At 40.8% G+C, this 1071805-nt stretch overlaps 41 protein-coding genes and 8 long non-coding RNA genes across 113 annotated transcripts in view; 22 read left to right on the forward strand and 27 right to left on the reverse strand.

The window, feature by feature from the left end:
- The first annotated feature begins 6431 nt into the window (after positions 1-6431).
- smu1a (SMU1 DNA replication regulator and spliceosomal factor a) lies at positions 6432-10957 on the forward strand. Its single transcript, XM_077531290.1, has 12 exons — positions 6432-6579; positions 7148-7358; positions 7511-7663; positions 7729-7839; positions 8004-8132; positions 8207-8326; positions 8407-8523; positions 8588-8715; positions 9340-9466; positions 9564-9731; positions 10242-10394; positions 10462-10957. The coding sequence occupies exons 1-12, from the start codon at positions 6554-6556 to the stop codon at positions 10558-10560; spliced, it is 1542 nt and encodes a 513-aa protein (XP_077387416.1). The 5' UTR covers positions 6432-6553; the 3' UTR covers positions 10561-10957.
- Positions 10958-12597: 1640 nt separating this feature from the next.
- On the reverse strand, positions 12598-23760 carry LOC144025378 (uncharacterized). The gene is made up of 3 exons (XR_013284850.1): positions 21253-23760; positions 16471-16705; positions 12598-13192 (listed from the first exon to the last, which is right to left on the reverse strand). It is a non-coding gene; the product is annotated as an uncharacterized LOC144025378 (long non-coding RNA).
- On the forward strand, positions 13876-22588 carry LOC144025376 (putative polypeptide N-acetylgalactosaminyltransferase 8). 2 transcript variants are annotated; one of them, XM_077531289.1, is made up of 11 exons: positions 13876-14099; positions 14704-14962; positions 15777-15943; positions 16490-16673; positions 17381-17578; positions 17916-18030; positions 18097-18282; positions 18393-18530; positions 20585-20680; positions 21019-21186; positions 21263-22588. In XM_077531289.1, the coding sequence occupies exons 1-11, from the start codon at positions 13910-13912 to the stop codon at positions 21407-21409; spliced, it is 1848 nt and encodes a 615-aa protein (XP_077387415.1). In that variant the 5' UTR covers positions 13876-13909; the 3' UTR covers positions 21410-22588. The 2 variants fall into 2 exon arrangements, with proteins under 2 accessions (XP_077387415.1, XP_077387414.1); XM_077531288.1 differs by having other exon boundaries at positions 17916-18282.
- A 138-nt stretch (positions 23761-23898) lies between the features above and the next one.
- Positions 23899-33586, reverse strand: LOC144025473 (uncharacterized). The gene is made up of 3 exons (XR_013284889.1): positions 33240-33586; positions 28471-28705; positions 23899-24273 (listed from the first exon to the last, which is right to left on the reverse strand). It is a non-coding gene; the product is annotated as an uncharacterized LOC144025473 (long non-coding RNA).
- On the forward strand, positions 25920-35508 carry LOC144025472 (putative polypeptide N-acetylgalactosaminyltransferase 8). Of its 2 annotated transcripts, XM_077531506.1 has the most exons (11): positions 25920-26121; positions 27230-27488; positions 27777-27943; positions 28490-28673; positions 29381-29578; positions 29916-30030; positions 30097-30282; positions 30393-30530; positions 32572-32667; positions 33006-33173; positions 33250-35508. In XM_077531506.1, the coding sequence occupies exons 1-11, from the start codon at positions 25935-25937 to the stop codon at positions 33475-33477; spliced, it is 1926 nt and encodes a 641-aa protein (XP_077387632.1). In that variant the 5' UTR covers positions 25920-25934; the 3' UTR covers positions 33478-35508. The 2 variants fall into 2 exon arrangements, with proteins under 2 accessions (XP_077387632.1, XP_077387631.1); XM_077531505.1 differs by having other exon boundaries at positions 29916-30282.
- elp1 (elongator acetyltransferase complex subunit 1) lies at positions 34270-50034 on the reverse strand. Of its 5 annotated transcripts, none has more exons than XM_077531504.1 (36): positions 49908-50032; positions 49107-49276; positions 48759-48911; positions 48602-48683; positions 47733-47813; positions 47570-47655; positions 46177-46367; positions 45663-45786; positions 45496-45589; positions 45195-45425; positions 44953-45123; positions 43658-43736; positions 43430-43588; positions 43225-43331; positions 42931-43034; positions 42680-42733; positions 42500-42605; positions 42194-42309; positions 42045-42118; positions 41863-41941; positions 41392-41471; positions 41173-41316; positions 39889-39974; positions 39667-39815; positions 39389-39512; positions 39114-39211; positions 38847-39048; positions 38525-38586; positions 38391-38453; positions 38236-38296; positions 38027-38143; positions 37846-37945; positions 37224-37351; positions 36993-37144; positions 36104-36176; positions 34270-34800 (listed from the first exon to the last, which is right to left on the reverse strand). In XM_077531504.1, exons 2-36 carry the CDS (start codon positions 49254-49256, stop codon positions 34739-34741), a joined length of 3942 nt encoding a protein of 1313 aa, XP_077387630.1. In that variant the 5' UTR covers positions 49257-49276; positions 49908-50032; the 3' UTR covers positions 34270-34738. The 5 variants fall into 5 exon arrangements, 4 of the variants coding, with proteins under 4 accessions (XP_077387630.1, XP_077387629.1, XP_077387628.1 ...); XM_077531503.1 differs by having other exon boundaries at positions 49107-49281; positions 49908-50022; XM_077531502.1 differs by having other exon boundaries at positions 34271-34800; positions 49912-50034.
- A 202-nt stretch (positions 50035-50236) lies between these two features.
- arhgef37 (Rho guanine nucleotide exchange factor (GEF) 37) lies at positions 50237-66807 on the forward strand. 2 transcript variants are annotated; one of them, XM_077532320.1, is made up of 16 exons: positions 50237-50349; positions 52129-52322; positions 52605-52654; positions 55085-55428; positions 57328-57457; positions 58242-58389; positions 58448-58647; positions 58736-58866; positions 60187-60291; positions 60376-60489; positions 60569-60738; positions 61082-61229; positions 61309-61437; positions 61539-61734; positions 61966-62153; positions 63788-66807. In XM_077532320.1, exons 4-16 carry the CDS (start codon positions 55102-55104, stop codon positions 64040-64042), a joined length of 2241 nt encoding a protein of 746 aa, XP_077388446.1. In that variant the 5' UTR covers positions 50237-50349; positions 52129-52322; positions 52605-52654; positions 55085-55101; the 3' UTR covers positions 64043-66807. The 2 variants fall into 2 exon arrangements, with proteins under 2 accessions (XP_077388446.1, XP_077388447.1); XM_077532321.1 differs by lacking the exon at positions 52605-52654.
- A 14893-nt stretch (positions 66808-81700) lies between these two features.
- ppargc1b (peroxisome proliferator-activated receptor gamma, coactivator 1 beta) lies at positions 81701-134255 on the forward strand. Of its 2 annotated transcripts, none has more exons than XM_077531845.1 (12): positions 81701-81840; positions 118933-119118; positions 119218-119424; positions 122828-122941; positions 124676-125600; positions 125817-125865; positions 127064-127122; positions 127235-127787; positions 128617-128674; positions 128845-128963; positions 129338-129465; positions 129755-134255. In XM_077531845.1, exons 1-12 carry the CDS (start codon positions 81760-81762, stop codon positions 129847-129849), a joined length of 2574 nt encoding a protein of 857 aa, XP_077387971.1. In that variant the 5' UTR covers positions 81701-81759; the 3' UTR covers positions 129850-134255. The 2 variants fall into 2 exon arrangements, with proteins under 2 accessions (XP_077387971.1, XP_077387972.1); XM_077531846.1 differs by lacking the exon at positions 81701-81840 and adding an exon at positions 116490-116552.
- Positions 134256-137637: 3382 nt separating this feature from the next.
- Positions 137638-151092, reverse strand: pde6a (phosphodiesterase 6A, cGMP-specific, rod, alpha). Its single transcript, XM_077532080.1, has 24 exons — positions 150926-151092; positions 149791-150121; positions 149440-149581; positions 147000-147155; positions 145654-145743; positions 144646-144786; positions 144502-144576; positions 144376-144440; positions 144226-144292; positions 143755-143802; positions 142962-143111; positions 142295-142438; positions 142007-142072; positions 141766-141912; positions 141283-141390; positions 140781-140890; positions 140527-140614; positions 139544-139644; positions 139368-139475; positions 139236-139299; positions 139101-139175; positions 138478-138561; positions 138206-138374; positions 137638-138121 (listed from the first exon to the last, which is right to left on the reverse strand). The coding sequence occupies exons 2-24, from the start codon at positions 150117-150119 to the stop codon at positions 138084-138086; spliced, it is 2565 nt and encodes an 854-aa protein (XP_077388206.1). The 5' UTR covers positions 150120-150121; positions 150926-151092; the 3' UTR covers positions 137638-138083.
- Positions 151093-152770: 1678 nt separating this feature from the next.
- On the forward strand, positions 152771-158318 carry slc26a2 (solute carrier family 26 member 2). 3 transcript variants are annotated; one of them, XM_077532634.1, is made up of 5 exons: positions 152771-152909; positions 153623-154255; positions 154379-154525; positions 155201-155649; positions 155714-158318. In XM_077532634.1, exons 1-5 carry the CDS (start codon positions 152820-152822, stop codon positions 156468-156470), a joined length of 2076 nt encoding a protein of 691 aa, XP_077388760.1. In that variant the 5' UTR covers positions 152771-152819; the 3' UTR covers positions 156471-158318. The 3 variants fall into 3 exon arrangements, with proteins under 3 accessions (XP_077388760.1, XP_077388758.1, XP_077388759.1); XM_077532632.1 differs by having other exon boundaries at positions 153623-154525; XM_077532633.1 differs by having other exon boundaries at positions 152772-152909; positions 153627-154525.
- A 5925-nt stretch (positions 158319-164243) lies between these two features.
- Positions 164244-209172, reverse strand: htr4 (5-hydroxytryptamine receptor 4). 5 transcript variants are annotated; one of them, XM_077532500.1, is made up of 7 exons: positions 206177-206301; positions 188071-188149; positions 181557-181670; positions 180227-180427; positions 174925-175078; positions 172006-172577; positions 164244-164459 (listed from the first exon to the last, which is right to left on the reverse strand). In XM_077532500.1, the coding sequence occupies exons 2-7, from the start codon at positions 188124-188126 to the stop codon at positions 164381-164383; spliced, it is 1176 nt and encodes a 391-aa protein (XP_077388626.1). In that variant the 5' UTR covers positions 188127-188149; positions 206177-206301; the 3' UTR covers positions 164244-164380. The 5 variants fall into 5 exon arrangements, with proteins under 5 accessions (XP_077388626.1, XP_077388624.1, XP_077388623.1 ...); XM_077532498.1 differs by lacking the exons at positions 164244-164459; positions 206177-206301 and adding an exon at positions 208836-209172 and having other exon boundaries at positions 171815-172577; XM_077532497.1 differs by lacking the exon at positions 164244-164459 and having other exon boundaries at positions 171815-172577.
- Positions 209173-225869: 16697 nt separating this feature from the next.
- lman2 (lectin, mannose-binding 2) lies at positions 225870-232655 on the forward strand. Of its 3 annotated transcripts, none has more exons than XM_077531966.1 (8): positions 225870-226113; positions 226728-226846; positions 227182-227299; positions 228660-228739; positions 230164-230325; positions 230411-230525; positions 231168-231287; positions 231533-232655. In XM_077531966.1, exons 1-8 carry the CDS (start codon positions 225978-225980, stop codon positions 231691-231693), a joined length of 1011 nt encoding a protein of 336 aa, XP_077388092.1. In that variant the 5' UTR covers positions 225870-225977; the 3' UTR covers positions 231694-232655. The 3 variants fall into 3 exon arrangements, with proteins under 3 accessions (XP_077388092.1, XP_077388091.1, XP_077388093.1); XM_077531965.1 differs by lacking the exon at positions 228660-228739 and adding an exon at positions 228525-228607 and having other exon boundaries at positions 225871-226113; XM_077531967.1 differs by lacking the exons at positions 225870-226113; positions 228660-228739 and adding exons at positions 226189-226562; positions 228525-228607.
- A 10774-nt stretch (positions 232656-243429) lies between these two features.
- fat2 (FAT atypical cadherin 2) lies at positions 243430-316395 on the forward strand. 2 transcript variants are annotated; one of them, XM_077533042.1, is made up of 28 exons: positions 243430-243673; positions 255068-258354; positions 260440-260751; positions 270158-270216; positions 270580-270891; positions 271695-271902; positions 274459-274598; positions 277272-277334; positions 277572-277784; positions 278384-278594; positions 280137-284198; positions 286294-286493; positions 287070-287223; positions 287422-287655; positions 287809-288186; positions 292855-293066; positions 293774-293914; positions 294697-294840; positions 297075-297272; positions 298952-299552; positions 299795-299995; positions 302238-302392; positions 306477-306891; positions 308644-308797; positions 311488-311587; positions 311659-311807; positions 313006-313253; positions 314374-316395. In XM_077533042.1, the coding sequence occupies exons 1-28, from the start codon at positions 243627-243629 to the stop codon at positions 314862-314864; spliced, it is 13089 nt and encodes a 4362-aa protein (XP_077389168.1). In that variant the 5' UTR covers positions 243430-243626; the 3' UTR covers positions 314865-316395. The 2 variants fall into 2 exon arrangements, with proteins under 2 accessions (XP_077389168.1, XP_077389169.1); XM_077533043.1 differs by having other exon boundaries at positions 255095-258354.
- On the reverse strand, positions 273459-288093 carry LOC144026386 (uncharacterized). Its single transcript, XR_013285121.1, has 3 exons — positions 287435-288093; positions 273893-274032; positions 273459-273556 (listed from the first exon to the last, which is right to left on the reverse strand). It is a non-coding gene; the product is annotated as an uncharacterized LOC144026386 (long non-coding RNA).
- A 3045-nt stretch (positions 316396-319440) lies between the features above and the next one.
- Positions 319441-324592, forward strand: mtnr1al (melatonin receptor type 1A like). The gene is made up of 3 exons (XM_077533046.1): positions 319441-319919; positions 321799-321917; positions 322062-324592. Exons 1-3 carry the CDS (start codon positions 319643-319645, stop codon positions 322710-322712), a joined length of 1047 nt encoding a protein of 348 aa, XP_077389172.1. The 5' UTR covers positions 319441-319642; the 3' UTR covers positions 322713-324592.
- A 576-nt stretch (positions 324593-325168) lies between these two features.
- On the reverse strand, positions 325169-345855 carry slc36a1 (solute carrier family 36 member 1). 2 transcript variants are annotated; one of them, XM_077533045.1, is made up of 12 exons: positions 345645-345855; positions 343272-343374; positions 341061-341115; positions 340897-340987; positions 340061-340149; positions 338539-338628; positions 338326-338410; positions 337239-337466; positions 335705-335803; positions 335461-335627; positions 334978-335147; positions 325169-327333 (listed from the first exon to the last, which is right to left on the reverse strand). In XM_077533045.1, exons 2-12 carry the CDS (start codon positions 343303-343305, stop codon positions 327080-327082), a joined length of 1362 nt encoding a protein of 453 aa, XP_077389171.1. In that variant the 5' UTR covers positions 343306-343374; positions 345645-345855; the 3' UTR covers positions 325169-327079. The 2 variants fall into 2 exon arrangements, with proteins under 2 accessions (XP_077389171.1, XP_077389170.1); XM_077533044.1 differs by having other exon boundaries at positions 341061-341175; positions 345645-345854.
- Positions 345856-346982: 1127 nt separating this feature from the next.
- On the reverse strand, positions 346983-351579 carry tmem35 (transmembrane protein 35). Its single transcript, XM_077532087.1, has 2 exons — positions 351121-351579; positions 346983-349334 (listed from the first exon to the last, which is right to left on the reverse strand). Exons 1-2 carry the CDS (start codon positions 351577-351579, stop codon positions 348951-348953), a joined length of 843 nt encoding a protein of 280 aa, XP_077388213.1. The 3' UTR covers positions 346983-348950.
- Positions 351580-351663: 84 nt separating this feature from the next.
- Positions 351664-360280, reverse strand: arl13a (ADP-ribosylation factor-like 13A). 2 transcript variants are annotated; one of them, XR_013284952.1, is made up of 10 exons: positions 359864-360280; positions 357246-357362; positions 356603-356673; positions 355114-355366; positions 353954-354059; positions 353671-353870; positions 352586-352694; positions 352306-352506; positions 352038-352154; positions 351664-351970 (listed from the first exon to the last, which is right to left on the reverse strand). XR_013284952.1 is itself a non-coding variant. In XM_077532085.1 (10 exons), exons 1-10 carry the CDS (start codon positions 359881-359883, stop codon positions 351915-351917), a joined length of 1311 nt encoding a protein of 436 aa, XP_077388211.1. In that variant the 5' UTR covers positions 359884-360274; the 3' UTR covers positions 351664-351914. The 2 variants fall into 2 exon arrangements, 1 of the variants encoding a protein (XP_077388211.1); XM_077532085.1 differs by having other exon boundaries at positions 352245-352506; positions 359864-360274.
- Positions 360281-364614: 4334 nt separating this feature from the next.
- On the forward strand, positions 364615-375678 carry xkrx (XK related X-linked). Its single transcript, XM_077531617.1, has 3 exons — positions 364615-365512; positions 370855-371114; positions 372636-375678. Exons 1-3 carry the CDS (start codon positions 365184-365186, stop codon positions 373475-373477), a joined length of 1431 nt encoding a protein of 476 aa, XP_077387743.1. The 5' UTR covers positions 364615-365183; the 3' UTR covers positions 373478-375678.
- A 134-nt stretch (positions 375679-375812) lies between these two features.
- Positions 375813-384124, forward strand: nox1 (NADPH oxidase 1). Its single transcript, XM_077531616.1, has 13 exons — positions 375813-375966; positions 376051-376146; positions 376231-376341; positions 377905-377989; positions 379139-379290; positions 379542-379735; positions 379809-379932; positions 380003-380095; positions 380170-380411; positions 381256-381418; positions 382826-382972; positions 383126-383250; positions 383344-384124. Exons 1-13 carry the CDS (start codon positions 375922-375924, stop codon positions 383468-383470), a joined length of 1704 nt encoding a protein of 567 aa, XP_077387742.1. The 5' UTR covers positions 375813-375921; the 3' UTR covers positions 383471-384124.
- A 4-nt stretch (positions 384125-384128) lies between these two features.
- Positions 384129-393858, reverse strand: cstf2 (cleavage stimulation factor, 3' pre-RNA, subunit 2). 2 transcript variants are annotated; one of them, XM_077531618.1, is made up of 14 exons: positions 393712-393858; positions 393427-393505; positions 392802-392971; positions 392575-392711; positions 391747-391866; positions 391548-391670; positions 390945-391056; positions 390424-390483; positions 387553-387652; positions 387063-387274; positions 386282-386406; positions 385321-385413; positions 384888-385056; positions 384129-384305 (listed from the first exon to the last, which is right to left on the reverse strand). In XM_077531618.1, exons 1-13 carry the CDS (start codon positions 393800-393802, stop codon positions 384934-384936), a joined length of 1545 nt encoding a protein of 514 aa, XP_077387744.1. In that variant the 5' UTR covers positions 393803-393858; the 3' UTR covers positions 384129-384305; positions 384888-384933. The 2 variants fall into 2 exon arrangements, with proteins under 2 accessions (XP_077387744.1, XP_077387745.1); XM_077531619.1 differs by lacking the exon at positions 390424-390483.
- Positions 393859-401282: 7424 nt separating this feature from the next.
- bcorl1 (BCL6 corepressor-like 1) lies at positions 401283-422090 on the forward strand. 3 transcript variants are annotated; one of them, XM_077531471.1, is made up of 13 exons: positions 401283-401515; positions 405753-406153; positions 408267-408350; positions 408438-410843; positions 412524-412614; positions 412806-413234; positions 415682-415869; positions 416890-417150; positions 417221-417387; positions 417526-417671; positions 419569-419646; positions 420572-420743; positions 421014-422090. In XM_077531471.1, exons 3-13 carry the CDS (start codon positions 408345-408347, stop codon positions 421351-421353), a joined length of 4284 nt encoding a protein of 1427 aa, XP_077387597.1. In that variant the 5' UTR covers positions 401283-401515; positions 405753-406153; positions 408267-408344; the 3' UTR covers positions 421354-422090. The 3 variants fall into 3 exon arrangements, with proteins under 3 accessions (XP_077387597.1, XP_077387595.1, XP_077387596.1); XM_077531469.1 differs by having other exon boundaries at positions 401284-401515; positions 412521-412614; XM_077531470.1 differs by lacking the exon at positions 405753-406153 and having other exon boundaries at positions 401477-401515; positions 412521-412614.
- LOC144025450 (uncharacterized) lies at positions 419556-434771 on the reverse strand. Its single transcript, XR_013284866.1, has 4 exons — positions 434613-434771; positions 426274-426384; positions 422349-422437; positions 419556-419690 (listed from the first exon to the last, which is right to left on the reverse strand). It is a non-coding gene; the product is annotated as an uncharacterized LOC144025450 (long non-coding RNA).
- mid1ip1l (MID1 interacting protein 1, like) lies at positions 432733-434260 on the reverse strand. Its single transcript, XM_077531473.1, has 2 exons — positions 433994-434260; positions 432733-433855 (listed from the first exon to the last, which is right to left on the reverse strand). The coding sequence occupies exon 2, from the start codon at positions 433805-433807 to the stop codon at positions 433286-433288; it is 522 nt and encodes a 173-aa protein (XP_077387599.1). The 5' UTR covers positions 433808-433855; positions 433994-434260; the 3' UTR covers positions 432733-433285.
- Positions 434772-435434: 663 nt separating the features above from the next.
- Positions 435435-441821, reverse strand: tspan6 (tetraspanin 6). Its single transcript, XM_077531472.1, has 8 exons — positions 441600-441821; positions 438383-438571; positions 438212-438286; positions 438033-438128; positions 437141-437296; positions 436967-437050; positions 436247-436337; positions 435435-436166 (listed from the first exon to the last, which is right to left on the reverse strand). Exons 1-7 carry the CDS (start codon positions 441684-441686, stop codon positions 436269-436271), a joined length of 756 nt encoding a protein of 251 aa, XP_077387598.1. The 5' UTR covers positions 441687-441821; the 3' UTR covers positions 435435-436166; positions 436247-436268.
- A 654-nt stretch (positions 441822-442475) lies between these two features.
- On the forward strand, positions 442476-449568 carry srpx2 (sushi-repeat containing protein X-linked 2). The gene is made up of 10 exons (XM_077531844.1): positions 442476-442858; positions 443735-443827; positions 444166-444357; positions 444539-444715; positions 445776-445899; positions 445972-446093; positions 446916-447095; positions 447845-447978; positions 448053-448174; positions 448487-449568. Exons 1-10 carry the CDS (start codon positions 442807-442809, stop codon positions 448683-448685), a joined length of 1395 nt encoding a protein of 464 aa, XP_077387970.1. The 5' UTR covers positions 442476-442806; the 3' UTR covers positions 448686-449568.
- Positions 449569-449700: 132 nt separating this feature from the next.
- On the reverse strand, positions 449701-464173 carry sytl4 (synaptotagmin-like 4). Of its 6 annotated transcripts, XM_077531839.1 has the most exons (34): positions 463986-464173; positions 463496-463579; positions 462136-462310; positions 460967-461182; positions 460690-460799; positions 460447-460552; positions 459906-460136; positions 459719-459821; positions 459554-459644; positions 459402-459484; positions 458984-459074; positions 458806-458909; positions 458079-458172; positions 457889-457986; positions 457646-457736; positions 457463-457560; positions 457172-457253; positions 456999-457096; positions 456377-456464; positions 456201-456298; positions 455954-456077; positions 455795-455877; positions 455290-455380; positions 455116-455213; positions 454776-454866; positions 454604-454707; positions 454406-454480; positions 453883-454055; positions 453512-453614; positions 451684-451845; positions 451499-451604; positions 451319-451430; positions 451041-451249; positions 449701-450312 (listed from the first exon to the last, which is right to left on the reverse strand). In XM_077531839.1, the coding sequence occupies exons 3-34, from the start codon at positions 462252-462254 to the stop codon at positions 450164-450166; spliced, it is 3681 nt and encodes a 1226-aa protein (XP_077387965.1). In that variant the 5' UTR covers positions 462255-462310; positions 463496-463579; positions 463986-464173; the 3' UTR covers positions 449701-450163. The 6 variants fall into 6 exon arrangements, with proteins under 6 accessions (XP_077387965.1, XP_077387966.1, XP_077387967.1 ...); XM_077531840.1 differs by lacking the exon at positions 463496-463579 and having other exon boundaries at positions 459719-459818; XM_077531841.1 differs by lacking the exon at positions 463496-463579 and having other exon boundaries at positions 454427-454480.
- A 737-nt stretch (positions 464174-464910) lies between these two features.
- Positions 464911-468411, reverse strand: tyw2 (tRNA wybutosine-synthesizing protein 2). The gene is made up of 7 exons (XM_077531975.1): positions 468204-468411; positions 467916-468072; positions 467645-467843; positions 467408-467558; positions 466494-466603; positions 466161-466318; positions 464911-465785 (listed from the first exon to the last, which is right to left on the reverse strand). Exons 1-7 carry the CDS (start codon positions 468254-468256, stop codon positions 465414-465416), a joined length of 1200 nt encoding a protein of 399 aa, XP_077388101.1. The 5' UTR covers positions 468257-468411; the 3' UTR covers positions 464911-465413.
- Positions 468412-471039: 2628 nt separating this feature from the next.
- On the forward strand, positions 471040-496711 carry zdhhc9 (zDHHC palmitoyltransferase 9). 2 transcript variants are annotated; one of them, XM_077531464.1, is made up of 10 exons: positions 471040-471515; positions 471665-471854; positions 481651-481811; positions 484082-484240; positions 486545-486682; positions 487009-487055; positions 487879-487983; positions 490941-491044; positions 492253-492385; positions 493427-496711. In XM_077531464.1, exons 2-10 carry the CDS (start codon positions 471691-471693, stop codon positions 493607-493609), a joined length of 1194 nt encoding a protein of 397 aa, XP_077387590.1. In that variant the 5' UTR covers positions 471040-471515; positions 471665-471690; the 3' UTR covers positions 493610-496711. The 2 variants fall into 2 exon arrangements, with proteins under 2 accessions (XP_077387590.1, XP_077387591.1); XM_077531465.1 differs by having other exon boundaries at positions 471064-471167; positions 471281-471854.
- Positions 496712-497753: 1042 nt separating this feature from the next.
- sash3 (SAM and SH3 domain containing 3) lies at positions 497754-502604 on the reverse strand. 4 transcript variants are annotated; one of them, XM_077531460.1, is made up of 8 exons: positions 502420-502604; positions 500997-501095; positions 499810-499938; positions 499293-499407; positions 499076-499221; positions 498752-498979; positions 498492-498636; positions 497754-498353 (listed from the first exon to the last, which is right to left on the reverse strand). In XM_077531460.1, exons 1-8 carry the CDS (start codon positions 502474-502476, stop codon positions 498070-498072), a joined length of 1203 nt encoding a protein of 400 aa, XP_077387586.1. In that variant the 5' UTR covers positions 502477-502604; the 3' UTR covers positions 497754-498069. The 4 variants fall into 4 exon arrangements, with proteins under 4 accessions (XP_077387586.1, XP_077387588.1, XP_077387589.1 ...); XM_077531462.1 differs by having other exon boundaries at positions 498767-498979; positions 502420-502603; XM_077531463.1 differs by having other exon boundaries at positions 498791-498979; positions 499293-499416; positions 502420-502603.
- A 1542-nt stretch (positions 502605-504146) lies between these two features.
- Positions 504147-597153, reverse strand: xpnpep2 (X-prolyl aminopeptidase (aminopeptidase P) 2, membrane-bound). 14 transcript variants are annotated; one of them, XM_077531265.1, is made up of 32 exons: positions 596709-597015; positions 590908-591050; positions 589634-589683; positions 583474-583604; positions 579214-579351; positions 576461-576511; positions 576025-576066; positions 556177-556286; positions 527032-527235; positions 524142-524255; positions 523870-523972; positions 512696-512771; positions 512275-512336; positions 511626-511736; positions 511475-511538; positions 511072-511176; positions 509797-509883; positions 509560-509703; positions 508915-509016; positions 508752-508833; positions 507662-507866; positions 506873-506962; positions 506642-506751; positions 506490-506567; positions 506297-506368; positions 506147-506207; positions 505880-505949; positions 505691-505795; positions 505410-505469; positions 505215-505291; positions 505035-505124; positions 504147-504639 (listed from the first exon to the last, which is right to left on the reverse strand). In XM_077531265.1, the coding sequence occupies exons 12-32, from the start codon at positions 512751-512753 to the stop codon at positions 504418-504420; spliced, it is 2055 nt and encodes a 684-aa protein (XP_077387391.1). In that variant the 5' UTR covers positions 512754-512771; positions 523870-523972; positions 524142-524255; positions 527032-527235; positions 556177-556286; positions 576025-576066; positions 576461-576511; positions 579214-579351; positions 583474-583604; positions 589634-589683; positions 590908-591050; positions 596709-597015; the 3' UTR covers positions 504147-504417. The 14 variants fall into 14 exon arrangements, with proteins under 14 accessions (XP_077387391.1, XP_077387394.1, XP_077387393.1 ...); XM_077531268.1 differs by lacking the exons at positions 589634-589683; positions 590908-591050; positions 596709-597015 and adding an exon at positions 597041-597153; XM_077531267.1 differs by lacking the exons at positions 589634-589683; positions 590908-591050.
- apln (apelin) lies at positions 553180-574459 on the forward strand. Of its 2 annotated transcripts, none has more exons than XM_077531279.1 (3): positions 553180-553555; positions 569471-569643; positions 572328-574459. In XM_077531279.1, exons 1-2 carry the CDS (start codon positions 553489-553491, stop codon positions 569635-569637), a joined length of 234 nt encoding a protein of 77 aa, XP_077387405.1. In that variant the 5' UTR covers positions 553180-553488; the 3' UTR covers positions 569638-569643; positions 572328-574459. The 2 variants fall into 2 exon arrangements, with proteins under 2 accessions (XP_077387405.1, XP_077387406.1); XM_077531280.1 differs by lacking the exon at positions 572328-574459 and adding an exon at positions 572122-572281.
- Positions 597154-597802: 649 nt separating the features above from the next.
- Positions 597803-609537, forward strand: LOC144025417 (uncharacterized). 2 transcript variants are annotated; one of them, XR_013284855.1, is made up of 4 exons: positions 597803-598009; positions 598104-598204; positions 608489-608789; positions 609372-609537. It is a non-coding gene; the product is annotated as an uncharacterized LOC144025417 (long non-coding RNA). The 2 variants fall into 2 exon arrangements; XR_013284854.1 differs by having other exon boundaries at positions 608489-609537.
- LOC144025414 (uncharacterized) lies at positions 599332-650028 on the reverse strand. Of its 7 annotated transcripts, XM_077531390.1 has the most exons (19): positions 649905-650028; positions 647633-647751; positions 645122-645172; positions 637006-637168; positions 616827-616909; positions 614503-614665; positions 613871-613997; positions 611235-611375; positions 611103-611162; positions 608464-608622; positions 607373-607472; positions 607074-607290; positions 606495-606987; positions 604534-605839; positions 603850-603956; positions 602967-603126; positions 602765-602883; positions 602518-602611; positions 599332-600992 (listed from the first exon to the last, which is right to left on the reverse strand). In XM_077531390.1, the coding sequence occupies exons 3-19, from the start codon at positions 645138-645140 to the stop codon at positions 600493-600495; spliced, it is 4011 nt and encodes a 1336-aa protein (XP_077387516.1). In that variant the 5' UTR covers positions 645141-645172; positions 647633-647751; positions 649905-650028; the 3' UTR covers positions 599332-600492. The 7 variants fall into 7 exon arrangements, with proteins under 7 accessions (XP_077387516.1, XP_077387514.1, XP_077387515.1 ...); XM_077531388.1 differs by having other exon boundaries at positions 611103-611375; XM_077531389.1 differs by lacking the exons at positions 647633-647751; positions 649905-650028 and having other exon boundaries at positions 611103-611375; positions 645122-645193.
- dcps (decapping enzyme, scavenger) lies at positions 638100-641472 on the reverse strand. The gene is made up of 6 exons (XM_077531399.1): positions 639786-641472; positions 639287-639437; positions 639074-639219; positions 638886-638999; positions 638618-638728; positions 638100-638538 (listed from the first exon to the last, which is right to left on the reverse strand). Exons 1-6 carry the CDS (start codon positions 639987-639989, stop codon positions 638272-638274), a joined length of 993 nt encoding a protein of 330 aa, XP_077387525.1. The 5' UTR covers positions 639990-641472; the 3' UTR covers positions 638100-638271.
- On the forward strand, positions 640502-647580 carry ids (iduronate 2-sulfatase). Of its 3 annotated transcripts, none has more exons than XM_077531395.1 (13): positions 640502-640744; positions 641048-641184; positions 641289-641466; positions 641560-641648; positions 642006-642206; positions 642447-642617; positions 642715-642835; positions 643165-643335; positions 643438-643544; positions 645167-645280; positions 646291-646401; positions 646458-646655; positions 646729-647580. In XM_077531395.1, exons 1-13 carry the CDS (start codon positions 640678-640680, stop codon positions 646810-646812), a joined length of 1749 nt encoding a protein of 582 aa, XP_077387521.1. In that variant the 5' UTR covers positions 640502-640677; the 3' UTR covers positions 646813-647580. The 3 variants fall into 3 exon arrangements, with proteins under 3 accessions (XP_077387521.1, XP_077387524.1, XP_077387522.1); XM_077531398.1 differs by having other exon boundaries at positions 646291-646326; XM_077531396.1 differs by having other exon boundaries at positions 640503-640744; positions 646527-646655.
- A 2238-nt stretch (positions 650029-652266) lies between the features above and the next one.
- On the reverse strand, positions 652267-797828 carry aff2 (AF4/FMR2 family, member 2). 3 transcript variants are annotated; one of them, XM_077531915.1, is made up of 28 exons: positions 797723-797828; positions 796490-796651; positions 794663-794818; positions 748453-748573; positions 742177-742813; positions 740419-740807; positions 713754-713798; positions 707474-707560; positions 706725-706761; positions 705204-705264; positions 702998-703052; positions 696929-696966; positions 684571-684688; positions 682526-682631; positions 682253-682403; positions 681884-682099; positions 680614-680815; positions 677513-678559; positions 676253-676368; positions 673158-673380; positions 672916-673049; positions 671841-671904; positions 671298-671434; positions 659525-659596; positions 658242-658335; positions 656697-656749; positions 655512-655729; positions 652267-654440 (listed from the first exon to the last, which is right to left on the reverse strand). In XM_077531915.1, the coding sequence occupies exons 1-28, from the start codon at positions 797752-797754 to the stop codon at positions 654319-654321; spliced, it is 4893 nt and encodes a 1630-aa protein (XP_077388041.1). In that variant the 5' UTR covers positions 797755-797828; the 3' UTR covers positions 652267-654318. The 3 variants fall into 3 exon arrangements, with proteins under 3 accessions (XP_077388041.1, XP_077388040.1, XP_077388039.1); XM_077531914.1 differs by having other exon boundaries at positions 680614-680818; XM_077531913.1 differs by having other exon boundaries at positions 677504-678559; positions 680614-680818.
- A 2859-nt stretch (positions 797829-800687) lies between these two features.
- fmr1 (fragile X messenger ribonucleoprotein 1) lies at positions 800688-813793 on the reverse strand. Its single transcript, XM_077531603.1, has 15 exons — positions 813340-813793; positions 811439-811491; positions 811267-811360; positions 811034-811105; positions 810105-810253; positions 809421-809514; positions 809125-809241; positions 808836-809006; positions 808314-808392; positions 807541-807695; positions 806466-806552; positions 806092-806317; positions 805142-805336; positions 804838-804917; positions 800688-803535 (listed from the first exon to the last, which is right to left on the reverse strand). Exons 1-15 carry the CDS (start codon positions 813388-813390, stop codon positions 803344-803346), a joined length of 1815 nt encoding a protein of 604 aa, XP_077387729.1. The 5' UTR covers positions 813391-813793; the 3' UTR covers positions 800688-803343.
- LOC144025498 (uncharacterized) lies at positions 812913-819376 on the forward strand. Its single transcript, XR_013284896.1, has 3 exons — positions 812913-813221; positions 813763-813811; positions 818137-819376. It is a non-coding gene; the product is annotated as an uncharacterized LOC144025498 (long non-coding RNA).
- rab33a (RAB33A, member RAS oncogene family) lies at positions 816024-821352 on the reverse strand. Its single transcript, XM_077531604.1, has 4 exons — positions 820785-821352; positions 818119-818259; positions 817659-817739; positions 816024-817297 (listed from the first exon to the last, which is right to left on the reverse strand). Exons 1-4 carry the CDS (start codon positions 821142-821144, stop codon positions 817073-817075), a joined length of 807 nt encoding a protein of 268 aa, XP_077387730.1. The 5' UTR covers positions 821145-821352; the 3' UTR covers positions 816024-817072.
- LOC144025499 (uncharacterized) lies at positions 819379-821549 on the forward strand. Its single transcript, XR_013284897.1, has 2 exons — positions 819379-820884; positions 820956-821549. It is a non-coding gene; the product is annotated as an uncharacterized LOC144025499 (long non-coding RNA).
- A 2059-nt stretch (positions 821550-823608) lies between these two features.
- LOC144026250 (matrix-remodeling-associated protein 5) lies at positions 823609-839804 on the reverse strand. Its single transcript, XM_077532838.1, has 17 exons — positions 839797-839804; positions 838229-838334; positions 837836-837972; positions 833596-833725; positions 833025-833263; positions 832573-832724; positions 828582-831482; positions 828241-828473; positions 827561-827834; positions 827344-827487; positions 826688-827206; positions 826408-826579; positions 826008-826268; positions 825774-825900; positions 825519-825599; positions 824243-825389; positions 823609-824162 (listed from the first exon to the last, which is right to left on the reverse strand). Exons 1-17 carry the CDS (start codon positions 839802-839804, stop codon positions 823609-823611), a joined length of 7185 nt encoding a protein of 2394 aa, XP_077388964.1.
- Positions 839805-846819: 7015 nt separating this feature from the next.
- LOC144025659 (immunoglobulin lambda-1 light chain-like) lies at positions 846820-849832 on the reverse strand. Its single transcript, XM_077531927.1, has 4 exons — positions 849764-849832; positions 849343-849675; positions 848805-848834; positions 846820-847271 (listed from the first exon to the last, which is right to left on the reverse strand). The coding sequence occupies exons 1-4, from the start codon at positions 849801-849803 to the stop codon at positions 846952-846954; spliced, it is 723 nt and encodes a 240-aa protein (XP_077388053.1). The 5' UTR covers positions 849804-849832; the 3' UTR covers positions 846820-846951.
- A 2597-nt stretch (positions 849833-852429) lies between these two features.
- Positions 852430-854723, forward strand: LOC144025661 (immunoglobulin lambda-1 light chain-like). The gene is made up of 4 exons (XM_077531929.1): positions 852430-852498; positions 852587-852915; positions 853424-853457; positions 854287-854723. The coding sequence occupies exons 1-4, from the start codon at positions 852459-852461 to the stop codon at positions 854604-854606; spliced, it is 723 nt and encodes a 240-aa protein (XP_077388055.1). The 5' UTR covers positions 852430-852458; the 3' UTR covers positions 854607-854723.
- Positions 854724-855836: 1113 nt separating this feature from the next.
- hdac3 (histone deacetylase 3) lies at positions 855837-860053 on the forward strand. Its single transcript, XM_077532647.1, has 15 exons — positions 855837-856020; positions 856336-856418; positions 856729-856871; positions 857004-857085; positions 857147-857203; positions 857299-857354; positions 857422-857555; positions 857656-857736; positions 857802-857875; positions 857969-858033; positions 858566-858655; positions 858737-858795; positions 858911-858990; positions 859062-859219; positions 859326-860053. The coding sequence occupies exons 1-15, from the start codon at positions 855966-855968 to the stop codon at positions 859393-859395; spliced, it is 1287 nt and encodes a 428-aa protein (XP_077388773.1). The 5' UTR covers positions 855837-855965; the 3' UTR covers positions 859396-860053.
- A 100-nt stretch (positions 860054-860153) lies between these two features.
- myot (myotilin) lies at positions 860154-877011 on the reverse strand. 2 transcript variants are annotated; one of them, XM_077531116.1, is made up of 19 exons: positions 876507-877011; positions 876090-876342; positions 874513-874567; positions 874233-874410; positions 874092-874151; positions 873216-873357; positions 872984-873007; positions 872794-872913; positions 872449-872650; positions 868137-868302; positions 867231-868060; positions 865943-866093; positions 865759-865860; positions 864672-864709; positions 864019-864157; positions 863706-863913; positions 862592-862757; positions 862262-862395; positions 860154-861195 (listed from the first exon to the last, which is right to left on the reverse strand). In XM_077531116.1, exons 3-19 carry the CDS (start codon positions 874518-874520, stop codon positions 861050-861052), a joined length of 2814 nt encoding a protein of 937 aa, XP_077387242.1. In that variant the 5' UTR covers positions 874521-874567; positions 876090-876342; positions 876507-877011; the 3' UTR covers positions 860154-861049. The 2 variants fall into 2 exon arrangements, with proteins under 2 accessions (XP_077387242.1, XP_077387243.1); XM_077531117.1 differs by lacking the exon at positions 876090-876342.
- Positions 877012-877811: 800 nt separating this feature from the next.
- LOC144025296 (misshapen-like kinase 1) lies at positions 877812-920019 on the reverse strand. Of its 4 annotated transcripts, none has more exons than XM_077531114.1 (33): positions 919834-920019; positions 919110-919175; positions 909664-909720; positions 906631-906756; positions 906411-906521; positions 904498-904588; positions 904228-904358; positions 903176-903230; positions 902983-903061; positions 900856-901028; positions 897011-897083; positions 895886-896009; positions 895502-895597; positions 895283-895381; positions 894163-894207; positions 891863-892195; positions 891198-891332; positions 890463-890597; positions 889168-889238; positions 888577-888653; positions 887578-887666; positions 887178-887272; positions 886378-886465; positions 886128-886286; positions 885476-885575; positions 885227-885382; positions 884681-884824; positions 884349-884483; positions 884117-884217; positions 883656-883805; positions 882067-882226; positions 880959-881098; positions 877812-880107 (listed from the first exon to the last, which is right to left on the reverse strand). In XM_077531114.1, the coding sequence occupies exons 1-33, from the start codon at positions 919888-919890 to the stop codon at positions 880024-880026; spliced, it is 3735 nt and encodes a 1244-aa protein (XP_077387240.1). In that variant the 5' UTR covers positions 919891-920019; the 3' UTR covers positions 877812-880023. The 4 variants fall into 4 exon arrangements, with proteins under 4 accessions (XP_077387240.1, XP_077387238.1, XP_077387237.1 ...); XM_077531112.1 differs by having other exon boundaries at positions 895283-895411; XM_077531111.1 differs by having other exon boundaries at positions 895283-895417.
- Positions 920020-922973: 2954 nt separating this feature from the next.
- The window catches only part of il1rapl2 (interleukin 1 receptor accessory protein-like 2), a 251713-nt gene continuing 102881 nt past the window's right edge, over positions 922974-1071805 (reverse strand). For 2 of the 5 annotated variants that reach the window (XM_077532517.1, XM_077532516.1), the window contains exons 3-19: positions 1016101-1016270; positions 1014970-1015073; positions 999956-1000142; positions 999718-999871; positions 961913-961987; positions 947729-947861; positions 942833-942978; positions 934896-935036; positions 933796-933856; positions 933414-933523; positions 930220-930365; positions 929273-929350; positions 929059-929175; positions 927707-927829; positions 927274-927513; positions 927071-927101; positions 922974-925641 (exon numbers count right to left, since the gene is read on the reverse strand). In XM_077532517.1, the coding sequence (XP_077388643.1) occupies positions 925553-925641; positions 927071-927101; positions 927274-927513; positions 927707-927829; positions 929059-929175; positions 929273-929350; positions 930220-930365; positions 933414-933523; positions 933796-933856; positions 934896-935036; positions 942833-942978; positions 947729-947861; positions 961913-961987; positions 999718-999871; positions 999956-1000142; positions 1014970-1015073; positions 1016101-1016270 (2105 nt within the window). In that variant the 3' untranslated portion in view covers positions 922974-925552. Of the gene's footprint in view, positions 925642-927049; positions 927102-927273; positions 927514-927706; positions 927830-929058; positions 929176-929272; positions 929351-930219; positions 930366-933413; positions 933524-933795; positions 933857-934895; positions 935037-942832; positions 942979-947728; positions 947862-961912; positions 961988-999717; positions 999872-999955; positions 1000143-1014969; positions 1015074-1016100; positions 1016271-1071805 lie in introns of all 5 variants that reach the window. The other 3 variants (XR_013285029.1, XM_077532519.1, XM_077532518.1) reach the window with 3 other exon arrangements.
- Positions 1009609-1032250, forward strand: LOC144026040 (uncharacterized). Its single transcript, XR_013285030.1, has 2 exons — positions 1009609-1009716; positions 1031736-1032250. It is a non-coding gene; the product is annotated as an uncharacterized LOC144026040 (long non-coding RNA).

A 1071805-nucleotide genomic window follows, 5' to 3' on the forward strand; every position in this document is an offset into this window, starting at 1 on the left:
GCTGTTGATTTCATTTGTGCAATGTGACACTTATCATGACTAACTGGCGAGAGGCGCAATCACATTCATCATATTCATCATATTCATCATATTCATCATATTCATCATACGACACGTGATCGAGTGTCCTGTTGACTATTTTGTGACTCTGTTGTCGGTTATCATGAGTAGGAGTGATGTGTGAATGTGAAACGTCCGTCCGTCCGTCCGTCCGTCCATCATTTTCCAAAGCGCTTATCCTCACTAGGGTCTGCTGGAGCCTATCCCAACTGTTCAGATGAATAAATATGGCTTTGAAATAACTTGTTTCATGAAACACCGGCAAGTTAAAACACTTATTTCATAACAATATTGATCCATTTCTAATAAAGGGAACGAAACAAAAATCTTACTTCGCTGCCTTATTTCAAATCATCAACTAAATAAATACATGAAGATGGAGGCTGCATGAATGCTGTGAAAATGTGCTCATGTACGTTTATCATAATGTGGACGAGGTGGAATTGCAAAAAAATAGCCAAAATATTCATGTCAAAAGAAAGATAAAGAAATAAATAGAAGATTTAAATTCTTTAAATATCATCATCATAATAATAATAATAAAATGTAAACGAATAGCAAGTTGCAATCGCATTATTCCCCGTCAAGCGACACTTTACTGCATTCAAAAGAAAAAGGCCTGAAAATCATCTTTTGATGCAACGAATGTGAGGTGGATTGAAATAAACGAGGATTTAACGGCACAAATGCAGTCAGCCGATCCGAGTCCAAATGTGAAGCGTGAATCGGGCGTTCTGTCAGAGACCCCCAAGATGAATCCCACCCCCAAACGAACCCCCCTTTATCCCCCACTCTCCCCCCGGCCCACGATGATGGCTGACAGCTGCCATCTTGTCACTGCTGATGGAGTCATTAGCAGCAAGCTTCTGACATATTGATCACGTTTGATCCAAGCCAGGAGCTTTCAAAACGTTTTCTCATTTTTGGTCTTGTTGATGTCCAGCGAGAAAGGGGCTTCATATCGCAGCGACAATTATTTGCTTTCATCCAGGCGACGTTCTGCCTCTGATTTGTTGGAATTTTGCTGCTCCACGTCAGCACCTGCCGCTTATCCCAGTCACACCCTTCGCACCGGACAGTATGCATGAAAGGGGCTACACTTAAGAGAAACTTTTGTGTGTGCGCTAAATCCTCTGAGACTTCATCAGAAGTTGTCAAGTTGACTGCCCATTTGGCACCGCCACATTCCAGGCAGCACAGCAAGTTGGGGAAAAGCCACTCAAAGTGGCAGCATTAAAAGCTCTTCTAATTTCTTAGACACAAGCAACATTCCTTTTTTGTGATGCCTGCAAGACTCTGTTAAGAGCCAGAAAATCTGAATTTCGAATTCAACCAGATCACACCATTCCTCCCTCTGTACCATTCACACAATAGAGTGAATGACCAGCATGAAAGTGACAATCATTTCCGATGTTTTGGTCGAGACTCGTGAGCAAACAAATTTGTGGCTCGTCTTCTACGCCCCCTTTAGTCCCATATTGGTCACACATGACAGCCTAGAGCGTTTATCTTTATTTCTACTCATGCATTCTTATACAGTGACAACCATCGCTCGACCAAATTGCCGCTAAAAGAAAAAAAGAAAAAAAGAAAAAAAGAGCGAGAGAAAGAATGATAGCAAAAACGTCGCATCGATGTAATATTTCCGGCGAAAAAGTTGCCTTTTTCTCAGTCACCTGATTGACGTTGATGACAAGGAGCAACATTTGGAATGTGCAGAAAGTCGAAGGTCTTTGAACACACCAGCGGACATGTTGGCCTACTTCGCCTTCCGCAGGAAAAAGCGCTCAATCAATTATTTAGCTGCGCACTGGAGTGCTTGAAAAGGGCAAGCGTGCGTGTGCGCGTGCGTGCGTGCGTGCGTGGCGCTAAACGGAAAATCTTTCTGAGCGTTATCCCGCATCAAGCAGCGGGTCTGACGGATGTTGTTTACTGTCGCACTTCAGCAATCTGGCAAGCATACGAGATTCAAATTTGCTCGCAATTGGACAAATTCTCTCTCGTGAGTCGGACTTTTTTTTAAAAGACCCTCAAAATGGACAAAATCACCGCAAAGTTAACGCTCTTTTTTTTTTTTTTACAGCCCAAACTGGAAGGATTTGCATAATTGAATGAGAAAAGAATATTTCTCTGTAGTTATATAATATTGTATCATTATGATGTGAATGATTGTGTTTGATGAACAGAACTTTGCCACAGCTGTGCTTGTTCTAAATAAAGTTGAGTTGAGTTGAGTTGCGCTTCAAAACAAAATGGCCGATTTCCTGTGCTTTTTCAGGCATGGCTTCCTGAGACTTTTTTTGTGGGTGAGAGACATCTTTCTTTCTTTCTTTCTTTCTTTCTTTCTTTCTTTCTTTCTTTCTTTCTTTCTTTCTTTCTTTCTTTCTTTCTTTCTTTCTTTCTGTGAATACTGTTACCACCAAATCAATTGAGCTCAAACTGTCTGCTTTAAAGCAAAATGGCAGACTTCCTTTGTATGTTCAAATATGGCATCATTTATTTTCTGACCATGGCTAAAATTGCAATATTTCTCAAATGATGAGCGTTTAGAAAATGAAAAAGGAGATCACACCCCTCCGTGATCAGTCAGACATTTTATTCTTCGATGAGGCTTCTTAAATGTCCTCCTTGCAACAGAGACGTGAAGGACATTTGTCAACATGGACAGTTTATACAAAGCCAAACATTTGCATTGTTACATAGAAATACAACATGCATGCATCATTTATGCATAATGCGCATTCAGCAGCACAACATCAATGCATTGTTATGAGCTTGCGTCAACATGCATGACGCAAACGCATAAAAAATCATCACAAAATTAGGAATGTTGTTCAACGCAAGGCTAATATAGAACAGAACGTTGTTTAAAACGAGGCTGTTTAGGATGAATAAGTCGTGATGTGATCATGTTCTCAGTGACGGTGGCTTTATTACATTCTAAATTATTCAAAGAAATCATAAAAAGATCATGAAATGGGTGGGGCAGGATGGGGTCGTACCACCTTTAGCTCCAAGCATCAATTTGTTTCTATCCATAATTCAACACACACTTGAAATAGCGTAAGGGAAAAACATTTCCATTTTGTTGAGAATGACTATTATTTGCCATAAAGTGGGAACTTCCCTTCCGAGTACCCCAACGTACACATTTTCAAAGTGACAAGCTTGAGAAAAAAGTAAAGTGGGAAAAAACAACACAACAGATTAATTGAGGTCCTGCGATGTCTATGGGCAAGGAAAGCCACAGCTGCTGACTGATTGTGACAAAAAGTCACATGCTGTCAACATAAAATGACATGAAGTGCTCAGCTTGCAAACATCATGTGAGCAAACCCAGAAAACAGGCGAGCTGTGATTGGTCAGATCCAACATACTGGAAAGCCTTTTGAAAGCACGAATCCCACTCGGACGGAACGTTTGCAAAGCCGGCAAATGTTGGATTGATTTCAGATCGTGGCTGTGCGTGCCAATCGGCACGACGTGGGGAATCAATTGGTCCCACCTGCGTCCGTGCTCAACAAACAAAAAGTTTCACGTCACGCATCCTTGCAAATGACGTTAATTAGCTCCAAATGGCTTTTGTGCTTTTCTGCCAAGCAGCCTCACTGCAAGCTGCCACACTTCCAAGGCAAATGGTTGCTTGAAAGCAAAATGGCCGACACTCGCCGCCATTTTCACATTTCGCGACCCCTCCTGGCGGTTTGATTGGATTTTAACTGATTTTGCAAGGCCCACAGAATATTGTGTTTTATTGCTATCAAAACATGGAACATATGAAAAAGAAAAAAGTAAAAAAAAGAAAAGAAAAAAGCAGTTAGCATTCGAATATCGCTACGTTTCATCATTATTCACAAATCTGCTTAGAATTGTGGGGAAACAGCTTGTTTTCATCACGGCTCTGGCTGATCTCTTATACTCTGCTGCCGCCTGTTGGCCTTTATTTGTCATTACTACCATTCTTTTCACCCGCAGTTGAGAGGCTGCAGCAACACCTTCTGTATGCATAAAAACAAACATAAAAATACATCTTTGGGACATTTAAAATAGAAGATATTTCTACGTTTTTGGGAGTAAATGAGCAATTCAAGTAATTGTTTGGCATATTGTGGTCAGTCTGTTGTTGTTGAATTTTATTGTGCAAGGTGTCAGTTCCAATGAATAACGGGCAAGGAGAAGTACTGTCATCGCGTGACGTGTCTTCGTTCGACATGATCTTTGTTGTTGTTGTTATTTCTAAGCACGATTTTGCGGTCCGTGCGTGGGTGCGTAACGCTCGATGCTTCTCAAGCCTCCTCGCTGGTGTTTGCGCTTCCTGCCCGAGTGGATGGAGAAGTGAAAGTGAAATGCTCGCCGTGTTCCAAGCGCTTGTATTTGCACTTTTTTTGTGCCCCCTCCCACTTGAAAGTCGCCCCATTTCGCTTGCTCGCTGGCGATCTGATGGGAATTTCTTTGTACGCGGGAGCTGTTGTGTATTTGCCTCATCCAGGCTATTGAGAGGCTAATAAATATCAGCGCACAAGTTTTGCCATTAGCGGCCTCCCAAGGTTCTTCATTTGATTGAAATCACAATTGAAATAAATCATCCGTCAATCCATTTTCTTTCACTTATCCGGTGTGAAACTGTGAAGTGAAACTGTTTTTGTTTTGTTTTTTCAAAAAATGTAAGGTTCAAATCTGGTGTGATGTAATTAAAATACAACACTTTGGTCATGTGTTTTTTCACATAACTTCCGCACAGGACTGGAGGATTTTTTTTTCAATTGTTGTGGGACAGACTTTTTTTTTTTTTTTTTTTTCTCTCCGTCTGGTTTTGCTAAAAAATAATCAGTAGGCCTAAAGTATTTTGTGACACACCACCTTGCTTTGCCACTTTGCTTTCTTTCGTGTCATATCCAATAAATACGAGTTTGGTGTATAATAAACTAATGTTTGTTTGATTCAATATTGGTTAATTCATCTTCAAGTGACCCATCTGTGCGTTTTACAAGTTTATTGTCGTCCTTTAGTTCTAAAGTTTGCCCATCTTTGACGGGGGAAAAAAAAATATCTGTGGCGCTTTGCCACAGTTTCCTTTGCTGAAATAAAGCATTCATTCATTCATTCCTTTTGCCCTCAAGCTGTTGCTTTTATCCGCCAGCATCCTCCTCCTGGCACCCCCGCAATGTTTTGTCCTGCTGGGAGATGCTGAAATCAAACCTGACGACATCCCGCCGCTTCTTTTTCTTCCCGCAAACTGCGGGATGATGTCACGATTACCAACCAAAGCGCATCGAAACAAGTTCACCTTGAAAGACCTTCAGAGAGTCCAGGGAAGAAATGCGCATGCAGCGCCCCCTGCTGCATGCAATTTTAAACGACAACTGTGGGAGGATGACCATGTTTGGATGCCGTCATGTGTTTGGATGGAATTGAGACATGTTGAACATGAACACACCATAGACAAATACAATGAACAATCGTTATTTGCGGGGGTGACATGACTAATATTGTGATGGTGATGTGGGCCTGATTTTTATGGTGAACAGTACGTGATTGTTATCATGACATAAGCGGTTCAGATGACGGACGGATGGATGGATGGATACTTATAACTTACAAGTTGTGTTTTCTAATGAAAGCTTGTTGCTTTGCTGCCGTCCTTGTCATTGAGTTCATGTTCAACGACAGGAAGTCTTCTACATCATAACTGCCTAAAACCAACCATCAACCTCATCAGTCTTATCATCATCATCATCATCCCATTCACAGGGTTTGTTTGTTTCTTTATGATGATGATGATGATGATTAGATTTTTGCCACTGTATAGTTGTTAGCGCCTTCAGACTAGCATTTTTCTGCTGGGCAAAATGTGTTTTTTGGTTTATTTTTTGCTGATTTTGACTATTTCCCACATAATAATAATAATAATAATAATAATAATAATAATAATAATAATAATAATAATATGGAAATTGTTTTGGGGGTTGGGGGGGTATCTAATGTTTGTACTTGTTATAGTGGACGCCAGGATAATATGACTGTAATCTTGTAACGTGTTGTAAACTTATAAGCTTATATGCAACATTTTCAACATGAACATCATGCAAAATCAACTTCACCACTTGATAGCAGAAATTTCTGAAAGACATGCTGGGCAAACATAGTACCTGAACATGCACGCAATTATTTCTTGCACTTAATGATGGTTTGCTATTCAGTAGGTAAAAAAAAAAAAAAAAAAAAAGACATGCACGTATTTTGTCCATATTTAAAAGGCCCATTTTGTTCCCATCTGGTTTGGAATTTCATGGTCATAAATTAAAAATCACACCAGCGACCGTCGACAAGCAGCTCCAATGTCGCAAACTACCAGTAGATGGAGCTATAACCTATTTGCAACCCGCCATGCAACACTAAGCGAAGAAGTCGTTGGTCCACTTCCGGGTTAACGTGCATAGCTTCTGCTTGTTCGTTTCTTGTTGATTTTTTTTTTCTCATCACCGAACTAGTCATGTCTTTGGAGATTGAATCCGCAGAGTGAGTAAACCAACTCTTGACATTTTCCATTTGAAGTACACGAAGCAACAAACCTGCTTTTTAAAAAAAAAATTTTTTATCGATCGCGTTTTATTAAATTCACACGTCCTCGCATGCGCGGCCACTCTCGAGCTAGCTAGCGCGAACGATCCGGGCTAAACTTTAGCTCGACCAGCTAAAATTGGCGTCAAAAGTTTTGTTTTCTACCACTGGACGTCCTGTGATATTTTCGGACAGGGTTGTCAATCTTGTTTTCATCGCGGGCCACATTGCAGTTCGAGTTCCAAGCGTAAAACCACACGCGAGGGATGCAGAAGTCCGCCTACAATGAAGGTTCAGTACATCGGCTTCATTGAAAATGAATGAAATGAGCACTTTTTCATAATCATTCATTAAAAAAACAGTTATGATCATGATGAATGGAAAAAAAGAAAGAAAATGAAATATTTGACAGCAGTTTTCAGTACATCTACTAATTACCTGGGCCCATCTGTCCATTTAAAACAAATAAAGCTGGCTGTGGTTTATTGATTGCAAGATTGACCCTCTGACTTAACGTCACTTCCAGCGTGGTCCGACTCATCATGCAGTACCTGAAGGAGAACAACCTGCACAGGTCGCTGGCAATCCTCCAGGAGGAGACCACCGTATCTCTAAACACAGTCGACAGCATTGAGAGCTTTGTGGCAGACATCAACAGCGGGCATTGGGACACCGTTCTCCAGGCCATCCAGTCGCTCAAGCTTCCCGACAAGACGCTCGTCGACCTTTACGAGCAGGTGAGCAATTACTGCCTCAAAGCCAACTTCTCCTTGTCCTCGATATTTTCTCTGATCGCTGCCAATTGTATGTCAGACGGGCAGTTTGCAGTCTCATCGTTACCTGCGGTCGGAGCATGACGGCCACGTTTGCGCCCGTGTATTGTGGACAGGTTGTGCTGGAGCTCATCGAGTTGCGGGAGTTGGGCGCGGCGCGTTCCCTCCTCAGGCAAACGGACCCGATGATCATGTTGAAGCAGACCCAGCCGGAAAGGTACATCCACCTGGAGAACCTGCTGGCCCGCTCCTACTTTGATCCCCGCGAGGTGAGGAAAATGTCGCCGTCATCTTCATCCATCATGGAGATGCATTCAAATGAATGCATTTGCAGGCATATCCGGATGGCAGCAGCAAGGAGAAGCGGCGGGCGGCTATCGCACAGGCTTTGGCGGGAGAGGTCAGCGTGGTGCCGCCGTCCCGTCTGATGGCTCTCCTGGGCCAGGTGAGACAGACTCAGGAAGCGCGGTGGAAAGCGGGTGTGAAAGATGTGTGCAAAGTTGTGGGATCATTTCACACCGATGGAAAGCGCCTTCGTGCCTTCGTAGCTGCGCCGCAACTGCTTCCCGGAGGCATTCAACATGTGGATTGTTTTGTTTTTGTGAGCAGTCGCTCAAGTGGCAGCAGCATCAGGGTCTCCTTCCCCCCGGGATGACCATCGACTTGTTCAGGGGCAAAGCGGCCGTGAAAGATGTCGAAGAGGAGCGTTTCCCAACGCAACTCAGCAAGCTCATCAAGGTGGCGCCGGACTTTCACTGTCGGCGTTTTTTTTCCCAAGTGAGGCTCTCAAAAATGTCTCCTTTCTTTTCCAGTTTGGCCAAAAATCCCACGTGGAATGTTCCAGGTTCTCCCCCGACGGCCAGTACTTGGTGACTGGCTCTGTGGACGGCTTCATCGAGGTGTGGAACTTCACCACAGGAAAAATCCGGAAGGTAAATCAAACATTTGGCTCTGTTTTCAAATGCGATTCATTTTGGCCTCATCTTTCAGTACTCTTGTGTGTGTCCTGAAGGATCTGAAGTACCAGGCTCAAGATAACATGATGATGATGGACGACGCCGTGCTGTGCATGAGCTTCAGTCGAGACACCGAGATGCTGGCCACCGGCGCCCAAGACGGAAAGATCAAGGTGGGTTTCGCGCGCGCGCGCGCGTCAATGGCCGACATACCTGCCGCTTCCGATGTGTCGGCAGGTGTGGAAGATTCAGAGCGGCCAGTGTTTGAGGAGGTTCGAACGTGCGCACAGCAAAGGAGTCACCTGCCTCAGTTTCTGCAAGGACAGCGGCCAGATCCTCAGCGCCTCCTTTGACCAGACCATCAGGTGAGAAGAATCCTCGGCAACTAAAAAGTTGGCCACATTTGCTCTTTTATACATTTCATCTAATATTTACTGTCGATCTAAAGTCTGTACACCTGAAATACACCACATTGAAATCGAGGGCTGTGCAATTCATCAAAATTCAATTTTTGAGTTGTTGAAATGTATACGTTTGCACCTTTTTACATTTTGAAATAACTCATTTGCATAATTATAGCGTTTCAAAGAATTTTCTTTGTCTTAATATTTTTTAGTTGCCTTAATACTTTTTGTTTTTTTACATTTTTATTCGTTTGAATAATTGTGATTTCAATTACTGCCAAAATAATTGTGCTTATTCCTTCTATAATCAAGCAGCCCTAATCAATCATGTTTGACATTATGTATACAACTAATGTGCCATGTTTGCCTTATATTTCATGTATGCACCTGTGTCTTAATGTCACATTAATGTTCTGTACACCTCTAATGGACCATGTTCATCATCATCATCACATTTAAAGTTATTTATGCCCATTGCAAATGAAATCTATTTTCATCATATTGACTAATATCTAATATACCTAACGTACCGTATTGAATGCATCTACTAATCAAACACGACATGATGTATTTCTTTTTGCTCAGGATCCACGGGCTGAAGTCAGGCAAGTCCCTGAAGGAATTCCGGGGCCACTCGTCGTTTGTCAACGAGGCCACGTTTACCCCCGACGGTCACCACATCGTCAGCGCCTCCTCCGACGGCACCGTCAAGGTGCGCCCGCCCCGCCGCTGGTCGTCTGCGTTAGTTGAAGGTTGTATTGATTGATTTTGACCTGACCTGACCTGACCTGACGTGTTGTGCACCTCAGGTGTGGAACGTGAAGACAACCGAGTGCAGCAGCACCTTCAAGCCGCTGGGCTCGTCGGCCGGCACCGACATTACCGTCAACAACGTCCTCCTGCTGCCCAAGAACCCGGAACACTTTGTGGTGTGCAACCGCTCCAACACTGTGGTCATCATGAACATGCAGGGACAGGTACAAACACGTGACACACATGCACACCAGGATTACAATACTTTTTCATTAAGTTAATCTTAGCTTTAAAAAAAATGGAATTTGTTTGAATAATAGGTTTTAGTTTGTATAAAATGCTCCGTTTCAATTTAGTTTTTATTTCGTTTAAGTGATATATGCATTTTTTTTTAAATATATGCAGTACTTATTGAGTGCAAGATTCTTTTTTTTTTAAAGGGCATTAAGTATTGTGTAATAATGTAAAGAAAACTACAATTCTCACATTTTTGTGAATGCAGTTGATGTTGTGCTGAAAAGATCCACTAGATGTCACTGTTGTTTAACTTTTTAAAAACTTCTTGTTCAGCACTTCATCTGACTTGGGCTTTCGACTAACAAACCTTTTTAGAATTATTCCATTGATTGCTCGCCTTGTTAAATCAAATGAAATGTGAGTATTTTTCAAGTTTCCCTCAGCCCAATAGATTTGAGCATCATTAAAATGCGGCGGCAAATGTGGATTCATTGCAGATCGTGAGGAGTTTCAGTTCGGGTAAGAGGGAAGGAGGTGACTTTGTGTGCTGCACATTGTCACCGCGCGGCGAGTGGATCTACTGTGTGGGCGAAGACTTTGTGCTCTACTGTTTCAGCACCGTCACCGGCAAGCTGGAGAGAACCCTGACGGTATGGCGCACGTATTTGAGCTTCTGACGGCAAATAAAGCGCTCGTTTCCTCCATCCTCACGCTCAGGTTCATGAGAAGGACGTGATCGGCATCGCCCACCACCCACACCAGAACCTCATCGCCACATACGGCGAAGACGGCCTCCTGAAGCTCTGGAAGCCCTGAAACATCTCGGATGGCAACTCTTGGGATTTGCTTGTTTGCGTGTGGCAAGACCACCAATGTGGCGTCGTCGTACCCCTGCAAACGTTTCAGAAGAAGAAGCAAACGTCACTTGTTGGTGGATTGATGAGAGAGATTAGAAAGTTTTGTGTTCAATAAGGTGGATTTATTTTTTAGTTTTGTCATTTTTTCCTACTTTTGTAAATATTTTTAAGGACTTCTTATGTTTGTTTCCCCCCCCTGAAGTATCAGTGACATGAAACTGAATTTCAAACATGTCAACAATAGGTTAATTCTAATCCATGTTAGAAATAAAAATCAGCATCTCAGTTGTGGACAGGTCAGTTTATTCACTGTCCTTTTTTACCTCAACTGTGCTATTAAAGGTGTTTAACCAGAATGTAGTAATTGTGTTCCTAATCGTCTTTTGACAAGAATAACTATTAAACCCACAGGTGTGTCCATCGACGGATTCATTTTCGCTAATAATATTCTACAAGGTGTAAACAGACGGCTTTTGTTGTGGAAGCAGCAAATGACCATTTGTGTCCTTTCATAGATGAAAAGGGGGCCGATTATATTCAGTCGACTTGTGAGTTCAACAGTTTGACAATTTTCTGGGAATTGACCCAGGTCAGAAATCCTCATCCTGGACGTGTTGTTCAATAATTTAGTGTACTAAATGAAATTATTAGTTAAAAAAAAAGTTGCTTCATTTAATATGTTTTGTTTCTATTAGTAAGTAACAGTGAATAAATCAAATGAAAAACATTTGTAAAATAAACAATTGAATACATGTTCATTTATTTCATTATTGCAAATTATAAAATAAAAAAATAGCTGTAAATGAGCATAGGAACACACCAAGGCAAGCCGGAGAGCCACAAGAGCAGTTACGTGGGAGACAAAATGGCGGCTTTTTGTTGTATGATACCAAAATGTCTTCCAGAAAAGCAGAGACAATTCTCTGCTGACTGAGGATCTCATTTTTGACCAACTCCATCTGGATAGCAAGCAAAGCCAATAAACACTCCAATTCGTCCTGGTTTAGAATTGCCGATTGATCCCTGAAGACAATTGCAAAACATTTTTTTGGCAAAGCAAAACTCCTCAAGTGACCAGCACCATTTTTTTTGTTTTTGTTTGGGTGAAACCCCTCAACTCAGCTCAATACAGGTATAGTGCCGAGACAATATGATGGTGGCAAATAATTACTTTTGTCTAAATGAAACTCCTCATCTAACTTTGACATAGTTGCATCACACTGTGATGCCACAAGACGCAAGCAAAGCATGATTTTTGGCTAAACTAAACCCTTCTGCTCACAAACGCATTCTTGAGTATTTGCAAAAGATATTGAATACATGTTTATCATCAGTGTTCATCTGTGATTGAGCCTGACGAGACTTTTACAATCACTGTCAAGTAGATGCCACGATATATCGATTGCTTTGTTGCCTGTGGCCGTGTCTGCACGTTGGCGGTCGCGTGAGTGTCAACAGATGTCAGACGTCATACTTGCATCATTCCACATGTACAAGTTTGAGAAATAAATGAAGATTTTAAAGTCTTCCATTTTACTTGAAAAAAAACCCAACCCTGAATATTGTCGTCCCCTTCTGTTGTACGTACAAATGAAGTGCAAATAAAAGCTATAGTCACATTTGCAAACTATGACTTGATGTATTGTGTAAAAATGTAACCAGGATGAAGTCGCTGCTAAGAATTCAATCGAAAAATCCCACTTGCTAATCTATGAGCAAACATGGCTGTCAAAGCTCCAATTGTCAAAGAAGCGAGCGAGCGAGTTTGCCTTCCAAACACACGAGACAGGCCACGCCTTCAATGCCTTCAATTTGCGGCCTGACAGATGGCGGCCGCGCGGCTCACAAGGAGGATGCAGGCTCCTGTTTGCCCTGGGACACCGCAGACGGCGTTTTGGTGCTTCCGGCAGGCTCGACCAGCCCAAAGACAAACGCCACAGTGGCAATTCTTAAGTCAACATTGGCATCCTTACAAATGTACATTGACGTGAAAACACACAATTCTTTCTATTTATTCCAAATATTTCGAAAAGCAAAGACTGACAACTTGACTTTTCAAACATTTTGGAGAAAATAAATTAGGAGCAGTTCAAAATTGCAGTCAGTGCTTGCATTACTTTCAGGCTTCAACAAGAAATGGGGGGAAACAGCAGGAAAAGCCGACTAGAACACGTAAAGTCAGAGGCAATTGGAATGGTGGCAGCAGGGCCATGCTTACTCCTATTGAACATGACTTTGAACATGATTGGCTAATTGTGAGATCACTTTAGAAAGTCAATCCAGATGTAAAAGTTGAAGGTGGTTCAAACGTTTTGAAAAGGTTCAAAAGGTGTTAATAATAATAATAATACATAAAGCTGCCTTGCCTTGTCCAAGTATTACTAGTACAGACTGGAGCCAGAGATTCATATCTGAGTGAATATCGTTTTTCAACAGCATTCCCACTTCCAAGTGAAGCACGAGTTTCCTCTTGGGTGTGCGTGCGTCTTTCTTAATTGCTCCTGACTCGCTTGGCCGGCATGTCCGGTCTGCGTTCCCTCTGATTGGTCAGATGTCGTGTCGAGTCATGACCGCAATTTCCTCTCCCTTTCCTGAAAGTATAACGCATTATATTAGTTCACCACTAGATGGCACTAATTATGACAGACTGTTCCTTCATATTTTTTTTTCTTTGGTGTCATCGTTCATGATTCTTCTGACATGACGCAAGTGAAGCTTTGAGTAGCCTTTGAGAGAGAACAGATGATTAGTTTTAGCCTCCGTGTCAAACATATCGTCTCTCAAGGTATTCAAAAGCGGGATCATAATAATACTATAAACATACACCGTATCACGTATCTTCCTTCTCCTCTTACTAGCTTTGAATGCGTTGTGGTGTGTTGTGCGTTTGTTTGAATTGTACTTTTGATGAGCCAGGCCATCCTTCCCTGGGATAGACCACGCAAACAGGTGAAACTTTCAGTACCTGGAACCGATGGAATGTGCATGTACAGCTTCTCTCGGGTTGGTAGTGCAACCGTACTCCGCACACTGTGGCATTTTTGTCCCCCCCCCCAAAAAAAATGTGAAAACACCACAGAGAAGTCAACGTACTCAAGCTATCAGCACTGAGAACGTGGCAACGTAATATGGCCGCCAGGCCTCTTCCGATGGCTTCATGTCCGTGGCAACGTTCATCATCAGTCCGTGCCTAACGCAAAGTGCGTGTTTGGGTTGGGCGGCCCGGGGAGGAGTGCAAAGAAGGACGCAGGATAAAAACCAAATCTGACTCCCTCCTCCCTTCTGTTGTTTTTTCAGGCGTCGTCGACATGAGGCCCGGCTGGCTCAAAGGTGTCCTGCTGGCTGCCTTGGTGACGGCCACCTTGCTGTACCTGGGCTGCCATCGGAGTGTTGTGCAAAGCCACTCGGAGCATCGACACATCGATCACATGGCCATCCACAACGACTCCGTCCACGGGCAGAGGATGGAAAAGATGGCGGCTAACATTGAGAAGCTGCGTGAGTCCTTTATTTTGATTTGCTTTGCTTTGAAATGAAGAATCCTGCAATATTTGTTAGGGATTTTCGGGTTAATTATTACACTTTTTTAAATTCATTTATTATTTTATCTAAGTAGTTAAATGCAAACTCAGCACTAAATCAACTTTTTTTAAACATTTTTTTCTGATAAACTATATAAACGGGTGTCTACTAATGCTGTCTACATGATCCATAAATTATTTTCACATTTTCTTTGGTACTTACAAAGCGTTTTTAGTGCTTGTTTGTTGAAAGCTTGAATTTAGGTTAAACGTGATAAACAATTTGGCTGTTCCGGTCTACTCACGCCACCTCCTTGAAACTGACGCCATAGTTTTATATATTAGTCCGCGTCTCTTACTGTACTTAGCATAGTTTTCACTGTGGCTGTCAATTACAGCCAGACCACGCCCCCCTCGCAAGCCCAACACTCCTCTGGGCAACGCCCCCTTTGAGCATTGTTTTTAAATATTAGCGAAGGCTGGCGCAAAATTCTGGTTGGGCATGTTGGAGCAAATCGCTCCACTTGAAGTTGCATATGAATGTTAAGGAATAAACTGTGAAACGGCTTCTCATACTCCAGTCCAAGCAGTAAACAAGCTTCAGCCAGAGGCGGTGCGGCTGGCGAAAGCCGACGACAAGCCACGGGAGGACAAGAAGGATGATAAGGTGGTGGTGAAGAAGCTGTTCCCCAACTCGTTGCTGTTCAAGAAGTGGGGCGAGGGTCTGAGCGAGGAGGAGCAGAAGGAGGCCGAGGACTTGTTCGTCAAGTACGGCTACAACGCCTTCCTCAGCGACAGGCTGCCGCTCAACAGGGACATTCCCGACACGCGGCACGCCAGGTACAAAAGCCACACTCTCCCACCAGTTTGACGCGCATTGCCGACACTAAGTCCAATTCGGTTCCAGAGAGTTGGACCGCCCTTGCTCAGAACCGGTACGGGCAGACATTGTCTGCAGTCATGAATGATGATTTTGGATATGGCTGACAGTCATTCTGAAGGATCTGCGCTAAAAAAGAAGCTCTCGATTTACCAGTCAACCTACATTCCTACCATCATCTATAGATTACAAAGAACAAGATCAAGATGCAAGCGGCCTCCATGAGTTGAGCTCTCGTCTAGAGTTCAGTCATCTGGGTGGGGCTCCAAGTGCAGCCACAGCTTCTCCAATAAGAGTCAACCAGTTAGCCTGGAAAGATGCCGCTGGGTAGAAACTTTTGGGTCAGCAATCCAATCTTGCCGTTGAAATGAGAAGGATCCAAATGTCAATTTACCGCACGTCACCCGCGCCTCTTTCTAAAATGTCTGCGTGCTTCTCCATCGCCACGGATCGTCAAAGTCCACTAAGAACTTTGTCGTTGCACAAACGAATCGAAATATTTACACTCAACAACTTATAGTTGCATAAACAAATCTACACGTTGCAAAACTTCATATGAACATTTATCCTCCTCTGTGCCTGTCATTGTTATTTTATTTTTGCTCATTTTCATGAACTCAATTTTGTTGCATCTGCACCATTGATCATAACAATAAGGGCTTTGTATTCCATTCTGTGGTTGTTTTTGCGCTCTATCAACAAATTTGATTGAGCGTGTCACAATAAGCCGTGTTGTTATCATGACATCTTTTTCTTGCTGTTGCTTGGAAACAGATGCGCACAGAAAAGGTACCCTGCCGATCTCCCCAGCCTGAGCGTGGTGCTGATCTACCTGAACGAAGCGCTGTCCATTATCAAGCGGGCGGTCCGCAGCATCATAGACAAGACCCCCGCCAGCCTGCTCAGAGAGATAATACTGGTGGACGACCACAGCACAAACGGTACAAGTGGCCTGTTCAAATTTCACGATATGCCCTTGAAAAACACAAACCACGACAATTATGGCCCCCAAATATTTGACCTACGTACAATATTTCTTTAAATGAGTACATTCTTCCTGTTTCTGCCATTATTCCATCAAGGTACATGCCAGCCAGGTAAATATAAAATAAAAAAATATATCAAATGCAAGCATACACACAGCTAGGTGGCAACACAAAACTATTCTTTTGTGATATGCTTGAGACCAAGATAATGTTAGCGGTCACCCGTAAACCTCGATTGAGTTTGTCATGTTTTCGAGCTAGGATGTGAAAATAACGGAAACAATGCGGTTGCACCCGTACGCGTACCCGCTTATGACTGACACGCGGCCGCGTTCAGAATGAACCAATCACTTTCAAACGAATGCAAAATGGGAGCCATCGCACAACCGCCACCATTTCAAGTGCCCCTGCTGTTCGAGTAGGCTTTTCCCGTCATTTGTTGGAGAAGCAGAAGAAGTAAGAGATGAGAATGAATCGTTCACCTTCACCTTGCATCCGCAGAGGACCTGCAGGAGAAGCTGGACGACTTCATCGCGCTCATCCACGAGGAGCGTCCGGGCCTGCTGAAGCGAGTGATGCACAAGGAGCAGCTCGGCCTCACCCAGGCCAGACTGTCCGGATGGAAGATAGCCACCGGTGACGTGGTGGCCATATTGGATGCCCACATTGAAGTCCACGTGCAATGGTTGGTCTCATCTTGCCATTTCCACTTCCGCTCTGTAACCAAGTACAAGTACAGATACTTGGGTACAAAGTAAGGACAGACCGAATATCAAAACAGTGGGCAAAATAAGTGAGAACGATTTTGCACTCTGCCAGAGTGAAATATCAATTCATATAAAAGCCTTTTAGGAATTTCAAATATATGCGTGAATGAGTAAATAGTCAGCATGCTAATTGAGTCATGTTGCTGTCCACCATGTGCTGATGAAATGCGAGTGTAACGTGAGGGTTCGTTGGTGGTAAATGGACCACTCTTTAGAAAATGAGAAAGCAGGATGGAGACGGATTTCTTCTGTAACAACGCTGTTTACTAGTCACACATGTAGCGACAGTCACCACACTTCCTGAACACTCGTCAGCTGACCAACCCTAACCAATCAGGAGCCAGCTAACTTAAGTCAATGCAAGTAAATGAAAATAGCAGATTCACCACATCAATTTAGCTACTGGTATCTAAAAAAAAAGACCAAAATATAGAAATGTGTAAATAATAGTTCTAGAAACATACATGTATAAGTAAATATATATATTTTAACAAATGAACTTAAATCGTACTCCTGTCTGAATCTTACACTAGCATTAGCCAAAAATGTCCACCTTATTAGCAAGCTCACACCGTTTGCATCTTTTGTCGCTTCCTTTCTGACTGACATCCGCTTGCGCGTTCAGGGCCGAGCCGCTGCTGGCTCGCATCAAGGAGGACCGCACGGTCATCCTGACGCCCGTCTTCGATCGGGTCAATTACGACGACTTGACGGTGACCCGCTACGGGCCGTCGGCCGACGCCTTCGACTGGGCCCTGTGGTGCATGTACGAGTCCTTCAGGCCCGAGTGGTACGAGCTCAAGGACGAGTCGCTGCCTGCCAAGTGAGTCGCACATTTTTGCCTGCATTTGGCCTCCTAAATCGAAACGGATCACATGATCATGCAAATGTTTGCTTACTGTAGCTGCTAATATTTTAAAAAAAAACAAAAAAACTCAAATTTAAAGTACAATTAAAATAAAAACTACCGGTACTTTAAATATTTAAAAAGTTGAATGTTATTCCAAACCACATTATGATTGTTAGTAAATTAAAATGTGCGGGGGAGGGGGTTGTTGTGTGGTGCCAGTAAAATGGGGGCGGCGTCACTAGCGATGATCATTTGGAAAGAAGCTGAGGATTTGTTGTTTGTTTGTTTGTTTGTTGTTTGCTCCCAAAAGGAGCCCGGCCATCATGGGGATACTCGTGGCCGATCGCAAGTTCTTCGCTGAGATCGGCAGCCTGGACGGAGGAATGAAAATATACGGCGGCGAGAACGTGGAGCTGGGCATCCGGGTGAGATGTTCAAGCACGACACAAAGCTGGGACGTTTGCTCAGCGTGCGTTTGTTTGCGCCCGCAGGCGTGGCTGTGCGGCGGCAGCGTGGAGGTGATCCCCTGCTCCAAGATCGCCCACATCGAGCGCGCCAGAAAGCCCTACCTGCCCGACCTCAGCGTCACCATGAAGCGAAACGCGCTGCGCGTGGCCGAGGTGTGGCTGGATGAGTACAAATATAACGTCAACATCGCCTGGAACCTTCCCTTGCAGGTAAAACAACTGCAGACTCGCTCACAAGCCCGCAAGCTTGACACGGCATGGGGGCATGTTCAGATAAATAGTCACGTGACGGCGGCCATTTTGTGCTTCTTCCCCCACAGAATCACGGCGTGGACATCGGCGACGTGTCCGAACGGAAGGCGCTGAGGAAGCGGCTCAAGTGCAAACCCTTCAAGTGGTACCTGGAAAACGTTTACCCCTTGCTGGACCCTCTCAAAGACCTGCTCGCCTACGGAGCGGTGAGCACAACCAATTAGTGGACTCGTTGACGAGTCCGGTTTACTACTCCACATCAATGTTTAGTGCTTTTTTTTTTTTTTTTTTCCTAATTTCCCCGGACGGCCAAACGTCTGGCGGAAAGTTGTCTCACTGGTACATAAGATGAACCTGGACGGTTTGATGAAGAGAAACATACACAAAATACAATTAGTAATGGTGAGTTGTATTTTTAATCGCTTGGTTTTAGTTGCTGGTATGTCAGTCCATCAAAATGTCATATGTCTTTATGTGATGCAATTATTAAATAACTACCAAAAATTAAAAAAAATCTTTTGCTGTTCAACATATGCGTTGAGGACTGGTTCAACCACAAAGTGGTTATTTCTTTCTTTCTTTCTTTCTTTCCGTGTAAGGCCTGGCTGGAAAGGTATCCAGGGGGAGATCATAATCTACATTCTTATTTTCCATTGCTGTCAAGAGCTTGATAAGGTCAAAATAAACAAGTTGAAATGTGTGACGATTGTAATGTGATGACGGAAATCTTTATCAAGACATTATTCCCGTCTTCGCTGTTGCTCTGACATTCTGCGTCTTTTGCTTTATAGAATTTCATTTTGATCATTAATAGTAATACTGCACACTTGCTTACAACTTTTTGTGCTCTTTTGGCGCATGCAACATGATCCACCAAAGTTTCACAAATGGTCATACAACAGAAAGAACGGCATTCTCACTAAACACAACACGAACGGACAAATCATTCGTTTTTTGTCTTTTTCGTTTTTCCCCACAAAGTAGGGTTTGTATATACCTTTTTATTAGTTTTAGCATTCGCTGCCACCTTCCTCACAAGTTGCCTAAACTTGAAGACAAGATGAATGTTTTGAACCACTAACAGAAGAAGATACAACAGAAAGATGCCAGCAAGTAAAACATGCCTACAATCAGTGTGGCCAACATTACCTCGAAAATAAAAAAGTAATAACAGATTACAAATTACCTTGTTAAATTGAATAAATGCAAACAACACCGCTAACATAAAATTTGCAATTGCAATACTTAATTTAAATTTATAACAGTGACTTTTAAGAATAAAGGTGATTTAATAAAAACTTTTGTTTTCACTTAACACCATTAATTATTTTTGTAAGTATATGCATTTCACTAAACATAAATGGCTTCATTTTAGAAACACAAAAATAAAATACAATTTCCAGACTTCACTTAGCATAAATCTTTTTTTTTTTTTTTTTAAGGCAGTCTGTTTAGGTCTGACATATTTAACTGTTAAGTATTGTCATACAAATGTAATATTTACAATGTACATTATTTATAATAAAATTGGGGGGATATATATATATATATATATATATATATATATATATATATATATATATATATATAGTCACACAACCTTGTGGGTCTTTCTCGTTAAGCTTGAATGTGCTGCAATAATTATTTTATTGTATTTAGTGTTTTGATTGCAGATAACCGTTTATCAACAACAACAACATACTTCAATATTTTCTTTAGTTGGATAAGCAGAACATTTATGGATGGCACAAACTCAAAATAGAGAGCGGATTTCCAGCTTGAAAACACAAATCTATCCTTCCTTCATTATATTTCATGTGGTCAAAACGTGACGCATGGCATAATGTCACTCTCAGATGGCAATACAAATTGTCAAGTCCCGCAATGCATCACTTCAAGCTGTAAATACATTCCCATTTCTTGTGTACTGTTTTCTACAATGTGAAGTTGTTTGCTGTTTGTCTTTATCTCGGAATTGGGTCCTTTCCTGTTCCTGTATTTTATGATTTGTTCATTATTAGCTTTGCTCGTCATTAACACGTGATGGGAAACCGTGATTGAAAAAAAATGTGATTCCTATTTCAAGTGTTGTCAAATGTCACTCACTGCTGCGCCCTTCAGGTAGTTAATGGCACTATTACTATACAGGGAATGAGAAGAAAATACTTTCACAGAGTGAAATCCCACAAGGAAGTGCAAACACCGAATATGAAGGCACAAAACAAAAAACCAAAACTGTTGCTCCGTTTCCTCTCTGCAGTTAATCAACCCGCTGAAGCCGGATCTGTGCATCGACCAGGGTCCGGTTCCGGGCAGCACACCCATCCTCTACTCGTGCCACTACTTTGCCCCACAGGTACGAGCCCACTCCAGACGAAAAACTTTTGTAGAATTTGAATCCTCAAGGGCTACTTGGCATACAGGTTTGCCTCACTAGCAAGACTCGAAATAACATATTTCACATCAGACGTCTGGAACAGCATTATTCGTTCAAATTAAATCATTTAAAAATATCATTGTTTTTTAATTTGTTCAAAAATTAAATTGAATAATTCAGCACTGTGTAGTTGTCTGTGTTTTCAGCGACATATTCAAACAGAATGTACTCAGAACCCCATCAATTCCTGTTAATCCCCATGAAAGTTTCCAAATGTGTAAATTCACTCCACTTTGCGCTTTTCCTCTTTGCCGCAGCGCTGCTACTACCGCACCAACGGGGAAATCTACGTGGGTGGCATCAAATCCCACACGTACAATAGCAACCGCTGCCTGGTGGACCCCGGCGGTGGCCTCTACCCGGCCCTCTACGACTGCAAGATAGCCACGCAGAAGAAGTTCCACATGTTGTGGGACTTTAAGCAGGTGAGTGGCAGCAGGTTGAGGCGAAATCTCACATTTCTCAGGGGAAATAAAAAAACAAACTCTTACCGCATTCCAGGGATCGTCGATCCAGAACAGGGTGACGAAGCGGTGTCTGGAGATCGCCCAGGGTGAAGACAGCTACTATCATCTCATTGTGCAGCGCTGCACTGGTCAGATCTGGAACATTCAGAATTACATCGCGGAGCGAGCGCCTCGAGGGTAACAAGTCTCCCGTCCAAATAGGAAAACTATTTGGGTCTGAATCAAATTGAAGATTTTGGTCATTTGACAGATATTGCACTGATAAGCAGAGTTGGGGTGGTCACACTTCAGGGCGTAATCCCCAATTCAGATTTTTTTTGTTGAATCTGTTCTTTTTAGGTACTCGTTTATATTACAAAAACAAACGTGACTTCTAATGTGAACGCAACGCATCCATAATGCACAAAGTACAACATCGAGTGACATGGCGGCGCGCACAAAAGATGAAGTCATGTGGCAGTATTTGCTGAAGTAAATATGGTCCAGCATGGTAGGGGGGAGTTTGAAATATTTTGAGGAAATGAGGCAACACTTTTCAATCTCATTTCATTTTATCTTGCTACTAAAGATGATGTCATGTCATTGCTGCGTGTAATAAAAGAAGTGCCTGCTGGGCTGTTTTTTTCTACCAAGGGCAATTCTAGGATCAGAGTTGCAGAGGTGCTCCAGGAAGGTCTATATGGGTGCTACAAGGACTGGGAGACAGGGAGCTGTACGTGGGGTTTGTGGGCGTTCTCTGCTGGGCATCGACCGGTGCTTAGGCGGGTGGAGGAGCACTTACTACTCCATTAAAAAAAGAAAAGTGTGACTTTTCTGCAGGCAAGTCTGCAAGTAAACCAAATCTGATAAAGGCTGTTTTAATGATGAGCCAAAGCACAGGAGAAAACGATTCAAATGATATGGTTAACACTCATACGTAGGGGAGGAAATCTTGGAAAACTCAGGGGGACTGATGTCTTTGTGAATAAACATCGAACTAAAAAATTGCAGACATTGCCAGAAAAAAATAAATAAAAAAATCACACTTTTTAAGGAAGTCGAAGAAAATACAGTCACACTGGACAACAAAATGTAATGTAAGATCTTCATTAAGCTGAACAGGTCACCAGAGGAGGCCAACGGACTGAGCATCAGAGGAGCTGGATCAGTATCAGTGACCCCCGGATGTGATTGTAAATGCAAGAATTAAGACATGGATAAACACTGAGGGGTAGATTCACGAAGAATGCGCTGCGTCCGCTAATAGCGCAAAATATAGCACATCCAAGCAGAGTTGGGAATAAACGCTACACAATCAATCAGGTTGTGCAATCAAGTTGTTAAATAAACATGATGCAATAAAGCCACCTGCACTGTGTCACGTAGAGTGCCAATCATTTCAATTAGACTCCCCAAATCATTGCTTTCACAACATGCCAAGTAATGTACAAGTACATGGCTGCGATGTCATTGATTGGAGTGCAGTCTACAGTCAGGGTGCTATTAAGTGAAATACATTAAGTGGACACAATGCATGCAGGAAAATCCTTAAAAGTAATAAAAAAAAATGATTTGGATTCAAATTGTTAAGTCTTGAGATTTTTCTGCCATTTTGCTTTTTATACAAACTGATGATGGTGACAATCGCTGTGATTGGCTGTGTTGGACAGAAAATGCAAATTAAAAGTTAAGTCTTTTTTTTTTTTTTTTTTTTTTTCCTTTCCAGTCACCAACCTGAGTACATTTTCCCCCCCATTTCATATATAAACATACATCTGTAGCATCCCGGGTTGAATAAAGTTGGTCTCTCCAACTGATGGTTCACATTTTATTTTATTGACCTTTCCTTATCGTGTAAGAGCTACAATACAAAACAAAATAAATACCATTAACCACTCAAACGGCATGTTCCATACATACATTTTACCCCATTTAAACCCTGTACCACAAATGAATTACCTTATTGTTTTGTCTTTTGCCTACAATTAACATAGTATATACAAAATGTAACCTTGCCCTTTGCTTTTACTTATAACGAAAAATAAACCATACAGAAATACAAATCCTCAGCAAAATAAACAGAATCTTGAGCCTTAGCGTAGTGCGTTAGCACACTCTAGTGGGTGAAAATGATAATACAGTATTTCACCACGCAGCAAATGACACAAACAAACAACGTGAAATGTAACGATATTAATCAATTAACCATAAATATAACAAACACGAACCTCGTTCCCTTCTCAACCAGGTGCTAATGAGTAGTCGGTGAATCTTTAACCTTAGTTGTTTTCGTTTTATCTGGCTGCCGCGCACACACGTCTTCCTCAACCTTGGAACGACGCTACCAAAAGGCGGAATGTCCGTTCGTTAAGTCATTTCCTTTCGATTTTTAACACTACTTCCTGTTCACTTCAAAATAAAATCGTCACCTATACTGCAATGGCACAAAGGAACAAAACAACTCTATAGCACAAAAAATGCAATACAACAAAACAACAACAGGTTCATTGACAACATCCATCCATTTTCTGAACCGCTTACTCCTCACACAATGGTCGCGGTATACATACATACACACACACACATACATATATATATATACATATATATATATATATACATATATATATATATATATATATATATATATATATATATATATATATATATATATATATATAGGGTCCCAGGTGTTGCTCATTAGTGTTGGTGGGTTCTGTCTTGTCTGTGTGGGATCATTGCTTTTGTCAGGGGACCATGCTATAGTTTGTGTTGGTGCTTCAGTCTATGCCAAGTGTCATCGTCATGATCATCGACTGCCACACCCGGCCTTCAAGCCACGCCAAGTCGACACGCCAAGTCGACACGCCACGCCCTGCTCAGTCTGTTCCCATCACGACCCGTCCTAACCCGTTCCGTCTTATCAATAAAATTGTTCGTACCGTATGCCTGTCAATCCTCCTCCTACCTGTTTTCTCTGCCTTTGGGTCCATCCACATCCAGACCATAACAACGTCAAGGGATGGGGGCTGCTCTCAACACAAGGAGATGTGAATGGGGGGTGAACTGCAATGAGAATTGAATATGTATCAAATGAAAATGTTACCAAAAGGATCCTCAAACATCTTCCGGAAAGTTGGCTTGTTTTTACTTACCATTTCACTTTGAAATATGTTTTCTCTTATGAGGTACACGTCTTCATATTTTTCTTATAAAAGGAGTTATAGAAATACATGAAGTTACAGTTAAAGAAAACCACAGCAACTGCTCGAAAGGAGCACTTCAAAACAGGTTGGGAAATTCCAGTAAGACCAGATATTGTTTTGGTTAAAGTCCTCATTAAAAATCGAATTGAGTGGCAAACACAAATGACTCAAAATGACAATGATGACGACTTCCATATAAGGAGATTGAAGGTCACACGTCACATGACAAGTCGTCGCTAAAGGCTATCAGCCAAGTGGCAGAGATTGACTAAGAAGGAGCTTTTTTCTCCACCAGCCAATATGACATCAGTGTGCAGTTTAATGCAACGAGCTATCCAGTATGACTTAAAGCTTCACAAAGTGGACGTCAAAACTGCTTATTTGCACACCCCAATTGATTATGAAGTGCACATGGAGCAACCGGAAGTATTTGAAATACAACCAGACAAAGGTGACAAACTGGTTTACAAACGGAACAAGTCATTGTATGGCTTGAAGAAATATGAAGGAAACTGGAACAAGCGGTTACATTTGCTTGGAAATGGTTTTACACATAAACCGGTAGACTACAGCCTACCAAACAAACGGGAAAGGAAAGAATCATTCTGATAATGTGGGTTAATGATGTCATCATTGTAACAAGTAATAAGGTCTTACTCAAAAATGTAAAAGAGATGTTGAAAGAAAAGTTCAAAATGAAGGATCTTGGTGAACTCGAGCACTTTTTTAGGTACTGACTGTACACAAGGCAAGTTTATTTGTATAGCACATTTCATACACAAGGCAACTCAGTGTGCTTTACACAAGATAAAAATACTGTAGAGATTTAATATGTCAGACTGTAAACCACGTTCAACTCCTTGTGAACAGAATCACAAATTTGAAGCTGATGGTGAATGTTGATGCAGGGCGATATTGTGAAACTATGGGCAGCTTGATATAATTAATGACCTGCACATTAGATTAAAACAAAAGTCTATAACATGATTCCAGAGATTTGTTTTTAAATACTTTAAATAATTTTTATGATTGGCCTACTTGCGTGACGTGCAAAGACTGACAAATTGTACTTTTACTTGCAAGTTTTGGGAAAAATTGAAGTGTAGACTCGGGAATATAGTGAACAGAAGAGTTCAATATTGCAGTCAGTGCTAGCGGAAAACTTTTAGGCTTTCCTGTAAATGCGGAGGCGGAAAAAACAGCAAGAAAAAATAAAGCTCATTGTTGTGTTGTTGTTGGAGGTCTAATTGCTCACTCCTGAGTCGCCTGGCCAGTACATCAGGTCTGCGTTAATTCTGACTGGTGAGAACTCCATGACTGTCATTGACGTAATTATCGCTCTTTCCCGAAGAGAATGTTGCTAATTTGAGCATCTGAAAGGAGGGCATATGCTCAAAGGATGTGCACATCGAGACACGTTGAGCATCTGTTGCCCGTCACAGCAAAAAATGCACCTCCCGCGGCACCTGGGATAAAAACTGAACGACTCCCTCCTCCCTTGTTTATTCAGCTTCCGTCAACATGAGGACCGTCTGGTTCAAAGGCGTCTTGCTGGCTGTCTTGGTGGCCGTCACCTTGCTGTACGTGGCCTGCATTTGGCGGGTTGCGCAAAGCCACTCGGAGCATCGACACGATCACATGGCCATCTACAACGACTCCGTCCACAGACAGAGGATGGAAACGATGGAGACTAACATTGAGAAGCTGCGTGAGTCCTTCATTCTTCTTTGGTTTGTTTTCATCCCAATGAAGCCACGTATTGTATGTGCCAGCCCGTACCCAACACAACCACCAACCAGGTGCCCCAAGAGTGGGCCCAGTACAGTTCAGCATTTTCAATCATTTCAAAATCCTGCAATATTTGTTGCATCCATTTTGGGATTTTGGAGTTTAGATTGATTTATTTAATTAATTTCATCAGGTATTTTTATTTTATTGTATTATCTGTTTCTCTCCTGGTTGTAATACATTAATTTCCTTGTATTCATTAATTTGTATTAAATATAAAATGAGTAAAATATAAATCCTTCTTTCTCAAAGCTCGAAATCAGCAGTTTGCATGTCAAAATGTATCATTTGTGCCTCATTTATACACGTTGAATTGCAAAACTGAGACTCAAACACAAAGACAAGACAGTAGTGATGATGTGTCTGTAGTCTTGAATGAACCAGAGGAAGCTCCTTACAGGTGCATGTCACCGAGGTCAGAAAATTAAAATGTTGAAGAAACAGTCCATTTGTTTCAATAATCTCTTTCAAAAAAGGGAAACAGATGTTATATTAGTTAATAACCCCACACAAAGTGGAGTATTTCAAGCCTCGATTTGCTTCGATTTTGATGATCATGGCAAAAACTTTTTTTTTTTTTTAATCCAGCGTTTCACAAAATTAGAATATCGTGACAAAGTTCTATATTGTTGGCTTCCTGCGTGCTAATCTTGCCAATGTTAATGCAAAACAACTGCAGAGGTTTCCCTCAGCCTATAAATGGTCTCAGTCCGGGATTAGCATATACGTACAGATGAGACATACAGCTCATAGGCAGTCAGTATAAGTCCGGAGGCGGGGTGGCGTGTTTGTGCTGGGGTGGTCAATATGAAAAAGAAAGAAAAAAACAAAACAAAAAACAATTGGACGGGATGTGCTGCTTTGAAGACCCCTATTTCTTTGATCTATTTGTGTGCGTGCGTGTGCATGCGTTTGTGAATCTCCCCTTCCATGCCCATGTGAACCTTTACCTTATTCTTAACACTTCTACTACATGGACTTTCAAGTTTCATTTGAATAGTACAATGAAACTACTTCCCATATTCCAGTCCAAGCAGTAAACAAGCTTCAGCCAGAGGCGGTGCGGGTGGCGAAAGCCGACGACAAGCCACGGGAGGACAAGAAGGATGATAAGGTGGTGGTGAAGAAGCTGTTCCCCAACTCGTTGCTGTTCAAGAAGTGGGGCGAGGGTCTGAGCGAGGAGGAGCAGAAGGAGGCCGAGGACTTGTTCGTCAAGTACGGCTACAACGCCTTCCTCAGCGACAGGCTGCCGCTCAACAGGGACATTCCCGACACGCGGCACGCCAGGTACAAAAGCCACACTCTCCCACCAGTTTGACGCGCATTGCCGACACTAAGTCCAATTCGGTTCCAGAGAGTTGGACCGCCCTTGCTCAGAACCGGTACGGGCAGACATTGTCTGCAGTCATGAATGATGATTTTGGATATGGCTGACAGTCAATCTGAAGGATCTGCGCTAAAAAAGAAGCTCTCGATTTGGTTGTTTTTGCGCTCTATCAACAAATTTGATTGAGCGTGTCACAATAAGCCGTGTTGTTATCATGACATCTTTTTCTTGCTGTTGCTTGGAAACAGATGCGCACAGAAAAGGTACCCTGCCGATCTCCCCAGCCTGAGCGTGGTGCTGATCTACCTGAACGAAGCGCTGTCCATTATCAAGCGGGCGGTCCGCAGCATCATAGACAAGACCCCCGCCAGCCTGCTCAGAGAGATAATACTGGTGGACGACCACAGCACAAACGGTACAAGTGGCCTGTTCAAATTTCACGATATGCCCTTGAAAAACACAAACCACGACAATTATGGCCCCCAAATATTTGACCTACGTACAATATTTCTTTAAATGAGTACATTCTTCCTGTTTCTGCCATTATTCCATCAAGGTACATGCCAGCCAGGTAAATATAAAATAAAAAAATATATCAAATGCAAGCATACACACAGCTAGGTGGCAACACAAAACTATTCTTTTGTGATATGCTTGAGACCAAGATAATGTTAGCGGTCACCCGTAAACCTCGATTGAGTTTGTCATGTTTTCGAGCTAGGATGTGAAAATAACGGAAACAATGCGGTTGCACCCGTACGCGTACCCGCTTATGACTGACACGCGGCCGCGTTCAGAATGAACCAATCACTTTCAAACGAATGCAAAATGGGAGCCATCGCACAACCGCCACCATTTCAAGTGCCCCTGCTGTTCGAGTAGGCTTTTCCCGTCATTTGTTGGAGAAGCAGAAGAAGTAAGAGATGAGAATGAATCGTTCACCTTCACCTTGCATCCGCAGAGGACCTGCAGGAGAAGCTGGACGACTTCATCGCGCTCATCCACGAGGAGCGTCCGGGCCTGCTGAAGCGAGTGATGCACAAGGAGCAGCTCGGCCTCACCCAGGCCAGACTGTCCGGATGGAAGATAGCCACCGGTGACGTGGTGGCCATATTGGATGCCCACATTGAAGTCCACGTGCAATGGTTGGTCTCATCTTGCCATTTCCACTTCCGCTCTGTAACCAAGTACAAGTACAGATACTTGGGTACAAAGTAAGGACAGACCGAATATCAAAACAGTGGGCAAAATAAGTGAGAACGATTTTGCACTCTGCCAGAGTGAAATATCAATTCATATAAAAGCCTTTTAGGAATTTCAAATATATGCGTGAATGAGTAAATAGTCAGCATGCTAATTGAGTCATGTTGCTGTCCACCATGTGCTGATGAAATGCGAGTGTAACGTGAGGGTTCGTTGGTGGTAAATGGACCACTCTTTAGAAAATGAGAAAGCAGGATGGAGACGGATTTCTTCTGTAACAACGCTGTTTACTAGTCACACATGTAGCGACAGTCACCACACTTCCTGAACACTCGTCAGCTGACCAACCCTAACCAATCAGGAGCCAGCTAACTTAAGTCAATGCAAGTAAATGAAAATAGCAGATTCACCACATCAATTTAGCTACTGGTATCTAAAAAAAAAGACCAAAATATAGAAATGTGTAAATAATAGTTCTAGAAACATACATGTATAAGTAAATATATATATTTTAACAAATGAACTTAAATCGTACTCCTGTCTGAATCTTACACTAGCATTAGCCAAAAATGTCCACCTTATTAGCAAGCTCACACCGTTTGCATCTTTTGTCGCTTCCTTTCTGACTGACATCCGCTTGCGCGTTCAGGGCCGAGCCGCTGCTGGCTCGCATCAAGGAGGACCGCACGGTCATCCTGACGCCCGTCTTCGATCGGGTCAATTACGACGACTTGACGGTGACCCGCTACGGGCCGTCGGCCGACGCCTTCGACTGGGCCCTGTGGTGCATGTACGAGTCCTTCAGGCCCGAGTGGTACGAGCTCAAGGACGAGTCGCTGCCTGCCAAGTGAGTCGCACATTTTTGCCTGCATTTGGCCTCCTAAATCGAAACGGATCACATGATCATGCAAATGTTTGCTTACTGTAGCTGCTAATATTTAAAAAAAAAACAAAAAAACTCAAATTTAAAGTACAATTAAAATAAAAACTACCGGTACTTTAAATATTTAAAAAGTTGAATGTTATTCCAAACCACATTATGATTGTTAGTAAATTAAAATGTGCGGGGGAGGGGGTTGTTGTGTGGTGCCAGTAAAATGGGGGCGGCGTCACTAGCGATGATCATTTGGAAAGAAGCTGAGGATTTGTTGTTTGTTTGTTTGTTTGTTGTTTGCTCCCAAAAGGAGCCCGGCCATCATGGGGATACTCGTGGCCGATCGCAAGTTCTTCGCTGAGATCGGCAGCCTGGACGGAGGAATGAAAATATACGGCGGCGAGAACGTGGAGCTGGGCATCCGGGTGAGATGTTCAAGCACGACACAAAGCTGGGACGTTTGCTCAGCGTGCGTTTGTTTGCGCCCGCAGGCGTGGCTGTGCGGCGGCAGCGTGGAGGTGATCCCCTGCTCCAAGATCGCCCACATCGAGCGCGCCAGAAAGCCCTACCTGCCCGACCTCAGCGTCACCATGAAGCGAAACGCGCTGCGCGTGGCCGAGGTGTGGCTGGATGAGTACAAATATAACGTCAACATCGCCTGGAACCTTCCCTTGCAGGTAAAACAACTGCAGACTCGCTCACAAGCCCGCAAGCTTGACACGGCATGGGGGCATGTTCAGATAAATAGTCACGTGACGGCGGCCATTTTGTGCTTCTTCCCCCACAGAATCACGGCGTGGACATCGGCGACGTGTCCGAACGGAAGGCGCTGAGGAAGCGGCTCAAGTGCAAACCCTTCAAGTGGTACCTGGAAAACGTTTACCCCTTGCTGGACCCTCTCAAAGACCTGCTCGCCTACGGAGCGGTGAGCACAACCAATTAGTGGACTCGTTGACGAGTCCGGTTTACTACTCCACATCAATGTTTAGTGCTTTTTTTTTTTTTTTTTTCCTAATTTCCCCGGACGGCCAAACGTCTGGCGGAAAGTTGTCTCACTGGTACATAAGATGAACCTGGACGGTTTGATGAAGAGAAACATACACAAAATACAATTAGTAATGGTGAGTTGTATTTTTAATCGCTTGGTTTTAGTTGCTGGTATGTCAGTCCATCAAAATGTCATATGTCTTTATGTGATGCAATTATTAAATAACTACCAAAAATAAAAAAAAATCTTTTGCTGTTCAACATATGCGTTGAGGACTGGTTCAACCACAAAGTGGTCATTTCTTTCTTTCTTTCCGTGTAAGGCCTGGCTGGAAAGGTATCCAGGGGGAGATCATAATCTACATTCTTATTTTCCATTGCTGTCAAGAGCTTGATAAGGTCAAAATAAACAAGTTGAAATGTGTGACGATTGTAATGTGATGACGGAAATCTTTATCAAGACATTATTCCCGTCTTCGCTGTTGCTCTGACATTCTGCGTCTTTTGCTTTATAGAATTCATTTTGATCATTAATAGTAATACTGCACACTTGCTTACAACTTTTTGTGCTCTTTTGGCGCATGCAACATGATCCACCAAAGTTTCACAAATGGTCATACAACAGAAAGAACGGCATTCTCACTAAACACAACACGAACGGACAAATCATTCGTTTTTTGTCTTTTTCGTTTTTTCCCACAAAGTAGGGTTTGTATATACCTTTTTATTAGTTTTAGCATTCGCTGCCACCTTCCTCACAAGTTGCCTAAACTTGAAGACAAGATGAATGTTTTGAACCACTAACAGAAGAAGATACAACAGAAAGATGCCAGCAAGTAAAACATGCCTACAATCAGTGTGGCCAACATTACCTCGAAAATAAAAAAGTAATAACAGATTACAAATTACCTTGTTAAATTGAATAAATGCAAACAACACCGCGAACATAAAATTAGCAATTGCAATACTTAATTTAAATTTATAACAGTGACTTTTAAGAATAAAGGTGATTTAATAAAAACTTTTGTTTTCACTTAACACCATTAATTATTTTTGTAAGTATATGCATTTCACTAAACATAAATGGCTTCATTTTAGAAACAAAAAAATGAAATACAATTTCCAGACTTCACTTAGCATAAATCTTATTTTTTAAGGCAGTCTGTTTAGGTCTGACATATTTAACTGTTAAGTATTGTCATACAAATGTAATATTTACAATGTACATTATTTATAATTAAATTGGGGATATATGTATATATATATATATATATATATATATATATATATATATATATATATATATATAGTCACACAACCTTGTGGGTCTTTCTCGTTAAGCTTGAATGTGCTGCAATAATTATTTTATTGTATTTAGTGTTTTGATTGCAGATAACCGTTTATCAACAACAACAACATACTTCAATATTTTCTTTAGTTGGATAAGCAGAACATTTATGGATGGCACAAACTCAAAATCGAGAGCGGATTTCCAGCTTGAAAACACAAATCTATCCTTCCTTCATTATATTTCATGTGGTCAAAACGTGACGCATGGCATAATGTCACTCTCAGATGGCAATACAAATTGTCAAGTCCCGCAATGCATCACTTCAAGCTGTAAATACATTCCCATTTCTTGTGTACTGTTTTCTACAATGTGAAGTTGTTTGCTGTTTGTCTTTATCTCGGAATTGGGTCCTTTCCTGTTCCTGTATTTTATGATTTGTTCATTATTAGCTTTGCTCGTCATTAACACGTGATGGGAAACCGTGATTGAAAAAAAATGTGATTCCTATTTCAAGTGTTGTCAAATGTCACTCACTGCTGCGCCCTTCAGGTAGTTAATGGCACTATTACTATACAGGGAATGAGAAGAAAATACTTTCACAGAGTGAAATCCCACAAGGAAGTGCAAACACCGAATATGAAGGCACAAAACCAAAAACCAAAACTGTTGCTCCGTTTCCTCTCTGCAGTTAATCAACCCGCTGAAGCCGGATCTGTGCATCGACCAGGGTCCGGTTCCGGGCAGCACACCCATCCTCTACTCGTGCCACTACTTTGCCCCACAGGTACGAGCCCACTCCAGACGAAAAACTTTTGTAGAATTTGAATCCTCAAGGGCTACTTGGCATACAGGTTTGCCTCACTAGCAAGACTCGAAATAACATATTTCACATCAGACGTCTGGAACAGCATTATCCGTTCAAATTAAATCATTTAAAAATATCATTGTTTTTTAATTTGTTCAAAAATTAAATTGAATAATTCAGCACTGTGTAGTTGTCTGTGTTTTCAGCGACATATTCAAACAGAATGTACTCAGAACCCCATCAATTCCTGTTAATCCCCATGAAAGTTTCCAAATGTGTAAATTCACTCCACTTTGCGCTTTTCCTCTTTGCCGCAGCGCTGCTACTACCGCACCAACGGGGAAATCTACGTGGGTGGCATCAAATCCCACACGTACAATAGCAACCGCTGCCTGGTGGACCCCGGCGGTGGCCTCTACCCGGCCCTCTACGACTGCAAGATAGCCACGCAGAAGAAGTTCCACATGTTGTGGGACTTTAAGCAGGTGAGTGGCAGCAGGTTGAGGCGAAATCTCACATTTCTCAGGGGAAATAAAAAAACAAACTCTTACCGCATTCCAGGGATCGTCGATCCAGAACAGGGTGACGAAGCGGTGTCTGGAGATCGCCCAGGGTGAAGACAGCTACTATCATCTCATTGTGCAGCGCTGCACTGGTCAGATCTGGAACATTCAGAATTACATCGCGGAGCGAGAACGTCTCGAGGGTAACAAGTCACCCGTACAAAAAGGAAAACTATTGGGTCGGCATGCCCAGCACGTATTTCATAAAAACAGCTCCTTCATGTGAGAGATTTTGCACTTGGATTGCTGACAAATATGGATGGGCAAGAAATCCTTATAAAAAACAAAAAACAAAACAAAACCTCAATTGTGTAACTGCCTGTTGAGGTAGCAAACTATGGAGTTAAACTAGAATAAGAAGACTAGAAAAACAAATTTAAGTCCATAATATGGAGTTAAATTAGGTTCAAAAGTTTTGTACTTGGAAAAAAATCAAACTCGAAACTGACAATTGTGTTGATCTTGAATCTCACAAAATATAAAAAGGCATTCAAAATCAAAATAAGCGTGTGAAATGTTTTAGCGTCTGTGATATGATACGCATGCACACAAAGTACGACATCAAGTGACGCACGAAAGACGACATCACGCGGCAGTTTTTACTGAAGAAATATGGCCCAGCATGGTAGGCAGATGTCAAAAGTACTTCAATAAAAGTACTGTTACTTGTGCAAAAAAAACAACAACTAATAATAGTAGAAGTACTGAAAGTCATTCCCTTACTTAAGTAAAAGTACCAACTTGAAAATGTACTTCAGTAAAAAGTAAAATGATCTTTTCCAAAATAAAACAAAGTTAGAATGATTCTTTATTTCCTAAAGCCAGAACAAATCAGTAGTAACATGTTAAGCAGCATATCTAGAGCGGCCATTTGTATTTTTCATGACCACTTGGGGAATTTGCTGTTCTCAACAAGCCAGAAAATTGTACAGAAAAGTCCAAAAACACTCCAAACTACTACGAGTCTGTGTAAATAACGACTGGATTGGTAATATAATCTGACTAGCAAAAATATTTATTAAGCCTCAACAGAAGCAGGTTTTGTGTGTGAATGGATGTGCGCTCTTTTGGGTTAGGGTTGCCAACTTTCTGATCCTAAAATAAGGGACAGGTGCCATGGTGGTGGAAGCATGATTATGTGTATGATATGTGTCATAATGATTGTTTCAATTTGAAATGCAGAAAGTGTGTACATTCCCTTTAATCCTTCATCTTAATCCTTTTTTTTTTTTGACCACTGAAGCAGTAAATATTGTTTGATGTGGAGCATGCTGATAATATAGTTTCTGTTATTCTGAGATGAGTGTGGCCGGTTGGCAGATGCAACAAAAACCATGTGAGCGTGATGAGCACTTTTGTACACACCAGTTGGTGTCTGGAATTGATGAGGAAATGCTGCAACAAGTACATATTTATTACATGTTTTTTTTTATTGTCTTTTACATTTAAACTTAAAAAAAAAAAAAAAAAAGGGGGGGGGGGTTAGTTTAAAAGTACAGCTTCCACTCGACCTTGCTTCGCATTGTAGGTGGAGTAGATATCTCGATATCTGGAGAGAGAAAATATTGAAAATAATTTGTTTTAACAATTTTTCCCCCCCCCCTAAATTTTGTCTTTACAATCTAAACATCCAAAGTACATCTCACGATAATTAGTGCACAAGACAAGCTCGGTCAAACTAGCGGTTCCAAAAGTCTTATCGGATGGAACTCAATACCTGATATTATCATGAATATATAAACAAAGTACACTTTTAAGTATATGTAATGAAAATAAAGTCTCCATAAGAAAGGCATGTTGGGGTTCACCACGCAAATATCATCGAATGGGTTGAAAATGTGGATTGCAATGACTGCACTGAACCTGACATTGAATTTTCTTGTGTTTTTTTTTCTACAAATTATAATTAGTCTTCTAGTATTATTAATTTACCTTATTAATACTATGTCTATTCATTGTTTATACTGTATAACATATTTTGTATTGTTTTGGTCTTCACATTTATGGATATCAGGAAGATTAGCTTTTGCACATTGTAAGAACTATTGGGATCCAATGAATAAGTTATCTTATGTAAAAAAAAAAAGAAAAAGAAAGTAAGGCACCGCAAATATTTTTTCCCCATTTTATTTATTTTTTTTATTGAATAAATTACTTTTGAAATAGATGGTATGATTCTTTTAGTGTATGTATTTACAAAAGTAAAGGGGAAAAGGGTAATTCAATGTTTAATTTTGAATAAAGAAAAACATTTTAATACTTTGTTTGGACTCGAGTATTTTAAATTGAGAATAGCAATTCTATTTAGGTTATTCATTTCATTACAAAAATATTATCTTTAATGTAATATCTATATCTACAATTTGATTATTTAGAAAAGAAAAAGTTATCTTTTAATGGTATAGTTATTTTTTTGCATCTCACAATTAAAAATTGTAAATGAATTTAATTAGTAAAGTCACAAAACTACCACACAATAGAAACCAAAGATCTACATATTTCAATCATTTTGTATGCAATATAATTAAAAAGCTACACTAAAGACAAGTGTTTGATACTAATTCCGACAGATTAAGTCTGCGTTAAAGTCCTTACAAAAGAGTTAAAGGTTGTTTGTAAACTGTGAGTGGTTACAGTGCGATGCTAAATGACTTCCAAAATGTAACGCATGACTTATGACGACTTGCTGTCCTCGGAAAGTCATAATACGATTGATCAAATAGCCTCATATTTTGATTAGAATGAATCATTATAGCCAAACAGATGGAAAATGCTCCACATGAGAATTAAACATCGGTTCTGAACCACCATCAAGTGGTAAACAAGAGCTCTTTAATTGAAAGGACGCTGACCTTGCGGTGACGTTGGCGGAGGCTGCTGGAAGGAAGCCATGATGCTGTTTGCTGTCGAGTTGGGTCCCGTCAGCTCAAACGCAACAACAAGCACACAAACAGGATAGATTCACATTTGCTTCCGCTTGAAACGATGCAATCTTTTTCTTTAGTTTGAAATATGTCAAATCCGAATTTCATTTTTAGATCTTAATCCCCTTGAACCTATAGAGGCCACCATTTTTACACACCTATTTCAACTCGCACACCCCAACCAATAAACTTCATAAAAGGAAAATATCAAAATATCACTTTTTATACATATGTACCGGTGTGTGTGTGTATATATATATATATATATATTATATATATATATATATATACACACACACAAATATTACCATTTAAAATTATTATTTTTTTTTTTTTTTTTTTAATTTAACATGAAAAATTTGGAAAAAAGATCAGTCATTTGTAAATATTAATCACAAAATAATTTGTGTGCATATTTACAATTTTATTAATTTAAAAAGGGATTCTTTTTATTTTATTATTTTTTTTCGAAAGAGAAAATTTTGTTTGATTTTTAAAAGTTATTGTAAATTTTATTGTGTGCTTCCGGTACCTTATATTTCCAATTTTATTAAATTTTTAAATATTGATGAAAATAATGATTTAAATGACTATTTTTTTTTTATACAAACTTTCAACTGAAAATGCCACAGTTTCACTAAATAAAAACTGAAACTGTTTCTTTCATGCCCTACTCCAACCAACCAAGTCTCATCATCGCTACAAGAAAATTCTCAATTTTTTACGACATGTATATTTCTGCTATAGCTTGAAGTCTCCATCTGTAAATGGATCATTTTCACTTTTGCAATGAATGTGAGGAAAGACGAGCGTTTACCGGTGCGTGACTGGCCTGCGAGTCCTGCGGCCACACTTCCGGGATGGCCTCCTCCATAGCGTGCAGAGCTTCCTGAAAGACGAGCTGCAGCTCGTCGGCTCGCTTGTCGAAGCGCAAGTGCACGAGAGCCTTGAGCAGCGCTTGAACCTCCTCTGCAGAAAAGAAACGTGAAATCCCCGTAAAGTGTAAACGCGCCTTGAAAAAGCTCGAGCGGACGGCGGCGTGTTCAACCTCTCATCTTGTCCACGCTAGTGACGATCTCTCCAAGGGCGTACATGAGGGCTTGCTCCTCTCTGGGATTTCCTTCCTTCAGGCTCAGCTTCTTTCTCTCGGCCTTGCGGCGGTTTTTCGAAGACCTCCTGCGTCACATAACGACACTAATTTTAATGTCACTTGCTTACATATTTACACTCAAACATTTCAGGCAGAACAATCAGAATTGTATCAAAAAGGAATGACATTTTGAGGAAACAGCAGCTTCAAACATCTACATCAGGAATTATAAATGAAAAGAGTTTGATAATCGATTAGTTGTCAATCATTCGTTGTACATCCAAATCAGAATCATCAAAACACCCCCCCCCCCATTTAACTTTAGTGTTTGCTCAGGAGAAAAAACTTAGTGTCAATTGATGGTATTTTCTTTCCCCCACCCCTATTTATCCATTTAAACTATTTTCATTAATTAAAAAAAAAAAAAAAAAAAAAAGACCAGAAAAAATAGATATTTCCTTAATTCATTTTTTTAAATTAAGGGGATTGACTTTAACAGCCATCATAATTAGTATACATCTGACCCCATGGAAAGCATGTATGAAGTGAAGGCATCTTGAATGTATCGCGTGCGTCTTACGAGGAAACGCGCGAGTTGCTGTGTGAGTACTTGGACGCGGTCATGACGCTGCTGGCCTCGGAGTAAAGTTCAGCATCCGCGCAGTCGGGACCGTCCTCGTCTGCAAGGGGACGGGACGTCTGTTTGTTTCGGTGCTGGCGTTACCATGGCGACCCCTCACGTCGCCTTTCCCCGTCCTCACCCAACACGCCCGTCCGAGCTTTGTCCGCCTTCTGCTGCCGCACCAGCGCCAGACGCGAGCGGTGGTGCGAGAAGGCGGCCGCCTGCGTCTCCACCAGGAAGATTTGCGATGAGGCCGCTGTCGTAGTGGGGGAGAAGAAATCATTTCATTAAAAGACAGAAGGTTTCACTTGAGAAAAAAAATGGACACAAAATGGCCTCTCAAGATACCTTCAACCAATGCAGGTCTCAGGTTTGTCTCGATGATGTCTGCTCTGTCGTGCAGGGTAATCTCAAACATAAAAAAAAAAGCACATTCTATTTATAACTTAGAGTGGGAGGAAAATAAAGCATTCATCAGCATGTACTGTAAATTGTCTACCAACCAGTCGGAGCGCCTCCTCCCAGGCTGCACCGGTGATTAGCGTTAAGATGGCCTCCTCACAGTCCTGCGTGGTCACGAAATCACAATTATTGCCACGACGAAGAATAAATTGCTGTTTTGATGTGAGCAACCTACTTTGGCGTACTGGTCCAACAGCACGGCCGCTTCCGTGTAGCGACGTTGTTCGCTCAGCTTTCCTGAGAGGAAGCAAACGGTTACAATAACAAGTTTTGCGCTAATTTGCGAAGCAGCTACTTGTCAGACATAAACCCCACATGGCCCAACGCGTCCACCATATTGGATGTGGCAGATAAACTATTTCAGGTTTCATCAACTTGAGGTATAAAGCCACAAAACATATCAAGTGTGCATGCACACATCTGGAAAATCGCACCAACAACAACAACCCTTCAGCTTCACTGTGCCAAGTGGCTAAGCGGCCAGTCGCCACGGTTACCTGCCAGGTCTCGGGCCACCAGGGGGAGCCGGTCTTCGGGCAGCGGGATCTGCTGCGCCACGCAGATGGCGTTTCTCCAGCTGGCGCCGGCGGTGAAGGCCCGCAAGGCGCCGTCGAGCTCGCCGCATCGCCACAGCATCAGGCCAGCCTGCTCCGCCCGCTGCCCGTCTAGCAGGTGCTTGGCGTAGGCGCAGCCCAGCGCCTTGGGGGAGGTCACGTGTGGTTGTGAGAGGAAGCTGAGTGAGAAGTGAGCATAATGTGACATACTTTGTAGTGCGCGCCGTCGGCTGGGTAAAGACGCAGAGCTTGGCTGTAAAGTTTCTGCTCCTTCACCAGTTGCAAAACTTCTGGGAAATGCTCATCTCCTAAAAAAAAAGAAAAAAAGATTAACACATTGAGTTACCTTTCATTGAGTTGTGTATAATGAGAGGTAGCTGGAAAAGCTGAATAATAACACTCGTTGAGTAAAATGAGGTACTCAGTGAAAAATCCCTTCCTCTGTGTAAAGGTGTCTTCCTGTGTGAGACCAAATGGAGGCCTACCAGAGTTTGTGAGGTGCGTCAGCGCCTTGCTGTAGCGTTTCAGGTGTTTGTCGATGGTGTAGCGTTGGTAGTTGACCTCCAGGCTCTTCAGCATGTTCAGGAAGGGGAGGTACTCTTTGGGGTCCTGTGCACATCATCATCATCATCATCATCATCATCATCATCAGAGTTGATCACATATCAAATCCGCTGGCATCCAGCTGCCTTTGGCCTCAACCATATACTGTAGACCAATACACAAAGCCTCACCAGCATTCCCGGTCAGACTTGTTTAGTACCTTCTGTGATTTCTCAGCCACCATGAGCACCAGGTTGAAGTCGTACGTCCCCAGCGAATGCTCGTACAAGTCGTTGACGTTGACGAGGAAGAGGAGGTACTTCAATGCCTCCTCGGCATTCACGCCGCCGTCTCCTTCAGGGCGGTTCACTGCAAAAGCAATGACGATGGTCGTTCTTAAAAAGTGCTGCGCGTTTCGCCTTCTGTGTGCCAAAGTGCTCACCCCGAAGCTCGTGGACTTTCTGCAGTGCGATCTCCAGCTCAGGAGTGGACTTCTTCACGTGCGCCGTTAGTATGGACAGACAGAACCTGACACACCGGGAATCAAACACGCAACATCATTTTTATTATTATTATTATTATTATTATGGAAAATGACACCGTAGCACAGGGGTGTCAAACATACGGCCCGCGGGCCGGATCAGGCCCGCAAATGGGTTTAATCCGGCCCGCGACATGATTTTGTAAAGATAAAAAAAAATAAAATAAAAAAAAATGTAATGTCTAATTAATCAACCGGCCACAATCAAAACGTACAAATTTGTAATTTCACAAGCAGTCCTCAGATGAGTAATGCAACTTGAATGGGGAATCGTCATCCTGGATGTCTTTATTTTGCACTCAACTTAAACTTTTTTTTTTTTTTTTTTTTAATCATACACAGACATAAATGTGTTAAATTACTGGTAACACAAATAGATATGGCAAGGATTAACGTGCTTATAACATTATTAACACCCATGCAATGCATTCTGGGAACAATATATATTGAAAACAGGTCAATTTAACACGTCCGGAATGTATACCGGCAAAGTGTTGCCGCGTTCCATTTGCATCCGTGTTATTTTTCGGAACAATATGATTACAAGATGAGCTCCGTAATTTAGGACTGGTCCACGAAAATATGCGTATCAATTATGGCAATTGTTTTTAAGCTATATACCGTTATTTTCCCGATGCGGCCCACTTGATAATATATTTTCCTCCATGCGGCCCCTGAGCTAACATGAGTTTGACACCCCTGCCGTAGCACATAAATACAATACATGCTTATTTGGTAAAAAATTGAAAAAAGTAACTTTGTACAAAGAAAGCCTTCTATCTTGCGATCACATTAAAAAGTGCAAATTGTTTCATACATTTTTAAATCTATTTTCATTATTTATTTTTATTTAGCTTATTTGAACAAAAGAAAGTCATTGTGTATAAATGTATTAAATATTTTTATTGTTTTTAAGTTTGTTTAAACTATTTTTATTTAAAGCTTTACATAGCTAGAAATTAAAAAAAAGGAGTTTGTCTAGTCAAATAAAAAAAAAAATCAAAAGTGATTAATTTCATGACATTTCAATAAAAAAAAAGAAAGAAATTACTAATAATTAACATTAAAAGAATCTAAAAAATAAGGAAAATATTGGTCTAAAATGGAAATAGATCAATGAACAACAATTATTCATAGCGAATAAAAATGTATTTCTATGAATTCCGATTGAAAGTTGTCACTGACTTGTTGGGATCGGTGACCTCCATGGTTTTACGAAGAGCGTCACACACCACGTCCACCTTCTTGGTTGCGGAGGCGTGTGGCGGCTGCTGGAGCTGCATGCATCCTCCAGGGCGAGGATACATGCTGCTGGTGGTGTCCTCCTCCCTGATGGCGTTCGAACGTCAGAAGCAGAACAATAACTCACAGTGCTCGGCCGTCACGTGACAATGACGGGCTGACCTGAGCTCCGTGAGGAACAGGTTGATGTTGTTGATGGAGTCCAGCTGCGTCAGGAACGTGTGCGTGTTCTCCAGGAACACCTGAAGCGAGCAGTTGGAAACGGGCGAGAAAAAAATAAATAAATCCAAACAATAAAATAAAAACTGAACAGGAGAAAAAGGGTTTTTTGTTCGTTGAACAAAAAAACAACTATCTACCCCCAACACACATTCACTTAAAGGGACGGTAGTTGACTCATTTATCAATTTTCAGCAGTGAAAAGTTCATATTTTGTCTGGAATTTATTTGATTACCATTTTCATGCACAATTAATACCTTTAAAACACATTTTCATGGCTCAGTTTGCTAATGTCACATGATGAAACTCAGAAAACAGGTGAGCCGTGGTTGTTTGTCACCTGAGCTCAGAGCTCCTGTGATGTCATTTTCAGTCAACAGTAAGTGTCAAAATGTGTTTTTAATGTGTTCTACCTTTGGGCTGTGGTCATAAATGAGATTGAGGTTGATGCGCAGTTTCCTCATACACTCGAAAGCTTCTTTGAATCTCAAACTGGGAAACAAAAGACAACAGTTACTGCATGAATCTTGACCTCCTGTGCATAACACACGTGAATGTTGAGCCTTGCCGCAGGTTTGCACTGTTTTCTACTCACCCGTCCAGCCACTGCCTGAGCTGCGCCAGCACCAGAGCCCGATGGTGGATGGTCTCCAAATTCCCACGTGGCATCTGCACACACGAACGCAACACGGTCAACATCTGTGCACGATCGCAACGGGCAGAGGGTGCGTGTTTGGGGATCACCTGTAAGACCACCCGCGTGTCTCGCGGCACCACCGTGACCACACGGGAACCTCGTTCCACCCGCCGCAGGGTCTCGTCATTCTGTCCGCCGTCCTGGGCCATGGCTGTCTGCAGCGCTGCGGGGGGGGGGGGGGGGGGGGTTCATTATCAAAGTGCATTTGTCGTCACATTTCAGATTGATTTATACAAAATGCAAATGATCATACTGTTATTCAAAAGAAGTTTAGATTTGTGAGTTTTGTTTTGTTTTTTTAACTGGGATTTGCTTTATTTATTTCCAAATGGGACAAAATGATGGTCCTGTACCTTTAAGGCTGAGCGTGCTCAGTCGGAGGCAGCGGCACGTGTGTGAGTGCGTGGTGACCACCAGGAAGTCATCACAAACAGCGAAAGATGACACGTTGGAGGCGAGCTGAGGGAAGACAAGATGCGGACAAGTTGAACATGGTTGCCACTGTCAGCTAGTGTGCCAAAATGGCAGCCTACCTCCATGTCAGCAGCGTACAGGTGAGATCTGTCCGTCAGGCCCAGCACACACTCCTGAGATAGAAAGTTAGTGTTGGTTTGAAATGGTCACCTGCAGTGGTTGGTACCGAGTTTAGTTTTTCTATGAACAAGTTTGTAAGTCAATTTTCTTCTATAGCAAATCTATTTTTCTCACTGATATGAATTGAAATGCTATAAATCTTGGGTACCCCTGAATATGTCTAAGCCTGTACTGTTCAATTTGGTTTTACCTGGCCATCCACTCTGCAGAGAGCCATCTGAGTGCAGGGCACGGGGAAGTTGACGCTGCACCCGCTGGAGTCACACCACTCCTCCACCGATGGATCGGCACAATCTGCACAAAAATACTACTTTTACATGGTGCTCTGTGGATTATTACTGGTCATTCTGTTTATTTCTATTGTGCAAAGTGGCGATCACCAGGAATCATATTAATCCCATGTCTCACAAGTCTCGAGATAATCAGCACAGACAAGTATCTAGTTGGTCCAAGCATGAAATAGCCTCAAGTGTTAGTGACTGACCCCAGAGCAACTTCCTGATGCGCCCATCCTCCAACTGTAAGGCCACCGAGCGCGTGCTACAACAGTGGACCAGGCTAATCACGACGCCTTCCACTTCCAGTCGACATCTGTGGCAGTAAAAAGAAGAAAAAAACAAATCACGATGCTGCAAATGAATAATCCAGTCTGTCATCGATGTTCCAAGGTGGTTTTTCTTATTCAGTACCTGACTGAGAGCGTGTTGGCATCGGCATCCTGGACAGGGCACAGCAACATCAGGGTGGAGGAGGTGGGCAGCAGACCCGTGCTGACAGCCACAAAGAGATTGTCTTGAAGCCACAGCAGATGTCGCAGAAACAGTGGCGACTCTTGGTGGATGGCGATGCTGCAAAAAACAACAGGCCAAGTTTTGAAGATGGATGACAGCTTTTACAAGTTTGTGACTGACAATTACCTGAAGCTTTTCTGAAGGACCAGAGGATGAACCACAGTCCTGAATTCATTTGCAACATTGTCAGGTTTTTCTCCAGAATCTGTTCAATCAAATGGTACAAATGTTAGCTTCATGTATAGACATAATTGTGGTGGCGTTCCACAAAACTCTGTGCGGAATCCCCTCTCATTTACCTACATGGGAGAGTGCCACCGTTTTTATTCATCTACAAAGTCAAAATCAAACATTTTTAACATTTTACAGATGTGGTAGACTTAATATTAACTCATTCACTGCCAGTCATTATAGAAAATTTTTACATTTCCAATACTCACGTGATATTCCATTCAATAATTATATATAAACCGAATCTACCAAATAACAGAATAGACTCCCTACTTTTTGTCCCGTCCCGTTCTTTTATAATTGACAGCAGAAAAATGTAGGTTTGCCAAAATACAGCCATTTCTCCCATGGACTCTGAAACTGTGTTTATTTCCTATAAAATGGGGCAATGATGTCATCTACCGGTGGTTGGGCATCAGTAAAGTTGTTTCCAAGTTTGATATTTACAGTGGAGCATGCTCAGATTCGCCCCCATTTAGCACCGCTCTAAAAAATACAATTGACAAGTATACTTGTCAAAGGCAGTGAATGAGTTAATGTGGATATTCGTGGCAAAGATCCGTAAGCCTTTGTGCTAGTCACTGATATTTTTCCAAGTCGAATATTAGCATGTTTAAGACAAATGTTCAAGTTTATCTACTACTTTGGTGAACGACATATTAATGAGGTTGTAGTCAAGTTTGCAGTTCCAAGTTTCTATGTAGGTCCACTAATTAACCTCAGCAGTGATAAATTAACTATTTATGTAAATATTTGTGGCGGAGTTTCACAAGTTCCACTATTATATGATACATTTCAAATTCAAATTTATGCACTGAGATTTATTTTCAAGCTTTTCTGCCTTTGTGGTAAACTGTATTTTTGTCAGTGGTGGAGTTCCACAAGGTTTTACACTAGAGTCACTATTATTTGTTAAAGTGTAATATTTTCCGTTTAACCAATGAAAGATCTGTGCTCACTGCTCACATGCCTATGCTGATTAAAATTATATGCTTGTTGTTTTGTTTACCATCATTGTTTTGCAACTATAAATATCCTGCATTATTACCATTCTTGAGATTTAAGCATAATAATAATAATGCACTTTGAATGTTAACAAGGCAGTGTAATATAAATTTAAATACAGGAAAGGTAGCTGCGGAACTAATCATTTGGAAGAAATTGTTCAGTACTCGTTACGGAGACCAAACCTTGGCGGTAGATGCTTAGGTTTCCATTAGCAGTAAGTGCTGCCAACTGGTTGGTCTTCTGAGGCTGGCAGAGGAAGGTAACCTGATTGACAGGTGAGCTGAGCTGGAGCTCAAAGGAACACATGGGTGGAGGAACCATGCTCTGCCTGAAGGTGGTCACCAGGATCTTGTCTGGAAAGGTGTAATTAGATTTTTTTGATAATATTAATCCACAGCATTCCTCTCATCCAATAGGTCCTCACCTCCATCAATCACAGCCACGTTGGCGTGGTCCGAGGTATCCGTCCCCGGGCTCCTCTCGGTTGTCCAGCCCCAGTCGTAAGCTAGGTAGCGCCAGCCACGGGTGGCCAGGTGCAGGCGCAGGGGCCGCTCGGGGTTCCAGCACACGCACTCCGGAGTCTGGCTTGGGTCTGTGCCGAAATCCAGGCTCTGCTTCAGGTACCAGTGGTAATTTGCCACCGTCCACAGCTGCACTGCAGGTGGAAGACGGGACAATGTTCATGTCTGCAGTGTGCTGGCGGCGACGCTAAAAAGGGAATTCACCGCAAGAGTTAACACGTCCATCCTCGTCCGCTGTTAAATCCTCCATCCAGATGGCCAGGACCGTGGAGTCATTATTCCACAGAAGCTCCTTCACCTGAAAGGAAAACATCACACCAACCTTTAGCACCAAAAGTATAGGACCGCGAGCTACAGAAGTATGGACATGCCTTGGCTTGGTCTTTTCTTAGGGGCAGGGTGAAGTCTCCATGCAGCAGGCCATTCTTCTCCATGAAGACCACACTGTGCTTGTTGGGGAGACGTTGGGTGCTCGCCATCAGGCTGCCAGAGGGTCTGAAACATGGAGGATTGTTTTTTTTAGGTAACTGTCAAGAGAAGCAACTGCATTAATCATGTGACATAGCCATGTCACAGGGCTAAATTTGATCATTTTTCTCAGATTAATATTCCTCTCGTTAAGGGTATAAAATTTGCGGGCATGATAAAGAAACCTACCTTGAACCTAAGACTGTCACAATTTGCCTCATTTTTCACTTGTGGTTTTATCCAAACAAACATTATAAATCTTTGTTTTATGTTTAGTTTGACAATAAATAAGTGAACTCAAACTCACCACAATGTATGAGACTTCAGGTGTCAAATAAGCCCAAGCATGACACGGATTACCTCGTGCAAAGATACATTCTCACACTTGTGTCATCTTTTAATCAACAAACTTCTTACTTCCAGGATAGGGACTGCTCCAGGCCATCGACGGGCTCACTGGTGGCCTGCAGGACGCCTTCCCTGTTCCATACCCGGACTTTGCGGGCTCCCGTGCTCGGGCAAACGGCACTGACGGCAAAAAGCTGTCCGTCCCCTCGCCACGTCACCCGAGGCCGGCGGTCGTCCCATTCTGCTGCTGGCTTCACATCCTGCAAGTGCATTGGAAACAATAACAACCACAGTCATTTATCAAGTATGTCCAGTGCATCCAAAAAAGTATTCACATTGTTTCACTTTTCCCACATTTTGTTATGTTATAGCCAAAGCCCTAAATTGAATCAATCAAAAGATCTGTTGCTTGAATTACAAATTACTAAAAAAAAATAAAAAATAAAAACACAATTTCAAATACACAAGTATTCACAGCCTTCCTCAATACCGTGTTGATGCACCTTTAGGAGCAATTACAGCCTCACATCTTTCTTAATGATCAAAATCTTGGCCTGCCTATCTTTGGACGGTTTCCTCTTCAGACCATCTCTCAAGATCCATCAAGTTGGATTAGTGAGTCATCGCAAAGCCATTTTAAGGTCTCTCCACAAATTCAAGTTCAAACAATTTGAGGGAGTATGCAACAGAATGTTTCTGTACCTGTCCCAGATCTTTAACTCTTGACAATCCTATTTACTGAAGTCTACAGACAATTCCTTAGATTTCATGTTTGTTTTTTTTCTGTGACTTTCACTGTCAACTGTGGGATCTTGTATAGACAAGAGTTTTTCTTTCCAAATAATGTCAACTCAACCGAATTTACAACAGGTGCACTCCATTTAAGGCCTGGCACAGGCATTGGATTTTTTAAAATTTGTATTTGAAGTTCAAAAAATAAATAAATATCTGTGACAGAGTGGTGCATTGTGTGCGGTCTCTTCCGATAATCTCAACAAAGACCTCCGAGGCAGAAATCTCACATGATCAAAAGTGATCTCACAAAAACCGAGTAATAACAGACACTTCCGGATGTGTGCTTAATGTTTCCTGAGTGTTTCCAAAGAGGACAGGAGACGGTAGTATTACAAAATGGCGATGTTGGCAAGAAAAAACTTGCTATGGAAAATACATATTTCTGTCTGGGAAACCTAATTTTATATTCTTGAGCTTCAAGACAAAGGTTGTGAAATCTTAGATGCACGTGATTTCTTAGTTTTAGATTTTAATAATTTTGCAAAAATGTGTAAAAAAAAAAAATGTGTCATGGGGTGTTGTGTTGAATTTCTAGAGAAAAAAAAAATTTGGAATAAGGCTCAACATAAGAAATAATAAGGCTGTACCGTAACAAAATATGAAGCACTATGGACATTTTATTTATTTTATAGACTAAGACCCCCGCTGTCCCCCCACAGTAACAGACCTGAACCTTCCTCTGTGCAGCCTGTTTGCCTTCTGAACCGTGGAACTGCGTCTCCTTCTTTCCCCAGCCAACTGTGATGAACTTCCCTGTTAAGTCGGGGAATATGTTAATCAACAGTACCTAATATTACATTTATCACAAATCCAAAAATGAGTCACTGTACCTTCGCCAAAGTCATCCTGGTGAATTGCAAACTCGGTAATGGGCTCAAAGTTTTTGGTCATCATGATGACGCTTTCCTGACCTGCAAGCACCGAAATATGAATCACTGAGTAAGAAGCACTGGCCACCATCAGCTCCTGTGTGAGTGCACTTTTCGTGTTTGTGTTTATAAACAGCTGGAAAGTGCATTGGGATCATGGTTGTCTATTCCTGTATGCAATAACATTACATTTTATTTATGCAATGAGGAAAAAAAGAATGAATTTATTACATTTTTGGAATGAAGCTGCCACTGTAACACAAAAGAATGTGGAAAAAGTGAAGCACTGTGAATACTTTACAGATACAGTACAGTGTGACACATCACGAGAGTGCCCCGACTTAAAAGTTCTGAGATAAAAGACATCAACCATCCATCCATCCATTTTCCTAACCGCTTACTCCTCACAAGCACAAGACTACACAAAGTTGGCGAACGCAAATCACTGCACAACAAGCAACAGTTGGGCAAAACGTGAACAATTCTTCCAAAAAGATGCCGTTTATTGCCATTCCCTGTTGAAGTTTGTGATTCTGTTTTATATTAGTTTGACACTAATGTGTTGTATTTAAAACATTTGCATAACTTTGCCTTATACAAAGCCTGCTAGCTTAATGCTAACAAACAATGCAAAATACCAGGCGATGGGCTCATGTTTTGAGTTCCGAGTGTAGTCATGTAATGAATTAACTTGTAAGACAAGGCAACACTGTATATTGTAAAAACTTAAAAAACACATTATTTAAAAATCTGTGATACAGTAGGTGCACAAAAGATGAGCTGCGATAAAGCCGGGAAAAAGTTGCATTCAAATTCATTTAACAGCTGACCGGTTGTAAGAATGACAAGTTCTTCATCAGGACTCCAACTCATGGAGGTCAGCCCGCTGTCCACGCTGCCGACACACTCCAACTGTTAAGACCAAACAAGTTAATAATCTCTTTAACACAGAAGCCCACTGCAAAAACCGCATCACGTGCAATGCACCTGGCTGGTGTTAAAGTCAAAGACGACGACATCCCCACCAGCCGTGGCCAAACACGCAGACTCCACCTCCGCCAGGTCCTGCAGTCCGACCACGCAGCCGCTGCCATCGACTGGGAGGTAGCCGTCTGCTGTCAGCGAGGCCTCGCTTACCACCTATGACCAGGAAAGATAAAAAAAGAAAAAAAAAGAAAAAAAAAAAGTGTATCATAATCAATCTTAAAAAAAAATGAGCATCAGGTAGGGGTAAACAGTTCTTCAAAAAATATATACACACTTCCCCCCCCCCATCCCATGCTCCTGACCCACGGAAAAACAGGTCATTTGAAAGATGTGTGTACCCTGCTTTACCTGTCCAGTTTGAGGGTTGAACTCTGTGATGGAGTATTGGGAGGCGACCAGTAGTGTCCCAGCATCTGTGCGTAGCGACATACACTGCGGTGAGCCTGGGCCCTGGAGCTCCGAACTCTGCAGGCTCTTCAGTAGTTTTAAGTTCCTCATTGCAACTCAGGACAAGAAACCTGCACTGCACATAGGAAAGATACTAATGCTCACTTTGGAGTGACAGCGACAGTGAGGTATTCATTAACACTGCTTTTTTTTTTTTAAATATTTTTTTAATTATAAGGGAATTGGACCATTTCATGATTAAATGACCCAGTTCCCATTTTAATTCTCTCAAATTAAATTAATTATTAATTAAGCTCTGATGTACTGTAACTCAAGATGCTAAACACTTGTCGAAGCATTGTGCACATGATGAAAAATAGATACTTTATCTCTACTGAAAACGTTGTCAAGGCCGTTAATGATTAAAAGACAACGATTTGATTAAATTGCTTTATTCAAAATTTCTGCCAGTGGGTGCGCCTGTGAGAAAATGGAACTCGGAGCGCTAGCTTACATGCTGGCGTTGTCAAAACGACAAAGAAAACGCGGCCACACAGACGAATACCCTCTAATATCAAGAAATTAATCAGAAATAAGAGCATGATATGAGTTATTCATTGTTTATGTTTCATCATCCAGTCACTGCGTCCATCCGAAAAGGGAACTGTGCTACTAACTGCGAAGAACGAGTCTTCCTTTCATAACGACAACCAAATAAATTCAACTTTACAAATTATGAACAACAAAATCAATAAAACTCACTCACGGGTGAAGTTGTTTGCGGTTTGTTATAGCTGGAGCGCAACATCAACAACTCACATGTAGCGACATTATGCTCGTAACCTTTCACCTCTACGACACGACACAGTACATAAGTCACCTGCATATCGCCCCCTACAGTCTCGGTGGACAGCGGAGAAAACATATTTAAATATTTATTTATTTATTTTAACAATTTACCATTTTGTTGCTATTGTGGTATCTAATAACTGCTATTGGCGACGTTTAATGAAAGAACGTGTTAACCTAAATTGATTAAAAAAAATAATAAAATAACTACTTTTTATGACCAGACGATCATCACGTTTGTCAAGTAGTCTCGCGAGATTGACGTGCGTGCTGCGTGTTTGACTGATGAGGTGCGCTCGACTCCAGAGTGACAACAAGAAGGAGTTTGTACGTTGTAGAAAGGGACCGAGACAAGGTAACTAAATCGTTTATTCTTTGAAACAAACTATCTGTTTTTGCACAATTTTAGCAGCTAACGGCACTCAAGCTGTCAAGATTTGCTGGCATTAAAACATTGTTCAACAAATCAAACCGTAACAATACAACCGTATGGAAACTACCTAAATCTCGATTTTGTTTTTTCTTTTTTCTTTTTTTCTTTTTCTTTTTCTTTTTTTTAAAGAGGTATTTCTTTCCACTATTATACAGCAAAATGTCAGTAGTTGTCAACTCAATGCATCTTACTATTTTATTGAGTCGTATGCACCTGTTCCCCCAAAATAATTACCAGAAAGTCACATAAAGTCACAGTAATGTTACTTGACGATTAAAATTACCATACAGCTGTGTATGTAGTACGTATTACGAAATGTGGTTTGTTTCCATTTTCTTTTGTAGCCGGAACTGGTTTCAAACAGATTGAGAGCATAGAACCCTCAAGCTATTTTAACATCTTTTTATTTTCTTTTTTTTTAAGGATAAACTTGAAACGTTAAGACATTATATTATATTGAATTTACAACCTTGTGATTTTGGAACTTTGTTGTGTTACAATTTTGAATACTACATTGCATTATTAACAACTTTATTCTTGTAATTATGGCTTCATTTTTAAAAATGAGAACTTTATTCTCAATATTTTTTATGTAATTTTAATATCTTACTTTCATAAAGTTACAAAAGGATATACTGATTTTAAATGACACTTTAATGAGAAGTCTAAATAAACACCAAAATGTTCAGTAAAAGGAAGCAAATCTGTAGTGTACATACGATATGTTGTCTGTCATGTTAATGTTTTTGTCTTGAGGGCGTGTTGAGCCTTTAACTTCGCTAACATCAGCATTGACAAGTTGCCAGCTTCAGGAATGTCATCCTGCAGCATTTCGAGCTCCCCACCGTGATGAATTCCTTCCTTGTCTCAAGCGGATTATTTTCATTAGATTGGTTAACGTGGCATGGCACAATATTCGTGCCCCTTCCCCGCCGATACAGCACTGCTCGACCCGTGTTCTACCAGGTTCTGTTTGTATTTTGTAGCGCTCCATTTCACTCCTTGCCCACAGTCTCCAATGTCAAAGTACGTCACAATGAACGCCAAGACATCTTTTGCACTTTGTCACAAAAACTAACACCTTGCACAATAGAAATAAAAAATAATTTTAGAAATTGTTCAAGTATTAAAATATATATATAAATTCCACAACTTATTTACATTCCACAATAGAAATTATTTTGGCATTACTGAATTTAAGAAAAATGCCGTCTCTGGTACACTCAGTTATGCAATGTACGTCACTAATGTGATCCCTCCCCTCCCCATTTATTCACAACAATCCTCACTTTGCTCAATAGATAACAATAACGGAGCTAAATTTGTCAGTGCCAAACTTGTTTTCACATTGCATGTGTCATATGATGTGCATGATCGTTCCTCGCGCAACTTAGTCACGATGCACAGTAGAAATAAATCCATCCATCCATTTTCTTGACCCCTTATTCCTCACAAGGGTCACGGGGGGTGCTGGAGCCTATCTCAGCTGGCTCTGGGCAGTAGGCGGGGTTATTACACCCTGGACTGGATGCCAGCCAATCGCAGCAATGAAAAATGTGATATATTTAATAGTCTCACCTCTTAGCAGTTATTCATGATAAACGTTACCTTGCACAATAGAATAACAAACCAAAAAAAGTGGACTTTCTTCCCTACTTTGTTGCTGCTGTTCTAAATCTTCTCAAAATTGTCTCTTGGCAGAACAACACGACGGGCCAATTGGCAGAGAATGGGACGTCCCGCCACGCTTTTGTCTATCGCCAGGGGACCGCGTCAGTGACGTCTTATTAGGCCCTTGACGCCCCTCCGGTGTTGGAGGGGTGAGACGGGAGACATTCTGAATGGTCCTCGCCCGCCCTGTTGAGGAGCTGTCGACCAATCGGTTTTGCATCGGAGTGAGTGTCACTTCCTCTCCCTGCCGCTGGCTGCTGCAGTCAATCAGCTTATTGTGCATGCGTGTGTGTACGCGTGAGCGTGTGTGTGAGTGCCAACCCCTCCCGTTTTCCTCTACCAAACAGCCGGCCCACCCTCCTTTGCACTCCCATCCCCCCCCACAACACACACACACTTGAGTGAATCAACACTCACACACTTGTGCCACATGAGGCCGTGCAGCGTGTCTGTGAGTCAGTGGAGAAACTTCGAGCAGCTTGTGCCTGTTTGTGTTTTCCATGCAGCGAGAACATCGAGGATCATCACAGACACACTGAAAAGTCTTCTTCACAAGGTTTGTATATTGTTGTTGTTTGTTTTGTATTTTGAGCATGAGGATGTACGTCTGCATTGGAACCAGTTGTCGTAAAAGCTCATTTTACTCACTGTGTATTTTTTGCGGGACTCCTCCACACTCACATGGAGCAACAATGGAATGCCAAATGGTTCAAATAAGGCAGAGTGCAACTAGAATGCCTGAAGGAAATATACAAGGGCTTTCATTAAATGATAGAGATAAATAATGAAATGAAGAGAAGAGATATTCTTATGCTTAAAAAAACTAAACACTAACGATGAGTTTGGTGTTGAAAAAGACGCATTTTGGGATGAACTATAGAGATTGAAGAAAAGCAGCAGAATTTCTTTCTAAATGGTAAATGTACTGTTTTCTATATAGAGCTTTAATTGCCCCATATGGTACCCAAAGCACTTTGCAATTTCTTGTGAAACCTGAATGAAGGCTTATTATAAACGACAACATTGTCTGGAAAATCTATTTTGAAACGCTTAATGCTAGCTTGAAACTCCGCTTTGAAACTGCCACCCAGCCTTGAAACTTTAGCCTTGGCTTGAAACCTTCATTTTATCAAAGTAGCGCTATTTTTAGCCGTGAATTGCATGACAACTACAAGTACAAAATAATTGTACCACATTGCAGTCAAGTGTTTAGCCTAGTCGCCCCGAACGTGCGATGTGACGAGTTCCATTCCCACCTTGTACATTTTTTAGTTGACTTAAATGTCTTTACGCAAATTGTATCCTGCTGCCTGATAACCCTTCCGAGGTTTATGGTTATGGTTAGGCTGGTAATGCCGATAGCCAGCCGAGTGGCAAAACAAAATGAAAACCATCAATTTCTATTGTGCTTTTCCACCTTTACCCCGGGTTTTCACTGGATGCGGTTGCGGTGCGGTTGCGGTGCGGTGCGTCTTGACTGCGTGCTCCGGACGGGTCAATTTTTTTGTCAATCCACACCGGCTCCGCACAGCTGCGGTCCGGCAGCTCCGTCGCCGCCCACTTCCCAACGTGTCTCGCGGGACCGCGCGCGCGCGATCATGTGGCATTTCACAACGACAAACATACAGAAAGTCTGCTCAACAGAGAAGCAGAAAGATATGAGATTCCATGCAGCATCCTTTTTTTGGTTGTCCTTGTAAAGTATATTAATAACGAGAGTCGGGTCAGTGCGGGTCCACTCTTTATTTCTGTCTTCCGCGTCCGGCTGCCGCTCAGTACGGCAAGCGAGACGGCCACAACAAGCAATCGCGAACATCAACCTCACAATACATTACAGTCCTTATAAAGCGGATGTGCCGTGTCATATATTATTTTGTGGTTTTCCACCTCCAATATAAACCTCTCCTCGTCCATGTTCGCTGGTGTCTAAACCGTGAATGAGCACATGGCCCGGCGGCGACGCCCACGTCACGTTTTGATGAAAAACTTGCGAAATAGGAGCTGGCGAGTGTTTTATTCTGAAAGGTAACCGGAAATTTATTTTGAAACTGCCTCGGTCTTCCTGTCCCGCTCGATGTGTTTTGTGCTAGCTTGCCATTTGCCGGAGGCCTACCGCTGCGGCGTCCGGCAAAAATAGAAAATAGGCTATCCTTGCGGAAGGCTTGCGGCACGCCGCAGGCCTTCCGCAGTCGACACGCAACGCACCCGCAAGCGGTGTAAACTGCACCATTCGAATGAATGGAATCTAATTGCTTGCGTCGCCGGACCGCACCGCAACCGCACCGCAACCGCATCCAGTGAAAACCCGGGGTTACATTCGTTCAACTACTGATGAAGCAGCATCAGGAGGAGCTGGCGGGTTCAGTCTCTTGCTCAAGCATGCTTGGATGCGGTCACGATGGCCCGGGATTGAACCCACGACTTGAGATTTACGAGATGACCACTCTCATCTTCTCTCTCGCTGAGTTGAGCTCATGGATGCTTTAAATGTCATCGGAGTTGCTGTTTTGTCAGCGTCTCCCTCGGCCTCCTGGAGAGCTGAGCTGAGCCCCCGATGGTTCTGGCTCGCCACTTGCATGACAAAACTTTAGAGATTGCTGCTTTCCATTGTGCATTTATATCAACAAAGCCTCGTCACCTGTGGCTCCTCTCGTTGTGCTCCTCAAAGCCACGCAATCTTTTGTCATTACACTCCAAAAACTCTTGGATCCTCATTCTGTTTGACCCAACTGAGTCTTTCAGTTTAAAACAACTCATAAATATTGGTCAGATCCTTTTACTTGGGTCAAAAATGGGGTCATTTTGTACAACAGAACCCCGGAAGCTGGGTCAAATTGACCTATAACGCGGATCGGTCCATTTTTGATACATAATTGGGTTACTTTTGACCCAAGTGTTTTTAGAGTGTATTTTAAACCGCTCTGAACAAATCTTGTATCCTACATGATGTAAATGACGGATTTCTTCTTGTCCTGTATTCATTTAGACGAAGTGATCTCCATCATGGAGGTGCCCAGCATGCCTCCACCTGTGCCCTTCCCCCGCACTATTTTGAATCGCCCTCTGCCTATGAACGAGCCACCGCCGGAACAAGAAAAGCTCCCGGAGGACAACGATCTGGAGGATGAGGCATTTAAAGAGGAGGAAGAAGAGGAGATTGCAGATGTAACGCTTTCCTCAGCGGAAGAGGTGGAAAAGATGGCGGAGGAGGAGAGGGCGGCGCAGAGGCAGCTGATGTCTATCCAGGAGCTGGTGGAGTCTGAAAGGAATTACCTGAGAATGCTGCAGGTCAGCACGGTGACCATCAGGGGGAATCTGCAAAAATTACAGGTACGGCATAACAATACATGCGTACAACAATACATGTAAAAAGAAATGCATATCAAATACACAGGAGCTCTCACAGCATGCAAAGTTCCTCTGTTTACGTAACAACTTATTCATACAAACTGGCCTCTACATCATCCGACATCAAGAGCCTAAATTGACACCCTAATCCGAGCTTCAAATACTAATTTGCAACATGTTTGACTCACTAAACCGTGTTTGAAACCCTAACCAGTCTTGAAACCCTGTTTTGAAACTCTGGTTTGAAACCCTGACATTGTCTTGAAATCATAACCCAAGTTTGAAATCCTTGTTAGGAAGCCCGAGGCCAAGTTCACATATAAGGATTTTCAAATCTTAAAAGATTGTATTTATTTGTTTATTTTTTATCCATACATGAAGATAAAAAAGGGCATTTAACAGTTTTAGCCATATTGTGTGTGAGGCGCTCTGATCTGTTAAGAGCTCCCCACAGAAAAAAAGACTTCTCTTCCACCACTGGTCAGGAATCCAGTCCAGTTCCGATACCGGTATCGGGAGAGGGCCCGATACCGCATTATAACAGTGGTATCGGCATCGGCGAATACTAACAAGTAACATGCCGATGCCATTTTTGCCGACGCTAATTTAGGACTTTGGATGCGGCATCTTGCATCTTGCTCGTGCACGACTTGATGATGTCCCCTTGAATGCTCTGAACCAATGGAAGGTCAGCTTTTTCACGTTGAAGGGGGAGGAAAAAACACAACTGCTGCTCATAGTCATCTGTCCCAATGATACCTGAAACAACACAGGAAAAAAGGAAGTGTGTTGTGACTTTTGAATTAGAAGTAAAAAAAATAAAAATAGGAATAGCAGAAAGAATAACAAAAGAGCAGAAGAAGATCATAGAAATCTTAACGAGTAGACGTTATCACTGTTGCTGATTTCCGTTCAACACATCAGCCGCTCGGCTGATTTTTGTCGCCTGTGTGGTCGTTAATCACGCTGGAGCCAATGAAAGGCGCCATGAAGCGTAATGGAATCTGACTTTAATGGAAACGATCACGTGTGATGGAAATGGTAGTCGACTCTGTGAGATTGAAGAAGATCAAAATGAGGAAGTGTGGCGCTGCGCAAACAGAAATAACATGCAGGATTGATTGCAAGTGTGATGTAAGAATTGGAGGGAATAAGCCAAAGATGGATAGCTGTGCTTGTAAAATAAGGAGTGAGGATGGAAATGTCATAAACATTGTAAATGGCGAAGAATGACCTCCTTTACACAATGTTGCCATTGTGCAGCATTGTTAAATGCTCAATTCCAGGCTTGTTTTCGGTGCACAGTGCAGATTGTTCAGTGTCTCACTGCTAAGTTTGCCTACTGTTGCTGCTGCTCTTATCAACAGCTATTGTTTCCTGATGACATTTCAGTGTCATCGAAAGGACAGCTTATTGTTGAAATGTGTGTACCATAAAAGTTGTTCTAATGTGCATATATGACAAACAATTGGACGATGCCAAGTATGAGACATTGTGTTACTGTATATAAGTAGTATAATTAAAAGACCATCTGATGCATTCTCTCTGAGTAGTCCAAGTAGGAACCTTGGAAAGGGCTGCAATACCCCAAAGTGTGAGCTTCAGATCAAAATGGACGTATTCCTGACGGGTGCTAGTGTGTCATTTTTGATGACAAATGTAAGTCATTTAAACTGTATTAATAATGATTGAACTCTGAACAATGTGTCATGAGCTATTTTTTTCCACTTTACAGAGGGAACCATTGAGTCTGTTTTAAGGAGGTTGTTTCTGCAACATTTTCATTTATTTATTGTTTAAAACTTTTTTCAATTGAATGTTTTTTTTGAGCGGGCCTTTTCTTGTCTCACAGTGTTTGTCTGTGTCATGTGTTGTCGGCAGCCTCCGTTGGCCAACCTGGACAGCATGTTCCTGCACGTGGAGGATGTCATGGACGTGTCCAGTCGACTCCTCAGTCTGCTGGATCAGAAGCAGCTCCAGCCCGAAGAGCCGCTCTTCCTGGAGGTGCTGTGTAAGTGGGAGCTCCACATCCGACACCTATTTCCTCCGCCCTTTTAACTTCACACTTCCTTTCCCTTGAAAGTGAAACAGACAACATCCCAGCTCGGGACAATCCCCGTGTAGATCCGTGAAACTGTCGAAACAGCTCAATTTCTGTTTTGGATGCTTCTGAAATGTGAAAGAAAATGCGGCAATACAGAATTCCTTTATTTATGATTGCACAGCTAACGTTATTTTGAACTGTAACCATCTGTGAACTATTAAAATGATCCAAGGACACTTCCTGTTATCGTGGAGTTACACGGACATTATCATTAGCTCACCGCTAAAATGTGGGAGTAGAAGTTAAATCTGTCTTTGTATTACTTTCAGTTCAAAAATGTTTTCCTACCATACCAATCCTGAGACCACAGAGAGTACAAAAATAACTACGCAGAGCTCCCAACTGTCATGGATAGTCTGTATTTTGCTACAGAAATCACTTGCCACGAGCTCGTTACCCCCGTAACATTGATTGCTCCGGATATTTAATAACATCAGAGACTCACATCGCTCAAACAGGTTGAAAATCACCAGACAACAGACAAAATACGGACACTGGCAATTCACAACTACCCATGAATTGCCAGAAAAGAGCCCAATTCCTGACTCAGACATTGCCATAATATTATTGTTGGACAGTTCAGCGGTACAAATGGGGTATTAAATCTATCCGTATACAGCATCTGTTCAAAAGTCATTTCCAACATGAACAATCAGTGGACCTCCAACTCACTTGTCTGACTTTGTAACAGGCGACGCTTTCCTCAGCCTGTCCTCCGATATCGAGGCGGCCTACAAGGAGTACCTGGCCAACTACAACCGCGTCACCCTGGTGGAGAACTCCTACAAACAGAAGGAGGCGCTGTGGGACCAGATTGTGGAAGTCATCAAGACATCAGCGTAGGTTGTGAAACATTCTCAAGCCAAACGTTGATGACTCAAATGTTTGATTCCACAGACCGGAAGTGAATGCCAGCTCGCTGAGCTTCTTCCTGGTGATGCCCGTGCAGCGTATTGCCCGCTACCCGCTCCTCCTGCAGACAATCCAGAAGCACATCGGCGCAGGGCACCCGGCGTCCACGCTGCTGGAAAAGACAGCCCGCACCTCCATCGCCATAAACTGCCGCATCAACGAGTACAAGCGCTTCCGGGAAGTTGGTGAGAAGCGCTTGAAATGTCTCAGCACATCCGAGATCAGCCAACCGGATGATTGTGAGCGCTTTGTCTGTGCCTTGCGTCCTCACAGCCGACAAGTACAAGAAGAGCGAGACGTTGAGCATTATGGACAAGGTCAACCGCTTGAGCTCGCACAGCATCGCTAAGAAAACCGCCAGGATTGGACGGTTCATCAAACACGAGACCGGCATGGTTGCCAAGGTAACACACACATCAAAAACATGCTTTTTAGACAAAGATAATACGACTTACATTCCTCTTTCCTACATGTTTACCTTTAAAAGATGCTATTAAATACTAAAGCATTAGATTTCTACATTTTATAATGTATAATGTACTAAACTGCAGACAACGACAAAGCTGCGACCACCACTAAACATTCGCAACTAGTGTGAGCAGCGCTGGAGGCAATATTATTATATTTGTATTGACTTTTTAAATTGAACACATTTATTCGCTGATTTTTTTCCCCAATTATTATTATTTTAATTATCTATCCACTTTACACGATAATTCTTGTATCTATCAGACATTTCTTTCGTCTTTTGGAGTCAAGGAAAAAAACAAGAGTATGTGTTTTGTTGTAATATTATTCTACATTTATATTCATAAATAATATAAAATATAAAACTTGATTATGTTACGGCTGCAGTTTTTGTCATGTCTCTTAATATGCAAGAACATGTAAATGCTCTTGAAAGTTAATTAAATACAAAGAAACAATTCAATCAGCAACATTAATGACACGCAGCGAGGAGGTAGGACTCAGACGCAGAGTGTAAGTTGGCCAACAAGGCTGCAGCTTTAATCAATTGAACCAAAAAACACCTCTCAAGGAGGAAAAAAAGGCAGAACAAAAAGAGTTCCAAACTGGAGATAAAACAAGGGCACTCAAAAACAGGGACAACTCAAGGCGCTCCGCTAGGGAGGAAAACGAGGGGCAAACTAAGGACGCAAGACAAGGCAAGGCTAGGCTAGACATCGAACAAGGACTGTGGATCAAGGACTGTGAGGACGCTTCCATGCACTGAAATGTGACACTTCGGCACTGAGGGGAGGAATCAGGTGGCTTTTATGTCCGGGTTGATTGGGAACAGGTGGTGGTGATCATGGGCGTGGACCGGTAATCAGTGAGCTGCAGGAAGGGTAAGTGACCTGGGGTGAGATGAGAGTTAGTAATTTCAAAATAAAACAGGAACCTGACTGTGACAAATAAAAGCATGACCCGCCACTCTGGTGGCGGCGTGACAATTAAACTGATTTATGCTGATTTATATCTCATGTCGATCTCTTCGTATACACGATTCAACGCAAATATCAATGTGTGCTGCAATATGATTCAAATACAGTACATTTTAAAATGTAACAATTTATTTGAGTTTAAACTAAAAGGGATTTTCCACTTCACATTGGTTTTCATTGCACCCTAATCAACAAAAACGTCATGTATCTAGCTGAAGTATACGTTTTTTGTTTTTTTATCTGAACTTGCCAAGTATGTGTTTTGTTGTGTTTTTGCAGCTAGTGGATGAGGAGTTTGACGCACTAGAAGGCGTCTTTAATGTCCTCGATCATGGCATCTTGCAGCTACTGGACAACGTGGAGCTCTACCTCCACCACCTCCAGGTACCTTCACCCTGCTGGAGCAACATAACGCGTTGACTTGCTCGCCGTCATCCATCTTCGCTATCTTCTTTTTTTGGTCGTCAGACTTTCTTGAACTGCAAGACGGAGGAGTTTGACCTGGACATGGACGGTGAGAAGGCCCCCGTTTGCTATAAGGAGATCACCACTGGACTCAGGCAGTGGATTCTACCTGAATTTGTGAGTCATTCGCCAGCGTCCACTCAAATCACTTCAAGAATGTTGCTGATGATTGATGTTGTCACTGTTGGCCTCGCAGGAAAAGAGGATGAGGACGTTGATCCACAAGCCTCTGTGTGCGCTCCGTGACCTCTTGGCAGGTCCGAGGAATCTGATCCGTAAGAGGTTGCATAAGCTGCTTGACTACGAAGGGATCGAGGCCAAGCCTACTCTGAGTTACGAGGAGCAGGACATTGCCAACACGTATCGGTGAGGACTGGCAAAGCGTCTTTTGTGCCATGTTCCACTCAGATGCAAAGATCCTTCACGATTTACAAGGTCTAAATTTCATAGCAATCGGATAAAATGCATCTGCCAGTCGACAATGTCTTTGTTTTCGCTTGGCTTTTGCTGTTCTTTTATTTTTTCTTTGTTCAACTTAATAGTGTTGCTAATGGAAAGTGGCAAGAACAATTTTGTCTTTGAAGGACACAATGAAAGAGGCAAGAGCCAAAATGGCCCGAAACTGGATGCTTCAAGCCAAATTGTTGGACTTTCTACTTTTGTTGCTATAAGTGAAAATCATATGGCTCCTAACATACGTTTTATGCAGGACGATGAACACGTTGCTGCTTAATGAGCTTCCCAAGTTGAACAGTTTAGCGCTGCAGATGATCTGGAGCATGCTGGGAACGTTCAGTTGCCTACACAGAGACCTTGCCTCCGACTTGGAGCAGCTCTTCCGGAGCTTCGCCCAACAGGTATCCGGCCCAAATACGAGTCATTGCCGTTGAGGATCATTTGAGACCTGATCCCATCATGCCTTTCATCTCTTCCCAGCTTGCTCACAGTTCTTTCGACACTCGTGTATTCTGGGAGTGGGCGGAGACGGCAGCGCTCGAAGGGGCAAGGAGGCTGGAAACTTTGGCTCAAAGTGTGGAGGAGACGCTATTGCGGCCCACTTCTCAGGTCGCTACCCAACTTTGTGTACCGACAAACAAGACTCAGTCACTGGCTCATTGGACAAGCCGCGCCGCGTCACAAGTGACGTATTTCTCTTGACCCGTCAGCCCCTGAACTCGTCCTCGCAGCAGCGGCTCCAGCAGCTGACCGCCAAGCACAGCTCCGACAAGATCTACCAGGTGGTGAGCGCTGTGGTGGGCAGCCGCGACCTGGACCTCAACCTCGCCAAGGGGGAGCTCGTGGCCGTCATTAGCCAGGCAGACACCCGCCGAGACAAACGCAGGTGGCTCGTGGATGCCGGAGGTGAGGGACTGGATGCCGACCGGACAGTACAACATATGATCACACTCGCAGCTAATGTTTACAGCGTTCCTTTTATTTTCTCTCGCGTTATCTTTATAGGAATTGTTTAGGAGGTGGATTATAATAAAAAAACAATATTCAATATTCATTAGTGCCTCAGAACCTAACGCCGCTGTTGTATCAAGCTGTGCCTAATAAACTGACTGGTGCGGTTGCGTTTGTGAGCCGCAGGCCCACGAGGCTATGCGCCAGCCTCCAGGTTGATCCGCTATCACCAGGCGGAGGAGGAGCCGCCGCCATCGCCTCATCTGAGCCTCCCGCAGGATGCCGACGTCATCAGAAGACACTCGTACACGGCAGAGCTCCCGCACACGAGCGCGAGAGCGGCCGGGGTGGCGTTCAGCCAACCATGTTTCCAGGTGACGACACGCAAACTCGCACCACTATTTCGTACAAGTTATTTCACGTACTGCTGTTTGCACTGATATGCAATATTTGACCAGTTGCATCATCACCTTGCATAAATAAATGCTCACCCCCCCCAAAAAAACTCCTCCCTTTCCCCCTTTCAAGCAGACTTGGTATCTGTAAAGATTATGCTCCTTCATGATGGAGTTAAGTGACACAGCTTTACTTTATATGTACTCTTGTCTATGGTAATACTTGTCGGCAGGGTGCTGCTCACAGCAGCGATACGTGAATAACTGTATCTATAGGATCATCAAAAAGGGTGCAGAAAGTACTGTCTGAAATAGTGAAAAATTGTATAACGCTATATCTCCACAATTGAATACGACATAGTTCATAGTAATTATGTATCGTGTTTAGAAACAAATCTCTAAATTCACTTTACAGGGTCTATAAGAACGAGCCAGGAAACATGTCAATAGTTCTTATTATGAAAAGAATACAATACATACAAATACCCCCCCAAATAATTCCTATAATAGTCGGCTAGGTGAGTCAATACAACACCCCCCCCAGCTATTAGAATACATAATCATGGCATGAATGCAGCCATATTTGATTATAGTGCTGTCAATAATATCATTCATTAGAGTCATTATAACACCAGCAAAAATGAAATGTTGTGACAACCGTGTGTGTGTGCGTGTTTGCTTGAGTGATGTGTTGTTGCGAGCGTGTATGCTGCAGCAAGCGCATCAATCTGTCACATGACCACACGTGCGTCCGCTGTGTTTTGTGACAAGTGTGCGTGTGTCTGTTATGTTTTTCTGATATTAATGCAGTATAGGAGTGTGTGAGTTGTCAAGGTTTGTAAATGCGTGTGATAGTTTGTGTGAACGCGTACACGACAGAGAGAGTGACAATAAGGGGAGCGCAATATCATAAGATGCGTCGCTGTGTGCGTGTGCATGTGTAATGCGCTTCCTGACCGCCTGTCAAAATGACTGAAGGTTCAGGTGACCTCCTCCAGGCGTCCCTGAGCCGCCTCCTATAAATGACATCCACAATTCGAGGTCACGTGATCGCGATAATCATGATGAAGACTTCATTTCAGCTAACAGGGCCGTTGAGTCATCCCCAAATCACTGGCAGGGAGAAAATAACATTTTGGGGGCCGTCGACAAGGTTGCGGACAGCCACTCAGCAAAATGCTAATTAGCCGCTACATGTCACTTGATGTTGTTACTGCTGCAAGACTTTGTAATGACATCGAGATGGCCACCAAATTCAGCAAGGGCAGCGGCTCATTGGCACATTAGCTTATCAAGTGCAAAGTTAGGAAAAGTCGATCCATGTTAAGAAGCTGCTTAAAAGAAGACAAAAACTGTGAAAAAGAGAGTTAAACGCAAGCAAAACAAAAAAGTCTAACCCGAGTGAATACGAGTCAGAAACCAAGTGAGTAACTAGTGTTACAAGTTCAAAACAAGTCAGAATACAAGTAGAAAACAAACAAAAAAAACACATTCAAAACCAATTACAAAAACACCTAAAAAGCTAATCAAATGGAAAAGTTAAAAAAAATAATTAAAAAAAAACACAAAGTTGCATTGCAGTAGCATTGCTCACGCGCCTGACGTGTCAACAGGTGTATGCGGCGTACGGCTTCACGGCACGAGGGAACCACGAAGTTTCGGTGGCGGCAGGCGAGCCGGTGCGCGTCCTCGAGCCTCACGACAAGCGCGGGAACCGCGAGTGGAGCCTGGTGGAGGTGCGAGGCCGGCAAAGGGGCTACGTACCCTCCAACTACCTCGCCGTGGCGCCCGTCGCCGGCGCCGCGGCCGCCCGCCAGCCTACCTGCTGGCACACCGGCGGCGACGGCGGCGCCCCTACGAAAGGTTAGCCGACGTTGTCAGCCGTAACCAAACATGGGAGATGTTTGTCAAAGACGCACAAAACAAAACGCTAGTTAGGACTAATAGAGAACCAGTTGAGATCAAAAGTCAAAAACAGTCAAAATCATGGAAATATTTTCAAATGAAAACAGCCAAAACTAAGTTAATACCAGTCAAAGAAAAGAACAAATAAAAAACAGATATTCCAGTTAAAGAAAAAAAAGAAAAAGTTAAATAGTCAAAACTTTGAGAAAAAACAAGTCAAAAACCATCAAAATCTCAGTCAAAAAATTGTCAATGTCCAAAAACCGTTAAATAAGTCAAACTGTAACATATTTTTCTTGGTTTTTAAGTCATTTAGGCTCGTTCTTGACTCGGTTTTCGATGGTCTTGACTTTTTTTTTTTACTTCTCAAATTCGCTCTTGATTTTTCTTGACTAACTTGGGTTTTCACTTTCTTTTGGTATATTTTCCCTTTTTTGACTGTTTTTCATTTTGTTTTGGTCTATTTTTGACTAGGTTGTTCCCGGTTTTACCTCTTTTTGTTTTGTTTTTTAATTGTCTTTGCTTTTTACTTCATCACTGTTTTAAGCCAATTCTGGACTTGGTTTTTCAATGGTCCTTGAAAGATTTTTTTTTTTTTACTATAATCTTTTCATTTGTACATGGTTCTTTTTTTTTTTCTTTTTTTTTTTTAAACTGTTATTGACTGGTTCTTGACTTTTTGACTTTGTTCTGGATTAGTTTTTTGTTGTTGTTTTTTTTGCTCTGAAAGTGTGTATTATTTTTGCGCACAAATGTCCACATCTCTCGAATCGTACAAAAGTGTCGGACTTGAGAGGTCCTGCTGAAGTTTAACAAGTGGGAAGAGGTCCGCAAAAACATTCCGGACTTCCCCCGAAACCTCCTCAGTGGCGAGTTTGTTGGAGTGGGCAGGCTGCATGTGTTGCTAACCAGCTCGCGGCTACGCTGGCGTCACTGCAAGGACACTGAAGGACGTGATGCTGTTTGTTGGCCTCTCACATGACTGTCACATGACTGTGAAGAGTTGCTGCAGTTGCAAAATGAAGGAAAGAACATTTGCCTTCTCTGTGCACTTTGTCTTTGTTTTATTTGATTTTTAGCTTGTTTTTTTCATGTCATAACATTACTGTAACTAAAAAAAAACTGTCAGCATTTGGTAGGACTAAAATTGTAACCAGTGGTGCCAACTTGTGGCTTTTTCGAGATCCGAGTCTCCATTCGGCTGATGTGTGAGCGACAGAGCGCAAACTTGAAATACCAACAAAAGTTAGCCAAATAGTCAACAATGAATCATTACGGGCATTTGAGCTATTTAATGTCACTCTCAGCTGAAGCTTACTGTCAAACTAAACATAAAAAAAGACATGTATACATATTATATTTAAAACACGCACATAGCTTAAGTCCGCCTAACGAAATGCGAACAAACCATGCAAAATTCCATTGACTCATATGCAGAAGCAGTACGCATATTTATTTGAAAAGGAGCAACATATGTAGACAGATAATATAATTATCACAGATGTAGCGTAATCACTTGAGAATAGCATTGTAGCATTTTTTATTTATTTATTTTATTTAAAAACAAACAAAAAAAATCCCAAATCCAGGGTGTGTAATATCCGCACAACAGTTCATGCACAATGAAGAAAATTTGTCACATTGTATAAATGTTTACCGGTACTTTAGGGGCTGTTTGGCGCATGTGCAGAATTAGGCATTTTGTTAATCATACTTAAATTTCTTTGAAAAAGCAAGAAAATAGAAATGACTATGCAGACAATACTTCAGTTTTTGAGCATCGATACTATGGATACTATGTTGTGACTTGCCGGTTGCTAGGCAAGATGATCTTGATTCCCACTCTCCAAAGCTGCGACTCAACTCTCTACCAGTAGAGGGCGCTAATAGACTGTGAAATGGTCATTAAGAGTTTGAATACAGTCCATATTTGGATGTAAGGTCGACTGGTAAAGTCTTGTGTGTGTGTGTGTGGACCTTTGTAAAATGGCCACAAATATGGCACCCACATAGGTGTAATTTTGAGATTGCGTGTGAATGAAAATGTTTTTGGCAAACAGTTCAGTGTGTACCCCGCCTACTGCCTGAAGCTATCTGGGATAGGCTCCAGCACCTCCATAGCCCTTGTGAGGAATAAGCGGTTAAGAAAATGGATGGATGGACTTATTGGACTTATCCCCCAAGTCCTACAGACAAGGTAACAAGGGGGTGTAATTATGATTACATTATTTATCCTTAACGACAAATGCCGAATAATATTACAGCTTCAGTCATGTAAAGTAGCAAGCAATAGAAGTACAGTACTGTTCTTCATTAGTCTGCATGACTGTAATACACTGCCTCCTTGTGGTCAAGGCAGCACTCCAGAACGAGCAGCACAATGAATTGTTCAATAATGATGCAAAATAAACTAAAAATAGTTTTGATATTGCAATAAATAAATTACAAATACAGAGCTAAGGTATGATATTGTAAATAGTTTAGTCACTCTGGTATATTAATAACATTACTGCATGTATGTATGTATGTAAATTGCCAGTATTAACACAAGCGTATTGTGCTCTGGTTTTGTATATACAGTATGTAGTATTGTTTTATGTGTTTTTTGTTTTTTTTTAACTGTTGTGTTTGATGATTAACTTATTGGAGACATTTCACGTGTCCATCTTGTCCAATGTAGCAGCATAATAATGCTAAAGATTCTTCAATAAAGCTTCAAAATGTCAAATTGTGTCAAATGAGTTTATATGTGCATCCATCAAGTATGACGGCCTTTAAGAATAGATTAAAAAAAACTACACTACTACTTACTTGTATGCAGTTCACATGTATTAGCTACAAGATAAAAACATGCTAATGCTGAGCTAACAAGGCCAAAAAAGGGCTTCTAGTGTCAATGTTTGTAAAAAGCTTTTCTGCATTTCTGTGATCAAGAGTCGTGGAGTTTGAGTTTTCATTTTGTCCATAACTAGCTATCAACCAATCAGCACAAATGTTTGCCATCAGTTTGTCATGTTTATGTTCTGATTTCCTGGTTTTCCCTAGTCTCGTTAAGCCTTTCCATGTCCACCTGTGTTTACCTGCCCGTCCTCATGTGCCAACCAATCAGCACCCCCTTCCACTTGTGTCTTGCCCAGCTGTGTCTCGTCGTGTGTAATTAGTGTGTGTATTTAGTTATCGGTTTTCGTGTCAGTGTTTGTCGGTTCGTTATTCTTGTTTCCCCACGTTCATGTTGTCATAGTTTAGTCGGCTCCTGCATAGTTTTTTTTTTTTTTTCTCGTCGGTATTTTGTTATTCCTTGTCACCAAGCCTGTTTGCCACTTTCGTTTTTTGTTGAATGAAATTTACTCCTTTTGAGCACCTCTGACTCGTCCGCCTCCTGCATTTGGGTCCACCACCACACTTCCTAGTTCCTGACACAGTTGGTCTACCTCAAATAATATCACAACCATTTGATAGAGGCTCATATTAAAATAAATAAATTCAACAATTTTTTTTTTTTAAAGGAACATTTTTTTGGGGTTGTTGAAGGGTTGAAAAAAATCTTAGTACAATATTTGTTTTTTGAATTTATTGTGATCAAATTCATTTGAAATAAAGTGTTTTTATCAAAGTAAGCCATTTTGCATGAAATACAAAAGGTATTGGTAAAATATTCTTTTTTCATTCTACTTAATAATTCTTTAATTCAACAAATGCATGAATTGTTTCATGAGTAAAATAGACCATTTTACATTAAATACAAAAACCAATCTTTGTATTGCCTGTATTTTATGACATTACGTAATTGTAAATCTAGCATATAAAATCACAAAATGCACAAACATTTTATTGTTAATTATGATAAATTGATGACAATTGAAAATTGTCACGAAATATTTGTCTTGTTAAAATAAGCACATATTTATTTGACTTCACATTTGAATTGTTTTTCCCTTAGCTCCACTTAGCTATAGTCTACTTGTTGATTTTTGATTGTTATTTCTTCCTGTATGTGTCCGCTATGTTATCTTATTGTTCTGCATGTAGCTAAGATGTGAACTTGTGAGACCTGCTGCACCACAAACCAGATTTTGTCTGCTCCGATTCCGCCACATTCATGCTGAGCTTTGGCGTGGATTTCAGGAAGCGCCTTACCTGTGTGGGACAAAATGGAGCACTGCTGTGTTGGCCTCACTCGGAACGAGCTTGAGTTGGTAGTCAACCTGGACAATAATAGTTTGCTCTGTCTGCTGGTGTTTTTTGTAAAGGCGCAGTGTCGATCTAGTCTGTGGATTGTCTCAGTTGTTGAAGGTGGCAGTTGCAACATGTGGATTGTTTGTGTTGCCACTTTGATCGCATGTGTGCACTTTTGCAGTATGAGTGTGTGATTTGTTCCTTCATCATCAGTCATTTGATGTCAAATGTCTTCAGGCATCTGCTGGCCCCTGCTTGACTGCAGATGAACTGTTTGTTTGTTTGTTTGTTTGTTTGTTTGTTTGTGCGTGCGTGCGTGCGTGCGTTCATGCAGCAGAAACTTGCATGTGTGTAACAGTAACACATCTCCGCCTATAAATATGTTGCCCTCCAGCTGAAAGCAGGCTAAAAATAGAACTTGTCTCTTAGAACCGCCCCCTCGTGGTGTGCAGCAGAAGTGCATCGACTTGATTTTCAACTGCAGTCAATGAATTCTTTGCGGATGGTCTTTAAAGATGAAAAGTTATCACCGCCATCATTTGTTCATGACGAGTCCATTTGTATTGCAAATTGTGCACGAGTGTCTGCGTGCAGAAAGAAAACGGTTGAACAAATGTTGCTCATGGAAGCCTCTGGGTGGCGGCCAACCATCTGTACCACTGCGTGCGTGTGCGTGTGCGTGCGCGTGCGTGCGTGAGCGTGTGGTTGAAAGCTGTAGGCGGGGTTACCGTTGGTTTGGGGAAAAAAAAAATAATTCAATTTTAGTTGTCTCGTGGATTTATTTTCTTTTTGAATCCAGTAATAATTTCATTGCCTAAATTGCCCAATTTGCTTTTTTTTTCTTTTTTTTTTAAATAATTTGCAGCCCTCAATATATGGTTTGAGGAGGCTTTAATATGCACTAATAATAATAATAATACTAATGTATTTGTTTTTCTATTTCTATTCTGACTGAGGGAATCCCAATCTCCCAAAACATCCAAAGTGGCAACTCCTCCACTCAGCATGTTTAAGCTCCCTCGAGCGCCCTCTGCTGACAGCCCCGGACGTCTGTAAGGAGATCACAAAACTGCAAGCGGCGGCATGTGGGAGGCTTGATGCAGTTTGACATGTGTACCACTAAGTGTAAGAATCCGGTGCACTGCAGCCCTGTCAGTGCACATCTGTCACCTCACCAAACATCTGTACACTGTTTGCATGCTTGTCTTTGTCTATGTGGACTCCCATGCAGGAATTGGACACGCTTACACGCAACAAAATAACGGACTGACTCGCCAATGAACATTCGAACAACCTAAATAACTACTGTAGGTAAAACTAGTTAGCTGACTACAAATAAAGTAAGTCACCTACTAACTAGCTGACTGGCTGACTAACCAAGTAACTGACTACTAGTGATCAACTTTAGCCTCATGTTTTGCACTTAGCGAAGGTCAAATAAAACGAGGTACATCTTGTCTTGTATTGTTTTGTGTTCAGTTCACTTCCAGCCACAGTATTTTTTTGACCTTCTTGACAGCATTAACCATCAAAGTGACCTCGCCACCCGTCTTCACACGCTCTCCTTTTCATCCTTCACCTTTATCGCTTCCTCATCCTCCTCATCCGTATTCTTCATTTTCTTAAAAAAAAAAAGGGTTCTCTGCTGATGTAAATAAACTCTTCAAACTCATAGTCGTGATCATGTGTGTGTGTTGTTGCAAGCATGAGGATTATTGATGGCGCTGACCTTCAGCCCCCCCACGGAATGATGGGAGTCCTGCTCAATAATAGATTGGACGCTCGCGCGTTTGTCCGTGAGGGAGTGACGGATATACGACACTTTTGATTTGCTGCGTCTCCGAGTCCATTTGGCCTGCCTGATGTTGTTGTTGTTGTTGTTGTTGTTTTGAAGTCATCAAGTTGAGAATGTGGACGAGGCAGCTGAAGCCAGTTCGTTAACGAGCAAGAAAGCGAAAGTTGTTTCACCCTCAAGGGGATGTTCACAAGCGCACACCTGTTCCAATTGGCATGACGAGAGTTCTTATGAAGTACGAGAACATATTTTGCCTTCTTCAAATTGATAAACCACCATTAAAGGGATACGCGACTTATTTAACCATTTTTGGCAGTCAAACATGAATATTTAGCCTATAATGAATTTGACATTTTCATTATTTTTCACTTTAAAAAACACCTTTTGCAACTTGCTGTCGAATGAAAATGACATCACATGGGCTCAGGTAACCAATCACAGCTCAGCTTGTGAATGTCACATGACCAAACCAACAGGTGAGCTGTGATTGGTTACCTGAGCCCATGTGATGTCATTTTCATTCGACAGCAAGTTGCAAAAGGTGTTTTTTAAAGCTACTAATTGTACGTGAAAAATAATGAAAATGTCAAATTCATTGTAGGCTAAATATGAACTTTTTATTGCTAAAGAAGTCAAGTATCGCTTTAACTATCCTCACATTAGATATCATAAGGCTGTTGTGGCACTCTGGTTTTTGTTTTTTGTTTTTTTTTCTTTTCTGTCTGTTGTAGATGAAGCAAATAGTATTTTAGGTTTATTCTGGATGACTCGGTTCAGTAGCTTTGATTGTGTATTCTGAATTGGCAAATTGTTGCTTGAGCAGCATTACATTGATGAAAGTATTCCGAATGAGAGAATAGAGTGGGAATCTGGTGGTCTAACTTGAGAAACGTTTTCCCTGTGAGGGCCTCGTATGGAGGGACTCCGAAAAACCTGCCGGGAGCTTCTGATGATCCTTTTTGTTGTTTTTGCACTTGAGCAGCAGCCTGGTGTGTACGCGTGTGTGCGTGTTCACGTTAAACAAACACGCCAGGACTTAACCTTTACACCACGTTATGAAAACATACGAGGGGGCTTCACACTGTTGTCAGTCCTCCACACAGTCGTGTGACCGTTACATGAGACATTTTTCTTTTGAATACCTTGAAGACAACTGTGTGTGTGTGTGTGTTTGCCACATGCGAGAGGAAAACTACGAGAGGAAGCAACCGCGACATGCTAACAGTCAATTTGTGAGTAGAGTGAGATGAGAATAAATGATTATTATTATTGCAGTACTGTACATAGATAAACGTGTTTGGGATCTTTTTGTTTGTGGTGGTGAGCCGTAAGAGTTTGACTGTGAAATATGTACCTTGGCTCGACCAAGGTTGGGAAACCCGAAAGGAGGATCTCGGATCCAAGCCAAATGTCCCTTAGCGCGGATCCGTCCAGGGAATCCGCTGAATATGAATGATGCTAAGCTAGGCTAAGCTCTTCCCATCCCGCGGAGCGACCGTGCTAGTGTGACGTCATCCAGAAGCGAGGCGGAGCGGCCTCGCAAGCAACACGTTCAATAGCAGCGCTAACGGGAAGCCAACATTCGTAAAAACATGCACACACCGAAAGGTAACTGAAGAAGAAGAAGAAGCTTTATTTGTTTAGGACACAATGACACTGTCACATAGGAAAACATGCACACACTGAGATGTGTGTGAGCTTCTGACTACACAGTCGGACACAATAATACACAGTAGGCCGATCAGCAAGAAAATAACCAATCCCCGATTCAGTAGGAAGATAACAAATATGTCTATTTAAACAACTTTTATATTTACTTTACAGTTGACCACCACCACCAGGGATAGTGATTGTCCACAAATAGCAAAAAAAAAACACATATTATTGACACCAATTAAATTGTGTTGAGAGAAAAAGCCAAGAAAATTCTTTAAACAAACATTAATTAAAAAATAAAGCTTAAAAATCCTTAAAAAAAAAAATGCTGACAAAAAATACCCCCCCAAAAAATATATATATTAAAAAAAAAAAACCCTGATTAAATTATTTAATTAATTGTTCAAAAAAAGTCTGACAAACAATAAATATATGTCATATTTTGCAGAGATCAAATTAAGATAACAAGTGATTATCAAACAAAATTGGCTAATCAGATCTGTGTAAAATCTACCATAAAAGAAAGCAAGAGATCATTTTCTTTTCCTTTTTTTCTGTTTATTTCTGCTGTCGACACTGCTGTGAACCGCGTGGCACGTTCCGTCTGCCATATTGGATGTGGCCATATCAGTCATAAAATCATCAACAAATACTGTATATAAGTAACATTGAGTTAGGCTGACATAATACAATCAAAATCAGTATTATCTACTGAGTTCCAGACGCATATGAATGATGATTTTGTTTATTTTCCTTCTGGTCAACCTGCTTCCTTTGAGCCCACCATCGGCTTCTCACATGCATCTTTGTGCACGTGTTTTCCTGCAGCTTTGTGTGTTTGTGTTTGTTTGGCGCAGTCGGCAAGAGCAGCATTTGGGACCAGTTTGCAGAGGTTATTTGAGGACATCTGCCCTCCGCGACGCATGCGTGTGCGCGCGTCTTTGTGTGTGCTCAGACGTAATAATTGTGTTGGATTTCTCAGTCAGCCAGGCAGGTGCCCCGGGAACTCAACTCGGCCTCCCCATCTCTCACGTCGCCTTTTTCACATTCTCTATTGCTTGACATATTCCATATTACACGTGTGCCAGACAAGGTGGTCGCCAAAGCTTGTCTTTATGAAATATAAACAACATTTTTGTATTCCTATTTTTAAATCTATTTAGTTTTTAGACATTTTTATGTTTACTTTTAAAATATGCCCTATATTATTCACATTATATTTTAAATATGTTTTGAGACATTTATTTGAATATATTTTTTTTATAGATGTATTTTCATCTCGTGGTTTATGCATTTATTGTTATTTTTTCTAATATGTTTTCTTCCGTCCACTCGCCGACATCATTCGATTAAATTTCAAGCGTTGCGGCACAACAATCACATCTAAGACCTTGTCAGCATCATTTGCAAATTCAAATGATGTGCTGCCATAATCACATAAAACAGTTTTTTTTTTTTTTATCATTATTATTTTAGAAAGTTACATAATGATAATAATAATAATAATGATAATAATAATAACTGCCTTCCTGAATGGATGGTTTGACTTTTGAAATTATTTACATGTATTTACATGAACATTGATTTATGAGGCAAACAAGTTGGTATTAATGGCCCCCCACCCCCAATTGTTCTCCCTCCACACTTGATCCACATGAATGTGAATAATGTTTGCTTATTTCTTCGTTTGCTTGCTTGTTTGTTTGTTGTTTCTCTCCTTCGCAGCTCACCACTGCTGAGCTTTCGTGGCCTCATTGTGTTTGTGATACATATCTGAAAGTGTGACTGCATGGCCACGTGACAGCAGGATTAAATACAGATGATGACGATGATGATGATGATGATGATGATGATGATGATGATGATGATGGGGGATGCCTTGTGGTCAGGCGCCTCAATCGAGAGGAGAGATCAAATCAATCCAATCAAGTGTTGACATTTGTCATTCGTTCTCATTGTGGACAGGTGGCGTCTCAAAATGTTGTTCATTGGTAAGAGCACCAGGGGGAGCTGTTTTCCCCTTGCAGCGAGTTGCTTCCGTGTGCGAGTTTCAATCGGCTGGTGTGAGTGAGTGAGTGAGTGAGTGAGTGAGTGAGAGTCGCCGACTCATTTGATTTGTCCACTTAGTTGAGTCACATTTGCCTTCGACAGTCTGTGTGTTGCAGGCCTTTAAGCCTAACTCGAATTCTCTCACCTTAAGTAACGCCACTTCTGGTGTATGTTTGTTTTATTCTTTTATTCCCAAAATGATCCTTAATTTGATCTGTCTGTGGTCATGTATGAGTGAGTACACTTTTGTCTGACTTGATGAAGGAGCTAAAACACAACAAAACACAAGCAGAAAAATGTTATACACACATGCCTTCAAATACAAATAAATACATAAAGTTAGAAGAAAAAACAACAACGTTGCAATGTATCATGACGCTGACAATACTCATCCTTTAATCCCACTAGCGTGTGTGCGGGCATGTGTGAGAGACAGAAAGTGAGAGAGAGAGAGTGAGAGAGAGAGTTTATGTGATATGAGTCACCAGTGAGAGATCACGACAGAAGGTGTACTGCAGCAAACTGCACTTACACGCGTTTGCCACAGATGGCAGCACAGTGCTCACTCCGAATCAGCACATTTGTCATTCTTCTTTCTATTCAATGTTTAGGTGGCCCCTTCATGTCTGAAATCACAAATGTTGGCAAGTTGTGCAACTTGGAGGACATTATGTCTTTCAGGTGTTTTCAGAAAAAAGAAAAAAAAAAAACAGTTTTACATGAAAATTACATGAAATTGGGTGGACATGCCAATCATAAGATGCACAACAAAAGTCTCAAGGATCCATGTATGAAATTAAACAGGAAGTTGGCTATTTTGGTTTGAAGCATCAATTTTATGGTCAATATGGCCACTAATGAGCATTCCAAAAAATTAGTCCCTAAATTTCACCAATCAACACAAAACTGGATGGACATTCGAATCATAAAAGGATGCATGAAAAGGTCTGAAGGATCCTTGCACAAAATTAAACAGGAAGTTGGTCCTTTTGGTTTGAAGCAGCCTTTTTACGGTCAATTTGGACAGTCACGCAAATTCCAAAGAGTAGACCACAACACCAGTTTCACCGATCAACAAGAAATGATCATAAAAGTCAGCCATTTTTGAGGGCCAATTCTTAGGCTCGAACTTTGATGAACTCCTGCTTGCCATTTCCCCAAATGCAAAGCAGGTATCATAGACAGACGGGTTTGACTAATTGCACATCTTTTTTTTTTCTTTTCTTTTCTTTGACCCACACCGTTTAATGTGGGTATCAAATGATCATTCACCATGAAAAACGGGCCGTAAGGGGAAGGTGTCACGCACGCACGCACGCACGCACGCACGCACGCACGCACGCACGCCTTTTCGTACCCGAGAGGAAGTTGAAAGACAGAAAGACGGACGCACGGACGTCAATCCACGTTCAGGGACCAGTCGCGACAGATGTGAGGAGACAAACGTTTGCGTTCATCACATCGCACTAAAGCTGTTATGAAATTACTGTATCATTGACTAAAATATGCTTATTTTCCACTTTTATGGTAAGAGTATGAAAACGTAGAACAAATATTTGATTCTGTATTTTATTGTACATTTAGAACATATTTAAAATGAGTGATTAATCGTGAGTGAGCTATTGAAGTCCATCCATTTTCTTGACCGCTTCCTCCTCACAAAGGGGGTGCTGGAGCCCATCTCAGCCGGCTCTGGGCAGTAGGCGGGGTTATTACACCCTGGACTGGTCGCCAGCCAATCACAGTTTTTAGATATATCAATATATACTTAAGTAAAATATTTGCATTGTTCCTGTCGATCACGTTGTATCAACTGATGCTCCGCGAGTGGTTGGGCTGGCGACCAGTCAGGAGTGTACCCACCTCTCAGCCACGACCAATCACCTAGGATGGATGGATGGATTAGGAACATGAAAAGAGCCGTTTTTCTGCTGTTTTGAGCCAGTCCAGCTTGCCTGCAACCGTGGGCATGACACGGTTAAAGGCACTTGCAGGGTGACATTGCTGGCGGTGGCGGCGAAGCGCCGTGACACGCGGACGGTGTGCCATGATTGGTCCACAGCTGCTGTTGTATCCAAGTGGAAGCACAGGCAGAGGGAGAAGGTTTACACGTGCCGCCGGGTCACATGACTCAGCAGCACTCTCTCTCTTCGGGCTCTTCGGGCTCTTCGGGCTCTTCTGGCTCCTGCTCGTCTTCCTCCTCTTCATCCCTCAATGCCTGGATTTTAGCAGCAAGCTTCCCGCCTTGTAGGCAGCCAATCAGAGGCCTTCCTGAATTCGCATCCCCTCCTGTCCCAGAGAGCCTTTCCAAACAATGTCAACAGACAAGAGCACTATTGATTTGGAATGATCAACACGCAAGGAAGGCCGTGTTGGATGAGGTCAATAGGCAGAGAGCCAGAGTTCAAAGGTCACCACCAGCCTGCATGTTTGCACAATAATATCAAATACGCCATCTACACAATATATTCTATACTCACTCCACATCTCTTAATATAGGCTACTGCTTCTTTCCTTTTTTTAATACCTTTTCTTAACGACTAAAATATATGTAGTATGAATAAATACTGTATAATTCTATTGTCCGTGCGTGGAGTGATGAGTCATGTAGCAGCGGTAAAGGACTCGATTCCTTTTTTACTCTTCCAACTGACATTCAAACACTGTGGGGGGGTTGGGGCAGGTGTGTGTGCGTGGATGCACATGCAGGTGCACGCACGCACACTCGAGACAAACTTTGTCCGTGAGTCAATGCAACAAACAAAATAAGCACAAGAAATAATATCAATATCTTTACGGTATTACGGCCGCTGTATGTTATTGATGTGATATTGAAAAAAAAAAATGGCTTGGGGAAAAATGTGTAGTGTCTGCAATGTTAACCTTTAAAAAGAGGTAAACAACTATGAAAAAGTCAAACAACTGCTCAATAGACAAATGAAATGGATTAACGCTTATTTGAAATGTGCAAAACAATTTGTCATCACATGCAATAAAAAGCTCCACATCAAGCATGCAAATGAACAAACATTTATCCATCCATCCATCCATTTTCTTGACTGCTGGGGATGAACAAACATGCCTAACAAATTATTTTTTTTAAATTGTGCATAGTAGTGTAAAGTGTTTTGTAAAGATAAGTAAACTTGAAGTTATCATAACATCTGCAACATGAAGTAAACTTGTTGCCAAGTCCAGTCAATTCTTATTGAAATATCAAACCAGCATATGAGAAAATAAGTATCAAACACATTTCAACCACTTCAAATATCTATCAAATTGCCAAACTAGTAGTGTACGTACGTCACAAAATGATGACATCCCGCCCATTTGTTTGTTTTGTTTTGTTTGCTGGTCAATGAGTGAGTGATGTGACCTCATTCATACAAGTCATTGATCAGTGCCCCTCCGAAAACAAACCCGAACTCCATCAATAACATGTTCAAATCACGAAAGACACAACTGCATCAGCAGCACGGCTTCAAAACAAAAATATTACCACAAGAATTTTTATCTGTGCTTATTTGTTACCAGGAATGAACACAAAATTTGCCCTTATGTTTAGCTAGCAGCAGCAAGCTGTAATAGGAATATACTCGTAGTTGTGGTTTTCGTGATGGTAGCAGCAAGTCATGTTTATTTAAGTGCAGGCCTGTTTGCTTTTAATATATTAAACAGGCTAAAGCCCGCTTTGCACTGTACTCGCTCAGATTGAAAGTGTTGAAACCCCAAACCAGAAACACTGATTATTGGAACCCGTAAGTTGAAACTCTACCACACGCTTGAAATCCTGACTATATTTTGAGACCAAAGCCCAGCTTGAAAGCCTTGACAGCGTATGGCTCTTTTGAAACCCTAACTCTGGAGGGAAACCCCCTTTGAACCTTAAACCTAACCTAAAACCCTAAATTGGAACTCTCCCATATGCTGGAAACCTTAATCCTGGTTTCAAAAGACATGTTGTCACATCAGCACGTCGCGTCCTCTGCTGTTGTTCTTTTTGCTTTTCTCACAGATGCTCACTCAGGAAGCCTCGAGTTGCCCCCAAGCTGCCCTTCACATCTCATCAGCCAATGGGATGAGCTCAAGCGAGCTGCACGACTTCACGTTTTTGCGTACTTTATGATGATCTTTGCAGTGAAGCTGGTTAAAAAAAAAAAGCCACTCATCACTGGTGTTTTCCCACTGGAATGAGGCGTTCAAGGTGCCACGGTCATCAAGCCATTCACATGTATTTTTATTGTGCAAGTGCTGCTGAAAAAGAATCGAATTTTCTCTTCTCATCCACATAAAACAGAATACAACATGCAATCAACTTTCAAATCTTGTAAACCGGTGCTAGCTAGCGGCTAGCCAGGAGTGGCTAAGCTAGTTCCATATCAGAAATACCATGGGATGACGCCTCTGCAGATTCAGATATATATATTTTTTTAAGTTGATGTCAAAGTTGCCTAAATGCTGATGATGTCATTGATATATTTTTTAATCAGAGGAGAGAGGAATACTTTGAAATAATCTGTGTGTTGGATGCAGCGAGTCAAGCGCTTTGCCAAGTAGGCTAAAGTTGAAGGTCGCTCCCCTGAGCTGCAAATTGCAGCGTGGAGCGAGCGAGCGAGAGCGGCAGCCTTTAGCGCAGACAGGACGGACGCATGACGCTGGTGAGCGTGCACGACCATGTAAGCGTCCGGGCATGTCATTAAATTGTCCTGATTCTCCAGCTGCAGCCCATCGAGCGCAGCCATCAATCACAGCGCTGGCGATTCATAAGCTGCTTCTTCCCAGCGCAGCATCAGGACCACCACGCCCGAGACCCTGACAACGAGCAGCATATTCTGGGATGTGTCAAGGCCAAATTGCACATTTTAATATCTAATGCAGCATTTTGGCCTTGAAATGGCAAACGACTGCATTGAAATGGCAAATTTGCCTGTTTAAACATTCATGGGCTGTTTCAAGAGCAACATATAACCTTTTCGGGCAAAATTATCATAATCCATGTTTTCTTTTTCATATTATTTCGTCATTAAATATACCTTTTAATAGCAATATATTACATTTCAACGGTGAGTCACCATTGTCCAGGCTGTATCACTTTTGATTTGGACAATCTCTAATGTTTGATTCTTTTGCCACAGAAGAGGCGGGACTGTTTTTTGCACAACAGTTTATTTCCGGTCCGGGTTGCGAACGCGCAACCCAGGAGCACAAAGTCGGAAGCGCAAGTATTTTTGACGCAGGCCGCACGTCGCAAACCGAACCGGAAATAAACTGATGTGCAAAAACAGGCATAAACCCCATATAATATTTTAGCAAACAAATAGTATTTGAGTGGAATGTACACGATGGCGTTTTCATGCCCATTGTGGCCTTTTTGTGAGCAAATAGTATTTTCTTGGAAAAATATGGCATTTATAGCACGGGACCACGATAACCTGTTTACCCTTTCGAGGTGAATTATAATACTAAATATAATCAAATGTGTCTGAGGCAAAATATTACGTTGCCACGTCTAATGTAGCCTTTTATAATGTTTGAATAATAAAGTACTGCATTGAAATGGTAAGTCACCACTTACCAGGCTAAATCTATGTTACTGTGATGTGTTTTGAGGGCAGAATATAACATGACTTAGTAAACAGGCTGAGATGATGTCAGATATGAAAAGTGATCTCTCAGGTCCGTTGCCTTGGAATTGCGTTCCGATGTGCAGATTTATGACGGCAAGGGCGGACGGGGTGTTCCTGGAGCGCCCCCTTTGCAGCAATGCGGGCTATGCTGCTGCCCCGCATAGCGGCGAAGCTTGGTGACCGCGCGACCTCGTCGCGGTCGTTGCCGTGGCGGCGGCGGGACGATTGACAGCAAGGAAGGCCAAACATCCAAATGTCAACGTTCCAAGACTCACTCCATCTCCATTTACAGCTGGCAGACTTGAAAGGAAATCGCGTGGGATTAACCTCCAATGCTCTCGTAGAACGCTGCTGACTTTTCTTGCTGCTGTTCTCGTTCACATCTGTACATATAGTACGAGCTTCTCATCCCATAAATGCCTGTCTTCCATATAATAATTGTACTAAAGGAGTATTAGTTGGTTGGGGGATGATTTTTGCAGTCATTACTTATGAAAGTACTTCATAATACTGCGTATGCCATAACAATTGTTTTAGAAAACAATCTGGTACCGGATGAAGGGTAGTGAAACATTCTTGCAGATAACCAAATTATTCCCTCAACAAAACAACAAAACAATCAAGTACCTATTGGGTATTGATGATTGTTTTAGATGAGCAGCAGTGGTTCAACTACTAGAATTGTTTTGTCTTTGAAACAATCTGTTGTTTTAACTGTTTTAACAGGACTTTTACGATTCACCTGTCACCAGACACGGTATCTTTATTCGCATGGTTTATGTCCATGTGTGCTTGTGTGCATTTGTGTGTCGGCTCGTGAAACACGAACTGCGACACATTTTTGCAAACACGCACTCGCACACATTCTGGAACGTGTCAAGTATCTTTTTTTTTATTGCAAATGTTTGTGATGTTGCCATTTTTATGGATGCATTCTCTCAGCCAGCGGAGAAGCGTGCCAGCGCATGTCGGCACAACACACACACACGCGCAAACACGCATGCACGCGCACGCATATACACACACCCGTAGATACACTTAGCATTCACGTGAAGGTCAGTAATGCCAAGCGGGCCTCAAACCGCACACTCCACTGTGGCCGTCACCTGTCTCAAAGTGTTAACCTTTTGTGTTAGACACACGCGACTCATTCGACCTCAGCCAAGGAAAAACCAAAGTTAGTGAGAAGATAATCGGAGACAATCGCTGCAATACGAGAACTTCCTTGACTGTGAATTATCTCTCGCTAGTGGAAGTACAAGTTATTTGTTTTGAATTGCTTGCTCATGCTTGACTGAGCACGTCGAAGCCTGTCCAGCATTGTCATTAAATTAGTTTGCCGTGAATACGACAGATAATAAGGGAGGGGGAGTACTCAAAAAATAGTATTATTATGAAACAATCCTTTGTTTGTTGTGGCTAATGTTACTCTCCGGTCCAGTAGGTGGCGATACCTTACATTGAACGCAGATAGAAAGACAAAAGTTAGACGTCAGCTGGTTCATCCAGATAATAAAAAACACATTCCACAGTGTTGGTTGAGGCATGTCTACTGAAAAACGTGATCAACAAATTGATGATTCACATTTAGAGGAATGAGAAACGGGGAAGGAGCGGAGCTGGCTAGAACCACACGATCGGAAAAAGTCAAGTTAAGTCAAGTTTATTTATATAGCCCTTAATCACACAAGTCTCTTTGGGAGTGTTTTTTTTTTTTTTGGTCTTCTATTAGGAGCACAACGCAGTAAAGAATCCATGCGTGCCATTTACTAGCGACCCATTCCGACATCCACATGTAGCACATGTGTGAGACGTGTAATATTGTAGATCCCTTTTGAAGACTACTTTTCAAGTGGCTCGCTTGAAAATTGCAACAGGGTTAAAATGTCAAATTTGCATGAACCTTAATTGGGCTGCTTCAAAGTCCAAACAAAATTGGCTGACTTCTTCATTTGGTACGTCAAACTTCTTCAAGCATCCTGCCATGGCCGACATATCCATCCAATTTGGCGTCGATCAGCGGAATTCCAGTTGGTTCCACTGAGTGACTTTTTGTCAACGGGTGTTGGGACTCCTAAAATAAAATACATCACTTTTCACCAGGTTGCTCACAAACGTTTTAAATTTTTCATTTGTCGGTCAAATAATAATACAAATGGATACTCCATTTAATTAGTGTCTTAGGGGTTTGTTTTTATTTGGGCTAGTCTCGTTACTGTTACTGATATATCGACAGTGTTTATATGTAAGTGTGTGTGTGTGCCAATGAGCGTGATCCTTGTGTAAACAGACGCGCCCCCCGCAGGCCGCAGGCGTCACTGCACCTTTCCTTGTATTACTCTGCCGTCTGGCTGCGCGGCGCCTCATTCACTAGAAGATGGCGGACTGCGCTCCACTATTAGATGAGGAACTCTCGTCCTTCGTCTTCAATTACCTGACAGAGAACCCCGACAGCCAGGTAAGACCCCCGGCGGTGTGCGTGAGGGACTTGGCTTGGCTTGTTCCGTCTTCGTCTTGGCTCGTCTCCACTTGCGCCATCACCACCAGCGCGACTCGGAGAGGCGAGAGGCGAGAGGCCGGCTTGAGGAAGCCCTTCGCCGGCTTGTCAGCAGCAGCTCGCCGGCTCAGTGCTCCGCCGCGGCTTGATTTGCGGCGTTCACGTGGAGGAGGACATGTCAGCATCGTCATCCGTACGGAGGATCCGTGGCGGATACTTGTGTGCTTGTACGCGGTGGGGGTGCGCGCGTGGACGCCGAGGCCCCCCCGCTGCAGCCGGGCCACTGCGGAGCCGCACTTTGGAAACTTTTGGACGCATTCTTCACGGGGGAAGTTAGCTGTCAGTGTAACCCGGCGTGGACACGTGGTGCCACCGCCAACACGTGCACCGATCCCCGGGGGGGACCACGCTGACATACCCCCCCGGAAGGACTTTTTAGCGTCACTCGAAGTCATCACAATACACGCGGCCGATATATCTTTTCATATTTGATTGCATCTTTGTCGTTGCATTAAGACGATTAAGCTTTTGCGTTGACGGTGCACGAGGGAGTTTTCCGCTTCTCTGGCGAGAAAACATTTGGCGTTTATGGTGGAAGTTGGCGCTGTTTTTTGGAGAGTGCGTAATAGCTTGTTACAAAACGTGTGAGTGGCGTTTGTTTCGATTCGTGCTATATCCTGCCTATATATGCGTGTGTACTGCTTCTCTGCCGTAACAAAAGCACCTTTTAAGCGGATTGTCAAGATGCGTTTGTGCACCTTGCGACCAAGCGCAACTTTCCCAAGATGAGACGTGGCACACAAATCCAGCCCCTGATGGCATCATTCTGTGCGCCGATGTGTTTGGGAGGCCATCCTCTGCCGTTTGGATGTCACGATTGCGCAGAAACGTGCGATGGTGTGAAGAGAAGGCGAAGTCAATCGCAAATGTGGTGTTTTTCGAACCAAGCTCCTGCAGCGGGTGGCGTATGACAGGACAGAGCGGCTGGGGATCAAGGCTCTAATCCTTCATTTTGCTCCTGGATGGATGCCGCGATTCCCAAGCACGCACAAACATGCTTACTTAGACCCCCTCTGTGCCTCCCCACCTCCATCTCATCCATCTCCTCCTTCTTCAGGATGCACCCTGATAGATCCGCTGCATCACTGCTGTGTGACTTTGGTGACTGCATCATGTGTTCAGGCAGATTGGCACTTGAAGCAGGTTAAGTGTGTGCATGCAGTGCTCTATATATAACACTGTATTAACCTTTAGATTGTGACATTGCAAAATTCAACATTTAATCCCCCATGCACATTGATTTATATAGTGTGACCTTGCTCTTAATATTCAGGCCTTGTGGCCACGTTGTTCCACTCGCATGCGCGAGCAGTGCATGTGTCAACTTCCAAATGAGGTCGACATGCATGGAACGTTGCAGCAGGCCTTAAAAGGGATGTCAAGTGTGAATACTTGTGTGCATGTGTCGGAATTACTGGAATAACAAGTGTCTGCTTTGAATCTTATCTTTTGCGTTAATATTTACTCTAGGTTATTAAATGCTACTCTCTCTCCCTCTCTGCCACTTGGTTTCTATGTTGCTCGCCCTCCCTTGTAATACTACTCCTCGTGATGTGTTACAGAACCGAGCTGCTGCAGTCATGTGAGTCGTAGTGGAGGAGGGAGGCAGGAAGGGAGGCGTTAACGTGACGTCGACGCTGGCGCGCCTCCTCCTCGTCCTCCTCCTCGTTTTCCCTCCAGCATGTGACTCTTCCTCTTCTCTCTCTCTCTCTCTCTGGGCTGGCTGGCTGTCATTTCCCCTGTTGCACATTCACATGCTGTTTTTGTGTGTCCATCTTCAGTGGCGTTTGTCGCAGCATTAGAGGTTTCGTGAGGGGGGATTTATAACATGGAAAACTGACAAATGTTTGTCTATGAATAGTTTTGTCTGGTTATGTGTGAAATGTGTGACATTAAACAACCAAGTACAGTCCAGATAGGCCCCCTCCCACAAACAGTGAAAAAACGCAGTAAAGTGAAATTGATTTTGCATTACCAACACAAACTATGCATGTGAGGTTCAGATATGATTTTTGTCTACCTTCCTCGCATTCTACATCCTTATATCTGTGACTTACAACGTGTGTGGCTTTTTAAAATGTCGGGTCTGGCATGGTGAGTGAAGTGGGAGTCAGCTGGGATGATGTAAACTCGGGTTAGCGGCTAACCGTTAGCCAGTTTGTGCACGGAGTTCCCAGATATCAGTTGTAGCTGTGCAACTCGTGTACGAACTTACTTGTTACAAGTTTTTCTTACAGTGTGTCCCTAATTTTAATTGACATCTAATCAAATATCAAATTAATTGACAGCTAATTGTTTAGAGGCATCCTGAGATTTCAACCTCTCAATGCTAATTACTATTCTCTGATTTCTCTAGTTCTTCCTTAAAGCATACTGATTATCTTTTGTTTTGAATCAAATGCAGACATTTGCAAACATCTGCTATGAGAACATTGAGCGAACCACAAACTGAATCAGTTTCTAAGATGGTGCTGAGTCCATCAATCCCTCTCATCAGATTAATTGATGGATGTGACAAACCTAGAAAAAACACAGGAGTCAAGTCAATGGCATTTATATAGCGCAAATTCCAAACACGTCAAGTTATCTTGACACTTTCAAGATCAAGAATCACACAACTCATACATGGCCAGTAAATAATCCACTCAGTCAAAAATAGCCCGCAGCAAAATGGAGGAATATTCGTCCTTTAATTCATGCGATGGTTCCATCCTCTCGCCTATTATTCATGCTAAGCATCACCTTGCAGAGTCACACAGAGTTGCTTCCTGTCCATGAAGACATTTTAAGGTTACTTGTAATTCAAACTTGCCACCATTAAATGAACATTAAATGACTAGCTGCAGATTAGAAGGAAAAAAAAAAAACACAGTTGGAGGTTGGAATAATTGGAAAACTTTGGTTAGCCGATGGCGACAAACGACTTGTGCTTTTTAAGACGACCAATCAAGCGCTGCGCAACCTTCATTTGCAAACTCTCAAAGCACAAGTCGCAAATGGAAAAGTTAATAAAGCTTAAAGTCATTTTAATGGAGCCCCCCTGCACTCCCACGCACTGTGAGTCAGCAATATAACCTGTGTGTGCGTATCATGTGACCATCTCAAATGTCAGTCCCTCACCGAGCACATTTATCCGGATGCTGCAGGTGCGGGTGACCGAGTCACCACTAAAATGTTACTGCAGCTTAAAGTCACAGAGTCTATAATAATCAGAATTCTGGTGTACTACAGTATTTGCAAGTTGCAATGGAAGGGGCTTCTTAATGAACACAAATTGTTTCAGTTCAGTATATTTAATTTTGGCATTACACTTTGAGAAGTTAGTTTGGGTCCTAAGATAAATGATCCATTTCAATTTTTGGCATTACTCAGTTGAGATGTCGTTCTCGTTCGGATAAGAGGGTTATGATCAGGTTGGGGGGTGATGGTTAGCGTAATGTGTCATGGCTGACATTTTAGCAAGAAAATTCATTTGGATGCATTATTTTTCTTTATCACTATGCGAAAGAAGCTACTGTATTGCAAATCCCTTTCAGAGCTGCTAACCTTCGACCTGTGTGATGGGAATAGTCTCGCTCAAAATCCGAAATCCGGCTCGGATGCACACCCTCCCCAAAGGAGAGCATCGTGTTTGCGCTCAATAATTCATCAAGGTGCTTACTCAGCTTCTCTTTCGCGTTTGGGGATAATAAAGTTGTGTTCCTTCAGCAATTATTCCTCGGTGGTGCAAATGTTCGGCTTTGGAAATTGCACAACATGAAGACCGTTTCATTTAGTGATAGGAAGTCACACCTGTCTATCATGAGGAGATCCACATAAAAAGTCTTAAGCCTTGCCTGAAAAGACACAGGAAGTCGGCCATTTTGGTTTGGAGTGGCCATTTGAGGGTCATTTTGTCTGTTTACAAATTTGTCCTTGAAATTTGCACGTCTGTCATGAATACACACACACACACACAGTACATATCAATGAAGCTTTCTTTTGATGAGGCAAAGCCTAAAAATAACAAAAGTGCTTTGTCAGGTAGAGTAATGCAAGACCACTCAACCTCCTTGTGTGTTTGTGTGTGTATATAATAAACAAGTGCTTGCTGACACTGCACACGCCAGTCCGTACCTGCCCATTGCACCTGGTTGCCACAGCGACAAAGCATGCTGGCACCTGCGTGTGCGTGTGTGTCCAATGGGCAATGGAAATTTCCTTTCACCTTTTCTCCATTTTATACCTGCGTCCTTGAAAGCCCATATGTACACACGCACACGCACATATACACAGATAAAGAAACCGTCACTATTGTGTTATGACTATAAACGAACGACTCGACGAGGAGTGCTAAAAGCAGTTTAGTGGCCGTTGTGACATCATCCATCAGCAGTTAATGGCTAACCCACACAGGTAATGACTGAACAAGCGGCTACAACTTGGCCATCATTGTTTTTTGTTTCAATAATGAAAGCGGGTTGGCTAGCATGTGAACCAGCGGTGACACGCAACGGACTTCATTGCATTAACTGCTAGCTTAACACATTTGTACGTAGCTACGCACACCGACTCCCACAGTTGAGCCAACGTTCAAGCTTATTTGTCCATCTTGCCTTTTTTTCTGAGAGAAGACGTTCCTTTGTGTCTTTGTTGGTCATCATCAAAGACATCACAGGCATACTCACAACAAAGCAATGAAAGAGCAACAACAACCAACAAAAAATTCTTCAGAAAAAAACATTCAAACTGTTGGTGAATGTTTAGCGAATATTGCAACCTTGAACCAACTCTGATGTGAAATCAACGTCCTCTACCGCAAACACCGGCATACCTGCTTTAGCTGGTTCGTGGGTCGGGTTTATGCGTTTACATTCAGTTAGCTGATAACTCAGAGGTCATAGTTTTAGCTGTTAGCTTAGTGTGAACTAACTAGTGTAAACTGATCAGATTTGGGTATTTATTGTTTTATCTGTTAATGCCATATTAACAGCTCTGAGTTTACACCTTCAGGGTTAGTTAGCCAACAACTTTGGCAGATTTTAGTTTAAACTTTCAGTTTAGTTAGCCATCAATCATGTTCACTTGTTTTAACTGTTAGCTTAAAGGCACGGTATACCGTTTTCACTCAGGAAAATGCACTATATAAATACAGGATGTGTACCCATGAACTCCTTCTACACCTCTGGGCTTCTGTTAATGTGCAGTGGTGATTTTTTCCTAAACCCGCAGCCTATATTTTGCCATTTTGTTTGTTTGATCAACAGCGGGATGTTTCTGTGGACAGACAGTTGTTTACCCCTCCAGCCAATCGCAGAGCGGGGGGTGGTGAGGGGCGTGTGAATTTGTCGGCTGCATGCATGACGTCACTCCCGCGGCAACTTGACAGCACACACGGATTAAAAATAAACAAACTAAAATGTTGTCCAGTTGTTTGGCTAATTAAAAGAAATGTACGACGTCAGAACGTCAATTAGCTTAGCGTGATAGCGTCATTGGTTTACATACGCATGTAACTTAAGCCATCCGCCAACTCAAATGTTCATAGTTGTTTTTAGCACACATACAAGTTGTTGGACAAGTTCTAATTTTTGCACTTAAAAAACAATTTCAAGTGAAAATAGTTGCAAGAAGAACAGTGAAGTTGGATTTTCAGGACACAATTTTTACATTGTTGGCCTGCGTTTGTTGCCTGTGCTGCTACCTGACACGCGTGTGCCGTTACCATGACGACAGACAGTGCTGCTCTATGTGACTCTTTAGCAGTCCTTCCTGCATGCGCCTTAGCAGCAGGTTGCTAACTTGACAGAGTGACATAACCCGCCCACGCCCCCTTTAATCCCCCTAACCTCGTAGATCCCCAAGTCTTAATCACACTCAATAATCCCGCTTGTGGATTACCTCCGGTGGAAACAACAAACTGGTGCATATACATTCAACTTGTGCAAATCAGTGTTTGTGTGCATGTGTGCGGGTTATGTTTGTGTGTTTGTGTTTTTATATTTGTGGCTTTATGCATGTTAGCGTGTGCAATTTTTGAGCAAATCACGATCACCAATTAGCAAGTTTAAATAAAGACATCACTTAACATTATAATATAGTATCTATCAATGAACTAAAGCGCGTGCTATTAGATTTGTAATTGGACAGTCGAGGATGCGGAGGCGGAACTTCTGCTTACATACGCAACAACTTTCCGTTCACAAATTTGTGAGTGTTGCTGTCTTTTGTGATGTGATTTGCTTGTTGGCCACATCAGGGCGAGCGCCAGTCAAAACACTGGCATCATGTCAAGAGAGAGAGAGAACGAGCAAGAGTAGCACTGTTTATTGCCTGCAGCAGTCACACGTCTTTTTTTCTTCCCTTCTTTTATTGTTATTGCAGTGAAAATGAACACGAGCGATGAAGTGAGTGGTCTGCCCTAAGTGGGAGACACCGGGGAGGTTTTAAGCCGTAATACAGCTGCAGGGACAATCCAATTATTAGCAGCAGTAGCAATAAGGGACACTTTAAGCACAGCAGACGAAGAGAAACGTCATCGGCAATCAAACGCACTTCATAGAAATAGAAGCGATGATGATGACTGCCATCCTAATTGCAAGATGATATCATGAGATGTGTCAGAAGAGGGTTAAATGTCATTTTCCATGTTCATTTTACACTGTTGCTAAATCTTGATCAGATCCAGATCGGATTTGGTTTGGTGCTTCTTCTTCTGACAGTTAAAAAAAACAAAAAACAAAACTGTTTTCATTTAAAATGTCTGATTTGTTTAAATATCACATTTGTGCTTAGTAACACCTCTCTAATGGCCTCTGAGGAAATTTTATTTTTTTTTAATATGAACTCGTTGTGTACGTGTGTCAACCTTAAAATGATCTCCATCATTTTATCGCCCAGCGATTTTGGAAGCTGCCAATGAAACGTAACATTGAGTTGTTTTGAACGTAAGCTTGATTTTGCTGTGTCGGACTCGTGCAATCAGCCTTTGTCAAGTCTGCGTTGCGTGTGTGTTAAAAAAAAAGACATTTCCCTGGTGGAGGTCGCGGTGATAAATCGGCTTCCAAAGAAATAGGACAGCCAGCATGGAGGCTCGCAGCAGGCCTCCCTGATGCTTCCCTTCACCGCCCTCGGCTAACACCGCATCCACTTTACCTTTAACCGCCTGGCTGCCATTCGAAATTACCTGACGTGCGTGCGTGCGTGCGTGTGCGTGTGCGTGTATGTGCGGGACACTGTCAATATGACAATTCTAATGAATACAAATGACAGGAAAAGGTGAGAAAAGGACATTTGCGTCCACTTTGATTAGAGCAAGAATTTTTTGTGCATGCTTAGATTTTTTGACCTGGAGTTGACCTGTAAACAGTACACAATGAAACAGATATGAAGTTATGTAACAAATAAATAGACAAATAAATAAATGAACAGATAAGTACATGAAATAAATTAGTTTACAAAGCACAATAAAGAAAAACAATATTGAATAAGAATAAAAAAATGAAACAATATTTTTAAATACAATAACAACGAAAAACTTGAAATTAAAAATCTATTAAATAAAAACATGAAATAAAAATACATGGAAATGAAAATTAAATAAACAAGAACAAAATAAATGTGAGTAAAAATAAATGAATGAAATGAAAAAAAATAAACTTAATAAAAATAAGATTAGAAATTCAAATGAAGCAAAATAAAAGAAAATAAGCATAACATATAAAAATGAAAATACATAACAAAAGAAAAAAATGTATAAAAATACAATACACATACAAATAAAATAAAGTTAAAAATATAAATGGAAGAAATTCAAAATGTTAAAAAGAAAATTAAACAATTATAAGAAATAGAACAATAGATAACTAACTAACTTATAATAATTAAATAATAATAATAATAATATATCATAAATAAAGAAATCATTTAAAAATGAAATAGAAACAAAAGAAATTAGAACCATAAAATAAAAAATAATATAAAGTAAAATAAAAACAAAGAACGCAAAATAAATGGGAATAAAATGAAACCAAAAAATAATTTGAAATGAAAAGGAAACAGTTTTTTGATTAAATGAAAAATAAAATAAATAAATTAACGCAGATTATCAATTATTATAACACGAAACATGAAAAACAACTTTTATGAAAGTTAGACTTAAATGAATAAAACAAGAGAAGAAAAAAAAATAAAAATAAAGCACAAAAATCAGCATTTGGGAGATCATTCCCAAAACTCCACAGGAGAGCTCCAGCGATACTTCCAACATTTACATCCTGCTTCAAGACTGCAGTTTATGACACCGTGAACTCTGACCATTCATCTGCTGATATTAGCGTTCGTTGAGCATGACCCCAGCGCGACTTCATACAAATCAGTTGAGCGGTGCCGGCGTCGCAATTAGCCACCACGACTAACAAATGGCAGCAGTGCGCCGGCTAAGCCTTGGCCGGCCTGCTTTCCGAAAGCAGGCCAAAGGTCACTGGGCTGCAGCGCTGTGCGACATACTGCAGACCAGACTCAGCAGAAGAGGAGAAGTGATGGACTCATATTTGTTACATACTTTATTGAAGACAAAGCTATATAAAGTGCAACCTTGAGTTATTCCGAACAGTTCAGGTTATGAAGAACATTTTCGTCATCTTTCCAGGTTTTGGTTCTTGATCCTTTTTGTTGGTCTACTCATGACAAACATGCTGACCAGTTTCACGTTACTGAGTGCAGCTGACTGAAAGAAAGACATTCATGACATGAATGGTCGAAATAGACCCTTACATCCAAAATGGCTGACTTCCCACGTATTTTCATGAATTGCGACATATTTTGGGGGCTCTACTCGTGATAGACAATGCCTATTGCCTGCCAAATCTCATATCACTAAGGGAAAATGGCAGACCTGCATCTTTTCGAGCACAAGATCCAAATTAGTCTCAGTGCGTCGCAGCTGAGTCGATATCCGTCAGTGGTGGTTGATTGGCTCAGAACTAATGGACGCGCACACACACAGAAGCATCGTTGTGACGATCCTTAATGACGCCCAAATGTAATAACACGGATTTATTCCCCCTAGTGAATAATGTGTGATGACATTAAAGTGTGTATTCATGAGCATAAACGCGTCAGGGAGCAAAGCATAATGATGGAAAGTTTATAGTGTGCATGTTTATGTGGAGACATGTTAAGTACCTGCGAGGATGTGCAATGAGAAGCGTTTTATGTGGTCCGTCCAAGTCAAACAAATCACTATTTTGTGTCTTTGTGTTTCAAGAATTCATGCCCGGAAAAAGGTCGTCTGCCATTTTGGTTCCAAATGCCCATTTTAGGGGCATTTTGGTCCTTTCCAAAGATCCTTCCAAGGCAGACTTGTGTTGACTATTGTGTTTTAGCAACTTGAAATAAAAAAAAAAAAAAGTCTCAAGAAGCCATGCATGAAAAAATGCATTCATGTGTTCAAAGCGGCTATTTTAAAAGTCTCAGGAAGCGATGAGCAAAAGTATGTTTGCATTTTGGGGTCCCTTGCCGATTTCCACAGAGACAAACTCATCCTAAAGACTTTGTTTCATTGCTAACATTTTTGAAGCTCCTATATACCAGATAACCGAATGATGTAATATTGCAAGACGTTTGCATTTTTGTCATTGTGTGTGGGCAGATCATGATGGCAAAGTTTGATATCTTGCTGTAATGTCTGAATGAAGCACTCTTTCAAAAGAGCTCATTTTTGCGCTCATTTGTTGGCCGTCTGGCGACACGTTTCAAGGGTCACTTGCTGTTCTCTTTCTCTTCTTCTTCTCACTATCTTTCAGCTTTCCTGTGCCTCGCTCGCTCATTGACCTACTTCCCAAAGGCCCGCTCGAGCTTGCGTGACCACAGTTGCTGCAGCGGCATGGCGCTCCTCTCTGCTTGCCGCCGCCGTGTGACGCTTTCACGTGCACGTTTACTGCCACACATACATTGTGCTGGAAGCATGTTACCTGATGGAGGTGTGTTGAATTATTTGCTTGACGACAACAACTGATTTGCCAGACGTGACTTGACTAGTCAGGATTAAAGTGACAGCGTGGAGTATTTGGTGCCCTCTAGTGGTGAACCTAGAAATTAATTCATAAAAAAAAAAAACACTATTAATTTCAATAATATGCCAAAAAAACATGTTGTATCACATCATTTCTTTTTGATATAATTGTAGGTGGAGTAATCGCTAATTATATTACGTAGGTGGTGTCACGCCTTACAGGTGGCTGACATGTTTCACCTCCATACCCGAAGGAGAAGAAGTCTGCCAACATCGCCTCTAGTGGCGCTTGCAGCTAGTGTCAGAAGCAACGTTCGAGCGCTTGTCTCCCTCTGCTTTGCTGCCGCTAGCTTTTGTTAGCTTCTCCCGCTAACCGCTCTTGTTAGCCGCTTCAGCTTGTTCTTGCGAGCCGCTCTTCTTAAGGCCTCGTTATACTTCTGCGTCAGGCTACGGCAGAGACGATTCAGCAATCGTGCGTTTGCCTTCATACTTGCAAAACGCATCACAAAACTGCTGCAGTTTCACCTCAAGTGGGGGTGTCGCTACAGCTGCTATTGGCTAGCACGCCACAGAGTGGAGATTCTTCTGCATTTTATGGCCAATTCAGGAAGTCGTTTTTCGTTTCCGGAACAAAGAACAAAGCCGGGGGAGAGTTGGCTCATCATGTTACTGTCGGCCGTAACTCGCCAAAGCTCAGTGCTGATCAAACGTAGTTTCTTTGTTACTTTGTTTTTCTCATCACACACATCCACACAAAGGTGATCTCAATGGGCGGGCAATGAATCCATACGCACCTCCTGGCCTTACAAACACAGTTGCCTTGACTGAAACTATCCGGGGGCAGAAAACGGACCAATCACGAGCGACGTTATGACCCGCCATCTACGGCGAACAAGAATTGGAGACGGACGTGTGCGCCACGAGCGAACCGGCGCACACGTATAAAGCAGCCTTTAGCCACTCCAGCAAGCTCTCTTGCTGGCTGATTCCGCGAGCTGCTGCGCTGCTCGCCGGCCTGCTCGCTTGCTGCTTCACGAGGCTTGCGAAGTGCGATCTCTGCGGCACCATAGTGCACCTTGCATTCTGTTAGTTCACCACCAGATGGCACTAAATAATACACAGTGTCAAACTTGCTAATTTAATGTCATCAAGTGCTTTTGTTTGTCCTTTGAATGCCAATGACAAGTATATACTTTTGTCCGTGTCTAGTCGTAGTAGCAGTACTGGTAGTAGTTGTAGTGTTGTCGCGTCAGTCGTGACACGCCCACATGGAGTTTGTCGTTTGTTTCCCCGCGGCCGACGGCCGAGGCGAGCGTGCGTCTGACAGCAGGAATGCCGCCGGCCACGCTGATGCAATCCAGTTTGGGGAACCTGCCAAATTCTTGTCAACTGAGTGTTTGTGTCCTCCTGCTGGATGCCGAAACATCATCGGGTATGTTCGGAGCTTTTGTGTCAGGTGTCGCAAGTATTGTTTTGGTGCAATCAATTATTTTTCAATGTGACTTTTTGGCAGTGGCGGGTGGCTCGTCAATAGAGGGCGCTCGAGTTCCCCCCGCACGTCTGACGAGGGATTATATTTTGAAATCTGTCTATTTTTACAAGTGTTGCAGTTTCATTTCAAATGCTTTTCCAGGCCTTTACTGCAGTTCTAGTTTGTTTCTGGGGTTTTCTCCTCTTCAGGAGGTGAAATGCATGTTCTATTGAGTTAAGATCCGGTGATTGACTTGGCCACTTTCTGAGCTTCCACTTCCCCCCCCAATGAAGTCCTTTATTGTGTTGGCAGTGTGTTTAATCTCGTTGCATGATGAAGGGTCTTCCAATTAGACGCATTTTCTTGAATTTCCAGATGAAATGCTTTTGTAGACTTTAGAATTAGTTTTGTGCTACTTTGCTAGTCTGTTATTCCCGATGACTTTGGTTACAATTTTGGCACTTAAGAAGAGGTTCCTCTGCAATTCCATTTTTTGGAATAACGAGGGGAAAAAAACATCAGACATCAGATTGACTACAGTCAGACGCCGATATTTGATGCAATCTCAGCAGCGTCTACTGTATATCCCAATGATTTTTGATTCAATTCAGATTTTTTTTTCTTTCTTCTTTTTTCACTGAACATAACTTGAGTTTGAGCTTGACTTTGAGGACCCTTTGAAAATCTGCGATAAGGCAAAGGTTCTTCTACTGTACGTGTGCAATAATTAACATGGCGAAGTTACTAAGTTACCCCGTTTGGCGTTTGATCATTAGCGTCAAGCTAATGTGTGTCTCGCTCACGCTTCCTCACGCTTGGCATGCGGCGTGTTGTCTTTGCAGGGTGAGCTCAAGTCTCTCACACGCACCCACGTAAAAACACACCTTTATTTCATTGTTCAACACTTTCCTGCTTGTTCTGACCTGCTCAACACTTTTTTGTGTGTGTATCTTTCCACTTGTCTTCTGTTTGTTTACTTGCTTGTATAATTCACATTGGCCGTCCGTACAGTGGCATCAGTGAATAAAGCACACACAAGTCGATGCTGAACGTCAAGTGCCCAACCGGCGTTCTCACGCTGATAGCTTATCCACTATCCTGCAGGATTTTTTTTCAGGAGTAGGCACGTGACTCACAAAAAAGGAGAAAGTAGACAAAAGCAGAAGTGTGCAGGTGAGCAGGATGTTTTTGGGGAAAGCCACTTTATGGCATGTTTTAGAGGAATTAATGCATTCAGAGTAATGATGCTGCAATATTTAGACAATACCGACTACGATTCGTGGTGGGAATAACAATAAGTTGCAATACGATCAGGATATTTTTGCGATATCGATAAAATGATGAGGTGTGGGAATAGTGCAATAACTCATAACAATACCGTATTTATAACACGCAATAAGTTCTAGAGACATTTTTCCAATTATAGCAATAATATTGCAATTTTAGGTGAGAATCGCACACTAACTCACAACAGTATTGCGAGATTTTGATGATACCAATAAAATTACGATTAAGCATGGAAATGGGCAATGCGACATATGATAACATATTTGATATTTTGCCAATCATACCAATAATATTGCGATTTGTTCACACTTTGATGATACCGATGAAACTGATATTATCAGCTGGAATAGTGAAGTAGACAAGAAGATATGCTCATATTTTGCCAATCATACCAGTAATATTGACATTGAGGCGGAATTAAAGCTCACCATACGATTTTGCAATATGTTTCTATGGTAAATTATATAATGATTATACAGCGGCTTTTTACATATTCCGGTTAAGTCTGGAAGGTAGCTGAGTGAAAAATGACAATATGAAACAAGACTTGAAATATTTTGTGCTTCTGCTATCCTGTGTGTAACTCTGACTGCCTTCCAAGGTCAAAATCTCCAGTTTTCATTTGGTGTTGTCATGCTATACGCTAAGCTAAGCTAAGCTTCAGGAAAAAAGAGCAAAGCGGGAGACATTCGGGCTTGAGAAATGTTCCATTTATGGCCTCGCCGTCTCCTGTGACTGAAGCGAGGCTAATTAGTGAAAGGTGGGAGTGCTCTTGATGGACCTTTTAGGGTGAAGAAGAGCCCTGCGCAGCCTCCTCATCCTCATCCTCGTCCTCTTCCTCGTCCTCGTCCTCGTCCTCGTCCTCTTCCTCGTCCTCCACTGCAGTGCAGGCTGAAGTGCGCTCTGGTTCATCTGGCCTCCAGCGAGCCTTTTGCAACCGTTAGCGATCCCGCAGTTGTCATGATTCAACTCGCCCGATTAGCACTTTAAGAACGACACATTCAACCCCAAGGCTGCACCCTGCTAGAAAAGACACGTCATGCACTCCAAAAGCTTACAATATATATATATTATATATTATTTTCCTGACTAATACATTCATATCATTCATATTGACGCTTTCCTAAAATAATCACCCAAGTCATTTTTTCAGATTGTTCAGGAAACACAAAAAATTGAAACATTTGAGGAGATGATTTCTGCAAAAAAAACAAAGACTTGGGCAATTATTTCAAGAGGCTGGTAATATGCGCATCAGTATGATTTGGGACCCTTAAGTTAAAGTTCCTTTTATTTGAATGTAAATGAACATGTTAACATTGGGTTTTTAATTAATAAAATCAAATTAAATGCAGTAATAATCGTGAGTGCAATTAAGTGCGTTCATTTAACAATTTTGAGTAAATGTAGTGCATTGCTAACCACCTTTCATCATCAAACTGCATTTGTACTGCTACCAACGCAACCACGCTCGAATGATATTTCAGACACATTAATAAGACTTGTGCCGTCCGTCATCTTAACAGTACCGACATACTTGATGCCAACCTGGAGGTGTTTGTGAATCTATTTTTAAATGGAAATGTACTTTTGAGATATGTATATGTGATATTATGAGGTGCTGTCAATCAAGGCAGAGCGTGTGGATGTGTTTTCGTCCCACACGCTAATTGGAGCTCTTTGCTTTGCTTCAATGACGAATGTTTGCGGAAACGTGTCCTCCACGCTAACAAATACACAAACACATTTGAGCGCACTGGAAATTTACACTCTGGATGCTTAAGGCCGTCGCCAGCCAGGTGAAAGAGTTGCTGACAAAAAGTGTTGATTTCCCCACATCCTATAAATCAGTCAGTGGGCCGATTAATCGAAGTGCAGCGTACTTCTCCCCCACTCATGCTCACCAGTAATGGATGTTTATGCTTATAGTAAAGTTCCTATAATGCTCATAAATCCACTAATGACTTTCTACTCGCAGCAAAGACGCCTAAAAAGAACCCAACTATTAATTATGCTAAATCTCTGCTGTGGGTTTTGCATTTTTCTTTGGCTTCAGGCTCACCATTGACTGTCCATCTTCACTTCGTAATTCTCTTCATTTCCTCGGGGGAAAATATTGGGAGTAGCAGAAATGTAAAAGTGGCAAACATTTGATGGACATATTTGGTTTCACGAATATGACAAAATGGCTGCCGAAACACAATATGTGTTTTTCAGAATGTTGAGGAAGTTCAAAGAGTACGAGACGGACGGACACGCACACACGCTCGCTGCTCTTTTGTAGATGCCGGCGAGATCCTGCAATTTGTGCAGATAAACTAAGAGGAGGTCGAAGGTCGCATTCAATGTCTCTCTGCCCTCGTGTGTGTGCGTTGATGCCTAATATGGAGTTGCTAGCTGCAGCTACATGTGCGTCACGTGCACTCAAGTATGAACACACGCACGCACACTTTCATTTGCGGAGCGTGTGCGCGTGTGCGTGTGTGAGATTGTGGTCATCTCAAATAATCTTCCCACCTTTCTGGATTTTGTTTTGCTGATTCATCACTTTTTCTTTTGGTGTTTTCGTGTCCGGATCCTTGCCTCCTTCTCTTGTTCCTTTGTTCTTTTCCTAAATGCATCAACATTTGCATCAGCTGGACGTTCCATTGTTGTGATTGAATCAAATGAAAAGCTGAATACAAACACACACAACGACTGCATGTCAATTTGAACTGCATGCAAGGAGAACTTTTGCTTCCTTTGGGAACATAGTTTCCTAAATTATAAACACTGATCCTTTTTTATCCTTCTATAAAATGTAACCACTTTTGGGCACATTTTCCAAATTCATGACCTTTTCAGTTTGTTTTTCGGAACACATTTCCCCAAATTTGATCACTTTGATATATTGCAAACTCGTATTTTTGGGAGGGAAGCTAGCTAGCTACATATAGCATGACATGAGTCATCAGCTCAGAATAAATTAGACATGACAAAATAACACAATTTAAACACAAAACGTAGCCATGGTAGAAATCCCAGAAATAATGTCCATAAAGCATATCGATGTGACAACGGGCAAGCGTGGCGATTGTTTTCAAATAAGACTCTTTTTTTTTTTTTTTTTTTTTACACGGTTGTTATCGCGTGAACTCAACTTTGCAGCGTGAACCGCACGTGATTTTGTGGTTTTCGGATTTTCAGACACGCAACGCACGCGGTGTGAATTGCGGTCCTCGCAGAAGCCGTGCGGAAAACGCACCGCGTCATTTCCGCAGTCAGTGTGAATTGGGCGTTACTTTTTAATGCATCATCTCCAACACTAAAGTTCTTCATTTTCAACCCGATATACAAAGTGTGAATTCAAGATTTTAAACGCATCTAATGACTGTTCCAGTTGTGTTGAAAGCAGCCAAAGGATTTTCTCAGGTGTCACTGTGGAACTTCAACGAGCGCGAAAATAAGACTCAACTGGTCGCACTGGACTAATTCCGAGCGTCGTCCGTTAAGCCACTTATCCGCCGTTATCTTCTGGCGTCAGGCTAACTGAGAGTCCGACTTGAACGCATCCATCTTTTTTCTTTTTTCTTTTTTTTATGATTGGCTCTGTTCCTCACTTCGGATGATGTCAGATGCTTTTAAAAATGCTCTCATAGAAGTTTTTATGGCTGCTATTTACTCCAAAGTAAAGGCTAATGAACTTCTAATTGCCCTCATACAAGAAATAGAAATATGTTTTTTTTTGTTTTGTTTTTAAGTAAGATTTTTCAGTGTAAAGGCATCTTAGTCATTGTAGCATAAAACATTTCGGTGGTTTTCATCAAGCTTTTCCTCCATAAAATTGACCATAAAATGGTCACTCATCATGGACGCATCATGCCTGACTTCCTTTGTGACTTCTCCAGACGTTTTCTTTTTGTATTTAAATAACCAATGTTGGAAATGTCTACCAAATTAATATTACCTAAATGGACTTTTTTTTTTTTTTTTTCCTGCAATTTTCCACATTGTGCTTTTGTGCTATGTGTAAGAGTCAGCCTGCAACTGCGACAGGATGATGAAGCGTTCCTAGAAGGGGTCTCAGGTTGAAAAGGGCGCAAATGTTTGCCGTCGTTGTTCATATCTGTGAGAAATGTCAGGAAGTTGAGGAGAATTTGAGTGGCTAACATGCACACGTGCTTCTCCAATAATGTCACCGCCATTTTGTGAGTATACTGTATGCGTGCGTGCGTGCGCATCAGCATGGCATCCCTTCCACCTCAAGGACGGAGATGTTGATGACTCTGGCCTCCTTCCTGTGTGTATTTGTGTTTGTGTAATGATGCATTAGCTCCCACCTCCAAATACTTCCTGTATGTTTGACGTTGCGCTTGTGTTGCGTGCGCGCGTGCGTGTTTGTTGTCCTTGCGTGTGACATGCTGCTGAAATGTGGCTCGGTGGGGAACTCACAGGTGGTGCAGGTCCAGAGTTGGCTTATTGGTTGCTTCATATGGGTCTCTATATATTTATTGTATGTGTGCGTGCGCGTGCGCGTGTATGAATGATTGGGTGTGTTAATAATCCATGTGTTGGGTTGATGTTTGATAATGAGTTGTTTTTTTTCGTTAATTCTTTTTGTGTCGCGAACTGTGAAACAGGAACATGAAACTGATGGTAAACAAACGGTAAACATGTTAAGCGCACGTCAAGTTTAACATTAGCCTGCATGCCCAGTAAATTTTATCGAGTAAATTAGACTCTATTTAGAGTAAGTTTGACTTCATTTAGAGTGGGACCAAATAGACTCAGTTTTAGAGTAGGTTAATATTTACACTCGGAAGAGTAAAATAAGGAATTGAGAAAACAAAAAGTCACTCAAGGGTTGAGGAACGAACTCACGACCTTCAGCTTGGGAGACTGCCACACTACCACTTGAGCTCTATGCCCCTCCTACTGTTAGCTTATCTCCCCAAAAAAAAAGAAGAAGTGTTTTTTGGTCTCTTGGAGTTAGGAAGATTTCAGCTTACAGGAGCGATATACGAAACACACAGCAGGACCTGCGTGGCTCAGGGAGTAGATCGACTGTCTCCCAAGCTGAAGGTCATAAGTTCGTTCCTCAACCCTGGAGTGACTTTTATTTCTTTCTTTTTTGCAATTCTTTATTTTACTCTCTTCCAAGTGTAAATATTCCACTAAAAGGGAGTCTGTTTGGTCCCACTCTAAATAGAGTCACAGAATTTACTGTGTGGATGTGACCTATATCCGCACTTAGACAGGCTCACACATGCTCATATTCCGCGACAACCTCAGCTGACCTTGTGAAGTCGAGTTGTTCGAGTTGTGGCTTTGATGCTGAGCCAAACTCAACAAACAATATTGTGTTGTCCTTAATTGCGTTTATTCTGTGGGGTTGAAATTTGGTCGTAATTGGACAAAACCTCTTGGATTATTTTGTTTTTGAAGGAACTTTGGAAATTACAAAATGTACCTGAAAATGTCCACTTGTAACGAATTTACGAATTTTTGGAAATTATCAAAACTTTTTTGTGGGTCTCGTCATGAAAATCATGTCTACCAAATTTCATGCTACTATGTGGAAGTGCTCTAAATATAATGACTTGACTTGACTTGACTTGAAGCTGGCTCGGACAAGTCTTTGAAGGAAAGAAATATTCATTTGACCCCAAAATGTCAGCTTTGATCCAAAAATGGATGACTTCATAGATTCTAATATATCCTACATTTTCATGACTCTTTTTTGGTGTAGTTTTTTTTTTTTTTTCCCCACGACAGTCATGCCTATTTAGTATTGCTAAGTCTTAATTTTTGAGGGTCATTTTGTTGAAGTTCTCATCAGGGCATTCTTTCGGGGTCACATGGCATCATTGAGGCTGAATGACACGTCGAACCTTTTGCTGTTTGCTGTGGTGTTAAGATCTTCTGTGTGACTGTGACAGTGATGGATGGACGGGTCTGCATGTGCTCACACTTGTGGACGTATTAATAGCCGGGTGTATGTATGTGTGCGTGTACGTGTTAAGCGCGTGTGCTAATTGCTAAAGTCCATTCTATGTTAGCCCGCCAGCAAAAATAGACGACATCACAGGCATGCGGTCTTTGAGGCAACCGCAATTTTATCTTGAATCTGACCTTGCGAGATGCAGCTAACACATCCCCTTGAGTTTTGTTATTTTTGGCTCGTCGCCTAGCTTAAAGGTATGACTTTCTCTGTCTTAGGCACGGGTACAATTATCTTTGAATCCACTTTAACCTGGGACAAGTTTCTCAGTTCTGCAGTCACGCCTTGAAAAGCAGGTAACATAACTCAATGGCACTAATGCTATTGGTTAGCCACCTCAGAAACTTCAACGACGGTATAAACCAGTTTATGGCGTGCTTTAGAATAGAGCTGCAAGTCACGATTATTTTAATTATTTTAATTTTAAAAATTAAGGGATTACAGATTGCAAATCTGGGTCCTATGGCTTTGTTAGAAGACATTTATGTAGTAAACTGATTTAAATGACTTTTTAGCCACTGTGCTTAATAAGTCACTCATATTGTAGGCTAACAATGAACCCAATAGCTCCAGGTTAGCATTAGTAGAGCTAGCATTCGCCTTCTTTGGCTTTAAAATGTGACATACGTTCATCAGAATGTGATTTCACCTGGCTTGAACTCATGTTAGCCTTTCACCAGCAAGTCAGTTAGCCTGCTGCACTTGTTGGCTAACAACAAAATGTTTCTCTTGAGTGCGTGTGCGCGTGTGTGTGTTTTCTTCGAGGACAAAGTGCTGGTGTGGTGAAACTGGATCAAAGGTGCTCGAACGACACAAAAGGGTGCAAAAGTTGCTTCAGTTGAGGAGTTGCAGAGTCCATTCATGAGCAATCACTGTATGTGTCAATGAAGTGGAGACCTTCAGCCGTCACCGCTTGTCTCGTACATGACGACTTTTGTCACGCACAAGTGAAAATGATATGTTACCAGTCAAAGGAGAGTGGTGTGATTAGCTCACTCTGCGATCGTACTCAAAAAACCGTGAAATAAAGGTGGACAATAAGATATTTTGGAAGCTCTTTAATGGCACTGTACTTAACTAGCAATATGGTCGTCATGCTTACTGTGAATAGACACACCACAAAGAAAGAAATTCTCATGAAGCCTTGCCCAAAAAGGTACGAGAAGTTGGCATGTTTTTGTTTCAAGTGCCCATTGTAGGTTCAGTTGGCTCAACTGTGCCCAATGAAAATTCATTAATAAATGAATGTGAATGTCTATCATGAGTCGATCCTCTCAAAAGTCTGACGAATCCATCGCTGGAAATTAGGAAGGTGTCCCTTTATCAGAAGACAATTTAGGCTCAGTTGTGCCCAACCGAATCAGAAACAAATCAGCCCCCACAGCCAGTTTGACTTGGCATTTGTATGCCATGCTTGAAAGGACGCAGGAAGTTGTCCGTTTTGGTTGCAAGTGTCCCATTTGAGGCTCAACTGGACATTTCCTCATCGACCAAATTTGATGGCTCACCATAAAACATGAAAAGGTTTTCAAATATGTTCTATTGTAATGTCAAAGGACAGTCTGCTGTCGACAGTGAAAAGCGTGAAAATGAGGGAAGGTATGATGTCAAATCAAAATAGCTCGTATTCATGCGGCGTTTGCTCTTGCGAGCTAATTTCACCACACGCGCACACACAAACACGCATGCACGCACACACGCGTTTGCAATGCGCAGGCATTTGCCATGTTGGCTGCTTCCCTGGCCTGCTGCATCTCCGTGGAGACGGAGGATTGCACAATCACACGTGCACGCAAACGCGCACTCACACGCACACACAATGACACTATCAATTATCTCTCATTCAGATCTGTGATTTGTCTTCATCGTGGCATCGTGGAGAAAAAAAGAAAAGAAATCCTGCATCCTCAAATGAGCCCTACCATGTAGAGAGCGACGTACTTGTGAAATTTGGGCCTGTTTAGCTATTACCCTCGTGTATGAATGACAAAAGGTACACGCTACTGTAGATGCACACATTCATTGTACCTTCTGTTATGTATTGGAAAAGCATTTAAATTGTTGTGCTTGTCATTATGCATTCTGGGCATAAACAGACACAAAGAAACATTATTTGTGAAGTGTTCTGTGGCACAGTGGTCACAATTGTTTGTTTGTTTGTTAGCTACACAGCTAACTTGAATGGCAAAATGACTTTGGTTGCTAATGTCAAGCAGTGAAATGTGCCATGAAATGTCTTTTTTCTTCCGTTTATTATATCTTTTTCATTACGTTTAATCACAGACACGGCTAAATATTAGCTTGGGTGGCCAACATAGCTATCCAAATTGTATGCTAATGCACGAGCCATAAGCGAGAATTTAGTCGATCAGCTATTACTACAGTATTATTTGATTCCACTGTTGCTGCCCTCGGGAGGTCGGGAACGCAGCCTGCGGGCCGGTGTGAGGATGAGTGTCATGGAAACAGTGCAGCTATAAATACAGTGTGCTTCCTCCCTCGGACTGGCGTATGAAGAACCCCAACGAGGCACGTCGGAAGAAGCCACCACACTTCAGTCTTTATTTATAGATTGGTTGAACTGTTCAGTAATTCATAGTAGCAAGAAACCGGCTACTTGGATGTGACAACGCAATGTGTTGTTTGAAGGAATCTATTGTTGGATTTAATTATAAAAGGACCCCATAATAATAATAAAAGCCAAATTGAATTTGGTCATCTAGCGAGACACGAATGAAGGACTACATTTTAATGACGAGCTCTGCTGGTTTGTTCCTCTGGGGGTACAATCTTCAATTTAATGCTAATGAGCAATTTCATTCCAATTGAAAGTGGACATCTCCTTTCGTCTTTTTATGGACGGCACATCCCAAGTGCACATCTGCTCACGTTACAGCTCACTTTTGACTGTTTTAAACCAAAATGGCTGACTTTTTGTCTTTTTAGGCTTCTTGAGAGTTTTTTTTTGTTTTTTTCAACTCAAGATACTCGAGTAGCAAAATTTACGCTCTGTGAAACTGGATTCAGGGGCTGAATTTTCCTTGTAGTTTTATTAGCAATCAAATTTGGCTTTATACTCCGCCAACAATGCTGTGGCAGATTCAAAACTTTGCAATTTAGCATCACCCAGACGGCTCAAATCTCGTAGCGATGGGACAGAATGTCTTGGACAAGAAAGACACCTGGAAATGTAACTCTGTGCTCCACTCTGACATTTGGGAAACTTTGTACGGTTCGGTTATTCAGAGTGCCACAAAATAGAACTGCAACTGGGGACAATGAGCGCACGGAGCGTCAGGTCGTACAGATGGAAACAGTTCAAGCATGAGCTGCTGATTGGTTTAGAACATCGGGCGCGGTCGGAAATGATGGGATGGCAGCGCTCTCTGCCTCTCTGAACACACCCACGCTACGGACTTGTATTAGGGTGTTGGGATTCGTTTGAGAACACAACCCTAATGTATCTTTTCTGGCAGACGTTTTGTATACTCGCGACAGCACGCTCATGACCCGAGTGAGGATCAGTGCAGAGAATGAAGGTGACGGCCATGCCTACCAAATTTCATGTTGCGAATTAGTAAAAGTGGCTTTGAGGCTGAATTTGAAAAAAGCTCAGGAGTGCGTCCCCGGGCAAACATAAAAACACTTATTTACTGTTTTATGGCATAATTGCTTCCCGACTGCTGTTGTCGTATCAAATACAATATTAGCTTTGTTATTGATCTTTTATAAGAGCATTTGGACAAACATGGTAAGTGTTGTTTGGTTGGATTGCTATGCACTGTTTGTCATGTTTTGGTTTTGTGGGGGTGGGATTTTGTTTTCTTTTGGTTATTTGTCACGTATTCCTTGTCTCTTGTCTCGTTATGTCTAAGCACGTCCACCTGAGTGCGTCTTCCCTTCCCAGCGTGTTGACCAATCAGCTCTTGTATCTTGCCCAGGTGTCTGTTGTTTTCTCGTTACCATGTGCATTTAGTTAGCCTGCTTTCTTCAACTTCTTGTTGAGTCATTGTTGCTGTCCCATGTTTTCCATGCCATGCCTTGTTGCCCTCGTGTTTTCGTCATTAGTTAGTTTTTGACCTTGTTAATTTGTATTTTTTCCTAGTCCCTGGTTTACATTTTTTGTTAATTAAATCCCCTTTTTACCTGCATCCCTCCCTTGCCCTGTTTTTGTTGCCCCCTGCATTTGGGTCCTGCCTCCGACACCCCCCCAACGTGACACTGTTAGTCACAAAAATAATCTTACTAAAAACAAATATTAATAATACTTATAATATTGCACTGTGGATGAGTGTACACGTGATCTCCAAAGCACTAAATTTATCTGGACTTTTATGGGAAGGAGAACCTGCAATGTGGGCTGCTTGTGTAGAGTTCAACAATGGCGGTCTATATTTAGCACTTCTTTGTGTCAGCTTGTGGGCTTTCAGCGTTTGTGACATGCAAACATCAAAGTGGATGACAAAAAAGAAAAGCACACTTTGTATACAGTCAGCCTTCTAGAATTAAATAGCCAAGATTCTTTTCAGGCAAAAATGCACCTCCCATAAAAAAAAAAGAAAAAAGCATGAATTGGTTAGAATCTGCCAGATTTGCACATAGCGCCTCGTTAATCGTTGATCAGAACAAAATCTTACCATTAGTTAGCCATTTGCACAAACCCAGATAAACATTATCTGTGAGCAGAGTGTAGTTGAACATGTAATCAAACAATTCAAACTGTCTGAAGTTGAATAATTGATCCATAACTGTCAGATTTGGCTGCTTGTCTGCGTTTTAGCAGGAAGCGCAGACGGCGTGCGCTTCGCGGCGAATTGTTTGCGACGTGTCCGTGTCCTCGTTGGTGTCATCTCACATTTGTCAACAGTTACGACAAAGTGCCTGTGAAAGTCATCACATTGCTTTGCTAACATGGTCTCTAACGCTGATTTAAAACTTTATTTTTTTAAAACAACCGAACAACAGCTACTTTCCCTTCATAGACAGACAAACCTGTGGAATGATGTTATCATGTGTAAAAGAACTAAAGAAAGGCCTTCCTTTTTTACTTAAAACTACCGCTAATTAGCATTAGCAGCAGCCATCCAGAAGCAAAGCCAGGAAAAGATGACCTGTGTTACAAGCCTAACATAACATACGTCTGACACACTTAACAAGTTAGACTGAGGGTTATATTATTATTATTATTATTATTATTATTATTCTCTTGCTTGTCTTGTCATTTCACTTTAGCATTCAAAACTAAAGGTTAGCTTGAACCATCCAGCCATTAGACCAGGCCGCATGTTAGCCGTGTAGCTAACGCTGTACTCCCTTCTTAGTTTGGCTTCTGGGCAGCTCTGACAAAAACATTTTTTTGAAAAACAGGTTAGGGCTATGGGGTAATGACACTGATCTGTATATATGACCGGATAGCCAATAACCCATACATTTCTTGGCCTATCTGCTATCCAGTAATATATACAGATCAGTGGGTAGTGATTTTTGTGGTGGTTTGCGCATTAGTTAGCCAGTTGGACTTTTTGACAAAGCGTAGGCTAAACACAGTTAGCAGTTAGCTCCATGTGACTTGATGATTAGCTCTGTTAGCAAACAAAGCTAACCCATAATGTTGTATGTTTGGGCTGGGCAGCTTTATAAAACCAGGCAACCACAGATAAGTCACATAGAAGCAAAACATTTCACTGTGATGGAAGGCAACAATATGGTGGGAAACAAAAAGTTGCTGCCGTCGAAACAGATGGCTCAGCCGTCTGGCTGTGGGCACGCACACGCACACCCCCCCACGCGGACGCATTATGTATTTTTGTTGTGTCATGTTCATGTGTCCACTTCCTCCTCGTTAGCGCACTAAATCTGCGTATGTGCGCGTGCATATGTGCGTATGATTCCTCTGAGGAGGAAGAGAACGTCGCTGACTCACACAATGCACCACAACACACAGAACAAGAAAAAAAAAATGTCTGGGAAGGCAATTTCTTTTTGATAGGGAATGATAGCATTTGGATTGAAACAACACGTTTGATTGCTGCATCAAATTGCTGAAAATAGTTGCATTTTTTTTGTGTGCTTCTTACTCTATTTTATCATGAGCCAAAAATGACTAAAGACACAAAGAAGAACTTGTTTTATTTTTGGTCTTATATGAAAGGTTCGTTTTTGTTTGCAGGCATTGTAGCACTTGAAAACTTGGGGTGTTTTGTTTTTGTTTGTGGGATAGCACAAAAACGACTAAATAGATTTTCACAAAACCTTGTGGAGATTTGGGGCATCGTCCAAGGAAGAAGCCATTACATTTTGGTGGTGATCCAAATTTTGTTCGAGAGCAGGTATTGATGCTTACTCAGCCAGCGCTGCTAATGTTGTTTTGTTAGCCGGAACACACAAAAACAACTTCATCCACTTTCACAAAACTTTCAAGGAAGAAGCCATTCAAAGTTTGCGTTGATCATACACATTTTGCAGATCCAGGCCAAAAAAGATTTTGCATTTGAATCCATTTCGCAAGTAATAATATATGACTTTTAATGACAAAATTCCAAAATGGGCGAATTAATTTAAATTGTGATTTTTTTAGTATCATTGCAGTTCTCATCTGATCTCTTATTCAGGATAAACGACATTTAAATCATTGATTCAGCCTGCGGGCTGCGAATGATCTTAATTGAAGCCGAAGCGACGCACTTAAGTCACTAATGCAGGAGGAGCGTATGTATTATGAAGATTGTAATTCCTTTGGCATAGCGAGGCGCACCGCCTATTGTGGGATGTCTTTTAAGTATGCAGGATCTGTGCGACTGCAGCTGTAATCACCGCAGTGTGCATCGGATGCACGTGCGTGCGTGTGACAGCTGTGCTTGTTTTTGCTGTATTCCATCTTCCACTGAGCCAAATGGTTGTGCAGGAACTGCGGGTGGTGGCATGTTGTTGTCGCGTAACGTGTCAGCGCTTCATCAAGGCTTTGCTTGAGCGTGCCGTCAATCAACATCATCTGTCATCTTGTGATGTTCATAAGTGCACTACGTCTTTAGACATCTGTGAAAAATCGTCATGGGCATGCCAGGCCACTAGATGGCAGTGTGGAATGAAGAAACCAAAAATTGTCATGTAAATCATGACATCCAAACATGGCAACAATCAAATATTTTCAATACAAATCAACAATAACTGCCGAGAGAACAGTAGTTGACAAAGAAAAAAAATACAAAGGGTTCACACACATCGACACATGGCAGTGGATGATGTTTCACCTGTTTTCTTTTCCTTTTCTTTGAGGTAGTCAAACTCAATTGAAGCCGAAGAGTGTGTGATGCTTGCGGGCTTGTTGTGATCTTGGCTAGCGTGTGAGCGTTGTGTTACTTTGACAGTCGGCGGACCCCCTGAGGCCTCGATTGATCGTGATATGTTTGGGAAAAGAGCATGGCTGTTATGCGTGTATGTGGCAGCTGTTTTACGCTCGTCCTTTGGACCACACCAACATTTGCGGCCGTCTCCAGAAAAACTCCACCCGTCCTGGCTGTGATTGAGTTTCAAAACAAAGCGACCCCCTCCCCACTTTACTGGCACCAGCTTTTGGCGGGGGTGAGGGGACGCTTTATTGACAGTGACTCCCCGAAATATCACACACGCACGCCAGCGATGTCGGATGAGATGAATTTTTCCCACACCTCGTCATCGCACCCGCCTGCGTGTCGAGATGTTTGTTTTTGGGGTTCTCTGATGTTGAGAAGTCTGGAGGAGGTCTCATGAGATGCGAGTTGGAGCGCGTCCCTCTGGAGGACCACGATGAAGGCTTCTAGAAGGAACTTCCATATTTAGATGCAAAGACAAATAAAGAGCGTCATGTGCTATTGTGCTTTGATCTGGACTAGAAGTTTTCTAGGAACGCGATCGAGCCGGCGCTAATTGTCAAGAGTCATCATAATGGCGCCTTGGTGCATCCCTAGTGAGTGTTGATGCAGTTGCTGCGGCTTCACATTCAAATCATTTCATTTTCCACACATAACATGCATTTGGAGGAGACTTGCTTAGGAAATGTATCATAACTACATACAGTATATGAATATACATGATTAATGTGAGAATTTTTTATGATTAATTAGTTAAATCTCTAACTTTGGCAGCTCTAATAACAATGTAATAATAATAATAAAAAATAAATAATATCAAATAATATAACAATATATTTATAGACGCCATCGTTTCTCCTTGCTGGTTTTAAGAGTCGTGACCACACAGCGAGTTGCACGCACGCACGCACGCACGGGTGAAATGATGATAGGGAAGAAGATCTTCACCTGCAAGACAGCCAGTGGATGAGAGGAGGAAGGATGGAAGAGGAGGAGGAGGAGCGGAAGACCAAATACTGTTTTGTGTTCAGGCATGTGTTTGAGTCCAGACCATTTCGATTAGTCACTGTGATATAAGCGCTTAATCTGCCCGGATACAGTCCGCTCCATCTCGTTTATACAAAACAGTAACATGGGGGAAATGGCAGACAAAACGTTGTAGCCCCGAAATACCTTTTCACACAGTCTGTCACCATCTCATATCTGTTCCACTTTTGATGCCATCTCCCATATTGGCCTCATTCCTCCATTCCACATCGTTTACAGGACACAAACCAGCAACCAGAAACAAACACAAAAAGATGGATTCAACTTTGGTTGATAAGGACACGATTCATACATACTGTCAATTTACAGGAGCTCTACAGATTTTTTTGTGCTTGGCAGAGGTCTTCCCACCACCATGTTTTATGTTTACATTTGGATGGAATTTAAACACAGTCATGAGCCAATTGCACTGCAGCATTTGTGTAGGACATCAATTGGAGAGAAGGAAGGGGCTGATGGGAAACGTAGTCCTCTTTGACCACTTTCTCCTCCATCTACCTCCTCTCCGATGTCCTCCACGTGTCATGTTGCTTATCTGCGCATTTCCTCGAAATTCTACCCGACGACCTTGACAAGAAGTGCATCCGAGTGTGTATGCGTGAGAGCGTGTGTGTGATAAGCGCTTTGTGTGCCGCAGGGTAACAAAGCGTATCGCAGTCCAAACGAGACAAACTCCATTTACTGGCACTTGTGATGTTGGTTTAACATTGTTTAGCGGTACGATGCAAGCTATTTATTTGTACAAACAGATGATGGAATTATCCACTTTTGAGCCCGACAATTGCTTTAATTTCTCACGGAATAATGTATTGAGAGAGCAAACATATGCATATATATTAAGATGGCGGAGGTCTGGTGTTGGGATACAGCTCTTAACCAATGGATTGATCCATAAGTCGGGGTAATATAATCACCCTTTATTGTTCAAAAATCAAAACGCAACTTGCGTTTTGTTGCAAAAGACATTTAGTGCAAGTCTAGAATACTTGCACTAAAAATAGCAGCGTTGTACCGTATGTAGCAAAAGAACGATTCTGATGGATGGACTACAAAACGACGCCATTTTTGTAGTCCATTTGCACGAGGCCTCTCTAAATTGTGTCATTTGATGTCCACGCGAGGCGAGTTAATGAGCATCATGCCGGTCATGCGACAGGAAGACGTGACGGCAAAATGAGACGCGTGTTGACGATGGATCTCGTTCCCGTCGGTTGCCTCCTAATGAGCTTGTTCCCTCGCGGAGACTGATTGGGAGCATTTGACCTCCACTTGTATCAAGGACGCTTCGTGTGCATTAATGCAGTAGTAGTAGTCATATGTATGTGAATGCCTCACCTCTAGTATGCTAATATGCTAATACTGTACGTAAAGACCTTTGGCATCAGTAGATGCCAAAGGTCTTGTAGTCGTATGTATGTGGCAGCCTTACGTCTCTCTAGTAGAGCCCAAAGTGGAGGAAATGTGTACTGGATGTCAAGAGCTCACCTCGAGTAAATGCTAAGCTCTTGCATTAGTATACATGTAATTGCCTCATCGACACGAGATGCTAATGTCTTGTACTAGTGTATAGGTAAAGGCCTCACCTCTCGGCCATGCTGCCTTACAATATTTAAAGGCCTCACCTCTGGTAAAAGCTGCCTTTTTACCAATAAATATGTAAAAGCCTCACCTCATGTTGATGCCAGTGTCTGGTCCTCACTACTAGTCGATAAAAACAGTTTAAGGGCTCACTTCTATCTAAGACGGTCTTGTATGTAAAGACCTCATCTTCAGTCGATGCTGTCTTGTAGGATGCAAAGGCCTCACCTTGAGTACATGCTCTTTTTTAGTACATATGAAAAGGCATCACTTCTTATAGTTACCAATGTCTTGCAGTGTATAACGACCCCGCTTGTAGTACAGTACATGCTAATATTTTAAGGCCTCACCTCGAGTTGAGGCTTTCTTGTACCTTGTGTCGATAGATATGAATGGCCTTGCCTCCAGTCGATACCTCTTTTGTTTAGTAAAGTATTGTACTTGTAGGAAATAGCATCAAGTGATGCTGAGGCACTTACATCCATAAATGCTATTATTAGGTGTGAGGACAAGACTGGACGTGTGCTACTGTAGATACAACAAGACATCAGTATGTATTAGAGGGGAATACAAATATTTTCTACTACACAACTGCTTCTACTGGCGGTATGATGTTTACAAATACTACAACACATTCATATTTACTAGAGGCGAGGCAAGAAAAACAAAAGCGTTCCTGTTTTTATGAGATCAATGTCATGTAAACGCACCCTCAGACTTCTAATTTGAAACATGATGATTCACACGCACACGCGTGCGTGCGTGCGTGCGTGTGAGAGGTCGTCTGCCGCAGCCTGCCGAGAGCAAGTCATGTGACCCGAGCATGAGCTAAATATAGAACAACACACACTCACCATGCAAGCCAATGAGGATTACGCTGGAATCGACCACGTCCAATCACACGCCGGCGCTCCTTCCTGTACGTGGATGCGTAAATTGTCAGCTTGTCTTTCTTGTTTTCTTTCTTGCTGATGGCCGTGTGAAAACTTTTCCATCCCCTTGAAAGATTTTGCTGCTTCAATTGTCATTTCAAGTCTGTTCACTTGCCGTCGAGGAGTGATGTGAAATTTCATACCCCTGTTTACACCTTTCACACTTCATGCAGTCCTGCTTCTGATACGACCACCGAAGCCAGCAAATTGCTTGCTTGAATTCACGCCCCCCTCTTAATGTCTTTTAAGGTTACAAATTGTGGCAAGGTTATAACAGAGCTTTGAAAAGCATGAAAGGGGCCATTGTTACCTGAGCTTCACTTTAGCTTCTTTTACAATGTATCCGCCTGTGCCATTTGCAGAGAAACTCGTGAAATTGTATGTGCCTTTCACACCAGGGTGAAAAGCAGAGCTTTGGCCGGCAGTGTGAAAGGGGAAATTAAAAAATGATGGCACATGACATCTACAAGTTTAGCTGTGTCCTGGGACAACTGCCTTCAACACGACAATGTGGTAAAAGTTAGTGTCATGTGTTGTCAAACTTCACACTCCTGTTCCGGCAATACCTTTCACGCAGACGCCTTGTTGCCTTTGGAATACCCGTGAAGTTGCTCAGTTAACTTCAACACTCCATTCCGTGTCAGTGCCTTTCACACAGAACGAAAGAAAATGCAGAGAAAGAAGAAAGGCTGTGTGAAAGGGGCTTTTGTTAGCAGTTTCACTTCATTTTCCGCAAAAGTTGTCAGTAGATCAGGAAATTGATGCACTGGTGCCTTTCAAACAGAATCCAGTGAAAGTGGTGCTGCCTTTCTCGACGTGTTGGGTGTTAAATTTCACATCCCTGTCCCTGCTTTACAGCATTCTCAGGCACAGTCCTGCCTCTAATTCTACCTCCGAAACCTGCTCAACTTGGTCCCTCCAATCTGTGTTGATGTTTGATGACATTTAGCCAGAACACAAAGTACCGCCGGTCGTGTCAATCAGAACCAGGTCTCAAGTTTGTTTGGACCGGATGACTTTTGTCAGCTGGAGAAGACCGAAAGGAGGAATAGAAGAATCCTGAGTGACGGATCCGTGGAGATGGCGGGAGGGAAAAGCCGATTCGGGGCTCAGGAATAAGAGTGTTGCGGCTCGGCGGCTTTGGTGACGCCCGCCAGGAAAGATGAGCCACACCCGTCAATCACTTGCCTTTAAGTTAAAAAACAAACAAACAAACAAACAAACAAACAAGGCCTTTTAACCTGCACCAAAAAGTCCAGTCAGTTGCATGGAAATTTTGACCTACAGCAGCCACATGACAACCAAGTGGCTTGATTTATTTATGTCAGGAAAAAAAACAGCAATGTGTGGCTGTCGCCTGTGCTTGATTTTCCGCGTGTTGTGTGTGATTGTGGTCCGGATAATCGATACGGCTTAGATGTCATTCTAAACCGCCTCCTGTCAAAGTGACCTACAAGAAAGTAAGAAAGGTGGGAGCGGGACAGCAGTGGCTCGGGGGGGATTCGGCCATCTTCATGTGCTGCGAGGGTGTGAGGTCATTCCGGTGAAGTCGCCTCCTCATCACCGTTCCTCATCGCTTCACCTTCACTCTGCATGTCACACAGAATGTTCTCAACTGAGCACTTACTTTTATTCGTGCTGTCATGGAAGCACTCCCAATGTAACTTAATTAACCATCAGAACAGGAAGCCTAATAAACATGGTCATAAATATACTGTAAAACAAGAGATATGGCCAAAAAATTCAATGTCATCTTTTTATTCAAGAGGAAAAACTGTTCAATTATTGTATACAGTATAAAAAGAAGAACATGTTAGTGTTACACAATTAAAACAATGCATTTATATTTTCACCTCTTCTGGTATTTGCTTTATTTCTCATTAAAAATAAATAACAGAATAGAAATGATAATGACAGATAATGTAAATTAAAGTCTTTCCTCTTGGGGAAAAAAAAGTCAAAACATGTTCACTAGGATTCAAATGTTTGGGAAGGTTTCGGCAGAGACTTGGACTGTACCCACCAAATACAATAATGCTTGTTGATGACATCATCATGTCTGCCAAAGTGTGAAAATGGCTTCAACCACATCTGAGCACGCAGCTGGAGGCACTGCCGCTACTTTGTGTTTATGTCGAGCAGTCACCATCTTCTCAGGAACTCAGGAACTACCTGCTCAATGTTGGATGCTATAAGTTAACTTGCACCGCTCCAACTTTTATGAAATGTAGAGTTGCAAAACATTCAAGTACATTTTTAGGTTTTTACCTTTTACCTAAAGTCTGGCTAGAACTGTTATTTTTTGAATGTTTTAACCTAAAATATGCATGACCTCTTTAATAGAAAGGTACCAAATTACACTGAAATTCAGTACTTATCCATCATTGCTCACTGATTTTTGCTAAAAAATAAAATAAAAAATGAAGTACTTTTTCACACCTAGCATTTGAGCTTTGTCTCACGTAAATGATTGATTTAATGCTACTTGACATTTTAAACAAATTTCTTTGTCTTCTTTTGGGGATGTGGCAAGAAAATAGAGTGTGGCTTTGTACCACTGAAGTGTCAAGTTGAAATTACGCCATCCCAAAAAAAAAACCCAGAAGAAATGAGTGGAATCGTTTTTTTTGCTTTCTATATGACAAGAAGGGAGCAGCATGCAAGATCACAGACTGCCTTGCACCTTTATCCAATTTCCTCCATGCGTGGATCAATTTCTGGACAGAGCTTTGAAGGTCACTTGACATATGTCATTTCACTTGAAATATTACTTTACTGTGTCTTTGTTTGGTTTTAGCCCCATTATGCAGCATTATGCATTATTAATTGAATTAGCTTAAATCTTTTTAGCACATTAGCTTAGCATCTGAATTGAACCTCTGCGGATAGTCGGCGTCATCTGGTCTTCGTCAAAGGCGAGCGCCCCCTGGAGACGAACGCGTTTAAATTCAGTGGCGTGGGACGTTGCGTAGAGGCCGCTCGGCTTTTCTCCGCCGACGCGCTTCTTTTAGCACCGTTAGCGCTTCAGCATGCAAGCGCTATAAATAACTCGGCTTTCATGCGCCGTCGTCCCGGCAGCCTCACGCTCTCTCGCTCTTTTTTTTTTTTTTTTTTCTCCACTGTTACTAAGAGCAGAGCTTGACCACACATGGAAGTCAAGATAATTTTGACTAATAATACACAGCTATGAATGTCATAGTCAGTTTGGATTATGGACTGTATTTTTTATTTGTTTATTTCTGGTGGATCTAAATTGGCCATAGGTGTGATTGTGATTACGAATGGTTGTAAGTCTATTTATGCCCTGTGATTGCTTGGTGACCAGTTCAGGATGTACCCTGCCGCTTGCCAAAAGGCAGCTGCCACGGCTCACCCCGGCATAGACAAGACAAGCACCAGACAAAACGGATGGATGGATGGATTTATTGATGACAGTGTATATACAGTGATGCCATGAAATGTGAATGACTTTTTACTGCCCCCATGTGGTCAAGGTGCGAACACCAGAAAGAGCAGCACAATGTCCCTTGAAATGAAGCAAAAATGTAACAAAGCCTGTTTAATTCTTTCCATTCTACTTCATGACATCATTTCTGTATGCAGTTGCGAAGACCTATTGAGTCAAATTTGGCACAGATGCTGGAACTGTTTTTAATCGTATTTCCATTCATTTTGGTGTGGAAAAATGATTTGAGTACTATCGGACATTCCGGTCATTGGTCACGGAACATCTGAGTCTGCTGTGGACTATTTTTTGCCTCTGTGGCTCATTTGTAGTCGGTCTGTTTATTTGTACGGCGCGAGGTGGCAGCTCGTATGAAGAACTGGCGAGGCATAAATGATCACATGTACTTTGTACATTGTGATCTTGCATGTGACCTCGTGTTCCATGGACTTTTTTAGTCTCTCATTTCTACTCGTCATGTTTATTGCTCTTATATTGGGAGTCGGGAAAGAGCCTGGAGTCGGCCTTGAGTACGCATCGGAGAGACTCCACTAGGTGGCATTCGGCCCAAGCATGGCACGGATTGCTTAATGTGTGAGTACACCCGTATTTAATAGTCCTATTGGTACATTTATAAACCCGCTGAACTCCTTCTGAACTCCAATTTTCCCTGGAAGTGTCCGATTTCAATAACATCAAAGGTATCAGTAGTCTTCCATATAATTTCATGCCCATTTGCTTAATCTGCCTTTTTTTTCTTTTCTTCGTTCCTAATGGCCCAGTTAAACGTTCATATCAGGAGCCAAAGACACACTGACAGATTCATTTAACGCCTGCTATTGTCTTTGTTTGCGTGTCTTCCTCTGCTGTGTTGAAACGCTGGCATTGGGCACCTCGGGGTGCTCCTCACCACACCGCCGCCCGGAATAATCACGGCGTGAACTCTGACTGACCCCTCTTTGGCTGCGTGAGAGAGAAGGAGCGCTCTTTCTGAGATCCACTCCAATCACGGCTGCTTTCGGATGCTTACGTGTTCCTGTATAGTGACTGATGCGCACCTTTGACATCAACTCACTGTAGTGACTGATATTCAACTCAAAATTGATACATAGAGAAGAAACCGGCTCACTGTAGTGACTGATTGTCAACACTGTGAATGGAATAGAGAAAAAAAGCTGAATAATTGCCCTTAAAAATTTGCAAGCCGAGTGAAGGAAGGACCGATTCCATTTTGGTTCCGATCCTAATAGGATTGTGCGGCCTTGGCGGAGGTCTGTGCTCCACTTTAGTGCGAGGATGCGTGCGTGCTTCGTGAGATGAAAGAGAAGAAGAAGAAGGATGCGCCAATGTGATGATGTGATCAGCATGCGAAGAGTGTCACACACGCGCGCACACCTGCATGAGCAGCTGGAGGGACATGAAGCAGTGGGAGGGTCTAATGGAGGGCGTCCCCCCCCCCCCCATATCCCGTCTTCGTCTTTGCTAGTGAGTCACGACCGACCTGCTCATTCTTTTACCGTGATAATGCAGGTAAAAGAGATCCATTTGAATGCTTTTTCGAATATGTCTTTGAGGGAATGATGGAAATGGAAAGCATAAAATGGTTGCTGCAAATCCAACCGGCTGGCTTCAAGTGTCTTTTCAGGGTTAGCTCCTTGGGACTTTTTTGTGGGTCTTCTCCAAACAGATATGCCTCCCAAATTCCGTGCTGCTTGTTGAAACTGCTTTTGGGGGCTGAATTTTCCTTTAGGAGTTTTTTGTTATATGGCCACTGCGAACCAAAATGGTTGACTACATTCCCTAAATGTGCTGATATCATATGTCCACCCTAATAAACACGCACATAATGCGCGTGCGTAAGCGATTACCAAGCTGAATCGCAGAGACGTGGCCATCACAATTAGCATATTTGCAAATCCATAATCGCCACTTGAAAGGCAAATAAACACTAACGAGCGACGGGGAGATTAATGAATGTGATGAATGAGAGCCGTTAATCTTTTCCGAATTACCGATGGCGTAAAAACTAAAAAAAAAGATCGGCTTTTGTAGATTTTGAAGCGATAAAGTGCTTTTGTGAATTAATCAATGCTAAATGAGTGACTGGAAATGGATAACGGATCAGATATTAATGTCTCACCGCTATTTCATTTTCTCGTTCGACTCATGAAATGAAATGTTCATTCGAAAAGTAATCCATTATTCCTTCTTATACTGTATATGCTAAGTAGTGCCAAGGTTAGCAACATCAATGCAGTAGCTACTTTTCAACATTGGTGCATTTAAATGCAGCCAATATACGAGACGTCATGGAAACTGGCGTTGGCCACATCTTATTTAGCGACGTCATTATTGCCAACCTCAATGAAGTTTGCGACATTAGTGACTTTGGCAACGTTTGGGTCATTAGCCAGTGAGTGTAATTAGCCGCAGGTTAGCAAAGCTGCGGTTTGTGATGCTAAGCGTCTTTCAAAGGAACACTTCCAGCCATGTGCATCAGTGTAGCAGTAGACATGTTCTCATCTGGAATACAAAAGCACTTTTATCTTTTTGTTGTCGACAATGTAGGCATTGTTTCACATGTCGACGCGACTTGTGTGTTAGAATTTAACTGCTGTTACCTAACTAACTTCCATTTTCATAATATGTTATTCAATGACTCCAGTTGTGCACACTCACTTCCTCCCACAGTGTCACACTCTTTGTTTCTTTTTGTTTTTGTTTTCACATATTCACAATGACGTGGCTCAATGCGTGTGTGGGTGTGTGTGTGTGTGTGTGTGTGTGTGTGTGTCAGGGTGCACACCACGAGCCTTTTAGCGTCCTGTCTGGAAAATCACTCCTTCTCCAATAGTAGATTGTGTGGATTTTTGCCAGTGTCATGATGTCGTCATGGTTGCGTGAAAGGCAAAGTTGGAACATTTTGTGGGATTTTCATGTGATCTAGAGGCAAAATGTGTGTACAGTTGGATGATATCACCTCCACTGAGTGTCCAGCATAGCCCCTTTCACACGGCCGTCAAAGGGAACGTGTTAATGTTTGTTGTAAATAGTAGCGACCCACAATGGAGGCGTTGAAGTCAATTTAAGTTCATTTCCTGCCTTCAAACTTTTTCTCATATTTTTTCAACTGTTCCTCATGTGTCGCTGAGCTGTGTGAAAGGTACTGAGACATTTCAGGTTGGCGGTGGATGCTTAAGGTTTTTTGCTGCCTGTCGATGTATGTGAATGGTACATACAGTATGTGGACTTGGAATGTTTGAACTGGCTACCGAGGCCCTTTTAAACCGTCTTTTCCCCATTCATTTCACATAGCACTGTTTTGAGTGAAAGTTTCCGACTCCAGGTGGAGGTGTTTAAGTCAACTCACAGTTGTTGGTGTTTTGTATGAAAGGTCGGGACCTCAAACGGGATGTATTGGAGTTTACTTGCAAATTTCCAAGCTTTTGAGACCCTTCAAAGTTGCGTTTGATGTTTTTCTGTCCTGTTAGTTTTGCATTCTGCTCTTCTGCTTGAAAGGTATCAACTTGGAATGGGGGAGGTTGAAATTGCCCCCCAAATTTCTTTGCTTCTGAGGTCCTTCCAAGCCTTGCTTTCATATTTACTTCTGTGTTGCTGTTCCAAATGAAACATACCAAGCTGAAAGTGGGGATTCTTCAATGACTTGGGAGATTTGGGAGTCTTTTTACCAAATGAATGTTTTGTGTGAAAGGTGCCAACCCCGATTGGTCAGTTCAAAGTCGACTCTATTAAGTGTTTTATACATCGCACACGATGCTGGTTTTGTGATGTCATCTCATTATCTGGTTGTGTGATTCCGCTTCTCCGTGTGAAAGTTTTCACAACAGACTACACTGACCTGACCCTTTCTCTCTCTTTTTTTTTTTTTTTTTTTTTTTTGCATCTTCAGTATGGGGAGGAGGAGGTGTGCTCAGACCGCCTGGACAGCGACTTTGCCGACATTGACCTCTCGCAGCTGGACACCAGCGACTTTGACAGCGTCAACTGCCTCGGCGAGCTGCAGTGGTGCAGTGACCAGGCGGCGGACGCGTCGCCGGCCGCCATCCGATACAGCACGCCCGACCAGCTTTTCGAGGTCAATGTCGGTCTTGTCCTCGTTTATGAGCTGCCTCGTGTCTTCTGCTTTGTTGCGAGGTGAACAGGAAGTTGAAAAGTGTTTTGTGCGGCGTTCCAGAGCGAAGAGGAGAACGCGGCATTGCTGGCCGCTCTGACCGACAGCCTTGACGGCATGGTGGACGCGGAGGTCGGCGGCCTCTCAGTCTTCCCCGCCCTGGGGGAGGACGAGCCCGAGCGGGACGAGGACCACCCGGACCACCTTCATCACCTTTCCGTCGGGGCAAACCACGTCAAACGCTCGCAGGAAACAGAAGACCCCTCTCTGGTAAGACCACTTCCTGTTCTGCTCGCTCTACTTCCTGTCTCACCTTCTCAATTTCCTGCAACTGTAATTCATTTTTGCCTGCTGAAATTCACGGTATGATACTGGTATCAAAACTTGGTGCAACACTACTTCCTGTGTGGCCTTCTTGATACCTGTTCTACTGTCTGTACTTCCTGTCTGATATTCTCAACTTCCTGTAATACTTCTCTGCTTGCTGCACTGCATTCGCTACTTCTTTTACAACCACTTGTATTACTCTCTGCTTGTGGTTCGGCAGAGTTTGTAGGATTCATCACAAACAATGAAAAGAAATCTTTCCACAGTAATTAGTTTACCTTTACCCACGGATGACTAATTGTTCATTTCAACATTGATGGAGGTACACTTTGGCTTGTCTGCATTAACGTACTTAAATCCGCATCAGTGGCAGGCAGTCACGAGTCGCTACTAGTTTGTTTTCCACCAGCGTTGCTCCCCTCGTTCACCTCACACGTCATTGTGAGATGCCTTTTAGTGGACCACCACACTCTCTCCCTTTTGCGCCCCCTGTTATTGTCCAAAGACTTCCAGGAATCGAACTTTGTTTGTCTTGTCCTGCACCTGAGCAACCCTGTGGACGCCAAGTAAACCTTGATAGACTCCAGCTACAATGCTCACGTGTGCCTAAGAAGGACGTGAAGCTTCATTGAAGCTTGAGGGAGCTTTTTGTGTATGCGTGTGTGCATGTGTGCTGGAGCTGGACTACAAAGATGCTTTTGTTCCGGGTAGGCCGGCTCAAGCGTAAGTATCCGTTTGCATGAGCCGTTTGCGAGGTGGCGTCCTATCAATCTCCACAATTTGTGCTCATTTTCAAAGATGTCTGGAAAAAATGAAGGTCTTGTAGGGGGTGCGCCAACTTTGATGGAGTGTGAAGGGGTCAAAGAGTTTTGGAAAGGCTGTTCTTTGACATCAAATCAAAGCTATTAGCTCATTAGGCTTTATTTGGATTTATTGGGGTATGAGTCACGTGGGGTGCGCCAACTCTTATGCTTTTGAAGAATTACGTGGCTTAAAAAGTTTGGGAAAAGATGTTCTCTGATGTCATATCAGTGGAGCAATATGCTAAATAGGCTTTCTTTTTATTATGTTTGGCAAGATGGAGTTTTTGGCGCTGAGCATACGGGTGCAACAATTCTATTGATGTGGGTGCAAGTCTTAAAAAGTTTGGCAACGTCTATTCTATGACATTAAATCAACTTCTATACAGTACAATAAACCAGCTTTGTTTGGATTTTTTTTTTTTTTTTAGGTGAGTAGTAGTTCCAATGGTGAGAGAGCACCAACTGTTGAAGGGGTGTGTTGCTTAAAAAAAATTGTGAAAGCGTTTTTTACAACTTGAAATCAAGGTAACGATATGCTAAACTGAGTTGGAGAGGTTTTGGTGTTGAGGATAGTGCTCCAATTGTGTCTGTCCAAAGGATGTGCGCCTCAAGACGTTTGAGAAAGACTTTTATAAAAACAACCCTGTCTGGGTGTGGAAAGGTTTTGGGCAAAAGCAGTTTTGCCACATGAAATGTATGTAGAAAATGCAGTAAACTGAATGGCATGCGCCAATTCTTTAATAGTGTTGAAAGGGTCCATGGATTAAAAATGTGATGAAAGGCTTATTAAAGGTATCAAGGTTATTTTAGAGTTTCAGAAAGAGTGTAAGTCGACACACAAACACACAGCAAGTGTAAAGTGCTAAATGCCTCAGTGGCATTGTTTCGTCCCAAAACAGCGAGTCTCATGACAATGTTGTCTTTGTGTTTTGACAAAAAATACCAAGTGCACTACTGGCCTGCCCTTGGGTGACATTGACAAGTCAACAATCCAAATTACAAGCGAGGCGAGCAGGTTAATCTCTTACGTTGAGGAAAAAATAGGAAGCGAGAGAGAAAATGATGACGAGTCAAAGTCGCTGGTGCTTCAATCAGGCAATGTTGGAATGTTTAAACAGTTAAAACAGTTCGTCATCGAACCAACTTCACTAAATGACAAGAACGAAAATGGGAAGTTAAAATCAAATACTATTTGATTTTCCTGGGCTTTTCTTGCTTTCTTTTTAGTAAAAAGAAATTAAATTTCACTTCACACGTCAATAGTTCCTCAGCCTTGAGGGTGCTATTTCCCTCTGTTGGTGTGAATGTGAACTACAATCAGTCTGATCTGAACGGATTCACATTTACTGCAATTATTTCCAAGACAAATTGTTATAATGAAATGTTTAATCAGCTGAACGCAATTGATTTTTATTGCCTGTTTAAGTGGTGGATTTGATTTATTGGATGTAGCCTTCTTGCAGGTTGGCACACAGTTTACTAGTTAGGCAAGTTGGTAGCTAGGAAGGAGGGTAGAAAGGAACGTTAGGAACGTCGGCAAATAGGTAAATTCTTCAGTGTGTTACTGCATGTGTGCTTTCACATCGATGTGAATGTGACGTTTGGGTGACGTGGCCGAGGAAATCATCCAGAGTGGAAGAATCCGTGTTTGAGAGGCCCCGAAACACTTGTCTGTGCTTCCGGATGCTTCTGTGGGGTTTTGCATGTGGCCCACACGCGCTAACCCTCTTCAGCATCCTCAATGGAAGCCTTCTCCTCCTCTTCCTCTTCCTCCTCCTCATCATCATCGTTGTTGCCCTCTCAGCCAATTTGGCTGGTCCACAAAGTGTTAGTGTAGGTGTCAGTAATCTGACCCACAAATCCTTTCCTCTCTGGTTTAGCCAAACACTGTCAGGTGCATGGACACTTAAATACAGAATGTACAGGAGAGCGGATCAGGCTCATACCAGGCTTTTACCAAACGAGACACAAACTGAAGCAAGACTGGTACCGTTCTAGATCCATACGACGACCAGACTAGAACACAAGTGCTTCAACACTTGAACCAGATTAGTACGAGATCAGATTACAGCCATGACCCACGTTAGACCCAGACTACACCTGGACTAGTACCAGACCAGCAACAGTTTAGAACAAGAACAGTACCAGATTAAAACCATGATATAATAAGACAAGTGCCATACTACTTCCAGACTACAAAACTACAACCACATAGTACTAGATTTGTAACAGATTAGAACCAGACTAGTATCAGAACTCAACCGGATTTTATTAGCCAAACTCACACCAGTAGTATTAGTACTAGTACTAGAAGACAGCAGCCATTACTACTACCAGACCAGTACAAGTGCTCCAGATTTAATCACAGTATTTTTGAAGATATGATATTATTTGGTCGGTATGTCAAGACAGACCGTCCACCGATGATGATGATGATGATGATGATGTTGATGATGATGATGATGATGATGATGTGAAGACCATGTTCCAGTAGACACACAATGTAATAATAATCTGCTATCTTCTTCGTCTTGTGTTGCCAGCTGAAGATCCTGCTGCTGACTCCGCCCAATGTGCCTGTGGGCAAAGATGGTGTCCACGGGCATCGCTATAGCAACAGAGGATTGCACTCACGGAAGGTCCGACCTCCGGTTAAGGTGTGGAAATATAACTCAACTCAACTCAACTTTATTTATGTAGCGCTTTCAAGCAGCCTGAGCTGTAACAGAACAATAGTACAACTAGAACAGCGGCAAACCATGGAACACATAAATCAGATGGTAGCCAGAGTTCAACCATACTAGTAGTACCAAACTAGGACCAGATTAGAAACAGTTGAGTACAGCCAGACTAGTATCAAACTATGACCAGGCTAGAATGGAACTAGTATGAGGTTAGGACCGTACTAGTATCAGCCTACTACCAAATTAGAGTCAGACTAGTTACAAATCAGACGAGAATAAGACTAGTACCATAATAGTGGTACAGTAGTATCATATTTGAACCATACAAATACCAACCTAGTATTGGATTAGTGACACACTACTACCAGACCAGTAAAAAAAAACAACAAAAAATAGACCAGACTACTCCTAAAAATTAGAAGCAGACTAATAACAGACAGGAGCAGACTCAAACTAGATGAGGGGCAGAAGAGTCTCAGACTAGTATCAGACTACAATTATACTCATTCAAGATAAGTTGCATTTTAAAAATGAGATGAGACCGGACAAAACAAGTACCAGATTATATCCAGAATAGGACTATTTAGAACCAGACTAGGACCAGATTAGCACTAGATTATAACCACCAGACGAGAACCTAATTAGGAGCACACTGGGACCAGGCTTGTCCCTGAGTAGACGTGAGTGCGACCAGACAACGTACAGACTGAAGCATCGTAGGACACGACTAATATCAGACAAAATCAAAAGGCTTTTCTTTTTTTTACTCCTTTTATTCTAAATGAAAAAGTCAATCTGTACTCAGGGTTAGCGATACAGATCACGTTGAGAAATCTTTCCAATGATCACTGATGTTTTCTTTTGAAGTGACACTTCCTCTTTGTTGTTGAGTATCAGACTCACAATTCTATTAAATGAGTCCGTCTGGGAGACTTTTAGCATCATTGCATTGCAATTCAATTTCTTTTCCTCATGCATAACGACAAGAAACGATGGCGTATATACTGAAAGACTCTTTTTAAATTCCAAACACAGCCAAGCTGAACATGTGACTGATGTCTTTATTCACTTTTCAATTCCGCTCTTCAGTCGTCAGGAACAACAAACAGCAGCCTTGACGTCTCATTTTAGGCGTGCGTGTGGTGCAGAGAGAGAGGCCATCGCTCATCAACAAATGTGGCGACTGCTCTGTACTTGATGATTGTGGTTCCACTCGTTCAACTTGGAGCAGCAAAGCTAAACTCCACAAGGGGCGGCTGTGGGAAAGGAAATGGCGCGAAGCAGGAACCGCTAATTAACTTTGCTAGAGCAAGACCAGTATTTTTTAGAGACGCAGAACCTTACTAGAAGCACGCTCTTATCAGATTAGTACCAAGCTATTTGAAGACCAGGATAGTGTCAAGCTAGTACCAGACTATTACAAAACTACTACCAGGCTAAAACTGGATTTATGAACGTACAAGACCACAACCAGTACAGAAACACAGTAGTACGTGTCAAGAAAATGACTAGTACCAGAGAAAACCAACACTAGAACCATGCGATGACTACACTAGACCCAGACCAGTTGAGACTGGTACCAAACTAGAGATTTGAAACAATGAAATAGCGTTGCGGTAATTGCCATTCTCCGACAATTGGATAAAATGTGTGAAAGGATCTTCATACTTATGCGGCGAATCAACCAGCTTGTCTCCACCCTCGCAGACGGACCCTTCTCAGGTGCGGAAGCCGCGCGCCGTGCGTCCGGCGGGCCGCCTGTGCACCGAGCTCCACCGTCATCTCACCACATCCCGGCGTGACGCCAAGGAGCCCCCGGCTGCCCATCCGGAGGACGAAGACGACGAGGACAGCGAATCAGAGGAGGACGACGATGAGGAAGAAGAGTCTTCCGGTAGCGAGGTGGAGGCGAGGCAAAGCGAGGCCCCCGCCGAGCCTCAGTTCACTTCGGAGAAAGAACTCCGCTCCGTGGTGGAGCTTATCACCTACATGCACACGTACTGCACGCCCGTGCGCAAGCAGCAGGGTCTGGACCGCAAGGAACCAGCCAGGCCTCGGGCTCGACCCGACACCGCCCGCCTGTCAGTTACAAACTCTCACAGCCGGGTGGTCCTGGTGGCTCCTCCGGCGAGCAGCGGTCCGCCGGGTGTCCCCCGGAGGCTTCCCTTCGCCAGGCGTAAAGAGATGAAGACCGACTCGCTTCTCCGTGAGCTCCTTCAGCAGAGTAGCTCATTCGACGTGAGCAAACCGTACGGACTGCGCAATCCGCCGTACACCCGAGCAGGACCAGGATCCCTGCCTTGCAACCGCCCACCTGGCACCGGCACCCATAAACCCAATCTTTGTCAAGACCCTTCCTCGCCCTCAAGGAGAAACTCCTCCTGCGAGGCGCCGCAAATGGAGGATGGCGGCTCCTTCTCGGTTCGCCGCTCCAGACGTCTGGCTTCCTTCCCCAGCCGCTTTGCCAAGAGGCTGCGGCCCGGCCAGCCGAGGGTCGGCGACCGGAAGGAGGAGCGGCGTGACGAGCAGGCGGAGGGCAAACTCTCGCCGACTCAAGCCGGAGGAGGGACCACGACGGAGGCAGGAACTCGAGGTGACGCGACGGAGATGGCCAAAACCTGCTGCCGCAGCGGTGAGACGTTGAATGAATGGACTTGGGAATTCAATAGTTTGGGAAAATGCCATCTGGCAACATGAAATCCTTGTAGCTGTAATCAAATCAGGCTTTATATTTTCTGAATGTTGTGACGTTGTGATATGAGACGGTTGTATAAGGAAGACAGTGCATGTCATTGTTGCCCATTATGACTCCAATTGTTTTTCTTTTGTGCGTGTTTTGTGTGGACAGAAAATCGAGCCTGCCTGTGTCTGCCTCTCAACGCCAACAAGTCCACAAGGTGAGAATTTCTCTTTGCTTTGTCACACTCATGCAAAATTGTTCATGCGGTGGACGAGCCAATGTGTTTAAGATTCTTTGTTTGCTGCCACAAGCAGGCATCCTGTCATAAGAAGTGAGAGCAGATGCATGAGCAGTTTACTTAACAGCACTTGCGCATGACTTTTTACTCAAGTGCTTAAAGGGTCTCTGTTGGAGACCTAGAATGACGTTTTTTGTCGGAATCGGTGGCCTCTCTATGAAGTCTAGAAGGCGTTACCTGTAAGATAACTTGGTCCCTCTACGAAGCCCTGAGGGAGGTCACTGTAGGAGGCCTTGAAGGAGGTCCCTCGAGAGTCTTGGCCTTTGTAGGTGTCCTTGAACTCTGACTTTGTAGAGTACCTGAACAAAGTCTCTTAAGAGCCTTGTCGGAAATATTGAAGCAGGTATTTGTAGGAGTTGTTGGTCTCGTTACAAGGCCTTGGAGGAGGTCCCTGTAGGACATCTTGAAGATGGTTTCTGTATCAGTCCTTGAAGAAGTTTCATGTAGGAGGCCTTGAAGGAGGTCTTTATGAGCCTTGTAGGAGTCATTGAAGGAGGTATCTGTTCAGATCCTTGAAGAAGAACCCTGTAATGAGTTCTTCCAAGGAGGTCCCTTAAGGAATTCTTGAAGTCTAAGTCATTGTATAAGGTTTCTGTACAGTGTAGGTCCTTGAATCAGGTGATGACGTGTATGATGACTTGTTGATGTACATTACATATAATTGCAATCCTGCGTCCGATTTAAAACGTGACTTTGCCAGGTTGTCATTTCTCATCCCAGCAGCCTAATATTGATGCATTGTAATCCAAAACAGATTGTACTCCAAGATGCTTAATGATTGTGATGATTGTGTAATCTGAGCCCAGACGAGTGCGTCCTCTCTGCCCGCGCGTTTCCACATTAGCCTCCCGTCGGCGTCCCTGGAGCGTCTCCAACTCGCTCAGGCCGGCACACTGAACGCTTTCCCTGGCGTGGGTCCATCCTTCACATTAATCTGCCTTTTTCAAACGCTGGCCGATTTTTATTCCTGTGGCCGGTGTGCTTGTCGCGCCAAGAAAAAAATAAATAAATAAATAGATGGGAGAAGAATGGCGGCATGTGGTTGTGGTGATAAGAGAGGAGGCGTCATGATGAAATCTTACATGATTCTCTTGTTTTGTTGTCTCCATGACTGAAGAGAGTTCGGCAGCAAGACTTTCGAGCAGACGCTCGGTGTGGACCTGTGCGGAACTGCAGGTACACTTTTGAGTCTTCGAGCGAGATATCTGCTTCAGTCCTTAAAGGAGGTCTCTTTATGGGACTGTGAGAGTGTCCTTCAAGGGCACCATATAAATCATGTCTTCCGCAGGTCTGACGCCACCCACCACGCCGCCTCACAAATCGGTGGAGGACGACCTCTTCAAGCCAACCGAGGCCAGAAAGGATGGCGAAAGAAATGGCCATGGCGAGGAATCCGTCCACTCGTCTCCCGGCGGCGTCGCCGGCCTCCGAGGCTCCTGGCTGAGCCGCGCGCATCAGCGGAAGCTTCCGGAGCAGACGGAGCTGTACGCCCAACTGCGACGCATGGGTCAGGCCGGAGACGACGCCTCCTTCCGTGACTTCGGCGACCACGACTACTGCGCGCTGAGCCTTGGAGAATCGCGCAGGCGCAGCGTCGCCATGCTGGGCGCCATGTTGCAGGGGGCTGGAGAACCCCAAATCTGTGACGGGGTGCCAGAAAATGGCGCCCAATCTGACGTTGGCGAGCCGGCGACATCGTCACCACCCCCGTCTGACTGCCAATCAGCAGCCGCCACACCCCCCACCTCGGAGGAAGAGGCGGAGTGCTCTGCGGCATCCCGCTCGCCCTCGCCCACCCTCCACGTGTGTCCTGACTCCCCCGCCAGCAAGGCAGACTCCAGGTAGAAATTCCAAAGGCGCTCATGCTAACATGGCACGACTGCTGTCACTATCTAATCTTCCTAAAAATCGATTTTCTTACTGATTAATCGCCTCCCCAAGGCCCGCCCCCCTAAAAAAAATTATTATTATTATTATTATTATTTTATTCCACTAAGGTTGGACAGAAGTTGTTCCATAAAATGCATTATTAAACACCAACAAAATAATCTATGCTAAACGGTTAGCAATTGTGATTAGCATTCTAGCCCCAAGGATTGCCACTTGTCTCAAGGTAAACAAACATTACCATGTACTTTACACGTCATTATATCTACTTTATACATGTAATAGTGTCTTAAAAGTAACGTGACGTGCGAACTTATACGAATATTCGTATGTCGGGGATTCCCTCCGTGGATATCAATGGAAGGCAATGAACGATTGTTTTGCTACATTTTGCAGTAATGACTGACTTTGAGTACCTTTTACAAAATAGCACATTTTGAACACTTCACATTGTTTATTTCATGAAAATGAAAGTTTTAATCAATGAAAGAGGTAGAAAAGTTTGACCTAGTGAACCATTATTGCTTTTTATTGCTTTGGATCTCGGAATCTACCTTTGTGACTTGGGACTCGTTTTGCTATGCCGCGTCACACATAATTTCCAATAGATTTTTTTATTTTTTTAAATATAGTTTTCAATGTACTTTGTGGTGTGTAGTCCATGATGTCCTGATGGAGAGCAATGGACCAAAGTCATTGGCCTGCTGTTTTCTCTCACTTCTGTCTCCTTTTTGGTTATTTTTCCCCCTCATCTTTCTCCTCCATCTTTTCTCCCATCCTCAGTGAACACTCGGAGATGTGCCCAGATGACGAACAAAGGAACAAAGCCAAATCCAACGAGGTACGCAGTGTTCCCGTTCCACTCGGTAGTGAATCACAACACTGTTTGGATGTGGGTGTGCGCGCGCGTGAGAGCAGAGACAACATCTGCAATGCTAAAAACCTCCTACGTCCATCTGTGTGTTCTCTCCCGCCCGTTGCTAACTGTTGCTATGGTTTCCCTGTTGCCAGGAGAACTGTCAGGTGTTCTACATCCACAACCTGCCCAGCAGCATGACCCAGAACATGTTGAGGAAGCGCTTCCAGGTCTTTGGCACGGCCGAGGACTGCAAAGTCATCATCTGTAATGAGTACGTAATCAGCTCCCAGACCGACCAAGTACTTTTTAAGGTCACCATTGCATTAGAGTAGCGGACGCAAAAAGTCTCAAGAAACCTTGCCCAAAACACACATAGCAGGTCTTCCATTTTAAAAGCAGCCATTTTAGGTTCATTTTCACAATTTCCAGGGGTCCTTCCAGCAAATTTGTTCTAACCATTTTCACTTAGCAACATGAAGTTTAAATAGCAATGTCAAAAAAAAAAAAAAAAGTCTCAAAAAACCAAGGGAAGCCTGCCATTTTGGTTCAAGGTGGCAAGAAAAAAAAAAAAAAGTTTTTGTTATTGCGAAATTCCATAAGGTCCTAATTTTTCTGATTTGTGTCTATTCCGCTGTATGCCCACAGGGAGCGCTGCGGCGTAATAAAGATCCGCCAGTCCGGCATCCAGAGGCACCGGCGGGAGCGTGAGAATGTTTTGCAGAGCGCACCTGTGAGCGGGAGGAGACTGACGAGGAAGCGCTACATCGACCTTGGTGACTACAACAACACGCACAACATAGGAGGCGTAACTTCCCGTGCGCTCGGCTAATGTTAGCTTAGCATCAAATCTGGGCCTATTTATTTGAACACAAAGTGAATATTCTGTTGTATGAATTTCATCATTCTGACACTTACGATATGTTTCTTGCTGGCATAGATATACAAATGTTTTTCTTGATTTTCAGACCAAGTAATTTACATGGAATCATTTCCAGTAGCACAGCTGACGAGCATTTCTGCGCTAGGCTAACGTTAGCATTGATGCCTTCCCTCTCGTTCAAGATGAGGCGGGTCCAGGCCCAGTCAAGAGCAAGTACGACGCGCTGGACTTTGACACTCTGCTGAAGGAGGCCCAGAAGTCGCTGCACCACCGCTGACTGTTTGGCCGCGTTGGCCCCACGCCGCGCCACGACTGTCCCGCCTTATTCAACGCCGCGCCCCGCAGCAGCAGCAGCAGCAGCAGCAGCAGCAGAAAGAAGCGGTACACACCTCTCCACATAAAATGTTTACATTTTTAAAAAAACATGGGAGTAAAGCGACGACAAGAACTTGTTTTGGGGGGAGGCAAAGGCGGCTACTTTGTATTAGCTACGAGACCAGCTGCGACGCTATGTCCTGCCGAGAGACCTCCGTAGCAAATCCTTGTTGTGTGTGTGTGTGTGTGTGTGTGTGTGTGTGTGCGTGTGTTTGTTTGTGTCCCTGTGTGAAAAAAAAAAAAAAAAAAAAATCCGGGTGGCAGGCGGAGTGCTATCGCCGTCGAAAAAACAAAACAACAAAAAAAGCAAACCGTGTGTGTGGTTGTTTAAAAAAAAAAAAACGTTAAAAAAGATACCCGCTGTGTTGGATGTTCTACATGGAAAAAACTGTCGTGTGTGTGCAAAGAGTATAACGTTCAATGTAAAAAGGTTGGCAAAAGTTTACAAAAATGAAGATTTTATTTCTTGTTTTGTAATTGTAGTGCTTCCTTGATTTGATCTATGCACCGTTGGGAGGTTTTTTCTGCTTTACCCGCTGTCACTGTCAACGCAAAATCCCCAAACCCCATTTTTTTACTGAGGCGCCCCCTACTGGCCTGTGTTTGGTTCGTGACATGGAGACGCCAAAGGCTTTGTGGGAATGCTTCAGCTGAAGAGCCATTCTTTTTTTTTTTGTTTAATCAGATTCTTGAAAGGCTATTAACATATTCTTTAGCCAGTTAACCCTATTACACAGCACACCACTGTTTTCTCGAGTTAAAAACCCATTAGCGTTAGCTTTAGGCAATTCGTTCACAGCACATCTGTTGTTCGTACACACTCAACGTTTGCTTTAGCCATCTGGCATGACCATTGTCCTCTTTTCTCGTGGTTGGTGTTTCGTATAGCGCTTGAAATGTTGTTACTGTTAGCTGTAGCCAGTTAGTTAGCCAGTTATCCCAACACCCAGCACCTCAATTTTACATACACTGTAAGCTTTAGTCATGTAGCATTATCATAGTGCACCTCTATTTTGTAAAGTTAGCTTTATCCACCTAGCAAAGACCATAACACACGTTACGTTAGCTTTAGCCAGTTATCATGTCCACAGTGCACCTCTGCTTTACAAACACCCTCAACATTAGTGTTAGCCAACTAGCACAAGTGAAGCGTACCTCTATTTTCTAGTGTTAGCTTTAGCCAGCTAACATGACTGACCACATTCCCTTTATTTTCTACTGTTAGCTTTAGCCATTCCCTCAATTTCCAGAGCCTTTAGGAACACCAATGTTAGGTTGAACTTTAGCCAGCTAAGCCGGCTTACTAAAACCATCAGAAAAAGTGAAGCATTCCCACATTGCAAGCTGCGGACTGGTCCTCTCCGCCGATGCAACATCTCTTGTTTACATTTAAACTGCAGCCTGTGTTGTTCAGTTGGGGGTGGGCGGAACACAATGATTGGTTGCCAGTGGCGGTGGCGCCATTAACAGAAACATCCCAGCCCGCCTCAACATGCCCCGACTGACTTGTGTTGGTTTGATCTGATGGAATGTATTCGTCGTCGTGAATGTAAACATCCCCTTTAGCGGCAGTTGCTTTTACCCAATGCGGCCAGTAGGAGGCACCGGGGGGGAAAAAAGGGAAGGGAGCGTTGGAATTAAGCAAGAAAACGACGCGGGTGGTGTCAGCTGAGCATCTCTACCTCACGTCCATGCGCCGATGCTCTCGCCGCCGCCTGCTATCCCGTCAGGGTTCATTCTAAAGACTCGTCTGCACGCCACCATGTTTGTAGTTGTAGGAAGATGACGTCTCGCCTCCAATTTGCGATCGCCATCTAGCCTGACCACAGCATACCTCGAGTTCACACAACACTTAGCGTTAGCTTTAGCTCAAAATGGCTGCCACCGGTTTGGCGCTTGTGCTCCAAAAATGGCGGCGTGTGGAAGGCTTTAGTCCAGAGCACTTACTGTCCTTGCCAAAATAAGATGCAGCTCTGTGCGGGTTCAAGGCCTTCATTTGACCTTGATTTTTCAGGTCCTTCCACAGATTATCAACCCACACACATACACACGCACCCCCACACAAGAACGTTGAATGTTTACATCATGGTTTACATAAAGAGAAGATATATACACACACATACACACATATACAGTATGGTCTTACATAATGTGTACATAGCACTAAAATGATGTTTTATTTTGGCGGCGGCGGCAGGATTTGGAGGGAACGTTGATGTAACTTGACACACAAAGTCCAACACTGTTTAAAAAAACAAAACAAAAAAAACATGAATAATCCCTTTAGACGATCACATTTCTTTAGTTGTGTTCATTTTTTTCCGTGTTATTGGATGCAATACCAAGAATGGTCACCAGGAGGAATGTGATCGATACGTGTATAAAAATCAATAGTAATCTTGCACACTTTAAGGGATGACTGGGATTGTGGAGGTGAAGAGACCAGGGGGAGAGTGGGGATGATGATGATGATGATGATGATGGAGGAGATGTTCCAGCTAGCGGTTGGGAATTAGTGGCGGCCCAAATTTGCCTTTAAACTGACGCATAATAACTTAAAAAATTCCTACATATGTCCACAAATTCAGTCCCACATACAAACCTGGATCAACGTACAGACACAAGGCTACAATTACATATATACACTTACATACTGTTGTAGCGTAAATCGGGTCAGGTGGTTATTTAATTAATTGAGGGCGACCAGAGTTTAAGGCCTGCACTAATCTCGACCGCCTTTAGGGGGCGCCACGTCTATTTTGGGATAATACATACTACAACTAAATCAGGGGACAGACAATTAAAAAAGTAAAAAGTACAAATGTGGTATCGTGGTCCATAGGAGTTGCGGCGTGCGACTGTCCAGTTGTTGTCTGCGGCAAAATTTGTCCGCGCTGGGAGATGTCCTCAATTAATCAAATAATGAATGAACCCAATTTACGCTACATTGTACATCAACTTTCATTCCATTTTTTTCACAGTTATGGTGCATTTGCATTACAATCACACACAGTAATTTTGAACACCATTTTTGACATTTGATGCATCTTTGGCCCGCTGACGTCACCTCATCGCGTCATCACGTCATCGCGTGGTCGCGGCAAAGCCTTAAAATCAGCAGCTGGCTCTTCCCCTTCCGCACGACAACCGTCACATCCAGTCCCGACCGCCACTGAGGACTGAGGTTCTTTTTTTTTTTTTTTTCGAAAGAACTCTTTTTCAATAGCCATATTCTTAAAAAAAAAAAAAAAAAAAAAGGTATATACATATATATATGAATATATCTCAATATATATTTGTGTGTTTGTGTAGATATATAACTAGATGACGACATACTTTCTTATAGAAAACTTTGATGTTGACCTTTTATTTTCCTCAAGTGTTTTGAGAAGACACAAGTGTAATAATAAGCACTGTCCACTTGGGCTAGTTCCAATCAATCCAAATATGAATAATAATAATGATGATGATGATGATAATAATGAAACCTTCCAAAGGGAAAATATTCTCGCCACAATGCAATACTTCCTGCTCTTCGTTTGGGAAAAGTGTGTGGGGGAAACGGCAAGAAAAAATGCAAAACTTGACCAAAAAAAAAAAAAAAAAAAAAGTTGGTGGCTTCCTTGTTTTTTGTTCACATGCTAAAATGTTATTTTGTTTTTTTATTTTCTAGTGAATCATTTTATCACACGAAATAAACCTTTAAGGATGTCAAATGAGCACTTGGTAGGCAAATGATTCCATGTGAAAAATATAAATAAAATAATAGATATAAAAGTGTGAGCGTGTGGAACAATATAAGATAAGATAAAGGGCATATGTTTTATTTGACTTCTAAGGACTATCAAACTCACCTGATTTTCGTTTCTTTTTTAAAAACATAAAATATGCTAAATACTTCTAGTGAGATTTTATATTTTTACATTTTTTTTTATTTTTATTTATGCTCCACCTAGCTTGGATGTTTTTTGAGGTGTTTTCTTCCTTTTCTCTTTTTTTTTTTTTTTCTTTGTGTGTGATTTCACATCGGGTAAAGAATGTGGAGAGATGAGGAAGCGGGGATAAAAAGGCATTTCAGTATTTTTGAATTGTTCAAATCTAGTTTCATAGATGTTCTTGTTATAAATTATATTTTAATTGGTGTACATAGTTTCAAACAGGAGACGCTGGCTTCCTTTTAAACCGAATACATTTTTCTCTTCAGAGATTGTTTACATTATGAAACTGTAGAGATGTGCTCCTCATATACTGTATAAAGGAAATATATTCATTGATTTGCCTCCAGAAATAAAACCCTAATGAACAGCACTCGATTGCAGCGCTCTGTCGTCATTTCAAGCGTCTCAGTCACGACAGTCAACAGCTACGAATCCAGTTACACTGCCACCTACCTGCCACACCAGTCACTACAGTCTTAACATCCACCACATCATCACATACACTTTAAAAAAAAAAATTAAAAAAAAAAATTAAAAAAAAAAGTCCCCGAAAGTCTTGATGAATTTTGAAATTGTGAATCAGTTTTTGCAGTTGAAAGCTGTTAAAGTTGATTTTCGCAATATGTTAATGAAATGTCAAATATTAAATCAGTCAGTCTTCGTGCCTGGAGCCGTAGACCAAATCCAGATTCACATATTTGTTTACCATTTAACCACTGAATCCTGAATCAATTTGATGTGTTGCTAACTGTACCTTTGCTGAAAAACACTAAATAGTCCAAAAATGGAAAAATCGAATTTCACTTTTTTTTTTTTTTTTTTTAAACATATCGGCTAATGTGCTAACAAATCTATGGAAAGGTTTTCCTTTTTTAGTTTAAAATATCCTACTTTAACCTCTCGGATCCCTCAACGTATGTTTTCACTTGTGGTAAAATTTTAAATTTGTCCGCGTTATCCTTCCATGTCGCTTCTGTTTTACAAGCTAGCTAGCACTAAGCTAACCTCGGACGGTTCGTCTCTCTGGTCCAGCAAGTTAGCAAAACTCGCTTTGTTAGCAAGTTAGCAAACTCACTGCTAGGATGATAACGGAGGCCAAAAGTGAAGTCAAGACATGAGACGTATCGATACGCTGCCTCAATGGGCTTTATTGATGGATTGTTTAACGTTTAATATAATACTCATGAGCCAGCTAAACGTTGTACTTCTGCCTTGATATACAAGTTTTTGCGTGTGACGAGACTATAGAGGTGTTGGTTAAAGCTGCCCTGACTTGTAACACAAATTGCCAACTACTGGTGTCGACTCTGCTGGAGTGTTGATAAAGTGTGAATGTGTGTGTGAGAAGAGTGGAAACAAGAGGAGACACGAGTGTTGGAATTCATCCTGTCAAGTACTTCCTGTCCTGTCCTGTCCTGTCCTCTGTCCGTCTTCTTCTTCTCCACTTTGGTGTGACTAAAGCCACTTGCATCAGGACAAAAGCCACATTTGCCGTATATATTACTGGACTTCACTCTAAAGTGTTCTTTTTAAAGCACACATAAAGAAACATACTGTACGTCGACGTACCAAGTACGTGCAAAGCAGGCTTTCAAGTTGAGGTTTCAAACAAGGGCTCAGTGGTTGAAGGTGTGGCTTCAGGAAAGAGTTCGGTTTCGGTTTCAGGTCAACAACATCATGAAGAGCAAGGAACTCACCAGACAGGTTGGAGAGAAAGTTGCAGAGAACTTGAAAAAGTCAAAGTTCTTGTGCGTTTGCTGTGGTTGAACACAATGATGAATTTTATCTGCATTCGTCAGGATGAGACGATAAAAGTGAGAATAACATGCATAGAAATGAAGCCCAAGGGGGTCATTAACGAAAAACAATTACACTGATAGATGGTTTACGGTGCGTGAGGCGGTGGTCGATAAATCACACACAAGAAACATACTCTTAAAAGTACAGCTTCTTTTAAAGATATTAATTAACCATCAATTGTCAGTTTCAGTTCTCCAAATACCTTCGGTGGTGATTTGAATTTGGACGCTAACGCTAAAGCGCATCTTGCTCGGTTGGCATGTGAAGCTAACCAGGCGCGAAATCCAGATCCAGAAAGTAAAAACCCTCACACAGATTCGCTTTTAGCCCCCAAGTGCTTCTCCTCAACTGGCAAGTAAACAAGCTCGTAAGCAGTTTCCGGGTTTGGACTTTCTGAATCTGGATTCCCCAACCACGGATGCTAACATGTGACAATTGAGTAGACGGCAGCCGGTCGGTCCATTCGGGACCTGCTCGGAAACAACAGCGAGCGGCTAAAAATAGTCGTCACGGCTCCAGCTGCCGCCCTCTCCTCTCCTTCCCTCCCCTCCCCTCCCCTCCCCTTCCAAAGCCCCCTTCCTCTTTCTGCAGCAGTCACGGGTTGTCCCTGCGTCACTACCCGGCCTGGCCAGCATCATGGCCGTATACGGCGATCCGTTCAGGCTGCCGTCTTCTTATGTCAGCGGCGTTGACGTCATCGGCCGGTGACGACACGCGCGCTTACGTGTGCGCTACTACAAAGCGCGGAGGGGGAGGAAGAAGGATGGATTTAGCGCGCGTTTGACCCCCTTTTGCAGCCTCCGTCCGGTTTATCAACGCTCAGCTGTCACGCGTGCTGTTGTGAAATGCTGACGTCACGTGACCCACATATGAGACGGCTGCATGTGCAGCATCATTCAAGCGGGGAATCGAAAACTTTTTGGGGTTCAGGGAGGACATTTTCAAAGGACGACCCTCATAATGCTCACACTAATTAATCCTCATTTCCACTCAAATTGGACAGTAATAGCAATACACATATTGTCATACACGAAATATTCTTTCACCCTGAAATGTGCTTTTCTAAAATGATGCAAAATACACACAAACACTTAAAAAAAAAAAAAAAAAAAAGTAATTTCTTGGTAGGCTACTGGTGCAACAAATTTGGTCTCCAAATTTGACCCAATGTGGAGAAGTTTCTTTATGGCCACCACACTTGCAGGGCTCAGACCCAATCAACCGCAAATGGCCGTGTCCAAAAAAGTACGACTAAACGCGAAAGACTGTACATTTGTCGTAAAAATAAAATACTGTTCTAGGCAAAAATATGAAGAAAAATGAAGACTATTCTTCCGACTTTGTCTTAAATAAAAAAGGGTCATTTTATTCTTGGAAGCACACTTATATACTGTATAGATTATACTGATTCTAGTATAATGGATTAATTTCTTGTAACAGCACTTTTTTTTTTTTTTTTTTTTAAATAAAAAGTGACTTATTTTTATTGTAATGTTAAACATTTTTCACCAGAAAATACACAGAGTGACACATTTGTTAAATGTGAATTTGTTCTTCTAACGTTATGACTTTTTCAATTACCCAAAACAGAACTTAATTATTGCCTTTAACGTTACCAAAAAAACAAAACAAAAAAACGGAAAAAAATATTTTATTTTCATAAAATTCCATCGTTTTCCTGACTTTTGTTTTCCGGAAAAAATGTTAACTTAGTTTTGTAAAATTATTACTTCTGTCGACAAAAATTGGATATTTAATATAAATCCATCCATTTTCTGAACCGCTTATTCCTCACTAGGGTCGCGGGGGGTGCTGGAGCCTATCCCAGCTGGCTTTGGGCAGTAGGCGGGGGACACCCTGAACTCGATGCCAGCCAATCTTTAATATAAATCTTTCATCAAAATAATAATAATAATTAGGAACACAACACACTCCATAAAAAGGAAAACAAGTTTTGTGTATGAAAATATCATTTACTATTGTTTGAAGCAATCACACATTTCAATATGCAAGCATCCAAAGCATCAAGCAAGCACATCTTAAGTGTACAATATTTGCACATACAGTAGATTCTAATTGTATGATAGCAGCATAAAGTTTAGCTTCAGCTAGCAAGTTTATCTTCTTTGTAGCTTCATGATTTGTGATGCGTTCAATCTTTGTGAACAGCACCTTGTACTATTCATTTTAATGTCATCATTATTTACTATTGTAATTATTCTTTATTTTTCTTCCTTAAGTGCGTGTTGATGTTGAAACTGCCACCGATCACAGTAGCTTATAAAAACAGCAAAACTACTTTCAAGCTATTTTAATATCAGTCATGATGGTAATGTATTTTTATAGGTGCTGCTTGATGCTGACGTTTTTTCCACGCACGTTTTTGACGTTTTTTCTTCTAGCTGAGCGTGCAAGTTTTGGACTGAGCCGCACTCGCTGCAAGAAGCAAAAAAAAAAAAATCAATGAGATGTTGGAAAAAGTGGATTTTCAGGTATTTTGGTGTGTGTGTTGATGCGGACCTTGTCTTGCCGCCGCCGCCTTGCCGGCCGCCTCCTCCTTGGCCTTCCTGACCGCCTCCGTGGCGGCCATCTTGGCGTCGTGCTCCTCCTTGAGGGCGTTCCACTCCTTGCGGTTGTTGAGGAGACGATCCAGCATGGGCGTGATCTCCACGTGGAAGCGGCTGAACTCCTGACGACAAAAAAACGTCATTAGCGCCTCTACCATTTCATGTCATAACTCAACTTTATGCTCCTAAACTTATGACATTTTTTTTGTGGCTTGCTAGGAGGACCTTGTAAACAAAAGAGCAGACAAAGTCGATGAAGCCGCACTGAAGCTTGGGAAGTTCTTCTGCTTTGTTTCTGTCCATCATGGGCTGAAAAGGAGACAAAAACAAAGACAGTGGTTGAGATTCAGCCTTCCTTTATTAGGGTCCCAAATGAGAGGCAACATGAGAGCTGCTGTGTATTGATCACTGATCTCAATATATGACCGGATAGCCGATGGGCCAAGACTTTTGAGGCCGCCATATTGCTCCGCCCAAGAAACGTTTCTCGGGATGCCATCTTATACGTTTACAGTCAGTATCAAAATTGGAGAACATTTGAGACAGTACTTAGTAGAAACAGTGTGATTTATGGTGCTTTTAAATGGATTCAACATAAACAAGAGGACATTTTACAACTTGCCTTAAATATATACGTATGTAAATGATATGCTTGAATGATTTTTAGAACAGGAGGAAACTTGTACTAACTGCCTACAAGCTGTTTATGTCTCATCTGAACATATAGTTAGTTATAGTTTATACAGCAGTCTGCTCGCAAGATGGGAGTAACAAGATGGCCGCCCTGTGACTTCAACGGCTTGCACTGGACTGTATCGACGACCCAGATTGTGTCCCAAAACGCTTACGATGGGCTGCTGCTCCAGGACGGTTCTCTCCAGGTCTCCTTGCTCCCAAAACTCGGCAGCAACAGACAGCGCCACCTGCAGGCGGGGAGGAAAATGAGCACACTGACAGGGAAAGGATGGCGTCATCCGACCGACCTTGCTCTGAATCTCCCAAGGTTTGGCGATGGCCGACAGGTCGCAAGCCGTCATCATCATGGCCCTGCGATGTCCACACACAACGTGATGGGGCGTTTGCGCGGAAACGCGCGTTTCCACGCCGGCGCTTACATGACAATCTCCTTGCGCGTGGTCTCCAGCATCATGTACTTGGTCCAGTCGTTCCAGTTCTCGTAGGTCTTGGACTGGTCCACGATCTTCTGGAACATGGTCCTCTTCCTGCGCGGGAGGACGGCCGCAATGCATCATGGGATTGAAGGGGGACGGGACGGGCGGCTGGTACTGACTTGAAATAGAGCGCCAGGTCGGTGGCGATGATGGCGATGTCCATGAGGTGGATGACGATGTCGTGCTGGCGCCGGTTCAGGTTCTGGTAGATGTTCAACGACTGAAACAAACACATTCATTCATCGTTTCAACGCTGATTTTGTTCTCGACGACCACCTGCTGTGTGACGGAAATTTCCGTTATGGCTGAGCCCTTTGCTGGGTTTGACGTCATTTCCGTCAACAGCAGGGAGGGGGCGATACTACATTAAATGTCCACCTGGAAAACGAGTGCTTTCAACTTGCTTTAAACATTCAATTGGGGAAAAAACGACACCAAAAGTACGAATGTGGTCAAATACTTGCGTCATGAAATATTGTTTATTTGAAATTATTTTTATTATTTTTTTTAAAGGTATTGACATTAAATTTATGTTTTTGTTTTCATTAAATGAAAGTCAATGTGAAATTTCAAATTAAATTAAGTTACAAAATTGAATGAATGAACATGAAATACCCTTAAAATTACGTTTTAATTTTAAAAATAATTTAATTTTATTGATTATTTTGAATTAATTGTATTTAAAATGAAAATACTTGTTGATTTGAAATTATTATTATTTTTTTAAGGTGTTGGCATATAAATTTGGTTTTATTTTACTTAAATTAGTTAAATATTTTTAATTTATCTTAATAATTATTTTTTTGTACCATAAAAAAATCATTCAATTATATTATATTTATTATATTTATATTCAGTTTTTTTATTTTATTTAAAAAAATATTTCAAATGCTTCGGATTTTCTTTTATCACTTTATCTTGTGATTTTGTTCAATTTGTTTGAGCATTTATTCTTGATTGTATTTATTCTATTACCAGACATATTTGACGTGAATTTGTCTGCAAGTCAAACTGATCACGGCGACGGCCCGAAACGGAAACGTCGGTCAAGGTGAGTTCAACTGAAGTTGCGCGTGTCCGCGCGTGTGCGACTGCAACACACCTCGTCTCTCAGCAGCGTCTTGCTAAACTCGAGATGGTGCCTCTCCAAGATGGACGAGCCATGAAGCTTCGCCAGCGGATTTCCAGACCTTTTCCACACACAGACACGCACACACATTAAGGCCGGGCGGTTCCACGGTGCCAAATCCCGACCGGGACGACCTTTCGGGACTTGCTGCAAGTATTTCAGTGCAGGTGATGAATTGCGTTTGTACGAGCGAGCGATCGTCAGCAAAAGCCCGTTTTTGCTCTCACTTCATCTGGTAGAGGTTGTTGGTGCCTCGGTGGTCGATGTCGTGACAGAATCCGGCGGTCACCATGGCCATGCACTCCAGGTCGGTGAAGTAACGCTTCAGGTCGCCCGTCTGAACGCACACGTCACACTTTCCTTGATGACATTTGGAGTCCATTTGCTGAGTCTCAAGCTAAAATGGCCGCTGCTAACGTATGGTAAACATTCCTAACAAATTTCACGTTTCTAAGCAAAACTGGCTTTGAGGGATGATTTGATTGTTTCTACTAAAATGGCCATAAAATATCTGGTCCCAACAAAAACAGCACATTTCCCATTTCGACGTGGTTTTGTGGATTTACTTCGGATATGTTGACATGCCTCGGCTACTACTTTTAGTGACTGAAATGCCCCCAAAATGGACGCTTCAAACCAAAATGGCAGACTTCCTGTCCATTTTGGGGTATTTGTGTGACTTTTTTGTGGGTCTACTTATGGATGTGCATGTTTGTGTGTGCGTGAGACCATGAGCAGCGTGAACATGGTCTGTCCAACGTTGAATCCGTGTCTCCAGTTGTGATAGGTGATCTTCCTGTAGCCTTTGCTGAGTGAGTACATGAACCTCACCAGCACCTGCAAAAAACAACCACACAGCCATTAGGCCTCCATTTCTTCTAATAGGTGCTAAAAATAGCTTTGCAGTGAGTTTATTTCCAGGAGGACACGCAGCAGGCGGCCGGCGAATGCTTCATCATTCATTAACGACCTGCACTGGAGACGATGAGGTCTTTCCAAATAAAACTAAAATAAGACGGCAACTGCGTTGTGCCTTTCATAGCGAGTCAAATGTATTCTCACAAATCACTTTGGAGGCGAGATACTTCATCAGAAGCGAAGCCTTGAATTTGATATATGACTAGATGTGGTTTGTTCTTATTATTATTTTGATTTTGTCGCTACTGGTGAACTTTTAAACAAACTGCTCCTGAAGTTGAAAATGTGATTGACTTCTCTGGGAATGTGAAACTTGTCCACCACTTTGAGCTCGTAGTACATCCTGATGCCGCACTTGACCAGGTCCAACTCGCTGTGCTCAAAGTCGCAGAAGTGAAATTCCAGGATCTCCGCTTTCTTGGCGTTGGGGAGGACTTCCGCCTGGTGATGGGACAAACGCGTCATTCGAATGAATCGTGTCGGGAGAAAAAAAGAAAAGATATTTGTGAGAATTGTTTGTGTTGTTGTTGATCACCAGGATCTCCTCCAGCTCCGCCTCTTCGCACTCGTCCGGTTCTTTCCCCCAACGCTCGCGGGTGTTCTGAGGAAGTCAAGGAAACGCAAATTAGGAACGATGATGTCATAGCGGCCCTAAAATGGCTGACTCAAACCAAAAAGGCAGAATTTTGTTTGTATTTATTTATTTATGTATTAGTTTACTACTATTAGTATACTAAACCATGTGATACGATACGATACGATACTAGACTGTTGATTTGATATACATCCCAGCAAAACTATGAAGTTGGAGGTACTGACTGACCAGGACATTCTGTATTTCATCCTTGCGACACTTGACGTGGTAGAGCACCATGTCCTGGAAGATGTCCTTGCGGTTCTCCAGTTTGTTCATCTTGTCGTACGTGTCCGGGTTGAGCACCGACCAGCCCAGGAACTGAGTCAGAGACTGCAATGGGGATTTTTTTTTAATTTTTTTTTTAGAATCAATTAATCATGCTTGATGCTGAATAATACTACATTTTTACCATTTAAAAACATAACAATAAAATATATATATATTATGAATATTTTTAAAGAAAATATTAATACAAAAAAGTAGAAGTATGGTAGAGCACTGATGAAACTTTTTCAATCTGTCTATCTATCCATCCATCCATCCATCCGTCCAAAAAGATGTGAAAAATTCCAAATCCCTTCCTGTGAGGATGAGGAAGTCTCCAAATAAAGCAGAACATGATGAAAGTCACTTTGGTTTGTGTGTTGATGTTGAAAAAGTGACACATGGATTGTTGCTCAACTGCGAGCATTGAAGCTTGTGAACAAAATGGACGCAGAAAAGCCTCCAGGCTGATAAATAATGCACACGCACGTCCCTCTATTTAGAAACCTGTGAGTCGCACACGCACGCACGCACGCACGCACGCACGCACGCACGCATACTGTATGCAAGTGTAGCTGCTTCACTTGACCTCCATCAGCGTTTCGTCCATCTCGTCAAAGGGTTTCCCGTCCTTCCTGTTATAGAAAGTGGCCACGCCTACAATCTCCTCCTTCTTGTTGACGATGGGCATGGACAAAACGTTCCGGACGGTCCATCCCGAGTTGTCCAGAGGTTCTTTCTGTGCAAAGCAAAGGACACAAAACATTCAGGGAAATATTACAAACACGTATTTAACTTCAACAATTAAAGCCACTGAATATTGACAAAAACTCATCTTAAACTTGAAGAAACTGGACAAAATCAGCTAAAATGTATGTAAAAGTATGCAATAATGCATATCTAGATTTTGACTTGACTTGACTTCTGTGCAATACTTGTGTGATTTGTGATATGTGTCACTTTTGATGAAGAGTTTCATCAAAAGTGATATGAATGTCATTTAACTGTACTGAAAGTATGTCGCTGAATGCAAATCCATTCGACGGGCCAAAACATGTCAGAGAACGAGCGCGGCCTCTCAACCTCGTGATGGGATCCCAAAAGAGGAGTAAAAATGATGAATTTGCTCGTTAGCGTTTGTGGCAAAGTGATTCTAAGGGGAGGAAAGACGAGAGCAGCTGCGCATCCTGCTGGAAAGTCGGCGAGGAACGCTAAGGAGATCGTTTATTTCCTTTATGACACACGCGCACGCGCGACATCATGTTAGTTGGGCACATCTGCACAATCGATTGACTTGCAGTTCTCAGGGAGCCCTGATGGAATTCAATCGAGTGGACCTCGTGGCGTGACGTTCATATCAAACTATGGATTCGGACTCTTACTTGGAAGTCAAAGAACTCGTCCTCAGCCGCATTCATTATGTTGCAAATCTGTTGGAAACAGGAAAACTATGTTATGAGTATTTGTTTTTTTCATTTGTGCTCAAAAATGTCAAAAACGCAATTTGCAAAAAAAGCAAACCACAATTATTGAATGTGTTGTTTCAAATATCAACTTTCATTTTTACGAAAGAATAAACTTATTTTATATAACAAATAAGGAAAGTGATGTTGTGTGTGATGAATTTGTAGTAGATGTGTAATAAGTGTGCAGTAATTAACGTCTACAAAATGTGCAACAAAGGTGAAAAAGTGTGTAAGAAATAGACATGCTTTTGTAGCAATAAATAGTGGATTGTGTAGTAAATGTGCAAATAATGGTGTACTAAATGCATGTAAAAGCTGAAACTGCCACGAATGACTGTTTAAAACCAGACAAGATGTCAAATGTAAAAAAGCTGAATGAATTCTGACCAGTCCGCTTTCTGCAACATACGTCGGCAAGCCGCTGACGAGAGCCCAGTGGTCTGCTGGAGGATTCCTGCACATCAACAACAACAACAGATTTGGATTTGGAATCATTCACCAGTCGGAAAGTGGACTGCAAATGTATTTGCGACTGACGGGATGACTTTGATGTCTTCTTTGCCGTGCAGGATGTAGTCGATAATTTTGTAGAAGACAATTTCCTGCACAAGACAACATGAAATTGGTGCTTCCATTTTTTCTTTTTCCATCTTTTGCACTTACCCGGCCATCAGGCGTTTTGGGTCCGTCATACGGAGGAACTTCTCCCATCAGGATGGGCCACAGGTCGAAGAACTCCTACGAATGGGAGAACAAAATGGAGGAGAAATCTGGAAGGCTCAGGCTGGACCTGGAACCGATGCTCACCTTGGTTTTGGTCATGTCCAGCAGGCCCACCGAGTAGCGGTCGCAGTTGAGGAACGCTCGCACCGTGTACAAGGCCTTGTGAAACTGCCTTTCGATGTCCGTCAGCTCCTCAAACACTTTGCTGGCCGACCACAGCAGCACCTGGAAAATAGCTTTCTTGTGTAATAACCGTGTCATAGATGTGTGATAAGTGTGTCATGTGTGCAATAACTAAAACTTTTTGATAAGTTCAGAAAAATATGGAGAAATTTGGTAAGACAGTAATGTGTGATAGTCGAGTACTTCAAGTGTAATACAACAAGTGTGTAACGAGTGTGTCATAACTGTGTAATGTGCCAGCGAGTGACCTTGAAAAAAATATCAGTAATAATTGTGTAATAGGTACTGCAAGTGTAAGTGCAGTGTGAGTAAATGTGTGCCAAATGCATAACATGAATAATACATGTATAACAAATGTGTAATAGTAACACGTGTATGCGTAGTACAAATGATGAATACATACGCGGTTAAACAGGTTGAATACATGTGATGTGTAAAAATGTTTACTGTACTCACTGTTACCAAATGTGTACAATGTGTGTAGTGATGAAGTAATGTGCAATTAGTGTGTGAATGGTGCGTGCAATACTAAACTTATAATACATGTGTAATTACTGTGTAATAAACGCATAGTTTGTAATAAGCTGTAATACGTGCATATAAGGCATTGCTCTAGAGTGAAAAAAGGACATCCTGCACATCCCCAACTTCTGATACCAACTTCCTCCAATCACCATGTATCAGACAAAAAAAATAAATAAATCAAATCAAATCAAATTCCCCCCCCCCCACTTCCTCGAACTTCCTTACGACTCTTGAGTTGCATCAATCGGTGCTGCAACTTTGTGTTTTAGTGGTTTGTCTTTTGTGGCAGCGACCGCTCGGAGTGACGCAGCTTCTCCTTGAGCAGCAGCAAAGTGTGATGGGACACATGCTGGGTTATTGGAGAAAAAAGAAAACGAAAATCACCTGCCCTCTCCTGGTCTCGCAGTTGTGCAGGTAACTCAGGTGGAAAACCCTCAACACCAGGTTGGCAAAGTTCAGGTACTTGTTCAGGGTCTGTGGGTACATTCATATTCATCATTATTATGATTGAAAAAGTGGCAGGTCATACACAAGGCAAATCAATGTGCTGAACAAAATTAAGCAATCCTATTTTGTTTATTTATTGCCAAAAACAATTGCCTGGGTTTTCTTTTGCTTTAGTTGAAGGGAATTTTGTTTCATGCAATTGTTTATTTGTTTTAGACAGTGACACTCCATCTTAATTGAACTGTTGTCATTTGGGGACACTCCTCGTTAAATTGCGCTTCGTATCGTCTGTGTAGCCTTGATAGTCAAACAACAAAAAAGCTTGGAGTTTTTGAGAGTCTCAAGGTGACTGATAACGTTCTCTTTGTTTTGGTTGTCTTCACTTTTCGATTTCATTCCGAGAAAATTGTTTTGTATCCAAATATGTATTCACTTGTTTGATCCAGCGACAGAGTCAATCGACGGGCGCATGTTCGCCTGCCATCCACGACTCAAATCACCTTGATTGATACACTTTGAAAACATACGTAGTTGTATACAAAGTGCTGTACAGAAAGTACAAATCAGACTTTTGAAAACAAAGACAGTTACAGTTCAAACATAATTCATTCAATAAAACATGAGAACAATGCCAAGTTTACTGCTAACTTGACATGACAATATATTTGCATAACTGTAGACTGATTTTATTTATTTATTTATATATTAGTATTATTAGGATTATTATTATATATTTTATTTTTTTAATTATTGCTTTTTATTGTGTTATTATTAGTATATATTTTAATTTTTTTTAAATTATTGCTTTATTGTAGAGATTGAAAATTAGGGGGTCCCAGTATTGACCCCTGGGGAACCCCTCAGGTCATCACCCTTTCATCTCGACATGGTCAAAAATAAAAAAAAAAAAATGCCGTGAGATGCGACTTGAAATGATTGAGAGCAGCAGCTGAGGTTGCGCTTATTTGTCCTTCAAAATCAATACGATTCTTGCTCTGATATCCATTTGAAAAGATCCATTCGTAGACATGTGCCCATCTTGGGTAAGACATTCAAATCAATCGTTTTCGTCCATGCCAGACAGATTTGGAAAAACGCTCCTTCCACCTTGAAGCAAATTTTTACCATCAATAGGTTTCTTGGATTATCAAGCTGCTTCTGCTAATATGGAGCAATAAACCAGGAAGGGGAATAAGTTGACGTTATGACGTCCCTGGAGCTAATCTTACACTCAATACATTTCATTTCATTTTTTGGCTAAAGTACCGTATGTCCACGATTACCTCCTCGTCCTCGGCGGTGAAGTGCGGCGCATCGTCCACCTTGTTGACGGCCATCATGACGGCCACCATGTCCTTGCCGTTCATGATGGGCACGGCCAGCACGTTCCTGGTGGCGTACTCGGTCAGCTCGTCCACAAAGTTGCTGAAGTGAGGATTCTGAAATGGATTGAAAAATAGCAAGGCAAGCCCAAACCTTCAAACCTGCAGACGGACGGATTATCTGGGGGACACAATCACCGGCAGAACCTTCGATCTGACCACCATTCTCTGCTTTATTCATTGTTTTGGTTTTTAAAAAAAGAACCAAACAAAAGTCAAACTAATCACTGACAACTTTCACATTTACAATGAAAGGGGAAGTCAAGTCAAATATTGTCCTTTCAATAATACTGTAATTTCTATTTCGCCCCCACTAGACTGAACATCTGATGAGGCGGCCATTTTGTCACTTGTTGTAAGGGGGCGGCCATTTTGTCACTTGCTGTCGATGTCAAATGACATCACATTGCCTTAGGGCTAACGTAACGACCAATCACGGCTCACCTATTATCTGCTTTGGTCATGTGACATTCACCATCTAAAAAGTTGCTTGCCATGTGTCATATTGGTCATTTATATTATATAGTATTTTAAATATTATGCTTCCCATTTTAAAAACTGCACATTTAATTGTAACTCATATTTGTAAAATTGTCACTAATTGTCAAATAATAAACAATCTAAGTGTAATTTACTATAAATATAAATAAATAATCCATTTGGTAAATTAAAAACAATTGTTAAATAAATCAAATAAATGATATATGCAGCGCTAATTATGAAATGTTCAAAAAATTTAGTCTTGTCTTGGTGTTTTTAATGCTGCTGCTGCTGCTGCTGCGACTGAGTCAGTGGACAGGCCTGTGTGACCTCTGGTTGTAATCTGGGATCGCTCTAATTCAGGCCAGATTAATCATCTGGGAAACACGCACACACACACACACACACACCTGAATGTCACAAAGGCCATCGAGAGGCGTGACAATCGTGTGAATGACGTGAAGGTCAAATGGGAGTCGAGAAGAAGAAGCGAGACTGAACATGAGTGGAAGACCATAATCCCGCTTCAGCATAATCTCCCCCTTCAATGCAAATGGGAATTTTCAGCATCCCGCCTGAAAGGCCGCTTCGCTCACTTGCATTAGCAACACAATTACGAGGAAACGTCAGCTGTCAGCACAAGTTTTGGAATTGCCCCACTTTGGGCATTCATCCATGAGTCAAACCCAGGGACGAGTTTGGGTTGCTGCTTCATGCGGGAATAAAATGGACCACTTCCAAATGGCAAAGGAATTAAGCCATAATACCGTTGAGCCGCTTTGGAGGGCTTGGGAAGGAAATTGTGGTGTCACGGCGCCCTCTGGTGGCTATTTTGGTGCACAGCATCAGTGAAAAGCAATTGCAAACTGGGAGATTATTAACAGGAGGGAATTGAATGGGAGATTTGAGGCATTCATCAAACCCACCGTGGATCAGTTACATTCTTTCACCGATATGGGATTAGAGGATTAATATAAAGGGTGGCTCAGGCACTGCAAGAAACTTTGGTTGCACTGCTGTATTTTAGTGAGAAAAATAGGTCAAATAAAGATAATTTAATAATAATAATAATAACTGCTGGTTCAAATTATACAATTGTAAAAATGTAACAAATGTGTAATAAATGTGTAACAACAATAATAATAATGTTATCACTCTCATTATGAAAAAATATGTAGAAAATTTCAAGGCATTCAAAGATTAGATTTTGAATGCAATTTACAAATATATTCATAACACTTAAGAAATCCAGATTTGTATTTATTTTTAATTTAGAAATTAATTCTCAATTATGAGTTATTCTTTAAATAGAGGGAGTCCTCGAGTTACGTCGGAGTTATGTTCCTAAGCCAGCGATGTAACCCGAATTTTGACTTAACTCAAATTTCCCCCATTAAAGTCAATATTTACATCAAAATGATTTGCATAAAAAAATCTAAAATACATTAAATGAAATAAATGTAAAAAATGCTGTATGACTGTCCGATTGAATCCGAAGTCTTTGCCGATCGTCAATGTCTCTCCTTTCTGTGATCTTTTTATGATGTCCAGCTTGGTTTCCACGGTAATTGCTTTTCTTTTGTCTTGACCAACATTGAGAGAAGACGAAGCTTTCTTCTTTGGGGCCATGAGATGGAAAAAAAAAAAGATACTCACACAACTGCACAAGCGCTAGCACTAGCTAAGGGCTAATTAGCGGACGAGCGGAAAACACTGCAGGCAAAATGGTGGACGGATTATAATTATTATTATGATTATGATTATTGTCATCATCATTTATTATTAAGGAGCGCTAAAGTTACGCAGATATTAATGCTCATGTTTGTGGTATGTTAAAGAGCTCGGTGCATGAATTTCTTACCTGGGACACGTCCGGCACGTTGATCATCTTCTTGGTGGAGGCCACGTGGCCTACGATGCCCAAATCCAGCGGGTACACGATTTCACTATCAGGCTGCACCAGGCACTCGTCAAACACGGAATCTTTGCGCACATTGAACAGCCTGCAAAGCACAAATGAAGACACCAGATCAAAAATAGGAGACCAACATGATGTTTATTTTCCTCATCTTGGCATGAAGGCGGCTGTTGTTTTCTACGTTGAATTACTTTGAAAAAGCGAGTGAGAGTTTGTGGGTGCTTTACACATGAGGAGCTTTTTGTGGCCTTGGAAAAGTGCATTTGCAAGAGCTAAAACCGTGCGAGGATCGACCTGGTGGCGAGCTCGGCGACGCCGTTCCTCTGCCGGTACATGAAGAGGCTCATGCGGTCGGCCCTCATCATGAAGCTGAGGTGCCTCATGAGGTTGAAGAGGGACTTCTCCATCTGCAGGTTGTCCTGGATGTCTCGCACCAGGTCGAAAAGGATCTCGCTCTCCTCCACCGCCGTCAGCCGGTGGTAGCGGCTCACGTCCACCGCCGTGGCGCGCCCGTTGTCCAGCAGGTCCGACACCACCTTGGGCCGGAAGTTGACGTCGTAGTAATGCTTGGCGAACTGCGGGTTGGCGTCCAGGAACTGCTCGGCCGTGGCGGCGTCCACCATGACTGCGGAGCGAAGCGGACATGCTTCATACCAGACCTTTTTTTTTTTTTTTTTTCCTAATGCTAGACAATGATTAGCATCCACAGTATGTGGCTGTGTTGAATGACTTCAATAATGAATGAGTGATTAAAAAGTGACTGAAAAGTGATTGAGTTAGTGACTGAATTAATGACTGATGATGTCGAATGATGTCGTGAGTCAGAGAGTCAGCGACTGATGAATGAGTGAGAGTATGAAATTTAGAGAGTGTCATGGTTTGGGCTGATTTTCTTCCTTTTGTCATGATTTTGGTTTGGTTTGATTTTGTTTGTTCTTGTCGTGATCTGTGTTTTGTTATGTTGTCCTTGTGGGCTTCCCCCGTCTCGTCAAACCTGAGTATGTCCACCTGTGTTTTGACCCGCCCCTCCTAATTTGTCAACCAATCAGCACCCTCTGCCACTTGTGTCTTGCCCAGCTGTGTCTCGTCGTGTCAATTAATGTGTGTATTTAGTCTCTTGTCTCCCCTCTGTCTGCGTCAATTCATTGTTATCAAACAAAACCAAACAAACGTACCCTTACCCAAACAGTGCGACTTTCCACATACTGGATGCTATTCATTTATTTTGGTACTTCATCCGGGGCCAGTTTAATTTTCTACAATTATTTAGTCCATTCAAAATGCACAGAAAAAACCATAAGACATGATTTTTGAAGATGAAAATAATGTATTTTTTAAAAAATAAGATATTGCCAAACCCTTCAATCAGCAGCAACCCTCATGACATCACAGTAAGTCGATATATGAAGCATGAAAAGAGAAACGTTACCTGATGAAGTGTCCGTATTGTCTCCAGCAGCACAAGCGTAAAATCCCTCCGTCGTATCAAACAGTCTGCAGGTGGATGAGCGAGCATAAGGGATTATTGCAAGGGTGCTTTTAAATGATCACATGTGCGCGTAAACCTGCACACAAATGCAATCCTGAGATTATGACAGCTTCCGATGTCCTGGGAAAGGACTCCTTCTTCGTTTTATTGCAATCTGGGCTCCGTGGAATTGCGTCACAATAGCCGAGATGCATGTGCAGAGACACATTCCAAAAGTAGTGGAATGACATTTGGTTTTTCTAGTTGTTCATGTTTTGCCTTTTAGATTGAATGCGTCAACATTAGCATGCAGTAGGTGTCAAACTCTGGTCCTCAAGGGCCACAAGTCCTGCATATTTTAGACGTTTCCCTCCTCAAACACAGCTGGATCAAATAATGAGAATCGTTATCAGGTTTCTGCAGAGCTTGCTGATGAATCAGCAACGTATGTGTCAAGAAAAATCTGCTTATGATCCAAAACACACGAGCTCATCTGTGAAGCTCGGTGGAGATAAAATCATGGCTTGGGATTTGCATGGCCCCCCATGGAACAGGCTCACTAGTTGCTGATGTAACTCATGATGGTCGCAGCAGAATGAATTCTGATGTCGACAAAAGCATTTTGTCTGGCAATTTACACAAATATGCATCCAAACTAATTGGGAGAAGCTTCATCATGCAACAGGATAACGATCCAAAACACGGGCCTACTGCCAACACAACAAAAGACTTCATCAGGGGGAAAGAGCGGAAGGTCATAGACTGACCAGGTCGCCGGACTGGAACACAATAGAACACAACATTTTACCTTCTGGGCGGGAGACACTAAAGAGACAAACAACGAAGAACTGCAAGAGGCTTCAGTAGAGGCCTGTAAAAGCATTTCAAATGAGGAAAGCAAAAATCCTGGACCGATGCAGTTATTGCAATTAGTAAGGCTTATGCCACCAAATATTAAATGTATTCACTTTAAGGTCATTTAATAATGTTTGTTCCATACATTTACTGACTTGAAAAGTTCAAACAAAAGCTCCTCTGTACGAAGCTGCAAAATAAAAGCTGCAATTCTGAACTTTTTTTTTTGTCATGACTCGAGTCATGCAGGGGTAATGTTTATGTCTTGTCTCATGTCTGGGGTCACGCCTGGGTTAAACTATCATGACTGTGTTTTGTTTGAGGCAAATGTCAAATGTTTGGTTTTATTTGTTTTATTTGTACAGATGCAGTCGGCTTGTAACTAGATGATGTCAAGACTCTTTGGTCTCGCCATGTGGTTAGAAACCAGTCAACAGCCAATCAGATGATTCCATGTCAATACTGGTGCCATGATGTCAAGACTCTTTAATCAGTCAACAGCCGATCAGAGAATTCCATGTCAGTACTAGTACTCACATGTCTAGCCACAACCAATCAGATTGATTGATTGGCTATTTAAAGGTCTGAGAAGTGTGTGTGTGTTTTGCTGGATTATTGTCCACCTGTTCCTGTGTACAGCGTCTCTGAGTTTCTCTGCCTCTCGATGTGAATAAATAGATAAAATCTTATTTGTGTCTGCGCCTTTAGGATCCAAACCTCTCAGCAAACAACATTTTTCACATATTCATAATTTGATTGGAAATCCAAGTATCTTCAGTATAGAAAGAAAGCAAAGGCCATTCCAATACTTTTTGAGGAGACTGTAAAAAATAGACATGTATAACGCCAAATTGGAGATAGTTTATGGGTTACGGCATGATTTTCAATCCGGAGTGACAGTTCACGTTAACGCCGACTATCTTTGTTTCCTGAACAGCTCACGTGATCTCCTTCTCACGTTGCCCCGTGACGTCACCACGTAGAGGCGTTTCGGTATGTCATGAAATTGAAGCGGAATGGAATGAGCACGAAAACGCGGATCTTCTCCTCGCGCCGTTTGAGAAAACAAAAAAAATCTAGCACAGATCAGGTTAGTAGCAACTTTAACGTCTACCTTTTAAGAACGATCCTTTTGTTGTCATCACCGGCTTATTCACCGCTTGCACCAACTGTGACGTGAACGAGCTTCTTCAAGAGTTTGACACGTTGTCAACTTGCTGTTGACAAAGGCGTTCATTCATTCATACTTTTCTTGAGTAAACATACCGCAGGATGAGGTTTGCATTATGAACTTCCTACTCATGAGAATAAATTAACGTAGAAAGTTCTTCTTTTTTTAATCGTAGCTTCCCGGCATTAGCCGTTAAATATAGCCTGGACCAATAATCTCATCAACGCGGAACGTTTATCAAGATAGAGAAAGTGAAAAAGAAAGTATTATGTTACGGGTTATTCAAGTGTTATATTAGTGTGTATGGCAGAAACAGGCATCATCATCATCGTTACTGTACTTTTGTCAAATTTGTATTGAAACGATATTACGTAAAAATGTCCTCAGCAAGTAAATCATGTTTTTCTGACCTTATTAGTACCAGTGGGAGCCCCCCCCACCCACGACTCGATATGTAATATGATGACATCTCAGCCCAGTGAATGCTTTCTTTCTTTCACACTTTGCCCAGTTGATCCAAACACTTGTGAACTTTCGTCTTAGTTTGTACCTCCCTCACTACCGTTAACGTTCCCGACTGAAAACTGAAAATTGTTTGAATGTGTTCTTATCAATACAAATTTCTGTTGAAGGTAGAGCGCTCAACGATGGCTCATGGAGATGCCAGCTGCATGGCATCTGGGGACAAGAATGAGCAACACGAGGCCCTCATCCTGGAGAGAGTTCCGGAAGAGGCGGCAGAAAGCTGCCAGATGGTGTTGGCGCGTCACTTCAGGAAACACTGCTCATGCTCACCGCAGAAGACCAAGTCCAAGGTCCTGGACTTGGTCCCCATCCTGAAATGGCTGCCGCGCTACCAGCTGAGGGACTGGCTCCTTGGGGACGTCATGTCGGGACTCATTGTTGGCATCCTGCTGGTTCCCCAGTCCATTGCTTACTCCTTATTGGCCGGCCAGGATCCCATTTACGCGCTCTACACCGCCTTCTTCTCCTCCATCATTTACACGCTGCTGGGCACCTCCAGACATATCTCGGTGGGCATTTTCGGGGTGCTTTGCCTGTTGGTGGGGCAGGTAGTGAACCGGGAGTTGGCGTTGGCAGGTTACCTCGCGGACGGCGACACCGAAAGCAACGGCAGCGTCGCGCTGGCCGGCGCCAATGATAGCCTGGCGGCCGCCTGCGACAGGAGCTGCTACGCGATAACCGTCGGAGCGACGGTAACCTTCGTCGCGGGGGTCTACCAGGTGTTGCTGGGCATCTTGCAGGTGGGTTTCGTGTCCGTCTACCTGTCGGACTCGCTGCTCAGCGGCTTCGCCACGGGCGCCTCGCTCACTATCCTCACCTCCCAAGTCAAGTACATGCTGGGTCTGAAGTTCCCCCGGCCGCAGGGCTGGTTCACGCTCTTCAAGACCTGGATCAGCGTTTTGGCTAACCTGGGAAACACCAACCTGTGTGACCTGATCACCAGTCTGGCGTGCCTGCTGCTGCTGCTGTCCGCCAAGGAGCTCAATGACCGCTGTAAAGCCAAGTTGAAGGTCAGTCGGCATTCACGCAGAAAAAATCAACCGTTCCCTCAAATAGATGGTCAGAAAAATCAACGCCTCCCTCAAGTAGAGGCCCGTCTTTAAATGATGGTAGGTCAAGAAATGTGTCCATATTTCTTCAAATAGTGGGTCACCATGCCAAAATTGTTCACTGTGTGTCATTCACTGAAGAGAACTCAAGGGCTCTCTAAAGTACAAATCTCACATAAATAACTAAATGCCTCCATTCGTGTTTTCGTGCCGGTTAAGACACCGACTGGTATTTGTTGAAGGAATGAGATGCCATTTCCCAATTAGTCAGTCATGCTCTGCACACTGGCAAATAGATGAGTGACTCCCGAGGTAAACGCCTCACAATGAGGAAATGCTTCAGTCATTTACTTGTTTCACGCAACACCTCATTCGAATCATCGATTCCCTTCAAATCTCGTCCCCGGTCAAGAAATGTATTTGTATTGTCTCTCCAATTGAGACCAGTAAACGCCTCCCACAAACAGACACCTCCCTTTTCTCCGTCAGGAACTTGAATTGGCTCCCACCATTGCTCGATATTGGACATTGAACTGTGAGCCACTTTGGCCTCTGTGACTAACCAAAACAACAGCATCTATCAGTTTGCAAACGAATGCCTCCCTCCAATAGTCCCTTCTTGTGTTTGTTCCCCAGGCTCCAATTCCCTTTGAGCTGTTTGTAGTCATCATCGCAACGCTGGCGTCTCACTTCGGCCACTTCAACGCAAACTACGGCTCGGACGTGGCGGGCGAAATCCCGACGGGCTTCCTGCCGCCTCAGCTGCCGGCGTGGTCGCTCATCCCCAGCGTGGCGGCGGACGCCTTCTCCATCGCGCTCGTCGGCTTCGCCATCACCGTGTCGCTGTCGGAGATGTTCGCCAAGAAGCACGGCTACCGCGTGGACGCCAACCAGGAGATGTACGCCATCGGCTTCTGCAACATCCTGCCGTCCTTCTTCCGCTGCTTCGCCACCAGCGCCGCCCTGACCAAGACGCTGGTCAAGGAGTCGACGGGCTGCCAGACGCAGGTGTCGGGCCTGGTCAGCGCCGCCGTGCTGCTGCTGGTGCTGCTGGTCATCGCGCCGGTCTTCCATTCGCTGCAGAAGTGAGTGCCGCTCGCCTCAAATTGCGCTTTGGTCGGGTTCAGGCAACTCTGGCTTCCCGTCCAGGTGCGTGCTGGCTGTCATCATCGTGGTCAACCTGCGCGGCGCCCTGCGCAAGTTCGCCCAGGTCCCCGGCATGTGGCGCAGCAACCGCGTGGACGCCGCCGTCTGGCTTCTCACCATGGCCACCTCGGCGCTGGTCAACACGGAGCTGGGCCTCCTGGCGGGCGTCCTGGCGTCCGCCTTCTGCGTCCTGGGCCGGATGCAGCTGGCTCAGGCGACGGAGCTGGGACGGACGTCCGACAGGGACCACTACGAGGCGCTGTCGGCGTACCGCGGCCTCCGCGCTCACCCGGGCGTGGCCGTCTTCGGGTACCCGGCGCCCATCTACTACGCCAACCAGAGTTTGTTCAAGAAGTCTTTGTATCGCAAGGCGGCGCTCGACCCGGTCAAGGAGAAAGCGCGGCGCGTCAAGTTTGAGAAGAAGCTGAAAGCGGAAAACGGCCAGCAGGCCGAGGACGGCGAGGGAATCGCCGGCATCACGTTGACGCTGGACCGGAAACCTTTACGCGGTTTAGTCCTGGACTGCAGCGCCGTCTTGTTCGTGGACAGCGCCGGCGTCGACGCCCTGAAGGAAGTGCACAAAGATTACAGCGAGATGGGCGTGGCGCTGGTCCTGGCCCGGTGCAACACGGCCGTCCTGGACGCCCTCCAACGAGGGGGCTACTTCCCAGAAAAACAGGGAGAGGACGACGCTTTGACCTTCTTCACGATCGCGGACGCCGTCCGTCACCTTCAGCAGCCGCGTAACGGCGGATGTTGACGTTTCCTGATATGTTTACAAAAACAAGTTGTGCCTTGTTATGCTGACGTCGGTTACTGATTGTGCCTTCGCTGCGGGTCTCGTTTCTGCCGGTTAGTCATCAAAACTGCCACTTTGCTCGATCCAAATATACGCAACTATCTCACATGATCCACAATTTGTACCGTCAGATAATATCCCATTGATCTGATTTTCTTTTCTCAGCGATGTCTGATTTCATGTATTTTATTTTAACGCTCTCTGATGTGTGAACTATGTGGTGTATATCCAGCCTTGGTCACTTATTTCCATGTTTTTATTTTGAGTAGGGACGGGCAGGCAAGTGGCATCGCTGCCTATACCTTCTGTTAAGGTTTCGGTACTCGCGATGGTGAGGGATACCAGAAACTAAAAAATAGAAAATGGCATTTATTTTATGCAGTTTTATGGAAAATGTTGTATTGGGGATGTCTAGTTTTTTTTATTTTTATTTTTTTAAGTATCGGACATTGTTTTTTTGGGGTGGAATAATTCTGTATCAAAAGTACGACTACTCACTTCCTAATTTTTAGTTCTATCATCGGTTTCAGGGTTTAAAAAGTGGAAACTACTTCAGCTCTACACTGGTTACTGTCAATTCTGGACTAGACATGGACTGGTTAATACGTTTAAAAAAAGAAAAAATCTGTTGTTAGTGTGGTTTACTGAAGGACCTATGAAGTGTTTTCAACGGGAGAAAGTTACTCACCACCCAAACACTTCAAAGAACTCAATTTTTGAGCAGTAATTGCAATATGGTATAGCAGTTATACGGTCACAATCTGATACTTGCTCATGCCTCGTATGGACAAAGTTGTTTGTGAGCTCCCGTTCAAAGGCTCAAAACTTTTCCTGGAAGTTCATGTTGTTACTGAAATGGTGCCGTTTGTTACAATACCAAAGTTTTACGTTAAAAGCCAACGTAGCATGAAAGACAAGTTACTGACGTCCAAACGAGCAGTCATGTTTTTACTTACATTAAAAAGCACAAGATGTAATTTATTGTTATTGCATGCTGATGAAGTCATAATCCCAGGTTCCTTTTCTGCATCTGTGTTTGTCTAGGGCGATGCAATTGACAAGTAAACACAGAGCTGAACAAAGTTCACAGCAAAAAAAAAAAGTTTTTTTTTTTTTAAATATTTATCTTAGAAGTCCAACATGTAGAGCTGAAAGCTTTAAAATATATTCTCAGGTATAGAATTTGCTTCACAATCCTGCAGTATGTGGCAATGTTTTGATTTTTATGTGATCCAAACGATAAATAATTTTGACCAGCCCCAGTTGGGAAAAACTGAAATGCAGCTGGTATAAAATGCAATATGAGTTCATTTGCATTGTTGTCAACTGAGCATAACTGAGCCCAGTTGGTAGAAAGTCGCAGTGTCAAAATCAGTACCGCACACACCGTCCACTTGCAACTTTTATTTGAGATTAGAGATTATTTTCTTGCATGGGAGCAGGTCTTTATTGGTTTTGACGGGTTTAGTGATGTGAAAAATAGTCTATAATAATAATAATGCTGGAGCTGGATCCATCTTTACTTTGTATGATGTCTAATCCAAAATGCTGGAGGCCATAAATGAATGCTGTAATTATTTAGTTCTTCAAAAACATTTTCGCAGCCTTGAACACGTTCTTTGCCAGTTTTTATAAGCACTTGTTGGGCGTTCACCATCTGACACAGGTGATGTCTTTTTTTTCCCCTTTTTTTTTTTAACCCAAAACTTTTTATGTAAAATTGGGTTTATATAAGTGCCTTTGATGTCATTGTAAAAATGTATCAGCATATTTGCTTAATACCTTTTTAAAATACATGTGTTGACATTTCTGTGTGTTTTTCTATGTTGGGTTGTTCTTAATGCACAAACTTATCGGAATGTTTCCACTGCATCATTTGCGCATGTGTGTGGACTTGCAGCTCCTATTCATTTTGTTTTTATAGAAATCTTAAGCTTGCTCCACCCTGCTCCATGAATGAATGAATGAATGAATGAATGAATGGGGTTTAGCTTCCAAGTCACAACCCGTCTTGTACACAAATATCATATTATTTAATATCTATGGTCCACTCAAAATATCTAAAATATTTCAATGGTTTAAGTAGCTACAAACAAGCCACAACATTAGATGCTTAACAACAATACACTGTCAAAGTATACGTTTATTAGTGTATTCATTGAAGAAGTTAATGATACTTTAGTTAGCTTATCAAGCTACACTAGTTTATGTAAGCCACATTTAAGTAGTAACATTCATTATTGATGACCACAGACTGTGTGGCATAGACTAATATTGCATTACAGTTTGAAAAAAAAAAAGTGAAGATCATATGTTTCATCATCTCTGATAATTTAACAAAAAAAAACGTCCCTTTAGTATCAGTTGAAACTCATCTGACTTTCCCCTTAACATTGATGCCACTCAGCAGAGCAAAAAGACGCAATTATAGCAAACTCTTTGTAACCATCCAAATTAATTGTAGTTGTAGTTGATAACCCAGGTTGAATTTAGCTCCTCCCCCGACATCCAAAGTTTTTAAACAGTGGAGATGTATCAAGGAACAAGACAGGACTTTCTTCATTTCAGCCCCCAAATTAGCCAAAGATTTAGCACCACCTTGTGGCACAGTAAGGTATTACAGAAGAAGCCCAACAATATGTCGATTCTATTTTTAATAAATAGTTGAAGTGAATTTCCTCTGGGCAATAAATAAATAAATACATACATAAAAAAATGAATAGGCATGCTTTTAATGTTCACATTTGTCACCAGCAGCCAGCAACATTATGATCCCAAATCATTTGAATATCATTTTAAACTCTTTAGCGTCTTTGCTCGATTTTTGTTAGTTTTTTTAAAATATATATATATAATGAAAATGGCACAGAATGAATTAATCAAGTCTCTTTCTCTCTCTCTCGTGTACGTGTTTATTGTTTACACCAGAGGGCAGCATTGTCTTAACGTCAAATGAGTGACGACCACCGGTCCAAAAGCGTCATTTTTAATCCCTATTATGAAAGCATGAACTGACGTGGCTCAGTGGTAGAGCGCGTGTTTCGCATGTACGAAGTCGTGGGTTCAATCCCCACAAAATCGCATTCGTTTGGTAAGCTAACTGTTGTTTGGCCATAAAATACAATACAATGTTTGTCTACGAACAAGTTGCTTTTGCCCGAAGTCACGACTATTATACTTGAGAAAAGATGAATTGTGCGTGTTTCTGTGCGTGTGTGTACATTCTCTCTCTCTTTCTGTGAAGCAGGATTTATGATTTGGGCCGAAACAGTTTCCCATCACAACGCCACCTTTGACCATGAATAAAAGGGCCACCGAAATTGACATTGAAATGAAAATGATCTGCAACAGCATCATAAACACCTCACGCGTCTTCTGTTGTTGTCTCCCACTTGGCACATGAAAGTTCGACACACTGAATTTGAATACAAATTGAATTTCCTCATCATGTTGTTGTTGCGTCTGCGGTGACATAAATCCGTAGATGAGCACACAAATTTGGGCCGATGATTTATTGCTGCATAAACGTTGAACAGTTCCAGTTGACTAACTTATGAAAAGTTGCCGGTGTTCCAGCACAAGGAGATGATGAGAACAAGAGGAGCACTTGACTGGCTGTGCACATCCTCGTTTACTCCCTGCAGAGGAGCACACTGAAAAGGGGCAACAATTGGAGGGTCACAAGAACTAAATGGGAAAAGTAGCTTTGGTTTTTAGTAACTATTAAAGTGGTTGACCTCAATTGTGCGTTTATAAAGATTGATTGTGGGACGACGATGATGCATTATGACAAATGGGAAAATATCATTGCATACTTCTGATGAAGGAGAAAACAGTTCAGGATTGTTTTAGACTTTTTTTACAAACATGTTTAACTTGACTTTGGAATTTTTAGTTCGATATCTCAGTACTATGCTTCATTGACGTGTTTATTATTATGCACCCTAAAGGTGCCTGTTTTTTTTTTTTTGTTTTTGTTTTTTTAATACCTCCCTGATAACAATTTGCAAGGTCATATATGTACATTAAGGAAATTAGTGGACCTAAAACTGATCCCTGAGGAATTCCCTTTTTTTTTAAGGTCTAGGAATTCAGAACCATCTGCCCCAGGATGGTTTTTATTTATGTATTTATTTATTTTAGAAAATAGCAGTTAGCCATTTCTGCTGTTTACGTGAGGGTGCAGCAATTGGTTGGATTCTCGATGGTTGACTCGTTGCTCAGCAACCTCTTTTTTTTTTTCAAACATTTTGGAGCTAAGTGGAAGGAAGGACGACAATGCGGTAGTTGCTGACTGCGTCGCTGTCCCCAGATTTGTGTACTACTTTGATCTTCCAGATGAGTGGGAATTCTTTTGATCCTATTCAAAGGTTATTCAGACGTGTAATTGCTTTTCCTCGATGATCCTGTTACTTTTGTATTATTGCGACGTTAAGATGATGGATGTCCTTTGAAGTTGAGTTGCTCATGTTTGCAATTACTTGGCTCACTTTTTTTCTTTTTTTTTTTTTTCCGGATTGTCCTCCTTAATGTTGAACAAGTAAGTGTGACGGTTTGTATTTCAGAAATCGTATTTATCATACAGCACGTCAAGTCAATCGTATTTCAAGGTGCCACTGCACAATATTTTTTAAATGACGGCCTGCTGTCAGTGCTTCACCAGCCATCAATTTCACCTCAATCGCTCTTTCACTTTCTCTTCCAGAGGCAGAATAGTCAAGCAATCTTGCACGTGGATTCCAGCTGCAACTTGTGGACGCAAATGTCAGCGTCACGCGGCGCATTTCATTCACTGCAAGTCAGCACGGCCATCTTTTGTCCGCCGCTAAGCACAGCTCAAATGTCAGCGCGGGCGAGCGAGGGCGCAATCGAGGCTGGCTTCTTGGCTTCCATTATGATTGCATGAAAAGCTTTGGTGAGGATGACGGAATAATGGCTGCCGTTCGTCGCTTTGCCATCGATTCGAAAGATGAAGACAGAGTCTAATTTTACATGCCATGAGATTTTTCTCTTTGGCGACACTTCTACCAAATTGGCATGTTTGTGGACAGACGCATGCTGCGATGTGGCTGCCAATCACAAAATAAATATGGAATCAAGCATGTTTAGATTTGGATTTCTAGGCTCGCGTTTTAAATGAGTCTTTCAATGTATGGTTATGATTTCAAGCGAGGTTTCGGATTTAAAATGAATGATTTAAGATCAGTTACGATTTACAATGATGGAATGCCCCCTTGGTTCGGGTTTTAAAAAATGGTTGCAGTTTCAAATTAGGTTTTAAAGCCTAGTTTAGGGTCCCAAAGGCGGGTTATTGTTTGCAATTGCTTTCAAAATTGTGCGTGCGTATGCGTGTGAATGAACATCTCGGAGGCAGCGTGGCTATCAATAAAATCTCTTTTTATTTACATTATTTTACAACCTGCTCACTCACTCACCAAAAACAACATCAAAATGATAAAAAAGCAAATAAATCAATGGAAATTGATTGAATGAAAAAAAAAAAACTCGCATTTTTTTTCATTTTGTGTTTGTGCCAAAGTGCTCGTGCTTCACACATGGATGAGCTCATAGCTTCAAAGAAACCCCCCCCCCCCCCAACACAATCCACATATGAGTCATAATCGTAATATGATCCATCAGAATTGAAACTACACTAAATGGACAAAAGTATTGGGACACCTCCAAGTAGTGAAAAGTGCATGCATGCCTTCATGGACCTGACAAAAGAGGAAGTGAACCCTCGGAATCATCTCATGTTACGATTCCTGGATATGTAAGAAATCGAGTTCAACCTCTTATTGATGAACTCATTGATAATTAGGCGTGTCAATTGAGAGTCGTATCGGCAAGTCGTATCTAAATTAGCAGCTTGAAACCAAAATGGCAGATTTTCTGTGTCTTTTCTGGAAATACTTTTTGGTTGGTCTCCACATGACAGACATGGCTGCCAAATTTCATAATTTCATGTTGCTAAGTGAAAGTGTTTTTGAAGGTTACATTTTATAACATCGTGTGAGTGGCAAAAAAATGAACTTAACATTTCATCTTGAAACCAAAATGTCTTTTCAGCATGGCTTCTTGATATTTTTTTTATTTATTTTATTTTTTATGAGTCAACTCACCAAAGTGAAACAGACTCTGGAGGTGGAATTTTTCACTTGACTGTTTTTGTGAGTCATCCAACCTGCCATGCGCTGCTGACAGGCGATGGCAAAAACGCAAAAGTTTCCCAATTTAGCAGCATCGATCTTGTACAGGAGATTTCAAATTTGGTGGCACTCAGACAAAATCTGCAGCGCAAATGTATCTTTGAATGACTCTTGGAAATTGGGAAATTAGCTTAAAATGGTGGCTTCCAACCAAAACGGCAGACTGTTTGTCTTTTTGGCTTCTTGAGACTTTTTTTTTTTTTTTTTGTGGATATCCTCATGTTTATCAAATTTCACGACTCTAAGTCAATCGTCTTTAGGGGTCTGAAAAAAAATACAAATTGCATGATGTAAAGATTGTGTACGTTCTTGTACATTCCCGGTCGTGAGGCAGATGGATCATGTGACATGCGGAGGAGGCGTGGGAGCAGCATGGAATGATGAGAGAGCACCGTTGCACGTACGCACAAGTCGGAACACAAACAAACAAACCGAAACACAAACTCGTTGAAATGCACACGCGCACGTTTATCAGGTGTGTCAGAAAAATCCCAGGACGTATGTCACAAAACATCATTTCAAATCCAAAAGGCAAATTACAAGTTATTGAAAAGTAGTCGGGTCGACTCCAGACATTTTGGTACTTTCATCTTTTTTTTTTTTGGGAAAACCACCAGAATGGATTTGAATGAAAGCTACTTCTGCTTTAAATGAAGACTTTCAGCTTGAATTTGAGTTGTTTTTTTTTTTTTACATTCAAATCAGGTGAACATTTGCCATCTATGGCTGCCAATAGAAGCTAATCTTTTGTATTTATTGATGATGTGACTGCTGACAAAAGCAACGGGGTGAATGCTGAAGCGCTTCATGCTAAAGCTCCCCAACTCATTGGATGCTCCATCACAGTGTCGATGGACAAGAACCGAAAGAAGTGGAATGTTTTGCAATCGTTTGAATCGAATCCAATTGAGGATGCATTTGACTTGAGGACAAAACTGAAAGGAAAATGGCCCACAAAGTGAAAACTGTTGCATTGCAGGTCTGACACAACATCAGCAAAGATGAAATTCAAGTCAAGAATTTGCAAACAACTATTAAAAAGTGCTCGTATGATTCATGATTGTTCATTTGTTCCATTTGTTTTGGTCCCCTGCAAAAGTGGGAGGCAAATTTCTACTATTCAAATCATTTCAAATGAAGCTGAACGTCCGCAGTTAAAGCACATCTTGTTTGTTTGTTTGTTTGTTTGTTTGTTTGTTTGTGCGCCCACACACACACACACACACAAGCACACAGTACATACGCATGCACACAAACACATAAATACACGCACACACAACTTGACAAAGACAGGGAGCAAAAAAACAAAATGAAATTCCGATTAAAAAGTTGCGTCACCATGGAAACAGGCGCACTCGCACGTATGCAGGCACACGCACACACAATAAGTGATGTAAATGTTGTAGCGTTAAATGAAATACCATATTGGAATTTGGAAACATCCCAGCCTCAAAGTCCCACAGGCAGTGCTACTGTGTCAGGACCGCAGTCCCATTTGGGGCCGCAACCGGAACCGGAACCGCAACCGGAACCGGAACCGGAACCGGAACCGGTTTGGCCTCAGTCCACCAGACTCTCTTGGTCTCGGTGGACCCGGGCGGGGTCGGCGCCGCCCAGCGTTCCCGCGTCCCGCCGGGCTCGGCGGAGGTTCGTGACGGTGCGTCACAAGCAGGATTCTGCGTGGCCGGGCGGCGTTTTCGTCTCGTGCGCCGCGAGGTCCCCGTTGTGAAGCACCGAATACCTGACGAGCATCACGTGAAGGAAGACAACATGTCAACATAACAGGAGGAACAGCAAACGCAACATGCACAACATCTCATCTCTTGTTATTCCTACGCACGTGAAGGCATCGCACACTGGATTGAATGACCAACGACAGGCAAAAACGTTGACTTTCTAATACTTGAATGCACGCGTGTGCGTGCGTGTGCCTGTATGTGTGTTGAGTATCTCCCAGTAGACGAGTTTCATTACTTCCGGATGAGTGACAGCACCATTACACGACTAATCGTTTTCAGGAGAGATTTTGAGTGTGCGCGCTCGGCGGCCATGATGACGTCCAATTGGCATCATCGGGTCAACATCCCGACTTGCAAGTTTGAAGTTTACGTAAACAAACGTAAAGTGTGCACTTCTGCATTGTTTGATGTGTCGTCATGGCAACAATCAAGTCACATTTCCTGGAACCGTTCTTTGGTTTATTGCAACTACAGTAAAAAACAAACAAACAAAAACTTCAATCACGAGATACGTTTTTAACCCATTTGTTCACTATTTGTAATGTTAATAATAATCCTGTACGTTATAACTTTTTAAAATTAAGTTTGAATTCTATGATGAAATATAATGTTTAAAAATGTTTTTTTTTGTTCTAATGTTTTAAAATATTTAAAAATGTACTTTTGTAAAATGTCTTTTGCCAGGTGTGGCCTTAATAACAATCCCAAAACTATCCTGAATGAATGAAAACACATTCAATTTGAAATTGCTTTGTCAGCTATTCTGTTTTTATTGATACTTTATAAGTTTTGTCGTGTGATTGTTTCAGTACTGCTACTGATGTTTTTTTGTGCAGCTACTGCATTGAAATCCACTGAAGTTTTTGTGTCGTAGGCTTTCAAGACAAGACGTGACAAACTGGCACTAAAATGGTAGCTATGAATTAAAATGGCAGACATCTTGTTTTTTTTCAGGCATGACTCTTTGAGATTTTTTTTCTGGTCTATACAAATTTCATGTTGCGATGGGAATGTGGCATTGGGGATTGATTGGGGATTTTTTTTTAAATTTTCTGTGGCGCGCAACTGACTCAATTGAGCCTAAAATGGCCGTTTTAAAACAAAATGGCAGATTCCCTTTATGGTTGCAATCATGGCTTCGTTCGACTTTTTTTGTGAGTCTATTTATGGAAGACATGCCGAGCAAAATCAATGTTGTGAAGTCAAACTGACGTCGGGGCCCGAATTTTCAAATGATGTCATGCGGAGAAAGCCTGCAAGATTAGAAGACATGTTCATATTTGGACATTGGCCATCTTCAATCGCAAGAGAGGATGTGACGCCAAAGGCGGAGCTTCATCTTCAGCGCCACAGACGAAGCAAACGGAGCAGAAAGCCGAACTGCTTTACTTCCTATCGCGCCGCCGCCGAGCTTCGCCGTTGCCCCCGGCAACAAGCCTTCCTCCAGCAAACAAGCATTAAATGTGACGCTTGGTGCTGCCTTTTCCCCTTTCGAAAGCAGCCAGCAACCAATAAGCTCTTCATTTCAAACTGTATCCTATTTGACATCAATACGATGCACACTCGCCGGTCGAAACAAATTAAGATGCTAAGATGGCGTAGTTATAGATTGCAGAGAAAAGGTCAACAGGTCATTCATCTTCAAGGCCACTGAAGAGTACGTCTGGACTTCAGGGGCTGAGCTAAGAGATCTTTGCAAACTATCTTGACACACAGTTATGGAAAACACAAATATGTAGTGGACATTGTGCTATTATGTGATGCCACTCATCATACATGTGGAGAAATGTGGAAGCAAATCCGCCTGGCTTGAATCTGCTGGCGGTCAGGTGGCGTCGGCGTGGGAGGCTGCGTGCATACTGCAGTACCATTCAAAGAGCTATGACCACGGCCACTCACTGATAGCTCTGAAAATGGCGCTGCGATCTGCAACAGAGGCTCGTGGGACCGACGCTGGCAAACGCTACACAATACTCACATTTACTACGCTAGTAAACTTCAGAGTAGCAACGTGACAAAAACAAACAATGCCATCAAACCTTTGAGCTCTTTATTTCTTCCCAAAATCAGATTTTCTCTTCTTCCATTAGGTGGAGGCTGACGTTTTACTACTCCATATTGAACTACGTCAAAACATACAAAAATGAGAAACATTTTGTATTGATTGTTAACGGATTATTTTGACCCAACTTTGGCCAAGGCCAAAAGCTTTGCCAACCCAAAAGCAAATTCTAATTTACACTAAACTAATCTTTAACCCTATAAAGGACTCTGATTGGTAAATGTAACCATGAAGAGGTGTGTCCCAATACTTTTGTCTTCACATCACATGCCAAAAAGTGAACACATTGCAATTCATGCATGAATTTTTTCTTTCTTTCTTTTACCGTGACGTTTCATCTCAAAGTCAAAGTGAGACCTTTCCCCCTTTTGGGAGGCGGGCGGATGTTGGGGGCAATTAAAAGGCATAATTATGCATGTTGCTTGATGACAACGGAGGATTTAAAAGCCTCGTGGGGGCAGCAAAAAAAGCAATCGTGATGCACGCATTAATCACACTTTGTTTGTCTTTGATTAGACTCAACGCTCACAAAATGTGATGTCATCGAATAAACACAATGCGCGCTCGCTAATTCATTGAATTTTTTCTCTTTCTCTTTTCTGCTATGCTTTTGGTATTTATGAAACAATTCCATCAGCACACACTATGATTTGTGCTTGAGGGATGTCCAATTGTACAATCAATTCAAACATTTTTTTTTTTACATTTCATTGAAGTATTCACCTTGGATGTTCACTACAATTATTATTTGGTAAAACATGAAGAATTCAAATGAAGTACAAACATGGAAATGAAAAAAAGTGCAAAAATGTTTTTCAGAATCAAAATCAAAATCTAAGAATTCTGAAAGTTAAATCCCTGAGGAATTACATTTAGCACAATAAATCAGGAAACTATCAAAAGATTTGATACTGAATGGAATCATTTCTTTATTTTTTGGGGGCGAACAAAGTGCTTTGATTTGGTTGGATTTCCTGCAAGGTTTGACATGAGGTAGCACCGGGCAAAGACGATTTTTACTGTAATTGATGTGAGAAAGAGCAGAGATGTGTGCGAGCGTGCCAAAGACTCACTTGAGCGAGCTTTGGGCGGCTAGACGGGAACTGGCCGGCTGTTGCACAACCACAGCAGCAGTTTGGAGGCAGACGAGCAGCTGCTGGAGACACGAGCAGGAGGACGGAGAGGAAGAGGAAGAAGAGGGGTCGACCGGGGAGACGCATCACAGGGATGTGGTGAAATGTGGTGAAATGTGGTGAAAGGGCGGAGGGAAGAACAAGGACGCAGGAAATATTCATTAAACAGCAGTTGATGTGCACAATACGAAGTTAGAAAATGAAAGGTCGGCAGGCAGATGGCGGGCGGAGGAGGTCAACAAAGGTTTTGGGGTGGAAAAAGGAAAGGATGACACAAGGGAGGAAAGGAAAAGGTGTCAAATAAAGAACGAGTGACGAAGGGAGGGATGAAAGAAGGAAGTAAAGAAAGAAAGAAACAAGGACAAAAAGGATACACAGATGAGTTTGTACGCAAAGGAAAAGAAAGAAAGTTGTATGAGAGAAAAGAGGATCAAGGAGGAAGAGGGATAGTGAAAAACAAGGTTAAAGTTCACACGCACAATCAACCAATCAGAGAGCAGATGTGGACTGTACTGGCAGCTTGTGAGCGAGCGACACGCGTGCGAGTCCTGTTTGAAACAATCCGCATGCAAATCCACTTGGGAGATGCGTTTGAATTTAGAAATAAAAAATCAGTTATTACAGTATATACAAAATAAACTTGGGAGCAGCAAATTTACAGAAATGTACATTTCAACAGATTCAAAACAAAACAAAACAACTTATGAGCATGATAAGAGTGAATTTATTTAGAACTGAATGTGCTTTTAAGCACACATTTTTGTTTTTAAAACAAAAGCTTAGAGTGCAAATTTAGATAACAAAAATGTTTAAACACAACTTACGACCGCTTAAAAAATAGGAGTAAAAAAAACATAAGAGCAAATTTAATTTAAAAATATTTGAATGTGAATTTAGATTTTTTTAAATTTTATTATTATCATTATTATTTTAAGCTGCAAGCAAAAATTTAAGGCACGGCTTCAACTCATTAGCACTTTTTTTCCCCCCAGATGTTGTTGATGTTGCAAATAAGATGTGATGGCTGAAATCTGTTGTGATAATAATCATAAAAATAGAAATAAACTTGTTAAGACAAATTTACAAAGCACAAATACCGAAGAGCAACTTTAGACAGCAACATTTTCAAATTCAAGCTAACCAAAACTTGCAAGTGTAACTTGGACAGTCCATTCAGAAAAAATAATAAAATAAATCAAGTGCAAATTAACATAAGAAAAAGTTGCTTCTTCTCAGTATTTTAGTGTTGAAATGTGCGGCAAAATGCAGCATTGGTGTGTGCGTATTAGCGGAGCATGCGCGTGTGCGCGTGTGTGTGGCCTGTTCCAATTGGCAGCTAGAGCAACATTTCCTGTTGGGATTTTTTTTTTTCTTTGCTTTTGTTTATGTCTGCAAGACATTGTTATCCACACGCGCACGCACGCACGCACGCACACGCGCTCCAAACACTGCTGGAGACAAGACGGGCAAACATATCCAAGTAATATTCAAAAAACGTCAAATGTTTTTAATTAAGACCACCACTGAATCCCTGCGTGGGATTTCACAACAAAAGACAAAAAACAACAACTTGTGTGGGCACCGACTGGTCAGCAAGGAACATCTGCAGGAAGTTGCAACAACAACAACAACAACAACAATTTCCTGACATGAAACCACGAAAACAAATGGCAGCCTTTTAAAAGCTTGTTTCTAGCGCAAATCCCAAAAATCTGAAATCCTTCAAACAAATTCAAATCCGTCAAATGAATCTCTTCAACCTCAGAAATGGCCCAAATCCAGCTTCAAAATCCAACATCTTCATTACAAAGCCTTCAACATAATAATGCACCTTGAACAAAGGTCGTTAAAACAAAAAAGCTTTCAAGGTGAAAATTAAAATCCAAGTCCGAAAATAAAACTAATGGTCAAATGCAGGTTGTTTACGCTAAAACCGTTCATCCAATAATTGAATCCACTTAAAACCGTAACTTTTAATCCAAGTCTTCAAATCGGTACTTCAACGTACACCCTGTGAAGTTCCACCTTAAATTGAAGGTCCTAAAGCCAAATTCTTCAAATCCAAGAACAAAGAACTCTAATCCACATCCTGAAATATAAGACCTACACACAATGAATGACATTCAAGCCAAATCCACAAATTCATCATCTAAATCCGAAGAACTTGAATCCAAAACCTTAAAACTAAAGGCCTAATGCTGCATTTGAGGAAAAAAGAAAGAAAGACAGGAAGTGTGTATGGGAACGCCCCCTTAAACCTCAAAATGCCACTTGCGAAGTTGGGAAAAAAAAAAAAAAAAAGATTTATACAGGCTGTGATCACTCAAATTTAATCTTATATTGATGTGCTGCAGCTAGAATTATTGTATGCAGTCATTTAGCTTTCTTTTCTGTGCATGTCCTTGGTTTTTAAAAATATTCTTGTATCTATGGATCACAATTTAATAAAAGATATATACATACGGTACATATAATTATATATGTATGTGTATATATGTATTATATAATACATTGTACTCGACAACTCCTCACTTGCATGTAGAATGCACTTCACTTCACAAATATGCCACTGTACTGTATTTATGTTAATTAATTGAATTCACTCTCCGGTGTAATAACCTGATTTATTGATTGATTGAATTTGTATTTGTTATTTTATTTGTATTATTATTAATTCAATCTGTGGTGCATTAACCTTATTTATTGATTGATTGATTGAATTATTTTTTTATTTTATTATCTGTTCTTATTGCTGCTGGAAATGTAAATTTCCCAGAGGGATCAATAAAGTCAAGTCAAGTCTAAGTCTAAGTCTAATAATTATTGCTCATGGGTTCAAAGATAAAGTAAACATGGAGATATATGTGACAAATGATGTTTAGTGTGTAAATGGTCTACAAAGTAGAAATCCTAATGCAAATAATATACATCATGAACAAAAGTATTGGGACACAAAGTGGAAATCAGAGGAGAATAATTATTTATTTTATTTTTTAAGAATATGGCAAATCTGAATAGTGGCATATGTGACTGAGGGAAATCAAAGTCCTAATATTGGTATGAAAAAAAAAACGTTTTTCAAGGCAAACACTTTTCTGTCTGAATAAAATAACGAGAAAAAAAGTTTTTTTTTTTTATAACTTCTATTTTACTTAGAAAAAAGTCAGTCTAAAGAACAGGATGAAATGAACTCGTACTTCTTCGAGGAAAAAAGTTGCAATTTTAGAAGAAAAACATCATAAATGATATGCATACTTTTAAAGAAAAGTCAATCCTGCGTGAAGACTTCTCACAATAATATAATTTCCTCAAAACCATTGTCAGCTTTGGTTTTATAAATTAATAATAATGCTGTATTGGTTATTTTACAAAAAAAGATCATCGTTGTTTTAATTAAAAAATGTCACGCCGCCACCAGAGTGGCGGTTCATGCTTTTGTTTTACAGTCATGTTCCTGTTTTATTTTGATAGTCCTGACTCTACTCTCACCCCAGGTCACTTACCCTTCCTGCAGCTCAATGATTACCGGTCCACGCCCATGATCAGCACCACCTGTTTCCAATCAACCCGGACAATAAAAGCCACCTTCATTCGCCAGTTGGTTGCCGAAGTGTCACAAATCTCAGTGAATGGAAGCGGCCTCACAGTCCTCGTACCACAGTCCTTGTTTGTAGCCTAGCCTAGCCTAGCCTAGCCTAGCCTAGCCTAGCCTAGCCTAGCCTTGCCTTGCCTTGCCTTGCCTTGCCTTGCCTTGCTTTGCGCCTTTAGTTTGCCCTGGTTTTCCTCCCTTGTGGAGCGCCTTTTGTTGTCCCTGTTTTTGAGTGCCCTTTTTTGTATCTCCAGTTTGGAGCCCTTTTTGTTCAGCCTTTTTTCCCTCCTTGAGAGGCGATTTGAGTTTCGTGCGATTAAAGCTGCAGCCTTGTTGGCCAACTTACATTCTGCGTCTGAGTCCAACCTCCTCTCGGCGTGTCAAAAAAAAATAAAAATATTTATGACAGAAATAAGTCAACATTTTCACCCAAAAAATCAGATAATATTAAGTCATATTTTTAAAGGATAAATGAAAATATTTTATAAGAGAAATGAGTTATGAACATAAAAAAATAATCATAGACAATGTCTTATTTTTCTCAACAAAATTGTAATTTTCTGAATTCTTTTTTATTATTATTTTTCAGCTATGCGTGTTTGACAAAAGTCATAATGTTTTTGACCCCAAAAAATGTATGGTCAAAAATAGTCGTATGAAAAAGTTTTGCGCCTCCTCAACACATTGAGAAGCTCGTTTGAGTTGTTGATCGAATGAAGTCGTGATTATGAAAGGAAAAACGGGTGATTTCGAGTGTCACGTACCTGAGCACGCGCGCGGAGCCGTTGACGCGCGCGTTGGCGCAGGGCGCGCGCGCCGCCACCAGCACCGACGGCCGTCGGGAGGAGCGCTTGCGGCCGCAGCACAGGATGCTGAGGAAGGCACGGCGGAAGGACTTGTTGAGGAAGGCGTAGAGGATGGGGTTCAGCATGGAGTTGATGTAGCCCAGCCACAGGCAGGCCGCCCACAGCTGCTCGGGCGCCGTGTAGCCGATGAAGGGGTCCACCACGTTGATGACGAAGAAGGGCGCCCAGCACAGGCAGAAGCAGCCCATGATCACGCAAAGCGTCTTGGCCGCTTTGGTCTCCACGCGCATGCGCTGGTTGCGCTGCTGGTCGGCCGAGTCCGACGACGGCGGCGGCGCCCCCGCCCGCTGCAGGATGCCGATCTGGACGGCGTGCGCCCGCGCCGTCACGTAGATCCGCTGGTAGGCCAGCACCATCAGCGCCAGCGGGATGTAGAAGGCCACCAGCGAGCACGTCACCGCGTACGGCTTGTTCACCAGGAACACGCACGACGTGGAGTTGCTGCCCTCCGGGTGGCGACGCTCGTCGATCTGCGCAAACGCGGCACGCAACGACCGTCAACGGGACTTTGGGGGAAAAAAAACATTGTCCAACATATGCCAACAACCAATTTTGGAACACGGACGTTTGAAAAAAAAAAAGAGTTTGTTTTGTTTCAATTCAACGGATATTGTCAATTCCGGTCCAAAAAGTCAACTCGTTTGGCTTGAGCTTGTTTGCTCGTGGCGAAAGCAATCTGTGGCAGGGTTTTTACTTTCTGGACCTGAATTCTCCAACCCTGGCTGCATTAATTATGAGCTTCTTTTTTTTTGCCATTAATAGCAATAGCAATATATACTGTACAAAGTGTCAGTCAAAACTCATTAGTAATGAGTTTACAGTAATATTCCTCCATTGTTGCTCCGTTGTTTGTGTTCATATGTGTCTTACTAAAAGGGTCAAACCACTGTGACACTGATGCTGAATTGTTTATTAGCGCTGAGCTAAGCAGACTCTTCCAAAGCAAAGCTGTGTGGTTGTTGTATTTGTTTTACGTTTAGTTTGACAGGAATGGCAAAAAACAACTTGAAGCCTCTTTTTGAGAGACTTTTATCTGTCAAACTGTTGTGAAGGGAGTTGAGTTCACAGACACCTTCACAGCTTTCGTTTGTCAAATGTTTGCACATGCCAAAGCAAAAAAAACAAACAAACAAACAAAAACTCATCCCAATGACGGCTCAATTCTCTAAAACCTCATAAATCGCATCACTCAAGTGTCAACAATTGAAGGTTGTGCAAGTGTGACAGCAGTTTAGCCCCCGACAGCTAAAGTGGGCTGATGGCAGTAACTCAGTTGTGGATAAGAGTGCAAGCAATATGATCCAATATAAATATCCAAGTCCAAAATAATTATATTTGGCAAAAAAAACACAATTTCTGGAAGAACGAGTACCTAGAAAAAGTAATCAGCTTTATATCAAGTTACTAAGATAAAATGCTAAAAATAGAGTTAGCTCAAGCAATATTTTTCACGTTCACGTATTTTTGTAGTCAAACGCATCAGATCAAGCAGTTTCCAACAAAACATCATCGACAGAACTAGTAAGACGGCTTGTGGAATTCCTCCGGAACTGAATCGCTGTCAGAACTCAACACTTTTAATTGGACCCTCAGAGACAACTCAAGTTACAAACTGCACTCAACTTCTTTTCGTGTGCGTGCGCGGTGCCAAATTGGACCACAAGCCGGGTCACCGAGCGAGGGCAAGCGAGGGCGAGCGAGGTTAACAAAAGCTGGCGAGTCACTCGCTCGCTGGCGTGACAAGATGACGCCTGACTTGCCTTCCATTAAAGCAGCAAATGACAACAAACACAAAATACCTTCTTTAAAAGGCTTTTTGGAGAATATTTTGTGACGAAACGACTGACTGAAGGATTTATTCAACGTTTGTGTTGCTACAACTCAGCATGCAGTTTTGGTAGTTGCCTCTAGGGGTGTCAGTGAGTTCTATCAAAAAGCATCAGCTGGCTTTAAGTGTTGTCGACATTCTCCTTTCATCATTACTTTTTTTTTAGTGACAAAAATCACAAACGAAAAATTACATTTTGAGTAAAACAACAACACTATCAATTGATCAAGTTGATGGTTATTAATTGCTACCACACAATTTTCGAGATAGCTAAATAGCGTAATCATTTTTGATTTGAGCATGGAAAACTATCTACTAAAAAGTCTCCACAAAAGCAGCGTTGGTTGGAAATCCTGTACTGTGCTTTTATCCAGGTAGGCTTTTTATTATTATTATTATTGTCGCCTGAGTAAAAATAAAAAATAAAAATAAAATTGCAGGATTTTTTTTTGTCTTTAAGTTGCTCTATGTAAAAATTTGTATCTTTACAATAGAATTTTTTGTGTGTGACCATTTATGACTGAAACATCTTCTAATCAGTAGATGAACACATCAGCTGTTCACAAATGGTTCTCCCGCAAGCTTCTGGCCAATGTCTGCAGATGTGACGTCATGTACGTGAAGCAGGAGTTGTGTAGTTTCATTTTTCATCCACCAGTGGCAGTAGTGATACAAAATTCAATTTTCTGTTTCAGCAGCTTTAAGAGAAATCTGAAGAGAGTAAAGTTTTTTTTTTTTTTTTTTTCAAACAGTCACAATATTATGAGATGAAAGTCTGTATTATTTGTATTCTTTTAACGACAGCTGCAATACAATGATAATTTATTTTTCCGTGATTAAGAAAAAGTCAGAATCGTACTTCTCCCCAAAAATTTGTCGCTCAAGATCGTAAAAATTCTGTTTCAGCAAAACTTTGCAAAAGTATGAAAATAAAGAAGCACTTTGTTGTTTTTTTTCAGTTCTGAAAGTTATGAAACATGGACACTGACCACATGGTCGATGCCGATGGCGTTCCATCCTTGCATGATCGGCAGGAAGGAGATGAAGGTTGGGATCACCCAGCAGCCGCCGATCATCAGGGCCACGCGAGTCGGCGTCATTTTGTTGCTGTACACCAGAGGCTGGCAGCAGATGGCGTAATACCTGCACACAAACACTTCAGAGTTAGATTAGATTCTCAAAAATGAATGTATCCCGCATGACATTGGCAACAAAGATGAAAAAAAAAAAAGCTCAGCTTTTGTTTCCTGATTATGCCACATGCTTGTTGCTAGGCAGAGTTCAGACTATAAATGTATAAACTACATCTTTGAAAATCCTGCTGAATGTTGTGGGTACTACCCTAATCGTCCCTAATGCAGACACACCACTCAACATTCGCTTGTCCACATTTGCACTGACACCACTTCCTGTTTATGTGTGACAATTGATCAGTATTGATTGAAAACGCAACAACGGCACGGCGTCCGCTCGCTCTCACGAGTTTGTTTTCCGGAGAGTTAAAGCCGCCACTAGATTGCATCTGAACCACATGTAAGACCAGATGTGGATCACATGTCGGTTGTATGTAGATCGCATGCATTTCACACACCTAAGATAGACTAAATAAATGTCCACACAAATCTGCATCATGTGTAGATGGAGATAAGATCTGAATTACATGTAGACAAGATGGAGATGCAAATGACTATATGTGGATCACATCTGGACCACATCGAGAATGTACTGTTGGAAGCTCAAATTAATATCATCTTATCACACCAGGATCTCAATTGAAAATCTTTCATTTTATGTCATAAAAATACATTTGACCCAATGTGGCCTAAACATGTTGCAGCAATGATGAATATACTGTTTAATGGTATTTTCATTTTGTCTGGTTGTGGTCCTAATGACTCGAGAGTGTATGTGCTCATTTAAGTTAATTTTGTGGCACAACACCCAAATCAACATGCCAGAAATGACAGTATTAGTGCTACTACAAGTAGGGAAAAAACACATTTGGTTTGTTATGATATGATTTCTGATATTTGAGTATGTGGCACGTCTTCATTCTGCTCTTTTGTGGCTCAGCATCCGTCTTCATTCATTCCTCCGTTGAATTGTTGGTTTTTTTGGAAGGAGATGTTTTTTTTTGTGGCACAGCTGTTCACTTCACTTTTTCTCCTTTCTTCTCCCGTTGTCTTCTCGGCCTCCCGACGCTTCCGTTGAACAAGAGACGATAAGCACGCTGCAGGCAAAACGTTTCATTCTTTTGTGGCCGATTGTGAAAGCTGCTGTGCACGAGCACGAGCTTGACTTCATGCGCCTCTTCTCGCTTTCCATGTCTTCATTCAACAAAAGCCTTCCATCCTCTGCGACAAAACGCCGTGAGGAGCAGCCAACTCGCAGCGAGGCTCAAAACACGTCAGGACAACATTTCCATTGGCCATGATGCAATCTCGATAAACGTTCTTGTCACAGGCCAAATGGCAAATAACCCTATTAATTGACACTCTTTTTTTTTTTTCAAACAGGTTTCCCTTTGTGGTAATTTGATCTGAATAAATAAATAAAAGCCACCAGTAGCAACAATAAAACAACCAACTTTTGGCTGATGATGAATCAGGAAATGAATTATAATCTTAATTGTGTCTTCAAAATTGAGGTTGAATCACCATTTTTTTTTTTTTTTTTGGCCTGATTCAACCTGATCAACAGTTACTGAACATTTGGGGTCAGCTTCCTAAGGTCATGGTTGCCTGCTATGGACCTTTCAAAGACATATGCCAAAACCTTTACAAGTTGTTCTCAAAATAAGGGATTGCAAGTTGGCAATATTAAGTTGGCTGTAATTCATATTACATGTTATTATATATCACTTATATAACATGGAATTAAGCGTAGACTTGCAATATATGGATACCCTAATTTGCAGCATTTGCAAACTCTAAGCAATACATAGCTCTCAACCGGACCTTCTCAAGACTTTACAAAGATCATGTCTGGATCTCAGGTCGGTCACATGTACAGGAGGCGACAGCATATCTGCATGCAGCGTTCAGTCATGATTACAAGGTGACAAATGAGGGCCAAAACAACATGGATGCTCACTGACAGACATACCATTTTTTTGTTTTTTTCATCTCACCAAGGTGCCCCAAAATGGCCGCAGGCCACTGACTGGACCACCACGCGGCGCTAATTACTGTCATGTACACAGTTTGACCTGAGGGGGGCAGTCTGTCACAGCCTCCACCCTTCATTAGGGTTTTGCAACAAACAAGGTCACTTAAATCGAGCCGACTGCAGCAGAGTATACAAGTTGAAATTGGGGCACAAACTGAGCTAAGCTAGCACGTGAAGACAAAGTAGCGAGGCTACATCCTCATTTCAGTGCTCCTTGTCAAACAGCTGCAACAACAATATTACAGTTAGGACTATTAGCGTGGGTCACTTCTCTTTCTGTTGGGTAAGGTGACAGTTAATGTGAATAACTGGTAAGAAACACAATAAAATGATGAAGCAAATGGTGGTGAGAGGGAAAATGTGACGTGATGTCCCGTGTGGGCTCATGAAGAAAGATTACTTTGGGAACGAACACAAGTTCCCCAGGATGTGGGGGCACTTGCACGCTATAGACTCGCGTTAAGCCCTCTTACGTCCTCCGTCACACAAACACAATTAACAGTTCATTTACGGTCCTCATTCCTTGTTTTGCGTCCCCCCCCCCCCACAAAAAAAAAAAAGTTACTAAAAATGTAGCAACTGTGAAGTGACACTGATGAAAAGTGTTTTCATCATATTTTCATCAGATTTTGGTCCAATCTGACACGGATGAAGACCAAACGAATTTCATTTCCTCTAAATTTCCATCATTCCACACGGAGAAAAAAAAAAAAAAAAAAAGTCACCATCGCCAGTGACAGCCGTCAATTGTGACGAGTGACACAAGAAAGGCCGCCACATACCAGATTGCATGCTGACCCATCTGGACCTCAAATCATCACCAGCATTCTCCTACAAACGACATAGAATCTATTTACACCAATGAAAAACCTCTTATGGGTCCAAATAGCCAAATGGTTACGAATTAAAGTACTTTTTGTCAACCTTTCTGAACTGCACTCTTGAAATAAGAATCATTTTTAGAGCTCCGTCGGCGGCAAATGAGAATTATGGGCATAAATCACCTCTCATTTGACTTAGCATAAATTATTTTGATTTGTTTGGGGGTGGGAAAAAAAATCAGCTTTTGATTCATGCTCATATTTTTTGCATAAATCCTGTTTGGATTTCTCAGGGAATGAATCTGCTTTTGATTTAGTTGGTCATAAATCCGCTTGAGTTTTTTTGCCAACATAAATAAACTTTGAGCATAAAACTTCTTCATTTCAGTCGGAATAAATCTTTTTATTTCATTGCAAATATATCTTACGATTTTAATTTTGATGTATTTTTATTTAACCTTTATTTTACCAGATGATCTCACTGAAATGGAAGATAGCAGTCTGAAATTTCAGACAACAACATAAAACATCAGTTCATTAGTCAGTCGGTCTCCATAAAGTGAAGATCTTTTTTTTTTTTTTTTTTTTTTTTAAACAGCTTTGCCAAAAGTGAAAGATTCAAACAAACAAACCAAGTCAATGACATAAATAAGGCTTTATATTCATGAAAAATGAAGTCCTTCTGTCCACTTTGGACCGCTGTGGGCTCCTCCCACCAAATGTTCAGAAATCATTCTCTGCTCAACTGTCCATCAAAACGACGACATTGAGCTTCTCATGCCACCACAAGTGGCGCTCGCGTCGCTCCGGTCCAAAGTTGCTATTGAACGCATGAAGCATTAACTACATAGTGAAAAATAAAATACGCACTTATTCACTAGTTGTGGATTTCGTCTATTGCTGTTTTAATCTGGAAAATAATCCCTGTGATAAATGAGGTATTAATTGATCTCTACAATTGACTATTGCTTAAGTTGTCAGTCTGCACATTCTGGGAAATCATTTTTTCAAGCACTTTGAAACAAATCTGCTCGAAAGGATCTTTTTCAAATGAGCAAATGAGGCTTTTAAAAAGAGGCAAAGAAACATCCTTTAAAAGTTGCCCGTCTTTTTCAAGGCTATTCTGGGAAAGTGAAGCCGAGCACGACTGAGCCTTTTTTTATTTTATTTTATTTTTTTTAAGTTCAGACCTGCCAGCCGGAACAGACAACATCAACTAACACATCTTTGTACAATCAAAGAGCAGACGTAAGCCGGGAGCAAGCAAAGGTTAGCCTTGACGATGAAAAGATACCAACGATTCAGCCTCTGTATGGCATCGTCGGCATATCATAAATGCTTTACAAGCCGTAATAAAAACGTGTGTGCTGTGATATAGTACGTGATGGGACGTCTAACGTTGCGTACGGACAATTGGCAGGTGTGTTCATTTCGACAGGGTCTCTTTGGTCATAAAGCACTTTTTGATTTCTTTGAGCATAAATCCCATTTTGATTTACGTTTATTTTTATTTTGTGTTTTCATTTTCCTATGGCTGGGAGCTACACTTTGAATACATAAAATCGATGTTAGGTGGAGTTCACTAGAAATTTGAGAGCTCATGAGAATTTTTTTTTGGGTGCTCATCATTTTTTTGTGTGTGTCACGTATGACTGATTTTGATTCTTTTGGAAAACTATCTGCTCTTAATTTCTTTTGCACAAATCCAATTGAGATTCTTTTACCATACATTTGCTGTTTTGATTTCTCAGGGCATTTTTGGGGGCATAAATGCACACTTATTGCATTTGTCAAGCTTTTGATTGATTATTTTTTATAAACTCTGATTTGATTTCTTTGGGCATAAATCCACCTGGGAATTCTTAGGGCATACATCTGCTTCCATTTCTTTTGGCATAAATGCTCATTTATTTGTTTTGGCATTGTTGAATTATATTGCATGAATACAATTTTGTTTTTTTCTCATATCTTTGGTCATGCAGTTTCTTTTGATTTCTTTGGGCATAAGTTCTCCTGTTATTTATTTGTGCATATATATATATATATATATATATATATATATATATATATTTGTTTGTAATTTTTTTTTAATTATGATTTTTTTCAAAATACCTTTGGCCATCCATCCATCCAGTTGCTTATAATTTCTTTCGTATTAGATCCACTTTTGATTTGGGCATAAATCCATTTGTTATTTCGTTCTTGAATGACTCCACTATTGAATTTGTGGAGCATGAATCCACCTGTTATTGCTTGACGCCTGATTGCTGCGTTGCGGCCGAGCCTTGACGTTGGTTCTGACCTGTCGAGGGCGATGCAGCACAGGTGCATGATGGAGGCGGTGGTGAGCAGCACATCCAGCGACGTGCGCACCAGGCAGAAGGTTTGGCCGTAGATCCACTGCTGGTACACCAGGTCGATGGCGCCGAACGGCATCACCAGCAGCGACACCAGCAGGTCGGCAAAGGCCAGCGACACGATGAAGTAGTTGGTCTTGATCTTCCTGCCGCACAAAAAATGATGTCAACACAACGCTGGGATCAGGTGCGGGTCGGAGGGATCTCGTCACAAGCGGGCGCTCCGGTGATGCAACGCTGACTCATGTGGGCGGAACGCTGAGTCACGTACAATACGAGGCTGCTATGAACAAAATGCTCGCCCACATTCACCTTTTTTGTTTGTTACTCACACATGCTGCGGCTTTTTTATGAAGGCAGCAGTGGCCAAGAGCAATGTGAGATTTTATTTGTATTTTTTTAGACGTAAACAATCAAATGAAAAAGCCCTTCAATGCATGGATGAACAGACTAAAGGGCTGCTACATAAAAAAATCAAAATCACATCTTGTGAAATGAGCAATGCTTTTGTTATCTCCCCGTTGTGGTGGCATAAAAAAAAAAAGCCCAAAAAAAGCAAAAGGTACACTCCGACATGTTTTGATGAAATTATAATGCTCGTGATGTTTTTGTTTGTAACTGAACGTACAGGACGTGTCTCATTTACACTTTGCGACCGGTATTTTTTATTATTATTATTATTATTTTACACAGCTGCACTGCGTGCGTGCGTGCGTGCGTGCGTGCGTGCGTGCGTGCACGTCTCCCGGTGGACCAAGAGGCAATGAGGCAAGAAGCAGACACAAAGATGGTGTGTCATTGTTCTCCCCTTGGGGGAGTCCAGACGTTTCACACGCACCAACACGCATCCTACTTTCATCCTCACATGTGACACACACACGTGCACCTTTTTTTTGGATGGTTTTCAAGTTTGCACAACATACACACGAGGACATGAAGTGACCGCCATCTTAACATGAAGTGAGAGACAAAGACAAAATGGAGGAGGGGACAATTGATGTGACATCTTTCTCCCACAGGACGATGAGCAATCACCTCATTACGCTTGGACACACTAACGCACACGCACGCACACGGTTAATTGAAATGATTTAGAATCAGAATGCATTATTGTTGTCTTCACGTTTTGCACAAGAATTATTTTTGTATAAATGAAACCTTGAAATAAATGTTTGCTGGGTTTATCAGATTAAAATCGATTCAAATTGTAATCGTCCTGAATACAAAAATTGAGATTCCAAAAATTCAAATTCCAAACTGGCTGTCTGGTGTTACCTGAGTTGCCTGTCCTTGCAGACGGCCACCATGACCAGCAGGTTTCCCAGGATGCTCATCGTCATGACCAGAGACAGGAAGCAGATGAGCGCCATCCGCTTTGGCATGCTGTTGCTATGGAGACAACAACAACAACACAAACGGCTTCAGCAACAACTCTTTTTCTTCCCGTCAATCACGGAACCAACTGGCAAAACTGCTTTCAAACTAGTTTCAAAATGGACTTTTTTGCATGTGACCGCGTTGTTGAGCGCATTTAGGGCTTGATTGAAGGATTTCAAGCCACTATACAGGTTTGAAATGTTAGTTACCTTTTGAAATTTGGGTTTCAAAACAGGTTTCGGCTTTCAAATTTGGGTTTCATCTATTCAGGTTTCACAACAGGCTTTCATGACAAGCGAGTGAGTGAGTCACAGTCATTGAGGGTTGCAACAAGGGCTCAACTTATTAGTTTTTAGTCAGGGTTAAAATGGGATTCCAGTCTTCGGTTAGGGTTTCAAACCAGAGTTAACATAAAAAAAAAAAAAAGAGTTTGGGGTTCAACTAAGATAAGGTTTTCAAATAAGAGAGTGTTTTGATTAAGTGCCGCAAATTGCTTCAAATAAAGATCAGGTTTTGAATTGGGGTTTCAAAATTAGGGTTTAAAACTAGAGGTTAGAAATGCAAAGTGGTGTTTCAAGCCAGAGTTCGGGCTTTCAAAAAGAGAAGTTAGGTTGCCAAGGCAGGATTCGGGCTTTAAACACGGCCCAACTTCATGTGTTTCATGTCTGCAGGTGAAACCGATATGAAACCAGTTTGAATACGTACTTCAAAAGAGAATTCAGACACTTCGCAGGCGGTAATAATGAGCTCATAAGTCTCGTTAGGCAACAAATTGCAGATGAAAGTTGTCATGTTTTGTCATGGCGCCAATCAAAGCGAACGTAATCCTCGTTAGTGCGGGTGCCACGTGATGTTCGTTGAGCCTCGCTTGGGTCGGAAAGTCGAGCGCGAGTTGGGGCCTCCGACCTGCGGCGCGTTCGTCACGTCAAACATCTCAAAAGTAAAAAAAAATAATTGAATTGCTTCCTGCTGCCACCGAGTTTTAGCAAAAACGAACGAGTTGCTCGATTTACTTCTTTAATGCTGCAAAATCTCTGACGCTTGCAAATGTCCTGTGTCAGCACTTTTGTTGTTGTTGTTGTTGCTGCTGACTCAGCAGAACGGTTGTCATTGAAGGTCAACTTAAAAGGAATGTTGGCTGTTGTTTTTTTTTCAAATTTAAGGGAAAGCCAGTAAAAGTATGGTTTCAAGATGATGTTAAGGTTTCAAAGTAGGGTTCCAAGCCAGGTTGCGGGTTTTAGATTAGAGTTGTAAGCAAGAGTTAAGGTTTCAAAGTGGTGAATGTATTCTGCTGTGTTAAAAATGCAACTTTTGCCAATCGTGTTAAGTGGCACACGCGGAATCCCAAATTGTGGACAAAGGCCGTGCGGAATGCGGGTGTTCTCTCCCACTGGGCAAACACACACAGCCGCCTTTGTCAGGCTTGGCAGCGTCCGCGCGGGTATCAAACACCATCCCAGATGAAAAGTGTCCGAGTCTGCGAGCGCGTCATGACGCCCGACGAGGCACAATCGTTACACAGAATGCAAACGATGCACTTAGTGGCACTTTGGAGAATAAAAACAAACGGATAATAATTACTGAGCTAGCATGAAAGATGCTCACTTGTTGCTAGGCGGAATTTCCTGATGCCCGGCAAACAAAATAGGACTCGAAATGGTTTCTTTCCAAGGTAACGTAGGGCAGAGAGCGACAGGAAAGGAAAATGAGGAGAAAAAGTCAGCGTTTAAAGCCTGTCTTTAAGGTTTTAAAGTAAAGAGTGAAGATTGTGTTGAGGTTTTAAATTTGGGTTTCAATTTAGGGATATTAAGGGTCACAGTTTCAAATGCCGGTTTCAAGCTAGAATTTGGGCATTAAAGTCGGGATGTTTGATACCACTTTATTTCAGACAATCAAAAAGAAACAAAAACCTTTCCCTGGCCTTATATTAAGAGCCTACGAGCTGTATATGTCTAATGTGAACGTATATGTTGAGTTTATACAGCAAGGGGAGATGGGAGGTGTCATGGCCTCCCTGTGGCTTCAATGGCTTGCATGGTCGTGTCCGGGCGATCGGCTATCCAGTAATATATACAGGTCAGTGAGTTTGAAACATGGTCCATCATCATGTATAAAAGCCAAAATAAGACGACTTTTGATGACATTAGCTTCAAGGCTGGAGAAGATGCTTTCATTTCAACTAAAAAAAAGTCCGATTAGAAATAATGACATTCCTTTGAATAATATTAGCCGCCATCCATCCCATGTCGTGAAAATGAACATTATTATCATCTTGGTCATAATTGCGCAGCTCATCATCGCCGCAGGTCAATGAATACAATTCCAAAAATGAGAATCATAATCCATGCGGATCTGTAATAAAGCTCCGTTGAAATCGTCGGAGAGTGATTGACAGCTGTGAGAACACGCTTGTGCCTCCACATTGTCAGATTAACATCAAATCATTTTCATGCCGTGATAAGAACAAGTTATTACTATCGTTGTCATCATTTCCACCTCAAGCCATGAGCAGTTATCCCAAATTGGAATGACTACGAAACACGATCATGTCAAAGCCTCAAAGGTAAGAAGAGATTTCAAGATTTCCAGTGGGCTTACAAACCAAGTCTTGAAACATCATTTATGAACTTTAATTGGGCTTTTTAAACCAGATTTAAGGTTTTCAACATAATATAAAGTGCATATAATCAGCCTATTTTGGTGTCTCACTATAGATGAATGAAAAGTTGCCCCCCCCCCCTTTTTAAGGAACGGCCACGTTCGCCACTCGTCATCTTGCTCGCCTTCCCATTCATTAAAACACACCAGCCAGCGAGCCAGCGAGCCAGCGAGCGTGAGCGTGTGCCGCCTTGTCAATGAGATGATCAACACACTCGCGCTGGCTGCATCGGAATTCCGCGGAGAGAGAAGAAACTCCAGGCGGTGTTTCGCTCAGAGCAGATTGTCAGCACGCATTAATGTGATGATTTTTTTTTTTTTTTTTTTTTTTTATGCCGACACGTCATGTGAACCGTTTGCAACAGCGGAAGAGCACATAACGTTTTTCATTTGCAGCTATAAGAAAACATCAACTTTTTGTGCACCAACAATTACTTTGTTTGTTTTTTTAAGTGAGGGTGTCACTTTCTGGCAAGGCAAAATTTTGCCTTTTTGCGACCCAAAAAGCCCAAAACACATTTTTTTGTTTGTTTGTTTTTTACCCAACCGAATGTGTTGCTGTGGTTCGGTTGTCACAGCAACCCAAAAACACATCATGAAGTGAAAATAAATGTCGCCCTTCAAATCATTCCATGGCGCAATCATCCACAATCAAGCAAATCAATCACATACTATTTACGAGCGTCTTGGATTTAATGGAACAAAGCCGCGGCATGTTTTTTTTTCTGCGCTTTCATGCGGAAAATGGCAAAGAAAATAGCAGTCGAGCTCGCTAATTTCATGTCTCTGACAATCAATGATTTAAAGAACACTTGTTAGATTTGATGGGTAAAATTGTACTTTAAAATGAAAGTCGTATCAAGCAGTGGAAGGTAGAAATCAAAGGAAGGCTTCAAGGGATGGTTAACGTTTTTCAGTTTCTCCTTCCTTCCATCCATGTTTCAAGGTTTGGCTTTCAAATTGGGGTTTCTAATCCGTGTTAGGATTCCTTTTGTGCTTCCTTCCATCCTTCTTAATTTGGTCACTTGCTGTCAACTGAAGATGACGTCTGCTGAGGACGCAGGAAACGACCAATCGTGGCTCAGTTTGCTGACCAAACCCAGAAAGTTCCAAACGGCACTAAAAAGGACGAAGTTGCACTGGACCAAGCCGAGTTACAACATTTTACTGTAGTTTGGCAAATGATTAAACCTACCGCTGCTATGCTTTGTGTTGAGCGTTGGCAGCTTAACGATGCATTCAGATGAACGGATGACGGAAAGATGACGTTTCTTTCGCCAAGTATGGCGGATTTATTGCGGAGCTCACACAAGCACGTCTGCTTTCAACAGCCGTCAGGATAACGCCAAAGTAAAAGAAAGATCAAAGAAAAGTGTTTGAGCGCCTCACAGTGGCACACGCGCAACATTACACACGAGTACATACTTGTCGTAACGACCTTATTTACCTGCCGGTTGAGTACAAGCACCTGTCGCTAATGCCAAACTGTGGCAGGGTTTTGACTTTCTGGACCTCCCATCCCATCGCTGCCCATTTGTCGAGTATAAGTGGTTTTAAAACTGGTTTGCCATCGGACGAAATCCATGCAAGAAGTTTCACTTCTGAAATGATCAGATGGACTCCAAAATGGCTGCTTGAAACCAAAATGTCTGACATCGTGTGGAATTCACAACAAGGCTTGTTGAGACTTTCTTGTGGTTCTTCATATGATTTCTACGCCTGCCAAATTCCATGTTGCTAAGCCAAAGTGGCTTCGGGGGCAGAATTTCTTCTTAAAAACTGGGGAGAAATAATAAGGGAGAAGCGAAACAATTTGAAGAGGGCCTTGGCACCTTATGATGCCCCGTCTGAGTCAACACACAACTTTCCCGTCGGGAGCAATCATTCGGAAAAGACCCAAGGCGGTCGCGCAGGGAGAAGGTAAACATGGTGGAAAAAAGCGGAAAGACGACAAACTGGCAGAGGAAGAGAAAGCGCTAATATGTTCTTTGCTACTTTTTGCTACTTTTCTCGTCACTCAACTCGTTAGAATCGTTTTACTTGCAAGTATCACGCTTCTCATTGCTCAGGCATACAAACAGCCACAGTGTGAATTGTACTGGAATTACAGATTTAAGAAGGGTTTGAAGCATGTGTTAGGGTTGCCAATACAGGTTAACTTTCCAATTGGGGTTTTAGATAGGGTCAGGGTTTTAAACAAAAGGTTAGTTGTTGAGAATATGTTTTAAGACAAGTGAGAGACACGTTTTTTTTATATATATATAGTTTAAAATTATTATTAAGGTTTCAAATTAGGATTTCAAGCATGGGTTACAATTTCAAACAAGGGTTAGGTTTTCATGTTGGGATTTTAAAATCAACCTGGGTTATAATTTAAAACAAGGATTAAGTTTCCAAAGGAGCATTTCAGTCAAGGATGAGGGTTTTTTAAATTAGGGTTTGAAGCTGCATTAGGGTTTCAAATAGCACTTTCAAGCCAAGGCTGCAGTTTCACTAAGTGTTTCAAATTAGGGATTTGAAGTGGAGGTTCACTGTATCATTTCAAATTAGGGTTTTAAACTCGAGTTAAGGTTTCAAGTTAAGGTTTTGAGCCATGCTTAGTGGGTTCCACACCAGAGTTAGGGTTTTAAAGCAGGGTTTAAGTTTAGAGGTGAAAGCGTTCATTCTTCTTCACTTTGAAGACTGACAACGTGTCTTCGTCACATTTTCTTTTTTTTCTCCCTCTCATCATCATCATGCTGAATTGAACGTGAGCCAGGGCGCTCAGCGAAGAAATAAATAAACAAATAAATACATAAATAAATACATAAATGACTCTTCCATAATTGCCAGCTGTCTTTTAAGCAAAACAAGCTGCAGGCAGAAGGATGTTCTGCAAAGTGCACCAAAAAGAAAAAAAGAAAAGAAAAGAAATGAAATAATAATAATAATAATAATGCTTGTTGTCCATTAAAGCACGCAGCCTGAGGTCAACACGACAGCAGTGTGAACATGAAAACATCACAGCACACATTTAATCATACGCAATAAGTTATTAGTTTTTTGAATGAAAACAGTTATGGTGGATAATCAACTTTTTTTTTTTTATCTGATAAAATAAACAGCGTGCTAATCCACTCAGACCAAAAATGGGGGTTCGATATCAAGCGAAAACTCAGATGGACAGAATTGCTCTGATCCCTTGTCACATCTGGTCACTTGTTGCTAGGCAGAATAGATAGGAAAGTCAAAACTTCCCAGTAGGCCAATGAAAATATGTTTGCATAGCTCATGTTACTTCTTCAATATGTGTGCCATCGTGTCACAAATTGTCACCTGATACTACAGAACCTGCAGGCATTAATCTTCTCATTGTTCCTCCCACGCCGACAGACGCCAGAGTTACCATCTTGCATATGCGGGTCACAGATGGGATCGGAAAAACCTCGTTTCTTCTGCCTACGGGCTTTTAGATCACCCATTGGAATCTTAGCTATGTAATTGATCCGTGTAGGACTGCAAGCATGAAACTTTGCAGTGAGCTGAGACTCCGCTCACACCATAAGATTATTCATAGCCTCCATGAGATTCACATTTAAATCAAATCAAATCGTTGAAAAGTGGAAGCCTCAGCTTGTAAACTGTGAGATGGCGATGACTCAAATGACATATATTGTACAACAAACCTCACCATTAAACGCAGGTTGTAAAAAACTAACAAAAAGGCTCACATTTGTGTCGACGTGTGCGTGTGTATTTTTGGACGTGGACTCACGTGTCACTGAAAAGCTCCTCCATCGCCGGCATGTGGCCTGAAGGCCTGATGCTCATGTGACCATAAATACTGAGAAGCCCTGCAAATACAACAACTCCATTAACACCATCATCATCATCAGCTCAATTACATCCCATTATCGTTTTTTTCATGACAGACAAACAAAACGCAAATGTGACATTTAACATGGACGCGGCGCTCAGCTGATGGAGCCGGATTAAACGCACGATTTAGTCACCGCAAATTAGCTGTCGGTTCTTTTAACCGAATCTGGCACGGTTAATGAAGTGACGCTCGCTATGAAGCAACCGCTGAACATTTTGTCTTCTCATGTCATGCAAAAACAAATGTATTCATATTGTTTCCGCGCCAAGCTACAAGAGGGACACATTTGGATCAAGTGCACTCATTTAAGGAGCCAACCACAACACAGCATATAGAAAAGAGCCGTCTTAAGTATGGTGGGGGATTGTGGGGGTCCAGAAGCAACTCAAATTCTAGTTTTAAAATCTACACTTCACAAAACAGAACACACAGTAGCAATTGGCCTTTCCAAGCATTCATGACCCTCAAGACGGGTTGAGGAACGACTCACTACGATCTCTGGCGATGACCCTAAAATGGCTGCCTCAAACCAAATGGCCGCCTTTCTGTGCCTTTTCAGGCTTCTTGAGATTTTCGGCGAGCAAATTCTCAGGAGATTTCTGGGGGCACGACTGAGCCAATTTTGCCAGAATTCTTGTCAAATTCAACACCAAATGAATGGATCTTGTTTTTGTGTAAACAAAAAAAAAACAAAAAAAAAAGGGCTCCCACAAGGTTGGAAGCATAAAATGAGGACATTGATTGATTGAGTAAGCGCAGCATCCCAATATGTGTTTGAATAGCCGATACTTGGAAGGTTTTTTTTTCTTTTTTTCCCAGTACTATAGCCGAGTTAATAAAAAAGTAATGAGCTGGTCATTGTGTTTGGGTCGTGGGTTCATGGATCCACTTCACACATTCCCAACCAATTAGCTCTTAATGTGTTCCCAGAATGCAACACAAGCACAGTAAAAGCTAAAGGCCAGCTGGCGGCCAAACGTTGTTGAAATGATTATTTTATGAGACTTTCCCTGCTCATTGGCAGACATTTGACTTGAAATGTGCTTTCATGACAGAGAGAATAAACAGCCTTCAGCTTTGTTTGGACCAACTGTCTCGTCACGTCACATATAATTCATTTTTATACTATCAGCTATTAGCTTCAGACAAGTAGAATGAACGAAGAATCTTGTGCAACATTTTTGTACCAACATTTTTGTCGAGGGACGTCGTTAAATTGTGAAACAGCGTTTTTGTCATTGTGACGGAAGATGGCGGAGACGTTTGATGAGTCATAGAACATGAAATTCAAACAACACCACAAACTTTGTAACATGAAATTTGTTAGGCATACAAAAACATTCTTCACAGCCTTTACTTAAATTCTTCTTAAAGAGGAAGTCAACTTTAATCATTTCATGACAATATTACGTTGTGTCTGACCTCACTAATCTAAACATGACATTCTGATTAATATTACATTTTGTGGGAATTATGAAGCAAAATCCAGAGCTCACATGCTTTCTGAAGCTGAGCTGTGATTGGTTGCTACCTGACACCTGAGCAACTGTGATGTCATTTTCACTCGACGGCATGTGACAAAATGGCCGTCTACAGATGTTGATTCAAAACTGCTGGATTTTACTGCTTAGCTCATATTCCACAAACACAATATTAACCAGAAAAACCTTATTTAGACTAGTGGGGCTGCATAGAACATATTATTGGCAAGAATTTATTTTTATTTTTTTGACTTCCCCTTCCGATTGCCATTTAAGATATTACAATATAATCATAGACGTAACCTTGGTCGTGACCAGGCTGCATGTCCAAATGTCATCCATCCATCCATCCACTTTCTTGACCGCTTATTCCTCACGAGGGTCGCGAGGAGTGCTGGAGCCTATCTCAGCTGGCTCTGGGCAGTAGGCGGGGGACACCCTGGACTGGTCGCCAGCCAATCGCAGGTCCAAATGTCAAACTATTTTTTTAAATTTTATTTTTGCAGGAAGCAGACAGTGAAGTGAGGCTGGAGGAGGATGATAATCATGATTGAATAAAACTCCCCCTGAGAAAGCACATGATGTAACCGGTCAATAATTCGACGGTTCAAGTGAGCTCGCGCCATCAATCTTTTGTGTTTGGCGTCTCTCTGCTGCCCATATAATCATATGCAGCCGCTTTAGTGCTTGTTTATAGACAATTTCATGTCTGACTTGGAAGAGAATTTATAGTCCCAGCAAAGTCATCACTGCAAACTTAGAAAGAATAAAACTGCTGGCATGCTCTGCCCAAAAGCAAGAATGACCGCTCAAGTATACAACCTTCAAATATGGTCGTAGTTGGATGAAATCTCAAATGACCCTCAACTGCCTGCTTCAAACTAAAATGGCAAACTTGCAAATAATTGCAGCTTGGCTGTCATCCTCAGCCCACACACAATAACGAAAACTCCATTTCTTTACCATTTCGTGTTGTCCTGTTCAAATTTGACCATGTTTGGAAGAATGCCAAATGGGCAAAATGATCCTAAAATAGCGTCCATGAACAATAACAGACTGGCTGAGGTTTTTGGGGCAGGACTTCTCAAGGCTTTCCTATGCGGTAGGTTTACTCATGAGCAACATGCCCACCACATTTCATGTTGCCAAGTGAAAATGGCTTCGGGGGCTAAATGTTGATCACATTCCAGGAGAAGAGTCGTCATATTTGACTGCCGTCTTCCACCTACACACCAACGTCCACCACCAAAATTCAAATACTTTGCACGTTCATGTTGTCCGACTGTCTTTTATCACAAGTACTGGACAAAATCTTAAGAGCAAATTTGTCTTTGAATCATCTATAAGAATGTCAAAAATAACCCAACATATTTCATGTTGAATTTTCGGAATACTGACAAACCCCCCATTACATTTTAAAGCGGGCTAAAACCAGTATTAAAACTATTAGAATGGGAATTGGAAAGGTCAAACGATAAGATGGAAGAATAAGGAAGCTGCACTTAAGAAAGCAGTGCTTCATAAAATTTGGGTTTATCACTCCAGGCAGTTTTTTTTTTTTTTTAGCGCACGAAGCACGCTCCATGCAATACATGGCGACAGGATGGCAAGTGAGGCAATGAGGCCTTCTGGAATTGTTTTCTGGAGTACAATCAAAGCTGAATATCCAGTGATGCATAGACCCAAACCCGAACGCCTCGAAAAGAAAAGCAGCAACAACAAATATTCGACCAAGCGATGGCTCGTAACGCTGAAAACGTGGAAGTTGGTGCACGCAGACTCGAGGCCTAATTACAATCGCACAATTGATACACTTGATACACGGTATTCTCAAAGCAAGTGCAGAGGTGGTCTGTTGTGCGAGTTAAGTCTCAATCAGGCCAGTCCATTCGTGTGCGAGAGGACTGAAAAGGACTGGAGGTGTGATCCGGCCTCCTCTAGTAATTAGCGGGTAAATTAAAGTGGAAACTTCATGAAGAAGTGCTCATGCTCGTGCGCTGGTGCGGTAAAAGTGTCGAACAAGAACAAGAAGAAGAAGAAGAAGAAGAAGGACAAGGAGGCTCACAAATCTGTCCTCTGTGTCTCCCAGCTGGCCAAGTAGCCAACTGGCAGCCACTTTTGATGACTGCTGTCAAACAAAGCAACGACTCTCATCTGTGGCCTTCCACTCAAGGCCAAACGGACCACAAATAATCTGTGACTGTACTTGACTTGGATTCTGTAAAGTCAATTCAGAGATTTGTTTCTATACACGATTGCTGAAAATTAACAAAGACTGACAACTATCAGTTATGGCGCTACAATGTCCCTGATTATTATTATTATTATTATTATTATTTTTTTTGCATGACTAAGTCCCACCGACTATTGTGATTGTGTTTTGGGTTATTGGGCCATATGTGACCATTATAGTGTTGATGTTAAGTCCTATATTTGTAGTTGCTACTCAGTTATGTCCCCTGTGATGATGACGGTTTCAGAGCTATGCAGTTGCTATGTCCCTCGTGAGGAAGTTGTCAGTGATATGTAGTAGCTATGTCCCTTGTGATGATAAAGTTGTCAGTTGCTACGCAGTTTCTATGTTGCTGTAATTGTCACTCTTTGGTTGTGTATTTTAGGTTCTGTATTTCTGACTCTTATTTTGTCAGATAGGCCTTTATTCTGTCATATACAATTGTGCATTGCCCTCGCAAACATCAAAGTTCCTTGGCCGAGGTTTCTCTCACAACGTTGAGGTTTCCCATCCCTACTCTTCCGTGCAAGCATTTCTGTCACGCAAGCTGTGATTGCACATGTTCTGCATCCAGTTTCTTTCGTTGAGGCCACCTGAATCCAAGTCTGCTCTCTGTTGTTACTTTGTATTTTTGGATATGAAGACCGTCTGTTTCCCAACTGCTGTCTGCGTTTGGGTCTCGATTTCCACATCTTACGCCTGTGACGCCTGCCCCACCATATAGAAGAGCTTCAACACCTTCATTCGCAATTGTGACATTCAGTTAACCGGGTTGCCATGTCTGACATCTGCACCCCAACAATACAGCACCTCATTTTCAGGCACGAGTGTGCACACGTCATAGAGAGAAGATGGAAGAGGGAGAAAATGACTATTTCCCCCCCCCAAGTCTGACTAAACAGTCAGCGTGTGGACATCGGCTTTGGGATGTCTTTGACGCTTTCACTGTGGAAAGTCCTGCAACCCAGCGGAAACTTTTACTGAATAGATTTTTGCAATACAAACTTCTAGTGATGTGCAAACGATGCTTAGACAAAGTAGAATCTATTTTTCCAGCTCGTAGAAGTGGAATTTGATTGACAGTTGAGTGAAACGTTGTCAGTGGACACGCCCGCATTGTCAGAGATTTTTCATGAATTCAAAGCCTCATTTTGATATACGTGGTGATTATGTCAATTTCACTGGTTGTTAACAACTCTCTTCTCTGAGGTGTGTCAAATTTGAAAGATTTGTGTTTATTTCTACCGAGTTAATTCAGAACAACATCTATCAATCACCCGTTCGCCAACAACTCCACTGACTTCTAATAAAATGCCACATTGTCTATAAAATTCTTCTCCACCCGTTCAAGGCCGTTCATAGTTTCATAACTGGCTCCACATCAACAATCACGCTTGAGTTGTACGGTGACCTTGAGTGGCTTAAAGCACATTATTATTATTATTATTATTATTATTATTATTATTATTATAGTTTGCGTGCCACCTCTGTCTACTGAAGAGCCCTTAAAATGGGGACAAAAGAGGGTAAAGGCAGGCGTGATGAAGGCTTTGGTGGGAGCTGCTGGCCCCGGGCCGACACGGGAGCAGGAGGGTAATTGTGGGGAATAAAGAACAAGAAGGACAAGAATGGAGCATGAATCTGCTGGAAAAAGGAAAAAGAAGTGGAGTGCCAACAGCCGGAAAGGGTTTCAATCACCAAGTGAGAATCTGAGCTGACCCCCGGCGAGCCTGGAGGCAAATTGGCCAAACTTGTTCATGTCAGGTGGGAAGAAGCTGCCAAAAAAAAAGTAAATAAGCCCTCAGATGGAAGACAAGAATCCCGCAGGACCTTCAATTAAGGTATGAGTTGCTTGTTTCCAGTTTTACAACTTACAAAAACGACAATTGCACCAGTGATGAAAATGCAATTTAACATTGTCCATCTGTCGAGTATAAAACAGTGAAATGTGGAAGCAAGCAGTCATAAAATGGAAATGGACAAAAACACCTTCAAATGGATGCTTCAAAGCAAAATGACAGACTTCCTCTGCATTTCGCAACTTTCCTGTGTCATCTCATGATATTAAACGTCATGTTGAAACATTTCGTTGAATTCTGACCTGAGTTATTGCGCGAATGCGTATGGATTGCATAGCATGAGTGTGCGTGCGTATAACGGCAGCGCAGAACTGATAAAGAAAAACAAGACACTTGACCCCAAAGTCCACTTCCTTCATAGTATGATAACGCAAGGTGCTATCTGCGGGACATCGATATCTCTTTGGATTGCTCTCGAGAGCTGCAAACTTGGAACCATAAAAGCATAAAAATGTTCCTCTTGCTGCTCGACTCCAATTAAGAGACAAAAAGGCGTCACAATGATCAACCAGTCAAACCTTTATTCTATTGCTTTGAAACGTTATCATGACAATTAGGGTGTGTCTTGTGGTTTTGGGGTGCGCATGCGGCAAAGGCAAACGTTCAAAACCAGACAGCATTTCGCTATTCATCTGCAATGCTCATCTTAACCACCAGGAGGAAGTCCAATACTATACAGTAATGCAAACACAAAAGAAGAATAGGCTTCTTCTTCTTCTTCTTCTTCTTCTACTACTGTGACTAGATAAAGAATATATATGCCTATGAGCATTTTAATATCTGACCAAAGTGTGGCTCCGCCATTTGTGTTCGAATATCCATTGAAAAGAATTGCAACTATCAATGCAAACCATTAGCGTTTCAAATGCATTTTCCATATGGTAGCAAGCTAGCAGGGGCAACACAGCATGATTGTTTTAAATAATAATGTACGTGTTTTGGATTTATGTCCTCTTTAAGGCTTCTTAAACAGCAGCTATTGTTACTAACTGCTTTCATGTCAGTCGTGTTTTGCATTGTCTGTTTGCTTAAACATGTGTCATTATCTTTGCTTTATGGTTAGTGTAACAATACATTTCAACTGGAATTTGCATTAAATAACTTGTTTTTTTTAAAAAGATTTTTCACTAGTCACATGACTGCTTATTGCAACGCAAGTTGAGTTGGATTTACTGTCACCATACAGAGCTCGTATTTTGAGTTTGCGCTCAAATATTGGCCAAATGACTGCTCATTTCTCAAAAAACTTTTAGGTCGAGCCACTTGTATCTCAAGGTACCGCTATACTTCCTTGATACCAATTGCTGTACTACTTTGCTATTTAGATAGGGCTTTGGATACATTCTAGGTCATTTTAAGGTGCTTTAGAAAGAGCATAAAAACAGCAAACAGGATACGTTCCACAAACGACAACCAAAAAAAGTTCCGTACGAAAATGTCCATCTCTTCCAGTGAAAATCAGAAAACAAAAAATGTCCATCTGTGACGGATTGTTGGTCTACGCGGGCTCATTTTTCTTCCCTACCAGGTTACGACCGATCTTTATCGTCACTTGTTTGAATGAATTCCCAATTTATTTGGGATGCTGGTTTAAGCAGCAGCAGATGCCGAGTTTTACTAACGCAAAGCAAGGTGGACTCGTCCAAACCGCATCCACGAGATGCTTTTAAGTCTATAAAACCAGAGAAAGTGCTTAGTGATTTATTGGCCCCGGGAGACATGGCCGCTCCCACGCAAGCACGCGCACGCGCACGCGCACGCGCACGTGCTGCACTTTATCCGGCAGCAGCTTTCCCAGCCGGAAGGCTTTCAAACCACTCTGTTATCTGCAGATCGATGGGACACAACATTAGGTACACCTGGACATCTAATACAAGGGGGTAATTAAGTGAGAGCTCAAAAGATTAAATGACTTTGAGTTAATCAACTATTTTTTTTCTGGAAGTGGGGATTAATTTATCAAAAATATTTGTAATGGTATTTTATCATTTATCTATTATTTATTTTATTAATGATTTTATATCCACATTTTAACAAACACAAAGTTATTGTTTATCACTTATTTTGAAAACTTCTTCATACAAATACGACAGCTAAAAATGTTCGCCGACAGAGAAAAAATATTCACACGTGATTGAAACATTTTCTGCAGACTTGATCAAGATTCTGTATGATAGTGACAGTGACAGACTGACGGAACAGATTTTCCTTTTTTTTCTATGTGGTGATAAAAGTTGCTTTGATATCTACACAAAGAGATTAGCTGTATGAGGATGTGGTGTAGGTTGACTTAAGGACCTCAAACACAAATGAAGATGACGTGCATGTTTGATTGACCCTTTGCTAACTCACATCAGTGACGACTGCTACCGCGGCGCTACTGTGCACAGCAAAGGCCATCTGCCTCATGTACAAGCGACAATGACAAAATTCACTTCAAACAAAAGAAAAAGCCTGAAGGGAGACAACGTGAACAAATCTGCTCTTCTTCTACATTTCTTCTGTCCCCGCCTCCCCCCCCCAAAAAAAACAAACATTTTTGTGCTTTTCTTCTTAATCAGGGAAAATAATACTATATATTATTGTACTTAATATAAAATACAATGTAAAGCTTTAAACAGTTTGAGCAGAATGATTTGAATGAATGCTGCAATCCAATTTAATGTGCTGCTCCCTATGTTGTCCCACTATTCTATATTACGGCCATACAGACACATACACAAACAAAACAAAACAAACAAAAAATCCAGAGAATTCTGGGTGTACCTAATCAATTGGCCAAGATGGTCGCTTTATTAAGAATTTAAAAAAAAAAAAATGTCATGGCTAGGCCGAGCAAAAGCCTTGTACCTCTGCCAGGGCCAAACAGTTTTCATTTGGATCAACACCTCCTGCTTGTGAATTTAGTCTCATGTATTATACATTAAAAAATAAAAATAAAAAATACAGCATTTTTATGATCTCCTCATCCACAAACTGTACTTAAGGATGTCCTCCCTGGCAGAGGTCATTCAAGAGGAATTCATCTCTCTTGTGGACATTATTAAATGATAAAAAATTGGAATATTTGACGGCTGTCAGCATTCGCCTTCAGACTAAACTCGCCTCTGCGCCAATACATTGTCAAGTCGGTGGCGACCGTAAACTGCAGTCACAGACTACATAAACATTACTATGTAGAATATTAGCAACAGCTCACTGTTATGCACTTTTTCCATTTCTAAATAATGTAACTTGCTTTCTTTGTTGTTCCACTTCCCACTTGACAACCCCATATATGGGCACGCTGTGATTTTCCCATCAAACCAAAGCACATATTTCCCCTTTAAACACACACTATAATGTCCAAAATGAGGAAATGAGATGATGGCAATAAATAAGAAGGTCATTGAAAAGGAGGAAAAGAGGAAGGGGTGAACTCTCGGGCTCAATTATTTTAGGAAAAGCTTCAGCTGTCACTTTGATTCAATTCACAGCTCAATGTTACATAAACAACGTTAGTTCAAGTACTCAACACAAAGCACCTTCACATTAGGCTCGTCAATATGGCAGCTAGCATACAAGCCGAAATTTCACATTAGCAGCAATTGATGTGACATTGCAATTGCAAGTTGAAACAAACTCGAAGTCATTTGACATGAATATACGTTGGGATGGACGGGCAAATCCTAAGAGCACCGCAAATAGGTTGACTGTTTAAAAATAACGAATGGGAGATGGGTGGGAAATCCACAAGGTTGAGTCTTTTGGGCTCTCATCCCACCATGGATGTGGGGGACCTCCTCGGCGGGAGGACGCACCACAACATTGCGAGCGTGGCGGGCCACCAAACCGCTGCTGTGTTTATCTCTGCAGGGGAAGGTCGGCCACAGTTTCGTTTTGGCCCGAGTCAGCTCAACACGCTCACAGACTGTTGACCTACTTGGGTCAGACATCTTTGTTTGCCGACACTTATCACACTCAACACTTCAAGTCTCAACAGCGCACTTTTCTCTTATTCTGTTTGCGCTTTTTCCAATCGTGTTTTATCAACTTTCAGGCCATTGAAAATGGAGCCAAGGCACACAAGCAAACAAAAATGACACAAAAGCAGATCTACTTTATTAATGAATGATGTGCATGTTTCTATTCACTCACAAATGTACTTGCTCAGTCACAAAACTAAAATGAAAATCCAAAAACAATTTGGTTCATAAAATAAAAACAAAATTGCATTTTAAAAAACGAAAACTGAAAGTACATTTTATGTTTTGATGAACTATAATTATAGCAACAATGTCCTTCGTTTTCGTCTTTGGTCTTGGGGGATGATTCTAAACGGGATTTGAAGTAGATTTATTTTAATATTAACCGGAATAAGGACGTTTGAAAGTGTGTCACACAGAAGTGACGTCATCGAGCAGCAGCCAATAGAAGATGGCGTCGCTCGCATGTTGCTTTTTTGAATATTGCGCACAAGTAATACACATTAAAAAACTCAAACTAATTCTGAAATTGAACTAAAACTAAGCATTTATTAAATAATTCAAACGAATCAAAACTAATAAAATCACCTTGAAAACTAACCCAATTTAAAAAACAAAACGAAGTCAAAACTAAGAAAACTAAAAAATTCCAAAACTATTCTAAGCCCGCTGCACACTACTATGATATCGCATACTGTAACAGACTGTCACGCTGTCATTTTTGGTGTATTATTTTCTTGCCTGGAAGCATGGAAATATAACTGTTCTTAATGAAGTCCAAACACAAAACGCACACACGCAAGCTCCCTCCCCCGCGCTTCTTCTTCCACTCGTGTGGTGTTTACTCTGCAGGGGCCACGATGCGTTCGCTCAGGCCGCCGCCTCCTCCATGTTGATCTCCCGCCAAGTGGGCCTGCCTGTGCGCCAACATGGCCGCTTCATAACTTTTTGCATTTACTTTTTTGTTTTTGTTTTTTGAAGTGGGCACACGCAAAACTCTTCTGCTGCTTGTTTGACAAGATGAAAACAGGAAGTGGGACGCGCCCGGCTGCTAAGTGCAATACGAGCGATACGATTACGTGGCTGTCTTCAAAGGGTAAAGTACTTCTACCTTACTTTGGTGATAAGATGAGATGAGATGAGATGAGATAAAATGACATGACAAAATTTTTTTTTTTTTAAAGTCATGCAAGAGAAGCGATTATTTTGTTAGGTTGTCAAGATGGTTGACAGCTCAGCCACCAGAGTGACAAAAGTTCTTCCGGAGTGGCCCCTGAACAATGAAAAAGAAGGGGCCAATCTCTCCAGGGTCTTCGTCAGATGCAAGGTCAGTGCCACCAGCCTGTATTTTTGTTTTCTTTGGTACTGGAACCAAGCAGGTGTTTTACTCGGCTTCGGGCTCAGGCTGAACATGTGCTGTAGAATTCCACACAGTTGTTCCGTGCAGGACTTGAGGAAGCCGGAGCTAATTCCATCTGCACCTGCTCCCTCGCTCACCTTTATCCTTTGCAACTGACTTCTCACGCCGCCTTGGGGCTTAGCAGTGGCTTGCTTGTCTCAGGAGGTCAGACACGGCTGGAGCATTTGGTGGGGACTGCATCAGGGGACGCTGAGTGAGAGATGAAAGCAGGAATCTGATCTGTTAAAGAAACGGTTCCGATCATTTGCCCACCCACTCCCCAATCGGGGTCTTGGGTTGCTTGTGGTCTGAGATTACTCCGCCGACATTATTCCATTATTCATGTTCGTCCGTCCTCTTCCTGTCCGACTTTTTCCGCTCTCTGATTCGGTCTCAGCTAGCGCTGCGCTTTAGCTGCCCCTTGTTTCCCGACACAAACACTGTTTTCTTCTGCTCATTTGAGGTGACATCCAGGATTTGTTGTTAGCGAACGACGGAATGGTCTTGGTGTTCTCCATCCAGTAGCGATTGTAATCAGTTACTGTGTTGGTCAAGCCATGATTGTCTTCCCAGTGAGTTTGACTGAACAGCTCCCACGCAGTGCTAGCAAAGCAGTTCTTTTAAGTCTCGTCAGACCGTCTCCGATCTGTGCTGGTCACAGCTGGTTGTCTAAACAAGGTGTAGAAAAATCAGGCTTTGATCTGAAGGAGCTTGTTTATTATTGACTTCTTGTCTTCAAATGAAAATGTGAGCAAATAAATGTCCGTCCGTCCGTCCGTCCATCCATCCATCCATTCATCCGTTATTCACCACCTATCCGGGGTCGGGTCACGGGGGCAGCAGCTTTAGTAGGGAAGGGAAATAAACGTCTTGTGTAGCAGTTTGACCTAAGAGCAGATTATTCCTGTGTCCTTATAGGAAGCTGATTTTCTTTTCTGTGCGATTTGAATTCAAAATGAAAATGAATTCCTTTGCTCTGCAGGTTAGCGTCAATGCTTCCAACAGGTGGAGGTGTGTTGCCGTGGAAACCCCTTTGAGGGTCTTAAAGGGACTTCATTAGCATATCAGTCAGGTGGTCATGTGGCGCTGGACGAGCGGTGAGAAGGCGTTTTGGTCTCTGCAGCTTCGGGGGGGTTCTCGAAGCGCTCGAGTTCCTTGATTAATTCCTCTAAATGTGTGGTTGGAAAACTTCAGACAGAGATAGAGAGGGAGACTTGACTTAATGACACCTCTTTTTCAACGTTTATATTTTACAATTTTACAATATTTTCATCATTGAAAAACAAAATAACAAAAACTGAGCAAAGATGGTAAAGAGTTTAAAATGACTTTCCAGTGATTTGGATCATCGTATGTGATACATTTACAGTTTAAACTATTTATAGTTACAGTTTAAATGATTAATATACGCAATTATAAAGAATTTTTCAATTACTCACCAATTTTCACTATTTGTGGTATGACTTGGTCCCCATCCTCACAAATGACTCCATTTGCTCACTCGAATCAGTAGCACCAGCCCCTATAGCACGTTTTGTCAGACCACATCCTTTGCTAACATGCTAACGCTAGCATAGTCGTATATTGTCAGTACGTACAAAAGCTGAACTAGACACGACACATCTTCTAATATTGTTTTTGTTTTTTTTGCTTTTTCCATTGTGCCACATTAACATGATTGACTCACGTCGCGGCGTTTGACGGACTCGTGGGAAGTCACGGGTCACCGCACATGGCAACAAAAACTCTCAGAAAGTTGAGACGGAATAAACAGGACACACACACAAAAAAAGAAGCAGAGGATGAGAAGTTGTTTATACACAACTGTCAACAAAAACAACTGAGAAATGTTGATTCTTCGGTGAAACAGAAAAACAAACAATCCAAAAACAGAAATGCGCAAGTACATTTTCAAAAAAATGATGCCAGATTCCAAACAGTGGACCGAAAGGCCACCCAGTGACGCTTCAAAAAGACCGTTGGAAGGCGAGAGTTGAATAGGAAAACGCATGCCGACACAGTCGTGGAGGATTTGAAAATGTCAGTGACATGATAATAATAACTTGTGCCAGAGTCCAAATGAAACTGTGAAGTGTTTTTTTTCCCTCTTTTACATCCTTGTGTTCTTGAAAAACAAAGGACTTTATTCCTGTAATAAAACGTTCCTTATTATTATTTATTTATGTATTTATTTATTTTTAACCGAAGACTTTGTCCGAGCAGAGAATGAAGAAAGTAATAAAACAATGACTTTATAGCAGAAAAGAAATGTAAAAGTAGGCATTGTGTAGCAGGTGCAGCCTGCCCCGAATGCATAAAAGATGAGTGAAAAGACACGTTCGCTCTGGCACATTTTGGGAGGTTTTTAGCGGCAGCTCTCATCCGGAGTGAGTGGCAACGAGAGAGAGACTTCAGCTCGCATAACTTCACATTTACAGACGCTCCAGCGCTCTTAGACGCCGCACCGTCATCCCACGGCAGATCTACAACATGAGAACTGCGAGACCTGCACCAAGGCAAAAAAAAAAAAAAAAAAGATCCTTGTGTGGATAAAATGGTACGGCTTTAAATGTAATTAACTTCACGTCCCGTATATTTATTGCACCATACTACACACACAAAAAAGACAGTTCACTGCTCATCACTCATCCTGCCAATTCATGACAGCAAACGTACAATAGAAATGAACAAAGATTCAAAATAACTCCCAAAGTTAAAAGAAAAAAAAGCCAATGGCACACAAATGCATGTGTGCAGTGTGTCATATGTTTAATGTGATTGCTCATCTAAACAATTATGTAGGATTGCTGCCACCTCCCGCAAGACTTGTAGAAATAAAAATGAGAAGAATCCACTCCACAGAGTCCAAATCAACCCACAGGACATCAGCAACGTGTGCATATCATTAATGCAATCATGTATCAAGTATTGATAATCATCATTTTGCACAATCAAAGAATGAAATCAAGTTCAAAACAAACTCAATGGCAGAAACTGACAATTCAGACCGTTTCTTGCTTTTATGACATCACATTATGCATCAAATGTCGTCGCTGTTGCGCCTTTCTCGTGTCTTTTGTGTTTGGTCGACTGTCTGATTGGCTAAAATGGTCGCACAAGGACGGATTGTGGGCAAGCGCCGCCTGTTGTTTTGGCACACCTGCCAATGTTTTGATGGAAACTTTGTTGCTTCGAAGTACATTTTGAGCCTGGATTAGGGACAAATAGTATTTGAAAAATAGATGCTTGTGGATTAAAGCTCGTTGCAATCTGTGTCAGTGTTTTATCACTGGCACAAAATTTGACACATTCTCACAAAAAAAAAAAACTAAAAACTTTTTTTTATTATTATTCTTCCACCACAGAAGCGGTTTGTGTGCCTCAGTGGTCATCAAGCAAAAATAAATCAGGTTCATTTGCACACATTTGCATCCCTTAATTCTCTTTTCCGGCCCAATAACAGAAGGGGGAACCGGGTTCGCTTTTTGAGCTCCACTTTTATTGCTGAGAAGCAATTTGAGGACATGTGCACGTGTGGCCCTAAAAGGCAGAACAAGAAAAAGAAGAAGAAGAAGAAGAAGAAAGAAAAAGATAAAGAAGAAGAAGGCAAAGGAGAAGAAGAATAAAAGAGAAGAAGACGAAAAAGAAGACGAAGAAGGAGGAGGAGGAGGAGTGTGATGGATTGCAAAAAGCTGCGATGAGTTTGTTCAACTTCATCTGCTTGACTTGACGAGTTGCTGCACTTTTGGCCCCAATGCAAGTATACTGTAACCCCTGAAACTTTTCAAAGCTTTTAAAAACGAGCTATCCAAAATGTTTCATGGAAATTGGTTATACAGGTATTGTGTAATTAGCCACCTTGTGCAATAGAAATGAACGATGATGGGAAATAATCCACTGAATGAAAATACAAAAAGTCCACGGCTGGCTCAGTCTCTTGCATCCATGCAATATACATGTCAAACGACCAATGGCCACTTTTGTTTGTTTGTTTTTTTTATGATAACTGCCACCTTGCACAATGGAAATAAACACAAAGCCTGCAAATAATTCAAAGTGTCAAAAAAGTATACATGCTCAATCACATACTGGAACATGCAAATGAGAAAAATGTAGTGTGATTTGATTATTGGGATAAGATAAGATAACTGCCACCTTGCACAATAGAAATAAATCTAAAGACTATCCAGAGAGTCAAAAAACATGGCACGGTTGCACTCGCACATGGACACACGCAATATACTGTACGTGCCATATGATTAATGTGACCGCTCCTTAACAGTTATTCACCATAACTGCCACCTTGTGCAACAGAAATGACCAATGACTACAAATAATCCACAGAGTAAACGCAACAACAACAACAACAAGGGTATTTTCTTTCATGCACTCATACATGGATACACTCAATCTAAGTGTTGACTGATTAATGATTAATGTGATTGGTCCTTGCCTGTTATTCATCATAATTAAATAAATAAGTAATCTACAGAGTAAAAAAAAAAAAAAAAAGTCTATGACATGCATGCTCAGCAAATCACATGCGTGCAAACTACGTACGTGTCATACGACAAATATGATCTTTCCTATTCAAGATAACTCCCACCTCCTACACTAGAAATAAATACAATACAGTATCTACAAATAATCCACAGAGTAAAAGCAAGAAGTCAACAGTTTACTCAGTCACGCAAGGGCACTGACATCATATATGTTCAGTATACAATCATATAATTCATGCATTTGCACCTCTCACCACTTATTACTGATAACCACCACCTAGCATAATCGAAATAAACAGTATCAGTAACAGAGTCAAAAAAGTCAACGTATGCCCAGTCACAAATATGTCATATTCCAATGCGATGATTTCGTCAGGTAGTCACGATTACCCGATCGAAGTAATAAAAAGAATCCGCAGGCTGCTTTCGGAGCAGCGCGAGGGCGAGGGAGGGGGAGGGGCTCCCGGTGCGCCCTCACACGCTGTCACGAATCGTCTCAGGTTGCTTTGTGAGTGGGTGAAGTCATCAAACAGAAGCTTTGTGACTGAAGCGCCCGAGGTGCAAGCACCCAAAATAACGACTCGCCGTCCTTCAGACGTCTTCGCCTCCCGCTGACCCGCCCCTCCCCCCCTCGTCTCCCACCCTGCCTGCCGTGCGTTTACTCGCCCGTGCTGTCGTCACATGATTCAGTGACTGCTGTCGCACAATCGCGGAATGCAGACGATTAGACATTTCCGATTGGTGGTGGAGCAACAAGACTCTTTTGAGAGCAATTACAAATGCATCCACCTGGTGGACAAAAGTATTGGGATGCTGTTTATTTCCATTCTTCCAATCGACTTTAGGACTCAGCATACCTTGCAAAGGTGTGCATGCAGGTGAGAATTGTTGTATTTATATGGCCTCAAAAATCACTCAACACCAGTTCACCAAGCAAAATGACATCATAAATCATCATGCAAATTCAAGAAAATCACAACCTAAGATCAGTTTCACCAATAGAAGAGAGTGGGGTAAGAATGCTTCCAACTAAAATAGGTTGATATAGTTTAGGATGTTGTGCATCCCAGCAGGGAGCAATCACTTTTGGATCTTCAATAAACTGTTTGAGAAATATAGCTTCGAGAAAAAAAAAAAAAAGAAAAAAAAAGTGGTTTTGTGGCACAACTTGCCCCAGTGGTTGTGCCATTAGTCAGAATTCAGTGGGCTAAATTGTGCCACTGATAACTGACGTAAGAACCATCATTTTAATGTCACAAACGATCATGCTATATAAACAGAAGACAAATTCCTGACAAAAAAAAAATGATTTGCAGGTTTCAGAAGCCTTTTCTTTTTTCATTCGTTTGATTTTCCGGTTCAGATTTTTTTAATTCGGTTCTTTCTATGAATTCCAGCAAGGGAAAAACAATTTGTGAAGAAACATACCCAAGTGAGCAGAACAACCAGATGTGTCACTTGGTGACGCCTCGGGAGTGTAAGCCTGAGCCTAATTTCTTTTTTCTTATCCCTACATTTTTTTTATGGCCATCCTGCAGATTTTCATTTCCTTGGCTTTCCCTTCTTTCTTCCTTTTGTCTGGTGGCATAATTAATTTGGGTTAAAAATTAAAAATAGCACATACTTTTAGTGATCAAATGTAAGAATACAGTTTACAACAACAATAAAATACCAAAAATAATATAGAGTTAATCCTAATTTAGGGGAAGTTGTGCCATTGGCAATACTTTGGCACAAATGACCACAAGCCCACCATGATGTGTGTGAACTGTTTTCAAAGTTGTCTTTAATGTCTATAATGGTCCAAACACAGCCATCAAAATCCCTTCATCATGTAAACTTTACTTTGGAGGGCAAAAAAGAAATGTTTTTTTTAATTTATATGTGCTTCCCTCTCAATCCATTCATCTCACTTTTTTTACCCGGATGAGTGAAATGGATGCCGCTTCAAAACTATGTGGTCATATGACCAACTTCTTGTATGGTTTTCTAAATAAATAATAGGGTTGGAATACTTGGCACAAATCACCCCACTCTCCCATCAACGCCAACTTGGGTGACATGTCTGTCATAACAGGATAGCAGAACAAATGATCATAGACCCGATTCAAATGGAAGAGGAAGTTGCTTATTTTGGTTCTGAAATTTTAGGTTCAATTTGACGATTCACATGAAGAGCCACCGACAACCGTTTCAATGAGTGATCAAAATTGGGTGAACATGTGCCTCACAATGCCTACAATGGAACAGGAATCGTTCATTTTGGTTTCAAATAGTGCTGGGTGTCGAATCAAATAATAAAAAAACAAAAAAATGACTGAAAATTGAGTGAACATGTCTATCATAAGCAGACACGCAAAAAGTCTCAAGGCCGCAATGCCTGAAATATTGAGTCGAGCTGGATGTCACCCAAACCAAACTTTGAAGTAGACATGTTAGGGTCACTTTGACAACTTTAAAAAAAAAAAAAAAAAACTAGCCTGACAACAGTTTGACTGATCACCACAAAATTGAGAATATCATAACAGGATGCATTTAAAATAAAATCTTAAGGACCCATACCTGAAATTGAACAGGAATTCAGTTTGGTCTGAAGTTATTTCAGCCAAATTCCAGCCTCAACAGATGCTTGCTGAACCAAAACAATCCCCACAAACACCCAAAGTGCACATTTGCACTTGCTTTCTATGTCACATGACTTTGTTGGTACGTGCTGCGCTGCGCTGCCACATGCTGGCCCGGAGGTTGCGTGCGTCTTCAAAGTCAAAGCGAGACTCGTTTATTTGACTTGTGGACTTTGTTGTTCTTTCAAAGTTGCCTTTAGAGCCAATTAAATGCTCTAATTATGCTAATAAACTGAATTTGTGATGTTGCAAAGCACTGACACCAATAAACATTTGATTGCGCTCACTAATTTTATTCAATGAGGGGACACATTTTAGGAATGTTTATTATCTCATACATTTTATCTGTGGACAGTTTATAGTGACTGTGAATTGTTCATAGAATATTAAATGTGCTTTTTGCCATTTTATTGAAGACCACTTTGGACAAATGACAAAAAGAAAATGAGCATTATTTCTGATACACTATTGTTATCATCTTACCTATTGGCAATTTAATACCAAAATATCAATATGATTTTTTTAATTAAATAATTTTTCATTTGATCTATTTATTTATTTTTTATGTTTTTCCCTTTCACAGTTATAGATATATAAAGTGGCAGACAAATGGCTAACATGCAAAATATTGTTTATCATATAATTGCAAATTTTACTCGGTAACTGCAAATTATTGCAATATCATATCAAAATTTCTGTCTTAGCGATATCATTGGCAAAATGCTGCAATAATATTGTGTTGTATAATATATCAGCACTATTATTGTCCCTTTAATCATCGGAATGAAATTTACTAGAACGGGTTGTAAACTTGATGAAGCAGCATGTGGCTCATCATCTCCGATTGTTCTTGTATGCTCCTTTTCGAATAACTGTTAGCAATTTGCCCCAATACCTTAAACGCACGTCTGCAACCCTTATTTGAAATGATAACTGGATATCACAAGTTTCTTCTCGTCCCCCTCGGTGAAAGTTTGACCTGGATGACGGGACGCTTTCCTCATGCATCATCTTGTCAAACGCGAGCAGCATTTTGAGCGCGTCCTCCTCACAGTAACTCGCATGCCCTTTGAATTCAAAAGGTGACAGACATCTTTGTCAATGTCCAACTTACCTTCGAGAACACTCCTCAATCACTTGCAATCATTTCATTCCCAGCCGGCCGGCCGGCCGGCGTCAGCTCCAGCGTGCTGATCGACAACATCGTGGCAATGTCACCCGAACGTCAATCGTCTATCAATTGAGTGTGGCGTGCGTGCGTGCGGGCGGGCCAAGGTGTGAACTGCCAGCGCTCCCTCATGGCGTAATCAGCACCTTTGACCCCGCCAGAAGCTCCATAAAATGTTGCGTAAGCATAAAAAGCAGGACGGAGGGCGTAAATACTGAACTTTGCGAGCACATCTATTGTCAAGTTCTTCAACTGGAATATTTCAATCAAATACAATACAGACGACTTTATACTGTGCATACGCAGCAAAATCGCTAGTGTTAAATTGACACTGAGTAGTGTTAAATCTAACACTAGAAAAGTGTTTACATGTGGCCACACCCATGAGTGTAAATCTGAAAAATGCAAAATGAATTTGGCTTCGGGGGCTGAGTTTTCTCTCAAAATTCCAGTGGGCAAAGTTAGAGATCACCAGAAATGACTGCTAAAATGCTGCTCCAAACCAAATTGGCAGACTTACCAAAACGGCGGCCTTACTGAAACTTTTTGATGGATCAGCCTGACAAAGTCAACAGCCCAGATCACGTAGGCCGACACATGTACGGCATGTGGCCAACACGTCATCTCATTTGACTCCTGACAGATGGCGAAGCGCTTGTGAGTCACGTTGGGGTCTCATACGCACATAAATGCCCAAACACTCCCACATGCAACAATCCTGATAAATGTGATTTTAGACTGACTTTTGGAATTGTGGCCAAAGCTCCTAAAATGTTTACTTCAAAGCAAAACGCCACACTTCCTGTGTCTTTTCAGGCGGAGCGACATGAGACTGTTTTGGTGGGTCTCTATGATTGACCTGCCCACCAAAATTCATGTTGCTAATTGAAATTGGCTTTGTTGATTGAAATGATGGGTTTGCATAAATGACCAAATTCATTTCAGGCATGGCTTATTGCTATTTTTGTGGGTCTTGTCATGATAAACGTATCCACCAAATTTCACGTGGCCACGTGAAACTGACTTTGGAGGCTGACTTTTGGAATTGTGGCCAAAACTCCAACCAAAACGCCACACTTCCTGTGTCTTTTCAGGCGGAGCTCATGAGACTTTTTTTGGTGGGTCTTTCTTTTGTGTGTGTCACCAAGATGAACTTTATAGCATAATACCGAATTAAGGCAATTTCAATTTAAAGGAGCATTCCTCCACACTCATGCAGCGCTTAAAAAAAATAAAAATAAAAACAGAGCCACAGGATGAATGTTTTGTAAAAGATTTCCAAACTATTTCCGCACAGCAAGCAGGCAAGCTTTCACACTTCACATTTCTGATCGGGAGCTTCAAGTTCACTTGACTTGAATGACTGTGAGGAAGGTGAAAATGCCGCAAAGGTGGCGTGCATGCAAAAAGGAGCCAAGACGCCACTCACCATGTCGCCGCGCGCTTCCAGACTGTCACGGCGCGAAATCCCGCCAAAATCGCATCGTCCTCCGATCTCGGAGCTCCAACACAGAGCAGGAAGGCGCTCACGAATCCGAAAGCAGAGCAAAAGAAACTCGCTTGGGCCGAGCAGCTGCGCGTGCGACGGAAACGCGAAGAGGAGGAAAAGTGGATGCAGCGCGGTTGTGCTGGCTGGAGCGCGTCCGCGCGCCTTCTGGTCACTCCTCTCCACGTGAGTGACAAACGGACGTGCACGCGCTCACGCCGCCACTCCTCATTCATGCAGAGTGAACGTGCACGCGAGGAAGGTTGATGTGAAAGCAAACATGTTGAGTAAAGTCATAACAGAAAGTTTGGACGCAAATGAATCAACACAAATATGATAACGCGCAAACGTCACAATAAATGACGTAGAATCCAAAGAGTTGCTCAAATCAAATCAAATCAAAGTCCGCGCAGGTGTTCAAACATCTCTGTCGCCCCCTGCTGCGAACTGGTGGCAGTGAAAGTGATACTGAGCCAAAGCGCATTTTTACGAGAAAAATCTCATGACACATCACGGAACAAAAATGTGACGCAAATATATACAATCAATTTGAATAAAGGTGGTGGTAGTGGAAAAAAAACAGTGAATGTTCTGCCTTTCTCTGTTGCTAGTATTGGTAGATTACAAAAAGATATACAATGTTAGCAAGTATTGAATATTTTTTCTGTGCACGAACACTGCACAATTTTGGGGAATCACCCAATGTCTGCTAAATAAGTGCAAGAAGGCTTACTGTGTCTTTCATGGCACGTCGGCCTTTTTGTGGGGCAACGCTTGATAGACAACTTTTCCAAATGTTATGTTGCCAAGTAATATTAGTCTCCTGGGTTGAATTTTCAAATTTGCCTAAATGGCAAATTCCAAGCAAAATGGCATGGCTGTGTTCCTTTCTTTTCCGTGTTCCATTTTTGTGGGTCTACTTATGATAAGCATACGAACCAAATTGCATGTTAATATAATGCACAAAATACATTTTAAAATGTTTCTCTTTGACGGGTTCCTTTATCTGCGATTGGCTGGCAACCAGTTCAGGGTGTACCTACTGCTGGGATAGGCTCCAGCACCACCGGGACTCTTGTGAGGAATGAGAGGTTAAGAAAATGGATGGATGGATGGTTCCTTTATATTTTGGAGTATGGCTTCTTGAGACTCTTTTGTGGGTATATTTGTAGTGGAAATACCAAATTTCACATTGCCAAGCAAAACTTGATTTGAGGGAAGAATTTTCAAAATTTCACATTTGTGAAAATAGTCGAAAAGATGGCCAGAATGCCTCCAAAATGGCAAAGTGAACACAAACGTTTTGTCTTTTAGGGAGCGGCTTTTTTTTTTTTTTTTTTTTAGACTTTTATTTTGGGGGTTCTTGATTGATTACCCAATTTCATGGGTCTGAGTAAAAGCGGCAAAATGCCTCTGAAAGGTTTGCTCCAAATCAAAATGGCTGATTTCCTGTGTGTTTTCATACTTTTTGGTTGGTCTAACTCATGATAAACATGCCTGCCAAATTTCTTGAACATACAGTATGTGAACTGAGATTTGGGGGCTGAATTTGTTCACTTTGTGTCATTAGACAAAATGCCCCTGAAATGACCAAAGATGGTCGACAAGCTGTGCGTTTTCAGCCATGACTTCTTGAGACTTTTTATAGCAAGGTCGACCAAATGTATTGTTACGAAAGGAAAGTTCCGGGGCTGAGATGCTCAATTCTGTTGAATGGCCAAAGCATTTTCAGCTCAATTCTGAGACGGTGACATTCAGACCTCTAAAATATGTCAATTTCTTGGGCGTTACACGTTCCCGCGCCGAATGCTTCCGAGTATGGAAACGTGTGAACAATTCTGGCAGTGACAAAGTGCTTTTTGCAGCGACCCTCAGTGAACTGCAACCGGTGTGCTTCCCCAGCGTGATGTTTTCTTGCGGAGATAACAAGCAGCCTTCCGTGGCCTTCCCCGCATTTCCTCTTTGTGATCCTCGCTTGCTTGCTTGCTTGCTTTCCTTCTTCTTTTCTCTTTCTTGACATCTACCGGCCATTCTGAGACAACCTTTTTGCCATCCCCGGAAAGCAGTTACAAAGTACTTTTTTTTTTTGTGTAGAATCCAATAGAATAGAAGAAAGAGACTTTTGTTTTCTTGTAAAACTTGGTTCCTCATTCCTGAAAAATGCTCATTTTCTTCATCAAAGAACAATTTAAACAGACCACCTCACATTTGGACAACTCATTCACCTACTGACGTCTATCAGGAGCAACTTGGGGTTCGGTATCTTGCAGAAGGATATTTTGACGTCACAGTGGCATGGGATTGAACCCACAACCTCATGTTTGCCAGATGACCACTCTACCACTGAGCCACACCACCACATGGAGATGTGTGATCACTTTTTCCTCAAAGGAAAATTGGTTTCTGAAAATATATTTCCCAGTTCTCACCCCTTGAAAAATTCTATCTTTGATCTCAATTTTAAAATGTTAAAAAGTGACTTTTGCTTTTGAAATGGTAAATGAAACTTATTCTATATCTGGCACGAGCGGCGCCGAAAGTGCTTTTTGCTTGTCGAGCGGCCGGCGACGCGTTTTTGTGCAGCGATCTCGCTTTTTTTCAAAGCGCTAACGACCCGCTGACCGGCTGCCTCCTTCCTTCCCCACGTTTTGTGACCTCTCCTCCTCTTTCTTGTTTCTTTCTTAATTGTCCTATTTGTCTTTCATCCTTTCCGCTCGGTGTCGCTGCGCTGTTGGAATAACGACATCGCGGTTATGACACGCTGGATGTCACAGTGCGACAATTCGCACGCACGCACGCGGAGCATCTGTCAATTTCACACTGGGAAAAACACATCCAAGCATCCAAGGGCCTCAACATGCCATTTGGAGCAATTTCCTTAAAACTTGTGTACAGGGATTTTTTTATTTGGTCATGAAAATAATATTTAGCTTATTTTGTATATCACTGTTAGGCAATATGTTGGAAGGACCCCCTCAAAAATGAGATGATGCATCTCCAGGGGATATCCTTTAAAGCAATTAAATAAATAAATAATAGCTCAGAAATTCATTATTCAATTGACAATTTAATTTCACATTTTCAATGCAAGTGGTGAAATAAATGAATCACCATTAAAGGGGAAGTCAAACTAAAAATGCTCTTCCCAGTAACATGTTCGATGCAGTTTTGAGCGACAGCGCTTATCCATCTCAAGGGGAAGCCATTTTGTCACTTGCTGTCGATTTTAAATGACATCACAGTTGCTCAGGGCTCAAGAAGCGACCAATCAAAGCTCACCTCTTTTCTGAAGCCCATCACCAATTACTCAAGACTTACAGTGTTTTATTTTTCAGTCAGTATGCTTACTCAAGTAATAGGAGTACTACTTTCTAATTATTATTGAGTCACATTATTTTAATGTGAAAGTCCTCTTTACTTGAGTCCAATTTTTGGCTCGTTTGCCCGCCTCCATCTTGTGGTCCGTATGCAAGCAGGTCCTCCGAAAAGTTTGGTGTAAAGTTGACTGTGTTGGAGTTAATGCTGTTATTTTCTGGAATGCACATTCTGCAGTCTAATTTGCATCCAATACGTAAACAAATCAGTATCAGCGTCTTCAAGTGAGCTTAAGCTCGTGTTTGTTTGCCACCGCAGCTTTTTTTTCACGGCCTCACGCTGTCGCTGCGTTTTCCCTGTAATTCTTTCTTTCTTTTATGTATTTATTTAATTTTTAATCGATGTTGTTTATCCACATCTGCTCCCCTCAAAGATTGTCGTTGCTTTAATTGTCGCAAATCAGGACGAGGAAGGTTAATGCGATGTCACGCAGTTAATGAGCTTCATTCTACACACTTTCTCTCGTGCTTTGAATGGTTGCGACTTCGCTGTGTCACTGATTTCTGACAAGAATTAGAAATAATCAGTTAACAAGGTAGGGTAAAAAAAAAAAAAATCAAGATCCCACTTTATTTATTTTTTTGCAAATCACAAGCTTTTACATTTGAAATGATCACTTCTAAAACATTCCTGGTGAGCTATTTTTGAGAACAGGCCCGTCAGCTAGCCAAGCAGTTTTTGTGTCTGTTTTAGTCCCGCAATGGGAGACAATCGGCTTTTACAACAGCAAAGTCGATGGTGGCAGGGGCGTGCAGAGGTGCGTGTGTGGGAAGGGGTGGCTGGGCACCCACCCAACCCCCGCACATTATTGGGGTTCACCCCAGTGGACGTGAGGATAGCCTCCCTTTGCCTTCGGGGAGGGGGCGTGTCCTGGCTCTAGTTTGTGCCAATGCACCAAAGAGTAAAACGGCTCTCGATAAAGACTCGGTTCACATCGTTCACATTGAAGAGCCGTTCAAACGACTCGATTCGTTCGCGACCGACACATCACTAGTATTCATGTCGCCGGACTTGCGATACGTCGTCACAAACCTCTCAAGCCGTCACATCTTTTATTCGGTACGCCGCCGTCTTGATTCTGCCGCTGAAGCGAAGAAGCTCCCTGAGCCGCTTTGCTGATTTTTCCTCTCTGGCTTTAAAAATGTACAACGTTGCCCTTCATGTTGTGCCAGAAGAGCGAGCAACCGGCAGCATTTCGGCGCCAACCGGCCGGCCTCTCCGTCCGTCTTGGCCGCGCCAAGCGACGCTCGTTCGGCGACCGGCAGCTCCTTCATCGGATAAGAGCGCTCGTTAAAAGTCAAGTCAGTCTCAGAAACAATCATCCAGTAATATTTTGCTTTCCAATTGATTAACACATAACTTGACTCTAAAAAGAAAAACTGTTTTTAAAATGTTAGTTCCAATAATAACTCCAACGCCTTCATGCCTTCTGTTCATTCAGATTATGAACAAAATCTGTGAAAATGACCTGTCAATACACCTTTCATATTCTCCATTAAAAAAATAATAATAATTAAATCATCGTGACAAAATTGCGGCCTTAATCTCTGACTTTTATCTTCTTCTTTTTTTTTTTATCTATAATCTGATTTTGTACTAACAGTTTACTACTGTTTTTGTGACTACTTTTTTTCTTTTTGTTGTAAATTCACACAGCTCCTGCAAATCCCGTAAAAGACGGTTTTCATGCTGTTGGTGTTTATGGTCATTAGAGGCCACTTTGAGGCAATTTTGCGCCCAATTTGCTGTGTTCTGAAGGTCTGGACAACAAGCGTGGTCACATGACCTCCACTATTGCAGCAGCGAGCGAAAAGTTGCAAGGAGCTGCACTCCGGCGGATCCTCGCTCGGCGTCTTCACGTCTTTGACAAACACCATCTGTGCCTGGTAGGTGGCGAGCGTGGCGCTGATTGGGACGTCTGATGACTCACATTTGCACGTCTTGGGACGCAGCGTGGGGTCGGCTCTTCATTCACTCCTGTTTGTCACTCCTCCTCCTCCTCTTCCTCCTCTGTGCTCTTCATCGCACTGCGTTCACGACACGAGCAGGATGTCTTTGTGCCAGAAAAGTTTTCTGTCAAAGATAATTCATTCATTCATTCATTAATTAATTAATTAATTAAGCCGATTTCCTTGTTTATTTATTTCTTTTTTTCAGTGTTGCCCTATATGCTGCATTTCAGTACTATTTCCTGTTGGGCAAAACTGTCAATCTGAATAAAATATTAATTTGCATTTCTGTTCATTTTTCCATGACTGTGGGACTGAAAATCTTCATGCACAAGGGCAGTTCCGCAAGCAAGCATCCACACATGTTGACCTTGGCAGCAAGCCAGCACAGAAACCAGCAAGAGTGCATCACACAATATACACAATATATGCAATCGAGTGGCGTGTATAGCACAGCACAACCTGATCATGGAAGCAGCCTGAGGACAAACATAAAAAAGAACGCAAGGTCACTCACACACACACGCACGCACAATTGATGCTATTTATGTCATTACGCAAGACATAAAAGAAGTGCATCCACATGGTCACGTGTTATTGATGAGGACGGCACACAATCTAACTCGCAACCCATAAATGATAAAGCATGTCGTGAAATTACTATCAAGATAATAATGCCCTTGACGATACGGCTTCACAGAACACTTGTTCGCCTTTACAGTATAAAAAACGGAAATAATCTATGACTGTCATAAAAGCTTTATTAACTGGAACAAAAAAGGTTGACAGGTAAGAATATTTACTCTCTTAAAAAGCAGACATGAAGCGTGTCACATTCTTATAGCGGAAATGAACAAAATCCAAACCTGACTAGAAAAATCGAAAACATTCTTGAAACTAAAATTACTCAATGGAAAAGACATTCATTCATTTATTCCAGTCTCCCATTATGAGTTAATGTTAGCATTAGCATTAGGCTAAAGCAGACTAAAAGCTCAACTATGTCGTTGTTTGTTTGTTTGTTTGTTTTTAAGTAAGGAACGTGTTGTTTTTGTTTAGTTTGACAGAACATGTAAACTGGGCGTGCCAATAAACAGCTTGAAGTTTTGTTTTTGAATAGTTGTTCACTATTTGTCAAACTGTTGCTAATTGAATTGAGTTCACGGCCGCCATACACGTTTCACGTTTCTAAAGTATGCACTCGAGAGAAGAAGAAAAAAAAAAAAAAAAGGCCGAATGACGGCTCGCATGTCAAAAAAACGATATCTCAAGGCATCATTGTAATAAACGATCAATTGATGGGAAGAAGGCGAATTTTGGCAATGCAAAAAGTACTTCCCAATATGCCGCAAAAGATTAGAATGAGGAATGATAATGAAGTTGAGAAATGTGGAGGATGACCTACATTTGGATAATGTCTCCAATCATTTCAAGGTAGTTTTCATGGGAAATTTTTTTTGAAGAATAAGAATACAAAATGGTTTGACAATAACAAAAATAAGTCTAGTTTCTGTTAGTGGAACACTTCATGTTTCAGTGAAGCATCTATTAAAACCTTTTTTCTTTTGTCAGAATCAAACCTGAGCGAGCGAGGATGGAGCCGGTGGGCGGGAAGAGCGACTCTTTTATTTTCATCAGCATAACAAGCGTGGGAACAAAAGATGGATCCGTCGTTAAAATGATTCCAAAGACTTGCAGAGCCGAGCAGGTGCACAAAACGCTCACACCTGCACACAAACACGCGCGCAGACTCGCTTACAGTGGTGGCTGAAGATTCCATCTATTTGATGAATGAGGCTCGCCCCCCCCCAACAACCCCAACCCCAACACCCCCCCGCTCCCTTGAAAGAACCAGAAATCAAGAAGGCGGGAGCAGCTTTAATCAGCAAGCCTTGCCTTTGCCATTTAGTCACATACAATATTGGTAACATAAAAGTGTATAAATGGTAAACATGACACATGACATTTTGATGTCAATATGCATTAGCGTTTTATAAACATCAACTATGATGTAAATAAATAATGGCACAGCATTAATGTTCACATAAAGATGTGTTCCCAAAACGTTGTTGGGAAAATAGAAATTGAAATGAGGTAAGATGTCCCGTAACGTTGATGGAAAATAGGTGACCTTGTAATGAAATACAATTTTACGGCAATGTTAAATGTATTTAAGGCGTCCGAAAGGACGACAGAGTCATTTGCAAATAACAGTTTGCATTAAGGTGATATTAAATCATAGCATAGTGTCCCAAAACTGTGTGAAAATTGATTAGCTTCAAATAAAAGTTTGCATGAAGGTTGTAATGAAGTCAGGTACCTCAGTGTTGTGGGAAAAATCAAAGTTCACAAAAAGTTGAAATTAGGTGAGCTGTCCTAAAGGGCAAAATAGCTGGCGATCAAAATCCACGTTTATTACATACTGAGGTTCAAATGAAGGACTCCTCGTGCATTGTGGGAAGACTGCTTTGTCAAAAAATTAATCTTGCATTCAGTTTTTTTTTTTTTTTTTCACTATTCAAACCTCAAGAGCTCTCGCTTAAATTGAAAGCAATCTTAAAATGAAGTGTGTGAGTGCGTGTGTGAATGCGTGTGCGCTCCAAAAGTCGATTCAAAGTCTCCGTCCAGCCGTGCGGTGTCATAATTGCTTGACATGTTAACGGAAACGGAACGAGCACTCTCCTGCGCTGTCGCCTTCATCTGCTTGACTAGTCCTAGTTTTAAGCATTGACTAAAAATTCAATTAGGGATTTAACGTTTTGAAAGGTTTTAAGTATGGGTTAGAGTTTCGAAAATATGGCTTCAAACACACGTTAGGGTTTCAAATTGGGCTTTTAAAGAAGGGAAAACACGTTTTAGAGTTTCAAACAAGGATTGGGGTTTCAAGTTAGGGTTTTCAAGTCTGGTAAAGAGTTTGAAACCAGACTTCGGCTTTCTGGTAAGAGTTTCAAGCCTGGGTTGAGGTTTCAAGTTAGGGTTTTCAATAAGGGCCGGTTTTGTGTCAAGGTTTAAAGCCCGGTTTTGGGTTTCATAGCAAGGATATCAAATGCAGTCTCCAGTCTACGTCGGGGTTTCAAACAAGTGTTGATGTTTACACTGTAAGCAGTCCACCTGGATGCTCGTCAAACACAAGCGTGTGTTTGTGCTGCTTTGTGTATGAGACATACGCGCACGCACGCACGAGCAGAAGTAAACAAATACAGGAAGTGCCTCAGCTGCGAAGAGAGCATCGGTCATGTCTGGTCCACTCTTCACGCTTCAGACCACAAAGTGGAACAAATGAACAAACAAACAAACTTTCATCCTGGTGGAGATGACTTGTTTTCTTTCATGTGAATGCTGAAGAAGTTCCAGTGGAAGGTGAAGGGTGGCGCTAGAGAGCACCACAAATCATAACTCTTGTGCAAGGTCAAATCTCGTTACTCGCATAGCCTTGTAGATTGAAGAGTAATATGGGATGCGCTTCATTAGCCAACAAAACAATTTCATATGCAGGCTCAGCTGAGTAAACACATGGCGAGTTTGTCAAGTCATGTGACCATCAGGAAAACACGTTTGTTTTCCTACAATTGGGTTTCAAATGAGGGTAAGGGTTTCAAAGTAGGCTTTCAAGACAAGGTTGGGGTTTTAAATGAGTTTTTCAAAGCACGGTTTCAAACAAATGTGAGGCTTTCAATTTAAAGGCTTTCAAAGGTGGATTTCGAGTTCGGTTAGGGTTTCAAATGAGGCTTTCAAGTCTGGGTAAGAGTGAGCGATCTGGGTGGGACTTAAACTAAGTGGAGGATTTTTTTGACAGAGAGGAAACTACAAGTCAGAATACGGTTACGATATGTCAACAGTGGAAATCGGACACCACAGGGAATTGCGGTTGGGGGCGACGTGGCTCAGTGGTATGGTGTTAGTTTCCCAACCCAGAGGTTGTGGGTTCGATCCCAGGCCATTGTGACCACGTCGAAATATCCTCGAGCAAGATACTGAACCCCCAAATTGCTCCTGATGCTGCGTCATCAGTAGGTGAATGGCCAGTCAAAAACATAAAGCGCTTTGGGGGCAACATGCGATTTGTATCTGTTCCATTTGAAGTTTTGTCCACGCCGCATGACACTGCCACAATGTTTGACCTTCACTTTAATACAGCTGAATTCATAGGATGTTACAATATCCACACTATCACTATAATTTGGGGGCGCGCGTGTGCGAGAGTGTGTGTGGTGTTTTTATTGCGAGGCGTTTAAACACACGGACCGCGACGTCCCGTCACAGTTGAGCGTACTGAATCAGCACTCAGGTGACATTCACCGACACTTCCCGTTCCTTCTTGACGCCTACTTTGCACTTTTTCAAGGTGATTTTTAGCATTGTAACAATCGCATCGTGAATTCTATGCAACAAACAGCCTTTTAAATAATGTGCTGTGTTGAAAACATGAGATTGTTGTCGAGTAAGCGTAGTGTGTGCAGTATGGTAAATATTAGGGATGACTCCAATTAATGGAATTGGCCGTTAAAAACACGACTATAAGAAAAGCTGATTGGCGCAGTCGCGGTTCTTCACACTCATCTGGGTGAGATGAGCATGCATGATGTCGAAAAAGCTTTCATATTACCTTTTTAAACAGCCCAATGCACCTTGAAATTAAACTTTGAAGCTGTTATGTTCTGAGATTGGATCCAAAAACACAGACACAAATAAGATTTTAACTATTTATTCGTTTAACATCGAGAGGCGTAGAACAACTTGACTAGACGAGAAACAACGAGAATGCATCGACAATCACGAGAAGCCAAGATCCCTTTTGGCTGTGGAGATGCACAGAGGAAGCGAGGTAATAATCCGACAAACAATAATGGCTTAAATAGACAGTCGACTGATTGGATTGGCTGTGGCTAGACATGTGGGAAACAGGGCTGACACAGAAGTGTTGACCAACTGTTGACCAAGCAAAGGGATTAAAGGTTCTTGACATCACATGGAGTTTTTCCAGTTGAAACCGGATGATGGTCAAAACAGACACGACATCACGGTCATGACCCAAACTTAACCCTGGCATGACCGAGTCTTGACATAAGCAACCAGTCAATAAAGCATGTAGGCGGCGTATCAACGCCTTTAGAGTTTTTTCTTTTTTTTTCTTTTAGTAGGTTGCTCGTTTAGTGCAAAAATAAAAGAACCGGGCGTTTTTTGTGCTTTTGTGGGATAGTATGCAATCGACTCCCAGCCAATCAAAGTGACTCCCCCTCATTGCCATTCAAATGAAGGTGGTCGAGGTGCGCACACTGCTTGACATTGCGGAAGTGTGTTTACAGGTAACTGGAAAATCTCGCCTGGAGGATGACGGAGTCATCGTTAGCATATCTGCGGCACGACACAAATGCCGGTGGATCCTGATTTTGTTCTTGTTGGATCTTATTGCAGCTTTAGGGGGCCAAGTTAATTGCCAGTCCAAACAAGTTTGACGCTGCGCCGTGATTTTATCATTGCCATGGCAACACAATCTTACACATAATAAAAAAAAAAAGGGGGCAACCAAACATGCCCCGCTCAGACTCTCAATGTTTTGATCTCGGCTAAACGAAGAACTGGCGGGCTAATTAGTCCCCGTCTCCCGTCTGATTTGTGACAAATGAACTCCCGGCGGTGAGCAGACATTTAATTCTGGTGCCAATCAAGCGGGAAGTTTTGTTTCTTCCCAGTCACGGAGATGATGACAGAGATTCCCGGATGGACTCGCAACAATTGATTGCTGGAGGTGAAGAAATAATTACGAGGATAGTGAGGAATGGAACAATGCCTGGCTCATAAGATCTTGATTCATTACAAGTAAACATAGCGACTAGAAATGATCCAGAACGAGTTCCCAGCACGTGTGCATTGTTGTGTCATGTAATTGATTTGATCTTTTCTCTCGCCATTTATTCATAACACAACCCTTGCACAAAAGGACAAAAAAAACAACACAATTTGAAACCAGCATGACATATTCGTTTGTACACACATTGAACGTGTATATTGTGCATCACTCATCGCATACATGGCTGAACATTCAATCAGTCTGTCAGCAGATGTTTCCTCCAGTTGCTTTCATTCCGAGAACTCGTGCACAAACTGTCGCTATCAGGACGTCCGTTCCACGGCAGCGTGATGACATCATCCGTCAGAGAGCTTCGTGAGCAGCTGGATGCCACTTATTATGGTGTTGTTGTTGTTTTTTTTTTGTACTTATTGAAAGTCTATCTACCTCACACAGAAGATGAGATTCTTTGCAATAAGCTTTACCACAACTTTTGTTCTCCCGATGCTCAAAACACTTTACGCTGTCTTGTCTCTTTGGCCCGGAATGTGGCTAGACTTAAGTACAATGTTAAATAGAGGACAATTCTTCACATTAAAAACACATTACAAACATTTTTTCTTACTTTCAATGGGGAAAAATGTGAGCTATAAGTTTTGCTTCTTTTGAGTTAATGAATTAAGCTCCTATCCCAATAGAGAATCTATTTTCCTATTTCAATGCAATATCTTGCCATTAAAATACTGTATTTGTTAGACCATGAGAGTTTTCTCATCTATTGTGCCATGACCAACAATAGTGACCTTAGAAATTGACAAAACTTCCCATTAACACATGTTGATCTTCAACTGGTATAGCCAGGCACAAATGTGCCATATTTGTGCAAAAGACTATGTTTACGAAAGAAAGTTTCTTCACCATAAAATGTGGCATTTGAACTGATAAATGGACTGCTTTTTATATAGCACTTTAACTAACGCCATATGATAGGCACGACCTGTAAAGTGTTTAGATCCCCCTCCCCATCGCTGCCCTCCAACAATGCTGCGGTTATGGGTTAGCTTTTCTGGGTGTTGACGTAGCATTGTGCTACACACTGGGAAAGCTGGATGCAAAGTAGCTTAGCAACGAGGCTCACGCCGGAGCAAATGGAGGCGGGGATGTCCCTAAAGAAGTGTTGGATTTGCAAGCATGCAAATGTGGCATCGAAAAAAAAAGGCATAACAAATTCAGTAATCCGAGTACAGAGGACCCATCAGGCACTATAGAAATACATCTAGAAAGAGCCGACATTTACTGTGATTACTTCTCTTACCAGTTATTAATGATAAATGCCACCATGCACAATAGAAATAAATGCAAACAACACAACAAAAATAATCATCATCTTATCAAGACCTGTATGGATTTTCAAAAATCACTTCAAATGAAATAACTGGTATATATCAAAGATGAGTCTTCCAAAAAAAAACTAACTAGTGTGGGATTTAAAAAAAAATTTTTTTTATTTTTTTTTGTAAACATCAAAGATAAAGGGCTCTATTTCTGTGCCTAGTGCAAGTCTACTACAACGTTTAGTCTAATGGATACAGGCTAGACCAGGATTTGGTATTTTTGTAGGCGCCGGCAGCCTAGCGCAGTGAAAAACAGGCGTTTTGTACCATTGTGGCGGTGAACAGTTAATTGGTCGCCAATCACAGCGGCTCCCCTCGTTCCCTTTCAAATCGGCACCTGGGAGGTGCAGTCCTTAACATGTCGAAAGATCTGTGCACTTGTGGAGACCGTTTTCCACACCGGTTGACATCACAGGCACACTCACAACAAAGCAAATGAAGAGCAACAGCTATTCACAAAAAACGTTGCAAAGCATGCTGCTCCACAAATCGATACGATATTATCGCGATAGCCAGAGGTGATTCTTGTCACATGGCAAGCCAGGTGCCATCTAGTGGCTTACTGCAGCATTGTATAGTGGTGTTCACATTTTTGAAAGAGCTTTTCTGCAAATCGTGCAAAAATAATGACGAGGATCTATTGATTGTTACTGTGAAGACGTTCCTTTTTTTGTACGGAATAACGTCCAAAGGTTAAAAGATTCCACTTTGCAGGTTTGTATTGACGCTGATGACACTGTTTATAGGTGGCGCCTCAACAGACCCTCTGGCGATAGCTCTGGTGCCATTCAACGATGTATAACTGTCACGTCCGCTACGGTCCAGCATGTGTGCTGCTAACACAATTTGGCGACAAAACGAGCTCTGCAATTATCAAGTCGCAGTTGCCCGGCAAGATCTGAGACGTCTGCAGAAACAAAATGAGGCTGCGCGCCATTAAAAGGTGAGACAAAAACAGCGTCATTGAGTGTGTCGGCCTGGTAGACCAGACAAAAAAAATAAAATGAATGTTTCAACCTTCTGGTTCCACCACACACATCACACGTTAATCAATCCTCACCATTGATAGGTCAGCTCATTGATTAGGCCCTGCCTGACTTTCCACGTCTCTGCCATTGATCTGACATGAGTTACAACTGTGGGTAGATGCATGGCTGTGTGGAGTAAGATAAAAGGAGATAAGATCATTCTTGAATGATACCCAGAGGGGAAATTCAGGTGTTGCTGCAGCACACGGGACATAGCAGTGTTTTGTTGTTAAATAAATAAGAGCGCCTATGGGAAAGGAGCTGCTGTGCCAATTACATGCTGAGAAACATGCAGCTTTATTCATTTCAATAAATATTTACATGTTTACAATAACTTCAGTCACAAGTTCTACAATCTAACGCGTTTGCAAAGATCTACAACAACAGACATTCTTAACATCAAAGACAATTCAGTCCTTAATTATTTTAGCGCTCAATTAAGCTGATATGTGTTTTTGCAGCCAAAGACTATGAATTTTTCATCATATGTATGTGTCTTTGTAAGTTTACATTTCAACAAACCCCTGTTGCTTACAGTTTTATTGACATCTTCAACATCAAACTCATTCAACCAAAACCTAAATATCATGTGAGAGATTGTCAGGTGCGTGCAGGAAATCATCAAATTACACTAAATTGTTCTAATAAATTATTAGTATGTATTCATTACACCTTTTATCTATGCTCATCAATCTGCCAGTGACGTATCGTAACAGGCAGAACGTTTAAATGGCGTGCCTGAAGGTTGTGTGGCGTGACGACAGACGAGTCTAACGACATCCGTGCACATCTGATAGCAGAGATGGCGGCTGACTTCAGAGGGGCCACAGCAAGAGATTTTGGAAGTGTGAAACAGTAAAAACAGTCAACCGCATGGAGGAATGTCTGGAGCTCAGACAGATGTCATATCTTGACATGCTCAATCTCCACTATTTTACTTTTTTACCAGGTTTGTCAAAAAAGATAGAAATGTTTAATTCACATTTGTAATTGCTATCTTCAAATAAAATAGAGCATATGAAGCTGTCAAACTGTTCAGCCTGAAGTCCACATCGAAGTAGTCTTCATGGAGGTTTAGGTCTCGGATGATCTGAACTCCTCCAGATCCTGCTGTAGCCAACATATGGATTGAATGGACCATCGCCTTCCATTAGCTTGCTCTCGTTTTGCTCCGTCTCCTTATTAGCAAAGCCAGGGCTTTCTGTTGTTAGCAGTGACAGCGACATATTGCCCAGCTGCGGCCTATTTCGCGTCTAAACAAGCGGGAAAATGTGGCAGGCTACTCTGTTTGGTCGCTTAGCACCCGGCCCCAAATGTGAGCGTCCCTGTGCTGTTCTTAAAACCAAGTGTGAAGCGCATTTAGAGTAAAGCCCAAAAGGGAATTGTTGTGAGGCAACTATGCTGACACACAGCGCTTTTCACATATCAAAAGTAATAACCTGACCCAGATGAATTTTGCATCTGAAAAGGTTTACCAGAGATCAGGGACATTTCATCCACCATTTTCAGTGTGATTACGTTCACGACCCCACCAGGCACAAGCCGAACACCGACAACCAAACCAAACGAGCCAAACGGCTCCTCTGGTTTGTGCATCTGGTCGAGTGGCGTCAGATGGGTCACTTCTGATGCATGTCGGATGAAGCCAGATGGTGCCGGACACGCCAACATGGCCCCCGTGTTCCAGAACTTCCAGGGGAGGGGTCATTGAACCCAAATAACAAACAAGCATCTACAAGGTGTTTCGGTCATTTCAAGTTACATTTATCTGTTTTTTATTGAGAGTGGTGATGTTATCACACTTTTTGACAATTATTGAAGTTACAGGTGAGTGTGAACAAAAATTGTCTTGACAAATTTAACATACACGACAACTATCAAACACGTTTGTACATTTCAAGCAAAAAGGATCAACAAGGCCACACTACAACAATATAAGCAAGCACGGTAAAGGTTTCAAATGGCGGCAAGCTGGCTTTCATAGGTTCCTGATTCAAGTTGGGGTTTCAAGCCTCAGTTAGGCTTTCAAGTTGGGAATTTTTGTGTTTACAGCCAGAGTTACAGTTTCAAATATAGGGCGCATCAAAATGCCGTTTCAAAGTCAGGTTTTCAAGCCCTGTTAAGGGTTTCAAACAACGATTTTGCTTTTAAAGTAGGGTTTCAAGATGGGTTAGGGTTACACTTTTGTCAATTGTTAAAATAAATAAATAAATATACTTTGTTTTTTTGCTCAGTGGTTAACAGCTAAACAAATGTCTCTTTTTGTAGCTTTTGGATCAATGCTCAACCTGCACATGCACACACCCACATGGCTGAACGGTAGTGGCTAACCTTTGTGAAATTCCCGCATGGTAAAGCCGCTGGCTTAACTCTGCAGATCTTCCAGTGGAAAGCAATAAAAAAGTGCAGACTGCCTCATTGTTGTGGTAGCTCACAGAAAAGCAGTGAGTCACAGGTTGGAGTCGCACTGACATTTATTATGTGTCTCTGGACAAGACTGAGACCGGTCCTAGGAGAACTTTGTTGCTTTTTGGGCTCAGCACACATGAAGGAATGTTGCACATCTTTTGAATCTTATTTTTAGGCTTTTGAGTTTGGGTGAGGTTTCAATCAGTGGCGGTTCTAGAACAATTTGACTGGGTTGGGGGTGGGGGTTATGGCCAGGGGTTTTTGTCAGAGGGGCACAGTTTTAAACAAACAGACAAATGCATGTGCCATTATCTAAATTTGATTCACTGTGATTCTTCAGTCATGGTATTTATAAATTGTCTTGATCCAGTGCCACTCGACGTCATCACGGTCTTGCAAGTCATGTGAGGGACGCTCACATTTGGGGCCGGGTGCTCAGCGAGTGTAGACTCATGGCAATGATGCAATGAAAAACAAACGTTGTTAAGGTTGTTGCTTAGTATCTACTCGGTAGTGGAGCCAAGCACAGGGGTTTGGACCCAAATTACCCGTACCCCCCACCACAGGGTTTCAAGTAAGGCATACAATTAACACATGAAATCACATTATTAGTACTCAACATGATCGTGATTGGAAATTGTATTGTCATTTATTTGAGAATATCAAAACGTAGTCAGTCCTTGGTTTCCGAGCGGTCAATTCAATCCAGATATTTCCTTCTGTCATCTATTACCATCTAGTGGCGTAAACTTGAACCGCAGGTTATCGCTGATTGGCTTATATTGCGATGTGCTTGTCTCTGATTGGGTCTTGCACCTTGTGCGCTGAAAAACGAGGTCTGTACAGAAACACATAATGGTGGACATTTCCCCCATAATAAAACACTTTTGTAATTTCGGATGTGGATTCTTGAATATTGAAACGTGTATATCAAGATAAATATTAAGCACATGTGAGTATAAATTAGAAATAGAATTAATTCGCCTTGAGTGAAGTAGTACGAGAGGAATGTTTGTGTGTTAGTAATTTCTTTCCGGAAGAGAATAACAGACGGACCGGCTTCTTCATGGAGTTTGCGAGTCGCGTATTTTGACGCGTATTTGTTGTTATACTTTTGGCAACAGGCATTTTGTTGCAATATGGCGAGTATTCGAACGTTTGTTGGTCGCGTTTGTTTCCTTCTCGCAGCCGTGCTAAGGATGGTGTGCGGCGACATTACAGATGGCAACGCGGAGCACCTTAAACGCGAACACTCGTTGATCAAACCTTATCAAGGTAGGAAGACGTCAACTTTAGAGCGTTCGCTTTCTTTGAAAACTCCGGCTATAGTTGTTAAACGGTTACTCCTGAAAACATTTTATTCGGCGGTGTATATCCTTTAACTGCTGTGTTGGTTTCCACTCATTTTGTAATTGTTTAATCATGGTCCTGTTAGCCTAATGGCTGGCGATAACTTTAATCGAACCTTTTAATACGTGATGGTAATTTTGCTGTTGTTCAGTCTGTTTGTCCTGCTTTTAATAGCCCTGTGCCTGACGACAGTAGTTCAAACAGAGAGTGGCCGGCTTCATGATGGCAGTGGCTCTCCTGAGGCAGTAGGGTTTCAAACAAATGTGGTATTAGGATTAGTTTTTAAATAAGCATTTCACGATCAGGATGGGATTTCAGACAATATTTATGGTTTCAAACAAGTGTGATTTCAAGCTTGGGTCAGATTTTTAACGGTATGGTTTCACACTAGGGTTAGGGGTTCAAGGCCCCATTAAGATTTCAAGTCAGTGTTTCAAATCAGCATACTGAATCTCACTCTGTGTGCTATTTCCAGTGATTTGGGGATCATTGGAATGGGTTGTGTTGTATTCATCAACCAGTTGTGTTTTGTATATTAGGTGTAGGCAGCAGCCCATCCAGCCAGTGGGACTTCTCGGGGAGCACTTTGGTGACCGGCTCGTACGTGCGACTCACTCCAGACGAAAGAAGCAGGCAGGGATCCATCTGGAATACAGTAGTGAGCACTTTTTTTTTTTTTAATTGCGCTGGATGTTGCTGAAACGAGGGGGGTGCTGAGTCAGTGTAAATTTAACGTCATTATAAAATTTACTGTCAGATATCTTCCCTCAGCTCACTCCTGCAATGTTGCCTTTCTGTAGCACACTCTAGTGAGAAGACAGCAGCAAATGAATTGGTGGGGCCCTAGAATTTTCACACAGACAATGTTTGAAGTCACTTTTTAACAACCCTGACATTCTTTCATAACAATGTAAATGAAACAAAAAATAAAATGAAGTTAGCTCCAGTGGTCGTTGCTAAGATTTTTTTTTTGTTTTTTTTTTTGTTATCCAGCCATGTTACCTGAAAGACTGGGAGATGCACATCCACTTTAGAATCCATGGGGAGGGCAAAAAGAATCTCCACGGTGATGGCATCGCTTTGTGGTACACAAAAGACAGACTGCATACAGGTAAGCATGGCTGCTGCTCTTACTTTTTGTAGCTGCGATATGTGGAACTCTGAGGTAAGTTTTAAGGTCTCATTTTTAGGTGAGAGAATTGAGCAAATGCTAACATGCTAACAGTTGTCTACCAATAACCCGAAGTAAGGATTTTAAGGCTTAGATACACCAATCCGACGTCGGGATTCTGACAGCTTTGGGCCGACGGCATGCGGCGTCCGATCAGTTTATAAATTACTGTCGTAAAGTTGGATGGAGTTGGAATGCGTCAGGGGGGAGTTTACAGCAAATTCGGCATGTGGAATCGGCATCGGGGCATTTGATCACTGTGATTGGCTGATGAATCAGCGCACGGGGCAAGAAGAGGAAGTGACGAATGCAGTACTGATGGAGACCCTGGACCATTTTTTTTTTTTCTCTCACTCATTTTGCACATCGTCCCCCTGCTGTACCCTCCGCATTTGAACGTATAATGTCTGTCTGGACAGAAGATCGGGAAGATGACTTCATCTCTTTGGTTCAAGAGAGACCAGCATTGTATAATATTACTGCTAAAAGGTTTGCCGACAAAGGTATGATAGCCAAACTATGGCATGACATGGCTGGATATAGCAGGTAGGATTTACCTTTTATATATGATACTGTGCAAAAAGACGGCGGGTTTCATTCATGTGGGAGGACATCGTGAAAGAAAAAGTAACCGGTATGCATTGTTTACGTTTTTACATCCCGTCCACGTAAAGAGGTTTCCGCTTGCCTTTAGGAATAATGACTACCGCCGACGATGGTATAGAGGCGAATTGCCATTTAATGAGAACTGCTAACTAACTGATACGAAATGATGAACTCGGACTAGTGACTACCACCGCCCTGTATCTCCTCCAATGGTATTTAGTATTTGGCATGAAGGTGAAGCTGTTTCTGCACGGCCACCGTCACATGCCGATGTCCGTAGGCCAGGTGTGTTTAGCCCTAATGGCAGATTGAGAATAAATTTTAGGTCTTGCGCGGTAACATTTATCGTGAGAATTGAAATGATGGCAACAGTTGATGGGCTGATGACGACAAGGCAAGATGACAACTTCAGCAAAGAAAGCAGAGCCAACATAAACATAATTTGGGACGTGGTCAAATCCAGTACAAGCATGTATTTCTTATTTAATTATGCTGGTCATGAAAAGGTCTTCGTCCTCATTGACATGACGTAGTCACACGATCTCTGCTTGCATCTTAGGCTCGGTGTTTGGGAACCAGGACCTGTTTTTGGGCCTGTCCATTTTTCTGGACACCTTCCGCAACAACCTGCAAGGCATGGACGTAAGTGTACACGGCACGCCCCCCCGCCATTGACCGCCTCCTTTGTCCTCAGGGCCCGTCTTCTCCGACCACGCCATCTTCCACGGCCTGGCGGTTTTTATCGATACCTACTCTAACGATGACTCGACCGACGTGAGTGCTGACCTTCTCGTCAGCATGCTGTCGCCGGTTTCATTTTTCAGTTGAAGCGCCACTCCATGTTTTTCCCGCTCATTTTACGTTCTTGTCAGCCATTTTTGTTTGATGCGGCCATTTTAGGGTTGTTAGTGAAGGTCCGTGAAGGACCTGTCTGAACCAGTTTGTCATAGCACAGAGGTTGGCAACTTGGCTTCAGGGCAGCCTGTGAATCGTTAGCATCTCTTTGCTGCAGTGCTTTGTGGCTTTGGAAAACGAGTACTGCTGCACTTCACATGATTTCTTAGTACATTAATTTTAAAAATCTGCTGTCATTCTAAATTTGAAGATCATGGTGATCTCGTAACACAAAAATAAAACATGGTTAGTTTGGTCAACACGTGCATTCTAACCACTGTCGCGTGACACTCACCGATACGTCTTACGGTCGACATCAAATACTCTTAAGGCACTGCCTTGATTGAGGAATCATACTTTATGTCATTGTAGCTGCCATGTTGGATATGCAAAAGGTGATGCAATCTGTGAAGATATATTGTGTCTGGGTGGGAGGCATAAACTTTGTACACCGTAAAAATTCGCTTTATTTGACTGGGTACATTTACTTGCATTAGTTTACACTCGGATCTGCCATATCCAGTTTGTCAGGCGTCCTGACCTATCACAGTAACATAGTTGCTCGGCCAACCCACACAAAGCCATGTAGACATGTTGCTGTGCACTGATTAAACGGGTAAAATAAATGTTTTGTTTTGCTCTAATTTAGCAAGTGCACATATATCCAGCCCAATCCACTTTATTTCTAGAGCACGTTTTATAAACAAGCATTTCCAAAGTACTGCAAATTGAGATCCGCACACTATCAGACTCATACAGCCAAGGACTCTAAAAGCCAAGGAATAAAAGTAGGTCTTAAATCAAGCCTTAAAACAATCCACTGTGGGAGCAGTTTGAAGATGGACAGGCAGATTGTTTAGGGACAACCACAGACAGATAATATCATCTGTATCATTAGTGGTCGTGGGTTTGAATCCAGACTCCTGCCTTCCTGTGTGAAGTTTGCATGTTCTCCATGGTCCTGCGTAATTTATCTCCGTGTCCTCCAGTTTCCTCTCACATTCCAAAAACTTGCATAAAAAAAAAACAACAAAAACAAGAATTTGAGAAGAGGACAAGTGCTTGTTTGTGGTTCATGGCACAACGGCCATTTCCAGGTGTCCTTCAAAGATGAACTCGACTTTAGCGATTTTGACTGATTGGTATCAAATTTGATCCATACAGAATTGTTTTTGTGTCATGTTGCTTTAACCATTGCCACTTTTTTTATGTTGCAACATCATTTCAGAATTTCCGCGGACTTTTTACACACGTTTCAAATTGGCGTACATCACAGTTTGCATGTTGTGATTTGGTGTCGTCAGCGTTCCTTCCCGTACATTTCTGCCATGGTCAACAACGGCTCGGTGAGCTACGACCACGGCAAAGACGGACGCTCGTCGGAGCTGGGAGGTTGCTCGGCCGAGATCCGCAACCGAGACTTTGACACCTACCTCGCCATCCGCTACTCCAAAGGGAGACTTACCGTACGTATTGTATCACAAATGTATACTGGATTGGTGCAACACTTTTAGCGGCCTTGACCTTTGACGCGGCGTTGCCACCTTGCAGGTGATGATTGACGTGGACGGCAAGAACGAGTGGAAGGAATGCATCGACATCGGAGGCGTTCGTCTTCCCACGGGATATTTCTTTGGCGCCTCAGCGGCCACTGGAGATCTTTCCGGTTTGTCACTTTTATGGACAACTTCAACCAAAATTTTGTCGTCGTCGTTACGAGAAAGGAGAAATAGTAACATTACGAAAAAATGGCCGAGTTCCGGCAATTTTGTTAGAATGTTTCCAGAATAAAGTCAGACAAGATTGCATTAGATTACAAGAAAAATATAACGGAGAAAAAAGTTACAGAGCACGAGAAAAAAGTTGGGATATTTCTGGAAGAAGAGTAATTGTCATACTCCAATGAAAAAGTGCATTCTGAAAAAAAGTTTCAATATTAGATTGTTTTAATTTAGAAGAAGAAAGTGGCAGAACAAAATAGTAAAAAATATGAGGGAAAAAAAAGTGTAGCATTACAATAAGAAATGTCACAATCTTTTCATGATTATAACTATTTCAAGAAAACAAATAGTAATGTGAGGAATAAAATAATCCCAAGCAATTCACATCATAAAAATGAAAGGGAAAAAAAATCGACACAAACAATTCACATTTAAGAAAAAAGAAAAGAAAAGGGAATTGTACTGTTTACATTGCATGAAAAGATTAGATAAATGTCACATATTGGGGGGAAAAAAAATTGTAATTGACCTGCAATGTACGTGATGAAGTGGGCGGTGCATCTTAACTTCGATCTTCCTTGTGGCAGACAACCATGACATCATCTCAATGAAACTGTACCAGCTGATGGTGGAGCACACGCCTGAGGAGGAGAATCTGGACTGGACCAAGATTGAGCCAAGCGTCAACCTGCTCAAGTCGCCCAAAGGTTGGTCGTGGGGACGTCAAGCTGGGCGATAAGGCCTTACAATAAAATCTAAAGTGCAATCAATTCATCATTTAGCAAGAATTGATACTTATTAGAACATGCGCACTTTCTACAGAAGCTCATAAAATCATTAAAAAAAAAAAAAACTATCCTGCCAAATGAACTCACATTAAGCAATAAAATCGATGAATTGCTCAATGACAATTAGATTTTTAAAATGGACATTGCCTCATTTCCCCCCACAGACAACATCGACGACCCGACGGGCAACTTCCGCGGCACGCCCCTGACGGGCTGGAAGGTGTTCCTGCTCTTGCTGTGTGCGCTGTTGGGCATCGTGGTGTGCGGCGTGGTGGGCGCCGTCGTCTTCCAGAAGCGTCAGGAGCGAAACAAGAGGTTCTACTGAGAGACAGTGGCCCAGTGAGGAACAGGAGAAAACCGAATGGTGGGAGGGGAGCTGGTGGTCAACTGTTGAAGCACATTTTAATGTGAATCCTTTTCTTTTCTCTTTTTTTTGTTTTGTTGAAAGATTGTACTGTTATTCTGGATGGAAGCACTGCTTTTTATTTTCTTTTATGTATTTTTTTGTTTGGCTGTTTTGCTGCCAGTTGAATCAGTCAACAGCACAACCATCAGTGCTGTCATTTTTGATTTTTATATTTTCTTTCTATTAACTCATTGGTGTTCTCAAACTCTCACCACCATCCTCAATATGAGGCAGTTGATTTTGATTTGATCTTTCCATCCCTCAAGCAAGCGAGTGGTTTTTACTTTCTAACGAGAACATAAAACCACTAAATAGTCTTGAGACATTTTCCTTAAACTTTCAGCTAAAATTGGTTCTCTTTTGGTGTCCGGATACATAGCACCTCCCAAAAAGTGTCCTGATGCTCCAAAATGACATTTAGGAATATAACGTTCAACAAAGAGGTTACAAGCATTACCAACTTTCAGGCTTTGGTTTCACAAGCTATAAAAACACGTATTTGTGTGTGCAGTGCAAACTGTGCATAATCAATACAGTCAGCATTTCCCAAAAATGTTCCCGTCGTTTACCAGTGGCCAATTTTGACTACTAAGGAGACCTAAAACAGGTGTGAATGTTAAATTGTCATGTTGTGTGTGTGTGTGTGTGTGTAAATTGTGGGTGGTGAAATATGATGATTGCGTTACTTTAATTCTGTGGCTTTGTTCTACATGTTTGGTTACTGAATGTGTCTTCCATTTTAGTTGATTGATTGATTTGACAGCACCACGTCTTGCTGTTGGGAGTCTCTTTTGCAGCAATATCGCCCCCTGTAGGTAATCACCAGAAAGCACTGAGGATGGAAAACTAGAATAAAAAAAAACCTCAACAGCTGTGACATATTTACGCTTGTATAATTTTGTTTTTTTACAATTGACAATTCAGAGCTTACGTCACAATTGAAAATAACTCGTTGAAATGGAACTCCACTCTTTGAAAAGCATTGGATTTTGGACCCTTGGAATTTGATTTATGATCATTATTTTGATTTCAAAATGCGATGAGATGTCGTTTGACAACTCAAAAATCTGCCTGCCAGAAATGCCTGGACGTTCGGAATTGTCAATTCACATCTGTGTGTGTTCTTGTACATAATACATAGTGAGGAGCAAAATACGTCTTTATCCAACAGAATGAGGACATTTTTGTGAAGTGAGGACATTTTGGCTGGTCCTCACTTTGCAAGACCTCTTTTTGAAGGTCAAGACTTGGTTTTAGAGTTTAGGTTTGAATTGGGGTTAGGGTTAAGTATTTTTTTAATTTTGTTTTTATTTTTATTTTTTTGCCTTTGCGTCATTTATACTTATACTATTTATCCACAGACTAGAACAGACGATGTCACATTTGTACTTTGACTATATATCCACTAGATGGTGATATAGTTTTGTAGAAAATACACTCGGCCGATCATGTGCATTCACTTCTGCTCCTGATTTTTTTTTTTTTTTTTTTATTTATTTTAAGGAATTAATAATGACGACTCTTTTGTTAATGACATGACTGTTCTGCAGACATGGCACAAACCAATCGTGCATATGTGATCGTCAGGCAGAGACCATAAAAGTGCGCTCATCCTGTGAGAATTCTTTTATCGTTTCAGACCACTGGGGTTGATAATCAATTTCATGATCATTTTTGGGTGAGTTAAGGAGGCGTATAAATGAGTCATTGAGCTCACGAAATGCTTACAGGAAAAAAAAAAAAAAAACGCGAAAAAAGTTGACAGCCGGGTTTGAGAGTTTGAGGTACAGCAATTTATTTTTATTTTTTTAATTCAATATACAGTCAACATTGAACAATTTAGCTCTTCACGGATAATGTCATATGTTTCTATAAAATAGTTAAACATGCTGGGAAATAAAGTAGCATATGCAACCGTTTAATTAAATAAATGCATACAACTGTAGAAACGACTTTTAAAAAAATGTTTAACTTATGTCTCTCAACATTCCATTAAATTATATTCAAAAAAGTTTGTGCATTTAATAAAGCAAAAAACATCCCAATATTCACTTATTTTATGAATTCAATAAAGAAAAAAACCCAATGAAAAATAAAGTAAACAAAAAATGATTATTATTATTCTAATTTTTGTAAATGGCTATATGTGGTGAAATATATAATAATTTTGAGGAATTATAGTTTTTTTTTTTAATTGATTGCGGTCAGGCTTATAGCAAACAATCAGAGAAAAAAAAATGACCTGAAAGAAATAAAACCTAAATAAAATGTGATCTTTGTCAGATGACAAAGACGATTATTGTTATTTCTCATGACAATTTTTCAAATACGCTTGAAACTAGATGTAAAATAATAAATAACTTTTACATTAGTTGATTTCATGTTAGCCATGAAAAGTTTGTCATATCAAAAATGGACATGGACGTCCTTTTAATGTTGTCCAAGTGACACAATTGTTCTTCATGACAGTGTTTGATTATTTTGCCTAGTAAACCTTGATCAGATTTTTCCATCTTCACTTCTCCTCCTCCTGTCTTTTACAGCAATTACTTTTTTTTTTGTCTTCCAAGGACATCATGTCAACATGATGACAAAAGAACAACACCAAACAAACACAGATGTGACTTTCTTTCAATTGAAAGGAACGTCACATTCTATTCATTTATGATGGATCCATCTGTCTTCATGCCTGTCTGTCTGTCTGTCTGTCTGTCTGGTCTGTCTGTCTGTCTTGTCTGTCTGTCTGTCTATCTATCTATCTATCTATCTATCGACAGAATGACATTTATTTATTTGATAATTTTTAATGTCCTCCTGTACATTGGCAATGCAAAAAATAAATACATAATTTAAATTTATTTTTTAATTAGTTTTACATTTTACATATACATTTTACATGTACTTTTTCTAATTGTTTTGATGACATTGTACATAAAATTAATTACATTCATTAAAATACCAAAAAAGATGAAAATATAAATGTATATTTTCTATAATTTTGGTGGTATCTATTTATTCTTAATGATAATTTTTTGTTTCCATGCGAAAGTTGTGAAGTTGTGTGTGTTGTGTGATGCCGTGTGCTTGTTGAAGATTATGGCACATGGCGGGAAATTGCCAACACATGAATAATAGCTCCATTTAATCTGTGAAATAATGTTTAAATGCAAGAGAAAAAAAAGCCGAAGATAAAATTCCAACAAGCGCTTTGCTACGTTTCACTCCTGAGTTATCATTTGTTGGATGTGGACAAAAACATGCAGAATAATATTGGCTATTTATCGGCGCCAGTCAACAGTCAAGGCAGTCTCACGCAAAAGCCTGAAATCAGACGTGCTAATCGCATATCAACAATGGCAAAGACTTTTGCACAGCGTGGAATTAGCATCAGCTCAGGTGGCAAGAAGGAGCTAGCTAGCGCCCGAGGGCGGACAAGTACTTTGTTGGCACTAAAATGATGCCGCTGCCCCGATTAGCTGACTTCAAAGACGTTTGATGACAGCACTGAGGCTGAAAAGAAAAGAGTGAGTTAACAGATCAACGTGACACGGAGATATGAGACCAACTGCAACTCACCAAAAGCAAACGACGTAATTAGCGGTTGTTTTCACTTTGAATTAGCCAAAAAGAAAAAAGAACTTGTGAGTCTGAGCTCTAGTTGCTTTTGCTGCATTTGCATTGTTGTCATTCTTACTGGTCTCTGTGTCTGGGAAAATAGTTTCTAAATGGGTTCGAAAAGTTGCTAAATACGGTGAAAATATTGCCATGTTGGCAACAAGTTGTAGCTGTTGCTCAATATCTTATCTTAGATAAAAAGCACAGCTTTCAAAGTAACGGCACTGCATAAACTACATTTTACTTTGACTTCATGGTCAGCGTGAGGGCCTGTATGCATTGGGAACACAATTCCTGGATTGATTTTTGTCTACCGAGGCGAGGACATGAAATGGGTCAAATCATCATATTATTTCTTGAGTGACCAATACATTGTCTCTCCGTTGCGTTTTGCAGTTTACACGGTGAGTCTCGCATGCCACAGCCACAGCTTAGTTGTGTGACGTGTTTTTACTCGGCGCGGTCTCGTTGCAGAGAGCATGTTGGGAAAACAAAATCAAAAGGGGTCGAGGTCACTGTACAGAACATCAAGTTGGAAAGGAGGATGAATAGGTGGTGATGGATGGTGGGTGTCAAGGACGACCCTCAAATGTTTATTTCTTGTGCTTTTGTGTCATCGTTCTACTTGTTGTCTTTTTACTCTACTTTTGATTTCAAGTCTGACCTAGTTTTCTTCTGACCTCCTTTCAAGCAATGCTGTACAGTGGTGTCTTGAAAAATCAGTTTAATTCATCCCTTGACAACACTTGAAACACTTAAATCATCTTTCTCCATTGAAATGAATGGAAATGCATTTAATCCGTTCCAGCCCCCCATGGCTGCAAACACTTGCTGTCATGGTGTCTCGACAAATATCTTCCGGGAGCTATTATAACAAGTGCAACCCAAAAAAAGTGTTTGAATGCAGTTTTTCTTGATAAACCATATATATTTCTCTCTCTGCAGACAATTAGTAAACTATAACTTCTACTGTATGTACAATACTGTACATTTGTATTTACTCTTGAATTGTTTGTTTTCAAACCTCTCTTTCTGTGAAATGTGTGACATTTCAGTTTCTTAATTTTGTGTATTTAAGAACCGTGTTCATTTTCAAACTGCGCACACCATCAGAGTGGCTTACAATAATATTAAATACACTTTTTAGGGATAAAACCTCTGCCCGGTTTTGGACTTGGGCCTAATGTTTTGCTGTATTTTAATAATAGTCATTATGGTGGTGCTTGGAGAGCCATGCATTTTATTTTGCATTTTATTTAGGTGGTATAGATAAGAGACCCCCGGTTCGAGATGGTGATCAATCATGCGTGTGAGTTTGTGCGCGTACGTGTTTCCTGTGACATGCTGTTCACACACACACACAAGAATTGGACCAATATTTCCTACCTCCTGCTTCATGTACCATCTGTCTTTTTATCCCTATGCATGCACACACTACTGTTTTTATATTTCTTTTTTGTTGTTGTTGTTGTTCTTTTTTTCTTTTGCATTTGAGTTTTGATATTATCTCTCATTTAAATACTGTACTTTGTTTGTTTGTTTGTTTTTGCTGGTTTAAACTAGTTTTGAGAGTGTTATTTCTCCTAGAGAGCTTTTAATGTGGCGGGGTAGTTTCCTCCCCGTTGTCCCGCAGCTTTTCTTCATTATTTTGTCAACGGCCGCTTTTGCGGCTTGGCGTGACGCCGACATCGTTCATTCTCTCTTCTAGTTCTCTTCGTTTATTCCATTTTTCTTTTTCCTCTAAGCTAATGTCTCCATCTCGCAGAATTTCATTTCACCTTGTTAAAAGTCTCTTTCACTTGAGCACGTTTGTTCACCATCTGCATAACACTTTTATTTAAAAGAACCCCTCCTGTGAATTGTAATCTTGTTGTTTTAGTTTGTGTTATTAAAAAAGGGCAATTAATTACTGCTCAAAATTCACAACACAAAGCACCATGTTGCTCCTCTCAAGACTGAGAAAGAAAAACAACACTTTTGATTGACAGACACTTATTTGCATTTGTGTTCTTTTGTTCATGTCCCAAGGCAGTGCATTTCTCACAATGCTTTGGGAAACCATATCATTTCATTTCAATCTTTATGTGAACTTTTGTTGCGAAGGAACTCGCATCCCACAATTGCATGAAGCAATGTAATTTAATAATTAAAAAATACAAATGACATTTGTCACGTCATGATGACACGGGAGTTATGTTCCATAATTGTGCAGTTTGACACAAGCAGGAGGCCTGTAAGATTTCGTTCAGGGCCTGTGACCAATTGCGTACTTTCCCCCCCTCGCTATCCGTCCATCTCCAGGCAGGCGGCGGGCCAGAACGCCGCCGGATGGGGTGACGAGACGCTCGCCGTTCCCTCTCTGCGGGTGCCTGCTTCAATTTTCTTTTCATCCCAGTGTGGAATGTAATCAATTGCATTCTCAGGTGGAATGGAATTGATTTGATCCCTCAGGTGGTATGTAAGCAATTTTATTCCACCGTGTGGAATGTAATCAATTGGCGCACAATTAGCCACAACATGGGGCTTCCACTCAATGCACTCCCCGAAAAAATATGATCCGGAAAACAGAGTACTATTTGACAACCTTTATTGAGCTGAGGCGCGCAGTGTAGCTACCAGTGTTAGCTTAGCATTGGGTGACCAAACATCCACTTTTGCCTGGACATGCCCACTTTTTTTACATCCTTTCCGGGCACCCGGGTGTAGTTTATACATTTAATTCAATCAATGTAAATATATTTACAACAAACAGCACAGAACTTTAGCTCACTGGTAAAACGTTGCAAATAAATAAATAGCCAAAAATAATAATAATAATAATAATAAAATACTTGTGCATACAGCATTGTGTCATTATTTCTTCATTTGTCAAGTAACAATTCAAAAGAGAGCTATGTTCTTCTTTTTTTTTCTTTTTTTTCTACCCATGCAGAGGAGGCATGCGACCAAATAGCTAGAATGTACTTTATGACTTCTTTGAGTAAACGTTGAGTATGGTTTAATTATCTTGAAGACGGGCTGAGTGTCATCTTTTTTTCTTTTCTTTTTTTTTGGAAATGAAAATATGGTCACATTACTGTTGAGCTACACAATGAATTGAAAATCAGTGACAGCGTGGAGCGAACAGCTTGCTATCCGTCAGGATTTTCACTTCCTGTAGGCTCTTTTCTGCTCAGGTTCACCTGCTGCCATGGCTTCATGCCCACCTTCTGTCGGGATTTATTTCTGGAGCCCACCACCACCTTCCTCCCTTATCCCTTGTCCACCTTGTAGACTTGCAGTATTGTTTTATCACAGCTTGCACTTTGGCTATGGAATCTTCTCCTGTTCATTTCCGACCATTTGCCCGTGCCTCGCCGTCGGCCATCTTTGTTTTGTGATCACCTTCTTGGTTTACTACAGTTGCTTCAGTGTAAGAGAAAAATCACGTCTCAATGCTCACGGGGGCCACGGTGACTGAGAAATAAGTCGCCAGGGCACTCCCAATCTGTATTGAAGTTGAATTTTAGATGCTTGTTGGGGAAAAAAGGCCAACCGAAGAGTATATCCAGGCCAAGGGAGGGCCATGCTGTGTTTTGCCTTTCCTGCAGTTTTTTCTCCACAGGTCCATGTGTCATCTTTCGGCATTGGAATGTTGGACACGACGGACTCGGGCAGGTTCCCTTCGCCTTCTGTCGCAGCTCGAAAGGGCAAGTTACAACATTCTGTGCATTTTATTCTTAATGTATTAAATAATGTTGCAAACATAGGCCTTGTCTTAAGGGGAGACTTGACTCGCTGAGCCATTTTCAGCAGTAAAAAGTTATTTTGTCCATCATTAATTTGATCATTTCATTAGTTTTCATGTAAATTAATACTATTTACTTTAATATACTTTATATATATATATATAACTATACTTGCGGTTGACTGAAGATGACATTACCTGTGTTGAGGAAGTAGGTAACGACAAATCATGGTTCACCTGTTTTCTGGGTTTGGTCAGCAAACTGAGCCATGATTGGCCGTTACCTACTTCCTCAGCACAGGTGATGTCATCTTCAGTCGACAGCAAGTGGTAAAATTCATTTTTAAAAGTATTAATTGTACGTGAAAAATAATTTAATTATCAAATTCATTATGGACAAAATATTCAATTTTTACTGCTGAAAATGGCTCAATGAGTGAAGTATCTCTTTAATATTTATCAAAATTATCATGATTCACATTTTGGCCATAATCATGCAGTCCTTACAGGTACACAAAGTGATCATTAATGATATAATAAATATATTATTTTTGTTGTTTAATTATTTTTTGTAGTTTTTGGGAAAAAAAGTTTTGATTTCTTAATACTACAAAATCCAGTTTTTCATGATAACTACCACATTGCATAGTAGAAATGAACAGAATGACCCAAATGAATCTATAGAGTCAATTGAAAATCCACTAATATCTTAATTAATGCAACAGCTCCTGTTACCAGTTCTGCATGATAACCGCCACCAGTCGAAATATTCCAAAGGTCCAATGTGAGTTAGGCCAGGATCAGGCGTGATTATCTCCACTCTTTATCATAATGATTTGTCACCCCCATCCCGATCCCCTCCTTTAAACCTCTCGGCTGGCTCTTATCTGATGTGGAGCCCCAATCTGGAGCTGTTTGGATTGATGCGAGCCGCAGCGCCCCAGTGCGAGATAAGGCAGAGCGCAGGATTCACATGCGTGCACGCATGCATACATAACAGCGAGTTGCGATACCAGCGCCGCCCTCATCACTCTGCCTCCAGGCCGTGCACTTTTGTTTTGCGCTGTTGACACAAGACACTACAAGACACACTATCACAAACTACACAACTATTACCAGATGGAGTCCAAATTGACCCCAAGCGACAATGAAGTCAGTCACTTCAGTCAGGCAGCTATTGAAAGGGTGGGAAAGTGTTGGTAAACAGTTGTGAGAGTTATCACTGAGTTTATTGTTCGCCTTCTTCATTCGTTTGTTTCTTATATTTCTTTTCAGATAACCAAAGAGCAACAAACAAGCCGTTTCGGAAGACTGGTCACCCTCTCTTTATGGTGAGTAATCTCTCATTTCTTAAGGCTATTAAGAAATCAGGAGGAACTTTAGTTTGCCAGAAATAAAAACTTTGAACGCTACATCATTGCTGCACTTGCATTAATTGTATCACAGTATGAGAAAACTGCACGCGTTAAAGCGCAACAGTCCAAATAAACAGCAGGCACGATCCATAAAAGAAGCAATGAGATCATTTGGGTCATCAATCTCACTTAAAACAAGGAAGTTGTGGTAAACAGGAAACCAGACCTAAATCAATCTGGTAGAATTTGAATTAGGCGGTGAAAGCCGTAAAATAAATACCAGCAAGTTACTAAACCGTAAACTATCTGATGATGGGGATTGAATCTCTCAATCAATTCATTTAATTCGGGCCTCTCTTATTATTTACAGTACAGTAAATAATAAAGAACTTATTCTAACTCTATACCTACTTTTGCACCCGCCCCCTTCCCCATGTACACTTGTACCTTGACTTATGAGTTCTACCTTGACTTGTGAGCATGCTAACCATTTTTTTTTATTTTTTTTTTTTAGCTTTTTATGTTATGAGCCCGGTTCGAGTCCAGGCTCGGACCTTCCTGGGTGGAGTTTGCATGTTCTCCCCGTGCCCGCGTGGGTCTTCTCCGGGTACTCCGGTCTCCTCCCACATTCCAAAGACATGCATGGCAGGTTAATTGGGCGCTCCGAATTGTCCCTAGGTGTGCGTGTGAGTGTGGATGGTTGTTCGTCTCCGTGTGCCCTGCGATTGGTTGGCAACCAGTCCAGGGTGTCCCCTGCCTACTGCCCAGAGCCAGCTGAGATAGGCGCCAGCAGCCCCCGCGACCCTTGTGAGGAATAAGCGGTCAAGAAAATGGATGGATGGATGTTATGAGCCGTAGCTTGGTCAGTGTTTTTTTTTTTTTTCTAAGCCGAAATTTGACATAGCGAGCTTCAGATAGATATGCCACGACACAAGTGAAGTGAAAAAACAATCTAGCATCTTGTAAATGGGCAAGGAGAGCCATGGTCGGTAATGCACTTTGAACAATCAATCAATTAAAAAAAACAAAAAACAAAAACAACAACAACTACAACAGAAGGAGCTGCTGTTGGCCACAACTCATGACCACATACACACACACGCAGAGTCGCAGTAGTAGTAAAATGTTGACAGTTTGCACAAAGGTCAAACTGGGCCTCTGTATTTCTGTTCCGTTTATGTTGATATGGGTCTCAGAATGATATGCCAAGATTTGAAGAAGAACTAAAAATCTCACTGCCAACGTTTATTCACTTGACTGCTTTGAGACATGACTCATCTTGATTTTCCACAGCCTCCCTCCTTTCAGACTGTTTACAGTCGGCGTCCTCAAAGCTTAAGGGCCAAAGATGTCATTTCAGGTAACGCAGGTCAGTCAGTATCTGTCGGAATACCTCCGCCACCAGTCCCTCCCTCCATCACAATGCCAATATACATTTTAAAACCTTTGTTTTGAAAATTCAGCCCCTGAATCAGTTTCAATCTCAATTTGGTATGCATGTCTTTTATGAGCAGACCCACAAAAAAGTCTGAACAAACCAGGATCAAAAACAACATATTGGTTCAAAGCGTCACTTTTTGTGTCAAGTTGGACATTCAAGCAATTTAAAAGAGAAATAAATAAATCATCCTCTCAAGCCAGTTTCATTTAGTAGACATGTCTGTCACCTCTAAAAAAAAATAATAATCTAAAGAAGCCACGTTTGAAAAGCTCACTGTGAGCGACTAATTTGCTTTGAAGGGGCCTCTTGTTAGGCTCACTTTCAGCCAAATTTGAAAATGTAGCCACGAAAGCCAGTTTCATTTATCAACATGAAGTTTTGTAGGTTCATAAGTAGACCCACAAAGAAAAGTCTCAAGAAGCCATTCTTGGAAATGCACAAGTCGTCTGCCATTTTGGTTTACAGCGGCCATTTTGGGGTTGCTTTGTTCATTTTCAGTGGTCCTTTAAAGACTAACTATTAACATAAAAAATACAAACATAAAAATTTGGAAACATGTCAATCATTAGTGGAGCCTCACAAAAAAATGTCTGAAAGACCCAGGAAGTCTGCCATTTTGTTTTGAAGTGACCATGTTAGACTGACTTGGCATTTCTGGCAAATTAAAAAAAATATTCAGCACCTTAAGCAAGTTTCACTTAGCAACATGACATTTGGTACACTTGTCTGTATATAGAAAAAATGATAATGCAGCTGGTCCGAAAATATTTGGTTTTGTAGTGACTATTTCAGCAACGACATTTGATGACTCACCATAGAAAATGAAAGTTTGTTGCAGCTCTAAACATCCAGAAGATTGCCACACTGGTGGCATATTCATGTTCTCACGTTTTTTAATTCACTGCCATTGACGGCTATAGACGTCAAAGATGAAATTTTACTGGACTGGCAGTGAATGAGTTAAGGATTATCAGTAAAAAAATAAAAAAAATCAATCATTAACGCTTGAGACTTTTAACGTCACAAGTGAAACTTTACATGAAGTCATTGGCGAGTCAACAATGCAGTTCAACAAACAGCTTTTTTTTGTTTGCTTTGCTTGTGAGATTCATTTATTTTGTGCTTTTCTTTTTGTTATTTATTTTTGATTGATTCTTTCTGAGACGTTGAAATGTTGCTTGGCAACAAGGTATCTTGTTCACCATCTGGTTCAAGATGTTTTAGTAAAAGTTCACCTGGAATTCCAAGTGCTGTAATTAGAGAGAAGAAAAAAAACAAGGAAAAAGCTCCTCCTGGAATTTGATGAATTGATGTAATTTCAACATCAACACGAATAACAAATATTCAAAAGCAGCAGTTGACACAGTTGAGTCCTGGCTCAGGCCTGGAGGCCTGCAGGCATGATTGGGGGGGGGGCATGGTTGACAATCTGGGCAAAAGGTGTGTGCGTGCGTGTGTTTGTGTGTGTCAGAGAGGAGGACCCGGGTGAGAAAAAGGTGGAGATGAGAGAACTCGTGAGGGAGTGTCGTCTTTCTTGCATGCGAGGCAAGTCACAAGTTGTTTCCAGCAGAGACAAATACTCCAGTCGCACTTCATTCACTCATCATCTTATTATTTATTTATTATTTGTATTTTTGTTTTCAATGGAATTAAACAGGAACAAAGCGAACATGAGACTACGGCAGTCGCACTGGATTTTGGAAGTTCCTGACGCATGAGAAGAAGGAAGGAAGGAAGGAAGGAAGCTGACATTGACATCAGGTAGCTTTCGTTCACTTCTTGGAGCTCTTCGTCAAAGTTCCTTTCCAAGTCCGTCACTTTTGTGGGGGGGTGGTGAGGCTGGAAGAACACTTCACTCATCACGCACATAAACATATTCAAAAGTCCTCACATGCAATTATCGCTATGCGCTTTTGCCACTTGTCACTTCCCGAAAGTGTTCCAATGTGCTGTAGATCTAATGGTGCTTACAGTTGCTATATATTTTAGACTTTCACCCCCCCCCCAAAAAAAAAAAAAAGTTGCAATTTCCGCTTAACGTCGTACTCATTGTATTAAATTGAAGTTATTCATCTAGTGTCGTTTAAGAAAAGTCGTTTGTTTTTTTTAAGCCCTTGAAGCCAATGTCACTTAACAACGTGAACATTGGTGGCATGTCTGTCTGTCTGTCTGAGGGTGGCATGGCTCAGTGGTAGAGCGGTCGTCTCCCAATCCAGAGGTTGTGGGTTGAATCCGCCGCCGTTGAGCAACATACCGAATCGCAAGTTGCTACAGGGTGATTGTGATGTCAGTGTGAAGCGCTTTGAGTGTCACCGTTTGCGTTGGTTTTTTTTCTTATGTTTTGTCCTTGAGCACTTCACTTGTCTTTTCCTTGTCTCTTGTCAGTGTCTCTCGTTTAGTGTGATCATGTACACCTGCGCTCGTCATCGACACACCTTTGTGTTCAGCCAATCACTTCCTTCGGCCTCATGTGTCCTGTCCAGGTGTCACTTGTGTAATTAGTTGGGGATTTATTCTCCTGTTTTTGTTTCAGTCTTTGTTGGTCCACTGTCGATTGTCCACGTTTTTCCGTTTCCCCTGTCTTGCTATGCTATTTGAGTTTGCTTGGGTTTAAGACTTTGTTTTCGTTGTTTCCTGTCCACCTTATTTTTGTATAAGAAATAAAAGCGTTTTTCTTTGGACATTACCTCCACCTTCCGCCTCCCTTCACTTGGGTCTGCAAACCCCCCACAACCCTGACATCGAGATCGAGGGCCTTAATGTGGGAAAAGGTGCGATACAAGTGAAAGACCATTTAGCATCTATAGTAGAGCCACACACACACACACAAAAAAAAAGTCTCAAGAAGCCATGCTTGAAAACACACAGCAAGCATGCCATTTTGGTGTTTGGCTAGTTCAGGTCAAAGTTTTTGATAAATGTGTCTATCATATATTGACCCATAAAAATAAAGAATCCAACAAAACTCATGCCTGAAAGCAAACAGGGAGTCGGTCATTTTGCTTTGAAGGAGCCAGTTTTGTTTCACTTTGGCTATTAGGGTAAATTAAAAAAAATCAACCCCCGAAGCCATTTTCACACAGAAGGTCCAAATTTGGCAGACGAGTACGCTCACAAAGATGTCACACGAAAATGTGCCTGAAGTAAACACACAGGAAGTCTGGCAGTTTGTTTTAAAGCGGCCATCTTGGGCTTACTTTGACTATTTCCAGGGGTCCTTGTCCAATCCAGTTTCACTTAATTGGCAATCTGGAATTTAATAGCAGAGTCTATAGACCAGTAAAAACGCTGGAAGGCTCTGATATTAGTTTCAAGTGCGCATTTTGATGGATTAGTTTTTTCATTTCCAGATTTCAGCCACATAGACAACAGAAAAATAATTTTAATAAGTTTTTTTCACCAAATTCTTTCATATTGGCAGCAGCATCAGCTGTTACTAAAAAATAATGTAGTTTTCTGTTAGTTCACACCACATTTCCTGGTTAGTAGTCAGTTCAGCAGACTTGTCGTGTTGCCCGAGTGTTAAGATTTCTCCAATTACGAACCTCATACGCACGTTGTCTTGATTTCCAAACAGGTGACAACAAAAGCAGATAAACACCGTCCTTATTTTCACTATACACAAGCCAGAGTGCTTCTCTTTGCTCCTTCTCCTACTAATTATTATTATATCTGCGGCTCTCTTGATTCATTGGACATAGTCTGTCCTTGACCCGAGCGAGACCTTTCATCATTATTGAGCCGCCCTCACTCATTGCATGATCGCTGTTTTGGCTCGAGATCAGGAGCATCGTCAAGTGCGGAACACTGATTAATGTCACGGTTAAAACTTATCAATGAGTAACGGCATCACGATCCAACTCTTCATCGCTCTCATGGCTACACTGGCTCGCTCGGTGCATCATCGGGAAAGAGCACAACACCTGAAGTGTTCATCTTAAAACCTCGGCTGACACTGACAGCAGCGTTGGAACTTCTACTGACAAGAGCATCTGGTTCAGTTCGTGTCAATTGTCAGTTAGACACATTCTCTGAAAGAGTTTGAACCAGAGTACTAAGTAGTTTTCAATTAAAAGAAAAAAAAACAAAAACAAAAGTTTGTTTTCAGTTAGCCAAACATAACCTGAACCATGACAAAAGTAAAACAAAAACATTACCAAAACCCAACCCAAACCATGACATAAGCATTTTCATGCAGTTTTAAGCATGTGAATTAATACTAACACAAAACTGCTTTAAATCAAAGAACACTTTATTAATCAATGATTGAGTTTTTAAGAGCCATTCGAAGATGTCTCATGAAAATCTTGGGACGACAGACGACATATCATCATCATCATCATCATCATCATCTACAAACTAACACAGAAAAGTGTGAATAATGGATTTTATTTCTAGTCCCGGCCATAATTCATTTGGCTTTTTTTTTTTCAACCTTTAGTCAACGTTTCCTGGCAGAGGACAAAAATGGCTGTTTTTGCGTGATGTAATACAAGAATAAATAATCACAGTTTTTGTTGTCGGGTTTGCGCAGGCTCAACAAAAGTCGTCAGCAACGCTCATACAAGCAAAGTGTGATCGCATGGCCCAGACGGACATCATGTTCAAATGACTTAATTGGACACTCCTGCCAGTAGACGGCCTCGTTAATGGCGTCTGATAACGAGGCTGTCTGGGGAGGAGGTGACGAGCTAAAAGGAGACGCGGACGCGCTCTTTCCTCTTTTCGCCTCAAAATAACACGTGTCATCAAATGACGTGTTCTGTTCCATCAACTTGCAAAGAAAATGTCAATGACATACAAATTTTAATGCACAGAGATGAAATTACATTTCGTTCACATTTACTTCTGGGTTCAAAGTTTCATTGGATGGATGGATGGATCCAAATCAAGAATATACTTTCTAAAGTCGAGCTTTTAGTTGTTGTACATTATAGTAAGCGTTAGTTGATGGCTTACATTTCATTTTAGCGTTTTGAGATGAACTTGTTTCTGCGTAGCGTCTGGATGTCCCCAGAGGCAATAAACCACACACACGCGCACACAAACACAAAATGACAGGCAGGCCGGCAGGCACACAAATGCCTCAAGTGACGTTCCTCGTTCACAAGATCATCCTGTCAATCGCCCGACTTAACCCGACTCTATTGGATGACTGGTGTTGCGTGTGTGCGTGCATGATTGTGTGTGCACACGCAGAGATCCACTTTAACTCATTTTCAACAGTGGCATTTTTATGCTTTATTTAGGACAATATATAAGTGTGGTGAAAGAAGATTCAACGTAGTTCTTGTGGAAAATTGTATGTTTTGATTTACAAAGTGTTATAACACAATGTATAATCCCTTTATAAACGGGATATGAACTACTTTGTTGGCCGCCAGACCTCAAAGTGACCTAATGTTTGAATAGTTTATTACTATTTAGGAATGCTTTACAACACAGTTATTGAGCATATATCACATCGGTGATGGTACCCTGTAACTCGTCGCCCATAAATCACATTTTAGATCACCGCTCAGATTATAAGCACTAACGACATAGCTAAAGGCAAAAAAAAAAAAAAAAACTGCCTGTGGAATGTTTGAAATGTCTTGGCTTGACGTGTGCAATGTTTCCGTAATGGATTCTCCTGGGAAGTTGTTAAGGGAAAAGTTGAAAGGTCAGGGACATTGGAGCACTGATGAGAAGCCTAAAAAGCTGTCACGCTCTTTTCTATTTATTTCTAATACAGACAGGTGGTCCAATTTGGGACGTGGCCACTTGCAGTTAACATTTTTGTCATGAACGAAAAATTGTTTGCTTCTATCTATCAATCTAGAAGACACACATTAGCATTATTTGATTTTAAGCATTTTTTTTTTTTTTTGGCTACATCTGAGCAACATTTCTGCCTGTTATTATTATTTTTTTGAGTCACTTCTTTACCAGATTTCAACTAGTCTTTTTACAAGCCGTTATGGACTGATTTGGCCTTTTTTTTTTATATATATATATATTAACAGCAAGAAGCATCCATATTGCTTTTTGGTACATGTTTATGAAGGTGGTTGTGGTAGTTGCTGGTCAACAGAAAATGCAGAAAAGTCTATTTTTGAATGATACCTGATGCAAAGCGGTTGAGGTTCAGATAATATTTTTTATTTCAATTTTGTGCAATTTTTTGTGAAATCTTGGTGAGAGCATTAATGGATGGTGACAGCTCTTTTGAGTTTTTTTTTTAGACTTTTAAAACACTTTCACGTTTTTTTTTTTTTTTTTTTTGTGGACTCAATCCAAGCACTTAATTCCAGTGTTAAATGTGCTAGCTGTGTCTTGTTATGTTAGCTTAGCAATTAGCACGGCTTCCCCCTTTGTCAGAAAGATACATTGTCAGAAATGTAGCTCATTCGTGGCCACTGAGGTGATGCTCACTGACTTCGGCGCGACTGCGCAACAGTAGCCAGTCGAAGCTCGCTAGCTAGCTCGCTAGCTAGCTGATGCAGCGTATGTAGCAGCAAGCTATGCCTGACTTTGGACGAGCCACAGTGGGTGAGGTGAGCCATGCAGCCCAGTGAAGCTTTTTTTCTTTTTGACGTCTCGTTGGTGATTCTCAGTTTTACTTTATTTATAGACACTTTTAAAAACAAAAATAGCTGCACATAAAACACAAATCAGACATATGAAAACAAAGACAGTTAAAACGACACTAAAACAATGCCAAGACTTTCTATCCTTGCAGTATGTGCTTCTTATTTACAACTAGTAGTTTTTTTTTATAGTCAACATGCGATATTCTTAAATACTTGTGTAAACCTTTTTCTTTCCATAGCAAATTTTCCTAACAAGTAAGCGTATCTCATAGCCTACTAATTGGCATTCCCGCCACCCTCTTTCCCACTTGGGTAGTTTGGAGGCTTACAGCTGCGAATTTGCTTATTATTTGCCACAGTTATTAAACAACAGCTCGTGTGCAGTACTAGCAAGGCTCATTGTTGCGGATGGCCTGCCTGACTTGCCTCACAATGCAAAACAAGCATGCCACACTGTGTGTTCAAGATGATCTTCCTGGAAGGGACAAATACGCCAGTTTATTTACCTCATAATACAACTTTACATACAGGCACCAGCACTTTACTTTTTCTTTTGCACACTCGCTCTGATGGTGGCCTACTTCCTTTTGATTTGTGTACTCGTATTGTGTTTATACTGTACTTGAGCTACAGCGTTGGCAGGCAATGTGAAAAGTCTTCTTGTTCAGCTCCATTGCAGAAATTGTCTGTTCTTTTCTCTCAGGTCCAGTAAGTGTTTTTATGCCTTTCGCTCCACATTAAGCATATCAAAAGTTTACAGTGAACTTTATACAAGAAGCACGGAAGCGAATCGCTTTGCTTCGATACTGTAAACATTTGCGTGGGCTGCGAGTGGGCTGCGAGTGGGCTGCGGTGCATCCCACCCCGCCCTCCTCCAGGCTGTAATGGAGGTTCAAGGTGTAGCCGTGAGGATGGATTAGGCAACCAATTGAAAACACACAAACAATCATGAACTCCATTTGAGGCTAATGAACGCTGTCAGCCACGAAATGGATCCCACACATCAGCACACGCACACACTTACTCACTACGGAGGGCATTTATTTACTCAGGCTTGTCCATTTATTCCACATTGGACCGCTTAGTGAGGTTTACAGCAAACAAAAGTATCAATCATCATCGAGCGGACCCTCGCACCCCTACGCCTGTCTAAGGTTTGCGTTTTATGGCGAGCCGTCAAACTTTGCAACCTTGCTCCGCCCACACGTAATGACGAAAGCTCAATTTTTCATTTCGTTTATCATTCTAGTATGCACAGCTCATACATCGTTAGCAATCCAGCAAAATCTGCAGGACGAATTCATCCTTGAACTTTTTCACACACCTGCAAAATGTCCCAAAAAAAAAAAAAAAAAAGCAGCTCAAAACCAAAATTTAAGACCGCTTGTTCCTTTCAGGCATGCGTTTCTTTGTGGGTCTACTCATGATAAATATGTGTAAGAAAATTTATGTTCCAAAAGGAAACATCCCTTTGCAGGAATCCTCAAAATGGTCGAAATGGCAAACGTTTTTCAACATGTTTTCTTGAAACTTGTTTGTGACTCGACTCATGATCGATATGGCAATTAAATTTCACGCTTCCACATAAAACTGGTGGACAGGCTTGTTTTTAAGGACTCGTCAACATGTCCAAAAAAGACCTTAAAATGGCTTCTTCAAACCAAAAAATAGGAAACTTTCCGGGCTGTATTTTCATGAGTGCAAGTCTGGCATGAGGGCTGGAGTAAATCTGCTCAAAAACAGGCGAGATGAAATTTGAGTATTATTTTTGGCAGACCAGTGCAAGCTGGTCACATTTTTAAAAGGTTGATTTGCGCCATTGTGGGTGTAAACACAGCTTGTTTTGCCACCAATTTGAGAGGTTCCTCTCATTCCCTATCAGTGCTTCCCAATTATCTGTCTAATATTGTTATGAGTACACCCCTGCCTAATTAACATAAAAAAAGGAAAACATAGAAATAACTTATAACAAAGACGAACTCTACTAACATTTTGTAACCTGTCACAGTAAAGCTTTCAAGTGCATCAATTTGTCTGGAAAAAATGGGAGCTTCACTGCCACCTTCTGCAGTGGACGAGCAATTCAATTTTATTCTTGTGCACGAAAAAAAAAAAAAATGTACCCCTAAAATTGGCCAAAATAAACCCAAATTGTGCACTTGAAACAAAAATTTCAGACATTGTGTGTTTCACTGCAAGTGTAGAGATTTATTTTTATTTTTTGCTGGGTTTGTGTGTGGGTGTTTAATTAGGAGGGACATGCCCACCAAATGTGTTGCTATTAAACTGGCATTTAAAACAAAAATAATCCAGAGGCAGTAAAGACTCGGTCAGAGGTTTCACATCCACAATGCCGACCAGATATTTTCACCAGCATTTGTCGCGTATGGGAAAGTCCTCAAAACGTCGTTTGATTTGGCTTAAGAACAATAACGACAAAGAAACGAAGCAATCGCACCTCCGTGCTCAAGCATTAAGAATGTATCGCTTGCAGCGTTGTTGTTGTGGTTGTGTGAAAGTGGGGAGTTGTTCAATTCCTCTCCTAACATAAATCCGACTGGAATGATGATTGATTGGGAGCATTTGTGCTTTCGGTGCTTGCGGGGGAAGAAACGCACACAAACAAACGCACTCAAGGACCAACCTGCAGCCACTTGTCCAGCTGGGTCACATTTCTCCGTAGCCCTCATTCTTCCCAGGAAGACGACCCGCAGCACTTCTGTCACACCGCTGCAATCCCTAAAAATGTACCAATGGATTTTTTTTTTGTTTTTTTTCATTTGGTTTTTTTAAATTGCCTTTGCTGAGGTCACATGAATTCTCCTGCTGCTTCTTCTCCACTGAGAAGCGCAAATGAAACTGAATCCAGCCCGGCAGGTTCTTGATAATGAAACTTCTTCTTCCTGTGTCAGGACTTGTTCAAATGAATTCCAATCACAAGTCCGGGAACATACACAATCTCTAACTGTTTTACAAGTTATATAGTGAGTGATTACAAATACAGTTTAGAACGTTTGTTTTGTTGTTTCTTCTCTTAAGCCCACCACATGTCGAGAATCCTCAAATAGGCCGTCGGCGACAAATGACAGTTCCCAACATTTTGCCATACACCAAGCAATTGAACGCCACACATTGACCAATGTGCTGCAATGGAGAAAATGCGACCCTGTTTGGAGTTTTCACGCTCCTGGCAAGAACTTTTCCGCTTTGAAATGTGTTCCCTTCAACTGAATGCATTTCAAATAAATCGGCTTTATTAGACTAAGGAAAATGTATCATATAAGTTTTATTTGGTCGGTTAGTGTTAAAATGATCAGAAATGAAAGTAAATGAGTTTGCCAGCCCTGGTAAATGGTGCATGCATCAACCGATTGGTGTCTGCGCGTTACCTAAACTAAGTGGGACGCTACGTTGAGATGATAATGATGATGCCTAAAATCTCACGGCCCTGAAACCCAAACAGTGACCCTGGAGCGTATTAATCTGATCCCGCTTCAGCGGTGTGACGCCTCCGCGCCGCAGATAAAACACCCGCACCATCATCATCACCGTCATCATCATCATCATTGCCGTCACCCTCCGCTGGAGCCTCCAACACGGGCCGAGCGCCTGCGCCGTAGCCAGGCGAGGATTTTGCACAATCCCGTCGGGATGCTCAGATATAAGACACGATAGCGCCGTTGATTTCCATCTCCGCCACAGGACTCGCTGCATTTGTCTTTAGGAAGAGGCAGAAAGACATCATTTACTTTTTTCCCGACGCTGATTACGGATGACGTCATTCCTGTGCCTGGCGTGTTTCGGCGCCGATTAGCGGTCAGGCATGGCATCGACGTCACAACCATGCAGACATCAAATCCGTTACGGGCTATTGCATGCAAACGACAAAACCTTTCGATGTCAAAGTTAACCCATGTCAAATACTCATTATGACCTGAAAAAAAAATGGCATGAGAGCTTTAAAAGGAAAAAGTGAAAAATGTACAAACCGTAAACGCCCACTGTGAATAGTGCCGAAAATAAATTCTCATCAAAAAAAAGGCTTCATTCAGCATGGCTCAGTGGTAGAGTTGTCATCTCCGATCCATGAGGGTGTTGGTTCGATCCTCACCCCTGGTGACCATGTTGAAGTGTCCTAGAGCAAGGCACTGAACTTCAGCAGTCAACCACAGGCATTGCTATATGAAAAGCACTCCATGTTGACAAATATTAAGAATTACATTTAGCCTTATGTTGTCTTTAAAACGTCCAAATTTTGCTGTTCTTCTCCATTTAAATGTAGCAATTTCTATTAAAACTGTATTTTGCCACCAAAAAAACTCCATTCAATGCAAAATCTACGCTGGCAGAAATCACACACTTCAAATAACATTTGAATTGAATTTTGAATGCAGATTCATCTCCTTGCACCTTCAATTTCTCCACTATTTGTTTGATTTAGAGTCCATTCTGCCAAACAATCATCGGCGCCTTTGCGAGCTAATGGAAGCAGCGGTCGCCTGACAGCATCAAATGCAGCGGCGCGTTCGATTCCCACTGAAATCCCCCCGCAAAGCTCAGTGACAATCTTGTAAGAGCCATCCCAGTTGTGACTTTCGTCGTGGCTGTCAGAGGAATAATTACAGTTAGATTTGCAGGGGTGTTTCTGGGGGTGTCACACCTGCTTCAAAATGCCCCAAGGCAACTTTTGTCTTCTGGTATTGCGCTTGCTCACAACAAGTCGGAACAAGTGTTGTGGTATTATGTTTGATTTTGTTGCCTTTGTAGACTGGAGGGCAGAGAGAGAGCGACTGAAGTGTGTTTTTCATGCACAAACGCACACAAGTTGATTCACGATGCAGTGATGATTCAACATTTATAACCGGAGGTGATTTATTGTTTAACTTCCCCCAAGGTTCACGGATGGAAAACCTTCTTGATTTTTTTTTTCTTTGTCCTTACAAATGCATCTCCATTTTGAAGGTATTTACATACTAAAAACTAGGGGTGTTCGATACCACTTTTTTTTTTTTTCAAACTGATACCAGTACAAGTCTTCGCTCTCAAGTACTCACCGATACTGATACCGAGTAACCATACTAGTAGTATTGATGCCATCAAATTTTGATTAACACAATGACAGACAATTCAAAATTCTGAATAGCTTTCTTTCGTTGTGATGTGTCAAACCGCCACAGTGTAGCGCCAACTACTGGTGACTGATTTGATGTCAGATATTTTGGGTCGGAACCCATACGTTGAGATAAGGCTTGTATCGGCCCGATACCGATACCTGCTATCAGTCCTCATCCACCCCTATTAAAAACTCACTTCACTCTGCAGTTGTGTGAGAATGTGAAAATTCGTTTAAAAAGAAATTGACACAAATTTCAGCCCCCAAAGAAGGTTGCATAAAAAGGTCTCTAGAAGATATGTCCAAAAGACAGGAGGTCTGCCATTTTTGGTTCGAAGAAGCCATTTTTGGTTCGAAGAAGCCATTTTAGGTGATTTTTGGTCATTCACATGAATTAAAAAAAAAAAAAAAAAAAGTCAGCCATGGAGGTTCGTTTCACTGTTAGCACTGCAACGTGACATTTGGGAGACATTTCTCTCACACTTGACTCCAAACAAAGTCTCAAGAAGCCATACTTGAAAAGACAAGAGGAAGTATGTCATCTTGCTTCAAAGCAGCCATTTTAGAGTTCATTTTTCCATCTCAAACCAACTATAATTAATTTCATATATGCTACGTAGTTCAGTTTATAGAGTCTCACTTTTCTCTCTTCAACTCGACTTTATTTATAAAGCACCTTAACAACAACCATCGCTGCATATAAAATACTTTAATGGAGTAAAAAAAAAAATAGACATACAAAAACAAAACAATACATTACCAATAACAAGTTATTTTATCAGTAAACACCATTTGAAAAGGCTGATAGTGATGCATGACACCAACCACGTTAACCAAAATACAATTGCTGGAGTTGCCTTCAGGCATGCTTATAGCCAAATAAATAATAGCAGCATCACATTAAAATGAATCATTTTTAGCCTTTAATTATTTTAAAAGACTATCAAATCACAATTGTGGAAAGCAAATAATTAAGGTCACTCCCACATGTATACTGTAGTTCTACCTATACTTCTAAATTCGATTTAAAACATGACAAATGTATCAGCAACATTCTAAATACCAGAGTTTGATCATCTATTGTTAACAACTACAACACTTTTGTTTGCTCTATTTAATTATTAATTAAAATGATACTTTTATCTCTATGACTAAAATCCTCTCGAATATGTGTTTTCCAGGTATTCTTGATATAGCAGCTCAGGCTTCTGGTTCAAAGACACTCCCTTCCTTTAAAAACGTATGAAGTGTATTTCTGTCAAACTTTAGGTTGTAGTTTTTGTTCAAATGGTTCTTTTTATTTAACCCTGGTCCAATACTGCAGTATAATAATATAATAAACTCAACTCAACTCAACTTTATTTATAAAGCTCTTATTGTCACGTTTGGGAGGGAAAGAAGGGCAACTTTCACAAACATTTGAGAATGAAGCTAAATGGTGTTCATCTTTTATAAAACAAACCTTTACAGATTTGTGTGTTTTTGCTTTCTTTTCAGACAACAGAGGATCAAAATGCTGCTCCAAAATATGGCTTCATCACTGCTTGCTAACTTGCTAACATTAGCAGCAGTTCTGCTAAATTCAGTACGATGTGTGGGAACAGCGGCAGAACTCAAAGCCGGATCCCCACTAAGATTCACGCACCACCTCTACAACACCGCCATCGACGAGAACTCCGGTGTGGGGTCCTACGTGGAGACGCCGGTGAAAATGGGCTCGGACATGGCGGACGCATTCTGGGAAATCAAATATGTGATTGTCTCCGGGGACGACGGCGGCTATTTCCAAGCGGAGGACGTAAAAGTTGGAGATTTTTGCTTCCTAAGGATCAAAACTCAATACGCGGCGCTCCTAAACAGGGAAGTGAGAGATGCCTATACACTGACTGTGGAGGCCACTGAAAGCACTCAGGAACTCCAAGCCAAGACCAAAGTCTTTGTCCAGATTCTGGACACAAACGACCTGAAGCCTCTTTTCGACCCATCCTCATATAGCGTGACCATCCCTGAAGACACACCACTTCAATCCAGTCTGGTCAGGGTTAGCGCGGCGGACGCGGACATGGGCAGCAACGCCGACTTCTACTACTCATTCACTGTTAAATCACATCCGTTTGTTGTGGACCCTTTCAGTGGCGCTATCAGCCTATTGAAGAAACTCAACCACACGCGCAACGAGCGATATGAGCTCACCGTGTTAGCCGAGGACAGAACCAAAAAGATCTCAGGCGTTCAGAAATTTGGCAATGTCGCAAAGGTGACCGTGAAAGTAAAAAAAGCCGCTGCGTCTTCTCCAGTGATCCAACCTCCCACAGAACCATCAGTCTCAGCAGATGGCACGGTAATGATCAGTGTCCACGTCGAGGCAGGCCTCAAACCTGTCAAATCGCTTCACATTGTTGCCGGTGATCTTCACAAGAACTTTGAGGTCATCCCTATGTTATTGAAGGCAGGTGACTTCCAAGTAGTCTCGACCAAGAAGATCATCTGGTCACAAAATCCCTTTGGGCTCAATCTGTCCTTACAAGCTCAAGACATCAGCTCCCCCAGTTTGACGTCTCCCATTGCTAAGATCCACATTCCTGCCTTTCATTACCGACCCATGTCATTCTTGGAAGACAACTATATTGTTGTCCTCAGTGAGATGTCGCCCCCGAAAACTTTTGTTGCCAAGGTTTCAGTTGATTCCAGCAATGTGACATACAGTGTGAAAACGAACCCAGACAGCTCTAAATTCAAGATAAATCCCAAAAGCGGGATCATCATTACCAGGGAGACGTTTGACTATGAGGGTCAGAAGCAATATGAGTTTGACATACTGGCCAACGGAGGCGAGGCCAAGGCCCACGTCGTGGTCAAGATCGCAGACGGGAATGACAACAGTCCAGAGTTCACATTGTCCTCCTATCAGGCCTCGGTGGATGAAAACAGCCCTATCGGCAGCAGCCTTTTGAAAATAAAAGCGGCAGACAAGGATGATGGGAGAAACAGCTTTGTGACTTACGCCATTGCCAATGCAGACCTCCTGCCGTTCGCAATAGACCCCTTTACGGGCGTCATCTTCACAACTGAGCACATGGACTATGAGCTCATGAAGCGTTGGTACCACTTGAGGGTTTGGGCCTCAGACAGTGGCGAGCCGTTCAGTCGGGTCAGCGAGTGCGCTGTGACAATCACCCTCAACAATGTTAATGACAACATGCCTCTTTTTGAGAGGGTGGGCTGCAACGTCACAGTACCCCCAGATCTCGCCGTTGGTCATGCGATCGTGGAGCTGTCAGCTATTGACTTGGATGAGCTGCAGCAGCTGCGCTATGTCATTGAGTCAGGAAATGAGCTCCAGATATTTGCCATCGACTCTGTGTCAGGCGAGGTCACCCTGAAGCGTGCAATCCCGCCCGGTGTACATTCATTCGATTTGGCAGTTGTGGCCTCCGACGGGGAGCATCGCTCAGAGGCTTCAGTGGTCCGGGTGACGGTCACCAGCTTGGGTGACGAGCTGACGATTAGCTGTCATGAAACATTCATTTTGAAACAGCTCACCGACAAACTGATAGAGTCAATCAAACCCATCTGGACTGAAGATGTGGAAGATACATCCTCCGGTATTCACATCTCAAACAGACACTCCCCCATATTTAACGTGGGCATTCCCAGCTCTCTGGATCTCTCGGAAGACTATCCGCTGAACTCCACGGTGCTCCGCTTGTATGCATCAGACCATGACACGGGCTTCAATGGCATGCTCGTGTATACAATCTCCGGTGGGAATGAGGACGGCTGCTTTGCTGTCGACACCTTCTCTGGAGACCTTGGTCTCGTTTGTCGGCTTGACCGAGAGAGTAAAGAGTTCTACATTCTGAACGTCACAGCCTATGATCTGGGAACCCCACAAAGGTCAGCTTGGAAGTTTCTTGCGGTGAATGTCCTGGACGTAAACGACAACCCACCTCTTTTCGATCAGCCCAGACATGTGATTCGCATCCCTGAAAACACCAAAGTAGACTCGGTTATTTTCACAGCCCGCGCAACTGATTCTGACACGGATGCGAGCGGAAACGTCAAGTACAGCCTGCTAACGTCTACAGACATATTTCAGATTCAAGAAGTGACAGGTGAGGTGGTGGTCATGGCTCCTTTGGATCGAGAAACCTCACCTAGGCACGATTTGTGGATCGAAGCCAGAGATCAGTCCAGACTCACTGCGCCTATGTTTTCCACCCACCACCTTGTAGTAGTGCTTCAGGATGTCAACGACAACCCACCCACGTTTTTAACAAAGGTCTACAAAGTCAAAGTTCCGGAAGATTTACCGGTGGGAACCTTACTGATCTGGGTGGAGAGCATGGATTCTGATCTGGGCGGCGGTGGCCTCATCACCTACAACCTTAAGAACACAGAGAGGGGGATGTTTCGCCTGGACTCCTCCACCGGTGCCTTGACTCTGGAGAGTGAGTTGGACTTTGAGCGCCGGCCGTCATACAACCTTACGGTCCGCGCCGTCGACCACGGCCTCCCGCGATCCCTTTCGTCGTCCTGTTTCGTGGAGATCCAGGTGTTGGATGTCAACGAGAACCTCCACCGGCCGTTTTTCTCTGAGTTTGTGTATGGGGCCACGGTGATGGAGGATGCCGTGGCGGGGACAGCGGTGCTCACGGTGACGGCCACAGACAAGGACGTGGGCCGAGACGGCGTCATCCGGTACCGCATTCATGACGGCTCTGGTCTCGGAGTGTTCGCCATTGATGAGGAAACAGGTAAGCTTTACCAATAAACTTTCAAACCAATAATATCAGTGTTCACAGCATACTATGACAGTGGTGAGCATCTTTTGCCGCACTGTCGATAGGATTCAGGGTTCATGCCTTCCTGTCTGATTTGTGCATGTTCTTTCCATGCTTTTGTGGGATTTTACTAAGACTTCCTATCATATTCTCAAAATATGTATGTAGCAGCCCAGCCATCAGTGTTTTTCCCTTGCACCAGCGCGCCAGTATGTGATTTTGCAATCAAAGCACTATTTATCCCCAAGTAGCACTTCAAAAGGTTTGAGCAGCATCATCATTTGCACATTGGGCAGATTTAAGTTCTGTTGTCAATTAATTTCATTTGTGTGCACCATAACAGCTAGATGCTGAGTCACCATGTTTCTTTGAACTCTGGTCTCCACTTGTGCATTCAGTGCTTTACAGACCATACCAGCGGCATAATTTTGAAATATATTCTGCGGACAACAGTTGAAAGCCTTTAGGGCTGAGTTATATGTTCTGATCTATGTTCTGTTCAGAACCTGAGCTGCAGCATTCGGAAAGAGCTGCAGCTGTTTGATGCTCTTTTGATGAAGTCCAGCTAGAAAACCATTCAAGTAATCAAGTTTCTCCTGGTCTGCTTGGTCCCTTCACTCTGGAGATATTTTTCTCACCGCTGTTTTAGTGATTGGATAAGACTGCTGAAAGTTCGTCAAATGGTGGATTTCTGCTTTTGTTGTCCGTGAAACTCGAGTATCTCATTAACGAAGTGTAATAAATAGCAGGCTGCTTTTCCATCCTCAAGGTACATTGTGCGCTTTTCGGCTGCCGACAGGGCAGGATGACACGCAACATGATATTGCCTTGGGGCGTTGGACAAGGTACTTTGTCTATTTTCCCATCAGTGTGTATTTTTTTCTTTTTTTCTTTTTTTTTGCTCAGCGCACCCCCTGCGACCCCTCAACAAATCACTGCGCATTCCATTAGCCTACCGCTGCACTTCCGGCTCAGATAAAATCAGGGCAAATTGAGTTCTCTGTCAAACAGGCGGGAAAAAAAAAACAGATAGTTTGGTGGTGCTGGGATATCGATGGCTCAACAGTGTAGAAAATTGATTTTGCTTGCTTTCTTTCTTTTTTTTTTAAAAAGACTCCAGATGTCTTTTAAGTTTGGGTGTAACTTTGTCATAACAACATGTCTATGAACATGCTTTTGTCAAAATACCCTAAGGATTAAAAACTATTAAAAAAGAAGCTCACTGCTTCTTGTCTTGCTGAAATCAGTTTAGATTTGAGGCGGCAGAACTTTCTTGTGCAAGTGGGCAACTGGACATTCCGCCTTTATATACTTCTGGGCCAATGGCAAGTTCCGATTTAATGACCATGATGCTAGGGTGTTGTGACTAGCCAAGTAACTTTCACTTGTGAAAGAAGGCTTGTGAAAGAAGCATTTCATGGACTTGTCAATTATGGCGAGCGGATCCCTGCATACGCCACATGCAGCGAGGACGGCTTACATTCCCTGCTAGGGTGGCCAGACGAAGCCAGCAGTGCTGAGTGAAATATAAGTGCCAGCACAGACAGTAGAAACATTTTCACTTATGGAGGCAGCACTTCATACACTACACTTGCTACAGGGGTGAGCAGAGGCAGAAGAAGGATGCGAAAGTGTGCAGGGGGGAAACAAGTGCGCATAAAGAAAATGAAAGCGCTACACTTGTTACCATGACAACCCATGACGATGCTAGATGTTTGGGGCGAAGTGGGAATCATCAACTTGAGCAAGCACCTGTGAAGACAACAAAAGAAAACATTTTCACTCATTGAGGCAGCACTTCATATCCTGTATTTTGCACATGTGACTGCATGGACACATCACTGAACACAAATTTCTTCCTCCCACCTTTAAAACATCAACAACTTCACTGAGCAGTCAAGTTTGTGTGACTTATTAGAGGCTAACGCGAATATGTGCAGACAAAACACTCAATGCAGCTCTTCTTACCTGTCTTATGAACACTGGAAACATCTTGGTGAAGTCAGACTCACCCCTGCAATCCAAATATATTGTTCATACCACACGATGTCTCCACAGGTGTGATCCGGACCACTCGGCCGCTGGACCGGGAAAAAGTTGCGCACTACTGGCTGTCGGTGGTGGCGAGCGACCTCGGCACTGAGCCGCGAGCCTCCTGGACGCACGTCTACGTGGACGTGCTGGACATCAACGACAACCCTCCGGAACTTTCGCAGCCCGTGTACTTCGCCAGCGTCCCGGAGAACGTGGACGCCGTCGCGTCCGTCGTCCTGGTGGCGGCGTCGGACGCTGACGCGTCCTCGCAGGGGCGGCTTTCGTTTCACATGGCGGAGGCGTATCGGACGTACTTTGATGTCCATCACAAAACAGGTTAGTGACATTTTTAGCTGATTCCGATGGCTGGAAAGATTCAACCTGATCTGAGTTAGCTCAGGGATAAAAAATGAATATGTGTTTGGACACATACGGTAACTTTAGCCACAGCCTGCATCTGGCCAATTTTGCATTTTGGAAGGGACAAAAAATGCATTTACAAAACTACTTTTCAAAAATGCTCAAATGTTGAATTCCATGTCTGACATCTGTGGTGTGCTGCACTGAGCCGTGATTTGGCAGCCTGCATTCCAGTGAGTGCGATTTGGAGAAATTTGATGTTAGAGGATGAACCACTGAGAACTATAGTGGGCTATTTATTTATTTATTTATTTATTTATTTATTTATTTTAATCATAAAAACTGAGAGAGAAAAATCTTGGTGATTTATATGACAATCATTACTTCTGGATATTTGTTATAGAAATTGTAGGTTTCTAAAATTGTAGGTTAGCATTTCAAACATTCATCAAATCTATCAATATTTCATGAAAAATGAAAAATAATATTCAATAATACAAACATTGGTGAGTGATGCAATGGCACCTGAACCAAAGCACAACTTTACTTTCAGTCTTCTGTCATTCCCCGAATGTGACTTTCACCTGGTTTCATGTTTGTGGCATTAAATCTTGATGTAGACCAATATCCATCTAATCTTTACTTGATTCAGTTTTGCACTTAACTTGACAATAACCAAAATGAAATTAAGCTACTCTTGTTCTCAATAGCTTAAATATGAATTATGGTTGTGAAGAAAATGAATTATCAGGTTCTGTATGCCTTTTTTAATGAATCTTTAATGATTATTTAAAATAAAAAATAAAAAAAACAAAAAACAAAAAAACAAACAAAAAAAACCTCCACAGGTATTGTCTGATTTCCCCTTGACAAATTGCCGGTGTAATTAAATCTGTTGTGATAAAACAACAGCGCCGGGCTGTGACATGTCGGTGCATCTGTTTAGTGTGCCAGCATGCAGGCAGCATAAAAAGGAAGTCGATGCCACTTTAAAGAGGCGAGCGCAGGAATGTGCACCTTTCACAGAGATCCATTGATTTGGTGTGGATGTCACGCAAATGTTTTGGCTTAAGGGCCGCCGAAAAAGTCAATAGAAAAAAAAAAAAAATGGTGTAGTATACATAACAGACCAAGTGTTGTTGTGTCGTCGGAATGCAAGAAAGCGATTTGTCTTTAGTTTTATTCCTTGCAAGGGAGGAAATTCTGAATGCGGTTCTGAACGCAAACCGACTCCTGTTTGAAAGAAGGCAGAATTGGTGATGGATTTGATGTGGGATTGAAACAAGTGCAGAATCATCCTCTGGTTGCAGATTTTAGGAGAAGGAAGGATGGTTAATGGAGATGTCTTCAACCTTTCTAAGCATCGCCTCAGGGGCCACAAACATAAACATAAACAGCATCTTCAGGTTCAGTGAGGTCGCTCACTTTCTCACAACTCAACTTGATTTCATGAGCACTTAAAAACAACAACTGCGGCTGTAGCCCACATAGAACACAAAAGAAAACATTCATTAAATGTTCTTTCCTAATTAAAATATGCCACAGCTCCATTTTCATTTGCATTTAGCATGCGAGAGGTGCCGAGTTGTATTCCCTCATATCGCACACGTTGCGTGAAGCTGCGAGCAGACGAGAGCGGAGCAAAATTGAAGTCTCCGCTGACCACGTATGAGGGCGCCGAGATACCGAAATCGAAATCTCTCCATCGCGCCGTGCGTGACGTCACTCACGTTTGCGACAACCTGGCTTTGAATGTAAACAAACAACTGCCGTTTTCCAACACACGGCAGTACGTCTGTTGCTGAGTAGCACACGCATACAAAACGATTAGTTTAATCTCCCATCGCATTTCGCCCTCTCTCTTATTTTACTTTAGTTCATTTTCGCACCGTTTAGCAAGCAAGCTCCTGCTGCTTGTAACGTTACAGATATGTGGCGTCTGTTTTAATTGTGCCAGAAATAGTCTGAAACGGAACACGCAGCGTACAAGGAATTTTAAATAACAAAGATAAAGGGGGCGGAAAAGTGCAAATTAAGGAGAAAATTAGTGCACCTTCAATGGTCAGCCTCCTCCATACTTGGTGGATTTGGTGTCATTTGATTGTCCCATTATGTGCTGACTGGCGTTGAATTAATGGCCGTCACACAAGATTAAAAACTAAAGATGATAGACCCTTGCAGCCCGTTGGCCCCAAATTGTGGAATGTGGTTCCAGACGAGATCAGAGCTGCCTTTTCTGTAGACATTCAAAATAAATCAATTCATTAATTACTAAAACATTCCTTTAGACAGACGTTCAAGTAAGAATTGGTTGTTTTAATTTGTGTTTTTGTGTATTCGAGTGAACCACAGTTCATTCTGGGGAGAACAGGATGCACCCCCGCTCAGATGAAAATCTTTACAATTTACTACAACTTAAAGTACTTCTTGGTATTCATTCCACCATATTGTACTTTATAAAACCATACAGTAATCAAACATTAATGAAATAGGTTTCGTTCTCTTACCCTATTTGTGCTCAATCATCAGTTGTTTGAAGGTAATTCCCATTATGTGTTAGCATTAGCATTAAGCTAGCAGACTAAAGGCTAAAATGTGTTTTTATTTTATATATTTATTATTTAACTGGGAGTAGAAACAGCTTCAAGCTTCTTTATGAAGAATTCTTCACTATTTAAAGTAGTACTTATTGTCAAGTGAGTTGCGTTTGCTGCCACTACACAGCCTTTGTGTTGTAGCCATCACTTGCTAACAGTTTAGCACTCGTTTTCACGTTTGCATTTGGCAGGGTTTCAGTTGACAACATGCCACATTTGAGCATATTTATCTCCTAGCAACAGCTTGAGGTGACTCATAATAAGACGAAGAATAATCCGGCCTTTTAATTCGACTGCCTTCAAGTCCGAGCGAGAGGCTGGCTGGGCGTGTCGCTCAGTCAAACTCGATGCATTCTTTTCAAATGTCACCCTTGAATGGATGTTGAGAAACGGAGCAAAGTGCAGGCCCTCGTGTCGCTGCACGTTCTCCTTGTAGGCGAGTGTGAACTTTGATGCGTTTCGGGCCGCCCGCCGCCGAGCTGGCTGCAAGCTGCAACAAGCTAACATGCGCACATAGTTGGACTGTTTGGCCACACCCCCGGGACACGAAACAGCAGCTTTGCATACAAGAGCTTTGGGGTGCTGTTGAATGCAATAAGATCAAATAAATCCAAATGTTGCCAACCAGCAATCTACTAGAATGTTCACCCAATACAAAGTAATTCTGATTCCCACAATAAGATTCATGCTAGTGATGATGTGATGCAATAAGCTGGTCGAATAACGATATTTTTCATTGTAATTTATGATATGACTCGCTCAAAATTTAATTTACTGCAGTCATAATACGATTCACTCCAATCACGATGTAATGAGTCAGCCCAATTACAATATGACATAATTCAGTCCAGTTATGATATGACTGGCTCCAACGATAATACGATTCACTCCACTTATCAATTTACAATATGATTTGCTTCAAGTACAATACCATTAACTCCTATTATAATATGATATAATCATATTTAAGTTATGATTCCCTCCTACCTGCTTCACTCAAATTGCAATGCAAACAATTTATTTCTATTCAAATGTAATGCTGAAGCTTCACAACAATTTCTATTCAATTCCCAACATTTATGGTATGAGTATACCCAGTTAAGATACAATTCAAACCAATTATGATTCAATTTGATAGAATTTATTCAAATTAGAACATAATTCATGTATACCCATTAAATAAGCATCACTATAATTCTAATATGAATTTATGACACGATCCCTATTAAGATATTTAAACCAATTATGGTACAGTAGGATATGCAATTTATTTAAATGCTGATACAATTCACTCCAATTGCAACGTAATGTAATTCACTCAAATTGCGATGTGATAAGCTGTATAGTACGAATATGATTCGCTCCAAATATGATGTAATGTGACGAGTCTTACTTCAAAGAATTATATATCGACACACCGCCAACAATATGATACACTCACAGTATGTACAGTATCAATCAAATCCCAACTTGATGACTCGTGATGCTAATTCGCTCAATAACGAAGAGTTGCTTTGAAAAGCATCAACATGTGAGTGACGACACAAGAAAAATGTTGTTTGTCTTCACGGGCTGTTCGTTGGCCAGTGAAAGCTCCTAATGACTAAAACACGTTTGTTTAACGTGCACACCTGTCCTCATGATGGCCTCCCGGGGGGGTTAACATTAGGGCTTGTTTGCTCTGCTGTCAATGGAAGCCCACCCGCAACCCCCCCCCCGCGGGCCTCAGCGGGGTCTCGGCCTGCGGTTAAAAAACAAAAAAAACAAAAAAAACCTCTTCCATCCTCCAACACCTTCAAAGTTCAAACTTCTTGATTGACTCTCAAGATGTGAACTGGATGGATGTGCTGTACACACACCGCCAGGTGCTGAATTGTTTAATTTGGCCATTTCCATGCTTGCTAAACTTAGCAAAATGATTATTTATTATTTCGGGGGCATGGAATGTATTATTGTTGTAAAGAACATTTTTTAATTGACTTCCTCTTTAATTGTGCTTGTAATTTTGAGGAGGGAAAAAGTAACTGCACTTGCTTTCAATCCAAACGTCCCCACTCGGAGTTTTAAGACTTGAGGGGAAAAAGATTTGCTTTAAGGCCCAACAAGTTTCAAAGTAAAATGATGACCTGGCATATCATCATAAACATTCTGTGGGAGGCTGGAAAACGCTTTTTCGAATGGAACTCCTCGCCCGACATGACAAATCAAGGAAATGTGAGAGTCAAATATGAATTTCCACGCTGCAGGCCTAATAAAACATTTGACACCACGTCAGCGCACCTTTTTGTTTGAACTCGTTAATTAAAAAATGTGGCAGCAGGGACGGATGGATTGTAATCATCCAGCTGTTAAACATTCATGGATGATTTCATGTCAGCATTTATGTTTGGTTTCTGCTTGACTTTCTGCGTGTGTGAGGGGGCGGTTCTTCACAAATATAAACCGCAACATGAGAACAAGCGGAACAAGCTTCTGTTGGGAACTGATGATCAAAATGTCAGTTGCCTCCAAATCCATCCATCCATCCATCCATCTTCTTCCGCTTATCCGGGGTCGGGTCGCGGGGGCAGCAGCTTCAGGAGGGAAACCCAGACTTCCCTCTCCCCAGCCACTTCAACCAGCTCCTCCGGCGGGATCCCGAGGCGTTCCCAGGCCAGCCGAGAGACATAGTCTCTCCAGCGTGTCCTGGGTCGTCCCCGGGGCCTCCCGCCAGTGGGACATGCCCGGAACACCTCCCCAGGGAGGCGTCCAGGAGGCATCCGAACCAGATGCCCGAGCCACCTCAGCTGGCTCCTCTCAACGCGGAGGAGCAGCGGCTCGACTCTGAGTCCCTCCCGGATGACCGAGCTTCTCACCCTATCTCTAAGGGAGAGCCCGGACACCCTGCGGAGGAAGCTCATTTCGGCCGCTTGTATCCGGGATCTCGTTCTTTCGGTCACGACCCACAGCTCGTGACCATAGGTGAGGGTTGGAACGTAGATCGACCGGTAAATCGAGAGCTTTGCCTTTTGGCTCAGCTCTTTCTTCACCACGACGGACCGATACAGAGTCCGCATCACTGCAGACGCTGCACCGATCCGCCTGTCGATCTCCCGCTCCATCCCACCCTCACTCGTGAACAAGACCCCAAGATACTTGAACTCCTCCACTTGGGGCAGGATCTCATCCCCGACCTGAAGACGACACTCCACCCTTTTCCGACTGAGGACCATGGTCTCGGATTTGGAGGTGCTGATCCTCATCCCAGCCGCTTCACACTCGGCTGCGAACCGCTCCAGTGAGAGCTGAAGGCCCCGGCCTGATGAAGCCAACAGCACCACATCATCTGCAAAGAGCAGAGATGCAATGTTGAGGCCACCAAACCGGAACCCCTCCACGCCTCGGCTGCGCCTAGAAATTCTGTCCATAAAAGTTATGAACAGAATCGGTGACAAAGGGCAACCTTGGCGGAGTCCAACCCTCACCGGAAACGAATCCGACTTACTGCCGGCAATGCGGACCAAACTCTGGCAACGGTCGTACAGGGACCGAACAGCCCGTATCAAGGGGCCCGGCACCCCGCACTCCCGAAGCACCCCCCACAGAACTCCCCGAGGGACACGGTCGAACGCCTTCTCCAAATCCACAAAACACATGTGGACTGGTTGAGCGAACTCCCACGCACCCTCGAGGATCCTGCGGAGGGTGTAGAGCTGGTCCATTGTTCCACGGCCAGGACGAAAACCACACTGCTCCTCCTGAATCCGAGATTCGACCTCCCGACGGACCCTCCTCTCCAGCACCCCTGAATAGACCTTACCAGGGAGGCTGAGGAGTGTGATCCCTCTGTAGTTGGAACACACCCTCCGGTCCCCCTTCTTAAAAAGGGGGACCACCACCCCGGTCTGCCAATCCAGAGGCACTGTCCCCGATGTCCACGCGATGTTGTAGAGGCGTGTCAACCACGACAGCCCCACAACATCCAGAGTCTTTAGGAACTCCGGGCGGATCTCATCCACCCCCGGGGCCCTGCCACCGAGGAGCTTTCCAACCACCTCAGTGACTTCGACCCCAGAGATAGGAGAGCCCACCTCAGAGTCCCCAGACTCTGCTTCCTCAAAAGGAGACGTGTTGGTGGAATTGAGGAGGTCTTCGAAGTATTCCCCCCACCGCTTCACGACGTCCCGAGTCGAGGTCAGCAGCACCCCATCGCCACTATAAACAGTGTTAACGGTGCACTGCTTTCCCCTCCTGAGACGCCGGATGGTGGACCAGAATTTCCTCGAAGCCGTCCGGAAGTCGTTTTCCATGGCCTCACCGAATTCCTCCCATGCCCGAGTTTTTGCCTCAGCAACCGCCGAAGCCGCGTTGCGCTTGGCCATCCGGTACCTGTCAGCTGCCTCCGGAGTCCGACAGGCCAAAAAGGCCCGATAGGACTCCTTCTTCAGCTTGACGGCATCCCTTACCGCTGGTGTCCACCAGCGGGTTCGAGGATTGCCGCCACGACAGGCACCGACCACCTTACGGCCACAGCTCCGATCGGCCGCCTCAACAATGGAGGCGCGGAACATGGCCCATTCGGACTCAATGTCCCCCGCCTCCCCCGAGACAAGGGAGAAGCTCTGCCGGAGGTGGGCATTGAAACTCCTTCTGACAGGGGATTCCGCCAGACGTTCCCAGCAAACCCTCACAATACGTTTGGGTCTGCCAGGTCGGACCGGCATCTTCCCCCACCATCGGAGCCAACACACCACCAGGTGGTGATCAGTTGACAGCTCCGCCCCTCTCTTCACCCGAGTGTCCAAAACATGCGGCCGCAAATCCGATGACACGACTACAAAGTCGATCATCGAACTGCGGCCTAGGGTGTCCTGGTGCCAAGTGCACATATGGACACCCTTATGCTTGAACATGGTGTTCGTTATGGACAAACCGTGACGAGCACAGAAGTCCAATAACAGAACACCGCTCGGGTTCCGATCAGGGGGGCCGTTCCTCCCAATCACGCCCCTCCAGGTCTCACTGTCATTCCCCACGTGAGCGTTGAAGTCCCCCAGCAGGACGAGGGAGTCCCCAGAGGGAGCGCTCTCCAGCACACCCTCCAAGGACTCCAAAAAGGGTGGGTACTCTGAACTGCTGTTTGGTGCATATGCACAAACAACAGTCAGGACCCGTCCCCCCACCCGAAGGCGGAGGGAAGCAACCCTCTCGTCCACCGGGGTAAACCCCAACGTACAGGCGCCGAGCCGGGGGGCAATAAGTATGCCCACACCTGCTCTGCGCCTCACACCATGGGCAACTCCAGAGTGGAAGAGAGTCCAACCCCTCTCAAGAGGACTGGTACCAGAGCCCAAGCTGTGTGTGGAGGCGAGTCCGACTATGTCTAGTCGGAACTTTTCTGCCTCACACACCAGCTCGGGCTCCTTCCCTGCCAGAGAGGTGACATTCCATGTCCCAAGAGCCAGTTTCTGTAGCCGGGGGTCGGTCCGCCAAGGTCTCCTCCCTTGGCCGCCACCCAGCCTACACTGCACCCGACCCCTTTGGCCCCTCCCACCGGTGGTGAGCCCGTGGGAAGGGGGACCCACGTTGCCTCTTCGGGCTGTGCCCGGCCGGGCCCCATGGGTGCAGGCCCGGCCACCAGGCGCTCGCCAGCGAGCCCCGCCTCCAGGCCTGGCTCCAGAGGGGGGCCCCGGTGACCCGCGTCCGGGCGAGGGAAACGCTTCTCCAAATATCGTCGTCATCATAGGGGTCTTCTGAGCCGTTCTTAGTCTGGCCCCTCACCTAGGACCTGTTTGCCAAGGGTGACCCTACCAGGGGCATAAAGCCCCAGACAACATAGCTCCTAGGGTCATTGGAACACGCAAACCCCTCCACCACGTTAAGGTACCGGCTCACGGAGGGGGCCTCCAAATCCCTTTTTCTTAAACGACATGTTTTTTTGGGGGTTTTTTTTTCATTCTACTAAACGTTTTGTGGCCGAGGCTCCCTTTATGAGGCAACATCGCCAGCTTTTACAAAGGTCTCATGGGAAAAACTCCTTATTTACAGTCATTATTAATTGTTCCTCACATCTCCTTATTTCCGTCTCACAATCGTGAAAGGCGGAACTTTCTTTTTTCAGTTGTGCAGATAATCGCAATCTTCTGGAGCAGTATTTGAAGCTCAGTTGATTCATTCCTGGACTGGTCCTGCTTTTAATAAAAAACGGTGATTGTCTGGTGAGCAGTTCAAGTTGTACCTCTCGCCCTTGGCTCAGGGTCAGGTGGGATCAGCTCCAACACGCCTGCAACCCGAATGAGGACACGCTCGATGGAATGGATAGAAAGATGGATGGATTATTGAGTTGATACACAAAAACAAACAAACAAACAAGAATTTCATAACAAAGTAAAAATGAAATATACATTTTAAAATGTCATGAAATATATCCATCCATCCATCCATTTTCTTGACCGCTTATTCCTCACAAGGGTTGCGGCGGGTGCTGGAGCCTATCTCAGCTGGCTTTGGGCAGTAGGCGGGGTTATTACACCCTGGACTGGTCGCCAGCCAGTCGCAGGGCACACAAAATATATACATTGGTCATAAAATAAATCTTGTAGTTCTAATAATGAATGGACAATATAATTAATTACTTCACATTTTAATTCATTCCTAATGATCTTTCATTTTGTCTCACACACACACAAAAGTCCTTCCTTAATACTTTTCAAGTGTTTTTTTATGTTTAACGCAAAATACATAATCACACACATTCGTATTAATTCTGCGTGTGTATGCGTAAACGTTCGCGTGTGTTTGCACAGGTGTCATCAGCACGGTGGCGGCGTTGGATCGTGAGGAAAAAGCCGAGCACAGTATCGAGGTGAGAACTGTTGCATCATGCGCTAAACGATACGTCATTCCTGATCCATCTTCACAAGTATGATAAGATTGACTCTCATTACAATACAATATAAATCGCTCGAGTACGATACGATACAATTCCTTGCAAATACTTAAGATGTGATCAAGTTCATGAATGACGGCCCGGCAAAATTTACTGACCTCTGACAATATATGATACAATCATCTTATCATATTTGTCTCCTAACGTTCTATAATCAGGTAATCACGATACGATCCTCTCAAAGTATGATATAATATGATTCATAACAATACAATACAATTCACTATCATGTGCCTAATTCTGATATGATTCACTCCATGATATTCATTGTTTGGTCAGGTCATGGTGTCGGACAACGGCTCTCCGTCGCTGCGCTCCACCGCAAGCGTGCTGGTCCGCGTGCTGGACGACAACGACAACCGGCCCAAGTTCACCGACAAACTTTTCCACGTCAAGCTGCCTGGCCAGCATCATCGCGACGGCCGTCTGGAAGTCTGCCGGATGATGGCCAGTGACGACGACGAAGGCTCCAACGCCGACGTGACGTACAAGCTGCAAGACGACCACCGCGGCGCTTTCCAAATCCATCCGTTGACGGGCGTGGTGACGTCACTTGGAGACTTCTGGCCTGGGAATTACACCATCCTCACCGTAGGTTACGCTTCAAGTTGTCTCTTCGCTAACATGATGAAATGAAGCACCGTACCGGTCATGACGCACCGGCGCATAAATCTCAGACAATTTATTGTCAATGAAAAGGTTTTTTTTCCTATGTTCTACATACTTTCAAGTCAAATGAATTATTTCCGTAGTATATATTTAATCACTTTGATTTCCGCGCTTGCGCTGTCACTCGTGCATTGTTTTTTTTTCATACTCGCAATGCATTGTGGTCTATAACTTTTTGCCTTGCCTATATCAACCCGGTTGAGTGATCATCGATGTTCACTACTTTTCAGAGAGCATTGTGGGTCATTTTGAGTGCCCTACATTTTTGCTCCCTGGACATTCGGACGCAAAATGGCGTGAGAAGAGCACAAAATAGGGAGTAAGGGTACGCATTCGGACACAGTCTAAATAAAAAGACGGTCCACCAGACTATGTACAAATCAGGCAAAGCAGAATGGAACCGGGTTAAAAAAAAAAATTAAAAATCCAACAATGTGTGGAAGAAACAAGAAAAACATTACAAAATATTTAAAATACATAAAGTCCAAAGTGCATATAAGAAACCATAAAAGTACAAAAAACTGTGAAAACAAAATAAAGTCCAAAATAGTACATAAGAACTACGGAAAGTACAACCAAATGTGCCCAAAAAAAAGTTTGTAATAAAAAAGGAAAGTAAACAAAGAACAAACTATTTTTCAGTGTATATCCTAATTAAATGAGCATTCTGTACATGCCTTAGCACACATTAAACTTGTGAGCTATTTTGACGCCGTATTTTCCAGATTAAAGCGACGGATGCAGGCAGCCCGTCGCTGTCGTCGGCAGCAAGGCTGGACATTGAGTGGGCGTCGGCCGATCCGCCGTCCGGCGAGCCGCTCACCTTTGACGAGCCTCATTTTACATTTGCTGTCATGGAAACGGAACCCGTCACTCACATGGTGGGCATCATCATGACCGAAACGTACCGACTGCGCTGGTTTCATATCATAGGTAAGATATCATGTAATCATGTTGTTATGTGAAACTGGCTCCAGAGGTCAAGGTTTCGGAATTTTGCATTTTCTGGCAAGTCATCCAACTTTACTGGCATCGCATTCGGAAAAAATCTCTGGCGCATGTTCCTCTCTGAAAATGGCTTATCCGAGCTTAAAATGGCCGCCTTCCAGTGTCTTTTTTTTTTTTTTTTTTTTTTTTTTTGTGGTTCATGATGACAGACATCCTTCCCAAATTTGAATTTCAAAGAAAAAAAATATGAAACTGAGTGCAACTGGACATAATTTTGCAATGATATGGGTAATTCCTCTTTGAAAGGCCCCTGGAAATTGCCAAAATTCTTCCAAAATGGCCAGTGCAAACCAAGTTTTGGGTTCTTGAAACTTTTACGTGGCTTTACTCGTGATGAACATACCAAATTTCATATTGCTAAGGGAAATTGGTTTGGACAAGTCCATCTTTTAAGGACCCCTGGAAATGGCAACAATGACAAAAAAATGGAAACCATTTTGTCCATTTCCAGACATGGCTTCTTGAGAAATTTTGTGGGTCTACTTATGACAGCCATGCCTCCAAATTGTTGCTAAGTAAAATTGGCTTTTAAAATTATTTGAATTTTAGCAAGAACAAGTCCCCAGTAAAATGGGCAAAATGAGCCCGAAATGGCGCTTCAAAACAAAATGGCCGACTTCCCATGTCTTATCAGACATAGCCCCTGGAGACATTTTTGTGGGTGTGCTCATGAAAAACATGCCTATAAGTGATAGATGAGTGTTATGCTACATTGTGATTTTGTGATGGATGTTAAAGGGGTCTCGCTGTCAGCAATGTTTTTTTTTTTTTTTATCACTGAGGATAAATCCGTAGCATTCCGTCTATCACCAGCTGACAGGTCGCCACAGGCCACAGACCGGCTTTTCCTCCATTTTGTCATTTCACGTTGAAATTCACACTTGTTTTTGGCTATGTTTGCTATTAAAAGAATCAATAGAAGAAGCCACAAGACTTTCTTGGCAACTTTGTTCTTGGGAGTTCTCATGCAATTCCATCCAGTTCTTTTATTTATCGATCATATATGCAGAATTGTGTATCTCAAACCTAAACGCAGCACATTTACAATAAAATTCTCAAATGAAAAGATATAAGAATTGACCCCCTTTTTCCATATTTCTCCACCGATTCAAATCTCTCCAACTTCAAAATATTTAACAGATTCAGGGCATATAAAGAAATGTATTATCGTATTCTCAACAGCCCCATTCCAGAATACATTTCCCAAATTAAGAGCTGTTTTACATATTTAGCCACTTCTTCCAATTTTCTTCACTGATTCAAACTTTTCAACTTGTCAGCAATCCAATTAGTTTCACAATATTTCAGATCGGCATCAGATCTTCAGTATTCATGCACAATTGTAACGATAAATTGCATTTCTCTAGTTAGTTGTACTTGTTTACGATTGCGTTTTATCTGTGAAGCTCGTCTCTGTGTTGTTGTGTCAGCGGAATACTTTCTCTCGCTCTCCCTCTGATATGATAAAGTATTCCTGATGGCTCTCTCTCTCTCTCTTCCTCATCTCTCTCTCATCTCGTATCGTTCTTTGGGTCCCACATGTGGCAAATGGAGACTTCCTGAGATGGGTCCACTTGTTCTGTCTGCAGAAAAAAACAACAACAACAATAAACACGCTGCCTTTCAGATTGCGGCAGAAAACCGCCCCGCAAAGCTCAAACAGGAAATGGAAGTGTAGGGCAGGTGGAAGTGCAAAGTGGGGACACGGAATGGGGGTCGTCACCCGGTGAAATCGGGAAGTTCACTTTTTTTTTTTTTTTTTTGGAAGAGAAGTACTATATTTAATGTCATCATATTTCATTCTATACAGCATTAATGTGTCATCTGTACACATCTGTCCACACCTCTAATGTTGCATATTTATCATATTTAACATAATATAACCTATCTGCATCGTATAGAAAATATGATGTACCATGTCTATCCACTGCTGCTTGACCATTTGACAGATTGTTGAAGCTTGATGTCAATAATATGTGCGTGAGGTTGATGAATAGTAGGGTGAGGGTGGTCTTCTTTCTTGGCTGCTGAGCGTCTCATCTCCCCTTCGTGACCCTGACCCACATAAATATCAAGAAGAATGGTGGAAGAAAAAAAGGGATGATAAAGGAAATTTCAGCACAAAGACTTTTTTTTTTTTATTGTTGCGGCACAACATGACGTTGGTCTGTTCTTTTTTTTTCTTTTTTATCTCAACTCCACAAAGGCGCCACCTTCTACCTTGACACCATCACATACAACACTCAAACATTAGCATTTAGCATTAGCAAAGACTTCCTGATGCACTGCCAACAGGAAGTCGATGATGCCAATTAATCTAAATCAATTAGAGACCGACTTACACAATCGTCACTTCATTCGTTAAGGTGGAATTGACTAATTGAAGTGCAACCGTGTGCGTGCGCGCGTGTCTGTGACAAACGCGCGCGTGTGTGTATATCTAAGTTTAGTCTCGCATTTGTCGTCTTCCTTTTCTGTCAGGTGGCGATGAAGAAAAGGACTTTGAAATCCAGAGGAACTCGGGCACCATCTCCATCGCCCGCCGACTGGACGCCGCCCGCCGCTCCAACTACAACCTGACGGTGCAGGTCACCGACGGCCACCACAACGCCACTGTGCAGGTCGGAACGTGTCAAAAAAATCTTGTGTGTTCAATCCATACTGTATGCGAAACATCCCATTTTAGTTGGAAATTCTTTCAGTCAGATGTACACAAACAACGTAGATGGCACACGAGTTTTTGTTTTAGGGCAAGCGCCAGACAGAACTCGCCTCGATGCCAAAAACATTGAGTTGAATTCACTGACACCATCATACGGGGGCGGGGGGGATGGTGGGGGGGGTCTTATGTCAATTTTCTGCTCTCAAATTGAAACAAGATGATGACCCATACCTCAAAAAACTCGTAGGTCAGATCACTTGTATCTCAAGGCATCACCGTAGCAGTTTTGCTGCAAGCCACACTGCGCTTTCGACCAACGCATGCAAGGCTGTCGGCGCCCCCGGTGGCCGTCTGCCAGGTTGGCTGGAAAGAGTTTTCTGTCACTCTGCAGTGCACAGCCAGCCTGATTGTGGGTCACACAATTTTGCCAGCTGTGGCGCCGTGGCGGAAATGTTCATGTTTATTGCTGAGGGGAAAAAAAATTGTCTGTGAAAATCAGCAATTCAAAGAATGGACTTTAAATGAAAAATGTGCATTTTTTTCCCTCTCAAATTAGCACAAGGCGCATGGGCTTATTAATATGCTGATAGAGTGTCGCCATGAGAAGATTTGTAATTCAAAACGACATTTTGAGATGAAGCAATCCAACTTTGAAACATTTCCATATAAGAACAAGAAACATAAAATTGTCAGGAAAATTCTAATTCTCCTATCAAGCTGCAAGTAGGACAAAAAAACACATTTTAAAAGCCTGCCGAACTGAAGTGATGGACACAATTTGAGAGTGCAAACAAAAGAGGAAATGAGACTTAAAATGAAGCAAATCCCCCTCTAAGATTCCTCAGCAAACAGACAAACTCAAGTACTGGCTGCTGATCTGTTTAAGCAGCCGCGTGATGGAATAAAAAAATGTAATCTTGTCTCCACTATATTCATTCGTGCATTTCCATATCTGTGAATGAGTCCACTGACACCGCCGATAACGCTGTCCTGAAACTGCTTGATGTTGAAAGTTGAAAGAGGAAACTTTGTTGGCTTGGAAGCTACTTTTATTTTAGCTGATCTTTTTGCTTTCATTTTTTTTTTTTTTTTTTTTTATTACATTGTATGGTGCCCTGAATGAGATTCATTATTCTTATTAAATTATAATTTTGTTTACAATGCTATTATCGCATGTTGCCTGTGCAACCTAAATAAATAAACTTTTGACTCATTGGAAAAATTATTTGTGGCCTTCAAGATTTATATTTTAGGATTTGAGTGACCCAAAAATATACTCAAGTAAAAGTACTGCTACTTTAGAATAACATGACTTAAGTAAGTAAAAAGTGAAAAGTTGCTTAAGAGTAAGTACTCTGTGAAGAAAGTACTCGAGTACTAAGGTGTATTACATCTGATTTATGTTTCATCAGCGTATGAGCATCAAATCAAGAAAAATCTAAAAATGATTACTGATATTGCCGAACAACATAAGTACAATTTACAACAATATGGTAATTAAATCTTAATAAGATCATGTAAATCAGGCGACTTTCTTTGTTTACAGCTGTCAGGCAGAAAATTAGCTGACTAGACAAACATTATATAGAAAACAAAAGAGCCTTTTGTTTTCCCAATTTGAAAACCGAATCTTCTCGGCTGAAATGTGGGCATTTTTCGACAGACGATGACAACAGCACATTAAATGCATGTATGTCCTTTCCTGTGGAGCTTCAGGAGACTTTGTGTGCAGTCATGTGACTGCATGTCTGCATTTGATTGGCATAAACGGAGTCAAACGACACTTGTGGTGACGTCGGATGTGGCCGACAAACCAAAACTAACAGCTCGGACATACAATAATAGAACGATTCAAATAAATGCAGCGAGTGGAATGCAGCTCAATGTAATGGAAAAAAAATTGCAATTCTCATCCACAAAATGTACTCAAGTAAAAGTAAAAATAAGTCACATAAAAACTGCTCTTCTGGTAAATACAATGTATCGAAACAATTACATAATGCATGTAACAGAATAAATGAGCACATTTGTACCCACACTTGGCTTCCGATTCATTTGAGGGTTACAATTTATAGTTTCAGATTTAAGGGTTGGGTTTAGGGGATTGTGCATGTTTATTTCGAGGGCTTCAGATCATGGATTAGAAGTTTGGATTTAAGGCAAGGCTTTGGTTTTGGTTTTGGATTTAGTGGTTATATACTGTATCTCTTAACGTAGTTCGAGTTCAAAAATTTAGGTAGAACTCGGGTTGAATCCAAGTACAGTAGAACATTGTGTACATTCTATCCAAGTCTATCCAACACATCAGAAATCGAAGTTAGACGCCCAAAGAATACGAGAACATGAAGAAGAAAAAAATCACATTGGATTTATTAATGCTTTTTTTGGTCTGTTTGTTTCTTTCACACTTTTATGCCTGAGTGCTCTCTCACATGAGAGAAAGAAAAAAAAATGATGCATTTTGAGTTTGTTTGATTTGCACCACTGCTGAGTCAGCGTGATAACAAACAGACAACTCTGTTATTTGGCTTCATCTGCTCCATACGAGATGACGTTCCCTTAACCTGGCTACTCTTTGTTTTGATTTGATTTGATTTATTGATTTTTTTTTTGTTTTTTTTGCACACCACAGGCCTACATCCGCGTTCTGGACATGAATGAACATCGGCCCGTCTTCCTCAAGACATTCTATGAGGTGTGTGCCCACGTGTGTGTTTATACTATGTCGGATCACTATAGAGTGATAAATGGATTGGATGTCGAAAAAGCAGAAGGAAAAAACATGTTGTCATACTTTGATGCCGAGAGTTAGTGGGGTTTGGTGAGGTGCTCTGATGGCATATATTGTATCATGATGGTTCACATCGAAAATGATTTGAGGTTCAAGTTGCCATTGTCGTCTTTCTCACTTGCTGCTGACCGTGTCTGTCAGGTGCGGGTCCCCGAAGACACGCCAGCGTGGAAGGACATCCTGCACGTGGCGGCGCACGACGCCGACGCCAACAGCAAGCTGGTCTTCTCCATTCACAGTAGCCTGCACCCCAACAGCTTCAAACTCTTCCACCTGGACCCCAAGAGTGGCGTCCTGGCCACCACCGACAAACTGGACTATGAGACCATCCCGCTGCACACGCTTGTTGTCATGGTAACACCCACACTGTCGCACTGTGCCATAAATGAGTTAGAGATCTTCCATTTAATAATACATCAGGGATTCTCAGTCGGCTTGAGGTCTGAGGATGCTGATGTCAAGTTTATCTATTTAGTGCTTAATCACAAAAGACTCTCAAAGGTGAAGCGGCAGAAAACAGGCCCACAACAAAGAGGCCTTTTGTTGCCACACAAATTCTTCTCAATATGGTGATGTGTGTTAGCACGTCCGCCTCCCAGTTCCGAGGACGCAAGATCGAGTCCAGGCTTTGGCCTTCCTGGGTGGAGTTTGCATGTTCTCACCGTGCCTGCGTGCGTCTTCTCCGGGTACTCCGGTCTCCTCCCACATTCCAAAGACATGCATGGAAGGTTAATTGGGCATCCGAATTGGTGTGCTTGTGAGTGTGGATGGTTGTTCGTGTCTGTGTGCCCTGCGATTGGCTGGCAACCGGTCCAGGCTGTACCCCGCCTACTGCCCAAAAGCCAGCTGAGATAGGCTCCAGCACCCCCCACGACCCTTGTGAGGAATAAGCGGTCAAGACAATGGCTGGATGGATGGATGGATGGATGATGCCGTGTGTTGACCCCTTTTAGGTGCGTGACCAGGAGATCCCAGTGAAAAGGAATTTTGCCAAGGTGACGGTGCACGTGGAGGACTGCAACGACCACGCGCCCGCCTTCCTCAGCACACGCTACGAGGCCGCCGTGTCCAACGTGTCGCCCGCCGGCTCAGAGGTGCTGCGCGTCAAGGCCCTGGACGGCGATGCGGGCAGCAACGCTGACATTGTCTACTCTCTGCATTCTGGTGAGCGGAAAAGGGCTTTTAGTGTATTTTATTTGATATATTTTTTTACATTTACACTTTCTAAGTTACGAGCCATTGTAACATCATTGATACGCCAACATATGAGTGAAGTGGAACAAAGAAAAAAAGAATTCAGATACTTGCACGGGCAAGCCACTGGTGCACTTTTATTGAGTGGGACAAAATCCGATACACAAATAATAATGAGAACACTCGCAAGGAGTAGGCCAAAACTCACTTTCTTATGTCACATTTTATCATTTTTCCCTTTTTCTTTACTCAAAGACAACGAACAAAAATGTTCTGCTGTTTCTTGAGTAGCTGGAGCAGATTTCAGTTCAGTTAAATGTGTAAAAAATAATTTGGCATACCAGTAAATTGAGTTAAGAACTTGGTCATGGAACAACTCATAAGACAAAGTACCACTGGATATAGTTTTATATCTGAGAGCCGCTGACATTTTCCCGCCTGTTTTTCCCCCGCCATCAAACGTCAGCCAGTTAAGACCTCCGCCGAAGCCGAGTGCTCAAGGACGCCACGATGACACCCCGGGGAGAGCCACGTAGCGCTTCTCAATTTCCTCCCCCGGCGATCATTTTATGTTTGGGATTTCCTGGGCTCAGGCCAACTCGCCGTAGCTGTTTTATTGTTTCATTTGCGCTCTGCGCAGAATGTCATGGAACAAAAACCTCCCAGCTTGAGCCAGGGATTTGTCTCTGATCCCATAGCACAATGGGGGGGTCATACCTGGATGTGATTTATGTGTTAGTTCCTGGACAAAGCCTTTGTCTCCTGCTGAGGTTATTGTTCACACAGCATTTTTTGCTAAATTAAAAAAAAAATGGAGAAAAGATTCACGAGAAGAGGGAGCATAAAGAAAGAGTTGCTTTACAATCATGTGATTTATGATATTGCATCAATACAAATTGTAAAGAGGTTCAATTGAACAATAACAATGCACCATTACTCTCCCTTTCTTGCCAACAATCTTCCAAATTTGCCCCAACGAGCTAACAATTGAGGATCAGTAAAGATTGTTTTTAGACGTGAAAATGAGGCTGCAGAAAATACAGTGACCAACAATCACCGTTTTTGCAGTTGGCTACTCAGAAATTCACAAATTTTTGTTTTGTTCTTTGGAATCCTCTGACCCTAAAACACACCAGTAGCTTACCGTACAAAAATGTATCTAATGTATCTTTTGGTGGAGCCGGAAGATGCCACAAGATGGCACCCAAGCCCTGGCTAATAGGAAAGCAGTAATTTGTGTCAAATATATTCCTTGAAAGCTAAAGCAACTGTTGTAGAAACGAGTTATTTCACATCCCCCGTACATCTGCCAGGGACTGCGCCAGGATTTTTTTTCTCTCCTGAGGCTAAAGGGAGGCTTGAGAAAATAATTTATAATAAATATATTTTAGAATATCAAATGAAATGCTGTAGGGGCTTAACTGGGGTGCCATCCCTGACACCAGCACATTCAATTGCTACCTTGCTAACACAGGAAATATCCAACTTCGACTCTTTCCTTTCTCCCGACAGGAAACATCAACAACATCTTCTCCATTGATCAAGTCTTGGGCTCCATCAGTGTGTCCAAACCTTTGGACCTTCAGCACCAGGATCCTTTCCACCTGACGGTGAAGGCCACTGATCAAGGCTTCCCTCAGCGCAGCGACATCTGCTCCGTCCACATCCACGTCCGGATCTCTGACCACACCCCGCCCGTCTTCCACGATGATGAATATCTTGCGGAAATCAGCGAGATGAGTGGCTTGGGGACGTCGGTGGCAACCATCTTTGCCTCCAGCCCGGCAGCAGTACATTACAGTATCGAAAGCGGCAACCCAAACGCAACATTTCACATTGACCGATACACTGGCATGATCACAATCCGAAAGCATCTGGATGTTGAGACATGTGCGTCCTACACGCTTAACGTTTCGGCATCTACTAGTGCCGGCGCTGTGACTAGGACAGCAGTTTACATCTATGTGATGGATGAGAACGATAACGCTCCTATTTTTGCCCAGGGCGAGTATGTTGGGCAAATAAGTGAGGCAGCGCACGTCAATAGCCTGGTGATGTCGGAAGAAAATGTGCCTTTGGTTGTCCACGCTACAGACGTGGACCAAGATGCGAACGCACTAATCGTCTATGAGATCCTGGAAGCGGAGGCTGGAAAAGTGTTCAGGATCGACACTAGCACAGGTGCAATCTCTGTAGCAGCGCCACTAGACTTTGAAAGCGTGGCTGAATATCACTTCAGTGTGCAGGCGAAGGATTCAGGGAAACCGTCATTGTACGCAGCCCATCCCGTCAGGGTCACTGTGCACATCCTGGATGTGAACGACCACCCACCGCGGTTCACTGCCGCCGCATACGAATCGTCCGTCATCTTCCCTCCGGTTGCGGGCGCAGAGGTGACAAGGGTGGTGGCTCGTGACGCAGACTCTGCAGTCTCATACAGCATCGGCGAAGGAAATCTCCACGGTGCCTTTTCCGTTCATCCCGTGACTGGAGTCATCACTGTGAGCAACGTAGTGAAGTTTAAGAAATTTTACCAGCTAGTGGTCAGCGCCTCAGATGGCCTTCATGAGGACTCTGCCATTGTGAGGGTGAATACGACCAACGTCACAGACAGTGCTCTTAGGTTCGAGCAAAAATCGTATTCAGTGAGCGTTTCAGAGAACCTGAAGAGCGTAGAAACTATAGTTGCGCTCAAACCAACAGGGTGTTACATCAACGAGCCTTTGTCATTTTCCCTCTTGAACTCCCTGGGGAGGTTTGCAATATCCCGAACTTCTGGCGTCATGGAGACCACTGGCGTACCGTTTGACCGCGAGGATACAGACGCCTACGACATAGTGGTGATGCTACAAGACACAAGAACTCCACCCAGGACAGCCACTGCCATGGTCAAGGTCTTTATAGACGACGTCAACGACAACTCGCCTCAGTTCCTCAACCTGCCTTTCTCGATGACCGTATCTGAAGACACAGAACCAGGAGATGTTCTGTACCAGGCCACCGCCAGGGACAGAGATCTGGGTGAGAACGGATCCATTGTGTACTCCCTGGTGGAGGATTACAACCTTTTCAGGATCGATCCAGATATAGGTGATATTTCTCTCGAGAGGCCTCTTGATTTTGACACCCTGAGCAAATATGTCTTGACGATCCTGGCGATGGATGAGGGTGATCCCAGTCACACCACCGAGGCACAGCTTAGCATTCAAGTCAGGAACCGGACTAACCCAGTTTTCCAAACACTTTTATACCCTCTGAAAGTCCCCGAAACTGTTCCCCCCTTCACTACCATTTTGCACGTGCAAGCCAGGAATCCTGAAGGCTATCGCCTGATTTACAATCTCATGGAGGAAAACGCCTCCAAGCACTTTCATATTGACTTCAAGACGGGTGCATTGACTGTCACCAACCCGCTGGACTATGAGAGCCAAACTCTGCATGTGCTGACCGTGCGAGCCACAGATTCTGTGAGCGGAGCCTTTTCAGAGGCATCTATTGAAGTGGAGGTCGAAGATGTGAATGATAACGCCCCCTTTTTCTCTCAGCAAAAATACACCACCAGCATAGCAGAGGGGCTTCCCATTGGCTCCTCAGTTCTGCAGCTGTCTGCCTTGGATTTGGACTCTGGCAGGAATAAAGATTTGACATTTCATATGGTGAGAACAGAGGGAAATGAAACTGATTTCTTTGACGTAGACCACCAGAGCGGATTGATTTTCCTCAAGCAGGTACTGGACCATGAAAGTGTGGATCGCTTCCAGTTGAAAATTCAAGTGGTTGACAATGGAAGCATCGCCCTCAGTGGGGAGACTGTTGTCTTGGTAAATGTCACTGATGTCAATGACAATCCCCCGGACTTTGTCAGCTCTCATTTCCAAGCCTCGCTGGACGAGTCAGCAAAGTGCGGCCACATTGTTATCAAGATTCAAGCGTCCGATCCGGATGTCGCAGACGCCAACCGTCTCAAGTACAAAATCCTCTCGGGTAATGAAGACCGCTACTTCAACATCAATGAGACCTCCGGGATCATCTCCTTCTCAAACATCTGCAAGAGGAACCTGGATCCATTCTACAATCTGACAGTGGCGGTGTCGGATGGCGTGTTCCAGAAAAGTGCGCCTGTCAACATCGACATGATCAACAGTAACAGACACAGCCCGTACTTCCGACAGAGCACCTACGAGGCGGAGGTTAACGAAAATGCAGAAGCAGGCACGCGTGTGATCCGTCTGGCTGCTATTGACCCGGACGATGGGCCATACGGCAGCGTGGACTACACCATCATAAATAAGTTGGCGGACGAGAAGTTTGCCATCGACGCTAACGGGCAGATCGTCACCACGCAACCGCTAGATCGAGAAAACCCAGAACAGAGGGTAATCGCCATCAAAGTGATGGCAAAGGACGGCGGCGGTAAAGTGGCATTTTGCACAGTGAAGATCATCCTGGCGGATGACAACGACAACGTTCCACAGTTCAAAGCATCCGAGTACCATGTCGCCATTCAATCGACCGTAAACAAAGGATCCCCTATCATTCAAATTGTAGCGTACGACGCAGACGACGGCAAAAATGCCGACATCACCTACACCGTCGATGACGCAGAAGGGGCGACGGAGGACGTCATCGAGATCAACCCGTTCAGCGGTGTGGTGAGCGTCAAGGAGAGCCTGCTCAGCATGGAGAATAGGATCTTTAATTTCAAGGTGAAGGCCCGCGATGGCAGTTTCCCGTTCTATAACTCCACCGTCCCTCTGCGGGTCAAAGTGCTCCCTCCTGAAATTCCTCTGCCAAAATTCGTCGAGCCTCTATACACCTTCTCAACTGCTGAGGACACACCCGTTGGCACGGAGATTGGCTCGGTGAAAGCCGACTCACACGTGCCGCTCATTTACAGCCTGGTTGACGGCAACACAGTGGAGAGCAACAGGGACAAAGTGTTCAGCCTGGACCAAGAAAGCGGGACGTTGTTACTGGAGAAGACCATGGACCACGAGAAAACAAAGTGGTACCACATCGACGTGCTGGCTCAAGGAAACCACAATGGCACTGACGTGGCCTCCATGGTGTCGGTCAGTATCCAGGTGCGGGATGTCAACGACAACCGACCGGTGTTTGACGCCAACCCATACAGGGCCTTCCTGGCGGAGAACATGCCCGCCGGAACTACCGTCATTCAGGTGACTGCCAATGACCCGGACACAGACACCAATGGCCTGGTCACCTACAGTCTGGAGTCGCTGCCCGATGACGACGCCAACATCACTGACTTGTTCTCGATCGACGGCGACACCGGCTGGATCGTGACTGTGCGCGAAGCCGACTGCGAGGATTCCAGGCTTCACCGCTTCCACGTGCTGGCCGCCGACCACGGTGGCGATGCCAAGCTATCGTCCAGCGTCCTGGTGGAGGTGACGGTGACCGATGAAAATGACAGCCCTCCAGCGTTCTCCGAGAACGCCTTCCGCGGTTCAGTGGCAGAGAACAGCCGCCCCGGTGAAGTCATTATCTCCATGATGACCACCGACGCAGACGTGTCGCTGGAGAACCGTCTGGTGACGTGCTACATCACGGGTGAGTTTTGATTTTTAAGCTCGCACCAGTTACAATAGGTAGTTTCTATTTCTTTTTTACTTCTTTTTTTTATCATTTTTAGAGTGTGTTTATCAGTTTTTATTATTATTTTTTTAAACGGTTCATATTCTTTAGTTTTTAATAGTTTTAGAATGAGTTATTTCTGTATCACGGGCATCGGGTCGAAACCTCAAAATTTCACAATTTGGTAAATTTCATATTTTTTCAAAAATCTATACTACTGATCAGCCCAAGCGTGTGGGTGTTATGTTATCTAAAATATTGAAAATGGCTTCCTTGATCACGCAATGTTAATGGTTGAACAAACATGCAGTTTTTGGGGTCTCCTGAAAAGTGATCATTTTGGAGGCACAAGGTTTTTGGAAACCAGCGATTTGCAGTATTTGTCAAGTGCAAAATGAAAAATAAGGTCATAATAATACATTTAAAAATAAAACATTGACTGACAAAGATTATTGCTCTACTGCTATCCTGTGCATTTTTAATTATGGCCTCTTGTGAGGCATTTTTGTGGTATATATATATATATATATATAATACATATTCCTACCAATTCTCCTGTTACTAAATCTAATTTTGAAAAAAAATCCAGGATTCATTACCAAAAGCCAACAAACTTCAACATGACTCTAAAATGGCCGCTTCAAATCAAAATGTCAGTCTTTCAGTTTGTGTCTATTCAGGCATGGTTTCTTGAGACTTTTTATGCGGGTATACGAACAATTTTTTTCTAAATAAGCATTGTTACCTCCTGTTAGCATGACATTGCGCAAGTCTACCTAATGCAGCATCTCAGGTGCTTTTTTCCACGCGTCATCCTCTCATCCCACTGACGATTTACTGACTTCCCGTGACGCTGATGAGGCTCGTCGAAAATCCCCGCTAATCGCCTCCTCGTCGAGCGCCGATGTGATTTTTATTAGTCTTCAATGAATCACAAAAGACGAGCGCTGACGTGAATACCAACCACGTCCTCCGCAGCCAACAACAACAACAACAAAGTCTCACATTAATGCAAATCCTTTGTATTTCCCCCCGCCGCCTGCCCCCAGACAGTCCAGCGTGCTCGAAAGGGAGATCGCTGTCAAAACAGACTTTTTGAAAATATGTAACCTGGGTAACATCGGCGCTGGAATTATTCATGAATGCGAAGGTGCGTGTAGGCGTGTTTGGTCATCATGTGACTCATTGGCCAGTTTAGTACCAGTTTAGTATCGGACAGAGCAACAGCATAAGCGCCTGATTTTCACCACACACATCTGAGCATTTTAAGCATCAAAGCAACAAGGTCAAGCTCAGACATTAAGGTCACAACAAGTTGACATTCTTCAAAAACAAAAATCGGACATTTTCACACAATTTTTATCTGCTCATCTTCGAACTTAATAGATGCATAGCGAGTAGCTAGCCACTCAACAGTACACTTTTTTTTTGAGCAGGTGAAATCACATGGTCACATATCGAACTAAAGCCTTTGGTGAAATATTTCCTTATTTTGGAACTCGATATGTTGACACAATGGTTAAAAACATCCTCAACTCTTAAGAGTATACAAATTAAACATTCTCCCTTGTAAGCAACAAACATAAGCAATAAAGCAAATGTAAACAAAGAACCACATTTTTAATTATTACGTTGTATTCCAATGCAATAGTCAAAAAACAACAAAACCTCACCTCACCACTTATTAAACTCAGTAATGACATATGGCACAATGTTAAGACAGTCTGTCCTTATTTGGGCAAATTTACCTCCTGTAAGGTGCAATTAAACAAAAAAGCTGCAATTAAAATGTTTAAAACGTCATCAAAGGTCTAAAAAAAATAAAATAAAATAAAATCCAATAAAAAGCAAGTGTAATGATACTTTTTTTTTAACTGTCTATTGCTTTTAAAATCCTCTATTGGTTATAAAAATAGAACAAATCTATTTTGATACATAACCATAACCCTTCGCTTGGCAGTTATTAATTATGTACGATTGAGATAAACAAAACCATTCGAACTATTCCACAAAGTCTCGTGTGCGGTCTGATTATTCACGGTCGAACAAGTTTCTCTATTGTCGGTCACAGATGGGGACCCGCTGGGCCATTTTGCCGTGATCCATCGTGACGAGGGTGAGTGGGGCTTGATCGCCAAAGAGCCGCTGGACCGTGAGGCCAACGCCGCCTACGCGCTCACCGTCACGGCCACGGACGGAAAGTTCCAGACGCCCGTCAACGTGCACGTGGACGTACTGGACGACAATGACAACTCGCCGCAATGCCAACAGGTCACAAGATCACTTTTTTTTTTTTTTAGCGTACCGCAGTATACACATTTCAAGATCAGTTATCAATATATCTATGCGCTAAGAATGGAAAAATACTGCATCTATCATATCGTAGCCAACTCTATGCTAGGAGTGGACAAAATGCCAATATCAAAACATAGCATTATAACTTGAGGTTCAGTATCAATTTCTACATCATATATATATATATATATACTTTAAAAAAAAAAACATTTTACTATGTTGCATTCTTATTGATTAAAATGGTAGAGCAGTGTCAGCCTTCCACTACACAGAAACACTCAACAAAAGTAAACGACTGCAGTTGCATCATCATCATCATCCCAAATGCATTGTCAAAGACCTTAGAGCCGTGTGTAATGCAATAAATAAAACAATAAAACAAGTGGAACAATACCATGTCATGATTTCTTAATAATTGTATCACGATACAATGTCTCGTATCATACTATGTGCTGTGTTGGGGCAAAATATCAGGACAGTACAACTGTGTCGTGTACATTTTAGGATACTGTATCTCATGTGCTAACAGTTAACAAATGTGTGTGTTTTTAGCTGGTATATTCCGAAGCTCTGATGGAGAATTCTCCATCCAGCACGTTTGTGTTGAAGGTGTCTGCAATGGACGCCGATGACGGCCCAAATGCTCTGATCGCATTTAGCCTGCATGGTCCTGACGCAGATCGCTTTCATCTGGACCGCATCACTGGTATGTGCTTGGAGAGCAGACAGTGGCTTAAAAATGATACTTTGCCTGGCCAACCAATAATATATGAGTCGGTTAAACATGGCAGTTCAGTATCATATTTGCTAGTCTTAGGCTGACTTGCCAGTTTGTCCCGGTCAAACTATCATCGACTTTCCTACGTAAACACATTTTTTGACACCAAAATTCTTCCCCCTTCAGGCGAACTGCTCACCCTGGCCGCTCTGGACCGCGAGTTGGTGTCCGAGTACAAGATGGCGGCGCGCGCGACTGACGGCGGTGGGCGCTTCTGCCAGGCGGACGTCGTGATAAGGGTCCTGGACATGAACGACAACGCGCCGCTCTTCTCGTCCAGCCATTATCGCGTCAGCGTGTACGACAACACTACCGGCGGCACGCCCGTCGCCGCTGTCTACGCCCAGGACGCAGACGCGGGTAACCGCCGCAGAAATAGCACAAAAGATCGGTATCGCGATACATCTGTTGCAGGATTTTTCTTTTCTGCTCTCAAATGGCTGCTTGAAACTAAAATGGCAGACCATGGATGTGAAACTCCGACTAAAGTCGGTGTGCGTCTGTTTCCCGCAGGGCTAAACTCCGAGGTACGATATTCCCTGCTGGCGGGCGATGACGGTTACTTCTCTCTGGACGAGTTTTCCGGCGTGTTGCGTCTGGAGCGAGCGCTGGGCCCCGACACGCCGACGCGCTTTCAGCTGAAGGTGAAGGCGTCGGACGGCGGCCTGCCTCGCCCTCTCCACTCAGTGGCTGCGCTCACGGTGGACGTCGCGTCTCTGAACGATTACCGGCCAGTCTTCCCCAGCGCCGAATACGCCGCCCGGGTCCTCGAGTCGCTCGCCGTCGGCTCCCACGTGATCAGCGTGTCGGCGCTCGACGCGGACGCCTCGGTGGCGTACCGCATCGCGTCCGGGAATGAGGACGGACACTTCTTGCTGGATCCCAAAACAGGTCAACACAATTTACACTATTTGAAGACATTTTTTGGCTCGTCTCATGTCTGATTTTAACATCAATAGCAAGGATTTGAAGTCATCAAACTTAGTAAGATTGATTTATACAGACGGCGTTTTGGTAATGCCTCCTAAAATTTGTGTGAAAATTTGGTCCCTGGAGCTGGTTTCAGATAGTAACATGAAAGTTGGAAGGCATGTCTGTCATGAATAGAACCACTAAAAAACGTGTCAAGCAGCCATGCCTAAAAAAAAAAAAGACAAACGCACAGGAAGTCTGCCATTTTGGTTCAAAGTGGCCATTTTTGGTTCAGTAGGCACAGTTGCACCCATTCTGATTTAAAAAAATAATAATAATTAAGCCCTCAAAGCCAGTTTCACTTAGCAACGTGAAATTTGGTCAACGTGTCTATCATGACATGCAGACTCACAAAAGAAAAGTGGAAACAGGAAGTCTGCCATTTTGTTCTGAAGGAGCCATTTTAAGCTCAACTGGCTCAAATGCGCCCAACAAAGTTTTTGTTTCCATTCAGCCTTCAAATCCAGTTTGACTTTGCAATATGAAATTCCATTTGAATGTTTATCATCAAGAAAGTATGCCTGAAAAGGTCACGGATGTTGTCCTTTCAAGTCAAGGCTGCAATTTTGGAAGCAGTTGCATCCAACCTGATGTTTGGTTTTATTCAACCCCTGGAGATATTATTCTTGGCAATATTTAATCTGGTGGGCGTGTCTATCATGAGTAGACTCACACACACAAAAAAAGTCTCAAAGACACCATGTGCAGAAATACACATGAAGTCTGACGTTTTGGTTGGAAGCGAGCACTTTACGGTCAATTTGCTCATTTCCATGCAGAAGGATTAACTTGTCCTCTCTTTTTTTTTTTTTAACATGTCTGAACCTCAATCTAGAAAGTTGAAAGGTTCTTATTTGCGTGTGACAAGCCAAAGTTTGGCCATACAACACAAAACTGTCAATTTAACCATAGAATTAAGAGGTATATCCTCACCTTTTGTGACATAATGTAGAGAGCCTTCAAGTGGTGGAAAAAAAATCTTTGGAAAAAAAAAAAAAAAAAAAGACACCTTCCTGACATGTGTTGTCCAGTGTGAAGGATCTAAACCACGCAAGGAGTAAAGTTACTTGTGTTCAGAAGCGAGCTGCCTCGCGGCGGAAAAACAAGCAAGAATTAATTCACGCTCGAATCCATACTTGTCCCCCAAGGCGGCCGCGGGCTCTCAAGCTGCTCTCAAGCTTCGGCCCATTGATTTAAGCTAATACAGCAGTCTGTAATATTCAATCAGATACAGTTTGTGCTAAATGCACCTGTGATTACAATCAGGTTGCTTTAACAACCTTTTTTTTTTTGACATTTCAGTCTGCTGCACCTCGTTTGAAGTGACCATTTTAGGATCAATTTTTCCACGGGTTCTCAAAGGCAAAGCATGGCAGTCAAGTTTTATCAGCTAACTCAACAAAGTCAGAACTTAACTAAACTAATAAATAACTTTGAATAGATGTTTTCTCAATTCTACAAGGCGTCTATGACTTGTGAGGCATTCGTGGTCCAAATGTTTTTTTGTTGTTGTCTTTGGTGGATCTGTGTTTGTGCCTTCAAGCCAATCAATCGTCCTTCTCTGGTCCTAACACTAAAACTACACTCATAAGGCCGTTGGAGTCGAGCTCTGAGGTTGGTGTTTGGACCTGCTGCCCTTCGAAAGCTTTCTAACTTTGGCCCTCAAAACGATCGTTAAAAGTCAGCCGGGCTCATCGATCGGCGCTCTCGCGCTCTCGCGCTCGTTATCTGAGGGCAGGCGTCAAGTTTGGACTGTGCAGATGCGGCGATAAGAAGTTTGAACAGCAGAAGTAACGCTAAGCCTTGCTGGGAATACGCAGACGAGGTTGGCTGGAATCTCGATGAGTTTGGATGAGTCAAATATTCATTTATGAGGCCATGTACAAGAAGAACGAGATGTTCATATGACTCAACAAATTTCAACCTCGGGCAGGCCGGATGGAGGTTTTTGGTTGTTATCAACTGTCTTGATCCAAAGTGGCGAAACGAACACAGTTTGTCTCATCTTAATCACGGCAACCGATTGGCTAACAATCTGGATATGTCATATAGAGCTGGAGATAACTTGCAGAGGACAATTTTTTCCCATTCATTTCCCTTTATAATTGTAAGGCCAATTAAACGACCTCATGTACCTCTAAATACATGAACAACCGAAAAGGATGACTTCTGCGTGAAGAAAAAATTGTGAGCATATGATCAAAAGAAAATCATCTTCATTTAGAACAAAAGAAAAGTTGTCATTTTCTGAGAATTGAAATATATTTAATAAAGACAAAATCTTTACAAGAACAAAGATCTATTTTGTTGGGATAAAAACATTTTACTCTTATGACAATAATAAAATTTTTGTAACGTTATGAAGTCAAAGTTTTCAGAAAGAAAATAATTTGAATAATCCTCTTGATAGTTACTCATAATAATCACCACTTTGCTTAATGGAAATAAACAAATAGACAACAAATGATCTATAAAACCTAAAAAAGTCCACAGCAGATGTATTATTAATTCAACAACTGCAACCTTGGACGATGATTCATGCAAGGGATTCTCTTTTTATGTATTCACGATAGCACAACAAAAATATTCACATTAACTAGACATAACCCAGAGTTAAAAAAAACAAAAAACACCTTTGTGCAATGTCTCATTTAATTACGTAATGTGATTTGCTCCGTTTGCCAGGTATTCACGATAATCGTCATTTTACACAATAGCGATAAACTAGAAAGAATCCACGGAATCAAGAAAGTGAAAGCGAGTCCAAAAAGTCAGACAGACGATCGTCCAAATGCCTGCAATGTCAATGTGATGGCTCCTCTCGCACATTATTGATGAGAACCGCCACTTCGCACAATTGAAAAAAAACAAAACGGAATGACAAGAAATGATCCACAAAGTTAGGAAAAAAAAGTTGACGGCATGCACAGTACAAGCCGCGCCTAATGAATTGACCATTGGCGTGTCGCTTCACTTCCTTTTTCTCCTATCGACAAAATGCAAATGGAGAAGAGCGCATGTGACGCTTCCTGCACAAATTTAACAATTTCACACGGCAAAATGAAAACAAACGGCTGCGCATCCCCGCAGAGAGCAGCACGCTAACACTAACAAGCTACAACATTTTGCATCCGCGCGCACATCAAATAATTGCTTTTTGCCCCGGAGGAACAAAAGTGAGCGGTGTAATATGATTTACTTCTTTAACTAGCAAGCACTTTTCACACTTCTTTCATTTCAATGCTTGAAATTGTAGCGAGTGCTTATTAAAGCTCAAACTTTCTTCTCTCAGTCTCCCACTGTGTCAAGTTCTCAAGGACCAACATGCGCCGATAATCACATTCCATCCATTTTTAAGACTGTTTATCCTCATAAGTCTTGTGGAGCTTTTGCTAGTTGACTTTGGGGGCGAGAGGTGAGTTTGCACCGTAACTCGACGTTTCATATATATCAACAATTTAGTGTCTTCAATGATCCTCGCGTGTTTTTTTAGAATGTGTGATGAAAGCCGCGCTAACCACGACTCACCGATGCAGCTTCAAAGCGACATAGGGAAAATTTCACTCATGTGAAACTGAACTCGAAGTCGCCATGCTTGCAACGTGATGTCCGTTTGTGTAAGCGTTTAGTATAACGACGTGCGCTAACGCGGCTTCTGTGCCGCTGCGCCACAACATCAATTTGTTTCGTCGAGGGGGAAAACTGATGGGTCGTAATAAGAGTAAATGATGTCTGTGATAGGAACTAAGAGGGGAGGAGAATCTCTGCAGGCACAGAATGTACACCAGAGGAATAGACCGAGTTGAAGAAATAAGCAGAAACACGTAAAAAAATACTATTAAGCAAACACAAATGCACTGAATATTTTATAAGGACAGGAAGGACTCACACTTTTACAGCTTTGTGGCTGAGCAAGAACACGACAGTGGTGATCATTCAGGACATACTTGATGAACACAAACCCTACGACAGCAATAATAATCAATCCAATTTGACAACGCCATCGATTGATTGTCCCTTAACTCATTTGCTCCCAAAAACGTAGAAATATCTTCTATATTAAATGTATTGTGTCCCAAAGACGTATTTATACGTTGTTGTTTTGTTTTTTTGTTTGTTTTTATGCTAGAGCATACAGAAGGCTTTGATGCAGCCTCTCAACTGCAGAGAATGGGTGGGGAAAAAAGTGGTAGTAATTTCAAAACCGGCCAGCAGGTGGCAGCAGAGATCAACCAGGGCCATGATGAAAAACAAGCTGTTTTCCCCACAATTCTAAATAGATTTGTGAATAATGATCAAATTTAGCACGCCTGTTCTTAAAGCGCTTTCTAAATAAAGTTGAGTTGAGTTGAGTAATTCAATCAATTTTAAGTTGTCATCATCTGCCCTTTGATCTACTTGCAGAAAAAGTCCAATACTGCATTTCATTTGGTGAATTTGGTGAAGAGAAAAATGTCACCAGTTAAAATGAAAGCAAAAGTTTAACATTATTGATTATAAAGAGGTGTTGCCTACTAAAATAAAAATGAGAATTTAACAAAATTTGAAATCACGAGTGCTTGGAATAATAAGGTTTGATGCGTACAGGTGTGCTGACCTTAGCCGCCCCCTTGGACTTCGAGGTGTCACGGGAATTCTACCTGTCAGTGGAAGGCAGCCGGGGCAGGTCATCGTTGGCCGACGTCACCATCGTGGTGGTCAACGTCAGCGACGTCAACGATAATGCCCCCATCTTCAGCCGCGGCGACTACAGCGCCGAGATATCCGAAGAGCGGGCCCCGGGAAGCCTCGTCATCAAGGTACATCTGAAGAAACATTTCAAATATGTCCATGATGCCAGCACAAGCATGTAATGTAAGAGCACCGACCGATAGAAGCGCAGCAGGCGGCTTGAACTGTGATAACCCCCATTTTTTTTCCACACACTTTTGAAGCACGCACACTTATCCCGTGTAAGCCGTCGCGTCGGGTACGTACAGCGCCGGAGATAAGGCGGCAATAACGCAGCTCGGGGGCTCGCTGACGGCAACGTAATCGCACACACGACGGTCCTCTTTGACATTTTTTTCTGCTGACGACTCCTCGTCGTCCATCTGCGGCGCTTTCACAGTTTATGTTTCACATAAAGCATCAAAATGTAGCCACACAATTTCACATTTTTAACAGCATTATTATTTTTTCCACGTTCTCCTACTTGTTTTGAATCTTATCTCTGAATTAACCAGCATTAGCATCGCTGTCACTGTCACAGGCTAACAAGCTAACATGCTGCTTTGCTCCAAGAATGCCAACTTTTATGAAAATAATTTTTCATTGATTCTGTTTACACTCAATGATGGTATCATTCATTACAGGGATTATGAATATATTTGATGATCACAGGTGTTATGTTCCTAAACCCCCCTCAGTGAAAATATGTGTGTTTATATGTGATGTGAATTTCTGTGTGATTGTATTCCTGCATGCAGCTGTCAAAGGTCAACTTTTTGCTCGCTCTCCCCTGAAGGTGACGGCCAGCGATCGCGACGCTCCGCCCGACAACAACCTGCTGCGTTACTCCATCGTGAGCGGCGACCCTCGGCGCCAATTCGCCATCGACCCTCGAAGCGGCGAGATCAGCGTCTGCGCCGGCCTGGACCGGGAGGAGGTCAGTCGGGCGACGTGATGTCACACGTGCCGGTGTTTCATCGCCATCACATGACAATGTGAAAGCATGCGGCTTCTTACTTGATCTTTTCTTCTTGTGATACTTTGAACCAAATCGAATTGAATTTTTAGGTTTTACTGTACACGTGTTTATGTTCTGAAAACAACATGCAGTGTGAAAAATATATCTTTATAAGATATTGATGGTGACACTAAACACCTATAAATGACAAAATACCCAAAAAATGGTTAGCAAAATAAAGCTTTTTTTATTATTATTATTATTATTTTCCGCTCATTTGGGAAATGCATTCATTGACCGTATTAAAGGCGGCTTTTCTGGTGATGTCTTGCCATGACATCATAGAATAAAGAGCTTACATTGTGTGTGGAAAAAAACAAAATTCAGACGCTCGTAGCCAATGATGTCCAAGTGGAAAATTCAGATCTTATTAGCCTTTGTTTTTGGTGTCTTTCACAACTTTTTGACAATGAAGTAAAAACCTTGAAACTTTCCGTGATGAATTCCTTTCACGATCTTACTTCTCATCTTTGAATTTTCTCACGGGAGAAAGTCCAACTTTTGGGATCCAATGAGAAAAAACAATTAAGCCGACCCAAAACATGCGAGTAATGACAATACGAAAACTGTTTTGAGACCATTTAAAATATAAAAATGTCCAAAATATTGTAAACGTGTTTACAGCTAACTAAAACATTGCATAAGACTAGTAATTAGGCAGGATGATATCATTCTATTTTGCTTGTCTTCTGTCTGTCCAGCATCCTCATTACTCGCTGACGGTGCAGGCAGCCGATGAAGGCGAGCCGCCGCTTTCCTCCGCCGTCCTGGTCACCATCACTGTTGCCGACGCCAACGACAACCCGCCTCTTTTCTCTCAAGTCCAGCACAATCTGCTGTTACAGGTTACACCACCTTTTCACGTTATTTCAGAAAAACAAAAAGAACAATTTGAACATCGTTGATGCGTCATCATACACTGGTTGTGCAAAGCAGAATTTTTCTGCCTGTATGGTGCGAAGTTTAACATCAGATACTCGACTGGTGTCGCTGTCGTGTTAAAAGTCATTTGTGTCCTCTGGATGCAGTGGTGCTGTACGTGTGAACAGCAAAAGAAATATCCCGCCTTTGCAGGCTAGATTTTCGATTATGACTCTGTGAAAATGGTTCCTGTTTTCCCCAAAACCGTTCAGTCAAATTCGAGTCGTTTCTTCAAGAATCGTGCCTCGAAACCTCTGCCGGGGACGGCAACGTCGTTAAAGCTGATTTGCCCGCAGCCTCCACTTGAGAGCAAATGAGCCGCCCATCTGCCACTTTTGGCCACGCAAGCTGTCTGATCAGAACGACGACTGTCTTTAACGCGTCTTCTGACAATCAATCAAAGTCCGCATCCATCTGCAGCACGCGGTCTTTCGTGATGGAAATCTTTGTATTTGGGATGCCAGACTTCTTTGTCAAATGGAAATTTCCTGGTGTGCATAATTTTTTCCCAATTTAACCTGCTTCCAACTATGCCTCCTTCAACCACAATAAACGACTAACTGCCTGAAGATCTATAACGTGAAAATACCAGGAAATTAACAATAAAATGTCCTCTTCCAAGCAAAAAGTCAGCATTGTTTCGCTCACGTGGTGGACTTCCCTACCAAAATTTCTGTTACCAATTAGCGAAGGGTGAGTACAGATACCAGGTGTCGTATCGGGCTGATAACAGCCATATTTTTAGGTACTTGTGAGCTGCTGATACCAGCCACCAATACTTAAGGCAAAGAAAATCTGATGTCAAGTAAGTCCTCCATTGCAGGAGTCGTCGCACTATTCTGTGACACATCAGAAAATAATCATCTGCATCGGAAAGAAATGTTTTGTTCACAATGTCATTGTGTTGAATGACATTTTATATATCAAACATACTAGATCAAAATATCAATACTCTATCGTGAGTATTCAAAGAGTGAGTACTCAGTCTGTAAAAAAGTGGTATAGAACGTCCCTATACTATACTTTTTTTTTCTTTTTTTTTGAAGGATCCATAGAAATGTCTAAAATGGTTGATTCAAACAAAAATGGCCGACTTCCTTTCAAGATCAGTGACTTCCTGAGACATTGGGGTTTTCTGTGACTTACTATTTAGTAAGTACTTAGTATATACTGTACTGTATCAACATGAAAACACATTCACATTCTGTATAAAGCTAAGCAGAAGTATTTGAGCCAATAGGAAGGCTGAAGAAAGTTATTTGTGGATTGACAACACTGAATGGAGGAAAAAAAAACGGAAGCATGCCCGAGTCCGCCGTGTGCACTTGTCGAGGCAGCAGCAATTGCTATTCAACACAACAGCACAAGCGAGTGTTGAATGTTCTATCTGATGCCAACTTCAACTGCAGCTAACGTGTTCATGTCGGCAGTTAATGGTGTGTTTGACCTTGCTGCTGTTCATTCGCTCATAAATACACAACAGCATCGCTAACATCACTGATGCATTGGCATTGATTTTTTTGTTTTTATTTTTATTTATTATTTTTTTTTGTACTGTACTAATAATGATTTTTATTCAGTAGAATGTTTTGGTTTTATTTTGAATGTCTTTTTATTGTGTTGACTGACTTTAAAGTTCAGACCTTAAAGCCATTTTTATTTATTATTTATTTATGATTTGTTTACATATCTATCATGAGCTGAACCACAAAAAAAAAAAAACTTTCAGTAAGCCATGAGCGAAAAAACATTTTTTTGACGCCATTTTGGTTAGCAGCAACCATTTTAGAATCTGTTGACGGAGCCAGTTAATTTCTTCCAACATCATTTAAAAAAAAATAAAAATCCGCCTCCGAGGCTAGTTGGAATTTACAACATAAAATCTGTTCAGCATGTCTATCATGAGTCGACCCACAAAAAAGTCTCAGGAAGCCATGTCGAAGAAGGCACAGCAACGTCTGCCATTTTGTAGAAGCCATTTTAGAATACAGTTGACTTGACTTTCGCCGAGCAAACAAAACACAAAACAAAACTGCAATCAGTCAACTTGACGCCAGAGCTTGACCAAATTTCTTATGTGCCCTTTCCTGTCAGGAATGTATTCCATGTAATACAATGTATGCTGCCTTTTGTTTTGTTGTTTTTTTTTTTCACACAGGAGGGCGAGGCAGTGGGCGGCGGCGTCCTGCAGCTGCTTGTGACCGACAAGGACACGCCCCGCAACGGGCCTCCGTTCTCCTTCCACATCGTCAGCGGCAATGAGGAGCGTCGCTTCCACGTGGACCACGGCGGTCTTCTGTCGCTGGCGGCCCCCCTCAAGAGGACCAGCCGAGTACAGCACCGCCTCAAGATTCAGGCAAGGGCAGAAAAAAAAAAAAAAAGTTGAGCTCGACTTTTGACGTATTATTTCATTGGAAAAAGTTTTGGGTCATATTTCACCCGCTTCAGTGTTAATTCAGTATTCATCTGCTATAATAACGTGTCACATCATGTCAGCACACACTAATCCCACTCAGCCTGGAGATAAAAGGCAGGTTGGTGATGATGATGATGATGATGATGATGAGGGAGCATGCAGGCGCTTGTCTCCACACTACTAATGAGCTGATTGTCATTGTCGGGCCGCCATCCTGCCGCCAAAACGCAGCTGACCCGGCCAGTCGCGGCATTCATTTAAACGCACCCACGGGCGAGCGAGGGAGCGAAAAGTTGACGAAAGGTTGATTTGGGCAACTTTTGCAACAGTTAAAGCAACATTGGCATTCATACCAGGCATATTTGAGATATTTGAGATGTATGCAAGCGAGGTCACAAGTTGGAATAAAATCATCAGAATCTGCAATCAGGCGTGCCGAACCTCAAAGTGTCACACTGCTCGGAAATTATTGATGTATTGACTTTTTATCATGAGAGTGCATCGGAGAAGAAGATCATTCATTTTCCAAAGGATAGACGCTAGCTAAATTCTGGCCCGAAAGTCTTTGAACCGAAACCAGAGCATCGTTTCAAAGCAGAAATCTTGCTTTTTATTCATTTCACATTTCAGTGATGCCATAAAAATCTGAGATCGCCTAAACATTAGATAAAGTGGATTCCGAAAGTATTCGCAGCGCTTCCCCATTTATACATTTTGTTACTTATTCAAAAATGAATTTTTTTACATTAGAATTGTGCAGACATTACCCAATAATGACAATGTAAATTGGATTTTTTTCCCCCAAATGTATTAAGAAATCACATACATATGTATTCACGGCGTTTTGCCGTGAGCACGGGGTGAGAAATGGGGTCAAGGTTTGGTGATAGCTGAGAAACCTTCAACCTGTACATATTTTGACGGCAGTTTGATTGACATTTGCTCACAAGCTGCCACGTTTTCCATTTTGATTGTGATCTTCATCCACAGAAAAAGTGCTTTCATCCAGAAACTATCTGCCGCTCGATAAGAAAAATGATAGGAATCGTTATGAACAAGTCGCCGTGTACACGACACGACAAGCGAGCGATTCCAGGTCCAGTGTCTTGCTCAAGGACATTTGACCGTTGCCACGAGGGCTGAGGATCGAGACGGCCACTCCCCCATTGAGCCATGTGACAATTTAATCCCGTGTTAATGTGCCCAAACGGATGTGCACGTTTGTTCATTAGTTGATCATTTTGTTGGTTGTCTGGTTTGTTATTCTGTCGTTTGGAAAGTCGTTTGCTTTGTTAGCTGCTTCGCTCTTGAGTATAGTTCACTTTGTTGATTGATCTGTTTGTTGATTGGTTGGTAAATCAGTTGCTGGCGGGCTGATTGGTGACATACTGAAATTGGCTCCCTGCTAAAGCGTGACCTGACCCCTTTAATGAGTTAGCTATATCTGTTACTTACTTGGTTTGTTATTTTTGTTTGGTTGGTTGGTTTGTTGGAAAGAAGGTTTCACACATACTGTACATTTTATAAAGACCAATTATTATTCATGTACAAATGGCGTCCATTTCCTTTGGTAGATTGTTGTTGATTCTGTGCAATATTGTGACGTCATTTTCTCACAGGTGACAGACAGCGGCCACCCTCCGCTCTCCTCCATCTGCGTCGTCGCCATCAACGTCACTGAGCAGAGCAAGTACGCACCGTCCGTGGTGCCCCTGGAGGTCTTCATCACCACCGCCGGCGGATCTTTTGCCAACCGCCTGGTCGGACGGCTGCACGCCTCCGACCAGGACCCGCAGGACGTGCTGGCCTACACGTTGGTCTCCGAGGACCCCGCCGGCCAGCGCTTTTCCGTGGACCGGGCCAGCGGCAAAGTCTGGGCGGAGAAAAACCTGGAGGAGGGTTCCTACGCGCTCAACGTCAGCGTGACGGATGGCAGGTTTAGCGTGCGGACGCTGGTGAAGGTCCACGTGTGGGCGGCCTCACAACGGGCGCTTGACTCCGGCTTGACCCTCCGATTGCCCCGGATTTCCTCCGAGGAGTTTCTGGCTGATCACTGGCGAGGCCTCCAGCGCAGCCTGGCACAAGCGCTGGCGTTTCCCCGGCAAGAACTTCACCTGGCCAGCCTGCAGATGCTACCCGACAGCCCCACGCTGGAAGTTCTGCTGGTCTGGAGGCCTCACAGTGGACTCATCCAGTCTCTACCAACCAGCAGACTCGCAGGTGATCAGCAACTCTGTTGGAATCTCTTATTGAATCTCATGGGGTCCTTAAACCGTAACTTGGGGGGGGGGTGAAATACAGTAAGAAATGATGTATCACTTTGACATCTCTTTATGAATGCGGAATTTGTAGCTTTCTTGTGCTTTTTTTTCAGGCAATTCAACTTAGGCTCAATAATTTTCTATCTTGCTCTGTTAACTGACAGCACCTGTTGTCCAATATGATGATGTTGTCACATTTAGGCATCATGTCGGACATCGAAGACTCTCTGGGCCTGGACGTCGTCCATTTGAGCTACAACGGCTGTCTGGGCGCCGGATGTCCGCCACGCGGCTGTCGAAATACGATCCGCTTGCCGGAAGACACCATGAACCACTTCAGCACCGCCAGACTGGCCTACATCACGCCGCGACACCGTTGGGAGAGCGTCTGTCCCTGCAACGGTACGTCCGTCAGTCAAACTAGCCGTGACAGTTTGTAGATCAGCCCGCTTAAGTTTTTGGTAAATGGACGTGTCGGCGGGTGTGAATTTTCTGCCTCCAGCTTCCCTCAACAAACTAGAAGAGAAAAAATGGGAACTTCATGACGTTATGCTCCACAAACTTTTATTTGTTGGACGTCTGGTGACCAGAAAAGCCTCTTCCGCCCACTAAGTGCGTCAAATCCAACGATAGCGGCGCTTATGGGGGTGTTGATTTGCGTGGGCATTCCTGCCGGGATTAGCGGCGGTGCAGACAGAATAAACGTCAGCCGGAGGCTCGTCGCGATGGAACGTGCGTACCCGCTTGTTTTGGAAACTTGTGTTATTTTGACTCAAGCGAGTGAGCGGAGCTGATAAGACAATCAGGAAGGCGTCGGGTCACTCGCTGTCTTTTATTCAACAATCATGCAAAGTTATTACCTTATTTTATTGCGTCTACTTGAGTAAAACTGTTTAAAGAGTCTTTAATATTGAATTTGACATTCACAGCCCATGTTCTAAATCTTGCCGTGCCTCCCACCGACAGCTTTTGTTTCTGTCTGTGATGCTCCTCGGATATTTCATTATCATCAATGTCAACCGAATGCAAAGGCACTCACACTAAAACGGACTTGTTGGAGCCGGCTGGCTATTTGGTTAGTCAGTTATTTAGTTTTGTTCACCTGGTTGGGAGAATGTTTTGTTGCTTATGTTGATTGTTTAGTATAGGGATCAGCAACCTTCCTGTCAAAAAAGGCATTTTAGGCCAAACAAATAACCAAAAATCTTCCTAGAGCTGCAAAACATTTGAACATTGTGATGAATGAATGTTAATATTTGTCTAATGTGCTAAGAATAAAGTAAAAAAAAAAAAAAATGGGGATATTTTTGGAAGGCGGGGCTCACTTCTATTCATTTCAATGGACCAGCAAGGTACAGTATGTACATGACCACATTGTGCAACTGCAATATGAATTTTGAACCGTCGCAAAACCAGTGGCAGAGACTCGTCCGCTTGTGAAATCTTGTGGCAAAACCTCGCGACCGTTTCATGTAATGGATTTCCGTCGCATCGCTTGTGTGCGGAGGTCCTAAAATGCAAAAGTTGCTTAGTTGTGCAAGGAATTAAGTTGGATAATTACACAATGTCAATACATGTTGTAGAAGTGTCGATCATTAGTTAGAGTTCAAGTTCAATCGTAAAGTCATTCGGAGTTGACGACATGCGTGACTAGTGTGAGTACTTGACACTCCACTGCGACCTGCTAGCTTTTAATGCTGTTTTTCATGCTAATCCGTTGAATGAGAAAGTTGAAAAATGATCAACATGAACCATCACAAATGCAAACCAACTCGCTTCCACATAACGCGCATATTCGGGCCGTCCATCGATGATAAATGGTAAACGATGCGTGCGTCATCAGATGACTCATCCGGTCGCTCGTTTCTCGTTAGCGATGTTGACGTTCCGACTTGGACCCGGCGGCGTTTTTGTCTTTCAGCTTTTGGAGCGTTCAAAAAAAAGATCAAAGGCGCTTTCAGACTGTTTTTGAGCTCCTCCTCGCCGCCGCTTCTGACAGACGGCAGATCAGAATTGACACTTGCTTCACAGGCCGTTTCATCTGCGCGCACCGCCGCCATCTTGAATGTCTGCGGGATCCTGCGGCACGCACGTTTGCTGCACCTTTGAAGGGCTCCCACGCAAATGATGTCAGCGTCTGTTGACGTGGACGTGTTAAAGTTAACCATTCAGCAAAAGCTTGAAACCATAACATTATTTTGAAACCCTACCCCTAGAAAACAACCTCCATTTGAACTCCTAACCTTGGCTTCAAAGCCTTTAAACCTCATTTGAAGAGCTAATTTGGAAGCCTAATCTTTGGTTTGAAACCCTATTAATTGAAACTGACATTTTGCAACACGAACTTGAAACCCTAACACTGTCTTGAAACCCAATATACTTGAGACCCTAAAACTGGAATGAAACCTTACTTGAATCAATAACGTTGCCTTGAAAATCCAACTTATGTCCTAACCCAAGATTGAAACAGCAATCCTGGGTTTGAAATTTGAAACCCTAACCCTAATTTCCAACCCTTCCTACAGTTCCTTGCTCTACTGCATGCGAGTACATTATGCTTCCCACGTACCGCTCCAAATCCTTTTGACATTAAAAGCCTTGGCTGGCCTTGATGTCAGTACGTCTTCTTGTGTTTGGGTCTCAGAATCGGCGCTGAGGTTCGGAGACGACGCCTACCTCAAGTACGTCCATGGCAGGGATGAGGACCAGCAGGACTTCACCATCTCCCTGAGCTTCAGAACCTTCCATCAAGAAGGTCTCCTCATGTTGGCCAATGGGACCGACTGGGGAAGTTTGCAGGTAATCCAAGAAGGTTTTGTCCATCATGAGTAGACCACACCCACAAATAGTCTCAAAAAGCTGCTCCTGACAAGATCCAGGTTGATTTTGTCTTAAAGCAGCCATTTCCGACTCAGTTTGCTTAGTTGCAACCCGCAGAGATTTCATTTCAAATTCAGCATGTTCATCATGGAATCATCGTGTCTGTCAGACTACACCCACCAAAAAAGTCTCAAGAAGTCATGAAAAGACATTGAAACTCCGTTGAATGTGATTCAGAATGCGATTCCACTTTTGTTCGTGCGCCTGAATGACCCCAGCCAATCGCGTGACGGCGTTCCCCATAAAAAACATCTTGAGACTTTTGAAGGCGATCTAATGGGGAAAAGTCCCCAAAAAAGAAAACAACAACTTTTATCCCTCGATAGAATACGTTGACGAGCTCAGCACAACAATGCGCGAGCGCGGAACGGTTTGTATTGTACGCGGCGGCCATGAATAATTCTCTGAGCAGATGAAATGCCGCATGATGCCGCCCCTCGCGGGGGCTCCTTGCACGCTGGCAGAATGTTCAATCACCTTGATTCTGGAGGAGGACAAAAAATCATTTTCAAAAGGACGCCTCATCCCGGGCCTGCGGTGCCGCACTCTCGGGTGTTGGATACACGTTAAGAAGGATTCGCAGGAACGGGATGGACTTCAGACAGAATTTGGAAAGATGGTCATCTGTGGACTCGCAGCTCGGGTTTGTGGGGGGGCGTATTTTGAAAGGTTATGACAAAAACAACAGATTCGAGTTCACGCCTCTTTCTTGTGACATTTCAACTAAAAACAAATTCATGGCTGTACTGTACTTTCACAAACTTCCAAGCATCTTAAAAATAGACACCTTACAAAATGTGTAACCTCGTTCACACTGCCTGTCATGACTGACTTTTTTTCTGACGTTTTGTGACATCTTTGGCCATTTAAGAAAGTGCACAAAAACCACCAATAGGTACCTTTTTCAGTGAAGAATTGGAAATGGATGGATGAATGGAGGTTGATATGAATTTCATGAAAAAATGAAACTGTAAATCCAAACACTAGAATATTATTTCATCCATTTCAGATAACTTCCAAATGACTCATGCGCACGTGCGTGTTAGCGATGCTTGACCATAAGAACACAAGCTCCACCCCAATGTACAAAGTTTGTCTCTGTAAAGAAGTGTCATCAACAAACTTGTATGACGCTTCCACATTTTGCCAGATCTTTGACATCATCTTGAGAGATTAGCTAGTCAGTGACAGTTTTCACAGGAACAAAAAAAATATACCAAATCATTGGCTTTGTGTGAAAGGAAACAGCAGTGTGAAGTGTAACACCTGACATGTTTTTATTGTGTTTTGATAGCAATATGCAGAAGATGGCGGGATGTGTGCATGCAGGTATGGTCAAAGTTGATACGTCACAAGTCATACCAGCACTAACAATTGGCTCAAAGCTACAGTAGAGAGGAGTGTTTGTTTTTTTTAATAAGAATTTCATGTAAGTAACTTAGTAAATTGTAACACATTTTGTGGAGTCAAAATGAGCATTTCCATTCATTTCAATGAGGAAAGATGATTTGAGATGAGTCGAGAACACGGCTGCCGTCTCACTTTGCAGGCTTCCGTGTGAAAAGGCACAAGCAAATCAATGCCGATGATAAATCGATTTCATTCCCGTTCACGCAGCGAGCGGCTTTTGGTTTTCGGGGCCACATGGGGGCGCTGGTTAGTACGAGTGAAGACCTCCCTCCCGGTGGTGTGTTTGGGAACCTCGCTGTGCCAGTTAATATGGGCGCACGCTGTCAAGATGGCTGCCGTGCATGCAAATGAGCCAGTACTAAGCTAGCTCCGCAAAGTTTTTTTTTGGTTTTGTTTGTCTTGATCACTCCAGAGCTGCGTGTGCCGCGTCGCCGCAGGAAACTCCCACGGCGCCGTCGAGCTCAGGGTCGTTGATTTATGAAGTTGCGAAGCGTTTTTCCGGTCCCTCCGGAGCCCGCGTGAGCTTGATGCGGCGCCGCACGTCGACTGGCGCCGATGCCGTAAATCCTCCAAGCGGGCCGACTTGAAATATCTCGTAGCGGAGATGACACCCAGTCATGTCAAATAGATCACGAGGCAAGAAAGTTTTGCCACCAGCACTTGTTCAGCATCGTTGCCGCGATAAGGACGCCGCCGCATCCGCAACAAAAAGTGTTCCCGCCCGCCCTGCTGACCCGCCTCCCACCGATCTCCTCGCGTTCTTTCACATTGTCATTGAATGAGTGTCGGTCAGTCCAATGGCACAACTGATGTCAAAATCATCGTAGCTTCATTTTGGAACGTCACATTTTTTTCAATTTATTTTTATATTTGCTCAGTTTATAGCGCGACAAACCAAGTGGACATTTTTGGCAAACATCAAAGACATCAAAGACAATGTAGTCCCTGATGACCCAAAAGTTGATATTAGCATCAAAGCCAATTTGGCCCACAACAACTCGTTTATGTCAACATTAATGACAATTTAGTTTGCAATGAACCTAATATTTTTGTTTTGTAACCATCAAAGATGATTTAAAGTTTGCAAAGGATCCAATACATTTTCTGTATACTCAAATTGTCTTCCCACAATTCTAACATGTTTATAAACATCAATTTATCAACAACCTTGTTTACATTTTCACTTAAATGATACTTAAAAAAAAATAAAAAATAAAAAAACTGTCACTTTCACCCCTCATTGGTTACTATTTTATTTGGGGTCTGGCAGAGGAAGAGAGAATTTTTGGCCATCAGTCGCGTGCACCAAAAGGTTCCCCCCCCCCCGGGCTGGATTTGGGACCTGTTCCTGTGAAGACACATCAAGCGATGCATGAAATGCGGGAGAAGATTTGTCTTTGGGAATTATGAGAGCAAAGAAGCATCAATAAAACATCAGAGAAGCTCTCGCTCTTTCTCTTACTGCTTCCGCGATAAAAAGTGCCGAGTGTGCACAAATGCTAAGAGGCTCGCTGATGCAAAGTAAAAAGCGCAACTTGTCAATGTTTGTTTTCCTCACGCCGACGCTGACGTCCGGAGGTTGACGCGATTCCGCTCCGACTCTTTTTGCTGCAGATGATGATGATGCGTTGGCGTCGTCTGAGTTCATAGTGGGAGGAAGGCGGCGGCTTAGTCATGATAAGCTAATTATTTATGAATACACTGAGCTTTTCTCAAGAGCAGCATTAAATGTGAAAAATGTAAAAACTCTAAATCAGTTTTCATGATTGTACAACTTTCTCAACTCAATTTTGTCACTATGATGATGATTGTTATTTGTATTTTACAGTATTTATTACAATTATTATTATTATTCAACTAAAACATGACTTAAATAGTACATGTATTGTCAATCATGTATTCCAAGAAAATCTTTTTGATTTACTAACAGCACAAGTCATGAGAGTAAACATGAATGAACATTCGGATGGTGAAAATCACGTTTGTTTGCTCGATGTTTTACTTTGTGGATTGTGAATGTTAGGCGAGGCATTAGTTAGCCAATCAATAACGGGACAGTCAATGCTAATGTGGCGGGTGAATTGTAGTAATTGAGCAAAAAATCAATACAATTGCCAACATTGCAGAGTTTGTTAATGGATGCACAGAAATGTCAGCAGCACAAAACCAACACAAACATGTCAACTGGCGACTTGTCATCTGCTCCCATTAAGCCCCAATATTCATCGTCATAGCAACCACGACGATGCTTTATGATGATCGGGATCGTTACAAAAGTCTCAAGTCTTTACCTTCAAGTTTCAAGAAAGTCCCAAATTGCTGTGGCAAAGAATGAAGTCCCTGCTAAATTTCAAGCATGTCAAGATAACAAACAGATCATGACGTAATCATGCCAAACTCAATCAGGAGTTTATGGCCCAACACCAGCGATATTAAATTCAATCATAGCATGCGGTGAGTAAAAGGTTCAGAAACCGACTAGAAGAAAACAAACTTGAACAATGATTTTGCAAAGAATGGAGCAAATGGAGGGTTTTATTTTGTAAACATCCAAAACGCAAAACTGCGGCTAACCTTGACCTTCCATCCTCAGGTGAGCGGCGGCCATCTTCACTTCTCCTTCAGCTGCGGCGTCCGACCTCCCTCCCGCCTGGCTCCGCCCTCCCCCGCAGTGTCCGATGGCCGCTGGCACCGCGTCCTGCTGGAGGTGAGCGCCGCGTCCTTGAGGCTGACCTTGGACCGCCAGCCGCGCGCCTCGGCCGGCCTGGCTTCGCCGTGCCGCCTGATGGGCTCCGGCGGCGTCGTGCTCTTCGCCGGTGGCGCATTCCGCGGTTGCTTGGAGCGCCTGGAGCTCAACGGGGAGCCAATCGGAGCGGGGGATGCGTCGGAGTGGACGGGCCCGGGCAGGAGGCGGGTGTTCGGAGTCTACGAGTGCTGCCGTAGCGCGGGACCCTGCGACCACAACCCCTGCCGGAATGGAGGGGTCTGCCTTGAGGAGACCAGTGGAGGTGAGAGAATCCTTTCACCTCAGCACAGCATTCAGGTATGACTGCTGTTAAATTTCACACCTCGATCCTGTCAGGTATTGTCGTGGATGTATGTGGACCCAAAGTGCAAGGAAGGAAGGCGACAGGGAGGTCGAAAGAAAGACGTGCACTTTAATCAAACAAAACAAAGGGCAAACAAGGTATTTGGTCATTTAAACAAAAACGACAAAGTCCAAATACAAACTAAAAAAAACTAACAAAAACCTGACGGGGCAAAATGAGGTGTGACAACAACAGCATGACATGAGGAAACAAGGCAAAAAAAAAAACACGGCTTGTAATGTTTGCTACATTACATAGCAAAAGAGCTAACCCAATATAAATAGAGGGGATATAGTAGACATGTTTATCAGACTACGACAGAAGGTGGTTCCTTGAGACTCCAGTTGGGAATTTTTCTTGATATGGGTCATTATTTTGCTGAAATGGGATATGAATGCTGTCATAGTTAGCACGAGTTTGCCAAATAGTGAATAAATCTTTACAAAAGAGGCTTCAAGCTTTTTTATGCCACTTCCAGTTGACTTTGACTGTCAAACTAAACATCAAACTAGTAAAATTACACTTTGTTTATTTAAAGCAACCACATAGTTCACCTTTTCGTTGGATAGATTAATGCTAATGCTAATGCTAATACATAACGGGAAATGCATGCAAAGCAGCTCACCATAACAACATTTACGCATCAGAGGCATTTTTTTTTTCTTTGCCATCAATATTCTGTCCATGTTTTTACAATCCGACTAACTACAACAGTATAGCGTTATTTTCTAAGCCATGTTGGAAGTCAACAACCAAAATAGACTTCTTGCATGTGATGCCAGCACTCATTTGCGACGTAAGAAGAATGTATAGGCCTGTTTTTTTGTGTAGTTTCTCCTCATTTGTTCCATTCCATTTTTCGTGCTGAACAACTGCCAGCCATTCAGCAATCTCATTATACTGGCACACACAAAAAAAAAGAAGAAGACGAGTACGGTGCACAAGAAATAGACTCCAGGCTGAGGTCCCACGCTGACCCTCATTAGCATTTTGGCTTATCACTAATTGGCGAGTGTGTGGCTTCTTCGCCAAGATAGCAGCTCAACTCGCTTTGCAATTCAGAGCAGTCGATAAAGATCACACCTGAAATTCTTCACTTTGACACGGAGAGGTTGCGCGTGCGTGCGTGCGCCACTCGGGGCCGAATCCGAAAAGAATGAGCCACAATTGCAATTAATTGCGCTTCATTTGCACCCACAGTTTGCTGTGTCTTAACGACCTATTTGCAAAGGAGATTCCAGCGTAAACACGCCCACAACATTTGACATGAAGTATAAATGCTGGTTTTGCGCTGACGACACCGTGGCACAAAAATGGCAGGAAGAGACTCTTTCACTCCATTCAAATCACAACTCAAAATACATCTGTTGAAAACCTTGACTGTATCTTCTTGTATTTCTTTTTTATGTATTTCTTTCATTCCACTTTTTATTGTTGTTTAATTTAACAGCATTTAACATGTTTGATTTTAGAGGGTTATGTTATTAATGGTACTTTAACAATTATTTGTGCTATTTTACAAGAGTAACTTTACTCATGTTACTTTCATGTTATATTGTGACTTGAATGGCAAAATATCAAGCAAGATGTTTATTTATTTGTTTCCTTTTTGACCTTCATGCTGGTGAAACGTGTCAGATTGTGATCACCTTCTCATGTTTTGTCATGCAGCGTTTCAGTGCAGGTGCGCAGGGCCGTTCGGCGGCGCGCGCTGCGAGCGAGAAGACGACCCTTGCGCCTCCCAGCCGTGCACACGCGGTCGCGTGTGCGTGCCCAAAGAGCAAGGATACTTTTGCAATTGCTCGATGGAAGATGCCGATGCGCAGTAAGCTTTTCCTCTTCTTCCTAATCCAAAACAAAAACAGCTTGAATTTGCTGTCCAATTAACTTTAACTTTGCAAGGCCAAATTTGACATGTTGCTGCTGTTGCGAACGCTCTGTCAAAATAAAAATGAGTTGAGAGTTCAGTTGAGGGGTTGTGATCGACTCCAGTCCTCTAGGGGGCAGCAATGTAATGTACTAATGTTCCTAATCAAGTCATCTTTATTAATATAGCGCTGAGCTGTCACAAGTAACTAACTGACCCAGTTGGTGCCAAATTTCACACAGCAAAAACAGACAAACTCACAAAGCAACCAACTAAATTAGCTGATTCCCTAACTAACTCACTAAATAACTGATTCACTCATTAACTAATTAGATGACTGAGTAGTAGGGCGTGATTGCGACACGCAGAAGAAATTTGTCAACAATTTGCTATTTGACTATTTGCTCATCTCACTATTTAGCTCACAAACCAATTGACTCACTCACTAAATCGGTGCCAACGGTCACACACAACAAACACATTTTCCGGCAACTGACCAACTAATATAATCAACCAACCAACTCACTAACGAACCAACTACATCACTAATGATTGCTGACTAAGCCACCAAGTAAGCTATCAACTTGTGTGCGTGACAACTGTCACATTCCAAGCGTATTTTGCTAACTCACTGACCAGGTTGACGTCACAACTAATTCACTTAATTTGGCTTACTAACTCATTAACTGACTCATCGACTCACTGAAAAAGTGACTAACTAAAAAGCTTCTTTTATTGGCTGATTGTTTTTTTTTTTAATTACCAACTAACCAATGACATGGTTGACTAACTGGGAACCAACAAGGCAACTAAGTGGGTGCCAGCTGACACATTCTAAGCTAACTCACTTTCAAACTTACAGCTAATTGACTAAGTTACTAATGAACTAGCTGATTGACTAACTTATTGACTAATGAACTAACTAACTGACTAAGTTATCAACTGCTGTAAGCAACTAACTGACCATAAAATATATAAAAGCACAGAAAATGTACCAAATCTACCAACAAACTCACTCATTACTGTACCAACTAATTCACTAACCCACTCACTAACCTTTTACCAACTAACTTATTCCATCAATGACTCACTGACCTGGCAACTAATTAGTAAATGGTTGCCAGCCGTCAGCCATCAAGTTGTTTTGACAAGCTCACTCAGCAACTAATCCACTCATTTACTCATTAAATCAGTTACTTACGATTACTTGTTGACTAAGTATTAACTAGACAACTCGCAAGCTAATCACCTGTCTGGCTAAGTGGATGGCAACTGTCAAACAGCAAACATTTTTACTATTTGACTGTGTAGCCACCTGTCGCACACCGCATATTTTTTTTTTTGTTTTTTTTTTTGCTACCCTTAATGCAAGTGGACTGAAACGATCATCATCAACTCGTCAATATGCAGCATCCGCATCTGACCACAATTGAACGGACTTGTTTGGAAACCAAATTGACCAGCTAACTTACTAAATAAGTAGCCGTCAATTGCAAAAGACTTTTATGATACTAAAAATAATGTGCTCATTATGGTCATGTGAATTACTGTATAGTTAATATGCATCCATTCATTAATGCTAACAAAAAGGCATCACGTTTGTGTGTGTGCAAAAACTCAACGCGTGTGTGTAACGTGCATGTGCGTAAAATGAACCCTGCGACCGTTCTTCAGCGACATGATCGGAATAGGGGGCGTCGACTTTTCCCCTCCGTAACCTCTGTCAACGCTAATGTTCCGCTCCTGCCTCGTAATCACTCCAGCGAGGTCGAAAGGTCGCCGGGCGGCCAATCGCGAGAGCAGATGACCGACGACCTCACTGGCGCTTAAAAAGAGAAGACGTTGACATCATCAAGCCTGCTTCACTTGTGACAATGTGCAACGGCATATTGTGTTATTTTCACAAAGCCACGCCCACCAAACACTGACTGGCCAATCACGTCATAGCTCATTTTATTTCTTGAAACTTTGTGACCCTATCAGGATTCAATTGTCTTACATTTGAGTTTTTCAGTCACGTGTGTCGTCAGTCAGTCAATAACATCCAAAATGTGCACCAGAATCGCCTCATGCTGCGTCAGCGACCAGATTGGACGACGCGATGCGTGAACGCCGCCAGTGGAAGCGTTTGATGTTGTCAACGTGCAACGCGTCAGACGCATTCGGCTCAAAAGCGCCGGAGCCTCATTACGATGCGCCGGCACGCGCCCGCATGCCGGAGAGCATTCTTGGGAATGGCGCGCGCGCACGCACGCACGCACGCACGCCATTGGCTGCTGAAGCGACGCGCTCGCATGTCGCGAGTCGGAGGCTCATTTGCATAGCTCGTCTTTTATTCGGTGTAATAACACATCAGCGGCGGGGAGTGAAGCGTAAATGGAGGAAACACGCATAAGACTTATGATTATTATCATTTTTATTATTATCTGTGTTTGCTATTTAGTTTAAGAATCATCAGTTTCCAGCAGCATTGGACAGATAAGATGATTGTCAGCAATAGGATTGAACAGGCTTGCTCATGATGTGCACGTCACACAGAGAGAATTTCACTCAAATGAACTCGATGGTCCATAATGATGACGACCAACGTGTTGACACTTTTACAACAATTGTGACCACTAATTTTGTCCTCTCTGTCGTGGTTGCAGGTGTCACAACGGCGCGGACGTGTGTTCTCCCAATCCGTGTCCCGACGGTTTCCTCTGCCGAGTGTCCTCCGGATCCTTCCACTGCGACCCCCTGCCGCAGGTCCGTCCTCGCCATCCTAATCGGTCCTCTTGCGAACGGGCATGTTTGACGGCGGTTATGTGGAATGTCAGGTGTCTCCGCTGGTGGGCTACGTGGAGATGTTGGAGATCGGCGCCAGCGTGCTGGGCCTCCTGCTGCTGGTGGCCATCTTTGTTTGCGGACGCAAGCATTACATCCAACAGAAGAAGAAGAAGAAGAAGACGGAGACGGACTCCAACGGGTAACGTCGTCTTTACGTCATTCATGGACAGATTTTTCATCCAATTCAACATTTGATTTGCTCATCCTTAGTGATTTTAAGCCACAACAGGCGAAACTAGCTGACACATTTGCAGGATCACACTAATACTTGGATACTCGGGAAAAGTTAGTTAGTTAGTTAGTTAGTTAGGTGATGGGTTGGTTGGTTATTGGTTATTTGGCTATTTAGCAAGTTCGCTTGTTGATTGGTGACTCGTTTTTAGTTCAACATTTTGTTACTTGGGTAGATAATTTGGTTGGATAGGAAGGTAGTGTTGTGTGGAACAACACTGACAAGTGCAAGGCACAGGTGAAACCAACGCTTTGTGGAATTTTTGGGGATTCTTATTTTTCTAATAAGTCTCATATTATCTTTTACCTTATGTATAAAAATATACTTTTTTTTTAACAAAAACAAAGAAATTAATTTGGTTTGGTTGGTTAGCCAGTTTAGTTAGTCAGTCAGATGATTGGTTAGTCAGTCACTTGGTTATTTAGCTAATTGGAGAGTCAACTAGTTGGTTAGTTAGGTGATTAGTTTTGAGTTGAAAATGTAGTTACTGGGTAGATAATCTAGTTGGTTGGTTGAGGAGCCAGCTAGGTAGTCAGTCAGTCAGGTTGGTTGCCCCTGTCAATTAGGGTCAGTGTTTGTTAGTTATTTGGCTAATAAAGCGGTCAGTTGGTTAGTTGGTTAATTAGGCAGGTGATTTGATTTTAGTGGAAAGAATGGTTGGTTGGTTGGTCAATTCAATTAATCAATCAGATGGTTGGTTAGTTAACTGGCTAATTAGTTAGTCAGATGATTTGTTGGTGAGTTTAGTTATTTGGTTGTTCAGTTAATGGTTGGATCATTATGTAATTATGAACTAGTTAGTGGTTGCTTGCTTGCTTGCTAACTAAATAGTCAATTGACTGCTTGTTCAATTAGGCAGTTGTAGTTGCTTGGCTGATTAGTACATCAGTTACAGAAGTTAGTTGGTTGGTAGTTAGCCCTCTAGTGAGGTCATTTATTTTGTTGTACAGGATAGATTATTTTGCGTCTACATCCGATGCTTCCAAGATACCCAATTGATGTCGAAGGTGCTCGTAGTGGTTGGTGGGCTTTCGAAAAATATAAACAAAATGTCCGCCCTTATCAATATAAAGACAGCAGCGTGACACACAAACGTGTTTTTCAGTTACAAGCCGTCGGCGTTGTCCAAGAGCTCGAAAGCTGCCAATCAGGACGGCGGCCATTTGGAGCTCAGCTGCATGACGTCACCCGCCAACGACCTTGACCGCTCGCGACGCCCTCGCAACCATCCGCCCGCCGACAAGTCGCACGGGCCGGCGGTCTGCAGCGTGGCCCCCAACCTGCCCGAGAGACCCCCGTCCAACTCTGACAACGACTCGGTCAAGAAGACCCACTGGGACCTCGATTATGAAGGTGCGTGCTGCACCTGCACCTTGGCATGAAATAAAGATGAGAAAGTTGAGTTGAAAAATGGCATACATATACGATATGACACAAATATGGGACACATTCCAGCAACTAACTGGGACAAAAAAAATGGCGGAACGTCGCAAACAGGAAGCCTTGAACATCCAAGCGTGATGATGTCGTCCGTCATCAAATGCGAGTTCACGGTGGAGCGTTTGGACGCTAATTAGGATTTATATTCTGCTCCTACTGCAGCCAATCTGAAAGCCGAATTGCAGGCAAGGTCAGCAGCTGCTGCCGTGCATTCTTTTCAGCCCAAGAAATGCAAATAGCAAAGCCTCATTTGCATCACGCGCCAGTTTATGCACTTTTTATGAGGCCTTCAGAAACTTTGGAAGACGCACTTTGCACTTTGTTGATGCTTTCGTCAACAACGCGCAAACAAGCACTTTTCTCAACACACTCAGCAATGGCACAAAATGGCCGACTTGTTTTTAGTTTTACAGAAACGGCTTCAAGAGACGTTTTTGCGTGAAAGTGAAAGATTAAGAAGAACAAATGAAGTCCCCCAGAAGTGGTGATCATAACAATTAAAGCCCTCATAAGACAGTTTTGTGCTGTAATAATGCTAAGAATATCAATTAAAGCACTCCAAAAGTTGCCAACTTGCCATAATATTAAGGCGAACATTTCCACAGGAATAATAAGAATTCAAGCCCCGCCCAAAAGGTGATTTAATTGCCAGAATAATAATAACAGAGATATAAAATATCTAGTCTAGTCTAATATAGAATAATAATAGCAACAAATCTCTCTTAAATCGATACTAGAAATGAATTAATTTCTGTAATAATATATATGATGGATGGATGGATGAAAGTAACAATTAAAGCCACCCAGTCTATGTAGTTGTCACAAATGTATGTATGATTAAAACCTTCTCAAATGTTGTTAATATAATAAGAATTCCAGCACTCAAGCATAGTAATCATCAGAAGCCGATAGTTGAAAGTTGCGGAATAATGAGAATAAGAATTAAAGCCATCAAATGGACATGTATTAAGACGTGAACGTGTTTTTGGCGACAATTCCAGTTGTTTGACGTCTGCGTGTGCTCTGTCTTCAGTTTATCCCGCTGATCCCGACTACTTTGGCCGTCCTGTGGCCGCCGCCGCCGCCGTCCAGGAGTTCCCTCAGTTTGACATCGTGGAGGACGTCTATTCGTCGTCCGGCACGTCCGACTCGCGACGCAACTCGCGCTTCGGCGGCTTCCCCTTCCCGCTGGAGCGCTCGGACCGCCGCGCGCCGCTGCCGCCGTGCTACAGCAACCGGAACCTGGACCACTTCCTGGACTCGGACGGCGTCCCGCTTCCGCGATCGCGGCGTCCCGACGCGTACGCCGCCGCCAGCTACTACCCGGCCGAGCGCGCCGGCAGCCCGGACGGCCGCGCGGCGGCGGGCTACAAGCGGCTCAGCGTGCGGCTCGGGCCATCCTCGGGGGCGTCGCCCAACGTGGCCCGACCGCAGACGCGCCCCGGCGAGGCCGACCCGCGCGGCCACGACGGCGCCAGCATGCTGGAGAGCGACTTCGGAAGCTGTGAGGAAGTCTTGTTTTAAAAAGCGGACGGCTCGGACAATTTGGCGGCATTCTGAGACGGGACGACATCGTGGCAGCTTGACGTCTTATTTTGAAACAACCTTTACTTTGACTTTCTGGACCAGCAAATGCAATCTCCAGCTCATCGTTCAATGTCCTGTCAAAAGTGACTTGGAACATGGAAGATGATGCGCTTCACTGACAGGAAGTGAAAACTAATAGGCCACTAAGAGAAAGTGAAATCTCAAGTTGAAATTGACAGACGATAACTTGACAGGAAATTGACGCAGGCGGGAAGCTCAAAGTGGCGGAAAGCAAAAACAGACAAGAACTGTAAACTCAATGACATCGTGACTAAAGTGTTTTGTCCTTTGTAATGCCGCCGTTGCCATGACAGCAGGTAGATCGTTACGAAGTGTCCCGTCTATGACGTCATCAGCATTTCAAAGTAAGAGGCAGGATCCTCTGAACAAGGGGGGAAAAAATGGATGTTTCTCAAATGAAGTGTTACATCTAACTCTCTCTAGCACAGTAACAGTGTTTTGGGCTTTTATTTTGAAAATCCCTAATACACATCATAGTCACGTGTGCATCATAATTAGACTTCAAGAGCCTCTATCAGACCCTGAACATCCAGTAATAATTTCAAAATAAGAGCATCCACTCATCCATTTTCATTACATGTACTTTTTTTTTTTAAAAGGTCATTTCCAGCTCATTTTATTTTGATATCACAGATGAAGTCCATCGTCACAATGCTATTGAAATGGAACTGAAATTTTGAGTGTTGCCAAAAAAAAAAAAAGTTCATCAACTTGTTTTTATTGTCGTCATTTCTCTGCAGCTGCTTTCACGCTGAGAGAATTGAATTGGGTCTCAATCCAGACGAGACTGAAAATGCAGTCAAATTTTCAAAATAAGAGCCTCCATCCATACGAGTCCATGCTTCCCCAATCCTGGTCCTCAAGGGCTGGATGGCGTCCTGCAGGTTTTCGATGTTTCACTTGTCCTGCGGCGCTTGCTGATGAGCGGATTCTATCAATCGACCTTGAGGACCAAGCACGAGACTCCGCCTTTTTATGATGTCCTTTTGCTGTGACCATTATTCTGATGGACTCATCTACAAAGAATCATTCTTTTATTTTGAAATCCCAGGTGCACTTCCACTGTCCCATTAGCAGAATTTCAAAATAGTGAGCATGATCACACTTTTATTGTTGTTTTATTTCACTGCAACTAAAGCATAGATAAAGCGGTAATTAGGATTTCAAAGTAAAAACATTTCCCCCCCTTTTACATCAGTATTTTTTAGCACTTTTTTGGATGGAAATGTATGTTTTGCAACAATGTGAAATGTTTTGTGTATAAATGTGTGATGTTGTGTTGAAGTGTGATGTTTTGTAGTTGGATTGAATATTTGTTTTTGTTCCAATCAAATGTCAGATTTTATTTTTTTTAATGTTTCTTCGCTGTCAGATTTTATTACGATGCCATCTTTGATGTATATACCAAATCTGAATATCAAAATAAAAACATTATTACGTCGGACAACGTGGACTCAATCTATGCGTTCGTATGTCAGCCTCAATGAAGTGGTCAAAAATTTAGATTATTTTTTTTTTGTATTATTCAAGGTAAAATCATTATTACAGCATTACAAAAAAAAAGTTCATTAAAAAAAGTCAGATTCTTTTCAGAAAAATAATTCATTTTTTTAGGATTACGGTTTTATATGAATTAACAGGAGGAATTCATCTTTTCAAGAAAACAAAAACAATTGAGACGGGAAATGTTTTCAGCAATTTTTCAAGAAAAAGGCACAATTCTAATTATTTAGATGGCAGAGGCATTTTTTTCCCTCCTAAAACAGTATTTTATTTATTTTATTTTATTTTTTTCGGGAAGAGAGTTTTTTTTTGTTTTTATTTATCTATAACTCTTTTTCTTGTAAAATATCAGCTGTAAATGAGAATAACAACAGTCATAATTAAAAACAAAATAGATATATTTTTTTCAAGATTAAAAAGAAAATGCTCATTTGAAGGGTAAGATGATAAAATCATTATTTTTAGAATATTTTTGGTACTAAAATAATGGTTTTCTAGAGGGGGGAAAAAGTGGTTCAGATAATGGAAGTGGTCATCTAAATACATTATTTCTCTTTTCTAGAAAGAATGAGGAAATAGATTTCTTAAGATTCAAAGTATTTGAGAAAAGTTGTAATTAAAAATTAATATTTTCAAAGTATGGTTATTTTTGTAACAACAAAATGACATTATTTGTAAAGTATTAATGTATTTTTTTTCCAAGGAAAACCTTTTTTTTTTTTTTTTCAACAGAGAGAACCATTCAGAGAACAAATATGAAAATAAAATAATTGTGATTTTTTTTTTTTTTTTTCAAGAAAGATGTTTATGTTTATTTGTGGGGAAAACATTTCATTTATCAAAAATATTTTAATTTTCTTTTTTAATAATAGTCTTATAGAAATAGTCACAATCTTGCAAGATAACATTTGATTATCCATCCATTACCGAGCGTTACTTCTCCGGATTCTGGTCGTGGGGACAGAATCTTTAACAGGGAAGTCCAGATAGTATTTGGAGAAAATATATTTCTCAAGAGGAAAAGTATTTTTTAGAATACTTTTCAAATTTCAAGAAAATCCTAGTTTCTCGGAAAAAAAAAATCTTTTTGAGGGGAAAACTTTTTTGTCATTAATTCTAGAATGAAGCACTTTTTTGTAGTCATATATTGAATTTTTTGAAAAAAAAAAAAAAGGTGAGCAGGTTTGTGTGAGTAACATTTGACGAGACATCAAACAGCGTCCATTATTTCGACACCTCGGGTGTTGTCGTCATTCTCCATTTAGAGAAGCGGGTGTGTGCGCGCGCGCGTTTGTGCGTGTGTGTTGAGATAACGAAGTCGACGCTGCGGCCGTTACAATTCGTCTTTCTGGGAATCTTCAGTCAAAAGTGAAGATTCGGAGTTGATGGGCTGCATTTTCGGGGCCAGCAGAAGTCGAGCGCAAAGCGCACTCTTAACTCTTATGAGTTTTGTTGAGTGAGTCGTCTTTCTTTTGGTCTGTTCCTGGACTAGCGCAGGTGGAAATTTGTGCCAGCGTTGGATGGAACCCAGCCAACTCCGAGCCAATCGAAGCGGCTCCATTCATTCCCTTGCAATGGAACGTCTACACGTCGGGTGTGTACCTGTAGACGCACACGATTGCACACCACGCACAAAGTACATTTCAAAGGAAATATAGTCGATAAAAAGCAGGAGCCTCAGAATTGAACCCTGCGGAACACCATACGACAGGCACACAAGACTAACACAAAAAGGTCCTGCCTGCCACTAGTGGACGTCATTGAAACGACTTAATAGGACTCGACTAATGGCCACCTGATGCCGCTAATGAGCCAACTGAAACAGAACGGAACAAATTCAACTCGTATCTCAAAACCACCACAATATTAGCAAGAATGAACGTCCACTAATTGCTTAGATGAAAACTCAATTTTCTGCAGTCCATCAGGGCAAAAAAAAAAAAAAAACTCTCACTTCGCCACTTATTCAAATCAAGACTGTTTTTTATTCATCAGTTCATTTTATAATGAATTGATTGCGTTCATGCTGGCTTGGCTCGTATCAGGTGTGTGCGTGCGTGCGTGTGCGTATGTGTGTGCGCGCGCACTTGAACGCCTCGTCAGCGTGCTCTGTCTTAATGACGCCTCATGAATATGCACATTTCGATCGGTTTTGGCGCATCAGCAAGAGCACTGATGCAAGTTATACAAAAAAAAAAATAATGTAGAATTTCCTTTCTGTTTGTGTGCGTTTCTATATTCACGTGTGTAATAAATGTGTATTTTGTGAGGAGGCACAAGATGGCCACTCACGGCAGGTGGGCGCCTGCAGACCATAATGAGCCGAGAGAGGACAAAAGTGGGTATAAAAGGTCAAGAAAAAGCCATTTCCCCACAAGCACGGGGCCACAAAAGCTACATGCTCCATTGGTGCATTTTTGTTTTTTTGGTTTTTGTTTTGAGAGCTCAGGATTGTTCATTCAGTTTTCCCCATTCAACATGTCGTCCTCATTGCTCAATACTGTGTGAGTTTGTGCTCCTTAATTCAGCTGAAAACTAATTTAAAAAAAATCACATATCCTTCACCTTAAAACGACTTCGTACTTTCGAGGCCCGCCATTGTCGTCAAATTGTCAGGAGACCAGAGGAAGGATCAAAGGAAAGAAAGAAGAAGCAAAGTGAAATCCAGCACCAAGCAGACACCCACAGGGTTCCAAAACCGGAATCTTTTCCCAACCCCGGAAACATCTCAATTCCAACAGATTTGGGAGCTCTCAAGACTTTTACGTGTAGTAACTAACTGAACATTAACTAACTGTTAGTTAATTAACTTCAGGTTAAATTTTCCATCTTCATGAAACAAATGTGAGGAAAAAAAAAAAAAAAAAGTTGTTGACCCTGCACGTCAGATGTGGATTGGAACGCTGTAGAATGGGCGGGAAAGGAACGGCGAGAGCGCGAGAGCGAGAGAGAGAGAGAGAGAGAGAAATGTTGGCGCGTGTTGGGGCAAAAGGCGGTAAACTAAAAGGTGCTCGCAAGTCACACGCTCACTTTCCGCACATGCACAAGATGGCACGTGGGGACGCGCGCATGTGCCAACAGGACTCGAACTTGTGACTCGTCCATCGCGAACCACTTCCGGCGTCTCCACTGTCATGTCCCGAAACGCCGGCTAAAGAAAAAGAAAAGCTCTCGAGACGTTTTTCTCCGCCATGTTGCGCGTGCAGCGAGAGCCACCGGCGAGGCTGGTGGAGCCGCGGCAGCTCCCGCAGCTGATGGCCGCCCAGCAGCAGCAGCAGCAGCAGCAGCAAGACCCGGCGTGGCCCCCGCACAACTCCACGCCGGCCGGGGCCCCGCAGCAGCAGCACGCGTTCCCCTGGGCGATGAGCGTCCTCGCCGGCGTGCTCATCACCACCATCGTGGTGGACGTCATCGGCAACCTGCTCGTCATCATCTCCGTCTTCAGGAACAGGAAACTCAGGAAGACTGGTACACTTTCGCAATACTTTTACTACTGATCGTCATTTTTACTTTTACTACGATTTTTTTTCTTTCTTTCTTTTTTTTAATGTATTACAACCTTAAAACTGGTCAACCCAGCTGTGGGTGTTATTTCTACATTTTTGTTTGTTTACTGTTTGTATAATTATTTTAACTACTCCATAAGTGTTGCAGTATTTGTTAGTTATAATATATATATATATATATATATATATATATATATATATATATATATATATATATATATATATATATATATATATATATATATATATATATATATATATATATATATATATATATATATATGCTTTTAGAAGTGCTGTGATACTGTTGTGGTGACTTTACCGGTATTCTTTTTTCTTTTTTTTTACAATTATCACAATACTGCCCTGCGATTGGCTGGCGACCAGTCCAGGGTGTAATAACCCCGCCTACTGCCAGGAGCCAGCTGAGGTAGGCTCCAGCACCCCCCGCGACCCTTATGAGGAATAAGCGGTCAAGAAAATGGATGGATGGACAATAGTGCCTTTATTTTCATTGTCTGCTTTTTTTGTAGTTTGTCCTACTTTGTTTTCATTTCATTTTTTCAATATTTTATTTACGTGTGTCCTTTTTAGTTTTTAGTTTTGACAAAGTTGTATTTTAGTAGTATTTCTCTCGTTTTACCAGTTTTATTTTTACTCCTTTCAAAAATAATATTTTGACATTTTTGATTTTAATCATTTTCTTTTCTTTTTTTACTTATACTATCTTACTATTATTATTTTGTGTTATTTTTATTTTTACTGTTCCAAAGTCCATGAGCCAAATCAAGGCAAATTTGGGATTTTTCCGTTGAGATTTGTCGATATATCTGATATCGGTTCCAGGCCCTTCGTTGCCAAATACGTTTTCTCCCGTCTTCTCCACTCTCGTCTCAATTGATCTCCCGACATTCCAATTTTCCATCCCGACTTTTCTCCCCCCCCGTCTCCATTATTCCGATTCCCGCCTCCCGGAATCTTCCTCCCTCCTCCGGGGTCATTGTATGCAAATGAGCTGCCATTGTTCCGACCCAAACGTTTTCACCGGGCAGGTGTTCTCGCCATCGCGACCCCGTGAAAGTGGAATGAGAAACGAGTGTGGGAGCACCGGGCAGATGAAGGGGGGTCGTATTGGTTTGCAGGGCAAACCGGCCGGTGATCGGGAACATTCCAGGGGGAAACATTCGCTCCTTAAGATGCGCATCGGACCGAGGGCGTTGTGACAATTTGGTGACAGAAAGTAGACCGGACCTGAGATCAGCTCAAAGCGGGTCTAAATTGTGGCGCATGTGGTGTCACGTGATTTTGATCGACATGCAGCTCCACCGCTTCAATCGAGTTGGCTGCGTTCACTCCCACAACGGCGCAAAGGCCCATTTCGTACTTGTTTTGTTCGCGCAGTTCGACCACGCGACACATTCGACTTCCGAAGGCAATCAAATAACTTGCGACCTGTTCAAGGCCCATTTCGAACTGCACCTGTTTATGAAAATAGCAAAAGAAAAGTCCGCTCATGCGGTTAGACTGCATTTTGTCAAAAATTGGGCCCGAAATTTGAAAACTTGAAATCCTAAACGTGTCCTGAAACCTTCATTTGAAACCCTAAATTAAAACCATCAAAGCTGAATATGCCCAAAACTCTGATTGGAAAAACTGAACATTTTCTTGAAACCTTCATTTGAAACCCTAAGCCATTGAAAAATGACTTTGAAACTGTCATCTGAAAACCGAAACTTAGTTGGAAAGTAGACCTAATTGAAAAGTGTAAATTTGAAAGCTGACATTTTGTTTGCCGGTGTCATTTGAAAGGCGAACTGACGCGGGTCCGATCTTGCTTCCAGGAAACGCGTTTGTGGTGAGCCTGGCACTGGCTGACCTTCTGGTGGCCGTGTATCCGTACCCGCTGGTCCTGACGGCCATCTTCCACGACGGATGGATCGCAGGATACCTGCACTGCCAGGTGAGAGCCACAAAACAACAACAACAAGAAATATTTCTCACTTGCTGTTAAAGTGAGATGAAATTTGGCTTGACCTCGACGCGGCCTCGTTTTGACACCCGTCTCATGTGAAGCCAAGTCTGAATGAATCGAACTCTCCGGCAGGCGAGCGGCTTCCTGATGGGCCTGAGCGTGATCGGCTCCATCTTCAACATCACGGGCATCGCCGTCAACCGCTACTGCTACATCTGCCACAGCCTGCGCTACGACCGGCTCTTCTCGGCCGCCAACACCGTGTGCTACGTGGCGCTGGTGTGGGCGCTGACCGTGCTGGCCATCGTGCCCAACTGGTTCGTGGAGTCGCTGCGCTACGACCCGCGCGTCTACTCGTGCACCTTCGCCCAGTCGGTCAGCTCGGCCTACACCATCGCCGTGGTGGTGGTGCACTTCGTGCTGCCCATCGCCATCGTCAGCTACTGCTACCTGCGCATCTGGATGCTGGTCATCCGCGTCCGGCGCCGCGTCAAGCCCGACTCGCGGCCCAAGCTCAAGCCGCACGACGTGCGCAACTTCCTCACCATGTTCGTGGTGTTCGTGCTGTTCGCCGTGTGCTGGGCGCCGCTCAACCTGATCGGCCTGGCGGTGGCGCTCCACCCCCGGCTGGGCCGCGCCATCCCCGAGTGGCTCTTCACCGCCAGCTACTTCATGGCCTACTTCAACAGTTGCCTCAACGCCGTCGTCTACGGCGCGCTCAACCACAACTTCAGGAAGGAGTACAAGCGCATCGTGCTCGTCGTCTTCCGGTTTCGCTGTTGAGGGCGGCGCCGGCGAAGCGTTGGAAACGGAAACAAAACACGACGGCGAAGACCGACTCGCTCCTATTAGTAGAAATACCGTCAAGCTGTGACGTATTGCGGTCGATCCTTCCTGCTAGAAAGAAAGAAAAAAAAAAGAGGTTTACAAAATGGCGGGAACACATTGCTGATGCTGTTTAGGACGATAACATCATCATCATCATCGTCATCATCACTTCATTCTGAAGCTGCCCAATGTTAGGAGAGAAAAAAAAAAAAGACAAGAGTTTTGTTTTCTGATGCTACATTCAAGGACACTGGCAAAATGGAAATTTAAGGCTACATAAAATGGTTATTGGCTGGACTATTAATTGACACATAACTTTTTTTTTTTCCGGGTGCCATTCTGCCCCCCAAACATTGACTACATTTACCATAAGCCTTAAATAAATATTGATTTAAGTATTCATTTCATTCCATCAGCTTCTTCAAGGGCTTTCGTGTTTGTTTTTTGGTTTAAAAAACAAACAAACAAAAAAAACAGCATTTGAGAAACATATTTGTTATTGTTTAGTTTACCTATGATCATTATCTCCACACCCACCCATAACATGTCAGGCACAAGGACCCAGGTTGCACCTCTTCCTCCTCCTCCTTCCTGCTTGTTAATTGGATCCGATTTTGTCAGCGAAAAAAACAAGTGAGCAAACATTCCTGTGACTCATCCGATACACACACTTTACATTCCAACACGGCGACTGCGTTACATAAAATGTGGAGGAGGCATGTTTATCATCTGCTTCTATTGTGTGTGCGTAAAAATGTGATAAATGTGTGTTTTCAAAAGCAACTGTCAACTGTCAGGATGAGCTCCAATAACATTCGCCCCGAATGGAACTTTAGCCAGGAAGTAAATGTCGTTCTGGGGTCATATAATGAGGAGCAAAGAAAATCCTTCTCAGCAGTGTGGTCATTTCCAGAGAGACAAGAATCGGTATTCGGATCAGAGCGTGAAGATGGAGAGAAACGCAAGTAGCAAGAACTTAACGGTGAAACATTTGCAAAAATGTGGTTCTTGGGCCAAAAGAAGACCCTGCAAAGGCAGGTTGGACATTTCAAAGGTCCAAGAACCTTGCGGATTGGCAAGTTCTTGGAGTTACAAGTACAAAGAACTAAAAGCTTTAAAAAAAATGGTGGAAATGCAGCAGTCACCATGGAAACAAGTGTCTGTGTGTTTACATGATTTTAATCGCAAATGCTTTCAGGAAAACAAGCCTCAATTTTGGTCTAAAATGTGGTTATGGGTGTATATAAAAAATAAAAATAAAAATCAGAGAAAGTTTAGATGGCAGATGGGACATTTTCAAACCAATATTTTTTTAAATGCTACAAGTTTGTGATGCTCCCTCTGACATACACACTGTGAAAAATGTTGACATATTTTTGCTGAAATGTTTTGCTGAGATGCTGAAACATTTTTTTTTGTCTTAGTTTTCATGCACAATTATTTATTATACTTCCACATGTTACCTCACCATTTCCTTACGCTTTACAGCTACTTTTGCACTTTTCAGCTAGCAGCTGGCTAATGCTAACTGGCTAATATTTTACGCATCAATACACACAACGAACACTAAAATGTCATACTCCATAATACATGGCACGCTACATAACACACCTGACAAACAACGGAGGCCAAATAGTTGTGAAATGAGTCGTAAGCCATTTTGTTTTGTCTTCTCGTCGCCTTCAAATGACCTTGTGACAGCCGTGTTGTCAAAAAAAAAAAAAGCCTCAAAAGATGGAAAAAGTCGGTGGTGCGTTCAAGGAGTTCAGGCCAGCTGAATGTGGGGCGCGTCACATGACCTTTTTGCACATCGCCATGGAGAATGTTTCCTGTGAATGTTTTTGTCACGTTGCTATGAAAATGCTAATGGGACTGAGCTAATAAAGAGTTCACTGTGACAACCAATCTGTTATGCCTCATGCGCTTTTCATTGACTACACACAACACTTCATTTGCTACTCATAAGCCAATGGAAAAAATATGTACAATATGTCACAATGTAGTTAGTGTACAGCTTGTATTAAAGTGTAAATTTACAGTCCCCAAATTGCCCCATGAAAAGGTATCAAATCTCTAAAAACATGGAGTGTGTTCACTTTTGTTGGCAGATGTTTAGACATGAATGACTTCATGTTAAATTAAGAAGGAGAAAACCAGGAAGGAGGTGGTCATGAATGCCAAAATTAAAAATAAATAAATGACTAAATAAATAAAGAAATGAAGAAAATAAAAAATAAAAATGGATACAAAAATAATTTTAAAAATTTATATATGTATATATATATATATGACAAAAAGAACGTTTTCATGGGTTTTAACTTGTTTTGAGGCATTTTCCCACATATAAAATTGTTTTCATGAACTCAAATTGTTATACATTCTTAAAAACAAAGCAAAAAAAAAAAAAAAAGTTTTGTCTTCAGTGTCTTTTATTGTTGGCATGGAAGTATCTGAATGGAAATGGAAATGCACAAACACTGCATTTGTCCGCCAAAATAAATGACTAAAACATGTGCAGTTCAACAGTTAACACAGATCAATGAAAACTTTGACGTGATTTATGGTCACAATGTGAATAAATGAAAGCTTCAGAGTCCCTCTGTCACAGTGCAGGTAAGGCCAGGTACGCACATAAAGACAACTGTCCCGACAATTGGATCAGATTTTTATTTATCCATAACGTTGCCTTTTGTTCAGAGTGGATTTTTTCCGGGTAGGGAAAGACAATCTTAAATGATAAAAAATCTCAATGTGTTCAGGGAAAGGAAACGACATTTGTGACATCAACGGAATGTAGCCAATCCAAGAAGCGTTCTGACTGACAAAAACGAAGCGGCAGTAAGAAAAATACATCAAATGTTTTCACGCATGTCGCCAGACAAAAGGAAGTATTTTCCAGAGTATTTTCCTTTTCTTGACAATTTGGCCAATTTTCCAACCCTCCCACCTCCGATCCTCTTCAGAAACAGTCGGCGACCGTCGGCACGCAACCGGAAGTGTCTCCTCGGATTCGTGTTTGTGAGGTCGCCTGTCATCGATTATATGTGAACTTTCCCTCGGAGGACAACGAAAGCCTGATGTACAATCTTTACGTGTGGGGTTTGTTACAGATAAATTTAAAAAAATAAAAATAAATCTATTAAAATTAAAAAAATTCTCATGTGTGTACCGGGCCAAAAATGCATTGCTGTGATCCAGCGTGCGGTGCGTCTTTTTTTTTTTTTTTTTTGTATATATAAATATACATGATAACGTGGTTCTCACTTTGCATATATATTACATAGACATGATGAATTGTAAATGACAGTTCTTTGTGATGAATTACACTTACAACAAACCATCTAAAAAGATGTGCTGCTTTAATTAAAAACAAAAACCTTTATTAAACATGTTTTTAAGTTAAAAAAAAATAAAAATGGAAAATTTAATAATCAAAAAAAGAAAGTTTAAGGACGAAAAGAGCTGCTTGTTGCACGGTTGGCTTGAATTGGATTTCCAATTGAGTTTATTAAACCAGCAATTCTGCAGTCGGAGTCGACTACTAATACTAATACTAATACTAATACTAACCTCAAACCTAACCCCGCCCCCCACCTCCAACACTCGCTAAACTTAACCCTAAAACCTCTGAGCCCAACCCCACTAACATTAACCTTAAAACTAAACCTAAACTCTCTCTAAATCATAAACTCCAATTTCAGACCACTCAACATGATAATCAATCATTTTGAATTTCAACATCTGGAACTTGCAGATGTTTGCTAAAGTGCAGTTTTAACGGCAAATGAAATTCTTCCTGCTGCTCACTTTTATGTGTGTACAACTAATTAAAAAAACAACTTGGGTATCTTTGGTAAACCGTGTCAACAAAACGGCCACTGATTATTTCAAACTATTTCAAACTGGCCACTGTAAATAAATTCAAAGCATGACCCGCTTTTTTTTTTTTACATTAAAATACACAATAGAAGAACGTTCTCTGTGATCTTTACGTCCATTTTTTCGTGCTCTTTTACTGCATAAGGCAAAACAAAAAAAACAACAACAAAAACAAAAAATGAAAGTGCAACTTGAATTGTGTTGATTAGGTGCTGGTAAAAACTGTAAATAAAGGTAAAAAGGTACCAACAAGCATGTCAGTACTTTTCAAAATAAAACTTGAGGTAGTTTGACTTAACGTCAACAAACTCAAAATACAAAAAGTAGCAAACACCTACCTGACGGACCGAGTAGCGTACGACATGGATCAACACACGCACGCACGCACGCACGCACGCACACTGCACAGCGACGATGAATAAAAACGATAAAAAGTCTGGCGTCTACTGGAGCTCGCGTTTGAGCGCGTTGCGGGCGACGATCTGCTCGATGGCCACGTAAGTGCCGGCCAGAAAGCCCACCAGGCCCACCAGGCTGATGGCCAGGTTCTTGGCCAGCGCCGCCGGCGACAAACCCTCCGCGTGGAAGGTGAGCACCTGCAGGATGGGCGGGAAGATGAGCGCCAGGAAGCTGCTGCTGACCGAGCCCACCAGCGAGATGACCAGGTCCAGTTCCGGGATCAGGATGGCGAGGGCGCCTGGTCAACACAAAAACGCAGGCGATACGGTCACAAACACTCGTGCAAACGGTGTCTGCCCTTTTCGTGGCTCACGCGTGTAAGCGGCAATCGGGGCTCCAAAGACTCAATAGTAATTCATAAATTAGTCATAAGAATTGAAATCACAATTATTCAAACGATGATTTTTAGGTACAAAACAAGAACATGCTTAAGCTTTTAAAAATATTAAGACCGATGGAAAAAAAATAAAAAATAGAAATAGAAACACCATAATTATGCAAGTTCCTTTTGGACCAAACAGAATTTATAATAATATATATTTATAATAATACATATTTATTTATGTTTGCAAAAACTTGAAGTTGGAGTGTAGCTTGTGTACTCTGCAGTATGATGGTCATTTATTTTATTTATTTTTTTGGTACAAAACAAGAAAATGTTTAAACATTTAAAAATATTTGGAGCAATTAAAAAAAAAAACACTATAAAAAACACAAGAATGTATTTTTATTATTTATTTTTTTTGTACAAAACAAGACAATGTTTTTTCAATTAAAGGAATACTTACTAAATTTGATATTTTCATAATTAGTACCTTTAAAAACACATTTTGCAACTTGCTGTCTACTGAAAATGATATCACAATATGCTCAGGTAACGACCAATCATAGCTCAGCTTGTGAATGTCACATGATTAAACCTAGAAGACAGACGAGCTGTGATTGATTACCTGAGCACGTGATGTCATTTTCAGTCGACAACAAATGGCAAAATAGTTTTTTAAAGTATGAATTGTACGTGAAAAATAATAAAAAATATCAAATTAATTATGGACAAAATATTACCTTTTTATTGCTATAAATTGCTATAAACATAAGTGAAGTGTCTATTTAATTGTACAAGCATAATAAATAGCGACTCAAGTTTAATGCCTGCAGGAATCTTGAGCACTTTTAACAAAATTCTTGCTTTAACCAGCATTAAAATTAGCAAAATAAAAAAAAAGTTACTTAGCGTCTCAAAGTAGTCTGTTGACCAAAGAAAACAAGCTGTGCGTTTTATTGCATGTGTGAAGGAAAACGTTTTTTGCCCTCTCCGACAGGAACATATTTTGACCACGACCGGGATCTGACAAAAGCGCTTTTGAGCGCAATCAATGGCAGATTGCAGCCAAATGAAGCGGAAGGCCAACGCCAAAGTCGACTTTCATGTGACAGCAAGCAAAGGCATCACTTGGTTGTGGGAGGACGCGCTTGAAAAAACATTTTGTGGGGAACTGAGGGCCGGGCCGACCTCAGGAGACGAAGGCCAGCTTTCAAGTCAAAGCGTAACGTACACGAGTGGGGCTAAAAGGTTCAGTCGACGTCTCCCTGGAGGCGACAACGGCGTAATTTGCCCACGCAACAACTTTCATGGTAAAGAAACAAAAGAAGACAAATGAACTCTTTTCTCCCGTCCTCCTGCTGGCATCTGAGGGAAGCAGACCACTTAATGCTAATTTGCAAATGATGCAACTGTGACGGATGAATGACGTGATGGAAAGCCATTCAACCTCGTCTGTTGGTGTCATCTTGCAGCTCCTCGCAGGTTGTGCTAGCTGGCTAAAGCTGATGCTAAAGTTGAATGCAAAAAAAATGTAGATAAAAAGGAGGTCATGCTAGCTGGCTAAAGCTTACGCTTTATGTAAATTAGCAGTGTGTTGTAGTTGCATTAGGAGGTTAAAGCCAATGCTCAATCAATTTGCTCAAGTCAAGTCGAATCACATTGCTTGCTGATTTCATTCGAAACCTTTTGAATGCAAGCGACGCGATTGGGTCGACGACCAAGCGAGCTCCCAGCGCTCGCGAGGCCTTTGATTGAATCCCCCGAGTTGGTTGCTTTATTTTGCACCTGTCACATTTGTTCCCGCTGAGTCACTGGAGACGTCACGTAACACCAGATGAAACAATTATAAAATGAAACGAAAGCTGCAAGAAGTGACAAATGAGAAGTCACAACTTTTCAACGGACAATCCTCAAAATCAACAAACGTTGACGCCATATGGTGTAGGAAAAAAAAAATAAAGCTTCACCATGAACTCATTCAAACCCAAAAATGTGTAAATATGTTTTGTAATACATTGTCCTTCATTCCCAAAAACAACAACAACTCTGGGGACTTAGTCAGGGTGAGGGAACGCAACAATCAAATGCAATCAAAAACCTAAAAAAAAAAAAAATGCAATTTTCTTTTCAGGTCCCCTTTAACAGTAACAGTGCACATTAAGTCAGAAATGAAAACATTTTTCCACTAATTTTGTTTAAGGAGCTTTGTTTGAGTTGCGTTTTCATAGATTGCATTCTGATTGCCAAGTTATATTGTCAGCCAATGAAGTTATGCTGTTCAACTTCACCCAACTGTTTCTGTGAGTGATTTAGTTGAATAAGAGCATCTAGGGCCCCTCAACCTAGCATGAATGTAAGCACCATTAGCTTTATGGTTCCTGAGTAACACTAAGGGACCTAACATTTATCTTTGTGCCTTTAAAAGCACATTTATTGCTGAGAAATGCAAGGAAAAAAAATCCTGAACAAATATGAAGCTTTGACTTCTCTGGAGTATTAAAAGCAACAAGATGACTTTCTCCATAAGCACGAACAAATCACAAGTACACTGGGACATGTGAAAGGTCTTATATCAGCATAAATAAGCCCAATTGGATCATGAAAGGGTTGTAACGAGGGGACGATTAAACGCGGAGTAAACGAACACAGTTCATCGGCTTGTATGGCGCTTTTAGTGGGAGAATAAAATGCAACTCTTCCTGCAGATTGTAAATAACGGACATTGTCAGACCCCATTGGGATCATGGCTGTACAGTATAATATGAACAGTAGTGGATATATGTGCGAGACTAAAACAAAAACAAAACAAAAAAAACAAAACGGTGCTTTGGAGGTTGCGGAGGATGGTTTACCTTGCCATGTAAACAGCGCACTTGAAACACGTGATTGCCACAAATTGCAGGGCTGCAAGTGTGAAGTATGACAAAAAAGATGTTTTGCTGCTTGCTTGGCCCGCGTTTCATGAATAAATCCATACAAATATGTCCTGAAATGACCAATTTTGAAATGATTGACGTCTGCCTCAATGCGAAAAACAGGAAAACATAATCAAGATTCCCAGGAGAACGATGGGAAATTTTTACAACAGATTATGAGGAAAACCATATGATTACTGACCTTTATCATGGTGCAGTACTTCTCAGATTGAGAGGCCCTGTAACTTGGGGTCTGCAAAATCATTTGCAAAAAAAAAAAAAAGTATGCCTTAGCACTTTAAAAACTGTCTACCTGTGAAACATATGAGGACTGGCATGACAAACAAACAAAACAAAACAAAACAAACTAATTTCCTTAATTTTGGAAGATCGGTGATCGGCCGATCCCTTAAAAATAACCGATCTTTCCTACCAATCTCATCTCCCTCCTCAGAGGTCTGAAAAAGTCAGCCACTGTCTTCTTCTGCTGAAATGACTAATAGGGTTTTCGTTTCATTTCATCAACGTTCAACATGGGCAACGATACTTCTACAATAGCCTACGTCTGCTTTTCCTGCACCAACAAAATGGGAAACCATCCCATACGATTGTATCTTTAACAGCTGGAGACCATGAGAAGGCGGAAATCCAAAAGCAAACCAGCAGCAGGAGGTGAACAGGCTTGGTAGTATTAAAGGTGAACAAACGTCCCAAAAGTCAAAGGCTAAGAACGTGACAGCCCCATCGAGCGGCTGTCACGAGGATCCCCTGCAGCATGCCACATGCCACCTTTGCACCGGAGGCTCGCAAAACGCTCTCCCGTCCTTTCTGGTTGGAGTCAACGACTCAAGAGCGCGTGCGAGCCTCTCTGCACAAGAAACACCAATGAAACCAGCGGACAACAGTGCACCTCAAAACGGTGAGAAAATGGTGTATTATATCGAGTGAGAACGTTTCCCATTCATCTCATATTTGCACAACGTCGTATGGCTTTTTTGTTACGTTTTATACGGATGCACATTGACATTAGCGATGCCGCTTTTCCTTCAAACGAGCCAGAAATAACACAAATGAGAACAAGCTAGCAAGCTAAGCCTGAGATATTTTTATTATATGGGCTGATGGGCCAATGCAGAGCCCTTTGAGTGATATAGAAACTTTTCTCGATGCTAACGGCTAACCCAGCAGCCTAGCATGCGCAATCAGGAAATGACATCACAGTTGTTCAAGGCTCAGGCAACGACTGATCACGGCTCACCTGTTCTCTGAAGCTGAGCTGTGATTGGTTGTTACCGGAGACCTGAGCAATATTGATGTCATCTTCACTCGACAGCAAGTGGCAAAATGGCCGTCCCCTGAGATGGATAAAAATGACTGGATTTTGCTGCTGAACTCATATTCCACTACTGCAATGTTAACCAGAATATCATATTTAGACCAAAAAAAAAATATTAAAAATAAGGGGCTTGACCTCCCTTTGAAATCAACCTTAAACATTGTATACTGCCAAGACAACTGAAGAATGATTTTGGATTCATATTGTCTGTGTGACGTTTTCTCATTCCAGATTGGAAAAGCAGGCAAATCATGAGCCTGTTTGACAACCTCAGCAGCAACAACGCCAAAGCGTCTCCCTGGAGAATGGGCGGGAAGCAGGAAGCACGAAGCACTACCTGATCACCTCAAAGAACCAAATCCTCGGAGGCAATTGGCTACGCTTGCGTTCAGAAAACAATTCCCTGCTTCGGTCGCACTTTGAACCATGATGCAAAAGCATTTCCACACGGCCTCCTCTTCTCCTTCCCTGGCCACCCTCGTTCCAACCCGAAGCTCGTCTTCTGAATTCTGCATTCAATGCAGGCCATTACTAATTAAATCACGGGCTGCCTGCGGAATGACCCACAGATGTGAAGTGGTGCATGTATGCATTTCTTCCCTCTGATTGGCTTATCAACATGCATGTGCGTAACGCTGTCGGCGTGAGTCGCTATCGGGTCCAATCACGGCTTAAAACCCTTAGGCGTTATTGTGACCGGTTTCGGGTTTTTGATGGCTCTGACCAAGTCATTTCAAAATAAGATAATGCCCAGGGGTTAATTAATGAAGGAAAGTCCCGAGGCGAGCGCAGTCGTTGACGGAGCACGGTGCTTCTGCTGAAAGCCTCACTCGTGCTGCGGTTTTGCCCTTGACTTACGCTTCCCGTAATGGCTGTTTATCAAAAGAAGGTGGACAACGCATTCAGTAAGCAAACACGTTTGCAGAGTTGCATAGCGCTCTGAACAAAAATTTAGAATCATGAAAAAGGTTGACTTATTTCAATTGCTCACGAGGGAGAGATGCAAATTGAGCAAACAAGACGGATTATCCGTGAGCATGTTTACAGGCAGTCAAAAACCTTTTAAAACCCCAAGATGCATATTAACACGTGCAAAACCCAAATATGCTCTTATTGGGGGTTTTTAAAAAACTCATTTCCTCTTTTTGCCTTCAAACATCGTGTCACTTGAGTTGTGAATCTTTTATTTCTGCATCCCAGAATGGCTTTTGCTAGTCCAAAATTAATGACACAATAAATGAACACTCTTTCTTTTTGTTCTTTGTCCTCTTTCATAGATGAGGCAAGAATCCTGCTTGCAGATTGATTTTTCTCAAAACTATGGATTTCAACCTTTCAACATTAAAATTGCTGTAATTTTGTCATTCTTTTAGGTACATCCTGTATTATATATAATTTTAAAGGGAAAAAAACGTAGGATTTGAATATATGACTATCTCTATTTGGATTTTTTTTGACACAAGAACCCTTTTTCCACAGCCAGTCACATGATTATTGCAAAATTCTCACTGACATCGACTTCTGGTAAGTCAATTTGAGCAAATTCATTCACAAACTGGCATAAAAACTTTAAAAAGTTTTAAAGTGTACCTCCAGTGCCCCATTTCAATATTTTTTTTGATATTTGAAAAATATCCGGTGTGCCTATATTTGTGTTTAGTCTCGTATTTTAATAAATAACCCCACTGTTAATTTAGATTAACTAGAATAAAGTTTATTATAAAGAGATACAGGAAGTCTCCCATTGTGGTCGTCATTGCATGGTGGTGAAGTTTGGTGAGTCACCATAAAACACCAATTTATAATAGTGCAGGTCAATAACATCATAGCTTGATCAAACGTCTTGAAAATACAGTCCCAGAGGCTAGCTTCACTTGTCAATTTTGAAATTTGGCAGGAATGTCTACCAAGAGTTGACCCCACGTGAAATGCTCAAAAACTCACCGAGGGATTTTGTCTCATACCAAATTTGAAACCCGAAAGATGGGTTACGCCAAATTGAAACAATATTTCACATTTCATTGTTGAAACTAAGTTTGGTGTTTGCCCATAAGATAAGAAACTATTACCACAGAGCTTGACCAAAACGTCTCACACGCCACTCCAAAAGCTTTGATTTCATCTGCCCACATTGGGCGTGGGCTGCGGGGGTGTCAGTTCCCATTCATCGCTCACAACTTTAATTATGATTCCATTCTGAGTCATACTGCAGTATTTTCTTTGAGATCCTATCAGACGTGCAAATTAGCAGAGGCATAAAAACGAGATACCCTTTTTAAACAGCAGTGACATTACAGTTGTATCAAAGGAAAAATGTAAAAAAATAATAATAATAATTTTTAAAAAAAAAGTAACTTTTTGCCACAGCCATTTGAAGTGCAGGCCAACACAAACACCATGAATGCAGATGTACAATTCATTGACTCATTAAACTAGTGGCAACAATCTTAAATGTGGAAAAAATAAACTTTGAATGTGTGGAAGTCATGCTCCAGTACCTGCACACTGAATCAGGCAACGAAGGGTCTATATGGTGGGTGTTCACAGGCACAACCATTTAGTTCCTGGCATAATGATCAATCAACGGTAAGAGGACGACTATCCATTCTATTTATACTGTTACTGCCTGGAAATCATGGAGGTGTGTTTTGCAGGGGAAGAGTACAACCACACTTCGACTACATTCATTATTTTTAGTAGTCTATGGCACCAAGAATATGGTAAATCTAATTCTGGCTAATTTACTTATTTTCATTTTCACATAGACAAAAAAATATAAAATAAAATAAAAACACATGCAACATTGAATGTGTTTTTGTGCAGAAAACATCAGAAAACCTATATAGGATTTATATAAAAAAAATAAAAATAAAAATCTCACCTCATAAATAATCTTCACATTCAGTACACGTATTCAGAATAAGAACAAACATAAAATATGAATAAACTCTCTGAATAAACTTAGTGCACTAATAACAGTTACCAAAATACATTGTAGGAATTTTATTACCTCTAAGTAAGTTTACAGTTAGTGTAATAAAGGCCTTGAAAGCAGCAACACTGGACTCTTTGAGGGACTTTTCGCTATCTGCCAAACTGTACTCAGTAGGACCCTTTTACTACCAGGAACGTCTGTTACCAGGAACTCAAAATTTCTGGGCTTGGTGGGGAAAAAGGACAGTTTTGGCTTTCGTGTCTGCCACTTTAACGACCATAGCAATGGAACTCACCACGATGACATGTGACACGTTTACGTTCCTTTGTGAATGTTAACTCATACAGTAGTGACATCATTTAAGTACTCACATGTGAAGATGACAAGGACAGTGCGGAGCAGCAGGTTGACAGCCACCTCCCAATGTTCTGACACTCGGGCTACGACTGACGGGATAAGGATCTCGGCGGGGACGTAGAACTGCAGGGCGAACGTGATGAAGATGCCGAAGCAGTAGAGCAGCTTCACAGCCTGGTAAGTCCTGCAACAAGATGAGCGAGAAGGAAGTAAGTTGGCACAAGCAAAGTCCAGTAAAATAGGGGTGGCATGGCTCAGTGGTAGAGAGGTCATCTCCCAACCGTGTGGGTTTGATCCTCAGCCCTTGTGACCATGTAAGTGTCCTTGAGCAAGACACTGAACCCCGACTTGTTTCTCGACGTATAACTTAACTTAACTTTTTGCGAGCAGTGTGTACGTTCAGCGCTGCACACTAAAGATGCAAAGACGTCTCGAAAGTACCACAGAGGTTCTCTTTCGTTCACTAATAAATGACAGCAATTGTGACGTCATCTTACCAGCAGTTGGGCAGGTTGAGGGTGATGCTGCCGCCGATGTCACTGCCAAAGCACATATAGCCGATGGTGCCAAGACTGATGTACAGAAATGTGACGATGCCCATTCCCAGGTAGAGGACCAAAGGGAAACTCTGTGGCCTGTGCATCTTGTTCTCCAGAGGGAGGACCTAAAGACAACAGCCACAACTGCATGTCAGAAAGTACTGGCCTTGAGTGCGAGTGTGCGTGTTGTTCTTGCACGTACCACTCCAATCCCTTCAAAGGCAAAGATAGCCGTCCCAAAGAAGAGCGGGTAGTCTTTGGCTCGGCCCACCACTGGAAGGTCGATGGGGTATTTGATGTGCTGGAAGGGAAAAATGGAAGAGAAAACTATTTTTTATTATTATTTATTTATTTATTTATTTATTTATTTTAAATTATTTAACCAGGAAAGCCTGAGATTACAAGTCAAAGTTCAGTATTAATCGCAGGATCAACCAAAGTGTGATATGGTGTGAAAAATGTGATGACGTTTGCAGGGATGTACTAATTCATTTCCGATTTCCAGTTCCGGTCCTGTGTAGCCGTATACAGTATTATTTCCATTTGTCAATTTGCTTATTATTTTTTGGCTACTCGCTACTCTTGGACGGCCACCTAGAAATGGCCAAACTGACCTTATAACGGCCACTACAGGACAAAGCAAAATGGCAGCTCTCCTGTGTGTTTGTTTTTAAACGTGTTTTTTGAACCAACATCCATTATGATCATAACGAGCAACGCACTGCCCGACGGATTTACGGCACAGCAATCCCTTCACATCTGTAGCTCCAGATGCTTCGTCCGGGGCTGCTTCACAGACCTGGTGCATCGGCCTATGGATAAAATTGAATAATTTAATTCGTTTAACTACGGCTTGGAAAGCAAGAGGGCCTATGAAGGACTATTAAATATTTATTTACACATTCTCCAAGTCACTTTCATCAACATGTTCTGCATACACAAGTAAGGGAAGATTGGGACCGGATATCAATAGGCGGGTCGGTGCAGCGTTGCAGACTCGTCATCTGTGGTGAAGAAACTGATTGGTTGTGTTTTGAGCCATTCTCTACAGGTGATCACCTATTCTGTGAAAAGTGCCCTCAATGTATCCCAAAATGAACCTTTAAAAGTAGTGAACAGCCACTGCTCACAGCCCAAACATACCATGATGCATTGCACCGATAACCCTTGTTTAAAACGCCAATTTGAAACCTTAACTTAGACCTCAAAACCCAATTTGAAACGTTGACGCAGGCTTGAAATCATGTTTGGGTGTGTGTGGCATACCCCAAGTTTTTCTTTAATGTTTAAGCTTTGGTTTTGAAGCTCACAAGTGGAAGCGTTAAAAACAAACAGTCCACTGATAAAACAGCTTCTTTTTTTTTTTTAAATAATACAAAGAAGTTTTAAAAGTAAAGCCAGCAAAACAAAACAAAAAATAAAATCGAACCAATCTAAAGTTCCTTTTGGACTTAAATGTCATCTGTTAGCAGAGGAAGAATTCCCTTAGCCATTCAAATGTTCAATCAAACTACTTGTGATTCACCGCCTGTGCCCAGCCACTTTACTTGAAGTGTCAAAGTGAACAAATGGCTTTTTATGCAAATGTCCGGCAGGCATATATCACAGACATTCATGAAATTTAGACTCGTCTGCCCTACTCACACGTGACGACGTGTAAGCACAGAAGAAGCTAAAATAATAATAATAATAATAATAATAATAATGATAAACAAAAAACACCCGTTGGTGTTTACCGTGATGGAGTAGAAGTAGATGAGAACCAGACTGGCGGCCATGACCAGGTTGGCGATGAGCGAGAGCGGCGCCAGGTACTTAAGGTTGGGCGTAAAGACCAGCAGGATGAAGGCGGGCAGGAAGCAGAGCATGTAGAGGCGCGAGTCAAAGCTGGGCACCAGAACCTGGGTCTGGTTGCCGCCGTCTACCTGGCAGTTGAAGGTGGTGGCATTGGCCGCTTCCACCACCTGCCAGGAAGGAAAAACGAGGCAAAAACACTTAATTCGATTCAAGTACGACTTAGGATAGGATTTTATTTTGATGTTTAGGTTGCTGGTTAGGTCTGTCGGATGGCCCACTGCCACAACTCGTGGCCTCGGTCACCACCTGAGTGGAGTCCATTTTCCTTTTTGTGGAACATAAATTGCAAAGATCTAATAAAGTGCTGTCACCTGTGTTCACCTGACAGTATCTATGCAAAGCTGTAATGGCTCCTACTCTACCTGCCTTTAAAACTTCAGCCTGGTAATGTGCTATCAGTGTGTTAGTATCTTGAGTATTTTTCCAGGTACAAAAACAGACGTAAAGTATTGGCACCGACACTCGTATATGCATTCGTGACACCCTACTTGAAACTCTCAATCTGGCTCAACTCTAACTTGATTCTTAACTTGAGCTCCAAACCCTGACTGGGAATGTACAAACCGAACAATGTCTGAAGCAGCATGTTTGAAAATCCTACTATGAAACGCTAACCTTTGCTTATATCCTGGCTTCAAACCCTAATTTTAAATTTGAACCCTAATTCGACTTTTTGACGTTTTGTGGTTCCACTGCACATTTGTAAGTTGATGGTAACGTCTGAAACAGTGACAACAGACTGGTACTGCCATCTAGTGGCCTTGCAAAACCCCTTGTATAAATTCCATACTGTATGAAGCTGAAGTGTGGCTCGAAGAGCAGGTGTCGAAAGCTCACCACAGTTTGACTTTGCAATACAAGTTTCAAAGAGCAGAGCTGTGATATGACGCCAACGGTCAAAGGACATAGTGACCGCAGATAAAATGGAGGTCGCTGTGGTGAACGGAAACCCTGTGTGTTCGTTACCTGCTTGACATTGTCACTTAGGAAGACAAAGTAAACACAGCAGAAGCCAAGCTGGGTGATGATAAGGAACAAGTTGACGGTCCGTCTAAAAGCAAACGGACAAATACGCTTTGATCGCGACATTCTTATAAAACAAGTGCCGAATCGGTTCAATAAAAACATCAGCTGTGTAATGTTATGATGCTTGAGGATGTGTACACATGTTTAACCTACTTTCCCCAATGCGAGTGTCTCCTGAGCCATGAAACATTCTCCATGCCGTACTGGAACGCCTCGCCGTACGTCAGAGACTGCCTGTTCATCCTGAACAGAAAAACACATTTGGATTTGTGACCACTCTTTACTAGTCTGGAGGATGGAACCAGTAAAGAACCAAGTCAAGAACCAAGTTAGTCTAATCCTTCATTTATTTATTTATTTATTTTTTAATAGAGCGAACTCAGAATTGCTCATTCGGCAGTCTTACCGATTCAACATCTTACCATCATTGCTTTCTCTTTTTTTTTTTTTTTTTTTTTTGTGCGTATGTGTGCGTTTGTGTTTGTGCGCGTGTGTGTGTGTGAATTTGTACTCATTAATTCACCTAAAACCTAATAAAAATCCCATTACCCTTCACCTTAACCGGATACTTCAGAGTCTCGCCAGAGTCGTGAGGTTCAGAAGGTCAGGAGACCAGAGGAATGGCCAAAGAAAAGAAAGACAAATCAAAGCGAAATCCAGCACCAACTAAACACCTCCTGCCATCCACATGGTTACAAAACCAGTCTTACACCAACCCAGAAACCTCTAAATTCCAACAAATTAAGGAGAGCTCAAGAGACCAGAGGAAAAACTAAAGAGAGGAAGGAGGGAAGGATAGATGAAACAGAATGAGATTCACAGACACCAGCTCCCACTGATTCAACGAGCAGTGGGAGGGAGAGGCGGGTTGTGTTTGAATTTCAGTAGTGTGATGGATCTGGCATGCATCAGGACCGCCACCAAAGGGGAGCCGTCGACCGTGGCCCCCCAAGCTGCGGAAGTACCAACGCACAACCCCCCCGGGCGACCACCGGCCGGCGAGCCAACCCAGACGACCGGAGCGCCCCCGACCCAGACCCGGCCCGCACGCCGAGCCCAACGCCACAGAACGAGGCCCTGCAGGCCCCCATGGCGCCCCCGCACCCCACCCACACCCACCACGACCCAACCCCCGCCACCCCCAACCCTCTAGACGCTCCCCGACCCCCAGCACCCCCGCCCCCAGAGCACCACCCACCCCCAAACAAGCCGCCACCCCCACAACCACCACCCCCCAACCCCCGCCAGACCCCCCCCACCCCGCCAACCTCCTCCCACCGCATCTCACGGACACCCTAATAAAATTGCAAGTATGTAATATTGAAATGTATTATTGTGTAATAATTATAACAGGCATGTCCCCAGAAAACCTCCCCTCACCCTCTCCTAATCCATTTCTCCGCTGAAGGACAAAATGGAGAACATTGATTCAACATTAATTATTAAACATTGACCTTTTAATTCAACCAAAATACAACGTTGATGCAATGTCATCTTTTAAGCATAAAATTTAATGTTGACATAATGTGTGTTGAGCCAAGGACAGAAGAGCATCCTGGATAGGCCGTACATTTGCCCTATAGCAAAAATAAATGACACTTACAATGACAAATGTTGTTCAAAGACAAACAAGCATGTGATCCCAAAAAGCAAATAAGGTGAGAACGGAGCTTACTTGGCACTGAGGTGGTGGGAACAGTCGACCAGCACCCTCATACAGTGCACCGCGATGAGGCCCATGCACAGCAGGCTGACCGGACCCAGCTGGACACATGAAACATACATCAAACACAACACATCAAGTTGAGGGGTGATTAACACAATTCTTCAAAAAAACACTGAGAAACATTTAATGTGTGTTTTCCCATGCTGGAGATGAGGGAAGAAACACCCCAAAAATATTTTTAAATTATCCTTCCAACCATTTTCTTAACCACTTACTCCTCACAAGAGTTGTGGGGGTGCTGGAGCCTATCCCAGCTGGCTTCCGGCAACAGCTGGGTACACCCTGAACCGCTTGCCAGCCAATCGCAGGGCAAACAGAAACAAAACAACCACACACGCTCGCAATCACACCTAGGAACAATTTAGAGTGTTCAATTAACCTGACGTGCATGTTTTCGGAATGTGGGCGGAAACGGGAGTACCCGGGGAAAACCCACGCAGGCACGGAGAGAACATGCAAACTCCGCCCGGGAAGTGCCGAAGCCCGCACTTGATCTCATGTTCTCAGTACTGGGAGGCGGACGTGCTAACCAGTCATCCACCGTGTCGCCATATTTTTAAATTATGAGTGTCAAAATTAACGCATTCTAATCTTGACAGGGCAAAGGCGAATTGGAAATGGTCTTATGACCTTAAAATGGATGCTTTGAACAAAGTAGGGTTGAGTGCAATTCAAGCTACAATGGCTAGCTTCTCGAATCAAAATGGCACAATTCCTGAAGGTTTCATGTTGTTTGATTTCATGTTGTGCAGTAAAATGAATGATGAATTTAAAAGGGGGCTCACCACCAGGCCTGCATTCTTGACCGCCAAAGGTAGACCAAGCAGACCTGTGCCAATGTTGCCCTTGAGCAGGTGGATCAGAGTCTGGCAAAAACTGCACGGGGACAAGAAAGTCACGTTTCCACGTCACACAACAACGTTTAGCGGCATTTCCACTAGCTACATACGAAGTTCCCGTCTGCGTGCCGATCCTCTCATAGTGGCGCTGTGCTCGAGAGGGTCCTGGAGGGGAAGGACACAGAGCATCCAATTCGGATGGGTTTTGATCAGAGAACAGAGACCCTGCAGAAGGGTGAGAAGATAGACCTTAGTAGCGTATCCTGCCTCCACTGTACATGCATAATATATGAAAATTATATAACAGTTCAGAGTTATAATAAGATTTATTTTTTTTGTAAACTCACTCATCTCTGTTTGCAGCTACTGTTAGCAGTACAACTGTACATCATGGGAAAGAATTTCAAATGAAGAAAGCTGCTTTAAACCCCACCCCCAAAAAATATATATCTTAACAGCGATTAATTGCCTGTCCCTAACACCCAATCATTTGATTTGTAAGCACTCAATTTCCATCGGTTGATTATGTATGGCTTAACTGTCAACAGACGTTTGCTGACACGACCCCTCCCCGCCTGAGGCTAAGGCGTAACACACTAACGCACAAGAGGAAGTGAGTGATGGCTGGTGTGAATGTGATAAATGATGATTGCACATTTTGGCGACTGCAGGGGGAATATTGTATAAAAATTGTATACTGCTTCATTAAAATTGGTCATTGACTTGTATTGCAAAGCAGAGAATCTTAATAGCAAAAGTTTGTGCGTAAGTGACACCCACTGAAACGTACTTTTTAACAGAAGATGGTGTTGCTGTTTTTATTTTTTGGTTTGATTTCGTGACCAAACTTAAAAGAAATTAATTGAAGAAATTAAGAATGAAATAAGCCGTTATAGTTGTGGTTGTCATGTCAACGTAGCCTCAAACTAAAGACAGCACTAAGGAAATGTCACATTTGCTAGGGAGCATTAAATGGAGCATGCCTCGGTGGTCTTGCCATGATGCATGAATTGCACTCAGGCTTGGTTGAACTTCCTCGTTTTAACAATCCAGTGTCAGCCCTTTAGCGACACCTTCTTTTCCGTTATTGAATGTTCAAGTCCAAAATCCACACATAGTTCAGTATTATCATCCGTTCTCAGGATGGTGTTATCTCAAGATGTCAAAGCTACGGTGTCAGTATCAACTAACAAAGATTACATAACGAGTCCAACATGTCCGTGGACCTGGTCCACGTTACACAGGGAGGCGGCTGTCACACTAGTAGCACCCTTCGGTCTTTTTCAATAAAAGACAGTCAAATGAGCTTTAATGTCTTATGTTGACAAGGCAAAGCCATTTGTTATCAATATGGGAGTTGGAGTGTGTGCAAATCCAATGTAACTGCATCCGGCATGCAAACAGACAAGACTGTTTACTAACGGAGGTGCCTTTAAGCATGCTTGCAGTTGCCATATGGTCAGTCATATCTGTTAGACATTTACTGCCTACTATCACATGATCCTTTTATCCAAAAAAAAAGCAAAAAAAAAAAAGCTGTTTTCCTCCACTTTGTGCTTCTTTGTGCTTGCCAAGAAGACAATTTTGGATATTCATGAAATTAGCACACATTTTTCAAATTATCAAAGAATTTTGAGTGTTAATGAGCCTAAGAGCATTTATTGAAACTACAAAAGAAGGCAATTGTAACATCAAAGACTATTTAATCTTTTAATTTCGTCTTTCACAATCTACTGTAAGGTTAATGTTTATAACAATTTAGTGTCTTCTCGATTTTATTTAATCTAATTTCTAAGATGACTTGACTTAAGACAATTTAGTCTTTCGCAAACAACAAACATTTTTTGAAAAACAACAAAATGGAATATTCCACAAGCCTAATAGAAACAATTTCGAAACAAACACAATTCAGTACCCATTGACTGTCGCATACATTTTTGTAAACACCAGAAATCTTTATTCTTCCACAAACTTAACATAAATGTCTTGAAAACACATTTTTTTAAAAATTAAAATGCAGTCTTGCACTTACCATAACAAATAAACAACCTAATACTTTTTTGTATAACTACCAAACACAAATTTGTAATTGTTTAACATCAAAGACAGATTCATCATCAAATTGTACTGTTCACATTCAAAAAATCTTCTTCATGTCACATATGGGCAAAAAAGAAAAAAAATCTGAATTGAGCTGCAGTGTGAACAACATATTCAAGTATTTTTTTTCGTCAAACAATTTTTTGATATTCAATGAAGTTAGCTAACATTTTTTTGTAAACATCAAAGACAGTAAAGATACACAAACTCATTTTTCCTACCTTCCCCTCGAACGTCGTCGCTCGAGGACATCATGTCAGCGCTGTGTCTCCCAACGTCTTGGCTGCTAAAAACTGTACGTCACCAAGTGCAGCATGGACGTCGCTTGACGACGAAGAAGAAGACAAACAAAATGAATTCAACATCAACAACCGACTACTCTTACCATGGATGGATGGATGGATGGAGCAGAAATGAAGGGAAATGGGTCTGATCTGACAGTTATTTTTTTTAGTAAGCGGATGCACCGAAACCAATACCAGTACAGTGTTCCCTTGCTACTTCATGGTTCAGTTATTACAGATTCACACTATTGTGGATTTTCATTTCTGACCATTTATAATAACCCAGTTTCTGGCTAAGGTAAGCCATTTTAATATTCAATAGAAAAAAATGAAACTAGTAGTTACTAAGCCAGCATTTCCCCCTCCTTTTCCTCATGTGCTACAAGGGTGCAGAGCGCGCATCGCGTGAATTTATAAGCACCCGTTATAATTAGCCGCTTGCTATTTCTTCTGCGTTCTTCTGATGCTGATTCCAATATTTGGCAGAATAAAACTCCAACAACTGATTAATCGCCCATTGATAAAAATACATGAATAAATAAATAAAATAATGCATTTTTTGCCCTTCTGGTCTATTGGTTTTTTTTTTCTCTTTTAAAATCACCGTTTATTGGTAAACCTTTTCATCCCTGACTGAAACATCAATGCTAACTTGCCAAAAGGAAACCGTTTGCAGCCAGGGTTCGTTTACTCATGACAAAGAGCTCTTTACTCATATTTTATTCCAACACTGTTTGTTTTGAGTGAATATTTAAAACCAGCCTAGCCCAACCCAAAACCACACCAAAGACATGTTGAAAACCGAGATTAGGTGTCTGTTGAATCTGGCTACCCACCGAATTTGTGCTTGGGTTATAGGGCTGAACGATTAATTGCATTTGCGGTTAAACTGCGGTTTGACAACACGTGATGACGTAATCGCGGAAAGCTGCGATTTAAATGCCCACTGAAACGGAAAGAAACTTATACTGTCTAGGCCGTCCGCCCACATGGGTGACGGCTCAGCCTCCCCATGTGAGAATGTGTGACCTGATGCCCTTAACTGGTTTTTACTGGATACGGATGTCAGAATGCAGACAGATAGAAACGCACCAAGCAAGGACGAATAACAGCGACACAACGGCCTAGCTCAAGTCATCTATCTAATCATTGAGAGCCCTAATCTAACAGTTATTACCACAGTGACAAGTACAGCACCTGTTATATATATCCGTGACCATAATTACATTATACAGGGTGCTTATGAGTTTTTCCCTGTGTAGGCACAGCACATCACTCCACTCATCATGTCCACTTCAACCTCTGAAAATATCAAAACAATTGCCACAGCATTTTGGATTTTATGGGCATAAAGCCATTTTCTCATTATACAGTTGTGTTCATAAGTTTGCATACCCCTAGGTTATGTACTAGAAGCACAACTGCATATTTGTGTTTGAAATAGCCCCAAGAAAATTGCTGCTATGCACAATGTGAATTTAAGAAATAGGAACTTGTGGCTATATAAAACAGGAAAGCAACTTAAATCAAATGTTTTCATTTCTCTTTTGTATTCATACTTGCTCTTTAATAAAGCAAAAATATATTTTGTCCAAACATTTGATGATTCAACACAATGTGCAATGCAATACACTAAAATCTCAATCCTACAACTTCCTCATTACATTGTCATAATGTCAAAGTTTGCCCTGTGTAGTCGTTAATTAGCAAAAATGCTCCCCAAAGAGAAAAATATATATATTTCAAATCTTATTATGTGTATAGTAGTGTAAGGCTATATATCATGTACGCCGATAGACCAAAATGAAGCAGATTATTTCTCCACAAAAATGCAGCCTTTGCGATTTGAAAATTGCACTCTACTACATTGCAATGTATTGCGATTGCCATGAATTAAGCAGCCCTAATTTAGACCCAATCCGGGAGCAGACAGCCTGTCTTCCCCCACTGACGAATCCTCCAATGTTATCTCTCACTGATGGGACCAGGCCAGAAACACCACCGACGAGCTCCAATTTGAGAGCTTCGCCCTGGAGGTGGCTACATGATGCATACCCTGTCTCCAACCGTACCACGGCTACCATTAGCCGCCTATAACACAAAAATAACACGACGCGGGTGGTCTAAAAATAGGATTGGTGACGAGGAGTTACGTGCAAACGACCAGATAACCGCGCTAATCTAAACCTGTTACCCCCATGACTGCCATAAAACAGCGAAACAACGAATAAATCAGCATAGCTAGCCGACGTTAGCCATCCTTAAAACCATCAACACCCAGCGCCACAAAATCTCTTTTTGTTTCATTACCTCCGTAAAAGAAGCCGTCGTCTGTGTCGCCCCTCGGCCCTCCGCGCGGTGCTTCTGGGGGGTTCACGCTAGCGTTTCCAAAGAGCTTTTGTGCTCATGTTGCCGTCGCGAGTGGTGACAAATCCCAGCGAATGTGTGCCCGAGCGCGGATGCCACTGACGATCGGCCAGAAGCCAGCCGCGAGGTCACGTGACACCAACCCGGAAGTAGCCACCAGTGCGCGTGATTGTGCTGTTGCCTAGAAACAAACGATTTTTGTTTCTAATTGACGCATTGGGGCCAAAGAAAGGCAGCGACAAATCAGACAATAGCATAATAGAATAGTAATCCCCCCCCCCCTAAAACAAAATAAAATAAAATAAAATAAAATAAAATAAAATAAAATAAAATAAAATAAAATAAAATACTCCCACTATTACTACTACCAAAAAAATAAAAATAAAAATCTACCTCTACTTCGCGGAAAACATTTTTCCAAAAATTGTCAGAATGTCCAGACAACAAACAAGTAAAATGTAATAGTGAAAAGTGGAAAAACTCCTGATAAGATATAGTGCTATGTAAATATTTACATTTTGCCACGACTGATAGGGCCTTAGGCCACTTCTTTTTTTTCTTTTTTTTTTTTTTTGCACTCATTTTGTACATTTCACATTGCATAGCAAAGTGGTAATTTCTTACTGTTATGTAAGGCAAATATGCATGGGGCCAACTGCCCTATCTAAGGACAAAAAATATTATAAAATTATTTTGCCTACCCGTTTGATCCACGAAAATACTGTATGTATACAGTACTCAATTTCCCCAGTAGCTGAATTATTCCCACCGAGTCGTTTCGGGGGGCCTTTTACTTTTACGTTGGACTCCAGTTGCAGTTACAATAATAAATCTGCAGATGGCAGCAAAGCTCCATCAAGCACCAATGCACACTAATGGACGAAAAAAAATCCCTTCTCTATCATCATAATAAAAAAATGATGTAATTAATTTTACTTCATAAAATTTACAGTCAGTGGGAATGATACTTTTTATTTTCGAAAAGTGACATTCATTATTGACTATTTATTACTATTCCATCCAGGGTTTACAATATATATATTTTTTTACTTCCAAAGCAGAAATTAGATTGTTTTATTCAATACTTTTTTTTTTTACTTTAATTTTTTGACATTTTGTTCAGGTATTGTGAAGGCTCTGCGATTGGCTGGCAACCAGTCCAGGGTGTAATAACCCCGCCTACTGCCCAAAGCCAGCTGAGATAGGCTCCAGCACCCCCGCGACCCTTGTGAGGAATAAGCGGTTAAGAAAATGGATGGATGGATGGATGGACAATGTATAAATATTTAATCAGGGTCTTTATTTATACATTTTAGATACATTTCAAAAACAAAGAAATTTCAATGCAATAATCCTCTTACAAAGAACGAACACGTACAACTCACAAAATTCCATTTGTAACAGACAATAAATAAACGATACTGATGTAACAGGAGGAATATGTTATTTGGTGTCATTTACATTTGGGAACATGCACAGTTCTGTGACTACTAAAAAGGGGAGAAGAATAAGCCAAAGGTTTGTTTTCTGATTAATTCTAAGGATATTCCATGAATACTGGCTCGGATGATGTGGATATGTAAGAAATGATTTGATGTTTATTTAGGAAAATCCTTTCATGACCTGAAATGACCACTGAAAGAAACATGCTCTCATTCAGTGATTTCCAACCACTGTTGCCATTCACACGACATTACAAGAATTTGAAATTGAAGTATAAAGAGGCCCAGATTTCACACATTCGAAAGTAAACAACAATCCCCAGCTACATCACAGCTAACCAATCACGGTCAAGCTTGATCGTGGCTGCAGCAAACATTTTTATGCTTACAATTTTCGGGGAGCGATATGAGGAGTTCGGATCGGCCCTTGCGAGTCTTCTCATTTTGTATTTGTATTTTTGACTGTTTTGTCTTCTTCTAAATGGGCTGAAAGTGTGATCAGCAACTGCTTGCCCAAATGCCAGGACATATTGCAGTTACTACTGCCGTGAATATTAGTACTATTATATTTAGAGGTAGTATTAGTATGTTTTTCAACTTGTAAGATTGAAACAGGGTCTCACTCAGCTTGTCGGTGAAATTCAAGATTTATAAATCGCTGTAATGACTAACAGATCACTGTAGATGGCGTTGTTGCATCACTTTGGATTTGTGATCAGCATCTTTTCAGTCGATCACAAAGCTCAACTTGACATCGATTATGAGGGGAAGAAACGTCAACATGTTGGAAGCCGGATAAGTTTAGGCACCTAACATGATACAGTATGTACAGGACTGTCTCAGAAAATCAGAATATTGGGATAAAGTCCATAATTTTCTGTAATGCAATTAAATAAGAAAAAATGCCATACATTCTGGATTCATTACAAATCAACTGAAATATTACAAGCCTTTTATTGTTTTAATATTGCTGATTGTGGCTTCTTTTTTTTTTAACTTGGTCTGAGGAAATATTCTAATATATTGAGATAGGACATTTGAGTTTTCTTAAGCTGTAAGCCATAATCAGCAATATTAAAATAATAAAAGGCTTGCAATATTTCAGTTGATTTGTAATGAATCCAGAATAAGTGACACTTCTTTTCTTTACACTTCTTTGAAACCATATTCACATCAAAGTCAATGTCTGCTTGACATTTTTATTTATTTATTTATTTTTACGAATAATCATTTTCTCCACTTTTTGGTCAGGAACCAGTGTTTTAGTAAAACGAACCCATGTTATATTGTGAATTTCTAAAGACCAAAAAAAAATAATAAGCAAAGGAACTAATTGTCACAGAATTAAAACCGTATTTTGTGTTCTTGAAGATTAGTCACAATGCTGAAATATGAGGAACTCAGCTTTAAAAAGGTCTGCCAGTGAAAGAGTTAATTGCGCCATGTTTTTTGTCACTTTACTCAAATGGCACCAGAGCATGCAAGAAGTTGACTTAGTGACAGCTCATAACTTCAAAAACTCGCAAGTTGGGGTGCTCTTAAGTCAAGGTACCACTGCTTACTGTAAAAACCCATACAAACTGGATACCTTGAAAAAAAAAAAAAAAAAGATCCACGATGTAGCTGGGGAAAACTGGGCTTCATGTTAAGTTTGAAAAGCGACAAGACAATGACATGAACTCATGTCCACAGGTATGATCGTCCACAGTCATGTTGAAGAGATGAATAACCACCAGTTCCAAGTACGTGTGTTCAAAATATCAATGACTCCCTCCGCTGCAGCTGGAAGGATGACACAAAAATTGCTTTAAGACTGCTTGACCTTGTTCTTTTCCTGGTCGTTGACATGCTGCTGATGCTGCGGCTGCTGCTCCTCTCTGCTCTCCTCCCTCTCCGGCCGCTCGTCGCTCTGCCGGGCGATGAGCAGCCGGCAGGTGAGCAGGATGCCGAAGACCAGCGCGTGGGCGTAGCGCTTGAGGGGGTCGCCGACCAGCTGGTGGAAGAAGAGCACGGCCAGCATGACCAGCAGCAGCATGAAGTTGGCCACGTCTTTGGGCCGGCCCGGCACCAGGGTCAGGACCAGGCCGCAGGCCACCTCCAGGGAGCCGATCATCTTGCGGAGCAGCACCGAGGTCACGCCGATCTTTTTCAGACCTGGCAAAGCTTTGGCGTAGCTCTTGTACGCCCGTTTCTAGAGAGAAAAAAAAAATTAAAAATCTATTTTATACAAATACTCTGAATTTCGACTTCCGGCAGAGTGAACGTTCGGTGACCCGACACAGTCTTGTAGTGTTAAATGTTAAACCCTGGAAAGATTTCTATCTGTCAAAACGTTGAGTCTGGTTGGGATGACTACAACACACCAATAACTGTTTAAAATTGGATAATGGGTTCCAGAGAAACTGTTATGTGGTGTGGGTTTAAAAAAAAAAAAAAAAAAAAAAAAGGGCTTTTCGGGGATTTTTTTTTTTTTTTTTAATTATATAGGCTATAGAAAATCTGGCCAAAAATGCCTTCAATTACAGTAAAACTGTCTAACTTCATTATTTTCAGCTAAAACTATCCATCAATAAGATCATACAGGCGAAAATTCCAAAGATGACATAACAAAATGACCTTGAGGCTTCAAACGGCGTAACGTCATGTGACCTAAAAACTTGACTTAAACAGTACAACTGGAAGATTATTCTTGGGAAGCGAAGAGCAGTTGAATAGTTCATGTATTTTCATGCATAATTATGTTATGGCGGCTTATTTGTAAGTCAAGTGGTATCTTGAATTACGAGTTTAATTTGCTTAAGCTTGTAACTCAATTTACTTGTGCAGTGAACCGCCGCATGTTCCCGCTTCAAGATTGGCAGATTTTGGGGGGAAATCCTCCATTGTTTGCTGAAAATCTCTCCTATTACCGATTTTGTGCTCAGGCCACTATAAAAGTATTGCTTTGGCACCCTCTTGTGGCATCTTGGTGCCAAAGAACTTGAAAGTCAAGGAACTATGTGTAAGTGAGTTAATTTCATTGAGACAAAAGTCGTGCGTAGCCACATTCTTGCCGAATCGAAAGGTTATTATAAACCTCTTTGTGGGGGTGTCAAACCATCAATTAATTGCAGCTGTTTGTTGGTCCCTATTCCCTGCAAATGTGGGAGAACACTATCTTTCCATAAAAAACAACAACAAAAACACACAATTTTGCACTGTATTCTATATAAAACATGAAATCGTGTGTTGGATCTTGAGCACCTTTACAATATGTGGTCTTGCGACATCAGGAGCTGGAGGCTTATTTACATGAGTGCCTCGGTGTGAGCCGTGGCCCACAGCAGCTCCTGGCATGCGTTTTCATTTTGCATTTGTATGTATTTGACTGTTTGTCCCGTTCAGTCAATGGCTGAAAGTTCATCCACATGCGGGTATAAGTATCCTTTTCACTTCAACAAGTAAAGATGTGTTGTATGTGAAGATTGCTTGAAACTCACATTTTAACTTGCAATACAAAGCTAAAAAAATCCTAATAATAAATGACCATTTTTGACGTCGCATAATAGCATTTTGTCCATAGTAAGAATTTTGCTGCCAATTTTTTTCTTGCCAATGTCATGTCATATAAACCTGACCACAAGAAAAATACCAGCCTGTGAAGGTGAACCTGGGTGGAATTATTCAACTGCTCGTCCAAATATAATAGGCTGCGGTTAATTGCTAAATTTCACCTAGTTCATAATATTAGGGAGGTTATTTTAACCCATTTACGGCCTACTTCGTGCGCTGACGTGTTGGTGTAGTAGCAGTACAACACGTTTATACGATTTCACAGCGAGCATGTTGAATGAAGAGGTTCTGTTTTGAGGATAGAATGAGATAATAGTGGCAAAAAAAAAAAAAAAGAGAACGCTAAGCGGTTATTTTGCGGTTCGTTTAATATTTAGGTCAGCATCCACACAACAATGGCCTCCCCCCACATCTCATTCACTCACCATCTCGCTGTACGCGTCTTTGCTGAGCCTCGGCGTCAGTTTAATGGTCCCCATGAAGACGAAGAACAAGCCGAGGGCGAAGGAGAGTGCCACGATGGTTATGGTCCTCGGTGAGGGCATTTTGGGGAAATTGGACGCCGACAAGTCCTGCTGGGGGGGGTTGCGATGAATGGGAGTCAGTGGAGCGGACGCTGCTGCCTGGATGCCTTGCCAAATAGTGATCCCGCACCGACAACCTGCTCGTCTTCCGCGGGAGCGCGCGCAGCCTCTTAAAGTCACAGTCGCCGATTTACGGTTTGACGACGGCGTTTCAGTCTCAAACAATAACAGTGTAAATGAAGAATTATAGTAATTGTAATAGAAACTGTGTGGGAAGAAAAAAAAAACATTTACAAGCATGATTTTCAAATAGAAAATACATCCCCTAACAAAACCACTCACCATTGACCCATCCTTCATCACTCAATCAGCGCATCCATCCATCCATAACGCACCAATCCATTCATACAATGTTTTTGTTACAGTTTAATATGTTCACATTACTTTGATGGAGATGTAATTTTATTAGAAAAAAAAAATGTAGAATTTCAAAAAAAATACACATTTGGTCATACTTATATACAGTTTGGATTTTTTTTTTTTTTTTTAATTCAACAATGTACCTTCACTACATGATGGAACGTCCCATTTGATAAACTAGACTCATGTAGGGCCTATCCAGTGGGAAATCGTCATGAGTGCATTAAAATGTGTACTGTCCATTTTGGTGATCAGAGCGATGAAGTGACTTTCTTTCATTGTCCCTGATCCTGACGCTCCTTCAGAGCCAGTATGGCTTTTCGGTAAAGATCTGAGGAGACACAATATTTATTCCAAAATGTAATACGTATGGTTGGGTGGGAGTGGTTAATTCTCACCAAATGTGGCAGAGAGGTCGACGGGTTGAGAGGAAGCTCCAGACATGTCTTCAGTGTTGATTTTGTTCCTTCTTTTAACTTTCACACCTTTCTTCCTTTTCCTCTTTTCCCTCTCGGCTGCACAGACAAATTATTACGTTATAGTACAGTAATCCCTCATATATCACAGGGGTCGGGGGTTACATCAAAATATTATCCTGGCCTCACATCTGAGGGGCTTCTCATCATTGTGTAGTGATTCAGGCACATCCAGGGTCTCCTCTTTCACCTTGCCCTTCTGTTTGTGTCGTCCCCTAGTGGGGGGGATGAGCGCGCTGCTGCTTTTGTCTTGATGGTCGGCGTTCTCTGTCTCCCCTTTGCTGGCCTCCTCCTCCTCCTGCTCGCTCGCCGCTTCTTTGCTTCGTTTGTCTTTGAGCGGCCTTTTCTTCCTCCTGGTGGATTTCTTCAGCTTCTTTTTGAGTGTGTTCTCCTGCCAATTAAAGTGCATCTTGTCTATAATTCAGTATATGACTGGCCAAAACTCAGGGTACTATATTAAATCTATTCACCTTGGGCATGATGTTCTGAATGGGCTGCAACTTTCCTTCGCCATTTGTCATTTTCTCCTTGTCCTTTGGCCTGTGAACCTGGCGGAGGTCTGACTTGCTTGTTCTCACGCTGGGGTTACATGTGAGGATGGATAACATGGAAGGCGACAGTGAATTGTCGGATTATTTATATATTATATGCGCACATTCTCCTCATGCTGAGAGCCAATGTCAGTCGCTGGGGAACGTCCTGCACTGGTCACTAGAAATCTTTGAGTACAAATGAAGAAACAACCTTTCAAACTTACAATGACAAATTGTCAATTTAGAGTCTTCAATGAACCTCTAAAGTACATATTTTTGAGAATGTGGAAACAAGCCAGTGTACAGTAGTGCCTTGACATACAAGTGACTTGATTTAAGAGTTTCTCAAGAGCTGTCAATCTGCTAGTTTTTGTTTTCACTTCACAATAAGCAGCACTTTGGCAAGTATTGAACAGTTCATCAAAAAAAAAAAAAAAGAGGCATCAAGATGTTTATTGTCATTCCCACTTCACATTTAATTCACACGTTACTTAAAAAAAACACACACACACACACAGCTTTGCCTTAGCGTGATGCTAACAAACAATTCAAAACAACAATGGCATGCTAGCGATTAGCATTTGTAGTCACATTAGGCCTATTTGAAGCAACTTGTATTAGAACACACATGCTGGAGCCGCACATGTTGATAGAGTATAAAGCAATACTCACCGGCATATACTTCATTTTCTAAATATTTAATTTAAAAAAAAAAAAACTATCTTCTTCTTCTTGTGACATTTCTGTTTGCTGTGTGTGGTGAGATTCTCGTACTCTAAACTTGATCTTTACTTCGTAGCCCGTAGGCAGTTTCTTATTTTGAAATGGCTTGATCAGAACCACCAAAAAGCCCAAAACGGGTCACAATACTGCCTACGGGTAAATTGAGCACTTCCACAACCACAACAATAAACGTAACCACGGCTAAAAGACCACCTCTCTGACAGGCGTCAGTCAAAAACGCGTTTTACTTTGTGTATTTGTCATTCAGGTGCGACGTCGTGGCACAAAGTCTGACTCACCGTTCATTTTTGTTTCTTCTTCTTGTCTTCTCTGTTTTGCCGTTCCTCTCTCTGGGCTCCAGAGGCCTCTTGCTGTCCTGAGCCACACGGGCGCACAGCCCCGGGTAATCCAGACAGACGGCTCGCAGCAGCCAGCGAAGGCCCCGTAACGCCTTCCTGTCCGACCAGCGCCGGAGGTCCATTAAGGCCGAACAAGGCTCCTTGTGAGGAGAGGGAATCGGAATGTGTTGCTTTGAGGTGAGAAGGTCGTGGTCGGGGTTCATCATGTTACGACGACACTCACAATATGGCACACGGAGCGACTCTGGTTGACCAGCTTCTCCAAGGAGAGCATCTCGATCAGCTCACTTCCCAGCAGGGCATTCATTTTGTCTTGTTTGTTTGCCAAGCTGGAAAGACGAGCACAATGCGCGTACTAAGTCACACATTCCCCCAAAAAAAATGAACGATGCAAACATGGTTGTGAGGTTCTAGTTTTGAATCTTAGCACCAATAGCCAATGAAATTGTCAATGTGGCTAAGAATGTTTTGAAAACACAATATGCATAGTGTATATGTACATTTTTTTATGACTTGGTGGCGGGTGGCTGTCTCATTCGCTTAAAACCAGAAAATGGAAGTGCCACCATCATCGCTTCAAGAAACGACATCAGTCGGCCAGTCAGATAGCAGTGACGTCACCGTCCTTTTGAGTTCACAGCAAGAGGGGAAATGGCGCCCCCTGATGGATGGATATAAAGGGGTGGATTTTGCACCTTAATTTATGTTCCATAAATGCAATATTAATCGGAATGTTGCATTTAGACTAGTGCAGGTTCATAGAACATATTATTGTCGCAGAATTTTTTTACTTGACTTGACCACTTTAAGAATCTATTATTTAACAGAGTAGAATCCCATTTATTTTTTCAAGAATAAAAGCATATTTTCTAGAATACAAGAATAAAGTTATATTTTTCAAAATTACTTTCTTCCCTCATGAAACTTTAATCTTATAATGTAAATACATAAATTCTCATAAGATTAAGACTATTTATCCAACTAATTGTCTTGTTCATGTAAATCCACCTTTTGTCCTGAAAATCTATTACTTTATTCTCAGAACATTACATTTTTTTTCCTTCTAAAAAACAATTTTTTTCTAACACAATTGTTCTTGAAAATAGGCTACTTTTGAATTCATATAGAACTACAATTGGTAGTCATGTTTAATTGTCAGGATTATGAGCGGTTCCTTGGAGAAAATTCTCCCATCAAAAAAAAATAAAATAAAATAAAAAATACGTGCATCTCTGCTTGAAAGAGTTCATAAAGTGACAAAATTGATCCTAACAATGAATGATCATGCAAGTACAGGAGTATTCCACTAGGGGGTAATGTTGGCAAAATGATGCTCAGTTTAAAAAAAAAAATAAAACATTTTAAATGGTATAGTGTAATTACACCAGGATGGGTTTTCCTGCCACTCTGGGCTGCTTGAGCAGGTCAGCCAGGACCTCCTTGACCTCCTTGATCCTCGGCCGGTCGCTGGAGTCCACCACGAAGATGACACCGTGCGCTTCTGCGTAATACTCGCTCCAGACGCCCTGCGCCTCCGCCGAGCCGCCCACATCCAGCAGGGTGACCAGGGAATTCTCCACCCTCAGCTCACTCCTCACGCAGCCCTGGGTGGGGCCTCCTTCCGCCGCGTGGGGGACTGGAGGGCAAAAAAGAAACCACACGTGAATTTTGCAGCTCCAAAACAGGAAGGTTGTCCATACGAATGGAAAAAGTGACAGTGATTTTTTTGTTTTTTTACATGTGTTTAACTTGGAATTGTGGTTCAGGCTCAAACTGTCCTGTTCACTTTTGGGACTGAAGAAAGAAATGAGGAAGAAATGAAGGAAAAAGGATGACAGTATAGTTTAAAATGGAAGGAATGAAGAAAGGAAATTAAAAATGAATCAATGATGGAGAGCAAGGAGCACAATGGACTAGTGTTTATTTAGTGCATCCGCCTCACATTTCTAGGTGCTGTGTTAGAATCCCAGCTGGGGAAGCAAAAAAAAAGTAATGAAGACACAAAGGAAAGGACAGTAGGTGTGAAAAAGTTTACACACCCATGTTCAAATTGCAGGTTTCTATGATATAAAAAAAAATAACTGAAAAACTGTGGTTGCACAAGTGTGCACACCCTCTTAATACTGGGTTATTTTGCGTATTACGCAGTCACATTCAAACTCTTGTTAAATGGGAGTCAGCACACAGCAGCCTGCCAAGATTTAAAGTGCCTCGAATTAACCCCAAATAAAGATTAGCTGCTACAGTAGGCTTTTCCTAACATTTAAAAAATATGTATTTACAGTATATCAGAAGCCTGAAAGTTGTGCTCTGGCTGCACTTTTAAACGGTTCCTAATTTCAAACATCTTTTCTAAAGCCCCAGTTGCAGCAAAAGTTATTTGAGTTAACTAAAACTACAACCAAGAAACTAAAACTAAAATTCAACCAACAATTTTGTTAACAAAATAAAATAAAAGCAAAAATGCTTAAAAAAAAAAAGAAAAGAAAAAGAAAACTCACTGAAACTACATTTTATGTTTACAAAACTAACTAAAACTAACTATAATTGTAGCAAAAATGTCCTTCGTTTTAGTCTTTGGTAATTAATTTAATGCATGAGCCTTTGGGGATGATTATAAATGTGATTTTAAGTAGATTTATTTTGATATTAACAAGATTTGGGACGTTTGAAAGTGTCACACAGAAGTGACGTCATCTAGCAGCAGCCAATAGAAAAGCACCTTCTGATGACATCGCTCCAATGGTGTTTTTTTAATTTTGCGCACAAGGAATACACTTTTTTTTTTTAAATAGTAAATATACAAATACAATATTTAAAAAGAGAAAACAAAAGTATTGGTGGGTTAATGTACAAAATAATTGTTGGATACCTCTTAACATGCCTCGGATGGATGACGTCTTTCCTGCTTTGTCAAGACCCACCACGAGAACAGTCACACGCCTACAAAATCAACAAAATATTGAGCATTGAAATCACATCAGTGAGCAAATTGAAGACGTATGGGATGATTCATTATGTGAGGACACAGGTGCTTTTAGATATGAGAAACTCAAAACACTTTTATATCAAATCATCTTTTCCCATTTTAATAAATGTAGATGCCATTAAATCGATTCCAGCCTTCCTAAAAAAACAAGAGAAATTATGTATATTTAATCGAGAAAAACTAGCACTCCACAATATTGTACTTCATAAAAACATGCAGTAATTACACCATTAAATAAAATCCACATGTAATTAAACAGTTTTTGTCTCACTGCATTATAAACTGAAGTCTACTTTTTTCAAGCGTTATTATAGCACTTGTGCTAATTAGCGTTAGCATGAAACTTTCAGACTGAAAGACACGGCTTCGTGCTTCTTTTAAGTACAGCAAGTGTAATTCTCTTTCTTTAATGTTTAGTTTGACAGTAGAAGTCAAATGTGAGTGGCAATTGCAACTGCAGCGTCCGTGAAAAACAAACATTTATTTAGCATACCGTCCATTAGACACGCATGACAATTAAGGTCACCTTATTGGCTCCTGGATTTTGGAGAACCAGGTGCAGCAGTTGCTCATCAGGTTGAACATGTTGTCTTGAGGTGAGCAAGGTGTGCACAGTGGCCACCATTTTCTCTGCAAGCGGTACCTGGCAAACACAAGGGGGCATCGTTGCTACTACAACTTGTTTGACTTTCAGATGAGTCCCTGTCAACTCAGAGGTTACTTTGCATGGGATGTTTGACATTGTTTTACGACCATCCACAAACGAATGGCTGGGAAACAAATTACTATTACTACCACATAAGTATTGAAATGGTCTCACATAATGAAGATGAAATGTCCACGATAGTTGTGTCTTTTATTTGTGTGACCTTGAGGTCAGTCCAGGGGATTGCTTCCAACTCCAGTCCAGTAAAATCTTGCTGCCTTTTGCCTCATATCATGAAGAAATCGGCTTTTGCGCTTTCTGGGAAAAATAATCATTTTCTACAATATTCTGATTTATTGAGATGTACCTTAGTTAGTTTTGGAAATTGCATAATCAACCCCAACTAAGCAAAACCTAGTGTTAAAATATTTGTGCAGGTGTACATATTAGCCTTGTAAATATATATTTTTTGAAATACTGAGATGGGATAAAGTGAGGCAAATACCTGTAACAATCCTTGACAAAACAACTCAATTCTTAGAATGGCTAATATAAATAAATAAAACCAAAAACTTCAGTCCCCTTGAGGAATGTCATATTACATAGAGACACTCACCTAAAATGGCTGCTTCAAACTAAAATGGCTGACTTCTTGAGCGTTTTTAGGTGTTGTGTCCATACGTACTAACCAGGATATAAGTGCCAATCAAAGTTGTGAGTTTTTGGCCAAGTTGACCCGCCAAAAGTTGCATCTTTGCACAACACCACCAAGAGAGCTCTTAATAAATCTGGATGCTTCCTGAAATTGCACTCGACAACAGCGACCAAGTGCATCTTAGCAATGAGACACTTCTTTATTTCCGGCTCATGTGTACTACACAGCAGGCGTCTGAGGTCAGCAGACGACAAGCACAACCAAACACGCGCACACACGCACACACACAAGAACTGGCAAGTCTTTCACTTTGCGGTGCATCTGTTCGGTCTTTGTATAATCTGCTCAAGCCAGTTTGCAGTGGCCTGCTTTTCCCGTCTTGTTAACAAGTCGACCCATATTTCCTTTTTGACATCGGGCAAGTGAATGAGAACGAGTTCTTTGTCAGGAGCAATAGAAATATTTGCAAATGTAATACTGCTCATGTGCAGCTTTCATTCATTTAGGGGTGCAATATTTTTCAGGTTTGACATTTATTAGTTTCATTTTTACACATTGCAACTTATTTAGACATTTTTGATACTTCTGTCATACATCCACTCGTACAGCTCCAGTAAACACATCAGGCTAATCCTGCTCATTTTTGTTAAATTTGGACTGTTTCTTATGAAATGTTTTCATTTCTTGAGATAGTGAATTCAGGGTTTTTGCAATTTTCTCATGTGTTTTTTAATTAGATGAGCTTTTTTTTGTTTGTTTACTGATTAGTGGACCTACATGAGAAGGGGTCAGAGTTAGAAGGTCGATTGACAGTCCAGTCGTATACAAGTCCGTGTTGATCAATTGGTCTCACGACTGAAGTCTGAGGGCAGCCATCTTACTTTGCCACTTTTATGACAACTTGTGTTGTTGTTGTCTTTCATGGAAAACGCAGTCATCAATGTGTGTTTCACATCTGGATCCCTGAATGGAGTCATGAAAGCCTCTGAAAGAACCAACTTCACTTTCTACATCGACCATTCAGATCTCAGTATTGTGAATCGTGACTAACAGAGATTTTTTTTTTTTCCTTTTTACATTCATTTGATTGTTTTAATGGCTCTGACAACATGATGCAGGCGAATCTTTGACTTGTACTCGGTGTTATACCATCTTAGAGAAAATCTCCCAGACTTATTGGTCCAGCTGTGCGCCTTACATGGTGACATTTTTGCTATAGAGACAGAAATAAGCGGAAAACACCACATGAAATCAAAATATTGAAGTTAGACGGGCTTACTGAGTGGCTGTTGGTGGCTTCACTTCTCCCGACGGTGAGTAAGCGGCATTGTTAGTCGGTAACTCAAACTTGTTTCTATGTGCACGGCGTAAAAGTCGTCCCAATGGCTGACACTAAAAATTTTGTGCAATAATTGTAAAATAGTAAAAATCCAAACATCGATCAAATCGATCAGTATTTCATGCAAGATGATAAATAACGTTGACTTTTCTGTATTCATTCCAGCACTTAAAATAAAAACAACAAAAATGGAGTTGGCCCACTCAAGTTCCCAGTGGTTGTATTTTTATTTTTTTATTTTCTTTTCTTCTTTTTTAATTTTTGTTTCTCTGCGGTTTGTTTGTTTGTATGTTTATATGTTCAATAAATCAAATTAAAAAAAAAAATATTGTCTGATTTATCTTTAAAAAGAAAAAACATTAAATAGTGATGACAAAACATGCATTACATTAACGAGAAAAAGCTGTGCACCTCTTGATAACTAAACATACGGACTCCAACCAAACATCAGCGGATGATTCATACAATTTCTAAAATGTAAAGCGTAATAATAATAATACTTACAGAAGTGGGTCTAGGTCCATGCAATTGTTTGGATATAGCTATGCGCTAACATGGCGCACATAATACCTGCTGCAAGACTTAATCAGGCTCACGTTAAGCCTCCGCTCAGCCCATGTGGGAGGTGCCGCCTTTGTTTGTTTTGGTCTCGCAGCCAATCATGGGGACGGACTAAAGTAACTTAATGGGGATCGCCATTAGGTTTGTTGAGTCCACATGGGGCTAAATGGGTCTCTCGATATGGTGTGACCGCTGATGTGTGAAAGTGGCGCCATATTGCGTTTGAACACATTTCGGTTGGCTGGACAATGACGTCACCCTGACAACAAAGATGTCCGTGTGGCAACTTATACTATTCATGTGAGACTTTCTAAATATTTTGACATAAGTAATACATCAAATGGACGGATTGATTCTCGTCACACTGAGACTTACTATATGTTCCAAATATTTGTGCAAAGATTCACGTTAAATAAACACAGATGTGGCAAAAGTAGTCCCACTTTGGACTTATCTGGAAGTAAAACTACTTGTGATTGCTGCTAATGGTTAGCATCTCAATGGCGTTTTGCATTACATGTTAGCATTAAGCTAGCTATAACGGACCGTGTCTTAAAACCCTCGTAATTAGGTCACTGATAGAGTATTCTTTTTTTTTTCTTTTTTTTTCCTTGCTGTGAACTGCATAAACTACATAGAAAAATGAACAAAAGACATTATTTGGAACACAGGTTGAACAGGGTAACCACAATGTAACTCTTCCATAATGATGTTTAAAAATGTGCAAAAACAAACAAAGCTGCCATGCAACGCACAACTAATGAAACCTATAAGATCAAATGAAATCAAACTTTATTTATATGTGTACCTTTCATACAATAAAAATGCAATTCAAGGTGCTCAAGATGAACCAGCACATGTTCAGAATATCTAATAATAAACATTGGTTTAGTTTTGGCATTTTGTTGTTTAAAAGGATTCCCACCCCTTGAGGACAAAAAAGGTAGGCAAGTTATTCTTGACGTCATGATTTGATTAGAACTGATCATCTTATCTCATTTAAAGCGCTGCAGTATATTTATGGACAGTAGCATTACACGTCACGCAGAGAGGCTCAACCAGTTACATAACGTCATTGTGAACAGAACGCCATGTGCTGGGATGAACTGGAATGCAGAAAACTACCACCAGATGGCAGCAAAGTCACAGCCTCGACCCCGCCCTCACCACCACCCACCAACAACGCACTAAATCAAGTCAAGTCATCAAAGTGTGAGGCGCCAGATTTTCCACAATTAGAGATTGTATTCACAGCAAATTATACTTCAAAATCCATTTCATACCATATCGTCTATACTCAGCATACCAAAAGATAGATAGATAGATACTGTACATAAGTATTTGAGGTGTGGCTACGGGGTTTGTTTGTTTGTCTCATTAAGTCATCATACTAATATCCGGTCTGGTACCACCCTCTTCTACAAAACAATTACTCAAGCAAACCTCCCACCACACACACACACACACACACACACACACACACACACACACACACACACACACACACACACACACCAAAACCAGCTGAGGTCAAGCATGGCCGCCACACCCCCCGTTTGCTCCACATAGCAAACATGCTTCAAATCCCCCTGCTAGTTGATTTTGCACTCTGTGCTAACCTCCCGATTCACAGGCGGCTTTTCGACGATCCCAAAACAAAGGTTGCGCCACGCACGCCTTCAGATCTGCTGCTCCGTAATGAGATTTCCATCTTCCAGTTTCCGCGAGGCCTCGCAGGAGGATGAGCAGCACCTCAGCAGTGTGGAGTCAGTGACCCACAGCAACGCTTGCATTAGTGATGATGAGCCGTCGTTTGGCTGTCCGCTTCATCCTCCTCCTCAGTACCAGGCGCAACTCATTTAACTGAGATTAAATCTGACAGGAAGTAGATAGCATGTTCGGGGTCAGCTCTGAGCTTAGTTTTTTTTTTTTTTTTTTTCCCTCCCACAGAGGAAACGATGGAAAATTGAATAATATGTTGGCTAATACGGTATATGGATCAAAATGTCATCATTATAAAAGCTTTTCTTAGCTGTAAAGTCATTTCAAAGTCTGTAAAGATGAAAACGTCCAGTTGTTTTTATTTGACTAAGTACTGTAAATAAAATGAGGACGCTCAGATGCTGGAGGCGTGTCTGCTGAAGGCATTAGCATTAAGCACTCTTCAGCTGTCAACTGTCAATCAAATAGCTCTCATACAAGTTGAAAATGGATGCTACTTAATCTCCCTTAAACACATAATAACCACATGTTTGAGCTGTGAAAAAAAATGTGCTAAAAGCCTCTCCGGTGGGTCGACATGGAGCTTTTCCACGTCACGACAACGAGGCGCTCTAAAGCCAACACTCCATCACATTGCCAACATTGGTCAAGCCAATTTTCAACTAGAAGGAAGATGAATTTTCACCTTTTATAAAAGGCATAGCAAGCTGGCAACTGTGCATCACAAATTATTGCACCACATAACCAGATGATATGAGCACAGATGCTCAAATTCATGTAGGTTGGATTGGGAGACTTATGACAGATGCAAATGCGTCACTGGTTTAGTCAAACCCAAAATCAGGAATACTGAAAGGGTGAGAAACAGTTTACAGCTCTATTTCCACAATTGAGTACTTTGGTACAGAAAGCTCCCAGTCTTTGCACATGTTTTCAACAATTATCTTGAAACATGCATAATGTATTTAAAAATACAAACAACTTAACTTTAACTTCCTTACAAGAAGTTAACGATTAAAAGTGCTAAAGAACAAAAGTCCTAAACATGTGAGACTTGGAAAATACAAATAAAGAAATAAATGAGTTCATTACAATGGGATTTTTCATCCATTCAATGATTTGTTTTTGTTTTTTTAAATCGGCCACAATATACTATCACCGTGACCTGCACATTTTTGTAGTCATGTGTTTGCCCATAAAATGATTTTGTTTTTGAAATTGTCTGGACTTGCCAATGCTTGCCAATATGTACATCTGACGACAATAAAGCTCTCTCAGCAAACAGCAGCTCATTTGCTTTCCATGCGAAAGCCCGACTGCCAGACTGGTTCTCTTCACCTCAATTTTAACATGTGCTCCATTGTGACCCAAACAAGCAATGTGACAAATGAGGACACGTCTGTGTAAAAAAAAAAAAAAAGTCAATGAATTGCAGAATGAGTCACTCTGTTATTGTTTCTCTTGACTGTACAGTTCCCAGCGCAACAAGTCCGAGGACACGGCGAGTGAACTCTAAAAATGGAAGTGCAAAGCAAGTGAACTCTCAGTGCTAAATGTATCCCACTGCTAAGCTGTCGTGTGTTCCTCGCTGTGCTTTTGCTTGACAAGAACATGACGCCGCACAACACTCATCCATTTTTAGTTGAATAATAATCTAGATGACATGATCATGTAACCATGCACTCATGGACGTGGTTTTCCACTCGTATATGCTGGAACAAAAACAGCATCAAGAAGGAAACAATATTCAGACAAATAGTGTCAAAACATGACGATAACGACATTTCACGGCGAACATCTGTATGGAACTGACAGAATACAGCTGCTGGTTCTTTTCCGGAGACACTGCTGCCAAAAAGCACATTTTTCTTTTGAGACCAAAAGTTATTTATAGCATTGAGGAACAGTTACAGTAGATAACATTTGGAATACATTAGATTTAAACTATTATTTTGTAGATATTGAGAGCGGATGGAATGCTGGTAGTGGTGGAGTCCATTTCTATCCTAACAGGTTTTCCACAACTTTTTCTAGTCAAGACACCAAATTATTACAAATTTTGCAGCTATCGCCATAGCAACAATTACAGTACATTAAGTGCAGGATATTTTCTAATTGTGTGCATTTCTAAATGTATAAATTAATTTATAACATACATACGGTAAGGGGTGATATTTTCCTCTCTTACGATCATCAATAAACTACTAGAATTTTTTTTTTTTTTGTATTAGAGCACATTTCTAAATTTAGTGGGGAGATGAAATAATAATTTTCGATAAGAAACACAACATCCAAGAGCACAATAGACTTGAAATTGCCGCACAAAACTGGAATCATTTGCCAAGAAAATATGTGCCTGAATGAAATAATTGAACTATTGGCGATTCCATCAAAATAAGTGACTTGGGAAAGGCTGCTCTCCAGGAATGTGCCTGAAGGGATTTTGTTATTCGACACTCACCTAACTACTTTCTAGTATTCACCTTTTACAGCTATCATGGACCGTTTGTGTGACACACCTTTCACTTACTGTAAGTATTGACTATTCATCACATGATTTAGTCTAGAAAGAAGTATAAAAATCCACTTTGTAAAAAATACACATTAGCACTCAAATTCACTCACAATGATTTCTCACCACATAAAAACAAGGTCATTTCACACTGCACTAACTTTAGACTGTAAACAAGAAACTTGAGTCAACTCCGCTCATCTTTATTTATATAGTAGTTTCACAACTGCAGCTCGAACAAAGCACTTGACAGAAACACGACATAAAAAATTGCAATAATGCAAAGTACAGCCATTCATGACGTATGCTTTATTGTTTGAAGTAGCTGTAAATGAAAGAGGAGAGTCCCTTCAGCGTTAATTTGCCGTATTCACACTACAGCAACTCTGCCGGAGAATGAATGAATGAATGAATGCTTATTTTCATGAACAAAAGGAAAAAAATTGTATCTAACCCAAAAAGTTCGAGAACCCCTTCATTAAAGTTGAAAGGCCTAAACCGGATATCCACGTTTGGTTGCGCGCTCTTATTTTCAGTGGCAGTGCTTTCCACATCCGGTATTGTGTTTATTTTGTACTTTCTTGAAACAACCACCACCACGGACGGTGCATGGCATAATACAGCTGAAAACACATGCAGCAACAATCACGTCAATCGCCGCCGTCAAGTCATGAGGCCCAAAATGTGGACAAGGAAGCAAGAAAGAAGACATTTGGAGGTTTTGACGATGATTAAGTTGACAACGTGACGAGGCGGAACTTCCACGCAGACGGAGCCGACGAGCGAACCGCACCGACGCCGGCTGGGAGCAAACAAACAGCTGCTTGGCTTGGCCGGCTTCAAAAAGGCGTTTCCATTTGTTTCAAACGTTGTCTGAAAACTTGACATTTTCGCTATTTTGAACGCAAGAAAGAAGAATGGTGGCAGTTTGAAGTTAGTGTTCAAATAATGGACGCGAAGGTTCTGTCATTTAAATCCGCGCGTCACCTCGGAAGTTATAAAAAAAGAAGTTAGGATTTTGTTGTCGCCATGGAGGAGCAGGAGAGGGAGATCTCCTACGCGGACCCTCCGGCGTCGGACAGCGAGGTCGTGGTGGTGGTGAATCCGAGTCGAGTGCGCCCTCCGCTGGGCGTGGTGCTCGCCACGGTGCTGTACTGCGCCGAACTCCTCAACGCGGCCGTGCTGTGCGGCAGCTACCACCGCACCAATGACGACTACTGGCTGGGCTACACCATCGCCTTCATGCTCCTGCCGGCTGTGCTCATCCAGATGACCCTCATCTTCATCCACAGGGACGTGGGCCGAGACCGGCCGCTGGTCCTCCTGCTGCACCTGCTGCTCCTGGGGCCCATCATCAGGTCGGTTTGCGACAACAGCAAAATAGAAGAAAAAAAAAAACAATACAAATAGGCACAGGAGGCACCAAAAAAAAAAAAAAAAAGTCTCACATTCTATACTTTTGTAGAAGTACAACTACTTGTGATTTAAAACATACTGTTGGAAAAGTATTTCCAGCCTGCAACTGGCCATGTACATCATCTGAATCGAGAGCAGCTCACATCGCTACAGAAGAGTGCAAGTTGGCTGTAAGATTTGCTTAGATCAACCAATCACAGGAAATAAAATTCGCATATTGAAGTGCTTTGAAATATGAGTGACACGAGTTATGAGTTTTTCGGGATACAAGCTGGGGCTTTTTTTTTTTTTTTTTTTTTTGCAAAAGGTCAATTCTCTTGGATAAAGGCACACATGGGAAATATTTGGCTTCTCTGAATCTGTTGCGGCAGTAATTGTCATCAATGCTCCTTGGTTCACGTTGAGCTGTCTTTGTTTTCGTCTTGTCTCAATCAATAGATCAATCAAGATCTCAACCATAGTTGACTATTTACATCTTTTTACATTGCGTCATCATCCGCAGAGGTTGAAAAAAGTAGTGATCAGGCTATTTGACAAAGTATGGGCTAGAAAGCATTGGCTAAAATCCATAATCACAATCATACAGTTAATGCAAGGTAAAATAGCAAATCAAAACGATCTTCGGTCCAACCTGAATGAACTGTTGCGCAACTCTGCGGGATTCAGCAACTAGTTTACGTGAGTGGCCGGCGGTCAGCAACAAGTTTTGCACACTTTGGGTTAAACTGATTGTGATTGTGACTTTTTAATCTTGGGTAAGTTACTGTAAAAGGCAGTCAGCAGACCGCAGTGACCTACAGGACATTGAAATGACACAAGATCATTGAGGGCTTCCTAAGTGACAGTTGAAATGTTGTACTGAATCTTAAAATAAGAAAGCTGGGAGTGAGTGCATGAATGACCGAATGGGAGTGATGTGGCCGAACCAGTCAAGGCTCGACAAGAGCTTAGCTGCGGCATTCTCACTTAATGAGACACTAATGAAGCTTTGTTGAGAGGACTGAAAAGAAAACGACATTAGTTATGATGTGAGGAGACAAACATGAATATTCATTGTTGTGTGTAATCTAGTAATCATAATCTATTTCAGAATGAGTTAAGATGGACCTAAATATTCATATTCTTGAGTGCAGTTGCAGTTTTTACAGTATCTACGGGTGCCGAAACCACAAGTTTGCGGGGGTTGTTAACACTGACACCGGGCATATCATTAGGTACACCTACACAATCTAATAATGACTTCAGTGCAAAAGTTTTATCACTTACAAGTAAGTCTTCACTTACAAAAATAGTAATGAGAGTAAAAGTGTAGTAAATGTTTGGACACTTGCAAATTCTTCCGTCGCGTGCGGATTCACAACCCAGATGGAAATAACAGAATAAACAGAACACACTGAATAAAATGTCCTCCCACACGATATCTTGGAACCGTCCAAGTTGAACACAATCTGTCGCATGATACTCGTCGACTAACAAACAAGTCAACATTTACAAAAGACTTCAATGAAATTCATCAAACTGTCCTCATCATAATGGTTACAAGCAATGTAACAAGAGTAAAGCTAACTTAAGCAAACTCATTCACTTCTGTGGTTATTTAAATTATTAAATTTCTCACCATCCACACATGATCAATATAACTAGAGACTTCAGAATCAGTACTGGCTGAGAGGACTAAACTATATTAACAATGGGGGACTTTTGATTTGAGCAATCACAGCTAGCTTGCTTTAGAAACACGCCAGCATTCGAACTATTCTCTGATCAGGATGGTCAGAGAAAAAAAAAAAAGTGTATGACGAGCAAAATAGGACGAGAAATGGTAACTAATGTTAGCTAAATATTGATTCTGAATTTGATGGTTTGTATAATTCCAATGTGATTGTGATAACAATCAAGTCAAGTAGATCCTGACTGAATGCACAGCCCACCACTGGGTTCTACGCTATTGATTTGGTTTGTTTTGTTTCAACCCTTCCCCCAGTAGCAGCGTTTACTGCCTCGCAAGCACACCGTTCATCATATTTATTACAGCTTGATCTTGGCCGACCCCTTAAAAAAAAAACAAAAAAACAGTCCCCCTTCATGCAGCTGATGAACCTATATTTAATAAGAGTGATCGGAAAACTGTCTCGAAATAGACCTGCCCCGTTTTATTCTGGAGCTAATCAGACGAAAGAAAGAAAGAAAGAAAGAAAGAAAGAAAGAAAACCCGTTTGGCAGCTGTGGGCGAGACTGCAGCGATCTGAAATTCACCCCCAGTAGAAACTCTGAGCTCTGATTTGCCAACTGCTGCATTTACATGAGTGGAATTGGTTGTGTTGTTGTTGTGCTTCATTTTGCACAGATAATCTAACAATCTGATTCTGATGCCATCGGATGGATTTTGCTGCTTAACTCATATTCCACAAACAGTATCAACTAGAATCAACATATTATTTTGAAAAAAAAAAATGGTGGGTTGACTTCCCCTGTAAATAAAAACAAAATCCAAGTTTTGTGAGCGCCCATCAACTTGAGTTGCAGAGCACAAAACTAGAAGCAGCTGTTATCTTTCAACTGCTTTGCGTCGATGACTTGTGGACAATGAGCATGTGACCACCTTTGAATATCGCAGCGAGCGGCACGTCGATGAAACAAAAGTGCGAGAGAGCACGCACACACCGGAGCACGGTAGCATTTGTCCTGCATTCCGCTTCCCTGCTTTATCTCAAGCCGATGTAAACACATTGCGTCTGCTGCCTGCCTGTCGACTTCCTGTGCTCTACTCGGCGATGATTTAATGGCTGAGCTCATGGGCAGGCAGCAAAACATCCTCTGCAGTTTGGAGTTCAACACTCAAACGACAAATTATAAAATGAGCGAAAAAATGAAAACAAATTGAGGACGTTTTTATAGTGACGAATCGCATCAAGTTGCAGGATTACATAATGTCACAATAGCGTCTCTAATTGTACGCATATACTGTCAAAGTCCGGCTCCGATATCTTTTCCTGAATTCTGCAAAGCATAACAGGATGTCATGAATCTGCGGTCACTTGACACCCGTGGAGCTTCTGGGTCAAATATCTTCTTTCGCCTTCTTCCTGAGCTCAACGAAGCATTGCAGTAAGCGACATATCATGGATTGTCCATATGGCAATGGCATCATTTGGCAGCAGATGTGTGTAAAGTCCGGATGCGAGTGACTTTATCACTGCATGTAATGCACTAAATGGACAGCATCGTCGTAGAATTGGATGACGTACCTTTTTGGGGAAAAAAAAAAAATTCTAGGGATAGACTGATTATCGTCCAGGACGATTATTATTTGGTATTTTTACAAATATTGGTATTTCTACGAAACTGAAGGCCGATACAGCTGGTATTTCAATAAGTGGCTTGCAATCGTAGGAAATTTAGGGTTTTCGAAGATGTTTTTTCTTTTTTTAAATTCTGAGGCGACTATTTTCTCTTTTACGGCAAATGAATATCGGCTTGAAATATCGGTTACTAGCCCTTGACGACTATAACTGGTACCGGTAAAAAAACAACACATATCGGCTTATCACTAGTTTTCTAATCAGTCAGCAAAGTTGTCCATCTTGCCCCAACTTGTTTCTTCAGTTGTAGGCAAATAACACAACTACTGCGTCCCACTCGACTGGTCCCAACACGCGCGCCTTCTTGTGGTTGCTGGCCTTCCTCCCACCCCGCAGACCCAAACGTATTCCCCAATTGTATACGCGGTCTCGCCGGAGGCCTTAATCGCGGGCGGCCCCAAACAGGATGATCTTGCTGAAGAGATGTCGAAAGAATTTCCTGAGAGAATGTTGACACGAAGCCGCCGTGTGTTCTCATCCAAAAGAGGAAGTCGCCATATTGATTGATTGTCTCTTTTATTTATCAATATTGCCCAGCTGGCTCCCAACGGCTTGAGTGCGTCCTTGGCTGGAGGACACAAATGCTCGTATCGGTTGTGTGAGGGCCGCGGAGAGTGTTGAGAAGCGTTTGCTGACTGCCACTTGCCAACATTTGGCTCAAGGACCAGCGGGTCGCGTTTACGCGGCAAAATTAGCAGCCGCTCGGCAGCCGTGCGAAACATTCCAGCACTGTGAGGATGATGTGAGACCACAATCGGAGTTGCGTTTTGATCAAGAGCTTTCTACCCACAAGCCTCTCTTTGACGGAAGGCTGGAAACTTTCCTCCCAGCATATGAACAGACTACTATTTGTCCTGCAACTTAACACAGAGAGCATTCACCTTGAAAAGCAAAAAAGTTGACACGACGACCGCACCCTGACGTCAAGTTTCGGTCAGTCCTCGCAGGGAAGTGTGTTTGCTTTCCTTAGGCTGCCCCCTGGTGGAATCTAAGGTGGCTTTTTGTTCCATTTTCAGAAACGCGCCCTTTTCAGCAGTATATTTTTCTTGTATAATTAATAACGTAAAAACTATTTTTTTCCCCTTGCCGTCGACTAAAGATGACATCACCCGTGCTGAGGAAGTACTTAACAGCCAATCATGGCTCACCTGTTTTCTAGGTTTGGTCAGTCAACTGACCCATGAACGGGCATTACCTACTTCCTCAACACAGATGATGTCATCTTCATTCGACAGCAGGTGGGAAAATTAGCATTTGAAGGTATAAATTGTACATGATTGAAAAATAATGAAGTTACTAAATTCATTATGGACAAAATATGAACTTTTTGCTGTTGAAAATAGCTCAATGAATCAAGTATTTCTTTAAAGACAGCAGATAAATTATTTTAAAAAAGGGCGTAAAATGTATTGTTTGCTTACATCAGTTGCATATACTGTTATATTGCAGTACTGAAGTGTAAAAAGTTTGAAATACACAAAGTGCAGTTGACTTAGTTGTGTTAATATGTTCAGTATTTTTTAACGTGCCGCTTATTGTGACGTGAGTTGAGTTCACTGCCACCGCGCACGCTCGTATCTCAGAACTGCGCCTGCAAGTCCAAATCAAAAAATTGGCTGAATGACAGCTCGTCGCTCGAGAAACTTGTAAGTCGAGTCGCTCCCGTCTGAGGACGCCGATGTAAATAAAATGTACGAAACAAACATCCACTTTCTCCTTTAACATTCGGGTAAAAATAGAAAAGAAAGCTGAAAGAAAGCTGACCTTTCTATTGCTCTGACCCTATTTGCATTCTCATCATCATTGTTCCTAATTTTGTGTCACTCTCCCAAGGCCTTCATCAATAAAAATGACAAGTAATGCTACACTGCCCTCTGCTGTTGTAAAGGAGTACTCCATGCTTTCTCTTGCTTGCCCGGCAGGTGTTTCGATGCCCTGATGGCGTACTTTCAAGCCGGCAGGAAGGAAGAACCCTACGTGACCATAACCAGGAAGATTTACTTGAAGAGGGGCGAGGGCACGCGCACCGAGTGCCAAGTCAGCCGCTCGGAGCGCATCCTGGCCACGCACAGGAACGCCTTCAAGCGCACCACCGTCATCCAGGCCTTCCTGGGCTCCACGCCGCAACTCACGCTCCAGCTGTATGCAACCATCCAGGAGAAGTGCATCCTCCCCGTCCGAAGTAAGACCAAATATACTCGACTTTCATCGACTGGACTGTGCAACATCCCATTTAGCATCACAAGACCCCGATTTTTCATCAAAGCTCTTATAGCTTTTTGTGAATATTAATGTTCAAGGTAACTCTCATTGTACACATTGTCAAATATTTCAGTACAGTAATAACAGAGGACAGTGTGGGTGGAGGATCAAGTTTATCCACATGCGTGAAGGAGGAAGTAGGTGCCAATTAACTCGGTCAACAGTTCACTTAGTTGTTGTGAAAGCGCGACATCTTCGTCAGAATACACGATAGACGTCACGTAGCTCTTTGTAAACTGGTACCACTTGGTCAGCACTTTTCTATTGTGAACTAAGTTGTTGTGAAAGCCTGATTGTGAAGTGACTTGACACTTGTCAATCAATTGTTGTTCACATATGACAAAAATCTTCCCACCATGAACAAACGGGACAGCCGGCTGTCACTACTGATGAGTCGACCAGCTTGTGGTGGCATATACAGTATAACCACTAGAGGGAGCGTCAGATGGTTTAGGTCAGAGGGAGCCGCCATTTTTAACCGGGAGTCCCCTGCGATGTTTTCCGTTCACTCTGACGTGTAGTTTGACATGTGGGTATTTTTTTTCTTTCGAATTAGTGTTTTTGTTTCTTAACTTATTAAATATAATGGTAAGTTCAAATGATTGTTTGAAAACAAACATCAAAATAAACTTGACCTTTTTTTTTTTCAACTTCGCAAGTGGAATTTTCGAGTTCAAGGGGGCGTTCCCGTACACACTTCCTGGTTTGAACTCGGAAAAGTCCGACTTCCTACCATCCGCGAATGCAGCATTAATTGAAGCACAATTAAAAGTAAAAAAAAATCTGTGCGAATCTTTTATTTCTGTATGACACTGCGGAGGAGTCGATGCCTCAACCAGTCATGAACGTCACCTCACCACACAACACTAAGTAGGTGCGCCGCTTATTTTGTTCAAGTAGATGACACACCCGACTATTAACTGGGGCACGGCAGAACGTAGGCAACTTTTTTGAGTACGTGTGGTAACTTTGCTGAGCTACGACGAAAATGCTCTGAAAATATTAGTGTCAAATTTTTTAATAGGTTTTTTTTTTAATAATATTTTTTTTTTAAATAAATCCATAAATGAAAAATTCCCTATATCTTATTGAGCGACAAATGCCTGCAAATGTATAGCTAATTTGGGCTTTTCGTTAGGGTTTGTAAAAGGTTTCAAAAGATCTTCACAGACAGTGAAAAATTGAATATGTTTTTCGGATTTGACAGAAAAAAATATTAATTAAACAGAAAAACAAAGTTCCCCCAAAAATTAGTCAGAAAAAGAGGAGATTATTTTTTTGTTCAAGTGAATGCAATCCGCTTCCGTAGTCGATCCCGAACTCGGACATACCGTATGAGGAAGATGGGAGATTGTTGTCACTTAAGTTGCCAATTTTCCTTTGCTGTAATGAACCAACTTAATGATGTTGTGTTTGTTTGTTTGTTTGTTTGTTTGTGCAGTGACCCTGATGATCATCACCAACATCTCCATCATCTACGGGGCCCTGGTGTGCAGCGTCCTGGCCGTGCAGGTGCGCTACGACGACTACAAGGTGCGCTTCCGCCCGTCGGCCTACCTGTGCATGATCCTGTGGCGGGGCCTGGAGATCACCACGCGCATCACCGCCCTGGTCCTCATGAGCACGGCGCTCACCCACTGGGTGATCCTGGTGGGCGTGGCCAACCTGCTCTTCTTCTTCTTCCTGCCCTGGGCCGAGCTGTGGGCCAGGAAGGGCTCGCTGGCCCAGGACGTGGAGAAGAACTTCTCCAAGCTGGGCACGGTGGTGGTGCTGTGCCTGTTCACGCTGCTCTACGCCTGCATCAACGTCTTCTGCTGGTCGGCCGTGCAGCTGGACCTGGGCCACGGCGAGCTCATCGACCGCAGGCAGCGCTGGGACCGGCTGGCCGCCTACTACGGCGCCCGCTTCGCCGAGAACCTGCTGCTCATCGCGCTCTGGTACTCGTTCAAGTCGGACTTCTACGAGTACGTGTGCGCGCCGCTGCTGGCCGCGCAGCTGCTGGTCGGCTACGGCCTGGCCGTGCTCTTCATGCTGCTCTTCTATCAGTACTTCCACCCGTGCCGCAGCCTCTTCCGCCACAACGTGCACGACTGCCTGCGTTGCGTCTGCTGGCGGCGGGCGGGCGAGGAGGCGGGGCCGGCGAGGGCGATGGCGCCGTCCTACTCCACCGCCGCCACCATGGTGCTGATCCCCGACCAGCCTCTGCTGGGCCCGCCGGACCTCGACGGCGACGCCGATCCGCAGGAGACGGCCATTTTGGATGACATCACGGAATACGCCTGACGATTTCCAACCGGCGTGTCGCGCTAAAATCGGCGAGACGAGAAGAAATGAGCCAATTTCACTTCACTAATTTTGTCTTGTGCTGCATTCAGCCATTTTCAGCAGTAAAAAGTTCAGATTTTGTCCAGAATTCATTTGATAATGAACAAAATACCTTTAATTCCAAACATTTTTTCCTGAAGATGACATGACTTTTAGGTAACGACCAATCATGGCTCAGTTTGCTGACCAAACGCAGAAAACAGGTGAGGACAAAATATGAACTTTTGCTGCTGAAACTGGATCAATGAGTCAAATATCCCTTTAAGTTGGTCTGTGACAACGCTCATAACTCAAATCACTCGTACATCAAATCATCATTCCCCATTGAAATGAATGGAATTTCTGTTCATTCGTTGCAGCCTCCCCAAAAAGCAAACCAAATCATTTCAAAATATGTCCATGGACAAGCTGCTGGCCGGACAAAATTTCATGTTATATTTTGTCTGTCACAGTTGCTCGGCATATTAGATAGATGATAAGACATTCATAATAATAAGAACATGTATATTAATTGTAGTAGAAAACAATTTTTAGAACAATCAAGTGAAATTGGATCATTTCTCACACAATACACGAATGTACCTTGGCAACGTGGTTGGAATTATCGCGGCATCAAAAATAGACAACAATGCTCAGTTGTAAAAGTGGAATTCATGTCACAAATTTGCATACTGAGAGCCGTTTCTAATATTTGGAACCCAAACAACCATCATGTGACTGCCATTTTGTTGAACTTCATCACAGACAGAAATCAAATCTATTTTTTAATGGACTCGTATCACGCACGACTGCACATAGACGCAATTCCGTTTTCGATGCATTGTTATTAATATAGTGATGTCACCAAAGTATCAAATGATGATGTCGTGGTAGCAGTGGGTTCACTTGGGTGAAGGAAGGTGTGATTTTATTATTATGTTTTCTTTGGATGTGGCCTGTGATTGACTGGCGGCCATTCTGAGAGGTGAAGTCAGCTGGGAATTGTACCACCCACTCAACTAATTATGTTTTGATCCGCTTTGTGTCATCATCAAAATAATAGAAACAGCTTTGAGTGATGCAGTGCAGGAGACAATATTATTTTAAAATCTCTCGTCATCACAACTGAGCATTTTTTTTTCTAATCTTTGCAACTTTTTTTTATTGTGCAGGTGTGCCTACCTAAAAACACAATTATTGTTTATCGGGAAAAATGACATTTTGGTTGCCTTTCCCCCTCTCGTCAATTCCTTAAGAATGTCGTTTACGCCGGACAAAGAACGCTTTTGACCACAGCAGGTGCGTGGGGGGGACGCAAGCCAAAAAAAAAAAGTGCATCTGAGTCGCTTTGACAACCTGCCGTCTTCTCCAAAAGAGGACGGAATGAAATATGAAATCTTCCTCGTCTGCTCGTCGGACCGGCTGCGACGGAGGCCTCGCCTTGTTGAAACTGGTTTTGGCTTTGAGCAAAAAGACGCGAGAAGATCATCTGTGGGAAATAAAATGTCGTTGAGTTGGACTTCAATAAGGAAAAAAAATACAATCATGATTGATGGACTAACCAAAGGGAAGCAGGAAAATGCACGTTTTGCAAAAAGGTTTGGGATATTCGGCTTTGGGGTGAAAATGTCGAAATGTATATTTATGGCCACTAAACTTCAAATGTCAATCAGCTTACACTGGGGAAAAAAAACATCAAAGTGAATATGATTCAAATAGTTTATCAATAAAACACCTTTGTGGAATTTTGCCATTTTGCTGCTTGTTAAATGACAGCAAGTCCTGAAATGTTGAATATCTTAGTTGGACATTCAAAGGTTTACAAAAGGTCAAATTTAGTTGACCTGAATTTAGGGCCATCGTAAAAGTTCACCCCCGAAAGCCAAATATGAACATTTTATAGGTAGTGTGGATTTGAAAGTCAATCAGGTGGAAAAGATCATTCAAAAAAAAAAAAAAAAAAAAGTCAAACTGATTGTTTTGTAATGACATTTCCGCTTGTCACGATGGAGAACAAAGTTAACGTATTCGATTTTGATTTGTCAGCAGTTTACTGATAAATGTTCTCGTATTGTTTTTTTTGTTGTTTGTTGTTTTTTTTTTGCATCCAGTGCCTTGACTACTTCATTGTTGACTTGAAACTTTAATAAAATAAAGCACCTGGCTGTATTTCGAAGCAAGTTGCTTGGAGTATAAAATGTTGTCGATGTGACGTTTCAGCAGCTATTTTTAAACTTCCTCAATTCTCCGCTGTCGACTTCCTGGCTGATGGGAATGCAGTCGTTCAGCTTCCAAATGGGAATACTGCACCTTTCATTTGTGTGTGTGGGGGTGTTGCTTCCTTGTGTGTTGTGGGCGGAGCCTGCAGCCTTTAAAAGCGCAGCGGCGTCACGCCCGACGCGATCCTTGTGCAGGTGTTCAACATGGCCAACTGGATTATTAACAATGGCGTTACCTGTGTCACACTGGTGAGCTGCTTCACATCTGCGCTGCAAATGACATCAATGAGCATCATTTGGATTGCTTTTGTTTGTTTGTTTGTTTGTTTGCAGGTGGTGTGGATGGGAATCAACATCTTCCTCTTTGTCTGGTTTTATCTCTTCTACGACTTGGGGGATCAGTTCTTTTACACACGGCATCTCTTAGGGGTGAGTCAAGTTTGTTCTCCATCCAAATCCCCGAGAGACTCATGTTTTTGAAAAAGCTTTCTTCTTTTTTGGGGTTGACCCCAGTCGGCCCTGGCCTGGGCCAGGGCCCCCGCCGCCGTGCTCAACTTCAACTGCCTGCTCATCCTCCTCCCCGTGTGTCGCAACCTGCTGTCCCTCATCCGCGGCTCCCTCGTGGTAAGATGTGCAAATATGAAAATACATATCGGGCGTCTTATGTCAGATGAAAAATGTGGTCCTCGTATTACATCTACAAATCGTGCCAAAATCTACCAATGTTGATTAAAAAAATCTCGGAACATTCATCGCACAAATGCCTCTAAAATACTCGACTAAGTGCAATTACAGGAGAAATTGTGTGGGAATGCTGAAAGCGGAATGTTAAGATTTGAACGCATGCGGCATGCTTATGAAATCAATTGAGAGATATGTTATGAAATGATGACCTCCTGGTTACTGCACTTTACCAACTGTGCCACTGAGCAGTAACATACACCTGCTAATGATGATAAGTTATATGCGCATGGAAGTGGGCGTGGACAGTGATACTTTACATTGAGTTGATATGAAACATTTAATTGTGTCAATACGGTAAGCAATGTGGAATCAGACGATATCCAACCAGGGAGGCTTTTGAAGCTAGTTGAAATTTATGTGGCAGTTGTTACGTGGCAACAAAAAATTTGCGCTCACAAGTGAAAATTAAAAATCGACTGATCGACGGCTCTTAACTCGAAGTAAAAAGTTAGGTCACTTGTATTTCAACTATTTATAAAGCGCTTTAAGAACAGCCATTGATGTACGTAAACATAAATATCGGTTGTGCAGTCAAAAATAAGGTAACAAAACAAACATTTTGACGTGCGTATACACGTTTTTGTTTTTTTAAATTACAAGTAGATAAATTGCACATCAGTAAATGAATAAGAAGTAGGCGAGTGAATAAAGAAATAAATAAATGCATAAATAAGTAGACGAAACATCAAATTCATACACAGCACAAAACACCAAGAACAAGTTTCATGGTGCGCCAAAAACCAAAGAATACAAAATGTGTCTTAAGACGTGTTTTAAAAGAGGATAACGAGGTCATTCATTGAAAGCCTTGTAAGGAAAATTGTTATAACCACCAGAGGAAAAAGTTTCTGCTGCAAAAGAATGGAACATATTTCGACGGGCATTTTGGATGATATCGACTTTCTGTGGGACTAATTGGAATATAGAATCATTTTTAAAAATATAAAAAAATAAGGAGCATGCAGTATATGATGTCTGCATACACTTTCATCCCAGAAACGTAAAAATGTTAAACAAAAAAACGGGCATTCATGTTTTTCACAGGACCGCAACGAAAGGATACATGCATACATCAAAAGGATTCAAAGTTGATATCTTGAAAAACACGTTTCTGTTGTAGACACTATACAAGTTTATTAGAAATATGTATCAAAGCTGCTGCAGAGTTTGAAGAGGGAATTAACACCCCCAAAAATGTATTGTGTGCTTTTGGCTGTGGTTTCTCATAAAGACGCAGAGAAAATAAATCAAATGTCTTGTCAGCATTGTGAAAACAAAATATAATCTCGTATAATTCAACCCGTCTTCCTTGTATTTCTGAATAAATGTGAGTCATAAAAGATGAACTCGTGTTTACATACATTTGAGTGATGAAATGGCTCCAGTCAAATATTAATTGTAACCTAAAATGAAATCATTGTTGTTGTTTTTTATCGTATTCAGTGTTGCAGTCGTAGTTTGAGGAAGCAGCTGGACAAAAATATCGACTTTCACAAGTTGGTGGCTTACACCATCGCCCTCATGACAGGTGAGTTGCTAACGAGCAGGAAAAAGGAAAGAAAAAAAAAAAAAGGCTCAGATGCACGCATGGCAGATGATTTTTTTTTTTTTTGAGTTATGAGAAACAGTTGTGATAACGTGTTTGCGTCATCAATTCCTCACTGTGACAAGCCATCAAGTGTGTCATCTCTTATCTTATCTGTTTTGCTCCATCAGGGAAGTGCGCTCACGGGTGACTTTGATGTTGTAGCGAGATCATAAAAAAAAAAAAAGCTGCATGCAAATGAGATGAGATGCTTTTTTTTTTAAGGTTTAAAAATAATGAAATCTGTTTATATGACAGAATGTTATTACACGGTGATCAGCAGCCAGACAAGAGGTGATAAATGACCATGTAAATATTGACACAAGCTCACCAAACGTGACTGCTGGAATGCTTTGAACCTGATTACATATACGTAAATATGTAAATGATATATGTTATATATGTAATACCTCCACCGTATCCTACCTTACTCAAGTGTTAAAATGTTCTAAACTGAACCTGATGGGTGTCAGCCATTTTGCAATAGCCATGTATTAGCAGGGATGTAACGATAAGCGCAATATCGTGATAATCGTGATATTAGAACTGCCACAATATCATCGTCGTCATGTTCACAATATTTAAAATGAACTCATCTGTTAAAAAAAAAAGTCAGGTTGATTTCCATTTGTGCAGTTCTAGCACCCTCTAGTGGCTAGCTTCTTAGTGCAATTTAATTTTCATGAGGGATGTTTTGGCCTTCTATGTTTAAAATCGATGCTAATTGTCAGATGAAGGGGAACCGAATTTACTTGTGAAGCGATCAATGTGTGCTTGCATTAGCAAGTAAGTGCCTCAATATTATTATTAGAAATTGTAGATGGTTTATATGCATTGCTGTTATGTGCAAAAGCACAATACTGTGCTTATTATTATTATTATTTTAGTATGAGCTCTTTTTTTACAATATTATATATTTTTTTAAATATCGCCCCCCCCCTCCCCAAATACCGTGATAATTATTGTACCGTGACCTTCATATCGTGATAATATCGTATGGTGATGTTTGGATATGGTTCCATCCCGAAGTATTAGCACGTTTGCTAGCTTAAAGCAAGCGCGTCATGTTTGACCCGTGCGGCGTCCCGACAGCCGTCCACGTCATCGCCCATCTCCTGAACGTGGAGTGGTACAACAACAGCAGACTCGGCGTTTACGACCGGCTCAGCACGGCGCTGTCCGACCTGGAGGACACCAAGAACACCACCTACCTCAACCCCATTCGCATAACGAGTGCCAGCCTGGTGAGCTTTCAAACATTTCCAATACGCTGTCGTGTAATTACAATAACATTTTTCATATTTAGTCAAATACCTCCAGAACGGTAATTAATAATAGAGCCACTAAGAATGTAAATATTATAATATGCCAGTGTTGAAATAAAAAAACCAAAAGTGCGCATCATGCTAGCAAAGGCCGAATGGTGCTGTTGGCGTCCCTAATGAAGCGGCCAGTTAGCACAAAGTTTGTTTTTGTTTTTTTTTGTGCGTGTCAGGATGAGCAGCAAATTCCCACTTACTTGGTGTTCACCACCATCGCCGGCATCACGGGGGTCATCATCACCCTGTGCCTCATCCTCATCATCACGTCCTCCATGGAGGTCATCCGCCGCAGCTACTTCGAGGTCTTCTGGTACACGCACCACCTCTTCATCATCTTCTTCGCCGGCCTCGTCATTCACGGCGCCGGGTAAGCCCACGGCCGCCGTTGCCGTCTCTTCCGTCTTGTTTTGGCCGTCAACTCGTTGGCGCGCCCCCTTCAGGCGCATCGTGAGGAGTCAGCAAAACGTGAAGGCGCACAACTTCACCGCCTGCAAGGACCGCATCGCCGAGTGGGGGCGGGTCCCCGAGTGCCCCGTCCCGCAGTTTGCGGGGGGCTTTCCTCAGGTCGGTCTCCTTTTGGATGATGATTTTCTGAAAACAGACAGAAGTTGACGCCGTTTTTCCCCCCCGCCAGACGTGGATGTGGGTGATCGGCCCGATGATTTTGTACCTGTGTGAGCGGCTGCTGCGTTTAGTCCGATACTTGCAGGCGGTCCGATACCGAAAGGTAACGCTTGATGAAGTTTCATTTGAGCTGGCCTTTGAATTAATATCTCGGTTTCCCCGCCCCCTTTTTGTTAGATCGTGATGCATCCGTCCAAGGTGCTGGAGTTGCAGCTGGTCAAGAGCGGCTTCAAAATGGAGGTGGGCCAGTACGTGTTCCTCAACTGCCCGGCCATCTCTCAGCTGGAGTGGCACCCGTTCACCATGACCTCGGCCCCCGAGGAGGAATTCTTCAGCGTGCACATCCGCTCGGCCGGAGACTGGACGGAAAAACTCATCGGCATCATGCAGCAGCTGCCCGAGGGCGCGCAAGGGCCCAAGTCAGTTCATTTCAAATTGTTTTGCTGCCGTGACGGGAATGCTGAGACCCGATTCAACCTCGTTCACCAAGGTTATTTTAGGAAATGAAAACTAACAACAACAAAAAACAATTTTGTTAACTAAATCAAATAAAAATGAAACGAAAATAACTGAAACTACATTTTATCTTTACAAAACTAACTATAATTAAAGCGAAAATGTCCTTCGGTTTAGTTTTTGGTAATTAATTTAATACACGAACTTTTGGGGATGATTTGAAATGTGATTTTAAGTATATTTATATTGATATGAACCAGAATAAAGACCTTTGAAAGTGTCATTTAGCAGCAGCTAATAGAAAAGCACCTACCCTAGATAATAAATGTTCCTGTTTTTCATTTTACCGTGCTGTTTATTAAATATTGTGCACAAAAAAAAAAAGGAAAACTAGTCCTGGAACTAACTAAAACTAAGCATTTTTTGAAAAAACTAAAACTTACAAAAATTGACAGAAACACCCTGAAAACTAATTCAAACTAACAAAAAAAAAAAGAAAACAAAATAAAAACTAACTAAAATGAAAATTCCCAAACTATAATGACAGTGGTGCTGAGAGATGGTTGTTCACATTCATCGTATTTTGTCCAATCCAATGCAGCAGTATAATGCAGACGGACGGACGGACGGACATACAGCGCAGCACAATGAATTGAATTGCAGCATTAAATCATGATGCTCAATCAATGACGTCATTGCAACTCTAAAAACTCTCAAGTCGGGTCACTCGTATCTCAAGGCAGCACTTTGACGCCATTATTAGAATGGGATCTTGACATGCCCCCGTGCTTTTTTTGCCGCCATCAGAATGGGCGTGGACGGGCCCTTCGGGACGGCCAGCGAGGACGTGTTCGACTACGAGGTGGCCATGTTGGTGGGCGCGGGAATCGGCGTCACCCCCTTCGCCTCCATCCTCAAGTCCATCTGGTACAAATTCAAGGAATCCAACCCAGTTCTGCGCACGCGAAAGGTAACGAGCCAAACGCGGCGACTTGGCCGGGTTTAGATTTTGTTGTCGTTTTAAGGCGAAATTTGTGGAACGGCACCTATTGTCTTCGCTTTGGTTCTTTTACCGGAATGTTTTGACACCAACGCACGCCTCCGGTCATGTCGAACTGGTTTAATGAGGGATAACGTGAGACCGACTAAAGCGACTTTTGACATTCTCAGGCAACCTATTACAACACCACTTTTTTCAACTTCCTTTTAGGGCTGGGCAAGAAGTTATTTTCCATCCTTGGCCCGTGCACAAGCAAATGGCATTGACATTAGTCAAAACAAGTTTTTTTTGTTTTTTTTTACGTGCTTTATTTCACCCGACGCCAAACAAGATTCTGAAGTTCTTTTCGAAGATATAATAGAAAACATTTTTTTTCCCCATGCTTCGTCCTCTAAATGTTTCTTAAGCCAAAGCATGTAAACACAATCCTTAATGAATTCATATTTTAAATGCTCAACACATGAACATAATAAAATGAGCCGTCAGCCTATTAAAAATACAGAAACAGTGTTGTCATTTACCTGATGATTGCGTTTTCTTGAGCTCCTTTCTTGTCATGCGGAGAAACAATGTGGTAATGATTCTGCTAATGTTTTTTAGCAGGGATTATTACTATTATTATTATTAATTTATTTTAAAAAAAAATTTAGGGGAAATAATCGCCAGTAGGGCAAGGTTATTTTATTTGAACAAAAACTATAACAAAACAAATATAATTTAAAATTTAATTTTTAAGAAACTCATTAAGGAAAAAAAACAAAAAGAAAATGTTTACAAAATGAACTATAATTGCAGCGTAGCAAAAATGTTCTCCCTTTTTCGTTTTTGGCAATTAAGTTAATACAAGAACCTTTGGGTTGATTATAAATGTGATTTTAAATGTATTTATTTCAGTATTACAACAGGGCCAGAAGGAAGGAAGGTCGAACAGATGTCTGGGCATCGTGGTCCTGTATACTGTGTCGCACAGAAATGACGTCATTGTACGGCAACCAATCAAAAACACGCCAGCAGATGACGTCACTTCTAGTGGTTGCCGTGCGTGTGGTTGAATGGGTTCACAGTTTTGTTAAAACCCGAAACGTAACGCAAGGTAACAACTCAGCTTTTTGAGTTCGTATATGAAGAAAATAATAATAATAATACTCTGGTCCTTGTATATTTAGAAATTATTCATATTGATGAGCATAACATGGTAGGTTATAGTTGAAATTCCGTCTTTTGTTCCCGTTTGTCCCATGCTGACATTTTCTTATTGGCACAATGAAGAAAAGTGATGTAACCTGCCCACGCGAACACACCCTGATCCTCATTAAGTCATTTGAGAAAGGCCTCAATTTTTTTTTTTTTTTTTTCTCCCCGACTTCGTGTTTCCAGATCTACTTCTACTGGCTGTGCCGAGAGACAAATGCCTTTGAGTGGTTCGCTGACCTCCTGCAGGTTCAAGAGAGGGAGATGGAGGAAAGGGGCATCGGGGATTTCCTCACCTACAAGCTCTTTCTCACCGGATGGGATCAGAGTCATGTATGTTTGGCAAAATGATGCAGATTTTTATTTTTTTATTTTTAATACTCTGCCAATTTCACCATTGAATGGAATAAAATATTGCGGCTGGTTCTGGAACGTACTGTCGTGCCATTTTGGTTTGTTGATGTAATTTCTTCCTGTTTCTTTCAGGCCAATCACGCAATGGTGCACTTTGATGAGGAGACAGACGTGGTCACTGGACTCAAACAGAAAACTCACTACGGAAGACCGAACTGGGATAAGGAGTTTGAACAAGTCCGCAAAGAGAACCCATCGTAAGAGAATCATCTTTCCTCTATGAATTGCCAAACATAAACCAAACATTCCCTAAAAGGTGCATTTTTTTTTTTTTTGTATTTCCTCTTCAGGGCCGTGGTGGGAACGTTCTTGTGCGGCCCGGTTGCTTTGGCCAAGGTCTTGGCAAAGAAATGCGCCAAATACTCGGACGTGGACCCGCGCAAGACAAAGTTCTACTTCAACAAGGAGAACTTTTGAGCTGGGGAAAAACAAGCGCAGTTTTCCTTTTGGCAAGATCTGCTGGGGAATTTGCTCACGCTAATTAAGGCTCACACGCGTGTTGAAAGCGCATATGCAAAATGGAAAAGACAAAACAAAAAAACAACAATGATGGGCGTGTTGTTCCACTCAGAATTCTGACGCTTGGGCCCTGAGCTTCATAATTTTCCGTTTTGCAATGTTCGCTTTCACACCAAAAGTTGCAGTACGGTTACTTTACGTTTACATTTTGGTATCAAAGGAGTTACCTCTGTCTTTTGCCAAATTTTCTACTTTAGCATTTTTGCTCAAAGCCGTGTTAATTGTAAACTTAGGCACTTTGTTTTTGTGAATATGAAGAGCACGGACTTACACGTAATGAGTTGTTAATTCATGATTACGCTATGGCGGTTACTGGTAAACAAAACCAATGATCCACTGTCACGTGTGGTCAAAATATCCTTGTACAGTATGATTATATTTATCCCAAGTGTTAAGAGACGGAAGAAGGAAGAAGTGCACCGGGAAAAAGAAGGAAAGTCACATGGGGTGTGATTAATGATCCACTGAAAACCCCTTTTACATGAAGGACTAAGTGTTCATATAGTTCTATTATTGTCTTTATGCATCTGTTAAATAAAAAAATAAAACATCCTCATGCTTTTAGTTTTGTTTTATTGATGAAACATGGGGAGAACAAAGGATGATGTGGTGATTTTGTGTTCACACTTTTGGTGGGGGCTTCATTCAAAATAAAAAGAAAAAAAGACAAGGGAAAAAAACTTTACAACCATCTAAACTAAAGATGAGACAAGTTGAGGTCAGGCTGCAAGCCCTAAAAGAAGAAGAAAGTCACAATATTATATTAAACACACTGGAAAATACTTTACAAGACTATTCCTATCTAATTTGCATCATAAAAAGAGCAATGGCTTAGCAAATTATATTTCTTGATATGGTGAATTAGTGGGTTTTCTTAGCTGTAAATTATAATATCCAAGTGATTAAAAAATGTCACTATATGCGCAAGTTTTAATTTTATTACTAAAAGAATGTCACAGAATACGGGGGGGGTTAAAAGCTTATTACAATAACATACATTGAGAAAAAAGGCAATTTCAAAATAATAAAAGTCAACTTACAGATTTGATCAGAATTTACATTAAAGTCAACGCTATGGGAATTCATATTTCTTTAATATGGTCCATTATATATATATATATATATATATATATATATATATATATATATAAAAAATAAAAATAAAAAGTCCATTATATGAAATAACTAATGAAATAACATGCAATTTTAGTATTGAAAAATTTTTTTTTATTAAAGAATAATGTCATGTTACTAGAATAAATTTGTATGACAACATAAAAGTTGAAACTGTTAAAGCGCAAAATATAATGCATACCGGTACAACATTCCCAGTGCAGCACCGACCGGCATCCGGGTGGCGATCAAGGCGCGCCTGTGGTTTTCTGAATCTGCTCTTTGAGGATGAGGATGCTCTGCCTCTGCTCGGGGGGCAGCATAGCGATCTGTTCCGGGGTCAGCTGGAGAACTTGCATGATCAAGGCAGCCTGCAACGGTCACCCAAAACAGATCAATACCATGTGGTGGGTGGCACGATGCGGTGCCGGCACTCACAGATTACATAGTACAAGGGAGAAGTGCTTTTGGAACTTGGAAATATTCTGCTTGTATTTTAGTAGTATAATACGAGATTTAAGAAAAGGTTTACATGAAATAATAATATTCATGTATGTATTGTTCATTGGGGGGGAGTTTCTTTGAGCCAGGAAAACCCCTAGATAGAAAAGAAAGGATCCCTAAGTGACTCCCACCTTCTCCTGGTCTTGTGAGGAAACTTGGTTCTGACCCGGACTGAAGCCGCCGCCTGCTCCTCCTGAAGGAGGCACTCCCGAAATACCGGGACCCTGTAGAGGAAAACATGGCTGATGTTTTCCGTGTTTATCAGACGTGTAATGATTAGCCAGGCTAGAAACACAATTCCGTTTACAGGTCAACCAAAAACCTTACACATTATTTCCATTCTTATCTACAGTACAATACAAGCATGTGCATTACAACTCCTATGCATAAAAAAATGTCACGTGTACCATTTGATGTTTCATACACTGTTCAAATTTGTACATTTAAACTGAGTCAATACATATCACTGTTTATTATAATATACTTCTACCAACTGATCTATCCATCATTCATCTATTATAGGGGTGGAGAAAGTATGACCCAAAATTGGTTAAGTAAAATGTTTTTAGTTTTTTTTCCGCCCGGTAATTAATTTATCCCATTAAGTAACTGTACGAAGAAATTGAAATCTGAATTTCAAATTCCATATTTTTTGGGGCAATTGTTTAATGAATTCTATTTAATTATAAATAATACCATTATAAATGAATGTCACATTTTAACATTAGCAGTAAAATACATTTTATGTGTTGAATACTGTAAACAAACACTTAATGATACATACATCCATACATATTACAATTAGAAACATTAAAAAAAAAAAAAAATCAAAATGTTAAAAAAAATAAAAAAATCAAAATGTGTCATTAACAGAAATTATTTCAAGCACTGTATTTAAGAAATATTTTGTTGGAGGTGTTTGCATATTATTCGGTTTAAAAAAAAAATAAAAAATGATTATAGGGTGGGTGTGCTCGTTTGCGTTCATGTCACACTGACTCAACAAACAATGGAGAAGAAATCTAAGTTGAACCTTCCACCTGATGAAAAGACAAGATGACTTTCACCGATGAAGACAAAGAAAATGTTTACCGGCCGTGGAGCAAGAGGCGGGTTGGGGCCCATGTTGTGGGGGATGGGGCCTTGCATTCCTACCGCCATGGGAACCCTCTGGCCTGCCACGGGGCCGCGGGCGTCCATCGCTCTGGGATCGCGGCCTGTGGGACAGAGCGGAAATTGCAGGAAAAAAAAAAACAGATGACTCGCATGTAATATGGTGTGAACAAACAAGAGGTTATTCGCATGATTTTATAACAATTGACTTAAGTCGAGTTTCCTGGTGCTTACTTGGCATGCAAAGTGATCAAGTTCAACACACAACCCATCCCCCCCACTCCCCCAATTAATTAATTCTTCTAAATTTGACAACCCATAATGACAAAACTAACAAAACAAAAACAAAACAAAACAAAAAGAAAAAAGAAAAAAAAACAGATTTGAGATTTTTGTGATTTATCCAGCCATCCATTTTCCTGATTACAAATTTTAAAACATGGGGAATCACAAACACATTCTGGAAACCATTTTGCCATCATTTTGTAGCATCTTGGTGCTTAGGAACTATGCTGAAGTGAACTGTGGAGTTTCTTTTAGACAAAAATAGGCAAGTCTAATCCTGGGACCTCAAGGAACATCGAAAGTATTCCACAAAAGCTTTTCAATAAAGTAGAGACAAAAAGTTTAAAACTATTTGTGAGTGTTGTGTTCAGAATTCTTAGTAAATAAATGAGTCCAATCAATTTAGCAGTAAGACTGTCACGCCGAAAAAGTCAAGTGTTGTGCATACTTTTTGAACTCGGACACTTCGGCTTACCTCTGGTGTCCATCGGGGGACCCCGCTGCTCCATCATCGGGGGCCCTCTGGGGTCACCCATCATGTTTCGCGGTTCGCCCATCGGCGGGCCTCTCATGTCCATGGGTGGTCCTCGCATATCCGGTGGCGGTCCGCCTCCCATGGGGCCCATGTGCACTGGCGGCGGTGCGAGCGGCGGAGCGAGCGGCGGAGGCGCTCCCATGTAGCCTCGGCTGGACACAACGTTTTGATTGGTCAAGTTTGGCCGAACCAGATGCGAGCGGACTATTGCAAACAAATTACAGCCGGCGACTGACCCGAGCACACCTACTGCTAAATCGCTGCCACAAAAACAACAACAACAAAAAAAACAACAACAAAAAAACAAACAAAAACAAAACAAAAAAAATCCCAGACATTATCAGGGATCAACCGTCAACTTCCGACACTTTGTAAGTCGTTCAGTGGCATCGTTTGGTGTGCTGCTTATTTCACACGCCCGTATACTCACTTGGGGTCAATGGTGTCTCCCGTGACCGACAGCAGGCTGCCCCCCCGGGGATCGTTGGGCCCGTCACCCAGCAGGCCTCTGGGGGGAATGCCGCCCCCTCCTAAAGGAATAACAAACAAAAATTAAAACGTGCATAAAAGACATGATGACAAGACGATACACTGGCCGGCCAAAACAAGTCACCACACATTTTCAAATTTTAAACAAGGATTGTATAGTATTGGTCGTTGATGCTGTGCTATTACTGTACTGTAATATGTCATTTTTCATGCAGAATAAACAATATATGGCTGTCTGTCAGTATTGTTATATGGAACAACTGGACAAATGGCAGCTCCTATCTAAAGAAACAGCTATGTAACTCGTATCTTCACCGTATGTATGTGGAAAAACACGCTAAGGAGATTACGGTAGTATATGAATTTATTTTTGTTTCAACTTCAGCTTTGGTGCTATATTTGGCCACTTTTAACCCCTCTAGCAACTTTTGTTAAAGTGCCTAGCAACTAACTCCCATTAATAAAGAGACAACATGAGTAGAAACATTTCCATTTTGGTTTGTGTAAGACGAAAATAGAGACTGGTGGAAGTCAATTGCACTTAACATTGCCCAAAGATAACACACGTGCTCATAAGTAGCCTACACATGCCAATCGGTAATTTATAGCAAAACATTTCAATAGTCCAAAATTCAAATGTTTATCAATTATAGGGGAAGTCAGGCAAAATCTCTCTTTACAATTATGTTGGATGTACCCCACTAAACACCACATTCTGATTAATTAATATTCCATTGTGGAATATGAATTAAGAAACAAAATCCACCTGTTTTTATCCATCCAAACAGGTGAGCTGTGATTGGTCAGTACCAGGAAGACATAACCAAAAGTAGTAGTAGTCATAGTAATAGTAATAATAATAATAATAATAATAATAATAAAAGTCATCTTTTTTGGAAGCAAGCATCAAGATTGGACACTCTGGAACACTGGAAATGGAAACGGGTCATGCGGTCTGACGAGTGGCGTCCACGGATGATCAAATGTGTGGCGGAAGTGTGATAAGGGCAAGCCTCAGTTGAGCAACATTAGGCGGGAAACCCCCATAAAGCGGCCACATGGCCAGAGGAATAATGAAGGAGCAGGTTTTTACCAGCAATTGACTTCCCTATTGTGCAAGCATTCATGAGGCAATTTTGACATGGAATGACCAAGATACACGTTATATACACACAACCGTTGGACGTCATAAAGCAAAATAGGGCATACCAAAACTACCGGTAAGTGTGGGGGCTTTTTTTGGGCCAGGGCAGTGCATTTCGCAACTAATCACACAATGACAGGTGGAATCAAAACAAAAAGAGGGGAGGAACAATTGGGCTTGGAAAAGCACAGATAGCAGCCCGATGTCACAACAGCACACACAAATGAAGAACATGAATGATGGTTGAAACACTTCTTGCTGAGGCAACTACTGTCGTCTTGGCTAAGGGAACATTGCTGCCAGAAGTATGCATGCAAATGTGAAGCGGCAGGTATGTCAGTGTCAGGTTGCTTTTTAAGATTAATTACGCCTTAAGTGGCAAGAATGCAACAACCTGCAGCAGGCTGTCAAGAAGAGACAACAGGCTCCTCCTTGTCACTCACTGAGACGCCTTCAACAATAAAAGCTCACCTGTTTGTTACAAGTTTCAAGCGTACATTTGCAACTTTTATAAAACTTTGAAAAAATAAAATGAAAATATGGGATCCTCTATTGCCCAATACGTTCAAAACACAATCCTGGATTAAAGTAATCCAGCAACGGAAAGAATAATCCATTTTATTTTGGCACACATTTGGGTAAAGGCGTAGATATGGAAAAGATGTCAATTTCTCAATAGTAATAATGTATTTTCCATGAGCATGTTTGGGTTGGGTATAAATGACGCTGTTGATCCAAACACGTTTAGTGACGATAATGATGACTTTAGAGAAGCCACCATCTGTATAAACTGATTATGAAATTATCTTTCCTCTTATCCAAGTCTCCAAGATACAGTATAAAATTCTAACCTTATGTAGAGCACTTTGTATGCAGCCTGTCTGACAGTCTCACTGTGCCACACTTGATCTCTCTTCAACTCTCTGGCATCTCCATGTGAGGTTCCGCACCCGTGACATGAGAGAAATGCCATCATGGCGCCAAGAACCTCGCCCAGATTCGCAACTCCAAATTGTGTTACAGTTCCTGTTACTTTGTAAACAAGTCCCACTGTGCCCTTGACTCGCTTTATTCAGTTCAGGGGTGGCCCGCATTCTAGAACTTTGCCCATTGAGCATTTACAGTACATTGTAAAGTCCTGCAATATTTGTTGCATTCATTTTTTTCCCCCCTAAAGTTAATTACAAAGTACTGTGATTAAATCTTTTTTTTTCATTGCAAATCAAAAGGGAAAACATGACACATTACATACACATTTTGCTGTAATTATTTGAATAATTTGTGTATGATAAATTAAACTTAGTAAAATAAATATAATTATTGTATTAAATAATTAGTTAACTTATTTATGTGACAACTTGAGGTGGGATTCTGACAAACATCACCAGTATTAAATAACTGATTTGCTGTAAATTAAATCAACTATAAATGATAAATAATTTAAACATCAAAACTGACTGGTTTACATATGCATTTTTTTGTTGTAAATATCCCCTGCGAGTGACATGGCCCACCAGTCCATTTTACAAATTTAAGTGTGGCCCTTGAACACAAAATTATGCCCGCCCCTGCATGATGCGACCTCACGCCACAAAAGAGTTTGCAATGTCGAGCATTCTCCACTCCAAAGCTGATTGCAGTACTGACTGAGGGAGGGGGCGGTGATACCTTGAGGCCGCTCGATAGCAGCTTGTGCAGACGATCCTGTGGGGGAAAGCTGGAGGTTTCCTGAGCCAGCGTTAAAAGGTGGAAAAAAAAAACAGGAGACAAGACTCAAAAGAACAAAGCGGCACTTGAAAAGCACTGGGGAAGCGTGCATGAGACAGAATCAATTCTATGTGGTGAATGAGGATATTGTGGTTATGTGACATGACCAGTGGCGCTACTACTATTATTATTGTTATTATTAAGGGTGTGGCGCCCCCTAGGGATCTCAGTGAGAAATGACATGTGCAAAACATGCACCAGATGAGCTGCAGCAGATTCCTTCCTCTACCTCCCAAAAACTGTTTTGAAAAAACACTCAATCACAGATAGAGAGAGCTTCTGTGTATGAATTTAAAGTGCCAAGTCAGTTAAGATGATATGACATCAAACAAGCAACAGCTGGAAAGCAAGCGGCCCAACTTAAGGGAACAAGCAAAGCACATTCGCTAGGTGTAGAACAACACGATTCACCAGATTATTACCTGGAGGGCCGACGGGGCCCGGGGCCGGCACTGGTCCAGGTCCAGGTCCAGGCACGACACCCATGTTAGGAGGCTGCATCATCGGAGGCGCGCCATTGACGTGCATCCCAGCCTGATCGCGTAACAGGAAAAAAAAAAATTATAGAATGTTACCACCCAATAAGTGAATTTCCACAAAGTAGGTTCGCTGCACGTTAGATGAGCGCGAGGATGGAAGAACACCCTGGTTTCTGCCGTTGGCCAGTGTGCAACGAGGGATCCTGGAGGTTGAAGCACCGTTAAATGATTTTAAACTAAAAAGGAAACCTTTCCTCACTCAGGCTGAGGTTGCTGTGTTAGCGCATCTGCAACACAGTCTTGGTATACTCAGATGTTTAAAAAAAAAAAAAAAAGAGGCTTAGATAAGCGCTTTGGACAAGATATGGTGTAGATAAAGCGCTACACAAGTACGATGACGATCATATTGGATTTTTTCATTTTTTATGACTGACGTATTTTTCGGCAAAAGTACAATTAGTAAACCCTTCGAGTTGATTTGGGACTCGCTGGTTCGAGAGAGACTAGAGTACAGGGCGCGGGTGTTAACATCAGCGTTCTGCTTACCACCGGCTGCTGCTGTGGGGCTGCCATGTTTGGCAGGGCAGACGCTGGATTGACCGGCGGGGCTCCTCCCCCTTGTCCGCTTGAGATGAGCGGCTGAGTTGTGTTTTGGCGGTGGAGCATTTTCTGTCAAGGGAGCACAATCCTGAATAACTGCACAGAAGAGTAGCTTGGGAAGACATGTGGAGAGTTGGTCACTCACCAGGGCAATCTCCGGATCCACGATGCGCATGACCACCTGGGCCTGCAGCAGGGCATACGCCAGCTGAGGGTTCTGCAGCAGCATGTTCCTCGCTTCTTGGGGACTGTTTTGGACACAAAGCTACATAGGAAGGAAAACACATTTTTACAGCCGATATCACTACAAGTGTGTCCCAACTATTATTGAGCAACAGCAAATTATTTTACATACTGTATGTCATGGATCATATATACATAATGAAATGATCTTAATTTACCCAGAAATGTGCGTATTCAGTGTAAAATGTGTGCCTGTTCAGTTGAACACAAAGCTATTACAGTGGTAATTTGACTTGCGGATGACCTGATTAACAAATTTTGAGATTTGAGCAGTTTTTTTTGTTTTGGTTTTTTTTTGGTCTCACCAGCAACCATTTTTGTTTTAATCGCTAGATGGTGGTAACGATCATCACAATAAGCAGCAGTTTGGCAGATAGCAAACAATTCCTCAAAACAGAACCCAAGTTTGCGTTCCAAAATGTCTGCTCTAAATTAACATGGCCGACTTCTAGTTCAATTTTGGACATGGGTGTTTGAGACAGACATATCAACCAGATGACATGTTGGTTAGTGAAACCAGCCCAGAGGGGTAATTTTTTTTCCAACTTTTCCCCGGCTGCTGCCTTTTTCAAGGGTTGCTTTCAGGACCAATAAAATACAAAACTGTTCATCACGATACACATTTGCAAAATTGTGCGTTTTTGGACATTGGGCACCCAAAAAGGCAAATTGTCACGCAACTTTGTCCCTGATTAGTGCAAAAACAAGAACATCTAAGAAGAAACGTCACCTTCATCTGTTTCATGAGTTCAAACATCTGTTCAGGTGGCAGACTGGCCACAGCCCGGCTGATGGACTCGGGAGCCTCCTCTGGTGCCACGCTGTCCCCAAATGGAGACTCAATGATGGGGGCTCCTGTTCCCAAACCTGTTCAGATATTCCCCAAATCACCTCACAGCCGACTCAAAACACAGAGCCGTCATACCACCTAAGCGGTGGCAATTTTAAAATGCTTACTCTTAAGCTCTTCCTTGTTCTTCTCGCTGGCTGCGTTGTCAACACGTAGGGCGCGCCCATTGAACTCTCTGCCGTTGAGGTTGCGCATGGCACTGAGCGCAGTCTCCTGGTCTTGATATTCACAGAAGCCATAACCCTTTGGTTTGCCTGTCTCCCTGTCATACACTAACCTGAAAAAGCAAAAACAGTCCTGACCATCAGCATTTGTCTTTTTAATGTAACTATACAAATAAAGTGGTGTCTTGCAATGCAAGATGAATCTAATTTGTTCTGTGACCACGCTCATAACTCAAATCATCTTTTCCCACTAAAATGAACGGAAAAACCCATTCATAAAAAAATGCTGTAATCTGTATTTTAATGAGGAAAAATAGCACTCATTATATTGAACTTTGTAAAAACAAAGCAACTGAATAGAATTAAAGAATTAGACAGATGATGTCCATTGAGCAGGTGTTTATTTTATTGCAAATGTCTGGGCTTGAGACAGCGGGTCTTTGTGCATGTTCTCATTTTTTATTTGCATTTGCCCATTTCTTCCGTTCACTACACGGCTGAAAGTGCGTCGACTACATGTTGCCCTGGCCTAAAGGCTTACAAAGAGGAATGATTGAATGATACTCACCTGAAGCTAACAACAAGTCCAACTTCAGAGAAGATGTCTTTTAATTGCTCTTCGGTTGCTTCATAAGGAATATTTCCCACTAAAACATATACATATATGTAATTACAACATACGTGCCTCTTTTTTTCCCCCGCGTCAAAAGTTTTGTTTCCTTCTTTGGCGTGAGAAAAGCTGGCACGAGCGTTACATCCTGTGTTAGCTACCTAGCTAAGACGAACCTTCACGAATGTAATATTTATAACAAATATTTTACAATCCACAAAAATAAGGATGAAACTGACTTACCAAACACCGAGCGTAATGAACGGTCGACGGCCGGGTCTCGATTACCAGCCACAACCGCCGCGGCGGCAGCAGCAGCGGCAAGGGTCGCCATTTTGAGGGGGACAAAATTGAATGGGACACCCGGAAGTAGCTATAGGACAATATCCGGTTTCCGGTATGTAGGAGTTTTGCGATGAGGCATAGGTTATTTAAATAAATAAATAAATAAATAAATAAATAAATAAATAAATAAATAAATAAATAAATAAATATAATTCTTAAAAGCCCAACATCAAATCATGAATGCCAAAAATAAAACCATACAATTAAATTGAACTCCATGTTCAAACCCCACTGTGGTTTCACATTCAAATGAAACAAATATCCAGATACGATTACCTATAATGTGAGTGTCTTCATTTTTAGGCCTACACTATATTCAGCTAATGAGAATTCTTGCTACTTTTCCTGGACCCTCCAGCACAGCCCAAAAGGCTTGAAACCGGACACGAAGCATGTTTGTTACAACTAACTAATAATCTTTGTTTCTTTTCTGACCTCTATTCTGACCTACCCTGCCTGTAATGTACCGATAATTGTCTCACTGGTGGATGTTAGCATAGTTTTGCCTGTGTTTCACTCATACCCTACTCATTCCCTACTAATGAATGAGTTCATCAATGCTGCATTGCTAAGTGTAGTGTGAAAGAGCCTCCTTACTAAAATATTAATACTAATACTAAAATGGACTAATATGTGGTGGAACAGACATGTAATGGCAATAAATTTATGCCCCCTTAGGAACTCAGGATGTAGAAATCTGTGGTCACGGTTCTCCTACCAAAGTCAAGAGGAGAGATGCACATAATTACGGTTAAAACAATTACAGGCGATCCGATAACTGCATTACAAAAAAATTCTGAGCAAGATCTTTCTTTCGAAGCATCACTGGGATCATTTTTTCTACATGGACTAATGTTACTACAGGTGCACACCATTCCGTGTAGAAATACGTTGGCACAATGGTGGACAGCCTTAGAACTACCACAACAGCATGCATACGGTTGCCAACATACAGTAATGTATTGACATTAAATCATTTAATATAGCCTACCACCGCTACCTAGAACTATTTTTTATAATGCCCCCGCAACTAGTCAAGAATAGGTGCAACTGCCTGGTGCACTTTCATTCCCTTAACACGATGAGTTAGTAATGCCATGCTGCCACATGATAATGTTTTCAACGGACATTTGGCCACTCATTTATACGGTGGATATTACCAAAGTGACAGTAATTGGGATGAGAGAGGAAGAGTGTGAGAGGTGTGGCGCAATAAAGACAAACCTCAAGGTTACTTGGATTTTGGGGGATGAAAACTCTTCACTTTTAATAAATATACAAGGAAAATAACACAATCATCGATGCCCCTCTTAGTAAACCATATTACTCGTGCTACAGTTTTGTTCTGAGCCATTGAACTGTACATAATACAACGGATCCTGTAAAGTTAAGTGCCTCCTCTTGCGGTTGCAGAATTTGCAATATTGTCAGAGAAAAAAAAAATTTCACCTCAGACGCCTCAAAAAACACATGGGCTTGGATATCAGCGTACCTCACGAGACCTCAATCCGAGAAGCATCAAAGGATTGACTGTGCACGTGTGTTTTGCTTTTTCTAGGGCTTTCGCTTTATTGCAAGAGAAGCAGGAGCCTCAACCACAGATGATACGATAACTGAGGAAGAATGGAAAACATGCCATTTACCAAACGATATGTAAAGTGAACTCTCACTTGACCCCGCCTTTCCCCTGCTCATTTCTCCTCCTCTTCTGAAATTGTGCACTGAATGGTTTTGACCTTCTTCTTTTTTTATGACAAGTAACTACATTTCCCATCATTCCCCAAGAATGACCCCCGACCCCTACCATATTATCTCTTCTACTTATGGAGGAGGGCAACTCCACAAGGGGGCACACATTCTCTATACAAATGCCCATGTTTACAGGAAGTCATGATACAAAAAGAAAACCTTTTCACGTAGCACGATTAGGAAAATGCGATTGCACATCATCATATGGGTCGTCACTTTCAAGGCACTGTGTCGTTGTACTGTAATTCATTTACACTTCACAGTGGTTAAGTTCTTTTCACACGTGTGAAAAAGTTCATGTTAAAAAAAAATGAGATGCAAGACGCAACGAGAACCACCTAAAGAAAATCTCACAATTTATGTACTGAAGTTGTAAGTGACTGTGTCACTATAAAGTGATCATTGTGCACATGGTGATTCTTGGCTGAGCTTATCGCTGGTAGGAAAAAAACTGTAAAAGAAGACTAAATTATTGGGCATTACTGTAAAATGGGGTCAACCCATCGATAATTTACTAAATAAAATGGGAAAGAGCATCGCTTTCACAAGGAGATCCTCAAGCTATATGACACAAAACATACCAGCTACTAAAGGAAGTAATTCAAACACGAGTCAAGGCCTGTGCAAACTCAGTCCTGGAGGGCCGGACTCCTGCAGGATTTGGATGTTTCCTTTCTCCAACACAGCTGATATATGATCAGCTCATCAGCAAGCTCCGCATAAGCCTGATAACCATCCTGTTGATTGGAATCAGCTTGTGTTGGAAGGGGGAAACTGCCCAAAAAAAAAAAAAAAAAAATGTAAAACTAGAACTGTAGTACTGTTGAAAACAGATTGCACTCCTGTTTCCTCAGTTTTTTTTTTCTTCAGGAATTTTTAAACGACAAAAACAAAGTACTTTTCAGACCAAGTGGTGTACATAAAAAGGAAATCTAATCATAATACAAAACAAGGCAGTCCAAATTATTTAGTGATTAGTACAAAACCCAAAACAAATCTTAAATCTTCAATAACGTATGGAGCTATTTGTAGGATGGAACTCATTACCTGATATTATTAATAATACACAAACAAAGTCCACCTTCAAGAAGCAGTTAAAAAAAAATATTTGAAATAATGTCGCAATGACTTCACCGCCCACCATGAGTATTTTGGTGAGGCGCTAATGTGGGTACTTTTTTTTTATGTATCCTTTATTTCTTTTGTATTATTATGTTTTTCACTTTTAAGGACACCAAGAAGATTCACTTTTGAATGTTGCAAGAGCTAATGGGGATACATTAAACAATAAACAACAGCCTCGTCCAAATCAAAAACACTCTCCAATAGATTTAATATCAACCACATATTAATGTTTAAGTTTGAATTTAATGGTAGAAATGAATTTCATTTGAGACAATAACTGCCATGTTCATGAAACATCCTAATGTACACAACCTAAACCAAAGTCTGTTGGGAAGAATCGGTAGCCTGCTAGCTAACAAAACAATAAATCATGGAATTTATTTTCCCTACTTAAGAATTTAGTCTTTGCTGAGGTTTGCTCTCCACTGAGAGACATTCGAGCAATACATCTTTAGTCCTTGAGCTGACGACGCCACGTTCTGCCTGCAAAGCGGCGATTATCTGCCATGGAAGTGTGCGAAAGAGTGGCATCCTGTTACTTGTTACCACGTACAGTATGTTGGCCACGTGCACGTCATGCGTATAGCTCACTACAAAGAAAATCAATCACTTATACACTGTGCTCCAACATAACTGAACGTTCACTGTGCACTCTCACTCGCTACTAGTTAAGTCTGCACCCATGTGATGTAAACAGCGGCCTGATTTGCTCAGCAGGGTTAAGCCACTTTAACAGATTGCCAAGATGCCCTGACCTTCCGTGCCATGTGCTGGCATCGAACAAGCATCGCCGGGAACAATATAGATATTTGTAAATGCCGCGTCCGGGTTCATGCAGACAGTAGCGAGTTGTCGTCCAAGCTCTTTTCACCCAATCAGAACAACAGCTGCCCTGATCATGTGTTCAGACGTTACCATTCTCTAATATAGTAGCGATTGGATTTATATTTATATATGCTAAACCTGTGATTCCCAGCCACTGTGCTCAGGTGTGTTGTGGGAAATGATCAAATTTCACTCGAATTATGTATTTCCCGCATAATGCATCTCTTTTCATCTGTTTATGTCAGCAACGTATAATGGCAGAAGGTAGCAATAACATCTGTATCCGCACCTGTTACCAAAAATATAACAAAATAACGGCATCGTGTTCAACTAAACAGGCCAAGATTTCGCATTGAGTTCATTGCAGAGTGAACTCGGATGTGATCGTTTTTATTTAAATATATAGAAGTACTTTTTTGTGCTGTGGAGTTTTTGTGTGAGAGCGCTAACACCAAATTGAACACACCTGCTCCGCATTCACACTGGTGTAACACAAAAACACGTTACATGGCAGGGAAATGGCTAATTGGGCACAATTTGGACATTTTCACATCACCTTTGTTGCCAGTTGTTTATACATTAACGACTGTGGGTTGAGTTCATTTGAAGGGACAGTAAATTTACAAGCTTTAAGTGGACTACTTTTGAATGTCACAAACTAAGTGGTATTTGTTCCTGTGAAAAGATACATTCAAATGTTCACAAACATTTTGGGAAAAGTCTATTGAACAGCTCAACCTTATTTAGGCTTAATCAGAGGCACTTTATTGGTGGCAGCTGGCAGGTTTGTGGCGACTCCCATGACTTGAATTGTGATTGGTTGAGTTTTGAACACAGCCACATCGCCCAGTTAAATGCGGATGTGAACCCGAGTGCACATTATTTCAGTTGTTTGCCTTTTTTCTTCCACTCAAATATCATTATAGGGCACATTTATGGTTGAGCAGGTTTTAAAACGATCTATCTTGGTCTCACAAAAATTTGGCATTAGAACTAGGGTGTCTAGGTTTTAATATCCATGGTACACTGATTATTGTGTAAAAATGCATATATCCACTTCAATTAAAAATATAATGCAAGTTGATTAAACCTTGATTACATTTCAATATTTACTAACACAAGTTTACAGCCTAATTTTGACTTTTAAAAAAAAAAAAAATTTAATAGAGTAGATGGATACCCGCAGATGCTCCTTGCCAATGTTTGTTTCCCTTTTTTTTTTTTTATAGCTTGACTACATACTGTATATTTATGTTTGCTCTCTTATTTATCTCCCCTCATTGGCTTGTATCACGGTGCCAAGAGGATATTTGAATATGTCACTATAAGAGAGAGGCTTTGGTGTAAATAATCAAATGAATGATGGCCTCATTCCATTTAGCTGCTTCACTTGTGGGGTCTTTCTCTTCAGCATTTCTGCAAGTGTCTCAATTGAGCGTGTTGAACGGGGCCATTACTAATATGAACACGTGAGTTTCTCCAATTCAGAAATGCCTGAAAAATGAATGATATCATTTTTAAAGTTGCAGCGCCAAAGTGATGATTATGCGCTTGAAGGCACCATGTGGTCCTTTTGCTTCCTTTCACATTTAAGCCATAGATGATTCTGCTGTCTAGGGTTATAAAATGAGGCTTCAAACTTGGGGGGGGGGAAACAAGCCATTGTCTCTCAAACACTGTTGGGTGCGTCCGTTGAATATGCGAAACCACACCCCGCTGAAAAAATGCATACATTTTGTTTTGTTTTTTTACGCCAACACATGTTTGAGCCACAAAAAAAAATATATCTGCTTCAAACTTTAGCGTGGCTGGAATTTATACCACGATGGCAGGCACAAGCCACGAGCTAGCTCTGAAGCTAACACACTTCTGGGGCACTTGTTGGCTCATGGTGGACGGGCTGATATACTTCCTTGCTTGGGAATTTCAATAATGACACAGAGTTGTTCTGTAACTTGTTGCATTCAGTGAAAATGCATTTTCCAAGTAGTATAGCTTGCTAGCTAACTACACGCCAGAGACATTATGTGAAGAGTAAAAAAATAAATAATTCCATTTTACTTATCTGTCCATGTTTACATTGATTTTCTTTTTCATTGTAAAAATGTCATTGATTTCATTATTAAAATTCATAAAATAATGAGTGACATAGAATGTCAACTCTCTGGTAGGGACAGCTATCCTTACAGAGATCAACAAGAGAAGAAGAAAAAACAACAACAACAACAAACTTGACCTTATACTGTTAAATATTCTTTTGGCTTTCTTGCTATCACATTGTTGAACAGTTTGGAATTGACTGAAGTATAATTTCAAGCTTAGAAAACAAATGTTTCCGTGAAGGCCAAAATTGAAATATAGGCTCGTCTTCTACTTGGCTTCATGTTTTTATATGACTGCAGAGAAGTCAGTGCCACACGTCATCGCTAATCATAATTAGGGGCTATACTAACCCGGATTTCAATTTTTAAACCGGGCTGGGGTCCGATATGGTTATAAAAATGATCAGCCATGTTTTCACCAATGATCTTCCCATAAGTAGAATGTATTTTGAAACTGATCTGTGGATCGACTTTGCAGGGTCCTTATATGTTGATTATTGTTCTTATCAATTAGCCTAGACGCAGGGGTGGGCAAACTCGGTCCTCAAGGGCCGGAGTCCTGCAGGTTTTGCGTGTTTCCCTTCTCCAACACAGCTGATATATGATCAGCTCATCAGCAAGCTCTGCAAAAGCCTGATAATGATCCCATTGATTGGAATCAGCTTGTGTTGGAAGAGGGAAACCTCCAAAACCTGCAGGACTCCAGCCCTTGAGGCCCACCACTGGCCTATAGTGTGTCCAAACTATGGCCCAGGGGCCATTTGTTGCCCGCCATCCATTCTTCAGCGGCCCACTGCATATACTAAAAATGGCAATTGAAATACGCAAATTATTTATGACTAAAATAACAGTAAACACTGTGGTGAATGAATAATTCAATTTTAGAAGTAAAAATAGTTTCTTCCACTTTCTGTTCAATGTCAATAAGGTCCAATTTAGCGGCGATAAGGGGTTATTAATTCTCAAGTAATGATTTTTAAAATGAATACAGTTTTCTCTTGTGTTTGGTCCTGAATGTGGAGATTGGATTTGGTCGCTGTTCAGTGCAAGGGTGGACGTATATAGTCGATTGGGATGCAGGAGTTGGACCACACCAAAATCTTGAAAATCCTCAACTGCTGTATTTGCCTGGTCACCGTTAACGGAAAGCTGTTATGCAGCAATTTTGATTTGATTTTCGTTCAGTCATGAAGTGCATTTTAATCAATAAAGCCCTTGCTTCCTTCCACGTTATGTGGCCCTCAAATGAACAAGTTTGGACTCCGCTCGTCAGTAAAGAGTAAAAAAGGATTCACTCCCCTAGTAAATAACAATCCTCAAGAAGGATTTTAAGGACTTTATCTAGCTCAATTTTCACATATGTTTGACTGATGAAAAGGAATATTCAACATCTTTTTCAGCTGACAGTGGTTTCCTGTGTTTGGGCTTGCAAATAAGCGCCGGACTCTCAGTGGACTTCTCATCAGGTAAGCACTGTATGCAAGCATGTGAGGTCCACCGTGACGGGATTACCCCTCCCGAGAACATAAGGATAAAAAACCCCACTGAGCTGTTGTTCTATTCACCTGTAGGGCTTCTATCCGGCGCTAGGACCCAGGGTGCGCGATTCTCATCTCCAGCTGCTGCAGACCCAAAGATCGGGCAATAAGCGAAGATCGCGAGGACAACAACAACCAAAAACATTTGGGGGGGGAACGCCACCTCTGTTTATTCTTAGCGGAGAAGCAACCCCGGCGGGACCACCGGCTCGGAAGCCCCCACCCCGCCTCCCTCCACTCCCGTCTCTCTCTCTCTCTCTCTCTCTCTCTCTCTCTCTCTCTCTCTCTCCGCGACCGACGGCTCGCTTGTTGCACCGTGTGCACACGCAGGCTTTGCGGCTGCACACAGCTCGGAGCGCCAAGGTAAGAAGACGGCGCAATAGCGTGCGATTACTAATAACAAAGGCGTTACGGGCAGGGGAGGGGGGTGCACACTGCACAAGGAGGTCGAAGACGAGTTCAAACTCGACCAAACTTTGACCTGGATGTGTTTTCGTGTCGTCGTTCCCCCCCTCCCGGGTTTGATCTTGTCCCCGGCGACGTCTCGCTGCTATCCCGCGGCATTGTGTGTTGAGGGGCTCACACACGCGAGCAAGTTGGGATGACACGAGCAAAGGCAAAGGCGAATACATTGCGAGGGACGTGGTGAGGTTTTTGTTACTCAAACTACACGAGAAGTGATGCATTCAGGTGCCGAGCTTTTTTTGACATCATATGGACGAGCGATGCATTAGTCACCCCGGCGAACGACATCAACCTCCCTTCCTGATGTATTTAATGACTTTAGCCAAAACGGGTACCTAGCTGCCCCCCTCCAGGTGAACTTAGACGGGACATCCTCGTTTGGTGAAGCCATGGCGGCCTAAAATAGTCTCACAAGAAGGAAAGGGAGGGGGGCACTTTGAAGACGAGTGTCTTGTCCCTAAAACACACATAGGCCCTGAGCGATAAACAAAATAAATGCTAAATTGCACGTTTTTTTTTTTGCACTTCCGACGTCGTCATCCGATGGCGAGTCACGGGTCACCCAAGCCACGGAGTGGCCGCTCACTACCGAGGAAGAGTGCTGCCGCTTGCCCCGGTCGGTGGCAGCGGAGCTCTCGATCCGTGACGTGTTTGTGTGTTTGTGTGTTTGTGTGAGTGTGGCACTCCCGACGCTTCCACCGAGCTCCGTTTTTCTTTCCCAGTCCCCCCCCCCCCCCTTTTTTTTGTTATTGTTGTTTACAAATGTCCCTTCCTGTTTGTGTTTTTATCCTAAAAGCGCGGGTTACCATGTTCACATTGAGCGATCTGTCAGCGATGCGGCCGCCTGTGCGCAGCCATTACTGGGCGAATGACGACGGGCACGTCGGAGAGGCTCCCACATGCCGATGTTCCACGCAGCCAAATAGTTTCAGCTCGGACCGCTGGGTTGAGCGTTGCCCCCCACCCGCCACCAATCGCACCGCCTCGACAACCGGGCTCGATGCGAAAACAAAACAAGCCCCCGAATGCCTATCAGCCCCTCTCGTGTTTGTGTTTGTCCATCCAGTTCCTCACTAGCACAAGTGTTGAGAAAAGTAGGAAATGCCTTGAAGAAGCTGATCCAGGCCTTTGGTATAATAAGACAAGTGGCCTAATTACAGCGAGGGCTGCTTAACCACCGAGACAAAATGTGATTATGGAAGGAGATGAGTGCGAGATCATATACAGTAGTACTAATTGTTTGCTATTTTTGAAAGACATGCAACCTGCTGGTGTAACTTTTATTTCCAGGTTTATGTTGTGTATGTGCTGTCACTTGATTGAAAATGATGCCCTTTCAAAGATAATTGAATAACTTTTGATCAAGGTTAGAGGTTTCCAGGTTTGTATCACTCATCTTGTGCTCAAGACCGAGTGGAAGTCTTTTCAAAAAGATTGAAAATATGTCAATAGAAACAGATGATAAATCCCATTTTGCCGCCTGCTCTTCAAACGAACAGTAAACATGTATTCCCCTGTGCATACCACAAACAAATTTTACAACATTACCCTTGAAAACATATACATTACAGACAATTTGCTTTTGAAATAAGAGGCACTGGAAGTGTACATGTGGTGAAGACGCCATATTTTCGAGATGTATCAGTTCAAGATATTTCCCAAAACACCACTCCATTTAGATAGGGCTTTGTAACATCTTATGGCATTTCAGGAAGAGCCCAAAAAATGGTCATGGCCATCATAAAGACATGGTAAGCATGTCTGTTCACACTTTTGAGGTTCAGGGTTTGATCAATTTAGACTTTGGCCTTGCAATAAAAATGGACCAGGACCTTATTTTGGGATCTGATCATAAGTTTGGGGAAGGCTCATTCATACAATCAAAAATGCTTTTTCAATCACAGACAAATCAGTAAAAAGCAAGAAGGTATTGATTTAACGTATTTATTAATGAAATTTGTACTGGACTGATTGGACCGCAACTGTACAGTATGTGGTGGCCTGACAGTGCCGGGGGCCATCGGGCCACCATTTAAAGTTGGACCCTCTCAAAGATATAATACAAGAGCTGCATCTGCCTTTAAAAAATAAAACAATGTGTTTTGATTGACACTAAGTGAGATATTAATTTAACAAATATGTAGTTTGCAGTTATGTAGAATTGGGCTGCATCATACTGAGAGATTATTCTAATAAAAGGGTACAAATATAAAAGGGAAGTTCAACCAAAATTTTCCATTTTGTTTTATGCAGACCCGCTGGTCTAAACACAGTATTCTGATAAATATTGTGATTGTGGGATGCCAATTAATCAGCAAAATCCACCCACTTTCATCCATCTCAGGGAGGCGGCCATTTTGCCACTTGTGGTCAACAGCAAATGACATCACAGTTGCTCAGAGCTCAGGTAACAACCAGTCATGGCTCACCTGTGTTCTGAGTTTGGTCTTGTGATGTTTGCAGGCTGAGTTGTGATTGGTTTATAGTGATGACCTGATCTCTGGCCAACTGTGATGAAATTTTCTGTCGACAAGTTTCAAAATGGCTGCCCCCTGAAATGGATGAAAATGGGTGGATTTTGCTGCTTAATTCATATTCCACAAATTCGATATTAATCAGAATGCAGTGGACTCATGTTTTGCCCCTGGGAATTACCAAAATATCTGCAACTACACTACTGCAAATTACAACCACAATAATTTAAAAAAAAATGTGCACATGTGCAGTTATTTTACAGTCATCACCCCTTTTTAGTGTGGAAAATAGTAAGTAGCCTAAATGGAATTGTGTGGCAATGACTGTTACTGTTATTTTAAGGCTTCTGGTCAGCAGGTGGAAAAGTGTTTTTTGTGCAAATGAAAATGACTATAAACTAATCATAAATAACACAGAATTTGTGACTTTGTTTCCAAAAGCCATTTGAAAAGATAATGAGTGCTCAATGAGTTATAAAAAACAAAAACAAAAAACAGTGTTCACTTTCAGCCGCCAAATAAACCCTAAAGCTAAAATCTGAAGTTTTGGAACCACTGCTTTAAATGAAGGGCAAGAACTGTGATAGATAGAAAATGTCCATGCATGTTCTGTGTTCATGTTTGCTTGCTAGTTAGATTTGTGAGCTTTCAAAAATAATATGGTTGGAATTTGTTGGATTTATCCAATAAACATTTTCAATGAATTACTTGTGGTTGGCTGCATGGTGTAGATTAGAATATGGATGGATGCTTGTGTTTGAAGAGTCTTCTTTAGATCAGGGCTTTCAGGATTTTGGCATCCGGAACCAAAACAAGTCCCAAATAGCGGACATGTTTCAGTATTCATTGAAAAGCTGACGAATGCATTCTTAATCATGTTATATATTGTAAACTTGCGCGTTAATACATGGTATAATGTTTTGTTTTGATTATTATTATTTTTTTATATCTGTCCATCCTACACTGCTGGCCTTCAATAGGGTCACACCTGAGCTGCATGTCGCCTATCCCACCTGAGTTTGGAGGAGATGGGGGTTTAAACTCTGGACTGGTCGCCAGTCAATCACAGATCACTAATAGACAAACATTCACACTCACACCCACACTTATAGACAAGTTAGTTTGAAATGAACTTAAAATGCATGTTTTGGGATGTAACATCTGGAGAAGATTCAACACAAGCGCAGGGAAATGATGCAAACTCCACAGAGGAAGGCAGAATTCAAACCCACAACCTCAGAATTGTGCGGCATGTGCAAAGCAGATCACCATGCTGTCATTCTTCGATACCATTTGTCCGATTTGGATCCACAGCTGAAAAAGTTTAGTAAACACAGCTGTAAATAAATAAACAAAATAACTATCACAGGTGAACCCAGTTGGATTGAAATGAGTTTACAGCGGTGACTTCAAATCGCAATTTACGTGTCATTAGATTGGAACATCTCCATAAAAACGCGCATGTGCTTCTTTTCCTTCCTCTCAACACACTTGCTTCCTCATCTTCATCAACGAACCCAAACCTCTCTCACACTTAATTTCCTTCGTTTTACTACATTTCCCCTTTGGCTTCCTGTGAAAACTCTTGGCTTTAAAGTAGCAGTTTTGTGACTTGGTGACTTGCTCACATAAAGGCTTTTTCTTTTCTTTTTTCTTTTCAGTTAAGTCGCACCACCAACACCACGGCCGTTCCGCTGTGGTCGCGATCCCCCCTCGTGCCTCCTGAAGCGGCTGTGACGCCGCGGCGCATGCTGGTACCTGTAGTCCTCATCCCTCCCTGCTACTCCAGCGTCTAATCCTGGGCGTGGATACTCGAGCACTACATTTCCCATAGGCATCCTCCCCTCTCGCTCGCTTTCTCGCTCCCACCAGACTGGAGATACGGAACGGACAGTCTTGACGACCCCCCCTCCCCTCCCCTCCTCCCTCCCTAACCACCCCCCTCCCTGGACTTTGAGAAGCGAAAACCGTCGAGGTAAGAGAAGAGCCGCGGTCCGCCAGAGGCCGGAGAGGCAGCCGCGGAACGGAGCCGTCCGCCGTGCGACGTTCACGCACCATCCGGGTGAGCGGGCTGCTTGTGTCATTGGACATCTTTTATGTGGCGACTCGGACGCGGAGAGAGGAAAAATAAGGTGGAGGGGGTGGTGTGTGTGTGAGGTGGGGGGGGCGGCGGCGGCGGCGGTGGTGGTAGCAGGCGGTTTCGTGAGGTCGGGGTCCGCGTACGGAAGCCTCGCAAGTGTCGAGAGAGGACGGGACACCCGCCGCTGTTCCCGACGCTCCGCACTAGGTCGGCTGAGGATAAATAACAGCAGCCCGGCTCTGCGTGCGAGCCGGCGGGGGAGCCTCGGTCGCGGTCGCCGCTGCCCGGCCGCGGAGTTGTCGGGCTCCGTCTTCTCCTCCTTTCTCCGTGACAGCGGTGACCGCTCCGGAACACAAGCTTGCGCATTAACTTGTGTCGCCCACCACCCCCCGTGTCTGACTCTATCCTTTATCCCCCCCTTGGCTTTGATATTGATTCTGTGCAGACAAGGCGTTTGGGTATTAAGGAGTTTTTGTTGTTGCTTTCGTTAATGTGGCATCTAGATAGCTGTTTTGGAGAAAGGGGGGTGGGGGGTAATACTTCCCCCCCTTTTGCCACCACCACCACCACCACCCCTGTGTCGTTACCGTCCTCGTCATCAGACTTGTGACTGATGTTCGCAGCATTAGGAGGTTCCGACTGCACTTGCCCGGGCTCTCGTCATTCGTGCTGGACAGTGAAAGCCGAAAGTAGGCTGCGAAGCTGCGCGCTGCATTCACAATAAACTGCACCGTTCCGTGTGTGCATGTGTTGGCCCACATAGAGAGAGATGGACAACGAAGCTATGAATGCACCGGCCAGTGGAAATGGTGACTTGTGATTTGTTTCTCTTTGTTATTGAGCCACCCCGAGGTGATGTATTTATCATTCTTAGCCCCCAAAAAGATTTTCTGCCTGGTCCCGTTTTGGTGTACAGTTGAACTGCTCTCTGAACTCACGTGTGCTTGCTTCACTTGCTTGTGGTGCTCCCCCCCCCCACGTGTCTAATAATACTGTTTTGCAACCTTTTGAGCCAAGGCACACATTTTACATTAGACCAAATCTTATAACACATCACCAAAGCAAAATGTCACAAAAGTGAATACATGAGTTTATTATGTACCTTTTGCCATCTAGCCAGGGCTTTCCCGGCTCAAATTGAGGCAGAGGCTGCACTGTTGTGGTCATTAGCATGGCTCAAACGCTTTCAATGAAGTACATGTGCTTGTTTGCACATGCATACTTCGTTGTCCTTTAACCTATTGCTTTTCTGAAAGAACTCGTCACCACCTTGCCTTGAAAAATATTCACATATTTTACGAGACTTCTCTGAAAAGGCAAAAACATAAGCTACACTACAACGCTAGTCAGATGACAGTTTTCATGTCAGACCTTCAGAGCTGGGGTTGACAATCTCCAAAGTTCCAAACTTTATATGCAGAAAAAAAATGATATACCCGGTAATTGTTCTGTAGCTGTATGTTGCTGATGTAGACAGTTGCACAATACATTACTTGTAGTAACACAGCTGCACACCTGATGGACACCGGGTGGAAATCACTGTTCTAATGTGCTCGCTTGAAATTTGCAATAATGCTTAACATTTTAACAATTTGCATAAATCTGTTCACTTTACATACAAGGCTTCAACATTGCAGAGAACCTTGAGGCTACCTTTTTTGTCAGCATCTTATAGGTACTAAAACTTACCCAAAAAGAGTGTTGTTCTTAAAGTGGAAAGGCAATTCCATCCAACCCTGCCCTGTTTTTGAGTCATTGTGTGTATGAGGACAAAAAAGATATTCCATTGTGGTTCATGAGTGTTCAGTAACTCTCGTCACGAGTCAGTCAAAGCATAATATGTAAACGACATACATTTTGAAACATGCAATTTCCATTTCCACAGGGATGAACAACACAGGAATTTCCTTGTTGTCTGTAGCAAAAAAAAAAAAAAAAAATGGATACAAGTAAATAGAAATAATCTCCCTGCTGTTAGAAAATTGTATCATGTTTGGCCTCAGAGGCAATCTAGTCGAAAAGAAGTTTTCCTAGTCTGAATCAAACATTTCTTTGCAGTATACGGTGTGGTCATGACTTGATTTTCTCTTTGCAGCCTATCGGTGCATTTAAAGAAAAACTCATCAGACTGACTTAGCTACCCTTTGAGGCATGTTGTGTTAAAGAAACACCTATGCAGGTATGCATTGTTTTTATTACAGTTGCATTAGGGTATGGGAGTAGCTTATTAAAAATGGCTGCTTGATCTCTATTCTTTATTACCTAGGTGGATTCTTCACTAATGAATGTAGGGGATGGAGGCACGGTGAGCAGAGAGATCAGTGCTCCAAATAAAGCGTCCATGAGCATGGTGGGAAATCCTCCCCAAACGCTGCCCCTTGAGTTTCGAGGCGATGTTACCCTCGGTCAGCAAAACAAGACCACTCCGACAACAGACTGTAAGACAGCGAGAGCCTGCCCGGACACCAGTAATTACAACCACAGCCCGGAGCTTTCTCCACCCCGGCAGCTCAACAATGAACCAATGTCAAGCTCAGCCCCCGCCGGCGCTGAGAAGAGGACAGACAAAAGAGCGGTAGAGGCCGCTAAAATCAAGGCCGACGGCGCGGGGGCCTTCCCCGCTCCTCAGCGGTCGAGTGGCATAAAAGTCAGCCGGGAGGATTCGGCCAATCCCTGCCACAGCAAGAAATCGCATACGCAAACACCATCTGCTCCACCTGGTTTCCAGTGCTCCTTGTTCAAACCAGCCAAGCCAGTTGCCTTCCTGCCTTCCACCGATTTCTCCTCCCCACTTTGTAAAATCACTCTCCCACCAGCGTTGGGGCAGATCGCGGCTTTGAGAGAAGCCACTGCCAGCCAGTTTCCAAAAGACGTTCAACCTCAAACCTCAGGTGTAGCAGGGACGCCCCTCATGCGGACCTACCACTATCCCTTCTCCATGGGCCGGATTCCGGCTTCAGAGAAAAAAGCCTCGAAACTTAAAGCCAACCATTCGTCCAGCAAGAACGCCAAATCTGTCGGTGAGCATAAGTCGCTGGCCTCGGTGGTGGCTTCGCCGGCTATCGCCCTCCCACTGCAACACCCGTCATTGAGCTCTACAGCACCCACCCACTACACATTGTCGCCCACCGCCGCCATTTGTTGCGGCTCTGCACTCGCCACCATCGCCTCTCAGAGTAGACTTCTTAACCACGTGGAAAAGAGCCTCAGCTTGGACAAGATAGCCATGAGTGCTCTGAAAACAGAAGAGCATCGAGTAACGTGCTCACTGGAAACAAGGGACGTTCCCCTGGATTTGTCCGCTAAATCGAAACGTCCAAAAGGCACAAATGACCCTCCACTTTCAACGAAGGAGCTTCAAAAGAGCGAGTCGAACAAAACCGACTTTCTAAACTCAAAGAGAACTCATTCTACAACCTATGGCGCAGCTGGGCAGTGCCCCATTTTGCCCAATACACACAGAAATGGATCGCACCAAAAGCAATCAATCCGGACGCAGAATCACCAGGTCTCGGAACTTAAGCCAGCATGGAGCAAGGGACCTTCACAAGAGCCCGTTAAAAATATCCCTGGAACATACGTAGGTGTAGCTAGTCCCATACTGGCCTCTACGCTTCGAGGTAAGGATGGAAAAGGGACATTTGCAGATGAGTTCCAGAGTTTTGCTAAGCAGGAGTTCATATCAATAATCGACCAGGGAGAACAAGCGACCTCGGGAGGAAAGAGGGCCCCCTCACTGAAGCATGCCCAGAGTGTCAAGCCCGTCAAAAACTCGAGCACAACCATCGGCAAGAACTGTCCCGCTAAAGGGGCCCTCATGACGGCCCTGTCAAGCACCACCACCACCAACACGCATCTAAAGCCTGGCAAAGCAGCGGGTCCGTACTCAGCTTGGCAACAGTCCTCTCATCCTCCCCACCAGAGGAAAATCTCACCAGGTTCTCCAACGCCCAAAGGAAATGCGGAAAGTTCCAAATTTCAGAGTCCATCCATACCTGTGGAAGATTCGTGGGAGAAACCGTCTCCGCTCTCGAACCTGGCGTCCATCGTGAAGCAGCAAGACTTTGAAACGAGCGATGCTCACACCGTGTCAAGAAAGGACAATGTTCTGACTCTCCTCAAAGACACCCCGCTCAAGCAAGCCTCTCCATATGAACCCTCAGCATACTGGTCCACGGAAAAGTGGACTGGAGTCTTGTCTCAAGGGGGTGTGACTCCATCCAGAAAGAGGCCGGAAAGGTTGAAATCCACAGAGACCTCGGAGAATAACGCAGAGATGCGCAGCCATCAGGGAGAATACAAGCATGGTTTGTCGAAGCCCTTTGGACAGTCTCATAGCCTCAGAAGCAACACATCAACAAACGGCAACAGGCTGGAGAGTAAACTGGCCCAAGTGTTGGAGGGGGAGGTGTTGAAAAAAGACAGCAAAGAGTCAGACGGTCCTCCAGATGAAAATCTGGGCGGTTTAGTTGCGTCTATTCTGTCGGGCCGGTCTCCGGGTCGAGGTGATGAGAAGAAAACAAACGGAACCAAAGAGGAGTCGCCAACCAAAGCTGTTAAACAGAAGAAAGTTAGTCCTAAGAAGCCCTCAAAGGAAAAGGCACTGGCGGAGTCGGCAAAGAAGACGGCAAGAGACAAAGACAAAGATTTGACACCAACTTCCCAAAAGAAGGTAAAGTCTCTTCACGTTTGGATTTGTTAACGTTACATCACGCTACTCAAAAAAAAAAAGAAAAAAAAGTTGGTGATGTTCAACTTTCAGTTGAACTTTCATTACGAACCTAAAATGCACAATAATCTTTGTCCAATTGTTCACCGTTTCAGTACTTTTTGCACAACTTACTGTTCTCTCACAAAGATTTGGACGGCAAAAATCACAACAGGTGTTAGATCGATGAATCAACCAATGCATATCCTGGTTGAATTTGAATTGGTGTTTAAAATCTTTGATGTCCTGAAACCAAGATGACACGTAAGAACCAATCAACAGTACCTTCCTATAGTGAGTAGGGATGCGCCGAAAATTCGGTAACCCCAAATTTTCGGTTTCTGTCCAAAAGACTTTTGTTTCAAAAGAAAACAGGATGTGATGAGTTAAGCAAAATGCTATAAAGCAAGTGCTTTGCTGGCTAGCCAGTGCACAGCATGCTGCTAGCGGAGGTGGTGGCGGGGAAACAAGCCCAAAATTCCCCAAATTATGGATTTTTCTATACTTTTCTGCCAAGTTTGAAATCAATTGGTTGACTTACATATTTTTTATTTGGCTCAGTTTGCCAGGTCCCTTGTGACATTACTCTCACCTGCTCTCATGGCTCATATTTTTCATCGCTTCCAACACTAATTTCATGAATTGCATCAACTAAAAATGCCTCCTAACTCCAATGTGTTTTTTTCCTTACTGTGCATTTGAACAACTTATAGGATGTATGTTCATTCTCGACTCATTCTCAGTTCTTCTCTACATCTCATAAAAAGATGCAAAGTCGTCCCCCGAATAGTTGTGGTTTGGCAACAAGTATTACAAATATTTATTCCCCTTTTTTTGGGGTAGAGCCAACACCTGAAGTTTATCAGCATTTTTTGAAGAATTATTTAAGTTAAAAAAAAAATGCATTTCAGTGTACACCAAGTACGGTATACATGGATTTTTGCTATTCACCGACCGTTTCTTTATCCGCTGTGAATCGTTGGGTCCACTGTACAGCAATAACCGTCACGGTGTGGTCTTATATTTTGTTAAATTTATCCAGTATTATTTTACATTTTAGTATTGTTATTTTACAAAAAGAAGGGTTTAAGATTGTTTTCTGTTGAAAATGCCAATTAGATATTTATTGTCATTTTCAAATTATGGTAATTTTTGTTGTCTTTTTAAAGTTTTATCATTTCTTTCAGTGTAGCGGTTTTCTGAGCTGGTTTCCTCACATTGTTTCAGCCAAGAATTTTCATTTCAGTGCATCCCTAATAGTGAGGCTTCAAACAGGATTTTCTCAGAGTGAAGTGGTCACTGAATTTAGAGTGTCATGAATAGGTCGCAACAAAGAGATACCAAGAGTCACAAAGGCATAGAATTGGACGCCCTTGGAAATTTGCTATGAATTTTGCCTGTTGTGCAAAAAAAAAAAAAAAGGACTTGACACTGAAGCATTCAACAGTTGGAGATGGGCATTCGAAAGTTCCAGGTCAAATTAAGTTCACCTGTAATAGTAATGGTGCATTTTAGGTTTATCCTGAAGTTTTACCCAAAGCAGATACCCCTAATCTTTTGTGGGTAATATATATTTGTGCTAGAATTTCTGAAGTTATTTGCATCCCCAATAACATTCATGCCTTCCTCTGGATCCTTCAGCAGATGAAACAGAAAACATCAGAATTAGAGCAACGACTTTCTTCGCAGAGTAGAGAGCAGACTTGGAAAGACGAAGAACCCCACAACAAAACCGGTATTGTCTTTGTTCCTTAAAATGTCAGATTTGATTACGCTTTTGTTTGTGCAGCCTTTCATTGAGCCGCTTACTCTTACTCTTCAGGTCGATACACGCAAAAAGTGAATACTTCCGATGTGTCACCTGCACCTTTATGCACGAGAGTTGGTGGGAGAGTAACAGTCAAATGCGATTTGAATCACTTACAGATGGTCGCAGCAGTCCCGAGTGTGAAGAGACTCGTGCCTTGAAGTCCCCTGCGGCCAGTAAGGAGGCCGCCGTTAAAGAGGCCTCCTTCCCGAGGTTGAGGAGAGGACGGCGGCGTGCAGACGAGGCCAGACTGGACCTCTGGGGCTTCGCGACGCCTTCCCCGCCGCCGCCGCCTGAAAGGGCCCCTTCGCCCTCACCCCCGCGGACGCCGGCCCGCCGTCCGAGAGGGAGGCCTCGCTCCAACCGGCTGTCGGAGCGGGACGTCCGGGACAAGGGCAAGGCGGTCGACGCGGAGGACGACGCCCCGGCGCATAAAAGGAGGCGGCACTGCCGTAACAGAAAGTACCAGACGGGGGAGTACATCACGGAGAAGGACAAACTGGAAGAAGGAGACCACCTTGATGAGTCAGACAGTGGAATCACAGTGGGTATGTTCACTGTTTACTTTGAGAGGGGAATGTTTGTTATCTGCCACCACCACATCAATCCATGGGCTCATTCTGTGTAAAATCAACCTTTGATTTTTTTAATTTTTTTTCCTCTCATGGGCATACTTTTATATTCAAGGTCCACATTGAATTTTTGCAATGGACAGCTGAGTCAGATCAGTCATAGTTGAGATAAAAGGGGAACAAAAAGTTTTTTAAAAAAATGTGTACGTATAATACTTGATTTTAATGATAAAATAATGGTTGCTCATTTTGAAATGTTATCTATCACACTTAAGGGTTAACACTATAGAAAATGGATAGATTAATTTCCCTGTGAGAAATGTGTACGGCATGTCATTAAAAAAAAATACATATTTTATTTTATTATTTGGAATAATTCCAACAATAAATTACAGTATGTAGATAATGAATTAATACAATTTACCTAACCAAATTTAAGGGGGGAAATGGCTAAATTGATGCAAACAAAGTTCAATTAAATAATTAATACTTTTTGTGCATTGAAAAAGTTTAATTATAATTTAGTTACAAATTACAAAACAAAATACAATAATGTAAAATGCACTGTGCAAATTATAGTTATTCGTAATAAAATAATACATCTTTATTTGTAATTATATAATTTTAATAAATGTGACTACATTAACTAAAAAGGCTAAAAACATGGAAAATTAATGTTATTAATGAAATAAGTAATGCACACTTGATCATATTATTTAAAAAAAATGTAAGAAGAACAAAAGGTGTGGTGGGTGTTTTTTTCTAGATTACCCCCTCCCCCTATATTTTTTTTGGTCCCTAAAAAAAATATAGCAAATGGGTAGTGTGACATGAGTTTTTATTTTTAGTTTCAAGCAACACTAAAGAACTTTGAGTTCACGTTGATTTTGGCGGCACCTTATGGACAAAATTGGTATTATGTCTGAAGGAAGACCACATTTCCTGTTGGGTATATGTCATGGAAGAAGCGGGACTTCCGTATTTTTGCACATGAGCTTTGATTCTGGTTCCGGTTCGCGACATGTGGGCCACGTCCCAATACTTGTGCTTGCGACTTTGTGCCTCTCGGTTGCGTGTTCCTGTCGACGGGTGCGAGTGTGTGGTGTGTGTGTCAGTTGTCCAAAGCACTTCAGAGAGCTGAGACGCCCTGCGCGCTCGCACCCATCGATGCGAGCATGCGGTTGGGGGGCGCAGGGGTGGGGGCTGCGAGTGTTGGGAAGCAGCCCACACGTCGCGACCTGGAACCGGAATCAAAGCTGATGTGCAAAAACACGGAAGTCCCGCCTCTTCCGTGGCATATACCCCATAAAGACAAGCTCAGTGCGTCGTTTTTTTAGCCAGTGTGTGAAAGCCAGGCCAATGTTGATCATTGACTGGCTTTTTTTCCCTTTTCGTTTTTCTTTCAGTTGTTTTGCAGCTTCTGCCAGGAAAGCAGTAATCATGCACCGACATTCAAATTGACTTCCGTCTTTGTAGCGGATGAGGAAAGGGGGAAGTAACGTATGCCATAAAGCAGTCAGGTCATTTGTAGTTTTTTTTGTGTTGCAGTGTTCCTACTATCCTCCTCAAATTTGCTTAGTGCCAGTAAAAATGATACAGACCCGCTCAGGCCATGGCAAAGGTACCATTCAACTAGTTTTAAGTCAGAAGAGTTATGAAAATATTTCAAGATTGGAAAGTTCCTTAGTGCTACTTTAAACATATTTGCATGTCTAAACCAACGCATAAACGCGTAATTTTGATGATGTCAACACTTCTGGTTCATGATTGGTTCATAATTGGATCTTAACTAACGAATCACAATTGCATGTTCGTTAAAATTTTGCATATAAGCTAAGTTTACAACACGTTACAGCCATATTGGGGAGCGGTGTGGATCAGTGGTATGGTGTTTGTCTCCCAACCCAGAGGTTGTGAGTTCGATCCTATTCCATTGTGACCACATCGAAGTATCCTTGAGCAAGATACTGAACCCCCAATTGCTCCTGATGATGCGTCATCAGTAGGTGAATGGGCAGTCAAAATGTAAAGTGCTCTGAGGGCCTTGTAAGGTGGAAAAGCGCGATAGAAATCAAGTGCCATTTGCCAGATTATCTTGGCATCCACTATAACTACAAACAGAACCCCCCCCCCCAAAAAAAAAAAATATATATATGATGTTCTTATGGGGGGAAAGAGTCAAAATGAGCTCACACATAAATAAAAAATGCCCAGCAGAAAAAATGCGGGTCTGAAAGGGTTACCTAATTTATTTCATTTTTTCAAAAATAGGCTACTTTTTAATTCCTATGCATTTAGATTGGTATTCGAATCACAAGGGGAGCCTCGGAAATATTTCCTTTCTGGAAAGGGTCCCAGGAGCCCTTTTTTTTTTTTTTTTTTTTTTTTTTTAATGGTAACCAAACTCAACCTGATCATTGCAGATCTACAGAAGTCTCCGTGTCCAAGTCCTGCTGTTTCCAGTCCGGAGCCGCCACCACGGAGACCCTCCTTCACACGCTCGGGCTCGGTCCGCTACCAGGCTAGCGACATATCGCCCGAGTCCAACGACAAGCCTTCCGGGAAGAGGAAGTTCAAAAGCAAACACTTGTGTGACAGTGATGAGCAAAAGGTGAGCTGCTTTGACTCTATTTTCGATTAAAAAAAACAAAAAAACAGCATCTCAGTACACGTGTGCTTAGCATGTTTACCTCATAGACTGGTGCTTAATGTACAGTTTGTCGTAGTGTTTTTTGTGATATTAGTAGTGTGACTCCAACTTCCAGAGAAACTGTTGTAATATACTTTAAATAATTAATTAATCAAAATTCAATTACAATCCACAATTACAAAGTAGGCATAATTGTAAAAAAAAAAAATAGATTATTCATAAAAAAAATTTTGAGCTGTTTAAATTTATACATTTGCACCTTTTTAAAATTTAAAAATAACACATTTAATACATTTTGTTTAATCCAAAAGGAACTTGCATAATTATACTGTTTCAAAGAATTTTAATGATATTAATATTTTTGTTTTTTACATTTAAACATTTTCTTGTTTTGTACCAAAAAAGAAATGATCGTTCTACTGCACATGCTGCACTCCAATTTCACGTTTTTGCCAAAATAAATAAATAAATATAGATTTTTCTAAATATGTATTGTTATAAATTGTGTTTGGTCCAAAAGGAATTTACTTTATTGTAGTGTTTTTATTTTGTTAATTAGTCTTAATATTTTTAAATGCTGAAATATGTTCTTGTTTTGTACGAAAAAATAAATCATTGTTTGAATACGTAATCATTTTCTCCAGCCCTGATTTAAAAAGATGATTTTGATTGTAATTATGACATACACCTCAAAGTCAGATGTGTTTAAATCCTAACGTAAGGTAACTTGAAACCTCGTGTGTCGATTTTGCAGTCAACCTATTTTATGCAACAGTCATGTTTATGGTTCTTCTGTATTTTTAAATGCAGCTGTTTGATGAATACAGTGTATAAGCCAACAGTGCCCCCCTGTGGCTCCATTTTTGTCTTTTTTTTTCTAAATCCTTCTGTTCCTTTGTTTGGGGTTCACCTATTGACAGAAATCTCAATGCGTTCCATTTGACTTGAGTCATCACTCTCCTCTATTCACTTTTGTTTTAGCCAAAGACTAAGCGCGGCAACTTGGGCAAGCGCGGCGTCCCCGCGGCTCTGGATGAAGACTCAACCACGGAGAACAGCAGCCCCCCGCCCCTCCCCAAGAGCGTGCCGTCGTCTCCGTCCGGCAAAAAGAGCTCATCAGGGAAACACAGCAGCCCCGAGTCCCCCCCCAAGCGGCCCATCCCACCCGAGGTGCGGCGGCTGATTGTCAATAAAAACGCCGGGGAGACGTTGCTGCAACGTGCCGCCCGTTTGGGCTATCAGGTAAAAATCACATTTCTGTTATATTCACCTCAACAGTAATTTGACCTTCTTTTTTTTTTTCTCTCATCAGGAAGTGGTGCAGTACTGTCTAGAAAAGGACATCAGGGAGGTGAATCGACGTGACAACGCGGGCTACACGGCCCTTCACGAGGCGTCCTCTCGTGGCTGGACTCAGATTGTCCAGATGTTGCTCAAACACGGCGCCGACGTGAACTGCAGTGCTCAGGATGGAACACGGTACAGTTTGTAGGCTTGCTATTGCTGTCAATGAGCCAGTCAAATGAAATCAAAATGTTCTCTCTCCAACTTAACGTTCACAATTTGATGTTAACATGAGACTGATTAGTTGGCACACTTTTTGCATCCCCCCCACAGGCCACTTCACGATGCGGTGGCGAGCGACAACCTTCCTATCGTTTGGTTGCTCCTCAACCACGGCGCCGACCCGACTCTGGCCACTTACTCGGGACACACGCCGGTCAAACTGGCGCACAGCGCCACCATGAGGACCTTCCTCACGGGTGAGCGCAACCAACTTTCTGCCTCACCGCGATGACGTGAAAGCTTCTTCGGGGGTGTGCAAATGTGACAGACGCTATTCGAAGGCTGTTCAAACGTCGGACAATCAGACATTAGCGTCACTTTGTCACATCTAAAAGTACGGTACTTTTTCAAGCTATATACCCACTGAAATACTCATTTATTTTCTGCGACATCATTTCATAAATTACAACATAATGAATTAGTCTTTTCAGGTGCATTTTGATTATTTTTAATTGGGAAACGTCTCAGTTGCTGGGCAATAAATCAAATGAATTCCATTAAGGGGACGATCAAAACTCTTGAATGTGTCTGGAGAATGACGCGAGCACAAGATGGGGGAGGGTGACGCTCCCGGTCGCATGTTTCTGTAGGAACGCTACGAGGCTTTCCAGCACTTTCTTTGTACGCCGTTCACATTGCTCGGCAGAGAAGCAGCTGCCATTGTACGTCACTACGCACTGAATGCGTTGCGACGTAAATAACAATGGCGGTGTACGTCCACAAAAAGTTTCTACGAAATGTATTAAACTGGAAATTATTTTTGAAAAATGAATCTCACAGTTATGTTAGTATTACAGTAACAATCAAACAAATAATATTGAGCAAACTTGTCCTTTTAAAAGTAAACCGTTGTCAAGCTACAGGATAGTCTGCGGTCAAAATGAATATTGTTATTAAGCTGCATTAATACATGAGATGAATGCGATAATTTGTTGCGATTAATTAATGTGTTAACACTTTAACGTTGACAGCCCTAAAATATATTTTTCAAAAAATAACAAAAATGCAAATGGAACACGGCAACACTTTGCCCTTATGAGTTTCGGCATATATGTACCTGTTTTGCATATATATTGTTCCCAGAATGCATTGTGTGGTGCAGGTAATGAAGTAATTGGACCTTAATCCATGTCATATGGATTTGTGTTACCAGTAGCTGAATGCAAGTCATATTCATATTTGTTTGTTTGTTTTTTATTACTGATAGACTGATATGTTTTTTTCCCCCAAAAACAGATACCGGTACTGATTATTAGTAGTCAAGGAGGCCGATAACTGGTATTTCAAGCAGATACTAATTTGCAGTAAAAGAGAAAATATTAGCGTAAAAAAAAAAATCTTTTAATTTGAAACATAGAGAATTGACAAAGAATTGACAGCTTTGTTTAAAAATTATAACAAAAATTGCAGGGAGTATCCAGTTCGTCAGCATGTGTTAAGCTCAATTAAAAACTAAGCAAGTAAATAGTAAAAATTTTCTGCTGTAAATAATGTTTTCCAAAATTTCAACACAATCTCGTTGTTATTCTATTTTTATTTTTAAAATTTTTTTTATTATCATGATTAATTCAATCTCTGGTGTAATAACCTTATTTATTGATTGATTGAATTATTTTGTATTTAATGATCTGTTCTCATTGCTGCTGGACATGTAAATTTCCCAGAGGGATCAATGAAGTCAAGTCGAAGTCTATTCTATCCCAACGTTGTTGTGAGTTGTAATTTTGCACAAATGGCAGAATGATGGATGGTTGGTTTACAAGACGTGTTCACAATAGTTACTTACTACTTAATTGGGGCATTTAAGCAAGTTGTGCAGAAGCTATAAATTTGTGGGGGGTTTTGCACAAAAGTATGAATGTTAAGTTGAAAATTAAGACTAATTTAAAATCAATATACATATTTGTTGTCTGAACAGTTTGCACAGGAATGATTTTTAAATAAATGAAACCTTTAAAGGCTTTGGCCTTCCTTTGTGGAGTTTGCATGTTCATGTCGTTTATTACTAAGATTAAAATCATAATCGCCCAGATTGAGTGATTTTTTATTTTTATTTTTTTTTGCATGACACCGTTTCCACCGTTGTTCTTCCAGAGTATTTCACCGACCTGGAGGGGCGCGGCGAGCAGGATCCCACCTTGCACTGGGACTTCTACAGCAGCTCCTTGTTCGGTAAGTTCAGTTGCCAATGTTGGAAAACTGGAACATGCGCCTGTCTGGTGGTTAGAAAAAGAGAGAGAGGAGAGCCACCTTCAACCTCAGACGAGTTGAGGCCTGCTGGATGAACACGTGCGGGGAATGTTGAAACGATTCAAATGTTTAGCGAAGGCTCGTTCTCAAACTTTTTACACCAATGAAATATTTAGCTCTCGAAGTTGCCACCATGACCAACATTGAAACACACGAGCGTCACTCTAACGCAGTTTGAGTATTAACACTGCTCTTAAATATCGGTTGATAAAAAAACAATAGCAACTTCTATCCATCCATTTTCCAAACATTTATTCCTCACAAAGTTCGCGGGGTGTATTTAAATATATTGAACTGCAAAAGTTCATATCCGCGTTAATAAAAAAAAATAAAAAATCCCTTTTTCATTCCTCATATATGTTCTGTTTTCATTCACGTTCATTTTTCCCATTAAAAGTATGTTTTTTTAATTTGCTTATTATACAGCACAGTATATAATTTCTATCTCCGGAATGCAATGTCGTGGAGTGACGGGTCAGACACCATTGGAAAGGTCTCATCGAGACGAACCCATGGATGCCCATGTTTCCCCGATTGGACGTAGGGTGCGAGAGATACGACCACGCAAAGACTTACAAAAAAAACACTACAATTGAACTTCATTTGGGCCGCATTTCTATTGTCTGCCACTAGAGGGAGGATACATACCACAAGTAGTACATGTAAAACCTCTACTTAGTCTAAAAAGTAAATTTTCTCTTTTATCATTTTCCTTCAGCTCTTTCAGGCTCAAACCGTCATTACGGGGCATTAAAAAAATTCTAAATGATTGAATTTGGGATGTTCCATTGTGTTTTTTGTGGGTGATAGTGACTGGAATGTATCCTGATATTTCTCACCCACGCAGAGACGGGCGAGGAGCCCTGCTGGGACTTCCTGCTGTCGGAGAAGAGCCAAGAGTCTGCGGAGGGCGAGAACGCGAATGCCGACGGGGAATCCAACAAAGACAGTCTGGTGTTCGAGTTCTCCTCCGAGCCCCTTTTGCCCTGCTACCACGTGCAGGTGTCTGTAACGCAGGGGTGAGTTCACGCCGTCACACGTGCTCGGTCCGGGAAAAGAAAAGATTTTGTTTACCTTTGACAAGCGTTTCCGTGAGTGTGATGCGCTTTTGATGAAATATATTTGAGAGGGCGGCTTTGTCAGTCAGAATTTCGAATTAGTTTTCAGGGTTTTTTTTTTGCAGTTTATGATGATGTCAGGTTTTGCACAGGTGTGATTCTGAAGTCTCCACCATTTTGAAAGTTCCTTTCTGAAAGCTTTGCATGTGTCTTTTGTTGTTGTGTGTGCAGTTTTTGCAACTGGTTCCTGCTGTCGGACGTGCTGAAGCGTCTGAAAATGTCGGCGCGGATCTTCCGTGCCCGCCACCCTCACTTGGAGGTGGCCAGCCTGTCCCGCGCCGAGCTCGACCGGCAGGTTCTCGTCAGTCAGGTGGGCTCGCCTCTGGATTCCGCCAGCAAGGACAAAGAAGAGGAAGAGGAGGAGGAGGAGGCGGAAGACGGCGAGGACGAGGGGCTGGTGGATTTGGTGCGGTGCGTTCCAGAGCTCCAGAGACTGTTGGGCTCCTCCATTCACATCCTACAAGACGATGACGACGATGATGAAGAGGAGGAGAACCGGCGAGGTCGGTAGCCCCTCCCCTCGTGCGACGAACTCGAACATCTCCGTCCGAGTGCTCACTGAAATTTTCAGGTTCCTAACGTCACTTGATCCGAGGCTGACGAGAAGACGGCGGTCCTCAGAGATGAGACCGCCGCACTGTAGTCAAACATTGGACCCGCCCCCTTTCCCAAACGCCTTGACTCCACCCTCCTCTTCCTCCTCATGTTTGCGGTGGATGGACCTCAGCGATGCAACGACACAGACCCCAGACCTTCCCTCGCTCCATGACTTTTTTTTTTTTGGACTTTTCAGGAGCGGACACGTGTGGCTGTGTTCTTTGCATCTGTCGACACCTCGTTTTGTCGTGCTTTATTTAATATTCCTTAATATATTTGACCTCTTGTGTATGAAATGAAAAGTTGCTTTGTATGGTCGGTGCTTCACGTACTTATTAGGATCCCTTTACTCGCCCCCCCGACCCGACCCTGGTTTGAGAACAGTATTTGAGCAAGCGAAAGTACAGTTTTATTGTACTGGTGCTATCGATTTCTTTTTGTGTTGACAATCAATGAAATTTTGGGTTGGAATCACAAACTTAATAAAACAAAAAAGAAAAAACATATTTAAGAGACATAAAGATGATGGAGTTCAGTTGAAGGGGGAAAAGCAAGAGTGTGTTGCGAGAGACTTATTTGACTCTTTTATATATATATATATATATATAAAAAAAAAAAAAATCAAAAAATAAAGCATGATTGTAAATCATACTTTTTTATTATTAGGTTTTGTTTACCAGGTTGGCTGACAAAACATTCAAACTGATTAAATAAATAGTAAAATAATGTATAAATAATTTGGAGGGGTTGCATGGTGTCCTTTTGGTCAGCAAAACTGCCTCACGGTTCCAATCTTGACGATTGCATGTTCTCCCCGTGCTTATATGGGTTTTCTCCGGGTACTCTGACTTCCTCCCACATTCCATAAACGTGTGTTTGGTTCGTGAATGCTTGTTTGTTAATATGTACCTTGCAATTGGCTGGCGACTCGTCCCGGGTCGACCCCACCAATAGTCAGTTGGACTCTTGTAGCACACCCACCAACCTCACTATAAGCACTATAACAAAATGGAAAGTGGAAAAAAATTACAAACTATTAACTAATATGACTTACAAGCACTAATTGTTAGAATATTTTATTTATCCATGTTTTATAGCCTTTGTTAAAAAGCAAAAAGTCTCACTAGGAAAAAATATTTCGGATTAATCCTAAATGACTAAACTCGCGACTACGTAGTCTTAAAATGGGGGACTTGTAAAACAAATAGTGTTTAGGTTCATAGTGTCCACTAGATGGCGCCAGTGACAAAGCTTTATCCACCAGCTTCCCTTCAGGTTGCTGAAATGCATTTCGAGCCACTAAATACTTCACAGTGGTTCCTATTGCCACTTCATAATTACATGTACGCACATCGACAATCAAAAAGTAGCGTGACGGCTTCCACGAAATGAAGAGAAATGTACATTCTTGTTACGTAAAAAAAGAAAAAGAAAAAAAAAGGGGGATGGTTGCATCCAGACTGGAGGTTGCATCATGTCAGATGTTGCAAATTCACGTTTTCTTGCCTGAGGAGCAGCTGGGCCACAAGAGGTTGAGCCACACTGATGAAATACATCACATGGATTGACCTCGCTTCAACTTTTCGAATCTGGAAAAATCATGTCAATTGATCACTGTTTGTTTGCCAATCTGACGACCGTTTTTAATGTTGGGGAAATGAAGTGCCTTTCAAATATGTCTGATTAGCAGCAGTTTGACGTCATGCTGTGAAACTATAGGTGATATTTTAGTGGATTATAGAGGCCGTGAACATTTTTAACATTAAAGAATAATACATAAGGAAAAGGTTGACAAGATGCAACGACCACTTGGAACGCACAGTTTGACGCTGAGGTATGAAACTGATGCTGAGATATTAATAGTGTACTACACAGCTAGGTGGCACATCATCATAGGTCCCATGAACCTATTTAAATGAAAAAAAGATGACATTTGCAGTGTATTTAAAGATTTGATGGAGTAATGTTTTTTCAACTAAAAAAAAAAATCACCACAATAATATGTTCTATGCAGCCTAATACTGTTTGCGGGATATAAATTAATAATGAAAATCCACGTTTTTTTTTTTTTTTAATCCATCTCAGGGGGCGGCCATTTTGCTGCTTGCTGTCGACTGAAAATTACATCATCGTTGCTCAGATCTCAGGTAACGACCAATCGTGCTCAGCGTGCGAACGTCACATGCCGTGATTGGTCGATATCTGAGCAACTGTGATGTCATTTTCAGTTGACAACAAGTGGCAAAATGGCTGCCCCAGATTTTGCTTGCTTAGTTCATATTTCACAAACACAATATATCAGAATGCTGTCGGTTAGACTCGTGGGGGGCAAATACATATTAAAGACTTCAACAAAAAGACAAATTGTGGGTTGACTTCCTCTTTAAAGTCAATAATTTGGGGACGTTTTCCAACATAATCTGGAGTCCCTTCACTGGGCGTCAATGTACAGACGCATTGGAGCGCGCCGTAAACGCATATTGGAGCTCCTCCCCCAACACAAAAGGTTACTAAAGTTCAGACACGTATTTATCTTCCAGCATTGATAACAAGTTGCCAGATTTGAACTTGTGTTTTTGTGTACACTAATGCTGTATTTGCTTTCCTTTTTTCTTTAGGTTCAAAAGATCAACTATGCAAACTTGTGCGTGTACTTTAAATGGAAGTGTTGCAGCAGGGATCGATCGATCGATCGATCGGTAGTAATGCTACTTTCTTTCGAATGTAATCGTCCCAGCAGGGCGATTTGGACTCAACCCTCGCACCCATCCTGTAAATAATCGGCCCGATTACATCATGCGAGGTCCGCGCCTCCTCCTCACCGAGCCCCCGCCGGGCCCGCCTGCTGATTGGCGGCCTTCCGCGGGCCGCCCGCCGCCTGATTGGCTAAAAAGGAGGGCAAGTCTGCACAAGACCGACTGACAGACTTGACATGCAGGACAGGACAGAGAAGCCGAACTGTTGTTGCGGCTTCCTCCTCATTCGACGGCCACACAAAAGGTTGAACACTGTACACGCGTTGGAGGTCAAATGTCAACTACTGACGATGACTGAAGAGACAAGTAAAAGCCTTTTTTTTTTTTTTAAAGCTCCTTTTTAACTCATTCACTCCCAACCATTTTCACTTAAGTGTTTTCCTGGATTTTGACTGATTTTTCAAGGCCCGCGAAATATTATGTTCTATTGCTATAAAAATATGGAACATACCAAAAGAGAGATTAGAGTCTCTTCTATTATCAGGGAAAAATAGTATATTCCTATCAGTTTCCGCTGTGCAGCAATTAGCAATAGAACATACCTAAGTTGCATCGTTTTTCTCAACTCTGCTTAGAACTGTGGGAAAACTGTGGGAGTTTTAACATGGCCTGGTTGATCTCTTATACTCTGCTGCCACTCAACCATTTTCTGCAGTAGAGAGACTGCATAAAAGCCTTCTCTATGCTCTGGCATAAAAAATAAAAAAATAATAATAAAAAACGTATAAATACGTCTTTGGGACACTTAAAACATTTAAAATATGACGTATTTATACGTTTTTGGGAGCTAATGAGTTAATCATACAACCAACTTGTTTCCAGTATTATTTAAAATGATAATTTACAAAATAAAATAATAAGTCATACAAGTGTTCTGAGTTATGAGCCTGGTCAAGGAACTAATTGAATTCATATCTCAAGGCACCACAATACACATTATTTTAGTGGTGGACTGACTCACTGCTCTGTATTAAATATAACATATCTGTTGAAATAAATCAGCACTCCGTTGCGTTCTACTAGCACAGCACAATAATTGAGCATAGAGTGCTTTAGTGTGTGCGCGTGTGTGGGTTCCGATGCGTTGAGTTCACAAGTGACATCTGTTAACGGCACTCTGACTGGCTTATGTAACAACAAAAAAGAAAAGAAAAAAAAAGCGAAATAAGGGAAGTCCTTCTCCCTTGGTCAGACACTTTCTCGTTTTGCTCTTAAACTTGAGCCTCTGAGTGGAATGTTCAGACAACAACAACTTGCATTACAAACAAAAGTGAGGTTTTTATTGCTTTCCAAAGAGCTCTCTTGTGTCATCCATTCCCATGTTTGCTCTTTGGCAGCGTGTGACGACGCAAACGTGATGAAGGCCTCATTGCGTTTATGCAACGTCAGCTAGCGCAACTAATGACGTACGTGGAATCTCTCGCCGTTTTGGACGCCTGATGATGTTCCCGCCTCGAAATATATCCCGCCCGGCTTACACAAGACACCCAAATGAGGTGATGTCATGTCTTGTTGTTGCTCTCAGTTCCAACACAAACAATTAACGCACTTAAACGCGGTGACTTGTTGGCTGCCGAGTCTGAACTCACTATCATCGTTTCTCCATGTCATTAAAAAACAAAACAAAAAAAAACATTCATTTACAATAACTTAATAGTAATTCCTAAAAATGACGTGAATTGTTGTCACTTCTGTGAGACAAATATTGGCTACTCACGTTGGACTCAGTCACTTCGTCTTATCTGCAAGATTGAATAATGATAATCCATCAAAGTGCATAACTTTTGACTTGTGTCATCCCACACAAAGTCTGAGAGAAAATGGCTGCTGTTGAAAATGTTACACACCAGTGGAGGACAGGAAGGGCCTTCTACTCTTGTCCATCAGATGCACTGACATCAATTTGGAATCAGAATCATTGGGCAATCCTGAAGTATTTGAGTATTTGATTTTTCTGTCCTTTGATTGGCTGGTAGGAGCAAAACTTCTTACAACTAACTTTGACGAGCAAAAACATTTCATTTTCTTATGTTCATGTTATTTACATTCATAGTGATTGTCATTGGAAGTGTACTTACAGTTTTGTGGCTTATAATGTGCAGTGTGGAAGGCAAAATGTACCAAAAGGTACCAAATGTAGTCTGCCGATATGTTCCAAATCATGGAGACTGCCTTGAATGCACCCACACCTTTAGAAGGGAAAAGCAAACATCCGTTGTTTGAGTTGCTTGTGGACTATTTAAGCTTGTGATAGCACATTTGACAATGAAGGGATTTTTTTTTTTTTTTTTTTTGCATGACTAGTAGCATAGGATAAGGGCACAAAATGTTTAGAACTTGCCTGCACTAACATTTTTTTCCATGGCAAATATACCACAAATGATGATCCCAAAACAGTTGAAACTTATTTTACAATATATAACTCATAGAGCCATTTTCAGCAGTAAAAAAGTTCATATTTTGTCCAGAATGAATTTGATAACTTCATTATTTTACTTTTAAATCTGCATTTTCCCACTTGCTGTCGACTGAAGATGACATCACCCGTGCTGAGGAAGTAGCTAACGACCAATCATGGTTCACCGACCAAACCCAGAAAACAGGTGAACCATGACTGCTCGTTAGCTACTTCCTCAGCACGGGTGATGTCATCTTCAGTCGACAGCAAGTGGATACAAATGTTTTTTTTAAAGGTATTAATTGTGCATGAAAAATAACAAAGTTATCAAATTAATTCTGGGCAAAATATGAACTTTTTACTGCTGAAAATGTCTCACTGAGTCAAGTTGGAGTTTACTGTAACATCAAACACAACAAAAAGAATTACACACCCAGTATATGAAAATTACAAAACATGCTTCGTTTGAGAAAAGTCACCGTTGCTAATGCTAGCAGTCAATGGGCAATCCTATTGACGGGCTAATAGCAATTTAGCATCAAGTTCACGGAGGGATTTACTTTCAAAAAACAAAAAGTCTCACAAAAATACTGTCACAACACATACAGACAGTTAATATAACAATACTCACATACACGTATATATTCTTCCAAATGTGTGAAAAGCATTTATACTTGTACTAATAAAATTCAATCCCACTTTCTGCTTTTACTCTTTTTATTTTAATGTAAGTATCTCAATAAGTAAACCAGGAACAGCATGTGTGTGTGTTTTTTCTTTCTTTCTATTCTTTATCGTATAAATTGAGTTTTGGCAGTTGAATATTCGCCGTCTGACTAATTCCCAATCATGGTAAGCTCAATTTGCCCTGGCATGAAAGTCAACATGAACCATTTTTACACTGAGCTCATGTTTGCGTAATATAAAATAAATAAATAAATAAATAAATAAATAAATAAAATCAAGCCCCCCAGTTTTGCCCACTCAATGGGAACTATGCAGTTTAAAAAAAACAACAACAATTTTTGGCTCCATACGGCAAACCCAGAATGGGCGTGCTTAGTTAAACAACTCCTGGGACAAAACAGGCCTTGGCATTCATGCATTCATAGTTACATGCCCACGCACACACACACTTGCACACACAAAGTCGTTCTATTGTTTCCCTGTTGTTGGTGCGGATTGGATGAAATGGTGCAGCTGCCATGGAGAGTCGGCCATTGTCCTGTGGTGAACTTTGTGATGTTGCTCAGAAATGACAACGCGTGATCACTGAAAAAGAAGCACACGCTGGAGCGGAATCCAAACTGCGTGCCTGCGTGCGTCTGAAAGCCTCCCTGGAGACCACGCCCACTGGGGGTCCTTATGTAACCAATACTTTCCTTCCTCAAATGATCTGAATGCATCGTGGAGGATCGGATGATGTGGGCTGTTTATACGAATGTGAAACTGACAAACAAGCTAAAAGGCCGGCTTGTCTTCCCACCACAATCCTCCATCGTCGACCATCCGCAGATTCTGTCCATCCAAACAGAAAACAAAACAAAAAAACATAAGAGCCAGTCCGACATTATGTCCAAATAGGAGCAAGCAGAGTTGTATAGTTGGGATTTGACGGAGGAGCTGCGATTGGCTGGCGACCAGTCCAGGGTGTAATAACCCCGCCTACTGCCCAGAGCCAGCTGAGATAGGCTCCAGCACCCCCCGCGAGCCTTGTGAGGAATAAGCGGTCAAGAAAATGGATGGATGGAGTATGGAGGAGAACATTCTCCAGCTGCTGTGGACGACCGAGCGCACGCCGTTGAGACGTTTTGTCTCTCGGCTGGACGAGCTGGTTGAAGTGGCTGGGGAGAGGGACTTCGTTTGTCACTTTGTTGCCAACATTTAACATTTCCACAAAACTTTGAAGTACTGACCAAGAACCTGATATATTTTGCTGCGCTGATGAAGGTGGGCTTCCAAAAATTCATTGCCGTTTTTCCTCATTACAGTCCACTGGCTCCAATTAAAGTGGTGCATTGGCTAACCAGATCCAGAAGAGGGAGTCACACTTGCACAATGACCATCCACATCCAACAAGTAAGACGTTTCATTGTTCCGCTTTGGCTGAAGTTGATCCTCTGATACATGGATGACGTCATCAGATTGCGTGTCTCATCGAATAAACGCAAAAGAGGCTCATCAGCCGTTTGGCGCCTTTGAAGCCCATTTTGTATTTTGTGTGATGTCGTCTGGAGAACTGCCTGATCAATTGTGCGCTTGGGGGGCGCGCAGCAATGCTAACGACATCAGTGCCGGTCTTCGTCGTATTGTGAGGCCTCGGCGCGCACAATGACGCGTTCTTCCTTCGTTGGGGCCTGATGCCGCTTGCGAGACCACGCTGTACGTAATATTGCGTAACACTTTCCAATAACTGCACATCAAGCTTAGTTCAAGTACTGCACGTGCTTACAACACGTAATAGTGGGATGTTGTTTACTGAAGCAGCGAGACTTGTTACCAGAGCAACCGGCCGGGTCTGATCAATATGAGCTCGTGAGACCTCAGTCAGTGTAAAGCCGACTGCTCCCAACGTATTGATCTTTATTCACATGTGCCGCAGGTCAACCTGACAGGACTCATAAAGATATCATGTCTACCTAAAACCGGTCCAGTCCAGAATCCCGTCATGTAAAGTTTGACTGGAGAGTTGGATTAGGGTCAGGGGCAAGGGGCAGCGTGCCCCACTAAGGTCATCTCTTTTTGAATACCAGAGGTCATCTCTGTTCCAATGAAGTGCTGCAGTGTTCCCTCGCTATAACGCGGTTCACTTTTCGCGGTCTCTCTGTATCGCTGATTTAAAAAAAAAAAATTTGTGCAATTGGCATTCTTTTTTTTTATAGTAATGTACCTATATTTTAATTGTTGTTGTTTTTTTATGAAGGTTTGAAGAGAACGTGTAAACGAGAGAAATGTGAGAAAATATAAATGCCTCAATGGGAAAAGTGTATAAATTGTGTGGTGAGGGTTTTGGAGCCTTAAAACATTTCGAATAAATGTAAAACGTAAAACTAACTACTATTTATTGCGGGTATTTTTTGGAACCTAACACCAGCAGAAAACGAAGGAAAACTGAAACCCAAAGTTGGAACTTGTTGTCGTCTATCACTAACCGAGCTAGCACAGTGATGATTATACACGAAATATTTCTATTGTCACGGTCAAACAGAAAGACATCATTGCAGCCTCAAGACTGAAATGAAGTCTGATGTAAGTATTAACGTTTTTTTTGTGTGGTTAGTGACGTTTCAAGCACTTTAATCAATGGCAATGTAATGAATCAGTGACGGAAGAGCGAGGAGTGCATCAGGGCTCAGCTCTGAGCCCCTTTTCTTTTTTGCAATCCTAATGAACAGGCTGACGGACGAGCAAAGACGAGAAATGGAATCGTTCACGATGATCGCACTTTGTTGTTGGGCATGCACATGAACTCGACCCCGAGCAACGAGCGATCAGACAAAACAGCGCGCCAAGGACGAATCTTCCGAGCAATTCAGGTGATCGAAATTTGCTGCGTCTGCTGGATCGGCTACAATTTTATTGCAGTTGTGTAACGTTGTTACCGATCGCTTGGATTTTTGCCATCTGTGTGGTTTTTGTAGCTTGCTATTGGGCATAGACTAAAATCAGAGCATAACCCAAACGTTTGCATTTTTTTTCTTCTTTTTAAACACCATTGATGGTGCACCAGACAATCAAAATGTCTGCCAAGTGTGCAATCATGCAGCTCCATGCAGCACACTGGGCACATTTAACCCAAAGAAATTACAACAGGGTCATTGCGGAGACATTAGCAAACAAGTCTCCGTTACCGGCGACTCCGCAATGCTGCCGATTGGCTGCTAATGTTTGCTCGGGGGTTTCTCAAGACATGGGCAGGAGAACCTCGTGCACGGAGAATCGGTGCCACGCCACTCGGAGGCCTGTTTTGTCTGGGCATGCAAGAGGACTGATGCACATTCTCGGTTAATGACCGTGATGTTATTACAAGCTAATCATTGGTGTGGCGCCAGCAATTGGAAAATAATATCATCAAACATGGCCATCCAAAATGGGTCACGGATATATTGCAATGACTGAAAAACATTCGTTCAACATTTAACATTCCGAATGGTCAATAGTTTGTAAAAAAAAAAAAAAAAATCTCTTGTGCACTCCCGGGCCAGCTGTCCCTGGTCTGGTTGACCCAATTAACCGCAACAAGAAAACGAAAAGGATCTGGTGCAACCATGTTGCCAGGAGGAGAAAGACTGTCGGTGCAAGTTCACTGCAATAAAGCAATCAATCGGGTCGGGTGAAAAAGGCAGCAGACGTGTTTCGTCCTCACTTCCTGGTTGCCCTTCATCACACAAGCGTCATTTGTCGCCCTTTAGGAGGGAGGGGAAGCAGCCCCGTGCATGCCGATTGGCTGTTTGTGGGGAAGCGGTTGCTAAGGGACGTGATGTCGATCTGCACAAGGCAATTAGGACGCCATATTTAGGTGTCATTATTTTATTATTGGGCGTGCAAGGGGACTTTATATTGACGCTGACAAAGACATCAGTGATTCACTACCAAATGCTTTAAGAGGTATTAAAGGTTATGTTTATGGCTCCACATGCACATCATTTATAAGTCAATTTATTGCAAATGAAAGCGTTATCAGCGCTGACATGCGAAGGCGTTCGGTCTTTATGACAGTAAGATTGTTGGGTCAAGGCGGGGGAAAGAACTTCAAAATAAATATTTGACTTTGTGCTTGTGAAATGAATTCAAAGTCATTGATAGGAAATACAGTATGCACACTAGCCATAACATTCAAATGCATTTGTAACAGGCTAATGAGATGAAAACCAATTTGCCTAGAAAAACATCCCGCTGACCTCACACAACTGCAAACATTCTCGCGTTACGTTTGTTTGTCGGGAAGAGCAGTCATGTGCCAAATCAATCATGTCCATTTGACCCAATTTGTGTTGTTGAGCTGACCAAGTGTCAGAAATGACAACAAATCCAATTAGACATTGTTTGTTCCGATCAAAATTTACTGTTACTTCGAAAATCAGAATTCACTGAGGACAATTGAAAAAAAAAAAAAAAAATCCTAAAAACAAATAACTTTTTGTTTTATTCTATTGTATATATTCTAATTGTACAAAATGATTACATTTACTCTGCGATTGGCTGGCGACCAGTCCAGGGTGTAATAACCCCGCCTACTGCCCAGAGCCAGCTGAGATAGGCGCCAGCACCCCCCGCGACCCTTGTGAGGAAAATGGATGGATGGATTACATTTACTAAACAAAAATGATACCTTGTAAGTTTAAATACAATTATACACTTTTAATAATTTGACTGACACACGTTATATAAAAAAAAAAAGAAAAAAGAAAAAAAAAGTGGCAACCGATTTCGAGCATTTTAACTCATCTTTCAAGGCAATAAGAATATTGTTTGCCTTTACTACATACACAATGTGGGTACTAAATGTAAGATCGAATTCCATTCATTGTAATTTTACTAATCGTTATTAAACGTATTTGGCAGTCAGAGTTTTTTTTATTTTGAGAAGGCAAACTTAATTTCACGGAACTGCACGTTGAAAACTGATTGGCTTTGAAATTGAGCTCAACATTGGGTCGGTCAGGTGCACTTCCAAGGCAACGAGCCAGTTGTGTTAAATCTCCATGCTAAATTAAGAGGCATCCTTTCCTGCCTGTAAATCCCCAGTAAATCCCCGATGAGCACCACGCAAAGCTGCTCTACCTGTCCCACATAACGCACCTTGGAAGCACTTTACACAACTTGCAAGATTTGGCGCAAACATCTTACATCAACTTGGCTTTCCAAGAAACTTTCAGTAAGACTTTTAAAAAAATAAATCAGGAGTGTATGCATAGTATTCATGTTCTTGTACTTATTGAACGGAAATAAAAATGTACTTCAAGTAGCACACAAAAGTTGAAATTACACATGCTGTTTGAGGATTGTTCAAAAACAAATTGCAAATGTTTTAATTTAATTTATAAAAACATAATCACCTAACATGCATGTTTGAACAATTCTTTCATGTACCACCAAACTGATTGTGTCTTAAGAGAAAGAAAAACAAGCCATAGAAAAAGGTTCCAATTATTTATTTATTCAATTACACAATATAAAATAAATTTGAGCACATATAAGATGAGCCAGAAGACCTTGTCGAAGCTTTCGAGCAGTTAAACATGATGAAAATGAACAGGGCCAAACAAACAAGGCACGTTAGGCCAAGTTAGAAACACTGAAGTGAAGAAAGCCCTTCAAGCTCAGCATTAAAAAATAAAAATAAAAAGGAGGGAGGAGGGACAGAATAACCAGCATTCCAAATTTCCCCAACAGTCAAACTTTTTTTTTTTTTCCTCCCCCCCACCCCCCAATTCATAAGCTGCTGTGCTTCATCAGGATTCACGACAGTTCAACCTCCACCAAAAAACTACAAATTGTGAGTCCTGCTCAAGCAGGACGACGACGTGCAGCAGGCGTCACTGGTTCATGTCGGAAGGGAGGAGGACATGGGAGTGCTGACGGCCCCGCTCCGTTGCGAAGCGACTTCCCGTCACACATCCCATCACGTCAAGCAGTCCCGAGGGAGGAGGAGGAGGAGGAGGAAGAGGAAGAAGAAGGCCAAACGCTTTCTATCTCATAAAGTTTCCGCCTCCGATCTCTCGCTTGTACCTGTTGGTCAGGTGGTCCGCCTGCATGGTGAGCTTGGACAGAACCCCGAAGAGTCCGCGCAGGTGAAAGTGAAATTGTCGCTCCAGGTCCGAGTTGTCGTCCAGGGGGGGCGCCCCCGTGATGGGCTTCTGCTGTTGCTCCTCCTGCTTCACGGCCATCTCCAGGAAGCCGGCGCCGGCGCTCATCTCCCGCTTCAGCAGACCCCACTCCATGTCGTTCTTGATGGATTTGAGGAGCAGGTAGTGCCCGTACATGTCTCTCTGCTGCTTGCTGGGACATTGCACATCGTCGTCCTCGTCCAGGATGTTGTTATTGTTGTTGGCTTCCGTCTGGCTGGCCGCCTGCTCCTCCAGGGGCATGTCTCGCAGCAGGCTCGGCACCATGATGGTCTCGTCCATGTTGTTGGCCGCCGCGATGAAGCGGTGCATGACGTTAATGAGGGAGTGCTTGTTGGTGGCCGAGTCGCTGTTGATCTGCATCATGGCTCAAGGCTTTCCAAGTGTGGCTGGCAGGTGGCGTTAAGGTTTGACCTGAAAAGTGTCCAACATCCATCAAATGGTGTCCTCTCAACTAAACTGCCATAAATTAATCTCTTTCAGTAGCATGACCTTGACTTCCTGCATCAAACAAACTAGGATTAATTATTCTTTCCGGAAAATAGAATTTACCTGAATTTCGAGGTAGCTTGATGAGATGGTTGGGTCACTGGTAGAAAAATATCCAAGTCTTGTTTGGGGGGCTCCGGTGACAACCCGCCGTGAAGAAAACGTAAGAATTTCCTCGTCTGACAAACGTCTGAATCTGTTTATATACCTCGCAGCCGGCGGGTTGCAGTGCTGAAAGCCAAATCCTGCCCATCCGTCAGATTCCGGTGATTCCATTGGCCGGCGGACCGGATAAAGGCGGGCCTTAAGAGCGTATGATCCAGTTTGAGCCAATCGTGAGTCACCAACACTCGCGTCAATCAAAACGTCTTTAATACGCACAATTAGCCGTCAGCATCTTTGAACATTGAACAAAGCTAACACCGGCGTCTACATGTACGCCGTCTTTTGTTTTGTTTTGTTTGTGCTATGGAGATAAAACGCCTCTTTGTCACACAGTGTGCCTACAGAGAAGAGACGCTGAATGGCTTTCAACGTTATGGCTAATGTCAACTTTTGTAGGCCGCTAGCGCCACCCGGTGTTTGTTCGGTCGCTCATCATTTTAACGTTCCAAAGAGTCATGTTCAAGTTCAACATGCATTTTCTGAACTTCTCATATTACTAATTAATAAACGTTCTTACCACAAAATAGGAGCAGTTTCTCTTACAGTACAGCGCAGTACCAATTAGTGTGTGTACGTTGGGGGCACAGGTGACTTTCAAACGTGACGACGGGTTATGACGTCAATAAAAGTGTCAGACTCCGGGAAAAAAATAGCACATTTTCGAAGTCAAAGTTTAATTTCAAAACTAAACTTTAATACATACAATTAAAACAGGAGTTCCATCGGTAAATAAATAAATAACTAACTAAATAAAGCTCTTGTATATATTGGAACCCATTCAATTGTAGGCTACCTCACGTTGTGGCCTGTAAGAGAATTATAATGCTTTGAAAGACCAAAGGATCTGATATTATATTGATAACTTCATCACCCGTCATTAAATGCTCAACTCAAAACCAAAAGTCACCAGACACTTCATTGGGCAACAACATAAAGGTTGTATTGAAAATATGTTTGCCTTTTCAAAAGCCAATGCTCAAATTTCATGATAGTGTTCATATGTTAATGTGACAATTTGTTACTATCAAACATTTGCAAAGGCAGACAGCTTTTGTATAAGAACCTATTCCATTATTTGTACCACGTTTGGTACCATGACATAAGTCCTCATATCTTAACAATCGAAGTTTACAATTCATTTCTTGACCGCTTATTCCTCACAAGGGTCGCGGGGGGTGTTTACAATTCATCAGTGATTAAATGTATCATTGTAATTGATACCAGAGTAGATTTGATCCACTCACGCAAATATGTCTAAGGGGGGAAATAATTCTGCCATAAACACAATATACTGTAGTTGTATTCTGGTCTTTCATTGAAATGCAATGCATAATGCACCCACAATTAAGCATTTTTATTGAATTAACATAAGTCACGTATACAATTGTGTGCATGTGGACATAGAGTGGAGGAAAGTCTCTAACACCCATTTTCAAAAATAAATGACAAAAATGATACGGTGTGTTTTGGTGTTCCGAATCAACGTATCCATTCTGGGATCTGTAAAAGTACAGGTTGTTGAGGACACACAAGTTATGTGAATTCACCCTTTATTTGTTTTTTGTTTTTTCTTTAATTATTTTACATGCATCCACAGAGAAAAAACAGTTCAACACTGATGACTTTGATATGAAAATGTGGGTTATTGTAGTTGGCACTTAAGATACGGCCTCATCACCCTCATAAATAACCTCACGCACAATCCCTTGTCAGTTTGTCATTTTACCATCCGATACATACTTAATCAAAATTACAAAATAAGGCAATGGAAATATTTAAAGGCGAGAAACATGGACACAATATTGAAAGCACAAAATAAAGCAATAACATTGACACAATGACATCTAAGCTTCACATGTATTCTTTTTTTTTCTAAGTAAACAAAAACAAGTTGAAATGTTTGGAACAAACTACACTTTTCTTTAAAACTCCCTTTTCAATATTCCCTTCTGCTCCAATGCCGATTAAAAAAAAGAAAAAAAAAGAAGCAGCGAGTTTGGTTTCTCACTTTATAAAGTCTAAAAATCACAAGCGTGTCAGTCATTTAGGTTGGGAGAGGCACACAAGTCACCTGGGAAAACGTAAAAAACAAAGTGCTGAAACATTTTTGATTTGAGTTGCTTAAACTGGATGCAATTGGGATCTTTTTACCTGCGTGAGGCAGAGGCACACTTTACACCATCTCGTACTGGTTGTTGGTTATGTATCGAGACAAGCAGCAGGCCAGGAAAATCCCAATGAGCTGAGGACATCATCATCATAAACATTATAATAAACATTGAAAACATGCTAAATCAATGTGTGAGCTGATATTTTTTGCAACCATTATTGAGTGGTACCTTGACTTGCAAGTTTAATTTGTATAGCAAATATATTTTCCTTGTTAGAATTAATGACAATGCCATGAATTCATACAGCACCACCAAAGCCCATTTTTTTGTATGTGTTTTATGAGGAAAAAAAAACACACACTATATTGCAGCATAACAAAAGAACAAGTAATGAAATAAACTACGTACTGTTGTATGATGAGTTATGTGTGTGCCTATAAGGGGCGTGGCCTAGTGAATAACATCAGTAGCTTGAGTCGGAGTTGCTTCTTTCAATAATTTATGTGTTTGACTGTCCTGTTTAATAAAGGGCACCAAGTACATCGCTGACTGTGGCTCTCCTTTCCCACATCTGGTGGCATTACAGTTCATGTTATTCTTTCTCCTTCACACAAGCAGTGGCATAGCCTACTTGAAGTTGACCTGCAACTCATTTTTTGCCGAACTCAAATAAAAAATAATAATTAAAATTTCAATCAAACAACAATGCTCCTGTAAGTCAAAGTATCACTGCACTAATTTTGTTTGGTGTTGCACGTACCTGGAAGAAGGCAATTCCGAAGGAGATCCCAGCAATGATGCCCAGGTTGGACTCCATCACGTTAGTCACCAGTGAGAAGCAACCCTGCGTGCAAGACAAACGATGCATACATGATCGAGAAGGTCACGATTGCTCGATAAAGCATCCGTCCTCCACGCGGGACTGGAAACTCACGGTGTTGTACACTTCATTCTGGGCCTTGTCCAGATCCTTGAGGGTCTCCGGGGGGCAGTTGGTGTTGACTTTGCAGCAACTGGCGGGGATGCCCTGCTCTTTGAAGTAGTCCGTGTCGGCCCAGTCCGTGTAGTTTTTCACGCCGCAGCATTGCAACTGCATGTGAACAAAACAACACAAGTACATGTGCATTTAAAAAAAAAAGAAAAAAAAAAAGGTCAAATGTCAGAAGAGAAAGAAAACTGGCAGTTAATTAATACAGTACACTTTTATGAGTTTACAAGGCTTCCCAATGCTGCATTACATTTACAATTTACTAGTTGCTGTCATTTCAAAGCACAGTACTGGATTTGTGCAAACAGTGGCCAGGGGCATTTACAGTACGTAACTCCTGCTTAACGGTGTTCAAAAGGCCTCAATAGTGTACTCCAACATCTGCGTAAGAACAATAGGATCAATGAAATTGAGTATTTAACATTTACTACAGTCATGAGGAGCTTGTCCTCTGGAATGCATTACGTCATCCACACGAGTCCTGAAATGAGCGTGTGGATGATGTAACATGCCAGTGAAGCTCCAGGACAAAAGTTTGCTCGACTTAGGACTTTTTTTTTTTTTTCCTAGCCTAAATATACTTAATTAGAATAAGCAAACATTTAATTATAAAATAGTGAAAATGTGTATGTGAAATTGATTAAGAATAAAATCATTCATATGAATATTTACCTGTACCGTTACTGTAATAGAAGCTCATGAACTATAATGATACAAATTAATAAAAAAAAAAAAAAAAAGTTCAATTCAATTTGAGGGAAAAAGGAATAATGCAACAAATAGTACAGGAATCCTGACAATGGAAACGAATGCTTGGAGATCCCGGATGACTTCTTACAGTCCTCTGGATGGCGTCCACCGCAGTTCTGCTGCTCTCGGTGCTGTTGTAGGACTTGACTGCATTTTTGTACGCGATGCCTAATTTTGCCTTTATCTGCAAAAGTCCAAACACACACAAAAAATTGATGACATCCTTGTCTTATCCCTCATTTCGTGCTTTGGCCACCAGTAACTCACCTCGTGCCTGAAGATGAAGCCCGATATTCCGGCCACCAGCTCGGCCAGGAACACCACAGTCAAGAACATGGCGTACTGTCCAAAGAGAAAACATATCAAGCAAAATTGCATAGAACCTTTACCTTAAAAGCATGAATTTGGAGTTTTGGCCCCCCAGCCCCCCCTGCTGACCAGTTTGAGCATCCACGGGCTGCCGCGGCATGTGGCGAAGCAGCCGAAAAGCCCGAAAATGATGATGGCGGCGCCGGTGCCGATGAGGACGTAAGGCGCGTTTGTGGTCTCATCGGACGCCAGCGCGATGTACGCCTCCAGGTTGACCTTCCCCCACACGCCCACCGCCAGAAGGATCATGCCTGTGAACTGAGGAACAGCAGCAGCCAATCAGCATCGCCGTATTTCGTATGTTCGGGACACGTATCTAGACTTACATTTGAGTGCTCGCAGATACCGACACTTGATCATGACATTACATCTCGGAATTGATTTGTGGAGTTCATTCAGTTTGTAGAGTGTTTACATTCGTATTAGTGTCAGAGTAAAATTTACTTGGGGGAAAAAAAAAAATAATAATAGTGAAGTTTTTTCAATTAGAAATTCCAAGTAAATTTTACAAGGAGAGTTTTGAGTACATTTTTACCAGCATTTAAAAAAAAAAAAAAAAAAAAAAAAAAAAAAAAGAACTCAAGCGTTGAGGAACAAACTCATGACTCAGCTTGGGAGGCAAGCCACTCTACCGCCTGAGCCATGCCACTCTTGCCGTTTGCCACTATACTGCATTGCTGCTGTGTCCAAAATGAGATCAAAAACTTCTTGGAAGTACAAGTATTGTATTCTGCCTGACAACAGGAGCGGCATGGCTCAGGTGGTAGAGTGGTTGTCTCCCAAGTCCCAACCTGAAGATTGTGGGTTCATTCCTCAACTTTGCATAGCTTTTTTTGTTGTTGTTTTTGTTTTGTTTTTTAAATAAAACTGCTCAAATGTACTCAAAACTCTCCTTGTATAATATACTTACGATTTCTGAGTGAAAACAAACTTGACTTTTTTTCCTTTTCTTAACAGTGCAGGCACTACATCAGGAGTAGGGAGCTCCCTCCCCCAATACAGCTGACTTCACTCAAATGATCAAGAAGCTCTGTAGAAACCTGATAACGATCCTGTTCATCAAATCAGGTGCGTTGGTGGAGGGAACCATCAAACAGGCAGGACAATGGCTCTAAAGGACCAGGGTTCCCTACCCCGGACTACACTACACGATTTTTCAATTTCATTTAATTTTTTGATGTAGAAACGTTTTTGTTCAAATACATTAACAATGCATTTAAAAAGCAGGTTAGATGTTTAAAGCATGTTTGAAGCATGTGGTAGGGACTTTTTTTTGTTTTGTTTTAATAATTTCAGTTGTATTGAGATCCAATTCCAAACGGATTAATTTCCAACTCTACGCTTCCGTCTCAGTTTGAAGCTGCGGCGTTATCGTCGTCCACAAGTCACTTCCCTGAGGTGGGGGGCGGGGTTGCACACCACTGGCTGCGGCAGCCATAACGAGGACAGATAAACGCATGCGAGTGAACTTTGTGTTGGCTGCAGATGGCTGTTGTACAGTGGAGAAAGATAAAAGCTGCAACAGTAACAACTAATCGCGATCTTATTTGATTTCTCCTGTGGAACATGAACGTATGTATGCAGTGCACGTTTTCCTTACTGAATTCTGAACTTACAAACTGCCAGCGTGTTGTGTGGCCAGTTTTTGTACATAATGCATTATGCTTCTTCCTTGTTACCCAGACCCGTCTCAAAAGTACGTTTTAGTGCACTTTATATGGTCTTTGAATTTGTGGGTACTAAGTCTCTTTTCAGTGCCATATTCAGGAAGCGCACGGAATATTATGACTAATATCAGCTTTGAGCTCTGCTTTTACATTCAAGTGTCAGCAAAAGCAAATATACATTCCCTTTCAATTGCTTTTAAAAATTCTGCCAATAATGTCACTATTTTCATGTCTTTTGATTTTGCAAATATTATAGAAGACTTAAATGAGTGCTAACATTTTCATCATGGAGTCGAGTCATTTGTCTACTAGAGTTGTTCTTGTTATTTATTAGTAAGGACCAAATGCTACATAAGCGGAAGTGATGATGTCATCATCAGTTGATACTGATGGATGGACAAATCTTAAATTTGAATTTCCTTTAAAAAATAAAATAAAAAATCTATTATGTAACTTTTCAGCTTATGAAGTCATTAGAAATCTTTTTGTTGGACAGAAAACAAGAAATCGTTGAACATTAACATGACATACAGGTTGTGTGCTATCTTGAGATTGAATGTTGATTTTCCTCTAACTTTAATATCAACATGTTGTTTACTTGATTTGTTTGCTTTTGGAAAAGGAACAGGGAGTAAGCTAATGTATATGTAAGCAGTGATTAAATATATAATTGTATTATTATTTTTTTAAATCAACTGGTCTAACTTTGTGATGTCAGTATAGCCCATAAATTTCGATCGTCCGGACTGGATTTGGATGATGACCCCCTTCCCACTTGACGACGTCTTCTTGCAGTGCTTCAACTTCTTCAATGGACTTATGCACTATTTTAGTACTAATGTTTAGTATCTTAAACTATGTAAATTGTTGTCCATTCGGCATCTGTAAATTAATTACAATTTAACAAAGTGAGAAACCCCCCCCCATTTATTTATTTATTTCATTATCAACAAGACACACTGTATAGGTTGTGTACTGCCTTGGGAATATTATTTTTGACTCTGTTTACTTGATTTGTACTTAATTTAGGTGGTTAGGCTCCAGCATGGCCGCCCCCTTGTGAAGATAAGTGGTTTGAAGAATGAATATAAACAAGACTGACTGAACAATCCTTTGAAGATGGTCGACAAAAAAAAAAAGTCACAACTTTGTTGTTAAAACAATTGCCGATTGCCAAGGTGAAAGAGTTTTTTTTTTTTTTTTTTTTTAGGGCAAAAACGAACTATGGTACAGTACTTGTAAAGTGTGCGTAACTAGTGACGTCATCGCGGTTAAGTCTTCTCTTTAATTAATCGCCGACCACTGCAAGATATGTTCTTCAATGTAAATTTGTGTTGAACTGTGTCAATAAAAGCATAAAAAAAATTATAATAATAATCGCCGGTCGCTGTGCTCTCAAATAACGGCAACAAAGTCCCTCGGGTTTTTGTACTGGCATTATGTGAAACTTTACTTCATTTCACAACTTTACAATATGACAAACGTCGTTTTTTTTTTTTTAAATGATCGCTTGTTAGCCCGTTTGTAGCCCATTGTTGCCGTTAGCTTGTTGTCCTGACTCCTGCACCCCCCCCCCCCCCCCCCACCCCTTCCTCCACATCGACATGGTCGCAACTCACCCAGAAAATGAGACTGTAGGAGATGAGGAAAGTCTTCAGGCAGGTGATGACCGGCTTCGTCTGAAGCCGACGTGACGGCGGCGACATGTTCGGCTTCTTTCGTTCGCCCGTGAAGTCAAAAGAAACAACGCAGCTGAGTTCAAAGCAGACCCCGGAGAAGGGAAAAAAAAAAAAGTTGGTGGGGGGGTTACGTCCGAGGAAAGCTCGAGGGGAAGTGACGTCACTGGCCAGATTTACTTTTCCCGAGGGAAAAACTGTTTAGCAATGTCAAGTTAGCCACTGTTTCTCAACTTGTTGCTCACCGGCGTCGTTTTCAAAATAAAATAGAGTTGCGAACCATGGCAAATTTGATGCGTGTAATTATAATTTACTACAAGTCTATAAAGAGAGTCAGTTAAAAAATTATATTTAACAAAAACAACTTTGAAAAAAATGCAGACAAATTAACTGAGATACATGAAGTATTTTATGCCGAAGGTGCAAAAAAACCCGGTTAGTGGCCAAGTCTGAAAAGAAATGTTTTTAACTCAAGGGTATTGCCATCTGTCAACCTTTCTCTCGGCCGTTGCTTTCAAAATAAAGTAAGTAACGCGTCTCATTGGGAAATCTATTTGCACACGCAGTTTTTACTCATGCATTTTATCAAGAAACCCGCTTTAAAACGCTTAAATCTGTAAATAAATGATGTAATATTAATTAAAACGATGCAACAAACACGAATGAGCAATCTTGGGTATTTTAATCTGAAGGGTCACAAACTGAAGGGTCACAAACTCCTGAGGCGCTCATACTATTTTATGTGCAGAAACTCAGATAATCACTGGACTAACACGCAAGAATTACTGAATGTTTGGGGAAAAAAAAACAAATAAAAAAACCTCCATAAAATCCCACATCATTTCAAGAATCTCTTTCTCTCTCGCGCGCTGTAATGTCATTGAGTGACAAGAGCCAACAGCGCCCCCCGGTGGATTTGTATTCGCCACTGAAGTAACGAGGAAGGCTGAGGGCTCCTTAGACAAGACAAAAAGCTATTTCCCACGGGAGGCCCGCCAGTGAGGCTTTTTAAAAGTAGTTTTAGTTTCATTTGTCAAGGTTTTGAGGAGTGCGACATTGTTGTGAGTCCGACTTGGGACGTCAACGAGAAGCTGCGCACGATTTTCCCCCTCCGAGCAGTGTCATCTTTTTTCCGAACAGAGGTTTGACTATGACCCTCACCCGTACCCCGGTTCTCTTCTTGTTCTTTTTATATTTCACAGGTGAGTCAATGAAGCTTTTATCATGATAACTTTACTTGTGTGTCTTTACTGTATGCTCTCACTCAGAAAAGTCAGTCAAATATTTTGGCAGTCTACTCTTTAGTAATAACATCTGCATTAAACGCAGATGTGGTTAATATTTTAAGACCCCGCTCTCACTTCAGGAAAACAACATTTGGGATTCCCCGCATATCAGGAGCAATGAAGGTTAAAAAATATATTTTTCGTTGGCAGCACGGTGTACTTATAGTCATTTCTAATACATCTCTGTCAGTTTACATTTTCAAATGATCACTTAAACATCATTCCTAGAAAATTACAATGTCCAAATACTTTTGCTGATGTAGTGTAACAACACATGACAATAGTGGGCTTCCAAATTGTAAGCTAACACCGTCAATTTCCACAGGAAATAATGTACCATGCACAATCATGAACGCAAGTTACATAAACAAATGATGCATGTAAATAAATGTATGTAGGCACAATCTGTGGTCGTCACATTTTGGGAACAGGGCCCAGTATATATGCCCACTATATGTCAAAATTGTCATCTAAAGGATATGCATATTCTCTATTCGTGTAGCAACTTCATAAAAAAAAAAATATTAAAATGTCCAATGTCTCATTTGTGATTGCTTGGTGTGTGTTTTTCTTTCTGCATGCTCATCTTGTGTTGAAATGTTTCAGAAACATCACTGATAGCAATTCCATATGTGCGAATGCTGGAATGTTATGAAGCTTTTGCCAAAGGAAGTTTGTGTGGCCGAGAATCGTCAGTTAACAGTTCCAAAAGTGTTTCTGTCAAAGAACATTCGTTGGCCCTGGGAACATTTTTACTCACTTCCATGAGGCTTTTTTGTTTTTGTCTTCCAGTTTTCCATGTTCCAGTTGTGTTTGGGACAACAGAGGACGGCGGCTACGATGACGTTGCCGAGGACGAGGATGATCTTCGCCTAGACTACACCAGTATGTATGGAAATTATGTACACAAGTATAACAATGTACTAATACCAATTTAGAATGTTTGTTTTCATTGTAAATGTGCATTTTCACCAATAACAGCATTAAAAAAAAAAATGACATGGCCGTTGGGGAACCTCACGAATGGCCGCCCCCGAGGATGGACACAAATGGATGGATTTTGCTGTTCATATTCCACAAACATGATCAGAATACCATATTTAGACTTTATTTTATTATTACTGTATTTGGGGTTGACGTAAATAAAAATGTGACCTGTGCTACACGTTAGCATGTACATCTTGTCCATGCGCACATTACATATGGCCTCCGTTTGCCATCAGAACTTCACTGGTGTCACTCGCCGCGCCTCGTCCACGGGGAGCTGTCCTGCCACTCCCCCCATGGCCGAGCGTACCGGACCACCCAGGGCACCCGCTGCAACATGAGCTGCGAGCGAGGCTACCGCCTGATCGGCCGAAACTCCATCCAGTGTCTCGGCAACCGCCGCTGGTCGGGGACCGCCGTCTGCCGCAGTGAGTGCCAAAAAAGATCACAGTTCATCGCGGGGGGGATACGTCGATGCCCTGCCATAATCATAATTGCTTATAGATACCAAAATATGGCGGCGAAGCACTTCAAACGGAGATCACGAAACATCAACACAACACGTTTGACGCGGACACAATCAGAAAGCGATCTTCCCATTTCGTGCAGAGATGCGATGCAGCGTGTTGGCCCTCATCCCGCACGGCCGCTACACGTGCACTCAGGGCTTCGTGGTGGACTCCAGGTGCGACTTCACCTGCACCCCCGGCCATCGCATCGAGGGCGAGCACTCCCGCACGTGTCAGCACGGGGGGACGTGGAGCGGGTTGCAGCCCATTTGTTCAGGTACTCGTCACACTGTCACACAAATCTACTTACTTAAGTCGCGGGACACATAACAGATACTTTGGAAACAAAAACACAGATTGCTAACAATTCAATCTGTATTACAAATAACGTAACTTCTTCACACTATCACAAATCACATATTTATCCGAATTATATGTAATCAAGGAATGTCTATCTTGATGTTGGGTTAGGACTGGATTAGGGTTACAATTACTGTCAGCATTAAACTCATTGGCTCGCAGCCATTTTCATATTTCGCAATCCCGTTCGCTCCCGTTTGCTGTTTTACTGGATTTGGACTGATTTTGCAAGGCCCACAGAATATTATATTCAATTGCTATAAAAACATGGAACCTATCAAAAGAAAGATTAAAGTCTCTTCTTTCATCAGGAAAAAAAAAGTATGTTTCTATCTGTTTCCGTTTTGCAGTAATTAGCATTAGAAGAGAGCTAAGTTTCATCAGTTTTCACAAATCGATTTAAAATTCAAAGTAATTGAGCTTTTTTTTCAACATGGCCCTGGTTGATCTCCTTTGCTCTGCTGTCACCTGCTGGCCGTTTGTGTAATAACTACCATTTCTGCAACCGTTCTTTGCAGTTGAGAGGCTGCATCAAAGCCTTCTGTATGCTCTAGCATAAAAAACCCCAAAACAAAAACGTCTTCGGGACACATAAACATAAAAAAAACAAAAACGTATTTACACGTCATTGGGAGCAAATGAGTTAAGGTCAATTCTAAAGGTTCATTCCAGTCGATAGCTTGAATGTGAAGTCAATTTGCGTTTGCTGACTTGTAACGTGTTTCTTTTTTTTTCACAAGCTCAGCTCTCTAGTGGCTCACGTTGACCAAAATAAACATTTTTCCTCCCACGCTACGAATGGAATGTGACGCTGCGCTCACTCAGTCTTCACGTTTCATTGAAGTGAAGCTGCGGTTCTGAAAGTTCTGAAAGTTCTGAAAGTTGGGGGTCCACGACTCATGTCTGAACTAAATCAAGAATTCAACCACAAGGTCCGTTTTCCATCAAATGTGTTGCGGATCTCCAACTGATTTCAGATACAGAAGCTCCAAAAATCCGGTGCCCGCTCTCCAGAATCAAAGTGGCAGAACCTGGACAACTGACCGCCAGGGTGACGTGGGATGCGCCGGTTGCCACGGATACGGCCGACAAAACGCTCGAGTACGTCCCCGTTCAACTTGAGCGCCGTTTTCATATGGAAAGAGCAGTTGGACTTTTTTCTTGTCTTTGTAGCGTGATCCTCGTGGGCCAGCAGCCCGCCACGGACTTTAAGGAGGGCGCCAACATCGTTCGTTACAAAGTGTACGACCAAGCCAGAAACAGAGCCGCCTGCAAGTTTATCGTCCGTGTCGAAGGTGAGCAGATGACGCACGTTCCTTTTTTAGATTAACTGCAAAGCAAACAAACAAACGAGAGAGTACAGCAGAAAAAAAAAATACAATTTGGATCTCCTTTCTTTTCTTTTCCTTTTTTTTTCTTTCTTTCTTTCTTTCTTGAAAAAAAACGAAAAAAAAAACCGAACGACTTCCTTTCCGTTTCTTTTTTTTTTCCTTTTTTTTCTTTTTCTTTCTTGAAAAAAAGAAAAAAAAGAAAGAAAAAAAAGAGAGAGAGAAAAAAAAAGAAAAACGAACGACTTCCTTTCCGTTTCTTTTTTTTCTTCCTTTTTTTTCTTTCTTTCTTTCTTGAAAAAAAAGAAAAAAAAGAAAGAAAAAAAAGAGAGAAAGAAAAAAAAACGAACGACTTCCTTTCCGTTTCTTTTTTTTCCCTTTTTTTTCTTTCTTTCTTTCTTGAAAAAAAAGAAAAAAAAGAGAGAGAGAAAAAAAAAAGAAAAACGAACGACTTCCTTTCCGTTTCTTTTTTTTCTTCCTTTTTTTTCTTTCTTTCTTTCTTGAAAAAAAAGAAAAAAAAGAAAGAAAAAAAAGAGAGAAAGAAAAAAAAAAAAACGAACGACTTCCTTTCCGTTTCTTTTTTTTTCCTTTTTTTTCTTTCTTTCTTTCTTGAAAAAAAAGAAAAAAAAGAAAGAAAAAAAAGAGAGAGAGAAAAAAAAAGAAAAACGAACGACTTCCTTTCCGTTTCTTTTTTTTCCCCTTTTTTTTCTTTCTTTCTTTCTTGAAAAAAAAAGAAAAAAAAAGAAAAAAGAAAAACGAACGACTTCCTTTCCGTTTCTTCTGTTTCAGTGAGGAGATGCCCCGCCCTGTCTCCGCCTTTGCACGGCTCCCTCGCCTGCTCCTCCGACGTCACCAACTACGGCGCCGTGTGCGAGTACAACTGCGACGGCGGCTACGAGCGCAGGGGCGTGGCCAGTCGGGTTTGCCAGCTTGACCGCAACTGGAGTGACGGGCCTGCGGAGTGCGTTCGTGAGTAGAATCCATCGTTTGCTCGGTGACGAGGTCGGTCGTGTCCAATCGTAACGTACAGCCGCTGAGGAAAGTAACTTGAATGAGATTACTGGTTTGGAAAAATGATTGAAAGAAAGAAAGCAATCGGATTAAAATAAGTAACGCGTTAGTGACGACACTGAATACATAGAGATTCATTTTCTTCAAACTTTCGTCTTCCTTTTTTTTTTAAAAGAATTTTTCTGACTTTGTTTTTCATACTTTTTTTTTTTTATTTACTACCTTTATTTCAAAGTTGTCATCTTTGGAAATTTTATGGACATATGAGAATTTTCTGCCTCTCACCCCCTTTTTTTTTCTTTTTTTTATGACTATTTTTTTTTGCTATTAATTTTCTGCCCTTTTTTTGGGGGGGGCAGTTGCATGGACATTTTACGCTAATTTTCTGATTTCATCTTCCTTTTTGGACATTTTTTCCATCAAGCTTTTGTCTCTCTTTTTTCTGACAACTTATAAATTTGGACTCTCTTTTTTAAATATTTAATTATTCATTAATACAATCTAATTAATGAATTTGAGCCCATTTAAAGAATATTTCAACATGTTAAAAAATAGTAATGTCTACTTTTTTTTTTTTAGCGATCAAGCCATCTCTGCCATCTAGTGGTGAATGGTGATATTACAACTTAAAACTACATTTAAAAAAAAATGAATCAATTGCCTGAACGTAAAGCGAATACTATAAATTTTTTGTGTGTGTTTTCCAGCCATGGCGATCGAGTCCAACGTGGAAACGGCGTCGGCTCTGCTGCGTCAGTTCTTCCAGAAGCGACGACTCCTCATCCTGTCTGCGCCGGACATGGCCGACCCGGAGTACCAGCTGCAAAACATCATGATACAAGTGACGACAACTTGACCCCCCCCCCCAAAAAAAAAAAGCGGTCACCGATCTCTCTGCTTTTGTCCCGCCCCCAGAAAGCCGAGTGCGGATTACAACTGCGCCACGTGACGCTGATCGAGCTGCTCGGCTCGCCGCCGGATGAGACGGGACGCATCAAGGACAACAATTTGACCTCGCCAGTTGTCGAAGAATTGAGGTATCTTCGTTTCCATGGATACACAAGAAACTTATTTCGTAACATTGGTACACATCGCTCGCAATCTCTCATATATTTGTACTCACGTTCCCCAAATATGAACAGAATGACACTAAACAGACACTCGTTCATCTTAAGTCGAGGCAAATGTATACGGTCGATTTTCCAGTGGGGAGTCCAATTTGTGCGAAGGCACGACTCAATTTTCCAGACTGGAAAATGCTTTCATTGAATCACACGCATCCACGCTCGATCCCACTTGTGTGACATTCGAGCACCTATTAAAGGATTTGAACGGTTTTGCCCCCGCAGGCTCACATTCCGAATTTCCCAGCAATACTTCAGCATGGTGCTGGTGGACAAGCTGGGGCTGGATCGCGAACGCTTCATCACCCCCGTGGCGTCGGAGGAGCTTTTCTCCTACATTGACAGCTTCTTGCTGGATGAGGAGGAGCGGGAGAAGCTGGAGCTGCACCGGGACTTCTGCCATATGGACAGAGAGGAAGAGTGACGTGCTCACAGGGGTCATCTCATGAGGAGGAGGGACAAGAAAACACGGATGGACTCAGGAGGAAAGTTGGACTTCTAACTTTTCTATATCACCATGAAATAGAACACCAAACATATCAATACTTTTTTTTTTTTTTTCAACTTGTGTTACCAATCAGTTATTTCTGGGATAAATTGTAATTGTAGCTGTCAAAGTACTTTATAGTTACATTTTTTTTACGTTTACTTTGACTCTATTTTTGTTAAGAAGAAACAGTAGTTTTCCATTTAACATTCTACTGTTATTCTAATTATTGCGCATGTTTTGCTTTGTCAGTCAGAGATTTCCACCCGCCACATGAAAGTTTCGCCAATCCAATGCAGCGAACGGATACTTGCATGAACACGTCATCTCTCAAACTGTCAAACTGTTTCAAAGTGACGACATTTCATGAAATCTGGTGAAAACAAATGACGATTTCATCTCGACAGGTTTCATTAGACCAAATGCCTCAATTTGTTATTTGTTTCTTTAAAAGTTATATTGTTGGGCAATATTAGAATTTGCACATTCCCATTTGATATTTTCGTCTAGTTCACATTCGTGCACTGATTTAAAAACTAAAATAAAAATAAGACCAGTTCTTTTAGTATTTAAGTAGATTCTTCATTGGGTACCTCTTTTCAAGAAATTATTAAGACAACTGCTTCCTACTGTCACTTAAAGGGATAGTTCAGATTTTTTTTTTTACATGAATCTCTATTTCATCCTCACTTCCAGTGTGTGCGATCAGCACTGACAGTGTTCTGTGACACGAGTTCTGGTCGGGTTTTGATCGAGAGGAAAATAGGCCGGCAAGTTGGCTGGGGTCAAGTAAATAAAGCTTTTTTCCTTCTGAAAACAACTTTCACAAAACTTCGCCCTTTTAAAAAAAAAAAAAAAAAAAAAAAGACTCCATTATTGCCAGGCACTATTTTTCAGTTCATTTGCATCACGCATACAGCTGATAGACTATGTCACAAAATAAAACAATCTGTAATGTTTGGTCAAAATTTATTGGCTTAACAGGGCAGTTGGGACAAGAAGTTAAAAATCTCATCAATCCGCAAGACTTGATGAGCCTTGCACAAATAAATTGATATCATAGTGACAGCAAACAACAATAGTTATGTCAAATATTTAGATAAGTGCAAAGTGCTTGATGACAGACACCATATTTGTGAGCTGTGTAGCCATAGTTAAAAACAATACAAGTGTGAGTGAGTCTAAAAATAGCTCCATAATTGGAGCACTTTTTGGCACATTTGTCTAAAAAACAAAAAAAAATAAACAAAACATGTCAGAACTTGAGCAGCAACTGGCGAGTGTCCTTTCACAGCCAATCAGCTGCATCACATGTCGCTAGGCGAGTTTCTGTTCTTGCAAAAATAAACCATACGTGATCAATTTGTTTCTGACCAATCACCCCCCCACCCCAATTCAAAAAGATCCAGGCGTCCTCATTTGCCCTTCTTCTTCTTCATGGTGGTGCGCAGTGGAAGAGCGCCCTCTGCCCAAGAGTCTGGGTACTGCATCATCTTCTGCCACAGACTGACTTCTTCTCCAACTGAATCCATCGCCACGTCCTCGTTTCCCATTGTGACAGTGCCTAAAACGGGGAACGCATTGTGCATTTGAAGACGATTCTCAAATTTCACACAAATTTTCATAAGTTTGACAATAAACCTCAACTGGGAGAGACATTTAAATCTTTTAAAACCCTATAATGCCTGACTCAAGAAAAAATGCACAGAAAATTAGGATTTTTGGAATCCAAAACCTTTATTTGACTCTTTAACAAAAACAACAAAAAACCAAAAACAAACAAACAAACTCTGTATACATGTTTTTCAATTTGTATCATAAATGTTACCGCAAGCATAAGTGCCGGTCTGGCAAAACAAAAAAACAAACAAACAAACAAACAAAACAAAACAGCCTTTTCAGCCTAACAAAGATTTTTAAGAAAATCTCACTGGAAAATCGAAAAAAAAAATCATCATAATTTTCATCACTTTGATTCAGCAAATTTGTAACTATTTGAAGCAGGCTATCTTGGATTGTTCCGTGTATGGTGTCCTAGTTGTTGTAGTGAAAGATGTGTCCACCAGGGGATGGAAGAGAAGTAGCAGATTATACACAAGAGCTTTTGTTTTTTTTTTACACTATCAAATTTGATGCATTTGGAAATAAGTTAAGTGCATTTCATAATTGTGCAAAAAACAAAAAAAACCAAGGCAAAACCAAAAAAGCTTGCAAGTAACTTAGCCACGATATTCCAATTTTTGGAGATGCACCTGCAAAAGCGCCCAGTTGGATTTGCAGCCAGCATTTTACCTTCGCCGGAGCTGAGACGAACCCCTCCGAGGAATTGGTTGCTCAACATGGGCTCTCGGTCCCACACGGTCAGTTCCAGACACATGGTCCTCAGCTGCTCCAGCGCCAGCTCCTTGTACACAAACGTGTGGCCGTAGTGCGGGTTCAGGTTCTTCTTCACGATGGGCGTCTTTCTCTTGGTGGTCTTGGACTTGGATGGGAACAAATACCTGCGAAAGCGCAGCGAAAAAGGCTCTTTTCTATCACCCGAACGCCTCGGAGCTTCGTTTCCGTCTCACCCTTTCACAAAGCTATCAGACGTGCCTCCTGCTCCCTTCATGGCCATCAAATTCTTTGCCTCCTTAATCAGGACGTGGAGCTCCCCACCTTCCACCTCCACCACCTTTTTGCCTGGAGGGAGGGGAAAGAAACATTTTTGAGCTCAGGATAAATCAGCTCTCCTCGTTCAGTAGGTTCACCTTTGAATTTCTGCACTCGAGGGCCTTTGGGTGTGACAAACTTCAAGGAGATCACCAGCTCTCCTTTGAATTGCGTGAAAGCGGACGCTGGGATGCAGCACGGCGCCTCAAAATTGGAGAACGTTACACGGATTACGCTCAGTTCCTCATACCGTGATGAAGGCAGATTTTCAAACATTTTTTACTTTTGTCATGAGGGCCATGCATTCCTCCTGCGGGGAGTCCAGGTCGTAGCAGTCCAGCGCCATCTCCACCTCTCCGAGGAAAGGGTTGCTCCCGAGGTGGCCGTGATGCCACACCGAGATCAGCATGCTTCGAGTTAACAGCTGATTGCGGCGAATGGAGTACTAATGGGGAAGGAGACAAGAAAAAAAAAAAAGGGACACAAGATAGAAAAGTGACTTTTAAACAGTTTGTGTGAAATCAAAAACAAGTCAGTCTTCCACTAACTACCCTTTTCTGAAAATGCATCTGTCAGCAAACCATTCTGAAGTTTGCCATATTGTGACATAACAGTGGGGCTTATTTACCTCACACTGCCTTGACACCGAGTTTCTTCAACTTTTTCTTTTTTAAAAACGAAAACTAACCTACTACATTTTACGTTCAAAACCAACAACCTATAATGATTGCGAAAATGTTCCTTGTTTCAGTCTTTGGTAATTGAATGCATGAACCTTTGGGGTTGATTTCAAATATGATTTTAAGTATATTAGATATAGTTGGTTGTTAGGTGAAGTGAACAGTCGGGTATTTGTGCTTGTCCATGTGCCACATACACACTCGTGATGATGAAGTCCTGCCTCACCAGTGAAAATGCTTTTGTCAACAATACAAATTTTAAATAGTCCATACACTTCAAAGACACAAATTTATTCACACTTTTAACTTATTCAAACCCCCAAACATTTAAAAACAATTTTTTTTTAATACTTTGTCCTTCACTACAAAAAAACGTATAAATACGTTTTTTTGTTTTTTTTTAAATTAATGCAAGAGCATAATGAAGGCTTTGATGCAGCTTCTGACGATGGTGTGGCTTAAAGCAATGGTAGTTATTACAGAAAAAAACAACAACCAGTTGGTGGCAGCAGAGTATAAGAGATCAGCCACAGCCATGTTGCAACAAGCTCTTTTTGACTGTTTTTTTACCAGGACTGTGAATATTGATGAAACGTAGCTATATTCTAATGCTAATTGCTGCAAAACCGAAACAGACACAAATATACTTTTTCTTCCCGATGAAAGGAAGAGACTCTAATCTTTTATTTTGGTATGTTCCATGTTTTTATAGCAATAGAAAATATTCTGTTGGCCTTGCAAAAATCTGTCAAAATCCAGCTTCAGTGAAAATGGATGGGAGTGAATGAGTTGTAAACATATTTAAACACAAAAGAAAAATTGCAGTCATAAGACGTACAAAAACCTCTCTACTTATTATTCTCAGAGTTCCGCGTGTGCCTATAAGAGGTGGGGCCTGGCATAGTTTTGACGAGTCTGAATGCAAGCACCTGCTCCTAAACCGTGGCCAACAGCAGGTGCTTACCGTCATAACAATCTTACGGAAATTCCCCTGCGAGGAATAGAGGCGGCGCCATGCCGCACCTAGCAAAAATCTGCACAAAGCAGGTTTCTACTTTGCTACCATCTTGTGGCAATTAAAGTAAAGAACAACTTTTATCAGGTGGCAACAAAACCGCTTTGGCCCTGAGCACAAAAACAGCAAATAGTAAAGTTTGTTCAGCAAATAATGGAAAAACATCCATGCATAGGCAACGTTAAGACTATGCGTGGTTGCACAGTCTTTTTCAGTTGTTGAGTTATGTGGGCCAATACAAATAAATTTTCCACTGCACTGTCAGGAATCGAGTCAACATTGACAAGCGCTACTGTAAATCAACAGTCAGTCATTCTATAAGCCTCCGTCGGTTTGTCGATAATGAGTTGCAGGCCCGCCAGGTAAAGCGTCAATAAAACCGAGAGACCAGGAAGCGTTGGTCTCAAGAAGATTACCTTGAATGTTTCTTTGTAGACTGGGTCGCAGGTGTGCCTCTTGATCGTAGTCTTCCTTTTGCTCTGACGAGATTTGTCGGGGAGGAGGTAACATTTGACGTAACTGAAAAAGTGAAGAAACAAACTCTGTTTTCTCCTTGCAAATCTCTCACACGACTGCAATCCTGCACGTGTTTGTTGACTTTGAATTTCCCGTGCGGCACACCTCGCGCACTCAAACAGAGCAAACACAGCCAGCGGCCACTCATCTCCGCACATTGTGTACGTAAAAGGGGAAAAAAGTAAAAAGAAAAGTGTACATTTTGCAGCCTTATCGAAATGTTTGCATGGTTGCACTCGTGGAACGAAATGACAACAAATGTCATATTTACGGGTTGGAAAAGTGCCGTAGGTTGTCGCCAAAGGCCAGCTTGCGGCACTCCTTGATGAAAACCTGCAGAGTCTGGTTGGGCTCGTCGTAGAACATGGAGAAGACCACCTCCCCTCTCACGTCCACACTGTAACTGTCTCCAGAGTCACTGTAAATGCTCATCATGCTCACGCTCTGGGGAGAATAAGATTCAGTTAGGAAATTCCTGTTCAAGATTTTCATGTCTGCAGACTACAATAAACCCGCCCACTGCTCATGGGAGATGCGGACTGAGAGCCCTGCTGTGATTAGCAAGAAGCCTTAACTAAAACTTAACCACGCTCGTAAGTCAAGACAGTCATGGCTTATATCTTTAAAAAAAGGTGGTCAAGCACAATTGTACTTCCTTGGCACCAGTTACTACTTCCCTATTAGCCAGAATTTTGGCACCATCTTAGAGAATCGGAGCAAAAGCACAAAGACTCACTTTACATAGCAGAACGGATCAGACGATGCTTACATTAAAATATGAAAAAAAAAAATACCATTGAAGTTGCAGAACTTGCCATGGAACTTCTATGAGAGTTAACCAAGCTGTCAATGTCCTCCTCGTCATCGTCCTATCAAAGTATAAATCGACAACCACATCACTACTACACACAGTGACGTTCATTCTCTAATAAGGCGCATGATAATACATGTTTTTATTTTACATGTAAAGATTGCGTAACGGCAATACTCACTTGCATGTCTAAATCTGGCACCGATTGGCTCCTGCTTCCCATCGGCACCGTCAACGTGTCCCGATTCTCGTGCAAATCTTGCGTTGACAGGCGTTCTGTCGTGACTGTGCAGAGATCGTTACTCATTATCCATCTTACTATGAGGGGGAAAAACTGACAACGAGACGCTTACCAGGAGGATTTTGAGTACGAGTGACGCTCTTCTTGAAAAGTTTCTGAACATCCAAGTCAGGGCTGGGAGATTCTTGCTGTGTTTCTGGGACCTACAGCAGCATAGAAAGGCAAACAAAAACAAAAAAGGAAAATTACCTGCTCATTAACATAACAAAAGTTGCCAACGCAAACACACGTAACATGGCATCGGTGATAGAAACCATCAGAACAAAGAGTGTGCCAAGTGTACTGTATTTTTAACCATGAGGTACGTTGTTTAAAGCATAGATAACAGATGTTATTAAAACACCTGGGAACTGTTTTATGTTGTGAGAAGGTACATGAAACGTCCGACTTACTTGCACGTCCAAACTTTGTACAAAGGGGATATATACGTCCTGTATGACCTCATACGTTCCCGCTTGATCACAAACATCCAGCTCATATTTGACACATTCTGTAATAAACATGAAACCACGTTCGCTCTGCAGTGAGGGTGGGGGGAAACAATTGCAGGACAACAGGAAGCATACCAGGAGGATTCTCAATGTTTTGGACGCTCTCCTTGAAGAGTTTGTCACCATCAAACTCTGGACTTGAACTTGCCTGCGTCATTTCTGGGATCTAATAAGGACACGCACGGCCAATCATGTTCAAGAAAGAGTAGATGGAGAAATCTGAGACAGAAGTAGACCAACTTTCTCCTTATTACCAAAAGAGTGAGAGCCTAAACATATTTGCTAGCTCGGTTTCAAAACGGTATTAAGGTCAACACCAATGAATGCATCGGTGAAAATAAAACAACCGTTTCTTACATTCACTTCAAGGAGACATTTAGAAAAAAAAAAAAAAAAAAGGAGCACCAAAAAATGGACAACAGATCTCTCATTGTTGTATGCATCAATAGCTACTTTGAGAAGAATACAGTCATGGAAAATGTCATCAAATAGATCACCTAATCGAGACAATTTGAAGCTTTTCATGGTCAATCCATGACAGCAATTTAACACCAATTAAGCACATTGCTGATCTACTTACTTGCGTGTTCAAACCTTGCAGAAATTGTCTCGGGGCAGGCACTGGGATCGCATTAGATTCATCTGGCTCAGATTTGACACATTCTGTCATGAACACGAGTTACAATCAAATTGTCTTTTGCTTCGTGAGGGAAAACTATCGCAACAATATTGGGCTTACCAGGAGGATTCTCTTGGTATTTACCACTCTTCTTGAAGAGGTTCTCAATGTGCTTAACACTCTTCTTGAAGAGGTTCGCAATATCAAACTCTGTGTTTGGACTCTCTTGCTTTATTTCTGCGACCTATAAGGAGTCGGCACATGGCTAATCACACCAAAGAGGAGTCGATGGATTATTGCAGTGTTTCCCAATTAAGGATTAATGCTTCGATGGAAGAGCCTGCCCCTAAAAACAAGACGTACTTACTTCCGTGTCAAAACCTTGTTCAAATTGGCTGTTTATGTCCACCAGGGTCTCATATGTGTGCGATTCATCATTAACATCCAGCCCACCATTGTCATGCTCTGTAATTAATATGATGGAGTTATAACGAAAATCTCTCTTGATTGAGGAAAAACAATAGCAGGACAAAATGGACTAACCAGGAGTATTCTCAATGTTGACGTTCTTCTGGTAGAGATTGTCAACATCAAACTCATGGCTTGGAATGGCCTGCTTAATTTCTGGGACCTTCAGTGTAAGGATAAAATGCTAGTCAAGTTTGAAGAGAAGTAAATGTGGAAAGCAAGAGAGAAATAACCTCAAGTCTACTTTGACAGCACCTTAACAACAACAATAGCGCCTGATGAACGAAGAGTACGAGACAACCATTATTTCCGCCGTCAACGCACAAACAACACGGCATTGCGTAAACCGGACTGTTGCGTTGAAAAACACTGGCTCAGCTGGTTTTCTACTTCAGTGTAAAAATATGCCTCATTGAATGCATCAGAAAGAACAAGAGTACTTCTTAACATTCAAGAAGAGATTGAGGGCTGCACAAGAATGGACAACAGCAGCAAAGTGGAAGAACCACTGACCAGTCACAAAAACAGAGCACCCCTAGTATCTGCTTTTACCAATGGAAAAAGAGAGTACAGCTCACCAAACTTGTCACCCAAGATGAACTCATGAATCAAATAAAATAGAGCACTTGAAACTTTCAACAGTCAATTAATGAGAGGAATTTAATACCTGAATGAAGGAAATTACTGATCTACTTACTTGCACATCCAAACTTGGTACAAATTGTCCCTTGACAGCCACTGGAACTTCATTCGACTCGGGTTGATCAAACATATCCAGCCCATGTTTGACACATTCTGTCATGAACATGAGTTACAACCAAGTTCTTCCTTCGCTGTTGGAAAAGACTATCAGGACAACGTGAGGCTTACCAGGAGGATTCTCAATGTGTTTTACACTCTTCGTGGAGAGGCTCTCAACATCAAATTCTGGCTTTTGCTTTATTTCTGGGACCTAGAAGGACAAACGGCTAATCATGTTCAAAGAGGAGTAGATGGAATAGTGAAGCGCTGCCTCCTCCAAGAAAATCATCAAACTGTCTTTATGGGCTCTAGCTTGTCCCCCCACAAATTCTACGATCTTCATTGTAATGACTCACAATTGGAACAGCAGTGGTGACGTGGCAGCCACTCACATGAGAAACAGTTGTCCCTCGAACTTACTTGCATTTCCAAACTTTGGAAAAATTGTCTCTTGACATCCACTGGCACCTCATACGAGTCAGGTTGATCACTAACATCCAGCCCATATTTGTCACATTCTGTAACAAACATAAGTTACAACCAAATTCGCTCTGCATTGTGGGGAAAAAACAAACAAACACTGCATGACGATCAAAAGCATACCAGGAGGTTTCTCCAAAAGTATTTCACTCTTCTTGAAGAGTTTCTCAACATCAAACTGCGGGCTTGGACTGGCCTGTATTATTTCTGGGATCTAAAAGGACAAATGGCTAATCATGTTCAAAGAGGAGTAGATGGAGACGTTTGCTTGCTTTTTTTTTTTGCCCTCTGTTCTACTTTAATGGAATCAAAAGTTGCTCACTTGCATGAGAAAGAGCCAGCGCCCAAAAGTGGAACTTGACTTACTTGTGTATCCAAACCTGGGACAAATTGGCTCTTCAAGTCCAACAGGGTCTCATATAAGTGAGATTGATCACAAACATCCATCCCAATATTGACATACTCTGGAATGAACATGATGAGATATAATATGACCAAATTCTTTCGGTTTTGAGGGAGAGCGAGCAGCACACAAAAAAACAAAAAACAGACTAACCAGGACGATTCTCATCGTTTTTGACGCTCTTCTTGAAGAGTTCGTCAACATGATCAAACTCTGGCTTTGGAATGTCCTGCTTTATTTCTGGGAGCTAAAGTACAAAGGGAAAAAAATGCTAATCATGTTCAAATAGTAGTAGATAAAGAAATCTGAGGCAGAAATAAAACCTGACGGCATCATAATGGTGTTAGTAGCTCATCATGAACAGAGTAAGAGGAAAGCATCATTCCCAGCTCCATCGTCAACACACAACATGGCATTGGGTAAACCTGGCACACCCCACCCACTATTTAATACTGGCTCAGCACAGTTGCACTTGTCTAACTTTGAAATTAACTGTTTTTTCAACTCCAAAATAATACCAGTAAAAGCTGCAAAAAACATTGAATGCATCGGTCCGAATAAGACGAGTGTTTCTTGCATTCACTTCTCAAGGAGACACATTTAGTCAAGAGGAGAAAACAATCCAGACCACCCAGATGATATCAGCTAATAAGCATACCTGGAAGCCCCACTGACTAAGTACAAGAAACACAAAAGCGTCAACAGCATGGCGATCTACTTTGAGCAGAACAAGTATCCATGCAGTGGAACAGATGTCAACAAAAGTGTCACCTAAGACGTTCCTTTGAGTTCAAATTATTTTTTTTTTAATTTGAAGATTTTACTAGACAATCCAACAGATGAAGTCAACACTAATGAAGTGCATTACTGTTCTACTTACATGTGTGTCCAAAGTTTGGACAAATTGTCCCTGGGTGTTCGTTGGGATCTCACACGTGTTGGCTTGACGTGGATCATACAAATCCAGCCCATATTTGTCGCATTCTGTCATGAACATAAGTTAAAACCAAATTCTTTCTGTATTGTGGTATAACAATATTAGGACAAATTGGGCTTACCAGGAGGATTCTCAATGTGTTTTACACTTTTCTTGAAGTCTTTCTCAACATCAAACTCAAGATTTAGACTGGCCTGCTTTATTTCTGTGACCTACAAAGGACAAACAGCTATTCCTGTTTAAAAGAGGAGTAGATACTCCCCCCACTCTAAATACTGGTATTGTCATGGTAACAAAAGCAGGACTTGTCATTGGCCCAGTAGTATATGGAGGTGGGATATACAAATGCTCACTTGATTGAGAAAATAAGTCGCCCCTAAAAATAAATCGGGGGATTTCAGCTTGACAAAAGATACGGCATGAAAACTAGATTTTTTTGATAAAAGCATGTGACAAGACAGTTCCCAAGTGTTTTAATGACACGTTTCATATTGTAAAAAAAACACACAATTAAATAAAGAAATAAATATTGTACTTACATGAGTGTCCAAACCTTGTACAAATTGTCTGTTAACTTCCCCAGCGACGGCATACAAGTGAGATTGCCCATCGCTGACACCGTCTGTAACGAAGAATACGATGGGTTAAAAACAAAATTCTTTGTGTTGTGGGAAAACGATAAGAGACCAACCTGGAGAAATCTGAACGTGTTTGACGCTTTTCTTGAAGAGTTTGTCAGCATCAAACTCTGGGCTTGGAATGGCTTGCTTTATTTCTGGGCTCTATCAGGACAGAACAGCTAAATTGAATTAAAGTGAGAAATGTGAGAGAAATATAAACACGACAGCACACTTACAGCATCAGCTTGTGAGCTATAACTGTGAACGCTGACAGCATCTGGTTGGAGAGTCACACTGGAAGCATTGGACTGGTTGGAATTAGGTGGGAGAAGCGCTCTTCTGGACAACATCATAATCCGTATCAATTGGAAATGCATCCAAATACACGACATAAAACATCAGCACTACTAGAGAGTTTATTACCTGGGCAGGTCAGGGGTTACGCGACCAGACTCGGTGCCCCTTTTGCTGCTCGTGACATCTGCCGACTCGGTGTCACTTGGTGATGGCTTTAACAGGCCGTCAATCCCTTTTCTTTCAGAAGACGCCGTTGACGCCACAGACCCCGAGTACTCACTGGGAGGACCTTGATAGAAAAAGTCATCCTCTTTCGTTTCAAAAGACGCCGTCGAGTCCGAGTTCTCACTGGAGGGACTACAAGAGAAACATTGGAATAATCTTTTACAATTGTAACAGTCCATTGTACTATACATTACTTGAAAAAATAGATATTGGTGAACTTTCACATTGCTCCTACACATTTAGAATTTCACACTTTTTCCACACTTTGATTTTCAGGCGTTTCTGTGAAAAAGAATTCACATAATTTGTGACGTCAGCGTAAATAGACTTGGATGATTCTCATTATGCCAATATATTGTGTTTATAGTACTGACATTTAATCTTAAAGCTCATTATCCTCTTTTTGTGCTTGGTGTATGTAAAGTAGGAAGTGGTTTTGCACCCTTTGCTGGTGGCGTTGACTTTCTGTCTGGGAACAGGAACAGGCGGACCTCGGCTTGATTCCGAATTTTTCAGTAGAACATCTCCCATTGTCACGTACTTTTTCACTTAAAAGACAGACAAAGAGTCAGTGAATCACACGCTGCGCTATTTCCTCTTTCACTGTTTGACTCGGACAGTATTCCAGTCACTGTTGACATTCCTTGTTAAACAGTCGGAACCCGCTTCCTCTTCCTGCACTCACCCATGGGCCTCTTTTTGAGGCTGCTTCTCACAAGCTCGTGGCCAGGCATGCTGGAGAATCGGTTGACCCTCAGATTGTAGAACCAGTCGCCTGTACTCTTTCTTAGGTCACTATAAGACAAGTAATACCTTTGTTAACACATTAATTGCCAGACCAGCAAAAAAAATGCACAATTTGACGTCTTTTTCCGTCAATGGCAGTGAATGAGTTAAGGATCATCAATTTAAGACTAAAATATTTGTAAAGGGGTGGGGACGTAATCAAAACATTCCCTTACGACTCTTTGGCACACACGCTGCACAGCCAGGATCCGTCGGGGAGCCTGGCCCTGCATTTGCCGCATACGAGGTGATGGCAGCGCTGACAATGGTTGGAAGTGAATAGCAGCACACTCAGAGAGGCATGGCATCGGGCGCAACTCCGCTGACTGTATCTCCTGCTGCCACGCTTGGCCCCTTTCCTCTTAATTTCTAGTAACTCTGCCTTCAGCTTCCTGCGACACAAGAAGGGGCAAACAACATGCAATCAGGCTGAAAGTATTTTAGGGCAGAAAAAAAATCAATCAATGGCAAACCATTAACAGAAGTACGATATGTTGAAAATGGCTGCTTATCACTATGTACAAAACATAACACACCACAACACATTTTTTTTTTTAAATTTAATATTGTGCATCATGTCCTGCAGTGTTAGCTTAAGACATAGGATTTTTGAAATCTTAAAAGATTGTTTATCTGTTAGACAACACACATTTAAAACAAAAACAAACAAACATTTAATAGCTGTGGTTACATTGTGTGTGGCATGCTCCAATGATGTCAACAATTCATTCCAAATTACAAATGAAGATTCCAGAAAGAGGCAAAAATGTCACGATATCTTAAAAAAAAAGAAAAAAAAAAAGAAGATGAACAGACGCTCCCGGGTATGCGTTGATATGTGAGTGAAGCTTCTGCATTATTGAAATAAAATCATCTGTATCATTTTAATGGGTAATGTTAGTAGGAGCGTTTGAAATACAGTGTAACCATAATTTGCAGTATATTGACCATTTAAGCTCTTACAGGCAATTTGAAGTATTTTTAGAAGGTGTCAATCACTTTTTTTTTTTTTTTTGCGCTATTCGTGGCAGGGCTCAGACACTATACCGTGAGAACGCGGGATTTTCTCCACGCGGTCTCCACTTTGCTGCAGCAGTCCATTTTTATTTCCACCCTTAGTCTCCTCTCAAATATAAATTTGTGTCCTTATTACATCTAACAGAAAATACAGCATATTCTCATTCCCCTCTATTGTTTGTTGTATCTTGTTCAGACCTACATATCCAACGCATGTGTTATCGTCACAGTTTCCGCTGTACTGACTTTAGTGGAAAAAACGGACTGCCCTGAAGTGACACGCCGGAACTCGACAATGTGGAAACGTGTGATAAGCAAAACTCGTTACCGAATGCGCTGCTCCTCGGCCTGCCTGAGTTCCTCGTCCCGCCGCAGCACCTCCAGGATCAAATCCCGCTCGGTGTCGGCGAGGAAGTCCAGATCAATATTGTCAATTGGCTGAGGCATGGTGACAGTTGGTGGCTCAAACAAATCCAGGTGAGTTACATCCAGTCAGCCTGATACTGAAAAAGCAATTAGAGGAAACTAAATCTACAAACGCATTATTTACTGGGCAGTTGTGCAAGTGGTACAGAAAATAAATGCAAGTTTTCTAACCAGGCCTTCTAGCCTAAACACCATCATAAGCACTGATATTCACAAGCTACTTTCCAATATTTGTTCCTTCAAATTGTACTAAATTTATTCCCAGCAGTGTTTTCTCTTCAGTTTGTAGCGTTTCTCTTGGCTTCCCTGCTCCAATGTGTGTTTGTAGATGTTAGATTTTTTTTTTTTCCCCCTGATCAGATTTCAGCTGCTGTTGCCAGTCAATCTAATCTGCCCAGGGCCTTCATAATCAGGAATGCCAGGCATCTATTATAACTTCAACTACTGTACAATAGCAATGTTACTATGTGTTTAACCAATCTGATTTCAAATTCAACCTCACGAGTCCAGAGTACTGGCCTACAATTACTAAAGCGGTTTTCTGTCCTCTGGGTGGTCAGAACATCTGTCACAATCTGCACACATGAATGCATTTAATAACAAACATCCCTGGTGGGTATGATGATTGCATGTCGTTCCAATGGGTTTTTGTACCACATTGATGGTTTCTTTAATTTGATGAGGCAGTGTTGATATTAAGAGGTGGGTGATGATAGGTATGAACCCACTTAAGGCCCAGGTACCAAATGCAGTGCCTGTCACTGAGAGAAATATGGACAAAAATACAAATAGGTCCTTTAGTGTTGTGTAATCATTTGAATAATCGCTGCTCTAGGTATTCATCACACCCAATAAATTCTGACAGTCTAACCACAACACTTCTGACAATGAGAAGCGTCTTCTGAGTGTCATGTGACCAGGATTCAGGAAGCAACCGGGGCAGCATTCTGGCTTAACTAGCTTTACTTAAAATGACAAATGATTAAAAGGAAGTAACGCAGGATGCAATACTTTGAGGCCTCTGTGCTGCTGAAAGGTTGTTTGGCATACAGCAAGCAAAAATAACATCAACTTGGCCTACAGTCTGTTCCCACCCTCTAAAGATACAGAGATCAGCAGCCATGTAAAACAAACATCAACCTTTCAGTCTGAAAGGGCATGGATCATTTTAATTGCCTCAAAATGAGCTACTTTTACAAGGCATGTGTAAAATTGTTTGAAGGTATAGAGAAAGGCAAAGTGAACATCAGGTAGAAAAATACCTGCAAGCTACTTGTCAACCCAGAAAAGAGGGAGGGAGGGAAAAGCGCATGCGCAGTTGCGTAGCTTCCAATATGTCCTGTAGACTGAACAAACAAGATTGCTTTTATATCCCTTCAAATAGGAATATCGTTGTTTTAAAGATGTGAGAAACATGCAACATTTAACAGACAGATCAAAAGAAAGACTTGGCTGATAATTGTGTCAAAAGTAATTAAAAAAAAAAAAAATAGCCACTGATGCTAAACACAAGACTCCGAAATTGACACGTTATCCAAACTAGCCACATTCAAGTTACTCTCAACATTTGGTAATTAAAATGGAATTTATAAAGAAAAAGACGTGTTTGTTCAAAGTTTAAAATACCGTAGAACTGGTTTCACGTAATCACATACACCTGTTGCTGAAAAGTCAAGTTTACGTCATCAAGGTTTACAAAGACGAATTGTATTTCTCGAAAGAAAATTCATGAAATAAAAAAAAAAACATTACCATGTGCGAATTTTAAAGCTCTGGGCTCCTTCGACTAGCGTAGGTTCATAATAGGCTTCGCCTTCCTCCAACTCCACTGAGAAGAACCGCAGAGCAAGCGTGCTGCTTAGCAAGTGAACACAAACAGGAAAAGATTGGACACCTCTGCAAGCGTTTCCACTGCACGTTCAGTCCACTGGCAACAGGAAGCAGTGTGGTGACTTATGCATTAGTGGCTCGCAAACCTTTTACATGTTGCCCACAGCCTCAATCAATCAATCAATCAATCAATCAATACATACATAAATAAACAAATACATAAATAAATAAATAACCAGCAATGTTAAAATGCAATACTTTTAATCTTTAAGGTGTTTATCAAAAACGTGACTCGTGTTTTTTTTTCCCTTCATAGAAAGTATAGCATACCACTATAGCATATATCCAGTTTTATTCTGGGCTTATGTATAAGAAAATAAAAAATCAACGCCAATTGTTGCAATTCCATGCAATCTTGTCAACCGTGGCGTGTGGTGCCTACGAGATGTCAGCATTCAACCTGGACTTAAAAAAAAAAAAAAAAGTACATATAATATTGTTGTGATTTTACTGTCAATCACACTCCCCATCATCAATGGAATCATCAAAACATCCATCAACAACAAAATCTGATTAGCCACTGTCACTCTACCCTTGGCCCTTAAATTCATATGCACAGAACAACTCCTTCCTTCACATTGTATTTGTTCAAATTCTAACCCACCCAAGTACAACAAAATATTGATCTGAATAATTAAAGCAGTTGTACTTCGCAATAGGCACATTGTTGTTGAAATGATCTAATGCTTTTTTAAATACATTTGGTCACAGAAAATATATTACACTGATATTTTTACTCATGCATGGGGACCATTGCACACTCAACACAAGAAGGCCAGAGCCGAGATTTAAAGCCTGAACCTCTGAACTGTTAGGCCAAAATCATTTAATGCTGTTTCCCAATGCCATCATGAAAAAACAGAGCAAAGAAACACAGTCTGTTTTTGGAATCACTCCACACACCCAAGTACCGGTATGCAAACTGGGAAGCAACAAATAAAATGCCCCTTGTTGGATAAATAAAGTTGTCTGAATCTGAATCACAATCTATCCACCTTGAGATTAGTTGTAAAAATTAATCGACGACTAATTGATGAGAAATTAATCAACAACGATTTTGATAATCAATTTTCTGTAGTTCTTCTTTAGAAGCTAACTGATTATCTTTTGTCTTTAATCAAAGTAAGACATTTACAAAAAATCTGCTTTTACTTTGGAGAACAATGATCATTCGAGTAAATGAATCGGGTGCTCGGCACTCGTATCATCAGTTTACATTTGGTTTCCAATAATGCAGTCATTGAACTACCTCGAACCCAAGTAGCAGGATTTAGTGTTTATTATTTCCGTTCAGGTTGGTCTGCACTCCAAGTCCAGCACAACATGATGCATGCGGGGTGCATATGACTTCACATGCTCAATATGTTGGATGTTTGCACTCCACGTGGCAGCAGTGAGGTCCTTCAAAAGACATGCGATGCGATTGGCCGTGGCGTCAGCCCAGGCCCGCCACGCCTCTCTGGCCACTCTCTTCCCGGATACGCTGCAGTCCGTATCACCCACTGCGCGCGAGGCCACGGCGTTCGCTGATGTGACGTTCTGATGAATGTGCAGGACACCGCCGGTTGTTTTCTTCAGCAGGCGACAGGCGACTGGCCAGCCGTCCTCAGAGCTCGGAATGAGGCCCAAGTTCACCCGGTCTGCAACGTCACAAAGCTGGACCTGAGAGGGGAACAGAAATATTACAGTACTTTGAGCTTTGATTAAAAAAAATCCATCTATTTTATGTAGTGCTTGTCCTCTTTAGGGTCTTAGCCAATCACAGAGCACATACAATATCCCACATTTTATCTTTTCATAGTAGACTGAAGAAATGACACTTGGCTCCAACGAAATGTATGATAATATTATTATCCCTTTATAAATGATGCATTTAGGATAATAATGGCTTTTTTATTATTGTGCTTGTAGTTTCTGCATAATATTAAGAACAGTTTAAATCATTTACTTCTACAACTCCTCATCAACTTAATGCTACTGTATGTCTGGTCTGGTGATTGTTTATTGGGGCTGAAGAGCACACACAAAATGCATTACTTGTCTATTGTCCCCTGGGTGAACTGTGCAACGGTCGTGTACTCTGTTGGTCGCTAGGTTTTTACGCAGCGCCTCCACCGCATGTGGGTTCCACTCGCAGGCGTGGACATGTGCTGCACCCGCGTGGACCAGATACGGAAGTGTGAAGTATCCTATACCTAACAGCACAAAGCAGACAAGTCATGTAAATGCTGTATTTGTTGCTTTCTTGAAAGTGGTAGGCTGGTTACAAAAAAACTATGCTGAACAAAACCAGAAAAGTCAGTAAAGATGTCAACCGTGATTTGGTGTTTAATAGAAAATCAAACTATACAAACCACACATTTTCCTTACCCGCATATAAATCAACCACTGTCTCGCCCCTGCAGTCAAATCCAGCAACCCGGAGCTTCTCTGTTATATTTCCAGCAGAAAACATGCATTTGGTGACGTCAAACTCATACCTGCAATTTGACAGACATTTATGGTCATAGTCTCCTCATGTGTGCAAGTCAGAACGGCCATAATGTGTCCCTAATACATCACGCCTATGGCCAAATGTCGACATATCATATCTCATTAACTGGTGAAAATATAAGCACCAGCTAGGGTCGTCTATTTCCTGCGATGAGATCTCCAGCTTCCAACCTTTTACTGTGTCTTGGAGTTCATTTATTTTATTTATTTTTTTAAGCACATTTCACTATTTCTACAACTGCAGTTATCATAATGGCGTGATGGTGAGTACGATTTTGAATGCTTTCTTTTTACTTAATCCGTGTCTGTCATGAAATACGTTGAAGTGACCCACCTAAAGTCTGTAGTGCAAGCTGGTTGCAAGGCCCTGTTGATAAACAATGGCTGTCTCATTGTTCGTGATGGCAACAATATCCATCTTCATACTCGAAGACACATATATGACACTTGGGGGTGCTCTAAATGTTGTTTGAAGGATTATAATTATCAGAACATCTGTGCTAATGTTTGTTGGCCCATCTACAATGTTTTGCAATAAGCTAACTGACTTTCAAAATACATTTCCAATATGATTTCTAATCTGATTTCCAATGCTGCGCATTGTAAGACTCATACGACCCTGACCCCCATACAAAAATTCCACATTGCCGTCAATTTTCTGTGTCTAGGCTTTGAGGATACTCAATATATTTTATTATGGAGGTTTGTATTGAATGGCATTATTTTGTGAGGGTGTGCCTAATGTTCTGGGTAGCTACTGAGCGTACGTACGTACTGGAAAGGACACTCACGTAATGCCGTTGTCCACATGTTTGACCCAACTCTGCTCTCCCAGCAGCAGAGTCACTTGAGGAGATCGGAAGCCATCACTAGATATTCGATTCATCCTCGCCAGTCGTTTGGCTCCCAGGCATTTGGCCATGGCACGCCATAGCTGTTGATCTAAAATAAACAGAAGGGAGGGGAAAAAAAACAACAATAATCTAACTGGTGCTCACTATCAGCACCCTATAATTTGGCAACATTACCCATTTTCTTCCATACAGGCAGCAAGAAACAGTTGTGCCCCAGCAGGACTAAATCTCCATGCCGCTGGAAGCTGCGAGGCAGATCTTCCCTCACCTCTTTCGTCCAATTTTCTCCATGACATTCCAACAACTCCTGGAGGACATCTTCTAGCTTATCACACTTTCTCCTGCCTCTCTCCTTCTTGGACATCACAGAAGGCTGTGGACGATGTAAGGCAAAGTTGAAGCGGCGTTTTAATTTAATCAGTTGAATTAAATGAGTGTTCATTACCTTGCACCAAACAACTGTCACATCTTTGAAACAGGGTAGATCAAGATCATCTAGTTGCAGTAAGCATGAAGCTAAAATGGGCACAAGGACAGTCCCAGTATCCTCTTTCACGATACATAAACGTCGTTCCAGGAAATCTTTGGACTGGAGGTGTTCTCTGCGTACAATAGATTGAATGATTTGAAAATTAGCCAAAAACAGGGACAAAATACTTAAATTGATCACTCATGTCCTCACTAGTCATGCTAACCGCTAACAACTTCGAGCCGTTCTTTTGCTGTAGATTACCTTAATTTCTGTGCACGGTCATGAGACACACGGAGGCAAGGCACCCCTTCCATTTACAAGGAAAAAACAAAATACGGTACTGTGCATTTAGAGCGTTATTATTATTGTTATTTATTTTTTAATTTTTTAAAAGGCGACTAATAAATGTAAACACACGAAAAGCGGACAGATGGGACACACGGTGCTTGTTTCCAGCCGGACGGTTAAGAACGACGGAATTGTAAGCATTATACAAAACAACACTAATGTCAGTTCATTTTACGGTCAAATTAACGTGAAAATAATGTGCTTCTGGTCTATTTTAATTTACTATTGACCAAATTCTGATAAATTATTTTGCTAAAAAAAAGAGAAATGAAAAAAAAAAAAAAAAAAGAAGATGTAGTTTGAAATAGTTGCGCATGATTGCCGCTAGAGGTTGCAAAATAGCTCACTTGCTCTGTGGAGTGTGGAGCTCAGTGTTACTGAGTAATGTGTTCTATGCACCCCACTAGTCCAAAGATAGGATTCTGATTAAATACTATGTTATGAAATGTATGTTAAGCAGAAAAATTCACCTGTTTTTAACCCATGTCGGGGCCAGGGGGCTGCAATTTTCCTTGTACTGTCACTTGCTGTCCACTGAAAAGACATCACAGTGCTCAGGACTCATGCTGCATTCCATAAACGTTGGAAATGACAGTTTTATGACCGCTGACCAAGAAAAGCGCACTGGAACATCACTCAAACAGGAAGGTCGCCAAGTCGGAGAAAAGTAGGGTAACTATCGACCCCAACTTCACTGTGCTGATTCAATCGTCGACGTCACACAACAATGGCGACTCCCATTGAGACACAGGCCGTGAATGGCACACATAATTTACAAGATTCTAAAAGTATATGTATCTATTGTAATTTTTTATTATATTGATTTAGTTATTGCAAATAATTTCACGTAACACAACATGATTTGCGCACCCTGCATGAAATTTGGTGAAATGTATTACAAGGTATACGTATGTATATAAATGTATGCATGTCAGAAAAAATATTCCTTTATTTATATAAATAAGGCAAATTATCAGGACAAGTTTGCTGGAGTGGAAGTCTAAATTGTTGTGAGGATCAAAACGAAAACCAGTTCATCAAGATCAGCCGTCTTTGTTGTTTACATTCCACTAGCTGGAACACTTTGTGGTCATAACTTGTGCAATCCATGTGGGACAAATTCTGACTTTCTACTTTCGTGGAATGCAGCACCAGCTTGCAAACGTTACATGACCAAACCCAGAAAACAGGTGAGCCGTGACTGTGACAGTTAATTGTTACTTGAGCCCTGATGTACTGTGATGTAATTTGCAATTGACAGCAAGTGACAGTACCTACAAGGCAAAATGGCTGGCCCCTAATACATAGTAATATTACATTAGCCAGAATACCGTGTTTAGACAAGTAGGGACTCCAATTGCATATTTTGTACAGTATGTGTGACTGTCTTTGTGAATGTTGCTTTGTCTATATGTGCCCTGCGATTGGCTAGTCTTAGTATCGATCTTATTGAGGACAAGCGCTATAGAAGATGGATGGATGGATGGATGGATGGATGGATGGATGATCAGCTTCCTTTTTATTTGCTCATGTAGTTAATGTTGGCGGAGGGGGGTGTCATGGTCTATTTTTAGCATGTGTTCTCTAACACCACAAGGTCTGCATTCTATTAAATTGCTTAGTGTAAGAGCATTAGAAAACACCAGTTACATTGAGCTGTGTGCAATTTGAACCTTGAATAGCAAAACAACTCTTGACAGAAGTATCCTGTATTGTTTTTCAAACAAAAATGATTTGTGCCATACACTCTGGGTCGTTTAAGATATTATGCATTCAGAAAGAACGCATTAATGTGCTGTGTGACTGAGCTAAGCAAATATTGAACTTTCATTGGCTCACTATTAAAGTCACTCTGCAGCTGTTACAATAAATAATACAGCCTTTACAGCTACTGCAAATGACACATCACTGCAGTAAACACGCATCCTTTTAAATCCAACTGCATGTAGCAAGCCTGGAATTTGCGGCATAAAAGAGAGCATACTCAGTAATAAGTGATCACCAACCACGTGCGGCGGGAAATGATCCTGTTTCACCTAATTATTATTATTTTAAAAAAAAATATATATATATTTAAAAAGAAAGAAAAAACGTACACTACTTTAGAAAAAAAACTGAAAAATATTCATCACATATTTTGTCACTAGGCTATATATAGGCCTACAGTATACCTACTTTGACACCGCCTAAAACTAAAACTTCTGCATCATTTTTGATGAGCACTTGGGCTGCACTACTGTATTTTGATGTAGCAATAGTTGGAAAGCTTAGTATTTTTTGAGGTAGTACTTGCTGTAAAAAGTTAGAAAACCTCTGCTCTCGATGGCTAAAAAAAAAAAAGGTTTAATAACAGCTGGGTGGCCAATGGCCATGTATGCTGAGAGGCACAAATTTTGTGCATAATTACTAGTTTAAAATATGCGTTGTCTGTGATAAAACAAAATAAGGAAAACCGATCAACACAACAACAACAATTTACTTTAAGTGCAATGCAAAGTGCAATAATTGCATGTTTGCATTTTGTGAATGACCCATGAACCTTTTGTAGCATTTTTCTTTGTTTTGGTGGGAGTGTTTCTAAATATGTGCCTTGGCTCAATCATTGTTTTAGGAAACACAGCAATAAAGGCATACCACATTAGATTAGCTAATGCATGTGTACCTAATAATGTGGCCTAGCATGTGCCCTTTGTTTCATGTTGCTGTGCAATGTGTATTCACTACTGTATATACCTGTGCTGCCCCTTTAAGGGGAGCCACTTCAATCTAGGCGTGTTTCCTGCTGCCATTGACTCAAACAGCGAATCTGACATCCTGCGGGTGGAGAAGCAGCTCACCAAAGCAGCTATTTTCCGCTTCCACATCGGCACATTTGAAGTATTTAATCTTACATTTTTACGAGGAGGATAGTGATCGTTTACTGATGATTGGGCTCTTTATTTATTTAATTAATTAATTAATAATATTGTTTTTTTCCCCTCAATGGGAAGCTGCTTGCCTGGTCAAGCGTGGACTAGTCAGCCGGGTCAAGGTTCGCTCCTCCACGGGTGGATTTATTATTTGTGGAGAGGCGAAGGGAACATCTGCAGCGAGTGCCCGTGGATGAATGTCTAATCTTCTTCCAGCGAGGGCGTGAAGGAGCCGAGGTTGTTCTTCGCGTCGTCGTGGGAATGAGCTGCCGCAGAAAAAGACCGCAAAGTGGAAATCAACACTGCTGATGACAATGTGACTGCAGCTCTCTTGTCGCTCTCTCTTTTTTTATTTGTTATTTTTTATTTATTTTTTACCCGAGAACATGCAGAAATGTGTCACGTTGCTCAGTGAGTAACATCAGCATTTGATTAGATTTATTATTTTTTTTTCTTAAATATAAGCTGAAGTGTGATCGTCAAGACGCGCCATGTCGGCGGTGATGATAAGCAGGAAGGTGCGGAAATGGGAGAAGCTGCCGGGCAAGAACACTTTCTGCTGCGATGGACGAGTGATGATGGCCCGGCAGAAGGGAGTCTTCTACCTGACCCTCTTCCTCATCATCGGGACATGCGCCCTCTTCTTCGGCTTCGAGTAAGTCTCATGCCATTCAAGCCACCCTTAAATCTGAACATTCTCCCAACATCCAAAATGTTCGAGCCAGTGATGATTCAAAGATGAGGCAAATGTTCCAAGAAACACATTTTACTTGCCCCCAAATTCAATCAAGTCACCTAAGTGGTTAATTAATCACTTTAGTGACTTTCTGGAATTTCTCTGACAAATCTCTAAAACACCAAAGCAATTCAATTTGGACATACACAAGCAATTGGGTTTCACTTAGATAAGCAAACGTTTTCTTATTTACACCCAAAATAGCCCATTACTTTTGCACAGATTCCATGAGCTTGTCTGAGAATATTCAATATTTATTCATATTTCATTGTGCAAAATAACATGGTTAGAAACAACAACAAGATATCGTTATGAGCAACAAATACTGGCATAATATATCAATAAAGTGCAGATGTGCATATAGAATGCCGGTAGTCCTAAAGCAGGGAAGCAGGGTAAGGTATACAGTAACGGCAATTGGGCCTAATTTTAGCGTTTCCCTCCCTTGTGATCAAAATTAGCCATGGATGCATATCTCTGGGGTGTTGTAAGATTGAATCCCCCACCCAACCTTCAACAATCAGCTCAGCAAACTGTTCAGGGTGACAATTTTAAGGGTTAAACCTGTTCAATATGCTTCCAATATAGCTCTAAAAGATTATTGTGAGTGATTTTCATATGGTCTGGGGTGTGGTTAGAGTGACGTTTGCTCCCCAGTCTACTTCGAAAATGGTTGAAGCAGTTATTTGACATGTTAAACCAAGTGATTACAAATCTTTATCTTTGTTGGGTCAAAAGCGATTTAGGCTGGATTTCTCTTATTTTACAAATCAGTTAAGATGCTTCTTTGTTCATTTCTTGGGGTTCCTCCTTTTTGTCACCAAACGACAAATGGATTTGTTGTGCATGTGGACCAAATTCAGTTGCTTTACTGAAGGTTTTCAGGCTGAGCGCTCTCTTTGAAGTGTTAAATATTTAATCGCCTTCCTGTGAGATGGAAAGTCTTGACTTTTATTTGAATATTTCTTCTTCATCCAAAGAAAGTTGAATGATAATATTCTTCAAACATAGCAGAATGCATTGTTGTCTTTAAAAAGATGTGTGGTTATCAGCTGGATTCTTAGATTTCACCCACCTCCCCGAAAAAGAATGAGACACATTATGTAAACTAAACGTCCAAGTTTGTGAACAGAAAGGCCAATTCTTCTTTTGAATCCTTCGATGAAACAAACAGTCTGTAAACCCAGGTTATTTTTACTCGTTTTTAAATATCGTAACAGTTTTGGGCCACATCACATCTATCTGATATGCTTTTTGTCATATCATTCCTCATGGTCCCTGAAGTCATCTGGCACAGGCCTTATCACTGTTCCCAGAGCCACAACAAAAACTTATATGGAGGCTGCATTCAGCCGTGATGGTCCGCACATCTGCAACAGCCTGCCAGAGGGCATCAGGACCGCAGAGACTCTTGATCACTTTTAAAAGGAGGCTCGAGTCGTCTATTGAGTTTAACCTTTAACGGATTTCTCATTTTTTTTGTGTGTGAGATACTTTATCGGTTCATTTCTTTATGGATATACTGTACTGTACATGGATGTCTGTCGGCTACAGTATACAGTATAGTCATCTCACTTCCATTCAACTCCTTGCACAGGATATAAAGTAAATATGACTGATTACTGGGCGGCACGGTGGTTGAGTGGTGAGCACGTCCGCCTCCAAGTACTGAGGACGCAAGATCGAGTCCAGGCTCCGGCCTTGCTGGGTAGAGTTTGCATGTTCTCCCCGTGCCCGTGTGGGTCTTCTTCGGGTACTCCGGTCTCCTCCCACATTCCAAAGACATGCTTGGCAGGTTAATTGGGCGCCCCAAATTGTCCCTAGGTGAGCTTGTGTGTGTGGATGGTTGTTTTTGCCCTGCGATTGGCTGGCAGCCAGGTCAGGGTGTAGCCCGCCTACTGCCTGAATCCGACTGGGATAGGCTCCAGCACCCCCGCGACACTTGTGAGGAGCAAGCGGTTAATTAAGAAAATGGATGGATGACTGATTACTCTTCATTTAAATGTTTGAATTTGTTGCTCCACTGTTTGTCTTCAAATATTAGTTGCATTGAAGGGTCTTTTTATGCAGTTGCTGTTATGTGTTAGCATTAGCATTTAGCTATAGTGCACCAAAGGCATTAATATAGCGGACTGTGTCACTTTCCTCATGTTATGTCTAGATAGACAATAAAATAAAATAAAAAAAAGGGAGTGGTATTAAACATTTTTGTAAAATTGTTCACTATTTGCAAAACTCATATCTCTAGTTTGTGCTCACAAGTCAAAGCAAAACAAAAAAAAACAAAACAGCCGAATGTTGGTTGATATCTCGATCTGATCAGTTGTTTTTGAAGGCACCACTGTATTTAGATTTTACAGTACTGTATGTTATCATTCAAGGTGGATTTATTGGGCAACACAAGTGTCATCGAGTTCAGAGATGTCTTGCAATGCAAAAATCGACATATTGTGTGCAAAATCGAGCCAAGAGCCCCACTGGGCCAAGGACAGTAGAACAGAGCAGACAGTGTCCTCCTGCGTGGCTTTGATCCAACTGCAGGCGAGCCGTCGTCTCGCTTTTGTCAGCAGCTGTGCTTGTAAGGGAACCTCGCTTTAGTTAGTGTTAAATTGTGGCTGGGTACACAAACTCAATTGAGCTATTTGCAACGGATAAACAAAACGGGAAGGTGCGTCCAGGTTGTTTGTTTGCTTTCTGGGATGAATTGATTTCTTTGCAGCTCTTGTGGGCTTTAAATGCTTTAGTTTTATATCCTCTGGCATTATGGCGATCCTTTTTCTTTGGCCGATTACTGATGTCACGTTTCAAGAAACTCGCATAGTCACAAATTTCATACTTACTTGCAAATCGGATCCATCAGTTTTGCCATTTAAATGACCCCATTGTAGCATCTATTTTTATTTACAATTTGACCTCTTAACGGAAACGTCAGAGCGAACATTTCTTGTCTAAATTTTGAAAACGGTAGTCTCACACAAATGCGTACCGTATTTGATTGAACCATTACGCTGTTAGGTCACTAACCAAATGATGAAACCATATTACTTCTCATATTGTAATATACCAAACAAACACATGCACCAACGAAGGTTATGAAAAATAAATTTGGATAAGCATGCATGCATGTTGATGACCACATACAGCTTTTGGCAGACGGATCAAGCAACAGGAGCATGCGTCATATGTTTGATGACTGAGCATATGTCAGGGCGCACATTCTTTTTCTGCGGTCACCTTACGTGCGTGTGCATAAATGTCACTGAGCGGAAGCTCTTGGTGTGTCCGGCTGTCCACTCAGGGTGTGTTGCATGAGGAAAAATGAAGAGGAGGAGGATGAGGCATTCCGAGCCGAGCCCGCAGGGAGGCTGCGGATCTTGTAACAGACACCGGAGCTTCTCTCAGCATCCGACCCCACCCTGTCTCCTGGCCGGCCAATAGGAAAGCGGCGGCCAGGCTTGGCTAATTTCGCACTAACTTGATTAATGCTCCCTTCAGACTCCATGCTCCATTTATCCGACACACATCTCCAACAAGCTTGGTCGCTGATTTCCTTTGGAGGTTTTATTTGTATTTTTTTTTTTTAATCACTTTGTATATGATTTATTTTATTTTTTTAATTGATCCCAGCTTTCCATACTGCAAAGAACACTTACTATTTCTTTTTTTCAATGTGGTTCATATTAACTGATCATTATTCTTATGATGCAACCGCTCTAATCCTATTTTTAATCCTCGAAAAATTCCAATGACCCCGCCTCGCATGTTTTATCGCTCTTATATGGTATTTAAATGTTACATAACCAGCGAGATGGATTTAAACCGGGAGAACAGATTGTATCCTCTCTAGCTTCAGACTACCCACTTTCATGTACTCTGGATTAGCTTTTCAAAGAGTTTTGGAGGACGTCTTCGTGCGAAGATAGTTGCGAGATGGATGAACTGCCAGTATGAAGTTCACAGCATCAGATATTTCACCCGTCTTTGACTAGTTCCAAAGAGCCATGAACGTACCAATTCAGAAGCTGCTTTATTTGGATCCTGTCTTTTACGAACAAACCTTTTCAAAGGCAAGGATTGGCTTTGAGGCAGAGCAGTTCTACACAAGGGTTGGGCACAGTATTGATTATTTGATTCTTCACAGTTGTGAAGGGATTATTTTGGAGAATTGAATGTCAATTAATTAGTGTATGTCTTGAAGCATTTGATGTATCATGAAGTGCACTAGCCTAAAGCACTGATCCCCAACCACCGTTCCAAAGGCCACTTGGTACCAGGCCGCACGGATACTTTGAAAACAAACAAACGGAAGCCTAATTATTATTATTATTATTATTATGGTTTTATTTTTTGGAGTGAAGCATGTTTTGTGACCGGGAATATCTATCTACACCCCACCCCAGTTGACGAGTGTTTAGGAATATTGACTGGCGGCAGCTCTTCGGAAACAGCTGCAGCTGTCAGATTTTTTTTTTTTTTTTAAAAGACCTGTAAGGACAACATCACAGTAGTCTAGCCTACTGAAAATAAAAGCACAAACACGTTTTTCTTTGTCGTGCTGAGACATAGAACCCTTCATTCAATGTTTTTCAGGTGTTAATAGGGATTTAGTAATAGCTTTTAAGTGGCTAAAATTCAGGTCTGAATCAATAATTCTGACTTGATTGACATGGAGTCAAAGGTGAGCGACCTTTCATACAATTACATCTGTCTCATCTGGATTGACTGGCGAAAGTTCTGGACCATTCACTCATTGATTTGATGAATACACTGAATGAATGTAAAGGTTACAGTATGTGGTGACACTGAATTGTAAAGTTCCGTGTCATCAGCATACGTAGGTATGATATGATTTCAGATGTGGTGCTTCATAATCTGAGCTAGGGGCAACATGTAGATATTAAATAAAAGTGGTCCGAGAATGGACCCTTGTGGAACCCCGCACGTGGTCTTTGTTCGCTCAGACTTATGATTACCCATTGATACAAAGTACCACCAAGCTTGCAAGTAGATTTGAGCCTTTTTTTTTTTTTTTTTATGTATATCTCGTCTTCATGTTTAGCGATCTCTTCTCTTGTTTGGGTTTCCCTTGTATCTTGATCTTGGCAGAAGGAACCCTGTGATGCAGGAAGAAAAATGTGAAAAGCTTTAGTACTGAGTATGACTTGCTTAGTAGAAATCCATCTCCCTGAAAAATATATCTTCGGTCCCAGAAATAGTTACAATTGTCAATGAAATGCACCCATATTACTAAAGAACAACTATGACGTTAGATATTAGCAGTTCAGCTACAGAAAAAGAAAGAAAATAGCTATTGTTATCAATCAAGGAAATTAGTTGAATGTCCATTCTTACTGTATCACGGTCCATATTCATGAATTCTTTTTTTTTTCTTCCTGTGGATCATGCCCTCAATTATTTACTGTAGGAAGGTAGTAATTGGTGTCAAGGAAGTATCCTAAAGTGATATATTTTGACTGTTGTTGAGATCATTGTACTGTATATTGGGAAGGAGCTAAGTTTAGCGCTCTTAGCTGAAGTTAAAGAGTCTTTGCTGCACGTTTTTTTGTTCAGCTGAATGATTGTTCAAAAAGCTCAAGCTAACAGACACCTAATTGTCGCTTCAAAATTGGTATATTTCAATGAAACAGCAAAGGTTGTGTGAGGTTTTAGCTGCTGCGAGTACAAAAAGCTCCGCTCTCATCACATATTTACCAAGGTGCGTTTGCGAAGGGACAGTAGAGCTATTTTTTTTTTTTTTCAATTCCAGCCTCTGCCCTAGAAAAGAAGCAGGCAGTCAGAGTGTCCAGATGTTTATATGATGCCGTTGTGTCAGACTCTCGGCCCCGCAGTGCATGTGCCGGCACAGCCAGTTGCATTATGTATCACGTTGCATGCATGACTCTGGCAAAGCGGCCACAGCTTGCAATGATGAAAGTAATAAAGGTTTATGAGCCACTGCGGTGTGACAATGTGTTTTCAACCTTGGTTCACTGAGTGGTTTTAATTACTGATATCCTACCTCATTTTCTATCTTATTTTGTGGGGTTTTATGTTTTGTTTGCAAAGAGAACTGTATGACCAAAGTCCTTGGTGGACACACCCTAACCACAATCAGACAAACACGTGGAAGGAAGGAAGGAGCATGATGTGTCCATTATGGCTTTAATGGCTGCAATATAAACAGTTGATTGCAGGATTTTCAGTAAAGGGGCATCCATTATCTTAATAAGACGCTATTATGTCATACGGACCATATACAAAGTTCAAAACATTGCTTGAAAAAATATATGGTAGGTAGACACACTGTAAATGGAGAATAGGTCCAAATTAGCATTAGAAGTTCTGTTTGTGTGTGGGTGTTGATGTGTAATCCAAGCATCAACTAATAAGTAGCCAAAGTAGTTTGTTACGGAAGCGTGGAACTGCCGATGTGGAGAAAACATGTTTGACTGGCAAACTCGTTCGAACGTACTCGATCAAACATAATTGCAAACTCATTTGAATGTATTTAAATACGTTTGAATCAGTTTACAAACTTGTTTGTTCATATTTGCCAACTCATTCTAAGGAGCTGGCAAATATGTTTGAATGTACTTGTTGGCTAAATGCTAAAAACATAGCATTTTCCCATAATGCCACCAAGGTCATGCCATTTTATTTTTTAAAAGCTGTTTTTTTTTTTTTTTTTTTTTTTTTTTTAAATCATCAAATCATCAAAAATTAAGTAAGCAAACATTATTAGGATTGTCTGCATTAACTAAGAAACAATCTTTACTTCTTTAACTTTGGAACAATTGGTATAATTTAGGTCAAAACAGGGGGGGGGAGTTTTGTTTTTGTTTTTTTTAACTTGCGCATGCCCAAATCAATATCCGTGCCATTATGGGAAAACAAGCCTTGGTTTGTATTAGCGGTTATCCGGCAACGTACAGTTGAGTGGGCAGACGTGGACGCTTTAAAACGCCTCGTTGTTCTATTTCAGCCAGGTCATGTGTAGGCATAAGGATGCGTGACAAAGTAGCATCCATGTTGGACACGAGATTTGAGAGCGGAGACAATGACTTGATTTGCCATTTTGAAGCCTCATTTTCCATACTTGTTTTTGATTACACCGTTGTCGGAAGCGTGTCAAATTGGTTCAGTGGTTACTGTTGGCGATTTCTTTTAACTTGCAAATTAATCTAATGTAAAAAAACAACAACCGGTGAAACATATTTGTGATGTGACGCGTGTTCAAGCTTGTATGTTAAAATGACTCATTGCAAGTAATTTTCGGTATTGATTTGTCACTAAAGACGAAAACTAAGCCCTGAACACGCACTTTAATAAATTGGTGAAATACATCCGCAAGACGAGCGTGGAAGAAGATTCACCGGTGATCGGATCAATAAGCCTTGCAGATGAAATCATCCCCCCTCAGGTATTGAGCGGGTGATTAAGTTCAGGTTTGTTCCCCCCCCTGCTCACTAAATGAGTGATGACCTCACAGTGTCACTGTAGCATCATCAGCTTGCTCCTCGACTGCCCAGGAAGCATTCGCGGCCGGTCAGGAAGCGCATGGATGATGGGAATGGATGATCGCGTGTGACTCCAATGGCCACCAGTCAACTCCGGGCATGACACTTCATCAATTGGCCGCTTCTGACAAATGGCCCATGTGGCATTTAGATGCTCGGTCCAGAGGAAATGACTTGCAATATGTTTGAACTCTGCGGCTTGTTTCCTATCGTGGGGAAATGGAGACGGATCAGACCAGTTGTGCAGGTGTGTTTACTGTGTTAAAAGTATTCTGACATAACTTGTTAATCAGCACGAACTAGTGGATTTTGATTTTCGGTTGCGGTTTTCTGACTATCAGCTTATTTTAATGGCCTTTCAGTGAACCTTTGTTTATTGCAGGGAACACATTCCAGACCCAACCGCAGTAGAAGAAAATCTGCAATATACAGTTGTTTAAAAAAAGTCAAGTTTGAACACGCATCTTTTTAAATCTCAGAAATCTGGCATCGGAACACGGGCGTGTAGACTCGATGTTCACATTTTTTTACATGATCCCGCTCACACCAAAACACACCATTTAAATGTATAGAAAGTAACACTGTATGTACTGTATTGTCTGTATGTTCAATATGGGCCTTAAAGAGGCGGGGCCTGGATGGGTGACACTGGCAAGTCTGCATATGAGTGTCTGGATGTGAGCTTGCCAACTCAGTGGCCTCAATGTGCTCACTGTGTTTTTGTTTTACTGTCCTGCCAGTGTTCAACAAGCAGGTGACAGCATTCAGTTGATCAGCTCAATACATTTTTATCCAAAATTGTCTTAACAAAGAAAATCAACCAACAATATGTTTACGTGGCTCTACTGCAGCTTTCAGTGTTTACATGAATTATGCGGAATCATAAATGCATTATTAGAAAGATTTTTAATTATGATGCAGTGCAATAAACCTTTTGGTTCCAAACATTTACACAACCATATGTGATATATGCAACAGGGATATTGCACGGCACAAATGCAACGTGTTTAATGTCTTGATAACAGTGAGTCAATAATGAGTAATGATGGTACAGGGGACGTGACGATGATTTTATTATTTGTCATGAAGAGGTTTTTAACTGTATCATGAGGTGTTGTATTTAAGAAAATGAGAAATGGCCTTAATGAATAGAACATTTTCAAATTTGACGGCCAGGACTGTTGGACCACACAAATACGGTGAGGTTTTTACATTTTCCATAGTTGTGATTGCAAACGAATGAATGAATGAAGTATTTATTTAGAATGTGATACTTCACAGTAAAACCAACAAACAAAACAAAGTAGTTAAATGCTGAAAACTTTAAACAAGTACAGATTTTTTGCATTTTACCTTTCCAGTCTTTTAAAGTCCCAAATTGATGCTGTTGATAGTGCAGCATCTTCTTGTGCCGCATATCTATTTTATGACATTTTTTAATACTCGCTAGTCTAGCCAGATATTCATTTCTGCGATCGTTAAAATCCTCTCATATTCTTCTCCCCAGGTCGTCACTAGCACGCCCATAAGCCAACACTTCGCTCCTTGATGAACATCCACAATGCAACTTGTACAGGATGCGGCACAAATGCAATATTCATGTAACGTTATGGAAAAATGATTTTTATCTACTTGGGAGGTTGTCACAGTTTTTTTGCACTGTAGCTGCTGGTGTTAGAAAATTGGGAATAAAGTACTCGCACTCTGTATTTCAGGACGGATTCTTGTGGGCAGACTGATGAAAGTAAAAGTACTGATTTAAAATTCTTTACAATGGTGAACGTTGTGCATGTTCTGCTTTTTCTTTAGCTTTTTTTGTGACACTAGGGATGTTAGTGAACTTGTAGTTATACATTAACAGTGGTCTACTTCATTTTACACTTCAATATCAGTTGATTAAGAATGTTAAAATACTCACAAAAAAAAGTGGCCAGCATCCTGGAACAGTTTGTGTAGATTGATCGAGGTTCAACTGGCGGGTGATTTATGCTAATGTGTCCCCAGTCCTGCAGATTGCAGCGTGGCGTGATCTTATTTATACCCGGCTCTGACTTTTTGCTGTCACAAGTTTACGACCTCATGTCCAGAACAGCAGTTGACGAAATGCATGGTCTTGTGCTGTCCTGCCTTTTTACGATCCATATTTCTGGACGGCAGGAAAAGGTCTAATGCGCCACTCCTGCTCTTTTCAACTGTAGGTGCCCGTACCTGGCCGTCCACCTGTCCGCCGCCATCCCAGTCTTCGCCGCTGTGCTTTTCCTCTTCGTCATGGCCATGCTGCTGAGGACCAGCTTCAGTGACCCGGGGGTCCTTCCTCGCGCTCTTCCAGAGGAGGCCACGTTTATTGAGATGGAGATCGGTGAGTTTTAAAATACAGTACAGGGAGTCCTCGAGTTACGTTCCTTCGCTTGCGATGTAAGCCGAATTTCAACTTAAGTCGAATTTCCCCATTAAAGTCAACGTCTAAATCAAAATAATTTGCCTAAAAAATTACATTAAAAAAAGAATAAGATGCTGTCCAAGTGAAGGCCAAGTCTTTGCCGCAATACAAATAGCCTAAATAAATGTATATTTCCTAAACAGTTATTCCAGCCTTGTATGCAGCTGTAAGTAGACATTCTGAGGTCATTTGTTTGTACACTGCCACATCTGCTACAGGTATGTGGTTGTATCTGTTAATATTGAAGTGCTCTGAACAGAGCCAGAGTCTGTTTTTTTTTTTTTTTTTTTTTTTTTTAATTTATCCCAGGTATTTCTTTTTGTTTTCTACAATGCCAATATTCAATATGGCTGAAAATTAAAAGTTAATTGCTTTTAAAAGGGTGTGCTTGAGTTATTATATTTTGTCAATGAAATTTAAAAAAACAAACAAAAAAACATAAACAATATTTTCATTATCATGATACTGTCTGGGCATATTTACCATCCTAAACCAAAATTGTATTTGTAATATAGTAATGACATGCTCGACAAATAAACCCTAATCCCCATCTCTCTGAGCAATTTTATTCCTCACACCCTCGACTGCTCTTTACGACCAGGGACGTAAACCACAAAGCAGGATTTCTGCAAGGGTCCTTATTGGATTCCTGCACCGGCGCACGTGAGGGTGCTCGGTCTTCGTCTGCGTTAAAGATTCACAACGTCCTTCAGCAGCCATCTCGCCTCACAAAAGCAGTCGCGGGTTGCAGACTCGTGATATGGGATGGCTGTTAAAAGGCGAGGCTGAGCCACTCGCTCCTCTGAGGCGGGACAGCTGGAAAGCGACGCCCCACTCTCTCATCAGCACACTGACTCATTCAGCTCACCCCATGACAGAAAATAAAAATCACCGTTAATTATTCTCATGATGAGCTCCTGTATTTTTAGCCCTTTTTAGAAATGGAGCAGAACGTTATGAAGTGATCAGAGTGGCATGAAATGTTCCTGATTTTTATCTAACCTTATTTGATACACAGTAACACCCACAATACTTATAGAATTCCCCTAAATGGGAAAATTCTCAAAATTTGTGAAGATGATGCAATTGAGGAATGCATAGCTGCTGGTGAATGTGCAGGCGTGCTGCTTTGTCAGTGTGATAGCGCATGGAGCCCAGGGGGAAGGCTAACACGGAGTCCGGGAGTAGCATCCTTTCTGAATATGCGATGCCTGGAGGGAGTGGCACACTTCCTGTGACTCAATCACTTCATGTATTCTCTGCTGCTTTGTCCTCCGTGATGCTGCGTTCTACGACACTCCTGTAACATGCTCAAGATGGATAATTGCTCGAGTAAAACTGCTCCGTTCGTGGAGGATGCAGATGATTATGAACAATGCCGCAATGCTTGGCTCACATGCGTTTTCCAAAATGATGTACGAGCACATTTTTTGTTTTGTTTTTTGCCTCAATTACCCTGAAAAAGTAACTAAGTTACTGGTTACTAAATCTTAAAGTTTCCTGTCGTTACTTTACTGCTGATTACCTAAGTACCTAATTAAGATTACAATTGACTTATTAGTTATTGTCATGTGCTGAAGGTTGGCTCCAAAGCGCAGACACAAATAAGATTTGAACTATTTATTCACATTGAGAGGGCGTGGAACAAACTTGACTAGATGAGAAACAAAGAGAGTTGCACAGGGAGACAGTGGTAATAATCCGACAAACACACACACTTCTCAGACCGCTACTACAGACAGCGAATCGATCTGATTGGCTGTGACTAAGATCCTGACATCACATAACATCACATAGCCTAAAACCGGTTGAAACTAGATGCTGTCGCATCAATTCAAAAGAGACACTTGTTACATCAGTACATAACAGACACTTGACCTCACGGTCATGAACCCAAACTTAACCCTGGCGTGACCCAGACATGATAGTTAATGTGGATTTTAAACACAAAAGGGCCAAAACATGCTTTGTGAAAATTAAACTGCAGTAGAAAACTATCTACCAGAAGGTGCTAGAACTGCACCGACTGAAATCAACCTGACTTTTTTTAACAGATGTGCTGCTTTTAATATCATGACACGACGACGCTATTGCCGTTATCGTTACATCCCGACAAATGAATTTCTGACACCGAGGCACCACTGTAGTTGTCATGCTCAAATGATGCCATTTTTTTTTTTTTTGTGCAGAGGCCGCCAACGGCAACGTCCCCAGCGGGCAGCGACCGCCTCCTCGAATCCGCAACGTTGAGATCAACAATCAGATCGTCAAGCTCAAGTACTGCTACACGTGCAAGATCTTCCGGCCGCCGCGAGCGTCCCACTGCAGCATCTGCGACAACTGCGTCGGTAAGCGTCAGCTGATCCGCGTCATTGAAGTGGTTTATTTTTACTGAGATTGATGTTAGGACTCGTTGCTTTTGATCAAAGTGTGGCGAAAAATAGCCAGCGGTGATCTCCGGCGTCCTTTTTTGCTTTCACGGCGGTGACTTCAATTGAGAGCTTTATAAAAAGATTGACGAAAACACAAAGCGACCTTATCCGGCACACAAAAACTACGAAATTGTGATTCGGTTTATTGCTTGAATCATGAGTGCCTTTTTTTAAACAAACAGAAGCACAGTGGACAAAGGAGGCTTTTGTATCAAAGTCGATTTTCATTTCGTCTCCATTTTATTGAGTATATTCAACGGGTGTTGTTTGTATAAATGGATAAGAGACAGATAAAAAAAAAAAAATTGTCATCTTCTACATTCTTACCACTAATTCAATTCACTTATCTTTGCAAATCTGTATACAAAGTGTCTATTTACAGTACTTGACCACCAAAATGTTCTCTTGAGGAAACATTTGCTCATCTCTTTTCAAACTGCACAACTCAACTTAACGGCAATATTATTCTTGAGCCTTCAAGAGTGGAAGTCTAAGCAGTTTATTGCAAATTAAAATGATGCATACCTTTTTAATAAATAGTTATTGACCCTTTAGGAAATAATAAAAATATGATTACTACGCTTCAGGTCAGGGCTGTCTCTATCATAAAACTGTTATTAAGTGTGCAAGCGATCCATTTTTAACTTTCTCAACTCTCATTTAAAGTGTTAACCAGTGAAAATCTCAAAACAAGTCATGATGTTACTCATTTATGGTCATCTTAGTAACTTCCCATTTATACTCCTGTTAGGCTTCTCTCTCTCTCTCTCTCATCTATTTTATTTTCAAATATTTAGAAAAGGCATATCTTGTTTCAGTAAATTGCTTCATGTTGTATTTCGATGTTATGTAGTGTTATAAGGAAATACAAATTCTAAACACAATTGTAAGCAGCCATTAAAATGACATCATTAAATACGTTAATTTTGAACTGCCAATTCATATAAGTATGAATATACATTTAGACCTGAATGTCTGATGCTGCAGATATTTAAAACATGGGGATAAGCAAGATATGCTAATGTTATTGCATTTCAGAATTTGCATGTGTGTTTCTAAAGACGTAGATCTTGACAATTATTATCTCAGCTCGAGTCTCCATTTTCCACTTAAAATCAAAACTACCTTCATAATTACACTTCAACATTTCAAACGCAAATTAGCCTCTCGATGAGTCAAAATGTCATCATTAATAACAACGATTGTTGCTAGTCAAATAATTTTTGCTTTGCCTTCCATGGAGCCTTCCTTTCATTTTAGTCCGCCTTGTAGCTTTGCTGCAATAAAAGCCTTCTTGGCAGAGGAATGAAAGGCGAACTCATCCTGTGCTATAAAACCATCATGGATGTCGACACCCTCTGAAACCCGAGCGTCTGCAAATGAAGCTTATCTCCGACTAACTGCAGCGCCCGGTACCTGCTGCTCGCTACACTAATCTCGTCTCATACCTCGGGCGCAACATTTGCCTCTCGTTTGCCATCAATTGTTTTGAGAGCCCACCCCGACACGAATGTTGGGCCAATGAAGAGTTTATGATTTGGACTGAAAAAGAAAACATCAAGATTGATTGAAGTGTAGACTTTCTGTAAGAGAGTTTTGAGTTCAGAGCCCAACTTGGATGATGTTTTCATTCAAGATGACAACTTCACAAAATTCTACCAAACAATTGCAGAGTCAACATCAATCAATAAATCATAAATCAGATTATAAACTAATCCAAATTCAATTTGTGGCTTTATCGCTTCAGCTTTATATAATTTGTATACAGTATAAAAAAATTCTAATATCTTAAAAATAAAGAAATATATTTATATATATAAAAAAATATATATATACATATATATATATATATATATATATATATATATATATATATATATATATATATATATATATATATATATATTTGATGAATTGATCAGCCCTAATTTTAAAGAGAAAAAATATAGTACCCCATAATATTTTAGTTTATAAAAACATACAGTGTATTTTCTTCTCTTGTCCATGTGGGTCTCTTAATAATCACAGAAGAGGAGAAAAGGAAAAAGGAAATGAACACTAAATATAGACGGACAGTTTCCAGTCAGCAGCTCACAAGGCCATCTTTGAAGGAGCGGCTGATTTGAAAGTATTTTTAACTACCACGTCCTTTGATTGGCCAAAAACTGTCTGATACGCATTCCGCATCTTCACCGTCGTTTTGATCTGTGTCCCCCTCAGACCGTTTTGATCACCACTGCCCGTGGGTGGGCAACTGCGTGGGCAAGAGGAACTACCGCTACTTCTACTTGTTCACGCTCTCGCTCTCGCTGCTCACCATTTACATCTTCACCTTTGACATCGTCCACGTGGTCATGCGTGAGTATCCTGCTGTGAGGGAGGAGGAGGCGTATTCAAGTAAGAAGGAATGTGACAAGACGAGAAGGGCGAGCTTTACTGATAAACACGCGCGCTATGACCTAAATAAGATCTCCTGAGGCCGGCCGGGCCTTGAGGCATAGCATGATGTGCATGTGACAGATTTTTCACTCAAGCTATATGCTTCTTTTTTTTTTAACCCCACGTAGATGATGCACGAGGACAACTTTTGTTTTTCTCCTTTTTGCTGTAGTTTCAGTCGACTTAACAAAATCAGCAGTCAAGTGCAGAAAAAGTTTCACTTCTGTGTGTTGCTCTGTTTACAGGTTCAGTGGATGATGGCTTTTTGAGTGCTTTGAAGGAAACACCCGGAACATATCCTTTTAAAAATTACTGCAGTAGAAATACTGCAGAGGCCATGCAGGAACATGGGGACATTTTTTTGTTTTAAATTGTGGCTGCACTGTAGATGTAATATGTGCACAAAATATCAAGTTGTGGCTACAAAATACTCAAATGCAACCAGTATACGGTGATGCCTTCAGATGACTGACTTAAACAGATTTGATATCCTAGTATGTGACTTAAACTCAACGCTCTTCACAGGAAGCAGCATTTTGGCAAAAAGTGAACAATATAGCAAAAAGTAGCTCTTCATTGCCACTCTGAATTAAAGTTTACTGTCAAAACTAAACATTAACAAAGAAAAATACACCTTGTGTTTCTAAAACACATACATTTGTGTTCCAGTCTGCTAGCTTAATGCTAACAGTAAACATCATCTATGTTGCGCTACGTTAGCTTTTTAAGCAACGAGTTTAACGCAAACAGTGCAGTCGTGAGAATGTGAGTCACAGTCATTTTCTCTATATCCGTCTGTCTGACTTCATTCTGTCCCCGGATGGCCAATGCGGGCACACCAGAAAAGCAACACAACAGCCATGTCAACTCATTCAACGTATCCAATAAAATAGTCTTTTCATTTAATGCCACGTCTGAATTTATGGCTATTTGACCATTGGAGCCTCAGAAAGGAATTATCTCGGTTATGACCTCACCTAGATGTGCTTTTTGTTGACCATTGCTGCCGTTAATCATATTACGCAACCACTCGGCCATTTTGTTGTCCCTGACTGCGCGCGCTGTTTGAGTGTCAGGCACAAATCATCTGTTACTATTTCCTTAACTCAAATCTCACCGTGCTGGAGGTGCTGGTGTGTTTTTTCACGCTGTGGTCAGTGGTTGGCCTGACCGGCTTCCACACTTACCTGATCTCGCTCAACCAGACCACCAATGAGGATGTAAGTCTCCGAAATGCAATACACCGCTCAACTCTTATTGCTTGTCACCAGTGTGATCCAGTCAAACCACCTTTGACCGCACGTTCACAGTGTGACAATGTGCACCTTTTTATTTACATTCCACACAAAGAATGCGTTTACACGCTCGGCGCTTCGAGGTTCATTTTTGCAGTCTGCCTGATGATGGATCATGTGGTTGCATATTTTATAGTCATGCTTGAGTCTTTGAAAGACTTTTTCACTATATATATATTTTTCAGATTAACCCAATAATTGCTTTATTCATAATAACTTAAATTAGAAAATGGAAAATATTAGCAGTTTAAACTGGAAGCAGAAAAAAAAAATGAAGATTTGCTTTTGAGTTTGAACCCTTCAAAATTGTAAAAAGTCTACATGACATTTTCTACTAGAGGACACAATCGGGAGATGAGATTCTTTAAGCACAGGACATTTTTTTTGGATCACATTAAAATTTAGAGTGTCAGTAATGGTATCTAAACTTAAGGTCAAAATAGAGACAGTTTGCAATTTCATTTACGTTGACCTCATTGGAATCTGATTGACATGCTTTTTGTTGTGCATTTGAATGGTGACCAACATGCATACTGTATATGTTTACAGTATATACATTTAAAATGACCATAATAAATTTAGTTTAACATTTATATTCACATAGTTTTACTGGATATAATATTATATATATAATATTCTCATTTGTAATATATAATATATAATATGACTTTGTAAAATACATGTTTCTTTTGGCATAAACAAAATATACTAATGAACCTACTGTTTGTTTGTTTGTTAGTTTTTTTTACAGTGTAGTTTTTTGGGTTCATTGTTAGCAGGCTTTACAAACTCTAATCTTAAATTATTGTAACATCAAATTGGGAGCTAACTGGTGAGATTTAAAGACTCAATCCGGTGCGTGTGTGGCTTCATGCCTGGAAGGATAAACACTGACGAGGCATAAACACGGCCACTGAGCTTGTTACCATGACGACGGCACAGCCTCTTTCACAAGGACGAGGGGGTCGGCCAAGTGTGGCTTGTTAATCATCAATCAATAATCGAAAAATAGAAATAAGAGCTCAAAGAATAAACATTTAGCCAGTTTACTTCTATCTTCCGCCATCTTAATGAAGCAATAATGTGCACTTGAATATCTATTTTTGCAAGGCCCTTTAAGTTTGATTTGCCCCGCCCTGAGCACTTCATTCACACCGAGACCGTGAGCGTCTTCACGAGCGAGCGAGATGAGATTGCCAGTGGAGCAGCTGAGTCATGTGACAAATTGGCCGCCAAGCACTTTGAAAGCTAAAAAACAAAAAAGCCCGAAACAAGCGGCCGGACACGACCTGGCGATTATTTAAAAAAACAAAAACAAAAAACCCATCAGCAGGGAAAGCGTCGTCTCCTCTCGTTGAAGTAGAACCGTCTGGTTTAGGACATTTAGAAGACGCTTATGTGGAGAAAATGGGGAGATGTATTGATTGATGGAGTAGGGGTGGGACAAACGATCAATACAGCTAAGTGTGTCTTATCTGTTGTTATACATTATTGATAGACTGCAGTTAAATATGCAAAAATGTTTTTTTTCTTTTTTCTTTTTATGGGTCAACACTATTGATCCTTGAGATGGTGTTTTTCCAATAAAGTAAATGTGTAGTATTTGTATTTTTGGGGTAGCATTATGTTTTCGAAATGATTTATTTCACATTAGTTAGATTTAATTCAAAGTTAGAAAAAATAAAAAAAGTGAATAGAAAAACAACCCAGTGTAAAAAATCTACACACCCCTGTTTAAATGCCAGATTTTGATGACATGAAAAAATGAGACAAGATAAATGATTTCAAAACTTTGTGACCTTTATTTACAACTATTTTTTTTTTCTCACTTATTGAGAGAGGAATGTGCAAACCATCTTACATTCAGAATCAACCAATCTCATTCAAACTTGTATTAATTGCATTTAAAATGCCTATGATTAACTCCAAATAAAGTTCAGATGTTCTTGTGGGCTTTTCCTGTCTTTTTTTTTTATTTTATTTTTTTAATTGCTCTTTAGCAGAAGCCTGAAGGTTTTCAGGTCACTACTATGTACAAAATGCATATGAGAAAGAAAAATGAAGCACAAATTAAGACTGTTTATATGTCAATAGTTTGTGTAAATGTAGCTAATGTGACTTTCAGTAAGTGTATACTGCACTATAATGGTAAAAAAATGGTTTTAGTAACACTCAAAAAAGATAAGTTGCTAGATGACACTGTTTGAAAATTCTCAATGAATTATTGAATGGGCTTCCACATGCATGTTTTTTTTTTTTTTTTGCAAACGTAGCATTAAAGCAGGAAGTCATTAAATCCTTGACGAGATCCTTTTTAGTAGGTCAAAGCCGAGCCTCTGGGAACAACATCTAAAAATAGAACCCTGCTTTTGAATAAGGTATAAGCCCGGGGAAAATGTTTGGAAACGGGCCGCCGAGCGCCGCTCTCCGTTTTCGTGAGGTGTCACAATTCTTCAATCAATGGTTTTGCTTGATTGATAGATTTTTTTTTTTGGCTTATAATAAACTCCCGTTTATAGCGGAGGATACGTTCCAGACCCACCCGTAGTAGGCGGAAATCTAACAAAAAAACAACAAAAAACTTTTTCTGTCACTTTTTGTGGGTTTCACAGAGAATCAATAATTTATGCCTGTGAGTAATATGATATGCTGCTCCAATTGTTTGTGTTCATCCTTCGACTATCCATGCTAATTGTTAGCAATTGTTAGCAATTGTAGCATGTCTTTTTCATTCCAAAATAAATGACGGCTCGTGTCACGTAAAAATTCGTAACTCAGGTCACTCGTCATATCGCAATGCACCATATCATGTGACTCATTAGGCGTTACGAAACTTCAGGTATGAAATATGTATTTATTTGATGTGTTATGTGTCCTCACAGATTAAAGGATCCTGGTCGGGGAAGAACCGGGTGCAGAACCCCTACAGTCATAAGAACATCTTTAAAAACTGCTGCGAGGTTCTGTGCGGGCCCACGTACCCGAGGTGAGACCCAAGACGATTCACGCTGCCGCACATGCGTCATGTTCAGATTTTGCACGATTAAATGTCTTTGTTATTGTTCATTCCTCTGGCAATGGCGGTGATATGTCACACTTATTCCGTAGACTCAGACGAGTGACTCATGAGCAGCTGACTAATCTTGAATCGGAAATTTTATTTTTATGGGTCCACATGCCTCCATATTAAAAAAAAAAAGCCTCAGATAAAAACTGAAATAATGTTAGCCTAGCATAGTTGTCCAAAGAATTTTTTTGCTTGCTACCACAACATTCTCATTTTCTTGCTCGTAGTTGTGCTTTTTCTTTATATCAGGGAGGATTGTTAGTTATTCAGGTCATTGTAATCGGCAAACGTTGAATCGAGACAATTGGACCCTTCTAGGTTGTTGATTTTTTTTCTTTCTCCTGAAAATATTTAAAATTGACTGAGGCTAAAGTTAACTTAGTAATATATTAAAGAATTTTTATCTTTTCAGAATAAACTTGTAATATTATGAGTGTTATTTATACAAGAAAAGTACCCATTATTTTGAGGAAGAAAAAAAAAAAGTTAATGTAATAAAGCATAATCTGTTTTGGGGGGAATATATTTTTTTTTTCTTACAAGAAAAACTGTCATGTTATCGCAATAACATTTAAATATTACTTTATTTGTACAACTTTACTCTTATGTCAATATTTTTTTAATCAAAGTACACCTTTATCTCAGTTCATTTTTTATTTATTTTATTTATTAAAATAGCACTGTATACATATTTTGCTATGTTTGTGTTCAAATATCCATTGCTTCTAAAACCACAACTCTCGATGCTAACCGTTAGCATTTTGCATTATTTGTTTGCATAGCGAGCAAACTCAAAGGCTAAGGCATGGTTGTTTAAAATACATAATGTGTAATTAATTTGATGTTTAGTTTGACAGTAGCAGCTTTTCAGTATTTTTATTTAACTGCTGCTATTGTGACGTGAGTCAAATTGAGTTTACTGCTGCCGTACAGTACTCATATCTCAAGTTTGCACTTGCAGGTCAAAGCAAATGACGGCCTCATAGCTTCAAAATGTCATCAGTCGAGTCACGTTATTGTATGCATATTTCTGTCCGACATGAACATGCAATTCTGACCGAGTCGGCCGCTCGGTTCGACGCTCGTCTGGCTTCCATCTACTGACTGATGGCTGTGTTGCTCCGTAGCGTCTTGGACAGGAGGGGCCTGATGCGCGACGATTCGCCCGTTTCTGCGTCGTCTGCTGCGCCATCCTCCTCTTCCTCCTCCTCTTTATCCTTTTCCAACAGCAGCAAGCCAGCACCAGCGACTGTGACCACTGTGAGCATAATGCGCACTCGCACACGTTTACCCTCCCCCACTCACACATCCACCCCAGTAAAGCGCCTGAATAGAGAATGTAACATAAAATAGAATCTAAAGCAATAACAGGAAAATTTGAGGTTTAGAGAGAGAAGGAAAAAAAAAAACGTCCTCTGACAGTATTGACGTGACCTGCTAATCCATTTTGTGCACTTTGTCATTCACATCTGTCACTGAACAACTTAATTTGAATGAAACCATTGTTTGAAGCAGCCCTCGAGATTTTAAGCAGCATTTTTGTGCAAAAAGTAATTCAGTGCAATTAGTTGCAATTTGACCCATTTCCTACTCATAACTCAAATTTCATACTTGTTGAAAAATAACTTGAAAAATTGTTCAAAATATATTAAGGGTATAACAAAAAATTGAGTTTGCAGTCAGGCACCCATTTTAGGGATAAATAAAGAGTGAGTTAACATTATGTATTTTTTTTTAAATTAAATAACAGTATTATTAATATCGATTCTAATTTCTTAATCGATTTGATTTTGATTCACAAGTGTTCAGTTTGATTCGATTTCAATTTGCAAAGCCCACAGAATATTGCGTTCTATTGCTATAAAAACATGGAACTTACCAAAAGAAAGATTTGAGTCTCTTCTTTCATCAGGAAAAAAAAAAGTTTATTTCTATCTGTTTCCGTTTTGCAGCAATTAGCATTAGATTATCGCTAGGTTTCATCATTATTTACAAATCTGTTTAAAACTGTGGGGGAAAACAGCTCTGTTGCAGCATGGCCCTGCTTGATCTCTTATACTCTGCTGCCAGTTGCTGGCCGTTTTTGTAATAACTACCATTGCCATTATCATTCTCTTCAGTTCAAAGGCTGCATCAAAACCTGTATGCTCCAGCATAAAAAATGTAAAAAAACAAAACAAAACGTGTAAATCCGTCTTTGGGAGCATGGTAATTTTAAAAATAGAACGTATTTATACGTTTTTTTTGGGGGGAGCAAATGAGTTTAATGCATCACTGATTATTTGTTGTCTTTGCTTCCAGAGAACGACGGCGCCGCTCATCCCAAACGAGCACACGCCCGACGACGCCAAGCCGAGCATCGACGCCCCGGCGGCGCCTGGCCGCTCCCCCGAAGACCACCTTCCTGCTCCTTCCTTCATTCCGCCGTTGGCGTCCCCCGAGACGGACGCCGAGGCCTCCGTCGCCAAGGACAAGAACCACTAAACCGCGTTCCTCCGAGTCCCGCCCGCTCAGGAACTCTCCTGATCCCGCGAGCCCGACTGCTCGCCGGTGACTCCCGTTTCTCTCCTTGCCCTTTCATGCAAGTGACGCGTCCCCCTTTGAGGGATCGAACGGAACGTCGGCATCTTCCCGTCTCTCTAGCGTTTGGCTCGGCAAGCCTCACCGGGAGGGGAAAAAAAAAAACGTGTGCATGACAAACAGACAAGAACTCCAACGGGATGACTTTTCTTCCAAATCTTGTAGGAACTTTTAAACGTGAGCGGCCGATATACTCCAAGCAAGTGGCCGGCAAAGACGTGTTTTGCTTCTCTACATGTGTAAATTGTCGTTCATTACAGTTCCCCTTTTTTTTTTTTTTTTGGTTGTGCAAACGTGACATTGCTCTATGCAAAATCGTCGAGGCTGGACGAGCGGTTTTGTGTTCTAACGGCTCCGTAAAGGCAAGTTAAACATCCACCTTGTATTCTGTTAACTGCTGCATTCGGTACTGTTACTATAGCAACGGAAACGTCCTTCCCTCCCTTTTTCTATACATAATTGTTCAAGGCGTGTATAATATTCAAGTGACACTCGCTTTACGAAATATCTTCACCGTGGGGCGTCCCGCCATTTGTGTGTGTGCGTGTATATGCATTATGCAGGCATGCGTCGATGTTGTTCTTAGACCCGAGTAGCAATTGTGCCTTATTGATGGACGTAACAGACGTCTGCCAGCAACGTGTTAAATACGAAACGCCAACAATTAAACTTTAGAAGGCATGCATATGCTACTCGCAAAAATGTAGGGATACAGAGGTGCCTTGAGATATGAGTGACCCCTTGAGTTATGAGCTGTAATCCGGGCTGATTTTTTATTTATTTTTTCCTGTTGAGCACAAACTTGAGAGATGAATGCTATTTCGTGACAGTGTATATAATATACAAGCAATGTTGTCTTAAGTGCAGCCCGCTAGCTTAACGCTAACATAGCATATAATGGAAACTGCCATTGACATCATAGCCACCGTTTTAGACCCATCTACTGACATTTGAACACAAACGGTATAGCAACATACTGTATTTAGACAGATAATATAACAATATTCACTTGCATATATTCTTTATCATCTATGAATAATGATACAAAATTTTATTTATATAAATGCATCTTACTGAGTCAGTAGCAGTTCAATAAGTGCTATTCTTCATTTGTTTATGTATGACGATTATACAGCTTGTCGGTTGCACACGAGGAGCAGCACAATGAAATTAATTGCAGCATTAAATCATGATGCACAAATGGTTCCATTTTTTAATAATCTCTTTAATTTACACTTTTTTTTTTTTTTAAAGTCCAGTCTAGACTATTTTTCATTATTAAAAACACAACAAAGCAAAAACGTTTGTGTTTTCTTTGGAACGGATTAAAGGCATTTCCATTCACCTCAATGGGGAAAGATGATTTGAGAGCGTTTTGAGTCACGGGCGTAATCACGGAATGAATTCAACGCGTATCTTAAGGCACCGCTGTAAACGGCTTTTGGGCGACATTTCGGGAAGAACTGAAAAGAAAGTGCACCTCTGCTGACGACACTTTGAAACTGTTAACTTCAGATCAGCGGCCACTTGGTCTTCGGAAAGTTCCATTCGAATTGAACCAGGAAGTTTATTGGGCCAGTGAAACGACTCATTTTGCAAAAAAATGTACGGAAACACTAAACAGGTTTACACTGAAAAGGTTTACTGGTCAAATTAAGTTCACCGGTAAATGTTTTTGTAAATTTAGCGCATTTTAGGTTGATCCTGAAATTTCCCTCAAAAGCAGAACTTTTTGCGAATAGACGTATATTAGGTTGAATATTTATTTACTTTCTTGCTGAGTCACCTCTTCCAAATGGCTGTGTGTGCGTAGTGTAATATTGACTACAAACGACGGACATTTGGCATTAAATGTCGATGTGGAGATGAAAAGTTGACTCGACTTGATCCGTTCGCCCGCCAGGTCGGAACGGAACCGAATCCTCCTCAACTCTCAGCAAGAAAACCAAAAAAATATGGAATATCTTGCGCTAGTATTGCTTGTCCTTGTAATTTTCAGCAAAAAGTGCTCAATCTCCCAATTTGTAATTAGTGCAAACTTCATTTGGACATGCAGTAAGTGAGGAAAGCAAAAAAAGCCATTGTTGAATTGTACATAGATTTCAAAATGTGGATGTTGTGAAAGAGGCAAAAGCAGTATATGGTTGATTTTTATTTTGTGTGTTCCCGAGCGCCGCCTGAAACCCAAATATCACACTCGAGCCAATCGTCCCCCGAGCAGTCGACACTCTGTTTCTCCTCTAAGGAAAAAAGAAAAAAAAAAAAGGCAGCTCACGTTAATGTCTTTTCATTTGCATCGTTCCAGTGGAGGTTGGCTGGTGGCCGTCTTTTAATGCAGGGAATAAAAACTGAATTAGGCAAGAGACGAGGCTGGAGTCACTGGAGGGAAAAAAAGTTGAGCTCATTTTTGGTGTTCAAAACCATGTTAGCGAGTTAGCGATCGTGTACGGTTGTGTTGGTTGAGAGAAAGAACAAGTGTTAGTGAACTATAACGTGTGTTAGAAGTGATAATTATCGGACGCTGCCAACAGATTTGGTCAAAAGTGAGCATTTCTAAATGTATTAGTCGTGTCGGTTGACTTTTATTCTGGCCAAAGTGGAGAAGGAATTTGCTCATTTGGGAGATGTGGACATTCCTGGCAGCTGTTTTTCTTTATGATGTGTAAATGTTAAGGATTGAGGACGGATATTGGAGCCGTTTCATGAACCCGAAAATGTTTCTTTTCACTATATGAGGAAAAAAAGAAGCAGTGTGGAAAAGGGTGAATGTATGCAACTTCTATTTATAACAATATCCAAGCAGATTTGTTCCCTTTCAATTGTATGATTTTTGTTTTGTTTTGTTAATTTGCCATGCTCTGATATACAAAATCTATCTATGACATCATGTATACAGTACTCTTCATTTATGTTCACTTTCTGTGATTATATATGTATTTCATTTTGTTATTCCACTTCTTTTTACATGATCAGTATGTCTGGTAAATAAACCATATTGTATTATTATTTGGTCTTTCGTAGTGGACATTTTCAAACTCAACTTTATTTTCAAAGCACTTTTAAGTGTAACATTTAAAAAAAAAACACACACAAACATAAGCTGTAAAACAATTTGAATGTAAAAGAATAAAACAAGTGAAAAACAAACCCTAAAAGAAGTGCCAAGTTGACAGGCGAAGTTTCAAAATTCCTTTTAGACGCGTTTTTAAACATGGACAGTGACTTTTGTAAAGAAGATAAAAGAGTCCTAAATTTGTCCTTCTTCTTTCGTTGTTCTTCGATGTTTAATTGGTTTGCAAGCGAATTTGGGTCAAAGCTAAAATCGAGTACTTGCTTACAAATGCCTGATTTTGAACAAGCTGCTCTAATTGGTAATTAACAGACGGTGGCCATCACATGACCACAGACTGGTCACCATCAGGTCTGGAAAGAAAATTTGACTTAGTTTAGTTGCTATGGTCCTTTATTTGCTAACGAATGTTGATTTCATGTCAAGAGTTCGTTCAAGGTCTTCACATTTGCTAACATATTCTTAACAGTTTTAATATTTTTTTTTGTTGTCGGCAGGAAATTTTGAGCACACTCAAAATTAAAACTGTTTCGAGAACGTTTAGGAAACTTTGAGACAATGAACAAACTTTGACTTGAAGTCAACATTCATTAGCGGCGCAAACGTTCACCGCTCAGTGGGATGCGAGCGTTATATTGTCATATATGTCTTTATTCTGTCAACTAGACTTGAGCATGTTCCGGACCGGGAGTTGCTATGCAGTGACACATTTGTCAGCACGTCGAGGTTTCTTGGTCAAGGTGTTTTCGTCCTGGTTTCTTCTTCAAGTTCTTTGCGCTTTATGATTAGTCACTATTTGTGAATATAAAGACTCTCTGTTTTCCATAACCTGTCTACTTTTGAGTCCACATTCTGCAAATCATTTTATCTTCAATTAACATTAATTGTTTTTTAATCATTATGTGAGGCAATTGACCAGAAAATCTCATTTAAAGTACATTTTTCATGTTGTAAATATTATCATGAGTTCGATTGTCATTAGGGAAACATTGCAGAAAAATTCTGTGGTTTTATTCATCAACTATTTACAGCACACGTGGAAGTACACAAATACATCACAGAATACAAGTATAGAGAAGGGAAAAAAAATAAGTAAACTGCATTTTTCCCAAAACGAGCAAATAATGACAGTTTGAAAAGGCCCCGTTCGAGGAAGCAATCCAAACGGTTTGTGTTTACAAAAGTAGCGCAGATTTGGATGCAGGTTTGATTGTGTTTGCGTCACAACACAAATCTCTCAAATGATGCTTCTGTCTCACAATAAAAAATATTTACAGAACTCAATCGGGAGCCTTCAACATGCTTCTTGCACGCTCAGTTCTTGCATTTGCTGTTGGACGTCGTCGATGGTCTTCTCTTCCGTCTCCTTGCTGCTTTTGGAGCGTTCATCCCGAAGCTCCTCGTCGGCTTTCGCCTCGTCGGCTTTCGCCTCGTCGGCTTTCGCCTCGTCAGGCCTCACGTCGAGCTGCTCCGAGATCTCAAAGCAACCCGAATCTCTCGGCTCCTTCACGTCCTCCTCGGCTCTGTCCTCCGTCTCCGCTTCCTCCTCCTCCTCCCGAGCGCTGGATTCATCTTCAGCTGCCAAATCATTTTTACATCTTCACGACATGATTTCTACACAAAAACAATGCTTTGCTTTTATGAGCATCGGCCTATGACTCATTGTGGAAATGTTCCGATGTTAAGCTGAAACTAGTTGATGGGAGGATAACCAACAGTCTCGGAGCAGGTCGGCGGCACTCAGTATCTTGGCGCGTTGATCCGGATCGATGATGTTCAGCTCGTTGAGGTCAGACTCCCTCAGGCCCGTAAAGTCATCCAGGTTCTCAAATCCATGCATGGACAGCAAGGAAGACAACTCCTGGAACAGGATGAAGATCATTTGCACACTTTCATCAGGCTATCTTGTGGCTCACGATTAGCTGAATGTATTTGTTGGCCTATCATTGATAGGAATATTGAAACGCAAAACGAACGAGTGGGCTTGGCACCGTCAGCCCGATGTAGTCCAGCACCTCCTCCAACGTGGACGCTTTGGACTTGTTTCTGTTGCTTTTGCCGCGGCAGCGTCTTCGCCTGAGCGGGGGGCTCTCGTCGGGCAACAGATTGACGTAGATGAACTTAAAGGAGCCCACCTTGCGGTTGAGTCTTCCCGTCCAAGTGCCCACGGGGGGCTTCTCCATGATGTGGATGATGTCTCCTTTCTGGGGGAGCGAAAGCGAGCACAAGCACGATTCAAAATAGCTCACAAGTCAACATCAAGGAGCTGATCTGAGCATGATGTCATCTGGTAGACTCGCCTGAAGTTTGAGGGACTCCACATCGTAAGGACTGGGAGTGAAGTCCGTGTGCACCACGGCGCGGCCGCAGAACAAAAGCGAATTCTCCTCCAGTCTCATGCTGTCCCTCTGACAGTAGCCGCTGTCCAGGCTCTGCCGGTCGCTGTCTGAAGAGGAAGGACAACGTTCGGGCCGGGTCGCTTGATGGCAAAGCGGCTCGACGGCCATGACGTCTTACTGGCCGAAAACGGGCAGGTGGCAGGACTGGCGTCTTCCGAGCCGGTGGAGCACATGGACGTCCTCTGGCCTCCCCAGTTGGGGGAGACTGGGGACAGTTCGTCACTGCTTTCCCCCTGAAGAGGCTAAAATCATCATGCGGTCAAGCTTGATGCTTCAACATTAAAAAATAAATAAATAAATATATACAAAAGGAAAATAAAGAAATAAAGTTAAAAACATGTAAAAAAAAATATATATATTAAATATATAAATAATTTTTAAAAAGAAAATAAATAAATAATTTGGGGAATAAATCGCAAAAAAAGCAAAATTGTGAAGAAGTAATGTGAGAAATAATGAATAGTTTAAAATATTCTAATTTAATTATAAATATGCAATTTATTTTTGAAAGTGGAATTTATGCGTGCAGCACGTATGTTTCACCACCAGAGGGAGCCATTTCTCAAATCGCACCAGTTAACTCCTTCCGCATCAATACACTGACATAGTGTACAGTTTTCCCAAATCCTATTTACCCCCTCCTCGGCCAGAAGCTTCTGCACCATCTTGGAGGTTTTGCGGGTCATCGTGCGGGAGATGACGTTGCGCCACTTCTTGCTCAGCTTGCCACCGCTTTTCCCTCCATCTGCGACGCTCGCTTCCACCTGAGGTGACACAAATGCTGTGACACAAGTGATGAACTTTTCCGCCCACACTGCAACATGATATCAAAACGATGACATTTGCATATTGCGTAAGGTTTGAGTTTCTGGCTGAAATGCAGAAATACATTTTCTTGATGATTTTTGTTCTGCATTAGCGGCTTCTTCTGTTTTTACAGGTTTGCGCTAAAGACTAAAACCAAGGACATTTTTGCTATCATTATAGTTTTAGTTAGTTTTCATTTTTTTAAAAAGCACTTTCGCTATTGTTTTTTTCGTTCACGAAAATTCTTTTTTGAATTTTAGTTTATTTCCTTAGTTTTCGTTAACTAAAATAACCTTTAATAGCACCTGTGTTTTTCGACACCCTCCCTTCTTACTTTGACCGTCGGCAAACATTTTTTGTTTTTATTTGATTTGAACGGAGTCAAATGCCATTTTTAACATATGTCGTGGGCCACTAAAAAATGGACGGCGGGCCACAAATGGCCCCCGGGCCGTAGTTTGGACACCGCTGGTCTAAACCATCTCGACTCGTACACATTTTGAAAGCTACTATGTCTTTCACGTTTCAATTCTACACTGAAATTCAAAAATGGACTCATTCGAGTTCTCATATGCTCAAATTAATTTGCACTGACAACATGTCCAACATAGCGAATGAAAAACGAAGTGAAACGTCTGACAGACGTTTGCGGCTCGTTGCCTGACTGCCTCTCGCCACGCCAAAAAAAAATGCATCCTGTCTGCACTTTGTGCTCAAAGCATCTCGATTGCAGAAAAATCGTGAATATTGACTTCTGTGTGCGGAATCGGGAAGTTTTGCACTTCTGCAACACTCGCGATCGTTTATGACCTGCGTTGAGCGTACAATGACATGCTTGGAGGAACACCGAGCAGTTCCACTTTTTTACTCAAGCAGTGATTGAAGTGACACTTTGCCACAGGCGCACCTGCAAAACGCGGCAAAGTCACTTCTGTAATTGGAGTATTTATAACGCCGCATGGTGGACGATGATCATCGGGTGCGACACGAAATGATTCAATTGAGGGCGACTCACAGTCTCGTGGAGGACGAACTCCTTGTCGGGCGTGACGGGTGAGGTGACCTTGGTGGGCTTCATGAAGTCCTTGAAGCTGCTCGACCTCTGCAGCGTCAGCTGTGAGCAAAAAAACATTTCTTGACTTTTTAGTGACATCAGCGTTGACTGTAATCGCCATCAGAAAAGATGAAAAGCGAACATTCACACTCATCACACCTCCACACCCAAAACGTTTTTATCATCTCCCCAAACGTGTGAAGATTTCGCTGCAGTGTCATGACTCCCATTTTCCTCTTAAATAGGTCAAAAATACCAAAACAACCACTTACTGCTATATATGAAGAGACCATAAAACACATGAAAAAATAACACACTTTAAACACATTGTTAAATAAGTTATAGGAAATGGATTGGAGCCCAAAATAAATATGAGCATGAATTGTATAGAAAACACCATGTAGATGCGCGTTCCTTTTAAGAGGCGGGGCCTCGTGTCTGACGTGGTCAATTATGTGTGCGAGCTGTGGCTGACAGCAGCTTTGATGCTCTTTGTGTTGAATTTTTTACTCTAACATGTCGCGTACATCTCAAGGATTCCCTGTATTATTATTATTATTATTATTATTATTATTATTATTATCCATCCATCCATCCATTTTCTTGACCGCTTATTCCTCACAAGGGTCGTGGGGGGTGCTGGAGCCTATCTCAGCTGGCTCTGGGCAGTAGGTGGGGTTATTACACCCTGGACTGGTCGCCAGCCAATTGCAGATTATTATTATTATTAGTAGTAGTAGTAGCAGCAGCAGCAGTATTCTTCTTTGCTTGTTTTTGCCTGTATAATACAGTACTGCCTCCTGGTGGCAAATGTGAGCACACCAGAAAGTGCAACAACAATGAATTGGACGTTACCATTCAATCATGTTGAAAATAAATAAATAAATAAATAAATACATAAATACATAAATAAAAACTTGTGAAAATGAAGTACCAGGAGTTAAATTAAAGAGAGTTTAATGAGTTAATTAAATAATGCAAAAATGTTAAGTGTTAATCCAACTCCAGTCGATTGGTCGTCTGCACCGATGAGGACATGAGAACATGAAGCATTTTTTTTTTTTTTTTTTTTTTTTGAACTCAAACAACTTCTGCAGCTATGATTCACACTAGCAGAATAGAGGAACTCGATTTTTTTTCTTCTCATGCGTGAACAAGTTCAAGCGGTTTACATTATGCGCGTGTGTGTGCGTGTATGCGTGTTGGTAACCACAAACTTTGCAGACATCCAAAAAAAAAAAAGTGTTCTAAAACTCCTCTATGTGTTTCAACTTCAAATATTTGACTGTCATTTATTCCAAGTTGTGTACTATTTCAGGTAAAAACAAACAATATTTCTGTTTCTGTCCCCTCACATGTCAAAGCAATCAGTTTTTTTTCTCACCTTCTTCTTCTGCACTTGCACCTTCTCCGACGCGTTGGAAGCTTTTCGCCTCAACATTTTGTCGTGGATGGCGTGCGGGTCACTTGTAAAAATCGGCTGAAGATTTCGGTCGTCGTCTGCGGGTTGACAGGACAAATGTGAAAAGAGAAAAAACTCCCCCGCTGCTGAAACAAGAGCGAGCGCACGTTAAGCGGAAGTCACGTGGCCGCACGGCAACAAAACCACGAATGCACATTTCATTGTGCTGTCACCTCTTAAATACACAACAAAAAAACAGTTGAGCATTTTTGCATTTATCTAGCCTGTAAAAAAATAAAATATGAATATAAAATTGTGTTTTGAGACAAATATCACTCTGTAATATCACTTCATTGAAAAAAAATCCACTAATTCTAATTAGAGTTTTTTTTTTTTTTAAAGCAGCTTTTGTCTCACTTTCTCCTTCAATGCAAGTTCATTCTGATTGACACACCTTGACCACCTGGGCTCAGCATAAGACTTTGGATCTACTGTATTGGAGACTCAGGTCCTCTTCGAGCTTCTCAGGATGCGACTACGAAAAGTCGTTCTTCACAGAGGACAAAGAATATATGCCTGGTGAATTTTGTCTAAATGTGGAACTCATATTGAGTTTGTGCTTGCAAGTAAAAAAAAAAAAAAAGGCTCACATCTCAAAATTTCGAAGTCAGGTCACTTGTATCTCAAGGCACGACTGGAGTCGTTTTTTTTGTTTTGTTTTTTTCAACCACAACATGAAAGCTTTGCATATGCTTTAGTGCAAGCACACTTCTTGATGCACAACAAATTATTTTCCTTCTTCAGCACAATGTGAATCACGCTCGCGCTTTTTAAAGCTTTTGCTCATCTCTCCAATTTGTGCTTTTTCAGCACATTTTCCTCAGCTGTAGCTTGTGACTACTTGTCAGCACGTCCGAACGACGACCCCCTTTTTACAAAACAACAAAGTCAAATCAGAACTAGACTATGTTCCAAATGATTGCACCAATCATATCATTCTATTTTTTCTTTAATATTAAATTCAAATGATAGTCAGCATAATTTTCAAGTCATCAACCATTAGAGTACAAGTCGATTATTTTGTAACAAACTCCAATTATTTTTTTTTTTTATTAAATAAAAAACTCAATAGCACCGTTCCAATTGGCATTTTATAAATTTTATCGGATTAAAAGCTCCTTATTTCACTCAAAAACATTTTACAGCAGAGCTCAAATCGGGAAGTCAACCCAAAATTGTTCTTTCCAATATGGTTTTACATCTCTAGTTGGTTTCATAGTTATCTTTTATACAGTAGTATGTGTTTATTTTGCTATTAAACTATGAAAATTGATCTTCTGAAAGACAAAAACGTCCAAATCTTGCAGAGAAGTAAAGTAGATGGGAAGCCGCATGCAGTTTTTGTCCTTTTGGCGCGCTGGCAAAACCGCACGAGGAGACGATGCCCTATTTCGGTTTCCTCTGCTGCCACTTCAGCTCGCTGCAGAAGCGACTTTCACATTTCGTTGGCACGTCACGGAAACAGATCCACTAAACCTCCTGTTTGTATTCTCTGAACACAATGTCAACACTGGCCATATTATTAGGTACTGCAAACCATTATCAAAAGTTGATGATGATGCTTCTGTTTGAATGGGCAGAAATGTATTAGCAGAATATTTATTATTGCCGTTTGCATTCTTGGTAGAATCAGTTAAGAATGAAACCGATTGCAAGTGAAACAAATTCTAGTTTAATTGAAGGATCTGCACTTTCAGTTTAACACAACATAGACTAATAACAATGCATGGATATTGTCATTAAATTAAAAAAAAATAAAAAATAATCAACACTTAAATGCTGCATTCGAGTTACTTAACAAAAGGGACCAAGTTTGCTTCAAAGATGACAACAAATCAAAATCAAATAAGTTAGGCAGTATGATTACATATATAGTTTAAAAAGCATCAAAATTGCACAAAAGATCCTTTTTAAAACATGTTAATAAAGAGTACATGTTTCGAGTGCAACGTTGCACAACGCAGCCACAGCCAAAGCGAGCAAGGCTGGCGAAGACGAGCGGCCGCGTGAAGAGGATCCGGACTCCACGAAGGGTTCCGTGTGTCTCAGCATCCACTTTTTCTCTTCGTGGAGGCCCTGACGCTCCAACTCGGCACTCATCAGCCTCCGGATGCTCTCGTAGTATTTGTTCAACCACTGCAGCTGGATGGAGCCAGAAGGAAAGAAACTTTTTCTCACTAACGCATCTGGTGTTCCACAGGAATCGGTACTGGAACCACTTTTGTTAGAATTGATTGAGACATAGTAACTTCTTTAAAAATGACGTCAGAGATGGTTTGTTTTCTTTTGACTTTCGCCTTTCAGTTGGAGAGAGAAAAAAGGGGCGTGGTTTAAGGGGAAAGCAGCACTTTTACAGAAACATCCTGCATATCTTCCAATAGTACAATTACAAGTCGTGTACATCTTTGAAAGAGGACATTGAAAAGATCTCGACATAAAGCTTGTGACATTAACATAAAACCGCTAAAAATTAGCATCCACTGAAGGATTTAATTTTTTTTAATTTTTTTTATTTTATTTAATTACCATACGATTACCTGGACTGGGCTGAGAAGAGAGACATCAATCAACTTCCTGTCATATGGAACCAAGGACACAGTGTCAAACGTCAAGTAGTTATGACCATACTGCAGGAGAAGGACAGCATCAATTACCATATGCAACTTATGAATAATAAATGGATGAATGATCAATCGGTTGTCTTAAGTAATAAATACTTTTGTATGGGCAGGTAAAACCACTGCTATGTCTTCAATGCGAATCCCAAAGTCGTCATCCTTGTAATATCCCGGTTCTGTGGACAAAATCAGGTGCAACAAGCACACAGAAATTTGTGTAATATGAATTTAATATTCATTCAAATCTTGCAAATGATGATTTTTGACAAAAAAAACAAACAAAACAAATCTCACCTATAGATGTGAACATGCCTTCTCGAAAGGGAATGTTGTAACTCTGAAAACCGACAGGCCCTAAACAATATTAAAACGTGAAACATTTTAGTCCCCCCAAGCCGATCCCACCTCGCGATCTTAACCTTTAAAGCTGTTTAATTTTTAATTGAACTTTCATGTGAAATAGATTTAAATGGAATCATTTAAGTACATTATTATCCTTTCAGGACTACAAACTCGTTCTTGCTTTTGGTGAACACAGATATTTTAAAAAAATAGAAAAAAAAAAAGTGGCGTACACTCATGAACCCCGAAATAATTTCCAATCCCGTGTCCGGTGCCATGGCCGTAGTTGAGGCCCACTTCCCATAATGCTTTGCGGCCCAGCATCTCCATGTTGACGCCTGTGGACAGACCACAAGCTTAAACACGGCAACAGTCCAACACTGCCATCTAGTGGTAGCAACTTCTGAATGAACATTCCCCACCTCTGGTCCCTGACGGAAATATAGTTCTAGATATTTCTATATTGCCCATAAGCACTCTGGTGTAGGCCTCCTGGATTACAACAGACAGAAGTCAACATTAGTTTTGCTCATATTACAAAAGTGTCAACATGGACAGTGGTGCCTTGAGATACGAGTGACCGACACTCGCTTCACAATAAGCAGAAACTTGGCAAATAGGAGGCTTCCAATTGTTTACTGAAGTTTACCAACAAAATCAATTTGTATCATCAGATTGACCAGTTTGACCTTTTGCAGAGCAGTGGGGGTCCCCCAGTGGACCGTCCTGGTGATGTCGGTGGTCCCGTCTCTGACAGCGTGGAGAGAAGTCATCACACCAAGCCAACCATATAAGTGAAGTGTGTGCGTGCGTGCGTGCGTGCGTGTGTTGTTACGCACAGATACTGGCCACCTGAGTCCACCAGGTACATCTCATCCGCCGTCAGTTTCCTGTTGCTTTCCACTGTCGGGCTGCAGCACGGAAAGACAAGCAATCAACACTCAAGCTCCACCTGGCGTGGAAGTCACGAGCTTGACATTTTTGGTCTTTTTTGAGCTTTATTCGATGAACACATTTGTCCTCATACAGCACCTGTAATGTGCCAATGCAGCATTGGGTCCACTTGCCGAGATGGTCTCAAAGCTCGGCCCCCTGCTGTCCTTCTGTTTGCTGAAAATGTTGATTTTCTTCTGAACGTACTCAAGTTTGTACTGCGATTGCGTCCATACGCTTTTGAGACTGACCTGCGACAGTGATTGACATACGCCGAGGCGCTCAGCTCCGTCTCCTTTCCCGTCGGCGCCGACTTCTCTAACCACATGAGAAGCTGCATGACAGCCACGGCGTCTCTCACCTGGAAAGCACCCACTCAGCTTTAGTAGAATAATAATAATAATAAAAGTCTGGTTCCTCGCTAGGCAAATTGCAGCCCACTAACTAAATGAGTCCTGTATTTGTGTGTGTGGACATCATACGTGAGCATCCCTCAAAATGCGCTGCTCAGTTTCATCTTTCACAGCTTTGGTGATCAGCACAGGCGAATAAGAGCTGCTCAGCAGTTTGTCCTACAGGATGCAAGTTAGTAAAAATGAGGGGGTAAAGAATGCAGGTAACACATGCTTCATATCATATCATATTATATATCACATCATATCATATATCATATATCATCTATCATATCATATCATATCATATTATATATCATATCATATCATATCATACATCATCTAACATATCATATCATATCATATCATATCATATATCACATCATATCATATCATATCATATATCATCTATCATATATCATATATAATATCATATCATATCATCATATCATATTATATATCATATATCACATCATATCATATCATATATCATCTATCATATCATATCATACATCCTATATATCATATATCATATATATCATATCATATCATATCATCATATCATATTATATCATATCATATATATCATATCATATATCACATCATATCATATCATATATCATCTATCATCTATCATATCATATCATATCATATATAATATCATATCATACATCATATTATATATCATATATCATATATCATATATATCATATCATCATATATTATATCATATCATATATATCATATCATATATCATATCATATATCATATCATATATCATATCATCAATATCTACATCAAATATCAAATATCCAAATATTTTCTCTCCATTTAGCATATTATGTAAATTGGTGGTGAAGAATGCAATATGTGGCATACCTGCGGTTTGATGACCTCATAAAGTGCGTAGTTGGTGTACTCGGTGCCGATCCACACTTTGACCCCTGACCGGCTGCTCACGTGCGCCTTGAGGTGATCCAAGATGGCGTCGTAGCTTTTCAGCTGCACGCAGAGCGGCCCGCCGCACGAGGCGTTCAGGTGCGCCCTCAGCTCTTCCGTCAACCTTTCTGTGTGCAAAAACAGCCTGACAAACATGTTGTGAGTGAAAATGAAACTCACACAAAACCTCATTCAAGATGACCTCCTACACGTGCGATTATGAAATGCTTGCACACGCACAACCGGAACATTTTCACTCGTGAAACACGCTCACTCACAACTAAAAGGCTTCACATAACTTGAAGCGCTGTCATGCACGACTGAAAGCTCTCAAGCACACAACTGATACACTTACACGCACTACTGAAACATGTTACACACAAACCGGAAGTTACTATCCCGTCACACAAATACTTCTGAAATGCGTATTTCAGAAATGAAATCACCTCCGGATATTCTTCATCATTAACTCATTCACTCCCAGCCATTTTCATGTTCTATTGCTATAAAAAATATGGAACCTACCAAAAGAACAATGTGTCTTTTCTTTCATCAGGAAAAAAAAGAACGGTATATATATATATTTTTTTGATCTCTTTTTATGTTTTGTAGCAATTAGCATTAGAATTAGCTAAGTTTCATCATTATTCACAAACCTGTTGAAAATACTGGGAAAAAAGAGCTTGTTGCAACATGGACCTGGTTGATCTCTTATACTTTGCTGCCACCTGCTGGCCGTTTTTTTTGTGGTAATAACTACCATCGCTTTAAGCAACCACTTCAGGTCAGAAACAGCAAAAAAGCCTTCATACAAAAACTCTAGCAAACAAAAACCCAAAATAGTTTTTTTTGGGAGTGAATGAGTTAACGCTTACCTTCATTTTAGTCGGCCGATTGCTTGACAGAGTGTCACAAAAGTGTGACGTGAGAGTGTATTTCATTTGCGGTTTGTATTTCATTTTAGTAGTCTGAGAGGCAAACCCTGAATTGGATCCTTGATGGCCTCTCATGAGGATCAATAAAAACGTACCAGATCTCGTCCATGGTGAGCAGCGTGTACGAGTAGAAGAAAGGGTTGTATGGGATGTCGTCGCCGCGCATATTAAACAGCCCTTGAAAATGACAAATACATTTTATGTATATGAACTTTGTAGTTTGCAGAAAATAGGACGAGAGATTTGAAAGTGACTTACATGCCGTCTCATCGAGCGCTGACAAGAGGAGAGCAGTGGGCTGATAAGGATTCTCCTTCATCTGATTTCGGATTTGTTCCACTTTCATCTGCCAGGACCGTTCTGTCGACATTATATTACTTTATGACGTAGCTGGAGCCTATCTCAGCGTGAGATTCTATTCTATGTTTTTCTGCTAAACTTAACCTATAACTCTTGAAAAAAAAAAAACGTATTTTGGTGTCCTTACTGTATATAATACATTACAGTCATTCCTTGCTGTTCATTTTTTATGGTTTCACTACATTGACAATATTTGGAGCTTACGTGATAAAAGATTTCATAAACCTCACGATTATTCTTTGATATTATGTGCAAATTGACACAGGCATTCAAATCCCAGCAACAACGTATCATATTTGTACCGAGCTCGCACAAATATGCGTGCACAAACATTAGATTTATGATGTCCTCCATTTATTGCTATTTGCCGACGATGTGACCTTAAAGGCTAATAAGGCTATTGGGCGAAATAACTTCCTTCGTCGCTCGTTCCTCAAACGTCGGCATTAAATGTGTCAACCATAAAAGCATCAGCAGGTTGTTAACATGATAACATTGATGTATTTATCAGCGCAGGCAAGGGAGGCAAACGCACGCACGCACGTATGATTCTGTCCGGCAGGCGGATGAGACTATCGGGCGATATGGCAGGTCTGTCCTTCCACACACGGTCCACCAGGTTGCCAGGCATCGACTTGAGACTCCGATTGCTCGACTCCAGACTCATTGCGTAGTCTTCCTGCGTTTCTGATGGAGGAAATGGCAGACGATTAAAGCACTCGGAGGACAATCGATCACGAGGGAGCTGTGACGTTAACAAGGACTGACGGAAAGACTCACTGAGCGAGAAGAGGAACGGATCAAAGCCGATCCGGCCGCCATTCGGTACCTCTGAGGTGAGCCACTCCGCGATGCTGCTTATGGACACTGTGGACCCACACAGATGACATCACCACCGTTATTGCTGACCCACAGCACTTCGACTTGAAAGCGATTGATTGCAAGGTCCAATTTCCCAATCAAAATGGCTGCCACAATTGTTCTGGACTTTCAACAGGACAGCCATTGTTAAAAGTAGGAATGTTTACGAAAACCAAACTCTTGAGTAGTCACAGTAGTACCAAGACCGATTTCACTAGTACGTTTTATACAGAAATTTCCCCTCAAAACAATGACAGATCATTTTAACCGACATATCCCATTATAGGCTTTTTCCATAAATTTAAAAGCAATTTTCTAATCTTCTAATTTCTAATTTCTAGTTTCCTGATAGTAAAGCAGCCGTCGCAAGTAACAATACCTTGAAATACGGCCAGGTATCGACTTCAGACCGATACCCGGTGTCAGCACTATTTAAAAGTATTAAGTGAATCCATTTGCTACTCACAAATTCATCTTTTTTTGTCCTCAGGCCAGACATCTGTTAGATTTTTTGATTTTCATTTACAATCTCTAATAATACTTCATATTGAGGCACTTAAGCCCACATTGAGTTCCTCCACATATTGACTCGCTACACAAGCATATTACGACGATCATATAACGATTAGCATAGATTTTAAACATAGAAGGGCCAAAACATCCCTAATGGAAATTAAACTGTACTACAAAACTAGCCACAAGAGGGTGCTAGAACTGCATAAATGGACATCAACCTTTTAACAGACGCGTTGCATTTAAATATCGTGAACATGACGACGATATTGTGGCAGTTTTTCAATATCGCGATATCACGATATTGCCATTATTGTTACATGCCTAGAAATTGGTGTGTCGTTCTAACATCCAAGTTATTCCATCCATCCAATGTACCGAATGTACTGTGATACCATTAGTAGCATGCATAAATTTAATTTTTGTATTTAAAAAGGGATTAATGCTGCCAAATTATTTTTTGTTTCACCAAATTAGCATTATTCAGTTGGAGGACCTGCAGCAGAGACAAACTGCACATTTTGCATGTCATAGTCATGAGACGCTGCGCCGGATGCAGCAAAGCAGCCCCGAGACTGAGCAGCACGTTGTGCTTCACGATGTCTTCAAGACTCTCAACATTTCACTGGGATCCACGTTTTGGTCTCAGTCGTAGGTCAAAGGTCATCCAGTGAAGCCCACCGTCTTTTTGCAGCTCCCAGTTGCAGTCCATCTGTCTCTCGGCTTGGACCCAATAGCGGCTGTCCGTCCACAGCGCCGCTTTGCCCGGCGTCACCACGGCCGTGCCTGCAGACAGGCGGGAGCATTAAATTACTGATGCCAGCGAATGCACCGCAGTCCGGCCACTCGGCGGGGGGGGGGGGACACGGGAAGGTTGAAGGAATCTAATAACGTGAGGCTTCACTCTTGCCATCTTTTATCTCACTATTCCACACGGAAGGATAAAGTGAGTTAGCCGAAGCTGTGGGATAATTAATCCCGAGTAAATCATCATTTTTGATTTAGTGAGGGGGAGGATGAAAGCAGCTCGGATGTGGGATGTTGAGTCATTGGAAAAAGACGAGGAGGAGGAGGAAGATGGTACCTGCAGAGCCCGTAAAGCCCGTCATGAAGGCCATCCTTGCGTCACGCGCTCCAATATATTCACTCTAGCACACAGAAACGCCGTCAATCGTCACACAAAACTCAAAATGCATTTCAGGGCGACAGACGGACGGACGAACGACTGCGGTTACCATGTGGGCGTCCGTGCTCGGGACAACGTAGGCGGCGACGTCGGAGGCGAGCATGTGTTCTCGCAACTCCTGCAACTGGCGGCTGCTGTTCACAGCTGTGCTCGGGAGGTACTGACGTCACGCACACACATTCACGCTCAAACACGAATAACTGCCGACTCAGCTTTTCCTCTATCTTACATTGTAATCATTTACCATTTATTATCGCACCACGTGTTACAATAACAATAGTAGCATTTATGCACTTAAAGCTCATTATTGTAAATGATTACACATGATCAACATTTTAAATGTAATTGTGTAATTTACGATCATGCAATTTTTTTTAAACTCAACACAGGAAGGCACAATTGCTGAATTGTGAGGCAGTTGTGCTGCCGTTTCAAAACAATAAAAAAAAATTCATTCAAGATTCTTTTTAAATAAACAAAACCAAATCTTTTAATTTGATAAATTAATTACATTTAAAATAGCTGTATTTTATGGAATTTAACATTTTTGCAAAAAATATTTATTTAAAAAAATATGCAAAAAGTATCATTTTTAAAAACAAATAAGACAATAAAATATTTCCATGCATTTTTTTTTTTTGTAATGACAATTTTGACTAAATGATATTTCATAATATGAAATAAAAGGTTGTGCTCACCGGTGGCGACAGGGAACAGTTCCTCTCGGTGGCCTCAAACAAAGCCACAGCGTTGACGTTTCCTGAAATGAGACGAGTCCTTGAAAAGTGTCCCAAAGCGTTTTGTTGTCAGCACTTTTTGGTTGGTTTCTCCTTGGACACAAACACTGGCAGGACCTCTTAAGTGAGCCAATAAATCACAATGTGAAGTGGAGTCTAATTCAATAATCTACTCTTGTTGATCCATTTTTATGCACTGAAATTGGAGAGCACATGGCAGATTCTTTGTTTAGCAGGATGTGCTTTCTTTTCAAACTGACCGCTATGTTGTAAAAGAAGCACGTTAACATTTCAAGCTTTAACAACAGCTGCCGTCGTGTAGCAAGAATCGCATCAATGAGAACAAAGCAGAGAACAACTGGAGCCGCCTCCCCCAATTTACCTTTCAGGACCATCAGAAGCATTGGCAACATGGAGAGCATCTTGCGTGGGAAGCACATCTCGGAGGCGGGCCGGGCCTGAATGGAGCAGGTGCACCGTTGAGCGCTCAGTCAATGTGAGTTTGTGGTGGGAAGTGAAGTGTGCATACTGTATGCGGCTCCCCCCCACCATCTCTCCCTCCCTCCCTCCCGCTCGCTCTCTCTCTCCTTATCTCACCCACTTCCCTTCCTACTCGTCTTCCTCCGCTTGTCTCAACTCGCTCGTCCCCTGACAGCAATCACGTGATCTGGCTGCATTCATTGCTTTTTATTAGGATTGCTTTCTGGAATAAAGTAGTGTGGAAAAAAAAAATAAAAAATAAAAGTGTGACCCCGCACTTTCTTGCCATCTGAAATTCACAAAGTTGCTTGATCCCAAGTGGTGTTTTGAAAAAATGTCACAAAAATGCAATTTTTATACTTGCTTTGAACATACAGCATAAGATCAATTCCCCCAGCAGCTGCCTTTTTAATATATATTAAAAAAAAAAAATGTGTGGAAAATAAGTGCTGATTTTGCTTAATATTTTACTGTTTTGATTTCCACTTCTTGTTATGCTCTTCTGGATATGAATACAAATAGAAAGGTTTTATGTATGAATCCCTTTTTGTGTATTTTAGATATCTAGATATGTGTTTTAGTTTACATATTTGTATCATCCTCTACCAATGCATGTTGGTAGTTTTCACTACATTGACTACCAGCAGTTCAAATTTGTCCTCTGTCGTGGACCTTTTTAAACCCGAATATCTCCCACCCAGTGCATACGATTGAATTAACTCCTTTTGTGCTCTATAGAGGACATTCGGAGCTTTCCAATGATACCAAATGTGGAGGAATGGGGCTTTGCATAAAAGAAAATGGCTTCCCTCAATGCAAGCACTTTTTAGGGAAGAGGAAAAGTAAGTGCAGAACACTTTATTGAACAAATTTAGGCTTTAAATTTTGTTAGCATGTGTTTTATGAGACTCATAAGAACACATTAAAGTTTGTTTGAATTATTTCAACTTTATTTAAGCCGAGCGTTTAAGTTTTAAAAAATGTCCTCTGTAGTGGACGGACACATCATAGCTTAAAAATAAGAACTTTTTTTTTTCTTTTGCAGTATTCCAGTTACTTCACAAAGATTGGGGAATGTCAAAATAAACATGATTGGACAATCGATTTGTTTTCCTGGTAGTCGGGAGGATTTATCATCGTCTATTTCGTTTTTGTACATGAGAACAGTGACGAAGAAAGAGGCTTGTCTATACAATACCGATTAACTGAGGTCCTAAATAGTTCAAATCGTGCAGGTAACTGTCAGGGTTTGAGGGAGGTTGTGGACCCGAGTGTGGGGAGGCAAAGCGAAGCGTGGCAGGTTTGCTCTTAATCATGATTTCATTTGAACATAAACAAACTAAGTACAGCGCAAGATACGAAGTACAAAACAAACAACAAACATACTAGTTGCAAACTAAACAGGCAGGAAACAAGATGTGACAAATACACCGAAAACAGGGAACTAAATACACATAATAAGACACAATTGGCTTGAGGAACCGATTGGGTAACACAAGCGAACGGGATAACAAGCACAGGAGGACATCATCAAACTTGACGAGACATTGACAAAAAAGGAGACACAAGGAGAACATGACCCATAAACAAAACCAAAACACGGACCATGACAGGTAACGTTCACCTCAATGCACATATACGGCCCACAATCACTAATAACACTCAAATGGTGGCACTTGGCAATACACGCACACACATTGTGAATAGAGTCAATTTGTGGAGGAACTCAAATGTGTTCCATTCCGCTTCATCTGGCCATTCGCGTGGGTCTTAATTAAACATCGGTGGGCAAAACCTGCCGAATTGAAATTAAACTGCACTAATGGGGTACATGCCACGGAAAAGGCGGGACTGTTTTTTGCACATCAGCTTTGTTTCCGGTTCCGTTTGCGACGTGTGGGCTGCGACAAAAATACTCGCGCTTCCGACTTTGTGGCCCTCGGTTGCGCGTTCGCAACCTGGACCGGAAACAAACTCGTGTGCAAAATCACGGAAGTCGGAAGTCCCGCCTCTTCTGTGGCATAAACTAACCACCAGAGGGTGCTGTAACTTCACAGTGCCGCTTTTGATATCGTGACATGGCGACAACGATATTGTGGCAGTCTTCATATCGAGATATCGCCAGTCCCAATGTGACGTGAAAACATATTTTATATTAGTTAATCCCAAAAACATTTTATTGACGTCCACATGCAGATGCCTAAACAGAGTTTTCACAGATCTTCACTTTGGCCTGAGGTTTAAAAAAATAATCATTTTTAATGCAGTCAATCTGCATTTTCGTGTGGAAGACAGCCAGACCAAATTGGAGAAAAATGATCTTTGTTTTGTGAGTTACCTGCTCCGTGTGGACAAGGCCTCAGGTAAATGACAGATTCAGACTTTTGCTCTCAAAATTTCTTTTCACATCGCACGTTTGTTCATGTCACCTCATGGCAGCCACTTTATGACGCTTTGAGACAGATGTCAGATTGCAAACGGTCCGAGAACACGTCTCCTGTTATGAATACCGCATACGACTCTTTCTGTCATCAATAAGAAGCAGGGGGTGCGACGCACGTGTTGCAGTTTGTGGGTTAAGTTGACAAGTCGGGGCTACAAACTGTAAATCGCAGCAGGAAGTGAAAGCAGCTGCGTCCTGCTTAGCACTCGCGTAAAAGGAAAATACTAACGCACATTTGTTGGAAGAAATCCTCTCGCATTTTCGAAGCAAGACGGATCATTGGCTGTTACCGGAGCACTTCTTTCTGATTGGTGCAGAAAAGGTGGAGGAAAGTCACGATGGTGCCACTCTGGAAAGCGGACATCAGTAATTCATGTGGAATTTGTTTGTGTTTGTTTCGTCAGCAGTTAGTCAGTCGTCTATCAATCAAACAATCAATCAAAGTGCTGGACATCCATAATACAAAAAAAAAAAAGAAAAAAAAAAACCCTAACCCTAACCCTGTTTTGGGGCCGCGTGTAAAATCTTGTATGGGGTCGGCAAAATCTTACGGCCAGCCCCGCTGGATTAATGACAATTTGATGACTGAGCATTATCTACCAGCAGCAATTCATGACATAACCAGGATGATTATTTGCACCATTAATGACAACATGCAGATCAAGGATGTCTGCGAGCGTTCATTTGACCAATGAGCGTGTTTCGTACGTCAAGCTGGCGCCAAGCCACTGATTTTACTTGGGGTTACATTTCCGAAGGGATAACGTGCTTTTATGCCATCGAGTCATACAGCTTTAGTGAGCATAATCCACTGATAACGCAATGGAAGAGGATGAGCGTTCGAGTGATTTTCATTCTTCCTGTGATAATAAAGTTCAGGAGTCCATTTCACAAAGCAGGTTCAACAAACTCTGAGACGAACCCTGAACAACGAGTTGACCTACACTGAGAGAGGAAACTGCATTTTCGGTACCAGGACAGTTGAAGTGAGTTCGTTTGATCAACGCAGAGTCACCTGGGGTGTATTTCACAAAGTGTGAGATTAACCCTGAACAACGAGTTGAGTTGAGTTGAGTTGAGTTGACTTGAGTTGAGTTGACATACCCTCAGACAGGAAACTCAGGGGGCTTAGGGTTTTTATCACAGTATTATATATTCATTATAATACCTATAATTTTAACATTTCAATTATTATTTGGTATCGAAATGGTATGTAAGACCCTATATCACCACAAGGGTTCACTGTTGCCACAGTAATTGCACCTCCAACAGCCACTCAAGCACGCGATTCAAAACCAAACCTTGCAATCAACTGGACTCTGAATCGCGTGTGCGCGTGCGCATGCGCGTGTGTGTTGGAAGAGAGAGGGAGGCGCACACACAAACTGTGCAACTGGGTGATGAGGCACAAAGTTAAAGATCAATATTAATAAACGGTAGCCGTGGCAACGGGGTAGAAGAGTGCAGGAGTCAGATCTCAGTTGGGGGGGAAGCAAAGGTGCTGAGGAACCAAAATGGACACTCTTCATATACATACATACATACATATACATATATATACATATATATATATATATATATATATATATATATATATATATATATATATATATATACATATATATATTATATATATTATATATATATATATATATATATATATATATATATATATATATATATGTAGTGCCCACCAAAAGTTCATCAATGTGCACTAAGAGTAGTTAATTAATTGCAGATGGATGTGAAAGCTTTTGTGACCTTCCTCGATAGCGCACCGCGGCTGAGAAAACAGCGCGGGAACCGCTCACTCGCAAACTTCAGCTCGTAAAAAGATGATATCACGTCGTGAAAGTTTAGTAGTTAGTCGAGTTCACGAGCCTTTCTGCAACGTGTGCGATGAGACGCAACACATGAAACGCTGTGAATATGAATACAGCTGATTCTTCCCATCGAATTTCGAGCAACTTGAGTCACGTGACGACGGCTTGATCCAGAATGAGAGGTTGAAGGGTGCTCAGAAAATGTTTAGTTTTGTCACTTTTCATGCATTTCATTCCCACTTTCATGTGACTAAACCATCAAATAAAAGGAAAAGATGATTGGGTTGGATTTATTAAACAAACATACAATTTAGGGGGAGGAAACAACTCATTGATACAGCAAAAAAAAAAAATGCCATCAAACTCCTAGTTAACGACATAAACGGTGACTTATGATTAAATGCAGCAAAAATTAAGAATGGTAATGAAAAAAAATATCACACTTTGTTGGTATTGAGCGGTAAAATTATTACTATAATAATAATAATAGTAATAATATTTTTTTTGTTGTTAAGCTAACTAACCAAGCAATCTATACTTTTTTTTTAAAATAGCATTTTTGAAAAGGGTATAAAAATAATCTCAAATTTTAGGGGTGTTTGGGTTCACTTTAGGGCTGCTTGTGTACTTCCCCAAAATGGGCTAAACAAGCTTATAGTCTGATCTTGCTTGAGTCAATGCAGCCCAAACAAAACGAGGCCTTCGAATTTTTTGGGTTTTTTTTTCTCCTCATTCCATCAGAAGAGGACAAATGAGGTCCAGTGGCTGGCGGAGATACATAATCGACTTGAAAGTGGGAATGCGGCCAGCATCGATTGCGGCCGGTCGCCGATGATGGAGTCTCGAGTGCGACTGCCGAGGACGGATGAATGGATGAATGAGGAGGAGGAGAAGGAGGAGGAGGGGTGGCTTTGACGCGGGTGGCGGCTCACGCATGTGTGGGATGATGGCGGCGCAGATAGCGACAAAGACGGAGATTAGCGAAAGGTCGCGACTTGTCGGGGAAGATGGATGCAAGACTTCGAGCCTGCGCACGCACTTATCGCAATCTGCAGTTGGTGGGTGGGTGGTCGCATGTTGAGGAATTTTCTGACCGATTCACAATGCAAACATCTATTCGATTTTTTGTTGACAGCCATCGTGCGCTCGACGTCAAAACAGGTGCATCTTCATTTTTGTCTAGTTTAGCTTAGCATGTCTGGTAGACTGCGCGATGCCTCGATTGGCATTCCGGCGTATTCTATTGCATGTCCCCTGCAAGCTCACAATTTAGTGACCAAAAGTAGGCTACATGTTAGACTACCGAAATCAGGTCTAAATTGTGGCGCAAGTGGTGTGAAGTGATTTTTTTGGTGGGTTTCATTGAGGTGCTGGGATGCAGATTTGGAACTAATCTTATTAAGACCCATTACCATCTAAAAATACTTTTAACTCATTTGCTCCCAATAACGTGCAAATCTGTTTTTTTTTTTATGTTTTAAGTGTCCCAAAGATGTATTTATGTTTGTTTTTTTATGCTAGAGCATACAGAAGGCTTTGATGCAGCCTCTCAACTGCAAAGAACGGTTGCAGAAATGCTAGTTATTACACAAACGGTCAGCAGGTGGCAGCAGAGCAAAGGAGATCAACCAGGGCCATGTAGAAAAAAAGCTCAATTACTTACAATTTGAAATAGATTTGTGAAAACTGATGAAACTTAGCTATATTCTAATGCTAATTGCTGCAAAACGGAAACAGATAGAAACATACTTTTTTTTCCTGATGAAAGAAGAGACTTTAATCTTTCTTTTGATAGATTACATGCTTGTTATAGCAATTGAACACAATATTCTGTGGGCCTTGCAAAATCAGTCAATATCCAGTAAAACAGCCGAGAGCGAACGGGATTGCGAAATGTGAAAATGGCGGCGAGTGAACGAGTTAATTGAGCGCACCCTGACTGTGTGGTATTAAATCTCAAATCCACATTGATATATTAATTGCGCTGATTCCCCTAATTCAGCCGTGCCACTGCAGAAAACAGATGTGCACATACTGCATCAGCACGCATTCACACATTCCAACACAAATTGCTTACTGGGCCGAGCTCCAATCAGCAGGATTAATGCGGCCATATCACATTTTACTGTAAAACACCGGCGGCGCGCACGCCTCCGGGGAACAAACGAGTCCGAGTCTGCAATCCCTCAAAGCTTGCCTGCAATAATTGAATCAACTTTTGAGGCGATGGGATAACCAGCTTGAAGAAATTCGCAAAACCTCGCCAGCATTATTTTGTTACCGGAGATGCGCATCAAAACAAAATCAAAAACAAAAAAAAACCTTCTGATGGGCATGGTGATGTCACGACTCACAAAGCATTTCGTGTCGAAATACGTGAAACAGGAAGTGAATTGCGTTGCGTTTAAACTGCCTGAAATGGCCTCGAAACGGCAGAACCAACTTAAAAAGGCCTCGATGACAAAATGCTGGCTCGAGTCCGGAGAAAACATTTTAGGATAGTTCGGTGGTCCGCTGCATCCTCCGATGATTGGCTTGTGAAACACGATTAGCTCGAGTGTCGAGGCCAGCTCATACTTTTGTAGGAATTCGTCCAAAAAAGTAGAGTAAAAGTGACAGATTTTTGGGGTGGGGCTTATTCGAAAATTGTTTGTTTCTTTCATCCCATTTCTGGCACGCACAAGCTGTTAGGAGGACAAACAACCATTGGAAGTCAATTGCTGTAAACACCCGAACTGTCCCACACAAGAATGTCTGCCATCTTCGGGGTCCATTATTACATTGGGGTTCAGCAGTCCCTCATTTTGCTTCAAATGACCTCACAGCCAGTCAACTAACAACCAACTGAAACAAGAACTTTAAGGAGTAACAGTCCAGATTTGAAACAGACACTAATGGGTTGAAAAAAATAAAAAATAAATAAAAAAAATCACTTTTGACATCAGTTGTCGTGTAACTTAACAACTTGGATTTGGACCACAGTCTATTGGGTTGAAAAAACTTCTTACTGTCCCACATAGGACAGATTAATTTGATTTTAAAGTGGGACCAAATGGACTCCGTTTTAGTGTTTACACTTGGAAGTAAAATAAAGAATTGGAAAAAATAAAAGTGACTCAAGGGCGGAGAAACGAACTTCACAAGATCCCGTTTAGGAGACAGCCCATCTACTCCATGAGCCACACAATTCCTACTTTTTGTTAATATATCGCTCGTGTCAGCTGCGCCTGATTCATTGATTCCATGGAATCTTGCACTCCAAGACCAAAAATCGTGTCTTTGGTCTCTTGGCGATAAGCAAACAGTAGGAGGAGCATAGCTCAGGTGGTAGCGTGGCAGACTCCCAAACTGGACGTTGTGAGTTTGTTGCTCAACCCTTGAGTCAATTTTATTTTTTTCCCCATTTTTTTATTTTTTTATTTTACTCTATTTTCTATAGTGTAAATTTTAGCCTAGTCTAAAACTGAGTCCATATGGTTCCACTCTAAATAGTCAAATTTAGTGTATACAAATCTGTCAGATTGGGAAGATATCTGAATCAAATCTGAATCAACAAAGTCATCTCTATAATGATTTTTGAGGTCTTCGTTATTCGGTTGATGATCACGTTTGGCCCCAAAACCCGTTGATGTGCACAGTGTGAGGTCCCACTCTCGTTCGCTCGGCACGCTTGCCATGCAGGGTGACTTGTCGCACGCTTTTGAATTCCGAACGGCCGAGGGAATCTCGCGGCTCGAGCAACGTATCAGCAGAGAACATGTTCGGCGATGGCGTTTGGAGAATTGATAAAGTTCAAAGTGGAGATGCACTAATCGTCTGCTATCAACTGATCAAAGTTTTTGTCTCGGGTCGGGATGAAAGCTGCTTTGTGATTGCGTGAGCAAAAACAGATGCCGAGTTTGTGTCTGTGGCATTTTTGCAGTCGTCTTCTCGACACTTCTTGTTGAGTGTATTTCTTCTTGGGAAATATTTGATATATGAAAGTTACGAAAAGCCTCGTGATTGAAGCCCCACTTGACGTCAAAGTCTCGGACAATATGCTCAGAATCTCGCACAGACTCATGCGCGGCGGTCCCAAATGAATGGCAAGTCAAAGGAGAGCGTTCGGAACTGGTCGATTTGTATACATACGCTTGAATATACTTCAGCTGAGTACAGAAATTGAAAATGATCTCAGCTTGGAAACAATGCGTTCCGTTCGAGCAGGAAGTTGTTGACTGGAGGGACCAAAAGAAAACACCCAAATAAGGAGGGGAATGAACAGGAAAGGCACCTGGTTCAGGAGCGTGTTGCCTTCAGGGACTTGGGACACGCGCGTCTTTGCTCACTGTGTTGTTTCCTTTCAATTCTGAAGGCTTCCTCATTGACGCATATGCCCGATGTGTGTATGTTTGAATATGATGTTGTCTTTCTACAATGATATATCGATAACTGGGACGATGAATTGCACTGAGGAATTTTCTCTATGAGAATAAGCAAACATTTATTGCACTTGAAACACACACACAAAGATACGACATGGCTCCAATCCCACAACTTGATTAGTCCAAGAAATTTGACCATTTCTCAACTTGTGAAGAATAAATCATTTTTTGATGACGTGAGGAAAAGATTCGTGCAAAAATCCCCACATGTCTACCAGATCAATCATTAGCTAGTTTGCCTAAAGAATCATTAGAATACTTTATATATAGCGTCATGTCATGTTGTATTTTTTTTTTTTTCTATCTAAGAAAGTTAATTGGTGGACCGTCAGGCTTGCAGTTCTGTCTCCCTCTGTTGGTCAATTGTTGCTTTTCATGTTGTGACAGTGAAGACAAATTCCTTGCGTGTTTTCACATACTTTGCCAATAAATCTGATTCTAATTGGTGTAGGTGGCACATGGTGCAGTTTAACACCAAAGCTAACTAGAACAAAAAAAAAGAAAACCCAAAACAAAAAACAAAAACTAAAAAAACAACAACAAAAAAACAAACAAACAAAAAAACGAAACCAAAAAAAAAAAAAAGAAAAAAGAAAAAAAAAACGAAAAAAAAAAACCCCACACAGTTGTACCTAATGAAGTGGTCAATGAAGCCCATATATGTCGAACATTTGCAAATCTAGTTGATTTCTTGCCAGTTTCCTTCAAGGTCACAACATTCACTAAATGTTCTCTAAACATATGTCGTTTTTTTTTTGTTTTTTTTGTCGCAAGGAACTTTTGAACATGTTCAAAACTGTAAAATGAAAATCATTAAAACAATAGGTGAACATCTTGCTGTGACCTTGAATAAACCCTGACAAAAAAATAAATAAATAATCAACATTCGCTCCCTCAGTGGGATCCGGGCAAATAAATATGTATCTTCTTCCCTATTAGTAAATGTTGGAGCAACATTTTTGCATGGCTTAATTTACACAAAAGATTTTCACAGCCAGATTTTAAAGCCATCCGTTCAACTTTCTCCTAGCGGAACTTCCGTTCCTCCAAGACAAGTGAACGAAGGCCTCTTAAGCCAAAGTTCAAGTCCTCCTTGAACTACTCGGCGCTCAGACAAAAAGTGACGACTTGTGAGTGTTTGCTTGAATAGACACAGTCAACAAGTACAACGATAACAAGGACGCCACATTTGGTGGGGGTGTAGCAGAGAAGCCTTCGTTCAATTTCGGACTGCAAGAACATTCAGGAGTTCATAAGAAGCTCGAGAGGGAGATTAGTGCCTAACTTGACCTATTGACCTTTCAAAACAAGCCAGTACTATAGCTAACAGGGTTGAGGGGGGGGGGAGTCAAAAGTAGTCACCTCCGACTTGCTGAAGCAAATTCCTTTTTCCCTTTGACACTTGTAAACCGTCCGTTCACCTCATGACAAAAGGGAGCGGCGCATGTCAAAGGCGACCAGTCAAGTTGGGCCGCTAGAACACGCCGGTCAGACGGAGGTGAAGGCAAAAGCCGGAAAACGAGTGAAAACGGACACGACGTTAAATCCGACGACTCGGATGTGGCTCCTGCTTTAAAAAGATGGAGGAACTTGAGGAAGCAAAGTGCTGCCACTTCTGATTTGTCTTTGTTGATGACGTCATTGCAACTGTTATCAGGGAAGTGAAAAGCTTCGGTACATTCAAATTGTTTGGCTGCAATTTCAACATCTGACCTCAATGACCTTTCAATCAATGTACCGAGTGTCAATGACTTTAAAACAGTGTTACATCAATTTTTTTTTTTTTTTTTACATCAAGTACCCCATTACATTTTATTTACTACAAATACATCTTTGTTGATCGATGGACATGAAGGCCGTGTTATGCTTTCGGTACGGAATAGCTTTCAGTGCACCCTTCCATCTATTCTTTCAAATGATTTAAGCGGCCCAAAAGCGCTGACAGGTCAAGCCGAAAGATTGCGTGTAATGTTGAAAAGAAAGAAAAAGAAAGAAAAAGAAAGGAATGGCTTGTTTCATGATTTGTTGAAATGGTGCTGGACCAGCATGCAAATGTGTTTAACATTAAAAATGACTGATTTGTTGGCTGCATTCGAAAAAGTTGCAGAGGTATTTCATATGTATTTCTCAATTTAAGTCATGGTCAAACAATTCATATATGCGTTCAAAAAGCTGCAAGCAATCTTTTTTTTTTTTTGTAACATTGTGCAGACTTACTCATCTAGATTAATGTGGGGACTTTCTATAGGAAATTTAGTTTGTAACAAGAATTTTGAGAAAATTACCAGACCTTTGGGGGCAATTTGAGGTAGAAAATCAGATTGTTATAATTGAAATTGTCCTACGAAATGTTTCATTCATTGCGATATCTCTGTTATAGACTTACCTGCAATTCTGCATTTGACTTTAATTCTGCAGCTTCTCCTAAATTCCAAGTCCAATTTCATGGATGCAAAACACGGTCCAGGATTTTAACCACCTCAACTTCCCTATACATAAAAAAAAAGGAAATATTTCAGTATTATACGATATCATTTGTATATCACTGTACAGTGGTGCCTTGAGATACAAGTTTGATTTATTATATGAACATGCACAATGTATTATTGCACATCACCCATTGAAATGAATATATATATACATAATATACATAAATACCGGGAAAAGTCAGGACAAAGCGGTGAAACGGCGCGGGAACGTGACGACACGCTGAGCTGCTGCACACCATCACGGGGAATTTCTGGCTTGTATTCGTAACCTTTGGGAAACCTGCTGATGTTATGACAACATGGGCTTGAATGTGTTGGAAAGACGTGTTCAAGCAAAGCACCTCTGGACTTACACTTAAAACCATAGATTCATCTTTCACGGAAGCGGACAGATTGCTTTATTGCGATGGCTGCGCGGCCATAAAAAGATCTCACAGATGGGCCTTGTGGTCATGGAAGTGCTTCCAGATAAATTGTATCAGGTGTCTGTGGAGCCGGGTGATGTGAATGCATTGCTTTTTAAAGAGGTGTTGAGTCACACGTGCTGATGGCCTCCATCATATATCTACGACGCAACAGCGGGGTTTAAGATTTGACTTGATTTTCAAGCTAAATGATCAGACTACGACCTGATTGTTATGGAAAAGTTGGAAGATAAATATTCCACTTTCACACTGCTTTTATAACAAATTGATGCTGAAACTACATTAGAAGCCGGAATCTTGGATTTTAATATAACGTTTTGTGGTTGATTTAAATCAGCGCTTCTCAAATAGTGCCCCCCCCCCCCCCCGCCCACCACCACCACCACCACCATCAAGGGGGCATGTTTGACCTCGGGGAACATGCTTTTTATTTTATTTATTTTATTTTATTTTTTTTACTGTCCTAGAATAAAGTGCAATTGCACCTCCACTACATTAGGGGGCAGTGGCGCTCTCATTATTGGCAGAGTGTGTGCAGGGAACATTCGCTCGGTGGTGTCGGGGTTTTGTTTGCACTGAGCATGCGCGCTTTGCACACAGCAAAGAAAAAATAATAATTCAGCACAAATCATTTTATATATTTTTGTTTTGCAAGTTAAAGTTTTTATTTTTTTCAATATTGTGCTCCTGAGTTAATGTTGGTGATCAGTTTGAATGCATTATTATTTATTGATTTTATGGACTTCTTCTTACTGGGGGGGGGCTGACAGAAAATAATCGAGAAGCACTGATTTAAACACACATTTTGTAATGATCCTTATTTTATGTTTAGTTTGGGTGTACACTTCAATTGAGGTGAAGAATATTTCAAACTGTTGCTTGTTGTGGCGTTGAATGGAGCTCATTGTCCCCATCTAGTGTTCATATCCCAAATATTTGACAGCAAACATGAAATCTGTGACTCCTCAAATATGTGAATAAATAACAACCCAATGACCTTTGCCCCAACACTCATCAACACAAAGAATCTTCCAATATATGAATTCTGCAGGTGCTGCACATGAGCAAAACAATGGCGGCATTCTTGGCTGCCCCGATGGATGTGCATGCGGCGCTCAGGTTGTCGGCGCAGCCTCCCAAGGCCTCGAGCCCGCCCGCATAGTTTCCAGGCGGCACATCCGACATCGACGCCTCACCCACAGAGAATCCGACGTATGTTTTTTTTTCGGCAGCAGGTGTGAGGTGTGTGCGGCGACGGACTTTCCAAGGATGTCGAGTCAATGGAAGACACGCGAATGTCCTTCCCCCGAACAGCTGCAAACAAAAGCAAGTGGAATGCAGGAAGACGACGCAGATGGAGCAGATACGCTCGCCTGAATAGGATCCTGAGCAGCACGCCGGAGGGCTACACGAAGCTTTTTTTTTTTTTACCGGCATGATAAATCAACACAATCGCAAGCCACAGGACGAGAAAACCCTGGAAAGGATTTGAGGGATTCAAGCGGAAGAGATCAAAATCATCTGCTCGTAACAGTTTTCCAATTGGACAATGAAGTCGAGCAAAACCTCAATTAAGTCGGTGAAAAGGCAGTCTGGGAAGGACGCGTTTGTGCAGAAATCGGTTGATGCTCCGGAGAACACGGGGCTGTTATCACGAAAGGGAACATTATGAGAGTCACGCGGCCGACAGACAGGAAGTGCGAAGCGCGTTTTAAATATCGCCATAGTAATTGAGGGAAGATGGGCCGGAGAAGCTGAAATTACACATAATCGTCTTGTCTGTCGCCTCAGCGACTTCTCGGCGAGCAACCAGGCTCATTAAAAAAAAAAAAAGAACCATCAAAACTGCATGCATAAAAGTAATGTTCTCATTATCAGTGTTTCACAACCTATATAGAAAAAAATGCTGTCTTACCAATGTGAGATTAATGAGTGATCAATGAATTAGTTGTCTGGTTCTGTACAGTAAATGGCCTGTGATTGGCTAGTGACTAATCCAGGATCGAGTCAACTGGGATTGGCTCCAACTCATCCATGATTAGAAGTGGTAGCGAAAAGGGATGGTCGATACCAGGTGTCAGTATCGGCCAATACCAGGCCTTATTTTAAGGTATCAGTACTCGTGACAGCAGCCAATAAGACACACTTTTACCATCAAGAACTAGAAATGAGGAGAACAGACCTTTGCCATTAATTTGATGCAATTTTAAGGACATATGCTATGCTATACTGGCATTTATGGACTTTTCTTTAACATTATCTGTCATTGTTTTTCGGGGGAAATTTTATGTTTAACTCATTCAATCGCCACCATTTTCACAGAAGCTACTAGAACATCTGAACTTGAATCGTGGTTGATCAGAGTTACTTAATTTGGTGGCAGGTGCGCTAACTCCTATTCATCATGAACTTGAATGTGGTTAATTCTGAACACAGCCACATCCCCTATTAGAAGAGGGTGTGCACACTTATGCAACTACATGATCTCCACTATTTATCTTTACCTCCCCCTTGAAAATATCCGAACATTTAGAAATGATTTATCTTGGTAAACTGCAAAACAAAAATGGCATTTGGACAGGGGTGTGTAGACTTTTTATATGGAATGCGTATGAGACGAGAACATTGTCTTACCTGGGGACTTGAGAGCGAACACCAACCTGGAGACTGGTTGCCATTTTGCCACTGCAGCGGCCTCAGCTGGCTTGTCAAAGTGTCTTAACGGGGCCTGTTGATGGATGACTCCATTAGCGTATTGCGCCGCATGCTGCGTCACCCTCCAGCTGCACGCGACGCTGCCGCGCTTGCTTCGCCAGCTCACGCCAGGAAGCGGCGTTGCTGTGAGGAAATGAAAACGATTCAACACAAACCAACGAACAAACGCAGAAGGACTTCCTGATGATGAGAAGCGCTTGATTGCAGCAAGTTGACGGCGAATGTGACAAACACGCTTCCTGTTGTCACGCTTCATCGCAACTTTGTGAACATGCGACACTTTTGGATTTTACGGATCTATGAGCAGGTCATTCATAAATGTGGCGGAAAATAACTAATAATTTTTTTCCCTTAAAAATCTACTGATGATGCTGGACAAAAACAGTGCTAAAAACGGATCATTCAATTCAAGCTCCTTAAATGAAATTATTAATAACTATAATTATTTTTTTTTCAGGTTTTCTGGAAAATAAAAATAAAAATAATAATAATAAAGGTGACTATAGGCCATTATTTTGGGAAGTTGACATCATTTCAATAAAAACATGCATTCTCTCTTTTAATATGAATTTGTAGTTAACGTTCTGATGATTAATGAGCATTTAAACACCCCCCCCCCCCCCCAATTTTTAGACTTCATTTTTTTTTTAAAGAAATATCTAGGATTAAGTACTAACATATTGTAATTGAAACCAATTTTGTTAACTTAAAAATAGATATAATTTATTTTGTGTTTTTACAGGGTTATAGAAGACCACACTGCCACTCCAGACCATTTGTTTATCCAAGCTAAAATTAGGTTCCTCCAACCATAACGTCAATGTGTGCGCGCGTTTCTCTTGTGCTTGTGTATACAAAATAATACACATAAGCCGATGCATCGCCACAATCATTGAAATTAGGTGATGAAAAATGGATCGCTCGTCATTAAATCTATCACAGCCAGTCGGCAAAGAACACACTCATGTTAAACCTTGTATAGACTTTTTTTTAATTTTTTTTTTTTTATGTCCGATTAAAGGCGGGCAATTTCATCGTTTGACTTTTTTGGACAAAGAAAACAGAACATTAGCTGAACTTCCTGAACAGTTCGGCAGTGAAGTGAAAAATGAAGCGTGAACCAACGAATGTGGGTCAGGAGACTCATGCATCACACCTCGCTGCACCGCTCGCACGCCTAAAACAACACTTTTAATCCATTCCTTTACGCTAATTTAACAACGGAAACATGTAAATTAAGATGAGGTCACCCGGGAAGATACGCACGTCGCTTTTGCTGGTAGGCTAACGGCTTTTGTGTTAAATTTTCTTGACAATATGTTCTATGCTGCCGCACTCGTCTAAGCACGGTTTTCCGATTAATATTGCATTTGTGTAACATGAATAAAGGAGTAAAATGCACCTGTTTTTATCTGTCTCGGGTCAAGTTTATTTCACATGTCCACAGTTGACAAATAGCGACGACATCCCCTGGCAAAAAAAAAAAAAAAAAAAAAAAAAAAAAAAAAAAAAAAACCTTGAGAAGGGGCCACAGATGTGGTAATCCCCTTCCAGGATGACCAGGCTGCAATGGATGCCGAATGGGCAACAATTGACATAGTTTATGATACTAAACATTAGTCACTTTGGTTAATAGTACATTTATCAAGTTTTAGAGAGATGCTCGTAAACAGATGCCGATGACGAGCGGGACCGACAATCAACATCTTGGTTTTATCTGGGTTAATAAGCAAAAAAAAAAAAGAAACAATATCCATTGTTTAATGTCGACGAGGCACGCCTCCAGATTACTGCAGTTTTGCGGATTTGTTATTTCTTTGGGCAAATATAATTGAGTATCGTCAGCATACCAGTGAAAGTTTGTTATATTTACGTATGATATCGCCAAGCGGAAACATAAAAATGTTAAACAAGAGGGCCAAGCACCGACCCCTGTGGGACTCCACAAGTAACGTTACAGAGCTCAGAGGTCATTTTTGGGTTGACTGTTAAGCAAAAATCATGTAAAACATGATTCAAAAGCAGTCGGGCAGCAAGCGCCAGCTAATGGGCCGCAAAATTATTTAAAATGTTTAATAAAGCAAGCTAGCATTGGCATGCTAAGCTAACATAACATTAGCATTAGCATGCTAACTTAACATTAGAATTCTAACTTAGCATTAGCATTAACATGCCAAGTTAGCATTAGCATTAATATGCTAACCTGCTAAATGCTAAAGTGTTAGCATGCTAATTTAGCATTGGCTTGCTAAGCCAGCATTAGCATTAGCAGCAGTCACATAATTATACATCTAAACAGGGGGCTTAACAAGTTTAGCACAGACACTAAGACAACATGTCTGGAACAGTGTTGCTATTTTCCTTTTTTTTTTTTTTACAAGCCAACGTACACTTACATTGATTTTTAAGCTGTCATTTTAAGGGGGAAGTCACTAAACCTCATTCACACACAAAAATGGATTTGTGGGGGTGCAGGAAAGGAAATGCACATTTGTGACAATCCTCTTAAGTTTCCCCGCCGTGGAATGTGTCACGTTTACGCTCAGTTACACGCTGCCGTGCGGATGATTCAGCCGCAGACGAAAATACATGAGAAAGTCGGCCTCGCTGAAGCCCGCTTAATTGCCGGGCACCTGTTTTCTGCTCTGCACAGACAGTATCTTCCCACAAATTCATGCAAGAAATCTCACAAGATTGAGACAAAAAAAAGGGGAAAATCCTGGATTATTCTCATCCTGCTTGGGGACTGGCGACACAGATGGGAGTCCAGCAGACCTGTGATGGCTTCCATATGTCACCCGGCCCTTGAGAACGTGTGCACTTTTTCAAATGTTTTTCTTTCAATCTCTCATCTCTCGCTCTGTTTAGCTCTTTAAACAGCTCCGAGCTGGATGGGGAGGGGGCCGGAGGGGGCGAGGTTGGCGTGGGTCAAACGTGATGGCGATTAATTTTAGCAAAAAAAAAAAAATTGGACTCGACCCGGTGCCGACACCTTTTACTCTGAATGATCATTCAGAGGTTAAAGACGGGCCCCGTTTTACGGGCAAAAAGCTGACAGGAGACAATTTGTATGTTTTGTAGCACCCTGCGTGTTTACTGGGGTCTCCAAATTGGAGCCATGCTGACATTTCTCACCATAACTCCTTCCTAAATTGACCATTGTGATCTTGAGGGTACATTTATGCGACAACAGACATTATTCTAAAAGGTCTCCCAATTAAACTGGCAAAAAAGCAACAACAACAACAACAACAAAAAAATGACTACTATCAATGTAATATCTTTGCCAGGCCACTTGGAGCAGTAAGCAGAGTGACCAGCAACAAATCCAGTAGTGTCTTTATTGGAGACTTTGAGACTCTTTCCAGAGATGTTCACCACTCCGTGTGTCCAGACTACAAATAAATACAATATTATTTATAATATTCTCATTTACACAAACATTGTTTGCAAAAATGCAGTCAATCAGCAAACAGAAAGTGTGGGACCCAATGACACGACTTCGCATGGTAAGGACCAACCAGTCGGAAGCTGGGAAAGCTCACTTGGAAACGACAAGTTTGCCCTCGTCTTGAGTGACACGCGAGAGCGCTAATATTCCCCGTCTGATTCTAATCCCTGCGGTGGCGCTCATTAGCCAGGCATCCCGGTTGAACCCTGGCTGGGACCTCAGCTGCCACTCAACACGCTTTTTTCTTCAAACAAAAAAGGGCATCAGGGAGAAATAATCCTGCTCTCGCTCTTTTTTTTTTTTTTTTTTTTTTTTTTTTTTTTTTTTTTCTTCTAGAGTTTACAAGCTGCCCGCTTTTAGTTTTTGGGCAGACATTTGCATGCAAACATTTGCACAATGTGTCAAAATGTTGCCTAAATACAACAAAGCATCTGTGAAAAGAGGAAATACATCATTTTAATGAATATTTATTATGACATTCTTAACTCGAAACACTCTTATTTCAAATCACCTTTTCCAGCCTCCACCTAAAAACAACAAAATGGTTTTAATGCGTATCTTAGAAAATAAAATAAATGAATTATAGTAAATTATACTTTACAAAAGTATACACAGTCATAACATAATTAAATAGACCTAAAAAGAATAAAACACTTCATTGAGATGTCTCAACTGCTCTCAGCCCGCACTAAAAATAGACATTCTTTGCAGAGGATAAAGAATATGTGACTGCAAGTATACTATTATATTAACCAGGTCCAACCTGGCTTTCTGATAATGTCAACTTTCTCGCAACTGTTACTATAACAACCATGTTGTTGGTGCAAATCCGTTCCCATGTGTGGTAAATCAGGTGCAAATTTGCTCCAAGCTAATTATAATTAGGTAATTATAAATGAATCCTAAATTTGGTCTGTTGTTTGTATTTGAATCTCTATTGCAGAGTGACTGTTTTGGTTTTAAGAGCTGACTGGTTAAAAAAAAAAAAAAAAAAAAAGCCTATAAAATGACACTGGCCGCTTGGAAGCACACAGCTGCCAACGTGATTTACGGCGTGCCGGCTTTTCCTGAGGGTGACAAGGGAGACAGCGAGGAAGAGTGATTCGCCCCCTTTTTTAGGGTCCTCTCATAAAAAAGGTTGAGTGATGAGACCCGACTGATCTTATAACATTCCTTTGTTGTTTGGCTAACAAAGACAAATAGAAAACGATACGCCGCTTGTGCTAACTCGCTAGCGTCACCAAAAAACTCACAACCGCTCGCTGTCCTGTCCGTCTTTCGCGACATTTTCGTGGGAGAAGACCGTAAGTTACAATGCTTGTAATTGAAAGCAACAATATTCATTCATTTGATCTTAAAACAACAGCTTCAGCATGGAATAAAGAGATTAGCATCTAGGTTGTTGCCATGGTGACACCCCCAACACACACACACACACACACACACACACAGACCCGAACTTGAGAGGCAAATTCAAAACCTCACAACTGAGGCAGACATGCTAACCATTAGCTTACTGTGCTGCCCCAAAACGTGACATACGCTATTCACAGACGAGGTGCCTTCCTCTTACACATTCTGACCAGACGTATTACTTCAATTCTTAAGGCATGTGCAGACCAGCTCGCAGAGGTTTTCGCCACCATCTTTGACCTCTCACTACTGCAGTCTTTCGCCCGCTCCTGCTTTAAATCAACCGCTATTGCCCCAGTACCTACAGAGGAACATAGTGAGCTGCTTGAAAGACTGGCACTGCTATTGATGCTTTCTGTGGATTTCATATCGACACTCTGCTGCTTTAGCGTAGTAGAAGAAGAACATTTCACAGTAGAAGAAGAGTGTCTTTTGAGAATCAGATCATGGATTTCACGAAATCCAAGAGAACATCAGCAGCCTCTATATTGATGGAGAGGGTGGAAATCTTCAAGTTCCTCTGAGTTCATATCTCGGCAGACTTTACCTAGTCCACAGGTGGGGATATAATCAATCAATCAATCAATCAATCAATCAATCAATCCATCCATCCATTTTCTTGACCGCTTATTGCTCGCAAGGGTCTTGGGGGTTGCTGGAGCCTATCTCAGCTGGCTTTGGGCAGTCGGCAGGGTACACGCTGGACTGGTCGCCAGCCAATCGCAGGACACACAGAGAAGAACAATGCATGTCTTTGGAATGTGGGAGGAGACCGGAGCACCCGAAGAAGACCCACGCAGGCACGGGGAGAACATGCAAATCCACCCAGGAAGGCCGGAGCCTGGACTCAAACCTGAGTCCCCAGAACTGGGAGACGGACGTGCTAACAACTCGTCCACCGTGCCGCCTTGGGGATATCATGTCAAAGAAAATCCATGGAAAACCTCAGAGTGGGCGACTACACAATCCTCAGAGACACCTACACTGGCAGACTGGCGGACACTCACTTTTCTCCTTCTTCCTTCTAGAAAATGTCTAAAATCATGAGGCTTCAAAATAGCTTCGACCATCAAGCTGTGGAAAGCATCTGCCCTTCACCCCACAGTAAGATCAATTGATGTCAAATCTAATCCGTGACAACAGGCAACTGAAATCAAACCCGTCAAAAAAATCAGAGCTGCAATAAAAAACGCTGCAATTGCAACATGACTTCACATTCAAGCGTTTGCCGCCTGGCAAACAGATGGCGGCCTCTGACACCGACAGTCCGACACCCACTCCGAACGGCCAGATCCTGGACCAGGCCTCCGCCGAGCACTCTGCGAGCTCGCAGCACCTCTCAATCCCCAACAAGCGATCTTCTCCGGAGCCATCAGCAGATTAGGGGACACACATGAGTGAAACCGACTGGACAGCTGAGCCTCATTACGCGTCCTCTTCGACTACCAGTCCGTTTGTGCTCAGTGGAAGTTTTGGGTCTGGGACAATGGTACAGATGACAGGGGAGACGACCCCCATGAGAGCCCTTAAGGAGCTGAAACTAAGGGAGGCCCACTTGCTCACTCTTTGGATTCAAACCATTAGACAATTAACTGGCTAAGAGGGATCAATTGGCTGGTGGATTAAAAGCCAATTGGAAATGCTGATTTACTTTAGATTAGATCAAGATTACAAAGTGAACATTATGTTCTCAAACTTGTTGCATCCTTACATTTGGATGAGAATTAAAAATGTGCAAAAATAACACGATTGGATTGTTTTTTTTTTTCTAACATACCTGTTTGGTTTTATTACAAAGTGTTACGTACTGTTACCTAATAATTGCTAGGAATTGGCTCGTGGTATAAAGTTTTGTTTTCATCTGTGTTTGTATGTTTTCAAAAGATTTTAAGAATGTTTTGCAACTGCCCAATACAGTAGAACGTGAAACAAAATCAGTTTTTCTTGGCCTCCAAGATCAGGGGTTGTCGTTAATATTTGTCAACTGTGGGTGTGTGAAGACTTTTGAGACTCTTTTGTGATTAAGGGCTATACAAATAAACTTGACTTGAAAAGACTGTCCTAATTTGATGTCGTCACAATCCACATAACGTTTTTCAACACACTTTGCTGAGGTCCATGAAGTGGGCCTGTTATGGTTCGCTGTGTCTCACTCTTCTATGATTTCTGATGAAAAAAACATGCCCAGGAGGCATTCTCGAAAAAGAACTAATTATAAGGAAAAAGGTCAAATAAGGGACAAACGATAAAACGGAGATAAACAATTCAACTGGCCCGGGCTCTCACGGGAACCAGAAGCGACAGCCAATTTTTTTTTTCCCATAGACACGTAACAATTAATGATGGCCTGTCAAATGTTAAGCTCAATTGGAGAAATTCATACGGTGGAACAACGGGCGGAGTCATTCACCTTTTCCCATCCCCAGATAAAAGTCGCTGGGATCTGGACTTCTTCACGAGACTGGAGACAATTTTGTGTGGACAAGACCAGGTACTTTTTCCTGTTAAAAAACATCTCATACCATTATATATATTTGTGATTAAAAACCCTCTGATAAGGCAAAGAAACCGGTTATTGTGATAATGTTGACTTTGAGGTCGAATCTCAACTTCTCGACCAAGGGCAGTTATAGATGGTTGAACAGTTACAAAATGAATACAAGTTCAAATGTTTCTCAAAATATTAACATAAGATAAACTTCAAAAAAGGCACTAGCGGCTTTTTCTTTTAGAATAAGTACTGCAACAAAAAGCCAAAGGAAAAGCAAAACACACATGCTGGACTGAGGTGTCGTGAAGTAAACAGTCCTAGTGGGACAAACATTTCGCCGCCATAGCGAGCATCGCTGTGTGTCTCCCTCTCAGTCGGAACACCCCCAGAAACGCTGATTCTTTTGATCCCGGTTGTTTTTTCGTTCCATTCTTTTGATGCAAAAGCGTCCCTGCGTGCCTTGAATGGAGTTATATAAATCTCTCTCTCTCTTTTTTTTTAATTATCAAAGAAAACATACGTACATGAGATAAAAAAAACAAACAAAAAACAAACTGTAGGCACCAAATTCCCTTACAGCGAGCGCTTATGGAGAGAATTATCGTAATATTTTCAGAGAAGTATGCATGATTAAAGATGTCTACATAAATTTTGAGTGCAGCTCTTGAACATCATAAGCTGGTTTCATTATCCAAATAAAAAAAAATACATAGAGAGCATTTGAGAGAAAAATAGGCCATCGTAGTGGCATAGTCGCTTAATTAAAATCGGCAATAACCTCATGCAACATTTATTAGCATAGTCCCTTGTAATGTGTCTCTTATTAGGCTCTCTCGAAGATCATTTATTCAGATACTTTTATTTTTCTCGGTTCAATTGAATTAGCAGAATGTTTTAAATAAACAAGATGTAATTGTGTAAAAAGAGTATGATGAAAACAAAATTAGCATTGGGGCAGTTTGTAATCAGGTAAACTCTCGCTAAAATACTTGCTCACAAAATCTGTGATCGCTCATCTAAGCAATGCTAATGAGGGAGACATTATAAGGATTTCTGTTTTTGAAGAGTATTTTTCCCAAAAATTGTATTCATGTTCTGTATCATACAATTTTATGGGTGTCGTATGTAGCGGTTCTATAGAGAGAGCAATTGCGGCAGGTTATGTTAGTGTGCTTTTGTGCTCTGCGAGGCCTCTTCCAGTTCAACAAGGACGTAAATGAGGCATGTCATCACACTTGTGCGACAGCACCAGACAGACGGTCTCTGCTACTTCCCGTGCAAGGACTTTAATATTTCCCATCTTTCTCATCATCAGCACTTTTCGTCTGAGGGGCAGGAAGTCACATGACACAACTTCAGGCCACCTAAAAGCTAATAGATTTTTGTACCTGAGGAGACGCCCTCAACACCAACGAGCCTCCCACAAAAACTCCGCGAGGAATATTATTCCAGCTTGGATTTCGTGAGTCTTCCTCTTTCAAATTTGACTGCAATTGTGGGGGAAACAATCACTTAGACAATCAAACTGGTCATACAGAAAAGCCTCAGTTAAGGCAGATTATGAAAATGGCTTGAATTGGACGCGGGGTTAATCCTCTGTTCTGCCGGAAATCCTGTTTAGTGAAAATGGCCAATTATGTTAACTGCAAGTTTGATTGACGACCGCTTTACAGTTCATTTTACGAACGGCTAATACGACTAGTACTTTTGTGGGTCAGTTAATCCTGTTTGTCTGAATTCAACATTTATCCTCTTATCCTAAAAATAAGCAGGTAGTAGTAAGAAGAAGAATGCTTCTACTAGAAGGGCATTCGGCGAGCACATTGCTCAATTGAGGCCAGTAAAATAAAAATTTTAAAAAATGGAGTGAAAGAAAACTACCTCAAAATGTAACCTTCCCTGGCTGCACTTCCATCTGACGCTGCCAAGATAAGCATTTTTTTTTTTTTTCCCCCTTCGGCGGGACAGCCAAGTGGGCAAAAGAAGCATGAAAATCTATCAACTCCTTTCATAAGCTTGCATGTCAACCATGCGGATGTCAGACGGTGCTTCAAATTAATTATGCTACCACAGACATTTGACTGCTCTTTGATCGGCATGACATGCAGAATGAATTGCATTCACAAACCTAAAAAAAAAAAAAAACAGACATCAAACCTCAAAGGCTCAAGATGTGTAAGCGTTTTGCAGGCCTAAAAGTAAACGCTGGTTCTTGGGTCATATCGAAGCTACACAACAAATGCACAGCGATCTGTTCTCAACTTTTTTAATTACTGTGTGTCCGTGGTGCATAATTTATCCTTATCCAACGAACAACAACGATCAACGTTTACCGGCAAAAAATGCATGAAGCGCCTCTTGCTGTTCAACATTCAAAAAGGAAACGCTGAGTAACTCTGCGAGAACAGAATTAATTGCAGCGTCCATTCGTCCATCTTTGGTTTGTTTGTTTCCCATGGTGTCAGCACTTCCTGGTTTCGTCACAGCTGCATCTCCCGCCCCCAAACACAATGTTGCTCTGCGATTGGTCCGAACCACCAATGGTGAAAATCAACGGGGTCGGCACAAGATATATTCTCGGGAGTTTGTGAAATCACAAATAGCGTGAGAATTCCGCTTGCAGAACAAGGTTAGAACTGGATCTGATACACGTGGAATTCTTTTGTCCATATTGTTATGTTACATATTACATATTACAAAAGTGGAGCAAAGTCAGACTCCAGATCTGTGTCGTGATCTTGATTATTTAAAAATAAATAAATAAATAAATAAAAAACACTCGGATCATTCCAATGCTACACATTCTAAACGATTGGCACCATTTGGTGGTTGCGCTGGACATGAACCTAACAAAAACACAGGTAAAAACGTGACCTCCAGCGTTGGCCGAGGTAAACAGGAGCCCAACACGCTCATCAGCAGTCTGCATAAATCTTGCATGTATACGTTAACATGAGTAATTCATATTCATGGCTGCCACTTTCACTTCTCACTTGACGCTTGAACCTTCTCAGACTGGCTCGCTGCGGTGCAAATATCGCAAAAGCCCCGCGAGTGCCATTTTACTTTCCTCTGGACCTTGACTGGAGTCCCTGCAGTGTCTAATGTCTCCGCGTGTTGACTGTCATGCCACCCGCGAGCGCCATCCCTCCTCAAAACCATCAGCAGACCACCAAAGGTGACCTTGTCAACTAAAATCTCACTCCTGGATCACAAAGAGCAAATTGAGAAAATGCAGTTGAGAGGTGGTCAGAGATGTCAAGGCCTTCCACACGATCAGAAGTGCTCATCTGCGTTTAATAATCAGCATATCGTTGTGTTTTCTATTTTTGTAATCAGATTTAGCAAACTGCTCCATAATTTAGCACTGAGGGTGATATTAAGTTCCTCCTAAAGGCCCACGTACGAATTACGCAGCCCTTCAATGAGAAAATGCGCCATTCTAAAAGAGAAAAGTCAGCGTTGAGAGGCGGTGATGATCCCCGCCTGTCATCGTCTATATGCGAACGCAAGATCCGAAATGTTGCAATGCGCGTTCCATTTTACAACACACGCAGCCCACAAGGGACAAACCTTACGCGGCCAAGACAAAAAGATAAATAGAGGAGTTGTCACGATGCAAAGAATGGCGTCCACCGTAAAGCACTCCGCTGTAGCAAAAACCAAAAGGTGTCAGGAAGACACATGCGCTGCAAGATGATAAATGGTTCATCAAAGTGTCAGCACATCTGCTGAGAGTCAACAACTCAAACGCGCGGTGAAATATGTTGCCTGCTAATGGATTGAACAGCGAAACGCTGCCCCATAAAATGCTTTTATTTTTGTTTTACTTTATGAGAAATATACGTGAATCTTTCCCACTTCCTTTAATTTGAACACTAAAGGAACTGATTTCAGTATGTTACAGTTTAGTTACACTGTAAAGTGCATCGTAATCAACATTTAGTGAATAAGAAAGAACGTGATTATTTGATGTTGGCATAAAAATGACGTTTATTTTCTACTTCTGCTGTTTAAGTTAGAATGGAATCTCTCCTCTCCTCATAGCTTCCTGGCTGACTACTACAAGGACTCGCAACAAACATATCCAGTAAGGAAGCGAATCCCCACTTGAATCATGAGGGAATAGCTAATCTCATCCCACAATCAGACCAGAAAACTAAAATCGGGTGTAGGTGGTAAGAAAATCATTATTTTTGACTCTTTTTGAAGCAGATGAGTCCCTTAAAGTGGAAGTCAACCTTAAACATCCATCCATCCATTTTCTGAAACGCTTACTCCTCACAAGGGTCGCGGGGAGTGCTGGAGCCTATCCCAGCTGGCTATGGGCAGTAGGCGGGGTACACCCTGAACTGCTTGCCCTGCAGAACCGCAGAACCTTAAACATTTCTTGACAATAATATATGTGACCTCATTCGTCCATACATGACATTCTGATTCATATTACATTTGTGGAATATGAGTTAAGCAGCAAAATCCAGCCATTTTTATCCATCTCAGGGGGCGGCCATTTTGCCACTTGCTGCCGACTGAAGATGACATCACAGGGCTCAGGCAACGACCAATCAGAGCTGACTTGTTTTCTGAAGCTGTGCTGTGATTGGTTGTTACCTGAGCAACGTTGATGTCATCTTCAGTCGACGGCAAGTGGTAACATGGCCGCCCCCTGGTCATGTGACGTTTGTGTGCTGAGTCGTTATTGGTCATTCGTTGACACCTGAGCAACTGTGTTTTTAGTCGGGGGGGAAAAAATGGCCGCCGCCGAGATGGATAAAAACAGCTGGATTTTGCTGCTTAACTCATATTCCACCAATAGAACATATTATTGTCATAATAAATAAATAAATAATGAGTTGACGTACAAGAATGGACACAATTTTTCAACATTTGTTTGCACCATTTGTTTTTTTGTCTTTTTGCCACGATTCCCTTCAACTCAGAAAGAATAAATGTCTATTGGTGTGAAATATTGCCTTCCATATTCCACTGAATGCCATACTAGCATAATGAAATGTCCAGTGATCGTTTTGATGCAAGATAAGAAGCAAAATCAGATATTTTGAAGATATATTCACGACAACGGCATTCAATCTCCTTCATAACCAGGTTGCGTCCAGTAAACGTGAATTCTCCAGAAGGTTGCAATCCTTCCCACTGGCTTTCAGAGACTGACGGTGATGAACAAAGCAGCTGTCCCGTGCGCCATGCGCGGAAGTGGACGTGCCTCTGCCTGGCCTCCCTCCCCAATCTCCCGCTTGGTTCATGTGTGTGCTCGTAAGGAACACGGTCATTTCGTTCCGATGTCACATGGCGGCACTTTGCCGTCTTATCCGTCTCCGCTCTCCTGAGAGCTCGCAAGCTCGATATGCCGTCAAAACAGTGGAGGACAGGGCATAAGTTATGGACTGCAAGCGCCCAGCGACTGGAGAAAACATGATGGCTGCTTGTTGTTTTACATCAAGCAGCTGCACTCCAAGCCGAAAGATAAATGTTTTTAAGAGCGGTTTATTCATTAGCTCAACAGCGCAATGAAAATCGCAGCTTCACCACATTTTCTTGTCCTATTTTGTACTTCTAATTGGATTTTTAAGAAACCATCACATGCGAGGAAAAGCAACCAATCAGGGACACAAATGTGTGACTGATGAGGTGTCAATCATCCTCGCACACTTGCAGGCACACCCCCGCGGCCTCGCACCATTATGCGGCGGTTCCGAGTTCCGTTGTGCTTGAGGAGCTTTGCTCAAACGATCAGTTAGCAACAAACATGAAGAAGAAAGAATTGGACAGATGCTGAGACCTTGGCAAGTAGCAACATCATAGATTTTTCCTTGAATTTCTCCATCGAATTTTCTTTCTTTGTTTTTTTTTTTTTTTTTTTTTTTAAGAGCTCAGAATTGTTCATTCGGTAGTCTTACCGATTCAACGTCTTATCATCATTGCCCTTTTTTTTTTTTTTTTTCTCCATCAAATTTTCTATTTGCAGTTTGACGCCAGCCGACTGGGACCGGCTCACTAATTGGCGCCTGAGCAACGACAGCTCCAAACGATGCTCCGGGGAAGGCTTGCTATCGAAATGTCGTCGGTGCGTAGTCGTCATTAGGATCTTTCCACTGCCGTAAACAGTACTTGTTGATGCCGTCATGGCATCCATTTCAATAGCAAGAGACTCTCTCTCTCTCTTTTTCTCTCAGTTCTCAGGTGGATTTCATTGTGATTGCCTGCGTTGTTCCTTTCCTTTCCCACAGAGCAGCGTTGTTGTTCAAAGTGGGTCAAGGTTGTGTTTTAGTCCACACGATGTCTTTTTTTCCCAGTCTATCAGTAGACGACACGTAAATTATAGAATGGAGGACATTATTCCTGCTGTATCCTTTAACTTGTCCTGTTCAAAATGTTTCATTTGAAACGTATCCTTGAGTTTCAGTAAATATTAACAGTGAAGTGCAGAAAACTACAACCGCACTTTAAATCCATACCTCAATCTAAACCATTAGGTCATGCAAATGTACATAATGTTGTGGCACTGGCCACAACATTATGTTGTATGTCAATTGCGGGCCTACTTAGGAACAGTTTATAGGTTGATACGCTAACCACTACCTGCCACGTTGCCTCAATGATAGCATTTGCTGAAAAACAAAAACAACACAGTTATGCGCACCAAATGTACCACAATAAATAATCTTGAGATCTTGACAGCGTCAAGGCCCAAGTTCTGCACATATGACAAATATTGGTCTGACAGCTGGTTTTGGCAGAAGTTGCCATCCCACTTGTGTGAGCACAAACAGTGTTGATCGCAAAAAAAAATAATCAGATTCAACCACATGTGCAACACTCCACAGGTTGAGCGTGCAAACGAAAACAGACGAAAGGAGTCCAAACAGCCTGTCAAACATTTATATTGTGCCGCCTCTTGAGATGTTTGGAGTCCAACTTGTAGAAAATTAACTCTGAAATCAGATCCCACCAGCGTATGTCGAGCTCTGTTGAGGTCGAGTGCAGCATGTGAGGGTGCGGAAAGCCGTGTGGTCCGTGAATCACCGCTGCTCGACATCATTTTGTGATAAAGACCCTCAAAAGTTCTCACAGTTGGTAGCAGGAGAATGCTGAGGAAACACGGAGGCCTTGGAAGGACACCAGACGTTTCATGCATAACAGTGTTGTTATACAGCGATACATGCTGTCATATGAGATGAAAAAAACATGACCTGAGAGCAGATCATCAGCTTTAAGAGGACTCAGCTTGGATGTGTTTTGTGAGTTGGATTGTACTCAAACGCATGCATGATCGGGGGTGTAAGGCAATGTCCAATTGCCCACATCACATGGGACCACAGCAAGTCCATTTTTGCTTCCACAATGTGTACTTCCACCACCCTGATTTTGATGAGAATGAGGGGAGCCGCTTCATTTGGCTGAGTGCCGGCTGAATTCCATCCACAACAGCACAAAATGCCGTATTATATCTGCGCTAAATACAGTACCAAAAGAATGTAACTTCACCCATGTACACAATTAGACTGTGTGCTTTGTGCTAGACATGCGCTTGCCATGAAAATTGGGCCCTCAGACTCTATTAATCGTCATATTAATTTGATCAGACATTGTTAAATTAGGCTCAGTTTTACTATAATTTCAATCACGCTTGTCAAGTTTTTATCATAGTTAGTCAACCTCATCCCATTTTTCTTTCGTCAACTATAAATCTAGCATTTAAGTCTTACTTTTAGTCCAAGAAAACATAATTGTATTCGACTTGTTTTAGTCAACAAAAACTGTCATGGTTACAGTCTAGTTTTAGTTCAGGACAACAGCCCTGCATATTTTGTTGTCAAAAGATAATGTTGAACATTTCTGATCTAAAACTGTTTCACATAAAATTTTCTCTCATCTTTTTTGATGAAAAACAACTTCACACACAATTCAACAAGTGGCTATGGCGCCATGCTACAAGCTAGTAAGTTAGCCAGCATTAGTTAGTGGTTGGATAAACGTTATTATTGGAACCTCATCGCCATCGGATTTATGTCTGTCCCATGCGTTTGTGCATGTTGCACTCGCTAGCTGCAGATTTGAAAGGGGGCGTGTCACTATGTGTCACATGACAGTGTCAAAGTGACAGATTAGCCGAGACAGGATTTTACAAAATCATGTCATTATCGTCTCATCTTTGTTCATGAACTCAAACGTCTATCGATTTTAGTCCAGTTTTTATTAAGTGGAGCATATTTTTGTCTCGTCTTCATTCGTCGATAAAAATGCATACCGAATCTGATTTAGTCACGTTATTGTTTATTACTGAGGACGTTAGTCTAGTTTTCGTCCCGTGAAAAATGTGTGTTGAAAATATTTCTGTTTAGTTTTTAACGAAATTAACATTACTTGGTAGAGATTTTTGTTTAAAAAACCCCCCCCAAAAAACAAAAAACATTCACACGGTGTTTTTCCAATATTTTCCTCAGAATATTCTGGACTCATGTGGATTTCAAATTAAGACTAACGCAGAAGGCGTTCATATACCGTATGTTGTACAATATAATTCTGAGCCAAATAAGGATTTTTTTTTTTTGCCCTTGGTGGAGATCTGTACTCCACTCGTTTTTGTTTTCTTGTTTTGTTTTTCAAAGACTCCCAATGACATAACTGCGCTCGCGTGTCAACTTTCTTGACAGAAACAATTCCCGGCATGATAAAACACAACCAGCCCACATCCCGTCACCGCAGTGAACACACGTTGCTATGAAACAGACGGCGATGACACAATGTTGCCTTTCAAGGGCGAAGATAACGCCCCTCGCGTGGAGGTCCACAATCCCAAATGATCATTCATAGGCCTTAGGAGAGTTTCTTTTTTTTTTTTTTTTTTAAATTAAAGACCTCCTTGGTGTAAGAAAACCGTCTATAATTCATGAGCTCTTTACGTGCTGAAGCAGCTTTGCTTTGAGCTCAGTGACTTAGGGTCCATTTCAACAGGCAGGTCAAAGCAGTCAAATAAATGCCATCCAATCCTGCAACTCTGAAGCGCCAAACTTGACATTAATCCAAAGGCTAATGTGGCCCTTCCTGTGCCCTAATGAAATCTGAAGCTTTTCAATGGCCGGCACATAATGGCACTTTTGGAATTAAGCAGCCAGGACTGCTGGGACCGGACTAAATAGCACACAGATGGCCCAGCCCAACCTGGTGTTCACCCCCGAGCTTGTTTGGCCTGCGGGTGTTGGTTGCGCCGGCTGATTTCAAACATTTACAGTGGCACGACAAAGAACGTTTGAACGGAAATGCCAAATGAAATACTGGATGTTTAAATTGTAGCAGGCAGGAATGTTTTGTTTCATTCTGTTTTCATGACGTCAGTTTCGTATGAAGTTTAAAAGCATCTGGTGCAATATGAGTGACCCAAAATTCACTATACATTACACTTCATTTTTTTTCAATTTCGTCTGAACTATCTCTCAGGGAGCCATCAGCATTTGACAATTTAGGATTGGCAGTTTTTGTCAGCATTTCATTCCCCTGCCCATGGCTTGCTGATTGACATTGAAATATTTCTTTCACCAGCTGTAGTTGAAGTTTTATAGCTATCGCACTTTCCAACACCTCGCACAGTTTATATACTATGCTTTGTAAGTTTCTTGAAACGCAATCTTACAGGCAAACAAACAGAAAAACTGCACTGCGTGTTTGTTCAGTTCAGTTGTTTTGTGAACAATTTGGCCTTGCGGGAGGTCTGCACTTGCACTCGCGCTTCAGTTTTTCATGTGTGTTGTAACTTCAGGAATGATTTAAATATTATACTGTAGCAAAGGGATGCATTCTTTTAAAAATTGTCCTTGTTAAAATGTGTGTTGCACTTTCCATTCATCCTGTGTTATCTTCACTCGGCTGTCTGGCAGTAACGTAAGCTTACATCCTTCTATAAAAAGTGATGCTCTCACATAAAATAGGATATTCATTCACAGTGGCACATCTTCAGTCAAAGCCAAGGGTGGCCTCTCTCGCTCTCTCTCTCTCGCTCTCTTAGCACCAGCGGTTGGCAGTTCGTAAATTAAAAGATTTGCTTTGGGGAAAATTGCACCCAGCGCACATTTGAGGCAATCAAATCTGCAATTATGCAGTCTCACATTTCAATTTTGCATCCAGCTGTGAAAAGCTCACTCAAGTCTGACTGGATTTCCTGGAAAAGGAAAATGTAAAGGGACTGCCTGGCACCAAACACCGAAGATCACGCTTGAATGTGTCCAAATGTATACTAGTTATTGTGAAAATAAGCTTTCCTCCATATTTTCACTGCCATGTACCATAGTGAAACATGACCGCCCAATCTGGACATGAAGAGGAAAATGGATGGAATCAAGAAAATGCTCAATTATTTCAAATTACAATTCCCATATTTGAATGGCAGGGATTCGATGTAGCAGAGTGGAACTAACCAACCACAATGCGGATCGTCTACTGTATTTCACTCACAATATGAACTTATTGACAGTTTGAAAGGATACTATCGCTAACTAACGTGATCAATACACAGCCTCATACCATAAATACAATTACATCACCAGATTATTACTGTCTTCTCACAGCCTATAAAAACATATTGTGCTGAAATGATCATGCTTCGTGATCACCCAATCAGGACTCCCGGGTGTAACTATTTTAGAGAAAAATGTCAAACAATCCAAATGAGGATCAACAACAAAGTGCAACCTCACGGTTCCGATTTGTGCATTCTTTACAAAAAAAAAAAAAAAAAAAAAATTGAAGGAGCCAGATCATGCTTTTTTCCCCGCAATTTAAAACTGAAAAAAAATGTTAAAAAAAATGTTAATTCCCAGATGTCATAATGGCTGGGCCAAAGGTGAGTCTGGCTTTGTTTACCGTGATGACCAGGAGCGTCAGCTGAGCTTTCAACCAGAGAGATTTGGAGACCGACTCGTCATCTCACCAGCAAGTGTTTACCGTCCAGTATGTTTGTCAACCACTCATTGACAAGCGTCCACCCTATTGTCGCACTCTGCTTCAGGTGGGCTCCAGCAGTCGCTTGAAAGCGGCTCTGGATCTTTGCTCAGCCTCGATCCTAATCATGGATGGAGAAACTTGGTGTTGTGTGTGTTGACCCGTGGCATTATCTAGACCGCTAATTTGTTTGGGTTTTTTTTGTAAACAGGCTCAAAGACAGACTTGGTCTTTTGTTTGTAAACAGGAAGACAGACTTGGTACGCATTATTTTAGTTACAGAGTTCAGCTGCATTTGTATTTGACTAAATGGCATTTTTTGTGGTAGTTTTATATGTCAAAATGTCACACTTTGATATCGGTTTTAGCCTCTGACTTGTTCCTGTTGAACTTCAAACTTGATCGTGATTGAAGTGCACTGGGCTGTGGACGATGTTGACGGGGAGCTTCGCGGGATTTTGCAACGGTTCCATGAGAAGACAAAATGTGAAACAGTCGACACAACACGGATCCATAACGCACTGCAGACAGCTATAAACGGCCCTCGGGTCTGCAGAGTCACACTCGTAACTCTCGAGGTGCAGACATATAGATATTTGGGACTTAAAAAAAAATGGCTTCACAGAATTCAAAATATGAGCAAACGAATGTGCTTGAATAAAAGCTCATTTCTCAACACATATCTGAATTTACTCTTTATAAAAAGAAATCGGTGTTAGAGCTCGGATTTGGTGCCAGTTTACTATTTTTGCATTATATATTCAAAACTGTATTGATGGAAAAGGAAATAAAGACTCCCTTTTAATCTGCACTGCAAAACAACTGCAAACATGTTCACATAATCACATTGGCTGGTACATTGAAGCATTTGCATCAAAGTCAAGGAATTGGAATGACATGAAACATATCTGGAAGTTTGCTTGAACAGATGCCTCAGCATGTGTATCTTTCTTCTGCCATGAAGCACCAGCCAACGTTTTCAAGATTTCAACAGGGGGAAATGTGTTACAAACCGAAACACTTCTGTCTCCTTGTGTTGATGTTTGTATGTGTTTATGCGTGTTATAACAACGGCCAAATAAATCGGAAAAAGTGAAATGGGGAAAACAAATTAGTCCGTAAATTACCGTAAATTATTACTGGCTGGAACAGATTAAACACATTTCCATTGTTCTGTTCATTTCAATGTGGAAAGTTAATTTGAGATATGAGTGTGGTCATAGAACAAAATGAACTATATCACAAATAATATTGCTGGCATTTCTCCTTCATTGGCACGAACGGTACCTCGCAACTTATCTGATCAGCTGTTAACTTCCACTACTGCCATTAGCAATGCAGGCCTTTCTCTGCATCATCTTGACAAGTTTACCACGTTGCGCTCTCACTGTAGGGTTTACCGTCCAGTGGTGCCTTGAGATCTGATCTTTTCCCATTCAAGTGATTAGAAATGCCATCAATCCGGTCCATTGTTCAAGCCAAACAACACAACGTAATAGGGAAAAATAGCACAACGTAATATTCAGTGAGTTCTTTTCTGACCCAAACACGATCAGATCAGAAGCACGAACAATTGAGGACAATGTCCGATTGTGGCATGTTGAATTACAGGGCCACAACGTAAATGCTAGTTAGCATTAGCATTAAGCTAGAGGACTGAAAGGCTAAACGATGTGGTTGTCTTAAAAAGTAAGGGTGTCATTCTTGTTGTTCCATGTTAAGTTAGTATATTACTCCACTTTTTTGAATAATTGCTCACTATTTGACCAAAGGTCTATTATTATTATTATTATTATTATTATTATTATTTTTAATTGTAACATGGGTTAAGGTCACTGTTCACAAGATAGCATTTAGCATTAGCGATTGATACGCATGTCGGCCATCTTCTGAGTACCACCACTCCGCTTCCGCACCCCCCTGTTGACGAATATTGACTAGCGATGACATTTGGGGAAATTTATCTCAAATTATGTAGCGTCACATTTTTATTTTTTATTCATCATTTATATTTCTCATGTCTACACATGCAAGTCAAAGCAAAGGATTGGTTGGACTGTGCAATTCATATACTTAATATGATATGAAATATAAAGAGTTTATTCAGTGGACTGTGACGCTTGCCTGCGATGTTGTTTTTTTTGTGCATTCCCAGATAGTATTGAAATAAAATTCCAAAGAGGAAATGCCGGTTGCTATGTTAGCGAAGAGGTCAAATGTCCTCTGTGGAGACGCGACTGCTTCACTCATCCATTCATCAAGCAGCATGTCAAGTACAAAGAACACCATATCCCTCGCGGCCTTTTGTTTGTCTTTCTCCTCTTCCGCCCCACCCCCTAAACTCTTTTCACAGTCGGATATGAATTTCTTTTAATGCCAACAGAATAAAGAGATAACCAGATTTCCTTATTTTGAGAGGCCAATCCATCAATAGTCTGTTTGTCAAATAAAATGAGATTAAAGAGACAAAGTGGAGGAAAATTCCAGCAGCAGTCAGCTGCTTGCCGTGTGTTCCTCATTCAGGTGCGTTTAAAAGTCACTTTCATGGCTCTCATCTCAGCTAATAGAGGCAGGTGAGCTGGGCTGTCTCTCCTAAAAGGGCAATGAACTGAGCCGAGTCCACATAAAAGCTAATGTGTCATAAATGAAGTGGCCCCAGTACCCACGTCCATAAGGCAGCTCAAGATGAAGCGGCCACGAGATGCTACTTCGACTTTATAGGCCGAGAATGCTTGAATAAGTGTGTTTGATTGACCGTATCGTAATAAGAGGCGGAGGGGAAAGAAGAGAGATGTTGAAATGTGGGATTGCGAGGGAGCGACGAGATTTCATAATAGGAAAGAAAACAAAAGAGTAAGTTTTACAGTGAGATAGCAGACAAAAGAACAAAAGAAACCACTTTGTTCTTATTGTTGATCACGACTGCAAGTTCTTTTCCATTCAGTCTTTACACGAGAAAACGAATCCGGTTCATACGGTATGTGACCATATTCAACATGGTAATGCACAAATAAATCAGATGTGTGCAGAAGTGGTACGTGGTTAGCATTAGATTTTACTTATAATAAAAGGTTGTTCTTTAACAATTAAATACAGTATGAATCTTGGCAGCCTCCCTCACCAGTTTTCGTACATCCAAGTGGAAGGAATATGCCTGTAGCCTATGTGCTTGTAATAATAAGTAATCACGAAGAATAATAAAATAAAACCTGCAAAGGAAAAAACATTTTTGACATTAAAAGGGTTTCAGAGTTCAGGTTCTCGTGTGAAACACAAAAAGAGCTTTTGTCCCACTGCTGAAAGGCGGAAGACCTGAAGGATGTCGTGAAAGGTTCAATGAGCTCTATTTTCTTCAGCGCCTTCACTTGAGCGGTGCAAAATCTCTTTCAAAGACACATCATGTCTCTTTTCGGGGGCCCTCGTCCCCCCCCTCCCTACAAAACTTTTGCTTATCTCTCGTCTGTCACGTCACATCTCTCCGTCCCGGCCTGAGCCGGCGAGTCCAGGCCCCGGCACGCTCAGTCTTCCAGACTGCGTCCACAAAAAACAAATCAGCCGTTTCTAAACGGATCGCGCGTCTGATAAGAGCAACAATATTGGAGAGCGAGAGAGAGCGCCACTTTGGAGACGACGCCTCCTCGCTTTTAGCTTGTTTTGACTGCGTTTGAAGCCGTTTTACAATGAAAAACAAGGCTGGATTTTCTGGGAAACAATGACGAGGTTGGTGTGTTTTTCTTAAAGCCCGTTTAAGACGTTGCCTGAAGCTGCGACGTTGCCGCCGGCTGCCCCCACTGTAGCGCACACACCGGCGCACACGGGCGAGGTCAAAGGCCGCGTTTAAGATGGTTGCTGACAAGTGAAGAGGCAATCAACGATAGCGGAGCGAAAGGAGGGTGCCGCTATCACCTGGCACCTGAACACACGCCCTCGCGAGATCCCGTGTTGTGATTAGACTGATTCAGTGGCTATTTGTTTGTTCTGTAATATCTGCCTTTGACACGCTCATGAGGGTCTGCAACAGGTTCTGCACATGCTCGCTGGGGAAGTCGTGAAATATGTTTACAATGTTTCGTTATTTAGTGCCCATCCTTTTATAGCGGCATTTACTCATCTGCAGGGGCGAGGAGGGATTTTAAAATACAGCGGTGCCTTGACGTAGGAAAGACACGACTTACGAGTTGTGATTCAGCCAATTTGTATTATTTTTTATTTTTTTTGCTTTGACTTGTGAGCACAAACTTCGGATACAAACGATGTATGAGAGCAGAGAACTCAATTTTACTCACTTCACAATAAGCAGCTCTTTAGCAATAGCAGTAAATGAATATTTACTCAAAAAAGACGCTTTAAGCTGTTTAATGCCACTCGTGGGTAAGTTTTCTAATCATAAAACCAAAGAAAATGTATCTTGTGTATTCAAAACAATGTCATAGCTTTGCCAAACAAAAGTCCGCTTAGCTTAAAGCTAGCAAGCAATGCTGAACGCCATTGACATGCTAATAGCTAGCATCAAACGGTTTTTGCTTTTAGAAGCAATGGCTATTTGAACGCAATATATGAATATATATATGTGCTGTTGACAATACTCATAGGCATAATTGTTTATCTTCAACAAAGCTATTCAGGAGTACACCTGAAAGTTTGAGGTTATGATAGGATGACTCAGGCTTGTCCTGTCTACTTAGACTGTTGGGGGATCTCCCTTGATGTACTTTCTCTATCTTTTGTCTTCACCATCCAACTGTATGTTGCTCACCTGCTTTTTCTTCCTCTTTCTGGTGTTCAGATTCTGGAGGTGAACCATCATACTTGTCTGATTGTTTAGTCATCAACAGATGCTCACTGCATTTCGTCTTACAAGATATGCTTCAGGTTATTGTTTTGTTTTTTTTAACACGAAATGCTTAAAATAACGACTTGTATGCCCTTAAGAGGCTTCACTGCCCTCCAAGACTTTTCATGCCTTGATGAAAGGGAAGGACCACATTTATGTCGTCAGAAGTGCAAAACACCACAAATGATTCTCCCTTCTCATAAGGAAAAAAGCAGTTTTCCATTCAACCGAAAGAAGAAGTTATCTTTTCTCTCTGATCATAATTTTGCAAACGGAGCAATTGAAGACCAGATTGGCACTGTTCTGATATCCAATGGGTGGCCTAGAATGAAGGTGGAGGTCGTCTGTCTTCAGCCAGCAAAACAGCAACAACACAAACAAACATCCGAAAACTTCATTAGCATTTCCGGAATCAGCAGCTAAATATGGAAGCGGAAAATAAACAGGAAAACTCAATTGTTTGTGTACAACAATCATGAGCTCATCATCGGCTTAGTTTAGCCAATTCTTGAATCGAGAGGCCACCTGTTGATGATTCCCGCTACGGACGTTGACATCGGGAAAGAGGAAAACGATGCCATTTGCATCATACAGTACGTGTTACCTGAGGAATGTCTCTGCCTGTTATTAAGAAGTCAAGAATCAGGAAAGGTCATCAAATGCAGACACGCACGACATTCCTTCATGCGCGCTTCCTGTAAACAGCCAAGTGTTTCCTGCGTTGCGGCAGATGTTTGGCCCTATCGCTGCCTTCCGACCTCGGCCCGTGTCCTGTTGACCCCAAACACCCGGCCGGCTCCCCCGCATGCAAACGTGCAGTCATCCGCCGGCTTCATGGCAAACGTCCACCGACACGCGGCCGAGGAAACGCCATCTGCTGCGGTTTCATTACACAGCTTTGCTCCGAGCTAAGACAATTAAACCTAATAGAGTGCAAATGTCTGAGCTGGTACTGCCAACTTTACAACGTCGCCCATATTCCCATCGATATCCATATGACTTTTTAATGACTGCTAAAGCCAGAGTTGTGAATTATCAAGACGTCAGGCGGGTTTGCTTCAAGCACCTGGATTGGGCGCAACTGTTTAATCGCTCACTCGAGCACGTTACTGTTCATTTGAAATATCTCCGCGGGCTCGCTTTGCAATCCTTCCCGAATGTTGGATTAAATTGAATTTGGAATTACTCCCAACTACTAAATGGGCTGGTAATAGCACCATAATCCCCATCTATCTGCCATTAGCGACGATTGGGAAAGATTTCTGTCAGTGATCAGTGAGCACATTTGAGAAGATGTCGTGAACAAATTATTCTAAAAGCAACCGAGCTAATTATCTCCTGGCTAAGAAAAAGGGGCTTGGATAAGCATCTTTAGCGAAGGGGGAGCGATCCACGTGAACAGGAGAGGCCTTCAAGTGCCGCGTGTAAAAATGGAAGGTGCTCCTCTTGTTGGATCTGAAGTGGGTGGCACACACACACACACGGTTGTCCGTGTGGGAACAGGCGCCTTTGGGGAGACAATTCATTGTTGGGCTGAATGTGAGACAGGAGCTGGAGAGTTGAGGGTCATAAGGGCTTCTTAGGTCCACGCCACTAAAGTGCGACTGTTTAGTGACAACACAGAGAAGAAGAGTTGCTGAGAGGGGGTAAGGGTCCGGAGGGTGGGACCCAAACGCGGCCCATCCATCAAGTGTCACTGCATGCCTTTGGGGATCTACAAGCCCAAATGTGAACAGAATGACATTTGAGCCAAAAAATTAGGCACAGCTTCACAATCTGACATTGCAAGATTAAATCAAAACGTTCAAGGTCAACGGAAACCAGGTACTGACTTTTTTTTTTTTTTTTTTTTAAAGATATGAGCCGTTATTCGGATATGAGCTGCCATTTGGGTAGGGCTATAACACCAACGTTATTCATTAGCTCATCTCTGCCATTTTGCTTTGTTTTTAGCTTTAAGCTAAATGGCCCGTCTGAATCTACCTCAATCAAATGCACCAATAACACCACCGCTATCATTCAGACGTGCTTTTACTGAGTCAAATATACAGGTATAGTGTACATTTTGTCACCGGGGGGGCTTGACAGCTCGGTGCAGCGAAACACCCACAGAAGCGTCGACCAAATTCTACAAAACTAAACCTGCTTCGGAAAGCCCAACCTTGCAATAACATGAGATTGAATTCATCTGGAAGTTTGTGCCATTTTTCACGTTTCAAGAATGCAGCAGCAATCGGACGACCGACCCTGTGATGTAATCAAAGACTGCAAATGTTTGACATATTCTTCATGTTTTGAAAACTTCCCAATAGTGGACACAAAAAAGCAAGTCGCTACATGGCTTGCCGCGATAAGGAAACTCCCGATTCTCACAATTCATTGCAATAAAAATCAACCTTTCCTGTTTATTGTGTGGTACACAAATGAGAACGAGATAAGTTGCTCTCTTATCGGCCTTTGTTTGCGAGAAGAATATAAGAAATGTCCAAAAAATGAATGCGGGGGCAATAATTGATCCGTTTTTTCCTGCAGCGACTCCCCAAGTGTCACGGAGGCCGACTTGAAACGAGCGCTCGGTGATGATTTAAGCCATCCGTACCTATTTAGATACAAAAGCAGGAAGCTCATCTCGCACCTTCTTTCATCCGCTTATTCCGATGCCCCCCCCCCGAATTCCTGACATGTCTTCCCCGCTTTGCGATTTCAAAACAGTTTTCAACAAGAGCATCTGTTGGGCTATTATCATAAACCTGCACATGCACCCATCCTCCCTCTTCTTCGCGCCCCTCCCTCCCTTTTTTTGCCAACTCCCAGCCATGCACACTTGAACTGACTTGGGGGGTGGCTTTTCTGTGACCGAGTGGCTCGGAGATACATAAGCCACATGAGCAGACAGCCTCCTTATCCGAGGCGAGCAGGACTTTTCGAGGCACTCCACTGAACTTGGCTGCTCATTTTCACGCGCACGCCGTGGGGGAGCTCGAATAGAGACGCGCCTCCGCTCATTGGGGCGCTGCTGTCACATATACACACAAATACACATTTGGACAACACTCATTTCTTACACACACACAGAGCAGAGCAGAGCAGAGCAGAGCAAACAGTCTCTTTGGTTCTCCCTCACTTGCTCTCTCTCCTCCCTCCCATCCACGCACACACACGCACATACACACAAACAGCACTCCAGTATATCAGCGAGCGACTAGCGGCGAGCCAGAGGGGAGTGCAGAAATGAATGTGAAGATTCTGACGCTGGTGATTGTGCTCCTGGTGTCTCTGCTGTGTTCTGCCAGTGCTGGTGAGTAGAAGCGAGGCAGCGCTCGTGCGTGCACCTTCTCTCCTTTTTTTCCCTTTTTCTTTTTCTCTATTTCTATTTCTATTTCTGTCCTGTCTGCGCTCCGGCAGGCTGATCTGTGTTTTTTTTGTACGTGTGGTTGATCAGTTACCCAGCATGTGTGGGCTCTCAGCAGGAAGATTAGGAGCAACCTGGCCGGTGCTACAGTACTGCACTGCAGTGGTTCAAAAGGCTTCAAGTTGAATGTTGTTCTCCTGGTTTTAGGTGCATCATCGTTATCGCGCCCTCACCTTGATGTGAAGCCGAGCTCGCAAATGGGAATACTGAGCGTGTGCAGGGGGGCTGACGGATGCATGGCAGACCGTTGTTATGAAATGTATGCTTATGCATGGCACATGTTTCCATAAGCCCGGCAGAGCATTTGACAAATTGACGGCTTGCGTTTCAATCTGACCAAGAAGCATCCAAAGTATAGAAAAGCATCCTGTGGTGATGATAACGAGAACTGTAATTGTTGTACATAGTGGATCCTCTCTCGCGGGTAACAGTAGTAAAGTGCCACTGGAGCCATTGTTGGACTATATATGGATGCCTGTGAAGTCTAATATTGCACGTTATTGCCTCGGTTCTAGCTTGCGGTTGTGATACAGGTAACACGGTGGCGTGAAAAAACAACAGTTAGGCCTTGTGTAAACGTCCGAGCCATTCTTGGAATTATCACCAACCTCCCGACTACGGTTGCTGGGAAGACTGACACAGGCTTGCGGATTCTATAGGCTGAGAGGTGCGATCGAGTCCGTATCGATTGCAGTGATACGGCGACACGATTTAAAGACTTGGGTAGAAAAAAAAAGAGCGAGGCTGTGTCCATCCTGCGTATCGATCCAACACATCCGCTTCCCATGCTTGCCTGCACATTTGCCGTACAGCGACACACGCTATTTTTTGTCCGACGCTGCTGAGCGCACGACTAAATGGGAAGCAATTATCTAGCGTCGCGGCCGGTGTCGTTTTTCGCACCCCTGCGTGCGGCAGAGCATGTTCGTACCCCCCTCTTCGTGTTTGTTCCAGTCATGCCCATTCGTCCCCCTCCTAACCCCGGGCTGCTACCGTATAGTACCAGAGCTCCATTGATGGGGAGGAAGGGAGGAAAAAGGGAGCTGGGAGAGATGAAGGGAGGCAAGTGTGTTGCGGCGGTGATGGGTGTGGGGAGGGATGCTAGCTGGAGCGCGTCTGCTAGGAACAGGCAGCATGCGCCGTCGCGGAAAGGTGTCAGAAGAAGCTCCTCGCGTGTAGGCAGCGGGTGTGAAGTCTTTTTATCTTGAGACAAATGCGCTTCCGATTCGTTGGGCATCTGTCTAAGCCGCGTGTGCGTCTGGGATACGAGGCGGAAATGCACAGCGAAGACAGACTGTATGCTAGTGTTGAATCATAAAGTAAGACGAGATCGTTTGGATAATACCGATATGAATAGAGTTCATAGAGGGTACTTTATTGGAAACTTTTCACAATTTCGTCACTGACAAGTTTCATTCATGGTTACATTGTTGACAAAGCGTTCGCTAGGCTAATAGTCGGCGATGTGGAGGAACACTGTAATGTTTTGAATATTTATTGGTCAATGATTGATTCTTTTGGAAGGAATCCATTTGGATAACAACCAAAAAGTTTCATTTATAAAAACGGTCTTTTTCTAAATAGAATAGTCATATAAAAACAGGTGCTAGCTAAAGGCTTAAGAAAAAGGTGTCCAAAGTATGGCCTGGGGGACATTTGCGGCCCGCCATCCATTTAGCAACGGCCCACGGCATATACAAAATATGGATACAAAAAACATTTGATATGGACTGCAAGGCTAGTTAAAAAAAAAAAAAAAAAAAAAATAGATGTAAGTGTGCAACGTGAGAAGGGAGGGTGTCGAAAAATTTGTTACCACTACTATGACTATAGCTATTGGCTTATATACTGTAGAGCTTTTCTAAATAATAAAAATAATATTTAGAAGAAAAAAATGTTTATTCCACTTGTTCTGTTTATCCTCAAGTAACTTTTTTTTCACGGTTATTTTAATAGCGTTTGATTTCGTTTTGATTCTGAATATGTTGATTGGATTTGGTTGCTGTTTAGCGCCGGTGTGGATCTAAATCTAGTGGGATTTTGAATATCATAAATGATTTGCCCGCGACCCTTGTGAGGAATAAGCGGTCAAGAAAATGGATGGATGGATTTGCTTTACCACCTTTCTAAGATGGTATTGTAGCAGTTATCCCAAAACAACAAGAAACTATAACAATATATCATTACTTGCTAGAGTGATTTCAGTGTGGTGAACATGTTCAAGTCAAACGATTTCAAAGTGGCCCTTGTATCCGTCTATATTTCTGTATGTCGCCATCAAATGAAAAAGTTTAGACTTAGAACTAAGTGGCTGCTTGGGGCCACTAGGGGGCCCCCAAATTTATTTTTTTTGTTTTGTTTGTTTTAACTCATTAAATAGCTCTGCTCAAAATCCATCTTAACATATGTGAGGAAATGCGTCATGGCATAATGAAACCAAGGTTGAACCTTTTGGCCACAATTCCCAAAGGTATGTTTAACGCAAACCACCACCACATTATACTTACAGTCCACCATCTTGATTCGGGGCTGTTTTTTCTGGGGTCTTAAGTCTTGAAGGAAGGAATTAGGAAGAGATCCGAGTATCAGTCAGTGTTTGCACAAAACCTTTGGGCTTCTGTTTGAAAGACAAAAATAAAAGAAAAAAAGAATCAGGAAAGGCTTATTAAAACATCTGAAATTTATTGGGGGCAAATTTGAGGATGCTTAAATAAATCTTAATCTTTAAATGGTGACACTTAACATGAGTTTGAATGCGAGTGGTTCATTCTAAACATCAGCCTCCCACTTATAAGAGTAGATGCAAGCTTGTCCAGTTCAGTTGTTCATTTTTACTTCACTTCTCAAAAAGATTAATAACACATTCAAGTGAGTTGCACAGATTAGAGGTCTTGTTAATGGTGTGAAAAGTTTTTTAAATGATTTATCTTGGTCTCATTTGTCAATATATGTGAATAGGGGTGTGTAGACTTTTTATATACACTTCATATGTTTGATACTCATATGGAACACGGCGATATCAAGCACCAGTAATAATAATAATAATAATAATAATAATAATAAATCACTTGAGAAGTGGTCCATAGTATAAATGCTACAAAAGCATGTTTTCTTGTGTGTTTTTTTTGTGTTGTCAAGTGACCATATACGCCTAACGTTTTTATAACTCCTTTTCAAAAACAGCCACTTTTCAAGTGTTTCACGCTTCACTGTTGCCATGTAAACTAATAGTCAAAAAGACACTTCTGAAAAAAAAAATTCAATTTTCAACTGAGAAATGGCGGTGTAGAAATGGTACCTGCGAGCACCTTGTAAAATTTAAAATCATCTTAACAAAAAAAAGGAGCAGTGGCCTTCTTGGTGTAATCCTGCCATCCTCTATCTGTGCACTTCAATTCCCCATCCTTGAAAAGCACTCTGGCTGAAGAGTGGGCTCCAGCTTTAGACATGTGGTATCCATAATTCATCCCCGAGGCCGATCGCTCTTTCTCGCTCTGACTCTCAAGACGTAAACAGTCCCTTCCTTGTGTCTGTCGCAGGAGCATCCATCTAGTTCTCGGCACCCCGTAGCAACACATAATGGCAGCTGGCGCGCACGCACGCACGCACGCACCTCCAACCCACACGTACAGTTGATGTAATTGTTCTAGCTGGGTTAAACAGGTGAGGTAGTCATGCGGCCCTGATGGGCTGCTGCTTTTTATCTGAGCGAGAAATCGACTGCCTGCCAAGCGGGCGATATCATGTGAGCCTGTCAGCGCTGCTATTATGCCGTATGAAACTTTGATGTATTGTTGGGGCTGGATGCACATTGCACGCAGAAGACGCCGCACTGCAGCGCGCTCATATGCTCAAGCTAGTGTTGAGGGTCAAACTACAGCCAAAAACAGTCAGCAAGGCATCTCAGAGGAGGCCAGAGAACAGCACCTGGTCGGGTCTGTTTGGCAAGTGTAAATCATTATGTGGGGCGTGCTAATGCAAAGAAGGCGTTTGTGACTTTGGATGTGATTTCGGAGAGAACAAACGCAGATAAACATTTCCAGGTGGCCAGGAATATGTTAATAAGTGCTGTATGAAAGGGAGGGAGCAATCTGGAGGAATGTTAGCATGGGATTATTGGAGAAACACATGCACTAGTTATTATGTCACTAATAAACTCAGCAGGTCAGATTCAGTTCAATGCAAAAAAAAAAAAAAAAAATCAGATTTTCCTAAACTAGAGCCAGCAATATGGACTTTAACAAGCTGCTTTGCAAGGCGGGCAATAATTGATCTGGCTAGATATGCAACAATTTATTAGGTACCCCGCGAACAAATCTAATGAGATGGAAAAGAATAAAAATTATGTTCTAACTACAATGTTTATCACTGTTGTCGTGAAAATACATTCATAGTATTTTATATTTTATAATATCTTTACCTTAGGAAAATCCTCCTAGCTTGATGCTAACAAATAATGCTAATAATGCTAATAATGCCAATGACATGCTAACAGTTAGCATTTCTAGTTGGGGTTTTAGGAGCAAGTAATTTAAAAAAAAAAAGAAAAAAAAAAGGAGCAAGTAATTTGAACACAAACGGTGGAACAATAGATAAATAAATATATGCTAGTTTATGCACTACGGAAAATTATATAGCATCTTACTGAATTATGTAGCATCTTACCGAGCCACTTACATTAGTAGTAGTAATAGTAGTAGTACCATTACCGTTGTTTGTGCCTGCATGACTGTACTGTATTATTCTGCTAATCGGTGGCCAAGGTGGGCACATCAGAAGGGTCAGCACAATGATTTCTATTTCAGCATTAAATCATGATACACAAACTGTTTAAAAAAAATCATAAAACGTGAGAATTTTTCAATTTTCTCCAAGTTCCTCTTGTGGGAACATTTCATATCAGTTTTGATCATCAACTCTTCTTGCATTAGATCTCACAGGTTTAAGACCAGGTGTACCTAATATTGTGGCTCAGTGTTGGTGTCCCAGTGGAGACTTTCTGGGCTCAAATGTGCATTTTTTTTTTTTTTTTTTTTTTTTAAAGACATGCATGCGTCTGTATAATATTGGCTGACATGAGCTTCATGAATGGCGCCCACCACTGCTCCGGTATAAGTGGGAGTTAAGCAAGTGATTTAGAAAAAAAAAAATCACAAGTCATTAAGTAGGGATATAAGGCTAACCTTTGGGCCGACGCACCCTGGAGATTCTTGACGACTTTGGCATATGTGAGCATTGGGCTGCCATAATGCAATTCAGAAGCCTTTGAATGAATAAATCGACTCACTTAGATCTTCCCTGGAGAGCAGATGCAGCGGAGGGAGGGGAGGAAAAGAGCAAAGACAAGTAAAAGAAGAAAAGCCAAGGGACTTTTAAATAAAAGGGTGGAGTGACTGGGAACAAGGCGATATGGGAGCTTGGAGGGTTCTCTCATTGAAAATCTCAAACGTGGGTCTAACGAGCTGAAAGCTGACACTCACTGTGTGGATAATATGCGGTGCACTACAGACCTTTGAAAGGACTTTTAACGTTCAAAATCTTCCATATGGTTGCTAAATGTTAGCATTTCAATGGCACTTTCCATTGTATGTTAGCATTAAGCTTGTTTGGTTCTTCTGAAAACACAATTGAGTAAACAAGGAAAGCTACAAGATTGGATTGGTTACGGACAGAGGTGGGTAATCCAGAACCCTGCCACAGTTTGGCTTTAGTCACAGGAGGTTCTACTTTGACCGATTGGTAAGTAACTTGTTTACCTGCTGGTTGATTAGATGCACCTGTGGCTAAAGCCAAACCGTGGCAGGGTTTTTGACTTTCTGGACCTGGATTACCCACCTCCGGCTACGGAACAGATAAAACTTGTGAGTCAAAGTGCCGCCTTTAAAACTGAGAGGGCCTAACCTGAGCTCGGCAAGAGGCCATATGGAGTGGAGAGGGTCAAGTTCTGCCTAACCAGACCTCATGTGATCATCACAAGTTTTCTTTCAAGTTTTCGCCATTCCCTCTTAATTAGAGCCAGATCGTCCCCCTACGAACAGCTTTCCACCAGTGCCCAATGAAAATATTATTTACGACCCTCTGTTTGAAAATTAAGTGTTTATACATTTATAGCAGTAGTCCTGGCAGATCTAATTCCTGATCAAGATCTAAGTAGACACTTTTATTAACAAGCTGCCAGACCACAGAATAAATATTGTGCTCTTTAGGAATGCAGGTGCTTTAATGGCCTTCATGCTCACTTTTCAAAGAGCACAAAATATTGCTTTGGACGTGTCGTTTTTTTTTGTTGGAAGGCCGTTTTATGTCGAGGTTCACAATTTCTGATGTTGCTAAAAGTAACACACAGCTGGTTGTTCTTAGTCCAAACTCGGGACTACAACGAAAGGAGATCCGACTGTTGTCTCCATTTTTAAAGTTTCCCCTGTGGGGGATGTGGTGTGACAGGAAGCTTTGGGCAACATGTTTCCATCACTAAGCTCCTCTCAAGTGGTTTCCGACTGTCATGTTCACAGTGTTCTCGCTTTGAAAGAAATGTTTGAAAATCAAAACATCCCTCCCATTCCCTTCCCTACACAACTGGAGATCAATCACCGGAGATTGAAATAATGTATTATTCATCCTGCTCGTTATCACGTTGGAATGCACGTGTTGTTCGTCGGGTGACTATTTCGCACCTTAAAATCTTGTCACTCAAACGACTCGCCACTGAATAATAGCGCAGGTTTAACCGACACGCAGGTGGTTCCCCTGGATCAGAACCGGGCCCCTCGCCAGTGTTAGGGAGAATGGAAACAGATGTTTATAAAATTAGCAAGACCATTTATAAACATTTATCCATATAATGGAAACAGTTTATTCCGAGGGAGACCTCGTGGTTCATCTGCAACACTGGTGGCTGTCACGGAGGTTATCATCCATTTCTATCCATCAGTCCTTATTCATACCATTTATCCATCCATCCATCCATCCGTATTAGTTGTTGATAACCATGACTTCCAAAGGGAATTGGGTTCAGGTTGAGAATAAGTACAACTCCATCCGTGGATACGGTTCAAAGCAACCACCATTCTCCAGCCATTGTGTCCAGGTTAAGCATCTGAGCCAACGATATTCCTCTGCTAACACGGTCTGATGCAACGTAGCTGCTATTTCCTGTCATCACGAGTGTATATACAGCCTGCTGTAGGGAGAGCCAAGGCCCCTGCATAGTGACATTTCCCTCCTGTTTCTCTTCCTCCAGCCTGTCAAATGGAAGAAAGCAGGTTCACAGCCCAGAGGGAGGTGAAATGATGATGACACAGGAGAGAAGGGAGAGGGCGGGGTTGCGTTTTCCTTTGCCCTTCACGTGTCGTCTTTAAGGATACTGGCTTCTTAAGACACTGTCAGAAAAGTGGATGTGGATCTTGCACTAATGTTTACAGTGGTGCCTTGAAATATGAGTGACCCAACTTGCGAGTTAGTCAAGAATTTGAGATATGAGGGCTGTATGGTGGGCGTGAATTCAATTTAAACCTACTTCACAATAAGCAGCAGTTTGGCAAATAGTGAACAATTCAGCATGAGAAAAAGGCTTCAGTCTTTCACTGCCACTCCACAAACACAAAACCAAGAGAACTACATGTTGGATATACAAAACAACTACATACTCATTGCCACTTTGCCTTGGGAAATTCCACCTAGCTTAATGCTAACAAAGAGTGCAAAACGCCATTGACATGCTAACAGTTGATTGTCACATGAAAAATGGAGACACTTGTACACAGATAATAATACAGAAAATTACTAATATTACGGCATTTTCCTGAGGCAGTTGTAATTTGTATTTACAGCTGTAGAAGAACTGTTTATGTTTATTTGTAATTTGGATTGCAGCATTAAATCTTGATGCGCAAACAGTTAAACTTGTATCACCACGGTAACGGTTTCTCCTTTTTCTCAGGCCAAAATGTAATAATGTACCTTTTCTAAATCGCAAGTGTATATAGATAAATTATTTTTTTTGTGTACTGTAATTGGTGTTGAGGTGATACATCTGGACTGAGAGGCAAAGATATTTACATGTTGGGAAGGAGCTAACTTTAGCCTGAGTGGTTAGTGGTAAATGCTACTTCATTTATAAAGCAATTGTCTCCCTTTCAAGGCCCTCAAAGTGTTTTACATTTCGACTAATCATTCACCTACTGATGATGCAGCATCAGGAGCGACTGAGGATTCAGTATCTTGCTCAAGGATAAAGTTTTACAGACTGTATGTAGGCTTCAACTGGATCCATCTTCCTTAACTGTTTACCGTGTTTGGGCTGCGCAACTTAAGACTGTCGCTATTCTTTACCAGAGAAAAGTTTTGAGGAAGTTACTTTGTCCGGCTGGTGGCGTACAGAAACCCCCAACCCGCAGTAACCTTGTAGCCACAAATTCACCCCTCCAACTAGAAGTGTGACTGCGAATAAAGCGACAGGCAGTCAAGTAGCGAGGGGAGTCGAGAGCTTCATTAGCCGGCTCAGTGCCGCTGCCGGCGGCCCTTTGAACTGGCAGCGCTCTGATCATCGGCGAGCGCGGCGTCTCGCACCTCATCATTTCATACGCTCTCTAATTCGGGCGCCAGGCAAGTCAGGCTGACTCAAAAGGACATCTGCAGAAAGTAGCGGGCTGCTTGTTTTTCATCTTAATTTCCTCTGAACCTTCGCTCGAAGGCTTGCGTTAGAAAAGCTGCATTAAACGGGGGAGAAACTTTTCATGCACTTTGGTTTCCTAATGGACAAAGGCGGCCTTCAGCTCGGCCACAAGCGCAGCATTATCGCGGCGCAACAATGCTGCATATCAAACAGCCCCCAGCCGAAATCAAAGACGGCACCAAACAAACCCCCCTGAGGCCGCAGAGGCGACTTAACGTCACAGATAAGGTTATCATTGATGCTACTGTACGGTATGCCGGCACGTTGATAAAATCTACGAGTGTGGATAGAACAGGGGTGTCCAAATGTTTTTTTCACAGCGCCACATACACAAAAAAATGAAAGATGAAAGTGCTACTTAAACATTCTTCACATTTAACATGCTAAAACCAATCGACCAGTGTAGGTAAACGGTTTTATCACTATTATTTTTACATTCAGAACCAAAACAAGGGCGTTCTGTACTAATCTGACCTTGACAGTCACATCAGTCGTCAACTATGTGTGATCGATGATGTGGAAAATAAGAAATTTCGAAAGAAAGAAAAGTGTAGAAAGTAATTAATACAATGCAACCAAACCACACAGGCCGTTTCAATGATCAATTTGAGCATGCGGATCACCCCTGGATGATAACTTGGATGATTTCAACCGACAATGTCATTGATTTTGCTCCGAACTGATTTTGCGCCTTCACGGCGGCTGCCATGGTAACGTGGTCTTGAAAGTCAGCAATTGGTACCACTTTCTGCCAAGGCCCAGAATTACCGAGGTGGGGTCGGTGGGTCTGCGATGAGCATCATTTCTGACACTAAAATGTTGGATTGTGAAGAGTGGCCTACTTGTTTTGTCACCTTCCCATATGTCAGGATGAGCGTGTGCGGCGAGAGCTGACAAATCCCTCAATGCGATGCTGCGACAGCGCGAGCGTTTTATTAAAGGCTGAGAGAATGTTTGGATTGTTCGAGCACAATTAACACTTCATCCCGGATAAATAATCCTGATCCGCTAATGTGCTTACGCGGTGGCAAGCATCGCCTCCGTCTGGCCGTGCGCGTTAGCGTGTCTCTGGTAACGGCGTGGCTGCGCCGGCTAATGCCACTCGTCTCTTTTTAGTTAATGAAGAAGGGGAGACGCACGGTAGAGACAGCGGGCCTGCTCCTCCGACGTCACGCCATAACCATGGCTACCCCCTCCAGGGAACTCATTCTTCCTTTCCACAGCGAAAGCAAATGATGTTTGCTTACCCAGAAGGTTTGCACGTTGTCAGTATAATCCGCTGCAGCCACGGAGCATGTTATTCTCTTTTTTTATGATCAATTTTATGATGGACTATAATTGTTGGGAACATACTGTAATTGTGCGGTTTCAGAGAGACAATCATTGACACTTAAATCTATTGTGTGACCAAAATAGACTCTTTTTACTGCCCGTTGTTATCCTTCGCTCAAAGGGATTTCACATTCAATCAAATAACAAAATGTGTGTCCCATTTGGGAGGCGGGAGCTATGAATTTTTCCAGCCTAAACACTTAGCAGTTTCCGAATTGGTGTCATTTCTGCAAAAGCTTTAAAGGAACTCAGTGACACCAAAGCAATATCAGTCGTGTGTTGCTCAAAAGCTAGATGTGGAGATCACTATCATATTTTCATATTTATTACCCAGTGTAGTCACCAAGTTATTCCTGTCTTTCAATATTATTCGTCAGCAGCATTGCAAATCAAAAAATTGGAGGGAATTGTGGAATCGGCTTCATCATTAATGTACTACTAGTATGTCTAACGTACAGTAGGCCTAACTGTATAGTGAACCACCATTTTATGGTAGGAGATACGTTCTCGACCTGCCTGCAATAGGTGAAAATCTGCAATATAGAGAGACCATATATGTGGCCCGGTTCATGTAAGGACTGGAACAAGGACAAAATATAGATATTTTTTACATGGGCTTTATTCCTGACTGAACATGAACATGTAGAGCAATAATAAAATTAAAAAAAAATAAAAAACGAGATATTTGACTCGTGTTTTGCAACATGTGACTCAACTAGTTTTATGTTGAGTTTGACAGTAAACTTCACCTGGTAGTGGAATTAAACAGCTTGAAGCCTCATGGTTGGCCAACATGCCGCTTTTCTTTTAAGCCTTTTTCGTTTTAGCTTTTAAGTGTGTTCCTATTTTTAACCCGTTGTCTGCTGCAATCTTTTAGTTTGTTAATGTTGCAAATGTTTTTAAGCTCTCTGAAGAACTTTGAGATTTATTTGAAATGCAAAATGCATTACAAATAAAATGTATTATTATCATTATTATTGAGTTGGGTTAAGTTCTCTTCCGCCATACAACTCTGGTCTCAAAATTCATCAGTATACAGTATATATGGTACTAATAACCCATACAAATGATGTTTAAAATAATCTGCGATATAGCAGGGGCGTGAATACTAATACATGTTAGGATTGAACATGATTATAGGGTAGTTGACTTTTGTCCCTACTGAATACTCTGATGCAACTGACTCGTGATCAGTCTCGGGCATACAGAAAACAAGGACATTTTGTTTGTTTCTTGATTACTATGTCAAATAAGTGCCAAATCATAGCTTGACTTAGCATTATAGCTACACCAATTTGTCAAAAAGCTGTTTGGAAAGTTTGTTATACTTCTGGTAGGGCCTAAAACAATCATTTAAGATAAAATGCACTCTGATGGCAACCTTCCTTCTTCTGCTAGCTGTTTGTTTCTGCACACATCTGTGCAATCTGCAGCGTGCGTCGCAGGGGTGTCAGATAAGCAACGTGAGCAGAGTAAAGTGAACACGGCGGAGAGATTAAACGCCCGTGAGGATCTCATCCGGCCGTGAGATTTGATCAATGCGATTGTGACACGGCGGATTCACGGTTGGCGCGACGCAGCTGAGCGACGAGCAAAGCGGAAAAACAAACGGCCATTAAGATCCGAGAGTCAATCAATCGGAGAATATCGAACGTGGATTAAATGTCGGTGGCGACGGCTGACGGTGCTTGTTTACATTTGCCGCGACGTAAGCTCTGAACACAGCTCCTCTTGTGTGCTCGCCGCTTTTGTTTCTTGAGCATTCTTGTGTAAGTTAATCTTTGCTGCTCTAATGACAGAAAAATGTGTGTTGTCGCTCCATTTACAAGTGCAGACATTTGTTATGTGGTTGTTTTGGCAGACGGTGCACACAAATCAGCTTTACGACAATTCATAAGCAGCTCCAGCCCATTGGCAGCACTCTGATGCGCAGTTTGTTCTCGCCTGTCATGAGGGCAGCTGATGAACTTGGCTTTAAACCAGAGAAGGGCCATTTTTCTCCCTTGGAAGTTATAGATTATATCTCTAAAAGCTGCGGCGCTGCTGTTGGGCTGTTGCAGTCACAACACGGATGAGCTATCAATATTCATTTTTTTTGCACCGGGCCGTGATAAAATAGAAAGGCAACTTATCTATTCCCGAATTTCATTTGCATCCTACCACGACATGCTCGATCCATCTCTGCAGAAGACATTCTTCAAATTCCTCATATATTAAACTTTAATTTGAGAATTAGCAATGGCAAGATAAGAGTTCAGATTTGGTGCAAAGAGAGAACAGGAGGTCTAAGGTCATCAGAGAGAAGAGCTAAGAGGTTTATTGTTGTCAGACATATGTTATCCTGCGAGTTTTGTGCCTTAGCAGCTTAGGAAAAACACGGGTATCGCTCCTGGGAAAAGATGAAAGAAGATACTACAGGGACTGCTTCCAATTTCAGCGCAATAAAATGGCTGATATATCCTTGTTTATAGAGATAAAATATGCATTATTCATTATTTGCTGATCTGTTTTCTACATCTGACATGTTGCTGTTTGCCATATATATGTCACACTGAAACACTTTTCCTGCTGGCTGCAAAAGTTAATCTAAACTGCCAGCCTTATCACAGGGCCACAGGACATTTGAGCAGTTTTCATTCCACCGTTTTGACAGAATGGATTGATTGAGATTGGCCAATATGTTCCTCCCAATGCGCAGCGGATGCTGACAGGCTGCTGTGGCGATGGACACCTAAATTGTTTCAATGCGGCCCTGGGATGTATGTGCTGGTATCAGAAATGGGACAGCAGATGAGTTTTGGTGGTCTTTTTGTGTTGGTCATATAGAATCATTTCACAAATCCCCTGGATATGAAGGCGCAATTGCAGTTAAATGTGCAATACCAAATATTTAAATGATGGAATATGGGTCAACTGTCAGGAAATGTAAACTAGTCCATAATGTGTTTTTCCCTGAGAACCTTTCCAATGCCAACATTAGCTATAGTTGTAATGACTTTTATTTTTATTTAAACCTAAAACGGTGACCAGAATTTCAAACGTAAAAAAAAATGATCACCAGGAAGTATGTATAACCAATTTAATCGCTTGTCAATCTGGTCATGTGACTGGTGGTTGTGTTATTGCTTTAGCTGATGGTAAATGCTAACTTGTGAAATAGTTCAACAGCACTGAAGAAGCCAATTGCACTCACCATTATCCAACCTTTTTGGCTTGGTCCGGCAGCTATTGGAAGCTGGAAGCTGTGCCGTTTACCTCCTGCTGGTTCTGCATTGTAACATTCAAAATATGCCACCAGAAAAAAACTTGTGCGCAAACCGGCATCCGCAGCATTAGGCTAGTAGGACTACATTTCCCATGATTCTTAGACATGGAAGCGGGAAGTAGTTCTAGTTCCTTTTATGTTAGTGATTAAATTGTTAGATTAGTCGTATGAAGCATTGACAACTTGACATGGCTGACATACACATGGCCCAAACAATTGGCTTGCTGACTGAACTAAATTTAAAAAAAAACAAAAAACAAAAACAAAAAAAAACGGTAAAAGAAGGACAAACAATGGCCGGCGAAGTCTGCCGGGACTCCGGACAAAAGTCTCAAACTGGCACTATCACAGTTAAACCAGAACGTCTGGTCACCCTATGCTAATCGGCTAGCTTTGCCAAATCCTTAACACCAATCAAAGCAGTTGATTTAAGTGTGCAATAGAGCATTCATTCAATATTATTTACTCATGTCTAGGCCCAGGAACCTTCAAAACCTTCAAAACTTCAAAGCATGCTGTCCACGTGATTGAAAGGTGAGGCTTGAAATATTTCAGTTGTCCTGTGCCAGAAGAACGGCTCGATCCTTCCAGGATGCTTCAAGTTTGCCCTAAAACCGACCTAAACAACGCATGTATTAACGTTCATCCTCTCGGATTGCAAAGAAACGAGCAGAATATTTTAAGAATGTGTGTACGTCCCTATTTCGCTCTGAATTGAAGGAACAATAACAAAAGGATAACGTGCAGATTAAAGCGCCTTGCGGCAAAGATGGGCTTTAGATGCGGAAATATGCAACAGAGATTTCTCCCCCCCCCCGGTCCATGAATTAGCCTAGTGTTCTGCCACAAATATAGCGTGTAATGTGCTTGCTAAAGGGGATTAGTGTGGAAATGGAACTCGAGATGTCTGGCATTTCAGGGATAATACGGAGAAAACACTCAATGAACTAGCTCAGTGATACAGTTCACACATGCCATTCAAACTCTCTCAGTTGTTCTTTTGACATTTCTTTCAGTATGCTGCAGCTGAAGGTTGGTAATCATAGCAAAAGATTCTAAAGCCCTCTAACCACTCATAAAATCAACCTTGGGGAACTTAGAGAAGAGTGTTTAGAGGGTTGGATTGAGGTTTTACTCACATTATTGTAAGAACGTTAAGTGTATTTTTTTTTGTTTTTTTTGTTTTGCACCTTCAAAATCAATCTCTATCCCAGCCCCAGGAGAAATATGACTATTCAAAATGTCTTCTAATGTCTGAACATGTGATTTTCCATGTATATGAGTTGTTGAATGGAACTTGGCATTCCGCAAAACACATTTGCTCAGAACAGCTGCGTGTGTTATAGAAGGTCGGCGTTGGTGACATTTCCAAATGCTGATATTGTAATCCACGTTTGTCTTGTTCCCACTGCAGAATGTGTTAGCCATTAATGAAAGGTTGACAACAAAAATTGGGTCCCAGCTACCCAACCTTCAACATAAGTCAATTCGGCCAAAAATGAGCTGTGGTTTTGTAACTTCCTGCCGACCTTTTTTTTTTTTTGTTTTTTTTTTTTTAAGTGACTTGAGCTGCTGCTGCTTCCCTTCGGGCCTCACCTCTGTGACTTATCTCAAGCTGTGTCCTCAAGCAAGCCCTTGTAAAGCTTCCAAAGGTCACTCTTTGGGGAACTCTAAAAATGGTGCCAGTGTCTGTAAGCAAACTGGAATGTCATAACCCCTGTGTCAGTAGTTTCAATCAGCTTTTGACCGTGCTCAGTGGGAAGTGCTGTTGCCTCTCTTTTTGTTGTAAAGAAGTCTTAGGGATGCGGAAGAGATCCGTGGACTCGAAATAAAATGAGGAAACAGAGGACTGCATTTGTTTCTAATAAGGAATTAGAGATCAGAATAGAATAGCATCAATCATTACAACAATTCATCCTCAGCTCCATGCGTCAGGCTTTCATGTAGTACTGTGTGTTCTATGGGCTCATAAAAAATTAATACGGAGTCAATGATTAGCATTAATATTACATGACAAAATCAGGCTGCTTTGGATCATTCAGCTTGTGATAGTTTGAGTACTCTGAGACACACCAGAGGTGGACATGGGCGACTTAAACGAACCAGGCCAGACTTCACCAATGGCTAACTGAGAACATCTGGGATTACTCTCAAGCACGCCCGTGTCCACATACACACACAGGCTCATCTCTAATCTTCAGACCAAACAAAGTGATAGGATGCACTCTGGCAAGGTTCTGTCACTGTGAGCTGTTTATGAGACTACAGGCAGAGTGACCGAGACATGAAACACGAGATGTGGGTTTTTCTTTGCTTCGGCTCTGCGTATCTGCTCTGTATTAGCTACCACCACACACTTGATGGACCCTGATGCTGGGTGGGTTCCTAATACACACATTCATGTCTTGTGGCGCCTCATCCATTATCTCCTTGTCTTATTCCACATTCTGCTAATCTACCATCATCAATTTGTGATATTCACATCAGTCGATTGGAAATTAATGGTCTATCTTGCGTTTGGATCTTACAGGTCCAATGGCCTCCACGGAACATGGCAGAGAACTGGAGGAAGCAGCTCCAGTCAGAAAGCTGGTGCAGCAAAGCCCCTCGAGGGGCGGTCAGAGCCACAGACCTGCCGGCTGGAAGAGGAGACGCCCACGGCCCCGCCTTTCCCACAAGGGGCCAATGCCGTTCTAGAGCAAGGTGAGCTCCAAGGCTTGCAACGTGCCATTTTGAATGCTTCTGCTGATGAAAGAGTCAAAATGTCGAAACTCTTACAATAGGACCGGAAAGTCTGTATTCAACAAAAGAATGCTATTGTTGACTTTAAAAGAAAGGGCACGTCTCAACAGATTAATGACCTTGCATGCTTTTATTGTATCAAAGAGGTGGTGGTCTAAATTTAACCATGTGAGAGATTGATTTTGTTCGAAACTGAAAACTGAAACTGTGTTAACTCCATTGGGAATAAATAGGTTCTGTCCATCTGATTAAGTCAATTAAAAGCCTTTAACAAAGACAACACTTTCCAGAGTTGGATTTCTCATCTTAACCTCCAGCGCTAAAAAGAATGTTTAACTTACTGTCAAGTCAAATAACCCATTGAGTGAAAAATCTTTTATCAAAAAATCTGAGACAATATTTTACTTCTCACCTATTCACAGTTTGACTTTCTGGGCTGAACCAAAGCAAACTCGCTTCATTTCAAAAGACAACAGATGAGGTGTCCCAGAGAAACGAAAACATACTCGGGCAACATGATCAAATGTACAGTGTACACACACGCGGTTGGCCTACGCACTCTCCAATGTTTGCACATTGCGCAATGTCTGAATGTAAAGCAACAGCAACATGTTCAAATGTATGCAGTCAGAAACACAAGTTCTATTAGGGAATCTTTCCCAAATGTGCAACGAGACAGGGGAACTCTCTCAGACATCATATCCCCCACAAATGGTGTCATGCGGACAAAACTGACCTGCAAAGGGGCTTCCATAAATTCAAGCCCAAGTGAGACGAGGCTGCAGCCCGTGGATGTCGAGGCATAGTTAATCAGTTTAGTTGAAAAAGCCCCTCAATGTGGAGAGTTTTACAATCCACGGAGAATTATGATCGTCATTGTGTTTTTCTATTTTTTAGTTCTACTTCCTTTTAAGTTTATTATCATGCCTTCCATTCAGGACTCACAAGGGCACAGAACAATAGCAAACAATGAATGTCATTCAGAAGTAACACGCATTTGACATAACATTGGTCACCCAGTGTTCTTAGTCAAACAATAACAAAAAAGAGAGAGAACTCTCTGAACAACGTGTGAGTGCTCAGTGTTTGCAACACAATAAGGAAGTGGCTCTAAAAAGTGAATGGCTCCGTAGATCACAACTCTGTCTGTGCAAACATCATTTAAAAAACCTCTCTGGTTCACAGCCTGCTAAGTTAAAGAAAGACGTAGGGGAAAACTGGCTGGTAGTATCAGTAAATTAATTGCAGTAAGTAGTACAAAATAGACAAAATCTCATTTTCTCTGGATGTGAAGTCATCAATGAATATTCCTCAATTTTGGGACAACTGGGTAGTATATTAGCAGTAGCAGCATCCCAACAGAGTTAACACAGAGTCTGTTAGTTTGAAACGACTTCAACGCCAAGAACTGGGACTCACTGGAATGGTGGTCCAATTCCACCAATAAATTGTCCTGGTGATAAACTACCACAAGGCCTTATAGAAATTATACCTACCGTTAATTAGAGTTTCTGATTTACACCAGGGAATGATACAACCTGCCAATGACATGTGTGTCATTCACAGACACAAAGCTCCATATTTGGTATAACCACACAATCCAACCACATCCACAACTACAGCCTAATCAAAAATTGTGCCTGTAGCTTGAGTTGCCGATGGTAGATGGCGGTACCCATCCACCAGCTGATGTCATTTAGAAACATCTCGCCATCCTAATGTCCAAGGATCATAGGACAGATCATCTGTTATTCTTCAAGACGCCACGGGCAACGTGGACGTCTCATCTTGACATATTCCAGATGTGAGATGAAAGACATCCACTCGATCACAAGTCCTCACATTCAAACATTCCGTTAGGCCAATTTGATAAAAGCCAAGCCGCTAAAAGACAGAAAGACGACAGGATATTACACATTTTGAAGCCACGGGCGACTTCTCAAAGCCTCTCGAGAGCCTACGTGACGAAGCTTAAGCGCTGAAGTCCTCCAAATATTTTTCCATAAAAAAAAAATGAAGAGTAGTTCTGCAACTCCTCGTTTAGGATAAGGAGTATGACCTCAAGCAGCTGTAAGTGAGATCATTCCGAGGAGCCAGCAAACAAAATAGATATACAACTCAATGCAGATCAGATACATGCACATCAATTCACTGGGCATTACATGACATGAGAACTATGCCAACCTGAAACAAGAATGGGCCCTTATCTGTTGTTTTCATGCAACAGAGCTCAAACTTTAGAGGGAATCTTGGGAAATGATCACAGGCTGGGAGAAGATAAAACGCTAAAGGAAGATGAAAGATATCCTTTTGGACAAGTGATGATTCTGAGCCCCAGGCGTAGAATAATAACGTTGGGTTTGTGTTCTACATGAGACGTACTATAGAACTCTTTTTTTTTTTTTTCTTTTTCTTTTTTTTTCTTCTCTCTCTCCAAAGGCCCGTGAAATCTGGTTGAGACAAGTCTGGATAAAGCTTTACTTCACCCTTTCTTCAAATGCAAGATAATGTGGTGCCACACAGAAAGTTCTGTTTCATGTGGCCCAAGGGGGCACCCATACCCAACAGGAAATTGAAATGTCTGCAAGACTCATGAACAAAAAAAAAAAAAAAAAGCTGATGATACTTCTGTTTCTGTTTTGTAGGCACTGCTTTAAGCGCCCTCCCCCAGGTTCTGATTTCTATGCTCTTCCTTTGCCATGGGGGGCCTTGCTGCTAAGGGCCTATGCTTGCCCGGCCTGAAGAGTGATGTCCATAGCACCTGCGGGTTCTTCAAGCAACTCTGTCCACAACAACAACAACAACAACAACAACAACAACAACAAATCAGGACAAGCCGCTCAACCCTTAGCTCGAAGGAGGAATGAGGGAGGGCAGTGATGGGGGGTGGGGAGTTATTGAGCCCCGAGCTATCTGATTCTATTCCTCAGTCACCCGAAATGACTTGATCTATCTCTGTCTTCTCCCAATTGTTTTTCTTTTCCTATCATTTGCTTTTAGACACCAATGATAGCCGTCTCCTTGAGTGTCTTACACACTTAGCATGACATGGTTCAGACTCTCAAGTCTTAACAGCATCTGTCACTTCTCCATGGTGTCGTTTTCCTGTCCTGACCTTAAGGTTACAGTGGCCCCCGGTTTTGTCACTGTGTAGCATCTTAATGGCTTTGGTAAAGCAAGAAGGAGCAAATCACACAATGGTTATTTTGGAAAGGATTATCTTTATTATCATGTACTAGTCTGGATTTCGACTGCTTAGAGGAGTCGATAGTTTCATGTTTGATGAGAAAAGGAGTGTCACATCTGACTGCTTTGTATCGTCGAATTCCATCCACATCCAGCTTCATTTTCGACTGAAACCAATTGCACATAAAATGTTCAAATAATCGATTGAAGTGACAGAACTTCTATAATTAGGAGATTCTGTCATCTGAAGCTAGTTGGTGTTCAGAATTGCACTCAAGGTCTCTGTAGCAGCACATGTCAACTCGAAGGACTCTTAAACCCCAAATTTCATTTCCAGTCCTTACTCCAAAACCATACCACCTTCCTGCCACACGACTGTTAACTGGCGGCGGCGGTCTGCGCCTTGCCTTTTAATGAAGTGCCAAATAATGAACCCTCTCCACAAATGCTGCCAGAATGTGAAGACGTTACCTCTGTTTTCAAGTCTTGTAAGCGCTGACACGCATTTGAAGTAAGGAGTGAATCAACAGTGGCCCATTACTTCCAATTACACTAAAATAACTAGAATGGCACTACACCCATGGCCGAATACTCCGTCTGGATCAGCTGAGTTGTAGATCTTAAAAAAAACAAAACAGTCATCTCATCGATGCCTTGGTGTATTCTCGTGCATTAAGTAAAAAAAAAAAAAAGAAAAAAAAAAAGAAGTGATATCTCGCAGGATCCACATCCACTTTTACCTTGTTTTTTATTCCTTGGCTCATGGCCCAAATCAAGATTAGTCCATCAGTAACGGTCCTGCTGTCTCACCCTATAGTGACTTTAAACCTTTGACCAAACGATATGCCTTTCCATCATACTGGAATACATCACTATTTATCTATTATCTCTGTGTTTAAGTCTTTATTTTTTTTCCTCAGGGTGCTAGCATAGAGGCTTGTACTAGAGCAGTCTATCATATAAAACAATCATAAGAGTTTGCAACATTTAAAGCTTATATCAACATATTTTCGTAAACAGCATTACTTTAATTGCGCGTAGTACAATATAAGCATGTATCCACGTCGAGGCTCTTTCCACTGGTGATCTTTTACCTACATTATGGCGGGTACAGTTGCCTTGCCAGTCCGCCAGCTCTTCCACAGCACAGGTGGTCGAGGCTTTGATCCTTAGCCTCATTAAAACTCTGACTTAATCTTTCTCAGATGGATCTCCCGGAGGCTGACCGGGGCCACAGAGACTGAGCTCGTTGGTTAAATTGGCTTAGACTGGAACCCCAGCTTCCCACTAAGTCACCTCAACGTCACTCCATAGCCAGGCTGGTTTAGTGTGTAACCATGTCAAACACTGAGACCTTTTACCGCCATTTGTTGGGCTTGAGGACCAAAGCGCAAACTGTGATACCGGATTAGGATGCATTTGAACCTAAACCCAAGTCCTCCCCCATGTCTCGTTCGTTGACGCTACTTCTCATGCAAATATTTTCATCAAATGAAGAGGCTTGCGAGCCTTTATTAAGAGAGCATCAAATATCGCAGTGGTAGTCAACGCTGCCAAGATTATACCTTGATTAAAAATGTATTAAATTCTCGAGCACTGTGAAGCGTAATAATTCGAGTTCCACCATTATTATTTTGTTCATATCCTCTCAGACAGAGATGTAGATTTCATTAGCGCTCCTCGGGTGTGAGATTGTCTATGATGAGGGAAGATAGCTGGGGGGGAGAGAAGTTGTGATGTTGGAAGTGGACTGGGTCACGAGGAGGGGTCCATATTGCTATCCACCGCCCCGCGCCCCATCTGGGACGTTATTGTAAACGGAGCCGAACGTCTGTATCCGCACTGCTCTTCATGAATGTATCCTCACCATCTGCACCAGCCGCGCCGCCCTTCAAGAGGCCTGAGCAAAGCAACGTCGGCCCCATTTAATGCAAGATTCAAAAGACAAACATCCCGCAGATCCAAAGTGTCCGCTTTGAAGTCATCTCAACAAATAAGCGTGGCTTTGCTCCAAGGCCTCTCTGCATGGGTTCGCCAGGCTGCACTTTTGCAATTACATTATGCTGCTGGAAAAAATACACCCTGAAAACAAGTCTCTTGGTTTGAAATGGTTTTCCATTGTGTTGTGACAATTTTATCTTTCTTTTTTTTTGTCTAGCTGGTTGTCCAAAGCTTTCCTTTTTGACTACAGTCTGAAACGTTGTATCTTTTGTGGATGTAACAAAATAGAAAAGTAGTCTGCAGCACAAAATGTCGTGGACATGTGAAAGCTTTCAGACATCCTCTTTTTTTTTTTTAATTTTTTTTTTTTTTTTTTTTTTATTTGTAGATCGTCGCCCAGAGCACATCAGGTTAATGGGCCTTGTGGTGTGGAAGGACAAGTATGTTCAGGCTCCGCCTGAAACGGTAAACCAATACATTATGCTCGAGGAGCTAAAGCATTTGCCCTAATGGTCTTTTCCAGCAAGACTTACTCAAGAGAAACCATTCGCCTCTCAATGTTTCCTCCAGTTCTTCTTCTCTGTGACCATCACAAGGCCTGAGTAATGTTCCTATGCACTTGTTAGCATGTTTTTCTTCTAGAAAACGTTTGTTCTGACACCTTGGCCCCATGTTTTTGTTTTGTTTTTTTCCCATATGCATTTGACCGGGAGTGATAATTCACAGTAGGCGTGTGTTACACGCACACCTTTCACAAGACAAGATTTGCTTTAATCTCACTATCGTTTTTGTACTTTGATTTACAAGACGATGCGAAATTAAACACAGAAGGTCGCTAAATGAGACATTCCATCATTTTTCCCCAAATGCATCATGTCAACCTTCAAGGGGGGGCACCATTCATTCATGTGCATTCCCATCGTCTGGGCCACCCAAAGGATAACTAGGTTGTTTTTTTTGTCTTTTCTCCCGTGGGAAACGACTATCATCTGACATTATCTCGGAGCTTGGCAAACGAGACTGCCTACACCTAGAATAGCACACAGGCCCCCCTCCTGCCCTGATTGTGACACATTCTCCATCCATGTGAAAAGCGTCATGCCCACCACGTGGAGAGACTTGCGGGCTGGCATAACAGTGTTACTAGTTCTCGAGCAGAAAGACAATGTATTACTCCTGTATTCTGTTTTAAGGTGTGTGCTCAATATTACTCACCAGGCCAAATGTACAGTCCCCTGTCTCTGTTTTGATGTTGAACTGGGCAAAAATAAATGACATAAAATAAAACAAGTGTATCAGAAATGGTTGAAATACTGTGTACATATTTGAACTTTTGGTTTCTAATTTATAAAAGATAAGCTTTAGCTCTTGGAGTACTTTTTTTTTTCCTTTCATGCGTAGCTTTGTGTTTTTATTTTCTATTTCTGTAAAGTGTGTAAATATATCTTTATGATAATAAGTAATATTAAAAACCTTATTTTAAGAAAAAACAGTGTTGAGTCGTTTTTGGTCTGGGAAAACATGCCAACAAAATGACATGGTACCTTACATACAGGTGCTGAGTATTTACTAAATACACCAAAATCACAATCTGTCGGTAGATTGCTAGCATACTAATAAGATAGAAAACAGAAAAAAGAATTATAGTTACCTGATGATGATGATGATGATGATGATGATGATGATGAGTGCTGATGCCAATCTAAAAAGGCAAACAGAAAAGTTGTAAGGTCAGATATTATGGTCAAAATAGCAACAGACTCCCCCCTTGAGCTTAGCTTTGTTTAGCATAGCTTGTCCTTTCTCTGATAATTAGCCTAAGAGGCAAACAGAGCAGGAAGATGTCTGAGCTACTTGGTTGCAAAGTTCCACTCCACTCCTGTAGGTGGCGGTAATATGCATTGCAAAAGTGACTGACAAATGCCCACTGATCTGAATAGATTACTGGATAGCCAACAGGAAGTCGCAACCCCGCCATATTGCTCCTCCCCCCAAAAAAAAAGTTTCTCGGCATATGATCCTATACATTTATAGAATCAAAATTGGTGAATATTTGAGACAGTAGTTAGTAGAAACAACATGATTTATGGTGTTTTAAATTTGTTAAACATAAACAACAGGGCTGCAGACATTTTACAACTTGCCTTAAATACATGCTTAACAAATTATATATTTAATAATGTTTACAGGATGAAACTTGTATATTTTTTAATTAAAGAATTCTAACTGTAATTCAACAAGACGGCTTGCACGGGCATGTATGGGCTATCTGCTATCCAGTCATATATTCAGATCAGGGCAAATGCCATTGAACTGAAGCAGTGGAAAGCTCGTCTGCAAACTTTATACATGCGGTAAAATACAGACTGCAAATATAAACATTTAAAATATTAACAGTTGCATTGATCAAAATTTCGAACTGTAAATAAAATACCACAAACTATTATCCCAAAACATTTCAATAATGCTAATACATTTTTTTTTTTTTTTTTTTTTTTTTATAGTCACCAATTGCACAATGTTTAGGCTAATAAAATTTCAAACTCATCTTATACCCTTAAATAAACATGTTTTACAGTTGATTTGATTAAAATAAATAAATAAAAAAAAAAAAAAAGAACCGTGTGCATGCATATGCGGTGAAGGTGCGTATAAGTTTAGCTAACAACGCAAGCTAAACTTAGCTGCTCCCTGACATGCACTCAGTCCAAATGTGCCACTTCAACATCTTTGACACCAATAACTAAGAAGATTTGTGAATTGCAAATAGGAATACATCATATTTCGTTTTCTTCTTTCTCACACTCCTTTACAAAAGTTTATTACAAGAATAATTGACGAAGGAGTTGAGTGTCCTCATGTTGTTAAACGATAGATAAAACTTAAGTAAGCACTATAACATTTAAATTGAGTCAAATTGCACTTGGCAGAGGTTTACGTGAAAAGTTCAAAACGTGGCCCGGCATCGCCAGCTAAGAGCCTGCGCATTAAAATTCACTCCCTCCCTTTTGCAAATGGAAATCAAGTGCCAGTCTGCTCGGAAGCGCATCCCGTGAAGACAGGGAGCTGGAACGGCACCTATAGTGCATACTAAGCATGTTACGCCGTGCTTTCCATTGAATGACAGCTGCTGAGGGTGCACTCAGGCCACTGAGACGTCCACAACATGACATGCAGTAGCTCATGTACAGACATTGGTTACTGCAAAAGAATGCAGAGGAAGTAATTACTTGTACATTGGGCAATTGTGTAGGACGGTAGTGCCTTGAGATACAAATTTGATCCTTGACCTCGCGCATAAACAAAACACTCGTATCTCAAATCATCTTTCTGCACGGAAACAAATTCCATTGATCTGTTCCTGGAGGGCTGGAGGGCATGTGACTGCAGCACGCAAGTGGTAATACCGGTTCATACATTGCACATCTCTTTTAATATCCAACTCAGACACCTGACACCAGGGGCGGGCAGAACGGCCATCAGGAAATTTGTGAGTAATTTCCCGAACAGCCGGTCCATTTTCCGTCCGGTTGTTCCCCCAATCAGCGTTGAGAAATATTAAATGGTGTTCGCACTCCTTTCCCTTCGGTGAATAGTAATCTCGGGATATAAAATACTTCCATCCATCCATTTTCTGAACCGCTTGCTCCTCACAAGGGTCACGGGGTCGGGGGTGCTGGAGCCTATCTCAGCTGGCTATGGGCAGTAGGCGGGGTACACCCTGAACTGGTCGCGAGCCAATCGCAGGACGCACAGAGACGAACAACCACTCGCACTCACAAGCACATCTAAGGACAATTTGGAGCTCCCAATCAACCTGCCATGCATGTCTTTGGAATGTGGGAGGACGCCGGAGTACCCGGAGAAGACCCACGCGGGCACGGGAAGAACATGCAAACTCCACCCAGGAAGGGTGGAGCCTGGTCTCGAACCCGAGTCCTCAGTACTGGGAGGCGGACGTGCTAACCAGTCAACCACTGTGCTGCCCATAACATACATACATACTGTAAATAAAAATCTGAATCTGAGAGTTCCTACTGGCCCTCTTGAACCATCATGTTGTTGATCTAAAAGAGTCCTGATGGGAATATGTTGTAACTATGCAGGCTTTGCATTGGAGCCACAATTCCTCTCCATAACGCCCACAGGGACCACTCGGGGAAGTGTCTGGTTAACACACACACACGCAGAGCTGACATGTCATGACAGACAAGAGGTGGTCGGACCCCCTTGGTCCCCGGCAGCCCCCAGAAGACGCCCAAGGTTAGATCATCCAGCCTGGGTCAGCTGTATAATTGTGGCCAGGGTCAGCGGGAGGATATGGAGCGTGACAATGAAGCTATTGGGTTACAGTTTGTGGTCAGGGGACGGGTTGGGGGGGCATTGCTGCGAGGCCAGACCTACCTTGAAAGAGTTCAAGGTCCATCTGGCATTGTGACTTGGGTCCTGTTCACTGTCACTGCTGGAATGTGTGTTGCTGCTTGTCAGCCACGAGATTTCTGCTGAGAGGAGGGAAGGCTTGGCCGGTCCATGTTTGGTTGGCTGCAAGACAAAAATAAAACACCGAATCCTCTACACTGTAGATAATAAGACAACGATGAGACACGGTTGTGTTGTAATGATTGACATGTTGTTCAATAGGCATTTTCCAGTCTTATTTGCGATATTTCTGCTTGTGTGTTAAGTTTTCTAATATCTTGTTCATGCTGTCCACTTCTCCATAAAACCGAGTGACGACCCTCAGTCAGTACACTTATTTGCTGAATTATGTATTTCGTACTGCGATTGGCTGGCGATCAGTTCAGGGTGTACCCCGCCCTACTGCCCATAGCCAGCTGGGATAGGCTCCAGCACCCCCCACGGGACCCTTGTGAGGAGCAAGCGGTTCATAAAATGGATAGATGGATGGATGTATTTAGTAATGATATTTCTATAACTATTACTATGTGTTTCCTACAATGAAAAAATAAATGTAAACATATCTTGGTCTTATTAACATTTCTGGGCTGGCTGATTTGTTGACTGGTGGGGCAACAACAATTGAGCCTGATTTCTAGCAATAAGTGGCCACTTGGGAAAAAATGATTTGGGTAATTCTGATCGTCAATTTTTCTATGTTGCCCACTTAAGCAATCAGTGGTTCGCTATTTTCAATATAAAAACTGCTTCTATACAATCTACGTGTGTAGTACTGAAACAGATGCAAGAAGAAACATCTGGATGACTCTTGGCAGTGACTCCCGGAATCGACTCCTGCCACATCATAAAAACTTTTAGTGTTGTTGGCTCACCCGCGGTACCACCAAAGAACCCCCAAAAAAGCCCTCAACGACGGACATTACGCACCTGCACGGTGAAAGTTCACAAGGCCAGTGAAGATCAAACCCACGTGCAACATAATGACCGGCAGGTGTTCTGCGCACTTTTCTTGTTGTTTCTATTCATGTCATTTTGACGCTTTAGTGGAAGAAAACAAATTGTCACAAGATATCAGGTGACATCTAAATTTAGCCACCGCACAGGCGTTCCGCTCCTTGTGAATAGAAAAGCATTGGCATCGGATGATTACGAGTAATCGTCAAAATGCTTTTAAATAACACAGGGTTGCACAAAACTATTAAAAAGGTAGCAGAATGTGTTTAAGGGTGGAAACTATTTGTGTTTACTGCAGTATGAACAACTTGGGAGGTCACTTTGAGTAAATAACACTTCTTAAATTGTGCTGTTAGCATGCAGTGGGGCTTGACAATACAAATGAAATTGGTTCCATGCACTTGTATTTCAAATCAACTTACTTTCGGAAGGACTTAACTTAAAGCTAACTCAATCAGCCTCATAACTTTGCCCTCATGACGACGTTACACCCTGTTGACAGATAAAGCTGTAAACGTCCTTGGAGCCCCAAGTCAAGTGTCCTCTTATTGGGAACTTCCTTTGCGCTTCAAGGCAGAAACATTCGCGACCGACTACGGTTACACGAGTCTCCGAGGAGAAGTATGGATGAGGAAACGCGAGACGCTTCGCTTCCAAATTTGAAGGAAACAAGCAAAGCCCCCGTGGATTTCAATTGAGAGACGCAAGAACTTTTGAGCCCTCCGTCCAGCTCCGAGTGATAAAGTTCACTTCCGTTTGTTTATATCTCACCACAAGCCTGAACGATAGTAACACCAACATATGTGTACCATAACACACTGAATTCAGGAGTACTTCCTGGAAATGAAATGAAACCACCTTACAAATTTGAACTGAACCACACACACACTGCTTAGCAACACTGAAAAATTTGTACCTGATCTCAAAAAGCTGAAAAATGTACCTGCTAGAAACCGGTGTAAAAAGACTACTTGAGCAAACTGATCTCAACACAAAAAAAAAATGTGTACCATAACTCAATGGAACCATGCAAAATACATACCTTACCAAAACCAAACTGCTTGGAAACTGTGAAAAATGCATATCTGAGACCTAACTGTCATTTATTCTAACAGTATGAACATGTTGCCAGCAACTGATGCCCACAAACATTCAGTCAGCGCTCATGTCAAGCCCCCGCCCGTACAAAAACGCCTTTATTACTTCACAAAAGCACATTTCACAAACAGGTCTTGGAGTCATGAGTGATGCAATAAAGAAAAACATGTATTAGGTGGATATTATTCTGTACGGAAATGGTTCCTTCTGCAACGAAGCATTCCAGCGATGGATTTTATTTTTTAACAAAACAAAAGTAGTGAAGTTTGTGGTAAAGTTTGAGGTGAAGTTTGAAAAGTTTGTAACCACACTTTTGGTTTTACGTCTATGATGTGATGGAAGAATTTTACAGCACTTCCTAGATATTTTCAGCACTCAAGACTGATTTGTACTCAAAATGTTTGTAACTCTTCTGTTGGTTTATCCATACATCCATTACCCGAAAGATTTCGCTTCACGAGGGGTTGCTGGCCTTTGTGTAGTTAGGCGGGTTACACACTGTTTCCTCACAGTGTGGGAGGAAACCAGAGTACTCAGAAAAAACCGACGCAGGCACTGGAAGAACATGCAAAGTCCACCCAGGAAGTCCAGAGCCTGGATTCAAACTCAACAATATCAGTTTGTGGAAAAAATATGATATTAGCCATATTTGGACTGAAGGGGTTTCTGTTTGACAGTGACAATACATATTTGTATTATTTGTTTTTTTATTTAGCTTTGTTTTAACTCTGCTATCTGAAGCCAGGTCTGCGTTGCAAACGACAATCTGTTTTCAATTGTTGTAAATAAAAGTGAAATGTATCCTAATCAAACTGAACTTGGTGGAAACGAGGCTTTTGCGGCCCATCTCCAACCCAAACCACATGTTTATCCAAGGCGGGCTTGGCATCGTTTTTCCTCATGATGCGCATAGCTTTGCCTTAGCGTTCGCAAACCCCAAAGAAACAGTTTGCCTGTGATGGAAAGGGTCGATTGGGGGGGGGGGCTGCGTATTTGCAGTGTTATTATCTTGTTAAGACCAGTTAAGAGTCCGCGTCTCGAAGGGCTGGGCACAGCCTGTCAGGAAGGCGTCACTTTGCCGTTGAACCACGAAGGCATTAACAGTCTCAGACAGACAGACAGACAAGGACTTGAAGGTTTTTCCCTCAAATCTCTGAGAGGACATGTTGGTGTTTTTGTCAGAGCCTGTGACTCAAATCGTAAACCACACGGGTCTCCAACAAGCGACCAAATGGTCCTCAATTATGCGGTTTGTTTCAGAAAAAATACAAAAATAAATACAGAAAAAAAAGATGACTTTCAAAATAGAGATCTGTTAAATAAATATTGCACAAGCAAATGTGATCCGTCACATAAAATAAAACTTTGGTAAAAGCAGTTCTCACAGTGTCAGTAAATTATGTGAACTTAAAAGATGAAATTGATTTTAATGCCTTTTTTCACAGCCACAGACAGACGGACATTAACGGCAATTTCATGAAGTGCATGGATTGAATGGATTCAACAAAAAAAGTGGTTATTATTGCAATTTTTACTTGAGCGTAGTTGTTAGCGGTGAGCACATCAGCTTCACCATTCCGGGGTTGTTGGTTCAAATCCGTGCGTTTGCATTTTGTAGCAGTTGCATTTTCTCAGCTTAGTCCAGCTTACTTCCAGATTGCAAAAACACGACGTTACATTCAGTGCTGGCTCGTCAACAGAGGGCGCAGCTCCATATGAGTCACATTGAAAAGAACTCAAATTAAATAATGAAAATGGAAATTTTGAATAAAAATGCCTCTAACTGCAGTATATGCGTTTTTAGTCGACCATTTATTGCCAGGTAAAATTGGTTCATTTATCTCTCGCACCTCAAACGCGGACACTCTTCCGGTTTCAAAATTCTTCTGCATGGATAAGAGCAGGTATGAAGAATTTACTTCTCAACCAAATAACGGACATACAACTCCTAATTTCTACGGAAAATAGACAAAGTTTTTCACACTGTTGTCGACATACTCGAACATAACACGGTGCTCAAAGCTTAACATCGGAAGAATAAATCTCATTTTTTTTCTTCCTCACTGAAGTATTCAGCCCACGTGTGCGCATGGAAGTCGCACTTGGAAGTAAGAAAGCGAAGCAGCAGACTGATTGCTCGCGGAGCCAAAAGACAAACATGGAAATGGACGACAACGGATGACCGTGGCTGACCTTTAATTACGCACCGGGCCGGTGATTGGCTGCCTCTCGGAGACCGAATTGCACGGGATCACCAAATGGCTGTCAGATGCCCACTGGCAGCCCGCTCCAAATCAAAGTGGTTCTCCAATCAGCGGCACAAGCTTGGAAGAAAAAAAAAAGAAAAGCAAGTGAAGGATGACTTGGAAAAAAAAGAAAAAAAAAAAACATACAAGAGGGGCTTCAAGTTGGTGAAGCAGTCCTGGAATAGATTGAGGACTTTTGTATTATTGTGAAGTAGGCAGTAAATATGATTTATATTTTAAAATGCTATTTTTAAAAATGTTAATCCTTTAACAGTAAATGTTACGAAAACAGGAGGGGAAAAAAAAAGCCATCCATCCATTTTCCAAACCGCTTATTTACTATATAATAAAAAATGTTTACAAAAAAAAAAAATGGATTTACTCAATTTGAACATGTACTAACACATTTTAACGAAAGCAGCATCATTAGTGCAGCATTGAATCGGTTGGCATCTTTCCAATCGGCAGAATTTGGTACCTTGCTCAAGGGCACGTCAGCCTTAAATGTCAATGACGACTGAGGGAATCAAACATGCTTGAATATTTAACCACTGCCAAAAAACATTTTGCCGTGTCTAAATCAAACATTCATGCGGAGAAAGTTAACTGGAAAGCATTTGGGCCGCGAACGAATAACGTGCCAGCCCAGATTAGGCCGACTCCATTTAAACATAATTTCCTTGAAATCGCTGGCCAAACTCCAGCGTTTAATAAGCATCTGAGGACGCTCTGCAAACGTGTTGCCATTAGCCACCAGGCACTTTGGGAAGTCTTTAATGCGGGTCAAGCCTGCAGACCTGCAGCTGCTCGCAATAAAAAGCCCGAATCAGCAGCAGCTCTGCCGGTGCTGCCTTCTTTTTCCTTATCTGGTCGCACAGCTGAGAAGCCCGCGTGCGCCCACCGCCAAGCTCGCAACGGCGCAATCACTCAGCCGAGCATCCGAGTGGTCACGAGTGGCTACGTGCATTTGAGCCTGTTGGAAAAGTGATTGGAAATACAATCGATATCCAGAGCAGTATAAAAGCCATCATTAGATTTGTCACTTTAACGATGCTACAGCGTAAGCATAGAATAAAGAATTACAGTGGTGCCTTGAGATACGAGCGAGCTGACTTCGTTTTTCACTTTTCACGATATGAGCTGTTTAGAGAACTCTGTCCAATTTACTTCACAATAACCAGCTTGGAAAATAGTAAAAATTAACTTAAAAAAAAAAAAGAGGCATCAAGTTGTTTAATTCGGTCACCAGATCGACTCGTGATTCAATCTTGTTGAGAATGTATTGTAAATTTCATTTTCAGCAAAATTGTAGCATCCCTGTTCTTAATTTTGAAAATCTGGTAAAACAACACATCTAGACAGATTATATAACAATATTCACAGGCATATATTCTTTATCCGATGCAAAAAAAGAAAAATATCACTGTGGCTTACTGTAATGTACAAAAGTGATTTAATGATGTATATTCTTTTTGTTCAATTATGTTATTATTACCGCATACAATATTTTTCAGGGGTACAACACAGAACAATGTTATAGAATAGCATTTCCCTTACTACTAAAAAAAACTTTTTTTTTCTTTTTTTTTTGCTTTGGCTTGCATGCATTTCAATTCATTTCAATTGTGCAAGATGATTTGAGATAGGAGTGTTTGGGATGAATTAACCTCAACGCACCATTAACACGATGAATCAATCTCGACTTATTTACTCAAATCAGCAAATTTTACAAACATTATTTCGCAATTCAATGGCTCTGTCTGTGTTTTGCTTTTCAACAACCGTTAATAAGTCTGTTGTATACAATGAGTGGCGTAAAATCTATCAGATTTTATTTTAGCTTTAAAATGTTGATGTCAAATGAAATCAGAGGTTGAATGCACGAGACGATTATGGACAAATGCCGCCATGGAGGAGGCGCAGTTATGTTCTTCAGATGTTTGATTTAAACCCTAGTGAACATCTATGGAAGGAGCTGAAACATTCAGTCAGTGAGCATTGTAGGTTTTCAGAAGCAATTCAGTCCATAAACGGAATTACACCAGAATTCGTTGAAGTTTTGCCGGCGTTCATGTTGGAAATGTACACAAGAGTGCAAACAAGAGCCATATGCAAATATCCGAGAATTGTCCTTGGCTGCACATTCCCGCCGGAGCCCCGCAACACCTTCCCATTTCTCCTTCAGGATGCTAATTGATGAAAAATTCAACATTATGCTCATGGGAGGGAGCGTGTGCTCGCAGGCGATCGTCCCCGCAGTAAATCAAAGTGGCGTCTTATCAGCTAATTAACTGCAGCGACTTGTTTTTCAAACGACGACGACTGGTTTCCTCCTCGGCAACAGTTTGTGCGTGTTTTTGCGCGCGTGGGTGCGCAAGCCACGCAGTAGGTGACATCCCTGGCTAAACGGTGCGTGCGCACACATCGGCAGTATGCAGCAGATGCGCGGGGCCACTTGACCCCCGGGGGGGCCGCAGAGAAGATGCAGGCGAGCAGTCAAGGCAAACGCAATTCTTCTCTTTCACCAGTAGCGTCTTCACTGACCTCGGATCAGCTTTCACACATGTTGTGCTTTCCAGAAGAGTAGATGGGCTTGCATTCTGCCCATTGCGATTCAAGCAATTTTTGCCTCGATTCTGGTCAGTTAGCGCCACTGGTTGCTAGCACGTTTTAGTTCTCCTGATGCCCCCTGTGTGGGGTTTTTATTTACCTTTTTAACAAGATTTAAAAACAGATGAATGTTTGAACACAAATGGTTGAGCAACATGTAGATAAAAGTATAGTAATACTCACAGGCACATATTTATCCTGTATGAAAAAAAACAAAAAACATTACATGTTTCTGTGTCACTTACGGTACATTGTAGTAGAAGTAATATTCTTGTTTATGTTTTGTATTCTAGTTTATGTGTGCATATCCTGGCTCCCAGAGGCCAAGGCGGGCACACCAAAAGGAGCAGTGCAAAGAATTTCTGCAACATAAATCATATTTCTGATTTAGATCAGGGGATGTCTTTCTTCACCATATGCGATTCTCCAGTTTTTCCTTTCCCTTTTGAGAGGTTTAGATCAGGGGATGTTGTTCATACTTGTCAACAAGTAAGCTAGTGGAGGCAAACGTCGCGGCTCTGCTAGCCAGCCAATCAGGAGGCTGAAAAAAAAATGAGGCTAAAGGCTAACGTGCAGTCACGCCGACTGATAAGACTTAACTGGTCAACCGCGTGGGCGTCTGCAAACACCCAAATATTGACGCCACGATGGCATGACATTAAATAGGATCAGCGGTGACCGTCCGTGCAGAGGCGCAAGCGGACTCGTGTTAGATCAACAAAAGTCATAAAACTGCTGCATGGGTTCCACTTTGTAAAAGCAGACGACTTGTTAAATCCCCAAATATGTGCAAGCCTCACACGTGGGGCTTAACAGAGATATACAGAGAAATTCAGTGTCACATTCTTAAGTTGAGATATAAATCGTGAGTGCCTGTTTGTGTGTGTGAGTGGCTGGAGGCCAACTCCATGTGTTCCTGTCATCATGGATGCAAAAGCAGCACGTGACCTTTGCTAGATAGATTGTTTCCTTCCCATACTTCCTTGTCTGTTCCAAACGTGCACTATCGAGCGAGCCAGAGGCTTCCTTAATACGCACACGCTCATGTACGGCATCTATAACGTGTCCCTAAATAGACACTTGCATCTTGTGTAATTGCCTTAATCCTTTTTAGTATTTTATACGCAGACATGAAAGAAAAACAAACAGGGGTATATTCACTAAGAATGCACTGCGTCCGCTAATAGCGCGAAATATTGCACCACAACTGCACCCGCAGTCTGCGCCCAGTTAGCCACCTATTCACTAAGGATATTGCTCCAATCATATACCGGAGGCAAACACGCCCACAAAACTGACAGCTTGGGGCAAATTTGCACCTGTTTTACCACACATGGCAATGGATTTGCGCCACCAACATGGTTGTTATAGTAACCGTTGCCAGAAAGATGACAAGGTCTAACCTGCCTCCACACAGATTTATGACCACCATGCTAGACTTGCGCTACTAAGCACAAAAATAGAGCTCAAGTAATTATTAGGAGAACTACTTTTTGCTCTTATTGGAGTCAAACTAAAAGACAACTATAATTCAACACATTGACGATGAACTCAAATCAGCGTGGGGAAAGAAAATGTTGGCCCAACAGTAAGGTTGGCAGAATGGGCTCATTTGCATGAGACCTGACTGACCACCCAATCAAAACAGACTAAAACACTGTGCGTAAAATGTAACACTGGACTGTAATTTGTCATTTGTCATCCTTGTGGAAGTTGTGGTAAAAAAAAGCATGTCTCCTTTTGTGCCTGTCATTACGCACGCGTTCATCATGCATGCGCTGCAACTCCGCAAAGGATTGGACTTGGTATGAATATCAACTATGATGCCACTTGTCACCTGGCAAACAATGCACACACGTGTTCTACATGACAAATGGCAGCCACGTTTGATTGGAGACATGTTTATGCAGTCGCCATGGCAACAAGGTGCAGCGGCAGAGGCATTTCTCTCGCAGCAAATTTGCCACTGTGTCAACTGTCATGTGTGGGAATAAGGACACGTCATGTGACATATAGGCGGGGTTTGTTTATGTATAATGTAAAAAGATAGATTTGTTTTTACATGGATTGCTAGTTATTGAAGATGGAAGATAAATCTTCCCATGATTGAGAAAATAAATATAACCATATCCGTCTTTAGAGGTTTGGTGACTTTAGGTATTTTCTTTCCTTCTGGGTTAAACAAACACGCCATGTGCTATGAAATCCATTTCTCATAAATGTGCCCGCAAACAAATCTGCTTCCTTTGCGACTGACGTGGGATACGATGTTCCACAACAATCCACGAGGGCATTGTGTGGGCCTATTAAAAAGAGCCTCTGGTTTAACAGTCAATTAATTAGCTTGTTATTCCCTCTTAAATGCGCACATGTGCTCCTTAAAAATCGTGTTTTCCCCGATTGATGTCAAAATGCATCCAGGTTTACAGGCACTTTAATGCTTCATATGAAAATAATTAGACTTATGCTGCAGGCTATGGGTAAATGTAGAAGGAGTTGCACCTTTGACATTTTCATAAAATCCCATTTAAACACTCTCAACTATTACGAGGTTCAGATCGGCCATTCTGTCGGGCGCCATTCTCCAAAAATGAAAGCGGAATGGCTGCTTGCATGATGATTAAATGCGTTTTGATTTGGTGGGAGCCATGTTGTAAACTTCCTGTGTGGTTACGCAGTCTGGCCTGACACAAACACTATTATTATCCCAGCAAATTAGCAGCCCCCTACACCAGATCACGCCTTGCTAACCCCTCATTTCTCACCCTGTCTGGACGCTCGGACCCCAGGAAAACCCCCCCCTAACCCACCCCACCGACCACCACCACTACCATCTAGCCAGATCTTAACCCCTGTGAATATTAAGCAGGCTGCAGGAACGCTTCAACTTAATTGGCAGCAGATGTCGTTGAGGGGATTTACCGCTGAGGTGTTTTGTCTGCAACGTAAGCTGTAAAACATCGGCCGGGCTGACAGCTCCTCCGGCGAAGCGGCACAAGGTAGCCGTGCGTGTGCGTGTGCGTGTGTGTGTAGTTCTACTTGGACGCAAACATGGCGGAACGCTTCACCTTCCGTTGAATGCTCACTTAGGGAAGGTTTCAGGGGACGTGCTGCTATAGCGGATTCTTTGGAGTTAAAGTCAATCTTTATGTTGTCGTATGAATTAGCTGGAAATGACAAACGAAAGTGGCTAATTAATAGATAGATAGATAGATAGATAGATAGATGTGGGTTAGCTTAGCTTGAAAAACAGATCAATGCTAAGTAGTTAGCTTAGCGTAAAAATAGATAAATGTATATATTATAGATAGATAGATAGATGGCACTTTAATTACACATTAACATACCTAGCACGGTTGCTAGCATTATAAAGAGTTAGCACACAAATAATACAATCTAGAATCCAGTTAAAAACGCGTATGCCAATTCATCCAGAGATGACATTAAAAAACATGTTACATGGTATAATTTAAAAAACATGGACTAAATGTTTTTACCTGCCGGTCCCGTCACTTTGACAGGAAGCAGGCGCGAGTTTTCGGGGCGTCTGGGAAAAAGAAAGAAAGAAAAAAAAAAGATGAATGACTGACTATGGAGGAGAAAATGATTAGGTTGTTTTCAGCGAATTCTAAAGCAGCAATTCCTCCAGGCTACTACTGCCGACATAAACTGTGACATATGTGATTTTTTTTGGTTTTTTTTTTGTTTTACTCCCGGATGAAGTTATGAGTGCTCGGAACTCCTGCAGAACGTTTGGCTCCAAGCAAGTGGGACACAAGCTCAAATAAGTCAAAAGATGCTAAGAGGGGCTTTCAAGTAGCTCGGTTTTATATGAGAAAGGAAGCATGACTGATTCCAGTGCATGACCTTCTTAATGATTTAAGTAGTCAGCATTTGGAATTGTGCATAATGCCCTCCACCTTGTTTAAGGCCCCATTTGACAAATATCTGGTTGTCCACAGTGGCCAAAACATTTCTAATTCAAATTAAACTGTACTAATAAACTAAAGGGTGCTAGAACTAGACAAATGGAATACAACTGTTTGCTGTATATAGGTCTACAATACTAAAATAATTCTGTGTAAAATCCTAAATTGGAATGTGTAGACCAAAAAATATATTCAAATCCAACAGAACCGAGTCTAACACGGGTAAATGTAGTGAACAGTTGGTTTATTTACTGACAAGACAGTCGTCAACAAATGATTGAAATTCTCTGGCGACCAAGACCCATGCGAGTCTTCTGCCAAGAATCCACTACAGCAAATAGTTGGACGTCACGTATGTAAACCCCAAGCTGATACTCAATTATCTACGCTTCAAAAATACGGAATGGCCTGCACAGATCTTACATCGGTTTGCGATTGAATTATAACCGCTTCCATCCCTGAGAATGTTCAGGAGCTGGAGAGAAAACTTCATTTATCTTTCTTTCTTGTACTTGTTCAGAAACGTTTCTGGTAGATGTAAGTCTACAACTTAAAGGCTCTAATTTTCCTGGACCTTTTTGAGAGAACTACCAACTCTGAGATGTTCTTACTCAAATAATTTCACCTCATGGGGTAGTAGTTTGTGTGATCTTCAAACCGTTCCTGGTTCCTGGAGTAATTTCCAGGGGATGACTCTCTAAAAATGCCTTAAGTCCCTTCTAGAGGCTTCCAATCACTCTCTCAGTCCAAACAGGTTTCCAATCTTCTCCATTACAAACAGGCACCAATCAAATTGGGCGGGATCAACTGAAATGTGCACACTCACCAATGTGGGGTCCTACCATAAGATTTCACGAGTGGTGAGTCAAAACATGAAACGCCGTCAGATGACGTGACGGTGCCCATCAAATTCATAGAAGCTTTCCCACGCGTGAAAATGTAATTTCTGAGTTCAAGCCAGCAAGAGATCGGCGCCATCCAGCCGCTGCAAAGACAGAAAAATAGACTAAGTACACCAAACAACCCTAAAAAAGTGCAATGGAAAAGCGACCACACAGCAGAGCCAGGCTGTTTGGGGGTAGAACCAGTATTACATGAGTCAGGAGCTTTGAAAGCTTTCAGTTTCTCCCAACCTTACCAGTGGACCGCCCCAGTTACAAGGTCGTCTTTTGTCCTCTGATAACACAACTCAGCAAAATTCTGTGCGTGCATTTTGCAAGTTTTATGATTTGTACCTAAAGTCAACGGGATCCAAGAAATCAAGTTGCGAAGACGGCAGCCCGGGGACGGCAAATGGGCCGGCTGACGTCGGCGGGTCCCGGCACCTGCTTTGGGACTGGACGCGAGGGGGAATGACGGGGTGAACGTGAGGTCATGGCTGTCAGCAGCCTCTCGATTATAGAGACCAAGTGGGACTGAAGATATGAGGGGCTGGGTGGGCGCGGAAGGGCGAGAAACGGCTTCGGTGATGATGTGACCGAGGCACTTTGAAGGTTCCACATCTGCAATTACGCCTTGCAAAGTAAATTCCACATTTTTCACAGGGAAAAAAACAACATTTGAGTGAGTGAAGTTCCTCATCTTTCAGTTTATGTCATTATATTTACACAAGTTTTCAACAATTTCAACACAAAATGATGCTGCCAGATTGTATTGCGAGATGGATGCCCACTTCCTTCCACTGCCTCAAGGGAGGCCCCCCCACAACGTATCATTTGTTAAGAGATCCTCGCCTTTGTATATTTTTGCTCTTTTTATTTTCTTCCTCGATTCCACCTCCTGTCCTCTCGTATTTATTTGCTTTCTTAACAGCGGCTCGCTCGTCGCAGGCCGACGTTTTTTACAAAAAAAAAAAAATGACCTCGGGCCTCGGCGAGGACGTGTGTTTATTTGCGTAGGTGAACCCGAAAGCGCGCGATTATTTTGTCGATACCTACGTTGAGGCGACAGGCTGACCTTGGCTCGCGTTACCTCCGGCCTTCGATGGCGTTCCCCTGCCGCTCGCCGAAGATGTTTGGACTGATACAAGCGGCTTGGGTGTCATAATTGTTAGGCCTGAGCTGCCATTCTTGCATTCCTGCGCCGTGTGATATTAATGGCATGTTATGTCCTCTACGCGCGTTTGTTTGAAATGCTTTTCCTTCTGCGCAAGCAAAGCGTCAAGCAAAGTCATGCTGAAAACGTTCAGTCCGACACGAAATGTTTTCTAAAGGGACCCACACCGTTTCCTTGGTTTGTTGCTGTTTGTCAATTTCTTTCCCTCCCCCGCTCGCGCTCGTCCGCGGGAACCGTCAAGGCTAACTAAAAGGCATGAAAAGGCCACGCCGATCCATGAGCGGCCTTTGAAAGCGTGCGCATTGAAATCAAGTTGTCCGGCTTCAAGGAGCAGGAGGTGCCACGCTGCTGCCTCGGGCCGCTCGGTGTCACCGAGCGCATTTGAGGGGTTAATGCGCATTTTTCTCACTTGTCAAGTCACTCGTGATGGGGGGCACAGAATAACATTGTGCCGAGGTCACCACACTTGCACACAGAAGGCTTTCAAATAGTCCATCGTGTTAAAAAAGAAGTTAAAGTGTTACTTATTCTTTTACCTATTTTGTATGAATTTATTCATTCATTATGCTGTCGACTGAAAATGACATCACAAGGGCTCAGGCAACCAATCGCAGCTCGCCTGTGTTCGAGGTTTGGTCATGTGACATTCACTAGCTGAGCTGTGATTGGTTGCCTGAGCCCTTGTGATGTCATTTTCAGTCAACAGCAAGTTGCAAAATGTGTTTCTAAAGTCACTAATTGTACATGAAAAATAATGAAAATATTTAATTTTTTATAGGCAAATTATTAACGTTTGACTACCAAAAATGGCTAAACAAGTAAAGTATCCCTTTTTCATATACTGCAGCTTTGTGATTATTTCTATAAAACTGCAAACTAAAAGCACACTAATAAACATACTGCTAAATGAATCAAAACTGAGCATTTTGCATCTTTGTAAAGATTTCTGGCACAGTTCTTGTACTGAATCTCATTAGACAGATTTACAGTGTCGAGAATGAAGTAATAAGATCTTGTAGATCTTCTTTTCAGCGTGCATGATTTAGCATTTTGGCATGGAAAAGAACAGGCTCAAAGCTTCTTTCTCAAGTCATCCATGTTTCACGTCAAGACAAATTAAACAAGTACAGTAGCAGACATTCAAGCTATTCCACACATAACCACAAGTTCACTGACTGTGTGCTAATCTCGTTTGATACATTAGCAACCTCTTTACGGCAGTGCTAACAAGCCTCGGAGATCATTAATGGCCGAGGAAAGTTCAAATCTCACGAAGATAAATGCAAGAGGGATCACTCGACATTAATCACCGAACTCCTCGCATGGTTTTATAGCAAGGGTTCAAGCCTTAAGCCCAGTGGCTCGCAAGTAAGTCTCAAATCCACAAAAGAAATCATGCAGCGGATCCGTAGGAGCATTTGATTTATTCAGGTTAATTCCAAAATACATTCAGATGCTTGAAGTCTGAAGTCGAGCCAAAAAGAACTTAAGAGTAGCGCCAAAAAAAGATGAAAGAGGAGTTTGCATGTACACATTATTTATATATCGACTCCTGAAACGGACATACTTGGTGGCCTCCAATCAAAAAGACAACGAGCCCCGATTACTTCCAGGTGAACATTGTAAACCTGAGATATGAGTTTCATTTTGCATTACATTTTTTTGTTGGGTGCTGGAAAGGATTCATTTCTCTTTGTTTCAATGGGGTAAGATGATTTGAGACACAAATGATTTATGAGCGTGGTTACTTCGGGTGTGCTAAAAAAAAAAAAATCGATACGGCAATATATCGTTGCGGGCCTCATTACAATACACCGATACGCAGGCGTCAGAATCGATATTGCTCATTCATTTTAAATAGGCAGTTAATGTGTTGCTTGAGCAAGAATAGCGGCATTCTTGAGGTGCAAGTTTGCAGCTTGCATTGTACTTAAAAAACAAAAAAAAACAAAAAAAAACTAGCAGCTGTCTTTGAAGTTAATTGCCTTCAATTAGTGCACGTGCGGAAGTCGTTGAGCGAGGAAAAAGACTTGAGTGCCTTAATTTGCATTGTACATAGTAAAAAAAAAAAAAAAAAAGTGTACGTTTGAAGTCTGTTTTAAAAATAACTCACCAGTGATTGGACTCAGTGTCTTGCTAAGAAAAATTATTTATTTACTTATAAACTTAACATGGCACATATTTCTTAACGTACCAATTTTCCTATATTTTTTTAAAAATGAAATAGAATGTGTTACATGAAAAAAAATGCTGCTTTTATTTCCCCAAATATTTCAAATTGCAAATTCAGATATCAGGCATGCCGCTTGGTAGGTAAACCGGAAGAGCTGCTAACAAAAACATTTTTACCATCCAGCATAATAAGCAAATCATTTAGGTACTCATATGTCTGTTATAATAAAAATCCAAGTAAATTCATGTAAAATATCGCGATATGTATGATCGCCTTGAAGACCATGTATTAGGATACATATGTATCGTGATACGTATCATATTAGATTGTTGGCAATGCCCGGCCCTAGTGGTTACGTAATTAAACTTTGTATTATTACATTGTTTTCAAAGATGACTTTTTTTTTTCTTCAATAAAATCGGGGAAAAAGACAACAGCGACATGCAGAGTTGGCAACTCAAAGATAAGAAAAACAAGTATGACAATTTTGGTGCGGCACCACTGCAAATGCAAATTGATTTGTCTCGGTCTCATTTTTTTTTCATATCACAAAATCTGGAATATGAACAAGGGTGTGTAGACTTTTAATATCCACTCTAGCAACAAAAAAAACCTCGTAAAGTGAAAGAATGTGACCTTTCAACATTGCATGTAGTCATCTCATCCCGCTATTTGAAATCGTGTCGATTTATTGCCGCGGCTGTTAAATTGCGTGATGAGCGCAACATAAACGTCTTCGGATACGAGCTACTTGTTGCTCATATCCCGAACAGCCCGGTGATGATACTGCTGCATATCAGTGTAATGTGGCTCACGTTAACGGTGAGAAGAAGAAGCCGGCAGCATCTGAGATGCTTTCACGGGCGATAAGGCGTCCAGTAATGGCACCTCGGGGGTCATTAAGGTCTGCTGTGCAGACGCGAGGAGAATAAACAAGCAGCGCTTGTGGCAGGCTTCCACTTGGCATTCACCAGTTTAATCACGGATGACAAAACATCCAGTAAATAAAGAAAAGGACTTGTGGAAATAAAAAAAAAGGGAGTTGGCGCCGTCTGAACGTCTTTTTGTCACTTACTTTCAGACACTTTGTTGGGTGATGAAGTGTGGTGAAGCTACAAACGTGGCTAAAAGATGAGTGGGGGGGGTGGGCGACTTTAACAGGCAAGCTTGGAAAACTACTGGCAGGAGGCCCAGCACCCATTCTAATGAGGGGCTTGGAGGGGTCTCGGGCCTGGAGTGGGCCGCCGGGTTCCCTCTAGGGATGTAACGATATCCAAACATCACGATACGATATTATCACGATATGAAGGTCACGATACAATAATTGTCACGATATTGTGGGGGTTGTTGGTGATATTTAAAAAAATAGATCACAATATTGTAAAAAAAGAGCTCATACTAAAAAAAAACCCACACAATATTGCAAGCAAGTCAACGCAAATAAATAAGCTGAAAAATGGTTTGTGTCTCGAAAATTCCAAAGTCGGGCCCTTTATGTATGAGACCCTTCAAAATGGGTCATTTCACCAAGACACAAATCCTCCGTGTATTTTGATTAATGCAATAATAAAATAGCAGATTTCATTTAACTTACAATTTTTAAACAGAGATTGAGATCGATTGACTTTTTTTTTTTTGACTGTGTAAAATATTACTTGTTTTGCCATTATTTCCTATAGTTTATTCTTTTTCTATGGTAGCACTTTTCTGTCTTCTACATTAGAAAAGCTATACCAAACCGTCATAAAACATCACGAGGACCATAAATGGCACCTATCCGATCCAATGCAATTCCAGATCATGTGCAGTGGAAGTTGGTCACGCGGAAAGAATGTGCAAAATAAACACAAAGTTGAAACGACTTTCAATTGAAATGAAATCACACGTGGATCTTCGCATCACTCATAATTCCTGTGGACACTTTTAAACAAAGCAAAGCCCTCCATGGCGCACCCACCATAAGGGATGGTCTGTTCTCATTTCAGTCGAGATGGGGCTACACTTTTTTTTTTCTCATTTTAATGTCATGGTGTCTGACTGATTTTTAATTCTAACAGTAGGTGAGGTCATGAAGTGAGCACCATTAATCACAGAGGACCAACGCATCAGTGAAGTGACCTGGCGCGATGTTTACGTTGAAATGGAAAACCTCCAGACATCATGATGAGCATCCAGCTCCAGTTCATCCCTAACAGTTGCACCGCAGTGTCCTAATGTATTCTCATCTAATTGTACCAAGATGTATGTGACAGTATCAATCAAGCATGGGCTCCAACTAGACAAGCCTTTTTTTTTTTTAACACCTGAACCTCTCAAGGGGAAGATGGTAATGAAGGTCATTGCGTTTGGAGACATTTTGTATAAACACTGTATAATGTGGGGTAATATGAGCAAATTAATAAGCTTTAACCTTACCTTTAACCCAAACCCGTCATGCTGCCTCATCCAGAACTCCATCTGTGGATTTTGTTTTTTTGTCCTTTTTTTGGTGCGCCCCCATAAAGTACATTCAAATCACATTCCTGGAGGCGTTGCTCACACTAGGCCTTATGCTCCACTCAGAGTAGAAATGAGTTGGTGTGTGTAATCTAAAGTAGCAAAACTTGAATCCACGAATAGAAACAATAAACAACACAACTATATTAAACCTCGCCTGTACAAAAATAACACATAAAAGCGGCAAAACGCAGTCACAAGTGTTACTAGCAATAGCGACAAAGCATGATGGGAAAGCTTCCTACACTTACACCGCATGCGCATGCGTGTGCGTTGCGTCTCCGGCTCCATCTTGACTGCGTGCTCAGGTTACGTGAATTTTCTGGAAAACACTCACCTGTGACCAGCCGCGTACAGCGGAAGCTGTTATACAAGTTGCCGCCAGTCAGCTAAGTAACGTGCACCAGAAGTGGTGAGAACTCCTTTCAAAATAAGAGTACGAACAGGAAGTAGAGTGTTAGCTGCTTTAATCTTTCTGGTTTAACTTCATTTGGTGTCATTAAGTCTCTTATGAAGTGTAAAATGTCTTATCCAATTTAATGTACATTTGCTTATGGGTTTCTTTTTGTCTTTTTCTTGCCCATTTTATGTTCACATATTTTTTCCCCCCAAATAAACAATGGCTGTGCTCTTGAAAGAGCATTCAATTGTAAATTACATTTCTGATCAAATGCAATATGAAAATCGGAGGGAATGCTCATCTATTTGACATTGATACGTAAAAAATAAAATAAAAAAAATGTGTATGTTCATTAAAATGTGAACTCCAGGGCTGAAAATGAGTCCCAGTCTGGCTCTGTCTGGATGTGACCGTAAATGAACAACAAAAATACCTGAAAATTTTTACTTAATTAATTACTAAAATTGTACTGTTTCACTCAGTGTTAAAATTAACTTTGAGATAAAATGTGAGTTTTTTGTGTGTAAAATTCCATTTTAATGATCCAACTTCCTAAACAAACGCAGCGTCATGTTCCGCCCCTGACTCCATGTGTGTGCGTGTGAAAGTGAGTAATTAGAGCAATCTCACAAGTTGAGCAATTAGCTGTGGCGGCCAGATGGGGACGATGCAGCTGCGCAGGTCGTCTTTCAGTCAGATCACGTGAGGCGAGGAAGACTCTCGGTTCCTCCACGTATCGCTGCCTGATGACAGCCGACCAACATGGCAACCTCATTTTCTCACAAACTCCTCCGATCCCTTTGGCGACTGGATGGTGCTGGTGTGTATGTACACACGTGTGCAAGCCATTAGGGCCTTCTTTATTATCTATAGTTGTGCACTGATTCCAGCACGGTGTTTGTTTGGCCATGCAGGAGGATTCCGACTTGAGGCATCCATCACACGAGAGAGCTTCCAGAGCTGAGAGGTGCTCTTTGAGATGCACACCACACTAATGAGAACCAATCCACTGAAGGTCCGTTACTTAAGACGTCGTCTATTTCAATCAAAGTCGGCTTGATATCTTTGCCTTTTCATCCACGTAAGAGCTTATTTCCCTTCTTCTATTGAAGAGGAAGTCTTCAGTGAGTGGACGTGAAGTGAAAAAAAACAAAACTGTACTTAATAATAGAGGACATCAAGGGTGATAAATCCCAAAGTCCTTAACATCTCCTGCTGAAAGCGAGTTTAAAGTCAACATTGCAGTCAGCGGGAAGTCGCACACTGTTTTTATTCCGCTGCCACTCAACTTGTCGTTTACTCCCTCACAGCCACACACAGAGAATCTTCATTTTCATGATTTAATCTGGTTTAAGGGCCAGTGGCTAAAGCAAAGCCAGTGGTGAGATTTACGGTTATTTTGGGACACTGTATAGTCCAAACACAACAATTAGCTCCAAGTTAGCTTCTGCCATCGGCGTTAGCACCGCCCATGAGCTTCTGTTAGCACCAAGTTAGTTTCATCTGCACCTCAATAAAATGTCACGTCTTCTACTTAACTTCTGTTCAACTCTCCCAATGAGTGTCGGTTTTGGTTGCAGTTTTTACATGCTGGGCAAATTGTAGAACAAGATGTATTGCATCTATGTTGTGGCTTGCCACATTTGCCACACTTTTCTGCCCCATGACCAATTATTTCACTTTATCTTCCTAATTCCCCCAATCGTTGATTTATCATTTGCCCATCGAAACCAGGCCTGAGTGGGTATGTTGTGTTTTTCTTTGACTGGAGTTTTGGACGGTGAAGCTGTTGTATGTTGTGCAATGCCTCCCTCTGCTGGCTGATTTGAATTACTACGTCCAGCGTGATATTCAGTGAGCTGCAGTTTGACGCCGCTTTCGTTATTTTCTCACAAGTATGTCTCTCCTATTCTTTTCCACAAATTAACAATTTTAGGAGAGTTCATATAAAAATCTAATTTAAATTTCTGCCTTCCCCCGTCCATCTCTTCCAAGCGAATAAATTGACTCTCCACTTCCGTAAGCAACTACTTACGTAGCCAATAGATTCCCGTAATTCTAGTCACATGATAACCAAAGGCGTCAACTCCAAGTCCACCCCAGAGAGATGTGAATTTGCATACAAAAAAAAACACGTGAAAAAATGATCTCATTTGTTATTTACTGCACCATATACTGTATGTACATGAAAAATACTCAAAAGGCAATACAAAATAAAACATAGTGAGATACATTAATCTGATAGCAATGCAATCTCTCTTGCCTTTCTTGATGCTTTTCTCTGCATTAGCAGAACATCAATCTCCAAATGGCTACTGAATGTTTGATTAAACAGCCCGCATATGGCTGCCAACATGATGCAAAAAAAACAAAAAAACAAAAAAAAACATTTTAAGATCACGTTCCTGTCGGATGACAAAGACTTTAAAATACGTTGACCACCTGAAAAGTAATAGTGGCCCCTGAAGGAAAAGCAGATTTGAATGTTTTTGGTTTAAACACAACTTTGGTCCATGAACTTCTGGTCAAATTCCTCAAAATTGTATTAAATCCTAAACTAAGCACACTCTTGGCTCGACCTTTGTCTTACTTGGCCTCTGTTAACCATCTTGAGCAGTAAACGCTTTGCAAAGGAAAGTTATAAAATGTGAAAATTACGAGAGAAAAAAATAGTTACAAGGGGGTAAAAAAAAAATTGTAAAATGAGGACAAAAATTTGTAATTGACTAAAGTCAGAATTTTTTCCCTCCACACGATTGTGTTAGAGCATTAAAGGTACAAACTGCTTTACGATGAGACGTTTGAGGATCTTAAGGAATTAGACGTGTTGCTTATTACCCGATTTAGATCAATTTTATCAGGTCGGGTTTATGTGGCAGTTTTGACATTCACTTGTAAATTGTGCTTTGAACAAAACAAAACTGAGATTATTCATGACTTTTCCATTGGGATTTTGACTTCAATTATTATTTTTTTTTTACCTTGGCCAGTCATTTTCCTATCAAACAGGCACTTTATTATGAACTAAATGTGCACACGTGTGGATAACCCAAGTTAGCGCTACATACAGTATATATTTTGGAGGTACTTACCCTGTCATGAATGCAACATTGCTGTACAACATATTAAGAATTTTGTGTGAGTCGTGCTGAGAAAGAAGAAGCAAGAAAGCAAGAGAGAACAATTAACATTTCAATCATGTGCAAATGCAATACGGTCCATTCAAGACCCTTCGTAGAGTCAAGACATCAAATGTGAGCCTTCCACGAGTACCCAACCTTGTATAAGCCCCGCCCCCTACTGTCACTGAACTATCTGGGGCATCTCACTCCAGGCTTTGGCCTTCTTCTTGGCCAGGGCCATCCACGGTGGCTCGTCCTGGGGCAAAGATGGAGGCGGGAGAGCGCGTTGAGATGCTGCAGACGGGCCGGAAAGCGCGGGAACTCGTGAGGCCGGCAGCGGAGGGTTGGTTCTTGATGAAAAAGGGGGCGAGGTGAGTGTCGTGTTGGGGGTCTGCGCTGGCTTGGCTTCTGGGGCGGGTTTGGACAGGGCGGGCGGTTTGGAGGTGGAAGGAACTTTGATGGCAACCGGAACAGGAGTAGGAGGGGAAAGGGATGGATGGGAGGGGCCTGCCTGCGGTGTCGGTTTGGAGGAGGCAGACGGAAGCGCCGGTTTGGGGGCTACAGGGCAGGGAAGTGGCTGAGATTTTGCAGGTTGCGGTGGCACTGGCGTCACAGGGGACAGAGACTTCCTGGTCTCGGTTTCTGTACATGATGAAGGCTTGCGCATCTCTGATGAACTCACTGGGAAAAGAAAACAAATCATTGTGATCAAGTCTGAAGAAATTGCAGCTTACCGTATTAACAAACATATCAACAAACACTACCAGGGTTAACATTAAAATACAGAAAATAAATAAAAAATAAATGATTATTGGCCTTCAAACATCGGCCAATTGGGCCAAATGGCCGATTATTTTCCCCTTAACACGTTATCATCAAAGAAAACCACAGTTTCCGACGCTGTGAAGGTACCCTGAATGCACCATTTTGCTTGCGTAGCATTAGCAAGTAGCACGTGTGTAGCATGTGTTATTCTGGTGTCCACTAATTTTTTTTTCGTTTTTTTTTTTTTCCCTCTAAGCTTTTCAATGACACCCCAGTTGGAGTTGACTGTAAAACTAAACACACAACGATAAGAATTACATCCTCTGTATATTTAAATACATTGCTAGCCTTGCGCTAATGCTAAAAGTGAAAGGAGGATCCCATTCAAATGCTAACAGGAAGTTAGCATCGACTTTGGGAGCGTTTTTCCTTCAAATAATGAATATCCACACACAAATGCTGCGGGAACACATATCCACAGGTGGGATAACAAAGGCAAAGGCACAAATTCTTCCCAATTTGTGAAAAAGGAGTTATTTTAACAGAATTCAATCACAACTTTCTTCTGTACTCACTTTTAAGCGTGGACACACCATGGATGCGCGGGCGTGACACCACACTGCCCCCAAGAAGCCAAAACGCACACGAACAGTCAGTACAGTATTTGTTCTGTTTTTTTCAGTTGCTATTATTTTGGTTTATTCTATTCTTATTTCCCTTTCTTATTGTTTTAACCTTGTATACTTCATGAAATTAGTTGATAAGGTCATACTATGGACTTGTCATTCAAAGCTGAGAATCTTATTAGCGAAAGTTTGTGCATAAGTGACACCCACTGAAAAATAATTTGGGGAGGGGGATAATTTTATATGGTATATATATATATTTTTAAATAGTCAGCAGATTAAATCGGCAATCTGTATTTTTTTTTTTCTGCCAAAACTTGGTATCGGCATTGGACTCAAAAAATGCATATCGGTTAAAAAAATGGTTTTAATCACAAAATGTACACTATAATTACTTGTAAATACTTGAAAATCCAATAGTTACCTTGACTTAAGTACAAAATACAGATTCTTACAATTTCATATAATGTTGAAATATCCATGCACAACAATTGAAGTCTATAACAAAGCCATTTTTATTTTGTAATTCAGAAATCTTCATGTGCCCATTAAGTAATAAAAAAACAAAAAAAAACAAACACCAGAATTCTCAAAAGGAGTACACTTATTTATGGTGAGCACTACATGTTTATATAATATGTTTCTAGTCAGTCCTCTGAGGGTAAGAATAATTTACAACAATGCCCGCAATCAGAATGATTTTGACACGTGTGCTAAGACTTAACTCAAGTGTACAGCATTGACCTCAGAATGTGCGTGTAAGCGTGCGCGAGTTTCTCCGTGAACTCCTTTTTGATGCGTGCTTGTGTTCACACCTTTTCCAGTGAATTCAGGTGTTTTGGTGCAGAGTTCCTTTTTGGGCGGCGAGCTGACGCACGCAGGTGGTGAAGGCTTCCGGTCCTCTTCTTCCTGATGACAAATGAAAGGAAGCACATTCGTTTGTCATTCAAGGACGCTCAGGCAGCGCGAGGGGGGGGGACAAAAAAACACGATTGCCAATCGTCAAACTCCATTCCAAATCTGAACAGTGTTGTCAGATTGAGAATCAAATTGGTGACTGACCTTCTTGCCGCTCATCTCCTCCAGTGAATTTTCTTTGTAGATCTTCTGTTTCTGCCTGGCCACAGAGATCCAGCTGGGACCGTCCGATTCAGCAGAATCACCGCGAGCTGCAACCGGCTCTAAACGAGACGCACGGTTCGTCACGTTGGAATTTGTGTGTCAATGTTCGTTTGAGTCCATGTTCCCAAATGTTTGCATGCACCTGAGACGCGCTTGGTTTTCAGCCCGGTCTCCCCGTGGACATCCGGTTTCTTGGGAAGGGCCGGTTTGGTGGCGAGCGGTTGGCTTATGGCAGGTTTGAAAGCGGTCACTTCGACTTTACAAATACCCGTAACGGGCTGCGCTGGAGGCTCAACGGGTGCCTAAAAACCAAATGCAGTAAATCGGTACAAGTTCACAGCTGCAGTTCCTATTTGAGCCACTAGGAGTCACCAGATAAACCTTGGAAACGTGTCAGTAGGCCTTATAATTCTAACAACATGCACACTTTTCTAAGAATGCTTTTTGATAACAGTCCAGAATCATTTATAAAACTTCTAAGCATACATACCTAAAAGTGGTGACAAAATAGTTCCTTATTTTCTTTGTAACAGATATACAATAAAAAAAATTTAGCATTGTGGCATTAACTTTGTAAATTGTAAAGACATTTATGAAATTGCAATATCTGTACACATTAGACAATCATCAACAACAAATAATTAAACTAAAGTTGTGCATGGCTTAAGACAGCGATTCCCAACAGCTGTGCAGCGACAAATTACCACAGGAAATTGATCAATTTCACTTAGAATAATAACATTTAAAAAAAAAAAATACATTTCTAAACATTTTGACACAAAAATATGTATTTACTACAAATAATTCATGTTTTAGTGTTAATCCATGTCAGTAATGGAGACAGGCAGAAAAATGAAATGATATTCCACTAGATGGCAGTAGTACAATCAACCTGCATATAATCCTGTTGCAATATACAACAGTATCTGATTTCCCAGAACATTTAATCTAAACTGAAAGACCAAAGAATAAATATAAAAAAAAAATAAAAAAAAAGATATCATGAATGAAACATTGTTTTTCACCTCTGCTGTGTTTTCCTCTTCCGAGCTGAATCGGTGCACATTTGTCGTCTTCCTCAGACGAACTCCAAAGGGAGTGTTGTAGTTACCCTCTGCCACCACAGCGCTATCTGCAGAAAGAAGAGCAGGATAGACTGTACTTTAACACATTTTGGGATAAGATCAAACTGTTTTCAATGTTATGGAACATTTACTTTTCATGTTTTTTTTTTTTTTTTAAACACAATACTATGAATAGCCCAGACATGAGTTGTGCAATTGAATAACTTTCGTAAATCGGCTCATCTCTGAACATCATAGTAAATATTTGGTTCATTAGCTGGGGTTGGCTTTGTCCAATTGCCATCGAATTTGCATTCTGGATCGGTAGAGGTGAACATCTGCTGCTCTGGAGGGAATCGAAAAGTAAGTAGCATGCCACCAAAAGTCACCTCATTTGCTGCTCACTGCTTAAAAAGGTTGCGAAAGTGGCTTAATGAAGCAGTTGCTAAGTTGGTTACACTGAGTAGCTGCCTGCTTTGTATTAGCACTGCCCTTGGTTGTCATGGTAACAAATACCCTACTTGGCATTTGCATTGTAAAGAAGCTCTCTTGGTTTCAAACAGTCGATATTAAATGTGGTAGCATTTTTTAAGCACATCCAGTAAACTTGCATCCCCATTCTGCTCACCCGTTATGTTGGCTCACCTTCTTTGGCTGCAGCAGGCAAGTTTTGTGCTTTGACTGGCTCCTGGATTGCAACATTTGGAGATTTGACGGCAGTCCCACAAGCCACGACTGTTTCCACAACTTTCTCCACCCGTGGCTCCTCCTTGGTGGTCTCCTCCACATCCTCATTCTCATCCTCATCCTCATCCTCATCCCCAGGCCCTGCGCCGGGGGCCGCCGAAGAGGGCGGGATCTCTTTGGCCTCCCCAGCAGAGAGCGACCTCTGCCAGGCGGGGGCGATGGTAAAGCGAACTTTGCTCTCACGTTCAAGCGTCCGATTGACCGCTTCCTCCTCGGGCGAAGGAGGCGTGGCTTCTTCCACGACTGCAGCCGCAGCACGGATCGGCGTCGCCGGCGCTTCTTTTACTCGTGTCACCGGGTCAGTGGCGTCTTCGTCAGCATGTTGCTCCGTTGCTGGATAAATAGAAGCCATTTTGGAATCTTCACCAGTTGGGGATGACTGAAAGGCAAATGTGCTCGATTCGGAGTTTGGAGAGGCAAGATTCATGTGGACAGTCGTAGTCATCGTCTTAGAGAAGGTCTTGGTGGTCTCGTTGGGAATGGTGGTCTCTCCAAGAGTGACAGTCTCACAGGGAAGGGTGGTCTCTTGAGGAGTGACGGTCTCGATGGGATTACCTGTGCTGACAGCGAGGGTCTCACTGTCTTGTGAAGGACATTCAAAGTGTGAAGAAGAGGAAGACAGTGTCAGTGATATCGTTTGGTTTGCTTCCATTTCTTCTTTCAGCTCCAGTAATTCCTCCTGCTCCGCATTCCCGTCCTTCTCCTGGTCGGTTTCTTCCTGTGCTTGTGATTGCAGTTCTGTGTGCTTGAAGTCATCGTCATCCTCACTTGCTTGCCTTTCCTTTTCATCGGGAGACATTTGGCTCTCGCGTACGGGGTCGGCGAGCAGGTCACATGACTCTTGAGGCGTTTCCACATCACGCGTGCATTGCGCGGTGCTCGCGGCATCAACTTCGGCAGCTTCTCTTTGCTCCTGCAACGTGGACGCATTGCAAACTTCTTGGCATGCTTCATCAGGAATAATTTCCCACCCTTCTTCTTCTTCTTCTTCCTCTTCAGTCCACTGTTGTTTTTCCTCTCCGTCCTCATTCATCCTCACCTCATGACTCTCGTCGTCCTCTTCCTGATCTGTTAACTTCTGCTCTTCCTCGGTTGCTTCAGTTTCTTGTTCTTCCCAGCGGCTTGATTCTGTTTGGTGCAAGTCGTGCTCGTCCTCAGGTTTGACTTCCTGTGGTGAATCTTGTGGCGTTTCCTCTAACTGGACCTGAAAGGAGAAACAAATTAAACCATTTTTACGCACATCTTCACAAATTAAACACAGAGTACCTTTATTTTCTAGGGGTGGGATATTTGTACTCATCAACAACATACAGTAAGTCCGGCCTATACAAAAAAAGAAAAAAAAAAGGTCATTTGGTAGTTTATTATCAAATATTGATATTAATATAATGGTGTTTGTTATGATGTAGTCATTCGAAAATATTTGACAGCAAGTCAAATTTGTATTTCACCAACTTACATTAGCTGCTTCAGTATTTTTATAGAATATGCTATATATATATATATATATATATATATATATATGTATTGCTTTCTGTAAAAATAATTAATACGTATTCTCAAAGTTGCAAAGAGTTTAAAACTGCAATTTGCACAGACTATTTAAATTTAGACAAATAAATACAACACGGAAGAAGCCTAAACATGAAAACGATAACAGCAAATTTAGTTGAAAGAGTTAATTATATTTAGATTATTTATTTTTATTTAGTGGCACGAGGACTAAAAAAAAAAAAATTCCCAAATTTCTGTTTGTTTTTTTTGTCTTTCTGTAAAGCGCCTTGTGACAGTTCAGGCTGTTTGAAAGCGCTATATAAATAAACTTGAGTTGAGTTTTAATAATAAAAAAAATAACATACACAAGACTGACTGAATCTTTCCATGACAAGTTCTTCCTCCTCCTCCTCCTCTTCTTCTTCTTCTTCTTCTTCTTTTTCATCATCTTCACTTCCCTGCTCTTCATCGACATGTAAAGATGGACTGGTCAAAGTGGCTACCTCCTCCTCCTCCTCCTCCTCCTCTTCCTCACTGGACTGATCCAACAGGAGGGTCTGACAAGGAGCAAGTTGCTGAAATGCAGTCTCATCCTTCACCTCCTCTTCATCTTCTGCCTGCTCGTCGTCTTCCTTCATCTCCAGGACAACCTCGTCAGAGTCCACACATGAAGCTTGAGAAGGCAACGGCGTCTTCAGGGAGTTCAGCACTTCTTGTAAGAAGGAGCCGTCGCCCTCCACAGCTTCCCCGAGTCCATCTTCCTCTCCAACGTCCGGTCCGTCCATGTTCTCCTCTTTTCCATTCACGTGGGAATGTTCTGGGAAGTCTGCGTGGCCAGCAGGGGGCGCTGGTGTGGCTCTGGAAGCAGCAAGGATGGCGTTTTATTAGTAGGAGAAACCAAAACAATAAAGCAAAATAAAATGAGGAAATGATGTTGGAATCACCTGAGACTGTCCAGGGAGGAGCTTCTGGTGCTGAGTTGGGGGGAGGGCGGAGCCTCAGTGTCAGCTGCTACCACCTCTGATGGACAGGAAGCATCCTGAGCGAGTGAAACTTCCTGCTCTGCTTCAGACTCATCCGCTCCCTCTGCTCCCTTCTCTTTCTCCTGAACTTCTTCCTCTTCTTCTTTCAGCTTTGGTTTAAGGACGTCTTCACCTGCATCTGAATCAACAGACACAAACAGATCAAAGTGGCAACGGAGGTAGATAATAGCCAGCAGGAAGAGTTGGGGGGCGGGGCTAACCTCTTCTCTTCTCTTCCTCTTGTGCCTCTAAACTGTCCGGGGAGGGGATGCTTAACGATCCATCCATCCCATTGTGCTCCTCTGGTTTAATCTCAAGCCTCTGCATGCAACAGACACAAAACGATCAGCAGGACAACACTTGGTCCAGGCAGGAAGTTAGGAAAAACACCAGTCGACAATAGCGAAACCCATGGCGAGAGACAAAATGTCATTTATTCTTACTTTAATTTTCTTATTTGACATGACTTTGTGCAACAAAATTTGATTTGGAATGACTGCATTCACCAGAAACAAACAATTTTTCGTATTCAGCCATCTTTACTGTTCACATTTAACTCAAAACGCTTTGAGGTCGGAACTGGGATAATCCGAGCGGAATAAATCAAACATCTCGCCTTCCTTGAATGTGGCAAAACTATAAGGCTCGAGGGACAAGCTGCATGCTGTCACCCCCCCAAGCACCAGTCAGTTTAGTGTGGATAAACTTTAAGCTTCAATATTTTCTACTTTTAATTAGAATTTTGTACTGCTGCCATTTTTTAGGTCACAAAAAAAGTAGAAAAAAGTACTTTTGTACTGTATTGGATGGTTCTGCTATGTGGTGACCAACTTTCCAAAAAGCTGTGATGTATGATACTTATTTTTGTTTAATTATTGTTTTTCTTTGTTAAGTACAGATTATGGCTGGTTTGTTTAAATAAATAAATAAAGAACAGTAATTCATCAGTCTGGTAAGTGTGCACAGTTTTGTGCCAGTGAACATAATGATCACACAAGTCTAAATTGTTCCAATACAACCTGGAACAAACCTTGATTAATTTTCTACCCCTAAAAAAAATACTATTGTGAAGGGTAGGGTTTTTCAAACTTGGACTTCAGAACTAAAGTGTGTCACAGCAAGTTTTTTTTTTTTTTCTATCTGAGAGCTGATTGCCACAGTGAAAATGCTGAAAGCTATTTTATTGATCATCAAGCAGGCCAGGCACGCATCATTTTCAGCATGTCGATGTTAGAGCAGTTTGGCTCCCAGTTAGGGAGCGCAATTCAACAGCATGGGAAATACACAGTACAATCCTTATTCGTGTTCTTACATTGGCGGGTTTCCTTCTGTTGCAGGCCTTGTGTCTCAGGCCCAACTTGTGCTTGGCGGCAGAGTTATCCAGACAGCCAAACGGGCTCGCGGGCTGACTGAAATCTCCCGGAACGGTCACCAGGGGGCTCACTGCTCTGCTGGAGGCCGCACAAGACAGCTTGGGAAGAGAACAGGAAAAGGAGGTTTCAATTAAATCCGTCACTTCGGCGTATTTGGCCATCCATCTTCTTTACTGCTCGTCCTCGTGAGGGTCACGAGTGAGCAGGAGACTTGCCCAGCTGACAGGAAGCGGGCTACTCCTTGGACTGGTTGCCGGCCAATCACGTAAACAACTTTTCACACTCACGTTTACGCCTTTGGATCATTTCGAGTCGTCAATAAACCTAACATGGATATTTTTTTGGAATGTGGACAAAAAAAACAAACAGAGAGAAACCCATCTTAAAATTCACACAGAAATGTCCAAGTTTAGATTCGCGTGATTTTCACATGCTAACTGCTACTACGCTATGTTGCCTTCAAGTGAGATACTATTTCCAGAAAGCTACGGAAGATGTTCCGTTCAAACCAATCTTAACCAATATCTTGGCCAAATGAATGTCGAATACCGACAGTAACCGCAGCCTTGTCTGCCTTTGTTTGAGGAGATTAGTTCCAGACGGTGCAGCTCACATCACACGTGAGTCACTGACTTGTTGTGGCTTTGAGAAGGAAACGTCAAACCATGAAATGACGGTCGGGTTGGTGTTGAAAAGTTAAGATTCTTACTTGAATGATGAAGTCTGCAGATAGGAAAGCAAAAAGGAAATAAGAGCACCACCGTGTGTGAGTGTGTCCAGCTGTATAAATATTAGCTGTGCTTTAAACACGGCGCTAACACTTGTGCTGTTGATTATACCGTTGTAGGCTCTTCTACATCAGAAGATTTCAGACGTGGAAAACTTTCAAGAAAAACTCAAGTATGACAAACAGGAACTCACTTTCCAAGTTGGCGTGAAATGTATGTTGTTAACAGTGTGTTGTATTTAACCTTGTAAATTTTCCTCCCATTTTGTCATGTTGTTGCCTCATTACAAATTTACCAACATGGAATGTCTTACACTCCAGTTTTTAAGATTTCTTTCAAATTAATTTGAATCCCTCCTCAATCTATCTATACATCTATACATCCGTCCCATGTGCATTCATGTTCATGCTGATGCAATTGCAACATGTCTCCTTGAGCATGATGCTCGGTCTTTAGCAAGGTTACAATAGTTTGGGATTTTCCCTTTTCATTTTTGTTTTGACTTTTTCAAAAATGTTTCATTTTAGCTTTATTAGTTTTGACTTGTTCAAAAATGCTTCATTTCAGCTTATTCATTTATTATTTATTTATTTTTAATATGAAGTATTTGCCGAGTGCAAGATTTAAAAAAAAAAGAAAAAAAAAAAAAAAGTCTAGTTTGGCTCAGTGCGATTGCTGTGATGCATACTCGGGGCGTGGAATGATTTTGCATGATTAGGTACAGCAGGGGGCAGAAGAGGGAGTGGAAACCCGGCACAAGTCTGACATGCTTCAAATTGCCAAGTGTGAGTACGCCCTAAAATGCTCTGGAAGTCATCCTGACCTTAACAGCTGCATTAAGTTACTGTGGGCTTTTCACCATATTCATGTATGTATGTAAAAGTAGCGGTTCAGTTTTTTTTGTTTTTTTTCCCCCTCCATACTTTTCTGTACATGTTTGTTGATCAACATTTGGGGTGGTTTCCAAAGGAAAAGTTCACACTTGCTAGAATAGCTTCAAGTACATCATTTTAATAGTTATACTTTTGTTGACTGCACTTTCTGTGCACATTAAAGCCAGTAAACTTGAATTGGGATCTTCGTTATAGATCTAAAAATAAGTTGTTTTTTCCATTTTATCCCATTAGGCTTATTTAAGTGCTAAAAAATGATCACTACAGCAGGTCAAGAGATTCACAACTGAGGTAGAAAGTGTGGTCCCTGACAAAAGATATTTTTAAGGGTTTGAACAAGGTGGCGAGATGGAGCTGAAGAGAGAAGGAGGTCAAAACGCACGAAGGGGGCTTTTAGAGTAACCACAAGTGATTCAACTGAATCATGAGATGTTTTTTTCCGTCGTCGTCACATGGGAAATATCTCGATAATACAAAGCTCTGCTGCTCAGCCTAAATTGTCCTCCTGGCGTTCATAAATCACATCAAGTATCTGAACTCGGCGGGGCTTGGATGGATTTTCTTGGCCTACATTTAAATATCTGACTTCTTTTCTGCAAAGCATGAACTTTCCTTTCGAGAAAACTTCCCATTTTAACTGGATCAAAACGGTGCCTTGCATCCGCTGGCAGAAGGGTGATGACGAGGGCAGGCCTTGTTGAACAGCCCAGCTTTTGAGTCAACCGAATACAAAAGAATTAAATGTGAGGCCGCGTGTTCAATAGATAAAACGTGGCCCCGAATGGCACATACAAAAAGAACAGCAGCAGATCTACAACTGACCAGTGAAAAACAAAAAGACATTCATGTTGCAATGGCTCAGTCAAGAGTTAACCAGCGCTAATAACTTTTGAAACCGACTCTCCAGTTTAATAATAAAAACCAAGGCTGAGTGTCTGGTACTGTCGCTATGGTTACCTGGTCCTCGTCACTGTCTCCTCCCTCCAGGCTGACGGAACTGTTCCTCTGAACCGGATTCTGAAAGACACACAAACACATTTTGACACGTGTGAGAAGTGGTGGCAACTCGGCGGACCACGTTGATGTTACCGTGGCTGCTTGAGACGAAGTGTACTCAGGGGGACTGCAGGGCAGACCGTCATCCTCAGACATGGTTCCGGCGTCTTCGGTTCGCTTGACGCACATCAGCGATGGCGGAGAGCCCAGTCGGATGGCCTGCTTCAGCTGGAGCTGCCATATTCAAATACGACATATATGATTTTATTTTGAATCACATCCAGTGTTTACTTGGGTTCGATTCCGCATTTCAATGAACTGGAATTAGTTTGCCAAGTGGTCATCGTTTACTGTACATGGCCTACACGTGGTTTTTCTATTCAAATTACAGAAGTCGCTTGGTCGAGTTATATAATATATTGCTATTTTCTTTATAAGAACACTTAAGAAAATAATATTTTTAGTGGCGTTTCAATCATTTTATTGTGGAAAATTTAATTAAAGTTTTGACTGGGCTGTGTTATTCAAATGTAGGCGACTGCAAAATCTTTCAAACGTATTGGTCAAGTTTCTAACTACATATAAAAATATTGCATTGTTTTCCCATAATGCCATGAGGCACTTGTGCATGTGTTATTGTGAATTACATCGACTTCACAGGTTGACAGGACGACGCTTGCCAACAGTGAAAATTAACAAAGTCAACATTTGGTTAGTAATTTTTAAAACATGAAACCAGATTATCTGTAAACAGTGGCAGTTAACTCATATTCACTGACAGGACATTTTCACCGTTTTACTGGATTTTGACTGATTTTGCAAGGCCCATAGAATATTGTGTCCTGTTGCTATAAAAAACATGAAATCTACCAAAAGAAAGATTTGAGCCTCTTCTTTTACCAGGAAAAAAAAAAAAAAAAAAAGCCTATTTCTGTTTCCATTTTGCATCAATTAGCATTCGAATATGGCTAAATTTCATCATTATTCACAAATATGTGTAAAATAGTGGGGAAAAAAAGGAGCTTTTTAATCTTGTATACTCTGCTGCCATCTGCTGGCCGTTTTTGTAATAACTACCATTACTTGAAGCATTCTCTTCAGTTCAGAGGCTGCATCAAAGCGAAAAACGTATAAATACGTCTTTGGGAGTATGGTAATATTTAAACTAGAACATACTTATACGTTTTTTGGAGTAAATGAGTTAATTTTAGCTTGGTCATGCAACTAATTATCGCTGTTATTTACTATAATTATAACTTTACTTTTGCATTCACATCCAGTAGGTCAATTGTAAACTAGAATGGATTCTGACTTGAGAAAAATTTGTGTTTTTTTTTTTTTGCCTAAATGGGAATGAAACTGTCAAACTGAGGAGGTCTTTAATGGTAAAACTGAAACTAAATTCCTCAACAATCTATACGCGTTTTTGTGTAAATTGTTGTTTTGAGTACCATATTATACACACACAATTTTTGTAGTGGATCCCTTTACATTATGCTTTTTTTCCCCCCAGATGTTTTTTCGTATATGTGGTGGAATGAAATCATAGAGCCCTAAAAATGTAAGCATTGCATTGTTCGAGGCAACAAACGACTGTTTGAGAGCGTCTTGCCATGTTTACATAGGACAGTCTGACTGGTGTGGAGGATGATTAACAGACAATGACTTGCAGTCACTACAGACGGGCAAGTGTTTCATTTTGGCAATGTGTGTGCGTGTCTGTTTGCCGGTATCACAGAAACTCAAAGGAGCATACTTTACCGACTGCTTCATGTTACTCTGATATTGCCAGTCAGTGACTCATTTAGCAAAGTGCAAAAACCCTTAAAAAAAAATACTTCACTCGAACAAAGCCATCTATTTTCCATTTCTTCATCATACAGTATTTAGATGTAGGCACATAAAAACATATGAAGTTGTATTTCTGTCATCAGCAGCTCCGCCATTCATCTGAAATAATCAACGTCATCAAATCTTAAGCACGTTTTGGGACGTGTCATGAAACTTTTAGTAACGCACACGTGAAAATACTTTGACAGGGATCGTGTGGTGGGATGGAGGGCAAACATTCAAAACAAGGCCACTTATGTGGGTGGCAAAACGTGCAATCTGTAGCCAACGTGCAGCTTGCTTGTTACGAAATATGTTTACACCGAATTTGTATGAAAATGACAGGCCAGTTCAGACTCGAGCTTAAGGTCAAGATTTCTTGACCAAATCCTTCAAAAGTGGAGTTTTTTGGAATGTATAAACATTCTTTACATATTCTCTTTCCTGCAAAAGATTTTGTGACGGCAATGCTGAAAAAGTGAAAGTTTCTTCAGTGTCAAATCTCCTTACTGTACTTTCATTGTGTCGACATCTTAAAGGAGCAGTTTAACTTGGGGGTCGTTCCAAGTCGGACTTTTCCCTTCTGTAGCCACTTGTTGTGACACACAATGTTCTTTCATCTGTGCTTTTTACCATCATTAAAATGAAATCTGCTTTCTTTAGTGTTAGCTCTGTCTGGAATTTACAATTGGCAATCAAGATGCTATCACTATACAAACACTCTTACATAAGCCATTTACTGCTACACTTGTTATTTTCTTACATTCCGAGCTTGTTTTTTTTTTTAACTTGTGCCTATGATTAATTTTTAGCTTAACATCGATTATGGCTGCAGAGCACACGATTGCTCCATTTGTGTTCAATCAATGTGTTGAAGGTATCGATTCAACGAAGTGTACCTGAAGAGATTTCACTTTCCCGTGAATGCTGTCCTGAGAAGCCCCCAAGGCTTCGTTGGCCTCCGACGAGTCCGAGACAAAGACAGAGTCGTGTGACAAGGCCTTGCTGCCCAGGCTGACCTTTGACCTTTGGAAAACAGGAAACATCTCACCAAAACAGACCTTTTTTTTTTCCTCCTCTACTTCCATATGTCTTAAAGTAACATTTCCTCCTAATTCCATTTTAAAACTGGGGTAAATATATATTCAGTGAAAATGCCACAACAGGATACGGCAACATTTTTTTTTTTTTTTAAAGAAAGGAAATTCTGACTGTTCCAAGGAAGAGATGTTCCAATAGGCTACTTAAAACAAACAGGAAAAAGGCAGTCCTTCATTGCAACTGGAAGATCAGGAGACGGGCACTTAATATCACATTTGCAAACAATATTGCGGAAAATAACACGTAGATGATCAACACCATGTGGACTAATTTTGTATCTTCTATCGCACAAACCCAAAAGATGAAGGACTATAATTATCATCTGAACAGAAATCAAAACGTTACTCCTATTGACTGACATATTTCACTTTCAGCAAAACCATACGAGCATGTGTAACTGTAAATATGTCTGAATATGATATGATCTCACCCTTTCTCCTTCTCCGAGCGACTGAGCGTATTGTTTTCGGACGTTTTACTGACGTTGTCGCTCGACTGGCTGCCTTTAAGCTCTGCATGATCTCCCGACGGCTCCTTTTTCTTCTTCCTGACAAAGAAGTTTTTAAAAGTCTGGAACTTGGACTTCTTCTTTCCTGCAGGGACACACGAGCGGAGCATGTTTGAAACGTGCTTGCAGATTTTTGGCTCTCATGTTGCTCGTCTCCGAACTCATCCAAACGAACTCCGCAGTGGTACGCTAATGAGGAAATTACGCACGCAGCGTCTTTATACGCTGCCGAAATGTGAAGTGCAGTTCCAGCAAATCGCCTGTTGGCTTTAATAGCCCAGGTCGGCACGTGAAGGAAAACCACATGTGCGTGCGTGTTCACGCAGATAAGCACATAAACGCAACACACATGCTGGTGAAAGGTTTCCTTCCCCTCAAGTGACTGCGGCTCCATTAGCGCTGCAGTGGGAAACTCAACAACTCTTTTATAACCTTTTAAACAGCTACAAAGTGCTTTTAGTGAGAAGAGCACAAATGCAGTCGGGTGCTGATTGTGGTGGGCTGAGACTGACAATCTTTTTTTTGAATTACATCAATACAATTTTCAAAATAGCGAGTAATTCTACAGAAGACGGCCGTTCTTCTGGAAAACTGGAAGTCATGAGGATATTTAAACACGATTCATGGTTGTGATCTAATTTGAACCGAAAGGACTCTTTGGTCTTTGGGTGAATTCCAAACATTTTTAGACCATTTAAGGTATTACAGTATATTGGGTTTATAAAATACATTACATGAATCCCATTTGACTTGTCTGAGTCACATATGAGAGAATCCTTGTGCATTCCTTCAAGTCTCCATTGAACTAAATTACAGTTGAAAATATGTTTGGAATGTGCACATTTTGCCCCAAAATGCTTCAATCAGTATTTGACACGTTTTATATCCATATTAGCTACATTTATGAAGGAATGGATTTTTCTTCACTTTTTTTTTTTTTTTGTGTGTGTGCTGGAATGTTGTCTGACAACAGTTCTACTTGAAGACCTTCCAACATGCTCTTGATGAGGCTTCAGAGGCCTTTTGGCAATGCAAACGTGAAAGTCAGGTACTCTCATTGTGCTGTTTCAGGTACAAGGTACCACAAAGGCGCAGGTCTGCACACTGGGTCCGCTCAGGAAAAAAAAAAAAAAAAAAAAGTGATCCTTTACCCAATGACAGTCTTTCCACATACATGTTATCATTTAGCGTGATGGGAATTGACCACGCGGTGGGAAAACGGTGACCTTTGACAGTGGAGGAAATCGAAAGGGAGGTAAAGCGCATCAACGCTGACATTGCATCAGCATGTGTTATAGGAGTGAAACGATGAGGTCACGTTTCTGAGAGCAGTTGGCCTCATGACTTTCAAGCAACTGGAAGGACAAAATGCAAGAAACAAGCAGCAGGTGAAAAGCCAACGAGGGATTTTGGAGTTCTGAATTAAGAATCATTCCTGAAAAAAATAAAAAATAAATAAATAAATAAACAGCAATGTCATGTACCCAGCGCTATATATAGAATTCTATACAGGTGGACCCCAATCGTATGTTAAGCTTTGCTTATAAAAAAAAAAAAAAAAAAAAAAAAAAAAAAAAAAAAAAAAAAAAAAAACATCTGATCAAAACACAGAATGTTGTTTTATAACACACCAAGAGGAGATAAGTCATCTGTTTGGGGCTATCATTGGAACCAAGGTGAACAACACGACTTCCTCGTTACAATCATATCATCATCATCATCGTCATCATCATCATCATCATCATCAGCGTGTGTTATTAATCTATGTGACAATGTGACGTGCTCGGGCATGTGAGATAATCTTCGCTTTTCTCCGCTTCTTCATTTCCTGCTGGCAGCAGCACGAAGACCATCAAAATATCCGCAGCGGCCTGCCTTGCCCGCCGTGCGAGTCGCTGACAAAATGTCATTTTCTTTTGATATAGCATCCAAAGGCAAATATTTGCTATCTTTTCTGTCCATCAGAAGTGCAACCTTGCAATACTAAAGTTGTGAAAATATTATCAAGGTCGTATCTGACTTCCTCGAAGAGGGCTCATTAAAAGATTTACATTTTTATAATGGTTTCAATGATGCAACTCTGCTTTGATTAGAATTCCATAACTAAATCAAATCCACTTTCGATTTAATTCACTGCCTTTGACAAGTATATTTTTCAATTACATTTTTTTTTTCAGGGTAAAAGTAAAGCCAGAATTGTGGATCATTATAATTTAGCGTGCGTTGTGTTGCGAGATTGAATATACCTGAGCAGTCTTCCGCAACCTCAGCAGGCTCCTGGTTGACCATCACATCTGGGGGTCCTGATGCCATGGCGGCGGGGTCACCGCTGCAAAAACAGACGAGCGTGGTGAGCCTCTCGTTGTTGAATCATTTGTTTCATGCTGTGGGGGCAACATTTGATAAACATACTGTGTCCTAATGAGTTTTATTGGATGCTCATTTATCCCTCGTGTGCTCGAGCTTAACTTGCGAGGGGATCCGACTCGCATGACGAGAATGTGATTCAAATTGAATTCAAGTGAAAGTGTCTTCTTGTGGCTGGACGGAGACAAAAACTATTTTCAGTTACAACAAGGAACTTCGATTTTTATACTACAATCCGAGAACCTCAAACAAAACTGCACCGTCAAGTTAAAATAATCCCACAAAAGGCATTTGAGCTATATTTAGCATCGTCCTGCTGCTGATGATGCCCACGTAGTTCAATCAGGAAAAAAAAAAAAAAAAAAAAAAAAAAAAGTGTGACGCTTCAATTATTCATACATTTTGGGAACTTTCAAATCACTTCTGAATGTAAAACACATTTTTCATAAGGATATTATGCCTATTTGAAATAAATAAGAACTAAATAAATGTTTTTAAGGCAGTCTACAAGTCAACCATGCTCGCCATTCTGTTTGTTTGTGTTTTCACGAGTGTTCTCTCTTTTTTCCATGAAGGAAACGGCCGACGAGCTTCTTGTCATCTGTGTTTAGATTACATAATTGCGGCAAATGGAACATTCTGGAGTTTATCAACATACTGACAGCCTCTCAACAACAAATGTCACCGAGCGCTGCGCAAAAAAAAAAAAAAAAAAAAAAAAAGCCTTCTTCACCATTCTGCACAAAAATTAAATTCTTTTCTCACGTCACACAGACAAAATAATGATGGACCCTCATTTCTGATGTGTGTGCTTAGCTTTTTGCCACTTTTTTTTTTTTGTACATCTGATCTTGTGGGTGATAAACGAATGTTGATCTTAAGCCTAAAAGTGATTTTATACTTGAAACCGCAGGCAGAGTCAGAAAATTCACCAACCAGACGAACGGCTGGATCAACATGACAAGATTGATTTTTTTTTAGAAAAGATTGAATGGGTACTCGTAGCTCTCAGTTGAATGTTTTGATCGACCTGACCACATCACAAGATTCCGTCTTTCAGTCTCCATCTGGCAAAAGCTGTCCGCCTCTGTTCTAATGGTGAGATCTTCCTATTCCTTTTAACTAAAAGGTGGTTATTCACTGTACTGTTTTTAAAATACTTGCCTGTGAAAGTCAAAGCTAATAATTGTAATAGTGTGACATGACTTGACCATCAATGTTGTTCCACTTCAGTTTTGACGGTGGCGCCAATCCACATTTTGAAACTGTTGTCCAATTTCTAAACTAATCAGCAAATGTCTCGTTTTTTCATTCACGTGTAATGGGCCCCATTCACATTTTTTGTAAATTTGGAGAGGAAGCGAGAGGACTTCCAAGAGCTTCACAACTGGTTTTAAAAAGAAAAACAAAAAGATTGCTGGAACGTCAGATAAAGTAGCAGCTGCTAATCTTTTAAGGACTTGTGTCATTCATTGAAAAGATCGTCTGGTGAAGCCGGCAAGACCCGCAATCGTCTCGGTTCCGTTGAGTCATTGCGGCCGGATCCAAAATCTCTGCCACTCGAGGGCCGTCAACAAATACATCTTTTGCACATCAAATTTTATATGCTGCCCAGATCATTGAGGTTGTTGCAAGACCTTCTTGACATATTTAAATTCTATAACGTCAACGAGGGAGAAACCAGCAATTGGTGGACAAGACTGACCCGGTCTGTTCTGGAAAAGTTGCACACGCAGATAACAACAACTGATCTTTGAAACGTTTCAGCTTTTCAGTGTCGTTTACATCTGCCAAGATGACACCATTTTCAGCATTTAGGTTTTCAGGCTCTAAAGCACCATTTTCATGTGAAGGAATGGCTAAAACTGCACACTATTGACTGCTTTTGAGTTGAAAAATGACTTCTTTTTTTTTCTCCCCCCCACGTGTTAGGCTAACTGTGTTTAGCTTGGGCCCCTTGTATCAGTCAACATTCTGCAATAGCAGTTTTTGTGTGTGCACAATTACGATTTTGCACTCCAGAAGTCCTTGGCACTGTCCAATCCTAGAAATTGTGACATAGCCTTAATATTTGTGTGGAAACGTCGGGAGGCTGGGGTCTATTCGACTGACCTTCGCCCACTTCCGAAGCTGGCTCCCCATGGCGACATCCTCCGCTTCATCTATGAGAACGACGACGACGAAGAACGATGGAGGAGAAAAAGATGAGCAGTCGCGATGAGGTCATGCATGAAGAGCAAAGGACAGAAAAGTGAGCTTATGAGAAAAGAGTGGGGACAAATAAGGGAGAAAGAGCGCAAGAGGGGGGGGGGGGTCACAGATGGGGTTGTGGGAAAGAGCAACATGAAGAGAAAGAAAAGGCAGTTAGATAAACTGATGATCAGGAAGAGGAGGAAAGCAGACTTACAGTAAACACAAGAGCCCTTCCAGCATAAAGCACCAGTGTGTGTTTTTTTAACCAAACATGGCAAAAAGCCCACTGCGGCCTCTTACACACTGACAGGCTTTTTTTTTTTTACTGCTGGTGTTCTGCATGTAAGCTACTTATGAGCTACGGGCCGTTAAGTCAAAAGAGGAATCGGCTTCTGAAGCATACCAAGCACAATGCGCAGGACAAAGCATATAGAAAATGGATGGATGGCTCATCGAGAACAGGAGTCACCAATGTGAGGACCACGAGCACCAGGTAACCAAGCGCCATGAGTAGCCCATCGATGTGTTGTAAAAGTACGTTAACTAGTGTTGGGACGTTGTGATTTTCTTTGAATATTCTAGAAGGATTCGGTTGAAATTGTGAACACTGGCGGGGTTCACATGAAAGCAGTACCCAAGAAATAGTTCTCATTTTCAAAAAAGTTGGTGACCCCTGAACCTATTTATTTATTCATTTATTTATTTATATTATTTGCAATTTCCCTGGCACTTTACCAGGGTTGGAGAAGTACGATATCTAAAAACCAAATCAGCCCAATGAAATATTTCAAACCACACACTCCTCATTTTTAATGAACGAGACACTAGGAACTAAAAGAGCGTGAATGGGAGAGAACACGTAAATAAGAGCAGACGGCAAGTCAAAGGCTTGAGCAAGAAGCTGCTGTCAGTGTGGAAAGGAGGATAAAGGGGGCGTCAAGTCGAGGGTGCGCGGGGTCAAGCGTACAGGATGTGTTGCTGAGATAGATGCAGGAAAGGGCTCCACTCAGGCAACAGAACACTCGGGAGCCATTGTTGCATCACTGGGGTCACGGTGGGTCGGTTGGGCACATTGTTAAATAAAATTTATATACAAAGCAAAACACGTGTTGACTTAACTACACACGACGACAGTTATTGAAATTCTTTGTCTATGCTAATAATGAGCTCATGACCTAGCAATTAATTTTAGGCTAACATAGTTCATGGGTTTGGTGTGGAAGAACCGACCTTGCTGGCCCAATATCAGAGACCTATCACAAATGTGTTTGTGAATGAATGGACAAACATTTCCACAGACGCAACAACGTGTAGAAAATCTTTCGAAAGAGTGGAAGCTGCTAAGCTACAAAAACAGAAATTACTGTGCAAAAGCCAGCGAAGATGTTTCCCTCTAAATTAAGCTGCAAGGTTATGAACACAAAAGTCCAATTGTATAATATGGTGGCAATAAATAGTGAACCGAAAATATAGTTTAACACATATGAAATGGTGGCAAAACGTAGTTTGACTCCTTTATTATGTTGTTGAAACATTTCACAAGCTGCAGTACCACGTTCAGTTTCATCATTGTGGAGGTCTGAACATGTTCAACGCTATAAAATGCAAACCTCAAATGCCACATTCAGGTCTCACTGATTCATTTTGCCAGGCAAATCTGACTGTTCTCCAACCACCCCCTGTCTAATAACTTGGAGTTAATTAAAAAAAAAAAAAAAATTCAATATTCTCTTAAAACCACTAAAGTGTCAACATGGTATTACTGAGCTGAAACACAACAGCCCTCGTCTATCAAGTGGAAATGTGTGTTTGTGCCAGAAACCTTACATAACAATGGATTAGCACATAAATGGCTGCCTAATATTTATTAGGCAGATAGAATAACATCAGTTTCACATATAAACATGCAGTCACTATAAAAGGTTTTCCCTGGAAGCGGAGGGCCAAGCGAGACCATCAAAACGTGCGCTGCGGTTGCGCATGTTCAGATTGCTGCAGAACACAACGATGTGCAAACAAACGGCCAAATGGGAAAAGCTCGTTCTTACGGCCCCTGCACGAATGACGTAACACAAATCCAGCCTAATTCGTCTTAATTCCTCAATGAAACGAGTGTCACCAGACTCGCTGCGCCGCAGACACACGCCACTTAATCAGGAACAACTTCCAGGCTCAATAAGATGACTGGGACTCCATCATGACTAAACTTCACTCAACTATATATACAGTATATACAGGACAGTGTTTTATAACTAAAGTCTAGGGAAGGACGAATTGTCGCTGACCATTTAATAATTATTGGCATTACATCCATGCCCTGTGACTGGCTGGCGACCAGTTCGGGGTTTACCCCGCCTCTCGCCCAAAGTGAGCTGGGATAGGCTCCAGCACACAAGCGACCAAAGTGAGGATAAGCAGTACTGATGGATGGAATTACAGCCGCCCATGTTTGTGTTATGTAGATATGATTAACAAACAGAATAATTACGTGGAAAATATTTCTCTGATAGCTCAGAATAATGAAATCAGGGCCCGACCGATATGCACTTTTTGAGGCCGATGCCGATACCAATTTTTGGCAGAAAAAAAATAACACTTTATTTATTTATTTATTTATTTTTCCTTAAAAAAAAGAAAAAGAAAAAAAAAACACTGATTACCGGTTAATCTGCCAATTATTTATTTAAAATATATATAATACAAATACTGACAGCTAAGGCTGTTTGAAAGTGCCATATAAAGCAAGATAACTTGACTGTTCTTGTGCGATTTGGCCTCTTGGGGGCAGTGTGGTGCCATGCTTCCATGGCGTACACACTTAAAGTGAGTACAGGTTGCAATTGAATTTATTAAAATAACTCGTTTTTCACACATTGGGAATAATTTGTGCCTTTGCGTGTTTTGTATTTAAATATAATGTAGAGTGGATGTAATTCTTTTCGTTGTGTGGTTAGTTTTACAGTTAACTCCAACTGCGGTGTCATTAACCGCTTAAAGGGACAACACAATAACCAGAATAACATACGCTATACACTTGCTAGTTGCTAATGCTACAAAAGCAAAATGGGCACTTTCAACAAGGTCGGAAACTTCAGTTTTCTTCAATAACATTTTAAGGGGGAAATAATCGGCCCGATGTTTGAAGGCCAAGAATCGGCGGCCGATTAATCGGTCGGGCCCTAGATGAAATGTAAATGAATAAGTTAAACTAACTTTGTATCCCTATGCACAGCATAGTGAAGGTCTAACGCAAGAAGAAAAAAAAAGAAGATTTTTAACGTTAATTTAATAACTGAATTGGAATTTCCCAACGAGCTCATTCAGGGGAAACCCACGATTGCAGCACGCATTAAACCTAATATTGGAAATTTCTTGTCGCACATTCACACATATACAGTACTGTATTGTTGCGCACGAGATCACTTAGCGTCAACAGCCTGACCTTACAAATTAATAATTGCCTGCCACTGTCGAAGATCTGCTTCACATTTTTCCTCACGCTGCATTTGAGACGCAAACCAAACTGGAGCTCTGCCTAGCGAGGCCAGATGAAGCAAACCAGAGGAAGTGCAGATGGATTGAGTTTAGTAATGTGACGTTGGTGAGTCGATGATGAACCACAGGTCTTCAATTTACGGAGAGAGGCGGAGAAGCAGAAGGGAATCGAGACTATGAGAATAACTGAGCAGATAAATGCCACATTGACACTAGTTCCACTCAAATACTGTCACTTGGGTCTTCCATAATTGGCATTCATTACTAGAAAACCCATGAAAAAAAAAAGTAGGTCCAGTTGCATGCATCCTGTTGCCAGATTCCAACAAAAATCCTCCAAAAACACTGTTGTGAACAAAAAGGATCAAAACAACACAAATTTAATCCATTATCAGTTCAATTCAAATGCAAATCCTGCTTTGGGGATACAACACAAACTTGTACACTAAATCCAGCGCCTCCCAACCACTGAACATTAGTGCGACGTGAGAATTCATCAGATGTGTCAGAGAAAATTACCGGCAGACTAAATCACGACTTCCTGCAAGTGCGTCGGCTTTGCGCTCAACTAAACAGAACCATATTTCACAATAAGTCAATTTGTGAGTCACGTATAATGAGATCATAATTATTTCGCTATACAGTAATTCCTCATTGTCAACAACAGGCAAAAACTTCAAAGTAGCAACCAAATATTCATTTATATTTATCTACTTTTTAAAACCGACATGCTATGCTATGATAACAGAACATATATGCATGTGAGGTGCAGGTATTAGTTTTGTCCACTCGGAGTTGCCATCCTCACGTTCACAGTATCTATGCTGTTAAACGTGTGTGTCTTTATAAGGCGGGCCTGGCCTGTCGATTGGCAGTCAACGGGCTAAATAAACCGTGAGCCACTCGGCTCGTCGAGTGACGTCAGATGAGGTAATCGGCGGAATATGCGTTTGCCGTATCTTCTTGTTACTTCAATAAAGTCTCTCCATCCAAACCACCTGTTTTTACAATGACAATTCCAGACTGGTGGTTGGTGACATTAAATTAGCCAACGATGGTTATGTTACTATGGTTGAATAATTTTACGTGTAAGACAATTATAGTTTGTTATCGGCACATTGCACTTTTCTCTTTTATTACGTGTGAAATGATCCCAAACTCCAGGAAAATATTCGCCAACCGGGCGGGTACAACGAACATGCCCCGAATTCGATTCATTGACCTGGTGGGTATCATGATAAGTCGTGTTGTTCCGATACCAATACTGGTATCGGCAGAGGCCCCGATACTGCATTAAAACAGTAACATGCCAATACTATTAATTCCAACTCTAATATAGGATTTTGGATGCAGAATCTTGCATCTTGCTCGTGCACGACATTCACCGATACGCAACATGTTCACTACATGCCGATCTAAGACATCCTATTGGCCCTTGAATGCTCTGAACCAATAGCAGGACAGTTTTATTCATGTCAAGAAAAAAACAAAAAAAAAACCTTAGGCATCGGTATGGTATCGGCCGATACGGCAAAGCTGGGTATCGGAATCGGTATCGGGGGCCAAACGCGATATCGGAACTACACTAATGATAAGTGACGTTAGCTGATGCTGAGGCATATAAAGCAGTGACAGAAACCTAACGTGAACGTGTCCAAATAATATTACAGTATGCTACCATGTTGTCTCTCTTCATCTGTCTTTCCAGTCTCACTTGATCAATCAATCAATCAATCAATCAATCATATGACTAAAGGACAAACAATCGTATTTTACTCTTTAAACTCTAGTTTTGTTACAGACATCATCAAAAGTAATGAGTTGAATGTGATCTGAAAGCTCAGCGTGCTCTTTTTTGGATTTTAGTACTGTTTTGCACACGCGTCATCGAACAGTCACAAGGCAGCCTGGCCACGAGTCGAGTCTTTGAAATAAAAAAGCCTGTAACAAAGTGAACTAGTCAAGGCCTGAATAGCTGCGGGGAAATCACTCCATTGGAAATTTGAGGAATTTGTCAGAGAGGATTTCCTTTAACCATCTTCTGCTTCTCACTGGAAACAATAACATGACATTTGACAACGTCTTTTAAACAGTACTTTGTAAAATTAAAATATACAAATGGTATAAAGTAAACTTGGACATTTGCTGTTTTATTGGTTTGGACAGAACCTCTCTCTTATCTGAAAGATATAGACCACCTGTAAACATGTTCACTTATGACTTTGCATGTTCATAGAAGACGCACATTTCCAAAGCGTTCTCGTTCGGGGGTTTTCTCATCACCACATTCTCTTCTTCCCCCGCCAGCCATCGCACACACGCCGCTGCTTGAAATGCGAACGTGTTCTTAGCAACGGACCGTACAAGGACTCCAGACGGAACCTGACCAAAACGTTGTCATCAGTCACTCCGCCCTGTCTACGCTTACATTCATTTTCATCTGCATCGCCATTCCTGCTAAACAAACGACTGACGCACCAGTTGGCTTCTGCTTGTACAAACTTTCCATCTATATTGTGAAATCAAACGAGATTCTTCTTCTTTACAGATGTTACAGATGTTGCAGCAACCCTTGCATTTGGTCCGCGAGTTCTATAGTTTCCAATAGTCTGGGGCTGCCGTGAAGGCAACATGAAACTGTTTTCATAAACGATGCATCGTTAACATGTTGTGGTATTGGTGTGGTTATGGCCGACAGTAACGGTTCCATATTGGCATTAAAGAGTCGCTGCTAGGTCGCCGCTCGACGCTACAATACATTAATTATGCCATATCGCAATTAAAATTAATATCAATTGAACTATTTCACTACCAGCCATTTTAGGAAATTTCAAAATTTTCAATACCCACGCGATATTGCGTTCAATAATTATACATAAGCCGAATCTACCAAATGAATACTTTTTGCCCCATTCTGTTCTTTTCTAATTGAAAAATGTAGGTTTGCCCAAATACAGCCATTTCTCCCATGAACTCTGAAACTGTTGATTTCGTATAAAATGGGGCAATGATGTCATCTACCGGTGGTTAGGCATCAGTAAAGTTGTTTCCAAGTTTGACATTTACAGTGGAGCATAATCAGATTCTTCCCATCTATCCCCACTCTGAAAAAATTTGAATTGACGAGTATACTTGTCACCGGCAGTGAATGAGTTAAGCAGCTTTGTTTGTTTTTGCAGAAAGTAATAACGTTGGCATGAGCAGCCCCATTCTTTGCAGAATTCCATCTACTTTAAGATGATTTTTGTGGTCTATTTTAGGAACAAATTGATCCGTCACTATTGCAGCTCAGTCAAACACAATCAGAATCACACAATTTTAGTTTGCTGGCTGAAGCAGTTTTACAGCTCCAATGGACAATAGCATTATGTCGCTTCACACAACAATGTTGCATTGTCTGAGTTTTTTTTTCCCCACTTGGTTGTCAAAGAAACATACTCAAATGACAATCCCTGAACTGCATAAATTATGCTATCAAGTTGAACAGTATCTAAACAGATCTAATTCGAAACATTAAGCAAGATCGACTAATCAGTAAAATTGTGTTTTCTGACACCTAAAATGATTCTTTCAAGCAACTTTGTCACACTAACTGTGAGGGTTCACTCTCACTGTGCTACATAGACAAAACCATTTCTGTGTCATATCTGCCAAGTGAACCGTAAAAGCTTACATTGTTGCCGCGTCATGAAACTGTGGGCAAAAAAAAAGAAAGTAAAATGGTCAGCAGCGCACATCACATCTAGTAATAAAACTGATGCTTGACTGTAGCTTAAATAGCTCAAAGCGCTTATTATGCTAACCTCTGTGCTTCAATCACGCTGCCAAGCCCAGTAAAAAAAAAAAAAAAAAAAAGTTATATATACGCTGCAGAACCGATTCAAAGCACAAACAGTACATCAGTGAGGGACAATATCCAAAGCAAAACATCAAGTGAACAAGAATATGACTGATGCCGAGTCATGTTCATGATTCTAATTTTCCTGCATAACAACCCCCAACAAAATGCACACTCCTTTCTGAAATTGTGTGACCAATCATTTACTCACAGTACTCACAAAAAAACAACAACAAATCAGGCCATCAGCTCTGAGTCATCCAGCTGACTGTCAGTGCCAACTACAAGTCATCAGAAGTCTCAATAAACAAAGACAAACAAAAGCTTCATTAGCCAGCATTCTGGGACAAAAAGACAGATTCAACTCTGTTGGGTGACAACGTGCCATACAAGTTAAAACCAGCACGCTTTGATACATAAAGTGGATTTTTACTAGCAGAGTGCAAACCTATAATTAGTTTCCAGAGCACTCCATCTCATCTCTGGCTCCTTAACATGTAATGTTACGAGACAAGACATCTTGTTCTGGTTACTAAGCAAATATGGACCGACGGAGAAAACTTGAAACTTACTTTTTGCTCTTGAAGCATCCATACATTCCGGCCGTGATGTAGAACGACTCAAATCTTAGTAGTAATAATACAATCTGTCTTCCTCTTGGTTTGTCCAACAGCAGAAACAGATAATTTCTGTTTAAATGTCAGAGACGTGATGACCTCGCTCTATCTTAAAGTAAAGTTGTCTCTCTGTGTGAGATGATCATTCTCGTCGCAGTCCGACCATCCTCTGAGGTTCCTCCCACTTATGAAACTTCACTGTTGTCAAATTACATACAGAATTTCCTTTCACCAAATAATGTTGGGCAGGGGAAAAAAAAAAAAAAAAGTGGGCAGGAAAGCAAGCCAAACTTTCCCGCTCTAGTATTTGCATGCACAATACCACAAAAAAAGCAGTCATTCTTTTCAAGTGAGTCAGGATTTTGTGAGCCTTCAAAATCAGTTTCTTTTTTTTTTTTTCTTCAGTAGTTTGCAAGCGATCCACTGAGGCGACGATGCGGTGTTGAACTAAAGGGGAAACAATGGACTACATGAGTAAGTGCATGCCTCGTTCCTCCGGTCCCGGTCACCATGGATGGTAATGCTGCGGCGGGAGGAGGGCGGCGGGAGGGCCGCAGGAGGGAGGAGGGCGAGAGACTGCTCACTAAACGTCCTCGACGCGGCTCTCTTTTCTCTTCTTAAATTCTTCTTAAATTGTGTAGATTGCAAATTCTTACGGCTTGGTTCTTGATTAAAGAACTGCAGGTTCACGTGCTGCTCGTCTGTGGGTCTTACTCCATTAAATGAACGCTTTCCTTCTACATCGTTTCCACTTTTCATTATTTTGATACAAGTTGAACTTTGCTGGATTCACCCATCCACAGAATCTGATAGAACATTTTTTTTTTTTTTTTTTTTAAATCAGAAAGAAGGAACACAGACAGACAACTTTAAAAGTTCTAAGCCAAATGTTGGATCATTTCTCGATTATACTGTAAACAAATGTTGAAGTATGAATTGCACTGGGACTGGCCGGTCAATATGTTTTATTATGGCTTTTGAAAGAAAGGAAGACAGAGTTGAATGAGGAGAACTGGGACCAGCCTCCTGATGAAGATTCTATTACAATATCTGCACTGGCGTACTACCAGATTATACATCGCCAAGACATGGATGACAATATCATAATTCTGAGCAAAAATATTGCGGTATCACAGTATTAAAAGTATAGCTTTAACTAAAAAAAGAAAATAATAATAATAATAATAATTAATAAATAAATAAATTGGGTAAATATAAACATTCTTTCCCATTGAACACAATGCACTTTTTTTGTTTTTAAACAAAATATACTGGTAGATTATTTTTTATTTTTTTTTTTTTTTTTTGGGGGGGGACACTAAAATGCATGCACCATGCAAGGAAAGGAAAAAGGAAGGAAAAAATGAAGGAAAAAAGAAAGAAAGAAAGAAACTAAAGACATTATTCTTCATTTTAAAACCGCTTTATCATTAGGGTAATTTTGCCGAAAACGGCTAAAAAAAAAAAAAGGTGCCGCCGAATTAAGTTGAAAGCTGTTCCTGAACCATTCGGAGGTTTGTGATAGTATTTTTATTTATTTATTTTTTGATTTTTTGCCACCGGTGGGTCGTCTGCACCTGTGTGCTACTGCACAACCCTCCCCTCCCTGCTCAGCGTAGCTCCACAAAGAAACGGTTTGTTTAAATTACTGATCTCTGCAAGTAGCCAATCATAATTGTGTTGTGGGATTTTGTCTGTTTTGCAATCCCCTCAATAAAGAAATGTTGATTAAATGCCGTAGCTCGGTTGCAGTTGCTATCATATGATGCCGGTTGGTTTCCACCCATTTTTTTATTTTTTTTTAAATAGCATTTCGGCCGTGGTCTATGGCGCACACATACTTATCGTTTACAACATTAGTTGTACCTGGAAAATATCATCTGATCCAAGAGCACTATTTAAAAAAAAAAAATGACATCAAAGGACATCAAAGCACAACAATTAAGGAAAACAGAATTCTACAGAATTTTCAAAATAATGCAGCAGTTAATGCCCGTCATGTCACTGCTTTGAGATTTTCCATCATTTTAATGCCATATTTTTCCCACCGTGTGTACGTTCATAAAATATAGATATGCTTAACAGTTTATAAACATGCCTTTAAAAATATCATTTTCTCTAATATCTGAAAAACAACTTGTGATTGGCTGGCAAGCAGCTCAGGGTGTATCCCGCCTACTGCCCGAAGGCAGCTGGGATAGGCTCCAGCACCCCCGGTGAAGAAAATGGATGGATGGATTTGAAAAAAAAAAACCAAAAAAACAATTCATATGACGCCGAGTATCATTAGAATGTGCAAGTGGTCATAACGTTGTTGCCAGCTGGTGCATATCGAACGGGATTTAACAGTTCCCTGCTACATTGTCATGCTCCACTTGAAAAAAAAAAAAAAAAGAAAAGTTTCCATTGTGCACAAAAATCAATATTGCAGCTTGTATTGATGACTAAATGTCTGTGATGGGTCTTCCATTCATTTTGCAGCCACTGCATGCATCACCACTACCAGAAAGGGAGAAAAAGTGGAATGAGTTGAGGGTGTATTGTGGTCACCCTTGTTGGATTTAACACAGACAAGCGGCGCTCGGTGGGCCTCGTGTTACTCATTTGATGTGTCACAGCAGGGGGCCAAGAGACTGCAAATGGCCCGTTGCGGCTGATCACGGCTAAGTAGGGAGCTTACAGTAAATACCGACAGCAAGCGCAGCTCCACGGGCTTATCGTGGTGTGGCTGAGAGGTGACATGAGGCGCGATCCTTGCTAGATCCTCCCATCTCAGATGCAACAGCATCCTTCTCAAAAGACTGGCTCAATTTTAACTAACTTGAAATTATTATAAAGGTGGCTATGGCTCAGAAGAGGCACATTTCAACTGGATGTGAAAGAGAAAGAGTTCAGTTGCGGCACATTTCTCAATCCTAACATGCTTGGACTTAGTCTTGTCTTGTGTCATTCCTTGATGATAAAAAAAAAGGTGTATGTGTTTCAATCGCGGAATCTCCAAGGTGTGTGCAGCATAACACAACCAACAAGAAATAGGGGTGTGCCAAAAAAATCGATTCATAAAAGAATCGAGATTCTCATTTATTAATCGAATCGATATTAATATCCAAAAATCTATTTTATTTAAATTAGAAATGAAAAAGAAGGGGAAAAGGCAGTTGTAGCCCACATGCTGTTTTTATGGATAAAGGCACTTACAATACAAAATGAATAAATGTTTAAAAAAATAAAAAATAAAAATAAAAATAAAAAACACTTTTAATGTCTCTATTTGTCATTTTGTCTCGCAAAGCAGACTGGAGTAGATCATGACAATGTTGTGCATATCTGTAAATTGAAGTGGAAATCATTTGTCAATCAAATAATTTTCAATCGAATCGTAGACCCAAAAATCACAATCGAATCGAATCGTGAGACAGTCAAAGATTCCCAGCCCTAACAAGTAATGTTTCAAATGTCCATTAAACGGCATGCGCATACTGAGGAAGCATTATGTTGACGAGACAAATCTCTGAAGAAATAATGAAAAACGCACCAGAAAATTAGCAAAACTGTACCTGGCATAATATGCACGATAAGGGACGCAAGCCGATCTCCGATTGCCCACGTCACATGGGCAGCTACATCATCCGCAAGGGGAAATCTTGCATTTTGCCAGTTATAAACCAACGTTGCCCGTAGAAGCCATCAAGTCCATTTCTACTTCCGCAAGGTGCACTTCCACCACCCTGATTTTAATGCCAATGAGGGGAGCTGCTTCAGGAGTTGGCTGTGTTCCATCCCAGAATGACACCAATTCTACCTATGCAGAGTCTCGGAAAACACCAAAAGAAAGAAAACTCCACCCATGTGCACAGTTATAGACTGTCTTGCACTAGGCATGAAAATAGGGCCCTTTTAGGAAAAAAAAAAAAAACACCTCAAAGTTTAAAGTTTAGAAGATGAACTACCACATTAATGCGCTTGCTTTCATAGTCACATAATATTTAAAAAACGTTTCACGCATTTTAAACAAATTTGTCTGTGCCTTGGATGCTGCCTTTCCCTGCCTTGATTGACTCCAGATGGGACGTCATTCCATACCAGAAGGGCACCAAGTCAATAAAAGAGCTTTGCCAAGACTAATAACCAACTGTTACATACATGTGAATCTGTAACAAAAAACAACACATGCCTTTTTTTTCCCATAAAATGTTTCAAATCAAAATGTAATGAGATGCAAACCACATTCAAGCTCTGCTTCAGTTCCTTAAAAGTAGGAAAGTAGGTCACAGCAAGTTGGCGCTTGGCTGCCAAACAATTGAGTGCGCAATAATAGACAGGTTCAAACAAACCAAAGGCAGACGGTCATTAGAAGTCATTTGGTGCCCTCAGCAGTTTTAACTTTGTAGTTTGTTGCAAACTTGCAGTGACATCCACTCAAATCATATTACCTGAATAAAACCAGAAGTCACTTTAGCATGGAATGCCACAATAGCACGTCAAGTACATTGGACTTTCCTACTGATAGGAATTTGGGTCAAATCCACGTCTCAAGTCACACAACAGAGGGAAAAGCGAAATCCGAAACAAATCTGAGGTTTACCAAAGTCATCGAACAAACAGTGATTGTGTCCGCTGTTGCTACTTGTAAATACCTGTGATCATATTTTGGATTTCTCTCTTTGCATGATTGCGCGCACATTTGATTTGAGATATGTCGCTGAAACCGCAAAGCCAGTTAAGTGGGAGATATTGACGGTGTTTCCATTAGGATAATGGATGCGATATTTTCGGCACCACTATGCCCACTGCCCATGCCATTAAGGCTCACGAATCCCAAGCTGGCGTGCGAGGGAAATGCGATGCCCTTTTGTCAATGAGCAGATCTAAAAGCAACTCTCCAGTGCCATATAAAATAATATGTGGGATCATCACCATGAAGATCCTCTCAGAGGCTTTCAAAAAAAACAACAACCAAAAAACTCTTATTTAATGTCCCCAATGAGCAAGTGTCCACTTTATCAACATTAAACGTGTTCCTATTACAAAATATGTGTGAGAAATTCAAGACATATTTATCAATTATGTGACTTTCTGTTTACACAGCCAAGAAGGAATGTCGGTCAAGTGAGTTTCCAACGGAAGAAAAATGTGGATATTGGTATTTCCTGAACGAGTCCGGAGAACACCCACTTTGTGTCCTTGCACTTTTGCAACAGGTCAAACCATTAGGCCTTCATCTCATCTTCTGCAGGTGCTTGCTGAGGTCAAAACTCTCTTTTGCACACGCCACTAGTTAGACTTAGAGTATTGGAATTCCCCACTTTGGATTTCTTATCATGATTTATGAAAGCTTTAATGGAGTGTTGTCATAAGGCTGATAGACCCTTTAATTAAAATGAATTTCGGTGAAGCTTTATGTTTATCATTGTGCTTTTATTTGTGTAGGAAATTTGAACTGCTTTATATTGTAGACAAGATTATGGGGGCATTATTGAATAGCACAGTTACAGTTACAACCCTCAACCCTCATGTATCCATAAAAATTCATTCATTCATCAATTATGTTGGAAGTTAATAATCAGTAAATCTTTTAATTTACATTTTCTATCCATTCATTAACTTTACTGCTTGTCCTTATAAGAAGGGTCGCAGTTTTTTGGACGAAAGCCGGGGTTACTCAGAGAAAACCCACACTAACATTTAAAGCAACCGAGAACCGTGAGGCAGATGTTTATTATTATCATCATCATGATCATAATCTCTCTCTGAATGCTCTTAATTTCTGATTGTACATTTGCCAGTGTCACATTGTCAAGTCATCTTTATAGCACTTTCAACAACGCGCTTACAGTACACATAACATCAATTAGCAATCCTAACAAATCATCAACTTTTTTTTTTTTTCCCATTCCTGCCTACTCTTTGATGTTTGACGTGGTTTTGGATTCAAGAGGAGAGATTCAGCCTCCTTTCAACATTTGATGAAAGACGTCATGATCACATCATGCATGACGTCACACGTATGTTAAAAGCGACGTTGAGCAGTGAAGACTCAACAAACAGCACCCCTGCTGGTTGCAATCAAGCAGTGCCATCCATATTTGCCTCCATGATAGGCTCCAGAACCTCCGCGACCCTCGTGAGGATAAGCGGTTCAGATAATAAACAGATGGGTGGATGGATGGATTTCCGAGATGTGATAAGTAACATTTCCAACTCGACGTCATTCTTGACATATTAACTCATTTGCTCCCAATAGCGTGTAAATACGTTTTTTTAATTTTCTAAGTGTTCCAAAGATGTATTTATACGTTTTTTTTGTTATTTTTATGCTAGAGCATACAGACGGCTTTGATTCAGCCTCTCAACTGCAAAGCATCCCTAAAATTAATGTTGTATGCAAATGTACTGGCCTAACAACTAAATACATTTTTGAGTAATTTTTAAACAACAACCGTGTTGGAAAGCTACCATGGCGAATTTCCATGCTCCTCTTTTATCATATCTTCCTTCTTTTTTTATTATGTGGTTTTTCTCCAGATCTCATTCTGTATTTTTATATGAAGAGGAGGAGGAGGAGGAGGAGGAGGAGGAGGAGTTGCCGTGGCTGCTCTCGGGCGCCCTGAGAATTCCACCCTCCATCTGGAAGCCATCTTCTCTCTCTTTCTCTCTTGCTTTATCAAACACTCGCTAGTTTTTGGTGAAACTCTGTGCTGTAATGTAAATAACCCTGTAATCGTACTCCTGCCCTCAGTTTGCCACCCTCCACGCTGTGCGTGTGTTTTGTTTTCACATCCAAAACACTCATGCACACATCTTTTTCTTCCTCACCTTTACAAGCTGAGACTTTCGGCGTGTTGAAAACAAAACAATCATCAATTTTGTGTCTATATATTGTTTTACAATCGAGTGTGTGTTTATGTGTCTTCATTATGCTTGTAGTTACAATCTTTTTTTTTTCTCTAACATTTGAAGCATATCTGTGTACTCTGCTATTTCCCAAAGGTTGCCAACATACATACTTTCCCCTTAAAAGGGTTTGTATGATGCTCGCATATAAATAAAACTGACTTGGCACAACTTTAAATTCTTGGGTTTGAGTTCCAGTGGGTTGCGCGGTTTGATTTGAACTTCAGTCAAGTTTCTTCTTCACGTACATTTTTTTTTTTCTTAATCATAATCATTGCGTTGTTTTTCGATTGTTTGAAAACAAATATACATTTAGTTTGTCTTTTCTATGTGCAAATTAGATGTTTTTTTCTGTCATGATGTAAACTAAACTCATATTGAGAGTCTGTATTATAATAACGTCAAAATGATTTTTGATACTCTGCCAGTTTAAAATATCTCTACTGCGGCAACATCAAGGCAGAAATGTGGCCAAAATGATGCTATTCATAGATGAGCGACCATTCAAGCCAACCTCGGAGAATGTATTTTGAGTTGTAAGCAGTTGTTTGATTTTGTGTATGAAAGTTTAGGATATGGAGGATCTCTAAGAGGGTTTGTTGGCGGAAGAAGTCAGACAATGACAGTTTTTATGTATTTGCACCATTTGAATTAAAAGAATACGAGACTTAAAAATTAAGGTATAACTGAGGATGTTTTACAAAAAAAAAAAAAAAGTATGCAATTTACCATTTAGGATTACAGCTAATAACTGTACGATTTCGATGAGAAATCCAAAATGGCGAGCATGAGATAATGAAGTGGGAGCATGTGTGCGGAGGGCAGAGAAGACAGCTAAGTTGGCTGTTGTACGCTTCTTGAGAATTAATCTTGTACAGTCGGAAAGCCTGATTATTTCCCTTTTAAATGGTGCCACATTTGCAAAAATGCATTTGTGGGATGAGCAGCAGTGCTGAGTATGTGGGCTGGGCACATTAATATAAACTTAAAATAAATATTAGGGGGGCACAAACTTGTTATTTACAGTATCATTATTATGCTTTGGTTTTTACTGGTTTGGCTGATTTGACATCAAATTGGCCGTATGTGACCCCTTAACTGCAGTGAGACTGAAATCTCTGCTCTAAACTCGAGCTCTATATTAAAGAGATGCTGGTCAACTTAAATGTATGGCTTGATTGGTAGTAATTCATTAGTTTAGCTGCCTAAAAGTGCCTAAAAGCATGAAAATACAATTACAAATTATATATCTATAAATAAATATACGAATGATAACTTCTAGAGCATTCCTAGAAAATTACAATGTCCCATCACTCGTGATGTTTTAAAACAGGCCAGCAGGCTATTCAGGTGGTCCTTGGGGGCTATCTGGTCCCATGTTGGTAGCTTTGCTAAAGTGTCATCTTTCGAACAAATGGATTTGTATAAACGGCAGATGTTTTGTTTGTTTCAGAGAACAATTACTGAATGTGCAAGCAGCTCTAAGAGTGTGCTCATCAAGGAACAATCAATGGTGAAAGCGAGCTTTTCCATGGCGACACGGGATGGTACGTGACACGGCGAGTTAAAAACAAGCATCAAATTGTCTACTGATGTTCCGTGAGCGATCGCGATAGAGGACCGAACGTGACATCTCTGTACACGCTCTCACATGGCTTGTCCAATGACCTAGTGAGAGATGACCTGATCAGGCCTCTCTAATCAGGATGCCCGGGAGACGCACGCGCACAAATGCACATCGAGCTTATCAGTCAGATTAGCAGCGCCAAAGCTTTTAAATGTATGTATCCCCATTCAAAATAGTTTGTCATATCTCTTGATCACATCGCAATCAATTTAAAGGCCTACAGGAAGCCTACTCATGTGCTGAATTGACCATGACGAAGCAGACATGCCTTTTGTTGTGACCAGTGACAGTTTAGCATGCTGGCAAAACAACTATGTCTTTGATCTGTGACATTTTTTTCCACAAGTGACATTTTTGTACACTAGTACAATGACCAGGGTGCACTGACTAGTAGAATGACTACATTTACAAGTGGAGAAAAACTAGTTGAAAACAGAGTGCTACTAGTACCATTAGTTACTTAAAATCCTACTAGTGCATGGATCTAGTGGTTCACATGATGTTAACTATTTTTTGTCACACTAGTAACATTTAGTAGTGTTTAGTCAATTAGTGCACATTTCTATTTGTGTACAGAAATTTCTTAGTAGTGGAAAGCAGACTATCAAATGTGAGCGGCGCCCAAGTTGTTTTACTAGTGCACCCCAGTCATTCTATAGTGCGGCAAATTGTTTTACTAGTGAGGAAAAAGGCGTACTAGTATTTGGACAATTCAGCACACTACTAGGAGTAGGATATCAAATGAATGCTCAAATTCTTTATTTCTTTCGAAGAGGCCAGATCTCCATGTCACGCCCTCTCTCGGGCACGCGCCCGCACACGCGCACGCGCAGCAAAGCAACAGGCGTGCATCCGAATCCCTCCGTCTGTGTTTAGGATTACAGTGGTTCTATCACAGTTAAAGATAACCGTTTAATCTGGGGCGTCCTTGACTTTTCTCAGTACTGTCACTTTGTACTCTGTATTCAGTAGTAGCATGGAGGAACGGGACGAAATCAAATATATGGCATGATGGCATCACAAAAATGTCAGAGGAAATCCTGCAAACAGATCGACAATGAGCTGGCACGGGCACAGTAATAGTTACAAAACTTCCTATTTCAATCAATAAATAAATACAAAACTATTATGCACACTAAATTGGAATGTTCTAAAGGGGGAAGCAAACACTCACAAAAGGAATGGGATAATCTGCAGAGGTGCCTTACTAACGTAAATGGCGTTGGATGAAATGACAACGTTCCTAACTGAAATACTAAATACAAGCACTTAATGGACCGCATGTATCGATCACCAATCACTACTCCACGCAACCCACAAACTCGTCAAAGTCACTCTCGCGCACACGACCAAAATTGGCGAGTTAAATGATTATGAGAAGAAAATCCACTTACGGTGTTTCCTGGATCTCAAACGGCCTCAGAGTGAAGTCATCTCTCAGTGAGTGAAACCAAGACATCAGCGCTGTTGGTGGACTAATGATTGGATTATTTGTCCCAGTCCTGCCCAGCTTCCTCGGCTCTCCCACGATGCATTCATGGACGCCTCGGAAATTTCCTGTTAACAAAAAGTACATGGCGTTTCTTTATAAAATGCGGGTGGGCCGTATATGTCTTGTCACACAGTATTACATGAAGGTATCGAAATGAAAACGACAAAGACCCAAATCACTTTAAAAGCGAAAAGGATGTTAGATTCACTATATTTGCTCTTATTGTTTTACAATAATAGCTTGACCTCATGGAAGCTGTACAAAACATACAATTTTTTCGAGAGAAAATATATATTTATACAGCAATTGATTACTAAATTAAAATTGGATTTTATTTAATTGAATTTGATCTGCAGACTAGGTAATTCATTATGGCACTGAATGAGTTTTCGTTACGAATTACGTTAAATTATTTTGGATTAAACACTGCCATCTAGTGTTGTTTTTGGGGAACACAAAATATTTACTTCACTGAAGCCTTCAAATATTCAAGGCATTTTATTGTACCACCAATATACATTTCCGCATGATGAGAGTAAGATCCCAGTCAGAGTAAAACTTGAAAATAATTTATAACTGACTTATGCAACAAACAAATGTATGACATGCAACAATAACTGGAATATTCATTTTTTTTTTTTTTTTTTTTTGTTTTCTCTCCAATGCACTGTACTGCATGTACAGTACAAACTCTACAAGAGAATGCCATTATGTAGTTCAGGGTGTGTCAGTGACTTAAAGAAAATAATATTTCATTGAATTCACTTTGACACTTTGTATATGAAAAATATTGACTTAAAGATTAAACTTTCAGATATTTTTAACTTAACTTTCAATATATATTTAATATTTATAATCTTCAGCGCATACAGTATATAAGCAAAAACACTATGATACATCATTAGTCAGGTTTGAATTTTTATGCCAATTTTCCATAAACTATTAGCATCATTATAATTTCATAGGATCTGAATATTTAAAAAGCACATGTAGAAATCAGGCACAGATGCCATTTATTCAGTGATTTAGGTTGTAAGACATGATTAAAAAAAAAAAAAAAAAAAAACGACATAAAAAAAGTTTGCAGCTAAAAGTACACGTTCACCAAAAACAAATGATCAATGTATAAAAAGGATTGAGAAGCAGCTTGACACTGGCAGGTGGAGCATTATAATTTCCCAGCTTCCTTAAATTGACTGAGCAATCCGTCATCTGCCCGCAAGGAAAAGGACATAGTTCTGGTTTTATAGTAATCTGGGTCTGAGTGAAGGTTCTGGATGACGTCTGTGAGGAGGTGGGCGCGCTCCACGCCACAACCCGGCGCCTCGTAGCCAAGCTTGGTGAAGTGGACGTGAAGGTGGTAGTAAGATGGCTGGTAGTGCAAGTAGACTCTTAGCTTGCTGGCTGGTAGGCCGTAGCGCTGCAGGATGGCCTCCTAATGGCACACGATTACATCAGCACACTATACAAATATTTAAGTCTAAAGTTGTTCAATAAAGTTAGTGTGAAGTCACCTTTCCTTTCTGCAAAATGTTTTGAAGGAGTGGCAAGTGCTCCGATGTCAGATCTCTCAGACTTTTGATGTTTCTCCGATGTGTGATGGCAATCAGGTACAAATTATCCAGCTGGAACGGGACACAATATATTGAATATATATCGAGCAAATAATGTGAGAGGATCTTTTATTACGACATCTGGGAATGATTTTTAAAACCAACCAAAGAAAAAGTGCACAATATGTCTTTTTAAATGAAGTACCAGTGTGGATCATGAATCGTTCACCTGTTTCTGGTCCCATTTGAAATCTGGGAGGAGGACAAATCCAAGCTTTGGGTCTGGATCTTCAAACACTATCCGCTCAGACTCAGCCTTCTTCTCCAGGATGTTATATACCCACTAAGGGAGTGAATGTGATGTCAAGAACAGTAACCCCACAAGATAAGTGCTGACCTTGTTTCAGGCTGACTAACCTGTACACTAAAACTCTGCTTTTGGATGAAGGGAAGTGTGATGGACTGGTAGTCATCTGCTGTCTCCTCCACCAGGAAGCTCTCCTGACGCTGGTATTTCTTCACATGCTTCTCAGTGGCTGGACACACCACGGTCACCTTCATTTCTGAAAATCATATATATAAGTCATCCAGCTTTCCTGCTTCAGACATTTGATGGATTAGTATCGGTACCGTTAAGATGAGGTGGAGCCTGGAGACGGTAGGTGCTGTAGATGTCATTCCTTATATCAAGCGTCAGGGTCGAAGCAGTGAATATTTCAGACAGTGTGTCTTCGCTGATGGGAGTCTTCTCCAGGATGACGACAGCATTCTGCTCAGCAAGCTGATGATCACGTGGACAACCAAAACATAAATGTAGGGAAATAATAATAATAATATTACATTCTAAAAAATAATAATAATACCCACACTCAGGTGGACTCCCCCTCATATTAACTTTCTTCTTACGCTGTGAGTCAAATAATTAAAAACTCACTAATGTAAAAGAGAATTGTCTACTCCCGCCAAAATAACCGATTGACCAGTTAAAGTTTGAATTACCAAATCGGAGGTCGATATTAAAGTTTAAATTGATCACTCTCGTATCAATTCTATCGTTAAAAAACAGCGATCACGTTAGCAATTGGCGATACATATTGCAAGCTAGAAGCTAAATATTCATATTACTTACTTTTCCGTGGACGAAGATGGTTTTCTCCCTGGCAGAGTCACTCAGCACGGTCGTCGTTTGAAAGCCAGACAGGACATTTTTTCCAGATTCCTCTCCATTCTCTCCTTGACCATCTTCATGGTCTGTTTTTGTCTTCTTGGTTCTTTGAGAAAAATCATCGGATGCTTCAGGATTATTTTCACGTTTAGTTGAAATGTCCGCCATGTTTGACGCCACTGCCTCACTTCCCAAAGAGTGTTTATGGCAGAGAGAAAACTCCCTCTGACTCACAACAAAACCGGCAAAATCGTGCGCAAGAGCGGAAGACCGGAAGTACCGCGCATGTGTGGTTGGTGTCTATGACTATTATGAATATGGGTCATACACAATTATTTTTTTGTTTTACAATTTGAAAACCTTGACAAGTTGACAAGAGTAAAGCTAAACCCTCCGATATTAATTTAAATGACACACATATTTAGAAAGACATTTTGACGCGAGAGTGTCTTTTTACTCATTCTATCTTATTTGTTCATTCATTTGGATTAACGCGACCCTTTTTATACACAACGAAGTACATAATCACCTCATCGTTCCATATTTCCGTCATAAATTAAGAATTTAGCGAAGCGCCAAATCAACTCTTGGCAGCGAGGCGTGATAACCCTGATTGACATATTATTTAGCCAACAGAATATTCGATAGTCTCTGCTTAGGGGCGGGGTTACTTCATTGTAGACCAATGAGGATACAGTCAGACTTTAATAGGAAGCTATTATATAGGAAGCGCACTTATATGTTATTTATGTGTTGATGTTTGGGGGGCGACTGAAGCTGTGGAGCAGGGATGCAAAATCCATTTGACGTTAACTTATGTAAATGACTAAGGGTGCCAGCTGGGCGTAAAAGCAACATGTACATTACTGCCCATAAATGTCTCATCGTCGTCCTTCATGCGCTTGTAGTGATTGCGAGACAAGGTAAACCTTCCAAGTTTTTAAAGTTATACATTGTAATACTAAAGAACAAGTGTTACACAAGAACAAGAACCCAATTGTCATTTTTATTACTTTCAGTCGAGTGTTTGATCTAATTTAGCAGTGATTCATGATAATTACATGCTTGTTATCCACTTTGTTGCTGGACTAAACTGTAAAATAAATGATCGTTTGTGCCGATTCCAGTTTGCTACCACAGATTTATTACTTCCTCTTTACATTTTAAAGATCAACATTTTCATAGTTTCAGTTGATGTTGGTGTAACTTTTTTTTTCTTTGCATAGACAGACGAAATGTTCTTTTTATTATTGCTGACGACCTGAGGACATCATTGGGCTGTTATGGAGACGTGACAGTAAAGTCACCAAACATTGACCAACTGGCATCCAAAAGTCATGTTTTTCTCAATGCATTTGCACAGGTAGCCATCTTTGGTATATTACTACATTTTAGACTATGATGCAAGCACATACTGTGGTCTTTGCTTGCACATTTGAATGTGTTTCTGGTTGTTGTTGTTTGCAGCAAGCTGTGTGTGCACCTAGTCGAACATCCATGTTAACAAGTCGCAGACCGGATACAACCAGATTGTATGATTTTAAATCCTACTGGCGAGTGCATTCTGGAAACTACACCACTCTTCCACAGTATTTTAAATCCCAAGGTTATGCTACCATGTCTGTGGGCAAAGTTTTTCACCCAGGTAAATTGAATTAATGACAAACAGCATACATTTGCTAATTTTCTTCTCATTTGCTGCATTTTCAACAATGGCTGTGCTGTATTTGTCTGCCAGGCATTGCTTCCAACCACACTGACGACTATCCTTACAGCTGGTCCATCCCTGCGTACCATCCTGCTTCATTCAGATTTGAGAAAGAAAAGGTACAGTACAGGCAAGAACAAAAATTTATCGGACAGTACTAAACCTGTGCAGCCACACTATCCTTGTTTAGACTAAATACACTGACCGTATTTTCATAAACTGAGACTATAAAAATATACAGGATGCACCAAAGACACAATAACCTTTACAGATGAACTGAATTGACCTTCTCTAAACCTCTGATAGTAATAGGATAGTAATAGAGATGCATAGAGACAGGAAGAGTCACTGAAAGGCATAAAAAATAAGTGGTTGTCCTTGCACTTAAAAGTTCAGAGGTCAAATTAAGTTCACCTTCAAAAGGTGAAAGTGCGTTTTGGGTACTTCCTGAAATAAATCTGTTACTTTGTTTTCAGGTGTGTAAAGGAGAGGATGGTCACCTCCACGCCAACCTGTTGTGTGCAGTGAATGTCACCGAGCAGCCTGGAGGAACGTTGCCAGACATGGAGAGCGTAGACGAGGCGGTGAGACTTCTGAAGACTCGGACCACTGATGACAATCCTTTCTTCCTGGCTGTGGGCTTTCACAAACCCCACATTCCCTTCCGTATACCACAGGTATGCTATGAAGTTGATATACTTCTTGGGATCTTGACTGCATCATGTTTTTAATACGACAAATTAACAGACACTCACCTCCAAAAGTATTGCAACCGTTAGTAGACTAAAAAAATGTAGTTGGGTGTGACCGTACACGCAATGGTCGCAAAAATAAAATAAAATAAAAAATACAAAGTATGTCAACATTTAGAATTTGAGTCACACTTGATAGAGTATGTTTTGAATTTTGTATTCCAGGAGTATCTGCACCTCTATCCCATAGAACAAATGAATCTGGCCCCTGACCCGGATGTTCCGAAAGGCCTTCCCCCTGTGGCCTACAATCCTTGGACTGACATTAGGAAGCGAGATGACGTCCACAAGCTCAATATTAGCTTCCCTTATGGACCGATTCCTAAAGACTTTCAAGTATGAATTTTACTCATTGAACATAAATAAAAAAAAAAAAAAAAAGAAACGATGACCTTGTGACCGTCCTTCTAAACGCTACGTCATTGTCTTCTAGCTACGTGTCCGCCAGCACTACTATGCCGCTGTGTCCTACATGGATGCGCAGGTCGGACGGCTGCTCAGTGCCCTCGATGCCCTGGCTCAGAGCACAATCGTGGTTTTCACCTCCGATCATGGTTAGTCACGACTAGTGCTTTGGAAAATGGTTTGTGTGCGATGTTGTAGTTAAAACATGCCAGGTCATTGCTTTCGCAGGAGAATTGTTTTTTTTAGTGAGCAATTCAGCAATGTTTTTGTATGCTGGGCGTAAATGCGTTTAGGTGCTGCTATTGAATGGCAGCCACCAGAGGGCAGTGTTGTAACAGTAATGATGCTATTTTGGTTTAGGTGTAATATTCTCAACCTAATTTGTTGCATTAAGTACTGCCCACGAAGAAAATGGTCAAAGGAACATCTTTACTTATTTCTTGGACACTTTCGTGTTCTCATTCTCATTTTGTTTCAGGTTGGTCACTAGGTGAGCATGGTGAATGGGCAAAATACTCCAACTTTGATGTGGCAACACGTGTCCCGCTTATATTTTATGTCCCTGAACCTCCCGCATCTTACAGTGGGCTGACAGAATCTACCTTTCCCTTTTTGGACGTCTTTAGTCAATCAGAGTTCATCTTCAAAAGTAAGAACACACTCTTCTCAAAATAATGTTTTTTTTTCCTTGTCATAAATAATTTCCTCAATTTGAGGCTTCTTGAAAGTGATTTAGTCATGTCATTTCCAGCTGCTAAAGTTGTGGAAAATGTGGTGGAGCTTGTGGCTGTTTTTCCAACTGTCTGTCACTTGGCTGGTCTGAAAGCACCTGCTCCCTGTCCTGAAGTTTCTTTCCAGGTACTTATGATGCTTTAAATAACTCCTTTTACATTTTTTTCCCCTAAAAAATAAACATTTTAAAAAATCATTTCAAACACACTTGCCATGTTAGTAAATCTTCCAGTCTGACTAAAATGTTGCAGAACTACTTTTGACTGAATTGAAGCAGCAAACTAAATGGATTAGCTTTCAATGATCACATTACAGAAAAAGTCAGATACTTTGTCTGATCATGCACATTCCAACTCCTCCAAAATTTATAGATTTAAGTCTTTAAGACTATTACATACCCTAAAATGTAATAATTTGCCAGTATTATGTGGTAGGATCTTATCCGTTCCTTCATGAATGTGTCTCAGTGCACAATAAACACAGTCTAGATGAGTTTTGCACAGAAGAACTTGCGAGTCCTGACCTTAAGACCAGCAAATAACTTTGGGATGAACTGCTGGTAAATTGCTAGTGTGTCAGTTAATGGACAAAACACTTAAAAATTTGTAGAAAATCTTGACACAAAAGTGTAAGCTGGCTAAGTCACAAAGGGGAGATTCAATTCTCTTCTATAACATATAAATACGTTCAATATTAAATGTTGTAAGTGTCCCAAAGACGTATTTATGCATTTTTTTTTTATGTTTTTTTTTTTTATGCTAGAGCATACAGTAGGCTTTGATGCAGCCTCTCAACTGCAAAGAACGGTTGAATAAATGGTATTTATTACAAAAACGGCCAGCAGGTGGCAGCAGAGTATAAGAGATCAACCAGGGCTGTGTTGAAAAAAGCTAAATTACTCACAATTCTAAATATCCATCCATCCATCATCTACCGCTTTAATATTCATTTTGGTATGTTGTGTTTTTTTTGTGTGTGTGTTTTAATAGCAAGAGGACACAATATTCTGTGGGCCTTGCAAAATCAGTCGAAATCCCGTAAAACAGCCGGGAGTGAAGGGGATTGCGACTTTGAAAATGGCTGGGAGCGAAATTAATGTTGTTAAATACATAAGTGTTGTACAGCATAACAGTGCTGCCCGTGAGAATAATTAGCTACACTGACAATTCTTAAAATAAGAGTATAATCCTAACAACTGTAATTGCAGCAATACAATTCACATTGTACCAGGAAATGTGCTAAAGGCAGCAGCCAAGCGTTGAAGGCATTAAAAAGAAAAAGAAAAATCAACCAAACCAGTTTGAATTCTTGGTCATGCAGTGAAAATTATCAATGCGCACACAGAGATGTTGATTGTCTGAAAAATAATTCTGGTGTAAACAGCTGGATGTCTCGTGCACCCTGAGCCAAATCGCCACACAAAGCTGCTCACGCGACATTTCTGGCATGCCATGTAAAACATTAAGCCAACTTCCTCCCACCACTTCGTTGCTAGGTATATTTGAATTTTCAATTCTCTTCCATGTAGTCCTAAGAAGACTTTGCATGCTGTTTGGCTTCACATTAGAACTCTGGTAGACCAACAAATATTCGGGGCATGAAAGGTTTCCCATCACGACATTCATCTAACTGCAGGGGTCTTTAAACATAGTCTATTCATAATGAGTTGTTTAAAAGAATGATGTAACAAGATGTGGGCATACCTGTAGTTAGCGTTGACATTTCTTCTTCTTCTTTTTTTGTTTCAGGAGCAGCTGTGTACAGAGGGAAAGAACTTGGCACATGAGTTCAAACCTAAAAAGCAAAAAAATAATGAGGCCGTGTCTTTCAGCCAGTATCCACGACCTGCTGATACACCACAGGTACCATCATCGCTGCTTGAGTTATTTACGTGCACTTTCATGTGTTCTGTATGTAAACACAACCATATCGCATATGTAAATTCGGTCCAAAAACAAACCCATCATGTATCATCATGTAAATCAAGCCATATAGTATTTGAGTTTAGTGTTGTCACTATTGAATATTTTTTTGAAATCGATTGATCTGATTCATTTTCATTTTGCATTAAAGTGTATTACAAAAGTATTTTCTCCCCTGGTTACTGTCTATTAACCAGTGATGGGTGTTTATTTTGTACTTCGTATTCATATAGTGATTAAAAAAAAAAAAAAAATCCAAATTAAAAACATATGTTGCAAATGTTGTAAATAACCAGTTATATTTTCTTGTATTGTATTTTTATTTTATTTTGGAATTTTGCATTGTAAATAGTCACTTCCAGTTTTGGGCTAAAACTTTTATTTTGAAGACTCATTTCCGGTTTAGGTCATTTTTTTTGTACTAAGGTAGCTTAATAGTTGGACAAGTTTGTTGCACAGTGTCAAAGAATGACCTCTTGGATTGGTAGCACCTCCGAAGAGGCAAACGGTGCTTTTTGTTTAATAATTTGTTTATTAGTACTTACTATGTTTGTACATATATGCACTTTTTGATTATTCAAACGATTACGTGCTAATTAAAATAGTTGTCAATTAATTTGATAATCAATTACTAGTTGATTAATCGATTAATTTTGACTGCTCTAGTTGCGTTATGCTCCATCCATGATCCATCATCCTGATCGATGCTGAAATTCAAATCGGCTTGACATATGTTTTGCCGACAGCAGTCTGACGGTTGTCGTGACTCCCAAGCTGTGTGTGATTACCTCCAACTGCAACACCATAAACGGGACAGATGTGATTCTGAGACCTTTTGCTTTTTCCTCTCACATCTGACGCCCGACTCTGACAACTGATGATGTCCTAAAATGTTGGCTGGACCCATGTCGCTTCAAGTCTCCGGTGTCATGATTGTCATCGTCTGTTAGGAGGACTCGGACCTCCCTGACCTCAAAGACATAAAGGTGATGGGCTACTCTCTGCGCACCTGCGACTACCGATTCTCTCTGTGGCTGGGCTTCGACCCCAAATCATATCAAGTAAGAATTCACCCTTGGAATATAACCACACAGCATTGACGCCATCTTTCTTGCAGCTTGTCTGCAGGATGACTGATCCTCTGTCTTATGCGGTTGACATTTGCCACTATCGTCAATTTGGAAAGGTCAACGTGTCTGATGTCCATGCTGGGGAGCTGTACATGCTCGCAGACGACCCCGGTGAGGACGAGAACGTCTATCGTGACTATGAGCAGCACAGCATGACGATGAGGAAGATGAAGAACATGCCTCCTGTACGTTTGCTAAGTTATGTCCATTATTTTAGATTGTTCATCGATGTGATTCATCGCTTTCTTTCCTGTCCAGACTGCGAGTGTACAGATGAGGATGAAGCTTCAGCTCCTTTACCTCACAGCGGGAATGAAGATGAGTGGACGTAAAGCACGATGACAGACGGCACACGGGCAATAAAACCCAGAAAAGGGAAAAATATTGACTATTTTTTTTACAAAATAGATGTAATCAGTGGTTAAACTTTTAACATGTGCTATCTTTATTAATATTTGAGCTTCAAAGATCAAACCGTGTCTTTTAATTCACTTTTTTTTTTTTTTTTTTTTTTGCGAGGCAAACACGGCAGCACACAAGGTCAAATTTCAACAGCATGCACTCTTGATAAACCGCTTTAATTAGTTGAAAATTATTCACTGAATTTTACACGCTGCTTCCTCCAGGAATTTTGGTAATGAGAGCGTTGAACTTGTTTTTCTCGAAGTTTTCTCCACAGGTGTTGCGTTAAAAGTGACATTTCCGAAGCGCTGCGTCACCTTGTAAACACGTGAACTCAATTTGTGCCATCTGTTATAATTCAGTGCAAATGACAACAAGCGTTTCCACTCTACCTGATGTTCCACAGAATGTGTTTGTGAAAATGTATGGTTTGAAAATATGCAAATTATTCATATTTAACATACACATGGTAACACTGGTAAATCATAATTATATTCAGTAAATACAGTATTTGGATTAAAAAACAAAACATGAATATAAAACAACTTTCTACCTGTTCGTGACCCACTTTTAGGTCCCGACCCAGCAGTTATGAATCATTATCATAGAATATGACGATTTGTACAGTGTTGCACTAATAGCTTTTGAACGTTTTGCATTTCTCTGCTTCTGTGATTTGTATAAATAAAATAAATCTCAATTTTGACACCTCATTGTTCAACTTGGAGATATCACACAATTACTGTGATGGATGCTTTACCTTAACGATGGGGAAAATGAAGCTTCATGAACCCCTTGCAATAGTTTTTCTTTACTCCTCCAGATGGTCCTCAAGAACTGCTGTCTTGTTGTCTCCCAAGTCTCCCTCCTCCAACGCACCTGATTCAAATGATCAGCTCATCAGCAAGTTGTGTAGAAGTGTCAAAGGCAGTATCGAGTATGGTTGGGGAAATCCAAGTCTTAAAAGTAAAAACCCTGAAACTGTTTGGTTTGACCGTGTAGCCGCAGGTGCGTCTAATCAACAGGTGGAGACGATCTTGTTTTCACTGCCACTTGAGTAGAAGCACCTGTGGCTAAAGTCAATCTGTGGCAGGGTTTTTACTTTCTGGACCTGGATTCCACAACCCGGATGAAAACATTTTGTTGTTGTTATAGATCTGACGATCCATTCATTTCTATTGTGTTTTTTTCTCCCTCTCTTTCTTTCTTCTTCTGTATCTTTTCCGCATGTGCACATTTCATCCATATTGCATTATTTCTTTCCCCCCCCCACCACTCTTTAAAAAATGAACAAGGTGGTCACTTAACAGGTTGGTAAAACACACATGATGCAACGGGGAATAACAACAGCTGTTATCAATAAACATGCAATTCCTAACACTACTTTACAAAATGCCACTAGGGATGCTGTAAAGTGCAGCCTGGGGAAGATGATGTTGGGAGTCCCAGCATGCTTAGCGGCACCTCTTATGTTTTATCATTGTGCATAGATATAATAATTTGATTTTATCATTAACGTGCTAGGAATATGAGGACTCGGGTTCGAGTCCAGGCTCCGGCCTTCCTGGGTGGAGTTTGCATGTTCTCCCCGTTCCCGCGTGGGTCTTCTCCGGGTACTCCGGTCTCCTCCCACATTCCAAAGACATGGACTTTGCAGTTTGCAAGTCAGAGCCAGATTTGTCATCAAATTTTAGGAGCATTTCGTCCAGTGAGTTTGGCGCTCAGCGGTTCAGCTTCAGTTTCATGTTGTTTACATGAATATAAAGCAGGACTGTACGTGGGTCACTGTGGCCGTGCCCGTCTTGTGTCAGCCCGTAAATGCGCCTCAGTGGTTTCATCCGATCAATATTTATCATCCCGAGCAGTGATCTCTTACCACGATCACATTGATCTAATGACAATTACGTTATTGTTTACCTGCTGCCTCCTTTTTTTTTTTGTTCTCAGTGTGACATATGTAGCTGTCCCTTCTCCTCCAGCCACTCTGTCTTTGTCACACTCTCATTATGATTCATACACTGCTAATCACATTACCACTATGGGATCATAGCCTGACAGGTCGCCGTGCCTTTCTGTTAACATTGATGACATACACAATTACATTAGAGAGATGGAGTGCGTGCGTGCGGGTGAAAAAGCTTAGCTCAGCTGCCTTGCGCCAGGGTTGGTCTCAACTGTGTGTACGTGCGTTTGCGTGTGAGAATGAAGAAAAACAAGCTCACTTTCCACTTAAGTCCCAGAAAACTTCACAGTTTTCCTCATGGAATGTATCCAATAGACATTAAATGTGCTACTTTTGGGGCTAATTGCTTCTCTCTGTCGGCTATTAACTTCACCTTAGTGGGAAATGATTCATAGATTTTTATTGTGCAATATTTCATGAACTATTCACCTCAAACAGTAGAGAGTTGCTGTATAAACAAATAAATGAACTGAAAACATTGCACATGCTGGATTTATTTTATATAGTCCCTGAAGGAAGCCTCTTGTAAGATGATACACATGAAAACCTGTTGGCTTACACGTATGCGTACTTTTACTCTATCTACTGGATTTCTCCTGGTATCCTGGCTTTCTCCGACTGTAGCATCGTGGGTTGAAATAAAGGTGGTTTCTCCAACTGATGGCTCACAATTTTTTTATTGACCTTTCCTTATTGTGAACACACCGTAAGAGCTACAATACAAAACAAAATGAAATACTATTAACAACTCAAACGGCATGTTCTGTGCCTACATTTGACCATATTTAAACCCTGTACTATAAACGAATTACTTTATTGTTCTATAGCCTTTACAATATCCTTTTTTACTACAATTAAACTAGTGTATACACAAATGTTAACCTTTCCCTTTGTCATTTCCTTATAACAAAAAATAAACCATACAAATCCTCAGTAAACAAAATCTTGAGCCTTAGCGTTGTGCGTTAGCACACTCTAGTGGGTAAAATGTGTTTCACCACGCAGCAAATCAAACAACGTGAAATATAGAGATATTAATCAATTAACCATAAACATGACGAACACAAACCTCGTTCCCTTCTCAACCAGGTGCTAATGAATAGGTCGGTGAATCCTTAATCTTAGTTGTTTTCCTTCTCTCTATCATGCTGGCGCACACACGTCTTCCTCGACTTTGGAAAGACGTTACAAAATGGCGGTATGTCGGTTCGTTATGTAATTTCCTCTCGATTTTTGACACCACTGCCTGTTCACTTCAAAATAAAATCGTCACCTATATTACAAGAGCACAATGCAACTATACAATTCTAATGTACAAAAATGCAATACCAAAAATAATAGCAGGTTCATTTACACCGACCTTTTAAAAATATGCATGTTAGGTTATTTGAGGACTCCAAATTGTCCTTATGAGTGCAACCAGTCCAGGGTGTACCTCAAACAAACAGTAAATGGTTGTCCATTTCGAGAATGGATGGATGGATGCTGTACAGTACCATGAAAAAAATATTTCCCGCTTCTAAAATTCTTTTTAAGGTATACCCCTCAAGCATATATGCTTCAAACGATTTCCTTGGCCTACGTTCGGAGTCTGTCTCCTGTCTTGTCCGCATATGCAAATTTGGCTGTGCGAACCCCCGCTCCTGATTGGTGGACTGGTGTTGCGCTCGTTCCTGGTTGGCTGCCGGCTGTCATTGGCTTCCTCAAGCGCCAGTTTTGAATTTTGTGTTTACAAATCGCAATGGAAATCCGTCGGACCAAGATCAGACAAAGTTTTGCTTTTGAAAATTAGTTAGTTTTAATTGGTTTTCATACATTCAAAAAATGAATAAATAAATTAATTAAATGACACCACCACCAGGACTTTTTTTTTTTTTTTTTTTTCTGGCCAGCCATTCAAAGAGCCATTTTATGTAAATAATTGGAACATACCACTGAATAGATTAAATGTAGCAATCATGGTGGTCTGAAATTGTACAGCAGTGTAACATAATTCAAAATTACATTTGCACAGTTTAATGGCGCAGACGACACACAAAAGTCGTTAAAGCGGTCTGCATAAACCTTTAAATTTGCATTGATACATAAATCATGAAGTTTAATGATCACTGAGGGACAGAATGGATCCGTTCGCATCTAAAACTCAACAACGCACGCAGGTTAATACGTCGTCAAGATACATGTTTGATCTGCTGATTGGAAATGAAGATGCAAATCATTGGGCTGAGTAGTAGATCACAATGATAAATATCACATTTGCTCACAGGAAACGTGTGAAAGGCATACGCTTTACAATTTCAAGTTCATGTCTTTGAATATTGAGTCCCTCTTATATTGAGTCTTCTAATTTTCATTCTTAGCCACCTCCAAACTTAGGCTTCTTTCTTTCATTCTGAAATGTATTCTAATATATACGCACGAAAGCCAATGAATTAAAGATCCACTGCAAAGGAGGCGAATAGTTGAATGAATGTCGAAATAAGCATCCATTAGCTTGAAGAGGATAAACATGCCTGTGTTAATGGAAGGCCTCTTTATAGCAAACAGACCTTGCTGAGTGCACCTGTGAGGTTTTGTTCATTAAAAATCATGCTCCAATTATGAGTATCCATTAATGGTGTTTTTTTTTTTTTTTTTTGTTATGCCCATGAATACACTGGTAGCTGTAGATTTCAGATGTGCTACTGCTTTGTGAAAATTCAAGGTTTTACTTTTCTTCTTTACATTACTTTCCTTCCCCACTGCAGTTAATTTCTCATTTTAAAGCGACGCGTGTCTCTTTAATGGTGTTAAACCAGCAGCCATTTTGGTGGTTGCTGCTTGTTCGCAAGGCCTTGCTGCCTTCCAGTTTCAAGACTTAACAACAATGTCCAAACATAGACCAGTTCAAAAAGAAATATAAAATCAACATTTTTGAAAAGTATAGGCAAGAGGAAGTGCTTGTCAATGAAAAGTAATATTGGTTATTGTTGTTATTATCATTATTATTATTATTGTTATTATGACTGTATTATTAGTGTTGATATTGACACTTAAACATAAAAAAAACAAAACATATTTACACGTTATTGGGAGCAAATGAGTTAAAAAGAAATGTAACTGTTGATTTCCTTCCTATTTACTCACATATTCACGTTTCTGTTCTCATTCACATCAAATTTGTTGCAAGCAGTTCTTAGTTCAAACTTATTGTGTGTTTGATTTTCAGCGAAATTGTAGTTTCCCCTGCGATTGGCTGGCAACCAGTTCAGGGTGTACCACGACTACTGCCCGAAGCTGGCTGGGATAGGCTCCAGCGACCCTTGTGAGAGGAGTAAGCGGTTAAGAAGATGGATGGATTGATTGTAGTGTCCCGGTTTTAAATTTTGAAAATCTGGTCACCGTATTCTACTGTATTATAAATATTTCAAGAACTGGTGACACTGGACACAAGCAGTTGTTGGACGCTACCATTTATTGCATGCAACGTTTTTCCATATCAGGCATTTCAGACGAACCCTCAAAACATCAAGAAAAAGAACAATGGAAACTTGACACTTTGAATCACGTATTTTTTTTCCTTAAAGCCAAACCCCAATGTCATCATACAGAAAATGCTAGTAAAAAGCTCATGGAAACATTTGATTTTACAAAAAACAATCTCATATTTGTACCAATATGGTATGGAAAATCACTTAGATTCAGTATTTGTTCTTAAATAAATAGAGCAATTCCCACTGGACATGAATAGAGGCACTTAAGTTTTTTTTTTCTTTTTTTCCCTATTTTGTCAAATGTTCTTCACATCCGCATTGTCTTCCATACACATTCAGCAGTGGTTACGTGATTGCGAACCAAAACACTCACTCTTAGATTTACGGAGACCATGAACAACAACAACAAAATAAATACAATCAAAATCAAACTGCACAGGAGGAAGCTTGGAGTTTTCATGTGGCCGATTCGTTACCGTGCAGATGCGACAATGAACAAACACGCATTCCTTTCTCGCACTCGCGCGCGCACAAAAAAAACCTCTCACGCAGACACGCATGGCAGAATACAGATGTTCGATATCTCGTTTCACGTCATTCAATCGTCCGGTCACTTTGAACTGACACAAACAACCACAACAACAATAACACAACAACATTACCGTTTGCAGGAGTCACAGTCCGTATATTGTGGAACACAAACATCATCGTTGTCCCGTCATTGTTCGAAGACTCGACGCACTCCGCTGTACACGAACACACACAACAACACAACAAACGACCAAAAAAAGTCCAGTGGAGATTTCATCAGATTCAATTTTGTGCAAAGTTGCCATTGTTGCACAGTCTTCTGGAGCCCAACTTTGGACGGTTTAGATGGGTTTGGTGGGTTACCGTGGGAGCCAGAACCGGTAGAAATAACTCAAGCAATATCAAAACGTGTTATTATTTGTGCGCTGATTGGTAGACTGATTATTCTTTGGTGAAAATTTTCCACTTAGAACAATGACAGAAAGGTCCCAAGCAAATCTTGATTATCTCCACTGCTTAGATTGTATATTTGGTTCTATGTCTTGAGATTTCCATCAGTACAGCAAAAAAAAAAAAAAATTAGGAACAATAATGAGGTTAACTCAGACATTGAGAGCAAATGATTAGAGTCAGGATTTAGTGCAAAGGCAGTAACACATGAAAATAACTCATTTGAAGATGAATTTTCACATAAATATGCAATCTAGGACTCGTCAGACCGCAGCAAAAAAAAACTGTCAAATGCTGTATTATGATCCACATGCAGGTCAACATGGTCAATTCAGTTGCTGAAAATGCAACCATATTTGTTGAATTTTGAAAACACAAAAAAAAAGTAAAGGACACAATCACAAAGATCAAATCATTTTGCGATAAATTGCCACAGGAGAATTTAGAGCACGTTATAGTGGCAGATGTGACTCTTCTGTTAACAACTTATTTATAGTGTTTCTAAGCGAGCCGGCCTTTACCTGTATGGCCCTTATCTACTGTAATTGTATTGGGCAAGTACTTCAGCAGCTGGATCAATATCAGTATTTTTCTTGGACGGAGCCTCCATAGAGCTTCTTTCCAAGAGTCATCATCTTTCATCGCAATCAGCTTTGAACATTTCCTTCTGAAAATGAGCCCATCTTGTTAAAAATACATCCAACTTATATTCCTATTCAGGGAGGAATTTAAACGGAGTATAATTGTTGTCTCTCCAAAGAGGCACATCAATTTAATTATGCTAATTTGCACTCAGCGAGTCCCATTCAAATGATGTAGTTACTGTTAATTCCTAAGTGTGGATTGATTTTTGCCCAATTAATCCAGCTAGTCGATGCCGTTACTTTATGACTGCATGTTGAGTCATTTGAAGGACCCCAGCGGGGACGAAAGCGTCATTTGTGTGTGTCATCTCTCGGATGCCAGTTCTAGCTCCCAGGCCCATTTTAGGATTTTTTTTTTTTATAGCTGGCTGTGGTCCAGCAGCGCCTACAGCAGGTGAGCCTCAATGCGGAGCCAGTGCAGCCCCTGTCTGATGTAACGGACCAGCTCGGTCATGGCGCTCTGCTGACTCAAAGGCTCCATCACCGAGTCGAGCTCCTGGAAGAACTCTGCGGGGAGACAAGGAGACACTCCGACTCAAACATTTAACTCCACTTCAGATTCTTTCACTGGTACGGCTGAGAAGGTTTTTAGCAAACGACATAACGGCACTCAGACTGTTTCCAATAATGGGGTTGATGTTTGGGAATCCAACAGCGAACGGAGTTCACTCATGATGCACCTGCACAATTTAAAGGCCCGGTATGCCGGTTTCACTCAGGAAAATGCACTTTTGAAATACAGAATGTACACACTTTTAACTTTCTCTCAGTCTACAGATCTGGGTTTATGTTAATCTTTGGTGGTGATTTTGTCCTAAACCTCCTAAACGTCACACAGTCGACACCTTTACATGGGTTGTAAACACTGTCTTTCCACAGAAACGTCCCGCTGTTTACAAAACAAACACAAAATGGCAAAATACAGGCTGGGGGGTGGGGGTGTTAGGAAAAAATCACCACCAGACATTAAGAGAAGCCCAGATCTGTAAATTGAGAACTAGTTTGTTTGTTTAAACCCTGTATTTAAAAAGTGCATTTTCCCGAGTGAAACCGGCAGACTGCACTTGCAATACAAGATGTGTATAAAAAAAATAAAAAAAATAAAAAATAAACAGTAATTGTAATGAAAATGTATCTGAAAATATTGACAATACAGTGAACCACTGCTTATTCATGGTTTGGCATTCACAATTTGCCTTTATTTTTTGCAACCTATCTCGCTTTTTTTTTTTAGTGCTTTTTGTGTCCAAGCATTTACAAACCATTTCTCAAGCCCTTTTTCGCACTGCACTTGCCCAGTGTGGAAGGGTCAAGCGGCAGCATGGAATGACCAACGTGCCCCCGTTGCCGCCGTGGTTATATTTGGCCACACATCAATACACAAAAGTATATAATATTCCGGGAAGAAACTCACACATTTACGGGAAATAAACTCGCAAATTTGCGACATTATAAAGTGGCAAAATTGCAAGAAAAAAAAACAACGATCAAATTTACGAGAAAAAATAAACTTGCAGATTTGCGAGAAAAAAAACAACTCAGGAACGTGCGAGTAATATAATAATTTAATTTTCCTACCTTGACTACCATTGGCCAACCTTTCAGCCGTCTCCCAGTGCTCGTAGCTGCGCAGGATGTTGTTGGTGATGTTGACATGACTGGCCGCCATGTGGTGGATGCGTTGCGGGATAGCTACGCTGCCCGTTGAATTTGTGGCCCCTCCTGATACGCCTCCTCCAACGCCGCCGCTGGCCGGGGAGAGGCTGAGAGAGAGTGGAGACGGGGTCCCGTTGATCCTGCAACACACCGAGTGGCGGTTACACAGTCAATTCTGGAGAGTTCATTTGACTATTTCGAGTGGGACCAAATAGACTCCGGTTTAGAGTAATATTCACACTTGGAAGAGAGTAAAATCAAGTATTGGGTGTATGTGTGGTTGTGACAACCGACGTCATGTCTGCGATTGTTTTTTTGTTTTTTTTAAACTTCCTGAGGGGTTTGTTTGTCTACAAGATTGTTAACTCTTTGACCGCCAAAAACGTTTAATAGCGTTTAGTAAAATCACGATGTATTTATTTATTTTTTTGATATATCAGTGGTCAGTGCAATGTCCAAGTGCAGCGCAGCCGGGGTCAATGAGTTGTGAAATCAAAAACACAGACTACCTATGGCCAGCAGATGGCAGCATTGTATCACTTTTCAATGGTCTGTCGGTGTATGGAATTACTCAACTCAACTCAAGTTTATTGAACCTCGCAGCGGAAGATGCTCGGGCCCTAACTAGAGCTGCAAATTACAATGAAACATGACACAATCTGATGAAATAGAACGTTTTCAAGGCTGACGTGAATGATCAAAGCCTTTGTAAAATTAAACCTATTTTGACAGAGCGTCACTAAGCAAAAAATATTAGTATCAAAGTCACTGTTGTGGAAAAAAAAAATGTATCTTTTCAATTTTCGCTCAAATGACCTATTTTGAAAAGGTGATTACTAAAGAACTGAATAAGGTAGAAACATATTTTTTTTTCTAATAAAAGAATGGAATGCGATCTTTCATGTGTTAGCCATGTTGTTTATGTAGCAAAAGAACACAATATTCTGTTTGTTTCGAAAAATGAGTTAAAATGCTCGAAATCAGCTGGCATTGGGTTGTTTTTTTGATAACGTGTGGCAGTAAAAGAGTTAAGGACGCCGCGGTATTTTGCTCCAGTGAATTCTAAATTCCAAATGATCTCAAGAGCACGCGTATTCGTGTACTCACTTTCCATTTGTCCTCCAGGGTGAGGGCGCTTGATGGGAGCTCTTGGCGGAGTTCTGGTTATACAAAGAGACGCAACAAGAAAAGCTGTCTTAATATACAGAAATCTACGTTACAAGGTGCTCGAGAGCATCACAGTCACGTAATCATTTCAGTTCATTTTTTTCCAGATCCTCAGAGAGATTTTTGCCATGAGGTGCCGTATTGAAACTCCAGTGACCTGATGAGAGGGTGCGAGAGTGATAATTCCATATTTGACACACCTACTGGTACTCCCCATTCACACTTGATAGCTTGGAACACTAAAGAGTCACATTCACACACATTTTTGACCACAAGTGGCGCACCAGAGCTATAATTTCTTTATATTTGATACAGACCAGTGATTCAATTGCGAAATAAATATGTGTGGGGAAGTTATGTTTGAGTCCAATGAACTCTTCATAGCAACAGATTAAGAATAAAAGAACTCCTGATTTTTATTATCTAATAGAACATTGCAGTTGAAAGAGTGGTAAAGAATAAAAAAAAAACACATCAGATAGTCAGAAAGTGTCATGGTTTGGGTTGGGTTTTTATTTATTTTTTTTAATTTAATTTTTACTTAGGTTATGGTTTAGGGCTATTTTGTGTTTTGTTTGATTTTATCCTTGTTTTTCTTAGTTTCAGTCATGATCTGTGTTTTGTGTTGTTGTCCTTGTAAGCATCGTCATGTCCACCTGTGTTTGCCCGCCCTTCCTCATGTGTCCACCAATCAGCACCCTCTGCCAATTGTGTCTTGCCCAGCTGTGTCTAATTGTGTCAATTAGTGTGTGTGTATTTAGTCTCTTGTCTCCCCTCTGTCCGCGTCGATTCATTGTTGTTTTCCCCACTGTCATGTTGCCGGTTTTCTGCCTCGTTGTTCCTCCGTCTTACCTTTTGGAGTTTGCTTTTTCTATTTGTATTTTTTGTATAAAAAAATGGTGGTCGTTTTACCGAACCACCATTTTTATTTCATATGAAAACATCAAATTAGCTGAATATTTATGATCTCATACTTATTACCTTTTGACACACTATTTAAAATCTGTACAGTATATAATGCATTAGTGGTAAGACTGTTTTCATTCGTTAGAATGTGTTTTTATTTTTAATTTTTTTTTTGTCTCCTCATCAGACGCTGCGGTAACAGCCTGCGTGCTGCACGCACGCACACGCACAGCTCCCACAAATTCCCATTCGGTTGCTTCCCAGAAATCCAATCCCATCACCGCAAGTGCGCCACTGTGATAATGACATCCTCCGTAATTAATTAAACGACACATAATTAATCAAAACAAGTACATTAAACCCAACAATTCTCTCTGATGATTGATGGAGCTAATTAATGCGTTAATATCAAAGCGAAAGCATGGATTTTAATAATGCCATGCAAAATTAATGCACAGCACCATGAAAACGAATATGAAATGTGTTGTAATTGGCTTTGAATGTTTTTTTCCCACCCATAGAGTGGAAAATTAGCGAGGAAGTAAAGTCACCATCTTTGCGCGTGTGCGTGTGCGTCACCTTGAAATACTCCATCAGCGAACGCGAGTACTTGACGGCATGGTCTTTCTTCAAATGGAACATCCGCAGATACAGCAGAGACAGACAGCGGTTACTATGGAAACAAAACCATTTAGAAGGCAGATGAATCCTCTGTACAAATTCACCGTAAAAGCCTCATCCTCAATACTCTATTATCTTCATGTCATGCAAAAAAAAGAAGAAGTCAGACTTCATGTCCTCACAGAGTCAGATGAACACCTATAAGGCACATGAAAGGCAAAAAAACAAACACCAAATGTGTTGATCGAATCATCCCGTACTTGTTTTGGTTTTCCTTAACAGAAACAACAGGGATGAAAAACTGAAAAGTCAAAACATACAAGGGCATAACGTTGTAAGGCTGATAAACTTACAAACTGCACATTTGTAATCTTACATATCCATCTGGCATGCTTCCATTGAGACCTCTTCGAAAACCGAGAATCCAGTGAGGACATAGAGAAGCTTTTAAGGCTAATAAAAACATTAGCAGGAATGTTGCCATAGCAGTTTTTTTTATTAATTTATTTTTTATCAGAACTGGGCATCATTTTATCATTTACAGAAAAGTATAACGAGGACTTCTCCTGATGGAAAATGTTGTTCTTCTCAGGAATATTCAAATAATATATGATGGATGGATAGATTTAAAATATTAACAATTAAATAAAGAAATAAATTGTCAAAATTGAGAAATTTAGTTATTTTTTGTCAAGCAGTTCCACAAATATCTTTTGTTCCCCCAAAATCTAATTTTTTTTTTGTAAATATTTAAATAATATATTTTAAACAGTTACGCTCCTGTCCAACATATTTTTTTAAATGCCAAAAAAAACAGTTAATTAATATTTTCTTGGTCATCCATCCATCCATCCATCCATTCTCCGAAAGGCTTATCCTCCAGTTTAGAATGAATAAATAAATGCATTAATAAATGAATAACAATAGCCATGTATGTTCCATACTGTTTATCCTGTTCATGGTTGCATGGACCTGGACTTGGATGACTTGGATAAAAATGTAGCGTCCAAACACGGATTATTATATGGACATAGACAGCTATTAACACTAACATTCATAACATCACTTCGTAATAACGAAACCCACACGGCCTGACAAGTGAGTGAACCACTACATCGTCTCTGAAATGTGTTTTGTTGAACGAATAGAGTCCAATTATGGGCGACAAAATGACAATTAACTATGAATTAACTTCAAGGTTTAATGGAGTGTTCCGATATAAAGAAAAATAGCAATCATACCACAATACAGCAAGTTTCTTCTCAGCTATGGTGGCTGAGTGGCTGGTGAAGTTCTTCAATCTCATGGCATACCTAGAAAGAGAGAGAGAGAAAAAAAAGAAGTAAAAATCTATTCATCAGTTTTCTTTCGTGGCTTGCGAGGCAGAAGACATAATAAACAGCAACATATCGTGCTGATCATTTGACCTTTGGTTATTGATTTTTTCTTTTTTTTTCCTTTTCAAAAAGGAGCTTCAGGGGTCCGATGTTGCCTGCTGACCCAATCAGCTCCGCGCGATCACTTCCTGAAGTGGTTATTAATCAGTCTTATGAAATTCAGCAGTGAGACGTGAATCAGAGAAGGCGACTTGGCCATTTACGTGTAAGGGAAATCGGTCCAATTAATTATTAAATCAATAATTGTTAATTATTAAATTAATAATCAATTGGCTCATTAATTGAAGGAGACTCAAACTTAATATTTAAATTAAGTTGAGCTTGCCTGCGGAGCACCACATCTCTTTTTGATAATTTTATCAGGATAACAGATGAGAACCTCGTTGAATCAGTCATTAAAATGAAGGTTGTGCCCTTACTACAATTTTGTGAGTTCTTTGTTCAGCTTAGAGGTCACTATAAATTGATGAAACACACACACAGTAAACCAGGGGTTGAGTTTTGTGCACGTTTATTCTCTAACCTAGGTGGGATAATCTACTTAGAATTTCAAGAAGCAAAACTAACTACTATGATAGGAAATGAAACGAGAACTAAAAAAATAAAAAAAATAATCAAAGGAGAAAAGAAGAAAAGAGAAACGGTCTTAACCAAGGTGATAGACTTCTTAAATCAAACCAACATGGGACCCACAATCAACCTAGTTTGCACCAATTTGTACTAGGGCAAAGGCCTGCAAAGTTGCACTTACAGATGGGGTTGGTCTGAGAAGCAGGACCCTGGATGGAGACTCGCCAAGCTCGTTTGAAGAAGGGATGAAGAAGGTTCAGTTCAGGAGAGGGAGAGACAGGTCGTCCGGCTGGCCAACTGAGCGTCACGGGGTCAACCTGCTGGCTGGGACGGGCCCTTTTTGGTTTGAGGCCTAGTGTGCCTGGAAAGGCACCATCCGTTTGAGCCTTGTGCAGGGACCAAAAGCAGCGTGTTTCGCTGCGCCTGTCGCTACACGCGATGGCTTCTGTGCGTTGCCGTGTGCTGGAGGTTAAGCTAGCTGGGCTAGCCCTTTGTCTGGCAGCCGCGCCGATGGAGACCAGGAAGGAGCCAAGGAGCAGCGAAGAAGCGGGAGCCAAAGAGCAGCGGAGAAGAGAGAGAGCAGCACGCAGGGAGCGTGCTTTTAAATTGGGAAGGCGGCGGCCTCCACACCAGGGGGGCCGGTTGAGACCACAGTGGAAAGTTACCAGCTGGGGGAGATTTTTGGTAGACTAATCAGATTGAATCTGGATCCCATGTGTGTTAAGATTCTAAGGTCAGAATTCAACCAATGCAACACGTACAATTGACTACCTCAAATGAAATGTTACCTAGCTTACACTGTTAAAACGTGCATACACATGAAAGTTTAGTGGAGAATCTGCCACTGCAATGGAACATTTTCATGACATTTCATGGAGTCAACATTTCACAAATGGCAAACATAACATTTCATAATTCATTGTTCTGTTGCAAAATAAGAAAGTCAAGTTTCTAAGAAGGCTTTTACTGTTCTGATTTGTGTGTGTGTGCGCGTGCGCGTGTCAATCAGAGCATTTGTGGCTGTTTGTGGGGGATGTTCTTGTGCTCCCCACCCCCCACAGTGGCATGTTCAGGCCACAGGAGCTCAATTCCTTTGGAACTGAGGTTGCAAAAAGTTACAACCGGCCGATAATCGTTACAGATCCTCCCTTTGGCGATGGAAACGTTCTTCGACAGAACGTTTCTGTCGACACTTCTAGACGTGGCATCGGCAGGTGGACAGGTGAAGCACAACAATGCAGTTACCAGAGTACAAAGTTGGTGCAAACCCACCCCTCCCCTCCCTTTGCTAAAGCTCGACTCGGCAGTTGGCTATGATGTTATCTTTCCCTCTAGGTCTACACTACGTGTCGTGTATAGAGTGGAAGGGGAAAGTGACAGACGCAACAGGAGAAGAACACGAGAGTGGAAAATAGAAGTCCAATAGTTGTCTAGAGGCCTGTGTAGGAATGTCAATGTGACTGAAAGGGGGCACTTTGGGTTCTTACTATGACTTTGGGTCTTTCTAGGGCAAAAGAAAGCTGTATTCAGGGAGCATGCAGGCCGAGATGGCATTCTTACAACTGAGCTGTTGATGTATCAAACAGATTAGTGCAGCATGTCAAGTCTCAGCGCGGTCACACCTTGCGTGTGAGCGTGCTCTGGTTGGGACACCGAGAAGAAACAAACTGTCTCGTGGTTAGTTTGGTTCAGCTTAGCGTGATGCTAGGCAGATTGAGGACTAGCGTAGTCCTTTTGGTTATTTTGTCGGGAGACGGTAGATTGGTAATTTGTTTGCTACGCGTTGTTAGGCAAAAGGAATCTCGGTCGTGACTCGCGTGTTTCGCCATTTTCAAGTTAACGGTGTTTGGACTAACAGCGTTAACAGTTAAGGTTCTTATTTTAAATAAGAAGCTAATAAAAGCAGTAGCTAAAGGCACATTTCTTACCAATCACTTTAGTTGTTTGGGGAGTCTGCTGAAGTTCATTTGAGTCACTGTACACTTTCTAGGGTGTTTGTTTATGCACATGGTGTCATAAGTATGAGTGCAGGTGTGCGAATGGGTGAAGCACAAATTTAATTGGCTATTCAATGGCGATATGGCGGTTAGGTTTGGCCCTAGCCACTTTAAATATGTCGTTAGCGCATTCATACACAACAGCAGCAAAAATGTGTTAGCCATTAGGCGCCAGGGTGTCTGAAACCACTGTTTGGGAAGGGACCGTTTGGGTCCTGCATCAGTTGGAAAGGCAAATGCACCCATAGGTGCCTGATGGGTGGGAGCTAAAAGCTCCAAGTCATCTTGGATGAACCACAGGAAGAATCACAGGTGTATCTTGTACCTGCTGATGGTGGTCAACAAAGGTGGGCGAGGTTCGTCCCTCAATTGTAACCAAGGAAGTGAGGTCATGGAGGTTGGACCTGATTGGCTGGTCCAGTCCTGTTGTGATGACCTCCCTTTGACAGCTATGTGTCATGTCATGGGCGTATGATGTCATGACCCCCCCTTCGGCTACGTGGAGCCACGAACGGCAGAGATGTGCGGTCCGCGGAGGAGCAAGAAGAAAGCCCATGACAGGAAGCAAAAGGTGACCCCCAAAAGCGAATGTCTTGGCATGAACAGGTGAGCCGTCGACAGGCGAACGAGGAAGGCACGCGGCGGCGGTGAGCCACACAATGAGCAAATGCAAGAGAAGAACAATGGACTGCAAGTTCATTGAAATCAGATAAGTGTTGTTGAGCACAAAGGCTGACAACGTGTGGCCCAAAAGAAGCAGGCGCGAAAGCGGGGGCAGTGAATGGCAGGGCAGTGGTGCGCACCATCTGCATTGCAAGGGTGGGCAGGGTGGGTAACAAATTGCTCAGAAATAGGCACAATGCGCCAAGCAGATTGCAAAGAACAACCACTGTGTTGTTTGGGTTGTTCGATGACAATTTCAAGTGCGATTTCAAGTTCAAAGTCCGCGGTGAAGCTGAATGGTTTGCTTCAAAAGTGAGGACAACGGCCTCAATTTGTGTCATACGTAGCTCAGAGGTGCAATCCAAGTCGCGTTCCGTAAGGTGGCAGAGTTGCACACCCTGAGTGGGACGTTCAACTTGGCCGAGGGGAGAGCTAGTGTTGCGAAGGTGACCTCTTGAGGGCATCTCGGGGACAAGAGGCATGGTCCCCCCTTGAGCTGGGTGAGAGTCCTGGTGTGAGTTTTGTACACTCCGAACAGGTTCACAAGAAGTCTCTGTTAGGCTTACCGCATAACAATTGGCAGTTTTGGTCAGCGGTGCTGCTGGCAGAGGCTGCCGCACCTGTGACCAGATTTTGTGTCGGTCGTAATCTATCAGGGGCTTGAAGCGGCCCAGCAGATCTTGACCAATGAGGAGCGGGACTGATTCCACAGCAGACACGTACACAGGGTGGACCAATTTGTGTGGTCCAATCGTCCAGTGTAACGTTGCCATGGAGTCCAGATGGGTGTTAGTCAGTGCAAATGCACCGATCTCCAATGAGCAGTGGTTGACGCGGAGCGTCCGGCCACTGTTCTTCAGCATGGCTTGAAGTTGGTTGAAGAGCGTGTTGGACATTACTGTAATGTCAGCGCCAGGATCAACCAAAGCGTCATAGTCTAATGTTTGTTCAAGTGTCGTCCTCAAATAGAACTTACGCGATGCACCTTTAATCTTGAGGTTACCTAAGAGCTGTTTGAATGGTTGATTCGACTCGGTAACAGGTGCACTGGCAGAAGGCAAAGAAGGTGCTGGATCCAGTTGGACTGAAAGAACGGTGTTGTCCGACACCTCTGGCTCATTGATGGCTGTCGGCTGACTGTCGTTGGACAATTTGCGCAGCCCATCAAGAACTTTTGTCCAGATGTTGCTGTCAATTGAGGAGTCACCTGACGTGGATGGGGGCTCCTGAGGACTATTTGTGCGGGGAGGTTTCTTTTTGCGAGGTTTTGTTTTCGCAAAGGGTTTCTCCCGTTCACAACCACGGCTGGAGCTATGACTCAACCGCGCAGGTGCACTGCGGCCGTACTGGTGCTTCTGATGAGAACCATTTTGAGGCCGTTGTGCAGGATTTGATGGGGAAGCGGCGATGTCATCGTCGCTTTGCTGTGATTCGGACTGTCGTTCGACCTCGTCTGAACCACCTGCAACATGGTAAACAGAGGATTCCACTGATTTAGCAGCGTTTTCGCGTAAAAACACAAAGGCCTTGGATGCAAGTTCACGTAGCTCTAGGCTACTTAGCGTGCGAGGACAAGTTGTCACGCCCAAGAGGCGGCTTGTGTTTGGGTGGAGGTTGTTCAAAAATAGTGTTTTGAATTCTACCTGTTCTTCCATGTTGGGTTCGTTACGATGCCCAAAGTATGCCTTGCGCAGGCGACTATAATACAGGCTGGGTGATTCCTTTCGGCCTTGTTTTACTGACCAGGCAGCAAGAAAGCTCATTGCTGATACTGGGCCATCAAATTCACGAGACAATGCGTGACACAGTGCTCGATAATCATTCAAGATGTGGATCGGCTGGCGGTCGATCCAATCACTTACTTCTCGAGTTGACGTCAATTTCATGAGGTAAATCTTGTCTTCCGTTGTTGCCTGTGGGAATCTCCTCAAATGAAAATCAAGGTCTTTGAGGTACACAGAAGTGTTATCAGAGCAATCTTGTTTTGGCTGAAATTTCTGAATGTGCTTGGCAATCGTGTCTAACTCTTTTGTAGACATGCCTGGTTGCGCCACATGATGAGGTGAAGAAGCATCTGCTTGTTGAGCAGGAGAAGGAAGGTTGGCAGCAACTGGAGACGCACAAGAAGGCGTGGCGCCTAGCGGGGGTGCCGAAACAAGAAGTGTGCTTCTCGGTAGAAGCACAGAGACAGGTGGGCTTGCTCCTCTCAGTGACACTGCAGAGGGAGGGGGCCCCCGTGTGTGTTGAGCGGCAATTGGAGAAGTGCTTGCCATGGAGCGAGTGGGAACCGGAAGTGGCACAGGTGGCTGAGAAGCAGGTCCAAGATTTGCAGAGGAAGTCTGCTGCACATCAGACAACGTGGCAGCGTCTGAAAAAGGAACAGGTGCGTGCACCACAAGTGGATCAAAATGCAAAGGAGAATTCACCTGAGACAGGTCCTGAACGGGGACCTCCAAAGCAGTGGTTTGGGACGGTGTCAATGGACACCTGGTGTTACCGTGTGGGACTTGTTGCAATTTCGATTCAGCCTGGGATGACTCGTCATCCCGGCCAGTGTTGAAGGATGGATGCTGCAATCGCCGGAGTTTTTCTTCCATTGCCATCAACTGAGATTTCAAGCGAAACGTCTGCCTTTTTCCTTCAGTGCGTTCATTTTTCAAAAGTCTAATCTTTTGAGTTAATTCCGCAATTTCATCATTCGCGAGAGCTAGCAAGTACTTGTCAAATTCATGCTCAGTTTGGAGATCAATCCAATGGGCTTCAGTGGGCTGATTTGATAGTTCTACAATGCATTCTTTTAGCTCACGAATTTCAGATGTGGCATTATGCCAATTTTGTTCATGCGTGCGGGCAGTTTGTGTACTCACTTTGAGTTCCTGTGTCAATTTTGTAACTTGGTTTCCCAAGTCCACGCGGTCAGATTCATGCAACCATGCTTCCAACTCTGTTAGCTTGCTGCTAACTTGGGCGTGAATTTGCTGTTCTGCTGTCAGAACGCTTTTCACTTGTTCGAGTTCATGGTCACTCAATTTCCACCTAGCCACTAAATTCACCATTAGTCGGCTGAGGATTTGTGCCATATCTTCGTGGGTTAACGACCCTTGTTGAGTGTCGCAAACGAGTTGCGCAATGTTGGTGTCAAGAATCTCTGCGCTAGCGCTGGCTGTCGCGTCGGCATAGCCTGGAATGAGATTGTTAGTCACGGTCGCAAGGGCATTTTCCAAAGCATCCATTGTTAAAAGTAGCGTTATGATATCAAAGATATGCGTAAGCTCACTTTACTCAATTTGGAAGGACTAATTGTTAGCCAATTAGACAATGCTGGAAATGCTTAATGCTTAAAGATTGGCTTTTTGGGCCCAATTAGTTGATTCAAAATGTTTTACCAAAATTCTTAAGGCACAGATTAAAGGATGGTATCCAAATATGTTACCAATTATTTTAAATGGCAATGCATTAAATAATTGAGGACCCTCAACAAAGTATTGTGTTAAGCAATTTAGTCTGTTAAATTACTATTAACCACAGCATACGTTTGAGGTTACAGGTTTTAGGAAACAAAAGTCTACTAAGGACAGTCACATTAAATTAAAATTACATTTAATTCAATAGAGGTTTCCAAAAGTGCCTAAAAATTGGGTAAACACTTTTACTACAACGAGAAAAGCTATACACTACTAGTTGAGTGTTGCTTTTAATTAAAACAAAATTAAGTACTTGAAAACGGTGGTTAATTATTTAAACAAACTCTTTGGTTAGTCAATAATTAAAGTTATCAAGCGTTTTAATTTTGTTGGCAAAAGTTCCTCGGCTGCGGTACCGTGAATAGCCACAGGAGGACGCCGTCGGCGTTTAAAACGCAACGAGGCTCCTGTGTGTAGTATAGAGTCGTACTTTTGTTCGATCAATAAAGTTTTATGACTTTACCGCATAGACAAAACAACTCCGTCGCTCGTAAGTGACACAGAATGTGTCTTAAAACGAGTGTTTAAATACCTTGCACAAGTTTTAAAATCGTAGCACTTGGCAAGCAAAGTTGTTAGCAAGACGCCGCTAACGTAAACTTTGTCAATGAGTGGCACGTCACCGGAAGTTGCGCGTGCGTATGTCACCAGCTGTCAATCTGTCAAACACGTTAAATTCACTCCTTACGGATAATCGCGCGTGTTGTTATGCGCGGCACTGACGCCGAATTATCAAGAAGACACTAATAATTATAATTTAAATAAATCAAGGAGCGGAAACCACGGAAACGTTTTAATTCCCATAGGTTTATATCGCGACTACTACTTACTGTAAAACGGTGTTAATTCATTAAACACGACGGAATTAATGAAGATTAAAAAGTGCAAAACGTACAAAAATATTAACCCTAAACTCAGTGTAAACACTTGGTGAAACAGGAGTAGGAAAAATATTATAATGTAACGTTTAAGAGTGGCGAAGACACGTGATGTTAAATTGTCTTAAATCCAGTAAGAATCATAGATTAGGACGGTACAGTAGTAATTTAAATCCCTCGATTAGTTTCAAATCACGGTAACTTGATTATTTAAATTATAAAGTGCTTTGAATGCGATGTTGAAGAAGGCAGACAGTGGGCTCACGGGGGGAGGGGGCTGCGGTGTGTCCCTCTTCACACGTGAGTTGCTAGAAAGCAGGAATCAACTATACTAGCTGTAGTTTGGCAGCTGGCCGTGTAGCAATATGAATATTAAGCAAACAGTAGACTATAAGTGTTAATCAGATGGACATCTAATTCCAACAATTTAAGCGAACTGTATAACTAGTTGTTCAGTGCTACAATTTGGCAGAGACTGGGCTCTCAGTGGGGGGTCACGTGGTGAGATGTGATCCTCTTGGGGGCCACAGCCAAATGAGGAGCGACTTGGAAGTCTGGCCGTTGGGCCCGCCCCTCAAATTAGTTTATTGGTCGACTGGTTTCAAGGGGTGGTTACCTGAATCCCAGTTGAGTTAAGGATACGCCTCCAAAGATGGCGGATCTTAACACGTGTGTTTTACACAAAAGGCTAGCAGTTTTAGCACCATGTGCCTTACGCTAAACCCGACAAAAGGGAGTCAACTTAACACCTTGAGAAGTGTGCTGTGACTCAAATGGTGGTCTGAATGCAGAATTTCGTGCACTAGACTATTTCCTCAGCCTAAAGGCTTGTAACGTAATCAGGTAGCTAAGCTGATTGCGCCACGTGAGGTTTGGAATATATTTTTAACCCAATCAGAATTCGTGACAAGTTAGAAAAAACATTCCCAGGCCTAAAAGTTTTGCATGCAATAAAAAAAATGTGATCGTTACTCTTCCACTTTTGTGTGTGTCACATTCACATAGTCGACAAATTCATTCTCTTCTCAATAACTAGTCGTTAGACTGTTATTTAGTGCTTCAAATACACTGCTTTTATACAGCGGATTGGCTCTGGCATAAAGTTTTAGTTAGGTTGCTATGGAAACGAGCTGAAATTTTCCCAGAAGAACACGCTGCACTAAGCTGTTTTTGGATTGTTACATGTGTGTGTTTCACAAAATATGTAACATAAATTGGCCTCACCAAAGGGGCACCATTATGTAAGGGAAATCGGTCCAATTAATTATTAAATCAATAATTGTTAATTATTAAATTAATAATCAATTGGCTCATTAATTGAAGGAGACTCAAACTTAATATTTAAATTAAGTTGAGCTTGCCTGCGGAGCACCACATCTCTTTTTGATAATTTTATCAGGATAACAGATGAGAACCTCGTTGAATCAGTCATTAAAATGAAGGTTGTGCCCTTACTACAATTTTGTGAGTTCTTTGTTCAGCTTAGAGGTCACTATAAATTGATGAAACACACACACAGTAAACCAGGGGTTGAGTTTTGTGCACGTTTATTCTCTAACCTAGGTGGGATAATCTACTTAGAATTTCAAGAAGCAAAACTAACTACTATGATAGGAAATGAAACGAGAACTAAAAAAATAAAAAAAATAATCAAAGGAGAAAAGAAGAAAAGAGAAACGGTCTTAACCAAGGTGATAGACTTCTTAAATCAAACCAACATGGGACCCACAATCAACCTAGTTTGCACCAATTTGTACTAGGGCAAAGGCCTGCAAAGTTGCACTTACAGATGGGGTTGGTCTGAGAAGCAGGACCCTGGATGGAGACTCGCCAAGCTCGTTTGAAGAAGGGATGAAGAAGGTTCAGTTCAGGAGAGGGAGAGACAGGTCGTCCGGCTGGCCAACTGAGCGTCACGGGGTCAACCTGCTGGCTGGGACGGGCCCTTTTTGGTTTGAGGCCTAGTGTGCCTGGAAAGGCACCATCCGTTTGAGCCTTGTGCAGGGACCAAAAGCAGCGTGTTTCGCTGCGCCTGTCGCTACACGCGATGGCTTCTGTGCGTTGCCGTGTGCTGGAGGTTAAGCTAGCTGGGCTAGCCCTTTGTCTGGCAGCCGCGCCAATGGAGACCAGGAAGGAGCCAAGGAGCAGCGAAGAAGCGGGAGCCAAAGAGCAGCGGAGAAGAGAGAGAGCAGCACGCAGGGAGCGTGCTTTTAAATTGGGAAGGCGGCGGCCTCCACACCAGGGGGGCCGGTTGAGACCACAGTGGAAAGTTACCAGCTGGGGGAGATTTTTGGTAGACTAATCAGATTGAATCTGGATCCCATGTGTGTTAAGATTCTAAGGTCAGAATTCAACCAATGCAACACGTACAATTGACTACCTCAAATGAAATGTTACCTAGCTTACACTGTTAAAACGTGCATACACATGAAAGTTTAGTGGAGAATCTGCCACTGCAATGGAACATTTTCATGACATTTCATGGAGTCAACATTTCACAAATGGCAAACATAACATTTCATAATTCATTGTTCTGTTGCAAAATAAGAAAGTCAAGTTTCTAAGAAGGCTTTTACTGTTCTGATTTGTGTGTGTGTGCGCGTGCGCGTGTCAATCAGAGCATTTGTGGCTGTTTGTGGGGGATGTTCTTGTGCTCCCCACCCCCCACAGTGGCATGTTCAGGCCACAGGAGCTCAATTCCTTTGGAACTGAGGTTGCAAAAAGTTACAACCGGCCGATAATCGTTACATACGCTTTGTTGATCTTTAGCAAAACGTGCGTCCTTCCTCCTATTCCCTCCACTCGGGAGACCAAAGATGCACATTGACAGCCCTGAAGCAAAAGTCAAGAGTGTCTTGCTCAAGGACACTCGTGTAGGATGGATGAGCAAAAACTCGAGTCCTTCAGTTAAGAACGGCTGCCTTCAACTTGTCTCCTGTTATACAAGATGTCGTCTATGACTTCCGCTATTTCATTGTAACTGAGTTATGTACCCGAATAATGCAATATGATTCCAATTGAATGTTTCTGTTTTTGTGTATTTTAGCCACATTTTTTTTTTTTTTTTTTTAAAGATGATCATGAATTGCAATGATCAAGAAGTGACATAAAATGCATGCAGATGGATAATTTTGTGGACCCAGGATTTGTTTTTTCCTTTCTTTTGTTAACCTTTTTTCTTCATTTTTAAACATAAAACTGAATTTCACAGTAATTGAAGTAATTTATATAGTGTGTGGATATCTATTAACATATGGATTTTTGTGCACATCTACTTATACATTTGATAAAAATTTGCAGTGTTCTTTCTAGTAATCATTCCAAGTCAAGTCAAGTCAAGTCAAGTTTATTCACATGCCCACAGTTGACAAATAGCAACGACATCCCCTGATCAAACCAAAAAAGGGCAAGGAAAAAAAACAAAAAAAAAAAACATCAGGGAAAAAAAAATAAAACCTTGAGAAGGGGCCACCAAGTGACATTCTAGTAAAACTGAAAGAAAATGGCAAAAGAAGTTGCTGCGATTGGCTGGCGACCAGTCCAGGGTGTAATAACCCCGCCTAATGCCCAGAGCCAGCTGAGATAGGCTCCAGCACCCCCCGCAGCCCTTGTGAGGAATAAGCGGTCAAGAAAAAATGGATGGACGGATGGATAAAAGAAGTTGTGCAATATTAATGAAAATTATTTCCCACTGTCAGTGTTGTTTTTTTTTTTTTAAAAGGATTAACATCCCTAAAAACTATGAGGAACCACAAACTTTTACACCATTCCAGAGGGGAGAGCAGAGCAGGTCAAATATTGCCAACCAGTATTTATTTGTGAGAATTTCCGACTTATCTTGGGTTGAACTCTCGGATGGAGACGCACATTTGGAATTAAAATCTCACTCAAGTTTATGATCGGTGTCTCAAAAAGCTACTGAGCTACTTGCTAACTTAGCTGTAAAAGTCCGTTTTGTGTTTACAACTTGATTCTTTTTTTTTTCCTGTTTGGTCTTTATGAATAGTTTTCATCCATTTCACTGACCGACGCGACTCGTAACGCATACCTGATGAGCTCGACGGTTTCCGAGTACATTGTGTACGGAGATTTGGCCTCCAGAGGATCCCGCTCCATCGCGTTTCCACACTCAATGAACGAGAGCGCGCCGTCCGCGTAGTTCACCGCTTTACCAAATTTGTCCATCTGCAAACAGAGACGGAGAAAAATGAAACAATTAGACACCTGCACTTTGTATTAGATTGTCTTGTCTTGTCGCAAAATCCGCAGATAAATCGGAGGAAACAATATGTAAATATAAGCTAAATAACAGTTGACTACATTTTAATCAGATAATTATTTTGATCATGTATAATGTTGGAGGCATCATTTGTCCTTGAATGCAATGTTCGCTTGGACAAAATGGTGCAACACAATTGTACAATGTAGTCCTTGAAACAATAATGCACACAACCAAGCTCAATGCTTTATTATTTCTGTGTTTTTATTTTTTTTTCATCTTTGTGTAGCTAACTCCCAGCATGCACCAGTTTGTGTAAGTGTCATTGTGTGTGTAAGATCTTGATCTAGTCGTGCTTGCGGATAAACTTACCAAAGCATCAGCCTTGTGCTTTAGCCTTTTGGCCTCCTGCATATAGTAGTCTGCACTGTGGACACTGCACACAGCACGGAGGACATAAAAATGAGGACATATAAATGGATTCTCGTTTAGTACAATTCCGAATCGATTTTAAATGTCCTAAAATGGATTTTATTTGATACTGTCTTGCCATTGTTTGTGTACTGGGAAGGCAGTTCATGTTGTACCCGATTTGGCCAATTAGGGGCAGTGTGGTTCCGTGCATTCTGATACACAGTTAAGTTGTAGCCACGTTAGAGAGTAGAAGGAAAAAGTCACGATTAGATCAGGTTATGCCAATAAAAGTTGTTATTTTGCAGCATATGCCGGCGAGTAATGTTAAGATTCTTCTCTGTATACATTCCTGAAGCGTTTTGTATGAATGGCCGTTCTTTTGAGGGATAAAAGTGCCGCGAGTCGCGCGCTACTTAGCATGAGCGAGTACAATCATGACCATTTATTTGCTCATCTATAAAATGAAGCAGTCAATCAAATACTTTTTGAAATGAAAATCGACTCTGAATCAAATTGCCACCCAAAATTCGGAATCGAATCTCGTGAGACAGTCAAAGATTCCCACTCCCTCATATAAATAGGCATAAATAATACAAGTCATTCAGCCAAAAACAACCAAAAACTCTTCTTCATGTTCAAGTGAAAACAAAATAAATGTCTACATGGTGGGTCCAAATATAACTCAGGCGGGGTCACGTGGTGCTTTATAATTGAACGCAGGAAGATAAATGTCTTAGACAGTTAGAGTAGACTCAGGGAAAATGTGTTTTTTTTTTTTTTTTTCGGATGAGGATCTGCGCTTTCCTACACGACTTGATTTATTTATTTTAGCTTAAACAGGCTCGACTGTGCAATTAAATCATATGAGTCATCTTATTCAGCAAAATAAACATGAAGTATGTCTCTGCTAACAAAGGGGAACATTAAGAGTCCAAGATAAAAATGGAAAGAAAAAAAAACAAGTTAAATGTAAGCCATAATTATTGGGTTCGGGTTGTATTTTTCGTGTAACTGTCTCTGTGTTTGCACGTACGTGTCACTAAAGGACAGTCTTGGTCTGGGAGGTTCTGCAGGTTCTGTCAGAGGTTCTGACCACGCATCTGAGTTGGACTGTCCGTTGGCATGGAAACTGTCTCCGCAGGGCTTCTTGCTATGATGATCTGTTTGCTGTTAGAAGGGAGGGACCGGCAAGCTTTTTGATGATATAACAATATACCGTCATAAATAAGCAATTTAGCAGCTCCAGTTAACAACCGTGCACATCTTCAGACTTACACTTGTGGCAACATTCCTGGCATGTGATAATCCTCTGCTCTCTCCTCTCCTGTGTCTGTGTGTGGAGGAAGCCGCCGCCGAGGTGGCGCCGCCGCCGCCATCCTGGCCGAGAGATGAACTGCTCTCACAGGTACGTTTGTGAGGGGGCTCTTCAGAAAGCGGGGACAGTAGTGGAGGAAGGAGCTTCTCATCTTGCCGTCGGGACTGTTTCCGGTTTAGAGATCTGAGGAACACGCACACGGGCACTTTTAAAGACGCAATAAATGTGCCGGCGGATCTGACGAGACGCTCGCTTTAACGTTTGAGCTTATTGCATCGAAATGGCGTGACGTCATATTTGTTGAGGAAATACATTTTGGCGGTTTGGAGCAATATGGCAGCTTTGTCTTCATACTTTCAAGTAAACAGCTAAATATGAGGAGGATGAGTCATAAAAATGTTTTTTTTTTTCCCCCCCTCTAAAAAAAATAAAGCCATGAACATCGTTGTGTTCCAATGTGCACTCCATCATCCTAATCCTGAAATAAACATACCACAGATTGCCAGTTGATGTTGACCTCATTCAGTTTTGTATTTCCCAGTCCTAGAACCTGATTGTCGGGTCTTGTAGTGCATGGAAACATTCAATTAAAAGGAGAAATTCATTTAAGAAAGAACTGTAAAAGGAACTTAAAAAAAAAACATTAACCTCTTCGTTTGTATTATACAAAGTAAAATGGGGTAAAGCTACCCAAAATGTCAAGCAGCATTTACATGTGTGGTTTTTCGTGCTTCTGGAGCTGAAACAGAAAAACCCAGAATCTTTCTGTCCGTCTGTCTAAGTGACTAAGTGAAAAAAAAAAAAAAAAAAATAAAATTCCATGTATAATACCTCCCCCACAAACCCTTGTCAAATCAGCCTTAAAAAGCAATTTGTTCCCTCTACTTGTGTATTATACGGTCCCTCAGTTTGCTGCTATCTTCTATTATAAGTAAATAATATGAATAAATAGAAATTCACAAACATACCAATAAAGTTTAAATGCCCCAAAATGGACAAAATTTGTTTTTTTGTACTGTACACTCTGCTAGTAAGCTATTTTCTCTTATCGCTTTACTTTGAAATATTTTTGACTCTATAAATGATTTTTAATATTGTACTTTTAATTAAACTTTTTAAAACATACTGAGTTCCATTGTGTCTGAAATGCAATATAAATCAGTGGTTCATTTTTTTTTTAATTTTTTTTTAAACCCCTAGGTACTGCCAAGATACTGGTATATGTCTAAACCATGTGAAAATGATTTGTTTGTTGTAACAACCCCCTCGATTTGGGATCTCTTTTTTTTTTTCTTAAAAAAAAAAAAAAAAAAGTCTTAGTCAGCATTTTATAGTAGACATAGACCACAATGTTGGATATGTTCTACCTAAATATCTGGAAATGTTCAGAATAACATTAGCATATGCATAGTCTATCACTTGTGGGGAAAATAATCTATATCCAATGTAACCACAACGTCTTCTATGATGGTTATCTATCTCAGGTTTTTTTTTTTTTTCCAGGTACACACTGTGCCCCCCTTACAAGAACCAAGCTTGGTACTTGGTTTTTCCCTCCCACTTCCTATTGTTTATTTTTATTTTTTAATAACTAAAATAAGAAACTCGGAGTGGTGAAAGCCCTGTTTGTCATGATTGTTTTCATGTTGTGACTGGGAAAATTGCCCTATCAGGTATCAATAAAATAATGTGAATGTGAACAAACATGTTCTTTGAATAAATGTACTTGTCAATTCATTTTGTCCTCTAAATCTCTTCAAAACATGGAGAGCAAAAAAAACAAAATTCTGAATACTTTCCGTGCTGTGCTATCCACCATATGATGTTGAGAGACTTCACTTGTAGTGGAATGATAGTTTAGAAAGTTAAAGTGCTCTTTTCTTTCCCTTTCCTGATGATGAATCCCTCAGTTGCCTCATTGTAGCTCCTGTGACTCATATTGTTTGCAACACCAGAGATAATATTTTTTTGTTTTTCCTCTCCCGAGAAGCTCTGGGGGGTTGATGCAATGCAAAAGTTGCTGAGCTTGCAGAACAGCACCGCAGGCCTCCACATTAGTGATAATATACAAAACCTGGGAGACAAAACTAATTAGTGGCTGAGCGTGCGAGTGTGCGTGTGTTTGTCTGTGCGCTGTACACAATAATGGATGTGAGCAACGTGCATGACTATGCTAATATGCACACGCTTCTAAATGAAATGCTGGTAGGTGTGTGTTTTCCAGGGCAGTTATGAATATTTGAGGATGACAACTACCAACCAATGTTGAAGCACAAAATGACCACATGATATCTGCCAAATATTATTTATGCATTTTATGAAATGTTGGATATTTTCCAGCTTTCAAATTTGCAAAGCCGCTTTTCCCAAACTCTCATTTTCCGCCATTAATTTATTATTGTCACGATTTCACCGACTGAGCGGCGATAATCTGTCAAAAGTCACAGATTAGAAAATGGTGAAAGGCTCCGAGTCGGGTAATCACATCAGCCAGTTTACAGCTACTATAAAAAGCCTCTTGGGTGAAATACAGACACACTGAGCACACTGAGGCGTCTGCCGCACAATGTCGAGGGTTCAACTCCAGGTCACCCCCGACTTTCCCTCCCTTCTTTCCTTGCTATATAACCGCCATTGTGATGAGATGCTTAGTAAATCTCAGTCGACGCCACGTTGATTTTTATGCAACGAGAAAGTCGGCTTCATCTGTTTTTAGAAATTCACAAAGAGGACATCGAATGTCATTAGTGTCATCATGAAATTTGTGCCCCCCCCACTACTTTCATTAACATTCCATTTTAATTGAAACCACTTTGTGGTTTAGGAGGTTTTAAATATGGATCCTTCGTCATCTCTAGCAGTGAGTTAGGCGGAAGCATTTGGCACTTGTTATGGATCAAAAATGACCAAGGAAGATTTGGACACTTTTGCAAGCTTGCCCTCTTTCTCCGCACATACTATATATATATATATATATATATATATATTTGTGTATACTGACACACGCCGCGTATCATTGAACATAACAGCGTGTGTGCTGAGTGTCAGTACTTACTCCATGGAGTTGTTTTTGTGGTTGTGTATTGGGGAGATACAAGGTGGAAGGAGCTGACAGTCTTTGTCCAATTGTAGCTTTTTATTGCTGTTGCCGGATGGCTCCATGTGGTCCAACTGGGAATAGAAAGAAGACAAACAACGAGTTGGAAAAGGCGGCGGGGATTGTGCACAACAAGCAAGACAAAGTCAATTTATAGCCACGGGGCAGTGGAGGCTTGTCAGTAGAGGGTGCTAGACGCATGACGCAATATTACTGTCCTTGACGATAAGAAGTAATCATGTAAAATGCAAATAATTTGAAATATTTGTATTTAATTTTAGATGAGCAAAATAAATAGTATATAGGTAATGAGTTAACAAGAGTAAAGTAACTCATGGATTTCCCTTCCGACTATCGTAGCTCAGTGATTAACTCATTTGCTCCCAATAACGTGTAAATACGTTTTTTTTAAATGTTTTAAGTGTCCCAAAGACGTATTTATACGTTTTTTGTTTTGTTTTTATGCTAGAGCATACAAAAGGCTTTGATGCAGCCTCTCAACTGCAAAGAACGGTTGCAGAAATGGTAGTTATTACACAAATGGCCAGCAGGTGGCAGCAGAGAAAAGGAGACCATCCAGGGTCATGTAGAAAAAAAGCTAAATTACTTACAATTTTAAATAGATTTGTGAAAACTGATGAAACTTAGCTCTCTTCTAATGCTAATTGCTGCAATACGGAAACAGATAGAAACATACTTTTCTTTCCTGATGAAAGAAGAGACTTTAATCTTTCTTTTGATGGGTTCCATGTTTTTATAGCAATTGAACCCAATATTCTGTGGGCCTTGCAAAATCAGTCAAAATACAGTAAAACAGTCGGGAGCGAACTGGATTGCAAAATGTGAAAATGGCGGCGAGTGAATGAGTTAACCCTCCATAAATGTCTGCATAGACATTATTTCTATGGATGTCTACATATTGTAAGTCACACAGTACTACAGCCTTCACTTGCTGTGGATTTATTTCAAATTTTACATCTAATTGTAACTCTGTAACTTTGAAGGTACGCTAGCTCGCATTGGTAGCTAGCTCGGAATCAGGTGAGAGAGAGCGCGAGAGCTAGCTAGTAGCTAGCTAGCTTTAGGGTCAGTAACCAACCAGGTAGCCTGAATTTGTTTTATTCCGTATTTTGTATTGTAATACAGACTAATTTAATGTCTGTATAGAAACGTCGTCATGATGTTTTTGAAGTACTTTGCAAGTCAAACCGTTTCAACCTTGTGTTTTCGCTTGCTCTTGCTGGTGTGCTTCTCTGTGGGGACCAGCGAGCTGCCAGTAGCTTGCCTCCTGTGTTTTCCTCCGCTCTCTCCTCTTTCCGTCCTGCCAGGCAGCCTCGGAAGACTCTTCTCCTGCACGGGGGTGTTGTCCAGCCCCCTCGGCCCCTGGCATCCCTTTTCTCTTCTTTCCGTCACCTTGTCTCGCTCTCCTAGGTTGAACCTTTCTCTCTCCTCTCTGTCCGCCTGCCTGTCCCTCTCCGTTAATCTGCTGCTGTCACACTGCCTCTCTGCGTCGTGCGCTAATGGCTCATTTTCTTCATTCTGCTGCTCCCCTTTCGGTAACTTGGCTCTTTCCCTGAGGCCTTGCCACTCTCTATCACCTTGTTTTTGTCTCTCTCTGTCCGACGCCATGACCCTTTCCCCTGACCTCTCGCATCCTCTTCCTTCATTTCCGTCTTTTTCGATCATCCCCAGCCGAGATGTTTGACCAAAACTCTGGCCCGGCACCCTGTTAAGCAAGCTCAGGTCGATTTTCACCCATAGACTCTGAGTCTCGTGGTATTCCATAAGTGGGGAGAGAGGCAAATCTTGTCCCATGTTGAAGTGTGGTGACAAGGACTCCGGGTTCTTGCACGGTCCACCGAACCCTCCCGGGTCAGGAACAGAGATGCCAAATGACCCACTTATGTTGATAATGCTTAGCGTGCTACTACTCCCAGTGCCGCCGCTGCTGCTACTAGCGCTACTACTAATACTGCTGGTCACACTAGTGCCACCATCTTGAACACAAAGTCCCTTCCCTCCGAAGACTCCCAAACTTCCCATAGTGCTGGCCGAGCCAAAACAGTGAAGAGGGGGGGTGTAGGAATTGGACTGAGGCTGCGTGTTAATTGCCGCACGTGTTGACTGAAGCGGCAACGCGGGGATTTTCACGACTTCCTCCGAATCCGACTGGCATTCCGACGAGGAGGAGGAAGAATCCGTTTCGACAAACTCTCTGGACTTGGGTGTGATTTTGCTACTCGGGCCTCGGTGCTTTCTCTTGTCCTGTTTGATGACAAGTAAAGCATGAAAAATAAAATCAGTCTTCACAACTGTGGACAGGATGAGACATTAAAGATCATGTATAGATAATAAGCCCACAATTATTTGGGTTTATTTGCTTTTATTGGCTCATGTTGCTCACTGGCTCAACATACCATCCATATTGGTAATCACCAAGGTTATTTTAGTTCACTAAAACTAACAAAATAACTAAACTAATAATAATAACGTTAACGAAATAAATTAAAAACAAAAATGCTTTTTAAAAAACGAAAACTAACTGAAACTACAGTTTACAAAACAAACTATAATTATAGTGAAAATGTCTTTCGTTTTAGTCTTTTGGTAATTAATTTAATGTATGAGCCTTTGGGGTTGATTTTAAATGTGGTGTTGATATTAACCGGAATAAGGACGTTTGAAAGTGTGTCACACAGAAGTGACGTCATCTAGCAGCAGCCAGTAGAAAAGCAACTTCAACGTCACTCCCATGGTGTTTTTTTTTTTTTAAATATTGTGCACAAATAATACACTTAAAAATAATAATAATAATAATAATGAACCTAACGAAAACTAAATTAAAACTATAAGCATTTATTAAACAACTAAAACTAATAAAAACTAACAGAACCATATTGAAAACTAATGAAAACTAACTAAATTTAAAAAACAAAACTCAAAACGAAATAAAAATGAAAATTCCAAAACTATAATAACCCTGGTAATCACTTAATTTTCTAGCACAGAAAAAAATACATAAAGGTGCTCTTGTGCCTCTGCCAGTTTAGCGTAGTATATCGACTGATGTAGAACTTGGCAAAGTAAGCCAAATATGTATTTTCACAGCATACGATAATGATGACATAATGCAAACAAAGGCAGAGCAGACAGACGTGTTTTACTGATCTGTGAAACGAAACACGTTTTGGCTCGCTATTGTTTGAATGTGGCCGACATTCGCGGCTCACACGTCACGCAAATGCAAGATGATGTCTGTCGCACGCACATGAAGCGGCCATCTTTGCCATGAACACTTGACAGACTTTACAAATTGTCAGTGCAAAACTCCTTAACGTTCACTGCCAGCCCAGCAAAAATGCATCATTTGGCGTCTTTTTCCGTCCATGGCAGTGAATGAGTTAAGAAATGTTCAAAGATTTTGCATTCTGTTAGTCTAGAATGCCAAGTAGAGATTGTACATGCAACTAATTAAGCCATGCTCATTAACTAAGGTCAAGCCTTTAGTGGAATCAAGAAACATAATTTGTTGAACTTGGAACTACTATTATTGGCAAACATAAAAGGCGTGTAAAGAATGTAGGTTTGTGGTTTGAACTTGTGACTGCTTAACTGAATCATAAACATTTCAGAAAACCGTGGAAGATGTCAAGGTCATGCCTGTCTTGTTTTCTGCATGACAGATTAGTTTGCCGTTTACTTGCTCTCGAGGTCGTGTATGAGGTCATATATTTTCACTTGCTGGATTCTGCCTGTTTTTATTCGTATCTTTCCCATGTGTTCTCATGTTTCTTTTTCAAAAGGCGACAAACACAAAGCCCGAAAGGTGAACTCGATCACAACGCACCGTCAGTGGTGCGTAAAAGCGATCGTTACTTCCTGTGTTCCTTTAAAGGTGCTCGTATTGATCTTTGGATGAGTCAAGATTACTTGAGGGTTTTTTTTTTTTATAACATTCGTGAGTTTTCATGACTTGATTATTTAAAAGCTCCAGATTTTTTGCTAAGGATCCAAATCACCCTCAACTCAGCCCAGAGGATATAAAATTTAATATCAAACCCTTTGCTTGCTACGATTAGTCTTTAAACAACAATAGTAGTAATGATAACAAACAATTTCATTTGAAGTACTATGAATTTGTGTGTGCTTTCTCAGCCTACTAAATAACACATTTGATTTATTTTGTCATCTACTGCATTCTCACGCTGTATTTCAACCAGCAAATATTGATCCAGAATACCCGAAGATGAAGCGCTCATTGGATAATGCGAAGCGACATTTCTTCCCGCCATTGTTTCACAACACAATGCAAAACTAACCTGGTTGATGCTGACAGTCGGTATTGGCACAGTTGTTTGCTGGAGTGCGAGTGGTTGTACAACTGTGTTATTTGAGTTGCTGGAACTTCGAGGTTCTTTCCTGGGAGCTGTTTTCCCACTGGGTGGTTTGGTTCTCGGCCTGGGCGGGTTCTGATGCTCCAGGGAGGAAGGAGGGTGCAGGTCCTTTTCCCTCACTGCAGGGCTACTGACCACACAGCAATTATGAGAAGCGGGAGGTGATTAAATAAACAAAAAAAAAAAAAAACATGTTTAATATAAAAAAAATAAAAAATAAATCTAGTTACTAGCTGCTCTGTTTTACTTTGAATGACAGCAAACTTCATCCACAAAAATCCTGAATACGTTTACTTAATTTTGAACATAATGATATAATGAAAGCCAAAAACATTTTTTTTTTTTTTTTTTTTTAACTTGCACATGCACAAGTCAATACCCAATGGGATTATGGGAAACAATGCTAAGTTATTAGCATTTAGCGGCTGTACTTGCAAATACGTTTAAAAGTATTTTCAAATACGATCGAGCGTATTTGCAAGTCAAAGATTTTTACATCACATGGGCACTTTCACGATATAATTTGAGAAAAACTAATATTTTTATTGCTACAAATGAGTTTTTTTTTAAAAGTTAATCTGAAGTATAATGTGTTTTTAGAGGGATTTTTTTTTTTTTTTTAAACACTAAAGATGTTGTTTGGCAAATAAAAAGGGGCCGATGGCCTAAAATGGAAATTGACTCTCAATGGACATCGGTTAACAATATCAGAAATTCAGCTTTTGCACAATTAACAAAAGTCAGTATTCACAATATTAAAGTGGAAGTCAAGTCAAAGATGCCCACAGAAAAAAAAAGTCGAAACACAGAATTTTCCGTAAATATTATGTTTGTGAAATATGAATGAATCAGCACAATCCAGCTGTTATTATCCATCCTCGGGGCGGCCATTTGGCCGCTTGCAGTCCATTGAAAACGATATCGTAGTCGCCCAGGGCTCATGTAACAACCAATCATGGCTCACCTTTTTGTCTGAGTTTGGTCATGTGACGTTCGCAAACTGATCCTTTTCAAATGAGTAAACGCGTGTATTCATTCAATTCGTTTCCTGCCAAAGAGCAGCTCATCATGTTTGACATATTATATTACCTTTGCTTTTCCGATTTGAAGTTAATGTTTGAAGTGTTTTTATTTGCCAAACGATGACCGGTGGACGTTTTCCCTCAATGTTCGTGCGTGTTCCTTCCTCCCTCACCTTTGTTGGTTTGATCTGCTCCATGTCTGACTCTGATTATCCTCCACACTGTTTGACCTCTCTGTCCGTCTGGGCTGCTTCTTCCCTGTCGTGGTCCTCCTCGGCGTGGCGACCTCTTGTCCGGACATCAGTCCCGGCGACAGCCTCATCTTTGACCTCTGACCCTCACCCGATGTCTTCTGGCTGAGTTTGGCCTTCGTTTTCTCCCTGCCTGGGCTGCGAAACACAAACATGATTGATTTTTTTTTTTTTTTAATGGGAAGAACATCACTAAGGTCACTCAACCTTCAATACAAACCCCAAAACAAAATTGACAAATTTTGTATTTGATGTATTTCCTATGTTGAAGCAGATGAATGCAGTTGTTACCAGAACGTTCCCCTGGCATCTTTGTGCTCCACCGCTGGCGCTGTGGGCAGAGCAGCACCGCCGGCTCCACCAGGTTTGCTTTTGGCCGCAGCACCGACTCCTGCTGCTTCGCTGCGCTGTGAGAAGGTTTCCTGACTCTGGGTGACGGAACCTGGCCAGTGGATGGTTAAAGCACAGACTTTCCAGATTCATTCAACCAAGGTGACTAACGTCCGAGTTAGAAATCGTCTTTTTTATTATTTTTTTTGGACGTTTGTATACACAATTACCAACCTGTGCCATGATGATCTTGCTGTGGGGCTACCGGAGGTTTCGTTTGAGCTTGGACTTTGTTCAACCAGCTGTCCAGCTGCCACTTGTTAGTTGAGGACGGCTCAGGCTGCAGGGTAGCAACAAATATTTCACATATAGCAGCACACTATATGCATCTTTATACAGGTATAAGTGGTGTCAAAATTAGTATATTAATTTTGAGTTCATTTAAAATTCCTTGAACGCCACAATTTTAAAAAAAGTACAATTAATGAGCGTCCGTTACTTAGAAAGCCTGTTCAAAATTTTGCAGAGATAAATGTAATAATAATGCATACATTTGTGGAGACTGGGGTCAAGTTGGATTTTACAATTTTAAAAATGTGTTGAGTTTCACACATTATTTCATGTTAAAGATTAGATATGTGCTTAATATGAAAAGGAAATGCACTGAGATGTCACCAGTGTCTTACAGATGACCTCAGCACAAATATATCACACTTTTTTTTTTTTTTATAGTAAATGTTTTTCATTTTAACTAAATTTTATGAATTATTGGGACATTATTGTATCAATGACTAAAGGATGCAGCTATATTTCTATTTATCATTTCCCCCACTTTTATGTTAACAAGAGTAAGAAAAAAAATAGGAAAAACACATTTAGTTGGACATTTACAGCAGATATAAAAATTTGTGATTAATCGTGAGTTAATTATTGAAGTAATGCAATTAATTACGATTTAAATTTGTAATCGCCAGACACTCCTAACAGGTATACATATTTAGATAAAACATGTTAATGAATTGAACATTTTTATTTTGATTGCAATAATAATGAATCCGGCATCCTTATATTCTCACATAAAAAAATAGAAGAGATGGACGGATGAGAGCTCAATCTGGCGTCGGCCAATCTTCAAATTTGACTGTATGATAACCGTGAGCAACAACATATCACAGTATTAAAAATACAGCTCGGATAGGACATATTTTGAAATATTTGGGGAAATAAAACAGCAATTTCATTCATTCATGCATTCATTCATTCATTCATTCATTCATTTTCCGAACTTCTTTTCAAACAAAATATACAATGCTTGGTTCAGAATGTGTAACACGTTATGTTTAAATAAATAAATAAATAAATAAATAAACGTCAACATTCTTCTCCTGTTTTAATTCTTCTTAGTAAGTCACAGTGTCCCACCACTGGAATTGATAGAACAGACCCATGGGCTACTCATGCTATCCTTGGGGCTAAAAAGTACCCACTGGCACCAAATTTATTTGTTTATCTATTTATTTATTTATTTGTTTGTTTATTGAAGAGTGTCCGGTTACAAAATCAGTCAGTGACTGATCTGACCACCATTTGAAACAGTCTGAATTAAGGGTTTGATTTCAGCTTGTAGAAAAAACAAAAGTGCGCTTATGTTTTTGTTCAGGATAAGAAAAAGAAACAGCAGACTAAAATAGCACATGTCGGGATGTTATAATTAACAGTATGATTATGTTGTAGTAATTATTTGTACATTGTGTGCAAATTGTAAAAAAAAAAAAAAAAAAAAAGTATAGTGTATATGATACTATGATGTGTGATATAACACAATTAAACACAGGGATATGAAAACATTTTTTTGTATGGATGCCGTCTATTCATGGACAGTTGGTTATTGTTTAGACTGAGCCAAACGTGTAACATCAACAAGTTTTACAATATAAATATAAAATGATGCCTTTACAAAGCTCATCAAATATGTATTAATTTAAAATATTTCTGTTATCGCAATTGTAGATTGCAGTGTTGAATACTGTTTCTACATTGCATCGTACTGTATTTGGGTTACGGTTCAGTCAGATATTTGGGTAGGGGAAAATATGAAAAACGGAACTCGGTTTGATGAAAATACGACTGACATCTCCATTAATTCAATCGGTAATAGGACAAGACAAGAAAAGGATACAGCTGATATAAGCCCACACATGGTCACGCATTTGTGGGTGGAACAAAGCCTGTCAATATGCATCGTGTCATTGTTAACACACGCATGCTTGTCGTGGTACCTCGGGGGAGGCGGCGCGGGCGGCCTGGTTATACTCGCTGTCACTGGAGCTGCTCTCCGATTCGTCCGTGTCCGACTCGGAGCTGCTCTCCGATTCGCTGCTGCTCCCCGATGCGCCACTTTAGAGGATCACAGAGTAGACAGATTTAATCGACGTGTCACAAAGTCGCAAAACAATAAGACCGGCCCTTGATTCGCTTGACGCGAGCAAAAAAAAGCTCATTCATGTCGTCTCACGTCGCTAACGGGGTGACGTCGTCGTTCGCAAATAGATTCACTCGTCCTCTCCTGTGTCGACTTTCAATAAAGCGCTTGTAAGTCTCGATGATTGTTTACGTCATTCACTCGACGCTTTCTACGCTGAAAATGACGAATGAAATTAATGTCATGCCATCCTTCAGATGAAAATAACATTCAGAGAAAATGTGTTATCACGTCATCCACCACATACTTTACTCACTGCTACACATATTTTCAAGGTAAGGTTGGAAAAAAAAAAGGTTGTAGGTTTACATCCCCACTTATGAGCACAACTGAGTGTCTGTCAACTAGTGATGAATGGTGATTGATGTACTTTGTTCAAATTAGCAGAAAATATAACCCTCCTCTGTCAAGTAACATGAATTGGAGTTTTCCCATTAGTGTACTTTGGAGTTCTTCACACTTTTAATCTCATCAAGTCGAAAAGAACAAGCAGGATGAGACATGATCCACTTCTTACAGCAGCTGCCTCAACCAATATTAAGCATTAATAGAAAATATAATCACATATCTGCTGATAATTTGCTGAAATGCAGTCTTTTGAACCAGTTCAATTATCTCCTTCTAGTGCTTTTTGCTGGTTCATCCGTCCTTCCACAATCCTTTGAAATGGTCTCCGAGAGGCAACACGACCGCCGACACAACTTGACAACACACAAACGCGCACACGCAGAACGCGCTAACGTGAGTAGCGAGCGCGTGCGTCGGCGCGTCTGTGTGTAATTTCAGTCCAAGGCTGCCGTCACAGCAGGCCGCAATCTGTGTGAGCAGTCAAGCAGCAAATCCATCAACTGTTCCTCGGGCAACACGCACGCGCGCACGCATATATGCACGCACACTGGAATTGTGATTTCTTCTATCATTTCTCATCTCTTCTCGTCTTCTCTCGCTCTTTGCTTTTCTCTTTCAATTTTAATACGTTTTCCTCTCAGTTTTCACGATTAGTGTCGCATGGCGTTTAACTCCCGCTGCACGGTTTTGTTTTGTTCTCAGCTGATGAATTCGACGACATTTTCTTATTTTCTTATTTGAGTTTTGTTCCAAGCTCAGCATAGCGACCTTAATTGGGATTTATTTTCTACAAAATAGGTTTAAAAAATGTTGAATAGGCAAATAAGATCATCTATTTACTAACATCAGTTTATATTTGGCTCCAGCATTGATTTAGGCATAAATTAACACATGCACTTTATAATTCATTTAATGTTTATTTAAAAAGTCAAAGCACTACTGCATGTGAGCCAATCAGATACATAAATGTGTTCAGATACATAAATGTTAAGTTTTCATTGTGGTAAGTTACAACAAGCAGTAAATTCTATATAGAGTCAAACCTCGGTTTTCGAACATAATCCGTTCCAGAAGGCTGTTCTAAAAGCGATTTGTTCGAAATCCGAAACAATTTTTCCCATTACAATTAATGTAAATAATTTTAATCCGTTCCAAATCTAAAAAAAATCTTTTTCCAATTTTTATTTTATTTTTTTACTATTTTACACCATAAACTGCACTGTATACTGTTTACCATAAATAGAAAAGGGTAGAAATAGACAGTTTTATTTAGATATCCTATCTAAAATGATGAAAAACCAAATGAAAACATTTCGTTTTTAAATTCAATACTTTCCTCTTTTCTTCACCAGCTTTACCATTTGCACTTGCTTTCTTTGGACCCATGATGAGGGGCTAATACACGATGCAAAACTAAAAAAAAAAAAGATTTGCGTAAATAACAATGAACAGGTCTGCTCCGAACGCACTTTGAACACGAATGTGCTACGGAGGAAGCATTCGAGTTAGCTCGGCTCCCGAGCGAGTCGCGTTCAGGTACGCTCGGCTTTTTTTCCGTTTGGTTGAGAGCCGAATTTTTGGACGACATAAAATTCTCGAATTTTCTGGTTGAAAAGCGATTTGGTTGAGAAGAGAAGCGTTCGAAAACCGAGGTTTGACCGTACTGGATTGCCGATCCATTTTGTTTTTGTATAAATAGCATCATGTGAAGTGAAAGGGTGTTTGCTGGTGTTTGCTGCTCAATGAGACATTCAGTCGAGCACTCTGCAGCCTATTTTATTCTGGCGCCATAAACAAGAGCGTTGCGGGAACACGATGAAAGGAGCCGAATACATGTGTGAAAGTATTACATCTGGCCCGCTTCCCTCTGCTCTCCTCAGGAATCAGGCAGGCATCAGCCGTCAAACATAATTTAGCACCGTTGTCTGTGCCAAATTGAAATGCGGCACCAGCTGGTGCAATCTGACAGGCAAGCATTTGACTGGACACCTTAAATACATCTCCATGATGTCGGCTCTTAAATGAAGATATACTCTTCAGTTCATCGAATTGGATCACTTTTGCAGCATTGTGTCCTATTTTGTGACGGACTCATTTGATGGGCAACATCACATTTCGATATGTGAATCGCTGATGTGGTCCTTGACACACGCATATTGATTTTTCACATATTAAAAAGGAAAAAAAAAAGTGAGCGTGCTACTTTTATGGCGTGTGGTGGCCGACATAGCATAAATATATCACCTTTTCCAAAGGCCTGTTGTAGTACCAAAACTGACCAGTGAAAGGCAGCATGGCGCCACAGGGCATTCAGAAATAAATATAAATATACAAACAAGAAGAATAAGAAGCTGGGCTATCAGACAACAACCACAGATTTTCAATGTAAATATTACAATCTTAAGCTTAATATTTACAACTGTCAGCCCCAACAGGATAATCAGTCAGGGCAATCTTTCAATTGGGGTTTTGTGGAATGTGAGTATGCTGCTTTAGAAGCAAGGAAGTGTATTTTACTTGGCGACTTTAACTTGAGTTAAGATGGACAACAGCAGAACTTGGGACTGATAGCAATCAGCAAAGAAAGGTGATAACGGTAGAGGCCTCGATAGATACACCAATGCGGACGTCGGCCAAATGTGTGACCGACGCCGCCCCCTTGTGGCCTATCCCAGACGTCGGCACGTCCCGTAGAAAAATGGCATAAATAGACACCGCACTGACCCTGACTATTGCGTATGCGCGAGAAGAGAAGTAATTCCCCTCCATACCATCGGCGGCGGTAGTCATTATTCCTAAAGGCAACCGGAAACCACAAAAAAACAAAACGTAAACAATGCACACCGGTTACTTTTTCTCTCACGATGTCCTCCCCCGTGAATGATTGAAACCCTTCGGCTTTTTGCACCATATCGTTTATAAAAATAATTCCTACCTTACCAGTCGCGTCCCCATGTTATGCCTTTCATACCTTTGTCGGCAAACCTTTTAACGGTAATATCATACAATGCCAGTCTCTCTTGAACCGAAGAGACAAAGTCATCTTCCCGATCTTCCATCCAGACAGACATTGTACGTTCAAATGCGGAGGATACATCAGGGTGACAATCCACAAAATGAGCGAAAAAAAATAAAAATAAATAAATGGTCCGGGCTTTCCATCAGTACTGTTTATCTGCAGTCGTCACTTCCTCATCTCGCCCGTGTCACTAGCTAACAGCCAATCACAGTGATCAAATGTTCCGACGCCGATTCAACATGTCGAATTTGCTGGAAACGCCCCCCTGACGTATCCCCAACTCGATTCCGTTTTACGACAGTAATTTATACACTGACGAGCCGGCGCATGCCGTCGGCCCAACGCTGTCAGACTCCCGACGTCGCCTTTATGCATATTAATGATGGAAAGATTATGATGAACTTAATGAAAGGATCATATTTATTGGCATTTTTGTTATGATAATGTGGTGAGTATGAATGTAAGTGTTAATGGTTGTTTGTTTAATTTTAATCCAGGTTGTTCTCTGCCTGTCATCCGAAGTAAATAAGCTCCTGTTCAGCCGTGACTCCAATCAGGTAAAGCACTACAGAAATGACACATAGTAGCAATGTGAGGATCATTTACAGCCAATCAGATTACATTCACGGGAACTGAAGATTGCTATGATGTGCCGTTATGCATTAACGATGACTATTGATGTCTTTCTCGCGTCTCTCTGCATTCACGGGTAATTTTGAGGCAATCACATTTGCATAATGTACGATCATCTGTGTGTAAGAATTTCTCAGAAGAAAATATAACGACATTTCTTCGTCAGTGTTTCAAACTAAGATTCTTTTTTCCTTATCAGTAAAAAAAAGAAGGAAAAAGATTTACAACACAAAACTGTGTCTCCGCCTTTGTGTTGCAGAAGAAAATAATATATCGAACCTTTGTCAGATTCTCAGAGTGCAGCCAAGCCTTTGGTATGCGCCTGTTGGTTCGTATGATAAAATCATCCTCAACAGGGGAAATGAAAGCCTCGCAGCCTTGACAAAGTGAGCCGTTGGCTTGATATGCCCAACGGGCCTGGCCAGAAGAAGCTCGTCATCCTCAAAGGCTGCCGTTAAACGACTGATAGCGCCGCAGATAAGAGGCAAAGATGGACCACCGGTCATTTTAATTGGGCGTGTATGACATGATTAAACGGCCACTTTAATAATATTTTCACGACAATGACTAGAAAACTGAGCTACGAATAAATAAATGCAGGATGACGCTTTTGTTTTGAAATGCAGCGTGTAAGTTGAGGGAGCAGCTGAAGATTCCAAGAAGACAAATAATTAAAAATGAACCAAAAACAAATTGCTGATTTGCATTCATTAATAAGAAGAACTTAACTCTTGGCAAAGTGTCTGCAATTAAATGCAGAAATGTGATTACAATGCAACCACTCATTTCAGTTGCTGATGTGTTTGCAAATAATTTTGACACTTTACGCTCTGCCCCGTTTTAATAACCTTCGTGTAGTCTTAATTAATTTCACAGGAATTTACAGCTCTTGTTTTGGATTCACACACCATCAAGTTTTTGGGATTAAATGTTGATGACTTCAAAAGGGACTTTTTTTTTCTTCTCAATTTTGAGATGATAATGTAAACAATGTTGTTATATGATAACTCATATGTTGAAGTATATGGTCATAAACATTATGGATTTCCTTTTGACGCTCGATTCTGTCAAGCCTTTGGCCGAGTGTTCGAGATGTTTAGCTTTCAATCAAACTTTTTTTTGTCAGCTATTTCCCCCCCAATATATTAGTCATGTTAGCTTACAACCATGTGCTATGCCAATTTACACATGCATGTACAATGTTTTGTTAGACATATTTTATTTTCATATTCATGAATGAAATACACTAACATCCACCACGCAGATCAGCGGAGCGCAGACGCCGTCTGCCTGCACCTCAAGCCAATCCACCTAAATCACATTACACCTGCTGCACCACAACTTAGTCTAGGTTTCACCAGGTCTACATTATAATCTACTTTCTGTTAAATAATAACAATCATAATAATAATGATAATAAAAACAGTTATCAGGTGCACCATGGACGTTTAAAAGAAAACACCTTTGGTCCACATTACACCAGTTGCACCACAATTTAGTCTTGGTTTCACCAGGTCTACATTATAGTATACTTTCTGTTAACAAAATAATAATAATAATAATAATAATAATAATAATAAATAAAAAATAAAGACAGTTATCAGGTGCACCATGGACGTTTAAAAGAAAACACCTTTGGTCCGCCGGAATGCCTATCAAATTCCTAAACATGCTAAAAGGAAATCAAGACATCAATCAATCAATCAATCAATCAATCAATCAATCAACTTTATTTATATAGCACCTTTCATACATTTAAAATGCAACTCAAAGTGCTGGACATCCATAATGCAATAAAATAAAAGAAAGAAAAAGCCCCCCCATCCCCATGATCGTACCCACAGACACACCCAAAACCCAACAAACACATGAAAACCACAACATGGCGGGGCACAGATGTACCCTGTAAGGAAAGGCACCCAGGAGGAGTTCATCCACAGTGAGATGGATGAAGACCAAGCATCCCTCTCACTGTGGAGGCTCCCCCATGAGAAAACACTGGAGCTAAAAATTTTATAACTACCAAATAAAAACATTTAAACACTAAAAGAAAACGGTTAAACACGATAGAAAAAATAAATAAATAAAAACAAAGCTACAAGACAATATAGATTAAAAGTTAAATAAATAAAAGGGGATAAAAAAGTAAAAATAATAATAAGTAAAATAAAATAAAATAAAAATAAAAAAGGTCAATCAAATGCCAAACTAAAAAAGTAAGTCTTAAGCCTCCTCTTAAAAACATAAATATTCTCTGCAGACCTGATGCTCTCTGGCATGCCATTCCATAGGTGAGGACCATAGTGGCTAAAGGCAGCTTCACCATGTGTCTTGGTCCTCACCTTTGGAATAGTTAAAAGGCCGCTGCCAGAAGACCTCAGAGGCCGCGAGGGGTAATAGGGTAAAAGCAAGTCAGATAAATAAGATGGGGCAAGACCGTTAAGACATTTAAAAACTAATAAAAGCACCTTAAAATCAATCCTGAAACGCACGGGGAGCCAATGCAGCGATTTTAAAACTGGTGTAATGTGCTCCCGCCCTCCGGTCCCCGTCAGCACACGTGCAGCTGAGTTCTGAAGGAGCTGTAGGACTGAAATATTCTTTTTGGGAAGACCAGAGAGCAGGGAATTACAATAATCTAAACGACAAGAAATAAAAGCATGCATCAGCACCTCCGTGTTGGCCTGTGAGAGAAACGGGCGGACTCTGGCAATATTCTTAAGATGGTAAAAACCGATCTTGGCTACATTTTTAATATGAGGATTAAAAGTTAGCTCAGAGTCAAAAAGGACGCCCAAATTCTTTACACATTGCGTGGGTTTAAAATCTTGTAGTTTAGGTAAAAGTTTCTCTCTCTGACCTTCAGGACCGATGACTAAAACCTCTGTTTTGTCCTGGTTGAGCTGCAGGAAATTTTCTGCCATCCATGACTTAATATCTAAAATACAATTTAAAAGGGTATCAATAGGCCCCATGTCATCAGGTGACACGGCGATATACAGCTGTGTATCATCAGCGTAACTGTGGAAGTTGACGCCGTGTCTCCTGATGACTTCCCCAAGGGGAAGCATATAAAGATTAAAAAGTAATGGGCCTAAGATTGAGCCTTGGGGAACCCCACATTTAATTTCATGGGTTTCAGAGGAACATGTATCCATACTTACAAAGAAATATCGGTGTGTGAGATAGGAATAAAACCAGTTAAAAACTGTACCAGAGATGCCCACCAGGCTTCTAAGTCTGTTTAATAAAGTGTGGTGATCTACTGTATCAAAGGCAGCACTTAAATCCAGTAGCACCAAGACTGTAAGCTTTTTCATATCTTCATTACACCTGATATCATTTAAAATCTTTAAAAGGGCAGTCTCGGTACTGTGGTTCATCCTAAAACCAGACTGATATTTCTCTAAAATATTATTTGTATCTAAAAATGAATTCAATTGAATAAAAACAATTTTTTCTAAAATCTTACTTAAAAAGGGTAAGTTGGATATAGGTCGATAACTATTAAAACTGCTGGGGTCCAAATTGCTTTTCTTCAGAAGGGGCTTCACCACCGCCGTTTTAAAGGCGGCAGGAAAGACACCCGTCTGAAGAGAGCAATTGACTATAGTTAAAATCTGTTCCTCAAAAAATCCATAAAATGTCTTAAAAAGTGATGTGGGAATCGGATCTAAAAGGCAGGTTGTTGGGTTGACCTGGGAGAAAACTCGACCAAGTGTCCTTGCATCAACCAGGGTAAAACTTTCCAGTGTTTCCTCAGGTAAAAGTGACTGTCCATATTTATTAAAAATTATATTTTGATCAACTAAAAGACTGGACCTAATGCCATCAATTTTACTTCTGAAGTGGTCTGCAAAGCCATCACAGAGAGTGTTTGATGGAGTCTGTGATGGCTTTTTAAAATCAGGATTGGTTAAAAGATCGAAAGTGGAGAAAAGAAATTTAGGATCTTTTGAATGAACTGCGATTAAATTTGAGAAATAAGATATTCTTGCCTGTTTGACTGTTTTATTGTAGGATTTAAGTTGTTCACGTAAAATTTCATAATGTATTGAAAGTTTAGTTTTTCTCCACCTCCTTTCAGCACACCGGCATTTTCGTTTTAATTTTTTAATCTCGTCATTTCTCCACGGGGGAATAGTCTTTAATTTTATAGTTATACAGATGTTTACATTATGTCAATAATATAAACATTTATTTTCCTCCATGTGTGTATGTGAACTGACAGACACAATTTTACATTGTGTTGACAAGAATGGACTGAAGAATAATTTGAGGAACTTACAATGTCTTAATAATTCTGAATAATAATAATAAATGATATAAATAATAAATATATACATTTTAAATAAATCTATACATTTTAAATGATTTATTTATTTATTTTTTTGCTCTACCTCTTGTCAGTGACTTCAACAGAGCTTAACAAGGAAAGTATGTTGGTTTGTTTTCCTCCTTTTTTAAAATTATCGACATAAACGGTGGAATTCCAGACCTAATAATAGCCACCAGTATTTACTCTTTCAGGAAATGATTCAAGCCTCCAGGCTACGTGCACGATCGCGTTTGCCTCGCGTCAATTAACGAGCGGGAATACCAGCCACAAAAGAGCGTCAACAGTCAATCGTTTTCTTCCTTCCGCCAATCACGAAATCGATGAGCTTCTGACATCAATGAACCGAGTCGCTTAGAGCCCAGCCGGACCTTGGATCCGATAAACGGTAAGATGTATGACACGGGAGGATGCAGTTCACAACAAGAGTTGCAGTCGGAGGTAAATTTAGTCTCTCAAATTGGCCAAAGAGCTTCCGTGAAAGTAGAAGCGTCACGGTGGTATTTCGGGACGTTTGAGTTGAAGATGTGGACGCCATCTGGACTCGCTTCATCTGTCATCAAATCATCTTCCACTTGGCAGAGCTTCGCCCTGCACAGCTGGCTCGACAATCTTCCTCTCCGTCTCTCTTTATTTCACCCTCACACACTTGTGCATGTCATGTGTGCTTTAGCCGACATTTGAGATTTGATTCAGCAAGACAGTACAATGCATATTTGCGCAATCATCAAAGAAGGTCATTTTTCATATCAATTAGTTACTTAAAATATTGTAAACATACATAAACTAGTGTACATTAAAGTGTTGTTTTTTTTCATTCATCAAAGGCCAAGTTAATATTTTTTGGAATCACACTTGATACACTTGACTGACATGATGAGTAGCACCAGTTGCCAAAATGCTACCAATAAATATGAGGGTGGTCATATAAAAGAGGAAAGTACCAAATTTAGATAGAGATTATAGCAGAGGTGTCCAAACTAGGGCCCGGGGGGCCATTTGCGGCCCGCCGTCCATTTTTCAGTGGCCCGCGACATATGCTAAAAATGGCATTTGACAAAGTTCAAATCAAAGAAACAAAACAAAAAATGTTTGGAGATGGTCAAAGTAAGAAGGGAGGGTGTCGAAAAACAGGTGCCACGAAAGGTTATTTTAGTTCACTTAAACTTAATGAAAAAAGTAAAATTCAAAAAACAATATTGTTACAGAAATAAAATAAAAATGAAAATGCTTTTTTAAAAAATGACAACTCACTGAAACTACATTTTATGTTTACAAAACTAACTAAAACTAACTGTAATTATAGCAAACGTCCTTCGTTTTAGTCTATTAATTTAATGCACGAGCCTTTGGGGATGATATGAAATGTGATTTTTAGTTGATTTAATTTGATATCAACCGGAATAATGATGTTTGAAAGTATGTCACACAGAAGTGACATCATCTAGCAGCAGCCCCCCCAAAAAACACAAAAAAATAATACTAATACTGAAACTAACAAACTAAACTAAAACTAAGCATTTTTTAAGGAACTAAGCTAATAAAAACTAACATTACCACCCTGAACTATAATAACCCTACTGCCATATTTCAAATAAATTGGTTTATATACTGTAACATTTTTTCTTTAAATATGCAAAAGCACAAATCAATTATTTGTACAATTTTTAGGACTAAACAATTTCTCTTCATAACATGATGTGGCCCTTGCGTCCTTCTGATTTTCTGTATGTGGCCCTCAAACGAAAAAGTTTGGACACCTGCTTTAGACATATTTTTAACGATAATTGGTTCTAAATTGAACAATGTTCACATTGAAGCATTGCGCAGCACGATACTCGGGATTATACTTCCTGCTAGACTTGTTCATTCTAATTTACACTTTGACTCAATGTGCTTCATTACTTGCGTTAAGTAAGAGCCGAATTATGAGAATCAATTGGGACATCATGTAACAAATATGATGAAAACTTCTTTTTTTTTTTTAACGACTGAAAGAAGACATGTTGAAACTGTTTAATGTGCACTGTGACGCGACGTCTGGGATGGGTGATGTGATGGTGGCAGGAAAAAACAAAAACAATTAGGAGTTGTCAGAGCAAGAATAAAACTGTATATGCAGTATCAATCTGTATATTTGGACATATTTTGTGTGTGTGCGTGTGCGTGCACGCGTATGAGCGTTTCTATTGGATATCGGCCATGGATGGCTTGCAGCAAGTCGCGTTGCAGCATCCCTGTGGACACCCGTCTGCGTGTGCGCTCGCTCTGCTCGGGCTCATTAGCAGCAGCAAAAAAAGAAAAAAGTAACACATGGCCTGGGGCACGCGCGCGGAAACACGGCACATTCTCTTCCCACCGCACACGCCCAGACTGACAACACGGGACTAATTTGTGAAATATTTTGACATTCTTACGCACCAGTTGACTTTTTAACGACAGGCGGGAAGCTTTTCTCTAAGCACATTAATATCTTGTGTAATTCATAATTTATGATTTTCTTTCATCAATGTCAATGTGAAGTAAACAGTTTTGTCTGGATTATGTCGTTCAAATCTACGACAACGTCATTTGAACATGCTAATAAAGTTGTTCGAGTGTACTAGTAAAACGAAGGTCAAATGCTAAAAACAATTTGTTTTTGTTATGTCATGCAGTTATGGGGTATTTTCCCATAATGCCACAATTGCACATACCAAATTTATGTTTGTAGGCATTTAGCCTACATTTTAGCAATACGTTTCAACAACTTTATCAATTTGTTCGAATGAATTTATTTCCCCAAGTAACAGTACACTTGAGGATATTTTTTTATTTTTGTTTATTTTTTTAGCTACTTTGCCCATAAAGATGCCTCGAGAGCTTTTGGTTCAAATGGTTTCTTGTTGGTTGGGGACTTTCAATCACACTGCATTGAATTGCCTCGTACCTGACGATTCGATCCGTATCACAATTTAGAGGTCACGATTCAATTCAATACCGATTAATCTCGAAATGAATTTTTTTTTTTGAATTTTTTTTTTTTTTTACTCAATTTAGTAAACTTGTACATGTACCCTGTAAGATTCGTATGAAATTGTATTATTTATTGATCTGAAACTTCCGTTTTCTAACTGTGAGCCACTGTATGTAACAAACAGGAATTGAAATAAAATATTCAGGCTTAATGTTCCATTAATATCACATTCTTCCATGCTTAAAGTGTGAAAGTTCGATGTTTTTTTTTTGAATATTTTTCCATCAAAAATGGATGTTAAAAAATCGATTCGACTGCCTATTGAATCGATGCTGTAGTATCGTATTGTAGTATATATTGCCGAATCGATTTTTTTTTTTTTTAACAACCCTAGTATTTATTTCGCTATATTATCCAAAAATGACACCAATGATTTCCCTGATATTGTCAATACAGTCGGTTGCACACGTGCTTAAATTAACTATTTAATCACCAAGATACTGTAACGGGGGAGTGAACTTGAGCGGACTGACTGAGTGCTTATTCCAAGCGTTCATTTTTTTGTCAGAGGTGTTCAGACAATAATCAAGGTGACAAACATCCAAACAGAAACTAACGGGAGTACATGCGGACAGATGTGCAGTGTTTTATGCATGAAGCAACAAATGGTGACACCTGCCGCCTTGTGAGTTTGCGTTGCTGCGAAATGAAATGCCGAGTGAAGTTCGCGGCATTGCAGACGTTTCAGATCATTACGGCCGCAGTGCGTCCAGATTGCCTGATGGGGATTTTGTTCCCGATAACCTTGAAACGCTCGAAAAAAAAGTGCAACATTGTTGAACAACAGGAAAAGCGTTTCTTACCTCAGGGCCGTCGCTCGGGATTTGGGCTTGTCGGATACCTGTCGGCAAACGCAGACACGGATGTTCAAATCTTCTGCTTGTTAAGTACCGTGTCGATGTTAGCATGTATGCAGATGTCGGTATGTCGAATGATAGTTTATGAATATTTGTAGTGAGCAAGCATGCGAGCGCTGGGTGTGTGCGTGCGCCACTGACAAGAAACTAGAAGTTGAATGATGAAACACAAGAGATGCCCCAACATGCGTGTTGTAAAATAAATTGTTCAGGATCAACTAGAAATAAAGAAATAATATTTGCATATTAACTGTCAAATACTTTTGAAATATGAACACACTCGGTTTTACTAAGTGTATACAATCAAGTGAATTAATATTATTCACTCAATTCACTCCCAAAAACGTATTTATACGTTTTTTAGGTTTTGTGTGCGAGAGCTTTTTGTATGAAGGCTTTGATGCAGTTTCTGACCTGAAGTGGTCGCTTAAAGCGATGGTAGTTATTACAACAACAAAAAAACGGCCAGCAGGTGGCAGCAAAGTATAAGAGATCAACTAGGTCCATGTTGCAACAAGCTCTTTTTCCCCCAGTATTTTTCAACAGGTTTGTGAATAATGATGAAACTTAAAAATATACCGTACAGTTTTTTTGTTCCCTGATGAAAGAAGAGACACATTTTTCTTTTGGTGGGTTCCATGTTTTTATAGCAATAGAACATGAAAATGGCTGGGAGTGAATGAGTTAATAATACAATCAACATCATTTGAGTGAAATGTTTTTTCCATCATGATGCCGCGCCATCTTCTGTCAGTCAATTTTCTACATGGCTACTTCAGTTACAAGAAGAAAACAAAAAGAGTTTATTCAGTTTGACAATGTATTCATCTTGGTCTGCTAATTAAAATGGATTCTTTTTCTGTCTCTCAAGGAATGAGGTGATTAACGGCACCGGCGGTTTTGTGGTTTCCGATAGTCTGAAGTTGAGCTACAGTCGTGAATAATAAACCTTGTCAGCTGTGCGACTCGGGCAGATTTGCAGGGTTCACGAAGAGGATCTGTGTGGGAATTTATTCCCGCAGGGGTTTCAAGAACAACACGGGCTGCAAATGATTCACTTCATCCGCAAAACATGGCCGCGGCATGGATGGCAAGTCGGTCTACCGCTGATGTTTGCTCTCAGGTGGCAAAATTCAGATATGCGTCATGACAGATTCAAATCCAAATCTTAATCATATGTATTGGCTGTCTGCCAAGTCAACTGCAGCATAAATTTGTGGAATAATTAGCCTGCTACTAACTTTCCACTGAAAACTAATTGATTCTAACGCGGAAGCTTTGATTTGGACCATTTCATTCGTTGGAAAATTGATGTTTTTTTGTTGTTGTTTTGTTTTCTTTATTTTTTTTTTAATTTAATCTATTTTAAAACTCATTCACTGCCAGTCATTATAGAAAATTTTTACATTTCCAATACTCACGTGATATTACATTCAATAATTATATATAAACCGAATCTACCAAATAACAGAATAGACTCCCTACTTTTTGTCCCGTCCCGTTCTTTTATAATTGACAGCAGAAAAATGTAGGTTTGCCAAAATACAGCCATTTCTCCCATGGACTCTGAAACTGTGTTTATTTCCTATAAAATGGGGCAATGATGTCATCTACCGGTGGTTGGGCATCAGTAAAGTTGTTTCCAAGTTGGATATTTACAGTGGAGCATGCTCAGATTCGCCCCCATTTAGCACCGCTCTAAAAAATACAATTGACAAGTATACTTGTCAAAGGCAGTGAATGAGTTAAACATGCTTAGCGTGTCGTTACGGGCTGCCCTCTGCCAGAACACTACAGTTAAGTTTATTTCAGTGCTTAATATTTGGCTGAATCAATGTGTGCACTTTACCAGGAGTCGGACCGAGGAGGGACACGAAGGAAGAGATGGCGAGGATCTTTCTTCACTGAGGGGGTCAGTTGTGGCAAGCAGCAGGTTCTTGAATGATCGGTTTCGTTCCACGTACGTCGTCCGCAAGCAAGCTTCACGATATTTATTTCCCATGTTCACCAAGATATGGGAGATGAATATATTGACACACCTGCTTTGAGGCCCCTTTCACAGGCAATTTGCACTTCAACCCAAAGAACTGATTGGTGGAGACGTCTTGAGACATCGCTCATGTTTGCTGTAGCATGAGCTGACCATCACGCTCGATTCGAACATCTGTTGCAAGTTATTTCTCCTTCAAGGTCAATTCAAGAGTCAAAATCCTTCTGAAGGTGCACTTCTGTCATTAAGTGTTGTAACTCATATTGACTTTGGGTGATGAATGATAGAGAATCATTTTATTTAACATGATTTTTTTTTTTTTTTCTTCTCAAGAAAATGACATCATACGCTCAAATAAACACCGTCAGATATTTTAGTTAACAGTACACTTCAAAGTAACATTAGCGCTGACGCCAGGTTAACACAACATGTCAACATTTTCCAAGCTGCTCCACCAAAACTGCAAGACCACAAAAATTGGTGATGAGGGACCATTTTCTTTCCTGTCCAATCCATCCATTTCTATAGCACTTATCCTGTAAAATGGTTTCCGGCAGGAGCTGCGGGCCCCTCGCGGCTGACTCGGGGCCAAATGCAGACCGACCGCATCCTGCACCGGATGCCACTCAATCACGACGGCGACTGTGAACGGGTCATTGAGTCGCCAATCGATCCCACAGCAGCCGCATGAAAATAAACGACGTGAACCGCAACGCTGCTATTGGCCAGTTAGTCCAAGTCGATGTAGCCGATGATTTTGTTCAAATGTTTATTTTTGTAGCGATGGAAGTTGAGGGCATATTACGCACAGGTGGACGTTCCCGCCATATTGATGAAAGGTCTGTCAATCTGTCAATAACATTTTATTTTTTATTTTTTTTGACAAGAAGCTTCGAAAATACTGATAGCTGGCTGTGTGTAGAGCTCGGCTGATGACAGTCCACGATGATATGTTATGTTCTGTTATATCTGCAAAATAGTGCTTGTGAATAAACAATGTGACTAAGGAAAATGTCATTGCTTGGTAGCAGACGAATTTCTGGCTATTTTCAAATTGCTGCTCCGGTCATTAAGTCATTCACTCGCCGCCATTTTCACATTTCGCAATCCCGTTCACTCCCGGCTGTTTTACTGAATTTGGACTGATTTTGCAAGGCCCACAGAATATTGTGTTCAATTGCTATAAAAGAAAAGAAAGATGAAAGTCTCTTCTTTTATCAGGAAAAAAAAGTATGTTTCTATCTGTTTCTGTTTTGCAGCAATTAGCATTAGAAAAGAGCTAAGTTTCATCAGTTTTCACAAATCTTTTTAAAATTGTAAGTAATTGAGCTTTTTTTCTAGATGGCCCTGGTTGATCTCCTTTGCTCTGCTGCCACCTGCTGGCCGTTTGTGTAATAACTACCATTTCTGCAACCGTTCTTTGCCGTTGAGAGGCTGCATCAAAGCCTTCTGTATGCTCTAGCATAAAAAACAAAACAAAAAAAACTTTGGGACACTTGAAACATTTTTAAAAAAACGTATTTACACGTTATTGGGAGCATTGCCCTGCGATTGGTTGGCAACCAGTCCAGGGTGTCCCCCGCCTACTGCCCAGAGCCAGCTGAGATAGGCGCCAGCAGCCCCCGTGACCCTTGTGAGGAATAAGCGGTCAAGAAAATGGATGGATGGGAGCAAACGAGTTAACATAGTAACTTGATGAAGAGAGACGGTGATAATCAGTATACTAATGGTTATAATGTGAGAGCCATATAACCAAAACATTGAACTGAAAAGGTTTTCTCAACACAAGTGACCCACAATCACGTTAAAACAAATATGACTCTGTTAACCCGATGATCTTTCATAAAGTGTCGTTATTTTTGCATGGGGCAGATTTGAAGCAGACGTCGGCCGCCCGAGTCGTGGACAATTTGGCCAGCCGCAATTGAACTTTTATAGAAAGCCGGAACGTTTTTAGTGTGACCTTGCTTGTGACCAAGGTGATCCGTCATCACGGAGAGAAATGTGCAAGGGAGCCGCAGACAAAAGGACATCGTGCAGCGGTAATTGGCTTGCTGTTTTTCTTTCAGCTTTTAAAGTCACCAGGAACATCTCTCTTCTTCCTCTCCTCTCTTTTTTTTTCCTATCAAGCCTTCTTTCCTCCGCTCCTTCTTTCAATTCCCTCGCCCTCCTTTTTCGTGTCTTTGCTCGGCGCAAAAACATATTCATCATACTCCTCTGCTGGCCTCGCAGCGCCGCGCCGCAGAATACTAATGACGGCGCGTCTGCGCGTGTGCGAGAGGCTGCCAACGTTTGCGCGACACGCGCGCATCTTGTGTATTTGATTATGAATGTATGTGCGCGTTGCGCTTTCCTTGAGGCTATAAAAGCTTGATAATGCGCCGTGCACTCATTTGCTATAAGCCTATTAACTTGCATGCACGGGAAAATGCCATTGGATTCATGTCAGCCTCTCGCTCGCGTCTTTGCTTCCCTCCCTCCTCTCTTCATCTCCTCCTGTCTGCACTCTTATCAGTCTGTCTGCTCCGTCTTTGTCTCCCCAGTCCCTCTTCTTTTTTCTTTTCTTTTTTTACTTTCTATTCTTGCCATATCCATCTTGCACTGTCATGCTGGAGGCTTAAAGCGATAGTTCAACAACTTTGGACAGATTCACTTTTATTTCTCAGGGTGAGCCAGGAAATGATCTGCATATAATGTCTGTGGGTTATATGTGAAGATGCAAAAGTGGGAGGAGATATAGATCAAGTTGCGAAAATAAAAATAATACTGTTCAATCTTCCCGGCCATATAGTCTGACTCACACCCTGCAACCTCCCAAGTGACACATCGATCCAAAGCATTTGAACAAATGCAAGAATGCACATTAAAAAAAAAAAAAAAAAAAAAGTTGGGGGAAGACTTCTTAAGTGCACTCGAGCGCCACCGTAATCAAGTATATAGAGATGACGTGATTATGGAGGCCACTTGCCACAATGCTGTAATTAACAGATCCACTTTTAACATGATTACAAAAAACTTAAAAACCACTAAACGCAACCTGACAGAATTTATAATTATAGCCTCGATCATCGCATAATTATTCAATCGGAGAGACGGTTAAAAAAAAAAAAAGAATGAGAGGAACAATTGGTGTATTTTCATGCGCATTTGATGGACTCTTTGACAAGCGCCGATGCCCCACTGGCATCATGAGTGCACAAAGATTGCGATTAGTGGCGAGTGAGCCACTATGACACTTCGCATACATATTCACTTCTTTTCTTTTTGTGTTGCTTTGGAATGAATGTGCAAAATCCAATGGTACATTTGAATTGTTCAATATTTGATTGCTCAGAGATGTCAAAACTTACACAAGCACAGAGAAAACAGACTCCACGCAGGGAGGCTTTGATTTTTATTTCTGTCGGCTAAACACATGCATGTACAAATACGACTTTTTTTTTTTCTTTTAAAATGTGCGCCTGTGGCAATTGTGGCACCCATGCTATGCTACTTTGTAAAACAAAACATATTTGAATTGACACGTTATTGTTTTAAAATCAATCTTTGTCACAAGAATGTACATATATATATATATTATTTTTTTTAAATGAACGCATCTGTGGTTACAATTTAGCTCGACTCTAATGGTTGGGGAGTTTGGTTTGGAAGAATTTGGCATCTTCAACATCATTAAAACAATTTGAAACACAGATTATGATCCAGGCCATCACGTTCAACATCAGTGACCCCTGGATTAAAGGACAAAAAACACTCCTCGGGCATACTTGACACGGTGCGGCCAATACTCGTAAATGTTAGCGAATGAAAAAAGTTGATTGCCAAGGTATGCATGATTCAACTGATGACAGGAGAAAGGAAATGAAAATGAATTGTGTATGAACGCTTTCAGTGAAACAAATTGAACAGATGTTGAGACTGATGAGCAAATCAGTCGGAAGGAGAACGCGTTGTAATTGAACGAAAGACAAATGGTGACGCGTCGTCCTGATAAATGGATCGACTGCAGTCTCGAGGCAACTCACCTGTTGCTCGGCCTCTTCCTCATCACTGCTGATCTTGAGGTCATCCTCCAGCATCCTGCACAAAGACAAAATAACATATTTAATTCCAGCCCTGACCTCAACATCTGCTCGGATTCCATTAAACACGGCCCGCCGTTAGCCGACATTCCCTTTAAAGTTCTGTCCTGGCAAATGGATTCATTGCAATATCGGCAAAGTAGCACCGGTTTATGTTCGTGAGCGAGGACGAGGACGGTGGATGAGGCGCGTAGCGGTGCAGAAAAGCAACCAGATGTTGAGCATGGAGAGGGAAGCCAGATTGTTTTTTCACCTGGAAACGTTCTGTGTTGACAAGTGCTGACCTGCTGCCAAGAATTCTTTGGTAACAAGAGAGAGAGTCCAAATTCAACTTCTAATCAGGAGAAGTTGCTTTTACCCTCCATTTGCAGCAGAAAATAAATAAAGACTCGTGTGCTGGATGACCTCCGCGCTAACAAATGATTCCGTATTTATGTGCTGTGCATTGGCAAGTTCCCGCATGTTTTATTGCTTTATATAAACCATCCACGCATGCTACTGTTATTTTAAGATAGCACCGCTATTGTTATGACAGGAGAATCCCCTAAAGGGATTTTTACCGCCTCACGAACCGCTCTCTTCACTGCTTTCACCACTAAAAAAAACAAAAAAAAAACAAAAAAAACAAAAAAAACCTCCCCGGCCCCGGCGTTGTGGTGTTTTCAGATGGGACCGTGCGAGTCGTGAATGAGTGAAGCTTGGCAGTGCAGCACATGGGCGATGATGATAGATATATTTGGATGAATGCAAAATGGAGCCGTACTTGATTTCATAAGAAGGCACAGATGGCGAGCGTAAGATAGGGAGGTAAGATGGAGGTGATAATGGCGACGGAGTGGAGGGCAGGGACCCAGGAGGCGCAATGGTGGCAGAAGGATGGAAAATGAAATCAAATGCAAGCAAGGATGAGCAAATGCAGAAAGAGCATTTAATCTTGCAGCATAGTTTGGCAAGTGGGTGTTAAATATGCCAGGAAAGTCAAATCATCTTGGAATTCAAAGTAGCGTTTCATCACCGCGCGAGTTCAGTGCAATGGAGTCTCCACAAGTGTCTTTTACTTTTTTTTTTTTTTTTTTTTACTTTTTTTTTATATTGCTTTTTGTCAAACGTATTGTGACAAAAGGATCTGGCTGCTCAGTACGTGAGCAATGAAATTGATGAAACATCTATTACATGAACAAATCAATGTCATCAAGCAGATGCTGATGTCAACAACGACAGAAGCTTGAGGATTGCTTTACATTTGATGTTTTATCTTGATGTGATGAAAGTGTTCATACAAATATTAAATTATGCATGTTTGGACATATTTACAAAGTCGGGTAATGTTGCCTCAACAGGACTAACTCATTTGCTCCCAAAGACGTATAAATACGTTCTATTTTAAATATTACCAGTGTACCAAAGACGTATGTATATGTTTTTTGTTTTTTTGTAATATGCTAGAGCATACAGAAGGCTTTGATGCAGCCTCTCAACTGAAGATAACAAGATGTTTTCTTCTTACTAGGGGGGGGCATGACAGAAAATAATTGAGAAGCACTGGGCTAATTTAAGTGTACAAAAAATGTTGTTTTATCGTACTTTATTTAATGAACTAGAAAAAAATTGTCAATGTAATTCTTCACAAGCAGATGCATATAAAAAGCAAAAATAGATTTGTTATTGATTGCTTGCTGGCATCTAATTTTTTGATCTTGAGATGACAACTTTGGAACATGCACAACAATCTGAATCTCAACAGACTTCTGTTATTGTTCCAAAGCACGAGTTGAACATGTTCTGTTTGGTGGATTGGGCGTAACGTTGAATTTTTGTCAAACAAAATCATTATGCCTGCGTGGCAGATTTACAAGCAGCGATTCCTGCATTTCCAATCCCAGCCAGCCATGAATCCTGCTGTGTTGCTATGCGAGTGAAGTGGAGTGGGCTGCAGCCCGAGATGTTGCAATATGGCCCTGGCTCACGTTAAATTAATGTAGCTGCACTTTCCCGCTCTGATCCACATCATCTTTTTTTTTTCTCTCTCTCTCTCTCCTACCAGCACTGAATTTCATCCAAGAGTCAAACTTAATTTTACCTTGAGGGAAACATAACATTGGGTCAGAAATGGTGTGTATGTGTTTAGAGAGATAGAAGGCACACTTACGATTTTTGCGGCGCCGTTGGTGGTTTCACAGCTGGCTTGCTCGCTGATACAGTACATCGCTCTGCAACAATAAAAAAAAAAAGGGTGGTTATAATCATTCCATGTCTATTTGTTATGCTTGCTAACATCACAATACAAAACGTGACAATCCACTAGTAATGTTTGTTTCACGTTAAGTCAAACAAGTGGAATCAAAAATTGTTCCAGACATTATCTCATGTATTTCAAAAGCACTATTGATTTTTTTTTTTTTTTAAATACGCTCATTGAAATGATTTGTCAACGTTTTTTTAACCACTAGATTTCCTTAGTGAATTGATTCCCTAGTGTTTCTTTTCTTTATTGTGTAATTTCTTCTTCTTCTTCCTGGTTATTGCTTTTGCCAGCATTTTTGCTCCCCCAGGTTACAACAAAACATTTCCTTTGCTGACTGCGGCATCCACATGAGTCAATTCCCTTCTTTCGTGCCTCGGAGACATATTTTGGTGTGACCCACAGACCGAAAACCTGCTGTTTTGTGTATCAGTCCTTTGTTCCAAATGAATCCTTGATTTGGGAAAAGGAAGGGTCCTGACAAGGTGACCGGTAACTCAACTATCAACCTGCTCTCTTCCTTCTGCCCCTAACAATGCTGCTGTGTCGTCGTGCTTTAAATGTATTGTGGCGCTGCACTGCATCGCACTGACAGATGTTTCCCCTCGTGCGATGCAGTGCAGCTCTTGCACAACTGCTACCGACAATAGACATTTTTAAAATAATAGTTCCTTGACAGTGTCAATTAAAACTGAGCAATTATTAGCTTTTGATAGAGCACTTGTACAGAGTCTGATTTTGAGTTCTATTGCTGCTCTGAACATAAATTTGTGAAATAGAAATGATTGATCTATCTATCCATCCATCCATCCATCCATCCATTGATTGATAGAAGTATTATTATTATTATTATTATTATTATTATTATTATTATTATTATTATTATTATTATTAATTCAATCTCTGGTGTAATAACATTTTTATTGATTGATTGAATGTTTATTTTGATTTTTATTTATTATTATTATTATTATTATTATTAATTCAATCTCTGGTGTAATAACCTTTTTATTGATTGAGTGAATGTTTATTTTGATTTTTATTTATTTATTTATTATTATTATTATTATTATTATTATTATTATTATTATTATTATTATTATTAATTCAATCTCTGGTGTAATAACCTTATTTATTGATTGATTGAATTATTTTTTATTTTATTATCTGTTCTTATTGCTGCTGGACATGTAAATTTCCCAAAGGGATCAATAAAGTCTAAGTCTAAGTCTAGCATATGTCTGTCTGTCCTGTCTGTCTGCCTGTCTTATCAATGCATCAAACCATGTTTATTTACTAATTTAGCAGAGCACATTTCAAATAATTATTGTCTTTCCTCTTGTGGGTGGTACTGCCTTTCCCGATTAACACCGATGAATGTTGACGATTCCGCAGCCAGCACGTTAGCTTTGATGCTGGGAAACTTACTCTGGGTGCTGTAGCTTGAGGTCACATGCTGCGACTCCTAAGGTGAGAGAAAGCGGATGAAAGCAGAAGCAAATGTGTTCCATCAAAGGTCATTATTGATCTCACAGCATTAGATTGATTTCAGTCCACTCAATTACATGTCGCTCGAGCTACATTATGATGCAGTTGGACTTACCGGTTCGACTTAATTTCTCCACAAAAGAAAAGAAAACAACATTATTTTTTTCAGATCAGGTGGTCCAGTGTAGTTCACATCTGCTTGTATGTTATGAAGTATCTTATATAGTTATTTACACAGCCTTTAGATCAGATTTAAAAACACTAGCAAGAGCATACATTAGCCACTAATCGAACTTCACTCTTTGAAGCGTTTCCCAACATTTACTGAGCCAAGGAACCCGTTTTATATTTCAAAATCTCACAGCATACCATCAAAAAAAAAAGGAGGACAAAATGTGTCTTTATGAAATCATGACCATACTTGAACTTGAGAGACAATTCACAAAGGTATAGTTGGCAAAAATATGATGTTGGGGATTCTTAAATAAATAAAGAAATAAATAGAAATAAATAAAAACAAAGCTACAAGACAATATAGATTAAATAGCTAAATAAATAAAAGGGGATAAAAAAAATACAAATATAAATACAAAATAAAACAAATAATAATAATAAAAAAAAAAAAAAAGATCAATCAAATGCCAAACTAAAAAAGTAAGTCTTAAGCCTCCTCTTAAAATCATACTAACCTTGCTTGGAATGGGGAACTTGGTTTGATCGGCTTTTCCAGGGGTGTGAATGGCCGTGAGTGGGGGTGGCCAGGAGTGAGTCATCTCCTAAATTCGAACGCATACACAAACACAGAGACGGCGGACAAGACACAAAACACACGTTATTAACGGCATTTGACAATTGCAGATAATCCAATTCGCTCTTGCGGTCCAAACAAAAGAGAGCTATAAATTGTGTGAAAACAATTTCTGACTCCAGTTTGCAATTCTCATGACAGGGATTCATTTGTACAAGCACTTGGATGCAGAGGTTAGCATTCACTTAGACTTTGGTGGACTCACACAGATCTGACTGGACTGTATTATAACTCACAATATAAAGTGCGAAGTGTATTGGGAGTTGGCAGCCTGCTCAGGGATCTGAACATGAACTAAGTGCAGAGTGTTCAGTGTCCAAAATAAAAGCTGACTCCAGCTGGTTTGCATTAAGAGCTAAACGCCGACACTGCCGCAGCGTTGCCATTTAATTACTAATCACGCAGTCGCTCTCAGTTCAATTCCAGCCTCAATGTGTGGGAGTTTCAATTAGTTAACACAATAATCATCTGAAGTATGCCTGCCGTTGTAGTTTTGCGGCGCTATGCAAATCTCCGAGGCACATCAGTCTAAAGGAAGTTGAGCGCTACTGAAAAAGAAAACGTATCTTTTATCCATGACAATAATACTCAGAGAGGGATTACATTAATAACTCATTCACTCCCAGGAATTTTGACTGAAGCAACCCCGTTCGCTCCCGGCTGTTTTACTGGATTTTGCATGGCCCACAGATTATTGTGTTCTACTGCTATAAAAACATTGAACCTATCAAAAGCAAGATTCGAGTCTCTTCTTTTATCAGGAAAAAAAAAGCATGTTTCTATCTGTTTCCATTTTGCAGCAATTAGCATTAAAATATAGCTAAGTTTCATCATTATTCACAAATCTGTTTAAAACAGTGGGGAGAAACATGGCCCTGGTTGCTCTCTTATACTCTGCTGCCACCTACTGGCCGTTTTTGTAATAACTACCATTGCTTCAAGCATTCTCTTCAGTTCAGAGGCTGCATCAAAGCCTTCTGTATGCTCGAGCATAAAAAACGAAAGAACATATAAATACATCTTTGGGAGCATGGTGATATTTAAAATAGAACGTATTTATACGGTTTTGGGATCAATGTGAGTTAATATGTGTATTATTGTTGTTGTAGTTTGCCATTATGTAGAAATGCACTTTTTTTTATACTACTGCATTTATTGTGTGTTTATCCCATCGCTAAATGTGGTTACCAACAATAGAAGCATATCGTACGATGCATTGCAATTGTAAAACAAAATCAAAAAAATTAATTCAATATATGTCAAACAGTAATGAATCAAAACTGAAAAGAATTGTCAGAAGAGACCAAGGTCATGTTCAAGAAGAAACAGAACTCGAGGGGTTCGATATTGGTAGACAGCACGAACAATCCGCTTCCATTGGCTGTGAAGCAAGTCGGCTGTCTTCACACCTGTAATGGCGCAAATCGCCCGTTTCGAACTGTACGCGTCAGCGAAAATAGCAAATCAAAAGTATAGCCCACCCGTGCTCACAGTTATGCCAAGCCCGACTGGCTTGGGCACAAATGTGGATCGCTCAGTGTTAATTGAAGCAGCTTCATAAAAATGTCATCCATCATTTTACAACTACGACGACGGTATATAGAGGGGATGAAAAGTATTTGGACAAAGTGATTAAAAAAATAATAATAACAGTCACTGTCTAAAAATGTTTCTTTTGCACACTAGCTCTGTCGGTCGCCTGCCACAGAATGGATGAACGATCTGCCCGTGTATTTCATGTCTTGACTTTTATTACCCTATTTGAACTGTATTTATACTTCAAATGTTTCATTAACCTGCCAAGGGACTAAACATAAAAAGTTAGTTAATCTGTCATATGTACATTGCAACGTACTGTCCCCTTTTTAAATGAATAACATCACAATTTAAAAAAAAAAAGTTATCTTATTGTACTTCCAAATGTACACAGGTGGTCACTAAAGATCTGTATTACGTCACAGCTTCACCATCAAGCATGTCCTCGGTGGTTTGGATGACTCATCATCAGATGAGTCATGTTTATATCAGAGTGTGCGTTTGCGTAATGTTTCATCGAATGAACGAGCGACTCCTGGTGCACACCGTGTTGATGGCGCAGTGCACATTTGCATAACTGCCATTCGTATACCTTTCGTCTGATGCAGATGTTGTTTCCAGGTAAAACTCCGCGACATGTGCATATTCGAAGAATGACTATGTTGTGACAGACTGATTATGCATGGAGGTGTATTTTAAATATGTGTATTTGCTTCTATAAATGTTAATGTGAGTGATTACCTCAGTGAGCCACAAATCCTGCCTTCCTCTCTCACTCGCTCTCTTTCTCTCTCCCACTCATGCACACACAGAGCTGTATATCAAAGTGATTTTGTGTTATTGTCATCTAGTCCCATGCACACTTCTGCTGTATTTATTCCACAAACCAAAAGCCTTCAGTATTCACTTGACATAAATGGTAATGAGTCATCTGTTCCTCATCTCAACAAAAACAAACCAACTATTTTGCATGCAATGTGCCTTTTAATCACACTCATTCACATATTACTGTGCTCTATAATATATGCAGGATAATTACATAGAATGTAAAAAGCAAACACATTTTTTGGTCACACGTTTTGCTAAATTTAAATGGACATTGTGCTAACTCCTTCTGGAGATAATTGTTTCACATGTATATACTATACTGAGACTCAGTTTCTCTGTACAGAAGTAATATAGTTAAAGGGCTTTGACAGCGTCACATAGATGCTATTTATTAGCCCGTCAACTGCATTTCTCATTATGTGCTAGCTTAGCACTAAGCTAGTGGATTAGTCGACTTAAAGATAGGGCTAAAGATAGATCGTTTTGTCTTACTTTTATACAGGTTCCATCCCCATTTTTCTTTTATTTATTTATTTATTTTATTTATTTATTTATTTTTTAAGCCAATCAGCAAGCCAATAGTTTGGGCCTACCATGTGTACCGGTATGTCAATCACACATTCGTCACCGCGATTCATACGATAAATCAATTCAAAAGGAATTTCACTGTTAAATTCCTTCCTATTTACTTTCACATTCTCATCTAATTGCAAGTAAGTGTGTTTTTGTCACACCGGAACTAGAACTACTTCCTGTCAACAAATGATGGGAAATACTACTAGCCTAATGCTGCGGTCTCACAAATGCAAACTCAGCTTCTCTCGTGTCATATTTCTAATGTTACAATGTGAGACAGGCGTCAGGTTAAGGACACGGGATAAAAGGTTGGATAATGGTGAGTGCATTGACATCTTTAGCGGAAGTTAGCATTTAGCATTAGCGATTAACAAAACTACTGGTCACCAGATTGACTAGCGATTCATTTAGTTAGAAATAGTTTAGGGTGAGAATTTATTGTATATTTGATTTTCAGCAAAATTGTAATGTTCCGGTTTATTATATTATTATTATTTTTATAATAATTGTGAAAATCTGGTCGCCCTACTTAATGGCTTTGCTCTGTAGTTGAGTTTGATGGTAAACTTCAACAGGGAGTGGCAATAAACAGCCTGAAGTATCTCTTTATTTTCGTTTAAGAAGAATAATTAGTCACTAAATCTACACGCTAAACTTCTGCTTCTCACAAGTCAAAGCAAAAGATGAAAACATCTTACACACAGGTCTTTAAAAAGTTGATCAGAGACATCCTTGTTTTTAATGAGACTCTAATTTTGGCAAGGGAAACAACTTTTACAACTTCAATTCAAAACAAACCTTTCTGGACTCTTTGTACTTTCCAATTATTAGATGCTCAAGTCAAGAGTAGGAAGTACAATATATACCTGGGCAGCTTTCCTTATTAATGTTACCTAAGTAAAAATCGAACGTGGCAGCATGTTAGCGCTCATGATCTCATCTCACTGTGCTTTTGTGGGGTTTCTCTGGGAACTTTGACTTCCTGACATTTCAAAATGTGTTTATTGAAGACTACATTTCCAATAGGTGTGAACTAGTGGCAACCAGTCAACGATGTACCTCGCATCCATTCCAATCCACTTGATTTCTATGCCACATTTGATAAACAAGCATTTCCAAAGTGCTGCACACGCTCATGCACATAAAGTCGAGCAAAACCAACTATATAAAAAAACAAGTGTCAATAAAATACTAAAATACAGGTAAAATAAATAAAGAAAATCATTTAAAAACCACTAAATAAATACAATAAAAAAAATGGATGGATGGATGGATGGATGGATGATGAGTGGATGGATGTTTGATGGATGGATGGATGGATGATGGATGGATGATGAGTGGATGGATATTTAATGGATGGATGGATGGATGGATGGATGGATGGATGGATGGATGGATTTGGATGGATGTTTGATGAATGGATGGATGGATGGATGATGAGTGGATGGATGTTGGATGGATGGATGGATGGATGGATCGATGGATGGATGATGAGTGGATGGACGTTTGATGGATGGATGTTTAATAGATGGATGGATGGATGATGAGTGGATGGATGTTTAATAGATGGATGGATGATGGATGATGAGTGGATGAATGTTGGATGGATGGATGTTGGATGGATGGATGGATGGATGGATGATGAGTGGATGGATATTTAATGGATGGATGGATGGATGGATTTGGATGGATGTTGGATGGATGTTGGATGGATGTTGGATGGATGGATAGATGGATGGTTGGATGGATGGATGGATTTGGATGGATGTTTGATGGATGGATGGATGGATGATGAGTGGATGGATGTTGGATGGATGGATGGATGGATGGATTTGGATGGATGTTTGATGGATGGATGGATGGATGGATGATGAGTGGATGGATGTTGGATGGATGGATGGATGGATGGATGATGAGTGGATGGACGTTTGATGGATGGATGTTTAATAAATGGATGGATGGATGATGAGTGGATGGATGTTTAATAGATGGATGGATGATGGATGATGAGTGGATGGATGGATGGATGTTGGATGGATGGATGGATGATGAGTGGATGGATGTTTAATAGATGGATGGATGATGGATGATGAGTGGATGAATGTTGGATGGATGGATGTTGGATGGATGGATGGATGGATGGATGATGAGTGGATGGATATTTAATGGATGGATGGATGGATGATTTGGATGGATGTTGGATGGATGTTGGATGGATGGATGGATGGATGGATGGATTTGGATGGATGTTTGATGGATGGATGGATGAATGATGTGGATGGATGTTGGATGGATGGATGGATGGATGGATAGATGGATGATGAGTGGATGGACGTTTGATGGATGGATGTTTAATAGATGGATGGATGGATGATGAGTGGATGGATGTTTAATAGATGGATGGATGATGAGTGGATGGATGGATGGATGTTGGATGGATGGATGGATGGATGGAGGCGCTAAAAGTACACCCAACTCAGCAATGTTTGTGCACCAGCTGCCCTACTGCTGTGTTGCGAAAGAAAAATGGAAAAGAGCTTGAGGCATGCGCTCCAACGCAGCCCACTTCACATTCTCAACTTGCCGCTCTTCCCACTTGACACGGCTTAAAACTACAGATTGAATTCAATGGCGCACCGATTCTATTGACATAAGGCTTCTCATGCAGCTCACAGCACTCGATCTGTCACACAGGCTGTTCACCGGCTTATTGATTTGTGAGCGCGAGAGGCGAACGACAGAGGGCGGAGAGCGACGAGCGGGCACACAAAGAAAGCGTCGCGTCGCGTCGCGTCGCGACACGTCACGTCACGACACGTCACGTCACGACACGACACGTCACGACACGACAGACAGGATGGAGACAATCCCGGTGACGGGTGACACAGGAAAGTGAGCGATAAGTTTGATATCGCGTTACACGATATGCTGCCTTGCAACTGTCTGGCTTGGCGAAGTGATGACTCTACTCTCACTTCACTTTGGGGAAAGGCAACTAGTTGACGCTTGTCGAGTGTTTGTAATGACGTTATTCCATTTTAGACAGCAAGCGAGGTTGGAAGAAATGAGATATTTCTGCTTGATGTAATTGGACAATTTTTCTCCATCAAGTCCTTCCTGGCTACAATCGGTCGACCTCCAGAAAGAAAAACTTTGCAAGGGAACGTAAAACAGCCGATGATCATCATTGTAATTACTGTGTGTGGGTGTGTGCAACATACCCGCAAGATCTCTTCGACACAGCTGGAGTCATTTGGAAGGTTGACCTGCACATAACAAACAAAGTGTCGTTATAGAACACATTGGCGACAAGCATAACACGGCTTGACTTACATCCAACAAAAGGAAAATGTGTTGTTCCATCATCCATCCATATTTTTACTTTTTTTTATACTGCTTCACCTGATACGAGGTCTCATTACAGAATGCAGCCTTGAGATGCCATCCCAGCTGAAAAGGTCAACTATGTGAACCACTACGCAATTAAGGCTCAATTTGACAGGCTCTGATGTTTGCAGTCTTTCGGATTAAAAGTCACTCATTCATAATCACTTCACATGCGGTGATTACAATTCCCTTAATTCTTCACTGTTTTCGTGCTGCCGTTTCCACAGATGATTCTGACGGTGGAGCAGTTCAGTGGCGGCTTCAGTTCCTATTCAAAATAAACTCGAGTAGTAATGTTCTATACCATTTTTTTTTTTTTTACCATTACATGTACTCTACTTTTGAGTAATCATTGATACCGATACCAATAGTACTTTTGATACATGAAGTCTCCACCCCCCAAAAAAATTAAAGAATAAAGAAAGACCTATACATCTCAATATAGCATTTTTCCTTCAACTTGCATGAAATTAATGGCAATTTTCTACTTTTCTTATTTATAATACCTGATTGTAAAATGGCCATAATTGTTATGGTTTGGGTTGGGTTTTGGTTAGTTTTTTTGTTTTACTTTTGTCCTGGTTCAGGTTTAGTTTGGGTTTTGTCTTTATCTAAGTTGCGTCCATGATTTGTGTTTTGTTTTGTTTTGTTTTCCTTGTGTGCTTCCTTATCCTTGTCAAGCATTTTGTCCACCTTTGTTTTGACCCGCCCTTCCTAATGTGTCAACCAATCAGCACCCTCTGCCATTTGTGAATTGTGTCAATTAGTGTGTGTGTGTATTTAGTCTCTTGTCTCCCCTCTGTCGGCGTCGATCCATTGTCATTTTCCTCATGTCGGTTTTGTTCCTCGTCTTGTCTCGTTTGACCCTTTTGGACTTTGTTGTTTTTGTTTCTTAGTTAGTAGCTCATTTCTGCCTCCTCGTTTTTGTTTATTAAACTTCTTTTTGACCTTATTCTTTGCCTCCTCGCCCTGCTTCCCTGAATTTGTTCCACCACCACACCTGGTTTGTGACAATAATAGGCCACCATCACGAGTTACTGTGACCTCAAAATAAGGCCGGGTATCGGCTCCATACCGACATGCGGTGTGGGTACTCAACCATCCCTATAAATGACACTAATAATGAAAGCATAATGAATGATTATATGCCATTAACAGCCAAATTTTGAACATAATCACCAAAAAGTGGTGCCATGTGTTTTGTACAATATCTTAGATGAGATATCAATTTGCATTTGTTTTGAGCAAAGACAAATAAGTCCAAATAGTTTATTTAATTTTTTTTTGTTGCATTCTTGTCACATTGCATTTAACGAGGCCAGGCACGACTAGCAGTACTTTATCTATTTGGAAAGGTGGCACAAGCAACCAAATGCTCGAGTTTTAGTTATGGTCAAAATCAAATCCAAGTAAACAATGAAACGTCTCCTATAAAAATGAAAGCATAAGCCAAACAAATGGCTTTCTTGGAGCAGCTCTGCTCTTTTGCTCGTGTCAGTTCAGCCAAAGTGCATGTTGCACTTCTTCCATTATTCGAAACAAATCATTATTGTCTCTGCTGGATACGCACACTGCATTGTTAGCTAAATGTACCCCACACAAGTATAAATGCCACTGCCAAATGAGTGTTTCCAAAAAGCATTTGAAAACAAAATAAAACAGTGTGATGGACTCGTTCCTGGCTTGGTTCTCCCCGACAGGCTCAATAAAAAAAAAAAAAAAAAGGAGTGAGGGATAAAGGAGCAGCTGGAGGAGAGGAGAGCAAATCCCTCCATAACCGTAACCTCGGTCGCACAACATCACTAACTGCACCAACGCGAGCATCAGGAAACGTTTAGTGCCCGCGATAATGACGATGACATCATTCTCATCCTGAATTACAGCGAATAAAAATACAAGCGATGCTGGCATATGCTGTGTCACAAAAAAAAAAAAAAAAAAAAAGGACTTGACCATTTCGAGTGAAAACATATATTGCTAATCTTTCTTTAATAATAGGGTACAACCATTTATATCAGCAGGCGAAACTTGAGCGTTTTAGTATGCAGTATGTCATTCTGCTCTGTAGATGTGAAGACAATTAAGAGTTTTGCATTGAGGGTTAATGAACCATTTTAAGCATTCATAACAACAACATTATACGGACTTAACACTACAATTACTCGAGTCGAGAAGCTGTCAATGGAACATTGGTTCAATCAAATCAAGACTCAAGGAAACACTAAAGTGTCATATACATTTTACTGCAACTAAAATAAGGAATATGTAATCTCGTTATCACATGCTCATCCATCCCATATGTCTTCAAACATAAACAAGTTTTGGTGTGCATGATATGACCGCTCCATCGAAATAATCTGATGATGACCTGATGTTATAGTCAAATGGTTCTGTGAAAAATAAAGACTTTGAGTCGTCCTTATTACTTCAGTAACTGTTGCTGCACTGATGTGAAAGTGGTCAGTTACAAGTGTCACACTTAAACATGAATCCGACTGGAATTTATCATTTCTTTTTGATAAAAACTGAAAAACCTAAGAGCTGGATATTAAAGTAAAACAAAATCACAAGCTACCCGTATTCTTCATTACAGTATATTCAAAAAACTGCCTATAACAAACTTAAAGACACTTCAGTCAAAAATGTAAACAATTGGCTCCTTGGTGCATTTCCTAAATATAAATGACTCATTTGCCATTTTTTATGGTGGATGCAAAAAGAAACTTTTATTTGATTTGCCACTCGGGGCTCGATTTTCAAACATGCTCTGGCGCAACTTTATTTTTCTTCTGGGTAAGTCTTGTTTACCATGTTTGGGCATTGCAAAAGCGTTCTACCTGACAATTTGATAAGTGCAGGAAGTAGAATAGACCTTGGCCCAACTAAAATCAGGTCTAAGTTGTGGCGCAGGTGGTAAAGTGATTTTGATATAAGCCTAGGCAGACAGATTCTGCGCTTCACTGATGTGTGATGAAAATCATCGTATTCCATTCAGAAATATGACAACACAGTGCATCAAACTTTGAATCATTGCAGAAATCAATTAATTGAACACATTATTGTTATTGTTATTGAACACATTATTGTTAAACTCCACCCTTCCACACCGTGAGACATTGCTTTGCGCTAGCTAGATTTGCGCCGGGCAGGAAAATATATTTTCCATCTGTACACATGTCACCTGCGTATGCTACTTTGGCTACGAGTGTTTGGTCTTGGTTTGCACTTGGCTACGTGCACCTTCAGACAGGATGGCATAACAAATGTATTGTAATAAAAGACACAACAGCCTCCAGGCTTTGTGAATAGCAACCAGCTGTAATAGATTTGAATGTGCGTGTTGCCGTGTGTGCGGTTTTGAGTGTGTTTGTAAAGTTGAGCACTGAGAAATGGTTACAGTATAATGCAGAAATAAAAAATAAAAAAAAGTGTTTAAAAAAACAACAGAAATGAAGTCTCAGATGGGGGAGAAGCAGTGAAACTAAGAATGACAAGAACCAAAAAAAAAAGAGTAAGAAGTGAGTTGGGTGGAAAATATAACCAAGGCAATTACTGAGGCAGAAATCCTTTTCTGTCTGAAATAGCTGCTCAGATGACAGACGTCGACACACATCAACACACCCACAATGGGTCTCTCGCTCCCTCACACGCACACACTTACACCGAGCTGCACTAAAAAGAAAAGAAAATAATGATAGTGGAGAAATTAAGTCAAAATTTTGCCAATAAATAAACAAGTGTTCAAACATGAACTCATAAATAAATGTACACCTGCGTTAAAGTAGGCAGAGCTTGGCAACTAAGAAACAGACGAGTTCTCTCTTCTTTTTTTTTTACCGCCTGAGAAAGAACTGCAAAGACTTAAGTCACGTCTTTGCCATGACGACAAATGTTTTGAGCAAATATTTAATGATGTCACCCAATTAGGGCAGCACGGTGAGCTATTGTTAGCAAGTCTGTCTCATTATTCGGAGCTTTGCACTTTGAATCTTGGTTCAGATCTTCCTGTGTGGGGTCTCCAAATGCTTGCCCGGGTTTTCTCCAGCTTGTTTCAAACTTTGTATTCATTATGTAAATATGTAACCGCATGACACTGCACAGTTTTTAGTCTATGGATGTGAATTTGCGTTTATTTTGTTTTGTTTTACTTTGCTGTCTTCTACATGGTTGTCATCGTAAATGAGAATTGGTTCTCAATTGCCTTACATAGATAAATTAAGGTTAAAAAAAAAAAAGTACAACAGTGTGTTCGCTAGCAAATCATGGTTTAGAAAGATAGCATGTTTAAATTTAAGAAAAGGCTCGAGATTTAGAAAGGAACATTAAATCAAAAAGCCCCTTTCGTACCTTGGACAAAGATGGCATACTTTTTAATCTCTCAGGGTGCAGGCAAAACTTGCTGGCTAGCACTCGTATGAGCTAGCCAGCGCTAGCCAGTGGCTCCTTGACCATTGATATAGTGCCATACAAGTGTGATTAAAAATTATACGAACGGCAACAGTCCAGATGTAAGATAGATTTCCCCAAAACAAACTGCACGGCGAGATCACAAACACAAAAATCACTTTTTCCACTTCCACTGAGAGCTAATTTAGAGCAAAAAAAAAATATATATGTTTGACTCACGGAGAATCAGAATCATGAGAGCTTTATTGTCATTGTGGCAAGGGTGCAACGAAATGGAAAAGGAACAATTGAGACCTCTGCAGCCATGACAAGATTGTTCATGAACTAAAAATAGTTTGTATACTGGTTCATTCGTATGCAGACTTGACTCGACAATACAGTATCGTCTGGTGTGATAAAGGTTTTCTGTGACACGTCCCAAACGTTACGTTACAACATTCTAAGATGTGAATATATAATCAGCCATTTGTCTCGATGGAGATTTCATATCGATTTATTTACTACATCAAACTCAAGTGACTAAAACCCATTCCTGTCATGGTTTGGGTTGGGTTTTGGTTGTTTTTTTTATTTTTACTTGCGTCATGGTTTAGCATTTTGTTTGATTTTGTTTGATTTCAGTCATGATCTGTGTTTTGCGTTGTTGTCCTATTCTTGTCAAGCATTGTCATCTCCACCTGTGTTTGCCCGCCTTTCCTCATGTGTCAACCAATCAGCACCCTCTGACACTTGTGTCTTGCACAGCTGTGTCAAATTGTGTCAATTAGTGTGTATGTGTGTATTTAGTCTCTTGTCTCCCCTATGTCCATGTCAATTCATTGTCGTTTTCTGCCTTGTTGTTCTGTCTTGCTTTGCTTACCTTTTGTAGTTTGCTTTTTGTTTGGTTTAATTCAATTCCCTTTTTTTTTCCTTTTTTTTTTACTTCACTTCTGCCTCCTCAGCCTGCTTCTCTGCATTTGGGTCCACAACCACACCTAAAAACCTGACAATTTCATGGTCTCGTTTCTATTGTTATGCAATTAAAAGAATTAAATGACAATTATAGTGCGCGCACTAGCAAAAGGTTTTCTTTTGTGCACGTGTTGAAGGAGAGCAAGCAAAGAAGAAACAACAAAAGTGAACGGATGCGTTGGGGGCAAAGACAGTGTGAGTGGCAAAAAGAATCAAATCTGCTGTCTAATGCATGCAAACTTTTTTTTTTTTTTTTTTTTTCTCCTTCTGTGTCCTCGGAGAGCTGTTAACTCAGCCGCCCAACATCCAGTTACATCTCAAAATCATTTCACACGATTTCTTGCCGGGCGCTGACAAGGAAGAGGCTCATATTGTTGCAGAAATTACAACAAGTAAGTCAACGCTGTCATCACTTTAAGAGAGGTCAAAGTGTGGCAAAACTGTTGCTTGCACCGTCACGGGAAAAAAAAAAAAAAGTGAAAGTGTCAGTCATCCAGTTGGTGCTCTTGAAGTTTTTGAAGATTGAGGTCCAGCCGGGTTTGGAAAATCTTCAAGGATTTTTTTTTTCTGCTCACAGACTATTTGTTTATTCAGTTTCATGTGCTCCTGTTATCATCCATATTTCAGATGTTTACAGAGCTGCGCTGACCGCCGTCACTGGGATTACCAGCATGTGAGACAGATCACAAGCTCGACTCGTGGTGTGTGCGTGCGCGCGCGCACGCGCGTGTGCTTTCACAAGTGTGCGTGAGCACGCAAGTGAGGATGTTTGTGTTGTGTGAGGACGTCTGCGTGAACTGGTGGGACTCATAAGATTGTCCTGGAAAAAAAAAAAATCCTTTCTTGCCACATCTGTGTGCATCAGATTCTCGACATTTGTCATTTTTATGTATTTGGTTGCACAATTATTATTATTATTATTATGCCTACTTTTTTTTAAAACTTCAAGTTTCACAAAATTTTGGTAGCATTCAACAATCCAAACATGTCTACTTTCCCCAGAATTCCATATTTTGTGCACTATAATCTTCATTCAACTGAAGGAGACAATCAACAGCAAAGTTCAGCTTACTATTTCAAATTCATACTATTTTCCAAATTCTAATAATTTCCACATTCTCAAAGTTCCACAACTACCACAAACAAATTGTTTGACTGATTTTGCATTCTCATTCCATATTTCTTGAACAATAACCATTCCAACTTGTAAATATTCATCTCATTTGGGAACTAGCTAACACTTAACCCAAATTCCCACATTAAGACACATTTTTAACTCCTCCTCCCACATTTCTTGACTATATCGAAATATTCTAATTTCAAACAATTTAGCTCATTCAGAATCAGCAGGAGAACATTTCCCCACATTCTAGTAATTCCAGGACTGGGGTATCGATATCGGTATTTCAAGGTATCAGTACTCGCGACCTCTTGTGGCTGTTTTACGATCAGGAAGTAGGAATTCAAATAAAATAAAATTTAGATTAATTTCATGCAATTTTAAAGCAATGCGATATTGGGATATATGTCTCTCTCTTTTCTTTTTTTTTAATTATGTCATTGTTTTTTAGGAGGGAAATTTTGTATCAAAAGTATTTGATATTGGTGTCAGTGACTACTCAAGAGTTGAGTACTCGTACTAGCATCCAGTAGATTCCAAATTAAGAGCCGTTTGAAATAATTTATCTCTTCATTTCACATTTCTTGATCAGTGTAAACCACTCCAACTTTCATAAATATTTTTTGGGCCAATTCAGTGAAATTTGCTCATCGGGGTCCCAAGGTTGCTGCCCTTGAGCAAGGCGGCGACCGGCCTACATCTTGCTCAAGGATGCAGCGCTGCTTGTGCTTGCCTTCACTCTGACATCTGCGTGATGTGCACATGAAATATGCATCAGTGTGACTTCCTCTTGATGGATTATTATCAGCTAAACAAATAAAACATTTTTCTTTTCAAGTCAACTTTCATACCGTGTAACTTTTACACAAATCGAGAGAGTGACCCCCCACTAAAAGCATTTATGCTTTCACACACGACTGTGCACCAAATGTATCCCCTCCTCCTTCCTCTTCTCATTTCATTTGTTTCTCTCTTGCTTACTTCCTATAAGCCCACATTTATTTAGCTTCCTCTCTCCGTCCATTCTCTCTTGTCCTTCATCTTGCTTTTTCCCGTTCCAAGCTGCAAAGAGGCAGATAAGCGGTTGATGTACCATCCAATTAAATGTCGACATTGAAACATTGCTTCAAATAAGTCTGTCATTTTAGCCCTGCGCTGATTGGACTTGATGTATTTACTATACGCATGCACGAGAGAGCGCGAGCAAGGTGTTGTTGTGAGTTTATGTGTAAGTATACACTTAAAAGGGGGTTCATTTTAAGTTCAGACTCAGTTTCATGTGGGGGTATTTTAGTCCCAGCTTGAGTTTAATACCACAAAACTCTCCAACTGTATCATATTTTTCAAATACACTTTTTCCTAAAAGGACACTTTGGATAAATAAATCCAAACTCTGCCAATAGTTAGTCTTGACTTCTTCATTCTTCACAACTTTGGATGTTCAAGGGTCTGAAATCATATTTTATTTGAGAAATTTGGAATAATAATTACATTAACTCATTTGCTCCCCAAAACGTATAAAAACATTCTATTTTAAATATTGCCATGCTCCCAAAGACGTATTTATACGTTTTTTGTTTTTTTTGTTTTTTTTAAATGCTGGAGCATCCAGAAGGATTCAATGCAGCCAGAAGTAAAGAGAACGCTGAAACGCTGAAAGCAATGGTAGTTATTAAAAAAACGGCCAGCAGGTGGCAGCAGAGTATAAGAGATCAACCAGGGCCATGTTGCAACAAGCTCTTTTTGACAGTGTTTTCACCAGGAATGTGAATATTGATGAAACGTGGCTAGATTCTAATGCTAATTGCTGCAAAATGGAAACAGATAGAAATATACTTTTTTTTTCCTGTTGTACCCCGCCTACTGTCCAAAGCCAGCTGGGATAGGCTCCAGCACTCCCCACGACCCTTGTAAAGAATAAGCGGTCAAGAAAATGGATGGATGAAGAGACTCTAATCTTTATTTGCTACATTTGAGGTTCCATGTTCTTATAGCAATAGAACACATTTTTTTTTTAGGGGATATTTAGGTAAAATTTTAATTTTTAATTGCTTATAACTATGCGTCTCTTTGGGGTTAAATAGCACAAGCAAGTAAATCTTTTGTTAACTAACTAATTCAAAAATCACCTCTTCCAAAAAATATGTCAGAGCAAAAAAGGTAAGCAGAGCTGCAATGTGGGCTAATTTGAGCCATGGGTCTAAAAAGGGCTAACATTGTCCTTTAGTTCTTGATCCTTGCTGTATTTGAACAAAAACGTGTCACAAACATGTTTTCAAGATACTTGGAAATGTTCCACTGTTTAGGAGTGCACCCTTGAAAAGTATGATTTTAATAATTCCATCATAAACGGTTTCATCACTCCTTTATCAGCTCCCCAACATGATTTGGCATGATGAGCAAAAGAAGTGATGAGGGCAGAGTGAAGAGAAGCTGTGATGGATGCCATTGGACCATAACATTGCACCGAGATTCAACTGAGGTTGAATACATTAATTAGCCTTGTTTTGCGGTGAATCACAGCCCAGAACAAGTTAGCCACACCGTATACTTCAGTCTGTTGAAATGTGACCCCAACAAATGTACATCCTTGAGAGATGGAGTGGAAATTATTTGTTTGATTTTTTTGCTTCGCTTACCACACACATTCTACACACGTTGCACGATGCATATTATGGATCAGAATGAGAATCGGAATCATGATGTAACTCATCTGTCCTTCTTCCTATTAGAATTGCTTTCGAATGCTGCTGCTGCTGCTGCTGCTGTGTTTTTGTCTAAAGCTATTTTTTATTTTATGTTTTTAATCACATGCCACTTTATCGTTCAAATAGTCACTGCAAAATGTCCCTCTCATTCCAAAAAAGATGTTTCTGAGGTTAATTGAAAACTCCAAATAGTTAATTGACTTCAGATTATCTGTAGTCGGCGCTAAGCTAATGATAGTTGTTGTCGATTAATCACCAATGTCATTGATATTTTTTGAAGGTGCCAACTCGCTGTGTGCACAACTGGAGGCTCACTTCGTGTTACGGTATTTAATAGCCGTACATATTTTTTTTTGTAAATTAACATTACTGTGAATGTCAACAAATGCAGAGCACATAATTTAGCCACACAGTGTAAAATGTGAATATAAATAAATACATAATAATAATAAAATAAATAAATAAATAAATTAATTAATTAATAAATTAATGAAAAAATAAATTAAAAAAATATGAATGAAAGCAGGAAATCTCACTATATAGACTTTAGTTGGGTTCAGGGGAAAGTTTTAAAAGATTTGATATCATTTGTATCTGGGAAATGATTAGCCGGTTTAGCCATTCACCCGGGCCGTATTATTAGTCAATAGCTTGAACACACCTTCCCATTCGCTAACGTGAGCGTGAACTCTTTGTTCAGGTTCATCAAGGTTGCCTCTATTTTGGTCGGCGTAACAAAAAGGAAAATCCGTATAAAGGAAACATGCAGAAATCCTGCCAATGGCGTTCAAGTCGAGAGCAGCGAATAGGAAATGACTGACGGCTTTTGTGTTTGTGTGCGCACAGCAACGTTCAAGCTGAGTATATATGATTTGTTCTGTTGGCAGGCAAATGCAGCGTATTTGATTTGTACTCTTGGCAGAATGTGTGTGCGTGTGTGGTCCCTCTCTGTGTGCGGTTCTCGGCATGATGCCTTTTTACCAACCAAATAAGTGCCTCTTGAAAGGGCGACAGCGGGTGGCTGATGGAGGGTCGTCAGCACTACAATAGGACGCCCGTTTGTATTTGCTTATTCCCTCGGATTCATCAACTCTGACTTCAAATAGTTCTCACTAGAACACATTTGCTATCAATTATTAGAAAATGATTCATTTCATTTATTCATTTCTTTATTATTTATGGAGACTGTAACAGATTACGGACAAAATGCATGCTCGTCCGCATCCTTACAGCTGTGACGTGCCCTTAAGCAAGGCACCGGACTCCTCAGTCTCAAATCAAGGACGACGTCACAGTTTGCATTAGGGCTGGGTTCAAAATATCGATATATCGATATCGTATCGATACGCCTTTTCATATCCCGATATCGATACATAAATCCATGTATTGATCTATCGATACCCCCCCGCCGAAGCCAGCTGGGATAGGCTCCAGCACCCCTGCGACCCTTGTGAGGAAAAGCGGTTAAGAAAATGGATGGATGGATGGATGTCACAACAGTTTTCAGTTTTTTTGTCACTTTATTTACATAGACTGTACTGTGGTCAGAATTGATTATTATTTGTTTTTATAAAGCCATGTTAAATAAAACAATTATTAGTGTAACTGCAATGGATTCAATTCCTAATGTAAATATTCATATTTTTACTAATGCATTACATTAGAGTAAGAAGTTTCTACTATTTGCAACATTGGTAATTCTGACTGTCTAAAATAGCGACTGCGTGAATTCCTCAACTGAATTGAAAATTGTTGTGAATCGATTCTGGAAAATGAATCGATACCCAAGCCCTAGTTTGGATCAAGTGACGCAATTCTGTTTTGTTTTTTGTTTTTTGCTCCCAAGTGACACATTTCAGATATGTTCTCAAGTGTTCAAGAGAAATGTAAAAAGATATCGTCTCCTCTCAAATGTGAAAACGTATTGAATAGCTGCCATGTGAGTGCACCATAAACAGACATATTGGCCATAACCCGTCAATGTTGTCATTGATGTCATCATTTGTACGATTCATTGAAATCAATAACTTTTTTAACGCGAATCAATAGATATAGTCCTGCTTGATATTGCGTCATAGAAAGACAATAAAAATGGGTCGCGCAAGCACTGAACATGTGTCGGAGCTGTGAGGACAGCGTGACTTCGCGTGTGCGCCGTGGGAGCGTTTAAATTGATGCCCAAAGCACGAACATTGAACTTTATACATCATCACAGGACCACAAATGGGAATGAGCTTGGGCTCACTGTTATTTGCATTACTGTTAGAAGCATTTTTTATGTAAATGCTGTCTGTTAAAGTGTTGGTAAGGAACAGTAGAATTGTGTAAAATCATTGTAATCGTCATTTCTGCTCAGGTGATGCAATTTGTTCAATTACCGTATTGTCTTCTTTTTTTCCCCCCCATTCTTTAATTTACTGACTTCCTCTCCACTACTTATTTTAAAGTCTAAATCGGAGGATTTGAGGGTGTTAAGAGATGAGATGTAAACCACTAGTTGGTACTCAGTAAGCTCCTAAAAAGAGAAATAATCCAACATAAGTATTTTTTTTTTCTCAATAGCAACTCTCCTCCTTCTTAATCTCCCCATTTAGCTGCCTCAGCTTTTCTCTACGATGTCAGCATGCTTCCTCAATCCAAAACTTCAATGTACACTTCCATTTTTTTGAGGTTTTGGTGCTTATTTTAGGATTAAGAAATGCCGTTAAGAATTCTCTATTGCAATTGAGCTCTTGGATGAAACAGATGAACGCCAAATCAGAATTTCCGGATTCCAATCAGAACGCCAAAACAATAATGCTAACCGCTGCATAGCTTCACTCCCCCCCGCCATCCAACATCCTCTTTCTCGTTACCTCGATGGCGCACACACGTACGTCATGTGTGTGGAAGTGTGCTGCACTCAAATAAGGATTACATTCAGGAGTCGGTCAATAACGACCACCTGGGAAGCGTATCGATGCTTTTGTTTACTCGCTGTTGACTTCTCACGTCGTCCTCGCAATGGAGGCGAAAAAACGAAATGGCCCAGTTTAGCTTGGTGCTAGCTAACAGTCGATGGTAACAGTCTTCTGGAAAGCACAACATGTGTGAAAGTTGATCCGAGGTCAGCGAAGACCCTACTGGTGAAAGAGAAGAATTGCGCTTGCCTTGGCTGCTCGCCTGGCGGGGTGGGCCTGCTGGTGGCGTCCGGGGACCGACTCACCAGTTCTAAATGACTGGAACTAGCCACAATCTACACACGGACATTCAAGATGAACTGAGCGAGCAGTGTCTGGGATAGTATGGGATGGATAACGATAAAAATTAATGTCTATTCTAAATAATGTATATGATTGATGCGTTATAGTAATGGGTCGATGGGGACGGGTCTCGAATAAGCTTCGGCTTCTACCCGTCAGCCCTTCTTTCGGATGTCAATGTTGCAAATGATGTGATGTGATTGATGTAAACTGTAATGTGTCCGAAAGGAAAAAATGAATAAACTAAATGGTACGATGAAGTGGACGGATTTAAAATTGGTCCAATTAACTCTTCAACAGCCAAAAACATTTAATAACGATCAGTAAAATCACGCCGTATATTGCCATAAACGTTAAATAACGTCAACAACAACAAGCATTGGAAAAAAAACAAAAACAAAAACATTGGTCTATCACAACTAAAAAGGAAAACATTTCCGTAGGTTGACAACGAGTCAGTGTACACTCCGATATGTTGGGGAAAAAATGAAAAGGCTTGGTTCAATACTTTGGACAACATATGGTGGTGATAAGGCACGATATAAAAAGCACTCTACACAGTAGAGATATTGGCTTCAAAAACAAAAACATCATCAATCATCTTGATATGCATACTTCCAACTCAATTTGAGGACATTTCTGTGACTCAAACATCATTGTAAATGAAGGCCTTTCAAAATACCTCACGTCCAGACAGAATGCATTTTTTACAGCACATATCAAATGTGATGACTGAATACAATGCTAACTTTGCGGGAAGTCTCTCCACATACTCGGGCGTCCTCCTATCCAAAAACTTCTCAAGATTCAAAACTGTCCAGATGGCGCGAATGATTGTTGATATGCGCATCTGGCATCGAGTCCAGTGTGAACCTCACTCGTCAGTTGGGATATGCTACAAAAGCATTTTTGAGTACCTTTTTGGGAGACCATAAAAGTCAAGCACATTTTCAAATGCACACAAAAACACAAACTCCTGCTTAGCTATATTAAAAGATTCGCTACCTTTGTTAGCGTCAGGATATTTTTTTCCCTAAATGTTTCCCTCACTTTTTAGATTTATCTCTAGTGCCAATATGTCGTGTCAGTAGTTGACTTTGGGCACCTCCTCATTAGGGGATTCCTCAGCCAGCCTCTCGCCTGATTTGTCTGGCACACGTTTGAAGCCAGATGCCTTTTTGTGACGCAGCCCGCCCATTAGCCGGCGCGCTTGCCATGAATGGAACCCAAACCGTTTTCATTCCATGGCGCTATGATATGAAATCCAATTAGAAGTAATCATATAATATCAACGCACAATCCATCCACGTGAGTATTTAGTTTATTCGTCGCAATCGACTGCTGTCTTTATTGTCATGCGTTCTCATCTCCCTTTCTCTTAACTTCCATCCTTTCCCCCTCACGCTCTCTTTTATATTCATAGGATTTGAAAATGTCTGTAATAGCCCCGCTAGATCAAACCGCTCCTTCTCCCACTGCGTGTGCGTGCGCGTGCGTGCAAGCTCTTTCTCCACGTCGTGTGTATTTATATCCACGCGTGTGATTTGCATATCGCGGCTACGCTCTGATTGGCAAACTGGCAATGCCGGAGTCCAGCGGGGCGTTTTTTTTTTTTTTTTTTTTTTAAAGAGGCCCTAGCACATCCCCAAAGTGGAGAGAAGCCAACGGTCTGTATCAGAAGCTAATGAATAATATGAGCGCGCCAGCAGCAGCGGTTCTCCATGAATTGTCCTGTAATGCCGAGAGCAATAAAGATTTTTATAACCATGTTTTTACGAGCAGCAGACATAAGCTGTTATGAAATAGTCTGATCTTTTACAAGCCGTTTGGTCGAACGTTTTATTGTCTCAAATGAAGTCGCCTTGTAATGGATCATATTTGACCAGTCAAGACTGTCCGATGTTGATGTTTTACTACCTGCATATCCTGGGGAATTAATATTAATATTAATAGATGGAAAGTGTGTAAGCTCTTATAATATCAATCAGCTATCAGCCATTTGATTCATGCGGCATAGCAGTATACATTTAAATCATGAAGAATCTAAAGATTAAAAAGAGAGAATACTAAAAATGGGGTCAACCATATATGATTGGAAAAAAACAAGGATATGTAAGGGGAAAAATGATGCAACAACTTGTAAAGTCCTCAGAACTGGGAGGCGGACGTGCTAACCAGTCATCCACCGTGTCCTCCTTGGGATACTTAAAACATTTAAAATAGAACGTATTTATACGTTTTTGGGATCAAATTAGTTACGCAACTAATTAATTACCGTATTTTCACGACCATAAGGCGCACCTAAAAGCCTTGATTTTTTTTCAAAAGCTGACCATGCGCCTTATAATCCGGTGCGCCTTATATATGGATCAATATTGAGCCGCGACAGGTCTCGCTGTCAAGACGCTATCGGCGACCCTGCACGATCGGTAGAAGATGCCGCCATCTTGGATCGCTAGCTAATGCTAATACTTTAGCTCAGAGAAAATAATAAAACGGCTGTTTATTCATTTTGGGAGTGAATGGAGTTGTCAGAAAGCTGGTTTGCAATCGATTAATAAAGTTTGACTGACCTATCTGACTGTCTTGTTGACATTCCCTTTAGCGCAGCACCATCTAATGGATGCATAACGTAACGCCAGCCTCTACTGTAGCGCCTTGTATATGAAAAAAGTTTTAAAATATGTCATACATTAAAGGTGCGCCTTATAGTGCGGAAAATACGGTATACGTTTTTGGGATTAAATTAGTTATGTAACTAATTAATTAACTACACTGAGATCAATAAATCAAGCAATGATTTATTGTTTTATTTTTTTTCAACTGTTACATAACTAATTTGATTTAAAAAAAAAACAATAAATCATTGCTTGATTTATTGATCTCAGTATATTTAATGAATTAAAGTCAAAGAATGACAAAGCCCAAACATGCAAGCCCTCAAACGCAAAACATTTGGACACCTCCGCTCTAGCACCAGCATGACACCAGGTAGATAAAAAACAATAAAAACAATATAAAATAAATAAAAATAAAAAACAATAAATCATTGCTTGATTTATTGATCTCAGTATATTTAATGAATTAAAGTCAAAGAATGACAAAGGCCAAACATGCGAGCCCTCAAACGCAAAACATTTGGACACCTCCGCTCTAGCACCAGCATGACACCAGGTAGATAAAAAACAATAAAAACAATATAAAATAAATAAAAATAAAAAACAATAAATCATTGCTTGATTTATTGATCTCAGTATATTTAATGAATTAAAGTCAAAGAATGACAAAGGCCAAACATGCAAGCCCTCAAACGCAAAACATTTGGACACCTCCGCTCTAGCACCAGCATGACACCAGGTAGCGTGCAGTGAACAGCAGCAGACCTGCTGCGAAAGTGCGCAGAATGACTACTATGACCCCGAGCCCATCATCCCCGCGAGCTGCGGTGTGTTGAGTCCTCTTGCCCTGCCTCATCTTGAACCAGCGACCTCTCATTCAGAAGTGTGATAACAGTCGCTTTATCTGACCAGCCTCGTGAGAGAGTCAAACCAGACGATGTGAAATGGACTTTTAGTTGGGATGAGAGCTCGCCGAGGCGCAATAAGACACACGTTCAAGACACGTTCAAGTGATGGCAAAACAATCAATCAATCAATGCTGATCATTGCAGCTAATCTATTGCTGGAATGGTAAACGGTTCGTCACAGTGTACAAATAACTGCTGTCGTATACCAACCTTGTCTGTCAACGTATCAGCCGTGTAAAGAGAAATGAAGTGCGACATTGCTGCTTGTGCGTCCCGACAATACAAGACACGATGCAACTGCATTGTCATCCGGAAGAGCTCCGGAATATGACGTGAGCTGTTTACATTTTCAATATATGACTTCAATGGCCTGCAAGCAACCTTACAACAAAAAAATAAAAAATCAAGACCACATACAGCTGTGGTGTTTATAAATGATACAGGTGGCGATATAATGAATATTTTCAGGCGTGTGCGTGTTTTTGTGTGCATGTCTTGGTCGTGACTTGACAGCCTGAGCGATATTATGCAAATGAGGCCAGCTGTTTGCCGCATTTGAGAGAATATCACGTCCCCGTGTTGCTCTGCTGTCACGATGCCTTTTCTATTCATTCAAGGTGCTTCGAAATACTTTCATTTCATACCCAACATTCTCTGTACATGTTTTTTATGTGAGTTTTTTCATTTGTGTTGTCACAGTAATGAGCAATAAAAGATTCTGTTTAAGGCGTATTCCTTAGCGAGTTGGATGTTGAACCTTAATTTTCCATTGACAATCTGCTGCCAGTCATTGAAGCAGTTAGTATGTTAATCCAAAACATGGTGAAGATCTTTTTTTTAATATCCAATATCTCCATTGAGCACGACCCTCAGATTTACCCCAAGATACAATTATATAAATACATATCTGTAAAGTATGACAGAGTGTGAGAGCTGTAAAACAAAATGTAAGACCCCTGCTAGGGCTGCTCGATTATGAAGAAAATATTAATCATGATTATTTTGGTAATAATAGAAATCACGATTAGGATGATCGTCAAAACTTTAAACGTAAAAATGATTAAGAGAAATACAATTCTATGAAACACTATAATTATGCAATTTTCTTTTGGATTAAACAACATTTATTAAATTAGTTATTTTAAAATTTAAAAAAAAAGTGCAATTCTTAATTATGCAAGTTTCTTTCGCATTAAACAAATGTATTAAATTAGTTATTTTAAAATTAAAAAAAGAGGTAAAAATGTATTAATTAAAAAAAAAACTCCAATTTTATTCATAATCTTTTTTTGGATGATTATGCTGATTTTGTAATTGCGAAGTGTAATATTTTTTTTTCTTCAACATTTTATTTCAAACATGTATATTTAAAAAAACAAAACAGACTGGTTATAAAAATACATATGGCAAGACAAAATATACAAAAAATATAAAGAAATAAACTCAACTTTAAAACAAGAAAAATAAAGTTTTGCAGTGATTCCCGCAGTCGTCATCGACACATTTACACACGTTGGAAAAGGAATAGGAAGAAGTATAAACTTCTAATTGAAATTGTAATTGAATTTCGATTAATTGCACAGCCCTAAACTGCTACCTATTTACACCTGAGACCTAACGAGTGGCGCAAAAAATGACTAATTGTGCTCAATTTGGGCATTTTCACTTAGGGTAGTACTGACTTTTGTAGCGTGCGTTACTTTGAGGAAACAATACATTTACACAATATGCTCCACACTGAGTACTTTTCATTGTGTCGACGTGCCATTAATTCAATGTTGACCCTTGAAAAGATAGACAGTAATTAATATCAGCAGAAATGTGAGACATGGCACATATAAATCACAGTGAACTTAGCAAGCATTCGATCTTACACAATCGCAAATATGCCTAAAATGTAAGCCACACCAACACAGTTGTGTGAACATGAAGGACTTTTGGACAAAATGAATTATAGCACATAAAACCTCAAAGTTATTCTTCCAAATACTCATGTGGTCTTAATTATTGAAGCAAAAAGCCACACATTTGCATTCTCTCCAGCTGTAAAAATGGAGGGCTTGCTTTATTTTATTTGGGCAAAAGAGACGCTGCATCATCATTAATTTGATGTGTATAGAAAGTTGCATCAAAACACTTCCGTTATTGGATAATTAATGCCATCATAATTGATTGTGTGGTGTTTTGGGAGAGAAAGCGAGTACATTTATTTCCGTCGCCACTTAAAAGGAATTATGACCCGAGCGGACAGGAAGAGATGCAGCGTCGCCGCTGAGGTTTTTAAGAGCGCGCGGTGAGTTTATCGGAGCTTTTCAAAGATAAGAGCGGCCGAGTGAATTAAAACAGTAAAGTTGTGGCCCACAGAACAGTCAGCTGGCAGATGATAAAACATTCGGCGGCGCTGCCGAGTGCGGATGATAACTCTCAGTGGGCCGGCCTCTTAAAGTGACCTCTTTCACATAACACAAACTCATTTGATCCATCGCCAGCATAAAAATATTGATCGCTCCAGCGAGCAGACTGTTACCGACAGTAAAAAAATAAATAAATAAATAACATCTGCAATTTCATCACGGTTATTTTTAATAAAGGGAAATAATCATTTGTCAGTAAATCAGAACATGCTGAGATAAATTTCTGCCTCAGCATGCTTGGTAAAATTATTCGTCTTTTCTATCTTAATTTTTGTCACTTGTAGAAGAGCTGCTTGAACAGTTTATGTAAAAAAGCAGCACATTAAATATTGAATTTGGTCAATAAATACAACCAACCATGTGTTTGTCTGTACAGTCTGTGTTTAGGACCAAATATTGAATCGAAAGGCGTCTTCTGGAAATAGCATCGCACTGAAAGTAAAATGTAAAGAAACAAATCCATTAACCTGATTGAGATTTAGCCAAGCTTTTATTACTCGTGTCGGTTTTTATCAGAGTCTACTTTCTTTTATCACAACAAAGCAGTGCTTCTCAAACAGGGGGGCAACACCCCCCGCCCCCCCACCCCACCCCCACCCCCAGGGGGGCGCGTTTGACCTCGGAAAACGTGCTTTTTGATTTTTATTTAGTTATTTTTTTAATGTCCTAGAATAAAGTGCAATTGCACCTCCACTACATTAGGGGGCAGTGGCGCTCTCATTATTGGCAGAGTGAGCGCAGGGAGCATTCGCTCGGTGGTGTCGGGGTTTTGTTTGCACTGAGCATGCGCGCTTTGCACACAGCAAAAAATAAAAATAAAATCAGCACAAATTATTTTAGATATTTTTGTTTTGCAGGTTAAAGTTTTTTTGTTTTTTTTAATATTGTGCTCCCTGAGTTAATGTTGGTGATCAGTTTGAATGCATTATTATTGATTGATTTTATGTCATTTTATTTTTCCGTATCATATGGTTTGACATGGTCAGTCAAAAGATGTTTATAGTTTAATTAAGGATTTAATTTTATTTTTGAAGTTCAGGTGCACTTTAAATCATTTCTTTCTTTGTTGTAAGTTGGTCCATATTTCTTCCTTTTTTTATTCTCTTATACGTTAATACGGCTACAGTGTTATGCAGAGGTGCGCTTATAACAATTTTACAGACAAATGATACTGTTTATAGTCGCGTGGGGGTGGGGGTGGGGGTGGGGGTGGGGGGGGGGGGGTGTTTGGGGGGTGCGAGATGACAGAAAATAATTGAGAAGCACTACACTAAAGTATCACGTCAGGGACTTTTTCCCAAGCAAAAAAAGGCATAAATGGAAGTCTACTTCTGTGAGCAGAATATATTTTGTTGGCGTAGCCTTATGCTGATTACCGACTGGAGGTCGAAGTCCATCCTGCTTCTTATTTACCGCCACATTAGCGGCGAGGCGGCGCGCGCGCGTTTACACGCGACCCGCAGAAATGCCACAGCGGGTCTTCAAATCAGTGTGAAATGACATCAGCCTCATTCTTTGAACTACTTTGAAATGAAACCTGTCACGGCACTGTCGGAAATGTCACCTGTCAGCTCGCAGAGTTTACCTTCTTTTGCCGCCTCCCTCACAGGCCTAAATATGCTCGAGCGTTGTTTACACGTCCGCGTATTTCAGACAAATGTCAGTAGCGGAGCAGCGACCTCACATTAAGTGTTTCCGTGAAGCATTCGTGTCTTTGACGGCCTCTTTCATCTCTCCTGCTTTAAAAGAAATTGCTTTTCTTTGTTAATTCGATATTAATGAAGAGTGTGATTACCGGTACTGGGAAAGTATTTTTACACAATGCTATATGAAGGTCTTATTTTCTTACACGCTTCTCAATGCCGAGGCCAACAAGATGTGTTCATCTGTGCATATTTGTTTAATTCTCGCTATATTTTTTTCCCCCCGATTGAGCAGGCAGGATTAAAAATAAAAAAAAATAGTAATGCTTGGAGTTATTCAAAGAACGTGTACAGTGAATACAGTTTTCAAGAAGATTGCTCAAAACGTACAATCACTGACAACTTGGAGTCTAAAAGCCTGTCAGCTTGCAAGCTAGCATGCTAGCTGCAAACTCGGCCAGATATATTCCAGCCAGGCTTAAGCTGGCATATTTTCACAACTCAAATAAATTGAGATATGTAGGTATCCAAACATATTTGATTAACAGTTGAAAGTTTAACAGGGCGTGTTTTTAGCACATTCAGCAATAACCTACATGCCACCACCGTCTAAGATGAGAAAAGAGCTCTATTTTGTGCTCAGTTCAAAATTACGCTACACTACCTGCGCCAATACTTAGACATGCTTCCAGCAGACATCAAGTTTAGTCTACTTTCAGCCACCAAATTGTCAGGTGCGCCGGGTGCTTCCAAAAGGAAACACGTGTGGCACATCGGAACGCCCAGAATTCCCCAAAAAAGCTCATCTAGGCTTGCATCAGCGTGAAAATGAGGATAAGGCAGATTTCACGTTCAAGAGCAGCTATGCTATCTATAAATATACAGCACAAGCACTCCATTTTTCATCATTTTGAAGCATGACGCGTGTCAAATTTATAAGATATTTTTTTATTTTCACTTTGCAGAGACTTACAATTATTGAAAGGATGTGACCATTCAAACAAAATGTCAACCTGGTATGCTATGTGTGATCAGAAGATGTCATTTCAAGCCAAATTTAACTTTCAAGTGCATTGCTCAAACGTGATTGCGCAATCCTCAACCAGGTTACGCTTTGCAAATGAAAATTTTTAAGCAACAAATAAGGTATCCATAATAGATCATTTCCTTTATTTATAGTAGTCTTTCGGACAAGGAATTGACTTTCTATCTCCTCGCAACTTTCAGCAGCATTTTTAGGTCCTTCAAGCTCATTGATTCAATTGAACAACCGTTTCTTCATGCTTTGTTTGCTCCCCGCTCCCATCAGCCTCACATGGAAAGACAGTGTGAGGAGCTCGCCCGCCGCCGAAGAAAGCGAGAGCAATTAAATCCAGATATTTCCCTGAGGAGACGGTGGAAACCAAATCAGGTCTTCTATTCACCAGGCGGATGCAGAATTGACTAACGTGAACATTATGTTGTTGCTCTGTGCCTTCTGGAGGAACGAACGACTGCGTGCTCGCACTCTTGCCTTAAATAGAAAAGAAAATAGAAAAGCTGCTATTGCCACACAGTAAATTGCTTTATATGCGTATCATTTTATATCAATGTTATATATAATACTGTTTGACGTTGTATTTGTTATACTGATGTCATTGTATCTATTGTGCATTACTACTATTGAGCTTAACAGCATATTAAATACTGAACTGTGTTTTTATTAGGGGTGTGCTCAAAAAATCGATACGGCAATATATCGTTGCGGGCCTCATTACAATTCACGTATCGATACGCAGGCGTTAGAAGCGATATTGCTCGTTATCTTTAAATACGCAGTTAACGTTTGCCTTTGCAAGCCTACATTGTACGGAAAAAATAAAAACCAGCAGCGTCTTTGAAGTTAATTGACTTCAATTAATGCAAAAATAGCTCACCGGTGATTGGACACTGTGTCTTGCTCAGAAAAATGAAAACAGAGGAAGAATATCAACATTTATTTGCTTCTAAACTTAACATGGTACGTGTCTTAATGTACCAATTTTCGTATATTTTTTGTTTAAAAACAAAATAGAATGTGTTACACGGAGAAAATGCTGTTTTTATTTCCCCAAATATTTCAAATAAGCACATTTTAGAGTTGTAATTTGATATTTTTGCTCATATCGGCTCATGCTCCTTGCACACATTTAAACCAGACATGCCGCTTGCTGGGAAAACCACAAGAGCTGCTAACAAAAATATTTTTGTCAGTCAGCATAACAAACGTATCCTTTCGGCATACATATGACTGTTATGCAAGTAAATGAATGTAATATATCGGGATACGTATCGCCTTGAAGATCAAGTATTGGGATACATCTGTATCGCGATACGTATCGTATTGTGACCCCTGTATCGCGATACGTATCGTATCGTGAGGTTGGCGGCAATACCCAGCCCTAGTTTTTATATTGTATTATGAAAATGATAAACCTATTCAGATTCCAATTCTATCAGCAGCGCTTCATGTTGCAGACCAAATGCGCGTGCGTGCGCATAATACTATGTGTGTCTGGGAGTAGGTTTTAAGTCGACTGTAACCGTGTGAGGAAAGGATCAATAATGTTATCACTCTTCTCTCGCTTATTCTCACATATGCACGTGCGCGCACGCGGATACGCACGCGCACGCACCCTTGGGAATAACGGGCACAAATCGATAATTCTGCAGTGCTAACAGAAAGCTTCCGCAGCAGTTTAAAGGCTTACCGCTCACGCACACACGCACGCCACCACGCGTGAAGACCGATATTGATGATCTTAAACTCTTTCATGGCACCTGAACTAATTTGGAAAGTGTGACATGCAAAATCAATGATGGTGATTTACTGGTCTGTACTTGTGTTCCTCGGGGGTTGTTTTGTTGGTTTTGCACTCGTGAAGCTGCTGTTGCTGTTTATGCTTGAAGTCGATTTTGAGGGTGTCGATGTCTGGACCGAATTGTTCCCCCCCCCCCCGAGACAGTAGATAAATAGAGTAACAGATGTTTACAATGTGTGGAGGCATGAACAGACAAACAGCTCCTTAAATTATGATGTGTATAATTGTAATTATAATATTTGGTATGTATAAATATGTAAATAAAAAGAAAGTTGGAAGCTGAAAAAACACCGTCAACACTTCAGGGGGGAAACAACAGCAAAAAGTCACACACCGTGAATTTCAACATTTTTTCTGGGTTTATATAGCTCTCTAAAAAATTGAATTAACACTATCAAAATAGTTCATTTATAGTTTATTTTACACTGTGCCAGAGTTACTTAACTTACTGAGCTTAATTTGATTAACAATCTGCAGAGTTGGTTCAACGCTAAATAAATCAACTCTGTCAAATAACACCACCATTTAAATCAGACAGTGGCAAAAAAAACAAAACAAAAAAAAAAACAAACACTTTTTGGGGTTGGAATAAACTGTGCAACATTTTAACACTCCAATTTTCGCACTACTCATCCTGAGCTGCATGTCGTTGAATTGCGATAATTTGTCTCCTGCAACCATTTATTCTTTTGGTAGCGAGAAAAGTAAAGGTCATTAACAGCATGCGTTGACACGTGGGTGAAAAAAAGTGTAAACGAAGCGTCTTGTGCTTGATTGGTTTCATTTTCTGTCGTTATGCGCCTTTGCAATCAAATCTGGAGGAGAAAGTATATTTGAATTCCTCTGTCTCTCCCCACATCTGACTGCCTTTCTCCTTCTCGGCGCCATATGCTCCAAGCTCCATCTCGGGCTCATTTAGAAAGCAACACACACACACACACACACACACACCGGTTCCATCAAAGCAAGGGGAACAGCTGCTACATTCGATAGGGATGACTACTCTCCTGTCACATAGTACGCACGCACGCACGCACGCACGGCACCAAGCTGGATGTTTCACTCTGTTTTGAAAAGGCAAGTGAGAGAGATAAAGATGGAGGGCAGGCTGAAGTGAGAGAGTCAGAGAAGAGCAGACTGGAAGGAGTTTGGTATGGTCCAATTTATTTGACAATACAATTGCGTCCAATTATATTCAATCTGTAGCCGTCATGTTTAAGTAGCAACAGTACAAGTCAATTTGAATGAGAACACGAGCTGCACGACTTACGAGAGGTGGCGATCTCCACAATGGAGAATACGCATTGAATTGTTTGGCCTTTCAAATCCAATCAAGGAAATGATTGATAAGCAAAAATGTTTAGAAGACTACACAAGAATGGTCGTCTGATCGGAGTGGAGTTAATGTTCTTTTTAGTGCTGTCAAAGTTAAAGCATTAACTAATTAAATTATCGCATTAATCATTGTATTACCACAGATTAATTACACTATTAATTTGGACCGCAGATGATCCTTTTTAGCCGACATTCAAGGTAGCTGTTGGAGTTTGAGCAATAAACATAACTACGTGCTTTAAAGTAAAGCATTTCATAAATGTTTACATATGCCATAGATCATTTTTTCCCATTTTTAATTTTGAAAATAATTAATTGATTAGAAAAAGTAGGATGAGCATGTGCAGCGGGCAAAAAAGAAGCTTTTTTAAAAACCCCTAAGGCATTATCTTATTTTGAAATGACTTGGTCAGAACCATTAAAAAGCCCAAAACGGGTCACAATAACGCCTAAGACAGTGATTCATCGTGATTCATCAAAATTCTACGATGTGATTAATCTGATTAAAAAATGTAATCGTTTGACACCTCTAGTTCTTTTATAAATGATTTTTTTTCATTTTTTTTCCCCAATCTTAAGTCTCCATTTTCTGTTTGGCTAAGACTATTATTAACGGAATAAAGGGACAGGCTGAGCATGAAATGACTTTCCTGGACTTGACTAACACCCCAGATCTATTCCAAATAGTTGGATTTATTTTTCTTCAACATTATAGTGGAGTTCAGGTCACAAATAATACAACTATGGTTATCTGTGCTCAGGGAAAGTTCTTGGCTAGCTTGCATGAAATAACTTTCAGCTAAGAGTGCTTTGGTCAGTGACGTTCTGCAGTGATACCGTGCACTTGTTTGTTGATTTTGTTGGAATGTCTGTATGTGCTGCATGTGTGAGGTTTTTTTTTGTTTTTTTTTCCAGGCTTTGCGATACTTCCCGTTGGGAGCATGGCTTGAGTCTTGTCTTTTGCATCTTCCCTTCTCATCTAAGATCTCGGGCCGCGAGTAGCTAAAGTCCTTTCCGTCCTGGTTTCTTGGATGGGATGAGGCAGTTCAATGAAACGGGGTAGATGCCACGGACTTCCGACTTCCGGGTTTCATACCTCAGCGTCGTTTCCGGCCACTGATGGCTGCGTTCCAACACTCGGGCCCCCCCCCCTGTGCCCCCCAAGCGCGATCGGCGGGAGGGCGCACAGAGTCTCACTAATGCTTCGGACAAATGAGACAGACACACTACACACTCGCACCCTTCCACAGGAACGCGTGATCAAGGGGCACAAGAACTGGGACGCGGCCCACACGCCACAAACAGGAAACGGAAACAAAGCTGATGTGTGAAAACCAGGAAGTCGGAAATCCCGCCTCTTCCATGGCAAATACCTTATTTTGCTGCAATGACAATCAAGATATTCCATTCCAACCTGGGTGCTATGGAAGATCATCAGGGCTATTAATTAGTACCTTTTAATTATTATTTCACTTAGTTTTTACAGCTATGCTAGCGATGTGACTAACAAAAAAAAAAAACTTTCTTTATATGCCAAAGGGTACAATAAACATGTTTATAAAGTTTGTGATTAAATTGAGATCATCATTAGTTCAATATTTTTGTTTGGTGGTGCGCCACAACATTTTTCTCATGTAAAATCGGTGACTTGGCTTAATAAAGGTTGTGAAATAACCTTAACTAACCTTATGTACAAAACTTGCACTGTTTCCTACCTTCTGTTAGACCGACACCCATTGTAAGGGGATGAATAACTAAGCAACAATCCAAATATTGGAAAGCAAGAAGAAGAAGAAGAAGTTTCATCTCAAGCACTTTCCAAGGATATGTCCAATTACTAAAGAAAGTGCTAATAAAACACATTATTGTGAAGATGTTCACTGTTGAGAGAATTGGTAGGTACGTACAGATTTACATACATTTTTCTTCTTTTATTAGACGTCAACAATACTGACATTTGGTCATTGATGCACCTTAACAATTCATGAGTACCCACGACCAAACTATCAGTGATCTGATAATAAAACGGGGCCACTGGTGACTTACATGCATGGGCTCATTTCCCAGACAATGCCACAAAATATGTTCTAATACATCCATTTTGTAAAAAAAAAATTAGGCCTGCCTTTACTGCCCTAAACCACATTCTGAACGGCATCTGTAGCATAGAAAATGGATGGGAAATTAAACACCTTCAGCTATTCCGCCATATTCTTGACGCACAGTTCAATTCGGAACTGTTGACGAAACGTTATCAATGTCATTGCCCACTCCAGGCAGAGTAATGAAATGGAATGTTGGTTGTTTCCTTACCTCTGCAGTGTGGCTCAGACTCAGTTTCGGCAATTTATTCTTCATGTTCCCAGAGTTTCCGCCGTACGTTTGATCGCAGTTGAACCCCTCCGGCGCCGCGAGAAGTGGTTTTAATTGAGGAGAGTCGACGGGTGCCTGGTCCTGGCCGTCCATTGGTCGAACGTAGGCCGTCGGCTTCTGTTGCACCGCAATCGGCTTCCCCGATAAGCCGCCGAGTGGGAATGTCGACGTGGGAGTGGTTAGGCCAGGTACAGGTGCGGACAAAAGTGACGTGGAAGCCAGCGGGGAGGAGGACGTGGAGAGGTGACAGCTCGGTTCAGTTTCTGATGGGGAGCCGGACGATTTGCAATGACCAACATCCATGGTCGAAGAGCGGAAATTTCCACCATCTGTGAGTGTGGAGTAAAAAAGTGACCACGGTTAGCACTGAGTTCTCATGTCGTCTCTCGATCTAATCCACGGGTTCTTAACCTTGTTGTAGGTTAAGAACTACAACAATCTTGCAGTTGGGACACTCAACTCAACACAACTCAACTTTATTTATAAAGCCCTTGAAAACAAGCATTTCTGTATACGCTGACTCACATCACTCAACTCAACTCTCTATTTAAATAACACTTGAAACCACCACCGCTGTTATGATGGAATCCTGCAAGGGCTCAGACACAATGAAAACAGCAGAGGCCCCAGAATTGAACCCTGTGGAACGCCATACGTTCCATTTGTCGTCTGACCACTTTCTTTATTTACTCGACATTGTACATTTTATTGACAATAATGTGTTATATATGACCTCACTCGTCTGAACATGACATTCTGATTAATACTACATTTTTTTCCAGATTTATCAGGAAAAAAACTAATAAAAAAAACATTTGCATCATGAGGAGATGATTTAGACAAAAAAACAAAACAAAACATATTTTGCACAAAAAGACATTATTCTAATAGGGTGATGATTTGTGGAAGATGAGTTATGCAGGCAAAACGCAGCCGTTTTTACCGATCTCAGGGGGCGGCCATTTTGCCACTTGTCCACTGAAGATGACATCACAGTTGCTCAGGGCTCAGCCAATGACCAATCACAGCTCACCTGTTTTCTGAAGCTGAGCCGTGATTGGTTGTTACCTGAGCCCTGAGCAACTGTGATGTCATTTTCGGCAAGTGGCAAAATGGCCGTCTTCTGGCATTGATTAAAAACTGCTGAATTTTGCTGCTTAACTCATATTCCACTAACGTGATATTAACCAGAATACAATATTTAGACTACTGGAGCTGCATAGAACATATTATTGTCAAGAATTTTGAAGGAGGATGTTGACTTCCCCTTTAAACACATTTCGTTCTTTTATATTACCTACAACTTTCACTAGCTTAGCAAGCACACAGAAAGGAGACATAGTGCTCTCCCAAGCGTATAAAAAAAAAAATGAAAAATTCAAGACAAATGTTCAGTGGCACAAACTTTTTGGGAAGTTTTCACTGCTGCGCTTGCGGCTTACCGCATGTTTCAGTCTTGAGGCTAAGCTGTGCCAATCAAACTGCTGTTGAAACTTAATACGGGGTTGTGCCAATCTCCTTTTTTGAACTTCAAAAAGGGAATAGAAATGTATTGAATAAGATTTCCAGAAAGTCTCAAACAATTCCAAACGTTATTAGTAGACCGAATCAACTCAACTTTAACAAAACAAACACGGTCTGGACATGTAAGCAAGAAAACTGCTTCGTTTTTTTTTTTTGAGCTACTGTCAGACTTACCTGGGAGAGGAAGAGTTTTACTGGGGTGTGAAGAATGTCGTCTCCCAGAGGAGGTGGAAGAAGAGGATGAAGACGACGAAGACGGGCTCAAATCTCTTTTTAGACCCAATTCATCTTTCAGTGAGCTGAAAAGCTCTTCGTGCCTTTGGAGTTGCTGTTCTTCAAACATGGAGACTTTCCCCCTTCCATTTGCAGCTCCTGGAGCCTGACCTTGGCCTTGCCCCGACCCCGGATGGAGGCCCGTTCCCGGGGCGCTCCTGGACTTTTTGGAACTGTGATGTGGCAACGACTGCACGCTCGATGACGCGGTTGTTGTTGTTGTTGTTGACGCGGGGGGTTGCATGGAATTTGAGGATGTCGAGGACGCGCTTGCAATCCTTTTCTCCCCGACCCCCTCCGCTCCTCCCCCCTCGGGTCCCGTGCCTCCGTTCAGGGTCTCGTTGAAAAGCTGGGCCTCCGTCGTGGCTGAAGTGGTTGGTGTCTGCATGGCGGCGTTGTTGTTGTTGTTGGCACTGCTGCCTTTGGGGATTCCCACCAAGTGGCTCTGGTTTGAATGGCTGGTTAGCAGGTCTTTCATTTCTTCATAGGAGCCAAGCGTGTTCTGGACCCGATTCGCCAACGCGTCACCTTTATTGGTCTGGAAGAAAAGCAGAAGAGGCGGTAAGGAAGAATAGTGACAGACGGGAGTATTCATTAAGTTTCCATCTTTCGCTTTGATTTCGAAGCGCTTGATGAAAAGCCCTCTTTACTCGTTCGGAGAGGAAGAGGAAGAGATGAATTGGTCGACCACTGACCAGGCACCCGGACACGATGATTAATTAAACACATGCCATCCTTAAGAGGGTCCGGTCCAAGCCGGAGCGCTAAAACTAATGGAGCAGGAATCATTATTAGCCTGACCTCAGGTTCTTCAAGCAATCATCGCCAGGACGACGGTCTGCCGTCGACTGATTTATGATCCAAAAGCCCCTTCGGCTGTTATGCGCTCGTGCTGAGACGTCCTCCGGAATAGTTAAAGAGTCTTTGACAGGTTCTTTAATGATGAAACCACAACGTTTCATCATCCGCCGTTTCAGCCCGAGATGCTTTCAGAAAGGCAAAGACATAAAGAGCGGCCGTTGTTCCCTAATCCCCTCGTGTGTCTTTTCAACCACGTGTTGCAAATATTAATCATCAGCCAAAAAGTGGATCATCATCATGTGGGACTGTTATTCGTTTAATGGAGACAACTAATACATAAACAGAATAGGAAAGTAGTTGAAAACAAAACTGCTGTTTATTGGTGTCACTCGTTTTAAAGTTGAACAATATACATGTACATGTTCTTAAATAATTCACTCAAATTGTGCTTTTGTGTGCGTGTGTATTTGTCGGGTTTCTTTTTTGTCAACAATCAAATGGAGTAATTAACAGGCAATGATCCAGGGAGAGATCTTATTGCTGAGCGGGGAATTCTTATAAAGCTTGCAGGCTTGAAGATTATCCCCACCATTGATTTGCTTTAACTGAATACAATGTAATCATTGCATGATAATTACAACTATTACTGTTAGCCTTTCACTGTCATGGAGGGTTTTAGTTGTGCTAAAAGTCATGGCTCACCGAGCCGCCGGTTAACGACGCGCCAGTTAGGTTGTGATTCATTTTGTGGATTAGTTGACTCACGTCAGTTCGTTGTCCAATAAATGACGCAGATAGGTCGGACGTTCAGATTGCCAATTCCGTCTCTGTAAATTATAAATCTCCCTTGCTCACCTCGTGTCAGTTTAAAGTGATGTATGGAGCAAATAAGAAGTAAATGGCTGAGTTTAAAATAAATCAATAAGCAAATGAGCCTAATAAATTGGCAGCAAAGTTACTTTAAAGCTGATGGAAGATCGCACGTTCAGGAAGACATCCATGTACAGGATGTATGTCTTCTGATTAACTCATTCACTCGCCGCCATTTTGACATTTCGCAATCCCGTTCGCTCCCGGCTGTTTTACTGGATTTGGACTGATTTTGCAAGGCCCACAGAATATTGTGTTCTATTGCTATAAAAGCATGGAACCGATCAAAAGAAAGATTAAAGTCTCTTCTTTCATCAGGAAAAAAAAAAAGTATGTTTCTATCTGTTTCCCTTTTGCAGCAATTGCAGCATTTGAAGAGAGCTAAGTTTCATCAGTTTTCACAAATCTATTTAAAATTGTAAGTAATTGAGCTTTTATTTCTATTGATTGATCTTCTTTGCTCTGCTGCCACCTGCTGGCCGTTTGTGTAATAACTAGCATTTCTGCAACCGTTCTTTGCGGTTGAGAGGCTGCATCAAAGCCTTCTCTATGCTCTAGCATTAAAAAAAACAAAAATAAAAAAAACGTATAAATACGTCTTTGGCACACTTAGAACATAAAAAAAAAACGTATTTACACGTTATTGGTAGCAAATGAGTTAAGGACTTATTGACCAACAAAGTCCTCCCTGCCAGGCATCTTAACGATGGCTGTTTGCATCCAAAAGAATGATACCATTTCCGTTGGCAGGGCGTGCCTCCAAAATGGATCGATTTTATTGTAAACTATGACGCATTCTCTATTTCTTCTTATGTATTACTTTGTGTGCTTCATTTGACACTGAAACAAAGCAGTAGATACATATAATATTATTTATTATAATTTCAAAAGTCGTACTTTTGTATTCAAATAATCACAACAAGTGCGATTTCTCAACCATTGTAAGCTAAAGTTAGCTGTGAATAAATTACTCTCGCTTGTTTCTTCTCCATCTCCGGCTCATGAATAAAAATCTGGTGGCTGAAGGGAAAACACATTCACAAAGGGGCAAAATGGAAAACGGAGACAGGGATGAATACCTGCATTTGCGCGTGTGAGTGAGTGACGAGCTCGCCCAAAAATAAACGCTAACAACACATCGCTCTTTAACAGGATTAGCAAAAGGGATTAGCTAATAGCTGACAGAGAAAGAGTCAAATGAGAAAGTCAGACGGTGACAGACACCCGAGTGATGGAAGAAAAAAAATGAAAAAACGATTGAGAAGAAAGTTTTCTATAAATCCCTGGTGATAACGAAGAGATATAAATCTTTGAAGGTTCCCCGCGCGCCGAGCGAGAGCGGCTGTGAGATTGAGGAGGGCCTATGATTGTGTGTATCTGTAAAGCAACACCTTCAGTAAAAAAAAAAAAAAAAAAGTGAAATCTTCAGCGGGACAAATAAATCAGCAGAGCCAAGTGGCAAAGTATGCCAGAGCCATTTGTCACGAGTCACGGCAGTAAGAGCGATATAGCAAGGGCATGGACGGTATGGAATATGAAGCAAATAAACATAAACCCCTGCGGACGGTCAAGTCAGCTTTTTGGCCTCAAGGCTGACTAAATGCCTCATCCATCACATTTTCTCCCGAATGGTCACGAGCGTTCGCTTACGAGAGCTGCACCAAAAGCTCACCTTTGATCAAAAGCGTATGAGAGAAAACAAGTGTTTTGAATTCACAAATGTCTGATTGCGGTGATTTGTGAATTGAATTTGTGAATTGTGCGTCAAACAGAAACACGACAGTGTCACTTAAAAGACAAATTGTTTTATGTTCTCTCAAGGGAAGCTCACTGTCCCATACTTGGAAAAAAAAACATCTCGATTCAGTCGATTCCGCTTTTATGATGACATTTTTTCAGTCTGAAATAGATTCACATTTTATTAATTGGGACTTTTTTATGCAAATAATCTGTTGCCATTATTTAACATAATAACAGGAATAATATCTAACATACTTTAGTGCAAAAAATAATAATGATACATTCTTTATCAGATTCAATTTTAATGTAAACCTACTGTAAGCCATGTTGTTTACTATGTTTGGAAAGTAAAGGCTTGAAAACCTTCCAAGGAAGTTTTTTGTACTCTCATCATAGAAACCATTTGTTTCAGTTTAGAGGAGATTCCTAACCCTTCTCACACATTAAAATGTGTCTTTAAGAACACTGCTAATGTCTCTACTCCTTATATATATATATATATATATATATATATATATATATATATATATATATATATATATATACCAGCCTTTTTTTAAGTACTCGAGTACTCGTGGACGCAGACGAGTACAAGCGAGCGATGGCAGAGGGGGAAGACGCGAAGTGAGTCCTCCTTGCCTGTAAGTGGCGCTAGCTAGCTTGCAGCAGTTTTTCACCAAAACTTCACCGATTTGGAAATACTTCAAAATTGTGAATCTTAAACTAAAATAGCAATTTTTGTGTTTTATTTTGAGCGTTAAGACGATTGAAGAGTGACTGTGCTGTTTTTGTCAAAATTAAAGGAAATATATTTGTTTAAAAATATCTTTTAGTGAGCATGTTTAGTCTAGCATGTTAAAATTGGGCGAATATGATTTCAGGTGATACTATTGTACACTGCAACGCAGTGGACCTCATTCTAAATGTTACTTCTAGTTTAAAGACGTAAGTACAGGGTAACTGATGTTTTGAAAGCACATTGTATTATTTTTCAGAAGAAAACAAAATGTGTTTGGAATACAACAAATCTGATTTTTTGTGATTTTGTGACCTTATGTAGTAAAAATGTTGACTCAAAGTATTTGAGACTAAATAGTGTCTGACACATGATGTTCTCGACCTCAATATTACCAGACCTCCAAGAATATGGATCTAGTCTAGCAGCTAGACTAAATCAATTAACATATTCAATCTTGACATGTTAGAGGGAGCGATCTTTTTTCCTCGCTTTCTTCTTTATTGTTCAATCACTCAACCGTTTTAATCAGTAGTGCTAAGATGGTGTGGCACTATCATTTGCGAATATCCTGACCTGAGTTTAGCACTAATAATCTCTTGAAAACAATTAATCGAAGCCTGAAGGCATTCTCATTATCAGTGCAACCTCTCAGGTGGCAGCCTCAAAAAATCAACCCTGAGCAAATTTCTAACCCGCTCTGTGTCTTAATGTGTTCCGACAGCGGCACTCGCGCTCTCTTGTCAAGATTCAGCGCCAGCCTGTCGCAAGGTCGACACGCTTGGCGGCAAACGCAAGCGAAGTGCTTAGCTGCAGAGAATGAGAGTAAAATCTTTTCAATCCATCTTATACACACGTTGGGGGGGGGGGCAGTGGGTGGCCGTGGACTTGGACGCGTGACTCGACACGTTCCGAGTGTCTCAGAGGCGCTTGCTGACGAACTTGCGCTTGAGGGTGCAACGCTTGGCCACGGGGGGGGGGGGGGGGGGGGGTGGGGGGGGGGGGGGAGACGTAATCAAAATATTAGCCTACTTTAAGGCCATTACTGCCTTTATCTTACCTCAAATGATCTTTTTAATTCAGCCTGGTGTACTATTGAATATGAAGGTTAATCAGTGGTTTAGTGATTGCTTTGAATTAACGAATCACAAAGCAGCAAGTGGCCCATCCTCACTAGTTAAAATGATCCCATTCACCTAAATGAAAAGCTGATGTCAAGCATTTCCAGTTGTCCTTGTCTAAGAGTCAATCAAATTTGAAAAGCTGGTATAAAACTGTCCCCGAAGCGGCAGCCAGAGACCAAATAGTGTCCAGAATGCAGCAGTGCATGTCATGAAAAAATACTTAATACTTCAAATTTACCATTTTTATTTTTGTTGTTTTTAGTAAGCACTTTTTACATCTGAACTTTGGGGAAAATGCAACTTCCAATATTAAATAATCTCATAATAAAAAAAAGGCAAGAATGTGGCTTCAGAAGAATAGCTACACTGAAAACGGCAGAGGACCCAGAATTGAACCCTGTGGAACACCATCCGCTTTGTCACACATGAATTATTGCACATATTTGTCTTTTTTTGTTTTTTTTGCTCAACATAGTTTAGTGTGAAGGGTTTACAATAAGAAATAAATCACAAGTTGATTACTGAGCACATGAAATTATCTGCAGCATATGTAAGGCAAAGCAAGTCGGGCGTGTGCCGAGACCTCCTTCGAACCCTTCAGACTGACTCACCGAACTCCTGAGCTCTGATCGAACCCGACTTAAGTGCCAATGAGCGAAGACTTGCTTCCAAAAATCTAGAATTTCTAATCTAATTTCTGTTGTTGCGGTTCTTGTTTATGGTTTGATCAATTTGTAAATCCAGTGAGCTCAGATAGCCGAAACACAAAAACGCCTAACTGGCTGAAAAACGCGTTTTTTCAGATTTAAAAAAAAAAAAAAAAACACTTTTCCCGACAAACATAATTGAAGTAAGTGACTGTAATTGAAAAGTATGTGACAAGTCCAATGAGTTGCTCTTGCTTACTTTGTAAGGTTCCCCAAACAAGTTGAATCCAGTGGAGAACAAATCTTCATCCTGTTGGACCTCTTGAGTCCTCCTCTCCCATTCTCTCCTCTTCAGGACGCTGCGCTCGGACTCCAAATGACTAAAAGGAAACCAGGAGGAAAAAGTCGTTAGTGAGGCCCACTGAGATCAATCCAATAGCAGAAAAACTTGACGTCTGACGTGTGGACAATATCGAGCAGCAACATTGGCAAATAAAATAAAATAAAATGATGACAGCAAATCCACGATCCTCCAACCAACCATTTCCCACCTCCAAAAACAGATAAGACAACACATAGAGATAACTCCATACACTTCATTCCCACAAATTGAATAGCGTTGTTGGAAGTTAATTTCAAGATGCACGCACAAATAATGAACCGTTGCATACATTATTTTGTTACAGTCCTACTTAGGTTTTGACTCATGTCATTTATGTCAGTCTACTTAATTACCATATATTTATATGGGAAGTGTACCAGTGCAGTAGGATATTATTTTCCACAACATGAAATATATTTTTCAAATGTTCCATCAGTTATACACAACTGACGAAAACTTTTTTTTTTTTAAAATGAATTCTTGACATTGTCATGAAATCTACATGAACAAGAAGCCTTGTAGTAGCCTATAATGTCATAATTTCCTGAAAATGTTAAAACACCTGAAAACTCAATCAAAAAATCTAACAAAAACCCAATCATGTAATAATTTCACCAATAATGAAATAAAAAAAAAATACTGACTGTTACTGTCATAATATTTTTACCGGTAATATAATACCTTATTACTGTCATGGTTTGATTTTGTCCTCATGTTTGGTGAGTCCTTGTCGTGATCTGTTTTGCCACCTGTGTTTGCCTACCCCTCCTAATGTATCAACCAATCAGCACCCTCTGCCAATTGTGTCTTGCCCAGCTGTGTCTGTGTGTGTATTTAGTCTCTTGTCTCCCCTCTGTCTGTGTCGATTCATTGTCATTTTCCTCCTGTCATGCTGCCGGTTTTGTTCCACAGCTTGCCTCGTTTTACCCTTTGTTTTTTTTTGTTTTTTTTCCTAGTTTGTAGCTCATTTTTTCCTCCTCGTATTTGTTTATTAAACTATTTATTTTATTTTTTTTCCTCATTCTTTGCCTCCTCGGCCTGCTTACCCGCATTTGGGTCCACCAGCACACCTCAATCGTGACAATTACATTATGTCCCGTTACGATAACAACACTAAAACTCGGATGTAAAAGTAAACTTAACAAGTCTTTGACTGTTTAACAATAAAACATGAACATCAATCAAGTGGGTGGAGCTTACTTCGATTAACTCTCTGCAGAGTTGGTTTTAACACTCTCTGTCAAATAACTCTAAATCGGGCAGTGTTAAAAATATACTTTTGGGGGTTGAAATCAACTCTGAAATATTTAAAACGAAAATTTGAACACTGATTTTTTTGCTGTGAATGCATATAACAGCCTTCAAATATTTCTGTCACAGCATGTTGGCCATTTTAGTGGCCAGTCTCATTACAATCTTGCACGGCGTCTCTGCTGACGTTTGTGCCTCCAACAAGATTTTCACACAAGCGTCAACTTTGTTTGCTAAATATAATCTGAACCGCTGCTCCTCGGAGTAGCCGTGCTCTTCTCTTTTTTTTTTTTTCTTGCTCTCCTCCATCTCCTGCAGCAGAACCGCATGTGTCTCTTTCAATTCTCGTCAGTGCTTGTCAGCTGGCAGTTCCGAGTCGAGAAAATACCACGAAGATGCACAACTGTGCATTTGAGACTATTTATCAGTAGCGTTTTTGATCTGGAGAAGCAGATATTCCATTAAAAAAATAAAAATAAAATAAGCAACAGATCAGATACACAAAATGGTGTAATCAGCCTTTCTGTAATAATATTAATAATGGCAGATCCCAAAGCAGCTCTTCAGATGGCCACTTTCATTCATTCGTTTTGAACTTTAGTGGGCTGTGTGGGAGTTGGATGTCTAATTCTGCGGATGACATCATAAAAATACCGAATGAGCCGCGCCACGTTCCCTTCATGTCCCGTCATGGAGTCATTGATCAAATCCGAATAAAGTGAGCTTTTAATCAGAAGTACTCATTTCTTGGCTTTATACCTCACCCATGAGCGCTTGCTGGGTACACGATTCATCATCATCATTTCCTGTGTAAAACAGCTGGAAGCATTAATTGAAACAAGCCATCTGCGGAGAGCAGTCGCGCTGTTGATTGTTTCCCCGCGGATTTGCCGTCTATTTTGAAGCAAAGCTTAACGTTTCACTCGGCTAACCGAAACCTTTTCAATGGGCCGCCGTCCGCTGAGAAATCTCCAAGCGGCTCTTCCGAGCTTGAAAGCGCGTCAACAAGCACGCGCTACGTCAGGGGTGTCCAAACTACGGCCCGGGGGCCATTTGCGGCACACCGTCAATTTTTCAGTGGCCCGCGACATATGCTCAAAATGGCATTTGACTCAGTTCAAATAAAATAAACAAAACAAAAATGCTTGGAGATGGTCAAAGTAAGAAGGGAAGGTGTCGAAAAACAGGTGCCATTAAAGGTTATTTTAGTTCACTAAAACTAAAATTCGAAAAACAATATCGTTACCGAAATAAAATAAAAACGAAAATGCTTTTTAAAAAAAGAAAACTAACTGAAACTACATTTTATGTTTACAAAACTAGCTCAAAATAACTATAATTATAGCAAACGTCCTTTGTTTTCGTCTTCGGTAATTAATTTAATGCACGAACCTTTGGGGATGATTTGAAATGTGATTTTTAGTAGATTTATTTTGATATAGACCGGAATAATGATGTCATCTAACAGCAGCCTTCAGATGACGTTTTTTTTAAAATATTGTGCACAAGTAATACACATTTGTTTAAAAAATAAAAAAAATAAAATAAATAAATAATACTAATAGTGAAATTAACAAACTAAACTAAAACTAAGCATTTTTTAAAGAACTAAACTAATAAAAACTAACAAAAATGAAAAATTCCAAAACTATAATAACCCTACTTTCATATTACAAATAAATTGGTTTATATACTGTAGCATTTTTCTAAATATGCAAAAGCACAAATAAATGATTTGTACAATTTTTAGGACTAAAACACAATTTCCCTTCATAACATGATGTGGCCCTTGCGTCCTTCTGATTTTCTGTATGTGGCCCTCAAATGAAAAAGTTTGGACACCCCTGCGCTACGTGCACGCCATGTGACCTCTTGACCCCGGAAAGGGCGTCCGTTTTACCCAACGCGCCGCACGGAGAGGAGACAGAGCGCCTAATTAGCCATCAACGCAATTAAAAGAGACCTTTTCTTTTCCTGCACCTTCGACATTTAATCTCCCGGTACGATATGAGTGGGAGGGAGGAAGAATAGAGAGAGGCAACCAGAAGGGGAAGGAGGGGGGGTCATAGAGGCCCATGGGAGGGGGAAAAAAACAAAAAAAACCAAAAACACTTACAGGGCAACCGACTGCTTCTTAAAAAGGAAAGAAATTAAGAGAATGATGAAAGGCTGAGTAGAAAGATGAGGACGGGAAAGTCGGATGAGATGAAGGCAAAGAAAAAAAAAAAGTAAGAGAGCAAAATGGGAATTCCAGGAAAATGATTGACAGGTCAGTGTGTATGTGAGAGAGGATGTGCGAGAGAGGGTTCATCATCTGTCTGTACACAGAGATAAGTGACAGCTCAGTCAGTCACATGACGCAAATATACAGAACAAGCTCCACGCACACAAGGGATATGCATATTGCCATCATGAAGAAGATGAGATATTGACACACGACCAGTGAGAAAAGATTCACCTCAGTTAATATTCACTCGCCGCCATTTTCACAGAAGCAGTCCCGTTCGCTCGTTTTACTGGATTTGGACGGATTTTGCCAGGCCCACAGAATATTGTGTTCTATTGCTATAAAATCATGGAACCGATCAAAAGAAAGATTAAAGACTCTTCTTTCATCAGGAAAAAAAAGTATGTTTCTATCTGTTTCCGTTTTGCAGCAATTAGCATTAGAAGAGAGCTAAGTTTCATCAGTTTTCACAAATCTATTTAAAATTCAAAGTAATTGAGCTTTTTTTCAACATGGCCCTGGTTGATCTCCTTTGCTCTGCTGCCACCTGCTGGCCGTCTGTGTAATAACTACCATTTCTGCCACCATTCTTTGCAGTTGAGAGGCTGCATCAAAGCCTTCTGTATGCTCTAGCATTAAAAAAACCAAAACAAAAAAAACGTATAAATACGTCTTTGGGACACTTACAACATTAAAAAAATAAACGTATTTATATGTTATTGGGAGTAAATGAGTTAAGATGCAATATAATTTGGCATGATATGAACTGATACTGGAAGTGATTGCCAGGATTAAATATCAACACATATCCAGGGAAAAAAGAAAAACAATGTAAATAGAAAAAAAAATTGCCATTCATTTTTGACTGTGAGCTGTTTTGACTCTCGCAAAGGGATGTTCAATACCATCTTTTTTTGCTTGATCGATATAGTACTGATATCGGATATCGGACTGATATCAGTCAACAAAACATCCAAAATCTTCGTTATTAGCACTCATAGACAAGCAGTCCAGTCTTTCACATCGATTACAATTGAGAGGAAAATCAATTTCAACACTTTGTAATGTCATTCGGAGTGCCGCTATACTCAAATGATATCTGTGACATAATAGTCCGATTTGTGCATCTTAGACAATTGTAACGATGCAATGATGCTTATTGTTTAATTTTTCATCATCACTAACACGCACGCACGCACGACGTCTTCCTGGGCCACGTCTCAGATCGCCGTCTGTCTCCATTTGACACAATTTCAGGCCACATGAGGTCATTTCCCATAACTTTCCATCACAAGTTATCTCACAATCATATTTAATTTTTACAATGACTTTAATGACCATATGTTATTTATTCCATCCTTGGCTTTTTGGTGGTATTACTGCAGTTAGAATACCAACTTGAATGGAAAACTCAGAAAACAGGAAACTAATAACCTCTCATTCCAAAAACTAAACAAAGTAAATCAATTCCTTGTCTTTGTTTGAAGCTATCTGGAGTGTTGTGGATTTTTGTTGGGTTGTTATTTTTGGTGGCGGTAATGTCTGCCATTAAAGGAAAACTACAACAAACTCGACAAGGTTTCAAGAAAATTGCTTTTTAAATTATATTGGCAAACATAAAAAAAAGACACACACCCACACAAAACCTAACCCAGAGGTATACTGTTATTTCCAAAATATATTAAAACAATTGTATTGCCCTCTTTACAGTTTCTTAAATTGGATAATCATCAGAGACGGAAGTTTAATTAACTGTATGCTTTACAGCCTAACTATATATTTTTATATTTGTTCTTTATTATATTATTTTGTTTTATTTAGCCATGCTGACATTGCAATTTAACAACTATATATATATATATATATATATATAATAAAATGGCAAGTGACTAAAATAAGTTTTTCTCTCATGTCATCAAGTTGTGATAATCAACATTCATAAAATTTGAAAAGAGCGTATGTCAATCGTAATAGTAATAGAACAAAGACCTTCTTGATATTCTAATAACAAACAACAACAAAAACTCAATTGATCTGTATTCTAAAATTCTTTAATATACAAATGAAGGAGCAGGCAGCATATTGTTTATGCAGATTTTTTATGAATGAAACGGTGGCAGCTTTCAGTTTATTTTGTGTGTGCGTGTCCTGAAGTAATGCTGATAGCCCGAATAAGCTGTGGGAATTTAATCTCAACCGAGCTGTGCTGGTCTCCCCTGATAACTATTGGCACACACGCGCTTTTCATTCACTCGCACGCACACGCAAATGCACCCACACAGCCTTTTTGCCTTCTCTTGCACATTCACGGCAACATTTTCAGCCCTTTCAACCAACGATATTGAACTTGTATCAGGTACGGCCATCCAGTTTGATTACAATCGGAAATTTCCAATTTCCAATTTAGGATGTTGAGTAACATAAATACTAACAGAATACAATCATTTGCAAATCTTTTGCAACCTCTATTCAATTGAAAACACTACAAAGACAATATATTTCATCTTTAAACTGATTTAAAATTGTTTTTTTTGTTGTTTTTTTAAACACATTCCAAAAAAGATGGGCCAGTGGCAATTTTACAACAAAATCAGGAAACAAAGCATATTTTCTATCTATTTCTGTTTTGCAGTAATTAGCATTTAGAATACCGCTAAATTTCATCGTTATCCACAAATCTGTTTTGAATAGTGGGGAAACAGCTTGCTCTCTTATACTCTTATGCCACCTACTGGCCTTTTTTTTGTAATTACTACCATTGCTTTACCCGTTCTCTGCAGTTAAGAGGCTGCATCAGAGACTTCTGCATGCTCTAACATAAAAAAAATAAAAAAATAAAAAAACTTTAAAAAAACGTGTAAATACGTCTTTGGGACACTTAGTACATCCAAAATAGAACGTATTTATACGTTTTGGGGAGCAAATGAGTTAAGAAGACTGGCTGTTCCAAAATTAATCAATATCAGATTGAAGTGAAGTGAATCAAATTGAATCGACATCAAATCGAACTGAACCGAATCATTGAGCAAATTACAATCAATTCCCAGCCGTAGTTTTTAGAAAAGTTTTTTTTTGGTTGTGAATTTGGCCCCATCATGTTGCTCGTGCTACCCCGTTGGCTATTATACACAAAGTGAAAGTCTCATGTTTGTGAAAAATTTCAGTTCAAAGATGGAATCGTTTGATTTCCAAGCGACAGATGACGCAGCAGTTCTACGGATTGCGCAGAACGTTCTCCCTTGTATGTTCTGTTGTTCTTTCGAAAGAAGGTTGCGGCCTGCGCGCGTCACCGAGAGTGGCTCCACATCGCTGAGCACTCATGCAGTATTTGTGTCTTATGGGAACAACTGTCAGAACAGTTCAAGGCAACCACTTGAAATATGTTTCAACTCATTTAAAGCCATCCAGACATTCGGAGCAAAGTTTTCTTTCTTTTTTTTTTAATTCTTTGCCATCTAAGCTGAATGAGCCTGTGCACACATTTTGCACAGTTACCGGATTAAAGTGTTCCTCTGGAGATGAAAGACATTTGTTTCGGCTCAAGTGAATCTATCACCGTTTATCTCACATCTGAAACTATGTTTTGTAAATACACACTTTATAATTTAGCACAAAAAAAAAAAAAGAGCCAATTTATTGGCTCACTTTGAAGCAAAAGAGTCATAACAGTGAACACTGACAGCACGCAGCAGCTCGGCTCATTTCAATGAGAAAACATGCAAATGGAGGCTTTTATGTTTAAACGCTTCCCACAGTCCTGATGAGCTCTTTTCAGAGCAGATTGGATGATATGACACAGTAGGATCGGCACAGGTGTTACTGAAGCCATTAACTCTTTTACTGCCACACGTTATTAAAAAAAAAAAAAAAAAAAAAAAAAAAAAAAAATGCCAGCGGATTTGGAGCATTTTAACTCATTTTTCGAAGCAAACAGAATATTGTGTTCTTTTGCTACATAAACAACATGGATACCACATGAAAGATTGCATTCAATGCTTTTATGAGAAAAAAAAAAGTATGTTTCTACCTTATTCCGTTCTTTAGTAATCACGATTTGAAAATAGGTCATTTGAGTGACATTGAGCGAAAATTGAAAGAAAAGATACATTTTCTCCACAACAGTGACTTTGATACTACTATTTTTTTTGTTTAGTGACGCTCCTTCAAATTAGGTTTAACGTTACAGAGGCTCTGATCATTCATGTCAGCCTTGAAAACGTTCCATTTCATCATAATGCGTCATGTTTCATTGTAATTTGCAGCTCTAGTTCGGGCCCGAGCAGCCACTGCTGCCATCGGTATGGTATCAGTATCGGCCGATACTGAAAAGCTGGGTATCGGTATCAGGGGCCAAAAAACGGTATCTGAACAACACTAAAAAAAAAACGTAAGTATCGGTATGGTATCGGCCGATACTGCAAAGCTGGGTATCGGTATCGTTTCGGGGGCCAAAAAACACTATCGGAACAACGCTAAAAAAAAAAACGTAAGTATCGGTATGGTATCGGCCGATACTGCAAAGCTGGGTATCGGTATCGTTTCGGGGGCCAAAAAACAGTATCGGAACAACGCTAAAAAAAAAAAAACCTTAAGTATCGGTATGGTATCGGTATCGGCCGATACTGCAAAGCTGGGTATTGGTATCAGGGGCCAAAAAACGGTATCGGAACAACACTAAAAAAAAAACGGAAGTATCGGTATGGTATCGGCCGATACTGCAAAGCTGGGTATCGGTATCGTTTCGGGGGCCAAAAAACAGTATCGGAACAACGCTAAAAAAAAAACCTTAAGTATCGGTATGGTATCGGTATCGGCCGATACTGTAAAGCTGGGTATTGGTATCGGTATCGGGGGCCAAAAAACAGTATCGGAACAACACTTTAAAAAAAACTCAAGTATCGGTATGGTATCGGTATCGGCCAATACTGCAAAGCTGGGTATTGGTATCTGTATCGGGGGGCCCAAAAACAGTATCGGAACAAGACTAGTTTCAATCCACGTTTCCGTCGAGTGGAGCAGAATTCAATTGGAATTGCTGTCCTCCTAATCAGCACAGCTTTTCCTTTGTGCGGCCGTTAGCAGCTTCAGCTCGAGTACATAACGACTTTGGCAGTCGTTATTATAGCAGCAGGACAGCATGTAGCTCCAATTAATTAAAGTAAGCAGAGAAACGCTAACATTATCTGTAAACACTAAACAATTAATTCAATTTAATCGAAACTCTCTTCATTGCAATGATGTTTGTTTTTTTATGTATTTGTTTATTTATTTATTCTTAATGTAACTTTTTTTTTTTTTTTTCTAAAAGGGGCCTTAGACAGCATGTATTCCACGATTGTTGTTCCTGTCTCACCTTCTGGCATTTATTGTCACTTGTTGGCTTTTTGTCAATGTTGAAAATTGACATCGTAACTGGCAATCATCCACCACTGATTGGCTGCGATTGCTCATCACGCGTACGTCCAGATTGCAGTTCAGCGAGACGAGAACACCACATGGCAAAGCAAATACATTTTTTTTTTTCCATTCAATTTTACAAATGAAGCTCGTGTTGTCATTTCCTGGCCAAAATTTTTGGGCGTTTCCGAGAGACGATCTCGTCTTTTTCAAGTCTGTAAAAGCGTTTGTGTCGCCATGAAAAGAGAAATGGTGAAACAAAAGGCTGGAATTGTGTGCGAGCGTGTCTGCAGAGACAAACATTTTACTGTAACCGGCGGAAAATCATAACTCAAATTCTTGACCCAAATATAAGCGCAGGATAATGAGAAGAGATGGAGGACGCTGCTACATCATCAAATGGCAGTTGTTTTTCTTTTGTTTTTGACGCTTTACAAAAGCGCAAAGAATCAAACTTACAAGAAGACTGCGCTCTAAATATACCGTCAATTATGCTGAATTATTATAATTAGGATTTGTCGTTCTTGGTTAAAATTGCAGGACATTTGCTTTGCCTCTGACTTGAAGTGGAACTTGCAAAAGTTGGCGGTCAGAAATGTCAGACATGCCGCATTAGGAAGCGCTTTGAGGCGATGCAGTGACATCGCGACCTCATCGACGCTTTTCACATTTTCTTAAGCACTCAAAACAACATTTTCAACACTTGCGCAGGAGATTTCCTTTAGAATGACTTTCTTTCATTTTACGGCCAAATCGAGCTCAGTGTTCACCAACCAGTCTGCGAGCACATTGCAGGGGACACATCCGTCCATCCGTCCATCCATCCATCCATCCATCCATCCATCCATCCATCCATCTATCCATCCATCCATCCACCCATCCATCCATCCACCCATCCATCCATCCGTCCATCCGTCCATCCATCCATCCATCCGTCCATCCATCCATCCGTCCATCCATCCGTCCACCCTTCCATCCACCCATCCATCTATCTATCCATCCATCCATTCACCCATCCATCCATCCACCCATCCATCCATCCGTCCATCCATCCATCCATCCATCCATCCATCCATCCATCCGTCCATCCATCCGTCCACCCTTCCATCCACCCATCCATCTATCTATCCATCCATCCATCCACCCATCCATCCATCCGTCCATCCGTCCATCCATCCATCCGTCCATCCATCCATCCATCCATCCATCCATCCATCCATCCATCCGTCCATCCATCCATCCGTCCATCCATCCATCCGTCCATCCGTCCATCCGTCCATCCGTCCATCCATCCATCCATCCGTCCATCCATCCATCCGTCCATCCGTCTATCCGTCCACCCATCCATCCACCCATCCATCCATCAATCCATCCACCCATCCATCCACCCATCCATCCATCCATCCATCCATCTATCCAGCCATCCATCCACCCATCCAATCCATCCGTCCATCCATCCATCCACCCTTCCATCCAACCCATCCATCCATCCATCTATCCATCCATCCATCCATCCATTTTCTCGACCGCTTATCTCTCACAAGGGTCGTGGAGGCTGCTGGAGCCTATCTCATCTGGCTCTGGGCAGTAGGCGGGGGACACCCTGGACTGGTCGCCAGCCAATCGCAGGGCACAAAGAGGCAAACAACCATCCACACTCACAATCACACCTCAGGACAATTCGGAGCGCCCAATCAACCTGCCATGCATGTCTTTGGAATGTGAGAGGAGACGGGAGTACCCGAAAAAAACCCACGCGGGCACGGGGAGAACATGCAAACTCCACCCAGGAATGCCAAAGCTTGGTCTCGAACCCGAATCTTGTCTGTCAACATAACGAATCTTTTGTTCGTGCATCAAAAGTGATTAAACTGTGATTTCCTTTTTTTTATTTAATTTAAAAGTGCGTGCTAACGAGCGATTCTGCACGTCTTTCGGGAATAAATCGTTTTATTAACCCAGTCTGCGCTTCTTAACAGATGAAATGCACCTGATTATTTACATTTTTATCTCAAGTGGTGTTATGCAAAAGCCCTTCACACTTTCCGTCTTCGCATTTTATTTAGCCGGCATTAAGCCGGGCGGCTCAATTAAATATAAACCCTCGAATGTGCTCACTGTGTGTGCGTGTTCGTGTAGCGGAGGGGTGAGGGGGTGTCTGCGCAGCTTGTAGGAGTGCTTTGGAATGACAGGGAGGTGCGAGGGGGGATAATGAGAGGGGGAAGGAAAGAGGAATAGCTGTCAGGCTGCAGACAAAAGCTTTGTTTGAAGTGTCACTTCAACGACACATTTTTGTGCTCGTGCGCGTGTGCGTGCGTGTTTTCTGGTTTGTGTGTTCATTCTGAAAGGCATTCGACATCAGAAGGAAAAATCAGCGGGCATTCCTGGACCCACGGAGAAGAGGAGGACGCGTCGCAAACGCCGGCAACATGAAAACAAATATACAGCTTGTTCTTTTTTCTCTGTTTGTAACGATGAACAATATCAAAAATCTCACAATCGTGTCTCGAGTTACACGTCGCAGCAGGAATTATAATCTGCTTCAAACCGTTTTTCACCATCCGGCTTTGTTTCCATGAGGGATGCACGATAATGCTATTTTCAACCGATACCGATAAACCAAGAAATTAGACGTGCCGATGTCGATAAGCGATTCGTAAGCCGATAATTGTTTGCAAAATGAACTTGAATACAAATATATTTTCCATTCCAACTATAAGTCTTAGGTGTACAAATACATTGAAACATTGTGTAAACATTACGCAATGTTTCAAATCAAAATGTCTATTTCAAATTGCTTGATAATTGCTGATCATTTTCAGCGGAGTTCTTTATTATCTGGTTTATCTGTCTGAAATAAAATTGGTCGATTAATCGCTGATAATTTTTGGCAAATTTCTTTATTATCTGGTTTATCTGTCTGAAATAAAATTGGTCGATTAATCGCTGATAATTTTTGGCAAATTTCTTTATTATCTGGTTTATCTGTCTGAAATAAAATTGGTCGATTAATCGGTGATAATTTTTGGCAAATTTCTTTATTTTCTGGTTTATCTGTCTGAAATAAAATTGGTCGATTAATCGCTGATAATTTTTGGCAAATTTCTTTATTATCTGGTTTATCTGTCTGAAATAAAATTGCTCAATTAATTGCTGATAATTTTTGGCAAATTTCTTTATTATCTGGTTTATCTGTCTGAAATAAAATTGGTCGATTAATTGCTGATAATTTTTGGCAAATTTCCTTATTATTTGGTTTATCTGTCTGAAATAAAATTGGTCGATTAATCGCTGATAATTTTTGGCAAATTTCTTTATTATCTGGTTTATCTGTCTGAAATAAAATTGGTCGATTAATCGCTGATAATTTTTGCCAAATTTCTTTATTATCTGGTTTAGCTGTCTGAAATAAAATTGCTCAATTAATTGCTGATAATTTTTGGCAAATTTCCTTATTATTTGGTTTATCTGTCTGAAATAAAATTGCTCAATTAATTGCTGATAATTTTTGGCAAATTTCCTTATTATTTGGTTTATCTGTCTGAAATAAAATTGCTCAATTAATTGCTGATAATTTTTGGCAAATTTCCTTATTATTTGGTTTATCTGTCTGAAATAAAATTGGTCGATTAATTGCTGATAATTTTTGGCAAATTTCTTTATTATCTGGTTTAGCTGTATGACGTCAAATTGGTTGATAGTTGCCGATAATTATTGGTGGATGTCTCTATTATCTGGTTTATCTGTTTGATGTCAAATTGGTTGATAATTACCGATAATTATCGGCCGCCGATATTATCGTGCATCCCTAGTTTCCATGCCCATCACACAAAAATAGATAAATGGACCAAGAGCGAGGCCAGGAATCGGGGGACGCGACTTTTTGGTGGGTTTTCACATCTTAGATCACATCTTAGAGAAGGAAGCAATGACTCAAAACATCTCGGAATGTATTCTTCTCTCATCTGCGTGCAGTTTTTCACTTGCGTTTATTCATTCGCGATTGTTCTGCGCGAAGAAAAAAGAATCTCAGTATTTCCAAAATCCTTCAGATCTTGAAAGAATCGTTTATTCACAAGACAGAAAAAAAAGTGCAACCTGATTATGCAAGTTTCAAAATGTTTTTTTCCAATTCATTTGCTCTATTTGACAAAATATTCAGCATCAAAATGAAGACAATTCTTTTGATATGAGAACAATTTCCAAAAAAAAAAAAAAAAAAAGATGACATAATTCAATGTAGTGTCATTGATATTAAAAAGCTTTTGCAACAATAATTTGTCCGGTTTGATACGAAACTTTCGGGAGGGGAAACAAACGTCCTCTAAATACTTTGCGTACACAACACAATTACCTATAAAATTACTCATACATTTAAGGATATTTTTCAAACCAACACTCGTTAAACCCTGCAAATGTGTCAACGTGCATACGTGTGAGCGCGTGTGTGCGTGTGCGTTAAATGAGCGCGGCGTCCATATTTCATGGCGCGCCTGCTTCATCGTCAGTACTCAGACATCCAGTAATGGCTTTTAGAGGCCGCCGGAATAAAAGGAATGGAAAGAGCGATAAGGAGGCGAGATCACAAGGGCCACATCGTCCAGCGCGTGCGACACAATGAAAACGCGCCACTCAGACACATTTCCGAGAGCAAACACTTTTGAGCGGAATCATTGTCAGAGCAAACAGCGACTCTCCCGTGTCTCCGAAAGGACGTCACGCCGCCACGTCCCACGATTCCGTGGAAATGCATGCAAGGTCTCGCGCTGCATTTTATACAAAGACAAAACATCATAATAAAATGACATCTTGAAATGGATCTACATCAGGATAATCAAGATTGATATTTAGAATTCCATCCATCCATCCATTTTCTTGACCGCTTATTCCTCACAAGGCTCGCGGGGGGTGCTGGAGCCTATCTCAGCTGGCTCTGGGCAGTAGGCGGGGTTATAACACCCTGGACTGGTTGCCAGCCAATCACAGGATATTTATAATTTTTCAACTTTAAAAAATTAAAAATAATAAATATGTAAGATAATAAATATGTAAGGTAATAAATAAATAAATAAATTTGATTTAATTTGATTTATTGAACATATAAACATACAAACAAACAGCAGCGAAACAAGAGTTAAAAAAGGGGGAAAAAAAGAAAAAAAAACTCAGTTTACATGTTCAAACGGGAGTAGGAAGAAGTTAAAAACGTATCTAGTCCGACATTATATATTTAAACTTATTTCATTATTCATACAATACTAGGTTAATATTTTTTAAAAAAAAATGTCTAAACCTGGTTATGAATACAAGTGCACTTGGACATGTGTGCATTATTAATAAATAAATAAATAAATAAATAAATAAATAAATAAATAACGATGGCTTTCCTCTTGTCCCGAAATATAAAAAGTGGATTGTGATGTGTGAAAATTCACAGCAAAGGTGTGAAAATCTTGGTGTGTTTTTTATTTTTTATTTTATGAACAATTTAGTATGTATTGATTGGGTAAGGTGCAGTTCTGCATCTCAATGAATGAATGAATGAGTAAATTCATTTTTACATCTTTCAAATACTTCATTAGTTGTCCAAGGCTAATGGTTACAACTTGCAATTCAATTTCATCAAATTCATATTTAATATTTAATGTAACTACACAAAGTGTCAAACTAATGAAGATGGCATTTGAATTCATCCATCCATCACATTTTCTTGGCCGCTTCTCCTCACAAGGGTCGCGGGGGGTGCTGGAGCCTATCCCAGCTGGTTTCGGGCAGTTAGTCGGGGTACAACCTGAAGTGCTTGCCAGTCAGTGCAGGTATTTTTAATTCAATTATTTCATTGAAATATTTATTTTCTTCCTCTTTTGTTTCAAGTGGAAACGGTCCAGTAAACATTTGCTCAGGCAACTTGGCTGCACAAGTACTTGCCCAGCAGTGCCTCATCTTACTTTAACTGCTCTGGAGGGAAAAATGGCATCCAAACTCCCGTCAGTGGACATACGGCAGCTTTTCAAATGAAGAGTATGTGATGTATAACAACTTTAATAAATGTATTCTACATTTTCCATTTCAAACAGTGGCAGTGATCACATCTGATAGCGTCACATGCTGATAATAATAATAATAATAATAATAAAAGATTTTATAGCACACGAAAGGCCAGATTTAGTATAAGTTTGTTGACCACAATAAGTACAAACAAATCTCTGTTAAAAAAAAAAGAAAAACAATAAGTGTGGACTGTGGAATTCCGGTAACAACGAAGCAGCGCCTGCAGATCTTCACCAAGACTGACTTTGCTAATGTAAGCATGTGTGATTATTATTAGCGTGTGATTTCAATATTTAATCATGCAAAATGAATACATTAAATAATTGCATTCAAACATAACTCCATGATTTGAATCATCTGTTGAATTTCCATTTCGTGAACAACATCCTGCGTCTCACGTTAAAAGTCATCAAGGCGAGTTGGACAGTAACAATTATCTTGAAATCAACATTCCCTTAAAATGTGTGTCGTACTTTATGTTGAAAATGATTCCAGCACTAGAAATGGGTTCATGCTGAGGGGAGGTGAACATGATAAACAACACATAAGCGGTCGAAGAGGTTCAGCTGGGGTCAAAGACGTTCCTCATCTTTTTATACTGCGACAGGCGCGACAAATTGTAAATGTTCGATGACGTTCAGTCTGCAACACAAAATTGTAATCAACTTTAGTGCCACTACTTGTCCTAGTGGGCTCAACATTTCTAAGGAAACAAAAATTTGCCAAATATGGATTTATCTGTAATAGTTTGACCCTGGAACAAATGTATGTATTTCCATTTCTTTCTTTTTGGAGATTTTTTTTTGTATTTTTGATTATTATTATTAAGGACTATTAAAAGAAAGATTGTTACGGACGGGTGGAACTGACAATGCGAAGTCAGACTTTGATTTTGACTGGCAAATATTTTTGAAAGTGTTTTATTTGAATGTACTTGCAAATACGTTCAAACGTACTTGAACGGAAATCATGCGCTGCAAACATAACTGTAAAACATAAAAATATTTGACTTATACAATTTTCAAATATATATTGTTATATTGTATGCCAAATGCTAAAAAGAATTAAAACAAATAAAAAATACAAAAATATATTTTTTTAAAAGATTAGCTTTTCGCGCAAGTCAATACCCCATTGCATTATGGGGGAAGAAATGATAAGTTTTTAGCATTTATCCTATACGACAGCATATTAGGGCCACGTACAAATATATATATTTTTTTAGGAGGCGGGGGCAATATGATGAGAAAAAAATTTGGCCACTTTTTAATATGACGAGGAAAAAGTGGCAAATTTGCCACTTTATAAACTGGCAACTATGATATTGCTAATCTCTGCTAAAGCGATTAATATCTCCTTGTTTGAAAACCCGACCGAAAAAGTACATTTTAATGAGTGCTTCCTCCGTAGACATTTTGCAAACTGTGACTTGTGTATAGCGTGACATATGCGTTTCCTTTCTGCCGACACAAACAGCCGCGCGGCGAGAAAAAAAAAGTGGCAAATTTGCCACTTTTTTTCTCATCATATTAAGAAGTGGCAAATTTGCCTCTTTATAAAGTGGCAAATTTGCCACTTTTTTGTCTCGTCATATTGACGCCGCACTCTCAAAATATATATATATATATTTCTACGTGGCACTAATACGCCGTCGTAATCCTTCAAGTATGTTCAAAGTTGCAAAACGCTTGAACGTATTTGCCAGTCAAATATTTTTACTCGACATTGGCAATTTCATGCTTCTGTCGATTGTCCAGCATCCAACCATGAATTGTGCTTGGCTTTGCATTTCAACTGTAAAATAAGATCAAATCAATTGAATGAACATCGACATGATATTCAGGATTTGTGCCTCGCGTTCTGCAAATATAACAAATCATATTGATATCTTTTTTTTTTTAAACTGTTGATTTTTCTTAATGCCTGCACAAAGCCTGTGCAGAATTTTCAGACTTTTATCTTCGACGAACACATTTCGCATGCGTCGCCAAAAGATTGCGCCTCAGCGTTGAAGCCATCACAGCAAGCAAATCCCATTAGTGACACGCTGGAGCAACGGGCAGCTCTCGGCGCTGGGAAATCGAACTTGGGGACCCCCGACGCTCACAGGCAGCATTCTTGCATTTGTTCACAGCTTGCCCCAAAATGATAAAAAAAAAATGCTCCACACGTAAGAAAATACACGTTGTAATCACTACAATGGCATATAAAGATTTAGTTCTGCTAATATATATATAAATATATGTTAGGGGTGTGAAAAAAAAAGATTCGGCAATATATCGTGATACTACACCACGCGATTCTCGAATTGATTCAATAGGCAGCCGAATCGATTTTTTTTAACATCTATTTTTGATGGAAAAATATTCAACAAAACGTCTAACTTTCACACCTTAAGCATGGAAGAATATTATATTAATGGAACATTTAGCCTTAATATTTTATTTCAATGCTGTTCAGACATGAAAAATGTTGTTAAACCCGTTTGTTACATACAGTGGCTCAAAGTTATAAGATAATAATACATTTTCATACAAATCTTACAGTGTACATGTACTGTATAAGTTAACTGAATGGTATTTTAGAAATTTGAGTAAAAATATTGCAACAATCGACTTGTAAATTCGTATCGCGGCATCGAATCGAATTGTGACCCATGAATTATATATATATATATATATATATATATATATATATATATATATATATATATATATATATATAATTGCAGCAAAAATATCATCATGTGAATGATTGGGAAAGAATGTGCATTCTATATTAATCCTGAAAGATTGCACGTCTTTTCTTCTGTTGCCGGCACAATAAACGAAGGCAAATTAGAAATGATGGTCTGCACAAAATACTGATTGCTCACCGTTGCCTTCTGAAAAGAATCGTAATTATACTCTGATTTGCCAGATCAGTGGCGGAGGCTTTCTTTTTTTTTTTTTTTTTTTTATCTCCTGACTTTCACATGATGATAATAATGAGGGTTAATAATTTAACGCACACTCAAAAAGAAACTCGACAGACTCCCACCACCACCACGCTTAATATGCTAACTATTAGCTGATGAGAAAGAATTAGTGCATGGCAAATTGATTCATTAGCTAACGAATGAACACACTTAACGACATCCTGTATGCTGTGAAATGAAAACTGGAAGAGGACGCGGCCAAGTGATCCGATAACAGGTTAGAGAGGGAAGGACAAAAAAGATGGAGAGAGTGAAGGAGGAGGAAGAGGAGGGGAGGGGAGTCAGACGAAGAAGAAGAAGAAGAAGAAGGCGGCGGCGATGTTCGTGTTTGCAAGTCTGGCTGACACAAACACACACACATACACATACGCAAATGCGCACACGCGCGCGCGGTTGATAAGAAAAACAATGTTCGACAGGCAGTTTATCATAAGGGCAGGATGAGACAGAGAAAGATTAGACGCCGTCCACGCGTGCGCACTATTCCCAGGAGAAAGTCAGTTGATGTTGACAAATTTTGTCTCATTTTTGGTGGAAACAAAAAAAGAAAAGCACGTGCGCCGCATTTCGCACTCTCCATAGCAAATTATGTTTTATCAATCTGTATCGCACCTTATAATTCCTTCCGTCTACCTTCCTTAATAACTCATTTGCTCCCAATAACGTGTAAATATGTTTTTTTTTCACGTTCTAAGTTTCCCAAAGACGTATTTATACGTTTTTGTTTTTTGTTTTTATGCTAGAGCATACAGAAGGCTTTGATGCAGCCTCTCAACTGCAAAGAACGGTTGCAGAAATGATAGTTATTACACAAACGGCCAGCAGGTGGCAGCAGAGCAAAGGAGATCAACCAGGGCCATCTTGAAAAAATGCTCAATTACTTACAATTTTAAATAGATTTGTGAAAACTGATGAAACTTAGCTCTCTTCTAATGCTAATTGCTGCAAAATGGAAACAGATAGAAACATACTTTTTTTTTTCCCTGATGAAAGAAGAGACTTTCATCTTTCTTTTGATAGGTTCCATGTTTTTATAGCAATAGAACACAATATTCTGTGGGCCTTGCAAAATCAGTCAAAATCCAGTAAAACAGCAAACGGGAGCGAACGGGATTGCGAAATGTGAAAATTGCGGCGAGTGGATGAGTTAATAATTGCGAACGTTTTCCAAGACGGTCAACGTGTTCATCAGACGCGTCATCTCATATGCAGCAGCTGCACGAAGATAATCGTGGCCATGACAACGCTTTTGATCTTTGTCCTCCGACATTTGCGTTGATGTCGCATCGGCGGCGTCGGATGCCGTCGGACGCGCGCAATTCTTCTGCTTCCGCTGATATTCACAGTGATGAAAAAAATTGAAGGATTTAGGTGCGCCTTATAATGCGGAAAATACGGTAATAATAATAATAATAATAATAATAATATGCCCTGAGATGTGTAGCCCGCCGACTACCCTAAGCCAGCTGGGATAGGCTCCAGCAACCTTGTGAGGAGCATGCGGTTAAGAAAATGGATGGATAATAATAACAATAATACTAATAATTGTAATAATAATGAAAAATACTTCAATTTAATGTGCAGTTGTCAGCAATATAAGAACATGTAAATAGTGAAATGCACCAATCAATTATCTTGATAAACACCCATATAGGATACTTTAATAGCCCTTTTCTGGCATCTGGCAGTTCCTTAATTACCTGTTGCGCTCAACAACAAACCACAAATAACATAAACAACCAATCCAGCAGTTCTATCGTGACCTTGTCTCCTCTGCTGCAAAATTCCGCTCGTCCTGCTTTTCCTTCAAACTGTCCCCCCGTCTTTCTGTCTCTGATTGTTACTGCCTGGCAGCACGAACAAGCTGTGCTGGGCAGAAACACACACAGACACACACACACACACACACAAAAAAAACACTTCTCCGCGCTTACACAAACTGGCAGGCTGATATGTGTGTGCGTGCGTGCGTGCGTGTGTCTGTGTGCATGTAGTATGTCTGAAAAAGATAATACCTTTTTTTTTTTTTTTTTTTTTGGGACTCCGGCATTACCTCTTCTTCTATGTTGCCATAGTAACAAGCTCCGGACCAGAGAGTGCGAGCAAGAAAGATGGATAGAGAGTCCCCTAAGGACACGCGCACACGCACGCGCACACACACCGCAAACATGCTTATACCACCAGCACCAGCACCACTTTTCTCCTCTCTCGCTCTCACACAAAAGCTTTTTCAGCCAATTATCCACTGGTGGCACATGAAGGGTTAATAACGTGCTATCTGTCGCAAAGAGAATTTTTACCTCCAGCCATTTGAGTCTCGGCTGTAATCGCCGCGCAGCATTCTGGCGCCTTCCATACGTACGTCGCCGCTATGTAAAATGGCGTTCTGCAATTGTAGCCATTGTGCCAAATTGCTTTAGCGACGTCTCGGCACGCACACACAACACGAATGACACGCGCGCAAACGTTACATGGCGGCAATGTGACATATTGTGACTGAGCACGTAGAAAGTGACGTTAATGGGACTTTTGGTCGACGTTTCTATGGGCACAAAATGTCTTGACGCTCGTGTTAAGACAATCAAAATTGTTTTGGTTATGACTAATATTTACAGTAGGATTGTTTATTTAGCGGACAAATGACATTGAAGGCTTTAAGTCAGGGGTGTCCAAACTTTTTCATTTGAGGGCCACATACAGAACATCAGAAGGACGCAAGGGCCACATTATACAAATAATTGATTTGTGCTTTTGCATATTTAGTTACATATATTTTAGTCATATATTTAGTTTAATTTAAGTTTTGTTTTTTAAATTGAGTTAGTTTTAAATCTTTTTCAGGGTGGTTCTGTTTTTTTAATTAGTTTTAGTCCTTTAATAAATGCTTAGTTTTAGTTTAGTTAGTTTCAGTATTAGTTTTAGTTTTTTTTTTGTTTTTTTTGTTTTCTTTTTTCTTTAGTGTGTATTACTCGTGCGCAACATTTAAAAAACACCCCATGGGCGCGATGTCATTATTCCAGTTATATCAATATCAAAATATATCCACATATCAAGTAAATCCACTAAAAATCACATTTAAAATCATCCCCAAAGTCTCATGCATGAAATTAATTACCAAAGACTAAAACGAAGGACATTTTTGCTATAATTATAGTTAGTTTTGTAAGCATAAAATGTAGTTTCAGTTAGTTTTCGTTTAAAAAAAAAAAAAAAAAAAAAAAAAAAAAGCATCTTCGTTATTTGTTTTATTTCGTTAACGAAATTGTTTTTTGAATTTTAGTTTTTTCGTGAGTTTGAGTTAACTAAAATAACCTTTAATAGCACCTGTGTTTTTGACACCTTCCCTTCTTACTTTGACCATCTCCAAACATTTTTGTTTGTATTTTATTTGAACTGAGTCAAATGCCATTTTTTAGCATATGTCACGGGCCACTAAAAAATGGACGGCGGGCCGCAAATGGCCCCCGGGCCGTAGTTTGGACACCGATGCTTTAATTCATCTAACAAGTGAGAACATTAAGACATGGACCGTGTGCAGCCCACTTTTCCACTCTCATGTGAAAGTCGTCCAACTGGGAATTGTGGGTACCAAGTCACTACATGATGCATCTGAAAAAGAGCCACCGGCAAACATTTGCACTAATCACGTTGTTGAGCCGATACACAGTGGAAGCGTCTTCCAATTCTGCTCCTAATTTGGTGCCTGTTGCGGTTAGACTTTCGATGCCTCAGGCCATTTGGGATGGAGCCACACAGAGTCACTTTTTTGTTTTGTTTTTTGGATCATCAGAGTTTTAAAAAAAGTTTTGAAAATCTGCCTGTGCTTCTGTTAAAACGTTCATCTCAGTCACACTATACAGGACAAAAGTAAGCCCACAAGCTAGCCAAAAAAAAAATACAAAAAAAAATGTTTGTTGACCTTCTTCGAAAAGTGCAACGTGCCAAATAATGAGACATCATCTGGTAATATTAGACAACATTAGCATTTCTACGAGTACACTCACCAAACTCATCCAAACCGCTTCAGTATTTGGCACGCGGAGCCAAAACACGAAACGCGAGCATTTGGAGTTTTTTGAAAGAAAAAATTACTCCTGTGATGGGACTTCCTCATTAACGAGAAACAAGCGCGTCAATTACAACAAATACGTTCAGCGTAATGTAATGTTTCTTGATTATTTTCTGTTACGCACCTTCAGAAAGTAGAAAATAATTTGCACCCCCAACCCTTCGCCGCTACTATAAATAGTATCAAACCTCTGCTCCACACTTCAGCCAATTTAACAGGAATATGCTAAAAAAAAACGAGTGGAAATGTGAATATTCACTTCGCAAATCAACTAACAGTGTGCGCCCCGAGATTTTCAACGCACACCCCACAAATGTCAGGTTTGGGGCAGCAGTGAAAAGCGGCACCAAAGTTGCAGTTGCTCGCTCATTAACGTCGATGGTGAAAAATTTCTTGGAGGATGAACTGGATGGTTTCATTGAGTGCTCAATTATTATTTTTTTTTGCCGTTGATGTCAATTTACTTTTTACAAGTAAAACCATAATGACTTCACAATGAGATAATTTGGTGATATATACTTGTAGAAGTTATTCGGGTTCTTTACAAAGACAGACCCGAAATAATCATTAGGGTACAAGTACACGAAAAGAAAGAAATAAATTTAAAATAAATAAATAAATAATGCCCAGCTCAATCAACAAATAAAAATATACCAATACATTTTATATATATATATATATATATATATATATATATATATATATATATTTTTTTTTTTTTTTTTTTTTTACTGTTTTTTCTTTTTTTCTCTCTTGATTGAGTATGGTGAGGTAAGATTTTTTTTAATTGATAATAAATTGATAATTGAAATTGATAATTTCAATAATTAATAATAATAATTTCAATAAATAATTTCAATTGAATTGATAATTGATCAGAACCAACTATTGCCAGAGATACAGTAGCTTCTGCATGTGCCACAAATTACTAGATTTTATTAATGGACTTGAGTAAATGCCCTGTGATCAATACTGTATAATTAATCAACCAAAAAACAAAACAACAAAGTGTCTGTTTTAAATTTGTTGCAAACTTTGCCTGTCATTGGTTGATGGCATAGCTACTAGGCTAGCTGCCTGGACTGAAACAAGCTAGCTAAAATAGCTAAAAGCTAAAAACAAAACAAATACAATTGGAACAAATACAAATGAGTGGAACAATAATAGAGTGTCATCATTAGAATACGCACAAAGTAACCGTCTTGAAAAAAGGCTCTCACACTTTTTAGTTGTAGGGTAGATTTGGTTGCATGTTTTGTTTGTGTAGTTTAGGGAAGTACTCCACATTCATATCAATAATCAGCAGGGTTCTTTTGGCTGGAGACAGCAGCTTGCTAGCAGGTGGTTAACCTTTTGTAAAGGAGCACGCATGACTGCACTGCAAAAGCTTCGAGGCGCTTTCAAAGTGGCACAACTGTCAACAGCCATCCGAGATCTTTGTATGCACTTTCATCACCACTTACAGGTGCATGAATATCACCAGCCATTAATCTGATCCCTGACAAGAGCAATGTGGCCCGGTGGCATCCGCATCTGCACCGATGACCTTCTTCGAGAGGCTGCGACACAAAGCTGGCGGCTTGAGGCAACCCAACCGCGTCTTTTTTTCCGTAAACAAAAGCCACATTTGTGGAATCGGACCAGATTATGTAGTACAAACAGCAGCAAATGAATATTAAGCATCGCATCATCCGGGGGAATGCATCGAGCCTAACAGCAGGTCAGTCGCAATAAACACTCAAAACGGTAGATCACGATGAGATCCGGCTCCCCCAAAAGTCCTCTGGGCTCGCTTATATCGGTGGGGCTGCGTACTGTAGGAGTACGGATATGTTCTCTCCCCAACACTCAGATGACATCGTAATCCTGGACGCATTATGAGGCTCCTGAGCTCTGCCTGTGGTTCGCCTCCTGGAGGAAAAGCAATCACCTGCGTGTAAAAGCATCCAAAACAAAACGAGTGCTTATAAGACTTTGTGCAAGTGGCAGCAAATGTGACGGGGGAGTTCATCTGTGGTTATGAAGGCCGAATGCGTGTCCATTAGGACAAGTGTTGTTAGTCTTGTTACTGAATTACACTCACGGAGGAAATAATTACGTTCCCTTCGTCATGGTGCGTTATGAAGTAGAACATCGACAGTCGAACGAAATCTGTTCTCAGTTCGGTGCTAGTCAACCTCACGTTTCCAAACTATTTTCCCCAAACATTCTGTATAAAGCGGGATATCGATTTTAATTTCCTCTATCGATTCCATTTTAATTCACAAGAGTTCAGTTTGATTCAATCAGATATTGATTACGTAATTACGGAACATCAATTCTTAAATATCAAGGCCATGATAAAAAGAAAGCAAGGTTGTTCATAAATGTAAGAAAATACTTTTTAATTCATGTGAACAGTAAATTTGAAGAAAACAGAAATGGTACACAATAAATGGCCGATAAAATTATATTTTCTTGTGAATTTATGGGAAAAAAGCAATATTAAAATAATCAATTTGTGGTTTTATAAATCGATATCCGGCTCAGAGTAATGTGGAGTTGGCGTCAACCCAAGATGGCTTTGGGTAAAAATATTGGTTGCCAGTCAATCACAGGTCAGCAATATTTCCTCATAGGAATTTTGTTGTTTTTTTGCGTAGTGTTCCGAGCCAAAATCAGCATTATGAGCGGGGTCATTTGAAGAGTTGCATAAACATGACAGAACTCAAGCTGATGAGCCAAACAATAAAGCTATAGCAACTAGACTACGTGCAATTCTGGAGAAATTGCGTGGGAATGCTGAAAGCGGAATGCTAAGATTTGAATGCATGTGGAATGCTTATGAAGTCAATTGAGAGATAAATTATGAAATGATGACCTCCTGGTTGCTGGACAACGGACTTTACCAACTGTGCAGTATCGAGCAGTATCAAACTCCTGGTAATGATGAAAAGTCATATGTATGGAAGTGAGCGTGGAAAGTGACACTTCGAAATAGTTCGATGTCTATCCCATTGAAAATGAATGGGGAAAAGTTGATATTTAACGTTAAATTGTGCGAATACCGTAAGTAATGTGAAATCAGACAATATAATATACCCGGGGAGGCGTGAATGTTTGAAGCATGTTGAAATTTGAACAGTGTCAATTAATGTGGGAAAAGTGTGGAGAATAAAAATCACAATAACATATGTCGCAATGCTTCAGCATTCCCACAATTATTTACCTTTAAAATGTTTAATTTCTGCATGTTAACTCGCCACAAAATTTAAATACTGAGAGCCCTTTTCGAAGTCAAACATTACTATTTGATTCAGTACAAATTGACTTACCTATAAAATAAAAAAAATGGAAGTAAAAAATAAAGTGAATTTTGTGAGTTGAAAGAAAGCTAGACACTGATATGTTGCTTAAGTCATCCAAACATGAAATTGATGGATCCCAGCAGATTACACATAAGTGTATGTTCTTCTTCTTTGATCTTTTTTCTGTCTTTGCTGCATCTTCGAATTAGGGCCCGAGGAGAGGGCAGCCTATGTTTTCTAGGCCAGTTTTCCCCACATGGCAGATCTTCAAGGCCCTGCGCAAACCCGCGTTCCTTACACTTGGGAAGGAATGTTTGTTTTTTTCTTCAGCTGATTCACGTCTTGCTCCGGCAGAGTGAAAACGTCAGATGCGACCGGGAATAGGTTTTCAGCTGTCGTCCCCTCGCCGGGCCAGGCTGTCTGCTGGTGATGTGGCGTTTACACTCTGACACACTCGCCTCCACAGTGAAATGACACTTGCTAGTGTTTAGTGGGACCGAGGCAGCCGGTCAATACACCAGGCACGCATTGGCCTCCCATTTGTGAGGAGGTTCGCCATGCATAAAGATGAACAACAGGCAACTTTGCTCGAAGGATTAAAAATCTCATTGTTCACCACTTTAAATATATGCCATGGAATAGTTTGTTTTTCAGGCTTAACTTTTTTGTTTTGAATGGACAAAAGAGACAAGGTCATAACGTGTTAGCAGCAGAGGTTGGAATTCTTTCTGATTATCATACTTTTTGGATTCCTTGCAAATATGAATGAGAAGAGCGAAATTAATATTTTATTGCTTTGGCACTGAATCTCCATCTCGGAGCCAACAACACTGCGAATTGCAAGCGTTTTCGTTGCATTTTATCATCTGAATAAGCCATCGATGAATGAGACATTCTGGTGAACAGGTGAGCAAGGCTATTTAAGGCAATCAACGGAACAAATAAAGACCCGACAGGACACATACCATAACGCTCATTAAGATAAGTGAGGAAATTACAGCTTTTATTATTAGCAGTGAAGCCAGAAGGCTTCTGTTGAATGATTTACTCCGAGAACATGCCTTTTGATCCTGAGACTAAGTACAGTATGTGAGGCTGACTTTGAGGAGAAGAAAGGAATATGAAAAATGAAACGGAAGGTAATGGAAACTGTGTGCTTAGTAAACACGTGGGAGGTGTAAGTCGGGCTTTGTGTTTATCTTGAATGCTATTTACAGTAACATTAACAAGGTGACCTGCTTTTCTTTCTGTCTTTTCTTTTGAGGTTCAAGCCCCTGAAGAGCGAGAAACTCTTGTTTGTGTTCACATTTATTATCCTTATTATTTACCTCTTGTTGTTTGCCAATTTTCCCTTGAGGGCCAGGAAGTGCCTGTTACACGTCTAATGAGGTGCAAATGGCGTAAAGCTAATTTTATTCGGATTATTCTAATGGCGGTGCTATAAATATTGTGTTAAGTCAATACAACTCTTTTAAATCTTTAGGCTGGGAAATTAACAAGAAGATGCTTCAAGTAGCGGCAAAATGTAATACGATAAAGAAAACTGCTGGATGACAATTCAGTGAACCTAACGTATGTTTTTGGAAAAGTGGTAGCAAGCCAGAGTAGTCGGAGTGAATGGGGAGAACGTGCAAACTCTACACAGGAAGGGTCAGAGGTGAGATTTGAACCCTGAACCTCTCGACAGTGAGGCAGAGGCTGCCTACATTTGTCAACTTTACAAAAAATAAAAAATAAACTCAGACAATTGGAATGTCTCCAATATACATACATTACCATGACAAAGTGTTCACTGATTTGGTTATGAAAAAGCTATTAGCATCCAGAAATGTCAAAAGATAATTTTAAAGTGTACTATTGCTGGCAAATGTGTGGACTAAATAAGGCGGGAAAATAGCCAATTAGTCATCAGGTGTGTGGAAAGAGTCTTACGATATATGTTTTGTTTGTTTGCTTTATGCCTGACAGCTAGCTAGCTAGCTAGCTAGCTGACAGGCTAGCTGTCAGAAAGAAAGCTAGCTAGCCTGTCAGCTAGGTAGCTAGCTAGGTAGATAGATAGATAGATAGATAGATAGATAGATAGATAGATAGATAGATAGATAGATAGATAGATAGATAGATAGATAGATAGATAGATAGATAGATAGATACTACTAATACTTTTTTTTCCTAAATGGCTCCTCCACTGTATTTTTCTCCTATTTATACAAGTTGTGTTTATTGGCAATTGACAGTACTTGAGCTGTAATTCAAATGTGTGAAGTATCTGCTTCATTGGGACCAGATTACAGGGTATGCCAAATTTTATTTACTTCATGTTCTGATTATTTGTGATTTAATTGATGAATGGTGGGTTTGCCTCAAACAGTCCAGACTCCTCTCGGCCAAAGCTGTCATAGGCTGTCATGTATATTACCATACATACGATATCTATATCATTCTTGAATGTGTTATTGCTGATTTTCTTCCTACTGTATTTAGCTACAGAACAGAGAAAATAGTAAAAACATCCCTCAGTTAATTCAAACTAAGCATGACTACAGATCTAACAAGAGTCCTCTCGAACTTTAGTTGTTGCTGGCATTGATTGGCACAAACGCACAATATTGCCATTTCTTGTTAAGGGAATCAGTCGATGTGCGGCAAACAGTGTGTCATTTCGGGAGGCTGAGTGTGGCAAACCATCGATCACGCAGCTTCATTATTTCAGCAGGCGATGCGAGACAAGCGTGAGGTGAAGGCAAACAAAATCTTTCTTTCTTTGGATGAGAGCTGAGATCAATTGAAAAACAATATCAGGAAACATCATCGAGAAAATCAGCATGTTTAAAGTGAACTGGAGAACACAGCGCTTGAATCGTTTCCCTGAAATGTGCCGGACGTGCTGCGGATGTGCAAATATTGTACATATTTGAAAATGAGAAGAATGTCCTAACGCTGCCCAAAATGCATCAAGTCAAGACGGCTGAAAAATGTCCTTGCGGAAAATAAATAAATAAATACGCTGATGAATCACACTTCAGTCATCTGTCATCATTAGAGAGTGCGAGCCAAAGTTAATGAAAGTAAAACACAGCAGACCATCAGATGCACAAGACAGCAGCTCAGGATCGATGCACACCGTGTACACGCAACGTGTGAGGTTAAAGATGCACGCGCACACACGCGCGCGCACGCACGCACACACTTAGCATATTGATCGAGCCCTCTGTTTGCCATTTTCTGAGCAAGCTTGATGTGAAGGCTTACAGGTTACAGCCAATCCTCCCCAAACCACAGTCATCCATCTGCTGCTTAATGAGGCCCAACTAAGATTTGTTTTTTTGTTTTTTTTATGTTTTGACTTACTTAACTGCAAAGCAGCAAGGATAACATTTATCCAGCACATGCATCGCTTTCAGTGTATCTTACTTAAACCTACACGAAAAAAGAAAAAAACTAGCGTAAATGTACCATCTGTGCTCCATGAATGAAAAGAGTTGATCAGAAAACCTTGTGCTGTTTCCATGTGCATGACGTGTTCACCATCCTCACCCCTGCATCCTGCTCTTAAACACGCTTCTGTTTGCTGAGGGCTCCACTGCCATTGAACATTTTTTTTTTTTGGTGTTTTATTTAGCCTATACTGCTTAATGTCCTTCAGAATATGTTTGCTTTGTTTTTGTATTTTTCTGTACCCACACCTGATAAAAAAGTAGCAGCAACAAGGTCTAGTCTGAAAATTTGTGCATTGTAGGTTACAAGCAATGATGATATACTGAATAATAACCGTCTAAAATGAATAAATATATTCGGTTGAATTATTTAAGCTTGAATTTCAAGCCAGGGTTAACAAAATGCTGGAAAAATAACCCGACCTTGGTACTTGTTTGTTTTTTTTTGTTTTTTTAATTGTGCGTAATTTACGATTCATCGTGTGTGAGTATGTGTGCAGTATGAATGGATAGGAAAAAATGTATTTTGTCAATGGACGTTTATGTGAATTGATTGAATTATTTACATTTTTATAGATGTGAGTGGACAGACATACGGGGACCTGTTTTCATGCCCAGCCCAAGTCTAATTCCGCGTATTGGGTGGAGTTTTCTTTCATTTGGTATTTTTTGCCGTTGTGGGAGTGAACACAGCCAAATTGACTTATTATTAATATCCTACAAGGCAAGGCATGGTAAGGTAAGTTTATTTTCTATAGCACATTTCATACACAAGGAAACTCAATGTGCTTTCACAAGGAAAGTAGTTAACAACATTCTGAGCAAAGAAGAGAAAACAGAAGTAGGTTACAAAATTTACTAAAAGAACATACAGTGACAATGTTAAAACATTATTCAGCAAACGTTAAAAATATTTAGTGTAAGGGACTTTAAATAAAATGAATAATAATAATAATAATAATAATAATAATAATTAAAAGACCTTAATCAAAGGTATAATTAAAAAAAAAAAGTTTTCAACCTAAAAGCATTTACACTTGGGGCTGACTTCACTTCAGTTGGCAGCTTATTCGAGTTGTGTGCAGCATAACAGCTAAATGCAGCTTCACCATGTTTACTTCGAACTCTGGGTTCCTACAGACAGCTTATTTGCTCCATATATTTGAGTTACTCTAGTCACCAGTCAATAGTCTTGAACGGCGCCCAATGTGACAACCCCTGGCAACTTTCACCGTATACATCATTTACGCTACATGCTGTATACATAGACACCAGCTTAAATATGTCGACCCCGTAGCCGTTTTTGATGTGGCAACGTGAAGCGATTTGCCAATATGCTTTGTTGACTTGATCCTTGGCGATTTATCAACAAGACGGAACGGATTCAACTCAATCAACTCAACGAATTTTATCTATACAATGGCCACATCCAATATGGCGGATGCGCTGACGTATCGCATCAAATGGGCAAAGAAAGAGAGCTGCGGTTTCACAAATTTCCGCAGAAAACAGACTACTGGATTTCAGATTATGCCCCTGCAGATAATAGTCACATGCAAAGGTGAAAATCCTGAAAATAAAGATACAAAAACACATTTGGATGAAATAAAAGATGGCAAGTAAGACATCCAGAAAGTGTATTAGAGATGCAAATATGTCAGGACACGAAGCAAGTTGCATTTTAATTAGAGGAGAGGTTGATCACAAATGTTTTACGAGGCCCCCCGAAAAAAAAAAAAAAGGCCACAGAGTACATCGGGGGAAGATAAAGGGAGTGAACGATTTCATAGAAAATGGAAGACGATGAGTTCATGAGCGGCACAGACGGCGACACACAACTATTACGAACACCCCAAGAAAGATGTAATATGCTTCTGGAGGGAAGTGAGAGACAGACAGAAGCGTTGCAAAAGCAAATCAACATTTTGATTATATAGACCCATTCTTGGAAAAATAGATATTCTCCATGTTCAAAAAAACAACAACACATCAAATGATACGTTTAGTCCGTGATAATCGACATTTGAAACGATGTAAGAATGATACGCTTGTCCAGGATGTAACAATGAATTGGCTAATTTTCAGCTCGATTGAGCGCGACTAGTCAATGAATCTCAAATTACTGTTACATGACTCGCCATCAGGTCAAATTCGTTTCTTTATTGGGATAGATGAGGATAGTGAGGCTTGTGTACATTTTGTCATAAATGTGAAAAGGATGTCATCAAATGCACATGCACGCACACGTATTCCCATCCGATAAACATAAACCGCCGCTGCATCTAATCAGTCAGCTTTGGTTCAGAGACATTTTCAATTCACTGCCACAAATGTTTACCGGTACAGTAAACTATTAAAAATGTGGCTTGCCTCTATACACTAGAGACACATGCACCTATAAATGTTGTTTCAACTCTAAATCAAATCTCGACTAATTGCGACAGATGAGTATTAGGACTTAAGACTCAGTAACACAGAAGTAGTAAAAGTCAGTCAGGAAATAAAGTTGTAAATCAAAGAAATGAATCAGATTATTACAAGACCAAAGTGATGTTAGTGTTCCAAAGAAATGATATCGCTGTAAATTAAGCAGAAGACGTTTGTCACATTTGTAACAAGATATACTTCTATTAGATGGATAAACAAATTCAATAAAGATGGTGTCAATATATATTCCCTAACAATATTTGATTTTTATGTTCAGGCTTACGACCTAATGGTCAAAGTTGGAGATTCTAACCAATGGGGATGTTTCCACAACGACAATCTGAGGGTGCAGGTGAGTAACTTTTATAACAAGATGGTCCAACTTTCGTGTGTTCGACAAGTCTCCCACGAGGTCATGGGAATGAACTGTTTGTCATTTCTTTCTTTGAGGTACAGTATGTACCGTTTCCTGGATGAGCTGAAAAATGAAGTGAAGCAACGCGCATCAGTGCCGGAAGATTCCGGACTGAGCTCGACTATCGCATCGACGTGTGCCGCCGAACAAGTGGCCTGCTGATTGAGAGACGACCGAGCTACCAATTGTGAAAGAATATTACTGCTGTATATCTTCAGGGGGTGTTTTGTGGACCACATTTGTTGTAATTCCAGTTCTGATGTTAAGTAATGAAAAGCACCTATTAAGGTCAACTTTATGATCTTTATACACAAAAAGGAAATTCAAATAATCACTTCTGCGGTTCCTCAAAAGCGCATCAATGCTCTGACCTAATATAACTCAATCGTTTTCTCGGGAATGGTTAACAAAAATATTCATGAAAGTCACTTTTTCTTGCAAATTCGACATATATATTTAGCGATCGTGTCCACGTTTAATGAGTCTTTTGGGACTTGAGTTATCACACCTATCAGCAGAAGGATTATTTCAAGATATGTGACTGTTCCTCTTCTGTTGAATTTGTGAGGACATACGCCAGTAAAGTTTGTAGCTAATGTTGAACTCGTTCACTCCCAGGACATTTCCGCTATTCTACTGGATTTGGACTGATTTTGCAAGGCCCATAGAATATTGTGTCCTGTTGCTATAAAAACATGGACTCTACCAAAAGAAAGATTACAGCCTCTTCTTTCATCAGAATTTTTTGTCTATCCTTTTCCATTTTGCATCAATTAGCATTAGAATATGGCTAAGTGTCATCATTATTTACAAATCTGTTTAGAACTGTGGGGAAAAGAGCTTTTTTGATCTCTTATACTCTGCTGGCCATTTTTTTTTTTGTTGTTGTTGTAAAAACTACCATTGCTTTAAGCATTCGCTTCAGTTCAGAGGCTGCATCAAAGCCAAAATGTATAAATACATCTTTAGGAGCATTGGTAATATTTAAAATAGAACGTATTTATACGTTTTTGGGAGTAAATGAGTTTAATAATGCTGCTACCTGCTGATTGCACGGCTCGTCGTTAATTCTACTGAGCGACATCATGATTGAAAATGGTGTTGAACAGAACGATGTGGGCGCTGGCACAGAGAAAACTGAGAATGGAGAAAAGAAAAAAAACGAATTGAAATGGACATGTTGGGATAGGAGAGCAGGAGAGGTAAAGTTTGGAAAACTCTGAGCTCAACTAAAATGTGGGAGAGGAAGAAAAAGGTGAAGGCAGTCGAGTTGAACCATTAGTGTTCCCTTTCACTTTCACAGTCGATTGCCTCTTTTTACACTGTTGATAGAAAATATTCATGAGTGCATAAATATGAGCGTTTAAAAGAGAATAATAGTGCACCGCAATCCTAAATACGCTAATAGAATAACAGGCAATGCTAATATATTTCATATCAAAATTTCTTTTTGTCTTTCAACCTAATCCACTTTTTACCACGACCATGAATTATGTTTCCGGTCCCAGCGATATATGAGTGTAAATATTTAAAAGGGACATATCATGGAAAATTGACTTTACAATACAAAATGTTCGGACTGCCCACACGTCATGTAAATCTTTACTAGAACGAAAGAACCACTTTGAGAGGGCCGTCAAAACATTATCATGCTAACATGTTAGCATACCAGGAAGTGTTAGCTCCGATTTCCTATTAGATAACAGCGCTAGCGACATTAGCTTCTGATAATAATGTCACAATATTGTAAGTTGTCTGTGGGACACAAACACATTGGAAATGTGTTTGTATTTACTGTAATTGTGACAAAAAAAACTAACAAAAAAAATGTAAACATCTTTTAAAAGAAATGCTACACATGATGTTTTATACACAATTGTTCACAAACTGTTTTTTTTTTTTTTTCTGTTCAAGGCAGTGTTACGTTAATAAAATATGCTTTATTCATTTGGGACTTTTCTAAATATGAATATTTCTGTTAAAGCCAAAATCCCAAACCATTTAGCAACTAATCTCTTTAGCTCTTCCTTCTCTGCATAGCCCACAGGACACACGCGCGCGCACGCGCACGCGCACACGCAGACCGTACATAGCTGGTCTTTGGGGATGCGCGTTTACTCCTTCAAGGAAACAAGGGAATGAAAAATGTTTCATTTGACTCATTTTCTAGTCATACGTTATGTAATACATCAAGCATATAAACAAACAGTGTGTGACGTTTTGCTTCTTCTTCTCCTCCATCTTTGTTTTCTGCTTTCCAGGGGGATCATCTGTCAATCAAACAATCTGCGCGTTTGCTCTTGCAGACAGCAACTGTCAATCAAGCAACGTGGCTGTCATTTTCATGAGAGTCCCGTCTTCCGTTAGAGTTGGACTTTTTGGAGGCTTGTGCACTTTTCGTTTTCCACGTATACTAATTAGACGCTCCCTCTTGTCTTTAGTTGGAATTAATGGGAATCATTAAGTCTCTCACTTCTCTGTGCTTTCCCCTGAGAAGATATATAGCCGTGAATAACAACGTTTGAAGAAGGCCCTTGCGATACAAAAGGCTTTTTAGGGAATGAAAATGTTCCGGTTTTGAATGGAAACATCTTGGAGGTGCGTCGGACGCTGCGGCGGTCCAATGTCAGAAATGTGGCTGTTGTATTTGAGAGGAGCATCATTAGGAGAATCTCGGCAAATGTCTCCGGGGTTCTTATGTTAACCGCGTGGAACAATTAGTGTCAAATATCACCTTATCCTGCCCCCCACCCTCGTCTTGGACTCTCCGTCTTTCTCGGGACTCTTCCAGCCGGTGTAAATAATGTAATTTGTCACAGACGGGCCTCCATGTAGGAGATGACCTTTGGAAAGCTCACAGTAAATTGGCTCCGGCTAGAAAAAAAGCTACGTCATTAGCCCCTCGCCGTCTCCGTGTCACCGCCGCTTTTCTTTCTTTTTTTTTTCTTTTTTTTTTGCTGTCTGGCCGCATTCACGTTGGCGTTTATTATTTGGGTTGAATTTGAAACTCGCTGTTTAATCTGCGCGGTCGCTTCACTGTGTCTTTCTTCTAAAGTGGTGGATGGAGTCCAACAGTACGGCGGGAGACTCTTCAGCTTGTGAGTGATCTGCTTTTTGATTGGATCACGATGGGATTTGTTTGACGGCGCGCGCGCTCGACTCTTCTTCTTCGGAGTTGATTTTATATCCGGCGTATAGTGCTTCTGACAATTATTCAGCAATAACTTTCAACGCTGTTATTGTCTATTACTAAAGTTGATATGTATGTTTATGTCTTATTCTTGGAATATATTATGTATTACCATTGTTGGTATGAACCATAAGAACATCACCATTATTAGCATTTAATAATTCAGTTAATAGTATGCCATTATATTGTCTATATATTGATAAAAATATTTTTAAGATTGAAATTCTGTAACTTGCAGGAAGTACTTTATATTTGTATTTTTATAGATTAGAGACGGGGTGGGATTCTTTTTTTTTTTCTTCTTCCTACTCCCTTTCAGGCAGAATCCAATTTTCCTCTCTTTTCTCTTATTTATTATTATTTATTTATTTTCTGTTCATATTATGAAACGACAGTATGACTTGTTGCTGCTGTGTTCAACTGTACACTATTGCCTGAAATAAATGAAAATGATGATGATGATGATGAATAGGCGAATTTTGGAGCGTTTTTTTTACGCATAGGCAAATATTATGAGAGGGCTGGCCAACCGAAGTAGTGGGAGCACCGCCGACAGAAGCAGACATGCTTTATTTCATCATCCAATGAGTCCTTATCAAGGCTCATAATGAGGAGATTGAATTAGAGAAGAATATTAACTGCAACTCTGTGTGTCCGCTTTGTTAGCTTTGAAATGCACAAACAACAGTAAGACAATCTTCTGATTAGTTCATTTTTCAAATATCTTCATGTTATTCTTGAAAACTGTAAGATGATGTGCAAATAAATAAATAAAAATTCAATCTGTATATGTAGTTTTAATGATGTTTATATCAGCCAATAAATGTGTTTATGGTCTAGGAAAAACTGCAGCACAAGCTTTAATCTTTTACATAAGCCATTAAGAGATTTTTTTTTTTTTTAAATATTATGTTCAATATGCGTTTTCCATAAGAGTTTCTTGTTTGGTCTTTGTGCCTACACTAAGTGCTTCTTTGTGTATTGTTTTTCTTGTGCCCTTGTATGAGAGTCATCTGGTATAATAAAGTAATAATAATAATAAAGCTTATGAGACGTTTTTTGTTTCTTCTGCGCTATGATGCCTACCAGCCAAGACTTTTATCGCAATAATGGCTTTACAGTAAAAAAAAAAAAAAAAAAAAAAAATCAATGCGTCCAGTCATTTTCAAATGATAAATGAAACAAAAAAATATTTGTCAGTGCGGACAAATGGTTTTAACAGGTCCTTATCCACATTTCCGTGCCTTTGTTCATCAAAATGTTCCACATCATTAGTTGTAATCATTTGAAAGGCAACTCACTAAAGCTACTTGGTGCTTCTCACGGTGAGTTATGGTGAATTATTCATCCATTTTTGTCCCAGCTGACTCTGGGCAAAAAGGCAGACAACCCACATTCAAAACCGTCACTGGGTGGGAACGTGTCCAACGCTACATTTCCAATTGTCGCGCCACTTCCTTTATTTTGATTTGGGTCAATAACGTGCATTTTTCCTTCCTTGACTGTTACTTGTTGATCACGATAATTCTTACAATTAGAGATTGTAGATGCTTTATATGCATTGCTGTTATGTACAAAAGCACAATACTGTGCTTTTTTTTTTTTTTAGTATGAGCTCTCTTTTTTTACAATATTGTGATCTTTTTTAAATATCGCCAACGCCCCCACAATATCGTGATAATTATCATACAGAACCTTTAATGCTGATGACAAAGCAGTTTCATGAAAGTGTGACAGCCCAACAGCTACAGCTGATCGAGTCTAGTCCGACTGCTGAGACGTAATCGTGCAACTCAACACGTGTGAACTCCTTTCAGGGAGACATGCGAGCTCTGCGCTCACCAGAACACGTTAACATGATGGTCTTTCCTGCTGTGGTGTAAATGACGCCGATGAAGAACACCGCTAATTGAAATCTATTTTGGCCACAACCGTGTAAAATAATTTGTATTTAGTTGCTACTAGGCCAGTTTTAGATTTGTTGTTTTATTATGCTTGCTAACTATAGTTCAGTGCTTCTCAAATAGTGACCCCCCCCCCCCCCAGGGGGGCGCGAGGCTCCATCAAGGGGGGGCGCGTTTGACCTCGGGGAACATGCTGTTTTATTTTGTTTTAATTTTGATTTGTTTTACTGTCCAAGAATAAAGTTCAATTGCACCTCCACTACATTAGAGGGCAGTGGCGCTCTCATTATTGGCAGACTGTGCGCAGGGAGCATTTCAAATTTAACATTTCTGATTTTTTTTTTTTTATTTTGGAAAACTGTAACTGAAGAGAGCTGTTTATGTTTTTAGACTTTTATTTAACTATTTAATTAAGACATGATAACGATCCTAGGGATTTTTTTTAAATTAAATTTTCGAAAATAAATATCTATTAAGATTTTTTTTAACCTAATATTTTGCAAACATTAAAAGGTGTTAAACAAACATATGCTTTAAAAAAATCTTCTTTTTTTTTTTACATCAATATATTCTGTTTGGAAACATAAAGATTGGCATCACATATCAGTTTCAGCTTCCTTGACTAATCATAATCGGTCTCGATATCGGCTCTGAAAAAAAAAGAGAAAAAAAAACCTAGCGGTCTCATCTGTGATGGCCCTGCTCACAAAACTTCTGCATGGACTCCGGCAAGGCTATTTGTGCTTCCACGAAGCCAAAGGCTGCATGCCTCCTCCTATGCTGAATTTCAAGGGAATAACTCGAGCCGCTTGCAAGTCGGCTGTGTTCACTCCCACAACGGCACAAATACAGATTTTGACCTTTGCTCTACAAAAACACCAAAATAAAGAAAACTTCCCCCTAAGTTAGTGCACATTTAGACTGCACTTTGTGCTAAACCTGCACAGGGCATGAAAACAGATCCTACATATGTTGGTGGCCTCGTACTTTCTGTCCATCTCCACATAACTGCGACTTTTCCAGCCATGTTTCCGTCCCAGATGGACGCCAGCTGATGCGAGAGGGCTTGTGAGCTCCTTTCGCCATACGCATGAGACAAAAAGTGACCTTTTTTTCCCCCCCCTTGGAGAAAGAAGCTTCTTTCAGCGTCGTCTGGGACTTGTTGGCAGTTACGGGATGAGACACAGCTTCCTTTCAGTCGCCGATGATGTTAGCGTGAAGTAGCATCGAGTGGAGCCGTTTTGGCAAACGGGGCCTGATCATGAAGCTTGCACATTTCGACGTGATGAATGATTTGAAGCTCGCGCACGTGTGACTGCGCCGATTGAGAGCTCGGGAGCGTTGAAAGGCAGCTTGAATGTGGGAACGCTGAACACACGCATTCCAAATTGACTCCATGTTCAAGTATTGAAGTCGGATCCCTTCACTTTTTTTCCGAGACAGCAAAATATCTTTTTCTTACTATCGACGAATAAATGTGCAAATGATAAGGCAAACAATTAAATCAAGCAATAATAATAACAGTAATCAGGGTGTTTTCATGCTGATGTTTGCTTCTCCAGTGCAAAATGCCCAGCTGGGAAGTCACAGCGCGTTTATATGACATCAATTCTCTAATGACCTACTTCATTTGTGCAGACTATCACAATCAGCATCAATTAGCATCCTCCGCCTGATTCCAGCGCTACAATTAGCTAGCTAACATGATGTCGGGAACAGGTCACATCGAATGGAAACCCGCTCACAATCATACAAAGCGTTCAGGTTCTCCTTTGCGAGCAAATGCGACAAAAAAGTGAGATGAGAGGAGGAGAGAAAGAACGATGAGAAGGAGGAAACCTAACAAGGTTGGATTCATTCGAACGTACTAAACGTGGAAGGAAAGAAATGCCGCAGTGCAAATCAAATGTCAGCGACTGACTTCAAGTTCTTACTATGCGAGTGATTTCCAAAAACAACAAATAATTTGGAAAAACAAATGAAAAAAAAACAAAAAAAACAAAACGATTCTCAGCTCAGTCTGGTTTTTACTTCTGAATGGTTGCATTAATCTCCTTTTAATATTGAACAACGCTGACTCAGCAAACGACATCAAAAGTGTTCAGAGGAGCTGATATGGGTAAACGGCCTTCGTTAAGCGCAGGCTCAGTAAGAAGCGGCTCAATTTCCAATCGCCGGGTTGGGTTGGGTCAGTAAGCAGAACTCCCATCTGTTTAATGGTAAAAAAAAAAATAATGGTTGCCATCCTAAAAGCTTGAACTCAGTCAATCCCAGAACCGTGTAAAAAGGTTTTTTATACTTTGTCCTTCTCTCCCAAAAATGTTACACTTTGTTTGTTTTTTAATACAAGAGCATACAGAAGACTTTGATGCAGCATCTGACATGAAGAGGTGGCTTAAAGCAATGGTAGTTATTTGAAGAAAAAATGGCCAGCAGGTGGCAGCAGAGTATAAGAGTTCAGCCAGGGCCATGTAGCAACAAGCTCTTGTTGTCAGTGTTTTCACCAGGAATGTGAATATTGATGAAGTTTAGCTATGTTCTAATGCTAATTGCTGCAAAACTGAAATCGATACAAATATAATTGTCCTTCCTGGTGAATGAAAAGACTCTAATATTTCTTTTGGTAGGTCCATGTTTGGCTGGGAGTGAATGAGTTAACTGTACAAGAGTTGCGCTTTCAGTGAATAATTTATGAACTTTTTTTTTCTTCTTTTATGATTGGTGTCAACGTTTTAACTTAGTAGCCAGAGCGACGTGTAACACCCACTTTGTGACGTGTAACACCCACTTTGTGACGTGTGCCATTTTTATCCTGATTTTGAAGGCTCCCGTACTATATTTTAGATTTGATCAGACAGCAAACATGTTTTGTTTTTATTTTTTTTCTGAAACAATCACTGTGCTGGCTTCTCCTTCCATTCTGGCCCGGCTGTCACAATCTGCGGGGAATTATTGGCATTTCTCTGCGTTCCATCGTTTGAGCGTCGTTAATGAGGATGCCGCTCGCTCTGGGAAATGTTTCTTTCACCTCGTACACTTCTAACGCGTCGAGAGCGTCAACAGTTAAGCCTGTAAACAATTCAAGGTAAATTACAGTAGATTATTTTGCATGCATTGTTTCTCCGCGCGCACCTCATTAGCGGCTAATTCAATCATTGTGGGAATGTCAATCATGCGTTCGAAAGTCAGTGTTAACTGGATCAATTTTGTTTTTTTAACACATCATTTGGCAATGTATGCTTTTCATTTCAATAGCGCTGACACGTTGCCATCATTTAGTCTTCAGGCTGACAAAAAAAAAAAGCTTTAATGCATCTGCGGAAACATGAAACGTCTCATAATGAAGCGCTTAAAACTGGCTCGTGTTTACATTTCAACTGAGCTGATGTGATTTGCGTTTCATTCAGCTGATTGGCTGCAGAATGACGCTAAACGCTAAACATGTCGCTTCCAGTCGCAGGTAAAACAACAAACGGTGCTTTGTGCTGCATTTTGTTTGCGCCGATTGTCAAGGATGATGCTGCCTATGACTCCGATTTTTCATGTACATCTTTGTCACCTTTGAAGGACGCATCTGTTGAGGAAGGACGCATCTGTACTTGCTCCTGCACTCGCTCGTGAATCTAACTGCTTTTTGATTTTTGAATTGGGATTTGTAACTACATTGTTGCAGAATGCCTGGCGGAAAAAGAGCCGACGAGATTGAGGAGATAAAATCTTCTCTTAAAAAACTCAGTGGAATGGTCGCCGAATTACTTGAAATGAAGAAGAGCATTGAGCCACTTCTTCAGGAAATACAGCAATTGAAGAAAGAGACACAGGAAAAAGATCGACGCATTGTTGCCTTGGAACAAAAAGTGGATGATTTGGAACAAAATCTTCGTCTCAACGATGTGATAGTCACCGGTATCAAGATCAAGCCGCGCCGTGGCCCTTTGAGAGCTGCGGCTAGCACGAGCACGGAAGATTCTGACCAATCTTCAGGGAACGAGACTGTGGAACAGCAAGTGACACTTCAACTCAGAGATTTGGGATTAACTGTTGATCCTGCGCACATTCAGATGTGCTTTTGGCTTCCAACTGGAGGGACGCGACCACCGGCGGTTCTGATCAGGTTTGTTGACAGAAAGAAAAAGATTGATCGACTGAGAGACCGTCACAAGCTTCGTGGGAAACATGTCTGCATCAACGAAAACCTCACCAAACGAAATGCTGACATCGCCAAAAAGGCTCGACAAATGAGAAAGAATGGACTTATCGAAAGCACGTGGACAAAAGACTGCCAAATTTTTATTCAAACTAAAGATAACTCTGGTCAACTAAAAACACGAATCGTGAAAGGAGCTGAGGAATTGGCAGCGCTTGAGAGACAACAGTAATTCACAATATCACAACAACAACAACAACATCACTAATTACCCAAAGCTGGAGTTGTATATGATTATTTGCTGACTTTGCCAAGGCTAACTCTTGTTTATACACCTGCATTGATAACATGTATTGCTGTTCCCGTTTGAATGTAAATATTGCCTGGCTCGAATTCCGTTTGGACATTTGTTGTAACAGTCAAGGCTACATGATGAGGCTGTATTGTGGCTCCAATGAATCTGCTGTCAATACGCAAAATGGGGGTTGGTGGTCTGGTTCCTGGAATTTGGCTGGCGTGGGCCGCTCGGCTGGGCAGCGCACAGGAGTCATCAGATCCACAACATGCTAGCAACCAGTGGTGCTACCTGACCAGAATCGAGGGAAAATTGCTTGAATCGCAATGGGCCGAATGCAAGCCGATCTACTCTTCTGGAAAGCACAACATGTGTGAAAGCTGATCCGAGGTCAGCAAAGACCCTACTGGTGAAAGAGAAGAATTGCGCTTGCCTTGGCTGCTCGCCTGGCGGGGTCGGCTTGCTGGTGGCGTCTGGGGACCGACTCACCAGTTCCAAATGACTGGGACTAGCCACAATCTACACACGGACATTCAAGATGAACTGAGCGAGCAGTGTTTGGGATAGTATGGGATGGATAACGATCAAAATTCATGTCTATTCAAAATAATGTATATGATTGATGCATTATAGTAATGGGTCGATGGGGACGGGTCTCGAATAAGCTTCGGCTTCTACCCGTCAGCCCTTCTTTCGGATGTCAATGTTGCAAATGATGTAAACTGTAATGTGTCCGAAAGGAAAAAATGAATAAACAAACAAACAAACACCTAAACTGAGAATTTCTTGCTTTCTAACATCTCAGAAGTCAACCTCACAAGTCAAGAGATTGCACATGCTGCTGCTCCAAGTTGTAAAGACGCCTCTTCACTCATTTGCAGCTCGTAATACAGGGAACGTTTTGATGCAAAAAAATGAGGTGTGAAATTTTCATGTATGTGTTTTGTTGCTGTCAAACACAATGACCGTATTTTCCGCACTATAAGGCGCACCTAAAAGCCTTGAATTTTTCTCAAAAGCCGACCATGCGCCTTATAATCCGGTGCGCCTTATATATGGACCAATATTGATCCGCAACAGGTCTCGCTGTCATCGGTGACCCTGCACGATCGGTGACGCGCATGCGCGGAAGATGCCGCCATCTTGGATCGCTAGCTAATGCTAATACTTTACCTGAGAGAAAATAATAAAACAGCTGTTTATTCATTTTGGAGTTGTCAGAAAGCTGGTTTGTAATCTATGAATCAAGTTTGACTGACCTATCTGACTGTTTTGTTGACATTCCCTTTAGCGCAGCGCCATCTAATGGATGCATAACGTAACCCCAGACTTTCCTGTAGCGCCTTATATATGGAAAAAGTCTCAAAATATGTTATTCATTGAAGGTGCGCCTTATAATGCGGAAAATACGGTACATTTAATTCTCTGCTCTGAATATACAAAAGTGAGATCAAGTTTACACTCAGAAATGAAGTCCACCAGTCTGTTACACTCAATCAATGCAAGAGCTGTATCAAAAATTCGGCCTACAGTATAAATCATTTTTGATTGACACTGTCAATTTGATCTTAACCTCAATATTGTGGTTGTGTGCAGTTGTAAAATTAGGGCCAACACGGTAAACCTGATTTGGAAGAACTTTGTTTTCTTTTTGCAGCCTCACCCCAGTTGAACCTGGCGCGATATGATGATGTACAGCCAACAAATCACGCTGACATGTTTTAGGATTGTGGCGGATGTCTGAGTGCAATTCGAGGACGAATTTGTGATCGAGCTTCTTGTAAAAGGCTCCCATTAGATTGCGCTGCTCCATCTATGGCTGTGCTTAGAAGGCCGCACCTCATTTTGCTGCCGCGCATTCCAACCGTGCAGCCTTCGGTGACTGGAAGCAATTACGACACAAGCTAAAACACCGTACAGACAGATCATCGATGATCCGCACACCTGCGCCTGTACTTCATTTTAAATTGAGATCATACAGTTATGTTAATATGAAATCTTACAAGATACTCTCATTATGAATTCTTTGGAATGTCTACTATATTCGAAGATTTTAAAGTTGGAACAGTTTGAATCGGTCAAAAAATGTCATTTGGGGGAAGCGTAATTATTGGCTTTTATTTTGAATACAAATTATCAGTACATTTTATGTAAAATAAATTAATAATACTGTATAGTCAACATACTGTTAAAATACAGATTTAGTATAAAACACAAATTACAGTATTGTGTCATCATAAATTAACAGTATTTTACTGGAAACAGTGATCCAGTAAAATACTGTAATCAGTAATATAAAATACAGTAATTAATAATTAACTGGATATAAATTTACAGTATTGTAACTGTAAATCATAAGATGCAATAAAATGTTCTTTTACTGGATCACTGCTGCCAAAATACAGATTTATGACTAAAAAAATTACAGCATTTTATTGGAAACAGTGATCAAGTAAAATACTGTCATCAATCATTTAAAGTAACACAATTAACAGGATATAGATTTACAATTTACAGTATTATACGATAAATAATAGCTGTATTAACATTAGGGGTGGGAGAAAAAAAAATCGACATCGCAATATATTGTTGCGCTCTCTGTTGCAATAAATTATCGACACACTGACGGTAGATATCGATATATCGTGTCCAGTTGTTGTAAATGCTTATGCACTTTATTTTGTCTCACTTTACAATTAAAATGCTCAGAGCCAGTGAGGCACTATGCAGAACTTTGCACATTGTGCAAAGGTTTGCCATTGAATAAGTGCAGAATTAGACATTTTCCTTTTTATGGGCATTTGTTGACTTTTTCAGTCACATATCGTGATATATTGCGGAAAAAATTTTTTTGACAATGTATCAAAAATCGTAGATATCGTGTATCGTGATATTATCGATATTGTGAGCCAAATGTCGTCACAGTATAGAATCGTGGTTTACTCGTATCGTCCCACCCCCTAATTAACATACTGTAGTTTTACTGGATCACTGGTACTGGTAAACTGCTGTATTTTTTGCCCTATTTTTTTTACAGTATCAAGTTTGAGCGCCCTCATATCTGGCCTCATGCAGCAAAGACATTTAACTGGAGTGTCACGTCCAAACGGCGACTCATGCTTGAGATCTGTCCACGCTGTCACGTCACACGCGGCGCAAGCAAGCAAGCAATCGTGCACTCGCGACTGACTGACTGACTGACACACGCGAACCCGCGCGTGAACACCCGAGCGGGCTTCACGATTAGATTCCGAGCGCCGCTCATTTGTGCACATTTCCATATCCTCTTTCCAGGAAGGAAGAAAGCGGTCGCCTGCGCCGGGGCCGTTTGCCGTCAGGGGCGGCTGTCAGCCGCCGCGTGATGGAGCGCTGGCGGCGCGAGGGCAACGTTGTCGACACCCTCAGCTTGTTGTTCAGCCCTGAGCTGCTCCGCTATAGCAGCGGGGGGTTAAGTACCTTGCTCCGGGGCCTTCCGTGGTGGCTGCTGAGGGACAGCGCTTGTGTGTGCATGCATGTGTCATCTTTTTTTTGTTTTTTTTCTCTCCCTGCTATAGAACGCACCGCCAAAACAGCAGCACTGTTGCCAAGTTATTGTGGCCCCGCTGTAACACGTGGTTGACCTGGAGATGTGGCGATACGGAATATGATGCTCCTTCTACTGAGCTCTTGAGCAACCGACAAAAAAAAAAAGAACATGAAATGTGGTATCAAAAAGTAGAGCCAATATTTATGGAGCTCGATGTCACTGCTAACTGTTTCCTCTTTTCTTTCATCAATTATTTGCAAACATCTTCAACCAGGGATGTCCAAACAGTTTCCTCCAAGGTCCACATAAAGAAAAAATGAAGGATGCAAATGCCACTATGCCATTCTTCGACTTAATTCACTCATTTGCTCACAATAACGTGTAAATATGTTTTTTTTTTTAATGTTCTAAGTGTCCCAAACATGTATTTACACGTTTTTTTTTATGCTACAGCATACAGAAGGCTTTGATGCAGCCTCTCAACTGCAAAGAACGGTTGCAAAAATGGTAGTTATAAAAAGCTAAATGACTTTGAATTTCAAATCGATTTGTGAAAACTGATGAAACTGAAGCTCTCTTCTAATGCTAATTGCTGCAAAACGGAAACAGATAGAAACATACTTTTTTTTTTCCCTGATGAAAGAAGAGACTTTAATCTTTCTTTTGATAGGTTCCATGCTTTTATAGCAAGAGAAAACAATATTCTGTGGGCCTTGCAAAATCTGTTAAAATCTAGTAAAACAGCCGTGAGCGAACGGGACTGCGAAATGTGAAAATTGCGGCGAGTGGATGAGTTAAACACGCTAAAACCAGTCCATCAAACAATTATGTATTTTAATTATTTGTGAGAAGCTGCATTATATTAAGGTAAACAGTTTGGGCTTTTTCATGATTGTTTTTGTTTTTTTGGGGGGGCAGCCCCCTTGCAACTTAAAGGAATAGATACGGCCCTGTCCTGAGTAGAATTCAATATTGAGGACCAAACACACCAAAACACATTCCAGCGGGGATGAACAAACTCGGCCGGCGGATGCTCAAGGCTGCAAGCATGCTCGGAACACAAATGACGGCCCATTCATCCTTCCTTCCATTGCAACTTGCCTCGCGCCTGATTGTTACCCGCAGACGCACTTGCAACTGATGCCACAACAAGCACACGCATCGTGGAACTTCCTGCTACCTGTTAACAATCCGTGCACGTGATCGCGCCGACCACAAGATCAGCACATCCAACATTCCATCATTGCGCAATTGGACACTCCAAAAGCCGGTATTATTGCACGCAGGCATTTGCCAAACATCGGTGACACAAAGGAAGGAGCTAAGCGGGACCCACTTTTGGCTTCATCTCCATCACTCGTTAAAAAAAAACACACACACACACACATCGCAATTCTTTACATTGGAGGCGCCTCCGTGGCCACGTTGAATAAAAAAACAAACAAACAAAAAACATCACAGACACAATAAAAAAAAAAAAGATAACTCACCATGGTTGCTCAAGCTCCCAGTCTCGGAAAAAGTCCAGTTCGAAAAGATCCATGACAGGCTTCGCGAGGCTGTTCACAATCCAAAGCTGCTGCGACGTGCTTCGACATGGGCAAGTGACACACGCGGTGTGCGCGTGCGCGTGCGTGCGCGTGCGCCTGAGACACAGACGGGGAAGAGGGGAGTGAGAAGCAGAGGAGACACAAGCAAGCGGCTTCCTCTGCCAGGAATCTGCTACGTGGTCGAGGCAAGCTGACAGCAAGGCAGGAGGAGGAGGAGGAGGAGGAGGAAGACGCGCGCGCACGCGCACGCTGCACACAAGAAGACATGCACAAACTGAGAAGAAGAAGAAGAAGAAAAAAAAAAAAACGTTTTCTTTATAAAGAGTCGACTCACGTCTATGTGAACAAAAAGTGAGTGTCAGATTTAATGAATTACAGTTCAATTGTTGTACCTTCATCTGGCGACATTGTTCTAAACTCTGTGAAAATTACGCCTGATGAGTCACCTCACTTTACATACATAATAAAGGTGATTATTATTATTATTATTATTATTATTATTTATTTTTGATTTTAAGACTAAATGAAGCTTTCCGATACAAATTTTGGACACCAAGTATAAAATCGCAGAGGCTGAAATGAGAGGATCCTTTGTTGTTCATCTCACTCAACTCAGTGAACATTTTAAATATCTGACAGAATCCCCCCCCACGATAACCACGCCCACCCTCCACACTCCAAACATACAACCACCAAGAGATTTTCTTTTTCTACGTCTTTGCAATTTGTTTGAATCTGTGTAGCTCGAAGTCCAGATCATATTCCGAATTCTTTTAAGTCATCAGCCTGTTGAGATGTTCTCACATGGCTGAAATTATGATTCATAATAATGAATCATGCTGTTAAGTATGTGGTAACGTTTCATCTGGAGACATCCACTGCTCGATTGTTTATATTAGGTCGGTTTAGGATTGTTCATGGGAAAGAAAGAGAACATATAGTGTCATTCGATTCCTATAAAGCAGCAGAAATGTACATTATGGGCAAGTACTAAATCATCGGTATCGGGCCAATACTCGGACTTATTTCAAGGTAGCAGCATCAGTATCGGCCACCCCCATGTGGCCATTTAACAATCAGGAACCAGAAATTAGAAATAAGAAGAATAGAAACTTGTAAATAATTGAAACATGCGATATTGTGCTATGCGTCTTTCTTAAAAATGATCCGTCATTGTTTATTCAGAGGGGAAATTTTATGTATCCTGAGCACTAGCGGGATCGCTTCTTGGTATCGGTGACTACTCAAGAGTTGAGTACTCAGTCTAAAAAAAAAAAAAAAAAAAGTGGCATTGAACATCCCTATGACTCCAAACAGTACAAAAATTCGAGGTCACAGGGTGACGGGAAAAAAATAAATAAAAGAAGAAGCAAAAAACCATAACTAGAAAGTCAACTGTGCTGATATCTTAATTAATCGAGTGATTAAGACCTTGGGGGCTTCAGGACAGGAAAATACATACAGCAGTGACGTGGAGAAATATGAAATAGCGAGCTAACTTTCATTCACAAATTCTCTGTATGTGTAATTTTCAGTTCTCATTACCTAATTTTGCATCCTCTGTTATAGTTTTACACTTAAGACATTTCAGAGTATATGTCCTTTATCAACAAAATAATACTAAAAGTAAAGGAGCCAGAGTCTTCTCTTATACGCAAGTTGTCCTTGTCCTTCTGTCTGTCCGTACTTTTGCCACCTCTGGCCAGAAGGGGCATCATGGTAGTTGAGGGGAGGAAAGCAGAAAGCTACAGTGGGAAGCTTACGAACCTCTGGCCACCAGGGGGCCCCCAAGAGTAGCTCGAGCACAGCAGGCTCCCTCTGTGGCTGCTGCAAGTGGAGCTCATGGTGGCTCCCTGGAGGTCCAAATGAAGCAGGCTCATGGAGGGCCAGGTTACTCGGGCTAAGTGAAAGGCCAACCATTGGAACGTGCTGCAAGAAAACAAAAACAAAAAAACAACTCTGACTCAAAAGGGAAACTTGATCAAACATTAACAGCAAAAAGGCGAGTGTTGAAAATGACTACACACTCTACAGAGCTGAATGAACACGTTCTAAATAAGTTAACCATTTTACTCTGTGCCTTTTACTTACTTAACTGAGTTTACTTAGCTTACTTTGATTAACATTAATTTGCAGAGTTAGTCGAATGCTAAATAAATCAACAAATCCAACACTGACCTCCAGCAAAATCAGACAGTTAAAAATACACTTTGGGCATTGGCATCAACTCTGAAACATTTAGCACCAACATTTTAACACTTTGTTAGATAATTCCTCAGGAAAACTGGCGTCATTTATTCCTAATATGATTTAAATGAAAATGAAGATTGTGTACACCAAAACAAATATATTCCGTACTGATGATTAAAACTTTTATCTCACATTAATTAATTCGCAAAACTTTTCTGAGCCAGGAAGCCTGTAATATGATAGAATGAAGATATAGTAATGATAATATGAAGTTAAAACTAATCATTCATCCCACTGTGCTGCAATAAGCGAAGTGCGCATCTCGAATTCAAGGTGCATTATGGGTAGCGGCGTGGTGCATTGTGGGGAGGCGAAACTACCAAACGGTCATTGAAAATTAATTGGATCCAATGGAATCACCTCTGATAGTAACGTTTCAACCGCTGGAAAGTTGCTGTTTTTTTTTATTAATGTAACGTGAGGGCTCGTTGGTGGTTAATTGGGCTACTCTTTAGAAAATGAGAAAGCAGGAAGGAGACGGATTTCTTCTGTAACAACGCTGTTTACTCGTCACATTTCTAGCGAGACACCTCACTTCCTGAACTCTCGTCAGCTGACCAACTCTAACCAATCAGGAGCTAGCTAACTTAAGTAAACGCAAGTAAATGAAAATAACAGATTCACCTCGTCAATTTAACTACTTAAAAAATACCCAAATATATAAATGTGTAAATAATAGTTCTAGAAACATAAATATATTAGTAAATATATGCTTTAACAAATGAACTTTAACAAATGTCTGAATCTTACATTAACATCCATAGCATGTGGTTTACTGACATCGGGGAAGTTGACTTGCAAGCTTTAAAGTGTACAGTTAAGCAAAGATTGTCACCACTCTAATCTCCGCCATTCAAATTGATAGGGTAGTGCAAACTTAATGCGCACTTCGCTTATTGAATTTACGTCTAAACTTTTTTTTTTTTTCCCCGAATTTCCTCCTACGCTAAATGTCATTCGCTTTCTTCGACAACTCTGCTCGCGTTTCCGTGTCGACGTTTGTCCCATAATTACTTGAGAGCAGGCCACGAGGAACAAGCGTGTCATGAAACGTTGGCGGCGACCATCTTGACTGCACTTGCCGTGACACGTGCCCATGCAGCAGCAGCAGACATTTTGCTGTTTACGCCTTGCTCGCCTTGAGAAATGATTGACCAGATGGTCCGAACGTCTCACTCAGCATGTGTGATGGCGGCGGCGCTGGAAACTGTGGCTTCTTTGTGTGACGTACATCATCACCGTCTCCCACGCGAAATCTTGCATGTTTTTTTTTTTTTTTTTTTAAGACGACGACAGATCAACACGTACACGTCAAAATGGAGCACAGAATAACATTTGAGGATGTGCTGCGGGCAATGTGTGCAATACAAGAAGAGTGTGTTTTTGTGTGTGTGTGTGGTCTAAGGCAACATGCCAGCATTGCTCTGCATCACACTCTGCAAGTACAAAGAGAAGGCTCCAACAGAGAGGATGAGGAGAGACAAACAATATCTTATTTAACGCGGCGGAATTTACGATTCAGATCTCTGCTGCTTTTGTCCTCCTCATCCCCTCAGATCAAGTGTGTCATTTTCACCTCAGAGTGCCATATGGGAACGGACAGAAGCATTGTGTTCACGAACCTTGATACACACGATACAACCATTTCATTGATATAAAATACACATACAAATCACTCCTTTGTGTTTTCACTCTGAGCATCAAAATCAAACACTGTGCGCGTGCGTGGAGGCTGTCCAAAACTAGGTCAGACCTTGAGAGAGACAGAGAGAGAGAATGCAAAGTGATGAGATTTTCATGTCGAAATTGCAGGGTGAGTTAGTGGTGCATAAAATGACAAAATGAGCCTGAAAGACGCGCTGTGATAAGACGCCATTATGACAAGGATATGATTAAAACCCTCGATTCCAATTCAACTAATCCCGACACAATCACTGCTGCTCTTCATAATTTTACCGACTGTTATTTATTTTATTTTTTAGCAATTAAGAGGTTCATAATGCAACAATAATAAATAAATATTACGACGTGAAACAGTTTCGAATGGAGACTGTCGTGGCTCTCTTCATGAAGATACAGTGCAACACCTCCCCCATGTGGCTTCAAAGAATACTGCACTGTTATTGTTCATTCATTGCATAGTGCACTAAATGTTTTTTTTTTTTTTTTTTTTTTTTATTAAACTTTCCTGTGTTGCAGTGCACAGAAGACTGAGGGAGGGGGATTTGATTTTCCATGTTTCTCCACTTACTGTTCTTTTGCGTTGGACAATTGATGTCTCGTGTTTTATAGTTATGTTTAAAAAAAACCCGATTATATTATTATTATTATTATTATGTGTTTTAAGATACTTGATAGAAGCGTTGAAACTCAAGTTGGCACTGTGTGCAGAATTGGCCATTTTTGGAGTATTACCAAAGTCCCAGATAAGTTTATGTATTGCTTTTGCATCTTTATATTAGCACGGAGGAGGATTTTTTTGGAATGGAAGTCACACTTTGCCCCCAAAGCGTCCTGGTGTCTTAAGGATCTTGTGCTTTTATTATTATTTTTATTAATATATATTTTTTTTTTTTATCTGGAGAAAGTCAGGGCGGCACTATAACTATAACTATATATATATATATATATATATATATAACTATATATATATATATAACTATAACTATAGCTGCAAATGATCATCCATAGGTTCACCTTTCACATCCTGCAACAGAAAAGACATTCGTTAAAAAATGGATTTTTTATCCAAGAAAATATGGCTACGCATCTTTTTGGGTCACCCTGTATATCAAGCCTCCCCGGTATCATCTTCATCATTCACCTCCTCGGCCATCACAGCAGCCGGAGATGACACACAACATGACATATTCTGTGATTATTGAAAATACAAATATAGCCTACAACATATTGTATATGAACTTCAAGAGGAAAAAAAGAACTTCAAGAGAACCAGTTGTCCAATAGAAAGACTAGAAAAGAGTTATGAGAAGATCAATTTGTGTTTATTGAAACTGCTTGCATACAAAATATATTGCACTATAACCAGACATGTAAACCCAGACACTTTAAATGCTAGTAAGTAGTTATTTACAAAGGGGAATGGAAAAAAAATGCCCAAAAGTGCTCACAAGATTTACATTTTTTTTGTTTTTTGTTTTTAGACTACCCTGGTTTTAGTATATACAAATTCTTTTGTTGTTGCATCTTGACTTCCTGCTTCTCTGTTAAACAGCCAGCAATGTGTCAACTTAGCATTTGTTAGATTATACATTCTGGAGTAAGAGAAGACATTTGTTGCAGGAGCAAGCAAGAAAAAGTCGAGGTTGGTCATTTTCAGTTGAAAACGTGTCTTGATACAGCATTAGCCATCTCTTCCAAAATTTTGTCGTCTTAATTAAATGGTCAAAAATGAAGTGTCACACAAGACGAATCAGAGAGTTTTAAATTTAGTCTCTCACTACGTTTTAATTCCAGTTGGTCTTGCAACCGTGGCATGGGTAAAATTACATTCCTCAGATTAGGAGCGACTTGACCATCTACATTCAAATGAAATTTCAAAGTTAAAAAAAAAAAAAAAAAAAAAAAAACAACATCCAACCCTAATTACTCCATCAACTTCATTGAAATATTTATGCAAAAATGCCCAAACTCAAACTAACACAATCCCCCATATAATAAGTCACGTCAAGTTTACAATAGTCCAGTTAAAATATTCAGTTTGACATTTTATTAGAAGGGGACAGCCATAATACCTGTGACCAAGATTGTCACTAAAGTTGCTATCAGTCATAAAGGAGGAATTTACATACAACATCCAATCTGCAAAGAACATATACATCAATAGAAAAAGTCTTCAAAGGGTTGAATCTCAACAGTTATGCTGCTTTGGATGCATTGAACTGACATGTTTTAGTACAGCGAGGCTGATTTCACAGGGTCTACCAAAACGACACACAAACCCAAAGACAATGGCGGTGCCTTCCCAAAATTCAACATTATTTGTCAAATCTTGATGACATTGTTAGTATCCCTTTTCAGGATTACCCACACGAGTTCCTTCATGTACATGTCTCAAGTTTTGTTTCTATTTTGTTTTGTTTTCCAGCATTGAACGGATACAGTAGTACAAATCTTGTCAGAACGAGTGGAAGAATGACGACGCTTTCATCGCAGCAGCAGTTCCTTCCCGACTAAACATGGGCAGCATGCAAGTTTCCCACCCTCCTCAATGTACATCTTCTATTATAGTACAGACTTTGATTTTTGCAACACTGTTAGTATTAACCCCCTAGAAAAAAAAAATGCACACAAGTTAATATCTTGCTGTCGAAAAGTTGATTTCAACTTAAAAAAAAAAAAAAAAAGTGTGTCCTTTTTATAGACTAGAAGTGGAAACCAACCTGGCATACAATCTCAGTCTAATCCTTTTACTTTTTCTGGGTTTGTTAGATTTAGTAAATGGGATTTTTATTTTTGGATGGAGTGTCAAAGTAATTTCTCCACTATTCATCTCAAATGGTCAAAACTGCGTGCGTCCGACATTTATAGAATGAAATGATTTGAGGATAGATTGCCACTATGTGGAGAAGAAGGTTAAAAAAAAAATTGAGCTTGTCAAACATGTATATGTAACAATGAAAATCCCCAAGCTAACTAAAACAGTTCCAATTGTAAGTCCATTTAATTGGAGGTCATCGTATCATTGAAAATGGCCTGCAGCAAGTTGAGACACTTTACAGTATAGAGCGTGAGGAAATTGTTCGTCTGTGTTGTAATACTAGTTTTGGACATCTGCAGCAGTGCTATGGTCATTCACTATCCATGTGACTATGGAGCATACTTTCTTTTTTGTTTTTGTTTTGTTTTTTCTTAACAACAAGTTTATTATCAAGAGACCTAGCATTTAACTGATATCAAACAGCAACAAAAGAAAGAAAATAAGGTTAAGTGCACATTTGAAACAATAGTACAATTGTTTTCAGACAAATTATGACATCATTATATACAGTATGCCACCCTATCTCCTTTTCAACAACACCAAACAACTGCGTTCTGTTTGCTTTATGGAAAGTTAAAAGATTATTTGTACTCAAACCACCTTTTTTCTTGATGCAATGCAGAAAAAGCTAACTAAAAAAACAGCCTGGCTGCAGTGTGAAAGCTAAAGATTAGTGAAAAAGAATCACAATAAATTCATACTTCCGTAAAAGCAAGCACAATGGAAAAAGGAATACTGGCCTCAGAAAGCAAGTTGTGAGCACGAGACTTGTATATATCCAGAGTGTGGCACAAAAAAAAGTGATGTTCGGGCCTAAAACGTTGGAACAAAATTACAACTCAGTCAGTGGCTTATAAAGAGGGCAGACAGAAGGAAACAACCTTAAAAAAAAAAAGACGAGATCCAATTGAGTTTACGCTCTGGCTTAATAAAATTAGGTTCATTTTTATGTGACGGATACATAAGAAATAACTCCATTTATGCAGGAAATGGATCTCAAGTCGGCTGATGATGCCAGAACAGGATGCGATAGAAAAATGACAGTCAGCAAGCCAGAGATGACAGAAACCAGATTATCCCGTAAGAACTTGCTGAGAGAGAACACGGCGCTTCAAAAGCTCGAAGCGTTTTTGTTGAATTGCCTACATAATAAATTGTAAAGAACAACTTGTTGTGTGACTCAATGCTTTCATCTACCCTGATATTAGGAAAGTCAAAACTGATTTGCCTCGTCGTCGTGAGCGGTGGACACCACTGGTGAGAGTTCGCGCTTACCTGCTTAAAGAAGCAGCTCGATGGGATGTTGACGTGTATCCACCGAGATTTTTTCCCAAACGAGTCGTCAACGAGCAGCTTGGGGACGTGCGTGTTCGCTGTCCAAGGTCAGTTGCTAAACTCACCTCACTAACTTGTCTACAAAGCACTTGACGACAGCCGTCACGGGTCGCCCTCATTGTGCCCTAACAATCTGGTCAAAAGAGCAGTTTCAAAGGAACGCATGTGCCGCAGCCATGTTGCTTAATGAGCTCATGGAGAAAAGTGATGCGTATAATTGAACATTAGATGCGTTTTGACATTGAAGTATGACTTTTGCTGCTTTTACCTCAATAAACTTCATTGCGTTCTCACTGTAGAAGGAATACATCCATTCGGTCCAAGACCGGCGTAGCACGCAGGTAGTGGTCTTCACTAAAATTGCTCACTACAACCTTCCATGCTGACGGAAGCTCCTGTCTAACGTTGCAATTGACAAATAGGGGAAAAAAAGAAAAGGAAAGTGTGGATGGTTAATTAACGAGCGGTTGTTTGCGTATGTGTGTGAAGAGTGCGGGTTCATTTCCGAATGCGAGAAAGTCCTCCAGTGATGCGTCTACGACACTCCGTTCACCAGAGGGGGAGCGTCCTGCTTCTCCTTCTTCATTCCTCGGTCCCTGACGGGCCGCTGCTGATGGCGTAGCGGGCCGTCGCCAGCGGCACTGTGCCCGCCCTGCGATGAAGGCCCTCCTCCTCTCCCTCCTGAGGAATGCTGCACACTACGTTCGTTGTTCCCGTCCACGCGAATCTGTGGGGTGACGCAAGCGAGTGTCGGACAGCAAATAATGACAGTGGAAGAGAAGACATTTTGCTTCACATTTGTTTGGAAAAAAAAAAAAAAAAAGTTTCCAACTTGGTAGACCTACAGTGGAACCTCGAAGTCCGAACATTTTGGAACTCGTACAATTTGAAGACCAAACTGCCTGCGAATCAATTAAAAAAAAACACACAAAAAACTGCTCCTCAAGATAATATACAGTTGAGTTGAGTGATGGAAGTCATGCCCTAACTGCATGATTTGCAACGCCATTCCTTTATCTGCATGGAGATGGGAAATACAAGAACATGCTTTTTCATCCAATGTGAAGAGAGCCCAAGTTTCAGTTCTCTCCATATTTGGGTATTTCTTGCTGACTAATGTAATTATTCAGCGTTGCTCACAAAAACAAATAACTCTGCTCCTCCAGTTTACCAGCCCAATGTACCTAAAAGTGAACTAATTCCAAATGATGTGTAATAACTTTGTGAAATTGTGCACAAGTGCCACTCAGCGCCGCTGTGAGTCACGCACGCTTCAAGAGGAAGCAGTTCACACACTGGCCAGAGCGGCGGATTATTGTTGCATGAGCTCATGATAGTTCGGTTTGAACAAAATGTGCAATGATGCTGACTGTGTACCCGACTTTCTTGTCAAGAGGCAAAAAATGTATCTGGCACCTGATCTGGAGCATCCAACCTCAATTTTTGCCATCACGGGCAAGATCACATATCTCCTAAAATGCATACTTGAACCATGTGGTGGTGGGACGTCAAAGAAATTCAAGTGACCAGTTAAGGCCATATCCTGTCAAAATAAATTACCTGGAAGATTCTATCACATCCTTCAATTTACCTTTGTTGGAAGGTAATTTTCGTAGTTACAAACATTGAATTTGAAACAAAAACAACCTTTTTTCATACATAAACTATTCTGATTTGCTGTCTAGTTCCATAGTTAAGGGTCATTCATTTCAACACATTTAGAGGGAGCACTAAACTTGTATTTGACAAATAACCAATACATGGTAAGAAGTCAATTAATATATTTGCTAAATACTAACAGAACTAATGCATATTTCATTATTTTCAAGCAACTAAGTTAATCACAGGGCTGACACAAAGGCAGCTAACCATTCACATTCACACCTTCGGGCAATTTGGAGTCTTCAAGCAAACCACCAACCACTTTGCTACCCAATGTATCATCAAGTCTCCAAAAAAAAAAAAAAAAAGCATTGCCTGATTAAATTACGGTGCAGTCAGCAGACACTATATGTGCAAAGGACAGTACCTGTAAGGTGTCTTCCTGTGCTCTCGTCTTGGGCTCTCTAATATGACGAGGCCTTGGGTCGCTCCACTGCACATCGTCCCCTAAATTGGACAGTCCAAGACAATGTGTCAACTTAATAATAAAATCATGGCACTGAACAAATGTGCTCTTCCATTTGGCAAGCTCTTTGAACCCCAAGAAACTTTCCAATGAGTTGCAAATGAAAAGATCTTCTCCGATTTCCAATTATGTGAACGTAATCCAGGCAACTACATGAGCCGCCGTCGGCCAATAGTATAAATGACATTCAAAGATAATAACTTACCTTTATAAGCTCCTCTTCCTCTTCCGCCTCGTCCTCGAAGTCCTGCCCCACCCGGTCTCCTCCTCCCATCTGTCCGTCTTGGCAATGTCCCACCTCCTGTCATGAGCTCCTCTGTGGGAGCCAGGGACCAATCGCTGAGCTCATCTCGGTGGTCTGACTCAGTCTCTGAAGCGTTGGATGCTTCCGAGTTGGTGCCTAGTGGGCAATGCGAAAGTCAATTTAAACTGACACGAAATTACCGTACTTTACGGATTATGTAAGAGTTTTTTTTTTTTTTGCCATGCTTTGAACCTTGCGGCTTTAATGTGACACAGCTTATTTATGAATTTTCATGGGCGCAGTCCAACAATTGTCAGTCCATCAATTTTAACCACGCTTCCGTCACTACTATTTTCCACTTAACATCGTTTGTTATTATTCTTTTCCTCACTAACTCATTTGCTCCAAAAAATGTATAAATGCATTCTATTTTAAATATTACCAGTGTCCCAAAGACGTATTTATGTTTTTGTGTTTGTTTTTTTAATGCTAGTGCATACGGAAGGGCTTTGATGCAGCCTCTGAATGGAAGAGAACGGTTGAAGCAATGGTAGTTATTACAAAAACGGCCAGCAGGTGGCAACAGAGTATAAGATATCAACCAGGGCCCTGTTGCAACAAGCCATTTTCCCCACAGTTTGAAACAGATTTGTGAATAATGATGAAACTTAGCGACATTCTAATGCTAATTGCTGCAAAACAGAAACAGATAGAAATAGACTTTTTTCCTGATTAAAGAAGTACTGACGGAATGCCAACCTCTGAAAATTAGTCATTTGCTGTGACCGTTCAAAGTTTCAACTCAAGCTCAATATCAGTGCGCCATATACCGTAATTTCCAGACTATAAGCCGCACCTAGTACATTTCTAAAGGAAAAAGCATCAGGACTGAAGTAGTAATGGAACAGCACCTGAGGCAAAAGCAGCACCGCCTCCTCTTCGCCCCCGACCGCCTCGTCCTCCTCCTCCGTAGGGTTTCCCTCCTCCTGCACCTCTGCCAAGGCCCGTGCCATTATCAAACACGTAGCTTCTGTCTTTAAGATTTCGTGGGCCCGTTCCTCCGACGCCGCCCCCGCCTCCTATCTGTCTCAGCTGCTCGTCAATCTGAAGACGCTCCAGACGAAGTTGGTCCACCTCCTGTCATCATTGGGAGGAATGTTATTAGGATGCAACATTGAATACCCATGCCACTATATTTCCAGAAAAACGTGATTGTTGCCAGGGTGTCATTTCATGTGAGACTGGTGCACGGTTTTACAGTTTTTATATGCCATTTCTCGTGTACCTTCAGGTAGTTGAGGTGATAGTCCAGCAGTACCGTTGCATTTGAGATGCTTTCCTTGGTCCCCACAAATACAAAGGGCACCATTCCCTATGGCAAAGATGGTCAAAATAGAAATATTAAAGCATTTTTTCTGAATTTGTCACGCCCTTACGACTCACTTAACATTGATGGAGACTACACTGATTAAAAGGTCCTCTCTAATGGTCTGAACATTGTTACTTATTATTTAGTTCTGGACTTAAAAACTATGTATGCAGAAAAAAAAATCCCCCCCCAAAGGGAATTCAGTAATAACTTTAGGCATGTGTTCATGTGTTCTGATGGTTTCTGTCAGATTTTGAAACACCCACATTTAGCTGACAAGACAATTGCTCTTCCATTTGGCAAGATCTTTGAACCCCAGGATTACTTTGCTGCTCTGAGTCATTTTAAAATGAAGAAAATACAAATTTCTGTTTCGTTTTTAGTTTTTCCTGTCCAATTAGCTGCGTATTACCAGATCGGCTCCAATTATTCAACTCAACTTTATTTATAAAGCACTTTAAAACAGCCATCATTGTATTCAAAGTGCTGCACATGAAAATACACATCAGAAGTAGGTAAGTAAGTAAATAAAAGTAATAATACATTAATAACACAAGTGTGGTAAATGAAATCAAGTATCCCAGGATTTTTCTAAATAAACGTCTATAACTTGCATTACTTGTCTGAAAGGTACATTATGGAGTTTGTCACTTTTTTGCTCGTGACTGCCATCTCTGGCCTAAGGCATAACTGCAGCCTCTATGTCAAGTTTTCTTTTTTAGTTTCCATTCCAATTGCGTCGTACGCTAAGACTACATGTCAACGGGGACAAGCATGACGTCACCCTGCATCACACTACCCCTACCCGACCAAGAAACTCTGGAGTGTTCACCGGCTACTCCATGCTGAAGGGATGTTACAAGCTGATAGGCGCAGTCACAGTTAAAAAGTCAGGGCTCTTTTTATACTTATCTGGACATTACATGATGTAGAAAATCTTTAACATTAACATTTCACATTGTACTAAGAATCAAGTTTATTTCTGACTCACATCGTCCATTGCTGATGCTGTTGCCGCCGCCGCCGCCGTTGATGACGATGCCGCTGAAGGCTTTTTGTCATTTTCTGGTTCAATGCGAACCCGCACCACACCAGACTTATCAACCACTTCTTGGATCAGTTTACCACTCTTCCCAATCACTTTGCCTAAAGTGTAAAAAAATAAATAAATAGAATCATAATCACAATAGACACACTGTATACAGGTGCATCTCTCACTGTGAATTAGAAGATCATTGAAAACGTAATTTCAATAGCTCAGGGAATGAACATAGCATTCAGCAGTGCTTTACAGCCATCTTGTGGCATTTACAGGCATTTATAAACATTTTCAGTGGACTTTCACCATTTGTGCCAGGGCTTGGCCCCCAACTTACATGAAGAGCGGAGGTTCGTAATAAGAAAAAAAAATAAAATAAATAAATAAATAAAAAAATAAAAAAAATGGTACGCCACCTACTACAGTTATGTAAAGTAGACTAAAGAAACTTCTTGATCAAGTCACACTATTTGATAGGCAGCATAGTTCAGAGTTCTGCAGTTTGTCCTGGCACTTAGGTAATTGTGAGTCATATTTATGCTCAATCACTGCCGTGTAAAAAGAAATAGGTAGCAACAACAATAAAATAATAACAATAAAAAAATAATAATACTACTAACAATAACAACAATAATAATAATAATAATAAAAGCCATCTAGTAAGACACCGCCCACGGCCACAGTCACCAACAGAGGTCAACCTATTTGTGGAGTGAATTTCTCACCTACTAAGTTGCGGGGAACTTTGATGACATCTTCGGAGAATTCCAGGAAACCTCGTGCAATACGAACAGCTTCCTGGTCCTGAGAGAAAAAAACAAAACAAACAAAATCTTCTTTTTTTTTTTTTTACAACATTGTCTATAAAAAAAAAAAATAAAAGTTTCTGTATGACTACCAGTATTAAGGTATGTAAAAACAAAAAAACATTTTATCCTGTTCATTCACTGCAGATTGAGAGTAACAATTTGTATGTATGCAGACTTTATGAGGTAACTTGTAATGCAGAATATACTGGCTAAACCCCAAGGGATATCATGGGTAGAAAACAATATCACAGTAATTTGATATGCTTTAGCCTGGCTCAAGTTAGAACAGTTTACTATTCCAACTTGATCCAGGCTAAAGCATAGCTTTAGTTAAGTGTGAGGGTGAAAGCCTGGAAAGACCATTCTAAAGCATATCTGTGATTTTTCGGTTACGTTGAAGGGTAGATGCACCCATCAACAACAGTTGGGCTATCATACCTCTCCATAAATATGGAAGGTGCAGGTCTCTTCATCCAGGTCTATATTAGTGACTCCAGGGACCTTTCGGGCTTGTTGAATATTGGCCCCATGAGTCCCGATGGCGAGCCCCATTAAATCATCACGCACTGCAAATTGTTCATGGAACCGTGACGCCAGCTGTCGGGAACTCTGCAAGCAACACAATCAGAGTAAATGGGTCGGACTTCTACTTTTGATAGACAGGACGGATGCAATTCATGTTCGACATTTAAAGATTTGGACTCTGTTTTAATGTGTGTGCGTGTACCTCCAGTTGTCTGCTGGCCTCTTCATTCCTCAGCATGAGTGACAGTTTGGTGCGGAGGCTCCTGAAGTGCATGTCGCTCATCATGTTGGCCCGCTTCGCTGTGACCTCATTCACTGACTGTTCGAACAAATCAAAACTCATCTCACATCATGGTCTACCTTTGAATAGCAGTGGATGCAAACACGTTGAACGTTTTTTTCTGAAGTCAAGTACAAAGCTTCCACCGTTGCAGTGTAGCCACACAAATATTAAAAAATTATATTTTACATACAATATTAAAAAAAAGCTACACAAACCAAGATGATTAGCTGCTTCTTCTCAGAGTCGTAGGTGACACTGAACGCTCCCACAGCCTTTTTGAAGTCTTTGTGTGCCGATTCCTTCGAGCACCTGATACCAAGAAGTCAATGTTCACGTTATTGTTAAACTGTCATTCTTGTTTCTTTCAAAATGCAAGGAAAATGTGTATCAAAATGTGTATCTATCCTGAACAAATAGTTTTGGGCACAATCATTGAGCAAGCCTCTACAATGATAAATATTTAGGTATCAAAGACAATCAACAAAATTATTATTCATTTTATTTTCTGTAGGTTAAACGTCGTATTGATTGACGGAAGTGTCCTACATATATAAGCACACACTCGTTCTCAGAAAGAAAAAAAAAAAAAAAAAACTAGAATAAAATGTATACACAATCCCTAATTCCAATGCGGGTAGGATATATAAAACGTAAATGAAAACAGAACAATGATTTGAAAACTTCCTCCAAAAATTTTTGTCAATAATATATTTAGAAGATTTACAAACTAGATTTTGTATTTGTTTTTGTTTTTTTGTACGAGATTAAAATTGGATGTATGATCCAAATGTAAGTGTGGAAAATGTGCAAAATACCGTATATAAACTCATTTTAAAAACAAAGTAATCAGTAAGGGTGCAAATACTTTTCCAAGGCAATGTAGTATACAGCAATCTTACATTTGCCGTAGATCATCAGGGACGTCCAGTCTGATCTTGAGGAAGGTAGTTTTGGTGGCTGGTTTGTTGGGATTGATCGGCCGTAACCGCTCCAGCGTCACAATCTCGTTTAATGTTGCGTCACATGCAGCATACTCTATAACGTAAAACTATGGATACACAAAAAATATATACATTTATCAGCAGACTCATAAAGAGAAGGTATTAAAAAGCACCCCTAAAAAGGACATTTAAGGACACGTACGTATGAACGTTATAGATCCAAAATGCTTACAAAAATGAACCAACGTAAATAATCAGATCATAAGGACGTGGTATTATAAAATGGTTTCAGACTGTTATTGAAGTTTTAAAATGAGTAGCTAACAGATCTTTTTTTTTTTTTTTTTTTTTTTTTAGCCCCAGGTGGCTCCAGGTTTTACAGTTCATAAATCCTTCATCAGCAAATGGGAATTAATTAGTCTAATTTTGATAATTCCTAGGACATTAGGTGCTTTAATAGTAATTTTAAAGGTCTGATTTAAATCAAACTTCAGTTTCTGCATCTCTGAGTGCAGTAGACTACTCAGAGTGAGTGAATGATGACTGATCACTATTGCACAGTGACTAACAGGGAATTTATTAAATATGTATTGAATTTGAACGTACAATAGAACATTGATTTAACTGACTGGAACGAGCCAACTCCATATTTTACAAACAGAACATACATAGTGTCCAGTTCACTCAAAACACCTATTTGCACAGCATCTGCAAAAGTCTGTTACTTGTAGTCCCAAAATTGGCCGCAACTCCAGCTCAATCAACAGAAATAGAAACAAGACATATGCAAGTCTTGCCCACTACTAGACAGTTCCAATAGCATACTGTAAATGGAAAGCTAAGCAAAAATACAGAAATGAAAGTGAAACTATTTGACTGAGTCCTACCTCGCCTTTGACCATGCGAACTTTGGCCAGCCACCATCCACATGGCTCCTTGTCATTCGCCCTGGAATACACCTGCCCAAAACCACACAGTACGTATTACTCATCAAAAACCGGAACAAAAATGAATAAATAAAGCAGGTGCAACTGGCAAAATTAAAAAAAATGTAATCATTATTTCTTTTTTCCCCCATTAAGCTGTTTGGATGCAAACATGAAATCACCAAGATGCCCACCTCAACCTCATCACTCTCATTTATCTCTTTACAGAACCCCGTTGGAGGAGGAAATCGCACATCCTGGAATGGAATCTGCCGCTCCGGCTGCCAACTGGGATGGAAGCAGACATTTAGTTGATCAAACTACCATAAATTGTTGTATTTAGGATTTTACTGTCGCATTACTCACTTGTTTTCAAATGCAACTGTGATTGAGCCATCATGGACATCCTTCACAAATGCCTAAAAAAAATAAATACATTAAAAGATGTTACGGCAAAACATTCAGAAACACAACGACAACATTCTGGTGACAAAATTGAGTCTAAATATTTTGTGCGCTCCCAAACTGACTAAATTTGTTGGGGCAGTTTGGCTCACTCGCAAATTGTAAACACAATGGATTTGTACATATCAAATGTTCGAAGTAGGACAGAGCCTGTCCTGATGGACAGTAGACAAAGTGGCTGGCCTGTGGGTTGTACAAGGTTAACAACCTGTGAAGTAAATGATGCAAGGAAGCTCAACAGAAAGGAGAAGGGGCGCAAACAAATTCCCCAATGAGTAGAGTGGTAGGCCAAAATTATTATGTCCTTGACTTAGTCGGAGCCCATAAATTGACCAATGTCAAGTGCACACTTGTTCAAATTGTTGGTACCCCAATGAAAGAAGAACCCACAGTGGTCTCAGAATTTACTTGAATACTACTTAACTATAAATAGAAACACAATGAATGACACTGTTTTTTGCATTGTGTTTTAACAGAATTATTTAAAATAAAAAACGCATTAAAGTGGCCTGGACAAAAATGCACCCCTAGAAAAGATTGAAAACAAATTCACCACTTGAAAATGTTCAACCGTGATGTGTCTTGTAAACTGTCATTCATCCTATTTAAAGGGTGACAAGTAGGCACTGTGCAGGTTGGTGAGCACATAAAACATGGACCAGAGGGAGTGAATGAGAATTAATAAATCAGAAATATGTGAGACTATTTTGCCAAACTGCGTGGTGACAAGCCTCAAAGCTTCTTTGAGAATTCTTACAGACAGAAAACACACAATTGGAACTTTTGGGCAAAGCATGTCAGCTTTACGTTCAGACACACACAAAAAAAGAAGCAAAAAAGGTGACTGTCCCTACTGTGAAACAGGAAGGAGGCTTTTTCATGCTCTGCAGCTGCTTTGCTGCATTTAGTACAGGGTTACTTGAATCTGTGCAGGGGTGCAATTAAATCTCAAGAATATCTAGAGAGAAATGTGCTACCTGGCGTAAGGAGCAGGGGCGATAGGCCTATAAAACAAATACTGTAGCTTAAAAAACAAAACAAAACAAGAGTAACTGAGAGCAAAACACTGGACTGGCCTTCTTTGAGCTCTGGTCTAAAACCATCATTTTTCTCCAGGCCTTTCATAAGTGTTTAAAAATCTGTTGTACCACTATTCAAATGCAACGTCTGATTTATCATTGATTAATTTTCACATTTTATATTATTTTTAATAAATGGCCACTGAAAGGACAAGCGGCACCTTTCAAGAGACCACATTGCAACTTGGTATGCTTTTGGTATCAATGAATTCCAAACAGTCGCAGTATATTAGCAACCATCCTGGTCATATTACTGTCTGTCACCTTATTAACAGGTACCACTTTGAACCAAACACCCTAACAGTCTTATAAATCCCGATAAATGTCATCAAAAGTCGAATCCAAAACAACTTAGCGTGCAGAAAAACCCATCAGAATGTTAGCAATGAACGGCCGGTCGACGACTGATGTTAGATTCCATTCAGTTCGGCAACGCAACTATTTCAACTGGTCGTGCTTCAGTACTGCCCATGTTTGATCCATCATGGGAGTAAATTCGCTGTCAGCACAGATCCGTAACATCTTAGCTTTGTTTACAGTTTTTTTTTTCCCGTTTCTGCGACCCAGCCGGCGGAGGGTGGAGAGGAGCACGGAGGCCGGAGCAGGTACCTCAATCAATGCTAGTCCAACTGGGAATTTCGCTCCCTTAGCTAACGTGGCTTGTAGACTCGGTGTGTAGGCGTCTCGTGTTGATTTGCAAAGCGAGAGAGATAAACAACCTACCTTATAGAAGGCACCACTTGTTCCCCTCACTTCCACTAGTAGTTCATCCATGACGCAAGTTACCACAGCTCGCTAGCTAGCTAACCACCGTTAGCGTTACGAGTAGCTAGCTAGCTGGCTAGCCTGACGCTAGCCAAGGCAGGATCTTGCTAGCTTAGAATGAGCTGCCAGAAGGATGCAAGACGAGGGGTACAAAAAAATAAAATATTTGGAGCCGTAAAACGATCCCTTTCGCTGTAAGATCGTTAAATGTCTATTTGGTTGAATACTAGTATACAAATTTGGATTTACGATTAGTCAAAGTCGAAGCATGAAGACCGCGACAGGGTTAGCACGTAGTAGGTAGTTAATGTTGTGTGATTAGTGGTCAGGCAGCCACTGCTGCTTGCATCTCTCTGACGTCTCCCGTTTCTTCCTCTACAGAGCTCCGACGTTGTTCGCATTCAGGAAAGGCTGGTGCTGCTGTCCTTAGGTAACCCATAAGAATGCCCGATCTACCCACATTTATTTAAAGAAAAATCAATATTAACGTTATCAATTTTGCACAATTGTAACATAAAAAAAAGAGTAATAAGTACGTCTTGATTTGTTCTACCTCTTCTACATTTTTCACTTGTAGCGTCATTCATTTGTTTTATGTGACTTATGCACGGCATAGATTTATGTGGAACGAAACGTCCCACCATAGGAAACGACACCAAACTGGGGGCCAGTACCGAGGATAGCGACCCCTTTCTCCAAAACGTATTTATTATTTCTAGCAGGCAACTTTTGTTTGGTTAACTTATTTTTGTAATTTGGAGTAATGTTACTCTACATTGAGAATGACTCAGACCATACAATAATTGTTTTATGTTTTTATTTGATTCATGATTTTATTTGATTCATGATCCATTGATTCACTCTTGGAATGTTGGACACCCTGATCAGAAAAATCACCACACCATTTACAGGCAAATCCAATAATCTTTCCTGACAAAATTCCATAGCCTTCCATAGTCTTTTTATAAAAATAAATAAATAAATAATAATAATAATCCATAGCCTTTCCACACCATTTCCATGTTATTTAACATGTTTTCTACAAGTGATGTTTATGTCGATTATGAATTGTGACTAAATACTTACTGTAACTCCATAGATGGTGGTTAAATTCCTTAGTTGCATAATTAGAGCCTTAAAAAAAACACTTGGTTGAATGCTGACAATGATTTCCCTCAAATCTTGGATGCTCTCATACTCCCTGCATCTGCACAATCCATTAATGGGCACATCTGCCAGCTGCCACAAATCACGTTTGGAAAATGAAAGCGGAATGAGAAATGTAAGGCAAAAAGTATTAACACGGTGATAACTTGAGCATGAAATCTAAAAAGGAATAAGAGAACAAACAAAAATATACAGAAAGGAACTGTTGTAATGGAAACCAATACAAAATTAGACGATAAATATCATCCTTGAAAGGTGAAATGAAATATACAGGGAGAAAACAGTAAATAGAAAAAACAGACATCTAATCCCTGTGTGAAGGAGGTTCGTGCAGTAAATATATTGTGAGGGCCACATTTTGTAAATCGGCAAAACAGACATGTTAGTGAAACTCATTCATGGGAAATACTTGGAAAGGCTGTTTAACGACAAAATATTACTTATGTTTGAGCACATAAAGAAATATGTTTTGTTTTTGGTAGAATAGGATAGATTTTTCTCCATGCTGGGATTAACGCATGTTTAGTAGTTTTTATCATTTTCTTTGCGCTCTGACAATGTTACATTACAGAATGTACAGTATTTAAGATGACCATCTGCTAATGTTCCCAGCAACAATAAAAGCAAAAAAAAAAAAAAAAAAAATGTGTTTAAATAAAATCAGACGCAAAACACCTAAGGCTTTTGTTCGAGGTGTAACATTTAATCCAACCTGTGCAGCATGGTACCATGTCTCGTTCATGCTGTGCACCGTGCATTTGATCTTTGTTGAAATGAAGACCTATCAACCATAACAGAAAGCATTTGCAATGGCAGGATAGCAGATTAACGTCTTGGAATAATTTAATGTAATGGAAACCAGTGTGAATTAAGGCCACGTGGCACTAGTCATTCAGTAACCTTTGTGAATAATTTCTATACAGCTCATTATGCTCTGCATTTATTCGAGTTAACGCCTCAAGTCAGATCTTACAACGTGTAACTATTCATGTATGAGCGTATTAAAACTGAAGAACAACAAATATAAACATATGAAGACGATCCAGCCTTGGCAGAAGTCAGTGCCCTCCAAAAGCCCCTTTAGTTGACTCAGTTTATAATCAATCCTGCAGACGATCATCTTCTGAATTACCTCCATATGACCCACAGCACTGTGTCCCTTCACCCATAACTTACTGTGGCAGCTATCTCAATGTCAAGCATATTACATGTCTGTGGACTGTAAATATAGTGATCATCACTTCTGTAACCTTGCCTGTACACTTTTTCAAATGTCCTCTACTTAAATGGGACCAATGATACAAATGTAGAGTTACAGACACTGTAAGAGAGAAAGGGATGAAAATGTAGGAATTGTTGTGCCTGACTAAAAGTCACATTGCATTTGGGTGTTCTTGCATTTGAAGGCAAAAATGGGATAAGCCACTGTACCGGGGGAAAGAAGTAGAAGGATATACAGTACACAGTATATATACACCATGCCAAACAGGGGAATACATTTCCCCCGTGGTTACGAAGCAACAATTCTTTATTTTTTTTTATTTCTTCTTCTTCTGGTGTGTTACTCACATTTACTGTGTCTGAGATGTGTGGTGTTTCCCCTGTATTAATGACTTCACAGTGATTTTACACGTCATATTTTTGACAGATCAAAATGAGACAAACCCTGATGCTATCTGACGCTTGTGTACTACTGTCGGATGACTTGTTCATCAAACTCATAGATGCGTTATTAAGGCAAAGGTAGCATGAAGAACATGGGAAATTCTGTTTTTCAAGTCAAAGTAATATAGAAAACACTGACAGTGATCAAGGATAAGCCCGTGCTGGTTCTGTAAACAGCCTTTCATCAAGTCATTTTGACTAGTCTTGTATACGTACTATTTTTACTTATATAGTGGCCAGGGGTTTTAATTTTAAAATTTTATGATTTCACAAATAATGAACTTGATTAAAGGAATATGCATTACAATACTGAACAAATGTATTCTATATTATATTGTATTATTCTATATATTACATCCTTATATGGAATAAAACTGCTTTTCTGTCCAAGTCCTCGTTAACTTTTTAACTGTTTAGTCTCTCCATTGAAGTGTGTATCTTTCAATCACTAATTCTTTTCTCCGTCAAATACTTTTTCTTTAACTGTTAACCTCATGTCAAGGAGTTTGAGCGGAGGCCACTATAAAGAGGAAATATCGGTACCTCATATTTCACAACTCAAAAACTATGTAACCTTGATGTTGATCTTACTTTCGATCCATCATGAGCACATTTTTCATCTGTCCTTGTGCTAAAGTCCAGAGCAAAGTTTACCTCGCCTCCTCTTCTTTAAGACATGTTGCTTTCAAGTGTCAGTCATAAGCATCATCTTGCTCCTGAACCAGCACAAATACAGTAAGACTCTTGTTTTGTTTTGTTTTTTTTACACCATCATCACTCTCCTCTCCTTCCTTGACATGCACTGTTATTCAGTTGTACAATATTCCCTTGCATTAATTCTACCATTAGCATTTTTTCCTCAACAAAGACAATTACTCTTTGTCTCAGTCTCCTGCGTGAGTCGCACTCGCCCGTCCTCCCGTTCCACGTCTCTGTAGAGGAGAGATTTTTGGGCTTTCAGTCGACAGGCCAGTGACATGAAGATTGAGTCCACATTCTGACTCTCTTTTGGGTCCTTTGCAGACGTCTCGAACAGCAGCATGTTGTGGGAGTCTGCAAACTTCAACGCCATGTTGGAAGGCACCTATGGGAAGTGATAATTATGACAAATGATATCATTTTCCATATTACTTGGCCTCATTAGGATAAATAGGGGAGCTGTAGCCAATCCCTGTTAACGTTGGGTAAGAGGGGACACCCTGAACTGGTCGCCATGGAAATCATTGGGCACAGATGGATATAACTATTAACAACTCACATTTACACCTATGGACGATTTAGTATCTAGTACAGAACATGCAACTCAACACAACTTAGACAACCGTCTTATTGAACAGATGCTGCTTAGTGTTGCCATAATAAACAGTCAGTCGGAATTCACAACATTCATTGAATTGACAATTCAAATTGTTAATCTGCCCGTTTTCATCTTCTGTCCTACTGACCTGTACTTGGTCCACTAAGTCACACTTGTTCCCCACTAGGACTCGAGGTACGGATGCTGAAACCCGATGACCGTTACACTCCTGCAATAAAAGGAAATGCTTGATTCAGTGACTTTGAAATGACCAAGCAAATTATAGGATTTATCAATTACTCAACTTCTTTTTTTTTTTTTTTTTTTTTTTAACTAATGTCCAGTGCTCCGCAGAGTTAGGTCAACAAGTAAATGAGTTGTTGAGCACATTGGCTAAAATATATCAATGGTTCTACACAACAATATTGATGTGATCAGTGCAGCTGCTGTGACAACATGTAAATGAAAACGTGACACATATTTGGATTGTTGTTTTTTTGTTGGGAAAACTCAGATTCGTCGTTTGAATTATTGGCATGTCAGCAAGCTAACATCTAAACAACCGGAGATAACACAGGAAACTTGAAAACTTGAATAACCAGTTGTACCTCGATCCATGTTTGCAGATTACGGAAGGAAGCCATTTTGGTGACATCATAAACGAAGACTACTGCGTGGACATTCCGGTAGTAGTGTTCTACCATGGATTTACGAAATCGCTCCTGGCCAGCTGTGTCCCATACCTGCACCTGAACATGAGATAAGTCTTTTTTCAGATGAACATACGAAATGATAAAAGTGTGGTTCCCAGAATATCCTGTCTTACTATGTATTGTACAAAACTGACATGTATTAGAAATGTCAACTTTGGTTGCCATAGTGACAAACAATTCTGATCAGCAAAAACACATGGACACGATAGTAATTCAATAAACAACAACACAGCATATAGCTGACTGCACTAAACTTTGAATAAAATATTTTACACATCATGCTTGCATTGTTTACCATGAAACAATGTGCATATCTGATCATCCGTCCTTGGTGCATGTATCATGAGTATCCACCCACTTGCTTACAGTAATCTAGATCTAAAATACAAATCCTGTGAAGTCTTTCAACATAGTGCAAACCTTGGCAGTGCTCCATTTATGCCACAACCTTCAAAAATCAAAAGCATCAGCAGGACCGAAGGTACCAACTGTGTCTACATTGGCAAGGGTGTAATTGATTCCAGATCTTAGGTTTAATCGCTCAAGTGCTCTATATATAGAAAAAAGAATTGATGCCCTTGTCTGGTATTGCCAATGCCAAGATTAACATTTCATTTATCCATCCATTCCATTTACTGTAACACTTAGCCTGTTCAGGGTCATCATGGGGAGTTGAATTCTATCCAGCTGACTTCAGGCAAAAGGCAGACTTGACTTGACCTGACCTGAACTGACCTGAGCGGAAATTGGCGCCAATCAAAGGGCAAATATACAACCACAATAACTCTCTCGCAAAATGTGCATTGACCCAAAACTCCGTCAGTTACCTCATTGAAATTATACCTACAATTTGAAATGTAATTTCAACTCTTTTTAACCCTTTTGGGGAAAATTTAATTAAAAAGTCTCTGCTATTTTTACTGGAAGTGGCTCACAGCCAGCAGAGTGTACCCAACAATATTCTTATTCACATTCGCATCACCAGTCTTTTGACACTCTGTGCAGCGTTACGTCTATTTTTAATTGAGATATTTTTATATCCACTGCAGTTGATGAAATGTGCTGTTATCTGTTGTGCAACAATTCACAGCTAAATATCAGTAACTATAATTGAGGCAAAGCACAGATTTTTTTTACATTAGAAAAATCCCATGGCACAAAAATGTCACAAAAATATAAAAATACGGAAATAATGATGACTGTGTCCAAATGTATCCACCAATGTGCTTACTTAGCCATTGTGAAATTTTGGCCTGTTTAATTAAACACAACATTGGTATAGCCTACTTGAAAAAACACCATATTCCTATTGGTATGCTCTCTTTTTCTCTTTTTTTTTTCTAGTTTCAGTGATTAAGGCAAGATGACCTAATAGAATAGTGAGTGTGTTTTTGTGAGTCAGCAGCATCTGGAGGCTATTTGAGGGGTTACAGAGAGCAGAAGGTGGTCATCTGAGACCCAAATAAGGGGATGGGAGCACATTCTGCACGTGTGGCTTTTTTGAATCCACATTCAGCGGCCTGTTGCATATGGGAGATGTATGTTAGACCTTGTGCTTTATAACATAATAATCGAGAAGATTAAATATGTAACCAATAATTTTACCACAACATCTACACAAGCAGTCACATGTCATTCTCTTTCTGAACAATTTAATGTTTTACTCTTTGTTTTTGTTTTGTTTTGTTTTGTTTTTTTCCGGAGGGTGTGTATCCTTTTTTTTTTAATAATAAAAACAGTCTCATAACAGTCACAAAACTGCCACTTACCATTATAAATAAAAATAAATTACAGCTTAAAATATTTTACTTTTTCTAAAAACAGGTATCTCTACCAGTGGTTTAGATAACTCCGGCTTCCTGGGATGTAATTGGGAAAAAAAGTTTCTTCAAAGAAAGACAAGTTTAATGATATTAATTAAGAAAACATTACACTTAAAAACATTTACTAGTATTTTTGACATTTTTCAATTTATGTCATTATTTTTTTTTAGATAACTTCAATATAAATTGACATTGAGACTTCAAATTCTACTAATGAATGTTAACTATCAGCTATTCAAAAATAAATTAATAATAATAATAATAATAAGAAGAAGAAACCGGACACCTCTAATGCATGAATGATTGATCTTCAATTCGCTTGAACAAGAGTCAGATACATTTGTAAAACAAAGAGTATACGCTGTTTCTCAACATTACACTGTGCAAAAAAAAAAAATGTTTTCATGAGCAATATATGTAACTTTATGAAGGTCTCTCACTGATATTGCCTTTATTATTTTTACCACAGAGGCAGCTATAGAATAACACCAATGCCACAATGATTGATTGGTGTCGATTTACTATTTACTGTTTCCTCTCTGTCATTGTCACAACATAGAAGACATCTGGTAAAATTCGTCAATATGAAATCAGTGAATATGTTGTGTAGCTGTGGCATTACGTTGAATTAGGCCTGCATGGTCCCCTTGGAAGCGGAGGATGAGGATGAGGGGGAGGGAACAAGGAAACACCTCCGATTCGCATCCAGACAAGTAACAAGACAAGCTGCAACGTTACCTTGATCGTCTCCCCTTCAATTTCCACCGCCTTCTCCCTAAAGTCCACGCCGATGGTGGCCTCGGTCTGGTCCGGAAAGCTCCCGCCAGTGAAGCGGAAGGTGAGACACGTCTTCCCCACGTTGGAGTCCCCGATAACGATTATCTTAAAGATCCGCGTCTGGATGCTCAGCTCCAGGGAGGAGGTGCTCATGTCCGCGGAGGATGTGAAGCTGGCGCCAGCGTCGTTGCTGCTGCTGGCTCGGCTCCGGCTTCTGTAAACATCCGTGGATGATGTCAGGATGGTGACATTGTCGTCCGCTCGCATCGGCCGGGTCGCCCTCCTTCCTCGGCTCTCCTCCTCCGGGGAATCGTTGGTCATTATGCCGGAGGAGGCGATGCGAAAATCGGGATGCGTGAGCAGAGATGGACGAATGGACGAATGGATGGACGGATGGATGGATGGAGTGAAGGGTGGGGAAACAAACGGAAGAGAACGGAGGAAAGAAGGAGGAGACTTGATGTGCCGTACCAGCGAGATTCTCGATCAGCAAAACACGAGCGCACGTAGGACTTTATGGATCATAAAACCAATGGAATACAGTATTTTATAATACCGTCATCATTATTGCCTATTTTACATTGTACTCTCTCGTGTTCATTGGTCACTTCATTAGGAACACCTGCACTATATCAAACGATATCATTCAGTTCTAGGAGCTGCAGCATATACCGAATTGTGCTTTTACACATTTAAAATAAACATGTGATGTAATATGCAAATTAATTATTGATGTTTTTTTAAGCCAATTGAAAAAAAAAAAAAGTGTGTGAATGTGGGGGAAAAAAAAAAAAAAAAAAAAGTTCTCGCGCGAGTCATGTGATCTGATTAGCTGCGTATCATCACATTCCATGAAGCAACATGGCCTTAATGCACAGGATTGCTGTGTTGTCAGATTCCAGACCTGATTAAGACAAAGTGGTTTCTAATTCAGTACACTCCCCTATGAGAAAATACAGTTTATTAAAACTTCACTGTACACGGTCAAAGGTGGTATTACAAACCATTTGCTTCTCTTTCAGATATGCTGAATATGGTGACAGAAAAATTAACCAGTTTGTACCCCAAAAAGCCAACAAGAAGCGGAGAACGTGCAAGTACATTCAACATTAATTTTGTTCTAAATTTCAGTCAGGTATCAAATCTTAAAGATATTGTTTATATCTGAGTTTTGAGTACTGATTTAATGATGGCCTCCATCCATGTTATGCATACCTTACATAGTCTAAAAAAAGTAAGAATGTAGAATAAGATTTGAAAGCAAATGCCGTATCAATAAGAAAGAAAATCTGTGTCACTCAGCATTTAGAAAATGTAGACCTTAAAAAAAAATGCTGTCAGACATTTAAGCCGCTTTGCCTCAATTCTGATACAGTTGGATTTAATAACAAACACACACTGCCAAATTGTCCTTTTTTTTTTGGTTGAGATGGCACTGTCTTTGTTATACATACACACCCAAACACACGCACACACAATTTGTGAACAATCCCTCAGACAGACACAATCTCTTTTGCACAGACTCTTTCTTTCTCAAAGCGACGGACATAATCTCCCTGTAACACACACGCACAGCAAACACTCACACAAGCTGTGAAGAACAGTCCTAACATTTTTGTGTGACAAAAGCTCCCTTCTTCCTTGGTCAAAGGCTTATTTGTCAGGAAGTGAAACAGAGGGAGACATTCACATTCTGGTGAAAATGAATACACATCTGGGTACAACAAATCACTTTGATTTATTCAGCTCTTGTATTTAAAACACTCATTGGACAAAAAGTGGTAAATGGCTAATAATCCTAATGTATCTTTTTACTGATTTACTGTGATATCAGCAGAACTCAAATAGTTAAAAAGAAAAAAAAAGTAATATTATAAGGTTGAAAATGGGTTTGTCTGTCAACCATCAACCAAATACCATCTGAAATCATACGATAACATTTGAATATTTTAACATGTTATAAATGACACGGTCTCACTGTTATTTATTTATTTATTTTATGTTACAGCATACTAATAAACACTAATAATTGTTCATCAAATTATTGAACAATCAATTATGTGCACTTGATTCAGAAATCAAGAAAAAAAATATTTTGGTTGAACCACAAACATTAACCTCTAAGTGGTGCTAAAGGAGAAGCTAAGACAAACTGCTTTAAAGCGCTTTAGGATTGGAACACCACGAGATATATGCATCTAACATTCACAAGCAAATAGGTGTAAAACTGTAAATTTAAATGAAGTGGTGTTTTGCAAAAACAGTAATAAAAGGTTTAGGGGACAAGTACTTTTTTTGTTTTTTACAGTACATAGGGCCAGGTAGCTTTGAGTAGTAAAAAAAAAAAAAAAAAAAAGACATTGAAAACTATTGCTGATTTCATGTTGATGATTTTGATAGTCATTTACAAAGCAGCTAAGAATTTTCCAAAATATTGTGAGATCAAATGGGTCAGTGTGATTACAAGGCATGTCCATTCTTACAACACAGCCCTCACTTAAAACTACAGAACTGATACAAAGCTAGGTCTTGTATTCAGAACTAAGAAGTTGCCCTGGTGAGTCAAAATGCATTTTTTAAGTGTACGAAAACATAATGACTTGAGGGAAAAAAATATAAAAAGTATGAACGCCTCCAGTTACAGTGGCTGGTCTGTCGGGCATCCTTATTTGTAGTATAGTAGATACCACTTACTTCCTTATGGACAATTCCTTATCCAGCTTTGACTACTGAGAGCATTTCTTAACCCCACGGTCCCATAATCGGAATTGTGTCAACATGTCTCTCAGACCACTTGTAGGTATGTCGATTTAAAATCTGTTCCAAGAGCATTTTTAGCATTGCATTTGTAGATGCCGGAGTTCATGAGCACTGGATTCTGTATGACCAGGCTACCCTCCTCTGTCATGTGGATGCCTCCCTGTACTATGTAGCGGTTATGTGGAACCAGTGTAGTACGGCCAGGTAAAGTCCAGGAGATTTCCGGCTTGGGTACACCTGTAGCAACACAGTTTAACTTAACAGGTGATCCCCGGTTCACTCTGGTGATGGAGGGCAGCATGCTAGTGATGCGTGGCGGATGAACCATTACTGTGATAGGGTACGACAATGTCGAGGTGCCAAAAGAATTGGTGGCTTTGCAGATGTATGTCCCTTTGTCAAAAGTAGCCATCTGTCTCATCTGGAGGGTCCCATTGGCAAGAAATGTAACTCGGCCAATAGATTGAGGTTTATCCAAAGTGAAGCCATTGGGTAAGGTCCATGTGATCGATGCCTGCGGCCAGCCGTCCACAGTGCAATGCAAGTTGAGAGTTTGGCCATAGGTGATCTTTATTCCTCCTACAAAGAAAAGTGCAACTGTACTGTAAGAAGATTTGGCCCAAAGATAATGAATAAAAAGTAAAAAACTTATACTGTACCTGTTGATCCTCTGATCACCGGCTTCCTTCCTGCTTCCAGTGCATAACGCTTCTCTGCTTGACCTGCCACATTCTTTGCTAGACACCTGTAAACTCCCTTATCGCTTGCAGCCAGCTGAGAGATCCACAAAGTCCCATTGCTACGATAGTGAGTAAAGTGTTGTAGTCTCACACCAGGCAACAGCATTGTCCCATTAGGTAGCAACCATACATACTCTGGGTTTGGTTTTCCACGGGCAGTGCAGTGCAGATGCAGTCCACCACTATTTTCTTTTATTGATATGAGTTCAATATTAGGGACAGCAAAACTAGGTTTTTCTGCTACTGGTGCCACATCCAATTCAACTAAAAGGGATGCTTCACCTAGATTGTTTTTGGCCAGACATGTGTATCTCCCTTCATCTGTTTTTCTCACTCCTCTCACTTCCAAACTCCCATTTTGATGCACTTGAAAGCGCCCACTGAGGTAGGAGAGTTGTAGTGATTGGCCGTAAGGTGTAACCCACCAAACTTTTGGTTCAGGTTTGCCTTCAACCTTGCAATCTAATAGTACGGTTTGATAGGAAATGCCTACGACCTTTTTGGCATTTTTCCCTTTGTTGCCATTGATAAAGGGTTCCCTAGATTCAACTTCAAGAATCACGTTTTTAATGTCATCACCAGCAGAATTTCGTGCTACGCAGGCATACTTCCCTTCATCAGCTAGGGTTACCTTTTTGACCACTAACATGCCATTTTCCATGATGTCAAATTTGTCTGATGACATTGGAATCACATCATTTTGTGGTGAGATCCAAAAGATTTGTGGTGTAGGTTCACCAGTAGCTTGACAGGTCAGCTGAGCTAATTCTCCATATTTCACTGTGACCAAGGATTGAACTTTCAAACTAATTCTTGGGGCATTCGGGCCAACCTTAACACTAACTTTTCTCTCATCTTTACCCAATTTATTCTTGGCAAAGCAAGTGTAGTCGCCCTCATCTTTTTTGTCCATCTGCTGAAGAAGTAATGTTCCATTGCCAAAAATAACATAGTGGCGGTTGCGATAGCCATTGTCATCAGACTGAAGGGCATTGTTGATTATAGTTCCATCTGGCAGACTCCAGGAGACTTCTGGATCTGGGAGGCCTGTTGCGACACAGTCCACCTAAGAAACACACACACAAAATAGTGTAATTATGGTTGTGTATTTGTTATTTTCACTCCATGCTACTCATACTGTGTGTCATTCAGCCTGGTTCAGTCATTCAGTCATTCAGTCATTCAGTCCAGATACCTGGACTTTTTCTCCAAAGTTGACTCTCGGTTGTGTAGTTCTCACATGTTCGATTCTAGGCGGGGTCATCACGACATCCACCTAATACAGAAATATGTCATGAATGAAAGAGTGAGGGGATCTACATTTTTCTTCACATTGTCTGCTGCTGCTACTGCGTGATACTGCATGAATCATGCTACTGGATGATTATTGAGAGAACATATAGGAAGAATTATCAATAGACACATCTTTAAATTGCTGTGCTAATCTTACCCGAAAGACCTCCATGTCCTCTCCGTTTGGTCTCTGAAAGAAGCACAGATAATTGCCACCATCCAGCTCTGTTAGCTGAAGTATCCTCAGAGTCCCATTTTGGAAAACTTTAATTGGTCTCTCTGGACTGGAGGCAGATGGAAGGGAAACATCCGAAGATTAGAATGTTTATTATAATATTCCAACACTTCTGTATTGATTTTTTTCAAGTTTCCCACTGAGCATTTCTGTAACCTGTTGTGATGCTCAATGATGGTTTTAGAGGGCAGCTGCCAGATGGTCCCCCTTGGGGATCCACTTGACTCTGGGCAGTGTAAGTAGACAGCAGAACCATACATTGCTGAAACTGAGTGCTGGCGGGACGGCACTGCATGGTGATGAGTAGGAGGGAAAGGAAGCGGAGGATGACGGATATGTGAGGAGGAATCAGCCCGCACTTCAAGACGCACAATTCTTTTCGCAATGCCCACAGTGTTTGTGGCTAAACACTGATACCTGTGTGGAGGACGATAAAAACCTGAATTTCAACTTTTCTTTTAAACCAAATCTAAACAATATGCTTTTAACTTTACTCTATATTTATTTAATGGATAACTTTCTCAAATGTGTTTACGAAGAGAAACAAATCTCATACCTCCCTGCATCAGCTGGTGAGACATTCTTGAAATACAGTGTTCCATTGGGAAAGACAAAGAGCCTATGTCCCAGAAACTGTGATGGCTTAACATGGATCCCTGATGGCAGGGTCCACTTCAAAGTGGGCGAAGGTTCACCCTTCATTGAGCAATGGACATATACGTTCCTCCCTGGGTAGATGGAATAGTTGATATATTGTATTATAAGAGTTTTTTTTTTTTTTACTCATTAAGCTGCAATGGGTATGACTTTATGGACATTTGTTTTCCTTGCAATACCTGTCGGAATGATCACAGTGTCACTTGCAGCTTCATTGATGCTTGGAGGCAAAGCTGCAACATGAAGATGATAAGTGACTGTGTCTGCACCAGCTGCATTACTTGCAATGCATTTATAGTCTCCTTTACTGGAGAAATTGGTTGAGTGCATTTGAAGCGTCCCATTTTCAAGCAGTGACATTTGAGAGATTGGAGTGTGAACGGTCCCGATTTCTCGAACAAATGTCCCATCCGGTAGAATCCAGGAAATTTTTGCCGGGGGTTTCCCAGAAGCAAGACAGTCAAGTGTCACACTTTTCCCTAAATAGTTTGCTATCTCTGTAGACCTGGGAGGTTGGATCTTGGGGGCCTCAGTTTGAACTGCTAAGGTAATAACCATGCGATCTGATCCAAACCGATTCTGGGCAGTGCAGAGATACTGGCCTCGGTCCTGTAGCTGGACTGTTTTAATTAAAAAAGTTCCATTTTTTAAGACTTCAAACCGGGAACCGTGCTTAGTGTTGGCTGGAATGGTGGCACCTGTGGAGGGAAAACAAACAAAGGAAGGAAATGAATGGGTCAACCACATCTAGAAGCGTCCAATGTTCATATTCATATTCATTCAAATTCTCAAATTATGTTGCCGGACTCATTCCTTTATCATTTTAACATTTTACCTGTGGATACTTTTGTCCATGAGATACTTGGTTCGGGATTCCCTGTTGCTTCACAATGTAGAACAACATCACCCTCTGCCAGGACTGACACACTGGCTTTGTTCACTGTGGTGATACGAGATTTGGCCCCGCCAACACCAGATCCTATAAGCATCACTTCAAATGTAAAATACGCAATACATTTGCAATATAATGTTTTGAAGTTTTAGGTGCTTACCTCGAACATGCCACTGACCCCCTTGCTGTAATCCTGAGGTGGTAGGTAGGGAAGAGTGTGGGGCCAGATTAAAACCAGATAAAGAGAATGTTGTCGGTTTAGCAAAATTTGTAGGTTGTTGGGCAGAGGGGGGTGTCGATACAGGTGGTCTGTTGAGGGAAGTTCTGGGAAGCGGTATGGGACTGGGTTGAATGTGGTTTTGAGGATTGTTGTAGTTTATGCGAGGTTTGGGTGTCGCTATCTTTCCTAGCTGAGTGAGACGATCAATATACGCCTGAAAAAAAAAGTATAAAGACAATTAGTACAAACTAATTTCTAGCTGGAATTTATGCTTAATCACGATCATCACGATTTTATTGCAGAAAAAAATAGAATAATTGTGCAAAAGTCCACTATTATATTTTTTGTTGCAGCAATGATAAACACATTCACCACAACTACAATGACACTTATTAGATAAGACTTCTGCCAAGGCCTGACCATTAACATAGAAGTTAAAAAAGTTCATGAAATGGTGTACAGTATTTGCATGTCATTGCCTAACTGTTCATTACTAGTTCTAGTTCATTGAGGATGACGATGGCACAGGTGATGTAAGTATGTATGCTAATTACTGTTTGCATGGGAGTAACACGTTTTCGCAAACATTTTTCACACCTTCATAAGCACCACATATGTACCTGTCTATATCTGTTCCTCAGCTTTAATAATATCAGTTGATCTCTGATTTGAGTCCTGACATCCAAAGGATTATTTTGATATGAAGAATTAATTGTTGTTCGTTCAATAATGTTGGTTGTGGGTTTCACTGTTTTATCTGTGATTTTTGGTCTGTTGGTGCCAGCTGGGCTTTGAGCCCTTCCAAAGGTGAAAATCCTGGTTTCTTGTGTGGGCACAATGTGTGGCACAGCACCTGAAAGAGAGAGCAAATCTGTGGTCAACACATGATGTGTAAATTGTTACGGCTTACATTAAACGATTTGCTGTATAATCAATAACAAGCAGTACAGAATTGGTTTACCTTGCTTGGGAGGTGGAAATGACTGTTGCCTCTGCCAAGTAGGATTGATAGGGTAATGATGATGGTTTGAAGGCCAGTATGAGGTTGGGGGAATGTGGGGTGGTAGTGATGGCCTACTGAGATCAACATCTCTCAGATTCTCTGGATTTCTGTCTTGATGTATTTGTGGCAGCTGAGCAGAGTTTGGCTGCACTCTTCCCCGGTTGTGTAGCCAAGGGTGAATGGGAAAGGCGGGAACATAAGGCTTTTCAGGCTTTGCTGCTGCTTTATCCTCCTCTTTACTTTTGTCTTGAATGTTGTCCTCTTTTGTATTTTCTCTGCTTAAGTGAGAAGTTGTGAAGGTCACTTTGGAAGAAGAGTCCTTTGATTGGGTTTGGGAATTTTGCTCCATTGAAGATTGAGTGGTTGGTTTTGGTGTTTGGAATGTTGAAAGTACGTTATGCCACATATCGTAACTCTGTGTGACCAACTCATTTTTGAATGATTCTCTTGCTATTTCATGTTCTGCGTTCATTGTTCCTTTCATAATATCCACCCTCTTCCCTGCTGATATGTTTTTGTTTGCACTCACTTGCTCAGTTTCCACCAGAGTCATTTCAGTGGAAAGAGAAATAACTTCTATCTTTGGAGGAATAGGTAAAATATGTGTGTCTAAGGAAATCTCTGATTTGGTTTTTGTGTCCTTTATTGATTGAAAAGCTGTACGGCTACTTTCAAGATCCTTAATTGTATGATGAGTTTCAGAGTTTGATATTTTTTGTTCATCCATGCTTTCACTATGCTCATTACCCCCAACTTTCTCTGTCTGATAGTGAGCAGTGACAATAGTTGATTCAGGTGTTGTCCAAATGGAGGTGGTGGAGGTAGTAATAATTGCGGATGTTGGTGGTGGAACAGTAGTTTTGGGCATGTTTGATGGATGAATAAATGATTTGAGGTCAGGATGAATTCTTCTCATAGGTGGTTTTCTCCGTCTAAAAGGTGGCCTTCTTCGGTTTGAACGACCAGGAAGAAATTTCCTGTTGCCTAAACCAATTTGCTGGTTTTCTGCTTTCTCAACTTGGGTTCTGACATTTGAAGTTAATTTATTGTTTTTGTCTGTAATCGCACTAACATGTTGAAGGGATGTCTCTGTAGTCCGGCCAAATGGAGTCTGTGAAGTTTTGAGTTGTGATTCTTTTGTTGTTGGCTCCATCCTATTATCAGAAATACTTGTAATGGGGACATTGTTGGTAGTTGTGTATGAGGTTGTTGTTACAGTGTTGTACAAATTGACTGGGACCACCACAGTGGTAGAATATGGTAACGCCAACTCTGAGGGCCGTGCAATGGGTAATTTAGAATTGGCTTTAGCCAAAACCTCTGCCCAGTAATTTGGATCCAGTGTCTTCACAACAATGGATGGTTTTCGTTTTAAATCTTTCTTTGGGATTTTGTTTGAAAACAAACCAGTATTCCTTTGCTGGTGTCCTACTGTCGGAACCTGTGTCACCAAAGTGCGAATAGTTTCTTGGTAATCTCCCGCTGAACCCTCTTCCATATCAGTGTTTAAGATTTGCTGCTCTGTTTCTGTCTGTACTTCAGCGTTATAAGATACATCTTCCCCTGTCACTTCCACCATGTGTGACAGCATGTCAACTCCATAGAGATTTGAGGCCAAACAACAGTATTCTCCTGAATCTTCTTCCATCAACTTCCTTACGATCAAAGTACCATTTTCCATGACTGCTGCCTTTCTCGTCTTTTGTGTGGGAAGGAGTACTTTGTTTTTGGGCATGTACCATACAGTTTGACTGGGCTGTGCTGATGTCACCTCACATGGGAGAGAGATCGAATCTCCCTTTGCAACTATAATTTTCTGGCCATTGAAAGCGGTGGGGCTTGGCGATCGTTCTTTCACGGTAAGCCTCAAAGACATTAAATCCACACCTGCTTTTGTTCTGATCATACAGTGATAGAGACCAGAGTCAGATTGTGATGCATTCCTAATCACAAGATCCCCTGTATCATCAATTTTGAGTTTTTCAGTCAAACCCTCTACAATGGACAAATCTGGAAGCATCCACTCCACTTTCAACTCCTGCCGTGAAGTGACAACACTGCATTTTAAGTGAACCGTTGACCCCTCAAGAGCAGTATTGACCCGCCATGTGTTCACACGGTGAATCATTGCCCAAGAGGAAGAAAGGTCATTGTCATCCTGCTGGCCTCTGTGGGTACTCATTATTTTGGTGATTACGGTTGTAAAATCCATAACCAGTTTCTTGGTTGTTGTTTGTTGTCTATTTAGCCTTAAAGTAACTCTGTGTTGGAGCAGCCATGCTGGTTCTGCCACCAAATAACCTTTTAAGTCCGTGAAATAAGGGGAATTTTCATTTGCAACTTGGGCATATTGATAAGTAGTTCTGCTGGTGTTAGCTCTTTCTTGACCTCTTTCCAAGATAGCAGGACTTTCATAGTAATATGCAACCAGTTGCCAAAGATTTTGTAATTTTTCCCGATCAATCTCACACTCTAGGATGGATGCTAATGATACATTGACAGACAGCCCTTGACTTGACCGTGGATTCACTGTCCAGTTTATATGAGAACTGTCTCCTGGGTGCCGCATATCACAGTCCACATGAGCATTATTTCCATGGCTATCTGAGAGAACAAAGCTTAGGTGGCCTAAGGGCTTTTCAAAATCCCGGGTATAGGGGAGGTCGGGCTCTGTGTCAGATTCAGCCCACACGGGGTTGTCCCACAATTTGAGGGAAGAGCGAAGAGTTGGTCTTTCACAGGCAAGTTGATCTTCACTTAATCCAAGCAATAGGGTCCCGTTTAGGTGTTGAGGAGAGAAACACTGAGGACAAACCTCTGTTGTGCCTGTCTCACGTTCCTTTTTGCACTTTATCACTCCTGGAAACAAGAAGAGGAGAGATTCAGCAACTTTTTAAAGTATCTACTATTGTTCTATGTAAAGGAGGATGATAGGAAGGAATGATACAGTATTGGTTATGAAAAGCTAACATGCTAAAACATCCATCCATCCATCCATCCATCCAAGTGATAGCCAAACAAAACTCCCAACAGTATTGTTAAATATACTGTAATGTACATTGTATCTGTTGCTGTTAGCAAATGTTGAGAAACCAAAAATCTACTCTCTTTACACTTTTAAATGATCAGCCCCAACATGCGATTAACAAAATGTCAGATTTGTACGTGTAAATCTTGACATTGACATTTTCAAATAGCATTATATGAGAATGGATGAGTAGACTTCAACTTAGACTTGACTTTATTGGTCCCTTTGGGATGGCTCCTTCTGGGAAATTTACATGTCCAGCAGCAATAAGAACAGATAATAAAATAAAATAAATAATTAAATAAAAGTGCAGCCACGTCGCGCCTTTTAAGGCCCCTCCTGATGAGCTCTCCAAGAATATGTCCCCGCTATCCCAGCAGAATGGCCCTTGAACACCCCCTTTAATCTTTAATCCTTATCGATCTGTACTAAAAAAAAAATCTGACTATGACTAAAGAGCTAAATTTGTACCATAATCTTTTTCAAAAAAAATTCTTTTTCTGCTTTTTCAGCTTGGGTTCCAACAGTAGGATATTTTTGGACTGTGTTCTTGCAACCTGCATTTGTTTGTGGTATCCTGTATTAAGATTTGGTTGTATGAATTTACTTTCCGTAAAATATCATTTGAAATTCTACTTGTTCTCTTATCAAATATATGTAGTGTGTTCCTGTTCAATTAAAAAATAAGCAAAGCTAAAATATTAATCAGTGAAAATGTCCTTTTATGTATACAAATATAATCATGCCAAGTGTTTAAAGAGACAGCTCAAATATAAAGAAGCTCATAAAAACAACATGATATCTCCTTATAATATGCATGTTTTATGTTGAAATACAGGGCGGTCAGGTTTGTGTCACTAATTTACAGATTGGGAAATTTCAGCACATTGAGAGTCATGAATATCTTTTTTTATATGATACCTTCATGTGTAGCACTCCACTGGACCAGCCAGTGAAGTTGACAATCACAGGTCCAGGGGTTACCATGAAGAGAGAGAATTTCCAGTCTGGGAGATGTGTTCAGTACAGTCGCCGGGAGTTGTTCCAACAAATTATCTGAAAGGTGTAAGTGTCTGAGACAAAAAAAAATAAAATAAAAAAATCAACAAGCAAGATCTTTAAAGGCCGTGTCAATTAAAAGCGACTAGACTGACAGTTGGAACAGGTCATGCCAGGTTAAGTGTTTTGCTTTTTGTGCCAAATTTTGTGTAAAAATATAAAACTGGGAAAATCTGTAATTGTAGTCTGACACAAAACTATAGGTAAAAGTTTATACTGCTAATGAGCAATTACTTATTTAATTTTCTTTAATTTTGATATCATAACTTAAAAAAAAAAAAAACTGATGAAAAAGTATGTTTTTGTTGACTCACTTGAGTCCAGAGGTCCAAAAGTTTCCCAGTAATGACACTGTAATGAAGGTATGAGGATGGATCTCTTTGAGAAGATTCCCCTCCAGTTGTAGTAGTTTGAGGGAAGTCAAACCGGTGAAAGAGTATGGCTCGATAAAGCTGACGAGGTTATGATCCAGATGCAGGCGAACCAGACCCACCAGACCCTCAAACATTTCATGTTTCACTGTTGTTAGCTTGTTATAACTCAGTTTCAATATCTGGGAAAAAAAAAATACAGAAACCATGTTACTTTAATAGAGTGCATCATCGAACAAAGTTCACCAAAATTGCAGTTTTGCTTCGATATTAAACCAACCTTAACTCAGTATAAAAAGATAATAAGAATAGTAAACTCATCAGTGAGCCTCATAAGTGTGACCTCATTTGTAATTTAGCGTTATGATTACTGTAGGTTGTGTAGGCATTTAATTGAAACATTTGATTAAAAAAAAATAATAATAAAAATACAGTTGCTCATCAGTTATGGATAGTTTCTGCTTCAAGTTCAAAATAACACATAATGGTGTCATACAATCGCATACAACTGTACCTGTAGAGACCGCAAGGTGTAAAATGCCCCTGGATGGATTGTCCTTATGTCGTTACCATGCATCAAAAGCATTTCCAGTTGCCGTAGTGACCTGAATTCTGAAGCCTCCACCTCAGTCAAGCTGTTATATCTGGAAGCACGAAGACAAAATCACATTTGTTTTTTGTTTTTTTTTACATAATGGCAGGATAGGAATGTTTGTAGATGTTTTGTTTATTATTATTTCATCGTGCCATACATCAAATCAGATGACCTGAATACATTTAAATTTAAATTTGGTGCATATATAAGCTGCTTCCTATTTTAGCCAAATGAAACAATTTTCTTGACCTAATTTGGCGCTGGCGTCTGGCCAGCACACACTCACACTTCTTCTCTGATGCCGAAGTACAGTCTTGGTGTTGTCGTCCATCTTGTGGTGAACACTTATTAGTAGAACTTAAAACTGCTCAGCTGCAGTAAACTTTCAAAAATGAATAGAGGGATACCATGGAGCCACTAGCTGTCATTTCCCCATCCTGCTATAGATGTTCACTGCTACTACAAACATAAAATAAGTGAAAGCCAATTCTAAAGTTGTGGGGATTTTTGGCTGCTTCTGCTACGTGTTAACGACTAACATACTGTAAAGCAGCAGGGGCACTTTGAATCGCGCTTTGGCACAAAGTTATAACAGTGATTAAAATACAAAGAGCTATTGAAAAACCTGCCGTGTATTCTCCAGCTTTCAGCACATTACAATAAGTACATCTTTCCAAGGGTTATTCAGATGCCAAATACAGCACAGATCAGCAGATGCCTCAGTTGATGCCTGCACCGTAGTTAGCTTAGCCCAATACATAGCAACCAAGCCAATCTTCAACATACATCAGCCTCCTACTGCTCACATTCTTGCCTTTATGTTTCCGCCTTTCTTTGTTTGGCTTGGCTTGCTTCACATATGGTGAATCACGTCTTTTCTTGATGAGATTAGCTTGAGTATGAGTTTCAAATAAAAATAAATAAATAAAAGGTTTCTATTTTTTGGTTTTCATTTGGTTTTTTTTTTAGGTCCAGAGAGGGCAGGGATATGTCATCACACTCACACGCACAGGACTGGAGAGAGACAGGGGGGGGAGGGATTGAAACTTGTCTCCTGCATGGCCAAAACAGTATTTTTCATTAGTAAATTAATTTTAACCACTCTTGGTCTCAATCGTATACTGTATAAACATCAACAATCTCCAAAGGACACAAGTGAAGTTCATGGATAAAGACTAACATTTAATGGGCTTTGGGAATGGGCTCTTGAAATCTTCATTCATATACAGTCAAAGTGACTATAGGTAAGCTACCCTGTTTTTTTTCCTGTCGAAAACAAAAATTATTCACTGAAAAACATACCTATTCACACCCAACCTCATATCCCTGCCCTGCATCTTCTTAGGCTCACGACAAATTTCTCAACAAGAGTATCAAACCATTATGATGGCACATTACAATTCATGTACTCAAATACTTTTGGAGAGTAGTGCACATCTTAAGTGATGACTGCTGGCCATCTGCTACTTCCATGTTCCATTTTCATATAAACACACACATTATTTCTGTTTATAAAGACTAAATACATTGTTATTTTTAATTAAAAGAAGAACCAATCAAAACATGAGAGTATTTGTAGTATGTTACAAGCAAATACACGTTATCTGATATATTTAACATGAAACAAATATGTATAGCAAAGAAGTACATACTCTAATTGTTATTGTTAACTTGTGTTGATTGCAAATTCTGGCCAAAAAGTTGTCCCTACCATATCTAAACTTCACATTCTTCATTTATACACAGAACTACCCGTGAGGGCATCACAAGACATATTGATCCCAAAAGGAAGCCGACAAAATGATCACACTAATAATTTGGTTCTCTTGTCATACGCAGAGCAGATGTGTTTGGTTTATGGTATGATACTGTAGTACATCTACTGTATTTGATCCTAGCTCACTTAGCGTACACACGGAAATCTCGAAGTCAGACAGCCAATTTTCACAAAGGGTTTCTTCTACAATTTCTTCTACAAACAGCAACCATCACAGAGATATGTTGCAGAGACAGCGTTTTGTCACCTTTACCAACATCAATAACCTTTAGGAAAAGAACCCAGACTTGAGTGTATAGGGTGATTACTCTTCCAACTCATGTCGATAATGGACTCTATAAGTGCTGATCAACAGACTGAATATTAACTTACTTTGGTCATATGTTGTTATTATTATGGTTGCTCTCCATACAATCATCCTCAGCATTATCCATTGAGAGGATAAATATTGAGAGCTGCATTTATTTATTGGTGTATTTCCATAACAAGGTCAAACTATAATAAAACTAAACAAAATGGGACGAGAAATGTAAATAAAACCCACAGAATATGCCTTGTGTGAATGTATACCAAAGTCGTGCGTTTGAACTATGGGTAAGTGGGTGGTCTAGTGTTTTGAAAGTCCATTATGTCAGTTCCCTGAAGGTCTGGTCCCTCTCCAAATGTCTGGTCTGCTGATGTGCTCTCTTGATTCCTGTATGATCGTGCTGTGTACCACGTAAACACGCGCAGCACAAATGGAAAGCATGCAATTACCATGAAACACTTCCTGATAGAGTGTCATTCACCAGTAAATGATTAAATTCAACCTGGGGCCACCTTCAGCATTGCTTCGATGTGAAACTTACCCATGCCATATTGCATGGGCCAGTTTAGGTTTTCTTGTACTTTCCTTTGTGCACTATGACTCCCACATTCAAAATACAGCTCAAGTGTATTGCCGTCTGAATTATTGTTGAGTTATGCACCAGATTTCTGCGTGTTCAAGTGGGCGTGCTGAGCCGTATGTTTGTACAACTTCCTCATCTCGTCAATATGTCATTTAAGAATGAAACATTTCCAAAGGCCTTCAACACTGCTTTCATGTAGCCTCTTGTGAAGAAGAGCAGTCTCGATGCAACACTACCCAAAAGCGACACATCAAAACAGCCTACTGAGTTTCTCCTTTCTAATAAGTCACTTCTCGTGGACCTGAGTGCCAATTGGCCATGACTTGTGGGGTTCTCCAGGGGTCAATCCTAGGACTCCTATTGTTCATTGTACAATTTTCAATTAGGCCCAGTTAATAAGCAGCTGTAACGTGTCCTACCACAACGATACAGATGACACTCAGATCGACGTGTCACTGATTTTATTTCAGACTCTAATCTTATAACGTCTCTCCTCATTGGGTGACTTTTGCTTTAGAACATTTCCAGTGAATGTAGAAATTATTTGCCGTTGGCAGTTTTTTTGGGCAATACACCACAGTCAATCTTCGGCATTTCTGAACTCACTTTTGGACGGCATTAATGACCTTACCTATTTAATTTTAAGGCGCCCTTTGCTGAAATTATGCACATTGCTCTTTGAATTGGTCCATTTGTAGAACTGTTTCAAAGGCCCCATGTGGAATTAAGAATTCTATTCCAACTCGGGTATCACATTCTTGACCCGGGCACATCAATTTATCACTAGTGCTCATGTTATCATGACTTTAAGGAGGTTTTTTCCTAAGTTTTTTCCACCAAATGACTGTGGTTTCCTGGATCGTCACCTCCGAGAGGGAGATTTTCTCTTTAAGCTCGTGACCATAAAATCCCCACAAACCACACAGCAGCCTACTAACCAACAAAAACATGACACTTGATGTGTTTGTTTTTTTCTTTCCATTTTCCTGTCCAAATGACTTCTACAAATGATTGTGCAACTTTTTTTTTTTCTGCAGCCCTTCAAATTGATGAAAACAAACAAACTGTTAATGGCTTATAATGAGACTCTACCAGAAACAGTGACCGTGTTATTTATCTACTGTGCTGAAACCTTCATCCACTATACAAAGACCCACATGGAAGTGATTAGGAGCTTTTCCCCACTTCAGAGTCAGTTTGGAAGCACATGCTGGTGCTTTAGCTCCTGGCTTTCAAACAGAAGTTGTCACGTTAAATGCACAGTGAGTTATGGGTTGGCTATCAAACAAATATCGATGTTTTATGGTCATACATATTAAAACAATATACAATACAATATTTGAAAGAAGTCATTAAAGGACTGATCATTTCTATGACATAACCCACTACAGATTCCAAAGTATTGCCTTTAGCGTGTTAAGGTTTGCCCCAACATGAGTAGCACTGTTGACATTTTTCAGAGGTGCAATTTTAAAATGTGAGCAAATCTTACCCCAGGTTGAGTCTCTCTGCGTCCTTAGGAAACGTTTTTGGTACAGCTGTGAGATGTCTGAAGGTACAGTGAACATCTTTAACACTTGGACAGCTACAACTCCGCGGGCAGGAGGGTTCGGCGTGTGCCGGGGAGATCTGCAATAGCAGAGATATGAGAGGCCAGATGGTCCAATAGTAAACAGTGAGAAAGTTTAATAATAGAACAAGAGAGAATTGAGCTTGGCAACTTCAAATGTAAGATTTAAATGTCAGTTGCAATTGTGAAATTCAACAATCTCCAATTTTTGCATGTGTCCTACAATAAATGTACAGAAACAGTGACTGACTGTTAATCCTAATTAAACACAAAGCTCAAGCTGAATCTCGCTGATAATGTAACTAAGATATTTACCATGAGCCATAGCAGTGAGAGGAGAAAGGCAAAGCGCACTGCAGCCAACCTGCACCACCACAATGTCATGGCTGGTTCACCGAGGATGCTCACGCCATTAATGCATCTGCAGAAAGTGAGAAATATTCATGTGCAAATCCTTTTCGACTTACTGTGTATTCTATTCAATACTATGCAAAGACAATATATTTAATGTTCAATCTGATGAATGTTGTTGGTTTCTTCCAAACATTCTCTCATTTTGAATTTGATGCCTGTGAAACGTAGCAAAAATGTGGGACAGGGGCAACAAAAGACTAAGAAAGTTGAGGAATGCTTTAAAAAAAAAGAAGAAAAAAAACCTGTTTGGAATTTAGTTGAGCTTCATGATTGGGTTTAAAATGAAATATTCCCAAAAGGCAAGCACAAGTAAGGTTCATCACGAACAACTACATGAGCAAATAGTTCAACATTTTAAGAGTTTTTCTCAATTCCAATTCCAAGAAATTTAGGGACTTCATCATCTATGGTTCATAATATCATCAACAAAAGATTCTGGAGAAATATTTCGATATCACCAGCAAGGTTGAAAACCAACATTTGAAATGCACACCAACTATATTGAAACTGGCATCATTGCATATACGAGCTCCCAAGGACCAAATGAGTAAGCGCATTGGCCTGTTCCAAAAATAGCTCACAAGTGATGCGGTGTTGTGATTTTCTAGGAATGTTGTTTAAGTGATCATTTGAAAATGTAAACAATAGAAGAGAGTTATGGAACTAAAGTGCTGCTGCATATTGCTATTTAATGAGAACTCATTAACATGATCAGTGTGTTCACATAAATGAATGTCATTTATTAATCCCTATTGAATCTTTTTTAGAATTGATTATCCTATCGATTATCAATCATCATTGTTTCAAGGCAGAAGAGGGCAAAGTTCAACTATAGAGCACATATGTTGGGTTTATAATGCTCTTTCAACCTGTTTCCTAGAAGTCTAGACAACCTAGGTCCAAAACTACCTTAAAGTTGGTCAATAAAGTACGTGCAACATGTTTGAATATTTGAATATTTCCAGGATGCAACCAACCCCTTTTGATACTGCCATGACTTTAAAGAGCAATACAAATCCAACTGGATTCCGCTATAAAATGGTCATCTTCCTGGGTCAAAGCTACATTTCGACGTGGTCTTCCTCACTAATGACTTTAGCAGTTCGTCTGGAGACGGTGGAAGAGGACGGAAGTAACAGTAAAAAACAGAGTGCTTAGACGTGTTGCCAGATTGTGGAGAGGACAAAATGTGATCAGAAAGGACTCTTTTATTTATTTTTTTTTCAACAGAGGGTAACAGTGAAGGAAAAGCAAAAACAAGAAGTGAGAGAAGAGTCTCGTATTTCGGAAGCAGTCCACGCAGACACTTTTTAGATCAGGATTTGAAAAACATATTTAACTCCTTTAAAGTAGAAAGATCAACCAACAGTACATTTGGACACGACTGTTGGTTGAACGTGACTGGTAGGTAGAGCATTACAAATTAGTATGTATTCATTTGAATTTAACGTTCTCAAGAAGCGATGTACTTGCTCATGTTATAGATGTGACAAAGTTGAAATATTAGGATAACAAGAGTGCATCGAATCGCTTTCTAAATGACCCTCATCTTGTTGATGATAATTGACACCGACACGTTTACTGTACATTCCTCCTGTGCAATGCACCCACCCCAGCCTGGTACTTCCTGGTAGCTGTTAACAAGGCCACACAGGCTGCAGCTGACTTTTTGAGAGCGAGCTGAAGTCCAACACTGCGAAATCCCGGTCCTAGTTCACATACTGTATGTCGTGAGTGCGTTTGTGGATGGCTTCTCGTCAAATATGTCTCATTAAAAAATGTTGAGCGTACTCTGAGTGGATGTTGCCTGAGGAATTAAGGTGAGGCTGCACGCTGCGGTTTCACGCGTGACGATGCCAGTTTACGTTGCATCTTATATTGAAATGATCTCATCAGTACTCAAACTGTGTTAGTAAGAAACATATTTAAGTACAATACTGGCCAGCATTCCTGCATTATTATTATTTTATTTTTTTTGGAACTGATTCTATACCATTATGGTCGCTGATTTCAAATTTGGCATCCATTTTTTTCTGTATGCATTAGTTTTTATGCAATCGGCACATTTGATATTCTTATATTTGTTTATACAGAATTTAAAAAAATACATTTTCACCCAATACCAGATTAACATTTTCAATCACTGTCAACATTAACATGTGATAGTTGATTGACTTTCACATATCGAGCAATTTGGCAATGACCCTCTATGTCTAGAGTTGTCAAAAAGTTCTTATACTTTTAATAATTCCAATTATTTGGCTACATATTGTACTTTTTCGCTATTGTTAGTGCCAGATATGAACCCACTTTGATAAAAATATCGCTTTGCAAGAAGTTTGCATTGTACCAAAAAAATAAATAAAATTGACATGCAAAAAACCAAACCAAAAACAACATTAAAGCTTACAGAAATAACTTTCAGCACCCCAAAATGATGTAAGAACAAGTGTCTGCATAATGCAACACATTTTCTGTTGACTACTGTTATGGGCACACAAAATCATGATTGAAAATTCAAAAAGTTGACTTCTTTTATGATTGACACATTACAGCTATGTGATCAGGTTAAATGAAAAGCTTCTGTTTAACACATTTTCATGCACTCACCTGTAAATTCCTCCAACAGACAAAACAAATTATTCCAAATAAATTTACACCCCCCCTCAAACAAAGTCCTGCTGTCTTGAAAGTTTAACAAGAAAAAGCAGGCGTAAAAAGTATCCAGTTGACGTCTTAGTCCAGTTGGTGTGTGCTGACTTGTACAAATCTGAGAAAAACAACAGAACACAAGCAGTGATGGAGCTCTGTGAGCGTGTTTGGATTGGTTTGACCCTCTGCTGGTCCTGAAGGCATCTGGATTTCAGATTAGCTTCTTTGCTCTTTTCTGGTCCCGTTTGGTGTGTTGAGACAGGAATGCTGCGCAACTTTCTCCATCCCCTCCTACACCTACGCTGCTTTCCCTTCACCTCCCCAAAACTCTCCTTCCTCTCTCCACATCAGCCTGCTGGAAGCATTAGAGTATCATTTTCACTTGTTTTTCCCTCTTTCTTACTCTTCCGGATGATATTTTTGCCAACTATCACAATCACAGACAGATTGTTTCTCACAAAAAATATTTTTCCCTTGCTTAACTTCCAGTTTGCAGAGATATTTGTTTACGCTCCCTGATCAAAACGAAATAATTTGTATTCATATATGATGATGATGATGATGATGATGGTTTGCTTTAATCCAGTCGAGAAAGAAGGGTGGCGCTTCGTTTCATTCAATAGACTCTTTCGGCGGTAACATTGTTAAAGCATCAAATCATGTGATCCATGTTGTCCTTTGCAGCTTGATTACGCTTTTTCTGTGATCCCGTCTGTGGTTAGTAGTTTATAGTTATGTGATGTACAACTACGTATTCTGCATCATAATGAAAGGCGTGACTAACGTTCTTGTCAACTCTTGTTTTTAATTACGCCGGGTCGTGTGCAAGCTTTGCTCAGCTACTGCATAATCAGCAATGAATCCTTGAGTTTGGCTGATTGCATCTCATAAAAAGTGAGAGGCATTTGCTCCCGCCCCATAGCAAAGGCTGCTGGCATTAAATAAGCACGGGCCCAAATTATAGTGTTTGATCTTGTGAGTAACATTTGGAAACGGTTATGTTGCTGACTTGTTCATTTTGTTGCCTGAGTCAAGCGCCAAACAAATGTATCTAAATAGGCCTTTTTTGTTTTTGTTTGTTTTCAAAACATCATTAACTATAGCAAAAATTAGAGATTTTTGAGACCACTTTTTTTTCAGACCGATACCGATTCTCAGACCCTCAGTACTCGCCGATACCAACTGCCAATACCAGTAGTACATTTTAACAAATAATAATAAAAAAAAAAAGTCACTAAAAGATATTTTTAACCAAATATATTTCCTTTAATTTTGACAAAAAAAATAAAAAATAGCACAGTTTCTCTTCAATAGTCTTAGCTCAAAATAAAACACAAAAATGCTCTTTGAGTTTAAGATTGACAATTTTGAAGTATTTCCAAACCGGTGAAGTTTTGGTGAAAAACTGCTGCAAGCTATAGCGCCACTTACAGGCAAGGAGGACTCACTTAACGTCTTCCCCCCCTGCCGTCGCTCGCTTGTGCTCGTCTGCGTCACGAGTACTCGAGTACTTGGAAAAAAAAGGCCGATACCGATACCGATACCGATACCTGGTATCGGTACTCGCCCATCCCTAGTAAAAAATTATACAGTTGTGTTTTTGAAATGCTATTTAAAAGGTTTTAAACCACATTCCATGATTTGGCGGAGCAATAACTGGAGTATTTGATTTTTTTATTTTTTTCATACTGTATAAAGCTCCAGAATGATTTCTTATATTGCATTGATTTTGATTAGAAATATTACAATGCTTTCATCCTAGCTTAGTGTCTGTTGTTTTTAAGTTTCAGATTTATTTATTTATTTATTTAGAGAAATTTAGGTAAAAACGAACTTGAATATGCACTTTAATGTAACGCGCCCTCTTGTTCGCTCACTGACACAAACTAATTGGACGAAGCGCATTCTTGAGAAATGACATGCTTTCCTTAGACGTATGCCAGATTTCCTGCATGATTTCATTTAGAATTCTTGTAATCCTCGGCTCTATTAAACAGAAGACAACTGTACATCACTCGACGCTATCTGTCCGCACCTGTCTTGCGTACACGCACGCGCACGTATGTCAGTCATCAGCTCATCATAATAATGAGCACGGACGCTTCCAAGCCTTCTACAAGACCTGGAATTCATTTTGCCTAATACAAACAAATGCAAACTTAGAAATGCATGTGCAGAAGAAGAAGTGGGTGTGGTGTCACAGGTGTGAATAACAAAGCCAGTGTGAGAATCTTAATCCCTGAAGTCAAGTGAGGAGGTGTTTCGGTTTTCGGATTCCCTGCTTGGTAGTTTGCCAGTTTAGGTTCTGAATGAACATATCCGAGTGCTGGACACAAAAAAAAGAAAGGGGAAAGTTGCACCTTTCTTTGCCTGATTTATGCACACTCATGGCCAACAACGAGGCACTCAAAACGGTCACACTAATGGACTGAGCCGAAGGAGTGACACATTTTCTGAGTATTGGCATAAACACATGTGGCTAGCTAGCTAACTACATGTCACAGTTGCGTGGATAAACGAGCTCAAGCGTTAAAAACTAGCGCATCTTGATTTCCGTAGTTTTACGTAATTCGACTGTACCGCAATTGACTCGTGAATCGTATTCTAGTGTACTGAATATACAGGTGAGCCATTTGAGGTGATGAGATTCTGCATCCTGTTTTGACAAGTGTTCTCCGCGGCTGTTATTTGAGCACGTGTGGATTCTGAAGAAGTGTGTGCCTCAACATTTTTTCCCGTCATCCATCTCCAAATATTTTTGTTTTGATAATATACTGTATGGCGATATCATATGTTTATTGTGATCATGACCGCTGGAAGTTCAGCGTACAGTCATGTTTTTCCATCTTAAACAGTTTATGTATAGGGACTTCCAGCCCCAGTCAAAACTCTCTTTCTATGGAGTGTTCACTTGAAAGTCGGTGAATCTACCCAACATTTTTGGTCCCTTATAAACATCATCATCATTGTTCAACATGTATGTCATGGACTGGTGCAAAAAATATGCAGGAGATAAGAAAAATATTGTATGTTAAGTGTTGTAAATTGTCCTCCAAATTCATTTTTGTGCCTTTAACTTATCACTGTTAATGTTTACATGTATTTTTTTGGTGTCAGAAACATCCTGAACATAGAAAAAACAACAACAACAAAAAACATCATATGTGTAATTTAGCCTAAATATGAATGTGAAAGCTTATATCCAGTGAAACCGCCTCCACTGCGGATTTTGGCTTTGTGGTCCCGGTATTTGTTGGATTTGGATCGGTAGATTTCACTGCAGCCTTCGTGTATTCGTGCACGTGAAATTTCTACCATGTCACCTTAGAGGCTTCCGTAGAATAGCAAGTCAACATTTTGTAATTGATGAACTTTGACTGTTTCCTCTGTAACGTCTGGATATGTAAAGCATCCAATTCAACGTAGCACTCCTGTTTAGCCACAGGCTAATGTTCATACAGGAGTGAGAGAAACACGCATGCAAAAATTCCGACATGGAAAATTGAACAAGTCAACACACATTCGGGCTAACATCGCTTGCATCGTGTTGGAAGGTTGCAGCTTCAACTCTCGACGTTCATCTTCCGTAGCCTTGAGTTCATGTTTGTGACCAAGATGGTTCAACAATGTTTCATACAGAATCAATCAAATCACAGTATGCGTAAGAGTTCATTTAAGGATTTTAATGTTTCCCTCGTCACAATGTCATACCTGGCAGACATAATAAATCATCTTATAGCTTTGTAGCTGCGCTTGTCGACCTCATGAGCACATCTGCTCTTCTCATCTTACATCCATTCAAGTCACGCAGTTTTACGAGTGAAAAGAACGTGAAGAGTGTCGTTAAAACACAGAAATAAAGGCTTATCTTGACATCCATAATTATTACATAAATGTGCTAAGTCCTTTAAAAAAAAAAAGACACGTCTTCTAATTTCTTACGTTTTATTTACTGCCTTTTACAATTTTAATGATCTGCTACTGTACTCAAAAGGTTTTAGATGCATGTTCCCCACTACCAGAAAATAAAAAAATCATAAAACCCTGCAGAGACATGCTGTCATATGCAAGTGATTTATACACTAATCCTTTTATAATCCCAACAAGAAAAGAGTCACACTGAAATCCATTACTGGCACTTTAATTTTGTCACAGGCAAAAAATATTTTTTATAACTGTCAAGTGCAAACATATGAGTCATGAATTAATCTTATTATCTCACATTGCACTTTTATTTGATTCTGATATTATGAGATTTTGTGGCTTTCACTTTATTATCATGACAGCCCATTCACATAAACACTTCAAACGTTTATTTGTTCATGCTACTGAATGAGATGCGTCCAAACTTTCAAGTCAAACTCAGGCCAAAAAGGACCAATCAAAAATAAGTTTCTTTGGTCCCGGTATTGTGGCAATGGAAGTTAGTAGCAGGAAATATTTTCCATCCCCTGCGACTTGAGTTGACGTGCGGCTGTTCAGTTTTATTTTGGTGCATCAATAAATTCTCAAATGTTTCCACATACTCCCTGCAATGTGTTCACATACATTGCTGTCCGGCACACTGAATTAGTATTTCCATGTACGATTAAGATGCCCTACTATGGAAGTGGACATTGAACGCACCTCAAATTTATAAAAATGAAAGAAAAAAAAGTGAAATGTGTGTTCTTCATGTCCATATTAAATGAAAACAAATGAAGAAATGATTAGCTCGCGTTCAGTCTGGCCACGCTACATTGCCTATGATTCTTAGACTCCATTTATATACAGTACGGTAATATTTAATAATAATATTCATTATAAATTTCATTTTTAATTGTTTTATTGTATGAATTGATATGACAACTGTGTGATTTGAGATGCATTACCGTGGACATCGAGTGGTTCTTTGAGTTAAGAGTTTGATTCATTCCTTGACTACGCTCGTTGCTCAAAACACTTGTATCTCAAATCATGTTCATCATTGAAATAAAATCCGTTGCAGACCTGCTCCCCAAAAACTGAAATGCATTTTTAAATTAATGAATGATAAGTTACACTCTATATTATACTTTAAAAAAAAACATTCAATAATAACATAATTAATGGAATGAAACCTTTTTTTCCCCCACACTTTATGATTAAATTTAATGCACTGTGCACATCATTCTGGTGTGCACGCCTTGGCCACCTGGGGGCAGTATAAGACAGACAGACATCGAAAGAGGAGACTTCTCAGCAGTAATATTAGTCACTCTGCAGAGAAATACAAAATATACACCTGTGAGTATTGTTATATTCTCTGTATGTATGTGTGCAAAAAAAAAAAATCAGATGCTAAAATATTTATATTTCCCTGATATTTGAGGGTGAGCATCAAAGATAAGGGCTAAGCTTTGTGGCTGTTTGAAAAACAAGTGAAGTTGAATTCAAAATTGTTTGAAGAATATTTCAAATTGTGACAAACTGCTGCTTGTTGTGAATCAAACGGAGTCGCTGCCACCACACAGCACTCATGCAAACAAACACTCATACCTCATAACACTTGTAAGTTGGGTCACTCTTATCTCAAGGTGCTCAGAAATACTGCCCTATTTTTTCAACATTTTCATCAGTTATTAATTAAACAATTACATCTTTTGTTGACATGTATGTATGTAATCAAATATTTTGAAGGTTTAGCCCTCAAGTTTTTGTTTTTACAAGCGCATGACACCCAAAAAACAGAAATTATTTTATTATTAGTGCATTATTATGTCCAATCAGAAGGCTCGCCATTTAGGGACTGAACGTACACAACGCAACAATTTGGACATGCAGCAGCGAGAGAAAAATGAATCAGTGCTTGAATCTGAACGTACAGTCCAAAAACCTTTGATGACATGTTTTTATTGAAGAATTCTAACACAGGCTAGCAAGTAAATCAGAACAGAAAAGGAAAGACTCTCTAAATGTCTGCAAACAACAGCATGCAACTTGATGGCGAGCATCTAGGTGGCACACTTGGACTTGTTGATGGTGTTTTGAGCAGACTTGGAGCCCAAAGACACTTTGCAGGTGTAAGGGACGTCCGCGTTCCAGTCGGACGTCTCCACGGTCAAATAGCTGCTGATTTTGTAAGTGCGGTCCGCTTGTCGCACGGCGGGGCCGGTCGCGACGGCGTCGCTCGTCCGAAGGCCGCGAGCGAGCCACGTGACGTCTGCATATGGGGACGACTGAGTGGCCACGCAGACCAGGGTGGCCTTTGTGGACTGGAGCTCGTCGCTGGCCGGGGGGAAGACTGTCACCACGGGGGCGGGGAGGTCAGCGCCTGGGGGGTGGAGTCAAGCCGTTCAGAAAAGGCGTGCATGGACGGATGCATGGATGGATGGATGCATGGATGGATGCATGGATGGATGCATGGATGGATGCATGCATGGATGGATGCATGCATGGACGGATGCATGGATGGATGCATGGATGGATGGATGCATGGATGGATGGATGGATGCATGGATGGATGGATGGACGGATGCATGGATGGATGGACGGATGCATGGACGGATGCATGGATGGATGCATGGACGGATGCATGGATGGATGCATGCATGGATGCATGGATGGATGCATGGATGGATGGATGGATGGATGCATGGACGGATGCATGGATGGATGGATGCATGGACGGATGCATGGATGGATGCATGCATGGATGCATGGATGGATGCATGGATGGATGGATGGATGGATGCATGGACGGATGCATGGATGGATGCATGGATGGATGCATGGATGGATGCATGGACGGATGGATGCATGGATGGATGCATGGATGCATGGATGGATGCATGGATGGATGCATGGATGGATGCATGGATGGATGGATGCATGGATGGATGGATGGATGGATGCATGGACGGATGCATGGATGGATGGATGCATGGATGGATGCATGGATGGATGCATGGATGGATGGATGCATGGATGGATGCATGGACGGATGCATGGATGGATGGATGGATGCATGGACGGATGCATGGACGGATGCATGGACGGATGGATGCATGGATGGATGCATGGATGGATGCATGGATGGATGCATGGATGGATGGATGCATGGATGGATGCATGGATGGATGGATGGATGCATGGACGGATGGATGGAAGGTTTGCAAGTCAAGGCCGAAAGCTCAAAGGTGCAGGCACTGAATTATACTGAGAGATTTTTGTCGTGTTTTTACTCAGTCAGAAAATGAGAAAGAAAATTCAAATTAAAGACCTAAAAAAAAAAATCTGTCACAATAAATATTAAATAAATGAAGAAATGAAAATAATAATATAGTCATCATAAAAAAAAATTAATATAATATAAATAAACACAGTAACAAAATATATTACATAAATAAATATTTGTTACTGTAACATAATAGTCTTCATGGTTAAAAAATAAATATTTGTTATTGTAACATAATAGTCTTCATGGTTAAAAAATAAATAAGTAAATGTAGTTATCTCATAAAAATATATTGGAAAATTTGATTATTGTTTTTATCGCAAAGGAAACATACTAAAATGAAAATTGTCAAATTAAAAAACAAAACAAAATTTAGAATAATCCATGCATTATTGTCTACCTCAGAAGTAAACACACTAATAATATAAAAATATATCGATTTTTATATCAGTGTGAGATTAGATAAGATTGATTAAGACAAGGTGACCTTCAACTGTCAAATACAGAAAAAAATAGTGACCGTTCAAATGTAAAATAAAAGATGGAATTAAAGGAATGAACATTATTTGTTCAAATATATTCAAGGGAAAATGAGTAGATTTGGAAATCGTACGAATTGGAAGGACTTACTTGTCACGAGCAGCTTGCTTCCTCCTCCGAATACCACAATGATTCAGTTTGTGTTCACAGCCGTACAAAAACGGATGAGACTCGTGTTGGGCCTCTTTGGACATTTGTTTTTCATCCCAAATACTTTGGGCTGCCAATATTTACTCCTGTTTCTCCATTTGTAAGTTAGTGGAAGTCAACCAATCAGTCGAGTGGTCACCCTGCTGGAAACGGCCTTTTAGATGTGGAAACAATCACTCATTGAGGCTTCTGAAAATGCTCCATGGGATTTCCATGTTCAATGTAGATTCTGCATCTGGATCCGATCCGGACAAGTTCATACAGTTTTTCATTACTGGCACATTCAACAAACGTATTTTCATTTGAATGGAAGCATCAATCCGTCCTGGACCAGAACTCAGCTGACCTTTGCTAATGGAAGCAGAGAACACTCTGGACTGCAGACCTTGACAGGCCCAGAACTGTTGGAAAAGTCCGACATGTGGCTCAGATGCAGAAGTAAGAACGGGCAGTTTGTGTCACGCAATAAATCACTGTGATACGGTTTCGCTAGCAGAGCTGTCCCATGTGCTACAGGAATACTCAGCAGAATCTCCTGCTTCTGCATGTTTTAGGATTAACTGGTAATTTGTATTGGATGACGTTTTTGCATCAAAACGACTTGAGGAGAATCCTGCTCCATAGCTAGGTGAGGAGGACGAATGGTGATGAAACAGAATAAACTGAGGAGCGTCTCCGGGAATTTGTTTATAAAAAGAAACCGCATAGTTATCATCCCTCTGAATGTCGCAGTTGAAAACGACTTGTTGTTGTCCTACAGGAACTGTCATCACCGCCGGCGTTTGGGTCAACACCTTGGCTGCGTCAACATCTGTCAAAAGAAGAAAACAATCAACAACAAGCTGACACACACAAAAAAAAATGTGAACACGGAGGAGAAACGCCCGAGATGGTCTCACAAGTCAGAGCGCCGATGAGAAGGAAAACGGTCCCCAACATGATGACGAAGCGTCAGGATGACAATGCTGGTCTGCTCGAAAGGCTTGCAGCTTTTAAAAGCGCCAAAGAGGAAGTCGTTGAGGCTTTGACACGTCAGTCGTTCATCCAGCTGTGCATTTGGTACGTGTCGATTTGCTTCTTGACCTTAACACCAACATTAGAACATCACAATTATAGAAACCACAAATAAGATACAAAACACAAGATAACAGCATGCAAATGTACAAGCAATATTTATAAGGACAAAAACATTCAAGTCATTCGAGACATTGATTCTGATTTGTTAAAGAAATTCATTTCATTTAAATTTACTGGAAAGTGAAATCATAGAATTGCTTCTCAATACTTTACATATGTTGGACGATCATTAAACGTGCAAAGACTGAGAACGATAGTTCAGGAATGTGGAGGTACAGCGTTTAAACTCGTTTTATAGATTTGGCCATTTGTTTTCATCATTCAAATTTGGCAGGATTTTTAGCAATACTCTTCTCTGTGGTGTGTCAAATTTGCAAGACTTTTTTTTCTCTCTCTCTCTAAATGGTCAATCAACACATATATCGACTGAACAGATTATTTGTGCACATACTTGAAAGGCAATAATCTTGATTTTTTTTTTGTGTGTCGTATTGATTCTTTCTTCCTGATTTTTAAGACTATTCATTGTAAATTGTGCAAAAGAAGATCCAGCAAAGGGCAGTTGAGGGAGCTGTTGCTTGTCAACTCAGAATTTTTTTTTTTTTTTTTTTGCCAACGCTATTCAAACCTGCAACAATAACATGAGCATCTGAAAGCAAGCTTCCCTGTCTTTGACTGCTATTACATGTCTAGATATTTGTTCATATACATCCTATTCCGTGTCCTCGTCTGCACACCAGAATGTTCTCCTGCGTCTGTGAGTTCCATTTCTACTTGTTGCCGCAACGATGGCGGGCCAGCAGAGGTGCAGTCCGAGTGAGATGGTGATGGCGTGATTTGACAGAAGTGAAACTCCATTTGCATGGAAAAGGGCCTGCAGGTGCATCCTGGGACGGCCGAGAGCGGAGACTCGCTTTCTGGTGCCTCACTCATCTTATCGCAACACTTTTTTTCAAAGACGAAAATCAAATCAAACACCTTCACTTGTTCACATCTCATCATACAGTATTCATAATCATGATCACATAATGTATTCACTGCAAGGCCACATTTACTTACTGTATTTATCGTACATTCTTAAATTAGAGAAATTTGAAGATAAGACTCAATCACTCCAGCAAGAATAAATATTCTTGACTGCACAGGCATAAATAAATCCAGCAATTGTATATTGTATGCAATGTGCCTTAAAATGGATGCTAATAAGTGAACATTGCTTTATCTGAACCAGTTGTCCTGTCATCTTTGTATTCATGTAAATAAAAAATTAGGTTGATTCAAAGTAATATTGGGTTCATTTCTGATTTAAGAATGTATACTGTGCGTAAATGTGGCCTTGCACTGAATACATTATGTGATCATGATTATGAATACTGTATGATGAGATGTGAACAAGTGAAGGTGTTTGATTAGATTTTCGTCTTTGAAAAAAAGTGTTGCGATAAGATGAGTGAGGCACCAGAAAGCGAGTCTCCGCTCTCGGCCGTCCCAGGATGCACCTGCAGGCCCTTTTCCATGCAAATGGAGTTCCACTTCTGTCAAATCACGCCATCACCATCTCACTCGGACTGCACCTCTGCTGGCCCGCCATCGTTGCGGCAACAAGTAGAAATGGAACTCACAGACGCAGGAGAACATTCTGGTGTGCAGACAAGGACACGGAATATGATGTATATGAACAAATATCTAGACATGTAATAGCAGTCAAAGACAGGGAAGCTTGCTTTCAGATGCTCATGTTATTGTTGCAGGTTTGAATAGCGTTGGCAAAAAAAAAAAAAAAAAAATTCTGAGTTGACAAGCAACAGCTCCCTCAACTGCCCTTTGCTGGATCTTCTTTTGCACAATTTACAATGAATAGTCTTAAAAATCAGGAAGAAAGAATCAATACGACACACAAAAAAAAAATCAAGATTATTGCCTTTCAAGTATGTGCACAAATAATCTGTTCAGTCGATATATGTGTTGATTGACCATTTAGAGAGAGAGAGAGAAAAAAGTCTTGCAAATTTGACACACCACAGAGAAGAGTATTGTTAAAAATCCTGCCAAATTTGAATGATGAAAACAAATGGCCAAATCTATAAAACGAGTTTAAACGCTGTACCTCCACATTCCTGAACTATCGTTCTCAGTCTTTGCACGTTTAATGATCGTCCAACATATGTAAAGTATTGAGAAGCAATTCTATGATTTCACTTTCCAGTAAATTTAAATGAAATGAATTTCTTTAACAAATCAGAATCAATGTCTCGAATGACTTGAATGTTTTTGTCCTTATAAATATTGCTTGTACATTTGCATGCTGTTATCTTGTGTTTTGTATCTTATTTGTGGTTTCTATAATTGTGATGTTCTAATGTTGGTGTTAAGGTCAAGAAGCAAATCGACACGTACCAAATGCACAGCTGGATGAACGACTGACGTGTCAAAGCCTCAACGACTTCCTCTTTGGCGCTTTTAAAAGCTGCAAGCCTTTCGAGCAGACCAGCATTGTCATCCTGACGCTTCGTCATCATGTTGGGGACCGTTTTCCTTCTCATCGGCGCTCTGACTTGTGAGACCATCTCGGGCGTTTCTCCTCCGTGTTCACATTTTTTTTTGTGTGTGTCAGCTTGTTGTTGATTGTTTTCTTCTTTTGACAGATGTTGACGCAGCCAAGGTGTTGACCCAAACGCCGGCGGTGATGACAGTTCCTGTAGGACAACAACAAGTCGTTTTCAACTGCGACATTCAGAGGGATGATAACTATGCGGTTTCTTTTTATAAACAAATTCCCGGAGACGCTCCTCAGTTTATTCTGTTTCATCACCATTCGTCCTCCTCACCTAGCTATGGAGTAGGATTCTCCTCAAGTCGTTTTGATGCTAAAACGTCCTCCAGTACAAATTACCAGTTAATCCTAAAACATGCAGAAGCAGGAGATTCTGCTGAGTATTCCTGTAGCACATGGGACAGCTCTGCTAGCGAAACCGTATCACAGTGATTTATTGCGTGACACAAACTGCCCGTTCTTACTTCTGCATCTGAGCCACATGTCGGACTTTTCCAACAGTTCTGGGCCTGTCAAGGTCTGCAGTCCCGAGTGTTCTCTGCTTCCATTAGCAAAGGTCAGCTGAGTTCTGGTCCAGGACGGATTGATGCTTCCATTCAAATGAAAATACGTTTGTTGAATGTGCCAGTAATGAAAAACTGTATGAACTTGTCCAGATCGGATCCAGATGCAGAATCTACATTGAACATGGAAATCCCATGGAGCATTTTCAGAAGCCTCAATGAGTGATTGTTTCCACATCTAAAAGGCCGTTTCCAGCAGGGTGACCACTCGACTGATTGGTTGACTTCCACTAACTTACAAATGGAGAAACAGGAGTAAATATTGGCAGCCCAAAGTATTTGGGATGAAAAACAAATGTCCAAAGAGGCCCAACACGAGTCTCATCCGTTTTTGTACGGCTGTGAACACAAACTGAATCATTGTGGTATTCGGAGGAGGAAGCAAGCTGCTCGTGACAAGTAAGTCCTTCCAATTCGTACGATTTCCAAATCTACTCATTTCCCCTTGAATATATTTGAACAAATAATGTTCATTCCTTTAATTCCATCTTTTATTTTACATTTGAACGGTCACTATTTTTTTCTGTATTTGACAGTTGAAGGTCACCTTGTCTTAATCAATCTTATCTAATCTCACACTGATATAAAAATCAATATATTTTTATATTATTAGTGTGTTTACTTCTGAGGTAGACAATAATGCATGGATTATTCTAAATTTTGTTGTTTTTTTTAATTCGACAATTTTCATTTTTGTGTGTTTCCTTTGCGATAAAAACAATAATCAAATTTTCCAATATATTTTTATGAGATAACTACATTTACTTATTTATTTTTTAACCATGAAGACTATTATGTTACAATAACAAATATTTATTTAATATATTTTGTTACTGTGTTTCATTTCTTCATTTATTTAATATTTATTGTGACACATTTTTTTTTTAGGTCTTTAATTTGAATTTTCTTTCTCATTTTCTGACTGAGTAAAAACACGACAAAAATCTCTCAGTATAATTCAGTGCCTGCACCTTTGAGCTTTCGGCCTTGACTTGCAAACCTTCCATCCATCCATCCATCCATCCATCCATCCATGCATCCATCCATGCATCCGTCCATGCATCCATCCATCCATCCATGCATCCATCCATGCATCCGTCCATGCATCCATCCATGCATCCGTCCATGCATCCATCCATCCATCCATCCATCCATCCATCCATGCATCCATCCATCCATGCATCCGTCCATGCACGCCTTTTCTGAACGGCTTGACTCCACCCCCCAGGCGCTGACCTCCCCGCCCCCGTGGTGACAGTCTTCCCCCCGGCCAGCGACGAGCTCCAGTCCACAAAGGCCACCCTGGTCTGCGTGGCCACTCAGTCGTCCCCATATGCAGACGTCACGTGGCTCGCTCGCGGCCTTCGGACGAGCGACGCCGTCGCGACCGGCCCCGCCGTGCGACAAGCGGACCGCACTTACAAAATCAGCAGCTATTTGACCGTGGAGACGTCCGACTGGAACGCGGACGTCCCTTACACCTGCAAAGTGTCTTTGGGCTCCAAGTCTGCTCAAAACACCATCAACAAGTCCAAGTGTGCCACCTAGATGCTCGCCATCAAGTTGCATGCTGTTGTTTGCAGACATTTAGAGAGTCTTTCCTTTTCTGTTCTGATTTACTTGCTAGCCTGTGTTAGAATTCTTCAATAAAAACGTGTCATCAAAGGTTTTTGGACTACGTTCAGATTCAAGCACTGATTCATTTTTCTCTCACTGTCTGCTGCATGTCCAAATTGTTGTGTTGTGTACGATCAGTTACCTAAAATTGCAAACCCACAAATATAGTTTATATATGAGGTGTATTTTTCAGGCATTATCATGATTCTTACTTGGACAGGCGACATAATTTTTCTTTCCCAGGTCGGAAGGTGATTGACTGATACATAAGGGAGGGCTGACAAAATAATGTATAAATACATTTGAGAAAATCAAATACTGTACCGGTAAATACTGGAGGCAGTGGAGGGCCCTTTGGGGCTATATTTCTGTTGGGGCTATAGCACCCTCTAGCGTTGGTGTAGCTGCAGCGCCCGCCGCCATTCCTGGACAACTTGTACGCAAGTTAAAAAAAATAAAAAATCAAAAATAAAGTTCAAGAGTATTATTTGGATCAGACGTGAACCGGTACAATTGCAGAAATGAAATGAAATCTTCTTTTGATTGCATTGTGAGGGTTGTATGTGCGAGTTCGTTGATGTATTGTATCGGAAATTCATGCACATGCGCGATTGGCAATTGTACGTGTGTTTGAAGTGGGATTCTCCACATGAGTTTAATTGTACGTTTTCTTTTATTGTGATGTGTTAATTTACTGTTGAAATAAGATGTAAAGAATAAGGGGTAGGATTAGATAAGTTGTTAACGTCGTCCTACTCCCTTTGGACATGTAAACCATTTCTAATGATTGTTATGAGTTTTTTCTTTTTCTTTCTCTCAATTTTTACCTGCTATTTGTTTATCTTTATATGTTATGTTTACATGTTCAATAAACTTCAAACTTCAAGTACATTTAATTTCGGAGGCTGTACTTTTACTTAAGTGCATGCTTTGAATAAGTATTTCGAATTTTAAGTCTTAAAAAACAATATCTGGTCTCTACATTAATAGGTCCTTTCACCAGCTTCGTGTAAACAACAATAATAATAATAATAATAATAATAATAAAAATTATTATTATTATTATTATTATTATTATTATTATTATTATTATTATTATTATTATTATTATTATTCCTTTGGAACGTCTCCGCGGCCCCGCCCTTCTCTGTCGTGGTTGTCGCTGCCTGATGACGTCACCCATTCTGTTTTGTACCATGGCAGCGGCTACCTATGCTAACTGAAGACAAAATGCCGTTTTTCTAACACTTAAGGCGACCACAATTCTAGAAAAACAACGCGTCTCTCAGAATGACAAACAGGACGTCGTATTTTTATGACCCTGACGTGGGCAACTTTCATTATGGTGAGTAACGAAGGTTGTGCAGCCGAGCGGGCCTACGGATGCTCATTCATAACTTTCGTCAATGTTTAGGTTTTGTGTATATCTTAGTTTCTCTTTAGTATTTAATCACGATATGTTTTTTTTTTTTTTTTTTTTTTTTAAATATGTGAAATCCAACTGACGATATTTTTCAAGCTAAGCACCGAGCTAGGTCCAAAAGTAGAATCACATCCCAAACCCTGTTGGCCTCCAGCTTGAAGCTTTAACCATTTCAAATTTTACACACGATATGACTGAAACGTTATTTATATATATCTATTTTTTTTCTGATATAAGGTGCTGGTCATCCTATGAAGCCTCACCGATTGTCCCTCACTCACAGCCTGGTGCTGCACTATGGACTTTATAAGAAAATGATGGTGAGGTCAACACACTACTAACAATCAACAACATATGACACCAGTTGCTTTTGATCACGTGGTCGAGCGACATGTGTTTATCTGCGGGAGGATAAGCTGTGCAAGTAGTTTTTATTTATTTTTGATACCCATCTCCTTGTATGTGCTCAGATGAGTGCCAAAATGTTGACAGAGAATAATGCCAAGGAATAGTTGACAACTTTGTTAATTTGAGCGAAAACAGCATTGCCAGGCTGGATAGTGGTTAGCGCAGGAAAGCTACCTATAAAACTGCATGCAATGAAGCTATCGTACGTTGATATTTTTGCAGGTGTTTAAGCCGTACAAAGCGTCGCAGCACGACATGTGTCGCTTCCATTCCGAAGACTACATCGACTTCCTGCAGAAGGTCAGCCCCAACAACATGCAGGGCTTCACCAAGAGCCTCAACACGTTCAACGTGGGAGATGACTGGTGAGTGGTCACACCTCAACATTCACGTGTCGAGCCATTCGCGTTCTATAATCGCTCCTCATGAAGTTTGCCGGTGATCGCAGTGGAGTTATTCAATTATCGAGGTTGTCGTGTTGTGTTTGTGTGTCTCAGTCCGGTCTTTCCAGGTCTGTTTGAGTTCTGCTCCAGATATACGGGGGCGTCGTTGCAGGGCGCCACTCAACTCAATCACAAGGTAACACACACACAATTTAAAAAAAAAAAATATCATTCATAAAGTGGTTTGTGTTTCCCAGATTTGTGACATAGCAATCAACTGGGCCGGAGGATTACACCACGCCAAGAAGTTTGAGGTCAGAAGATGTTATGTGATTAATCTAAAAATGAATACAAAGCGTAAGTGCTCGTACAACAAGATTCCTTGTTACGTATCGTGTTGTGTTTGCAGGCGTCGGGATTTTGCTACGTCAACGACATCGTCATCAGTATACTGGAGCTTCTCAAGTGAGCCGACGCACAAGCTGATGTTATTTACGTCGCTCTACTGTACGCTTCCTGTTTTGCGTTTCAGGTACCACCCGAGGGTCCTGTACATCGACATCGACATTCACCACGGCGACGGCGTGCAAGAAGCCTTCTACCTTACGGACCGCGTCATGACCGTGTCCTTCCACAAATATGGGAATTATTTTTTCCCTGGGACAGGTGAGCTCCAGATTTTCAGCACGTTTCTGTGAGTCAAAAAAAAAAAAAAAAAAAAATTACACTTGAAATCTTGTGCTCGTTTCTCCGTGTTTTGTCCAAGGTGACATGTATGAGGTCGGAGCTGAGAGCGGACGCTACTACTGCCTCAATGTTCCTCTCAGGGACGGCATTGATGACCAGAGTGAGTTAGCCCCGCCCACTGGTGTCAACAAATCAGACTGTGAATGTGTATTTTATGTCTGGTAGGCTACAGGCAGCTTTTCCAGCCAGTTATTAAGCAGGTGGTGGATTTTTATCAGCCCACTTGCATTGTCCTGCAGGTACCACAAACACTTGTGCAGAAAAAATAAATAAAAAATACACGTTAACCCTTCAACTTATCATGTAATGATTTTTGATTTGAAATGTTTCAGTGTGGCGCAGACTCTCTGGGCTGTGACAGGCTGGGCTGCTTTAACCTCAGCATACGAGGACACGGGTTTGTATTAGTTAGCGCTAGGGCTGCACAATATATCGCAAAAATATTAATATCGCGATATTGGCCTATGCAGTAAAGCATATCGCAAAGACGTGCAATAAGTTTGATACGGAATTTTCACTACTGCACTCTCTGAAACAAATCCCCTCCTCACCCCCTCTTTTTATTTGGTTTCCACGCCCCTCGTTCCATCCCTAATAATGCAAATACAAAACATAGTTGGAACACAAATGTACTTAACGAAAACGTGCACTGTCATCCAATAGTTGAATATTATCGAGAGGTAATTACAATTAATTAAGAATACATTGAGTTTGATTATTTTACAATTTTTTCATTTAAAATGTAATTTTTTCATGAGATCATAAGTGTCATTTCTTTAGGTACATGTTAAATATCGCAATAATATCAGTATAGCTATATTCAGCAACTATATTGCATGTTTTTCCAATATTGTGCAGCCATAGTTGCCGCAGCTCTTTGTATTCTGTTTTTGTTGAAGTTGATTTATTTAATTTTTTTTTTCGTGCAGCGAGTGTGTCGAGTTTGTGAAGAGCTTCAAGATTCCCCTTTTGGTCCTGGGAGGAGGCGGATACACAGTTAGGAACGTGGCTCGATGCTGGTAAGTTTGATCCATGTGGCACGTGAACAATCTTTTTTTTTTTTTTAAATCCATTTTATATTTTCTTCAACTGCATTATAGGACATTTGAGACGTCTCTCTTATTGGATGAATCTATCAGCGACGAGCTGCCTTACAGTGGTGAGTTACTGCATCCAAATTACATTTTGATGTTTTTTTTTTTTTAGTGCTGCCATCTAGTGGACAACCCACGTCACCACTCCTTTTAACATCATGTCAAACGTTTCCTTCCCAGAGTACTTTGAGTACTTTGCTCCAGACTTCACGCTGCATCCTGACGTCAGCACCAGGATAGAAAACCAGAACTCGCGACAGGTGACGATCCGAAAACGGTTCGTCGTCAGCGACCATCCCGAAGCGCGCGACGACGTTTTTCTCGGTTGCAGTATTTGGAGCAGATCCGCCAGACGGTGTTCGAGAACTTGAAGATGCTGAACCACGCCCCCAGCGTCCAGATCCACGACGTCCCCTCGGACATGCTGAGCTACGAACGCGCCGATGAGGCCGACCCGGACGAGAGAGGCGGCGAGGAAAATTACACACGGTCGGTCGGGAACGCGCTTCAACTGTGACATCGACGAGTATCGCTTGGGAGAATGTTTATTAAATACATATTTGAAGTCTTAATTCCTGATGTGACTTCTCCACAGGCCAGAAGCAGCTAACGAGTTCTACGATGGCGACCACGACAACGATAAAGAAAGCGATGTGGAAATTTGATCTGCCGGCAGGACTTGAACTAGCTGTGAAGCCTGCTGCCTTTTTTTGTTTTTTTTTTTTACTTCACTGACAATTATGATGGACACAAAACATCTGGATATTTAAAAACAATATAGTTGCAATGTTTTCTATACAACATATACAGTATATTCACAAGAACGTTTGTCATTTGCTCATCATAGTTTTTAAATGTCTCTTTTGTGATCTTGTTTTTGTTCATTATTGATAGTCACATGCGATGCTTCACTTTTCTTTTTGGAAAGTTGTAGCACAACTTTTACAATCAGCAGCTGCTGTTGAAAACGCTGATCTAGTTCATATTTTGCTATTTTAACCTTTCCACAGTTAATTATCTATATATTACCTTTGGCACAATGGCGATCTAAATTTCTTATGAAATATGAAGTAAGATGCCTGGCTCACTAAAACTTCACATTTACAATCATGGAAATGGAAACATTTGTTCTTCAATTTGTTACTGGAATCTACAAGTGAGCATGTCACTGTATAATACACAAATACAGTATTGTATATGTCAGGACAGCAGGTGTGCAGCAGTTTAGTAAGTCAGTGATCTCATTTTGTAGTTAGCTTTTTTTCCGTCAGGTTCTTGTGCTTTTGATATTTTTTTTTTTTAAAATAAAACATTCAATCTCTACATCCTCTCCTCGCCGTGGCATCAGAGTCACCTTGCATCAATTACTTCCTGATCACTGATCAAACCTCCACAAATGAATTTGACAACTCAAGAGGCAAAGTTGAGTTGATATTGGCTTTATTCTGCATTCATCCAACAAAGTGTTTCAAGAGGAAAAAAAACTCCTCCCTGCAGCTCAACATTTCGTTTTGGTGCTCGACTAAACCACAAGCTTTGTGAGTAAAAACAACGATTGTTCTGACTAGTCCAAATACAAAACAGATTCAAACCAGGAGTTAATATATTGAGAAATTTCATTTTGTAACTGGAAACATTTTATTAATAGATGCCTATGACATTTTGAGTTCAAAATAGGGCAGGCCTAAATCTGTTCATTGTAATCACTGAGAATGAATATCACACTGTTGGACTGCAGGGCAAGAGAGGCAACACATAAATAACCTTCACGTACACTCCATATTAGCAATCAACTTTTAAAAACAAACAAAAGTGTATGTCCAATAGTGGTGTGGTTGTGAGACAGAAAGTTGAGTCAGTCGCAAGACAAAATGCAACCAATATGCGTGTAAAAGCTTGACAACAAGCTGAGGTCAAATTTTCTTAATCCAGACGATCCACGCAACATACGTGCTTCGCGACGCCGACTTGCGAGGAAATGTTTCCGGGTAAACTGTGCGTTTGGCACCCGGGCCAACTGTCGCCACGCAACTATTAATACACGCACAGTAAAGTGACCTCGATGCGCCTTTTGGCCGAGAGACGCCATGACGGCTAAGCGAGGCTTACGAGCTTGAATCCAAAATGAGCTCTGCAGCCTCAAACGGTAAAAGCAGTCATGGGCAACAAAAAGACTGAAGAAGATGAACTTTTTTTGTTTTTGTTTTTTTGTTTTTTAAGACGAACGTGCACGTTTGCTAAACAAACTTCTAAAATACGTCATCATCAGCGCGTTGACAGTTGTGAGGTGTGTGTATACTGCGCGTGTTTGGAAAGGCTCTACAGCTCCTCGCTCTCGTACAGGGGGGGGGCCGTGTGCTTGGAGGGGGGCTCTGACGTCACGGCGGGCACGTGGCTCAGAGATGACAGCAGTTTCAACGCCTTGGAGCCAGGGGGCGCCGTTTTCATGGGTGGCACTACTCGGCCTGGCAAAGTCATTCAAACCAAAGATTAATGGCTTCACATTAAAGTTACGTCATGAAGAATTTTGAACACTCATTTGATGTGATTCAAGGAATTCAAGTGCAAGCAATCAAGATGGAGGTCGTCGCTCAAAGTTAACGTAACATTCCCGTCGTGCCAGATGCCTGAAAATAACTTCCTCTCCACTCAACATGGACAAGCACGGACTCGGCGTCTCAACTGTCACTTATATGGACAGTAGGCACACAATATGGCTCCTGACATACAAAAGGGTAAGCGATACCAGATTCAAATATTAAATAATATACCGTCAACATAATCTTTACTTATTTACATTCAGTTGCACACCAAAGTCAGAGACTTAACTACACATGGAAAAAGTGAATCATTTTAGTATTTCACTTACTCATTAACTGCGGGAGACCAGTATGATGAACATAATGGAAAAAATACAATAAATAAATATTGGAATCCCAAAATGGGTCTATAAATAAATGAATACCGGTAAATAAATGTCAACATGGATTTATAAATATATGAATCCCAAAATAGGTCTAAAAATAAACATTTGAGTCCCAAATTGGGTCTATAAATAAATAAATAAATGCCAAAATGGGTCTATAAATAAATAAATACATAAATTATTTGATTCCAACATTGGGTCTATAAAATAAACAGATTTGAATTCAAAAATGGGTCTAACTGTCGTTTATCAATGCAAAAGGTTTTCAATTGGTATCAAATGACGCGAGCGTAACAAAAGGCAGGTCCACTTTCTCTGTAAGCGATCGACCACTTCGCAGAGCAGATGTCGCGTTACGTGATCCCGCAGAAACCGAATTGCGCCTTTGGACTTTGCTCCAGTGAGCCGTCGTCTCTATCCAGCGGATGGACCCGACGTTTACACTTTTTTCTTTTCTTTTTTTTGCGATCGGGAGCAACAGTTCACGTGCTCATCAGGTTTCTGTTTGATGGCGTAACGTCGCATTTGTTTCAGGCTTGACAATTGGGTCCAGTTTGCCGTTTCGGGCTCCTCCGGTAACGACAGTGGCGAGCGGGGAGACTTACAGCTTATGTCCAGTCTGGCGTTGCACGTGGACATGCCGGCTTCATTGATGGCAGAGAGCGTGTACCACCCCGCGTCCGACTTGCTCACCCTCTCCAGCAACAAGCACTGCCTGCCCGAGCCGTCCTGGTACAGGCTGAACAAACAGACAAGAGAAAGTGGCGCCAGTCAACATTCAATAGATCGCCAGGCTTCTTCTTCTTCTTCTGTCTCCCTCTGTTGCTCTTTTTTTGTTTTTTTGTTTCTCAAACAGGTTGTGACTGAAGACAAACTGCGATTCTGACAAACAGTTTGTATGTGGTTTGAAGTGAAAAGGAACCGACTGAGCTCACCTCATTCTGGCTGGATCAATGCGCAGCATCTCTTTATCTTTCTTCCAGAAGAGTTGAGGAGGAGGCGACGCATCCACTTTGCATTCTAACCGCACCGTGTCGCCTTCCACAGCTCGGAAGTTTGACATCTTCTGAACAAAGGTGGGAGGGCGGAGAGCCTCCTGGGCTGCACACAAGGAAAACAAGCGGCACAAATGAGATTGCGACACAGCAATCAAGGTTAAGAGGTTAGACAAAAGCAGAAAGGTTGCGTGAGTACCAAGACCAAGTATCGCTATTGATCATTATTATATATTATATATGTATATAATCATGAATTAATAATGAAAATAGTAAATTGCTATTAATGTCATTTAATCTATACGTCTTTATAGTACGGAAATGCATTAAATGTATTTGGGAAAGAAAAAAGAACCCTTGGGGGGAGCTTTGTTTTTTTTATTTTTTTTTTTATTATTCTTTCAGTTTTTCTGAATATTTTATAATATAAAAGCAGAGCACCAGCTTCTGTTTTTTTTTTTTTTTTTTTTTTTAAATAAATTCCACCTTCCCTCAATTTTTCCTGAATATTTTTTTTCTGAGTAATTTTTCCTCCTGTTCTCTTAATATTTTTTCCCCCATTTTTCTGAATTTTTTTTTTAATGACAAACAAAATATTCAGTAAAACAGAAAAAAATATTCAGAATAAGACAATTAAAAAATACATATATAGAACCCCCCCCCAAAAAAAGTGCAATACGCTTATATATTAGTTACCTACGAGTTTTGTTTTTGTTTTTTTTGTTTTTTGGGGGGGTGTTTATGCATCAAAAGTGTTCGGTACTTGGTTGAGTACTCGTACTGGTCTGAAAAAAAAGTGGTATCAAACATCCCTAATTATCATTACTTAACAACTTAAAGTCATGTGAAACATTTTAAGAGGAAACAGCATGAATGTCAAAATGCGTTCATTAGCTGCTCTAAATGAAAAAAAAAAAAGACAATCTGAATTCTCTAAGACGATATTATGCAGTGAAAACGTGCATTTCCAAGGTAACGAATACACAGTAATACCGCAATATGAATATTGACTTTTTTCCCCCCATGTGCAGTAAAGAATGTGAAGACATTTCACCGATGACGTCGAGCCGCAAGGTAAAGCTGCTTTCTCCGGCGCGGTTCCTGGCCACGCACTCGTACACGCCGGCGTGGTGCACGGTGACGATCTCGATGATGAACGAGTGCAGGCCTTTCTCGCACACCAACATCTTGTGGTAGTCGTCTGGACGGATGGCTTTGCCGTCCAGGTACCAGCAGACGTCTGGCGTGGGGAGCCCTCCGACCTGGAGGGCAGCCAAGAGCGTTTTATTGGCAGTACTTCAAAACAAAAAACAGAAAAAAAGGTTTTATTGACGGTCATTTGTGAAGTGACACTTCGCGTGTTTCACCTTGAAGTCAATTCTACAGAAGCGACCCTCCTCCACAGTGAGGTCTTGAGGGATCTGCAAGAAGCGGGGGGCGTAACATTTCTCCTGGATAGCGGACCCCTCGTTTTCCCGCTCATCCGTCCCGCAGTGGCGCTTCCCCCTAAAAACGTTGATTTACAATGTCCGTCATTATGATTCAACACGCAGCGAGTAGATTGGACTTTCTCACGACAAACACGCACTCGTGGTCTTGTCCTCATTTGTGACTTACAGGATTTAAAACAACAAGTTTTAGTTTGAGGGCAAAAAGTTGAATTCATAAGAGTTGCATTTGTTAGTTCTCGTGTTATTCACGCCACATCAGATGATCCAACCAGCTGACCCTGTTTGGCAAATTTAACAGACCCAACAAGGTTTTATTTTGTGTTTGGTACCTTCAAACAAATCCAAGAAATTCATTCATGATCACATGGCTGACATTTAATTTAGCAACCATTAAATTCACATTCACTCAAGATAAGATTCAACACTAAAACGTTATTAGTGAGAGGCAACAATTACTATTGCATGCTTAGGATTGTTGTTATTGTTTGGATTTTGTGTCATACGCTTGAATGCATTATTCCATCCCATGCATCTTCTCCAACAAGTCATTTCATTGACATCATATTTACCATAAGCCGCCAGTGTGTCTTCCTTCTGGTGAATCGGGCTGTAATAGCACAAAACAGCCCAAAGTTAATTGCAGGTTTTCACATTTAAAGTCAACCAAAAAGGTTGAGGCAGTAATATTCTCTATTGTTACCAATGAGAAGGTTCTATTCTCAGAAAGTGGCCCAAAATGGCCTGCAGGGGAACCAAAACTGACTCATCAATAAGACATTACACTTATTATTATTATTATATTCCTACACATACAGATTAGGTCATTTAACAATAGTCACAGGCATATATTCTTCCTAATCTGTGAAACATGAATTATATTCAGTCAAATTGCGACTTTCGTCTTGTGCTCTATGTAAATCAATAGGAGGATCCTGTGAGACGTATTGTTTATGTTTCACATGTTGCATCATGGGAAAATGTATGGCAAGAAACGCGTTTTGCATGGAGTAGGATGATTTCCGCACATTTGGAGGAGGATTAAGAGAAGCAGTTTGTTCATTCTTGTGCCATCAATTGTTGGGGTCCTGATAAAAAAAAAAAAATGTTTAATTTTTATGCATTTATTTTTTTAAATATAATCGCATTCCCACTGAAAGGGGCCGCGAAAAGGAGAAGAAATGGCTGCAAGCAAGGAGGGTATAACGTCACGTTCAAAGCCCAGATTCCGTCTGATGCTGACGGGTTTCGAAACACTCACTTTAGTAATTGTGACTATATATTTGTTATTTGGATAGGATGAAATAATAATAATAATAATCAAGTTTGTGCATTATAAAATCCGCTGAGTCATATTGTTTTGCGGTCTTCTTCAGGTGTTCCCAAGCACGATCGACTTGTTCCTAGTCATGAAATGGGCGATCCCGGATCGCTAAACGTGAAGGCTAAAGAAAAAGTCGTCCAGCTACAATGCTAGTATGCTACATAACGTGACTGCATGTTTCTCTAAGACTGGATTTGAAAAGAAGAATTTCGTAGAAGAATAGCGGATTTCGCCCGCTAACAGTCCGCCATGTTTTCTGCCACACGGCGCACGTGCTAAAAAATGACAACAAAGGATCCTCCTATTCAAAAGTTTTCAAGAATAGTGAAGAGCACCTGGTCAAGTTGTGAGTCTGAAAGATTGTCTTGGTCAAACATGTAGCTGGCGTTGTCGGGACCCAGCAGCCTTCGAGCCATGCGCTCCTCATAAGAAAGTTTCTGTCCAAAAACAATAATCGGTATGTTGATACGAAAATCTACCGCAATTTGTTTGATGAAGAAAACAAAAAACAAGACATACCTGGCTGCTTCTTCTCCGCACTTCTTTTGAACGTAGCTTCTTTTCCAGGTCCTGGATGAGCGCATCTTTGGAGCCCTGAATTTCCTCATCTGTGGAGCGAGACGACGACGGTCGGGAAGTTACGGCCTTCTTGACAACAGGCCTCGGAAGACTGCCAGAGACAAAAGAATTAAGAAGACGACATTGCGCTCGATGTGGAATTGGTTTGATCTCGTCTAACTGTATTGCTGTCACCACAGCGCCACTCCAGACTTGGCATGCGCATTGCAGCCGTTAAACGTCCTCAGCGTCTTCTTTTGGACACTCGCATGGCGTTAGTCAAGTCAAGTCATCTTTATTCATAGAGCGCTTTCAAACAGCCTTAGCTGAGTTGGCTTACTAGTGACAAATAGTAATAAGGGCAATATCAAACTCATTCACTGCCAGTCATTATAGAAAATTTTTACATTTCCAATACTCACGTGATATTACATTCAATAATTATATATAAACCGAATCTACCAAATAACAGAATAGACTCCCTACTTTTTGTCCCGTCCCGTTCTTTTATAATTGACAGCAGAAAAATGTAGGTTTGCCAAAATACAGCCATTTCTCCCATGGACTCTGAAACTGTGTTTATTTCCTATAAAATGGGGCAATGATGTCATCTACCGGTGGTTGGGCATCAGTAAAGTTGTTTCCAAGTTTGATATTTACAGTGGAGCATGCTCAGATTCGCCCCCATTTAGCACTGCTCTAAAAAATACAATTGACAAGTATACTTGTCAAAGGCAGTGAATGAGTTAAAACTGCCACAATATCGTCGTTCACAATATTTAAAAGGAACACATCTGTTAAAAAAAAGAAAAGAAAAGTCAGGTTGATTTCTATTTGTGCAGTTCGAGCACCCTCTAGTGGCTATTTTATTAGTGCAATTTAATTTTCATGAGGGATGTTTTGGCCTTCTATGTTTAAAATCGATGCTAATTGTCAGATGAAGGGGAACCGAATTTGCTTGTGAAGTGATCAATGTGTGCTTGCATTAGCAATATAACAACAATATTGTTATTAGAGATTGTAGGTGCTTTATATGCATTGCTGTTATGTACAAAAGCACAATATTGTGTGGTTTTTTTTTTACAATATTGTGACCCTTTTTAAATATCGGCAACCCCCCCACAATATCGTGATAATGTCGTATCGTGATGTTTGGATATCGTGACATCCCCCGTGCCGAATGTGAAAATCGAGCCGTGTTTCCTAATTGGCTGCGTGTAATGAACATGAATACAAAACGTTGACTCACGTGCTGGGCGTCCCCTTGTAATTGGCGGGCATGGACACCACAGCAGGTGGCTCCCCTCCGTCGCGACCGACGGGCGCGTTGGGCTGAGGCGGCGAGGAGGCGGCGGCGGCGGCGGGAGAGAGGTCGGAGCGAGGGAAGGGAGGGGACGACGGAGGAGGCTGCTGAGCGGCGGAGGAAGTTGCGGCTTCCTTGACGGGGAGCTGAGGGGTTAGCGGGGAGGTGGGGGAACGGGGGGCGGAGCTCGGGGACACTTTCGAGTACGCGGAGCTCGACGAGCGGGAGGGCAGCACCGAGCAGAGGTAGGCGGCGGGAGCCGACATGGCGTCCTGGTTGGCCGGCAGAGTGGCGCTGCCCAGCCCGCTGGCGCTCGGGGTGACGGTTATGCTGGAGCGCATCGTCACGCGCGACGGCGCGGAAGAAGAAGAGGAAGGAGCGGCGGCGGAGGACGTGGAAACGGGCGAGCTGAGACCGGATGACGACGGCGACGACGACGACGACTTGCCCGTCCCCCCGTTCGGCTGCGTCGGATCCCGAGAGAGGCTCAGCGACTCCAACTGTGACCGAGTCTGAGACAAGGACTTGGCCAGCGGCTGGCGATGCGACGACGTCATTTTCGTCTCAACTTGGGCCACGCTTGACGTTTGCTTGGAGTTTTCCTGGTTCTCCTGAGCCTCCCGCATCACACTTTCATAGCTGGGTGCCTGGAAGGCCGACTGCGACTGAATGAAGTGTCGCGGCCGCGCATAGTTGAAGGCACTGGGAGGGAAGGCGCCGGGCTTAAAAGTTGGCAGGTCGGGCAGGTTCATAGTGTTGCCTCCTGACGGGGAGGGCTGGACAAAAACAAAAAATAAAAATTGCAGACTGGGAGCACAAAGGCTGCAAATCGAGTTTGAAATGACTTCTTACATTGAAGGCGAGCTTGATTGGAGTGAAGAGTTTGGCTGTCGGGGCTTTTTGCTTGTCTTGTGCAGGTGCAGGCGAAGAGACTGGGACCTCTGGTGACCGATGGACCTCTGAGCTGTGCTTGAAGTGATCTTCAGAAGAATGCTTGACTAGCAGGGGCTCTTGGAACCTGAGTCAAACAAGCCGCAACATAAATATCAATAAACGTCTTGGTTTATCGCTAGATGCAGCATGAAATTGAGCAACAAGCCCATGCGTCTATTCCTTTTTCTTTGCGCATCTGTTCAATGCAAATATTGACCACTGATGATGATGACAAGCTTTAATAATTCTGTGACCTCAAACATAAATGATAGGGATGTCACGATACGATGACGTCAATACCGTGACATTGCCATATTAAAACTACCACAAATATCGTTGTCGTCATGTCACGATATTAAAAACAGTACATCTGTTTATTAAAAAAAAAAAAAAGTTGGGTTGATTTGTGCAGTTCTAGCACCCTCTGGTGGCTCGTTTTTTTTATGCAGTTTAATTTTCACAAGGCATGTTTTGGCCCTTCAATGTTTAAAATTCATGCCAACGGTCAGATGAAGGGGAACATAATTTGCTTGTGAACAGAGTCAATATGTCGGAACTCAATGCGTGCTTGCATTAGCAAGTAAGTCCCTTAATATATATTATATTCATACCGGCATATATTTTATATATAATATTTCTAATATTTTTCATTGCTGTATTTTACAAAAGCACAAAAGTGTGTTTGTTCTTTTTGTGTGTCACTTGTTTGTGACTATGGAAAAGTAATAGGAATTGTGGCATTAAAATAAAACATATTTCTGTGATGAGTGGCAGCAGACGAAGAACACGTTCGGATGTGTGAATTCGGAAAGTTTCAACATTTTCAGCAAAATTACGCTTCTTCGATTTCTTTTTCTTTCTTTGGTGGAAAAGATTTTGGTTGCATTAGCCCCTCCGTCGTTAGCATGCGGCTTCCGCCACGACAAGGATTTACTATTTGCAACACCAAAAGTCAGAATAAATGAGCAGAATTCTACTTTCGGCCACAATGCAACACATGATTCAAGTGAAGCCATTTTGGCTTCGTCTCAGCATCTCACTCACACAATATTTGAAGGTGACCGCAATGTTTTGATTACACAAGAACACAATAAGGAAGCAAAAGGTCAACATGACGATTGCCACCATATATTTGAACATCGATTTCAGCGTCATCAACGGGCAGTTCTTCAGGGACGAGAATTTCCAGGACTTCATGCGGGCCGATTTGAGGCCTCGCAGACCGTGCGCAAGGGAGAGAAAGAGATTAAGTGGGCAAAGCTATATTGGTCGAGGAATTTGGACATCAGCTGGCAGGTGCAAGCGCACAACTGGTGACTCACACACGCGCACGACGTTTGCCCGGCACGGCACGGCTACGCTATCCTTTTCGTCCTCTGCGACCGACAACAACAAAGTTAACAATACAATCTGTCCAATGCGCTCTGGCATCTGCAGCCAACGCGACCTCAAAAATAGAAGCAAACCAGCTAGTTTGTGTCACCTTTAACGCTGCATTCGCTTTCATGTGCTGCGCCTTTATGTCGCTACATACAGATTTCATCAGTACAATCGAATCACATCATTGTAATGCCTTCATTTCAACATGGTTAGGTGGAGGGTTTGTACCCCCATCCAGCCTGTTTTCCATGTCTCCAACAGCCAACACAGTGTTTCAAACAATCAACAAGCTGTGCATGAAGCCTGATAACGATCCTCAGCTGTGTTGGCTGAAGGAGAAATGGAAAACGGGCTGGATCGGGGAAATCGAGAAATACTGCTATAGAGAAGAGGCAGTATAGAAAAATTAACGGCTCATCAAGGTATCCAGTCATCAACATTCTGATAACCACGTAGCCTGTTCAGGATTCACTCCATTTAAAAACTTGACCACTGAACCTCAACATGAGCTGAAAAGTTTGCCTGTTGCCAAAAGTTACACTGTAAACAAACATTGAGCTGCAGCGAGGAAGGAGGGCTCCCAAGGTCAAAAGTCACCATGTCGACACTTCACGTTACAGGTGAGATTAAACCTCAGCAGCCGTTAATATAGACAGGACACATCACCCCTCAGGGGAGGGAAAAAAAAAGAAAAAAAAAGCCAAAGCATCTGATTCTCAAATGGAAACTTGGTAATGATTGAGCACAACCATTTGACTCTATTTTCACATTTGTTTTGAAACAAACAAAGTAACAGAACAAGCACTTGAGTTAAGAAAGAACTCGTTTTGGTGGTAAAACCTTTGGCAAAGAGAGCCAAGTATGCGGGCAGGGAAATATTAGCGCCCTCAAATGAGCTCAGAATTTATTCTCAGATGCCACTTGGCTTCAATGTGAGCTGGTAAGCATGCGCACTGCACACTGGACATTCAAAAGAGATCGTGAAATATGGAAAGGGCATGCAAGATGACATAACATAATGAAGATGAAATAAGTTGAGAATGGAAACGTGAATAAGTGCAATCAATTTGAATTAAGTCAATTAGCGTTGTGCAACAGGTGTTTCTACCGTAGCATCAGAAATACACAGACAGACAATCCATTCCCTCAAAACTTTTTTTTTTTTTTTTTTTAAATACATTTTACAGCTTCTTCAATACTCCCAATAAAAAATATCATCGACTATTTAGTGTATTTCTGTTGTACAACTAATTCTCCAAAAATATTAACACATTCGCCATTCATCCATTTTTACAAGGGTCGCAACTTCGCAAGCCTCCACACTTGAAAAATGCATTATTCATATGAAAACGAGGGCTTGGAAAGAAAAAAAACTAAATACATTCTTACCTTAGAAAACGTCTTTGGACCTTTGTGTTTGAATTTGAGGCAGACAGGCAGTAAAAGTGTCCGTTTTGTTTCAAGAATCGACGACGACAGCCAAGAAGAAACAAGAGACAAACAAGCGATGCCGAGCTCGCATGCTCGACTGAAGACCAGAAGAAATTTGCAACTTGCAAGTAGCACAAGCTCCACCTGATTATTATGCTGATGATTATTATTGCTTCTTCCCTACCAACGTTTGGGCGATAGCGCCCCCGGGTGGTGTAACCGCCCCGCTGCACTTGAATGACTCAAACTAGAAACTTTGAAATCAAATTCAGTTTTCAACCTCAAGCCTTCCTTCTTGACTCCGTTTTTGTATACCTCGTGTCTGTTCGTCCCATTGAGTAACAGTGAATGAACAAAATGAAACGTATCTTTGAATAACAGTGAAATCCTTTGAAATTAAACGGTAGCCAATGAAAAGACTTTTTCTCTTCTTTTTTTTTCAAAGCGTCATTGTGAATCACTTTCAGCTGCATTTTTCATATTTTTATGTGTGAAAAGCACTGCATTAATAAAGTATGATTGATTGCTATCCAAATGAAAAGAAATAAATAAACAACAACTAAACATACACACACAGCAGCCAAAACAAATGCTACATAATAACTACCAAATGTAGTGGGGAGGTTGGCAATATAAAAAAAGCTGATGATACTGTAAACAAAAATAAAATAAAATAAATAAATAAATAAATAAAACAAGAATAAAACAAAAATCACAATATTATTGTGGGGAAAAAGCACAATATATATATATATATATATATATATATATATATATATATATATATATATATATATATTTTTTTTTGTTTTTTTTTTTTACACATAATACCAAACAAGCAGTGCTAAAGAATTAGGCCTTGTTATGTCATGTCACATGTCATTGTCATGTGCTCCTATTGGCTCAGCGGCACAACGTAACAATGCGGCACAACGCTGTGTTTGGTTGAAGCGGTTGAAAAGTAATGTTTTTTTTATGTTGAAAAATATTTCCGAATATGACTATCTAGGGGAGTGATAACCACTGCAGTGGATAAAAGCCAAAACATTCCTAATAATTTTTTTTTAACTGCATTAATAAACTAACCAGCAGGGGGTGCCAAACTGCACAAATGGAATACAATCTTGACTTTTGGCTTTTAAAATGACAACACTGATTTTTGTGGCATTTTGATGACCGCAATATTGAAATATTACCATCATCGCTACATTCCTAGGAATAAATGAACACATTTTAGTGTTGAAGTTGTAAGTATAGCTTCGACGATCTGGATCGTGTTGAGGTCAGCAGAAAAGGCCTTTCCGGGCCTGAAGTTTCAATGCTCATATCAAAAGTATGACCTTGAAAACGGATATAAATCGAAGGTTGAATTAAACGGATACATGAACATAACGTGTTTGTTTGGATATCGTTCACTCACCCTTCTTCACTTGCGACGTCTTCCAGGGAGCTGCTCGGCCAGTCGCGTAGCGGAACAATCACGGTGTCGGGCAGCACAGCGGGGAAATCGCCACAATTATGAAGCGGGGCGCTCTCAAGTTGGAATTCTGCCTCGTTTGACTCCATCAAGCACTCTGCCCCCTGCTGGCGAATCGCCTCCATCTCCAGCTGCTCCTCGAGGTCTACGTGGTCGGGTTTTATGGGTTGTGCCTACTGTTAGTTAGTACACTCATTTGACATTTATTTACAATAGACGTGTTGCTATGACGCAGCAATTCAGTTCCATTTACAATTTATTATTATGCGGAGAGAGAAATAAACAAACCGTCGTAAACGTCCAACATGGCCGAGCATGAGACTGTGCCAAAGGAATTACGGGCGACGCACTTAAACACGCCAGAATCTTCCGGAAAGGCCTCAGTTATCACCAGTGTACAAAGTTCCTCTGTTGGATGAAAACATTTGTCATCCAGTAGTGGTAATAATTATGATTAATTATCATACTGTACGCTCACCTGGCACTGATGCAGAACTGGCCTCTGGGAAAATAAATAGGAAGAAAAGTTATTTCTTTTTGGTGAAGTATCAAGACTTATTCTAAAGTTTTCAATTGTGTATCATACATTTACTTTTATTATGTCATTCTGGCTGTGAATTAAGTGATTCAAAATGTACATCTGACAGTCTGAATCAATGCATTGAACGAATGTTTTTGTTTTTTGTTTTTTCTTCGAATGTTCAACTTACTTTTGCGTAGTATCCTGAAGTCGTCGCAGTCCAGAATTTGCTGGGCCTCTCGGTACCACGTGACCTGCGGGGGCGGAGTCCCGCTCAGTCGACACTCCAGGACCACCAACTGGCCCTTCAGTGCGCACACGTCATGGAGGCACTGGGGGATGTGACCACGCCCACCGTAGAGAAGCAAGCACAATCAATAAATTAATCCCATAGCATACTTTCGATTTCATAACGAGGTCTCATATGTGATATGCATTTAATATTTAATACACAACATGGGTTCAAATACAGTGGTAGCTTGAATGAATGGTTTTATTTGAGCTCCATACATAACACAGAAAATAATACACACAGATCCTTTTAAACAAATCAATGAACTGAAAAATGGCAGCGGAAAAGGCTGAAGCAGCTGATTTTGATTTATTCCAATTTCAACTATTACGAACAAGCTTGTAACATGTGCCACTATTAGAAGCAATGCCGTTAATCAATTTCTGCCTAGATTTTGTTTTTTTTAGTTAAAGGAATAAACAGGTTTTACAAGTTAAGTTGAAGTTGAATTACTTTTTATTTTCGCACTCACAAATCTCATAATTGCTTTTGGGACCGCCTACTGCAAACAGTTAACCGTGACCGTGTCTTCTTTTTTGTTTTGTTTTTGTCAGTTTGCATGCGCAGGGGCACCATGCTGCCTCTCACAGGCCAATGCTGGTACTGCAGCAGCCTTCCAGATTGGTTGTGCTGTGTTGGACGTCTCGAGTTCCTGGTCAATTTCAAAAATTATTGAGACGTCTCAGTAAGTGAGAGTCCTGTAAATTTCCTATACTGGGTGTTTCCTTACGTTTTTGGCTTCCATATAAAAATAACAAAGATTATATAGAGTACCTTTACAAATGTCGCAGCAACACCACTTCCAGAATGTTCATCGTAGATGCGACTCTCCGTCTGGAAACATCAGACAGTATATTTTGTTAAGCAGAAAAAAAAGGAGTAAATCTTCGACGTGTTGTCGTCGCTTGTAAGCACCCTCGGAGGGCTAACGCAAGGCTGCTGCTGCTGCTGCTGCGCCAAGCTGGAGTGTCTGGAAGCGATTCTGGTGGAAGACGAAGACGAAGACGAGCTGGAGGAGAGCCCCCTGGTGGACGAGGACGAGGACGAGATGGTCAGCGACAAGGAGCTGCTCTTCTTCTGCACTCCCCGGACACTTCGTCAGAACACGCACAAAAAGGTACATCAAGCTTACGTGAATCAATTCCGTACATTCTGACTGACTTTTATTGATCTTAATAATAGTTGCGCAACTTACTGGGCCATGTTTCAGGCGTTCCAGGAGGCAGTGACAAGTGTTTGGTTTGTACACACTGAAAACAAAAAAGAAAAAAGAAAAAGGAAAAAAGAAAAAGGTGTATGAGGTGTCAACCGATGAGGCCTTTCACACCAAAACGAGTGCGCGTGCTTCTGTCCTATAATCCCCGACAGACAACACTGAGTTTCAGGTTTCCAAGCTAAATTAAACTGTGACCTCCTGAGCCTCTGCGACCCGAGATGAATCTCTCCAAATAAAACCTCACCGCAGATTTCCACGATGGCTTTTTCGACTTTTGTGAGAAATCAGGTGGAAATAAATAAAGGACGGCCTGTGAAATGTACAATTTCATTTCAAGAAGTGTAACGGCCGCCTCCATGCAACACCACCACTGGACGGGAGACACATTTTAGAAGCCACAACTTGTCATTACGTAAGTGTGACGACGGCTGCAGATGGGATAGACCGCTTCACCCCTGGACTTTGGCCTGCATTTTATATCCAAAACTTCACAATGTTTTACAAAGTGTTCGGTCCGGATCACGATTGCAACACGGAGGAGAAAGCCATTGCTGTCGTGGAACTAATTGCCCTTCCATGCCGGGTTGCATCTTGGCAGCTTGTAAAAACGTCTTTAACCCATATTTATTAATAGATGAAACATTTAATGAATTCATGATACGTATTCATTTATTTAGTTTTGGCACTTTTAGGTCCTCTGTACTATAAAGCCTGAACCATGAAATATATGAGAAAATTCTGATTCTAGAGTATTTATGGATCCTTCTTGGGGGGAATGAAAATCAACTTCCACTTATAACTTTTGATTTGTGTCATATTTGATACATCTGGTCACAATGCTCTAAATTCTTACATTTATAACTGTCAAAAAAAAAACATAATCGACATATCAAGCATGTTAGTACCAGTATTTCCAAAAATCCTAAACATTTCCCACTAGTATTATTAATAAGTATAGTTGCATCTCCTTTCTCAATTGCAAGGTCGCTGGAAAAGACATCAGCTGGCGTCACGTCACGTGCTCGCTTGCTTCATTCATTCATTTGGGTACATAGCTACAGGTTGAAGTTTAACCACTTAAGTAAACACATGAAAAAAAAAGGATCAAGGAAAACATCATAAAATTGGAACCAGTTGAACCACTCTCTCTATTTTGTTTGAAATGCATTACAAGTTCCAATCATTTAGAAAATGAGGCTACTTTTGACACTTAATAATATGTCTGATATTTTTACACAAGTAATATTTTACAGGATCACTTTTGCTTCTACAAAGTTTTCTTTTCATGTAGATGTAGCTACTTCTACTTCTGTATCATTTGGAGGTATTTGGTGCAAGACTGCAGGGTACACCCATGACTGGTCGCCATCCAAATGCTGGGCACGTAGCAGAAGACAAACGACCAATCAAACTCACTTTCACGCCAATCTCAAGTCTTAATTCTTCCAACATGCATGTTTGGGGCATATGGGGAGGAAGCCAGAGTAATCGGAGAAAACAAAACAAAACAAGAAACATCCAAAGTGGAACAGGAAGGCCAGAACCGAGATTCAAACCTGACAACTGTGAGGCTGTTCCAATCCAAGCCAAGTTCAGCAAAAATGTTGTGGACTGGAAAACATTTTGTTGCATCACCGCAAAACTCTCCAAGCTCCTCAAACGTGTCATTCGGGGGAGGCCAGATTTAGCCTGGGGCCGAGTCACCTGATCCCTCCGGCCTGCCAATCACATCGGAGCGGCGACGGGCCGAGTGCCAACCACAACCTTCTGCCGCCTTACCAGCTCTTGCCGTTTTCTCACTTCCGCTTCCTGAATGGATGTTTTGACACACTTAGAGAATCCTCCTGGTTACATGAATTACGTTATAACAATTGATTCACCCAAATTTGCTTTGAATGAATATACAAGTTCTTCTGCAAGTTGCACAATCAACAACAAAGCACTTGGCTACCACTACGACTTCTGCTGCTTACCGTCACTGATGATTTCAAAAACAAACAGGATTGTAAATTCCTTCTGCGTGGTGGTGGGAAACGCTCGGCCAGCTTCAGCCAGCTGACATTTGCACACAAACACACAGTCAGTCGTGTGTATTCGGGGTTGGAATACTGTAAGATTGAGGGGAATCTCGAGGCTACTGCTGCTCGTGGAGGGAGGGGGGGCAGCTCGGTGGCTCCTGTCAGGTCAAAATTAGAGAGTGGCATCATAAAGCGGGACAAAAAAAATCGCTTCAAAATAGGCTCAATGCATCAAAGCAGACATGAGCGGTTTGGACTTCTCCTGGCAGCAACACATTATTGCTCGGAATAATATCGACATCATGGGATTTTAGATTTACCAAGTCAATTTATACCCGACAGAGCTTGCATTTTACCTTCTCAAGATGAGAGAAAGGAAAGATTGACCAAAAGAGACAATTTGAGAGAAGTCAGAAAATCATCACAAAAGAACTTAAAAGTTTGCCAATGTCACATGCTTGATGAAGTCATTGCAAAGGAGACGCATCGGAATAGAATTTGTTCCAGTACGACTTTCAGGTACTAAGGTGACATGGTAGGCGGAAAAAATGACTTTGCTTGTTTTACGTTCCCTCGCAATCTTTGCGAGAGAACGCAAAGATTGCGTTCGCTATTTTTAAGAAACTGATACAAATCGTAACTTCATTATTTTTCACGTACAATTAATATCTTTAATTAAAGACACGGCGCACGTGTTTTCCGGGTTTGCCGTGATTGGTCGGTGACCAACTTCCACAAAACAGGCGCCATCTTCAGTCAACAAGTGGCGAAATTAGTTTGTTCAGGTATTGTTTGTGAAAAATAACAAAGTTATCACATTAATTATAGAATTTTTTTTTATTCTTATTGATGAAAATAGCTCAATGAGTCAAGCATCCCTTTAAAAATAGTGTGCTGAAATGTGCATATCATTTGTCTTTGTTGATGCAACTGGATCAAGAAAACGGTACAACTGGTAAACTGGAAGGATAATCAAGACATCAATATCACCAAAAATGAAACAATTTATCAAAACATCAACCTAAGTTGGGACCTTTTTGCATTTGAAATGTTTTACAATTGTATATTGAAAGGCCTGCGATTGGCTGGCAACCAGTCCAGGGTGTCCCCGCCTACTGCCCAGTGCCAGCTGAGATAGGCGCCAGCACCCCTTGTGAGGAATTAGCGGTCAAGAAAATGGATGGATGGATATTGAAAGGCCTGAGTTCACCTCAAATATGAACATAGAGAAACCTTTTGACAATCATCAAGACCAATATGTAGAAAGCTGCAAAAAAACACTTTTATTGTCGTCTTCTGCCACTTTTCATACAAACATGTTAGCATGCCAAAACTCAAGCAAACAAAAAATAGATCCAGTGCAAAACAAGAAACCAAAGTAACAAATCTTCAACTTTGATACAGGGTTTGGAAATAGCAGACATAAAGTTCTTGACATATGTATTATTTCGACAAAATGTAATAATGCTTCTTGCATTGAAGAAACAATAACAAGGACACAGCTGTCATGTGTGTTTATACTGCAGACTTCATCAGGTCCATATTTGAATGAACAGCTTCATGCTGCGGGCTTTGGACCGCCTTCTCAACGTGACATTTAAAACAACTGAATACCAAACCTTTCCTCAGTTTGGCGCCCTCTATTGACAACATTCAAGATCATTTATTCCACTGCCACCACTGCACTTCCTCGTTCCGTTTTTTTTTTTTTTTTTAAAGCCCTGCTTAATCTACACACGCCCCCATGAATTTGGCAAGAATTTATGCAATTCTTCAGTATCTTGAATCACTTTACAACTATCGGCTCATTTGGTCCTTGTGACTGACATTTTGTAAATGTGCAGCTATGCATTAAAACGTGACATTCAAAACCTCCTGCAAATGTTCCCAATGCAGGAAAGGGCAGGTTGGACAACAAACATGAACTGTTGCGGATCTATTTTGAAGAGCATTTCGCCTGACATGACTTGAATTGAATTCAGCGACACTACCAAAAGCGAAGTGACGCAGATTCAGGGTTCTGCGGCAGAACTGCGGGTGGACGGAACTTGGGAGCACCGATTGGATGAATGCGAGTTTGAGGAAGATGAAAGTGGAGTGAGGAGCAAGTGAAGGGAAGATCAAGATCTCTAATTTGTACTACAGATGGACTGAGATGAAAACACATCAGTTATCCAGAAATGACAAACAATCATGGACATACATAACTGATATTCAAATGAATGTGACTAGAATGCTGTTTGTCTTCAAAAACAATATTCGGAATGGGAATATGTAATGGAATGACAATACGTCGTAAACAACTCTTGGAAACGGGTAGAAAAGGAAAATCTAACATGGGCGCGAGGATGTTACAATTGCTCACATGTGCCAATATTTCAAGTTTCACGTCTCTTTGTACCTCTGCAATTTTCAAGGTCAAGTTCACCATTCATCCGACCATCCGACTTGGACACGTCGGATTTTGGAGCACGTCACAAACGGGCGCGTCTTTCCCGAGTGGTTTTGAATGTCACTTGACAAAACGGAGCAGTCGTCATATTGACCTTTCAAACAAAATAACATGACATTCAGTCATTTTTATACAATTTGTTTTACATCGACATATCTTAGAACTGTACAAGGAAATACTGTTGGAGTGCATTCGTTTAGCTTTACACAATCAACAATTTGTGTACGTTTTAAACAATAATAACCTAATGACAACTGCTACATGAACAATATTGAAATTAAAAGGGCTTCAGTTTCCTTCAGTGCTCACATTTTTTTAAGACTACAAAATGTTTGATGGTGCAAATCAGATAAAAATAAACAACGAATAAAGAACTACACCGGGAGGTTGACATACTGTAACTTGCTACCAAAGTGCATGTGGGCTCAGCACTGAACACTGTTGACTTTCTTTTTCATTGAGGTGCTTTCATATTTCACTTTTCACAGCAGCCGCAACATCCGAGTGGCTGTTTGAATCGCTCCGGCAATTCTGCCGGCTGACGAGCAATCTGGAATGTAATTAAAGCACATCGGAGGGATCAAATGTGCAACCTGCTCATGGCTGTGAAGGGATCCTTTTTTCCACGCACGCACTTTTTGTGAAGCACTCAGATGATGTCCACAGAGTAAACATGGGATAATAAAGCTCCTATTTTTTCCACCTCTTCCTCCATTACATGGATATCGTTTGCAAAAAGCTCCGCAACGGAACTCGGGAACGTCTGCACGCCGATCCACCAAGGAAATGTGAGCGATCCAGACAAGATGAGCCGAATGCTGAACAGCTGCAGTTCGCACGCGCGAGGGAAAAACAAAAATCCAGTGAATTTGTTGGACTGAAACTTCACATGTTGACAAAAGCAGCTCCACAAAAATGTCAGTGTGATCCTTGTAACGCCGTTTCCTGGACAGCTCTTCTTGGTGCGATTTCACAAGCGTGAGAATCGGAGATGATGAAGCCGATCACGCGTCCACTTTCTTACCAGTTGAAAAGCGAGTTCTGACCCAACGTCATGAAGTAAATTTGACTGCTGCCTCCTGACTGCACCGATGCAAAGAAGACCTACAACAAGAGACAAGCGTGTTCTATAGCGCATTCAGATCAATGTGTACCACAAGATATTTATTACATGACAAGAACAATTCAAGGCATTCGTTAGAAACAAAACAGAGTGCCAACAATAAGTAACTAAGTACAACAATCAAGTAAGAATGTGAATGAAATATGAGATGTATGCTTTTCTTATGCAATACTGTAAGACAGTGCTTCTCAAATGGTTGGCGAGGCTCAATCAAGGGGCACGCGTGACCTCAGGGAACATGTTTTTTTATTTTTTGACTGTCCTAGAATAAAGTGTAATTGCACCTCCAGTGCATTAGGGGGCAGTGGCGCTCTCATTATTGGCAGAGTGTGCGCAGGGAGCATTCGCTCGGTGGTGTCGGGGTTTTGTTTGCACTGAGCATGCGCGCTTTGCACACGGCAAAAAAAAAATCAAAATAAATAAATAAATAAATAAATAAATCAGCACAAATTATATTATATTTTTTTTTTGCAGGTTAAAGTTTTTTTTTTTTTTTTTTTTTTTTTAATATTGTGCTCCTGAGGTACTTTATTCTTTGTTGTAAGTTGGTCAATATTTCTTTCTTTATTAATTCTCTTATACGTTAATACAGATACAGTGTTATGCAGAGGTGTGCTTATAACAATTGTATGGACAAATAATAAATAAATTTACAGTCGCGTGGGGGGGGGGGATGTTTTCTTCTTACTAGGGGGGCATGACAGAAAATAATTGAGAAGCACTGCTGTAAGACAACTTTTATAATTTATATTTGATATAAAAGCTGTTGGCCTAGTGCTTAATTTCAAACATTTCTTGGAGGAGGTTGTTGTAATGCGTAGTAAAGACGTACCTTGTCATTCCTTTCACACAGGAACTTGAGTTTCTGGGCTCTTTTGTGCATGAAAACCCCCTCCAGGTTCCCTGTGTTGGCCGACCGGAGCTCAATGGCCTTCTCTCCCCAGCCCATCACCTGATTGGACTGTAGGTAAGCTGCACAAACATGGAGGAGGTCGTGAACATACAGTAAACACGTTACAGGAAAGTGAACATTTTATGTGTCAAGTTGATTGCACTTAGAGTGGATCTTTTAAAGTTGAATAACCCTGAGAAAAACTATTCGGAATTCCTCATTTTTGGATTTTGGACATTTCAGGATACGTATGACAAAGAAGTTAACATGAAGCTGTTTGAACGTGATATCAACCCACATTTCAGATCAATTGAGCATCATAAAATGAATCCTCAACGTCTGCTTTGGTCTTTCTTTGGCTTGTTGCACTGCAACATATCGTCAAGGAGAACCAGTCTCAAGTCCAGGTGGCGAGAGCTATTTTTTTGTAGTTAGGTGCCCAGACGTGCGACGCCTCGCTGGGTGTTCCATCTCACACATCTGCTCAGTAGACTCAATTTTAGATTGACAAAATGCAGGTCTAAATGGTGGCGCAGGTGGCGTAACGTGATTTTGGTGGATTTGATCGAGTAGCAGGCAGACAGATTCGTCGCTCAACAGATGTGTGTGTGGTGGAAATCATCACATTTCATTCAGAAATATGAATGAAATGAACCATTGGAGAGGCACAACACAGATGGACGATTGTGGGTGCAAAGCCGTCTCCATTTGCCCACGTCACATACGCAGCAGACTAACTACATTATCCACAGATTACCTGTAGAAAGGCACTTTGCGGGTGCCACTCTCATTTTTCGGACCCGGCGAATCAAATTCTGTTTCCGCAATTTGAAGGACTGTTTGCGCTATGATCGCCCTGATTTTAAGCTTTGGTTGGCCGGGAGTCGGCACACCGGCACAAACAATTACCCCCAATTCTATCTGTGCAAAGTGTCGGAAAACACCAAAAATAAGAAGAAAAATAAATAAATCACCCATGCACACAATTAGGCCCATCACGTTTAGGTAAGCAGATTAGAAAAAACAAAAAAAACAAAAAAAAACTCACCGACAGATGCAGGCATCTCTCCCCATTGCAACACCGTATCTTTGGTGATGCGGCCATACGTGTCAATGTAGACACCTTCGTCTTCGTAGCAAACAAGAACCTCCGTTCCGGCACTGTTTGGCAAAATGATGATGGCGTGCGGATGGATGGAACCCTGGATCTGGGAAACGCACTCTTATTAGTAACTCGAATATACTTTACAAAGAAAGCTAAAGCTTTTTTTTTTTTACAAAATGATATTTAGCAGCCCTGCGATTGGCTGGCAACCAGTCCAGGGTGTCCCCCGCCTACTGCCCAGAGCCAGCTGAGATAGGCGCCAGCAGCCCCCGCGACCCTTGTGAGGAATAAGCGGTCAAGAAAATGGATGGATGGATGGATGGATGATATTTAGCAGAACAACATCAGTCAGCTGCACAATTAAGTGAAGACAATCTATACATCACCAGAGTGTGAGCCGCCACAATCCTCAGCATCAGCAGCGGCATCCACAGACGCAACGCAATCTTAATCCTCTGCCTCGGAACCCGCATTGTTACATCGCTCACGCAGATGATTCGCAGATGTGCGTGTTAATGTCTGCTAATTTGCGTGGGTGACTGATGCATTGTGTGTGTGTGTGTTTCAGAGCTTGCGTGGGCATGAAGTGTTCTCAAGAGTTCCCAAAGACGTCGGAGTGGAGAGTGTGCGTACGCGTGGTTGAGACGTTGGCGAGAACGAGAGAGCGAGCGAGCGAGAGACATTAACAGGGAGAAAGGTGGGAATGAACTTGGAAAGCTGAAAGTGTGGTAGACAGCTGGATGAAAACTGGCTTAATATACCGGAGGAGCACACGCACACGCACGCAAGCAAAGCAGGACAGGAAGAGTATTTTTAGAGCCTATTTTTCCCTGCGAATGTCCGACTGTCCCGCTCTCACCCTGCTAGCCCCTTCATTACTGAAAGTAGCACATGGTTGAGGGTTGTGCATGTGTGTCTTGGAGGGAGGGAGAGAGACACACAAAAAGTATGCCAGCATAGCCACGTATAGAAGCTTGAGATATTTATCATATACATATTCGTATGACAAAGAATTGCTGAAGAAGAAGAAGAAAAAACATAGCATGCAAATTTTAGCCGAGCAATATTTTTTGTATGAAATATAATTTAATAATACAAAAAAAGTTTCAAAAGTGGCTGGAAGTCGAGGAGACTTTATGCCTGCTGGGACCACGTCTAACTAATGGTGCAGGTAGTGTAACGATTTATTTTTTTGGGGGGGTGAATTTGATCAGGGCACATGTAGGCAAGATTCTGCGCTTCTCAGATGTGTGCTGGATGTAATTTTCATATTACCAGTATACACTATTTCAAATTTCATTCATAAATATGACAAGAGTGCACATTGAACCCCCTGAACAAAGTAGAAATCAAATCATAGAAAAAGAAAACAAGTATCAACTAGAAGATTTTTCACATTTTTTTATTAATTATTATTATTTTTTTTTATTTTTTTTTTTTAAATAAACTGTTTGTTGTTGTACAAATTGAATTTCCCCACTCCAGGGCTAATTTTAATATGTGACAAGTTACAAGACAGTAAGGACACTCACATGTGTGGGCAGGTAGAGGTCATAGGGTGTGCCCGAATCCACATCAATCGCATGGAAGCCCGACGAGGAACCGTATATAACCTTTAACCTTTGGCCTTCCTCCACTGTCAGATCAACAGACAGCGGCTTTTGCGGTAACGACCTGAAAGACTGAAGAGACGAGAACATGTCATGACACAAATAGGCACAATAAGTCATACAAAACGCAGTATATTTTTGGCCGTTTCCGAGTAAGGAAGCAAAAGTAGCTCAAGCCACGGTGGATGTCAAGAAATGGGCCACAGCTCTAATAAAGCTCTCCCGAGAGTCGGCGGGTCTCATTGCCTGAATGGATTATGTCTCAGTGAGGGAGCGTATGGTTGCGGCCTCAATCAGTGTTGAGTCCACCTTACATTCAGGTTTTGCTTTTCCCCCCTGCAGGACTATGACATGAATATCAAATATATCAAAACATGACCAACCTTAAAGGCCATGAACTTATGGTAGGGTTTGGGCGCCCAGGCATAAACCTCCACTGCATTCTTCAAAGCGATCACAAGGAACTTGATCTTCTCGTAACGCACTGTGCAAAGAGACACAAATGCCCCCATCAACAAACAAACAAACAAACAAACAAACAAACATAAACCCTCAGCTTCCTTTCCACCTTGGCTTGCCAAGTCAAGAAATGTCACCCATGTTGAATCTCCTTACCCACTTTATAGTGGACACAACCTTCCAGATCGCCAACAGATGTCCAACCCTGCCTCTTCTCCACTTCCGGGTCGTTCCGGAGGATTTTATTTCTCAGCCAGGAAAGGTAGTAAAGGCGGAGCTTGTTCTTTTTCCCTGGAACAAAAAGGCAAAATCATCCTCCTTTTATGCAAAGTAACTCATACAGTTGCCTTTACAGAAAAACATCCTCAAACATTACAGCACGAGTTACCCTGTCCCAACCTATTAAGAATAATCTGAGAATTGCTAATGCAGTTACGGTAAATCTCACCATTTTAAATGTACAACTGACAAACCTTGCGTGTGTGTACCTGATATCGTAATGAGCACATTGAGCCCTTCCAGCACATCCATCTGCTGAAACCTTCTTCTGCTAATGAGAGAGTAAACCTTCCCCTGACCGCTTCGGTCCAGCAGCCAAAGACCATTTTCTGTCCCCACCAACAGATTCACTCCTGCAGAGCAAACACATCAAAACGCACGACTCGTATTATTCTTCGCAAGAAAATGCTCAACATCTCCATCATGTACTTTACAGTATATGAGATTTGCACAATTCACACCCCCCCCCCAAAAAAAAAATAAATTGAAATGTATATGCATTGTTTTAAGATGGCGTTCTATAAATGCACATTGGTCAAATTCCCACATTTTAAAAAATGTAATTTAATTGCAAGCAGACAATGTACATGCAAACAACAGCATTTGGTACGTGAATTGGCTGACAGAGTAGTGGATAATGACAGGAAAGACATTTTTGGCTAATGTTGGCTTCCATAGCACATGCTGGACCTTTAAGTGATATTGACACATATCATTGTCTAAATGATTATTTGGCGCAAAAGCAAACTACCGACCCCATAGACCAGCACAGAGGACCTCAGTGGTGAATTTCTTCTTGTATTTGTGGATCTCGGGACTGTCACTCTGCGGTCGAATGTTGGTCGGGTTCACGTTCACCACAGAGCCCTTCCGGTGGTTCTCCCTCTTGATTGGCTCACCCTTACTGCAGACTGAAAACATTCTGCCTTATAACACTCGGCCTTCTGCCGACGTCAAACACGTTTATACAACGTTTGCACACTTGTTTGGAAGTGTGCACTCACTCGGGCTCTGTGGCGGCGAAGATATGGGGATCAATCTCGGATCAATGAAGGAGGAGAAAGAGGAAGATGAGGTGTTTTTACAAGATGGACTGCTGAAAGCCTGAAGAAAACAAAATAAAGAGGAAAAGTGTTATTCAGTGTTATATTGCATTAGCATGTGGTCTTATAAACACAAATATAAGGTTGTAATACACACAATAATTAAACATAATCTTGATTAGTGTGAGTACAATACAAAACTATAAGTAGCAGTCCACTTCAATACTGGTAAGTGTCTCAATACCTTCCTCTAGTGGACAAATGTAACTAATGCAATTCCTTAAAAAAAACACATTTGAAAATGGATGGATGCTAGATTTGAGGGAATATAGGTCACTCTTGATCATCCATCAATACAAAAAAATAATAATAATAATAAAAAAAAGACCCCATATGTGTAAAAAAAAAAAAAAAAACACCTTTCATTTTGATGAATGAACAACACAATGGATTGTGTACAACGCCTTTATGGCAAAACATAATCCACAGTAAAAATATTTGCCTTATTGACGTTTCAAGTACACATACAATTTTTACATAAAACTAGGACCTGGGTTCTGAGTATGGGTTTCTGTGTTGTGTCATTTAAAAAAAAAAAAAAGGCATTCCTCACATGTAGCTCTTGGCGTGTGGGGGATCGAGGTGCCGTGGGTGATTGTGTATAATTCTGTTCTCGCGTTCGCTGCTGCTGCATCAGTGCATTGCGAGAAGGACTTGCTGACGATATTTTCTGCAGTAGGTCTGGCAGCATGTAGGTATCGTCTGATGTCATCTGAGAAAATATGAACATTATTTCAAGTCCAAAATAATATGACATTTCACAGCAAACTAGCGATAATATCGTAAGGTGTGTGTGTAAAGACCTGGTTAAGATTACGATGAGGCCGCAGCACAATACCATCAGGTATTTGTTTAAAGTATTTCTCTCCTTTTCCATTGGGGAGGCCGCAACTAGAAAAGCAGGAGGATGTGTGAAGTAAATAGAACACGTTTAAGAAAAGGATTAATGAGTGACAAATTGTGTTTTCAAGATGAAAAGCACTGGGAAAAAAAACCTCAACAGATCCAGAACAGGACCTCCAACTTATTACAACTATATTGCAAACGTGTATCAAATGCAAAGACATCACATTGGTCATACTGCACAAATAGACAACACTACCAACAAGTGTTGATGGCTTGAGTTGGTACAATCAGGCAGCAAAGTCACACGAGTGTTTATATTAGCCTCGGCCTGTCAAAACTTCAACAAAAAAGTCTGAGCAAGTTTTGAATATTTTTACTTTTCAATGTACAATCTTAAGAGTGACCCGGCATTCACAAAATATAACCATAAGGAGGGGCCAATATGGATTCATCATAATAATTTGTTCTTTGAATTCTAGGGTGGTGGGTGTGCTGGAGCCTATCCCAGTTCTCTGTGGGCAAGAGGCCGGGTACAACCTGAACTGGTCGGCAGCCAATCACAGGGCACAAATAGGCAAACAACCATTCACACTTACAACCAATTGAAAGTCTTGAATAAAGTCTTGAATGTCTTTGGAGTGCTACAACTATGATAATAGTTCAGCAATAATTTGCCCCTTCATAAATCTTGGTTGATCAATTCATTTTACAGGATAAAAAAATAAAAAATAAATCTCCTTGTAGTAAAACAGCTCACCTGTTCTTCTCTTCTTCATCACTGCTTCCAAACTCGTCACTGGAGGAGGAATATTCCGCGGCCTTGTTGAATGGGCTCAGAGCAGTCTTGACACCCTGCAAACAGATGAGACAAGATGCAGCATGTCAGCAGATAAAAGAAACAAAACACAATAAAACAAAAACAGAGAAGAGAGTGACATTGCTATTTTGGATGCACCTGTGAGTGCATGTGTTTGTGACAATAACAATGTTTATTTATTTATAGTTTTACTTTGCTTTATTTACCAACATTAACTGGTTCCATGTGGACTTTTATTACAGTGTATTTTGTCTCTACCTTTGAGATGCCTTGTTTAAACAAGACAACGTGATAATCTACAGCTATAACGTTACTTATTACACATTCAATAATGTTTTACTTGTAAATGTCTGCCCGCGATGTCGTTCTGTTGCCGTCTGTGCTGCTGAAGACGCTGCTGCACGCGTGGACTTTCCAGCTTGAAGTGATCTACAATTCATTAACTCAAATTAGTTACAGTTCTGATGGTAAGTCAATACAACTCTTTAGTTCTACAAATAACATTTTACGAACGCAAAAATCAATCTTAGAAGTGCAAATATGGTCTTGGATGGGGTTCTAAAATTTTTGTTTTTGTTAATGAAAGGTGTCCCATTATAATCCATTATTCGCTCAGCAACTGTCCATGATTCATTACTACTACTACAAACAGTCTAACAACAGCATATTTCTAAAACACATTTATATTTAATAATCAGTACATCAAATACACAAAGCAGTAAGTCCCTGAGTCAATCTTTAAAAAGTGCATGCTGCTTCCAACAGGAGCCGGAAGCTAAACTGAGATGATCAAAGTTTTTTTTTTTTTCATTTCCATCTGTCCGTTTAACAAGACAGAAGGCAACTCCCCCTAAATGGTTTCCGTTCAACACTATGCAGATTTGCAATTATGCAAACAGCAACCACAAAAGTACAAACAGTAAAAGTCAGTACCTCAAAAGTAAGACTCACAGTTTTTCTAGAATCTAGGCAATTTGTTTTATTGGATATCATTAGGATTATACACACATAATAATCTTTGACCACACTTATAGTAATTCACTTACTGAGGCTAATTACTGTTGGTCAAAGCCAGGTATCAAGAAATACAAAAAATTGCTTGTCATCATCGTGTTTTACATAAACAAATTACCCAATTAATATACTGTACTGCATACGTTTGCGCTACAATTTTACTTGTAACTTTTTTTCTTCTTCTTTCAGGTGTGAGACACATAGTAATGAACATAAAGAACAGAAAAAGACAAGACAGAATCATTCATTTCAACAACCACACGTTTATGTATTTATTTATTTACATTTTCCTAAACTTCAAAAGAAAACTCAGAGAGAAACTGACCTGGATGATTATTGCTGATAGATACCCCGTGAGACACAGACCTTGAACTTTTGTCTGTCATAAGCACAGGACTGCCACTAGATGGTGAGAGAGGCACACAGACAAACAGAGTGTAAAATAGAAATGAATTCCAATCACACATGACACTTCTTGTATTCATTTGCTCTGCTGATTTCCACAATATTGGTTTAATCAAAACCGACATTCCAGAACTGAACCAACCGAAGCTGATTGCCCTCTAAATACAACAAGAAGATTTATGACATGAGCAAGCGCAATGCCTGATCATCATCATCTTCGCAGCAATATTTCAACACACGCTTTCTATTGTTATTTAGCTTTTGCTTTGACCCAAACTGATACAAAATATTTGCTGTTGTGGGGAACCCGTTTACAATTATACAATTATTTTATAGTATATTTACTTCATAATGACAAGTTAAAAAAAACAAACCAAAAAAAAACAAAAAAAAACCCTTCTCATAAGATTAGATTCATTAATGTCTTAATGAATGTCTAGACGGTGTAAGTGTTCATTCCAAGTAATGCATTCAAATCTGAGCCAGAACTGTAGAAACATCTTGCAAGTACCTTGAAGCAGCCCTTTTGTGTCCTTTCACCAGTTCTCTGCAGTAAAACTTAGAGGTAGTACGTTCTGGGACCTGGGGGAAAAAAACAAACAAACAAACAAACAAAAAAGTATGTATACACTGTATACAGGACCAAAACAATCCATCAAACATTTCAATAAAAGGGAAAGAAAACATGACTAGTGAAAAAAAAAAAAAAAAAAAAGTCATTTGCAAATATATATTGCACACATGTAGAATACCATATTTTTTCCCCTCAATACTGTACTTTATAAGTACTGTTTTTAGCGCAAGGATCTTGTCTGTAATTGCATGCCATTTCCCGATCAAAAGTTATAAACTATAGATGTTTTGATCATTTGCTTTAAAGTGCAAGTCTGAAAGAGGAATGCCTAAAGAGTGTCAGCAGGTGAATAAAATGAAGTGTTTGCTCACGTTTTCCCTCCCTGTCTGGTGAATGTTTACATGTTATGCTGCATGAAAATACGAAAACAAATCATTGCTTGCGTGGTATTACTGTAAGCAGACTGTTTATTCTTGGAATTTGGATGGAGATCAGACTACACGTTATGACCAATTCATACAGAAATTCCCAAACACTTTTCCTCCGGGCCGGTTCTGTCAGGTTATGTGACACTGTTGGTGCCTTTTCAAAGCCACATTGCAATCACAGGAGAGATGGAGTCATTAACTGCTCTGTTGACTCCATATGGTCTCTCCTGTTTGTTCAACAGCATAACAGAGCAAATAGACAGCTCTACTGAGTCTACTGTCAACTGTTGTAATTATTAGTCCAATTAAATCCATATGCTTTTCTGTTAAGTAAATACGCCGCATGGTATATTTTATTATGACAGAGCTGGACAGCAGGTAGTAGGTACATTAGACACAGAACAGTGGAGAAAGTGGTGTTGATGTAACACTCTGTGGATGTAATACTGCCGATGTTTTTGTTTAAAAAATTTTTTAAAAAAAGAGCTAAAAATTAAATTGAATACAATAAAGATAAAATATAAAAAGTCTCCTTCCGACCAAAGTGAAAATATTTTCTGAAAATACACTCACTCATGCCGACCTGATGTTGGTGGACGCAGGATGTTAGAAAGAACACAAACAATGTGAGCAGGTTTACATCCTCCTTTTGCTGGCAGCTTGCCACGAGATCACGTTCACACGAAAACGCAACAGGCTATGCCCCATGTATGGATTTTATTGCGGTCAGCAATTGTTTGGTGTGCTTTCTGCCTGGGCAGTAAAAAACAAACAAACAAACAAACAAACAAACAAAAAAACTACCTTAGGTGGCGTCTCAGTGTCCCAGAAGACATCATCAGAGGGCGACATGGGCGTGAAAGGGGTCAAAGCCGAGATAGCCATATCTGACATAGAGCTGCTGTGAGGGGCGACTCGACTAGAGCGCAAATTGGCATTCTGGAAGAAAAAAAAAAAAAGTTGATGGTGTTAATCTAAAAGTACTGTACTGTGGAACCTCTCAGTAAAATGCACCATGTACTGGACAATTTGAAATTTGAATGTTTTTTGTTTTGTTTTTTGTTTTTAATTCATTTTTTAAAATTGATTTATTAATAAATTGTTTTTTTTTCCAATTCATATCATTTTTTTGTATTTAATTTTTGAATTATTATTTTTTTTTTATGTCGACAGTTTCGGCCCTCCATACAATACAAGACACGTTGCGCCTGCTTGGGAATTTGGCTGACCACTCAACTATGGGGAGAGGGTTTTGTGATGCACCCGTTGCGTCTGACAATTTGGCGGCTGAAGGTCGACCAAAACTTAGACAAACCGCGTCTATGGTTTGCCTAACGCGATTTTGGTGCATTTAATTGAGGTGCAGGCGAACAGATATGAAAGCTCCATGGGCATATGCGGTGGACGTCATCGTTCATAAATATGACAACAGTGGACATCAAACACTGCAAATTATTGTAGAAATACATTCACATTTTCTTGTCCTTAGAGGTTCCACTGCACTGCAGTGAATTTTGATCAAAGGGACTGTGAAAATACCTGGTTAGCGTGAGCTCTCTGCATGGCTGGGGTACAAGGACTTGAACTGCTACCAGAGCCCAGCCGTGAGTGCATCTCGTTGGGCAGACCGGCAGCCAAAAGCATTCTGGCGATATTTGAGTCCTGGTAATCCATCTAAAACATGAAGCAGATTGCGCTTGCCTCAGTATTGTTCACATCCGCGGCATGAGAAGAGTTTGGCAATACCAAATAGGAAGACTGGACCTAAAACTTAACAGAGGAGTTAACAATAACAAACACATAGTAGAATGGTGTTGTTTCATAAAACAATTGATGGTTTTATCCTAAGTATACTGTACCTTAAACACTTAACATTGAACCACCATGTTTGTGTGAATGTGCAATTTTATAACAAAATCCGATACGACGAGTCCCACTTTACTAATTGAGCAACAGAAAAGGATTTTTAGTTCCAAGACTCTCACTCTGGGTGTCCTTTCTGTTGTATGACCAGCAGTCAACTGGACCATATTCACTTATTTTCCTTCGCAAAGGTGCGGGGTAGAGAGTAGGTGTGGAAACGGGAGCATTCAGTGATTTTGTGAAGAGACAAGGCCACACCAAGGACAGACAGCCTGTAACACAACGTGGGGACCGGCAGCGATAAAAAGGGTGTTTGATAGCCAAGGAAGGCAGAGCTTTACCACTGAGCGCTGGCAGTTTGCGGGGCAGCTGGACGAGGAAGCAGCGGCGGGAGCGGCGGGAGCGCCGGCGCTCCCGCTGTTAGCCATTAGCTTTTGGACAGATGCCTCTGGCTTTTCTCTTTGCCTCTCCCGGCCGCCCTCTCTCTCCCCGTGTCTGTTGTCGTGCTGCAGGGACAGGAGCTGCGTTTGGTCTTTAGGAAGGGTGCGGTGTGATCTCCTGCCCGACGAGGGCTGCTGATGCTGGCTCGGAGGCTGCGGCTTGGCCGGTGACTGGAGATGAGGCTGCGAGTGCTTGGCCTTAAGCTGAAGCAGCTGCTTTGGAGCCACAGCACTCTATGCAGCAAACACAGAAAGCACATATAGAAACGGACAGTGCCAGAAAGCGAATAAATGAAGCGCAGAATTTATGTACACTATAAAAGGGGTAAACTGAAAAACATTTTAAAGCTGCCAGCAAAAGGATTTGAAGTTATGAAAGCACTCCAAATGCATGACATCAGTGTTTATCTGGATATTACACTGGCTAGGTTGTGGGAACACAAGTCAGGTCAAACAATCAAGTCAGCCATAACCCAGCACATGACCGTTATTTAGACATATTTACCAAAGCCGGGCACTGTTAATTGGCAATTCTCATCTTTGCCCATCTTGTGCTAAGTGCACAATGACAAAAAGCCACGGACTGAGCACCGACTGAAGAACGTTTACGTCCGTCGATCACGGAGGGTACATACGGTCGCCTCAAAGTACAACTTTCATGTAAAACAATACAGTATGTAAAAAGCATCTGGAATTGTTGATGAACCACAAACGAGGTAACGGCAGTGATCAAATAAAACACAATGTAAGTCATTGTGTTATTTTTGTGAAGTAGACTTTTTGGATTAATTGATGTAGCAGTTAGTAATGTAAAAGCGATAAGAAACGTGATGTCTTCTTTTTTTTTTTTAAACATGGTAAAAATCAATGAAGCAATTATAAATTGTTGATATAATGTACAGCAGGGATGTCCAAACTTTTTCCTCTGAGGGCCACATACAGAAAAATAGAAAGCTGCAAGGGCCACTTTGATTTTTTTTTAAAGTTATTTATTAACACATTCATTGCCAGGCCAGAAAAAAAAAATGCATCATTTGACGTCTTTTTCCGTCAATGACAACCCACTGAAAATAATAGCAACATTTTAGAAGGAACACTGAGCGACAGAACAAGAGAAATAGCAGAAAAGAAGATGGATGCACGCTGCGAATGCCAGAGGGAGGGCAACGGTGAGAAAACAAGCACAGGAAGAGGAGACATGCAGCGAACAGTCGAGACAAAATGAGACGGCTTTAAAACGAAAAGAAAAGCCCTGCTGTGATAAACATTGGCTTAAAAGCTTGTCAGAATCCAACATCCCGGCTACCGCACTGTGTATGTATGTCATGGCCTTCTCTCTCGCTCGTAACAGTGGTCTCGCTCAAATACGGAATTAGAAGTAATTATTTTCCCCTCACTTCACTTCAAAATGACAAACATGGGCTGCACTAGGAGGGGTGTACAAAATCAATTCCATGGATGAAACACATTCTACCTTTTCCTATAACTAACTGCACACAGTGGCTGTCTGCATTAACGTCTTTTTTCGTCTTTGGATCTCACTGCTCTGAATCCTGTCATATTACGTTGGGGGTAGACACACAAACGCATGTAGCAGCTGTGTCTCATGCCCGCTCCATGTTTCTTCAAAGCATAAACTTGATAGCCTTTTAACTCATTTACTCCCAAAAACGTATAAATACGTTCTATTTTAAATATTACCATGCTCCCAAAGATGTATTTATACGTTTTGGCTTTGATGCAACCTCCGAACTGAAGAGAATGCTTGAAGCAATGGAAAGTTATTACAAAAACGGCCAGCAGATGGCAGCAGAGTATAAGAGATCAAAAAGCTCTTTTCCCCACTATTTTAAACAGATTTGTGAATAATGATGAAACTTAGCCATGTTCTCATGCTAATTGATGCAAAATGAAAACAGCTAGAAATACACTTATTTTTTTTTCCTGATGAAAGAAGAGACTTAAATCTTTCTTTTGGTTTTTATAGCAATAGGAGGACACAATATGCTATGGGCCTTGCAAAATCAGTCAAAATCCAGTAAAACAGCAAAAATGTCCTGGGAGTGAATGAGTTCATATCCACATGGAAGTTGAGCCACACTTTTTTTTTGTATGCTCAAAACTACAAGTACAAAGAACAAACAACTCTACTTGCCTTTCTGAAGAAAAAAAAAAAAAGCAGAATGCTTAAAATGATTTACCTGCTCCGAGTCCAGAGGCCTTACAGACACGTCAGCGAAATTATCCTGTTTCAGACACAAAATGCACACGCACACAATTTATGTAAACAAAGTACATATAGAGGGACAGTAGTAGACTGTGATGTGCCACCATAATTTATCTAGAATCAAAATCATCATCAATCTACATACACATGCATGCACTAATATGCACGCAACACACAAAAAAACAAATAATTAGGATACTCTAAGGTCTTAAGATGACTTCTGAGAGGTGCGATGTAAAATATTCAGAGATTGCAATATGGTGGGAAGCTCTTAGCTAACGCCCTTTACTAAATATTTTACAATGACCTGCTTTTTAAATTTTTGAGGACAACTCCTTCAATGGCCAAATAATTTGCACATGTATCTGCCACCTCCGCTTTTGCTTGAAATATTATGTTAATGACAAACCGTCACTCAAAAAGTGGCTGCTCAACATGCTTGCCAACCTGGTTGATGAATAGTTTTGTCTAAAATGATTTTGACAAAAACATTTGAAATGACTAACAAGCTCCAGAACAGTGTGACACGTACACTATTTCCTGTTTTTGGTGTTACTTCCATTTTGAGTTGTATTGATAGACGATGTTGAACTTTAACTGTCCACAAAAAAAGTGCAGTCCGGTCGGGGTTCGTCCGCGCACCCTCCGGATTGGGAGCGCTCCACGGAACTAGTTTTTTTTTTTTTTTTTTTTAGTGTAGTCATGACTCATGCCATCTACCAATACTACATTTGCGAGCTACTGGTCAATCGCGATCGACATGTTGAGCACCCCTCTTTTGCAACATATACAATTTCAGTTCAAATCACACAAAAATGTGAATGTAACTAGATCCCAGGAAGTCAGGAAGTTTGTTTTTGTTTGAAGATGAAACAAGTTAGTGATATGCATCTGTGGACTACAAAACACTTGATAGTGTTGTTAGCAAGACACAGGAAAGAAAAAAAAACAAAAAACAAAACTGGACTGTCAACAATGGCTTGGTAGTGCTTTCACTTGTAACCAGTTTGTACATATAAGCACAATACTTTGTTGCAAAGTTTGACATGTTCTCAAACAATTTGAATAAAAACAATTAAAATGTAATTCTTTACCTTTTTCCTGTCATTTCTGTGATATCTGTCATTCTTTAGGAGTCTGTTGTCACGGTTATCGGATTCTTCCCCAAGCATGAGCTCTTGTAGTTCTGCCCACTGGAAGGCAGATTCTGACAGCTGTCGTCTCTGTTGCTGGCAAGATTCCAATTACATCCAACTTTATGCTATTCTGTTTCGAAAAGTTAGAAGTGACAAAATGAATGAAACAGCTCTTACATCTTCTAATATTTGTCGCTTCTCATGTTGCTGTTGGATCCTCCTCTGTCGATCAGCCAGCAACTGCTGCTTGTATTGTTCCTGCTCTGCCATTTGCTACAACAACAAGGCACACATTTGGATTAAAATGACAGTTTTTTAACATTGATCCCTTTTTGCATCTCTCAGTCAGATGTAAGACACCACTGACACAAAAAAAAACAAATAGTGTTTTCCAGTGAGGAATATCAGATGAACGTTGTTCATTTTGTCACCCTTGTCCAATGACATGTCAACAGAAATTTGTCACTTTTGCGCTACAAGAGAATTTAAGAATGCAATAGTTCATTTAAGAAAACTTGGTTTAAGATTTGCTGATAATGGTTCATCATAAAATCAACTCACCTGCTGTCTCTGCTGATCCCCACCGACTCTGTGGCTCCGCTGCCGGCTGTCTTCTCGATCTTCTGTCTGTAAACGCAGAAACTCCCTCCTTAATGTCCATTCACCGGGAACATTCACGATTGAGCTAGAAAAATGATGCAGAGAGTGTGAGAGACATAAATTTGACATATTTATCATACTAGATCAATATGAATAAAAACAGTTGTTAATTCATCAATTATAATTCTAATCATATTATATTTAGGTTGATGATGATAGAACGGCATCCAAAATGATCAACACACATTTTTAAGCCTTTCAAAAAAGAAGAAAATGTCAGGAAGTTCTCCGCAGTTCTTAACATGTACAGTACAACCGAAATTAACATTTTGATTTCATGAAATCTGAATTAATTTTCAACAAAGTACGCATTCTTCTTCATTCGCTAGCATTTCTCTTGCCTACACCGATTCCAGCATGTGTAAGTGGACCCAAAACCTTGTTACCTCCAAAATTGTCACTTTTCAGGAGACCCCAAAAATGGAAGTCATTAACATTGCATCATTACAGAGAGCAAGCCATTTTCAACACTTTAGAATGGTCAATAGTTCCGTAAAAATGTGTAAAAACTTGTTAAAAGAAAACATTGAAATTTGCCAAATTGTGTCTAATCTGCCCAGGGCCTTCAGAATAAGCAATGCTACCTGGGGTGCAACTACAAAAAATATTATCAATAGGGCCACTTCTTGAACGGATGATTTCAAATTTGTCCTCACAGGGTCAGCTCACTTGAACGTTGACTTGCAAAACACATATGTAGCAATTAATACATTTAAGAAACAGCAGCTCTGATGAGAATGGTGAGAATTTGACATCAAGATTTTGAGTATTTGTTATGTTATTAGATGAATACTGATTCTGTGGCACAGTTATTTGCCGTTATACTGCATTTTTCCATAGTGTTGATTTGTTTCTACAATGGCAACACACCTCAAAAGGACCAGATACCAAACGGACAACCCACTCCCGATACCCAATAACAATCGGGCATACTATTGGCTGATTGCCTTGTTTTCTAACATTATATAGTAAAACGTCTCGTTTCCTTCTGTGTCAAAATCTGATATTTCTTGTCGTGGCATTTACCTGGGTTCTCCTTCCTCTTCAGTGACCTCGTCTTCTTCCTCTTCACTTCCACTGTACTCATATTCGGGGCCCTCTGACAAGCACCACAGGCAGAGACACAAAATGACGTGTTAACAGTAATTTACAGTACAGTGGATTGGAAGGGAGGAAGGTTTATTTAATAAGACCATAACACTGGATAATAATAATTAATTAAAAAAAATACTACATTGGCCACATTATGCTGTATAAGAAATAGACTGACAACTTCTCTCATGAAATATGCAACAGTACAAATTTTATGGCGTTAAATACATGTAAACTGTTTGCGAACATCTTTGCAACCTTCAGTGATCATTTCCTAGTATATTTGGATAATGGATATTTGTTTAATTTTAAGGGAGCCATGAATTTTCTCCAATAAATAAATAAATAAATATATATATATATATATATATATATATATATATATATATATATATATTAGTGCTGTCAAGCGATTAAAATATTTAATCGCGATTAATCGCATTTTTTCATAGTTAACTAATAGTTAATCGCACATTTTATTTATTGTAAAAAAAAAAAAAAAAAACCTTGATTTTTTTTCTGTCCCATTATTTTATCGAATTGTAACATCGTTAACGTGAATAAGAGGATTGATTTTCGTATGCAAATCTTTTTCTTTTTTTTTATTGAAAAAAAGTATTGAATTCAACACACGCAAAGTCACACAAACAGCCCCTCAACAGCCCTTTCCAAGGGATTAAAATTGGGGCAATGTAAAATGCCAACAAAGTGCATATGAAATGTAAACTCAGAGACTCTGCTTATAGTGCAGCAAACTATTTTTAAAGTTTGTTTTAAACTTAGCAGCAATATATTGGTCATTATTTACCAGCTCAACCCAGTTTCTGATTTCTTTCTGATTAGAAAAATAACTGAAATGGCTAACAGCATCCTAGTTTGCTTTGAGCCAGTTGCTCAAACAGACAAGCCTGTTAACATTTTCAGACAACAGGGAAGCTCGCCTTCATATCGCGATCATATTGCGCACGCCATATGTGGTCAGTGAGACTTTGGATTTGATGTCCCATATACTAGCTACCTGCCTGAAGTGCTCTGCGACAGTATTGGCAAAATGCCGGTCCTCGGTCTTCATAACAAAGCATGGCAGCGAAGCACCCAGTCAGTGTCAAAATAATGGGAAGTTACCCCGAGGTAGTTGTGGTGACTGAGAGACGTCCAGTAATCGCTTCGGTGAGTCTCTTCTTAGTTGATTCATCCATTGGTTTCTGTCGGAAATTATCCACGGATGCCTGGGTTTGACGAGGGGTCGGAGAATCGGCATCAACGGTGTGCTTGGCTATCAAATGGTATTTTAAGCTGGACGTGCTGCGATGGTAGTTCAGTTCGCGATGGCAATACATACAAATTACTTTGCTCTTGTCAATGCCACCATTAGGTAATTTTTTAAAAGTAAACTTGCCGTTCAAAATTGAATTTATATCCTTTTTACGGCTCGCCATGATGCTTCTCTTTCCCCGTTGTTGTTGCTTTTTTTTTTTTTTTTTTTTTCCTAACCAGCAATGTCAACGCAGACGAACTTTTCATCCATTACCGTGATTGGTCAAAACAAAAGTTTGGTAGACCACGCACAGGTTGTCATTGCCCAATCAGCTTTAAGTATTGTAATGGAAGCCTTGCATTTACCGCTGATCTGTATACACAGTGGCGAACTCCCATAAGTGAAAGACAAATGATCTAGTTGCCAGGTGAAAGCTCCAAATGAGCTTTAATTGCGCGATAAAAAAAATGACGCCGTTAAAAGGGGGTTGCGTTAACGCCGTTAAAAACGCGTTTAACTGACACCATTATATATATATATATATATATATATATATATATATATATATATATATATATATATATATATATATATATATATATATATATATATATATATATTAGGGGTGTGAATTGCCGAGTACCTGACGATTCGATTCGTATCACGATTCACAGGTCACGATTCGATTCGATACCGATTAATCCCGATACGAATTTATAAGTCGATTGTTGCGATTTTTTTTCATTCAAATTTAGAAAATACTAATCAGTAAGCTTGTAGTGTAAGATTTATATGAAAATGTATGATTTATTTATCTGAAATTTCAGTCTTATAGAGGTTGTAATCTGTTTCATGTTTGAACAGCATTAAAATAAAATATTAAGGCTTAATGTTCCGTTCATATAACATTCTTCCATGCTCAAGGTGTGAATCCTAACCCGAAGTCAGACGTTTTGTTGAATATTTTTCCATTAAAAATGGAAGTTTAAAAATCGATTCACACACACACACACACCAAAAAAAAAAAAAAAAAAAAAAAAAAAGACGTTGAATCGGTAAGACTACCGAAGGAACAATTCTGAGCTCTTTAAAAAAAAAAAAAAAAAAAAATCGGTTCAGCCGCCTATTGAATCGATTCGAGAATTGCGCGATGTAGTATCGCGATATATTGCCGAATCGATTTTTTAACACCCCTAATTATATATATATATATATCTATATCTATATTTTTTTTTACATTCTTAAATCAACAGTGTTTTTTTTTTTTTTTTTTTTATTAAATGAATTATTAGTTCACCACTAGATGGCACTAAAGATTACACACTGTCACTTTAAGGCTCGTTTACAGTATATTTACCCAGGTTTGTTCCTCGCCTGACATCCTTGAACAAAAATGAACTGCGGTCAAGAATGAGCTTGTTCACAGATGCTCACTAATCAAAAATTGTGACACGACACCCTCCTCCCCCAGCCCCGGAAATTTTCCTCTCATTGGTTCTGCACGATTTCACGTAGGTAACCTATTTTGGTTTCAAGTCTGAGTCTCAGTGAATAAGTTCATGCAACTCTTCCTCAGCGGCTTCAGGAAGTGATCTTGTCGAACAGGCCGGAAAATAAGACACGGTCGCGTGGAACAACATTTGCTTCACATATGGTCTGGAAGCATCTTGGCAAAAATGTGAACATTTAACTGACACGCCACATGTTCGCATGGACTTGTAGCAGGGTTGCAGGATGCAGGTGTCTGTCTGCGCAAACTAAAGGCAAGCCAGAAGATCCATTCCCATGCGCAATGGAGTGGATGGACAGAGAAATTTCTCTGCTGGTGATGTCATTTGGCCTCACGCCATTGATATCTGATCCAAAAAGCAGTTTTGCTGAGATACTAAGTGATTTCAAGCCAAGTAGTGGGTACACAAAAGACAATTATGGTGGGCTAAAAAGTAGGAAGCCTTTATTTGCATAAAACCACACACCCGTACTGCATACTTGTATTAATTTATCTGTTTTCAAATCTAATCAACTAAATTGTGTTTGTTCCCAAACACTATTATGACTAGTATTTCATTTATGCATACATACATTTTAGCCGTCATTAGTGTGTTTTTATGAGCTAACAGAAGATGAGAACCACATGATTCTCCTGTTGCCACTTCCTTCCCCCCAAAAGCAACTCTCTCGCTTTCCTTTGTTTATACTCTCACTTTCTTTCTCTTCTGTATCAAGAGTTTCCGGATAAAAATTAATCCGATGGCTATGACAAGGAGAGTAATATTAATAAACCACTTGAATATCATCTCTTCAAGGTGTTTGCCACATTTCAATGGCTTTACATTATATTTACAAGTTTATGGCCAATTTAGTTTTGTGAATACAAACTGCTCAATTTCAGTTCCACTATGAATGTATCTATTTGGTAAATGCACTGCATGTCCCCTTTTACTGTAATGTTAAGTACAAACAAACTGTGAATATTGTTCTTCCACAAAGTCTTGCTTATAAACAACACCCAATGAATTACCTTTCTCCTTTTTCTTTCTGGTCCTGTCAAGATGATCTTTGAGCATGATGCGAACTTGTCTCTCATTCGTCAAATCTCGGATGAAGGAATGCCTCAGCAGTACATCTGTTGTGGGTCGGTACAGATGGTTCTTCACTAGGCAGCTATCGATGAACGACAGAAAGCGCTTGGACCTGTCAAGAGATGAAACAAAAAAAATAGTTGCAATTGATTAATATTCATTTACTGTACAACAATTATTTCCAATATAATATTGCTATAAATTGGTGATAAATACACTGAAGAGCATAACTTGACAATAAAAATACACAACTAAGTAAAAGTCGAAATACAAAAAAAAAAATCAACAATAAATGCTATCAACATTTCATGCTTAAATTGCAGGAACTGTATTTTGTCAACAAAATTCAAACCCACCTGTAATGAGTAAGAACAGCGACTAAGAAAATTCCTTTAAAAAAGTTCAATTGATGTTCCGTCTTTTGATCAGGCAATGTTTCCAATGTGTGAATTAAAGCAAGCAGCATTTAGATGATAATGACGCCTTGCCTAATTTTTTTCCCGAGGAAAATCAGAGAAAACACATTTTGTATGCCTGAAGCTGCAGAGAAGCCGAGCAAGGAGAGAACTGCATCCTTCCGACTGTTGGAGCTATTGAGGGCTGTCCTACAGTCTGAACTTAAGTTTTCTCATGACATTAATAGTGAATGAAAGACAGCATGGTTCAACCACCAGTTCAATCTGAGGGCTACATTCATTATGCAAAGCACTGAAGGAGATGACGTAAGCGTGGGAGGAAGCAGACTGCAAACTTACATTGATAACAATGATCCACACACATTTTGGCGCAAAGAAAGTGTCAATGGTTTTTATATGCTATTTTGATGAAACAGGTCATGTCAAATCACAAATACTACTTTTAGTAACGATCAAAGTACATTTTATAAACTGTCAAAAACACAATCAATCAATAGACAAAAATATCAGTATCTCAAAAACTAGAGTCAATTCAAAAGAACAGATGCAATTTTCGGATTCAGCAGCCCCAAATTACCCACAAACCATTCAAATATCTTTGGTGCTCAAAATTATATTTAATTTTGCTGGCCAGTGTAATTAGTCCTTTTTGATTACTGTATAGGGGATGTAACTTGTATTGAATTGGCGTTTGTTCAATATTATATTTGCCTTCTTTTGTTGAATTACAGTTCTAATTCTTAAAAAAAAAAACATTAAGCATATAATTTATACCTTTTAAGGCAAAATGTAAAATGTCTGAAGGCCTCTTGTTTATGTTTAACAAATTAAAAATAGAAATCACGCATTTTCTACTCTTACTGTCTCAAATGTTCTCCAATTTTGATATTGTAAATGTCGTGTGCCGAGAAACGTTTCTTGGGGGCCTTGTCGGCTTCAAAAGTCTTGGCCTATCGGCTATCCAGTAATATATACAGATCAGTGGTCAATATTGATGGTAGAGCTGTCAAAATTAATCGATTAATCGACAAGTAATGGATTATCACATTAATCAATAACTATTTTAATAATGGAGTAATCATTTGGAGCCATTTTTTTTTTTTTTTTTTTAATTGTCCAAATCCTCTGATTTCAGCCTATAAACAGTACCGGTAATTGTTTACTGATTTCTATATTTCTTCATGAAAGAAAATCATCGAAATAAGACAATTGCAAACATCTGTTTTTACTTTGGAAAACAATGACCGAACCAGTAACATAGTATAATATCAATCCCCCTAAAAAAAAATAATAATAAAAAATACAAAAAATAAAAATAAAAATAATCCAATTAGTCAATTAATCGATTGAATAATTGATAGATTAATCGATTCTAAAAAATACTCTAGTGACAGCACTAATTGACGGAATGCCCAACTTTGTCGGTCGGTCCAAAAATAGCGGCGACAAAGTGACAACGGAAGCATTGAAAAAAATAAAATGGCGAACAGCCATTACAGGTTGGTTTGGCTTGAAGAAGAAAAAAAAATGGTGGGCTGACGATGACAGAAGGGGGCGCTGGGCCCCGACGAATGACAAAAAATGCAAGATGCCCGCCTCTGGAAAAAGGAAAAGTGTGTATAGTTATGCAAACAGTATGTGCAAGCTCACCATTTTTTGGACTTAAGTCTGGGTGGAGGGTTTCGTGGAATCAGAAACAGAGCTCTCATGGGATGCATGTCACACAGAGCTGCACACCCAAAGGTCCGGGGAGGCACAGAGAAAAAAAAAAAAATCAGTCAAGAGCAATCCTGAGTGGTTAACATACAGTTTATAAAAAGTAATAGCGCAGTAAACGTCTTACGAGGGGCTCCTTCCGCCATCTCTAAAGCAGTGATGCCTAAAGACCAAAGGTCACTCTGACAAGAAAGAAAGAAAAAAAAACTAAATACAAACTTCAAGATGAATGCACCACATTACATTATGGCCTGTGAACAGCATGTACTTGTTTGCACTGATCCGTGGCACGAAAAAGGTTTGGGGAGTTGAATTCCATCCCAGCCAATAATGTTTAGACTGAGTTACCATAAATAAAGGAGAAGTCAAAAATGTTCTTGACAGTAATATAGTCAGTGCTCCTCCACTAATCTAAACACAATGTTCTGATTAATATTGTGAATGTGGAAATGAATAAAGCAGCAAAAACCATCATCTCAGGGGGGCAGCCATTTTGCCACTTGCAAAATTACATCATAGTTGCTCAGGGGAACAGCTAGCAACCAATCACAACTCAGCTTGCAAAGCTGAACACGCTCGGCTCACCTGTCTTGTGATTGTGGTCACGTGATGTTCACAGCTGAGCTGTGATTGGTTCTTACCTGAGCTCTGAGGCACTGACGTCGTTTCCAGTCGACAGCAAGTGGCAAAGTGTCACCGTGAGATGGGTTAAAAAAAAAAATAAATTAAAAAAAAATAAATTAAAAAAAAAAATAAATTAAAAAAAAATAAAAAATATTTTTTTTTTTTGCTGCTTTATTCATTTTCCACAAGCACAGTTTTAATCAGAACATTGTGTTGATAAGTAACGGCACACAGAATATATTATAGTAAAGAACCTTTTTACTTTCACCATTCTTAGACTTAGACTTGACTTTATTGATCCCTTTGGAAAATTTACATGTCCAGCAGCAATAAGAACAGATAATAAAATAAAAAATAATTCAATCAATCAATAAATAAGGTTATTTCACCAGAGATTGAGTTAATAATAATAATAATAATTATTATTATTATTATTATTCAATAATATATACTGTGCATACAGTATGATCTCAACTGATTGAATTCTGTTTCTTTAGCAATACATGTGTTGCTTTGTGTCAGATTTGTAGAAACTTTTTTTTTTTTTTTTTATACCCTGTAATCATATGTGGCTTCTGGATTCTCATCACAGGCAATGACCTCCGGCGCCATCCAATAGGGAGTACCGATGAAGGTGTTTCTTCGACCAATCGTCTTGTCCAACTGTGCGGAAACTCCAAAATCCACTAAAACACACACAGAGCAACACACCGTTCAAGTACTATTATGATCTTTGCACAAATGAAAGGTAGTGTATTGTTGTGCGTGCAACAATCTATCGGCATGTGCTGAAGATGCCACTGTGCATGTGTCCATGGGTCATACCAAGTTTTACTTCGGCATTCTCTGTAAGCAAAACATTCTGTCCCTTAATGTCCCTGTGAATCACATGATGGGAATGGAGATGGGAAAGACCCTGGAGGACAAAAAACATGCACACACAAAAAAAAACACACACATGCACACAGTCAGATGACAAATGAGGTCATAAACATTCACTGAATAGGCTAACAGCATTTCAAGCTTGTTGAGATGCTTTTCCCCCTTCAGGAAAAAATACCAGAGACGATTAGTTTAAAGTGGTGGAGCCGAGTACAACAGGATACTAATGAGTGGCACCACCGCGTACTCTCACTTCTTCAAAGGGGGTTAAATAAACAGAGGAAGCAAGCCCGAATTCTGACAATGACTTCACCGTGCGATGCCGAGTCTCTGCTGTTTGTGTGTGTGTGTGTGTTATGATGTTGAAACAATAAGAAGAGCATGGCTGACGACAGCAGAAGAAGAAAAAAAAACACCGGCAACATTCCAGACCTTTTTGTCCATCGTGCATGTAACTAAGGATATTGCTCCAATCATATATCGGCGCAAACACGCCCACCAAACTGACAGCTTGGAGCAAATTTGCACCCGATTTGCCACACATGGCAACGGATTTGCGCCAACGACATGGTTGTTATAGCAACAGTTGCCAGAAAGATGGCATGATATCGCAATCACAATTTTTGGGGAAGAAGACCAAAAACAATGCAATTAGGTTATTTTCTATAATTGTTCATCCCTAGTAAAAATGTTTAGAATGACAATCTAAAATTGATGTAGTTCATCCAATCAATCAATCAATCAATGTTCAGGGTTTTGAGATTGGTCTCACTGCACTGTCATAATGTACATTCCATCCATCCATCATCCATCTTCTGCCGCAAATCCAGGTCGGGTCGCGGGGGCAGCAGCTTTAGGAGGGAAACCCAGACTTCCCTCTCCCCAGCCACTTCAACCAGCTCCTCCGGCGGGATCCCCAGGCGTTCCCAGGCCAGCCGAGAGACAGACGTCTCTCCAGCGTGTCCTGGGTCGTCCCCTGGGGCCTCCCGCAGGCATCCGAACCAGCCACCTCAGTTGGCTCCTCTCGACGCGGAGGAGCAGCGACTCGACTCTGAGTCCCTCCTGGATGAGCGAGCTTCTCACACTAAGGGAGAGCCCGGACACCCTGCGGAGGAAGCTCATTTCGGCCACTTGTATCCGGGATCTCGTTCATTCGGTCACGACCTACAGCTCGTGACCATAGGTGAGGGTCGGAACGTAGATCGACCGGTAAAATCGAGAGCTTCGCCTTTCGGCTCAGCTCTTTCTTCACCACGACGGACCGATACAGAGTCCGCATCACTGCAGACGCTGCACCGATCCGCCTGTCGATCTCCCGCTCCATCCTGCCCTCACTCATGAACAAGACCCCAAGATACTTGAACTCCTCCACTTGGGGCAGGATCTCATCCCCGACCCGAAGACGACACTCCACCCTTTTCCAACTGAGGACCATGGTCTCGGATTTGGAGGTGCTGATCTTCATCCCGACCGCTTCACACTCGTTTGCGAACCGCTCGAGCGAGAGTTGAAGGTCACGGCTGGGTGAAGCCAACAGCACCACATCATCTGGAAAAGAGATGCAACGCTGAGGCCACCAAACCGGACCCCCTCAACTCCTCGGCTGCGCCTAGAAATTCTGTCCATAAAAGTTATGAACAGAATCGGTGACAAAGGGCAACCTTGGCGGAGTCAAACCCTCACTGGAAACGATCCGACTTACTGCCGGCAATGCGGACCAAACAGTCGTACAGGGAACGAACAGCCCGTATAAAGTACAGCATATTAAAAAATAGACAACACATTTCTAAAGTTTTCGATGCCAATAACATGTCAAGTCAAATGTTTGTATCTCGTGTGTGTTTGTGTTATTTTACCCTGAGAACTTCTCGGCAGATGTAAGCAATCCAGTCCTCTTTGAGACAGTTCCCCTTTGTTTTCTTGACCAAGTCCGTCACCGAGCCAGCTCCACAGTACTCCATCACCAACTGGATAGACAGAACGATGCCATCAGAAGAGGGGCGGGCGGGGGGTGAGGGGGGGATCCATCATATATATTCATAGAAATATCAACAATGTACAGTCAAAAGAACAAACCCAGAGCTGGTGGTCCTGTCCAGCAGGACTTTTCTTAACAAAAGCTCCATAATAAGTTGCAATGTTTCTATGATGGGAATAACTCTTCAACATGTTGATCTCCAGCTTTATTTCCTCCTCTTCCTCCTACAGAAAAAAAGATAAATGAATATCTTTGCATTGGCTTTACAAATGTTAAGATGCTAAATGCTAGCACTCTGATTTATATCTTTTGTCTTTATAGTCAAAAGAGTTAAGGAAAGGCAGACAAAAAAAAAAAGACACATTTTGATCAACTGCTAATTTGCTTCTTAACAAAAACATGTTGACGGCTTATTTTTGTTCCACAGCAAGTACAAACATTTGCGGGAAACACGAGCAAATCCCTTTGGGGTTGATACTTCTGCATTTAAGCCAACTTATCAGCACATCGCAAGCATATTAAATGGACCAAAGTAGGAAGACTTTTTCTCCAGAGTTTTGGAGTGCGTCTGTAGACATTTGCGTCCATTCAGCCTGGTTTACAATTTCTCTTCTCGTTCAGCTGAAAAATGCTTCTAGTCAAGGAAGTCGAGCTCTTCCACGCCAAACTCATCCAAGCATGCCATTACAGACGTTGGTTTGTGTACTGGGTCACGGTGGAACAGAAAAATGTTTCCCAAAAAAAAAAAAAGTTTGACGCACAAATAACAAAAAATAAAAAATAAATAAATAAAAAATAAAAATCAATGTAAGTAATAAGCCTAGTGTACATACTGGCTCAGAAAACACAAGCATTCAAACAATATACATCAAAACCATGCTCTTTAAAATGTGCTTTTAAATGTTATCTACAGCAAGCTCTTGCCAATAAGTTAAATCGCTGAAGTTCAGTATGACCAGTCGGACAATAACCCAACAGCTCACAGCCAAGGATAGTCAATTGTTGAGGAGGGTGGTACACTGCACAGCAGTACTTGATTTTATTCACTAAAACCCAAAGATGACTTAGAAAAAAAAAAAAGTCCTAAATCTTAGCTTGACTGAGGAAGAAAAATTAGAGAAGAGACGAGGTAAAGAAGCTGGATGTGGATGCTAACCACAAAGCAGGAAACAACTGGACGCTTGTATCAGTTGTGACCTCCTTTCAGTCGCCACAGGAACAGTGGGGCGAGGATGACACAGTGAACTTTCACCCCCCCACCTCAAACACAGCACATCCTGCTTGTGTCTGCAGCCTGCGTGTATGTGAGAGTGCGTGTCGAGACAAACGCATGCTAATGAGCCTGGCCGTGCTTTTATGGACCCACACGCGGGTGAGCGTCACATTAAACATTAACATCAGCAAAAAGTGTTGTGGTTTGACCTCATGTTAGCGATGGCCCTTGCTGTTCAATGTGGTTTATTGTAGACTTTGCTTTAGACAATAATGAATATGTTCTGATTAAGAGTTACAGGGATTTAATCACTTTCCTAAACTGAGCACATTGTCGCTGATGTCAGAAAAGTACATTAGACTACATACAACATATCACAAATGTCTTATGTAGCCTAATCATTAGGGCTGGGAATCTTTGACTGTCTCACGATTCGATTCAATTATGATTTTTGGGTCTACGATTCGATTCAGAATCGATTTTTAATTGAAAATTAATGATTGACAAATGATTTCTGCTTCAATTTACAGATATGCACAAAATTGTCATGATCTACTTCAGTCTGCTTTGCAAGACAAAATGACAAATAGAGACATTAAAACATAAAACATTAATTTTGTATTGTAAGTGCCTTTTTTCCACAAAAACAGCATGTGGGCTACAACTGCCTTTTCCACTTCTTCTTCTTCAATTCTAATTTAAATAAAATCGATTTTTGGATATTTTACCAATTCGATTAATAAATGAGAATCTCGATTCTTTTATGAATTGATTTTTTGGCACACCCCTACTAATCATGCCGACCAATGGTATCTTATGTATGCGACTTTGTCTAGGCTAAATTGTCAGTCAGACATACTCACAATTACCACACTTAAATTTGCTTTGACCTAGGTAGAATTTTTTTTATTATATATTTCATTTTTTTAATTCAATTAATGTAAAAATTTCAACCAGTACATAAAATGTTAAATGGGATTTTTTTGGGGGGGGAAAAAAAAAAAAAAAAAAAAAGTTTGTCAACTACTGTACACTCAAATGAGTCTTTCCTCACCTGATTGTCCCAATGTGTATCTGTACGACCAAAAAAATAGAGCACACAATATCAGAGCAGAGACAGCATGGTGTTATCTCGAGATTGTTTGACTGCAACTTATGCCAGGTACACACGTAAGGATTTTTCAAATCTTAAAGGATTTTTTTTATGGGGTGCTAATCTCAGTACAGCTACCCACATACATAGATTTTTTTTTCCACCACCTATCAAGAATCCAGTTGTCCGAGGGAAGAGCTCTCGTGTGATCACATGTGAATTCACAAACAAAAAGACGACCAGGCTCTTCCAAGGTAAGCGCTGATGGCTGCCGAATGTTTCCGAAGAGGAATTAAGGTGGCATGTCTGTCAAAATAATATTCTTTCCAAGCTGGGATGCATGTAAAACTATTCTCAGTGCAGGTGGTCCAAGTTAATTAAATCAAATTAATTTGATGAATTGTCCAGCCCTACCTTGAAATAAATTACGTTGGCACTGTCGTAAACCAAAGCCCCTTGAAATTTGTCACCTCTTCTCTGCAAGTCTCCCACACTTTTGTGTTTCATCCCACCAGTTGAGAATCACTGATGCATAATAATATTCGGTAAACTAAACATGCATGTTTTTTTTTTTGACTGTTGGAGGAAACTGGAGTATCCGCAGAAAAGCCACACAAACACATGAATAAAACACGGGAGGCGAAATTCAAACCATCAACTTCAAAACTTTGAGCCGGATGTGTACTTGCCCACCATTAAATATTTGCAAATGGAAAAATCTATTTGCCGAGCTAGAAATATTCTTTCTGTTGTGTGTGTATATATATATATATATTTTTTTTTTTTGTGTAATTATTACCATGACTAAAGAACGTGCAACTTTACCTCTGTGACTTCCATGACTTTGATAGCTGCCATTTGACCTGTTTTGACATGACGACCCTGTTAGGAAACATGAAGAAAGACATGAACATGAGCATATTGAAGTAATACTATGTATTATGGACAACATCAACTATGGGCAGACGTGCATTTAGCCCATTTTTGGGGGTGCTTCAGCAAAATTGCACACACAAAAAAATCTGCAATCCAGTGAGGCAGCGAAAAGTGAACCGCGTTACAGCGAGGGAACACTGTACACAATTCCTTCAACTTTAACTTTTTAGCATGTTAATTTTGATTAATCTATTCATTTAAAATAAAAAAATAAAAAAATCTAAATTAGACTTTCTTTAAGACATGTTTTGTCCCAACTCTCAGTGATTTAAAAATACGTACAAGTTCTGATTTTATATTTCGGGAATTACTATTCATAAAAATAAAACTTGTTGCAATGATTTAGGTGCAGGTAACTGTATTTTTTGGTTACATTTATCATAGCATGTGGTTTATAGCACATAACAATACCAGCAAATTTGACAATTTTGGTCACTACACACTATAATATATTTAGTGATGTTCGAATCGATATCACTTTTTTTTTTTTTTCAGACCGATACCTGTACCTACACAACTGTTGAGTAATCACCAATACCACTAGTACATTTAATACATAAAATTTCCCAGAAAAAAACAATGATAGATAATTTTAAAGGAGACCTATATATATATATATATCCCAATACAGCATTTTCCTTAAAACTGCATGAAATGAATGGCACATACATACATAACTTACGGAAATTAATTTTATTACGTTGCTAATGGGCATCTGTCAGACATGTATGCCTTTAGTTCACAATCGTAAAATGGCCGCCATATCAACAGTATAAATCAGTTTTTTTTAAGTCAACCCCCACCCCCCCCAAAAAAAAAACAAAAACAAAAAAAAAACGAGAGAATGAATAGTAATTATTCATATGAAGCAATTTAGCAACTGTGAAAAAATGGGCAATTATCTTAGAAACAAAGCTGAAAATTAATCAGTAACAATTCATATGAAGTAACGGTGAAGGATTGCACAATTATATACACAACAACTGTATGCACAGTCGTACAATATAGTGTCACAGTCTCAACAATGTGCAATGTGCTGAGCCAGTAGCCATTAAAGAGACACTATGACAGACAAATGTTATTCCGCTCATTGAACACCATGTATTTATACAATTCTATGAGGTATTGTCAGGCCAACTAACCCTTATTATTCTATCCTTGACATCATTTCTATAATTGCACGGAATTTTGACATATGAGCACGAGTCACGACTGTGATAAATAAGGAAATGGCCTTCCTGTCTCTCCTGTCACAATAGTGTCTGTTAACAGTGCTGCCACCACAAGTTAGAAATGTGAAATCTTCTACTTATTAGCCGCGTGCATGACTGACACACAAACACGCACGCACACACGCACACACGTGCAGAGCCAGGATTAATGAGCACGAGCACTTTCTGACACTGTCCAATGCATCTCGCGCAGACTTAGCTCCACACTTGTGGGAAATGTTAAAGGAATCACATCGACGCGTTCAAACGTGGTGAAATACAAACGCTGTCCTTGACACAAGCACGCACGCGCACGCACACTGTCAGAGAGCTCTATAAATATTGTGCCAGTGAAAAGGTTACGATAATATATTCAGACATATTTTAATTAGATACAGAAAAGACATTTACAAGACAGCAAATGGACGAAATGACAAACACGGCTGTTCTCTGTTTCTCTGCGTGAAACTGTATATCAACCTCAATCTTTCCATTATCTGTCCTCGTGTCTCATAAATGACAATCCGTCGCTTATGCAGTTTTGGAAGGAACTATATAATACTGTTCTATTCTCATGTAATTCCATTCTCGTACTGTACGTCTACTTGTACTTTTGTGGGAGCCGACGGTACTGTCGACGATACTACAAAACAGTACAAAAAAAAAAAAAAGTACCGCTTACGGTCACGTTACCCTCCCTACAACTGGAAAAAAAAAAAAAAGTTTTTTTTTTGTTTGTTTTTTTTGTACTAATGGTGAGCTTGGGGTAATTTGTGCCAAAGGACTTGGTTAAGTTCCCCTAATTTATGATTTTCTACTCTATATTACGCTATTGTATTTTATTGTTGTAAACTGCATTATTACATTTGACCACTAGAACTACAGTATGTGCCATTCTTAATTTTTGACCAAAATTCATCATGCATGCCACCAGATACAAAAGGACGACAGACGGTTTCAACTCCTCTTGAAGGAGTTCAAAAGAGCAGTGAAAGAGGGGAAGAACATACATCAGGTTGGAAAGGAGATTATAATCTGCAGGATGGCCATACAAAAAATATAGGGATAAGAAAAAAAAAAGAAAAAAAAAAAAAAAAAAGCTCAGGCTTACACTCCCGAGCACTCAAAATGGGGCGAATCTGGTTGTTCTGCTCACTTGGGTTATGCGTCTTCAAAAGTTAATTTTCCCTTGTCGAAATCCACAGAAAGAAAGAATAGAATTGCAAAAAAAAAAGAAAACAAAAAAAACACAAAAGAAAGAAAAAGAAAGAAAGAGAAAACAAGAATTGTGACTGATAAACCTGAGAAGATGGAGTTGAAGAAGGCTCACAAAGAAAGAGAAGATTTAAAAAAAATTAAAAATCTGAACAGGAAAATCAAAAGAATGAAAGAAAAAAAAAGGCCTTTTGTACTTTTGTATTGAATTTGTCCTTTTATATAACAGTATCGTTTGTGAGATTAAATGATCTTTTTTTTTTTACTTCAGTTATCAATGGCACAATTCACCGCACTAAATTCCGACTAATGGCACAACCTACCACACACTGGGGATCAATTGTGCCACAAATCCACTTTTTTTTTTTTTTTTTTTTTTCCCCTCCCCTAAAGCTAACATTTCTCAAACAGTTTATTGAAGATGCAAAGTGATTGCTCCCTGCAGGGATGCACAACATTAATGGAATAATGTCAGACCAAAGTCAAGTGTTTTGTTTAAAAAAAAAAAAAAAGAAGAAGTTTTAAATAAAATGTCACCTTATTGACAGGTATTGAGAAAGTTGGTTATTCCCTACGAAAGTTGGAGGTCAGTATGAAACACGTTAAAGAAGTGAATATTGTGACACCCATGTCAGCAACAAACTCGGGGGATGAGCCGATTTCCTCTTCTCTCGTTTTCATCGCTCTCGCTACCTCTTCCTTCCTCCCCTGTGCTCGGACTTTTTTGCCTCTCACCTCCATCTTCCTTCCTTTATCCTGCTTTGCTTGCTCCCATGGCTCCACTTAAGAGTTTCTTTCTTTTTGTGCCATTTACAGACAGAAAGAGGAGATGCTCACTAAAGTCCTCTTTGACAGTTTGGCCACAAATGAGAGGAAGTTGAGCTTTTGAAACCAAAAAAAACAACAAAAAATTAAGGAAGCATAAGTGATTCATGTTTTGGGATTGCATTATAGTACAGCCTGACTTCTGTGATATTTCACAAACAAATGCAGCAGCTGTGTGAGCAGCATGATGAGGAAGACCTGTCTCGTGACCTTTGACAGAAAAAAAAAATGCTTACCACACGTTATTTCACATGCATTTATTTTGTGTGTTAAATATTATTGATCAGTATGAATGTCAGATGGTCAAACTATGTTTGCATATCTTAGTGATTGATTTCAATTTTAGGTCAAACCAGCAAAGAGGTGCAACGTTGGTGTCTGCAATGCTCTGGTGGAGTCATAAAGTTTCGCATTCAGACTCAGACACACAGACATACGCACACACGCGTCTTTCTCTTTCTCTCACAGCACAGAAGTGACTTGCACGGAAGGGAAGTTCCTTCTACAAACAAGGAAACGCCCTGCGTGTGTGTGTGCGTGTGCGTTTGCAAGCATGTGTTGAAAGAAAATGATGATTAGATCATGAGTGAAAAGAACAGGCACGATCTACCTTAAGGTGATACTTGTACTAAGACTGCATGTTTTTTTTTGTTTTTTTTTAACTCTTGTTGAAAATAGCATGCTCATTACATACACACAATTATTTAAAGTCAAAACAGGCAGCTCATCACTTACTGGACTGAAATAAAACTCCAATTAAAGTGTTTCTGCGAAGTGACATTTTTTCCAAGAAGACTATCAGACGTTTATAAAAAGTTCTCTATTCTATTTGTCCAAATAGTTCTACCATGTGATTATTACAGTTGAACACACTGCGGTGGGGCGAATAAATAAGTCACAGGGAAACAAGGTCAGCGACTGATTTGTAAAATTAAGAAGCAGTTAGCATGCTTGGGTCCCGACTCCCTTGAAAGTGGGCCATCAAGCTTTACCTGTATTGTTGAAATGATAGACTATTTTAAAACTTTAAATAAACTTGGGACGTTTTGGTCTACATCTGTTACAGTTCTGAAGACACTGACATGTCAAATGCACTTTGTTTGAGTCACAGAATTTCATACACCCGTTAAAAGGTTGGGTGAAAACTTCATTTCCTGGGCAATGGCATCTCCACCACTCAACTTGGCAAGAAGATTACAGTCATTAACTCATTCACTCGCCGCCATTTTCACATTTCGCAATCCCGTTCGCTCCCGGCTGTTTTACTGGATTTTGACTGATTTTGCAAGGCCCACAGAATATTGCGTTTATGGCTATAAAAGTATCAAAAGAAAGATTAAAGTCTCTTTTTTCATCAGAAAAAAAAGTATGTTTCTGTCTGTTTCCGTTTTGCAGCAATTAGCATTAGAAGAGAGCTAATTTTCATCAGTTTGCACAAATCTATGCAAAATTGTAAGTAATTTAGCTTTTTTTCTACATGGCCCTGGTTGATCTCCTTTGCTCTGCTGGCACCTGCTGGCCATTTGTGTAATAACTACCAGGCTGCATCAAAGCCTTCTGTATGCTCTAGCATAAAAAAACAAACAAACAAACAAACAAACAAAAAAACGTTTAAATACGTCTTTGGGACTCTTAGAACGTTAAAAAAAACGTATTTACACGTTATTGGGAGCAAATGAGTTAAATGACCATCCATACTTGAGCAACCTCTGGTTCATCTTCATTGTCACAACCTGCCTGAGATCAGATGCATGAGCTATTTGCATGAACATAACTTGTTTTGCATGAACATTCTCAGGCTCACCGCTGGGCCCAGCAGATCGGCGTTTTCATACTTGCCTGATCCAGTTTACTGTTAAACAAGGAGCATCAATACAACCACCTTGCTGGATACAGCATCAATGGCATTTCCTTGATTTCATAAAACATTGGTATGTTCATAGCCAGCATAGCATAGCAATCGATCTGCAGACTTGGGTCAAGTAAAAATGGTGAAACCGCATTTAGCGCGTTTTGCCTTTTCTTGTTTGCATGTGAAACAAATGTCTCTGTCACATGGTGGATTTTTATAGCGTTTCTAAACCTGCCTTGTTTAATCAAGTTGAACTCAACTCGGGTTATATTGCCATCTTCACAACTATTTGTGCACAACAATTGTTCTCAGATGAACTACACACCACCTGTTGCACTTAGTCTGCAAGGTCTGCTGTTTTGTTTTGTTTTTTTCCTAAAATGATGCAGAATACATAATTATATCATCCCAATAGTTTCACATTAGTGATGCAGTAATGCATTATCTAGGCTGTCATTTATTTTTATGGCAAATATGGCAAGGCAGTTGCGCTTGTTGGATTTACTGTAGCTTGGTTTAACGGTGTTATTGTACAATATGATGGTGAATACCACAAGTAAGGCATATGGGTGACGAAATACAGTAGATATTTGATGACAGAGTAATACTTTGCAGATGCAAAACACCAGGATCAACAGTGTGGTTAAAATAAATATATACAGGGCTCGACACCGCGACCAATTTACCCGCAAATGCGGCCAACTTTACGGTGTGTGCTGGTAAAAAAATTAATTTGGTCGCATGGCGCGAGTACGTTTTCATGATTGGCGCAATGGCTTGTTTTTGAGCTGTGATCCGTAAATATTAGTCCAAGGAACGTGTTGCGGAACGTGTTGCGTGTTACAGTAAAATATTAAGCGGATACTGCATATGTTGAGTCGCTGTCAATCTTTATGGCATCTGAAACTACGCTATGCAAATTAAGACAACTATAGATCAGCAAATATGGTCATTGTGCACCTACCCCCAAAAAAGGTGCGACCAAAACCTGTGTGGTGCGACCCAAAGCACCTGCCAAAACATGCCTCTAAAACCTATGGGCGAATTTTGAGTCACCCCCAAAAACCTGAAGTTTTCCTGGATATTCAACAATATAGTGTCAATGCCTACAAAATAATTGATATCTCATCTCCTGAAGCGGATAGAAACTTAATTCCAAAAACATTTCGGAGCTTACACCTGTGGCGTTCACATAAACCCACGTTTATTATTATAAACCTTCAATATTTTTTGGGAAAAAAAATAAAAAATCAACAAACAACTGTGTCGCATTTGCGTATAAATTTACCTTCAACACTGGAGCGCAGTTGTCATAACCGCGGGGGATCAAGTGGTATTTCTGTTACAAAGCCGTTGAAATTTTCAACATCCTCATTGTCTACAAAAATATTTCTTCGCAGTATGTCACTGTCGACTCGTTACACTGATTCGAAATTGTCAATGGCATCATTTATTTCATAACTCCCGGGAATTTGCGTCATATTAAAATTCCAGGATATGCCACAAGGCCCACGTCCCCCTCTAGTGTATATTCTGGTGCATTTCATTCGGCTAAGAGACCAAGAAGTGGTCAAAACAAAACAAAATGACAGATCTGCTCTCCCGGCTTTTAAGGGAGAAGCGCGCCCAGGCCTTAATGGGTTAATTGTTTTGAGCAGAAGTGAAATGAAGTATAATAGTGGTGGCCACCTTAGTTTTTCTTTTTACATTTTTTTTATTAATTGGTTGACTGAGTTAGCACTAAATCGAACTGAGATGACAACATGATTTGAAATACAACTACAATGAGCCAGTGACATCTGGTACAAATAAAGCGTGAATACGACACATTATAACAAGTCATCACATTCAGGATTCAAGAAAATTCCAGTGAAGACTTGCGGCTTCAACATAAGCATTGTCTGCCGAATTGGACATTCCACAACACTTTGCCACTTAAGATAGAACAATGCTTACTAATGGAGATGAGTGCTCACATTATTTACAAGCAAATACTTCCATTCACATGTCTGGATGAAGAAACCAAGTATTCCACATATTTTCGGGCAAGGATATCAAGATGTATTTATTTGATGACCAAGCCACTAAATCCATGCTTCAACATCCTTTTTTTTACTGTGTTAAGAAATCCATGAATTTGTGTCATGAGATCAAGTATGTACTTTTCGACCCTTTGTGTAAGAGAAAAACTGTGAGGCAATCATGACTCACATCCAACCTCTTAAAGTCATTCCAACTCGCAACACATGCGCACATGTAAGGCTTTCTGAACAGAATCGTTCTTTAACTCTCAGTGTCAAAATCACGTACCGACTATAAAGCAACACAACGGCACCAAATTTTCTCAAGTCACTCCTCGTCTCGAGCTTGTCACTGTGATGTCAAATGAGCCGATGTTTCCAATGAGCCGATTTCTAAGGCAACCGATGCAAAAGAAAGTGCGTGCGTTCTCAGTAATAAGAGCTAAAACATGAACCGCAATTATCAAATCTGGCTTGTGAGGTTAGCGACGACGTGACATCAACAAATAGTTATCATGATTGCTTAGCTGGTAGTGTCCAAATCATAAGATGTGGTACTTGCAGACTCACTTGCAAACTTCAAGTTAATCTACCTTGTATGTCGTCTCATAATCTGCGGAACATTTTCGACCTCTGTAACAGGCAAACAAATGGGAACTGCCCATAACAAAATACATCCAAACTGGAACATTTTGTGCCTCTATTTTGTAACGTTCTAAACGTAAATCAATTAGTGTATTGTAACCACGCAGGCTACGGAATTGAAAAAGTGATGTGATTTACACTCCCAACCAACAGCATTGAGCTAAATATGGCTGTGACCACAAACCACGACACTCATGCATGCATGCATGCGCAGATACTGCAAAAAAAAAAAAAAAAAGAGGAAGTGAACCAAACCCAGGGCTTTCCAAATGTGCTGCGCATGCCAATGATGCTAGTGTCTGTAGGCCGTTGCGTATTTTCTATAAGAAGCTTAAATGTGTCCCTTAGCCTGCAAAAAGGAAGTCGCTAAAATAAGTTTTGCTTGAAGTGACATGGATATCGTGTTAGCCGTTGTGTGTCCGTGCTGAGACAGCTGATGTGTTGACTGTGGTCTGCCCACTTATGTGAACTGTTGCCCCCCCCCCCAACACCTCTTCCAAGTAAACCCCATTAGGGAACTTGATTTGGGTTGTTTTTTTTCCAGCTATAGCTAGATGTTGTCTCAGATTATGCAGGCTCCTACCAGACAACACCAAGGTAATAGACCCCAGCACAGTAATTGACATCACACTCACTAATAGACCTGACAGGTATTTATCTGGAGCGTTTTGCCAAAGCCTTATTGACCATTGTATCATAGCTTGTGTTCACAAATATGCCTTCGCCAGACAACTGGCTCTGATCATCTCTAAAGGTCACCTGAGACACTTTAATAAATAGGCTTTTCTTTTACGATCTCGCATCAGCACAATTATCTCTGAGGTTGAGGATGTCAGTTCTTACTTGCAAACTCTGTTTACAACCACACATGCTCCCCTTCAGATAGTAAGAACAAAAAAAAATTGCTATCGGCCCTCACTGGTTCAGTCCCGATTTGTCTGAGCTAAGATATCCGTCAGAAAGACCAACTGTGGCAAAAAGCAAAGACTTCACACTCTATCAGATCTGCAGCAAATATTAACATTGTGTAATGAAATCAAAAAGTATCCTGTCTGCTCAGTACAATGCACTCTAGCAAAATAAAAATACTGTATATAGTCGTCCACAACAACAAAAATAAAAAGAATGGAATGTACATTTCATCGTAACTCGTCATGGGGAGAGTATACAAATTCTTGCGTTGAATTACCGGTAAGTTACCATTAATTTATTTCTTCTTCTTTTTTTTTCTTTTTTTAGATTAAATGTTGATGTCGTCACGGTCCATACAGTTTTGAAAGGTTTTATGATGATACCAGTTTGACCCTGGATCAGATTAATTGGATTTCCATTATTTCCTATGAGAACATTAGTTTTCCAGAATGTTCAACTAAGATTCTTCCTTAGGGGGGTGTGCAATTCTACTGGACAATTAGTCCGTGTTATGATCACTTACATTGAGAAACTCGTTTTAAATGATATTTTAAATATACAATTTGCACATTTGTTTGTTTGGTTGCAGAATAGAATTAATGTGACTTCTTGACTCACTCAGCATTGACAAAAACAAAGTAGCATGGAACTCACCTTGTACACTTGACCGTATGTTCCATTGCCTACTACCTCCACCAGCTCAAAGATACCAGCAGGATCCTACCAAAAAAAAAATTAATAATTGGGTCAAGAAAAAGAACACGAAGTGGAGGTGAAACAAACTGTGTACTGTACTCCAGTTATGGCTCACATTGCACTATTTAGTTGTTCCCGAGAGTGACTGAGGAAGTGGAATTGCAAATCTGGAGGACATTATCACTTACATGCTGGCCCCTAAGTAAGGTTTGTTGTTTCCAATCTGACATTAAAGTAAGTTTAACAACGCACAAATACAACCATAACAACAGTTTATAACAAACTTAGTTTATAGTGACATTTTGTATGTTTCTGTCACACACACACACACAAAAAAAGTCTCTCCTTGTGGCGTATTGTATGTAAAGCATGTCGACTATGCAAAGTTTCCCAGAAAAAAATGTTGGGCGTACAAACCGTATCAAGACAATATAAAATGACACTGCTGACAACAACAGCCTCTAAAAGACAGTCATACAAGACATGTTTTTAGTCAAGTTAACAATATACAGACTTCTCAAACATTACTTACAACGTGACTTTATACATTATGTAGTACCATAGCAATGTTGACAGACAAAATATAGCGATAACAAATTAACGTTTATGGTTAACATCAGCGGCAACCAACTGTTTGCCTAAACGCGTCATTAAAAGGTGGGGAAGTTGCGTTTTGTCTTACTCTCAGTGCAGCAAGGTCTATGCTGTCCAAACTTCGAGTGGTGTTTTCTCTCGACATTGTTGCCAATAATGTTGTCAAGGCGTTGATTTCTGTGGCCAAGTCATGGACGGCGTCGTTCTCTCTTCGTCAAAGTAACGGACTTGTCTTCTCCTTGAGTCCATTCTCAACTTGTGCTAACAGCATCAAGTTAGCGTTTCAATCGCACCACTTCCGGATGGAACTTTCACAATAATACATATATAGGAAGTGCGGTAAATTTCACAAGGCGATTATCACATTTTTAAATACTTGTGTCCCGTTTTCCATTAACACCATTACACACCCGTTTGTTTATTTTTTCAAATGTCTCACTTCTTAGTCCTTCACTGACCATTCTTAGGTGTCTATAATATTGAAATCCGCCCGCTTCATCTCACGTTACTTCTAACTTGATCTGCTCCACCACCAAAGCAACAGTTTTTCTTCTTCCTTCTTGTCATACAGCGCCAAGAAAAACTGAAGAAAAAAAAAACCTCACAGTCAACATATCCCAGCTTAAAGGAATACCCTTGTTGTTTTTTTCCCCTTACTATGCATAAGAAGATAACATGTTAAAAACAGAATAAAAGCTCTGACACTATCATGTTGCATATTATGCAAATACAATAAGGACTAACAGGATTAAAATAATCTTTTCAATTAGTGGATTAATTACAATTTGATTATATATAATGTACAGATGCAATACAATATCGGCATTTGATTGCTGTAAAAAAAAAAAAAAAAAAAAAGTCTCATGACTCAGTCGAGTCATCGTCAGCACGGTAAAATAATAAGATCTTTATGTGGTGCATAGTTTGCGTGTGCCTGTGTTTGTATGTGTCTGTCTGTTCGGAAGAATACATGATCATGGCCAAAAGATGGCAATTCTGTGTGTGTTTGTGCGCGCGCGCGCGCGCGCGTGCGTGTGTCACAGTGAAGAATGCTTTCTCTGTGGTGTCACACAAGTGGCCCTGTTCACTACACATCAGGGTCAGCTGCCTACACGCGCACATGCACGCGCGTGCACGCATCTTGAGCGGCGAATCAATCTCAGCTTCGTTACATTTCTTCAAAACAAAGCATTCCAGTGACAAACTGTAATTGTCTGTTGCTATTTCCACGTTGACGTTACACTGACCTAGTCAATTTAAAAGTGAACAACTAGCACACCATCCAAACAAAGCAAAATAAAACAAAACAAAACAATTGATGATTCTCTTTACCCATACTTCATCATTGCAATCTATTCAAATGACCGTCCCTAACAATGACTTAGAATAAAGTCCCTATGTTTACCATTCACAATGACTGGTAGGCCATATTGGTTTTCATTGATCATGAAGGAGAATTTTTTGCTTTCCAGTTTCCACAAATTATTCTTGTCAAGAAGTTAATATATCAGTTGGCGTTACTTCAAATCAGTATTTGTTCCCTTGTTTATAATTGTTTTAATTGACCCCCAACAATTTGTAGAGGTAGGCTATGCGGATGTGATTATTATTTTTTTTGTGTACAGCCTCTTGTTCGGCCATGCTTATCTAATTTGCACAGTACCTGCATAATTAGTATTGCTTGCTGATGTAATTTTGGGAGTTTTTTTCTTTCTTTTTTTTTTTAAACCAATCAGATTTCAAACTTGATTCAGAGGCCCACAGTTTGTAATACATTTAATAATCGGCAATTCTGGTGAGTGTGATATCTATTGTTGTCAGGTTATGAGATAAACATTGATTCTGTGAACTGCTCCAGATGATATACAGTACATTATGAGGCACCATTTTTCATTTTTGTATAGTATTTGATAGTGGTGGCATTAAGAATTAGATTACGTTGGGTAAATCCCCACTGAAGGCCAAATTCACAGCTCATCACTGCTTAAAAAAAAAAAAAAAAGTGTAAATTGGTCATTTTTGACACAGGATGAGTTTGCGGATGCTGGTGACGCTACGAAAACGTGTGTCAAATTGGAAATATGCAGGCCATATATCCACTGTGGAATTTCACAAGCAGCTGAACCATGAAATGAATTTGTACATTTCTAAATCGTCATCCTCATGTAATGAGCGTATCAGGTTGCGCCTAATGCTGAGCTACGATCCTTCCAGGGCTAATCGTCAGTCTTCTAACACTCACAAATTATGAAGTCACTCAATATCGACACACCGGCACAATCTAATGGCACGACACGTACAGCAAACATTTAGCCTGTCATATTGGCACTTATTATTAATATAGAGAACACTGTATCATCTTGGTTCTATTGTTTTGAAGTGTGTTTACCTTAGAGCAACAATTAAAATCCTCAAGTCAAGACAGTTGGAGTACAAGAAAAGATGAACATATTTTGTTTTATTTCCAAGTCAAGCTACACCAAGTTTTGTTTTTTATCATTCTTTTTCTGGACTGACTGGATCAAATGGATCACACAATTCCAAACTTCTACACTCGTGCGTCTAGTTTTTTTTATTTTATTTTTTTATTCCATTACGCTAAATTGATTTTGCACTCACCATTAGAGGACGCTGTTGAGTCAATATCGTTTCTAAAGTTCCTCTGAGGTCCTAAACAGACTCGCTGATGACCGTGTAGCAGAATTATGAAACACACACTCTGAGGTGTTATAAATGGCCAAACTTTAGCACACAAACTAGTACAAATCTCGAAATAGTTTTTTTTTCTTCCCTTCACTCCAAATGGAACTTTTCTTGTGCAAATAACTGAACAATATTTGAAATGTTGTCAGTGTCTGTTGGATGTGCTTGAATGTTCTGTGTCCATTCATGATCCTGCGCGTACATCCATGGAAGAAAAGCCACTTGGCACAAATTATATTTCCTGACAGGCTATAAAAAAAAAAAAAAAAAAAAAGTGGTGGGGGGTTGCAGTGCATGAACTTAAAAGGAAGGCGATCATCCAGCTCGTGTACCTTAGCACCGCTGCAGCCAGGAGAATTATCGTTGTCTCTTTTCTTCCAAATGATGAATGAGAGCGGAAGGAGAAGACAAGGAAGGAAGCAGATAATATGAAATATGCAGTTGAAGAAGATGATGGTGATGGTGGAACGAGCGTTACAATAGCAGGAGGAGTCATTCCAAAATATATCAAACAAATCTGGTGACTTTTATTTTTCTTTAAATTATTCCAACCAATATATTCAAAGAATATTCAGCAAAATGTCCATAAATCAAAAGACAACCACTAGACTTTATATTGCAGTTGGATATAACAACTAAATGATCATTATTGTATCAAATAATCTCAAATATCCAGAATTCATTGATTCCATTACTGTAAAGACAATGACAGAATTATTATTTTTTTGCATAAATTCAAAACAGGTTCTCTGCTATGGTAAGAATAATAATCTTTCGTATTTCTTAAAGCTCACAAGGAACAACGCTGTGGCGCTCCCTGTTGACTGTTTGTGGTCCGTCTTGAGGAAGGAGAAACAAAAGGACATGGAACAAAAACTGTCGGGAAGAAATCACTCCTGTATAGATATATGTGTACATTATTGAAGCTGTACAGAGATTATTTGGAACAAACCGACATTTAAAACGGAGCCAGGTAAAAACGCTCACCGAGGCTAAAGTAGGATCAAACTGTCAACAAAGCCAAACGTAACAAATAAGAAAATTTGCAACATTTAGGAGAACCACTCCTTTTTTTTTTCCTGTCACACAATCAATTAACCCTCCGCCCATCTTTAAAGAAGCTGCAACAAATGATAGTGTCATTTATTCTATCTATTTTTTTTTTATATTTTAAAATATATTTTTCCAAATGGGTGATCATGCAAATAGAAAAAAAAAAAAAAAAAAAAAAGCCATGTCCTTTATGCCTGCAGATTGAGGGAAAGTGTTTTCCAGTTCATCCTTTCAGTTGAATCATCTGAACACTGAAGTGGCTTCTCTGTTCCATTGCTGTCCTCTTTCGTCAACAAATCGATCATCTGGACGTAGTTTGCGCATCAGCCGACTGGCTTGACGGTTGCAGCCATCACATCCGTACATCCATCTCGCTTATCATCATCGGGGTGACGCGGAAGTGCGCTCGAGCCGATTCCAGCTGACTTTGGCCAATCGGTGGGGTACAACCTGGGCTGGATGCCAGCCAATCACAGGGCAAGAGACAATTTAGAGTCTTCAATTAACCTAACGTGCGTGTTTTTACAAGGTGGAAGGAAAACAGTGTGCTTGGGGTGCAAGTACAGTACATATTTAGGATCTGTTATCCAATATTACATATTGATCTACTGATAAGAATGGAACGATATCCCAAGATTGTTGTTTGTTTGTGTGTTATGACATGACCATGTGGGGCACTGATTAGAACAGGGGTGTCAAACTCATGTTAGCTCAGGGGCCACATGGAGGAAAATGTATTACCAAGTGGGCCGTATCGGTAAAACAACGGTATAAAACTTAAAAAACGATTGCCGTCATTTATACGCAGATTTTCATGGGCCAGCCCTAATTTACTGAGCTCAACTGTAATTATTGTTCCTGAAAAATAACACAAATGCAAATGGAACGCGGCAACACTTTGCCAGTAAACGTTCCAGACGTGTTAAATCCACCTGATTTGCATATACAAAAATTGTTCCCAGAATACATTATGTGGCGCAGTTAATGACGTGAAAAGGATGCTAATTCTTACTAGTAATTGATTTTTTTTTTCGTATTTAACACGTTTTTCGGTCTATGATTAAAAAAATAAAAAATAAATAATCATTAAAAAAAAACGTAACTTTAAGTTGTGTGTAAAATGACATCCAGGACGATTGCCCGTACAAGTTGCATTGCTTATCTGAGGACTGCTTGTGAAATTACAAATTTATATGTTTTGATTGTGGCCGGCTGATTAATTAGTCCAACATTACAATTTTTTTTTAACTTTTCAAAATCATCTCGCGGGCCGGATTAAACCCCTTTGCGGGCCTGATCCGGCCCGCGGGCCGTATGTTTGACACCCCTGGATTAGAAGAATGAAGAAGTTGTTAAGGTAATAAACAAAACATTAAGATGTTCCAGACCGACATTTTTTTTTTTTTTCTCCCTAAGGTCCAACACTATAAAAGGAGTCAAAGGTATTTACACATTGCACTTAATGATCTATTGTGAGGCAATGTCAAATTGTGGCGTTTGGGTTTTCTTGGTTAACAGTCACTCATTAAAATAATTACTGATTACGTCATCAGTCTTGTCATTTTATTTAAAAAAGTCATTTTTCAGTGTGGCCCTAATACTACCCCATGGCTGGTGGAGAACTAAATCATGTTTAAATATCCTGGATCTTCCTCAAGAACATTTCCCCTTCAAAACATCAACACATCCGACATGTCCACGCTTCACCTTAAGAGGCTGCAAATTTTCAGTGGCGTATCTTACCTGTATTGCAAGCACATGTGCACATTTGAAATCCTACTCACCGGTTTTGATCAGTCTGTAATTCAGTGGGAGGGTCAGTACAAATATACAATCAGTTTAATCAATCAGTCTGTGTTGGTCTGTAAGCGGTCCGGATCTTGTCCGGTCCACATGTTTGAGAAGTTTTTGTTCACAAAACGGGCTGAAGAGACCCCAGCCCATGTCTGGAGAAGGTCCAAAAACTCAAGTCCCGAGTCATTGAGAATTTCTTTGTAAACCAGAAGTTTTTAATTAATCCGGTGTCAGCGGGGCAAAGTTTCTACCAGATATCAGAGCTTAGTTCTCTGCTGGTGAGAGGAACAAAGGTGCTGTTCAGGTGAAGGTCGGGCTTCTTTCCAAGTGTGCTGCTCTGCGAAACCTGCGAGACACAACACAACATAACGTGGGAATAAACGATCGTCTTTCAAATGGAACTTTGGCTGTAAATCTATTGTGCATCCTTACAGAAGAAAATTGGTGCTGTGTTTTACAATGAAGCCATACAATGCAAAGGGTGTATCATGTCACCTACAGTTAGAGCCAGAACATTTTTTAAAGATTATATACTTTTTGATTTTGCCTTGAAACACTACCACGATGGATGTGAAAAACGAAACGAAACGAAACGAAACGAAACGAAACGAAACGAAACGAAACGAAACGAAATGAAATGAAACGAAACAAAGCAAAACAAAACGAAACAAAGAACAAAACAAAACGAAACAAAGAACAAAACAAAACAAAACAAAACGAAACAAAGAACAAAACAAAACAAAACAAAACAAAACAAAACAAAACAAAACAAAACAAAACAAAACAAAACAAAACAAAACAAAACAAAACAAAACAAAACAAAACAAAAACAATGGAATACTGAAATTCAAACTTTTTGTAAAGTTTTGTATATGGCATTTATTTGCCAGTTAATGAGCAATAATATGTTTGTTTGTTTTTTTAACAATTAAAAATAGTTTCCAAGTGTTTTAACAAACATTCTATAACATTCTTCGAATAATATAAATTATTGTTAATTACAGCACACTTAATATTCACATGCTGGTTAAAATTACTTTATTTTGTTGGTGGGTTTAACAAATCTAGCAGCTACTTTTTATTTTTTTATTATTATTATTTTTTAATATGTTCTGTGCAGCCCCACTAGTCTAATTACGGTATTTTGGTTAATACCGTGTTAGCGCAATATGAGTTAAACAGTAAAATCTAGCCATTATTTTCCCATCACAGGGGGCGGCCATTTTGCCACTTTCTGTCGACTGAAGATGACATCACAGTCGCACAGGCTCAGGCAACAACCAATCACATCTCACCTGTTTTCTAAAGCTGAGCTGTGATTGGTTGCAACTTGAGCAACTGTGATGTCATTTTTTCACTCGACAGCAAGTGGCAAAATGGCCGCCTTCTGATATTGCTAAAAACTGCTGGATTTTACTGAATAACTACACGAATCAGTGTCTTCTTCCATGTCAAAGACTATAACGCTTCTCGCACGTTCCATTTAGAGGGAAGAAGAGGTGGCACATCGTCAAACTTTACTTGAAATCCCCTGAAAATATGGTCGTGAAACATGAAACCACAGAAAAGCGTGGGCGTCTACATTTCAATCACACCGTGATTGTCTTTCAATCCATTTTGGTGGTGCATTAAGGCAAAAAATCGTGAATGGTCATTTTCGTTTTTCCAATAAAATGTAAAATTCTACACCCCAGTCTATCAGAAATACAGTACACGAAAATAAAAAAAAAAGGTGAATGAAATTTTCTTTCTACATTTCTTTTATCCAAACAGACCTCTTCTTCCCCAGTCAACTGCCCTGAACCCCTAAGGGAGAAAAGAGGGGTTTTAGTTGAAATAGGTTTCAAATCTGGGGACATGCACACAAAGGATGAAAAAAAACAAAAAACAGGAGAGGAGTTCTAGAACGTAACTACCAAACAAACGCACATCAGTGGAAGTGCCTTTTTTTTTTTTTTTTTTTTTTTGGTTCCCCCACCTGTCCATTCAGAAGCGTCATGGGGATGTTGCAGTAGACATGGCGCCCCCCGGGGCCCAGAGTGGAGAACTGCATGGTGGATGGAGGCGGGAGGGGAGGCGACAGGGCAGGTGGCTGCGGGGGAAGATGAAACTCGTAGCTACGGCAAAAATGCCTCATTTGGGCTGCGGTAGCCATGTGACCCCCTCCAAGAGGCAAGGTCATTTGGTTGTAGTCAGGGATCTCTGTTGCCAAGGAAACCTGCGGAAGAAAAAATCGGAACGTTCTTTGAACTTTTGTCATGCGGCGTGGCCCAAAATGGCAATCAAATTGACCTCGTGACAAGGTGGTTTTTGCTGGGCCTTGCATTCAAGATTAAACAAAAAAACAAAAAACAAACAAAAAGAAATGTTCAAATTATCCAGTTTGAAGTCGTTGAATTGTAACAGCTGACCTGATGATGCCCATGCCGATTCTCACTTGGAGGCACCAATGATGCTGAGGTGGTTGTCATGGCAATGGTGGAGACGGATGTTTGCAGGTCTCCAAAGAGTCCCTGCTCACCCGCGTCCATCACCTGTTACCATGGATCATTTTTAATCGAGAAGAAGACAAAGAATTGATTGGAGCGTTTACTTTTCAATGGACTACACAGTTTAATGGCTGTAAAAAAAGGCGACAATATCTTTTAGTTTGAACTCTGAAGAAATGAGTATGATTTATTGACGATTGTATTCGGTAATGCAGACGATTTGCAGTGTGCATTGTACTTGCACCAAATAGTCTTTTTATTTTGAATTTGTACCACCCTTGATAATCCTTCAAGGGAAATTTCAATTTACACATAGAGTGATGATGGGGCTGAGGTTCAGTTAGTGCCTTGCTAAAGGGCACCTCGACAGTAGTCGAGGTGAAATAATTCGGGTGTAATTTCTTTTGCTCGCAGCGGAACTTGCACAAAGGTACGACGCTGCCTCGCCCCCCCTCGTTATTATTATTTTATTTTGATTCTTCTTTGAATATGAAAATATTAGGACGAGGCAAATCTATCTTATTGCTATTCAGTCTACATTGTGTTGCTGAACAAGACGAATTGTTCATGTTCGCTATTCTTATGAGGAGGTTCAGATTTGGGTGCTCAGCGGCCCGTGAATTGGAAGGGAAATTCTTCTTGTTCTTACATCGTTAACGTAGACTTTACATGGTGGGATGAGCAAGGCCTTTTTTTTTTTTTTTTGCAAATTCACAAGGTCCTACCAAAGCTTGCGTGTGATTTGTAAGCTACCAGGGTTGTTGGAGCCAACAATAATAAAGATAAACACATTTTAAAATAGTATTTTCCATAATTCACAAAGATGCTTTACATTGATGTTCAAATAAAAACAAACATAAATTCATCATGTCCTATATTTTATATTGCTTTGAGCCTTTTGAGGAACATGCACTGTAAGCTTATTTCTCAGCTAAAGATAACGTGCATAAATCTACAATGTTCATGGTTAATAGATCAACAGATTGCAATTCCTAAAAAGTGGATTCTTTGAAAAAAAAAAAAAAAAAATTACACCATACTTGAGTGCTTCTGTTATGTGATTGTCGGGTTATGACACACCGCCGTTCATTATACTGCACTTTGTTTCGTTTTGCTCCAATTTTTTTTTTTTTACTTTCCACGAAACAGCAGGAAAACAAATTTTCCTTATCGCAGAATCTTGCACCGATTTCACAGAGAATTTCATACACTATGTTGCTAAAATACCTTTGCCAATTGTTGCAGAGAATGTTTTCATTTGACTGAATATTTACCTGCCGTCTGGACAAAGTCTCTCTTCGTTTAGCAGGCATCTCATAGACCACCTGTTTCCAAAATCTGGATGACAGTTCATTACTTTTTGGGCCCCTCCATTTGATGATGGATAAAACCTGAGGAGAGGTGAGGGACATATTTTAATTTCATCTTTTAGTCGACTCGTGTTTTTTTGATGACAAATCAGATCATTGTTCATCGTTGTATGAGTACCTTGATTGTATGTTTAAGTGCTTCCACCTCTTGGTAGTTGATCACACTCTTCAGATCTGCACATTCTATCATGATTACCTAAGCACATATGAAGACACAAGTAGAAATCCTAGTAAAATATCTAAATAGGGCAAATACAAAAAAAAAAAAAAAAAAAAAAAAAATTTATTTGGCTCTGAGTCCTTCTAACCCAACTCGCTAGCTTTTACATGGGCCAAGGCTGTCTGGTGTCTTTCCACGAATTGTGACATCTCGGTGTTTTCTGCATTATTGTTTCAATTATTGTCACAAATGTGCAAAACTGAATTCAAAACGTTTCTTCAATCTATTAATTATAGAGCACCCTCAAGTGACCCTCAGTTTTCGAGTCCTATTATTATCCCAGATCGGATTATATTCAACCTTGGTGGGTCCGATGTACAGTACGACGAAATACTTAACTCATTCACTCGCCGCCATTTTCACATTTTGCAATCCCGTTCACTCCCGGCTGTTTTACTGGATTTTGACTGATTTTGCAAGGCCCACAGAATATTGTGTTTTATGGCTATCAAAAGAAAGATTAAAGTCTCTTCTTTCTTCAGGAGAAAAAAGTATGTTTCTATCTGTTTCCGTTTTGCAGAAATTAGCATTAGAAGAGAGCTAAGTTTCATCAGTTTTCACAAATCTATTTAAAATTGGAAGTAATTGAGCTCTGATGCCACCTGCTGGCCGTTTGTGTAATAACTACCATTTCTGCAACCGTTCTTTGCAGTTGAGAGGCTGAATCAAAAGCCTTCTGTATGCTCTAGCATAAAAAAACAAAAAACAAAAAAACGTATAAATACGTCTTTGGGACACTTAAAACATTAAAAAAAAACGTATTTACACGTTATTGGGAGCAAATGAGTTAAAAGTCCAAAGTTGATGTCGTGCGTTGAGGTATTTCTCTCAAGCTGTTGGTTTACCTTGATTTCCCCAGTTACCAGCATCGAGTGGAGTCGTGTTTCTATCTGGAAGATGCTCCAACCTCTCTTGGCCACAAACTCTGGCGTCAAAACAATGATCAACCGTCGGCTCTGCAGCACACTTCGAGCCAGGTCCTCAATGTATGCTGAAAAAAAGGAACCGAGAAAGAGAGAGAGAGGTGGAGACGTCCAATTTGAGTTTCTTGATTCATCTCCTAACTGCGTATGCAGGACATTTGGTTTGACAACCGACGGAGAGCATTTTAGATGATGATGAGTGAAAAAAAGCTAATGGGAAATTGCTAAAGACATTTTTTTTTTTTTAAATAGTTGGGTCTCAAGAGTGTCCTATGAGCCACCAACTCTGAATTTAAACAACCAAATAAATATTTTGTTAGCTGCCCGTTGCCACAAATGTGTCTGAGTGAGCCATTTGAAATTTTGACCAGCAAATTTAAGTGAAGTCAAGTGAAGTCAAATCAAGTCAAGTCAAGTCATATTTGCAATTTAGCCGGGTGAAGAGACGCCATTCTTCTTGGAAGCACTATCCTATCAAATCCAAAACGTGAGATGAGCTGCACCGTTTGCACAGGTTAGCATTAGCACAGTGTTAGCATCTGTTGAATCTTTGTTGTGGGCTGGGTGTGGTATTTGTGTTTGGAAATATGTATCCTGCATGTGCCACTTTGATGGATTCACTACACTAACTGCAAGTTATAATTTGTCATGTCAACTTAGGGACAAAAAAAAACCAAAACAAAAAAAACAAAAAAACATTGCCTGTCTCCTTTCAACGCAAAGTATAATTCAATTTTAAACATTTTATTCTACCTTTGTGTAGCTAACTAATTTATTGCACGTGCCTGCGGAAAAGTGTTTTTTTTTTTTTTTTTTTTTTGGTGATCTTTGTGACATTCCTAGTTGATTTTCCCCAAAAATATATATAAATAAATAAACCCAGACCCTAAAGCTGTTCATTAAAATACGATTTGCATGAATTGCGAAAATAATAACATTTCCCGCAAACCCACTGCAGTTTCACACTCATTAATTAATTGGCATAAATAAAATGGAACATTACTAAAATTAGGTATGCTTGCTTTTTATTTCACGGTTTTCTTCTCCATTTCTCTGTTTATATTATTGAACATTTTTTTTTCTCCAAGTTGTTAACTTTCCCAACCAGTAACGCAGCCAGAACATTTTGGATGCTGTGCCAGGGTGACGCATAATATGACTCACTTATGCCGAGCTCAAACAAGATGACTTTTTATTTTATTTTATTTTTTATTTTTTGCTTTGCACATTTCTATGTCAAATTACAAGTGAGGATGTCATAAAAATAAGTTTGATGTTAGACAAAAAAGATTGTTTCAAAGGACACGAGTACGGTTCTACGCGGTTCCGTATGAACAACGAGCGATCGCGCGTCGGTCAGGGAATGACGAGCATTTCGCTCCATCACACTATTGCGCAATGACGAACAAATGGTGGGGCCAAGTAGGACATGTGACACTATGGGGAAAAGCAAGGAAAAAGAACCACTTAGATGGATTGCTTCAATCAAAAATGGGTCCACGTCTTGAAGCTGCAGTTATAGAGAATGCTTTTGGGGGGGGAAAAAAAAAAAAACACACAAAAAAAAACAAGATTTAAAACATCTTTGCTTTGCTACGTCGCGTGTGCCTGTGCAATTAGGGCTATTATGTGGGATGGGGAACACTCAGTAGATGCACATTATTTTTTTTCTGGTATGTTATGAATTGAGCCAGCTTCTTCTTTTTTTTTTTTTTTTTTTTTTTAAACTTTTCATTCCTTAGATGTGAGGGGGTGGCTGAAGAGCAGCTCTGACCCTAATCCCAACTCCCCTTTTACAATTTTCATTTTGTAATGGGTTATTATGTGAATTATTCCAAGAAAATAATAGAAACAATGACCTGCTGCCCAATCTGTGATTGGCTATGTAATTGATTTCTATTTATTTTCAAGTGCTAAAGGAATAAAAAAAAATACATTTATATCATATATGTCCGGTTTTGTCACTACATCAGCAGAAAATAAAATAAAGGCTTCAGCTTTAGCCAGTTGTTAAGCACAGATGTAGTTTGTTCATTCTTCGGATGTTTTGAGGACACATAAAAGTAAGCTTGGGAAGCGACTAAGAGGAGGATATCTCGGGCATGGGAAATAATTACACGCCATGTAGTTTTGGAATGTTAAATATTGGGGAAAAATGTTTGTTTCAATCCTTTTAAATTATTTTAAGCAAACTGTACGGCCTTACAGAGAGACCACTAAAAAACCTTCGCAGAATACTTTTGAAATCCTGGGAAGGTAGACAAGGTAACGTGCTGTGGTCTGACGAGTCCACATTTCAAATTGGTTTGGAAATCACGGCTGTCAACTCCTTTGGGCCAAAAAAGGAAAAGGACCATCCGTACATCTGCGAAGGCACCATTTAAACTGAAGAACTGCTTTTGCAGCGACATATGCTGCCATCCAAGCAAGCAATGTCCCCCACGAGAAACGAACCAGAATGAAAAAATAATCACAGCAGTGGTCTGTGGTCAAAAATGGTATGATTTAACAGTTAGTGTTCATTTGGGGGGGAATACAGACATTTTTCTAACATTTCTGTCAACTTGTTTTGACTTTTTTTTTTCTACGATCTGTCCTCAAAACGTCAGTTTGGAAACATTTCCCCAGCTTTACTGGCAAAGATCATTTGTCGGATGACACAGAAAATCATGCAGTGAGAGTAAGAACAATGATAAGCAGAAATTAAATCATTTTCAGTGAAAATGCTTTCAGTATCCCCCAAAAAAAAAAAAAAAAAGACTGTGGCAACCCCCCCATCCCATGTCGGCCCATCCGTAATCGTGTTTATGTGCGAGTGAGGTCAGAGCATTGACAGATCGAGCAATAACGGTTGAATTTCCCCCTTGAGTTGGACCGAGAGTGACACATAACCCCAGAAATGATGACAAATGGTGTGTGCGTGTGCCAGTATGTGTGTGGCTGTGGGTGGTTGGGCGGGGAAGTTCGAAGAACGATGGTTTACATGACATATAACTGTGACAACACACATTCATAAATGCATAGACGTATTTTCACATCAGTTCTTAATCAGTCAGACATCGTGATGTACTACGGATGCTTGAGGCTCATTTACAAGATGACTGACGGCTACTTACTGCTGCTGGGAATGAGATCTCTGTCTGGAAGGAACAGCTTGTATCCGTAGTGTTTCTCCAAGACGTCAGGCAAAATCTCCAAAGCGAAAGTTTCCTCGTCGCTGCTGGTTCTGCAGTCAAAAGGCAACAAAATGTTTGAATTTTGAAATTCATAATCCTCGACACTACTGTACTGTATAATCATAAAACATGCACGTACTGCAAGAGAGATTCCAAGAATTGACAAAACATGGCGACATTACTACTTGTTATGTGGCTCTTTTGAGGGGGTGCGCATAAAAGCAGGTATATTTTGAGTAGGGCTGATTAATCGATGCCCCACTTAAACAGAAAAAAAAAGTGGTCAAAACTGTATAGTTGAAGTAAATGCACCAACACTTACCTGCCCAAAGAGTCCAAATCCACTTTGGTATAAGACAGATAGGCATCATACTCCTTATTATCTGATTAGACATAAAGAGAAAGACAAACAATAAAGGTTAATACCAGGACATTTGTATCCATAATACAACTTAGGTCAAATATAGACCTTTCAAAAGGCAAGCACAACTTGATTTGATAATAGGTTGTGAATTCCAGCTTATATTTATATTTTCAAGTATTTCACAATTTGGCCATTAATGTAATTGTTGTCAAGGAAGTAAACCAAAATGTAACAAACGCCTCTTAATATGAAGCATTGCAGCAGGGATGTTCGATGCCCCTTTTTTGAGACCGATACGATCATACGAGTACTTAAATCTTCAGTACTCACTCATATCAAGTGCTGATACCATTAGTACTTATGATACATACAATAAAAAAAAAAAAAAAAAAAAAACCCCACAATGACAGATAATTAAAAAAAATAAAAAATAAAATGAATTTAAAAAAACAGATAAATAAAATGAAACAAATAATCCAGTGGCCGGATAAAAAGTTTTGTTTTGAAATCCATGCTTTTAATTTGGAAGGCTGCTCTGTATTTCCGTTTCCTGTTACACATTCTTTGTTTGTCATTCATCTCATAACAGTGCAGTAGTCAATGACAATATACAAAGATATGTCTTTACTACAGAGCTAATTAAATTGTTGAGTACAACTGAAGACTCATATGCTTCTCTTACCGGAGTCAATAAATGCAAATAACCATTTCAGCCTTGAGTTCCTGACTGAAAAAAAATGGCCACAAAAGCGGCGACCTTGACATACGGCCTGGTAAAACTGAACATACGATATTTATATTTGTAAAGACAGTCTTGTTGATACAGCTATTGTTATTTTACAGTTATTTTCGACACAGCTGATCCTGATCAGGGTTGCAGGGAGCTGGAGCCTATCCCAGCTGACTTTGGACAAAAAGGCAGACCTCACGCTCACGTTTCCACCAGAGAACCGAGAACGGAATCCAAGCTGGCTGAAAGCGGATTCAGGCAAGATTGAATCTTTGGAATATATTTGTAACAGTACGAAAAACGAAAACAGAGCCAATAGAAAATTTACCGTCTTCGGTTTCATCGCTGCCAAAATGTCTTCTGTAGCATAGCATAATTTCCAGGTTGTAGCATTTGTAAAGTGCTGTTAGGACTCCCAGCAGCAGCAAAATGACACCCAGACCGCCAGCCAACTCCAAACGATACATATCTGCAGTCAAAGAGGGAGAAACAGAAAAAAAACATGTATAATAATAAGAATAATAATAATAATAATAATTAGTATTTTTAATATATATATACAGTATATAGAGTTTAACCGCCTTAAAATAATGTATAAAGCCCATCATGAAATTTTACCAGTTAATATACAAACTAGATTTATAAAAAGGGAAAGTGAGTATAAATCAAAAGGAACATGCCATTTTTTCCAAGCCTAAATCCGGAACAAAAACAAAGTAACGATGTATTTCAGCTCAAGGATTTGGATTGTGAAACAAAATATTCTCAGTCTATTTGTATTTATTTATTTTTTTTATGTATAAAAGAACATTTACTGCAAAAATATATATATAGCACAAGGACATGCAGTTGAATTATTTTGTAGTATTGTTACACTAAAAGCATTTTTTTTTTGTGTGTGTGCGTGTGTTGATTAGGGGCAGACGTAACAAGTTTCACTTCTTTCTGTCCCCTTTTATTTCTTTTACTTGAAAGAATGAAACAAATTGAACTGAATTGAATAGCATATTGCACCACCGCATACAAAAAAAGTTTCGACTTGTCCGAGTGTGAGTTTGAATGATGGTGTTATCATAGGCAGCAGTGGAGTGGAGTGGATGTTGAGATTGATGGAACATGGCTGCTGAATGACACCATTGTAAATGTGATCTATTACTATCTTGTTCTCTTCAACACACAAAACATAGACACGCACACACACAAACAACTGCTCTGACCACTTGAAAACCAGATAAGCACTTGGGGATTCTGACCAGCCCCCCCCATCGCACATATATCTCATATAATCTTCAACCCATTGAGGCGAAAAAATACATAAACAAAAAACATTTTAGTAGTACAACGCCACAGGAATGATGATTGATTTGTCTTAAGTAAAATTTTTCTGTCATTGCCTTGATCCGTGTATTAATAACTCAAAATGAAATACGATATCGGCCTCCTTTTCCGATGCCAAAATGTGCTTCTCATTAGCAGTCGGAGCTGTTAAACAGTTCAAAGCGGGTCGTTTTCAAATGCCTAATTTGTTCCTCCTCGTCTCCTCCCTGCTCCGACCTCCCGCCTGTGACCCAGGAATTGATCTCAGCACGCCTTCTTCAAGGACATCTCAATTTCTTAAAAAAAAAAAAATGCGTCTGGAGGAGCTCGAGCAAACGTGGAACGTTTTAAGAGCGCATGCACTGAGGGGGGGTTCTTTTGATCAGGTTATGTCCATCGTACCGACACACAGACAACGACACTCTGACAGATTTACTGGTTAAATTAATTGACTTCTCTGCAGGACGTACCAAAAATACAGCAACATATTATTCAAATGGCACAAGAATGACTAATGATAAATAAATAAGGATCTTTTTTTTTTGGGGGGGGGGGGGCGAGACACAAAACAACACTGCAAACTGTGGTTACAAACACACAAGTAAACATTCAGTCCATCGCTGATTATCCAAGAAGGTCACTTTTCTTTTCTTCCAGGAACAATAATAAAGAAAATGTTTCATAGACTGTGGCTTTCTACTCTTTTTTGCTTTTTGTTTAGCTATATTAACTAAACTCAACTTTATTTATAAAGCGCTTTAAGGACAGGCGTTGCTGTATACAAAGTGCTGTACATAAACATCAGTTTTACAGTAAACAAGAACAAAGCAAACATTTTGAAGTGCGAATACAGTTTTTTTTTTTTTGGTGTTTTTTTCCCCAAGTATTAAGAGGGATGTGGTTACATTAGCTTTCTGTTGCAAAAGTGATCTGGCCCATGAATATCCTGACTTAAAACCCATCAAATGTTTTTTTTGTTTTGTTGTTTTTTTGGCAGCAGACATTTCCTAAAGAGCGGAGCTACAAAAGGAAGAACAACTCAAAGTCTTGCATTTTCATTTGCTATGAATGTCCCAATACTTTTGACCCATAGATGAATCTTTATAATTTATGGATTTTTTTTATCATCCATTTTATGCATGAAAATGTATTCAATTACATAGCGTTACCAACTTCCACCAGTAGACGTCGCTCCAACGCCGTGACATCCGTCTTCCGCTCAGAATCACATTGACAGTAGCTTACATACAGCAAAACTCACACTAAGAGCACTGAAAATATTTAGCAGACTTTAGGGCAACCATTCACTCTTTCCAGTCCTCCTTTTTTTTTTTTCTTTCTAGTAAGACTTTCATGGTATTCGCTAAAGGCGGCTCTTTGTGCTTAACTACAAAGCAATGTGTGTGTGTGTGTGTGTGTGTGCGTGCAAAACCCATAAAACATAAATGCATTTGGCAATTACCAAGCGGGCGACCGGTAGAGTGCACTCATAATTCAATCACACACAGTGTGTGAAATCAAGCTTTAATAACGCGCGCTAACTTAGCATAACATGTGCTTTGTTTCGGCTGTCGTGTTGCGTTCGGGCGCTCGGACGTGACCTCGCCGCGATGCATCACAAGCAGAAGGCGAAGGAAGCAGAGAGCTTGCTTTTTGGCATGGTTTTTGAACTTTGAAAAAAAAAAAAAAAAAAAAATCATGACAGGTTAAGACAGGGGTGTCCAAACTTTTTCATTTGAGGGCCACATACAGAAAATCAGAAGGGGCCACATAATGTTATGAACAGAAATTGTGTTTAGTCCTAAAAAAAAAAAAAAAAAAATTGTACAAATAATTTATTTGTGCTTTTGCATATTTAGAAAAATGCTACAGTACATAAACCAATTTATTTGCAATATGGCAGTAGGGTTATTATAGTTTTGGAATTTTTCTTTTTAGTTTTAGTTTTGTTTTGAGGTTTTTTTTTTTTTAATTCAGCTAGTTTTAATTCGTTTTCAGGGTGATTCTGTTAGTTTTTATTAGTTTTAGTTCTTTAATAAATGTTTAGTTTTAGTATTAGTTTTGTTTGTTTGTTTGTTTTTTTAATGTGTATTAGTTGTGCTCAATATTAAAAAAAAAACACCATGGGAGCAACGTCATCTTTTGGTGCTTTTCTATTTATTGGTTGCTACTAGATGATGTCACTTCTACGTGACATACTTTCAAATGTCATAATTCTGGTTTAGATCAAAATAAATCAACCAAAAATTACATTTAAAGTCATCCGCAAACTTGACTAAAACGAAGGAAATTTTTTGCTGTAATTATAGTTAGATTTAGTTAGTTTTGTAAACATAAAATGTCATTTCAGTTAGTTTTCGTTTTTTTAAAAAGCATTTTTATTTTATTTTGTTAAGGAAATTGTTTTTTGAATTTTAGTTGTAGTTATTTCATGAGTTTTTGTGAACTAAAATAACCTTTAAATAGCACTTGTATCAAAATTAAATGGATTATAATTATTTGAACTCAGTCGAATGCCATTTTTAGCATATGCCGCGGGCCACTGAAAAATTGGACGGCGGGCCGCAAACGGCCCCCGGGCCGTAGTTTGGACAAAAACAATCCGTAGCCACAAATGACCGGACACGATGGCTGAGAAGTGGCGAGTGAAAGATCGGAATCTTTTCTTCGATAGGTCTGATCAGACAAGCACCCGTGCCCCCATCCAGACAACCCTGCAACCATGATCGGGACCCCCCCAAACTCTTGCTCCACCAATCTGTTCCTCTCTACTAAACCAGGTGAGAAAAAAAAAAGAGCTTATACGAAGGATGAAGGAGAAGAAGGCAGGAGGTCCAGACGGAGCCGCGGAGTTCGCCTTCAAGTATGGCATTGGAGGAGAAGCACGCCGTCGCCGTCGCCGTCGTCCTGCACGGAGCTCTTTCCCACCTGGATGGAGCACGGTTGCACTTCGGAGGAACATGTCCTTCAATTTCCCAATTTTTTCAATTTTGTTGCTTTCAACACCGCGCAGGCTCTCGTCAACATGTACCTGCCAAATGTAGACATCCCACTGCCGCCTCAGGAAGTTGAACTTTGTGGGCTGAACAAACCAACGCCTCACAGAGAGACACTTGGAATCGGATTTAGACAAATCGCAAATAGCAAGAGCTGCAATTATGAGTTCACTCGAACAGATTGTGCACGCGGTTGGTGAACATGTTGTGCACGCTGTATTTTGAAAAAGAAGGTTAAGAATGAAAGTTTGAAGTGATGGAATTGGGAGTGGACGAGTGGTTCGCACGTGCGCCTCCCACTTCTGAAGACACCGGTTCGAGTCCCGTCTCCGGCCTTCCTGGGTGGAGTTTGCATGTTGTCCCCGTGCCCGCGTGGGTCTTCTCCGGGTACTCCGGTCTCCTCCCACGTTCCAAAGACATGCATGGCAGGTTCATTGGCCGCTCCCAATTGTCCCGTCGGTGTGCTTGTGAAAAGTGTGGATGGTTGTTGGTCTCTGTGTGCCCTGCGATTGGCTGGAAACAAGTCCAGGGTGTAACCCCGCCTACTGCCCAGAGCCGGCTGAGATAGGCGCCAGCAACCCCCGCGTTCCTTGCGGGGAATAAGCGGTCAAGAAAATGGATGGATGGAATTGGGAGTGCTGGTGGAAGAGAGCGGAACGACCATATTAGTTCCAAGTTACAAAAAATATATATTTGTCTGATAATTTTAAAATGTTAACTTTTTTTTCCTGTTGTTTTTCCTGTGATACTAGAATATTTCTTTCCACCTGAGGGGAAGTTAAAAAACAAAACAAAACACAGTTTTACAGTGTAAAGTTGTTGTATCTAATGGTCAACAGTTCCTGGAGGCAGGATTGCTCTTTTCTACCATTATATTAAATATTTTCTATTTTTTTCTTCCTATTTTAATATGTTTTATCTGAGTAAAGCGCATCCTGTTTGTGTATCACACTGAAACAGCCCCACACTTGACTCCATTTATTCTCTGCCATTATGTACTTAATGGCTGACGTGCTACTCCGCTTATGCATCGCACACATAACCAGAGGGGAATAAAAAGTATTTCGCAATAACCGTTTATGGACAATATAGACAAGATGTCAATAGTTTAGCAATTCCCTTTTAATGATATGCATTACTTCAAATTATGTGCCACTACTGCTATTAACTACTGCTACTTTACTATAATTGACTTACAAAAGTGTGGATGGAGATTTTTTTTTGTTTTTTGTTTTTTATCTTTTTTTTACCACTGTTTTTGCTACAGCGGAAGTGCCAAATTATGACTGACGTTGATGTCTCAGGCCATTAACTTTGCTGATAGGTACTGATGGTCGGCAAGTCACGTCGCAGGGAGGATATGTAGTCGTTGAGGAAAACATTTTGCGCATTGTTTCATACAAAGTCTGAATCTCCACAAAAAATGTCCATTTTATTGGACACTGACAATATGTACTGCATAGACTAGAGCACAAGAGGATTGAGAGATTTAGCACAAAAACAAACGACAATGGCTTTATAAAGCTAATAATGCAATAGTGTTGATTCTGTCGCGGCTTCAATCCAAGCTGTTCTTCTTTTATTATTTTTTTATTATTACTATTTTGTTATTGTCTTCTTTGTTTCTTTTCACACGTAGAGCAAATGATCAGCATCTCAGTATGACACAGCGCAGTTGCAAAATGCAAAATAAACACAAAAAAAAATCACATATTTTACAATCATAGAGTATCAATCAAACCTAAGCATTATTATCTATGTCTCGACATAATCGTCATCCATTTGGATTGGATTTTAAACGTACTTTCATGATCAGTTCCCTGACGTAAAGCATTGATCCCGTTTGTGTTTTGTCGTATTGCACGTGCGTGTTTTTGGTTTATCCGCGTGCATCTCAAAGCACTTCATCATGCTTGTGGCCCAAGAACACGGCCGCTCTCTTGCCGCGCTCGCGCACGCGTTTCTCCTCGTTGTGACTGCGTTAAGCAATCGTGACCCGCCCCCGATGGCCCCCAGCGGAAGAGTGAGGCGGTGCGATGGTGTGCGCGAATGTGTGCGTGCATCCTGGAGTCTCTGGGGTGCTAGTTAAGTATACTAAGATAGATTTGACACCCAAGGCAAAAGACAGTAGGACCTGTTTTCACTTCACTGCCTCCCTCTCCGTCTCGCTTTCATTTTTATGTTGCATTTTTCTTCTTTTTGTTTCCTCTGCACTTCCACAACCTCAGCTTGTGTATTGGACAACTATGTTCTCCTTGTTCCGTTTCCTCTTTTGCTATTTTTATGTTTATTTTTGTTATCATTCTCATGTTTCCTGCACATTCCTATCCAACGGCACACTTTTTTTTTTTTTTTTTTCCCAGAGCTGCTATTCAATGAAATCCTTGCTCTGTGTCACTATCCGGCATCTCTCTCTCTTTTTTTTTTTTTTTTGTCTCTCTGTCTCTGGCTTTTGTGTCCGCAGACGCCACGAGGCGTGTTGTAAATGTTTTACACGGGGAACTCTCATGCATCTTTCAGTTGAATCTCAAAAGTGGCAATGATGAGATCATGTTTTTCTTTTCTTATATTCCTCGGTTATCGCAGGCACTATTTTCTTGGATGTGCACTTTCTGGGTATCATCCGCCAAGTACGAGATGTTTTTCGAGAGTCCGATGTGGCAAGAGAGAACGATTTTCTTTCATACTACTGTACTACTAATATACTACTAACAACATTCTTTAGCGGAAAATATTGGTACTAGTTGTTGAGTGTGTGGAGCTGTCAATGGAAAAAATGAGTGCTGATATCTTTTTATTTCATTTCGGTCGGCAATGAATGAGTTGGTGGCAGGGGTGATGATTTTGGTGGAGATGTGGTACAACATGTCATTGCTTTTTATATTGTTCTTGATTAGATTCCAAAATAGTTGACACTAAATTATCAACACTTGTGCAATTTGATGCAAACGTGAGTATTATTATTATTAGGGCTGGGAATCTTTGACTGTCTCACGATTCGATTCGATTACGATTTTTGGGTCTATGATTTGATTCAGAATCGATTTTCGATTCAAAATGATGTGATTGACAAATGGTTCCTGCTCCAGTTTACGGATATGCACAACATTGTCATGATCTTCTCCAGTCTGCTTTGCAAAACAAAATGACAAATAGAGACATTAAAAGTGTCTTTTTTTGTTTTGTTTAAATATTTATTAATTTTGTATTGTAAGTGCCCTTTTCCACAAAAACAGCAAAAAGTAAAGTAAAATCGATTTTTGGATATTAAATATCAATTCAATTCAATTAATAAATGAGAATCTCAATTCTTTTATGAATTGATTTTTTGGCACACCCCTAATTATTATTTATCCTTTCCTATAACGTACATTACATATCTGTAATGAACATATATTTATAGGTGTATTGGAAGTAGTGCTGTCAAAGTTAAAGCGTTAAGTAATTCATTAATCACAAAAAAATATCACATTAATCATGTATTAATGTAGATTAATCACATTATTTATTATGATCCTTTAGCTTAGAACGGATGGTTACGTTAAAGGTAGCACAGGTTGTGATTGAGCAATAAACAACTAACATGCATTCAAGTAAAACATTTAATAAATGTTTGCGTATGACATTCAGAATATTTGTTTATGTCAATACATTTTTTTTACATAATGCAAGTAATTAACTGATTCGAAAAAGAAAAAGAGGTGAATGAGAGTGTGCAGTGGATCAAAAAACGTTGACGCCATCATAACATTAAACGTCGAAACAATAAACACATAACACTTTTAACTTGGCAGGCAAAAAAATGTTGATGAAAAGGCTTTTAAATTCAGCAATTAATCATGATTAATCAAAATTCCAAGATGTGATTAATCTGATTTAAAAAAAAATGTAATAGTTTGACAGCTCTAATTAGAAGTGTTCCAATCTTTTATGGGAGAAAGGATTATTGTACCTTTCTTTTGCAGTATGGCACTTCCACGGCGCCGCCCTATGTGGTTCTCCACGTAGCAGGTGTAATTAGCCAGGTCAGCCTCTTCGATTGCGTCAAAAGTTAAGGAGAGCTGCACTTCCTTTTCCCCCAAATGCTCCCTTAAAATCCTGGATAAGCAAACACAGAAATTCACAATCACATGTTTGAAACCTCCATTAGAACACAATCATATGAAAAGTGGCTGTCCATTTTTTTTTTTTTAATGGATGTAAATGAGATGACAAATACGAGGGATCACCATGCGTAAAACTTAAGAGACAGGTGGGTCCGTGTTCCAAAAATTGCTCTGCTAAAATTTTGAAAAGGACCAGGCGTAAGGGAAGAAGACAAATAGGCAACGGTGGGGACAAAAGAAGAACAAAAATGTTATAAGAACATAGAAAGGAGTAAATGATGCATAGAGAAATGGAGTTGAGTTGAGTGCGGCGGAGTCGAGTGCATTAAAAAGTAGGACAGATGGAGCAAGGAGGCATGTGTAGAAAACAGTGCAGCAGGTGCAAAAAGCTTCTGTCCTTATGGCGAGGTCAGATAACCGCATACGCCTGCGAAGGAGGAGGATGGCGGGAGGCAGACTGAGCTGCATCGGGGCGTTGACCCGCCTTTTTGGAATCGGATTCAGGGTCAGGCTGCTGAAATCATTCGGTCCGGGAGAAGACCCGAAATCCCCAACCACCGACGGCAAAAACTTCCTTAATGGCCGTAATGTAACTATGGAAACCAGAAACTTGCAGAGGCCAGTTGGTACGATAGCCGCCAGCTGCTCGCCCCTAAGAATGCTGCATTTGAATTATGTTTGGGGACTTGTTATGCACAAATCCCGAAGCTACATTTTTTAATACCATCTTCATTTAAAAAAACAATAATAAAATAAATATATAAATATCTTAAAATATATATAATTTTGTTAATATAAACATTAGGGTTGTCAAAATTTGTGCATTGATTATGAGTTAATTTACTTCCTTTAATGCCACTAATGTTTTTTTTTAACGTGCGATTAACTCATTTGCTCCCAATAACGTGTAAATATGTTTTTTTTTATGTTTTAAGTGTCCAAAAGACGTATTTATACGTTTGTTTGTTTTTTTTTATGCCAGCTAGAGCATACAGAAGGCTTTGATGCAGCCTCTCAACTGCAAAGACCGGTTGCAGATCTGGTAGTTATTACACAAACGGCCAGCAGGTGGCAGCAGAGCAAAGGAGAGCAACCAGGACCATGTAGAAAAAACAGCTCAATTACTTACAATTTTGAATAGATTTGTGAAAACTGATGAAACTTAGCTCTCTTCTAATGCTAATTGCTGCAAAACGGAAACAGATTTTTCCTGATGAAAGAAGAGACTTTAATCTTTCTTGATATCTGTCACTTAAAAGAAGCGTTCAAATTTTCCAATTAAGCACGAGTCCTTAAATTTAATCTGATTGAATTTATGCGACTGATTAAAAATAAACGTTTTATTTTTTACAGTAAGTAATTACGTTTTGGATTTTGCGACTGGTAATTACTCATAAGCTCTTAATAATCCCGTTTGACACACTCAATCAGAACATTCAATCTTAGATCATAAAACCTAACAAAATTAACCAATTTTGCACGATAAAGTGATTGAACTGAAGGTGAATAGAAATCCAGCGATGTGTTAATTGCTTCTCTCACACTTTAATTTATTTTATTTTTTTTCCCAGTATCCTGGTAAACAACCCACACAGAAGACCAAGTTTAAAAATCATGTAAAAAGATGTGGAACAGTCATTATGGGTCCAAGCAACTGTGCTGTATAATGGAGACAAAAACAAATTTCCCAAAACACATCAGACTACAAATTTGTAGCTTGGAAGATCCAGTTTACAAAACTCGTCTTCGCTTTTAGTATGTATGATTAGATTCACCTCTAATTGTGATTGAGACTCTTCTTGTGTTTAATAGTTTCTATGAGGCTTCAAGAATTGAAAAAAAAAAATGGATCTAACAAACGCAAATTTTGCTGACAATCTGAGCAATTTAAATATGTTTTAATATTCTAAAGATGTGCAAATCATCTGAAGTGTTTAAATCAAAGTGAATGAATTATTTTTAGTTCTCGCGTCACTGTGTTAGGCTCATGCAGGTTCTCTATTAAAAACTCAGCACATCAGTTCTGCTCATTCTACAAAAAACAAACAAAAACAAAACATTTTTATCTACGTCTCCTTCCATCAATCGACATCTACTCTTCCTGTATAGCAGTGCTTCTCAATTATTTTCAACAAAACCCCTACACCACCGAGCGAATGCTCCCTGCGCACACTCTGCCAATGAGAGTGATACTGCCCCCTAATGTAGTGGAGGTGCAATTGCACTTTATTCTAAGACAGTAAAAAAATAAAAAAATAAGTCAGAATAAAAAAGCATGTTCCCCAAGGTCAACGAGGCCTCACGCCCCCCTTTGGGAGGGGGAGGGGGGGTCCGCCCCACTATTTGAGAAGCACTGCTGTATAGCAAGTGTGTGGGTGCGTAAGCGGAAGAGATATGGAGAGACATTGTGTGTTGTATTTTTAATCAAGCATGAATTATTAATGGGAATACACGGCAGTTTAAAAACACTATCATCATGAATCATAAAACTCATAAAACAAGGTTTAGAAAACAGTCGAGTCATTCGGCTGTTATAGATTTAATTAACTAAGGTAAAGAAGCCAATTCGTTTGTTCTTGCCATGAGGCCAAATGAACGGATGAACGAAGCAACAGTCCATTTGTACATATTGCAATTCATCAATGCACATGAATGAACAATGAGAATGCCATCCATCCATCCATCCATCCATCCATCCATCCATCCATCCAGTCAAGCTTTCTTGCAATGCAAACTGAAGGTGATCAAGTTGTGGTTCTCGACAACATACACAAACAGTCAAATGTTAACCGGCAAACTCGCGCGACAGCGAGGCGGACGGATCGAAACATCACAGCAAGCAATATCTCTATAATATGTCGGATTTGGAGCAGTGGATGATTGGATCATTTGTAGCCAGAGGACTAGATCAAGAGATGGAGAACTCATCAGGCAAAGGTTAATTAAATACCACAGGGCATGATTAGTTTCAATTTTAAATACTCAGTCTGCACTTTTCTTCAACTACTATCCTGGGACCGAACACTTTCGGAGGCCAATGACTGTGAGCCCATCCCCAAATACGAGGACCTGGGTTTAAGCTCTGGGGAATAAAATATGAAACAAGACACGGGAGTTAACCTTGACAAAGAAAATGAAAATGAGTATTTGAAGTATTTGCACTTGGGTTAATATACATACACTAATTACCACCGGGTTGATGACAGTTGGGTTTGGTCAAAAAGAATTAGAAGATGTTGACGACCTAAAGGGATCCTTAACTCATTTACTCCCAATAACGTATAAATACATTTTTTTTATGTTCTAAGTTTCCCAAAGACGTATTTATACGTTTTTTGGTTGTTGTTTTTTATGCTAGAGCTCTCCAGCTTGTCCAAAATGCTGCTGCTCGTCTCTTTGCTGGTGCCCGTAAGAGGGAACACATAACCCCTATTCTGGCCTCTCTTCATTGGCTGCCCGTGAAATTTAGAATCCACTTTAAAGATTCTTCTATTTGTTTTCAAATCTCTCAATGTTCTTGCCCCACCTTATCTGGCCGAGCTCTTGCACCCCTACACGCCTGCCCGGTGCCTCAGGTCAGCAGACCAGACACAATTGGAGGTACGGAGGGCTAAGCGGAGGCTTCGAGGAGATCGATTGCTGTTGCTGGTCCCTCCTTTTGGAACGACCTTCCACTAAATATTAGGCAGTCCCCCTCGTTATCCTCTTTTAACTCTTTGACCGCCAAAAACGTTTAATAACGTTTAGTAATCACGATGTATGCCGCCATAAACGTTAAGTGACGTCAACTACTTTTTTTTTTGTGTGTGTGAATATATCAGTGGTCAGTGCAACATCCAAGTGCAGTGCAGCCGGGTCAATGAGTTGTGAAATCAAAAACACCCACTAACTATGGCCAGCAGATGGCAGCGGTAGCTGCTCGGGCCCTAACTAGAGCTGCGAATTTAGATTTCCTGTTTGCCCATTTTTGGAAGTGTTGATGTAGCAGCCTGCCAAAAAGTAAAAATGGGACATTTTGCTAATGGTAAGACTACACTTCGACAAGATATATCTTTCATTGTTGCCAAAGAAATCCCTGACTTTGCAAATTTCATAACGGAGGATGGGGACACGAGCAGCAGAGAAACTTGGACAGTTTAATCATGAAGTGACTGGTAAATAAGTCCGCCAAAATAAGGCTAAATCACTCCGCCAGCTCTAATTGGAGGCGCTTGTCTGACGTCATGTCGCCGTCGCTCTCAAGTGGAACTTTTTCCATCATGGCAGAAGGCCTCCTGCCGTGCCGCATTGCAAGCGCTCCATTCCGTGGTCCCTTGCGCTCGCCACAAACGCAATGAACGTGTTTGATGACGGTGCGCTTTGCTCTGCCAAATGCAGTGTGAAAAGGGCTCAACACATGTTTTCAAATGCTGGAATGTTTCTGTCAGCATTCCAATGTGAAATGTGAAAATGGGTCTTAATCACCAATCATTAATCATCTTTTCCCTTTGGTATGGTTTGTTTGACGAATAACGAACACAGTAAAGGATTTTGACTCCGCCTTCGAGGAACTCCAACACTGTTTGGTTATGGTGAGACTGTACAAACAGTCTCTGACATGCAGAGTGAAACTGTCGACTTTACTCCCATTTGTCATGCATTCAATCAGCATGTTGTCTACATTGCTCACCTTGCCGCTTTATTCGTTACAATGCCTGCACAGTAAAAACGTCTCAAATCGATCGACCGATGACTGCAATTACCTGACATCACTTTCTTTAATGTGTCCCGCAAGTTCTTCAACAAACTTTTCTCCTTTCATCCAGTAGATGATGGGTCTCCTGTTTTCTCCACTGTAGCCAAAAAAAGCTTTGCAGTCCAGACTGAGAGGCAAACCTGCAAAACACACAACACGGCGCCATCACGACACAAATAAACCCCGAGAAGCACAAACCTGCACAGCGAAGGATGACACGAGCGAAGCTTTCAGGAGGAAAATGGACGATCTGTTGCACACGAACCGATTTGCAGGAACGTGTCAGTTTGAAACCAGAGATGATTTGACTTATTGTTAACGACATCATTTTTATTGTCATCATTTTATTATTGAACTAACTCTCACACATAAGTTAGGTTTGCATTCTTATTTATCACCTCGCCATCATCTCTATCGGCTGCCAAAGGACAAAGGCAGAAGCGTGGTGAGTTAAAAAAAAACAAAGAAAACCACAACACGCCACTCTTATGGTGTGTTTCGACTATGGACAGAAACAGGAGTGAATCTTTGCAGTTGTGCATAAGATAAATACACCCTCATAGTTCTGAGATAGTTATGAAAAGCAAATGCATTTAGCATCTCAACTGAATAAATATATAAATGAGACATAGCACTGTGTTAGCTTGTTCACAATAGGCATGTAATGATAACGGCAATATTGTGATATTGCGATATTAAAACTGCCATTATATATTGTCGTCATCATGTCACTATATTACCTCATTGACTCGCCGCCATTTCCACATTTCGCAATCCCGTTGGCTCCCGGCTGTTTTACTGGATTTTGACTGATTTTGCAAGGCCCACAGAATATTGTGTTCAATTGCTATAAAAGCATGGAATCAAAAGAAAGATGAAAGTCTCTTTTTTCATCAGGAAAAAAAAGTATGTTTCTATCTGTCTCAGTTTTGCAGCAATTAGCATTAGAAGAGAGCTAAGTTTCATCAGTTTTCACAAATCTATTTCAAATTGTAAGTAATTTAGCATTTTTTTTTTCTAGATGTCCCTGGTTGATCTCCTTTGCTCTGCTGCCACCTGCTGGCCGTTTGTGTAATAACTACCATTTCTGCAACCGTTCTTTGCAGTTGAGAGGCTGCATCAAAGCCTTCTGTATGCTCTAGTATAAAAAAAACAAAAACAAAACAAAACATGTATAAATACGTCTTTGGGACACTTAAAACTTAAAAAAAAAACATTTACACGTTATTGGGAGCAAATGAGTTAAAAGCAGCACATCAGTTTAAAAAAAAAGTCATGTTGATTTCCATTTGTGCAGTTCTAGCACCCTCTGGTGGCTAGTATTTTAGTGCAGTTTAATTTTCACAAGGCATGTTTTGGCCCTATTACGTTTAAAATCCGTGCTATTGGTCAGATGAAGGGGAACACGATGCTACACGAATGCTGATTGGTTGAAATGAATACGATGAATTTCACCCCAAAATATTCAAGGGGCTTTCAGTGATTTGGGATGGAAATGCAGTTTGAAGCACATTTGACACATAACATCGATATGTCAGATAAGTTTTTTTTTTTCTTTCAAATGGCATTCACACATTTCAGAAAATAACAATTACCTTATATGGCCCGCAATAACATTTCATATGACTTTAATTGGAATACAGACTTTCTTTTTTTTTTCCCCCATGACAACTTTACTAACTTTAAAAAATAATTTTGCTCAATTGAAAGGACTATGGAGTCACACCTGAAATACAGGTAGCCATCTATAAAACAGTGTACAATTATTGTTGCCACTCAGTCTGGAAGTGGGTAAAATTTGCTACTCTATACTTTTAAAATGTTATGCAATTCTGTTAGAACATGATTACGGTGTGTACGTGCGTTAGTGTCATAATTGATTAGCACCCTGAGGATGTGTTTGTGTTCCCAGCATGTTCTGGTGATTGAAATCGTACACTTTGGCTTGCTCGCGTGCGTAAATGGTTGAGCACAGCTTGTTTGTCCAATCAAAAATACAACCTAAGAAACGTGCTACAGTAATTTGAGTCATCGTTTTCTTTATGTGGCTGAAACAAAAGGGCGTTTACAAGAGTTTGATCGAAAGGGTGCTGCTGCGCCGCCGTCATGACCGCTAGTGAGGCGTTGTAAACCAAGCTGGCGCGTCATCATTTCACACTGCTGCTGATTGCATTATTGCAATAACACGTCCACCTTGTTTGTGTGCAGTGAAACTGCATTTTGTCTCTCTTGTCAGGAAGTTTAGGCACTGTTACATTAAAAAAAACAAAAAAGCAAGTCATGATATGACTGTAGTCAAAAAGAATTTAATCTCTGCAGCTTTAGTTAAGCCTGACTGACTTGTCGGTGCTCTTTAATGGAGCCTCTATGAATCATGCACGTCAAGAAGCACCTGAATGTGAGCGTCATTTCGGACGTGCGTGCGTGATATCCAAGCATGCTGGTTATCAGACGTTACCATCTGCTTCCTTCTGCTTGCAAAGTTGCGCGCTTTGAGCTTCATTGTCAGGTTTTTCTCCAACTGCATGTTTGATTTGCCCACAGTAGTCATTTTGATTGTATTTTCACTCATTTCACTGGCTGAAATATTTTGACAATTCAACGTCATTTTTAACAACTGTGTAGTCCCACAAAGTGATGGTTGAAAGAAGACTAGTGCAAAAAGCATTAAGAGGCCTAGAAACTTTCTTTTTTATTTTATGGGTATTTTTTAGTGCTGTCAAAGTTAAAGCGTTAACTAATTAATTCATCACCAAAAAACATGCATCTTTTTGTATCTTGAAAGAACACTCAAATTAACCTGGAAGTCATCCCAAACATCATGCAGGAAATCCTGGACCGAAAGTCGTGTCTGAGACTTTCTTGCTGTGAGGCACTGCTCCACTCTGTCATTCAATTTCTTTTCATTTCATGTAATTTATCATTCAACTCCCTCCATTTCACTACGACCTACTTTATCAGCAAGATGAACATTAAATAAAGGTTATTGAATTTTCCCTTTTCCCCCAAGAAATTCAGAGGTATCAAGGGGGCTTTCGAGAAAGTGTGTGGAGACGTGCATGTTTTAATTAGCCATCTCAATAAAAAAAAAAATTACGAGTGGAATGTATACTTTTCTTCAATGTGGTTTTACAAGAAATATTAATTTTGTATTTCGGCTCACAGAAGGACAAGGCACGAGGATAGCAGATAAGGTCGTGAATAATGATGTGGAGGGCGGCTGGCTTATTCATAACAGGCTTCAGCAAGCTCGGTTTTCCATACTGGTTGTGCTCTCATTACGGTTGTGGGTGAAATGGAGTCTGTTCCTGTTACAGCTGACTTTGGGCAATCATTCACCAATTACACCTTTGTTCAATTAGAGTCTTCAATGAACCAAACACGCATTTGCACGTGGGGATCATGTTAACGCCACGTTGGATCATCCTGGCAGAGATTCAAACAAAGAATCCTCTCAACTGTGAGGCAGACGTGCTACTGACAACCACACAAAATACTTCTGCCTTGATTTTTTATTTTTTTTTAAACTTAATTATTTGATCTATTTTTTTTTTTTTTTTTTTAAGAAAGAGCTCAGAATTGTTCATTCGGTAGTCTTACCAATTCAACATCTTATCATCATTGCTCTCTTTTTTTTTTTATTATTATTTTTTTTTAATGTGTATGTGTGGGGGTGTGTGCGTGCAAAAAAAACCCCAACAAAACACTCTGAGAGAGAAGAACATGAACCAAAAAGGGCAAAAAACGATGAGGACAGCATTTAAAAAGGTAAATGACCATCATTTTTATTCTTTGTTTTTTACATTACGCACAACTCTCATTTATTGTGCAATAATCTAATTGTAACATGTATTTGTTACATGTTTTGATGCATTTTTATGCTTTATAAAACATTTATGTCTGAATTTTGGGAGGCTTGGAACGGATTAGGGCATTTACATGGAAAATGCGTCTCTACTTACACAATTTTCTACTTAAGAACTTTCTTCCAGAACCAATTAATTTCGTATGTAGAGGTACCACTGTACTCATTAATTCACCTAAAACCTAATAAAAAATCCAATTACCCTTCACCTTAACCGGATACTTCAGAGTCTCGCCAGAGTCGTGAAGTTCAGAAGGTCAGGAGACCAGAGGAAAGGTCAAAGAAAAGAAAGATGAATCAAAGTAAAATCCAGCACCAACTAAACACTTCCTGCCATCCACATGGTTACAAAATCAGAGTCTTACGCCAACCCCCCAGAAACCTCTAAATTCCAACCAATTAAGGAGGTCTCAAGAGACCAGAGGAAAAACTAAAGAGAGGAAGGAGGGAAGGATAGATGAGGCAGAGTGAGATCCACAGACACCAGCACATTTATTTGATCAAATTAAAGGCTATTTACCTGGTTGAAAATGCAGTCATCAAAAATGAGCAATTAGCAACTTGGGCTTGTCTATCTCGAGTCTAGATTCTAGATTCTAGATTCTAGATTCTAGACTGATGGATGAGTTAAAAGATAAATCCTATGAGGAAAATAACTAAGAACATCAAAGTCACAAACACACAATCTAATGAGATCCATGAGATTGTTTTTCTTCTTCTACACAGCAAGCAAAAACATTCTGGTAATAGTAAAACAGACACTTGCATTATGTAAAGTGTTTTCCAAAAGCAACAATAACTTATGACATAACTTGGGATATGTGACAGACAACACATTCTCATTTCATCCATTTACATCCTGCCGCCAAACAAATGATTTAATGTTAAATCCTTTCTCATTCTCTTATCCTCAAATGCTTCAGCATTTGAATCCTCTGCGTACATGGCAGTGACACCTTTACAAAAATCGCATCATTTTGGCCAACTGCAGCTTCCAGAATTGTCAGTGGTAATCCGTTTTTGATTTTTAGAACATTTTCTTTTTTTTTGTGGCGCTCTATTTATGTTATGGAGTGACTGTGCTGTTTGGGCAGACCACGTCTCTCCAAATCACATTTACTCTGTTAGCGATACATTCCGATTGTCACTTGAACTTTTTGCCTTGTTACAGTTTGTAATTTTGGGTGGTGATGCGATGTCGACTGTTTAGGGGTGGGAGACAAATGTGGCCGTCCAGCATACAGCACCGAATACGTGAATCAATTTCATTCGGGGTAAGATAGAATAAAAAAAAAAAAATAATGATCACACTATAATTACATAACTGCTGTGTTTTTGCTTTTCTCGTGGTTCCGAACATCGAAATGTTCAGTATGAATAAATATTACCTGCATTTTTGGGGAAAAAAAATGAAAATAATAAAAGGTAGCGTAGCCTCTAAAACAGAAGTGTCCAAACTACGGCCCGTGGGCCATTTGCGGCCCGCCGTCCATTTTTTAGTGGCCCGCGACATATGCTAAAAATGGCATTTGACTCAGTTTAAATAAAATACAAACAAAAATGTTTGGAGATGGTCAAAGTAAGAAGGGAGGGTATCGAAAAACAGGTGCTATTAAAGGTTATTTTAGTTAACTAAAACTAACGAAGAAATTAAAATTCAAAAAACAATTTTGTTAACGAAATAAAATAAAAACGAAGATGCTTTTTAAAAAAGAAAACTAACTGAAATTACATTTTATGTTTACAAAAGTAACTAAACTAAAACTAACTAATTATAGCAAAAAATGTCCTTCGTTTTAGTCTTTGGTAATTAATTTAATGCATGAGTCTTTGGGGATGATTTGAAATTTGATTTTTAGTAGATTTATTTTGATATAAACTGGAATAATGACGGCGTCAAATATTGTGCACAAGTAATACATATTAAAAAAACAAAACAAAAAAACTAAAACTAACACTGAAACTAACTAACCTAAAACTAAGCATTTATTAAAGAACTAAAACTAATTAAAAAAAACCCTATCAGAACCACCCCGAAAAATAATTAAAACTAACTAAAAAAAAAAAAAAATCAAAACTAAAAAAAAGAAAAAAAATCAAAAGTAAGCAAATATCTCTAGTGACTATCTAGAGAGAGAATTAACTACACCCATTTATAACATATAAAGAAATGATACTTTATGCATAATTCATCATATTTACAGGCTGTTATCTTGCTCTGAAAAGGCTCTTCAGATATCCAATATTATTTGGCAATATAGTATTGTGTGAGTGATATGATTTAATAAATATGTGATGGAGAATCATTTGTGCAAATATGAAAGAATTTCTTTCTAACAGGAAATGAAGCTGCCACAACGTTCTGATTTTGATCAGTTCCCCCTCACATTCAGCCTTTTTAAGTCTTTGGAACACAAATATTCGAAACCTGAGGCGATTCCTTAATCGCTCTCCCAGGAAAGACAATCAATTCTCATTCTATGCCCATATTTGGCAATTTCCTGACAGATCTAATTAAAAAAAAGTTCCTTGCTCTTACATACCTATTCTGGACATTTGATTGGCTCGGGGACTGGCCTCGTTAAAGACGTGTTTTAAATTAACAGATGAAATTAGAAAGGAGATTAGTGACGATATGCGTGACAAGGTTAATTAAATGACCAGTCATGAGGGCTTTGTAAAATCTAAACTGACAGTGTAAGAGCAGATAGAACAGACTGAGCTGTTTTTCTTTTTTTTTGTCTGTTGTAACTTTCAAGTCTTTTTTTCCCCCGCATCATTTGCAAAAGTAGCGCCAAACCCAACACGCTCATTATTAACTCAACATCGCTTCCAATGTATTTAATGACATTTTTTTTTTTTTTTTTTTGTTTGAAACTTGACTTGTCCTAATGGAATATTTTCTAGAAAGCATCGACCAACCCTGAAAAGTTGGCTGGAAGTGGTAGAAAGCATTTTTATTAAGCCACAAATCTAACTGTCCAAGCTTCAATGGTAGTTTTGGTCCCGCATGGGCCAAAACGTCCAAACTTGCTCTTAATCCTTTTATAGCAATGAACTATTGTGTTGACTTTTGCACAAAAACAGAAGAAAAAAAAAGAAAAAAGAAAAAAAAAAAACGGTCCATCATCTTGCTACTTTTCTTCTCGACACACAGCGCTTTTACCAATGTATTATTTTTGAAAGCAACAAATGATCTTTGGCCTTTTGTGCATCAGTTTCTCTCAGTTCCTCATTTGATCCATTTTTGTGTCCAGCACAAGGCTAGCGCAAAGCGATAAGAGCAGTGTTGTAGTCCAGGGTATACGCGCATATCCACTTCTTTTTCAGTCAGTATTGAGTATGCCCACACCTAAATCCCCCCCGATGCAAACCGTTCAGCCATGGTCTACCCTCCTCTGCCTATAATTGGCTGGTACCACTTGCCTACGCTGATTCGATTAGCTAACTTTTTGGCCTGACATTTTTCTCGACTACTTAAAAAATGATGATACAATGACTCTGAGGATTTGATCTATGCTATTATCATTTATGAATGACATACAATGACTACACTGCCTGCACCTTGATCAAAATTGTTACGCCACCTGCACCACAACTTAGACCTGTTTTCAGCATCTAAAATGTAGAATTGTCAGATGCACCGTGCATGTATAAAAGTGAGCATCCAGAACACTACCAGAACACTCAGCCTGGCGTCGCATGCCGAATTCCCAAACACGCTGAAAGAGCCTTTGTATTTGCATTAGTGTTGTTCCGATACCGTTTTTTGGCAACCGATACCGATATCGATACCCAGCTTTGCAGTATCGGCCAATACCGATACCATAGCGATACATAAAGTTTTTTTTCCTCAACATGAAAAAGCTGTCCTACTATTATATCTTAGATCGGCATGCAGTGATCATGTCACATACCAGTGAACATCGTGCACGAGCAAGACACGAGATGCTGCATCTAAAATCCTATATTAGTGTTGCAAATAATGGTGGTAAGTAGTCACCGATACCGATACCACGCTTTTAATGCAGTATCGGCACATCTGCCAATACCAGTATCGGTATCGGAACAACACTAATTTGCATGCAAATGAAGATGCATCAATGTTTAGGCCTGAGCGCATGTTCACTGTCTATGAAAATAGAGACGATTGATTTTGAAAACTTACTGCGCTTTAGAAAAGTAAAACCTCAAACAATGCTGCTCCTGTTTCACGCTCGCGTTGCACGCTGTGGCTCTGAAGTTTCATCCTTTGTGGAAAATTAGCACATCAGCATGGATAAAAAGAGTGCTGCCCTTGAGTAAACCAGAATGTCCTGCTCAAAGAATCTCATTAGAGTGGACTTATTTAGTTTGTTAAGGAGTCAAAACCAGCGAGAACCCACACAACATGCTCGTGCAAAGAAGCATCCCGAATAAATTGCCCTCCTTTTGCTTCAGTATTGGAACAATTTTTACCTGCGGTCTTATAGTAACCCGGGTTAGATCGAACCCCAAAGTTTTGTGAGTCAGTCTGGGCGGTTTGGCAGAGGTCAAGAAACACACCCACCCGACTGAAATGCTTTGTGATGATACACCCTCGCTTGGCCAACATTGGCTGCAGGTAATCACGCTACATTGCTTGGCCCATCTGTGACGCGGGGAATTTGGTGGCTGTTGCGATGGTACGCCGTTTGACTTCCATTATTATTGCAATCCCTTCATACTAACTGTGAAGAGCAAAAAAAAAAAACATGAAAAAAGAATATGTGCAAAATGAATTCAAATGAACATATGGTGTTCCACAAGGTTCAATTCTGGGGCCTCTGCTGTTTTCATTGTTTCCTGGATTCAATCTTAAGAAAACAACGGTGATTGTTTTAAAGTGCTCTATGAATGGAGAGTTGAGTTGAGTGATGGGAATCAGCATCCTAAATTTGCCAAACTAATACAATCAAAACATAAATTGAAGTTGTTTAGCTCTCAGCTGTTTATTGCACAGTGTTTACTTATACGTTTTTGCTATAGTATCGTTTCAATATGGTATACAATCTTTTAACCAGGGCGTTGGATGAGTGGTTAGCACGTCCGCCTCCCAGTTCTGAGGACTCGGGTTCGAGTCCGGGCTCCGGCCTTCCTGGGTGGAGTTTGCATGTTCTCCCCGTGCCCGCGTGGGTCTTCTCCGGGTACTCCGGTCTCCTCCCACATTCCAAAGACATGCATGACAGGTTAATTGGGCGCTCCCAATTGTTCCAAGGTGTGCTTGTGGGCGTGGATGGTTGTTCGTCTCTGTGTGCCCTGCGATTGGCTGGCGACCAGTCCCGGCTGTAACCCCGCCTACTGCCCAGAGCACCCCCCGAAACCCTTGTGAGGAATAAGCGGTCAAGAAAATGGATGGATGGATGTTCTAATCAATGTTCTGTGGTGTAAGTTATTCCACTCATAAGGAATGTGAAAGACGTTTTGTAAAATTTGTAGAAAAACAAAAGAGGAGAGCAAGAATGGCGACCAGTTTTCTGATCTAATAGCTACTGACGTGCATCCGTGCAACATATGTCAAGCCTGTGCAGTCGCTCTGGGTGTTGTTGCTGCTGTATGGCAGATATCCAACCTCGCACATCCTCACTCACACTCAACTCATTATTCCTTTCAGACACACAAACACGCCCCACATACACATACACAAGCACATCCTGGTTAGATGGATTTTTTTTAAAGGGGATTACTGCTTAATAAAAATCTGATTCTGACTCCACAGGATTGTTATCCTGCATAGAAAGTCACCATTTGTAAAAAGGCAGTGAATGAGAGGATAGACGGCATGAAAATGATTGGACACCGATGGGGATACGATATCACAGAGAGGCAAACAGCAAACGCTCTTGAAAGCAGTAATTTTGGTTCTCATGCGGGCAAGAATGACAAATTCCGAAAAAGTATTCAGGAGAAAACATACATAAAACAACAAAACAACCTAATGTTTCATAATTTGTTTGTATATTATCTATTAATTAGTCATACTTTTGTATTTAACTCATTCGCTGCCATTGACGGCAGAAGACGTCAAATGATGCATTTTTACTGGGCTGGCAGTGAATGTGTTAAGCTGCCACATTAGAATTCTAATGCTTGTTATTTATGTCCATAAATGATACATGCTTTTCCTAGCAGTTTTATTTCAGGCTCCAACTCTATCTAAAACAGATTATGAGAAATGAAATAAAATGAAACCAAAAGCATAATAAAGCATCAACTCTGAACAGATCTTATAGTTTAGTTTAATAACGCTGTTGCCAAAGAGTGAGCCATGAAACATGACTCACTCTTTGGCAACATCATTTTGTCACAGTCTTCTCTCTCTTTTTTTTTTTTTTTTTTTTTGTCTGTCAAACTCCTATCACAAATGTTGTGTCAGGTCATGGATTATCTTTCGTATTTTCTTCCATTTGTGTTTTGAGTTAGGAGAAGATGTAGGCTGTGGAAGTCTCCACTTGACATTTAGAATGCTACTCTAAATATGCTCTTTTTTTTTTAACCTTGTAGTTTCAGCCCACACAATTCTTCAAATTAAAAGCTTTGAATCCCTTATGCAACACTAAGTGCATTAAAACCTGGCCAAAATAATTCCATTGGATTTGGTACAGACCACATACATATATTATTACAGCTCTTATAGTCTAATTATATATAAAAGGTACAGTGCCTTGCGCAAGTGTTAGCCCCCCTTGAACTTGCTGACCTTTTGCCACATTTCAGGATTCAGATCTAAAGTAGCATTTTCAACACTAAGTTGGACAAGATCCCTTACGAATAAATAGCTGACCAGTAGGGTGGCCTGGCTCAGTGGTAGAGTGGTCATCCCCAACTGGGAGCTTGTGGGCGTGACCCTCCGCCCTTGTGACCACATCAAAGTGTACTTTTACTTAGATACAAGTGCTATACAAAAAGGAGCCCATTTACCATTTAGGGCGTGAAAACATAGCCACCCCCTTTTCACTCAGTGCAGCCAACTGACTGTGGAAACGTGGAAAACTACTGTTCACAAACACTCTCCATTTAATCTAGCTGAGCTGGAACTGTTTTGCAAGGAACAACAGGCAACAATTTCAATCTCTCGATGTGCAAAACTGAAGTAGAAATACCCCCAAAAAACGTGCGGCTATAAACGCAGAAAAAGAGAGGGTGAGTATTTCCGCAAATCCTACTTTTCAGGTTTTTTTTATCTGGGGGAAAAAAAAAAAAAAAAAGCTAAAAATATTGTTTACATTTTCGGTCGACTTCATGATGGGGGTCCCACTTGGTTTTGGTGTCAGGATGAATTAAGGGGCCGCAGATGATAAACAACTCCAAGCAAAACCGACAAAATGTCGTGGCTTAAATGGGGACCATAAAAATCCAACTCGGAAGAGTCTGAGGCACCCCACTTCAAGTTATCTCTCTGACAGTGAAAGGGAACACTGACATGGGCGCAACCATTTGGAAGGATGCGAACGAGGAGATAGAACCAGCTGAAAGGAAGACAGTGGAAGCGTTTGAGATAGTGGCAGCGGTTAGATGGGAGACAGACGGATGGAAATAAAGTGAGATAGAAGCAGACACCTCGCAGGGACAGAAGGAGACAGACACGCCGAGATAAATGCTACGGGGGTAAAACCGAGACAGACGGGGGGGGGGGTAGAAAATACAGTATGCCGCCTTATCTTCACCCGTTTTTCACAGCCAAACTCTCACTGGTACCTTTTACGCTCGTGCGCGTGAACGTGTGTTATTTTCCTCTTCGATATACTTCATGGAACGATGACAGAGGTAGAGGATAGAGAAGAATTTGTCCTGAGGGGGTAGCAACAGACATTACTTGAGAAATAGGCTTAAGTGACCCCAGAAAATAAAGTGCTTATTGTGTAGCCGGGAGAATAATCTGTTCTCGACCTTTCTGACACCACACAAACATGAAAAAAAAGAAAATAAATAAGAACTTTGCCCGCGAGCTACTTGCCAACTTGCCAGATGTAGCGTGTATTAGACAAACTGTTGTTACTAATTTTCTGAATTTGGTCTACACAGCATTAATATTCATTGAAAATATTTACCATGCACAAAAAAAAAATAATCTAATCCTGCAAGTTCTCCTACTAAATTACCCAATGGACTTTTTGGTCGACTATTTGAATTTATGAAGGCCTATTTCATGAATATTTGAGGATGCAAAAATATGCATATTAAAATGATCATACATCTTACAGTCCAACATTGATCCACCCGCATCATATATTGATATTGATGCACTGTTATCGATCAAGTACAAGTAGGTATTGGCATACGATGTTCTCTTATTCCACTTAAGTATAGTCAAGACTGTCTGCTTTGTCTCTTGCTTTATTTGAGCCAATCATTAATTGGATGTATAGTAAATAGCAGGGGTGTCCAAACTTTTTCATTTGAGGGCCACATACAGAAAATCAGAAGGACGCAAGGGCCACATAATGTTAATGAATAGAAATTGTGTTTAGTCCTAAAAATTGTACAAATAATTTATTTGTGCGTTTGCATATTTAGAAAAATGCTGCAGTATAGAAACCAATTTATTTATAATATGGCAGTAGGATTATTATAGTTTTGGAATTTTTACCCTCCCTTCTTACTTTGACCATCTCCAAACATTTTTGTTTTTATTTTATTTGAACTGAGTCAAATGCCATTTTTAGCATATGTCGCGGTCCACTGAAAAATGGACGGCGGGCAAAATGTGAACTTTTTTTATTTATTATTTTATTTCTTTAGTATTTGCTATAGTCAAGGTTGTGTTTTGAAATCCGCTCTGAGCACCCGTGGGAGGAAATATTGAGATAAAAAGAAACCGGTATGCATTGTTTTTTATATCTCGCCCCCGTAAAGAGGAATAATGACTACTGCCACTGGTGGTATGGAGGGGAATTACTTTTTGCGCATGCGCTGAAGGTACGTAATAGTCGGGGGTCGGTGCGGTGTGTATATTTACGTCATTTTTCTACGCGACGTGCCGACGTCTGGGCCAACGCCGGTCACATTTGTCCGACGTCGGATTGGTGTAACTAGGCCTTAAAAATGGCAATTAGCAGGTATGCTAATCTCCTTAACCCACGAGAACAGCGCATAAGCATAATTGTAGTTGAATTTAGCAAGTCGTCTGAGCTACTTATGACAAGTATTCATTTGAAACCATGTTCATTCTCTCTTTTATGCTGCTAATAGATTGTTATACAAATGCAGCTTGGGCCCTCCAGAGTGTTTTTGTAATGTCGGATGTCCCTCCAACTCCTCAAGCTACCTTCATTATTCATGGCTCTCTTTTTTTTTTTGGAAAAGTCAGTGTACTCATATCACAAATCAATCTTTAATTATGCCTTTCATCGGCCCCTAGCCTACATCAGTGAGATCATAATGAGTTAACGGAATTGTGTTGATTACCCATGGTATTACGGAAGGATGGAGAACAGAGAAAAGGTCGCAATATGAAAAATGGGCCAAAGAGAAGAGCAGGAAAAAGAGAGGGATAACCCGAATGGAGAATAAAGGAGAGTAATTAAAAACAAGGTTGAACAAATAAGTGAAAATTTGAATAAGAGATGGGAATGAACACAGTGTAGATGACTATTACATTATTGCTGTTAGTCGGGGGTGGTGGTAGTGAAACTGTGATTCCTGCTTGCAATCAGCGTACAGGGGCCTCGGGGAGCATTTGCTTGCCACTACACCAATGTGGAATTAATGAAAAAAAACACACAAACACCCATACTAGTACATGCATACAAACATCTTTCTGCCTACAGTGATAAGATTGTCAGAGAGACGGCTGCACAGCAGGTGATGCATGCACACAGTCATCCGCTGCTCGAGCAGAACACGCAAGCATACAATTTACTACACAATCTGAATTAATGAGACCCTTTCCTATGTGTTTCTTTCACTATCATTTCCAAACAAAAATTTCTTCTGGAAATTGTCTGTTACCTTTGCTGTCTCCAACTGAAGAGAGAAATCTAAATTGAATAGTGGTTGGAGCGCCAATCAAATAGCACTTTTTTTTGGTGATATTTATTTAACTGAAATTACACATTGATGCCGCAAGCAATTTGGCGTTTGCAACATTCCTTCGCTCGACTCTAAACATTGCTTCAAATCGCCCCTTTTAAGAAGTGCTGGTTCATGTGACAGATATAAAGATAAAAGAGTAATAGTAGCATACAGAACATTCGACAGAATGACTCATCAAGAAATCAATATAAAAACAGATCATGGATGAAAAATATTGCTTATAATGGATACCACGTAAACTTTATAGTAAAGTTTATAAGAGTCGGTACTTACCGGGTGTGATCTCTATCACCGTGTCTTGTCTCTCTGGGGGGAAGAGGACTTTAGGTGGCTGGGTGGTCTGAAGAGCTGGAGGGAAGCGGACAAACGCCGTCAGCATTAGGGGAGTTTTTTCAAGTTTTATCGGAAATAAAAACATTTCTCAATGAGGCCAAAATATTGGACTTTGATGGAGGATCTATGTATCAACATCTGTAAATAAGTTGAAATGATCAGGCCCGCGAGATGATTTTGTAAAGTTCAAAAAAATAAATAAATTGTAATGTAATGCCGGACAAATTAATCAGCCGGCCACAACCAAAATATATAAAATTTGTAATTTCACAAGTAGTCCTCAGATGAGCAATGCAACTTGTACGGAGGAATCATTCTTTATGTCATTATTTTACACACAACTTAAAATTATGATTTGTTTAATTATTATCATTATTATAATTATTATTATTATTATTATTATTATTATTTTTATTTTTTTATTATTATTTTTTATTTATTTTAATCATAGACAGAGACCGACATAAACCTGTTAAATATGACACAAATTAAATTACTGGTAACACAAATCGATATGACAAGGATTAGCATCCTTATAACGTCATTAACTGTGCCATGCAATGCATTTTTCCATAGTGACCTTTTTTTTTTTTTAATGGTATTTGCATTGCTAGTGCAGGTTAGTTAGTTAGTAAGTAAGTAACAAAGTTAGGGACTTGTATGAACTGCTTTGTGGTGGGAAAAAGGTTGGGGACCACTGATTGTAAGTTATTTCTTGGATTTAACATAGAGAGCTGAATCACCTGGTCCAAATAGCACTCATGAACTTTGACTACAATCAAGGAAAGTAGGTAGTTAAAAACCCCCAAAAAACTTTCAAGCGCAATTTCAACCCATATAGGACTGAAGGATTGCTCATGCATGTTTCCTTCTACTGTGTCTCCTAATGTCTTTGTAAAACAAATGCTGAATATTCAGTTTAAATTTTACGTTGCTTGTTTTTCACAATGTGACTAAATGTGAAGATTATGGTGATCTTAAAACATACAACTAACATTAAAATAAAATATTTACAATAATTTGTCGCTCAAAATAACCATCACACTGCCGTCACCTGGTGCCAATATTAACTTAGCTGGTGTATTTGTTGCCCTTTGACAACTCGGGGACACTCGTATAATCTACTCTCGGATGTCTATTGACTCGCACAGTTAATTACTAAAAGCAGGTTTGGAAATGTCTCAGAGGAGTTCTACTTCATATGGACTTTGCTTGTCAAATCAAGTTTGACCTTTTCCATGCAGGCAGTGCAGAACAGTCCAGCACATAAGGTCCGACAGAGCAATAATCACCAGTCTGCTTTCACAGCTTCTCAAGCATTGCAATATAGAAATGTGATTTTTTTTTTTTTCTTGAACTTCAAGTTGTGTGAAATGTGTGTTTGTCCTCAGATATGAATATATGTGACGGGCTGGCAGGTTCAGAGCACAGAAAGTTACTTTTACATGACACCAGAATAGATGTTCCACATCGACTTAAAACATTCTTGTACAGCATTTAACTTTTCATGTATACTTTTTCTATTGTAAGCCTCCCTGCATGTTTTAATTTTCAACTGTTGTTATAGGACAGAAACCTTAAAATAGAAAGTGTGGTGGAGCAGGTACAAAAAGGGCATTAATTATATTTGAAACAATATTCAGAATCCCGAGGCCAGCTTCCCGGCATGACGTTAATTATTCATGCTCTGTGGCATATAATGTTTTCCACTGCAAACGAAATGAACATTTTCCTTCTGACCTTCCGCTGCTTGACATTCAGCCAAACTGAACGTACCATCTCTTTTGTTCACTTGTCATATTACACTTTGTAATTCTTTGACAAGGAGATTTTGCATTGTCATCGTCTTACGTCAAATCAGCACCGGGAAACATTTGCAAAAAAAAAAAAAAACACTGCTTTGATAAATATGGTTTTAAGTGAGGTGCAGATTTGCTGCAAGATGAAGATGTAATGTGTGTCGTCTCTCACATGAGCTATTCTTTCATGATTGTTTTCAAAATAGCTGTTGGACTTTGCATCCAATCAATCCATTCATTGTACTCAAGTCAGTGTGAAATGACATCTCACGTAAATCCAAGATATTTTAGGGCACAAAACTCATCTAGTAAGACTGTTGACATTTGTAAACATCCCCGAAGACAAATACAAACTTTAAATGAATCAAAACTTACAAAACATTATTGTATTCTGAATAGGGCTGCACAATATTGGAAAAACATGCGATATAGTTGCTGACTATAGCAATATCGATATTATTGCAATATTTAACATGTATCTAAAGACATGACATTTATTATATAATGAAAGAATCACATTTTTTCACGCGGCAAAAAAATCAAACTCAATGTATTCTTAATTAATTGTAATTACTTCTCGATAATGTTCAACTATTGGATGACAGTGCACATTTTCGTTAAGTACGCTTGTGTTCCAACTATGTTTTGCATTTGCATTATTAGGGTTGGAACACCCATGGAACGAGGGGCGTGGAAACCAAATAAAAAGTGAGGGTGAAGGAGGAGATTTTTTTCAGAGAGCGCAGTAGTGAATTGTATCAGTCAGTTCCTCTCCTCATCAACTTTGAACTGTCTTCTTTCCTTTTTTGTCATGTTTAATAAGTGTCAGGTCAAATTCAGATAAAAGCATACAATTCCATATCAAACTTATTGCGATATGCATATTGCATAGGCCAATATCGCGGTATCAATATTTTTTTTAGACATATTGTGCAGCCCTAATTATGAACTGTTGCAAGCATAGCCAAATAATGTACTATATTCTGCACCCAATATTTGATGATGTAAACTGATTATTTAGTCCTGTAAGCAGAACGTACGCAGACACATGCCGGATGGGTGTTTGAATGCACGTCGTAATTATTGTGCACATGCTAAGCAATGCATGTGCAAACGCATTCAGACACATTAAACCTACAGGAGCTGAAAAATAAAAGTTTAAAGAGAGTTTAAATGCTACTACACGTTAGCTTTCACTCTGCTCCGAGGACTTGGAGTGGGAGATCTGTGGGAATGTGCATCTATTCATCCGGAAGAACATTCTGGTTCACCTCAAAAGGTTTTTTTGGTGGGATTGAGGTCAGCGCCTCTATGCTGTATTTAAACGTTATAACTTTATGCTAGTAACATGTTGGAAGCACAGACACGGTTTCGCGGCAATTTTGCTGCTAGTAAATGCTAGCTAATAACTTTCTAATGTTACAGAGCTGCCACATATTTAGCCTATGGTCACTTTATGTACTTTTAAGGGCTCCAGGTGGAGAAGCGGAACCGTCACTTGCCTTCGGTGCTGGTTGGTGTGGGCCCGCTTCCCCGCCTGGGAGACCACGTAAGTTTGTGTGCGCGTTTGTGTGAGTGAGTTAAAAAAAAAAGAAAAAAAAAAACTTTATGTACTTTTAAGGAACTGAGAATTATATTGGCCTACTGAATAAAATCAAAAACTTATGACCACCAGTATGGCTTGAAGCCAGAATTCTTTTTTTTTTTCTCGTAGAGCTCAGAATTGTTCATTCGGTAGTCTTACCGATTCAACGTCTTATCATCATTGCTCTTTTTTTTTTTTTTTTTTTTTTTTTTTTTTAAATTGTATTTTTTGTGTGTGTGCGTGCGTTTGCGTGTGTAGCCAGAATTGAAGCCAGAATTCATCAACAGAGGTTGTACACAAAAGCGCCATTTTGTTGTTTCAAGTTGCCATTCTTCCTAGATCTACTAAGTTTTAACAAACAAAAATTATTCCAGATGTTTTTCTGTCTATGATGTTATAATGTTTCCATATTAGGTTGATATTTCTATGAAAACAAACTTTGTAGTTTGGATTTAAAATGTATCATTTGTTCTATCAATACTCTAATTGAAAATAATAATAAAACGACTGCCTGCGATTGGCTGGCAATCAGTTCAGGGTGGACCACCCCGCCTTACTGCCCATAGCCCGCTGGGATAGGCTCCAGCAGCCCCCGCGACCCTTGTGAGGAGCAAGCGGTTCAGACAATGGATGGATGGATAAAACAACTGCTTTATTTGGTGGAGCATTGTCCCGTCTGCCCCTAATGTAGTGCCACCACTGAATGAACCTCTTTAAAAAATCATTACCAAGCTGCCTTGACACCAGAAATCGCTGTCATCTGAACCTGTGCCAAGAATATCTGATAGATGAGTCATTCAAAACAGCTAAGAAAAAAAAAAAAAAAGTCTCTGATAAACAGAGCGCTGAATCATGCCAGAGATTATGCAAATCCATCTTTAAAAAAAAAAAAAGGTAATGTTATTATGATGATCTGGTGTTTTGTGAGCTCGAAATTAGCATCGTTGTGATGCAACAGACGCTCTTTGGAGACATATTCGGAGAGACGTGAGGCTGAATCCAATTTTATAAAGCAAATGTGTGTTTGGGCGTTTAATGCGAGCTTGGCGCGAATGCTGACGTGAGAAAAACTGGAGTTAGCTGAAATGTACCTCATTATCAAACGTGAATTTCCATGATCAAATACGCAATACAACACAAGCACACTGATGTATCATACTCAAGAACTTCAAGCGAGGACCCGCACTGCCGGGGAACCTGATTAAGGAAACCTTCCTCGTCCTTTATTCCACATACGCAGTTTGGCGGATCAAAGGCATGCAATGCAAATTTAAGGTCGAGACGGGAGGGAATAAAGTAGCTGAAAAGAATGGAACATGACATGATTGAAAACTGTATGATAACTTGCTGCAGGGCTAAAAGTGTGCACAATGTGGAAGATGTGTAAATTGTGACGGGTGATAGAGTTGATTTGAAATAACAACAATGAAACAGGAACGTTATGTGTGCATGCATAATGCTAAAATAATGTAATCCCTAAGCATGTTTTAACAATTGTTGGCATCCTTTGTGTAGCTGTTAGCAATTGAGACACGGGTAGCTGTAGCCGACAGCCCAGTGAAATTTATTTGATTTCAATTTCAATCCCTCCAGTTAACTCATTTGCTCCCAATAACGTGTAAATACGTTTTTTTTTTTTATGTTTTAAGTGTCCCAAAGACGTATTTATACATTGTTTTGTTTTTGTTTTTTATGCTAGAGCATACAGAAGGCTTTGATGCAGCCTCTCAACTGCAAAGAACGGTTGTAGAAATGGTAGTTATTACACAAACGGCCAGCAGGTGGCAGCAGAGCAAAGGAGATCAACCAGGGCATGTAGGAAAAAAAAGCTAAATTACTTACAATTTTAAATAATTTGTGAAAACTGATTAAACTTAGCTCTCTTCTAATACTAATTGCTGCAAAACGGAAACAGATTGAAACACTTTTTTTTTCCTGATGAAAAAAAGAGATTTTAATCTTTCTTTTGGTAGGTTACATGCTTTTATAGCAATTGAACACAATATTCTGTGGGCCTTGCAAAACCAGTCAAAATTCAGTAAAACAGCCGGGAGCGAACGGGATTGCGAAATGTGAAAATGGCGGCGAGTTGAATGAGGTAATGTGTTTAAATTGTCTAATGACCCCGAAGACTTTCGGCCATACGGCAACATGATCAAAAAACGTTTGGAAACGGATCATCTCGTTTAGAATCAAATTTGACCAGTCTTGAAATGTGCTTCAATGTAATAAAAGCGATTCAAGCCAGCTGCTGATGATTCTCTGTGGATAAATTGATCTTGAGAGTCTAACAATGACGAATCCATTTGGCCATGACCCCAGTGATCTCTGTCTGAGCTGCAGGCTGAAAGATTCCATAGGCGGGAGATTAGATGAAGATGAGAGCAAATAAATAAAACGGAGGAAAATACCCAGAAACTTTGGACAGGGAGATGTGATGAATGTAGTCAGGCAAAATGAATGTATCTAGTTTGAAACCGCCACATTATTTAAACCACAACGGCCGTTGTATTTCTTCTGTAGTGTGTTGCAGCATGTGTACGTGAATGTGTCTCCACTTTTCATGATGACAAATGAATTGAGCATTGACCAGGAAGAGGATTTAATGGAATTGATGCCGGAGACATTTTTTTTTTCTTCATGTAAATGCTACGGTTTGAATAATTACCCAGCATGCATCACAGCTAGGTTGATACTTGGCCTGGGGACAGAATCCGTCCATCAGGAAATGAATGTGTACATTTCTGTTTTGGTTTCTGTCATCTACATACAGAGCTACAGCCGAGATTTGAACCGACAACCGAAGGCACAAAAGTATTTGGACAGTGACACAAGTTTTGTTATTTTAGCTGTTGACAAAAACATATCCAGGATACAATCATAAATTCAATGAAAGTGCAGATTCTCTGCTTTAATTAAAGAGTATTGACATCCAAATTGGAGCAGGGGTTTAGGAATTACAGCTCTTTAAAATGTAGCTGTCTCTTTTTCAGGGCACCAAAAGTAATTGGACAATTGACTCAAAAGGTGACAAAAAAATAAAAACATGGGCCATTCCTTCATTAACCTGTCGTCAAATACACAGTTAAAAGGTCTGGAACTGATTCTCGGTGTGAGCTATTTGCATTTGGAAGCTGTTGCTGTGAACACACAACATGCTGTCAAAGGAGATCTCAATAGGAGTGAAACAGCCCATCCTGAGGCTGACCAAAAAAAAGGACAAAACCATCAAAAAAAAAAGAGCAGAAATGTTAAGAGTGGCCAAATCAACAGTTTGGTATATTGTGAGAAAACCATTAATCGGCCTCAAAAATACAAAGGCCAGAATTGATTTTGCCAAAAAACATATATTTTTTTTTTTTAGGTTTTAGGTCAGCTACAGTATGTTAGCACTCCCTGGTCGCAAAACCCATGACCATCATCTGATGACATCTCAAGAAATACACTGACGATCGGCTGGCTGGCGCATGTGACCGAACGGCGGCGCTTGAATGCAGAAGTCGCGTAGTAAAGTTCATCTCCTGAATTAAAAAAAAAAAAAAAAGATCATCAACCCCCCCGGAAGCAACTCAAGGCTCCGGGTCCCTCTTGGGGCTACGCCTGACAAAAATGTCGTTCCACAATCAATCAGGTGAGAGAAACGAATAAGAGAAATATTCTTATGTTCATTCTCAGCCTTAAAATCCTCTCTTAAGTAAGGAAGAGGTATCTAATTTAAAATAAAAAAAAAGTCACATCTCCTGAAGATGGATGATGATGATGATGATGTGTGTGCAGGGTCAAAACGTTATGTAGGTGCTCCCGTTAAACTTAATAAGTATGACCTCACTCGGATGTGAGAGACTTTATCACCGCCTCACCGTTGCTCAACCATTATCGTTGTTCATATAGCCCCTCCCCAGTCTCGCTGTTATTGTCTTTGTGTGTAAAAGAAAACGGAACACGGTGGAGACGCCGACAGCGCAATGACTAATGACAGAACGAACGAGCTCATTATTAAAGGTCTTATCACTTCTCAGCACACTGTCACACACTCTACCCAACGTCATATATGCATTTGTCATCATAATCTATATTGTAGAGGTAACACCTTTTTTTTAATAAAAGGTGCCGAAGGACCTTTGTAGGTCATAGGTTGTCACCTCATTGCCCAAAATCCTGCACATGCTGTAAGGTAGGAAGGTAACACACTAAACCAACAATGACAAGAAAGATGGTGAATTGTTTTTATTAAGTCTTCGTTCTATCACATTTAAAAAAAAACAACCTGGTGGTTAAGGTGTCAAGCATACAGTATATTTGTGTATAGTGTACTGATCTTTAAACACTGGTGGAAAGAAAAAAACAAAAACAAAAATGAGCTCATACTAAAAAAAAACAACAACAACAAAACCCCCCACAATATCGTGCTTTTGTACATTACACTAATAAGACTTAATTTTGGGGCACTTACTTGCTAATGCAACCCCACATTGAGTTCCTTCCTCCACAAATGTACTCGCTTCACAAGCATATTACGTGCCCCTTCAGCTGACCAATAGCGTTGATTTTAAACATAGAAGGGCCAAAATATGCCCTGCGAAAATTAAACTGTGCAACAAAAAAAAAAGCAGAGGGTGCTAAAACTGCACAAACGGAAATCAACATGACTTTTTTTTTTTTAAATATGTGCTGCTTTTAATATCGTGACATGACGACGACGATATTTTTTTGGCAGTGTTAATATTGCGATAACACGATATTGCCGTCATCGTTACAGCCCTACAATTGAGTACTCAGAATTGTTCTGAAAAAAAAAAAAAAGAAAGAAAAAAAAATGGTGTCGGGCATCCCTAATATTTGGATTGTCAGACAGGGCAGTGGGAAAAGTTCACGCGTCACTCGACACTTCCAACATCCTGACGCTTTTCCCAACTGCTCACTGGGATCGTTTGAAAGACAGCGGGTGGGGGGGGGGGGGGGGGGGGGGCGCGTGCCGAGATAAGCGCAGATATGAGAAAGATAATTAACTTAATCTCCATGGATGCGCCTAAAGCCTCTGTACTCGAAATAGTGCGTTCCCATCCTTGCTGTCAATGGGGCCGACAGCGGATAGGTGAGGGCCATTTCAAACAACTCATTAAGAGTCTCCAACTGTCCTTCTTTGTCCTACACAGGGACAAATCATTTCAAGTTTCGTGTTGTCGATGTTGAGCTTTCTCATATTTGGTGCGGCATCACGAGTGTGTTTCTCCGATTTCCCCTTTCCACACTTGAGTGATGGATAAATTCTCCATCTGTCCATCAATCTATTGCACTATCTGGCCTTCCAGCTGCCAATGTTTACCAAATGTCAAAGAGAGAAAAAGGGGATCTTGAATGGCGCAGCTGAGTTGTGGGGTGTTCTGGTTCCTCTCTTATCAAACAACAGATGAGTGACACTTGTTGGAGTGATTACGCAAGTTTCAACATTTTTGAATGGAATATTTAGAATGTGGTAAAAAGTAAACAATTAAGAAAAAATCTATTTTTACCATAAAAGCTGCAACTGCTTTGGGTGGTCTTGTCCTTTTTTATTGTAAATTAACACATACAAAATTCGAAATTTATTATTATTATTATTATTATTATTATTATTATTATATTTTAATTTCCTGTCTGAAGCACTTTGCTGAGGTGTCATACAAATGAACTTTCCTTGCCTTGTCTGCGGGTGATTCAGGGTCTTCAATTACCACAATATTTTATCAATAAGCACATTTGTTCATATTTTGAAACAATCTCAAGTCGACCAGTATAAAAAAAAATAAATAAATAAAAGGATGTGTACCTAAGGTCTTTTATAGCATATTAAATCAATCGTATGACTGATTATTTGAATGTATCAGCTGATGAATCGTGTTTAAAAAGAAAATAAGTCACTTTACAAGTTTGTTGCACCAAATAACGAGTAAAAGATGAAGACTAATTTGAGACAATAATCAAAAGTTTATACTTGCTACAATGTCAAAGTGGCTGTGCACATAATATCAATACATAAATGATCAAAAATAATTATTTTGTGCTAAATGTAAATGTGTCATAAAATCACTTGCAGACCCATTCTAGTAAAATCCAAAAAGATCGATTTACACTGGGACATCTTATATTCCATTCTACTCGGAATTTTCATCTGTTGAACTTCTCATAGCTCCATTCACTTTTTTTTTTAAAGTATTACCCAACAGAGCCAAGAAATGATCTGGTTGTTGTTTGTTTTAATAGCCCAAAATGCTCACGATATTGCAAAATTAAGGTATTTGTTTGAGCGCATCATTGCGACTAAATGGTGGATGTTTTTTCTACCAATGTTGTTCATCACATAACTGCTGTGTCGTGATTATTTAAACATCGCAACAAGTTATTCTGCCAGTGCCTTGTGTCATGTTCATAACCCATGCCAAAATGTTTTTTTATTTAGTCTTTACATCATCGAAAAAGCAAGTTTTTATTTGTCGTGTGAAAAGAAATATTACCCAGAGAAAACCCATGAATGTTTTTTTTCCAAGTTTTTGTGGGCCACACAAAATGGCACGGTGTGTCGCAAATGTCTTTACATTTTGTTTCCTACTAACCAGAACGTATCTGGATGAGACGGGTTTGATGCCTGCGACGTCAGCGTCAGCGCATATTTAACATGAACATGAAATTCCATTTGAAGACTTCCTCTTCCGCTTTCATACAATTAGAGATTCCAGACACTTCGCTGCTTCTTATATTGCAGTGGGAATTCTTTTGATGGGCAGAGTCGGGGGAAGACAAGGAGGGCTTGTTGAACAACTACACAACTCAATTTGTTTTGCTTTTATCTCGCATCTAGCAGCACCCCGAGGAACACGTTCTGTTGTGGGGATTTCCAGACACTCACATTTAAATGACTTGAGTGATATGCAAATGCTGTTTGTATCAAACAGGCTTGTCCTCTTTCCAAGCTGCCAGTTTCCTCCATTTTTTATTTATTTTTTGGAAGTGATGGTATTAGAGGGATGACGTGACAGCCGCGTGATGAGCATTCCCAAATTCCCAACAGGCTCCCCGTGGGATCTTTTCACAATAGATCAAATCCAAAGTTAGTCTCACCTTCAGGGCTCGGTCCCACTGCTGCTCTAAACTCCAGAATGACACAAGATGAGATTTGGGACTTCACTCAAGTGATCAAGTTCATTAGGAGAGCACAAAGAGCTTCTTAAAACTCTTATTAAATATTCAATATCTTTAAAAAAAAAAAAAAAATGTTGGGGGGGGGGGGGGGGAATGTTCAGAGCTTTAATAAAAAGAGATCATCTGTTTTATTGACTGTCTGCAAGCAAGGATGGCACTTTTGTATTAAACTGCACTTATTTATTTATTTATTTATTTTACTTTACATGACCACTCTTAATTATTTCAGCGAGCTAGAGACTTAAGTGTTCTATTTTATTGGCCGGGGTAAATCCTGCATGGCGCACGGTGAGACCAAGTTGTTAATTTCGCAGACAAGTGCAGGATGGCGGACCTGCGAGAGGGGGCGCTGTGCTGCTGTGGGAGTGGTCATAGCTGACTTCTATCATGGTCAATCAAAGTGTCTTCTTTCATTCCCTTTAAATGTGGCGGATGGATGGATGGATGATGGATATCGAGCTAGATAGATAGATAGCTACCTAGCTAGCTAGCTAGCTACCTAGCTAGCTAGCTATCTACCTAGCTAGCTAGCTACCTAGATAGATAGATAGATAGATAGATAGATAGATAGATAGATAGATAGATAGATAGATAGATAGATAGACAGATAGATAGATACCTAGCTAGATAGCTAGATAGCTAGCTAGCTACCTAGATAGATAGATAGCTACCTAGCTAGCTAGCTACCTATCTACCTAGCTAGCTAGCTACCTAGATAGATAGATAGATAGATAGATAGATAGATAGATAGATAGATAGATAGATAGATAGATAGATAGATAGATAGATAGATAGATAGATAGATAGATAGATAGATAGATAGATAGATAGATAGATAGATAGATAGATAGATAGATAGATAGATAGATGGATGGATGGATGGATGTTGCTAATTTCCCCGAATAACTACATTTTCAATAAAGCTGTCTTGCAAGAGATATACATAACACTTTTATTAAAAAATAAATAAATAAATAAATAAAAAAATAAAAAAAATAAAAAGACAATTATCTTTTATCTTAATTTGTCATTTTAGGAGGATATTTTTATGAACTGCTTTATCACATAACGCTATACAGAAATCCAACAATGCAGCTGAACTTTGTGGTATCGCTTTTATCTTGTATGTGTGTCACGCAAAGTTCCGTGTAACTTCGCTGGCCGGAGGAGAAAGTAAAACTTTGTCATGGCTCCATAGCGGTGGCACACGGACACGGTCCTTTTGAGCTGCTGGCCTCCAACCAGTTTCTCTGTTGTCTTTACAGCTAGGCCAAACCTGGTTGGAGTGTAATGGAGCCAAACTCATTCACAAACTGGCTGAAGTCAACCAGATAATGTCTCTCGCTCTTGCTCTCTCTCTCTCATGTGCTACTTCAGACTACTATTTTAGTTAATTGAGGTGGTTCCTCATGTGCATATTAAATCAAGTTATGCTCCTGTCCCACTTATAAATCACTCACGGATGCTTTAAAATGACTTTTCACTCTATTTTGATGTATGAGTGGTACAATCACAGACCATCCATCACATAGAAAAGAAACACAATCTAATTGATAATCTGTTGTTTTGTCGGAAATTCCATAGTAATCAATCCATAGTTTTAACATTAACATAATTTTTGAGTCAATGACGGTGAGTGTGCTTGCAGTGGATGTGTTTAATAATAGGCACATTGTCTTGTGCTGTTGCTGTAGGGAAAAAAACACACGCAAGTATATCCCAGTCGAGCTTTATATTGCATATATCGTAGTGTGTACGGTTTGTACTCAAATGAGCAAAGTAGTAGCACATATCGGGCAAACGGCCAAAGTGAGCATATTGCATGCGTATCTTTGAGGCGCACCCATGATAAGAAATGTTAATAGGCAAGCCAAATTGAGCATATTGCAGATTAGGCTGCTTACAGGGGGTCCGAGCGACCACTTGGCACCTCTACCTGTAGATCTGATCACAAAGAAGTTTAGCTCACACCAAAATCCGGACGGAATGAAATTGTGCACACGTGTTGACTTATTTATTTATTCATTTATTTAGTTTCGAAAAATACCATTGAGACAATTAGATGTACGTTTTGTTATTTGATTGCATCACGAGATTTTCTATGGAGACACTTAACCTCAAGAACAAATTTTTTTTTGACAGTTATTGCATCTGCTAGTCAGCTTATGTCAATTCATGCCCCTTTCTATTAGGGATATCACGATAAGGGCAATATCGTGATATCGTGATATTAAAACTGCCACCATAATATCGTCGTCGTCATGTTCACAATATTTAAAAGGAGAACATCTGTTAAAAAAAAAATAAAAAATCTGGTTGATTTCCATTTGTGCAGTTCTAGCACCCTCTAGTGGCTAGTTTATTAGTGCAATTTAATTTTCATTAGAGATGTTTTGGCCTTCTATGTTTAAAATCTATGCTAATTGCGATGAAGGGGAACCTGACTTGCTTGTGACGCGATCAATGTGTGCTTGATTTAGCAAGTAAGTGACTCAATATTGTTATTAGAGATTGTAGGTGCTCTTTTTTTTTTTTTTTTTTTTTTTTACAATATTGTGATCTTATTTAAATATCGGGAACCACCAACCACCAAAATCGTGATAATTATCGTATCGTGACATTCATATCGTGATAATATCGTATCGTGATGTTTGGATATGGTTACATCCCTACTTTCTATACAAGTTCAACATAATATGACTACACACACAAATACACAAACCGCCAATTCTAGGTTAATAATGACGTTCTGGAGGGATTATATAAATTGAACGTATGACACATGGGTATGCTGTATAACAGGAAAACGGATTTATGATGCAACAGGGGTGAAATATATTCCAAAATCCAACAACCCATTTAAGACTGCAACAGGCCAACTGGTCATCAGTAACATAAGTGATACATTATTTTCCATTTCCGCTGCAAAGATAATGTTGGGAAACCTCAATCTCAGAGGGTTGAATGTAAATCTCCCTCTTTGCAAATCGTCATTATTCTAAGCTCAGAGTGCAAAAAAATATGCGCTTGATGCAATAACATGAATCACCAGCAAAATAGGTCTGAATGCAGGCAGCTGAAAATCTCGGCATAAAACAGCTTAACAGCGGGTTCCTTTTGAGGTATCGCAGACGTACGCTTGCCATTGTGTGTCTGAATAGCACTCATGTCGGCCCACGAAATTACATGCGAGAGATTTAGACCTTTATTCCGTGAGACCGATTTTTTTTCCATTGAAATTTGCATCTGGTATTTCAATGTCACCGTAAGATGACGAGAACAAGACATTCCATTGGCGCTGTCCTCGACTAGCGCATGCCTGTGGGCCTGCTGTTTGAAATGTAATCTTACACGGGATTGCTAACATACATCTAATTGCCACACACTCAGAAAAAGTTCAGTCAAACAAATGATGGCTGTAATGCAGTTCCGAGCTTCCCCAACGTTATTGAGCGGTAGATGTCTTTGATATGACTCAGTATGTTTTTTTTTTCTCTTCCGGTAACACTTCAAAATCCATCACTTTGAACCTATAGCAATGATCTGTTAGCTTTCTCCTCTACTGTATCTGTACCCACTTACATAGCCTAAATGTATTGTTTTTGTGTCATGATAAAATGGCTGCACCATTGCAGCATTTTATCAACGCTATAGCAGACTTTTTTTTTCTTTCCTTTTAAATATGAAGCCAGCCGACGTAATGCGCTAACTGGAGGAGATACGGAGCGGCACTCACCAAGGGAAAGGAACGAGAAGAAGAAGAAGAGATTTAAAGAGTTCTTTCCGGCATACACGGGAACAACAAGATGATTACGTTTGTCTGGAAGCAGATTTGCATGTCGAACATTCATCCTATTAATACACTTTTATAGGGGTCACTGCTACGTGTCGAAGGAAAATGCAAACATCGTTCTGAGATCAAATAACATGCACACGCACCCACGCGTGCACTCGCACAAACACGCTAATCTGTGGTTAATTCTGCCTTGAGTGGAGACTGAATTAGGTTAAAGAAAGTAATTAACTCAACATTCCCAACCCATACTGCCAATAAATGTGTGTGCGTGTTTGTGTTTTTTTTTTTTTTTTTTTTTTAATTAATGTGCTTTTTAAACCGCACTTAATCGTGTATGAATGGTTCTATAAAATGCATTGTTTTTATACACATGAATATTGCATGATTATATCCCGGTGACAATGGCCTCATGTGTATGCATTAGCGTGCGCGTCATTACTGATGTGCGTTAATAGAATTTTTCTTACTCCACTCGGGTGTATTGGGAAATAAGAGTTGCAAAATTAATTGTGTTGGCCCTAAAGGGCCTTTCCAATATTACTTAACATTGCTCAAAGGATGCCCAGCCTGATTCTCCACCAACTGTAAAGTATGACATTGAGATTGTGATATGCCTCTTAATCTTAATTGATATCATGAAGCATGGCCAGCCTATAGTGATTTGGTGCCCGAGGCCAAAGTGTAGATTATTATTATTTTTTTTGGCCTGCAATTTGGCGTGCCACCTCCACTAGATGGCGCCCAAGGCGACTGTCTAGTTTGCCTATGCCCAGGGTCGGGCCTGTCATAAATTTGTTTTAATTTTTATTTTTTCTTGGCTTGAGTTGAGCTGTCCCAATAGTTTTGTCCGTATTCATATATCAGCTGTTGAATGGCCGTTTGGTTATGTGGGAATAGTGTTGAACAGAATCCATTAACTCGTTTGCACCCAAAAACATATAAATATGTTTTATTTTAAATGTTTTAAGTATCCCAAAGGCGTAATTATAACATATAAATATGTTTTATTTTAAATGTTTTAAGTATCCCAAAGACATAATTATACGTTTTTGTTATTTATTTATTTTTTTTTATGCTAGAGCCTACAAGGCTTTGATGCAGCCTCTCAACTGCATTGAACGGGTGAAAAAAAATGGTAGTAATTACAAAAAAAAAAAAAAAAAAAAAAAAAAAAAAAAAAAAAAAAAAAAAAAAAAAAAAAAAAAAAAAAAAAAAAAAAAAAAAAAAAGGAGTATAAGAGATCAACAAGGGCCATGTTGAAAACAAGCTGTTTCTCCACAACTCTAAACAGATTTGTGAATAATGATGGATTTCAGCTATATTCTAATGCTAATGCTAATGGAATGTATTAGCTAATGCTAATGGAAACAGATAGAAATATACTTTTTGTTTTCCTGATGAAATAAGATACTCAAATTTTTCTTTTGGTAGGTCCCATGTTTTGATAGCAAAAGAACACAAGATTGTGTTAGCCTTCCAAAATCAGTCAAAATCTAGTAAAAAAATAAATAAAAAAATCTAGCCGGGAACGAAGGGTTGCTTCAGTGAAAATGGCTGCGAGTGAATGAGTTAAAGTGGAAGTCAACCCCCCAAAATTACAATACAACCAATCACAACGCAGTTTCACAAAAAAAGGTGAGCTAAGATTGGTCGTTGCCTGCCCCCTGAGCAAAATTGATGCAATCTTCAGTCGACAGCAAGTGGCAAAATGGCCGCCTCCCGAGATGGATAAAAATGTCTGGATTTCGCTTTGTAACTCGTGTTCCGCAAATGTAATATTAATCAGAATGTCATGTTTATAACATGATTGTCAAGAAGGTTGACTTGCACTTTAAAGGCATCAGAATCCCGGCGTGCGGCAGTCTCGTAGCCCGCTGCCCATCACGTTTACAAAACACAACAGCTTTTACTCCTGCGCACCGCAGTGATGTGAAAAGGAGACACGGACTGGCCTCTGACTACATCCATCACTTTGTATCACTGAGTGGACCTCAACGCTGAGTGAAGGCCGTATGATAATACAATTTGAGTTACTGATACTTTCACAGGAACTGCACAAGTGGTGAGTTACACCACCAAAAAAAACCACTTTAAAAGCATCACACCCATTGCCATAAAGAAGATGGACAGAAACGAGTGACTGGAGTAGAGATTACAGACGCTCTCACGGAACCTGACTGCTAATCGAGGGTCAATGTTGTAAAAACAAGGTTGCGGAGTGAACACTTATTTTCTAAGAGATGGTTTGGAGTGTCCTTGAGCAAGCTACTTAACTGTTAATTGCTCCTGATATCCTTAATCATCAGCGTGTGAATGTGAGAGTGGGTAAGACAATTTTGTAGAAAGCTTTCAATACTGTTAAATGTGAAGAGGCTGTTAAGACAGACTCCATTTAGGAACACTAAATTTATATTTGTTTAATTGAAAGGTAAAAAAAAAAACATGAAAAGATGATTTTCCAGCAAAAACAGTGAAGAGAAATGACTCAAAGATTTGACAACTCAGTAAATCCTTGATATAACATGTTTGGTACTGTTTAACTCATTCACTCGCCGCCATTTTCACATTTCGCAATCCCGTTCGCTCCCGGCTGTTTTGCTGGATTTTGACTGATTTTGCAAGGCCCACAGAATATCGTGTTCTATAAAAACATGGAACCTACCAAAAGAAAGATTAAAGTCTCTTCTTTCATCAGGAAAAAAAAGTATGTTTCCATCTGTTTCCGTTTTGCAGCAATTAGCATTAGAAGAGAGCTAAGTTTCATCAGTTTTCACAAATCTATTTAAAATTCAAAGTGAGCTTTTTTCTAGATGGCCCTGGTTGATCTCCTTTGCTCTGCTGCCACCTGCTGGCCGTTTGTGTAATAACTACCATTTCTGCAACCCTTCTTTGCAGTTGAGAGGCTGCATCAAAGCTTTCTGTATGCTCTAGCATAAAAAAAACAACAACAACAAAACGTATAAATACGTCTTTGGGACACTTACATTAAAAAAAAACATTTACACGTTATTGGGAGCAAATGAGTTAAAAATGTTTATGTTGTTGTCATGTTTGTTTCTGTATCAGCATTTATTTGTGTATGCACATTTTTTGCTATTTGTCCACAAGTCACTTGTAAGTAGATATACTTTCAGTGTAAATGTATCACAAAAAAATGCACAAGTGTGGTCACCTTGAAAAAGTATCACAGTTATTTTAGTGATTATTTTAAAAAGTGGAAGTCAAACCAAAAACATTGTTAATAATATCTTCTATGCGCCTTCACTTGTCGAAACACGACATTCCAATTAATAAATAAATTAAGCAGCACAAACTTCACCCGTTTTCATCCATCTCAGGGGGCGGCCATTTTACCTCTTGCTGTTGACTTAAAATGACATCACAGTTGCTCAGGGCTCAAAACCGGAGTCGGGATTGGCTGCTATCTGAACCAAACAAGATGTCATTTTTTCTTGACAGCAAGTGGTAAAATGTCTGCCCCCCTGAGATGGATAACAGGAGAATTTTGCCGCTTAATTTATTCCACAAACACAATATTAATAGGCATTAAACACATTGTCGAGAATTGTCGGGTGTTGACTTCCCCTTTAATATATACCCTTTAATATATATATATATATATATATATATATATATATATATATATATATGTGTCACTCCCTCAGACAGGAATGTGAATTTGAAGGCTCCCAAAATGCAGTTCATTTTGTTCAATACCGGAGTTTGCCTTTCTTACATGTTCTATTAATAAAATACGTGTGTGAGGTAGGCACCGAGCGGTTGTTGAAATGTCAATTCTTTCTCACTACTCCATCCTGCAGGTGAGCAGGTGAACTGCAACTTCCTTTCCATTGTGAAACGCGCCATTCTACAAGCAAACACAGTCTACAGAGTAAAGTTTAGTGATGTTTGACGAGTAACTGTAATCAAATTATTTGTGTGGAATAAAGTCATGTGTTAGTCATGACTCCAAAATGTGTATAATAACTCGTTACAGGCATCACTGCACGAGATGCACGTGTATCTGCGTCCTTTTGGTTATACAGATGTGCGGTAATTTAGATCAGAAATGCATCATGAAATACCCTCGGTACGTACACGCTTGAAACAGATGGTATTTTATTTTTTTTTTTCGTATTTTGCTCTGAGCATGAACAGCATCGCATATATACGGCTGCAGCTGGGCAAGACGTGTATTGGAAACAACTCGGGGCATTTTTATTTTTTTCCTCCTGCATCGTGTAGTTGAAAGCCACCTAGGGCGACACACATAGAGGCAAATACACAAACATCTGATTTAGTTCAGCAACAGAGCAAGACTTTTACAAATACCAAAAAAAACGGTCTAACATTTATCAAGCCTGCCTCGTTGCAATGCGAAATGGAGACGATGATGCAGCTTAATACAAGGGAATAAGGCAGTTGCGCACAAGAAGCCCTTGAGGCGAGGAGAGAGCCTCAAGTGGAGAGAGATGTGACGACATTAACTTGAGACAAATAATAGGAGCAAAGATGGGATGGAGAAAGACAAGGCAAATATATTGGTGAAACATTACACGAATCGTGCAACGTGTTTGAACGACGCTTTTTACTCTCAAGACCATTTTGCTTGAACACAATGCAAAGTATTTTATTTATTTTTTTTATAATGGACTCATAAACTAGGAACCTTTTTTTTCTTGCCTGAGCTCATTCTTACAGTAATATTTAGAACACAGTGTTACCAAAGAAAATTAGCAGCGTTTAATGACGTGTTAGGGGGGGGGGGGGAAGTGGGTATTTTTGCATTAAAGGGAATCAGAAAAATCAATTGCACAATGACGAGGGTGCCTATGATTAATTACTTCACCACTTATGCAGTTGAATAATCACAATTCCCAGACCACAGAAAACAAAATGACCTGAAAATGTGATTTGTTTTTTTTTTGCCACAATAAAATAAAACATAATTTAATCATTTAAGTTTTACATTAAGTCGATTTAACTAGAACTTTACCCTGGAATACCATCAGAAACAAAAACTTCAAAAACTTAGGAAACTTGGGCAGGCATTTTGGCAGGAATTCGGTATCTGCAAGGCAACCTCACGCCGTAACACTTCTTAAAAAAATAAAAATAAAAAAAGTATGCTATTTTTTGTTGTTTTTGTTTTCTGATTGGATGATTCTGTTGCTATTATTATACAGTACTCACTACAATTGCGATTTGACATTTTGCCAGGTGGTGGACTCCAAGGCAAAAAGCTACAACAGATGTGGACGGAAACCAGGTTGCAGGCTCTGTTCTGTCTTTCTTTCTTTCCTTCAGCAGGAGTGCAGAAAAAAGCCGAAAGTAAGTTTATGCCAAAAGAAAGTTTATGCCAAAATTATACATGAACTCATGAACATAACAAATAAAAAAAGCTCAAACAAAATATAAAAAAAGACCTCTGGAGATGTTGATTTGTTCCCACACAAGGAACCGAATAAGACAAAAATTGAGGTATTTTATCATTATAAATATGAGACTTGATTGTCCAAATATACTGGGTTTAAATCCATCTTTAATCCATTCTTGTCCCAACAAAAATTCTTGGCCTGGGTTGAAATTCAAATGTAAAAACGCAACCAGAACCTTCTTCTTGTGAGTAAACAGTGGCAACCTCTATGCAATGACACTGTTATTGAGAATATGATGGCGAACAGCTGTGAAAGTTAAATTAACATCATTGTAGAATTATGATCATACTTTCTGTATATCCTTCTCTGATTGAGAATAAAACCTTCCAGGACTGTTGACTCATTTTCACTCTATTACGGCTAATCTAGAAGCTCTGCAGGATCCTTTTCAACGATACTTACTAATACTTCAGGATATACATGGAAATACTTGTTATTTAAACGTGGGCTTACATGGCAATCTAAGGCCAAATGGTGTCATGACTGGGGTCATGCCAGGGTTAAAGTAACACTCATGAATTTAATATAGGTGGTACGGGATTTGCAAATCATTGTATTCTGTTCTTATTTATGTTTGACACAACTTTTCTGGAATTGAGGTTGGCATAAATATACTTCAGTATTATTGTATATATGTTGCTAACTGTATTAGAAGAGCTCGAGTAGGCATAGGCCGGCTGGATCTCACTTTGTTTCTGTAAACATGCGTTCTGCTGTGAAAAACTGATGCAACGTAACACGACATTCTTTTGATTGGCCATGACATCATGACGCCATGGATGCCATGTCGTGGGCCTAATAGCGATCCAGACGGTCTCTTTTCCAATCAAAGCAAACAAAGACCTATGTTGGGGACTGTGAGGAGTTCTCAAATTGTTTAGGTGAGAAAAAGAAAAAAAAAAAAAGTCAACAAAATGAAAAGAATCATTGATTTTCACTGACTCAGTTTGAACTCCTCCTGGGCCTTTGTCTTCCGCCACTCTATTAGAACACTCTATCCTCATTACCCACAGAGATTTGGCTTGTATTGTGTCCAATAATGAGCTCACCACTTGTAACCTCGATAATACTCTTTCCAACTTTCATTTGTGGATGTGAGGTTTTTGTTTTTTTTTCTCAATGATTTGTTCATGGTCTATATTAAAAATCCTTATACCATTTTTTAGGGAGCTCCAATTTGCAATGTAGGCTCTCCGATTTGTACGGCGGAATAACTAAAATATAAAATAACTATTGGATAAAATGGCTGGAGCTTATCTGGGAACCACATGTGAAGAAGAACAGACAAATTCATGGAAACATTAATATACAGTAGTGAATCACACACAAAGGTTTGGCTCTATCACAGGGGTGTCCAAACTTTTTCCTCTGATGGCCACACAGAAAAATAGAAAGCTGCAAGGGCCACTTTATTTTTTATTTTATTTTTTTAAGTTATTTAACACATTCATTGCCAGACCAGCAAAAACAAATGCATCATTTGACGTCTTTTTCCGTCAATGGCAGCGAATGAGTTAAACATGGTAAAAATCAATGAAGCAATTATAAATTGTTGATATAATGTACAGTTACTTATTGAAAACTGCTAACAGTCACAAGGCAAATAGTGATCCCTGTGTGCCACTATAATAGATATGCCTCTAAAACAGTGCTGTTTTGTTGTTTACCAAACAAAGTAACGTTTTAGAGGCTAAATAATGCATATTGCCAACTGATTTGAACTGCAAATTACATCATTTTGTTGTTGCATTTTTTTTTTCAAGGTCAGTGTGAATACATTGTATTTTCCATGGCTGTGAAACCTTGCACAACAAGATGCAAAGGATTTAAAAAAAAAAAAAAAAGACGATTACAATTTTTTTTTAGCCCACTCACATCCAGAATTTCATCCCAAAGAGCTGTGACTGGCAACAGGTTATTAAGCGTCAGTTAAATGTGACCCAACACTGCTATAAATATTTGACTTGATGAAAACTAATGAGTCTAACAGTCGCCGATGGGTTGAAAGGTCAAAGCTTCTTTCAAACTCAACTGATGTATTGAGTTGCTCTTTGCTCAAATGATGAAATTAAGCTCCCGCTGTGGTGTCGGGAAATGGCAAATTTCTAAATTTGCTCACTGTAACATTTTCCACAAATGCAGTAAAAAATAGCCTACATTTTTTTTTTTTTTTTTTTTTTTTTTTTGCCCTGCGGGATGAATCATTCAGGCTCATATTCGTCTGATTTATCCAAAGTCATTTGTGACTCTTCTATCATTGTACAGCAAAGCTCATAAGTATACAACCAAGCTACATCATGGAAACCATCATGAGATTATTTCCTGCTACATTAGTCATTTTTGTAGTCAAATGACTAAACACAGTAAAGATTTGTTTTCCATCAATAGACATCATACAATGACCCTTTCCTCAATATTTTCCATTTCTTCCTCTGCTGTGTTTGTGGCACTGCTTGCCAAAGTCTGAACAAATTCATGTGGTCGAAGCTGGCAGTTAATTGAAAAGGTGTCAGAATTTCTCATCGTCAGTGTCTGACAGGCTGATGGAAAACAACATGTGGATGAGAGCAGCTGGAGCAACAACTGTGCACGCACGCATGCACACACAATCTTCTCTTTTTTTTTTTCTTTTTTTTAAATGTATTTAATTTTTTTTTTTTTACTTTGATGGCTGGACTTGGAAGAATTTGTCGAAACGTTCCATTTTAGTCTGATTTATGACAAGGACAAATAAGAAATGCCATCTAGTAGAAAGCCTAGAGCAGGGGTGTCCAAACTACGGCCCGGGGGCCATTTGCAGCCTGCCATACATTTTTTGGCGGCCCGCGGCAAATACTAAAAATAATTTTTCAATGCTGTTTAAAAGGGGGTGCATTAAACATTTCTAGCTACGCAAAGACACACATTTGCAGCTAATAATTCCGTTCCAGAAATAAAAATAGTTTCATCCACTTGTTTCTTAGCGTCAACGTCCAATTTGTGAAAACATCACATTAATTAATGGTTAATTATTAATGAAAAAAATGTGAAAACATCACATTAATGGTTGTTAAGTGTGGTCAGTTGACGACCGATTGTTCTTGTGGTTCATCTATTATAGTGGCAAACAGGGGTCACTATTTGCCTTGTGACTGTTAGCAGTTTTGTGTTAATAAATAACTAATAAAAAAAAAATCAAAAATGAAAGTGGCCCTTGAAGCTTTCTATTTTTCTGTATGTGGCCCTCAGAGGAAAAAGTTTGGACACCCCTGGCCTAGAATCAACCCACCACCTAAATCGTGCACATACTCAAATTATGTTACAACAACAACAGTGATTGAGGATTCTTTAGTTGGAGAGAGGAGAATCCAACGCGCTAAATCCAGCCACACCATCTTTTATACCACTGAAGAGAGAGATACATACATAAATTCATACCATGAATAGATTATTTTGTTGTTAACATAATTCATCAGGTAGTGTGCTACACAGTTCAATTGAAAAAGTTGAGACAAAGAGCCTCTGTCTTGCGCGAGCCCGCAGAGATGGCGGAACCGGGGCAAAGGCGTGTCCCTGAGCTGAGGTTGGAGCTTGACAACCCGTCATACCCCAAAACTCTTCTCCTGTCTCCGAGTCTGGGTGAGCAGATTTACTTGGATAGCCGATCAATCAACCCATCGTATGTGAAGAACATGTCAGTTCATCCGCAGGAGAAAAGCGTCGCAAGCGGACCAAGACTTCCTCTCGGACGGGCCCGAGTGCGGAAGTCAATGCAGAATTCTGCCATTTGTCTGGTCTCCAGGACGAAAACCTCATGTGTCACGTTCCATGCCTTGTTGTTGTAATTCCAGTTTGAGCCTGAAGTGTGGTAGCAACGCCCATGAGTCTCCGCACAGGTGCTGCTCATCAGCAATTATGTCTTGTATATTCAACCAGTGCTTAGTTACACTTGTTCTATTAATAGATTATCTCATGGAGGAAGATTATTTTGGCAATTTGTGCTCTTGTTGTTTGTACAGTGTAAAGTAAAAAGTATGTGCAGCCATTGACCAATGAAAATGATGCATGCACAGTAGTTACAATTTCAATGCATGTATGTGTAGGCAGAGGTGCTTACCTGAGTATACTGTATTCTATCTAGTGTTTCTCCAATAAATAAGCATATATTAAATTGCTCGTCTGACATAAATGTGAAACCAATACGTCTTGCAAGTATATTCCATCATGGTGAAGTTTCGTTTCATGAAGCACATATAGAATTTTCCATAAATAAAATGTGTTAGCAGGCTGCTACCGCACAATTAACTGGAAATAAAACATTTACGTACATAATGGTTTTTCCATTCTTCACGTGGTCTGCGTTAAAAAGTCAATAAGATGACTGAAAGGGAAGGACTGACGAAATCAGACAAAAAAAGAAGACGGGACAAAGGCAGTGAGGGGTACTTGTAATTGTCTATAATTAATTGTCGGCTCATTATTCACATTCTTGTCTAACCTAATGTCTCACTGCATGGTCCCAGACAATAGGCATTGCGTGTGTGCGTGCGTGCGTGTGCGTGTGCATGTGTGTGCGGCGTTTGAGTGGCAAGTGTTGTAAAGGAGTAGTTAATGAAATGGGTGGTTATCAAGGCAAACAGGCTTCATTAAGTCCAGTTTAATGACCTATGTCACATTTCATCTCCTCTCTTTCTCTTATTTCCACCCCCCACCCACATTTCCCCCGCTGACTCTATTTGGTGCTTTGAGAGTAATTACACTAGCATTGCATATTAGATTATATTCAATACAGTTTCGGAAAACACACACAAAAAAAATGGAGCAAAATAAAAATGCCATAAAAATGGAGCAATCCGGGAGTGCCGAATTCACGAAAACATGCACAGATGTGGAAATCCGTCACTAAGTGCGCGGCCAACCAGATTGCGCCACGGTGCGCCGGTGTTATTTGCGCGTATGTAAGTTAGGTAATTTGCATACATTTGACGCGAAACATGCCCGCCCCAATGCAAATGAGACTCATTGATACGCAGCCTCTAATTCACTAACGCCAGCGCAAATAGCCACACAGAGTTTGCGTGACGCAAATAACGTTTTTGGAAAGCGTGTATTAACCTGACGCAACCTCGATCGCGGGATCATGACAGCAGTGCATGGCACGGTGCTGTTTGCGCAGAGGAGAGAGAAAGAGAGAGGGAGGGGTGGGGGGGGGGGATTTTTCCGTGTTAGTTTAGGACACATAACGTAACCCGGGTTGATCGGCAATGGCGGGAGGCATTTTACGATCATTTTTACATGCCAGATGCATACTGATTTATAAAATACGATCGCACCAATAATTTGTACTTTTTGAATGAATGACGTCGTTGTCGTCCTCTCTGCTTAATGGCGCTCGAAATGCTTCCTCTCGGTCCAACCTGGCTTTCTGATAATGTCATCTTTCTCGCAACTGTTACTATAACAACCATGTTGTTAGCGCAAATCCGTTGCCACGTGTGGTAAATCAGGTGCAAATTTGCTCCAAGCTGTCAGTTTTTTGGGCGTGTTTGCGCCGGTATATGATTCGAGCAATATCCGTCGTGAATAGGTGGCTAACTGGGCGCAGACTGCGGGTGCAGTTGTGGTGTAATATTTCACGCTATTAGTTGACGCAGTGCATTCTTAGTGAATATACCCCAATGTGCGATATTTGAGTGTTTTTTTTTCCCCCAAAAAAATCCTGTTTCCATTACCAGCTTGCTTTTGCGCAAAACTGAGGGTAATGTAAACGCACTTACAGTGAGCATGTTGGTGTCTCACACATGGACAACAACAATCGAACTCAAATGCGGTCTCTAAGTGCTCACTTCACGTCTGTAATCTCCCTGGCCAACTTCAGATTATCCGCCGGTGGAGGTCTGCTTGCAATTCCTTAGAAACACACCTCGTCTCATCAGTTTCTCTTTCCACCACGCCAAGGACTGTATGCGTCTCGCGTGCCGATTTGAAATATAATGAGAGGCACGCGAAGCCCGCCGCGAGCGCTCATTCATTCTTAATGGAGAGCTCAGTCACATTCTTTTGTCCGCCTCTCCTAGTCAACGGCTCATCGTCCTCACTCTCCGATGTCCGAAACCCTCCGGCGGCCAGCAAAGCCGCCATCCCCGAGGCGAGACCCGTGACCTTGGGCCGGGGGAGCAAGTGGATGGGAGCACACGACCCGGGCGCGCTCACGATAAAAAAAAAAAGAAAAAGTTTTGCAATCATTACAATGCACTATTCACTCCACTATTACAGTCAAACCTCAGTTTTCGAACGCTTCTGTTCTCAACCAAATCGGTTTTCAACCAGAATATTCGAGAATTTTACGTCGTCCAAAAATTCGGCTCTCAACCAAATTGAAAAAAAGCCGAGCGTACCTGAACGCGACTCGCTCGGGAGCCGAGCTAACTCGAATGCTTCCTCCGTAGCACATTCGTGTTCAAAGTACGTTCGGAGCAGACCTGTTCATTGTTATTTACGCAAATCTTTTTTAAAAATTTTGCATCGTGTATTAGCCCCTAATCATGGGTCCAAAGAAAGCAAATGCAAGTGGTAAAGCTGGTGAAGAAAAGAGGAAAGTAGTGCGCAGAACTATTGAATTTAAAAAAATAATTGTTTGCATTTTGTTTTTGTTTTTTTCCATCATTTTAGATAGGATATCTAAATAAAACAGTGTTCTATTTCAGTTTATGGTGTAAAATAGTAAAAAAAAATAAAAAATAAAAAAATAGACTTGGAACGGATTAAAATTATTTATATTAATTATAATGGGAAAAATTGTTTCAGATTTCGAACAAATCGCTTTTAGAACAGCCTTCTGGAACGGATTATGTTCAAAAACCGAGGTTTGACTGTACATATTTCGTAAATATGGTTCAGCGTTGTTGAAAAACATGTTGATTGTATATACTGTATTTTGATGACTTAGATGCTCACTCATCGCTGTCAGCCAATCAGATGACAGTGACGACGCGGCCCCTCTTGGCTCAAGATGACGGGCGCTTCAAAACCACCTCCGAGATGGTTCTAAAAGGCGGTTCCATTGTAACTGCTCGCCATCCCGGCAATAGAGACGCACAGACGTTCAAATTCACAGTCACGCTTTCATTGAGTGTGTACTGAATTCATACCGCCTGTGCTAAAGTCAGGCGAATGCACCACTACACCGTCAGTTACCATAGAAACGCCATTTAGCTCATTGTGAAGGATTTAGGCTTTGGGATTGAATGGTCACAGATGCTGTGGACAAAAAAAAAAAAAAAAAAAAAGTTGGAGAGATGCCCGTTTGTATCCTGACCACCCTAAGCAAGGTATCAAACTGCTCGCCGCCAATGACAGGAAGAGTTTTGATCATGGGAAGACATGATTCACCTGTGTAAATGGACAGGTATTTTTATTTATTTATTTTTTTTAAACATAAAATGAAGGAGTTTAGTCACCAGCAGAATGTACAGATCCCACAATGTCCTTAAACCGAGGTCAGACTCACACATGATTTGACTTCTGTTCTTTTCCCGGTAGTCTTTATACTGCAGTGGCACAATATCGTGTTTGCGACGGGGCGTTTTTATCGACTCCAATTTTCCATGTAGTTTTTCCACACTCACATTCACACCACCTGGAATGGCTGGCAACCAGTTCAGGGTGTACTGGCCGAAGCCAGCTGGGATAGGCTCCAGCACCCCCCGCAACCCTCGTGAGGAATAAGCGGGTCAAGAAAATGGATGGATGGACATTCACACCAGAAGGTAATTTAGACTCTTTAGTTATCTACTATCAAAATGTCCAATCAAACGTCACCCAATCAAATAATCAAATTGACTTTGTTTCATTATTAATGATTATTGTTTTATACATATTGTAGCATTCACAATAAAAATAACAGTTACAAAATGTAAATTATTCCTCAAGTTCTATTTCCTGCTTGTTTTGTGTTAATTTTTTTATTTGACATCTTGTGTCGAACCCATTTTCCAGTATTGCATTGAAAAACTTTTCCTGACTACATTAAGAAGTCAGCGCGAGGGTTGTTTCTGCTTGATCAATTATTCTATACGTGTTGTTTTGCTACCGAAAGAAGTGAACAGACAGCAAAATAATATTGCCTGAAAGACAGATACAAAAAAAAATGTTTGTTCAAGTTCACACGAGGTCGACGGCATGTTATTTTGAATATCGTTGTAGCAAACCAAGCAATCATTTGCATAATTGCCCCGATTGTTACTTGTTTTTGCTGCACTTTTGTGGTTCCCTGCTTAACGTCTTTGCAGAGGTATCGATGTGTGAGAGGCAGAAGGGTCCGTGGCAGAAGAGGGCCAAATGCAATTAACTTGACCTCTGGGATTTCTCAGTTGTTTGAGTTTGTGTGCTAAGAAGGTAAGAACAACAAAATAAATGTGTTTGCACATTCAACATCAGTGGACAAATTAATCATGTGTGAATGTGGACATAATGAACCTCTTGACGATTGTGTTTTCCAGACCAGTGGCTGAATTTTGTTAAACCAGGTTTCAAATAGTTTGAAAAAAAAAAAAAAAAAAAAATGGCCTTGACTCGCCTCCACTGAGTATGCACAAGAAACTTGTCCACATAAGAAAAATAGCAGAAGACGGTTTTTCCGTAATTTATCAGACATGAAATAATACAACATCAAAACAGTATTTAACCAATTTAGTTTCAGACGGTTATCATGAAGGATATTTTTGTGATCACTTCCAAAATAAGGGATGGGCAAACATCAATACCAGGTATCGGTAAGAAGCCAATACGAGGCCTTATTTCAAGGTATCCGTAGTTGTGGTAGTTTTATGATCAGGAATTTGAAAGTTGAAATTAGAGGAATAGAAAATTGCCATTAATTCCATGCAATTTCCAATCTAAGAATAAATATTTTGGGATATATAAATCTTTTTTATCTGTATTTTTGTTGTTGTCGAACTGGGTTTAAAAAAAAAAAAAAAAAAAAAAAAAGAAGAATTGATATTGAATTGATTTTCCTTTTTGAGCCGGATATCAATTCCTCTTAAATTCATAAGAAAATATAAAGGCATTTTTTTCCCCATATCTTACGGTTTTTGGTATCTTACGGTTTTCTTGAAATTTATTGTTCACATGAATTTAAAAGTATATTTTATATGATATTATTTTCATGACTAAATTTTGGGATGCAGTGTTCCCTTGCTATAATCGCTGTATTGCACATTTAGTTTAGTGCAATTTTGCATGCATTTTTTTTTTTTTTTACATTAATGTAGTTATTTTATAAAATTTATGAAGGTTTGAACATTGAGAATATTTAAATATGAGAGAAATGTGAGAAAATGTAAATGCCTCAATGAGAGAAGTTTGTGTGGTGAGAGGTTTTAGAGCCTTAAAACATTTATAACAAATGTACAACGTAAAGCTAACTATTTCACTTATTGCAGGTATATTTTGGAACCTAACCCAAGCGGAAAACAAGGGAACACTGTAGATATGTAGGTCTTTTTTTTATTGGGGGGGGGGGGGGTGTTATATATCAAACGTAATCGTGGTATCGGTGACTACTAGAGAGTTCAGTACTCCTACTGGTATCGGTCTAAAAAAAAAAAAAAAAAAAAAAGTCATATTGAATGTCCCTATCCAAAATACGTATCTAATTTATCATCACAGAAATGTGACAAAATTCCATTTTTTCCCCCTCAAGTTAACCTTTCCTGGAATGAGTCACATGCATGAGCGATGATAAATTTGCTGTACTGCACTTTTACTCCAAGTTTCCCAAGAAGACATTGTGAATAAAAACAGCAATTTCTCTTTCATTATGAGCCCAAAAAAAAAAAAGAGAGCACTTTTCAAAATAATCTGTCATCACCGTCGGGTCAGGAATCCATTTGGAAAAACAAAACAACCATGCCCTGAACTGAAGAATCGTGAATTAGGATGCGAGTTCTGACGACGAATGCTAAAACGGGCTTCATGCAACTTTAAAACGTCGGTGTGAAGAACCCCCTGAAGCTCTTTACTTTTAGCGTTTTTTTACTTACTGCTGACTGGATTATTCATCCAGAATTGTTCCGCGCGGCTCTTCTATAGTAGGAAGGAGCTCCTGGACATTCGGACTCAAATTCCTGACAGTTTTATTGCCGATCTCCGACTCATCCCAGAGATCTCCAGAGCACCGGAGGCTGCTCACTCTGCCCGCCCAGGCGGAAGTGCACGCAGACGGCGCCGAGAACGTAAACAAAGGCGGGGGCGGCGCGGAGGGTTACGAGCTAAGCTAAAGCTAACACCACATCGGCTCCCCCTACCTAGCATTTTCCTCGCCAATGTCCGTTCTTTGGCAAATAAAATGGATGAAATACGACTCTCCATCGCCAATAATAAACGGATTATGGACTCAAATGTTATGGTTTTTACTGAAACGTGGCTAAACAATAGCTACCCGGACAATGCTATTGAGTTAGCAGGACGTCATTTACACCGAGCTGACAGGACAATAGACGACTCCGGCAAGACCAGAGGTGGAGGTTTGTGCATTTACACTAACAAAGCTTGGTGCATGGACTCTGCCACGATCGAAAGATATTGCTCACCTAGTGTAGAGTTTTTAATGGTCAAATGTAGACCTTTTTATCTTCCTAGAGAATTCACTTCCATTATACTCACTGTAGTATATAGCCCCCCGGATGCTAATGCTAAAGTAGCTATGAAAGAACTTTATGCTGCTATTAGCAAACACCAGGCCAAACATCCCGAGGGTGCTTTCATTGTTGCTGGTGACTTTAACCACTGCAATTTGAAGACAGTCCTCCCCAAATTCCATCAACATGTCTCCTGCCATACTAGAGGGGACAAGATCTTGGATCATGTTTACTCCAATTTGGCTGGAGCATATAAAGCAACACCCCTCCCCCACATCGGGCAATCAGATCATCTCTCCCTGTTCCTCACACCTCGGTATTCACCACTCATCCAACGTGTGAAACCAATTGTAAGGACAATAAATGTATGGCCAGTTGGGACAGATGCTGTGCTCCAAGACCGATTCAAAAACACAGACTGGAATATGTTCACCAACGTAGATTTGAATCAGTACGCCTCGTCTGTACTGAACCACATCTCCACCACTGTAGACAGCGTCACCACCCAGAAACAGATTACTATGTACCCTAATCAGAAGCCTTGGATGAATAGGAATGTCCGACTCCTGCTGAAAGCTCGCAACAGCGCCTTCAGGTCAGGGGATGCACAGGCCTATAGCACAGCCAGGGCTGATCTGAAGAGGGGCATCAAGAAGGCCAAACGCCACTATAAGGAGAAGGTAGAAGAGCACTTCTCCAACTCCAATCCACGTCTCATATGGAAAGGATTACAGACGATCACAGATTACAAGACCACCAGACCTTCCCCCGCTTCCTCTGATATCTCATTTCTCAATGAGCTCAACAACTTTTATGCTCGTTTTGAGAGGAAGAACTTAACAACTGCAACCAAGGCAGATGTGACTCCGGACCACCAACCATTGACTCTCTCCTCCAACGATGTAGGAGAGATGTTGAGCAAGATTACAGTATACAAGGCTGCGGGTCCTGACGGCATTCCTGGACGAGTTCTTAGAGCGTGTTCTGGTGAGCTGGCAGGTGTACTTACAGACATATTCAACCTGTCCTTGGCTCATGCTGTGGTACCAACCTGCTTTAAATCCACCTCCATCGTACCAATACCCAAAAACTCCATCCCATCAAGCCTCAGTGACTACCGTCCGGTAGCCCTCACCCCGATCATTGCAAAGTGCTTTGAGCGGCTGGTCTTGGCACACCTCAGATCTTGTCTTCCCCCCACCTTGGATCCCCACCAATTTGCCTATCGGCAGAACAGGAGCACAGAGGATGCCGTCTCCATAGCGCTGCACTCTGTTCTCTCACATTTGGATAATAGAAACACCTACGCTAGAATGCTGTTCATAGACTTCAGTTCTGCATTCAATACAGTCAGCCCCTCAAAACTCATTGCAAAACTTATGGATCTAGGCATCAGTCCCCTCATGTGCAACTGGTTACTGGATTTCCTGACTAGCCGGCCTCAACATGTCCGACTAGATAATTATTGTTCATCTACCATCACTATAAATACCGGCGTGCCACAAGGCTGTGTGTTGAGTCCCTTCCTTTATTCTCTTTACACCCACGACTGCAGACCTTTCAGTGGTTCCAATACCATTATTAAGTTTGCAGATGACACCACGGTGATTGGCCTCATCAAAGACAACGATGAGGCTGCCTACAGGGAGGAGGTGGATCATCTGGCTGAGTGGTGCGACTCCAACGACTTGCTGCTCAACACTGAGAAGACCAAGGAGCTAATTGTGGACTTCAGGAGGAATGCAGCCCCACATACACCCATCCACATTAAAGGGATGGTGGTGGAGCGTGTGAACAACTTCAAGTTCCTGGGAATCCACATCTCTGAGGATCTCACATGGACAACTAGCTGCTCCAAGCTGGTTAAAAAGGCTCACCAACGGCTCTTCTTCCTCAGGGCTCTGAGAAAGAACCATCTGTCCTCACATCTTCTGGTGAACTTCTACCGCTGCACTATTGAGAGTATTTTGACCAATTGCATCACAGTTTGGTATGGAAACTGCTCAGCTATGGACCGGAAGGCTTTGCAGAGGGTGGTGAAAGCCGCCCAGCGCATCGCCGGTGCACCACTCACCTCTGTTGAGGACATCTATATGAGGCGGTGCCTGAAGAGGGCGAAGAAAATCACGAAAGACTCCAGTCATCCAGCACATGGACACTTTACCCTCATGCCCTCTGGAAGGCGTTACAGGAGCCTCCGGACTAAGACCACTAGATATCAGAATAGCTACTTCCCTACTGTTGTTAGACTCCTGAACACTGTCTCCTGATCATAATTGCACTACTGTAAATAAATATCTGTAAATACTGTAGAGACAGTCATATACAATTATTTAGCTGTTTATCAATATTATATACATATTCATTTCCTGCCATAATGTGTACATACTAAATCGATCTTATTTTTAAAATATATAATTTACTCTTGCTAAAGGACTTCTGGATGGATGCAAACGGCATTTCGTTGTTCTGAACTTGTGACAGTGCAATGACAATAAAGTTGAATTCTATTCTATTCTATTCTATTTTAAATGAGCTTCAATAACATCCCAAACAACGGCGGAATATTCTCTTCTTTGTGTCGTTTTGTCTCTTGCCCCGCCTTCGAGTTAGTCTGCGCGCGTGCGTGCGCGCGTTCTTGCGAGCAAGCGAGCGAGACGGACCTCGAGAGTCGTAATCTCATTTGCGATCCTCCCGTCTTTGGAGAACAGAAACAATTTCACAATGAATTAAGGAGGTGAGTCTCCAACTGGGTCACGGGCCAACCAAACGCGCGCGTTCGCGTACGCGCGCGTTTGCATAGCGCGTCCAATTGCAAAAAAATTGTCAAGTGAGAGCGGAAAAGTCGGCAGCAAGACTGGCAAAAGTGAAAGACAGGAAATAGAAATCAGAGTGAAGAAGAATAAGTGGGGAGAGTTGCAAAAAAAGAGGGATGAAAAACGTAAACAATGAAGGGACAAATAAGGGATTGTCAGATGAGAACCTGTTGTGGATCGAGTAATCTGGATTAGAACGACATGTATGCGTTTGGAATGTAGCAATATGCTCAGAATATTTCAATTAGGTTTTTAGAAGATTTTGCACTGTGCTGTAATCCTCCATCTGTCTGTGGCCTATATCAATAGATGCAAACCCTTACTTGCTTCAACAAAGGCACTTCCAGCAGCATTAAACTTGCTGTATACTTCGCCCAATGTGCATTTTACTTCCAGACAGGTTCTGAAAAATGCATGAGACTTTTTGTTTGTTTGTTGTGTGTGTGATTTTAAATGAGTTGTTGAGAGCAAGTGCAGGGAAAAAAAAGAGGAATAGAACATTTGAGTTCATGGAGAAAATGCCCTGCGGTAAGTCTGGGATGTAAAGGATGATGAGATTTCGTAATTATGGTCCACATATGTGAAAAGTGACTCATATTTAGAGGATTGGATTTAGAGGATTGCGTTTGGACAAAGTGGTACAGCGGCCCACCTTGATCCATCAGTGTTAAGCTTTACCAAAAAAAAAAAAAAAAAAGGATTTGAAGTGAAAGTCAGAAAGTGACTTTGGTCATTCAGTCATCATGTGAGTCATTATGTTCACAAAAGTCAAGATGTGAATGGAAGCCCTGCCAAAGGGAATTGAAGTGCAAACGTTCAATCGGGCCTCATACTTCAGTCCTGAGCGAAGGGAACGCTGATTGATGCGTGCGCAGGTAGAATTGTCTTTGAGACCACTTGAGTGACTGCAAAATAGGTCCTAAGTTATTAATGGTGTGAGAACGGCATATGGAATATGACTAAATGGGGACATATTATGGACAATGGATTTTTATTTTTTTTTTAAAGGTTTGTATTCAAATAGTCTCTGAAGTTTCTAACTACACGTGTGATTAATTAAGACAGGTAAACCCTTGGTTGTCTATTAGAGAAAACCCTCCAGTTGAAAACCAGGATCTCCGCCATGGGAGACCGGGAACAGGCTCCCAACTCAGTTGAGGGCCACCCAGAGTCTGGACTCTTTTAAATCAGGCCTGAAAATCTTTTTATTTAGAAAGGCCTATGATATTTCATTGAGAATCGGATTTTATTCTATTTCCTCTTTTCTTTTTATGTTATTTTATATTCTGTAGCACTTTGAGATCATGCTGACGAAAAGTGCATTACAAATAGAATTTATTATTATTATTATTATTATTATTATTATTATTGTTGCATACGGGTGGTCGAGTGGTTAGCACATCCGCCTCCCAGTTCTGAGGACCCCGGTTCGAGTCCAATATGTATTGATGTATCTCTTTATTTACTACTTCTTATTTATTTACTTATGTAAAATGTATTTACTTGTAAAAAAAAAAAAAAAAAAAAAAAAAAAACTTACAGCAACGCCTGTTCTTAAAGCGCTTTATAAATAAAGTTGAGTTGAGTTGAGTCCCGAGGTGTGCTTGTGAGTGTGGATGGTTGTTCGTCTCTGTGTGCCCTGCGATTGGCTGGCAACCAGTCCAGGGTGTCCCCCTGCCTACTGCCCAAAAGCCAGCTGAGATAGGCGCCAGCACCCGCCGCGAACCCTTGTGAGGAATAAGCAGTCAAGAAAATGGATGGATTATTGCATATTTCAGAAATGTGTCTCAAAGCGAGTCATTCTGAGGCAAATGCTAGGTGATAATGGGGTTGAAATATTTGGTCATTAACTCATTACCATGAACTACTGTACCTTTTTTTTTTTTTGTCATGCATGCATCTGGTCATTTTTGTTTGTTAAACAATCAAGGTTTGAACTGGATCCCTCCAGTTGAAAAATGTACACAGTGACCACAACACAACACAACACAACACAACACAGGCAGGCTTGTTAGTGCCAAAAGGCACATCCACTGCACTAGTGTTAGTAACAGTACCTCACTTCAGCAAATGTATCAACTCCCTTGATAGGGTTCCCATCCAAGTCTCAACAAACTGGGCTCACCACCAATGACCTCCCAACGCAAGCCATCCCGATTCAGAATTCACATGCTGAGGACTGCGAGTACAATCGTGCACTCAAACATACTCAGTGTTGACAACTCGAGTGACAAATGATTACAGTATAGACATTTGGAAAATACTATTTTGAATTGTACATAACTACACTAGTACATTACAGAGCTTTTGAAGTTCCACGTTGTGTATTTTCTGGAATCCGTAAAATCAACATATAAACACTGCTGCAAACACATTAGCCCACTTCCTTGAGGCACAGCTGCTAATTAAAAGCTGAACAGGGATGAAGCAAATCAGGGGCGCGTTACGTCTGGATGCACAACTTTGGAACTAATTCCAGCGCAGCGTTCCAGCTAAAGCAGGGAATCGACATCATAGCCACCAGCTGATCGGCAAGGCGGCGACTGGGTCTTTTCTTCTATTTAATATCGAAAGCGCAGTGATTTAAAAAGCTGCTGCCAAAAGACCGACGACCAAGTAAAGGATCAAGGATAAAGATTGTTTAGTCGCGCTACAACACTGGCAGATGTCTTCGAGGCGGATTCATTCAAGTACAACATCATCGGAGAGTACCAAGATGAAATGTTGCCATTATAATGACTAAGACACGGTACACGTCTTTGGCAGCTAACTTGGAAGATTTGTGATGTGCTAAGAAATGTATGTACACTCTCACACTTTTGTTTTGTTGTTCTCCCACAGGCCACTATCACAGACTGCGTACTAGCTACATGTATAAAGTTATGATAGCTCCTGTAGTGATCACATGACCATCATGAGTCAATAATATTTTTTAGTATTGCACATTTTCAAATACTCCAATTCGTGCAATTGTTATTTTGTATTTGTATATCATGAGCGGAGGAGCGTCAATGGAGATCTACTGCATGCAAATGTTGAATAAAGTTCTTTGTGAACACGCTCTCAAAATACAAAATGAAAGTCACAGACAGACTTCACATATTGTAACACCAAGCAATAGAAAAACCATTACGTTAACTGCATAGTTTAATTTAGCAAGCGGCTCTCTTTTATTGCAGTGTTGCTCCGGTAACATCTTCCAGCCTTTGGCTCTCGTGTGTCAGCGATGCCGTTACGATGATTAATGGCTCCAAGTTGGAGCATGTCCATTAATTAGTTGTCAGCGACAAACTTTGACATCTGCCATTTCCTCGTTTTCCGCAGGCTCTGATCAAAGTGTTCGATTGTGCGAGTTGAAAGATACCAAAACCATGATTAAGATAATCAATTCCCTAAAGACTTCACTTTAAAATGAAAGCCACTGCATGTGTAATAGTCTTCCACAAAGTCACGTAGTCCAGTCACCATCTTTCCTGTGTGGGTTTATAGCAGACAGATGAGGTTCCACTATGTCACGTTACCCATAAAACAAAGGCAAGGTTCTGTTTTAAGCTACATGCTCTTTAGTTGCTCAAAAGCACCATATTCAAATTGCACACACCAAAACAAAACACCAGCAGACATGCACTCAATCACAGGAACTGCAATCCTTATCCCTTCACAGACGCACTTACACCAAACACTAAAGTGCAGATGGAAGTCAAATGTGACTGCCAACTTCAGGCTTAAGTCAACAGCCAATGAAGCTTGAAACTATGTATGTTTTCTTCAGGAATTTGACAAAGGCACTAAATAGAACATGACTTGAGCCCGTGATGTACAAAAAGTATTTCATCATTTACAAAGAATATTTTCAGAGGGCTTTAGATAATGATAATATTTACTGAGTGTTTGCATCTTTCCAATGGAGATGAAGACCATGACGACTTTCTCTGCCAGATGCAAGGTCGCTCTTCTCCAAAATGATCCCTATTTTTAAACCCGATTCACACCGACTGCGGGAAGGACGCGGTGCGTTTTCCGTACCGCTTCCGCAAGGACTGCGATTCACAACGCATGCGTTGCGTGTCCGGAAATCTGCACCCACAAAATCACGTGGGGTTCACGCTGGAGAATTGAGTTCACGTGATAACAACCGTGTATATAGAATCCTATTTAGTAAACAATAGCCACGCTTGCCTGTTGTCACATCGATATGCTTTTTGGACATTATTTCTGGGACTTCTACCAAGGGTAAGTACATTTGGTGTTTAAATAGTGTTATTTTGTCACGCTTAGTTAATTTTTCGTCTTAAATGTTCGACTCATGTGATGCTATGTAGCTAGCTAGCTAGCTAGCTTCCCTCCCCACAAAAAAATGTTTGCAAACGGTTTTATTTTGAAATATACCGGATTTACCTTGATGCCCTTGGACTTGGTGTCATATCTTGATGCGAAACCTGAATATCTTCAGCACACAACAAAAACAATGGCGCCAACCTTGCCTACCCGTGAACGATATGTGTCCTACCTGTGACTTTGAGCTGTGTTGTCCTCCGCACCAGTCTGGATCCATACTGCAACTCACAGGTGTAATTCCCCCCGTCCTCCTCCTCCACCTCGGGGATCCAGATGTGCGTATTGTTGACGATAATTGAACTTCTCCATTCAACCCGCTCGCACTCCTGACGGGGGCACACATCCAACTGGTCAAACGGCAAAAGGAAAGGTTGAGTTGCTCTCATCTCAGGTGCGGTGGTATGACATACCTTGTACCAGGCCATTTGAGGTTGTTTGTATGGAGCCAAATAGTCATCGATGTCACGACATGTGATCATTTTACTGTGGGTGATCTCGGCTTTCTCCAGATAGCGGATGTTGCTGCTGAAGCATTTTCCTTCATCACTCTCCTCCACGGTCATGGACATAGACACCTTCATGCAGTATGTAGCGTTCCTAAAAAAAAAAACACAACGCAAATCAAAATGGCTGACAAATCGCGCACACTCACGGAAAAAGACCGTTATGGTGGAATATGTGGGGTCAACCCTGGGCTGGTTTTCCTTCAATTGCAATTCCGTAGTCAGGTGGGAGAGGTCGGATCAGATTGGTGCAGCGGGAGCTGATCCGATCTACATTCCTAAACTCACTTTTGGGCCACGATCAAAAGAACAACATCACGCATACAAGCAAGAATGGTAGACGCTTGAAATTGACATTAGAAAGCAACTCGTGTCCTTGGGTTATAAAATATACGTAAATAGTGCAAACTCAAACTACGTTCTGTACGACGCAATGATGCAACACAGTGTTGGATGTCAAAATATCTCAAGGTAATTGTTTTCGTGTGTGTGTGTGTGTCCGCGTTGTGCCAAGTTCACCTCCAGACACAAAAGACCTCATTGATCTCTGTTATTCTCACTTCACGCACACACACACAAGGATTTTTCCAGTCAGCGACCTAAACAGGACCACTGAGCATTAAAAAGGGCGAATGAAAAGCCTTTCATCCGTCTATCCCTCCGTTTGTCTGCTCTTCATCAATCCATCTCTCGCCTGCAGCGTCTTGTTTTCTCCTCCAGTGATTCACTTACCTTTTCGAGCATGCTCCTCTGATTTTGCCTGTCTGTTTTTGAGAACACTATCGATATTTGTTGACCTCTGTGCGGTTTTAATGGCAAAATGTTTTTTTTTTTTTTAATGTACCATGCTGTATAGAGTATTTGAAAATAGCGCACAAACTGACTTTGAACGCTATGACCCATCCTCAGACTTGCCAAACTGTTTTTTTTTTTAAATCACATCTTCTTGTGAATAGCTTCAGATGGATCATTTAATTTCACACCGTAAGTGTAAATGTAAATTCAAAGAAAAAAAAAAAAATAATCTGATCCTCCCTCGCACTGAAAAAGGACATTTATTTAACAAGATTATTCACACTTCACATATATACGCATCTTGAAGCTTTGATGGTGTTTGCTTGTATATGTATTTTTATGATACACGATGAGTAAAAGAAGCACTAAAAATCTCTTTCATTGAAATGATTGCGTTCTGATGGTGTTTCACGGTCTTCCCTTCTCCGCTCATCTAAACCGAACAATGTTTTGTTATCAAACAGTGACGACATCCTCTAGATAATAAGGTTCATTTACATTTGTATGGGCATTTTGTAAAAAGTAGTTAAACCTTGAAGCATGTTGTTGCATGCTGTGCATCCTTTCTGAATTGAAATCGTGCCTCTATGTGGGTGTGTATTTCTAACGTGGTGCAAATTGCAGTTACAGTATTTAAACTTTGTGTGGATTTAAGCAACCCCAGTTTAAAAAAAATAAAATAAAAAATATGATGGAATTGCTTCCATTTTACATACTTGGTCTTTATTTTTTTTTAATTTAAGTTTATGTTAAAAACAAAAAAACAAAAGCAGCAACTTGAAACTCAATTAACAGCAAGGAATATGCAGTTTCAAACATGTCAACAGGAAAAAAAAAAAATGCAGTAAATACTAGATTTGAGATGATTATTTTGACAAATATATCCCCCAAAAAAATATTTGTTGATATATTATAATTAAAAAATGAGTCAACACTACACATATTAAAGTGAAGAGAACATTCTACAATTGTATACAGGGCTTGCCCACCGACTACACAACATGACGACATTTGTCAACTCGGATTCGGATGGATGGGTGAGAAACTTCCTGATTTGATTTAGGGCTGAAACACAATTATTTTGCAAATTGACTAGTAACTGATTAATTTTGTGAAGAGCCGACTAATCGGATCATACAGTATATAGTAAAAATAAACTGAAGGTGATTCTCTAGCCTTTAACATTTTTAGCTGTTAAATGTTGAGTGGACTTAAAAATTGAGCCATTAGCAAGTGACCTGGAATAACCTTTCATAGGTAAGAATATTTTTGGTCTATTTGATCAAAAATGTTATATTAGCATCTGCTTTGATGTTGATCAACAAAGAAAAGTCAATCTCTTGAAAATAAGTTGTGAAGACTTTATTTCAATTTACATGCATTGGCTTTGATGGGAACGTTGCCCCCACCAATGTGGCCGCCAGCTAAGCACGTCCCTAACTAACTAACCAAAGCAATTCCACACAGTTACTTATATTGAGTATGTCATAATGATGTATCACATACTTCACTTTTCACAATTTCAGGCAGAGGTTCTTTTCTCACTTGATGTCATGTTGACACGTTGAAGATCCAAAACAGTTTTTTTTTTATTTATTTTTTATTGTCTACTTGGGCACATGTCCATGTAGGCGCACGCATGCTCTTACCAGCATACACTTTTCTAATAACCATATTTACTCCACTTTATAAAATTGGCAAGGAATAGCCAAGATGGATACTTTCGGCTTCTCTGCACCTCTTCAACTATCTAATGGTTGTACTCCATTTTGAAAAGATGGGCTGAGCCCTTAAGATGCAACAGACTTGATTTTACAGTCATTATCAGTAGTCGACAACATTCGACTCTAACTCTTTGACTGCCAAACGTTTTCCAAAAAACCCCCAAAACAACCAGTGCCAGTCGATTTTGAGCATTTTCACTCATCTTTCCAGGCAAACAGAATATTGTGCACTATGACTACATAAACATGGTGGATACCATATGAAAAATTGAATTCCATTCTTTAATTAAAAAAAAGTGTGTTTCTACCTTATTCTGTTCTTTAGGAATCACCAATTGAAAATAGGTCATTTGGGTGACATAAGCGAAAATAGAGAAAACAAGTTTTTTTGTGAAAAGATACATTTTCTACACAACAGTGACATTGACATGAATATTTTTTGTTTAGTGGCGCTCCGTGAATTAGGTTGAATGGGGCAAAAGCTTTTAATCATTCACGTCATCCTTGAAAATGTTCGATTTAATCAGATTTGTCATGTTTCGTTGTAATTTCATACACCTTTAGTCCAATGAAAAGACAAACAATGCTGCCATCTGCTGGCCATAGTTAGTGGGTGTTTTTGATTTCACAACTCAATTGACCAGGCAGCGCTCCACAAGACATTGTACTGGCCATTGATTAAAAAAAATAATAAAATAAAATAAAACAGTTGACATCAATTTACGTTTATGGCGGAATTCATTAGAATTTTAGCAGACGTCAATAATTAAGGGTGTCACGATTTCGATTTTTTATCGAAATCGATCGAAATTACGTCACGATTTCGAGCATCGAAATAGAAGAGAGGACACACGATTCGATGCCCCCCCCCCCCCCCCGCGCCCGCCGCCACCGCCGCCACCGCCACCTCCCAGGAAAGCAAATGAGACGCAGCCATTCAGCTACTAGCTAACGGCACTTGTTAGCTGACTTCTCCTGCAGTCATGATGGCAAGCGCGGACAGACACAGCAATGGTGCTTCAAGCCGCTCCCGCTTCTCTCGTCACCAGTTTGGAAACATTTTGCGTTCCCGGTGAGTTATGTCGACAACGTTCACGTTGTCGATAAAAAGACCACAGTTGCAAGATATGCTATGTGCGCGTACTGTACTCGGCCACGGTGTTACGCCCGGCTCGTCAAGGGGAAGGGAAGTAACACAATAACAGAAAATATAGAGTAGATAAACACGGGTCGACTTTAACATCTGAGTAGTTTTAATTGAAATTTCAGGCAGGGGTTTGACAAGGGAGTGAAAGTGGAAGGTGAACAAATAATAACCGCATTTGACAGAACTGACAGAACGGAGGAGAAACAACAGTAACCAATAGGGGTATAATACACGGATACACAATAGCGTCGCGCTGGCACAGTCGTCCAATCGGAGTGTCGCGCTGGCACAGTCGTCCAATCGGAGTGTCGCGCTGGCACAGTCCTCCAATCAGAGTGTCGCGCTGGCGCATTCAAACTGAATGGCCCGAGCCGCCAGCCGTAACAACGGGAAACACGACAAACATGACGGGACATTTACGCAGGCATCACAAAGATTTAGATTTATCAAATTCAACTAGAAGTGGGAAAACAACGGTCCAACCAACTATTTCATCCTCATTTACAGTGAAACTTCCACACACTTCAGCTCGCGCGAAACGCCAGATCCATAGGTCTATTTATAGCAGCAGACCTGCAGCCTTGGAAAACGCTGGATTCAAACATTTAATTAGTGTACTTGAACCACGCTACAGTATGCCCAGCAACTGTAAATGTTGGGATATAGTTTGTTCAGGCTGTATTTGTTCCATGACTTTGGATACAATATATTTTTTGTTGTTGTTGCACATTGCACATTATTTTAAGAGGAACGCACAGCACACTGTTGTAACCAAAAACAGTCAATAGATGGCAGGCACCCACTGTGACTTTTTGTTTTTGTTTTTTTATTTTTTATTTTACACTTCAGTAAGAACAAGACGGTTAACTTTATATTGTAAATACATTCTTTGAATTTGATCATTCCTGCCTAATGTCAATTATCATATATTACATAAATTTACACAAAAATAATATGGAAATTGCATCACCTATATGTAGCCGATCTTTTGAAATAAGATTTACTGTACAATGAATAGAACCAATGATCATAGACTAGCCTTAGCCTACAGAAGCATATGCCTCTGTGTTATAAAGTGGGGGAGCGGAAAAAAAAAAAAAAAAAAAAATCGAAAAAAAAATCGAATCGTGACCCCAAAATCGAAATTTAAATCGAATCGTGGAGTTGGCGAATCGTGACACCCCTATCAATAATCGTTTTTGGCGGTCAAACAGTTAATATCTTCTCATGTAATAAATATTTAACAAGAGTATGAAAACTAAGTATGTTATTGTACATTTAGAACAGATAAAAAAAAAAGTGTGATTAATCGTGAGTTAACTACTGAAGTCATGCGATTAATTGCGATTAAAAATTTTAATTGCCTGACACTGTCATTCTAAAACAGGTGAGTGGATGGTGGAACGATAAAGTGACTCAGCACAAAGTTGAGCTCAGGTATAGTCCACATAGGGTTTATCACTGCACTCCAAATACCGCTATACATGTTTGTGAATGTGTTGTGGCAGACATGTTGGGAAAAAAAATCCAATTGCCTAAAATGTAAAAGGAATTAATCCCCAAATCATTTTGTAACAACCTTGTCAATAAATCAAGCGTCCCCCTCGCAATTACCTTCCACTGATCAGGCCGGGCTGCTGGCAGGGCGCATTGAGTTACGGCGCTAATAGAGGGGGACGCGTCCTGGCCAGCAGGCAGCGTGTTTATACCTGGATGGAGCTGCAGATTAATTTGACTATCAATCTAACTAACAGGCAGCGAGGGGGGAGGATGACACCTTGCGCACGCCGAGGCAAAAAAAGCACATGCGCTTAAGCTATATTATAGTTGTTGCCATAAATGTTGCTTGTGCAAGATTTTATGAATGCATTTTCCATTACATGAGTCAGTGATTGTCCTCTGCTGTTTTTATTTGACCAAGGCAAATCAATAAACGTACAATTTATCGAGTGACAATGAAAGTGATGGTCGTTGCGTCACTCGATGTGGGTGTCAATGGAGTCAGTTATTTAAAAAAAAATAAAAATAAATACAATGGTGGTGCCCCCCCCCCTCTTTGCAGTGGCCTGCATGAATCTGCAGTTTATGGCAGTCATAAAATAATACTCTTGCCTTGACCCGTTTTAGATTATACAAATATTATACCACTCGATCATACCTCAGCATTAGGTATCCACAAAGGGATGACCAAACAATAGCTTCTTTCAGTCAAGTTATTCAAATTGATCTATGTGGGTGTGCCACAAAGACGACTTGATTCGGTTTTTGAAACGATTCAAAGATGATTTGAAAGATTCAATTTGGTTTAATCAGTGAGATTATGATTTGATTAGAGACGGTATGGCTCAGTTGTAGAGGATGCGATGGAATGAATTAAAAAAAAAAAAAATTGTAGTCATTTTATGTCCATTTGAATAAACTTGTCAGTAGTGTAAATGTGTTATTTATATCTTTCTCTCCGATAAAAGATGATTCGACACACGTCTCGATATATTTGAAAGTAGAATGAATCAATTTGGTTCAATGCGCTCGCATCTTTTGAATCCAAAAATGATTTTCTGGTTCAAAAATTGTTTTTTTTTCGACACGGAAAGGACGGTTCCATTTGAACGTTCTGTACGATTCAATACAATATGGCTCAGTTGTGGACAGTATGATGCAATTACTTTTCTGTTGTCATTATATGTCCATTTCAATAACCTGGTCAGCACTGTAAATGGGTCATTTGAGAAGTTATCTCTTCTCCAGTAAAAGACGATTCGATACGTGTTTGATGTGCATTAATTTTAAAGTGGAATAAACTGATTTGGTTCGATTCAATGCAGTCGCACCTTTTAAATAAAAAAAAAAAAAAGATTTTCTGCTTCAAATCAGTTTTTGTTACACTAACTAAATAACTAAATAACTGTCCATCCATATAGCTTCTGTATATGAATTAATTGCTATGTTTAAAAATCGTAATGCAACTGTCCCTCACATTTGTCAAATGCATTTCATCAAGCTCATCAAATTTACAGACTGCAAAAGACATAGTACAACATAGGGAGCTATGAGATATATATATATATATATATATTTTTTTTTTTTCCCCCCGAGCAGTAGTGCCGCACCGTTGCTATGGATTAAGCCCATATCATTCGATTCTGCACCTCATCATTTACAACCAAGGCCAACAATCACTGGCAGTGCAATAAGTGTCATGTCCTTCATGTAATGAGGCGGAAAGGAAAGGAAGGCTTTGAAAGTGGGCCGGAGAATTGTGATGTAGCACATCGAATTTTCTCGCAGCGACTCAGAGACTCCTTTCCAGTTTCCACCAGAGTTTTATTATTCACGCAAGTAGTGAAGTGCGGAGGTTTAAAAATATCAGCATTGGAAATATTGGCCATAGATAACGTCATGGAAAATCACCTCAAGGTTGAAAGGGTAGGTCTTGATTTTTTTTTTTTTTTTTCCTCAACTAGCTTTAGTCATTCCGTTTGCATCGTCATGCTCAAATCGCAACCATGTACAGCTTATTTTCACACTCCCCCAAGATGGAAAGTATGGAGGACCAAAACAGCCAAAATTCAAAACAAATCAATGACTAAATCAATCAATCATTCAATGACGAAAAATGAAAATAAAAATGTATATAAAAAAAATATAATTCAAAAATTATAGAAATAAAAAAAAAATATATATAAATGGAAATAAAAAAAGAGCAATATATATAAATACATTTTTATTTAATTTTTAAATTACATTTCTTCACCTCAACTTGCTAGACAACAAGTGAGAGCAGACAGTCGTCCATTGCTGGAGTTCTCCGTTGCAAGCCGGCGAGACTTCCTTGTTCGAGCTGCTCACTCGACCAATGGCAGGCCGTTTGCAACGGTGGAGTCCAACCCAAGACACACTTAGGACCGCCCCCTCGTTTGAACAACATTTCGACTTTGCCAAAATTGTCAAAATTAAACATAAGTAAATTACTAAATAAAGGACTAAATAAAGAAATCACTAAATAAATAAATAAATAAATAAATAAATAAATGACTAAAAGTGAAAATAAAAACGGATATAAAAAATAACTCAAAAATTAAATACAAATATATGTATTTATTTATTTATATATTTTTGTTCTTTTATTTCCATTTATATGTATTTTTTGGGGGGATATAAGTTTCAGATTATATTTTTATAGTTTGCAACAGTGGAGTCCAACCCAAGACATGCTTAGAGAGCTCCACCCCCCCCCCCCATTTGAATAACATTTCGACTTTGCCAAAATTCCCAAAATTAAACATAAATAAATGACTAAATAAATGACTAAATAAATAAATAAATGACTAAATGAATGACTAAATAAATAAATGACTAATTAAATGACTAAATAAATAAATAAATGACTAAATAAATAAATGACTAATTAAATGACTAAATAAATAAATAAATAAATGACTAAAAGTGAAAATAAAAAACGGATATAAAAAATAACTCAAAAATTAAATACAAATGTATTTATTTATATTTTTTTGCTCTTTCTATTTCCATTTATATATATTTTTTTTAATATAAGTTTCAGATTATATTTTTTATATCCATTTTTTTTTAAAATTTTCAGTCATTCATTGATTTATTTAGTCATTTATTTATTTGAAATTTTTGGCAGTTTTGGTCCTCCATAGGAAAAGCGCTATGTCAAGTGGACTCGACTGACGAGTGCCGGATCACTGTGACTAAGGAGACCAATTTCAAGATAATTAAATGCTTTTGCAAAAGGAAATCATTTCCACTCTCTAAGTTTTAACGATTGCGACCCTTTTTCTCACACGCAGGAAGGCCGACTCTGAATATTGTGGAAACCACATCAATTGCCTCGTTATATATGCCACAGTCTCTGTAACAGTAGACCTCACTGCAGGTGGTCTTTAAGCCTTCCTCCATATCACTCTCTCTCAGATTGTACAGTATTTCAGAACACCCTAAAAAAAAACAAAAAAACACTGAACTTCAATGCAATTAAACCTTTTTTTTTTTTTTATCCCCCTTTTCTCAAAAGCATGGCTCAAGCTCTCAAGCTGGCATGAACTGGCACGTGGCCCAAACTGGCATGAGAGTGGTTCTGACTCAATGGCTGCCAAGTCATAGAGGACTGCCAAAGACACTTCAAATGACCGCTCTTCTCTCCTCCTTCTCCTCTTCCGCCGCCATTGTGCCTGCTCGCTCGCTGCATCGTTTCGAAATCTGATGAAGAGAAAAGGTTAAACATTCATCTGGCACCGCGAAGCACTCCTGTGCCGATGTGCGCCTTTCTTTTGTGCGCGCTTTCATGGAGGTGTAATTATCGCGTGGCGGAAGACAGGTGGTTCTGCTTACTAGAAAGACCCCAGGGGAACGGCTGAGATAGAAGAAGGCTACAAAAGGAGCGCACGTCCCCAAGAAACAGATGGCAAACATAAATCAGCTGTTCCTTTCAATTCATTGACAAAAGCTAAACGGCGAAACCGCTTCGTGAAATTATAAGGGAGAAAGACACTGACATTTCAGAAGAGAAACATCATTAAACTTTCGACATTTGAATCATTTTATGCTCTTCCAATATTATGGAAATATTTTGCGGATAAGGCAAAATTTGAATTTCCCAGTGCACAAAACTATTGGTGACCAGACCGGGACAGCGCTAACGTAATTGTTTTGTCCATTTTTTTTTTCTGCCATGTAAATATCAATCACACAGTTGTCATAGCAATTCATACGATATACCCTATAAATGAACCTAATATTGTTTTTGGTGTTGCATTTTTTGTGTGCCGCAGAGTTCTTTTGTTGCATTGTGCTGTTGTGGTGTAGGTGACGATTTCATTTTGAAGTAAACAGGAAATGGTGTCCAAAATCGAGGAAATGACGTAACGAACCAACATACCGCCATTTGTGGAGTCGTTCAGAGAGAAGGAAAACAACTTGGGTTAAAGATTCACCGACCTATTCATTCATTAGCACCTGATTGAGAAGGGAACGAGGTTTGTGTTCGTCATGTTTATGGTTCATTGATTAATATCGCTACATTTCACGTTGTTTGTTTATGCGACTTGCTGCGCGGTGAAACTATCATTTTCACCCACTAGATGGTGCTAACGCACTACGCTAAGGCTCAAGATTCTGTTTGTTTACTGAGGATTTGCATTTCTGTATGGTTTATTTGTTGTTATAAGTAAAAGGCAAATTTGTGGTAGAGGCTTTAAATGGGGTAAAATGTATGCATGGAACATTTGAGTTGTTAATGGTATTTTTATTTTGTTTTGTATTGTAGCTCTTAACGGTGTGCTCACAATAAGGAAAGGTCAATAAAAAAAAATGTGAATCATCAGTTGGAGAGACCACCTTTATTTCAACCCAGGATGCCATTAAAAAGGGGCATATTTTGTTATAATGGCGTGAGGTAAAAACTAGGTTAAGTTGTTAAATGTTGGCAACTAAAACTGCAGGGTGGCATTTTGTAACTGGATGGACAGATGGCCCTACATCATAAATGTATGAATAATAATCAACCAAAATGTGAAAATGGGGGTTGGGAGTAAAACTTGGTTTACGCTTTAAACAATACTTCTGAGACTTATGATGGAATTTCAGTGTTTCTGCCTTGTGCCTACCAGATCATTTCAGTACAATAGAGATGTATTTTTAAAGCCTGCCACTCGGTTTCACTTCTTTTGTTTTCATTGACTTGAAGCAGCAGGGGTCCAGTTCTGGTGCTCCCAGTGTGTATGTAACCAATTGAGCAGAGCCCGTTCAAGACATATCATGTCTCGTATAGCAATGCATAAAAACGCAGTGGCAGAAGATGAGAGACACTCCACCATTAAATGAGTTGCAGAGGTAGTTCCATGCCGCGTTGAATTGATGTCCGTGAAAGGTAAAACTGAGAAGCTCTATGCTGACATTTAACATCTCATTTGTGATATTCTAGAATATGACAAAATAATAATCTTTCATTTATTTTTTTTTAATCACGTATGGCCTACCATACTCGGAGGTCATGACAGCTTTTGGCAAAACATATTTCTGAAGTGACACCAAGTGGAAGGAACAGCAATCCTGTCATCCTGTCCCAGTCATGCCTTTCCAAAACCTGCTGTGAAGGGAAAGGTTGGCAACAAAAACAGCCAATTTTAAGAAAAGCAGGAGTGTTTTTTTTTTTTTTTTTAGCACAGAAACACGCCAAAAGGTGTGAAGGTCTGCACAGAGAAAGTTGAGGTGCTCCAGAAATCAAATGTCAATCCTCAACTAGACATGTTGAGGAGAATGCAGTGTATCAGGGAGACGAGAGAGACGACCGGCGCACTTATTGTGCTCATGTTCTGAAGAACCTTCAATGTTCTGTACTCGTATAAGCTAATGAAGATTACAGTAGTTGTATTTTTTCCTTAAATAGTTGAACTACTTTTTGTGGAATACTCCGAAAGACCCAACATAAGTTGCGTTTGAGCAATAAATTGAATTAATTCAATACATTGTCATTTTAAAAATCGACTCGTTGAAAGTTTGCTGAATCGTGAAATCCAGTTTTGTCTTCTGGAACAACAAGATGTTGTTCTTATGTTCTGCAGCATGCCAAATGTTTTTGTGAGTTGTAATTTTGCACAAGTGGCAGAATGCTGGATGAGTGATTTACAAGACATGTTTACAATAGCTACCAACTACTTTATTGTGGCATTTAAGGACAAATTATGATGTCACGTGAGTTGTATCCGTAAATGTAGAATTGCTTTTTACGTACGCAAAACATTTTGTTGTTGTTGAAATTAAAGATATGCTTCTTTGTGTACGAAGATCAGGTTTTGTGTACGTCGATCAGGTTTTTTGTGTTTACGGGGTTTTGGCATGATTCTAACTCCATACAAAGATAATATTTGAACCCAGATAATAGAAGTAGGCATGCCAGCCATTACTACTTTGGGCTGTATCATCAATATCAATATTAAGAGTCAGTATGTTTCTAATCCTATCCCCCCCCCCAAAAAAAACAGCCCTTGGAGCCCTTTTGAGGTGATGGGACAAATAAGATTTGGGCCCATTCTCTTTATGCTGCTCTTGAGAGAGAGAGTATTTATTCTCCGCTGTATGCTCTGTTGACTTTGATATCATTTTGCTATGTTAATGAGAGAAGCTCAATTTCCACTGTGTTACCTCATCTAAGAAGTACAGTTTGTCCCCTGACTGAGGAGCTCAGACATTTAAAGGAACTGAATGTTTCATCCCACCTCACCCCACCTTCCTCTCCCACCGCCTCGCTACAAAAACCTACCTTCTCTATACAACCTTGCATCTTGAATTCTTTATTCTAATTACCCTCTCACATTTTCATTTCCTCTTTATCGTCCACATTTCTCACTTGTCTTCCACTTGCAAGAATTCACCGTGTTTCACCTTGTGTCTTGTAAACGTTGTTTTTCGCTGCAGCTCAGGTCTCAAGAAAATGTTATTTTCCAGTCCCCCGAGAGGGACTGCAACTAACTGCTTGTTCACCTGTGCACCTTTGGCTTTGTAATAGTGTCTTCGGATTGTTGGATATCTATTCCGCCCTCATACTCACAGAGCAACATACACTACAATTGAGGGATTACCTTCCTACTGGGGCACACTTTTGCGACGTGACTGAGGGTAACACGTGCAATGACGACGTATTAGATTGTCTGATATCTGTGAAACTGACTTGAAGTTGAAAAAGCCAGGATTTGTTAGCAGATAATCAATTAACCATGAAAATATAGGTCCTTTTGTAAACACCTGGACTCTGGCACTTTTCATTTACGTGGGTTATCTATCCTATATAGACATCTGACACACACCACAAGAACACGGATACATTAAAGACGCATGATACATTAGCAAGTATACTTTTTGTCATTGCAAATGAGATCCAACTGAAGACCTTCGGTCAACCGTTTACATGTGACATGATCTATTCTGATCGGGTGTTTTTGTTACCCATAGGGAAGAAGAAAATATTTCATGCCCCCACAACTCACCGCTGCAACTATAAATAGATAAATACACCTGCAGATGAGTTAATTCTCCTTCGGCATGCTCTGACAATGAGAGCACCACTGCCACCTTCTGTAGTGGATGTGCAATTACACTTTATTCTACCGCGGGGAAAAAAATAAATAACTAAAAAAAAAAAAAAAAAAGTGCCTCGGTTCAGACCTGGGCCTTCAGTGGCCTAATGTGACCTAATCCAGTGCTTAATAAAATCACCATCACATTGCAAAATATTGTACAAAAACACTACTCAGGCAGCGGCATTTCTTGTAGTTGAGGATGATACAATTACCACTAAAGCAATAAACACAGCTGCCTTTATCTTCAAATACATCACCAACAATCAAGCTCAAATGTCTACGCTACAAACACAGCAGTTCAAAATCAATATTTATCAAAAATACAAACCTTAAATGAAACACATAATACCCACCAGTGATGCTAAGGCATCTGGGCAACTTTCTTTGATCCTGCATGATGTATGTCTAAGCTAACTGTTGCACTCGTACATACTGCTCTGAAAGTGCTTTTACAAAAAAACAAAAAACAAAATAAATTTCCGGATTAAAACAAGTAAGCCGGTCCACATCTGACATGAAGTCGCTCGCCTTATTTTTATGTGAGCATCGTAAATGACAAAGACGAAAGATCCTCTCCAATGATATTTTTTGGTTATAAATATTATTTGTGACAGTTTAAATGCACTTGGTAGCTGTCTGGTTTCTCATTTCGCAGCCTTCTTAAAATAATCGCCTAAGTCATTTTTTCCCCTGATTTTCAAGAAACACGGAAAAATGAACCATTTTGCATCATGAGGAGATGATTTAGGCAAAAAATAAATTGTGAAAAAAAAAAAAAAAAGATCAGCAATTATTTTAAGAGGGTGACGATTTATAATATTATTGCGTATTTGGCAATTGCATCGAAACCAAGGGCAGAATGGCCATTGGGAATTTTGCGAGTCTCCTTAACGGCCGGTAAATTTTTCTCCCCCACAGCTGCCATGTGCACTCACCTTCCCCCTGCGAGCATATAACCAGTGGATTTTGTATAATAGCACATTAGCCATTATCTGCAACATATGTCTATCAATGCATGAACCTTTTGATATTACTGGTTGCTGTGTGTTGGCATGTGTGTGTACGAGAGCGAGAGAGAGAGAGAGAGAGAGAGAGAGAGAGAGAGAGAGAGAGAGAGAGAGAGAGAGAGAGAGAGAGAGTTAATAACAGAGCCTCAGACAATGACAGTCACCAAGCCCTAATTAGGTTGTCATGCTGAGACAGCAGGGAACGAGAAGGTGGGGAGGGGGGCTTATTAAGGAGGATAGGTGTCAGGCACTGGCAGGAACGGGAGGTGGGCGGAGCGTGTGGAGGAGTACGATGGTGGCGTGAAAGGGAATTTAGTGCAGACAGGGAGAGCCAGATGGAAGATGGGCCAGGAAGGAAGATGCAAAGGATAAGAAAGGGAGGGAAGATCTGCAGATGATGGGAAGATGGAGGCAGCTAGTGAGATAAAGCAGAGCAGCTTCTGTGTGGAAGGAAGAAAAAGTACGTGGAGGGAGGGATGGGGGAGAGAAGGAAACCATAAAGGATCAAGTAGAAATGGAGGGTGGTGAATTTTGATTTATGTGGCAAAGCAAAGGAAGGCAATCAGCCCAACGTCCATACTAGGACAAGTTCAAATGTAAACATAGTCAACTAGTGTTGTTTACACTCTTCGGCTATTTAATAATTTAGTTTACTTGCAGCTTTGAGTCAGAATTTTAGCAAGATGATGCACTCCTCAAAAACATATCACAGGATGTTAGTACTTTAAGCCCTGCGATTGGCTGGCAACCAGTCTAGGGTGTCCCCCGCCTACTGCCCAGAGCCAACTGAGATAGGCGCCAGCACTCCCCGCGACCCTTGTGAGTAATAAGCGGTCAAGAAAATGGATGGATGGATAATACTTTAAATGGATGTTTTTCAACAATGTTTTTCAAGGAAAACAAAATCAGTTGCTTAAACAGGAAATCTACGTTGGGCGTTATTACTCCATGAATATTATTCTTATGAGAAACAGTATTTTGTTTTTAAAATTACATTTCATTATGTTGAAAAATAATCTCTTTATATTATTCAAAAACTTGCAGACATACACCTCAGCCATGTTTATCAAATAGGAATTGACAACTCTAGTTGAAGACAAATATAAAAAAAAATGGAGGACAAACCTAAACGTGCACACGTTACCTTAGCACACAGGTGTAGAAGCCATTATCTTCCATTTCAGCAGACCTGAACCAAATGGAATCATCTTCTTTACTCAGCCGATGGCCCGAGAATATGATGGGCTCCTGCAAGGTGCAGAGTGAATGTTAAGTTCCGTCTATTGTCATGTTCATCTAAAAAGTACAATGTGCATTCTAATGAAATGAAGCATGTTGTGCCCTGGCACTCTCTCAACCCAATTGACTAAAACAAAAAATATGCACAATGCAAATGACCCTAAAACACATGCATAAATACACACTGCAAACTAGTGTTAATTCCGCCAACGAAAACTATACAAAAATAATTTAGTCAACACGCGTTTTTCATCGGACTAAAACTAAACTAGACTAGACTAAAACCTTCATTAATAAACAATAACTGGGACTAAATCAGCATGCATTTTCGTCGACTTATGAAGACGAGACGGAAATGCACTTCACTTAATAAAAACTAGATCTATAGACATTATAGTTCATGAACAAAAACGACATGAAAATTTTATAATTTTGTAAAATCTTGTCTTTGCTAATCTGTCACTGTGACACTGTCATGTGACACATAGTGACACACCCCCTTTCAAATCTGCAGCTAGCGAGTGCAAAAAACAAAAACAAAACAAAAAACAACAACAACAACAAAACTATAGTATACGCTATACTAGTATATGTTCCAACAATGTGTATCCGACCGCTAACTAATACTGGCTAACGTACTAGCTTGTAGCATGGCACCCTAGTAGCCACTTGTTATATACTGCAAATAAATGTGTTTGTATGAAGTTGCTTTTCATAAAAAAAAAATTTGTGAAATAGTTTTAGATACAAATTGTTCAACACAATCTGCTGACAAAAAAAAGAAAAAAAGAAATGAAAAAAATACAGGGGTTAACACTAGTGCAAACCAATGAACTTTTGAGCCAATCATCTCATCAAAAAGTTGCCTTTCACAGTTTCCCCTGCAATTCAGAACCAATTTTAATAAGTTTCATCAGACAATACTGTATCTACATATTGTTTATTCACTACCACTGCCTGCAACGTTTTTTGTTTGTTTGTTTGTTTGTTTGTTTTTTTAAGTCTAGAAAATAAAAACGTCAAAAAGCAAGCTCACCTCAGCGTCCCCTTTGTTCTTGTACCAGATGAGGCGCAGTTTGGCGTTGGTGGCCATGGTGTAGTTGGTGCGGATATAGCTGTAGAACAAGGCACATTTCACCCTTACTGGCTCTCCGGCCAGAACATGGTACTCCTTCAGATCCACCGACCAGTCCATGCACCCATCAACTGCGGAAGGTCAGAAAGAGAGAATATCGGATTGATGATCCGGTAACAAACGTGTGAGAAACTTCCAAATAAAAGCTCATTTTGTTCTCACAACAGAGCGTGGGCAAAGCACAATGTATAGCAACAACGTTAGGGTGAGATTTGGTCAGCCGCAATGAATCAGAAAACAAGTTCCAGTCGCAGGTGTGATGTAGAGGTCAGCATGGAATTTTCTTCCGTATTTTATTTTCGCCCTTCACATTCTCAGGCTGCTGTGACGTACACGTTTTTCTTAGTCTCAGGCTAAGATGGATGTTTTCCGTTTAAAGCGCAGGCCGCAGGTACTTGCTGCGAGGCCTTGAATTAAAGCTGTCCTGTCCGGAAGAGATAAAGCCACCGAACAGTCATCCGCCCCCAAAACACCTCATCAGCTTCATATCCTTTATTGTTTCCATCCTCTTTGTTTAGCGGCCGCAGCCGAAATGCTTTCACAAGGGGGGGGGGGGGGGCACAATGCAAAGCAGCTGTCTGTATTTCCTTACAAATGTTGGATGATTGATGAGTAACCAAATGTCGGCGCATTGGATCTCGTTACGCGAGTCAGTTTAGGTAAAAACGGATCATTGAAATGAAAGAAAACGCACCGATCAAATGGGTGACATTGACGCGGAGAACGAGAGAAGTTTTCAAATGAAATTTATGGACTTTATCTTGACAATGAGAGACGGAATAATTCATTTGACTGATGCCATCGTGGGTGACATTTGCATGCCTCCATTTGAAAAAGCAGAATGAGCTGCTTTCAGAAAACTGCTCACCATATTAAAACACATTATTAATACCGTTAAATAGTGATTAGTGTTTTACCAATAGTGCTGTCATTTGTAAACAAATTAAGATTTACCGATACCCCAAAAATGTCTCACATTGCAGTAGTAGTGCTGTTCAATGTCATTGTAATTCCGTATGTATATTCTGTTAGTACTCCATTCAGTTGAATGTATGCGCAGTTAAGTCACTGCCAGTGATTTAAAGAGTTCATTTGTTTGAGACCGTGGAAGAAATTTAAAGCCCCATACTTAATTGGCTACATTTATAGATTTAGCAATAAGCATTAAGTCAGGGGGAGATTTAGCATAGTCAAGCACGCACTCATACACGCACACTTTAATAGCAGTCATTCAATCTTGGAATCACTGAACGCTGCCGCAAATGTTACTCCGTCAAGTTCTATTTACACAAAGTTTCATTTTTAGTTGCGCTCCTGGGATTTGTTTTTTTTTATGTTCATTTAATTGATTTCATTAGTTTCTAATGTGCGATTTTGAAGTATCTGTTGTCATACTATTATCAATTCTTGCCCAGCTTTTATGTTCAATTCATTCATGTCACATGCGACGTTGGAATCTCCTCGGCTCGGTACCTGTCCTTTGTGTTACATCCAGCTATTTCTCTTGTTTGTGATTAGTCCGGCTCCATTTAATTCTGTCACCGTCACCATTTCTGTCAAAGGATTGCACTGTGCGCGCTCACGCACGTCAGTGTGTCGTTTATGTGATGTTCATCTTTCTTTTTTTCCCCGTTATTTGTGGAGAAAGGAATGAAGATTATGCTGGTTCCCGTCCTGTTCCATTATATTGAACCAAATCTTCAGAGAATTGTATTTATTATTATTTCTATTTATGATTGGATATCCTGAAGTCATTTGTCACTGTTGGTTTGTCAGACTGGAGGTTTCATAACGCTGAGGATCCAGAGGGAGTTCTCTTTAGGACGGGCCACTGTTTTCTAATGGCGCTTTTGCAAATGTATAAATCTTTATGCATTGTCAGATGTGTATGTGTGAGCTTGCAAGCCATGCGAGAGAGATTTTGTGCGTGCAAGGGGGTTTATGGATGTGTGCGTGTTTCAAAATAGGAGAATTAATAGAGGTCAGCCAGAGTTGACCATTATGAATTAATGAGCTGACAAGAATTGAAGGTGTTGACAACCCCGGGATGAACATTTGGATCTACGGAACGAATGCTGTTTGTTCCCTCGACATGGGTCAGATACACACAGGCAAGATACAAATACACTTCTGACATCGCTAGTAGTGAGTAGACCGTCTGTATCTGCAGGCTATTATACAAAAGTAGAATCAAATAGTATTTCATTCACCAGTGCTTCTTCGTGTGCTTATGCATGAGTGGGTGTATTTTTATTATTTTTTTCCAGTCATGGCTATGCGTAAGAATGCTTGGACGGCCACAGCTGTGTTTGAATGTGTGGGTAGGGTTTTTAGCATGACCTGGTAAATAATCCCCTGCAACTCAATCTGGATATGGATGTTCCTACATGATGCAATCTAAGCAATCCTGCGCTAAAAATAACCACATATTAAAACGTGCTACGTTTGAATTATCCATACATAATAGCTCATCCACAAAATACTGACAACTTGTCTAGTATGTGATAGAACGGCTTCAAGTATTCCGTTTGCGATTATCAGCATACAACTCTGTAAACTGAAACGAGAAGCGACACCAGCACTTAACGTTCAAATTCAGGGCCTGATTTACGGAGATGAAGGTGCATGTGAGATGTGGAGAGAAACGAGAGCGCTTGGAAGTCAAGTGGATCTAAATGGGACAAAATGGAGCGATTCTTCTTCTTCTTTTTTTTTTTTTTAAATGTATGTTACTCGTCCACGGACACTACAGCTGCTTGTTAACGTTCAAACTTAGCTTGTAGCAGACGTGTGTGACGTCACGCATGCTGTGATCATGATGTCTCTGATCCACTCTTGAAAGGAGACTGAATCATCTATAACAGCTTCAAGCAACTAAGCATGAGTTTAAACACACACAAAAAAAACTAATTACTGAGTTACTGAAAACAAATATATCGCTCCAATAATTTTGGCCAGCAACTGGATAAAAGCCTTTGTTGTTGTTGTTGTTGTTGTTGCATTTAACTCCTCCAGACTGTGTATATCCAGTATGTGCCGATTCTGTGCAACAACTCGAAAGCTTGGGACTGCAGGCCCAAAACCACCTCTGGGAGGCCAGCACCGATTGTTACCACATGGAGTGACTCCTACTTGTGATTGGCTCCAACTCAGCACTTAGAACATTCAGGAACTCCAAAATTGCATTGTTGAAATGATAACAGATGCAATTATTATTCTTATTATTTTTTGGGAATTTCAAAAATAAATACAGGAGAGGAAACGTTTTCCCCACCGTCTCTTATTTCTCCTGTGTTACACAGACAATGATTTATGCGCTGGTTTGCATCTTTTTTTTTTTTAACCTTTATTTAACCAGGTAAAAATGTTTGCACTGCAAAAACCGACATCTTAAATAAGATATAATTTCCTAAATTTAACCTAAATTTTCTCATTTTGCTTTGACAATTATTTTTTACTTAAAATGACATTATCAAATGAGATCATTGTGCTTATATTTAGATACTTTTTACTTAATTAGCATATTTGATCAAGCAGTTTAAAGGCCCTGAACTGGGGCTTCATAAGATGAATTTTCTTATTTTAAGATTTTGAATCATCTAAAAATAAGATAAATGGAAAAAATACAAGTATGAAAACAATCAGACAAAAGTGCAAGTTTGGTTTTGTTATATTTACTAAAGCTCATTTTTCATCTTTCCAATATCCTGATATCCAAATTCTAGTGGTCGAGTGCCTACCCTCAGACTTGGAGGTTGTGGGTTCAAATCCCGGGCTGGGTCATAAAAAGACAATATTGGAATCAGAATCTTAGCTCACCCCTCAAACTTGCAAAATTGAAATATTCCCACCATTTGTTTAAGTCTGCACTACAAATAAAAGCTTCTGGAAATATATCTCCTTCACATCTTAATACGCGAGTTATTTTTAGCACCAAAACTCAGAGAGCATCACATTGTTGACTCGAGCAAAATCTGTCACTTCATCACCTCTCGAACTGAAGTGACTGTGAGGAGCCGAGCCCTGCCCTCGCTCAGCGGCTGACATAACAGACAGGAGCCTCGTAATTAAAAAGTGTAGCCAACAACTCCTTCATCCGTCATTCTGTCCATTTTTCAGATAGCGAACCCAAAATTCAATCATATTAAAGTTTCTGAGATATTCAACCAGCCTGTCTGTCACGCCGCCACCGGCGTGACGTCCCATGCTTTTGTTTTGTTGTCCATGTTTCCTGTCTTACTGTGAAAACCCTAACTCTCCTCTCACCCCAGGTCACTTGCCCTTCCTGCCGCTCACTCATTACCGGTCCCCGCCCATGATTATCACCACCTGCCACCAATCAACCCACACAATAAAAGCCAGCTGCATTCTCCCCTCTGTGCCGAAGTGTCACCGTCAGTGCATGGAAGCGTCCACAGTCCTCATGTCCTTGTTCCTGTTGCCTAGCGTTGTTGCCTTGTTTTTGTGCCTTTTCCTCCCTTTTGGAGCGCCTTTCGTTACCCCTTTTGCCTTGTGCCCTTTTTCCTCCCTAGCGGAGCGCTTTCTGTTGTCCCCAGTACCCTTTGCCTGTTTTTTCCTCCCTAGTGGAGCGCCTTTTGTTCTCCATTTTTTCCCCTCCCTGTTCTCCTCTCAGTTTGAGAGGAGACCACTGTTGGCCGGAAATAAACCTGCTGCCTTGGTGGCCTACCTTACGCCTGCGTCTGAGTCCTACCTGACCCCGCCTTGTCAGTACACTTCGGCCAGCATGGACCCAGCAGGCAGGATCGAGGCCGCACTGCAGAGCCAGGAGGCCCGGCTCAACACCCAGGACCAGATCCAACAGACCATGCTGTCCCGGATGGAGGAATTGACCAGCCAGGTCCACGAGCTGGTAAGCCTTTCACGGCGTCGAGCGCCAGCTTCCACCGGACAAATTCCTCCCCCTGAGTTCTCTGTACCGACCACGCCTTTCACCGGGGTAGGATTGAGACTGGCCTCCCCGGAACGATACTCCGGTGAACCCGGACGCTGTCAGACTTTTCTCACAGAATGCGACATACATTTTGAACAGTTACCACAGGCATTTCCCACAGCCCGATCCCGAGTGGCCTTCATGGTATCTCACCTGGCGGGTCGGGCCAAAACCTGGGCGACCGCGGAATGGGCCAGGGGTTCCTCGGTCTGCCAAAGCGTACAGGACTTTCAAATCGCTTTGCGCCGAGTTTTTGATCCAGAAAACCATGACCGAGAGAAGGCACGAGCACTGAGTCGACTGCAGCAAGGCAAGGAATCTGTCAGCGACTATGCAATTCGTTTTCGAACGTTGGCAACGGACAGTGGCTGGAATGCCATCGCACTCCACGACCATTTTTTGAAAGGACTCTCACCAGCTATTCAAGAGCTTCTGGTTCCCGTCGATCTCCCCGCGGACTTGGACGCCTTGATTTCCCTCGCTATCCGGACCGATCATCGTCGCCAGGAGCTGGCCAAGACCGGCGGACCGCGAAGGAGGGAGGAACCCACCCCCTGGACGCGGACACCGGAGGCCGGAAGGCCGCGATTCATCGCTCCTTCCCGACCGGAACCGGGAGAGGTGGACCTCGCTAGCGACGAACCCATGCAACTGGGAAGGGCTCGGCTTTCGCCGGAGGAGAGGCAGCGCCGACGCCGAGAGGGCCGCTGCTACTATTGTGGAGGTCTTGGACACTTGGTGGAATCCTGCTCCACAAAGGGCCACTCCCCGGTGAGGCCTCCGGCACCCCGACCCGCCAAGAGTCACAGACTTACGCAAATCCAGATAACCCACCACAATGTCTCCCTAGATCTGCCAGCCCTCATCGACTCCGGATCAGACGAAAGTCTCATGGACTGGGAGCTCGTAAAGCATATACGAGCCGCCACCGAACCCCTTTCTTTGACCATCCAGGCTCGAGCGCTGAATGGCAAGGAGCTCTTCCAAATCACCCACATCACTGAACCTCTGGAAGTCCGAATCGGACCTCACTTCGAGACTCTCCGTTTCCATGTTTTCCACGCCGCTTCCCCCACTTTGGTTCTGGGACACCCTTGGCTGTGTCTACATGGCCCCAGAATCGACTGGAACACTGGAGTTGTGCTGGAGTGGGGAAAAGACTGCAGCTCCCACAGGTTGGAACAACCCGCACCCCGAAACTCCACAGCCCAGGTTCACCAGGTGACTCTCGTTCCACCAGCTCAAGAAGAGTACCCGAACTTGCACACTGTTCCCTCCTGCTACCACCCTCTGCGGGAGGTCTTCAGCAAGACCAAAGCCATGACTCTCCCTCCACACCGCCCATATGATTGCCCGATCGATCTGATTCCCGGCTCAACCATTCCCAAGGGGAGACTGTACTCGGTCTCTGGACCCGAACGCCAAGCCATGAACAGTTACATTGACGAATCCTTGAAAGCCGGCCTCATCCGACCGTCTTCCTCGCCTGCAGGAGCAGGCTTCTTCTTTGTGAGCAAGAAGGATGGATCCCTACGCCCATGCATTGACTACAGCCCCTTGAATGACATCACGGTCAAGAACCGGTACCCATTGCCATTGATGTCCTCTGTGTTTGACCAGTTGCAACAAGCTAGAATCTTCACAAAGCTCGATCTCCGCAACGCCTATCACCTCATCCGGATCCGCGAGGGAGATGAGTGGAAGACTGGTTTTAACACGCCCCGGGGACATTACGAGTACCTCGTCATGCCTTTCGGACTCACCAATGCCCCAGCAGTTTTTCAGGCCATGATTAATGAGGTACTAAAGGACTTTATTGATCACTTCGTATACGTTTACTTGGACGACATACTAATATACTCTCCTGACCTAACGAGCCATCGAGACCATGTAAGCCGAGTTCTGCAGCGCCTCCTGGATCATCAATTGTACGTGAAAGCGGAAAAAAGCCTGTTTCACGTCAACACTATCTCCTTCCTGGGATTCGTCGTGTCACCGGGAAAAGTAGAGATGGAGGCAGACAAGGTCAGTGCCGTGCGAGATTGGCCCACGCCGGATTCACGGAAAAAAGTCCAGCAATTCCTCGGATTCGCCAATTTTTACCGTCGATTCATTAGAAACTTCAGCACCATTGCCGCTCCCCTACACGCCTTGACCTCCCCACAAGTTCGTTTCTTTTGGACCCCGGAAGCCGAAAAGGCATTCAAAGACTTGAAACTTCGCTTCACCAACGCCCCAATCCTCAAAGTTCCTGACCCCAAACGCCAGTTCGTGGTCGAGGTGGACGCCTCGAGCATAGGGATTGGGGCAGTATTGTCCCAGCGCTGCCAGGAGGACGGAAAAACACATCCCTGCGCATTCCTCTCACGGAAACTATCCAAGGCAGAACGCAATTACTCGGTAGGAGATCGGGAGCTTCTCGCGGTAAAAGTGGCTCTTGAAGAGTGGAGACACTGGTTGGAGGGCGCCGAACTTCCTTTCGTGATCTGGACCGACCACCGAAACCTAGAATACTTACGTCAAGCTAAAAGACTCAACCCTCGACAGGCCAGATGGTCTTTGTTTTTTAACCGCTTCGTATTCTCTCTTACGTACAGACCAGGCAGCAAAAACGTCAAGGCTGACGCCTTGTCAAGAGTTCACGAGTCCGAGCCATTGGAAGCCGAGCCTGAGACCATTCTGCCCCGGGACTGCATAGTCGGGGCCATGAGATGGCAAATTGAGGACGATGTCAAAGAGGCGCTGCGTAACATCACTCCCCCCACGTCATGTCCACCACGTCGACTCTTCGTGCCGGAAGAGCTAAGGTCCCAGGTAATACACTGGGCTCACACATCACGGCTATTTTGTCATCCTGGTGTCCGCAGGACCATGTATGCTGTTGCCCGGAGATTCTGGTGGCCGGCAATGGAGACCACGATAAAGGAATACGTCACTGCCTGTCCGACTTGTGCCCGCAATAAGACTTCAAATCAGTCTCGGATGGGCCTTCTCCAACCGTTACCGATCCCATCCAGACCATGGGCAGAAATATCATTGGACTTTGTGACTGGACTGCCCCCATCCCATGGTAAAACCACAATCCTCACAGTTGTTGACAGATTCTCCAAAATGGTTCGCTTCATTCCACTATCCAAGCTCCCATCCGCCAAAACTACCGCAGACATCATGATCCACCACATATTCCGGTTTTATGGATTCCCGCTACACATCGTCTCCGACCGTGGACCACAGTTCATCTCCCGTTTCTGGACGCAATTCTGCAAAGCCCTAGGAGCCAAGGCCAACCTGACGTCAGGTTACCACCCGGAGGCCAATGGACAGGCGGAAAGATTAAACCAGCAACTCGAAACGGGCCTCCGATGCCTCGTCTCCCAGAACCCGACTACCTGGAGCACTTACCTGGTTTGGGTTGAGCTCGCACATAACTCTTTACCCACTTCTGCCACAGGTCTCACCCCGTTCAAGTGTGTCCATGGCTACGATCCCCCATTCTTCGCCGAACTGGAAGAGGAGGTAACGGTCCCCTCGGTCAAAGCCATGGTCCGTCGGTGCCACAAGGTCTGGTCGGCGGCCCGGACGGCGCTTCAACGCCAGGGAGACCGGGTGAAGAGGGCCGCCGACCGGAAAAGGAGACCGGCACCTGAATACCGCCCAGGCCAGCGAGTTTGGCTATCAGCAAAACACCTCAGACTCAAGGTACCATGTCCGAAACTGGCCCCGCGATTTGTGGGGCCTTTCCCAGTAACCAAGTCCATAGGTCCCGCCGCCGTTCGACTCCGCCTGCCAAGATCCCTCAGAGTTCATCCGACATTCCACGTCAGTCAAGTCAAGCCGGTCCACGAAAGCCCACTTGTGCCCTCCGAACCCGACCCACCCCCCCCAGAGATGGTTGAAGGCGGCCCCGTTTACAAGGTCAGGAAACTCTTAGATGTTCGTAATCGGGGCCGCGGAAGACAGTACCTAGTGGACTGGGAGGGATACGGCCCGGAGGAGAGACAATGGGTCCCCTCCCGGTTCATTGTTGACCCATCCTTGATTGATGATTTTTACGCTGAACACCCTGACATTCCTGGGCCGTCAAGAGCCGGCCGTTGAGGGGGGGGTACTGTCACGCCGCCACCGGCGTGACGTCCCATGCTTTTGTTTTGTTGTCCATGTTTCCTGTCTTACTGTGAAAACCCTAACTCTCCTCTCACCCCAGGTCACTTGCCCTTCCTGCCGCTCACTCATTACCGGTCCCCGCCCATGATTATCACCACCTGCCACCAATCAACCCACACAATAAAAGCCAGCTGCATTCTCCCCTCTGTGCCGAAGTGTCACCGTCAGTGCATGGAAGCGTCCACAGTCCTCATGTCCTTGTTCCTGTTGCCTAGCGTTGTTGCCTTGTTTTTGTGCCTTTTCCTCCCTTTTGGAGCGCCTTTCGTTACCCCTTTTGCCTTGTGCCCTTTTTCCTCCCTAGCGGAGCGCTTTCTGTTGTCCCCAGTACCCTTTGCCTGTTTTTTCCTCCCTAGTGGAGCGCCTTTTGTTCTCCATTTTTTCCCCTCCCTGTTCTCCTCTCAGTTTGAGAGGAGACCACTGTTGGCCGGAAATAAACCTGCTGCCTTGGTGGCCTACCTTACGCCTGCGTCTGAGTCCTACCTGACCCCGCCTTGTCACTGTCGAATAGGGAAGGGATGAGCAATGTAGTTTCAGAAATATTTTGTTCATATAAACACTTTTTTTTTCCAATGTAATCCCTCAAAATCAAACCCACTAAAATTGAATTTGGAAGATCGTTGTCAAAACAATACAATATTACTCTACCCTTAAAAATAAAAATAAAAAATGCAGCACATGGCAATGAGGAAAGCATAATATGTACAGTATGTGCCAATGTAACCGGATACAATGAACTCCCATTTCAACCCGGGAATAAATTCCAGAGCCACCCACATGTTCCCCAAAACATGCAAAGGCCCCAGAAAACATCAAATCAGATGACTTTCTATTCACTTGAGGTCCTCATTCAAACAAGGAAGTTGAAATCATATCCAGTACATGACAGCATAAAAGCAGAAATACCCTGCATGTGCTTTGCTAAGTTCCGTCAAAAACGCTGCCTTGAAACGTCATGCATGATTAATGCTGAAAGACCAAGTAAAAGTGCAGATCCCATACTGAATCTTTGATACAAAAATCTAAAGGCCCGCAAGAGCGTCAACTTTTAAGTTTAAAGTTATATTAATATATCGATCACTTAGTCACGAAGGAACCAACTCACCCAGTTAAAAAACTGTTCGAACTGCTGCACTCGCACCGTCGCAGTCTCACGAGAATGCGAGAAAAGCAACGCGTGTGATGTATACAAGTAGAACGTAGAGGGCGCACTTCAAGAAAAGACACCCAGTAACGTTTGCGCCTGTATGGGAACGCTTAGCAGGCTAATTAGCATTCTTTTAAACTGCTAAGCAATCCGTCAATAAAGCTCATCTAGGCTGGATATAAACATCACTATTTCGCTGTTGGTCTCTGATGCCGTCCCAACACGAAAGGTAGTTAGCAAATTTGGATGTTGGACCGGAGAGATGAACTCTCTCTCCCATGTTAGCTTATCGCTAGCTATCAGTAGCTAGCTAACTGGTACGGCAGAAGATGGTTCTTTCCATTCTGTGGTGACAGCTCACAGGCAATTTATGGGCAAACTTCCAGTCACAATGTCTATCCTAGAAATGTGGGTGGTTGTTCATTTTAGGTTGGGTCCTGACACAGAAGTGTGTAGGCTTACTAACAGAAAGACAAATCCTAAAAAGCAGACGAGGATAAAGGAACAGAGAAACAGTGTATGAAGTGACCAAGGGAAAAAATAAATAAATAAATAAATGGATGGAAATGAGCTCCATTGCCCTGGGACGCGAAACACACTTTTCCAAATTGGATAATAGCATTATATTAATTCTGCATGACAAAAATATGTGTTATAAAAACGTGTTAACATTTAATCAGCGTTATGTGGTTCAGCTCTACAACCCTCTAAAGATATTGTTTAAATATCTTTCTGACAATATCAATCAAACTTAATATTAATTTTGTACAGGCAAATCTGCCCAATGAAGGTTTAACAGTGCTTTTGACAGATTGAGCAGTTTTTATTTATTTATTTATTTATTTAATGATACCTTTGTAACCACTAAAAGTAGCACATTTGGCTTCACTCCCAATTAATGTGCACACAGTTGGAGCTATGTCTTGTTATTTTACTTTGGTGACTTTTGCGTGATATATAACTAAAAAAAAATTACATTAAAAAAATAATCATGCCCTAATGTTCAGGCTTCTCATCAGTGAGACAAAATGAAAATAAAAAGAAAGAAATACACTGGAGAGGCAGCAGTTGAAATTGTGAATTGGAAGTAGAATGACAGTAACTCAATTAATACATTTGGATCTGCTCCGCCAAATATTTTGCGGTTGGAATAATTTGACATCTACCAGTCATAACCCTCCTCGCCACACAACCGTAGCTTTAAAACGTTCCCAATCTGTGCGCGTGCGTGTTGTTGTACTGTATGTAAACTTCTTTTCTCGGCCCCATTTGTCACAATGTCACTGGGGCTTACGACCACACATTTTCACCACATTTGTCAGTTACAAACACACGCACACACGCTCCCACAGGCCTTCCTCATGCCTGTCATTAATAAAGAAATTGCAGCACACCTGCTCACTGACAGCACCCAGCAGAGAAAGAAAATGGAAGTGCAATTTTGTGTAGCTACGCGTGCATGTGTATAGGTAACGTTACAAGGGAAAATTAATAGAATAATGCACTTAAATATAATACTAACAAAACAATGAGTGTCGTGTGCTCTCATCATTACGACAGGCAGTGAACCGTCTTAGTAAACACCGGCTTTGTTGGTGATTTTATGCTACATTTTCTGTATTTGTGATACAATTAGTGATACAATTAGTGTATCAAAGATGTAACCAAGCAAACCAGTTTCATCAGTGTTTAATTTTTGTTGAGCATTGTTTTTGTTTAGGGTTTGTCCCATTCATATTCAATTTATATTATACTATATTTTCTGCATTAATTAGCATTGTCATTGTCATTAATTACATAGAATTTTAAGTACAAATGTTATATTGTGATATACAGCAGTCCCTCACTACTTTGCGGATTCACTCGATTGTAAATTTTAATTTGGGTCAATTTATGCTGCTATTTTTGCCCTTTTTTTGGGGGGGAATATTTAAATCAATAAAACCAGCTCGTTCTTTCATCCAACACAATCATTACATTTTTAACAAAATATAGAATATTTATAAAGAAATGTGGACCTTAAGTTTAAAGAAAATGTTGACATTTTTCTTCTTTTAATTCTTCTCAGCGAGTCAGTGTCCCATCACTGGTGAGCTATTTTTAGAACAAATCCCAGATACTCCGCCTCCCCAAACCCCGCCTCCTCCTTGCACGTGAAATGCAGGAGAAGTAGAAAAACAAGTTAATTGAAGGCAATTAACTTCAATGAGGTTTGTTTACAACGGCAAAAGCTCATTAAGGTGACTGACATTATTAGCGGTTATTGAAAAAACAAAAACAAAACAAAAAAAACACTTTTTAAAAAATGACCTCTACTTGGCTGAAATTCACCTATCGCTGGTGGGCGTGGAACATATCACCTGTTAAAAGTAGGGAACACTAAAATTAAAATCAAATCAAAACTGGTTTTGTGAGGAAATTTAAATGTATGAAAAGTACTAGTGGGATCGTTTCTTCGTATCTGTACCAGTGATTACACAACAGCCGAGTAGGCAATCACTGGTATCAATCTGAAAAAAAAAAAGAGAAAAAAAAAAGTGGAATCAAACATACATAGTGGTAATTGTAGCACATGAGGTATATGGTTTTACGAATGTACACGAAAAGTGTTTCAACGATGACCATTCAATTCATCTGGTGACCTTCTCAGATTTGTAATTCTTTAACATTTTTTTTTTTTTTTAATAATATTGTCTGTGTGCGTTTGTGGATTTGTCAGAGTGAATAAACATATTTTCATAACTAGGGCCCAGTACAAGAAAAAACAAATATTTCAAAGAAAATACTCAAAGCCAAGGTGAAATTAATTGAACTATTCCAATGACAAATGACTGTTTTAAGCTTGCTTTGAAGCACTTCAGTTGCATTTATTAAATAATATATCCATTAGCAAGGTGAAGGCACAATAATTGTTGGTAAAATGTTTTGGGTTTTTTTCTTTCACAGGAAAAGAAAAAAGCACTGTGAAATCTGCAACTGTGATTTTTTTTTTCCTCTATAAATAAAATGTAATTACATTGAAGTGGCACCTGGCAGCTGAGATGCGGCTCCAAGTGTGGGTGTTGTTTGTTTATGCCAGAGTCTCTGAAGTCTTCCTTTACAGTTCGTGGATCTGAAAACCTCTTTTTTGTGTGGTCACCTTAACCGTCCGCTTACTCACAACCTCACACCGCAAAATACAGGACGGAACTGTCATATTGCTTAACGTGCCCCCCCCCCAATCTAGATAGCAGCACATTGTCACCAGATGGGAAATTTAACTAAGGCGCACAGGTGATTTATCTGTTTGCACAGATCCAATCATTGCTTTCTCATTGCTCCATTAATAGCACTCCCACTGTCACATGCTCTTTGTTTTGTGAAGTGCTGCACAAATTATCATTGGTATTTAATGATGTGCCTGTAATTGACAGTACAAATGTTTAATAATGTATGCTCTCATTTACAAGCCAAATTTGTTTGCCCACAAATGCACATCTTTGATGCAATTAATGTGACGAATAATCAAATTTAAAAGTGCTTGGCGGGGAGGAACACCTCAAACTACCGTCTCAGGTTTTCTCAAGTTATTTATTTATTTATTTATTTATTTATTAGGTGTTTTGCAATTAACAATCAGCCCATTTCAGTTTTATACACATATTGAATGTCATCAGTTTCATTTTTGGGATACTGTAGATATTTCCACCTTAGATTGACTTTTTACTTGGGTAGAAGTAACAATATTTGCACAAGATCATGTACACTGTCCAGCATTTATGGGTTTGTATAGTACAGGTTTGAATATCCCACCACATCACATGGCAAGATTTCAAAGTGTTCTGTGGCCGAATGCAACAGTGTATCTGTTTAAGCTTGTACTGTACTGAACTGCAAAAAAAAAAATAAAAAATTAAGAAAAAACAAAACAAAACGTTTAGAAAAATAATTTAATAATTAAAGAAATGTTTTCTCATTTTTTTCTGCCCAACAAGAAAAATGTTTGCATTATATATTTGACCTCAACTCAAATGAAGGACGAATACGTAGCTAACTTTTTCTTAATAAGACATTACAGCTAAAAAAAATAAAATAAATAAAAAATTCTCATACCAAGCTCGATAATAGTTTGCACGAAATGACCACCAGAAGAGCAAGACTCCCCCTACCCTTATTTTAAATTAGGGAAAAACATGCCAATCAAAGTTTGAACACATGTGTTTTTGTTTTCAAGCACATTTCACATTATTGGCAGCCGCTGAATCTGAACTAAACTATTCATAATTTCATATCACGAAAATATAGTACCAACTTAGCGGCCTAGTGGTAGAGTGTCTACCTTGAAACTGGGAGGCTGTGGTTCAATCCCTGGCTGGGTCATAACAAAGACTATAAAAATGAGACCTGTTGCCTCCCTGCTTGACATTGCATTGAAGGTTGGAACCAAATCTTCTGTTTCAAGAAAATATGTCCTAATGTTAAAGGCCCAGTCTACCAGTTTCACTCAGGAAAATGCACTTTTTAAATACAGGATTTAAACAAACAAACTACTTCTCAATTTACAGATCTGGGCTTCTCTTAACGTGTGGTGGTGATTTTGTCCTAACACCCCCACCCAGCCAGCCTGTATTTTGTCATTTTGTGTTTGTTTTGTAAACAGCGGGACGTTTCTGTGGAAAGGACATCAAACTCCACTCCAGACCTGTAGGTGGCAATAACAAGCTTTGTTTTACCCGCTGATGGGTCACTGGCCAGGGGTGACAAATGAAACTATTTATCTTGTTTTCAGAGAGATAAAAATGTGCTCCATGATTAGCCCTGCTATGAAATCGAGCATGAACCTGATATGGTGATATCGCAGAATTATTCATTCTTCTTCTCTCTTGCTTGCATAAAAAACAAATGATCAATAGCAAACCAAGTGCTGGTCAAAAAGTATAAAGACGTTGACGTTCGCAGTTGACAAGGCAAGAAGTGATGCAAACAAAGTGATCAGTCAGTGGGCTTGTGTTTGTTGGCAGAGATTCGTAGTTTTTCGTTAAATGCTCCGTCCTCGTTTAGAATAATGCCGTTCTCTGTGGAATTCTCCATTTATTGTCCTCCAGAAAAGCATCTTTCTGATTTCCACTCAACATGTGCTGCTTAGAGCAAAACCACCAGTAGACTTCAACATTGTTCAAGGCACAACTTTTTGCAACTGACAGCTGCTTTTTTCAAATTTATGAGCCTCGTTTTGAAGAGACGGCAGAGCATCTTAAAATGTTACTTTTTCACTTTTTTTTTTCTTTCTTTCTATAGAAGAAATGAACAGATGCACCGAGACAGCGGAGAAGAGCAGCAGAAGTGATTCTCAGAAGGACTGCGGAAGAGTTGCAGACACTGCACTTCTAATCAGATAGGAAAAGCCCCAGTCATCAAGGTTTAAGCTCAACGTATGTGTGTGGGCGTTCAGGCACGGCGAGTGCACGCTCCCGAGTGCGCCGGAGTGTTATAAGCAGAGCTGCGCCGTACACGTTGTGGGCGGGCTGCATGTGCGTGTGGCTTGTGTCACTCTTGCTGATGAGTTAGTGTGAGACACAAGCTGTTAAATCACTGCTGACGCACAGCAAGCGTATTTTGAATAATTTATGAAGATGTAAGATCAGATGTGAGCGTTGATGTATTCTGCACTGAAGTTACGGGAGAAAACCTTGAGTAAGTCAGAAATGTTGAGCTTTTCAGAACCTCTCAAATACTAAAAATGGATCACATGATGAGTCTAAAAGTGAACTAAAGTATGTGCCAAGATTAGTAAAGAACTGAAAACTGCTGCAGTTTTTTTTTTTTTTTTTTTTTGCATTCTATATATTCATTGACTGCGGATAGTTAGATGTGATTCTTACACTTAACATTTTGGATAGTTATGGTTTTGACTGTGAGAATAATGCTTTAAAATGTAACGTAACAATTAAAAAGTTAATGGCAGCTGTCTGAACTCTTCACAGCAAAAAAAAAAAAAAAAAGCTCCTCGAAAGCTTCATCTGTGAATACGACCAAAGATTCTACGTAAGCACAACTAATTAAAAAAACGGATATGATGAGATTTGCTGGAGATCAACTGGACACAGTTAATAGGATTGCACTTGTTAAATGAAATAGAATGTGCTGTTGAGATAAGATCTGGATGAATTTGACATTACAACCTTTGATCTGAAATAACCAAAGCGAGTTTCTTTCAAATCCGATTCACAGGAAACAAGAGACGTGTGGCCAGGGTAAGAAATTGAGGCAGTGCTTCCCCCTGTTGTCCCTTCCACTGCACCTGAAGAATAAAAAATAAAAAAAATAAAATAAAAGGGAGAACACAACTTGTGTTGAACAGTGTGGGAATTGATTGAAGAAAGCTATGAAAATATTTACAGTATTAAAAAAAAAACAAAAAACTATTTTGACCTTATTCGAAACATAAGATTCAATAAATGTCAAAATGTAGTCTAATCTTCTATTTATTTTGGGTTGAGAAGTCAGTGCCTCACCAGTCATGAACCCCACGCCATGTCGCTTAAAGCAAATCAGATGTTTCCACAGTAACGTGGATTTTCTGTTATGCAAAAACGACTTAAGAACGTCATTATCATTCAGAGTAATAATACAAAACAGAACGAAATAAACAATGGGAAGAAAGGTAATTTCTTTGGTATAGATGATTAGGAGGCTGAGAGACCAACAGAGAAGTGTGGTCCGGATTCCAAAACAAAATGTTAATTTAGCCCGAACATGTTGTGCTTCACATGAAAGTTCCAATAATAATCCTCTCAGTAAACAGATCAGCACTCCTTCAGACTCGTCTCTTCTTCGAAGTTCAGACTCACTTACAGCAGCAGAGTCCAAACGTCTGCCAGCTTAGAAGCTGATGATGTGCAAGCCTGCAAGCTATATTTCAAAATATCCTCCGCAGATTGTTTTGGGTCGCTGCAGTTTTTGGTTTTACAATGTTCACGTACACGTATCCGACTCAAAAAGCAAGAGTGAACGCAGCGGAGGTGAACGATGGAAAATTCAACGGCACAGCCCGAGGGATGAGCTTCCTCTGATACGCGCACGTAAAAAAAATGACACAATGCCATACGGGACGTCGGTCCAACTTCAACATCTATCTTGAGTGACATCTTATCCCGTGTGTCAGAAACAGATTGAAATGGTGCAATGAACACAAATGGCGTATTGGACATTTACGTTTGGGCAGTTTTGAGGGCAAAATACAAGAAGTTTAGTTTGTGGGCTCTTACTTTAGCATCGGCTCATTTATCAGGCAGATGGCAGGACAGCTGGGAACAAACAATGATTTCAGGTGGTGGCACATGCAATGAAGAAATTTTTTTTATTTATTTTTTTTAAATAAATTAAGAGGGCAATTTGAGACTCAATAGCGGTATTTCCTTAAATATTTATCTTTAACCAAACACATGCTTGATGAAATGTTTGTAAAATTGTGAGTCCACCCTATCCTATCCTATCGGATCACCAAACAACAGACAACTCTTCATCATTCTCAAATTCTAAAGGCAATTTCGATGTCTCAATGACCGCATATCTGTCACCTTTTGTTTTTTTGCGGATTTTGGTTTTGATACGTTGTAGCCCTTGTGTCCTCCAATCAGATCCCTGAGCCACAAGTGTCTTGTTCTGGTGTCTCTCGTTGTCTCATCAGTTGTTTGTATTTCAGGCGCTGTTCACATGGACAAATCTTGCACAGGCAGAAACGTTTCAAGACATTGCGTGTGTCCGAAAGAAGACGCTGAGGACGTTTAACGGCTGTAATATATATGCCAAGTCTGGAGTGGCGCTGTAGCGCAGCCACAGGGAGTTAAAGGAAAGTGTAGAAGAAGAATCAGCGAAGAAGACGAACCACTGATCTGAATATATTACTGGATAGCCGATAGAAAAATTTCTCGGCATACATTTACAGTATCAAAAATGGAGAATATCTGAGACAGTACTTGTTTTACCTCAACTCAACTCAACTTTATTTATAAAGCACTTTAAGAACAGGCATTGCTGTATATACAAAGTGATGTACATAAACATAAATATCAGTATTGCAGTAAACAAGAACAAAACAAACATTTTGAAGTACGAATACAAGTTGTTTCTTTTTTTAATAAGAAGTAGGTGAGTGAATAAAGAGATAAATACATAAATAAGTAGACTAAAAATCTAATTTATACACACCACAAAACACCAGGAACAAATGTGTTAAATACAAGAGAACTTCAGGCATTTTACAACTTGTACCCAAGTACCTTGATTTGGTTCTTTTGTAGTTTTTTTTTTTTTTTAGTTCCTCCTGCATCCATGCTTTCCTGCATTTGAGTCCAACCACACACAATGTAACAATACCACATATATTTTTGCCTCGCACCTAAAGTCAGCTGGGTTAGGCTCCAATTCTCCTTTGACCCCAAACAGCAAAAGCAGTACAATGTAGCCGCATGAATGTTTAACATTCAGTTTGTGGATTTTAGCCATAAGTAATCATGTAAATAGAATAATCATGTCGACAAATGTTCTGTGAAGAAATTATCTGGAGTACTTTTTTTTTTTTTTTTTTTTTCCCCCTCCAAGGGATATCTAGTGTTTTCTGTAGCTGTCTTGTATTGTACAATGCTGATATATTTTGCCATTCAATTATCAAAGTCTTTAACAGCAAACAATGTTTTTTGTAATGTTCTAAACTGAATGTTTCCCAAGACATTTCAGTATGTGACCCACAAATATTTAGCAAACTGATCTGCCACTTGGAAGTGTTAGGATTTTTTTTTTTTTAAACAAAGAGCCCTACAGCATGTTTTAGATGAAAGGGGCTGTTAATCCCCAAGTTGCCTAGTTAGATCAGGGATAAAATCAAGACATTCTCATCCCCAGAAAACGCTTGCAAAATATCAATAAATCATCTCATGGTTCAGCGATGGCACGGCGAGATCTTAATCGGACAGCTTGCGATTACACACTCTCTCTCCCTATTTGCTGCAAAAGTATACAAAGATGATAAAACGATAAAGAACGGAGGGGTGGGAGAGGCAATGGCGGTGGTCAGAATAGAAAAGGGAGCAGACGGTAACCGAACGAAAAGTAGAGTTGGAAATGAGGAGGGAGGCAAGATGGTCGAAGCAGCGCTTGCGAGTAAAGACATAAGTGAAAACACAATCGGATAAAAGGAGGAAGATAACTTGTATTTAAAGTGCTCTATAAATATAGTTGAGTTGTATTGGCGCGGCGGGAAGGAATACGAGAACACTGGTGACATGAAGACAAAAACAAAGGCAGAAAGTAAAGACAACAAAGAAGAAAAAATGGTGAATGATGAGATACAAAGAAGAGTTTCTAATGCATACAAAAAGCCACCCCTTAACTCATTTGCTCCCAATAACGTGTAAATACGTTTTTTTGTAATGGTTTAAGTGTCCCAAAGACGTATTTATACGTTTTTTTTGTTTTTTATGCTAGAGCATACAGAAGGCTTTGATGCAGCCTCTCAACTGCAAAGAACGGTTGCAGAAATGGTAGTTATTACAAAAACGGCCAGCAGGAGGCAGCAGAGCAAAGGAGATCAACCAGGGCCATGTAGAAAAAAAAGCTCAATTACTTACAATTTTAAATAGATTTGTGAAAACTGATGAAACTTAGCTCTCTTCTAATGCTAATTGCTGCAAAACGGAAACAGATAGAAATATACTTTTTTTTTCTGATGAAAGAAGAGATTTAATCTTTCTTATACTTTTATAGCCATAAACACAATATTCTGTGGGCCTTGCAAAATCAGTCCAAATCCAGTAAAACAGCCGGGAGCGAACGGGATTGCGAAATGTGAAAATGGCGGCGAGTGAATGAGTTAAGTACAGCACGTGCTGTATTTGTAAAACAATCTCCATTTTGGTAGTGATACAAGTTGGACTAATGTGCTACCACAAACCGAAATGACAATATTATGACTGCTTGCAAAATCTAATGAGCTCCAATACGAGCACTGGAGCAACCATTCCGCATTTGCAAAAGGTAGTAAATCTCAATGCTGATTGACACAGTATTCATCTAACGACGTGTTTATTAATGCCAGAGCAGTTTGTAAGCGGTGTAGCCAAATGTCATGACGCTAGTTAAACGTTTAGAAACAGATCTGATGCAGTGGAATTCTACATTATTGAACACTTCTGTACACCCATGTCAAATAATACGTACATATAAAAGTGTTCGGTTATATATAAAATCAATCTGTATGGGCTCTCATTGAAATATGCACGTGGTCGGCCGATGTATAAACATGAACAACTATAGAAGATGTGCACTCAAACATGCACACGTGTGCAAATAACAGATGACACGCACTTGCTTTTCTGTGCATATGCAATATGCATGGGAGCGCTGTCTGACTTTTAAATGAAGAAGAAACGCGGCGAGTGTGCACACGACACATACCTGAACTCCGAGTGAATGTTCAGTGACATCATCCATTTTAATGGACCTGTATGATGATCTTATAAGCCCGACTTCCTTCCTACCCCCTCAATCTGCCCTTTGGAAGTCTGTCATAAGTGAGTGTTGTTACTCCTGGAGGTGGAACTCACTCCGGTATCATAGTCACAAATTCACACTCATAGCCCCCTCGGGTTCTTTGTAAAGCCCCCCCGCTCTTCAGCAGGCGTGGGTTTGATCATTTAAATAGGTCAGGCGAGGAAGCATGTGCCCATGAATGAGTGGGTGCTGTCTTTGTTTTCGTGCAGAAGGGTTGCAGCACCTGGGAAAAATTTCCTTTTTTTTTTTTTTTTCTGCATAACTGCATATTGCATACAGCAGCAGCACTTCATATCTGTGTGGACGGACGGACACAGTCACAGTCAGAGATCTTGTTGATCTAAAAAAAAAATTTATATATATATATATATATATATGTACACACACCGTATTTTCCGCACTATAAGGCGCACCTAAAAACCTTCAATTTGTTGAAAAACTGACCATATATGGCCTTATATATGGATCAATATTGAGCCGCAACAGGTCTCGGTGACCCTGCACGATCGGTGATGCGCATGCGCAGAAGATCCCGCCATCTTGGATCGCTAGCTAATACTAATATTTTACCTCAGAGAAAATAATAAAACGGCTGTTTATTCATTTTGGGAGTGAATGGAGTTGTCGGAAATATGGTTTGTAATCTATTAATAAAGTTTGACTGACCTATCTGACTGCTTTGTTGACATTCCCTTTAGCGCAGCACCATCTAATGGATGCATAACGTAACCCAAGCCTCTACTGTAGCGCCTTATATATGGAAAAAGTTTGAAAATATGTCATTCATTGAAGGTGTGCCTTATAATGCAGTGCGCCTTATAGTGCGGAAAATACGGTGTGTGTGTATATATATATATATATATATATATTTTTTTTTTTTTCTGTCAAATGTTCTTTTTATTTTATTGTTGCTTGTTCTATTCAGTATATAGCATGTTATGTTTTTTCCCCAAAAAATTACAGAGAAGTCAATGTAACAGGGTTAACATAATGAAAAGATCTCAAACAAAAACTACATTTTTTCTTTGAACTATAATATTCAGTGTGCCTTTCATTATTTGCTTGTGTACCACTTCAAGTTGAAATTTGCACATGAAAGGTGAGACACGGCGTCAAATCAATAAAAATGCTCTCACCTGCTCTTGTTTCATTCTCTATTTCTGTCACTTGGATCGTTTCTGCGCTTGACGTTATTGTCATCATTAATTTGAGCCTCATCTCTGTTTATGTGTGTGTATGTGTGTGTGTGTGTGCGCTGGTGTGCAAGAGCATGTGCCTTCCTTCCCCAGCAGTCAGCCCGAGTCGCTGCAGGAAACTCGCTTACAGTGGCCAATTAGAGGCCGCACACTTCCGAGAGCCTTCACAGTCACAAAGACGCGCGACACACTGGAAAGCTCAGCCACTGACAATCAAGGCTATATTTAACGTGTACTTTTATCTAAAACAACAAAATGTTTTCTTAATTCACTTCATTGGTGTTTTCACATTTCGCAATCCCGTTCGCTCCCGGCTGTTTGACTGGATTTGGACTGATTTTGCAAGGCCCACAGAATATTGTGTTCTATTGCTATAAAAACATGGAACCTATCAAAAGAAAGATTAAAGTCTCTTCTTTCATCAGGAAAAAAAAAAGTATGTTTCTATCTGTTTCCGTTTTGCAGCAATTAGCATTAGAATAGAGCTAAGTTTCATCAGTTTTCACAAATCTATTTCAAATTGTAAGTAATTGAGCTTTTTTCAACATGGCCCTGGTTGATCTCCTTTGCTCTGCTGCCACCTGCTGGCCGTTTGTGTAATAACTACCATTTCTGCAACCGTTCTTTGCAGTTGAGAGGCTGCATCAAAGCCTTCTGTATGCTCTAGCATAACATTAAAAAAAAAAAAACGTATAAATACGTCTTTGTGACACTTAAAACATAAAAAAAACGTATTTACACGTTATTGGGAGCAAATGAGTTAAGAATGAAGCACGCACATGCTTCTCATTTCCTTCTGCTCCAAAGTCTTATTAGTCCTCAGCAACCAACAATTCCAGCAAGAACAACGGTGATTTGGAAGAGCGGTCGGGTTTGCTTGACGCAAGAATGCGCTGCAGAGGTTGCATTTGGGGATGTTGAGACAGCGTTGTGAAAAGGACGATTGGTGTTAAATTGGGGTGAAAAGCGGCTTACAGCAGGAGTCAATGCTGTGCGAGACACAACGCAAGCATGGTCACCCTTCACCCAACACATGGATTAAATGTTACAGAGACACTGACATCGGCTAACCTGGACGCTTAAACCCTCAAAACACACACAGACAGACAGACAGACAGAAGTCTTTCTGTAAAGATTACAATTACAATTTGAATTATTATTACTCATTGTGGTTACATTTCAGGAGCTTGTGGGGACTAAAAAGTAAGCGAAGATTAACTGTGTAATACACTTGTTAAGGTTAGGCTGATGACTGGGAGGGCTTGAGCAATGATAATACTCTCATTGACTAAATTATCTGTTAAACCGGCACATCGTAACCAGAGATGCGCCAAAAAAGCTTCCACTACAAAGATAATACTGAGCTATGAGAGAGCGAGCGAGAGAGACTATATTTTATATGTCATTTAACTCACTCACTGCCAGCCCAGTAAAAAAATGCATCTTTGACGTGTATAGCCGTCAATGGCACCGAATGAATTAAAATCAATAAATCCTACACTGAAAACGATCCAAACGCACAACGTCAGGTTCTGCCCAAACATGACCCAACAAGAATGTGAAGTGGTGTCCAGGAAGGTCGGAGTCCAGATCACAACTTCTGAACGGTGAGGTGGATATGCTAACCACTGACACTCATCCAGCGTGCCAACAAAATTTAAGATGAGAAAAGGCGTTGCTACATGCTCTGTTATAGCTTTAGCATAAAGGGATACACAATTATTATATGCTGCTTTTGAAAACTGGCTAATAGTGTGCAAGGCAAGACAAAGTAGAGTGTAAAATAAAAGTGGAACTAGTTAAGAACTGCAAAGTGCTGATATGGTTCTTTGAAGTTCCGACTCAATCGACAGCCACCCAAGGACTTGTGTACGCGCGCGTGTGGGTGTTTACAGACCGAACTGAAGACACAAAGTCTAAATTGAGGTCAGAGGACTTGTTCATCCCAGAATGCATCCAAGCAGACACGAGGATATGAATTTGAGCCGTTGGCCGTGGCCCTGGTAATGCGCAACTCTCACTTAATCGCTTTTCTGTGACTGAACAATCTGTTTGACGTGGGCCAAAGAGAAACGCACAAGTGGCGATTGCTTGGTAACGTCGTCGCGAAATGTCGCCGTTCAAACTGCGTCTGCTTGCTCTCATGTGAGACGCGTTGTCAAGAGTCGTGGAAGGACGAGGCCAGTGAGTGTCTCCTGGCTGACAGTGTCACTTTGTAAACAAACAAACAAACAAAAATGGTGTTCTCTTGGCTGGCAAAATGCAAAGACAATATCAATCAGTACAGCAGATCTAGTGAAGCTTACAAGAAAACCAGAGAACAACAACAACAACAACAAAAACGTCTGAACACAATCAATATTCGTATTGATGCTTTCCTCTTAGATTGAAGATAAATGTCATTCAGGAGCCCAACTGAACATGCACTTTCTAATAAAGGACGTAAAATAAAATAAAATAAATGTAAGGACGGATTAAGTTGTGTATGTAGATGATAGACTGTGATGTGAAACGGTACCGCTAAAAAAAAGATCACTCTCCGGATATGCCAGGATATTTATGTGCTAGGGCTGGGCAATAAATCGAATTAAATCGATACATCGTTATTTAAAAAAAATCGAATCATTGAAAATTTGCTAAATCGTGAAATCGAATTTTGTCTTCTGGATAATTAAAAGCTGTTGTTCTTATGTTCTGTTACATCCAAATGCTTTTATGTAATGCAATTTTGTGTTAAAACTGATCTAGAATCAGATTACGCTACTGGTGTCTGAACATTTTGCACATTTTGAATAAATGAAACCTTTAAGTAAATGTTTATTGGATTTATTTCGGTTAAAATCGATTAAAATCGTAATTGTCCTGAATGACTGCAAATATCGAGATTTTATTTTTTTGGCCATATCTCCGATAATCTCACAACGAATATTTAATTCCATGCGCAACAATGCGGTCATTCATCAATACGGTCGTTGTCAAAAGGACGTGCCATGTTGGTGACAAAAGTGGACTTTACGCAAAGACTTGCCGCAGCGGACTGAGTGAATGAGGAAATGAAATGTTGTGTGTGGTTGAAAGAAGGCGGGGACAGAAAAAAAAATTGAGATTCAGTATGATACAACTGCTACCGACCAGGTTAGGTTCATGGACTGTGTTACTATGGTAACTGACCGATAGCTTAAATGACCTCTTTTTTTTTTATGAAAGAGGCGAACGGAAAAAGGCAGTTTCCCGCATTTCAGGGTTTATGACGATGTCACCTGGTTGGCCTAGGAAGACCTGGAAACCCTCCAGAAGAGGTGGAGGAAGTCGATTGGGATCGGGAATTCTGGGCTTCCTTGTGTCACCCCACAAAAGCACGCGGAGGACATGCAAACAACCACCGTGAACAAACCCTGAACCTCACAAAGTGTGTCAGACTCCACTAGACTAACGTTCTGCTCCATTTACATAAATCCAATAACCATTTTCAATACTACATAGCAAGAATGTTGAAACATACGCAGCTTTATTTCCTACCTGGCTGATAGTAAATATTACACGGCTTGAAACATGATTTGTTTCGAAGAGAGAGAAAAGGAAAGACGGGCAGAAGCGACCCAAGAAAATGGAGCAAATTCTCTCTTTTTTTTTTAAATGAGTTTATTTTAATCAGCTTTGGCATTGTTTGAAGAGTACAGAGAATTACACGATACTGTGCTGGTGATGTTTATCTTTTCAAGTCACCCTTGACCAATTCTAATTAGTTTTGCTCTCCTTTTTTAAATGACGTAGATGATGATGATCTATTGGGATATTATATTGATCAAGAAAAACAGATTGAGAGGCGAGAGCCTTTAATATTGCGTTGCCTCTTCATTAAGTTACCTGTTTAAATTGTAATTATGTTGCCACAATCTTATTACCGTGACAAAATGCAGTGCAGTGCAATACGTTACCAGTGAATGTAAACGGCTTCATAAAGTTTTGACTGAGATGATTCTGGTGGTGAAATCTGCCAAATTTCACCTTTATGTGCGTACATAACCAATAAAGATGGTTCATTCCTTTCTTCTTAAGATTTGGCCGAGATGCATTAAGTAGATCCAGATGATTTGCTTGCACAGAAAAATTATCTAAATCGATGGTGTCCAAACTACGGCCCGGGGGCCATTTGCGGCCCGCCGTCCATTTTTCAGTGGCCCGCGACATACGCTAAAAATGGCATTCGACTCTGTTCAAATAAAATAAACAAAAACAAAAATGTTTGGAGATGGTCAAAGTAAGAACTTAGGGAGGGTATCGAAAAACAGGCGCCATTAAAGGTTATTTTAGTTCACTAAAACTAATGAAAATACTAAAACAAAAATTCCAAAAAACAATATTGTTACTGACATAAAACAAAAACAAAAATGCTTTTTAAAAAAGGAAAACTACCTGAAACTATATTTTATGTTTACAAAACTAACTACTAACTATAATTATAGCAAACATGTCCTTCGTTTTAGTCTTTGGTAATTAATTTAATGCACGAGCCTTTGGGGATGATTTTAAATGTGATTTTTTTTTATAGATTGATTTTTGATATCAACCGGAATAATGACAAGTTTGAAAGTATGTCACACAGAAGTGACGCCATCTAGCAGCAGCCAATAGAAAAGCACCAAAAGATGACGTTGCTCCCATGGTTCTTTTTTTTATATATATTGTGCACAAGTAATACAAAAAAATAAAAAATAAAAAAATAAAATAAAACTAAGCATTTTGTTTTTTTAAAGAACTAACGAAATAAAAACTAACTAAAATGAGAATTTCAAAACTATAATAAATTGGTTTCTATATTGTAGCATTTTTCTAAATATTCAAAAGCACAGATAAATTATTTGTACAAATTTTAGGACTAAACAATTTCTCTTCATAACATGATGTGGCCCTTGGGCCCTTCTCATTTTCTGTATGTGGCCCTCAAATGAAAAAGTTTGGCACCTTTGATTTGGGTGAATTATGCATGTACATAACAATGGATCGGAACAGAATAGAATAGAACAGAATCGGACATTTTGTGTACTGTTTATCCCCACTAGGGTCGTGGGTGAGCTGGAACCTATCCCATCTGCCTTTTAACAGGAAGCAGGGCACGCAACGACAAAAATCCCACATGCCGGACAATTGCACAAACTCAACCATCATAAATGAAAACTGAAGTCAAAGCTTGGAGATTTCATCAAAGAGCGAAAACAAAAAAGGTTTTCCGCAGCCACTGGCGTGTTCGCTGCCTTTTAAGTCTGCGGAGGGGATAGCGAGTCAATCCAGGCCAAACTAAATGGTATGTACAGAAATAAACCCTTTTTACGGGCAAATCTCCAGGGAAATGCAAGTGTAGAGTTACAAACCGAGTTTGCTTTAGGGTCAACAAAAGCTCAAGTGTGTAGTTGGAATTTAGACGTGTGAACATGCTGAGTTGTTTCTGGTGTCCATACGATTTTATTTCGGTACCTTGTTTTGAAAAAAATGTTTGTCAGTATTTGTTTTGAAATGCTTTTAAATGTCGACTTGATTTGCTCCCTCACCACAGCAGACCAATGCGGAGATGACATCATTGCAAATGCTGCAATCGTCAAATCTCTCGATTCATTCGGCCGTCATTCGCTGAACAAGACTTACAAGATATTTGAACTCCACTTGGGGGCAAGATTTCATGATCAACTTCACTGTTTTTAAACCGAGGAATGCGGCCTCAGATTGGATGTGCTGATTGTCAAAAAAGCAGACGGAATACTGAGACCACCGAAACCGAATCGCTTCAACGTTTCTGCTGCACCGAGAAATTTCGTCCTTAACTCATTCACTCGCCGCCATGTTCACATTTTCGCAATCCCGTTTGCTGTTTTACTGGATTTTGACTGATTTTGCAAGGCCCACAGAATATTGTGTTATGTTGCTATAAAAGAAAAGAAAGATGAAAGTCTCTTCTTTCATCAGGAAAAAAATAAGTATGTTTCTATCTGTTTCCGTTTTGCAGCAATTAGCATTAGTAGAGAGCTAAGTTTCATCAGTTTTTACAAATTATTTAAAATTGTAAGTAATTTAGCTTTTTTTCTAGATGGCCCTGGTTGATCTCATTTGCTCTGCTGCCACCTGCTGGCCGTTTGTGTAATAACTACCATTTCGGCAACCGTTTTTTGCAGTTCAGAGGCTGCATCAAAAAGCCTTCTGTATGCTCTCGCATTAAAAAAACAAAACAAAAAAAACGTATAAATACGTCTTTGGGACACTTAAAACATTTTTTTTAAACGTATTTACACGTCATTGGGAGCAAATGAGTTAAAAGTTATGAACATAATTGGTGATGGAGGAGGAGCCCAGCTCTCACGGGAAAACAAATTCAACTTAATGCGTAAAGTTGACGCCGGTCATAGATGGAGCGAACAGCCCGTATCGATGGATCCCGTAGCCCACACGTAGTTCTCACTAGCTTTTTGATGACCTTATCCTCTTGTTCTATAGCTACATCTTTGTTGAGGCATCTAAATTAGTTACTCAATTTACCCATTGATAAATATGTATGTCACTCCTTTAAAACTACTCGTCTCAACGAGCCTACGAGTGCAGAGAAAAACATGCTGTGCCTCTCGATTGCTTGCATATAAATTCAGTAACTATGAGCCCTCCGCTGATTGCTAACTTATGTTTTCTAATTTTACTTGGCAAAATACAGTCAAATAAAATATATTCTTAAATACAGCAAATTGAACAACAACATATAAACAGAAATAAAGCACGCTTAAGGGAAATGAATGATAAAATGAAATATTGGGCGACAGGTGTGAAATGTCAGCGCGTTCATCCGCAACAGGGAGATAATAACACCGGGACCTCCGACATTTTAATGAAGTGGACAGGTGGAAATCCTGAACTAAACCATATTGTTGCTCATTACTGGGCCTTGCTGTCCTGCACATCAACACACGCCAACACGCATTCACAACACACGTGCACACAAAACTGGCTAAAAAAAAAAACAGAAAAAGGCGACCTGGTGTTGAGATCGATCCATCATTTGTGTGCGTGCGCATGTGTGCGTGTAATAAATGGATATTAAGTGCAAAGGTCAAAATCTCTTTGTCCAGACTCCATTAAACACCTGTTCACTAATTTAATGCGTATGGCCTCGTGGCCTCAGGTTGCTAACACTGTATGGAGACGATTAAGGAAATATTAACTCATCCACTCCCAGCCATTTTTACTGAAGCTCAATTTTGACTGATTTTGTTTTGATTCGTGGGGGGGTATATATATTTCTATTTGTTTCCGTTTTGTAGCAATTAGCATTAGAATATAGATCAGTTTCATCATTATGCATAAATCTGTTTAAAACTGTGGGGGAAAACGGCTTGTTGCAACATGGCCATGGTTGATCTCTTATACTCTGCTGCCACCTGCTGGCCGTTTTTGTAATAACTACCATTGTTTCAACCGTTAGCTTCAGTTCAGAGGCTGCATCAAAGCCTTCTGTATGCTCGAGCATAAAAAAATAAAAAAACAAAAAATCATTTAAAAAACGTATAAATACGTCTTTGGGACACTGGTAATATTTAAAATAGAACATATTTAGACGTCTTTGGGAGCTAATGAGTTCATCTTTCTTTTGATCGGTTCCATGCTTTTATAGCAATTGAACACAATATTCTGTGGGCCTTGCAAAATCAGTCAAAATTCAGTAAAACAGTCGAGAGCGAACGGGATTGCGAAATGTGAAAATGGCGGCGAGCGAATCAGTTAACTAAAACCAATTTCAAGAGTAATGATGATGATAATAATAATAATAAAAATAATAATAATAGTAATAATAATAATAATAATATCTTGAGCAATTTGCAAAGAAAATACATTATTGAACTTATTAGTGGTCATTGAAAAGATCCCTTGCCACTAAAACTCATTTAATTGTGAAAGCATGTTTATTCACAATACTGCAAAAATTGCTCCGAAAATGCGTATTCTAAAATTATTTCAGATTCATTACATGCCAAAGAGAGTTAGACACGGGGGTGTCAAATTGAATTTCGTTTTGGGGCACATGAGAGTTATTGTTGAACTCAGAGAGCCAGTTCATCCTCATTAACGAAACTTTCATCATACATACACACAATTTTAATTCTCAAATGAGCACCAGCGGTTATTATATTGTACTCATTTTTTCCCTCAACCCACCAACCTCATGAACAAACTTCCAGATTTACAGCACATCTGGGTTCAGCCCGTTCTTAATCTCAGAAATAGACTGGATAATGTCTGCACGTAGATTATGGTCATTAATAAGAATGTAAATGGTACTTAAACACAAAAAGTAAAGGTCAGGGTTCTTTTATTTTTTATTTATTTTTTTTAGCGCGTTACTTTTTATTAGCGCTGTCAAACGATTACTTTTTTTTAATGAGATGAATCACATTTTAGAATTTTGATTAATCACGATTAATCGCTTAATTAAAAAAAATCTGAACATTTTTGCTTGCTGAATTTAAAGAGCATCTGTTATGTGTTAATCTTTTCGGCATTTCATGTTATGAGGACGTCTTCAAAAATGTTTACCCACATGCTCATTCTCCTGTTTTTTCCTTACATGCAATTACTTGCATAATTTAAAATTCGGGAACAAAATGACCCCAATAGTTTGACATTAACAAATATTCTGAATGTCATAAGCAGATGTTTATTAAATGCTTTAATTTAAAGCGGTAATCCGTGTGAATTTGTACCCTTTCGTTCACCTAAAACCAAATAAAAATCACCTTAATCAGATACTTCAGAGTCTCGCCAGAGTCGTGAAGTTCAGAAGGTCAGGAGACCAGAGGAAAGGTCAAAGGAAAGACAGATGAATCATAGTGAAATCCAGCACTGAACATTTTTCAATGGGCTGCACCACAACCAGTTTGGCCAAGCAATACACGAAACACGTCTATCAAGCAGAAAACGCTTCTGTTACCAGGGATGTCACGATAAGGGCAATGTCATGATATTGTGATATTAAAACTGCCACAATATCGGCGTCGTCATGTTCACAATATTTAAAAGGAACACATCTGTTAAAAAAAAAAAAAAGTCACGTTGATTTCCATTTGTGCAGTTCTAGCACCCTCTAGTGGCTATTTTATTAGTGCAATTTAATTTTCATGAGGGATGTTTTGGCCTTCTATGTTTAAAATCGATGCTAATCGTCAGATGAAGGGGAACCGAATTTGCTTGTGAAGCGATCAATGTGTGCTTGCATTAGCAAGTAAGAGCCTCTTTTTGTCTTTTTTTCTCTATTTTCTTTTTCCCTCGAAAAAAAAAGCAAAATAGCAAAAAAAAAGCAAGTAAGAGTCTCAATATTGTTATTAGAGATTGTAGGTGGTTTATATGCATTGCTGTTATGTAAAAAACACACAATATTGTGCTCTTTTTTTTTTTTTTTTTTTTAGTATGAGCACGTTTTTGTTTGTTTTTTTACTATATTGACTTTTTTTTTAAAAATATCACCAATACCCCCACAATATCGTGATAGTTATCGTATCGTGACCTTCATATGGTGATAATATCGTATCTGTTACCTCAAACTTCAATCCAACCCACCTCTGTGGATGATCGTTTCTGATGGGGCATCAAACTACCATCTTGGACAGATGGCCATAAATCATTACATGGACGTGTATCAACAACGAATGGCAAAAACAATTCTAACGTCCGCACACCCCACAACCCCATCGACGATCGCGTCGGACACGTTTTGGCTCGCCCCAGGCAGCAACCGTGCAGACATACAAATACAAACTACCGTATTCATTCTCTTCAACAGAATCACACTATTTGAACCAAACTAAACTCCCTTGCAAGTAAGATTTACTATTCCGAGTGATGAAATGTGGACACCGTCCACCACTTTACTGGCGCTCAGTCAGTCACCTTACTAACATGCTTTTTTCTTTTCTTTTTTTTTCTCCTGTTGTCAATCTGAATGGACGAGACTCACGGAGGTCACGCATGTGAAATACTCCAGACGCCCTTTGAGAGAATTTCTCTCTTTCGGGGCGCACCACAGAAGACCTCGGCGAGCGCGTTGAGTGCTTTTGTGGTAAGTTGCTGTCAATGCGACTTGAAGGCTCTGACAGCCCAGCCGTGCACGAGAGTCCCACTGGGATGTTTCTGCTCCACCTGTTGACGATATTGCAAGTTTAGGTATTCACAGACGCGGCTAAATAAAAAGGAAGGCTTGTTAACTCATCGACGGCTATAGACGTCAAACGATTCATTTGAACTGGGCAGGCATTGAATGAGTTAGGAGTCAACACAATGAGTAGATTCTAAACTTTAAATACGATTTGTGGCAAATTTGATACCTTCTGATTTTGATAGTGATAAAATTATCCAGAAGACACAAATATGAATATAAAAATACCATTTTGATCAGGACAACTGTATGCACCCACCAAGCAGCCCATTGAAAAGAGATACAATGAGGCCATCTGCCATCGTTTGTGGTTGCTTTTGATTCCACAACCCATTGACCAGGCAGCGCTGCACTTAGACGTTGCACTTAACATTAATAAAAAAAATAAATAAATAAATAAAAAAACTTAGTTAACGTCATTTAACATTTATGGCGGCATCCATTGTGATTTTACTCATCGTCATGAAACATTTTTGACGGTCAAATACTGGGGGGGGCTTGCACCATTTTATATCTCAGCTACTGGAGGGCCACAAAGGATCATGCACTTCCTAACATTTTGTTTGACCAAATAAAATAAAAATAAAATACAGACAAAATACATGCATACTGTCAAAATACATGCTCTGAATACGCTGCATTATTGACTTTTCGATTCATGCATAAAAGATCTGATATCTTCACTCAAAACAAAAGGTTTGAAGCAAACTACCACATACTGTTTTCTTTTGTTCTGCAGTGCAAAAGGGCTCTCTTGCATAAAAAAAAATAAATAAATCATTCAGGGATGGCAGAAAACTGGTAAACAAGAATCCAACATTAAGTGCAAGAACTCATTTTACAAAAATCATCTCACTCAAAATTGTATTTTGGAGGTGCTGTACAATCGCTGCATAATTGCAGTCCGGAACACACAAACGTGCATATTTATTTTTTTCTGGGATTTTTTATTATTTTTTTCTCCTTGTTTCTCATGGGTAACTGACATTGAATCTCTACCATTTTTTTTTTTTTTTTTTAAGAATCTTTTGGTTTAAAAAATAAATAAATAAATAAAATATTTTTTTGTGAAAATTCAATCAACTTTTTGTATTGCATTTTTTTGGTTGGGAGACGACTACTCTACCACTGAGCCATGCAGCCATTTTATTCCCTACGTCGTTGCCCCGACAACTGCTGCTGCCCTCTAAAAACGTGAACGTAATCGTACCACAAAGCCCACCGTGAAGATTTTGCTTGTCCAGCGGCCGTGAACGTTAACAACAGGTTTACTGTATAACATTGATTTCTCACTAATGAAAGCGTTTGGCAGCCGCGCCGGAGTGCCAACATGATACTCCGCGTCAACACTGTTAATTAAATAAAATGGAGAGCTCTTTTAACGAGCCAAAGGGGTGTCAGCGCAGTCACTTATCGTACGGCAAACGCTCTCTGCTTCCAGAATTCCGTCATAGCTGTCAGGGCAAATCGAATTAGCATGACTGAAGCACTTAACATTAACATCAGTAAGGGCGATTGCTAACTGCAGTACTCGACATTTATGGGAGTGGTAATGATCAGCCCGTAACCGTTATCACTCGCGCTCACCGTTAGCCGCAGGTGCGCTCCTCGCAACTTCCCCTCTGCCGTCGTCATGCTCCCCACCACCGTTCCGTCTAACTCATTCACTCGCCGCCATTTTCACATTTCGCAATCCCGTTCGCTCCCGGCTGTTTGACTGGATTTGGACTGATTTTGCAAGGCCCACAGAATATTGTCTTCTATTGCTATAAAAGCATGGAACCTATCAAAAGAAAGATTAAAGTCTCTTCTTTCATCGGGAAAAAAAAGTATGTTTCTATCTTGTTTCCGTTTTGCAGCAATTAGCATTAAAAGAGAGCTAAGTTTAATCAGTTTGCACAAATTATTTAAAATTCTATTCTATTTAATCTAATTTAATCTATTTAAAAAAAGTAATTGAGCTTTTTTTTCTAGATGGCACTGGTTGATCTCCTTTGCTCTGCTGCCACCAGCTGGCCGTTTGTGTAATAACTACCATTTCTGCAACCGTTCTTTGCAGTTGAAAGGCTGCATTAAAGCCTTCTGTATGCTCTAGCATAAAAAAAAACAAAAATGTATTTAATATGTCTTTAGGACACTTACAACATAGAAAAAACAAAACACGTATTTACACGTTATTGGGAGCAAATGAGTTAAGAATGAAGCACGCACATGCTTCTCATTTCCTTCTGCTCCAAAGTCCTATTAGTCCTCAGTAACCAACAATTCCAGGAAGAACAAGAGTGATTTGGAAGACGTCTAAATACGTCTTTGGGACACTTAGAACATTAAAAAAACAAAACGTATTTATACGTTATTGGGAGTAAATGAGCTAATCTGATTTTTTTTTTTTTTTTTTTTTGTCTGTCCACATGCTTCACCATTTTAATAATGTCATTTGATTCAGCATAGCTCTGCCTTAACCTGCACCTCGATTACACAAAGCGTTGGTGTCGTACGCGGACGCACACGAGCCAGGCAGCTCGCCGTGGACTTCGCGTCAGCAGTCTTGTTACAAGCGACTATCGAACCCGAGCAAAGCACGCAGTCGTGGCTAGATGCCAACAGGCGCTCTTCTTCCAGTTAATAACATGTCACTATTGCTGACACGGCACGATGTATTTTAACAATACAGTCTGAAAGTGTGTGTGGGGGGTGCGTGCGGCAGATAGAAGGAAGAGCTCAAAAAGAAACCCGCACGATAGCACAATAACAATTACTTTGAAAATGAATTAGGTAATGAAATAATGACAATCGTGGACAACGTATTTATTTCCTTTAGGCTTGACATCAGTTCAAAACCACACGAAATAAAACTCTAGATGTTATTTATTAACGTGTAATACTTATATTTGAAATGGAAATGTAGCAATTGACTAGCTAAGGATTGATTGCATTCTAAGCAGACATCATAAGATGCTAGATTTGTGAGTGTTGTAATATTTCAGTGAGACTGAAACTCGTCGGCCAACTTTGCCATCCTAAGATTGATGCGAAGTCAGACGAGGGTTGCAAATGTGTCACATAGCAGGCAGACGCAATTTACTCTCATTCACCTACCTGACCTCCTTATCGTGACTTTTTTTTTTTTCCTTTCTGACACAAAGCCTCCAATATTTTATAAATGCACGGAATTGTGTCCGAATATGACACATGACAGTCATTTACAAAGAAAATGATGACCACATGTTGACTGAATATTGTGTTTCGTATTGTGGTTGTAATTTGCACTGATATTTAACTCATTTGCTCCCAATGATGTGTAAATATGTTGTTTTTTTTAAATGTTGTACGTGTCCCAAAGACGTATTTATACGTTTGTTTTTTGTTTTTTGTTTTTTTTTATGCTAGAGCATACAGAAGGCTTTGATGCAGCCTCTCAACTGCAAAGAACGGGTGCAGAAATGGTAGTTATTACACAAACGGCCAGCAGGTGGCAGCAGAGCAAAGGAGATCAACCAGGGCCATGTCGAAAAAAAGCTCAATTACTTACAATATTAAATTGATTTGTGAAAACTGATGAAACTTAGCTTTATAACTTTATAGCAATTGAACAGAATATTCTGTGGGTCTTGCAAAATCAGTCAAAATCCAGTAAAACAGCCGGGATTGCGAAATGTGACAATGGCGGCGAGTGAATGAGTTAATATCCATCCAACTGTTTGCTTGAGCTTTACCAGATTCGAGTATAGTTGACATAAAAAAAATAATAAGTTACTCCGGTTACTCACCAGTTCCTCAGTATTTGACTCTGCCTAGTCTAAGTGTGTGAGACGAGACAATTTATAATGTAGATGTTTCAAGCATCATCCAGCATCATTAGGCAGATTTCTGGTCCAATTCATTATTCGGGTGAAAATTTATGTCAGAGTGTGTTCGTACGACATCAAAATGACCAAACAAAAACGAGTCACATGCAAATTATAACCCTCTCAACAAGTTTCTTGTCACAGTACAAAGTTAGCAACATATTTAAATGTACTCACAAGTGAATATAATAACTGAAAATGTGGCTCCAAAAACAGATGCTAATCTCCACTTTGAACATTTAGGGGCAAAAATAGACTTTTGTTAATGTATGCGATACCATTACTGCACTGTGATAGCATTCTTGTATCATCAAAACAAAAGAAGATGGATGGTGTCAAAACACAATTTGTATTACTTTGTGCAAAAAAAAAAAAAAAAAAAAAAAAAAATACCAGAATTAGACTTTCTACAGCCATATTTATATGGTGTCATTGAAAATATTGTCAAAGAGGGGAAGACTCAAGATGATAATTCACTTCTGCTGCTTGGACAGTTACAGCCAATCTTTCAAAAGAAAAAAAAAAAGAAAAAAAAAAGAGAAAGAAACCTACTGCCATTTACTGCAGAGGGGAGATCATAAACACACAGATGATAATGTGTTCTGCCTCAGTCAAAGTATTTTCCAAGCTATTTTGTTCTTGCCCTTGAATGTCACAATCACCTTCCAGCAAATAGAAAGTAGTTTGCTGTCGCAGTTGACTGACATTCCGCAAAACCCAACAACTGCAGCGCATTGTTTACTTTTTTCGTGGTATTCGATTGAAGGAGTAAAGCTGCACGAGTTAACCGCAATCCTTTAAGGCCACGTAAGGACAAGAAGTCATACTCCCCAGATAAGCGGATACACTTCTATCTACCTGTCTGGATGAGCCTGGACGCTTGATAATCCTGTAAAAATCAAGCGTGGACGTGCGCGCGGACAGGTGACTTGCGCCGAGAGAAAAAAAAAGAAAAGAGACACGAGCGAGGACGGGATTCTCGTTCAGAAAATGTCACCAAGGGAAATATGTGCCACTCTGCTTTTAACATGACTTTTTCCTGCCTTTTTATCCTCCAGTTCCGCCCCCTTCAGTCTCATCCTCTGCCTAACTATTGCTTGTTAAGACGTCCGAGTTAAAGGAAAGTGCGCTTCCCTTAACGCAGGGGTGTCCAAACTTTTTCATTTGAGGGCCACAAGGACGCAAGGGCCACATAATGTTATGAAGAGAAATTGTGTTTAGTCCTAAAAATAGAAAAATGCTACAGTATATAAACCAATTTATTTGTAATATGGAAGTAGGGTTATTATAGTTTTGGAATTTTTCTTTTTAGTTAGATTTTTATTAGTTTTCAGGGTGGTTCTGTTAGTTTAGTTCTTTAAAAAAATGATTAGTTTTAGTTTAGTTTGTTAGTTTCAGTATTAGTATTAGTTTTTTTTTTTTTTTTTTTTTTTAATGTGTATTAATTATGCGCAGTATTTAACAAAACCCCATGGGAGCGACGTCATCTGAAGGTGCTTTTCTATTGGCTGCTGCTAGATGACGTCACTTCTGTGTGACATTCAAAAGTTATTATTCCAGTTTATATTAAAAAATATCTACTAAAAATCACATTTAAAATCATATCCAAAGGCTCATGCATTAAATTAATTAAAGACTAAAACGATGGAGATGTTTGCTATAATTACAGTTAGTTTTAGTTAGTTTTGCAAACATAAAATGTAGTTTGTTAGTTTTCGTTGTTTTTTTTAAAGCATTTTCACTTTTATTTTATTTCGGTTTGAACCGAGTCAAATGCCATTTTTAGCATATGTCGCGGGCCACTGAAAAATGGACGGCGGGCCGCAAATGGCCCCCGGGCCGTAGTTTGGACATCCCTGCCTAAACATATACGTATATGTCAACCATTATTTCAGAATTAAGAGACTCAAAACAATACAATAAAACAGGTTTATTGATGATAACGGTTCACTCAGGAATGTAATACAGTTAGCTCAAATTCAATGACCTTTTTTAAAAATTCACAAGAATTTAATCTAAATTTTAGTTGACCAGCAATCAACCTTCAATTACGTTTTATAATCCATCTAAAATTATGTTTTGAAACATCCACCTCAAGATTTGCTTTATTCGTTTTTCTTTTCATGTAATATTTCTTCATTTCACGTTTACAAAAGGATCGTCAGTGGATATCCGAAGACGCTGGAGATATTCAATCATTTGCTTGTCAGGGCTCGGAAGCGTGGTGGTGGACCCAAGTGCAGGAGGTGGAACGAGTCAGGGAGGCAGAGGTGCTCAAAAGGAGTCAATTTAATCAAACAAAAAACTAAAGTGGCAAACAGGCTTGGTGACAAAGAATAACAAAATACCGACAGGAAAAACTATACAAGAGTAGACTTAACTATGGCCAGCAAGAACGTAGGGAAACAGGAAAAATGAACCGACAAGAACTGAAACGAAAACCGATGACTAAGTACACACACTAATTACACACGACGAGACACAGCTGGGCAAGACACAAGTGGAAGGGGGAGCTGATTGGTTGACACATGAGGAAGGGCAGGCAAACACAGGTGGACATGGCAAGGCTTAACGAGACTAGGGAAGACAAGAAAAGCAGAACATAAACATGACAAACTCAAAACCCAACAAAAACAAAGCAAAACCTACCCCAAACAGAACCAAAACATGACAGTACCCCCCCTTCAAGGGACAGCTCCCAGATGTCCCATAAGGTCCATAAACAACAAAAACAGGCGGGAGGGTGCGTGGCCCACTATCGAGGGCAGTCCAAAAAAAAACAAACAAAATGCCAAAAGCCTAGAGGTGGCCAGACGAGGAGTGCCCAGAGGGCCAGTCAGGTGGGCGTCCCGGACGCCAGACGAGGAGTGCCCAGCGGGGCCAGTCTGGTGGACGTCCCGGACGCCAAACGAGGAGTGCCCAGCGGGGCCAGTCAGGTGGGCGTCCCGGACGCCAAACGAGGAGTGCCCAGCGGGGCCAGTCTGGTGGACGTCCCGGACGCCAAACGAAGAGTGCCCAGCGGGGCCAGTCTGGTGGACGTCCCGGACGCCAAACGAAGAGTGCCCAGAGGGGCCAGTCTGGTGGGCGTCCCGGACGCCAGACGAGAAGGACCCGGCGGGGCCGGTCAGGAGGGCGTCCCTGACGCCCGACGAGGAGGGCCCGGCGGGGCCGGTCAGGAGGGCGTCCCTGACGCCCGACGAGGAGGGCCCGGCGGGGCCGGTCAGGAGGGCGTCCTCGACGCCCGACGAGGAGGGCCCGGCGGGGCCGGTCAGGAGGGCGTCCTCGACGCCCGACGAGGAGGGCCCGGCGGGGCCGGTCAGGAGGGCGTCCTCGGCGCCCGACGAGGAGGGCCCGGCGGGGCCGGTCAGGAGGGCGTCCTCGACGCCCGACGAGGAGGACCCGGCGGGGCCGGTCAGGAGGGCGTCCTCGACGCCCGACGAGTAGCAGAGGGGGCGGCGGGATGGTCGCCGCCAGACGAGGAGCTGGAGGCGGCCGCTGGCCGGACGCCGCCGGAACTGGTGCAGGCGATGGCGGCCGCTGGCCGGGCGCCGCCGGAACTGGTGCAGGCGATGACGACCGCTGGCCGGGCGCCGCCGGAACTGGTGCAGGCGATGGCGGCCGCTGGCCGGGCGCCGCCGGAACTGGTGCAGGCGATGGCGGCCGCTGCCCGGGCGCCGCCGGAACTGGTGGAGAAGGCGGCCGCTGACCGGGCGCCGCCGGAACTGGTGCAGGCGATGGCGGCCGCTGGCCGGGCGCCGCCGGAACTGGTGCAGGCGAAGGCGGCCGCTGGCCGGGCGCCGCCAGAACTGGTGCAGGCGAAGGCGGCCGCTGGCCGGGCGCCGCCGGAACTGGTGCAAGCGAAGGCGGCCGCTGGCCAGGCGCCGCCGGTCGAGGAGCAGGAGGCGGCGGCCGCAATCCATGCGCCGCCGGACAAGGAACAGGAGGCGGCGGCCGCAATCCATGCGCCGCCGGACGAGGAACAGGAGGCGGCGGCCGCAATCCATGCGCCGCCGGACGAGGAACAGGAGGCGGCGGCCGCAATCCATGCGCCGCCGGACGAGGAACAGGAGGCGGCGGCCGCAATCCATGCGCCGCCGGACGAGGAACAGGAGGTGGCGGCCGCATTCCATGCGCCGCCTGACGAGGAACAGGAGGCGGCGGCCGAAATCCATGCGCCGCCCGACGAGGAACAGGAGGTGGCGGCCGCAATCCATGCGCCGCCTGACGAGGAACAAGAGGTGGCGGCCGCAATCCATGCGCCGCCTGACGAGGAACAAGAGGTGGCGGCCGCAATCCATGCGCCGCCTGACGAGGAACAGGAGGTGGCGGCCGCAATCCATGCGCCGCCCGACGAGGAACAGGAGGTGGCGGCCGCAATCCATGCGCCGCCTGACGAGGAACAGGAGGTGGCGGCCGCAATCCATGCGCCGCCTGACGAGGAACAAGAGGTGGCGGCCGCAATCCATGCGCCGCCTGACGAGGAACAAGAGGTGGCGGCCGCAATCCATGCGCCGCCTGACGACGAACAGGAGGTGGCGGCCGCAATCCATGCGCCGCCTGACGAGGAACAGGAGGTGGCGGCCGCAATCCATGCGCCGCCTGACGAGGAACAGGAGGTGGCGGCCGCATTCCCTGCGCCGCCTGACGAGGAACAGGAGGTGGCGGCCGCATTCCCTGCGCCGCCGGACGAGGAACAAGAGGTGGCGGCCGCAATCCATGCGCCGCCTGACGAGGAACAGGAGATGGAGATGGCGGCCGCTGGCCGGGCGCCGCCAGAACTGGTGCAGGCGAAGGCGGCCGCTGGCCGGGCGCCGCCGGAACTGGTGCATGCGAAGGCGGCCGCTGGCCGGGCGCCGCCGGAACTGGTGCATGCGAAGGTGGCCGCTGACCGGGCGCCGCCGGAACTGTTGCTGGCGAAGGCGGCCGCTGGCCGGGCGCCGCCGGAACTGATGCTGGCGAAGTCGGCCGCTGACCGGGCGCCGCCGGAACTGATGCTGGCGAAGGCGGCCGCTGGCCGGGCGCCGCCGGTCGAGGAGCAGGAGGTTGCGGCCCAGGCAAAGCGGCCAGGGGCTGCGGCGGCAGCGGCGCAGGCGAAGCGGCCCGGGGCTGCGGCGGCAGCGGCGCAGGCGCATTGGCCAGGGGCTGCGGCGGCAGCGGCGCAGGCGCATTGGCCAGGGGCTGCGGCGGCAGCGCCGCAGCGGCCAGGGGCTGCGGCGGCAGCGGCGCAGGCGTAGCGGCCAGGGGCTGCGGCGGCAGCGGCGCAGGCTGCGGCTTGGATCGCCTCTGCCTCCTCCTAGGTTTTCGGGGAGCTGGGGCTGTCGTCACACCAGCCTGTTGACCAAGGGACCGGGGAAATCGAGACAACGGGGAACCAGGTGATGCGGAAACAGGTGCTACTTGACGTGACGGGGAACGTGCAAACAAAAAACTATAAAAGCTTTCACTCGCACTCAAACCAAACTTGGTGTGCTCACTCACTTCACAATCATCCTCTAACTCTGAATCAAAATCAAACTCGGGATCGTGGTCAACAAAAACGTGGGGTGACAAAATCGTGTCATAAGGAAGTGCCCGGGGAGACTCACTAGGTGAACAAAAACTGGTGTCAAAATCAGAAATGTTTAACTCTGTGTCTGTGAGTTCCAAATCAGAATCACTTAAATAACTGTAATGGGAATCATAAGGTGGTGAACTGGATAAATAGGTTTTAACAGGTGAGGGGAACACGGAGACACAAGTACCAGAAGAGAAAGCTGAACCCACATAGAGGGAACGGGGTTGGTCAACAGGCTGATGGCGTCTGGGAGCTGGCCGACGTCGTGCCGGTCGGCACCGGCTCCCTGCTGGGTCCTTTCGTGGTCGGTTCATTCTGTCAGGGCTCGGAAGCGTGGTGGTGGACCCAAGTGCAGGAGGTGGAACGAGTCAGGGAGGCAGAGGTGCTCAAAAGGAGTCAATTTAATCAAACAAAAAACTAAAGTGGCAAACAGGCTTGGTGACAAAGAATAACAAAATACCGACAGGAAAAACTATACAAGAGTAGACTTAACTATGGCCAGCAAGAACGTAGGGAAACAGGAAAAATGAACCGACAAGAACTGAAACGAAAACCGATGACTAAGTACACACACTAATTACACACGACGAGACACAGCTGGGCAAGACACAAGTGGAAGGGGGAGCTGATTGGTTGACACATGAGGAAGGGCAGGCAAACACAGGTGGACATGGCAAGGCTTAACGAGACTAGGGAAGACAAGAAAAGCAGAACATAAACATGACAAACTCAAAACCCAACAAAAACAAAGCAAAACCTACCCCAAACAGAACCAAAACATGACATTGCTCAATTTGCTGATTTGCAATGCCTTTCATTTCTAATTATCCGTTCATACGTGCTTCCATGAGTATTCGCCGTTCATCATCTATTGTCCGTTGAGCCAGAACAAAGACAAGCAGACATCAGATCAGCAGTCTACTAACTAGTTAGCCAGTCAATTAGTCACCAGTTCATCCAGTCAGACAATGCGGAATCCGACCGAATACAAGCAGTTGGGTCAATTACGATAAGTAACAACAAAAAAACAACAAAAAGAAGAGAGATTCACAGATTACTGGAGTCACGACCCGCATTCTTGATCATCTCTCACTAATATTTGGCATCTGTACAATCTGCTTCCACATCTTTTTCACAGTCTCACAGTTCCACCTTTGACTCAACTTTTCACCTGCTTTTTTTTTCTTTTTTCGGAGGGGTGCTTTTTCATGGATTTCAAGACATGAAGTCAAAAAGTTAAAGCAAGAAATTGTTCATCGACTTTAATTCCAAACTATTCTCTTTTCTAAAATGTGATTTGAAGTGCTTTTTTTTTTTTCCTTTCTTTGAGCTGCTGCGGTCTTTCCTTGTTTGTGAGCGGTACGGTCATGAAAAGAAGACGTGTTGTATGAATGAAGGAAAGCAGGAGTGGTCTGCTGCTCCTGGTGAGACAAGAAGGAGACTAAGGCCTGAGGGTACTTAGAAATAAGAATGACTCAGCATGGGTAAATACAATCAAAGCCTTGTTTCATTAAAATACTCATACACTGTAGCACCAGCAGTGTAGTGGAAGAAGCTTCTGCCTTTCATGCAAATTGTTGAGCTTGAGCCCCAGTCAGTGCCTGAAAACCCGGCAACAGTTCCGTACCCTAAAATGCACATAACTAAATAAAACGCCCAAGTAGGATACATGAAAAGTGGTTAACTCGTTTACCGCCAAAAACGTTTAATGACGTATGCTAAAATCCAGATGAATGCCGCCAAAAACGGTAATTGACGTTAACTAAGTTTTTTTTTTTTTTTTTTTCCCCACAATGGGCAGTGCAACGTCTTGTGCGGCGCTGGTTTGTGAATGGGTGTTTGCGAAATCCCAAAACACCCACTAACTACGGCCAGCAGGTGGCAGCATTGTATCTCTTTTCAATGGGCTCATGTGTCTCAAATGAAGCATGAAAACATGGCTGAACTTGGAAAATGGAACATTTTCAAGGATGACGTGAATGATCAGAGCGTTGGTTAGGTTAAATCTAATTCGCAAAGCGTCACTTAAAAGAATATTAGTGTTAAAGTCACCGTTGTACAGAAAATGCATCCGCACAAAAAGCTCGTTTTCTCGTTATTTTTTTCCATTTTCGCTTGATGTCATTCAAATTACCTATTCGGCTTGTATGTTTGACAGTAAAAGAGTTAGACAGCAGATTTTATTTATTTATTTATATTTTGTGTATTTATTGTTTAAAAAAAAAAAAAAAGTTAAACATAGAAGAGATAGACACCCCCTTTTATCAATCGAAGGACCGGTTGGAGCAAAGTAACTTTCCTGTAGTTAGCAAGTCAATTAGTTGAGAAACAAGTCCATACTAGTAGGAAAATTGGAATTGCCTTCGCCAATACCGAAGACAACAAAACATCCTTCCAATGCAACTTGCACATCGGTTCCATGATCAGATATTCCTCCTATTTTCACAAACAAACTGATGATCACAGCCTGTAAGATGAGAAAAACATGCTGTGACGCTATTACGATCTACAATTTCATCTAAAAAAAAGTCATCCAATTATTTGTGTGATAATTCTGTATGTTGGTGTCAGATGTAAAAAAAAAAGAATAAAAAAAAAGCCTCCAACTGTCATCAGTTCCAACAAGCCGGGATGCTTCGTTATACTATAAATACTGATGCTGCAGCTATAAACAGAGTTTGCATGTCAGAACTCCTTATTAGTAAAAAGAAAAACTGGAAGTGTCAAAGTGTGAGTCACCATGCCTGGGCTAAGGGTTCTCATGCTCGTTATTGCAGTCAAGATAAGAATAGGGACTAAAGGGGGGGGGGGCAGCGGTGCTGTCACCTGCTGGAGAAGACCTCGACTGTGGCAGATGCTTCAGCAAGGTACACCTCATTGTATAGTTGAGGCACAGTTGAGGTCCTCGAAGACACGAGAAATGGACGTGTGCCAGTTACACAACGGCAGTCAAACTCTAACGACGCACGTGAAGCTGAATGGTCGATGTCATGAAGGCAATTCTTGATTCAAGGTGTCCGTTGTCCAACGACAATCCAGAGTAGAAAGAAGCAATCACTTTTTTGAAGGCTTGTCATCAACCTCCAGTTGAAAACCCGGTTTAGTTATGATTTGAATTTCACTCTGACGATAATGTCTCTATTTAGCTTATATTGTCTGACGTTGGGCCGAAACTTTGTGCCTCCAAAATAGTCACTTTTCAAGAGATCCTAAAAAAAAATGGGATAAGTGAGCCATTGTCAACATTTTAGTTTGAAAAAATAATTTGTAAAAATAAAACGAGAAATGACCAATAATATAGATTATTGGAAAAATGTGAATTTGACCAAATTAAAACTGATGAGGTTTCATTTCTCCTCATTTTGGGGCATTTTGCGATCATTTTTACGTCACAGATGGATACTGTACGCACAGGGCAACCTCTGAAAATATATATTTTTAAAAATGATCGCCCCAATAATTTTTATTATGAATGAATGACGCTCTCTGGTCTCGACAGCTTAAATGGCGCTCAACGCTTCTGCACCTCCTCGGCCCAACCTCGCTTTCCTGATGATGTCATCTTTCTCACAACTGGAACTGTATGCTACCGTGTTCTTGGTGGAAATCCATTGCCAGGTGCAAATATGCTCCCAGCTTTCAGAATTGCAAAATCATTATTGCAGAAATGTGTATCAAACTTCACATTGATCAATACTGAAGAAGCAGTTTAAAAAAAAGTTTGGTGTTAAAAAAGGTTGTCTACCTTTATTTTGAAAAAGACCATTCACTGAATAAGCGAAGTATAACCTAAATGGTCTATTTACTAAATGAAACAAAAAAAAAAAAAAAAAGGGCCATCTGGCTTCGAGAAATATGCAAGCAAGAATGACTATTACTGCAACATATTGTTTACTCTCAATAGCTGTCCCATCTGCTACATATGACATGAAATCCAAAACAAGATCAGTCTTTAAATTGTCTTGAGGTGGAATATTTAGCCTTCTGTTTAATATACAGTACATTATTCTAGTTTTATTTACGTTTTCTTTTTTTTTTTTTTACTCATGTTATGTTTTTATCAACTGCACAAATGTTGGTTTATTGTCGACTGTAGCCATGCAACAAGATAAAATAAGCCCCTTTTCATAAAAAAAAAAAAAAAAATCTGTTTCCATCCTCCTTTAACTCATTTGCTCCCAATAACGTGTAAATACGTTTTTTATGTAAGTCTCCCAAAGACGTATCTATACGTTTTTTTGTTTTGTTTTTATGCTAGAGCATACAGAAGGCTTTGATGCAGCCTCTCAACTGCAAAGAACGGTTGCAGAAATGGTAGTTATTGCTTCTGTGAAAATGGCTGGGAGTGAATGAGTTAAACACACCCATTTATTAAAATCATCCGTGACATAACCACATATTCAGTCGTGTGTGCGCATTTGTTGATCACACTTGCTCCCAGCTGTATCCCATATTCATTATAATCAAATTGTTTATTGATCACACACCCATTCCCAGTATTGATCCAATAAGAGGCCCATGAAACATTTTCTCCACGCCGCGCAGGCTCAGACAGAGAGACTGCTCTCGTTTAGGTGTGATGCACAACTATGTCAATAGCTATTTAAGACTCATTCTTGCAACGGTGCTCCGTCGCTAACTTCGAATATGAAAACAACGTGATGCAGCAGACAGCCATGTATATGCGAGTAGGATTAGCCAGCAATTAAACGGAACAGCTTGATCGCTTCCTCGTCTTGGCAAGACCTCAAATTCATCTGCATCTTGTTTCCTAAAATTCACAGCTTGACTCTTGATTTCGTCCTCATGTAACCGAGAATGGGCTCCGAAACGAGCGCGTCTTTGTTTATATGCGAGTGACACACCGAGACGCGAGATTACCGTCTCTGACTCCGAAAAAAGTGATTGTCCCCGACAACTAGAGCAGACGCGCACACAAACGTACACTAAGAAGCGCATGCAGTACATCCAGGCAACGACGAGTGCACAAAACAGGAACGGACGATTACACACGTCATTGCAACTGTACTGGAAATCACAAAGGGGTCAACATCAGTTCAGGTCTTGCACAAAATACATTTATACGTTTGTTGACAATAATATATTCTGCTTTTGTCGAATGCAAGCGGGTAGGTGAATTGAAAAGTGGTCTACAGACCAAGATTTATGTACGTAGGAATCAATGTAATTATAACTAAACAAAGGGAACGCAAAAAAATGATCAGAACAAATAGCGAGAATGAAAATGAATTACTTTGAACTGTCATCTGCTAAATCTTGGAAGACTTGCGCAAAGACTTAAGACATGAGCTTGGAAAGCTTTCAACATTCATTTTGCTTTTGTTTCATGTTTTGGGGGTATTTTTCTCACAGTCTTGTGAAAACAAGCCAAAGAGGGAAAGCTGTGATGACGATGATAGAGCTGGAAAAAAGAACCTATTGTCTCCTCTTCCACGTTGCTCAGTGGCGAGTTTTAGCGGCGGCTGTCTGCAGCCTACTAGAGGAACTTGAAGCCAAGACCAGAGTATGGAAAAAAAAAAGTAACTGTCCTTAGCTTAAAGACAAAGAAAGTCTATTGTGTAAGGCAGCATTTTGCTAAAGAGCACTGACAAATCAACAAACGCAAACATCCAAACGCCGTTTAGTCTGTGCATTCAACAACACTCGATGTAGCCGCAACAAACCTCGCCACCAAATCAACCTTTTCAATTCATGTAGCCATGTAGTGTATGATATCACCAAAAACAAATAATCCCCTCATTGAAACTCACGTAACAATGTAAGTTAAAGCTACACTATGCTAGCTAACAACGCACATTTACGTACTTGCTTGGCTTTGACATGACAATACGTCAGCAGCTCCGTCAAAGTGATTCTTTCGCACTGGAAGGTCAAAATACATTCACATGTTTACCACTAGTGTATGATATCACCAAAAACAAATAATCCCCTCATTGAAACTCACGTAACAATGTAAGTTAAAGCTACACTATGCTAGCTAACAACGCACATTGACGTACTTGCTTGGCTTTGACATGACAATACGTCAGCAGCTCCGTCAAAGTGATTCTTTCGCACTGGAAGGTCAAAATACATTCACATGTTTACCACTAGTGTATGATATCACCAAGAACAAATAATCCCCTCATTGAAAATCACGTAACAATGTAAATTAAAGCTACATTATGCTAGCTAACAACGCACATTTACGCACTGCTTGGCTTTGACATGACAATACGTCAGCAGCTCCTTCAAAGTGGTTCTTTCATACTGGAACATCAAAATACATTCACAAGTTTACCACTGTTTACCACTAGTGTATGATATCACCAAAAACAAATAATCCCCTCATTGAAACTCACGTAACAATGTAAATTAACATTATGCAGCTCCAGCAGCTCCTTCAAAGTGGTTCTTTCGCACTGGAACGTCAAAGTACGTTCACATGTTTACCAATGTTGAACCGGCAACCAAGATAGCATTTAGCATTAGCGATCGGTACGCATGTTGGCCGTCTTTCGCACATCCAAACCTGATGAAGATTGATGAGTGATGACATAGCCAATCAAAATTTATGATGAAGACAATAAAAAGTAGTTTTCACTAGCACAATATATGTTTAATACAAATATTATGAATATTAAGAGTGTTTCAACATTAATTAAGGTTTGAATGTAACTTCTCCCTTGGCTTGCATCAGTTATGTTACTTTTGTCCTATGAGGCACGGTGAGACACGACATTGGGACTTGTAAAATGTCCTTTAGCTGCAGGGCACTTTATAATGAACTCAACTATGGCTCTGTGTATTCTTATTATGATCAGTTTGAACACAAAGACTGCATGAGCAACGATGAAGTTTCATTCTCAAGAAGAGCAAGGGCAGTCGGTTGTTATGACTTTCAGTTGTACAACCTGGCAAATGCAGTCAATATCCTCCACGCTCAGCTGAAATTGCACTACAACAATATCCAAGATAATATATGTCGTTTGAAAATGTGGCACTTATATTTTGTTTGGAATTGCATCATCAAAATCCAACTGTCCAATCCTAAAACCAAACTTTGGTTACTTTAGTGAACAAAATGACTCGTTCGGGTCACAATGAGGATGTAAACAGTCTTCAGAAAAATGATTCTGTTGGTACAAAATGTAGGATTATCGCCATTATTAACTCATTCACTGGCCGCCATTTTCACATTTCGCAATCCCGTTCGCTCCCGGCTGTTTTACTGGATTTTGACTGATTTTGCAAGGCCCACAGAATATTGTGTTCAATTGCTCTAAAGCATGGAACCTATCAAAAGAAAGATTAAAGTCTCTTCTTTAATCAGGAAAAAAAAAAGTATGTTTCTATCTGTTTCCGTATTGCAGCAATTAGCATTAGAAGAGAGCTAAGTTTCATCAGTTTTCACAAATCTATTTAAAATTGTAAGTAATTGAGCTTTTTTTCTACATGGCCCTGGTTGATCTCCTTTTCTCTGCTACCACCTGCTGGCCGTTTGTGTAATAACTACCATTTCTGCAACTGTTCTTTGCAGTTGAGAGGCTGCATCAAAGCTTTATGTATACATAAAATAAATAAATAAATACATAAATAAATAAAAAACACGTATAAATACGTCTTTGGGACACTTAAAACAAAAAAAATGTATTTAATTTTATAGTTCTGATTAAGCAGGATATGTTTGCACTGCGAGAAAATAAAGTTTTGGTCAATGTGAAACATTCACTTCACTCCAAGTGAAAGGAAATTACATTTCAATCAGCTGGATGTATTATTGACTTTACTTCAAATGTATCGGCGCAGCCGCAGGCAATTTCGGTTTGTTGATTTCTTGCTTACATCTACATGTGGTCCATCTTGACCACACTGCTTCAATTTCATAATTTCCTCCCTTGCCCTGTCCTGACCCAAATAAAAGAGTGATCAGTAAGTAATGTGAAATTCTTAACAAAAAGTCTTTGATTTTCAATTTTCTACTTTTTAATAATTATTTCTGATCTTCATCATTCCTCCCACTGTTGTTTTCTTTCTGAACTCTAATAATAAGAAAGCTACTTCCCAGACGATCATGCGTCCGACCTGCAGCCACGAGGTTATCTGGGTCATCTGCACACCTCAGGGCAGAAGTGCAATTGTTTTTTTGTTTTTTTTGTTTTTTTCTCACCAACAACACCATCTCATTTGTGAATGCTAAAATAACACAGACTGTATTATTTGGCGCAGGAGTCTCGTCTGTACTTAGATGTCAGGCATACCCGGGGGGGGGGCTACACACACACACCATGGAGATGTTATAACAAAAAAAATACCTCGAATCTCACTGTGTTTTTTTTCTTAAAACGTTCCTATCTGCTATTGTAGAACAATAAACATGCCACATATAGTTTTTAAAAGCCATCCAAATATGTCAAAAATAACAAAAGTTTAAAGAATAAGCATCACTTCAGCAAGCTAAAAAAAAAACAGCTCACTGTTTCACAACATTTATTGAGCTAAGGCACATATTTTACATGAGAAAAATCTCAGGGCATGTCGACAAAAAAAAAAAAAAAAAAATGTCACACAAGCAATGTAGAACTGGTTAGACACGTTTGATTCATCAGTTTCACATTTATATGCTCATTGCGCATACGTTGTGGGCACAAAACATTTGAAGAGACGTTAAAGGAACTATCGCAGCACTTCAGATTAAGATTGTGTTTTCGAAAACACTCGTGCATCACCTCCTATTTGTGTATTCCACTTTTAGAGGCATTTGTTTTTAACTATTCAATATGGAGTATGCAGGATTTTAGCTAATCCTCCATTACTAGGATGAACACAATATAATTTAGCTGAAGAGATATTGGACAAAAGAGCTCCACTGAAACTGGGATTCCTCTCACAGATGGAACTACTGGAGAACCTTGATTTCACAAGTGCTGTTTTTTTTTTTTTTTTTTTTTTTTTTTTTTTTTAAGTGTTGTGAATTGACTTCCAGTAAGTCAGTGTCATTTTTTTTTAAAGGGCCAACACTGTGTTACGTAACATTTAATCCTTTATGCATCACACTCTCATTGCCTTTCCTAAGCCAACGTTGCAATGACCTTGCAAAAGATGAAAAGCACTCGTTAATATATGCTCAGTACAATCCAAAGCAAATAGAAACACAGCTTTAATTTACACATCATTTTTCAGACCGATACCGATACTCAGACTCTCAGTACTCACCGATACCAACTGCCGATACCAGTAGTACATTTTGACAAATAAAAAAAAAAAAATTGGTAAAAGATATTTTTGAACAAATATATTTCCTTTAATTTTGACACAAAAAAAACCAAAACAAAAAAAAACAGCACAGTCACTCTTCAATAGTCTTAACGCTCAAAATAAAACACAAAAATGCTCTTTTAGTTTAAGACTGACAATTTTGAAGTATTTCCAAACCGGTGAAGTTTTGGTGAAAAACTGCTGCAAGCTATAGCGCCACTTACAGGCAAGGAGGACTCACTTAACGTCTTCCCCCTCTGCCATCGGTCGCTTGTACTCGTCTGCGTCACGAGTACTCGAGTACTTGAAAAAAAAGGCTGGTATCGGCCCGATACCGATACCTGGTACCGGTACTCGCCCATCCTTACTATATATTGTTGTTCGATTTGAATGATTTAGGTCATTTTAAAAGAGAGAAAGTAGAGAATTTGATAAAAGCTCAGTTATTGTTGTGATATTTAGCCCAGCTTCGATATTTGGCTTATTGATGTAATTGTCATGTTGAATTTTCCATTTGAAAAGTTCGGCGTGACCAATTCAAATTTTTCTCCGCTCAAGTGCGCACATTATCTTGTGTCTGATCGTTTATGCAAATACAGCTGTGAAATGGCTCCTCCGGGTTATTTTCACTGCATCGCGAGCGGCGCCTTTTTGCCGATCAATGCTGACTCGTGGCCGCGTTGCAAACGTCATTCGTGGTCATTTCTGATTATCATTCAAATTAGAATCCACACAATCTCAGGGTGTCTGATTACTACATTCACGTGTGCCAGATTTAGAATTTGTTTTATTTATTTGTTTCATATGTTCATCCCTTCTAGAACAGTTCTGTCCATCCGAGCAGATCGTCATTCATTTAAAGGAGTGATGGAGAGAACAAATCAGTTTTCTCATTAACTCATTTGCTCCCAATAACGTGTAAATACGTTTTTTTAACGTTCTAAGTGTCCCAAAGACGTATTTATACGTTTTTTTTGTTTGTTTTTATGCTAGAGAAGGCTTTGATGTAGCCTCCCAACTGCAAAGAACGGTAGCAGAAATGGTAGTTATTACACAAACGGCCAGCAGGTGGCAGCAGAGCAAAGGAGATCAACCAGGGCCATCTAGAAAAAAAAAGCTCAATTACTTACAATTTTAAATAGATTTGCGAAAACTGATGAAACTTAGCTCTCTTCTAATACTAATTGATGCAAAACGGAAACAGATAAAAACATACTTTTCTTTCCTGATGAAAGAAGAGACTTTAGTCTTTCTTTTGATGGGTTCCATGTTTTTATAGCAATCGAAAACAATATTCTGTGGGCCTTGCAAAATCAGTCCAAATCCAGAAAAACAGGCGGGAGCGAACGGGATTGCGAAATGTGAAAATGGCGGCGAGTGGATGATTTAAGCAGTCAACCAATTTGATTGTGAAAATAATAAGTGAATTTGAGTGTGAGAATCTAAGCATTTTTTATAGTCTGAATAAAGGAACGTTTTCGCTCTCCTTTCTCTTGTTCCACGACTGTTCTCTTGCGGCTATTTGTCTACCCTTCCAAACTTCCTGCCTTCATCTCCTCGTCACGAGCACTTTAAGTTTGGCTCGTTATTGACGGCAAGCTGAATTGTAGAGGTGGATGGAGGAGGTAGAGGATAAGAAGCAGTTGGGGAGTTGGGTGGTAGGGGGGCTCGTGGGAAGACGTTAAAAAGGCGCTATATATAGCGTCGAGCGTGGGTAGCGATCGTATTGACACGAACGGCACATGATTTGTTTCGGAATCAAAAGAAAAAGGAAGGAGAGTGGATGAGATGACAGGGAGAGAAGTGGCATCAAGTACAAATATGATTGTTTTGTGTGAGTGTTCAAAAATTGCAATGTATTACCCCATACACAAAAACGTTTACGGAAATATAAAACAGGAAATTGGACATAAGGCTATTATAGATTTACTGTATTTTAATAAATATAGCAAATAGTATTTTCATTTGCAAGAAGACTGTTTCCACATTTCACATTTTCATTGCATACATATGATGTAATGTGACATATGAAGCATAATATATTTTGAGATTTTTGTTCAGGCAAAATTTGGATTGTGATTTGCGAGTTTCTGTTCAATAACAACCCCTAAAGTAGTAAGGTTGTAACTTGATGTTTGGGAGTAGATTATTATTGTTGTTGTTATTATTATTGTTATTATTAGGGATGGGCGAGTACCGATACCGGCCTTTTTTCAAGTACTCGAGTACTCGTGACCCAGACGAGTACAAGCAACCGATGCTGGGGGGGGGGGAGGGGGGGGGGGGACGTTGAGTGAGTCCTCCTTGCCTGTAGTTGGCGCTACCCTGCAGCAGTTTAACACCATGGCAAATCACTTCCTGTTTTGACAACAATGAACCCACGAGCATCGGAGCATGCCTGCGTTTTTCACCAAAACTTCACCAGTTTGGAAATACTTCAAAATTGACAGTCAACTTTACAACAAACTCTGCAGAAGACGGATCTTTTAGTGATTTTTTAATTTTTTAATTTTTTATTATTATTATTATCAAAATGCTGGTATCAGCACTTGGTATCGGTGAGTAGTGAGGGTCTGAATATTGGTATCGGTCTGAAAAAAAGTGATATCGAACATCCCTAATCATAATAATAATAATAATAATAATAATAATAATAATAATAATAATAATTTTTATGATTATTATTATTATCATTATTATCTGCAATTGGCTGGCAACCAGTTCAGGGTGCACCCCGTCTACTGCCCAAAGCCGTCTGGGATAGGCTCCAGCACCCCAGCGACCCTTGTGAGGAGTAGCGGTTTTAAGGACCGAACTTGGGAGACCCCGGCCGAGATAATCCTTCCCACCTCGCAGGTGCGCCATATCAAGATGCTGATTAGACATCGTGATTAGTGCACAGGTGTGCCTTCGACTGCCCACAATGAAAGGCTACTCTGTAAGGTGCAGTTTTGTTTTATGGACGTCAGTACTGACCCTCCAACTATATTGGCAGTTCCACACTTCCGTAATACTGTGTGTCAAGGTAATAAAAAAATAAATAAATAAAAAAAAAAATAAAAAAAAACAAACGCCAGTGGCAGTTTTGTGTCATTATGTGAGCGCACGTGTGGATTTCTTCCTCTGGCAGTACAACTATTTGTTTTGTGTCCAGTGGGAAAAGGAAATGTTGAACTGCTTTTAACTTGCCTGACATTAATTGCATTCATAAAGTCGTTTCTGGTTCTCCGCTCTCGGAAAACTGAGCCAGCTGAAAGCGGAAAAGAAACAACATAGGGCCCAAATAATGCACTGATTGCTCTATGAGGACTCATTTCTTACTGGGGGGTCAAGATCAAACATGTTTTTTTATTTTTGAAATATAAACAATTTTCCTGTTCTTCAAGGCATACATAGGAAAATCAAAGCCAGTTTTTGTCTTAATTGCTGTTTGGTGCTTGAGCTGAAAATGTTTTGATAATGATCCTGCTTTTATTTTGCCGTTTGAGTCAATAGAACTGTTTATGGCATCCAGGAAGGAAAATGCCACTGCACTCCTGCATTTTTTTTTTTTTTTTTTTTTTTTAGCAGTTCCCGATATGAACTACCACTGCTCATATGCACTGTTTAAAATGTTTATTGCACTGAGACTTGTGTTTTTTTTCTGTTGCCTTACTGTCCTAAATGCACAACAATGCCAATGTCATTTATGAGTATAATTAATTTAACCCATTTATCTTTAAAGTAGTACAAATAAATCACTGATCTAATAGTGTAATGTTAGTTACAGTGGAATTAGATTGGCCACCAAACAGATGATTAAAATTAAAATTAGGGATGTTCGATACCACTTTTTTTTCAGACCGATACCAACTGCCGAAACCAGTAGTACATTTTGACAAATAAAAAAAAATCACTTAAAGATATTTTTAAGCAAATATATTTCCTTTTTTTTTGACAAAAAACAAAAACAAAAAAAAACAGAACAGTCACTCTTCAATAGTCTTGACGCTCAAAATAAACACAAAAATGCTCTTTTAGTTTAAGATTGACAATTTTGAAGTATTTTCAAACCGGTGAAGTTTTGGTGAAAAACTGCTGCAAGCTATAGCGCCACTTACAGGCAAGGAGGACTCACTTAACGTCTTCACCCTCTGCCGTCGCTCGCTTGTACTCGTCTGCGTCCACGAGTACTCGAGTACTTGAAAAAAAAGGCTGCTATCGGCCCGATACCGATACCTGGTATCGGTACTCGCCATCCCTAATTAAAATAGATACGTTCTGGTGTGTTAGGACACTCCCCAGAGAAAGATCAGCTATTTACTCCGTTTTATTGCGCTTCAGTAATCAGATTGCGGAAAATTAATTCTTTTTTTAATGTCTTGTCTATTAGTGACATTAACTTGCATTGAACTCGATGTGCAATATTCATCTACTCTATTGGATAATCAAATTGCTGATTTTCTCATATTAAAGTTGTCTTTAATATTAATCCATGCCATCAGTTTGACTTTTTAATTTATCCAAATGCAATCCATTAATTTAAATTTCGTTCCTCATCGAGATCTGTTCCTGGTGACGCTCTTTGGGCTTTTTTTTTTTTTTTCGCTTTTCTTTCTTTCAAAATGTATGCACAATCAATAGATCACTCCCGAAGGTATAGTCGCGGTTATTAAATAATCAATAACACCATTCTCATAAAGTTACTTCAAGAATCAATGCTGGATTCAGATATACAACTCGGATCCGCGCCAATACCGACAATATTCTAATGAGCTTCATTTTCAGTGCGGCTA

This window comes from Festucalex cinctus, chromosome 9 (assembly GCF_051991245.1).
Source record: "Festucalex cinctus isolate MCC-2025b chromosome 9, RoL_Fcin_1.0, whole genome shotgun sequence".
Taxonomy (NCBI): Eukaryota; Metazoa; Chordata; class Actinopteri; order Syngnathiformes; family Syngnathidae; genus Festucalex; species Festucalex cinctus.

What these genes read in the sequence shown, in the direction of transcription:
- elp1 (XM_077531504.1), bottom strand. Translation starts at nt 49,256, where the DNA reads ATGAGGAACTTAAAACTACTGAAGAGCCTGCAGAGTTCGGAGCTCCAG. An exon ending in CTCAGGCAGTGGCTGGACGG is followed by an intron (nt 41,942 to 42,044) that starts GTGAGTAGAAAA and finishes TTTGTTTCCCAG; the next exon opens with TTTGAGATTCAAAGAAGCTT. An exon ending in TTTATGACCACAGCCCAAAG is followed by an intron (nt 41,472 to 41,862) that starts GTAGAACACATT and finishes TGCTCGCTTCAG; the next exon opens with GTGTTCCTGGAGAACACGCA.
- sash3 (XM_077531459.1), bottom strand. Translation starts at nt 502,476, where the DNA reads ATGTTGAGGCGAAAAGCTTCCAACGCGTCGGAGAAGGTGCAAGTGCAG. An exon ending in AGCTTCTGGCCGAGGAGGGG is followed by an intron (nt 499,417 to 499,809) that starts GTAAATAGGATT and finishes TGATGATTTTAG; the next exon opens with CCTCTTCAGGGGGAAAGCAG. An exon ending in TGACGGTGCCAAGCCCACTC is followed by an intron (nt 498,637 to 498,751) that starts GTTCGTTTTGCG and finishes ATCCTGTTCCAG; the next exon opens with GAGTTGTCTTCCTTGCTGTC.
- tmem35 (XM_077532087.1), bottom strand. Translation starts at nt 351,579, where the DNA reads ATGAAGGATGGGTCAATGGTGAGTGGTTTTGTTAGGGGATGTATTTTC. An exon ending in AAGACGCGTACAGCGAGATG is followed by an intron (nt 349,335 to 351,120) that starts GTGAGTGAATGA and finishes TTTTCTCTCTAG; the next exon opens with AAACGGGCGTACAAGAGCTA.
- pde6a (XM_077532080.1), bottom strand. Translation starts at nt 150,119, where the DNA reads ATGGTGGACGCCGCCACGGCCGAGCAGTTCCTGGACGCCAACCCGCAG. An exon ending in GAAGACATCAAAGTCATCCC is followed by an intron (nt 144,293 to 144,375) that starts GTCAGTCGCAAA and finishes GTTGATGTGCAG; the next exon opens with GAATCCTCCAGCAGACCACT. An exon ending in ATGAAATACAGAATGTCCTG is followed by an intron (nt 142,073 to 142,294) that starts GTCAGTCAGTAC and finishes TGACTTCCTCAG; the next exon opens with AACACCCGCGAGCGTTGGGG.
- arhgef37 (XM_077532320.1), top strand. Translation starts at nt 55,102, where the DNA reads ATGGAGGTGCCCAGCATGCCTCCACCTGTGCCCTTCCCCCGCACTATT. An exon ending in GGAATCTGCAAAAATTACAG is followed by an intron (nt 55,429 to 57,327) that starts GTACGGCATAAC and finishes TGTTGTCGGCAG; the next exon opens with CCTCCGTTGGCCAACCTGGA. An exon ending in TCAGCCAACCATGTTTCCAG is followed by an intron (nt 62,154 to 63,787) that starts GTGACGACACGC and finishes ACGTGTCAACAG; the next exon opens with GTGTATGCGGCGTACGGCTT.
- smu1a (XM_077531290.1), top strand. Translation starts at nt 6,554, where the DNA reads ATGTCTTTGGAGATTGAATCCGCAGA. An exon ending in CCCAAGACGGAAAGATCAAG is followed by an intron (nt 8,524 to 8,587) that starts GTGGGTTTCGCG and finishes ATGTGTCGGCAG; the next exon opens with GTGTGGAAGATTCAGAGCGG. An exon ending in TCATGAACATGCAGGGACAG is followed by an intron (nt 9,732 to 10,241) that starts GTACAAACACGT and finishes GATTCATTGCAG; the next exon opens with ATCGTGAGGAGTTTCAGTTC.
- slc26a2 (XM_077532632.1), top strand. Translation starts at nt 152,820, where the DNA reads ATGAAATTGAAGCGGAATGGAATGAGCACGAAAACGCGGATCTTCTCC. An exon ending in AAAAATCTAGCACAGATCAG is followed by an intron (nt 152,910 to 153,622) that starts GTTAGTAGCAAC and finishes TTTCTGTTGAAG; the next exon opens with GTAGAGCGCTCAACGATGGC. An exon ending in GCTGTAAAGCCAAGTTGAAG is followed by an intron (nt 154,526 to 155,200) that starts GTCAGTCGGCAT and finishes TTTGTTCCCCAG; the next exon opens with GCTCCAATTCCCTTTGAGCT.
- LOC144025296 (XM_077531111.1), bottom strand. Translation starts at nt 919,890, where the DNA reads ATGTCGAGAGAAAACACCACTCGAAGTTTGGACAGCATAGACCTTGCT. An exon ending in TCTGCCGAGAAGTTCTCAGG is followed by an intron (nt 904,589 to 906,410) that starts GTAAAATAACAC and finishes TTTGTCCTCCAG; the next exon opens with GGTCTTTCCCATCTCCATTC. An exon ending in TGTGTGAAAGGAATGACAAG is followed by an intron (nt 880,108 to 880,958) that starts GTACGTCTTTAC and finishes CTCTTGTTGTAG; the next exon opens with GTCTTCTTTGCATCGGTGCA.
- xpnpep2 (XM_077531268.1), bottom strand. Translation starts at nt 512,753, where the DNA reads ATGTGCTTCCCACGCAAGATGCTCTCCATGTTGCCAATGCTTCTGATG. An exon ending in CGAGCACGGACGCCCACATG is followed by an intron (nt 511,539 to 511,625) that starts GTAACCGCAGTC and finishes TCTGTGTGCTAG; the next exon opens with AGTGAATATATTGGAGCGCG. An exon ending in ATGAGGTCATCAAACCGCAG is followed by an intron (nt 506,963 to 507,661) that starts GTATGCCACATA and finishes TGCATCCTGTAG; the next exon opens with GACAAACTGCTGAGCAGCTC.
- mtnr1al (XM_077533046.1), top strand. Translation starts at nt 319,643, where the DNA reads ATGTTGCGCGTGCAGCGAGAGCCACCGGCGAGGCTGGTGGAGCCGCGG. An exon ending in CAGGAAACTCAGGAAGACTG is followed by an intron (nt 319,920 to 321,798) that starts GTACACTTTCGC and finishes TCTTGCTTCCAG; the next exon opens with GAAACGCGTTTGTGGTGAGC. An exon ending in CAGGATACCTGCACTGCCAG is followed by an intron (nt 321,918 to 322,061) that starts GTGAGAGCCACA and finishes ACTCTCCGGCAG; the next exon opens with GCGAGCGGCTTCCTGATGGG.
- myot (XM_077531117.1), bottom strand. An exon ending in CAATCAAGCTCGCCTTCAAT is followed by an intron (nt 868,061 to 868,136) that starts GTAAGAAGTCAT and finishes GTTTTTGTCCAG; the next exon opens with CCCTCCCCGTCAGGAGGCAA. An exon ending in CTTGCGGCTCGACGTCATCG is followed by an intron (nt 862,758 to 863,705) that starts GTGAAATGTCTT and finishes CCTTGTGTGCAG; the next exon opens with CCCAGGAGGCTCTCCGCCCT.
- LOC144025661 (XM_077531929.1), top strand. Translation starts at nt 852,459, where the DNA reads ATGTTGGGGACCGTTTTCCTTCTCATCGGCGCTCTGACTT. An exon ending in TCTCATCGGCGCTCTGACTT is followed by an intron (nt 852,499 to 852,586) that starts GTGAGACCATCT and finishes TTCTTTTGACAG; the next exon opens with ATGTTGACGCAGCCAAGGTG. An exon ending in ACAGCTCTGCTAGCGAAACC is followed by an intron (nt 852,916 to 853,423) that starts GTATCACAGTGA and finishes TGAATCATTGTG; the next exon opens with GTATTCGGAGGAGGAAGCAA.
- htr4 (XM_077532498.1), bottom strand. Translation starts at nt 188,126, where the DNA reads ATGAGCATCAGGCCTTCAGGCCACATGCCGGCGATGGAGGAGCTTTTC. An exon ending in GAGGAGCTTTTCAGTGACAC is followed by an intron (nt 181,671 to 188,070) that starts GTGAGTCCACGT and finishes TTGTCTCCATAG; the next exon opens with CAACAGCATGCCAAAGCGGA. An exon ending in TGCTGCATCGCCCTCGACAG is followed by an intron (nt 175,079 to 180,226) that starts GTCAGAACCAAC and finishes GTTTGTGTGCAG; the next exon opens with GTATTACGCCATCTGCTGCC.
- LOC144025659 (XM_077531927.1), bottom strand. Translation starts at nt 849,803, where the DNA reads ATGTTGGGGACCGTTTTCCTTCTCATCGGCGCTCTGACTT. An exon ending in CTCTGCTAGCGAAACCGTAT is followed by an intron (nt 848,835 to 849,342) that starts CACAGTGATTTA and finishes TCATTGTGGTAT; the next exon opens with TCGGAGGAGGAAGCAAGCTG. An exon ending in AAGCAAGCTGCTCGTGACAA is followed by an intron (nt 847,272 to 848,804) that starts GTAAGTCCTTCC and finishes TCCACCCCCCAG; the next exon opens with GCGCTGACCTCCCCGCCCCC.
- arl13a (XM_077532085.1), bottom strand. Translation starts at nt 359,883, where the DNA reads ATGGACCTAGACCCACTTCT. An exon ending in AAAATCCAGGAGCCAATAAG is followed by an intron (nt 356,674 to 357,245) that starts GTGACCTTAATT and finishes TTGATTTTGTAG; the next exon opens with GCGTGTGACTGTTCTCGTGG. An exon ending in CGACCTCTCTGCCACATTTG is followed by an intron (nt 351,971 to 352,037) that starts GTGAGAATTAAC and finishes GTGTCTCCTCAG; the next exon opens with ATCTTTACCGAAAAGCCATA.
- LOC144025376 (XM_077531288.1), top strand. Translation starts at nt 13,910, where the DNA reads ATGAGGCCCGGCTGGCTCAAAGGTGTCCTGCTGGCTGCCTTGGTGACG. An exon ending in GGACGACCACAGCACAAACG is followed by an intron (nt 15,944 to 16,489) that starts GTACAAGTGGCC and finishes TTGCATCCGCAG; the next exon opens with AGGACCTGCAGGAGAAGCTG. An exon ending in CCTGGAACCTTCCCTTGCAG is followed by an intron (nt 18,283 to 18,392) that starts GTAAAACAACTG and finishes CTTCCCCCACAG; the next exon opens with AATCACGGCGTGGACATCGG.
- slc36a1 (XM_077533044.1), bottom strand. Translation starts at nt 343,305, where the DNA reads ATGATGTCCTCGAGCGACGACGTTCGAGGGGAAG. An exon ending in TCAAGAATGCAGGCCTGGTG is followed by an intron (nt 340,150 to 340,896) that starts GTGAGCCCCCTT and finishes TCATGTGTCCAG; the next exon opens with CTGGGTCCGGTCAGCCTGCT. An exon ending in TCTACTTCTACTCCATCACG is followed by an intron (nt 335,804 to 337,238) that starts GTAAACACCAAC and finishes TTTCCCTTCCAG; the next exon opens with CACATCAAATACCCCATCGA.
- srpx2 (XM_077531844.1), top strand. Translation starts at nt 442,807, where the DNA reads ATGACCCTCACCCGTACCCCGGTTCTCTTCTTGTTCTTTTTATATTTC. An exon ending in TGCAAAACATCATGATACAA is followed by an intron (nt 447,979 to 448,052) that starts GTGACGACAACT and finishes TCCCGCCCCCAG; the next exon opens with AAAGCCGAGTGCGGATTACA. An exon ending in CCAGTTGTCGAAGAATTGAG is followed by an intron (nt 448,175 to 448,486) that starts GTATCTTCGTTT and finishes TTGCCCCCGCAG; the next exon opens with GCTCACATTCCGAATTTCCC.
- ppargc1b (XM_077531845.1), top strand. Translation starts at nt 81,760, where the DNA reads ATGGCGGACTGCGCTCCACTATTAGATGAGGAACTCTCGTCCTTCGTC. An exon ending in GCCAGCAAGGCAGACTCCAG is followed by an intron (nt 127,788 to 128,616) that starts GTAGAAATTCCA and finishes TCCCATCCTCAG; the next exon opens with TGAACACTCGGAGATGTGCC. An exon ending in AAAGTCATCATCTGTAATGA is followed by an intron (nt 128,964 to 129,337) that starts GTACGTAATCAG and finishes GTATGCCCACAG; the next exon opens with GGAGCGCTGCGGCGTAATAA.
- LOC144025472 (XM_077531505.1), top strand. Translation starts at nt 25,935, where the DNA reads ATGAGGACCGTCTGGTTCAAAGGCGTCTTGCTGGCTGTCTTGGTGGCC. An exon ending in CCCGACACGCGGCACGCCAG is followed by an intron (nt 27,489 to 27,776) that starts GTACAAAAGCCA and finishes GCTTGGAAACAG; the next exon opens with ATGCGCACAGAAAAGGTACC. An exon ending in GACGAGTCGCTGCCTGCCAA is followed by an intron (nt 29,579 to 29,915) that starts GTGAGTCGCACA and finishes TGCTCCCAAAAG; the next exon opens with GAGCCCGGCCATCATGGGGA.
- ids (XM_077531395.1), top strand. Translation starts at nt 640,678, where the DNA reads ATGTACATTACTGCCCATAAATGTCTCATCGTCGTCCTTCATGCGCTT. An exon ending in TTCTCAATGCATTTGCACAG is followed by an intron (nt 641,185 to 641,288) that starts GTAGCCATCTTT and finishes TGTTGTTTGCAG; the next exon opens with CAAGCTGTGTGTGCACCTAG. An exon ending in GTCCTGAAGTTTCTTTCCAG is followed by an intron (nt 643,545 to 645,166) that starts GTACTTATGATG and finishes TTTTTGTTTCAG; the next exon opens with GAGCAGCTGTGTACAGAGGG.
- lman2 (XM_077531965.1), top strand. Translation starts at nt 225,978, where the DNA reads ATGGCGAGTATTCGAACGTTTGTTGGTCGCGTTTGTTTCCTTCTCGCA. An exon ending in AAAAGACAGACTGCATACAG is followed by an intron (nt 227,300 to 228,524) that starts GTAAGCATGGCT and finishes CTTGCATCTTAG; the next exon opens with GCTCGGTGTTTGGGAACCAG. An exon ending in CCTGCTCAAGTCGCCCAAAG is followed by an intron (nt 231,288 to 231,532) that starts GTTGGTCGTGGG and finishes TTCCCCCCACAG; the next exon opens with ACAACATCGACGACCCGACG.
- dcps (XM_077531399.1), bottom strand. Translation starts at nt 639,989, where the DNA reads ATGGCGGACATTTCAACTAAACGTGAAAATAATCCTGAAGCATCCGAT. An exon ending in CCATCTTCGTCCACGGAAAA is followed by an intron (nt 639,438 to 639,785) that starts GTAAGTAATATG and finishes CGTGATCATCAG; the next exon opens with CTTGCTGAGCAGAATGCTGT. An exon ending in TCAAATGGGACCAGAAACAG is followed by an intron (nt 638,729 to 638,885) that starts GTGAACGATTCA and finishes GTCCCGTTCCAG; the next exon opens with CTGGATAATTTGTACCTGAT.
- tyw2 (XM_077531975.1), bottom strand. Translation starts at nt 468,256, where the DNA reads ATGGAAGGGGTGCCTTGCCTCCGTGTGTCTCATGACCGTGCACAGAAA. An exon ending in TGACAGTTGTTTGGTGCAAG is followed by an intron (nt 467,844 to 467,915) that starts GTAATGAACACT and finishes CATCGTCCACAG; the next exon opens with CCTTCTGTGATGTCCAAGAA. An exon ending in AGTGGTTGATTTATATGCGG is followed by an intron (nt 466,319 to 466,493) that starts GTAAGGAAAATG and finishes TTGTGCTGTTAG; the next exon opens with GTATAGGATACTTCACACTT.
- LOC144025414 (XM_077531388.1), bottom strand. An exon ending in AGAGGAAGAGAAGAGAAGAG is followed by an intron (nt 607,291 to 607,372) that starts GTTAGCCCCGCC and finishes CTGTTGATTCAG; the next exon opens with ATGCAGGTGAAGACGTCCTT. An exon ending in TCCTCCCTGGACAGTCTCAG is followed by an intron (nt 606,988 to 607,073) that starts GTGATTCCAACA and finishes TGCTGCTTCCAG; the next exon opens with AGCCACACCAGCGCCCCCTG.
- mid1ip1l (XM_077531473.1), bottom strand. Translation starts at nt 433,807, where the DNA reads ATGATGCAGATCAACAGCGACTCGGCCACCAACAAGCACTCCCTCATT.
- apln (XM_077531279.1), top strand. Translation starts at nt 553,489, where the DNA reads ATGAATGTGAAGATTCTGACGCTGGTGATTGTGCTCCTGGTGTCTCTG. An exon ending in GCTGTGTTCTGCCAGTGCTG is followed by an intron (nt 553,556 to 569,470) that starts GTGAGTAGAAGC and finishes TGGATCTTACAG; the next exon opens with GTCCAATGGCCTCCACGGAA.
- fat2 (XM_077533042.1), top strand. Translation starts at nt 243,627, where the DNA reads ATGAGAAGAAGGAAGGAAGGAAGGAAGGAAGCTGACATTGACATCAG. An exon ending in TGTCTACTCTCTGCATTCTG is followed by an intron (nt 278,595 to 280,136) that starts GTGAGCGGAAAA and finishes TTCTCCCGACAG; the next exon opens with GAAACATCAACAACATCTTC. An exon ending in ACTCGCCGCAATGCCAACAG is followed by an intron (nt 286,494 to 287,069) that starts GTCACAAGATCA and finishes GTGTGTTTTTAG; the next exon opens with CTGGTATATTCCGAAGCTCT.
- zdhhc9 (XM_077531464.1), top strand. Translation starts at nt 471,691, where the DNA reads ATGTCGGCGGTGATGATAAGCAGGAAGGTGCGGAAATGGGAGAAGCTG. An exon ending in GCCCTCTTCTTCGGCTTCGA is followed by an intron (nt 471,855 to 481,650) that starts GTAAGTCTCATG and finishes TTTCAACTGTAG; the next exon opens with GTGCCCGTACCTGGCCGTCC. An exon ending in CACCAGCGACTGTGACCACT is followed by an intron (nt 492,386 to 493,426) that starts GTGAGCATAATG and finishes CTTTGCTTCCAG; the next exon opens with AGAACGACGGCGCCGCTCAT.
- aff2 (XM_077531913.1), bottom strand. Translation starts at nt 797,754, where the DNA reads ATGTCAGTAAACCACATGCTATGGATGTTAAT. An exon ending in CCCGCGCCGCCTCCCCCGAG is followed by an intron (nt 682,632 to 684,570) that starts GTACCACGACAA and finishes GCTACCCTGCAG; the next exon opens with CCTGAGCCGTCCTCAACTAA. An exon ending in GCAAGATCATCATGGCACAG is followed by an intron (nt 682,404 to 682,525) that starts GTTGGTAATTGT and finishes TCCACTGGCCAG; the next exon opens with GTTCCGTCACCCAGAGTCAG.
- bcorl1 (XM_077531469.1), top strand. An exon ending in AGAACCCCACAACAAAACCG is followed by an intron (nt 412,615 to 412,805) that starts GTATTGTCTTTG and finishes AATCACTTACAG; the next exon opens with ATGGTCGCAGCAGTCCCGAG. An exon ending in AGACAGTGGAATCACAGTGG is followed by an intron (nt 413,235 to 415,681) that starts GTATGTTCACTG and finishes TGATCATTGCAG; the next exon opens with ATCTACAGAAGTCTCCGTGT.
- sytl4 (XM_077531838.1), bottom strand. Translation starts at nt 462,254, where the DNA reads ATGCCTCAGCCAATTGACAATATTGATCTGGACTTCCTCGCCGACACC. An exon ending in ACTTTTGGAGAAACCTCCTG is followed by an intron (nt 457,561 to 457,645) that starts GTATGCTTTTGA and finishes TGTTTGTTACAG; the next exon opens with AATGTGACAAATATGGGCTG. An exon ending in ACACATTGAGAATCCTCCTG is followed by an intron (nt 457,097 to 457,171) that starts GTAAGCCTCACG and finishes TGTTCATGACAG; the next exon opens with AATGTGTCAAACATGGGCTG.
- xkrx (XM_077531617.1), top strand. Translation starts at nt 365,184, where the DNA reads ATGGAGGAGCAGGAGAGGGAGATCTCCTACGCGGACCCTCCGGCGTCG. An exon ending in CTCCTGGGGCCCATCATCAG is followed by an intron (nt 365,513 to 370,854) that starts GTCGGTTTGCGA and finishes CTTGCCCGGCAG; the next exon opens with GTGTTTCGATGCCCTGATGG. An exon ending in GTGCATCCTCCCCGTCCGAA is followed by an intron (nt 371,115 to 372,635) that starts GTAAGACCAAAT and finishes TTGTTTGTGCAG; the next exon opens with TGACCCTGATGATCATCACC.
- hdac3 (XM_077532647.1), top strand. Translation starts at nt 855,966, where the DNA reads ATGACAAACAGGACGTCGTATTTTTATGACCCTGACGTGGGCAACTTT. An exon ending in CGTGGGCAACTTTCATTATG is followed by an intron (nt 856,021 to 856,335) that starts GTGAGTAACGAA and finishes TTCTGATATAAG; the next exon opens with GTGCTGGTCATCCTATGAAG. An exon ending in CCACTTGCATTGTCCTGCAG is followed by an intron (nt 857,876 to 857,968) that starts GTACCACAAACA and finishes GAAATGTTTCAG; the next exon opens with TGTGGCGCAGACTCTCTGGG.
- fmr1 (XM_077531603.1), bottom strand. Translation starts at nt 813,390, where the DNA reads ATGGATGAACTACTAGTGGAAGTGAGGGGAACAAGTGGTGCCTTCTAT. An exon ending in CAAGTGGTGCCTTCTATAAG is followed by an intron (nt 811,492 to 813,339) that starts GTAGGTTGTTTA and finishes TATTTTTTTTAG; the next exon opens with GCATTTGTGAAGGATGTCCA. An exon ending in AGAAGCAGCTAATCATCTTG is followed by an intron (nt 809,242 to 809,420) that starts GTTTGTGTAGCT and finishes TTGTTCGAACAG; the next exon opens with TCAGTGAATGAGGTCACAGC.
- nox1 (XM_077531616.1), top strand. Translation starts at nt 375,922, where the DNA reads ATGGCCAACTGGATTATTAACAATGGCGTTACCTGTGTCACACTG. An exon ending in ACACACGGCATCTCTTAGGG is followed by an intron (nt 376,147 to 376,230) that starts GTGAGTCAAGTT and finishes GGTTGACCCCAG; the next exon opens with TCGGCCCTGGCCTGGGCCAG. An exon ending in TCATCCGCGGCTCCCTCGTG is followed by an intron (nt 376,342 to 377,904) that starts GTAAGATGTGCA and finishes TATCGTATTCAG; the next exon opens with TGTTGCAGTCGTAGTTTGAG.
- cstf2 (XM_077531618.1), bottom strand. Translation starts at nt 393,802, where the DNA reads ATGGCGACCCTTGCCGCTGCTGCTGCCGCCGCGGCGGTTGTGGCTGGT. An exon ending in TGCTATCGAGCGGCCTCAAG is followed by an intron (nt 387,653 to 390,423) that starts GTATCACCGCCC and finishes TTATTCCTTTAG; the next exon opens with GAGGGGGCGGCATTCCCCCC. An exon ending in CGCCTCTTGCTCCACGGCCG is followed by an intron (nt 385,414 to 386,281) that starts GTAAACATTTTC and finishes TTTCCTCTACAG; the next exon opens with GGTCCCGGTATTTCGGGAGT.
- tspan6 (XM_077531472.1), bottom strand. Translation starts at nt 441,686, where the DNA reads ATGTCGCCGCCGTCACGTCGGCTTCAGACGAAGCCGGTCATCACCTGC. An exon ending in GCTTCATCTTCAGGCACGAG is followed by an intron (nt 438,129 to 438,211) that starts GTGAGTTACTGG and finishes GGACTTTTGCAG; the next exon opens with ATAAAGGCAAAATTAGGCAT. An exon ending in AGAATGAAGTGTACAACACC is followed by an intron (nt 437,051 to 437,140) that starts GTGAGTTTCCAG and finishes TCTTGCACGCAG; the next exon opens with GGTTGCTTCTCACTGGTGAC.
- LOC144026250 (XM_077532838.1), bottom strand. An exon ending in GTGGAGTGCTACACATGAAG is followed by an intron (nt 831,483 to 832,572) that starts GTATCATATAAA and finishes TCTTGTTTCCAG; the next exon opens with GAGTGATAAAGTGCAAAAAG. An exon ending in ATCATTGAGCATCACAACAG is followed by an intron (nt 825,901 to 826,007) that starts GTTACAGAAATG and finishes ATCTGCCTCCAG; the next exon opens with TCCAGAGAGACCAATTAAAG.
- rab33a (XM_077531604.1), bottom strand. Translation starts at nt 821,144, where the DNA reads ATGACCAACGATTCCCCGGAGGAGGAGAGCCGAGGAAGGAGGGCGACC. An exon ending in ATCTGCAAACATGGATCGAG is followed by an intron (nt 817,740 to 818,118) that starts GTACAACTGGTT and finishes CTTTTATTGCAG; the next exon opens with GAGTGTAACGGTCATCGGGT. An exon ending in ACTTAGTGGACCAAGTACAG is followed by an intron (nt 817,298 to 817,658) that starts GTCAGTAGGACA and finishes CACTTCCCATAG; the next exon opens with GTGCCTTCCAACATGGCGTT.